The sequence below is a fragment of the Rhyacophila brunnea genome, unplaced genomic scaffold, assembly GCF_057557595.1.
Source record: "Rhyacophila brunnea isolate RB1 unplaced genomic scaffold, BYU_Rbru_1.0 scaffold_6, whole genome shotgun sequence".
Classification (NCBI taxonomy): domain Eukaryota; kingdom Metazoa; phylum Arthropoda; class Insecta; order Trichoptera; family Rhyacophilidae; genus Rhyacophila; species Rhyacophila brunnea.
Window position 1 is genome coordinate 35064931 of NW_028233276.1, and position 1153433 is coordinate 36218363.

At 33.7% G+C, this 1153433-nt stretch overlaps 3 protein-coding genes across 6 annotated transcripts; 2 read left to right on the forward strand and 1 right to left on the reverse strand.

The window, feature by feature from the left end:
- Positions 1 to 192421: 192421 nt before the first annotated feature.
- On the forward strand, positions 192422 to 671324 carry smash (smallish). 4 transcript variants are annotated; one of them, XM_085956529.1, is made up of 17 exons: positions 192422 to 192754; positions 259598 to 259653; positions 549515 to 549562; positions 583749 to 584152; positions 634951 to 635151; positions 639052 to 639194; positions 648294 to 648435; positions 649071 to 650510; positions 655159 to 655548; positions 657731 to 658069; positions 659919 to 660194; positions 664706 to 664759; positions 666089 to 666465; positions 666776 to 666914; positions 667559 to 667672; positions 668897 to 669200; positions 669335 to 671324. In XM_085956529.1, exons 4-17 carry the CDS (start codon positions 584033 to 584035, stop codon positions 669520 to 669522), a joined length of 4227 nt encoding a protein of 1408 aa, XP_085812655.1. In that variant the 5' UTR covers positions 192422 to 192754; positions 259598 to 259653; positions 549515 to 549562; positions 583749 to 584032; the 3' UTR covers positions 669523 to 671324. The 4 variants fall into 4 exon arrangements, with proteins under 4 accessions (XP_085812655.1, XP_085812658.1, XP_085812657.1 ...); XM_085956532.1 differs by lacking the exon at positions 664706 to 664759; XM_085956531.1 differs by lacking the exons at positions 192422 to 192754; positions 259598 to 259653 and adding an exon at positions 535891 to 535991.
- A 149-nt stretch (positions 671325 to 671473) lies between these two features.
- Positions 671474 to 679261, reverse strand: LOC147065616 (uncharacterized). Its single transcript, XM_085956533.1, has 3 exons — positions 679108 to 679261; positions 676283 to 676417; positions 671474 to 674623 (listed from the first exon to the last, which is right to left on the reverse strand). The coding sequence occupies exons 1-3, from the start codon at positions 679145 to 679147 to the stop codon at positions 673914 to 673916; spliced, it is 885 nt and encodes a 294-aa protein (XP_085812659.1). The 5' UTR covers positions 679148 to 679261; the 3' UTR covers positions 671474 to 673913.
- Positions 679262 to 689278: 10017 nt separating this feature from the next.
- On the forward strand, positions 689279 to 865206 carry Ino80 (chromatin-remodeling ATPase INO80). The gene is made up of 27 exons (XM_085956528.1): positions 689279 to 689427; positions 689663 to 689908; positions 690978 to 691195; positions 693220 to 693548; positions 693939 to 694134; positions 695102 to 695239; positions 695935 to 696131; positions 697111 to 697357; positions 699121 to 699300; positions 700669 to 700924; positions 701162 to 701308; positions 701837 to 701977; positions 702425 to 702546; positions 703356 to 703645; positions 705334 to 705611; positions 708995 to 709170; positions 710706 to 710873; positions 711150 to 711294; positions 713158 to 713285; positions 731488 to 731655; positions 809544 to 809702; positions 821469 to 821571; positions 822686 to 822789; positions 844210 to 844393; positions 860922 to 861050; positions 861587 to 861873; positions 862876 to 865206. The coding sequence occupies exons 2-26, from the start codon at positions 689671 to 689673 to the stop codon at positions 861856 to 861858; spliced, it is 4713 nt and encodes a 1570-aa protein (XP_085812654.1). The 5' UTR covers positions 689279 to 689427; positions 689663 to 689670; the 3' UTR covers positions 861859 to 861873; positions 862876 to 865206.
- The last annotated feature ends 288227 nt before the right edge of the window (positions 865207 to 1153433 follow it).

The following is a 1153433-nucleotide window of genomic DNA, read 5'->3' on the forward strand; positions in this document are numbered from 1 at the left end:
AGCGGCAGGTTTACATAGGTCGTAAGTGCATTTGCTAGTCACGCAGCCTTCGCTATCGAGGCTTGATAATTATATATTATATACTTACACAATATTATATATGTGACATATTATAATATTTAGGAATATTATTTTTCATCCATTGTTGTTATTTTTAAGTTAATACGTCAAAAGAATAATATCAACTAAGATTTAATAACAATAAACAAAAATGCAAAATGTACAAAGTGTTTAAAAGTACCTTATACACCTTCTAGAGGAAAGTGGTATAATCAATGGTCCCTATATCTAACGGGTACGAGTGGCAAAAATATTAATCAATAAATTCTAATTGATTTATGTTTTGTACTAGGTATTCTATTAGTCATTATTTACGACCCGGCTTATGCCTTCTGGCTTATGGCCTTCTGGCTTCTTCGTGCACTATGCGCACTCACCGATCGTAAATGCACATTGACATAATAAAAGATTGTTAAAACCTTCTTACCTATTAGTAAAGGATCAAGTAAAAAACAAATTTTGATTATCTGAAGTGTTTGTGAAAAACTCGTAATGAATATATTACATACTATTAATACATTCAATAGGTAAGCCCGTTAAATCGTCATTTCCCGTAAACAATGGAACCAGCTAATGTGAAATATCACAAAATATACCTACTCACTAAATAAAAACAAATAAACAATTTTAAGCTATAATCCATAATCGTTAAAACTGAAGTGATCTCGGATTTTAAGAAAATACGTAGATCAGTTAAAAAACGCGCAGGTTAAGTTTTTTTTGTTTTTTCTACCATATTACTATAACATCAAATTATAGTTTCATGTGTGAACTCCCAGATTGGATAAATCAATGAACTATTAGAACCAAGGTCAACTTGTTAAGGCAAATGGTAGGCACTGCAACTGTGTTATACCTATTTATATCTAATATTTTCTTGATAAAATAATTTATTATCAATGGTATTAGGTACTATATATACACAATGTATCAATGTCGACTAATTATGATTGTATCATTTTGATAACTTCCGAAATAAATAATTATATCGGGTTTATATATTTCATTGAAATAATACTATGATATATAATTTATAGTATTAGGCAGTAGCAATTAACAGAAAACGCATGTACTTACATATTTTGCATGATGAATATAAAGTTTTTGAAAATGGCCTATAAAATGTCAAAAAAAACATTACAACATCAGTACCTATATATTAAAATTGAATATCTCAATATGTCCAACCACTTGCTTGAAACACAAAAGTACGATTTGAAGTATCTTTCGTACGAAACTTTTTCTAAAGGGTTTCATTAACCACATAGGTCCGATATTCCCCATTTTACCCATCCATAAATCCATATAATATAATAATTTGTTTTCATATTATATATTTTCGTAGTATCAACATAATATACGAAATCATTCAGATTTGGTACGATTTTAATAATACACTAGCTGTCAGGTCCTTCTCATTATGGGAGCAAGTGTGATTTGTTATTTGATAGTGAAAATAAAAGTAGTTTAGTAGAAATTTTAAACTTTGATTACAATAATAGGTATGTATATAAAAAGTGGAATATTATTAAATATTATAGATATTACTATTAACAACTAATTTTTCCACTCTATACGTAAGCGCTTCATTAATTTCTCTAAATAGTATAGTATATCTACCTACTAATGGCAGCGTTTCTATATAATTAAGTATCGATAAAGTCTCTTGCACATATTATCAATATCATTTATTTCATATTTCATTGTACCTACTACATCGTACAACTTATTTTTCTGAAAAACATAGGTTCCATAAATTATTAACGCATTTTTTAATTAAAAAATGTTGTAATATTCGAGTCCGTCCCAAAAAAAAAGGACTCCAGATATCCGGTGTCTAGTAATCAGTAAACTATAAACAAATGAATAGTGGTCTGGATAGAATATGCGCTATCTACATTTTTCTTTATATTTTGGCGACTAGTTAATTAGTTCGTCGAATAGCCGAGTAGACGAATTATTTTTTGATGAGAGGCATGTTAAAGAATTAACAAACAATATTGTCCCGGCAGAATGTCCCGATTTTACTTAGCCCGCTTTTCTAATTTTGTAAACGGTAAAACATTATGGCGAAGTTGATGATCTTCTTAATATTACAAAGGCTTTCGACGTAACAAAGGAAATAATGTGTTGAATATTAGTAAACCTACCCACTCTTATTATTACAATGATAATCTCTTCGGACAACTTAATTCCTCTAGTTCATATTTTATTTTCTTCGGTGTATTTTTTAGTTCATAGCATCTTTGTACGGCTTCAGTACATTGGCTTCTTTGTCACTTCTGAAACGTACCTACATAGTACATAGTTGTCAGAATGGAATATTTGTTTCGATCGTTTTATTTTCATCAAAGGAAAACTGTATTTTTTGTTAGAGATACATTAAACTACGCTCAGTGACGTCTTTTGGGAGCACGCAGGCCATGCGTTGGTTAGGGGTGGCATATTGTAATTGGCATCGAATGAAGAAACGAATATGGCAGTGGAGGTTTTCAATGAACCAGACAACGCGATGGGTCCGTTAGAAAGTATCAACATTTTAGTTTAAAATTAATAAAAGCATAAAAAATCTTGGCAACATAACTGTTATAACGCAATTCGATAAGCATTTCATGTAACAACTACTAGTTAAAATGGTCGTAATTGACTAAGATGCCCGTAGTTTAATTGGAAAAACATACTGGCGCGAATCCAGCAGATACAGGTTCAAGTCCCGTCGGGTGTCGTATTTTTTCTACAAAATGATTTTTTTCTAGTGTGTTTCTGCATCAGATGTTTTCCTATTATATATATTCAATATATAGAATGTTACATTCTGAAATCTTGAGTCTTATTCGTTGAATAAAAAAATAGTTTATTAAAAACATAACTCTGGTTTTACTGGAATGGCGGTAATAACACATACAACATTTCCCCAAAGGGTTCCTCCAAACCTGTCAGCACCAGAGACCTCTACATACGTAAAACCACAGCCTTTTCAGAGTAGGTTTCCTAACCTAACAGGTTAACCTAACAGGTAAGACGTAGAAGGTGACCGATCTCGAGTAAGGAATAATCCGGAATAAACTTAAACACGTGTCAAGAATACGTCATACGTTGAATACTGACAACTTTACTGCTCTCGGTTTATGCATTGACGCTCATTTAATATTGGTGTATTACATACACTATTGCACTCAGTAGCGCACCCAGGGAGGGGGCCAGGGGGCCTTGGCCCCCCCCAAAATATGAAAATCATCAGAATGATTTTACACATTGAAATCGAAAGCCAATAAACTATACATTGGGCTTAGACAAACAACATGGCAAAAAATGATTTGTAATTCTCCAGCACCCTTTTTAGTAAAATTTCTTAGATTTTAATTATTTCTAACACAAAAATTTCGAAACACTGATGTCAGGTTTTTTTAGAAACCCGTTCCCTAATGAAATTCTCGGTGTCCACCCGAATTCTGGAGTGGTATAGGTGATAGCTGGGGAGGGTTGACAGGGCTCTAGCCTGGGGGCCCGGGCTGTGGGAGGCCGGCGTGTCGGGTTGACCAGATAAGTGAGATAAACACACATCATCACAACATTTTAAATTATATAATTGTCCAATATATTTTCAGATTATTATGTGTCGATACTCGACAGCTCCATTATTAAAGTAGATGTATTGAAAATCGCCAATAATTCATTGTATAAGTACCCACAATTTGAAGTAAAACACAATTTAAAAAACGTAAATGTAGTGTTTTACACTGTCTTTAATCTAAGCGGTGGATAGGGGGCCCGTCAAATATCCTAGCCCAGTGGTCGGCCAACTCATTAGTCAATAGAGCCAAATATCAACAGTACAACGATTGAGATTTCTTTTGAGAGCCAAATTTCTTAAACTTAAATTATATGCGTAGGTAGTAAGTAGGTACACTGCTAATTTACTTAATAAACTTTAGTTAAAGTTTTAAGTCATAATTAAATTATAGGTAGGTACACTGAATAAAACTGAATATCATACGTAATAATGATCTTATTTATTAATACAAATTAAATTGTAAGTCAGGTATCCATAAAATTGAATCATGACAATGACTGACAAACTCAATGTGAATAATGGCCTTGCATCTCCTTGTAAAGTTTGGGTAAGTCAGGTTCGTATGTTGTTGATTTAATTTTAAGCACGATTCCAGGTTCTCATCAATAAATCGATTTCTCAATTTACTCTTGATTTCCTCTCTTGGAAATCTTTTTACTAATCACAAAACTTGCAATATTAACATTGTTGAAAGATGTTATTCAGTACCTAATTAAATACAGAACTTTATTTTTCTTGACTCTTCTCCTCAGCTGCTTTCTTCCTTGCATAATCGACAGAATATTTAGCGCAAAATTACGAGTTTTTAGTTGTAGTATCTCTCTAAATGTGAATGCGCTAATTTTTCCCGACACATAAATAAAGGTTGGTAAGCCATTTAAGTTTGGAATAAACGCAAAGTCTCGGTCTATTCAACATTACATTTACGGATATCCTCTTCCATTTTCTTTGCTTCTTCTTTGTAGCCATATCAAATATGGCAGAGAGCATCTGCGGCAGAGCCGCGCTCAAGGGGCTAAAGAGCCGCAGTTTGCCGACCACTGCCCTAGCCTGAGGGCCCGTTTCAGGATGTGGGGGCCATGGTGTAGGTACACCGAGTGCAATAGACAAAAGACCGATAAACGAGATATTAGGCTGTGTTGTATTGAGTAGGTTGTGTATAATTTAAAAGCAATAATACTTTTTTGTCCATTTTCAATTAATATGTTAAAACCTCAATATTAAAAAACCAAAAATCTGCGATAAACATTCGGCGAAAAGAACGACTACACCCACTACGGTGGTGGTGTAAATCAAAAGAACATTTTTTCGGTGGAATTCGGCATAAATATTGTAGCTCTCTAGACCAGTGTTCCCCAAACTTTCGACATCTGTGTACCCCTTCTATAATTTTCGTAACACTGAGTACTCCTCGTCAAAGAAAAATGCATGTAAGTACTTTAATAACAATCAAAATATATTCCTTTTGTAGTACATAAACAAAATAATAATAAACGAAAAATAAAATTCATTCATAATAAAATATAAATCAAAGTTATATTATAAAAAAATAACATTCATTATAAACCATGAGAAGGATGAAATTATTTATGTTGAAACGACAGATCATCATAATTTGGTTCCCTGGTTATTAATTTTAATCTGAGATGCGGTTCCACACCCAAAGGCTGTTCCTTTTTTTGACTTAAGGTCTACAAATGCTGAAAAAGCAACTTCACATAGATATGAAGTTTAAAAAGGCAATGTATTTCAGGAATTTCTCTGTTAAAACTGGATACACATGTTGCATTTGCAACCTAAATGATGTTTAAGTACACTCCTTATATTTATTTTGCAAGAATCCGTCTGAAGCTAGTAATTCCAACAATTGCTCTTCTTCCGCATGCGATAAACCTAGCATGGATGTTGTATTAATGCTTGTTGCACCAGGCGTAGCCATAACCCGGTGCAGCACGTACCCCCACCAAACTCTTCCCGTACCCCAGGGGGTATGCGTACCACACTTTGGGAAACACTGCTCTAGACCAAGCGGGTAGCACAGCCGATATTATTTAAGCAATGTTTCAGCATACTAGGTACACATGTCCAGCATGGTCGCTGTTCACTTCCAATCCGCCAGTCGCTGATGACACGCTCAACGGTTACCGCCACTATGCCTCCAATTTAATAAAAACTAGGAGAAACTGTACAAATATATCGCCGTGTATTGTGAAATTATTTAAAAATATTTATATGAAGAAGAAAAGGAGCCTATGGGACTAATTTCCATTCTCCTCCTTCGCCCCCCCCCCCCCCCAATAATAAATCCTGGGTAATCTGTAATCAACTGTAATTCACTGTAATCACTGTAACTATAATTGTATATATATTCAATAACAATAGTAGATTCCATCAAAGATTCCGTTTGACCAAGCACATAGACACAGTGACGTCTTTAGGTAAAGTGCCGCCCTAAAGCAGAATAAAATAATGCAACCCCTTCCATTAATATTCTAAAATTGTACGGCTAATTTAGTTAATACTGCATATCGAAGGGTTGCCAGAGTAAACGTTTTATAACTTTGCACTTTTTTGCACTCTTTACTATACTGATAAGCCTCTTTGCGTAATTACCTCGCATAAAATTAGATCAAATGATATTTACTTGTATTAATATAATATATTATTTACTAATAAATAAATAGACAAACAATACATGTAAAAAAAAGTTTTTAGAATATGTTAAATCATTTTCATCCTAGAGCTGGAGTGCAAAGTTATGAAGCATATACTCTATCAGGGAACTCTGAGTGTGGACATTTGCGACTAAAGTAGAAAGCCGATACATTCACAACGACTGGTCCTACTTTTTCCGCCCCTCTCGTTGTCAGTGGCGCACCCAGGGGGGGCCAAGGGGCCCTGACACCCCCCAAAATTATCAGAATGATTTTAGACACCCAATCCCTAATGGAACTGTGAAAAAATTCTCGTTGTCCATCCGAAATCCGGAGTGGTGTAGGTAATGGCTGACAGGGCTCTAGCCTGGGGGCCCGGCGTGTCGGGTTGACCAGATAAGTGAGATAAACACACATCATGCATTAGCTTTAATAATAAAAAAGTCGCCTGCGGCGCTATTATACTTCATAACCATGAACATGTTCAATTATGTAATTGTGCAATATATTTTTTGATTATTATGTGTCGATACTCGATTGCTCCATTATTAAAGTAAATGTATTAAAAATCGCCAATATTTCACTGTATGAGTACCCTTAATTTGAACTAAAACACAATTTGAAAAACGTTAATGTAGTGTTTCACACTGCCTTTAATGTTCGCGGTAGGTAGGGGGCCCGCCAAATATCCTATCCTGAGGGCCCGTTTCAGGATGTGGGGACCATGGTATAGGTACACCGAGTGCAATAGACAAAAGGGCGATAAACGAGAAATTAGGGTGTGAAGAAGAAAAAGATCCTATGGGACTAATTTACATTATCCTCCTTGGGCCCCCCCCAATATTAAATCCTGGGTGCGCCACTGATTGCACTTGCATAATGCGTGTTTCATTTTCGTATGACACTCACACATTCAAAACCCTGCATCAAAATATAGTGTATTGAATATAGCCTATCTGTTCTGTGGAACCACAGTTAGTATTGGTCAGCTGACGTAGCGATCACTCACTAAATATATTATGTATGTACATAATAGGTATAATTAGTAATAAACATTTCAAGAGCATTCAAATATGTTTAAAATTTAATTTCAAAGTTAATCGATTAAGGTATTCATTAAGACCTCAGATTTTATTTAATAATATGCGTATTATTTATAATAACGGTGCAAAGTCAGCCGGCCATTTAGGGCAATAGTGAATGTCGCCAGTTTTAGCCCACACACTTTCAACTTAACACTAAACTAAAGTAAAACCAAGATGTTATTAGCATTTATTTTATCTTACGTGGGATACACATACACCTGCGATCGGTTGATATTGGATCGAAATGCTTACCCGACTGACCTTTGCAGCAAGTGCATTTATTAGAGATTTATATTGATTACGTTGTCTACGTTAAACCATTTTTTTTTTATTAAAGAATATTTTTTTTTTTTAGAATTATTAATAACCAGGTCTTTGTTTTTTCGTACAAGGTGGTTGTTAGTAATTTTCAACAATCACAAACACCCATGATTTGAGAAAAAATAAGTGTTTTTTTTTTTGTCATGACAGGGAATCGATACCCAGAACTCTCGGGTGGAAGGCCAGCGCCTTACCCACTGCATCACGAGAGCCGCCTTATTAAAGAATATTAAATATCAATTTGAATTGAATGTATTATTAGATACAAAGCTAAAAGTAAAAAGTAGAGCATATTATGAGTCTTCACAGAGTGGAGGTTATCTTATTTTTAGTTGGTTTAATGGTTGTTAGCCATTAGCAGAACATATTAATTCCATTCTCTGAATCCCGACACAGTATTGGAAAAAAAAGGTATGAAAACCTCGAAGTTGTAACCCACGACTCACAAATTCAAATGTGCGCGGAGTAGATGGTAGGTAATGAAATAGGTCTGCTGAAGGTCAAGAAATCCATTGACTCTGCTTCTTCAAATTCAAACTTATTTATTTTTTACATAATTAACATGACACATTATAAATTAAAAGCGTTCACGACATGACATAAAGTAAGTGTTAACAATTTTCAAATAAAAATACAGTGTAATATAAGTAAATAATTCAATAATAAAAATAAAACTAGGTACATGGAAGCACACAGAGTGAACTAGGTTCACACTGCAGTACTGAGGTTTATTATAATAGAGAAACAAGTGGTGTTCAGAATTTCTCGCGTCCTGTTTATCCCACTGTAGGTGGCTTATATGTGATCCCATTTCCATATAATAGTCTTTTTTTATAATATATAAGCATTTCTCTAATATTATACACCCACAGTAAGGTACTGCTAAAGTGCCCAACTTCAAAACTGTGTTGGTTCGGTCATCGAATCCTGCATCTGGCAAAAAGTATTATAATTGTGTTTTCAATCTATATATATGATCCAAAGAAAAAGACTGAATTTTTTGAGCTAATAGTTAACAATAATTATTATTGGCTGTTAAAAATCTTAGAACTGAAATGGTAATCTATTAAATTACATATTTCAATAATTATAGATCAATATGATAAGTCAACTAGGTACAGTACGAGTTCTTTATTATAACTTTACTGATATGTCATCACGCCTATTGAGAAAACAAAAACAAAAACTATTGTTTCACGTACATATTTATACGTACGTTCTACACCCTTTCTCTGTTTAGTTACAACCATTTTTATTCCAAGTATGTGGAGGAAGGACAGAATCGTATAGCATTGTGGGTACAACTAAATGACTTTGGAATGATGTTAGTGTTATTTGAAAGTAACGATACCAACACGTGAACGTGAACGTCTTAAACTTATAATTAGTAATGTCCACAATAATTGTTAAAAATAAATAAATTGAATTGCACACCTAAACGTGTCGCCTACACTGTCAAATGAATCCGACACCATTCTACTATAGAACTATAATGTAACCCTCGTTTCCCACATGCAGATTTTTTGACATTTGTTACAACAAGTATTATGAAACTTATATTTTGTAACAATATTGACTGTGGCTTATTTTTATAACCATTAACCACCCTATCAGAAATCAGAATGTTTAAGTTTTACTATTCATATTTTAATCCTCAAAAAATAGATATCTGGATAGAGAACGGAAATATTTGCATTAAATTTGTAAGTGAAGGGTCTTAACATTCGATAAAATGCAAATGGCAATAAACTATCGGCCGCATATTTCATAGTCAACCGAACAAACCACAAGGCCACGTTCGAATCTCAGTAGTTTTGTTAGTATACTACAAATAAAACCTATCATAAATCAATAATAATTCGATCTATCGTTACACCGATCGTGCGAAACTGCCCAATTTATGTATTCGGAAATATTTTATAAAATTCTCAAATTAGGTAAAATAATTCTGCAGTAGGTAGGTACCCAGTATATGCATGAATTAGGCAATAAACACAAACATAGGGTAGATCACACGCAGGTCCCGGTTTTAGGGCGATTGGACAGACTGGGCCAATCGAGTATCGCGCCCTAAGTGACTTCCGGTGTCGTAATAAAAAAATAATGAAACGTTGTGTTTATGTTGGTATTTAATTACTGTCAAATAATTGAATAAGTATGAAACATTTTAATTGACAGGCCCTTGAGCAATATCTCTATATATATAAAAATCTCGTGTCACGATGTTTGTGGTCGAACTCCTCCGAAATGGCTCAAACGATTTTTATGATTTTTTTTTATATATATTGGTTAGGTATGAGAATAGGTCAACAAGTATATTTCATACCGCTAGGTGATTAGGGTATCTCTATCCAGAAAATTTTTCTTTTATTTTTTTGACAATTTTTTTTTTGTATTTTTTTTATTATTTGGCATAAAAAATACCTATAACCCCAAATTTTAACCCTCTTACCCCCACCCTCCCATTTTTAATCGCGATTTTATTATTTTTGTATGAACAAATTTAACCGTCGTTCGTATTTCAAACAGAACGAAATTATTTATGTTGTTGAATGACAGATGGCGCTACGTCCGAGAAGAATTCAAGAGAAGCGTCGCGTCATTTTGACATTTTATTCGGCATATCACAACGTAGTGCGTGCAAAATTTTGTACGATTTATTTTAATTTATCTATTTTTATGTGCGTGTATTACAATGCACAATGCCAGCAAGACGCAAGTGGGGCCATTTAGGCCGTCGAACGAATAAAGCAACAAACATGCGAAATAGTAGAGCAGAAAGAACAGACAAACAAATCGAACAAGAGAACAAAAACGTGCGTGTAAGCATATTGCAATTGCGTGCATCTCAATCATAAGAGGCACGAGCTGAACGAAATCAACAACGACAATTGGAACGGAGCCAAGCGCGCCGGTTCGTAGTTAACACACGCAGAGCAAATGACCGACAACGCCAACAAGTACATCGAACATTTACATCCGCTTCGTTCCTTCGTCTCGCATTCGAGTACGAGCCAGATATTGAATATTCCGCTCATCCAAAAGTGCTGATTGGTGCTATGGACAACGAATGTCCCCATTGTCTTGCGCTTAAATTCAAACATGAGTCAGCCGGGATGTGTTGCGCATCAGGAAAAGTGCAACTACCAGAAATTGAGATACCACCAGAACCATTGAACGGCTTGCTCATCGGCACGGTTCCAGATTCAAACCTGTTCCTGAAGTCCATTCGCACATTCAATTCATGCTTACAAATGACTTCGTTCGGAGCAACAGAAATAGTTCACTATACTGCGGCAAATGGTCAACAATTCCATTCTACGTTCAAAATCAAAGGCCAAGTATACCACAAAGTAGGCTCATTGCTGCCAATGCCATACGAACCACATAAATTTTTACAAATCTACTTCATGGGCGGTGAGGACATCAATCATGTGGATGCACGTTGCGGCTACAATGGCCTCAATTCGCTTATTTCCAGGCGCATCGTCGGCGAACTGGACGCCCCGTTGAATGAGCACAATGCATTATTGAAATTTTTCAAAGCACACATGCACGAATTGCAAAGTGACAATCACGCTATTGTCATCAATCCTGATAAAACACCAGATGGAGAGCACGTGCGTCGATTCAATGCACCTGTTGTTGACGACATTGCTGGAATCATGGTTGGCGACCGCACATCGACGCGAGAAATCGTGATTCAAAGAAGAAACAATAATCTGGAGTTCATCACTGACACACACCGTTCATACGACGCTCTCCAATATCCGCTAATTTTCTGGAAGGGACAAGACGGGTATTGCATAAACATTAAACAACGAGATCCTGTCACAGGTAATTCATTCATTATGTATTCATATCATTAGTCATTTTGAATTGAGAAAATGAATGGTTGATGTTTTTTTGTTTTTATCGGCGGTCATCGTCTACAGCGCTCTATTCCTCTTTCTGTCATAGATCCCATCCCCACACACATACGATACATTCGTTATTTTTTATTTAACAACCAAAATATTCACTAGAAATAATTTATATGGCAGAACAACGTTTGCCGGGTCGGCTAGTAATAATTATAAAATTCTCGGGAAAAACGATGTTTTTATAATGAAGTAAAAAGATTTAAATTGAAATTGAAAAAAGAGCTTTTTAAAACATATTCAAAATAATTCCGATAGCATCGGTAATAAAACTAATTATCAGCGGATTCATTGTCGCTTACTCCAGATTCATAAAGTTCAATCACCCCCATTTGAAGTTTTAAAAGCTTTTTTAATTCAGTTCCGACTTCCCTGTCGAACCAGAGATTTCCCGAAATGATGAAATTTTCAATTCTCGAGATTCGTGATTTCCAGAAAAGAATTCTAGAGAATTCTCGAGATATCGGGAAATTTAAAAAAAACTGTAGAATTCCTAAAATCAGTGTAAAAACAAACATGTATTCCAAAAAACATGATTTTTTATTAATGTGAGAAGACCAACAAAATAGAAGCAGGAAAACAAAAATAATTAAAAACATTACTTATTAAAATAGAATTTCAAAAACACTGACTGTCAATCGCTGCGTCTGACAATCCCGTACGCTTTTGAGACACAAAATTCCATGATGTCGTAAAAATTGCGCTCATTTTGAGTCGACGTTGGCTTAATTGTGTTAAATGCCCCGATTAGTCTTTGTACGTTTTGTGTTTTATGTCCACTTTTTTCATATAGAAAATCGTTTTTTTTTCAAGATCCGGGATTTCCCGAAATGTTAAAAATTTCAATTCTCGAAATTCGGGATGGGAAATCTCGTCTCGAGAATTCCCGTCGGGAAATTTCCGAAACCCAACTCTATTTTTACCTAATGCCACATTAACTTAAATATAAAACGAAAAGCTTGATTTGATTTAATGCAATCGTAAAATGCACCGTACTAATCTTTTTATAATATGAGTTAAGTCGTTATAATGAGATAGTGTTATTGAAAGTGCGTAATGGGTTTGAATAGTTAAGATGGCGGTTTTGAAAAAATACAAATTGTTTTAACCACAGCACGCAAAATGTAAAACAGAAAATACTTCCGCCATAAATATCTGCTCACCTGTTAAAGAAAATGTTATTTTTATACGTGATCTTTTACACATTTAATATTATATTATTTACTGTTATTATATGCACGCTGGAAGTTATTTGAATATTAAATATACTCATAATACCGCATTACTGTAAAACCATATTATCTGAAATCGTTTGCTAATGTACGAGTGTGTTATCTGTTTCTAAAATTAATAACGTTAGTCAGTTAAAATCCAAGTCAAATCTTAATGTTATAGAATACTGTAATTTAATATAGTTAATATAATTCTGATAACTCGGTCAATTACCAATAAAAATCGCTGCTTTAATGCATAGAATATTATGTATAGATAACTCATTTTAGATGATAACAAGCGTATTTTATTAAATATTTCCAAAACAGAGTGCTAGTGACGTCCCTAGACAAAGTCCCGCCCGTAGGCAGCGCCAAAATGCCGCCCCATTTTTCATACAGTATTTTTTATCATTCTTTCATGACTCCAATATCTAAGAAATATGTTCTAATATATTCTGTAATGATATGTTTAGTTTGAGATCGCAAAGGTTTAGGCATTATCAAATCGATTATCGATGATGGCGTGACGCTTCGATACAGACTAAAATCTTGAACCCGGAGTGGTAGGTGGGACTCTCTGTAAGAGGAGGGCGCATCTTTCATATCGACGACCAACGCAACTTCCGTGCGTACTGGTTAATAACTCAGACTGTAATTATTCGAAAATTTGCACGTGTCATTTCTGGTCACCAAGGACGTCGAAGGGCAACGGAAGTAAACTAGATATTGCGAAACCAACAAAACTAGGGAACTGACTTTTAAAAATAATAAGTATAGCTATTTATATAATATATTCCAAATGATTCTCCTCGATTTGCCGCCCTTCAAGTAACAGCCGCCCCCAAGCGACGCTCAATCTGCCTACCCCCACGGAACGTCACTTCAGAGGCCCGGCGTGTCGCGTTGACCAGATAAGTGAGATAAACACACATCATAAATTAGCTTTAATAGTAAAAAAAGTCGCCTGCGGCGCTATTATACTCCATCACCGTGAACAATTTAAATTATATAATTGTCCAATATATTTTTTGATTATTATGTGTCGATAGACAGCTCCAGTAGATGCCTGTAGTGTTTCACACTACCTTTAATCTAAGCGGTGGATAGGGGGCCCGTCAATTACCTTAGCCTGAGGGCCCGTTTCAGGATGTGGGGACCATGGTGTAGGTACACCGAGTGCAATAGACAAAAGACCGATAAACGAGATATTAGGCTGTGTTGTGTTGAGTAGGTTGTGTATAAGTTAAATGCAATAATACTTTTTTTTGTCCACTTTCAATTAATATTTTGGAACCTCAATATTACAAAACCAAAAATCTGCGATAAACATTCGGAGAAAATAACGACTACACCCACTACAGTCGTTGGTGGTGTAAATCAAAAGAACACGTTGTTGAAACGACAGATCATCGTAATTTGGTTCCCTGGTTATTAATTTTAATCTGAGATGCGGTTCCACACCATGAAGTTGGAAAAGGCAAGATGTATTTCAGGAATTTCTCTGTTAAAACTGGATACACATGTTGCATTTGCAACCTAAATGATGTTTAAGTACACTCCTTATATTTATTTTGCAAGAATCCGTCTGAAGCTAATAAATTCAACAATTGCTCTTCTTCAGCTTGCGATAAACCTTCTAGCATGGATGTTGTATTAATGTTTGTTGCACCAGGCGCAGCCATAGCCCGGTGCAGCGCGTACCCCCACCAAACTCTTCCCGTACCACACTTTGGGAAACACTGCTCTAGACCACGCGGGTAGCACAGCCGATATTATTTGAGTAATGTTTTAGTATACTAAGTGCATATGTCCAGCATGGTCGCTGTTAGTCACTTCCAATCCGCCAGTCGCTGATGACACGCTCAACGGTTACCGCCACTATGCCTCCAATTTAATAAAAACTAGGAGTAACTGTACAAATATATCGGCATGTATTGTGAAAATATGTAAAAATAATTATATGAAGAAGAAAAGAGCCTATGGGACTAATTTACATTCTCCTCCTTGGGCCCCCCCAATATTAAATCCTGGGTGCGCCACTGCCTCAGGGTGATGCTACAAAAACGATCTATGCGCTATGGACATTTTATAGCTGGAGGCGCGCGACATGGTGCTGGACTGAGAAAGGTAGCTCATAGGTGAACCTTGACAGGGTGACGTAAGTCAGTAGATAACAGTTCAATAAAACCAACTGTTATACAATAAAATCGGAATATGTGCATGACAAAAAATATATTACAGCGACATTCAATTTTAAATAAACCTTAGTATACCGTTTAATTTAGTGTTTAATTGCCGACTGAATTAAACACTTCTGGGAATAAAGTGAATAAGTTTATATGCTATTTAATTATATAACCGTTAATTACATGAGTATTATATTGCATTATGTATCCTTATTAAGTACATTTACTCGAGGTAACGTTCATATCAAATTACAAACATATTAGTAATATACTCATATACCAGAAGTAATGTATAACTTATGTAAATGCGTATTTTATTAACAGAAAATCCAATGATATCTCAATAATAAAATAGTGATTAGAAACATTTCCTTTAGTATTCCGGAAACCGCAGTTGTTTTCACATAGTCTACAAGTACATAAAGAGAATGTATTAATAAACGGTTTTCAATTAGAGTTCATAATAATATTATTATAGTGACAGACATCCAATGGATTTATTGTATGTATGTATACATAACCGCACCGCTTTTCCGTGTGGAGGATATTGGATACATAGGGAATCAGTAAAGCTCTTCTCACATATCACGTACCTAACTCCGAAATCAATAGAAAGTGATGAAATATGATATGTCCTTGCAGCATGCCAGGCAGTTAATTATCCCGGGAAATTAACTGTCAGGCTTTACACATAAAGTGTTGCAACTGTCTGGGGCATCCAATGTTTCCTTTAATATCCCGATACAGTATATTTAAGACACAGTGTGGACGACATAAACGGACACTAACTGTTCTAAAAAATTATGACCGCTAAGCCGGCTCTCACATTAAAACTCGTCTCGCCTTTAACGTGTCGAATACGTCGATGTGTAGTTATCGTTATTCACAAAACACACGTTGCCAAATGGAGCTCCGCAGATTTATTGAATGCGACTTTTTAGTTTGAAAAAACCATCTACTGTTGCAATCGACAGGTTGCACGGTTCTCGGGCTGCGAGTCGAAGACGCCAGGACGCATACAAACACCTACGAATTGGTCATTTTATACCCGCTCGCCGATCGCCGCATCCAAATATCTATACGTTTCGAAGGTAACGTGCGACTGTCGCTAGGTAGATGTGCGCGGTCTTCATATGCTACACGACGTTCGTGGAAGGCTTGATTTATGGCTGTGCGGCAGACGAGGCGAGTTTAGATGTGAGAGCCGGCTAAAGCCACGCGCCAACCATATGTGGATGGGGTAACTCACAATTATTACTCGTATGTGGACACCTTGTTAGTACACAGCTTTGAGATTTAAATATAATACATTTGGAATCAGTTAAAACGTGCGTTAACTCTCTGCAATTCCAATTGTGTGTGTCTGGGCCCATATACTGCTAGCGAGATGTGTATCACTAGACTCAAAGTATGGAGTATCTGGGTATGATGAATGTACCTGTAAAGGTGCTATATTCCCCCGTTGAAGCGAGAAGAAGCAATACATAATAGGCAGGGTAAATATTAAAGTAAGTGGCTGGTGGCTTTCTGGAAAATTAATAAAAAATATTGAGGATTTTATTTAAATAGACCCATCCAAACCATTATTCTGTGTGCGCTCCTACATAAAAATTATACTTTCAGGATAATCCTTTTAAATAAAAATACTGCATTTGTTTTTTTAGCGATTCACATTTAAAGTTTTAGAGGCTTCTAAGGATCGTTCAGTGTCAGAACACAATTGCAATCATCAGTAATAATATCAGTTATGTATATGAAAATTTTAAATTGGTTTTCCGAGTTAACAAGATCCACGTACTACACGCACGCCACTAACTAACATGGGAATAATACGTATGTACCTACCCCTGCACGAATAGTGATTTCAATCAAGATGAGTTGCAGTGGCAATTGCACTAGCAATAAAATACATTTTTTCACCCACTGCATCGAAAATTGCAGACAGATGGAAGATTTATTATCGAGGCTATTCGAAAATGAAATTGGAAAAATTCAATCAAACATATAAACACATAAACTATCTAATGTAATTTATACGAAGATATGTTAAATTGAGATGGATATGAGACCGACGTTGGTTGGGTAATACATGGTGACAAAAAACAATGATTCGTGCCTTTCAGATCTAGTGATTACAGTCATATAAGTTAAATATCTTCGGCCATATCCGCCCCTTAGTTGGAGCATATGGACACCAGGCAGCGCCTCCAAGAATCGGTGTCTCTCGCCAGTCTTCTTGCTTCGTTCCTGGTCAAACCAACAACCCGTAGCTCCTCCGTATACACTCTATAGATAGCATATAGAAGAACTGGCAAGCCAGGTTGAGGTTCTCTTTTGGCATCCAAAGCACGTGGCCGAGCCAGGTCCAACGTCGCCTCTTCACTCTCAGCGTGATGAGAGACTGCTTGATGCGTTCTCTTATCTCCTCATTGCTTCTAAAGTCATACCCCACCGCACACTCAGTATCCATCGCAAACATCTGTTTTCGAACCTCAGTATACGGTTTCTCTGAGCCTTCGTAACGTGCTATGATTCGCTACCGTAAAGCAGCACCGTTAGAATGCAAGCGAGACAATAAGTATATTAAAAATAAATTCTGCAGCATTGTAGGTATGATGAGAAGTTCAGTCCCACGCGACATTTCTTTTTCCACGGGAAAACTACAAAAAATGCGGCTTTAAATCGAAGTTCTCATTTCCCGATGAATAAGACAGAACATTACTCAGAATCACCACCGCCTAGTGCTACAGAGACTTTTCCAGGATTTTTTCAAGGTGGTTTCATAAACCCTCGCCGAATTCAAATGAGCGTTACCCGATGCGGGTAGACGAATTTTATTGTTTTAAATAAGGCATCTTTCTCAGCCGACACAAATTCCCTCTTATCATCTAACTTAGAAGTCCTTAAAGAGACCTTGATAGTAAATGCAAGGTATAATCCATAAAGGCATCATGGAAAAATACGATTCTATTAATATGAAATAGTATAAGAAACACTAGGAAACTAGATCCCATGAATAAAATAGGGATTTTTTTCTTTTCACATTATTCTCCTTATTACTAAGAATGGTGTTTATTGACATTACAAGCATTGCTAATAATCCGCTGATCTTGCTGCTTCCAGTATTGTTAATTATTCCGTCACTTTCTTGATTACGTTTTTCCACCCGAAAAGCTCATGTCCTCGCATCCTCCTTCCTTCGACGTCATCTCAGTGATGAACCTCATCCACAGGCTACTCGGAATTAAAGAATGACATTCTTTTGCAGTGGTACATCAAAAGTTTCTTAGCCACGATAATACTTTGCTAATTTAATCGATAATATTTTAATACGAACTAATTTTATTGCACCCTTTATATTTATCGTTATAATGCTGATATCAGTATTATCGGTGTATTATTATGTATTACATTGGTAACAATAGGTACTAGGTATTCTATGTTAATATTTTAAAAACTATTTTAGACTATTTTTTATTTGGTACACTTATAATAAAACCCTGTTAATTTCTCCGGTGTAGATAGTGCATTTATTGCCAACATTAAGCGACTTAAGACAGTCATTAAATAAATTTCATACAGTTAATTCAATAATACTATGTATTTCTTTACCTTGTCTATAAAGATATTTTATTTTTAAAAAATAATCTTACATATTTTGTGTCTCGTTCCATATATTATGTAGGCATATAAAAATAATGAAAAAACGCAGACTCCATTGAGCGTGTTATGTTATGTGTTTATTTTAATTTAATGACATACCATACTGTTATTTTCGTTTCCATGGCTACCGAATACATGCTATAATTTTATTAGTATACAGTTACTTATTTCGGATTTATATCACGGCATTTGGTAACGGGATGATCATTATCGCATCACACTTTGGTTCAAAGTTATTCAAAAGTTTAAAAAAAAAGTTTAAATTGACAGCATACATACTGATATAATCATCCAAGGTAAGCTTCAACGTAATATTATGAAGCCAGATATAATAATTACTTGTGGAATGATAGTGAAATTGAAAATCGATTTATTTCTATAAATAGTGCCTATATACAGATATGGACGAAATGCGTTTCATCAATTAATAGCATGGCCCTCACAAGGGGGGGGGCTGACAGGGCTCTAGCCTGGGGGCCCAGTCTCATGGAGGGCCCGGCGTGGCGAGTCGACCAGATAAGTAAGATAAACACACATCACATTTGCTCTAACAATAAAAAAGTCGCCTGCGGCGCTGCTTTGCTTCAATAATGTTAATATTTCAAAATATGTGGTAATGCGATGAAATTTTTAATTATATGTCGGTACTCGATAACTCCATAATTCAAGTGGATTTAAGGTCTATAAATACACTAAGTATCCATAATTTTACTTTGAACACCATAATTTGGAAAGCGCTAATATAAGGCGTCATACTGCCTTTAACCTTAGCGATAGGTAGGGGGCCCGACAAATATCCTAGCCTGGGGCCCGCTTCATTATGTGGAGGCCATGATTAATAGTATGTTTTTGTATGCAGATATTTCTATTTTAGGTGTGTATTTAATGTATGAGACTTCAGAAACTAAATAAATAGTTCACAAAAAAATGTTCGCATAACTACTAAATAGTTGTATTGTATCAACATGTAATTGAAATAAAAAAGCCTTATATTATGACAAGAATCAAATTACAAATTGTATGCAGAAATGTTAAATGTACTATTTGAAATTGGTATGTATGCAGTTGGCCGTATCACAGTTCATCGTGAGCTCTTGTATCGTAAATAAATGGACGTATAGTATTGAAATTAAATTAAATTCACGTCTAAATAAAACACTTAGGTTAATACAATGGAAACATAATGATAACATATGTATAATATATTTATATAAAATTCGTGTACATGCTCGAAAGTTTCTGATAATAATGACAGCGTTATTATCAGATATTTGATACAAATCAATATCAAATTAACGATCTGATGATGAATCTAATAAAATTGAAACATTATACTATTTATTATAATTATAAATTTAATATAAAACCATAGTTATTGAATAATTTAATAAAACGAATTTTTTTCTGTACTTATTCCACATTTTTATTTAATAAATTTTGACTAGTGACTCCTTTATGATTTTGTTTTGGTAAATATTGTTACTGACAAAGTACTATTGGACGGATAATGCTATGTATTGGTAGATTATTTGTGTCGCCTTTATGATTTTGTTTTGGTAAATACCTGTTTTATTATTCAGTTGAAAATGTCCCTTTGAGGTTGACGAAACCGGTCCAAATCTATTAAATTAAAAAGTGGAATAAATACAAAAAATGCGTTTTATTAAATTAATCAATAATACAATGCAGTTTCACCATGTATTGACAGTTAACACATTAAAAGAAAAAACCATAGTTAATTTCTTAGTTAAAAAAATAATATTAGAGTTAAAAAAACTATGGTTAGTCCGGTTTTTATTATTACATCATATTTTGTAAATATTTTAATCAATAAAATCTAATTTGATAAGTTCTTTAGAAGTGGCATTTTTTTTAATTCATAGTTTTTAGTTTTTAATAATAATTCTACTAGCATAGGTTCGTATAAAATTTATTCACACAAGTGATTGCGCACAGAGTAGAAATTCGTATGCTGTTTACGTTCCAAATACTGTGTTTATAAATAATTGGTCATTACTGCATTAGCTTTCTTATTTTTATTTCTGACAGCGGTGATAAATTTTGTTTGGAGGACGTGCATATATTTTCAACATAATATATTATCCAATTGTTTTCAAATTAGTAGTCTGGACACTATTTATTTCTGAATAGTAGGTATAGTCTACCTAGCTAATAGCATAAAAAATATTGTCAAAGTAAAATGTACATTGCGCGCACCTATATTAGTAAGGTAACTGTATCAATTGAGTAAATATTTAATTATTGTACTTCCAATAGTGAATAATTTATTAGCTATGAAACTCAATAAAAAAACAGATGGTTACTTAAGCCCTGACGGCTAAAATTATTAAACATGGAATATGCTTTGCCTACTGATTCTCTGAATGCTGGTTGTCATAATTAGAAAGAAAATGTATTTGTCAAAGTAACCGAACCAGTGTTGCCAACCGTACTATAATTTTGGTACGCCCAAAATACTATAATTTTGAATATCGGAAAAAATATGTAAAAAGTACTAAAATTTCGATATTTCCGTTCGATAAATTGGTGCAAAGTACTATAATTTCGCAATATAAGAAGATTTGGAGAACTTGGAAAAAAATTGCTCGAAAAACGTAAAAAAATCCCTCGACTTTGGTTTAAAATGAAATTTCTTGAAATTTTCGGTAAGCATTTTTGGTCGGAAGAGGTACCTTAATAAAAAGGGGTCTCGGAGTTTCTCAAATTCTCCGTTATTTTTTTTTCTGAGAAACAAAAAACCTATACATTTTCAACAGATAAAAACGCGTACTATATTTTTTCCCTAAATACTATAATTTTGGAGGCTCTGTAGTATAATTCCACTTTAAAAAGATGGCAACACTGAACCGAACAAAAAGGATTCAAACAATTTTACTTTTCAAAAAATTATGTAATTACAATAATAAAACTAAAGGAGTAATAATAACAGACGAACAATACGTCGCACAGAATTTAAGCTATTGAACGTAAAATGAAAATAATCGGTGCGCGTAAGTGATCGGGGCGGGTCTATTTTTCGTAGCGCTTTTGCGTCGGAGATCATGAGTAAAACATGTTCCATGTTAAAATCGTTTTGTTACCATTTTTCAGCTTAGCAATGGTAAAGTAAAGAGATATTATTTAATTACGAGCCTTCATTAATTTTACACTATGCAATTATTGACACAAATAATGCATATTGATTTATTCGTTCGTATTTCAATTAGGCACAGTGATATAAAACGCCTACATCTATGCAATTTCAATGGAATATGTGAATTATTCGACTATAATCTATCTGTGTTATAAGACTGCTCTCGTGGTGCATAAAGCGCTGGCCTTTGGTAAGGAGCTCCGGGTTCGATTCCCGTTGAAGACACAATAATATATTTATGTGATTTTCTCAAAGTCTGGGTGTGTATGATTTTTTTTTTAGAATTATTAATAAACATGTCCTTGCTTTTTCGTACAAGGTGGTTGTTAGTAATTTTGGACAATCACAAACACACAGGCTTTGAGAAAAACACATAAATATTGTGTCCTCACGGGGAATCGAACCCAGAACTCTCGGGCGGAAGGCCAGCGCCTTACCCACTGCACCACGAGAGCCGCCTGGGTGTGTATGATTGTGTTACTTCTATTACTAAATATACTACTGTTAAAACTACAATTCTGTCATTGAGCCTCAAGTTCTATTGAAACCTGTAGTGTTAAAAAGAATAAGTATCTATCTTTATGATTTTTATAAGTATAATATGTCTGGAGCTGAAATCAGAAGTGAATTTTGAACACTTCGGTAGTCGTTTGGAAAAAGAGATAATGTCGCTAAATAGAGCATGCCTCACTCGTTCAATCTATATAATGGTAGCTTTTTTGTTTTTCTTGGTTTTAGGTTTATATCACATTTTTTTTATCTGTAAGCCCTTAAAATCTCATTAATTTTATGTGTCGTATTTTGTAGCGTGTAGTAATCAATAATTATCAAAATATAATAATAGTATTAATTGTTAACCTAGCATGAACCCCCTGCACCGGATAGATCACTCTTGCAATATCGTTATATTTATGATAAGAGAGGGTTGTCCATGATGATAGAATCCGTGAGGCTGGGCAGCAAGGACTCGGAGTGTTGAACTTTCTAGTACATGTCCCATTGGCACTCATCGCGATTGTCCTTACACACGTTTTACATGTCACTTAAACGTCACGTTTTCTCCAGTCACTTTACACATTAGTTACAAACCAGCCATGGTATAATGTATATCTACTTAATACTAATTAGTAATTACCATTGACATTTGTAAGAAAAAGCGTTGAAGAAGCGTTGCGCCAATGAGAAGATTTTCAATAACAGAAGCCCTACTCGAGTGACTAATATGAAAGGGATCTTATTATTGTTACTCGATAACTTAATTGTAAATGTTGATATGAGTAATTGAATAATAGCTAATAATAGTTTGAATTAAAACAGTTATTACTTATTACCAAAAGATGCATACGTTAACCTTCTGTTTTTACACAATCTATTGTATCGATTGAAAGAAACTATAACATCAATGTAATTGAAATAATTAAAAATAAATAATAAAAAAAACACTAAAATAAGTCTATACATTCGGAGCCATTAAATTCGATCGGGTAAAAACGACTGAAATTGAAAAAATATGCATTTAATTAATAATTTGTGTTGGTCAACATTTGATTATGCTGACCTTGCCGCAGAGCCACTATAGTTCAAAGAAGTTGAAATTACTAAAATATTGATGTGTGTCTTTACGAAGTTTATTTTTCTCGCAATGGGGCATATTGATTTAATCCCAAGTCATTGCCTCCAAAATAACGTTCTTTTTTCAAAAGTCAGCTGTAGAAACATACATATTTCCGCCGGAATTGAAAACCGTGTCACATACCTATGTTGCGTGGTATTATTAAATTTCATACCGGATAGAGCAATTTGTTATTAAAGAAATATACAAAAAATAAACTTAAATGATTAATGCCATTTATGTACGTACTCACCAACCTAAGTAGAGTTTAATCATTTACAAAAATGGTGAGACCCATTGCTTAAAATTATTATAAGTACTGTCACCTCATAGGTGAAGGTTACGTTCGAATGGGTGACAGAAGACCAGTGATTTCAAAGTGGGGATGTGTATTAAAAAATAGAAGCTTTCTTGTGGTCACCACGATTTTTTTTTATTCACAGCTTTTACATTCTTACAGAAACATTGGGTATGGTTTTTCTCGGTTATATTCAGTGACGGCTCGTGGATAAGATATTTGGGGGTGCTGTGGTTGATTAAAAATAAAAATAAACGTTTATTTGGATTATATTTTACTAGTAACATAAAAATTAAATATAAATAATTAATTATATTAATAATTAAAATAAAAAACTTTGCATAAATTGCTTGCAGAAATAAATTCTAACAATGTTAATAAATCATTATAGCTATATTTCTTTTCTCGCTGTGGCGCGCTTGCTCACGCGCGACGCAGAAACGGAGAAATACGGAAATCGGACTGTCTGATCCGCAGTACCGATTAAGCTTCCATTTGCGAGCACCGCTGCCCGCGCCCTCCTTCGCCCACTCGAGAATATTCTATTGAAATTGGTACTGTGCAAAATCAAGTACCTACCGCGATGTATGCTAATATTATTGGACATTGGATGTATAAATGTGCGGGCGAGCTGATAACACTCTTAATAATATTAATATTTTCATATAATATACATAAATTTATATATATTATAATATTGCATTTGTCTCAATTTGCTTGGGGGTGCTGCAGTACCGCAGTGCATAAATGGACGAGCCGCCACTGGTTATATTATAGATAGATACATTTTAGACGATAGATAGATAAATTACGAGATACATTATTTTTTTTATTTTAACAGCTCCGCAATCAATACATTATTTATATTATGTGACTGAAATCCATAGAAATATTTTTTTTAAATTATCTTATTAACTATTTTGAACAAATGTGCAGCCATATTTAATAATATTATGTGAAAATGTATTAGGCACTGCTTCAACAGCCTACCGATTTATATGGACTGCGTCAGGCATCTTGAGATCTGAAGAAATTGATATTATTGATTTTTATTAGTTATATTCTTATTAGTTAACTCCATGAAATTCCCAATACTTTCCCATTGTTTTCCCGATATAAGGTTTTAACGATATATTATACGCTTATTGATTATATTATTAGTGATAGGGATTTTTTACAAACACTTCAACTATTCATATTTTGTTTATTATATGTTTTATTGTGATATTTCACTTAATGCGTAGGTAGGTGATAAAGTTTTTACCTACTATATTATTGTATTAGTTTATTATATAAGTTAGAATTAACTGTATTCGTTGTCAGCGTGTATTTACCTTTTGGTCAGTGCACATTGTGCCTGAAGATGCCGAAATGCAAAACCCGAATCGCAAAAACGACCCAAATGGAATAGTACAAAACTTAAATTCAAATTACATCAAATATCCTCAGTCGATAGTATTAATCTAATATTACAGTATTATTTATTAAAGTGCAACTCGTTTTCAATATCATTCTGAAGTCTAAACCTGGTTCTATAATAAAAAGATTTTTAAGTAGTTCTTTCATGTAAAAAAAATTGTATTGATAATTATTTTATTATGACAGACGAATAAGTGCCCACGATCTTGTTGAGTTATTTTAATACTATTATGACGTGGTGCCTTTTTAGGTTGTATAAAATGATATTATGTTTTAATATGCATTATTGTTCTAACTGGTATGAAAAAAAACACTAATACAAATAAATAGTTTGTCAATTATAATATTAGTAGTGAAAGGCGTTCTTGCTATATTTGGTGTTGATATAGTATTTCAAAGTTAATTAAACTCAATGCCAAATACACATAAACACAATTAAGGCTATTTGGAGAAGATTTTGTTCAGTGATCTGAAATAAAATTAATAAAGCTTTACTAATGAGAAATTGCCTAATAATATCATTTGCCAAGCAAAAAATACTCTACCGAATAATGACAACTTAAATGCAGACATGCAGGTATTGCTAATTTTCTTGAATTGAAAACGCAAAATTTAGTTCAGCTTATAATCACATATAATGATGTAAGAATTAATTATACATTCTTGCCAGATTCAGCATTTGTTTTTGTATGCAGCTAGCTTGCAAAATACGCGTCTGGCGTATGGCGTTAAATCTAGTGATTTTCGGCACTGCGAACCACTAGATTTTCTCGAGAAACATATTGCTGATCTTTTCCACATTGTATAGTTGTTACAATAAAAATACAACATTATTAAACGGTTACCAAATTTCGTACATATGTTAATTTTTAGTCATTAAATGTTTACGAATGAATAAATAATGTTTTAGTCTTTGTTGTTGTAGCCTCGGGCCTCCACGTACCTAAACCCCAACAGAATGAGTACACACTCACACCACCTTACTCGATCCCATCAAGATCATATTATGAGCCCTTTTGGAGCTTTTTTTTGGCGAGAAATCGATGTTAGCCACTTACTCAACAACCTATTCTGCACAGAGGTACTCTGGATTTAAATAACATGTGTGAATTTGTTTGACCTGTGATTCGAACTCGGGACCCATGACATTGTTTTTGGAATTATTTAACCATGTCCTTGCTTTCTAGTACAAGGTGGAAATTAGTAATTTTAAACAATCACAAACACCTTGGCTTTGAGAAAAACACATAAATATCGTGTCCTCATCAGGAATCGAACCCAGAACTCCCGGGTGGAATGTCAGCGCTTTACGCACTGCACTACGAGAGCCGCCAGACCCATAAAATTAAAAGCCATTATATGGGCGTCAGTTAAACTACTTTAAAATTTGTGTGATGCAAAAAATAGATTTCACTTTTACTTACTTAATTATTTAAAGTAAATTAATAAAGAAAGCAAGAACAATTTATTACTTACAATGAACAGAATTAAAATACTGGCGCCTGCCGTTGACGTCCGAAGAAAGACGTCTTCTTTGAGATTTCACTTTTCGCTTTTGCACTTTGTTATTCCCGCCTGAGACACGCGAATAACACAATGGCCTCTCTTTGACATAATGGCTTTCGCTAAATATGTATCCGCTTACAAAATGTTTCAGCAACATGTTTATTGTGATTTATGTGTGCGTGGATATTCATCTCAGTAGCAATTAAAATAGTCAGGTCAGCCTCGGCCACGGAATTGTTATATTATCTTATCACATGTTTCAACAAAAGATACCGCTGATTGACTAAATTGCTACTCCATTTGTTATTGCTATCAATGATTGTAAAACATTCGGGCAAGTGGAAATTTGACAGAAATATGCGTGATGAAATTGCTCACAGCTCAATAGTAATTCGTACACAAATGTTTTACCTTAACTTAATCTGAAAGAAATCAGAAAATGAAATAACTTTGCTTTCCCGGTCTCACAACTAACAGGCGCAATTTATTATATTCATCAAATCGACTTAAGGCTAGCTGAGGCATGGTCTAAAAATATCGTGACTAGGCGATGCGCAGATTGTGCAAATGACGCGAGCCGTACGAAATATAATTTGTCATAAAAAATCAATTTGCGACCTTTTAATGTTATGTTTATATTCGTAATAATAATAGTATATTCATTGACATGTTTTCCTTTTCAAGTACACGCGTAACGTTTTTTAGTCATCTTTACACGATTTAAAAATATATTCCTCCAACGCTATCACAAAACAAATTGACGTGCTCACACCTCTACTATCGGTCTGCGATTGGCGACGAGTGCGAAATTTCGTTTCACCTACTGTTGAAAATTATTTGCCGTTTCACTTATGTATGCTCTTAACTGTTATTAAGCTAATCAGTGATGGCGAACCTATTGTACGCGAATGTTTTATTTGGAAGAGAGAAAATAATAGTTATACCTACTAATAAATGACAGATCGCATTGTGTAAAAAATAGCAGGTAAATACTCTTCAACAATAAGTATTACGTTTAATGTAAATATATAATTGCATCGGTCGGTCCTTACGCTTTATGCGTCATATATAATATTATCGCACTAACCTCATCAGGCGTCGGGGGAAACCGCGCCGTGAACGTCTGATTGTGATCGATTTACAATGCTTGAGACCCACTGTAACGAGAGAATGCCTCATCTGATCGGAGCAATTCTGGTGTCAATTTGTGCGTAAAGAATCAAACTAAGTAAAAAAGTAATGAAATTTTTCATTTATACCCAAAAATGGCTGTATCTACCAAATAAGAAACAAAAATTTGGTGGAGCTGCAATTCTGGTAGACAGTTTCAAAATTGGTGGACCGAATTGTATGGCGTAAGTACTTACCTAATTGAAAAAAGTGATAAAGCTATATGTGTGCTTACTCTTTGAGTGGTACCTAGAACATTATCATTTTTAATATAATTCTTAAAAAAAAAACATTTTTACCCATGAAAAATTGGTCGACACGCCACAGTCGAAAAATAATATTTGGGAAATTTTGGCACGCGTACGTAAAAAGTTTCGCCAACCCTGAGCTAGATGATGTCGCTAAATAAAAATGAAAAGAAAATATTCATGAATTAGTAGGAATTATAAATACCTAATATTAATGTACATTGCTTCTATTAATTGTTGCAATGTTATCTCTCTACCTCTTCGACAAGGTCGATCTCATTACGATCACCTGACGTGTCGACGATAAGCTTTACAGTGGATTAATTATGTTCTACAGCAGGGGTGGGCAAACTGCGGCCCGCTGGGTATTTTTTTGCGGCCCGCCATTATTAATGTACTTCTGATTACGAATAACTTTTTTATAATTTTTATAAAAAATATTGACAATAGATTAAAATTTGAAAAATTTTTGTTTCGTAAATGTATTATCTCAGTACGTCTTCCTTGCGTCTTATCTCACACTATGTAACCACTATTTTCTACGTTGAACATCGATTGGGAATGAATGGAAAGAAATTTTGGATTGTAATCTCGCTCTGGATGTAGATATTGTATGTAGATCAATAGATATTGATTGTGTACCGACAGAGCTACAACTTGAGATTATTGATCTGCAGTGTGACACTGATTTAAGAGAATTGCATCGTCGTGAAGAAATCTCCAAATTTTACAATGCCCTTAATTCAGACAAATTCGATCAACTTAAAGATTATGCAAGAAAAATGTTCGTTATTTTTGGATCAACCTATATATGTGAACAAACATTTTCGATCATGAACCTCAATAAAAATTCTTTACGATCAAATATCTCCGATGCCCATTTTGAGAATATCAACTACAAAATTAACACCTGAATTTAAAAAAATGTACAACAGTTTCATTCTTCTCATTATTTTTTTTGTAATGTTTATTTTTCGTGATAATAAATAGTGTAGGTATATCTAAAAATGGTATTTTACTTGTGGCCCGCCGCTCATTTCGAATTCTTGAATTTGGCCCTCCATCCAAAAAGTTTGCCCCCCCCCTGTTCTACAGCAATACGTGATAATTAAATGTTCCAGTTCTATAGAAATGCCTGGAACTAATGAGGGCATTTATCCAACAATATTGATCTACTACGATCGATAACAAATGATTCAAAGTACTTACTAATCTCAGAATATACCTACATGTATGGTTCGAGGATAATTATCTCCTCTAAAAAAACCCCGTATAAAACTCTTTAAATAAATTATTAATTGAGTTAGCATTTACTTGGTAGAATTCCATTTTACAAGAAATGAAAATATAATTAATATTAAATTCTACAGGTTTTAAAAAGGTTTGTGGATAGTTATTTCGGTTGTAACACCATTATCAAGACTATTCAGATAGGCATTGTGCCTTTACTTAAATAGTATACGTATAGATATAGACAGAATACATTTCCTTATTCGTTCAAACAATATTATGACTTTGTATACTTATTATTAATTGTAATATTATTGATACTTTGAAAACCCTAATTGGGGTTCAATGTACAGTGTTCGAGTGCTTTGGTTATTTATTGACATTATTAATCAATTAAAAAATTATTAGTATAATTGTCTTAATCGTGTGCTTAAATTATATTTAATAGTGGCGACGAATGCATTACCAAATTTTCATTAATTATGTGATTTCCTTTGGATGATTCGCGATTAATTTCCAACTGTTCCAGTAAATTTAATTTTAGACCTTTGTTACATGTATCCAAACATTCTGGCGTTATATTATTACTGATGCAATGCGAATTTGATATCAAATGTTTAGCGAACTAACGCATTCGTTTTCAAAGTATTAATAATATTACAATTAATAATAAGTATACAAAGTCATAATATTGCTTGAATGAATAAGGAAATGTTTTCTGTCTCTATCTATACGTATAAAGCAAAGGCAAACGGCCTATATTAATAGTCTTGATAATGGTGTTACAACCGAAATAGCTATCGACAAACCTTTTTAAAAACCTGTAGAATTTAATATTAATTATATTTTCATTTCTTCTTTAAATAAAATTTTCTTGATGAATTTTCTATATGAAACGATGGATTCAAAAAAATATTTCCGATATATCTATGGGGGTTTTTATTCCAGGGGTATATGGCAAATTACCACATGGACACACATCTCGTTATGATTACATGTAACTTAACTGAAAGCAACAGTGAGATAAAATGAAAAATGTCGATTTTGTATACCTACATTATAATAAATAAAAAATGTAATACCATTAAAAAGTAAAATGCCACTGTTGCATTTATTAAAATTATTGTGTAACTTCAAACCAATAGTGCGATAACTAAAATAAATCACTGTCAATAATGGTATACACAGAATCCTCCCATTATCATTTATTACGCAGAAAAAACAAAATATACATGTATGTAATGATATGTATGACATAAGCATTAAAGATCAGTTATCTCAAAACAAGTATTTTTGACTTATCCCAAGTTGCTTTCAGGTAGCGATTTCAACATAGTGTCACAAAAAAGGAATTTACATAAAAAAATCTCCGGATCCTCAATCAACCCCCTCAGCAACGTATATGTATCTCTTTAATACCTAATTCGGTTCAATATGGAAAGAACAGTCAAACTGCAACCTTGTATTCAATTAAAAATAATTACTTATCATTTAGCGTCAATAGACTTGTAAATATTTATATGCGAATACCATGTTCTATCAATTGGGGAATATAGCTGAACAAATTTGTACAGCAATAAATTTAAAAAAATGAATTCCCCCCTGATTAAGAAATGTTTCGAGATTTTAATCAACATTGATTAAACACACTTCTACGAAGTCGTAATTTCTTATTAATTTTTGCAGCCATAAAAATGTACAGTTTAATCAGCCTATGAATTGGCTGACCATTTTATTTTGTAATCAAACATTTTGATTATTATTGACTATGCTACGCTGTCAGTGTGTAGGTAATAAAATTTTGATATATTTCCCAATTAACATAGAAATATTAAATGGGTAAATAATTTATTATTATAACCTGCAAAAAGGCAACAATAAGTCAGTATTAGTCGGTAAGACCATACCAAATCCGAGCAATAAGCCTCATTGAGATTGAAGGCTGCTTAACATAAAATAACTTTTTAAATTACCTCTTCTTCTTCTTCTACCCTGTCACGTCCCGACATTGGGGCATAAGACAAGCACAAGTTGGCGCCACTTCCCTCGGTCTATCGCCAACTCTTGCGCCTCCCGCCATGTCAGACCTGCAGCACGTAGGTCGCTCTTGTAGCACCGCTGCAGGGTGAGGAAGGGCCGGCCACGGCGACGGAACCCTTAAGGATGTGCCACAAGGGTACGAAGTGCCGCACTCTTTGGCGGCATCCGGAATATGTGTCCCAGCCACGTAAAGCGTCTCTTCATGATAACTTCAATCACCGAAGGCTGTTGTGTCTGCTCACGAACTCGGGTGTTTGTAACGCGATTGTACCAATGTACCCCTAAGATTCGGCGTAGACATCGATTCTCAAAGCTCAAAAGCCGAGACTATTGAAGCTTAGTAAGATGCCATGTCGCACAGCCATACAGGAGCACAGGTAGCACGCACGCGTTTAACATACGACCTTTGGTCCTCACAGAATACAGCCGTGACCTTCATGCGACTCCAAGTTGGCTGAACGCAGAGCCCGCCACACCCAAGCACACTTTTAAATTACCACTCTTTTTTTAATTTTAGGGCTATCCATGAAATATTACATCCCCTCCTTCGTACATCCTTCAATTGTCTTGCTAATAAATATTGGCGCTTTTCATTACATTTTTGTAAGGTTTTTGGCTCAAAATTTGTCGTTTCGCATGATAATTATTAGACGGTTGCCATTTTAGTCGCCATGTTGGATATTTCGTTCTATGAACTTCCAACAACGATTTAGAGCATTTTTTCAATCCAGCATCCTCAAAAACATATAATTTGATAACTAACTTACATAAGATAGTAAAACAATTTTAATATTAGGTAATACTATTGACCGAAGGTACTTGATGGAATTTAAGTTTAAGTTTTGTACTATTTCATTTGAGTCGTTTTTTGCTACCCGGATTTCGTCTTTCGGCGTTTTTGGGCATTGTGTACACTCACCAAAACTTAACTGATGGTTTTTATAAATGCGTTTAAAAATTAATAAATGTAAAAAATCATAACACCACTGCACATTATGTACTGAAATATGACTATATTCTAAAACATTAGAGCGAGAGGTTTAAAAGAATACTATTTTATGTAATAAAAATACTTTATGGAGTCGTCAAATATTTAAAATAAATATAAAGGATAATAAGGCTTAAAAATTATATAAATAGATTATCTACAACGTTTAAGGAATGTCCAGTATCATGCTTTGAAAATAGAAAAAAAGCTCCATTTTGACCCACGCTGAGCACGTCCGCCCTTGTTCATTCTGGGAATAATGGTAACGTATTTGGAATTAATGGAGTTAACTAATGAATGAGATATATATATGATATCAGTCTTTAAAAATTATTTATTAAACAATTAAATAATCAATTAATCTCATTAGTTAACTCAATTAACTTAATCCATTAGAATTTTAATTTTATGGGGGGATTATGAAAAAATGGGCACCATTTTGTCGATGGGATCAGGTAGCTTCCTTTCCTCAACGTTGATAATGGATGTAGACATGGTGTATGCCGGTCTTTCTCAAAAAGTCCGCTTGTGGGCGCTGGAGGCTTTCAAGGGGGCGGTAGAAGGGTCAAATAAAATTAGGGGGCGTTAAGGAAATCTAGAGCGGCGACGGCAGAAAAATTCTATCTATAAAAATCCGAAAAATTTAAGCCTGATATTAACAAACTTGTCTAAATGCATCAGATTCATCCTTCACATTAGATAAGTTTTTAATTCAAAGCCTTGTTTTAATGTTAATAAAAATACTTCTAAATATGATTAAGTATGAGTTTTATTTTCTCTCATTGAAACATTCTTTGATCTCAGAAATAGGATAATATGGGTCTATCGTATCTATATACTAATGCATGTTTAAAAATTATATTTGCAAAAACTGTTTTTAAGATACGCATCATGTGGTAATATAGAAAGGTAAGTTAAAAATATCTGGGCGGTGGTCGAAATAAGTTTGAGAACCTGTGGTGTATACCAAATTTGGTGCTCTCCTCAAAGGTGCAATTTTCCACGTACCTACCTATAAATATTGCTTACACTATGTGTGCATTATTGAGTAGTAATGCTTGACGTGTGGCTGTGCTCGGGCAAGATTAGATGTTAAGTTGTATGATTGCGACTAATTTATTGGTCGTTACGTTTGCAGCTTTGCATAGATCATTGATGTTATAACGCGGATATGCGCAGTAAGCTCAATTGGATAAAATCTATAAATTATGTCACACCATTCGGTCAGAAAAGCTGTCTTCGGTTTTGAATGAAATTGGCCATCTATCTCTCAGAAGATTGGTGTACTTCGATATTAATTTTCAGTCATATTATTTTTGTTCTTATAAATAGTATAATATAGTTGGGCATTTAAATTATTTATTGAAGACTGTAAAGCTTTTGAATAAATTATATTGTTGATATCGACATACGTAGTTAACTAAACTAGTTTAAGCTAAAAAGTTTCAGAATATGCGAAATATCAGAATATATGAACTACTGGAAATAGGCAGTATACTACAATTAATACATCAAAGCCTTTATTGAAAAGCCACATCTTATTATAAGTTCACCATTTATCTAATCTTTTAACCAAACTCATGGTAAAAACTGTGTACCATAAGTTTATTCTTTTGAAGGGAGATGTTATGTGCCCTTCAAATTGCGTAACTATAGTGAGCCAACATTCCAGTAGCTTCAACTGTGGCTGGAAACAAAAAGTTCATTGTTTTACATGTTCAATCATGTTTCATTTTTGGTTTCTTGCATCATCAATATTATTCCTGCCTAGTGGCTATCCAGTAATATAAAAAACACTCTTCAGTTGGACTCAGTGATGCCAACCGTACTATAATATTATAGTACAATACTATAATTTTAATTCCGCGAAAAATGTAAAATACTATAATTTTACATCAAATATACCAAAATACTATAATTTTAAAGGTTTGAAGACGAAAAATGTTCCTGTACTATATATTTTTCAGAAATACTATAGTTTTTATGCCTTTGTACTATAATCAGCCTAGAAAAAGATGGCAAGACTGGTTGGACTTCTAACCATAAACACATATTGTAGTAATATTCAAAATTTATATTAGTGTTGATATATAGCCGTCTAATATAATAACATAACTAAATATTATAAGTAATAATTTAAGAATATTATTAATACGTTTAACTATGGCACTGGCTGTCCGCCAATGCTAAATACTAATTAATACTAATTACAGTTCTATGTTCACTTGGGTGTCCGGCGTGACAACAGTGTGTACTCGAAGGTCTATTGTAACGGTCGCATAACAAAATGTAATCTATTACTCTGTATATTATTATTCATGAAGTTGATAATAATAAAGTTAATCATATATATAAAACTATGTTGATAATTTAACATCCTCTAAACGATCCATTATTCTCAACAATTAGTATACGAGTAAAAGTGTTATATGATTTTATGTTATAAAGTGGAAAATAAAGGACAACTTTAATTTTAATTAATAATATCTTTTAATAACTACAACCCATAACATAAAATTATCTTATCTATCTTGTATTATATTATCTTATCCAGGTTCGAATCCTGGGTCTGGCAGATACACATATTGTTTTTCAATTTCTGGTTGGAGTCAGAGTATGAACCTAATAGGTTGAGCAAGTGGCCAGCATTCATTTCTCGTAAAAACAAAAATAAATGTTAGTACATACCTCCACTTTGAACGCTCATATTATGGTCTTAAAAGGATCGGACATGGTTTTAAAAAAAATTGAGATATGCTCATAAAATTAATAATGGCATAGTTCTGAAAGGCTTCAGGGTGCATTTTAAATTATGTTATATACTAAGCTACTCTGACCATTGATTAAATTAAAAATAATTTAGTAATTTAGTCTAGTTTGGACATTTCAGAGAATGACTTGTGTAATTAGACAATAGAGAAACAAGCCTAATTGATTTTATTAGCTCGTATTCTTGTTTGTCCAGTACACAGTTTTTCTTGTGTGTCCAGTCCTAGGAACTAAATTATTAATATATACGTGTGTTACTATGGAAATCAATATGAAATGTCAAAATGACATTAGAATTGTCAAGTTTATATGATTCAACAGAAAATTGAAAAACGTGGTAAATAAGAAGTTTTCTTGTAATTATTTCAATGTAATTATTACTTTAAGGAATGACATTGTATTTATTTTATTAGAATTATTGTGATAACTGATTTCATATGAAATATAATTGAGTGTGTGTTATTTAAATAGTTTATTTGTTATATAATTAATATATTCCAGATGTACACTATACCTACATCCAGTCACCTCGTTTCTAACTTTTCGTAGATAAGGAAAAGAATTTTTTTAGTTGTCATAAATGTATGTCGTACAAACGTACATGGTCTTTAGTGGATATTACTATATTTTAATCCGTAGACTACCGTCATTATTAGCCGGAATTCTGCTCAGTGATATAATATACCAACATTGCATATATTATAATTAATCTTAAAATATTATAAAATTGTACCGTATGCGTTACGGTAAGGAAAATAGAATTGTGGTATCGACATGTCTATAGTTAGTTGATCGTCATTTTTGAAGAGGAAAGAAAAAAATATATGCATTACACTGGTAATGAGACTATAAAAGATCTTTGACAAATATATGTTATGAAATATATTAAAGCATTTCTTTTAAGAGCATTATTTTATAAAACATGAGAAAGCTTATATGATAATATGATAAAAGCTTAAAATATTTCATAAAAGTTAGCTTTAAAAAATGGTCAACGAATGTATGTTGGCTAGTACGTTTATTTTTCGTTTATATTCTGCATGACAAAATAATATAACATTTCATATTTTACGTGTTCTACAATCAATATTTTCGTTGATTCATTTCTTGCCGTCTTGCAGTTTGAAACGAGCCGTCATAACAGTAACCCACTGAAATTTCAGTAAATCAACTGACGTATTATATTATAATATTATACTAATGCTCACATTTACGTGATATTTTGAAAATACACATTGTGATTATAACATGATTATAAAACACTTTCAAGGCTACTACTTAATCTATTTTTTTATCAAGTAAAATCTTTGATTTTTATAGTATTTTTGTTAATCTACTGAATTTTGAAAAAAAACATTTGCCACCATAACAAAACACTCACATAGGTCATAGAGTACCCACATATAGACAAATCTTCGTTAAAAAGTAATATCGTGCTGTTATGTTTTATAAAAGATTTTTTATAAGAGAAATATTTTATAAAATATTCTTTATAAAAATATATCACACAAAACTTTTAGAGTACAATACCGGTCTTTGATATATATATATATATTAGTTTCATTATAAGACGTATTCTATTATATCTTATGTCTTATATCATAGTTTAAAAGCGTGAGGGTATTGATAGATTGTGATCGAGAGTAAGGTGCAAGTAGGGTGACTAGTCGTTCTATTTCCATAAGGTATGCCGCAAAATTTGGCTGTAGGCCACTTCGTTATGGGTTCTACGACATATCTCAAACATTTAAATACAATTTATAAACAAAAAGTACAATAATAATATATGTTTGGTATTATAAAAATATTGTTGATGAGACTCTCGATGTCCGAGAACTCATCACACAAAACCCAAGGCCGACTATAGTCAGGCCATAGCCCTGAATTACGAGTTACTCTGAAAGTGCTAGTTATTGATTACTTTCGATTTCAATGCCGTAACCTATTCGCAATGAATGAAGATTTTCGATTGCATATTTCGTTAACATTAATTATCGTATTACCATTTATTTTAATGTGAAACAATCAGTGACGTCCCGTGGGGGTAGGCCAGGGAACTCGGAAATAATGGGAACTGAAATACATAACGGGTAAGGCGGTAGCAGGTAACCGACTCGAGTAAGGAAGAATCCGGGTTAAACTTACACACGTGTTAAAAATACGTTTTACGTCGAATACTAAAAACTGCTCTCGGTTTATGCATTTACGCTCATTTAATGTTGGTGTATTACACACACTATTGCACGTGCATAATGCGTGCTTCATTTTCGTAGGACACTCACACATTCAAAAGCCTGCTTCACCATGCGGCGTATTGAATATTGCCTATTGGTATTCTATTTATTATCTGTTCTGTGGGGTAGGCATATTGAGCGTCGCTTGGGGGCGGCAGTTACTCGAGGGGCGGCAAATCGAGGAGAATCATTATTTATATATAGAAATAGCTACATCTACAGCTCACTGGTTGGAAACAAAATGTATTAATTAACTAACATACAAGGTTTAATAGGACTATATTTTTTGTTGGGTTCGCGATCTCTAGTTTACTTCCGTTGTCTTTGGAGGTCACGTCCTTGATGACCAGTAATGACACGTGCAGATTTTTAAATTATATGATGGTACATACTTGCCTAATTTAAACCGTGGAAATATTTCTATTGAAGCAGAGATAGCATTTAAATTAGGTTTAGTAGTATATATTTTGTCGGTAATGTAGCTAAACCACACATTTCTTAGATATTCTTGTCAGAAGGATAATGAAAAATATTGTATAGAAAAAATGGGGCGGCATTTTGGCGCTGCTTAGGGGCAGCTTTTTGTCTAGGGACCTCACTGGAAACAATCATCATTTTGCACAAAAAGTTTATCATATTGCATTCTAGCATGTTGATAGAAATTTACTACACATTATAGTGGGCCTTGCCAAAGCCCCTCAATAACGAAGTTACATAGAAGCGCAAAAACACTATGTATAGAAAACATAAAAGTACCTAACACAAATGGATAGATCAATGAAATGACTTTTGTCCCTTTTTAAAACAGATTCACTTTAAAATGTATTTTATCGTATTAAAACCAGAAAACTACAGTACCTCAGTCACATTATGACAGGACAAAAGTACAGTATTCCCTAACATGGTATCCAATGAAAATCAATGTTAAACGTAGCAGACGACGTCGCCACATTTCATGTTTCATGGCGTAAGAGCCTCCGTGATTAGCTCCATCAAACTGTTTTGGGTAGCATAATATAATGATTGAGAAAATATCTCCTTGGTGACGACTGATCTCCGTTAGGGGGTGGCACAATATGAAGAAGATATAACGTCTCAAGGCTTAATCTAATTAATATTATAATATTAATTAGATTAAACTCCACAAATTAGTTTTTCAGTCACAGAATTATTCTTCGTTTCTGCGTCCTTCACTGAAGATCGTTACACTTTTCAAATGTCTACAGTGGTGTCTTTCCAGCGATCCCTGCTTTTCATCGTCGGCATAGCTGAAATTATTTAGATACCAGTCGATTAGTTAGACTATCGTGTAGGCGACTTCCCTTTTCCGTGTCTACGTAAACATTTCAAAAATATTGTTTTCCTTTCTGGCTATGTAGTAAAATATCTGCAGAGCTCTGTCTGAGATATCTGTTGAATATCCACTCTTTCGAGTTTATTTCTTTCAGGGTTACGCTTTTCATAGTGGACTGTATATTATGACAGAATGATTGTGACGTTGAATGTGGGTACTGGGGGGGGGGCGGTTACACGGGAGTTCGTACAGGTAAATATGAAACTATTTATGTAAATAAATTATTGGGGGGGGTATAATGAATAAGAATTAGTTGATTGAAAATAATTTGCTTCATATAATATAAAGACTCAACCAATTACTGCTTAGTTTTAGCTCCGCGGGAAGTTTGATGTGCGAATTCTTCAATCTATAAATACGATCGAACTCGTGGAAGCTTTTGCCAGCGGATATACTCGGAGCTTTTTGTAACACACGTGTCGACATGTGGCTAAATTGTTGTTATCCCACAATGTTCTGACCTACACTGTTTATGAATCTTATTATTTTGTACCGGAAACAGACGTTTATTGTAAAACCATCGTGATTTATAAATATTTATTCGAAAATGATATTTTTTTGTTTGTGTATAATAACGCTCAAGTGAAATATATTATATTTGAAATATCAAATAATCAAATAAATACGTACATATTTTACTGTCAATTTACTGGAGGCATTTAGCAACAGAATATGAAAGATTCAATGTAGTAACACATTTTACTGATAATTTTCCTTTTATCCTTGCAGTGGAGCAATGGGGTTTTAACCGGAGCAGGAGTGGAGCCAGAGCACCGAAAATTAGTAGTGCTTCACTGCTCCGGATTTTTTTTTATCGATATTAAATTTTCGTCGTGAAATCCAATGAAAATATAATATTTGACACTTTACAACACTGATATTATTAGAAATACTGCAACACTGCCGAATGATAAATAAACTCATCTTTTTGACCCTTTGGAGACACTTTAATATCGAATAATAAACTTTATTTTAAAACTACTTTTTTTTACATTTGTATACATAATAATACCTATTGAAACCTTTTTACCCGGATCGGAGCAGACCCTGGAGCGGAGTAACTCAGAAAAGGGTCCGTTCCAACCCTCTGGTCATAACTGAGATTCGTTTTATTTAAAAATAAAGATTTTAGCTTTATATTCGAGTACTTTCACTGCAATTTTGTCCAATACCATTTTATCGTATATCCATCTATTTTATTTTAATACCGTTTTATCAAAAAACGGATCTGGTTGTGAATTGCGATTACAATATTATGTGGATTACCTAGTATAATATTACTAAATCCTATGTACTTACATATTTTTTAATTTAATATAACGGATTTCTCTTGCATTATTGACCATCGCTATAGAAAAAAATAGCAAGTCAATGTCAAACTGAAGGGTCAGTATTAATCGAGTTGCATGTACCTAGTAGGTAATCGGTTTTCAATATTTTTTTATAAAAAAAATGTTCATATAAGAAAACTTTTTCGCCCTCAGTATCAATTCATATTAGTATGTACCATCATCATCAGCCGGGGTTGATTCACTGCTGGATGATGGCTCCTAGCTCCCTCGCTTCGTTGCCACGTACATCCATATAACTTTATGAGTTCGTTTGTATTCAGCGGGTTTCAGGGCGTCCCTGTGAACGTTTAGTGCCTCTTGCAGTGGCGAAGGGTGACTTTTTGAAAAAGGTAGGCTGTGGGAGTAACCATGCTTGTCAGATATATTTGCGGAAAATAAGAAGATAACCCAATATTACTACTGATGAATAGGTACGCTAAAACGAAGAAATTTCAAAAACTTAATTGGTTTGTTATAATTAGTCCATAAAAATAAGCAATTAGTTTGAATTACTTATGTTTTTTCCTAAACATTTATAAACGTAACATACGCTCAAAATATATTATCTATCATCTATGAAAATATCCGTTGTTGTATATATATTATGTTCCATAGCAATTTATAATTGAACCCGTAAAACTAGACATTTTAAAATACTTCTATATTTAAAACACAGACTTAGGTAGGTACAATATCAGATATCTAAATTGTCTAATGAGTGGACTAATAAATAAATAAAAATCACGAGATAAATTATTTTATATTTTTAACAATAATCAATACATATTTATGTGATTGAATCCCATAGAAATTATTTTTTAAATTATCTTCTTATTAATTATTTTGAATAAATGTGCTCTCGCGACGTAAGCGCTAACGAAACAGCTTATACATTTGTATCCGGGACGCCAGACATTTTGAAATAATGAGAAAAAAACTTCATATTGAAAAACCCGTCGATTCACGCGAAAATAATCCTATACAATATGTGAAGCGGTGTGTTCTATTTTTTTAAAATTTCGAGAGATGCCATAGGTGGTGCTTATTGAAATATGGGAAAATATCGTAAAATTATGACAATTATACGATAGATGTCTTTGGGCATATTGAATATATTATTATTTGTGATTATATAAATACGTCAACATGAAAATAAAAATTATTTTTCTTAAGAAGGTAGACTTTAAATAATCGCCTTGTATGGAGTCTTCGCCACTGGCCTCTTGTGTACCACAGTATGACTGTAACACATTCGTCCAGCGGTTGTCTACTCGCCGAGCGACATTCCAGCCCATTTCCACCGATAAATAAATAAAAAAAAATGTATTGTGAATGACGTATGTAAATAATTTTAATTTGATTACACACAATAATTCTTAGCAAAAATACAAATATTTAACAGACTAAAATTGGCACAGCTTTCAAATTCGCAATGAGAACAATTTGTAAATATTTATTTAAGGTTTCATTAACATAATAATAAAGAGTGTAAAATCGTTTATGTGTGCTATTTAAAATGTTTCAAAGAAAACGTTCCCTTCTGCCTGGCGGTCAAAACATACTTTGTCGGCGACTTTAACAGGCGTCGGAAAAACAGATGTCCGCTTTAAATATATCTGACGGGAAATAATAATGGTAGTTATTAGTAACTCTACCGTATTGAGATGGAAATGCGATTTCAAACTGAACTCAGTAATGGTCAGGGTTACCTTCTATCAATAAACTACCTACTTATTATATTAAATACCTACCAGCGATCGCGCACGACTTGGTCCGCGTGACATACGGAAAGAAAAAGTAAGAAGAAAAAACAAAATTAAGAAATATACTAAAGTCACAAACACATTATTATCGCGTCACATGAGCACACGCAAGTTCACGGTAAGTTCGCGGACGGTGCAAAATGTTTGGATATATCTATCAAAACCACATTGAAGTCATCTCACTCGTATTACATCGCACCACGTGAAAGAACCTTTGTTCTTCAAATTTACACATTTTCGAGTCACATGTAGGGATTCCAATCCCGGAATCCCGAGCTATTTTCGATACCTATTAATCCTGGGATTGATAAACATAATACCGAAACTTTCGGGATTGATTTTTTTATCAATTTTTATTGAAAATAAAATAAAAACGAAAATATAACAGAACAAATACTTTTAATAACAAATAACTACATGAGAAATAAACTGAGTTTGGATGAAATTTGATTTATACCCATGTGTAAGTTGCTGATTCATTTTATTTTTTCACATAAATTAATAAAAATGAGAAATATTGGAAAAAACAATGCTTCGCACTTTTAACAAAGTAATTCCACCATGATCTCATACGTGTTACGGCAGTTTCATTTTTGGCTGCTTATTAGATTTATGAAGCGGAAAGGCCATAAGTACCTACACTATGATTTGCTTTACTATTTTAAATCTCGCTAACATTAGCTTATTCATTAAGTGTTTACTATCAGAAATAGCAATCTCATATTAAACTCACATTATTATTTATGTTACAATATTATTTACTCCATTAAACTTATGTATTTCCAAGATTGAACTTATACAATATTCACAATAAATGTCTTAAATAGTATTAATAATTATACTAGATTTATTTTTGACCTATTTTAACAATGTTATTTGTAAATATAAAAATTTTATATTGACAATGGAAAAAAATTCCAATCCCGGAATTGTCAAATTGTAATCCCGAAATCCCGGGATCAGAATTTTGGCTCGGGATTGGATTCCCTAGTCACATGGTCTCACGTATCTTTGTCGATGTAGTTATTAAGCGAGCTACAAATGACAGGCGATTGGCACCTTTACGTTGTCAGTTTTTATTATTGACAGTTTTGATGATTCTAGCATATGAGATCACGTGATGTTATAATATGTTTCTGGCTTCATTCGTATACTTAGTTATTTGAATATTAATACTATCGTCCGTAGGTACTTGATGGAATTTGAACTTAAATTCTAATGGATTTAAGTTTTATACTATTTCGAGTCGTTTTTTGCGACCCGGGTTTCGCCTTTCGGCGTCTTCAGGCAGTGTGTACACTCACCAAGAGGCAAATAAACACTGACAACGAATATTATTATTCTGTCGAAAGGTGTAACTCGGGTTTCAAAAAACGACTCAAATGGAATAAGTATAAAACTTAAAACCATTAGAATTTAGTTATTTGAGCTAGGCGTATGCTTCTCTACTCACGCGTCACCTAATATTGTTGCAAATTATTGAGCTAGAAATTGTTCAATTACTAGGCGTGCGCTTTATATTGTCGTATGTGCGTTACTTTCAAGAAGGTTCTATTTATCATGAACCAAGTTGGTCACGACAATGTAGGCTGTGGAAGTTTTATCACTATTGGTCCAGTAGTTTTTAGGTATAACGGAACAAATCGATAGACTGGGGACATTTTAATTTTATTATTCGTATAGAGAACGCATACAGAATACGTACATATTATTATTTATTCGATTATTTTTAAAAGTGACCTCCCATTGTGCCGAAAACGAAAAGTGTGTAATCCCGTAGGTAATCACATATGCGTGAGAAACTTTGGCACTCATTTAAGAGAGATCCAGAAACTTAGAGTTTTCCAATGTGGTATGGAAAGATTGCATGCTGTGAAAAACGCGTAAGGACAAAAAAAATGATTAGGTAACAAATAAGGCCATGCAATATAACGGAGTTTGCCTAACACCTGAAATGGAAACGAACAGGATTCATACGTGGCTCGGACAAACAAACAATGCTGGACAAAACTAGTAAATGTTAATGTTAACCTAGTTAAGTTCTGAAGAATTTCAATGGTAACGCGATGTACAGAATCGAGAGGAATGGAAATAACTTGGAAAGGACTTCAGTAGTGAATTAATCCAGGCAGATGATAACGAATAATAACATTTTCATAAGTCATGGACACATAGAATGGTATCCCTATAAGAGTTTTATGAGGAAAGCATGGAACGGAAAGGTCTGTCGGCTATCTGCCAGCTATACCATGGACATGGCCCCCACAAAGGGGGGCTGACAGGGCTCTGGTGGGCCCCGCGTGGCGCGTCTACCTTATAAGTGAGATAAACACACATCACGAATTTGCTCTAATGGTAAAAAAGTCGCCTGCGGCGTATTTTACTTTGAGCATTTTAAAAAAATGTGATAGTGGGATGCAAATTTTGTGTCGCTATTCGAAAACTTCATAACTCAAGTGGATTTATTGAAAAATACAAAAAATATTTTAAAATACACTGAATACCCTTAATTTTACCTGGAACACCACTTGGGAAACGTTTCTGTAGAGCGTGTGTTTTTAACCTTAGCGATAGGTAAGGGGGCCGACAAAAATCCTGGCCTAGGGGCCCGCTTCAGAATGTGGGTGCCATGACCATGGACATGACAGAATATTTTCAATATGAATGCTGTGCTCAGCGACCTTCTAATGACGTTTGTTTTAAGGATGAACTCGTGAATAATTAATTATAATTTGAACGCTGAGCCCACCATGTTCGCGCGAATGTCTATCTCTCTGAAAAAAACTACAAACGTGAATAAATAATTTACTTGTAAAATAAATTAAAATCGAAATTAATGACACAATGAGGAAACAGTATTCCAATCTATTTGATGACCCTAAGGCAGTGAACCTATTTGATAGTCAATAATACTCTCAGGCTAGACACGAGCCATGAAGTTCATAGTTAATTTGTCTACTGCGGTATTATGAAGGTTAACTTTATGTCTGACTCGTGAAAGACTTATTTTGGATTGATGTATGGTTGGCGATTACCATAGAAATAGACAATAACGGCATGCACAAAGTAAACATCTTCAAAGTAACTAACCATCTGTAAAATGTCATTTGCGATAAAATTAGTTATGCCTACTCAGAAATTCTTACAGTATTTATTCAAAGTCAGTGGCGCGTTTTTTTGTATGCAAATGACGCAAACGTTTCGTATAATTTTTTTAAAGAGGGCTGTGTATTAATAGCACATAATAATTTAGTGGTAAAGATTCCTTACTAGGCGATTGTTTAATTAAAGCTTACCCTAATAAAAATATATAATTTACATATTAGTATCAAACTCATCGTGGCATCGATACGTAATATAATGTAATAGTTGTCGCAATATATCCACCAACAGATGATCTGCGTCATATATTTACCACCAATAGTCGTGCGTTCAAAGGTTGTAATAATCCGTACGTAAATGTTTCATGTATCGCGTAGAATATCGTTACCTAAATCTACCGACAACTTATCAGATCGGTAAATTGCACTAAAAAACTACTGCATTCAAAGCGATCAGACGTATTTAATTGTTAATAAGTAATCATAATCCACTAATTAATTTCACTTATACCGTTAGACTCTATTGCCAAGCTGGCTGAAACGTAATTACCGGTCATTAAGTATTTATTTAATTCGTGTGATTACTGATATTTACTGTTATAATTATTGTGTTTGTTTACATTCACGAATTAAATAATTTTATAAAAAATGGCGTGCAAACAAGTGATTTCGTGCAAAAACTCTTTAAACTATATCCTCAAAGTTTTGGCTGAAGTGAAATCTAAAGTCACAAAAGAACTGCAAGGGCGACTGGCTATTGCTTCGAATGATTTGATTGCTGCAGTTGTTGAATTAACGGTTGAAAACGAGACCCTGAGGAGTACAAGCAAGGAGTACAAGGACATACAAGCACAGAGTGTTTCGGTTTCGCCCTTAGACGTTTTGCCTGACGAAGTTATTGTAGCTCCGTCACCACCGGTGTCCATATCTACGGCTGTGAAAGACAAAAACAAACAAGTTGAGCCACTATTTGCTGAACAGATTACCGTCATTCAGTCACAATCTACAAGCATTGGCGAATGGTCAACGGTAAAAAAAAGGAGCCCAATGAGTCATCGTAATTTATCCACTGGAAATGAATCTAAGCGACCTAGCCTGCAAACTTCTACCCTCAAAAAAATATGTGGTTCCAAACCTGGTTCCAAATCGTGTTCTGGCGTTGAAAAACGCAGAAGTCTACATATTTGGTCATTACACCCAGACACTACAGTAAGCGGCCTAACTGATTATGTGAAGGAGAGTGTAGGTGATATAAAATTTGAAGTAATTAAATTAAATACAAAGAATAAATATTCTTCATTCAGGATAACAGTTCCAGAGTCCTCTATTGGCCATTTTCTTGTTCCTGAAATTTGGCCGGTTGACTCGATAGTCAATGAATGGCGTTGAAATAAGTCAGCTTCACCCCATACTACAAGCAAAAGCTCGTGACGGTCACCTAAATACATTGACGTTTATTATCAGAACGTTCGTGGTCTCAGGACGAAGACAATCGAGATGCGTAACACTATCCTGACAAGTGACATTTCTGTCATATGCTTGACTGAAACCTGGCTCAATAACTCGATTTGTGATGGTGAACTTTTCGATAGTAGATATATTGTATTTCGTTGTGATCGTTCATTTGGTCAAAGGGGTGGCGGTGTGTTAATTGCCGTTCGCTCTGATCGGGTAGATAGTGTATCTGTGATTGACCATATATTTACTGGTATCGATGTAATTATTGTCAAATTGCTGTGTAATGGGTCGCCTTTTATTATTAGCTGTGTTTATTTTCCGCCTCGATCATCGTGTAATACTTATAATATGTTTTTCTCATATTTTGAAAATTTGTCTATTGGCAGCTCAATTGCAATCATCGGTGACTTCAATCTTTATTCGGCATCCGCCAATGTTGATTTGGAATTTGCGCACTTTCTGAGCTGTATGCACTTTAAACAGTTTTCTCAAATTAAAAATGTAAAATCACGCATATTGGACTTGGTCTTGGCAGATACAGATTGTAATGCACAGGTGAATGCTTGCGTTGATCCCCTTGTGCAGGAAGACGCTTACCATCCTGCTCTATTAGTTGAGTTGCCAATCAATTATCATAATTTTTCCAATAGTCGTCTTAGCGATAGCAATAATTTCAATTCTGTTAGCTCGGAAACTTTCTTTTTTAATAAATGGAATTTCTTCAAAGGCGACCTATTACAAATGTATTATGAAATGCAGAGTATTGATTGGAATGCTTTAAATAGTACCGATGATATTAATAGTGCAATTGATGTTTTCTATGTAAATATTTATAGTGTATTTTCCAAGTCTTTTCCCATTAAGAAGTCTTCGGGTACTTCGCGCAGCTACCCTAAATGGTTCACTCATAGCATTATTAAATCCATTGACTTGAAAGCCATCTGTCATAAACGATGGAAGCGCTCGAAGTGCTTGAATGATTATGGCGCTTTCTCCGATATGCGCAGAAGAGTTCATCGCGCCATTGACGCTGCTCACAAAGCGTACATTGAGAAAATTTCCTTGAATTTAACCTCAGACCCGAAAACTTTTTGGACGTATGTTAGGAGCTTACGTAACTCTTCTGCACAGCTATCGTCTATGTCTTTTGGGGGTAGTGTATTGAATGGCTATAAATCCATCGCTGACGGTTTTGCTGAATATTTTAGGTCAGTTTATTCCACGATTCCACCAAAACTTCAACCTCAACCTGAATACTTTTCGTCTTCTTGGCCCATACTAAATATTGGTCCTCTGGATGAGTCAGATATGAAATATGCTTTTTCTAGACTATATCCGAAATCCTCAGTAGGTCCAGATGGCATTCCTCCATGGCTATTAAAAGGATGCAAAAAATTTTTAAGCGATCCTTTGTTGTATATTTTCAATCTATGTTTAAGTAAATCTACCTTCCCTGAATGTTGGAGCTTAACTCGTATACGACCGGTGTATAAAAATGGCTCGGTATCTGAAATAACTAACTTCCGACCAGTGGCTGTTCTCTCTGCACCGGTCAAACTATTTGAGTCCATTTTACATAAATATATATATACACACGTGGATGGTCAGCTGACTGACGCTCAACATGGTTTTCGATCTACTCGATCAACAGTTACCAACCTCATGGAGTACACTGAATACATATCTCGTTCACTAGACAATCATTGTCAAGTTGATGCAATTTATACGGATATGTCAAAGGCTTTCGATCGAGTTGATCATGATATTCTTTTAACTAAACTGAGTGCAGTAGGCGGATCTATTAATTTTGTAAATTTTTTCAAATCTTATTTTTCACATCGTTGTCAATATGTCGAGTACGCTGGGTGTGCATCTGAAGTCTTTCAAACTCTTTCAGGTGTTCCCCAAGGATCAAATCTTGGACCAATTATGTTCCTCATATTTGTCAATGATATAGTTAAAGCCATGGATGGAGTAGAATTTTTACTTTTTGCGGATGATTTGAAATTATATGCACCAATTCGCAATGAGTTGGACTGTTGCATGTTACAGAGAAATCTCTGTTCAATTGAAAGTTGGTCAAAAAAGAATAAATTAGAATTTAATACTGACAAATGCTTTTGTATTACTTTTTCTAGGTCAAGAACTCCGATTAAATACAATTATATTATGTCAAAAAATTCTTTAAAACGTCAATCTGAGGCGAAAGATCTTGGGATAATTTTTGATTCTTCATTATCCTTTCACTCGCATATAACTTCCACGGCTCTACGTGCGAGTAAGCTTCTAGGATTCATCATGCGACAATCCAAACCATTCAAGAATCCTAATGTATTACGTACACTCTACGTCTCATTAGTGCGTAGCATTCTTGAATATGGGTCGATTATCTGGTGTCCTTATGAGGTTTCCTATAAGCTTATTTTAGAACGCGTCCAGAAGAAATTTCTTCGATGTCTTTATTTTAAAACATTTAACTATTTTCCTTTCGATAATTCGTCAGATGATTATTTTCCGACTGCCTTTCTACAAGGCATGCTTACTTTTCACTCTCTTGAATCTCGTCGGTCTCTTCTGCTGTTGAAACACTTTTGCCTGTTATCGCGAGGGATGGTTTCCAATCCTGGTGTCCTAATGAATTTGAATTTCCATGCGCCTGTCAATTACCTACGTGGTCGCAGTCATGATTTATTCTGGATTGGAACCGTTTCCTCGTGTCAAGCCTATCAGGCACCATTAGCGAGGGGTGCAAGACTAGTAAATGCGCTCCCTAAAGACATAGACATTTTCAATGATGTACTTTGCATTTTATTTTTGAAACTGTATTTTTCTGTATAAAATTGTATATTTTCCGTTCTCAAAAATTATATTTTTCTGTATTAAATTATATTTTTCTGTATTAAATTATACTTAAGTATGTTTTGATTATTTATTTTTTTTTGTTATTATTATTGTTATTATATATATATTTCTGTTTCTATATTCTCTTCTCTCTTGTGAGGGTAATGTTTGACTTATAATGTAAATCTCATGTTGTGTACGTCTTGAATTTAGATTTGTTATGTCCACAATGTTTTGTATTCCTAAATAAATAAATAAATAAAATAAATAAAATTACTTTCATAATTGTACAATATTATTTTAGGTTGACGCGTAGAGCGTGTAGGTATCTATTCATCTTAAGTCTAGTATGTGCGATTGGCAAGTACCTACTTACGCACTATGCCCATCAACTCCTAAAAATACTTTTCTCTACTGCATAATATAATTATTATAGTACGACTGTTTGTCGAAATCAAAATATTTTATATTAGTCTATTATGGTATAGTCAATACCTACTGTGTATACTACATTGTATAGATAGACTGTAGGCCGACTATATACTCAGGCCGTGGCACTGTATTGCAAATTACGATAGTAGTACTAGTTATTGGTAATCTTCAAATGCAATGCGGTAACCCGTTCGCAATAAATGAAGAGTTTTCATTTCATATTTCATTCAAATTATTACCATTTATTCACATATGCTTTCTACAAACAGTTCACAGCACTACCATGAAATTTTGTCACGATCAGACTATTTATAGTCTATAGTGGGCTTTGGGACTAGTCATTTACGTTATATCACGCACACAAGTCAGATGTTATTCGAGTGTGCGAGGAAATCCAAATCATAGAAATTAAGTTGTTTGAACATGTTGCAAATGCACTTTAAATCATCCATAATATTTTTATTGCTTTTTTATGATACCAATTGGTTTTAGAATATGTAAATTTTTTTTTTATATATCAATTAGATTAGAGTTAGTAATAGTGATACTCTAAGTTGTGGAAAAACTACACGCGGAGTCAGTGATGGTTCAAATTGGTACTAACATAGTATAATGACTTGGCGTGTTTAATTTTTTCACGCCATGATAGTAGAACGAAGAACTTATGTCATAAATATCAGCTATAAATTGTATTTTTTTTAGAATTATTAATAACCATGTCCTTGCTTTTCGTACAAGATGGTTGTAAGTAATTTTGAACAACCAAAAACACCCAGGCTTTGAGAAAAACACATAAATATTGTGTCCTCACCGGGATCGAAACTAAAACTCTCGGGTGGAAGGCCAGCGCCATACGCACTGCACTACGAGATCCGCCTAAATTGTATTATCAAATAGGTAAAGATCGACAACTATAACTTGAGGTGCGGCGGTTTTACGAACGTCTTACGGCAATACTCACATCGTGAGACAAATGTGCCTATGCCATCCCTCAAGTTATAGTTGTCGGCCTATAGTATCAGTACTGCTATAACATTATTTTAATTGTGATGATGATGTTTTCTATTGTATGTGTGTAATAAAAGTTTACATAAGTATTAAATTTTGTTTGTTTTTAAAGTTCCTACATTTCAATTGATTTCAGAATAATACCTAATCTTTTTTTGAATTTTTTTATCTGGTAAATTTACATGCATCCAATTATACCTAATAATTAATTGAAAAAATAGGTACATACCTGCTTTGAAGTCGAACCCCTAGAATGTGAGCAATTAAACTATACTACTATATTTTTATATTTATTTATACATTCACAGTCTTTATTCAAAATTGCCGTGACATTCTCTGACTGAAAGAATTGAGGAATTTGTATAGGTCACGATTGACTCTTTATTTTCAAATTCAAGGTTCGAAGTCCCGCAGCCGATACAATAATCGCTTGAACCTGATAAAAATAGTAAAACAAAAACTATACAATGGGTATTTAAAATACCACATTCATTACCGCGTGCACTATTGCCTTTTGACATTATTAAATCAATACTTGCAATAATATGCATGTCTATTAATTGCATCACATATTATAAAAAGTAATTAATTAAATTAATATTAAAGGTATTGTCTTGTTAATAATAGTGTGGCATTGATCTTTGAATCGATGATTAACCTGATCATGATATTGAAAAAAACATATAATTATTTTTTTTTCATTTCATATACTTATACGTACGAAAGTCAATCACAAAAAACTATTCAGGAATTAATTACGACAATGAAACATTTAATCTTTTGGAAAAATAAGACTTAAAAAAATTAAATATTTTCTGTTACAAGTATGTATTTTAATTTTCTTTTGTGAGTCAAGGTTCATGTTAAACTCATTCCAGCGTAGGAAATTATTATACCGATGGCTTTCCTTTCCTATCCTGTACTGCTCGAAGAGTGTAAAATTATACTCGCCGATCTTCAGTTCAGTCACGATTTTTTAAGGCAAAAGAGTTAGTTCGTCTTTTTTGAGTTTTGAAAAGTCATTTATACAACCCCGAGAAGAGTCTGTTTCCTCATGGCACCTTGAAGCGACGCCTGGTCGAGAGCCAGATTCGATTGGTTTAGGATCCGGTTTCAAATAATCCGACATGCAGGAATCACATCTCGGACATCGTTTGGTTTCACACAGTCCGGGAAATGACTGCACTAGAGGTGAATTGGAAATACTGTCACCAGTTTGTGTACTCAAGTTTCGGATGAAACTACCCATACGTATACCCATATTTGTGGCCCAATAAACTCATTCCAAGAAACTTGTGATGATATCACCACGAGTCGCTGTTCTGTGCACTCGCCAGTTGGTAGACATTCAACACTACTGACATTAAATGCGCACGAACGAAATAGCACTTTAATATAGGTATATTTTAATTTATTAGTCTATTACGTTCGAATGTATGAATAATAATAGGTCATAAATTTTGTGTCGCAGCACAGCGGTGAGATGACGCACAGGCTTAGGCTTGTTATGTACCGCTAAAAACATGTTTAAAATTTTTAAAAGATCACTGTTATTCATTTCTGTTAACAATAATATTGTAACCTAACAGAAAAACAACTTTAAATCTAAACTCGGAGCTCAGCGTATTTTTAGCGATTCTATTGAAGCCGATACACAGTCTGAGTTCCCTGAGCCGATACGTATTTCAAATCCTAATATGGAGTTGGTTTTAGTTTCAGTTGAGTATGAAACTTTTGTCGCATACGCACGCCAAACGATCTATATAGTATTCCAAATACTTGTATTTTGGAACAAGTTTATATACTAAGTATTTTTTATACTGGTAGTAAGTATACTTACTCTTCAAAATCGACCAGTTTTCCCATCTCTAGACTGCACCATACCTAACAATCGCGGGTAATTAATTATTGTCAATCGATAATTTTCTTAAATAATCAACGTAACTTATGAACTTTTTAAATTACATCTCCTACTAGTGATTCCTCGACGTTTTTAGTGTTATTAAATTGGCAAGCAACTATAATAAAAAATATTATTATACGTAAACGCTGGTACGTTGAAAAATGGCGTCTATAAACTTACGTTTATGACCGTCATCTTTTGGACGTTTCGTTTTTATTTTTATTGTTTATCTAAACCAGTGATACACAAACGCGGCCCGAAATGGCATGTGTTGCAGCCCAAAATAACAAGTACTTCATCACCAAATTTTTCATTGAATATGATAAAAATCTGTGTTCGATATGTGAACAAATTATGCAGTAGCATCGGTATATAATCTGAATCGTCACTGATAGAAAACGTAATGCTATTTTTTATTATTTAGTATGATTATATTTTCACGGGTACACATTTGCGACCGAAATTCATCTTTTTACAAAGAGTCACACCGTCTGTGGTGCAGGCGCAGTCTATTTTTAGATTATTGTTTTCAAAACGCGCAATTTAGTGTTCGAAGATCGAAATATTAGGAAGGCGATCTGCAGAATTTTTACAAATATCTTCCTGAAGAGCAGTTTCCCAGCCTACGTAGTAAGGCTGCGCTTTGTGCAAGTCTCTTTGGATGCACCTACATTTGCGAGAAAACGTTTTCCTTATTAAAACTAAACATTCTCAACACAGAAACCGCTTGAACAATGATAACCTCAATGCTGTACTGAGGATAGCAACCACAAACATTGAACCCGACATCAAAATGCTTGATGCCAGTATGCAGTGTCAGAAATCTCACAACTAAGTTCCATCGTGCAAATATGCAAGTAATGCGGAGTGGAGAGTGATTGAAGTTCCTGATAAAATTATGTAACTATTAAATTAAAAATAAAACATAAAATGTATATCTCATCTAGATTCTAGTATAATATATCATTATTTTTCAAGACTTTTACCCTTTGCGGCCCATGGAAAATTAGAAAACGGATAAATTGGCCCTTCTTTCAAAAAGCTTGTGCACCACTGATCTAAACTAAATAATGATACATGGTCGTGGCTACAGTTGGGTTTCGGGAATTTCCCGACGGGAATTCTCGAGAAATTTTCGAGATTTTAAATCCCGAATCTCGAGAATTGAAATTTTTAACATTTCGGGAAATCCCGGATCTCGAGAATCTTTTCTCGGGATTCGGAATTTCTTTATTATCAAATATTAGCTGAAAAAACGATTTTCTATATGAAAAGACTGGTCGGGGTATTTAACACAATTAAGCCAACGTCGACTCAAAATGAGCGCAATTTTTGCAACATCAGGTGTGTCTCAAAAGCGTACGCGATTGTCAGACGCAGCGATTGATAGTCTGTGCTTTTTGAAATCCTATTTTAATAAGTAATGTTTTGAATTATTTTTGTTTTCCTACTTCTATTTTGTTTGTCTTCTTGCATAAATAAAAAAAAAACATATTTTATTGGAATTTGTCTGTTTTTTCATTGATTTTAGGATTTTTACAGTTTTTTTTTGAATTTCCCGATATCTCGAGAATTCTTTTCTGGAATTTCCGAATCTCGAGAATTCAAAATTTCATCATTTCGGGAAATCCCGAATCTCGAAATTGAGATTTTCTCGGGAAATACCCAACACTAGTCGTGGCATCTGTAAAATTAATAATTTATGGAATTATCTAAGTGAATCTAAAATCGTGTTTAAATGTTTGCGGTTTTAACAGTGTGTAGTTTTTGCGATGTTTTGCAGCAAATTTATTCAAAAATCCTCGTAAAATGATTTCAGCTTTAATTTCATACATTTAGGTACCTACGGTACATCTATATAATAAAAGATTTTTCTCAAAGTCTTTTGTGTAGACTGAAGATATATTATTATAATAATAATATATCCTTTCATTTTCCAATACGTTTAATTCATATAATATATTGAAAGAAATGGTAAAAAGTCGTAGCAAGTCCTATATTATGTTCTAAGGTTATTGATCATGTCTTTGACTCTGCTTTGACTGCATTTCCTGGTTGCGTGGTTTATATTGTCTCAAGTGGAAATGAACAAATAACAACCACAACAAAGCAAGAAACTGACCACCGACATTTACGTTTACGTGACCGTCGTTATCTGATCCTTTCTTTTTACTTGAAATAAAAATTTATCGTAAAATGACCTTTCAATTGAATGAAACCAAGTATCTAAATTAAATAGTTACTTGGGTATTGTAACAATAGCAATCATATCTTAAAATAATATAATATACCTACATGGTATAGATAGGTAATTAAATATATTTAAATTAAAGTATTTACGATATGGGAGCCTTTAGGGAGACGTATTATCAACAGTATGGCCCCCACAAGGAGGGGGCTGACAGGGCTCTAGCCTGGGGGCCCGGGTTCATAAGGGGCCCAGGATGGCGAGTCGACCAGATAACTGAGATAAACACATATCACAAGCTTTCCTTAACAATAAAAAAATCGCCCGCGGCGCTATTTTTCTTGAATCATGGTTATATTTTAAAATACGTTTACTTATATGTCGTTACTCGATAATTTTATTTAATAATTCGAGTGGTTGTAGGTATTAAAAATACACAAAAATACATTTATTTTTTACCGTCAACACCATTTTGGAAAACGCTACTGTAGAGCATCACATTGCCTTTAACCTTAGTGATAGGTAGGGGGGCCGTCAAAGATCTTAACCTTGGACCCCGGTTCAAGATGTGGGGGCTATGATCAACAGGCACATCGAGAGATAACACGTAACCGATCCTATATTATTTGACCAAGCGAAGAATGCTCGATATCTTCAGCCATGCGGACAGTGTAATGCAAAGGTCTGAATGAATATAACGATGAAGATTTTGATGGAGTCATGATAGGTACGAGAGAAAAAACAATATTTTCTTCAAATATATATACATAAATGATCTAAAAGAAATCAAGAAAATAACAGAAATGATATCTCAATTATGAATGTATTAAGGTTTTTTTGCATTAAACAATATAGGTACACAATGCCCTTTTAAGTTAGTGTTCGCAGTCGACAATGTTACACTATTTCATAATCGAAACCTTATTCGCGTCTGTTTGCTTTTAAACTAGTTTATTTGCACTCATTTCAGTTAAGTCTAAATATGGATATGAAATTGTTGTACGTGGAAATGGAATAATTGCGTAAATTACTTAATATAGCAAAGTGAGCAGCAGTGGTAGCCGATGATAATAAATAATTTGCAATATTATGTAGGCACCTACGTATATAAAATATTTATCGACTATTCCGTAGTGCGGTGTTTTTTTTTTGGTAGAGCGGCAGTCTTGCCCACGTTTTCGATACAACAACTGTGCAACAATGCATTTTGATGTTTTAGTGTTTTTGACCCAGTGCAAGGACCCAGTGGGTTGTACAATTGGCTAAGAACCATTCATTGCAAATCCTTAGAAAACCGATCCTGATCATTAGTATATAATATTATAATGGATGGATATACCTACTACGGTTTATTTCGGTTAAGCCCATATTCCATTGGCAGATTGCGTCTGGCCCGATCGTCTGCCACGACTGTCAAACTCTATTCTCTATGGTTTTCAAGGATCGTGAGCGATCGGGTCGAAAGTGGAAAATTTTCTATTATCCGTCGTGCGATCCTTTCATTATCAAGCGAAGATTGCCGAAAGCGTACGAAAATAGCCGAATATGCGCCTGAGTCATGCAAACGGTCGTTCATTTCATTCTACTGGTCGATTTCAACTGAACAACTACAAGATGGCGAAAACTTAAACTATATATATGGAGTATCAGCGAGGACACACGCCAAAGATATAGTGTGGAACGTAAAAAAATCCGCCATATTCAATGGCGATCACGCTGTTCTTCAGTTAGCCAACTTTTGACCCAGTGTTTTCGTTTACGGCGAGTCCTGACCGCCTGAGCCAGTTGAAATATAGCCATACTCGCTACAATAAATTAGTCTTTGGATTATTCGATTTCGATATTCGAATTACTCAATTGGTTTGGAGATTCAAGCTCGCCCAGTTATTCATGATGTAAATTAACAATAAGTATACAAACTTTCTATAAATGTCAAACGGCCGCATAAATTTTAACAGATCTGATGCTCGCTAGGTTTGACAGCTGACAGCTCAGTTTTGTTGACGTAAAATTGCGCGGGAATGCGTTCAGTGTAGCCACCAATCTAAGAAATATCTAGTTTTCACTCAACCTATATTTTTAATAATAGCAACACTAGTATTATTTTAACCAATCAAATCAAGGACCAACGAGATTGAATCGTTGCGTGTAATTGCAAATAGCTAGCGACGACGGTTGGCGTCGATCGTTGGATCGGGTTGGGTCTGTGCGTCTGCCAATGGAATATGGCCTTTACTAATATCTGATTAAGACTTTTTAGATTTGTGGGTTACCAAAAACGTATCAAAGGATCAAAAAACCAAAAATACATACCTAACGATATAATATTCATATTCATTGTGAATATACGAAAACTCAAATATTTGGGTGATATCATAGGAAATGACAAATGCGCACTGTTTCAGTTAATCATTCAAGGAATGGAGGAAGCTTAAATAACTCCAGGAAGATGACGCCTGTCTTGGCTGAAAAATCAGCGTCAGTGGTTCCACAGTAGCAATGGATAATATCGAGTTCGTCAATATTGGCTTAAAATATAAAGATGAAAGATAATAATAATAATTATAAAACATTCTATAAAAATTGTATTTTTCCTAGTTGACATAATATTATTTTTACCCTTGTCAATGTACCAACGGACAGATTGCCGTCGTTCAAGGAGGCGAAATCAACAAAACGAGTAACGTTGGTATTGACTTTATCATAGCCATTTTTTTCAGCACAAAGAGTCCATAATGGGTCTAGGACGATTTGGCACCGGACAACTGGACGCCACGGAATTCGAAAGTAAATAGACGTTAGGTACTTATAAGTACTTTTTTAAGTATTTATATTTCAATGATTATATTATGATTTAATAGTTGGTGAGAATGTAAATATGCAGACGTAAAAAATGATTTAATCGTGCATATGTTTAAGTTCCAACGAAAAAAGAGTTTTTATTTTATATAAAGCCTTAGGCATGGCTTAGGCAATCCGAGATAAAGAATACATTATGTTGAGAGTAAAATGAATTCAAACTGCTATGTAGTAGATACAAACTGATTAAAATACCTCGTCTACACGTGTCTACGACAGTGCGGCGTCCAATTATCCGGAGGCCAGTCGTCCCATTCCCTCCATAATATGAAGGATCCAACGCTATCTTCCAGGATCCAACGCCAATGAATCTTGTATCACCACTGTGGGGTGAGGGTACCGCGTCATTGTGGATAACAAAAAGATACGGGACATGACGTGACTTGTTAGCCTATAGTATGTTACGAGGATATTATATTTAAGAGATATTTATTATTATGATGGCATGCGAAAAAATTTGAACCTACGCCACTGTCAGTGAGTGAAGTAATAAAGTAAGTAGGTAGGTGCTCGGCGTGCATGATAATTTCAAAATAAGAACAGAACCATATCAGTATAATATACTCAGTAGCTGCATATTTCTAGCAAAATGGCTTCACTTTAAACATTTTGCATATGACATTAATCAATTCACTTGATAGAGCTAGGTAATTCAGTTATAATGATACATACCTGCGACATAATGATATAATATCCCATGTCTTACAAGGGAACAATAAAAATAAGACAGGATATATAAAAAATAAATAAGTTTAAGTAACTAACTACCCAGCCGATATTTCATATTAGCTTATTATTACATAATAGGACTTATTTATGTATCAACATAATTATATAAAGCCAAAGATGTCCAGGAAAACCTTCTCTATAGGACTACATACGACTTGACTATCTTTTCTTCCAATATCAAAAAATGCAAATAAAGCTAATTTTTTTTATTAAAACTAATATTTAAATAAACTACAAGTTGTCGCCCGTATCAATTATACTATTGGATGAGTGGTAACGTGTCCGCTTATGAAGACGTGTGTCTTCGGCCCTTTTCAGACGGGACACCGATGTCGCGCTCGATATAATATAGGAGGCCTTTGTATTATGTTTATGAACGCCCCAGATCTAATGAGTCAAAGCGTGTGGGTACACTTTTCCGTTGGCCGCTACATTCTCAAGCCGCCGATACACTTGTTTTTATTACCGCAGCCAGTTTTATGTTCTAATTTATAACGCGAAATTATGCATTGACTCATTAGCTCTGGGCGTTCATAAACATAATACAAAGGTCCCTTTATTCGAATACAATGGCCTCCTATATTATATCGAACGCGACACCGGTGTCCCGTCTGAAACGGGCCTTATTGTCGAATCTCGGGTCTCGCAAATTCATACGTTGATTTTAAAAAGAAAAATCTGTTAATACAACCTCCGCTCTGCGGAGGCCCATGTGATCGTCTGACGATCGGTCATGGTAAAAGAAACAAACAATTTAATATATGTATAACTATAATATTGTGAACGCGTGTTTGGACAGACTTCATCGTACATAGATAGCCAAATACACCGAACCCTCCTTATTTAGAATATTCACATGGATCACATAGAATTATAATATTTTAGGACTGTTGGAGTATCCTAACTTCCCCGTTTTGTTTTTGGTTCTAGTTTCTCTGGTTCAGATACGATATATCGTCTTTCAAACTGCATGTTTTCATCTATGAGTAGTTCGCAGCCTCTCGTCTGGTATTATTGAGTAGAGTACATTATTGTCAAGTCTGCTAAGCAAAAAAGGTACCTACCAATAAGTGATAATTTGCAACATTATTAAGACTAATCTGAAATAAGAATATTATTGGTTTCATCAGTTATTTTTTACTAAATACCCTAAAAAGAATAGGTGTAACATCGTCACGGGACGAGTCCTGTTGGCACAGTTTTGAGACGCTAAATATGACATTCTAAACAGTCTAACCCCATAAACAACTCATTTTCGCTGACATGTCACTTACGACCTTTTGACATAGTTTATGATATACTAGTTAGTACCTTGATGCAGAGCGACCCATGACAAAAAAATAGCTCAATTCAATTTTATTACCTTCAATACTACAACTGAATAATATATTTTCAAGTAGCAGCATTCACTTCCTTAAAAAATATAATGCTATGAAAAAAAACCTTTTCTGATATTAAAATAAAATAATAATCATTTCAATTAAAATTCCTGCTTAACGACTATTTTTTGTTCAATTAAAAGGTGTGACTCAATTAGGATTATATAATTAAAGCTCACATATAATATGTAATTAATTATATTTATACCTTAATAATTAATGGTTATTTATTACAGTCATACTAATTGGACAGTCTATTAAAATGTTCAATGACAAGCGAATTGGTAGGTACCAGAAAAGAATTACTCCTAATCTAAAAAAGGTCATATTTAAAAATATTTAGTGTTATGTTAATGTTACATTCGAAGTATTTAAAATACTACTTTCTATTTTATATAATATACAATCTTACATTAATTAACATTTTTACTAGATTTTACACTTACTCACTAAAATATGCTGCCAGAAATAAGATTGTTGGAAATTTTTGGAACATTATTATGTATACCTACTTTGACAAAAATCAAAGGTACAATATGTATTATACTGAGTTTCAGTGACGTCCCGTGGAGGTAGGTAGATTGAGCGTCGCTTGGGGGCGGCAGTTACCCAAAGGGCGACGAATCGAGATAAATCATTAGGAATATATATAAATAGTTACCCAAACTTAATAATAACAGAAACATCTTTCCATTAAATAAAATACCTCACTGGTTCGAAACAAAATGTATTAATTACTATACTATAAAAGTTTTAACACTCTTTATTTTTTTGTCGGGTCTAGTTTACTTCCGTTGACTCCATGAACGTCATGTTCTTGTTGACTGCAAATTTTCGAATTATATTTGAATTATAGGTTGGTACATACATATTTACCTAATTTAAAATTTATCCAAATATGTTTGCCGGTCACTCGCGAGTTTTGGAAGTTGTCAAGTGCATTTTTAAAGTACCTATCTAAAACAGTAGACTAGTAATATTGTCTATTGAAGCAGATATGGGATTTAAATTAGATTTAGTGGTGTATACCTTGTTATTCATATAACCATACAACTCATTTCTTAGATATTGAATTCATGAAAGGATGATAAAAAGTACTGTATAAAAAAATGTGGCGGCATTTTGGCACTGCCTAGGAGCGGCATTTTGTCTAGGGACGTCACTGCTGAGTTTAAATATTATATGCCTAGGTCAGTGGCGGATTATCCAATATTGTAATAGATGCTAATCGCTGAATGTGGTTGCAAGTTGCAACAGAGCTTCAAAGTTTAGAAATAATCAATTCGTGAAATTCATAATTTGGAAAAAATCCTGCTTTCCAAGCTTATTTCGTATTTATTTATTTATTAAAAAAAAAAAAACATTGTGGACGTCACAATTTCTGGACGTTCACAACATGAGATTTAAATTGAAAAAAAAACTGAATCTAATCAATCAAGTTAAACAAAAATACATACTTTTCTAATTATATAGTAAATATTGCCCTCATAAGAGAGAAGTAAAAATAAAATAAAAAATATAAACATAAACAATGTTATACCTACAATAAAATTTTAAAAACAAAATACACAGCACAGCACATCACTGAACATGTTTATGTCTTTGGGGAGCGCATTGACTAGTCCTGCACCTTTCGCTAATGGTGCCTGATGACATGAGGAAATGTATATAATATAACAGCCTCCGTCCAATACAGCGTCTGGCTATCGCCTGTGTCCCAGCCACACTCACAAAACCATTGATATAATATGATATATATAACATAACATCATTGCCCAAAACACATCCCCCGTGGAGATAGGTGGCATAGATAGGAGCAAATGTAACGTCTCGTAGTTATCTCTAAAATTCACAATACCCTAATCAAATGAAATTTCGAAACATATACTCATATTTTTTACGGTGCTGATTTCACGTTTTGAATTCTTCATCTAGTTATGGTATTATGTCTGCTTATTACCCTCAGTCGATACTCGATAGTGTTAATAAAAATGTAGCTATTTTCCATATATTTTCATGAATTGGGGAGTCGGTGCCTACTCATGTATTTTACAAAGTTTTTATTAGCTCGGATTCTTGTTTGTCCGGTGGTTGTTTGTACGTCAGTACAAATCTTGCAATCGATTTTTAACTAACTTCCCGACTAGCTAGACATTTGAAACTTTTAGAATATATCAGAACACGATGCCAATGCATTTTTTAATACTTTTAGCCATCTTTAAGTAGAATTGAATTCGTTTTCACTTAATTCTGTTTTGTATGAAAAGTTATTTCGGAAGAAATTTGTAATCCAATCCACTATTATTGGTTGCTAAGGGGGTGGTCCTAGCAACTAAATTATTAATATATACGTGCGTTACTATGGAAGTCACAATGACATTTCAGTATTCTATATTTATTTTGTTTGTTTGTCGCAAAATAGCAAAAAAAAAATGATTTGTTGACAATTGCCTTATTTGTCCTAAATTATTAATACATAGAATTGTCAAATTTATGTGATTCAACAGACAATTTAAAAATGTGGTATATAATAAGTTCTTTTTATCTTGTAATTATTTAAATAAAACCTACAACTGTCGTGTCATTGATTTAAATAAGTTTTTATGGCCTTATGGTTATACATCAATAATATAGCCTTAGTTCGTCACTGTTCTAGTTAGAGTAGAAATCTGAATGTAAAACAGTACCTATCTTCTTTACATAATACTATAATACCAATATGCTTGTAGTTTTAGCAATAATTGAGATGTTTTTTGATTTCTCCAAGCTATTAAATAAATCATTTGATTTGCCTCAACCAACAAACGGTCAGATTTATTCTCGAAATGTCAGTAGAGCAAGATCATTTTGGTTAAGCATCGCCCAATTATATCAAACAACCATTTCTATCTTTCGTTATAGATGATTTATTAGATGATTTGGTGAATTGTAGAAAGCGGGGTATCAAAAGTGAAACAAGTCGTTGTGTTATTGAAATAGTCTTCGTGTTTAACATTAGTATTTATTTTAAGCTATCGATCTGCAATACTAAACTGATTAAGTTTATATTTATTTAACATAAACAATTTGAAAACACCTCAATCTCGAACCCGCGTTCACTAGATTCGTGACAATGCTATGTGCATCCTATCTAATTACCTTAGAAATTTACTAGTAGTTTTCACATTTAATTAATTAAATTAGAATTCATCTAACATCAAAAATTTCAAAACACCTCAGATATATACATACAAGAAAATAATATGATGCCCATCGGGACTCGTCTCAAATATTGGGAATTGTTATTTGAATAAAAAAAATAGTATATTTAATTATTAACATGACCGACATACATTATAAATAAATTTGGAGAAATCCTAACCTCGGTTAGTAATTAATCCAGGGCTCGAAATGGACCGGAGCGCACCGGAGCGCTGTTTCGGTTCATATAATCCTAAATATTATCACTTTGTCACAAGATTAAATTGACCGTCTGAGCTAGTCTAACACATTTATTTTTATAAAATACACATACACTTAGATTACTATGAATTGTGGAGCGCTCCAGTTTGTAAAATTTTCCATTTCGAGCGCTGAATTAATGTAAAAATTGATACATTAATTAAAAAAAACCGATTGCCAAAAATAGATGAAATTTTTTGACCCCTTCTAAATGTAAAAAATACTATTCAGTATCGTCGGAATTAGATATAACGCAGATAGCACAATTGGTAAAGCATATTGGTATTACACAATGGATGCGGGTTCAAGTTCTGCTGGGCATCGTATTTTTTTCAAAATATTTTTTCTGGTAGGTATTTCGACAAAATAATGTTACATTCTCAAATCTTGTAAATTATTCGATATTTTTTTTTTATGTATTTCTCATAAATCAACTAATATAATAAGATGGAAAATAACAGCATAATATTGTATTCCATAGGGTGACACTTTGTCTAGGGACGTCACTGACAGTCGTCCCTCGCGGCGCGTTAAAATATTATTATTGGTCCTAAATCTGACATAGACAATGACACAATACGTGCACATAACATTGTATTTTGTCATAATGTCAGTGCAAGTATTATGTGTGGATCATTTGACAAGTCACAAAACCGCAGAACGTCAAAACATTCATAGCATTTCAAAAGATGAAGTCACTTCAGTAATCCAATACAAAACACATCTCGCAGAACGATGTAACTTTTCCCTGTGTCACGAATGACGATTGTTAAGTCACGGATTATTTATGAGACATTAGTAAGAACTCTAAACAGATGTTCAAAGAGATAGATAGATGTTCATCAAAAACTTCTCGGAAACATTGCTATTCTCGATTACCGGAAAAGTATTACAGGAAGAATGTTAAGTTTGATATATTTTGTATTAGAGATGGGAAAACTGGTCGATTTTGAAGACTAAGTATACTTACTACCAGTATAAAAAAAATACTTAGTGTAGAAACTTGTTCCAAAATACTTACTAGTATTTAGAATACTATATAGAGCATTTGGCGTGCGTATGCGACAAAAGTTTCATACTCAACTGAAACTAAAACAAACTCCTTATTAGTATTTGAAATACGTATCAGCACAGGGAACTCAGACTGTGTATCAGCTTCAATAGAATCGCAAAAAATACGCTGAGCTCCGCTTGTCGAAAAGTTTTAAGTTTTAAGTTAAAGGAAAAAGAAACACATTTTAAATTTATGAGTTGTCTTTCTTGTTAACAAAAATGAATAACAGTATTTTTTTTTTAAATGTTAAACATGTTTTGAGCGGTCATATAACAAGCCTAAGCATGGGCGCCATCTCTCCACTGTGCTGCGATACAAAATTTATGACCTATTATTCATACATTCGAACGCAATAGACTAATAAATTAAAATATACCTATATTCAAGTGCTATCTCGTTCGCGCGCATTTAATGTCAATAGTGTTGAAAGTCTACCAACTGGCGAGTGCACAGAACAGCGACTCGCGATGATATCATTACAAGTTTTTTGGAATAAGTTTATTGGGCCACACATACTGAGTATGGGTAGTTTCATCCGAAACTTGAGTACATAAACTGGTGGCAGTATTTCCAACTCACCTCTAGTAGGAACCAAGGCCTGAATAAAAATTAACCATAAGTGCGAATGAGGAAACATTTGGCACGTGTATTATATGCATTAGAGTAAGATAGAAGACATAAATAATCGACTTATTGAAGTTACTAGTGAAGCCGGTAAATGTTGGTTTGACTTATGTGCTATGGGCAAAATTCGGAGTAGGTACGTGTTTCTACAACATAGCGTTGTTATGCTAAATATAGAGTTACATAATATTATATAGGTAATAGGTATAATTTGGTAGCCGTAAAAGAAGCAAGATGATAATATGTAAGTTAATAATAAAACAAAGGTTCTACTGTGCATTATACGCAAAGAAAAAAAACTTGGTATAACCGGACAATACCCTCTCTGTTTAGTATTATTGATCTAAGGTTGTAACTGTTTAGAACTTGGTGTAATTACAAATAATTTCATATATTATCGACTTTTTTAGATAAAGTTAATACAGACCAATACCTGCGTATTGTTATGTTACACAAGGGTGGAAAAATTCCATCGATTTCATTTAAAATATTAAAAATGTCGACGGTTTGCCGTCCTTCACAGAGATATCCGCCTAGCAGGGTTATAGATATCTCCCTGGTTATTCGAGATTAAATTGTACTTAATACCTAGGTACATACATGTACATTTCCATTCTCGTGATTGCAAATCTTTCTGTTGTCTTCTGTATGCGAAAAAAACGTTTTACTTCTTTCGATAGCGAATCACGAATGCCTGACGTCGATTAAAGATCCAGTTTAAATATTTAAGTGCATCTGCATCCGCTGCAGTTCAAGGAATGCACTTCTGAATGCATTTGTTCCTATCAATTGCATTCAAAGACGTATTGACTGGCGCCATGTATTTATCAGAATGGGCGTATATTTACATTGTCTTTATTTCTGATTAAGTATTATTTAGAGTAGGATTTTTTCGGGCTGAAAACCATGACGAGATTTTCGTACTACGTCTAGTTAGAACGTACTGACTGATTTGGTCAATGATGTAGTAGGTACTAGATAATGTTTCTAGCAAAAACTGCAATTTCATTCACCTTACCGATAACTTTCATTTCAAATAATCTATACGCATCTTCTTCTTCGGCCATGTCTGCCCCATTAGCTGGAGCATATGGACACCACACGGCGCCTCCAGAAATATCTGTCTCTTCAAATCAACAAACATAATAAATACGTCATGTTAATATTTCACAACATATTGTCGAAGACAAGATCCATAGATAGATGTCATATATTTAAATAAGTATACTGCTATGTAGGTACATACTGCTTTCATTTGTTTGATGATATTGACGCGCGTGTTTGAACATGTACCGTTTAAAAAAAAACTAGGTTAGGTACATGTTCAAACACACGCGTTAACATAATTTTACTCCCTACTTTAATTATAGTTTGTCAATTTATGGCTACGGCCGTATGTTGTAGCTTAACCACTGGGGAATGACAAAAGAAATGGCGTATTTCAAAAAAACACTACCTTATTCTTAGGTCAATAATTATTATAAAGCAATCATTATTCATAAGATGTTTATCAGTTATCACACTTGAATGGTCAAAGACATAGCTTATAATAAGTATCTTTAGAATCATCTTCAAATGTGTTAATCTTGCCGATTTTTTGAATAATAAAATGCCTAATTCTTGTCAAATTTGGGATCACAGAGATATATATATCTATATATTTTTTTATCGTGAATATTTTACTAAAATTATCTCGTAATAAATTATACTAATGGTTTTATAAATGCGTTGAAAAATTAATAAATGTAAAAAATCTTAACACCACTGCACAGTTATGTACCGAAATATGACTATATTCTGAAACATTAGAGCGAGAGGTTTAAAAGAATACTATTTTATGTGATAAAAATACTTTATGCAGTCATCAAATGTTTAAAATATCTATAAAGGATAATAAGGCTTCAAAATTTTATAAATAGATTATCTACAACGTTTAAGGAGTGTCCAGGATCATGGTTTGAAAATACAATAAAAACTCAATTTCGACCTACGACGAGCACGTGGGCCGTTAATAATTCCTGTTCTAAGTTCAAAAATACTTAGCTCACTTTTAGAATAATATGTCAATCATAAAATCCACTGGGTCGACAAGTTCACAAGTCCGGTGGATGTACGTGGTAACAAATTACTATAGACAAAGAAGAGTGGAAGGAGCTAGAGGTGGCCTTCATTCAGTAGTAGATGAACCCCAGCTAGTGATGACAAAGCTAAGTTTTATTTTGTATTCAATGTAGGTACTTACCCGCACATATATTTTGTTAAATATTGATTCAAAGCTTCATGTTAGCACATCCTAACAGATGAAGCCAGCCCAGCATTGATGCATTGATAATTAATATTAAATTATGTCGTATAATTTTGTGTTTTATTAATCAATTTCAAGAAAAATTCTTAGAACCAGTCAAGTAAAAATTGTTAAATTAAGTTAGATATTATTATCTCTGTTGAAATGACTTAGTAGTTTATAACGGTAAAAAAATATTCACAATAAATACACAAAGCAATAGGTACCATTTAGATTTAGAACTAGATTTTTGACATTATTATGACAGTCAATTATCAACTACAGATTGATATATAGGTTAATATATATTTTGCAATATCACGTTAATCTATTTATTTGATAACGTTGACTTAATATTTCTTGATTTATTAATTTCGTTGATATGTATCTTGTATTGGTCCCTGCATAGCTTGACAGTTAAAAAATATTTGACAACTGGTACTGGCAAACTAAGTATATACATATACCACAAAGCGAATAAAACAAAATATACATACAAAGCAACATATTATTATTATTATATTATAATAATATATAAGTCTATATTAATTTATTATGTTATGTTATGGTAAATGTAGATAACAAAAAATGAAATAAACAAATCAATAAAATAATATCGCGTCGTTAGAATGTATTTTTAATAAACCTAAATAGTTGTTTTAATTGGATAATTTTAATGAACGTGCATAAGCATTAAACTACTTCTAGTCATAAAATTGGCATTTTTTTAAATATCGGAATGTTTAAATATTTATACTCTTTTACGTCGAGTTGTGAACATACTTAGGCCGCTCGCACACGGCAATCGCTTGTAGATGCGACAGATTGGAACGATTTGAAGTTATACATGCCATCATTAGTTTTAGACAGTTTTACTGTGTCTGGGCATGTTTAGTGGGAGTGGAAAAAGCGGAAAAACGAAATGATATTAAGCGACCGGCGAGGAGGAAATCGATAGACACACGAGTCACCCGGAACTTGTTGAAAAGAAAAATGTTACAACTAATGACATTAATATGGACGAAGCATCTAGAAAATAAAATGACACTCACTTTGTGTCGGGTCTGCCGGATGGCGAAATTCATATTTTAATATCGGTACCCTACGCTCAAATGAACATTCTGCTTGCAAGCGGTCTGGCGACACCGCTGGGTCTGCCTATACAAAATTTCTGACTGTCAGGTTTCGACTCCACCGTTATTATTGTGTTACAAAATGCCAATGTGCCTAGTTAAAAATTGTAAAAAAATCTACTAAACACTCCAAGAAAGATGGGATATCACTTTGCATGTGTTAGTATTATTTATTATTTATAAAATGCCATTTTAAGATATTGATGAATGTTTATTCAATGCAATTGAATGACAGGAACCATTGGACAGTCAGTCGCCTGTGATTCGCTGGGCTCACTTGCGTCTAATCTCCGAGAAGTCATAAGTAACCGAGAATCTGTTTCTAACGCAATGAGTCATGACACTAATACGCCATTACAATAAAGGTTATATTACTATAAATTCTCGAAGCTTGTATCGCATAATGGTAACGGATGTCGAACGGTCACGTGACCATTGAGTCACGTGACATCTACCTATACATCTGTGAATGACTTTCATGCACAATTTCTCGTGCGCGCCGGGTATGAAGTGAGTCGTCCATTTAATATGTCATTGGTTACAACACATCGATAAACAGATAGCTGTGTGCGATGTGAAGCCTGCAGTGTGTGATTACCAATACCGTGATAACCCCTCATTCCTAATTAGTCTCACGTCTACCGCTTGTTTCGGTGCTGATTAACTTACAGTACCTTGTTGCTTCACCTACTCATTCCCAGACAGTTCACGCATTGCGATTTAAACTGCTCTCAACTTCAAGACGTTGCGACAAGATGTACGCTAGGTATTCATTACAGAGACGGCTTGGACATGGGGATTTTATGTGTGGACATGCCTGAAGGCCCGAACGCAGATAAGCTTATATACGGGGAATGAGCGGTAAAACTGCATGGAATATGAAGTACCCGGTCAGTGATCCGAGTGATACGAGAGTCTGATGCTCAGACCACGAAACTACGGGACGAATCCAGCGTGCTGAATTGAATCTATACATATACAAAACTAAGGACCTGTGAGGCTTTATTGTATACAAAAAGCCTCAAGTCACGTGACAGTACGACACTGGATTTGACATTGTGTGTATGTGTCTAATTGTTTGTATGTGTTGTGTGCCAAATTACTTGAAACCTTTGTATGATTGTGTTGGTTTCTGCTACCTACGTATTATTATTGGACCTAATTATTTATTGAGTATGTGTGGGTAATTTGATTCAAATTCAAATTTATTTATTTTACATATATGAACATAACAAATTAAGTATAAATTTAAATCGTTCACGACATGACATAAAATAAGTTTTAACAATTTTTGAAATGTAAATAGAGAGCAATGTGAGTTCATAATACAATAATTAATAAAATAAGAAAGAAAATGAGAAAAAAATAAAATAACATAAATAAAAGTAGATGGAATCACACAGAATGAACTATATTGATAGACCCTATCTTAAAAACTACGTCCACCTAAATTCACCCTCACGTGAGTGGAATAAATCAATCTCCGAAGCAATTTAGCCGTCTAGCCGGCAGTCAATTTATAATACATTCTTACATAATATACGACAAATTTCATAAAAAAAATATATTATTTTTGTAGAATATAAAATAATCAAGTTAATATTTAAATACGTTAATAGGCAATGAAAAAAATTTTCTTAAGAAGGTAGGCTTTAAATAATCTGTTAGTATGGAGTCTTCGCCACTGCCGAACCGTATCTGCTGACGTACGACTTATTTATTTGTCGCTGTGTGGAGACGGCCTTAATAAAGTATGTATGCACATTATATGCCCATGTTATATTTTATGGCAAGCAAAAAGTAATGCAGTCGTTTTTTTATCAATTAAATTTATTCATGGAAATAAACATATGGTTTTTTGATTATACATAATATATTGTGGACTGGACTCACGACTAAACAATTACACGTATTATATTGTAGAAAGTAATAAATAAAATAATCACATAGCTACATATTATTGACGCTAGTAATTTCACATTTGGTGGAATGTGTGCCCCATTCCCACAACCAAGGAAGCAATTTTCTAGTACATCTCATACTAAGTATTACACAATTTATGAATTCGATATTTTGGTAATCGAGCCTTCGTAATAATAACGGTTATTATTTTAAAAATAAGGTAATACTTGTATCGTCCAATGTTAATATAGATATACGCAATAATTATTTTTCGTATATTTTAATTATAAAAATATTTTTTCAGATTGATTGATAATAGGTACCTACAGTTTTCAACACTTCAACGGAACCTTGAGCTGTAAATATGTCATAATAGAGTAGTATAACTTTACTTAATTATAAGTTAAATTCATAATAATTATTCCAGATTATTTCATAAATTTGAGTCAAGTATAAGGAAATGCTTAGAATACCGATATCTACCAGTTCTAAAACGTAACAAGTGATAATCTGTGATTATTTTAAAATGTCACTCAAGTGGTTATTGTTCTTTAGAATTATAGTTTAATTTTGTGGAAACTTCTGAAAACTCATTATTAATATTAGAAAAAACATAATATTATGTTTATAATAATATTATAAATATAAATATATTTTTTTAGATAATCCTAGAATTTTATTAAAATCTAATAATTACAAGATAAAAAGAACTTTTTATATACAAAGTTTTTAAATTTTCCGTTGAATTATTATACTCAATATGCTCAAACATGTACTTGATATGAAGTAAATAAAAAAACAAACAAACAAACAAATATAGAATACTGAAATGTCATTGTCCTTTCCATAGTAACGCACGTATATATTAATAATTTAGTTGCTAGGACCACGCAAGCACGACTTAGCAATCAATAAAAGTCTTTTACTTTTTACGGATTTTTCTGAAATAACTTTCCATACAAAACAGAATTAACTGAAAATGAATTCAATTGTGCCTTAAGATGACTAAAAGTATTAAAAGAATACATTGGCATCGTGTTCTGATATATTCTAAAAGCTTCAAATGTCTAGCTAGTCGGGAAGTTAGTTAAAAATCGATTGCAAGATTTGTACTGGACAAACAACCACCGGACAAACAATAATACGAGCTAATAAAAACGTTGCAAAAAATAGACATACAGTAGAAGAATAAACTTGCCCAAAATTTTATTCGCTAATTATCTCAGAACTATGCTTTTTGAGTTCTTACACTTTGGAACTGAGGTATCGATTCGATACCTTATATTTTAATTAATAATCATAATATCGTGATAGAGCCAAAATAAAAATACCACAATTTTAAATAAAGAAAATATCTTTAATCTTTTTTACATACATCCTTTTTGGTAATACTTAGGTAGGTACTACATTGTGTTATGTCTTTTTCAAGTTTTCATGTTGCACTCAGAAGGTTCCCAATTTTCCTGGAAATACTCAATTAATGACATCATGGGATTAAAATATTACATTTGATGTAAGTGAAGGTCATGGCCCTCATCAATGTGGAGAAGTGACCGACAATAACACAGTTATATTTCTCAAGGACTTAATTTGGTAAACTGTGAATGCACAGCTGTTTTAATACGGATAATAAATAATTAATAGAGTGGATATTTTTTTGTCGGTAACTGTAATTCTCAGTAATTCCTCGCTCTATTTTTTTGTGAGAACATAGTTGTATGCAATCAATCACAAGAATACATCAACCGTTTTACTAATTATGCAATGCCACAGATAGTTTCCAGTTGCCATGTATTTATTACGCGTTGATTAAAAATCTCAATCTAATATGTGTGTAGTTATTAGGAAATACACCTTATCCATTCCCACGATATTTGGGCACCAAGAAATAATGAAACCGGACAATCGTGAAGTTTGTATTGAGATTAATACATCAGGTCTAGACGAAATACTCCTTCACTTTCGATCTTAAGATAATGGACAAGCCTAGAACAGTAGAACCGTAAGTCGAGATAAATAAAAACAATCCATGATCATATAATATTAGATTTTGTCTTCTTAATACGATTCTTTATTTCTGATAGAACTCTACATAAAAAATATTGTTTGCAGAATTGAATTTTATTCGATGTTATAAAATACGTATTATTTAGTTACAGTGAAGTACGCAGATGAAAAAAGGAGAAAAAAATATTTTAATATATCGTCATCTCAATACTACAACTAGATAACATGATTTTCACTGTTTTTGAGATAGCTATTAAATATGATTCTACATTGCCTTCTCTACAGAATGATAAAACTAGGTTAGTCAGAAGTTAATGGGAACTGTATTAATTTTGTGTTTGAAAATATTATTAATATATATATATAATATATAAGCACAATTTTCCATTTATATTTAAAATAATAATTATAGCCTAGCTTTATGTTATTCAAGTAAAGTTTAAATTTCATTTTCCCAACGATGACCAAATCAGAGTTATCTAATTGTAGTATTGAGGTGACGATATGACTCAAAATATGAAACTTCATAATAATTAATACTTGAATTATATACAGAAGAGGAAATATTCTAAAATAATAATTATTTACAAAAGAAAACAATTGTATTGTATAGCTACAGTAAAAAGACTACGTTGAATCTTATGAATAGATCAAATTAATGAAATTACCATATTTTTCGCTTCGAGGCTTTCTTTTCGTTTACGCTTTCTTGATCCCGATGGTTTGCAAATATATGTGTGTATATGTGGAATTGCTGGATTTTTGTGATATTGATTTTATGCAGCCAACAGAATCCAAACCACTAACCCAATAATCATAAACAACACAAACGTAGCCCCCTCCAAACCAACCTGCCCCACACCACACTCGGTCTTAATCGAGCATATCACGTAGCCCAACTTTTGTAATATGAAGCATCAGCAGTTTTTTTTTTACCACTGGGAATCTCTCAAGAGTAGATACCCAAAACTGAGGTCACCACGCACTCTAGTGCGCTTTTAATGGGTTTACAGACTTCCTAATGAAAAAACACCCATGGGAGAGAGGAGCTAAAACATTACGGTCATACAAAACTATGTGAAGAGATCATCACGTCCGCAATAAGACGCTGCATTTTTTTAAACCCTTTGTGGCCACCGGGTCGGACTGCCTGATGGGGCCAACAGCTGGTTGGACCGACTTGAGAATCTCTTCTTTTGATCATAAACACAAGGCGCTAAGCTCTGGTCTACAGTGAGTTTTGGGTTGAATATTAATGCATAGATCGAAAGTATTATACGATTATCCGCTAACGGCTGGCCAAACTCCCTCAATAAATTATAATAAGAAATGAAAAACTCTTCGTTTAATTTGAAAAGTGAATAAAACCTACGTAGGTACGTTATTGTGTACGTTTATGCCCGTCCACAATTCAGCAAAGCGTTGCATAAATCATAGAAACTTTAAACACTTCACAAATGGCCAATTATAATTATTACTTCTACCTTCAACTACGCCGCTGGTTCACATATGAAAATTGTATTGCTATCGCATATTTTCAGACGTTTTTCTAAGTATTATTCAATGCGTGTAACAAGGATAGACTGCTATCACACCTGTTGAAGGACAAAAATAAGTAAAAACAGCTTTAAATTGTAGCTCCATATTATTATAAGTACATATTCCGATAATGATTAACATTCCTATGAAATAATGAGCTGCAGATAACGAAATTAAAAACTAGCATAAGCTAGTCGTAGCAGAAGTATCAGTTATGTGCATGGGGTGAATAATACTATTCTAACTGCCCGGAACAACTCCCTGTGGGAGCAAATGTGGTGTAGTATAAGATTTTCTATTTGCTAATAAAAAATATATTTGGGTAGGTATAGGTACTGAAAATTTTAAGTTTGGTTTCCATATTACATAAAAGTTAAATGATATCCTTGTAGGTATCTGTTGAAAAATATTTTGTAAGTAAGTTAATAGCGTTTAGCTTGCCCACTTCAGACCCACTTTGTTAGATGGCAATTCTTGGATCTATACTGGCCAAAAAACAGACCATAGGTAAATGTATCGCTGCCTCAGTATAAGCGTGCACTATTATTGACAAAAACATGTTGGGAGAAAATGGCTGTCAAAGTTTTTGAATACTAATAAGGGAGTAATTAGATATTTTTTATAAAGTATTTAAGTATATAAGTACTATTATTATGTAAATATCATTAACATTTTATCTAAAATTATAAAGAACCACCTTAAATTCCCTTCCATATTTAAATTAAATTAATTTATGTAATAAAGTGTAGTATTGCACTAAAAGAATTATACTCCTTTGATATTTATGTTGATATCATTCAAACATATCTGAAATATTATGGTAAAATAAATTTCCACAAAAATACTGCTGCCTTGCCCAGAAACTTCAACTAATTCTCCATATTTTGTAATTCATTAGTCAAAACTGACATTTTGTCAAATATTGTACCCTTGTACTGACAGAGCGGTATCACAAGTCAATGAAGAAAATACATTTAAATTTTTCTAAAGGTACTTCTGTAGAATCAATAATACAATCATATGCCTGCAAGTAGCTCCCAATCACTTCGATATGATTGCATATTTTACTTTTATTTGTTTTTTTTTTTGAAGCAGCTCGTTTACCTTATCCACTCCACATGCAATTTTTTTGACAAGCAATAATTGTTAGATGCTATCTAAGCTCGAAAAAAACATGAATAAAATTTTATTATAAATAAACAAAGAAAATACATTTTAAAAATTCTCAAGACAACCAAATTGTCCAGATAGGTTTTTTCGTAGCAATCAACAAACAAAAATAGGTACGGGAGATCGTAATTCGATCACACTGACAAGCTGTGTGCTCAACGAAAGCAGCAAGTTGCAGACGCTCAACGCATCAAAATTAATGCTGACTGTGCGAACATCGAATACAAAAAGTGTATTAACGAATGCAGGCTGCATCATGGCTGCCACAAATGGTTACGTCTGCGATGGCTCTTATTATTTAATACTATTTAAATTCAATATTTTAATGTGACGAATCAGGTCACAGAGTTCTTTAAAATAACAACTTTGTATTTTTGTACTTCGAAATAGAATTGCATAACTACGCAAGGGACTGTGCTTTTTAAAACTAGTAATACCGGTAAGCTTTCGTAGACAACTTTAAAAGCTCTATGAATCGCAAGGCCGGTAAGTAGCGAAGATGACAAGCTTGTGACACGGAGCGTAACTGATGCGGCGCTACCAATAAATCTGGAACCGCATTCCGTCTTTCAAGTCTTGGGCTTCAAGTTTAATGCATACCAGAAATGAGGTAACTTTTATAAAATAAATTATATTTGCGTGTCCGAAGACTAGTTCTCTATAATCTTCACAGATTTTAACGTGGTCTTTAATCGTAATGACAAATATTACATGTGCTCACTATGTGTGAACAAAATTTTAGGTACACTTTATTTCTGAAAGTTTGGTATGTAATATTTTTAAATACGTCAACCAATAATTGTTTTAAGAAGATTTTTTTGTTAATCAATAGAAGGATTTTAAACTTAGAATTGCAAAAATATAAATAAAAACAAATGCTAGAGGAAAAATTAGTTTTTTTTAATGTATTGTTTTCTTTTTGTTTTAACTCTACAGCAAGCAACGAGGCTTAATTAAAGTAGTGCATTGATAGTGAAACAGTAGTGTAGTAGTCGCAGTAAGATAATCACAGATTTATGAAAGTTTTAGAAAATCACATAGATAAATGTATAGTGACCTCACCGGAAATCTAGTCAGCAGCAACCGGATCGGTCGCCGTATATTGTCATGATTGAGCAGGCCGCTTTGTTTTAATGATCTTACGGTAATGTGATGGCAGACGGTTATAACTACAATTTTTTTCATTTTCTTCCTTAATATTATGTTCCAAATTGTATGTTCTTTGATGTGGCAAAATATTAGAGCTGCAACTTTATTGGTGACAAAGTAACGTTAAAAGATATCTGCATCTGACCAAATGTTAAAAAAGTTGATATTGCAAAAAGATATATATACCTACTTAAAATGCAAGATATTTTTTTAATGAATGATTTGAGGTCTGTGTTGGGATGCTAATCCTGCTTATTTTGATATAAAATACTTCAAAATATCTTATAAACCAAGTCTCGTCAGACTGATTTCAATGCTTTGTTTTTGCTCTCCTGTAAAATTGTGTAAACAGCAGTTATAGCCATTTGCCATCACAGTACCTAGTGTAAAAAAATTAAATCCTCGGTCAAAGCAACTGGTGAATGTTGGTACTGGATCGTCCAGGATGGAAGACGTTTTTAAAGGAGGCCAAGACTCGGCAAGGGTTGTACTGTTATAAATGATATTTATTTTAAACTGTATGCAATCTGTCTTGACTCTTGAGCTTTAAATAAATACCTCTCAATCAAAGTTGTTGTTTATTGGACACCACACCCCAGCCCTAACAATAAGTAAACCACGTTAAAAAATTAATTCATTAATAATTCCGAGTGATTGAAGATTTTACAATGATAAGTAACTCATCAAAATATTAATAAAAGATTTTTTTAACGAAATGAAAGATTGATAACGAAAAATACTAAAGACCTATATAAACATAACTCCAGGAAGCAATTCATTACTCGTATACCCAAGTTTTTGCACTCCTGTCACGAGTGGGCGGTGAGTGCTCAATGTCCGCGAGCATTACCGCATACAGCCTACCTGGTGACATTTCCACCTTTACACTGTCATTAATAGATTTTACAGTTGTCATGACGACGGTCGCAAATGGCAACGAATTATTGTTATTGTCCATGACACTTGAAATCCGACGAAGAGACTCTTAATATCAAATCGTATACGTAATCCATAATATTAATTCAATGGCTTCTTATATTGTTAATTGTTTTATTCCATTTATATTTTGTACATTAGGGGTAGTATTATTATTGCCACTGCCAGGAAAGTTCTCCATCATCCTGTCTCGTTTGCCTTAGATCGCTAGTAAAAAAACGGAGGTCCTTTCTTATTTTGTCCAGCTACTAGAACTCATGTCATGGAGTCATGGACCTCACACATTAAGCCTAAGGGAGGGAAGTAATAAAAATGAAGTTATTCTTAGCGCAACAACACATTAAAACTATTTATATTAAAATAAATTATGATAATTATTTACTCAACATTGCCATGTGTGTACAAGGATTAAACCATAAAATAATATTACACCAAAGTGATAGGTACATAGAATGGTCTGGGTGAGTAAAAGTTTTTTGTAGATTTTTTTTATTTTGTCAATTCTTCCCACATACATAATAAAAATATAAAAAAATACTAGCCAATAACAAATTTTCATTGGTTGGCAGCTTTTATACTGAAAAATGAGGTGAATAATGCGTTGAAGAAAATATGGTGGGGACAAGGTTCTTCTATAAATATTGAGCGGAAATATACGAAACTGAGGTTAAAAAAATAAAACTTAGACTATGATTAAATTAACTGCAAGTTATTTACTTTGCAGTGTACCTATATTCATATTGAGTTGTAGCCAGATTCACACGTACATTGATTGTTCTGAAATTTATTTTCCTGAGACGCCTTAAGATAAAAACGCGCTACCTTAGTTTTACCAGCATAAAATGGGTTTTTCAACGTCAATGGTTTGTTGTTTAGATGGGCAATCACAGAAACATTATATAAGTAATAAACTACAAAAAATCATTAGAATATGCCGCAAATGTCTTTTTTTATTTACAAATATCGTTGCAGACATTATTAATTTCACTGCATTACAGTTACGAATTAAACCACCTAATTAAACGAACTAAGCTCGCCAAATGTTTTTGTTAGACTTCCTCTTGTACATTATTTTGTTATCAATTTACGATAACCCATTGAAGCGGACTAAACCGGTCCTGGTTATTATTAAACTAAGTACTACATATTGTGTTCTATTTTAATTAATACGTCCTGTAGATATAATATAAATATTTTAAACATACATAATTTTAAAACACTTCAGAGAAATATATAATTAATTACTCGAAAAAACTTTAAAAAAAAAATACGACGACCAGCGGGACTCGAACCCGCGTTCATTCGCGCCAATGTGCTCTACCAACTACACTATTCGTCCAATCTAATTAAGATAAAATAAACTAGTAGTTTTTACGTTTTTGAATTTGTAAAGAAATTTAATTGCGTTAATTAATAATGTTACACTCTCAAATCTTGTAAATTATTCGTTGAATAAAAAAAATAGTTTAATAAACGTTTTGATTCAAATTACAAATTCATTTTTTCCATTATATTTAAATTTAGAAGACTTCTTAATTTAAATGTGGTTAAATATATTCTAGATAATTTCAAAAATAGAACAGACTTGCCTACTCCAATTCGTGGAATAAGCTTGTTGATCGAATTGTATATAGGTACAAAATCCCGTTATTTTGACATAATAAATTCGCTAAATAAAACCACCTTTGCGAATACTATCTGCCAACACCCACAGCACGACATTTTACAATATCGCATTGCCACAATATAGGTAATAATATTTAATTCCTGAGCATAAAACGCAAATCTAACTACCGGTGACATAAACATTAGAGACATGGCGGATATAAATGACTTCCGCGCGTGTTTGAGCGAGGTATTTAGTTATCTTATGGATTATATTATTTAGATCAGACGACAACTGAAATTTAATCTTCGTACATAATATAACACAGATTTTAGTAGGTGATATTTTAAATACGATTTTCTACGTAAAAACATGGCCAATGACAAGGACTTTAAGAGGGGAACAGCTACTTCCAATACATACTGATTAAAAAACCCAAAATCGTGTGACGTCATTTAAGGAGGATCGCTAACTTTGCTTTATACCTGCCCTGTTTACACGTGTATGGATTTACTGCTGACAGTACCCATTATCGCGGCCGTAACAAGACAAGTTGCAAGACTACATGCATGAATCAAAAAGTTCGGAAGCTTCTGAATTTTCATGTGACTGTTGGGATTTTTAGATCTGCGCCTGCGCAGTAGAACGATAGTGGCGAACATGCCGGCATAAAACTACACCGCGGAGATACTCATTTTGAGGTTAACCGATTTTTACTACCTGTCAAATTGTACCATAAAATGATAACATCGCATCTCGCTTACTCTTGAAAAATGAGATTGGAGAGACAGTCAGCACTTTTACGTGTGAACAGTTGTTGTCACGATAGTTTAAAATACACACTAATGCTGCTAGTAAATCCATGCACATGTATCTACAGGCACGATTTCTAACAAGACAATTAAAACAATTTCCAAATATATCATTTTATTCAAATGGTAAACAGTGCAGTGGTGACTTTAGGGATTTAGCAGCCGGACTCATCGACTGATTTTACTGCCCCCCCCCCCCCCCCCCATAATAAATAAATAAATTAAAACCAATATTTAAGTCACACCCTTAAACTAAAAATAATTATTAATTAGAGGATTACTGTGATCATGACACATACCTAATAAGATTAGTGTCTTATTTTCTGTGCACCTACAAATACCTATATGTACGTATCTATTTAAGTGGTTATATTATTGATCCCTTTGATGTTATCTGCATGGATGTTCTAATGCTTTGGGTAATATTTTATACTTTGTGAGAGATGCGTATCTTCTTAATATTCTGCTAAATATATTAACTGAGTGACAGATTTCGATTATTTCGAGGTCTCCTTTTAAATCTTCTGGCGAATCGATAGCGTTATTTGCGTCAAATAAAATCGCCACTGTCTTTTTGCTATCTGATTTCAATTAAGTCATAATTAAGCATTCACAATTAATACAGTAATTTATCTACAATCATTGTAACATTAAGACGTCATCTTGTATAATGTAAATAAATACACGATTCATGATGCCAACTTACTGGCAACGGGATTGGTTACATTACGTGTATGTACTTAATAATATTATCGCATTTAAATAATGATATGTGCATAGAATCGGTTAACTTTGATCGGATTAGTTGACTGGTACCTATGTACTTACTGATTGATTAACATCGAATTTGCACATCACGGCTTGTTTAAAGCTATGTGGGCGCGAAATGTAGGCGCTATCCTTTATACAGTAACGAATTAAGAATATTAAATAACATCATTATTTTTAATAACTTTAAAAATATACATACTTACCAATTAGAAAAAATCCTACAATTTGTCAATCAATTTCAATGAATTTTCACTATTCGGGTGGCTATCAATGTTGCTTTTTTTAATTCGCTCGGTAATTCGATGTGGATCTTGGTCCCTTATAAATATATGTTTTATGACAAATGGATGTTAGCCCCACACTCAAAATATTAGGTAGAGGTGAATTTAATATTTAAGACGGTCAATAGCACCAACATAATATTTGTTATCCGATAGAATTTGCTTTATATTGCTACCCATTGGCCGATATAAATAGTCAGTATTATCAGTTATTTTAATTAAATTTTATTGTATATAATCTTTTAGTTTAAACTATTATTTTTGAGAACAAAAAGCTACACAAAACCGTCTTATAAATTTGTACTGAGTCTACATGCTATGTGGTCAGACACACGTTGAAACCAACATGCGATTTGCTAGACCTCGCATTAGAGCCTGAGACCTACGACTTCACAAGCAGATACGTTACCGATCGACAATCGCAGGCGCCAATTGCGAATTGCGAACTAATGCCTCAAAACACTAATAGCACGATGTAGAAACATACTTAGGCGCGTAAGTCCCTAATATACGCGCATATCTTTAAGAGGTCAATATCGGCAACTCAGATTGAGTTAGCCACAGTATCCATACATAACACGTTATATACAGGTAGTAAATCTACGGAAAATAACCAGTGGCTCAGAATGAAACCATTTACAATTCGGTCAAGCATGCTTAAGTAAGTCGAGTTAAATTAGCAACTCTGGATTGTATTTATTGCCCAGTTTATCCAAATCGTTTTTTTTTTAATATTAATAACCATGCCCTTGCTTTTTCGTACAAGGTGGTTGGGTGGGTTAGTTGCATTGGTGTGGGGCTAATTACGTTCCTCCATTTATATCTTTAATTTTCTTTATGGCCAGGATTAAATATTTTGTGTAGTGTTATGTGTTCTTCTATTGCTTAGTACTTCGTGAAGCTTTTGGAGGTCAATTTCATGATTGTGCTATCTACATCGAGTCCTGAGAGTCCATCGCTCCCTTTCTAGTATAGGGCAGTCGTTGATGACATGCCACACAGTTTGAGATGCGTTGCCGTCACATATCCAAATGGTTCTGCATCGCGCTCTAAACCTTTTCATTTTTTGTTATTATTTTCTCTTTATAAGATTCTTCTTTGATGGTATCACAGAACAGATAATAAATAAAATTCCAATAGGCTATATACCAATACAGTACATTTTTCAGGGTTTTAAATGTGTTAATGTCTTACTAAAATGAACCACGCATTATAGATGTGCAATAGTATGTGTAATAAACCAATATTAAATGAGTGTCAATGCATAAACCGAGAGCAGTTGTCAGCATTCCACGTATGACGTATTCTTAACACGTATTTAAATTTATCCCGTATTCTTCTATACTCGAGTTCGGTTGCCTGCTTCTCCACACCCGTTAGGTATTTCAGTTCCCATTATTTCTGAGTTCCCTAGTTATTATGTATCAACAGTCATCACTGTCGTCCTCAAAAATAATCATTTTTGGTTACATGATGTGATTTTAGGAAAGATATATATTGAAATTAATACTCGGTACGTTCATAATTATTGTACGTTATTTTATTTTTTATCGGGGGGGGGTACCTTGTGATTGAGAATCGTGACCTGGGTGTCAGACCAAACACCTCGAGTTTTCCCGTTTGTAATCCTCCCTGCGCACTATGTTCTCAATTATTTGGAGACTATTATATTAAATCATTAGGTGATCAACGAAACTTTCACTATCACCTGTCACCAGCATTACATTTCAAATGGCTCTAGCCGCATACTCACTATATTTCAATAGTTATTTAATTACCTATCAGGTAATTGGCCGTGAAAATTCCTAATCCACTACTAGTATAATATCAACTAATTGGATTGATATAATAAATGCCTCATGTCAAATGCAGTGAAAATTTATTTCTGAGTGATGCAATGCAGAAACACTGTTGCATTAGGTACCTATTTCAAATCATGTATAAGTTTCCGGACATGGCGCCAGGCACGCTGATAAGCAGATTAAAATTAATATTTTAATAAATTTATAAAACATACATAAATTGTGGAATTTATCGAAAAATAATGAAATGCAAGCCTTCGTTTGACACTGTTTTTAGAAACCGTATTTCGAGTGAGTTAGGTTTTACTGATTATGACAAATGACGATTTTAATAATTTAATAAAGGCCCATACCTCACAAAATTCAATAGCCAGTGCCAATACTGTCAATAAAGGCACAAGTCTAAGATAAAATATGTATGGTAGATGGCTACCATATTAGACAAATTATTTTATAATTATATCCTTGTGTAGGTTCTGTTTTCATAAATAAAGGCCTATGTGCATTGTTTGTCGCAAGACTATAATATTTCATAGGATAGCACTGAGTATTACTATGTGTTAGGCCCTTTTTACGTGATTACAATGTAAATTATCAGGCTACACTAACTTTCGAATTGTATTGAAAATAATTACATGACCATAATATTAAAGTGGGTAGTCTTCATTAAGTCGAAATAGTTATGGACTAATAAATCAACATGTAGAATTTAATATAATTTATATCATCATTTTTTAAAATGGAATTCTGCATAAATTATTTTTAAAATAGTAGGTATATTGACGCCGCGATGGCCGAGTGACATACGCATCGGCTGATAATGTCGTGGTTCCCAGGTTCAAATACTGGGTCTGGCAAATACACATATTGTTTTTCAATTTGTGTTTGGGATCAGAGTATGGCCATAATAAGTTGAACAAATGGCTAACATCCATTTCTCGTAAAAACAAAAATCTGTTAATATAAACCTCTGTGGAAACCCATATGATCATATTATTATCAGACATGTTCAAAAGAAGGTATGCATATCCTAATATAGCATAATACTTTTTATTTGAATATCTTCAAAAACATTTAATGTTATTTTTATTAAAAATAATATCATGTTTCAACCCATCAAATATCACATAGTAATGTTTTTTTTATATTACTTAAGACTACATAATTATATAAGTAGGTACATAAATAAAAACAGAATTATAAATTAAATTTTTCAATAACTTTACTATTGTATTGCACATTGACGCGAATTGCAGGTTAGAGTCCCGCACGAATTATGTATGATAAATAACTATGTCCTTATCCATTTTTTTTTAAATATTAAAATTAATCATATACGTCGTAGCAGTTTTAGTAAACTCTTGTAAAACTTACTGCAAAATTAAATCTGGCTGTTGGTCGATTTTTATCTCTTTTTAAATCTGTCTTCGATGTGTAGGTTCTTATTTTTATAAAAGGGTTTCCTCAAACGAATAAATTTGACGGTTGGGTCCTTATTTATATAAAGTCTTCAGGTAAATATTAACAATGCAAAGAATGGAAATATAATAAAATGTAGATATAACGTCATATAGAATATCCATAATACGTCAGCCGAATTAATATAGTTTCATTTTAATATTACGTATACTGAGAACGCGAATTCGTTGTTATTAAACGTTGTCTAAAATAGTCCACTATTATAAATACTACTCATATTATATTAAGTAAGAGAATATCCTACTTCATGAAAAGTGGTACAGAATTCATTAATCATACATTTCACTGAGATTTACTAAAATAACAAATTTAAGAATGGTATATGTACAGTTTTGAACGTCTACAATTTGTCAAGAATAAATACATGGCTCGCTTTTCACTTTGGTAAATAGTGAATATTATTTTATTTGTCAGTTATTTAATTACAAAGTTTAGAAAATAGTTAAATAAACATATATTTAGTAATATGTACTGTATACAAATACATTGTCACTCCAGTTCGAATTAGTTTTGAGTTAATTTGGTTAGACATAGTAGCAATCCGAGTAATAAAGACCCACTGAATAGAGACCAAAAATACACACACATATTATATTTGTGATAGATATCGGCGCATCTATTCTATTCACAGGACTGCTATCGGCAGCTATTGAGAGTAGTTTTGTATCGAAGTATTAGCAATTGTTGTAACAATTACAATAAGTTAGTTGTCATCGTTACAATAAGTGTTATGTTTTAACAGCACTACTCTTGGGTGTGCTAAATTTTAAAGCGAGCTATACAGTTTTGACTCTTTATACGGCTAACTTATTGTAAAAATTATAATACTTCGATACAAACATATGAAAAATATCATCGATAGCTGCCGATAGCAGTCTTGTGTATAGAATAGATGCGCTGATGGCAATTCGTTCGCAAAAGGTTATTTCAAATGGTGACGAAATGTTGGAAAACAAAAATATTGCTTAAAATATGTTGACGAACTAACTTAGATAGTGTGACACTAGGGTTATGGTACTTTGGGTAACTGATAATTGGTACTATATTATTTATGGTCCGAACAAACACATTTATTTTGATACTAAATTATATGGTAATTAATAATTATACACGGTTTTGGAATCGACTTTTATCTTGTTCATGGGGCTCGAGATTACAACATACTCTCTTGGCCTTCGACAAACGGGCTTGGTAAAAATCATGTTCGTGTTAGGAATGGCGAAGGATAACTAACTGATCTATCATCCCTTCTAAGGTATAAGAATTCGAAAAGTCTATGTTATTCACTTTCGCCGTGGTAAATCGTCTTGTTAAAACGGCGAAGATTTTAATTAAAATAAAACTGACTCAGTTTTGGTCAATAATTAATCATAATTACACTAAGAATCGGTTCACAAGTCTTACCGATCTATAATTACGATAGTAACAGTAAATATGACGAAGTCACATTGCTACGTTTTGCCAACAAAATATTTAACATTAATTGTAAAAAAATCGTTGAACATGATCGATTTCAGTATATAATGTTCTGGTGGAATATTTTATTCTTTCCGGAAACAAGTTTATTCTGTCAACACATTGTCAAAAATCAGACACTCCCCCTTCCCCAAATTTGGAGGTCCTAACTTCATGGGTTTCTAATTAAATTTCATAAATCTTTGAAGGTCAATTTTACCGCAAATAAAATCTTAATTTAATATGAGCATTTTCAGTAAATATGAATTGAAGAAAAATAAATGCAAATAAACATTATTATTCATTACCTGTACACAAGATTTGAGCATGACTATCTAAAATGAGCCATGGCAGTTGACAGTAGTGTTGGGTGACATTTGACAAGTGACAGGGGCTGACCTGTCGTGAACTAAGTATTAAGCAAATAGTAATATCAACCGAACGCCATGAACATGCAAATACCGCATTGTTATTAAATTTGTTCGTGAGCTTACTTTATCAAATTTAATTCATTCTGCAGCTCATATAAATGCCAGTGAAATGCATGCTAGTATGTTTAGCGAATCAATAAACGCTATTATAATATATACCTACCTATATTTATTTATATTACATATCGAGTAGCCGTTTTTGATCCATGCAGAATGGGATAATTTAGACTAATTTAGATAATCATAATTTTATTGCATTCGTCAATATAAACCAAATTATTACTAAAAAAAATACTTTTAGTTTGTAAGAAAGATGGCAAAAGAAAGAGAGATAGACAATCACATTATTTGCCTTACTTCAAGAAAATTATTGTTATTGTAAACTCTCTACTTGCAGGGTAGAATTATCAACCTCAGTTGTAGTTACATGTATTTAAAAACTGCATGTAATATTACATACTAAGGGACAGTAGTTATACTAACTAACCGACTAGCGTAAGGTTTTGCGCAAGTCCCCGAGGTTTAGTTTAGAAGGGAAAATCTATAGATAATATATTATTATATGATCGCATAAGTCTCAGAGTCTGACTCAGAGATCGGAAATATTCTTTACTCATTGTACCTATCTGAATAGACTAAATAATTTTATGGCATAAGGTGGTTTTAACTTTACCGCAAATACATAATTATATCCGTCAATATTGTATATATAACTAAAACCAAAATTAATACATAAATTATTAATTATAGAAACCTCCGATCTCATTTTAATAAAATTGTAATAAGTCCAATGTAAGTATTCACCACATCGGAGTTATTACAAACAATCTATGATGACATACCCTCCACCATGTAGTTTTTTAAATCAAGTTATTCAAAGAATTTTTCTATCATAATTTTTATGCTGATAAAGCAGTTTACCGTTTCATCCGCAAAATTTAATTTTTGTAACATCGGAAGTTTGAACAGCTCAACAATGTTATACATACTTATACACTCAACGTGAAGTAAATACAAGCTATTAAACACATTCACTGCTGACCAGATACTTTCTAATTAATTACCACATTTAAATATCATGATAATTATATATAATGTCCAACTAATGGTTACGCGTCTAGCGCGTCTTTAGCACTGAAAGACTTAATAAACAAGAAAATCTATGTCATTTTAATTTCGAGTGAACTTCTTATGCATAGTATGCTAGTAAAAAAGTTAATGTATTACTCGGCCGAGCTACGTGAACTTTTATCGAGAGCTTTTACTGTCGATTTAGTTTTACTTTAAATAGAAATATATAACATTGTTATTGCTTATAATCACGAAAATATAGTTCAAAGGTAATAATTTTATATTGACATAATGATAGATTTATTAATTGGTGCCTTACTAAATGAGCGCATTTAAATTTAAATTCGAACGTGGCAATACTGTTTTATGAATCGATCATAATTTTTTTTTTTTTATTGAATCGATCATAATACACTCGTACTTACGTATAAATAAATATTAAATAAAAAATATTTTTTTTATATATTTAATTTTTGTTGTTTTTTTAATAATATTAAAAGATAAATTATTACAAAGTCGTCGAAAAAATACTTTTAGTTAATTTATTTAGACATACCCTAAATGTGTTAAAACGAAGCTGTTGAAGGGGTTATTAGAGCAAATAACGCATTTAGATTGAGACTGATTTTGAGGCCCATACAATTAAAAAATCAACAACACAAACATAGACCCTCCAAACCGACCCACTCCGCACCACACTCGGTCTTAATCGAACGTATCAGGCCCTACGTTTGGATGTGAAGCATCAACAGTTTTTACACCTGGGAATGTCTCAGGAGGAGATGCCCAAGACTGAGGTCACCACGCTCTCAAGTGAGCTTTGCATGAGTTTACTGAAAGACGTAATCTAATAAAAAGTGCCATGGGAGAGAATGGCACAGTAATAAATGACAAAATTATGTGAAGAGATCTTCGCGTCCGCAATAAGGCGCTGCAAATTTTTAAATACAATATAATTGGCCTTTGTGGCGACCAGTTCGGACGGCTCGATGGGCCCAGCAATTGGTTGAACTAAAAATCAACAATTTCACGTCCACTAAACCTACCATCAAAGATGTACCAACGCATGATCTGCTCATTTTCACGGGATGTCACTGATTTTAACATCGGCGAATGATAGTTAAACATTTATTAAAACCTAATATTATTAATAAAATGGAAACGTCAATTTATGAAAAATACCTACGCATCTTTTACAGATATTTGGAATAATTTCATAATTTTATGACTGTTTTCACCTGTTTGGTGGTCCCCTTTTTAATTTTTCAACGAATCGGGTGAGTCATTTGCGTTAAAGAAAATTGCCGAATATGTACATAATTAATATTCTTTGAAATTTATTTACCAGGGCCGCACTAAGTAAAAAAATACGTGTATCAAAATATATTCGCTTGATATTGAATCTTCTCCATTATTACAACGTTTTCATTAGCTCGTATTCTTGTTTGTCCGGTGGTTGTTTGTCCAGTACAAATCTTGTAATCGATTTTTAACCAACTTTCCGACTAGCTAGACGTTTGAAACTTTTAGAATATATCATAACACGATGCCAATGCATTCTTTTAATACTTTTATCCATCTTTAAGCAGAATTGAATTCATTTTCAGTTAATTCTGTTTTGTATGAAAAGTTATTTCAAAAAGTAAAAGACTATTATTGGTTGCTAAGGGGGTGGTCTTAGAAACTAAATTATTAATATATACGTGCGTTACTATGGAAATCAAAATGAAATGTCAAAATGACATTTTAGTATTCTATATGTGTTTGTTTTTTATTAACTTCGTATCAAGTACAAGTTTAGCATATTGAGCATAATAATTCAACAGAAAATTTAAAAACGTTGTATATAAAAAGTTCTTTTTATCTTGTAATTATTATGTATTTACTTACATATTTGCAATAATTTTAGTCAATATTTACTTTAATTGCACTTCTGTTGACACGATTCAACGGAGTCAAAGTTGTAATCCTTGCCTCATTATGCGGGCCGTCGATTCGACAACTTTCCATCGAAGGTGACAAGTACCTTTTTGACAATTGACAAGATCCGAGGTCAACCATGTTTTTATCATAATATATAGGTACCTACCTAATATATTTCCAAACACGTTATAATTCATTGCAATAGAATAAATATGTCATATATTTTATCTGACATCTTGCTTGTTGCGGGGGCGTATCATTCTAAACATTACACATACCTATTGGTAAACAAATCAACACTATGTATATTTTAGTGTCCATATTATGTACCTATTTCATATTCTGGTTCAACCTTCACTGAAATCATTGACATATTGGATAAAATTAAAGGGAACTCGGTCTCCATAGGCATCTGAATTTGTTCGTGTCCGGAAACTTCGCCGGATCGCACTTCACCGTGAAATGCAGTATCGGAAATATATGACCGTTTATTAAAGACCATCCAACCTTTTTGTGTCGTATAGTACTGAAATAAAATTCATGTCTAAATAAAACACGGTTCTTGTCGGTTTACACTTTACAGGAAGCCTTAGCTTAGGAAGCTTACAAACAAATTTTGAAAATAGCTGATTTACTGGATTATTTGTTAGGTTGGGTCAGGTTTTCATTCTTGAATTCATGAATTTTGCCAAAATCAACTATGAAAATTGAATTAATGTTCATATTGAATCTAATACAATTGGAGACCATATAGTAGATATACGGTCATCTTTTTCCGATAGAAAACTCACGGCAAACTGTGCAATGGTGAAATGTTTTACGTACAATTTACATGTAACCGAATTTGTCAGGGTCCGTTTATATAAAGTTATCTGATTGAAAAGTTAACTCTGTCTATATTACAATGATGGGCATTATTGCCATGATTACATTACCTTTTAGGGGTATGCTCACCGTGGCATAATGAACGAGATTCGCTATATAAAGTTATTCTGAGTGGGTCACAGGAAGACGATGTTCACTCATTCAGGGCCATTATGTATTAGGTATAAATCCATGTCTTCACACCATTTGTTTCCTATTTTGCTGAAATGTATTTTTGTAAAAATGCATTTTTTTGTAGGATGTATTTAAAAATGAACTTTAATTAATGTGTCTATGTGTCAGTATCAATATTGCCACATATATATAAGTATACCTACTATTATTGGATAAATAAAAAAAATACGAGTAGCAGAACGTGGCATTGAAAAGTGCATGTTGGGCATAACACGTAAAGATCACAAAATAAACCATTGGCAAAGGAAGCAGGCAAGAATATGCGATGTGATAGAGGTCACTAAGCAGATTAAATGGCAATGGACTGGACATGTTGATCGGCGAGTGGACAACCGCTGGACAAATGCCGTCATATAATGGTACCCTAGGGGCACCAAACGTCCACAGGGACGCCCTAAAACCTGTTGGATAGACGAACTCATCAAATTCGATATACGTGGCAGCAAATGTCTAGGGACAGAGAAGAGTGGAGGAAATTATGGAGAAGTATTCATACTGAATTGGATCGACCCCGGCTGGTGATGATGATAACATATTGTATGTGTGCAAAAATTAATTCAATCTACATTGCAAATTCGCCGTCATGTCTTTGACTTATTTTGTCAATGTGCTCCAAGAGGGAAGATTTACTCGAGTCGGTCCAACCAGCTGTTGGGCCGTCAGACTTGGTCACCACAAAGGCCAATTATCTTGCATTTTAAAAAAATGCGGCGTCTTACTGCGGGCGTGAAGATCTCTTCACATAATTTTTGCTGTCCGTATGATTAGCTTCGTTTTTTTGTTATATTTATTAAATTCCTTTCTTTTTTTCCTTGTGCCTTTTCTCTCCTCGGCACTTTGCATTAGAGTAAAATCAGTAAAGTCAGTCAAAGCTCACTTGAGAGCGTAGCGACTTCAGTCTCGGGTAAATGCTCCTGGGATATTACCAGGCGTAAACAACTGTACAGATACTTCACATCAAACGTAGTGCCTCGTGATATGCTCGATTAAGACCGAGTGTAGTGCGGGGCGTGTTTGCGTTGTCAATGTGTCCATTTTCATATTAAGAGTTTTTATCTAATGTAGTGCATTAGTAAATCAATTGTTTCCATAACAATTCTCTTTTTGAATATAAAAATATCATATATATATTTCTATTGCCAACAAACTATCGATTCTTTCGACATCCCTGATCATAGGTACTTACATAATAATAATAAACTAGCCATGTTATTCAATGCGCCTATTAAAACATTTATTACTTATGTATATGTGCGTGTACCACATAGATTCTAAATTAATGTAAAATCTTCATCATATACATAACTTTGAAAGGGTGAACGAGTGTATGTATTTCTAACAGGTCGGTAAATTCTTCCGATAATAAGCATTCGTAAATAATTTCTCGTTGGATAGTAATAATTGCATTTGAGTATTTTGCATGGCGAGTGGTGCAACAATCTGTTTGTTTGTACTTGCTTAAAGTGCAATGCGAGTTTATTGGACTGTTATGGCAGAATGATTTAGCTGAAGGCCCAAAGGCCACTTTGTCTGCGAAATATAACGAGCCGAAGTGTCATTTGAAAATACTATGCAACGATATTCACATTCAAGTACGTTTCTGGGTCTAAAATTCCAATAGTCGCAATACTATTAAATTTACTCACAGCCAGTGAGACGGGATAAGGGATTTAAAGGCCCGAAGTACTTCCTCCAGATGTCGAGGCCACAACGATAAAAAATAAAATAAACTCGATAAATTCCACCCACTAACTAACGTGACTAACTTACCTAGTAAAAATAATTACAAGATAAAACGAACTTTTTATATATATAACGTTTTTAAATTTTCTGTTGAACCATATAAACTTGACATGACTAGCTTAAACGATCAAAATAATTTATACTTGACATGTCATATTGATTTCCATAGTAACGCACGTATAATAATATTAATAATTTAGTTGCTAGGACCCCAGACCCCCTAGCAACCAATAATGGTGTCGAAATAACTTTTCATACAGAACAGAATTAACTGAAAATTAATTCAATTCTACTTAAAGATGACTAAAAGTATTAAAAAAATGCATTGGCATCGTGTTCTGATATATTTTAAAAGTTTCAAATGTCTAGCTAGTCGGAAAGTTAGTTAAAAATCGATTGCAAGATTTGTACCGGACAAAGAACCACCGGAAAAATAAGAATACAATCTAAGAAAAACGTTGTAAGTAATAAAAATGTATCTATTTCTTATTCAATTATTACCGAAAGCGACAGTGATGATGAGTGGTAAGATAACACAAGTATATTAGCGATCTTTTACGTACATATATTATATTAGTGTGGTTATGGTTTATGCCGTTTTAATTTTAGTTACGAGTGGAAGGATTTTATTATGCTTTCGGTAATATATTGTTATATTAAATTTGTGAGAATTTTATTTAATATTTTGGTTTGGTATTAAGACTATACTTCAGTTGAGGCATGGTCTAAAAAGATCGTGGCTAGGCGATGCGCGGGTTGTGCAAATGACGCGTGCCGAACGAAATATAATTTGTCATAAGAATTTACCATGCGTCCATTTAATGTTATGTTTATTGTTATATTACTAATAATAATAGTATATTCATTGACAGGTTTTCTTTTTCAAGTAGGTACATGCGTAAAGATTTTTAGTCATCTTTACACGATTTAAGAACATAGTCATGACAAAACAAATCGACGTGCGCACACCACGACTGATTGGCGACGAGTGCGAAATGTCGTCGCACCTACTGTTGAAAATTATTTGCCGTTTCACTGAAGTACGCTCTTAAACAATTGTATGATTGGTTTGAACTGTTTCGAGGCCCCCTTTAAATCTTCTAACGAATCGATTGCATCATCTGGCGTAAAAACACCACTAATCACAGCTACATCCAATTGCCAAAATTATATTCAAGATATTATGATACGTAAAGAAACAACCTTACCTATGACGACAGCGAATTATTAAAATATGGCAATCATAGTTTCGACTGTATCGTTTTTTTCATTGGTAGCCCTTTTATTTTTGACGTTTTTCTGTCTTGGGTTTATATGGGATGGTCTAAGGCAGATAGCCCACAGGAGGTGACGTCACGATATGTAAGATTTGCTAGGGGCTCACTGGACACAAAAAGATGCTAGGTACTGCACTACCCAGTTTAGTAACGAAATAGTGAAATGCTCGCCATTCATTATCTCGAAAAATAGTAATCGACGACAATATATTAGTACAAAGAAACCGAAAACAAAGAATCGATTGTCACAAATGACAGATTGATTGGACCAATAGGTACCAAAAATATAGGGGTGTGTCATCAGGACCGTCCGCAGCTTAACATAAATTGAGAGCCCGCACGCCTCTTTCATACCGTCGCATTCTGTAGTATTAAATTATTATCGATTGTGGTTGAGAGATCGAATGAATGCATGCCCCACCACCTTCTGTGAGCTTTGCGCCCTTGAACTTACTGGAATGAACGCGACGTGATTCACGATTATAAATCACGAAAGATTCTTATGAAAAATTCTATTTAATGACATCTATAATATAGTGCACTGATAAAACATATATGTTTGTATAAAAAAAACGCGTGCCTAAAACGTTAATAAACGCAATAAAGGAACGTCACAAAACAATGCGTAGTGTAAAACGTGCTTAAAACGAATGGCGCACGCACTTAGTAATTCACTTCGTGTGTAAGGACTTTCTTTGTCTTCAGGTTTTCCTAGACATGAGGGGTTTAAAAGAATATGCACGTATTGAGATAACTCAATTTTCATAAAAAATATTGCTGACGTTTTTAATCCGTGGAGAGCTTTTAAGTTTTGAAAAGCTCTTGGTCTCAGTGGATTATGATTATAGCACACATGTTCAAACTGTGCTTTAATGCAAAAGATATTTAATTACTTTTATTTAACTTCCTATTCCTTTTGACATTTTGCAATTAAGAGCTTTAACTTCATCATCATCAGCCTGAATCTATCCACTGCTCCAACATGCCTCTCCAAGCTAAATCCATTTCTCTCGGTCTTTAATCAATACCAGCGGCTTCTAGGGTACCACCGGATGACTAGATTTGTCCAACGATTGTCCTTTCTTCGAACTATGTCTCCAGCCCAACCTCAAATGGAAATGGGCTTTAATTTAATGATCGTAAAAATTCGAGCAAGCAGTCTATGTCTTTTCTGGGAACACTTCTCTGTTATATTATGTACCAATGCTAGGGCGTGACAGGGTGAAAGAAAGAAGAAGACTAAGTAGAATGTTCAGTATTTAATTTTAGTATAAAATCTTTGCATTATTGAATTTTTATTGTGTTAATTAAATCCTTCCGCGTTATTGTTTTCATATTGATTGCCTTTAGATGTGTCTCACTTATACCTATCTATCATGTCGATAGATATTATATCAACCTTCTTTTCTTGATCTTTATCACCTTCTACCTCTACCAGATACCAATAGCTCGGTGAAGCTGTGGTCGTACAAATCTACCAATAACGGAGATTTTTAAGCTATGATATGCGGCATCTCCGCTCCGTCTGCCAGTGCATTTTCCTTTCCTATTGAAAATATGGCATTACTATGCATATATATTAATTACTACCGAATGAATAAGTCTTATATGCATTTCAATTATTTCAAAATAGTATATGCATTAATTTTCAAATAGTTCCGATGAAAGTGATGACAATAATACACGCAATTACATAATGATCTACGGAAATTAACTTATCCGCGGAAATATCTGCTGCAAAATAATACATGCATGATATTTCTGCATTCCTAGCTCGTAAATGTATACGCTCTGTATATTATTAGTTACTGCATAGTTAGGTAGACGTGAATCATGTATCTAATGACGATGGTTCAAATATGTAACTAGGACGATATTATTTATACGCGAATGCCTAAACTTCGAAATGAAATTTAATTAATTATTTTGTATACCTTTTCATAACGCTGATCAAATCACGATTTAATTGACCCTTCATAAACCAATATTAAATCAATAGTATTAATTACTAATTATTATTGTTAATATAGTGCACAAATAATCTAGTGCTATTGATGAAATAAAATATAACTATGAATATATTAGACTTCGTCAAGTTCGGCCGCTTCAAGCAGAATACTCCACTTTTCCCGGACGTCTGATTTTCTTATCCAGTCGATCAATTCTAGCGGTCATCCGCCTGCAACGTGTCGAATATGTCAATTTGACGTCATCGTTATTCACAAAACACACGTTGCCAAATTGGTCGAAGGCGACTTTTTAGTTTAAAAATACATCTACTGTTGCAATCAACAATTTGCATGCTTTTCGGGCTGCGAGTCGAAGACGCCAGGATGGATACAAACACCTACAAATTAGTCATTCCTATACCGACTCTACGATCGCCGCATCCAAATATCTATCTATACGTTTCATACACGTCTTCTTATGGAACACCGGATCGACGTTCTTGGAAGGCTTGATTTATGGCTGTATGGCAGACGAGGAGAATTTAGATGTGAGAGCCCGCTTAGTCTCTCTGTAGACCTTCAATCCACCGAACTACCTTGCCGACCTTCCGCTCACATCGCCATTTTGAAGAAAAACACCGTTTTCTTCGAAATATCTCTTCGCCAAGCTCAAAATAGTTCTTATATTTGTTTATTGAAAGGTATCTTGTATGTCTAAGCCAGTGATGCACAAACCGCAGCCCAAATGGCATTTGTTGAGGCCCAAAATAACAAGTACTTCATCACCAAAATTTTCATTGAATACGGTAAAATTCTAATTTCCTATACCTATACTAAGTTCTATCGTGCAAATACATACGTTCGTACTTACTGCAGCATTAAGAGTGATTGGAGTAGCTGATATGTAACTATTAAATTAAAAATAATAAACTGTATGGTCACGTCTACCATAATATATCATTATTTTTCAACACTTTTACCCACTGCAGCCCGTGAAAAAATTGAAAATGGATAAATTGGCCCTTCATTAAAATAGGTTGTGCACCGCTGATCTAAAGCTACTGCGCTGTAAAGTGGAAGAATATCATTAAAAAAAACATGTTTTAAAATAATTATTACTATATATTTTAACCATAACTACCCAACCCATTGTAGGGTAAACCTACACTGCTAGGGGACTTTTATCACTATCAACTACATGTCTAAGCTTTTTTAGTGAGACTCCGTTTTACTACGCCCGTGCGATAAATCTGTATTTTGCTGGTATTTTAAAATTTAAGCCACACCATTTTTGTTGTTGAGAGCTAGGGGAAAGTTCAACCACACTTATATTTCTCTTATGTGAGTAAGTTCCGTTGTAATATAAACACTGGTTTCCATCAAAAGACCTGTTTGAAACGCGAATGTAGATATACATATTATATTCAAAAGCACATAAAGCTAGATTACGTCTTTAGGGCTAGATTACGGGCATTAGTGTACCTACTTGCAAGGCCCGACGCTAGAAATATAATTAACGAGGAAACCGTGGTCCGCCTCTCAGACCTTACAAAGTTTCAGTTAAAAGAAAACGTGGGGGGGGGGGGGGGGCAAACCGGCAAATGAATTCATTATCATTCAAAATCCCACCCCTTGAAACCACGATTCAGAGCTTTCTGCTGTCCATTAAAAGGTAACCAGAAGACAAAAGGTTTAAAATATTTTATTATTTTTATTGAAGAAAAAAAAATATAATAATAATAAAAATAATTTACAACATTTTTGGGAAGTTCTTCCTGTTGCCCTCCGCGACAACTTTTAGGGTCGTTTCTCGGTGTGAAGATGTGCCGGATAGTAGAGAGACAGACGTGTTAAATAAAATTTATTACCTGTTGAAAAAAATCTAACATAATTTTCTGCTGTCATATAGCGGGTTCTAGCCCCGTTACGGACTGCTCAAATTGGCATTTGGCACACGGCATAAATCGCACGTTCAACATGTGTTTGCATCCCGCGACATGTTCTCACTCGGCGTGGGGAATTCCTGAGAGCGATTCAATTTCACGACTGATGATGACTTAATCCGCCAATCCTCCGTGCATAAATAAATACTCACTTGCAATCACGATGAAGACGTGTTCGATGAACATGGTGCATTTTAGCTCGTCGCGAAAACAGGATTCGTACCGCACCTCTATTGGATATTTTAAATTGGTACTTAGGTATAGAGAAATGTGGAAGGAATTTTAATAATTATTTCAGCAAAAAGCAATTCAAGCTAATAGTCAGCTTTTGGACAACCCACTTTCAAGGACTGAAGTGGAGCTTTAATTTGGAACTAGGTTTAAATTAAAAGGGTTTGTACCTATCTCTTCTTTTTTCGCATAATAAAATATGAAGACCATTTATTTTCAATAACATCGTTCTATAGACTATCTTTCAATCACTCGGTGTCATTTAAAAAAAGTGCATAAAAATGTACTATTCTAAACGCTGACTTAGGATATCCATAATACACATTCGAAACAGTTTTAAAATATAATTTATACAGTCACAGAATCATTCCAAGAGGTTAAAATCATAATTGTCTTGATTTTAATAAAACTGCATATTTATGGAGACTTTTTAAATATTGATTTTATTGAAGCAGTCAAATATTGTTATTAATTCAATCGACAACCCACACATTTTTCACACATTGGGCTTGATACATTCAAAACCATTTAACATTGTCCCCAAATCAATATTTAATTATACAGGTTTTTTGTTATTACTATAAATTTTTGGTTGACATATCTATTAGGTGTACCTACAGTGACTAGCTCGTAGGTAGGGCGAGCCGGGTGACTGACTGGACCGTCGAGATTTAAAGGGCGCCAAATTGAACATAATTAATATTATATTATTTAGAAAAAAATATATATTTAATTTCCAGTGAATTTAAAAAGAATGGATAACACATGTTTTACTAAGTATATTAAACAGATCAAAAATATTTATCGATCAAACAACTGGCAAATTAAAATCTGGACCCGAGAGGTTTAATTACTGTTGATGTATTATTGTATTAGGTTTACCCGGTCTATCAAATTGTGTAATTAAATTAAAAACAATATTAATTAATCACAAGGAGGATAACTCATGTATACTGCCGTTCTTGTTATCGGTTTTATAAATTATTAAACATATTTTTTAAATGTGTGATTCCTATGGTACTTTCATAATAGTAGATGCCTTACTGTTACTGCTGGTAATCTATTCAGGTAACAATTTTTAATTTATGAAAATCTTAATTTTTTTCTGTTATTATGATTTTTCCAATATTTCTGAAAAGAAAATACCATTATATCACCCCCCCCCCCCATCCTTATATTGCAAATAAGCATTGTTATAAAGTATCCCGCGAGAGAGTTAAAATAAATACTTGTCTCTCTTGGGCGCTATAGTCACGAACTGACTCTGTGTAGGTATAAAGCGCAGTAAAATACACTAGTGTGACTAGTTAAGTACCTACTAGTCGTAGTATCTAAGGTACAAATGTAACCATTGGTGTTTTAATACTTCGGATAAGTTTATATCGATAAATTTTGACATTCAATATTGGCAATAATCAACTAGAGAAGATGTATCAATAGGTACTTAGTATTAATTCGTACAAATGCCAAAAAATCGATCAAAAATATCAACATTTCAACAATGTCATTTGATTTGTATATAAGTGTCATACAGTTTAGTTTGTAGTAATCAAGTATAAAAACTTTTCGTTTCGTAACTTAAAATAAGTAATAAGAAGTGATAGAGAAATCTTTGTTAAAATTAGATACATGTGTATTATACCAAATAAATGAAATGCCTAGGTAGATATGAAAACTGATATTAAAAATATAATGGTCTGAATAGAATAATAATTGATTGTTTAATTTTTGCCACTTTGCCAACAGGCCAATATAATTATTGTTAAAAATATTCGATAAAATGAAAGTTGTTTAATATAATAGTCGAATCGCAGTCATCGATCAGGCGGTCACCGTTAACTGCATGCTAGGTCTTACTAAATAAGCTTATTGAATTTTAATGTTGCAAAGGGCTTAGAAAACATTCACTTTAATTTAACAGAGCAATGCAATACCACTTATTTGAGATTTGCTATTTGCAAAAACTGGCCGAAATCTAGATTCTAGAAGTTCTTTATTTTTGAAGTTATACTTCTTTTGGCGCGTTTGGGAAAACAGATCAGAGTGTATTTTTCGCGTGTGACCGGCTGCGATGTAACAAATAATTTTTTATAATTTATATTGCATTCGGGTTGCGTAATACTGTTAACTTTCCTAATTAATAATTACGAAATGAAGCAATAAAATAATTTTAAACCAGCAGTGCTCCAATAAGCGGCGCTTTTTCTGAATGTATAACAAGATAATTAAAATAGTAATATTAAATATTAATAATTATTACGAAATGTAGCAATAACACAATTTTAGACCAGTGGAGCTCCAATAAGCGGCCCTTTTTCTGAGTGTGTAAGTTAACAAGATAATTAAAAGAGTAATAATAAATATTATTAATATTTACGAATGAAGCAATAAAATAGGTTTAAACCAGCGGCACTCCATTTCAACATCCTACCAATAAGAAAAACAAATAATTTGGATTGTTTGATGAACCAAAGAAACACTTTTATTTATTTTGTGAGCCTGGTTCCAAATCACCACACTAGAGCTAGTCGAAGAATCTAGGTTATCATAAGTTTTGTTTTTGTTTTGTTATGCCAAAGAAGTATAACTTCTAACACGCGTAAATAAGTACACACAACGATTTTTTTTTAAATTTTCTAAGTTTTTTTTACATTTAACTACACATCACATATTATTAGAACTAAAGTAGATCACATAAAATAGGAAAAAAATACTTATTAATAGAATAACGTAGGTACTGAGAAAGTAATAATATGCAAAAATTACATTAACAAAATAATTACAACTTACCGATTAGACATACCTGCACAAAAAAAAATATTGTTTAAAACAATATATTATCAACGTTAATAGTACTATCAAATAGACCAACCGCGCGATATACAGCATCATGAAACAACGCGTCCGTTCTGCGAAGGAGTCGCACAAAGACCGCAGAGTTACGAGAGATAAATTGATGTCAACATGAAAATTAATACGTGCTAATATAGAAAGATTGTAATTATTGTAAATGAACCCACAAACAAATAGAAAAAAAAATATTGTAAAAAAACTCGTTCTCCGATATTGCATACTCCGAAGAAAACTTGTGGGGAATTTATTTTGATTTTAATTATTTTTTTGCCGATACAAAAAATTAAGAAATTTAATATTTTAAATAACAATATTTCCTACATGGGCAGATAATAATGATTATATTAACAATATCAGGTACATTATGTATACCTATCCCTTATTAGCAATAAATTTATCTTTATGTGCTCACTTCATTAGAATTGTTAATCCTAAATATCATCTCGGTTTTAAGTTTTAACTACTAACTCTGATGAGGTAATAAAGATGAGTTTCATCAGATATCTGAGTATTGTCTCTCGTAAGGTATTAACTATCGGTTGGGTTAACTTAAATTATGAAATTACAAAGGTTACTTCGCTTAAGTATTCAACAGGTTTTTTTAGTGTGATAGTCGTAGTTCAGATAAAGTCATAAACATCTCGCCACGTGTTATGAAATCTCTGTCGGCATACATATATGTTCTAGAATATCTGCGAACCAGTATTCGCAATGGATATAAGCGCACCGGAACGCAGCTCCGGTTTGTGATGTCGCCGAAATTATCGCTCAGTTTCGTGGAAAAAATAAATATTACGTCCCGGATCGTAAATTATTAAAATATAATTACATCCAGTATATTGGCTATTTTCAAAATTTCTTGGCTGGCTTCCTGTATAGTGTAAGCCGACAAGAATCGTGTTTTTTTTAGACATAAATTTTATGGCAGTACTATACGACCCGAAGAGGTTGGACGGTCTTTAGTATACGACCATAAATTTCCGATACAACATTTCAGAGGCGAACTGCATTTCCTACACGGTCATACATACGTCAGTCCTCAATTGACATTTGTTGTTCAAGGTAGACGAGGTTTGAGTGCCATTGATTAGGATTGCTTTTGGTTCAGCAAAGCAGTTTATTGCCAGGAGACATTTATATACCAACAATGAAATAATTACAAACTGTTTTTGCAGAGTTTCAATAATGTTTATTTACCTTTCTCTATTAACCGCCATAAATATCGAGCTGATTTAATTTTAGCGGTTAATTGATATAACTTGGCGATTTTACGCAATTTTGAAATAATCATAGACCCCACGCTTCGGTATAAATCACAATTAGTGTTGGAAAACGTCTAATGTTAATAATAACTTTAATAAGTAGCAGGAAAGAACAAGTGGTATTAGACTTAGTGGAAATATATTATCTCAATGCGGAACATCGAGAAGTTAAGTAAGTTGTCACCAACCTGTGACTCACGGAACGTACTTTTTTTTATTTTCTAACTATAACATGTAATTTCAATCTATGCATACCGTAAATCGTAAGTTAAATGAGCTAAAAAACAAATATTTCAAATTTTGAGAGTTATTATTGTATTGTCTAAGGACGGTGTAATTGCTACGTGAAGCACTAAAAACTACGCCAAATAAAAATAGGTAAGTACTATATATTAGAAGTGTATCTGCTGTTTTCGTAAGAATGTGTATTTTTTAGTCATTTTGTTATACTTTACCAGCGCCAAAATGGCAATCCTCCAGATGGTGTCACTAAGTTGGTAGCGCCATAGCGTTAAATTTCTCTATACTGCAAATACCTAGTATATTGGTATTAGACGAACTTTAATAGTGACATGCAACTAGAATAAATTTAATTTTTTCTCATGCACAATTAGAGTTGGGTATTTCCCGATAAAATCTCAATCTCGAGATTCGGGATTTCCCAAAATGATGAAATTTTGCATTCTCGAGATTCGGGATTTCCAGAAAAAAATTCTCGAGAAATCGGGAGTTTTCAAAAAAAAAACTGTAATCTGTGTAAAAATAGACAAATTCCCAAAAAATATGATTTTTTTTTTATTTATGTAAGAAGACAAACAAAATAGAAGTAGGAAAACAAAAATAATTTGAAACATTGCTTATTAAAATAGAATTTCAAAAAACACAGACTGTCAATCGCTGCGTCTGACAATCGCGTACGCATTTGAGACACAAAATTCCCTGGTGTTGCAAAAATTATTGCGCTCATTTTGATTCGACGTTGGCTTAATTGTGTTAAATGCCCCGATCAGTCCTTGAATTTTGTGTTTTCTGTCCACTTTTTCCATATAGAAAATCGTTTTTTGAATTAATATTAAATTTGATAATAAAGAAATCCAGAATCCCGAGAAAAGATTCTCGAGATCCGGGATTTCCAAAATGTTAAAAATTTCCATTCTCGAGATTCGGGATGGGAAATCCCGAAAATTTCTCGAGAATTCCCGTCGGGAAATTCCCGAAACCCAACTCTATGCACAATGAATGACTTATCACAACATTGTGTAAAGAAAGTAACGAAGTATATCATTCTGCCAAATGTATTAATTTGGCAGGTAGGTAGGTATCTAGTATAAATTTAAAAGTTAATAACTATTTTTTACTCAATTGGTAATAGTATTCGAATATCGGATATTAAACTGACATCGACTCAGAATTTTGCAGAATCTTTTACATTTAGCGAAAATGTTGTGTATCTCGTGAAGAAATCATAGACGTAAGGTGCAAACTGTTGGGCCTATCTGATCCAAAACCAATTATTAGGAGCGCGAAAATTAATTCGAAATACAAGTAAATCCGTCATAAATAACACGTTCGGAATGTTTTCACTCCGAAGTTAATAACAGATTTAGCGAACCATATTTCACTTCCCTGTCATCTAGATAGATGCACTAGTTAACTGGTACTACAATAATAATCTTACTAAGGTATTTTCGTGGTAGTGGTAGTTAAAATGATTGTACTGTAGTTATGATGCCATTAAAAATATATTGATTACATATATATTAAGTATTAATATAAACAAGAAGTTAATAATCCGTGTCAACGTCAAACGAAGGTGATTGATGATAATTGATTTAAATTAAATATTTTTTCAATTTTCTATACTTACATAGCAACCGTTATTTGCGACCCAATTGATTTTGTTACTGCAGTTCTAACTTACGTAATGTAAGATTAGATTTAATAGTTTTGAACAAATCAGCAGTCATATTTGACTCGAAGATCAATCGCTTGGAGGTAACCGTGAACAGACTCGCATGAACTGTGGACGTCTTCATGTTATGAATGCAGCGAAAACCAAATACATGAGTAGTGCCACATGCATTGACACCAATACTATTATGCGGGTTTCCTGTCTGCCGGTCAATCTGGTGACCAGGTTCAAATACTCAAGTGCCACAGTTGCCAGTGAACTTGGAGTCAAGTGGAGGTCAAGGCTGTATTACATGAAAAGCAAAATATTTGTTCAACGCGTGCGTGCTACCTGTCCTCATGTATATTTGTGAAATTTGATTGATTTAAGCTTTTCAGCTTTGAGAATCTATGTCTACGGCGAATCTTAGTGGTGCATTGGTACGGTCATGTTACAAACACTCGAGCGGACACGGTAGCCCTCGATGATTTAAGTTGTCACAAAGAGACACGTGGCTGAGATATATGTACCGAATACCGCCAGAGAATGCGACACTCCGTACCCTTGTGGCACAACCTTAAAGATTCCGTCACCGTGCCGAACCTCCCTCGCTCTATAGCGGTCCTACAATTCTCGATCTACGTGCTGAAGGTTGCGAGAGACGTGACGATAAACCGAGGAAAGTGACGCGATCTTGTGCTTAACCCAGTGGTTCCCAAAGTTGACTGGGCTCCGACCCACCTAACAAACATTTCTAAACTTGGGACCCACCTCTTAGCTGTCTTAGAGAAAAGAGGGCATAAATATTGGTAATGCTCAGATTCCCTAGTGGTGAGTCGTGGAACTACTTAATGCTGTCTTATTTGTTCTAATTGAAACGCATCCTCATTGAGACGCATCCTCAAAATTCCTTGGACTGACCGGGTGACAAATGTTGAAGTTCTCAATCGAATGGGGAAGGAACGAGAAGTTCTACGTAGTATCAAAACCAGGAAACTACAATACCTTGGCCACATTATGAGAGGACAAAAATACAGCACTCCCCAACTCGTCATTCAAGGAAAGATCAATGGGAAGCGTAGCAGAGGACGGCGTCGCATTTCGTGGCTTAAGAACCTCCGTGATTGGTACGACTGCAGCTCCACCGAACTGTTCCGGGTAGCAGACGACAAAGATAAGATCGCCTTGATGGTGGCCGACCTCCGTTAGGGGATGGCACAATAAGAAGAAATAAAAAAAATATTTTTTATAAGTGTTACCAATATGAATGAAAGACTGTTGAAATAAGAAACACAACTTAAATAAAAAAAATATTACTTTAATACCTACACCTGCAAGGTTTTTTTACAAAGTTATTTCAATGGGAAGGATGTACCTACTTGTTTCTTATTTTTCTTCATTACAGTTTTCATCAACTTCAACTTTGGTTACTTTTAATCGCAGTGAGTTTGATATATCCAATTTATTTCGGTATTTAGTTTTAATGTTAACCATAGCCGAAAATCCGACCTCACATAGATATGAGGTAGTAAAGAGGAGGAGGACTTTCAGAGCTTCGAACAGGCAAGGATAATTATTATCAGCAACTGAGAGCCAGAATTTCGTTAACTGTTTACGATTGAAACTATTTTTCAGTGACGTATCTTCTGATAAATCAATGGGTTCTACGAGATGTGTTTCGTTCACCGCGCTGTCACCGACTGAGCTGTTAGTATGGCTGGCGCAGTGTTGCCATATTTTCAAAGTCGAATCATAGTACAGAGCCTCCAAAATTATAGTATTTGGGAAAAAAATATAGTACGCGTTGTCATGTGTTCAAAATGTATAGGTTTTTTGTTTCTCAAAAAAAAATAAGCTTACCGAAGAATTTAAGAAATTTCATTGTAAACCAAAGTCAAGGGATTTTTTTACGTTTTTCGAGCATTTTTTTCCAAGTTCTCCAAATCTTCTTATATTGAGAAATTATAGTTATCATCATCATCAGCCTGAATCTATCCAGTGCTGGATGAAGGCCTCTTCAAGCTGCTTCCACTTCTCTAGGTCTTGTGCGTTGCGCTGCCACGTACTTCCGCAGAACTTTATCATTTCATCGATCCAGCGGCCTCTAGGTCTACCTTGCGGACGTTTTGTACCTCTTGGATACCATTGGATGACTAAATTTGTCCAACAATTATCCTTTCTTCGAGCTATGTATCCAGCCCATCTCCATTTGAAGCTTTTAATGAACTCTATTACATCGCAAACCCTTGTCTGCTTCCTTATCCACTCATTCCTCTTTTTGTCCTTTCGCGTTATGCCCAGCATGTACCTCTCCATACCGCGTTGTGCTACTCTAAGTTTCTGGATCTCTCTTTTACTTAGGGTCCATGTTCACACGCATATGTGATTACGGGAAGCACACACCGGTGGAACACTTTGCACTTTAGGCACAGTGGAAGGTCACTTTTGAAGACATTATTCAGGCGGTCAAAAGCACTCCAGCCTAGCTTTACTCTGCGAACAATTTCATAAAATATACAACCATCTATAGACACTTGTTGTCCCAGATGGATGTAGTTCTTCACCTGTTCGAGCTGAGTGCCCATTGGTGAGGATCTCTTTTTGGCACGCAAAGCAGTTGGACATGTCCGTCTTTGTTACATTTATTTTCAAACCTACTTTGTTGCTTTTCAGCGAGTTCCTGCATTCTGCTATGGAGGTCTTCCGAGACTTGCGAGAAAATTACTGTCATCGGCAAAGCTCAGAAATTATAATACTTTGCACCAATTTATCGAACGGAAATATCGAAATTTTAGTACTTTTTACATGTTTTTTCCGATATTCAAAATTATAGTATTTTGGGCGTACTATACCTGTTTTATATCGTACATAGTACGCGGACCAAAATTATAGTACAAATACTATACTTATAGTACGGTTGGCAACACTGGGCTGGCGCTAGCTCCAGCGCTAGCTGGCGATATTCCGCGACTGTGCTGCCATCTGTAGTGCATTGGCAATTCAAATTATTATTATTTTATCACAATATTTTCCGTAACTTAAGTTTATTTCAATTTTTGGGAATTATAAATAGCTGAATGAAATATCAAATTTATCACTTGCTATTTTTTTAATTCATGTATACAGTGGCGAGGGCCCACTCAATATTCGCTCGCGACCCACTGGTGGGTCGCGACCCATAGTTTGGGAAACCATGGCTTAACCTATGCCCCAATGCTGAAGCGTGACAGGGTGAAGTAAATAAATCAACATTCGCGGTGTTGAGAAATGAATATACCCATCGCTGTTTATAAAAAAAAAATTACAAATGTATTAAAAATGGTTACACGTCAATTGTACGTAAAACGTCAAATTTAATCTCTAACGGATTCGGCCTGCAGAAAAATTGAGTTTTAGGGAATTATCGATATCTCAAGGATTACATGTAAATTGTACGTAAAACATTTCACCATGGTACAGTTCGCCGAGAGCTTTCTATACTTCAGTGGGTCTATTCTATACTTATCGAACACTAAATTGATAAATAGTATCAAACTTAGGGTAGGTTTGTATCAAAATATTAGCACTTATTGTAACAATTACACGAAGCCGGTTTTTATTGTTGCAATAAGTGCGATATTTTAACAGCAGCAAGATAGGTGCTGTTAAAATATAGCACTTATTGCAACAATAAAAACCGGCTTCGTGTAATTGTTACAATAAGTGCTAATATTTTGATACAAACCTACCCTAAGTTTGATAGTATTTTTCACTTTATCACTTTAGCGGTCGATAAGCATAGAATAGACCCACAGGCCATATATTTCCGATACAAAATTTTACGGTGAAAGTTCGATACGGCGAACTGCATACGTACAAGTTTCCGGACACGATTAAAAGTATATTATTTGCACCTATACATTAAACTCTTAGGAAACATAAGCACGTAATAAATTGTGTGTTTAAAAAGATAGAGATATTTTCTAATGCTAATGTTTATTGTATTCAAAATAGTTTATTTTATTTAACTGTGTGACTTTCACACTTAATTTAAATAACTGCGCCATAAAATGCACCGACAGCATTGCCAAAATAATATTTTAATTCGCTTGAATTTACTTAGAAGTACAATACCAGCATTCACTTTAAACGCAAGTAAATTATTATATTACAATTGCAAAATAGATAAAATCTATATACGTATTTTATATTTTAATGTATTTTATTCAATATAAAAAATTCTTATTGTATTTTTGTAATAATAATTATTGTGAAATATTTAATCATTCTTGACAAAATCTTGTTTTGGTATTGTTTCGTTGTACCAATTAATAACTTGAAAAAGTTAAGATTGTGGAAATCACAGACCAGGTGGGAACGAATTATAAATAACAAATTATAACATCCTTAAATGGACATAACCGATTTACGTGAATGCATGTTTTATGTGAAAACACCATGCATCTTCAAATATTGTTATTCATATAATTTATAGATTATTCATTTACATATTTCAATATGTCATGGATACAACAATAATTATTATTTGTTCAAGCCATTCGCAATTGTGGCATTTTGTATGCTAGAGATAAAAAAGTCTACATGTCCTGTAAGTAAAACGTCCTGTAAGTTTAATATAATTCCAAATCAAATCATCTGTAGGTAGATATAGGGATGGTAGTTGTTAGTCCAGTGGGTCTATTCTATACACAAGGCGGCTATCGGCGGCTTTCAACGGTAGTTTATCATAATATGTATGTATTATAATTGTTACAATAAGTTAGCCGTCTAGATTGTCAAAACTGTCTATCTCGCTCTAAAAGTTAAGACAACCAAGAGAGGGGATGTTAAAACATAGCACTTTTTGACAACGTTTAACTTATTGTAACAATTAACCGCCTCAATACACAACTATGATAAATTTATGTCGACAGCGGCTGATAGCCGCCTAGTGTATAGAATATAGACCCACAGGTAGATAATATAGAAAATGCAGCCAAGGTAGTTGAAAATTCCAAAAAAAAATCTTGGGCCGTGCTGGATTCGAACACACGTTTTACGCCTGGCGGGCTACCTATACTACCGAACTTAAGTACCAAAGCAGATATTCTTATACTCAAATTTAGTTATGGCTATACTTCAGCTGAGGCATGGTCTAAAAATATCGTGACTAGGCGATGCGCGGATTGTGCAAATGACGCGAGCCGAACGAAATATAAGTTGTCATAAAAATTTCAACATGCGTCCTTTTAATGTTATGTTTATTATTATATTCGTAATAATAATAGTATATTCATTGACATGTTTTCTTTTTCAAGTACATGCGGCACGTTTTTTAGTCATCTTTACACGATTTAAGAATATTTTCCTCCGACGCCATCATAAAACAAATTGACGTGCTCACACCTCGACTATCAGTCTCCGATTGGCAACGACTGCGAAATTTCGTTCCACCTACTGTTGAAAATTATTTGCCGTTTCACTTGCTCTTAAATAAACGGATCTAGTGTACACAGAACAGTACAGAACACCACACAATAGTTTTACTTGGAATTTATGCCAATTCCGAATATCGCGGTACTTTTCCAGTCTTCCTTTTAGTGTAAAATATGATATTCAAGTTAACTCGTTGTAGATCTTGGCCTAGTAGCTGTGCTATCTTTCATGTTTTCAAATTGTAATAATTGTAATAAAAATCTAAGTAATAACAATGCTAACTTAATTCATTGGTGGTGCCAGTTCTACTCAAAATTCAATTTTGATGACGTGAACTCAATTTGTAATAATCAAATTACGAATTAAGATTTAAGAAGCATTCTTCGTTGAAGATATGTAATTTGAAAAAAATCCTCCTAAACAGGCTAAAAAAATTGACACAGCGCCTCAAAATCAATTTGTAATTACAGTTGACAAATTAAATTTAATATAAAAATAAATGCGAAGGATTTTGTCAGGCGTAAATGGCAATGTAATAAGTCAATCAACTAATCGATATGAAAGTAATCAATCACATTAAATAGAAATATTCACTTGTCAAAAAACGTACACATTTTGAATCCTTTGTATAAGCCTACACGTTCTACACCAGGGATGGCAAATATAATCATCGTCAGATCAATGTGCCAATGTGATAAAATTTAATACTTTCGTATTTCCAATGTCATTACTCATTACTAGGGATTCCAATCCCGGGATCCCGAGCTATTTTCGATACCTATGAATCCCGGGATTGATAAACATAGTCCCGGGATTTCGGGATTGATTTTTTTATCAATATGGAACATAAAATAAAATCGAAAATATAACAGAAAAAATACTTTTAATAAAAAATAACTACATTAAAAATAAACTGAGTTTGAATGAAGTTTGATTTATACCCATGTGTAAATTGCCGATTCTTTTTATTTTTTCACATAAATTATTAAAAATGAGAAAGATTGGCAAAAAACAATGCTCCACACTTTTAACGAAGTAATTCCACCATGATCTCATACGTTTTACGGCAGTTTCATATTTGGCTGACTAATTAGATTTATGAAGCGGAAAGGCCATAAGTACACCATGATTATTTGCTTTACTATTTTAAATCTCGCTAATCCATTCATTAGTCTCTATTATCAGAAACAGCCATCTCGTATTAAATTCACATTATTATTTATATATATATATTTAATATTATTTACTCCATTAAACTTATGTATTTCCAAGATTGAACGTAGATATACAATATTAACAATAAATGTCTTAAATATTATAAATTATACTAGATTTATTTTTGACCGATTTTATCAATGTTATGTGTAAATATAAAAATTTTATATTAACAATGGAAAAAATGCCAATCCCAGGACTGGTCCCGGGATTATCACATTGTAATCCCGAAATCCCGGGATCAGAATTTTGGCTCGGGATTGGATTCCCTACTCATTACCATTTATGTACATGGTATAGATAAGCACATATTATTATAATACCATTATAAAGAAAAAAATACTGATTTAATTTTTGGTAAGCTGGTGTGTTGTTAGTACATACTGCCTGTCTGTTGATCTGTTCCTTGTATTTATATGTTCAGGATTTAATACAGAAAAGGACTTTTGCAAGAGTAAGTAGAAGAGAAGACCGTTAACAACAATATTGTTGATTTTTTGACAAAAAGGGGTAACAGGCATCGTATCCCATACCTACTTATAATATTGTGTTTCCAATGTGGCTTTCTGATTCTTCAGTCTGTGAGAACTGATGACCAATAACAATTCTTCAATATGCTTCACAAAGTTAATGTGATAATAGATTTTATTTATTTTATTTTTTATTTATTTAAGAAAACAAAATATTGTGGACATAACAAGACGTTCACAACATGAGATTTACATTATAACAAATATTACTCTCACAAGAGAGAAGAAGAAAATAATAATAATGAAAATAATAATAATAAAACATAAACAATTTTATACAATAAAATAAAGTTTCAAAAACAAAATGCAAAAGTACATCATTGAAAAATTCTATGTCTTTAGGGAGCGCACTTACTAGCCTTGCACTCCTAGCTAATGGTGCCTGATAGGCTTGACTCGAGGAAACAGCTCTGACCCAGAATACCAGACCACGACAGGCGCCCATAAATTTAAATTCTTTAGGACGCCAGGATTGTGATAGCAGGCAAAATATTTCAAATGCAGAAGTAACCAATGAGATTCAAGACAGTGACAAGTGATCATGCCTTGTAGAAAGGCAGTCGGAAAGAAATCGTTTGACGAATTGTTAAAAAAAACTTTAAAAGGAGTTAAAGCTGTTAAAAGGAGAATAGTTATAATTATGTCTTCAAATAAAGACATCGAAGATTTTTTTTCTGGACGCGCTTTAAAATAAGCTTGTACGAAACTTCATAAGGACTCCAGATAATAGACTCATATTCAAGAATACTATGTACTAACGAGACGTAGAGTGTACGTATGACATTTTGGTTCTTGAATGGTTTGGCTTGTCGCATGATGAATCGTAGAAGATTTTAGATCGATAATATGCATTTATATATATATATATTAATAGCGTCCAATTAAGGAAATCATCGTATCGAATAAATCCGGATTATTATTAATTTGCGGTTATTTTACAATTCTTTTAAAACTATGTATTTTTCCCCAAACCAAGAAAGAATATTTCAAAATTCATAAGTGAAATTCTGATTATTTTTTATAAAAAGTTTTGGGAAATATTTAAATTTTTCCGATCCCATATCTCTAACTAAAGTATTTAAAATCATGGATAAAAAAGATTCTTTAACCGTCACAAATCCCTCGCGTACCAGGCTTGGCTCGTGTGACACCAATATGCCATCCCTGCTCTACGCCACAGTGATTGTTATTATAGACAGCGATTGAGTAGGTTGTTATATTAATTACATTGTATAATATGTCTTCTCTAAAACATTATTTTATTCTAACCTTACGACCCTGTGTAGATGATATCATCATGCTATATCTGTATTCATAATTCGCCCATCAAGGGCACCTATCATCAAAGTATAGTATTCATTACTGACACTTGCCTACACAGCGTAATGCATCCATATTCAAATTTCAAAGTAATAGCGTGACACTTCTTTTGTTTTTCGATTTCCTGTTTATCAGTAGTTTCTGATCGTGATTTGTGAATTCTGTTAGTAAGTAGGTACTAAACATGTCGACGACTTCAAAGAATGAATAGTTCAATGTTATTCTTTTTGAGTTATTATTATATAATGATAATGTAACGATGTGAATGGCACCTGAGGTGAATAAATCCCATCCGGTCATACGCCCAAAATGGTAGAGCTCTCTGTCGCTCAAATCACTCGCAAAAATACATCGTAGGCCCAAGTAGAGATTGTGTAGTCGAGATTTCTCGTCTGGAAAATTCTCGAGAAGTGATGAGAAAAGATGATTCTCGACATTTTTTTTCAGAAATTTCGAGATTTTCATTTCTCGAAAAATCGACAGTGAGAGGTAAAAAACCTTGCGACTGAAAATTTCGATCTAACATAGATTCAAACGGAATTAGTCGAAAGCTAAAAAAAAGCTCTCTCGACTTTTGATCTCAAACGGATTTCTTCATAAATCTGGCGGTAAAAATATTTTTGGACAAGAAATTTGGACCGGTATTGGAAAAAATCGGAAGAAAATAATGGACCGTAATCAATAAACTACTCTAGAATTCTCGAGGAAAAAAATGAATCTCTATACATGATAAAGGTCGAGAAGAAAGCTCTACGCATATGCTATAAACATACATAATCGATTAGTGTATTGCATGCATATGCGCGGATTAAATCTCTCTCGTTTATATGAGTGTGGAAAAATCTAAACCACTGAATATATTTTAAGACCCGAAACGCACTCGTATTGATTGGGGCCTCGACACGACGTGACACACTACATAGTGATAAATAACTATTTCTTGACTGTGGTTTTGTTATGGTGTCGTCTTCACCTTGTTACCATGGATGTGAATAAACGAATGAAATAATTTTAATATTACCTATTACTTCGCAGAGTTTAGACATAGAGTTCTAAGTAGACAGGTTCTAAGTAGACAGGACGTGGCTAGGAAAATGTAATAATACTATTATTTCCTTAATGTTCTTTGAATGCCCTCCAAAGAAATACAATTGCAGACATAGATACGCAGAATAATTTCACAAAACACATGTCACTTGCAATTTCAATCTATCATCATCAGTCATCAGTCACCTGGTGGCGATTTATTATTGAAATAAATTGAAAGCTTCGCTGTTCAAAAGGGTGCTATTAATTTTCTTTCGTAGAGCTACGCGTATAGTTCTGCTTGGAATAAGTGAGCTTTGGCATTGATTTTACAGCATGCCTACTCGATTTTCAAAGCATAAGTAGGCATCTACTGTAACCATTAGACCAGTGTCTGTCAAACTTTTTTTATCTGGCGGCACAGGGTACCTTGGTACGTGGCATATCTAATAAAAATCACCCAAAAAATCTTATTATAGGTAAGAATAAAATATTATCGTTTTATCAACATACATAATGTAATTCAATTCAATTCAAATTCAAATTTTATTTATTTTTACATAGGTATAGTGAACATTACAAATTATTAATTTAAGACGTTCACAACATGACATTTAGATACAAATAAATATTATTAAAACAGTAGGTATTGTATAAAAAAAAGAAATAGATCAGAATTAAGTTATTAAACAGTAGAAAAGTGTAAATACAAAAAAATATATATTAGATACAAGGAAGTACCTACACCGAATGAGCTAAGCAGACCCTATTTTAAGAATTTATAAAAACGTCCACCTATACTCATCCTCACGTAGGTGGAATATATCAACATCCGAAGCGATTTGGTTGAACAGAGTTATTGCCCCCCCAATTTGCATTATTAGCCATATTTGCAGTGACGCTTTTATTGACGTGTTTTTCGTGCCCGATAAATGTGTAGGTATATAACATTGGCAACACTCACGATGGCCGCGTGGCTTAAGCGTTGGCCTATTGCGTCGTGGGTCTCAGGTTTGAATCTTGTGTCTGACAAGTACACATATTGTTTTTCAATTTGTGTATGAGTCAGAGTATGGACATAATATGTTGAGCAAATGGCTGACATCAATTTCTCGTAAAAACAAAATCTGTTAATACAAACCTCCACTCTGTGGAGGCTCATATGCTCCTATTAGGATCGGACATGGACAAAAGAAGAAAAGGAAGAATATAATATTTGCAATTTCTACCTCAATTTGCTATTTTCTGGCAACGCATGGTCTGACTAGTCTCACAAGATTACTTTACCATTGTTGAATGATAGTTGAGCCTTTGTTCTGTGAAATCTAAATCGATAGCTCGTATATGGACAAAATAAAATATAATTTAATAGAATATACTCGTATATAAAATAAAAACAAAGAAAATCGCTGATGATTATTTATAAAATCAGCCTGAGTAATTTCCACTCTAACGATAGTATCAAGGGAGCTGAAATTAGAAGAGACTTTCTATACGATTATTGTGAGCAACAAAAAAAAAACAATGATGTAGGCACCTATCTAGTATATTTAGACATATCTCAACTTTCTTAAGTAATACTTTAATCATACCTATATATTCTTCATGCACCAGCTTCCTACCTGTAATTGATTACAACTCTATAATTTTAGCACATTAGCAACAATGGCCGACAACTCGCCTCTTATGGATTATATGCCTATGCAGGTTATTTACAGATGCAAGAACACATGTTTTATATTTATTGAATAGGGAAAAAACTTACCGAGTAGGTAATTGATACTTTCCATCTGTAATGATAATGTTGCTTGACAACACCTGAGTATTGTTTTATCTTTAATTTGATTTCACTTTGATGCATAACTTTCGCTGTACGGGTGTTTCCCTTATTCCTATAAAATAAATATGGATATTTTATTTTATGACATTATAGCAGTGGAGAAGGGTGCGTCTTGAAGGTATGTAAGCTGTGGTAACTAAAAGAGAGTTATATACAGCCATATTTACAGGACTCGAATTTTAATTTCGTTAATCTACAGTATTTTACTGTACAAAAAGAAATGTATATTTTATATTTCTATTATAGATATTTCACGTCAAAAGAGCAACAGACACTAAAATAAATTTAATATAAAAAAGTAAATCCTAACTACGATTCGAACTAGTGTTTTGTCTAATGGACGTTATGGGTCAATAATAAAATTGGTAAGGTCTTCACTACAGCAGTGGCGAAGGGTGGAGGTAGGCTGTTAAGATCCGACATAAATAATCCACAATAAACTGTGTCAGTCATGCGTATTTGTTTTCATTGAAATGAAGTCTACGATTTAAAATGGTAATAGTTTTGGTATACTTTGGGTGATACGACAAAATTGTGCACATTTTTTCATTCATACTTATATTTCTATCGTTGGATTAAGAATATAATATATTGATGGTTAATTATTTGAAATTCATTAAGCCCTGCCTAAACCAAACCATAATAGATGACAACAGATTATTCCCATCTATGAAATATTCAAAGTTAGGTATGATTTAATGGCATAATTTTGGATATTTTATAGATAGACGAATATTTTTTGTCTCTTACTTATCTATTATGATTTGGTTTTCGGAGGGTTTTATTTAATTTTAAAAACTAACGAACAACGTCTATAAATTGTAGTCTTAGTCCAATGAAAACAAATACGTATAACTCACAAAGTTTAGTGTGCACTATTTAGGTTGGATCTAAACAGCCTTCCTCCACCCTTCGCCACTGCACTACAGGTACTTTATACTAGCAATCTAGTGACCGGGTGTCTAACTCGTCTATCGGTATATTTTGAAATAATGTCCTGAAAGGGCGGGAATTTTGAATAAATTAATGTATATTTGGTCTGTTTAGTTCCACCAATTATTTAACTAGGCCGTAATATCACAATGGTAACTGCAATCATGCACGTCAATAGTTACTACTGTTAATTAGCAGTTTTCTAATAAAAATCGAATCCGCAAGTAGAGTTGGGTCCCGAGAAAATCTCCATCTCGAGATTCGGGATTTCCAGAAAAGAATTCTCGGGAATTCTCGAGATATCGGGAAATTAAAAAAAAACTGTAATCAGTGTAAAAACAGACAAATTCCAAAAAAATATGATTTTTTTATTAATGTAAGACAACAAAATAGAAGTAGGAAAACAAAAATAATTAAAAACATTACTTATTAAAATTGACTTTCAAAAAACACAGACTGTCAATCGCTGCTTTTGAGACACAAAATTCCCTGGTGTTGCAAAAATTGCGCTCATTTTGAGTCGACTCAGTCTTTGAACGTTTTGTGTTTTCTGTCCACTTTTTTCATGTAGAAAATCGTTTTTTCAATTAACATTTGATAATAAAGAAATCTCGAATCCCGAGGAAAGATTCTCGAGATCCGGGATTTCCCAAAATGTTAAAAATTTCAATTCTCGAGATTCGGGAAGGAAAATCTCGAAAATTTCTCGAGAATTCCCGAAACCCAACTCTATCCGCAAGTACATACCGAACAACAAAACAGATTATTATTGGATGCCGACGCCATAGTGAGATAAATGGCGCAATATATAATAACAACACAACGCGTGCTAAAGTCGTTCCAGGATAATTATTATTAAAATTCATAATGATACCCTACGGCGCTGTCATTAACATTAACACGGTGCACTTTGCAAAGTCAGTTCAACTGCGCCGATCTGAATTTGATTGTGCAATAACCATCCTAGGGCAGCATCATAACAATGCATTAAAAGCGCATACAATCAACGTCAGTGCGAACTGCATTTTGATTTAAGTGCATTGGCATAGTAGGCATACAAGTAAAATACGTCAACTAATTTATACATTAACAGGACACTCCCTCACATAATACATACCTACTTACTTAATTCATCCTGTCTCGCACCAGTATAGGGGCGTAGGGCTCCAATTCCCTCAGTCCATGGCCAAATCTTGCGCCTCTCGCCATGCAAGACCAGCAGCGTATAAGCAGTGACGTCCCGTGGGGTGGGCAGATTGAGCGTCGCTTGGGGCGGCAGTTACCCGAAGGGCGGCAAATTGAGAAGAATCATTATTTATAAATAGAAATAGCTACCTAAACTTAGTAATAACGGAAATATCTTTAAAAAATGCAGCTCACTTGGAAACAAAATGTATTACCAAAATGTATTATCAAAATGTAGCCTACCTCCACCCCTTGCCACTGATATAATATTATGTAGTGAATACGAAGTTATAAACTAATTTTAAAAACAATTGCATCTTTAATTGAATATAAGTATTTATTCGTTACAATCATCGTTACCTATTACGAAACAGTTTCAATTTTTTAGTTATCTGACTTCTTCTGAGTTATAAACTTCATTTCATCTTTTTTCGATAACAAGACAATGAGAAAGAATCTTTCGTGTAATTTCCGCGGATAGTGGATTATGTCATATTTGATAGCGCATTTCAAATACATAATATGCCTCAGTTCCATTATGCATTTCTCCAATTGCAGTACTATTTCGTAATAACTATCATATAAATATTATTTCCTCGTGTTTATTGGGGTAAACGTTTCCTAAGAAATTTCGAAAGTTCCCCACGGCGATCTTATTGTTTTGTTCTTGTCAGTTTTGTATGGATATTGTGATTTTAATATCTCATTGAGATAGTACGTATACCTACTGTCGTATTCAAATTAATTTTATTTATTTACATGAGTGAACATTCATAATCATAAATCAAGACCCTCATAACAATTGTAACACAATGAAAACAATTGGTTAATACTTCTTCATTTGGTGCCGTTTTCTATCGAAGGTTAGAGACCAAATTGCAGTAAGGAAGACGCATGTCCTGTATGGAAACGTCCACGCCCGTGTCTGGAAATAAGTATGTATACGATTGACCGTAACACACTTCTTCGTGAACCGTTGTTATTGAAACATGTGTTCGTATAGCATTTAATCAAATGACGAGTTATTCTAGTATATTGTACGTATGTTATGCGGCTCTAGTTTGCAAACAGTAATGTTCCAATTAGAGTCAATACGAATTTTATGAGAATGTCTTGATTGGTTTAAGTATCCGACGGCCAACTACATACGTACAGCTTTCATGTAACCGTTCACGCCATGTGAGAAAAGTGGATACATCCTCGAATCATGCATGTCATACTATCGTTATCGACTCAACGATCAATTTGTAGAATTATTACAATTCAAAACAATTAGCTACATACAATAAACTATTTTTCATTCAACAAATAATCCACAAGGTTTAAGAATGTAAATTGTTAATTGAACACAGAGGGTTGGAGCGGACGCCTTTTTGAGTTGCTCCGCTCCAGCTCCGCTCCAGGGTCTACTCCGCTCCGGGTTAAAAGTATAAAAGTGTAAGGTAAAAAATAAGTAGTTTTGAAATAAGGTTTATTATTCATCTTTTTCATTATTAACTCTATTAAACAAATTTCCGACAGCAATTGTCTTTCATTATCTCATTCTTTCACCAAAAAAGTGAGGTTATTTATCAATCGGCAGTGTTGCTGTATTTCAAATAATTACAGTGTTGCAAAGTGTCAAATATAATATTTTCATCGGATTTTAGGACGAAACTTTAATAATAAAAAAACCTCCGGAGCAGTGCAGCACAACACATTTTCGATGCTCCGGTTCCGCTCCTGCTCCGGCTAAAACCACATTGCTCCACTGCTGCGTGCTCCTGCTCCGAGCTCCGCTCCAACGCTATGGTACTAACACATGTTTTAAGGATAACGGCTCATGAATAAGAAGTGTCCTACGTCCAACTGCATACGTGCAACGTATATTTAACAATAATTTTAATAAATTTCTCCATCTTCTCCCTACCTAATTACGATGGAATCAACTAATAGTTATGTGACTAGCGTGTCAAATTTCGTAAATATTGACAACTGGGTTTTGTGTCATCATGTTACAAATGAAAATATTATACAAATTATCATTTACCTAATCGGTTCGATCGCTGATGAAAACAAACCAATTTTGTCAGATGACCTAAATTAATTAATATCGAATTCGAAATTAGAACTTTATCCGTGTGTTCCAAAAAAATTATCCGCGTGTCATAGGTTTTCCATTTCTGTCCTAGATAATGTTACCTGTAGAGGCATTAAAATCGACGTAAAACAGATCTTTGTAGCAGGTCCTCATCTGGTTTATTATGTCTCACAATAAATACATTTATTTGGTTGAAGTAAAACGTTGTAAATTAATAATATCTCAAAAACAAGGAAATATAATTTTGAGATCTGTAATAAAGTATAATATAATACAAAGTTCTGCTTACCGCATTGCTTCGATCTATAAAGTATGAAATTACTCAGGCATATAAATATTTATTCCTTTATAATCGAGTGTAAATACAGGCTGCCGCGTAAAAGTAAAATGCGACCAGATCAAATGAAGAAATTTTACATTTCCTGGGTTAAAATTACTACTGTTGTAGCATTAACCTCGGATCATTTTATCTGGTACTCCATCAGCGAAACAATTGAAGATAACACTGCAAAGGCAGTGTATGTCAATGTTCTCTATCCGGTAACGGTAAATACAAAAAAATCAAAACTATTGTAAATATCATCACAAATCATCAGCCGGGGTCAATCCACTGCTGGATGAAGGCCTCCCCAAGCTTCTTCCAACTCTCTCGGTCCTGTGTCATTCGCTGCCACGTATTTCCGCCGAACTTTACAAGTTCGTCAACTCAGCGGCTTTTAAGGCGACTCTGTGGCCGTTTCGTGCCCCTTGGGTACCACTGGATGAGGGCAATTGTCCAGCGGCCGTCCTTTCAGCGAGCAATGTGCCCCGCCCATTTCTATTTCAGCTGTTTGGCAACGTCTATTACATCGCGTACTCCTGTCTGCTTCCTAACCCATTCGTTTCTCTAGCGGTTCTTTCGCGTGATGCCCAACATACACCTCTCCATGCCTCGCTATGCGACTCGTAGCCTTTGGACATCTCTCGTGTTGACGGTCCACGTCTCGCAGCCATACGTAAGCACGGGTAGCACACATTGGTTGAACACCCTACGCTTAAGACATAATTGTAAATATAATTTACATAATATGTCCAAAATAAATGGTGATGCAGCTCTTGAAATGGAAAATTTTACGAACCCAAGCGCTCGATAATTTTACAAAAATATTAACATAGTTATCTAATTTTATGTGTATTTTATAAAAATAATTAGATTTTTTCGTTATATATCTTATCTGGCTCAGACGGTCAAATTAATTTGTTCACGAGACGGAACGATAATTTTGGGGATTTTATGAACCGAAATGGCGCTTCGGTCCATTTCGAGGCCTGGTTATGATAACATATTGTATAGGATTATAAAAAAGTGTACCTATTATGGTTCCCTTTATAATTAACTTGTGATTAACGGTATTGTGACGATTTTATTTACATACTTATTGATAATTACTCGCCTGCACCACAACTACCTATTTGCATTGTCCATTGTGAGAAATTAAATTTAACTTTGCTGTAACACTAGATTTAGGGCTCGAAATGGAATTAGTTCATGAAATGCCCTAAATTATCGCTTCGTCTCGTGGAAAAAATAATTTGACCACCTGAGCTTGACCACATTTATTTTTATAAAATATATTTAAAATTGATAACAATGTTAATATTTTCGTAAAATTGTTTAACGCTCCGGTTCATGAAATTTTCCATTTCGAGCGCAGACTAGATTTGATTAACAATAAAATTATTGTATCATCCCTAATTTTATGTACATAGGTATTCAGCTGATTAAAATTGCAAAATTATTCGCCTAAACTTAGTATTTTTAAGTGTCATGTAATTATAATGGTAATAATATTAAATTCTGATGACCAAATCTCGTTTGTTCAATGCGTGCGTTCTAAATATGTTCCTGTATGGCAGTGAGACTTGGCATCTTTAACAGGTTCTAAAGGTCTCGAGTTTTGAGCTCTGAAAATCGATGTCTCCACCGAATATTAGGGGAACATTGGCACGACCGCTTTATAAACACTCGAGCTCGTGCGCGGACTCGTCAGCACTCGGTGAATAAATTAGTCATGAAGAGACGTTTCATTTGTGTTTCTAAACTCACACAAAGAGTGTGACACTCCATACCACTGTGACATAGTTTCAAGGATTCCATTGTCTTGGCCTGCAAGAGTGCTACACGCTGCATGCCTCAGGTATGACAGGAAGTGCGATACGTGGCGATGGTCCGAAGGCTTCAGTATGGACATGATACTAAACCTAAATTCCCCAAGGACAAGGATTTCAAGTTAGAAACATACTGCATGACCAGTGATGGTCGAGGAAACAAAATAGAGTAGGCGAGGTACCAAGGCGAGAGATAAGGCAATACAACAGATACCATCAACAGCCCGGTATTCTTCCTATGTACGGGAAGAAACTTTACCTGCGCATATTAATTGTTTTATATATTTTTATTTTTATTTTCTAGAAAAATATATTTTTGTAATTAAATTAATAACATATGGATACTGTAAATAAATAAAATCATCTCAGTTATGCAATATTTATATTATACAAATAATCATAAATTACACGTGATAAGATGAAAACCATGAGTTTTTATTATTGCAAGTTTTGTATTTAAATATGTTTATTTTTATAATTAATTAAGTATATTTTAGATATTTATGTATCGATTAAATTAAATACTATGATACTCGTATATTAGTATTTCGCCACTAGATAGATGTTCCTAGAACTCTAACTCGATATAAGCTTTCCGTCATTATTCCCACTACATCAAATTTAATAATATAAGTAAAATGGAAAATGGATTTAACCGTTTGTTGTAAATTGGATCTGAATTGTTTTGAGGTATACATTACATTCTTACCCATGCTTACACATAAATAAGCATCAATATACAACATACATAATGACAAAAAGCATAAACCTCACAATAGGTACTTACAACCGAAAGCCCGGAGGCAGGACAACTGCACTTTATTCAATAGAAATCTATGTACCAAACTCTAATCCGATTGGATATAGTATACATAAGTGTTACTCTGATCCAAATCGCTAGTTAAATAATCACGATCTGATGCTTACTTTTAAAGATCAGTGTGTGATGGAATTCGAGCGAAAGTGGAGTCAGTCTCAATTGCATATTTATTTAAATCTTGCATTAGGAATTCAACCGAGCGGAATGATTTTCTTATTGTGTAACCTGTAACTGTAATGGATCTTCTGAATATAAGAACTGACCTGTCAATTATTTAAATTCTGAGTGGACTATAGTAATTTGTTATATTATATAATAATACATTTAATAATATATACAGACAGAACGAACTAAGATGTCTTATTTATAGGCCCCGTTGTTACATTGTCTTAGATGTTGTTATCTAATATAATGTATGGTTATAAAAGAATGAGAACTGTTACATAATTATCGAAATTAAGATTATTGTAAAACTTAAATTACACCGGCAAATTTCCGCGTGTTCTCGGGAATTTTCGACATAACTGTCACCGATCGTTGATTGAGCTAAAAATGGGAAATATTCAATTTTTGCGTCGACTTTAACGGCCCACATGCTCAGCGTAGGTCAAAATGGAGCTTTTTTGGTATTTTCAGAACATAACCCTGGACATTCCTTAAACTTTGCAGATAATCTATTTATATAATTTTGAATCCCAGTGGCTAAGCTACAACATACGGCCGTAGCCATAAATTGACAAACGATAAATGAAGTAGGGAGTAAGATCATGTTAACACGCGTGTTTGAACATGTACCTAACCGATTTTTTTTATAACGGTACATGTTCAAACACGCGCGTTAACTCATTCGACGCCTATGACACGGCTGCTGTGTCCCCGTTAAGTGGCCGATCGATCCAATTAGCATGTTATTTAAATACGGTAATTAAAAAGTAATTAAAAGGTCCGCAGCGATTGTGTTAACATGATCTAGGACCCACGACGCTATAGGCCGACGCTTAAGCCGCGCGGCCATGTCAGCTGTTGCGGGGTATAAACCCATCTTCGGGACGGATGACTATAACTTACTGTCTATAAATTAATATAAGCTGTCAACTTAAATGACTCAATTAGATTAGAAATAATAAAAATAGCTTCGTTTCAAAACCATTATGATGGATTTCTACCACGTAAACGCTAGTTCAATTAATATTAATTAGTAAATTATATTATTATAGTAAATTATTTGTGTAGTAAAAATTGAGGGTTGAGAGCCTAACGGAAACAACTGCCCTGATACACTCTAGTGTTGGGGCATAGGGCAAGCACAAGTTCGGGCCACTTTTCTCGGTCCATCGCCACATGTCATCTCGCACCTCCCGCCATGTAAGCAGCAGCCTGCAGCGCACAGATTATTTTTGTAGCACCGCTGCAGGGTGGCCACGACGACGGAATCCTTGAGGTTGTGCCACAAGGGTACAGAGTGTTGCACTCTTTGGCGGCATCCGAAACACATATCTCAACCACGTGTCTCTTCGTGATAACTACAATCACCGAGGACTGCCATGTCCGTTTATGAGCTCGAGTGTTTGTAATGCGGTCATACCAATGTATCCCCAAGATTATGGGTAGACATCGATTCTCAAAGCTCAAAATTCGAGACCTTTGAAGCTTGATAATATGTCATGTTTCACAGGCCACAGCCATACAGAAACACAGGTAGCAAACAAGGCACAAGCGACATTATTTTGGTCCTCACATAATACAGTCTTGACCTCATGCGAATCCAAGTTAGCTGAATGGAGACGCCGCCACACCCATACGTATTCCAGTGGCGAAGGGTGGAGGTAGACTGTTAAGATCCACCATAAATAGTGCACATTAAACTTTGTCAGTCACACCCATATGTATTAGTTTTCATTGAAATAAGACTACAATTTACAGATAGTGTTGGATAGTTTTTAAATTTCAATTAAACCCTGCGAAAACCAAGCCATAATACATAATAGTCAAAAAATACTAGTCTAATCTAGAAAATATCGTAAATTATGCAATTAAATCATATATAACTTTGGATATTTTGTAGATAGCATAATATTTGTTATCTATTGTATGGTTTAGTTTAGGCAGAGCTTAATGAATTTAACAAAAATGAATAACCAACAATATGTGTAATATGTATTATTAATTCAACAAAAACAAATAAGTATGAATGAAAAAGTGTGCACTATTTATGGTGGATATTAACAGCCTACCTCCGCCATTCGCTAGTAGTTCACTAGAAAGACTGCCATAGTCGGCAACTGTAGTATCTAAGTATTTGAACCTGGTCATCAACAGACGAGTAGACCGGAAACCCTCAGTGTCGGCGTCAATACATGCAGCACTGCACGCGGATTTGGTCTGCGCCGCATTCAGATGAAAACCTACACGGTTCGAGTTCGCGATTCTGATTTTTATCTTAATTCATGAATATTTTTATCATTAAAATGTAGATTGATAAGTTTTTAGAAGATGACAAAACGTTAATTTAAAAAATATATTTTATAACAAACAAAAATGTATATAGCTCACATTATAATATTTTGATCATTGATCAATATCACATACTACTTGGCTATTGTTGTATAATATTAAATGTTATTTTTTCCGGTAATAATAATAAATATGACACCGTTTTTACTAAAAATAAGTATAATTTTCCGTGAATGCAAATTATAAAATATCTATTTCAACCAGTTTTGATTTCAAATCAACTCTAATCGTGCACACTCAGGCGTGCACACACACAAATGGGGGGTTCCCCTCCTCCCAATTGAATTAATATAAATTATTTAGGTAAATGGAATATTATTGTTCTTCTTCTTCATTTCGCCACTTGAAGACCAGTGTCACTCATAAACTGGTGCAACTATATGGGGCATTCAATGTTCGCTTTAATATTCCTATGTGGCATGGCTTAAAAAACAAGACAGCGCTGATGACACAAATGGACACTAACAGTCCTAATAATTATGAATATGAATTTAACGCATGGCTTGCGCATTTGATAGCAAGTGGATGCAATGACGCGCAGATGAATACCCTTAGTTATGCCTGCAAGCCAGACGTTTATCACTAGACTCAAAGTGTGAGTGTCTGGGTAGTAGGATCTATAAGTAGTAAGAGGGGTAAATGTGGAAGTCAGTGGAAACTGCGAGATTTTTTTAACCCCGCCCCCTTTCTCCGCCTTAAAAATCAATAAAAAAAATAGTATAGATAATTTTTTTAAATGGACCTCCCCAAACCATTTTTCTGTGTGCACGCCTGTGTACACTTGGTAGATATACGTAAATATAATAAATAAAATTGTCGTCTTGTAATTTATTTTAATTTTATTCGTTTTGTATTTATAATGTTTTTTTTGTTTCACAGTATGCTTTCTAACTGAAATCCTTTGATGTTTATAATAATACGTTGTATGTTATTAAAAATATATACAAACAATGTCATTTTAAATAGTATTTAAAAAGATTTTTTTATTACCTGATTTTAATAATAAAAGACATTCTTAATTGATTTTCATTAATATAGCGACACATTACCATAACCTGAATGGGTAGGCATTCAATTAAAAGCTAAGATTGTCGACTTAGCGCTTATCATTTGACGTGTCGGAATATATTATTACGACTGTCGCAAAAACTTCCTGATTTTAATAATCTGTTTGTTTAAGCGAGCCACTTCACAGTCAATTAAATGAAAATATCCCACAAGTCGTTTAAGTCATCAATCGAAAGTTTTCCAGTTACGTAAAAAATCGTTTGTCGAGGAGTTGGAAGACTCCCAGGCCATTTATATGCAGTTGCTGCAGTTCACACATGATTCCGTTACCTGAGTAAATTTATAGGCGTGGTAACGGAATAATTCATACAAGGTGAGTGTTCTAAGAGAGAAAGTTTTTCGGTACCCAGAACTAAAGTTCAATAAAAAATAACACATATTATTGTACAGTCCATTATCATTTTTCATAATCTAATCAAACCGATAAGGTATGTCACAAAACATTGTGTAAAAAGCAAATATACAATAATATGTACCTGCAACTCCTGCCTATCAATGACATTAATATGGACGAATCATCTGGAAAAGAAAATGACACTCACTTTATTGTCGGGTCTGCCGAATGGCGTAATCTGTTCTAACGCCATTACAATAAAGGTGATATTGCTATAAATTCCTGATGCTTTTTGTTGGGTCTGCCGAATGGTTCGGTTCGAACGGGTTCGCTCAAATGAACATTGACATTAGAAACACTGCTCTAACGCCATTACAATAAAGGTCATATTGCTATAAATTCCCGATGCGTGATATCGCATAATGGAAATTGTGTGACGTCTACCTATACATGCGAATGCGCGAATTTACTTGCTAGCTTTGATTGATAGGCGATTTTGATACATATGACGCAACCGATTCATCAGAATATTTAAAGAGGTGCCTCGAAACAGTTAAAACCAGTATTAAATAATAAATTGAGTATAACATATTAGGTAAGTACTCAAAAACATAACCAAATTCCTTCAACTAACATCAAAGGGGCCTATAATACATTCACACAAACAATTACATACTTGTATATAAAAATATAAACGTAGTCTTCAATAGTAATTGGATAAGGAATAGATACCTATCTACATTGCTATTTCTAAAAACCAGTCTGTGCCTGGGGTATCCAAGTCTCTAAACTCTTCACTGGTTGATTCAATAATTTTGATAGTAAGTTATATATATCTAAAGTAGAATACAGCAACAGTAATTGCAGATTTATCCACTGGTCAAAAAGTCCGGAAGGGAAGTTCCAAGTGTTGAAATTCGCTTCATCTACATTTTATGCAGAACCATATTCTCGTTATATCCAGCTATTGTATCAGTGTCCATGTCAAGCCCTCCGCATGAGCCAATTTTAGTGAGTAATGTTTTACCATTCATGCATAGCCAACACGCCAGTGTTGCCATAATCTAATTTATAAAGACATCGCTTGTAAAATTATAACATTGGAATACATATTCGATATCTGGCAACACTACGACACGCACATAATAACACATATTTTCGAATAACCCTGGAAAGGGTCGCGGAAGAAGCGTGAAGGGGGCGAGGCAAGCGCATGAAAAAGTTCGTCATGTTTTGAGGGACAAACACTTGCAATAGCTCTATCTATATTTTTCTATAATCTAAGGTCCATGTCGATATAAAAGGAGTAAAAATAATTGGTAAAACTTAGGATTATGTACTTCACTGTTCAATTCCAAAAATCTTCGTATAAAAAAAATCTCATGTTTAAAATAACTGTCTTGAAATAATACACAATAATTGATACTTTTCTCTACGGCACCTATTGTCATTTTTGTTTTCACAATCAACACAATATGTGACTCATGAGCCGCAATCTACACAAACTCATTGATATATTACATTTTATTTTAATTAATTGTTTTAATTAAATGATCTCTCAATAGCTCACTTACAATATAAATAGCTATGAATGCAGTTTTCACAAACAGTGCCAATATGTAATAATGCAAACATGATAGGAATTTTAAAAATACTGTTTAACTTCCGCATTTATTTAATTTGTGTGATAAACTGTTTTCTCCGCCAAGGAATAAGATTTGAATACCGAATAAACCATGCAATTAGTTTCCCCACATTCAAATACTAAGTAGCATAAAGAATATCATGGACATATTATAACATTGTAATAGGTATTTACCGACGTGCTTTGATGGCTGTTTGTAATGCGTGAAAAGAATACCTCAAATGAAACTGTCATGTTATTAGGCATTTATTATTTCATAATGTCTGATTAGTAAATTGTATGCTTTTAATTTGTATGTTTGGATCCAGGTGGATGACATTTGAAAACTTTCTAAGTGTGTCTTGGAGAGAAAATATTAGGGTTGGAAACCCAGAGAATGAGATTAAGATCAGAATTGAGACAGCAAGAACTAAGTTTGAAAACATGAAACATCTCTTCTGCAATGGAGATAATTAGTATGGGTACTAGATGGAAACCTATAAGATGTAATTGTATACCCTAACTCAGGGCTCGAAATGGACTGGAGCGCACCGGAGCGCCGTTTCGATTCGTGAACTCGGTAAAATTATCGCTCCGTTTCGTGGAAAAAATAATTTGACCGTTTGAGCTAGATAAGGCTGTACAACAAAAAAACCTAACACTTATTTTTATAAAATACACATAAAATTTGACACCTATGTAAATATTTTCAAAAAATTGTTGAGCGCTCCGGTTCGTAAACTTTTCCATTTCGAGCGCTGCCCTGACTGGTCTTCGGAATAAGCCAATAAAACGTACAGCTATTAGGTATGAAGACTGTAAATCTCGGCCCTATTTCGTACAATTCGAAGTCTGATTTACTTTATCTTATAACGCAGGGAAACGTTATAGGCAAAAGAAGCAGATTTTCTTGTGTACATAAACTATATAAGTCGCTCACTGAAACGACTGGTCCAGAATAGGGAAGCATATCGCAAATTGGATAGAAAATGGAACTAAAAGAAGAAAATTATAAAAAACTGGTTCCTCTTACTTATTTTACTACATTACTATCTTTATTATAAAGTACCCCAGAAAAGACTTATAGCCGCAAAACTAACAGCGAAATGTCTGGACTAAACTTTGACATAAGAGAAGACATTGTGAGCGATTTTAATTACTGGTATCTTCAAAATGGTATTCTTATTTAGTTCAGTTATAGTCAATCAATTTTTTTTTCTCAAATTCAGAATGGAATACATTCAAAAGCTTATAAAGAATTGGCTAATGAATGTCCAATGTATCTCTTGAATGTATGATTACAATAATTACATTTAACACCGCGGAAGTGATAGATTAAGATAAAAGTTTAAGTCCAATGGCATAGTGCTCAGTGACCATGTAAAGTAACTGTAGTTACACGTGATGTGGTTGTAAATATTACATTATATGTATACATACAACAAGATACTGAAACCAATTAATCACTACACACTCTGTGGTTACACAAGATTTTTTTTTTAAATAAGAAAGCAAATACATATATTTTGAGTAAGTACTTATACTATCATACCATATTATTTTACAGCTAATTAAATTAAAAGTACTGTCAATTTAATAAATCTACTATACATAATAATATAAAAAGATAAACAGAAATCTATGTTTTTCAGATAAGTATTTTTCTTTCGCGCTCAATTTGAAATTCGGTACACATTCTATTACAATTTGATGGCGATCTGGTGCTCGGAATATGGGGTCTTCTTCCTAACCTTCACTAATAGATTCCCCATGGACAGTTTCTGGATAAAAATATAAAAAAAACCTGTTGCTAGTTTTATCTACCTGGTAGCTTTATATTCCCCATTATACCAGTGGCGAAGAGAAGAATAAAAAATGAATTGCATATTAACGTACTTATTTAAATAATAATTTGATTATTTTATATTCTACAAAAATAATTTAATTTTTCAATAACATCTGTCGTATAAGTAGAAATGTAGTATAAATATAAACATAACCGCCTGTTAAAGGTTTAAAAATATGCCACCGCGCCATCTTTTTTCAACTATTGTATCTATCGAATTATTGTGCGATGATGTCATTTTTTGTATGGACTTTACCTCACAAACCTCAGCCCCATCTACCATAATGTATGCAATACGGTAGGCTTGAAAGGTGAAGTCTAAAACCTTTGCGCATAATATTGTCTATGACTGCAGCTTTGTCCAAAATAATCAATGATAAGATAATTTAAAAAAAATCTATGACACTCAATCACATAAATATAAGTAGGAATCTACTTAAATTGTTTTTAAAAATAAAAATTAATTGTACCTAATGTTTTTAGATGTGTATAAATATTTAGGAAAATACCTACGTAATTTAAACTCATCGCTCAATTTTATATTGTCAGTGAGCAGCGAGTCGTCGATTTAGTGTGTCATTGTCATTAGTGTGTACCTATTCATCAGTCGTAATATCGTACTATCTTCTTATTTTCCGTTGATTTTTACAGCCTACCTCTTTTCAAAAGTCACCCTTCGCCGCAGCCTTATACATAATATTAACAAGGTGCGTTGTCGAATTTGTATGTTCGACCCGCCTAAGTATCGCGTAACCGTCCTAGATCTAGACTCTATAAAGATATAAAACGAAATTACCTAATTAATGTTTATTTATTATTATTCTACTACTTTGTTTGTCCATAATTAATACTTGTATATATATATATAATGCTGTTGCTTCAATTAAACACAATTTAAAAAAATAATAAATTAAATATCTTACGATCAGATTAAATTTGTCAAACGTTTCCTTGTAACATTCACTTAACAAAATAATTAATTAAACTTAGTTATTTAAGGCTCGTTTTTTATTTGTTTCACACAGTAGCCGTTGTCGAAGATGCCTTTTAGATTGGACAATTGATAAACAAAAAGCAGGCGTAACGAATTGAATATATATTCAGATGTATGTATATAATATACACCAGTGGCGCACCCAGGATTTAATATTGGGGGGGGCCAAGGAGGAGAATGTAAATTAGTCCCATAGGCTCTTTTTCTTCTTCACAGCCTAATTTCTCATTTATCGGTCTTTTGTCTATTGCACTCGGTGTACCTATACCATGGTCCCCACATCCTGAAACGGGCCCTCAGGCAAGGATATTTGGCGGCCCTACTACCTACCGCTAAGATTAAAGGCAGTATAAAACACTAAATTAACGTTTTCCAAATTGTGTTTTAGTTCAATTTAAGGGTACTTATACAGTGAATTATTGGCGATTTTTAATACATCTACTTTAATAATGGAGCCGTCGAGTATCGACACATAATAATCAAAAAATATATTGCACAATTATATAAGAAATTGAAAATGTTTATGGCTATGAAGTATAATAGCGCCGCAGGCGACTTTTTTTACTATTAAAGCTAATTTATGATGTGTGTTTATCTCACTTATCTGGTCAACCCGACACGCCGGGCCCCCCATAACCCGGCCCCCCCGGCTAGAGCTCTGTCAGCCCTCCCAAGCTATGACCTACACCACTCCGGAATTTGAGTGGATACGGAGAATTTTTTGACAGTTCCATTAGGGATTGGGTTTCTAAAAAAACCGGACATTTTCAAAATTTTTGTGTTAGAAATTAAAATCTAAGAAATTTTTCTATACAGGTGCTGGTGAATTACATTCTGATAATTTTTATTTTGGGGGGTGCCAGGAAAATTTTATTTGTGTGGGTTAAGTCTTTTTGCTTTTTCACAGTATTTATTATATTAATGAAATAAAATATGGTTATTATCGTAATTTTCCTACAATATTATACATACATTTTTTATAAGAATCAATTCCTACGTATCTGCCGAAAAGCTCGCGTAAATAATTAAATTTTAAAATATTGTTTCTTTCAGAACATCTTTTAAAATTGCTATTATCAAATTGGCACCCCTGCTGTGCAAATAGCCGAGTAATAGGCGTGCGAGATGACATGTTTGGCAAGATTAAAAAAATCACAAACAGCAACTATGGCGGTGTCTTCTCCTATTCTCAGCCTGTTGGCATTTTAAATACGTGGGAAATCGATCAAATTCCAAAGAAGATAAAACCACTGTTAAGTAGTACATTATGCAAGCCGTTGGCCGTTATTAATTGTTCATTAGCGGACCACGGCGAATCCGGTAATGAAAAACCGGCTCTGGACCTGAACACTTTCAGAACCAATAAAAAAAATAAGAATATTATATCAACGATAAGTATAAATAAATAATTACAAGATAAAAAGGTTTTTTATATACAACGTTTTTAAATTTTCTGTTGAATTATTATGCTCAATATGCTCAAACTTGTACTTGATATGAAGTAAAAAAAAACAAACAAATATAGAATACTGAAATGTCATTTTGATTTCCATTGTAATCCACGTATATATTAATAATTTAGTTGCTAGGACCACCCACTTAGCAACCAATAATAGTGGATTGGATTGCGGATTTCTTCGGATTTGGTCTGAGTAGTATTAAAAACTATATTATTACAGGTACTAGAACTAGATGGTTATATCTGAATTATGCACATGCGGAATTATAAATATAATGTTAATAGTTTCATTATAAACAACGACCAAAATCAAATTTAAATAATATCCCTTCGATATATTAATAATTATGTATTTCTTTATTTAAAAAAATTGACGTTAATTTCGAAGTAGATTTATTTCGATTCTATATAAATAATTACAAGATAAAAAGAACTTTTTATATACAACGTTTTTAAATTTTCTGTTGAATCATATAAACTTGACTTGCTTAAACGATCAAAAAAATTTGTACTTGATATAAATAATACTGAAATGTCATTTTAACATGTCATATTGATTTCCATAGTAACGCACGTATATATTAATAATTTAGTTATAAATAAACTTAAATAAATAAATAACTTTTCATACAAAACAGAATTAACTGAAAATGAATTCAATTCTACTTAAAGATGGCTAAAAGTATTAAAAGAATGCATTGGCATCGTGTTCTGATATATTCTAAAAGTTTAAAATACCTAGCTAGTCGGAGAGTTAGTTAAAAATCGATTGCAAGATTTGTACCGGATAAATAAGAGTACGAGCTAATAAAAACGTTGTAAAATAGAAATTAGAGAGTCGCCATATTGTGTATAAAACTTGTGAACCTAAGCCTGTGCATCTATGTCATAAGGGTTATCGACGTAACCCAAGGCAGGCTATATTTAGGCCATAGCATTTAATAGCGAAACACGATTGTAATGCTAGTAAGATTTTCGATTGCTATTTTGTTCAAATTATTATCATTTATTTTAATATTGCATTCGAAGTATGAGCAATAACTAATACTACCAACTTTAATTACATTATCGTGTCACGGCCTGACTACAGTGGGCTAAGACCAAGTAGTCGAGATAAATAAATACCCTTTGTCACTGTCAACAATTCTTGGTGGAAAGACATTAATCAGTAGTCAATGTCCCATTGAAGTGCACAAAATCGGTCCTGATTTATTATTAAACTTTATAGAATAAGTATAGCGTATTAATTTCTTTTTAAATTAATATAATTAAATACATTTCAAAAATGTCCAAAGATGACCTAATCAATATAAATTTTCACTATTTACTCAGTCATCTCTCAAAACTTTTTCAACACGCAATGATATTTTATATCCGTAGAAGTAAGTACCTAATAATGATAATAAATGTGGTAAATAAAAATACACCACTGATGTGTGAAGAGGAGAAGATCGATTAACACAATACACCAATGCATTAGTCATATAATAAATTGGTCCTTCTGAAGATAGAATATCTCTTTATACTTTATATAGATCTTTATAGCTCGAAACAGCTATCAATATAAATAACTCAAATATAATATAATAATTAATAAAAAACTTTGTTTTTAATATAATTATAACGCAGTTCTGTTACGTCTTCTTCTATGGCGCTACAGCTCAAGTCGAGCCCTGGCCTCCTCCACAGCTGTCCTCCAGCCGGAACGGTCCTCCGCACGTCTTTTCCAGTTCCTGATTTTTAGCAGCTGGTTGGCATCTTTTGTAACATTATCACCCCATCGTGTGCGTGGCTTTCCCACTGGCCTTTTCCCCCCTGGGTTTCCTTCGAGGATCTTCTTCGATATCCGTGACTCAGGCATGCGCTGGATATGGCCTGCCCTTTTTAGCCTCTGGAGTTTTATGAAGTTGGAGAGTTTTGAATCTTGGTATAAGCGGTATAGTTCCGTGTTGTGCCTAATTCTCCACTCCCCACCATCATTCATGGGTCCGTATATCCGCCTAAGGATCTTTCTCTCAAAGCAATCCACCATTTCAGCTGCTTTCACATTTAGCGTCCATGACTCACACCCGTATGCAACGACTGTGCGGTGCGTATGACGGTTTTATAGAGCCGCGTCTTAGTTTTTCTGTGGACATTTCTGGATTTGAATATGGGCAGCAATGAGAAGTACGATTTATTTGCAGCGGTTATTCGGGCTTTTATTTCTTCCAGTTCCTCGTTCTCTTTTGTAATATTGGAACCCAGGTATGTGAACCGGTTGACAACCTCAAATCGATGGTTTCCAAAACTGGAACTTTGGCCCAGCCTACTCTGATTTTGTCGGCTTTGTACCATGACTTTAGTTTTGTTTTCATTTACTCTTAAGCCAATCTCTAGTGCAGCCCTTTGGAGGTGGTCAAATTCTTTCTTGACAATCTGTATGGATCTGCCCATCATGTTGAGGTCGTCTGCGTAGCCAACCAGTTGGCTCGGTCTGCTTAATATAGTGCCGCTCCTGTTCACTTGAGACTTTCTGATAGCGGATTCTAGGGCTAAGTTGAACAGCATGGGAGCCAATCCGTCTCCTTGCTTAAGTTAGGTTATCTCTATATATACTCTATGTATACCCTCTGTTACGTAAACGATAATTAAATTAATAATACGTATTCTATCCATATTCGCTCATTGATATGAGCACTTTGATATATATTTTTTTAATTACTAAAATTAAATATGACCTACTTAACGGTAAGTGTAAAATAAACTTTTTTGAAATAATCTAATTTTTAATTATTGTCGATCTGTTACGCTTAATTTTCGGTAGATGTCTCGATGTTCTACACAATAACGTGATACGTTGTCGTACAGATTATTACAGCATTTGAACGCACGAGTATGGTGGAAAATATATAATTCGAGGCAGCGCATCTGTACGCTGATATATTGCAATAATTAGGAATCGATGTCATTATTAATTTATTGCTGATATAATGTCAAATTAGAGTCTTCGTCTCTGGTTTTATGTATATAGCGTGGCGTACTGACCAGTACCTACCTAATGGCTATTTTAATATATTGATGTTTCTTTCTACGTGGTTCGGCTGCGCGTTTGGTATAAAAGAATTAATTAACTCATATTGTTTGTATAATACAATATTTTTAACTGTAACATCTAACCCAGAGCGTTGGAGCGGACCCTTTTTTGAGTTGCTCCGCTCCGGGACCTAATACTTGCTCCAGCTCCGCTCCAGGGTCTGCACCGCTCCGGGTAAAAAGTTTTAAGTATTATATGTAGGTATACAAATGTTAAAAAATAAATAGTTTTATAATTATCGTCATTTTCATTATTAATTCTATTAAACAAAATTTTCGGCAGCAAATCGTCTCTCATTCTTTGCCTCGTCTGTCAAAAAAGTGCGGTTATTTCTAACTCGGCAGTGTTGCCATATTTCAAATAATTCCAGTGTTGCAAAGTGTCAAAATATACAATTTTCATTGAATTTTAGGACGAAAATTTAATAATAAAAAAAACATCCGGAGGAGTGGAGCACTACAAATTTTCGGTGCTTCGGCTCCTCTGCTCCGGGTAAAATCCCATTGCTCCAGGGCTCCGTGCTCCTGCTCCGTGCTCCTGCTCCGTGCTCCTGCCCTGAGCTCCGCTCCAACGCTCTGATCTAACCAACTATAAAATTATATCACCGTAATATTTATCATTAAAATTATCACCTCTACTAAACTATTATTATAATTTAACTGCGTTTTATACTGGTGCTATAAATCTTATTTATGAGCATAAATAAATAAATAATATCCACCAATTAGAAATCTTCATCCGGGTTTCGTAGTGTAGTAATATCTTTGTCCAGCCTCATCTAGAAAACTGTACGGTTTTTATTTCTTTTGTTTAATGCCTATTAATTTTGTCATATATTAACAATTTCTTTACATCTATAAACATATATTTCACCTCACACTAATACGAGTAGGATACCAATTTGCTACCTACATTGTTTTATATAATATGTTATAAAGAATTTTATTTGTCACATTGTTATATTCTGCATATTCACATTAATTATTATTCGCAGTTTCGTAAAACTTTTATAATAATATGCATATTGTGTTTTCCAAAGTTTATTTTATACAATATTGACAAAACAAATATTATATAATAAATTACTTTGAATTTGCATAGTTATTAACAGCTTTAATGATTTTGATGTAATAGAATTATTGAAAGTTTCAAAATATTATATTATGTGAAAATAGAAGGTATAATAAAAATTTTATGAGATTAAATCAATAAGTAATTGCATAATTGTTGTCAAACTTACAACCTACTTATATATATTTTAGTAACTTTCTCACTGGTGGGAAACAGTAATGGGAAAATCTACATAAAATCAATGTTGGGTTTATCGACTTGGCGACTAATTTTGAGCCCCTCACGATAAAAAATAAAATGACGTAGGTACAATTACCAACGTACCGAGTATTTATTCCAATATATTATGTCACATCATGAAACCAAAAATAATTGTTATTGAGGGTAACGGTAATGACGTATGATACATAATAAATGGAACTGAAATATCTAACAAGGGTGGAGAAGCAGACAACCGATATCGAGTGTGGAAGAATGCGGGATAAATTTAAACACGTGTCAAGAATACGTCATACGTCGAATACTGACAACTGCTCTCGGTGTATGTACTGACGCTCATTTAATATTGAATGTTGCAACACACCCTATTGCTCGTCTATAATGCGTGGTTAATTTTCGTAGGACACTCACATATTCAAAACCCTGCGACAAAATATAGTGTATTGGGATATAGCCAATCGGAATTCTATTTATTAATCTATTCTGTGATAAAAACATAGTTGGCTTATTTCTTTGTATACAATTAGGTACGTATTTTAATGATTATTATAATATTGGTATTTGTAATTTATGATTTTTATTTTTTATTGTGGAAGGTCTCAGAGCTGGTGCCTTGGACCTCGAAGTCCCTAGCCGCTAGCGTATCAATAATTATTACATAAAATTGCTACATTACTGTCTCGAACAACGCGTTAGTTTTTGATATAAATGCTTTACGGCCATCTCTTTCCGGTACGACAGTTCAGGACTAAATGTAATACGTACAATTTACAAGTAACTTAAGCCTTAAACCTGCCACCAACCCTACGACTTGCCATCTGAATGACCTTCAAAAAGAATTTGTGGCGATCTAAATCGTAAGTCTTGTTAACGTGGTAAAAAAAGTATCAGAAAAATTGGTTTCTGCAGCCTACAAGATAGGATAAGAACACGAAACTAAAACGAACATCTTAAAAACTAGTCAAAGTAATAGTAGTAAAAACAATACGAGAAAGAAGCATAACATTGACAACAAAAGCCGGTAAGCAAGTGTCCATTAGCGTCCAGTCTTTGGCTCCGCATTTTTCCGTAATGGTAATTCGCCGTGTCACAAGATGAATGGATGAGCATCTAGGCTCATTATAAACCAGTGGCATATACAGATTATAACATGAGGAGGGTTTAAATGAACATATGCGTTTATTCAAACTATTATAACCACATTGATTATTTCCGGATATTAGTAACCAGACCAGAGAAGATTATAAGTAGGTACGTAATAACCAAAATGTGGGATAGAACCGACCTTAAATGGATTTTGCGCATATTCGGTTCAATGGATACATACATCCAAAATATCAGCATCGTACCTTGAATATGAATTATTTATTAAACTAAAAATTCATCTCCATGCAAAATGAGTCGAACGGCCGACATTCTTATTTTTTACAACGTTTTATTAGCTCTTAGTTTTATTAGCTCGTATTCTTGTTTGTCCGGTGGTTGTTTGTCCAATACAAATCTTACAATCGATTTTTAACTAACTTCCCGACTAGCTAGACATTTCAAACTTTTAGAATATATCAGAACACGATGCCAATGCATTCTTTAGCCATCTTTAAGCAGAATTGAATTCATTTTCAGCTAATTCTGTTTTGAATGGAAAGTTATTTCAGAAAAATCCATAAAAAGTAAAAGTCTATTATTGGTTGCTAGGGGGTGATCCTACCAACTAATTTATTAACATATACGTGCGTTACTATGGAAATCAAAAATAAATGTCAAAATAACATTTCAGTATTCTATATTTGTTTGATTATTTGTTTGCTTTTTATTTACTTCATAGGTATCAAGTACAAGTTTGAGCATATTGAGCATAATAATTCAACAGAAAATTTAAAAACGTTGTATATAAAAAGTTTTTTTTATCTTGTAAGTATTCAATATCTTTTTGTGTTATATATTAGTATTTATACTATAAACATTAACTATTCGGTTAAAAAAGAGTAATTTTAAAAATATATAAAATAAAGTTACTTAGGTATTTGATTTCTTCATTACTACTAAAATTGGGAAAAAAACTATTTATTTTGTGAATTAAGTAAGTATTTAATTTGTTTATTATAACGATTGAATTAATTTAATATGATATAATATCAATTGTTATGCCCCGTTTTCATCTGCATGGATTTACTGACGATAGTACGTATTATCGCGGCCATAACAACAAAATGCACGTGTAAACACGTATTATCGTACAAGTTGCAAGATTGCATGCGCGGATCAAAAAAATTCAGAAGTTTCAAAATTTTCCCGTGACACACTATACATTGAATAAATGAAATGGTTTATGGAATTATTTTTAGTTACAGGGCGTAATTCTACGATACATTAATATTTTGACTAGATACGTTGGTAGTTGGAATTTATGGACCTCTAAATCAGTCAATGCACCGGACCTTCAAGTCCCTAAGGTCACTACTGGCTTTACCCATTTACTCGTACAAGTTCCCAGCCTGCTTATGAGCACACCACTGCTGTCCACTCACTAACGGCATATCTAATTATGATTTTGTGCGCACTTTTTGTCCCCCGCATAATCATCACAAAACTGTAATAACTGTAATACGAATTTTATTATACAAATTTCTTTACTCAAGAGTGCGAAGCGGTCCGGCGACCTTCTGTTACGGATATGACTGTGTTGTATCATAATTCATAATATATAAGTATATAATATTATATATAATATTTCTGTGGCACTATAATTAGCTAATACGTGTGAAACTGAAGCATACATAATACGTATAGCAGGGGTATTTTAAATAAATTAAATGCTTTTTGGTCGATCGCCGAGAATATTTAATTTATTTATTCAAAATTTGGAAGTATAATGGGATTTTATTTGCTATACATACTTTTAATAAAAATTTGTACGCCTGTTATGGTTCGACATACTTGTGCGAATCAGCGTTTTTGCAAATGAAAATTATAAAATCGAAGTACAGAACAACTTTAACGGACGAACAATTGGAATCATGTTTGAGAAATAGTTTGATGAATTACACCCCATAATTATACAAAAATTGTAGACACCTTACAATGTACGATAAGTAATTCAAGCTCTGTAGCATCCGGAAGCTCAAAATAAAATGTATGTATTCAAAGTAAAATAACTACAGTTATGTAAATCAAAGTTTTCTATGTACAACGCTTTATTTAATTTTAATTTACTAAGTTTATATTTTGTTTTAAAAATATATCTATTATATACTATCAGCCAGTCCAACCCTTTTATTTTCTCTTTAAATTCTTTCTTTAACCACCACGGTTGATGGGTGTTACATCAGTCCCGTACGACTCCGTATCGGGATAGCAGAGTGAACACATAAAATCTTTTCTTTCAGACACGTTTTAAACGTCATGGAAGGCGGCCCTTCACACCCATGGCTATACATACGAATACATGACGGGTGGAGATGGGAAACCTAAAATTATTTCTAAGTTATGATTAGTTTGTACGGGCTGGTGAGTGGTGACCAAAATAAATATAGACCTCCATAGCATGGTATTATTAAGAAAATTTGGTCGTTATTTCTTCCAATGTTTGGACACATCATTGAATTCGAACACTGTAAAAGTTATTAATGTGAGGGATAGATAGAATGTAAATAAAAGAGATTAGAGAAGTTGAAAGTTAAGAGTAGAGCATGATTAAGAAGTAAAAAGTAAAGAATAAAATATGATGATTAAATAGTTCTGGGCATGGGATCGCGCTGACAATTGGATGTGACTATCAGTGGACTTTTATCTATAGAATATAATAAAAAAAGAATTTAAGTAGTAAGCAAAAGGTGTAAATAAGCAAGACTTTTGAATTAATTAATTAATTAAGAAATTTGATTAATTATTAGGGCGCCAAGTGCTTTCTAAGTGTGTACATAGTGGTTTACTGTAGAATTGAAGAAAACACTGTAATTTTTCAAGAGACTCGTGATCTTTGCTATGCAAACATATATAGTTTTACAAGAACATTATAATACAAAAAATAGGGGTACTCATCTGCTGGTTCATTTGAAGACACTGATTTTACAAATGGTAATGAAAGTTCAAATGAAGTGAAAGCAATACTGAGAATTTATATGACCGGTAAGAAAAGTAAGTTAAGTGCAGAGCTCCTTCCAAATGAAACGCCAGGGTAAAAAGTGAAAGAATAGAGATCCATCCCCCATTTCCGCCAAAGTAAAAAGAGTGGGATCTCGTCCTGCCGCAGGGTGGAAGTTGGTGTGAAAGATACAGCCAATCTTGCATCTTCTTCTCTTGGTCAGCATTTACCTACTTTGAATTTAGGTATAGGTATCCACAACGTGACAACACATAGCTTGCTTAAGCATTTTCTAAAAAATATCCACGTTTGATTGATTTTGTCGAGTCACACCCCTGCTTCCAGAGAAAGTATAATAAAATAATATATTCACTTAACCAGTATACGCTTGTCCGCGAAATTTAAATTAGTCCTCAAGATTGTAATCACTACCATACTAATCGTAGTGTAAGTAATACTCTCAAAAGAATAAGTCGAAGTACATACGAACAAGATGATATAACTATAAGAACTTATTTAAATTGAAACTGATATCTGCCGGTAGATACCATGTTTCGTCAGCAATAATTCATAAGTACCATTTATTAAAAGTGTGTGAAATATTCTCTGAAGTAAATAATTTAAAATACACGCAAGCAAGTAAAAATGCAATCGGAATGCAGAAATAAGTTGCAGAAAAACTGGATAAGCAGGATCTATATTATGCTGTTCATCATGAGGCCTTGTCCTCACCTACATTGCTAAGTTCATGTATTTTTATCATACACCGTTTTAATTATTTTACACGAAGTCTTGGTTTATAACCTATCAACACTTTTAATGAATGATATTCCTACGTGAATGCTATGATATTCATTTTCAATTAAATGCATCGCTTTTTGTGGTCAAATGAAATGTTTATGAGCAAATTTTTATGTATTCATTTAATTATTGCGCCCCCAGTTTATATCTGAATATGATTTTTCTTATTAATGACTGAATATACACAAGTGTTATGTTATCAATGTAGGACACGAAAAATACAAAACTTTTAAAACACCGAAGATAGAAATGTGAAAGCCAGTCGCCATGGACCAAGATTTTGAAACTAGATTCATTATTTTTTATTATTTACAGTCAGGTCATAAAACGCAATAAATGGAGAAACCGCTAAGTGACCTCAAATATTACCAATATCAAATGCACGTTTCGTTTACGTGGTAAAACTATTGCATATTTATAATACGGATGAATCTATTAAAAATATATTATTGTTTAACACGTGTTTAAGTTTATTCTATTTTCTTCACATTCAAGTTTTATACCTTGGTACAGGAGGCAACCAACTTCTCAATATTTTTAGAATATGTTACTCGTACATAACTTATGCGTATTCAGTTGTAATCTAATATTAAAATCTTTATCTTGTTCTTCCTGACGTTACAATACTGTGTGGGTATTGGCGTCTTCTAACATATTTGTTCATCCAGATATATCCAAGCCACTCCCCTCCTGTATTGGACGCCGGAAGTATTTAAATCCAACTTTAAACTATCCCCCATATTGAATGACGTCGACGAGGTCTTTGGGGATGCCAATCATAATTATTATGTTAGTATTCTTTGTATCGTAATATTTTCACATATAGAATATTTTGAAGAAAGGTGACATTATTCAGGACACGTAAACAATTGTCCCTGCAAGGTGTGCGCGTGTGCGCACGCACACCTACTAAAATGTGTCCGCACACATGTTTTCATCCCCCGCACAGTCCTCACACAAAAACATTATAAAAGAAAGTTTCCTTTACCAGATTATAGCTTTGATTGAATGCACGAAACCATCATATGCACAATTCTTCAACTCATTTCTCGAAAGACGCTGGTCAAATGCGACTAACGCGAGTTAGTACAGTCTCATGGTAGTCCTTATTATGAAAACATCACAGTTATTACAATATTTTTAAAGGGTATAATTGATATAGAATATATAAAATCACTGAAATTAATAAATACCTTAAAAATATAAGTTTAATAAAAAAAATGTATGTGTGTGTTTGTGGGGGGAGGGGTGTAAATTTAGCACACCGGGTGACACCAAGTTACACCACTGCTCAGATGTGTTGATGATCCGCACACACAATAGAACAATTAGAGGGAACGTTGCACATAAAGTAAGGAAGAGGTTGCACGGTTTAATATATCTTTTTTAGTTTAATATATTTAATATAATCATATCCCACTTATTTAAATGAATGGTATGCGAGGGAATGCTTATCAGTATTATCACTACTCACCCATGAATGATAACTTAATACAGGTAGATTTGTGTTCATTGTTAAAAATTCCTCTTCAATTTATTTTTTCCTCGCAAAATGTGTGGCCGTGCCCTAATATTACTATCGAACCTTCTTGCTGTATCATTTTGTTTTGACACGTCGCTGGTGATATCTTCGAAGCCATCTCCGGTCAGGACATTGAAGAAGAAATGCGCACGCGCAGAGTGCTCTAAAAAGGAGAAAGTGTAGCAGAATCACGGCTGTACTTACGGTCGCTGTTACGAATTACGAATTACGACAGCAATCACGTCTTTTTGCTCACTCACGGACAGCGGGAATCGTGAGCCACCATTGTTTGGCCAAAAAATACTTAACGTCTTAACCCAAAGGAAATTATATTACCAAATTTTATATAAAATTAATCGTATTGAAACGACAATTTTGTGTCTTATAGGAAAATTTATAGAGAACTAACTACAAAAAACAGAAAAGCATTTTATTGAAAATTCACAACATGGCAGCTGATCCATCGCCAGATAATCTACATTTTGTGCAATGGAATAAATTAAATTAGATATATCAAATTTAAATAAATAAAGAAATGTCCAAAAATAAATCTATATTTAGATTATATTAAACAGGGCGTAATATTCATATAGTAGGTATTTAATAATTATAGTCAAGCATGTAATACTGTATTATGATTCTAGACAATTTTCGTTTTTTTTTATTCCAACTTAGGTACCTACAGAAAATACGTGTGAGCACGAAAAACTGAATTCTGACAAAAAATATATAATAATAGGTAATTATAAAAAAATTTACGTCAATAAAATTTCCGGTATCCCTTATGGTCGACTTGGTACATAAAATAGATCTCGTTTCATTCTGTAAAATTAATTAAATAATATAACCAATGGCAAACCGTTAATGATAATGACGTAACAGAAATAGCTATCAACTCAAATACTAATTCCATGTAATGTGATAATTTATATTATACTATGTTTAAATAGAATTCTACAAGTAAATTGTATATCAATTTATAATACAAAAATTGCAAGAAAATATATATTAAAGTATGAATATTCGGGGATGCCCTTTCTCAAAAATTCTAATGATTACCGTCAAGTACCGTTACAAGATATATTTATTTAATTGTGTATACCTACTAGTATATAATATACTAGTATAATTGTGTATAGTATAAATGTGTATACCTTACTATAATATACTAGTATATGATAGTAAGACTACAAGTATTATTTACATGTTTAGCAATGAGAAGTTCTTTTCTATTTTGATATACTTATGTATAAAGTGCCTTCACCTCTAATTGATGATAGTTTTTGCATGGCAGATCATACAAGTTGGCTAAGTTTCAAATGGAAATAGATGTATTTAAAATTTGCATGCTGTATATAACGTGAAAAGACTTCAAAAGAAACCAATAGATAATAAGGCAGTAAAGAGTAACTACGCGACGTGACAAAGGTCGCCAAGCTGACAAAATAGCAAAATGCATTCAATAGACACTAAATGACTGCAGGGCCGTCTTAAAATACAATATGTTGTTATGAGTTGGTCAACAGTTGACCAACTCATAAGTCGCAATCACACCTGAATATGCTGGAAGAAGAAAATTTTCTAAATACAATAGGCTCATATTATAATTTCTCATTGGGAGTAAAATATCGGGTAATAATCGACAAATATTGGGGATGGTAAATACAAAATAAGTTGATACATACATAATACTTCTGAATTATGTTTGGCGAGCTGTTTGCTCAGTTACTCCAGGGTTAAGCCATTAAAGTCGATCAGTAGAGAAGTACCGATCAAGTTTATTGCTACGAGCTAAAACTGCAATAAAATTGATACCGCGGAACAAAACGCATTTAAATATACGGTAGCTAAAGATCAGCTCAATTGGACCAATCGCAGCTGATTAGAGTTAACGACCGAGTGTTTATTTATTAACTTGATTTAGAGTTTCTTTTCACGATTGTAGTGATTTGCGAACGGATCTATCACGACTGTTTTAGCGGTTGAAATTAACTACTCAAAACATTAATTTAATAATAATATATTGGTACGCATTGAATCTGTTTTATTGCAGAACCGATTGGGCTTCACTACAATCTTTTGTTCAGTATTAAAACCAGAGGTTTAAATTATAACAGTAGGTATTGTTGTTTCAATTCTTCAACTTCAATTTATTTTAACATGTATATGTTTTACCGCTCGCCATGACTATGAAAATAAAATTCTGTGCACAAATTTCAAATGTAACGCAGAATGTTACCAGCCGAGTGGTCGAACGTTCTCTTCCGATCACCAAAGTTAAGCAACATCAGGTGCGGATAGTACTTGGATGGGTACCGCTTTTTTTTCATACGAAAAAATAACGCACTCGAGTGGATTCGAACCACTGATTTTTAAGTTATTTTAACACATTGTAGACATTACAAATTATAAGTTTAAGACGTTCACAACATGAAATGAAACATTATTATAAAGAAAAAAGTAATAAAAACGATAAAAATGAAATTAAAAAAAAACATAATAGAAATACACAAAAGCAGTGAAAATACAATTATACATCTATAGAAGTTCAAAGAAGTACACCAAATTTGCTAAAGAGACACTATTTTAAGAATTTATAACATTGTGTCCACCTAAACTAGCCCTCACATCGACCTCCCAATTGGCATTACCAGTGGCAGGCTGGATCTGCACCTTGGAAGAATAAACAACTGATGCTCTCTATTTCTAAGATAGTTTTCAGGGACACACAGGTCAACACTGCCCAGAATGGCAGAGTTCTCATTTATACCTCGTTTAAGTCGAAAAAAATACGAAGCTATATAAAGTTCTCTTCTCAATAACAGACTGCGGTATTTAAGCATACCTAAGAGAAAGTCAGTTGGATAAAGCCACGGATAGTACCTATCCAAACAATTTCAAGTAAAGGAGTCTCAAGAATTTCTTCTGAACCCTCTCCACCATATGGCCATACTTCAATTAATGTGGTGCCCAAACAATAGACCCACTCTCAAGCCTGCTTCGAACTGAAGAATTAAACAAAAGTTTTAATACCGTAACATCCGAAAAGACCCGGGAAGTACGCATTACGGCATTTAAGGACATGGACAGATTATTACCATGGTACAAGTGGTATAAACATATCATAAGGTATAATTGATTATAATATTTTAGTGTTCATCTTTCTGATTGTGTGTTTATCTACCGATGAACACAGAAATAATAGGAACTGAAATACCTAACGGTTATAGAGTAACAGGCAACCGATCTCGAGTGTGGCAGCATTTGGGGTAAACTTAAACACGTCTCAAGAATACGCTTGTTCTTAACCTAATGTCATTTGCATACAATTACGTGTATATAACAATTCTCTATATCTGACATTTAATTCACCATACCTAAGAATTGATTATCTAACAAGCTCACGTGTGGAGTGGGCAATGCAAATATGTATACGAATTTTATGTATCTAATATTGGAACCAAAATTTAAAATTTTCACTAAAATAATTTAATTAGTCACTACTAAATAGCAAATCTCACACCACACCACATTTTTTTCGTTTCGGACAGCTAGTAATAGTACATGATTATGACAATATGCTACAATTCATATTAATTCACTCATCAACAGATGTTGAGATTTTTGTTTAGGAACACTTTCAAACCAAGGAACACAGAATTAATGAGAACCGAAATACCTAACGGGTGTGGAGTAACAGGTAACCGATCTCGAGTGTGGAAGAATATGGGATGAACTTAAACACGTATCACTCTAAACTTATCCTTCTTTCTGACAACTGCTTTCGGCTTATGCACTAACGCTCATTCAACATTGGTATGTTTGAAGGTTGCAACACACAATATTGCACGTCTATAGTGTGTGGTTCATTTTCGTAGGACAATCACACATTCAAAACCTTGCATCAAAATGTAGTGGATTGAGTATGGCCTATCTATCGGAATTATATTTATTAATTTGTTCTGTGTTATCTACTTTCGTGTATTTTTACGCCCTGCCTCTATTCAAGCGAATGAATTACAAAGTAGATATCGTGTGAACAGTAATAAATTAAAAAGACAGTTTCCACTAAGTATATAAGTGGTGCAGGTACCTATTTCCTGATACATTTCACGTATTTGAAATGTAAATAGCTTACTGTATCAGTAATTATTTCAATGGTAGTATTTCCTGAAATTATAATAGATAGGTACATAATAATTGTCGTAAAAAGATATTTTCAACAAACTTCTATTGTGCCGTAAACATCTAATTTGCATGTGTAAAACTTCATGAAATAGAGCTGTTTCCACGACGTGTGAGCTATGTATCTTAAAAACATCTCATCGTTTAACTATTTCTGAATAATTATAAGCGCTGTCATATAAAAAAAGGGTGGTATGGTAGGTATGGTGGGAATTGTGACAATTGATCAGATTGTAACGTAGGGAAAAGAGGAGTGGATTGGAGTTGGATGAGATAGGATCGCGGCAGAACATGAGACTAGGGAAAGTGCAGGGTCGTGGGTGGTTTGACATTTCCTCTAAAGCTTCAGTTACCTGTCCGGTTACTTTACTCATTCGTGTATGGGCTGTAATAATAAAAGATATAAAAATGCAATTATAAATATCTCGGTTTTGAGCGCCACTCTATGAAATGCATAGAGACAATAATGATAAACTTTGAAACTCTTTTAAACTTTGACCTCAACCAAAGTAACATTTTAACTATGTTGATTTAAACACGTGCATCAATATTATATTGCTTCCATCCTCTTGTAAACATTGAAATGAACCAGAAAATGCACTTAACTGGTAATTACCAATATTATTTACGAGCTTATGTTTAATACTCACACTAGGGGTAAAGCAATCTACATTGATTGCACAAGTGTGCATCTTTTTGGGTTAGATATCCAGATTTTACACACTCTTTAACCTTTTGACCCGAGCTACAAAACTCGTTAACCATTATCAGTGTTATTTATTGTTGATGTAAGTATATGTCATAATGAACACCTGCAGAATGCAAAGTGGAGTCTATCCAAGTCAAAAAACCCATTAAAGTGAATCGTATATAACCTCAGGAAATCCATCCCTGTTTGTCTTTTGTTTCCAACCATTGTACAGTACGTAAACTCTGTCTGTCAAACACTTTGTACTAAAATTATTACTGAAATAAATAGTAATGTTTTACTTTACGTAAAACCCTATTACTTCCCCGTGTTCACAATCACGCCCACCGCTCAAGCACCCTAGAAGCTAAATCTCCTGACAAATTACCTTCAAGACGTACAGTCTATAAATGTACAAGAAAACTGTGAAGAATTACATCAAGGAGTTTCACAGAGTGTCCCAATTCTGGTAAGAACTTAAGGAAGGTTAATACGAGGGTGGGTCAATAAGTCCTTAGAAAAGCCGACAGGTGGCGCGACTAGTACTGTAAGCGGTTTGTTTTCATGCAGCGGCACTACCGATTCAGTATGCTGCGAAGTTTCAATCAGATTGGTCGGGTTGTTGTGTGTTTCTCGTACATTTAAAAAAAAAATTTGCTTGTTTACAAAAAAAAGGAGAAAATTGAGTTTAGAGCTGTTATTAAACATTTTAATATAAAAGGGTTAACAGCAAAGGAAATAAAAAATGAGTTGGATTTAGTTCACGGCATATCTGCTCCTTCACTTGCAACTATTTATAACTGGTTAAATGAATTTAAACGTGGTCGTACATCAACAAAGGATGAACCACGCTCAGGACGTCCTGTAGAGGTGACTACACCAGAAATGATCAATAAAATCCACGATATGGTGTTAAGTGACCGAAGATTAAAGTTGAGTGAGATAATTGAGGTTACAGGGATCTCAAAAGGTAGCGTCATTTCTATTTTACATGACAAATTGGGCATGAAAAATATTTCTGCAAGATGGGTGCCGCGTTTGCTCACAGTCGACAATAAACGTAATAGGGTGGTGGCCTCTAAAGCCCTGTTGTCGTTCATGCAACACAATCCGGATGAATTTTTTCGTCGCTTTGTGACTGTAGATGAAACATGGATACACCACTATACTCCCGAGATGAAAGAACAGTCAAAGCAGTGGATTGCGAAAGGCGAACCATGTCCAAAGAAGGCGAAAACCGTAAAATCAGCTGGTAAGGTTATGGCTACTGTATTTTGGGATGCACGTGGAATTATTTTCGTTGACTATTTGGAAAAAGAAAAAACAATAACAGGGGATTATTATGCATCTTTATTGGACCAGCTAAAAAACAAAATTGAAGAAAAACGGCCTCATTTAAACAGGAAAAAAATCCTCTTTCATCAGGACAATGCCCGTGTTCACACATGTTTACGATCAATGGCTAAAATTGAAGAATTGAAGTTCGAATTGGTCGACCACCCACCGTATTCGCCAGATTTAGCCCCCAGTGACTTTTTCCTTTTCCCAAACTTAAAAAAATGGCTAAGTGGACAACGTTTTTTTTCAAATGAAGAAGTCATCGATCGGACAAATGCTTATTTTGAGGACCTTCCGAAAACTTATTTTTCTGACGGTTTAAAAAAAATTGAGAAACGTCTAACCAAGTGTATTGAGCTCCAAGGAGATTATGTTGAGAAATAAAAAAAAAATACAAAAATAAAAACTGTTTTAATGCTTTTTTCTAAGGAATTATTGACCCACCCGTACCATCAAACCATATAGGTTACCTGCCAGCCAGATCACCTGCTTCCTCAAGGTACTCATCACTAGGATATAACAGTTCGAACGATAAAAACTGAGAGACTGAATCCCGCTACGCCTTCATGTTAAAAAGCCGCTTTGCTTCTTTAGCGCCGGAAATAGTTTACGAACTGTCTTGAAACTATCGTAGTGCGCATGCGTACTCAGGTTGTCCTTTGCCATTTTGTTGCCATATGAATAAAGTGTGTCATGTGTAAATAACATGACAGCGCATAGCTATTGTTTAATGTAAAAACTTGAATGCGATATTAAACATATGAATTAGTGAAATATATTTCCTATACATTAGAGAAAACTTAATAAAGTAAATGTTAATAGTAAATATGACCATAAAATAATATGTACTAATAAGATGGGACCCGTTAAAGAATTCTAATTGTTCAACGTTTATTAAAATTATACGTTTATTATATTGTCAATAAACGTATTTATTAATTAAATCTCTTTAAAATGTTAAAAATTAGTTCAAATTTAGATTGTTGAATTGTAGCTGTGTTACTATTGTAGTAAAATCACTGGTATATTCACACATAATGAAAAAAGTTTCATTCATAACTCAGTTGTCTCGGAATGAGCTGTATTGGCGATGAATTTTCTTCCAGCGTCATTTTAATTGCATAAAGAAAGTGCAAGTTTTCAGAAATGTATTGTACACCGTGTGAATAGTATAGCAGTGATAGTCACATTGTAGCATAGGTGCGAGTGTGATTCCGATTATGGACAACATTATAATATCTACCAATATTAAAGATATTTACTTTTACATACGATTACGTAAAGTTATTAATATTATTTATAACTCCCAATAATAATATGTCCATAGTTATCATGTGTTGTAGTACAAAAAAACTATCTCACTTTACTGTTCGATCCGCAACACCGGATTCCTAGGCTAAAGCCCTGTCACCCCCTACCCCCTTGAGGGGGCCGTGCTTTTAACACAGAAAAGCTCCACGCTTGTTTTCCCGATAAGATCACATGGTCAAAACTCAGGATAAATTATTTATGATGTTGACAAGCCTGGATGTTTCTGCGATGTGTTTCACAACTAGATATAATTCGTGCCCTACAACCGGTCTGTGTAGTGTTAAAAACTATATTATTACAGGTACTAGAACTAGATGGTTATATCTGAATTATGCACATGCGGAATTACAAATATAATGTTAATAGTTTCATTATAAACAACGACCAAAATCAAATTTAAATAATATCCGTTCGATATATTAATAATTATGTATTTCTTTATTTAAAAAAATTGACGTTAATTTCGAAGTAGATTTATTTTGATTCTATATGAATAATTACAAGATAAAAAGAACTTTTTATATACAACGTTTTTAAATTTTCTGTTGAATCATATAAACTTGACTTGACTAGCTTAAACGATCAAAAAAATTTGTACTTGATATAAATAATACTGAAATGTCATTTTGACATGTCATATTGATTTCCATAGTAATGCACGTATATATTAATAATTTAGTTATAAATAAACTTAAATAAATAAATAACTTTTCATACAAAACAGAATTAACTGAAAATGAATTCAATTCTACTTAAAGATGGCTAAAAGTATTTAAAAAAATTCATTGGCATCGTGTTCTGATATATTCTAAAAGTTTCAAATGTTTAGCTTGTCGGGAAGTTAGTTAAAAATCTATTGCAAGATTTGTACCGGACAAAGAACCACCGGACAAATAAGAATACGTGCTAAGAAAAACGTTGTAATAATATCATCTTCTTCTTCCTATACCACCCTCTATCTGCCACCATCAGAGTGATCTTTGCTTTTATTGCCTGCTACTTAACAGTTCAATGGAGCTGGAATCACAGAGGTTATTAATCCACAAAACGCGGTGTCTATCATGTCTATTGGCCTTTCCTTGGAAAATGAACTTGCAAATGCTGTTGGTTCTTCCGATTGTCCTCTCATATCTACATAATGTGGTCGGAACTCTGAAGTTTTCTAGTTGTTATGCTACGCAAAACTTACCGATCTTTAACTATTTATTTTAAGACGTCAAAATGTGTCACCATATCAGTTCATGGAGTTTTGGGGATACGCTATCGTCTATACAGCCACATCTCTAGATCAATCTTATGATAGCATTATTAGTACATATATCTATATACTAGTTTGTCTTAACTGTATGTCGTGTTGTTTTAAATGCAAATGAAAACAATGGTATTATTCGCGAGGCTCGGAACGCATGCTGGGTAAATAATCAAAATAATACAATATGCAAGCCAAATTAGAATAGATACAAAAGTGAAATTGGCGGGAAACTGGCCAAAGTTACGTACACACGTTATTTATTGATTATTTGCTCGCTTTGGATTGTAATCTTAATGGGAACTGATTCTACCGAATATTATGTAGGCATATACAATCATGAACAAAAAATATTGGTAAGCAGTTACAAGGACGTCTACAGTAATATTTTGGGAAATCTAGACGCCATCTATAAATGTATGCTATAAACCACAGGTTCTCAAACTTATTTAGACCACCGCCCACTTTGTGATTTAAAAAAAATCTAATGCCCTCTATATTTTTTAACATAACTTTTTACATTACCATCTGTTGCGTATCTTAAAAACAGTTATTGCAAATATAATTTTTAAACATGCATTGTTATATGGATAGGTTAGATAGGGTGTGACCCATATCCTAATTCTGAGATCAAAGAATGTTTCAATGAGAGGAAATAAAACACATACGTTCTTCATCATATTTAGAAGTATTTTTATTAACATTAAAATAAGACTTTGAATTTAAAACTTATCTAATGTGAATGATGAATCTGATGCATTTCGACAAGTTTGTAAATATCAGGCTCGAATTCACTTAAAAAGAGCCGTCACTGCGTTCAGTAACTTGCAGCCGATTTTTCTTTTTAGTTATCAATTTTATTTAGTCCATGGTTAAGGGACTACGTACATGAAAAAGATGCATCCACATTATTACATGCGTAAGCGACTCTAATTTAACCGTCTATATGGGACTGCAAGCATTCGAGTAGTAAATCGCATCTCAAGTGGTGTCGTGTCTAGATTCCGTCGGATTTTTATAGTTAGATAAAAATCGTAGTTAAAGCGACGCCAAGCGTGAGAAAACGATGCTAAGAAGCTTACAGCCCAATACACAATTCGTACTTACTAATTTTTCTTTAAGGAACTGAAAACCATGTGGTAACTATAGATTAAAGAGTTATGAACACGTCGCCTTCTGTATCCATACAATAACGAACTGTCATTTTGAGAGTATATTTTACGGAAAAAACTAGGTCAAGTAGGCAGTGCACTTAACCAATGACAGATGTCGAATAAAATCGTGTCTATATAACAGTACATACACACAAATTCATTTAAAAATCCTTGTCCGTGGAATATCTATTGTTCGTATTACTAATTGGACTTCAGCCCAAAGAAATATGAAGAATGATATTTTGAAGATCGATAAATGGTTTCGTTCGGAGCTTGACACTAGTGTTACCATGTTAAAAAAAATATCTTACGGGCCTGTGAAATCACGTATACTGGACTGATAACGGATACATAAAAGTATTATAATTAAATATTAATTGTGTATTTATAGTAACTGCATTTATAAAGTGCAGTTGTATATTATTGTCATCGTTTAACAATTACAAAATAATTTACCTAAATTATGGAAAAGATTAATTTTATATATGGTAATATTTTCAATAGAAAAACCGAACGAAGCTATTTAAGATCTGTTGAACCATAGACAACTCGATCATAACTATGACAGGCTTTCTGCATAGTGTTTTGTGCTAAGGACATTTTAGTTATGACAGACGGTTCTGCATTGCGCTCTTATGCCGGCGCTCCATTTGCACGCAAATCAGACGATTTACAGTCTTTTTTTTCGCGTGGAGCACCCGAGATCTGCGGTCTTTTTAATCCGCAGACCAGGCTCGTTGGATTTCAAACACGTTTGATATTTTACTCTCTTCGTCCGTCGATCACTATGCAAATTCGATTTGGTTCATTGGTTTATTTGTTAATTTACACATTAGAAAATAAGAGATTTACCAATTATCTGTATTTATAAAATTAATAAAAGAAAACATAAAACTTGTGTTGTTTTCACTGCTATATTATTTTTTGCAAGTCTACATATAAATAACACAAAATTATAGGATTATCGGAAGACATTACGATGATCGCAGCATTTGACTTTTGACAGCTCGACTTTTTTTATTCGTTCGTTGATCAGTAGCAGAGCATAGACTAATCGGACGATTTATTGCCCTCGGACTTTTGGCTCGCCAATGGAGCGCTGGTTTTAGAATTTTCCATTATGAAGTTAAAACTAATTTTTAGGCAGCTAGTGAAAAATATAAATGACGAAGTTAAAAAAATTCTTCTCACGTAAAGTTGCGTATTGTGACTTACGAACTGAGTTGACAGTCTCGATATCATAATCGTTGTAATAATAGCGTGTCTTTATGGTATCTTTTTTTATTCTTCCTGTTTCAGATTTCTCAAAATATAATAATATATATTGGTATTTCACATCATTCGATATCGATTTCAATTTGGTTAAGTGCCCATATATCAGTGACATAAGGTCAATAAAAAATGTCAATACGAGGAACTGAACTGGCAAAACGTTTTAACGTATTGGCCACCTGAAGACCAATTAAGAAATACTTAACTGACAATATTGCTTTTTTAAATGCCTATTCGATCAGTTTTAATATCTTTATTACACAACAATAATTCGTAAATATTTATTTAGTTTTCATAATTTATTTCACGCATGTAAATTATAGCAATATATAATTATGTGTGGTAATATATTATGACGGACCCGAATGGTAAGGTTATCTAAGTCAAAGAAGAAATTTTTGTTTTTAGATATAAAAACTATCTCATTTAAAACACTGGCATAGAATTGGATTTGAATGCTTGAATAGTATATTGAAAAGTAGTCCCATTGTTAATTGCCAACATATTATATTGTAGGTACGTGAAACAGTGCCTTTAATGGAAAGCCTAAATTTCGTTAACACAATTTTGATACAACTTTCTAAAGGTTTCTATAAAATATTCAATCTTAGCGAACTGATAATATATCTGAGACTGGACTAGAGCTAATATTATGTCACTTTTTTTGTTTCTCGAAATTCGAGAATTTTGATCTTTTCTAAAGAATTTGAAATTGAATTTTTGAGATTTCGATAATTCTCTAAAACCCAATTTTTCTGCAGGACGAATCCGTTTAAGATTAAATTTGACACACTTTAAGCTTTGTTGCCCAAAATTTACGCCGAATTAGGTAGGCTCGGGTTCGAATCCTGCTGCGTGACGTATTTTTTTCAAAAGATTTTTTCTAGTGGTTATTTATATTTCTCAGAAATGTTTTCAAATTAAGTATGATCAATACAAATAAACAAACTTTGATACCCATTCTTCACAGGGTAGACACGTGGAATTACCTTTTGCATTTATTGTGGTTAGGTTAGATTAAAGACCTAAGTACGGTTAAGTGAAATTTAGTGCACAATATTAAAATTGACTATACAAGCAACAATCAGTAAAAATTTACAATGAACATTATTAAATGTTATGTTTTAAAAATCAGGACCTGCTTATTATTGATATTGAGACACAAATCAAAGAACGTTGTTATTTTCTCATGGAAAAATTTAATGAAAGTAGTAATAACCATCTCAATTGCGGATTTTTATGAAGCATGACAGGCACTTTCTTCATACTCTCAGATTCATAAGTCACAAAATCTTAAACATGCATTTAAAAGAATAAACTATCCAAAAGAACAGTCTATATATTTTTTTGACTATAGATTATACTTTTATATTATATAATAAAAACTCAATAGGTTATCTGATTCGCTATGTAGGTATTGGAAACGAATATTCAATAAATTGATGCTACAAATGCTACCCGGTTTTAAATGAACGTACGGTTGTAATGGCGAGTAATAGATCACTTTACGAAATTAGCACCAATTAGTTGGCCACACATTGAAAGATATTATTCATAGGACGTGAGATTTTGTTGCGATCGATATAACTGTTTTATAGCTCTATGATCGCGCCGATAAGAATGTAGAAGTAACTAGGAAAGAAAAGAAGTTTTGGCGGAGTAGAATTGAAGGTGTCTACTTTTTGAAATCACGAACGTATAAAGATTTCATAGAGGTAAGTTAATAATATCTTTCTTATAATATAATATTCTGACCATCATAAATATCAGTTTAACAAAAAAAAGTTCAACGTCAAACTTTTCAAACATTCAATTAATAAATAATAAATAATATATAAAAAAACTGGAAAAGAAGATTTCAGTGTACAATTTAAAAAATATCTCTTCTGGAGATTCAAATCATTTGTTTTACATATAGTTCGTGAACTTTACAAATTATAAATTTAAGACGTTCACAACATGACATTTGAAAACAAAGAAATAATATTAAAACAGTATAAAGAACAGAGAAATATATATGCAGACTAGAAAACAGTAGGTATACACTATACAGAGTAAATAAATAGATACATACAGCAATAATTAATTATCCATGAAAGTATACCGAATGAGCTAAGTGGACCCTATTTTAAGAATTTATAAAACAACGGCCAGCTATACTCATCTCACGTAGATGGAATATATCAACATCCGAAGTGATTTGGTTGAATAGATTCACCTATTGCCCGCCCAATTGGGTATCTATTGACAATATATTATCCTGGATGAACGAATATGAGTCATGTGTAAGTAAGGCAGGGATTTCAAACTTTGTCTGGTTGGAGAAACCCTTAAAATATTGTATATAATCTCGGGGAACCCCTACTTGACCCATTTAATACATTTAGACAGGGGTAAAACAATACAAATATTTTCATTTTATGTTCGATTTATTTTAATATATTGTGTAAATTCTTGTTTTTTTTTGTTTTATAGAATCGCTAAAAATGTATTAATCGCCAGAATATCTAACTGAATTAAACTTATTGAAAGGTCGGGTTTCTCTCTAAAGTTAAACATAACATTTGCAAGAAGTTTGAGTATGAATGAATTTTATACTTTCTTTTTATTGTTGACGGTTCAAATCTCTACGAGATTCGGATGATGTTATCAACATATAACCTGAAACAATAGAAATACAAATGAAAAGAGAAAAAAATCCAAAAATGAAGACTTTGAGAATTTATATTTTCAACATGCCTGATAAAATCGTGAGTGAGTTATCAGACCAAGAATAAGTCAAGTTCAAAGATCGTTTCCTCTTGTAAATCCTTTAAGTTTATAGTATATTAAATTTAATGGATCCCATTTCAGGTTAGAAGAGATTTGACTTACGTTGCGTGTTCCTTCACACACTCGCCATACTAACTAATTCAACTGCCACTGGAGATACGCGATATTACCTGTTAAAAAAACGTTATCAGTCTAAAAAATCTTATATCGCAGCACCGATAAAGTTCATATTTCAAGCATTTTTTTTTTTAAATCAATGATTTGTAGAGATGACATTATTACATATAGGCATGACATTTAAGCAACAACCATGTTTAATGAAATCGCTTCGGATATTGATATATTCCACTTACGTGAGGGTGAATTTAGGTGGACGTTGTTTTATAAGTTTTTAAGATAGGGTCTATCAAAGTTCACTCTGTGTGCTTCCATCTACTTTTATTTTTGTTATTTTATTTTATTTCTTTTCTTATTTTATTTTATTACTTATTGTATTATTAACTCATTCCTCTGTATTTTTATTTTAAATTTTTTTTTGTCATGTCGTGAACGCTTTAAATTTATAATTTGTTATGTTCATTATATGTAAAATAAATAAATTTGAATTTGAATTACTGTCATTGTAATGTATAATATATAATAATATGTATCTACAACTATATTAAGTTAAGAAGTCATTTAATGAACACATGAATTTTAAGACTAACCTGTGGGTCTATTCTATGCTTATCGACCGCTAAAGTGATAAATATTATCAAACTTAGGGTAGGTTTGTATCAAAATATTAGCACTTATTGTAACAATTACACGAAGCTGGTTTTTATTGTTGCAATAAGTGCGATATTTTAACAGCAGCAAGATAGGTGCTGTTAAAATATCGCACTTATTGCAACAATAAAAACCAGCTTCGTGTAATTGTTACAATAAGTGCTAATATTTTGATACAAACCTACCCTAAGTTTGATACTATTTATCAATTTAGTGTTCGATAAGTATAGAATAGACCCACTGGTGGTGTTCTCGGATTATCCACACTGTTATTTGATTGTTAAAATTATGACTTCTTGTATGTATTTGACTGGTCTCAATCATAATATTCTGTTGGTCAAACTTCGACTGATTGTACATCAGTGGCGAAGACTCCATACGAGGCAATTATTTAACTCATTCAGTGCTAACACCGCGACTTGCACGTTTGGAGTAGTTGGCCATTAGATATAATTAACATGTTATTTAAATGTGGTAATTAAAGGGTAATTAAAAGGTTAGTTGTGATAATGTTAAGGCCTACTTTCTACGAAAAATATAGGTATTCAAGTATTTAATTTAAATTAAAATAAATAAAGAAATGTGTAAAAAAAATGTGTCATTATTTAGAATACCGTTTAGTTTATTTAAGTTTAGAATCAAAAAATAAGTGACAAGCGCCATCTGTTCTCAACTAAACTAGCGAATTAATGGAGAAATAATCCTAGGTATATTTTATATGGCCCGTCACTTACGTGACGTCAGACATGTCTGGAAATTTGTGTGGAGTCTATAAGCGATAGGCGAACAACCTAAACTCTTTATGGATATATTTATTGTCAATGACTGCCGCTTTAAGCAAATAATAAATAACAAAGATGATTTAAAAAAAATATTTCTATTGGGTTCAGTCAGATATAATTATAAATTGTTTTTAAAAATAAAAATAATTTTATCTCGTTTTTCTCTCATTTTCTTATGCAGTCAATATTGTCAGTTCAAACACGAGTGTAAGTATACCTGATAAGTGAGCTCTTTTCCTCTGATCTAAACAGCCTACACAGATTTTGAAATTTGAAGTTCGACATTCGACAGTTTGAAAAGCATTCGGAGTCATTCATCATTGGTCGGGTGGTTTTCAGATTTGAGATTTTAAATCGGTTTTTCCAAAACTTATGATGGGCAATCTACGATTCTCGTTTGCAAGAACGTCTAAATTAGCGCAGTAAAAAAATCAAACTCCATTGGATTAACCAGTGTCAGCGATCGTTATTTAAAAAAATCTATTAACATTAAAAATTCATTTTATTTTCATTAAAATATTTTTCATTTAAAATTATTTGGTATATTGGTTTGTACAAGATTTAGGTACAGCACAAATCTGATAATGGATTTAATAAAAAAAATATATTTAGTTATTTATACCTCATGCAATTTCTACATCAATGCTTCTAAACTTCAAGTTAGCAGGTAAAGAAATCCGAGCAAGAGTATCAGACGTGAAACCTTCACATTTGAATACAGGAGCTTCGACAACTATAATTAGAGGGAGGTGATGCTGCTGCAGATGCCTGGGGGCCATTACCAACTTTACTTGTGGCGAAGATATCCAAAATGTTCTGCCAAGAAGCACCGCTGTCAAACTCGTATCAGTTTCATCGGAGTATCTCAAAACTAAACTAGAGTAGGTATAACCTGTTTCTTCTCATGTTTCCTTATAACCAATGACATACGTTTATATCGAAACAATCAGTCATACGTTAGAATCTAAAATAAACCTATACATACTAGAGCTCTGTATTAGTCAAAATTATTTTGCTCTTATTATTTCATTTTATTTTCTTAATTCATCATCTTCAGCCCGAATCTATCCACTGCTGGATGAAGGCCTCTCCAAGCTTATTCAATTGCTCTCGGTCATGTGCATTGCGTTGCCACATATAACTTAACTATTTCATCGATCCAGTGGCTTCTAGGTCTACCTTTCGGACGTTTTGTACATCGTGGGTAGCACTGGATGACTAGATTTGTCCAGCGGTTGCACCTTCTTCAAGCTATGTTTCCAGCTTTTAGCAAACTCTATCACATCGCCATCCCCTTTTCATCATCACCGCCATTTCTTATCCATTCATTCCGCTTTTTGAATGTTCGCGTTATGCCCAGAATGCACCTCTCCATACCGCGCTGTGCTACTCTAAGTTTCTGAATCTATCTTTTACTTAGGGTCCATGTGCATATTATATGTGATTACGGGAAGCACACACATATAGAAAATCGTGTGACGACATCTATGAACTAGGGGCGGCGAGTTATATGAAAGTATGGTGAAGCAGGCAAGTATGGTGAGGCAGGCTGGTAATCAATGTGCGGTAAAATTTCCACGTTAACATTATATTATATGGGTGCGTTATAATGACCGAAGTAAATGCTCCGTGATGCCTTGCATTTTTTTTTATCTCGTGGCTATTTCTCGTAAGTTGTCGGATATTGTTGGCCTGCTTCATTCGGTTGTATGAGAAAGCCGTTTCCTTGCCCCTATTTTTATTTAATACCTCTATGTTTATGAACGACCGCGTATCGGAATCTCCTTCCTATTTAAAACACGCATATTAAACAGATTAGGTACCTAGGTACTTAGCTTACTAAAGAATTAATAATACAAAGTATTTATTGCTGCAATTAAAACGCACTAAGGTAATAACTTCTATCGTAGGTATAATAATTTCATACTGTTTATACTAAACATAAAAAAATGTTTGACATTTTCGATTTTGATGATCACCACCGCCCTGAAATATTTTCATTAAGAATCGTTTAAATTAAAATAAAATTATCGTTAAACTAAATATCACCCGAGTATATGTAACTGCTACCGTGTCACGTGGTAATTTATATTAAGGCATTTTTATTATTTTTCATTACCTACCTACCATAAACGTACATACCGAAGAAAATTTAATTTATGTAATTTGAACTGTTAATTTATTTTACTATGTAGTAGGGATGTATAGAGCAGGGGTTCACAAAGTATGTCCCGCGGGCCAATTATTTCCCGCGTGACTTTTTGTTGTGTCCCGCAAGATTTATGTTAAATCTGTATTATTTTTTATTCTTCACATCGAATATTAAAAATAACATTTTAAATTGAATACACTCTGGCAAGAACGAGGACTTTCACTTGAGGTATATCCAATAATATAGACAAACATAGTCATCAAATGGCTTCTTTATTTGGAAGTACCTACCAATATTTGTGAAAAAATATTTTCTTCAATGAGCATTAATAAAATCAAACTTAAGATGAAAATTAACAGACAACCATATCGCATCTGTTTCGCGTATTCACACTACAATATTTGAGGCTAGATTGCAGGATTTAGTTTCAAACAAACAATTGCATAAGTAAATCACATGGTGAAAAAAATTAAATATTATTTTTTAGTATATTAATAAGAGTAATAACAATGAATAGTATAAGTATTTAGTTAAAAATATAAGTTTAGACAATGAATTTTTTTATTTTTATGCCTTGTGTTTAAAAAAAACAGAAAATATTTACAAAAGATAGGGCGCGTCAAATATTTTTGATTTCAAAATTTTCCCTTTGACGAAAAAAAATGTGAAGCCCTGATATAAAGAATACAGATCAAAATACTTTACTTAATAGACCTTATGTATCAGGCGCGCACACAAGGGGGGGGGGTTTCAGGTCTGGACCCCCCCCCCATAAAGGCGAAAAAAATACAAATTATTTAGACAATAGTACTTCATCAATTGATACAACGTCAAAACGGCGCGGAAGATACAGATGGACACTTGATCATAATAATTATGACCGTTAAACCACGCGCACTCGATAACCACTTGTGGATGCGACACTTTGCAATAACTAGTAGGTAAACATGCTTTATCTCTAAACTTAAAGTGTGCAGTGTCTGGGTATGGAGACTGTATCTGGAAAAGTACGGTAGGTATTCCGTGGTTGAAGCGACGAGAAGCTATAAGTAGTAGGAAGTAAATGTGGAAGTGGGTGGCACCTGCTAGGTATGGGCCCCACATCCTGAAGTGGGGTTTCTGGCTGGGATCTTTGGCGGGACCCCTACCTATCTCTAAGGTTAAAAGCAGTGACGTACTACATTAATGTTTTTCAAATTTTGTTTTAGGTCAAATTAAGGGTAGTATGTACGTATACAGTGTATTATGTTTAATACATCTACTTTATAATTAACTATTTCTTTTATTCAACGAATAATTCACAAAATTTAAGAATGTACCATTCCAATTATTGAACATACATATTTTAAAAAAGCACTTTCTGAGAAAATATATTATAACCAATAGAAAAAAAGAAAGCCACCCCGGCAGGGAATCGAACATCTACATCTACTTCAATTATTGAGTTGTCAGGTAGACACACAATAATCAAAAATTACATCGCACAATCATATAATTTAAAATGTTAATGGCCATTAAGTATAATAGCACCTTCTTCCCTCCTGCCGTCTTAACATAATATAATAATATTATAGATTTTTTTTTTCAAAACGGACCCCCCAAACCATTTTCTGCGCGCGCGTCTTTTACGTATGTATTAAAATAGTTTCAAAAGTTAATACTGTCGACCGAGGGCACTTGGTGGAATTTGAATTTAAATTCTAACAGTTGCAGAGCCTACCACTATATACTTAATGATTGGTTGACCTTCCGTAATAGCCCATTACTTTATTCAATCTAACTTCTGGGGGTTTACATAACTTTATATATAAGTATGGTAACTGGAAGTAGCCCGATAACATAGATACACTCTTGTATCCATGGGATGATATTATCAGAAAATTCAACCTCCTAAAAAGTGTGATTAATTCTAGAAGAGACATTCATAAATTCATATATTATATAAGTCAACGATATATCTAAATATTGGGAGATTTAGTCAGGTATAGAGTTGGGTTTCGGAAATTCTCAAGAAATTTTCAGGATTTTAAATCCCGAATCTCGAGAATTTAACATTTCGGGAAATCTCGAGATCTCGATCTATGATTATCAAATATTAATTGAAAAAACGATTTTCTATATGAAAAAAGTGGACAGAAAACACAAAACGTTCAAAGACTGATCGGGGCATTTAACACAACGTCGACTGAAAATAAGCGCAATTTTTGCAACATCAAGGAATTTTGTATCTCAAAAGCGTACGCGATTGTCCGTGTTTTTTGAAATTCCATTTTAATAAGTAATGTTTTTAATTATTTTTGTTTTCCTACTTCTATTTTGTTTGTCTTCTTACATAAATAAAAAAATCATATTTTTTGGAATTTGTCTGTCTTTACACTGATTTTAAGATTTTTACAGTTTTTTCTAAATTTATATCTCGATGTAAATTATCTCTCTATATAATTATCTCTCTATAAAATCTCGATATAAATAATCTCTCTGATATCTCGAGAATTCTTTTCTGGAAATCCCGAATCTCGAGAAGTCAAAATTTCATCATTTTGGGAAATCCCGAATCTCGATATTGAGATTTTCTCGGGAAATACCCAACTCTAGTCAGGTAGCATTTCAACTGCTGTTGATTTGATATATTATTATAATGTCTGATGTGCTAAATATTTTATGAATAGTTTAAGAAATATGAAGAATTTGTTTTTTTTTCATTTAAGTACCTAACATTTTTGCATTGCTGTTGTAGTTAAATTCGGAAATTATTTGCAAAATGCATATGTACGATTCTTGGGTGTGTGATAGTAACACTGGGTAAACTAGATCCCATCATTTAAACTCTAAATATTTTACATATAATATTTTCGGGTGCAAGGTCCAAAGTCTATTGTAAAATTTAAAAAAAAAATCAGATGAAACTATAATACTTATATTTTCCTAATACTTAAATAATAATGTTTGATAATACTTGTTTTACTTAACTAAAAATATTTATCCCACTATTTTGTTCGTGTTCGATTTTATACCAGTTATCTTGGAGTAGAAGAATAATTTGGCCCAAAGTCACCCCATGCTACGGTATGTATATATTAGGTTCTTGGATGAGGCTATAACTCACCCTAGGTTATTGGACCACTTATGAAGAAGATGATGATGATACCTAACCTAACTGTTTGTAGATTTATAAAAAAAAAAACAAAAAAACCTTGCATCGTTTTTAAACTAGAAGCCTATTCTAATATTGTTATGTATCATTTTTTATTGTTTATTTATGGTATCTACAAATACCTGTCAATAATTTCGTTTTAGAAGTCATAAATTTGAAATGTCAAGCAAAAGTTATTTGAAAAGATGGCTGTGAGGCAGTGCTAAATTCTCGGATAGATAAAAATTAAATCAATGGGGCTACGCAACAAAATATAGATTAGATGGAATGCCGCCTTTATGAATATCAAAGAAATGAAATTTATAATATGTGGATTAGGTAAGTGGTAGTTTAGGTACTCAATACCTATATGAATATATAATGTTTAAAAATGGGGCCAAAATACTTAACATTAATCTTAATTTGATGGTATAATTATTTATGTAGAAACGTTAAAATAAATTATAAAAAAACAATATTAACATTTCAAAATTAAAAGGGTCAGAAATATAAAATAAATTAAAATCTATGATATACCTTTTTATCTATTAATGACTTCTATGGAATGAAAATAGAACTAGGCACTCAATGCAATATATGGATTTACGAACCAAACATAATCTAGGTAGGTACCTCTATGTTTTTATTAAATTTAATATTTTTGTGATATTTCAAAAAATCCAATATTTTCGTAAATAATGTAAATAGTTAGGTAGGTACATATCATATTGAAAATAATCAACGACTAAAAATATATACCAATAGGTAATATTGAATTATGCATAGTTTTACTTTTCATCCAATACAACTCAATAAATAAGAAAAAAAATACCTTTTTCGTTCCTGAGCGAAGCATGAAGTCATCTACAGGGTGACAGTTGTACCAGTTTTTTACGAGGACTAGCTGTTAACCTCGTGTCTAACCCATTGGATCAAACACGCATTCAAAAACAGCATGATTAAATTTCTCCAACCGCGGGATCGACGCGGGTACAGCCACGATTTCATAGACGGCATAGATGCCGTGCCCTCTCTCCCAACTCGGCCACCGTGATTCAATTAATAATATTTGAACATTCACCATAGTCATATTATGGGTCTTCACAAAGTTGAAGTTGTTTTAACAGATTTATTTTGCATAACACTTGCTCAACGTATAAGGTCCATACACTCCATTCTCTGGGTCTGAACACATCTTGAAACAAACATGTGAAATTTCCAGACCCGAGGTTTGAACCCGGAACTGGTGGCATGCGCAATAACGCCATGTGTGGTTACATTTTTATAAATGTATACGTCGCCCAAACACACCGCACTGAATGGCTTCTACATGTCATATAGCGGAAGGGTCGACAGGCGAGTGGTAGGTCGAACGTAGCTTTTGGTGGTTCATGTTTTCGGACAGCCAATAAGCCGACACGTTACCGCTCGGCGATCGCAGGTAATATATTTGATTAAGTTTGATTAAGAAAGGACAGTTTCAGTTCACAATTCCAGCACACTAAAAATGTTGCGGAATCGCATTAAAAATAAGTTTATGATTATGAGACTCAAGACAAAGTCTTTGAATTTAATATCTAATTAAATTAATGCATTGGCCTGCGTGTATGTATGTGTGCGCCATAAACAAAACCTATATTGTACTAGAAATAGGTTTTGTCATACCTATACGAAGAAAGGTCAATATAAAATAATGATATTACTATTTCCTCAACAATGGCTACACCTTTACAATATCACAATGCATAATATTATTTATTGTGTTCACAATGCATTATGATGCAATGCACCTTGGCTCGAAAAGTTCGTCTACGTCCGCTTGTGTTTGATTCGTCCTTGAGACAAGGTCGTTCGCAAGGTCGCAGGGCAGCTGCGCTACAAAAAAAAACAACCCAAATATACGGTAGCACAAAATCTTTTGTATCCAGAAAGGACGTGTTCCATATTAAATATTTCTGTCTTGTTGAATTTTGTAAACGGCCTTTTTTATGTATTTTTTTATGATCTATAATGTAGTTTAATCGTATTTTAATACTATACTAGTACGGTCACGAATAATGATACTGTGTTATGTATCGCGAATAGAATGCTAAACATAGATAACTACATACTTACTTAATATATATAAATAAATTCAATAATGGAATAAATTGTTGGTTGGACGTTGGAATGTTTCAATTAGGTACTTACCTAGAATTTATAAAAATAATTACAAGATAAAAAGAACTTTTTATATACAACGTTTTTAAATTCTGTTGAACCATATAAACTTGACTTGACTAGCTTAAACGATCAAAAAAATTGTACTTGACATGTCATATTGATTTCCATAATAACGCATGGATATATTAATAATTTAGTTGCTAGGACCCCAGACCCCTAACAACCAATAATGATGTCGAAATAACTTTTCATACAAAACAGAATCAACTGAAAATGAATTCAATTCTACTTAAAGATGGCTAAAAGTATTAAAAAATGCATTGGCACCGTGTTCTGATATATCCTAAAAGTTTCAAATGTCTAGTTAGTCGGGAAGTTAGTTAAAAATCGATTGCAAGATTTGTACCGGACACCGGAAAATAAGAATACGAGCTAAGAAAAAGTTGTAAAATGCATTTTAACCTAGGTAATGTTTATAATTAAATCTTGATACACTCAAGGTAGGTACCTACATAATAAAACATAATATAGTGAGTACCTACGTAGTGTTTGTACTTGTTCCACATTTATTTAACAATCGGGATCGGTTTTATCCAAAATAAACAGCGTCAAGTCAACTGATTCAATAATACATTACACTCATACAGTAGCGAAGGGTGGATGTAGGCTGTGGAGATCCGACATAAATAGTGCATAGTAAACTTTGTCAGTCATACCTACTGAACGAAGGATACACAATAGTTATTGCAGGTGGTGCCGGTTAGTTATAAAAATTCAATTAAACCTTGCCTAAAATCGAACCAACATAGTAGACGTACGGTGTTGAGAAAAATAATGTACACTTTGTCAGTTATACTTATTTTGTTTTCATTGAATTAATAGTACAAATTGCAAATAATGATGTTGGTTAGTATTTTAAAATGCATGTTACTACAGCCTAACTAAACTACAATGGATAAAAAAATATTCTTGGAATGAGGCTATAAATAAAACGTGCCTAAGTATGTGGATAAATTTTCACCATAGGGCATTATTAGAAATGGGGAAATGGAGTAAGTATATTCTACCATCACCACGGTTGGTGCCCTGGTTTGTAGAGTCTCCTTTGTCGAGGAATGGCTTAAGTTAATACTGAGGCTAAGAACAGGGCACACAATGGACAAAAGATTTGATGTCCTCATGGGAAGAAGCGAATCGCAGCTCTGCGATGAATGTCATGTTTTAGGGAACATTGTACATAATATAGCACTACAATGCCCTAAATATGAACTTCACAGAGTACAGCTGCGAATTGCGGATATCTATGAGAATGTCGACGAATTGAAAGGTGCCCTGGCGGTGGGTAAGACGGAAGAGCTAGACAAAGTTCTTTAACAAAATAGGAGTGAGGACCTGATCGGCGGATCGCCTTCTAGAAGAGAAGAGGCGATATGACAGCCGCAGTGAAAGCCTCGGTTAAATCACAAAAAAAATATTCTTCTATTAATAAAATCCTATCTTAAGGGGGGACATGCTCGTCGTAGGTCAAAATTGAGTTTTTATTGTATTTTCAAACCATGATCCTACTCCTATTTTACTCCCTACTCTAATTATAGTTTGTTAATTTATGGCTACGGCCGTATATTGTAACTTAATCACTGGGGAATGCCAAAAGAAATGGCGTATTTCAAAAAAACACTACCTTATTCTTAGGTCAATAATTATTATAAAGCAATCATTATTCATAAGATGTTTATCACACTTGAATGGTCAAAGACATAGCTTATAATGAGTATCTATAGAATTATCTTCAAATGTGTTAATCTTGCCGATTTTTGAATAATAAAATGCCTAATTCTTGTCAAATTTGGGATCACAGAGATTATCGATATAATTTTTTATCGTGAATATTTTACAAAAATTATCTCGTAATAAATTATACTAATGGTTTTATAAATGCGTTTAAAAATTAATAAATGTAAAAAATCTTAACACCACTGCACAGTTATGCACCGAAATATGACTATATTCTAAAACATTGGAGCGAGAGGTTTAAAAGAATACTATTTTAACAAAAATACTTTATGCAGTCATCAAATGTTTAAAATAACTATAAAGGATAATAAGGCTTCAAAATTATATAAATAGATTATCTACAACGTTTAAGGAGTGTCCAGGATCATGGTTTGAAAATACAATAAAAACTCAATTTTGACCTACTACGAGCATGTCCCCCCATTTAACCGAGGCTTTGACTGCGACTCGCTGTCATATCGCCTCTTCTCTTCTAGAAGGCAATCCGCCGATCAGGTCCTCACTCCTATTTTGTTAAAGAACTTTGTCTAGCTCTTCCGTCTTACCCACCGCCAGGGCACCTTTCAATTCGTCGAAATTCTCATAGATATCCGCAATTCGCAGCTGTACTCTGTGAAGTTCATATTTAGGGCATTGTAGTGCTATATTATGTACCTACAATGTCCTCTGAAACATGACATTCATCGCAGAGCTGCGATTCGCTTCTTCCCATGAGGACATCAAATCTTTTGCCCATTGTGTGCCCTGTTCTTAGCCTCAGTATTAACTTAAGCTCATTCCTCGTCAAAAGAGACTCTACAACCAGTGGGCCGTTAATTTTTTTCTATCATCTATCATGGCTTGGTTTACGGTACGCAGAGTTTAATTGAATTTTGGAAACTAACAAGCACCATCTGCACATTGTATCATTCGTTCAATGTAAACAAATAATTATGACTGACAAAATTAAGTGTGTAATATTTATGTCGAATCTCAAAAGGTAAAAAGCTTACCTCCACCCTCCGGCACTGCACGCATGTATACCAGTTAATTCCCTGGGCAAAGTGCCATACATGACACTCCGACTTAAAATGCCTCCCCCTCAGCCCAATTTAAAAACCTAAACCGAACTTAATAATTAGTACTTTAATCAAATCTAATCGGCATTTATATACTTTTCCTTAGAATGAATGTATTGTTATATTATTCTATTTTTAACTGTGGAGTACCTACTGTTTGCGTCTGAAAAAAACATGGAATATTGATTTATTTTTAAGGACCATTACATTATTTAAACATTTGTGAATATCTCTCAGTTGACCACAGATGATCATTTATAAACAATTACAAGATAAAAAGAACCTTTTATATTCAAAGTTTTTAAATTCTGTTGAACCATATAAACTTGACTTGACTAGCTTAAACGATCAAAAAAAAAATGTACTTGACATGTCATATTGATTTCCATAGTAACGCACGTATATATTAATAATTTAGTTGCTAGGACCATCCGCTTAGCAACCAATAATGTTGTCGAAATAGCTTTTCATACAAAACAGAATTAACTGAAAATAAATTCAATTCTACTTAAAGATGGCTAAAAGTATTTAAAAAAAAATGCATTGGCATCGTGTTCTGATATTATATAATGCCAGCGCTCCATTGGCGAGCCAAAAGTCCGAGGAAAATAAATCGTCCGATTTGTCTATGCTCTGCTACTGATCAACGAACGAATAAAAAAGTCTAGCTGTCAAAAGTCGAAAATTGCGATTATCGTAATGTCTTCCGATAATCCTATATTTTGTGTTATTTATATTTAGACTAGCCTAAAATAATGTAGCAGTAAAAACAACACAAGTTTTACGTTTTCTTTTATGAATTTCATAAATATAAATAAAAAAATAATTAATAAATCTCTCATTTTCTAATGTGTAAATTAACAAATTAATCAGTGAAAATGTTTAAAACGATTATAGATTTTTTTCTGTCCGAATGATCGCGTATTGTCAAATCGAATTTGCATAGTGATCGACGGACGAAGTCTGGCAACTCGGAGAGTAAAATATCAAACATGTTTGAAATCCAACGAGCCTGGTCTGCGGATTGAAAAGTCCGCAGATCTGGGGTGCTCCACGCGAAAAAAAAGTCCGAATACTGTAAATCGTCTGACTTGCGTGCCAATGGAGCGCCGGCATAAAAATTTCAAATGTCTACCTAGTCGGGAAGTTAGTTAAAAATCGATTGCAAGATTTGTACCGGACAAATAAGAATACGAACTAAGAAAAACGTTGTACGTAATACTAAAAATCGTTAAAAAAATGCTAAATGCACTTAATTTCACCTCGCACACACTAAAAATTGCATCGCATAACTACATGTTTTCAGACCATTTGAATTGGATTGAATTAGCGCCGCAGCAATTTGCGATGTGTGTTTATCTCCCTTATCTGGTTGATCCGCCACGCCGAGCCCCCAGGCTAGAGTCCTGTCACCCCCCCCCCCCCTCCTCATTGTGAGGGACATGGTGTTCATTGTGGAACGACACTATATAAATCAGTTAAAAATATAAAATAGTTATTCCACATACTTACCATATTTAATAATGATTAGGATTCAGGACCGAATTCGTCCGATTCAATATTAGATTCTCAATCGGTAATACCTACATGTTCTCTCCGTTTATAATAATATGTAGAATAAAAAATAAAGCCAGCTTATCTAAAAATAATCTGATACCTATTATTAACATAATAATTGATAAATGAACAGATGTACTTTAATACCTTAATAGTCTATTAAAAAAATATGATATTACTAAATAACTAACATTCAATTAAGTACCTACCTGCATAATGGTAATTATTACATTATAACTATTTCCAGAATTGAATTTACTACATGAACGTTTCCATCCTTTAGATATTGTCAATAACAAATTGGTAATAAAACCGTTGAAAACACAATTTCACATTAATTCTATAATTCTAGAAATTAGAGTATTACGCCTCATAACATAACATAAGGATGAAAATGATGTAAGTAATATATTCTAAAAATATTTTGTACACATATTATTTATTTATTACTACTAATATTATATTTATACAAGTGAATATCATTTGATTTAGTTTTCTGCGAGATACGAGTTAGGCAAATAGGCTTATCGGTGTAGTAAAAAGTGGTTAGTTATAAAACGTATACTCGAATAGTACAATGAAGACGTAATTATATTAAATTTATAATTATTAACCTAGCACAGATCTCACTTAGGTACTTTAGTTGTGCACCCATTATGTACCAGAAATATAATATTATGTACTTATATGATATATATAAATAGACGTTGCCAAACAGATGAAATGGAGATGGGCGGGGCACATTGCTCGCCGAAAGGACGGCCGCTGGACAAATGCCGTCATCCAGTGGAACCCAAGGGGCACGAAACGGCCACAGGGTCGCCCTTAAAGCCGCTGGATTGACGAACTGGTAAAGTTCGGCGGAAATACGTGACAGCGAACGACACAGGACCGAGAGAGTTGGAGAAAGCTTGGGGAGGCCTTCATCCAGCATTGGATTGACGCCGGCTGATGATGATGATATGATATACGGTGGCCGCGTGGCTTAAGCGTTGAACTATCACGCCGTGGGTCTCAGGTTCGAATCCTGGGTCTGGCAAGTACACATATTGTTTTTCAATTTGTGTGTGAGTCAGGGTATGGACCTAATAGGTTGAGCAAGTGGCTGACATCCATTTCTCGTAAAAAACAAAATCTGTTAATACAAACTTCTACCCTGTGGAGGCCCATATGATCATATTAGGATCGGACATGGTCAAAAAAAAAATCAATATAGGTTTTTTTTGTTAAACCAACAGATTCTCCTTAGTTAAAAAAAATATGGGTATCGATCTTATAATGTGCCTTGACAGAAATATTATTATTCTAGACCAACCCTTACTCAATGTGGTAGGTTACCTGCTTAATTAATATAAAACCTTATACTGTTTACTAGCGCCATATATGTATGGATGGTAGTAAAAAAGCTCGGCATCGATTTCAGGATACGTTTGAAGGCAATGGACTATCTGCCGATGTTTTATTTCTATTGTACATACAAGACTTTCTGAGGTTTTATTTTTATTTTTTGTAGTTACCTCTTTGCTAGCGTCAGAACACCTGTCGAATGGACCACTGGTTCTTAAAATATATCGGTACCTATTGTGATAAAAAGTTTTTAATCTGCCTGGGAGACTTCTTTTACGGGAGGGCAAGAACGATATTTTGAAACCAGTTACACAATGTCTTCTTCGTCGGGACCTCATTACTGAAAATTGATTAAGATTAAACTATCTATGGAAGTATGGACGCTAAACCAAGAGATGACACGGAGACTTGAAGCTTTCAAGGTGTGGCTGTATTGACGCATCCTCAAAATTTCTTGGACTGACCGGGTGACAAATTTTGAAGTTCTCAAGTATCAAAACCAGGAAACTACAGTACCTCGGCCACATTATGAGAATAAAAAAATACAGCTTTCCCCAACTTGTCATTCAAGGAAAGATCAATGGGAAGCGTAGCAGAGGACGGCGCCGCATTTCGTGGCTTAAGAACCTCCGTGATTGGTACGAGTGCAGCTCCACTGAACTGTTTCCGGTAGCAGACAACAAAGATAAGATCGACTTGATGGTGGCCGACCTCCGCTAGGGGATGGCACAATAAGAAGAAGAAAACTATCTGGAGCATATATTGTTTGCTTTAATATTCCGATACAGCATGTTTAATAGACAAGACAGCGCGGACGATACAAACGGACACTAATGATCCTAATATTTATTATGACTATTAAGCTACGCGCATTCGTTAACCGCGTGTGGATGTGACAGCATACATGCAGGTCAGGTGTTAATCGCTAGACTCAAAGTGCGGAGTGTCTGGGTATGAGGAATATAACTGAAAATGCAGTATTCTCGATTGAAGCGGCGAGACGCTAATTGTAGTAGGCGGGGTACATGTGGAACTCCACCCCTTCTCGGCGCTTTATAAATCATTAAAAAAAATATTATAGATATTTTTTCAAAATGGACCCTCCTAAATCATTTTTCTGTGTGCCTGTGCGCCTGGGAATCAGTACTTCACATTGTGTTTTATTATACTTAACTACAGCGTCACTTCTTATAGGCCTAGGCTATAGGTATAGGATCTAGGCCTATAACGTCGTGGGTCCCAAGTTCGAGTCCTGGGTCTGGCAGAGACATATTGTTTTTCAATTTGTGTATGAGTCAGAGTACCTAATAGGTTGAGAAAGTGACTAACATACATTTTTCGTAAAAACAAAAATCTGTTAATGCAATGCTCCACTCTGTGGAGGCCCATATGATCTGATTAGGATTGTAAAATAATAAAAAAAGAAGTCTATGTGGGTTGGATCTCCATCCTTTGAATACCACTGCGATTACATAAGTGAGGTCCATTGCACGATCGTACGACAGCAAACCCTTCACGCGTTGCTAGTAAGTTGCTGGCAGTTGTACGTTGTAAGGATCTTGTACTCTTGTAGATAATATATACCTACCTACATACAAGTTGACTACAGCTACAAACTTGAATCTTCGACAAGAGAGTGTATCTAGTGTTTTTTTTTTAATTCTAGATCCTGATACAATCGAACGCATTTTTTATAACATGTAACACTTGAAGCTTGATTCGATAACTCGTACTGGTGATACAAGTAACTTTTTTTTAGAAAGGGTAGTCGATAATAATTATATAAAATAATTACAAGATAAAAAGAACTTTTTATATACAACGTTTTTAAATTTTCTGTTGAATCATATAAGCTTGACTTGACTAGCTTAAACGATAAAAAAAATTGTATTTAATAATAATACTAAAATGTCATTTTGACGCTCATATTGATTTCCATAGTAACGCACGTATATATTAATAATTTAGTTGTTAGGACTAGACTAGGCTAGCAACCAATAATAGTGGATTGGATTACGGATTTCTTCCGAAATAACTTTTCATACAAAATAGAATTAACTGAAAATTAATTTAATTCTACTTAAAAATGGCTAAATTGGCATCGTGTTCTGGTATATTCTAAAAGTTTCAAGTGTCTAGTTAGTTGGTAAGTTAGTTAAAAATCAATTGCAAGATTTATACCGGACAAACAACCACCGGACAAATAAGAATACGACATAATAAAAACGTTGTAATAACATAGTCGCTCATACAGACTACAGCTCCAAACTCTACATATCGGAAATCAGTATTTCGGGAATGGGACGACTGGACTCCGGACAATTGGACGCCGCACCATCGTAGACACGTATACAGAACGTAGACGAGGTATTTTCATCAGTTTCCATCTACTACTTAGTAGTTTTAATTCATTTTACTCTTAACATAAATGTATTCTTTATTGCGGATTGAGAATTATCATGCTTAAGGCTTTATATAAAATAAAAAACTCTTTTTTCGTTGTAACTTAAATATATGCACTATTAAATCATTGTTTACGTCTGCATATTTACATTCTCACCAACTATTAAATCATAATATAATCATTTAAATATAAATAATAATATTTTTTTTAAGTACCTATAAGTACTCGTACCTAACGTCTATTTATTTTCGAATTCCGTGGCGTCCAGTTGTCCCGGTGCCAAATCGTCCTAGACCCAGTATTTCGTAGTAACCTTTGGGGCGAACGCTGCCACGCGCTCATGTCACTCTTATTAAATATGTACTTACTTAGTAATTTTATTCAAAATGTTTAATAATGTAGGTAGGTGTAATTAATAAAGAATTTAAAAAAAATGTTTTTTCTAAGTAAACTATTCGCACTGATACGCACTCTTTTATCCGTTCAACTGTTTTTGGCAGGGGGCGGGAAATGGAAACATACCTAGGGGCCTCACCAGGGAATACAAAATTAATGGGAACTGAAATATCTAACGGGCTAAGGGGTGTGGAGTATCAGGCAACCGATATGTAGTGTGGAAGAATATACGCAAGAATACACTGGTCCTTCGTTCTGACAACTGCTCTCGGTTTATGCACTGACCAGTGTTGCCATCTTTTCAAAGTGGAATTATAGTACAGAGCCTCCAAAATTATAGCATTTTGGGAAAAAATATAGTACGCGTTAACATCTGTTGAAAATGTATAGGTTTCTTGTTTCTCAGAAAAAAAATATCGGAGAATTTGAGAAACTCCCACCAAAAATGCCAACCGAAGAATTCAAGAATTTTCATTTTAAACCAAAATCAAGGGATTTTTTTACGTTTTTCGAGCAATTTTGTTTCCAAGTATTCCAAATCTTCTTGTATTGCGAAATTATAGTACTTTACACCAATTTATCCATCGGAAATATCGAAATATTAGTACGTTTTTACATATTTATTCCGATTTTCAAAATTATAGTATTTTGGGCGTACTATACCTGTTTCACATCGTACATAGTACGCGCACCAAAATTATAGTACAAATACTATAATTATAGTAAGGCTGGCAACACTGGCACTGACGCTCATTCAATATTGGTGTATTTAAAGGTTGCAACACATACTAATTCACTCGTCTATAATGTGTGATTAATTTTCGTACGACACTCACACATTCAAACCCCTGCGTCAAAATGTAGTGTATTGGGGAATAGCCTAACGGAATTATATTTCTTAATATGGTTTGTGGGCCTCACGCACATACTAATATAGGCCTTTATTAAATTTGTATGTGAATTATATGTAGGTACTTATCGAAATTTCACTACTTGTGTATAAACTCCTGAAAAACTATGTGGTAACTATTTTCCCATAGCCTGATTGTGGCGAATACTTAGCCGTTGTCCGATAAAAATACAAAAATTGTATGTGGGAAGGATAATAATATTAACACTGACTTGATTAAGGGTAAAAGTAAGAAAAATCCAAAAATGACGAGTAGAGCAACGTGCAGGGAACTCAGAAATAATGGTAACTGAAATATCTAACGGGTCTGGAGTAACAGGCAACCGATGTCGAGTGTGGAAGAATATGGGATAAACTTAAACACGTGTCAAGAATACGTCATTCTAAGCATGTTATTCGTTCTGAAGACTGCTCTCGATTTATGCACTGACGCTCATTCAATATTGGTGTATTTGAAGATTGCAACACACCCTATTGCACGTCTATAATATGTGGTTCATTTCGTACGATACACATTCAAAACTTTGCGTCAAAATGTAGTGTATTAGGGTATAGCCTATCGGAATTATATTATTTATTAATCCGTTCCGTGGCCTCACGCACCTGTTACGACCAGACCTGAGTAGTAGTTCCTCCATCAAACTGTTTTACTTTTTAATAGGGAAGACTTTATCCGATACAATAAAACCGTTTTGTCATTAGTAAAAACATTTACGTAACTATGTTGTGTCATTGCCGTGACACTCAACTAAAAAAATGTTGCGTTGTGACATTAAATTTGTTTCCTTGAATTACTTTTCGAGCCGCACAATAAATTCAATGCAAAAGTTCACAATGATGGTTAGGCATGGCCAACAAAAACCAGTGGACAGTATTGTATTCTGTTTTGGTCCATTTGCGAATAAATTAAACGAATGAAACGAATCACTCGATTATCCAAACTAAAAACGGCGAACGGATCGGATATTTATTATTGATTCGTTGAAACAGAAAGGGCTTGAGGTGATAAATCAACACAATATCAAACGTCCATAACTATTACTTTGTATATTTTTTTTATTTAATAATATTTTTTCCATTTATTATAGAATATAGACAAGATTAAAAAAACGCATTGTATTTATTTAAAATAAACAACTTGGAACAGATTGAGAGAGAGAGGAGGTTGAATGTTTTCCGTGAGGGGAGTTGCTTCAGAATAAACAATGATTATGGTAAACTGGTTTATTGACACAGTAAAAAAATACAAGTATGAGTACGATATGCACTATTGTATTTGCACAACGCGTGTACTGGGAGAGGAATGCGTCAAAATGTTGTTTTTATCCTTGTATACCGCCTGTTCAGGATATGAGGATGATCAAAAACGCATCTTGATGCACCGGCTGGAAGGATAGTAATATTAACACAATCACTGCTAACCTTTTAATTACCACATTTAAAGAGCACGTTAATTATATCTAATGGCCAACTACTCCAAACGCGCCAGTCGCGGTGTTAGCACTAAATGAGTTAAAACACTTTCAATTGGGAGCAGTGATCTTTGTGCATCTGAGATTCACTGTAAACTAAATGTGTGCGAATCGTTAAGTCATATGACGTATAATTGACACTACCGATATTATAGTACAAATTTCCTCAGACTACTAATATTTTTGAAGTAGATATATATTTTAAATTTCACAATAAACAGTAATAGTAAAATGTGTTCTAAGATATATTTTACAAGATACATTAAGTATCATCTATATTGTATATTTAAGAATATAATCACAGAAAAGTAATTTCAGTCAAATCTAAAAAAAAATCTGGTAACACAACAGAAAGTATTATTATTATTTGAATTACATGTTTAAGTATAATCTTTCAAGTACCTGTATTTGAAAAAATCAGTACTTAGTAAGTATAGTTTCAGTCCTTCGGTACTTACCTACATTTAAATTGTTAAAATAGTTGAAAAAATAAAAAAAAAATAAGTAGATAGGTACTTCAGTGAATGTGTTTAAAAAAAATATAAACTGAAGAGTTTGATTTGAATGAAGTCCAATTTGATGCACCAATAAATTGTTGAAAGATAAAATAATATACTACCCATCCAACAAAGAGACATTTCAAAAAATTCAGTATCTGCTAATTTTATTGAATGTGATAAAATTTAAAACTTAACATAAAAAAATGTGAAAAAACGATTAGCTTAATTATAAGAAATATGCCCTTTCTCAAAGAAGTGATAATTTCCATGAAATTTCATTCGAAACAATGAAATTCCGCATCAATGTCTATCGAAAGTATTAATTATTATCTAACACATAAATTGCTATGTAAGAAACATTTCCTTCATTCGTTGCTTCTAAGTATTACCATGCATTACATAATCAATATTATTTTATTCTGTCCGACCTACCAGTGGCGTCAAGTCAATTTCGATCTGAGGGTCCTCTAATAACTAGTTAATAGTTTACTCAATATAATAATTAATTATTGTAGAAATCACAACTAACTAGACAAACTGCATACAAATATAATATACACTTTCCAATAACCAGTTTAGTGACGTAGAGGCCCGACTGATTTTGAATATAATTTGATATAGATAATTTTAATTTTTCTAATAAATCCATGCATTCAAACAATTCGCATCGTGAGTGTAAAACCAAGGCAACTGCAAAAGACATATTTTGGATATATTAAGGTTTGAAGTCTTCGTTTTGTTGGGAGAAATAGAGTTTCTAAAAAAACATAATATTTGGTTTATATCTACATTATATTGCATGTTCTTTGAGTTACTTCACTTTTATATTATCAAGTTCACGACTTTTGCAGTTGTTTGCATTTAATCTCGATATCGAAAAAATTGCAGATGCCTTGGTTTTACACTCACGGTGCTAATTATTCACTGCTTTAATTTTGTATAAATTAAAAAAAACATGGTTTAATTAAAACAGTCTCATAAATCACAATACATAACACCTAAATTATTTATTTGGAAAATAGCTCCCATGAATTTATATTAAACACGAATAGAACAGAAGTAGATGAACTACGTTAATATAAAGGTACATATAATCAAAAGCTTTAAGAGCGTACTTCAGTGAAACGGCAAATAATTTTCAACAGTAGGTTTCTCACTAGTCGCCAATCGGAGACTGACAGTCGAGGTGTCCGCAAGCCGATTTGTTTTGTCATGGCGTCAGATGAAAACATTCTTAAATCGTGTAAAGATGACTAAAAAAACTTTACGTATGTACTTAAAAAAGAAAACATGTCAATGAATATACTATTATTATTAGTAATATAACAATAAACATAACATCAAATGGACGCATGTTGGATTTTTATGACAAATTATATTTCGTTCAGCACGCGTCATTAGCACAATCCGCGCATCGCCTAGCCACGATCTTTTTAGACCATGCCTCAACTGAAGTATAGCCTTAAGTTCTGGTAACTAAAAGATATAACTACTTATTATTAGTTTTCATTCGAGTCTATGGAAATCCATTTATCATATCTATCCTACCTGTTATATAAAAAATCGTATCTTCAAAATTGCACAATGGAATAATATACGTACTTTCAAGAGGTTCAGCGTTTACTAGGTGATAAGCAGCGTTGCCAACTTAACGTTTTTCTTGCCATATCTACTTAGCATTTTTTGAATAGGCATCAAGCTTGCAAAATTCGTAGCTGGCGTATGGTGTTAAATCTAGAGCTTTTTGGCACCACAAACAGCTTAAAACATCTCATAATAAAGCTAGAATATTATACCAGGGATTTGCTTTAAAATGAATAGAGTAATCGTTTGTACACATCTTAAAATAATACAAAATAATTATATATATATTAATAAGATAAAAAGAACTTTTTATATACCACGTTTTTAAATTCTGTTGAATCATATAAACTTGACAATTCTATGTATTAATAAATACTTTTTTTAAATTTTTTTGATGAATTATCCCATCAACATGAAAGAAAATGATCAAATTCGTAATAAAGAGAGCAATTATAAGACATTTTGAAACATCAATTGAATAATATTATATGAGATTTTGAAAACTTGTAGATACTTGATATGAAGTAAAAAACAAACAAACAAAAAACAAGAAACCGAGTTAATTCTTCTTTTTTAAATCGTCGAACGTCGTTACGCAAAAGTGCAAGCATTGAATTCGATCGAAGCGCCACCTTGCGGATTTTTTCCGAACTAACTTTCCATACAAAACAGAATTAACTGAAAATGAATTCAATTCTGCTTAAAGATGGCTAAAATATTAAAAGAATGGATTGGCATCGTGTTCTGATATATTCTAAAAGTTTCAAATATCTAGCTAGTCGGGAAGTTAGCTAAAAATCGATTGCATGATTTGTACTGGACAAACAAGAAAACGAGCTAATAAAAACGTGGTAAAATGACTAAAACTGCATTAATTTTATTTCTTTTTTTATAAGTTGTAAAACACGAATTTCTAATTCGATCTTTGTTCTTGTAAAAACAATGTTAGTATTTTTTTGAAATGCTGGTTTCTAGATACTTTTTGAATATTGAAAAAATATAGCATTTTTATCTGCCATCTAGCTTATTTTCGTATCCTATTTGGCATATTTTTGTGGATGACAGTAGTTGGCAACGCAGGTGGTGAGTGAAGTGTGCAGGCCGGTGTACATTATTATGAGATTCGGATCGTCCACAAAAAAACTTCAACATTGATATTAATGGCCATGCTCCCACACTTCATGCATTCCAACCGACCCATACAGTCCACTTAAATTACAACCCGTACTACATAAAACTGAAACGTAAATATTGATACTTTGGCTAGTGTGTCGTAAAATAATTTTTGAATGTGGTGAACAGCGAGGGAAAATGATATTCTTTCTTAGTCCCCTTTATCTGATGATATAATACACATAATCTGCTACCACTGCGTTTGTTCTAGTATTAAAAATAAGTTTAATAATAAATTGTAATACTCTGTTGGTTGCGAGTAATCGCGAGTCGATATTTTATTTGAGATTGTGCGCGCACAGGCGTGACCAGATAACTGCATTAATAAAACTAGCAGATATTATAAAAAAAAAACTTTACTCACTTCCACTATGCCTTCCGATTCACGATTGCTACAGTAACTACGTAAATAAACGGTTACTTACTCATTATTGTATTTTCTACTAGGTATACTGTTATACATTATCGTGGTTTTATCGGAAGTATAATCTAATGTATCTACATATGTAGGTATTCACTTTATGAAAAGTATTCCAAATAATCAAGTCACTGGCGATGCTTTAAAAGTTTACAATAATAATTACACAATATTAACAATTTAGTTTAATTAACAGATATTAGTGTGGTCCCTGGACCCTTAAGGAGACTTAGGATGCCGCCCCCTTGCATTTTTATTTTCAAATTTTCGATTTTCTTATAAGATATTCCTTCGGGGCATATGTAAACAACAATTTGTTGGTATTCAACATTGAAGTTAATGGTCACCCACCAAACCACAGACGCCTCGCTCCACACCTAGTCTTATCAGGCATATCACGGGACTCTACATTTGATGTGAAGCATCTTTTTTATGACTGGGAATGTCTCAGTACCAGTTACCTAAAGCCCAAGGCTGGGGTCGCCATGCATTCAAATGTGGTTTGACTGAATTGACCAGGCTCGCTGGATTTCAAACATATTTGATATTTTACTCTCCGAGTTGCCAGACTTCGTCCGTCGATCACTACGTAAATTCAATTTGACATTAATAAGCAATCATTCGGAACGAACAAAACATCTGTAAGTAATTGTTTTAAATATTTTTATTGATTGATTTGTTAATTTACACATTAGAAAATGAGAGATTTATCAATTATTTTTTAATTGTATATATGAAAATCTTAAAAGAAAACGTAAAACTTGTGTTGTTTTCATTGCTCTATTATTTTGTGCAAGTCTACATATAAATAACACAAAATTGTAGGATTATCGGGAGACATTACGATAATCGCAACTTTTGACTTTTGACAGCTCGACTTTTTATTCGTTCGTTGATCAGTAGCAGAGCATAAACAAATCGGACGATTTATTGTCCTCGGACTTTTGGCTCGCCAATGGAGCGCTGGCATTACATGACTTTAAGATAAGATCACCCATGGGAGAGAGGGGCACGATTATAGTAAGTAACAAAACCTAATACAAAACTGCCGAGATATTGTCAGATTAGACGAAAATAGACGAAACTGCCGAGATATTGTCGAAATAATAGAAAAATGACGTCGCAATTTTTCTAAATGCAACAAAATTACCCTTTGTGCCGACCAGGTCATACGGTTCGATGGGCCCAACAGCTGTTTGAACCGACTTCAACCGTATTCAACAATAATTCAACCGTATGTCAATTGTGGGAAACTTTTGAAAAATGCGTCGGAATAGGTACCATTGTGTAATAATATTTTAATAACAAGCTGGCTTGAAGGCTCACGAAAGGTTATAATAATAAATAATTATAGAGTTTTTAGGGTTATACCTATGGTTCGATTCCGGTTTAATTTCTAGCTCTGGTTTAAAGCTCATGTTCGTTTCGCAAAATATCCGTGGTTATTGTAGTTCATAATATGAACCTATTATAATATTGTTCTTTTAGTAACAATCACATTCAATGTTACTCGCCCCTTATAGATGATATACATATTATTATTTAAAATCAGATATGTCCACGTTCAAATAAAGAGTTTTTTCTAGAATGTATTTTAATGTAAAGCCATGGCAAAGTTGTTGAGCATATAGAAAATGTCTGTGTTCTCTGTTATTAAGTAATTTTATTAGATTTGATTAATACAGTACCTATCTACTCTTACAATTATTACACCCAAGTAAACCGACTTAAGTAATAGGTTCCATGGGAGAATTTAATACATTAATATAAATAAGTGATTTATATTAACTGGCAGGTGATAATGTACCTATCTCTTTGAAGAACGATGCAGGATATGGTGGAATTAACCATAAAATAAATAAACCAGCGCTTACTCCCCGTTGCGTCCAGTTTTAGCGAATGAAAGCTCGCACTTACTTTATTTACTTAAAGTGCACTTAAAAGCTTACAGTGGCAAATCAAGGTATTACATTAAATACTTTTTTTTAATTATCGCAAATCCATCAAATATCCAATATTTTATAATATTCATTGAATAAAAAATAGCTTTTAAAAACTTAGATACGTTGGATAAGGTGGGTATACTTAATATTGTAACATGTAAATCAGCATTTTCGCTTCAAGACATTTACACTATACAGAGATATATTCCTTCATTATTGGCTAATTTTGTAAATTATCAACTAGGTAGTGTGACTGCTAGTTGTTTGACTACTGGCTGCGCTTTTCAGTGGAACATAAATTTGACAGAATGATACGGATGCTGGGGGGTGGGGTTATGTCAAGGATGCCAGGCACTGATCCGTGGTCTGGTTGTCACTCTGGTCGTACTACCACTCTCGTGCGTTACTGTTTATTGAGTCACCCTGTGCACGGCACTTGACGGTCGAAAACGTGTTAGGTTATAAGTGTTTACAAGCACACGGTTGATGAATGACTCACTGTTATAATACAATAGTCGACCTGACAAAGATATTGATGTCAGGTGTGTAGGACTTTTTGTTGTTGTATTAGGGTCGCCCTAATTGGCTTAACCAACTACTTTTTTGATCTATGGATACATAATTGATCGATAGACAGAACAGTTTATAATGGTTATTTATTGTATGCACGTGTAGACAGTTTTACATTTTGAGGATGTATAAGTATACCAATTTAGATACTATTAATTTAGTTAATCTAGTATTAAATAGTTTTATGTCATATTAGGACAAACAGAATATGCGTGGAGCGACTATTTAATTGAAAGGTTAATTTTGAACCGCTAGATTTAAAGGTTTGATATCGACTGAAAGATCTAATAACATATTAAGATACGTTTGAGTAGGTACTTAATTATCATCTGAGCTCGTTCGTTATACTTTGTGCTGATAGTGATGTCAGTACAGACTAAATGAGTGTAATAAAATATAAAAAGGTACAATATTATTTAAATATCAGTTCTTAAGTTTTAATAAGTAAAATATTAAAATTAAATAAATAATAATTGTAATCCCGCTTGTTAGCTTGATTCCGATAGTCCGGGATTCAGGTTTGTCTCGCCAAACATTTTGATTATGTTTCGAGTTTACATTTAAGTGAATGAATTTCTACTCTACGATATATTATAATATGTAGGTATACACATCCCTAACAAGTACCTATATCGAAGAAGTGGAACATCCATAATAATTAAAATATATCGCCGCTTGTGGAATTTTTTTACGTACCGTTGAATATATATCAGAAATGATATATTAAAAGTACCTATTTATTTTAGTACCTACGCAATAGGCATTGTGTGCAATTTTATTCCTGGATACGTATGTGTATAGTTTTTAAATTAATTCAAACGCAAAATGCATTAATCCTGCTTTTATATGAACGCTATTTCAGCGAATCGTGACGCGTTAAACTCATGACGTTGCATCCCAGTATGGATGACTCGGATATTTATTCTATCTGACAGTTATTCTTTTTGATAGTGTTGAAATGTGAGAAACCAATAGTTTCCTAGGTCGCAGATGGAGTGCGAAAGTTGTTAATGGTGGAATAATACCTGTTACTAGGCACTACTCCAATGGAGTAGTGCCAGAGCGTCCAGCTGTAAAGCCATGAGGCCCAATGACAATGGTGTAGTGTGTCCCTGATAACTATCTTAGAAATCGGGAGCATCAGTGTTTGTTCTCCCAAGGAGCAGAACTAACCTTTTATAATTGTTGTACCTTTTACTTTACTTTTCATACTGTTTTTATGATACTGCATATATTTATTTCTTCTTTACACTGTTTCTTTGTTTTTAAATGTCATATTGTGAACGTCTTAAATTTATAATTTGTAATGTTCACGGTAGTGACACGAGCAGAAACGCCGACCTTCAGTTAGTGTTTGTGGCAGAGTATGGTTTAACGACATAACTATACAAATCTAGCCTTGTAGTCAATTCTACTTCTCAATAGCCTTGCGACAACCTCACGACACGGTTCAGACAGGATATATAAGTCCCATGGTTCTAAATTATGGAAGAAGCAGAGAAGAAATGGTCGAAAGAGACCTTGAACAGGTAACCAGTAACGTAATCGTTTAGTAATAGGAAGTAAAATGTATGTTGTTAACCTTTTCTTTGTAAATGTAATAAAATTTTACGTAAAAAAATTTCGCCTCCAAAAATCGAGACTGCTAAAGTGTAATTGGAGCGCTGTGACCACAGGCCTCGAAATGACACGTCGCGTAGATTCGGCGCGATCTAATTTGGAAATAATTTCCGGGAAATCTCCATTAAACTTAGAAAATAAGTTATGGAAGAGATTGTTTACGTAAAATTTAGCAAGTACATGCTTCAATAACTTTTATAGCAATAATGGAAATGTATGAGAATTGAAAAAGAAAATTGAATATTTATAAATTTATATACTGTATAATTATAAATAAAGAATTTTAATACTAATTTTATCAATACAAAATAGAAGCTAACTACCGTTATAAAAATACTGTAAACGCGTACCTATACTTATAGACGCGTAATTATAATTATAGATTTTGTTAATGCTATAACTCACTGACTATAATGAATATTGTAAAAGTAACAATTGGAAAAGCTTAAGATTCTGGTATAGATGGGTTTCTACCCATAAACAATAATAAATCTTAATCGCATCCTAAGTAATAAAAGAATCAAAAATCACAACTAAAAATACGAATTATCGCTCAACCTTGAACTTTAAAGAAAATCTATTTCGGTCAAAAGTACCGACCAGCTGGTTCACGTCGCGAGACAAAAATAGATTCAAGGTTGCATTCAAATTACTACATAAAAGCTACCATACAAGATTAAATAAGTTAGTAACTGCTCATGTATAACATCTTGTTAGAATTAAGCATTTATATACTTAAGTGGAAATGTTAAGTATAATATTATAGTATTTTCACGTAATAATGTTCGTCCGAAAGGTAAATATCGAATGAGAAAGTTTCTGCGGCTCCAAACAGTTTTATTAAAACTTAGTCAAATTCTATTGGCCTAAAAAGGCCAAGAGTGGTGGAAAGGACTAGTACATGGGTGTCAACCTTTCGTTTTGACATTTTAAATTTAAAGACTGCCATTCCCTTATTTAGTACCCGAATACTTATTCCGATACCTCGATGGAAAGCTAGAAACTTTCCCCTTCGTTTGAACACGAAAAATCATATAAAATCAACTATTTTGCTTACGTCATCCTAACTGCGCATTTAAGGGACATGTTCTAGAGGGTGCTTGAAACACCCCTATTAAGTCTTAATTTTGCGAAAATAAAGTAGAGTAAATTTAACCCGACTAAATTAGAAGATATCTCTATTAGAAAGTTGCCAGGAACGGGAGATATACGTAAATTCATCCCGTGAGAGAAAGATATAGATCTGCTATCCCTTACGGACTGTTTCCTGTTAAACCTCTATCCGAAGGGTATAAAAGGCGACCACTTTTCCCGTAAAATCATTAGTTTCTACACTCTTCACCAGCGATCTTCAGCAAGCAGCAGTCCTCACTGCAAAGTTGTGAGACATGGTTCTCAGTACATTCGCGATTCATACGTACCAGTAAGTCCCCTTCGGCGGGCAAAACGTAACGCGAATATCTCGTATCTGTCGGTAGTGACGTCGGCCGCTAAAACGTAGCACGAATACCACGTATCTGTCGATAGTGACGCGCTCGCGGAGTAATTTTATTTTTCATTACTCATCATACGAGGTGACGTAATCGAGATAAATTACGCGATCGGATTTGTTTTATAAAAACAAATTAATAAACTCAGTTCGTAATAATAAATTTTACAAATCTTTTCGGAATTATAAAATAAATTTTTGAAACTTTATTAAGTAAACATAATTATAAGAAACAAATTTTAGTAAATAAATTTGTAAACATAAAAACAAATTTTAGTAAATAAGTTTGTAAACATTAAGCAAACCTTTTGTAAACAAGTTTGTAAACACAAATAAATATTTGTAAACATACTGTGAACATAAATAAACTTTATAAACAACAATAAAATAAATTCTATTCTTTTTTAAAAACCCAATACTATGTGACTAAAGAATAATTTATATTTTCTTACGGGAAAATATTTCATGAAATAAAAATATTCAAAGAATATTTGCGTATACATTCTCCGAGTTAGGTGTGACTTTTTGGAAACTTGTGAAAGATTTCACAGAGATCCTATAGTGAACAAATAAATAGTTTACTGATATTTTAATGAGATTTAATTACGGGAACAATGACAGTTAACTTTATTGTGAAACCGTGAACTCTAGAACCTGAATAAATTCGGCACCGCACCAGCCGAGAGTTTTATTTGGGAATTCAAAAGTTGTGATACTACAAAGGAGATCCACCTCTCCTAGTTCATCACTAGTCTCCTCAGTGACGACCCGGTAGCATTATTGAGCTAGCCGTGAGCCGGGTCATGTCAGTAGGTATGTAAAAAAAATTGAATTTGAATTTGAAGAAAACAGTATCTAGTGTAGTTTGAAGTGAAACAATCATAAACACCCCAAATATATTGTGACCTCGCCGGGATCATACTCGGAACCCCCAAATAAGGCCGGCGCCTTTCGAGAGCAGCCACTGTTGTCGAAGCTCAGTATACTGTTGATCCGAGGCTTCGTAAGGTTCCATGTCTCGCTACATATGCCAAAATGCAAGCGTGGAATATGTGGCATTTAGTTTTAACAAATCTGCTGCTGGATAAAGGCCTCTCCTAGCTCCCTCCACTCTTCTCGGTCTCTAATACTTCGCTGCCACGTACATCCACCGAACTTTATAAATTCGTCTATCCAGCTGGTTTTAAGGTGTCTTTGTAGTCGTTTAATATCCCTTGGGCACCATTGTATGGCGGCATCTGTCCAGCGGCTGCCCACTCGCCGAGTGACATCTCCATCATCTGCTTAGCGACCTCTACCATACCGCGTACTTTTGTATGCTTCCTTTTTTTGTGTCTTTTACGCGTAATACCCAACCTACCTTTCCATACCACGTTGCAATAGAACAGATTAATAAATATAATTCCGATAGGCTATATTCCAATATTCCCAATACACTACATTTTGACGAAAGGTTTTGAATGCGTGAGTGTCCTACGAAAATGAACCACACATTATACACGTGAAACTCTGTGGTAAATACCTATAATTAAGCAGTTCTAGAGTTATTCGTATAATATATTTATATCTCAAGAGCAATCTTATTACAATGATAATATCATAAACAAACTTTAAATAAACCTATCTACAGAATCTATTGTTTTGATTTTAAATTTCAGCGATTCATGCCAATTTCATTCATGAAATAAAACTATTTTCAGTTTTGACTGTTTCTCATATTTATAGATTGGATATGATCCAACCAAAAACAATATTTTTCATCTATTTGTACACATGACCGGCACAACATTAAAAATCTATACTTAGATTTCACACACAACACATGGCTTGCTCTTGAAATGGCAAAGTTTCCGGTTGAAATTTTTCGATTTGCCTAATTTTTCAAAAATATTTACATAAGAGCTACTTATTCCGTTCATAAGTATGTACCTACTCTAAAATACTCCACATATAAATTGTATAATATTCTTTTCCTTCGGACATACCCGCTCGTATGGATATAAAGCAATTTCTCCTACAATTTCCAAGTTAAAGGAAGCGATAAGGCATGTAAGAGATCTATAATTTATTGGGTACATATATATCCAGCATCAATCCTCGCAAAGCGAATTATTGTATTAAGATATATATTTTCTACAATGTGGCAGTTTGTATGAATCTTAAAATATTCTTTAGCTTGGGCACCATTGACGTACTTTTGAGAACTGAATACAAACAAGTAGATAAGATAAATGTTGGTAGTCAAGTATAGAGATAGATCGAGTGAAAACGAGATAATTAGTAGTATGCCATTTGTATTAGCTGGCAGAGTTGTAAAACGGATTGTCCGTTAAGACGGTACTTCAGTGAAACGGCAAAATAATTTTCAACTATAGGTGTGACGAAATTTTGGACTCGCTGGCAATCGGAGAGCGAACGTCGAGCTGTGAACACGTCAATTTGTTTCGTGATGGCGACGGGGGTATTAATTCTTAAATCGTGTAAAGATGACTAAAAAACGTTACCCATTTACTTGAAAAAGAAAACATGTCAATGATTACATTATTATTATTACTAATAGAACAATAAAGAGAACATTAAATGGACGCATCTTGGATTTATATGACAAATTATATTTCGTTCGGCACGCGTCATTTGCTCAATCCGCGCATCACTAGCCACGATCTTTTTAGACCATGCCTTAACTGAGGTATATAGCCTTAATAATAAAATACTACCATGACGTGTTCGGTATCTAGGTACTATTCTCGGAATTGGCAAGCTATTTCATAGCATTTATACTTATTTTTTAGTCTAAGTAATATATTATATACAATTGAAAGCTAAAGCATTTCATCACCTGCCCAAATAGAAAAAAATACGGTAAAAACTTTTCTTCACGCTACTTACTTTTACTGAAACACTGATAAAGTATGTTTGCTTGGTGGATCTGAAAAAACGCAATTTTGTTGCAATTCCATTTATTTTTAAAGTTTTATGAATAATATTAAATTGCGGATTTTCTTTCGTACAATCTGTAGGTACCTATGTGAACAAAAATGAATAATGTAAGGAAAATATTTACACATTTTTTTATAAGGAAGTTTAGTCCAGTCGCACATTGAAAATCGTCTCGACAAGGAAATACTCATAAATCAAAACAGCACAATGTTGTATCTTTCTTCTCTGTGCATAGGTGATGCCATGCAGGACACTGATTTCATGCTAATAGTCAAAATTAATAGCGAAGTGCGATATTTTGGTAACCCTGTGCCACTAGTCGGGTGAATTTTTTTGCTTGCGACACTAGTTGTTTTTTTTAAACTAAAATGTCGCTTTCGAGCTGTGTGCGGAGGTAGGTACATTAAATTAGGGGAGCAAGGGGGAATTGGAGCCTACTAAGGAAATTGTTGAAAAAAAGTAACAAAATGTTCTGGTCGTTTATTATTAAGACTTGAAATGAGTCCTTTGGTTACTTAATATTACTGTAATTTCCACTCAAAAATTCTATAACTAAGGTACGAAAAAAACGTTTTCCCAAAAAACACATTTGGCTCCAATTACCCCACATGTAGGGTAATGAGAGCCAAAAATTTACCAAATATGTAATGGGAGCTTCATATTTTAATAAGCTTACAAACACGTATACACATTATAACAGACATAGGTACAATAAAATGTTAAATATTTACTAATGTAATTCAACAAAAATATGCTCTAGTACTAAAAATATCAAAATAATCAACACGTCATGTTATGGAACTAAGCAAAAAACACAAATATAATCTTTCTGGTTTCGGAGGGCATTTTCCAACGAAGTCACCGTCCAACCAGCCTTGAAAGTCGTCAGCTTTCTATTTCTGGGCATCTGAAACAATTATTTTTTTTTCTACTGGTAAAAGAGGTGTGAAATTTATATAGGGGTAATGGGAGCCACCTAGGCTCCAATTACCCGAATGTCAACCACTTTGAAGGTTGATAAATAACGTAACCAAACCATATAAAACCTTGATTCTGAAACTACTAAACAAAAATACATGTATCTGGCTATACAATGGACACAAAAAATGATAAAATAAGTAAAATTTTAAGCACTTACGTTGATGTTTATGTATTGTAAATTGATATAAGCACCTAGCCCAAAACACACTTCCACTCGCCACGCGCGTGCACGTGCCACTAAGCAGCCGACAGCGATCGACGGGCTTAGCCGACGATTGACGAAGATGTTTTGGTTATTTCCGAGTCATTTTAGTGTTAGATGGTACCTGTTTTGAACTCGCTCCCATTACCCGCAAGCTCCCATTACCCCACGCTCCCCTACATGTGCTTTGTGAATACCAACAAAATCACATCGATATATTTGACGTGTTGCAATCGAGACGACATGTGCGACCGGGCTTACATAATATAATAATAATAAATAAGGATGATAGTATTTAATTATTATTAAGTACCTACGCAATGTTTATTGTTTCATCGTCTTGAAATAAAAGATTATACAGTAGCACTGAAGGCTGATATAACATGAGATGTTAAAAAATCGTAAGTAATGATAATGATGAAATACCTACGTACTATGGAATGAAGATTCCAACCAGTAACAGAATGCTGTAAGTTGAGCTGACATGGCTTCATGCTTGTAATAATTGTTAATTATTTATATATACCTATGGTCATTTGATCTCGCTATTTATTCATCATCATGTTTATAGGTATAAACTATTATATACTTGCCCACAAATAAAATGGAAAAGACAATATTATATTGTATTACTTCCCCAATATGAACGGAAGAATAAAATTATGTAGGTACATATACTTAGACCGTGTCCAGTCAAAAATTGATTAAGTACCTAGTGTAATTCAGGGAACACAGAATTAATGGGAAGTGACATAGGTACCTAACGGGTGTGGAGTAACAGGCAACCGATCTTGAGTGTGGAAGAATATGGGATAAACTTAAACACGTGTCAAGAATACGTCATTCTAAGCTTGTCCTCATGACAACTGCTCTCGGTTTATGCACTGATGTTCATTCAATATTGGTGTATTTCAAGGTTGCAACATACACTATTGCACGTCTATAATGTATGTTTCATTTTCGTACGACACTCAAACATTCAAAACTTTTCTTCATATAAATAATGTAGTGTATTGGGGTATACCCTATCTGAATTATATTTATTAATCTGTTTTGTGGTGTAATTGTACAAACATATTGTGAAACTTATAGGTAGTATAGGTATCTAATGTATATTTTTTTAATTATAGAACATTAAAAATGTTTTGACACTTACTACTTTTTTTCCGCCGCGGATGGGTAACTTGTTTAATAATACTGTCAAACAAATAGGCGTGGCCTGATTTTTTTAGTTTTTCGTCATTGATTAAAGCTCGCAATCTTTTTGTACGATGTAGACGTCATCGAACTACATTTAGAAACAGATATTTTTGTAGGTATAGATAGGTAATTTGATTTGACTATAATTTTATTACAGTTTGGTACTTACCCAATATAAATACAAGCACATATACTATAATATACTTAATTGAATGTCACAAAAACATTTTGCAGTCTTCAATACGACAAAATAATCACGTATAGTGGAATCATTCTACAGTGATACCAAAGATACGGCAAAACCGATTCGCAGTTGCATTGGTCGACATGATATTTGATAGCATTGAAATAGGCATTGTATTATACAATACACCCGCGAATTGCCGTATGATTCCAGTATGTCTTCACTAGTTTTATTAATTGGCAACACTGTGTATAATAGTAAATTTTATCATTTAATTTGCCGCTCCCAGAAAGTACCGCTCTTCGGCAATGCTTGCTTAGTTTTATTTAGTTATTAGTTAGTTGCATTGTCAATGGAATGCGTATTTTTTGTGGTAATTTAATAACAATAGTCAACTTCCTACGTTTAAATTATCTTTCTAATTTTTGGAAAATGTGGGGAAAATTAAATTTCAGTATGTACATACTAGCAGCATGCAGGTCCATTGTGTGGTAGTAGTAGAAAACACAAATGCATGTATAAAATATTGTGCGCACACACGCGCAGTAGCATAGGTATTCTAGGCTAGAAGGGAAATACGTTCGTCAGAAATCGAAAACAAATGGAGTGGGGACCAGGTAAAAAAAATATTCCTGGAAGTGTGGCTGTTTTATTTCAATTATATTAAATTGACAAATAATTAGATCTGTAGTGCCTATATGAGGTCGTTTTCTTTATGGTAAACTTAATTATAAGAATGTGGGTTCGCTGATTTATAGAAAAAATGTGAATTTTAATGGCGCAACGATTAAAAAACATTTAAATTGTCAGAAAAAATATATTTATTAATATAATTTATTTACCAAGCTAACATTATTTTCAAAATAAAAACAAATAGGAATGGAAACCAATTTTTAATTTGAAAACTGAGAAATTATTAATTTTTAATAATAATCATTATCATTTATATATTTTGCGTGTGCTTAATGTGACTTCGGCAATGAAATGAATGTGACATACTTTAACATACCTACATAGGTATTAGGTATTATTAATGAGATTAATAATTAGTTAAATTTTTATGTTTGATAGGATATTGATTAATATAAATTTAGTGATTTCGGTTGGTATTTATATGTTATGATGCATCTAAAACATTTTAATAAAGTTTTTTTCTCAAGGCGATTACGATAGCCTTCATGAAATAAAGATGTATACATGTACGATGCACGAGCGATTGGCATCTCGGTTAGATTAATCTGGTCAAGACGACTGAAGAAGGCCTATGGCACACTGCGGGTTGTGCCACGAATGATTTTGAGAGAATATATTTTGGTCTCTCGATACCTTCTACCATGCCAATACCAATAGAGAACCTTAAAATCCTTTCAGTGCTGACGGCATAGCAGTTGTGTCCTCGTTAGTTGGCCATTAGATATAATTACCATGTTATTTAAATGTGGTAATTAATAGTAATTAAATGTAATTAAAAGTAATTAAAAGAAATAAAAGAATACATAATTTATTATAAGTACATAAAATATATCGAAAATTTGTGTAAATACTAAGATGTCTTCTTAAATGTTTAATAAATGAATTTAGATGGCATAGGAACCAACACAACATAAAAATGATACATGTGTAGTTTTTTCATAATTAATAATGAGGAATTAGTTATTCTAGTAGGTACATAATTAAGAAATGCCTCATTATTAGCTCTCGATCACAAATGTTTTAAATCACTGGAAAAATAGTGAGAGAATGAGAAAGAACAAGCACCGAGTCCAGACAGAGCGAGATGGCAGGTCGCGCATTTTACCTTTGAAAACGACGCCATGACAGTCTTCATCTAGCCGGCTCGGAGTAGGGACGTCAGTCTTTATTTTCGCTGCCTTTCACATCGTACGGTGACAAACCGCACATTGCACTAAAAATATCCACGACGATTTAACTAATACAGAAATAAATATACGTCGCGAAAGCGTTGACTATTATTTACTATATAATAAAACTTTCAGAGTGTTTTGGTTCCATCGACATTTTCAAAAATCCGTGAAATTACGGAAACTTTTAGGTTTGTTACTTTGATGTTTTGATCCGTGTCTGTGTTCGCTGTGATTTGTGAAATTGTTTTGAAAACGTTTTGGGACTCGAGGATTTACAAACGACCACGGTAAGCTACGTTTCCCTTCGAATATTATATTATACAAAGTAGTCTCTAATAAATAAAACCTTGCAACTTGTGCAAAGGCCTCATGCTGAAGTTATTTGAAAATACTCATTTAAAAACAAAAGTTTGCATTATTATTATCACTTCCTGGTCGATTTTGTATTATAAAATCGCGGTCTTCACGAATTCGTTTTGGTAACGTTGATCGAAGATAGTTTCGTTTCTAGGAAATTAATTAAATAATGTACCTATTTCAAGAAACACGCTTCAACATTTTTTTACTTACGTCGTGGTTTATGAAAATTAAACTTGCAAGAACCTCGCAATACAAAGTTATTACAATTATTTAGCTATTAGTTCAAGATTATAAATTTAATGTTGTCTTCTCATTGATGTGAATACTGATTGTTGTTGATTGTATTGAAAAGAGCTAAAAGTATGATATGTACATTATAAGTACCTAAGTACAATGTTTAGTTAGCACGTATGATTGTATGGTGGCAAAATTAAGTGATTAATAATAATAAAATTGTCCTTGATTCAATATTCCTACTAGGTAAATTCAAATCTCACACATTTTTTTTACAGCTGATGTTTTGCTAGTTTTATTTAGATTGCAAAAACAAGAACCGAAGCAACAGGCCAACTTAGAATGTAAAAGCTAGATTTTTTTAATGTTTGGTTAATACCGGTATTTCATGCCCATAATAACATTATTTATTATTGTCATGCCAATTATGTGGGATGGTGCTTTAGTTTATTAGATGTTTTATTTTAAGGTCATAGTATTTACACATGTCCGATCCTAATAAGATCATAATATGGGCCTCCACGGAGTGGAGGTTTGTATTAGCAGGATTTTGTTTTTACGAGAAATGGTTGTTAGCCACTTACTCAATCTAATAGGTCCATACTCTGACTCAGATTGAAAAAACAATATGTGTATTTGCCAGATCCAGGATTCGAACATAGGACCCACGACACTATAAGCCGACGCTTAACCCGCTCGGCCATCGTGGGTGTTATATTATGGGATATTATATTATTCATTTTAATTTTAAATACTTATATTTATATATATGGGTAATTAGTTGTGGCAGGCAAAATAAGACACATTTTTCTTAGTTATGTTATTACAAAAGAAGGAAATTTAATGTACCTACTTAATAAGATAAGTATTTTTATAAATAAGTAAATATCAAAAACTCTCTAAGCATGTGTAGGTAGCTTGTGAGAGGTTTCGTGAAAGCCTTTGTTGAAATTTACAACACCGATTTCTGATCATTGCAATTTGAAAAAAAAAAACACTATTCTGTAGTGTGCACCTGGTACATACTTACCAAATACGGTCAGAAAATAAGTTATGTATGCCTACAACAGCATATCTACCTACATCTATCTCTACAGTCTACTATTAATAAAGATACGCTGAGGATATTTTCTTTTATCATTATGGACAACGCTGTTTTTCAACATGTTAATAATAATTCATGCCCTCATAAAATGAATAACTTTAACTCACAATTTTGTCAAAATTGTATTCAGGTTGGCATGCATGGCTATAATATTTTTCAATACTGCTGACAATGACAGTGCTGACCAATAATTTTAATTACTATACACGTTTTTAAACTATTAAATAGTACCTACCTATAAAACAACAAACAAACAAAACGATAAGTTCTTCTAACCAGATGACTCTGGTCCTAATCATAATTACATTGTATGAATTAAATACCAGTGGCAAAAGTTGGAGGTAGGCAGTTAAGATCCGACATAAATAGTGCACATTAAACTTTGTCAGTCATACTTAGGTCCTATTTGTTTTCATTGAACGAAGAATACACATGGCATATGGTGCTGGTTAGTTTTTTTTTAAATTTCGATTAAACCCTGCCTAACCAAACCATCATAGTAGATCTGTGGAGAAATATAGTGTACACTTTGTCAGTCATACTTATTTGTTTTTATTGAATTACGAGTAGGTACAAATTGCAAATGTTGTTGGTTAATATTTTAAAACTCATTACTACAGCCTAACCCAGGGGGGGGAAAACTGCGGCCCGCGGGCCACATGTGGCCCGCCGGGTATTTTTTTGCGGCCCGCCATAATTAATTGTACTTCTGATTACGAATAACTTTTTTATAATTTTTTAAAAAATATTGACAATAGATTAAAATTTGAAGAATTTGTTGTTTCGTAAATGTATTATCTCAGTACGTCTTCCTTGCGTCTCGTCTCACACTATGTAACCACTATTTTCTACGTTGAACATCGTGACACATTTAAATACGTTTAACTCCGCTTGCAAGAAAAAAAAATATATGGCCATGATATGGTAAAAAGTTTGAATGGATTTCAATTAAAACTCAAGTTATTCTTTCGACAAATATCGAATAACAACGTGGACCACTTTCCAACTTTGAAGTTGAATATAACAGAATATAAATTTGAAGAATATGGTAAAATTATTAAAGGTCTGAATGACAATTTTTCACAAAGATTTGGTGACTTCCGAAAAATTTAGACAAGTTTAGCAATAGTACGCGCTCCATTTTCAATAGATATTGATAGTGTACCGACAGAGTTACAACTTGAGATTACTGCTCTGCAGTGTGACACTGATTTAAGAGAATTGCATCGTTGTGAAGAAATCTCCAAATTTTACAATGCCCTTAATTCAGACAAATTCGACCAACTTAAAGATTATGAAAGAAAAATGTTCGTTATTTTTGGATCAACCTATACATGTGAACAAACATTTTTGATCATGAACCTCAATAAAAATTCTTTACGATAAAATATCTCCGATGCCCATTTACAAGCAGTTTTGAGAATATCAACTATAAAATTAACACCTGAATTTAAAAAAAATGTTAAAAAATGTACAACAGTTTCATTCTTCTCATTAATTTTTTTGTCATGTTTATTTTTCGTGATAATAAATAGTGTATATCTAAAAATGGTATTTAACTTGCGGCCCGCTGCTCATTTTGAATTCTTGAATTTGGCCCTTCATCCAAAAAGATAGCCCCCCTCTGGCCTAACCTAACAGTAATAGATAAAAATTATTCTCCTATCTATAATTATGTATTATTTAAAGGCATAATTTTAGATATTTTATAAAAATCGGAATATTTTCTTCTAGAATCTTTTATGGATTGGTTTACGTATGTTTAAAAAAGTTTAGTGTGCACTATTTATGTCGAATCTTAACAGTCTACCTCCACCCTTTGCCACTGTTCAATATCATATAGTATATCGTACCTATTTGCAGAAATGAACGTTTTACATCGAAATATTAAAGGTAGGTAGCCATTTTATCCTAATCACCCAATGTGTAGGTCTTGATACGTATGTGGGGTAGATTAGATACACTTCAGTATAATTAATTAATTCTTGAAATTAGTCAGATTATGTATCTATAGCTAACTAGCCATCGGAGACTATTCAGTTTATTTCATTGATATACTACTAGATGAGGAGTTCCCATATAAGTGTCATTTTAAAAATGTACCACAAAAGAAGATAATATAATATCGTCTTATAATATTTCCTTGTAGGTATAATGCGTTAAGATTTGCCTTGGCTGTAAAACTAAATTTGCGTTATTGGAATAGTGACCCTAAGGGCGATGCAACCCAAAGCTTGCAAGCTACCAAAAATTCATGTCTGAGCGGATAGAGCAAGTCGTCATGCGCTGACTATTAGTTAGAGTAAGATGCAAGCTAGATCGGGCTTACTCATAATTATTGCCAGGTCGTTTTCGAGACAAATATTAAGTGAGCTTATATCGAGTTAAGGGCTTGCGCAGACAGAGAGCGGTCGGAGTTCTGCGTTCAACCGACCGTTGACCGCTAACGTTCAGGGACAGCAGACAGGTGGCGGTCAACAATAAGCGTTCCATTTGTTTACAAACGTTGAACTGACACAAGCGCTGCATAATGCTTGACCGCTATATTCCGACTGCTAGTGGAAGTGAGAAAGCACCGCTGTTGCGTACTCACTCCCCCGTGTGGTTTCGCTCTATGTTGTGTGACTGCTCAGCGAAGGTACGGCGTTCTTTATAATTCTGGGCATAGAACTCCAGAACTCCAGCGTTCCAATTGACCGGCGCGGTCTGACCACCGGCTGTGTACCCATACAGTATGCAGTCCATACAGTACAAAGAACGCCGAACTCCGAACGCGGAACGCAGACCGCCTGACCGCGCTCTGTCTGCGCAAGCCCTAAGTCCGCTGATATTAAAACAGTGAGTTTTAACACTGGCCGAGTCGCTGTAAATCGGGCGTCATTTTAAGAAGCATATGATTCATCCAGTAGTAGGTATATCAATGGTTTATTTAGAAATTTCAGTAGCGCGGTGGTTTTTTTTTTGAAGAGATCACCGCAAAGCCGAAAGGATAATGACCCCTGCTGCAATCTGCGAACTCACTTTCAGTATGCAATCATTGCAATTATTGTCAGGGCAACAGTCGGAAAAGTTGGCATGCGTCGTCAGTCGTGTTTCCGATTGTCGAATTGCGCAACCTTTGGCAGTTGGGATGGGAAATAGGCGACTTAGCGCCCCCCTCGCCGGCGCGTCCGATAACTTCGCAGCCGCGTTACACTTATTGGATTATTAGCGGCCCGCCCGACGAAACTGATGCTCTTCCCTCACCAACGACACCCACAGGACTGTATTGGTGATTGTCAATGAGTATATTCCAAGTAATGCATTGTCAGGGATTTTCATAACTTCGGAATGTTCAAATCACCCCCAAGTTCGCGAGTAACCTGATTAACTAAATTATATTATTGTCTTTTTGTTTTATTATGAAAATAGATAATATAGCTACTTCTTGGCTGATTTCTGATTATATATAAAATAATATAGGTATATTAATTTGACTTCATGTCTTCCAATTTTACAATATGGCAGTAAGTATTTACGATACTTCATAAATGTGCATCTTGTGCCTGCATTCAATGTTAAGGCTATACTTCAGTTGATGCATGGTCTAAAAAATCTTGGCTAGGCGATGTACGGATTGTGCAATTGACGCGTGCCGAACGAAATATAATTTGTCATAAAAATCCAACATGCGTCCATTTAATGTTATGTTTATTGTTCTATTACTAATAATAATAATATATTCATTGACATGTTTTCTTTTTCAAGTAAATGGGTAACGTTTTTTAGTCATCTTTACACGATTTAAGAATTAATTCCCCCGTCGCCATCACAAAACAAATTGACGTGTTCACAACTCGACTTTCGCTCTCCGATTGCCAGCCAGTCCGAAATTTCGTCGCACCTATAGTTGAAAATTATTTGCCGTTTCACTGAAGTACCATCTTAAGACGAAACCAGGGTTGACTTTTGAAAATAAATACGTGGTCCTAATTCCATAATACTTATGTTATTAGGAGAGTTCTCATAAAGTGATGAAAAATAAAATAATTATTGGTATTTATTTACATTTAAAAATAAATAATAATAAAAGTAGTGACTTAATTCATATAATGCAACAATAACTCCGGACCGGTTTTGTCCGCTTTGAAGGACATTGCCAACAAGTTATTCAAATGTTTTTTTTAATAAATCACGAAAACGTAAGTATATTATAATTATTTTGTTGGTATGGTGTAATTATCTACTTCCGAATCGTAACTACATTTTGACAAAAGTGTGAGTTGAGGTTATTCATTTTATGAGGGTTGTGGGTATGTATTACACCATTTGCCACTGTTGATGGTCAGATCGTGGTAAATACTGAAGTATTGTGCATGGAATGTATTGAGGACTTGTTGGTGAAAATGGTTTATTTGTGGGGTTATCTTGTTTAGTTACAATATCAAGGAAAGGGCGTCAAAAAGAGTTATTCCGTTACAATGTTTTTAGCATCCGTCGTAGGTGAAAAATATATGACGAGACCAATTACTTAAATAAAATATTTTAAAATTTCACATTTATAGTGTAAATGTATTAGTTTCAATATTTTTAATTTGTCGTTTTGGCTCTGCGTAATTGCAACACAGAGTTGACAGCGGTCACCGTTCGCACAAAACAAAAATAGGCCCACGAATTGTTCTGTTTGGTGCATTGCCATCGTCGTCTCAGGAAGTTTAATTCATTGTGTCAAAGCATTATTCATCGGTCCACTTCATAAGATTTATATGCATACCTTATAATATAAAATGAAATCCAAAGTGGATATAATTCCCAGTTCCCACAAAAATACTTAGGTATACATTTTTTTTTCGATTCATTAATTATTTTCAAATACTGGTGTCGAATCAATCCTGTGAGAAGGGTAGGTACGACTAGGGATTTTCTAAAGTTTTATTTTTAGATTAGGTACCTACCAACTTGTTGGTGTAAACGACTTATTTCCTTGTAATTCGCTACTACTGATATTTATTTGATCATCTTTTAATGTTTGTTTAAAAATGTATCTAAGTACTTACGAACTTACGAGTATATTAAAGTTTTTAATACAAAGGTACATATTAACAATATTCGGTACTTATATGATATTTATAAAAGTGTAATATAGTTGTGTCGTAGAAATTTCAATTATAATTGAATGTGAATTTTGCTGCAAGAATTATAAAATGGTGGACAACAAACAGCTGATCAGGGACGGCTCTTGTATAGGAGCAAAGGTGCACTGATCTCCCAAATTATTACGTAACTATGTAATAATAAGTACGTATTCAAATACCTACATATTGTATGAATTAATTATTGTAAAATATCTTTAATTTGTCGCCCGTCTGCACGCATAAAATGCGCGTAATTTCTGGCGGCCTGCATGTATGCGTAGGTACGTCCTTCGTAGTATTAATTGTGCAGGAGAGAAATCGAACCGCCTGGCGATGATTTTTTTTTCACGCTGCCGATAATGTGGGCTCAGTTGTGATCTTTTTTTATTTCCGAACGTGCAATAATTACCTCACTTGGGACACTGTGCCTCCCAATCTGAGCTTACGAGCGCAGACGACATTTCACGACAATGCTGTGTTTGACTGGCGCAAATAATAACAACTCACAAACGCTTTTGAAGTCGGTACAAGATTCCCGCGTAATATTTTAAATTATTATATTATTATTTCGTACGTTATGACTGTTATGAGGTAAATGCTACGTTGTTTGCCATATAATATTGAATCGATCAAAATATCGATTAGAGTGATATTGTGTTCATTAAGTTAGGCGTAGCTATCTCAACATACAAATACAAATTTTATAATTATTTTACCTTTAAAAATTAAATAATTTTATTATGCCTAGAGCAAAGTAACCTTGTAAGTAAGTAATTGATAAACTATTAATAACCTTTACATAATATAATATACATACTACAATTTTTTACGTACCTACTTATACTACTCTAAGAGAAGTAGTTATTTAACAAAAGCGTTACATTGTAACAATTTCTACAATATTAGGTATTTCAATAGTGTATGTGGAGTATGAGCGTTATTTTGAACGTAAAAGAGGATAAAATATTTTTTAAGAAGATGAACAAAGCAATTTTCCAATGTCAATTATTGAAGAAAAGAAATATAAATTATTCTATCAAATACAATATTCGTGTTACCGAAGTATTTTTCATTTTGAATACGTCTTTCAAATCAGTCCCATTTGGAGTGCAATTCTGGAGTTGAGGTGTACAAAGTATTAGCATTTTTTTAACAGATAGTAACTATATCCCGTTGAAAAATCACCGATCCATAGTATTTATCAAAATGATACAGCGCGTAGGTATATGCGGAGAATGTGGGATGCAAATAACCGAAAGGGGAGTATAAGATATGCCCGAATTGCGTCAGTATGTGAACTTCAACCGACCATAACCCGCGTACTACCTATCGGAGCTACACAAATGAGGAGTTTACGGCTTTGTACCAATGACATATTGTCTAAAATACTTGCATCAGTTATAATGTATGGAAGTTAGGAGTGTCAAACGTGGAAACTACGTTGGCACATATGAAATGTATTACAATAAAAATCGAAAAGAGTTTGTATGCCTTTTGCATCATACCTATCATATCCAGAAGCTTGGACTTTATAACTTTGACAATAAATAAATGCTGTTGGTGAATGTGAGCGTCGTTTCGTTTCTCAACCCCCCCCCCCCCCAAGATGTATTATATATTTAAGCATAAGCCTACCTCCACTCTGAAGGCTATTGCCGATTTTTTTCAATACCACAAAAAGGAAAATGCATGTCTTTGCATGCACTCCCTAATTTTATGATCACCGGCCGCCACTGGCTGATGTGTCAGTTGTATTTTAAATGTCAATAATTTAAATCATTTTTATCTTCAATTAATCGATTATGGTCTTTAAATTATTGTGGGTAAGTAGATAATATGATATATTAATAATTTAATTATTAGTATTTTATAATTAAGTAATATTATTAATTTTGATAATCAAAAAATCTTTATTCACTTCGCCTACTACTTGATTGGCATTGATTGTCTATTTTTTTATTATAAGCTGGTGTGTTCATACGTCAACTGTCATTGACACAAATATGACAGTTAATAAATAAGTCCTAAGTCATAGGTACAACCGAAACATAGTCAGGTACGAAATTTGGTCTTCATTTAAATGTCGTAAGTTACATTTAATTTATTGTTTAGATAAAATACATAATAATATGTAGGTGCAAGAAGTCAGCATTTTGATTTTCAAGAAAATTTGTGTAAGTTATATTCAAGCCTTTTCTGGTAAATTTTAAACGATTTCTGGTGTTGAAAAAGCGCTTGATTTAACCCTATATACCGGTTGTGTAGTTTGCAAGCTAGACGCCTGTTCAAAAATACTAGATCTGGCAAGAAAAACAGTAAGCTGGCAACTCTAAATTACGTTTTGCTAAATACGTAGGTATCCCACCTCTAACTAAGTACTGTCATTAATACGTCATAAACATCCATGTAATGTAGGTATATTGTATACGTATTGCGGTAGGTAATATTCCTTAGTATTTATTAATTTCTTACATTGATATCAGGTACTTGTGCAATGTGCATTCATCACACACTCATTATGTCTTCACATTAAGTGCCGTTAGGTATCTACTTGCATTCGGAATTGGATACCTACTTATGTGCTTGTTATTAATAATATGTAAGTACCTAATCGTTTTATTATGTTTATTATAGTAGTAAACATAGACGTTATCTTCCCATTGGAATAAAACCTATTAGCACGCTGCTAATTATTTACCGCTTGGGGTTATCAATATATCATGTTTATCGAAGTCATGTTGACATAATATTATAAATGCTTTTTTCTGAGTGCAGTGCACGTTGCATTCATGACCATAGATATCCAATATAGGTGCTGTTACAGCAAAGGTAAATAAAATTAAATTTTAAATTCAAAATCTAAAATAATTTATCGTTTAGTGGCGAAACAGCTTAACACATTTGTTTTACACCCCCTTATACGTTGTAGGCGCTTACAACGTTTTTCGAATGCATACTTATTGTTTTTATTGCCAGATCGAGTATTCTTGAATAGGCATCTAACTTGCTACATACGTACATGTCATATTATTATGGCGTTGAATTTAGCGTTTTTCCAAACTATAATCAGTTTTAAATGTCTCCTAATAGCTAGAATTACTACATAATATATGCTTTAAAATCGTCATAGGCTCTTTTACCTTATACCTATCTTACCAGTAATGTAACAGACGATCTCAGATTAAGTTAAATAAACAGACGTAATGTTTCTATACAAAAATTACGAGAAATCGTTTTCCATTTATTCGTTTTTCATCACCTATAATTTGGCATCGTACGTCTCTGCTAGTCATTGCAAAAGTTGCCTCGATTATCATCATCGACATCTAAATTTATATGTATGCTATTTACTTGATTTAAGTGATGATAAATTTCGTGCCTGATTAATTTCTAGTTCTATGATTTATTTATTACCTACTTATGAAACAATAAATACCTCGCGAAAACAGTACACAGGATTTTGTCTCGTTTTGAAATGATGTTTGGTTTTGTCAAGACTGAAAATAAGTAAAGACCCACACCACTACACTCATTCCTGTCGAATAGCCTCACACAGTCACAAACGCACCTAACAATAAAATTGCCTTTATATCTTTTCATTATTGATCAATGATCATTAATAACTCTCACCAATCGAATAAGACACAGCACATTATTACCTACCTCCAAGGTCATAGTTTACAAAAATAAACGAGGAACCTCAATACTTGTTATTTTTACCATTAAATTATGCCAAATTTGGTAGTCAATACTTTCAGGCGCGGCTAGCTAGTCAATAAAAGAGTAATAACTTATGAATGCGCGAATCAAAATTCAAATTAATTCGTGTTTTCGCGGCATGTTTCGACTACTTGGTATAGGTAGGTACCTACTATTTATAATCGCTTCTTTGGTGAGTGTTCATTGTCAAAAGTCGTGTTCGGAATCGCTCGCGATGACAGCGGCAGCGTCGGGAGAAAGTTCCGCATCCACGACGACGCGAAACACGTGTTATTTGCATATTATCATATTGTTTATAAATAGAGAAACCTGGAAAGCGGGCGCGCGAAAATCACTCTAACGGGAATGCACTAACCGACGACGCATACCAACGTAATTTATGTTATCTAGTGTTTGCCCTGGATGTTAACAATGTTTCCAGAAGGGACCGCAAAACACTTCACAAATATGTCAGTACACAATTGCATTGTAATGCACAATAATTCTTGAATATCTATATTTATGTGGGATAAATTTAAATACATATTTTCAATATTTACGTCTGTTTCATAATGTAGTTACCTATATAAATTATTGTCACGTAAACGACAATAATTGAGGATACTCAGAGGGCTGTGTATTGTTTTGTGATTTATGGCCTAACCCTCATTAGGCATTAAATCAAAACTGGTTTCAAGTCTTCGTCCGGTGACTCGTTTTTGCATTTCTATCGTATTCATCTATTTTGTGGTCTGTGGACTTCCTACAGTACCGTGCTCTCTCGCTCTATTTTGAAGTTATTAATTACTTATTATGAGGCATTTGCACCATCTGCTTCGGATTTCTGTTCAACATTCTGCGCAACTTCGTATTTTTTTCAACAACTCCAGCTGGTTGTTTTCAGAAACGGAAAGGGATGAGATTCTCAAGTCGGTCCAACTGACTGTTGGACTTATCAGGTCGTCCGACCTTGTAACAAAGGCCATTTTTATTGCTTTTAAACAAATCGCGGCGCCTTACTGCGGACTTGAAGATCTTATCACATAAAATGTTCGTCTGTTTTGAATTGGTTTTCCATGTCACACTTTCAAGTAAATTTATACTACTAACTTATACGATACTTTAGTCTTGTGTAACTGGTCCTGAGACAATTCCACGGGTAACAAACTACGCACGCTTCACATCCAATGGTTTGTGCTGGTTGTTTTCGATACCACCAATTCTAAAATCATAATATAGAATTTTGTTCTATATACCTATAATGCCAATTCTCTTATTATTCCAGAGTAAATTGAACATGTTTTCAATTTTGATGTACAGCTCATTTTAACCTAAGGTATGGGTTATACACTCTGGTGTTGAAAAGTGTAATTCAATGCTGAAATTGAAGATGAAAGCGTATAAATGTAGACGCAGCTATTATTCAGGCCCTTTTCAAAAATCTTGAACAGAATCCAAAAGAATCCCACATTACAGCCATTCTCACAGAAATTATATAGTACGTTTCGTTGCTATACACTTCGTATCACTTGTCATTTTAACTACCTACATAATAATATCATAGACAATGTTTATTTCCTGTCCATTAGTAAGTAATAGATCGTAACAAACTATTGAATTATTTATGTTCGTTTAATGATACATTAAATTATATCGCTTCGCTGGCAAATTGGTTACAAAATCGCAAAAATTATGCACCGCAAACTATTAAATTTAATACAGGTGACTAACAAAACAACGTGTGGGTGTCCAGAGACCCGATGGCTCGAATTCCGAATCCATGACCAATATCACGTTACTAAAAAAAATCTAATTTATTTTATAATACATTAGACATACATATTATTAGAATATTTTTATCGTAATTATATTATATTACATCACATGTTATAATAATAATCCGATTGGCATTTCAGAAACAGTATTATTATATAAAATAGGTAGACAACTTTTCGATACAATAATAATTATTGTTGTCTTACACGAGTACTTATTTATCAATAAACATCTAGCTGGCTCTATTAATCCCATTCATATTTTCTGATAGGATTTCTATAGAATCATAAAATATAAACTATTCGTTATTCAAGAAAAAACTGCATTTCCTAAATAATGATATAATATTAGGTGCCTATATGTAGGTATTCATTTAATGTTATAGGAGGGTACTTACTTAATATGGTGCATGGACAGTCCTCCGGGAATCTTTATCCCGAGTTCTTTCTCCAGTTGGCCATATTCTGCCGTCCAGCATCCCCTTTGACGTTATTCGTAGTGTTATAATAATTGAATTATTTTGATGATTTCTATCTGTCGATTTTTGTATATTGTTCACCTTTATAAATCAGTCTAGTTATATGGATGCGTGGCGTATTAATGGTGTGGGTACATAAAATAATTCATGAGTTCTTATTAATTGTGAATGCTAGCGAAATCGTTACCTTTGTGATGATTATCAGTATTATCACAATTTTTTTAATCTTATCAATCAATTTATAAATGTTTAAACAATTAATACATAAAGAAAATTAAATTTCCGGTTAGAATATATTATTATTTGTTAATGCCCTGAAAAAACCTAACTATAAGTGTGAGTGCAAGTGCGTAGATATTATAATCTCCGCAATATGCGTTGTTAGAGTAAGATAGAATAATAGTATTGAAGGAGTTAGGTTTTAGGACGTGAAGCTGGCAAATATTAGTTTAACTGATGCGCTTAAGACAAATTGCGAATAGGTATATGTTGCCGAGATATATGGTAAATATTTTTAGTTTTTTTAGTTGAAAATGGTACTTATATGGTTACTTGTGTTGTGTTTAAATGTGGTAGCCGTACTGAGAAGCAAGATTATGGTATTACGTTTCGAAGGTAAGTTAATGATAGATATTAAAATTGAGGTAAGGTAAAGAAAACGGCCCCACATACATAGTTGGTCAATACCCTATCTCTTTAGTATTATTACTCTAAGGATCGGTCATCGTAAGGAAGACAACATTTATCAAATAGATAAATGATTTCAAAAGCTTAGTAGCAGCTTTCAACTTATGTAGTACACATAATAATTAGCATTGCCATAACATTGTGTGTAAAAACTGATATAAATTAAGTATTAATTTATCAAAATAAACTTACGCTGAGCTAGATTTAGGTATTTGGTATATAATTAAATTATCAGATATAGAAAGCCTAGTAGCAACATTTTACGTATTGGTGATCTGGCGGACAAATTGAATGACCAGAATTCGTCGGATATATTTTTCGAAAGCGCTTCTGGTTGGTTTATAATTCTTTATATTGTGTTGTTTTTATTACACTTTGTTCCGGATTTTCGCAAAAAAGTTACACGCACCGTTTGCGATACATCACAACTAGGATTCACGGTGCATGATTTTGACCCTGGGCAGTGTTTTTTTTTGTATCGCCCGAAATGTATAGAAAGAATTCATTCATCGGATGGAATTTTGACACGAGGTTTCTGCACCGAGATTTGTTTTAGAATTTATCTGTCTCCGCCATTGAAATGGTAGGTATTGAGAAAGTTTAAAAAAAATAGAAAATAACAATTTATTTTAGTAAATTTAATTAACGTTTACGCGGTAAACATTCATTACGTAAGTTAACCTACTTCACCCTATCACGTCCCAGTATTGAGGCATAGGGCAAGCACAAGGTCACGCCATTTCCCTTAGTCTATCGCCAAACCTCGCGCTTCTCATCATGCGAGACCTGCAGCGCGAAGATCGCTTCAATTTAATATTTAAAAGAAGATTAATTTAAAATTATTTATGATTATTTTTTTTAAACATCTGACGGATACTTATTAAATATATAACTATATTAAATAATCACACATAATTTTAAATTAATCTTTTCTCATATTTATTTTAACAGAATGTCACATGTGTGGCTTGGATCTTATAAATGCAGAGATACTTCTAATGCCCGGTCCACACCGAAAACAAGTCGCGCGACAACTCGTTAAATTTTACGATAAGCATGATAATTATCGTAAAATTTCTTAAGCAATTATGATAATTATCATAAAATTTAACGAGTTGTCGCGCGACTTGTTGCCGGTGTGGACCAGGCATAACGTCTAACTGATCGGCGAAATATAATACCTACGTACAATTTACATGTAACCCAAAATCTGTAGGTAGGTACCTATCTCATTTTCATGAGGTGAAAAGTTATATTATTTATATAGTGGTAATATTATAAGCATTATCAATTAATATATATCAGAAAACAATACTGTAGGTGGACTGCATCTGTACCATATAATAAGTCCAACGTTCCCTCTAATTTTTATATTGTGTGTGCGGATCATCAACGCATCTCAGCAGTGGCGAAGTGACCCGGTGCGGTAAATTTACATCCCCCCCCCACAAACACACATACAATTTTTCATTAAAACTTACATTTTTAATGTATTTATTAATTAAATAAAAAAATAGGAAATAAATAAAAAAGTATTCGTTGATAAAATATGTTAAATACTAAACGGTAAAATTGTGGTTAAATTTATATCGCTGCTATTTAATCATAATAATACGTTTTTCACATCTCTCCTCTCGGAGGTGTATAGGACATATTATTAGGTGGTCATTGGTAAACACTAAAATACGTATCTTCTTTTCGTATACTTTGGCATGCGATAGAACGGAACGGATATAGTGATCCCGCTCGACGTAAAATTTCACTTGCGTGCTTGCGTTAGTCGCACTTAACCTTCGCCTTCCGAGAAATGAGTCAAAGAATAAAATTGTGCATGTGATCGTTTCGTGCGTTCGAGTAAAACTAAAATCTGGCAAGGGAAACTTTCTTTTACAATATTTTTGTGTGAGGATTGTGCGAGGGGTGAAAACATGTGTGCGGACATATTTTGGTAGGTGTGCGCGCGCACATGCGCACACCTTACAGGGAACATTGAATATGTCTCGTATTAAAATAAAGAAAATTCACAAATTTTGTACTTTTTGTTACTCTATAGTTGACTGTTTCTGAAACGGATAGGTACACTACCAGTCCAGCAGTCTACCACTGTGCCAATACGGCATTCCTCAAAACGACCGGCATTCTGACATTGAAAAAAATACACGTGCCTTAATTCGAGACCAAATGTCTCAATGCATCAATTAGATACATTTTTTTCAACCAATCAAAGCGATCATTATTAAAAAGAGATACAACAGTTAGGCCCATTGTGTCACTGCCAAATTATTGGTCTGGTCGCCCCACATAGAAGCGAAGTATGTAATAAACTAGTAAATAACATGCAAATTGATTGACTATTATGTGGTATTATAGTAATCGCTTCCCGCCTAAAACCAGTGATTTGTAGCAGACTCACGCATTCTCTGATCGCTCTGGCATTGTCTTATTTTTGATTGGCTACGGTTTCATTTTGTTATTAAAAAATATACCATTTAACATTGCGTCCATATTTTTTTTTAATTTATCGATTTTCGAAAGTTGTGACCATTTTCCGGTAATTGCATTGCCTTTATAAATGGATAGGTAGGCAGCTTTTTTACGTTGAATCAAATCTAAAATCCTGGTAGTTGTAATGTAATTGTGCAGAATGTAGCCAGTCCACAATAATGTCGGGCTGAGATAATGGCACTTTAGCAACAACATGATATTAAAATGTAATTAATAAAATTTTATTTCAAGAATAGTTTTTTGCGGCTTAGCTATTTTCAGCAGAACGTAGAGAAAACCTCGCATTTGATCTCGATCATATCTCATTTACTTTTTAATTTTTTTGTGGACTGGCTACTTTCTGCATAACTATGTCCAATTTGTTTTTGAATCGGAGTATGGACCTAATAGGTTGAGCAAGTAGCTAACATCCATTTCTCTTAAAAACAAAAATCTGTTAATACAAACCTCCACTCTGTGGAGACCCATTATGATCTTATTAGATCGGATATGGTCAAATCTAAAATAAATGGACTCAAATCTATAACCACCACAATGAACTTAAAAATACGTTGAGTAGAGAAATGATATTATGTAGAATCAGTTGAAGTATGGCCTTATGGTGGATAGGGTTCAGAATAAATTCTTGAGACTCCTTTATTTGAGGTTGTACGGATACTATCCGTGGCTTTATCCAACTGACTTTCTCTTAGGCATGCTTACATACTGCAGTCTGCAATTTAGAAGAAATCTTTATTTAGCTACGTATTTTTTTCGACTTATACGAGATATAATTGAGAACTCTGCCATTCTGGGCAGTGTTGACATGTGTGTCCCTGATAACATTGCTGATAACTATCTTAGAAATAGAGAACATCAGTTGTTTATTCTCCCAAGATGCAGAACAAACCAATCCAACCATAGAGGTATTAAATAAAAAGAGGGGCAACCAATCGGCTTTCTCATACAACTGAATGAAGCAGGCCAACAAAAGCCGACAACTTACGAGAAATAGCGACGCGATTAAAAAAATGCTGGGCATCACGGAGGATTTACTTTGGTCATTATAACGTATCCATATAATATAATGTTAACGTGTAAAATTTACCACAAATTGATTACCAGCCTACCTCACCATACTTGCCGGCTTCACCATACTTTCATATAACCTGCCGCCCCTAGAATCCAACCAACCAATTGGGAGGGCGATAACTATGTTCAACGAAATTGCTTCGGGTGTTGATATATTCCACCTACGTGAGGATGAGTATAGGTGGACGTTGTTTTATAGATTCTTAAAATAGGGTCTGCTTAACTCATCCGGTGTACTTCCTTGTACCTATCTAATTAATATTTTTTGTATGTACATATTTCTACTGTTTAATAACATACTATCTATCTCTTTTTTTCATGTAATACTATTTTATATTTCTTTGTTTCTAAATGTCATGTTGTGAACGTCTTAAACTTATAATTTGTAATGCCCACAATATGTTAAAAATAAATAAATTGAAAATTGAAATGATTACACAATTATATGTGCAGGTTACAAGTATTTTTTGATACACTGCTGCTAGGTGTAAATTTCATGCAGTGTCCAAATATAAGTCATGCATGACAATGTGTGTCCTGTTGAATTATTTAGAATAATTAATCACGACCAATCTGTCCATAGATATACTACATATGTAATAAGCTGGATACATTATAACATACCACATCATGGCACCCACATCATGAAGCGGGCCCCAATGCCAGGATCTTTGGCGGCCCCCCTACCTATCACTAAGGTTAAAGGCAGTCTGACGTTCTAAAGTGGCGTTTTCTAAATGGTGTTCGAAGTCAATAAAAATGTATTTTTAGCTATTTTTAACACATCGAATATGGAGTTGTCAAGTATCAACACACAATAACCATAAATTGCAGCGCACAACAATATATTTTAAAATTGTAATAACACCGAAGTAAAATAGGTAGCGCCGCAGGCGAATTTTTTACTATTTGAGTAAATTTAAGATGTGTGTTTATCTCAATTATGTGGTTAACCCGCCACGCCGGGCCCCTAGGCTAGAGCCCTGTCAGCCCCCTCCTTGTGGGGGCCATGTACCACATAATCTATGATGAATGATTATTGATAATTTGGGGACAAATGAGTTTGGTGTTATATAGACAGGTAAATATGTATTGATGAATCAGTTAATTAAGTTAAAATATTGTAGTAAATACCAATACTTAAATACCAATACTTATTTATACTTGGTCAAAGCAGCCAAGAAAGTTCAGCCCACGCGTAGAAAATATAACGCTTCAACTGTCACCTGTGTCTTCACTGATATAAGATTTAAGCTATTTCTCAGTTAGGCATATTATGTTGGTGTTCGACGCGCGCATTATATTTAGCGAACTGTATTATATACTTACATAGTTGAGTTTCGTAACGGGACTCGATAGCCAGTTTTGTAGACCACTTTCTTGTTGCTATAATCAAAAATAGCAAAGTCATGTGAAATTCGCGTGGCATTTGCTATTTTTGATTTTGGCATTTTTCATATTACGATATCCATACAATATAGTGAATATATATACCAACATACTTAATATTCAAATTAATACTTATCTGTCAATCTGTCTATGTTTTGATTAATCTTTAAAATGTAACATACTTTTTATTTACATCTCATGGGATTATGATTTTTTTTGTTGCTTACAATGAATATTGATATTTTTTCATTTATTTTCCACGTTCTTTAACTCAAAAATATTTAACATAGGTACATACTTATTTAGAACACCTCAGAATCATACGTATTAGAAAAAAATATGGCTACCAAACGAGCTCGAAACTGCATTCATCGGATTCTGATCAATATGCCTAAGTATCCACCAAGGAACACATAATTAATGCGAACTGAAATACCTAACGTGTGTGGACTTATGGAGTAACAGGCAACCGATCACGAGTTTGGAAAAATATGGGATAAACTTCAACAGGTGTCAAGAATGCGTCATTCTAAGCTTGTCCTTCGTTCTGACAACACTGCTCTCAGTTTATGCACTGACGTTCATTCAATATTGGTGTATTTTAGGTTGCAACACACTATTGCACGTCTGTAATGTTTGTTTCATTTTCGTAGGACACTCCACATTCAAAACCCTGCTTTAAATATCTACTTATAGCCTATCTGAATTCTATGTATTAATCTGTTCTGTAGTATCCACCACTTTCATATTTACCCAATGGGTCCGGATCCGAACCCCCCCCCCCCTTCCTGTGCACGCCCCTGACTCCATTACAGTTTGGTTCTGTAAGCAATCTCGTCATATATAATAAATAAATATATTATATATAAATAAATTGGTGAGTCACTGAGTGTTAACAAACTTCAGCTGATTAGTACGTATATAAAGCTCCTAGTTTCAAAAGCCCCTAAAACGATTTTAGGTAGTTCTGAGAAAAATGAGAAAAACGATTTTAGGTGGCTTAGAGAAAAATGAGAAAAAATCATATCTATTAAATCTGTGAACTATATGTATTTGTTTTTTAATTCGTTACATTCTAACGAGTATTTTGGCTTTCCATTTTAGGGGTATTTGAAAAGCACACCCAACTATTTTAGCGGGTTTTGAAATTTACCCTAATTTTTGATCATACGTATTGGCAGTTTTTGGCGTTTTTTCAAGTTCAATCTTTGGCCATCATATAGGTAACAAAAATATCCATCTAAATAGGTATCTAACTCAAAAAAAATCTAAAATTGTTTTAGGGGGTTTTGAAACTAGGCGCTTCATATGTTAATATTGCAAACTCCGTCCTGGAAACAGAGGTCAACATTTTTATCTGTCAATTCATCCGTTCGCCATTAATTTTGTGGCGATTAACATGGCCAAATCGCCTGCTATTAAGATGTAACAAGATAATAATTGCGCGTCTGACAGAGTTGCGTTTTTCACTTACGCCACCTTATCTCTCGTGTCCAGTATATTATTGATATGTAGGAACATAATCAATTAATCAAACTGAGAATGAGACCACCCCATTACTTACCTATCGCAGGCTAATCTCTCCGTTGCATGTATATTGTAGCATCTATTATGCCATTTGATGGCAATAAATCATAAAAACTTGTACATGGAAAGTCACGGAATTTGGTTTATTCGCATTGAAGTATTGCTAACTTGAACATTTACCGTATGTCTCACATTCAATCGTGCATGATTTGATCTCATAACCAAGTTAGTATAGAATCTGCGAGTACATTCTAACTAAGTTTTTATCCAATTCATTCTATTAGTTGTAGCAGTGGTTCCTAATACGATTCGGTGGAACCCTGGGGTTTTGCAAAAACTTCGGTAATAAGTAACCATAGGTATATCTAATACGTTACGTTACAAGAGTATTCTCATGTGATCGATGAATGTAGCTTTATTTTTTTTTTATTTAGAGAAGAGTAGGTATTATAGCATTACAGTTATTGGCCGATGCGTCATAATAATTCACAGTAAAAAATGCACACTTATTTGTTTTGTTTTAATTAATAATTATAGATCCACCAGTATAAGTTGTCTGCTGAGTGATGGCGCCACATACTAATATTTGACATAATATCACTCAATACGTTCTATACTGTGATGAGCTTAGTTCTAAATTCGAACACCTGACGATTTATGGCAGTACATATTATATCCATAGTATTAAAAGACAAGACAATTAATCACGAATGGACCTCTAACAAATTATTTAGTTAAACCATGCAAATGTAATTCTAACTGCCGTACATTATCATGTAGTTATAAGAAATCGGCTTTGACGTGTTAAGCGACCGCTTAAGCGTTGGGCTATCACGCCGTCGGTCCCAGGCTCGAATCCTGGGTCTGGCAAGTACTTACACATATTGTTGACAAGTAGCAAGTGGCTGACATCCATTTCTCGTAAAAATCAAAATCTGTCAGTACAAACCTCTACTCTGTGGAGGCCCATATGATCCTATTAGGATCGGACATGGTCGAAAGAAAGAATTCTCCTAATCAAAAATATTTTTGTATAATCCAGATGAGCTTTAAATAATCTGTTAATGTCACCGGCATTGTGCCTATATCGACTTTTAATACCTATATACTTAACCGATCGATTGTAATTTTCATAGTTCTTCTTTTATTATTAATATCAAGGAAAGTTAGTGAGTTCTGCATTTGGATACACATAGGGCTGTCAAAAAACTATCAATAGTTTCTTTCGATACCGATATTATGTATCTATACTTTTTCTTTCGCGTAGCGTCCCCTAGATACAACTAATCATCAGCGGTCGAGTGATTTTCCTATCGCAATGGATCAGTGCTCATTCTCCGCCCACGTGAGTAGCCGCCCAGTCAAGTAAACTCATCGCCGCCCTATATTGCGGCGCCGATCGCAGAGTGACTCAATGGTATCGAACCGGACGCCCCCGCTTTGGCAGATTAGTGTCGACTGCATTCAGCGGAGAAGCTCTTGTGATCGCGAATTAGCTTTCTATTGTCAATGAAACTCTTCTTATTGGAAGGCTGTTGTCAAAGCCGTTGCCGCAGTCGTTGAACTGTACACAAGGGCCTGACTTAATCAAGCTGTTCTTACAGACGTGCTGACTCGAATCCGGTCAACTGACCGTGCGGACTGTACAATTTTGCTCATAGTCCGGCATAGACTACAAAAATATTTAACAAAAATCTTTTATGAAGAATATTTTATAAGATAGCGATGATAAAAACACACACCACCAAACAGTTAGTAGACGTTGTCCACCCGCGACGATATAAAACTAATTAACTTTCTTTCGTTATATCATTATACCTATAACATTACAAACTTGAATCCTTATTCATTAACACGTTAAAGTTTATACACTCTTATGATATATTATTTTATTCGCACTCAACAATAGAGAAACATAGGTTATTCCGTTTTCCTTATTTTTATGTTCCTTGAATTTATTTACCTTTTCACATATTTTTGTAAATTCCCACCGACGTAATGCAGTCGGACGAGTTTTAATGTGCGACCGGGCTAATAATCAACCCCGTGCTTAATTAGCGATTCAAACTGATTGTAAATGATTTTTATTATACCACCATTTTTTGTCGTTTTATGGAGAATAGTGGCTCTGTCCAATGAAATAAAATACCTACCTATATTTTCGACTGTTGATTTAGGGACGTAATATCTACCTGTCAAGTTTTGAAATTCGAACCAAATACGTTTATTATTACGCATGGGTTTTACGGATTAGAATGCGTTACCTCTAAAATATTCGTTTTAAAGCCATGTTTATCCGAATATTTTAACGATGCTAACAGTGTACTTTTCGGTATGGATAAAAATAAATAATTGATTCAGCAAAAATGTTCCCGGCAGCATTAAATGCCATTTAAATTCATTCAGTGCGGTGCCAAACCCGTTGGCGAAAATTCCTGACGTATTCAAACATTCGACCCACTTCTGGGTCAATCGCTTTTTTATTACGTTACAATAAATTTATTATTTCATCACATCTCTAAAGCCTGAATGACTGTCACGTTCTGCAAAAACGCGTAAATAAATTCGTTTTAAATAACTTCGAGAAAAATCGCTTTCGGTTAAATGCAAATTATAGACATTTATTTTATAATCTGTGACAGCAGCATTCGGATACGTCAATCTTTTTGAAAAAGGAATTCCGTTTGTTTTCGTGTGACATTTTTAAAACGCGGGCGACATCTATAACAAGTGTACTATCTTTTCTGTTAGCGATAGCGCTCATAGAACGCGTCGAGCGGGCGAAGTCGGCGAATGCAGTGTTTATTCATAACCATAATCACACGTCTCTTCCCGCGCATTACCCTTCACCTATGTAATAAGCGGCCCAAGCAGCACAAAACAATTATTTTTAAAGCGTCTCTCATAACAAAGCAATAAAAATATTATATTATTTCGGGGCTTGTAATAAATATTTACGACGACATTATTCAACCAGCGATAAACTTGACACGCAATAAAATTAAACAATGATTCTCTGTTATTAAATAATTGCTTTTCGCCCGTCGATCGACGAGGCCTCGAGCGGCGTGATTTTGGTAGCCGTGTTCAATGAATGGACTTCATTGTATTTTCTTTCATTCGTATCGCCGAGAAGCGGTGATTCGCGAAAAAACGATGATTCATGCGGCGGGCGCGTATAATGCGTCGTGAAATCCAGTGGGCGCTGGCGTATTTGATTACGTTGTATTTTCGTTGATTTACGCGCCACTTGTAGAAATTTTGCGCGAGCGCCGCACTCGCTGCGTCAATGGGCTTTATGCCTAACTGTGTACTTAAACGTAAAATACTATTATGTAAGTAGGTAGTTACTTAGAAAAACGTAACCGTGTTTTTCGACCGTATTAATTGAAGCATAATAATATTTTCCGACTAAGTACTTATGTATATTATACAAAATTAAACATAGTATCTTAGATTTAAGATTACACTGACGCTGAAAAAAAAAACATAATTACATTAAATTTAAAGCACGATTAGTGATTGAAACACTGAAAATAGTAAATTGTATTACAATGTCGGTATCTTCTAACATTAACATAACAGATGGGGTATAGCACTCCGTTTTAGAAGTGTCAGTGTAAAATCTTAATCGGAAACAGTTGTTCAAAATAATAAATTGGATATTGGAGTTTCCATTCCAAAACAAACAAGTCTGTTTCACTAGTCAGTATTTTTTTAAAGTTAGTCGATACTCATTTTGTAAGGACGTTTTTTAGTCACATTATTAAAACGTTACCCTTCTTTTATCGTCGAATCGTATGTATTGATTGGACGAATTTAATAAAATTAATCCCCACAGCACACTTCGAGTGGCTGTGCGATGAGAGGCGTAAAAAACAATCCCCTTACTTAATCTCTTACGACGTGCGCGCATCGCACGGCTTCTTCCAGTGTACTGCGCCACTAAGACATTTATGTACATTATATTTGAATATGGAATATAAAAATCGAAAGTGTTATTTTCCACTGAACGATTCCACCGTAATGACTTTTAATTATTTTTTAAGTTAGGTTAGAGTTATCTAACGATAGAAAATAATAACGTGTAAGTAAAAAAAGGGCTTCTCTTCATTTTTAAAATGCACAACAGTCACCCTTTGAAATGTTTAAATTTAAATTATATCAGATAACTTTATTATGGTTAATTTAAAGTTTAAATAATGGACAAAGTAACTCAGTGCACTCGATTACGGTAATATAAATACAACTTATAATGAAGGTTCCTATGACTGTGTCTCAATTTTTATTCGCATATCTCAATTTGTATGCCTTGGTTAGAAGCCCTCTTGCTTTTAACTTTCTCATATTTTGTTCGAATAATTCTTTGCAAGATACAAGTTACCAAGCTCTGTATTAATTAATAGTCAGACTAAAATATGTGTTTACTCTTCTTACATCGTTAAGTATAAAATTATATGATATCTACCTTTATGGTGGGTGACCTATAAAATGGTAGAATATGTATGTTAAACCAATAGGAGTAGTCGGTATACACACCTGGTTGACCATTCCATCCGCCACGAAAGTGTTGTCGAGATGCCTCCACAAATAAGAATAAACCGCTACTGTTCCGATCATTGAACTCTCTCGGACTAACTGGCGCAGTTGTGGCCAACAATGGTAAAACTATCTTTCTATCGCCTTTGACGAGCTCAATGTAAGATTAATCAATTAATTTGTCCGATCGATTAAATGACATTTTTAATTAATATAAAACAATATATTCGTATTATATACTTATTCCATATACTTTAAAAAAGGATCGATAAAATATGTCCGCTTATCAGGACTTGAAGGGTTTGAAGACTTGAAAACTTTCGTTTGTATCAATAAATAAATACTATATTATATTATTATACTACATTGTGTTTTGTTTTATTTAATACAATCAATATCTTTCTACCACTTGACAATAATTAACACAGTAAAAGGGGGTTATTTTTATTGGTTGTATGTATAATTCCTTAATTATATTATGCATTATAAATTGAGTAAAAATACATTGAACTGAAAAGAAAAGAAAAACATTGATATTATAACATTTAGCCGGCATTGTTACGAATTACGACGAGCAAAGAAACAACGTTCATTTATAAACGATGGCGATACTACAATGTTTTTAATCATAAGTCACTAAAGTAAATATCGATTATATTATTTTCCACAAATTGTTCTTTTCGACTGCAGATTACGTCGGTTCATCGATACCTTATAGACAAGGCGCCCCGACCCGCTTGCACTATCCGGGGCACCCGGGCGGCAGACACCCTTGGCGCGTCCCCGCCTTACGAATCTTCAGGTCAACAGCAACTGCCCTCGTAGTCCAGTGCGTAATGCGCTGACCTTATCCAGGGGCTCCGGGCTCGACCCGTTGATGTCTTTAATACATATGTTTATGCAATGTCCTCGAAGTCTGTGTACTTCTGTAATAAAATTGCTTCACTCATGGCCTGCTATGTTAAAAACTGAACTAGTAGTACCTACGTGGATATGAAGTCTGGATTTTAATATAATAATTAATAATTAAATGTTATAATAAGAAATTCCATTGGTAAATGCTATTGCAATTAATATGTCATTAAATGGTATGGGTACGTTATAATTATAATGAAAACTGTTGACTAATAATTCCATGAAGTATTTATTAGTTGTGAAGATAATAAATCCAAGTGATAGCTACTCAAATATGTACAATGTGTTTACGATCGCTGCTAATTCAGTGAAATAAAATAAACACACAGCGGAAACGAAGACTCAACTTACTTATTTATAATAAGAAAATAATATTTACGTATCATGATATCCAAACATTATGACGCCGTGAAAAGGTTTTTTCTCGCGTTATTTTACAGCTTTACGGTTTTCAGATGACGGAAAAATAAAATAAAAATTATCTACACAAACCGAGTCTGTGTACGTGTTTAGTTTTTTGCACTTGTATGCTTACTACAACATCCCACAATAATTCATTTTACGGAATACGTTATATTCATTGAATGGCAAGTATTGAATTATATAGGCAGTATTATCGTCGTGCCCCCCACATCCTTAACCGGCCCCCCTACCTATTGCTAGAGTTAAATTAGTATGTAACCATCTGCAAATAAGTATGACTGACAAAGTTGTGCACTATTTATATCAAATCTTAACAGCCTCCACCTCTCGTCACTGACCTACAGAGTAATTAGTACCTACCTCTCTTCTCATCGATATTGTCTAATATACCTAACTATTTAATCAACTATTTTTTTATTCAACAAATAATTCACAAGATTTAAGAATGTAAAATTCTAATTATTGAACATACATAATTTGAAAACACTTCTGAGAAAATATATTAAATCTTCTTTGAGAAGCTGCATCTCTCGGGTATCGCGCCCACGCACATATACCACTATGCTAAAGGAGTCATACTTAATTGCGACAAATTTTTAATAATGGATTTTAATATTCACTGAAGCGCTTTCGAAATTGAGCTACTATTGGCGATCGGCTTTTGTATTTTAAATCAAAGTAGGTATTACTTTAATTACTAACCGACGTCACGGATCACTTCAAGATTTTTGTTGTAACTTACTTGAACTTGCTAATAATTTTAATCAACTGAGAGAAGCAGGTTCGATTCCTGATTTTCATATTTTTTCTATATATGAGTGTTTTCAAAATTATGCATGTTTAATAATATAAATGTGTTCAAATTATTGTGACTGTAGTAACTAGTAGATAGGTGACGTACTTCTTCAATACAAAAGTATATGTTACTGTCACAACCACAGAACTGATTACCTCTGGCCACAACGCAAAACATCTACATTGTATCCACGGATGTCTAAAGATACAATTATTCTCAGTGAGATATTGTTCTTTCGTGAGACAAAATTCTACTGCAATACATATTGAATTGATAACAAAAAATGTATCATCGCTATAATGCTTGTGTAACTATAATATGAAAATAAATATGTAATATACTTTTTGTGTACATTCAATCATAAGAAATATTTGTATATTAATATGTAACCATTCCAAATTCAAAATGAATTAGTCGAATATTCTTTTAATACAAAATTAAAAAAAGAATGTTGAACCTAATGTCATTTGCATACAATTACGTTTATATGACAATTCTCTATGTGTGATATTCAATTCACCATATCTAAGAATTGCTTATCTAACCAGCTCACGTTAGTGTGCAATGCAAATATACCACTTTTATGTATCTAATTGACATGACCCGGCTCACGGCTAGCTCAATAATGCTACCGGGCCGTCACTGAGGAGACTAGTGATGAATTAGGAGAGGTGGATCTCCTTTGTAGTATCACAACTTTTGAATTCCCGAATAAAACTCTCAGCTGGTGTGGTGCCGAATTTATCCAGGTACCAGAGTTCACAGTCACACAATAAGGTTAACTGTCATTGTTCCCGTAATTAAATCTCATTAAAGTATCAGTAAACTATTTATTTGTTCACTATAGGATCTCTGTGAAATCTTTCACGAATTCCCAAAAAGTCACACCTAATTCAGAGAATGTATACGCAGATATTCATTGGATATTCTTAATTCATGAAATATTTTCCCATAAGAAAGAAAATATAATTTACTCTTTGGTCACACAGTATTAGGTTTATAAAAGAATAGAATTTATTTTATTGTTGTTTATAAAGTTTATTTATGTTCACAGTATGTTTACAAATATTTATTTGTGTTTACAAACTTGTTTACAAAAGGTTTGCTTAATGTTTACAAATTTATTTACTAAAATTTGTTTTTATGTTTACAAATTTATTTACCAAAACTTGTTTTATAATTATGTTTACTTAATAAAGTTTCAAAAATTTATTTTATAATCCCGAAAAGATTTGTAAAATTTATTATTACAGACTGAGTTTATTAATTTGTTTTTATAAAACAAATCCGATCACGTAATTTATCCCGATTACGTCACCTCGTATGATGAGTAATGAAAAATAAAATTACTCCGCGAGCGCGTCACTATCGACAGATACGTAGTATTCGTGCTACGTTTTAGCGGCCGACGTCACTACCGACAGATACGTGTTATTCGCGCTACGTTTTGCCCGTCGAAGGGGACTTACTGGTACGTATGAATCGCGAATGTACTGAGAACCGTGTCTCACAACTTGGCAGTGAGGACTGCTGCTTGTTGAAGATCGCCGGTGAAGAGTGTAGAAACTAATGATTTTACGGGAAAAGTGGTCGCCTTTTATACCCTTCGGATAGAGGTTTAACAGGAAACAGTCCGTAAGGGATAGCAGATGTATATCTTTCTCTCACGGGATAAATTTACGTATATCTCCCGTTCCTGGCAACTTTCTAATAGAGATATCTTCTAATTTAGTCGGGTTAAATTTACTCTACTTTATTTTCGCAAAATTAAGACTTAATAGGGGTGTTTCAAGCACCCTCTAGAACATGTCCCTTAAATGCGCAGTTAGGATGACGTAAGCAAAATAGTTGATTTTATATGATTTTTCGTGTTCAAACGAAGGGGAAAGTTTCTAGCTTTCCATCGAGGTATCGGAATAAGTATTCGGGTACTAAATAAGGGAATGGCAGTCTTTAAATTTAAAATGTCAAAATGAAAGGTTGACACCCACGTACTAGTCCTTTCCACCACTCTTGGCCTTTTTAGGCCAATAGAATTTTACTAAGTTTTAATAAAACTGTTTGGAGCCGCAGAAACTTTCTCATTCGATATTTACTTTTCGGACGAATATTATTACGAGAAAATACTATAATATTATACTTAACATTTCAACTTAAATATATAAATGCTTAATCCCAACAAGATGTTATACACGAGCAGTTACTAACTTATTTAATCTTGCATAGTGACTTTTATATAGTAATATGGATGTAACCTTGAATCTATTTTTACCTCGCGAGCCAGCACAGCTGGGCCGTAAATTCTAGTCGGACAGAATTCAGTTAAAGTTCAAGGTCACACGTCAATTTGTATTTTTAGTTGCAGTATTTAATTCTTTTATTTACCCAAGATGCGATTAAGATTTATTATTATTTATGAGTAGAAACCCATCTATGCCAGAATCTTAAGTTTTTCCAATTGTTACTTTTACAATATTCGTTATAGTCAGTAAGTTATAGCATTAACAAAATCTATAATTATAATTACGCGTCTATAAATATAGGTACGCGTTTACAGTATTTTTATAACGGTAGTTAGCTTCTATCTTGTATTGATAAAATTAGTATTAAAATTCTTTATTCACAATTATACAGTATATAAATTTATAAATATTCAATTTTCTTTTCCAATTTTCATACACTTCCATTATTGCTATAAAAGTTATTGAAGCATGTACTTGCTAAATTTTACGTAAACAATCTCTCCCATAACTTATTTCCTAAGTTTAATGGAGATTTCCCGGAAATTTATATTAAAAAATACATCGCGCTGATATTTCACGACGTGACATTTCGAGGTCTGTGGTCACAGCGTTCCAATTACACTGGAGCACTCTTGATTTTCGGAGGCGAAAATTTTTTACGTAAAATTTTATTACATTTACAAAGAAAAGGTTAACAACATACATTTTACTTCCTAATACTAAACGATTACGCTAGTGGTTACCTGTTCATGGTCTTTTTGACCATTTCATTCTTGATTCTTCCATAGTTTAGAACCATGGGACTTATATATCCTGTCTGAACCGTGTCGTGAGGTTGTCGCAAGGCTATTGAGAAGTAGAATTGACTACAAGGCTAGATTTGTATAGTTATGTCGTTAAACCATACTCTGCCACAAACACTAACTGAAGGTCGGCGTTTTTGTTCGTGTCATAATATTAGAACCAAAATTTAAAATTTACACTAAAACAATTTAATTGGTCACTACTAAATAGCAAATCTCACACTACACCACATTTTTTTCGTTTCGGACAGTTAGTAAGTAGTATAATATTATTATGACAATATGCTACGTTTCATATTAATTCACTCATCAAGTTGAGATTTTTGTTTAGGAACACTTTGAAACCAAGGAACACAGAATTAATGAGAACCGAAATACCTAACGGGTGTGGAGTAACAGGTAACCGATCTCGAGTGTGGAAGAATATGGGATGAACTTAAACACGTGTCACTCTAAACTTATCCTTCTTTCTGACAACTGCTCACGGTTTATGCACTGACGCTCATTCAATATTGGTGTATTTGAAGGTTGAAATACACACTATTACACGTCTATAACGTGTGTTTTATTTTCGTAGGATTTTCACACATTCAAAGCCATGCTTCAAAATAGAGTATATCTAAATGCTATTTATTAATCTGTTCTATGTTTAAAACTTACGCACTAAAATAAAACAAAAGAATAACCATCAAACGGTTTAACATTATTTGAATTTGGAATAAATGACATAAAATAAAATGTTCATTGTAATTTGGACAACATAATAATTATTATCATTCCGTCTATATGACATTCGTACACGACGCTCTACTGTCTCTAAAATTCATTTCAATGATTTTATTTAATATCGTTCCAATTATTTTGAATCAATTCGAATTCCAAACATCAATTACATTTAAGATGCGCGAGCATGCTGTATCACCTGTCATTTCATTAAAGACGTGTATTATTTATGATTGCGGAGAGTGTATACGTAGCTGAGAAGAATGGACGTACCCGCGTGGTACGAGTTACAGCTGTGTTCCACCGTTATTTGTACCAAATAATACGTAATCGTTTACTTTTAAGCCCGCTTCGAGATGTATCAATGACGGCGCAATGAACGGAATATGCCGTATATTTAACGTTTTCAATGTAAAGCTCTGTATTATTTGTCTATACTTACATCTATAATAATATCAATTTGAATACGTATTTCTATCTCCGTACGGTATCCTGACTAAATATTTATCAATAATTCTCAATTCTTTTCATTCATACTATAATCGATTGAATGTGTTCGAAGGAAATATTGTTAATATATTATTCTGTAAGTACCTACATTCAACAGTAAAAATGTTCCATTTTATGTTCGAAATTATCTTTATTTTTGCCATTAGCTAGCGTCAGTAAACTGTGTGTTGTCCCAATGTGCAGAACTAACATGACATTTGTAATGACAATTGGAAGGGCAATGAACGTATTACACGCCAAACCGCTTCGACTATTGATATATTTCACTTTCGTGAGAATATTTCCGTGTACTTTTTTATGATATTTATATTATTGATTTATTTTCTACCCCCCCCCCCCCCTATGTTGAGTCGTGAACTTATAATTTGAAAGTTCACAATATGTAAAATAAATTAAATCTGCGGAAGCTTTACTTTTGGACATTCCCCGAGCGACCGACATTTCCGATTGCCCGCCCACGCACACCGAGATAAAATCGGCTGTGAAAAGGCTCAAGAACGGAAAGGCACCGGGGGGAGACGGGATTCATCCTGAATTCCTCAAGTACAGCTTGAGCGCAATCCTGCACCCTATGTTTCATCTGATGACAAAGGTGTGGGAAGAAGAGCGCTGCCCAAGGGACTGGGTGAACGGTGAAATCATCACACTTCTTAAAAAAGGTGACCCTCTAAGCTGCGACAATTACCGAGGCATTACGCTACTCAGTGTTCCGGGAAAGATTTTGGCAAACATCATTTTGATGAGAATAAGGGACCCAATAATGCACGTCCTCAGGAAAAACCAAGCCGGGTTTCTACCTGGTCGAGCGTGTGCAGACAAAATCCACAACCTTCGATGTCTTCTCCAGCAGAGCCATGAGTTGAACAGTCCGATGGCTTGCTGCTTTGTGGATTATTAGAAGGCTTTCGACAGTCCGCACCGCCCCTCCCTCTGGATGATACTGGGAGCATACGGGATCCCTCCCAAGATCATTGCCATAATCAAAAGCCTGCACGAGAATAGCGAATGCTGTGTCAGAATTGGAGACACTGTCACGGAATGGTTCGGGGTCACGACCGGAGTCAGACAGGGTTGTGTCCTTGCACCGTTTCTCTTTATCATTCTCTTTGACTTCATACTACGGAAGTCAATACCACCTGACCGAGGCATACCTGTTACCCCCACGGTGAAGCTATGCGACCTGGAATACGCCGATGATGCTGTCCTATTCGACAACTCAATCAAGGGCATTCAAGAGACAATCGACAGGTTGCACAACAACTCCTCTCGCGTTGGTTTGAAAATCAACGCGAAGAAAACCAACGTCTTGTGCAATAGCACCTGTCCTGATCCAGATTTCCCTCTGATTAGCGATGGACAAAGCATCGAGAGCGTCGACAGCTTCAAGTATCTGGGGGTACACATCACGGGAGATGGCATTTTGCAGAAAGAGCTCGCTATCCGAATGGGAATGGCTGGAGCAACATTCAACTCGATGCGAAATGTCTGGGACTCACGATTGTACTCGGTCAAAACCAAATGCCGCCTATTCGACGCTTGCATTCTGACGGTGCTGCTTTACGGTAGCGAATCATGGCACCTTACGAATGCTCAGAGCAACCGTATACTGAGCTTCGAAAACAGATGTTTGCGACGAATACTGGGTGTGCGGTGGTATGACTTTAGGAGCAACGAGGAGATAAGAGAACGTACCAAGCAGCCTCTCATCACACTGAAAGTGAAGAGGCGACGTTGGACCTGGCTCGGCCACGTGCTGCGGATGCCAGAAGAGAACTTTAACCTGGCTTGCCTGTTCTTCAAGCCGACCGGATTCCGGCGTCCTGGAAGGCCGCTAAATACAATCTACAGAGTGTATACGGCGGAGCTACTGGATGCTGGTTTGACTTGGAACGAAGCAAGAAGACTGGCGAGCGACAGGGATTCTTGGAGGCGCCGCGTGGTGTCCATATGCTCCAGCTAAGGGGCGGATATGGGCAAAGAGAAAAGAAAGGGGGATTGAAAAAGATTAATGTTATACTCACTATTATTGTTATCTAACATTTGGTATCTTTTTGGTAAAATTTTTAATCATTATTTACAACCCGGTTTCACCTTTCAGCATCTTCAGGCATTCGAATGTCTAATTATGATACCATACTAAACCATTTATAAATATATACTTAGTAAGTAGATAAGTAATTTTTGTTATGGCGCGTTTATGTATGTATGTATGCGTAATTAGAGGTCTGACGCCAGATTACTGTCTTCATTATGACCATCTCCGGATTTACAAATAACTGCCTGCAAAATAGCGTCTCTATTCCTCTTTTACTTGTCACAAAGATACTGTGTAAATATGAACAGCTTAAACACGTCAACTAAATGCAGGTAGCTCGGTCCTGGCGAATATGTATCAAAATAAATTAAAGTGACATTTAAATTTATTTTATTTTCTTATCACGATATTGTGCGTGTTTTTGTCTTAATTATATTATTTCACCACAGACTTCTGGGTGGCTATTTTTATTGTATGTAGAAGTTTATAGCAATGTACTATTAGTTAATGCGTACCTACTTCAAACAAAATTACAGTTTTCGCTATTCGTGACCCAGTTGATATGCGCTCATAGCTGTCATGGCGTATCATCCATTTGTGTGCTATAAAATTATTGATAATGGTACGAATTTATTCAATAATCAAGCGTTACTCTATTGAGATTCCCATCATCGTTAAACTGACATCATTTGTTATTCAAAAGCAATGTTACAATGTAACATTCGTTTATACTCGCGTATGGGCGCATACCCATTACTAATTCAATAATACAATCAACATGTCATATTGAATCAGTAATATATGCAGTAACTCAGTGTCCTATGGAAAATTTGATTCAATTAATACACTTAATGAAGCATCTCTAATTTTAAAGTGTCGTCTTACTTAATTTAAATTGGTATGATATACAAATATAAATAGTAGATAATTAAATATCTGTGGTCTTCGCTGAACATTAAATTGGTATGATATACAAATATAAATAGTAGATAATAAAATATCTGTGGTCTTCGCTGAACATCAAATGGAAAATCACGGCCGTATAGTGTTATTAAGAGCATACATAAGTGAAACGGCAAATAATTTTCAACAGTAGGTGGGGCGAAATTTTTCACTCGTCGCCAATCGGAGACCGACAGTCGAGGTGTAAGCACGTCAATTTGTTTTGTGATGACGTCGGAGGAATGTATTCTTAAATCGTGTAAAGATTACTAAAAAACGTTCCGCATGTACTTGAAGAAGAAAACATGTTAATGAATATACTGTTATTATTACGAATATAATAATAAACGTAACACTAAAAGGACGCATGTTGAATTTTTATGACAAATTATATTTCGTTCGGCTCGCGGCATTTGCACAATCCGCGCATCGCCTAGTCACGATCTTTTTAGACCATGCCTCAGCTGAAGTATAGCCTTAAATATCTGTGGTCTTCGCTCAACATCAAATAATGGAAAATTACGGTCGTAGGTATAGTGTTATTAAGTTTTGTGAGCTCTTTCGTTTGGTCCATTCGAACTAACTATTTAAATAATCTTAATAAAATTTACCATTCCAGTTTTTCTCTCGATTCTGTTCAAATAATTCATTCAAACTTTAATTTTATTAAAAGTAATACCTGATCCTGATACTGACTGATAAATAAAACGTGTACTTAGCTGGCCCCTAAGAAAAATGTAACTTTCAATTTAGAGGTTATCCCATGTTTTTTTTCAAGATGCACAGAATGTTTCCATGTTCTCTGGCGTAGTAGGTTAACAGTATTGCCAACTGTCATTTACAAAAAATATGTCAGGTGGGATAAGCAAAAATGGCAGATTTTCAAAAAAATTTATAAAATCTCAGAACTGCCACTTCATTCATTGTTTCATGAGACAAAGTATTGGGGAAGAATTCATTGTTTGTTAACTAAAAATGTTCCATTTTACTAAATGTTGGTATACAATTTGGACATTACATTAATAATAGTATTGTTAAATTAGGCCAGCATGTTGATTTTCAAGCAAGTATGGTGTAATATTCGTGACTTTTCGTCGCTATAGGATTGGTTTGTCGAATATCCGTTTTTGTCGAAATCGACCTTTTAATGCAGAATGTTTTTTTGTATCTAAATGGACTCGAACCATCATTTTCTTTAAATTACTTTGTAATGGTAATGAATACATCACTCATATGCTGTATAAATAACAATTTAAATATCTCCATGTAATATAGGGTTATGAAATTTGTTTTTCGTCTCCTGAACATTTGGTCTATTCGACAAACAAATCTACAGCGATGTTTTTGCGTTATTTGCGGCGAAGAGAAATGGAAATGCTAGATCTGGTAAGAAAAATGCCAAATTGGTAACGCTGAGAAGTGATTAATTAAATTCGCGATGGTTTTTGCCTCTTCTGTATGGTTTTGCCAAAACCACATAACCGACATTAAAGCTGTAACAGCGATACATTGTATGTATGCTATAATATTATTATGTATATACCATGATTTATACTGATATCAAACTTAGTGAGGATTATTGTTATTATTCTGAATGGTGAAATATATAAATAAGTATGCACGGTATTAATAATATTGTTTTGTGTCCCTCCTTTATTTAATATTTATTTCATTGTTCATTATCTGTACTTTATCATCAGTCGCAGAATTTTGTAAAGTGATACGCAATTTAAAAATAGTCCAGTGTACACTAACAAAACAATGTTTTTTTGTGCATTACAATAATATTGATAATCTCTTTTTATGTTTGCAGATTAGGTGATCAACATAAATTATTATCAACAATATGGTGGAATCGAAATCGAATTGTTTTTTTTTTTTTTTGCATAGGTTTCTATGTATCGTTTCGTGTAATACCTGCTGCTCTGGTTATTTTAAAAACCCACCCTTTATTGTCTATTAGAATATATAATATGACACTTCTCGCGAATTACAATATGCGCCTTCATCGTTAATCTCAGTAAATATAATGAGAAAAGTTACGGCGACTCTCGTGGTGCAGTGGGTAAGGCGCTCGCCTTCCACCCGAGAGTTCCTGGGTTCGATTCCCGGTCATGACAAAAACATTTATGTGTTTTTCTCAAAGCCTGGGTGTTTGTGATTGTTCAAAATTACTAACAACCACCTTGTACGAAAAAGCAAGGACATGGTTATTAATAATTCTAAAAAAAAAAAAAAATGAGAAAAGTTAGTATAGTCTCTCTAGATCGGGTTCTGTGACTCGACGATTGTCTTTAAGAGTTTTATATTGCGTATACTAGGGGTCGCAAAACTGTTGCTGAAGTTAATTCACTAAAGAAAACCAGGTAGAGAGTTTTTATTTCGTGTCAGATTTTTACGTAAGTTTGTGATGTTTTTAAAAATGGCATATTTTTAGAAAAGCAGTCGTATCGTAGAATTTTAACTTGCTATTAGTGAGAGCATAATTTGTGTTCGATAGAAAGCATTAATAATATTGGCAAAATGTATTCTTGAATAAACATAAACTTGATGACCGCATCAATAAAATTGATATTGTATGCAATGCTGTACAGATTTTATAGCATACTTGAATAATTCTAAGTAACATTGTTGTATTCAGGTTGTATTGATCGTCCTGGACACTTTGCAACCTCTACAATGTAACTCTTACATTGTGATTCTCTTTAATTCGCCTAAGTACAATTTCATGTTCAATATATCATACCATTTTTGGATCGCCAGTATTGCTCAACCTTAACCCGTTGAATGCTGCCAATGACGGTGGCAATCCTCTTTACGCTTGTCATCTATATCCCTTATACGCTTACATTTCAACTACAACATTTGTTTCGTTAACATGCTATTATTGTGTCATCGTATTGATGTTTAATACGCAAATTAAACACGTGTTTTATAATTTATACGCTGGTGTGTGTCATAAATAAGAAGTAATAAAAAAAATACAAACATAATTTATTTTATCAAAAATAACAAAATCATAATATATAAGTGCAATTATGAGAGCATAAAGAAAGTTAATTACGATACAATGCATTGAAATTAAACAATAATATCTGATAGGTACTTTTATCATATTATTTTATAAATAATACGACCGGTTTCGTTTGCTTCAATTTGGTAATCTCTGATTGAAGTGGACGAAACCTGTCCCGATGTTTATTATTTATTTGGAATTAGTACGTACTACACGTGCGGTATTTTATTTTAATTAATACAATGTCTTTCCACCAGGAATTGATTGACAGTTGACATCAGTGATGCCAACCGTACTATAATTATAGTACAATACTATAATTTTACTTCCGTGAAAAATGTAAAATACTATAATTTTACGCCAAATGTACCAAAATACTATAATTTTAAAGGATTCAAGACGAAAAATGTTCCTGTACTATACATTTATCAGAAATACTATACTTTTTACGCCATTGTACTATAATTAGCATAGAAAAAGATGGCAACACTGGTTGACATCATTAAAGGAAGAAAAATCCTACTATATAATTTGTAGAATTCTCCCCAAATAAGTATTATTGGGTATATAAGAGGGAGAAAGTGGTGGAATACTATAATTTATCAGTAGAAGACGATTAAAAGATTGACGGGCGAGCCGAAAAACTGCTGCGTGAACGACATCGAAATTAAAAAAAAAAACTGAAACAAACTATTAAAATACGCTATTTACAACACAGACGTCTAGGGACGACTACGCTTGATGACGTGATAAGTCAATGATATAGCAAACAAAAGTGTTCGTTGTTTTTGTATTCCAGTATACAGTCCATATCTATTCCGCACAAAAAACGATCAATTAAGAAAATAAACTAGATATAATTTTGGGAAAACTATGAATAGAGGAACTATCAATGCGATATGGTAATTTTGTAAGAATGTTTTTACGGGATCTGGATCGGATCTCGGATAAAATAACTGATCGGAATCCACTTTATAATAATATACTAAACAAATGAGTTTTGTTTTGGTGGTTAATTAATAATAGCGGCTGGGTGGTTAAAGGTCCAAGATATCTCGCAAGTTTCGTTCGTCTTCGTGCCTCGCGAGTGTCCCCCCATATAAAGACAATAGCACAGAAAATTACTGTTAGATACATTATTTATCACGATTATTACTCTTGTCAAGGAATTTGCGGGCACGCGCTCCAGAACGAGTAATGGAGATTCATAAATCTAATAATACTATGTATAGTGTCTTTTGTACGGCTACACTTTCATTGCGGCCATGATGTATCTATATTTTATTAAAATTTATATCATCGTCGTGTCAACAGTGACGTCCCGTGGGGTTAGGCAGATTGAGCGTCGCTTGGGGGCGAAGGTTACTCGAAGGGCGGCAAATCGAGAAGAATCATTAGGTATATTATTAGAAATAGCTACCTAAACTCAGTAATAACGGAAATATCGTTCATTAAAAAATCAGCTGTGGTCGGAAACAAAATTTATTAACAATAATTAACATACAAGGTTTAACAGGGCTGTATTTTTTGTCGCGTTCGCGATGTCTAGCTTACTTCCGTTGAACTTGGACGTCACATCCTTGATGACCAGCAATTACACGTGCAGATTTGCGAGTTATAGTTAGGTACATAGTACATACCTACCTAATTTAAAATTTATCCAAATATTTTTGCTTGTCACTCGTGAGTTTTGGAAGTTGTCAGGTGTATTTTTAAATGTATTGGAAACCGTGGACTCGCAATATTGTCTATTGAAGCAGAGATGGCATTTAAATTAGATTTAGTGGTATATAATATTTTATTAGTAATGTACAACACTTTTCTTCATGAAAGGATGATAAAAAATACTGTATAAAAAATGAGGCGGCATTCTGGCGCCGCCTAGAGGCGGCATTCTGGCGCCGCCTAGAGGCGGCATTTTGTCTAGGGACGTCACTGCGTGTCAATCATAATATCTGACGTAACCATATAGGTATGTATGTATCGTATTACAAAATATTGCCTCTCAATGATACCCACATTAGTGTTTTTGACAAAATATCCCCGTTTGTTTATTTTCTGTACATAGGTACGTGTCGTTCTTCGCTGATCACGTGCTTCCTGGCAAGTCACTCCGGTGATCTCTGCATACGAACTGTTTTATTAAGTGCAATCGAACCAAGTAAATCCATGCCGCCATAATTCCTGTATAAGAAAATTGGCTCATTAGTCCCGTGACAGCTTATCGTAGACATCTTATTAGGTACGTGTTTTCTGCAGCTACTCGTAGCATATTATGTGCCGGCCAAACACGTGGATAATTTAATGTTGCTAACTGCTCTCAACTTTTAATTTAACTCTCGTTTGGTGACTCTCTCGCCGTTCTAATTGTAGGTAGGTGAGATAGGTACTTATATGATGGCAGGTTAATAATCATACCTAAATTTCTAATACATATCAGCAATGTACCTACACATTTGTTACCGATAGGTACTGTGGTATGGATTTTAGTTAAGATATTGTCATGGTTCAGTGGCAGAGCTTAGCCTGCGTGTCCATTAACGCCGTCTGAAGTTGGGTTTTTATTGATGTATGACCCTTCTATACCCCGGGCAGGAATACCACGCCAACTCGCTTCTACATTTACTATGACGGATGGGTCGACATGTGAGCGGGGGGTCGAACTGCCCACGGGCGTGTATCATGTCCCGCGCCTGTTTTCATGCCATCCCTTCAATGGGTCGATCGGTCTTGTGGCACCTCTGTAGTGTTAGGAAGTGTCGGCCACCACTGTGGCATTAAGTCCCAGCCTGGTGAAGCGTCGTGTTTATTAGGCCATTGATAATAGGTAATTTTATTGTACAAGAAAAATCGATGTTTACCGTGGAAATAATAATGTGGTAATTAATGAAGTGTATTACTTTAACCTATTTTAAGGAACCTTTACACGAGGCAAGTGGCCAAAATTCAAGTCGAGTTATAGGGTCATATCAAATCATGGATGAATCAATTTATTTGGTAAAGGATGCGATAATAGATCAATTATTATATTATTCATTGTATAACATCGTTGTTTATTCTCAGAATGTTAATTTACTTGATAAGATAAAACTTGAGAATTATTTATTTCTTATTTCCTGCACCTACCTATCTACACAGGTAACAGAAGATTGTAACGGTGCCCCCGAGTTATGGTGGCAAAAAAATCAAAGTATGCTCTAATAGTGACCGGTTTGATGATGCTTATTACTATCTTATCTCCATAGTTGATTGGCAATTCATCGGTTTGGCCTATCTATCTACATATATAATATTCTATCTATATATGCTAAAATGCCCGCCAACAATATTTTACATACTCCTAGGTTACTCGCTAAGATTCTCAAAATATTTATTACTCAGTTACTAAGTTAATCATCAATATTTTTAACACAATCTTCGGTATAAAATAATATACTAGCATATTTAAAATCCAATCGGATAAATGAGACAAATTTGCTCTAATAAGTAGTAAAAAAAATAATGAATATTACATTCCAATGTGTGTTTGTGCGATGAAATTTCTGATTAGTGTGTGTTGATACTTGACAACTCATTAATTCAACTGGATTTATTCAAAAACATAAAAATCGCTAATAATACAATGGTCACGTCACACTTCCTTTAAACCTTAGGAATAAGTAGGGGGTCGGTCTGCGGGCCAGCTTTGGGATGTGGGACCATGGTACCTGTTATATATTTTTAAACACTACATACCAATTACTACAATATGCCAGGCCTCTACAGTCATAGTTCTTCACTAAGATTTAAATATTATAAATACCATCAGTTATAAGTAGACGATCTTCTCTTATAAGTAATTATTGACTGGATAATATTATGTATTTAGTAGTGTGGTACTTAACTAAAAAAAGATCATACAGAAAAACGTTTGAGAACTTGTGTCTAGATTACACTTACCTATTTATCGAACATATCCCGAGGGCGAAAAATACTTGTGATCATTCTTTCCCTTCAAATTCTTCGCTAAGATATATCTGAAACCCCATCTTAATTACATCTAATATTGATAGTACATTCCGTGGGACACTCCAAAAATGCCTGCGATGTAATAAAATATCTGTTTATTGGCGGTTTATCAGGAAGTTCCTTGTTAACGATCGTTATAAAATATTTAATAATAATTAATTTCAAGTTATTTGCCACACCACACACCCAGTATCGGCCCAACTAAGTTAATGGTCATTGTATCGATCTGATAAAAGTGGTTAAATGCCTTTTTATAAACGAATTTTGCGATGGAATTTATTGTGTTTTTTTTTAATTTAAAAAATATTATATTATCAATTTAATAATAGCTCTTAAAAATAACGTTCATAAATTCGATACAATACCTAACTAATGATAAACGAGTGGTGGGCGTACAATATGGACTAATCGAATTAATACAATCCAAGTAAAATTAATTTTATAGAGCTTAGTGTGTACCTAATAAATACCATTTCATTCGTATAGTCCTTGAATTTGGATTGTCTTTTGCTTTTATGCTTATTCGACCCACTTGTTAGATTTCTAAATGTTTCACAAAACTTACATAATAACACGATAATTACAATTTTTGCATGTAACCCAATATTTCATACTTTTACATTATTATTTATTCATATTATTACTGATTTACTGATTAGTTAAATGAAATACCTAGTTGTAATTATAATTGTATACGTGAATCAAGATAAAGTCGAAAGTTAAGATTAGCCATATTATACTCTTGAAATCGTAGTTACACGGAATACCTATTTAATATTGCAATATTTTTGTAAATACTCAAATGTGCGAATCCATAACACAATATTATCTTCACATCGTGGTCAAATAAATGTTCATACCTTAGACTATAGATACATCTAGACGCCACCCATTCATAGCATTTCTAAATGAAGCTGCGTGCCGTGCGTTTGGTTTGTGGGCGAGCGAACGCATTCGGATACAAAATTAATGTTTGAGACCATAGACCATTTCGCTAGTGCTCGCCCAAAGTGATCGCACTAGACGCTCAGAATTAAAATATAATTTTCTATTTTTACGTTATATAGTATTTTTAAGCGGTCAAAATGCAACCATTAGGTAAAGATGTCCATAATTTAAGTTATCTTAAAGAAACACTAGGTCACTGATATTAAAATATGTAATAATATACAAATAAATTATCACGAACATGTATCAACTTACCTATGAAACGTAATACCATCTTCTTTCTTATCAGTACGGTTACAGAACCATCTTTTCTACTTAATTAACTAAAAATATTTACCACTGACCTTATGTTTAACACAAAAAATATCTAGTTTAGCAACACGCGCTCGCAGGTGATCGACGCTTAGTTATTAAGCAACAAACTAAGATTTGGCGGCGACACCATAGGAAATCATCTCACACATCTGTAAACCTTTTATCTTACTCTAGCGCGTGTCGCAGAGATTATAAGGGTGCCGAATACTTTCTCGCTCGCATTTATCCATCGTTTTTGTTCAGGCCTTGGTTCATACACTAAAAATATATTGGCTATTGGTTAAGTGACGATAGAATAGCTATCGAGTATTAGAAAGCACATACTTCAATAGTGAAACCCTATCTAATTTTATTGTCTCATCTCTTTGAAAATGGAAGTAGCACGAAAACTCTATGATCTATCAGAGACTGCGATCAATTTAATCAAACAGTTAATAGGTGATTGAGATTAAAAATAAAACATTTGTAACACTTAGGTAGTAGAAACAAAAATGTGTTGCTACGCTTTCACATATAAATTTTCGTGCGTCAGAGAGAGCGAGGGCTTATGCGTTACAGACAGAGTCACAGACAGATATTTATCTGTATATGTGTTTGTGACTTAAGATAAATAATACTTATACAATGTATAACCCCCTGAAATTATGATAAAACACACATCGCTTCACACATGGTATTATTATGATAATACGCAGAAGATACCCACGTTATGTTCATCATTCAGCTTCCTGCTCAATTTATCATTATCGATATTTTTTAATATTCGATAAGGACCTAAGTATATTCTTATTTTTTTTTTAGTTTTGCCTATCTACGTAACAAATCATACACTATTATTCGGTTCTTGAGAAACCAGTAGAATATTATTTAATTTTATATTAATAATGGCCTTAATTACGTAATAGATATTCAAAAATTATAGATATTATACACATAAAATAGTAACAGTATATTTTTGAGATGTCATAAAACGCTCAATACCTGCTGAGTTAATAAATTTAACATTATTGCCCGTTTGTCGTTACTGCTATTTTTTGTGACGTAAACCGGGGCGCAGAAAATCGACCGGGTGTCCATATTAGAACTAGGCAGCCAATACAACACCGCGTAGTAGCTGACAACCATAAATATATCCTCGAGTGAAAGGCCTTATTAAAGAATTATTTACGATGTCAATTCTGCTGCCCTGTTACTTATTTCGTGTTTTATACAACGAATACCGACCGCTGCGGCTCTTACCCCGTGATGGCGTGATATGAATTACTGAGGATTATCATCAAGCTGGTATTCTGCGATCCTGATACCTCATGATATTGCTTGCGTTTCCAAGAATAGCAGCCATTATGATTGTGCAAATATTAATATTATTCATCGTGGAGAGTCCAATAATGTACGAAAAAATATTTAAATTCTTGTTATACTGGCATATAATATAATTTATAAACGTTTTTCATGTAAAGTAACAAAAAGGATTCCCTAAAGTCATAAAGTTGGTACATGCCATGAATATTTTTTTACCATTTATTTATTATAACGGGAAATAAATGTCTTACATATAATATAAAAGTATTTTTCCACAAATTATAATTAACTAGTAAACATGGTACAGGGTAATCGTTTTAATGTAATCTCTATTTTCAACCTACATATAATGTGATTTTTTTTAACCAGCCGCAGGATCTTGTCTCAGCAATCTCATTCTTCGAGCGTAAGCGAGACGCGTTGATGTCATTTGCTATTTCATTTGTTAGGTAAACGTCAAAATGCCCTTCGCGATTTAGTTGGCAGGTTCGCTACTATCGTTCTACTACACATGTTCGCATACGCCATGCAAGTTTCAACTATCGGGTGAAAACTCCGAACCCGCTGATCTTTTTTGATCTTGCAACTTGCACAACACGTGTTTACACGTGCATTTTCTTGTTAAAACCATGCATGTGTAAACGGGGTATAAGCTCACTACGACAATAATTCCAGAGCGTTGGAGCGGAGCAGTGGAGCAATGGGTTTTTACCCGGAGCACCGAAAATTTGTAGTGCTCCACTGAAATAATGAAAATGACGAATCTTGTTTTAAAACTTTTCATTTTTTAACATTTGTATACATATAATACATCATATGTTTACCCAGAGCGGAGCAGACCCTGGAATGGAGCTGGAGCAAGTATTAGGTCCTAGAGCGGAGCTGGACCGGAGCAACTCAAAAAAGGTTCCGCTCCAACCCTCTGAATAATTCAGTGGATCCATTCTTTTCCTATTTTGCTAACGCGTCTGGAGCGATACGTTGGCCCGCATATTATATTATATACAACACATATTATGTTACTACAATAAGAATAACTGTTGCAAATTCATGTCGTTGGTCTATTTCCATTATAACGTGTCTACTACGTTATTTCTGAGATGTATATGAGTGGGTGCCTTGGTATATTATGTCAAAGCAGTGACGTTCCGTAGGGGTAGGCAGATTGAGCGTCGCTTGGGGGCAGCAGTTACTCGAAGGGCTGCAAATCGAGGAGAATCATTTGGTATATATAGAAATTGCTACCTAAACTTAGTACCTAATAACGAAAATATCTTTCCACAAAAAAAATCAGCTCACTGGTTGGAAACAAAATGTATTAATTAAGATAAAAGGTTTAACTGGGCTGTATTTTTTGTCGGGTTCACGATGTCTAGTTTACTTCCGTTGCCCTTCGACGTCCATGGTGACCAGAAACGACACGTGCACGGGTGATAAAAAATACTGTATAAAAAGTGGGGCGTTATTTTGGCATTGCACAGGGGCGGCATTTTGTCTAGGGACGTCACTGTATCAAAGGGAATAAGCAATCAATTGACCAAATATTGTTGGTTTTGACAATCCACTAGACAGAAATTTTTGAATAACACAGTTGATGAAACTGATCACTGCCTTCTAGAGATGTCTTATTTTAAAATCTCCAGAAGGCAATGAACTAATGTAATGGAGCTACTCTTTTAAGTTTTCAATTTTTAAATTATCATTCCGTGAAGCTTAAATATGCACGTGGCCATTGCTTTTACGTATAATCTTATCCGCTAAGCCGATTACGATAAGCCCTGTCACAGAAGGCGTGTGCTGTTACCTCTCGTTAAACACACAAAGCTAGTAAGTATTATGAAATTGTTGCCTACAGCAAAATGCGTGAAGACAGGAACACCAAGTAAATAATTATGTCGTGCGTGATCTTGAGATTTCAACGAGTGGTTTGCTTTATTCCACTCAAAGAAATGTGGGATGATTATGTCAGTTATTTAAGCAAATTTACTGGTGACATTGCGTGTCATGTTACGATGACATAAACGTTTAAAGAGCGACCGTGCCAAATTTGAAATAGATCCAAAGTAAAACAAAAATTTATCTTCATTTGTTTTCATTTACAAACGTTATTTTTTCGAACGGATTTAAATTTGCAAAGTTTATGCAACACAAGCGTATTGATTCCATATTATCTTATAAGTTATTTTATTCTTATTGATGTCTTCTGTCAATACGTAATGTTGAATTCGTCTGTCAGTGACCATTTGTTTTAGAAATTGTCAGTTTGTGGTGAGTGGTCAATTATTTATAATTTTTTTCAAGAATGAATGAATGAATACCCACACCTTTCACTGCTGCAAATAGTCTAATTCTTAAAATTATTAGTATTGTGTTTCGATTTCCAATCTCTTTCGTGATTTACCTACGTAATAAAAATACACAACATTTTAGAAATCGATCATTGCATAGATCGGGATGGCTAAAGTAATGATTGATCATGCATTCTGTATCCATGTATCAAACAATGATGACTTTGTCTAATCTATCCTAAAATGGTAATGGACTTGATTTATAGCACGTGTACTGTTATTATCATTATACTAGATACAAATGACCGTCATAATAGCATCCAGAATCTAGATTAACAAATTGATTGTCATTTGACTAAGAGCCTCGAGGGATATCGGAAACGCAATGTCGAATTGTCACAACGTATTTGGAAATTTTAAATGTTAACGAACATCGTGACTTGAAATATAATATCACACCGGATATTTCTATCACATTTTCAGAAACAAGACAAAATTGTAATTTCATGCTTTATATTGTATTTTTAACTTAATATCTATAAACTTCCAAAATTATATCAGAAAAACATTACTATGTTGAATTAGTAATGTTTTCCTTACGGTATAAATACACGCCCTTTACTATGGGAGATATACGATTTTTATAATATTGTCCTAAAATGTTTTTTTTTAAAACTCTCACATCTTATTTATGAATGGAAATTATCCGATAAGTAGGTAGATAACTCAGAAAAATGGAAAATCTTAAAGTCTCTGAATCTTCCAAAAATCCCTTGTTGCTGCTCAAAACAATGAAAAACTACGGCATAGGCAATTCTATTTATTAAATGTTGCAAATTATTGTTCACCGAATGTATGTAGGTGTATCATTTTTTTTGTTTATAATTAGGAGTAAGTATCATTACAATAAAATACGTGTAACGATTTGCCAAAGTGATTTCTTCTTCTTCGGCCATATCCGCCCCTTAGCTGGAGCAAATGGATACCACGCAGCGCCTTCAAGAATCCCTGTAGCCAGACTTCTTGCGTCGCTCCTTATCTCCTCGTTACTCCTAAAGTCACCCAATATCCGTCGCAAACATCTATTGTCAAAACTGTATTAATTCAGTCTGTATACAATTGAGGCTAGTTCCCTATTATCAAACTCAGTGTTTCATACATTAGTAGCGACATCATGTTTTTGTTTTATTAAGCCGCTGATTAATTAATTGTCATTGTTGTTTATGTTCATACTCCTTTCTTCCTAGGAACTTCCAAGAAACGAACCTTTGTAATGGTCTTTGAACTCCATCGCCGACATCGATCAGTCATTGCATTCGACTTGTTTCCAAGAATAGTTAGGTACCTACCGATTTGCATTGGCCATTTTATAAATAAGTTTACACTAACTTCCAAAGCCAATGATGCAGTTTGCACACTTTCGCTTTGGCGTCACGAAGTTACTGGCTTGCCTAGTTGAAATCGAATAACTTTTTACCGCCATTTTTTTATATCGCACAAAACCGGTGCAATTAATTTGAAATCGGCATCTTTCTCTCTATAATAATGCTATATGCTCACGAGTTCGTGTGTATATATTAATGTTTATAACAACCTATGGCCGTGAAATCAATTCCTACTAGACCATCTTCATGTATTATCAGTTATCTAGAAACATATAAATAATACATACTTTAGACTTTATGCGATTATTATAAGGTACTCTTTCACATACAAAGTCTCAATACCGTCGCTATAGATTGGTTTGTCGAATATCCGTTTTTGTCAACAAAAACAAAACAAAAAACGACAATTTAAATACCTTCATGTAGGATTTAAATATAGGATAATCAAGTTCGTTTTTCGTCTTCTGAACATTTGACATTTGGTCTATTCGACAAACCAATCCTACAGCGACGATACTACAGTGTTGTCATTACAGGGATGAGTCAAATATATCAACGGAAATTTGCAACAATCTTCCCTATTGCAACGTATGTAGAGCTCATTTTTCACATAAAATAAACGAGCAGTCGTATACGTGTTCTTCTATATACGTAACTTTTTCTCGTGGCGATTCTGTTGAAAAAAGTTATATATTACATAACTAGTAAAATTTACCAAACTATTGCACATATTAAATTAATGATCACACCAAACCACATCCGGTTTTAATCAGGCGTATCATGGGTCGTTTGGAAGTGACTAGAAATGTCTTATGAGCACCCAAGACCGAGGTCGCCATGTATTTGCGTGTGTTTTGACGGAATTTACGTGACGATTGCATTCTATTAAGCACCTAATGTAACCATAGTACTATATCGATTATTTCTTTGGATGCTGAGCATCTGCAGCAACTATGGACTGCACGCCACTGAACTGGTGTTAGCATAACACTTCTACTGGAATCTGTTAATATATAAATAATTAATAGTTAACAAGTATCCGCAGATACGGCCCTTATTGCAATAATATATTTATTTTTTTACCAACGTTCATCTATGTTTATCTGTTTCTGAAAGAATACAATTTTAATTTCAATTGATTTGAATATTGTACTATTCCATTTAAATCGTTTTTAGCGTTTAGTCTTTCAGTATCTTCAGGCACTATGTACCTACACTGACAGGTGGCAAATATATAACTAATACAGGATACAGTTAAATTTGTATGAATATAGAGTTGGGTATTTCCCGAGAATATCTCAATCTCGAGATTTGGGATTTCCCGAAATAGTGAAATTTTGAATTCTCGAGATATCGGGAAATTTAAAAAAACCTGTAAAAATCCTAAAATCAGTGTAAAAACAGACAAATTTCAAAAAAATATGATTTTTTTATTTATGTCAGAAGATAGAAGACAACAAAGATAATTAAAAACATTACTTAAAAATAGAATTTCAAAAAACACAGACTGTCAATTGCTGCGTCTGACAATCACTAAATTCCCCGATTTTGCAAAAATTGCGCTCATTTTGAGTCGACGTTGGTTTGATTGTGTCAAATGCCCCGATCAGTCTTTTAACGTTTTGTGTTTTCTGTCCACTTTTTTCATATAGAAAATCGTTTTTTCAATTAAATATTTGATAATAAAGAAATCCCGAATCCCAAGAAAAGATTCTCGAGATCCGGGATTTCCCGAAATGGTAAAAATTTCAATTCTCGGGATTCGGGATGGAAAATCTCGAAAATTTCTCGAGAATTCCCGAAACCCAACTCTAGACCCATATGTCTATTGGCAGGGCTGTTGACGAAGGCACTTACATTTTCACTTTATATTCATTAGTAAGACGATGCTTAGGAGATTTAAAATGCAAATGTTTCAAATTGCGCCCAATGAAAGACGTTGAAGAAAACGCTCTTCTATAGATAGAGACGTAAAATGCATTATATTCATGATGGAGACATATTTATTTTTATTGAATTCTGAGTATAAGAACTGGTTAATGCTACTAGTAGCCAATTCAAGTATACTTACACTGTTTCACACTTCTAAAGCAGGTAGATATTTTGAAATGCTATCTCCAGGAGTATTTTAATTGTCTTCAAGCCTCGGCGACAAGTTATTCAAATAAACCTGGGGCCATTCTGCAGAGGCAATCTCTCGGTTTCCAAAAATACATGCCGTCGTCCCGTCTTGATGACCATGAAAGCTATTCCGGGGCGGCCCATCGTCCCGCTCCAGCCGCGGAATCTGTCATCTAACCTTACAGCACGAGGCATGCCAACAATCTTGGAACTTTTTGCTCCCTCCAAAGAGCGCCAAAGGTAATTGTTGACGTCTGAACTTTTTCATTTTCAAGTCACTGCCGTGCGTGACATACAGTGTTAATGGTTGCATAACGTATTCTTATTTTATTGCGTAAGATTTTATATTTGATTGGTAATGGTAACATTACTATCTTCTGACGATTATGTTCTTGAAAATAAAGAGACACCTTTGTATCCCAAATAACTAACCATTCGAACTTGGTTATTACGATCACGGAAATAGCGAGATCTCGGATGTGATAAGGAAACATTCGTTGACATTTTAGTTTATGCTTTTCTCCATACATTTATTCACTTTTATATCGAGCTACTTCTCGGGTATGCCGAGCAAAACTGTTCATATGTCGATCGTTTAAAAACAACATTTTCGACCCAAAGCAATAAAATCCTACCGGGCAGTTAACTAGACCAATGCCGCCGGGATCGGATTACGTTTATGAAACTAGTTAAGTGTGTAAGTACCTAATTGGTGTTTTCGCCGACAACATTGAAAAAGTATCCATGCATATGGTTGAAATTGCATGTAAAAATCCAAGCTTTGTGAAGTCAGTAGGTACCTACCAGCGCCGGCGGCTCAGCACTTCATTATAATAAACAACTTCTTTTGTAGTTTATAAATGCCATGCTTGTTTCGGGGATTCTTATGTGTTCTATGCTTAAATAGAACGTGGTGCGAAAAATGTTATATAACGATATATCGAGTAGGTAACGCCTATTACGAGCAAATTCCGTCGGTCCCATCATCCTCGTAATAACCAAGTTCGACTATAGAATCGGAAGCAGCAGCTGTTGTTTGTTGGCCCATAACTAATCTCCCCATTGGTAATGCAAATATCGGGAGAGCAATAAGGTTGTCCCAAGCATATACCTACGCTGTTTGTTTTAGCACCTAAATAATATATGACGGACCACTGTACCTATCCTTAAGCTTCAACAGAGCATAGATTTCTATCTCGTATCATGGCGAGGTGCAATCGGTATGTGCCCAAAAAACCGAAAAATATAATTTTCACGAATAATTGAAAATTGTTGTTTAATTTTTCAAATATAATGCTTACCTCTGTTCAAGTTGAAGGATGACAATTGGTCCGCAGAATTTTGTTGGTGGTCCGCGAATTTTTGGCGTCAAATGCTTATATGCTAAATATTCCAATAAAATATTCAAAACCCGTACACCTGCAAATGTGTGTGCATTGTATTTTTGTTCTTAAAATAGATTAATGGTTTTACGTGACGAAATCAACTACGACCAGACGTAATTAAATATATTTTTTAAATTTCCATATTACTTACCATTAACACAGTCCGCAACACGTTTCTCCTATTTTCAGTGGTCCGCAGGTGTAAAAAGGTATAGAAACACTTGTAGATCACTGTATGTTTTGATAATAGATAGTTGTACGTCTATTTAATTCTAAAATATCATAAACGCCAAACCATAAAATGTGCAGGAAAGCGAAATTTAGAAATAACGAACCTATACTTAATTAGATTTTAATTCTGTAATATCGAAATATCATGAAAACATTTTTGTGTTTCAAATTACAATTAATTTTGGGTATTTTTTTCCAATTTCAAATTTATGAAAAATTCAATATATTGGCAAATAATGTCACTTAGGATACTTACTATAATTAATATAAAGTGGCATGAAAATAATTGTTTCTTAAATTCTATATAAGATTCTATGCATTTAGGTTTATACAGAAATGTTGGAAATTTCATAGAGAATCGATTGATGTAAAAAAAACGTATTTCGAAAAATTGGCGTTTAGGATAGTTTAGAATTTATTAGACGTGTAGATCACACTCCATTTGCCTGCATTATCATACTGTATTAATTTATTAATGCAGTTAGGTTCTTTTCTTGCTTATTTTTTTTTTTATCTCATATGGTGACCGTCTTAAACTTATAATTTGTAATGTTTGCTCATGGTTTCAAAAAAAATATTTGAAGCTGAAAAAATCTTTAGTGATAGGTCCCCACATGGCACGTTTATGCTTGGAGAATGTGAGAATAATACGAAACATGCAATGAATTTCGCACAGAATAGTTTGGTATAGGTAACTTGTGATGTTTCAACTGTCGACGGTGCAGTCTATGGATGCGTGTCTATTTTTATCTGAGCTGTCACTTTTGCCGCTGCATTAATTGTGTCTTCACGCACGGCCATTAGATTTCACCGAGCAATCGAGAGTGCAATAATTTTGATATATTACGCTCTTTGCCAGGGGCAGACCGACATAACTAATGAGTTTATTTATAAACTAACGTCAGATACCTATAATGTAGGTGATCTGATCAGAAGCCGAGAACATACCAGAGCCACTAATGTAGATACAGGAATGTCATACCAAGTAACTACAAATTACGGTTGTATAGCGTTTCCATCCAGCCACATACGCAACAAAAAAAATATGAATGAAAACATTATTTATATTTATATTGTAAAAAATTAATTATCTTTCGTGTGTTTCAAATCTAACTAGCTTAACATCATCAAAAATAACACACAACTTCGAGCTGGTTCTCTGTAAAGCAAATGAAGGTTACAGATGAAGAACATGTTACGTTATATTTTAGATTTTTTTTAAACTGACAATGCACTCTCATAGATCGAACTGAGTACTACAAGATGGTATTTTAATTTCGGCATTAAACAGTGATAGTCATAGCGTTAAGAGCATAGAAAATTATCATACAAACTAAAAACATGGATTTTCATTTCAAATAATCGAGTTCGAATACATTTCGTTCAGGGGAAAAACATGTATTGCCTATGGTCACGTCAGACTTGACACTCTTTTGACAGTTAAGTTTTAATGTTCCTTATCAGGGGTTACTCATACTAGTCATACCTATATTAATATTGTAAAAAAACTACATGTTCTTAACTTGATTTCTTTGGAGTTATACTTACTGATTTTCCCCTGTATTGTGTGTATGTTTTATAAATAATTCTGAACTAATTATGTTATTGTATGTTTAAATAATAAAGAAGTAATATATTATGACTTAGATTTTTAAAAATATTTTATTCATTTTCACAGCTCGCTGTTATGATAAGAGACTTACAAGTCTTTTAAACACTGATATATCAGTATTTTACAATATTAATGTAGTTGAAAAAAACCATGAATTTAAGTACTTATGGGAATATAAATAGAGCCTTTATACTAAGAGTTCATTTGGTACAGTATTCACCATGTGTTTTAGATATTTTATATAACCCCATGTTCTTTTGTCCACGGGACAATTCTTGGACACTAAATATTATCTATTTTCATACTAAAGATGTTTTGCTGCTGATTTTTAATGCCTGGATTCCTAATTTACCGCAAATTCTTCATTGTTTACCTTTATACGGCACTCCTACCCTTCAATAGTTAGTTTCTTTTTCCTTTATTTGGAAGCAGTTGAGCTCTTCTCTGAATGGAAGGCTATTCTGCTTTACAATGGTTTACAAAAGTATATCATACACTTTTTTAACTACAGGCATAAATAGTTACATTATTAATAATACAGAATTACATTTTTGTTACACTACACACTAGACATTTACGTTACATTTTTGGAGAAATTCATGTACAATTTTCATAACTAAAATATTTGGTTTTGCTAGGTACGAATTAACCGTGAAAGGACGGTATAACCTGCATTTTCCCAATTTATTCATTAACACCTCTCTCTCCTGGTCATAGGCATCACATTGCCAGACAATGTGGTTAAGATCTTGAGTGGGATGCCCACACTGACGGCTATCTACCACTTTAATTTTTTACAGTGATTCGTTGAGACTGTAATGCCCTGTTCTGCTTCTAGCTATTGTCACTATTACACCTCGCTTTATTTTACAATGTTTACTAAACCAAGTTTTAGGAGATCTACTATAATAATTTTGATAGTAGTGTATTCCCTTTTCTTTCCCAAGATTTTCTAAATATTTACCGTTATTTTCTGCATATAAAAGCGCAACATCATAATACTAAGAATCGTTTATTTACTTAATTCGAATTAATCTCACCCCATAAATTACTAATTTCTGCCATAGTGGCTAATAGCGCTTTGGCTGAACAGTTTCGATATGTTTAATAGATGCGTATTATACACATTGCTGTGTCGCATATATATATATATATATAAAATATATATCCAATAATAGGCTGTTTATTTATACTTAATTGAGATACAACCCTGCTACGTTCTCATCACATTGTATATTTCTGTCCTAGAGTGCTCCATCAGTTTTCGCGCGTTGGAATTTTCACATACCGCTTTTCTTCCTCCCCACTCCTTAACCCGGCGAGACGCATACAGCTGATGATTAGCACCCGTCTCCCTTTCGCTCCACATGCCGGCGAATTTGTGATGCACTTAGCGTGGAAATAAATACACCGCGAGCTATTTGTGGTCGCCCGGCATTTGCGAGCCACAGCTGTGAGCGAACTGTCGATCTGCTCCTTTGCGATCAACTTCCTCCTGTCCACTATCGATTTATTGATATTGGAATAGTGTGGTTCAATTTTCTTTACCTTTTAGTAGTGTCTCATGCAAGTAACATATATTTTTATTAGGTATACGTACGTCTACATTATACTTTACATGGCTACATTTTTGTTCACTTATATTTTGTTCATAATTTTTTCACATACTTTCTGATGTATAAGTATTATAGCTAGCATAACCATAGAATAGATTAATAAGATAGATATGTGAAAACTAGTCGCCATAAATCAATACTTTGTAACCGAATTCGGTGTATTATTTAAAACGCTAGAAACAAAGCTCGCCGTGTCCTCCAATATTTCCAAAGTTGAATGCGCGTTTCGTTTACGTGACAAACTTTTAATGTGTATTATGATGCATACTTAGCTATTGTATTATATAACACAGTCCTAAAGTTTATCCCATATTTCTCCTCATTCGAGATTTACGTGCGATACCGTGAGAAAGATTTTTCGTGAGGGGGTCCTTAGTTGCCACATGTTTCCACCAAACGTTATCACTTATCAGTTCATCGATTCAGCAAGAGTTATGTGCTAAGTCTAATGGGAAGCGGCGTGGCGAGGGTGGAGATCGCGAAGAATTTTACGATGAAATTGCCTTGCAAAACCCCTCACATCTCGCCACGCCGTTTCCTGTGTGCCGTTCCGTTGTTTGCTTGCGTTTATTCAGCTTTAGTGGTGTTTCCGCGATATACTTACCTAACGTCCACTTTGCAATTCTGCCTTGTGGTACTTACTCTTAATGGTTGAATCTCTTAACTTAAGGATCTATCTTTCGCATGCATACGTGATCACTGGTAGCACGGGAGTTCAATGCTTTACGCGTCATGCACAGTTAACAAAAACTTTCTTGAGGTATTTATTAAATTTTCAACTCATATTTTAGTTATACTATTTTGCTACCACTGTAAAGTATATTGCCAAAAAGTATCTATACCTCAACAAACTTATTGATGAAATCTTAGCATAGTTTTCTAATCGTAGACACTCTTCCAAACATCAGTTACACTACTGACTAGTGACTACACACTTGAACACAAAAACTTAAACGCATATCGTATATTAGATAGCTACTAGATACGTTTTGTGAATCTTTCTATTTCCATCCATCCGGCATTTGTGATTCAGCTATGAACTTATTTTACAACCGACATCATGACGTATTCAAACGATTCTAAACTGAAGATGTCTTCTAACTTCTGACACCAAAATACGAATACATAGGTATTACAACATTGCACTATGAATGACAGGCAATATTATCTATTCAACCTACCAACAAAATACGTGCCAAATTAGATATTTTTGTATGGTTAGTTACCGGTTAAGTGAAACAACAAAATGTCAACATTTTTGATCACTTTATCTTCCACTTCACTTCAACTTTTTAATTCTGGTTTTAACACAGCGTAGTTTTGCGCGTATTTTAAGTGGAAAGCGAGTTACGCACTGCGTCAACTGTCTTCACTTGTATGTATAATAGTTTTCATCGTTATATTTTATAATGCTGATTAGGTGTTAAAAAATATAGTATTTTTGACTTATTTAGTGTAAAAGTATAGTATACTAATTAATATAAGCACTATGAAAAAAAAAATCGCGAAATCATTCAGTTGGCAACACTGGTGTGATTTTGAAAAGAAGTCTATCAGTGATAGAGCTATGTGTTTTAGCACTTTAATCACGAAAAACAGCCACTTTGAAACTGGTTTCAGGCAGGCAATGCGCACGCTATACATGCACTGCGATGCGTTCATCTAGCGAACGAGAAAAAACTATGGGTTGTTAAGTTCATTTTTTTAATTGTTTTAAAACTATAAAGTAGGTACAGCTGTGATACCATCTTACAACTCTTTTTAAAATTCAAATACACCCTTAATCGCTAGTCATCAGCGATATTCTTCAAACAATAATACATTTATTTCTTATTTTACAAATATAATTGAGGTCGCAATATCCTCATAAGAGCAGTCCATATTCGACTGAGGTGCCGGTCTCATAAAAAGCTACATCTAAAAGCTTTATCGAATTACGCCCTATGACGGTATTCCTCCGATAACGGCCGAAAGGAAAAACCGACCTTTTTGACGAGCTTTTCAGTCGTGTCGATCGGATCTTGCACGAACACGAACGAAAGACAATAATTACTAGTGAATTTTTGTTGTCATACGGCGGAAATTCAGGTCTCTTATATTTTATTTTAGTTAGACTGAAGAAATAACAGTAGCGAAGCGTGGAGGTAGGCTGTTATGACCCGCCATAAATATTGCACATTATACTTTGTCAGTCATACGTATTTGCTTTTATTGAACTAAGCCTACAATAAATTTAGAGGTGGCGTTGGTTAGTTTTTAAAAATCAATTGAACTCTGATTAAAACCATAATAGTTTTGATATATTTTTGGCGATTTCGCAGGGTTTAATTGAATTTTGAAAACTAACCAGCACCATTTGTAAATTGTATTTTTCAATGTAACCAAAAACGTATAACTGACAAACTTTAGTGTGCTTTATTTATGTCATATCTTAACAGCCTATCTCCACCCTTCGCCACTGAGAAATAATATAAGTAGGTAGCTCTGCTGAATTACTAATAAAGATGTGTTTGGAGGTTTCCACCACATCTTTGAATTGAATGGCGCCACGTTTCCGCCTGATTTTCCCTCTACAGATTTGAAGAGGTTTGATAGGCATGTGCATCGATTGCACTGCAAGCAGAAACGTTTAAACGAGAACCGTCAACCGTAGAAGAAAAATTATATTATATGAATGTAAATCTTGGCCTGTCTTGTAATCTTGACGCATTTAACGTAGGATGTTGCATTGACTGGAAGGTTTAGCATACTTTGATGGATGATGCTTGTAAATTTATAACTGTTCGTGATATGTTATTGATATCTCTCTCGCCTAGAAGTGAATTTCCGACGCCTCGTATAACGGATATGTTTTTAATGAATGAATCGCCAAACTGGTTTTTTGATTTTCTTATTTTTCGAGGAAAGACCACTTAGGTTTGACATTGAGATGTGTGTCACTATGTGTCTTGTGCGTATTATGAACTTTTATTAAACACGATAATATCTACGAAAATTATTAGAAAATAGAGTATGGGCAATTTGCAGGGGTGTTAATTAAACACGATAAACATTACCAATCATGAACTTTTTGCTAATGCATAAGAAAATTTATTTTGAAAGCCCAGATATTTTAATATGACGAATGAAATAATGTATTATAAGTTGTGAATTAAATCGTAGTGTCAAGTATTGCTTATTGGTAAACATAACTGTTGTGAAATGGTTAATAATTCATATTGGGAAACAATGACAAGTTAAATTATGTATTGCGAACTGCTTATAGCATTGCATCCGAAGTTATAAGCGTATTGTTAGCGTATTATAATATAACTAACACTACAATCGGAACTCGCTTGTCCGTACCGCGGCCTCACTATATTATTATACCGCCTTTAGTAGATAGTTCATAATTGATATTGTAAGCAGATAGTCATTCAAGACTCAAAATATAATACATCAATAGTTTTATATATGCCATATACCTATCGGTGGCGAAGGGTGGAGCTAGGCTGTTGAGATCCGCCATAAATACTGCACACTAAGCTTTGTCAGTCATACGTCTTTGTTTTTATTCAAATTAGACTACAGTCTTTATAATTAAACCCTGCCTAATTCAAGCCATAGTAGATAATACTAAAAAAAAATCGTTTATCTATAAAATATCTAAAATTATTAACTGTGGGTAGGTATGTTATAGATAGAACAATATTTTTTATTTATTATGGTTTAGTTTAGGCAGGGTTTAATTGATTTTTAAAAACTAACCAACACCACCTGTACCTCAATTGTGTAGTATTAGTTCAATAAAAACAAATATGTATGACTAACAAAATTTAATGTGCATTATTTATGGCGGATCTTAACAGCCTACCTCCGCCCTTCGCTACTGACAACTACATATATCTTCCATGGCAAAGCAAAAAAAAAAAGTTGCAAGTACCTATGTATGACAAAAACCGTGTTTTGCAAAGAATGCAGTGCATGCTTTGTTTACCTTTAGTACCTTTCCACCCACAGTCCACAGTCCACACCCTAAATCCTCTCTCATAAAAGCACACCCGTTATTTAAACATTTTTCAGCTGCCGAGCCTGGCCTAAATTATTTATTTGCGTGAGCCATAAATGCCACGTGTGTTTTTGATTTGCAGCTGCTTAGCACCATCATCACTCTTCTTATTTTATCTGATGAGTGTGAGTATCAGTAAAAATGACTACTTGTGTGTGTTCGACATGTCGCAGCGACTGGTGGGTTAAGGCTCCACCATTGGTTATAATATGTAGCCGCCGGCCAGGTGTTCATAGTTAGAATGAATAGAATGAATGCCCGGCATGTCTGGTTAGGAGGAATGTACTTTAGAACTCTGCAGTGCGTCTCATCCATCATACTGCAATACAGTCAGGCCACGGTATCGAATGGCAATTTCCGTGGTAGTGTTCACAGTAAATGAAGATTTTCGTTTGCATGTTTCGTTGATATTAATTAACGTGTTACTTTTTTTTAAATTTTCTACGAACAGTTTACCATATTGAATTCGAATAATAAGCGATAACTACGCACCGTGTGTGTAAAACCAAGGTATCTGCAAAATACATATTTAGGATATATTAGGGTTTGAAGTCTTCGTTTTGTTGGGAGAAATAGAGTTTTAAAAAAACCACAATATTTGGTTTATATCTACATTATTGCATGTTCTTTCAGTTACTTCACTTTTACATTATCAAGTTCACGACTTTTGGAGTTGTTTTGCATTTAATCTCGAAATTGAAAAATTTTCAGACGCCTTGCACTGCGTCGTGTCGTGCCGCGGTGTGAATATAATGTGCTTCGATCAATGACATTAATATGGACGAAGCATCTGGAAAATAAAATGACACTCACTTTGTGTCGGGTCTGCCGGATGGCGAAATTCATATTTTAATATCGGTATCCTACGCTCAAATGAACATTCTGCTTGCAAGCGGTCTGGCGACACCGCTGAGTCTGCCCATACAAAATTTATGACTGTCAGGTTTCAACTCCGCCGTTATTGTTGTGTTACAAAATGCCAATGTGCCTAGTTAAAAATTGTAAAAAAAATCTACTAAACACTCCAAGAAAGATGGGATATCACTTTTCATGTGTTAATATTATTTATTATTGATAAAATGCCATTTTAAGATATTTATGAATGTTTATTCAATGCAATTGAATGACAGAAACCATTGGATAGAGTGATAGACGCCTGTGATGCGCTGGGCTCACATGCGTCTAATCTCCGAGAAGTCGTAAGTAACCTAGAATCTGTTTCTAACGAAATGAGTAATGACACTAATACGCCATTACAATAAAGGTTATATTACTATAAATTCTCGAAGCTTGTATCGCATAATGGAAATGGACACGTCATTATGGTCACGTGACGTCTACCTATAAGTACATCTGTGAATGACTTTCATGCACAATTTCTCGTGCGCGCCGATATGAAGTGAGTTGTCCATTTAATATGTCATTGGCTTCGATGCATCCGTTGATCGTACGCACCGGGTGCAGTATGTGGTTACGACCGGTGGCTGTCGTCAGTGATTGTGTTTCGATATTTTTAAATATCCGTGGGAAACAGTAGGACTTATTTCCTTAATAAAGTCAAGTTATTACTCTTTTCAAATCAATTTATTATTGCGTAAATTCGAAAAATCCAACACGTGGGTAGAGTTGCCACTTCATAATTTTATATCTCCGGCTCTAGAATGAAAATGATGTGTTGCCACGTATATTAATACAAGTGAATATCATTATTTGATCTAATTTTATGTGAGGTAGTCAGGTAGAGAGTCGTAATACTATAAGTGTCGTGAAATGTGTAAAAAGGTGCAGTTTTATAAAGCGTATTATATATACTCTACCGTCAGTCGAGTATTCATTTTGTAAAGTATTTAAACAATTTAATAGTTCTGTTATTCAACGTTCTTGCGATAATAAAAAAAAATATGCCTATCCGATTAAATCTAGGACATGTAGGTAGGCAGGTAGTCCATTCTTCTAAACAAGAGAACTAACTATCTATAGGAAATAAAACCGTACGATAAGTTTTATAATGTTATCTTCTGTATGCCATTATATTATTATAGCTGTTGGATAAAAACATAATAAATCTTCTTTGACCACTCAAAACGCTGTAAGAACCGCGAATTGGCCGGTCAAGGTTGAGCCATAATAAAATATAAATCCATCCAAATGTCAGAAGCTTCCAAGCTTCTCAGCCGGCCCAATTCGATAAGCCTTTCCTCTGCCGGACGTGCGGACTTCTGCCGTGTTAGTTTTGTGAATAACGGACCGGCGTCGGTTAAGATCGATTAATTACTGACCAATCAACCATAAATTTTTGCAGTTTTTTTTGTTTCTATTAACGAAAATTAATATTGTCTAATAATTTTATGAATGAAGACATTTTTTATATTTCCGATCGTAAAGTCGATGATCTTCTTCAACATTTTATATCCTGTTATGTACCTACCCATTCGTATTTTTTTTAGATCAGTGTCGACACTTCATCAATGGAAAGATTGATGAAGTATTGACAACGTCAGTAATATAATAAATAACTCTTTTTATGTCAAGAATATAATCATCAATTATTTATACTTAGTAATTTATCAAAATTTTGACACCAACACAAAAACATCAAATTTTTGTCAATTTTGTATGGAATAGCTTTCATTATCCGTTATGATAATTATTATTGATACTAAATCGTAATATAATTAATATATGGGCATTTTTTTCTGTTGCCTTCATTAAAGAAAAACAATGGTAAAAATTCCATACTGCGTTTGTAATAACAAGTTGAAACCGCGCGCCGTAAAAACCTGCCTACCACGCCTTGACCTTTTGTTTCACGCGGCCGTAGTTGGATCACACCGTTACTCAAAATCAATTTTCCACTCATGACAGCCTTTACGCTGGAGCACCATGGAGATTTGCCTCGCACGTGACCTCTGGTTTGGCCCATAGGTCCGCGTTTAAAAGACAGTACCTCCTCTCCACATTGTTCCAACTCGCATTCAATCATTTGTAGTGACACGTTGCGTCACAGTTTAATTTTTGATAAACAGTGTCAGACTGAGACTAGAAAATGCAGCTACATTATATTAGATTTGTGACATTTGAAGTTCCCGGTTCAAGAAATAGATGGGTCTGAAATCTACATCGAAATCACGATATATTAACATCCCGGCAAAGGTGCGAAGGCATCTGGTTGGTTTACCTATTATATGCCTATTACATGGATAAATTTTGTATCGATGCTAATTTTGCGTATATGGTATACCTACGATCGAATGAGTTTAGGTGGGCATTGTTTTATAAATTCTTAAAATATGGTCTACTTCGCTCATTCGGTGTACTTCCTTGTATCTAATTTATTGTATATTTACACTTTCTGCTGTTTATAATACGAACTAAGAGCGGAATGCAGAAACATTTGTCATAACTAAAATTTCCTTAGCAGAAAACACTATGCAGAAACATTGTCCTTAGTTAAGATCATTTCTATTGAAAATAATACCATATTTAAAATTTCTCTTTCCTATAGTTTAGGTAAATTATTTTATAATTGTTAAACGATGACAAAAATATGACGACTGCATTTTATAAATGCAATAACTATAAATACATATTAATATTTAATTATAATACTCGTATGTTTCCGTTATAAGTCATTATAGGTACGTGATTCCACAGGCACCGCAAGATATTTTTTTAACATGGTTATACTAGCGTCAAGTGTCATTCTATCACCTGACATCTTATATTTCTGCGGGCTGGCGTATAAAAGTAAAATAATATTCTGCAAGTACATGCCAAACGAATTAACACTATCAATATTGAGATAGATACATTGTTAAATGAATTTGAGTGTGTGGATTGTTTTATAGACATGCGAATTTATTGTGACAGCAGTTGTCAGTGGTAAATGGTAATACAGAAGGGGGCGTGTTCATAATAAAAGTAGTCTATGGTTAAGGATTCCTTAACTCTATACCCAGGATTGTCTATAGTTAAGTCATGCTTTTCGGCGACTTATCCTTAGGATCTAAATCTTAGATTGTGCATGCCGCTCTAAGTATATTAAAAAAAAAATACACAAATGAGAAGTAGGTACCTACGCACTATAGAGTTTTATTCGGGTGAATGGTAAATCTACTCTTGTAAATAATGCCATTATAAATCAATCAAAGCAAAATAAATACAGTATTAACTGAATATGGACAAGGACAACAGAATAGGCATTTATGGAATTGGATCGTTATTTGGAATATAATATTTATGATATAATATTATAATTGATTAGTTTGCTTCTAGGATATGTCAAAAATTATTATTATCCCACTATGCCAACCGTACTATAATTTTGAATCCGCGAAAAATGTTAAATACTATAATTTTGAAGGATTCGAGACTTAAAATGTTCCTATACTATAGTTTTTTTCAGAAATACTATAATTTTTACCCTTTTGTAATATAATCAACATAGAAAAAGATATCAGCACTGTATCCCACAAACACCACAAATCCAATGTCACTCTTTATTCGTTGCCATTTAACTTATACTCTTATACTAATTTTCTCAATAGTTGATAGATAATTATGTACCTGCCTCGATTAAGTACATAATGGGTATTAACACCCTGTCTAATTGAAACGGTGAAATTCATGAACAAAACAATTATTATGCAAACGTTTGTTTTCACTACTGTATTGAGCACATAACTTTCATTAAAATTCATTGTCCACAATCTATTGAACCTGCAGTTTGGCCCTGTAGTTCCAATACATAGGTTCAATCAAATGCCCACGTCTTCGAAATTCAGTTGTCCGCGTATTATTTTTTCCACAATCCTATGATTAATGTCTTTTCAATTCTTTACTGTTCATACAAAACTCTTTCACGACATTCTATTAAATATTTTTTTTTATTACCAATTCTCTTCGCCCATCCATATTACTAATGTGAAATAATCAAGAATAATGTGCTATTCAGGTTTTCTGTTCTTGTTTAAAAACCGGTTTATTAATTTTTTTCGCTTCGGATTCATTTGGATTTTTATTTGTTTATGTTTTAATAATGTTTCCTGTTGTTGGCTCGGATCTGCGGATTTTAACACAGTTATTAAAATATTGAATTTGTGTCTTGGACCGCATGTACATAATGATCTGAGCACGTTTCACGATTATACTAATTATTACTAACTAGCAAATATTACCAGGTGGGTATACCACCTGTCAACATTCTTCTGTTTGCCAAGCTCTCTCATAAGTTTACGTGTATGTTTCATCTTACTGTCTTTGTTCTGGTGCTTCAGACTCAATTATTTATCTGTGATATCAGCCGGGTTGATTTTGTAGTCTCTTGAGCACGTCATCGCTGAACTCCTTCATTTGCCAAACGGCGACGCTTTGCTCATGATTCGTCCTCCATAATGTTTCTATTTTTGATTACTTGTGTATATTGCCTAAACCTAAACCCTAGGGTCACAGTAGGTTACAGCACCCTATCCCTCTTAATTATAATTACCATTAAATCTCTCGTATTACACGGTTCAGTGTGTTTAAGTGCTTATCTACATGATATGTACATAATAATGGATTAGGACGATTAGGTGAATCTAAAAATGTGTTAAAGTGCATGCGGTTTTGTCACTGATGTGGACAATAATCATAATACGAAGGTTGCTACGAATGAATCTGCAATGCGAAATTAATTTAATTAGAATTCTTACAATTCTTACTTGCAGCTTTACTTTCATATAATGTATGGTATGTTTTCTTAAGAAATTATACCTTCGTTAATATCGATCGATTTTTAAAATTAAGTAAATATAACAGGTACCTACTCTTGTAGTACCACATAGGGGTAAATCACACTGCAAGTGGCTGTGCGATGCGCGCGTTGCACGAAAGGCGTAAAAACACTTTGTTTGCGTACAGCGTAGCGCGAAACAAGTACCATTTGCCGTGCGCGCATCGCACGACATCTTGCAGTGTTCTCTGCCACTTAAATTTTAGTATTTATTTTTTTACAATACATACCTTAATTTTGTTTTTTATTGTATTCTAAAAATCTCAGTGTGTATGCCTTTCAAATGGTATTTTTTTCTAAAGAATTTTATTGTTATTTTTTTTAGATTAGGTATTTGATATAGCAGCGTTAGGATTAGATCATAAAATTGCAAATTGCCAACATTTCAAAAGATGGCATTTATCCAATTTTATGATTATTGTCCACCCACATTTTTAATCGCATACAAAAAATTAAATAAGCAAAACGGGATACTAAATTCTTCTAATGTATTTTTTCTTAATTGTTGCAGCATTACTAAGTATGTAGATAACATCTTTACCGCCATAGTTTTATGAGGGACAAGATAAATATTATATTGCACAGTTGGAATTTATGCTTTTATCAAAGTTGATTACCGAAACACGCAGCCATATTTTAACATTTATATTATAGCACGTGTCCGCGCACTGTAGGCATGTTGGCCATTGCGTATTATCAGGACAAAAAAATGGAGCCATGTTAGTACACCAAGCTTGGTTGTATCGATCTGAACGCTTATAAGAATATCATCAAGGAACACAAAATTAATGGGGAACGGCCTATCCTACTCGCCTACTGGGTGTGGTACAACAGCCAACGGATCTCGAGTGTGGAAAAATATGGGATAATCCACGTGATAATACACGTGTTGTTTCGTAAGAATATGTTATTTTAAAAGTGACGTCTGTATGATAATAATATGCATTAACGTTTGTTAAGTAGTACGTTAATGTAACGTGCATGCAATATTGAGTGCCGTGTTATATTTGGGCCATTTAAGGTTTACGGCTGGAACGCCATAAAATATCCTGCTTCAAAATATTGGTCCACGACGATGGCTTTTACATTTCTATTTATTAATCTGTTCTGTGAATATCATCAGTCGTAGTCAATCCACTGCTGGATAAAGGTCTCCAGTATGTTCTTCCATCCTTGTCGGTTCCTAATTATTTATTTGCTGCCAATTCATGAGTTCGTCTTTCCAGCAGGTTTTAGGGTGTCCTTGAGCACCACTGTATGATGTTATCTGTCAAGCGACCTGTCCAGCATATTGCCATTTCATTTACTTACGCGACCTTTATCATATTTCGTACTTGTCTCTTTCCTTATCAATTATCTGAATACTATCTTCCAAAGTGACTCTTTATTGTGTCTTAAGCGTTGGATGTTCAACCAATGTGTGCTACCAGTGCTCACGTATGCATATGATATACGTACGTATACATATACCCTTAATGTAAGAGAAATCTAAATATTATGAGTAGCCCAACGTGGCATGGAAAGGTGCATGTTGGGAATAACGCTGGAAGACCATAAAAGTAACCAATGGATACAGGAATGTAACACGTCATCCAATTTGAATAAATCTACTGCTTGATGAAGACTTTCCTGAATTCATTTGAGTCTTACCTATCGTGTACTTCGCGTTGACACGCACTCCCGCATGCATAAACTACTGTTTAGTGAGCTTTGTCGGTCCAGCGGCGTCTGAGTTCACCTTTCAGATGTTATTTTACCTCTTGTTTACCACTGGATGAATATATTTGACCGTATGTACTACTTATATAAAAATAAGTAACATATTTTCTGTAATTGTTAAAAAAGTACTATTTGAAACAATAACGTGAAAAACAATCCTGTCTTCAAATTTGCAATTTTTTAACAAAGTATGAAATACAAAGCTTCGTCTCTCTTCCTGTGTATAGGCTGTTGTTTTTCTTTTACACTTAACTAAACAATCGACTATTGTTGCCCAAGTCGCTGTATAAGCTGTGATGTGGTTGAAGGCACAGTTACTTTGTAAGTATCTGTTTTACATACAATTGGTAATGTTCAATATAGTTGTAATTTTAGCGTAAAATAACGGCAAACTCAGAATGAAGCAGAACTTTTATTGAAACAGGTTTAATATTTTTATATCTTTTGTAATAATAATTTAAAAATAAAAGTTAATAATCATTATAGGTACCTACCATCTTAATGACTAATGAGTTTTCAAATCAATTACTTTTGTTTTGCTCTGACCGTCTGACCGTTCAGTTTATCATGAGTCGCGTACTCCTCCGCTTCCTTATCGATTGGTTTCTTTTGTGGTCCTTGGATGCTGCTTTCGATACCGCGGCATGCTACACACTTTTGTTCCATCTCAATTACGTAAACACTCACATACTGAATGCTAAAATTTGTAATTTTTAAATTGAAATAAAACATCTCTCATTAATGAATAATGTCCCTAGTATTAATTATATTGAGAGAGGGCTATGTTCCATTTGGCTTATCAACCTTGAATGAGTCTTCAATAATACTTATATAACATAAATAACATTACATATTATATTGAAACGGGCTTTGATAAAATTGTTGATGCAGTTTATATTAAGATACCTAAACACTCTTTAGAAAAACATGCGATGTTAATTTAATTGTAAATACTGATTTTTGTCATCTCGCCCATTTCTCTGGCGAATCCATTCGTTCAATAAACTATAACACATCCGATGTTCATTTCTCTGTTTGCAATGTGCAATCTCACACACCGTTTCACGTCGATGAGAAATGGTCAGCAAAGATCGTGATCTATTTTCGTCTCCACAATGCTTTCTTTAGCTTCTGCCCACTGGACTCGGTTCAGTCATGATGATGAGTCAGCTGACTCCGCGACCTAGCATCCTAAACTTAATCTGCTGATTCATCAAACGTAATTATAGGCAAATGGACTATCTGTTACACGTTTCATACACTTTAATACATATAAATCCACAGTATTTTAAATAGTTTCATTTGTTTTACTGTGTTAATCAAGGGTATTTTCTAACATACGGGTATAATATTACCTACTTATAAAATCAATTTTTATTACCAATACATTATGTAGTTTTTTCATTTATTCTACTGGTCAGTCAATTTATATGATAATACTAATTAAATGTCAAAATATATTCTTAAATTATGTTTTTTTTTCTTGCAGAATCGTGAGGATTTATGGACTTGATTACTCGGTCTAATTTCTTCGATAAACATTAGGTAAGTCAATATTATTTCAAACTGAATCCTTCAAGTGGTAAACTCATTAGCGTATATATGTGGTGAATATATATTTTATTGGTGCTGTAATTATTATTTCGATAGCCAAATGCGAAAATCACGTAACATGGAACACAATACACTACAAAAAAATAAATATAGTAATAGATTATTGTAGTAAATTCAGTCACACCAAATCTGAACTACCATTTTTTCTAATCGAATAATGATTCTTCAAACTTTCCAACCACTATACAAATATAAATATCGTCTGAAGATGCCGAAAAACCAAACCAGGGTTGCACAATTTCATATCCTCCAAGCCGCGCTTTCAGAATAGGACAACAATGAACAAAGTTATTAAGGAGTGAATGCGAATTTTTAATAATGACCATTATTTCAATGTACTTTAACTTATTTTTTATACCGCATTCACATACTAATATAATGTTTTATCGAAAGAATTAAATTAATGTCTATGAGCAGGTTCGTTTACTAGGGCCCTTTAATTCTTCATGTGCGGTTTTTTTAACCTTGCCCAATCCTTAGAAGATCATAATATGGGTGGAAGTTGTATTAACAGATTTTTGTTTTTTCAGAGAAATAGATGTTATCCACTTGTCTTGCTCGATCTCATTCATTCTCAGTGTCATTAACAAGTAGTTTTATTAAATGCGTATAGGTACCTGGTTTTACCAAGATACATCGGTTCGATGAACAAATGAACATTGTATTCACACAGTTTGAAAGTTATACCAAAATGTTTTCTGAACAGTTAACATGTTCTGATGTATCAGTTTATTTTTGTTTTTTTTTTGCTGAAGGCTGAAGTATGCACATAATATCTCAGCAGGCACTTTTCTCTCGAATTAATTCGATTTTGTTTATTATTTATTTTCCTCATAGTCCCTTTAATTAATTTATCATCTTTATCGTTTGCCCCACCCCACTAATAGATAACTAAAAATATAACCAGCTGTTAGAACCTTTGAAGCCATCTAATACAAAACGATTCTCATTCCAGTTAAATTAGTAGCATCATTCGTCATACTAATTTCATGACAATCTTAATCACTGCAATATAGTTTCTGAAAATAGTCACCACGGATCGCAGTCGCGTGATTCTCTCTATAATATAGAGATCATAAAAAATATATCTTCTGGTAGATTTATTTTTATTATTAATTACTGAACAGCCACTAAACTGGTCAGTGGGCTATAAACTGTTTTCCACCTAGTTATAAATATCAACTGATTTTTAATATAATAAAATGCCAAGCAAAAAAATGATTCCATATTTAAATTAAAAACAAACATAAATATTACAGCGCTAGGTGGTATTACACTATTTAGACTGCCATCTTGAAAAAATGATTCCATAAATTTATTGTTACATTATAATCTTTCCCCACTAAATGTACATTCTAAGGATCTATATTATTTGTCTTACTAGTAGTTTTCACGTGTTGTTTAAAGCGAAACATTGGATAAACTGCTTTACGCATTTATGGATCGATGGATGTATCTTTATTGTCAGTAACAAACAATTGCTAGTTAATATTATAACTACTTGAAAAACGGTATACTGCCAAATAATATAGATTCATGTTCATTTGGGTGTAATGAAAATGATGTGCCATATTATGTTGATTTCAAACATTTTCAAATTTAGTTATTTTTAAGAAATCAAATTCAAATTATTCCCTATTGAAATACATACATAATTTATTTACCAAAGTAGCTTGATTTAGAAGAGCGCTGATGAGTGGGTATTAAAAGTGGCCAATAGTTAAAATTTGTCGCAATTAGTATGTCACTGCGTAGCATAGAGGTAATGCGCGGATGGGACGTAAACCCGGGAGATGCAGGGTTCGATTCCCTGCCGGGAAGGCTTACTTTTTTCAAAAAGATTTTTTCTATTGGTTATAATATATTTTCTCAGAAAGTGTTTTTCAAAATTATGTATACATAATTATTAAACATATGTACATACATAATTTGAAAACGCATCAGAGAAACTACATAACCAATAAAAAAAGAAATACGACGCCCAGGGGGATCGGAACCCGTGCCCATTCGATTCGTGCCAATGTGATCTACCAACTAAGCTACGTGCGTCCTATCTAATTACGATAAAATGAACTAGTAGTTGTTACACCTCTCTACGCATCTATTCTTTACACATGGCGGCTATCGAACGTAGTTCATCATATTTTTTTATTGATGTGATTACTTGTTGCAATACGTTAACCGTCTGAACTGTCAAAAAGTGCTGTTTTAACAGCACCTCTCTTGGCTGTGTTAACTTTTAGAGCGAGATAGACAGTTTTGACAGTTTAGACGGCTAACTTATTGTAACAATTATAATACTCAATACATTAGTTAATATAATATGATAAATTACACTCGATAGCCGCCGATAATAACCTTGTGTATTTAATAGATGCGCTAAAGCACTTCACAGATTGAGTTACATAATTTTGGCAGTCGGCATTTGTATTTTGAATAATTTTTTTCTAGTGTTTACTATGATGTAGTTAAATTATGTATATTCAATAAAAAGTGCTACATTCTCAAATCTTGTGTATTATTCGTTGAATTAAAAAATAGTTTATACAATTATTCCAGTTTAGTGTAAATGCATTTACGCAGTCAAATAATATCATCGCTTGCACATGTATTCCATTCAAATCATCTAATAAAAGTAATATAATTATAGAGAATATATTGGAAGCATTTTTTTAAAATTATATTTACACTTACCAGTAAAAAAATTCAACAAGAAACGTCATTACTTTCTTATGTCGCCTACCGTTTTCTCACAATAATTGCGAATTAAAAATAATAACACTTCATTTTGAAAAAAATGTCTTCTTTTTCACATAATTGAGTCTTCCCCATTGTTTTGAGGCATCTTTCACGAATTATGAGAATTCAACGCGACATAAACCACAGTGTTGACCGAACCAGTCGTTTACCGCCATACATAAATTGGCTAGTGAGTCACTCAGGTGAAACATGGCCATTACCTGGACCCAGATGCATTGAGGAAAAACCTACCTAGGCATCTGACGACTTTACTACGTTTGGTCTTCTTTGACCTTATAGCACAATGACGATTGTCCAATGATTGTTGCGGTTTGATTATCTCACAGGTTAATGTCACATTACTAATGTCGATAATCGACATTACATCGTCGGTGTTTTGTAAAAAGGGCGAATTAACCAGAATGCTACTTTACAGGAGGAGGATTTTTAACTTTTGACATTTATTTGTTTTTTACCTGTAGATGATTATAAATATCTAACAAGTTTATAATAAAGCTTAGAAAGAATACTGTCATTATAATAGGTGTTATTATATAATATTTTAAAAGGCCTAATATGTCACATTTGCTTTTTATTTCGTAATTTTAATTAATTTAATTTTAGTCGATTATCGTTTACGCTTTCGCTGCTGAAGAGATAATGAGATTTTAATTGCCCCCTTTAAAATGCACCTTAATTACATCGATCGGCCGCCTGGTCATTACGCACCGTGTGCGTCTTCCGCGTCCAAAGTATTAAGTGGAGATAAAAATTCGCCGTTTTTACACAACAAAGCTAGTGGGTTACATATTGTATTTTCATTAAAATCTCCATTTCGCCAAAATGGTTGATTCGCCGTTTTTACAAAACACCGACGACAATTATGAATCCATCATAAAGATTTTCAACAAAATTTTGTGTTATATCTACGATTCGTTAAATATATATTATTGACTGCTATTTCGGGTTATAACCCATTCAGAACGACTCTAATTTAACTTCGGATCGTTCTGAAGTTGGATTAATAGCCTGAAACAGCTGACAACATAAACAACTAAAATACCGCAGAATTAACGAAAACGTGTTATTAGTGCTATATCTACCTACTTTTGTGTGCAAAATTAATACATAGGTTTATGTATTGAGCTATAGCCTCGTTGGACTTTAGTGCTTAGTTTAAACCATATAGATCAGAACTTCCATACTCGTTTTTTCTTACTTACCTAATTAAATTTAAGACATTCAATTCAAGTAATTGTGATATGTCACTTGCTCCATAGTCTAGTAGTAAGCTTATGCAAAAATGTGGAGGCGTGGTAGGCCCACGAAGTAGAGAATGTAGCCTTTAACCACCTTATTGACAAACAACCTATGTGATCGATCGAGTGGCGTGTTATCTTTTTATGGGGCGGTTCATGTCCATATTTCGATGTTTAGGAAGTCTTACCCGGCTGGATTACACAATGCAATTCGCCTAATGCTTTAACGGTTATGTATTTAATTCTATAACTATAATCTTATTATTCGACATTATACTTAATTTTCCTTACCCACTGCCCAATTCGTCAAATACCCCATTTTGTCTAATATCCACTTCACTATACTCGACGTTCCGCCACCCCTGTTCTAAATTATTAACGTAACGATTAGTTTTGAGTTATGATTTAATCCAAAATTAATATATTGCGAGGTGGTATTATAATATATGGCATAACAAAAATTCCGATTAGGACAGATTTAAGGCGATACGTCAAACTATTTCAATTCGTACTGAAAAACTACCACAATATTGTGACACATAAATCCAATTTAAAAAGGGTCATTTTCAAATGCAGCAAGTTAAAAATGGAGCGACAATATAATATTATATATTTGGTTTTCATTGGTAGGTACATAATTCTATTTATGATTCATTTGATATTGCACACCTAATAATCCTATAAACCAGGGGTGGGCAAACTTTTTGGATGGAGGGCCAAATTCAAGAATTCAAAATGAGCGGCGGGCCGCAAGTAAAATACCGTTTTTAGACATACACTATTTATTATCACGAAAAATAAACATTACAAAAAAAATTATGAGAAGAATGAAACTGTTGTACATTTTTTAACGTTTTTTTAAATTCAGGTGTTAATTTTGTAGTTGATATTATCAAAACTGCTTGTAAATGGGCATCGGAGATATTTGATCGTAAAGAATTTTTATTGAGGTTCATGATCGAAAACTTTTGTTCACATATATAGGTTGATCCAAAAATAATGAACATTTTTCTTGCATAATCTTTAAGTTGGTCAAATTTGTCTGAATTAAGGGCATTGAAAATTTGGAGATTTCTTCACGACGATGCAATTCTCTTAAATCGGTGTCACACTGCAGATCAATAATATCAAGTTATAACTCTGTCGCGTCGGTACACTATCAATATCTATTGAAAATGGATCGCGTACTATTGCTAAACGTGTCTCAATTTTTCGGAAGTCACCAAATCTTTGTGAAAAATTGTCATTCAGAGCTTTAATAATTTTACCATATTCTTCAAATTTATATTCTGATATATTCAGCATCTTCAAAAAGTGGTCGACGTTGTTATTCGATATTTGTCGAAGGAATAACTAGAGTTTTAATTGAAATCCATTCAAACTTTTTACCATGTCATGGGCATATATTTTTTTCCTTGCAACGCGGAGTTAAAAGTATTTAAATGTGTCACGATGTTCAACGTAGAAAATAGTGGTTACATAGTGTGAGACGAGACGTAAGAAAGACGTACTGAGATAATACATTTACGAAACAACAAATTCTTCAAATTTTAATCTATTGTCAATATTTTTTAAAAAATTATAAAAAAGTTATTCGTAATCAGAAGTACAATTAATGATGGCGGGCCTCAAAAAAATACCCGGCGGGCCACAGTTTGCCCACCCCTGCTATAAACCCTCACAATTTCTTTGCATGAATAATCATATCACAAATACTATGTCACGCTGTGATTTTTCCTGTTTTCTCTTTTACAAAAATTCTCTGAGTCATCTATTATCTTTTAGAATTAGTTACTTTACGTATTATTTTTGTAACGCTTAAAATAAGATTTGCATTCACGATTTTCTTCTGTCATTTTCTAAAGCATTCCTCGCCGTGTGAATCGTCTTCATCCACGTAAGAAAATAAAATTAGCATGAGTATTAATAATTTGTCTCATACACCAACATAATAATATATGATAGGTATTACTTACAGAATATATTTTGTCATTTTCTTGTCAATAGATACATAGTTAAGGATAAAATTATATCAATTATCGTGGTATGAAAGCAAAAATAGTACGTAGTATGTATTGACAATATGCGTCAGAGATGTGAACGAGTGAGCAGTAGACGAATTAGTTTTTTTTTTACATAACATCCATTTAAAAAAAATCATAATTCTGTCAACGGGAGAAATCCAAAATCGTCATTGTTTATGTACATTGTACACGATATCGTTCTTATCTGATCAGTTTTCATCAGAGCATGTCGCTCGCTAGTTTGTTTCAGTTATATTTACTTAGTTATTTCATACAGATAATATTCATATTGTATGCAGAATTACATGTATTATTTGACGGTATTTGAAACAACGCGTCATGCAATTTGTAGCGATGGTTTCTTGTCAGATTTGGTCAGTTTTGCGATAGCAAAACTCTGAGAGAAACATACCAATCGGCGAGAGAGCATCATCATCATCATCAGGGGCGCGACAACCCGGTGTCGGTCCTGGCCTCCTCCAACAGCTCCCTCCACCCGTCTCTATCCAGTGTGGCCACTTTCCAATTTGGTACCCCCAGAATACGGCAGTCACTGGCAGCTCCATCTAACCAGCGAATCTTTGGCCTCCCTCTTCTTCTACGTCCTATTGGATTGCTGGACATCACTCTTTGCCGGTTCATTGTCATTCATACGGTGCACATGACCTAGCCATCGCAGTCTCCCAATCTTGATTGATTGAACTGCGCTGCAATCTTCGTACAGCCCGTAGAGCTCAGGATTATATTATCTTCTCCTCCGAGCGAGAGAGCATACAATATATTAATCTTTGAACAGAAGAATCTGTTTGATTATCTTAGATCAGTAGGCACTGTATAGGTAGGTACTAGCCAATAACACCGATTTATTATATCTCAATTTGACTATCTTATTAGCCAATCATTTCTTTCGTATGGTGTTTGTATAGATAGGCATTTTTCATAATATACACATAATGTTATATTTTTGTCATTTTGGACCAATTTTTTTCCCCAACATAAATTCTTTTTTGTATGGGTTTTATTCGCGAACCAGTTTCAAACTGACACAAGTCGTTGGCTCTCATTTTTCCTTTGTTAAGCGTCTGAATTATTTAGTTATTATTCAACTCATTGTGACAAATAATTGTGAGTGAGTATTTCAAACGTCTCATGTCATCCTCGTTTTCTTTTGTGTAAGTACATTTTTTTCTTCACAAGAATTTTAATATTCGGCACACATCCGATCGAGCGAAAAAACTCGTAAAGGCATCGAGCAAAATAAAACGAAATGACTTGATCTCTTTTTCGTTCTGTACCACAAGCGAGACAGATTATTGTTATCTTCGCAGGATTGTGTAATACGCCGCCTATAGAAATATTCAATATTATGTGGTAAGTAAAACACCAACAATTACCAAGGTAAATACATACCAGATATGTTTAATCATACAGATTGATATAGAGAAAAAGTAGATTAATTTATAAACTTCACAAAATCACTTTACTTAGAATATTGTGACATCAGAGTATTAGACTATACGACAGCACGATTAGTTCCTACCTATGATTCCGATTGAAGGCCTCTACATTTATCTTTTCACCTGCTTAAAGAGATCTGAAGAATGACCAACTACTTACTGATTGATTTTTTATATGAAACATTTGGAACCAAAGTCGACAGTGATTGCTAATACAATCGACTGTAATAGTAAATTGTTGTTGAATTCAATGACAAAAGAATTAAAATTTAACACATGCCGTGATTGTAACTATAGATGCACGAAAATGCATGGAATAAACTCAGTTATGTTACCTACTAATATAATGTTATTTCACCCAAACATTAAATAAACTTTCTGTATTAATAATGTATCATAATAAATCATCAATACGTCGCCATAGTGCCTAATCATACAATTTTGTGGACACTGAGTAGGCACTGAATTCGTTTTTATATGTCCCATAACAGTAGATTGAAATTCTTTCAAAAACTACTTGAAGACAGTTGATCTCTCACATGACAATATAATTATATGATTTATTTCCAAATATCGTTACGTATAAAATTATTCAAGTTTTGTGGTAAACGACGTTTTTCATTTTTCAACCACATACTTATAGTTTGTTGCGTGTCCGGAAACTTGTACGTATGCAGTTCGCCGTATCACACTTCACCGTGATATGTATCGGAAATATATAAAGACAGTCCAACCTCTCTGGGTCTAATAGTACTGACATAAAATTCATGTCTAAATAAAACACGGTTCTTGTCGGTTTACACTTTACAGGAAACCAGCAGCAAACAAATTTTGAAAGTTGCCGATTTACTGGATTAATTGTTAGGTTAGGTTAGGTTTTCATTCTTGAATTCATGAAGTTTTCCAAAATCAGCTATGAAAATTGAATTACTGTTCATATTGAATCTAATAAAATTGTAGACCGGATAGTATACGATCATCTCTTTCCGATAAGAAAGCACACAGCTAACTGTGCCACGGTGAAATGTTTTACGTACAATTTACATGTAACCAGTTGGTTGTAGTTGTAACACTGGTTTCTTTTTTCCCCATCGTAATGTATTTTAAAATTAGAACAATAATTGGTCAATTTTTATAAGCTAAGCCGATCATACCTTAAACGCCACAAACTTACTGTAATCTTAAATCATAAATCTGTAAATCTTTAAACACCTTTTCGTTTGATTTTAGAAGCTTATGATTGTATTATCGTATGTACATATTTTTTGTTTAATTTATGACCATGTGTATATATTATATGCGTCAGTTAAATCGTATTATTTCAGTACATACTACATGATTGAAGAATATTTTACTATTGCAGTCTAGTATAAAGTAGGTAGGTATTCGATTAGGTTTGTACTCATAGCCAAGTTTGCGTGGGCTCGTTGTAGGGCCAAATAAGGAGACTATTTTTGGATTTGAAGTTATGGTTTGCAGCCAGGATGGTGGCCAACTGGTCTGGCACGTGCACAGCGCTCGTTTTACTGCTCAATCTATACGCCAGCCGATTCTATTTTAATTTTTATTCGGTTTCGTTAAGTATACATGTGGATGCTTAATGCCATAATTAGAACTAATGAATTAAATGTATTTTTAATTTGAAACAAATGTTATGGGGCTGTTTTAGAATCCAACGATAAACGAAGGGTGTAGGATTTTTATATTATATTTTAGTATTTTGTATTAGTAATATATTGCTTAAGTTAATAAGTATTGTGCATACTTATCAAATATATGTTTTCTTGAAAACCCTGGGAATTAATTGCATATAAAATTTGATGAACTATTTTTTAACATTCAAATCACATTATACATAGTCATATTGTGTAAACGTTTTAGCCATAAGTAGATAGAGGAAAATAGAAAAAAATCAATATCTACTTAATATACCGTCTGAAATGATGAATTCATCTGTATTTCCATCATTATAAGATTCATCTTCACCATCAGCTGAAGTTGAGCCACCGCTCGATGAAGGCTTCCCCATATTTCACTCTGATCGGTCCCTAGTTCTTTGCTGCCACGTACATCCACCGAACTTTATGAGTTCGGTCTATCCAGCGGGTCGTTTAGTGCCCCTTGGGTATCACATCACCGTATGCCGTCATTTGTCGAGAGACATATTGCCATTTCACCTGCTTAGCGACTTCTATTGCATCGCATACTTTTGCCTGCATCCTTACCATTATTTTATTTCGTGTTTTTTCCACGTTATGCCCAACATGCACATTCCCATGCCTCCATACGCTACTCGTATTTTTTGATTTATCTTGCATTAATATAATAATAATATGTTGAAGTTTTCGAGATACGTCTTTTCAGCTTGAAGCTCGATCTTTGAATCTTCGGTCTTTGTTAGAAAGACTTGTCAATGCAAAGATTCCGTCCATCCCTATATCTGATTGAGTCTTCCAAAGGCATTATTTGATAACGATAACGTACAGAGAGTCATTATTTGTTAATCCATGTTTGGTTCCAGTGAGCCAAACTGTTAACTAGTCGGCCATGTGATAAGACAGAATGAATAATATATAATGGTTCAAACTTGAAGAATCATTTACCTATCTAATATTATAATACGTATTCCGTGCGGGTCATTTGCAGCATCGACAAAATAGTAGATAATTGAGTTATAGGGCAACGGCAAACTAACCTGGGTTAGTTTCAAGTAGAATGTCATGAAAATGCAATGAACATACTTAGTTTCTCCTATTTGGTACAAGTTCACTAATTGTGGTCGTAAACAGTACTTTAGTTAGATACTTAATAGCAAAATAATGGTTCAAGTCATATAAGTATTTCGTGCAGGTCATTTGCAGCATCGACAGAAGAGCGGTTAATTGACTGTTAGGAACAATCGGAACACATGTAAAGTATTGTAAAGTCTCTGTAAAGTGTTCACATTTCGCCGTTTGCCAGAACACGAAATGGTAATAGTAACTAACGGTTTGTATAGTTTTGCAGATGTTATCCCCGGACAATAAAAACAAATTAACAAAGAAACTCTGACCCGCGACTACATGAGGCATTTGACTGAAATATTATTGTTAACATGTTTGCTACGGTTTGACCAGACACGACTTTCTTATAAACGTCCTATGTTATGTTATAAATGTTATAATAGGTCTATGATCTCAAGTTTTTTTATAGTTTATCTTACTAGTTTAGTGTCTTTTAAAAATTGCATCGATTCATTGTCCAGTTACTTCAGCTTTGTATATAAAATTGTCGCTAATAGTACCTAATAAGTATGACATAAAGTTTAGGTTCTCCCGTGTCGTTTTATTAGGTGAAAAACTAGATATAATAGCAACTTAGATTACGGTAAATAGGATGGAAAACCACATTGCTGAGATATTAAGATAACTTCTATCAATTTTATAATTTTAAATTAGTTTCAGTCTGTAGTATTAAATTTATTGAATTTAATAAACAATATATTTTATTGAATGAACAAACACACATCGATAGCCAAAAATTAACGCGATTTGATAAGCATTTCATGTAGAAACTAAATTTTGTCGTAATTAGATAGGACGCCCGTAGCTCAATAATTAATAATTAACAATTATTGTTAAAGTACATTAGCGCGAATTTTTTCATCGGTCATATTTAAAAAACATTTTTTTTTTCTTTCTAGTAGGTACCTATTTGATTATTAGTTATGCCTTTGTTATTTCTGGGTGTGGCTAGAAGAAGGTACGATTCTCGAACGTGGATAAATATGGGGTATACTTAAAACATGTCAAATAATGTATTATTATTAATATTTACGTTTAGATTAAAGTTTGTCAATAAATTGGTAATATTCACAGAACAGATTAAAAATGTAGAAATTCGAAAGCCAGTCGCCATAAACCGAGGCTTTGGAAACAGCAGTACTTTATTAATGAGCGACGGCCGGGCCCTAAAACGTAAGAAATACAGAGCCCGCTAAGTGTCATCAGATATTACCAATATTAAAGGCGCGTTTCGTTTACCTGACAAACTTGAATGCCTATTGATGTTACAGACATAACTATTGAACATATAGTATTTAATACATTTATCTCATACTTCTTCACAATCAATACTTTTTGTACTCTCTTACAATCAATTACACATAAAGTATTTTTGTGTTCCGTGCCTGACTATCATTAAGTCATAAATCAAAACTGCCATCAAAGTCTTTCGCATTTTTATCTTATCTGTTATAATATGGACAATGACAATGTCGTGTGTCAATAATTATTAGGTGTATTAACCCTTTACTGCATAGTGTCGCAAATTTGCGACATTTCAAACTATTTCTATATAGCTAATGCCATCTGTGTAAATTATCAAATAATATCCTTTTTCGATGCCTAAAAAACTGTTTTACCATAAAAATCCTACTTTACCGATTTTGTTTGGACATTTCAAGAAATAAAGCATTTCTGCATTATAGTCTCTGCATTTCTGCTTTGACAGTTGACGAATTCGTATGTATGCGAAAATCCGCATTTGTAAAGAAATAAAAAAAAATATACAGAAGATTGAAATTGGTTGAATAAAAATATCTACACATCAAATAAGGTGTGTACATTAGTTTTTTATAATTGTTTTCATTTGGTTTTGTATTTTGTCATACTGAAATGTAAGATTTCCAAATGTCATAAATCTGTGACACCACGCAGTAACATACACAATTTAATGAAATTTTCGAAAAATATTTTTTCTATTATTTTTCCTTCATTCACAAGGCATTTTGACACCAAGAAAAAATAAAAATTTTCAAAAAAAAAAATCATGCAGTAAAGGGTTAAGTTTCTCCTTTAATTTCCTTTATGCTAACCAAGCAGTCACTCTCCTATGATCAGCAAGAGGCTCCGTGTCCATCCACCACTCTCGTCTGCCGCAAGACCAGAGAGTTGACATTCCTCCACGGAGTTAGCGAACAGTTGCTTCTAATAGTTCGCCTTACAACTTTATGGCCGTTTATGGAATGTAGTCATGATTACCTATACGTCCCGAAGCCGCATCGTCACATATGTGATGCTGTTTCTACAGACTCTTTGTAATAGCGCACGCAGTGAGGGTTTTTCTAAGCATATGAGTCTCGAGAACCAGTTGTTAAATCACGACCCTGATTTGCGAACAGGCAGTTGCATTTGAGACTAAGCACATATAATAGAAAGACGACAGAACATATTATAAATATGTTGAACTAAGAGTATCGTTAATTGAAATAATAGATGCAATTATTTGTCGTCACAGAATATGTTAACAAATTTAAACCATATCGTAAATATATCGTCGTCATAGATGACGGCTTTTCTTCTCGGATGTCACCAGTGTCGACTTAATATTATAATCTTTGGCTGTCGTAATTTTATTCAGGCGTCAGGCGCAACTGTGCATATCAAACATACGCGCTTATATCGCTCCAATGCCATTGTCAAATAGGAGAGACTGTTCAGCTAAATTCTAAAAAGTACTTACCGATACAGCTACTGTACTAGCACAATTCCACGCACGGACACGGATTCACAAGCTTATTAAAATATTGAACAAATATATATTATCGTGTTTCAGCTCACGCAACACATTGTTGTGTTTCTTTTGTAATTTTGAATAAATTCTAATTTACGGCCAATTGAATGACTTGGGTAGGTACCTACTTATTTCACACTGTCATGCCCTAGTGTTGGAGCATATATCAAGTGAGACCTGCAGCGCGTAGATCGCCTTTGTAGCACCGCCACAGGGTGAGGGAGGGTCGGTCACGACTTCCATCAGTGGATTTTATTCTTAACCATGCTTGAATAATGCAGCAGTCAAAGAAGATTTCTTTTCGTCTCCTGTGAATGGTTAATTTTCCGTAAATCCAATAATACTAAGTGTGTACCTGGAAACTTACCAGTGACGGCGTTTCGCAGTTGTTTTAAATTTTATAGCGAACCGGTTGTTATAATATCTGTATGAATCCACTGAGAAAGTACGCGGATCCATCTAGTCAGGCCGCTTGTTATAATATGTAGGTACTTTCGCCTAAGAATGTAGAAATATTAATTTGCTAAGTGACAGTAAAGTTCTACTGCATTGTAGATGTGTGTATTAACGTTAAACACGATTTACAGTAGTTTTAATATTGTTAAAACTGTAACTGTTATGCGACTCGACGATATATTTGACTATCAAGGATCGTGACTGAGGATTGTGACTCCAGACAATTTGACTCCACCCCTCTCCACATTTAGCATGACGCAAGGCCTGTTTCAATGTAAAATCCGTAGCAGTCTTAATTTGCTCCATTTGTCCATCCTTGTCTTCCTCTGTCCGACCTTCGACCTGTCTCACAAGTTTTTCTAGGTTGTCATAACTAAAAAAAATCAGAGAATTTAATTAACACCTCAGATAGTGTATTTTATTTACTGTATAAGTAATATCTGCAAGAATGGTGCAGTGGCGAGGGGTGGAGGTAGGCTGTTAATATTCGACATAAATAGTGCACACTAAGCTTTACCAGTCATATTTATTTGTTTTCATTGAACTAAGAATACAATTTGCAGATGGTGCTGGTTAGTTTTTCAAATTCAATTAAGCCCTGCCTAACCAAACCGTAATAATTTAGGTATGCTTTGGGCGATTCGATAAAACAGCACACACTTTTTCAGTCATGTTTGTTTTCGTTAAATTAAAAATACACATTACAGATGGTGGCCGTTAGTTTTTTTTTTTAATAAAATTCATTAAATCCTGCCTTACCAAACTATGATCGATAAAAATATTCTTCTATCTATAAAATATCTAAAATTATGTATGGTTTAATGGTATATTTATTGACTATTATCTACTAAGGCTTGGATTAGCCAAGGTCTAATTGAATTTAAAAAACTAACATTGTAGTCTTAATTCAAGTGGCAAAGCTTAGTGTGCAGTATTTATGACGGATCTTAACAGCCTGCCTCTACCCTTCGCCACTGAATGGTAGCTTAGTATCCTCACAACATACCTAAGCGAAAGACGTGTATTTGAATTACGCTCGATTCAAGTTTTTTTTTTTTTTTTTTTAATAAACTTGCTATGACTTTTTCAAGTAATGGATAATGCAGATGTTCTATATCATATTAACGTTGATTGAAATTGTCTTACGTAGAGTGCACTGAGTTTATCCTTAGTGATCTTAATAGTGTAAAACTGGACGATAGTGGCTTCTGAGGATTATGTCCGTCCTTATAATCTTCGCTCGCACACTTTCTGTTGCAGCATTCTAGTACTTCATATTTGCGGTGGCAAACTTAATCCAGATTGTATAAACCATAGGTATTTATTATTTATATAGTGTATATAAAGAAATAGCATTTTAAAACATTAACGTAATTTATGTTTGTTAACTTATACTTCCTGTCATACTAGATTGCAAACGAATTTTCGTTGAATTATTATTATCGCTCACAACTAATTATTATTAATTCATTCTCTTTTGCTCGCGAGCCATCGTAAAGTGGACGTGTCGACTAAGCACATACTTATACGATGTAAAACTTCATAATATAAGAACAATGTAAAGCTTTTCATAAAACCTTGCGAACTGGTGACGTAACACCCCAGAAAATCATAATGTACCCCGACTCACCCACTTGTCCGTTCCCTTAGATCTCTATGCCATCCATAGAGTCTATGGTATTGAAACTTTTGAAATTACTAACGACATATTTCGTAAAAAACAATCAACGGTTTGTCAATATGTTGTGTAAAATGTCTATATTTGTCGATTGGAAGCAATTGATCGTTCTACACTTGCGAAAAATGTTGAGCCCTAGTGCTGCCAGTGGTGGAATCAACACTGAAGTATTTTCAGTATTATCAGTCAATGGTAATTGTTGTCTGGTTTGAAATTTGCCTAAGGTTTTATGATATCATACAATATAGCTTATAAATTAAGTGAATAAGCTTTGAAAATTCTTCCTGTAATATTTTTCTTTTTGCACGGTATCAATCATACAAAGATACAGTTCTTCTCAATATCGCACGAAAACCAATTGTTTGATATACGAGGGTGGGTCAATAATTCTTTAGAAAAAAGCATTAAAACAGGTTTTATTTTTGTATTTTTTTTTTATTTCTCAACATAATCTCCTTGGAGCTCAATACACTTGGTTAGACGTTTCTCAATTTTTTTTAAACCGTCAGAAAAATAAGTTTTCGGAAGGTCCTCAAAATAAGCATTTGTCCGATCGATGACTTCTTCATTTGAAAAAAACGTTGTCCACTTAGCCATTTTTTTAAGTTTGAGAAAAGGAAAAAGTCACTGGGGGCTAAATCTGGCGAATACGGTGGGTGGTCGACCAATTCGAACTTCAATTCTTCAATTTTAGCCATTGATCGTAAACATGTGTGAACACGGGCATTGTCCTGATGAAAGAGGATTTTTTTCCTGTTTAAATGAGGCCGTTTTTCTTCAATTTTGTTTTTTAGCTGGTCCAATAAAGATGCATAATAATCCCCTGTTATTGTTTTTCCTTTTTCCAAATAGTCAACGAAAATAATTTCACGTGCATCCCAAAATACAGTAGCCATAACCTTACCAGCTGATTTTACGGTTTTCGCCTTCTTTGGACATGGTTTGCCTTCGCAATCCACTGCTTTGACTGTTCTTTCGTCTCGGGAGTATAGTGGTGTATCCATGTTTCATCTACAGTCACAAAGCGACGAAAAAATTCATCCGGATTGCGTTGCATGAGCGACAACAGGGCTTTAGAGGCCACCACCCTACTGCGTTTATTGTCGACTGTGAGCAAACGCGGCACCCATCTTGCAGAAATATTTTTCATGCCCAATTTGTCATGTAAAATAGAAATGACGCTACCTTTTGAGATCCCTGTAACCTCAATTATCTCACTCAACTTTAATCTTCGGTCACTTAACACCATATCGTGGATTTTATTGATCATTTCTGGTGTAGTCACCTCTACAGGACGTCCTGAGCGTGGTTCATCCTTTGTTGATGTACGACCACGTTTAAATTCATTTAACCAGTTTTAAATAGTTGCAAGTGAAGGAGCAGATATGCCGTGAACTAAATCCAACTCATTTTTTATTTCCTTTGCTGTTAACCCTTTTATATTAAAATGCTTAATAACAACTCTAAACTCAATTTTCTCCATTTTCCATTTTTCCATTTTCCACAAGCAAATTTTTTTTTTAAATGTACGAGAAACACACAACAACCCGACCAATCTGATTGAAACTTCGCAGCATACTGAATCGGTAGTGCCGCTGCATGAAAACAAACCGCTTGCAGTACTAGTCGCGCCACCTGTCGGCTTTTCTAAGGACTTATTGACCCACCCTCGTAACTTCTAAAGCTTACCGCGATCGTGTTGTTTACAAGCAACTAATGACCAATAGAAAAGGATTCGCACGCTGATGTACCAGCAACTAGACAACTCGGACAACTTTATGTAGGTACTTTTTTACGATGATTGTATTAGAATTACTTAAGTGTTGATTAGTATACGAATATAAATAGATCGCACATAGCAATGTCTACCAAAGAAAGCTCAACTATAATACACGTCTGTAATTATTGATGGTACTTCAAAAAAGCATCGTTTCTACATACATACTTATTAATTTATAATATCCATGATTGAATTCACAGGGCTTAATAAAATAAAATATGTAATGACTGCATCTGCGTAAGCTTGAAACAATTCGTTTGTAAAGGAACATTCGCATATATGGACATGGACTCGATCAAAATGGCTTTGTTGTTATTTCGAAATCAAATTAAAATCTGTGACAGCAAAAAATCTCAAGGGCAAAGTCAGGTGTCCAAATATCGCCCGAGGAGGCCTTGTCCGAACCCAAGTGAAAGGCAGTAATGCAGAAAGACAACAAGTTTAGCCGGGTAACTAAAATACTCATCAATACTTTAAATCTAGATCAAGATAGCCAATGAATTGATTATATTATTGAGACTGTGACTTTTAAGATAGTCTGTGATTAGTTGTCAATTCTTTTGATTTTGATTGTTTTTTAATCATGTCATTGTAAACGTGGTGTTATTGCATAGGGTTTTAAATGAATTCTCGTGACCCTATTGATATAAAATTGATTACGTACTTCATCGCAATCTGCAGTATTTATAAAATGTCTTTAAAAATATGAAATACTCGTTTATTATGATCTAACGATAACTTCCTATTTCGTTCGCGTGAAATACAAAGTAGATAATGAAGAAATAAACTGAACGATAAGATGATGTGAAACTGATGAGAAACAACGGTTGAATCTATACGTAACTCTACCCACACCTCACCTTACTACTCCACAACTGCTATCTGATCATTTTACCAACTCGTGACAAATTGTTGCAAGTGCGTTCTTTTCAAGAGACGTTATATTTATCTTCTGAAACTTTTCAGATACCGAGATGAAACTCTATAAAATTGGTACCAACATTCTAGTCAATAAGCTATGGAAGGTTTATCAATATTTTCACATTAGTTTTTGAGTTATAACTTAAAAAACAGAGTAGGTTAAACGTAGGTGTCGTTTAATTAGTAAAAATGCTCATCAATGTCATTTTGCCTAGATGAGAAGACCTCCCTAAAAATCCGGTTTATCAATTCGGCAATGTTTTCTCAAGGGGCCACCCAAACCTGTCAGGTTCTAATGTCTCCACGTGCCCAAAGCCGCCGCTACGTGTAAGGAACATACAAACCTCAGAGAAATAATACTAAGGAAACGGGGTATTATCCGGTTATATGAAGTCGTTTTCTTTAAATTAACTAACTATCTATGGAACTTTATACTATCATCTTGCTTCTCACTACGGCTACCATATTTAAACGTAACACAGCTAACAATCTTAATTAATTTACCAATAACTTAATACTTCGCACAAAAACTATATATTTCTGCAACACGTACCCGCAGTGATTGCTTTAATCGCATACGTCAAACAATATTTACCGGATTCACTTCCTAAAACGTTACTCCTTTATTCATATGTATTGTATCTTACTCTAACGCATATTGTGGAGATTATACGCTTGCCAAATGATTTTCCACTCGCTCTTAACGCACAATAACTAATTGTCAAGGCCGTGATACAAACATTTCTTAGTGTTTACACAAGCGTGAAGCACCATGACGTCGGGCAAATACCTATTACCCATTTTCATTCACTCGATTCAAACACTTAGATTGTTCTCATTGCGTATCGACCCAATCAGTCAATACGCGCGCCCTGTCACGTGACGCGTTGTCGTGTCGGCTGACACTCGATAGCTGTTCGGCAGCAGCGCGGCAGGAGTGTTAAATGTCAGCATGGCATGAGCCTGGCTGGAGGCGGAGCGGACCAGCCGGCAGTCACGGTGGCGCAAATATAAAAATTGTGACCGTATAGGGTGCACCGGTTGGCCTCGTTCTGACAAACAACTAACACTGCCTTTGTGTGATTCTCAATTGTTTCCGCAATCACTGAGATTATTAGAAGTAGCTAAATATATTAAACGTTACTATAGAGTATAGATAAAGGACTCGGTGGCTTTATCCTGTAAAAATACCCTTTGTTTTACTACCCCATTGTTTCCCTATTAATATAAATACACTCATTAATTTTGCAGTTCCGAGATAAGGGGTTATTTTCGTCGTATGAATCTATTATCAGAACATTCAGTCTTAATATGGTTTGTATAGTTTATTTTTCTTACTTATTATTGTTACCATCGTGATATTACGGCCTAATCCTAGCCGTCCGGTTACTAGATTACTAGTTCAAAGTATCTGCAGTAGAGACTTTTGAAAAATGACAGTTGAAGTAAAACCTCGAGTCGTTTTATTACCAACCCATAATATCAATAATTGTCAACGAACACGACGTATTCGAATAATATTTGTAACCGGCCAGTTATATCCTCGTCGCCCATTCAATAGCGACATATTTTGTCACCGTATGTAATAATACCCAAATGTGACTTACTTGCCTTGAACAATAAAAGTGTCTCCACGTACTAAATGCAGTGTTTAAATACACCAAATCTACCCTCTCCAAGAAAGCTTGATAGATCGTATGCTGTAATAAGTTCACCAAATTTCATTAGTTTACATTATGTAGCGTCCCACCTAATTCAGTCCGTAACAGGCCTCGGGGTTGTCAACAACACTGTCACAAGTAATTGTTCCACGTTGCACCGTGAACGTTAATAAATTAACATATAAATAATCAAGTCAATTAAATGAATGTCAAATCTGCCTTCACGTGATTCACTGATCATCCACACATCTTCACAAAGCAAACAACAATAATTTCGTGACAATATAGGTACAGATTACAGTAGCAGCCCTCATTCAATCAGTTCATTACAGGCGTCGGTACACGCATATTACACGGCCAAGCACACAAATCCAAATTAACATTAATAACAAATAATCATAATATCAAATAAATCTAATGTCAAAAATGTTCACACGTGTTTCATTGATATTCGACACAATTCTTAGTCCATGTCCTCATCTTAAATTCAGCATATAGACGCCTCGAAGCCCTTCGAAGAATCCAGTTCGCTCACCAGTATTCTACATTTTACCAGGTCATGTCGGTTTCCCATAACTCAGTCATATACTTATGGATTAAATTTAGCGACTGTCCAGGGCACTGAAATCTAATCGGTTTGACAAGATGACATCGTGATTTGACAGGAGTTTGAATCTGGACCACTTTCTTATCTTCTCCGCAAACATCTGATCTCAATGCTCAGGATACGGTTTTTAGAAATATAAATAATATACTCGTCACAATATTTTTGTTTAATTTAGTAAGAATGATGTATATAATAAATAATAATTAAGCAAGATACATAGTTTTATTATAACGTTCCATATATAAGTTATATAAATAAAACTGAGGTTCTACTGTGACAATACCCTCTCTCTTTAGTAGTATTGCTCTGAGTATGTAACCTAACCTACAGCGTCACATTCCGACTCACAGTTTGAGTGCATTACCGTAACGGATCAATTTTGCGATAGTGGAGGACAAAGTAGCAAACCACGATTGTTGTCAATTGCTATTACGGCCACATCTCGCGTGCCACAATTAAGCTGAATAAAAAAGCTGTAACATGCATGCGGCGAATATGCGAAAGCAATTTTATTTGACCAGGTCATCTTTTGTGCAGAACCTCGCTACTTACTTTATAATAATGGCTACTATGTCGGGCATGACACTTTTCGACCATCTTTATAATAACAATTTTAGATTAAAATTTATATGGGTTCGGTGGAATTACGTGACATCGTATAGCTGCAGACGGAAATGACCCAAACGATCAGTGGTGGCTGACTCTAACTGATGACGATTGAGTAAACTTGCATGCCTTGGTTGATTAGTCAGTAGTTCGATTGTTCACGAAAAATTCACCACCACGGACAATAGTGTTCACTAGAGAATCCAATCCCGAGCCAAAATCTTGATCCCGGGATTTCGGGATTACAATTTGACGATCCCGGGATCCCGGGATTGGCATTTTTTCAATAGTTAATATAAAATTTTTATATATACAAATAACGTTGATAAAATCGGTCAAAAATAAATCTAGTATAATTTATACTATTTATTGTTTGTATTGTGTACGTTCACTCTTGGAAATACATAGGTTTAATGCTTCCGCTTCATAAATCTAATTAGTCAGCCAAATATGAAACTGTCGTAAAACGTAAGAGATCATGGTGGAATCACTTTGTTAAAAGTGCGAAGCATTGTTTTTTCCAATCTTTCTCATTTTTATTAATTTATGTGAAAAAATAAAATGAATTGGCAACACATGGCTAATAAATCAACTTCCTTCCTTCCAAATGAACTTCCGTCAAACTCAGTTTATTTCTAATGTAGTTATATGTTATTAAAAGTATTTTTTCTGTTGTATTTTCGTTTTTATTTGATTTTCCATAAAAATTGATAAAAAAATTCAATCCCGAAAGTTTCGGGATTATGTTTACCAATCCCGGGATTCATAGGTATCGAAAATAGTTCGGGATCCCAGATTGGAAACCCTAGTTCACATTACAAACAAAGTTATTGCATATTTTTTTAAATCGAGGATTTATTTTATTATTTACTTTATAGTTACTGATTTATTTAGGAATGAATGGAAAGAGCAATCCACTTTTGTGACTCAGTCAATTACCTGTGATTAAATTCTAAAGAAGTCACTCCAATTGGTATAATTAAATGTTATTATTTGTACATAGGTCTACATAACTTGAAAACATCTCAGATATATACATATATACTAGAAAAAATCATATTTGAAAAAATACGAAGCTCGAACGGATTAGAACCCGTATAACCACTGGTATCGCGTCAACTGTTGCATTAACCAATTATGGTACGAGCGTCCTGTCTAATTGTGTCAAATTAAACTAGTAGGTCATACATGAAATTCTTATCAAATTGCGTTATTATTGATTATCGGTTTTTGTGTAAAATCAAGGAATATTAATTACTAACCGACGCCCGGCTCTCGCCAATTATTTTAGTTATAACGTCTAATTGAACTTGCTAACAATTTTTAGTAAACTATTTCTTATATTCAACGAATAATTCACAAGATTTTGAGAATGTAACATTCCATATATTGAACATATGTACATAACTTAAAAACATCTCTGATATATACCCACTAGAAAAAAACATATTTGAAAAAAATACCAGCTCGACCCGTATAACCACTGGTATCGATTATTACTACTTTTGAAAGCGGTGGTTGTTTTAAATGAAGCGGACGATGCGGATGATTACCGTGGTCGTAGAAAGTACCGACATATTAGTTGAAAAAAAATCATAGGACCTCCAAACTAATTGTCAGCGCCTAGTCGTACCCTCACGTACCCAAAACCGCCGCTGTTTCAGAGTAGATTTCCTAGAAATGTACTAATCCTCATTATATTAAATAAATGTACTTATGTCATTTCTTTGAAGATTTTCGTTGCATGTGTTTGTTTATGAGTTTGAGGTAGTAAAATAGGTAGTTGTGCCTCAAAAATTTTGCTTACAATTTGGGACTAAAAATGAAAAGGTGTGCAATTTTAAGGGCGGCACTTTTCCTAACGACGTCACTGATACAACATTGACAGAATAATCAAGCAATTAGTTATTTATTTACCACTGTTTCCTGCAGGCGATGTATTCTACTTTACCATAGTTATCTTGATGATAGGCCACTGTTAACTCATACAAAAACATAATATTATAACATTTATTACGATAGATTATAAAAATATCCTACCATATAAACTAGGTTTACACAAAAAAAAACATTTTTTTTATATTTATAATAAGAATGGGATAGCCCCAAGAATTAATATACCTGGATGAAGTTTTATGGACTCACCTTGTATCTTTTACTCCACCCATTATTATTATTGTTGTTAACCCTTTTTTACCCTCATTATTTTAGTGTTAAGTTTTTTTTAAATTTATGTAAGGTGTAGTCACTTTTTACACCGCACATGTCTGAACATTACTAAACGTATTACCATAAATCAAGACGCATTTTGGTGTTAAAATTTTTACATAATTTATCACAGAATATCATTTTTTTTATTGTTTTTGTCACCTCGACCAACTTTTCAACACAATAAGAATGATTTATAAATTAAAATTTATGTTATTTTGAGGTTATTATTATTCACTAAAAACAATACAATGCGTTATGCTATTTTATATTAAACGTCAAAAGTGAATTAAATTTTTATTCTTCATTTAAAAAGTCTTTGAAATTGTGTAGCAGTTGTTTTCGTTATTAAATTAACTCATCATTATTAGTAGTCTTGGTAATTTTATATCTTACTAGTTCAGTGGGTTCATCCGGGGGCTTCGGGCTCAACCCGGTGAGGTCACATTATATTATATGTACACAGGTACATAATATGCGATTTTATCTAAGCCTTGGTAGGTATTTGATGCTATTTACGTAATTAACTGTTTCTTTACACTACTGTCATTGAGCCTTATGGCCAGTTGTAGTGGTAAAAAACGTATTTACCTATATAATGGGTGTATATTTAAAACTACATATAATTAAAAAATACTGTCTTTCATGCAACGGAGGATGTTTACACATTTACTGAACAATTTAACTAAAATTCGTAATAATTTAAATAATACTCTTTAAAAAAATCACTAGGAAAACATAATTTACATAAATTTAATATTCTAAAAAACGTCTTGTAGAGATGAAGCTTGCCGGATGAGGGCTGTGACTGCTAAGCTACAAATTCACGTCATACCCAATGCCAACTGAAATGTTTTCAATTTCCATCGATAATGACTATGTTCGTTTAAATTTTAAGCAAATGTAATAACAGTGGGTAAGTACTAGATTAATTCAGTGATGGCGTCAGAAATTTTCTAGGATATTTTGTATGCTTTTTTTCAATAACGAATGTTGCATTCTGAAAATCCTCTGTATATTCAGTCTGTCAAATAAATACTGTAATTGTTATTAGCAGTGGCGATTTCCTTTGACGCACATAATGTTCGTCAGATTTTTTTTAGTGGGGCGTCGAAACAGTTCAAGCTAATCATAAAAAAAAAATTATACAAAAAAATAATAAAAAATCGTTCAAATTCATGGATTTATTTGGAAAATTAAAAAAATATATGTATTGTATTGGGCCTTAAAATCATTCAGGGACTTGGGCCTCTACGTCACTAAACGCGCCACTGGTTATTAGAATGTAATTTTATAAAAGTTTCATCTTTATTTTATGGTACACCCCTGTCCGACCTGCTTATTATATTGTGTGTGCCTGTTATATATAGTATAGCATCATCCCTTCTTGTTAATAATTAATAATTAATTTCGTGTTGAAAGGAGTGGTCATAAACAGAATTTCAAAACACCATATTAAATGCTTCGCGCGAAAGGGTTCATGGGAAAAAATCTGTTTTGTTTTCACTTATAAGTACCTATAGTATTCTCATTGAAATCGTAAGTTGATATTTTGTTCTGTCCGTTGCAGTGAACATACCTGTAAATGCGGATGTTGAACTTTACATTTTCATGGCGAATGGTATACTCGGTGAGAAGAATCGGAAAGTGATAATAATTCCATTTTAAGTCGGAAACGTGCGTTGAAAGATTGCCATTTTAATACAATTCCTAGAACCCCTCTCACCTGTATAATCCAGGTAGCGAAATCATTATTTTGAAAAGTCTCACGTCATGAGTAAGTAGTAGGTTCTCAATCTTATTAACGACTGGTACTATCCACCCCTCTCGATCTTCTGCTTCTCTCATGGCAGAGTGAAGGCTACACTCTTCCTCTGCTTTGCCTTCCCTGGAGGCTACCCAAAATCACCAGTCTCCAGCCAGGTTATCTGGTCTGTGCAGAATAATATGTCCTAAAAATATGTATCTACTAGTGTGTTCATTATATCCATGGGATAAATGTTATGTCTCACCTAAATTGAAATGAACGACCATTATTTTTTAACGTCTTCATTAATTCATGTGCCTACATTTTCTTATGTTCTTTATTTAAAAAAAAAACAAAATGACAAATTTTATAGGTACTTATTTTTTTTTTACAACGTTTTTCTTATGTCGTATTCTTATTTGTCCGGTGGTTGTTTGTCCGGTACAAATCTTGCAATCGATTTTTAACTAACTTCCCGACTAGCTAGACATTTGAAACTTTTAGAATATATCAGAACACGATGGCAATGCATTTTTTTAAATACTTTTAGCCATCTTTAAGTAGAATTGAATTCATTTTCAGCTAATTCTGTTTTGTATAAAAAGTTATTTTGATACCATTATTGGTTGCTAGGGGGTCCTAGCAACTAAATTATTAAATAATAATATATTCGTGCGTTACTATGGAAATCAATATGAAATGACATTTATTATCATTATTCAGTATTTCTATCAAGTACAATTTTTTTTGATCGTTTAAGCTAGTCAAGTCAAGTTTATATGATTCAACATAAAATTTAAAAACGTTGTATATAAAAAGTTCTTTTAATCTTGTAATTATTTAAACATCTACTTGTAAAGTTCCTTTTTTTAACAATTTTAATTTGCAAAGATGTAAGTAGGTATACTGTATAGCTATCTGAATCAGGGGTGGGTTTACCAGTATTCTTGAGTTGGTGCACTAGGTCACTAGGTGGCTCGAAGTTTAGGTTTTCATGTTAGGTACATTTATTATGAGTAGGGCATTTTTGCTGAGAATACGGCCCCATATGAATGCAATTTGACTTTATCAATAGTAATAATGGAATAATCAAATTAAAATAATATTTTATTTACAAATAAGTGATCACTGATCACTGATCAGTGTTTTAATGATTTTGTTGTGATTTGTTTGACTATGTATATTGAATTGATAATTTAATGTTATCTTCATTCAGTATAGCCGTAACACATACCTATGTGTATTTCAGTAAAGCTCATTGATTATTATTCTGATGTTGTTTTCAGTCGCCAGTCACAACACAAGCAACACGGCGCTGATTTGGTATTCAAATTTTTATTTTGTTAAAGACACATTTGTTGTCCTTCAGTATTCGACGTAGTATTATTAGTCCTTGGGATATCTTTATTAATTATTTAAATTGCATCCACGCTGGACTAACGCGCGTCCCGGATTCGGCTTTACAATGATTTGGGATATTTTAAGTTAAATAGCCACATTAAAAATTTCTCCTGTCATCAACGCGATTCTTTCGTCAACATTGTTTATGGCCCGAATAAGTTATTTTTGTCGTTTTTCTTCTTCGCAACACGACTTATACTCTTGCTACCCCTTTCATTTTTTTGCAATATTAACACTTAAATGACTTACATCACATAGAAATAAGAAACGTCAAATGCTTTTATGGCAAGGAGAACGAATAGGGAAGCCCTAGAGGGGATATTTGTATACTGAGCACATCAATCTAAACTTTTCGCATTATAATTCATAATTCATTCATTTATGTCGTAGAATTAACACAAAACTTGGTTATAAAACTATTACGTACATTTTATGATAGTGGGTAAAAATTATAATACTTAGGTATGGTTTGGCCAATATGTTTGGCAATGTGAGATTGCTAAAAAAATGAGGTAATTGTGCCTTAATAAAAGATTCGTCTTGGCTTTAATTATTTAGTTTCATTAAGCTAGAATTAATTGCAACCGAAACAAAAACGTATGTATCTTCTTCCACAGTCAAAATCACCGACGGACGTGTTAAGTGATATTATTACTTTTTTATTAGCCAATCAGATGCTATTTTGATAGTCAACTCTACAACTCGATCCATTATGGGCAATGAGGTCGCCTCTATTTTGCATAAATACCTCTTCTAGATGAAGCGGCTAATGAGATCGATGAAATGGTGAACCAAATTAGGAATAAACAAAAAAAAATCGAAACACCTTGCAGCGTGGAATCTTGGAGAATGTATACGAAGTAAATATTGGGAAAGACGCGAGTTGTCGGTATTTTGTGGTTTATATTTTTATTATTCAGTATGTATTTTTTATACAGCTATAAAAGTGTTGCAATGAGTGACCCAATGAAATGTTGAAAAAATTTGATTTCTCTGTGGTCGGATTCCGTTAGATTATGGCGCAAAATCATTGATAGATTTTTTAAATCTAGCACCTCATTTAAAAAAGGAATTATTGGTAGGGCACGAATTGAATATAACAGTGAGAGAGAGAAAAAAATGTATCCAAAAATACTCGAAAAGGCGTTCAATCAATCATCTGTACCTATTCAATCAAACCCAACTGAATATTTATGTATACACTCTGGTATTCAATTATGTTTCAATCAAAACAAAATATTAATGTTATCATTTTTTTTAATTTCATTTAATGCGATCGTGGCATTACGATTAAATTTAACAGTTGAGGTTGAAAAAGTAGGTAATTGATATCTAATAAAATAAGATATTGACCTTCACCAATTTTTAGAATAGATTATTTTCGTAACTATTTTATGAGTGAGTGTGCCTGTTGAATCGAGCTTATAGGAAAACACTCAGTACCTTATTTGTTTAAATACCTGTAGTTGTTTATTGATTTAAGGATTTAACTATTTGTAATTATTCAACTTCTAAATTTAAATTTACATAATACATAATTAATTGATAGATAGAACTGTTTATATTGATTATTTATTGTATGCACTTGTACACTTGTAGTATTTATTAGTTTTACATCATATTAGGACAAGGAGTATGCGTAATTGAGAGGTTAATTTTGAACTGTTGGATTAAAAGGTTTGATATCGACTGAATACTATGGTAATGTTCGAGTGACGAGTGCTTAATTATTGTCTGAGATCGTTAGTTATAATTTATGTTGATATATTATGTTAGGTACTATATCTATACCTGAATGACTTGCACTGAAAAAAAATATAATTCTAATAGATATTAAAGTACTATTAATTAAAGCAAAGCATACTTACTTACTTCCTGAACGCTGTTACACTTTAGCATCAGAACACATGGCATGCACACGATCGCGATACTTCCACGGTCCATTACCACTAAATTGTATATCACTAAATCGCTAGACATCGATTCGCAAAGCTCAAAAATTAAGACCTTTGGCTCTGGTAAGGTGCCACATCTCACAGCCATACATGAGCACGGATAGCACGCATGCGTCGAACAAGAGACGATATACAGCGTTGACACCATACACACTACTCTTTGCTGGCTGCAAACCTGACTATGCTCAGGCAGAAAGTATAATATATAATAATTATTCCATTATATTCAATCAAAATCAGGATCGATTTCGTCCGCCTAGTAAGACTTTCTCAACTGACACGTGTCCGGAAACTTGTACGTATGCAGTTCGCCGTATCACACTTCACCGTGAAATGTATCGGAAATATATAAAGACCGTCCAGCCTCTTTGGGTCGTATAGTACTGACATAAAATTCATGTCTAAATAAAACACGGTTCTTGTCAGTTTACACTTGACTGGAAGCCAGCAGCAAACAATTTTTAAGAATAGCCGATATACTGGATTATTTGTTAGGTTAGGTTTTCATTCTTCAATTCAAAAGTTTTGCCAAAATCAGCTATGAAAATTGAATTAATTTTCACATTGCATCTAATAAAATTGGAGACCGTATGGTATACGGTCATCTGTTTCCGATACGAAAGCTCACGGTGAACTGTGTGACGTACAATAATTTACATGTAACCCAACTTGATAGTGATACGAAACATGCATTTTCAACTAATCAAATATGAGGCTGCATTTTTGCTATCGCTTTTTACCAACTTGGTTGTATCTGTAAATTTAATGTGGGTATAACGTAAAGCAACCACCCTCAATCTCTATCATGTTAATATATGTGATAGGGTTGCCAATGATCCCGGATTCTAGCCCCCGGATAGTTCATTCCCGGATATACCTACACTTTTCACCTAAGTTTTTATGCTAGCAAAAAAACATACAATCGACGGTGTGCTGTTACAACTGTATATTTTATTACGCCTCAGACAAACTTGAACTCAAAAAATCTGTAACTTGATTTTACTTCCGCAGGCTATCTGATTTACTAACTAAATTATTTATTCTACATCTTCAATTATGTAAATAGTAAGGTCTACTTAATTCAAATCATTAAACCAAACAAACTTGACATCCTCATAAAGATGTTTATTATAATCAACTGTTTTTGTTTAAAAAAAACAATAGTGACTTCCGTTTCATGTTAAATAGACTAACTAGACAAGTCATCATGTTATTGTTAATAAGTACTAACTAATACTTAATTTTTAATTACTGTGATCATCTTTATCAATTCTTTTATATACCTATACAGTGGAACCTCTCATTATTTTTTTTTTTTAATGAATAGCACTTTTTTGTTATATGGATATTTTTTTATTTGAACCTATAAAGAAACCGGTCTGTTGTAATTAATTAGCTCTGAATTTAGCACGTGTTTTAAATCTGTACATATAACCAACATAATAGATTAATTAAAAGAATAGGCTATACTTACCCCAATACACTACATTTTGAAGCAGGGTTTTGAATGGCTGAGTGTTCTACGAAAATGAAACATTACATTATAGACGCAATGGTGTGTGTTTCAACCTTCAAATACACCAATATTAAATGTGCATCATTGCATAAACTGAAAGCAGTGTTGTTAGAACGAAGGACAGAATGACGTATTCTTACGTGTTTAAGTTTATCCCATAATCTTCCTCACTCGAGATCGGTTGCCTGTTACTCCACACAAATTATTAGCAAGTTCAAGTAAGTTACATCATAAAAAATATTGGAAAAATCCACGATGTCGGTTATTAATTGAAGTAATAGGTATCTACTTTAATTTAATAAAACAAAAACCGATTGCCAAAGTAGCTTGATTTAAAAGAACGCTGATGAGCAGGTATTAAAAATGCCAATAGTTAAAATTTGTCGCAATCAGTATGTCACTGCGTAGCATAGAGGTAAATACGACGGACGTGGCGTAAACCCAGGAGATGCAGGGCTCGATCCCTGCCGGGGTGGCTTACTTTTTTCAAAAATATTTTTTCTATTGGTTATAATGTATTTTCTCAGAAAGTGTTTTTCAAAATTATGTATGTTCAATAATCAGAATGGTACATTCTTAAATCTTGTGAATTATTCGTTGAATAAAAGAAATAGTTAATTATACTTTCTTATTTCGTTTAAATACAGAAAATATTATAAACAATCCGTGAATTTATTGATGAGCCTTTTTATTAAATTTATTTATTTTTATCTGTGTTTATAATGAACAGCTTTATAACTACATTCGATTGTTCTAGATAAGTCAATCTCCTTCAGATAGATGCGTTCTTTTTTGTTGTTTTTTCTTTTATTCTAACTTGAAGCCACAATCAGTAGCCCGATCAGGCGATATCGATCTCACCTTCCGTCAGGTGTCCCACATCGGCTTCGATGGCTTCAGTTTTTTGCCGCCAAGATCTTCGAGCGAGCAGCTACCGCGACGCCACATGCAGACATGCTTGGCGTAAGCTTACCTCTCTGATTTATTCAACCCTGATACTACCGATTGAAAACTAATAGGAAAACTATGATTCTGCAGAATCCTCCCAGATTTCGAACAAAACTGTACAAGCCATTCTGTCAATTGATTATACGTTCATGCAATGAAATGGGGCAAATTCCTATCATTTCATAATGTCAAATGCATATAGGTCGCTCCGTGAGTGTAAAACCATGGCATCTGCAAATTTTTCAATTTCGAGATTAAATGTAAAACAATTGCAAAAGTCGTGAACTTGGTAATGTAAAAGTGAAGTAACTGAAAAAACATGCAATATAATGTAGATAAACAAACTATTTCTCCTATCAAAACGAAGACTTCAAACACTAATGTATCCAAAATATGTCTTTTGCAGATGCCTTGGTTTTACACTCACGGTGCGAGGTATTGATTGAATTCAGATCATGGACCTGATATGTTGAGTAAGGTGATCCGCTCACGCGGAAACTAAAATCTGACGAACTGGTTGGTGATGGAGCTCATAAACTGGCCAGTGACATGATGCCTCGCACACGGCGCTACTGAAACCTAATAATCTCATAACCTCAAACTGTCAAACCCATTGTCTTTCCTACTTCAATCTAGGCTTTTTCCGTAATATCTACGGGACTATTCTGGCAGCCTGTAATTATACAGGCAGGAGTATTTTTCAACATCTGCCACATATTTTAAATTAAAAATCGGTTCGCCCATCTTTAACTTTTGACGTCTTTGCGTCTCCGCCTGGACTGTAGATGGGCTTGTAATTATAGTTATATAAGTATATTTTTTTTGTATTTTCGCCACCCATGAAATACGTACTTTTATGCATACGCTTATACGCATATTTTGTAATATTATTTAATTAAATTGATCTCACAATAAACCTAGTAAGTATGGCAATGTCTTCAGTTGCGTGCGATTTGACCAGGGAATTCAGAAATAATGGGAACTGAAATACACAACGGGTAAGGCGATAGCAGGTAACCGACTCGAGTAAGGAAGACTCCGGGTTAAACTTACACACGTGTTAAGAATACGTTTTACGTCGAATACTAAAAACTGCTCTCGGTTTATGCATTTACGCTCATTTAATGTTGGTGTATTACACACACTATTGCACGTGCATAATGCGTGTTTCATTTTCGTAGGACACTCACACATTCAAAAGCCTGCTTCACCATGCGTCGTATTGAATATTGCCTATCGGTATTCTATTTATTATCTGTTCTGTGGATTTGACACTAAACTTGGCGGTCGCAAGTTATTTCACACTGGAGCACGTAGGTAGCACTTGCATCTCTGATAATTATATTATATTTCGTTCACAAGGTCACATCAGCATGACTTTATTTTAATTATAAATACATTGATGATGACCTAGTCATAATAATATACGAAATACCAGTTTTGGCATTATACATATTTTTAAAATAAATATGATTACATTTAAAATGAAAATCTACCGCAATTTCGACAGTAAATTATTATAGCAAAGAATGCAGTTTGAAATTGCAATAGTTTTATTGCCCATCATAAACCTCCATCAATACGGCTTATGTCACACATGACATAACTACATGACTATATTTTACCATGCGGTCAGATTTTTGTGGCTAATATCTGCGGAACATTTACGATCTGTTTATTAGTATGTTTGTTTGTGAATTAACACAGCTTGCAAATCACGTAAAATCAATTATCGGCAATCATTATATTATAAAACAACTTGCCGTGCAATGGTTTGCCTTGGGTTACCATTTAACTGTTGGATTTCTTGCACCTAGTCAGATTCTGATTCTACATCTGGCCATCGCGTCTACCAACTGTTGAACGCACGTTTTCATTCTGTTAATTGGATATTAATGCTGAGTATATCTAACCAAATAAAACTGTTGATATTTATATAAAAAAAATTAAATGTTTATTGGTTCATTATTGCAGCATATTAAGTAATCGAATTTCGTTTATATCAATATTACGTTGTACCTAATTCTCAAAAACTATGATATCATAAAGATAACTTATATATTATGAAGTTATAAAATTCGACCCACGATGGCTTAAAAGATAAAATAGCTATTGATGATCAATTATTTGTAGATTTATAATTCAAAGTTATCATTTGACGAATGTAAAATAGAATTATTAATAGCTTATGTCAAACTATCGGAATTATTACCCCTATGTATTTGAAATCCACCGTCAATAGTAATTAATTATAGATATAACTAGCAAGCAGGCAGAGTAGAGCAGGCATCCGTGGCGAAGGGTGACTTTTGTAAAGAGATAGGCTGTGGAGATCTGAGTAAAATAGCACACTTGTCAGGTATAGTTACGGGGAAATATGAAGATAATATGATATTACTACTAATGAACACGTACATACCAATGACAACGACACACTAATTCGATGAAATTCTTACTGACGCTATAAAATTGAGCAATGGGTTTAAATTACGTATTTTCCTAAACATTTATACACATCAAAATCGTTAGATAATTTTTTTTTATTTAAAAAAATATATATTTATGTACCTACCTATATGGGAGTAAGTGCCATAGATTTTTTTTTAATTACTAATTATTACTTCGGTATTTTGGGCAAGGTTTAGTCATAATGTTATGCGCAAATTTAGGCTTGGCGATAGGATCCTACCATATTGCATACAATGCGATAGACATACTGAGGTCACGTGACGTAAAGTTCATACAACAAAAAAAAAAACATCACCATTCCTGAGCGAATAATCCGATACGTTTTATCCGAACCCTTGACAGATTGTTCTGTAATCTGTATTATTTACAATATATTCCTACATATACGACTAATGTCGTTAGCAAATTAAATTATTTATATAGAATATAAAATAATCAAGTGATTATATAAATATGTACGTCAATATGCAATTAAAAAATATTTTTCTTAAGGAAGTATGCTGTAATCGCCTAGGATGGAGTCTTCATCACTATTATGTAATATTCGTGTGTTTTCGGAAACACACGAGCATTCGGCAATCCTCGGCTACTGCTGGCGAACGCAATTTTTATATTATACTAGATTCTCAGATGATGGTCTGGAATTATTACATTTTTCAAACAATACGACACTTTGAATATCACTGCCTTTGATCAGTCTCAAGATATATGGAAAGAAGGAAATTGAAGAGTAAGAACCTACCTACACGGCAACAGATTACATACTAAGGGCCGTATGTATGAGATTCCCAAATTCTTTATAAGCTATTTAACCGATTTTCCATCATATAGCGTATACCACTGTTTGTGACGTAAGCAATCTGACGTCACACGCCAAAATGGCTGCTTCATCTGTCACTTTCAAACGCCAAATGTCAACGCGCAATATTTCTCATGGAGAGATAAGATGGATTTACGTAAAATTAGGTACGATAAAATATCTCCGCTAAACGACCGCAAAAATAGGTACCTACTGCTGTATCTGGCATTAAAATATGCAATTGGAAGCATTCTGCATTCTTCCAAATATTATGGTACCTACCTACCCAGTTAATTGTTGTAAGATAACTGTAATAAACAAGGCCACAACTCTCAAATACACTGGATACATCATTAGTGTCATACGGTGATTGGTATAAATGATAATATTATACAGAGATCATTACATATTATTATCTAAATACATTTCTGTCATTTATTCTTATTCTGTTTTGGCATCTCATAATTGAAGTGAAGTTAGTCATAATAATATATATGTATTCAGTATTGCCACCAAATGGAAATATTTACTGGCAATACTTTATCCTTTCGTACAGTAGAATTATAAAATAAATGTGATAAAATAACTGATAAATTATTTAAACTTCATAATAATTATTCATTTATAATTATTAAATTTATATGGTACCGTTCGCACACTTTCAGACACATTTACAATTTCAAAATTTTGAATTATTGATCGGGGAATGAAATTTTATAAGATTGCCATTATACGGATACACTGCCACATGATGACGTCACATTAAACAACGAATTACTTTTGTACGCATGCATACAAACGTGCAGTATATAGCCTATAAGGTTTTTGGGAATCTCATGCATATGACCCTAAATGTAACTACTCAATATTATTAACGACCATACTAGTTATTACAAATATTTATTTGAATGTTAAAATATAAGCATTTACTTAAAATACAAGTAAGTCATATCAAACTGTATTTTTTATTGAATAAAGTTCATTCTATTGGCAACCCTATCTCAATCTGGGAGCGGCGAGATAGTATTCTAAACATGGAAGACCGGAAGCGCTTCTCGGTTCTGGGTATCCGAACGAACCCAAGCAGGAAATGCGCTCAAGATGTCAGCTTGCAATCAACCGTGTAACTGTTTTCATACCTACTGCACTCATTGGTGCACCAGCAGTTAATCTACATTATCAAACTATGTAATCACCTTGTTTTACCTGTGTTTAAACTATTTATAGCAAACAAGAATTCATTGTGTCTATCGCCAATCGACATTCTATTCACTATGACAACCCTAATTCACCCACAGTACTAACACTAGGTTCTGTTCGGTAACTGAGTAAATTCTGTGATGTTTTTAATCCATTAATTTGAATTTAAATGGATATATTAGTTTACATACACATTCTGGTTGTTTGTGTCTCTAATTATGTCGTATTGAAAATTTAGAAAGGGGATTCTTATCTTATAAAAGTATTTAAAAATCTAGATTAGTAGAATTTTAACAAAATTCTTTGTTAAGCAAAAATCTGTAGATCGATATTTTACATCTGAATGAAGACAGAAATAATGGGTATCTACTCAAATACCTAACGGGTAAGGAGAAGCAGGCAATCGCTCTCGAGTAAGGAATAAGGGATAAATTTAAACACTTGTCAAGAATATGTTATACGTCGAATCCCGACAACTGCTCTCGGTTTATGCATTGACGCTCATTTAATATCGGTGTATTACACACACTATTGCACGTCTATAATGCGTGGTTCATTCTTGTAGGACACTCAAACATTACCTATAGGTATACCTATAAATAGCCTATCGGAATTATTTTTGTTATCTGTTCTGTGCTAATATAGCTGTAGTTATTTCTATGTTCCTGACACAATACAATCATTATAATCTCTTCCTGTATTACCAATAACTCCCCTCTCCTGATGTCCCCAGATTTCGCAAAAGAAAAAGAAAAGAACATGCTTTGACGTACTATCTGCCTACAATCATACGTTACCAAGTAGTAGCAATTTATTATATAATAATATTATCATGATCAATATTGAAAATATTGTATCTTTAACATCCAGCATTTCTGGGTTCAATGATAGCCATCATCTTTCTTAATGATTTATTTTCTTGCCTTGACAAAAACAATATTGCAATAATTAATTATGTGACTACTCTACATAATAGATTCAATCTTAGATTAGTATGAATTTGTCGAAACCGTTCAAAGTCAATGTAACACGATTTTTCATATCTATGAAAACATGACACATTTTCTTATTTTAAATTTTCTTTATAATTTCTACAAAAGAATTATCTCAATATTCTTTAGACACCGTTATCTGTATTACTTAATTAAGTATGCTATTTTGTTGATCATTTAGTGCCAATTTCTTCATTTGGTCGTAATAGGTATATTTTAATGACAAACATCCGTTATTCGCCGTGTTTTTTTCGGCCAGGATATCATAATAAACAAACACGTCCAATCGTAGCCATCTTCTCCGTTACGATTGTTTCATCTCCTGTCCAGCGACACGCTCCCACATCCTGCGGCGCTGTGCCACAGTGCAGACGTTTTGCGCAAGGTCCTCTTTCCGACGGCATTAACGAGTGACGTTTCTGAGAATCACAAATCGAGACGTCACGGTTTTTTCTTTTCGAAGAAGAAGCTCGTCTTATACGTTATCTCTTGTAAATCACGAAAAAAAATATTCGCACTTAGGGCGAGCACGATTTTATAATAATACATAATATGCATTCTACAACGACTGTTGCATTACAAAACTTCTCATTTTTTACTTTGGTTGCTATTAAATGCACTAAATTTTCTATCAAAATAACAGTAGTCACTACATCATCTACATTATCTACATGGTTATAATGTAAATTGTACGTATTACGTTCACTGTGAGCTATCGTACAACATATGACCGCATACCACTGAGATAAATAAATGACGCATTGTTAGTGGAGCATCGCAGACGGTAATGTGCCAATTTTATTAGATTAAATAAAAAAAATTGATATTGATTGGTATCAAACATCTAATAACGTTGTCATTATTATTAGATATTTGATAGTTATGGGTTGATACTTAAGAGTAGGTACCTATTTTTGAATAATTCAGAATTTATATAAATATGTATGTACCTACTTACGATATGATTGTATTTCTAATTTCGGTGGTTTTTATTATCTATTTTTTAAATGCGGGGTGCGGGTTGTTTTAGTTGCAGAAGCAACCGTGGTGACGTTGAGAGGACTTGATATGAATGTCGTATTTTATGTTAAGGCTATATATACTTCAGCTGATGCATGGTCTAAAACGATCGTGACTACGCGACGCGCAGATTGTACAAACGACGCGTGACGAACAAAACATAATTTGTCATAAAAATTCAACATCCCACCATTTAATGGCATCTTCATTGTTATTTAAGTAATAATAATAATATATTCATTGACATGTTTTGTTTTTCGAGTAAGTACGTAACGTTTTTTAGTCATCTTTACACGATTTAAGAATTAATTCCTCCGACGCCATCACAAAACAAATTGACGTGTGCTCCCAAGTCCATTATCGCTCTTCGACTGGCAATGCATGCAAAATTACGTCCATTGTTAATACATATTACTATTATTCATATTACGCTCCCGTTTCCTGGAAGTTCTTCACATGACGCATTCATAACAACTTTGAGAGACGTTCCTCGTTCGGTACCCCTTTGTATACACCTGAAATGGTCTAACTATATGGCGTGGTGTCGAAGTAAAAGCATGCAGCCCTACAAGAAAAAAATCTTGACACTATCAAAAATATGTAACACATAAATATTATTAGCTGTCCCAGTGGCAATTATAAAACCAAATAAATCTAACATAAAATTCCCTGAATTCTTCCGCGACGTGTACCGTTAGGGAACCGCGTATCTTTTGGTCGCGATCTGTTTGACAGCGTCGCATGTAAAAACGTCCGCCGGCCTGTTTTGGTCTCTCAATGTTATTCCCAACATCGGATGTGCGCGCACGCGTGACAGGCGGCGCTGTCTCTATTTCGATGCCGTCACACGGACACTTTTTTTACGGCTGCCTGTTAATAACGAAATTCTCCTACCAACTTACTTATTACACCTTGAATTCCCATACGTGAGATATTTAGTATTTCCTTGATTTTTTTCAGCAACTTTAACTAGTCTATGAGTCCAATGACGTGCGATGACTTTTGTTTGTAGGGATGCTGTTAAAAAATACAATACACTGATACTTCTCAACCCCGACACCCCAGAGAGGGCGGAGTGGCGCTACCTCATTGCCAAGGTAGTTTGACAACAATTCGAGAACACGGGTTATTATACAAAGAAAACATGATATTTGGCGGCGTCGTCTTGGCTTATTCAGATTATTGAATCACTCGACGTAATAAGAGATACAAAAATTAGTGTGCTACACAGATTATGATAAATTATTTACTCCCGTTATGAAAGAGATGCCCGCCCGACTGTCTTAAGAATAGAAATTTGGCATTTTCAAGATTAAACAAACAGAGGTAGCTATCTCACTGGAGGGATATAGATGGAGGGAGAAAGCTCAACTTTCGAACCATTTTATACACAACAAGCTATTGCAGGCAAAATACAATAAGTACACATTTTCACTTCATATTTAAACTGGCTACAACTAAAATTGTACTGGTGCGGGGCACCAATATTTCTTAATTTGATGATAATACCTACTATTTGCTACATACTTGTAACTAATTGAATCTTGGTGCAGTCAATGATATAGTATAGCCAAGTATAGCGTGTGTCATTGCAGTGTTAATAACTCTGATATATTCTGAAAATATTTATATTATAACATTAATATAGAAGATTCAGTAAAAGTAAAGTTAAGTCAAATTGACCACCCACTTGTACAATTAATACATACTTGTATTTATTTTCTGGGTAGGCTCCGTTTCTACAGCTTACCTATGGACTGCACGCCGCTGTTGTGAACCATTTATGGCATGAAAAGTAACAACAATATTTGTTTGTATTATTCATTTACATGGTTACCTCTGATTTCCCATATGCGAGGTAATAAAACTACAACCTCTTTCAGTAAAATTTGTGATTTGTATCGATACACCAAATCATTTTAGCAACAATGGTTTCGTCTTGCTCGATATTATTATACAGTTACCGGAGATTAAGATTCTTTACGGTTCATATACTCACTAAATTCACACGAGTATTGTATCACATTATAGGATTACATTATTGATAATGTAAAAAATATGTCCGAGGATTGGAGAGAACGTTGAATTTTACATCATTTATTAACACATAGAAGGAACCTTAAGGCTATACCTCAGTTGAGGCATGGTCTAAAAAGATCGTGGCTAGGTGATGCGCGGATTGCGGGTCGCGGGTGCAAATGACGCATGGCGACCGAAATATAATTTGTCATATAAATCCAACATGCGCCCATTTAGTGTTCTGTTTATTGTTCTATTAGTAACAACATTTTCTTTCTTAACTTTCTTCTTTAAGCAGTACGGTGCATGGTTGCAGCATCAGTTCCGTGCGGCTCCGTCTCGGGACGGAATGAGCACTTAAAATCACTTCTTTCAGAGACGTTTAAAGCGTCATAGAAAGCGACCGTGCTGTGCATATATGACGGGTGGTGGTGGGCACTTTGTTCTATTAGTAACAATAATAATATATTCATTGACATGTTTTCTTTTTAAAGTAAATGGGTAACGTTTTTAGTCATCTTTACACGATTTAAGAATTAATTCCCCCGTCGCCATCACGAAACAAATTAACGTATTCACACCTCGACGTTCGGTCTCCGAATGCCAGCGAGTCCAAAATTTTGTCGCGCCTATAGTTGAAAACTATTTGCCGTTTCACTGAAGTATCGTCTTAATATTATGCATGAATGTGATAACCGGGTCGCAAAAACAGACTTCAACAAAATAGTAACAAACACGAGTAACTTAAAACTAAATTTGAATTTCCATCAAATACTATCGGCCTATAGTATTTTTTTATAAATGTTATGGGGAAGCCTTTTATTGAAAATGTGCTTCTTTTAACGTTAATGTTAGTATGAATTTAATACCTCATCTTTCGTGAATTTTCCTCTTATTTGAATTTACCCTCCGGCCAAAGCGTTTGTACGTGACTCTTCGTCCTTAAAAATACTTCCAATCCAATACTTAACAAAGTGATTTATTTTATTGATGATATAACAGTATTGCACCCCCATTGGATAAAAATACATTTATATTGGAATTAAATAATTTAAACTTTTCAGTGATTGTTATTAACGGTTCCCTATGAAAACGCGTAAGATTCGTCTGTTCTAACAGTCTAGAAAAATCAAATACAAAGGTAAAACTGTTTTTCTAATTATATTATTGTTCTTTTGTTACAGGTAAGACAAATTCAATTGATTTAGTTATCTTCATATCAGACATCGCAATCCATAAATCTGAGTAAGTACCACAGTTCGTCAATTACCTACATAATAATTAACACATGTAACCGTTTTAAAATCTAACAATACCGATCACATCATCTGGGATTGTACATGTACTTGGTCTGGAGAAATAAAAGAAATTCTTAGTCCCTCGGACTGACTGATTGGTAATTGCGACTAGGTATATTTTTCATTCAGACAAACCCTCAGTTTTCAATAAAATGTGAGACAGAAGCATTGTTCTGATCAAGGGTACCTAGTAGCTGTAGAATACCGTGGGTTAGCCACATCAGAAGCAGAGTATGAATAACGCAGATTAACTAAGGATTAAGCATCCATTATCCAATTTGCAAGCTCTTCAGTTAATTGTGACCGAATTTCTCAGTCGAGATCTTCCATTTTTACGGTTAACCCCGAATCAACAAAATAAGTAAATACCTTGTACTTCCCAAATTATGCAATTATTGGATAACAAAGTCACAATATTATCTCTAGATTCAAATAATTAAATATAGGTAGGTGCCTACTATACTAATCTTTTTATTCCGTAACATAACATAGTTAGCATACCATTGATTGTTTATACATACTAAACACAATATAATACTTACTCGTATATGACCCGATCTACATAAGTGAACAGAATACTAAAATATGTTCTCCCCCTTTTCACGGCTCCTGGTTGCATCTGTTGCATTAGTACAGGTCTGTTTTCCATCAGGAAACATCAAATTAGTTCAAAATGCTATTTATAAGACTATATTACCAAATGTGGGGAGCATTAGAAATATTCCATACGCTACCAGCCACGCTGGGCCCAGTGATGTTGAACACTAGAACGACGTTCACAATAATTATTCGTCGTAATTTAAAATAAAAATATTTTCTTAGGTTTGCCAATCAGCCAAAATCATACTCTAAAACTGTCAAACGAAATCATACTCAATAAATGTTATTACCGGCGCCTTATTACATAATATTGTGTATGTTTTTCCAAGCTTTTAAAATTCGACCACAAGATTCGTTTAAATGTATTTTAAATACATCAATATTTCTCTAATAAAATAATCAATGCCCTTGCCCATGCTCTACTTACCATATTCTACTTAGGCAATATTATTACCTTCATTATAATTAAATAATTACACTATTGCGTTCAACATAAGATATTTGTGCAAAAGCTCCTTTTTTTGAGTTGGAAATGGTGTGTTATTTCACCAATCGCAAGCTTTTTAAAAGCTTTCGTATCACTATTCGTGGTTTACCAACAGACGCATTAAAAGTGCAGCTGGTTTGATAGAAACAGCTGATAATAAATTTGATACTACATGCTGCATAACATGCCAGTTTGTTTCACTATTTAAAAATTGGTGGTATGTATTTATTTTCATGTTTTGTTTTAATTTCACAGTTTCATTAATTATCAAGTTAATTAACTATTTCTTTTATTCAACGAATAATTCACAACATTTAAGAATGAACATACATAATTTTGAAAAAACACTTCTGAGAAAATATATTATAACCAAAGCCAAAGGTTTGGTGATTTAGAGTGCTGATGAGCAGGTATTAAAAGGCCAATAGTTAAAATTTGTCGTAATTAGTATGTCGCCTCCTAGCATAGTGGATAATACGCAGACAGGGCAAAATTTGTCAATTGAAATATATTTTTTTAAATTATAGATAAGAATTACTGCGTCTAACAGTGTTTGCGAAAGTTTTACCGACTATGCCAGGGGCGTATACCCAAGAGATGCAGGTTAGATTCCTGCCGGGTGTCTTACTTTTTTCAAAAAGATTTTTTCTATTGGTTATAATATATTTTCTCAGAAGTGTTTTTCAAAATTATGTATATAAAGTTAATATCGAATTCTCTCACTAAACTCATTTCTCTACAGTAGGTTAAGTTATGCGGTGGATTATTGTGACATCTGTGTTCACGCGTTTCAACTACATTTGAAGATTTACTATTAGTGGAATTATTACTATTATTATTATTATTATTATTAACCTTGCACATGCACAGATGCGATTTCTTCTAACATTGCGAAATTGATTATTGTTATGGTTTTTATTCGCGACTTCAATTACCGTTCCATAGCATCGCTTTCTCTCGCTTCTTCTTCTTACTTATTTACTTACTTACTCTCTCGCTTACTTCTGACAAAATGTGGCGATTTTGTTTGTGTTTATAATATTAGAATTAATTGAAAAGTGACATTCCAAAAATCCAAAATACACCTACTTTTAATTTTGAGATAATCATGTATTCATGATTACAAATTGTATGAATTTTTTTTGCACCATGTTTTGAATTATCTCAAAAATGTAAACTTCCACGATATTTAAATAAATTAAAAATTGCTATTTTCTTCAGTATACGATTTACTAATTGATTATATATTTAGACAGCTGGCACTTATGATGGTCAACAATTGTTTTGCGTTATCATTTATTTACTAAACGATAGAATTTGACCACCCGATGTTATGTAGTATTTATGATATGTATGTATATAACAGTGGCGAAGGGTGGAGGTAGGCTGTTGAGATCCGACGTAAATAGTGCACATTAAACTTTGACAGCCATAATTATTAGTATAAGTTTCCATTTCTAAGAGTGCAAGTTGCATATCTTATGAATTAGTTTTTAAAATTAAATTAAACCCTGCCTAAAGCCAACCATAATAGATACTGGATAAACAATATTATTCTATCTTGAAAATATCTAAAATTATGCCATTAAATCATACATAACTTAAAATATTTTAAAGATATTATAAGAATGGCTTTTATCTATGATGGTTTTGATTTAGGCAGAGTTTAGTCGAATTTTATTAACCATCTGCATTTTGTATACTTAGTTCAATAAAAACAATCACGTATTACTAAAAAAGTGTGTATTATTTTGTCAGATCTCCACAGCCAAGCCCTCCGCATGAGCCGATTTTAGTGAGTAATGTTTTACCAAGTGCATAGCCAACACGCCAGTGTTGCCATAATATAATTTATAAAAACATCGCTTGTAAAATTATAACATTGGAATAAATATTCGATATCTGGCAACACTACGACACGCATACTGTCACACATATTTTCGAATAACCCAGGAAAGGGTCGCGGAGGAAGCGTGAAGGGGGCGAGGCAAGTGCGTGAAAAAGTTCGTCATGTTTTGAAGGACAAACACATGCAATAGCTCTATCTATATTTTTCTATAATCTAAGTCCACAGCCTTATATTATGGTCTGGTCCAGGCAGGGCTTAATTTCACTTTAAAAACTATCCCTGCAATTTGTGTTCTTAGTTCAAATTGTAGTGTGTTCTATTTATGTCGTATCTCCACAGCCTACCTCCACCCTTCGTCACTGGTATATAATTATGACCAGGTTGACCAATCTTGACTTTTGCTATATCTATATTTTAAACGTTTTGGGTATTTTTTGATTACAACTAATTTCAAATGACACATCGAAATTTATCTAGTTCCGTTCAAGTCCACTTTGCACTTCCGTTTTGGAATGTAATTATTCAATATTATGTAGTAATTTAATTATATAGCTTTTAAATTTTTTCGGTTCATGTAGTATCCCTTTATTATTGGACAACGTTATACATAACTATAAGTATATAATATATTGTATGTTCCGAACACAACGTCGTATTCTGGTTTTAATAACCTCGGTTTTAAGTGTAGTTAAATGGCGTACCGTATAGAATATAGATTTAATAACCTAAACAATATTACATTTAACTCTCGCTTCAATTAGATCGTAATGACCCGCTCAATATTATTAAATGATTAAATAACTGTACCTAATAATTATTGTTGCCCATGTTCTATGTTGTCTACTGAAATAGTTTGACCAAGTATTTGCTTACATATTTCCAAATCTCGGTCGCATTTTTAGCAGTTAATTCGTTTGCGTTTAGGCACTACTGCCAGAGGCTGATCGAGGTATTATTATCACGATTATTAACTTTACAGCCGTATTAGGTGAAATAATTATCGTTCATGTTTCATTTTCATTTTCTTACATACGATTTTAACATTCTATTTTCTTTTTTGCCTCCAGCATTTAACAGCAACTTTGAATTTATAGTGCAATTATCCATCTACAATTTTCCCTATGCGTATTATTTATGCGAAATATATAAAACGCCATTTTTGTTTTGTAGACCAGCGATTTCCAAACTGGGAGGCGCGGAGTGTTGCCAAGGGAGGCGCGAAAAGTTCAACACAAGTGTAGCCACAGGTTTACAGTTTGCAAATGCATAGTTTATAAAGAGCCTGGGGCCCGGGCATAACAGACATCACAAATTTACTTTAATAGTTTTAAAAAATGGCGCTACTTCATTTCAGAGCTATTTAATATTTTAAATATGTGGTTATGCGTTGTAATTTTGTGTGAAACCTATATGATGATTACTATAAGTACTTAAATGATAACCCCCGTGTATAATTTAGGAAACGCTACTTTAGAGCATCACACTGTCCTTAACCTCAGCGATAGATAGGTGGGCCCGCTAAAGATCCTGGGGCCCGCTTCAGGATGAGGGCCCATGATAGAATCCATTTGACAATGAACGATGATGGATTTGGATTGACTACTATTGAAAAGGAAAAAAATGATAGAAGTATCACGCGATAATTCATTGAAACAAAAACCCTACTTCAATTTTGATTGAATCTAAGTAAAGAATAATATAATACTTTGTAAAAGCAATGCAAGTTGTAAGTAAAGTACGCCTACCATTCGTAACATCATATTAATTATGCGAACCAGGATTTTCTGCATTAGCTGCGATGAAATCCAAATATCGCCCTCGTTTAGTAGAAAAAGTGCACTTTGTGCTAATAAAAAAGCACACCCATCGCATGAAAAACAAAACTTAAAAATCAATATAATACAAGTAGTAAAATCTTGTTTATTTTTATAAATAAGTTTTTTTTTCATTGTTGTATTAAGTAGTACATTTTTGGCTATTTAAAAAGGTGTATGTATTATTAATGATGAAATAAACTAAATAAAGGGTGGGAGGCGCCAAGATTAGATTTGTTTTAAAGGGAGGCCTAGTAACATAAAGTTTGGAAACCACTGTCGCAGACCATGGTATTTTAATACTCCGTTAAATCATCATCATAAGCCTGGATCAATCCACTGCTGAACTATTTATCACAGTCCTTTGCTTCGCGTTGCCACGCAAAACTCTCTTGGTTACCGCTGGATGACAAGATTTTTCTAGTGATTGTTTTTTTTTCTAACTCATTTCCATTTTTTTTAGCTTAATCTATCACATCTCTCATTACGGCTAACTGAACTTCGTTAGTTGCTAATAACGTGATATTATTTATTATCCAAGAGTATCTAATAGTGTCATTATTAATTGTATGTATGATTTCGTTTAACTCTGTTGGGCCGACTGGCTAACTGCATCATTCCATACAAATCCGAACAGAAGTTATACCTAATCAAAAATCGAATGTCGTTTGCCGTATTACAGTTCGCCGTAACCCGTTGTATTGTAAATAGATTAAGAAATTAATGTCTAAATGAAACATTTAATAATTACAAGATAAAAAGAACTTTTTAAATACAACGTTTTTAAATTTTCCGTTGAATCATATAAACTTGACTTGACTAGCTTAAACGATCAAAAAAAATTGTACTTTAGAAATAATACCGAAATGTCATTTTGTCATGTCATATTGATTTCCATAGTAACGCACGTATATATTAACAATTTAGTTGCTAGGACCCCAGACCCTAGCAACCAATAATGGTGTCGAAATAACTTTTCATACAAAACAGAATTAACTGAAAATAAATTCAATTCTACTTAAAGATGGCTAAAAGTATTAGAGGAATGCATTGGCATCGTGTTCTGATATATTCTAAAAGTTTCAAATGTCTAGCTAGTCGGGAAGTTAGTTAAAAATCGTTTGCAAGATTTGTACCGGACAAATAAGAATACGAGTTAAGAAAAACGTTGTAAAAATACAAGGGAAAGACAGAAAAAAATAGATAGGTAAGTAAGATTATATTTCTAATATATTATATTAGAAATATAATCATATTGTATAATGTGTATAAGAATTCTGAATGATACAAAAGTAAGTTAGCATGTAAGACTGTAGGTGGTCATGAAATGCTCCGCTTTATCTCAATGCTATATGGTCATCTGTTTCCGGTACGACAGCTCGTGGCGAACTGCATACGTACAATTTACATGTAACCACCAGTTTTAAGTACCTACATACGTTGTCATACAATATGTATTTATAATAATATGATATCTGGCGTTAACACACAAACACAGTTAGGAGAAAAAACGTATACCTACAATTGCAAACACAACGATATTGGCCCTTATAACAATTCAGGTAGGGTTCATTTTTCTGTCACTTTTATCGGTATTTAAGTAAGTATATCTTTATTATGACGGTTGTGTGAGACGATCCTGGCACACTAAAATATAAGCGGCATGGTCAGCTTGGCGTCATTTTATTTTCACATACTTTCGTCATCCATATAATACATCGATATATTATTTCTTATATATTACGGCTATACTTCAGCTGGGGCACGGTCTAAAACGATCGTGACTACGCGACGCGAAGATTGTGCAAATGACGCGTGCAGAACAAAACATAATTTGTCATAAAAAGTCATCATGCGTCCATTTAATGCTATTTTTATTGTTCTGTTTTTAATAATAATAATATATTCATTGACATGTTTTCTTTTTCAAGTAAATGGGTAACGTTTTTTAGTCATTTTTACACGATTTAAGAATTAATTCCCCCGTCGCCATCACAAAACAAATTGACGTGTTCACAGCTCGACTTTCGCTCTCCGATTGCCAGCCAGTCCGAAATTTCGTTGCACCTATAGTTGAAAATTATTTGCCGTTTCACTGAAGTACCGTCTTAATATACCTACTTAGTATTTACACAAGGACGTTAGATGTGTACCTATACATTTCATCTTGCCCTAAATCATTCTAAGTAGGTATGTACATTTTCCTCTGTATCACACTAATATCACTCAGTAGGCAATGTCAGACTCGCCTTGCGATTAACTTGAGGAATGAATTGTGCAATAAGTGTTTTAAGTACATATTGTGTATTGCTTTAGTTTTTGTAGCATACCCGAAGGACTTGAACGTTTTATACATTTACTATCGATTAACGTTAGCCTTTTGACATTCTAATCAGAATTTTAATCACCGCATACATAACTGATATCGTTTTTCATTCCTGCCATAGATCATTCGTAAGTCATTTTCGATTCGTATTTCGTAACGTAGATAAATTGATTTTTTAAATGCTGCATCACGTGTAATATCAGTAGTTAGTTACTTCTATTTCAATATGGGTTTTGTTGAGATTATTGAGACATTAACCACAAAGGCTATGATACGATAGGTCATCTTTACAATACATTATAATCATCGCTCATTATGTTTATGCAATTTACAGTTAGTTAGATTGCTGACCTAATTTGTTTATAAATAAATTATTGGTTAGGTAATATTTCGATAATTACCTAATTTTCCTATTCCATTCAACGCATACAACCTACGAATACAGTTACATTTTGTATAAGACAGTCATAAGTGAAAACGACTCTGCATGAATTACGTTTAATACGACTGCTCAAATCGTATCCGTCGAACGCAATTGGAAAATTCTGTGTATGAGAGGAAAAAAAGATATAACCAGTGGCGGCTCGTGGATAAAATATCTGGACGTGCTGCGTTTGATTAAAAATAAATGTTCATTTGGATTATATTTTACTATTAATATCAAAATTAAATATAAATTATTATAATATTGAAGTAATTAAAATAAAGAACTTTGCATAAATTGCTTGCAGACATAATTTTTTACAATGTTAATAAATCATTAAAACTCTATTTCTTCCCTAAGCTGTCGCGCGCTTGCTCACGTACGAACTCTGAAACGGCGATATACTGTCGGGTCTGCAGTATCGATCAAGCTCCCAGCTACGTTCCCCGCTCCCCGCACCCTTCCTGCACCAATTCAAGCATATTCGTTTGAAAACACTACTGCAGTACCGCGGTGTATGAAAATTATTGGATATATCGGTGCGCGGGCGAGCTTAATTCACGCTTAAATAATACTGATATTTTTATATAATGTACATAAATTTTGTATATTATAATATTCCATTTTTCTCAATTTGCTTGGGGGTGCTGCAGTTCCGCAGTGCATGGACGACCCGCCACTGGATATAACCCTAAAAACACTACTTTCCAGCGGAGCTCATGCTCTCCGCACATCACAGTGGCTAGACGTTAACACATATAACAGAAAGTCGGTTGAAATCTCTATAAGTATTCAAACAGTCTGCATTGAACATCATACTAGCGTCTTTATCCACTATTTGTGGCTGGTTACTCGTCGTAATGTGGAAATCCTAAAAGCAGATTGAGTTTTGGACAATATCGGATGGAAACGTCTATTTCCCTATGAAATTGATTAATTCAGCGGCGTCGATTCAACTAGTCCCCTTTCTCCTTCACATACGTTTTTATTATGATTAATTTTACGTATTTAAATAATTTATATTATCCATTTTCAGACTTACTTCCCTTTTACTTTCGCATACAGTAATTAATGCCCTTGTACACTTTTAAATTTTCTATTTCGACAAAACGTATTGACAATATTCGTTTCAATGTCGGTAACTCACGTTTTTTAAAAACATAATTTTGATAAAGCTCAAACACGAAAATAAGCTTTCGGCTCTATGCTATCGATCCGTCTATCCTTCCATGCGAATTATTTCCTATAGCTACGTTTTAACTGAGATACTTCAAATTACATCAATCAGGATGCAATATGCTTTGTGTTCAATTACGGCAATGACATTTCTAACATAATGGTAACAGACTTGCGATTTAATAAAAACAATATTAAATCATATGTATTATAGTATTTACTTGTCGTCACAATATGAAAGAATATTATACCATACCGTTCAATCATTGATCAAACATACAACTTGTTCCGAAGTTTTAACAAGCCCATTCCAATGTATAGCTATACGTTTGTCTTTCGGTACTTTATATACAAAAGCCTAGGCGTCCCTTTATTGTTCCTAATATTTACTTTCGAGTGATTGATAATTGAACAAAATCGGTACTTAAACGTCATGTGGAGTCGTTAAACTTGCTTTTCGTTTTAAAAATGTAAATATGTGCTCAAATAAATCACTCATCGCATTGGAAATCGTAAATACTAACGTCCGCTTTTAACTGTTACTTGTAAACGTACGGTTAAGTCGTAGCTATATAGTCTATCTACTATTTCAGTATTAACGGTGATATATTATTATTCTTTGGATGATTTACCTTGGCGATTGGATTTGTTGGAAATTATGATTATACTCGCGTTTTGGTATTCTATTAGCAGTTTATAGCCGTACTGTATTTACAACCCTTATTGTGAATATTTGGTTTGTAATGATCGAATCCGATGTCGTAAATCATATCAAATCAATACTCGCCGGGCCCGGGAACGGAACCGACATAGCCAACACGTTTTTACCTGGTTTGGCGTGTGTATCGTAATCGCATATAGAAGAAAACGATCGCAACAATAGAGAATGATAAAATAGAGTAGAAGTACAACACTACAGCGTCTGTATCATACAATGGAATGCTGAAATGACTTTAAAAACAAAACACTGATGCAGATTGATTTATATAAATCATAATATATATATTTATAATTGATACGTGCATATATCGTATCAATTTATGGACTATCTTTTCGCAGCATAACCCCCATGCCCCGCAATGGATGAGTGGCAGAACGCATCGAATCCCACGTCTGAAAAATTGTTTATTCAACATACAACCTAGCATGCTCTAAATCTAAATTGCTTTCTCGTAAAAAATCTATTAAGAATTTTATTGTACAGCCGATTAATAAAAAATATATAACACAGAGACAATCATAATATATTTTAGGGGCGATGTACGTGACGTTTTTAAATTTACCGTAGAGTTTAGCCTTTACATACATTATTATTTCTCTGGTTAGCTGCCACATTTTCATATTATAACCAAGCCCACTCATTCCATTCAGAATCCAAGAGAGCTTTAAAGCTCATCTGGCCGCTAAAAAAATCAGATATTGCATTCGAAATAAAAGTCGGGAGGTTTGTTTTTTGCTTTTTTGCAGAAACTTTTTTTACTGAGCCGAGTAAGAATTTTTGAATTTCTCAAGAATTATCGATCACATCCTCTACCCATACATAACGAATGTTCACCAAAATAAATTTCTTTTGGCTTAGTACCCTCTATAACAGGGGCGAAGACTCCATACTAGGCATTGACACATTTATATAATTACTTAGGAGTATTGAGCTCTTCCCTGCTGCCCCTCCTCCTGGGAGGGTCCACGCGAGAGGACAAAAGTACAGCATCAATGGTAAGCGTAGCAGAGGACAGCGCCGCATTTCGTGGCTTAAGAACCTCCGTGATTGGTACGAGTGCAGCTCCACTGAACTGTTCCGGGGAGCAGACGACAAATCTAAGATCGCCTTGATGGTGGCCGACCTCCGCTAAGGGATGGCATAATAAGAAGAAGATAAAATTAAGCTATTTTGCGAAGGACAGATGTCGTATATGTAGGAATGTATTATACAGATTATAAAACAATCTGCAAAGGTTTAAAAAATATATATACCACAGCGCGCCATCTGTCTTAACGTAAATAATGTCGGATTATTTGTCAAGGAATTGTGAAATTTTTTCGAATGGACTTTCTGTCACATAACCTCAATCAGTTTATCGAATTGTATGAAATATGGTAGGCTACTATCGCAGAGCCTAGAACCTTCGCGCATAACATTGTCATGACTGCGCTTTGTCCAAAATAATTATTAATTTAATCACATTAGTGAGTACCTATTCGTATATAATATAATATATATATATAATATCATAATATAATATCGTACTATATTCTTATTTCCCGTAAGTATACCTGACAAGTGTGTTCTTTTTCTCTGATATCCACAGCCTACCTCTTTCGTCTCTTGCCTAACCCTTCGCCAGTGCTCTATAATATGAAGCTTATGTGAAATCCGCGCATCATTCCATCAATATATAACTACTAGGATTACATGGACAAAATACTGTGTGTGTACCTACCGGGCATATCAATACAGTCTAGTCTAACGGACCACTTATCGTTTTGATTAGAGACCTCGCTGTACATACAAATGAATTAAACGTTTACAATATGATCTTTAGATTAGAGCAATAATGGGTCAAGTCAATTTATAAGTGTACCTAGAATCTACATTGAGTCGATTCGACGATTCAACATAATCTGTTTAATCGCACATAACCAGTATGTCAATTCGAACGACTAGCATCTCAGTTATTTTTTTCCGTTCACCATCTTGTAGGTTACTCTTGCAAATGCGATATATAAAAAAAAAACGTTCATAATGTAATTGATTACAAATTGAATCATTTTTTGCTTGCATTTTCTAATACCAAGGCTCCTGAATGGAATAGCTAAAAGTATACTAGGTCAGTATATTATTATTATACTTTCGATCATATTATAAACGTTGGTGCTTCTTATTACTTATCAGACACTTGTTACCAATTATGTTTACAACATCTGAAACTTTCCACCAAGCGTCAATACAAACTTGTTAATAAAGTCATTAATCTGGAACGCGTCATCGCGAATTGTTTTTTTTAAGGCCATGCATTAGTTGAGGCACGGTCTAAAAAGATCGTTGCTAGGCGATGTGCGGATTGCGGGTCGCGGGTGAAAATGACGCCTGTCAAACGAAATATTATTTCTCATATAAATCCAACATACGTCCATTTTATGCTCTGTTTATTATTCTATTAGTAACAATAATAATATATTCATTGACATGTTTTCTTTTTAAAGTAAATGGGTAAAGTTTTTAGTCATCTTTACACGATTTTAGAATTAATTGGCCCGTCGCCATCACGCAGCAAAGTGACGTGTGTCTGGCTCCACGTTCTCTCAATGAATGCGAAGCAAGTACAAAATTTTGTCGCTCGTACAGTTGAAAATTATTTGGCGTTTCACTGATGCGTCACCTTAATCTGCTCAAATGTCTAAACAAAAAAAAAATATCGGCACATTCGTGTAGCACTGTAGCATCTTCATTCTTTAACACTTTCACGCATTGATGTATTAATAATATATTTAATCTAATTTCAATCACACCGTTATTTAACTCTTATACTTATACCTACTGGTTATACCAGATAGTGTTGGTTAGTTTTTAAAAATCAGTTAAACCATGCTGAAACCAAACCAAACTAGTTTAGGTATGCTATGGGTGATCCGACAAAAATAGTGCACACTTTCCCAGTCATACTTATTTGTTTTCGTTGAATTAAGAATATAATATTTTTTTCAGATGGTGTTGGTTAGTTTTTTTAAAATTCATTAATCCCTGTCTAATCAAACCATGACATAAAAAATATTCTCTATCTCTAAAATATTTAAAGCTGTGTATGATTTAATTGCATAATTCTAGATATTTTATAGATAGACGATTATTTTTTGACTATTAATAGGGCTTGGTTTCGCAGGGTTTAATTGAATTTTAAAAACTAACGAACACCGTCTAATTCTAATTAATAAAATACTCCGTAAATTGTAGTCTTATTTCAATATGAAAACAAATACGTATGTCTGTCAAAGTTTAGTGTACACCAGGGGGAGGGGGGACAAACTGCGGCCCGCCGGGTATTTTTTTGCGGCCCGCCATCATTAATTAATTGTACTTGATTACGAATAACTTTTTTATATTTAAAAAAAAAAATATTGACAATAGATTAAAATTTGTTTAGCAATAGTACGCGATCCATTTTCAATAAATATTGACAGTGTACCGACAGAGCTACAACTTGAGATTATTGATCTGCAGTGTGACACTGATTTAAGAGAGATGCATCGTCGTGAAGAAATCTCAAAATTTTACAATGCCCTTAATTCAGACAAATTCGACCAACTTAAAGATTGTGCAAGAAAAATGTTCGTTATTTTTGGATCAACCTATATATGTGAACAAACATTTTCGATCATGAACCTCAATAAAAATTCTTTACGATCAAATATCTCCGATGCCCATTTACAAGCAGTTTTGAGAATATCAACTACAAAATTAACACCTGAGCTTAAAAAAATGTTAAAAAATGTACAACAGTTTCATTCTTCTCATTAATTTTTTTGTAATGTTTATTTTTCGTGATAATAAATAGTGTATATCTAAAAATGGTATTTTACTTGCGGCCCGCCGCTCATTTTGAATTCTTGAAATTGGCCCTCCATTCAAAAAGTTTGCCCCCCCCCCCTGGTGTACACTATTTATGTCGGATCTCAACAGCCTACTTCCATCCTCCACCAGTAATGTGAACCTATATTAAATCATTCTTATAGGTTGCTCGTGTTTTCAAAACTTTAATTGCTGGTGTTTGTATCAGACGTTACTCCAAATAATTGCATAGAAAAACTTCTTGTTGCGATAAAGTGTTTAGGTATCGTAGAAAGTCAAGTCAAGTCGGTTCCACGGACAATTAAACTTTTATAATTACCAAAATGGTCCATTCGATTCGACTAAATGATAAAAGTAATTGGATCTATCGAAGACTTTCACTGGTACAAAACTCAACCGGCGTCATTGTTTTTGGGCGTAACAATTTTATTCAATCAAATCACTTATTAAATTTGATACAATGGACCACTGGCGACCGCAGGGCCGTGATACTCCGACTGCATTTTGCAGTCAACTTCAAATTGCCTTGTGAGCATGCGGTAGTTTGATACTGTTCTGTTATTGCGGATATTATCGAACAAGCCGCAAACCGAATGAAAATTCGATAGAAACGTTAAGCACATTTTTTAATGCATAGATACAATAATGTATAACAAATACTGTACATTATATCAGAGGATTGGAGCGGACCTTTTTTTTGAGTTGCTCCGCTCTGTGGCCTAATACTTGCTCCAGCTTCGCTCCAGGGTCTGCTCAGCTCCGGGCTATAAGTTTTACTATACAAAATATCTTTTAAAAAAATCGGTGTGTGTACTTATGCACGCGCGTTAGAAGTTATACTTATTTGGCGTAACAAAACAAAATAAGCCGTTACCTGAGTATTAATAATACAGTGGATTAGGTTGATGAAAACGTACTCGATTCATCTGTGTCTCATATAGCCAATATAGCTCATGATAATTGTAATTTAATTATTGTATTGGTCCAAAACTCATCTTTGCCATACAGCGGTTATAATCGATTCAGAAGGGCCCATGATGAATTATAAGTAGTTTTAAAATACGGTTTATCATTCGTCCGTTTCATTATTAGTTCTATTAAATAAACCGTCAGCAAATCGTCTTTCATTATTTCTTCTGTCAAAAAGTGAGGTTATTTACCGCTCGGCAGTTTTGCCGTATTTCAAATAATTTCAGTGTTGCAAAGTGACAAATATAATATTTTCATTGGATTTTAGGACGAAAATTTAATAATAAAAAAACAAATATCCGGAGCACATATTTATTAATTGTTTTCATTGAACTAAGAATACAATTTTCATATGGTACTGGTTAGTTTTTAAAATTCAATTAAACCCGGCCTAAACAAAACCACAATAATTTAGGTAGCTATGGGCGATCCGACATAAATAATGCACACTTTTTCAGTCATACTTACTTATTTGTTTTCGTTGAATAAAGTTCTATGAAAACAAATATGCTTGACTGACAAAGCATAGTGTGTCCTATTTATTTCGGATCTTAACAGCTACCTCCACCCTTCGCCACTGATCTACAGCATCTATGGACGCATCCCACTGTTTTCTTTATTATCGTTAAATCGTTTATATTATAATAATATGTAAATACCTATCATATTTAAACTATAACACTTTGCAGTAAGGTACCATAGTCAATTAGTCATAAAGGTTACGCTATCTTTATACGAAAATTTAAGCGCCCATCCCTACCATCATGAAATCTTCAATTGCGTCACACGTAATTCGACGTTGACCTGATTTTTCCGAAATCATATTTAAAAAAAATGTCGTACCTACACACTGACCGACTGAAAACGTCAAGTACAGTTGCATTATTATGGCATTTTTACGTTGCAAACAAAACCAGTTATTTGCCAAATGGACCCGACGATCAACCAGTCGGTCAATAATTCCTACTGAATTTTATTTACAGTTCTCAATGGCTGCCGATAAATTTGCAGTAACGTTTTATGGCGTCTATTCTGTTTTACGATACATTGTTGTGAATGCTGTAAATATCATCAATACGGGATTTATTAGTTATTACCAATCTCTTTGGGGATAGAGATTTAGCAATACAATTAAATGAATATTTCCCAAAGGTGCATATTGTAGAAATGAAACCTTAATGTATGAAAACGAAGCTGGGAAAAAATCCTCTGATCTACTAATTAAGTTTGCTACAAATCACAATCAAATCAGCAGGCTGCACTAGGACATAAAAACGACATTGCTTACCATAATAAACAATATAGGTATTACGTGGTAATATCAAAATTAAGAAGAAAAAAAACCTTGTATAGAGATGGAACCTAATGTATGAAATTGAAGCGAAAAAAGGTCAACTTGTCCACTGATTAGGTAAGCTGGACTTCGCATTGTAGAACTTTACACTATTGCTATGACATTTTATTGTCAATGTTCAGAACGTAAAAAAGACAATCTGCCACGATGACTAGATAAGCATATATTATTATTTAGTTGAAAAATCCCTTAAAATTTCTGTAAAACCGTTTATCACTCGAGTAAGTAATCACAGTGAACATATTAAAACATGGCAGTTACTGCGTTAGTCAGAAAATAGGAATGGCAACTGAGTGATACATATTTATATTTTGTGGGGTTTAACAACTTAATCATGCTTCATGCATTTTCTAAATAATTTAAAATGTCATAATATAAATAACGTATAAGGAAAGCTCCTTCTATTTGTATTTAAAATTCTTTGAGTAATATAGTAAAATACTCAATATTTATTTATTTATAAGTGTAGAAAAAAAACAATAAAATAACAAATTATACTTAAACCAAAATTTATTTTTATTATTTTGAGTGTTGATAAATTGGCTTCTAAAAATATGCAGAACGATCCAAATATAACTAAAGTATTTTTTTTATAAGGGGACTAAAGAATATGTTCGCTGTTGGGGTGGATTTACATCTCGAAACAGCTGTTGTCATAAATAAACGAACTACTGTAGATGTAACCAAATCTTTATTTCCAAACGATCGTAAACACATAATTTTAATTAACGTTAAGCGATGAATAATAGCAACGTAACCTATTAATAAGTAGATATTAAAAATGCGTCTATGACCAATATCTACAATGGTTTCGTGGCTGTAGTTCTCTACTATTTTTATCTCCTTCGGACTATCGGTAAATGGACCGCGAAAAATAATAAACATTTTATTCACGGCAAGGACGAATCACAAAACTCGGACCAAGGACATAACCTTGCAAGCACGTTACCATGGCACGTACCTCGCGAGACTGTGATAGCAGTCGTAAATCACAAAAAATACAGCAAGAGGGTTGCTTGCCCAACCGGTCCGGTAGCTGAGAGGCTTCGACGGGCGAAAGGGAGGGGAGGAAGGCTATGCATAACTGTTCAAAGGCCTCGCCGGAGTGCCGGGATAACACACGCGCATTCCTCGGCTAACAACACTGAGTACGCTTTTTTGTACAAAACTTCGGATTCTCTCACAGAACTATCATAGTATTATTCTCATGCGCAATATTCCGCGAATCTCTGGTTTTATGACATGTTTTAACGGCAATCTATTGAGCCATATCTGCTTTAAATAGTTTTGTTTGCAATAATAACCGTGTATTTTTACTTAGAAAACTATAAATCGAATATTTTTTTATTCAATAAATTATACACAAGGCTTCAAAATGTAATAATATTTATTTTGCATGCATCGTTTGGAACAACATAAAAAACGTTATCCTAGAATATTAATAAATACTATCGACCGAAGGTATTTGATGGAATTTGAATTTAAATTCTAATAGATTTAAGTTTGTTATTCTAAAAAATAAATCTTATGTAATGGGGATAATTGAGGTATTGACGATTAAATTAAAATACAAGTGTTACCGGTGACTATGTTGAGTATATCAACCTCAAAGTTAAATGGACAATCGATCTATTTTAAATGTAGGTGTTATTGGAATATTTTTATTCAGTACTTACCCATAGCTACTTGTACTTTACGAGATGTGAGCCTAATGGCCAAAGCACACTGCGAGTGGCTGTGCGATGACACGATATGCGTAAAAAGCACTTGATTTGCGCACAGCGTACTGCAGTAATTTAGTGAAATTTTATTGGCTAGTCACAGATATGTATCATATATAAATTATCGAATATCCTCTTTCATGTTGTGTACCTACGTGACCATTTACCATTTCTGTCTTGCGGCAACATTTCATTTAAATTATTTTTAATTTGAAACCGTTTAGTAAAATTACCTTTAACAGATTTGATACACTGAGTTACTGACTGACTTAAACTCCCAGAATGCAATTTTGTTTATATTTCCATCTGTCAGAGGCTTTCCAAATAATAGCGGACAGGTTGCTTTGATAACGGCCGACATTAGGCAACATCTATATATGGGCTAACTCTTAACAAGTTCAAAAAGTCAATTTCTCACGTCAAAAATTCAAATCTTTATCTCGTCCGGCCAACCTATGACCGATCTAACTCAAATACTACAGATTTTCTATTCTCCGATAATAATTCAGCGTCTCTAGCCGAAGGGCACGGGCGAAAGCGATTCGCGGTGTAATAAAATAATAATAAAGAAAGAGGAAAAAATCAAACGCAACGTGAATGTTGGCCCATAAAAACATGCAATGTTTTGATTACCGTAAATTGATACGTTATATTATTATTACGGCAGGTATGCCTCGTTACTAACAGGATGTGCCGAAATAAGATGCTCGCACTTCGTGTTATTCCGCCTGAAGGGTAATATCTAATTTAGTGTATTTTTTTTTTAACATAGTGAATCAAAAGTAATAATAAAACTCTTGCCAATATACACAATAATCACTACATTTTTATTTACATATGCTACATGGTTATATTACTTAAATGATGCATTGCAATTTTCACCTATATATGCCTTACTAATGTTGTTTATGGAATTACATTTTGAACATACATCATTTGAAAACATCTCATGCCACCAGAAAAAAAATCGTTTTTAGAAGAAAAAAAAATACGACAACCGACGGGTTTGACAAGCATTTCATGTACCTACGAATTACTAGTTAAAATCGTCATAATTAAGTAGGATGCCCGTAGCATTAATTTGAAAAGCACACTGGTGCGAATAAAAATGATTATTTCTAGTGGGTATATGCATGAGATGTTTTTAAATTGTGTATGTATGTTCAATATGTATTATATTGTATTATAACATTCTCAAATCTTGTGAATCTTGTTGAATAAAATAAATAATTTATTGAATTAAATTTTTATTAGAAAAAAGCACCATCATCATCTTGTTTTTCGTGTACTGCAGATCAACAAGTGTACCCTATTTCCTCAACACTTAAATTATTTTCTCTAGTCAGTGGACCTGGCATTTTTGCTGTCTCATTTAGTTTTTTAAGCTCGCGGTAATACGGCTTATGGAGCGTTCCAAAGTTCCCGAAAAGTTATCAAACAGGTAATAATTAACATTAATTATTATAAATTATTGAACTTATCTCGACATAATGATGTCTGACTGTGTAGACGGTCGCGTTTTTATCACATTCCAAGGTTATCCATGATAGATTTAAGAGGCTAAATATTTTTTTACTAAATAAGAAGTTGAATCATAGCTTTCAGATATCTACCAAGATTTAAATAACTGCACTAGAGTCTATCTCCTATAAGCTGGCGTGCCGGTTTCCCCCCTGCTTCAGCATCCATCTCATTCCCTCCCATGAAAACTTGCAACAGTTGAACGCGATAGCACAATGCTTTCCGTGTGACGTGTACGTCAGTTTATAGAATACAGACTCTACGTAAATTTGTCATGTTGCCAACAAAAAGTTTTATTTTACTGCATATTAAATTCCTACTTGACATTATTTCAATATGAAACAAATAACTTTCCTGCTACCGTCTGAATCACTTGTTTTTATTGTATTTTGTCTCATCTTACTTGTAACCTCATGCTAAGGATTGTGACCATCCTTCCGACCTAATCTTCTGACCGACTAAGACTTTCTACCCCTCTCGATCCTTTGCCTCTCTCAGGGCATTGAGAAGGCTGCCCCTAGTGAGCTTCACTAGGTCACTAGGTTCTCGGAGGCTACTCACGCCATGTGTATCTTGTATATTGTATGCAACGTTCCCTCTAATTTTTACATTGTGTGTGCGGATCATCAACGCATCTGAGCAGTGGCGTAAATAGGGTTCGTGTCACCCGGTGCGGTAAATTTACACCCCCCAACCCCCACAAACACACACACATAGAATTTTTTATTAAAACTTATATTTTTAAGGTTGACATAGGTGGTCATTGATAAACACTAAACAACGTATCTTCTTTTCGAATACTTTGGCACGCGATAGAACGGGACGGATATAGTAAAATTTCACTTGCGTGCTCGCGTTAGTCGCCTTCCGAGAAATGAGTCGAAGAATTGCGCATGTGATGGCTTCGCGCATTCGAGCAAAACTAAAATCTGGCAAAGTAAACTTTCTTTTACAATATTTTGTGTGAGGACTGTGCGGGGGATAAAAACATGTGTGCGGGCACAGGAAACATTGATTGTATGCGAACATCACTGTAAGAAATATGTATCGAAAATTGTTTGCGTTGATTAACAGGGTTAGGTGATTTCAACGTAAGTTTTAGCAAGAACACAATGACAGCCCTTAAGCTCAAGCAAAATACAAAACGTGAAAGTTCCGTTCAATATAGAAATGTCCTACTGTTAATAAACCCTTTTTTGGTCCATGTCCAAAAGTGGTAAAAAATTTCCCGGCCAGCGTGTAGTTATTTTCGCTCCGTGTGCAGGTCTCGCCCCACCCATTATTATATCCCTTCGTTCACGATTTGGAATTTTCGTGAGAACGCAATTGGAAAATAAGCGCCCATCTTGGACCGGTGCGCGCCAAATTGACTCGAGACCAGTCTACGCAACCTTGGTCTACCGATATTAACTTCTCGCACGGCCTGATTGTTACGCATTCCTCATTTATTTCAACACCAATAGTTGAATAAACAAATTACGTTACTTATCTTAACTTAGGACTACCTGAATAAAACGTACGAATGGAGGAAAAATGATTTAGAATGGAGAAAATTGTGGTAGATTTATACCGATTTGATTTTTTCAACCGCTATATGTACACAGTCATTATGCAGGCGTATACCGTGGGGTAACAAACGTTAGGCGCCCTTCAATATTCTGTCGAGAGTGTCCCACGAGCAACATCCCAATACCTTGGTTGGCGTGTACTAGAGCGTGCGTGATTCTTAACTCGATATAATATATAATATTCGATTTAAGTTTTGTACTATTCCATTTGAGTCGTTTTTTCTGACTGGGATTCGCTTTACTGAAACTGCACTCACCGAAAGGCAAATACAGTCTGGAATAGTACAAAACATAAATCCATTAGAATTTAACTTCAAATTCCATCAAGTAGCTTCGGTCGATAGTAGTAATATTCTCATATAAGTATTACAGTCAATCCTCGATGAGAAGAGACCTCACTTACCGTAAAACGCCGCAAACTTTTTTGTAAACTTAGATATTTTCACTCTTATATATCAACCGGTCCAATTGAGGGTCAGCCTCTTCCCTTTCACCCTACATATGTGGACACTCCCAGAATATGTGTCTCCTACATCCTACAATTCGTCGTTTATCGCCAATGGCCTCAAACTTGGAGGCAATACCTCCGGACTAGGGATTCCAATCCCGGGATCCCGGGATCCAGAGCTATTTTCGATACCTATGAATCCCGGGATTGATAAACCTAATCCCGGGATTTCGGGATTGATTTTTTTATCAATTTTTATGGAAAATAAAATAAAAGCGAAAATATAACAGAAAAAATACTTTTAATAAAAAATAACTACATTAGAAATAAACTGAGTTTGAATGAAGTTTGATTTATTCCCATGTGTAGGTTGCCGATTCATTTTATTTTTTTCACATAAATTGTTAATAATGAGAAAGATTGGAACAAAACAATGCTTCGCACTTTTAACAAAGTAATTCCACCATGATATCATACGTTTTACGGCAGTTTCATATTTGGCTGACTAATTAGATTTATGAAGCGGAAAGGCCATAAGTACGCCATGATTATTTGCTTTACTATTTTAAATCTCGCTAATCCATTCATTATGTCTTTACTATCAGAAACAGCAATCTCATATTAAATTCACATTATTATTTATATTACAATATTATTTACTCCATTAAACTTATGTAGTCCAAGATTGAACGTATACAATATTAACAATAAATGTCTTAAATGGTATAAATTATACTAGATTTATTTTTGACCGATTTTATCAATGTTATTTGTAAATATAAAAATTTATATTAACAATGGAAAAAATGTCAATCCCGGGACCAGTCCCGGGATCCCGGGATTGTCAAATTGTAATCCCGAAATCCCGGGATCAGAATTTTGGCTCGGGATTGGATGCCTACTCCGGACCAATCAGACCCACTATATTGTTCAGTTAATTATAATATATAATTTAATTTATTAAGTGTCAATATAATTTATTTCAATTTGTGTATTTTTTTTTAATACAGATACCTGTGTATACTAAAAAAATAATTCAGGTCAGATTACACCGTAGAATTAGTAGATATTAATCGTGAATGCATTCTGATAGGAGCAAACATGCTATGTTGGTATTTAGCATATCTGTTTATCGTTATCACGATGGCCACATTCGTTTATAACGAACTGTACGTCAATTAATTTCATGCTCTATGTATTTTTTTAAAACCTAATTCGCAAATTGCAAGCTTTTGTTTCAATGTGATAATCGCTGCGATAGCATATTTGAATAATTTCAATCGTGAAAGTAACACATAATACTATAATCAATCGCAACAAGTGTCTAAGTATGGAGATTCCATTCGCGAATAAAACACGCCAATGATTTGGTGATAGATAAGCAAGATAACACATATAATATCTTTATAATACATAGAGAAAGTGTTTTCACTAGTACCTATAGCACGTTTTGTGAACATAAGTAAGTTGTTAGAATACCATGTGCAAGAACATTAAATTATTACCATATTTGGTTGAAAGAATCGAAAGCGACTTCAGTAGTAGGCTTTGATGGTTTATCCAAATCACTCCTAATCTTTATCCGTTTATCGACATGTGGCGAGAGGTCGAGGTAGGCTGGATCTGACATAAATAGTCTACACTATACTTTGTGAGTAATACATATTTGTTTTCATTGAAGTGTGAATACGGTATTCGAATATGGTTAGTTTTAAAATTTGATTAAACCCAGCCTAAACCCAATCATGATAGAGTCAAAATCTTCTTCTATATATAAAATACCTAAAATTATTTATGATTTAATATCATAATTTTAGATACAATTTTATAGATATACGAATATTTTTTGACTATTATCTATTGTGGCTTGGTTTAATTGAATTTTGAACCTACAGTAATACTATCTGCAATTTGTGGTTTTTGTTCAATGAAAACAATGACCGACAAAGTTTAGCGTACACTATTTATATCGGATCTTAACAGCCTACCTCTACCCTTTGCCACTGCTATCGATTAAGGGTACATGAAGGAATATAAATTATAATTGATGTAACTATTATAAAAACAAACATTTTTTTAAATGTTACTTAAAGTCCCAAAGACTACGATGGGCGGGACATGTGGAGAGAATGCCTGAAGTTAGAGCGCCAAGGATCATGACAAAGTGGTTACCCCAACGGAAGAGACCCAGAGGCCGTCCAAGAAGGAGATGGGCTGACACCGTAGAAGTGGACTGGCTTCATATAGGAAGACCCGGTAACTGGAGAAGTGTGGCGAGAGACCGGAGTGAGTGGAGAGCGGTTGTGGAGGAGGCCAAATCCCACCCCGGGATGTAGCGCCGTGGAAGAGACTTAAAATGTATTCTTGTTCCATAAAATATGAATCTATAGACCCAAGGCTGGTTTCGCCCTGACAGTTAACTATCATTAATTAGTGGGATTTATTAGTAACTTGTAACTAAATATTTTTTAAATTTTCTGCTATTGACAGTAAAAATAGTTATTACTATCATGTTTTGTAGCTTTCCGTTTTATACGACGCGGGTTTCATCTTTCAGCATATTTGGGGCTTGGGCCTATATGTACATTGTAAAAATCTTACATATAATATATTTAGGTAGGTACCTAGTTACTGTTTAAAACTATTCAAAGTTACATATTATTCTATACTACATAGAACACGATAACACAGAAGTCTTATAAATTCATTTAATTAGCCGAAACAAAATATAATATACGATGAACTAGCTAATTAACAATTATAAATAATTTACCATTTGGAGGTTAACAAGTTTTTTTTTTTGTCTAAATATATTTGTAGAAATTCGTAAATAAAACCATATTATACTCGGTATGACTTATATTCCTAACGGTAATAAACAAACATACTCTATTTCTCCATATAATTTTGACATACGCTGTGTAATACGTTGTTTCAATGACATTTTAAATCGGATTTCAATATTATCTTATTAGGCATGTATCTATTGAATTTGGAACGAAGCCAAGAACTCGTATAATAATATTCTCAAAATTACGATGAATTTGTTGATAGGCAGGTAATAAAGAGCTTTCTCTTATTATGTTTTGGCATTTTCTTGTACGTTTCAATAAAACCTACCGTATTCCACAAAGGTTTGAAATCTTGCGCGTTGAAATCACATTATTGCAATATAAAGTCACCCTTGACCTTCTAGTATAACTACACTGAAAACTGCATACATAATAAATATTAAGTATATACCTACAATATATTTGATTATATTTAGAGTTTCTGTATATGTATATTTACTTTTTGCGTGTCTTCATTAAATTGAATGTTATAAAAATCAAGTGTTGTGCCCACATATCTAATAATGTTTTCTCTGCTTTTTTCAGGTAAGTTCACCTTCATACAAAAAGAATCCACATACAATCAAAATAACACGGCGGTTTCAGATCACAGGTAAGCGATTCATATGCAATTTCTACCACACAAAAATGGATTCCTGGACATGGACCCGGACCAGATACCAGCACCGTGACAATATAATGTCACAGTACCTACAACAAAATCATATTTAAAAAAAAAGAAAATAACAGCGCATTATTATAATTAATTAACACATTATAATTAATGTGTGCATTTATATTGCGTTAAAATCATAAGAGACACGCCTCTGAAAGTTCAGTAAATTGAAGACACGGTGCGAATGCGGCATCTTCTAGCGCCGTGTATCTTGGCAGATGTGCGGCCTACATGTGTCTAACCACCATTGGGAATGTTGTGTTATTCAAATATAATAAGTACATAAAACGTATCGGTTCCCTCAAATTGGGTTATCAGTTCTTATCGACTGGATTAACATTGATTTACTGTGGGATAATGTTACCGACACTAACTTTACCAAAATACAGTAATATCTCGAATATGGTTAGGTACGTAATAGATAGTTCCACAGTAGACAACTTATGTCGGAAGATTCATACAATTACTCACAGAAGGCAATACAAATGTAACAATAATTGTGGTTACAAAAATACCAGTCCAGTAAAGTTGTGAAATGCGGCGTTATATTTTTCTCTTGCTAAAATTCTTTCTAACAGACGATCGCCTTCTTTATTTAGCCCAGTCGCACATTGAAAATCGACTCGGCTGAGATATACCTAATCATAAATCGAAACGGGACAGTGACGTTACGTGGCTAGCCAGAATGTATGAAAAGGCAATTCTCCTGCATTTGTGTTGGTGCGACATTTTGGTATTATATTTTATACCTACACGTAAATGGACGTGGAGAAGCCCGACAGGAAGGACCAGCGAAATCGATTACATCCTCACTGACAGAAAATATACATTTTTAAACTGTAAGGTGATCAATCAGTTTAACACCGGCAGTGATCACCGGATGGTGAGATGTAAGATAAGATTGAACGTCAAATCAGAAAGATCCAAACTGCAGAAGAAGTCAAATGCTCGCGTATACCTGCAGAACAATACTGAATTCCAAAATGAACTCAAAAATGCACTATCGGCTTTCTTAGATGAGAACGAAACCGTTTCCCTATCCAACGCGGAGGATATAACGAATATTATTCTACAATGTGCAGAAAAAACAGGCGTAAAAAGCTCAGAAGTTACACCTTCCACCAAGCTTTCGAAGGCAACATTGAATCTTATGGAGCAGAGAAGGAAAACCAAGAGCGATAGACAGGCGCAAAACGATATGGAGTTTTCATCACTTTGCAAAACCCTCCGAAGGAAGATTAGAGAAGACCTTCGTAAATTCAATGTAAACCTCATACAAGCAATTGTGAAAGCAGGCAGAAGTTTAAACAAAAACAAGCAATGCTTGTCGATAGGAAAACGTCAAATCACAGCACTAAAAGCAAAAGATGGTTCTATCGTCAGAAATTGGGAACACTTGTTAAGCCGAGTTGAAGAGTTCTACAGCGATCTCTACAGTGATGACACTGACAATACGACTATAGACTTAGATCTTCAGAGAAATGGAAATTCGGAAGACCATACTCCCGAAATTACATCCTGGGAAGTAACCCATGCTTTAAATTACATGAAAAGTGGGAAAGCCCCCGGGGAAGACGGTTTAACGATAGATATCCTCAAAAAAGCAGGAAAGGATGCAAATGAAGTACTTGCACAATTGTTCACAGCCTGCATATGCAAAGAGGATGTCCCAGAGGTATGGAAAAATGCCAGCATTGTCATTCTTCACAAAAAAGGTGACAGAGAAGACCTAGCAAATTATCGTCCAATAAGTCTACTCCCTATTCTCTACAAGACGTTCACAAAAATTCTCTCAAACCGTCTGCAAAATGTACTAGACGAGAACCAACCGAGAGAACAAGCCGGATTTAGAGGAGGATACAGCACTATGGACCATATCCAAGTCGTCAGAGAAATCATAGAGCGGTACCAGGAATACAAACTGCCACTATGCATGGGTTTTATAGACTATGAGAAGGCGTTTGATTCGATAAAGAAATGTTCAATACTCGACGCACTCAGAAAACAAGGAATCCCTGGACGCTATATAAATATTTTCAATAATATATACAGTAGCGCAACAGCATCTGTAAATCTCCATAAACCATCGCGCAGATTTCCTATCAGCAAAGGAGTCCGACAAGGTGATACAATCTCACCTAAACTATTTACAGCTACCCTTGAAGACTTATTCAGGCAACTTGACTGGAATGACAAAGGGATCCCCATAAATGGAGAATACCTGAGTCATCTGCGCTTTGCCGATGACATAGTAATTTTCTCGCAAGACTCAGAAGACCTCCAAAGCAGAATGCAGGAACTCGCTGAAGTAAGCAACAAAGTAGGTTTGAAAATAAATGTAACAAAGACGAAAGTCATGTTCAACTGCTTTGCAGGCCAAAAAGAGATCCTCATCAATGGCACTCAGCTCGAACAGGTGAAAAGCTACATCTATCTGGGACAACAAGTATCTATAGATGGATGTATATTTGATGAAATTGTTCGCAGAGTAAAGCTAGGCTGGAGTGCTTTTGGCCGCCTGAATAATGTCTTCAAAAGTGACCTTCCACTGTGCCTAAAGCGCAAAGTGTTCAACCAGTGTGTGCTTCCCGTGATGACATATGCGTGTGAAACATGGACCCTAAGTAAAAGAGAGATCCAGAAACTTAGAGTAGCACAACGTGGTATGGAGAGGTGCATGCTGGGCATAACGCGAAAGGACAAAAAGAGGAATGAGTGGATAAGGAAGCAGACAAGGGTTTGCGATGTAATAGAGTTTATTAAAAGCCTTAAATGGAGATGGGCTGGACACATAGCTCGAAGAAGAGACAATCGTTGGACAAATCTAGTCATCCAGTGGTATCCAAGAAGTACAAAACGTCCACAAGGTAGACCTAGAGGCCGCTGGATCGATGAAATGATAAAGTTCTGCGGAAGTACGTGGCAACGCAATGCACAGGACCGAGAGAAGTGGAAGCAACTTGAAGAGGCCTTCATCCAGCAGTGGATAGATTCAGGCTGATGATGATGATGATGATGATGATTTTATACCTGCGATCCATGACAGGTTAAATTTGTTGCTTACGATACCTGCTGTTTTTTTTCAAACTAAAATGTCGTATTCAAGCTGTGTGCGAGATACATTAAATTATCAACAAAATCACATCGACATAATCGACGTGTTGTAGTCGAGACGAGTTTAGATGTGCGACATGGCTTTATGTCTCGTCTGCCTCTTAATAATATACTTTTGGTAATTTAATATTTTAATGTTGTAGTAATAGTGTACAATAGCGAAATGAAACGTAGAGTACCATTCTTAAAGTGCTAGTATTATATATTATATTCCAGTTTCATTTATTATGGCGGTAGTAATGGAAATTTTAGTCGTGCACTTCCAGATTAGGTTTTGGTTTGAGGTTGTTCTTGGTGGAAGCTTTCGAGCAACCAATCTTTAGCGGTCACAAAAAGTTCAACGTTTCCGCCACAAAATTCTTAGAAAGCTTAAATGTCATCAACGCCATTTAACACTGTTACAACTCAAATTAAAATATGAATTTAATCTCAATATGTTTAAATGTAAATTCCATTCAAATTATAAATGTATTACAATACTTACTAAGTACCTTTATTAAATTCATTATTTTATTTTTTAGTCTATAGTTATTTCGGTCGTTCCACCATTATCAAGACTGGCATGGATTAAGGATCTATTTATTGATGTTTATGATGTGTTTTTGACTAGTTTTGTTTCTAAAGATACATAATTATTATAACATACGTATGTTGTTAACATCCTTCTTCCATAGAAGAGAATGAAGTAATGTACAGAGACTGCGCCGATTTATCTTTGCTTCTTTTACAGAAATATACCAGAATTTACTTATTATTAATCTTCATTTTAATGCATTTAGGTTTATTTTATTTTAGTATATTTTTATTACAAAATCTTTCGAACATAGTGTAGGATTGTGTTAGTTAGTAGGTAGATAGGGTTCTTTATGGAAATTCAATTCATACCAATCTTGCACACTTATATGTAGAATGTAGATGGTTTCCCGAAACATTTTTTGGAAAAAAATACAGTTTTAACTGACGTGCTCTGTGACCAAGCCCTCTCAGAAGAATAACATGCTACTAAAATTACTGTGTTAATGTAGGGCGTTATATAATATAGTTAATTACAAAATACTTTGATCTCTGCGGTTTTTAGCGATTCACTAAAACAAATTAAATTCTCAGACTCTGTTTTTCTTTATTTGGTTGTATCTTATTTTTTACTTAGTTATTTTTCTTAATGCTATAATTATCGCTGTATAATTCCAATATCCCATACAGCAGTGATTAAATTATTATAATTAAAAATTTGGCCTAAAATACTAAAACGTTACCCGAGGGCATTATATTCTTCATTACGTGGGTACCGTAACAGTTTTACGTATTAAAACGCATTTTATTATCCATTAAACAGACGAGAGGAGTCTTCGTGAGAAGTCTTCACGACCATTTAATATCAAATTTTATTTGAAAAACACTCGCACTTCACAGCTAATGACCCTTGAGGGCCGGGACGAGAAATCCGTTTAATTACGTTTAGCCTGCCAGGGGTTAGCGACTTACTATTTTTCGTGTCCAGATATCACCGTTTAATTAGCATAAACAAGGACCAAATGCTTAGTCATACTTATGCACTTACTTAAGTGACTTAAGTGAGTTACTTGAGAAAGTCGCAAGTGTAAAAATACATCATACAAATAGCGTTCACAAAATCCAAGCAAATATAAGGTGCATTGGGGTAATTCCGAATATGGGTATATTCCGAAAGTTCAAAAATTCTACCAATCGAAGCGATATTTTCCTATTGGCAACATTTAGTCTAGACGTCATGTTCATTGTGCTCGCCTCGTCAGTCGTCGCTAGTCTCTAGTGTCAAAAATGCGTGCATACCATCAAATTTTTTCGGAGAAGTGTTTTTCGCGCCATTTTTGGTGATTCGTAATTACCCCAACTTACATATCTCGGAATTCTGGTAAGTTATTTGAATAAGTGATTGCTTTTACGATAGATTATCGTTTTTTACGAATTTGTGAGAGGAACACAACGTCCTAGCTGTGTTTTTAATTTTTTTTTCGGAAATACCCCTTTGGGGTTATTCCGATATATATTCATTCCGCAATAGCCCACTTAACTTTTTCATAGTAATTGGGAGTGATTCTCAATCTGTAAAGAAACCAAAATTATATCTAATTTAGATGTACATAATATACTTAATTAAATTAATATTAAAGTAAGTAAATTTAGCGTCGTCCTAATAAGAAGCTATCGCACGTCCTATTATAATCTTGGGTAAGTGCGGTAACGCGAGCCTTCACCTAACAGCATAACTAGTGTATCCGACATCATGAGCGAATATAGCGATTCTGATATTATAGATTATCTTGATTTTGAAGAATTGATGGATGAATACTCTGAAGATAATTTTAAAATATACAAGGAAGAACCAAGGTCACAAAAAAAAAAACAAAAGATGTGAAATATGGTGAAAGTTTAACTGACGAAAAGATACTAACCAACAACGATTCAAATTCTCTCTGTACTAAGAGTAAAGGTGTTGGCAAAAAAAGTAAAGGTAAAGAAAATCAAGCGGATAAAACAGACAAAAAAACGAAGAGAAACGACACATTGAAAGAGATGACAAAGATGAACAACTGCTACTAAAATTGAAAAATAAAGATATACTATACAAAACTCAAGAAAAGGACCCTGCCATGAAGGAAAATTACGAATTAAATGATTCAGTGCTTGTCAGATATTCAATCAGAAAAAATTGAGATACTATATTAGGTTCATAAAAGAAATAATAAAACATGAGGAAACATACTTCTCTATCAACTTCTTAAAAACTATGAGACCGCAGCAGCAGCTAACCTTTATTACGACTAAAAGGAAAGATAGTGACAACATTCCAGAGTCATTAATAGTGAAGAAGATAGATATACAAAAAAAAGTGCTGATGAAAAAGAATATTACTTATATAATGATAAAGATAGAATTTATTTTGACTGATTGCGTACCAAACCAATAGATCATTATTATGTATATGTGAGGCTTTCAGACCATGTCTTAAGCAATTCTGTTATATTTTTTTAACAGTGTAGCTCGCATTTTAGTTTTAGGTTTGCTAGCAGGAATAAATTATAAGTTTATGCCATAAAAGTAGATGAACATGATTAAAAAGACAAGTCCCGACTTTGATTTAACATTGTTAATATTGACTAATAAAGTAATAACTAATACTAATAAAACTAAGAAAGTTTATTTTGCTATGCAAAAAGCAGTAAGTAAACAAAAGATATCTTCATAAAAAATATTGTTCTATAAATAAGAATATAGACTCAAATAAAAATTGATTTTTAAAATTATCACTTTCTTTGATTTTCCTCGTCTTTATTTTATTGATTTAAGGTGGTAGGTACCTGTGTCATATTGGGATATTTTTTCTCATTATTTGTCACCGGTGGGAACAAAACTGGTAGTGACAACCGGGAACAAACTGCTCTGCTCGATCCCGTTCCACAATCCCTATAATGCTAAGTACTTAACTGAAATGTTGAGAACCACTACCTTTTTTTGGGGTAATTCCGAACTAATAGTATCAAAAGTTAGGGATTATGGATACTATTAACAAAATTGATGATATCTTGTGTTAGGAGTAATTACGGTCGAAAAAGAAAGGTAAACCTTCGGTCAAAGTGCAATAAAATCAACTTTTGAATAATTTCGGAATTACCCCAAGATAGTTCGTAATTTCCCCAATGCCAAAAAAAAATGACTCAATATTTCAAATACTCAATTTAAAGAACCCAACTATATATTCCAGAATCTAATATATATTTATCATACATCTTTTCTTTAAGTACATATAGGTAAAACAATAATGGCAGTAAATATAAAACACTTTGAATAATTAACCGAAATATATAACCTCTAGTCATCTCATAGAAATTTCTGTCGGAATTACCCCAATGCACCTTACTCATTTCCTTTTTTCATTGATGTTGTTAACTGTCAATTGTTATGGAAGGATATTATGTATATTAATTAATAAATACTTGATAAAAAAAGAACTTTTTATATACAACGTTTTTAAATATTCTCGTAACACGAATTTTTATAAGTCGCAACTAAAATGCCCCCCATGAAGAAAATTAGAACTCGAGCTACAGCTGAAAAACTGAAAATAATTCAAGGCGTCGAGAAAAACGATTTTTTTTAAATTTTTTTGTACATCCCGCATTTATCGATTTTTTTTCTAGGGTCCCTTGAAAATCGTAGAATCAGGGTTTTACTGTATATGTATTCTTTTTGTATTTTACTTTTTCGTATCAATGTCCAGAGGTACATTAAATTTACGCATGTCCAAAAGTACATGCATAGATTGTTCCTATGTACAAAAACCTCCGTTTCAGAAAAATTGGTGTTAATGAAGAGTAGGGTGATGTGTTAACTTAATTATTTAAAATTTACATAATTAAAAATATGAATTTTTAAGCAATCGATTGATAAACAAAAGTACAAAAACATTTTTCTTCTATCATGTTTCCGTTGTTGAGAAAAAAAATCATGAATGAAGAAAGAAATAAAATTTTCAAATGTACACGATGTACCTACATGCATATTAAATAAATCCAAACTTCAATTAAAATTCAAACGAAATATAACACTACATAATATATTTGCTTGAATTATATTATGTACGATGTTAATGAATACATGAATTGCAATCTTCGGTTCTTGTCTGTTTAAGGCTATACTTCAGCTGAGGCATGTTCTAAAAAGATCGTGACTAGGCGATGCGCAGTTGTGCAAAATACACGTGCTGAACGGAAATATAATTTGTCATAAAAATTCAATATGCGTCCATTTAATGTTATGTTTATTGTTTTATTAGTAATAATTATAGTATATTCATTGACATGTTTTCTTTTTCAAGTACACACTAACGTTTTTTAGTCATCTTTACACGATTTAAGAATATATTCTTACGACGCCATCACAAAACAAATTGACATGCTCACACCTCGTTACTGTTGAAAATTATTTGCCGTTTCACTTACATATGCTCTTAATGGAAGCCAGAGGCAAACAAATTTTGAAAATAGCCGATACACTGTATTATTTGTTGGGTTAGGTTAGGTTCTTGAATTCGTGAATTTTGCAGAAATCGGCTATGAAAATTGCCGCTGTTCCCGCCTTGTAATCAGACTTGTACCCAATCTACTACGATTTTCGCTGATTTACTAAACGTCAAATGACAATGTTTTTTTATAAATAAAAGGTTCACAATGACTGTATATAAATGTTAGGTATATAAAGAATAGTATTCATTTAACAGCCCACGGTTATTGAAGAACACGGACTTCTGAATCGTAAATTAATTAATAACATCGATTACTTCTATGAGAAAACATTTATTTATTATCTGTCTACTAATCTTGCACTACAATAACAGATGACTTAATCAATCTATAATGAAATATCTTAAATAATTATATGAAAACTCAAAACCTTGCACCGTGTTATGAAATATGAAATGTAATTTAGTCATCGATTTTCATGTGAGATAAGTATTTATTTCTGAGATTTGAGTTGAATGATTGTTCCGGTGATGGAATAGTACAAGAAAGTTAATAATAAATTGATTGATTTTTTTACCATTACAAAATAATATACTTTTTCTTTTTCATCAGTTTTCATTTTCAATTCATTAGTCGTATGTATATAATATAAATAAAGTAATATAGATACAGAAAAACTAATTTCGTTGACAACGTAATTACATATTTTAAACATTTCTTTAATAATCTAAAGTCTAAACTATTCTAAACCAAAATGACAGCTGTAATTGTCTACTTATATAATTGTTTTTTCACTGCTTTTGTATGTTTAAAAAAGTAGCAGGCTCTCATGAAAATGATAAGATATACCTACGTAGTAACAAAATGGTTACATAATAATTGTTTTTTCACTGCTTTTGTATATTTATATTATGTTCTCTTTTTATATTTTCATTTTTATCGTTTTTATTACTTTTTTTCTTTATAATAATGTTTCATGTCGTGTTGTGAACATCTTAAACTTATAATTCGTAATCTCCACAATATGTTGAAAAATAAATTGAAATGATATACCTACCTAATATTTGGGCAAACAAATTCCTGCTTTTTTAATCCTGCAATTATTGTCTAAAAATGCATCAGGCTGTCATGAAAATGATAAGATATACCTACGTAGTAACAGAATGGTTACATAGCTAAGACGGAAATGCATACTACCTACGCAATATCGTTCATACATTTTTTTGTATAATGGCAGAGACATAGATTATACAGACTAAAAATAATTACTTACTAGCTATCTAATCAAAACAAAAATGGCAGCTGTAATTATTGTATAGGTACCTAATATTTGAGCAAACAGATCCCTGTTTTTTTAATCCTGCAATTCTTATCTAAAAAAAGTATTAGGCTCTTATGAAAATGAAGATATGAAGACATCCTACGTAGTAACAAATGCCAATATCGTTTAATACAGACTAAAAATAATTATACAAAGTATCAGGAGTGCATTAGTTTCCCTAGGTGTATAAAACGGGTTGGTTAATTTTGTATTAGAGTATGTCAGAGTTCAAAGAACACTTACCGAATAAATGGATGTACATAGCTGGTATCAAGAATGCATGAAATATCTCCGGGTGTATATCATTAGTCTATACATGACCGATTTGGTATCAGGGATACAGAAACACATTAGGAGTAGGCACCTACATGAGTCTTACCTTATGTATTATTCATGGTCCGTTGACCTTATCAGCCAGGTCTCACAGTTCGCTGGCCCACTGACTCGGCGCTCGTGTTCTTTGCGGGAAATGCCGCTCCTTGATTAGATCGTTTCTGCCTACACATTGTATTTTGTACTGGTCAGAATTGTCCCTTGATACTACACAATGGCAATAGAGTTAAAAGCGAACATCGGACAAGTTTAATATATTAGGTATCGTTGACTTCGGATTTTTTTACACTTGCATTATGTAATAGTTTTAGCACATATTATAATGTGTATGCATAATAATATTATATTTGTTTAGTCATGGTGTTATCACTGCTGAGGGACGAGTACAATTCTCTGCAAGTGTTTCACAGGCTTCTTAATTCTGAGGTACATTATTTTAGTTGCTAGGAGAATAAGTAATTTTAAGAGTTACCTATTTATTTACTTTCTTGGACATGTTCGTCTATTCATTGCTGGTTGGTTATGTATATTGTATATACACACACATCACTATGCTCGATCCTAAGATGATCATATGGGCCTCAACGCTGAGGCTTTATTTACAGATTTTTGTTTTTATCATAAATTGATATTAGCCACTTGCCCAAGCTATTTTATATGTACTAAGGGTCCACACCAAGGAACTCGAAATATTGGGAACTGAAATATCTAACGAGTGTGGAGTAACAGGCAACCGATCTCGAGTGTGGAAGAATATGGGATAAACTTAAACACGTGTCATGAATATGCTTGTATTTCGTTGGTCTCGGTTTATGCACTGACGCTCATTAAATATTGGTGTATTTGAAGGTTGCAATTGCACGTATTTAATGTGTGGTTTCTTTTCTTATGATACTCACACATTCAAAACCCTGCATCAAATTGTAGTGAATTGGGATATAGCCTTTCGGAATTTTATTTATTAATCTGTTCTGTGGTCCAAACACATTCAAAAACAACATTGTATGAATTTTCCAGACCCTTAAAGTGCGGCCACACCGAAAGCAAGTCGCGCGACAACTCGTTAAATTTTACGATAAGCATGATAATTATCGTAAAATTTCTTAAGCAATTATGATAATTATCGTAAAATTTAACGAGTTGTCGCGCGACTTGTTGCCGGTGTGGCCCCACTTTTACACTCTGCACTTTACCGCTTGGCAACTCTTATCAATTGCCAACATTTTTGTCCATACAAAATAGAAAAAAAAAATGTATACATTAATTCTTAAAAACAATGCTGAGACGATTTTACCAAGGGCGTGCAATTTTTCATCTATCTGTATTATAAGAAAATCAGAGAAACCGGATTTTTACATCTATAAATAATTTAATAATAAACTAGTATATCTGTAGTTCATTATAATTTTCACATTATTTTTCCAACGTTTGTTTAAATATCCAGTGCATCCACTCCAGACGATTAAACAAAAGGCTTTTCACCTGCTTTTCTTAAAATGATCTCTAGATTAAAGCCACTCTATAGAATCTCGTATCCTCAGTCTTGAAAGATACATGGCAATTTACTTAAATATTATTTGTTTATATTTGGCATTTCCAAATAACATATGATATGAAACAAATACCTATTAAACATATATCCTAATGTATTAATTTAATAATTTTGCTTTTTCAAATTTATTAGTATGCATATTATCTTTACCAGTTGACAAATCCCTTTGAAGTGGGAGAAACCTGTCCTGACTAATATTAAAATAAGTGGAACTAGTATATACCTGCTACATATTTTGTTTTATTTTAATTATTACAATGCGTTTCCATGAAGAATTGACAGTTGACACCGTAAAAGAAATTGATTAATTTAAATTTAGATTGTTATTGACAAAGTATTATTGGACGGATAATGCAATGTATTGGTAGATTATTTGTGTCGCATTTTAAATTTGTTTGGTAAATACCTGTGTTATAAATATTATTCATTTGAAAATGTCCCTCTGAGGTGGACGAAACCGGTCCAAATTCATTTATTAAAAGTGAAATAACTACTAAACAAATTTGCGTTTTATTAAATTAATCAATATTACAATGCAGTTCCACCATGAATTGACAGTTAACACAATAAAAGAAAAAAGGTGAAATAATGTGCCTGTGAAATAATGTGCCTGTGAAATCCGTTTTGATCTCAAATATTGACTAATTGATAATTAAGTGCCTGCCGATTCTATTTTTTTTAATGTAACCTTGTAACTGTGTACAAATATATATATACCTATTTAGTGTTATTTTCTAGTACAAAATCCCGTTTTCGAAATTATTAATTTCATTATGCAAAAGTTGTGCAAATATTTACTCACTGTAACCGCTATTCTGCGATAATGAGTAAGTGGTTTGAACATAATTCTTAATTGAATTATTTCATGAAATTTAGGTACCTACCAATCTATTTTATTATTGTTTTACTTTACCAGATCGTGGCAGGTGCCGAGCGTTTAAACTTTAAAGCTTACTTATACAGTAAGTCAGAATTTACTGAAATGATTACAGATTCGTGATATTTTTACTAAGATAAATTATCTTACTCACTAATTTACTTATATAGTTATTCTTTTCTACGATGTTATTAAAAAAACAACAACTTTATAATATAATATAATATAATTTAGAAGATATAATATATATATATTTGACTACGTATTTTTACGCATTGTACATAAGTACTGAAGCAATAATTATAGATTGTACATGTCGTCGGTGTTTTGTAAAAAGGGCGAATTAACCAAAATGCTACTTTACAGGAGGAGGATTTTTAACTTTTGACATTTATTTGTTTTTTACCTGTAGATGATTATAAATATCTAACAAGTTTATAATAAAGCTTAGAAAGAATACTGTCATTATAATAGGTATTATTATATAATATTTTAAAAGGCCTAATATGTCACATTTGTTTTTTATTTCGTAATTTTAATTAATTTAATTTTAGTCTCTTATCGTTTTTAAGTGGAGATAAAAATTCGCCGTTTTTACACAACAAAGCTAGTGGGGTACATATTGTATTTTCATTAAAATGTCGATTTCGCCAAAATGGTTGATTCGCCCTTTTTACAAAACACCGACGATGTGTGTCTCGGATAAACTATTTTAAAAATCAATTGTTTGTTCTTCCAAGGTGTAGAACTAACCTGCCATGGGTAATGCCAATTGGGAGGTCAATTACTATGTATAACATATGGTTATAAACCAAATGGCTTCGGATATTGATATATATATCATCTACGTGAGGATGAATATGGGTGGAAGTTGTTTTATAAATTCTCGCGTATTTGGCGTATGTACTTCCATGTGCCTACCTACTTTATAACTTTTGTATTTGCTCTTTATACTGTGTAATGCTATTTTCTGTTTTTCCCCATGTTATGTTATGAATATCTTGAGTTTGTAAAGTTCATTGTTTAAATTTGAAAATATGTAGGTATTTAATTTAGACGTATAAATGTACCATATTATAATATAAGTATATTTTTCTTTCTTTTAATTTGACAATTTTTGGTCGATATGCATTGTATTAATTAAAATTGACAATGTCCCTCCAAAGCGGAAGAAAGCGGTCCTGACTAACATTTAAATAAGTGGAAATAGTGCTAGATGTTGTGTTTTATTATAATTAATATACTATTTATTCTATGGTTGTGTCACAACCTTTTTATACCTGCCGACCGGTAAAACAAGGAGAAACATTTCGCAGACTGCAGAAATAAATATCGTTTATATTATCTATAGTCATGTATTAGTTTTAAAATTTTATATTATAACGTCATGTAGACATAATATACATAGATATCTACAACAGCCTGAAACCGAATTAAAAAATATATAACATGAAAATTCTATTGTTAATTAAAATAATTAGAACCTGATAAGTATGTAACTAAATTGTTAATAATAGAACTTATTGAATTTTAAGAAATAAATGTACCTATATTTTAAAAAACATGAACCGAACAGTACCAAACATGTATGTACTTACTGTGAAATCTGCAGGTAGAATAGTTGATAATCGTGGCTTCAGTATTGTTTCGAAGAGACGAAGTGCTGCATTGACATTCATTTAATTTCTCTATCGTTTTTATTACTAACTACGCAACAAAAAAATGACAATTTTCTTTGAATTTTTGGTATAGGCATTTTTAAATGGGCGACAATTATTTGCGGGAGGGACACTAGAAAAATTCTGCGGACCAGCGGTTGGGAAACACTGACTAGGGCATCGAGGCAATTCCTTGATGTCACAAAATATTTGCTACCGCTATTAATTTATATCACCACTAATTACAGGACAAACAGTATCTGTAAAGAGTTGGTCACAATGTTTAATATAGGTATAAAATAGAAATAAAACAATCAGTAAGATCCATTCGACAAGTAATCTCTGTGACGATTCATTAACTTGACACATCGCTATTGATCCTCTTCTAGCTAATTGCTTCAGTTGCAGAGATTTACGGCAGCAATTGAGAGAGTGAAGACATGTGCTTTATTTTATTTCATTTTCTTCACGCGGTGGTTATTTTCGATGTGAGAATACACGCTCACGTTTTGGGAGGCAGTAAATTCCACGGATTTTTATCCTTGCTGAGATTCCAGAGTTTAATGCGGCATTAAAAAAATATTCGTCTTTCTCTGAAGATCGCCTTACTTAACTGTTACTTGATCCGTTTATTCGATCGGTAAAAACGATAATTACTTTCATCATTCCGACTAGGTACCTATATGCCGTATATTTATTTCAAATTTGTATAATAATTATTTGTTTATTACTTTATCCGAGAAGTCTGATGATAAACTCTCCCACATTAAATTAAATATTATATTTAACACTCGAGTTGTCACATTTTGATGAATAAGGTGAAAGACGCCCGACATGACTCTTATCGCAAATGTGAGTGGAATTCATTTTTAACTGTATACTGAAATTTAAAATTATGTATATTTATTTGGCCGGTAACTATCTTTCTGACTCCTCTAATATTATGTAGGTACTATTTGAAATTATATTATTATGCTATGAGTTATATCAGGAAAATGCCAATAAGGGTTATTTGACTCTATAAACATTTTTATATATGTATGAGATTGAAGTAAATTGTTTTGTGGGTGTCAGATATGTACATGGATATTACTCACGTTTGACCGACAAAATATGTGTTTCTATTAGTGTATCAAAGCAGTTAGTGTACCGAAAATATGGTGCTTATTATGGTACGCATGCGATTAAGATGCGGAGTCGAAAAAATACCATATTCTTCTTAAATTTCCCTCAAAGCACACTTGACCGCAACAATTTCAATCAAGCAAACGCGGTTTCTATAGCAAAATAACAACATTAGTATCTCACTATCTATCAGTGGCGTGCTTAGTTTTATCATTCTATTTAATAGTAATTAAAATAAGGTAATAAATTAAAATTCCGTACGTATACCTACATAACATTGAAAAAAATAATGGTATTTTTCTTATTCGACGGGGCTTCGTAATAGCATCGTGATTAATTATCTACATTAGCAGGAGACGCTAGGGACTGTCGGGTTTGGAGACCCCATTTGCGGAAAAAACACAGTCGCTGAGTCTTTCACATACAGTAATGGGTTATGTTGACAGAAGAACGCTCAAGTAAAAAAAAACATGCATTTTTAAGATCTGTATACGTCTTGATTTGGTTCTTCCATGTAGTACCTATATCTTGCCTACGAACCACTTCCTAGTCTTCCCCGACTAAACCCGACCAAATACAACGAATTTTCCAGGTTGTCGTCTTTCCAGGGTATTTATTTCATACAAGCAGAAGTCTTCGACGTGACGTTATAGATATAGACATTTCAAAATATATTGGTGTATATAATATGGGCCTCCACAGGGTGGAGGTTATATTATGTATTAAGAAATTTATATTTTTACGAAACATTGATGTTAGCCACTTGCTCAACCTATTAGGTTCAAACTCTGAGTACAAACACGCATTGAATATCTAGTAATAAGTATGTGAATTTTCTTTATAAGCCAGACGCTTGACCGCTCGGCCATCATGGGCCAAAATACATATTAGGTACTACAAAGCTTTTATCACATACCTACACAACAATTCTTGACACTGTCAGTGCATGTGAAAGCTTTGGGAGGTATATCATAACATTCTCCAGGCACAACTTCAAAGGGCGATTTGCCTTTGTTTTGCCACACTCAGATATTAGGGTAGATTTTCAGGCAATTACGTGGTTTTTCCAAATTCCAAACTTGAGGTAGCTTGATATACCACAATAATAAAATGAAGCAAAGTTTCGTGGCTCAACGAATATTACTGTAATTTCTTGGCACGGCATTGGCACGAAGCAATTAGGTACCTACTTCGAGGAATTTCATATGTTTTTTGGTATGCATTTTTCATCTGCCTTGCGGTGTTATTATTTCGTAGCTGGCGGATAAACACGCGAGAAGAGAAGATCTCCGCTCTGAAGTGGCATGGAGTTGGAGTGTAGCACTTTGGTAAAGTGTTTTACCTACTTACACGTGTGCACGTGCATTGTGCAAACCGCACAGACTAAATGCCATCCTCCACGCCTCTTGACTACTATTCGAATATATAGGTACGTGATTGAAACGGTCCGAATTCTACAAAATGCTTTATGGTCGTACATTGTAAGGGTTTTGCTAATAATTGTAGCTCAAGTAAAGGATATGTTGTGAAAATTATTTCACATTGATACACATAATCATCGTAAGAAGCAGCGTTTAACGTTGTACACAGTGGCGATTTTCTTTGACGCAGATGACACAGTCGATTCGTCAGAAGAATCAAAAGCTGGTCTCAAAATTGTACCAACATCTTTATAAGATGCATATTTTCACAACAAACAATATAACATAATATTACCCTCAACATAACAAAATCCCTGCATCTAACATGAAAAGGGCTAATGTCTCAACGCTAAAAAAATTACGTACTTGTACACAAAACCACTAATATTATTATGTGTCACCACTGTCATCTTCAATAATAATTGGAAACGGAAGAGATACCTAGGTAGATTTTTATTTTTACTATGTACGTTGATATTTGGAATTTATTGCTCATGAAATCAGTCTGCGGCTCAGACCTTCACAGGTTCCTAGTCCCCTCAATGGTTGTATGTAAGCCTCTCTAAATTCTCAGGAGTTTTCTTCCACCACACATGTGGGACAGTATATTTGCATGGTATAATAATAAATGTCAATACGTACCACGCTCCCCACTTTTCACCAATGTCCACTTCACACTGACTATGCAGGAAGTTGTAGTAAAGTGACTTGTAAACGTTGTACGAGGATCAGTTAAAAACAGTCCGGTGAAAACTTTTTAATTGAAAAATAGTTGTACATAAATAACCAGCTATCGGGATACAGATCTGGAACTCGCTGAACACTAGCGCAACGCATCTAGTGGGTGGCCTTACTGGGAGAAGGTGGATGATTTATGCCAGTCCAAATTGAACATCGAAGTGAAAAAATCAACTGTAACAACGATTGGGAGCGATTTTATTCACTTTTGACGACTTTGGCAAGGTCATCTTAAGTAGTCGAAACCGGCCCTGATCGTTATTCAACAATGCATTGCTTTCCACCAATAATAATTTATTGGCAGTTGTATTGCAGTGGAATTTTGATTTTAGTATGTTTCTTCAACGGAAATCGTTTGTAATAATATTTCCACATAATTAAATATATTATGTTTTGCATTTTGCTATTTTCTTTAATTACTTGATATTTTTTGTTGTTTTTGTTTTGGTTTATTCAAGTATGACGCTCAGTTAAAAGATGGTGCTCTTTAACGATTTCTTCATGCACTGATAGCTAATTACTGTCGATTAATAATGAATTAGTTACAAAGTGACCTCAATCATCTGTCGAAACTCATCAAAAATTTTAAAACACTTTACCTCACTGGCCACATTGCTTCAGTCTACTCCATAGTAATTAAGGCTGGTCTGCTAAGGGATCATTAGCAACTATAAAAATAACATTGTATAATCATAGCAATCAAGATTATGTAGTTTATTGGAAAATTTCCGCTGGTTCAGTTCACCGTGCGGGTCTTACGCATCGGAGATGTGATGCTTAGCTCATGAATTCTATCAACCGGTTCGCGATTTTTTTTTTCTCTGCACATGTCCTTTCCTATCGAAAATAACCGGTTCGGCGACAACTTTTGAGTGGCACCTTCTCTCGAATGTGTCTCAACATAACTGACTAACTCTCTTTGGCGATTCTTTTTCGACCATACAACATTACCTAAACAAACTCCCAATTTTGATTCGTGTCCGGAAATTTGTACGAATGCAGTTCGCCGTATTACACTTCGCCGTGAAATGTTGTCTCGGAAATATATGGTCGTATATTAAAGACCGTCCAACCTCTTTGGACAGTACTGAGCAAGAGAAAATTCATAAAATACGGTTCTTGCCGGTTTACAAGAAGCCAGCGGTAAATATTTTTTGAAAATAGCCGATACACTGGATTATTTGTTAGGTTAGGTTAGGATAGATTTTTATTCTTGAAGAAACATTATTGTCTGCAATGGCTCCACAACAACGCATATTTTTTTCATTTCTGTGCTATAGAGATAACCGTATAGTACACCGTCATCTTTTTCCGATAATAAAGCTCACGGCGAACTGTATTACGGTGAAATGTAATACGCACAATTTCATGTAACCATTTTGATTAATGATTGTAATCTTTATGAAGCTCAGTATTGCATATTATACACACATTTTTGATTTCGATGAATATCAGTCAAATCCATAGTAAATCAGCCGCTGGCTTGAGTACACACACCACTTAACTAGATGCCGCCACGGGATTATTGGAACTATTCTGCTTATTTGGAGATACTAAACGTTCCATCGAATTTGGAAAGCTATTCTAATTATTGCCTCCCCCCATTACTACGTCTGGTCGTCGCGTAATACTTTTCTCCTGCTCCTACTTACTACGCAGAGCATAGAGAGGTAAACTCAACGTCTTGTGGTTATGTCAGCGCTCTCCTGGTGTTGTTGTCTTTATAAATTTTAATTCCAAAGTATACTTTCTTACTCAAACTGGCGCTTCAGACCATTCAGGTCCATGGCGGACTACACAACCGTCCTCCATAAATCTCTATCGCAACCTCGCTGTCTCCAGTCGGCCAACCTCAGCATTACACTATTGACGTTATGCTTCCATCCCTCGGTGGGCGGCCCAAGGGCTAAATGCATACAGGGATTTCCTTCGTAAACTTTATGGAGAGATCAACCCTACGAATAAAAAACGAAGGAATTGGCATATGTACAAATCATGGCAATCAGAAAGGCCGCCAAATACGGCCGACATTGCATGATACACAAACATAAAATACACAAAATTACAAACACATACGAAGTTTACGCACATACACAGACCACGTTATATTTGTTCACACAGAATCGTCGCTCCTCAAAATGGCGATTTTGGTTGCCCGTTTTTATACTGCAATGAATCAGTATGTTCCTTCCTTTCTTTTTTTATTCGTTGGATCCATGGTATCTAACAACGTGACCGTCCCATCTGAGTCTTCGCGCCCTCAAGAGATTGACTATATAGGGGTTAAATTGTTCGCAGAGCTCAGCATTCGTACGGATACGTCACCAATACTTTGGTCCTGTCCAAGTATTCTTCAGAAAATTTTGAATTCTCGAATACTAGGATAGCCTTACAAGGTATGTTTTATGTAAATATTTCAGCAGCACAGTTACGTCAAGGGTAATAAGTATTATATCTACCGGTTTGTGCGAACCGCTCGGAGAGTTGAACATCCCTAATGTAAATAATATGGAGCATCATGTTTAGTCGAGTTTTTTTTTGTGCTGTAAACAAACGTTCGCAAACGCCATGCTGTCGGCGTAAATGTTACCTGAGATGACTTCTTGGCGCTGGAACGTTTTAATTATATTTACCGCTTGCCCACTTCACTCCAAATGACTTTTCCAATCCACGTTTCGGTTTCAAATGTACCTACTCCCCATTAATGACAGTGCTTCTTATTTACTTGTGTAAAAATAATGCAAATTTCTAAATAATAACGCTAAGTATATGTAGGAGTATAACGGCAGTCCCAAATATCGTCTCTGTTCTGGCAGAACACACTAACTGGAGCATACTAGTTTTAAGTAATTTGACTTTGAAGTTGTTAAAATGTTTGAAATGGTCTATCATGTGAGTTTATTTAGTAATAGTAAAAAGGATAACTTTAAAATAAAGACTGTTTATTTATTAAGAAGGTTTCCAGACGGTAAATCTTGAAATAAGGAACATTTTGGTATAACTAACTCAATATGTCATTTTTTAGAATTAGTGTCTTCTGCCAGAACAGTGACGATATACACTTTTGAACAGCACAAATACCTATTTATATATTATTATAAAAATATTAAAAAAATATATATATATATTTTGGTACGGAGCGGGACACGAACCCACGTCCATTGGATTCCGACCAGTGTGCTTTGTAAATTAAGCAATCTGTCCCGTACAATCAGAACAAAAATAACTAGCCATGCGACTAAAATGTTATCAAATTTCGTTAATATTGGTAACCGGCTTTTGTGGTTTAAATCAAGGTCTTTAACTTGATATCTAGACGCCGTCAAAATCTCGCGAAGTTTCAATGAACGTACTAACTTGCACTTACCAAATAAACTATTTTTTAATTAAAATTGATTTTTGAACATACATAATTGGCCTTTTTAATACCTACTCATCAGCGTTCTTATAGATATTTAAATCAAGCTACTTAGGCAATCGTTTTTTGTTTTATTAAATCAAAGAAGATACCTATTACTTCAATTACTAACGGACGTCGTGGATTTCAATAATCAGAATGGTACATTCTTAAATCTTGTGATTATTCGTTGAATAAAAGAAATAGTTAAATATAAATTATTAGCAAGTTCAAGTACCTAAGTTACATCATAAAAATTTGTCGCAATTAGTACGTCGCCTTGTAGCATAGAGGTAAATGCAACGGACGGGGCGTAAACCCAGGAGATGCAGGGTTCGATCCCTGCCAGGGTGGCTTACTTTTTCAAAAAGATTTTTTCTATTGGTTATAACTTATTTTATCAGAAAGTGTTTTACAAAATTATGTATGTTCAATAACAGAATGCTACATTCTTAAATCTTTTGAATTATTCGTTGAATAAAAGAAATAAGTAATTAAAATTGATTTGTTGCAAGATTTAAGAATGTAGCATTCGTTATTGACTTCTTAAATATATGTAATACCTATACATGTACTTGTATGTTTTTAACACTACAACTGGCCATGAGGCCCAATAATAGTAGTGTAAATAAAACGATCACATAAACACCCATGCTTTGAGAAGACTACATAAAGATATAATGATTTCACCGGGAATCGAACCCAGAGCCTCCAGGAATCTGGACTACTAGAATATCTGGTGGGATAATAATTGAAAGAGCTAGGCATCAAAGAGCGTCTCTCATGTAGATACAGGCTGGTAGAGATCCTGTCGGGGTGATCACTGGTTGCGTCAAAGGAAGGAGATTGCGACTGAAGCAACCAGATCAGCGCAAGATCACTCAGTAATGAGGCACATATAAATTGAATTGAAATTTAAGGTATCTCATAGATAAGACAGACGCTTAGCAATAACTTTTATGATTTCCTGAAAAATTTACTTGTTGACATTATAAGATATAACTACACTGTTTTTACTTAGCTCACCCCATGGTGGCGTAGGTAGTGATGGAGTATCCGCCTCTAGCAGGGTTTTTCAATAAGTGTTTAATGTTAGTCCAAACGACCCAATGAGTTGGGCTAATTACTATAATATGTACATAAATCTTTTACCTATTCTATTTTCACCAAAGTGAATCACAATGCCATCCCCTACGTACAACAACACAGTGCTTTTTAGTGCGCAATAACGATACGCAAACTCAACGCGTAACAACAAGTCATCGTAAAATTTTCAATATACCTACACATTAGGGCTCTATATTATGTTGTACTAATATTTAGAGCGGGGGAATGAATAAATATATAATGAAAATAAATATGGATTATACGAGTAATACTTACTATTATCATCGATAAAGTTGGTTGCAATGGAAATAATATTGCATGTAATCGTCGTTGTTATTTATCACTTCCATTATGAATGAGAAAATTTTACTACGAGATTTCTACACAATAATGCAACAGGTGAAATATTTTATTCATAAGTTGATTGTTTTGCATTTTATTAAGTGCTCTTTTTGCATAATATATTTATGAAATTCACATGTCACAGCCCTTAATTTATTCTCTCTTCTTGGTCGTGCACTCATGGCTGAGGATCGTGACCACATTTGAATTTCGCCATCCTTTGAGCGACCAAGACTTTCCATCCTTTTCGATCTTCCGCTTCTCTCAGGGCAGAATGGATGGTGCCCCCCAGTCAGCTGTTTCACTTGGTCGCTCCAGCGCGCAGACGCTCTTCCTCTGCTTCGCCTTCCCTGGAGGTCACCCAAAACTACCAATCTCTCCAGGTTGTCCGGTCCGCGCCTGATAATATGTCCAAAAACTGCAGAATTCTTCTCAGACATATTGTTGAGAGCCGTTCCTTTATCTTCAGTCTCTGGATGATTGACTGGTTCGTCCTGTGCTCCGTCCAAGAAATACGAAGCATTCGTCGCCAACACCACATCTCAAAGGCACCAATTACCTTCCGTTCCCTTGCTTTCAGGGCCATTCAATTTAAAGCTAATGTATTCTATATTGTCCAATAAATTCGTTAAAAATAGTTATTCTAAGTTTTCATATCTATTTATACATAGTCAGTCACTTATCAATGAGTTAGTTATTGACATTATTTTCTTCATATAAAATGAGTGTTGACTGTTTTATCGTTAAAAAAATAACTCAAGTGGTTTTGATTTTTATAAAATACATTTTTTACGATTTCCCTAGAAGTAAACATTAAAATTTGTTTTTCTTAAACATTGGAAAAATAACGAAAGTGGGCAATGAAAATAAAGTGCATGTTTCATTACTTACAACATACTTGAAAGTCAGATGAAGAAGTTTGTTGACAATGTGTTGGTTAAATATTTGCTGTGCCTTCTTCAAATATTTAATCTTTTATCTCATCTCGATTTTTTTTTCAAGATAACCGAAGAGAATTACTAATATAGTATAGGTATATATGTAAATAAACCCCACATTCTTAATTTCCAGATTACATAGTACATACTACATACTGATGATTGGAGGAAACACTGGGATGCTAACTCTTCCTGAAAAATACATGCGCAGATCATTATCACTATCGTGCATCAGTAAAATCTTAACATTTCAATTTTAAAAAACATCAAAATATTCCTTGCTGACAAAAAAAAACCTTTCGATGCCAACATGTAGTGCCAACGATCATACTAGCGCTGACACGGCATCTCATTTTGTAAATACGTATGTAATATAGAGTAGAGAGTATTTGGTAGATAATATCATCTATATTCTGGCAGAACACACTAACTGGAGAATACTAGTTTTGAGTAATTTGACTTTGAAGTTGTTAAAATGTTTGAAATAATGGTCTATCATGTGAGTTTAAAGTAATCGTAAAAAGGATGACTTTAAAATAAAGACTTTATTTATTGGTTTCCAGACGGTAAAGTTTAAAATAAGGAACAACTCAATATTTTTTTTTTCGAATTAGTGTCTTCTGCCAGAACAGTGACGATATTATGTACTAATTTAGTACCTGTCAAGTAGGGATTCCAATCCCGGGATCCCGAGCTATTTTCGATACCTACCTATGAATCCCGGGATTGGTAAACATAATCCCGAAGATTTCGGGATTTAATTTTTTATTAATCTGTATGGAAAATAAAATAAAAACGAAAATAAAACAGAAAAAATACTTTTAATAACAAATAACTACATTAGAAATAAACTGAGTTTGAATAAAGTTTGATTTATACCGATGTGTAAGTTGCCGATTCATTTTATTTTTTCACATAAATTAATAAAAATGATAAAGATTGGAGAAAAACAATGCTTCGCACTTTTAACAAAGTAATTCCACCATGATCTCATACGTTTTACGGCAGTTTCATATTTGGCTGACTAATTAGATTTATGAAGCGGAAAGGCCATACACCACGATTTGCTTTACTATTTTAAATCTCGCTAACCCATTCATTAAGTATTTACTATCAGAAATAGCAATCTCATATTACATTCACATTATTATTTATATTACAATATTATTTACTCCATTAAACTTATGTATTTTCAAGATTGAACGTACACAATATTAACAATAAAAATGTCTTAAATAGTATAAAATATACTAGATTTATTTTTGACCGATTTTATCAATGTTATTTGTAAATATAAACAAATTATATTAACTATGGAAATAATGCCAATCCCGGGATTGTCAAATTGTAATCCCGAATCAGAATTTTGGCTGGGGATTAGATTCCCTACTGTCAAGTAAATAGCACTGGCGAAGACTCCATTATTTAAAGCCTACCTTAAGAAAAATGTTTTTTAATTGCACATTGACATATTTATATACTTAATCACTTCATTATTTTATGTTATATAAAAATAATTTATTTTGCCAAGGAGAGATGTCGTATATGTAGGAATGTATTACACAGTTTACAAAACAACTGCAAAGGTATTAAAAAAATATACCACAGCGCACCGTAAATAAACAATAAACGCCGCGACGTCTCGACGTAAATAAATCTCCGATTATGTGTGAAATAATTCTGATTTTTTTCGTATGGACTTTACGTCTCGTAACCTCAGCAAGTCTGCTGATTTGTACGAAATGAGGTAAGCTCCTATCGCAGAGCCTAAAACATTCGCGCATAATAATATTGTCACGACTGCGCACTTTGTCCAAAATCATTAATAATTAGATAATTAAAAAAATAATTTCAACGGCGTTTAATCGAATATTAATAAATAAGTAAATATAGATTGTTTTTATAAATAAAAATAAATTTTATCTAATGATTTTTGATGGGTATACCTACATGTTTTGAAAAATACGTAATTTAAACACATCGCTCATTTTTATGTCGTCAATGAGTATTTGAAGTTTCATTGAATTAGTGTGTTGTTGTCATTTACTAGTGTGTACCTATTCATTAGTAGTAAATATCGTACTATTCTCGTAAGTATACCTGACAAGTTTGCTCTTTTTATCAGATCTCCACAGCCTACCTCTTTCCAACAGTCACCCTTCGCCACTGGTAAATAGTATGCCTAAACTCGAGAGAAAATAGATTATATTATTATGATTATGTAGCCTGCGAACAAAAATGTTAGTTTCAGTGGCCATGTATCCACAACGGCGAAATCCTTGGATAAGGAAAGGGTGCCGTAATTTTATTTTTTCGCTGTATACTTTGGAAATTATATGTATACACTGATGGCCGTTTGATTTCTAATAATGTTAATTTTTTTAAATTTGCCGAATAGTGTTATTATTAAATTAATGAAAAATATTATTTCATAATAGCACAGTAATAATGATTTCACGGTTATAAAATCCGCCATGTAATTAATTCTTCACGCAATATTACGATATTAACTGTTGTTTGTTTTGAAAATGTTAATTAACAAAATTTAATTACCTACTGTTTAATTAAATATTACTCTACAGTTTATTAAAATAGCATATGGCTAGTCAGATTTTATAATTAGATTGATTATGTATCCATTTTCTTGAAATAAAATGATAATAAACTGTAAAAGGTATATATATACGTCATAGGTACTCTGCCTTCATAAAATTGGACATTCAACCATGTCCAACTACATACATAATAATATATATAAATGGGTAGGTAGTTGAATTGTTTAAAAAAAAATATGCTCGTGTTGTAGATACAATCATACAGATTTGATGATGCAAATCGATACGTACTTACGAACGTTTTTGAGACACAAAATTCCCTGCTGTTGCAAAAATTGCGCTCATTTTGAGTCGACGTTGGCTCAATTGTGTTAAATGCCCCGATCAGTCTTTGAACGTTTTGTGTTTTCTGTCCACTTTTTTCACATAGAAAATCGTTTTTCAATTAATATTTGATAATAAAGAAATCCCGAATCCTGAGGAAAGATTCTCGAGAAAATTTAAAAATTTCAATTCTCGAGATTCGGGATGGAAAATCTCGAAAATTTCTCGAGGAAATTCCCGAAACCCAACGCTAATTATAGGTATATCACTAAACATTAAAAAGCATTGAAAGCAAAACAATCAATTGAAAAGGTATTTAGAACAACCTTTATTATGTATAGCAATAGACACATAGACACATTAATCCTATCTGTGTCACAGCAGCTATTCGTAAGACAATGGAGAGCGCATTCGATGTTTGTTTCGATAATTAAATCGACTAATTGAACTGGTTTCTAACATGCACTCGGATAATTAACATTGCAATGCTAACTTTGTTTTAGACCAAGTAAACTGATTTCGCTACTGCAGTTTCTTACTTGTTCATAGTACCGATACCAGTGTGAATAATTATTGTGAATACTTTACTCGGTGACCTTGTTTTTTTTATACGGCTCTAATGTTTATTATATTAATTATTACAAATTACAAGTTAGAATAATTCTTTGCAATATGAAATGACCATAATTGTTGTCAGCTGTCGTAAGGTAGGTTGATATAATACCTAATTATTGATCATTAATTATTATTTCGACCCAATAACATTAATATGGACGAAGCATCTAGAAAATAAAATGACACTCACTTTGTGTCGGGTCTGCCGGATGGCGAAATTCATATTTTAATATCGGTATCCTACGCTCAAATGAACATTCTGCTTGCAAGCGGTCTGGCGACACCGCTGGGTCTGCCCATACAAAATTTCTGACTGTCAGGTTTCGACTCCACCGTTATTATTGTGTTACAAAATGCCAATGTGCCTAGTTAAAAATTGTAAAAAAATCTACTAAACACTCCAAGAAAGATGGGATATCACTTTTCATGTGTTAGTATTATTTATTATTTATAAAATGCCATTTTAAGATATTGATGAATGTTTATTCAATGCAATTGAATGACAGGAACCATTGGACAGTCAGTCGCTTGTGATTCGCTGGGCTCACTTGCGTCTAATCTCCGAGAAGTCGTAAGTAACCGAGAATCTGTTTCTAACGCAATGAGTCATGAGTCATGACACTAATACGCCATTACAATAAAGGTTATATTACTATAAATTCTCGAAGCTTGTATCGCATAATGGAAACAGATACGTCATATGGTCACGTGACATCTACCTATACATCTGTGAATGACTTTCATGCACAATTTCTCGTGCGCGCCCGGTATGAAGTGAGTCGTCCATTTAATATGTCATTGTTTCGACCCAAACTTAGAGAATCCATTATTTATTTTAATTTAATAATCATTCGTATCGTGTATTCCACCTAGCATATTTTTTCCACATGTAAATTAACAAAAATTACGCATGTTATTCACTGATACATATTTATTAAATTGTTAATGTTTCTTAAAACTAATTTAGTCATTTACTTCGGATGTGCCACTACTGAACTAATGCCATACATCAGCGTGTGAAACTTGTACCTACGTATGCAGTTCGCCGCATATTATTAAGGGCCCGCTGAAGAGCCCGCCGTTCAAATATAATTTAGTATAAAAAGGACCTCGGCGTCGTAACTACGTCAATTTAAATCGATCTTTTCGCAAAAATCACTAATCATCGGAGATTTTATTTCAAGAAATATTATTATTATTACTGATAATTTCTGCCGCGCGGAGAATTATTATTATTTTATGAACACCTGCGACATGAAGCCATCAGAAAACAGGGCTGTCAAAATAATATTAAGCATTCATATTTTTTAAATGTTAATTTCATCATGGTTTTTAATCAAACCTGTGCAAGTACGTACTGATAACTTGGGTGGATTTTGTAGCAAACATACTATTGATATATATACGGGTATATTATTATTATAACCCAATTCAAATTGAACATAGGTTGATACTCAAATACTATTATAGTATGTTTATGATTTCGAGAAAATAATACGATGGTATAATTAATCCATATCAATTATTTGAAAACATTACATTCGCACTTTGCACAAAATTACAAACACATTCGAAGTTTGCCGCACACGTACAGACCACGTGATATTTGTTTACGCAAAATCGTCGCTTTTCAAAATGGCGAATTTGATAACCAGATTTTACTGCGATGAATCAGTATGTTCCTTTTTGTCTTTTTTTATTCGTAGGTTTGTTTACTATGTACACCGAGAAATTTCCATTTATAAACTCGGAAACGATTTTTACAGAAGAGTTTTGGAATATAATGCAACCAAAACTGGAAAAAATTCTATCATGGGTGTTGACTTCCTGAATTAGCTAACCCCAGGTCCATGCCACTACGTGAACCACAGTGGATATTAAGCCATTTCCACACTGGCAACAAGTTGCTGGCAACCTCATTAAATTTTACGATACTTACCATAATTGCTTAAGAAATTTTACAATAATTATCGTAAAATCTAACGAGGTTGCCAGCAAATTAACTTGTTGCCAGTGTGGACCCGGCATTAGATGCACAAAACTTAAATAATATATATTATAAATAAAAATTTAAAATTATAAATATATATTATGATTTATGTCTTCGACAGCCCTGATGAAATAAATGTGAAATATGAGTCGGATCAGTCACAGAGCAAATTTATTAACACAAACAACTTTGACACGACCTTTTTATATTAACTAGTAGACCAGATATTATGGACCACATGTTAAAAAATCATATTTTCAATTCTCAAGGCCATTTCTGTAGAACGTCCTCTTAAGAGATATCCTATATTATCCTCCTATAATAATGAATATGGGCCGATAATAATAGAATTCATTATGTCAACATTGGACGAGGGTTGTCCACTGATTTTTTTTTTAATGTTTGATTTCTAACATTTAATTAATATAAAATAATAATGCGTTTGCGGCTAGATAACTAACTCATTGGCACCGGGGAAGTGGAATGCGCATTATGCGCAATTAATTTTTAGATGGCAAATATCACGTTAATTATTACATTATTTAAAATGCCCCGGTGGCAACGAACTATGTTACATTAAATACCATTATCTCCTCAGCGGAGCATATGGAGGCTTATACTATCAGACTTTTTATGAGGAATGGTAGTTAATCTGGATAAAACACACATTGCAAAAACATGTAATTTTGCCAGACGTGGGATTCGAACCCATACCCACTGCGCTATGCCAACTACTCCACTGTAGGATAGTAAAAAATAATATTCTTTTCGACCGTATCCGATCCTAATAGGATCATATGGGCCTCCACAGAGTGGAGGTTTGTATTGACAGATTTTTGTTTTTACGATAAATGTATGTCAGCCACTTGCTCAACCTATTAGATCCATACTTGTGACTCATACACAAATTGAAAAACAATATGTGTACTTGTTAGACCCAGGATTCGAACCTGGGACCCACGACGCAATAAGCCAACGCTTACGCCGCGTGGCTATCATGGGTGTGTTATAAAAATAATTATAAAAATAATAATTATCATAAAATAAATTGCTAACGGAAAGGCATGATTATCTGAAGATACAAAATAATATTGTACCGTTGGGCAATCAATTCAGATGTTTTTCCACTTCGACGGCGACCAGCGCATGGTTTGGCTAATGTACCGCTCATGATTTTCCCATGTATAATACGAAGCCACCTTCAAAGAATGTTTAGTAAATTATCTTTTGAATAAACTTGCACAAAAATCTAATAAACATATTTTTGATTTCAAGAAATTCACGCAAGCTACCTTATAAAATATGTGGCAACCCTGTGACTGGCTTAAGTTTTGTTTGACACTGTTGTTATGTAAATATTACGTCTGTCAAAATAATATTCCGCGATGAACTAAATTCTGGAAGAAAAAAAACTCGTCCTCACTGCGTCCCAGTTGGTCGCCGACTAACTATATTAATATCGAAAGAATGAAAAAACTGTATGGATCAATCAATCAAATTGCCTTTTTTTAATAATTTTGCAAAATAATTATATTTCTAAAACGTCTGAAAACAGGATAAATACATGAAAATGTACGACGTGTTTTAGTAATACAGCGTCACTAATTATACCAAATGTATGGGGTTTTATTTATTTTTTCATTGTTAATTATTATTTATAGTATTACGTGAATGTTATATTATAATAAAAAAATATTTTTATTGTGCAGTATATATTATTTTGTGAGAAAAAATCATTCAAAATTGGCTGATGTGTATACTCAAACTAAAATGGCTTTAAAATCTTTATTTTTCCGAAATTAAAAAAAAGTACGTGAGTTAATCAATGAAATGTATTGTTTTACCCATTTCTTTGATACAATATATACCTGCAAAACTATTATTAAGCTCAACATTCATTGTGGCGTGACAGTCGTTTTGACCAATTTCGAAAACAGGACTGACTAATTGTCATTTATTTTAAAAAGTAAAGCGATTCGAAAAATTTTAATGACACAGAACGTTTTAGTTGAATACTATTTATTAGATTTTAAATAAATAAAGAGTTTATTGTGTATCAATTCGTTTTAAACATGCTTATCATTTCCGCGATTCCGAGAAGACAGGAAAAAACGGGTCCAATGGCCTTAAGAGCGTACATAAGTGAAACGGCAAATAATTTTCAACAGTATGTGGAACGAAATTTCGCAGTCGTCGCCAATCGCAGACTGATAGTTGAGGTGTGAGCACGTCAATTTGTTTTGTGATGGCGTCGGAGGAATATATTATTAAATCGTGTAAAGATGACTAAAAAACGTTCCGCATGTACTTAAAAAAGAAAACATGCCAATGAATATACTATTATTATTACGAATATAATAATAAATAATAAGTGAAACGGCAAATAATTTTCAACAGTATGTGGAACGAAATTTCGCAGTCGTCGCCAATCAGAGACTGACAGTTGAGGTGTGAGCACGTCAATTTGTTTTGTGATGGCGTCGGAGGAATATATTATTAAATCGTGTAAAGATGACTAAAAAACGTTCCGCATGTACTTGAAAAAGAAAACATGCCAATAAATATACTATTATTATAACGAATATAATAATAAACATAACATTAAAAGGACGCATGTTGAATCTTTATGACAAATTATATTTCGTTCGGCTCGCGTCATTTGCACAATCCGCGCATCGCCTAGTCACGATCTTTTTAGATCATGCCTTAGCTGAAGTATAGCCTTAAATACCGTACAACCCCTTTGTGTCGTATAGTACTGACATAAAATTCATGTCTAAATAAAACACCGTTCTTGTCGGTTCACTAAAAGCCAGCAGGAAAAAAAAAATCAAAATAGCCGATATATTGGATTATTTGTTAGGTTAGGTATTCATTCATGAATTCATGAATTTTACCGAAATCAGCCATGAAAATTGAAGTAATGTACATAATGAATCTATTCAAATTGGAGACCGTATAGTAATAGAAAGGTCACGGCGAACTGTGCCACGGTGAAATATTTTACGTACAATTTACATGTAACCATACATCAGGCAAGTCTAACTTCAAGTAGACTGATATTATTAATATCCGTGTCAAAACTGGTAGCGATCAACGTTGTCAACATAGCATTTTTCTTACCAGATCTAGCATTTTTAACTAGGCATCTAGCTTTTAAAAATTTCCATCTGGCGTTATAGCGTTAAATCTATCGTTTTTCAACACAACAAACGAAAATGGTAGAAAATCGATAGAGCGAAGAGTGGAGGTAGGCTGTTAAGATTCGACATAAATAGTGCACATTAAACTATGTCAGTCATACGTTGTTTTTATTGAACTACAATTTACAGACAGTGTTGGTTAGTTTTTAAAAATCAATTAAACTCTCCCTAAACCAAACTTAATAGTTTTGGTATATTTTGGGCGAAATGACAAAATTGTGCACACTTTTTCATTCATAATTATTTGTTTTCGTTGGATTAAGAATACATTTTACACATATTGTTAGTTCATTCATTAAGCTCTGCCTAAACCAAACTATAATAGATTAAAAATATTATTCAATCTATAAAATATCCAAAGTTATGTATAATTTAGTTTCATAATCTTTAATATTTTATAGATAGACGAGTATTTAAGTAACACCCACCATCTGTAAATAATTGTAGTCTTGGTTCAGTGAAAATAAATATGTTTGTCTGACAAAGTTTAGTGTGCACTATTTATGGCGAATCGTAACAGACTACCTCCACCCTTCGCTACTGGCATCACTAATGCATACCCTTCGTATTCCAAGGGTTCAGACACCAAGATCATGTCGTACGTTTACATTGCACACAGCTCGTTGCATGTCGAGTTACCGGTTTATATTTTCTAATTCAGAATAATAACAATCATTATGATTGTGAAACAAATTGTGTCGCTTTGTTTACTCCAAGCCGAGGAATGGATTGTCTTCGTGACCGCCTTCTCTCTCATCGCCATCTCTGTGTCTTGCCTGGCTTTCAAGGTGACTAATGTTGCACATTTTTCCCATGCCGCTGTTTCAACGCGGACGATGTTTCAATAATACTTCATACCCTATCACACGATATGGCGTGGAATGTGCGAAAAAACCAAACAAAGCGTTGTTATTTATCACTATTCTTGCAGACAATTTAATTTCGCCCAGGCATGTTTTTAATATTTTCAATTCGGTATCATAATTATTATTATTGTTTTGAATTTTACTCTATCAAAATTTCAAATTAATATAGCGTAAACAATAGAATATTTACGTCGTAATTGTTAGGAAAAAATAAACAAAGTTTTGACATAACTTTCTTCTCGGATTGAAATTGTAAATTACTTTTTGCTATTTCTCACTGATCTACTTACGAGATATAAAGATACTTTTCTTTTTTATATATAATGAATTTATTTAAATCCGGCCTTCGAAAAACACATATATTATCTATCTCTTTAAAAAAGATTTTTATATATGGAGATCGTTCGAAGGTGACACAAAATAAATTGATTTATACACATTCTAGTACAAATTATTTGAACATACATCATTTTGAAAACACTCGTGAGAAAATATAGCCAATTGAAAAAAATCTATTGGCCTTTTTAATACCTGCTCTTAAGACTCAGCTGAACAGGAACAAGGTCATTCATAGTTTAGTCAGAAATAAACCTCAGCGTTGAAAGGACGTCATTTTAATTCAGTCTAACCTCAAAAACCTCTAACCATCGGGGATTTATTTTAAGAAACGCAATAATTATTAATTACAATTCTCGGTCGAACGAATATCATTATTATTATTCCCTTCATAACATTTATGCGACGTAACCTGAAACCGGCCGAACGAATACAGGGCTGTCAAAATAATATCAATCTAATTTTACGTTTTAAAGAGTTACAAATTTAAAGTTAAAAATAGCTTACTGTACCGATGGAATAATTACATACTTCCAAGCGTCAAACGGCATACAACATTCATCTAAAATAATTATGAAAAGACTAGCTGATTATGTTATGTTATTTTTGTATTGTTCTTATTTTTTTGCTTATCAAAATATTTCACATATTATCTGATGATGTGTATTTTGGATATATCGTCATATGTATCTGGTCTCATTAAAATTGCTATTAAGTTGATATAACATAGGAAAATCTGTAAATCATTAAAATGTTAATTTCGTTATAGTTTTTAATTAAACCGGTGCAATTACATATTAGATTTAAACACTGTTGTACTGTGTGACTTTTATAATATCAGATAAAACTGTAGGATGTCAGCAAAAGAGTAAACAAAACCCAGCTCATGGGATAACCGAATGGTAGGCAACTGTATATATTATATTTTCCCGCCAAATTGCACACAATTAAAAACAATTTATCATAAAAACAAGTAAGACATCTTCGACAGCCCTGGGTGATTGATTCGATAAAGTCGGCAGTTTTTTTTGTCTTGTTCTCTGCGATCGCTAGCTTTGAATAAAAAAAATCTATGGGTGACCATTTTTTATGAGTATAAATTATTTCTTGCATTGGCTTTTATTAATTAATAATTATTGTACCTACCAACTAAAAGTAAAGTTGCGTTACTTGTTTGTAAAAGTGTCAGACTAAATTAATTAAACTAATCGGGTAAGTAATAAAAAGTCATTAATTGAGTTAGCATTTACTTGGTAGAATTCCATTTTAAAAGAAATGAAAATATAATTAATTATGTTTTCATTTCTTTTAATAAAAAGTCACTTTCTTTTATAATAAACAGACATCACTATATTAATTTTTTTTTAAATATGCATTAGAATTAAACAATATGTACCCATTTTTTTTAAATAGTTATGTAATAGGTCTTACATATTCAAAATAAATACTATTCATTAATAATGTTTTTTGGATAGCACATGAAATAAAAATGTAGGTAGATATGTATTTCAACATCCTTCGTATGTTTAGCTCTCGGACAATTTCAGGTTAAAACGTTATTAATATATTATTATTAAGTTTATATCGTGGCTATCCATCATATTGGTTGCAATGTTTTCCACCAAACACCTGATTAACAAATTGAATTTAGTAACATTTACGTATATTAGAAGATATCATTTTTTGGTCACCCCATATTTTATACACTTTGACAGTGTTATGATTTAAATTAAATAAGAGATCATTATTATTACTTTAGACCAAAGCATTGTCGGCGACCTTTGCATATTACCAGTAGAGCAACAATTCCGGACCACATGTAAAAAAATCATATTTTCAATTCTCAAGGGCAATTCTGTAGAGCGTCCCCTTAAGGGCCCGCTGAAGAGCCCGCCGTTCAAATATAATTCAGTATAAAAAGGACCTCGGCGTCGTAACTACGTCAATTTAAATCGATCTTTTCGCAAAAATCACTAATCATCGGAGATTTTATTTCAAGAAATATTATTATTATTACTGATAATTTCTGCCGCGCGGAGAATTATTATTATTTTATGAACACCTGCGAGATGAAGCCGATCAGAAAACAGGGCTGTCAAAATAATATTAAGCATTCATATTTTTTAAATGTTAATTTCATCATGGTTTTTAATCAAACCTGTGCAAGTACGTACTGATAACTTGGGTGGATTTTGTAGCAAACATACTATTGATATATATACGGGTATATTATTATTATAACCCAATTCAAATTGAACATAGGTTGATACTCAAATACTATTATAGTATGTTTATGATTTCGAGAAAATAATACGATGGTATAATTAATCCATATCAATTATTTGAAAACATTACATTCGCACTTTGCACAAAATTACAAACACATTCGAAGTTTGCCGCACACGTACAGACCACGTGATATTTGTTTACGCAAAATCGTCGCTTTTCAAAATGGCGAATTTGATTACCAGATTTTACTGCGATGAATCAGTATGTTCCTTTTTGTCTTTTTTTATTCGTAGGTTTGTTTACTATGTACACCGAGAAATTTCCATTTATAAACTCGGAAACGTTTTTTACAGAAGAGTTTTGGAATATAATGCAACCAAAACTGGAAAAAATTCTATCATGGGTGTTGACTTCCTGAATTAGCTAACCCCAGGTCCATGCCACTACGTGAACCACAGTGGATATTAAGCCATTTCCACACTGGCAACAAGTTGCTGGCAACCTCATTAAATTTTACGATACTTACCATAATTGCTTAAGAAATTTTACAATAATTATCGTAAAATCTAACGAGGTTGCCAGCAAATTAACTTGTTGCCAGTGTGGACCCGGCATTAGATGCACAAAACTTAAATAATATATATTATAAATAAAAATTTAAAATTATAAATATATATTATGATTTAGGTCTTCGACAGCCCTGATGAAATAAATGTGAAATATGAGTCGGATCAGTCACAGAGCAAATTTATTAACACAAACAACTTTGACACGACCTTTTTATATTAACTAGTAGACCAGATATTATGGACCACATGTTAAAAAATCATATTTTCAATTCTCAAGGCCATTTCTGTAGAACGTCCTCTTAAGCGCTCTCCAAATTGAGTTACGGTAGGCGATCGATTGTTGTGTTAATTACTAACCGATGTCACGGATCACTCCAATATTTTCTGTTATAACGTACTTGAGCTTGCTAATATTTTTTTAATTAACTATTTTGTTACCACCTGTCATAATATATTCTATGACAGCTTTTCCTCGAGCTTCACAATAGCCGCATTTATAACTTTCAGTACAAGTAATATTTTTTGCGGATGGCCTATAGAGAAAAGTTTAACGTTTTCCTACAGTACCTACTTTCATTGTCTAATTTTTATTATTGACTACGTCGTTTCTGTAAGATAATTGTGACCACGATAGGTATAGGTAAATCGTTTTACAGTGGTGCCATACGTACGGTAGTTGTATTAGTATTATAGCTTGCTAGCGTTGTTACAGGCATTGTGGTAAATGAAATACACTTACGAGTTGCCCATGGTGCCATTGTATAATGGTTTACCCACACTCTACTGCGACAGAAGTACAAAATTCCGATTTTTCACTCGTTTCCTCATACACATGGGGCATTGATTTGCTATCCTTACATAGATACCCAGAACAATCGAAAATTAAATTATTGTAAAATCATTGCATTATTAACACATAAAGCAGAAAAGCAATGAATTTGTTAACTGTATAAATTTTTGGATAGATAATTTATATTTTCGTACTAGGGAATCCAATCCCGGGCCAAAATTCTGATCCCGGGATTTCGGGATTACAATTTGACAATCCCGGGACTGGCATTTTTTTCCATTGTTAATATAAACAATATAAATATTGTATACGTTCAAACTTGGGAATACATAAGTTTAATGGAGTAAATAATATTTTAATATAAATAATAATGTGAGATTGCTGTTTCTGATAGTAAATACTTAATGAACGGGTTAGCGAGATTTACAATATTAAAGCAAATCATGGTGTACTTATGGCCTTTCCGCTTCATAAATTTAATTAGTCAGCCAAATATAAAACGTATGAGATCATGGTGGAATTACTTTGTTAAAAGTGCGAAGCATTGTTTTTTCCAATCTTTCTCATTTTTATTAATTTATGTGAAAAAATAAAATGAATCGGCAACTTACATATGGGTATAAATCAAACTTCATTCAAACTCAGTTTATTTCTAATTTAGTTATTTGTTATTAAAAGTATTTTTTCTGTTATATTTTCGTTTTTATTTTATTTTCCATATAAATTGATAAATATTCAATCCCGAAAGTTTCGGGATTATGTTTATCAATCACGGGATTTATAGGTACATATCGAAAATAGCTCGGGATCCCGGGATTGGAATCCCTATTTGGTACGATCTACCGTGACATGGAATATTATTATTGGATTCGCTGTTTTATGACATCTCTTCTCAGAGATATTATTCAACTAAATAGATACCTATGTTTAGACTCACTTTTTTCTTCTATCTTTACAATATATTATGGCTGTCTCTAGCGAGGTCGCGGCACGAACTTGCGAGTTCCGATCATAGTGCTCGTACACTATTATACTTCGAATGCAATACGGTGACTAGTCGCAATAATGAAGATTTTCGATTGCATATATCGTTTATACAAAGGTGGTACCATTTTTTCGTGACTATAAAATAATAATATTTTCCTACGAATAGCAGTTTAACCGTATTGCATTGAAAATATGGCAATAACGAAAACTACGATCGAAATTCACAATTTCATGCCGCCACCTAACTATGTTGTATTAAATAAGAGTTCGAATACATCACCTTTCTCCTATCATTCTTGACAAGCTAAGTTTTCCTACGGCATTTTTAAAAAGCGTTTCCTTACTGATTTATTGAATATGAAAACCTACCAAACAACAGTAGGTACGCAATGTTAATAGATTGGTACATATATTGTCTAAGGCAAATAAATCGCATCTAATTGAAAATTGTCCAATTACATATACTATAGGTACCTACCTAATAGTACCTAATAACTATTTATTTATTTTATTTCACACGAATACCGACGTATAGCGAATTGGTAATCATGAGCACGTACTGTTTATCATTATTTTATTATACAAAGGCTGTAAAAATGAAAGTAGGTTTGCATTATTATTTATTATTTATAGATAGCGAACATTCTTAATTTTTTTTTTCACTCTGACTTCAGTTATCACATTTTAAATTCATACCTTTAAATTGGTGTTGCATTATAACATTTATTTATTTATTATAATCTACTAGAAATATTGTCGATGGTCTAGCTAGAACTAAACAGTGTGTCATTTGATGATGCAAAAAAATATGTTGATACCTAAAATATTGTTATATATTATTAATATGAAGTAAAAAATTTCGAATGTCCTTTCCTCCGCGTGTAGCCTGTTTATTTATCACCCACATGTGGGTCTATTCTATACTTATCGAACACTAAATTGATAAATAGTATCAAACTTAGGGTAGGTTTGTATCAAAATATTAGCACTTATTGTAACAATTACACGAAGCCGGTTTTTATTGTTGCAATAAGTGCGATATTTTAACAGCAGCAAGATAGGTGCTGTTAAAATATAGCACTTATTGCAACAATAAAAACCGGCTTCGTGTAATTGTTACAATAAGTGCTAATATTTTGATACAAACCTACCCTAAGTTTGATAATATTTTTCACTTTATCACTTTAGCGGTCGATAAGCATAGAATAGACCCACTGGTCAAGTTTATGGTCTGGAAAATACTTACATAACTGTTCTCTTTACATCACACAATAATATTATTTTGTATGACAGTGGGTCACATTCTCAATGTGCGGTGACCAGAAGCAGTGTGTTATTTTTTGATTCAAAATAATCTGAACTTTTATTGATATAATAAACCTTTCCTTTGTTCAACGAACAATTTACAATTTTTGAGAATTTAACATTCTATATTAATATTGAATTTAAATAGTTTCACATATAATATACCTACTAGAAAAAATCTGAGGTGTTTTCAAATTATGTAGGCACCTGTTTATTAATATTATTATATATATATTTAGAGAAGCCTACCTTCCCATCCCCTTCGGTCAACATTTAGTATCAGTGCCATACACCGGACAATGAGACAATACTGATAATTGTTGTTTTTATTAAATAAAAACAACAATACAATGCAGTTCCACCATGAATTGACAGTTAACAAAATAAAAGAAAATACTGATAATATTGTGAATTATCATCATAATGTAATGATTTTTTTTTTTACCCATTAGTAGTTTTTTTTGTAACAGTTATGTTTTTTGCATATATTTACCAGATTTTTGTTGCTTGAGCTATGCGTTATCAGGTGCTGTAAAAAATAACCCAATTTTTATATTCATATTGTCGCGTTTGTATTATCTAAGAATTTATTAAAAATAATACCAAAATAATGCTGTAAGCTTATACTAAACAGTACCGTTTTCAACAGAAGTAAACGATCACAACAAACGAAAATAATAACAATTTACATTTAGATAGTAATGTACCCTTGTATTATAATATATATGCAACATACCTATCATGGCCTAACTCAAAATTTTCTCTATATCTCTATATTTCCCTTCGTTATGAGCTTAAGTAATCATTCATTGACAGTAGCTATAAGTCTTTTGGGTCGTCTTAAAAACTTCTGATTAGTATGGCATCGGCCGAAAGAGATATTTTCAGTTTATTTAATTTTTTAAATATATATTTTTTTATAGAAACCGATATTTGTTATGTTTCTAATGTGCCGTGCTAATTGGTCATATTTTATAAAGATAGACCCAATAATTAGTCAATAATGTGACTTGTTTATTGCTTTGTAATTTCATTTTTTACAAATTAAATAGTATTCTACTTTGATAAATAGTGTGTGCAAATTAGACACAAAATGAAATTATAAGTGGATAAAACAATATGAAATCAGAAAATTAAAAAAAAAATCGTAGACCAGTAAACTGATGATGGTTTGCAGTCACACTATAAGATTATATTGTATTATGTTAATGCCATACGTGAGGTTTGGCGCAGAATGCAATCATGCAGGAACTTTTTAAAATTATGCGCCTCAAAATGTATAAATTTAATATGCGAAATTATTGCCCGTAACCAATTCGAGGAATGGTGAATTAAAAAACAAACTTACATAGTATTATTACGGACTGACGTAATAAATTCGTATGCAAGAATATTGTGACGATATGTTGCTATTTTGTTCATTGATAATATAGAAATAATTTCGGAGGTACAATTTCGGACTCATGTGAATCTAGTATTTTTTTTTTAATCAAATGAATCTCAAAGTAATGTGGAACACATTCGACACGCAAGTCTGTAGGAGTAATTTTTATGTTGTATACTAACCTACTCACTATTTTCGCATTTTAATTTGACCCACCATTAAATAATGATTACATATTATTATATTAGTATTTTTGTCTTTTAATAATTTATTAATAACTGTTGTATACCAATTTAAGATAAAAACCCTTCTTGCAAAGTCACTACGTCTCCTGGTCTAAAGAAGATCCGGATATATTTCCGATTGCACTCCAGACGTCACCACTCACGCCTTATCCCTCCGAAATGTTTTTTTCTTTGCGTGGGAGACCTACTGGGAGTTCAGCATTAGTACAGATGCGTCACCTTTGGTTTTGTTGGCTACTTCATAGATTACTCTACCTACAGCCTAAGGGTCGTATGCATGAGATTCCCAAAATCCTTATAGGCTATATACTGCACGTTTGTATGCATGAGTACAAGTCATCATGTGTCATTGTGTTCGTATAATGGCAATCTTATAAAATTTCATTCCCCGATCAATAATTCAAAATTTTGAAATTGTAAATGCGTCTGAAAGTGTGCGAACGGTACCATATAAATTTAATAATTATAAATTAATAATTAATATTAACTTTAAATAATTTATCAGTTATTTTATCACATTTATTTTATAATTTTACTGTACGAAAAGATAAAGTATTGCCAGTAAACATTTCCATTTGGTGGCAATACTGAATACATACATATTATTATGACTAACTTTACTTCAATTATGTTAATAGATGTCAAAACAGAATAAGAATAAATGACAGAAATGCAAATGGATTTAGATAATAATATGTAATGATCTCTGTATAATATTATCATTTATACCAATCACCGTATGACACTATTGATGTATCCAGTGTATTTGAGAGTTGTGCCTTGTTTATTACAGTTATCTTACAATAATTAACTAGGTAGGTAGGTACCATAATATTTTGAAGAATGCAGAATGCTTCCAATTGCATATTTTAATGCCAGATACAGCAGTAGGTACCTTTTTTGCGGTCATTTAGTGGAGATATTTTATCGTAATCTTACGTAAATCCATCTTATCTCTCCATGAGAAATATTTCGCTTTGTAAGCGAAATAGGTACGAGGCATTGTATCAGTTACCTATAAAATGACATTTGAAAGTGACAGATGAAGCAGCCATTTTGAATGGCGTGTGACGTCAGATTGCTTAAGTCACAAACAGTGCTATACGCTATATGATGGAAAATCGGTTAAATAGCTTATGAAGAATTTGGGAATATCATACATACGGCCCTAAATCGAGACATAGCCTTCTCAATCATCCGTTGTTATTCTTTCTCCACTCGTCCACCAGTAACAGCCGTCTCTCGCGTTGCATCTACAATTCAACAAAAATAAGGCATATTACTATATTGATAAAGATCGAAAAGTTTAACGTGTGGCTTGTCGACGGCGCTCATATTGTTTTCGATTTCGAAGTATTGTGAGAGTATTGCCAGGATTGGAAGATATTATTTCCCACTTCCTTAAATAAGTATATATTTTCGCAAATTTCAAATACAATGATATACATTTTTTCCCCAAAAACTTAGGATGAATTTTATATGGCGGTCCCATCTTCCTCATAATAACCAAGTTCGACTGTATATAATATATCAACACCTGTCATTTTCTTGATGTTATTATAAACTAATCTCGACATCCTGGTTCTCTATTATTTCTTGTCCCAGATTTCTAGCGGGATCTCGGGATTGCAAACTCTAATCTCAATTAACACATCAATACATTCATTTAAAAAAAAAAAAACAAACATTAGTGATTGATACACGGCCAACATTGCAGCCATTAAGATTTGCAAAATGGTGCCTGTGCGTGACCTGACTGAAAAAAAACGATAGCTAAAACAACATGCGAACGGTAACAGAGGCTTTTTAAAAATGTATTAGAATTCCACCGTTAGGTACAAAGCATTTTATACTGTCTCTTTTTATTAGAAAATTGATAAACTGTATACTATTATAATATCAGTTTTTATTGAAATTTAAAAAAATATGTATTTTCAGGTTAAGGTGATCTCGCGTTTTTTTCTTGTGCGTTAATTCGACGCACGATAGTTAATTAAATATTTTTTATCAGGGAAGCAAAAATAATTTTAAAATTTTATAAGTATTAAAAATATCTGATTGGGTTTGGATTTACTTGTGGATTAGTACGACCTTTCCATTGGGATTTTCTAGCTTACTGAGTAAAATGTGTGATCATTGGAGTGGACACACAATTAATGGGAACTCAAGTGTGGAAGAATATGGGGCACACTTAAACACGTATTAAAGAATATGTTATTTTTAATAGTTACGTATGTATCATAATAATATGCATTTAAATTCGTGACCGACGTACATGTAACGCGCATTCAACATTTGAGGGCAGTCGGCGCGCTTTTATTTTCTTGGGTTTTGTGACCTGACTTTCATAAAGTGCCCTGTTTCAGAAGCTCCATGGCTTTTACACTTCTATCTTATTAATCTGTTCTGTGGTTGTCATCTTAATAAGCGCATTTTGTTCAGACTTTTTCTTTTTTCTCCCTTTTTTCTTATTATTCTTCTCTTTAGTAGCGTTAACGCTGAAGTCTTCAACCATATTCGCTCGTCAGCCAGATCATATGGACACCACACGGCGACTCCTAGAATCTCTGTCTCTAGCCAGCTTATTGCATCATCCCAGTTTATGCCAGCTTCCCGTATTTTTACCGTATACACTCCGGATAGTAGGTATTTAGCAGTCTAGCAGGACGCCAGAATCCAGTCGACTCAAGAGTTAAGGCTATACCTCAGTTGAGGCATGGTCTAAAAAGATCGTGGCTAGGCGATGCGCGGATTGCGGGTCGCGGGTGCAAATGACGCATGCCGACCGAAATATAATTTGTCATATAAATCCAACATGCGTCCATTTAATGTTCTGTTTATTGTTATATTAGTAACAATAATATATTCATTGACATGTTTTATTTTTAAAGTAAATGGCTAACGTTTTTAGTCATCTTTACACGATTTAAGAATTACTACCCCCGTCGCCATCACGAAACAAAATGACGTATTGACACCTCGACGTTCGCTCTCAGACTGCCAGCGAGTCCAAAATTTCGTCGCGCCTATAGTTGAAAATTATTTGCCGTTTCACTGAAGTATCGCCTTAAGTAGAGGCTAATGAAATGCTTGTCTCTAGTTGTATTTGGCGCGAATTCGTATTATTATAATAATGTATTCAATATTGTATTAAAGGTATTTCAATGTATTCACTATGGAAGTACCCACTTAATTGAATTCTCGATCATCGATCTACTTTTCCATCTCGAATAAATTGAATTTACAATCAAGACGTGACTCCGTATTCCTCGAACTCGGTGTCCACGTAATAGCGCGAATCCACTATTGTCTTTGGCCCATTCATTCGGCCATCGCAAAAAGTGGTCACGCGGCCTGTCGCGAGGACATTATAATATGCGCGTGCATAGTCTCCCGCACCCTTCCGCCCTCTCCCTTGGTGCCAGCCTCGCAATCTCGACGAAACCGTTACGTCAGAGGTTCGCAAGCAAATCTCTACGCACTTTTGGGAATCATGGAACTTTTTTTTTGTTTTTATGATTTTATTTAAAATTGTCACACTTATGCTACTAATGTAGACCTCTCATTTTTCGAACATTTTAATGCGTTATTACAGGGTTGGCAAACCTTTTTACGTACGCGTGCCAAAATTTCCCAAATATTAATTTTTGACTGTCTAACGTGCCGAGCAGTTTTTCGAGTAGTTCGAGCAGGAAAAAATTAAAAAAAACGGTTGTAAGAATTATATTAAAAAATATAAGAAATTGAGTTCTTGAGTATTACCTACCATAATTAATACTTCCTTAGTTTGGTTCTTTGCGCACAAATTGTCGTCAAAATCCCTCGGATCAGATGAGGCATCCTCTCCGCGACGCGGCTTGCCCCGCCGCCTGATGAGGTCAGTGCTATAATATTATTATGTTTGACGCATAAAACCTAAGGACCGATCTATACAATCTTGAAGAGTATCTGCCTGTTATATTTTACACAATGCGATCTGTCATCTATGTATAAATTTCGTCGTTTCCGTTTGCGCATCGATTGATAAATATTATTGGTAAAAATATTATTAAAAACCAAAGAAAACACGCATTTTTAATAATATATGATAAATATTTAGATATTTGTAAAAAAAAATTGTAAAAAAATCAGCGTAAAACATTTGCGTGCCATGGAAAATCATCGCGCGTGCCATAGTTTCGCTATCCCTGCGCTATTATATAGCGTTCTTCTTTTCATATGGCGGCAACATGCAGAACACAACACTACAGTAAAACCGAAAAATCACAGACAACACAAAACCATATAACGTCTTTTGATGTGTGCGTTATTATTAAAACTGCTAATTTTAACATGGATTATATTAAAACCAAAGATGTTGAACAAATTCTTCTGTGAGATGAAGCAACACAAAAATGCCACTGACATCAAACTAATTTTTTTCAGTGATTTTTATAGGGAACCAACAGATGACACCGTCTGGAAAAAGATTCAACGTATTTGATTAGAACGGTTTTATGTCAATATTGCTTTGTAAATTATTTACTTGTTTTCTGTCCATTTGTTGTCGGTTATTAGACTAAATAAACAGCATTACGATTTGAGTTGGTTAAAATCAATCACCCAGACCTCAATCACCAACATATTGAAATATATGGATAAAAATAATTAGATACACAGTTTTGAGGTATTATAATATATTATAATATGTTATAATATAATATCACATAGGCCATTGTTTATACTAAAAATAACATCGTTATTTGGGTAAATTTGAATAGTATAAAGTGTGGCTGTTGTTAAAAAATGGAGTGGCATTTTTTCTCTCTTATAAAAAATAGGTAGGTACTGACAGCAAATGTTTTCGTGACGAGAGATCACAGCTACGCATCCCTATAAATTGACTCAATGATGCAACTCACACATATACGTACCTGCCCACTTTCATTTGTGAACCACACTCGATAGAAGACGGAAGCACTGTAGAAAGAAAATGAGGGTTGAAATACTAAGACTGGGAACGTTTGGCCGTGCAGCATCTAATGTGGAGTACGGTCAATTTCCACGATACTATAAACGTATCAGAATGACAAGATTTTAATACCTGTGGGTCTATTCTATATACAAGGCGGTTATCGGTGGCTATCGAGGGTAATTTATCATATTTATGTACTTATTATTATAACTGTTACAATAAGTTAGCCGCCTAAACTGTCAAAACTGTCTTAAATCACTCTAACAGTTAACACAGCAAAAAGAGCGGTTGTTAAAACATAGCACTTTTTGACAGTTCAGTTCAGACGATTAACTCATTGTAACCACTCAATACTTAAATATGATAAACTGGGAATGGGACAACTGGATGCCAGGACAATTGGACGCCGCACTGTCGTAGACACGTAAATAGAACTACTTAGTAGTTTCAATTCATTTTACTCTTAACACAATGTTTCTTTTATTGCGGACTGAGAATTACCATGCCTAAGGCTTTATACCTATAAAAATAAAAAACTCTTTTTTCGTTGGAACTTAAACATATGCACGATTACATCATTATTTACGTGTGAATATTTAAATTCTCACGAACTATTAAATCATAATATAATAATTTAAATATAAATTATAACATTAAATATTTTTTTAAAAGTACGTATAACGTCTATTTATTTTCGAATTGCGTGGCGTCCAGTTGTCCCGGCGCCAAATCGTCCTAGACCCGATAAACTACCCTCGATAGCCGCCGATAGCCGGCTTGTGTATAGAATAGATGCGTTGATCTCTATGTCAGCACGAGAATGGTGGAACCACGATGCATTAGAATTGAATTAGAAGAGTGTAAGACGTTGTCTGGACATGTTACATATGGATAATGCAATGGTGTGTAATCATGCCTGAAAAAAGATAGAATTTACCGATACGTTTTTACGATAACGCAAAAGCAAAAATGTACCGGTATTCATACATATAATAAACACATTACATAATAACATCACGAGATGGTTACAGTTTGTCGAAATTCGCTAACCCACACTCTTACTTACAAGTCAAATACATCCATACAAAAACTCGGTGAACCACACTCGTCGCCGTAAATAATTGTGCCGATGCCTGAAAACTGGTATCCAGCAATTGGGTCGACCGGTACTCGCCGTGTTGACCGGCACTCGCGAATTCGGGAGATCCCGCTATCTCCTCAGTGCTTCTGATTCCCGGGAGAACATCAATACTCAATACCTGCTACTAATTATTGATCTCAGAATATAAGTACCTAGGTACTTACAGATTTTTTTATACTTTTTAATAATTATTGTATTTAGCCTTGGTGCAAGACAGGGGTAGTCAACCTTTTTATACCTACCGCCCACTTTTGTATCTCAGTTAGTAGTAAAATTTTCTAACCACCCACCGGTTCCACAGTAATGGTGATTTATAAAGTAGGGAGTTTCAATAAGTTTGGCAGAATACATCTTTATAAAACAACTTACTGTGGTTAAATATAACTTTTTAATTATACCTAATTTGCATACATAGAAGCATGAAGTCTAATGAAATTACATTTAATTAATTAAATTATTAATGAGATCACTGAGTCTGATGCTGCGAACCTAAATACTGTAGGTATATCTAATTGCCACGGGGAATTTTAAGAAAACATAATGAATTTTTTTTTAATACCCCGCCCACCATGAAAGCTGGAACGCACACTAGTGGGCGGTAGGGACCAGGTTGACTACTCCTGGTGTAAGCGGTAATAATATACCTAATTAATTTCGTTCCTACTGAAAGACAAATCTGGATATTATATAATATCAATACCTCTTACGTAAAAGGCCATAACTGCGTTTATTGCCTTTTATTAAATAATTTTAAAGACAATAAATACAACAATGATAATCAAGAAATAAACAAAAAATTAATCAACTAAAAAAAATAGATTTCAGCATTAAAATAATTAATTTTGTGTTGTCATTAAAATTTATTAAAATCTTACTACTGAAAAGTACCATTTTGCAGTTACGTATTTATACGTAGGAGTTGTCGATATATATAAATATTTATTTATTGTGTCAATATAGATACAAGTCAAATTTCTTTGCTGTTAATAGATAGATGGACCAATAATAGACCGTCTTTTCACATGTTACGCATTAATTTTAATATATTTAAATCATAATCGTTTCATATATTAAAAAAACAAAACCACTGTATGTCGATAAAGATATAACGATAAGAAAAACACGAAAATACGTTTCGAAAAACGGTAATTATTAAGATTTTTTGATAAATACGCTGCGATTGCAGACGTCTTGCGAAACAAAAATAGCTGCCCAGGACGTTAAAAGAATTTACGAAATGGTTTTAATTTTCACATAATATGGATATAGTACCTACTTCTCGCTATGAGGTGTTGCACATTTCCTGTTATGGCCAATTATCCGAATGGCTCCGTTACTTTCGGAGCCAGGTCCAATAAGCCAATCTGATTTATTAAAAGACACGTTGATTAACATGGTTTTAAACTAAATTTATTATCACCTCAAGGCTGTTCGGCTCTTGGAATGATTGCAGTTATAGGTATGTATCTACAGGTGTTTTTTTATTATTTAATTTTCGAATGATATCTGAAAGATACTATAAAAGATGAAATATAGTTTTCTAAAATCAATAAATTTTTCTTTTTCTTTTATTCGTGTCTCACGCGCTGGTTAATGGATTTGTGATTTATCTTTTTCTGCGAACAATTTCACTTAATATTTTTTTTTTAAATATTGTTTTACGACTGAATAAATTTTTCTACAAATAAATTCTTAAGTGTTTTTATATTAAATTAATTGATTGGTACTTAGTTATTTATTATTTACGATCCGTTTTCTCTAATAATAAAATTGATAATGCTTTTAAAAATCTGTCGTCATCATCCTAAGATTAAATAGTAAAATGTCTATTATAAATTAAATTATTATAAAATAACTGTAAATGTACAAGTATAATAAAATGTTAGGTAGGTAGGTACCTAGTGATGTTTTTAATATGTGCCCACTTTACTACTTTTGTATTACCAACGGAAATATGACCATAATTATTAATCATGTCTCATCTCTCACGTTGTATTCTGACAACATATAGGTAGGTACCTTTGTTTCGGTTGTCGGGAACTTGGTTTCGGGAAGTTGTTCATTCATAATTAACGTAATTTCATCTTTCGGCAGTTCACCTTCGAGATATTGTCCAGAAACATTTCATGCATATGATTCTCAAACTCATAAATTACATAGGTACATCTTATTATATATTTTTATTAATAAACTAATAATAATTAATAAAACCGGCTTATAATGTCGTGGGTCCCAGGTACGAATCCTGGGTCTGTAAAGTACACATTTTGTTTTTCAATTTAAATTTGGAGTCAGAGTATGGGCCTAATAGGTCGAGCAAGTGAATTAACATCCATTTCTCGTAAAAAACTATTAACACAACATCTAATCTGTGGAGGCCCATATGATCCTTAGAGGATCAAACATGGTGAAGTAAGTAAATACAATTATTATTAAATATTCACAAAATTTGATGCAACATTCTATATTGAACATTTCAGATATATACCTAATCACCTACTTGAAAAATGCGATGCCGTGCGGGAATTGAATCCGTATTCAATAGATTACCACCAATGTGCTTTAACGCAATTTGTTAAGTGGTTCAGGTGTATAAACTACTAATTAATTTCGTCGTAATTAGATTGTGCACACGTGGCTCTATTGCCGCTCTTAGCCCTCGATATATATACTTGCAAGTACATACCTTCGTAGTTGATAGATAACCTATACATCAATAAATATACAAAATGTACTTTCGGAATCTTTGAATATACTCGTTATGTACCTGCATGTGCTTATTTATCCATCATCAGTCACTTGCCAATTATTTTCAAATACCTCGACATATTGTCTACCTGTCGTGTAAAGTGGAACGTTTTTTCGCCAGGTGAAATTTTGCATAGGCCTACCAAAGCTAATTATTTCGTAGCGGAAAAATTAAATACGATTTCCTTGATGGCAACAGGTGTTGCCAACAATGACAATACCTATTGTGCTATAATTTATAATAGTTTCTAATTTATCTTGTATCATTATGTTCCGTTGTCGACACCTGGCGCTGACTGTGGAGTGATTCTGACTTGTAATACATCTCCATAATAATTACTAAACGTAATGTTATATTTAGTACTGAATATACATACGATTTAATAATGTAGCATTTTTCATTAAAAATACGTAGCGTAAGATGATAAAAATGGATTATCACAATGATCGATTGGATATATGGATATTGGAGTAGGATCCAAGAAACTTTGGAGCCTTTGGAGCAATGGCTCCGTTCAGTTGAGATAGAAAGTTATTTAATTAAGTTAGCATTTACATGGTGGATGGTATTGCCCCCACATCTTGAAGCGGGCCCCCAGGTCAGGTTGTTTGATGCCCCCCTACCTATTACTAAGTTTAAGGGCAGTGTGATGTTCTACATTAGTGTTCCCCAAATGGTAAAATTAGAGGTATTCCGTGTACTTTGAACGATTATGAAGCAGTGGTCGCGATCCTTTTAAAGTAACCAAATAATATACGATCCTTCGCCATATTGGATAAATAAGAGTCATTTTCATTAATCGGGTAACACAAAATAATTATAAAATAAAATATTTAATTAAATCAATCACATCACACCAAATCGCATCGCAAGGCCACATAATTTTTAATGTTATTACCGCATAACACGAACACGCCCTCCAAACCAAACCCGCCTCGCACCACACTCGGTCTTAATCGAGCGTATCACAAGGCTCTACGTTTGATGTGAAGCATCTGTATAGTTGTTTATTACAGCACAAGTATAATAGCGCCGCAGGTGACTTTTTTACTATTAGAGTAAATGTGTGATGTCTATTTATCTCACTTGCCTGATTCATCTACCTCGCCGGGCCTCCAGGCTTGAGCCCTGTCAGCCCGCCCCTTATGGGGGCCATGGTGGGTAGAATTCCATTAAATAAAAAAAATACAACTGACTTCGTCTATTAATCAGTTAAACATATCTTAACCGAAAAATAGGAAAACAACATTAAAATAATAACATTTTTTATCAGAAATACTTGTAGATAAGTATTAGCCATTTGCCCAATCTATTCGACCTACGCTTTGGATCCAAAGATATATTGTGTAAAGTAAAACAACGTGTGAATTTGCCAGACACACTGAACCACTACTTCATAAGCGGACGCGTTGCCACTCGTCCATCGCGGGAGATTCTCACTTTTATCAAGTAATTACTTTTCTAATAGATTTCGATGAAATTGAAATGCCTTTTTTTTGGTCATGGCACATGTTCTTGCACCCAAAGGCAGTGTGTCAATCACCCAACATTATCAGCCATCAGATGGTGCTTTCGATTTTTTTATCACTATTATAATGTTCACCAATCTATGACTATTATTCGCTATTTGATGAGTGGTGATTGGCCACTTTGCGGTTGTGTTTTGACGCATCGCAAATATTCAGTGACAGCTGATTGTATTATCCTATCTATGGTACAAGATTTTTTATTCGTCAATTACCTATATGATTGTGTCACTGATCAATCGAATCATACAAATATAAATTTTGAAATTAAATTTTAATAAGTGCGATGAAGTGAAAATAGAAAAATTATATTTTTGAAAAATTCAGCATTTTTTCTTCATCATTTTGTACCATATCCGCTATCAGATCGTTGATGATTTCAGCCATTTCTCCCTCTAAAGTCGTTACTTTCAATAAGGATGGAGTGCTGACCTCAAACCAGTCTCTTAGTTTCTTAAGCCAAGACTTTCTTTTTCTATCAGGGCCTCGGTCACCGAAGATATTCCCTTGAATGATAGGTACGACGTAGAAGTTATATATCTCCGGATGCCGCATAATGTGGCCAAAATGAAGCGTTCACTATGTGGTAGGTAATTCATAAAATCACTTGGTATTCACTACCTCTATATATTTTGATAAATAGGTAAAATGGAAATCGATCTGATACATATTGATATACCTACATCGTTTGGATTGACGAAATAGGCTGCGAAAGCAAGTGGTTACTCAATTACATACGACCGATAGAAATGATATTACGAGTAGATTTGACACATATAAACAATATTTACCGACACATATTTCTCTCACTAAAATTTAACGTTTAAATGTATATGTTACGCCGAATGTGCGAAATTGACTATTACATGAAATGGGCAAAATTTTGCCTATATCATGAAAAATGCAAGCCCGTTGCGTTATTCATGAACTAGACAAAATATCTGCCAAGTGCGTGAATTCGGCAATAATTTTTCTGCCTAGTTCATGCATTGGACAGATTAGATAGTAGCGCTACGGTGGTGTTTTTTGCAACTAAACTAAATAGTACCATACTCGGACTCATACACAAATTGAAAAACAATGTGTAGTTGCCAGACCCAGACTCGAACTTAGGACCCATGACGCTATAGGCCAACGCTTAAGCCGCGCGGCCATCGTAGGTGAGGATCTAGCTAGATTGAGATTTTTGTCCCAACAGGCCAGTAGTAATCGATATTTCTGTAGTTACTAAAACTATGCTACCTCATTGGCTGAGAAGGATAAGTATATTTTTGCATTACATAACCCGTCGATATGTTCAGTAGTACATTTATATGCACTTATTTATATTAATGGTACAGTATTCAATAACCAATATTAGTAATACTTTTATGTAATACATTGTTAATTGCAAAATGTGTCTCCCAGCCATATAATGACAATACTGCAATCGGGTGATTGATTGGCTGAAGAAAGCTCTGAAAAAAATGATTTATGTTAAAAACTAATTTTCTTTTAGAAACTTACTCAAGCGCTCTTAATAAGAAAAAAATGCCTTTGTCTTATTGCAATGTCAATGCATTCTTAAGAATCTAGGTTAGAGTGACTATCAGCTGACTAAGTATTTATTATATGCGGATAGGTAGTTACTGTTGAAATGGTTCAGGATGGTACCGAACAGTAATCATTGCCTTTTTTTAAGTGTCTTCACAATAAAATAACTTTCGATTTTGTATCTATTCCATGTATTGTTTTAGCCAACTATACGGAGCTGGCACTGTGACATTTTCGAGAAACTTTAGATACGAGGGTGGGTCAATAAGTCCTTAGAAAAGCCGACAGGTGGCGCGACTAGTACTGTAAGCGGTTTGTTTTCATGCAGCGGCACTACCGATTCAGTATGCTGCGAAGTTTCAATCAGATTGGTCGGGTGGTTGTGTGTTTCTCGTACATTTAAAAAAAAATTGCTTGTGGAAAATGGAAAAATGGAAAATGGAGAAAATTGAGTTTAGAGCTGTTATTAAACATTTTAATATAAAAGGGTTAACAGCAAAGGAAATAAAAAATGAGTTGGATTTAGTTCACGGCATATCTGCTCCTTCACTTGCAACTATTTATAACTGGTTAAATGAATTTAAACGTGGTCGTACATCAACAAAGGATGAACCACGCTCAGGACGTCCTGTAGAGGTGACTACACCAGAAATGATCAATAAAATCCACGATATGGTGCTAAGTGACCGAAGATTAAAGTTGAGTGAGATAATTGAGGTTACAGGGATCTCAAAAGGTAGCGTCATTTCTATTTTACATGACAAATTGGGCATGAAAAAAATTTCTGCAAGATGGGTGCCGCGTTTGCTCACAGTCGACAATAAACGCAATAGGGTGGTGGCCTCTAAAGCCCTGTTGTCGCTCATGCAACGCAATCCGGATGAATTTTTTCGTCGCTTTGTGACTGTAGATGAAACATGGATACACCACTATACTCCCGAGACGAAAGAACAGTCAAAGCAGTGGATTGCGAAAGGCGAACCATGTCCAAAGAAGGCGAAAACCGTAAAATCAGCTGGTAAGGTTATGGCTACTGTATTTTGGGATGCACGTGGAATTATTTTCGTTGACTATTTGGAAAAAGGAAAAACAATAACAGGGGATTATTATGCATCTTTATTGGACCAGCTAAAAAACAAAATTGAAGAAAAACGGCCTCATTTAAACAGGAAAAAAATCCTCTTTCATCAGGACAATGCCCGTGTTCACACATGTTTACGATCATTGGCTAAAATTGAAGAATTGAAGTTCGAATTGGTCGACCACCCACCGTATTCGCCAGTTTTAGCCCCCAGTGACTTTTTCCTTTTCCCAAACTTAAAAAAATGGCTAAGTGGACAATGTTTTTTTTCAAATGAAGAAGTCATCGATCGGACAAATGCTTATTTTGAGGACCTTCCGAAAACTTATTTTTCTGACGGTTAAAAAAAAATTGAAAAACGTCTAACCAAGTGTATTGAGCTCCAAGGAGATTATGTTGAGAAATAAAAAAAAATACAAAAATAAAAACTGTTTTAATGCTTTTTTCTAAGGAATTATTGACCCACCCTCGTAGTAAAGATTTTTTATTTGATAAATATGTGGGTACGTACATAATTTTATAAAATCGATGCAAAGGAGCTTTTATATTGTCTCATAGGAGACGTTTTACTATTTAGTATTACGTATATGTCGGTGCTTGGTCCAATTATTTTTTCCGACCATGTCCGATCCTAATAGGATCATATGGGCCTCCACGGAGTAGAGGTTTGTATTAACAGATTTTGTTTTTACGAGAAATGGATGTCAGCCACTTGCTCAACCTATTAGGTCCATACCCTGACTCACACACAACTTGAAAAATAATATGTGTACTTGCCAGACCCGGGATTCGAACCTGGGACCCTCGGCGTGATAGTCCAACGCTTAAGCCGCGCGGCCACCGTGGTCAAATTTATGACTTCTAAAACGAAATTATTGACAGGTATTTGTAGATACCATAAATAAACAATAAAAAATGATGGCTAAGAATTGTTTTCTGATTATTGATGACTATTCAAAGCTTTTTAAAATTATTATGTTTAGCTGCATTTACACTAATTTACTAAAAAAAATCAGATGTACAAGACGCTGATTCGACCAATACTGATGATAGTGCGCTCGATATATCCAAGAGAAATGTGCTACGTAGGATATATGAACATATACTAGCTATAAGAAGAAGAATGACGTATTCGACATGACCTGGAGCTTTACAACCATAGACTATAGATACATCTAGACGCCACCCGTTGCATTGCTAAATGAAGCTGCGTGCCATGCGTTTGGTTTGTGAGCGAGCGAACGCATTCGTCTACAAATGTTCGAGACCATAGACCATTTCGGTAGTGCTCGCCCAAAGTGCTCGCACTAGACGCTCAGAATTAAAATATAATTTTCTATTTTTTTTACGTTATATAGTATTTTTAAGCGGTCAAAATGCAACCATTAGGTAAAGATATCCATAATTTAAGTTATTTTAAAGAAACACTAGGTCACTGATATTAAAACATATAATAATATACAAATAAATTATCACGAACATGTATCAACTTACCTATGAAACGTAATACCATCTTCTTGCTTATCAGTATGGCTACCATATTTTTATACAACACACAGAACCATCTTTCCTACTTAATTAACTAAAAATATTTACCACTGACTTTATGTTTAACACAAAAAATAGCAATTTAGCAACACGAGCTACGACGCTACGTGAAGCGATTCACCGCGATTTGTCAGCGATACTTTTGGAAACTAACTAAAACATAATATGTTATGTACATATTATGTATACCTTTTATCTTACTCTAGCGCGTGTCGCAGAGATTATAAGGGTGCCGAATACTTTCTCACTTGCACTCATGCATCGTTTTTGTTCAGGCCTTGTTTACAACCTTTTCTAAGAAGAATGTTATCTTCCGCATTCGTTAAACTTGGTTGACTCCGATGGGTTATGTAGAAAGAATCGACAGTGCTCAACCGAATCCCGAATACCAGACGAGACAGTCGGAGGTCGACTGGCAGGCCCAGACTCCAATCTCAACAAACATGCTACAGCGGCCAATGCAGACACCTGGAGGACACTGGCACAGGATAGGGGGAGATGATAGAAGTTCTTGGAGGAGGCTATGACCCCCCTGTGTTTGGCCACTTATGATAGTGATGATGGTCCGCATTTACCACCTGTATTTATATTTATATGCTTAGTATTTACCACATAAAATTAATTAAATAATGACACATAATAAGCTTTATCAAGTATAGGTAGCAAATTTCTACGTTGAATTTACATAATATACAAAATGTATCAACTGTCCCTTTTTCATCTTGTACTTATAGCTATTGTCGAACAAGAACTTTTTGTCCACCTATTAAAACTGTGAACTAACAAGCCCCTCCTATTCAGTTAATCGTACTTCCGTTTCAAATGAGGAACGCCCCTAAGTTTATCATTTCATTTTACGCTTCCGTGGTGTACTGATCTATCAATTTACGTAATTTGATGCTGTTTATAATAAATATATTTATAAAACGATCAGAAGTGATATTACAATTATTATTAGTTAACTTTTGGTTTATTGTGAAGAAGAAAAGGAGTCGCATCTAAAAAGAGAGCCGATACATTATTTAAATAGGTACGCGTTGCCGCCATGACAGGTACGTCACTGAGAAGTCTTCCATATGCGAATACAGCGACTTTCGGTTGTCGACGAGATCTTGTTGTCGGACAGTATATAGGTACGCATTGGCAATAATATTATTTTATACTATTATGTATTTAAACTCGCGCGTAAATCTCTGTTAGACTTTTATAAAAAAATATTCGTCACATGAATTTTGTACATAGAAACACCGTGTATTTACTTGAATTAAACGAAAGTTTCCGAGCTTAAAAAATATTTGTTAATTAACTCATTTAATTGATTAGTAGAATATCTTCTAAAATATATACGCCAAACTGTGGTGTAGTGGCGTGATATTATTTTCGTCGATTAGATTGTTTTCATAATAATAATTACACCTTTTCAAAATTACGTTAGTTCCGTACATAATCACTCTTTTCAAAAGTCACCTGTCATCTCAATTTCGTAGCGTTTGTTTTGATTCAATATTCCATCTCACCTTTTTGTTGCTTCGCTGCCGTTGATGAAACTGTTTCAGTGTCTATCGCGGTCTGTTACATTAGCAGACATTTTTTAAATCTTCTTACAAAATGGACGCAAAAAGAAAAAAATCCTTTCACCGTGTATACCAAAACACTTTAGGCAGCATTTCCTGCATTTATATTTGACCAATATTCATTATCTTTCATCGCATTTGCCAACTAAGCGTAAAACATCAATTTCTTCTCACCTAATAATGCTTTCATAATATTTATTATTATTTGTGATATATAAACGATTCCAAACAACATCTTACTATATTGCTATAATTCAGTAAATTAAAATATACTATATTTTTTCTCAATCAGATAGAACAGGACCGGGATGTCCTGGGTAGCATCGGATCTAGAAAACTACAGTACCTACCTCTGCCACATTATTTGAGAGAACAAAAGTACAGCATTCCCCAACTTGTCATTCAAGGAAATATCAACGGCATTGTCCAGATGGCGCGATTTGACTCGCGCGAATTCCATGCACATGTGACCTCATTGAGCCGTCCACATTCAGGTATCGCGGCGAGACACGCATTATCTGGACAAGCTCTAAGAGTCTAAGCGTAGCAGAGTACGACGCCGCATTTCGTGGCTTATGAACCTCCGTTATTGTTCCAGTGCAGCTCCACCGAACTGTGCCGGGGAGCATATAAAAAAGCAAAGATCGCCCTGATGATGACACGATATGATGATATACCTTCTACTTCAAATATGCCAGCTGCGAAACGGGGCTAAAAAGGGCCACAAAACAATACAGCGATTGATTCAGTTTAGGGGTAGCCCTGCTAGTAATTTATAATATTTATAGATTATCGAATGTATTAATATTTAATTTTATCATTCACAATTTGAAACAAATTGGATATTATAGTGGGTAACAGTGCCACCTGTCAAAATTCTTGGATGTGATGATATGCTAGTATTTTACTGCAAGCATCTGTCAAGATATTGAGAAAATGCTATCATTTTACGACATGATTAAAATATTTTTTCAAATTTAGAATTTGCGTATGTATATGTTTTCTCTCATCTTATCATTTATTTTTAATGCGTCTTCTCCCTGTCTCATTATCCCCTACACATTTACATATGTTTTTTCTTATGCGTTACAGATAGATAATATTTAAACCAAGACGAATATATTATTATAGTGTACTTTTTTTATAAAATAGTAAAATGATATCTACCTATGCTAAACAACGATCTAAAACAGGGGGGGAAAACTTTTTGGCTGGAGGGCCAAATTCAAGAATTCAAAATGAGCGGCAGGCCGCAAGTAAAATACCATTTTTAGATATACACTATTTATTATCACGAAAAATAAACATTACAAAAAATTAATGAGAAGATTGAAACTGTTGTACATTTTTTAACATTTTTTAAAATTCAGGTGTTAATTTTGTAGTTGATATTCTCAAAACTGCTTCTAAATGGGCATCGGAGATATTTGATCGTAAAGAATTTTTATTGAGGTTCATGATCGAAAATGTTTGTTCACTTATTATATAGGTTGATCCAAAAATAACGAACATTTTTCTTGCATAATCTTTAATTTGGTCGAATTTGTCTGAATTAAGGGCATTGTAAAAATTGGAGATTTCTTCATGACGATGCAATTCTCTTAAATCAGTGTCATACTGCAGATCAATAATCTCAAGTTGTAGCTCTATCGGTACAATATCTATTGAAAATGGATCGCGTACTATTGCTAAACAAATTTTAATCTATTGTCAATATTTAAAAAAATAAATATAAAAAAGTTATCCGTAATCAGAAGTACCTACAATTAATGATATCGGGCCGCAAAAAAATACCCGGCGGGCCGCAGTTTGCCCCCCCCCCCCCTGATCTAAAATATATTCCAGACCAGAGAACTTTTAGGTCGATATTTATATAATTAACACCCGCCTCTCACTAATGAATTTATTTTCCACGAATGGTAGTGTCTTATTAAGAAAAATTATAACTAAAATTATATTGTTTGAATTGATATTACATAATGTAAGATGAAATAGCCATCCATCTTAGCCTTTCGCCGGTTCATTTTTTATGGCGTTCACGCCTTTTTGCAACCGTTTGTTGTTTTCGTTTTGCGTAGTCACTAATGATCTGATGTGACCTTAATAAACAAAAAGATTACATAGCGTTTGAATAAATTTACAATGATAATTATTGCAATTATCATGAGTCATTTACAGGTATTTTAATTCAGAAAATTATTAGCTCATTGAACGGGTATTATTTTATTATATTTTATATCGAAAAAATAAACACTTAAAATAATGTATATTTTATTATAGTATTTTTTGCTTTAATTACATAACAGATTAATAAGATTGAAAAGTGAAAGCCAATTGCCATGGGCCTGACAGATTTGAAGCCTGATTCGGTTTATTACTTATACAATACATATACAATCAAATCAATACAATATATATATACAATCCGTATATACTGGCAAATATTAATTTTCATGTTCCCACCAATATCACTCGTAGCTCCACGGTCTTCAAGATATCTCGTCGCAGGACAGATGTTATGTTTCATGATGCTGTGTATCGTGCAATTAGCTTATTTGATGGCACCATAAAGGTTGATTTGTTTTTTATTAACTATATAATGTTTGTGGACATATTAAATAGGTTAAATTTATAATTGTATATATTATCATATTTCTTTAATATTTACACATGCTGTCTTTTTATTGTTATTTGTAATTAAGATATTTTTATACATTTGTATTTATTATGTATTATGGCGCATTGGCCAATAGCTGTAATGCCGTAATACTCTTTTTATAAATAAATAAATAAAATAAATATAATCAGGCCGTGGTACTGAATTGAGAACTACGATGGTAGTCCTAATTATTGATTCTCTTCGAATGCAATTTTAGCAATAAAAATGAAGATTTTCAATTGCATATTTCGTTAAAATTATTATCGTATATTTCAATATGAAACAATCATTTTTGTAATGCATTCAAAGTATGAGCAATAACTAGCACTACCATCGAAGTTTACAGTTTCGTGTCACGGCCTGACTATAAAGGGCCTTGCCAAAACTCGTTGCATATAGACGAACTCTTACAGTTTGGTCGATGTACGTGGCAGGAAAGAATCAGGGACTGAGATTAGTGGAAGGAACTTAGAGCAGGCAAAAGATATTACGTATTGTATTAGTATTGCTTGCTTGTACTGAAACAGGTATTGTAGCAAAATGTTACTAATACGTCAAATTATTATCGTCTGCAGACAGGAAAAAAGACGTAATCCACGCAAATCATATTTTACAGGAGGCACAAAAACGTTTTTATTATGGTTTTCACAATACACACATACAAAATATACATAACCGGAAAATGCATGACAATTATTAATAATTTGGTTTTTATATCCCTAATCTGATATTAATTATTAAAGAGAAACCAACAAAAATGACGGTTAAGTCGTTTTTCCCATTTCAACTACTTTTTTTAATTGCTAGCTAAATCAAAATGAGGGTTACGACCTTTTCCTTTCTACAGTTGATATGTGAATCGCCCATGGTATCTACCACTGTGGAATGATTTACCCATACGAGGAGAGTAAAGAATGAAATAGAATTTATTCAAAACCGTGGTTCTATTCTCCCTTTTATTTAACCCACACACCTACACAGTGACGGAATGATTATATCCGTAATCTTAGAACATCTCACTTTCAAACAAACTGTTTGTTCTTTATTTGAATTGTAAACATAAGTAATTCGGACCAGTCAAGCGCAAAATGGCCGACCTGTATTTTATTCCACACAATTGGATTTAACTCTGTCTCCCCGGACGCGCAACCTGCGCCACTAACAATCGTCACGGTCCGCCGACGAGCCCGGCAGACCGCGGACGTAATAATTAATCTCTTTTTTATTATTGTCTCAGCTATCGGCGGACATTGTGTTATTTTGTTTTACTTTCTTTCACTACGGCCGCCGTTTGTGCGGTTTTTATCGAAAATTTCTATCGAAGTATTTGTATCTGTCGTTTTTCTCCGGTCGGCTTCAATTCTGTTATTTTAGTGCACCCATTGAAATTTGACATGTTTCGAGAGGTATAGCATCAGACAAATGCTTGTCTACTTCCTCATTGGTAATCTTGCCGTAATGAAACGAAATTAAATAGCTAAAGCCAATATAATTTCATCTGTCAAAGTAATAAATTGCACGGATTGTTAAATTACATTAAAAACTAAATTGAACGCTGTATTATTGTCATAGAGAACTTGCATAATCCAACAAAAAATGTTCTGATTTAATACAATGAAGAGTTCGTGGTGGTATCGAATAATTCATTATGTCGTAGACGTAATGTAATGCGCACGGTTGCTTAGAAAGAATATTGTTGAAATGTTTATTAAAATCCCTTAAGAAGATGGATGTCGACACCGCAGTTCCATCTTATCTTAAGGTTCGATTTATTGTGTTTTTTTTAATGGCGGAACCCTTGAGACATTTTGTAAAATTTCGGTGAACCCTTAGACTATATATACATCTAGACGTCACGCAACCCATTGCATTGCTAAATGAAGCTGAGTGCCGTGCGTTTGGTTTGTAGGCGAGCGAACGCATTCGTATTCAAATGTTCGAGACTATAGACCATTTCGCTAGTGCTCGCACTAGACGCTCAGAATTAAAATATATTTTTCTATTTTTTACGTTATATAGTATTGTTAAGCGGTCAAAATGCAACACTTATGTAGAAATATCCATAATTTAAGTTATTTTAAAGAAACACGGTCACTTGATATTAAAATATATAATAATATATAAATAAATTATCACGAACATGTATCAACTTACATATGAAACGTAATACCATCTTCTTGCTTATCAGTACGGCTACCACATTTTAATAGAACACACAGAACCATCTTTTCTACATAATTAACTAAAAATATTTACCACTGACTTTATTTTTAACACAAAAATAGCAATTTTAGCAACACTATTATCGACGCTTAGTTAAGCAATAAGGTAAGATTTGGCGGCTACACCGTAGCAAACCATGTCCCACATCTGTAAACCTTTTATCTTACTCTAGTGCGTGTCGCAGAGATTATAAGGGTGCCGAATACTTTCTCACTCGCACTTATGCATCATTTTTCTTCAGGCCTTGGGTGAACCCTACCTAGCTGATTAAACTTATGCTGTACTAAACACTGTAACGTTAATGTGAAAGTATACGTTCATAATAATAAAATGAGCAGTGCGTAGTAGGCGGTGACAGTAATTACCTGAACTTTATACTGAAAACTGAATACCTTACTGCTTTCAACTTTCCCCTTAAAAGTAAACCTATACTGCAATAATATCTATATTTTATGACACGTTATCTAACCTAACTAACTATACATTCAAAATTGGTCACGTTATACCTTTTTTCTCTATAACATATCATAGCTCGCGGGACCCAGGTTATGAATCACTGATCTAGATTAAAGCCTATGAGCGGAATGCAGAAACATTTGTCATAACTAAAATTTCCTTAGCAGAAAACACTATGCAGAAACACTGTCCTTAGTTAAGATCATTTTTATTGAATACCATATTTAAAAATTCTCGTTAGGTAAATTAGGTAAATTATTTTATAATCGTTAAACGATGACAAAAATATGACAACTGCATTTTATAAATGCAATAACTATAAATACATATTAATATTTAATTATAATACTCTTATGTTTCCGTTATAAGTCATTATACGTGATTCCACAGGCACCACAAGATTTTTTTTTAACATGGTAACACTAGCATCAAGTGTCATTCTTCATCTCGTATTTTGTATTTCTGCGGGCTGGCGTATAAAAATAAAATAATATTCTGCAAGTACATGCCAAACGAATTAACACTATCAATATCCATATTGAGATACATTGTCAAATGAATTTGAGTGTATGGACTGTGTTATAGACATGCGAATTTATTTTGACAGCAGCTGTCAGTGGTAAATGGTAATACAGAAGGGGGCGTGTTCATAACAAAAGTAGTCTATGGTTAAGGATTCCTTAACTCTATACTCAGGATTGTCTATAGTTAAGTCATCCTTTTCGGCGACTTATCCTTAGGAACGAAATCTTAGATTGTGCATTCCGCTCTAAGTATGTGATGTTGGCATACGTAGGTATATGATAGAGCAGCTTGCGGGTAGTATAGAAGCCAGTGAGTCAAACCATAGATATATAATAACAGTGCGTACTTTACTACTTATATAAATTAAAAAATAGTTGTCTGCTTACTACAAAGTTAAGGTTTGTTAATCATATGCCAAGAATACACTGCTAATTTTATATACATAACTGCGAATATAGACAAAATGTTTCAGCTCTATGGTTATTGATATTTATTCAATTCATATCTGAAAAAAATCTGTAACTCTCGATAATATAATATTATTATTTTTTGTGGAGTAATTTTGTATTTATTTTCATTTTTAGTCTCACCGCAAAAGTATGGCGTAAATTTTTGTCATTGTTTTTATTGAACCATCTTATTTCAATGAAGAAATTATCGAATCACGAAAATCTGTTTTGCGAAGTATTATAATAATATCACAAATTACCACTGGCAGTCCGATGTTTGCTGGAATGCGTACAGTTTTTTGACCAAATAAGTTTACGTGAATATTTTTGTTTTACATTATTATGATTATATTTATCATAATACCAACGATGATCAGGCGTCAGGGATAATCAATCTTTTGACAGCAAGCTATAGTCGAAGCACCTAGAAGAAGAAGTGTCAACCTCTCGGGTATTTTTTTTTACTATTTATAACTAATCGAAGTCTTTTCACGTTCAATATCTGGAATTCAGTTTGAATTGCGCGCGCATATTGATGGAATATATGATTTCTCAAAGTTATACCGTATGTGTTCATACCTTGAAGAAGGCGGCATCTCCATCTGTACTGTAGTAGATTTCACTGGGTTTTAATTATTTAATACTAGTGAAGTTTGCAACAGCGAGACAGTTGTGAGACAACAAAAGTATCGTAACGGCCAACCGCTAAGATTAATGTCAATTAATATGATAATACATGGTTAATTACAATAGCCTATCTCTGCATTGCACCTTAAAGGTAAGCTCTGTTATAATAATGTTTTAAAAACAGATGCTTCTTCACGTTCCCCAAACTTCAACGTGGGCAGAATTTGATCGAAAAAGAAGTTACTTCTAAATTGTACGTGTTACATTTCGCCGTGCCACAGTTCACCGTGCGCTGTCGTATCGGAAAGAGATGGCCGTATAGCACGTGTTCGTTGAGCAGTGACAGTGATACCTACTCAATTTTAATTAGATTCAATAAGGACATTAGTTTGATATTAAATATGACTTGATACTTATGAACACCTACTGGCTAATCTACTTTTGATTCATTGAGAATATATATGATTAAATTGTATTTCTAATTTATTATCTACCTATTTTCTTCTGTCTTTTCCCTTTATTCCTGTGGTTTTTGTTACCTATTTTTAAGTATGTTATTTAGACTTGTAATTGATCTCAATGTTGCACGGCTTTCCAATACAACAGCTGACGGCGAACAGACTCAACAGTCTTAACTAGGGAATCCAATCCCGGGATCCCAGACAATTTTCGATATCTATGAATTCCGAGATTAGTAAACATAATCCCGAAACCTTCGGGATTGATTTTTTTATCAATCATAATCCATCAGTATGTGTACAAAATTGTGTTAGTGAAGTATATGTACCTGCACATGTCACAGGGGGAATCGTCGGATGCTCACGGATAATAAATAACCATTTTTTTGTTGTCATACGCAACAACAGAAAAATAATAAATTCTTTCATTTAACCAGCTAGACTAGCTAAATCCGTGACGTCGGTTAGTAGTTGAAATAGTAGGTAGGTGCCTACTTTTATTTAATAAACAAAAACCGATCGCCAATAGTAGCTTGATTTGGAAGAACGCTGATGAGCAGGTATTAAAAGGCCAATAGTTAAAGTTTGTCGTCATTAGTATGTCACCTCTTAGCATAATGGATAATGCGCGGATCAGAGCGTAAACCCAGGAGATGTAGTTTCGATTCCTGCCGTGTGTCTTACTTTTTTCAAAAAAAAAATTCTATTGGTTATAATATATTTTCTCAGAAGTGTTTTTTTAAAATGATGTATGTTCATTAACATTAAATAACCTAAATAGTATAAATTATACTAGACATTTTTGACCGATTTTATCAATACTATTTCTTTGTACCTATATAAAAAAAATTAACTATCGAAAAAAACGGCTATCCCGGGATCGTCAAATTGTAATCCCAAAATCCCGGGATCAAAATTTTGGCTTAACGGTTCGAGTTAAGTAATATGTAATATGATTGTATCTTCATTGTCGTCGGGGACAACTCAAGAATAATTATTATGAGTAGAACAGAAACTGATTTGTGAAGCCGTTGATCCTCAGTAATGAAGCGACGACAAAGAAAAGTGTACTAAATTTGTTTTCTATTTCAATTTACGTTTTCCCTAAGACAAAGTGTCTTCCCGACCTCTGATGTACGTGGATGATGCTCCCGGCGACACGCTCTACCGCAGTTATGATATCCCGTTATGATAATAATTGCTAGTTACGTCGTCGGGCCTTTTCACATGGACACTTCATTCTCAGACGTTATTACTTATCATTACGAAAACAAAACTTCCCGCAGCTCAGACAATCGGAGGAACGTGGTCAAAGACCGTATCGCTCGTAATATTCGGTCACAGCATTTAACTTCGTTGAGATTGTTTACTACCAAGGCCAGGATTGAATGTGTTAAAAGATTGAAATGCATTCATTCAATAATACTGTCTTACTTATACGTTGTTGTGACTACTATTCAGTGGCGTGCGGGTCATAGATGCTATAGGTGCAACGCATGCCTAAATTATTCTTAGACATACGTATTTCATACAAAATATGTATAAGACAGGTCAAGTATTTAATGTTTTTATATGTAACTGCTAAATAGCTATTTTCAGGGAATTCGGACATAATGGGAACTGAAATACCTAACGGGTGTGGAGTAACAGGCAACCGATCTCGAGTGTGGAAGAATATGGGATAAACTTAAAAAATTAACGTTGTGGTGTTATTAAAATCGTCCTACTGAAATGTACCATTTTGCAGTTCCAGCCTTATACGTAGGTGTCGATATAGGTCTCCACGAAGTTGAGGTTGTATTTACAGATTCTTTTTTTTAGAAATGGAAGAATATGGGATAAACTTAAACATGTGTCAAGAATACGCTTACTCTTTGTTCTTACAACTGCTCTCGATTTATGCACTGACACTCATTAAATATTGGTGTATTTGAAGGTGTATTTCAAAACCCTGCGTCAAAATGAACTGTGAATGATGAATGTGATAAATGAATTATAGCCTATGGGAATTTTATTTATTAATCTGTTCTGTAGCTGTTTTGATGGATAAAACTAGTTGTGATGAAGAGCTTGCCTCTGCACTACCTACCCTGCTATTATTATTTAATATGTGTTATAAAATTATATAAAATAAAACGGGAAGTGGGTTGCATTCTGAGTGATGCTGTAGCAAGGTTTAGTTTTCGAATGTGGAGAAATATTATTTAATAAACGTTGTTATTTTAACTTGTTATTTTCAATCATTACTTCTGTATCATATTAATATGCATTAAAATTTGTAAGTAAACGAAACGCGCATTCAATATTGCTAATATTTGACGACACGGCGCGCTTTGTATTTATTGGGTTTTATGGCTTGGCCGTCATAAAGTAATAAACCGAATCTGGCTTCGAACCCTTGAGCCATGGCGATTGGTTTTCACAATTATATTATACCAATGTGTTCTGTTGTTGAATTACTTGCATCTCGTGCATCTAGTATTACTCCACTACTTTCAAATTAGTTTTACATTTACTTAATATAAAAACACCACATAAGCTACGCCGAACGAGAAAAATTGATGCAATAGGCTAAATGTAAAAGCAGCAGAAATAGTAACGGTAACAATAATTGAATTCACCCATGCAATTCTTGCACTCTAGAAGAAATCGCATCGTTAAATTGTTCCACTATATATAATATCTAATACATAATGCAGAATAGGGTACATACATTACACTGTAATCGTGTAAAGTGTAAGGCTTATATTACATACGATGTGTATTTTAATTAATAGTAAATATTAAATAAAAGTAAAATTAATTATTAATTATGCTTATACCTAATTGTACCTATCACCTTTCAAATTTTAATAATATGTTTTTCTTTTTCTTTCAGGTGAGTTCTTATATACTACGACGCACGTGAAGGCTATCCGAATTTTTGGGTATTTTATATTTGTTCAAACATCTGTAGCGGTACAATCCGTAAGTAAAGCCATCTTTCCATTTTGTGAACAAGTGATGGTATTGTATTCAGGCCATAAGTGCAGCGCATTTGAGAAGGATGCATTGTGGTGTTTTATTTATGCGATCGCGCAACAACGACGCAAACTCTTTCGCATGCAATTTACGTGCGCCAGAGAGAGAACGTGCATGTATGTGCTGGCTGTGGCTCTTTACGCTGTGTTAAATACAGCTAAATCAAGACATATATAATATAGGTAATGTAATAACTAGTAACTACTCGTTTTTTTCAAAAACTTGCACTTACACCGGCTTGCTATGATTTTATATTGCTACCTTCTTTTATTTTATACTATCCCAAACCCATCTATTCACTTTTCAGTTGTAGTACGTTTTATGTAAGTATTTTCAATCCTATAATTTGCCTTATCTGTTTATATTGGTACGTCAATTTTCTCGTGAGAATTCTAGAAATAGTATTTTTCCTTCATAGACAAACAAATATAATACATTTTTACTGCTTTCCGTACGACTACGATTCATTTTTAATGGGGCTAAAATCATAGGTTAGTGTTGTTTTATGATTTTTATGTGTCCGTGATTATAATAATTGTGACGCATTGTTTGACCAGATATCCAACACAATAAACTGTAAATAACTCCAAGAGTCATTTTAAGAAGATGTATCTTTGTACGGGTTTACATTCTTGCTAGGTCATCCTTGATAGTCTCTGCGCAGTGTGGAAAATTTATTTGACGGTTTAGTTTAGTGTGATCATCGTGCATGACGTTGTTATTATGTATGCACTTGCGGGTATAATAATTCTATTTTCAATGTAGTCGAATTTGCTGAATGTGACCAATTTTATCATTTCATTATTGGTAACGAATTCCTTCATTGTTAGTCGTGTGAATGGTATTTAGACATCTTCCAGGACGTCGGAGAAAATTCTGAAAGGTTGAGAGTTTCTTCAGTCTTTCTTGGCATTTATGGTCGAGCATTACACCTTCCTCAAATATATATGTCAAAATAGTCAACTCTTTTACCTCCTCGTTAGATATTGAAGATTGAATGAACAGTAAATAGCTACGGCATAAAAGAATTCCAGATAGCGCTGACTTTAACCGATCGATAAGTGATAACATATTTCGATGCCGATTGAAGAATGATAAAAACTACACACATTTGTTATGGTAATCTGGTGGCAATTATAAAAACTATTTTTTTCCTTTACAACCATTTAGAAGTAGTGTAACACATTCTACAAATTGCTTCGTCCTAATTAGATGCATATTATTAGGAATATTAGGATATGTAGGTAACAATGACATTAATATGGACGAAGCATCTGGAAAAAAATGACACTCACTTTTTTGTCGGGTCTGCCGAATGGCATAATCTGTTCTAACACCATTACAATAAAGGTAATATTACTATAAATTCCCGATGCTTTTTGTCGGGTCTGCCGAATGGTTCGGTTCGAACGGGTTCTCTCAAAAGAACATTGACATTAGAAACACTGTTCTAACGCCATTACAATAAATGTGATATTGCTATAAATTCCCGATGCGTGATATCGCATAATGGAATTTGTCACGTGACGTCTACCTATACATGTGCGTATATCGTTATGTGCGAATTTACTTGCTAGCTACTGTACTGATTGCGTTGTCGATTAATAATGTCATTGTTAGGTACTGATATGGAAGGGTTTGTTTCATTCTAATTAAAACCCACAGGTTCGCGGAAATTAAATATTAAGTATATTTCGCTTTTCACACGAGAACAAGATGTAGATATTGATTGAAGTAACAATTACTATCAATATTTCACAGTCTTCATAAAGTAAAATAATTGTATGAAGCACACTATCACATTCTAAACTTAGTTGACAAACTCGGCCCATGTCGTTATCTCGATTAAGTTTTATGTATATATATCTATATTTTATTTTACGTGTTATCAAAGAAAATTAGATTGAAATGGATTGATATCGTCATATCCGAACCATCCCAGAAATTTTCAAATATACTGGTACCTACTTCTTGCGACTTATAGTTGCGCCTAGCCGTCGTAATGGGCGGCGGGCCTAAATTTATTCCTTTGGATCGTGTGCTCCGTTTATGGTTGCGTATCCTATGATAGGTGTCAGTGCCAACACCCCCACTAGACACTGCAACATTCATTGTTGTTGCAATCTTTAACGCTTCTACATTGTATAAATAACAACATTCCGCCAATCCCATATTTTTGCAATATCAATGTAATGTCATGACCTAACCTAACCTCTGTTATGCTGTATTGTTCGACTGTGAACTTTTTAATAATTTAAATTCGTTACATGTCAATTCAGTGGAATGGGTGTTGAAAAAATATTTAATACATTGTGTATCATTCAATTTGAACGAATCATTTTATAATATCGTCGATTTAATCTTATAAATCCACTAAACTTTGCGCCTTCAATGAGACATCAATTTCTTGTTTTATTTCATGTGTATATTCTTCTCCATTGTGTAGTATTCAAATTATTATTATTTTCACTATGATTGTAGTTTTAATTTTATTTGCATACTGGATCATCACAATAATATACCTAAATATATCGTCACTGTTCTGGCAGAAGACACTAATTCGAAAAAATGACATATTGAGTTAGTACCAAAATGTTCCTTATTTAAAACTTTACCGTCTGGAAACCTTCTTAATAAATAAACAGTCTTTATTTTAAAGTCATCCTTTTTACGATTACTTAATAAACTCACATGATAGACCATTATTTCAAATATTTTAACAACTTCAAAGTCAAATTACTCAAAACTAGTATTCTCCAGTTAGTGTGTTCTACCAGAACAGAGACGATATTATATGTCTATATAAAGCAACCTAGTTACTCCCCTTTTCTATTTGTGCTTACTTCGGACTGTTTTATTATTTTTTTTTTGCGAAGTTGACTCCTTACTATCTATCTTTCCATCATTTAGGAAATCTGTTGATTTTCCGTGCAACAAGATGTGTAGGATCGTAGTTTCATCCATATTTTCCACGTGTGCATCCGCGAATTCTCTTCAATATCTTCCCCATTTGATCACATTTCAATTTCGCACTCAGGTTTTTTCATTTTACGTGACTCATGAGTTTCCTCAATAATTTTATTCTAGATTTCGTAACGTGCACTAGTTTCGACAATTTTCCAAAATTATAATAACTAGGTATTATCTTCTTTGCTAATGAATTTAATATACGTCCACCTGACATTAAATCATCGTAACGTGCCTGAGTCATATGTTGTAATTAATTTTGTCCATATGTACATGTTAAAAGCAGCTATTGGCACTTATCTGATTTACTATTATCTTTTAAGCAACGTTTGTCGGTTTACCAGGTAAGTTATGTTTAAATGGAATTACTGTTTGTTCAATAAATTCCTTTCGTTTAAAAAATGCGCAAATCAAACAAAACCGATCCACATACCGCAGCGGCTTTGTTTATTTTGCGGACAACTAAAACAGTTATATTTGTAATCTGAATAATCTCTATGTAAATATCGGTAAAGGAATTTATCTACTTACCTGGTCATTGGTGATGTAATACGGTCTTCCAAAAACGACCTCCAAAGTCTTTTGGAGGACAGTTTTTATTCTACAAAAAACTAATAAAGTTCGACAGTGTATTGATAATTAATTACTTATTATTTTTTTGCTAAGCATCACCTCATCACGTGTAGATAGTAAAATTCATTTATTTTCTAATGTACTTAGCTAATTATCTTTTTTCAATATTTAACAAGTAATGTTTCAATAATTGAAATTTCTTTTTCGCGTCATGCTTTCTTTAAGCTTCGGATTTGATAATTAATTTTCCTACTTACCTGTGGTTAGAGTTGGGTTTCGGGAATTCCCCGACGTAAATTCTCGAGAAATTTTCGAGATTTTCCATCCCGAATCTCGAGAATTTAAATTTTCAACATTTCGGGAAATCCCGAATCTCGAAAATCCTTTCCCGGGATTCGGGATTTCTTTATTATCAAACATTAATTGAAAAAAAACGATTTTCTATATGAAAAAAGTGGACAGAAAACACAAAACGTTCAAAGACGATCGGGGCATTTAACCCAATTAAGCCAACACTTAAAATGAGCGCAATTTTTGCAACTTCAGGGAATTTTGTCTCTCAAAAGCGTGCGCGATTGTCAGACGCAGTGATTGACAGTCTGTTTTTTTTGAATTTCTATTTTAATAAGTAATGTTTTGAATTATTTTTGTTTTCCTACTTCTATTTTGTTTGTCTTCTTACATAAAAGAAAAACATATATTTTTGGAATTTGTCTGATTTTACAGATTTTAGGATTTTTACAGTTTTTTTTTTTTAATTTCCCGATATTTCGAGAATTCTCGAGAATTCTTTTCTTAAAATCCCGAATCTAGAGAATTCAAAGTTTCATCATTTCGGGAAATCCCGAATCTCGAGATTGAGATTTTTTCGGGAAATACCCAACTCTACCTGTGGTATCGCGAAATATATTTTGGAAATTTTTTGGCTATACAAATCATGTATGTCTCGAGAGACAGGGAGTCAAAAGAATTTCTACTAAATTTCTACTTATTAAAAACCTATTTTGATCTATTTTGAAGCTTTTGTAAAGTTTGCTGCGTCGTATGGACTATGTAGGGCAGAATAATTCCGATCCCTCCTTAGATTCATCACATTCACCCCCTGATGCCTTTGCTTCGGCAGATATGCATGATGTCACAAAATATAAATGAAGGCAAAGCAAATAAAGATTGTTTTTAATTAACTATTTCGTTCATTCAATGAATAATTCACAAGATTTAAGAATGTACCTTTCTAATTATTGAACAGACATAATTCTGACAACACTCATGATTTAGAGAGCGCTTATAAGCAGGTATTAATAAGGCCAATGGTTAAAGTTTGTCGCAACCCATTCACTGCGTCCAACGCAACTGGTGCGTTGCCCATCAGGTGGCCGTGAGATATAATTAGCATGTTATTTAAATGTGGTAATTAAATATTGGTTGAAGCATGGCAGTCGTAGCGGCATTTTTTGTGATGTCGTCGTAAGAATATATTCTTATATCGTGTAAAGATGACTAAAAAATGTTATGCATGTACTTGAAAAAGAAAACATGTCTATGAATATATTATTATTACTAATATAAATATAAACATAACACTAAATGGACGCATGTTGAATTTTTATTATGACAAATTATGTTCCGTTCGGCACGCGTCATTAGCACAATCCGCGCGTCGCATAGTTACGATCTTTTTAGACCATGCCTCAGCTGAGGTATAGACGCGTAGTTGCTACATCAATCCCGTGCAGTTTCGTCTCATAACAAGGAAGTGTGGCACTAAAATCTTTTTTCATTCAGACACGTTTATAGCGTCATGCAAGGAGACCGTGCACAAATCGCAGCTGCATATACATGACGGGTGGAGATGGGATAGCCAAAATTAGATCTATCTATTACCTACCAATAATTTTAATACCAAGAGTTTTTATCATTTCACTTACTTATCTAGTTGATATCGTGTTTTTTCGTGTCGTATTTTTTAATATGTTTAATAACACTTATCCTCGAAAACAACAATGTTATATCGTGAGTTGGAAATGGTAAATAATAAATATGTTTCATGTTATACCACAATATATTAGGTTCCTAGTTATCAATATTCAATACTAATTAACAACGAATGTTGGACGAAAACAATAATCATGATTTTATTTTTTGTTGTTGCGTTTTTCAATTAACCCATCTTACCTCTGGGGTCAAGACTATAATAACCAGGCCTTTACTAATTTATTGCCTGTAAGTATAACCGTCGGATCATTTTTTTTCATGTAACTATTATAAATTATAATACTAATCTCAAATAATAACTTGTTCTTGTGCCACACAAAAGTCCGGATGTTAACGTTTAGCTATCGAACACTATTAAACGATTTTTTTGCATCACCTGGTATTTAGAGCATCCCCGTCTTATTTTAATGATAATGGTGATGATGATGGTATCGGTTCACAAGACTCTTTATATTTTGATTATGAAAATGGATGAAGAGATTTAAATAAAACCGGTACCTTATATGGTTACCATTTCGTGTTACGTTTTATGGATCAGCTTTCGTGAAATTAATTTCTGTTCGGTATTTAGTTGGCAATTACCGAATTGGGTCATTATTATAATATCGTGTAATAAATTATTGTAAGTATATCGATTGAGCTAATAAATTAGTAATTAGAATATTATGTACCTTCTCGATTATATAAATAATAACATATTGATCGCTCTATCTATGTATTTGTAGGTATCATCAGGGAACTCAGAAATAATGGGAACTGAAATATCTAACGGGTAAGGCGATAGCAGGTAACCGACTCGAGTAAGGAAGAATCCGGGTTAAACTCACACACGTGTCAAGAATGCGTTGTACGTCGAATACTGAAAACTGCTGTCGGTTTATGCATTTACGCTCGTTTAATGTTGGTGTATTAACACACTAAGTATTGCACGTGCATAATGCGTGCTTCATTTTCGTAGGACACTCACACATTCAAAAACCCTGCATCAAGATGCGGCGTATTGAATATAGCCTATCGGTATTCTATTTATTATCTGTTCTGTGGTATCTATCAATCGACTTCATAATGAAAAACTGCAATTTAATACAAACATTACAAATATTTTTTAAATTTATAAATAAAATTTTAAATAACAATAAAAAAAATTATATCAAATATGTGTATGTATATTGGAAGTTATTTCGAATGAACCTAAAATAAGGATTTTTTAATAATTCATGGTCTTACCATTTTTGTTTTGTTTAAAAACATCGATTTTTCTATAAAATAAAAATGTATGAGTATAACATATTTTTTTTATTGGATCATGGATCATTGGATTGTGATCAAATCGATATAAATAAAAATGATTTTAAGTTATACACATTTATATGTTACACGTTCAGTCGTGTCACTATAAAAAATAATTTAAATAATCTATATTTAAAATATAAAAGTACCTACAACACCAATAAAAAACAAGTTTAAAAAAATCAGAATCGGAAAGAAATATTCTTAGTTAATTGGATCAATATTTATACAACATAAATACGTTATCGTATAGAATAGGTTTTTTTTACTCATTGCATCAATTTCAACTAAATTATGGTAGGAAAATATATAAATATAAACCTATTTATATTTAATTCTGAATTTATCAAATTTATATAATTTTTTAAAATTAATAATTATTGTTACTGAGCACAAACCTGCGGTATCATGGAAACAAAATCTCATTAAATTAGTGTAAGCAGTCAATTCATTATGTTTATTATAGGACATAAATTATTATAGATATAACTAATCTATCCAATCTTAAAATGTCTTGACCATTTTGCGTAACGCCATTTATCACTATATCTTCAAATACTTTGTGCATCGAATGTAGCCCTTGGCACAGTGTGGTCACACATTATTCAATCTATTCCATATTATTTAATATTTATTAGATATATAATATATAGAATTATTATGTAAATCCATTATGACTGCTCGTAATGTACGCAAAATTAAAATTAACTTTTCCCCACGCCTCATTTGCTGTCATTATAAACCTATGGTAATGTGTTTTTGTATGGAAAACGTCTCTACATTAAAGATAAAAGGTCGGATGTCACGTTAAAAATGCAAACTAACAGAACCAACAATGACTTTAACCCTTTAATGCTATTATCTGTTAATTTTTGGTGGAAGCAGAAAAATAAACATTTGCAATGTTCTACTTAATGAAAAAAACTATTGTTCGTATATTCGGTTTATTTTGTTTTAAAATTGGCGCCTTTAAAACAATTATTTTGTTCAGTATAGCAGAAACTACCTACAGCAAAGCTTTTATCTTATATTATGATGACAGTCTCTACGGCTATGTAATATATATTACCGGAGCATAAAGTGATGAAGTTATACTAACACACTGTTTTTATGGAGGAGTGGTTGGTAACTTTTCTTCCAATCTATTGGGTCATTGCTTTGGATCAGACACACAATAAAAATGTCATTCAAACTCGTCACCCACGGCTTCTAAAACTGAAGCTCTGCAATTTTCAATAAAATTACAATTTTCCTGCCTGGCCCACACAGTCTTCCCATTGTATGCTGTGGTGTAATTAACAGCCAGTGCGCTTCAATATTTTTTTAGGGATGCGCCGGTACGAGTTTTTTCAATACATTTATTGTGAACTGCATGCATATGGAGTGCGGAGGATTGTTCGTTTGACTACCTAAATTATATAGGTCGAGCCTAAATGAGAAGATACACGCCATCTCGCTGTGTAACACCATTTAGTTACCTAATTTTAAGTAATTCTTTCACTTTTAAACTAGATTCTCCACATGAAACAGACTAAGAATGTAGTGTCTATTGAGTTGTTTTTATATATATAATGGACAACCGACCTTTTACATCTGAGGTACATTTATAATATGGCACATTTGTCTATGTCAGCTGATCGACCTTGGTAATCTTAATTCTCAGAGTAGGTGTTTTCCACGTCTCGTTAATTTCTTATGGACGTTCATTATATCATGAAAAATATTTATTAATTTTCAATTATGTTATAAGATGTCAGATGTGAATATCCCACGTATTTCATACTGTACAAGGTTACATGAAAGCGAAATTCCTCGTTAGTCCGTATGTTTATTTCACGATAAACTAAGAAAAAATAAGCCATGGAAGGTATTTCCTACAATTTTTGAGACGTAAATAATTAAGACTTGTCAGTCAATGTTGTGTTTTATACTTTTATAGATTCCCTATACATATGATTAGTAATACATCCTGCTATAGTATAGTAATCGTTGCGGATTTTGGCGAGCTCAAGTTTTAACATTATGTTTATACTCGAAAAGTATTGAATTAGTTGGAACCTGGTGGATTTTTAAAAAAAAAAAAAAAAAAAAAAAAAAAAAAATATAATTATTTAATATTTACGACTAGTAAAAATAATTTGAAGGTGAGCAATTTATATGCATATTACATAATTCTATCCGTACCTCAGTGATGAAATTACAACGTGAGAATAGAGAAACTAGTGTTACCTTTAAACACTTTAAACAGTATAAAATTATTTGGACTGTAATTTTAACATTTTTAACTAATGTATGAACATAATATAAACAAATTTTGCGCTGCATGCCGGAGAAATAAAAAAACACAATATTTAAAAGAACTGAATGCATTAATTTATAAAAAGAATTCGTTACTTAGTATACACCATAAATGATTTCAGTACACGTTAGCCTAACATAAGGTACTCATACTTGATTAAGCTTACCATATTATGAGCGAAGCACGTGTCGTAAACTTAGACTATAGATACATCGTCGTAAAGCATTTTGTGTATTTGGTGAATACCAAGTAATCGTTGAATGGGTTGAAAACGTTTAAAATTGAGGGCTCGAAAATTCCGCTAAATTCTTAAAATAGGGTCTCCTTAGCAAACTCGGTGTACTTCTTTGAACTTCTATAGATGTATATCTAATTGTTTTTTCACTGCTTTTGTATGTTTATATTATTATTTTTATCCCTTTTTATTACTTTTCTTTTTCTTTCTTCTTTATAATAATGTTTCATGTCATGTTGTGAACGTCTTAAACTTATAATTTGTAATGTCCACAATATATTAAAAAAATAATTGATATGATATTGAATTGAAATAAAAAAAAAATGAGATTTTAAATCGTTCACGTGCCAGCTAAATTTTCGTACGTGCCACCTCTGGCACGCGTGCGATAGGTTCGCGAATCCTGCCCTATACTATAATAATTATAGCATGGTTGGCATCATTGACTTGTATGTTTGGTTGTGTTTTGTAGTGATGGAACCTACTTGACATATGAAAACATGATCGATTATCTTTTGTAACAGATACACAAATGATGGATAATTAACGCAATCTTTCCAATAGATCAACAAGCAATAATAATCCAGTGCTTCGCTTGCGCCACTAAAAGCTGTTTTTCAAATAAATCAATTTCTCAAAGACCTCTCGGCGGATATTGCGGGTCCATATTGTTTCTAAACAATGGCATTTGAATATAGCAAATCATCTGAGCCTAATGTAATAATTACAGCGTGTAATTAATCACAATTTTTCGACAACCACTATGGCAACACAATATTATTATTATTGAACAATGGTCCTGTCATAATTTAGGATTGACGTGACGTTTCCTCATCATCACTATCGATATCACTTTTGATCGATTTAGTGATTTCCGTAGGGTTGCCTAATTTCTTTGGTGGCCGGATGTAGTCAAAATGAAAGTTAATTAAATTGAATTTGCATTATTTTTATTCAGTAGTTACATAATTTAATAATGTGCAAACTTATCTTATAAAATAATATGTAGAATAATAATTACGTCAATAAATGCGCTGCACTCGCAACGCCCATTTTGTGTCCCAATTTACAATGTTTGGCGTGATTTACAGTTCAAAAATGGAACGTAGGTATTTATTATCTAGGCTATAGTAGGATTGGCGAACCTTTTTACGTACGCGTACCAAAATTTCCCAAATATTATTTTTCGACTGTCTGACGTGCCGAGCAGTTTTTTTATGGAGGAAAAATAGTTTTTAAGAATCCCATTAAAAAAATAGGATGTTTTAGATATCACTAACAGAACATAGCATACATATAGCTGTAGGCATTACTTTTTTAAATTAAGAAACTGCTAGAATTACTACTACTGCTTGGTAGGTACAGCTATTTTTGTGAGTAGACATGAAATTGTATGTTGCTGTATTACTTAGTTTTGTTCTTTACGCACAAATTTACACCAAATTGCTCCAATCAGCACATCTATATTTTATACACAAGACTGCTTTCGGCCGCTACGGCAGCTATCTAGGGTAGGTTTGTATCTATTATATGATATGAAAGATATCTTTATCGTTCAGTATTATAAAATATAATAATATGTTGTATGCAACCCCTTTCGCTTGACACACCTAGATTTTCAAATTAAAGGACAAACTTACCATGTCGCTGCTAAAAAACTTAACCAGAATTAACGTATGGTATAGACTTTCAGTTTGGTCTTATCGGAAAATCGCGACGCCCTTTAGCCCTAACATTAGCTTAACTTTCTTAAACCTTCATCTAATACAAAACAAATATTCCGCAATATTATATTACTTTAAATCCATCTCTTAATTTTTTCATTTCATCACAAAATTTTCCTAGGGCATAATCTTATATGTCGTCATAACGACTTTTAATTCCCTTGCCAATGAAAACGTTCAAGCCAATAATTTTATGGAACAAGTTTTGTACTTACCTATGTAAAATTGTTGAAATTCTTGAGCAAGATGGCGCCGCCAAGTTTCCCTCTTTACTCTTTCCTCGCATTAAATTTACTCATCTCCCTCTCATTACTCTGTAACAGTAAATAATAATGTCTAGGCCGCTGACCCTCAAACGTTTCCTTGGCACAATAATAATCTTTTTTCCAGATTCAAACAAAAGAGATTTATATCGTAGGAGATCATAATCTTTCCTAATACACACAAATCCCGACCCCCCTGTGTATGATTTTTATTGTAAAGTGATACTAAACAAACATGCATACTAATCCGTTATACTGTGACAGTACGTACCTACATTATTTTAACTAAACCCTATATTATATCTTACCCCTTCGTCCTATTTTCGCGCTCGCGAACCGCAAGCAACCAATATAATAATATTATGTGTAGTAATCTATAATCCAAATTTTTAACTTGTATTTTTGAGTTTGCAGAACCTGTGGCCAGTTGAAATATTTGTTCTTATTAGCAGGACAGTCTCGTCGGTGTTTTTCAGATTCTTTGCATATTTCGAGTTACGATGTTACATACTCCAGCAAATAAATAACGCGCATTCGAATCAGTTAGTTCTGTGTGTTGACTATTTTCTCTGTTACTACGGCGCCATTATTTCATAAATAAGTACGTCGTACTTAATATTATTTTAATTGCATATTGACATTAACTATTTCTTTTATTCAACGAATAATTCACAAGATCTAAGAACATATCATTCAGATTATTGAACATATATAATTTAGAAAAACACTTTCTGAGACTATATTATATTATAACCAATAGAAAAAATCTTTTTTGAAAAAAAAGTAAGCCAACTCGACGGGGAATCGAACTCCGTATCTCCCAGGTTTACGCCCTGATCTGTTGCATTACCACTATGCTACGAGGTGACACACTAATTGCGACAAATTTTAACTATTGGTCAATTTTAATACCTACTCATCAGTGCTCTTCCAAATCAAGTTACTTAGAGTTCGATTCCCCTCGACTTAGAGTTCGATTCGGAGTTCGATTCCCCGTCGGGTTGGCTTACTTTTTTTCAAAAAAGATTTTTTCTATTGGTTATAATATATACTCTCAGAAAGTGTTTTTCTAAATTATATATGTGCATATTGACATATTTATATAATCACTTCATTATTTATATTCAATAAAAAAAAATCATAAAATGCAATAACAGATGTCGCATATTATGTAGAAATGTATTTATACAGATTACAAAATAATCTGCAATGGATTTAAAAAAATATATATACCACAGCGCGCCATCTGTCTTGATAAAAATAAATGTCGGATTGTCTTTCCATGGAGTCTTGTATATGGAGTTTACGTCACGTTACCTCAGCCAATCTATCGAATTTTATGAAATATGGTAGGCTCCCATCGCGGAGCCTAAAACCTTCGCGCATAATATTGTTGTGATGACTGCACTTTGACCAAAATAATTAATAATTAGATAATTATTTAAAAAGTAAGTTCTATGGCGTTTGGCGTCAGTTCACTTACCTACTTAATATCAATGATGTCGAAGATAAACTATAAATGTAAAGCTAATATCAGGCGCAGAAAAGCTGCACATCTCGACCATATTGTCCGATATGAGAAGTATGATTTAGTTAAATTAATATTGCAGGGAAAGGTAGAAAGCAGCAGAATTATGGGTAGATATTTTATTGGCTATCCAACCCCCGTAAGTGCCTCAAAGTCCAAGGCTTTGAGGGTCTTATACTACTAACCCAGCATAACTGTAAGTCGGTCGCCAAAATTCAATTGATGACGGCACGTAAATATGAAGATAGATCAATTTACCAAATTCAACAATACTTAACGTTTTATAATTGCTTTCAAGTGTTACACAACAATAAGGTCGCATTGGTCGCTGTTGTACTTATTAGTACAGCTTCTTTGTGTATGTTTGGCGATCGTCAGACGTTTAAATGCTAGTGGGTATTCTAATAGGATTTTGCATCTTTGTAAGCCGTACCGTTGTAGCAACTCCACCTATGAATGAATATCTTGCAGTAATCCGATGCGATGTCATTCATCAAATTATATTTGTTAAGACAGTCTGGAATCTGGCGTAAGTGTAATTTAATACTATTTCTAGTTGGTAACATTGAATCATATCATTTCATCTCTTGGCGTATTAAAAGCATATAAAATTAAATCACTCCATCGTTTTCATTTTTTTTTAAATATACCTACTCATTTATTCGTCAAAGACTCCAAGGTTTAAAAGAATTTAAAAATAAGCAATAATAATTACTAGTATTTATTATTATTTCAATATGTATGTATTCAAAATGTACTGACCGCCACACTATTCAGTCTCAGTTGCCCGTATAATTCAAGTAATAATAAGGTAACTCGTACTCCACGAATTATTTCTTTCATAAACGAAATGAAAACCCGATATTAGCCCTCGCTTTTTATAAACTATCAAAACAAATAGGTATGGTTGCTCTTTTAGTGGCATACTATTTATGAGTATGGAAGGGGCTGTCAGTATTATCTTAATAAGAGGCTTGGATGTAGTATTCATTCCAGGACTCCAATTGTGCGGCATTATTTACACATCAAGACGTATTTTCTCTAAAGAGATTTTTTCTTGTAGGTATAGGTATGTCGTTTGTTTTGAAAAAAGGGCAAATTAACCAAAATGCTATTTTACAGGAGGAGGATTTTTAACTTTTGACATTTATTTATTAATTACCTGTGGATGATTATAAATTAACAAGTTTATAATAAAGTTTAGAAAGAATACTGCCTTTATAATAGGCTTTATAATATAATATTTTAAAAGGCCTAATACATTCGCTTTTTATTCGTAACACCAAGTGGATATTCGCCCTTACGATTATCGTTTTTAAGTACCTACCTACATGTGGAGACTGGAGATACAAATTCGCCGTTTTTACACAACAAAGCTAGTGAGGTACATATTGTTTTTTTCATTAAAATCTCAATTTCGCCAAAATGGTTGATTCTCCCTTTTTACAAAACACCGACTATATCTAAGATGTTTTCAAATTATTTAATATATTCAATATATGTGTTATATTTATGTTCTATAATATGTATGTTACATTCTGGTGTAGTGAATTATTCATTGAATAAAAGAAATAGTTTATTTACTACTGTACAATATTCGAATTAATGATAGTAATAATTATTGAATTACTGCACCCTTTTACGGTCCACCGTCATAATTCGATCCTCCCGTTATGGCCCATCCTTCTCATTAGGGTTAATTTTATTGCAATTATGTTAAGTACCATAATTTTCTGTGTCCAATTGAAATGTTACTATGTGTGATTTTAAATAATTTTATATTGTTTAGTATCGGAGCTTCTTATTTACAACATTATCATGTTCCGTGGTTAAAAATGTAGATATATAACAAAAATCACTGCATTTTGTTGTGTTTTCGTTTTTTTAAAGTTTAACTCATTCGCTGCTGACTATATAATGATTTTTTAATTAGCACCTTTAAAATTCACGTTAATTACATCGATCGGCCGCCTGGTCATTACGCGCATGTGCGTCTTCAGCGTCCAAAGTATTAAAGAATGTATATTTCCAGGGGGCGTCGAGAATATTTTTTTCTGAAATCGTGCGGTGGGTGCCAAACAAGTTTGGGAATCTATGGATTCTACAGTCTTCTAATACCGACAACTAGGTATATACTATAGAGATATGTGTGAAAAATTAAAAATGCGTTGAACATTTTTTCGAATGTTAATTCGTTATCTTCGCTTAGCGCTGTCGTCTATAAAAGGTTCGCGACCATATTGCAGTACAACACGTCGTATCTGATCACCAACGATATTCAGCCACTTGCGGAGGTTGCGTAACCGAGAGAATCCTTCCACCTACGGTTAGGCTGCTATCTAATTGGTTTGCATTATGAGCTATTAAATTATAATTCTCATAAAGGAATTATGCTGTTTTTCTGTGCTTGATGAGAGACATAATTCATTTTTAATTCGTTAATGGAGTTAAATAATGCCTAAATAAGAAAAGGAATCATCGGGGCGCTGAATTATTAAATTTAATTTAAATTTCACACAGAAATTCAACCTTCGACTTTTTAGACTGATCTCCCTTTTAGCACGACACGCCTTAATAATATTATATACCCATCTCCAAGCACGTCACTGATTTCAAATATTATGCACTGCATACCAATGATTTGTTTAATCATACCTGTATACACTCAAAACAAACAAGATTGTAGCCGTATTACATACACGTAAAAATCGTTAATTTATTTCATCGGGACGGCTTAATTGATAGTTAGTTAACAAAAATCGTTTTTCATCCAACAATTTAATTTCATTATTATTAATAACAACCGACTACATGCATTTAAAAAGCAATACATTCAACGAATAAACATTTTATCCATATTCTATTATAACGTAATATCAATGAATTTATTTATGTAAGTACCTAACCATTTCTTTGTTTGTTCCTATGTACTTACTAAATAATATTACCCAAAAACCAGACGTTTTATTTAAAAAATGTAATTTTATTTCTTTCCTTATTTGTTAATATTAAATGTTTGTTTTTTAGTAAGTAAAAATTGTTTGATAGTTATATTGTAGATTAGTGAATACAAACCACGTAGGTACCGGCTTACCAAAGTCACACGCTGTTGCAAAATATATCGTAACTCAAAAACTTGTGTGAAAATTTGCCGGCCGAACGAATGAATTAACTAACTTACATGTGTAATATATTTTTTATTATTATTTACAAGTATAATATAACCCATTGCTCAAGATTATTTTTTTACGTAACTCTTGTGGGCTATTGCAGTTATCAGTGCGTGTTATTATGCTAATGTTTAATGTTCTTTACAAGTTATGAACATTGCTCATAAAAGATTTTTACAGCACAATTAAATGCACGTTAAATAATTAATACAGAAGCTTAATAAATTGTGTATAAACACTGTCTATAAGTAAATCATTTTTTTTTTTTGGAAAATCTACCATATCTTCCATAATTCAATGTAGCGAGCATAATAGCTTTATTTGGCCCCAGGCATATTCCTAGCTAATATTTATTTTCAATGGATACCAGAATCTCGAATTACAACAACAAAAAATACCAACTTTTAAATTACAGATTTGAAAATATTAAGACACAAATAATTATGAATGCGATAATTAAATTTTACTAATAGGGGTAGTTAAAATTGACATTAAATTTTCTATGTTTGACCCCAACTAGTGCTGCGAGCAGGAACCAAATCCACCCCTAGACCTCCTTTAGATTGTCAGGTCTCTCAATCTCATGACTGAGGATCTCTACCACTATGGAACACAATCCAGCGCATCTATTCTATACACAAGGCTGCTATCGAGGGCAGTTTATCAAATTTGTGTATTGATGTATTTTTATAATTGTTAGAATAAGTTAGCCGTCTAAACTGTCAAAACTGCCTATTTCGCTCTAAAAGTTAACACAGCCATGAGTGGTGCTATTAAAACATAGCACTTTTTAACAATTCCGACGGTTACATTTTTGTAACAATCGACTGTCTCAATACCTGAATATGATAAACTACCTTCGATAGCCGCCGATAGCAGCCTTGTATATAGAATGGATGCGCAGAACTCAGTTGTTTGTCTTTAATATCGCACAGTTTATTCTTGATTATTGGAAAGCATTTAGTAAAGAATACTATGGGTAGATGTTGCTATTGATCAGTTAGATTTTGTGGTAATAGTAAAATTTCTTAGGCGCGCATGAATGATGCTAAAATAGATACCTCAGTACTGGAAAATATGTAGAACGCAATCTTTGGGGATAATAATTCCTCAAGACGATTGGTCGATGCCCAAGATTCGCTCGCATTCTTTTTTGGGGCCCGGGCAGTATAGATGTATCAATTCTGGCCCGCAGACTAAAAATGGTTAGCCATGCCTGATTAAAAACAAGAAAATAATATATTTACCTATATAACACAGAACTTCATTAACATTTAGATGCGACGAAACCTAATATTGATAACAATAGTTTTATGAGATTTATTCATTTATGACATGTTAGTTTTTTAACAGCATGGAATGTAATAATCAATGTAGCCAATGGTCATTTGTACATAATTTTGAATAACATTTAGTTTTTTAATCAGATTAATACCACATGGAAAATTTAATGACCGAAATATTAAAAAAAACATTTTTCATTATTTTTTTAATAACATGCAAATTACAGTTATAAATTATTTTTGTGATTATTAAAAGGCGGCATGGTGTGTGTTTAGTAAATGTAAAGATTTAAAGAAAATAGTTAATTATTATAAGCTAGCTACTAATGAAGTCATTATTTTGTTACACCATTGCCTTAAAATGATTCAAATACATATATATGGCGCCGAAAAGGTTACGAAAGTTACATCTCTAAATTAATATGCTAAGCGCTTCAACTATTTTATTTTGTTAATAAAATACTTAATTAGACATTCGGTTTGAAGGCGATGTCATAAAAATACTGTGATTTTTTTTTTTGACAAAGTATCTACCACCCACACAGTATTTTAAGAGCGCCTAGGTATTTATATTCCTGATCTAATTATTTTATTCATATAGGATTATCGCCAGAAATAATCGATATGTAGGTACTGTGTAATAGTGCCTATTATATAGTTTTTATTCAATTGTATCGTAAATTAAACAATGTTGACAGTGTTAGTGTTAGTGTAACTACCTTAGAAATAGAGACCATCAGTTGTTTATTCTCCCAAGGTGCAGAACCAACCTGCCACTGGTAATGCCAATTGGGAGGGCGATAACTATGGTCAACGAAATTGCTTCAGGTGTTGATATATTCCACCTACGAGACTGAGTTTAGGTGGATGTTGTCGTATAAATTCTTAAAATAGGGTCTGCTTAACTCATCCGGTGTACTTCCTTGTACCTATCTAATTTATCTACTGATATATCTCTTTTTATGTAATACTGTTATATTTACATATCTTTGTTTCTAAATGTCATGTTGTGAACGTCTTAAACTGTCTTAAATTTGTAATGTCCACAATATGTTAAAAAAAAAATGAATTGAATTGAATTGAATAATTCGTAAATATTTTTAGAATATCGCTGTTGCGGATTTCAAGCTATGTCCAGGCATTTTTATTTTTTTATAAACATAGTTTTGTAGCAACCTACATATAAAAAAAAACATTAAAACGATGAATTAGTCAAAAATATTTTCACTGTACATTGGAGAAAAATTAATATACTAAATAATAATAATAAACATGATCATACAATAATATATAATAATAATAATATGGGATCTTTTAACGAATACAGATTATATAACTTTTTTTTAAATTTAAGTTTCTCTTCATCGTCAAATAAAAATAATTTTCCTTTTACTGTTTTTAAATCCGTATTTGTTATTTAAAATGAAAATTATCAAAAAAATGTCTCAATTTGCAAACTTTGTATTTTCCCACTAGGAGTTTCTGGTAGGTGACGCACTCACCTTAACAGATTAAAATAGTAACCTAACCCGCCCGCCACATATTTATTATATTTTTTTTCTTATAGTGTGTATCCGGTTTACGTACATATTATGTTCAATAGGCACCGTCACCTCGTAACCCAGATGAAATAGTGCCTGTGGGCTGGCTTCACCCCTATCGGTATATTCAGCGAACTTTGTCAGTGTAAACTTGTGGCATTTTTAGTTTAGTATATTCATCTGGAGCTTTTCCTCGTCGTCTCCCACCTGGCAAAAAAATGGCATGAGTTTTCACCGGACGATATCCTACCGACTGGGTCGCGTTTCGCGAATTCTCGAGATACACTGGGGCTTCTACATCGAGACCTACACGTCATCGCGGTCGTTTCTGGAACTAAAATCATTGCAATACCGCTAGCATGCAAAACGACTGTGATCGCATACAGCGCTATAACGTAGATGTCAATATATTTGTATTGCTCAATCCGTAACAATATCTATATTATATACGTCGTACGTTACCCACAAAAAAAAAAAAAATAATCGGAGAGGAAACTTCTACACTTCTTCTAAGGAAAAGTCTACAAGAAAAATCAGTAAACTAATCTCCATTTCACGAGAATCTTAAAAAGTAAAGATATCTTAAGCGCTCATGCTTGTACATATTACTTACTATTAAGTAGGTACTAGGTGCGATAGTAGGTAAAATACCTTACGCGTATATACATAAATCAGAGGAGTGGTTACATTAATATTGGTGATCTTCAAAGTCATTGCATTTGCAAACCATATGCCTTTCGAGATGGTATGTTATATTATAATAATAAAATTGAAATTATTCGAAACAATGAAATAATCGATTTTGCATTCTCATCTCATCTTCCGACTGTATTATTACTCGAAGGTTCTCCGCTAAAAAAAAGTACGATCATAATACAATGCTTTATTGTGCGCGGACTTTCAAGTAGGCCCTCTTCCTTGATCGTTCAATCATTTCAATGCAAGTACTTCACTGGAAAAGCAGACTTAGGTTCACGGAGTAATTCTTGTGCGAGATGAGAAACTCTACTTATATTAGTATATTACCATTAATAAATTAATATTTTATAACTTGCTATAGACAAAAAAATAACACAGTCTGTTTTTTATATCAATTATATTAAAAATCATCCGTCCCCAATTATTTGATATAAATTGAACAAAGATGGGCGAATATTGGTGAGTAATCGGAGTCCTTGCGTGAAATGAATCCACACCTGAGTGGATTCTTTCTTATACCGCGAATTCTTACGAAACTCATTTGTCTTGCGAAGGTATTTCTACCTGGTCGATTTTTTTTTCATCTTTTGGTATGCCAATGACGGGAAGAAAGGAAGGATTTTATCCTGTACGAATTCAATCATTGCGTAATTTGTGTATTATATTATAAATTATGCTGGGCCGAATTTACACTCAATGGGGCAAACTAGTAGGTCCTACATGAAATGGGTTATTATTGACTATCGGTTTTTGTGTTTTAAATTAATATCATCATCATCATCATCATCAGCCGGGGTCAATCCATTGCTGGATGAAGGCCTCCCCAAGCTTTTTACAACTCTCTCGGCCCTGTGTCGTTAGTTGCCACGTATTTCCGCCAAACTTTACCAGTTCGTCAATCCAGCGGCTTTTAAGGCGAACCTGTGGCCGTTTCGTGCCCCTTTGGTACCACTGGATGACAGTATTTGTCCAGCGGCCTTCCTTTCGGCGAGCAATATGCCCCGTCCATCTCCATTCCAGCTGTTTGGCAACGTCTATTACATCGCGTACTCCTGTCTGCTTCCTAACCCATTCGTTTCTCTTACGGTCCTTTCGCGTGATGCCCAACATACACTTTGCCATGCCTCGCTGTGCGACTCTTAGGCTTTGGACATCTCTCGTGTTGAGGGTCCACGTCTCGCAGCCATACGTGAGCACGGGTAGCACACATTGGTTGAACACCCTACGCTTAAGACATAATGGTAGGTCACTCTTGAAGATACTATTCAGACGTCACTCCATCCAAGCTTTGTTCTTCGAGCAATTTCATCGTACATGCTTCCGTCTATGGGCACCTGCTGTCCGAGATAGACGTAGCTGCTGACTTGCTCGAGTTGGGTGTCATTAATACAAATAATCGCAGGGTCCGAAAAACAGTTTCTCGTGACTTTTGTCTTTGAGACGTTTATCTTTAGGCCGACCGTTTGACTGACATCCGCGAGTTCTTGCATTCTACCTTGGATGTCTTCCGGGTCTTGTGAGAGAGTATTAATTAATAACCGACGCATAGTGGACATACGGGCTCAAATCCCGCAGGGCGTCGTATTTTTTTCAAATGTGATTTTTTTCTAGTAGGTATAGGTATATCTGAGAATCTGAGGTGTTTTCGAGTTATGTATGTTTAATACCTATATTGAATGTTACATTCTATTTGTTGATTAAAAGAAATGGTTTATTAAAAATATATACCTGTGCCTACTAAAAACTGTTGTATACCTATTTGATTATTGTTATTACTCTTGTTCAAATTGTAAAAAGGACAACTGGAATGCGATTAATTGATAGCGTTTACGTTTTACGATAGCGTCTCTAAAAATCATTACGACAATTTGTTTATTACGACAGAACCTCGATTTTCTGGACCAATTGGATAATCAAAAACCATTATAAAACCATTTTACATCACTTTTCATTGTATATATTTTTTAAACCGTACCTTTTTCTTATAATCTAACTAGATGGTCGAAAACTCGAGAGGCATTCGTTTTATAGTTAACTTTAAATAACTGCAGTAGGCACGTGTAAAGAAACTTGGCTGTGTGGATTGCATCCCAGTTGATAAAAACACTTTTAAGGGTTTTAGGTGAGGTGCAAGAAGATTGTTTATCGGGGTAGGGCAAGGGGGGCGGGCAAATCGTTTTTTATTGTACAGTTAGTCGCTTTTAAATGATCGAACTAATTTTAAATATATATATTAAACCGATACTATTTTACTGGAATAGGGAAATGGTTAATGCACCTATATATTTGATATATAGTGAGTCAACTCTCTAGCTAAAATACTATAGAAAGCACTACATATAGTTTTAAAATTATCGCTTATGACATTACTCATTACCAGGGAACACAGAATTAATGGGAACTGAAATACCTAACGGGTGTGGAGTAATAAGCGAAAAACATAAACAAGTGTCAAGAGTACGTCATTATAAGCTTGTCCTTCGTTCTGACAACTGCTCTCGGTTTATGCACTGACGCTTATTTAATATTGGTGTATTTGAAGGTTGCAACTAACACTATTGCATGTCTATAATATGTTTTATTTTCGTGGGACGCTCATACATTCAAAAGCCTGCTTCAAAATGTAGTGTAGTGTAGCCTATTTGAATTGTGTTTATTTATATGTGCTCATTACATTACAACCAAGACTCGTAGTCAGGCCGTGACACAAAACTGTAAATTTCGATCGTAGTGCTCGCTCATATTTCGAGTGCAACTGACTTAACCAACTTAAACTGTTTGTAGAAAATGATGATTGTTTCATATTGTAAAAAAGGGAAATTCGTTGATTGATTTTAATGAAATATACAATAGAATATATTAATATACTGCGAACATTGCATTCGGAATAAAATTAGTCAATGACTAGCACTACCATCGTAAATCTCAATTCAGTGTCCTGTCTATTCTAGTTAGCCTTGATTACAACATATCCGCCGTCATCTAACTACCGAGGATTTATACCTTCGAATCTGGCTGCATTTAGTAGCATCATCATCCACAGAGAACAGGGGAAACAAAAGTAAGTATAGAAATTTCACGCATTGTTTGACATTATACACTTCTTGTTTATTCGCACCATACAATACACCAAGGACGAAACGCGTTAAGACAGCCAAACAAATAAAAATTGTATAAACACTGTTAACAATAGCTGAGCGATAACGTGTTGGCATATATTGTCGTCGGTTTGTTGTTGTTTTTGTTAATGTGTGTTAATGGGTTGAGCAGGTTGAGCTAGTGAGTAACATCCATTTATTTAAAAAAAAAAAAAACTGTTTATTCAACCTCCACTCTGTGGAGCCCCATACGATCATCGCAAGAAGAAGGAGCGAAGCGTTGTTTTATGTGACATTGTTTTGATTACAGCGCGCAAATTTGTATGGTGTCTACTGTCCAAACGACGTTTAATTTCTTAGAGTAATGTTTGCAAGACGGTGTTCTGCGTGCGTAGAGTTTCATACATTAATGATTTTCTACGTCCATTTGTGCAGCTTCGACTTCGCTTATAACATTATTAAAATTTAATAAGGTACAAGTCGGTTATGGGGAAGCCAGCGGCAAACACATTTTGAAAATAGCCGATATACTGGATTATTTGTTAGGTTGGGTGAGCTTAGGTTAGGTTAGGTTTTCATTCTTGAATTCATGAATTTTGTCAAAATCAGCTATGACAATTAGCGCGGTCCCTGTTTGGCTTCCCCATTACCGACATGTACCAAATTTAATTGTAATAGTAATAGTAAAGTTTTAGTAAATAAATAATTATTATGAAAAATAAATATGTGCATGTTTCGAGACGACTTACTATGGTCCAGCCGCAAGGACGATGGAATTATACTGCCAAGATGTAAGAACAGATCGGGCGAGTCAGGGCAGCCATCATCGACCTTGACCCTCCTGGATAGCGTCCTTAATTTTTTGTATGGCCAGGTATGCGCCTGGTTTTGGGGAACTAGCCCCCGGCCCACCTTGATTCCCGCCTTTCCCCTTTCCCTAATACCAGGCGTATAGTATTTTGTGTATCCTTGATGCATAGGATATTGTATGCGTTCTAGGGAATTGGCCGAGTGAAAGATTATACTCGCGTGCTTTCAGCGATCGCCATTATCAATTATATATAAAAAAAAAATGTTTTTAGGAACGAGTATAACAATTTATTATTATTATTACTATTATTAAGAAAATTAGAATCACATTAAATATATTATTCTTCTTAGGTATTATAAAACTAATTATTATAGTAAGATCGCAATGGTTCTACTTAGGAATGTAAGTCCCTAAAATACGCGCCTATCTTTAAGAGGCTAATAACGCCAACTTAAACCGCATCGCCTACAACAGTGGCGAGTGGTGCAAGAAGGCCGTTGAGATTCGAATCACTGTAGTGAAATGTCCATATCTTGCTAGCGACTAGCCGAATCTCATGTCTATCGATTCAATTGGGTCTGTCCTATATCCTACAGTGCCCATACATTCCTAAGCCCCAGTCACACACTGAAAACCGCCTCGACTAAGAAAATAGTCATAAATTAAAACCGAACGCAATATTGCAACTTTATTCCGTGTGCATAGTTGAGGTCATGTCGGGACAGTGACGGCATGCGGCTAGCCAAAATGAATGAAAAAGCAACTGATGCACATGTGCTGGTGCGACATTTTGGTATTACACCTGTGCCCCAAGTCGGGTGAAATCAATGCCATTATTAATGAACAACACACTCAATACAGTAGCTAGCAAGTAAATTCGCGCATAGCCACATTCGCACATGTATAGGTAGACGTCACGCAATTTCCATTATGCGATATTCACGCATCGGGAATTCATGACAATATGACCTGTATTGTAATGGCGTTAGAACAGTGTTTCTAGTCTCAATGTTCATTTGAGCGAACCCGTTCGAACCATTCGGCAGACCCGACAAAGAGCATCGGGAATTTATAGCAATATCACCTTTATTGTAATGGCGTTAGAACAGAATATGACATTCGGCAGACCCGACAAAAAAGTGAGTGTCATTTTATTTCCAGATGCTTCGTCCATATTAATGTCATTGGGTGAAATATATTGCTAGTGACACGAGCTGTTTTTTACCCTTCAATCAAAAATGTCGCATTCGAGCTGCCTGCGGAGACGTACATTAAATTAGCTACATATTATGTTTTGTGAATATCAACAAAATGACATCGTCGTATTCGACGTTGTGCTGTCGAAACGAGTTAAGATATACATAGGTGTACATACTACTTCCCGATTTTAACAGTATGCGTGCGTTCATGGAATCTGCATATATATCGTGAGAAAAAGTTGTTGATCCCTTAGGGGTCATCTATATATGATGTCATGCTCTAAAGGGGGGCTGATATAATGTGAATACGTGTATTAATTAAGGCGCTAAGTACCAAAATAATAAAAACTGACATTTTTATAGAAAAATGTTCTACATACCAACGCCAATAACTTCAACTATAGTGTAAGTGCCTCAAGCAAGTCAAAAAAATACAGCAAAATAATTAAACCTGTCGACGTTGTAAGTCCGTTGGCGTGTTTTATTTATAATGGTGTAAGTAGTACTGCAGTGGTCAACGGCATTCAATATAAAATAGCTAACGATGGTGTGTTGTCACTTGCGAGTTCTTAATACCTAAAATTATAGAAGCTGCCGTGATTGCTTCACACTGTAAAATTACATTTTTCAAAAGGTCTGCTTCATGAAATTTTACTGCAATGATTCAGTATTTTGTAACTACAGGCAATACTACTTTTTGGTACTTAGAGCCTTATTTAATACACGTATTCATGTGATGATTTGCGATGAGGGAGATGGGTGGTTGTACAAAATGTGATGTCACAAACCCACCAAAAAATTCTACTGCAATGGATCATTTTCGGCTAATAGGTTCGCGTTCAAAAATGTGACGGTGGTTAAAGATTTTGTGACGAATCGCCAAATGACGTCAGTGATGGACGACCAATAATCTAGAGAACATAAATAGGTACTAAGCTTAATTAATGACCATTTTTCGGAAAATAGATAAGATAACTTTTTATTTTGAGCTTAATAAATAATATAAGTAGTAAGTTTTTTTCACTTTTTCTCAAAACTGAATTAATGTGACAATCATTTTTCTTTCCGCCTGGCTTTCCGCCTGGCCCTCATATATTTATCTTTTGTTCACAAAAATACGCATTATTTTCTATTGAACTAACTAGATGAGGCTGCTTATAGTTATGACGATGATGTATCGTCCGCTGGCAGGTGTAACCTGTAATATGTAATCAAATTGAAGGCACGAGGTATATGTCCTTAGCCGATCCGAGCATTGAGCCAAGTAATGAAATTGGTGAAGGAATGATTGCTTTATAAACCTGTTGGTAAGTTACTAACTCGCTAGGTAGATAGATATATTTTATACGTAACCAACATAACATAGATTATCTTTGAATATTGTAACGAGAGTACGTACTATGTACCTATTATTCTACCCAACTACGTAATATAGATGAGGGGTGGAGGTAGGCGGTTAAGATTCGACATAAATAGTGCTCACTAAACTTTGTCATAATATAGTGTCAATAATAGATATATGTATATTTGATGAAATTGTTCGCAGAGTGAAGCTCGGCTGGAGTACTTTTGACCGCCTGAATAATGTCTTCAAAAGTGACCTCCCACTGTGCATGTGTGTGATTCCCGTAATCACATATGCGTGTAAAACATCCACCCTATGTAAAAGAGAGATCCAGAAACTTAGCGTCATTATTCATAACCTCAAAATATACGGTGTTTGACATTTGTCATACTGAAGAAACATCCCCCATCTTGCAAAATCACTAGGTGACACAATAAAAATAACCAACACGTTTGTTCGCCCGGAAGCGTGCAGTGTAGCCACTGTGGTAGTATAGTGTGCGTCCGTTCGCTAGGATATGTCACCTAGCACCAATGACATTATTAGTGGACGACGCACTCAATACAGTAGCTAGCAAGTAAATTCGCATGTATAGGTAGACGTCACGCAATTTCCATTATGCGATATCACGCATCGGGAATTTATAACAATATGGCCTTTATTGTAATGGCGTTAGAGCCGTGTTTTTAATGTCAATGTTCATTTGAGCGAACCCTTTCGAACCGAACCATTCGGCAGAATTTATAGCAATATCACCTTTAGTGTAATGGCGTTAGAACAGATTATGCCATTCGGCAGACCCGACAATAAAGTGAGTGTCATTTTATTTTCCAGGTGATTCGTCCATATTAATGTCATTGGTCATTGCCTAGCACGTAACCACCAAGCAAGGCACCTGCCTATGTGGCCTTAGCCTAATAGTTTAAGTATGCTATCGCCGATCCGACAAAATAGTGTAAGCACACTTTTTCAGTCATACTTATTTTGTTTTCGTTAAAGATGTCTATAAATGACGCTCCACGATTTTCAATATTTTTCGATCATCTCACGGAATATTTTATACTCAGACAAGATGAGTAGGTATGTAGTTTGATGGTTTTGTGATGTCACATTTCCTATACGCTAGTAGAAAAGAAAAAAATATTATATCAAAACTTCAATATGCATTCCAAGAGCAGTTGAAAACTTGTCCCCGTGACAACCAACGGGTAGGTAAGTATCAACCACATTACAGATATTTACTTTTTGCTGCACGCTGAAAAAAAGGGGTCAACCCCTGGGGGTACGGTCTCCGGGCTAGAAATCCCCGACTTACATTTTACACAAGTAGAAGATATCTACAATGTCAATATAAAACTTACTTCGACAGCTTAATCTGCAAACATTCTAACTCCTAACCTGCTAATTCCATTTGGGCAAATAGTAGGTTTATAAATTTGAAATTTTGTGTGAGCATAGAAAAAATTTCATGAAAATCTCATTTTTTGGTCAAAAGTGCAGTTAGCTGGTTTGGAGATTAAGCAGTCGACTTGGATTTCTTAAAATCATATTTTTTTAATTAAGATAACTTACGAGTGCCTACGCGTATACCTGATATAGTTTTGATTGGTTTAACAAACGACACGCATTATAAGTAGATAGATACCAATTGACGTAATTTAAGTTTACTAAAATGTCTATAAATACCGGGTCCAGAATTTATTATCACGTGACTGGATTTTCTACAACACCGTTAAACATCAAACGAAATATACGACAGCTTTCAGAGGTTATCATACACTCTAATCTGTGACTCATCTCTTCAAACCAGCTAATATAAACACTTAAGAGAATACATTTATCCACCGACAGAAAACTGATATCTGAGGTCATTCAATAAATAGCTTATTAGGTAATTTTGACAAGATTCTATCACCATATAAAAACATCATTTCGACTACTGTATTGGATGAATTCCGTCACTTTATCCAGTTCCGAACGTAAAATTTTATTGGCATTGATTTGAAATTAGAAAAATGTAATTTTTATAGAAATTTAACTAATCTTAACGACTGTGGTAGTAAATACCTTCGGTGGTTTCTGAAGTGGACATTACACATAACATACCTACTTACTTTTATTTTGTAATCGACGTCTATACTTCCGGTAGGTACATTGCACAAAACACTTGTACGAAGGAAAATTAACCGAAATCATCCGGCCGATTCAGAAGGTGCAGGAATTCATTCAAGCACTTTACCGAAGGGGTAATTTGTACGAATTAAAAATATATATTATTCAAGTATTTCAAGTATACGACGTTTATCTAAAAACTAAAGTTTTATTTCGTGACTTCATTCAAAGGTAATATAATTTTCTTTACCTTAAAATTTTTATTTGAAGTAAGTAACTCTTTATTTGAAGTAAGGCCATCCATGGACTGAAACCGTATGCAGTTTCGAACCGTGTGCCATACTAAGCTTATCTTTTATGTTCATGGAAATATATTTTCACAACGTATATTATAAGCATCTGATCGTATCCGTTTATACCATACACTTACAAATTTTGTTAAAATATATTTTCATGAACACAAATCATAAGTTTAGTATGGCACACGGATCTAAACCGCATACGGTTTAAGTCCATGGATGGCCTCTAATTGTGCCTTTCAACTGTAATATTAATGACTAATGTATATCATATATATTATATTGAAATTTCCAATTTTCTACATTAATTTAAAAAGAACATAAGTTTCAAGTATTGTTATATAGCTACCTACTATTTCGCCAAATAGCTGATCGATAAAAAATTTAAGTCTCCATAATGTGCTGTCATCTGTGAACTGACAGTTTCGGTCAAATTTCATTCGGTCAAGTGTTACATAAACTACATGTAATCTGTATAGTGATTTGTGTTGATATTTGAGTTTTTTTAATTAATGGTGTTGGCAAGTTAATCTAATTAATGCAGTCTGTAATGTTTTTGCCTTAATTTCACTGGTAATGTCAAGTTCTAGCGTAGTAGATGATTACATTTGCCACAGTAGGTAATGATAGTTCTTTGAACATCGAGTAAGTAACTTGTACTACCTATTTTGTTTTGTAATGATGCAATTATTTTGTAATGAATGGTATAATCAGCGTAGATTCTAAATGAATGAAATGAATGACTAATGAGTATTTCTTACTGTATATGCTTTTTAATAATCTAGATACCTACGTATTCAAATTTTGACGAAATGCACTTAATTGTTTTAATAAGCAGTGGTTGTAATACTTATAATGGACCAATAAAGTACCCACATATGTATGTTATACGTTAGAGAACAACTTGCATCAACAGGGAATGGAGTATGACTACATGTGAATTAGGCACACGACACATTACTTTATTGTAATAATTTATTATATAAGTTAGAATTAATTGTATTCGTTGCTAGTGTGTATTTACCTTTTGGTGAGTGCATATAGTGCTTGAAGATGCCGAAAGGCGAAACTTGGGTCGCAAAAAAACGACTCAATGTAAAAATGAAATAGTACAAAAATGAAACCCATTAGAATTTAAATTCAAGTTCCATCAAGTACATTCAGTCGAAAGTATTAATATTATAATATAATAATAATTATAACATCATATTATATTTATGTTGGTTTTGAAACAAAGTTTTTTGTTTATTCTACGTTATTTAAGGTATTTATGATGACAGCTCGTTAGCTGAATACAGTCTAACTCACATTTGAAATATTTTAGAAGGGAGTTCTTTGAAATAACCTACTTTAATTATTTATTATTTGTATGGATAAATGTATATTTATCATATTTTAGTAGGACTATTGATAAAAATAATGATGCATAAACGTGGCTATAAAATATGATGTTTCAAATAACACTTCTGTAAAATATTTCAAATGTAAGTTAGAATAGTTCTGCATTCAGCTGACGACCTGTTTCTGGTTCGACTCTAGGTAGTTCTGACTCATCATCAGAACGATCAAATATATATTTGATAATATTGATAATGATCTAAGTTCAATTAATAAATAACAAATTCCTTTGAGGCAAATATCTCCGTTGAGGGCACACAGTTAAAGTTTAAAATCATAATTCACTGCCGACTCGAAAACATTTTTGTAAACTTATTATGTATAATCAAATCATCATTATCTGTATACTTAATGTACGTACCTACTTAAAAATGGGCTAAAGTAATCTTAGCCGCTTGAATAATATCTTGAAACGTAACCTCCCGTCGTGCCTAAAACAGTATCTAACCAGCGTGTAGCTACTTGTCATAATCACAAATGTCTGCGGAACATGGAGCCTCAGCTAAAGAGAGATCCTGAAACATAAGAGTAGCACAGCATGGTGTCAAGAGCTGCTCGCTGGGCATAAAGCAAAAGGTCGATAAACGGAATAATTAATTTAGGGAACAGACAATCCGTAAACGATGTTAAGTAGTTTGCAAAAAATCGCAAACAGGAATGGCCAGGACAATATTATAGTATAGAACCCGTCCGATAAGTAAACTTTGAGACCGCTGGATCTACGAAAGTTTTGCTACTCAATGCAACGTACATGACTATGCAGAAAGGAATCAGCTTGGAATAGCCTCCGCCCAGCAGCGGGTTGATCCAGATTATTTTTTTTATTATTATTTGTTTCTTTATTACACACCACAACAGGGCGTGAAGCCCAATGATAGTGGTAAAACTCCAAGGCTTAAAGAATTTAGATAATTAGATTATGTAAATATATTTGACCTCACCGGAATCGAACCCAGAAATTCGGGATGGTAGGCCAGCGCATTACGCATTGCACCACGAGATCCGCCATTATGACAATGAAAAACGAATTCAATATTATTTCTGCAAAAACTTTAGTTTCCTTTAGGTTCCTGCAGTTCTATGAGCTTATTTGATTATTAAAGTAGTTAATTATAGTATAAATTTTGGTGGTTTATTTACTTACATGGTTTACAATCGTAGCTAATTTTATCGATTTATAGAAAGAGAGAAATAAACCTGTTCAAAGTTTGTTTATAGAATGCCTAAAGAAAATTATCAGTTTTGCACCTGTCATAAATTAACCAAAGACTACAAAAATGTTGTGGACTCGTTTTTTATATTATCTTTGATTTTATATGTATATATACTAAATAAATAGTTTGAGGATGAGAGATTTCTCAATATTTGACGATTACTGTTTCTAAATTATCGATTTCTACTAAATGATAGGTGTTAAAACATGATTGTTTCCTTTAAAACAGATTCCATCACAGCATTTTGTCACGGCGTGTCATATAAAATTTAAATTTAAACATTCATTTATTCGGTTTCTACAAATGGCCTTGTGTGATTGTATAATAATTCGATAAGCATCTATTTTCTATCGTATCAGATCGGAATATTATTGTAATATATTCTAATCCGGTCCTTAGTATTCCACGTCCCACCTGTATGTTTTTACCACTATACTTCTTTCGCAAATACCAATTATTTGATGAAATAAAATTATTCTACGCGACGCGTCCAGCTTTTCTAGGCGCGTACGTTTACCGTTGTGCTATGCGTCGGCATTGATTACAGCTCGACAAACGAAGGAATTTCTGTCTGCTCACGAGAGACAATTATTTGCAGCGTCACACGGCGACAGGGAAGGTTTGTTCTATGACACCAATTTAACTGACAGCTGAGAAACTCAATGTTATTCTTCCTTCAGAATTTTTATACACGGAAGTGGCTATGAATTATTTAAATTTTGACACTTTGCCATACACACAGACGTGGCAGGTGAAAATGAGAAAACTTCAAAGTTCGCTCTAATCTAGGTTCGACCAAAATGACCATAAGGGTAGTCAAATTAAGAATTCTGCACACGATTGTTCACATTCACGTAATTGAGGTGCATCATCTAGAGACGATTTTCTTAGAAGATTAGAATCAATGAATCGACCATGTCCCGTAAAAAAAAGTATTTAGAATAAGGTTGGTACCTACCATCACAATGCTCAAATTACATTGGCAGATTCTCAGCCCAACCTCGTCTGTTACGATCGCTCCCGATCGTGAAAAGATCACTTTTGAGTCATTTCCTGGAGTCGTGACTGAATTGAAATAATTCATATTTTTGGGCACTATCCACCCGACGATAGTTTCGAAAATTACCGAGAACGTACGAAAATTTCCGAATCAATTGATTTTCCGAGAATGGCCGCAATTGGCGTGTCCTGTCGCACTTGACAAAAATTATAAACATAAATTTGACGTTTCCACAATGAAAGCACCTGACTTGATTCATTATTTTAACAGACAATAATAATGCAAAGCAACTTACTATCCTAGTAAATACAATCGGGTACTCGTTACTTATCTAAAATGTCATCTGCAAAGGTTTCCATTAGTAGTTGAAGTAACAACATATGAGGGAAGATTGTTTAGTGTTGCCACCAATCTGACCAATACATATGTTTTGGTTTACTTATAATTTGTCAACACTAGCATATGTACGTATATTATAACCCGATCAAATCAAGTTTCACCATGGCTGAGTTAGTAGCTGAATCGTTTTCTGAATTCTCTCCCAAAACTAAAATACATATATTGACCGCGTGATACATATAGTTTACCCCTTTAAATTGCTCGTTGCATGTCTCTCTGTCTAGGAAAAAGTAACCCTGTCCCTCAAGGTTACACTATCTACCTATATATTATATTTTCCAATATTTCTCATCTATGCCTGGCATTCCATCGTCTGTCCAACTCTTCTGTCCAACAAACGGTATTGCCTCAGATGGATGACTACGACTGTAGTATACGGTATCGTAATATTTTATAATAAGCGAGTATCTACACACCTGGTCATTCGCCCTTGGACTTGGATTGGAAGACCTGCATTGTTGACGATATTTCCTCGTTGTAAATAAAGATGGCATGATGGCATTTCCGTGAGAATGCTTTATTTATCCAAGACTCCTGTTTTCCCCTAATGGTCAACATAATTATGCCATGTTAGTGATTAATTCTATCATCGTCACTTTTCGTGCCATTGACTAAATATGGCATTAAATCTACTGTCAATTATATAAACCTCATTAGTTAGCATAAAGTGATCCGTTTTAATGCCCTTTTAAGTACATGTAACTCCGTATGATTGCAATAGAAATGTCCTTGTTTGATAATATGTATAGATAATATATATTTACTCGTATATTATAATAAGTGATAAATAGTTAATCCGTGAATCTCTTCTTACTAGTATTGCGTATCCGAATATCTTGCTATGTCTTCTTTCTTCTTTGACCACGTCCGCCTCCGTGTACGGAAACTTGTATGTATGCAGTTCGCCGTATCACACACTTCACCGTGAAATGATGTATCGGAAATATATAGCCGTATATTAAAGACCGTCCTACCTCTTTGGGTCGTATAGTACTGACAAATAAACTTCGGTTTACACTTTACAGGAAGTCGGCAGCAAACATATTTTGAAAATAGCCGATATACTAGGGTAAGTTTTCATTCTTGAATTCATGAATTTTGCCAAAATCGGCTATGAAAATTGAACTAATGTTTATATTGAATCTAATAAAATTGGAGACCGTATATGCTGTCATCTCTTTCCGATAAAAAAGCTCACCGCGAACTATGCCATGGTGAAATGTTTTACGTAAACTTACATTATTTAAATGTCCGCGAGCATATTATGGATACTACGCGTAACACGGCGCCTCCAATAATCCTCAGGATATATTTATGTATCTAAAAAGATGTATGGGCTATGTAAAAAATCAAAATTTTAATGGAATAATTGCTCTTCTTTCAACGAGCTAGCATTCATTGGTGATTCCGTTTAAGTCTTGGCACTGAATATCGTATTTTTCCTGTTAAGCGAACGAAACTGGACTTGATTGTTATTAAATTATGTGGAATACGTTGCGTAATTTGTATTTTATTTTAATTAATTTGATAGTACCTTTTTCAAAATGACACTCGTATTTGTTGATCCGGCGATGTTTTAGAATCAGAGGCAAATCTGGCGGCTTGTATGTAAGTAATGCTGAATTCGTCGTATAAAACCGAATTGTTTTTTGAAAGTAAAGTTCTTGTTTCTCTACCAAATTGAAAAATTAAATCTGACTTCAATATAACATGTACAAATAAAATTAATGAGGTAAGTCAGTTACGTCAAATCATAATGAGTTAGTTGGTTATTCCATTGTATATTTTGAATTACTGACAGGTTTCATATTATCAAATAGCATGCTGCGAATATCGTATAATTTGATAATCTAAGATGAAATCTCATCAATTTGGCATTTTAACTAGTTTGTTCGACGAACACACCGTTGAACTTGGCGCGAGATTTGTGTTTGTAGGTAATTTCACCACAGATGAATAAATATTTGAATGATATATAATAACATGAAATAAATATTTACCACAAACACCTCACACAACCAACCACATCACGAAATCGACATAGTATAATAATTCTGTTTACAAACAAGATCCCTGCTATGATAAGATCAGTTACGAACCTAAATACATGCGCTACAAACCCGGTTGTTTTTAGTTTTTCCACTCAGCTACTAAGTTTGCGAATAATTAAACGTGCGTAGGTACACCCTGTCTTAAAACAAACAACATAACTATAAATTGTTGTTTACAATATTATGATTCCTACATTTTTCTTATTTAATTTATTTGGCAAATCCAAGACTCACTATATTCAGGCCTCAGCACGAAACTGTGATATTGAAAAAAAATAAAAAATAAAGGATCAGCTGTTCTGTGATCAAACCGGACTTTTTAAAATTATAAATTAATTGTGGAAAATTTACGATTTTTTAAAAAAATATATATAACTACTTACTATCGATGTGTTTATGAGATATCATGTCATTTCACGAATATTAATGCCTAGTGAAAAAAATAATGTGCATTTTTTCCTGACCATTTCCGATCCTAATAAGATCATATCGGTCGGCCTCCACAGGGTGGGGGTTTGTATTAATAGAATATTGTTTTTGCGAGAAATGGACGAGCCACTTGCTCAACCTAATAGGTCCATACTCTGATTCAAACACAAATTAGAAAACAATATGTGTATTTTCCAAACCCAGCATTCGAACCTTGGACCCACGACACTATAAGCCAACGCTTATGCCGCTCGGCCATATGCAATAGGTAACTTAAAAATATTTTTTTAGTCGGCTTTAGTTGTCTAGTTTTCGATTGTAACGCCCATTATCAACTATAAGCTATTCTGAGAAATGGTATTATAACCTAAATAATTATGCATGGTCTAAAGAAAAGTTTTGTACAATTTAAAATTAATATTACACTGTTGTTGATTATATGTGGTTGAGAATGTGTACAAAGTTAACAAAACAATCAACTTTTGTGTTCTGACAACACGCGGCAAAAATAATAACAATATGTGTAATGTTAAAAATGAGCTCATTTGACGATTCAATAAAAAGATACCAAATTGGACTGCTGATTCTCCGCCGTCCTGTATCTTCTGCCATCGCTGTCGAGGTCTTCGAACCCGCGTGACCTTGCGCCTTTCGGTTCTATCTATGCCTAGGCCGGCCTCCAGTCCCGAAGATTTGTGGTGTCACGTGTAATATGGACTCACAATCGCAGCAGGAGATGCGATCTCAGATCTCGCGCGTAATATGGGCGGACACTTACCAGATTTAAATCATAAACAGTCGTCAGTAGGGATGTAATAAAAGTATCGATGCTTTGTGACCTATACTTCAATACTTTGGTGTCAATACTGATTTCATTATAGCTATTTTTTCTTTCGATATGTCATCCCAGTAAATACATGACAATTTACAAACTAACCAACATGATTATTTGTCACTATACGTATCATAATTCCGTAAGGATGTCGATTTTTACATTAGCTGTTTGAGTCACGAAACTAATGATTTAAATTTACTTATTCGATATAAGTGATTCCTAAAGCTTGGAGCGCTTGATTGAATACATGTGGGTAATATGGGTAGTATTGGAAGACATGGGGCGTTAAAGGAACTATTTTAAGTGGGGATACTTCGTCTCGTATAAGCTCAAACATCGCATTTTAATGGTTTTCCGTTGTGTCATTTTATGTGTTTTATTGTAAATATTTCTTTTATAAACATTATATTTTTGAATGATTTTTTTTTATTAATTTTATTGAGAAAGGAGGTGAAATATTGTGGGTGAGATAAAAAAATAATGGCATGTTTATCTGGCGAGCAGCGGCGAAGGGCGTAGGCTGTTAAGATCCGCAATAAATATTGCACACTAAACTTTGTCAGTCATACGTATTTGTTTTCATTGAAATGACACTACAATTTAGAGAATGATGGTGTTGGTTAGTTTTTAAAAACTAATTAAACCCTGCCTAACCAAACCATAATGGTTACCTCAACGCTTCGCCACTGCTGGCGAAACCACCAAGATAGATGGCCTCTTTTGTTTATTGTCTTTAGTCAAAGGAAAGTCTTCTTAGCTTATAAATTACACATGTGTTTTTTGTTGATCGTAAAGCAAATGTGTTGTTTACAAATTACTTTCGCCGTTATGTAGATAGATAAAGTGCTTCCCTATCCAATTAGCACCTGTTTTAATTTTCACCATTTCGTGCTGTGGATCTACGTTTTTTATTAGTAGCAACAATTTCCAACCAATTTCCCACAAGTCCTGTCGTTCACCGATTGATTAACGACTTTCTTACCTAACTAATTAAAATACAGTTAAAAACTAATCGAATTTGGCAAAACAAACAGACACGCACTTACAGCATCTCGCCTCTGGTCAATCATCATCATCATTATTGATTTTATAATAAACATTTCAAATCGTGTTTGCACAAAAAACGTCAGATTTATGTACGTAACACCTTTTTGTGAAAATTTAATTAATTTATTGAGAGGTTCCTCCTATAATGGATTACTCTCATAAATTGTATCTGAATTATCTTTCACTCTGACGCAGTGATTCCCAAAATGCTGTAATTCAAATACCTACGAATTGAAGAAGAAATCAACTTTCACTATTTGCGGCAATTACAATATTAAAATTATCGTAATTAAATTATTTTTTTATAAAAAAATTGACAACATTAATAATAATAATAGACAATATTTAAAAAAAAAAAAAAAAAAAAAAAAAAAATACTACACCCAGCAGGTCGAACCTGCATCTCTCGGGTTTCGCGCCCATGCACATGCAAATTTTACTGGCTCTTAATACTCTGAAGCGCTTTTTTCAAAATTATGTATGTTCAATAATTAGAATGTTACATTTTTAAATCTTGTGAATTATTCGTAGACGTTAAATAATACCTTCCGAGTATACTTTTTTGATTCGCGTACTTATCCCTTTTCGCGTTAATTTTTTCAAAGCCAACATTTCTGTTTATTATTCAATACCAAGGATTCAAATCTCTTTCTAATAATTCGTCTATTGACATGTTCAATACCTCCGTTCAGGTACTCAAGCACAGAAATAAATGAATTTTTACGGATGTCCACATACTCATCTTCTTTTTGTAATAATTTGATGTGCTGTTTTTATGTTCCCATATTTTTATTTCAAATTTAACGATAAATTGTATTTCTTCGTTGTATAAATTTGACCTGATTGTAATATGTACATATTATTATTTTTCTGCGTGGTCTGTTTTACTGTTGTATTTTATATATTTTCTTTCGTATGTGTATATGCATGCACAATTTCTGCGTAAATATTGTAGTCGAGTACTACGACCATAAAGTCGAAATTTACACTTTTGAATCTGTGTACCTACTATATTTTTGTTCGAAATAAGTACATACGATAAATTTCAAATTTAGAATTAATATAATAAAAAATCTCTTAGATGCAATTCCAAATGTAAACTATTCGAATCGTAAAAATACATAAATGTACTAAGTATACTGTATATCTGCTTGTCGTTTATTTTATTTTTTAAATATGGCAATACTAAGAAGATTCCCGCAGTTCAGTAGGCAGTTATATCAGTGTCTTTGCAATCAATCACACTACAATCTCTGACAGGATCAATCAATAGTTTTATTTTTATTTGCAATTAAAAAAACTGTTATTTCTCACTAATTCAGCATTGAGAAAATATTGTTGATATTCGATTCATTGAAACGTGTTAGGGTACTGTTGTATATTAATTTGTGGAATACCTAGTTGTGTGTTGTGATTTATATCACTATTTTTATCACTATAATTGATCTTTTGTAGGTTAGGTTAGGTGAGCAAAAGCATACGTCTCACGATTTTTTTGTTCACCCATAACCAATTCGTCAGAATCTTAACCACTTACTCAACCTATTAGGTCCATACTCTGACTCCAAACACAAATTGAAAAAAAAACAATATTTGTATTTTCCAGACCCAGGATTCGAACCTGAGACCTACGACATGGTAAGCTGACGCGTTAGCCGCTCGGCCTACTTGGGGATATACCACTTGACTATATCTTTGGGTACATTTGCATCTTTAAACAAAATGCAATAATATTGCACAATTCAAATTACGAACATTTATTACTATTTACGAGTATTATCATTGGCTTTTGAATTTTATTTCCATTCTATTGTGAGTCGTTATATTAGGTTAGGTTAGGTTGGTGACGTAAAATAATGTTTATTAATTATCTAATTAAATGTTTAATATACAAAAAGCTGGTTTCAATCGATGACTAAAAATATACCAATGCACATTTCGTAGTAGGTGCCTGCAGTATTGATAGGGATTGTAGAACGTATTTTGTACTATTACTTGACATTTTACGTGTTTTTTTTAAATATGTTATTAAATAAAAAGAATACCTGGTGGCAGTGACACCTGTTAACATTCTTGACAATGCGCGAGATCAAGATAAATATTATAAATAATGTAATTGATAGCTGTGACACATGTAAGATGCATTCTCTTATTTCAGTGCATCGCTGGCAAGTAAATATCAAAACAAATTCATTTCTAACAACTTTAATTTTTAGCCTTAGTAACATTTTTCAGCTTCCACTGATATATGTGACGCTACATTTCAAAATCAGCCAAGTCCACCTTTAGGTATTTTTGACTTTTTTGTGAATTGCTGAAGAACTACTGCTTTCTAATATTTCTGCATTATCAAAATGTGGAATTTATTAATTTTAAATATTCTATACTCGAAATAATATAAACTTTCACCCTTGTGACTGTGTATTTGATAAAACAAAAAGTTGTTTTTCTCCTATTCATATATTATGGACTTGGCTGATTTTGAAATCTAGTGACACATATTTAAGCTTCATCATAAGTGTTCTTCACCATCTTTGAGATAAGTTGTAACCGTTGCATTAGAATATTAGATCTTATCGCTAGACTATATTGGAGTCTGTTCATACATAGTAAATACAATCATTTAATTAAAATTCTCCAGTTAAACTAATTGACATAGGTACAATATTGTTATTTATTAAAACTCGGAACAGTTGCATGAGTCAAGGTAATGAAAAGTTGTTCCAAGTCGTTATCATAATCGGCCGACTTTGATTAGGTTTTAAATAGTTAAAATACATGTTAAATATAATAAAGCCGTATGTTTATGAAAGTCGCCTGGCCTTGGTGACGTTATGTTAGTAGTATAGTATTTTTTTGTTATCACAAGGATAAATCCGAAATAAGCTAACTCCATATGTCAATATCGATCATTATCCAATTCCATTTTTTTATCTCACATAATATTATGGTCGAGCAATTAAGAGTTAATTCAAATGCATTAGAACACTTTTATAAAATGAAATGCTAATTATTATACTGTTTGGCATTGGTACTTTATATCCTGGATTCTCCTAATAAATCCCACCATCTGTCTACAAGTCACAAGGCCCATAAGTAGATATACCTACATACGTTTGGCAAAGGATAATGATGTTAGCTTAGAATAAAAAAAGATAATATAAATAGCTTCTGCTTAGGTGTCGTCCATAAACAACCTCCTACGATATGTTTTGACCCAACCCTCCCCCTATTGTCATAAATTACGCCACTAATTTAGATTTCAATATTATATTCTTGTGTTTATATCTTTTTCTCACTAAAATGAGTTAATATTTTGTATTTTTGTGATGTTACATTTTCTACAATTCCCATAGGTCTGAGGGCCCAACCCTTTCGTCTTCTTCTTCTTGGTCGTGCACTCATGGCTGAGGATCGTGACCACATTTAAATTTCGCCATCCTTTGAGCGACCAAGACTATCCATCCTTCTCGATCTTCCGCTTCTCTCAGGGCAGAATGGATGGTGCCCCCCCCAGTCAGCTCTTTCACTTGGTCGCTCCATCGCGCGGACGCTCTTCCTCTGCTTCGCCTTCCCTGGAGGCTACCCAAAACTACCAGTCTCTCCAGGTTGTCCGTTTCGTAACAATCCATAATTTATTATATCCGACTCCATACCTCCCTTAGGCCGTGATCTCATATATGGACGAACCCTTGATATATTTGCTTTTCATGCGGGAGCTCCGGGTTCCAGACTCCCCCAGTGACGTCTCAATAATATAATTGTATATGTATGTGATTTTCTCAAAGTCTGGGTGTTTGTGATCGTTTCATTGCTATTACTAACTACACTACTGTCATTTGACATCATACCCTGCTATAATTCGTGCTAAAATATTATAGGTATAATAATATATATTAGTGGCGAGAGGTAGAACTATGCTGTTATGATCGGACATAAATAGTGCACGCAGTGGTTTACGCAGGGCTTAATTTTTTTTAAACTAATCAAGACTATCTGCAATTTTTGTACTTACTATTAGTTTAGACAAGTAAATATGTATGACTAACAAAGTTTAGTGTGTACTATTTATTCCACCCTTCGCCAATAATATATATTGTATATTTAAATGGATTAATATATTTAATTTATTATACTGTTCACCAATTAAGTTGTAATTTAATTTACTAATGTAAATTTTCCGTTTTTTTTTTCAGGTAAGTTGACTGAAGAAAACTCTTCAGTATGCTTCATTGATTGCCGCGCCAATTTATACTCAAGTAAGGAAAAGAAAATTATTTGTTACAAATAGAAATAATAATGTAGATTCATACAGGACTTCTGGATACTTACAGAGTGGGGTTTGCATTAACCGATATGCGGTGATTGCACACAGTCATACCTATTATAGGCAGTGTGGCCAACTGTCATTCACTAAAATATGCCAGATAGGGCAAGAAAACAAGCTAGGCGTCAAAATAAAATGCTAGATTTTTTCAAAATTGCAAAAGTGTCTGAATCATTTCAAAAAAATGTCTCAATAATTCTAAACATCCTTTTTACAAGAAAAAAGATCGAAAAAGAATTTAGTGTTTTACAACATTACATATACCTATTTGTCTTATGCAACGCAGCTCAAGACACACACATACTCACATAATATATTATGTACTTCGTACTCTGTATCTGCTGCGCATTGAACACACTGAACCCATTCAGTGCATCGTTAAAAATGTTGACAGGTGGTTCTGCCACCTGGTATTTTTTTATTGAATAAGATATAAAATACATAAGAGCAGCATGTTGTATTCAAGAAACTCTGGTGTAATATTCCTGCTTTATTATGAGAAGTTTTAAGCTGTTTGCGGTGTCGAAAAACGCCAGATATAACGCCAGACGGAAATTTTGAAGCTAGATGCCTATTCAAAAATGCTAGATCTGGCAAGAAAAAGTTGGCAACGCTGTATATAGTGTCTAGCAGGGATGTCGAACCTATGGCACGCGTGCCACTGGTGGCACGCGAGATGATTTCGCATGGCACGCGAATGATTCGTTTTGAAAAGAAAAGAAATTACTATTTATACATTATACCTATTTAAAAAAAAGTTTTACAAATGAATATATACTTAAGTACTTACTTATATATAATATTAAAAAATAATGAAGACATGGCCATGCGTATTTTCTTCGGTTTTTCATTTCATGTTTACCAATCGATGTGCAAACGTAAACGACGAAATTCATGCATAAATGACAAATTGCATTTTTATAAAAAATAGCAGGCAAATCCTTTTCAAGATAATCATTACTTTTAATATAAATATACAATTGCATAGGTCTGTCCTTATGATCGGGAAATTAAAAATAAAAATATTCAATCAACAAACCTTATGAAATTAAATCATCGGCAGTCATTCAAATATATTAACTGCTTGTTATTTTGACCAAATAATCTCTAAAAATGGAAAACCATTCAGTGATGGAGAATATATTATTATGAAAGAAGAGTGGTTCAAATACTTCCACGATCTCTAGATAAAAAAAAAATAAAGAATAAAAGATATCCCTTCGGCTAGAGAAATACAGTGAAAGATAGAATATCAAGAACTCGATTGTATTTTTTAAACTTTTTTTAAATGGAATTATTCTTAAAAAAACTTTTTTTTTCGCCATCAAAAACTGTTTGGCACGTCAGACAGTCGAAAAATATTATTTGCGAAATTTTGGCACGCGTTCGTAAAAAGCTTCGCGTTACCTGGTGTATAGGTAACCAACAAACTAAACTTCGACAGACAAGTTGATTATCTCAGTAGCGCGATAACGTCACGTCTTGACATATACTTAGATGAATAATCGTAAATGCAATTTACATACTACTTTTTATATTGTTCAGAATTATACAGTCCTTATACCCCGTTTACACGTGTATGGATTTACTCCTGACAGTACGTATTATCGCTGCCATAACAAGAAAATGCACGTGTAAACACGTATTAATGTGCAAATTGCAAGATTGCATGCATGAATCAAAAAAGTTCAGAAGCTTTTGAATTTTCACGCGACGATTGGTCCGTGCAATATTTGCGCCTTCTGAGTAAAACGATAGTAGCGAACCTTCCGGTAAAAAACGAACTACACCGCGCAAACTCATTTTGAGGTTAAACGATTTTTACAACATATCAAATAGTACCATACAATGATAATATCGCGTATCGCTTACTCTCGAAGAATGAGATTTGCGAGAAAGTCAGCATTTTACGTGTAAACAGTAAATCTATGCACATTTTATAGGCGATATTATTCTCTGTTAGTATTGTATTCCATACTTTACTTATATATTACCTTCTTGTTTCTGTATCTCATTTAATTTTCATAGAAAATACTATCTGAAATGTCCAAGAATAAAATACGCGTAAAACAAGTTTTTATCATACATAATAATATAAGGCTTGGGAATTTTTTGTAATGTTTACCGCCTCGAGAACTATTAAAACTGGTATTATTTTCGAATAAAATTTTATCAACACAATAAAAACTTATATTGTCACGAGTGCTTTATTTTAATGAAGGCCTATTGACTTAGCCCATGTGTTATGTTGTTTATCTATTATTGACTTTTTATTAAATTTATTTATAGTTCTAGACCTAACGCATAGATTAAAAATTTGAAGTTGTCACCTATTTATTACCTTCTACACACCTATCCTAATTTACTACCCATATTTACATAGTCATATTGTTTAGGAGATACGACAAACTATTGATACTTAATCAGAGATGTGGCGTCCCATTGCCCACTGAAGAAGGAAGCCGTTACATTACACGAGTGGTCCTACTTTTCGTCCCTCCCGTTGTCTATGGATGACCTGTCATTGTCTATAGAGTGCTCATACTGTCGCGTCTGTCGTGTTCACTTGTCGGAGTATTCTTAGTTTCAGATTTCTTTCAGATTATTTTAACGTATCTTGGAGATCTTGGAGTTCATCTGATTTATAGTGGTTATGTGTTATTAATAATTGGAAGTGACAATCATAATAATTAAACTTCTTATGTGTATAATAATATCATAATACAGTACGACGTTTGTCAATGTGACAGTCGATTCTAAACGACAATAACTAATAACTAATTTATACTCTTCAGTCATTTACCAAACTCTGCTTGCAAGTACGTTATCAGTGAATTATATGGCAGTGGACCGACCACTCGTTGCTTGTGCAAAAAGTTATGCTTAGGCTTTATTACTCTAAAGATGGCGGTGGGCGTCCACAAATACGACCGCGACTCGCAACTCTTATTCGAATATTAACAATTTAAAAATTTGTCGTTATTTGATTTTTTCCATTAAATGTTAATATAAAAGAATGCCAGAAGTCGATTTCTAAACTTTGAATTCCAAAAATACAATTTTTTCAGATATATTTTTGTTATTATGATTCAGATGGGTAAAATCATAGGTTAGGTTAGTTCGTATGTTGCATTGGAGTCCTTCATCCCACGTTTTTTTATGTCTCAACGGATTGCGCGCGTATTAATGTCATTGCAATTCCATATTAATGTCATTGCAATACGGTGTCAATATTCTGTCCTTGTGATACGGTACCAAATACCGATACTTGTTCTCTCGTTGGGACATTCCTAGGCCCTTTTGTTATTAGTTATTAGTTATTAGTAAAGCGGTGACTATCTTTAAATCCGTCGTAATATTGAGTTGTTAATTAAACTCCATGTTTAAAGTTGTTTTATGTTCAGATTATTACGTGCATATTTTTTATTGCTTCCATTGAAGGACGGTCAATGACTTTTCAAACTTTAACAGCGTACCAGGAATCGTTGCAGTATTATTTCAGTACCTCTCAACACGTGTGGTACCTATAGGTATCTACTAACACACCACCCTCGTGGCTCCTGCGGAAAAGAGTGGTATCTTGGGAGAGAAGGGGTGTAAGGAGGTTCTCTTGGAGGTTCGTATAATTATTATTTATCTCATTATACAACGCGTGTACAGGAGAGGAGTACTGATCCCGTGACTGGAAGGCAGATACTGAATGTGAAAAACACTGTTTATGTGGGGGAGGATGCATCTATGGTGCATCGTGAAACCAAGACGTGTGGCGAATCGTTTTTTACGACTGACAGCGGCCCATGGTGTCCACGTGGTTGTCTGTCATAGATATGGAGATTTTTAAATATCGGGATGTATCTATAGTCTAAGGGTGTAACCCACCGACTTACCTACAGATTTCGCTTTATTTAGATTTCGATTAGGCACGCTATCTTTGTGGTAAATAAAAAATCACAGTGGATCATTATATTCTTTTTAGCCGTTGCCTCCATACTTGATAATTGAACAATTTGCTTACTTATCACTGAAACAATGAAGTTTCTTTTTCAATCTTGATTTGGTTGATTCAGCTTGTGGATGTTCTTTCTCTTTTACCTACCGTTACGTTGCCAGTCTTTACCACATTACCATATATGGGACATAGGGTTATCAAGCGGGGGTGTAAGAGGTGCGAAACGCCGAGGCGGCAAAATTCATAATAGGTATCATTAAAAAAATATTTTTTATATTATGTTATTCAATTGCATACATTATATCGATTTAAAATTCTTGACACTATAATTCAGAGTGATATATTATTTAATAGGGAAAACATGCTATAGTTTTTATTATATTATATTTTGATGACAATAAGTACAATAAATATTGTTTCAACTATTTTTGAATTCTGCCATATTTTTTCTTCCATATTCTGTCATATTCCAATTTTTATTATTAATTTGGGAAGGGGTGGCAAATTTTGGGCGGTACCTGGGACCTTATGTTGTAACTTGCGAGCTGAAGTTGCCCGGTCGACATGGCGTCATATGACATCATTGTGACGTACTACCGGAGTGAGTTAATACCATTCGAGAAATTAACGCTACTCTAATACTGGCGTTATCCATTGTCCCCATACACAAATAGGTGTTTCAGCATAATAATATCTATGGTGAGCCGTGTGCTTGGGCGGCTCGCCTCGATGCGAGTATTGAGCTTACGTCACAATTACGTCATGTCGTCGGGTGACTTCATGTCACAAGTTATAACATAGGACACCTGGGCGGTAGCCACGCTTCGCGCGTCCCTGCTGATTCACATTACCAAATCTCAGACGGGTGGTTGAAAGTCAGCCTTTTATCCATGGCTTTTTAAGGATGAAGATGTAGGTGTCATCTGGCGATCCACCGGTTCGGAAATAATACGCCTCCAACGTCACATCTCAAAATTTTCGATCCATTGTTTTTATGATTCAAATGATATTACAAGGTAGCATAAATAAGCAGTCGATTTTCCAAAATTGCAATTCACATTCAAGTTCTGAGCTGAACTGCTTTAAATATACATGCCCACTACATGTCCGAAAAGACTAAACAGCTTTTATAAAAATAAAAAAAGGACGGCGTGTTGTTCATTTAATTACGATGGTATTACACCAAGGATCAATATGATTATAGATTTTCTTTGATTGAACGTTTTAAAAGAGGACAACAAAAGTCATAGCACGTTTTTCATTTTGATATTCACTTTTTCAAATGACTTCTGATTCTTATTGGTAGTCTTATTGATAAATCAATTCCGGACTTGAACCAGTTTTGCTTCGTCATCAATCAGCCATCAAAGATAATCTACAATAAACCTTCAAATATATATGTTTGTTCTCTGGTAAACAAATATTATATCCTTGCAGTGCATCCTGTTGATTGGACTTTGGCGCGTATTTGGGCAGTGTATTTTAGACCAGGTTGATTCCTTTTGTATTCTTTTCTGATATTTAAATGTCACTCCTTTTCGAACGCATTATTTTTATCCTTTCCATCACTGGTGTAATAACGAACATGTTTTGTATCTCTGGAAAAAACCAATGACGTGACACAGTAAAAATTAATTAAAAATATTGCATGAAAAAACTATTTTGCAATTCAATTGTCTAAAAAGTCATAAATTTATTTACGAACCATAATAAATATGCTGTGTCATAAACGTTTTTATATTGCCGTATTCATTGCTGATGTTTGAAGGCGTACATGTTGTATCTTTTACTCCAAGTTATAAAATTATAAATTTTTTTATTTTCATGTCTCGTTCATTCATCTGGCAGGAAACGTTTTTTTTTTTAGAGAAACACTGCATTTTTGAGGAGAGCACCAGACTTGAGATACATCATGTCCATACCTTTGTTGACATTCTTTAGGAAGGAGAACCACGTGAAATTTAGGACGATAGGACGATTCGGCGCCGGAACAACTCGACGCCACGCAATCGCATGAAATTCGAAGAATTTATAGGTCCTACTTTTAAAATATAGATATATTTAATATTATTATTAATTATATTTCAATTATTATATTATTATTTAATACTTGGTAAGAATTTAAATATGCACACGTAAATGATGATTTAATTGTGCATGTTTAAGTTCCAACGAGAAGAGAGTTCTTTTATTTTTATATAAAGCCTCAGGCATGTTAATTCTCAATCCGCAATAAAAAAAACATCACGTTAAGAGCAAAGTGAATTAAAACTATGTACTAAGTAGTAGATAGAAACTGATTAAAATTCCTCGTCTACTTTCTGTATGAAATCGTAACGAACTTCTATTTATTTCAGTGCGGCGCCCGGTTGTTCCATTGGCTCTCAACATGTGGCCATGTTTCTCAAATTACCCCCCATACAATTAAAACTATTATAAATCTAAATTAGTAATCAAATTATTGTGAATACTGAATTCAGAAGAGGATTTAAAGCGTTCTCGGAAGTCCATAGGACGAGATATCCAATATGGCCGTCGTGTAAAAGTTATAATGGTGTTTTTTTTTTAATCCTGGGCTGGTGATGTTATGTGCTCGTTGCACACACCATTCTCAAGAGATAATGTAGGTAATAAAGTGCACTGTTATGTGTATGGATTCGAACGCTGCTCAAAGTGTGTCGAATGCATGGCCCCCACAAAGGGGGGCTGACAGGGCTCTAGCCTGGGGGCCCGGGCTCAGGAAGGGCCTGGCGTGGCAAGTCGACCAAATAAGTGGGATAAACACACATCACAAATTTGCTCTAATAGTTGGTTGGACAATGCAATTTTTAATAGTGTATCAATACCCGACAACTCCATAATTCAAATGGATGTAGTAATAAAATAAACAAAAAAAAACACTAAATATATTAATATAACTGTAGAGCGTCATACTGCCTTTATCCTTAGCGAGAGGTAGGGGGGGGGGGGGGGGCGCCAAAGATCCTAGCCTGGGGGCCCGCTTCAGGATGTGGGGGCCATGGTCGAATGGAGTTCGGTTTAGATAACAACCAACGTTAATCAGAGTAATTGTCGAAGTAATAATGATAAAGAACACACGATGGTAGCCTAAAAACCAATTATAATAATAACAAACCTTGAAAGTTTCAAGCAATATAATATATGGACATACGATATATAGGTAGTAGTTATAGCATAAAAACTGTTCACAACAGAGATATATCTGCAGAGTATTGTTCGTAATCTGAAGGTTTATTCGTGGAAAAAATTCTTCCGAAATTATCTCCGGCCCTCGACCTTCAGAAATTGGTCGGGGAGATGACCTCAGAATCCGAGATGCATTGCACCCACCCGATGAGTCAATTCGAATGACATAGCAACCGTTATAATCAGTGTAACAAAATAATGTTATTTACGTTTTCTAAATCAGCACACCATTTATTTGGTATATCATCATCATCATCATCAGCCGGGGTCAATCCACTGCTGGATGAAGGCCTCCCCAAGCTTCTTCCAACTCTCGGTCCTGTGTCGTTCGCTGCCATGTATTTCCGCCGAACTTTACCAGTTCGTCAATCCAGCGGCTTTTAGGGCGACCCTGGCCGTTTCGTGCCCCTTGGGTACCACTGGATGACGGCATTTGTCCAGCGGCCGAGCTTTCGGCGAGCAATGTGCCCCGCCCATCTCCATTTCGGCTGTTTGGCAACGTCTATTACATCGCGTACTCCTGTCTGCTTCCTAACCCAATCGTTTCTCTTACGGTCCTTTCGCGTGATGCCCAACATACACCTCTCCATGCCTCGCTGTGCGACTCTTAGCCTTTGGACATCTCTCGTGTTGAGGGTCCACGTCTTGCAGCCATACGTGAGCACGGGTAGCACACATTGGTCGAACACCCTACGCTTAAGACACAATGGTAGGTCACTCTTAAAGATACTATGCAGACGCCCGAAAGCACTCCACCAGCTTTGTTCTTCGAACAATTTCATCGTGCATGCTTCCGTCTATGGACACCTGCTGTCCGAGATAGACGTAGCTGCTGACTTACTCGAATTGAGTGCCATAAATACAGATAATCGCAGGGTCCGAAAAACGGTTACTCATCACTTTTTTCTTTGAGACATTTATCTTTAGACCGATCGTTTGACTGACATCCGTGAGTTCTTGCATTCTACCTTGGAGGTATTTCGGGTTTTGTGAGAGTATAACAATAGCATCTGCAAAGCGCAGGTGACTGAGGTGCTCCCCATTAATTGGAACACCTTTTTCCTCCCAATCAAGTTTCCTAAATAAGTCCTCAAGAGTAGCGGTGAATAGTTTAGGTGAAATGCTATCACCTTGCCGGACACCTTTGTTAATGGGGAATTTACCCGACCGTTTGTGGAGTTTCACGCATGCTGTGACATCACTGTATATACTGTTCAATATGTTTATGTTGCGTCTGGAAATTCCTTGGTTGCTAAGGGCGTCTATAATTGAGAATTTTTTGATGGAATCAAACGCCTTTTCATAGTCTATAAAACCAAGATATAATGGCAGTTTGTATTCCTGGTAGCGCTCTATGATATCCCTGACGACCTGTATATGATCCATAGTACTGTATGCATTTTGCATATAAGCGGATGAAACCAATAAAATTATATTGTGCTCTCCTGTGACCAAATCCTCACTAATGACTATTTTAAATTAGCATAATCACTGTCGATATATTCTAAAATTAACATTTCAATAAATTTCCAAATTGTGCTTTTTTTGTTGAGTCGAATCATGTCCAGTAATTTGGCATATTGTATAAATATTTACCTGTCTAGTTCTTGGTTTTTTACCGTTCGCTTGCTCCATAGAAAACGGTGTGTGGGAACATTCAGATTTGTTGAACTAACATTATTTATAATCCGTTCGCCGATTTCCATTCAAGAATATTGTTTTTATAACTCGGCATCATGCTTCTGGGCCATAAAAACGTTTGCGCAGCATAATAATGCGTTTTTATCCACTTGAAATAAATTTCTCATGTTTTCTCGATTTTCGTAACACAGAAAGCTGGCCGGGAAATATACAAGGCGCGTATGTTGTACAATACAGCTAATGTTGTAGGTACGAGTTGTTATTATTTATAGCTACCTACTTATTTTGTTATACGCCATTTTATACATTATACCTACGTACCTACATATTAACTCGTGTTATATTTGTATCTAGGCAAGGTAGGTACATAGCATGTTCGATCGATTTCATTTTAACCATAATTAGAATGGTCAATACACGATTATTGCATTTCCATTGCAAGTACCAAAATTGAGTTTCACAAAACACCCGCCTGCGTCATTCTTTTATACGGTATTGAGATATTCGTTTCCATGGCCCCCACATCCTGAAGCGGGCCCCCAGGCTAGGATCTTTGGCGGGTCCCCCTACCTATCGCTAAAGATAAATGCAGTGTGGTGCTCTACAGTAGCGTTTTCCAAATAGTGTACGCGGTAAAATTAATGTGTTTTAGTGTTTTTTATATATTTTAATACATCCATTTGAATTGTGGAGTTATCGAGTATCCATACGCAATTAAAAATTATATCGTTCAATCACACAATTTTAATTAGTGACGTTATTGAAGACAAGTAGTTTTTTACTATTAGGGATAAATTGTGCGTTTATATCACTTATCTGGTTGACTCGACACGCCGGACCCTTCCTGAGCCCGGGCCCCCAGGCTAGAGCCCTTTCAGCCCCCCCATTGCGGGGGCCATGTTCGTTTCCATGGAAGCTAAATAACTTTGTTAATCCAGCGGCCTCATTACGTAAACCATTGGATAAAACGTCTAGCCAATTCTTATTTATCGGCATCTATCGCGTTATACCTACCTACATTATAAATTTACTTACGCATTAGTTTTTTTTTTTTGATCTTTGGGAACTATGTTCAACATGCACCCTTTCATAACACGTTCTCTTGTTTTTCATTATATTTAATTTCAATACTAAATATCTTTTTAACAGCAGATTACGTAATTCTAAAATTTCATCACATAATCAATTTAGAGGCTCATTGTTATTTTGGTTATTGTATCAGTTATGTATTGATAAGTAGGCAAGTCAAATTAAATCAAACAATATAATCTTTTAATATTTCGTAGATATCTTTCTATTGTTGTTTGGAATTAAATTGGCCATTCAAGTTACATTTATTTTAATGATTCTAATTAACTTGAATCAGATTCTGCTAAATACATAATACCAAGTTTAATCAGAGTTAACGTCACGTTAATGCGTTAATTTCGTTTAGAATATTTAGATTAAGATTTTGTTTCATGTTTTGCATCACGATTCTCCCACAAAGTCAACTCTTTAGCGGTCGTATATATTATTCACTTTCTGTATTAATTAAAACAAGAATTATCTGTGTAACCATATTATTCCGTTATAATTTACGTGCATAATAGATATTTTATTAGTTAAATAAAGACCTAACTACTAGTACGATAATGTCATTCAGATATTAATTATTGATACATTGCAATATGGAATTGTTGATCATGAAAATTACCATAAGATTATTAATTATAATAATATAGTTAGCCATAAGTCATCATTATACGGAAGTATCAATTTACACGATAGGTAATACAGATCAATACCGGCAAGTTTTCCAGTCGATAGTAGTAGTATCTACTAACAAACGATGCAGAAAAGTGGCTTGAATCTTTGCTTACTTATCTGCATCAAAAGTTTTTCGAAAAAGTCAATAGATGGCTGAAAATATTAGATTAATTACGGCCCGGAAAAAAACCGGAAATTTCCGGGTCCGGTATTAAAAGGAATAAACATTAATCACGGAAATTTCCGGGTCCAGTATGATAAGGGTTACAATAATACATAGTAATTAATTTAATAATGGTACCGACTGTCGAAGTATGCTAAATTGTTGTTGATTAGTTAAATCTATCTAGTGTTTATTCCAAACGAACCAGCAGGCTATTTTGAGTGTTTAATTAATGTTCAATCACCTGGGTTTATCCAGTGCTGATAAAGGTCTCCCCTAGGTCGTCGCTGCTACTTATTTCCGCCGAACTCGACGGGTTGTCTATCCAGCGGGTTTTAAGGGCGGCGACCCATTGATTTGAATACCTCTATCACACGGCTATAGTATAATAAGAATATCAGTCACTCAAAGTAGACGAAATCGATTCTGACCAATATATACGTGGATCACGGACTATAATTATTATATAGTTGTAATCAATGAAATGTTTTTCTTTCCATCTAGTATTGATAGTGCACACCAATAGAGAACCTAACATAACCTAACCTTAATACCTAATATATATATATATATATAACTGATGATATGACCATAGAGGGATATATGGGAGGGAGACTTAACTCCACGTTTAGTCATTTTAGAAAATAATATTAAAATAGTTGGTAATATGAAAGCCAGTTGCCATAGACCAAGACTTTCAAGCCAGATTCAGTTCATTACTTTTATGGCGGTCAGGCAATAAAACGCAAGACATACTAAGCGCGCCGTTTAATTCGAATAGGTACGCATTTTGTTGATGTGATAAACTTTAATTTAATGCATGGTATGATGCAGACGTACCTTACTATTATTGATGTTCTTCAAGACGTGTTTAAGGTTATCTTATATCTCTCCACACTCAATAATTAAACCTTCTTACAGCCTCACCCAGAAGGCGATCCACTTCTCTTATTTGTATGTTTACTGGTATACACATACACTCAAAATATAAGTGTGTTATAATACACGTGCATATACTTTTATATAGGTATATATATACCTATAATCAATGGCGTGCGGTGTCTTGAGATCGGGCATGCTCTTCAAAACCGTATGCCTATATTGAAAGTTCAAAGGGTAGTTTAAGATTCCTAGATATATGACATGTTACATTTTTGTCACGCGGGATATTAAAATTTTGAATAAGTAAGTATATTATTTTATTGAATACTTATATATTTGTGATAATGTAGTGGTCCCGTCATTAGTTCCTAATGGCATTATAGGTACGTCGTATTTTAAAATATGGGAAACTGTTTGCAAACCATGAAAAAGATACCATCAAATTAAAATCCCACACAACAAGACAATGAAATTGGAAACTTTGGAAACAGTTCCGGGCAGCTAGTATGCCATTCAATTTATTTATTGTTTAATATGAATAGGTCCATATCTTAGAATAACTAAGGATGCGCCGAATCTACAGCATCTATGGACCGCACACCACTGATAAATGCGTGTGTTATGTACCTAGTTACACTGAAGAATTGTTATGCATTACTTATAATTTATAATAGTCTTATAATGGTAGTATGTACTGTGTGACCATGTAATCATGTCGATGAACACTCACAAATAACTAAATAACGTCTGTACTTACCTGCGATGTGTGAACAATAATTCAAATCAGGTGTTTTTCCTTGCTTTGTTCCTTCGATAAGATGTTTGGCTCGGTGGAAGGTCGCGCTGTGATTAGTTATTGTATTTTGCTCGCTGCAAGCGTCAAGTTTTAAAACTGACTATACTCTCGTAGTGCACTATTCCATCGTCCACCTATTTTAATAGCCCAAAATAAGCAAAACATATTTTACACTAGCAGAAAGTAAATGCAGCTATTTTTTTAAAACCTTTCAGCACATTCTGTTCGAAATTCGTATATGTATTATATACATATAAAAATCATAAGGGGTAGGTATTTCCCGTATTTATATGCAACCACTTCCGTTTCCGCTATTCCAATTTTAAAATTCATTATTCGGAAAATCTGTTTCTCATTTTATGCAAGATTAAAAAAATCGAACGAACATGATATCTAATGCCATTGCATACTATATATAATATGTTTATAATAATATGTGTATTTTAGTGTTAGTTGTTAAAAACCAATATTTCTAAAACGTATTTAAAATAATATACGACCTTTGGATTTTCATTCTTCTCGAGTTCTTCGAGAGAAAACACAAATTTCTTTTTCATGTGTGTACGTTTTTTTTTAAAATATCCAATTCTCATAATGTATATGGATTTACAAGAGCAACCAAGATTGGCCGCCGCTGCTCTCTAACGACAAAAAGAAGCTAAAAATGTCCACTATCAAATAGCAAATCTCACACCATGTCATACTTGATCTCATGGAGAGTAGTACCGGGTTGCTAGTAATATATTATCATAGCTTTGTGATTGTCGATGATGACTAGTTGCAGTGACGTCCCTAGACAAAATGCCGCCCATAGGCAGCGCCAAAATACAGCCCCATTTCTTTTAATACAGTATTTTTTATCATCCTTTCATGACTCCAATATCTAAGAAATGTGTTGTATGGATACATTACTAAAAAATATATACAACTAAAACTAATTGAAATGCCATCTCCACTTCAATAGACAGTATTGTGAGTCCACGGTTTCAGATACTTTTAAAAATACACCTGACAACTTTCAAAAGTCGCGAGTGACCGGCAAAAATATTTGGATAAATTAATTAGGTAAGTATGTACCTACCTATAATTCAAATATAATTCGCAAATCTGCACGTGTCATTGCTGGTCACCAAGGACGTGACGTCCAAGGACAACGGAAGTAAACTAGACATCGCAAACCCGACAAACCTGTTAAACCTTATATGTTAATTAATACATTTTGTTTCCAAGCAGTGAGCTGATTTTTTTAATGGAAAGATATTTCCTTTATTACTAAGTTTGGGTACCTATTTCTACATACCTATACCTAATGACTCTCCTCGATTTGCCGCCCTTCAAGTAACTGCCGCCACCAAGCGACGCTCAATTTGCCTACCCCCACGGGACGTCACTGACTAGTTGCAATTAATACGAATTCAATGTTTCTTTATAGCCGTAGCTGCCACACAGTAAATTTCTTTGTAGCAATTTTTTTATTAAAAAAAAATGGATTGTACGCATGCGTACTAGTTTTAAAAAAATTATGAACGAAGATAGTGACAAAATGGTTCGCATTCGAGATAACCACTTTCGGCTTTTATCTCCCCTTATCTTGCATGCGACTGGCGTCATTCTGAATCACAGTGCGCTTTATAAGAATTCCGCAAACAAAGGGTCATAAAATTTTGCGACCATCAATTTAATTTAATCTCACGCCGAGACGGCAAACACAATAATAAATGCCCGCCAAATTTGCGAACGGGTTAATGTTATTCCTTCTTTAGGACTTGTCCATTTATTTTTCTTGGAAACTTACGAATTTTCTGTGATGGATATGTCTTCCTTTGCATGAGTGTTTCATCTGAGAAAAATACCCTCTACTTTCAAATAAACTGTAGAATTTATTTATACGGTTGACTCGCTTGGTTCATGTATGGTCAAAGAGATTTATGGGACATCTATTATTGCCAAGATTTACTTTATTAGTGTTGTATTACGAAACGTCAAAAGTGAAGACTTAATGTATTCAGGGAACTCACTCATAATAATAAATAACATCTGTTTTAGTTAATAATTACTGCGCTTCTTTTTCAGTTGCTAAAATTACATGCTTTGTGTCTTTTAATTATTTATAATCACATATTCAATTCATGTAAACGCACGCCAAAAGCTATTATCCACCACCACAATAAGAAGTCATGTCCCGACATTGATTAAACCATAGATAGAGGTAAAACGTTATACAGTGACACCATAGGCCAGCGATGGCGAACCTATGGCAAGCGAGATGAATTTGCACGGCACGCGAACGAAAATTTCAAAAAAATAAATATGCTTACCTACATATAAACAATAATGACATTGACAACATAGCCATGCGTTTTTCCATCGGTTTTTAATATCATTTTTAGTTTTAATAGCAGGCAAAAAACGAGCTGACTGAAAAATTGTGCAACCTGCTGCCCGCGGCGAAAATATTTTCCTAAAATAAACGAGCCGACTCTTTGGCACGTCAGACAGTCGAAAAATATTTTTTGGGAAATTTTGGCACGCGTATTTGAAAACGTTCGCTAACCCTGCCATTGGCGATTCGAATGTGCTTTGGATCGCTGCATGCAATGCCCGTTTACAGTACTGCAACTGAAAATCGCTTTTGCTGTACCCACGGTGCTACTGTTGAATAATTTGCCCATATTGCACCTAAGTAATTCGTTTTAACTGACTAAATTATGCAATTGCAAAGGAATGCTTTTATTCTTTAATACCCAGATACATATTCATTGAAATGCATTATAATTTGGCGTTAGAATTTTCTATCAAATAATTTAAATGAACAGGTTGTGTTTTCAGTTTTGTCTGCCTAGGTAGGTAAGTGACTATCGTTATTAATGAAAATTTTGCAAAACGACCAAATTTAATACCTAGATAAGTAGGTATATATTTAAATATAATATGTAGGTACTAGGTATATACTATAATACTAGAAGAATAACTCCGTCTGTCTAAATAAACTAATATATATCTATATATTTCATTTCATATGAAATAATATTAGATTGGCCGGTACATAATACAAAGTAAGTTCTTGTAAGTTTTTTTTGGCCGCAGGAATCCACACAAAGTAAAACGTTCATTCTAGTATGTATATAATTATAGGTACGCATTGATGCAATTGTTAAAAAATCAATTATCATATGTGATTTATGTTTGCCCTATTGGGTTAACAATCTCAATCAATAACAAATCTACGTTCTTAATTAAAATAACAATTTACTTACACAAATTAATTGTAAGGCGAGTCTTTATGAATCTTTGGACATGACAGGGTTATTTATATTCATCATCCTCAGTATCATACATCAATCCACTACTGAATGAATGCCTCTTTCAAGTTGATTCAATTCCTTAATTCAAGTTCCAATCCAATAGCTTCCTCGTCTATATTTCGAACGTTTTCTACCTCTTGATTAATAAATTGATCCAACGATTGTCTCTTCTTCGAGCTATGAATGCTGCCCTTTCCATTTAACGGAAACAAAGGTTGCGACGTAATAGTTTTATAAAATCTTATATGTAGATGAGCAGCACACATAATTCGACGAAAATATAATCGCTAGAATTTAGGTAAGTGTTAGTAGCGGAGCACACTGCAAGAAGCGGTGCGATGCGGCGCACGACGCAGGGGTCCTAAACGGCACTTGCTTTGCACACGTGGGCGGCATATTTGATTTGTGCTCAAATTTATAAAACGTAATACTTACTGTATACTTATAATAAAGATAAACAATATAGGTACATATAAACATTTCGATTATTAATTAATCTGATGGGAATAATAAAATAATTTATCAATAGTTATAATAAATCCACATTCCGCGACATTTTTTATAATATATTATTTACCTAAACTATGTAAATTATATGGAATTTAAATGCATTTAGCCACCCCCTCTCAGTTTATATCTAATTTATCTTTTGTTTATCTCTTTTAAACTATTTGAATTATTGTATATTTTTGAACAAAACGACATTCACCTTTTCTCACCATGCCATTAAATGCAAATTTTAGAAGTTTATACTTGTTTAAATGCATATTTGGTAATTATTACTCAATTAAGATAAATAATGTTCATTGTAATGGATATTTTTACAAATATAATTTGTTATTATCTGTATATTAATTCCTTGAGTTTCAGTAAACACATTTTTTATATCCTCATTCCTTTTAGACGATAAACTAAATTTAAATTTTCTTCAACCGCTATTTAGAGAAACGAATTTTTATTTCTACTTATGTAAGTACATTAATTTGATATCCAATAGGTTTAATTTTTTGTACCATGACATTAATGGTATAGGTATTAGAGGAAAGTTCAAATTAAATTTTCGAGGAAAAATGGTGAAGGACTGGCTTTCCAAAATATATCTACAGTGTGTCATGATGGGTAAATGAGATATTGGTTAGCGGAAACATCCTACAACCATGTAATGAAAACTTACAGGATACATATCTTAAACTAAAGAAATCGCTAGACAAATATTATATAGTCATCCACTAATAATCAAGAGGTGTAAAAGTCCGGATGTTAGACCTACAGGTCGCTGGTGAATACGTGCGTGTATCTGAATAAAATCAGCTTGTCTATGCTTTCTTAGAGTAGAGAATCGATCCAGGCTGATAATAATTATTGTCAGTGAAAGAAATAGGTACTTACATGATTTTCCGACGACGTAAAGTACGCTCAGTTTTGCCAATAATTGCCATTCACAAAAATATTCCTGATCGAGCAAGAAAATAATAGCAAAATTAACAAAAAATGCCTAGAAACTAGCATTTAAAAAAATGATAATACTTATTGAAGAAGAATTTATTGATTCACAAAAAATGATAACTAATAAATAAATCATACTACTAAAAACCAATGCATGTGCATGTATGTACATTTGGTTATCGGTTATATAGTGAATGTCAAATTAATTTTATTGGCATGAAATTAGGTACAAAAGCACAATATTATTTTTTAAGTAAATCTTGTCTAATATTCTAGCTTTTTATGAAAAGCTTTAAGCTGTTTGCTGTGTCGAAATACTCTATATTTAACGTCATACGCCAGATGCGTATTTTGCAAGGTACCTACTCAAAAATGCTAGATCTGGCAAAAAAAGTAAAAACGCTAAGGTGGCAATGAGTACGTTAGGTACATAATATACATTTTCACATACAACCATGCACACGACGGAATGCATAGATTGCTGAATATAATGAGAGAAACCTTTAAATGGAATTACAATCGTTAAAAAATATGAATACAAATTAACCTGCATGCTTTATTTTTTTAGGTTTACATTACAATATTAATAAATAATATTGTAAGTATTCATTTTTGGTTCACATTAACTATTCCGTTTTCATTAAACTGTAGTAGTTGTACAGTTTTGTATTAGCTTCGCTAATTTCGCTGTAAAGTCTACTCCTACTCTGTGTGTCTTGTTCTTTCTCGCAGATGCACACCTAGGGGCATCTTTCCCTTTCCTTACGCGAAATGATGAAGACATAAATATTCTCTCATGTCATAATATTGAACCACCGATGTTGTTCGGTTGTTTTCCTTCTTAGCCACAATTATTTATGATGCTTGTTGCTTGTTCACTACTTGCATACTTGGTCCCATATCATTATTATGCACTTGCGAAAGTGCAAGGATTTTGGAACGCGAGTTTGTATAGATTTATTGTATGAGCTTCTTGGGAAAGTTACGCGCGAAATTAATTATGCATGTTTAGTGAAATATTGTTTTCGCGGCATGTCATACTAATCGTAAATTATATCGTGTGATACCGTTAAGATAAGATTTCCATTCGCAGAACGTATATATATATATATATAGCCAATAGGCATTTCTATTGCAGATAGGTATATCAAACTGGTGGAATAGCCATGGAATTATTAATTTATTATAAATTAATTGTTAAACAATGAAACATTAGTGTTATCCATATTTTAATACGTAGTTGACCTCGGAGACAAGATAACACAGGACAATAATAAAATTGATCTCTTAAATCCGGTATTGGACCCGAATGCTTCAAATCTTAAATCTAGATAGATTACAGAACGAACCAATCTATAAACTGGTAAGAAGGGAACGATTGTGGATATTGAAGTTAAAGTCCTTCCACCAAACCCGCCCCGTACCACCCTCGGTCTTAAGCGAGAGTATCACGGGACCCGTCAATTGGTGATGTGAAGCATCTAAGAATTGGCCTGGGAGTGTCCTGGGAGAAGATGCCCAAGACTTAGATTGCTACGCTCAGAGTGAGCTCTGACTGAGTTTACTCTAATGCAAAGTGCCAGGGAGAGAAAAAGCACATGGAAATTACTAAAAAGAAAATGAAGCTACTTGTTTATTAAATTAAAGAACGAAGCTAAATCATACAGGCAGCAAAATTTATGTGAAGAGATCTTCACGCCCGTAGTAAGACGCCGCAAATTTTTTGAAAGCAAGATAATTGGCCTTAGTAGCAACCAGGTCAGACGGGCCGATGGGTCCAACAGCTGGTTGGACCGACCTGAGCATTTCCTCCCATTCGGAGCACATACTCAGACACTCCCATAGGATGTGGTTGGCATCCTGTATTTCCCCTCCGCATGGACATGTCGGACGGCTTACAAGTCCAAGCTCGAAGAGCAGAATATTATACCGGCTTACTGGCCTCTAGAGCAGTGCTCCGCAACCGGTGTGCCGCGGCACATTGGTATGCCGTGAGACGATGCTAGGTGTGCCGCGGTGCATTGCTCTAAAAAAAAACACAAGGATCTCTACAAATGTACCAGATCACCATTGAAATAAAACAATTAATTTTGGATCCGTTTCAAAAACATTTAACTTTGCTGCAAAAGAAATGTCATCATTACTTTTATACAATCAATACGACTAGATTCGAAACCCTTTTGCAAACAATGATAAAAATTCTATAGAAGCGCTTTCCCTATAAATTCGAGAGGAATTGGTTGAATTGAGAAACGACGGGACGCTAAAACTGAACATTGCCGATGTTCCATTGGCTATTTTCAGGATTTCGGTTAATAGAGAATATCCTCGGATTTCCGAGAAGGCTGTCTCAGTTCAGCTCCCATTTTATACGACATATCTAAGTGAGCAAAGTTTTTCAACTCAAGTTATAATTAAAAATAATAAGTAGTCTTGCTTGAAGGGTCTTGACCTAGAGCTTCGGATTGCTCTTTCAAATATCAAGTCAAAATATATACAACTTTTACATTCATTGAAAAAAGCTCAGTTATCACAGTAATTAGTTATTATATTGATAATACAAATACATGGAAATTTGTACATTAGGTCTTCGTCGTCTGTTTTTTGTTTGTTTTTATATTTAATTATTTATCAAATAAAAAACACAAACTAATGTAATTACGGTGCATGTCCCCTACAAGGGGGTAGCTGACAGGGCTCTAGCCTGGGGGCCCAGGCTCAGGGGAGGCCGGTGTGGCAGGTCAACCAGATAAGTGAGATAAACTCAAATTACAATTTTGCTCTAAAAGTAAAAAAAAGTCGCCTGCGGCGCTACTACGCTGACATTAATATTTAAAACATGCGATTGTAGGATACAATTTATTATTATATCAATACTCGACAAATAATAAAATAGTTCTCAACCGACAACTAACCATAATTCAAGAGTGAATGCATTAATAAATGCAAAAAATCGTAAACATGCAATAAATACCAATATTTTTCCTCGAACACCATTTGAAAAAATGCTATTTTAGGGTATCACACTGTCTTTAACCTTAGCGATAGGTAGGGGGGCCTTCCAAAGATCCCGGCCTGGGGTTCCCCTTCAGGATGTAGGGTCCATGTTTTGGTGTATAAATTGTTTTACGTGTGGTGTGCCGTAGAATTCTCGGAAGACCTCTGGTGTGCCGTGGGTGAGAAAAGGTTGCGGAGCACTGCTCTTGAAGACCATGTCACTTTGTGTAGACAATTTGTCATATATTTTGGAATTTCCTTTGGTACTAACAAACGCCCTTTCGCTCCATACGAATATTGTGGGGGATCGTGGAAGAGACGTGGTGGAATGTTTTTGGTGTGTGCCAGGATGAACACTTATTTAAAAATTGATTTAGTATATATCTAGTACATAGTAAAAATTACAGAGTTTATGTATGATATTATTTTTTACACAACGCGTGTGTGGAGAAAGAGTTTGCGAGTGTTTAGAACGCATCTAACTTATTAAGCAGGCTGCGTGGAACATGCTGATCTAAAACTCTCTGTTAATATGTGGGAATGAACTTCGTGCATCCGGAACCCTTAGTAAACCAAAATGTGTGGCAATTCGTATTTACGAATTACGAATTGAAATGCAATATATGGGTGCCGTCATAAAGCAGGGATGTCAGTACCTACTCAAAGTAAAGTCCTCTCCCGCTAATGTATATTTTTGAGGTCCTGCTCTTTTCGATCTGTTTAAATACCATGAGTCATTTCAAGTTGTTCTTTCCTGCTTGCAATGTAACCAATAAACTGACTCGTGCAAAACGAGGAATGACTATCTCAATATCGATTCTTTTGTCGATTTTGCTGTCCATGAATGAGACTTAGCATTTGCCTCCAGCAGCACACTACAAAAGCGTGTGTTATAATATTATTATATTATATTTCTCTCACCTTTACTATCCGAGATTTAGATGTAGGTATATAGCAATATCCAGAGAGATTTGACTTAACATTTTAGTTACTTAAGTTAGTATCTACTTCATGCTCCCCACATCATGAATCGGGCCCCCTAGACTGGCGGGCCCCCCTACCTATCTCTAAGGATAAAGGCAGTGTGATGCTCTACAGTAGCGTTTTGCAAATGGTGTACGCAGTAAAATTAATGTGTATATTAAGTGCTTTTTTTGTATATTTTAATACTTACATCCAATTATGTTATCCATTTGAATTATTATGGAGTTGTCGAGTATCCATACACAATTAAACATTGTACAGAAAATGTGTAAAAATATTATTGAACGACAATAGCGACGCAGGCGACTTTTTTTTTACTATTGGAGCAAATTTGTGATATATGTTTATCTCATTTATCTGGTTAACTCGCCACGCTGGGTCCCACCTGAGCCCGGGCCCCCAGGCTAGAGCCCTGTCACCCCCCCCCCCCTTGTGGGGGCCATGATCTACTTATTATTTTGCTAGTTTACCAGGGGTTCTGCACCCAATATGAACAAACTCAAGACATATACATAAATTTTAATTGTCAGAATTGGCTGTTGCATCGTGATTATAGAGTAATATTATATCAGTAAAATAACGTTTCTTTTTTTCACACGCTGGAGCTGTCAGAATAAAATAGAAATATGTTTGAAATATGTATTAGCTAGCTGTACAAATTAAATCACATGAGATTTTATTACGATGCGAAGAGTATACTTATGTTAAAAAGTATCTATCTATTCATAGAAGTAGCCTACGGTGATTTTTATTGTGTTATACTTGGTAAAAATAATATTGAACGTTTGCATAATTTTCTAATATGCGAGCGGAAGTGTGTTATTTCACATTTTTATACTTGAGAGGTGGAACAAATTGAAGTGTTATTTTTCTTCTTCTTACATTTTGACCAAAACGGTAAATCTCAATGCTCAATGTGTACATAAGTGTACATACAATGTTATTACATAAATAGCAGGGTTGCCGAAATTCTTGCACTAGTAAACAGTATTAATCGTTGTCGTATTATTAATGACTTCCACTACTCGGAGTGGGTCTTAGCATCCTACAGCAACTCTCCCACTGTATTCATCATGTCTTTATACAAAGTGAACACGACACGACAATCGTCGGTAGTTCTATATACACAGTGAATTATAACACACCCCTTCTTCTGGGCTCTATTAGGTTATTTGAGATTTCTTTCAATTACTGTTTCATTGTCATTCACATCGTACACGTGGGCTAATAGCCAGGGTAGTCTGCCAATATTAAAAGCGTACTTCAGTGAAACGGCAAATAATTTTCAACAGTAGGTGCGACGAAATTTCTCACTAGTCGCCAATCGGAGACAGACAGTCGAAGTGTCCACATGTCGATTTGTTTTGTCATTGCGTCGGATGAAAATATTCTTAAATCGTGTAAAGATGACTAAAAAAACTTTACGTATGTACTTAAAAAAGAAAACAAGTCAATGAATATACTATTAATATTAGTAATATAACAATAAACATAGCATTAAATGGACGCATGTTGGATTTTTATGACAAATTATATTTCGTTCGGCACGCGTCATTTGCACAATCCGCGCATCGCATAGCCACGATCTTTTTAGACCATGCCTCAACTGAAGTATAGCCTTAATAGTTTATTGAATTTCGCTCTATCTTACTGTAACTGTTACAATAAGTGCTAATACATTGATACAAACCTACCCTAAGTTTGATAATATTTATCACTTTAGCGGTCGATACGTATAGAATAGACCCACAGGTGTGGTTTTGTGTAGCCTTTAACTTCAATGATGCCATCCATGATACGACCATAGGATACAGTGGATAATTTCTATTTAATGCGCTGATTTCCGGGACATATATGATCACACTTGTCAGAAGTGTCCTGTTTTGCATGTTTTTATTTTAATATCGCAGTAGGTAAATATATACATATTTCAGTAAGATGCTCATGTTGATATAGCAAAACCGTGTTTGTCCGTAGTTAGCAATTTACGAAATGTTATTATGCTTCTATTTTTTTAATGTGCGTAATATTTTGGTATTTATAACATCATTTAAACATCTTGATTTTATTTAATCGTGGATAAATAAAAAATAAACGATTCTCTCCCATATTCACCATTACGTCAGTTTTGAGTGGTGTCAATATATTAAGTAATAATAAGTAGGTCCATGGTAAGTTTGTACAAGCCAGACATACCTAATATGAATATTAGAAAAATTGTAGAAAAAACCCTTTAATCGAGTGCGATTTGAACACACATCTTTTTTTAAAAGGCGTTCAAATCCCACCTGGTTCAAGACATTTTTAGGACTTTTCTAATTGGTATATTTCTGTTGTATGCATATACCATAAAGTTCGCTACATTATTAATAATTAAATTTAAAAAAAAAACTTAGAATAAAAACCATAACGTAATAAATAATATGTTACCGAAATTGACTGGTATTCTAACTTCCTATTAATCCGGTATTTTTATTTATTTTAATTAAAAACCCAATAACTAATAAAAAAACAGCAATCTGGATAAAGACTGCGTGTATGGACATCGAATCGTGTCCAGATTCCCCGAATTCTCGTGTTGGACTTATTATTGATTTCATTATTTTTGACAACCTTGTTTTTTTAATTGTGATAACAAAACGTTTCTGTGGGTCGATTCAATTAAAATTTGCTAACCCGATGAGAACGGAAAATTTCGACATTAATCACTGCGGCCGGTTCGTGTGTGTTAATATTAATACCAACATAACACGTTTGGGCGTGTCATCATCATCATCACTCGCTACTGGCGTTTTTCATAATCGCTCGCCTGATGTGTTTTTTTAACACTTCACTGCATTCATCTCTCCGACTCCCACTCGACAATCTCGCTAAAACGAAGAGGTATCATTTAAAAAAAAAAGAAAATCATAAAACTGTCTTCTTTAATTGGAGCCTTATAGAAAAGATATTTTCATATAAAATTTAAATGTGTATTTATTTTATTTTACCATAATATGTTTTTTCACTACTTTTTTATGATTTTACCGAGACTTTCACTATGACTAGCTGTCACATCGCCTCTTCTCATCTAGAAGAGGATCCGCCGATCAGACTCACCCAAATTCTGTTAAAGAACTTTACAATTCTGCCAAGCTCTTCCGACCTACCTTTCAATTCGTTGACATTCTCAAAGATATCCGCAATTCGCAGCTGTACTCTGTGTCGTTCATATTTAGTGCATTGTACTGTATGTACAAGAATGTCCCCCAAAACATCACATTCATGGCAGAGCTGCGATTCGCTTCTTCCCATGAGGACATCAAATCTTTTTCACATTGTGTGTCCTGTTCTTAACCTCAGTATCGGCTTAAGTTCATTTCTCTTCAAATGATACTCTACAAACCAGGGGACCGAACGTGGGGATGGTAGAATGAACTTACTCCATTTCCCCTTTTCTAGGGATGCCCTGTGGTGAAAATCTATCCACATGCTTTGGCACATTTTCTTTATGGCCTCATTCCAGTCCAAGTATTCTGGTACCCACTGATATGGCATTCCTGATTGGCCAGCTTCCTTTGCCAGATGATCCGCCCTTTCATTGCCCTCAATACCCATGAGCGATGGGATCCATTGAAGGCATATGTCTCCCCCTCTATTTTTCTTGACATCGATCTGGTCAAGGATGTGGTATGCTATGCTTTTACAGTTATTTGAGCGAGTAGCTGCGGCAATGTGTTGTAAAGCGCATTAAAATTGTGTGTTTAATTACCATGTTTATTTTAGGCACTTATTATATATTTTTTTATTACCCACTTTTTATCATTTTGATAATAATTGTGTTTGTATAGTATAAGGACGATCTTTGCTCTATCATCTGCTACCCGGAACGGTTCTGTTGAGCTGCCTCGTACCAATCATAGAGGTTTTAAGCCACGAAATGTTTCGTCGTCCTGTGCTTCGCTTACCGTTGATCTTTCCTTGGATGACATGTTGGGGAATGCTGGACTTGTCCCCTCATAATGTGGCCGATGCACTTTAGTTTTCTGGTTTTGATACTACGCTGAACTTCTCGGTCTTTTTCCATTCGATTGAGAACATTAAATTTGTCACCCGATCATTCTAATGGATTTTGAGGATGCGTCTATCTATACAGTCACATCTCTAAAGCCTCAACTCTCTGTGACATCTTCAGGTTTAGCGTCTATACTTTCATACCATAGAAAAGAATTGAGAGAACATAACAACGAACCATACGAAGACTCTGACCTTTGCTAAAGAGGCGTCGTATTTTGAGAAACGCACTCATTGCGATCTCTATTCTAGTTTTTATTTCCTGAAACTGGTCCCATTTCTCATTGACCCATGTTCCTAAATATTTATAGTAGGTCACAAGTTCAATAGGTTTGCCGTTAATTAATAATAAAACTTGCGTTGATTTTTGGTGTCGGTATTTTTGATACTGTTTATAAATACTGATACAATATGCCATTTTCCATAATCTATATAAGAATCAAATTATAAATTGACATTGAAGCTAATGGCCCCACCAAACCACACTCGCCCCGGACCACATCCGGTCCGGAGGACGTAGAGGCCAAATTTAAAATTATCAACAAAAGCTAATACAAAACTGCAGAAGTGAAGAGATCTTCACGTTGATAGTATGACGCCGCAACTCTTCTTAATGCAACGAAATTGGTTTTTGCGGCGACCAGGTCGGACGGTTCGATGGGCCTAACAGCTAGTTTAACTCTTCCCTTTCCGTACACATTTGAGGACATTATAATATATTGACAAACGAATGCATATTTAAATACATTCATAGCCAGGTTGAAATTATTAAGTCTTAAATCGTATCTAATTTTCTATGAATGTAACTAGCGTCGCACTTTGGATGAATAAGACAGTTTCTGGCGAAAAGAATACCTATATATAAAATAAACGAAAGTGAACTGTCAAATTTATCGTTCGGTATATTATAACGCTTTGATCACTGTTGTATAATTAATATGTGTGTATTGCTATTCTATGTTATGATCTTTCCTTTCGTCTGGCACGCAGTCTTCGCCACTGGCTTATAACAATACTTTGAAATATATTCTTTGAACGCACACTAAAATTCTGTAGTTAATGTGTAACCGTCAATTTTTAATAACTATTTAAAATAAAACTCACTTCACTAATTTACTCGAGTAGGTAGTACAATATTAAGTAAATTTAGAAAAAATTGCCATATTGTATGTTTTTAAAGAACATTTTCCGTACCTACTCCTGATAAAATTGCAATAATGTTTTTCACTCATAAATTGATATTTGGTGCATATCTTGATAATAAAGTTTTTTACTTTACATTGATTATGTATTTCTGAGTGACATTTTGTAAGAAATACTCTTTTTTTCGAGCTTTATTTGCAGATTTATCTGGATTAGCCTACTGTATTATAAGCTATCGGATTTACCTAATAAATATCAGTAGCGAATGGTGACTTTTGGAAAGAGGTAGGCTGTGGAGATCTGATAAAAATAACACACCTGTCAGGTATACTTACGAGAAATAAGAAGATAATACGATATTACTACAAATGAATAGGTAGGTACACACTAATGAAACTACACACTATTTTAATGAAACTTCAAAAACCCACTGACGACATAAAATTAAGCGATCTCTACGTATTTTTTCAAAACATTTATACACATCAAAAATCATTAGATAAAAGTTCTTTTTATTTTTAAAAACAGTCTATGTTTATTAATATTCGATTAAAGACCATATTTTTTTCGGTTTTAGGCTTTGCGATCGGAGCTTACCTTAGTTCATACAATTCGATAGACTGGGCGGGGCTACGTGTCGTAAAGTCCATATGAAAAAAATTGAGAATTATTTGAAACATAATCCGACCTTTATTTACATCAAGATAAATGGCGCGCTGTGGTATATTTTTTAAAACCTTTTCAGATTGTTTTGTAATTATCTGTGTAATACATTCTTACACATACGGCATCTCTCGTTGGAAAAATAAATTATTTTATAGAATATATAATCAAGTGATTATATAAATAAGTCAATATGCAATTAAAAATATTTTTATATTAAAAAGCTTCAAATAATCGCCTAGTATGGAGTCTTCGCAAATGATAAATATATATCTCTATTTGATACCACATAATTACAAATATATTGAAATAAAACATTTCACGTTTACTCATAATATAAATGTGTTTTGAATGAATTGTACTAATAAAAGATCGTCAATTAGTCGAACGCGTCCTAAATAAAAAAAGCCTTATTTAAACTCATTTTAAAGATATGATTTAAAAACAGCTACGCCCCTAAGGCGTAATATTGTATATTTTATTATTCAACTCGTTGATGGCGTGGGATGGAAATATTACGTGATATTTGCACATGTCATAATAGTCCAACTAAATTATTAACTATATTATAATAATCACCAGCTAGAATTTAGTAGCACTTTGAAAATAACATTTTATGTATACAGCTATAGTTAATAGTTGTGTACTAATAAGTATACTGCATCTTTTATATTTATATTAGACAATGATGTGACATGACTCTTGTCGCTGATTATACATAGAAAAAAGACGATATTATAGTAATCTACCTATTATCGCGGCAATAACAAGAAAATGTACGTGTAAAAACGTACTATCGTGCACGTTGCGAGATTGCATGCATGGATCAAAAAAAAATCAGCAGCTTCTGAATTTTCACGCGACAGTTGAACCTACTTGTGCGATATCTTGCGCCTCCGTAGTAGGACGATAGTGGCGAACCTACCGGTATAGGAATGACCAATTCGTAGGTGTGTGTATGCGTTCTGGCGTCTCCGACTCGCAGCCCAAAATGCATGCGATTTGTTGATAGCAGCACTACATATTTTCTTCAAAATAAAAATCGCCTTCTACCAATCTGCGGAGCTCTATTTGGCAAGGTGTGTTTTGTGAATAACGATGACGTCACATTGACGTATTCGACACGATGCAGGTGAGACTAGTTTCAATGTGCAAATCGGCTTACGCCTGATGAATGAGATTGGTAAGATAGTCAGCATTCACGCGTAAACAGTTATTTTCGCAATAGTTTAATGTACACACCATTAATTGGTGCCAGTAAATCCATGCACGTGTACAGGTCCTAGAATGCCTAGTACACTATTTGTGCATCGTGAGTGTTCTGACAATAATATACAAAATTAATAACTTTATTTGAGTGTTGATTGTATCATTTCTAAATGTGGGTCACGTGGTTTTATCACTAATAAAACTGTATTTTTATTTACTTTCAATACTCTAAATTAAACATTCATTTTGGATTAATTTAAACTACCTACAACAAAATATATCGATCGGACCAAGAGGTATTTGAGGTGTATGTAAATTATTTCATAATATAACCGAATTAGGTTAATAAGATTCTCACTTCAATAAGTAAAATTTTATATATCGATCAAATAGTTCTCTTGTCATCTGTAATTGTATTACCGTCCTATTTTCGTTGAATTCCGTTGTTATCTTTGCATATCCTAGTTCGTTGGCACCATAGATAAGCCACCCATCTTAAAGTAAAGAACATTGTGTTTTTGTCACCTGGTTATCTCTCCAGAGGTGGTAGTTAACCAGTTTTCCCGGGGCAACGTCCTCGGAACTGTCTTAATGGTTTTATAATTGCGATCGCCTACTCTATCGACCATCTCTTCGTACGAGTGATTCAAGTTATAAATAAATACCATACTAGCATCTTACTAAGCTAGCGATGGCATTTTTTTCTTGTCTATTCCGATGCTTTAATTTTTGTGAATTAATTTTGAGATAAACCAGTTTGACTCTCAGCAATAAAGCGTTTTTTGCACATTAAATGCCACTTATAAATAAAATGTCATGTTTGCAGTGTCCGTAGTGCTCAAATATGAGTTATGATTTATGAATGTTCAATCTGCCGTGCATTAAAATCGTATTACTGGGCATTATCAAACCATCTAATCGTATCTTACCTACCCATCTCGTTTTTTTTTTAAATTTACCATCGTAAGCCGAGGTCGATCAGATAGTTAATGAAGCCCTCCTCAGTGGCGGTTTTCCACGAATTAATATTTAGTAATCTAAGTGTAAAAAAGTCACTTTTTAAATGCCATCAATTGTGATATTTTTAACATCCAATAGCGGTTTATAGTAAAACCTTAAACCTCCAAACCTTCTGGTGGCTTCCGCATAACGGCGGTCCTTCCACTCTTCTCGGTCCTAAGCTTTTTTTATTTATGTTCAAGGCGCTACTTGTACGTTACACCGTTGTATACACCAATGTTGCCATTTTTTCTATGCTGATTATAGTAGAAAGGCGTAAAATTTACAGTATTTCTGAAAAATATATAGTACAGGAACATTTTTCGTCTTGAATTCTTTAAAATTATAGTATTTTGGTATATTTTGCGTAAAATTATAGTATTTAACATTTTTCGCGGAATTAAAATTATAGTATTGTACTATAATTATAGTACGGTTGGCATCACTGGTATACACTCAAAGGAGCTTATGACGCTGCGACCTATGCGCCAAAAAGCAAGCGAGAGTTCCGGACCACCCCACCATTGAACAAATATTAACCGCTTTCTGAAAATACTTCAAATAAACAATGCTTTCGTCTGTGTATATTTGGTCGCTAGTGGTTCGACTATCTTATTTACATTGAATTACAAGTAATTTAATTCCAGGGATGACGTATATTAATGTAAAATACGTTGTTTTTGACAAGACCTACATCGAAAACACGTGGCGTTGTGTGACGATTTTTGTTTTGTCTATTGATATCTTATTAACTACTTACCTACAATTAACACCCACGGTCCATTGCACGTCCGTCAGTCGCCCTTGTGACGTTGTCAAGACGATATTTTCAACGAAATTGTTTACGATTACGACTCATCCTTCGTACAACAGCAATGTCGGTTTATCCCATGTATCTATAGTCTAAGGTTTATCCAGTGTTACTTCGCTAAACGGACTGTGCATATTATATCGCCATAATTCTCGCTGGATAAATTGAGAAGCCTGATTCGAAAAATCAACGCTATTTAAAATATAAACAAAATTTGCATGCCCGTCTATTTTTTTTGCTAAAACCAAATAATTATAAATTATTCTACGCATGATCTTTTTTATGTATACTATAAATACCTATTTATTTTTTGTTCTTTAGATTAGGGTTAGATGATTATTTCAAAAACCTGTCCGCTGCCACTGTTTTATATTTAGTGCAATCTCCATCAGTCGAAATTAAAATAAATATTCATATACCTGTATTATGATTTATTCATATTCCAATTACCTATACCTATAGCATATGGCATTACGTCGATTTAAATTAATTATTGGTTTTGTTATGCGTGTATTATCACACCTGGGAAAATATTTGGATCAGAATAAAATTACTCAGCACTGTTGTACTATGTTATAATATAACGCTCTCGGCAATATTGTAGGTACGATAAATGTCAAATCCATATCGGTATATGTCACTTATATTTTATATAATATGACAGATGTCTGAATACAGGTTTGTTCTTACTTGTCCTGTGTTGTGTAAAAAATATTTTTGAAGAAAATTTGACATTGTAATCCATTCTATATTGTCAAAATATTCTTTCTACCTGTCTTTACTTACCATTAACAGGCATTTGACTGCATAATATTATGATATTAAATACCTTTACTTATATATTAATACCCTCAGAAGCACTTTCGATTTTCTTCATCTTAATAAATTTATTGCAACCATAAATTAATAATATATCCGATATTTAATTGGTAAGTGATGAAAAATCGAACCAGTTTCATCGACAGATAGACAAGAGCAAGAAGAATAAGGAAGGATACGGGATAAATTAAAATTCGTGTCAAAAATACGTAATACGTTGAATACTGACAACTGCTCTCGGTTTATGGTTTGACGCTCATTTAATATTGGTGAATTACACACAATATTATAATACGTGGTTCATTTTCGTAGGATACTCACACACTTAAAACCCTGCTTCAAAATGTACTGTATTGGTATAAGTATAGCCTATCGGAATTATATTTATTATCTGTTCTGAGGTTTTGATAAATAAACGAACATTTAGTTTCTATTCACGGAAATATGAGTTAGTATCTTTCAAATTAAGCATAATACATATATTATTTTATTCAAATCGAAATTTCTAACGATTTTCGTATCTTAATCAAGCGTCGGAGCCACTTCTCCCCTCTATACACCGCGCAACACAGAATCCACTATAGAGGGACTACTCGCGGAATCCATGATTCCTGGTTGGGATTCACTCATTCACTACAAAACGTTATTGCTTAATTTTTTATTTCAATTTATTAAATTTATCCATCACTTTGGTTTGGTCAATCGCAGTTTTGTAATGCCGTCATTTATTTATAAATGTTCCTATTTTTAGTTTTTTTTTCTTCTATGTATTTTGATTTATTTTTGACCCACAGATGTAGCGGATGTCCACATACCGAAAAAATGTAATTAGTAATAATAATAATATGCGGCCACATTAAATAATAACTCGTTCGTTATTTCAATTATCTAACATAGCAATGTTACCTCATCATAAGAAATATGTTTCCATAAAAATTTAATTGCAACATTTTGTACACAAACAGATAAAGCAAAATGGCCGGAAGACGTCCAAATTACTCAAGTTCTTTTAAATTTGAATGCTTTGGGCCTCCGAATATATCTAAATTCCCGCTAAATAATGCGATTTTCACCGGAGGCCATTTACGATTTCCGTCAAAACAATGCATGATTTCTGACACATTGCCGCGCCAAAAATCATTGTGAGGCGCGTAAACAATGGAATAAATCAAATAAGCCCTCTGGCACATGATCTACTTTTAGTAGGTGACTACAACCTACACTTTTATAATTTGAAAAGGATAGTTTATTAGAAATTACTACATACATACGTCATAATGGGTAGGTATATAGCAATTAGGTCAATTTTCTAATGAATTTTATTGTATTCAGTAGGTAACCACAGAATAACACAAACATAGATCCCTCCAAATCAATCCGCGTCCTTCCCCACTCGGTCTTTTCGAGCATAGCACGAGTCCCTATATTTGAATGTAAAGCATCAGCAGTTTTTGTCGTATCGGAATGTATCAGTATCAGATACCTAAGACGAAGGTCGCCACGCACTCATGTGTGCTTTGATCGTTTTTACTTGTGACTCGTTCTACCAAAAGTACCCATGGGGCAGAGGCCCACGGTAAACTATTGATTATTCAAACCAAGACCAAGACTTTGAAGTTTGAACCTCCCTGGTTTACGTCTTAATTATTAGGGATTGCAATACCGAATGAATATATCAATACCGGTATTTCGGTATTTTTTATTGAATACCGGTACAAATGCCGGTATTCGTCAAAACATATAGAAAAAAACGTACCTATAAATAAATATAACTATTAAAATCTCTTGTAAACACTATTTTATAGCAACCTAAAATACCTACATACATTTATTATATTGACCTTTATAAATATGTATGTACATAATTCTTTAGAACTGCTAATTTTCCCATTAAGTCCGAGTATAGGAAAATCTCTATCAACTTCAACGTTTGTTGGATGTACATACTATCAACGTTGGGTCCAATAGTAATTGAATAATTGGAAATGTTTGCGATGGATATTTTCGATTTCGAAATATGTTAATTCATCGTGACAATTCTATAAGTATATTTGAGGGATTTTGTTTTAATATCATTTTAAGTTTATTGGTTTAAGGTGATTCATCAGTGACACGGCAAATAATTTTTAACCATAGGCGCGACGAAATTTTGCACTCGCTCCCATTCAGAGAGAGAATGTAGAGCTGGAAAGACGTCATTTTGCTTCGTGATGGCGACGGCCGTAATAATTCTTAAATCGTGTAAAGATGACTTAAAACGTTACCCATTTACTTTAAAAAGAAAACATTTCAATGAATATATTATTATTGCTACTGATAAAATAATAAACGGAACATTAAATGGACACATGTTGGATTTATAAGACAAATTATATTTGGTATGACATGCCTCATTTGCACCCGCGACCCGCAGTCCGCGCATCGCCTAGCGACGATCTTTTTAGACCGTGTCGCAACTAAGGTATGGCCTTAAGTCAATATTGTTACATTTTGGCAGCATAAAGCTTACACATTAAAATATTTAGTATACAATATACTTACTTAGTAGTAAGCATTGATATACTACTAGATGAGCAGTTCCCATACAAGTGTCATTTTAAAAGTGTACCACAAAAGATATTACGAATATCGTCTTATAATATTTCCTTGTAGGTATAATGTGTTAAGACCGTTAACATGGATTCCCGAATTTCACCCGTATTGCCCTGGCTGTAAAACTAAATTTGCGTTCTTGGAATAGTGAACCTAAGGGTGTCTGCAACGCAAAACAGACAGAGCAAGTCGTCGTACGCTGACTATTAGTTAGAGTAAGATGCAAGCTAGACCGGGCTTACTCAGTAAGTTTTAACAAGGGCCGAGTCGCTGAAAATCGGGCGTCATTTTAAGAAGCATATGATTCATCCATTAGTATATCAATGGTAGTAAGTAATGAAAAAATAACCTTAAATCCATTTGCGAAAAACATGGACGTTTATGCTCTCTTCCCAATGTTTACGGGCTCTTTTAATTAATTTTTTAATTAACGTGTTAATTTGCATTTGAAAAGCAATTAGTAAAAACACAATTTTGTGCGGCCCGTAAGCATTGGACCGAAAATACCGTTATTTTGGATTTTTGAAACCGGTATTTCGGTATCGATAAATAATTGAATACCGGTATTGCAATCCCTAGTATTAATGAGAGTTCAGCCATAAAACCATTACATACAAAGCCCGCTAGAATGTTCTCAAATATTACCAAAATCTGCGTTACGGGAAAAGTATTGAAAGTGAAAACGGCTACAGAAGTATAGGTACATGTATATTACCTATTTTCACCGTGCATCAGTGCATTAAATTATGATTGCCTCGAATATACTACGGCACCTATCTTTGAAAACTCCCGCATTAAGCAAAGATACGAAATATGCAAACTTGTATTAATTTGTATCATGACAAAAAACTTCTAAATCACTACATTGATATTTTTAGAAGTCAAAAGCAATTTGAACACAATGTTTTATTAAAACTATTAGATTTCTTTTCTCTGCGGCACCACATCTGATGATACCACTGTTCCTAATGCTGCACATAATGTATAATTATGCTGTTATTGTCATTAATCGGAGAGTGATCAGGATTAAACAAGCTTGGAACTCATCATTGAGGAATGCTGAACAAATGACGCCGCGGTGAAAATCCAAAAATGGCGACAAACAAGTCAAGGCCAACCTCTTTTTGTTGCACACAATAATTATCTATTTTATTTTCCGTGACTAGCGGTCGCTCTTCGGCCGATTCCGGGAAACATACAATAACAGTTAAACACAGCCATGTTGACAGAATAGCGGTAGGCTTACACATGACATCTTAATCTAACCATACAGTAACCATACGTAGGTTTATCGATTATGATGCATTCAGATATAATTTTTTTTTTTTTGTGTGACTAATAATTTGCAGTTTCGTTAACATTATTATTTTTATTGCATGTGATGTGTACGAAAGAAAATTTTCATTTAATCTCTATTGCAGCAGTTTGTAAATTATATATGTATAAAAACATTGAAAACATCCAATTTCTAAGATATAGTTTCCACTAGACGGATATTGGGTGAGTCTCAAACTATGCCAATGCTTTATTATCAACTTGCTGGATGGAAGAAAATCTCCCTGGAAATCTATACATGAAGCATATCTCAACGACATGCTTGTGGCTTGGATTTCTTAGGTCTTAGGTTTTCTAAGTAAATTACCACGTTTGCTCCTAACCGGACCGTATGAACCCCCACAGAGTGGAAAATGGTTGTGAGCCATTCGCCAAACCAATATAAACATGTATTTTGTGCCCAACCACGGTATCGAACCCACGAATTAACAGACGACTGCTCTACCAACTATTCCACCACAGGTACCTACTATTAAATAAATCGACAAATTTAACGCTAATGTCGCAATGTAAGTGGTGCTGGTGTTCTCTTGGTTGTTCTCTTAGTTATTCTAACCGCAGCACCTCCAGTTATAGTTGTCGGTCTCTAATACAGCGGATAGGAATAGTTATGCACATAAAATACATGGTAATAATAATTGTTAACTCAATTGTCATCGATCTTCGATTGAGTTGTAAGCAACAAATATGAATTCTATTTTGGCCACGACTCCATTGCACAACCTAAATTCCAAAGTGACAATTTCACGATCGGGGGGGGGGGGAGACGACAATCGTTCAATGTTAATTAAATAGAATATATTTTACATACGTATAAGTAAGATGTATCAGTTTTCTGTTATAAAGTATTTTGAAGCATTTACTTAAACGCAAATGTGCTTGGTAATATCTTCTTTTTTACTTATCTTATAACATAACAATCCATATTCAATTTATTGATAGTAACTGAATAATTATTTAATAGCAGACAATTAATACTTACATACATTGACCGAGAGAGTATTTATTAGTCGAATGAAATTTGTATAGAATCATAAAGTTGCCGATATAATATACATACATAATGTCAGTCGATTCTATATTTTAGTGATAGTAAAGATTGTGTTTAGCTAATTTATGTAATGTAGGTACATACAGGCCATTTGCACGGCATCTTGCATTTTAGATTAATCGAAGTTTTCATGAGATTGAGATAATTAGCTTTGATAATAAATTTGAAATGTGCACGCAGTTTTTATTTCATATATCGTTCGACACCTTCATTTGTATGTGAAGTATTGTGATCCTTGAAAAAATATTTTGCCACATTATACTGATATCAGAAAAGAAAATCTTTTAATTGGTACAATGCTTACTTAGTGTGCCTTCTTAGGTACGTTCACATAGTTATTATCACATCACACCTGTCAACACCTTTTTGGTGAAAATTAATTATACTATCATTATAAGGCAATCATCGTAAAACAAAAGAATTTTTCGTTTGGAGACAAATTAAAAAAAACAACAATTCAACTGTCGATTTCTTTTTCGTCAATTTATTTCTTATCATTTCCCGTCAGTCAACGATCACTGATCATTAGTTTTCTGAACAAAATACCGAGAGCCTAATAATATTTCATTGACTCAAACATCGTATAATATAATACACTTACTTATATACATTTTAAATTGAAATAATTTCACCAGGTTAAACCAAACCATTATAGTTAGATATGCTATTGCGATCCGAAAAAAATGATGTTCACTTTTTCAATCATACTTTGTTTTCATTGAATTAAGAATACTTATCACATATTGTGTTGGTTAGTTTTTTTTAAATTCATTTAGCTCTGCCTAAACCAAACCATAATCGATAAAACTATTTTTCTATCTATAAAATATTTTTTACTCTTATCTACTATGGGTTGGATTAGGCAGGGTTGATTTTTAAAAACTAAGAAACACTAAATAAAAATAAATACGTTTGACTGACAAAGTTAAGTATTTATGTCGGATCTTAACAGCCTGCCTCCACCGTTCGCCACTGTGTTGTATATATATGTATATTATTATAACTCCGTAGTATTCTTTTTAAATTTTTCGTTGTTTGATGGCTTGGACTTGGACTTGGGTCCCAAAATGAGTGTTACTTTTACTACTACTATATTCTTACAATTACTATTATATTGTCCCAACAAGCCACTAGTAATTATGAACTCCGCAATGCAAAAGCTTCATTATATTGTGCAGTAATACATTTTATTTATATATTATAAAATGGCGGAAGGGATTTTGCTGAAATTGTTTTACATTTTTCGACAATATGAATAAGATCAGAAGAAATAAAATAACAAAAATGAATGTGAATTGATTGGCTATGCTGTCTTCAGTAACTCGTTTTTAACTAATTACAAATAGGCCCAAAAGTAGCCATTTTGGACTCTATTTTATTTTAAAATCATGTATTTAAACAGTGATCATTAAAATTTGGTAATGTCAATCAATCGCAAAGTACCGTGTATGTAGACAGACTTTCACAAACGAAAAAATGGCTGAACATCAAATTGAATAGATAGCCAGTTACTTAAACACAGTTTTTCTCAAAATCAATTAAGTACATGAATAGTTAAAAATTGTTCAAACTCATTTGTCAAAAATTTGGGCGGACATGTTCTAGCCCACAGTAATTATTTTAATTTTTTTTGAGGCCCGCGAAAGAAATTTCACCATGCACAGGTACAACTTTCTGAACGAAATTTCACACATTATCCAATGAAAACTGTACGCATTCTATATTCAAATAGTTTTGACAGCTAAGACAGAGTGGCTGCAAAGTATTGATATAGGTATTAATAATATACTAAACTTAAACCATAACTAAAATACTTTTATGTATACTTTATCGCCTACAGGTGGAGCATACGAGTATAAACATCACGCTACCCAGTACCTAATAATGGCAAGACTTTTTTTAACCATGGTTCTTATTTTTACCTTATTCACTAAATAACTGTTTAGCAGTTAAATACGAGGGTGGGTCAATAAGTCCTTAGAAAAGCCGACAGGTGGCGCGACTAGTACTGTAAGCGGTTTGTTTTCATGCAGCGGCACTACCGGTTCAGTATGCTGCGAAGTTTCAATCAGATTGGTCGGGTTGTTGTGTGTTTCTCGTACATTTAAAAAAAAAATTGCTTGTGGAAAATGGAAAAATGGAAAATGGAGAAAATTGAGTTTAGAGCTGTTATTAAACATTTTAATATAAAAGGGTTAACAGCAAAGGAAATAAAAAATGAGTTGGATTTAGTTCACGGCATATCTGCTCCTTCACTTGCAACTATTTATAACTGGTTAAATGAATTTAAACGTGGTCGTACATCAACAAAGGATGAACCACGCTCAGGACGTCCTGTAGAGGTGACTACACCAGAAATGATCAATAAAATCCACGATATGGTGTTAAGTGACCGAAGATTAAAGTTGAGTGAGATAATTGAGGTTACAGGGATCTCAAAAGGTAGCGTCATTTCTATTTTACATGACAAATTGGGCATGAAAAATATTTCTGCAAGATGGGTGCCGCGTTTGCTCACAGTCGACAATAAACGCAATAGGGTGGTGGCCTCTAAAGCCCTGTTGTCGCTCATGCAACGCAATCCGGATGAATTTTTTCGTCGCTTTGTGACTGTAGATGAAACATGGATTCACCACTATACTCCCGAGACGAAAGAACAGTCAAAGCAGTGGATTGCGAAAGGCGAACCATGTCCAAAGAAGGCGAAAACCGTAAAATCAGCTGGTAAGGTTATGGCTACTGTATTTTGGGATGCACGTGGAATTATTTTCGTTGACTATTTGGAAAAAGGAAAAACAATAACAGGGGATTATTATGCATCTTTATTGGACCAGCTAAAAAACAAAATTGAAGAAAAACGGCCTCATTTAAACAGGAAAAAAATCATCTTTCATCAGGACAATGCCCGTGTTCACACATGTTTACGATCAATGGCTAAAATTGAAGAATTGAAGTTCGAATTGGTCGACCACCCACCGTATTCGCCAGATTTAGCCCCCAGTGACTTTTTCCTTTTCCTTTACTTTTAGTGTGTTTCCTGACTAATAAAAATGACTATTTATCCAACATGGCGAAGGTTCACATGTTACTTAGCTATCACAAAAGGGGGTCGCGATCAGAGCTTCAAAATGTGACGCTGAGTGCCGACAATTCAAGCGGATTTATTTAGAGATACCAAAAACCGCTAAAAATATACATTATACCCTTTATTTTACACGGATCCCCGGAGTTCCGCGGGTATGTCATTTGGGAAACACTGCCCTTAACCTTAGCGATAGGTTTGGGGGCCCGCCAAACATCGTGGCATGGGGGCCCGCTTCAGGATGTGGGGGCCATGACGACCCCTAAACCAGGCGAAAACAAATTCGATAATTATCATATTATTCTGCGTGCTATATAAAGTTGATGATAAGTCTATAATCAATATTTTTCGGTAGGGCCAAAAGAAGATTGAGCTTTGGACAACTTTGTATGGGAACTCCTATATTTATGTGTGTAAATTAGTAATTAAATGGCGTTCCCGTCTTTTTTTTTCTTTTTTACACTTTATATTAAGTACCTATATGCATTATGGTTAATTTTTGATATTTGACTTGGTTAGGTAAATCCTTTTCCTTTCGCACGTACTTATACAAAAATATACAATATAATATAATTTACAATTTGAAGTTTATCTCTCGGTCACCTTGTTCCGAATCCCGATAGAAGTTATTTCGGAGACAAGTTGACATTTTCAACAAAAACAAAGAAGCTTAACTACACGAATGCATTTCCATTTGACACACTCACCGTGTGAAAATATAAATATCGAAAGTGTTCGCGGAGATGGCACCGCGGATAAACCAAAAGTGAATCTCGAATAAATCTTCCGAGCTGTTTGTTTGGGATAATGAATGATGTCAATTTCTCCACGGCATCAGCATCATTAAGCGGACATTTGTAATTTCTCCAGAAACGGTGTGACGAATCATTAATGACGGTAACTGTAATGATATCGAAGATTAACTATCGCCTAAAAGAGAGTAAGCATTATTTACTAAGTGGACAAACACTTGCTATAGATATAACCTGTCAAATGATTCGCAATTAGCCAACGTAGATAAATAGTATCTATCAGCCTAATCCAATTAACTGTTCGACCTGATTCGTATTTAATATGTAGTAAATTTAATTGTTCTGCCATATTATGTACCTACCGACCTACCTACAACATTAGTAGGCAGTTAATTAGATTGAAATTGAAAGTAAAATTTGAGTATTGATTAAACTAAAATTATATTTAATAAACCATTTTTTCTTTTATTCAACGAATAATTCACAAGATTTTGAAAATGTAACATTCCATATACATCCCGTCGAGCATCATATTTTTTTTTTCAAATATGATTTTTTCTAGTGGTGTTTTCAAGTTATGTATGTTTACAATTATATTGATTAATTTATATATTATTAATATTATACTACTATTGTAAAATTGAAGTGACCTAACCTTGTACTTACTATTGTAAAATTGAAGTGGCCGCGTGGCTTAAACGTTGGACTATCACGCCGTGGGTCTCAGGTTCGAATCCTGGGTCTGGCAAGTACACATATTGTTTTTCAATTTGTGTGTGAGTCAGGGTATGGACCTAATAGGTTGAGCAAGTGGCTGACGTCCATTTCTCGTAAAAAACAAAAATCTGTTAATACAAACCTCTACCCTGTGGAGGCCCATATGATCCTATTACGATCGGACATGGTCAAAAAAAAAAAAAACCTTACTTATAGTATAATCGTCCATCATTGTACGAAATAAGTTATTTGTCAAACTGACAACATTTTCCAAGATACTCACCCAATGAACCTCTAGTAGGGACACACCACCAACAATCGCTGAAAACTTCTTTGGTTTTTTATTGTTATGGATGACGCAATAATATAAATTAACTTTCTCAACTCATCTGTGCTTCTTCTTCTTGAACCATGTCTGTCCTATAGTCATGGACACCACACGGTGCCACCAAGAATCGCTATCGCTGACCAGTCTTCTTGCGTCATTCCAAGTCATGCTGGCATCCCGTAGACGGAACGACAAAATCCGGTTCCCTTGGAGAACAGGCAGAAGGGTTGTAATTCTCTTCCGACGTCCGTAGCACGTGGCAGAGTCAGGTTTAATTTATATATTCACTCTCAAGTCTCGGCAGGCTTCACTCTCGGCTGCTTGGTATGGTCTCTTATCCGTTCGTTACTTTTAAAATCATACCGCACACCCAGTATCCGTCGCAAACATCTGTTTTCGAAGCTCTATGTATGGTTTCACTGAGCCTTCGTGCCATGAATTCATGCGTTGAATAGGCTGCATTTGGTTTTAACTGAGTAGGTACATTCGTGAGTCCTAGACAGTAAATCTTGCTCCACCCATTCCCATTCGGATCTCTCTTTGTAGATTGCCATTCTCCCATGTATTTACTTACCCCCAGGTATTTGAAGCTGTCGACACTCGATGTTTTGCCCGTCGCTAATCAGTGGGAAATCTAGAAAAAGAACTGGGACAACTCAATAAAATAAAATAAAATAAATATCCTGTCAAATTGCAAATGAATCCCCCCAGAATCTTATGTTATTTCCTATCCGCAATTTTTAATACCAAGACATTAACTATGAAGTGCAAAATAATATTTTTAATTAATTATTTATACAGAAGTTTCATAGATAGTTTCATAGATAATAACCAAATACCTATGATTATGTTGCCTTCACCTCCAACCATACGTGTATGTTATTCAAGATTGTATTAAAAATGCCTTAAGGCATCCACTTACCTTTATCATCCCAAGTCTTAAGTTAATTTAGCGTATGTAATGTACTTATTCATTTTAATAAAATTTTGTGCGATATGAATCTACGGCATAAATCAGTCAGTTTAATTACACCGGAACAAGTTAACGCAACTGTTTCATGTTATGAGTTTTCATTTAACTATTTATTTCTTCACTTTTTTTGACCCAACAATTAATTATAATAAATATTAATTAACTTTAGAAAACATTGCGTCTCGGATTTGCAGTTGTATGCATAGTAAATCATATAAAATTGAAAGAGGAAGCAGATGTTCTTAACTGCTGAATAAATAGGCTTTCAATGCCATTAAAGTGAAGAATTTAGCAATGTTATGAATTGTGTATTTACAAAATTGAATAGATACTTACGCAATTCGTAATATTATGTTAAAGGAATATGTAATAAATAAATACTTCGTTATGGTGTGATGACTAATAAATTCTTTTATATCTCCTCACACATTTCGTTCTCATTGGCCAAATATTGACAGTTAATTAATTAAATAAAACTTTTACAGCTATTTGTGAAAATTGTATTGCGGAGTTGAGGCTTTTCAAAATTATGTTTTTTATATTTTAAAGAATCTCATATTTTCATATATTAAGTATTATATTTAAACATGGGCCTCAAAAGTAATGCGAATGGCTTACAAATGACTGTCAGAATACACCGTTACGAGACCTGACAGTTAGTATCAGGATATAGTAGTGAATAGTGACTAGTGACAGCCAAAACATAACCCAAATACAGTGAAAATATGTATAATCTATTGTATTTTTGACTGTAGGTTGAATGAAGTAACCTTTCAAGTGTAAGATAGAAGAAAATGTTATTTATCACTATGTTTTTTTATTGAATTTTAGTTTCAAACTTATTACTACGATATTACTTACATTTAGTGATAGAGAGAATTGTTAGTGGTTTATAATTCTTCTTAGATTTAATTTGAAAGTTATACACCTACTAAAGAACACGATATGACACAAGTACAATCTAACAATACCAACCAATATTTGTGAATATATTGCATAAGACAGTAAATGTTGTGATAGTAAAAGGAAGTATACTATTGTATCTTTGATACAGTTAACTATGCGTATTTTAATAAATTTAAACCGTTATCCAGGCTCCAGGCAATTCGCAGCTGCCTGTTCATTATTATTAATACCTTTCCTATCGGGGACGCTTTAAACTAAAAAAAAACTGAATAATCGCCGATTTCATTATCAGATAGTAATTTATATAAAACATAAATATCATTGTACTGCAATTACTAGACATTTTTTTCTGATAGTCATACATTTATTGTGTCATAAATCAGCATTTCACCAGTATCTTATATCCATCGTACTACCGGCACAATATTAGCTGAATATTACGTATTAATAATGGTTTATGTTATTTCGATGTTTATCTATTATAATAATATACCTACCCGTTTATTTCGCTCGAGGTTTTTTTGTGTATTATTAAATACCAATGCACTTTTTATAGCGTAATGTGTATTTGGTAGGAAGGAGCCGCCTTCCATATTTTTTAACTGAAATTGTTTTTTAGATCCTAACAAATATTAACCATTTGAAGAGATTATATTATATAATTTCAGTTATTTGTAAACAGATTGTGTTTGATAAATGAACAACCACTCATTACAATAAGGGGCATATTTATATATCCGCGTTCACTTTTTACAGCATTGTTGTCCTATTTTGCCGATTTGTCTGCATTGTATTGTACCTATAACAATTTATTGTTTAAAATTCAAAAATAGAGTCAGTAGAAAAAACGCAGTGTTGTTATTATTGCTTTATCGATCGGTTCAATCCGTTTCATATACTCGTAAATTGGATTTTTTTAATAATTCAATTAAGAAGAGAAAATGCTCCGATTAAGTTAAATAAACAGATGTAGTGTTCCTATACAAAAGCACCACGTAATAGTTTTTCAGCTAATTCCAAGAATAATAAGATATAAAAGTCAGTCGCCATAGACATAGACCAAGATTTTGTGCCCAAGTAATGTCCTTAAATCATACCCAATATTTAATGTGCGTTTCGATTACGTGACAATCTTTAAGACATATAGACGTTACTAGTACATTGAAAATAACATATTCTTTAACATGTGTTTAAGTTTATCCCATATTTCACCACACTCGAGAATTAAACTTTTCTACTACCACACCCAGAAGGTATCGCATTTCCCATTATTTACGTGTTCTCTGGGTTCTACTGAGCATTGTATTTTTTTCACAACGAAAAATAACGTCATATGACTCTGCCAGCCAGTACAAATTTTCAATCGACCTTATGCTCCGGACTTAAGAATATGATAGTATATGTTTGTGAATGGTAAAATTGTCAAGTGTATACCTACCAATAATTACAGAATGCGTTAATTACTATTGTAGATAAAGCTATGTTACACATGTATGTAGGTATTGTCATAAAGTCATAATATCGACTAGACTTGTGCCCTACATTTAAACAATACATATCTAAAGATTATGCTATTAAAAATAAGATAAACACAGTGTACCTACCTACCTACAAAATAATGCATTGAAAAAAACTACAATTTGACACAGCCGTTAGAACTCGATAGTTAGTTGACAAGCTAGTTGATAGCTATAGATTATATCATAATCTTGTCGGATATCCCTGATTGTTTAATGCAGCAAGGGACACTACACACGTACCATATGTTATTGTATAAATCCCTATATGCAGACTCACGACAGTTACGGCCACAAAACACGGTTCGTTTGGGCATCACTTAAGACGTTCCAATCAAACACACCATAGTCACATGCCTTAATGTCACCAGTTAATGAGAACACCAAAAAAATATATGGCTTTAAAAATGAATGCCAAGTCTAAGTGTTACTGTTAAGTGTCGTAAACTGGAAAAAGTTGAAAAACTGGTTTCTTTTAATGTCGATTTTATATTAGCATCAAAATGCTATCTAAATATCTCGTTTTTATTGGTGACGAATCATAAAGTTTTGTTTGTAAATAAATTTGTTGCGGCTTATCACCTGGATTGGAAATTTCTATTTCTTTAGGCGATTGGTACTCACCTGGCCGTCTGTTTAGGAAAATATGAAAATAATATTGGTTGTGACTTGTGAGTACTAAATATACCATAGTACAAAACTAGCCTATCAATAATAAATAGGTAGGTACGTAGATTAGGCAGGGTTTAATTAAACTTTAAAAACGAACAAGCAACATCTACAATCTACAGTAATTTACACCGTGTCCGGAAATTTGTTGGTATGCAGTTCGCCGTATCACACTGCGCCGTGAAATGTTGTATCGGAAATATATGGTCTCATATTAAAGACCGTCCAACCTCTTTGGGTCGTATAATACTGGCATAAAATTCATGTCTAAATAAAACACGGTTATTGTCGGTTTACAGGAAGCCAGCGGCAAACAAATTTTGAAAATAGCCGATAATATACTGGATTATTTGTTGGTTAGGTTAGGTTTTCATTCTTGAATTCATGAATTTTGCCAAAATCGGCAATGAAAATGGGCGTGGCTCCCGCCTGGCTTCCTGTAAACCGGCTTGTACCTAAAACACTTACAAAATGCGTAATACAAACAATTTAAATACAAGGGAAAGACAGTAGAAAATATGTATGTATTTAAAGAAAAATACAGAACAACGCGTATTACGCGTCTCTAATATCTTTTAATCAGCTTTTTCATACCTCCGATCCAAAAGTCTAGAAAATAACTGCAAAGACAACACATTTTACATGCATGCCCAGTGCAAACCCCAGCAGCTCCAATCAGCTGCTATCATACAATGTTTTGGTATATCAACATCCAAACGACTAGTTAAATATTTTTAACAGAGTAGCGATAGTTTAAATTAACCATGTTTAGAGGCGATTATAATATAAAAACTTATTACAATCTTATGGTAAATTAAAATTTACAATGGGCGAATGTCTCACGCAACCTGGCGGAGATTGACTTATTCTTCTTCTTCTTCTAATGTTCCGGCTCAAGTGTTCCTAATTATATGACTGGCTTAATTATTTCGCGGCGAAATTTAAAATTTAATTACACGTCATGTGGCTGTTTTCAACGATTAGGCAGAACTCTAATTATAATGGGTAATTAGTATAATTATAAATTATAACGAATAAATTTCTGAACACACCTTCGTATTCAATTTTATAATATTGCATGGTTACTGGATACATGTGTCAAAACAGATAGGTATCAGTATCACGAGAGTTGACCGAGCATTTTATGCCCCGCTAGATGGTGGATAATATGAAATCATATTATCAGTAGATTTTGGCACTATCTGTTAAAATGGAGTATGGCTGGTTTAATTACGAACTGTATAGTGCTTGTTGTGAGCTGGATATAGTAAAGATTATCAAGAGACAAATGTTCTGCCGGGCGGGTCTTACTTACTTAGACTTTTAGCTAGAGGCCATCCATGTAAATGGTTACAACCGTCCTCCAGGATCTCGGTCCCGATTTCTCTTTCTCCAGTTGGTCACACTCATCCCTCTTCGTCCTTCTTGGAGGCTAGTGCATACGGGGTTCCTTCTTAAACTTTATGGAAAGCTCTACTAAATCCATCGCATCTAGCAACGTGACCGGGTCATCTGAGTCTTTGACAATCAAGATATTGACTATATTGGGTTTAACTTGTTCGCAGAGCTCAGCATTTGAACGAATGCGCCAATTTCTTGACTGGGCGGGACACGTGGGAGAAAAGAATGGACGATATTAATTGAGTAATCGAAGCGCATCACTTTGACCAACTGAAGTGATGAAAGTCGCCGGGAAATAACAAAGTATAACAAAAGATCTAATATTGTGGAGAACGGTCTAGAAAACAGCAGAGTAATGCCATTCTTATTATTAAAAATAATAATGTTCTATTTGCATAGCTATGTATATAAAACGAAAGCTTTCTATAACCAGGAAAAGCTCAACAAAGATATTTTACATGTAGGTAGGTATATCGGATATTGGAAACCATTATTCTCGACTATAAATAATAAATACTTCCTAGATATTTTACATACAATGACGATAGCTTTAATTAACACAGGAATTTATATTATTTGAAACTATAACGTGGGTGAAAGCTATTAAGGAGTTTAATTAAAATGTCACCAACAACTAAGTCAAAATAATGCTTTCAATATCAAATCAATTCAAATCATTACTGTATTAATCTATTACAAGTAGGGTATTTATTACCTTCTACTTTGATTCCTTTAATATCTTCAGAGTTATAAAATAAAAATGATCGCGTTTCCCATCGAAAAGTGATAACTGCTGATAACGCATTTAATTTCAACCTACAGTTTATTATACGAGTATATATATATACGTAACATATTGAAACTATCATATTATATTATCTACTATGTTTACTTAATGAAAGTAGTCGCTGTTTAACTTCTAAAGCGATTTGAACTTTAAGCTCAGCAGCTAAATGAAGTAGATGGCATATTAAAATTTCATTACGGCTATAACTTACATTTTCTACCGACTTCACACATGTGATTTAAATCCTGTTATATCGTATAGTTCAATTCGATGTGTAGTTTTCCTCTACGTTTATTTATAGACATGAATAAATAATTTTCAGTTGTTATATTTTAAAATGTCATATTTCACACAATGTTTTCCGAAAGTGTACCTACTTTTGGACTTACCTCGAAACACAGCGTATTTTTTGAAATTCTCATTAGAACTTTTAGATTGTTTTTAAACGTATGCAATACTATCGGATATGACGACCCCAATAAATAAGGTATAATTTGATATAAACAAATTATGCTCATTAATTTTTGTACATTGGTGTTTTAATGGTTGCCTGGTTATGTAGGTACCCATTTTATGACTCGAATACTTAACTACTATTATCTATATTGAAAATTCTTTACCTTAACCTCGAAAATCCATCACCGTCGTGATGCATTTATTTATTCAATTAATTGATTTGCATCTTGTATTATGTATTATAATTAAAAATGTACTAATATTTCCGCCTTGAACGTATATAAATTAAAATTCCAAAGTATCTGCATACTTAATTAAAATAATTAGTTGGCTTATCTCATAATGCCTTCTCCGCCAATAGGGACGTACTGATTTTCGTCACCGTTTTAGCAAAACCATCTATGTGCACTTTCTCAAATTGTGCAGGAGAAGGATAAAACTGAATAAAAAAATAATGTTACATTTAAACATTAAAATTATGAAGAATGCTTTATTATAATCAGAAAATGGTCTAAGATTATTATTTTGTTTACAAAAATCTTTTATTTTTAATACAAAAATAATAAAAATACAGTTTGTGATGTCACATAAGTTGTTTTGACCGTTTTGTAAATACACATAGTTTAATTTATTCATCAAAATGTGAGTAATAATAAATTCATGAAAAACTGTTACATAAATAATAGTTGAAATATACATAGTGCGTTAGTGATAAATTGCAATATCATTTTATTAATTATTATGCAATAGTGAGATGATATTATATTTATAAGTTCGTTTACTTTCTATTAGCAGGTTTAAATGTTAGGTTATCGTAGAAATAGTGGTGATCTTTCTCTATTACACTTTTTAATTCCTGAAGGTGTATGTATTTCGACTGCGATATTGGCAATGATTCATTATATATATATTACAAAGGCAGTCAAAAAGTTGCACTGATAAAGTTGAGTTTGTAAAAGATTGTTCCATCTGGTAGATACTGTAACATTTTAATATCATATACAACAGGATCTCCGATTCGTTTTCCTGGTCTGATTGAACTTAATCCAGATTTAATCTTATCCATAATTCTTGAAAATTTTAAATCAATGACATTAATTTTATAAGGTTGTTTTGGTCTTGCTAGCCACATACGTGCTATATAATCAAATGGTGAATATATTGGAGGCTTAAAATACTTTTCTTAGGTGGCATGTGCACTATCGGCCTCTATCATGGTGTGGCCTTTTTCCAGAAAAAGCTGTTGAATCTCGATGTTTTTTCTCTTTAAAGATATAACTAAGAGCAGTAGCGAATAATTTATTTCGGTTTTGATATCCACACCCATCCGATATTAGAATTATTTCATTGTATTGTCCTGCTTTCGATGAGAAGAGACAAATTCATTAGAAGATACATTATGAAGAATGTATATGGTGAAATTGTGTAGTTGCAGCTTTTGTTTATAATACATTTGTGCCTGTGTTTTGGACATAGCAGCACACTTTGGAGATCCATTGTGATTACTAACCGTCCAGTAATACTTCTCGTACTCTCCTTCATTTCATTTTTGGTCTTCTAGCATATTTTTTTTTTTTAATAATGTGGCTATTGTATTTCATTTCTGAAACATTCTTCATTTTATAACTACAGCAGATGGCAGTGATGGCACACTGATCTTTACGTGGTTGGTGGATACTGATTTTTTGGTGGTAAATATACTGGAGTATATTCTGCTGCTTTATGACCATTTTCCAGAGACCATTTTTTATATTCATCATGCATTTGTATTTTGGATCGGAAACACGATTCCACATACACCCTGGAGGTATTTTCTCTGCAATAATGGCTGGGAACTTTGGAATTAGATCCAACCATAATGTAACATTTTTCCACAAATCTCTCCGTTTTGATTTTTGGTTGCACTACCAATTATTTATCTTCATTCAGATTCTTATTACCTGTCATTGTTGCTTTCAATTGGCCACTGTCATCGAGACGTTTGTAGTTGTTTATCCAACTTTTAAATTAATTCTCGCCTATACCCTATTGACCATGTAGGCATCTTCCAGAAATTATTGAATATTTCCTGTCTCTCTTTTTGAGAAAGCATCTTTCAAACCGTCGTGCAAGACCATAATGCATAGCATATAACATAGAAACAAACAATGTGTAGCCAAACTGTAAAAAAACATTACACTCTCGATATCAAAATACCATCTATATGTTACTATAATATACACATAGTTGTTTTTGTGAACCGTGGTTTTTGAACCTTACACATAGCTGTTTTTTATTTTTTGAAATAACTTCGGAGCGAGTTTACCCAACACATAGATCATTTTACTGGCCTATAGAGAAAAAAATAAGGAATGACTTGGTATTTAAAAGTCATTTTTGATAAAAGTGACACATAGATGGTTTTGCTAAAACGGTGACGTTTTGTGAATTTTCAACGGATATAGGAAACGCTGATAAGATTGATTATTACTTATGTTTAAAGACACTTTAAAGCCACGAGTAAATAATTATTGCACGGTCAATATTCGAATCTATATTTTTATTAGTATTTTAGCTTTCACTATATTATTAGATGTAAGACATGACATGTAAGTCAATTTCTGACTGACCGAATTCCCACAGTATTGCGTTACATTGTTAAATATTATAACAAGAGATGTTTTTATATAAATAAATAAGGGATACCTTGAGATTACGTACTAATTTAGACTATATAAAGATTTATTGTGTAATTTAATTACTAGCAATATTCCAACAATAATGTGAAGGGTTAATGATTGTTCATATCATAAAATCGATAGTTTATGATGTGGAAAATCTTCTGTTTAGGGGACCTACTTATTATCCTCTTGACCCTTGTCCGTGGGAAGATCGGAAGTACAATAAATCCCTATCCAGTATCCATCCTATATATTGAGCATGTATCCCAGGCACGGGCAAACCGCGTATTTTTCTGCGGCCCGCGAACAATATTAGGTATATTTTTGAAGAAGATTCACGTTTTTATCTTTTAACCCCTTTCTCAACTACAAAATTAAGACCTGAAAAGACGTAAAACAGTTCCATTCCTCTCATTAGATTGTTTTTTTTGTTAATAAATAGTGTACATGTAAAAATGGTATTTTACTTGCGGCCTGCCGCTCATTTTGAATTCCTGAATATTATCCAAAATTATTTTGGCCCTTCATCAGAAAATTCCCCCCCCCCCGTCCTCCGATGTAGCCAATATAAGGTAGGACTCTTGTTTCGGACACCATATAAGATAAGTTATGTTAAATACCTGATTTAACAATTATCGTCAATAATTAATTGAATCCAATAAATTATTTTAATAGAATAAAATCGTTAATGAAGTACTAATTTTGGATAATTGCAGCAGCCTAGTTAAACCGTGATATAATAGTACCTATGTATATATTAGTGCTTGATAAAATTCATATGATGTTTTTCATTATGTATAATAACCATTGATATACTACTAGATGAGGAGTTCCCATACAAGTGTCATTTTAAAAATGTACCACAAAAGAAGATATTACGAATATCGTCTAATAATATTTCCTTTTAGGTATAATGCGTTAAGACCGTTAACATGGATTCCCGAATTTCACCCGTATTGCCCTGGCTGTAAAACTAAATTTGCGTTCTTGGAATAGTGATCCTAATGGTGTCTGCAACCCAAAGCTTGCAAGCTACCAAAAATTCATGTCTGAGCGGACAGAGAAAGTCGTCATGCGCTGACTATTAGTTAGAGTAAGATGCAAGGTAGATCGGGCTTACTCATAATTATTGCCAGGTCGTTTTCGAGACAAATATTAAGTGAGCTTATATCGGGTTAAGTCAGCTGATATTAAACCAGTAAGTTTTAACACTGGCCGAGTCGCTGAAAATCGGGCGTCATTTTAAGAAGCATATGATTCATCCAGTAGTATATCAATGATAATAACATTAATAACATGTATAATAGATAGAGAGCCATTAAAAATTTGATTAGATTCCAATGGGTGGACAGGTTAGATAATAAGGGACAGACCACTCCACTAGAATATTGTAATACCCACTTGCCAATTTCCGTCTGGCATGTTGGTAATTTGAATGAAAAGTTTTATAAATACGTAGATCTCTTCATATGCCATCTTGGTATGTAGATCACCAACTTTTACGGGACTTTTTAAATAAATGAACAAGCAAGTATGTTGCTGTAATTAATTAATTCAAACATGTTATTAATGTTTATTTAAATTACTAATTTATTAAAATAATAATTTAATGTATGTATTTAATAATATTCTTTTCGTTTTTTTTCAGGTGAGCTTTAACACACTCAACACCTACCTAGGTACAAAGCGTAATGATTCGATCGAGATATTCACAAAGAATTAGTGAGTTAATTTATTGAGATAACAATTACATACGACTGTTTAATTATTGTATTACATAGAAAAGGTTTTTTATTGCATAAAAGCCGAAATAGCAGTCGGATTAGAAAACTAACAAAAACTGTGCTATTTAACGTGATTTTTAAACTAAATGTTTGTTTATAAAATGATTCAATCACCTCTTTTGTATGCATTATCAATGACAAGACTTTGTAATAATATCTATAAAGACATAAGTCCCTATGCATTGTCATGCAATTTAATTTGGATATACGCTATTTTGCCAATTTTCGGACGCATAGCAAATAACGACATTACGCATGGCTTCCGAAAAATTAAAATTAAAGCAACAGTGACTGCTGTCAAATCTATACAATATCAAGTACTGATTATCTATGCAAAAGAGCATTGGATTGAATAATTCGCATGTATTTTTATATGTATGTATTTGTACGATATTTATGAATAATTCAATAATAAACACGAAGCGCGTGTTGCCATTGTGATAATAAAATAATGAAACGAATGTCATGGGCACTGCATACTGTATCAGCTGTGCATGCATTTATTCATATAAATCACTAATATATCACCATAAATTTTTTAACGCTTATATTAACTAGTAATAATTAAGCTACGACATGTCTCATTTATTAATTTGAAGTTGGCCAGATGGCTGTAAGTAAGTGTCGGGTAAATTGTACGTATTCACTGTGGCCGTGGACATTTACACAAGCAACAGTCGGCAGAATAGCATTGAGACCGGGTGACACGTTTTTAATACAATTCACCAAACGGTAATTACTGTACAAATTAAAAAAAAAATGTGACTTTTATTTAAGATGCCACACGTATTTATTAGGACGTTTGACATTGATTCGAATTATATATCTTGATACAATGATAGGTTGGTAGTTAGGTACCCACTTACGAGTGCCTACTTACTTAGCTACTTTTGAATCATTCGGAATTTTTTTCCTGTACCTAAATATATAATACTTATGTCTTTATTGGTTTTTAATTATTTTATATTGAAACTATACAGGTACGATGTTAAATTAGAAATAAAATGGGTATAATTTACCATTCGGTTAACTTACTGCTCGAAGAAGAACGTGTTGTATATTATGTACAACCTTGTCCGACATTCATGTCCGAAAACTTGTACGTATTCAGTTCGCCGTATCACACTTCAGCGTGAAATGTTGTTTCGGAAATATATGGTCGTATATTAAAGAGATGAGAGGACAAAAATACAGCATTCCCCAACTTGTCATTCAAGGAAAGATCAATGGGAAGCGTAGCAGAGGACGGCGCTGCATTTCGTGGCTTAAGAACCTCCATGATTGGTACGAGTGCAGCTCCACCGAACTTTTCCGGGTTGCAGACGACAAAGATAAGATCGCCTTGATGGTGGTCGACCTCCGCTAGGGGATGGCACAATAAGAAGAAGATTAAAGACCGTCCAACCTCTAGTACTGACATAAAAATAATGTCTAAATAAAACACGGTTCTTGTCGGTTTACACTTTACAGGAAGCCAGCAAAACACATTTTGAACATAGCCAATATACTGGATTTTAGGTTAGGTCAGGTTTTCATTCTTGAATTCATGAATTTTGCCAAAATCAGCTAGGAAAATTGAATTAATGTTCATATTGAATCTAATATGATTAGTATACGGTCATCTCTTTCCGATAAGAAAGCTCACGGTGAAATATTTTACGTACAGTTTACATGTAACCCTCAACATTGACTGTGCTACTACGACTAAATTGAGAGCTCTTCATTTTATGAGGGCAGTGTATTAAAAATTTGTAATAATTCACGGTAATTATTTTATTATAGTCTATAACTTTACTACGGAACCTGTCGGGTGTCCAATAGTAGTGGACGAACAACGGTACAATTCCACTCGTTTACAATGCATCGGGTTACCATTGGAGGTCGATGTCCCGCTTGTGTTTTTTCCACATAGGCTCGATCATCGCTCACGTAGTCCGATTGTGTGACGTCGATGCGTGTTAGTGCTCCGCAGCCACGTGACTGCCAATCAATGCTATCATGGCTGCCTCGGTAGGGTAGGGATGTCAAAACACCAGGTATCGATATTTTTGCCAGATACTTCGATACTTTCTTATCGTTACGATAGGTAGCAATACCGTGTAAATTAAAATACAGTCGAACTTGGTTATTAAGAGGAAGATGGTCCCGAATTTGCTCGTTATAAGCGTTACTCGTTATATCAGAGAATATGTATTTTTAAATGAGGGGGGTCACATAACACAAAAAGTTGAAAATAAAAAATCTGAAAACCATCATAAAAATCCCCGAAACAAGCATGGCATTCATAAACTACAAAAGAAGTTGTTTATTGTAATAACGCTGGTAGGTACCTACGGACTTCACAAACCTTGGATTTTTCAACAATATGCGTTGATACTTTTTCATTATTGTCGGCGAAAACCCCAATTAGGTAGGTACTTAGACAACTAGTGTCATAACGTAATCCAACCCTGGCGGCGTCCTGTCCGATCGGATTTTATTGCTTAGGGTCGAAACGTTTTTAAACGATCGACACATTAACAGTATTTTAGCTCGGAATATCACGACATGTTGCTCATTATAACAGTGAATAAATGTATGGAGAAAATTATAAACCAAAATGTCAACGAATGTTTCCTCGTTACATCTGAGATCGTAATAACCGTGTTCGACTGTATTGTCGAAGGCTTAATTCAATATACGAAATATATGCTCATCGGCCATTGCAGATAATATTGCGACATTGACCCGATGAATGATGAGATGAATGACAGAAAAACATTGCATAATTTATTTTAGCGTAGGAGGGTCGCAGAGCTTACATCTTCCTTCGCATCCATCAATTTTATAACGCCGTAAATAGCGTTACGAAACATAAGCCGTTGAAGTAAATTTGTAAACAAAATGCATGTCTTCGTCTTTCCGACATTTTCAAGAGCCCGGTCCTACCATTACAGTGGCGCACGTAGCTTGTTGCACTTAAAATGTACGTGGTCACGATTGTTATTTGTGGTATTAAAAAATCAATATTTAATTGTACACAACGCCTTTATTTTCTCTTTGTAGCAATGTTTACCTTTGAAGAGCATTGGTAGAATAATCGGACTCTTGTTTTTAAGCTAGAGTCGCTAAAATCAGCAGAACCGATGGTACTTTCTATCGATGCTACAGAAACTTGCCTGCAACAACCTACCTATCGAATAATTTTTATTGTAATTCATGTCATCGTAGAAGATCATATTAGGGACCGATCCATTGCTGGAAGAAGGCTTCCCCTAACTTCCCCCACTCTAATAATTGGATCCTAGTTCTTCTCTGCAACGTAGAGGTATCTATCGACCTTATGAGTTTGTCGATTCTGCGGGTTTTATTTTAGAGATTGCAAGTAAATTTTTATCTATTCTAATAAGTAGATATTATTGTACTTTAAGAAAATGATTTATTTCTCTAGATCTGAAAAATTAAAGTGATACCTGACCGTACAGTATACGTATTATAACTTTGCACTTTTAACTACACTAATACGCCTCTTTGCCTGACTACCTCGCATAAAATTAGATCAAAATAAATAATAATTACTTGTATTAGGTACTATAAGAATAATATGTAGTAATAAATAAATAAATATGTAGATAATATGTTAAAAAATATATTTTTATGGTATAGGTATTACATCATTTTCATTTCCGAATTGCAAAGTTATGAAGAATCTACCTACTTATTATTTACAAGTGCGTAATTATTGAAAATATGAACATTGTTTTAGGATCTGCATGAAACTCATTTCTAACATTTTATGAGACTGCATTTTGTCGTTTGTATTGGTATCAAACTGTGCGTGACTGCGGGTTCGACTTCAACCCAATGCCTTCAATCTAATAAATGTGTTCAAATTACATATTAGATGTTCCACATAAATTTCAATATGCTGTCCCTTATTTGGGGATGCCACTGTGCCCAGTTAAGCCAGTCTCCCACGCCCCATTTAGTGTGTGGCTGTTAAAACATCGTTATATCTATATGAAAAACCCATTTGAACTCTATTATAAATCATATCTCTGATAGATTTACATATTGACTATATTTGTTCACTCTCGCGTGAAAGGAACAGTGTTGTTTCCGATGGTTTTCAAGAGGTCTGTTTGATTAAGACCGGTTCGGTTCACATCGAATGTAAATAAACTTCACGGTTACGATGAATCATACATAACTTGTACAGGGAACACTCAGTACGTCCCCGCATACTTTTTACCTATCGTTTTTATAATTAGATAATCACTACATGTTCAATAATCTACTTTCCATAAAAAGCAAAATACTTTGTTTTATACTGTGGAGAAAATTTTTACACATTTGTTATATTTACCTAACTATATAAAATGTGTTTATCTATCTATACATACACCCATTCCAATAACTGCATTCACTGTGGCGAATTGATCGAACGGCTGGGCTAAAAAATGCATATTATGTTTCACTGTATGTTTTATCAAGTGCAAATACCTACCCAACGGGGTGGCCGAGTGGGCAACGACTATTTTTCGCAAAAAAAATACCTATGTCAAAATAACCTCTACGTTATGAAGGCCCATTTACTTTTACTTTTTCCTACAATTGTCAGACGTATCCAGTGACGACGCTGTCAGTTGTTTGTAAAATGTTTTATGTGAAACATAAGGCAGTTTGATTATGCACTAAAAATTAAATATTTTGTAAAATTATCAATTTCACTGTTTACTATTAGTAAAATACTTTGTGGTGTGATAATAAAATATGTACCACTTCATTATAAGGTTTCAGAATAGAACAGATTAATAAGACATAAATGTGAAACCCAGTCGCCATGTACCAAGGATTTGAAGCCAGATTCGGTTTATTACTTTATGACGGTCAGGCCATAAAACGCATAATACTAAGCGCGCGGGTGTCCTCATATGTCACCTATATTGAATCTGCGTTTCGGTTACGTGACTGATTCTATTATCATATCTATTATTATTAGACCATGTCCAATCCTAACTAGATCATATGGGTTTCCACAGAGTAGGTTTTGTATGAACGGATATTTGTTTTTTTGTGGATGTTAGCCACTTGCTCAACCTATTAGGTCTTAACTCTGAATCTAAACACAAATTGAAAAACAATATGTGTATTTGCCAGACCCAGGATTCGAACCTGGAACCCATGACACAAGCAGATGCGTAAGCCGCTTGGCTATCGTGGATTATAATAATACATACGTAAATATTTAAAATAACATATTATTTAATGCGTGTTTAAGTTTATTCAATTTATTTCTTCATCCTTGCTTCACCCAGAAGACAACTCACTCTCAATTATTGTTGTGTTCCCTGGGTTCGTATACCCATAAAAACAGATTTTGAACATATGGTTTATGGTAAAATGATTCTTGTCAAAAATAATAAAAGAAATAAAATGAATCTATTAATATTAAATTTACACTTTAGCGGCTGGATTATATTTATATGCATATACGTTTTTTTTATTAAATTGATCATTGTGAAATCTTCATGTCAGTTGCATTCTATTCTATAAAACGATAATCATATAAAAACAAACACCATCTATCATTATAATATCGACAGTATTAACACTCAGTTAAAACAAATAACCGTTAGATTTCGAATAATAATAAAAATCCGCCCTCCATTGTTAAAAGTCCGAGAATAATTTCACCGGAAAAGAGAATGATTTATTATTAACACATAAATACAATTACATATAATTTATTATGACTATTATCAATACACAAAAAATAATATAAATATTTTCTTATACACCTACCTATGTTAGAATGTTTCTAATGATATAACACAGAAACAAGTTACAGTTAACATGTTATAATTTCGAAAAGACTATAATGACTAATTATATAAAGCAAGGCCACTGAATTGCGAGTTACATTGGTATATATATGTATAACGTTATAAATCGTCCGGTGTTCGAATTTAGAACTAAGCCCATCACAGTACAAAAAGTATTGAATGAAATGTCAAATAATGTAAGCATGTGGCGCCCTCAGTCAGCGGACAACTTATATATAGTGGTGAATCTATAATAGTTTCATACTCTTCATGATCTTATAATAGTTTATAACATTTTCGCATGCAATGCGGTGGTAACCTGTTCGCAGTAAATGAAGATCTTCGATTAATTTATATTATATTTCGTTCAAATCAATTAACGTATTACCATTTATTTCAATACTTATGAATTTACTATTTGGTCGAAATTTGCTTAAAATGCTTTTCATCTAATTACATGTATCGGTCAGTGACAGTTACAGTCAGTTACATGAGATTCTCTTAATTTCACGGAAAATCGATTTGTTTATAAAGCAAATGACATTCCATAATATTGTTATTTATTAGGTACTTATATTTTATCAGATTAAATTACTTGCCAAAATTGTTAAATATTAATATGAAACATGTAAATAGATCTGTTGAATTTCCTAATTCGTGGAAGTGTATCATTTAATTTCAGATACTAAATATTGGTAAATTATTACGGATTACGCAGTTTTACACATTTTTTTTACCTATAACGTATAAGCAGGCATTTGTCTACAAATCATATAAATACACCTGCAATACCATTTTACTTTTCGTCACCAGCAGCCCACTACAGAATGATGCGATCCATTTGTCATATTCACTCTTTCAGGTTCAACGCTGGTTTCGGCCACAGACAACATACCGGACAATTTGCTTCCTTAATTGTGGACATCATTTGGGTCTTTTAGCGGCACTTATCAATTCTAGTACACCAGTCATCTTATATCTGGCATCCTCACGAATATTCTTATGAGGTATCTTATTGAAAATAACTACCCATGCAAATATTATTCTATCATAAGAAATATATCGATGTTTGTAATTAACCGATTAGTTGAACGACATTGATACTAACTACACAAACATATCAGTATGTTTACAATAAGAAAATTATTGTATGAAAATAACAATTTCCCTGCCTAAACCGGTTTTGTTTTTCTGTATGATATTTGACCACGTTCGATCGACCGCGATTTGTATCTTGTGTGCCCTCTTCTGCTGTTCTGCAATTGTTGCCACTTTACACTCACAGATCTTTCTTGACACCAACCAAACTACCCACAGATTCCTTTATATTCTTTTGATGATATCTAGCATTCATGAAAATTATAAGAAAGTGAAAACAAATAAATGGACACAATTAGAATTGATAATGATTGGTCTAAGTAAGTAATCATGATTACAATTTAAATAGTACTCTACTTGTTTTACAATGACTTTATCAGAGCAATGCTATTACAGTAATTATTATTGTCTGCAGTGTATTAGATAGATGGTTTACTTAGATTATTATAAGCAAATAGTTGTATTGGAGAATGCATTTTTGCGGCCGAGAGAAACGCGTATTTAACCGACCGTAAAAGTGTACAATTTTATACAGGTGCGACAGTTTTCTAACAAGCTGATAGCAGCATGCGTATTGAGAGATATATTCATGAGGCCGGCAGACTGACTGACTGACCCATGAAAATAGTCTCATATTTTAAATTATTATTCATCGTTTCTATTTCCGGCGGACCACGTGGACTCCCGCAATGTGAGATGTGATTTAACTGATTTTTAAACCAGCGTTATTTAGAAATCATTCGTTTAGCAAGAACACACGTGGGTATGTATATAATAATGTCTATGTATCCTAATATCACCTCAAAGAGCATCTTTTCTTCTCAGATATTTGTGCTGTTTTCTTTTAAATTTGTTTTTTTACATATAGTGAACATTGTAAATTTAAGACGTTCACAACATGACATTTTAAAATCAAAGAAATAGTATTAAAACCGTGTAAAGAAAAAGTAAATATATGCAGTATCACAAAAAACAGTGTGAAAAGTAAAGTAAAAGGTACAAAAATTATAAAAAAATAATAAGCACACTGACTGAAGTGGATTCTATTTTAAGAATTTATAAAACGACGCCCACTGACATACTCCTGGACTTCCCGTCTTCAATGGGGCCGGAATAAAGTTTTGTAGGCCTAAACGTGCAGCTTGGTCACATAGTCAATTATGAGTTCGACACATACCCTGAGCTAGCCCAGAACTCGGGATATCTCACCACCTATACTCATTCTCACATGGGTGGAATATATCAACATCCGAAGCGATTTGGTTGAACAGAGTTATTGCCCTCCCAGTTGGCATCACCGAGGTTAGTTCTGCGCCTTGGGAGAACAAACAACCGATGAGCTAATTAACTTCGGAATATAATATAGTCTTCAGAGTACATATGCCTCAACCTTCGTGAACTCAGCTATCTTTTTGCTGTTCGATAACTACCATTCATTCTCAATGCGAGATTTCAAACGCATTATGTATCCAGTACTAATTACATAATACGCAATTGTATTTAAAATTACTTAGTTTTTTATAATAATACTCTAGGGTAGATTTGATAGTTAACAATAAATAGTAGGTATATATGAAAATTCATGTTTGACAGACGACACTGGTGAAGAAAAAAAATAGATAATTACATGGAATTATGGACACATAATTATTTTATTGTCTTTGTAAGTAGGTACGGTACTCTCATACATTATAATAATATCAGAGTTCATTGAACAAGTTGTCCTCAGTTCTAAATTTCACTTGTAGGTACAGTGTTGCGTTATTATTATTTTTTGTATTGTCATGTCCATGTTTAAATATATTTTCACACGGAATCCGCACTCTCATTTTGTGGAGTGATTAGAAAAACAATAGACAAAATTATTTTTACAAATATATGACACGTCCAATGTAAAATGACAAATGTATTATTTTTTATAGGACTCTTTAAACTTTAAACATCTCTAACGGTGAGAATCAAACATGTGTACATACTAATATAAGCAGTAGAATTAACTTAATAGTTTTCCTCCCTATAATATATCGAGGGTATACTGACAGAACGCATTATTTCAGTTTTTGCTGTTTTTCAGTTTTAAATGCCAAAATGTATACAATTTTACGCTCTACGTCCTGGTAAAACGCACAAAAAAGGCATAGGATATAATGGTGAGAAAATAGAAACATTATTAAATCATATTGTTATTTTTTTTATTCTGATAGAAAGCATGATAATGACCTAATGCGTTCTGCGTATACAAAATACAGGACTTGTAACATGTCGTATATTGTGTTTATAATCTAGAAAAAATGTTTTTAAATCATAAAAAAATCTGTGGGAGAACGCTTTGAAAAAAAATTAAAGTCCTTTTTGCGATTATCTCAGAACTTGTTTTAATGAGATAATGTTTTCTGTCAGTATACCCTCGATAAAATGGGTCTGTGTCCCTAGTACCTATAACGTCTTTTACCACCCTGTCGAAATTACTACACATTTTAAACCCTTATTCGTTAATAAAAATCGCGCATTATCGATTTCAGTACGTATAATATTCGCACGTAATAGTTATTTTTCGCAGAAAAAATACATTTTGTTGGTTTGTGACGTCATATTTTCTACACACCTCCACTAACACCCACGACACAAATCACTACACTATATCAGTATAGGTAAATCGTTTGACAGTGGCACCATGGGTACGGCAAATGCGGCTTGCAGTTGTAGTGGTATTGTTTGCTAGCATTGAAACAGGCATTGTCGCATGCACTTCAATACACGCGCGAATCGCGTATGGTGCCACTGTAGAATGATTTACCTATACCTCCCTCTTCATTACGGCGTGCTGTCATGGGGTCATTCCTATTATACCTATCCAAATTAATAACATGTACTATCGTCTGCAGAACTATTCTAAATCACATTTGATTTTTTAGATGGGAGTTCTTTGGAACAACCTACTTCAATTATTTATCATTTTTATAAATAAATGGATAAATCATAATTTAGTAGAACTGTGGATGAATAAAATGATGTATAAATTTGTTTATATAAGTAATAAATAACTTAAGTAGTCTGTTTCAAAAACACTTCTGTAACATATTTCAAATGTGAGTTAGAATAGTTCTGCATTCAGCTGCCGTTGTTATTAAGCATAATTTAAAATTGAGTGACCTTAAAATCAATTATCATCGAATACGTTGTATCTGATTATAGGTACTACTTCTATGGTACGGATCTATTAAGGTAGGATAAGCAATAAATAATATTTACCCTAAAAACACTTAGGAAAACACAATTTAATGAATTTGGTTACTATAACAGCCTGCACTGGCAACGAGCATTCAAATCTTGATTCTGTTTCTATTCTCGTTTAGTAGTAAATGCTATCTTGATGGATTATAAATATTTTTATTGTTCATAACATAATATGACGTTCTGGTTACTTATCCATCAGTGATAATTCACATAGTCAGGTGTTCTTTGAATACTCTCGCAGCATCATTGTCTTCAGCCGTGATCTGTCAAAGAGATGTCCAACTACACGCCAGAAGAGGACTGATAAAAATAACACCGGCTTTCCCACTTGGCTTTCTAAACGGTTGTCACAGGTGACGTACGCGCGCCTGGCGGTCCCCGGAGGTAGCCGTCTTTGACCTTTATTGTTGCTGCATCTAGTCATGGCCAAGAATAAGTGTTTCATGGAATTAATTAACCTAAAAAATATTCAAATTACTGTCTATTCCAACTCACCTAATCGCGCGTCATATTGTGATTCTATTCGACTAGAAATCATATGTTTGGCACAATTTTATAGTGCGCGCAGTATATTGAATGTTTTTTAATGTTTTGATGCTTTTGTGGCTACCCCTGTAATGTGTAATATTATTTCGTCTCTGTTCTGGCAGAACACACTAACTGGAGAAAACTAGTTCTGATTAATTTGACTTTGAAGTTGTTAAAATCTTTGAAATGGTCTATCATGTGAGTTTATTAAGTAATCGTAAAAAGGATGACTTTAAAAGAAAGACTGTTTCTTTATTAAGAAGGTTTCCAGACGGTAAAGTTTGAAATAAGGAACATTTTGGTACTACTATCTCAATATGTAATTTTTTCGAATTAGTGTCTTCTGCCATAACAGTGACGATTTATTCTTCATCAGCGACTTCGTACATTTTACAGTGTATCTGGTTACCCAAAAGTAGTACCTACTGTTACACTCCCGAATGGTCCCCATTTGGGGATGTCTCTGTGGATCTCGAGAGGTCCTAATCGATGTCAAGCCTACAAATAGTAAAGATTGATTGCAAAAATAAATAAATAAATAATACAACTGACGATATTGTAATATGTAATTTAACAAAAATGGCAACACACCATTTTTGTTAGAGAAAAAGAAGGATTTTGATAGTAAAATAAAAAAAACACGTTTATTCGAGCTCCGCAAAAGGTTGAAATTATATAAAATGTAGCCACAATATTCACGTAAATAAACCTCGTCGTTTCCACCACAATTCCGGTGTGTTAATTGTCCACCTCCAAATCCCGAATCCAGACGAAAAACCATACAAAAATAAAAGTGACAGCGTGTTTTCGCTTTCTAAAATGGAGGGAAATGACACTACCTAGTACAATAGTACAAAAAAATAACAATTGTCTAGCTCAGCAAAATGGTGAATTTTTATTTTGTAATTAAGTATAATATTAAATGGGCTGGCATGTCACTTGGCGAGTGGACAACCGCTGGATAAATACCGTCGACCAGTAGTACTCAAAGGCACTAAATGCCCTCAGGGATGTCCTATAACACGCTGGATAGGTGAACTCATAAAGTTCGATGGATGTACGTAGCTGTAAAGAACTAGTAACTGAAAAGAGTAGGAAGAGCTAAAGGAGGTCTTCATCCAGCAGATGATCGATCCCGATTGATGATAGTTGATTACTGATAACCCTTCTGTGTAATTGATAATTATAATGTAATTAAAAAACTACTTTTAATATGTCAATTTTTATACATCCAAGCAGAACGTATTGTCAATACTGCCGAAGAACTATCTAAATGTCGTTTGTCTTATGCTGGGTCCACACTGGCAACATGTCGCGCGACAACCTCGTTAAATTTTACAATAATTATCATACTTATCGTAAAATTTAACGAGGTTGTCGCGCGACATGTTGCCAGTGTGGACCCGGCATTATACTTGCAATCAGAATGTGTCACCGCCGCTTAAAAACATACAAAATGACACATTGGAGAAAACCCGTTTAAATGCGATGTTTATTCTTTTAAATGGTTAATTAATACGGAATTTGTGTTCACTGTGCCCACTGATGGACCTTGTGGATTCACTGAGATTATATCACGTAGAATTCTTCTTCGTTTGTATCTCATGACTGAGGATCGTGACCCAAATGATTTGGACATCTTCTCAACGGCTTATCCCACTCGGCATTCAGCGGCACGCAGGACCTTCGTAAATGCGAAATAGTTATTTTATTCGAAGCTATGCCAGAAAATGAATGCACGTTTTCAACTAGATTTCTAAGCATCTTATGAAGTAAGTACTTGTAATTATTTAAAAATGGAATAGTATTATGTCTACTAATCAACCCAGTATTTAGAACAAAGACATCGTGTCACATAGGCATTGACACGAACTACCAATTATTATTACTTAAAAATTCGTTACCGAATGAACTATCATGTAGAAAAATGTGTTTCGTCATTATATTTACAAAGATGCTCTTCTGGACGTGGAAATAATGGTCGTGTCTTCGTTTGCGGATTACCAATGTTGTCCTATTTCTTCCGTATACGGAGGTAAAGATTCGTTCGTTTGGAGTAAGCAGTAGTTAGTAACAAGTAAGTGGTTACTTGATTGAGAAATATTTTCTCAGTATGGTAGCATTTTCCATGCTGATTATTTCAATCAGCTTCGTGAAGTTAGCGTGTGATTGATTTTGATTCAGTGTTTACGAAATTATTTCGAGATAAGGCTAAACGAGATTTCTATCAAATTACAATTAATTTATGCCATGAAACTCACAATTATCCGGGTAGAGATTATCCGTCCATGAAATGATCAAGGTTTCTATAATATTTTTATAAAAATTATCGCGGTCTAAGGATGGGTGTATCCTATGATGTTTGAAGTACATGGTGGAGGTGTCTAGAAACTGGCGACCTTACAATGCGTTAGGTTTCTCATCCGGGGGCTCTGGGTTAGTTTTATAGTAAGCTCACAATTCATTTAGGTACTCATATAATGTAGTCCCATGTTCGAATCGTGGGTCTGGCAAATACACATATTATTTTTCAATTTGTGTTTGGAATTAGAGTATGGACCTAATAAGTTGAGTAAGTGGCTAACTCCCATTTCTCGTAAAAACAAAAATATGTTAATGCAAACCTCCACTCTGTGGAGGCCCGTGTTATGATCCTATTAGGATAGGACATGGCAAAAGAAAAATATAATTTTACCAAAGCCTGAGTGTTTCTGTCATTATTAGCGCTCCTCCAGATAATACTTTTGTTGATTGTTGATTTATTTCCACTCTTAAAAAAAGCGGGTTAAAGCTTATCCCCATATGTAGAAAATTTGTTGCTACTGAATGGATTAATAAGATAGCAATGAAAAAGCCATCATAGCCATATAAGGTTTTGAAGCAGGGTACTTTTATGGCGGTCAGGTCCTAAAACCCAACTTTAAAAAAGCGCACCGACTGTCTTCAAATATTGAAAGCACGTTACATTTACATGACAAACTTTAATGCATATTATTTTGATAAAGACGTATCGAAAATAACATATTCTTTAACACGTGTTTAAATTTATCCCATATTTTTTACACTCCACAAATCCGTAGCCGGTTGTACCCCACCCTCTGTGGTAGGCCAGTTTCCATTATTTCTGTGTTCCCTGGTTGTCGCAGACTCTTGATTGAGATCCCCTGGCTTAACTAACTATGTAAGTACTAATGTCTGGTCCAACCGTAGAGTGACATTAAAATAACTAGACTGACGATGCACCTAATTAATGTTTGCAATAATAAATGTAGCTCTCGGCACGGCGGACATATTTCACAGCTGTTTACTGACCTGTGATCTCGGAATTTCACTTTTAATGACCAATTATTATTATTATGTGTAGCGGAGAATCTGCCGTAGGCGGTTAGCATTTACCTGTGACTGCATTCTACATTCCTGCTAGAATAATAATTTTATCATTTTCCTCACGAGCCGCCCGGCGACCGATGACATATGCAAGTGCGGCAGTATTTTAAGAATATGCCAGACTAGCATATTGCTTATTATTGCGGTGAGATTTACCAGGCCGAACGCAGACAACTTGCAACGATTCTTAGTTCAGATGTGTATGAAATGGTGTAGGAATCAATCCACGGTGTGCTTCCACATGAAGAATTGTGATGGATTCAATGAGGCACGAATTTAATAGACGTACCTAATAATGTCGCGACTTGGGGAATACACTGCAACGCGTCGTTAACACCATGAATGGGTGCGACTTAACTCTAGAACAATTAACGTTAACGAAAACTTTCTCTATATAGACCAGGGGGGGGCAAACTGCGGCTCGCGGGTCGTATGTGGCCCACCGGGTATTTTTTTTGCGGCCCGCCATCATTAATTGTACATCTGATTACGAATAACCTTTTTTATATATTTTTTAAAAAATATTGACAATACATTAAAATTTGAAGAATTTGTTGTTTCGTAAATGTATTATTTCAGCACGCCTTCCTTGCGTCTCGTCTCACACCATGTAACCACTATTTTCTACGTTGAACATCGTGACACATTTAAATACTTTTAACTCCGCGTTGCAAGGAAAAAAAATATATGCCCATGATATGGTAAGAAGTTTGAATGGATTTCAATTAAAACTCAAGTTATTCCTTCGACAAATGTCGAATAACAACGTGGACCACTTTCCAACTTTGAAGTTGCTGAATATACCAGAATATAAATTTGAAGAATATTGTAAAATTATTAAAGCTCTGAATGACGATTTTTCACAAAGATTTGGTGACTTCCGAAAAATTGAGACAAGTTTAGCAATAGTACGCGATCCATTTTCAATAGATATTGATAGTGTACTGACAGAGCTACAACTTGAGATTATTGATCTGCAGTGTGACACTGATTTAAGAGAATTGCATCGTCGTGAAGAAATCTCCAAATTTTACAATGCCCTTAATTCAGACAAATTCGACCAACTTAAAGATTATGCAACAAAAATGTTCGTTATTTTTGGATCAACCTATATAATGTGAACAAACATTTTCGATCATGAACCTCAATAAAAATTCTTTACGATCAAATATCTCCGATGCCCATTTACAAGAAGTTTTGAGAATATCAACTACAAAATTAACACCTGAATTTAAAAAAAATGTTAAAAAATATACAACAGTTTTTCATTCTTCTCATTAATTTTTTTGTAATGTTTATTTTTCGTGATAATACATAGTGTATATCTAAAAATGGTATTTTACTTGCGGCCCGCCGCTCATTTTGAATTCTTGAATTTGGCCCTCCATCCAAAAAGTTTGCCTACCCCTGATATAGACAAATCATAAAGATAATTAAATTAAGCTGAAAAAGGGATTAACAAGGCTATTGATCAAATTATCTGCAAGTTATTTAGCATTGCATGTTACAAACTTACTGCATTGATTTTATTCATTATCGTAGGTACCTACTTAGGAACTTGACTATAGCATTTTTTAGTAAATTTGAAGCGTCCAACGGCTAGGAAAAAGGTCTCATCTCACCTTGGGTCAACCGAATTAAGAATAGTAGCACTAGTCAAACTGGGAATCATGCATGCTTTGATTTATCTGACTTATTTCGTTAAAAACATACAATGTTGAACGTTATAGACAAATAAATTCTATGTAGATTACAATAAGGGTGTACCTAGCTATATTGTAAATTCGCGTTCACATCATTGCATAGGTATACCATACAGACACATAATATTGTATAGTGTATGACATACAAGATTGAAAAATTAACGCCACCCCCAATAAACCTGTACAATGTAGTGTGTACTGCACACACTCGAAGAACAGCTGTGAAGGACGCCTCTCGGTCATTGTGCCACAATATGCAATCGGAATTATGTGGAGACATCGATGGTAGTGTAACTAAACTATGTGCGTATATATTTTTTTCATATTTATACCTTGTTAGGCAAATTTATTTATATAATACTTGCTTGGCGTTAACGTATGTACAAAATTTGATTGGGCCATACAAACAATAAACTACTAAAAAAATATATTGAATTATGGCTATTGAAAAGTCTACTTAGACACAGACATGCTTATAATAAAATAATATGTATTTAGATAGGTGTATTATAATCAATATTTATGCAAGTATATGTAGTACTTTTCAATATAATTTAAATTGTGATTAATATATTATCAAGATTTTTTTGTTACTCATTGTTGAATTACCTGCAGTTTTTTGTCAACAAAAAATTGTGACAGTGCAATAATATATACCTAATAGGTAATACGTACTACTTCCTGTTTGTTTAATCAGTGCTTTGCAACGCATGGTCGCACATACAAAATCTAACGTCTCTAATGAACCCTATAGAAAATTATATATTATATAACTTCTAAGCATGTTCGATAATGCATCAATTAAACCCATATGCAATAATAGAATTGTATAAATATATCTACAAAGGAAGTTATCCGTCATATTTTTTTTATTGTCCGGTCGTGATTTGACAGATTATGTGAAAGTTTATCATATCATTGCCAGAACATCAACACTTTCAATCAATACCATTATTTTTGTATTCGTAAGTGGTATACTTAATTCAATTTCTTTACTAGTGTTTTCGGTACTGTTCGGTTATCAGGAGTACAGCGGAAAACACATTTTGAAAATAGCCGATAAACTGGATTATTTGTTAGGTTAACCTAACCAAACCTAACCTAACCCAACTTAATCTAACCTAAACTAACCCAAACTAACAAATAATCCAGTATATCGGGTATTTTAAAAATGTGGTTTCCGCTGTATTCCTGATAACCGAATAGTACATACCGTATTTTCTTATGCAGGGTCATAATTAATTAAAAAAAAACTTTTTTATTTCGTTGTATGTAGGTAATTGCTTTGAACACTGTAGTTTCAAAGTCCTATTTAACGTTATTTGCGAATTGTCAGTTAAAAAATAAAACATGGAAGACATTGGTAGGTACTAACAAATCGCCTTTTGGCTCCGGATGAATATGAAGGATATCAGCATGAAGACGAAACGTTTTGGAAAACTGTTTTATTAAGGTTATAGACACACGGTAGAAAATATTACATTTTTTTTTAAATAGGTACCTAAGTTCAGCGTTTTAATGCGTATAAATTAATGTGAATTATACCTACGCGTAATCGAGTCATAATGCTTCTACATGATTTGAGTGTTCTATATTTACTTATTTAGACTGGCGTTACAGACCATTCAGGTACATGGCCGACTTCACAACTGTCCTTCGGGTATCTCTATCCTGAGCTCTCACTCTTTCGATTCTGTCACACTCAGCCTCTGTGCGTTTCTCTTGACGTTATCCGCCCATCTCCTCTTCCATCTTCGTAAACTTTGTGTATCTAGCAACGTGATTGGCCCATCTGTCGAATCTCTTCGCGAACTCAATCCATTGGACTATATTGGCCATTGGGCATAAATGAGTTCAGCATTCGTGCGTATGCTGCGGTCTTCGGTTCTATGTTTATTTGGGTGAATAAATTCAGTTGTTTTTTGGTTATGAAACCATATTACCTATGTGACCATTGCACTGAAGATTTTTGGTGCATTTTCACAACAATCCGTGACTAAACGCAAAGATGTTATACCCAAAGGGCAAGCAGTCTGCTTGCCATTAAAATTAGTTGGCAATAGTACATACCTACTTACTAAAGACAAAATCGTATTGTTTGTTGAGTTGTTATTTGTATTTACTTATATGAATACAAAGTTTCTATAAACTTTGAAACTTGTATGTAACTGAAAGAACTATATATTAAGCATTGATTAAAAAATAATATTAACTAGGTACCCACAATGAGATATAAACATTTCATAAACAAACAAATATATACACCGTTATTGAGAACAAATAATACTATTCACCCAAATTGTGAGATTCAAACTTGAAAACACACCGTCCACCTCACTAGCGAAAACTATCCATAATAATAATTTTTGTCATATTTATATAAATTTATTTAGATACCCTTTTATCTGCTAAGCTAAACCGTACCTACATTTAGTCATCATACAATAATGGGTGCAATATTGTACCCACCTCTGACAAATCAATATTTGTATATTATTATGTTCACTCAATAAATTATTCACGTTAGCAAACAGAGTGTGTGACATGATTCCGAGAATACTTATTCATAAATGTTTAAACAAGCTGTTATTAGTTTTAGTTGCATTTATTGAATTTGAAAATGTTATGTGTGTTTTGTACGAAAATGGCAGATATTATAATAATTAGTAACATAATTAACTGCCTATGTAGTTACCTATATGTCGGGGAAATGGTTTGAATAATATAGAGTTTTTTTATGTAGATATAGTTTTGACATAGAATGTCGCGCTGCGGCACTGACAGGAACCATGGACAGTATCCACCAAAAACAGATTAACATATTCCAGGAAGTAATTTTCTTAAGTAAAAAAAAAAGTTTTACTGGCAATGCTATATCACTACCTATTTAAAGAGTGCTTGACAATGTGTGATTTTCAGAACTAGCCAAATTCGACATCAGATAGCTTAAAAAACCTACTAAATATAGGACTAATTTTACAACCTTAATTTTCCATGCCCTATAATGTGCTGCCCGTTAAAGAACGCATGATTTATCTACTTACACTGGACTGGCGGTAGTTCTAAAATGGTATGACCGGGGAACTCATAAATAATTGGAACTGAAATACACAACGGGTAAGGCGATAGCAAGTAACCGACTCGAGTAAGGATGAATCCGGGTTAAACTTACACACGTGTCTAGAATACGTTTAACGTCAAATACTGAAAACTGCTCTCGGTTTATGCATTTATGCTCCTTTAATGTTGGTGTACTACACACACTATTGCACGTGCATAATGCGTGCTTCATTTTCGTAGGACACTCACACATTCAAAAGCCTGCTTCACCATGCGGCGTATTGAATATAGTCTATTGGTATTCTATTTACTATCTGTTCTGTGGGTATGACTGATAAGTTAAATTTTCCCTCGGATACACGCATGTCCCCCACAAAGGGGGGACTGCCAGGGCTCTAGCCTTGAAGCCCGGACATAGGAGAGGCCCGGCTAAGTGAGATAAAACACATCACAAATTTGCTCTAATAGTGTTAAAAAATTCGCCTGCGGCGCTAATTTCTTTTAATACTATTACATTTTTAATATATGTGATTCTGCGATGCAATTTGATGTGGTATGGTGATAATTCACGCTACTGTAGAGCATCACACTGATAAATATAAATAGGAGGGGCCGTCAAAGATTCTGGCTGGGTGCCCGCTTCGGTATGTGGGGACCATGGATACACGAGTTAAGGCTTAGAAAATGAATCAATAAGTAGTTTGCTCTACCTATCTGTTAAGTGAGCGTGCATATTTTAAATGCTTTCACACAAACAAAACGAACAGAAGCGTTGATTACTGACAAATCAGGTTCATTAAATTTTATTCTATTATTCATTGTGCAAAAAAATCCATGGAAGTGAATCCATAAGTAAAAGACGATGAAGGCAACACCAAGTTTGCATATTATACACTATTATAAGAATTAGATATCATTCAAACTGTCTTATATCGTCACATTATTCAAATAGCTAGATTTATCTACACATATTTATGTGCGTGATATATAATTAACAACAAAATATCAATAGGTCAATAAGTAGGTACTATAATAAAATAATACTATTGTGTTGGCCGCTTGTTGACCTATCATCATTACTCATTTCTCTGTTTATTTTATAATGTATCCAAAAAAATACCCAATGAAAGAGAAAAACAGCCATTCTGTTGTTTATACATTTCCGGATGTCATGTTCGTGGAAAGAAGTATTTCATTGTTGAATTAATCGTTTATGTATATTTTTTTGCGTTCATTTTATTTCGTGACTAAAGTTATCGTGTTTTGTTTTGCGTCTGTCACAATTTATTTTCTCTTTGAGTTATGTTTTAATTCGTTTAAATTCATATTAGATTAAGTAGGTAAATATGTATAGGTACTCGCGTAACTTAATATTAACTGTTTTCCTATTAAATTAAATTTCAATTTATTCAACGGAACTGTCGCTGACAACGCTATAGTTTTCCTTTACGTATCATTTTAAATACATGCTTTTAACTCCACATATAATATTATACTTTTTATACCGCAGTTTGGCGGACGGTATGATTGTATCCTTGAAAGTTGAGCTGACTGTGCGTGATTCCTGTTCCCATCCTAAGCCTAGATGAGATAAAAACTTTCTCGCTTGCCGTAAGACGCCACAACCCACAACATACTTTATGAAAGCTGAGAATCGACTGGTCTCTCCGAACGTATCGAAATCCCAAATGCCTTGGAAATTTCGCCACTTACGGTAGTTGCGTACCTATCAAAAGAATCTACGCCTTCTATTGCCTTCACCTTTGCGTACGGTAAATCATATGGATTTATTATTACAGATAATACGTTCAAATGCTTCTCTATGTTTTATTAGTTCAAATCTTTTTCATTTGTGACATAATCAGCACAGTAAGTACAACCTAATCATATCTCAAAATCCTCCAGCCTTCTGATCGGGGCTTGAAATAGACGGGAGCGCCGTTCCGGTTCGTGAAATCGGTAAAATTATCGGTCCATCGCGTGGTTGAATCGTGAAAGAAAACAAATGATATGATACTCTCATAATAGTTTGACAGATACTTACAGTGCAATACTAGCATATCGAGTATATTGAAAGTACGAGTAGTATTAAACGAGATTACAAGTGACGGAATGGCATAAAGTAGTAAATCATAGTAGTTAATCATATATCCCACTAATATATTTTTGTTGTAGAACCAATCCATAAATGTCGACAGGTAGCACTGCCATCCAGTATTTTTTTTAGTATAATATAGTATCTGATCGCCTTCCTTCGGGTTGGCCAGGCTTATGTCTCGATTGCATAAGAAAGGTTTCACCTTTCCAAAAATGATTATTACCGTCTCAATTCTGATCATGATCTCATTGTCTAGTCTCCAGACTACCTATAGATAATGGCAGCCAATAATATTACATATATTATATTCTCCAACATAGTGTTGTCTCAATTAATGCACACTAATAAACGCAATAAATAATTCAGTTTATTTGCTAGCGTGACCGTCTCTCCGTACCAAATCACTTAACATTTACAGCATGTCAAATATAAAATGAATAGGTACCTAAATCATAACTGTGTATATTATTAATACCGATTAATCTCTCATTCTCCTATAATTTCATTGCAGATAACTCATGCGAGGTTAGTAAGCAAACATTTCAATAATCTCGTAAGTTTTAACTAATTTATTACAGCAACATGTTTACTTTATTTTTAATGATTTATATACTGCCATGAGGAAGCTCTGTATTATGTAATGTTGCCAACCGCACTTTAATTATTTATAGTACACTTCACTACATACCTACCATTATTTTGACTCCTGGAAAATGAAAAATATTACGCTATAAGTAGGTACTATAATTTTACGGGCAAATATGACAAAAATCCCACGTGTAATAAATTTTAAAGGATTCTAAATGTAAAGTGTTCTGGTAATATAGTTTTTTTTAGAAATACTTAGGTACCTACTACCTACCTATATTTTTGACACTTGTAGTAGGTAGGTACATACTGTAGTCAGCAAATAAAAAAACACTTATTCACCTCCTCTTATCGATAGGTATACAGGTATAGAGTGGGTACATCGATATATATAATTAGCGTATTTATAATACAAGATAATGAATCCATCTTTTCTTAACAGTCTGAAAAATATGTTAGGTATGTACCTACCAATGTTACCGCTTAGCACTTGACCTCCAGACGTGTCTATCCTTACCTTTATATCTCTAACATGATAATATATTGACCTTGCATCCAAATGCACATCGTTCACCCACCCATTGCGTAGGGCGTAGTCAGTAGTGGGTCCAAGGGTCGAGTGCTCATAGAAGTTCCTCCGTGGACTCAGCGGATTTTTTTTTGCATCGTTACAACGTTAACTATGCGGGGTTGAAAAACTTTAATTCAACACTGCTGTCCCATCCACCACTTTGTCCACGAGTACCTATAATAACTTACTATAACAATAAACTAGTTTTAGGGACGAAACCGAATCATTCGTGGACTCTTCTTGGTGGAGGGAAAGCCATAGCCTAACCGACGCTTTAAAATCTACCATATTTTAGACTCTAAAATGTTGAGTTGAGAGTTTGGGAATAATTCCTCTTCTCTTCGCATATAAAATATAAACATGTTTATACAGTTAATAATATTTCATCATACTATAATTATTGTACATTCCGTACAGGCACCTGTTTTAAATTCCTTTTGACCCGAACAGATTATCTCAGAGATTTACGAGAGTATACTCATAGGTATTTTCTTTTTAGCGTCAATTATAATCGTAATTTTTGTACGCAAATAATGAACCTGGCACTAAAAACTAGTTCAGAAAAAAATCAGTCACGCTTTTCGTATTTTGGTGCAATTAAAATTTTCGTTTTAGATGTTTCTTTTTTATGGGATCGATTTTTCAAGCATGTTACATAAATATTAATCGAGTGATTTGGTATGGGAACTGGTATTTACTTAACTTGGCAATTATTTTCAAAAAAACACGTCCCGACATTCTCTGCGTGTTTTTTTTTTAATTAATTTTATTTGCCATTTTAGTCTCACACCTACATTATTGATATAAAAAATAAATATATAATAAATTTATATTCAAAGAATATTCTTGGACTCTTTCCATTGCATATACCTACCAACTTACATAATAATTATTATTATGTTGTTTTTTTTCCGGATACTGCCATACCTTTAACGTTTAAGCTTAATACAATCTCTTGGTAATTTGTCATCAAAACCAACAGCTTACTATGTCAGCGACAATGTAAGTTCAAATGGTAGCTTGTACTACACAATATTGATAAAGTTTTAGTTTTCTCTATAAGAGAGCTCAACGATTGGTCATTGCTGAAACTTTTTTTTTCAATTGACCAACGATAACTGTATAAACTGTGTGGTGTTCACAATTGCAGAGGCATACATAGGAAGGTATCTTCGAGTTCCGAACCGCCCCCAAAAAGTGTAAAAGTTGTCTGTATTTCTATATACTCTTGAGTATTCCCTCTAGGTCTAGGCCGTAGGTAAATATACAGATAATGAAATGTAACTTACACTACACATCACTATCCGCGCATTGTTCTACATTCTACAACATAAAAAACATTAAAACATATATTTCCCCAAATAAATCCGACACATCGTAAAAAATAAACGAATTATTTCGAAGGATTTTACGCATGACTGACAATCTTGAGCTTGGACTATATAAATTGGTAGGTAGTGGCGATTTTAGTTTTTTGGAATTTTAGAATATGTGACATTTTGGTAAAAAGTAAAATAATAGTTTGCAGCGCGTGAAAAATAATGGTTATGTAGTTCGCTAACTGAAATATTAGGTACTCAGTAGATAAGTATCCATAAAAAATCTTGTAGATTTGCGAAGTTTAGTTATGTGCCAACACCTGTTTTTGTAACCTTTAACGTCTCGCGCGAATGGGGCTCGATGCCGCACGGAAGAATCCAATCTCCGTTATGATAAAATGCTATTCACTCGGTCGGATCGCAAAGGTCGAGATCACTCAGTTACGCTTTTATTGTGGGCCCATTACTGAAATTGGACCCGGCAAAAAATACTCTTAAGTGGATATCGAGATCTTTAGATATCGTACTTAGATGGTGCGTTACATAAACAATGCTTTTACTTTGATAGACTGCCTACTTATTAGTGACTTTTGAAATATTCTGTCTTGTTGTTTTTAATGATTTTATTATTACGCAATGACAGTGAGTGTACCTCAAGAACGTTTTCGTTAAAATAAAATACTTAAGTAGGTACTTATATGAATTCTTGAAATAGTTTGTAAAATCTAGGGATACCAGCTTATTTTTTATTTTATTTTATTTTAGAAGCGTCATTTTCATGGTAGTTTTTATTAATAATATACTTATAATATAATAAATCTTTTATATAACGAATAATTTTATTCACAAGATGTTAGAATCTAACATTTTATATATTGAACATACATAATTTGAAAATATCCCATACATATAGGTATAGGTACCCACTAGAAAAAAATACGACACTCGACAGGACTTGGGTGTGTAAACGCTGGATTTGCGCCAGTGTGCTTTTCCAAATAAACTACTTGCGTCCTACTTAATTACGACGAATTTAACTAGCAGTTCTTACATGAAATCCCTATCAAACTGATCTTCTAAAAAATATTTTTTCTTGTGGGTATATGCATTATATGTTTTTCTTTGCCAGATCGTTGGATCTTGTTTCAGTTTCATTTTTCTATACAAAAAAAGGAATTGTTTAGAATTTTTTCCAAGATTTGTATGAAATGGGGCGGCAAAAATCCCACGAACCAGTCAACCAGATAATGATCTAGGTCACAAAGGTACTATATTTTAAGAAAAAAACAATTTGTCTCCACGGATAGTGATAATTTTGTGCAATTTTCTTCCATGTCATTTGGGCTTTCGTGCTCCACCAATACGTCATGTCGATCGTTTCAAGTCACTTTGCATTATCATTCAGAATGTATTATTTAATAAGAAAACTATGTCAAAATTTTTGTTTTGAATATTTTGATAATAATATTTTTTATTTAATTAGGGGGGGGCACCCGGGTGGCAGACACCCTTGGCGCGTTCCTGTATGTACCTATATGAAGGCTTCATCTATGAAGGAGAAGGTTTTCTTTAATATTTTTGATTCTACCACTATTAGGTATCATAAATAAATAATACATATACCTATTTCTCGGTTAGTAGTCTTACTACGTTTTCATTCAATCATTATTCTTATATAAAAGGACTGAGAATTTTGGTACCTAATATGTAGATAAATATTCATTGCACAATAGCTCGTACCTCATCATGTGTAAGACGCTAACACAGGGCCCCAATTTAATTATTATTGTAGCTCTCAATTCCGCAATAATAAATAATTTAAAAGACGTGCTCTGCATAGACCACGCCTTTTATTATTTAGCACTATTCTATGTAGCCGTTGCGCGTGTTGCTGTTATATAACCGAATTAATGGTCAATTATGCAACATAAACCTTTCCATATTGAACGGACATACTTGCTCCAGCGGGCAATATTCCTTTAACACGAGTAAGCCAACAAGTAGTCGAGCTAGATAGATATAATAGATGAAAATATCTAATGCGACATGACAGTTCTTTGAGTAGTTCTTTAAAAACTTGTCTTTGCAAAAAAAATCTACGTATGGGCAGTCTAAAAATGTTAATCTTTTTTATATCTTACCACAGACTTGGTATCTGTGTAACATCTTATTAAACAGCTCTTAAAACGCTCAATACTGATTTCAAATCTCATCATCATTATCGGTATGTTTTAATTCACTGATGGACGTAGGCCTCCCCAACCTCCCTCCGCCATTCTCAGTTCCTTGTTCTTCGCTGCAACGTAATTCTGTTGAACCTTGATTATTAACCTCATCAAATCTTATTTATCTCGGAGTACCTTTCTACTAAGTATTGAATTATCGTATTCGTCCAGTGACTATCCTGTCTTTGATCTATTTAAGTGTCTTTAAACATACATAATGACGTCGCATAGTCTCCATTCTAAGTTATATGTACAGTGACCCCGTGGGGGTAGGCAGATTTAGCGTCGCTTGGGGGCGGCAGTTACTCTAAGGGCGGCAAAGCGAGGAGAATCATTTGGAATATATATAGAAATAGCTACCTAAACTTAGTAATAACGAAAATATCTTTCCATTAAAAAAATCTCACTGGTTTTATCGGGTTCGCGATATCTCGTTTACTTCCGTTGCCCTTCGATGTCTTTGGTGACCAGAAACGACTCGTGCAGATTTGCGAATAATTACAGTCTGATATTTTGTTAGTAATGTATCCATACAACACATTTCTTAGATATTGGACTCATGAAAGGATGATAAAAATACTGTATAAAAAAATGAGGCGGCATTTTGGTGCTGGCTAGGGGCGGCATTTTATCTAGGGACATCACTGTATATGTAATTCCTGGATTTCACTCATGCAAGCTATCAAGCTGTCTGCCGACAAGTCATTACGTTTTACCACATCCGGTAGGGTAAGCCAGTTCCCATTAATTTTGTGTTCCCTGATCAGATGAAAATTTAAGAAAATATGTGTCTAAATAATCAATCAAATCCTAAAAAAATCATGACCTCATAACCACATCACTATTACTGTATTTGTAACACTTATGGCGAATTGTTGCATAGGCACTTATTTCGGAAACGAGCCTACAACTGCCACTACCGAAGAGAGTGGAATGATATGGGGGAAGCCCTCATCCAGGAGTGAATCGTTTCAGGAATTAATGATGAGTAAATAATAATATAAAAACGCTGTGAACAATCTGCCAAATGAGTCACGGATTGTACCTACATAATATATACCTATTATCTGACTCAATCCTCGAATGTTCGTTTGGTGTTGACTTGAGAGTAGCTACTTAACATCTTACATACATTGGTTATATTTAATTAATTTTACAGCTATCTGCCTGACGTGCAGGTAATTAATCACAAATTAGTATGCCTTCTGCTGAGTCCAAATGATTGTTAAAAGACAATAGTCAAATATGTTCAGTCTACATTAGGTATGTTGCAAGGTTTTGCGTACATTCAAATTCAATATTCATCCAATAGTATTGGGCTCTATACCGATCTGACAATAATACAATACGTCTTGATTATTGGTATTATGTAATAAAAATGTGGGCGTTGCATTTAAGATCGTTTCATAGAAGATAGCAACCGGTGTGGGTTTTATGAATGCCTATAAATAATTCTTTATGAATGAGAATTTTATTTCAACATACTTATTGTATTTGTTCGATTTATATAGATGTTTCGAATAATACATTGTGATATTGATTGTTCTCAATAACTTTAAATTTGGTTGCACAATTCAAATTATCGACCAATTATGAAGTATTATCGCCTGTACTTATTACTTTTTTTCTTAACGAACGAACGAACGAGTATGTTATACCTACCTACCAAAATTTGCAAGTTTATAAGGGTTAATAAACAATAGCCATGTATTATGATGCAGTTTCTACAGAATATTCTAATTTGATAAACACAAGTGTGGGGCATCGGACTATGGACACAAGAATATCACACACAAGACTTCAATAAACTAATTAAAATGATATCACCAAAAATGTGATATGATGTAATACCTACAGAATTACCCTAACTTGATAAACACAAATGTGGGGAATCAGGCGGCCATAGGACTATAGACCTACACTGGATATCGCACACAAGACTTCAATAAACTAATTAAAATGATATTTCCAAAAATGTATAAAACGGACACGCACCTCGCGCCCTTCGTCTATTATTTTTAAATCTTTATAACGCGTATATCTTGTCCGCTGTCTATGTACCTACTCCCATTTCTGTTGAATAAACTTTAATGTTTTAACTTTTGTGAAAGCTTCATTGTTTCCCGATCATCTTCTCGCCATCTAGTCTAAATACATCCTTGAAGGTAAATCACCTGACAAATTATCTTCGAGACGGTCTTTAAACGTAACAGCTGTGAATACTACTCAGAAGTTGCACAGAAGTCCAGTCTTTTAGTAAGGAGACGAAGCAAGGATAAAACCATCAAACCACATCAGGTTCCTGTGAACCCAATATACCTGTTTCTTTTGCCTGTCTCCGTGAGGGACATGAGAGAACGTTTAATTATATCCAACTTTAAGACCAACCTTGCAATCATATTGGTATTAATTGTAAAAATCGATTACTTATTTAAATTGAAAAAACTGTATGAAATATTTTATTTTGACAAAATAACAATAACGCGTTAATTAATACGAAATGAATAATATTGAATCAAAGAATTCTTTAATGCATTCCATTCTAAATATAAAATCGGATCACTACAATCTGAGAAATCTCGCACAGCAACCAAGGGCATGTTGTTTTCCGATCGATAAAGTGGAGACTTACCTATAACCACCACACTAAATACTATTAAATAGCTCCACAAGCTCACCCAACACTTTTATTCTATCCTTTTGTTCTTTGGTTAGAATCCATGAATTAATTCAATATGCAATGATGAGATGTTTATGAACACTATATCATTCCGATTTTATTTACACCGACAATCTGAGAGCAATATAATTATTTAATTAATCCAAAGCAATAACAGATTCATTAGGAATGCAAAATATTGTATCCTAAAGTAATCCAATGAGACAATTAGCATGTTATTTTATTAATCTATTACATTTCCTTACAATCTATCATTGATTCTGAATTAGGCAAGTTCACGAATTTCTTTCACGAAATATATTTACATGTACCTACTTCCCGGTTACTTATATTGCACTACAGATTTTTTCTGCAAAATAATAACATATATTTTGTACTACATATTATAATATTATATGAATCGTTTTTAGCGAGCCGGATTTCTTCTGGTTTCTAAAAACTTTCATGTAGGCATATCAATCAGAATCTAAATTTAAATTTCATCTAGTACTTACCCTCAGCTAATAGTATTAGTTTTGTAAGTATGTATATTTCTTCACATCATATACGAATTATGTATAATATACCTAAATATTATATAATACTGATTTAGCATGCCTGAAGTTTGAAAATTACGGAAAATTAAAAATAAAAATTTCAATGTTGAAACTAAATAACGTCTATATAATAACGGCTGCCGTTCGAAATTCCGAACGCTGAAATCCCGAATGGCCGAAATCCCGAACGCTGAAATCTCGAATGGCCGAAATCCCCGATATCACATCTACTCTACTCGTAAGTATTACATAACAATAACCTAAAATATGCAACGTTTTTCTGTCAGGCTCGATTTTCCCTTACTTCCCGTTTACTAGAAAACTTGAAATTCGGTACACAAGTGCTAGTGCGACGATGTTACATTATATTAAAAGTCGGGCGGTCGGATACTCTAAAAGTGGGAAACTCCATATTACAAAATTTTTCAAAACTCAATTTGTTTGTAATGACGATATTCGTCTGAAACATTCACTGATAAATTCTTCGTGGACGGTTTTTACATAGCAATGTAAACAAATGGTTAGTCGTCTATGTATTTTCCGAGATAATTGTATTTAAATGATGCACGAGTGCTCGTCGTCGTTTTGCTCATGTGGCGAAAGAGAGTGGATATGGGCTCTAGGTGCGGGACGAGCTTCACTAGTTACAGTATAAATTTCAATCGAATATCAATTTGAAATAATTACAAGATAAAAAGAACTTTTTAAATACAACGTTTTTAAATTTTCTGTTGAATCATATAAACTTGACTTGACTAGCTTAAACGATCAAAAAAAATTATACTTTTTAAAACGAAATAACTTTTCACACAAAACAGAATTAACTGAAAATGAAATCAATTCTACTTAAAGATGGCTAAAAGTATTAAAAAATGCATTGGCATCGTGTACAGATATATTCTAAAAGTTTCAAATGTCTAGCTAGTCGGGAAGTTGTTAAAAATCGATTGCAAAATTTGTACCGGACAAATAAGAATACGAGCTAAGAAAAACGTTGTAAAATGTATCCATCGAAGAGTGTATCTACGCGATTTGCGTATTTGTCGTTTTGTTTTCGTGTTCATTATAAAATTGTACGCTACAATATTATTTTTTGGATTTCTTCTTTGCAAAAAGATAAAATCTGCGAATACCATTCTCGAGATGTATCTCCGCGATCCGCTGTCGTGATTTATTGACTTTTTACAACACTTTGTGTGGGACACGCGGCCTTGGTCTATCTGGTTCGATCAAAAAAAAAAAAACATCAACCAGCAATTTATTCATTATAATACGATGTATATAAAATAATATGTAAGTACCCTTTTGTTATTTTTATAAATATCAATACAGTATGGTCCGCCGCCCACCGATAATAAATTTCAAAAGCAATTTGGAACATTTGCATCATACCCCATGACAGCTTATAATATAAAAAAAAAACGTATTTGTTTGCTCGATAAATACATACTATACGCACTTATATAACATGCGGGTCTATTTAAATTATTATTGGATCATTTATCTTACATGAAACTTCGTAGTAATTAGACACAATAAACATAATATGAATACAATGTTTTAAGTAGTAGCCTTACTCTAGTTGATAACATCATAAATCGGCAATCACTCCAAATCAAATCTCGGAAATAGGAATAAAAGTGTGCCCTTTATTATTTTTTCGCTGTGTGTGATTAAAATAATTTATATTAACGAGTAGATATATCTACTTAATTATGACAAAATGGCAACTTGTTCTCTATGCATCTTAAGAATATTTTAGAAATATTGGAACAAGTAGGTACCTATATTATCGAGGGTATACTGACAGAACGCATTATTTCAGTTTTTGCTGTTTTTCCGTTTTAAATGCCAAAATGTATACAATTTTACGCTTTATGTCCTGGTAAAACGCACAAAGGCATATCGAGGGTATACTTGCAGAATGCATTAAGTGAGTTTTTTCTGTTTTTCTGTTTTAAATGCCAAAATTCTTAGAATTTTACGCTCTACGTTCTGGTAAAACGCACTAAGTCATAGGATATACTGGTAAGAAAATAGAAACTGCATTAAATCATATTGTTATGTTTTTATACAGACAGAAAGCATTATATGACCTATAATGCGTTCTGTGTGTACAAAATACAGGACTTGTAACATGGCATATGCATTAAGTGTGACATAATGCATTCTGTCAGTACAAATTTTGTCAATAGATGTCACCATAGGGCATAGGCCATACCTTTGCAATTTTAATTCATCTGTCTTTAGTGATTAGTGAAACAATACATTGAACCATTTGAAGAATTTATTAGAATGGCTTCGTCTCAAAGAGCAAAACATAATATATTAAAGATGTGTTGGATGTGTTCTTATGATCGCAAAAAAGATTACATTCTAAAAAATGTGGAGATTAAAATTCCCGTTGATAGAAAACCAAGGAATGAAAAAAGGAAATCCAGACAAAACTAAAGAGTTACTTATTTCTTTTTCAAGAGTGGACAAAAAGTCAGAGTCTGAAATTTTTTTTTAGAGTACTTTACACATTTCAAATAGATCAGTAATTAACGCATTTAAAGGACAAGAAGACATGGGAGTACAGTTTACGTTACACGATCGTAGAGGTAAACATCCCCTTATTCACAAAACAAGCAATGAGAATTTAATCCATATAAAGTCTCACATAGAATCCTTCCCGTTTATGGAGAGTCACTACACGAGAAAGGACATAGGTATTATATATAAGGTAATATTTAGACAGTAAATTAACAATTTGCAAAATGTATAGCCTGTGTAAAGACTATTGCACAGAAAAAGGCGTATCACCATTGACACAGATAACCTTTCATAGAGTGTTCTGCAAAAATTATAATTTATCGTTTTTCAAACCAAAAAAGGACCAGTGCATATTTTGTTATAAATACAAAGTAAGTTGCCCCGAAGACAACATCATAATTTAAGGGGATTTTCAGAGTCATTTGAAAAGGAAAAATGAATGTCATTCTGAAAAAGAAAAAGATAAGGATATGTCAAATGATGATTCCTTATTCATGACTGTAACATACGATCTTCAGAGTGTGTTACATATACCATCCACAGAGGTTTCACTGCTCTATTATAAAAGAAAATTAAATATGTTTAACTTAACTATTTACGAAGGTCCAAAGCCGAATAAAGGATTTTGTTTGGCTTGGACCGAAATAAATGGAAAGCGAGGGAGTTGCGAAATAGGAAGTTGTCTCATGTGGTATCTCAAGCAGCTTCCATCGAGTGTAACTGAAATATCTTTCTTCTCCGATACATGCGGAGGTCATAATAGAAATTTGCAAGTATCTGCTCTTTTCTTGAATCTATGGAATGCGATTCTATGCATAGTGCCATAGAAAACAGGCAAAAGTTTGCGTCGATTTATTGTGCCAATGACTAAATGATTTTTGAATGTCTCGTTTCATTTAAAAAAAGAAACCATACGAAGCAAACGAGCTAAAATATACTGACTTTTATGACCTCAAATTTTTATCGAATCAGTTAATAAAAACTTGGCGTAAATTTGCTAAAAATGAAATGTCTTAAATATGAAAAGGAAAAACCATTTACCATTCAATATAAATATAATTTTAGTGATGTGTACGAAACAATAAGCATTTTAAAAATAAGAAATGCTTCGCGTATCAACCAAATTTGTTTTGTAGAAATTGAAAACATTCCACAATTATAATATAAAAATCCATTAAAAATAAGTTTTGCCAAAAAAAAAGGATTTGTGTGAAAAAAGTGTAATACTGGACATTTTTCATTGGTGGTTTCAACAATTATCTGCCGAGAATAACAGCCATCCAGACTTACTTCCGGAGCCCGATATAAATGATTCCGATGCCGAAAACGACAAATAATATGGAACATTCTTTTTTTTAATATTAATACTGATACTAATCTAATTGTTTTCATGAATAAGTGCAATGTGCAAGTGCAAGGAAATGCAAAGAATGTCAATCAGAATTAAGGCTAGTCGTAATATGTAGCACACTATCCAATCTGCATACCCTTCAGAGAAATGTTATTGTAGTTTACGGTGAATAATTTAATTTAAAAAAAATCTGTTTAAAAATTATTGTGATTTATTATTATTTTCATTGTATTTTTTCTATATTTCTCTAATTTGAAATAAATAATGTTATTTTCATTAAAAATATTATTTTTATTTGTATTATTATGTACCAATCTAATCATTAACATAAAAAAATATAACAATAATGCATTGTCATTTATCTAATAATATGTCAAAGTTAGCGAATAGTTACTGACAGAATGCATTATGTCAGCGGTCACATTACATTTACATTTTTAAAAAAATATCCATACAACCTATCAACATCAAATCTTATGTTTTGTATGCCAAAAAGGTTATTCTTTATAATGTAGAAAAAAAATATATAAAACATAAAACATTCTACGTGGGAGAAAGCTTTGAAAAAAAAATTATGCTATTAATGCGATTATCTCAGAACTTGTTTTAATGACTTAATGCTTTCTGTCAGTATACCCTCGATATGATATAATGGTGACAAGATAGAAACATTATTAAATCATATTGTTGTTTTTTTATTCTGATAGAAAGCATGATAATGACCTAATGCGTTCTGCGTATACAAAATACAGGACTTGTAACATATCGTATATTGTGTTTGCCATAAAGGTTAGTCTTTATAATGTAGAAAAAATGTTTTTAAATCATAGAAAAATCTACGTGGGAGAACGCTTTGAAAAAAAATCGAGTCCTTTAAAAGAGAGTCCTTTTTGCGATTATCTCAGAACTTGTTTTAATGAGTTAATGATTTCTGTCAGTATACCCTCGTTATTTTGTTTGTTACAAAAAGGCGTTTTCGGAAATGTATCGATTGCAATCAAGAATTATGCTCAAAATACATACTACCACACTATATCAATGGCCGTACTCCTTTATGTTGCTAATAGGTATATTTAAAAACTTAAATTTTCATTTGCTTAAATACAAACTATTTCCAATTTTTTGACGAATATTTAACGAATACAACGAATATTTATGACTTACGTACGCTTTTTTTCTAGTGCAATTTTATTAATATTATAATTACTGACATAAAACGCATCGTAACGAGTTCATTTGCTATCGTTAATCGCTGTGTATGGAGCATTTTGAATGAATTAACTTCCTATTTTGAAATACGTATTGTAGGTAGGTACTTACACATTATGTTTTATGTTCTTTGAATTGGCCAATGTTCGTAGAAGAGTCTAATCTCTATACCAATAGCACACATTTTTTTAAAAAACTACATAAAAATAAAATCAGTCTCCGAGTCTCCCCACCCCTTTCTTAAATAAAGATTTAGACGTAGTTTACCGTGTAATATTTACACGACTTGCTTCCCAATATGTTGCATAAAACTTTTACAAAAAAATATTTTCTTGCAAAAATTACAGTCAAGGATATCGCCATTTAGTAGTAAGTATTGATTTGAATTTTATAAATAATGGTGATAGTAAAAAAACACAAAACATGTAAATATTTCCATATAACGTTATAATTTTATAACAAATTACTATGTATGTTAATGGCTACATTTAACAGGATTATCACTTTAATCAAAAAAAATGTTATTTTAAAACCGGTTGACATTTGGATTAGTCTCTCATAGAAGGTACGTATGAAAGACGGCCATGTTTTGATGTTTTTTTGCTTTATAAGTGTTCCATACATAATCTGAATAGTGTACAGAATTGAGTTCCTGATTAATTGAATACCTCTATAAAAGTCTCGAGTATTTTTATAACTAATCCCTCGAGCTCTATAGTCAGTGCCGAAAGTCAAGGCCGAGTTTTTTTGTGTGGGCGATTTTTTCGTAGTATTTATTAATGATATTCATTTCGGTCGATTTGAGACAATCAAATGTATAGGGAAAAATATTTGAATAGATAAATAATATATTATACTCTCCGAGTAAAAGTGACTGGAACTTCTTTATAAATCCATATAAGTATATATTATGCCTAGTAAAAATATAAATGCCACGGTCGTCGTGAATTCTTTTCTATCATTATTTAATATTCATTTAATTAAGTACTGACTTATCTTACTGTAGATCAGCGTTTCTTAAATTTGACATAACCGTAACCCAGCTTGCTTGTTGTTAAATATAATGCGGGTCGGATATATATATATATATATATGCATATATACCTATAACTGTGTGTATAATATACAAAATTACGTAGGCAATAAGCCAATAGTGTATTGTTTACATTGTCAATCACTGTGCATATCGAATTGTTCTTAATTATATTTGTCTTCATCCATTTATCTGTCTTGAAGGGATATGTGGTTGGCTAATTATCGATAAAGAAGTTGATCTAAATTCTAAACAATGACCATGACACTCATTCAACTGCGACTATACCTACTATTATTTTACTATATTGCGTCACGGGAAGGACTCTTGAACTGATTTTTGTTCCGTTTCAACACACGCAGGTTGTCGTCTCACCTTTATAAAATAACATTCACACATCCAACCAACAACAAATTATTTATTAGTATTTTTATAAGTAGATAATTTCTTACGATCAACCGATGACCTAAAAATATTAACTTAATAATGATAAATAAATAAAAATCTAGTCTCGGAGTATATGGCATGCAAAGGGTAGGAAACAAAGTCGGTTCTGAGCCACCTTTGTCGCCATGTCAACCCTGCTGCGCGTCGTCTTTTTACGTATGCAGTTCGCCGTGAAATGTTGTATCGGAAATAATTATAAGGTCGTATATTAAAGACCGTCCAACCTTTTTGGGTCGTATAGTAGGTACTGAGATAAAATTCATGTCTAAATAAAACACGGTTCTTGTCGGTTTACAGGAAGCCAGGAGCACATAAATTTTGAAAATAGCCGATACACTGGAGTATTTATTAGGTCACGTTAGATTAGATAAGGTTAGGTTTCATTCTTGAAGGAACATTGTCTGCAATCCTCCATGAACAACGCGTAATTTTTTCATCTCGAGATATAGATGACAGTATTGTATAATAAAGCTGGAATTTTATAAGAAAGCTCACGGCGAACTGTGCTACGGTTAAATATAATACATACAATTTACATGTAACCGCTGCGCGTATATCGCCCTTGTGGCACCATTCCATGGTTAGCCATGATTTAAGAATCAGTGGGATGACCTATAAAATCGCAGAGTAGGTTCTCTACGGCCTGAAATATAAACAAAATCCGACATCTTAATAATGCACATTTTTGCAAGTATCTATCAATGCGCAATATTCGTTCGTTTTAATTTAAATATAAGTATATAAATGTCTAAGTAAATACATCGTGTTTATTGAATACGTCATTCTCTAAAAAAATGTATAGTCAAACAATAAAAAAGTGCTCTATCGGACACAATAAAATATTGAATAGCAATTTAAATAAGTATTTAAAAAAACAATCAATTACAATAAAGTAATAATGGTCAGTCCCCATATCTGCTAATCGATTATTAATTACATATGAAGTTTTTTATACAAAATCCTTCAGTCGTATTTAATGTCAGTCATGCCCATAAATGAATTTCATTTTTGATTTTCAAAAAAGTTTAATAATATGCTACGTGTGTTGTACCTACTTAGTGCACCTCAAAATATTACCTAAAGCTGGATAATGTTCCGTTCTTCTTCTTTTTTCCGTTTTTTAAACTGACATTAGTTGTCATTGTTTTAATAATGTAATGTATATAATTATTTTCCTTTTGACAGTTTCTCAAACGAGTACCTATTTTCCAACTAACTTTCCTAGCCTTCGAGCTCATAGGTCACTTCTGCTTTTAAAGCATTTTCCAATGCTCTCAATATTTATTAATCTGTTCTGTGGGTATTTCATTATAACACATTTTTTATGAAAAATATATTTTAATATACTTATACTTATATAAAAGTCAAAATATGTTTGTTTAATTTTCTTTTCTTACTTGGCCACACTGACATACCTACGTATAAAAAATACAAAGTTTTTTTTGATCAAATTACCTTTTCTGCCAAGTTAATTTTAAATTCTGACGACAGATAAAGTTTTCAAATTGTATTGGATTCGATTTTATTGTTTGAGATGTTTTTTTTGAGACGATTTTATTGTTTGAGATGTACATTTTGAGATGTTGTATGCCTAGATACAGATATTAAAGAATGTAATAATTGTAATAATTATTGTTCTGTTAAGTAGGATAAACATAATACATCGATCAATTAAGCGACCTCGCGCTATGCCGGGTATTTCAGCTGGTATTTTATAAAATCATTTACATCGTATTTTATAAAATATGTCTTATAAAATGTAATAGACATTACTTTATCCAAAGATTAATCTATGGTACATTAAAGTGTTTTGCAGTGTTACAAAATAATATTTTTGAAATTCAGTAGAAATGTATAAAAATCAACGTTTTTACTTAATAATAATTGTCAACAGTAGGTGGAACGAAATTTCGCACTCGTCGCCAATCGGAGACCGACAGTCGAGGTGCACGCCAATTTGTTCTGTCATGGCGTTGGAAGAATATATTCTTAAATCGTGTAAAGGTGACTAAAAAACGTTTCGCATGTACTTGTCTTTAATGTACGGCCATATATTTCCGATAAAAAATTTCACGGTGAAGTGTGATAGCGCGAACTGCATACGTACAAGTGACACGTGTTAATACAATATTAAATATCAGTATATCTACTGAAAACTCACTAAACACATATTCGTGTCGAATTTGTCATAAGGCAAAATATATATCATTGATATTCATCTTGAACAGTTGAGGGATCGTATTCCACCTTTACATATTAATAAATTTCACACTTCGATAAATTATTTATTATTAACTTCTATAAACATTAGCTCGACCTTCACCAAATTTACTACAAAAAAACCAGCAGTGGTGTTTACATATTTTGTCGACCACAGCGTCCATAACCTATACAATTACGATAATAGCGTCTTCATGATATCCATTTTAATTTCAATTATTATCTTAAACGTGGCCTAAGTGTGTTGGTTTAAGGTGACGCATCAGTGAAACGCCAAATAATTTTCAACTGTACGCGCGACGAAATTTTGGACTCGCTGCCATTCACTGAGAGAATGTTGACCCGGGAACACGTCACTTTGCGGCGTGATGGCGACGGGTCAATTAATTCTAAAATCGTGTAAAGATGACTAAAAACGTTACCCATTTACTTTAAAAAGAAAACATGTCAATGAATATATTATTATTGTTACTAATAGAACAATAAACAGAACATAAAATGGACGTATGTTGGATTTATATGACAATTAATATTTCGTTTGACAGGCGTCATTTTCACCCGCCACCCGCAATCCGCGCATCGCCTAGCGACGATCTTTTTAGACCGTGCCTCAACTAATGCATGGCCTTAATAGAAACTCCATAGAAATGTGATGTGTCTGTATGTACCTATTGAGTGAACAAATTGAATGTTATGTCTGTTTTTAAAGCCTTCACTTTTGTTGAGGTGTCATATTTGATTTATTGTTTATTATTATAGACTTAATTAAGAACCTACTTTAGTATTTAAAGTGTAGTTAATTTTACCATTAATTTTAGAGTACTATCTCACTATTACAGATTCGCTTCTGTTGCGTAAAGCTATGTGCAATAATAACTGAGAATTTTAATTTAAAACATTTAAGTATACATACAACTTTCAAGTATTCTTATGACCGATTTTCAGGTTATTTTTTGTACTAATTCGAAACCCACATACACGTAATTCGTTCGCAATGTTCACTTGACAGGCGTTGCAAATTCATACACGATTTCTAAATAAACACATATATTTTTTTAATCATATTTTAAATTTAAGAGATCAACAGCACTCCAGTTATGCTCTGAGCCTTTTGTAATCCTCATATTGCAAACAATGCTTCGTTGAAATTGATGATAATATACATATTAATCTCCTTGAGAAGTAATTATTCAACTTTGGAATTCTGCCAACGGGGTTTGGTCTGACATGTTTTGATTTCTGATAAAGTGTTGACACGACTCAACTTAGGATAATAAATAAATATTTAGTTCAATCTGGAGTTACTTCATTATAATATTTAAAAAAAACAGTTGTACAGTACCTATATCATTTGTAGTTCATAATCTAAATTAGATTACATCATTACCTGAAGGTCGTAGTATATCAATGTTTATCTAATTCATTGTTGGTGAAGTCATTATAAAACAATGTGCTTAAACTGTACGTACTACATAATGCGTATATTATATTTTATTACAATTAAAATAATTACACGTCCTCCTTACCATCATCAGCTGGGGTCGATCCACTACTGGATCAAGACTTTTTCTAGCTCTCTCAACTCTTCTCGGTCCCTAGTTATTTGCAGTCACGTGGGGAGTAGTTGTTATTCGTTTAGTCAACTACCACCGTTATTATTTTATATTCAAACGGTAGCTTTTATATGTGATATATTATGATGTTGTATAGGCTGTGTTGAAGGAAAACAAGCATATCGTTTTTATGGCACAAATACGTAAGTAGTAATACACGGAAGATTGCATGAAGGTATATTAAACTATGTTTGTAACCTCTACGTATATTGAAGATCTCTACACAACTATCATTTCCGACTCGTCATTGTCTATGCTACAAACATGAGCATAGACAATAACGTATATAAATGTAATAAACCTCTAGACATCCACCGAATATTATGAGTAAAGTTCGTCTATCCAGCGGGTTTTAAGGCGTCCCTGTCGGCGATTAGTGCCTATTGATTACCACTGTATGATGGCATTTGTCCAACGATTTTCCACTCGCCGAGCGACATGTATCGTACCCAAAATCTTTTTGGTATCAGTTTGTTCATTATGTTACAAATTGACAGAATCCCATTTTACAAAATGATAATATAAATCTGTAAAATTTAGTGTAATTTATATTATCATGTTGTATTCACCGCATATGGAACTGTTATAATTATATAAGTACGATATATTATAATATAATCAAATATTTATTACCGAGTTCCTAAATAATTCTTAAAGCATAGATGGCAAGTGAAAGGGCTGCTAATTCATAATGTATCTACAAAATATGAGAAAGTAATACGTTGGAAATTTGTAAATCGTATGTCTGATAAATCCGTAGAACTGAATGTTGCGTTCCCTGGGTATATCCGTTGAACATGTATTGTCGTTTCTTATAATGTTATCGATTATCTACGTCAAAGCCCATTTTTGTCAATATATTTTCTATTGGCAGAAAAAAACTCATAATTCATTAATATTACCGATTTAATGAGACGTTTTTAATCATTGAAAACTGGTACCTAATGCTGTATAGCAGGCCTGGCTAAACTTTTTGGATGAAGGACCACATTAGGAATATAAAATGAACGGTGGGCCACAAGTAAAAATACTATTTTTATCATACATTATTTATCATGAAAAAGAAATTTCAACATATAAAAATAAATGATTCTCTAATAGCCATCAATTTAATGAGAATAATGAAACTGTTTTTGAAACATTTTTCAACATTTTTTTAAATTTTGTATTTGAGATTCTTAATTCTTCTTGATGGTGGATCTTCATCGGTAATGCTTGATCGTAAAGAGTTTTTATTGATATTCGTAATTGAAAATGTTTGTTCACGTATTTATGTAGGTTGATCCAAAAATAACCAACTTTTTTAAGTTGTTCGAATTTGTCTGAATGGTGTTGTAAAATTTGCAGATTTCTTCGCCATAGATTTCTCGACAGTGCAATTCATATTATAATTCAAATTTTATTTTAATCCTTACAGCGCGAACACCACAGCTGTTGTGTCCTGGTTAGGGGGCCATTACATATAATTAGCATGTCATTTAAATGTGATAATTAAAAAGTAATTAAATGCTCCGCAGTGCATCGGTCATCGATTCCAAAAACGATTCCAAAGGGCTTCGAAATGTAGAAAAAAGTAAACTTTTTCAGAATCATACTTGGCGGGCCGTAATTTGCCCAGGCCTGCTGTAGATGTAGAGAACAGCGCATTGAATATTATTACATATTTAATAACTATTCCTAATTTGACTTATTATTTATAGTTTTAATATTTAAAGTAGCTTCGCAAAAATGTTGTCCAACGATAATAATTCATTTCTATAATTGGTTTTTCAAGTTCCTATCTATCTTATAAAAATGAGTACTTAAGATTTTATATATATATATATAAAAATATTCACACAGTGGCAGATTCGTAGGAGGGCCAGCCATCAGGTCACATGCCTCGTGTATTTTTTTCAATGTAATCTCTTTGTGTACAAAAGAATTGGTAAAATTACCGTAATCAAGTATGCTGGAAATATTTATTATAACGATTTCAGATTTATAAAAGTGGAATCATGTACTCTGTTGGAAAAGTAAGCTCCCAAGGATTGAAGACATCTTATCACCGAAGAGGCTTCTTTCAATATACCGAAAGGGAATAATATAGTCGGGAGGCATACATTTAGGGTGGTTGGACTTGATAACAGACCCCACTTTTAAGAGCATTACGGTTAGGGAATCCAATCCCGAGCCAAAATTCTGATCCCGGGATTTCGGGATTACAAGTTGACAATCCCGGGATCCCGGGATTGGCATTTATTTCCATTGTTAATATAAAATTTTTATATTTATTGGTCAAAATTCAAAATTAAAATCAAATAAAAAATGTCAAATTAAAAATTGGTCAAAAATAAATCTAGTATAATTTATACTATTTAAGACATTTATTTTTAATATTGTATAGGTTCAATCTTGGAAATACACAAGTTTAATGGAGTAAATAATATTGTTATATAAATAATAATGTGAATTTAATATGAGATTGCTGTTTCTGATAGTAAAGACATAATGAATGGATTAGAGAGATTTAAAATAATAAAGCAAATAATCATGGTGTACTTATGGCCTTTCCGCTTCATAAATCTAATTAGTCAGCCAAATATGAAACTGCCGTAAAACGTATGATATCATGGCGGAATTACTTTGTTAAAAGTGCGAAGCATTGTTTTTTTCCAATCTTTCTCATTTTTAATAATTTATGTGAAAAAATAAAATGATTCGGCTACCTACACATGGGTATAAATACTATAAATCAAACTTCATTCAAACTCAGTTTATTTATAATGTAGTTATTCTTTATTAAAAGTATTTTTTTGTTATATTTTCCATAAAAATTGATAAAACAAATCAATCCCGAAATCCCGGGATTATGTTTATCAATCCCGGGATTCATAGGTATCGAAAATAGCTCGGGATTCGGGATCCCTAATTACGGTATATTGGAGAACCTACGTGATATATATTTTAATTTACTCAAATTAACTCCAATAAAGCCAAATACGGCCGTGTATTTCTATGGTATGTTATTTGCATATCATCGAGAATACTGATGAAGCTAGACTCCATTTTTGTTTTGTAAACCTTTGAATAACTTTGATTTATTTAATTAAGAGGTTGTGGATGGGGGGGGGGGGGGTGCACGGTGTCATCGAATGTTTGTAATAGATAATACAGTATTGTTAAAACAAGGCACGTTAAGTACGGAAGATTCCATAATTGATTATATTTAAATTTTTCGTAGTATGTATATTATGGAATATAGGGGTGTAAAAAAATAATTATATATAGCAAACACGACAAATTCAAATACATGGAAGTACACTATGTGAAGTGAATAGCCTTCCTAATTGACATCTGGTTAGTTCTGCATATTAGAAGAGCAAACAAACAATACGGTGTAATATAAAAGAACAGAAACTATGGAAAACCATTTTGACGTAATTATCACATTAGAGGTTTTTACAACCATCAATGATAAATAAATTATTTTAATATAAAACTAACTTGGTTACTTTTCAAGTCAAACCATAGGTCGTTTGGATTTATTCTTTTAGACTTGAACTTATCAAATGTCTACTGAAAATAACAACAGTAGCAATGACAGACAGTAGTTTTTTTTAACATTGTTTATTTATATGTTTAGTATTTTAAATAATACCCCAGTCACGGTGCCCTCCTGTCATATCGAGACAGCGAGGCTCGTCAGAGTAAAATGTTGCATCATTTACATAAAGCCGGGTTGATTGACACACACGCCTCTCCGATCGCTTGAGATACCAGTAAGTAGATAGTAAAGTCGGTTAAGTTACTTGCACACATCTGCAACTATACCGTTTGACCATAATACGATCCTTCTTGCATAATACTGATACACCTATACTTAGGAATCTACAGAGGCACACAATAAAGGCTGCACTGTAGGAATCGATCCATGATCTTGTCAGAAATGGCGCGAATTAGTAGGACAATGACGTCATTTCATACAGGCATGCTAAATAACAGTGGCGAAGGGTGGAAGCATGCAGCTAAGATCCGACATAAATAGTGTACATTAAACATTGTCAGTCATTCGTATTTGTTTTTATTGAACTAATACTACAATTTACAGATGGTGTTGGTTAGTTTTAAAAAAATAATTAAACCTTGCTTAAATCAAACCATAATAGTTTTGGTATGTTATTGTCGATTCAACAAAATAATGCACAGTTTTTCATTCATATCTATTTGTTTTCGTTGAATAATTAAGAATACATATTACACATGTTGTTAATTAGTTTGTTTTAATTCATTAAGCCCTGCCTTAACCCAACCATATTAGATAAAAAATATTATGCTATCTATAAAATATACAAATTAATGTATGGTTTAAATGCATAATTTTAGATATTTTATGGAAAGACAATTATTTTTTGACATTATGGATTGGTGTCACAGTGTCTAATTGAATTTTAAAAAACTAACTAACACCGTCTGTAAATTGTAGGCTTAGTTCAACAAATACGTATGACTGACAAAGTTTAATGTGGACTATTTATGTTGGATCTTAACAGCCTACTTCCACCCTCGTGACTGCTAAATAATATTATTAATTCATTTACTTGTCACACGTTGTAGACTTTATTATATATAAATGATGACTTTTCAAAGGATTTAATTGTCATTTTCTCATAATAGATAGGTATACTAACATGGTCTTTCTAGTTACTACAACATTATGTTCATAATCTTCACAATTGGTATTCAAAGTCAATTTTTGTTCGAATGACATACAAAAAAATCTTCTCACCACCAATTATCCGTTACCTGAGGCACCTACTTACACTATTAAATGTAATCGATATAATTTACATGAATTGCAAAAAATACCTTCCCCGTAAGGGCAGTATAGATATATTAAAAAGGTAGATACATACACTACTGGTGGCATAGTTGCAAATTCAATTTCGGATCTGGCGAATATCTCATGACCCAGATAATTTGACTGTTGTACAGCATCATTCTCCATAGTTAGGTTCATCCCATCCACCGGCGTTCAGCGTCGCGCAGAGCCTCGGTATAAATCTTTAATAATCTTGATTCGGTTATTCTATCTGAAAGTAACAATTCTTCGTCCTCTCTATTTACCGAAAATAGTAATTTATGATTATAATACTTTTAGTTAAGATTGCTTAATACTTATAATACGTCGATTTATGGAATATAATAAATACTCTTAACAGTCTTAACTGTACCTCAAAAAGTAACGTTTGTTCGTGTTCCGATCCTTTTTACATAAGGAATTGATGCCAGATGTAAATTGATATTATACTCAATACTAAATGACCACTATACCACAACTACTGACATGTGTTTTGAGTTAGAACAAGTAAAGTTTGCATCGCTACAATATCATCCATATTTTGAGCATGCATATCGCCTATAGCATGGGTGGCCAACCTTTTCAGCAGCCGGGCCAGATTCTAAAAATGAGATTTCCTACCGGGCCGATTTTTTTATTATAGAAAACAAAAAAGAAATATATAAGTATTATATATTATTGTTTACTTAATAATAAAATAAAACAAAAATGAGACTCAAACATATGTATTACAATAGACTTTTTTAAATAATAAAAAATAAACAAAATAATAAATGTTAGTGAGAAGTTTGATTTTGTGCGGCAGAACTAAGTGCATCAATATCGATATCGAGTGAGTTTGTTCCTACACGCAAACAGTTTTCATCCGACTAAAAAGCTGTTCATACGTGTAAGTGTTTCCAAATAGCGAAGTAGTCACCATTAGAGTATGTTTGTAAAATGCAGGATATTTCTCCTTTTCCAAATGTTTTGTAAAACTCTTCCAAGCAAACAAGATATTATTTTTATTTTCTCACTGCTCCGCGGGCCACAAGTTGACAACCAGCCGGCCGCGGGTTGGCCACCCATGGTCTACAGTCTATATAATGTGCAATTGTATTATTAGCAAAGACAAGTTTTTTGAAACACGTATCATAATAATAATGATCTATATTTTAGTGTATTGCGGAAAACAATTGTTTTTTTATACTTCAATTGCGTTTATATATTTATATGTTTTACACAAGGCTGGTCGTTTTCATTTTTATGTATCATCAAAACCGGCTCTATTGATTGTTGAATAAAGGCTTTCATATAGCACGTTTAATTTGTTTATGTATATGAGGTCTTTAGAGGTTATGTTCAATTTATTGATTCAACTAGTTTTGTAGTAATGTGCCTCCCGATTACAGTGTCTACCCACCAATGGATGCCCGGATTTGTCTAATATTTTTCACTCGTTAAGAGATTTGTCCAGCCTATTGCAATTTCAGTTGCATACTGAATATATCACGCATATCTGTCATTTTTCGCTGTCTAATATCAATCGTAGTCAAAAATATATTGTAGCGAGGACGTACTAACAGAATACAATTTACCACACCTTATACTTCAGGAACAATTAGCTTGCTTACCATATGTTTTATTTATATTACATATTATGATGTTATGACTCTTTTATTGATTTTATTTTTATTAAAAATATCGTTGTAAATGAATATTAGTGCACATTGTAGCAATATTGAAAGGATGGATGCATTTTATGCACATGTGAGTATTGGGAAAGATATAGACATACTAGAATTATGAAATATTACAAAATATTGCGGACCCAAATGTGATATACAACAGGAATGGTCAATAGTTTAATTGCGATCGACTGTAAAAGCAATTTTTGGTCTATCCAATTCGTAATCGTAAGTTAATTACATCGCATTTTTGCATCCTCTGTGATCGATCTACAGTCTATCAATATTTAGAGATGCTATATAAATTGAGTATTTTAAAATATTATATTATTGCTATTAGCAATAAAATAATAAGTAACATAATTAGTTTTTTTAATGTATATGAAAATCATTGTTTAATGTTAATCGCTCTCCAATAAAAAAACCAATTATTATCCAAATAAAACATTAAAATATTAATTTTACCTTTGAAAAATATGATGTATAAATAAACATTCCTTTGTAAAGGTCTGAGTATATAGAGTTCCTAATAAATTGTAAGTATGCCTTTCTTGCCCACAGATTTGACCCATTAATACGGTTACCGAGGCGGAAGACTGGTCATATTCCTATCATTAGGCATATAAGTTTGTTTGTTTACATTCAGACGAATAAAATTTATTTTTAATGTAGGTATACTTCATATACAATGTCTTCGGAAGCATACTTTTATACCTAATCCACCACTTTTAATACTGCTAGATGCATTTTGTTGCATTTAGTGCACGCAATAAAGAAAACCACATTGATGCAATAATGACCATTGACGAGTAGTGAGCTAAGTATTTATTACATTTCTTTCTATGTCTTCTTCGTGGATTCTTTGACAATTCTATACCTAGTAAGCAAATATTAATTTACACTTGTCACTTTGCGGTACTCACATATACCCGACCCGAACGCCTTCTTGTGTCCTGCACTATTTATATACCTATCATGCATGTCAGTAAATATTATTGTGCATAGCTCAACCTCTGTTATTTCCTTCTAAAACGGTGCATGTAGCCATTCCAATAAAACCTCACGCATTCATTCGGAATTTATTGCAAACGGTAGTTTTTCAATAGATCTGTTGTTTATTATATCTGTGCAGGCGCCATCTTTTTTCGCAATACAGATAATATACGAAGGATTATTGTACATCTGGTTGAATTGGAACCAGGTTTCTCTCTGATCAGCGAATGACAGAACATTAAACGTGTGGACAGGTTTGAATCACCAGGGTAGCACATAACGGGTGATGGAACATCCCAAAAAGAACTCTTCAACCTAATGACCTACCCTAAGACTAAAATGTGTAGATAGTGTTTGTTAGTTTTTAAAATTGAATTAAACCCTGCCTAATCCAAGCCATAGTAGATAATAGTAAAAAAATATTCATTTATCTATAAAATATCTAAAATTATGCCATTAAACCATACATAATTTTAGGTAGGTACCTATTTTATAGATAGAAGAATATTTTTAATCGATTGTGGTTTAGTTTATTTAGGGCTTAAAGAATTTAAAAAAAAACTAACCAATACCTACCATCTGTAATATTATGTATACAAAAAACGAATAATTATGACCGAAAAAGTGTGCACTATTTTTGTCGGATCGCCCATACCTAAACTTTTATGCTTTGGTTTAGGCAGGGTTTAATTGAATTTTAAAAACTAACCAAAACTATCTACAAATTGTATTCTTAGTTCAATTAAAACAAATAAGTTATGACTGACAAAGTTTAGTGTGCACTATTTTTGTCGAATCTTAACAGCCTACCTCCACCCCTCGCCACTGATATATGAAAATATTCGGAATCCATATCATACTCTAGGTTCATATGGATGAATAATAAAATACAATGACCCCAATTTATGAAATTTAATATTATAAAATAATACATATAACATGATAAGTATATTATTATGTGTACGCGTAGGAGAGAAGAGCAGATCAACCAATGTCTTGGTAGAAGTTGTAGATACCTAAATACCGTTGTTCCGTATCGATCGTTTCATTTATTATTGATATTACTATGTGATAAATTACAGGCGCGGTTTTTTAAACGACCGATGCCCGAAGGCGAAAACATTACATTTGAAGTAACCCGAGAAGAATTCATTATGAATGAACGGTCCCATCAGTTGGAGGTCAAACAATTTTAACTGACGTGCGAATGTTGCCGGCTCGAATCCGGATGTATAAACACTTCAAAATTCAATTCGTCTAAAATTAGTTTCGGATAGGTGTATATTATTTCGATTTAACTATGTGTATAATTTTAATCAATAATTTGACGCTGAAAAAACCAAATTGCTATTATAATAGTGTACCTAAATAAAACTAAGCATTTTTTCAACAGCGCATAATCATCATAATGTCATTATAGTCTTAGAGCGCGATGCAGGAACATCTTGATTAAGTAAGTCGCACTTGGCTATAACCACCATATAGAGTTAGACGTGTCTTATTTTAAATGGTTTGGTTCTGGGTCACTGCCATTTTTCCCTAGATTTAATACCCGCTATAAGTCTTACATGGTGTATGGATAAAGATGGATGCCTGTCTTAGGGACTTACGCGTCTAAGTAAGGTTCTGCATTGCTATCTGAGTCCACTACCGGTGTCCAGATACAGGTGTCTCGAGAGGCTGCATTTACACATTTATGAATGGGCGCGTTCAGACAGAACACACGTGTGTCGCGTTCATTTATATGCGTATGCAGTGTCCAGAGATACCGCTGTCCAGACACCAGTGTCACGTGTGAACTACTACTTTTTAAGTTCTGTAGCGATATTAAACATGTTAAGAAATCAAGCTATTGTAAATATTGCAGCTACTGAAACCCCACAATTTTTCAAGAACATAAAAACCGTCAACATGTCGAGCTGTGTTTTAGTCTATTACGAAGCTTAGACATCTCCATTACTGTTAGTCCTACACTGCTGTTATATTTTTTTAAATATCAATGGCTTTTGCAGTCTCATGAAAATTACATATTTTCTCGACCTTATTTAAAAACTATCATAGAATCGTTGTTATAATGGCATCTTGGATTAATCTACTGCGAGATATAGTTTTGCACATTCCACTGGTCTTGTACCGATGTCTTTAATATTAAAAACTCGATTACTTTTATAATACTGTATATTATAGTGATAATTGCGCATTTTTCAAGACGAAGAAAGCTCAATAAACTTCGCCTCATGATCCCTCCACTCCTGCAGATTTTACACTAGTACCATCCGTGTTTAAAAAAAAATGTTGATATCTAAAGAAAAATCTAAATTTCTTTTAAAGACAGTCGCCAAAATAAATTTTATGAAATCATCATTGCAGTTTTATTTTCTCTACTCCTAACAGACCTGTGACAATGTCGTCCATGTAGTCCAAACATTCCGGAAAATTGTTGAAATCTTGCTCGCCCACTTGGTAATAATTAATTTTATTGTCCTTGACCTTTTGAGTGTTTCATGCTGCATTTGATAATAATACCACTGAGATTTGTGCTCCTATCAATTTAATCCAACACTGTATCGGTGTTTATTATAAGGTAGGTATCTATATCAATACCTTAGTTCGAAAGGTAAACAACTCAAAATACCTTCTTCTAAGATAATGGCGTTTGAAAATTTTGCACAAATCCTCATTTCAATGCTAAACCCTTGATTTTTGAAGTAAATGCGTTTATTTTGTATCTAGTTAAAATTAACTTAGCAATGCACAATACATTTTTACAACGTTTTTATTAGATAGTATTCTTGTTTGTCCGGTGGTTGTTTATCCAGTACAAATCTTGCAATCGATTTTTAATTAACTTCCCGACTAGTTAGTCATTTGAAACTTTTAGAATATGTCAGAACACGATGCCAATGCATTCATTTAATACTTTTAGCCATTTTTAAGTAGAATTGAATTAATTTTCAGTTAATTCTGTTTTGTATGAAAAGTTATTTTGGAAGAAATTCGTAAAAAGTAAAACACTATTATTGGTTGCTAGGGGTCTGGGGTCCTAGCAACTAAATTATTAATATATACGTGTGTTAACTTGGAAATCAATATGAAATGTCAAAATGACATTTCAGTATTTTATATTTATTCAGTATTTCTACCAAGTGCAAATTTTTTTGATCGTTTAAGCTAGTCAAGTCAAGTTTATATGACTCTACAGAATTTAAAAACGTTGTATATAAAAAGTTCTTTTTATCGTGTAATTATTACGATTTAACAAAATAATAATTAACATGAACATTCCTGTTTATAATTGAATTACAGATTAATCTTAGAAACGGTTATTTGATTTTATGACCCGTTGAAGAAGTTTTTGATTTTTTTTTATTGAATTATAAATAAAATACCTTTTCTACGCCGATATATAAACGGCCACACGATGGCCGAGCGGCTAACGTGTCGGGTCTCAGGTTTGAATTCTGAGTCTGGCAAGTACCTACACATTATTTTTCAATGTGTGTTTGGAGTCAGAGTATGGATCTAATAGATTGTGCAAGTGGCTAACATCCATTTCTCGTAAAACAAATATTTGTTAAGACGGTACTTAACGGTGAAACGGCAAATAATTTTCAACTATAGGTGCGACGAAATGTCGGACTGGCTGGCAATCGGAGAGCGAAAGTCGAGCTGTGAACACGTCAATTTGTTTTGTGTTGGCGACGGGCGAATTAATTATTAAATCGTTAATGACTAAAAAACGGTACCCATTTACTTGAAAAAGAAAACATGTCAATGAATATATTATTATTATTAGTAATAGAACAATAAACATAACATTAAATGGACGCATGTTGACTTTTTATGACAAATTATATTTTGTTCTGCACGCGTCATTTGCACAATCTACGCGTCGCGTAATCACGATCGTTTTAGACCGTGCCACAGCTGAAGTTTAGCTTTAATGCAAACCTCCAGTTTGTGAAGGCCCATTATATAATATTCTTAGGATCGGACAAACCAAATAATATAATGTATAGAAAGTATTTTACAATTTAAGTGTTAATTTTGCCGTATCAAATCTGCAGTCAATGAATCTTGCAATATAATTCAGCTTGAATAATTCAATACAGACTACCCGATATAACAACTCTCGCCAATTTTCACTCACTTCATTTCAACGCTCGTGTTACATGCCGTTATCGTGGGAAATTATACGTGACGTCACGGCTCACATTTTCATTGAATTGAACGTTTGAAAAATTTCCTTTTTCAATACAAACTAGAATTTTGATACTATTTCATATGAAAATTGAGGTTCAATAAATAGTCCATAGTTATACAATAAAACATTTAAAGTACTTATACAAACATATTCGTAATTGAAAGGCTATCATATCAAATGCAATAATTGATATCAAGTTCAAATCATATTTTGTGGGTATAATTTAATTGAAATAAAATATCTGACTGGAATTTATATTGGGTTTTGAATGATCACGAACGTTATGTTTTTGATAATCGATTATACACTAAAATGATTAAGTAGACTTCCGTTTTGTTTTGAAGTTTGATATTTTTTTAACCTGTTATGCCTGGGCGTGCACCTGATCGATATAGTTTTCGTGGCATAACTACATAATCATTCTTCTCGCTTTTTGAATATTTTCTTAATTTGAATTGATAAATTCATTCGTCGTAGGAATGTAGGAATTTCCGTGCGTTCATGACACAAGTAAGTATATGGGGAGTCTCGCGCTCGCAGCCGCTTGAAGCAGACGTGTGTGCACGGTAAAATTAGTCGCGAGATTCTACGTGAATGGTCAGTTTCGCGATTGTATTGTTGCCGTTACTGCGCCGTGTTTATTGTGATTTGAAAGCGGCTACCAATACTGGGATCAATTTTTAATAATTTCTTTATTTCGGCAGTGTGAATAAAAAAAATGTAACATGTTGTTTCAATAATAAACAAACGTGATAATAAATAGTTTAAACGAAAGTGATCGTGTCAGTAATGATGTAATTTCTGTGTGTTTTGCCGTTTATGGCATACCGTTGTCATTACAGATTTGCTTTTATCAGTGACAACCTGCCGCCATGTAAGCAGGTGGGGGAGTTTATCTGTATACGATTGAGTGTGAGTGTATGGGAGAGAGAGAGATAGGCCCGTTTCAGACGGGACACCGGTGTCGCGCTCGTATTAATACAGCAGGCCTTTGTATTTGAATAAAAGGGTCTTTGTATTATGTTTATGAATGCCCCAGAGCTAATGAGTCAACGAGTGCCCGGTACACTTTTCCGTCAGCCGCTACATTCTTAAGCCGCCGATACACCTGTTTTTATTACCGCAGCCAGTTTTATGTTCTAATTTATATCGCGAAATTATGCGTTCACTCATAAGTTCTGGGGCGTTCATAACAGAATATAAAGGCCCCTTTATTCGAATACCAAAGACTTCCTATATTATATGCGAGCGCGACACCGGTGTCCCGTCTGAAACGGGCCATAGTGTTGCGTATATGCGTGTGGAAAATGTTTTCAATCTCACCAACGCCGGTATTAGACTATCAAAGATCTTTGACAAAGATCTTTTATTAAAGTTAAGTTAAGTTGGGTTGTATGTTTTTAGTCTTTTATTTAAATTTTTGTAATTTGGGTAATTTATATAGCTTTTCATATGTTTCGTGTTCTATAAGCAGTGATTGTTGGTTAATAATTTCTTGCCGTCTTCATTTTGAAACGACCTATCTCAACGGTTGCGCTGGTTTTTACATACTTACTGAAATTCCAGTAGATATACACTGAGTATTTAATATGTTATTAAAGGTCACATTTGCGTGAGTTATTTGAATATACTTGTGAGATTATAGCAATAACATGTTTTGAAAACTTAGGCTTCACGTAAGAGTGGAAATAAGAATGGTAACAATAATAAAATTTACCCTATGTACTATGTAGGTACCCAATTCGTGCGCAGAAGAGGAAATCGCAACCTGCGCAATTTCAAGGTTAAGTTGTTCCATTTTAATTACCCACCTACTACATTTTTGGAAGTTTGAAATTATTATAGACAATATTCAATATATGTACATAGTTGTTCCACTATCTTCTTCTTCTTCCACCCTGTGACGACTCAGCATTGGGGCATAGGGCAAGCACATGTTCGCGCCACTTCCCTCGGTCTATCGCAAAATCTCGTACCTCCCGCCATGCCAGACCTGCAGCGCGTAGATCGCGTTTGTAGCACCGCTGCAGGGTGAAGGAGGGCCGGCCACGGTGACGGAACCCTTGAGGTTGTACCACAAGGGTACGAAGTGTCACACTCTTTGGCGGCATCCGGTACACATGTCCCAGCCACGTAAAGCGTCTCTTAGTGATTATCTCAATCACCGAAGGCTGCTGTGCCCGCCCATGAACTCGGAGTGTTTGTAACGCGGTCGTACCAATGTACCCCTAAGATCCCACGGAGACATCGATTCTCAAAGCTCAAAAGCTGAGACCTTTGAAGCTTAGTTAGATGCCATGTCTCAAAGCCAGGGAACTCAGAAATAATGGGAACTGAAATATATAACGGGTAAGGCGATAGCAGGTAACCGACTCGAGTAAAGAAGAATCCGGGTTAAACTTACATACGTGTCAAGAATACGTTTTACGTCGAATACTGAAAACTGCTCTCGGTTTATTCATTTACGCCCATTTAATGTTGGTGTATTACACACACTATTGTACGTGCATAATGCGTGTTTCATTTTCGTAGGACACTCACACATTCAACCCTGCATCAATATGCGGCGTATTGAATATAGCCTATCGGTATTATATGTATTATCTGTTCTGTGCTCAAAGCCATACATGAGCACAGGTAGCACGCACTCGTTGAACTTTCCACTATACTAATCTATTTTTCATCAAGTAGAATCGTTGATATTTATACATTTTTGTCAATCTGAATGAAGTGTGCTCTATAAGGAGATTTTTTTTAAATATTCTTCATAAAAGATATTTATTTTGTCAAAAATGAATACTAAGTATGTCGGTATTATTTATTTAATTTTTTTTATTACACTGCGTCATTTTAATGCTTGCTAATTTCACGACAGCCCACAACACGACATTTTATGTGATAATTATTGACAGTCACCTTTCCAATATCACTGAAAAAAATAACATGCAAATTTTGTGGCGGAAATAAGCAGTATATAATATTATGTAATAAATACATCGTCAGGTTTGCAAATTATATCTCGCGATATTTTAGAATCTTATATCCACCGACATTCTATGAAGATAAGTAGGCGACCTTGCCTAAAATAATTAATTGAACCATGCATAAACGAAATGTGGTAAATCAACTCCGAGCCACTATTGAGGTTTTCTTGTTTCGTTTGTTTTTTCTGATTCTTTTTTTCGATAGTCGAGTCAAGTCAAGTGTTTCCCATAGTTAATAAAAAAAAAGATTGTTTCGTACACAAGGCATGTCAACACACCGTGGAAACAATAGGTAGGTTAGTGGTGTTTATCTGTTATCTACATTTTTATGTCGTGATGCAATATGCCAATGTGAGACCAAGAAATTCCTTAAAGTTACTACTTATTGTCAATTTGACGCCGAGTAACAAATTACACCTGCTATTAACTGTTTTAATGTTGAGCTAAAATCATGAAATTTGACCTTGCGCATTATTTTTTAGTTAAACGTATTTTACAACACTGTACTCAATCTTTTCTATATATTTTAAGTAAGGGATGAGATGGCGTAGTATAGGGATGGCGAACCTATGGCACGCGGGATGATTTTTCATGGCACGCGAATGTTTCATTTTGAAAAGAAAAGAAATTACTATTTTATATATTATACATGTAAAAAATGTGTTTTTACAAATATATATATATATATTTACTCAATTACTTACTTATATATAATATTAAAAAATAATGACGACATGGCCATGTGTATTTTCTTCTGTTTTTCATATTATGTTTAACCATCGATGCGCAAACGGAACGACGAAATTCATGCATAAATGACAAATCGCAATGTATAAAAAATATTAGGCAAATATTTTACGTTTAATCTACATATATACAATAAATTGCATAAGACGGTCGGGAAATTAAAAATAAAAATATTCAAACAACAAACCTTATGAAATTAATTATCGGCAGTCAGTCATTCAAATATAATAACTGATTGTTATTTTGAGTCAAACATAATATCTAAAAATGCAAAACCGTTCAGTGATGGAGAATATAATATGAAAGAAGAATGGTGCAATGCTTCCACGATCTCTTTAAGAATTTTGAAATATTAAGACAAAAATATGTATAGAATAAAAGATATGCCTTCGGCTAGAAATACGGTGAAAGATATAATAATATAATGTCAAGAACTCAATTGTAATTTTTAAACCTTTTTAATGGAATTCTTAAAAACTATTTTTTTAGAAAACTTTTTTTTCGCCATGAAAAACTGTACGGCACGTCACAGTCGAAAAATATTATTTGGAAATTTTGGCACGCTTTGGTAAAAAGGTTCGCCATCCCTGGCGTAGTAATGGGATGGCGGCCATTTTTATTGAAACGATAAAATTAAAAAAATATATATAGGTATTATTTTAATTGAAATAGCATTACTTACCTACTTCACCTGTAATCGCCCCAGTATATGGGGCCATGCATAGGGCAAGCACAACGTGGAAAGATATTGTCAACTAGCGGATTGTGGTCTATATTTTAATATGTTCCCATAATGAACAATTCATTTCGCAAGTTGATTGGTAAACGGATACTACTCACTAGGAGCCACCCCTTACTAAAAATAATATATTCAAAATATTGCATAAATGACACTGAAAAATAATAAAAAGACTACCGCATTATATACGAGGGTGGGTCAATAAGTCCTTAGAAAAGCCGATAGGTGGCGCGACTAGTACTGCAAGCGGTTTGTTTTCATGCAGCGGCACTACCGATTCAGTATGCTGCGAAGTTTCAATCAGATTGGTCGGGTTGTTGTGTGTTTCTCGTACATTTAAAAAAAAAATTGCTTGTTTACAAAAAATGGAGAAAATTGAGTTTATAGCTGTTATTAAACATTTTAATATAAAAGGGTTAACAGCAAAGGAAATAAAAAATGAGTTGGATTTAGTTCACGGCATATCTGCTCCTTCACTTGCAACTATTTATAACTGGTTAAATGAATTTAAACGTGGTCGTACATCAACAAAGGATGAACCACGCTCAGGACGTCCTGTAGAGGTGACTACACCAGAAATGATCAATAAAATCCACGATATGGTGTTAAGTGACCGAAGATTAAAGTTGAGTGAGATAATTGAGGTTACAGGGATCTCAAAAGGTAGCGTCATTTCTATTTTACATGACAAATTGGGCATGAAAAATATTTCTGCAAGATGGGTGCCGCGTTTGCTCACAGTCGACAATAAACGCAGTAGGGTGGTGGCCTCTAAAGCCCTGTTGTCGCTCATGCAACGCAATCCGGATGAATTTTTTATTCGCTTTGTGACTGTAGATGAAACATGGATACACCACTATACTCCCGAGACGAAAGAACAGTCAAAGCAGTGGATTGCGAAGGCAAACCATGTCCAAAGAAGGCGAAAACCGTAAAATCAGCTGGTAAGGTTATGGCTACTGTATTTTGGGATGCACGTGAAATTATTTTCGTTGACTATTTGGAAAAAGGAAAAAACAATAACAGGGGATTATTATGCATCTTTATTGGACCAGCTAAAAAACAAAATTGAAGAAAAACGGCCTCATTTAAACAGGAAAAAAATCCTCTTTCATCAGGACAATGCCCGTGTTCACACATGTTTACGATCAATGGCTAAAATTGAAGAATTGAAGTTCGAATTGGTCGACCACCCACCGTATTCGCCAGATTTAGCCCCCAGTGACTTTTTCCTTTTCCCAAACTTAAAAAAATGGCTAAGTGGACAACGTTTTTTTTCAAATGAAGAAGTCATCGATCGGACAAATGCTTATTTTGAGGACCTTCCGAAAACTTATTTTTCTGATGGTTTAAAAAAAATTGAGAAACGTCTAACCAAGTGTATTGAGCTCCAAGGAAATTATGTTGAGAAATAAAAAAAATATACAAAAATAAAACCTGTTTTAATGCTTTTTTCTAAGGAATTATTGACCCACCCTCGTATTTTGCTCGTCATGTTGGATATCTCATCCTGTGGACTTCCAACAACATTTCTTTCCTTTTTCGAATTCGGCATCCCACAAGCATAATATAATTTAAATTTAATGGAAGCAATTTGTTGGAGGGATAAATTTCTGGTGTCTCCACCTTAAACATCGACAATGGCTGTGGACATCATGTATGTAGGTATATTGTACAGGCCAATTATCGTAACCCTCAAATATCAAATTGTTCAGGAGGTGAAAAAACTGTGGGCATTGGATTTACTTATGATTGTATATAATATTTATTTATTATTTTATATATAATATTTATTTATTATTTTATATATAATATTTATATATTATTTTGTAAGTACTTATATTTTATTATTTTATTACAAATTGAGTGGCTTACTCTGTACCTACCCTGTGGCTTACGTTTAAAGGGGGTTACATCATTTGTTTAGAATATTTTTTTTAAGTTACAAATGGCTTAAAAATAGTTTTGATTTATTTTGATATGAAATATTTTTTTAGGATTTATGATAATTGGCCAGTTCTTTTAAGAGTATACGTCCATTACCATCAAAATGTCACTTTGGTGAAAAGTGAGGGTTAATGCAAATGGCCTGTACAGTGACGATATACAAAGCTACGTCCACGTTTCCCCCCTAACTCTTGCGACTAAGAAAGAAAAATGTCATTTCTGTGTTTATTTTTTTGTGTAATATTTTTGACGATTAATAATTCATGTTTAAATTTTCCACTCTTTTATTTTTATCGCAATAATTCGCACCGGTATTATAATAGGTAAACAGCTTCATTATCATGGCGACTGATGCAACTTGTTATGGAATGCCTGATTTCATTATAATTGGTATTTTTATGGCTTTTGAGAGAATGTGCCGGCTTTACATTTGTACGGTGTAACATTGTAGGTACGTGCGTGCCAGTCACGATTAGCGATTTATATTTTATACATTTTTTACAACATCTCCGTGTATATATCACGGATGATTTAATTGAGGTGACCGGTTAAAATTTTTATCGTAATTCGTGATTTTATTAAGAAATACAAAAAATAATTATATCCACCAATGTTAAAATTACTAATTAATTTAGTTAATATATAAGTAAGAATCAATGATTGATGAAAAATAGAACATCTTCCATACAAAAGTATAATAATTATTTTTGTCTGTTTATCTTATTGCATGTCTGTGTGCATATTTTTTTAATTTGCTAATTTGTGTATATAGCCATGTATGCTTATGTTATTTATTATTATATAAAACACTAGTCTTGTTTAATATTACCTCGTCAATTATAAACTTTTGAATTCGGACCGCCCCTGGAACGAAAAAAATACAATTTACTTATGAATGCAGTATCACTTATTTTTCTTTGTCAAGACCTGAGGATCGTGACCTGGATGATTTGGCTGTCGAACAGCCTTCATATCGGGTTGGCCCCACTTCTCTCGGCATTCTACGCAAAGCCTGTGTCAATGGCACCCATAAATTGGAGGCATCCAATGGTTAATTTAATATTCTGATGCTGTGTCTAAAACACATGACAGTGTGGAAGGCAGTAACGGATACTAATGATCCTAATAATTATGATTGGTAGTCCATGCGGAATAGGATGAGCACCCGCTGCAGGCTAGGTGTTCGTTGCTAGACCTAAAGTGCGTAGTGTCTGAGTATAAGGTATGTACCCGGAAAGAAGACGAAAGTCAGTGCCACCTGCTAGACCGTGTTAACACCAACCCCTTCGGCAGCCTTAAAAAATCAACAATAAATTATTATAGATATTTTTTCAAAATGGAACCCACTTCCCACAACTTTCCTGTGTGCGCGCCTGATGAGATAAAATCTGTTCACATAGTTTTATATGTTCGTATTGTTTAAGCTTTGTTTTTCGTACTATATACTTATTAATTAGAATCTTTTATTTGTATTAGCTTACTGTACTCTTCTTTCCCATGTACACATTTCATCAAAAAGTCTCTCTAAACTCCGTCAAAGTAGACTTGAGTGCATGGCCATCTTGGGTATTTACTCCTGAGACATTCCCTGGCGTAAAAAAACTACTGATGTTTCACATCCAAACGCAGGGACTCGTGATACGCTCAATTAAAACCGAGTGTGGTACGGGGCGGGATGATTTGGAAGGGTCTATCTATATTAATTGTGTTGATGAGATAAATGAGTATACGACAAATCCTATCTGAATTCAACGACTGCGATCAGAAAACTGATTATTTTCATTAAAATTGGTCTAACACTACCATTATCATTAAACGCAGGAAATATAAACCCGCCTTTTAAATGTTGATTAATCAATTACTCCAAGTCTTTCTCGATAACCTTCGGGTAAATTGGTCTGTTTTCCTTTGAAGTGTCCGCTATCTTAGAAATTGCAAAGAATTACAGACATAGCTTTACTAAGAAATGGATCATTTAAATCTAGACAATAATTATTGAACGATCTTGCTAACTAACTACATATAACAATTTTCTTACTTGGAACTTTTTCTACGGATTATTTCCCCATATTATCTTTATATCTCTTAACGTTAACTGTTGAGCAAAGTAATAATAGAATTAGCAATTTGACGCAGAATGCGCTATGTATTTATTATGATTTTTAAATCCTGGGATTAAATATTATATCGATATTTCGGGAGTAATGGTAGGTATTAAAATAAAACTACATACTTATTTTCTTCATGTACATAAGTGTTATTTAAAGAAAACGGGTAGTCCGTCGTTAAAGGGTGAACTTTTGCTTGTTGGACCTATGAGGGTCTGTTTCCCCGCGAAAGATCTGTTTGAAAAACGAAGGTAAACGTAATTTCAACAGCTTAATACTTAGCTAGATTGCACTTGAGAAAGAACATAAATATACTTACCCCACAAGGTGTCGGTAAGAAGAAAACGTAGGGAAAAACGTCTGTAACCAGAAAATGTTAACCTTAACCTAAAACGCTGACCTTAACCTTAGTGATAGATAGGCGTGCTCGCCAAAGATCCTGGCCTGATCCATCCTGAAGCAGGGGCCTGCTTCCTGTCCATGGGGAGAAGACATATGAGAATGTTGTCAGGTGGTACTGCCTCTGTGTTACATTTGCTAGTATATTATATTTTATTAAATGACAAAATATTATAAAGTTAATTATCCCGATATCGTGCGGAGCACATTGCCGTCGAAATGGTCCATCAATTAATAAGTATTTATACTTACTTGTCTTGTCTAATAAGTTCAACATCGGCTACCGATATGAAAGGAAATAAATACACAACTAATACAGACGACGTCATGGAAACACACATAACTCTAAAGAATTCTCTATCTATAGCACTAGACATAATGTATGTAGGTAGGTACTGTATATATATATATATACTTTATTATAATGTCAATGTCACGATTGATTTAAATTCATCTGTTTTAAACTCATAATGTGAATCAGCGAGGTGGAAAAGATTGCACGATAAATGTTGCCACTTATTAAAAAGTCATCTTTGATTATCTTTTAAACATCATAGTCTGTGTGGAACATGATGATGACCATTTCGAACTCAATTTTCAGTTGGTTATTGATATCGTTTCGTAACAGTCAACACTAAATTGCATTTATTTATTATAAATATTGTATAATTTTAATATCTGTTACTGTAATATATTTTTTAATCTTCTCCAAATTACACCATGATTTCCCTTGAGAACTTTAAAAACTGAAGAGATGATAGTATAATATTATTATGGTAAATTCATTGTGTATTTTGACTTTTAGATTGTGATCACTGGGTTTCCCGTTTCGTCTCTTTATTAAAAATAATCTCAATCCAAAAAAAGTACAAAACATCTTGAGCTTTCGCATTCGAGCCGGCTCGCGGGTGGCTATCAATTTTCTCACGAGAAATTCTGTTTTATCATTTTGAATATACAATAAAAACGTTCTTTGTACTTTTTGGCTAAGTCATTCACTCGGATTAAGATTAAGGAAGTCAGATAAACGTTCATTACAATGTGTTCTTACCGCTGCTGATTAGTGATTACACTAATTTCTGTTTAAGTCGCTAACTAGACAAGAAATAACATTTATATGTATAATAAGTGCTAATGAGTGTTATATAAGACATTGAACTTTTGCATAATATAAATAGATCCGTCATTTTGTTGAACAATATTAAACAACTTACAAACATTACCAGGTGGCAGTGGCTGTTAATATGACATAAATAGTGCACACTAAACTTTGTCAGTCGAACGTATTTGTTTTTGAACATATATAATTTAGAAAAACACTTTCTGAGAGAGTATATTATTATAACCAATAGAAAAAATCTTTTTTGAAAAAAGTAAGTATAGTTAATTATAAATTATTAGCAAGTGCGAGTTGTAACATCTAAAAAATATTGGAGAAATTCCACGACGTCGGTTAGTAATCGAAGTAATAGTAAATAGTTACCTACTTTGATTTAAGAAACAAAAATCGATTGCCAAAGTAGCTTGATTTGGAAGAGCGCTGATGAGTAGGTATTAAAAATTGACCAATAGTTAAAATTTGTCGCAATTAGTATGTCACGCCGTAGCATATTGGATAAATGCGACGGATTGGGGCGTAAACCCGTGGAGATGCAGGATTCGATTTCCGGCCGGGGTGGCTTACTTTTTTCAAAAAAGATTTTTTCTATTGGTTATAATATACTCTCTCAGAAAGTGTTTTTCTAAATTATATAATATGTTCAATAATCAGAATGATATATTCTTAAATCTTGTGAATTATTCGTTGAATAAAAGAAATAGTAAGTATTTGTTTTTATTTAACTAAGTCTACAATGTGTAGATGGTGTTTGCTTGTTTATAAAATTCAATTAAACCTTGCCTAATCCAAGCCACAGTAGATAATAGTAAAAAAAATCTTCGTTTCTCTATAAAATATCTAAAATTATGTCATTAAACCATACATAATTTTAGATATTTTATAGATTATGGTTTTTATTAAAACTAACTAACATCATTTGTAATAATATGTATCTTAATTGAACGAAAACAAATAATTACGACTGAAAAGGTGTGTATTATTTTTGTAGGATCGCCCATAGCACACCTAAACTATTATAGTTTGTTTTAGGCAGGGTTTAATTGAATTTTAAAAACTAACCAGCACCACTTGCTTATTGTATTCTTAAAGCAATGAAATCAAATATGTATGACTGACAAAGTTTAGTGTGCACTGTGTATGTCGAATCTTAACAGCCTACCCCCATCCATCACCACTACACCTGTCAACGTTCGCATACGTCTTCTCACCATATTTCTCTCTCTCATATAATTGTATTCATTTTTTCTCTTTCTGTTGTTGTTCTGGTGTTTCATACTCGATATTTGTCTGTGATTCTGCATCAGCCTGGTGGAGTCCTTAGTCTCCTGACTTTGCTGACCACGCCATCGCTGAACTCATTAATTTGTCAAACGGCAACCCTTAGCTGATTGCCCTCCCTCATGCATAATGATTCTATTTTTTTTATTGATTGTGTATGTTGCTGGAGCATAATGTATGTAAAAGCACCCTATCTCTATTAGGTATAACTATCGTCAAATCTCTTGGATAGCATGCTAATCACTCCCTATTACCCCACTGAAAACTTGTCAAACTATTATGAGAGTATCATATGTTTTCTTTCACATTAACTGAGTACCTAGTCAGATCAAATCATATCTGAATAAAACACTTTAAAACATGTAGTAAAACCACCGGAATACTAGGGAAAGACATTAACAAAGGGTTTAGGACGATTCGGCGCCGGAACAACTGGGCGCCACGCAATCAAATGATATTCGAAAATAAATAGACGTTCGTGAATTATATGTACTTTTAAAATATATATTTAATATTGTTTATAATTAAATTATATAATTATTTTAAAATGTACACGTAAATAATGAGTTAATTATGCATATTTTTTAAGTTCCAACGAGAAGAGAGTTTTTTTTATTTTACCACGTTTTAATTAGCTCGTATTCTTGTTTGTCCGGTACAGATTTTTTCTTGTTTGTCCAAGATTTTTAACTAACTACCCGACTAGCTAGACATTTGAAACGTTTAGAATATATCAGAACACGACGACAATGCATTCTTTTAATACTTTTGGCCATCTTTAAGCAGAATTGAATTCATCTTCAGTTAATTCTGTTTTGTATGTTTCGGAAAAACATCGTTAAAAGTAATATGTACTACTCACTATTACTGGTTGCTAAGTGGGTCCTAGCAACTGAATAATTATTATAAAAACTATGGAAATCAATATGAAATGTCAAAATGAGATTTCTGTAATCTATAATATTTATTCAGTATTTCTATCAAGTACAATAAAAAGTTTTTATTAATACATAGAATTGTCAAGTTTATATGATTCAACAGAAAATTTAAAAACGTGGTATATAAAAAGTTCTTTTTATCTTGTAAAATTATTAAAACTATTAAGTGCCTAGTAGGTAGATAGAAACTGTATAAAATTCCTCGTCTACTTTCTGTATAAAACGTCTATTTATTTCATTAGACAGTGCGGCGCCCAATTGTCCCATTCCCGTAAAAAATAGGTGTAGGTTATAAGCAAATTAGAAATACAATCATATTGTATATAATATTTATATAAAATTCTGGTATCTGCTCGTTATTGTCAGATATTATTGATACCGATCAATATCAAATTAATGTTCTTATTGAATTTAATAAAATTGTAACATTACTTGTCTGCAATGCTCCACATGCACAACGCGTAATTTCTTGATCTCAATGCTATACTTCCATCTCTTTCCGGTAAGACAGCTCATAGTGAACTCTGCTACGACGATTTATGTGTATGAAAATCTTACATTCTTAAATCTATCAGTTTAGAATAAAAACATGTTTAAACAGTGATTATTCACAAGTGCAAGTCAAGTGCAAGGACGTTATTATCATTTTTTGTAAATATTGATTTATTTTTTAAGTTTTGTTTACAATGACTATATTATTTTTCTTCTTGATATCCTTCTGATATTTAAGATTAGTCATCAGCCCCTCTACTTAATACCCGTACATAGATGCAGCTGTCTTGAACTATTGTAGATAGAAATGTGTCATTAAGTATATTTGCTTATACCTACAATACTATACATATTGCAAATATAGTGTTTTCAATTTATAGACGATATTATCTAATCCTGCCTTACCAGTTTAAGTCCTGATTCATACTTTCTCGTTTATTTTTTTCGTAATTCATGTATTATTCATGAGCCATAATAAGTCACGAACAATAAAACTAGGTATTATGATTTTAAATAATTTGCATATTTTTCGAATCAAACATATCAAAAGGTAAAAAAAGACGTGTTCAGATTATCTCGTTTGTTTCCACATCAATAAGTTTTCAAGGCCGTAGGTATCCATAACAATACAGGTTTTTTCATATTCGGATAGTAACTATTATTTTACATTCTATAAAAAAAATTGAAGTACCTACTAACCTGACAATATAATATAGGCTCTATCACTATTTACTGGAACTACCTACCTACATATTTTTTTATATGTAGGTAACTAAGTGGAATTATATTGTAGGCTGTTTTGTACAACAGTATGATTAATGGGACACTTTACAACAACAAGAAATCACTACCTTGATCTGTTTATTGTAATATTTTTTTGTTTGTAATAATATGTACTTCTTTTAATATATCTGACTGTCAATTCCCCTCGGAAAGCCATTATATAAAATAAAGTTTAAAACGGATATCAATTCGGTATGCTACTATGCCAATAGGGCGTATTCACGATTTTCTACTTAACAGGATAGCAATTAATATTCGAACTAATGTTTCTAGTATTTTTTACTATAATATATTCTATTTGAGTCATTTTTTGCGATCCTGGTATATCCTTTCAGTATCTTCAGGCACTATGCGAACTCGCCAATTCTAATTAATGGACACTGATACAAAACAACAATACTAAGTAAACTTAAAAAAATACAATAAATGTTTATTGGTTTCGTCATACTTTTCATGTTTCGTTGTAACCTGACGTTGACGTTGAAATTCTATACAATAACACCATAAATATCTCATTTTTCCTTGCTGCTTAGCGCGTTGATATAAATAGTGTTAATCTTATTTAAATAAACATTAATACCGGTTTCGTCCTCTCGCATGGACAATGTCAACTGGTTTATTAAAAGTTTTTGAAAAAATTCAATGAAATTGATTAAATATTTCAAGTTTTTTATGAATTTAGACATATTGTGTATCTCATTCTGTACTCTGATTAATATTGGTATTTTGTCATGTTTTTAAACGATTATATTTATTTTCTGTAATAATGTCGACCACACTTTAAAAATAAATACCGACTGAAACTGATAAAAAAACATCTCACTGATTAACATACTTATTTACCTTTTTTCTTTTTTTTCAGAAATGTACCAAAACAGTCCAGCCAGTCACAGAACCTATGAAACATAAGGTAAAATAAATAATAATGTAGACTTTTAAGTACTGACCTCACTCAAGTTGACAACACGACATCGGCAACACGGATTGAGTGAGTCATTAACCAAGTATCAGAAAAGCAAAATAAATTAAGCTGTTGCCATTTATTTCCACTGAGCTGTATGCAGTTAGCAACAGAAGTGTCACCAACTTAGCTCAATACCTTTTAAAACAAATTTATGATGATATATAATAAACTATAATATGTTTTATTACAGTAGCAACTTTTTTCCCCTGTGCGTTTGTAAACACAAATCTATTTCGCTGTCGTTAACGCAATATTGAAATTTGTACTCCAATAAAGCCACATACTGAAAATGATCGAAAATCATCTTTGCCGTCAATCAAGCAAACTATATTTTCTATGTACTCGTATTCTCGGATTCAGTGTGAATTTAACTGAATTGAAATCATAAAAGATTAATGAATCTTATCATAATTCGCATGCGGATACAAAAATGTGATGGTACAATCATAATTAAATATATTTTTATTAGTACATGTTATGTTATAAATATCTATAACTTACATCGTTTGTCTTGTAAATTGAATATGATTTAGTGGCGAATTTATCTTGTGTTGGTGTCAAGGACATACCACCTTCTGAAAGTGCATTGCTAGATATGCTTACTTACAATAATATAATTATTATTAGAGTCACATTCACGAATAGTGAGCGTTGGCTCCATCAACATCATAAATGTCATTTTAATATAACACATAGGTACCTACCACACATTAATTGCAAATTATTTATTGTCAAACAACACATTTGCTTAAATATTCTGTATTTATAAATACTTTAATTAAATTAACCTAAACTAATTGTAATTGAACGAGGCCGATGTTCAAATTTTATATTTTCCTTAATAACTTTCTTAAATCTCTAAATAATCTTTAACTTTTCATACAAAACAGAATTAACTGAAAATGAATTAAATTCTACTAAACGATGGCTAGAAGTATTAAAAAATGCATTGGCATCGTGTTCTGATATATTCTAAAAGTTTCAAATGTCTAGCTAGTCGGGAAATTAATTAAAAATTGATTACGAGATTTGCACCGGACAAATAAGAATACGAGCTAAGAAAAACGATGTAAAAAACGTTGTAAATACCGTTGTGAAAGTGTGTAAGTGTTTCCACTTACTTGCATTTTAAAGTAAATGCTTATCTTAAGCCTCAATTACATTGAGCTTCTTTACGAGCTGTTTATTGGCGAATTTACAATCTGCCTGTAAAGTCGCCTAGTGTAATCATCGAATAAGCTAATAAGCAGGTTGTAAACACTCTACCGAGAAAAGTTGAAAGCCGGTCAACTTTAAACGCTACACGCCGGCGTGGGGACCTACTGCGTCTGCGCAGTAGAGCGCAGTAGCAACCTCCCGGTAAAACACGAACTACGTTCTGTCAAAATAGTCGCTGGCTTGTGGCTTCTCAGCGAATGGAAAGTTTTGTGTGTAATCATCAAATCACAGTAGCTGAATCGCCCGCTTTTAAATTCGCCAGTAAACAGCTCGTAATTAAGCTCAATGTAATTGAGGCTTTATACTTAACATGGCAAATATAAGTAGGCATTCTACTAATAAAACATCAAAATAATACCAATTAATACTTTTTCTTTCATCGTGAAGCTTTTTTATTCTGTCATGTTATTATAGCTCGTGCCTCTCGGATTTTACAGCTGTCTCGTGCGGTTGTACAATTAATCAAGCAGTGTTGTCTCTTTTTCGTTAACAGAGCTTGAACAATAAATCATCGCCATATTATCTTATTTAAATAATCCCATGCTATTTATTTTATAAGATAAGATTGTCACAGGAACGGCTTTGCAAAAAAACAAAAAGTATTATAATATGTACATAATGGTAAACAATGTATGAAATCTTTAAGTATCTAGCTAGACTCCACTAGAGCATACTTGATTAGGCAATTGTAATTCATAATTATATATATTATATGACAATTGAATTCAATACGTTCCTAACTACCATATCTTAAATGTTGTGTTTTTTAAAACTACATTATTATATAGAGACACAATAGCATTGATTTATAAAATATTAAATTTGTTCATTGTTAGTCTCACTATGGTCACTTTACAAAGACCAAAATACGTTTTTTTAATTATGCTGTATGTTAACGTATCTACCAACCGTGTAAATTGATTTGTAATAAAAATAGCCTAACCTCACCTCTCGCCTAAAGATCTACAAATTATACCAATATTGATTAGTTAGCTATAATCAATCGTATTTAGAATTCGTGATATTGATCAAAATTATAATGAATAATTAAAATATTATACAGTTTAAAAAAACAAAATAGTATCACAAATGTAGATTTTATTTTTCATAATAATATGCTTGACGACACAAATAGCTACCTACATATTTACGATTAAAAATAAAGGTGTTTTTTAAACCACAATATGAACTACTTGTAGGTACTATCTATACGTACATAATAATAAATATTATATGAAACGTTTTATTAAGTTTATTTAAATCAATTTATTAATGAGATATAAAAAGGCGTATGTCTCTAGATATTTGCCACGCTAAGCTAAAAGAGCATAATTGACAATTGGATGAGAATTAGTTACCTAGTTTTGGGGTGAGATTGTTTATAATGTCATCTTCAGATATTCCTTGGCGAAGTTCGTATATTTTTTTTGTAGAGCAGTTATCTATTATTTAAATCAGTGATGCACAACCCGCGACCCGTGACCCGCATGCGGCCCAAAATGACAAATACGAAGTTTTTCATTGAATATGATTGATAGGGTTGTTACTAAGGTCCGTCATACAAATGTGCGTCATAATGCAGAGTGGAGTAACTATTCAATTTTAAATAATATAATGTATGTACAGCTAGTCTAGTATAATATATCATTATTTTTCATTACTTTTACCTGCTGCAACCCGTAAAAAAATTAGAAAATTGATAAATTTTCCATTATATCAAATAGGTTTTGTACCACCGATATAAATTGTCACTTAGGCCATTGTCTCGAATAAAACTACACCTGCATACATATTATTAACATAAGAGCGGTGTTGTCCTTGTAGATTATAGAATCTGTTTTTATGAACAACCTTGAATTATATTTGCAATTCATAAGAAACCACAATAATATGCAAAAACTAAACTCGTGTATCTAGGAATGCTTTTTTTATTATCATGCAATTTAATAAAATAACAATATCGCAATATTTATGATTCCTTTTTGAAAATGGAACGAATTTAATTTTAGTTCTATCTATCGCCTTCTGTTATTCTTGGCGTTTGAGTCTTGCATATGCCATTTTTATAAACGTATAATTTATTATGGCAATTCAAGTACACGTATGTTTGCAAGTGTTCTATTTAATTGGCTTAAATGCTCTCATTTTTTTTGTTTTCACCCGTTCAGTATAAGGCGTCTTGTCTATGTGTCGCTCGGCTATGCTAACTTTGCTAACTCGTTTGTGGAATACGTGGAAATGCTAAACATGTCAATCTAGTCTAATTTGTGAGGAGAAATTCTATCGATAACCACACTTCCCTATGCGATGAAGATATTAGTTATATTTTACTCTTTAGTATAAATTGCAGTCATAATAATTGCTTCACATTTATGTAATAATTTCATGCAATGTTATTTATTTTCGTACAGGTGGAGGAGGGTAGGGTTAGTCTGAGTATGCATAATATAAGGGACGCAGTTTTTCTACTGATTCGTGTATCTGAGATGATAGTGTACAAATGATGTAACACAAATAAAGATATACGAGGTCATACGGGCTTCCTCGCGTTGAATTTGAAAACGGCCACAGGTAAGCTAATAAGGGAAGTTAAATAGGAATGGTTAATGCCCTCCAAAATTTCAATGAAATTATTTATTTATTTATTTAAGAATACAAAACATTGTGGACATAACAAATCTGAATTCAAGACGTACACAACATGAGATTTAGGTTACAAATATTACCCTCACAAGAGAGAAGAAGAGAATATAGAAAATAATAATAATAACAAAAAAATCAAAACATACTTAAGTACAATTTAATACAGAAAAATAAAGTTTCAAAAACAAAATGCAAAGTACATCATTGAAAATGTCTATGTCTTTAGGGAGCGAATTTACTACCCGTCGCTAATGGTGCCCGATAGGCTTGACACGAGGAAACGGTTCCGATCTTTAATAAATCATGGCTGCGACCACGTAGGCAATTGACAGGCGCGTGTAAATTCAAATTCATTAGGACACCAGGATTGGAAACCATCCCTCGCGAAAACAGGCAAAAGTGTTTCAAGAGCAAAAGACACCGACGAGATTCAACAGAATGAAAAGTAAGCACGCCTTGTAGAAAGGCTGTTGAAAAATAATCATTTGACGAATTATCGAAAGGAATATAGTTAAATGTCTTAAAATAAAGACATAGAAGAAATTTATTCTGGACGCGTTTTAAAATAAGCTTATAGGAAACCTCATAAGGACACCAGGTAATCGACCCATATTCAAGAATGCTACGCACTAATCAGACGTACGTAAGACATTTGGATTCATGATTGGTTTGGATTGTCGCATGATGAATCCTAGAAGCTTACTCGCACGTAGAGCCGTAGAAGTTGTATGCGAGTGAAAAGATAATGAAGAATCAAAAAATATCCCAAGATCTTTCGCTTTAGATTGACGCTTTAATGAACTTTTTGACATAATATAATATGTTAGATTACAACTGAATACGCCCTTTAAATTCTCACGACTCAGTTCCGACTTCCGAGGGACATACGATGCGATCGACCAAAATCAATCCCGCGATTGACAAATTTAATTAATCGTCATATTATACTATTGAGGCTGCTTGGATAGGTACAACTATTAACTATACTAATGAAGGTAGATGATATGACACGCGCATCATCAAAATACTTTCTATATTCATTGTGCGGTTGTGTTGCATACCCATATTACCCGTGTAAGTCTCGCAATATCACTATTAACTCACAATATTTTTTTAATTGATATGCATTCTTTTTTTCTATTAGGTTATTACTATTATTAGTTTAAAGAGGCCAAGGTGAACAGTAGTGTTAAAAACCATACATAATGTTATTATTTATGGCGATTTCTACAATCTTGTGTTATTTATTACTAAACAAAAGAAACTCGGAAATTTTGTACACACTTTTATGCAAATATGTGTTAACTTAGTACATAGATACTTTTAATTTCATATTTTGCCTACGTAGCTATCGTAGTTGTTCGATCAGTTTTATACATAACTCATTCATCTTAGTTTTTCTACATACAACCAAAATGTTTATGATTATTCATAAATTCTATAAATAATAGCGGTAACATAAAATTTAAAGAAATCAGATGTATATAATAATATATCGGTTATTTTATTTAATTGCATAAGTACATATTAGTGTAAGAGATAACATAGAATAAGAAACAGAAATGCCATACATTTAATTTGCTATCAGAATTGATTATACAAAATATTGGAAATGGCGCGTTTAAAGGAAGGAAGCAGATGAGTTATTAAATGAACAACGTTGTAGAAAGAAAAGTATCTTTCTATACGATGAGCTACAATGTTTTGACACAAGTTCTTCCGATATAATATCTCTTCTTTCACCCTGCTACACTACACCACTACATCATTGCATACGTTATATGGCAATGACAAAGACATTCCTCTCGGTCCAGCTGAAGATCCCGCGTCTGTTACCTAATTATGCCATCTGAATCATGTAGATTGCTTTTGTAGCATCTTTATTGGGTGAGTCTTCCTGATTATAAAGCGAAATCCAATGTAAAGTACCATAACTGTGTTCCATATTCCCTATAATAGATATAAGTCGTTCGCATGAATACACTTAACAGTACTCTTACCCTAGTACCTATCTCTTGATAATACTCCCTGTAAATAACACGAAACATCAAGAAAAGAATGATAAGGAAGAATATACAGTGACAATCCAAAAAACAACATACTTTAATTATTAAAATACGAATAGTTGCATTTGATCAACCACATTATTTACTAATCAATATAATATCTCACTCATATTGCAACGATGTGGTAATACCTATTGCTACGACCTTTTTGCGTTGTAATTAAGCTATTGTGAATAAACCGTACAATAGTGTTAAAAGCCCCTCAAGTCATTTAGGTGTTTAGTTGCACTATGGAGTTAGTGAGATGGTTGTTCCGGAAGACAAAGTTGCATGTTGCCGGTGCAGTCGGATTGCGATTGCACCACGCTCTGAATACCCCACACTAACTCACTTCCTATTACACTATTTGTTTAACTAACTAAATGTGATATATGCATCTATGGTATTGTTCTGTTAATTAGACAACATGAAGGTGGGGATACTCCGTTGATCCTTCAAACTTCGAATGTGACGACGAGGAAACTACAAAATATCTTAAGGTCTATCGCTATTCGCTCATTCCAACCTGGTCTTAGTACTCAGTAGATAATACAACCTAGAAACTAGTGGTATTTGGTCTGATTAAAGATCTGAGAGGACACGGAATAGTTTCGTTTAGTTTGACAAATAATGTCAAGGGTTTTCTACTGTCATAGGTCCTACATGCTCCTGGCCGATTACTTTGAGCGGTAGAGAATACGATGACCAAATCATACGGGTGACGAACCTTAGTAATGCGGCCTTGGCGTCGTAGTAGAACTCCTTGCAACTTAATCACCTCATATTTCGATACACGAAATTGCGAATGCACACCGAGAAAACTATTGTCGACAATCGATTCATTCATCTTCCAGGCTCCAGCGCTACACTTTCTTTAACTATGTAAAAGTCATGTGTTTTATTACATAACAACCAGTTTTAAATAATTCGACCTCGGAAAGGAAAAAGGGCGTAATCCATTTACAGGAGGCACAAAAACGTTTTGGTTATGCTTTTTGGTCAAAGTTAAAATACAAAACAGACATAATCTTGAAGTTTACGATAATTATTAATTTGATTATTATATCCCTAATCTGATATTAATTGTCGAGTTAATTATAAAAAAAAGAACCAATAAAAATGATGGTTAAGACGTTTTTCCCACGTCATTTCCTTTTTTTAATTGTTAACTATATTTAGATAATAAATCGGCATTTTCAGCTTACATCCTTTGGACACATCGTGTATTTAGTCGTGTACAACGTTATTATGCAATAAAACCTATTTTGAAAAAAAAATGAGAGTTACGCCCTTTTTTCCTTCTAAAATCGAATTATGTAAATACATCTACATAATTTATACTTCGGAAGTCTACTAAAATCAGGCTAATCTTCATTGTTGTATTACTTCACCTGTACCAATGACAGTGCTTCTTAAAACTACGCCTTTTAAGTGTGTAAAAATTCTATATGCATCGCTCATATTTCTTGATTTACTGTAAATAATTTGCATGGCATCTCTCGATAATAAATTATAGCTTGAAATAAGATTTCTCGAGACGCGTAATTGCATCATTTTATCACCAGTTGCTAATCGTTGCATTTTACATTGCGATTTTTCAATATCATTGTAATTATAACGATAAAAATGTATGTGTCGCATCATAAATATTTTATTAAGTACTGACTAACTGTTATAGTATATTATAATTATATGTCACTGCGGAAATCGTTCAGTACTTAAAACGTATTATCTTCTTTACAAAGATTTAATTGAGAAAATTTTATTGATATTATTAGTAATATAATTTGATTAGTCATCAACTCATCACTCATCATCACTATGACTGGCTTGGCTTTATAATTTCGCAGTCCTCCTCCAATCGAAGCAACGTTTCTCTCTACCCAAGAGTTTCATTGGCGCTATCTGCGGGAGGAAACATTAAGTTACACGTGTTTTGTAAATTAGACGTGTTGCAGTACATCTGCAGAGACGATATCGTATATGCGACCGGGCTAATATCTCATACACATCTACGAACTGGGCAGCGCGCGAACACCCAACAAACGACCGACGAGCGCGCCATGAACCATCTAAGAGTTAAGCGCACGGCATGAGAACCTTGACAATAGAAATACCAGGGATCACGTCGCCGACGTTATATCACACCATTTCTAGGTCGCGGCGTGCGAACTTCACAATACAAAATGTTATTTACCCCGCCGTACTGCGGCAGCGAAATCCATTATGTTCTGCGGGCTCGCAAGTGTGTACCGACTCTTATGATACTTGCACTTTCTCATAGTCTGCGTATTTCTGTGATTGGGCCTCAATAGTATGCTGTAGTGACATGTAAAGGGTTTGTTATTTGTTTTTACAAACTACCTAAATTCGTTCTTTATAATATAATAATATTGCGTCGTGGGTCCCAGGTTCGAATCCTGGGTCTGGCAAGTACACATATTGTTTTCCAATTTGTGTATGAGTCAGAGTATGGACCTAATAGGATGAGCAAGTGGCTGACATCCATTTCTCGTAAAACTCCACTCTGTGGATGCCCATATGATCCTATTAGGATCGGACATGGTCGAAAGAAAGAAAAGAAGAAATTTATGAAAATACGCTATTTTTACAACGTCTGGAATCCCGGGGTATTCGACTATTTTCCATCCCGATATTTAGGGGTGAAGAAATCGAGTGCAATTCTGAAATTCCAATCCCTACGATGCGTTTGATGATGCACCAATACGAAAAAAAAATCTTCAAACTGAAGCAATGGTATATGTACAACTGAATATAAGAGGCCATCCATGGACTGAAACCGTATGCGGTTTAGATCCGTGTGGCATACTAAACTTATGATTTTTGTTCATGAAAATATATTTTCACTAAATTTGTAAGTGTAAGTGAATGGTATAAACGGATACGATCAGATGCTTATAATATACTTTGTGAAAATATGTTTCCATGAACAGAAAAGATAAGCTTAGTATGGCACACGGATCGAAACCGCATACGGTTTCAGTCCATGGATGGCCTATAAATAAAGATAACGTTTACGTCTAAAAACGTGGTGTAGGTATTTTTACATTTTTTATCGGCTCAGTGTAAATAATAATATGACCAGATTGATGGAACTGGCGAAGCGTTGAAATTGGGTGAACCAATGGTTACAGTTAGTTAAGCAATTCTCGGTTTTTTTATAACTGAGCAAAAATTAAAATACAGAAATAGTCGTGCGTGGGATGCAATGAGACATATTGGGATAGTGAGATAGGTAAGTTAAGCTCTAGTCCTGTCAGTTAGTGTTATTAATTATTGGAATAGCGAAGCAGTTTTTTTTAAATTGGCACTAATTAGAGACATAAGTAATTGCCCGTTAAAATAACCGTTACTGCTTATTTGTCCAATTGAGATGTTAACAGTTTGAAATTACTGTCATAATATGAAGTTAATTGCTGGCGTTTAAAAAATAAAGACGCCTGTCAATTTTAATTATCAATATTAACAATGTGCTGTGTACATTATTATTATTTTTTTAATAAAATGTGTCTAATGTCGGCGACATGTTGCCAGTGTGGACCCGGCATAAAGTAGTATAACTGAAATTGTATGAAATTGTTTTATTTTTGGTTTCGCGTTAGAAGCGTCGATAGTTATCAATGTTATCCCAAGACAAATGGCTAATGGAAAGAAAAAAACGTATACTCACGATAAACCACCTGATAACGCTATAAATGTCCTGATTCAGTTAGGGTTACTTAGAACGTCACCCTACAACAGAGTGACATTACCCGATAAGCCTATGTATATTATTAATTATTATAGACGTTCCCATACCAACAAAATTGAAGCAATGCCTAACGAAATCGGAACATCTGGAAAGCTTATTAACCACGATATTTTACAAGGCTCAGTCTGTGGCGATAGGATCCGTAAAAGCCTCCTCGATCTTAAAGTCTGATTATTCGATACCATGACGGTAAAAACGAAATTCCATTGATTGTTTTTAAGTGTTTTAAATTCTTATTAGATTTTTAAACAGCCTCAGTCAATAGCTTCGCATCTACAGCATCTATGAACCTAGGCCACTGTTATGTATAAGTATACATAGATAAGTACTTCTCTTTTTTTAACCTACTTTATCCTTTCTAACGTGACACAAGTGCAAAATTCCTTTGACATTGCCATTTTTCATAGGTCAGTGACATGCCATGTGCAACGCAATTGAATCAAGGCGTGTCTTTGCCATGTTACATTTGACACGCTAAAGTCATTCGCGACAGTGAATTTATTATTCAAAGCATTCGATTATATTATACAAATTCTATGAAGCATTGGGCATTTAACCAAATGGTTATTATCACAGGTAAAATAGGTCGGAAATGACGAAGGTCGTTTAGAACTGCAGCATTATGTCATAGATAGCGAATGTTCGATTCACGAACCAACTATAGCTATACCAACGCGAATCGACAAACATAAGCACTTTAAAACTCAATCTCGCTAATTAAAGGTACTTAAATACGAAATTAATATTATAATCATTGTTATTGATGTGAGTGAGATATTCTATAGATACCCAAACAATAGCAGATTTAGGGTGGTGGAGCCCCGACGAATTGATTGATACGATTTTACAAAAAATAATCTTTTCCTTCAAATTACTATCATTTTATATATTATTAGTACAATGATTTGAGTTGCCCCATCTCCACCCGCCATGTATGTAGGTATATGCAGCCGCGGTTTGTGCACGGCCACCTTCCATGACGCTATAAACGTGTCCGAATTAAAAGATTTTAGTGCCACACTTCCTTGTCCCGAAGCGATGCTGCACGGTACTGGTGTAGCAACCATGCACCTTCGTGCTTAAAGAAAGAGTTTTAGAAAATAAAAAAAATATTGACTTGCTCTGCCGTCATTTATCTTTTAAAGTGTCCTCTGTACCCGTGTACTGAAACTCTGCCGAAACAGAGGAGTCAGGAGTTGAAAGTGATAAATCTAAGTAGGGATCGGAATTATTCCGTCCTGCATATGACACAGCAAATTTTTCAAATGCCTCAAAGTTGGCCTTGGTTGATATCAAGTCAGCGTGGCCAATCGGGCCCGTGTGTAGACGGACCCTGGCAAACAGCTCAGCTCGGTCGGATCCCATCAATGGGCAGTCCCAGAAGACGTGTTCAGCGTCATGATGGTCGTGCCCGCATGTGCATTCCGGCCCATGTCGGTCAGGTACTGGCTTACCCAGTTGTCTCATCTGAAGCCTGCAGGACACATCTGGAAAAAAATGATACGTTTGTCGACCTTTGGTTTATGTCGACCACTTCGACTGCCATGTATCGAATGCTGATAAAATGATATTGATTCTATTGTACCTATTACTATACTTAGTAAACGTGCCACCGTGGCATGAGAATCATGAAACGTACCGGTCGTGTACTGTATGTATACCACAAACATGTTACAATTTTCTGTTTTTTTATATAAATGTGTACCATTTTATAAATATTTTAATACGAAACTGCAAACGTGACAAAGTTGTACCGAGAATTACGTAATTATTATTGCCGACGCATTTTCGAACAAACATTTGTCATTCGATCAAGCGTTGCACATTCCGCCAAATACAGAATAGTGTAATAATATTGCTTGCAAGAAAAAGCTCATTAGCTCTCCCGACACGTCTCGGTTTAACCGACAGTGGTATCCTCTCCATATCTGGTGCTAAAGTGTTTCGCAGTGGACATTGTGTACCGTTTGTTATTCATGAAAATATAACAACATTACGTACACGGATTAGGGTTTGCACACTTAGCTGTCCATGATTATTGTAAGTTTATATTATTTCTTTTCTTATCGAAAAAGTTTTAGTTTAAGAAATCATTAATTCAATAAATCCAAATTTTTTACCACTCTCTTCTAAATTGTACGTACAACATTTCAACGTTGCACAGCTCGCCCTGAGCTTTCTTATCGGAAAGAGATGACCATATACTATACGGTCTCCAATTTTATTAGATTCAATATGAACATTAATTAAATTTTCATAGATGATTTTGGAAAAAATTATGAACTCAAGAATGAAAACCTAGCCTAACCTAATAAATAATCCAGTATATCGGCTATTTTCAAAATTTGTTTGCTGCTGGCTTCTTGTGTAGTGTAAACCAACAAAAATCATGTTTTATTTAGACTTGAATTGTATGTCAGTACTATGCGACCCAAAGAGGTTGGATGGTCTTTAATACACGGCCATATATTTCCGATTTAACATTTCTTTTCTTATTTATCATTTAATTGGTAGAAGTTCTCTATGAAAATAAATTAATCCACTAATTTATAATTAATTCTATTAGTCGAAATTTAGTCCCGCTGTTTCATATGTTTTTTTATTATCTTATTTCGGAGTACAGTGCGAAATAGCCACCCCAAATTAATTCGATCCGTTAAAAAATAACCATCGTTGTATTTTATAACCTACTTACGATTTCGACAGATTTATTTAAATGGCATTTAAAATATCTGCTTATTCCTACTAAGTTATTGAGGGTGGTAGCATTTATTATGATTTAAATAAATGTCTTAAAGTGAATATTAATATTTTTATTAAATCCGGCATATATTTACATATAAGTAACACGTGCATGGAAATTGACAATTAGCAGGAAAACCAAATTTTTCTTTATTACGAAGTGAACATAAAATTATCGTTGTATGAAGGTAGAATACGTAAAGACAATTTTCATTTACTTAATTTATTTGTGATATAATAATAATATGTAAGTGTACCCATGAACTACCCAACGCATTCTTAATTAAGCATCGTTGTTATAATATCTACTAAGTACCCAGTGCACACCCTTGTGTGTATTACTAAAATGTAAGTCAATTAACTATAATATGTAGGTAATTGAATTAATTTTCCGAAATTTTCAGAATTCTCATTTGTTGAGAAATCATCAATGAGATTCTCGAGAAATCTAGGAATTGTCACTGGGCGAAGCTGTCGACTGCAAACGGAATTATAAAAATGGAATCTATCGATTTTCATTCAAAACGGAATAACTGAAAAGGGTGTCGATTGTACATCTCAATACCACTCCATTTACTTGTCTCTCTCTACCTACTAGATAAAACGCTAGTTTTTGTGTTCAGTATTTTATTGCAACGAAATTTTGCTCAACCCTGCCGTTTTCCACCTACCAACTCATTTGTAATAGAATATTAGTATTCAACAACATTATGCATAGCTCCCCTATACGGCTAGAGTAAATATATCGCCTTCATATTAATTTTTGTATGAGAAATTTTCACACGATCTCGGATAATGTATATAATATGTATTACACAATACCTCCGATCCCCTCAATTTCACTTTTCAGTTTATATGTCAATAATGGTAATATTTTAAATGACATGTCTTGTATTAGTGGTTATGTGCAGTCGGGTTCCATTCAACATTTATTTATCAATTAAATCATTGACTCGTTGATTTATTCTCATAGCTTTCAGATTCTCATAATTCCCTAAGACATGACAATTATGTAGTCTTTATATTAAGACGATACATCAGTGAAACGGAAAATAATTTTCAACTATAGGCGCGACGAAATTTTGGACTCGCTGGGATTCGGAGAGCGAACGTCGAGGTGTCAATACGTCAATTTGTTTCGCGATGGCGACGGGGGTATTAATTTTTAATTCGTGTAAAGATTACTAAAAACGTTACCTATTTACTTGGAAAAGAAAACATGTCAATGAATATAGTATTATTGTTACTAATAGAACAATAAACAGAACACTAAATGGACGCATGTTGGATTTATATGACCACGATAATGACACATCGACAAGGCTTGCAATATGATGCATTATTGTGACAGATTTAACGAAAATTAAGGAAGGTTCCTCGAATTTTATAAAAGAAAAAATACGCAAAGACCCGAGAGATGATCAGTCCGTCTCGCGCCGTCCGTTGTAATTTATGTCGTTAAATGTTGACAAGCCAATTCATTTTTTTTGTTGTACGGGTGAATGGAAATTAAATTAAATTTGTGTTGTATCGTAAAATTTCTTCCGCAAATAAATAGTTTAATATGATTTACCTCTCATTCGTAAAGAGATCCTAAATCCTAGTATCTGTCGTCCGTTCGAAAGTGACCTTAAATCACAAGGTATCACTATTTACCTATATATTTTATGGAGTCGGTTTATTGAACTCTTACGCGTAGCAGTTTCATTTTCGAAATGTTGTCATGGAAACAAATTAAATATTAGCAATGTTTTAGTCTGGAATGCAATCAGCTCGTTTTTAGATAAGCAAAACACTGCATTAACTAGGTAGGTACATGATATATTATTTATAAATTATAATAATAATAAAAAAATAACAAAACAACTCGTACACGTTCTGATCAATAAAATAGATTGCAAAAATATATTGCTATCGAAGCCATTTGCGCACGCGCCAAATTGCTGGACATATAGTTCGCCATCGCATGTTGTATTATTCAATTTAACATTTTTATTATTGACATGATTGTGTTGGCATTAAAGATCAATTATTTCGAAATAATTCTAATCGATTCAACATTATATTTTTTGCGTTTTGTTTTACTTGTGCCAACTATAAGATTATTGTTGAGTTCTAAAAACAAAAATGTTAACCCTTTTTTGTTTTTATTAAGTTTTTTTTTGACGGCGTCCTATAATACCAATACATAATTAACAGGATATGTGACCCCGTTCACCATACAGTTTTTGAAATCTTGGAATCAAAACAGACACAACTGCGACTGCATGTGGCAGATGGACAGAGGTGAAGTCGTTAACTAATTTCAACCATTTTATTACTTTCTGCGATAAGGGAAGAGCAGTATGCTACCTTACAATATTGTTATCACATGAAAAAAATAGCCATTGAAGTATACGAATCTATTATGATGATCGGTGCACCAGGGCAATCAATTAAGATTGCCTGGTATTGTTAAATTTCCAATTATTCTTCGGCACCCTTGTGCACTTGACGTCCACACTTTTAAAACCTCTGGGGTAGGAAATATTCACTGACACAGTTTTTATGTTTCATTTTGAACTGCATTTAAACATATTTAAACCGACTTAGAAATCAATTCTATTAGATATCAAACTATCTGTATACCAGAGGTAAATTATTGTAACTACAAAAATCTTGAAATGGAGTTATTGTTATATTGTTACTTCATTACTTATCCTGCATACGTGGTAAACAGCTGTAACTCATATTACTCTTATTATAAAAGTTAAAAACTAAAAATGTCATTGTAACTCCATAACTATTAGAGGTAAACAACAGTAAGCCGGCTCGCACATCACAACTCGCCTTGTGTGCCTGACGGCCATAAATCAAAACCTCCGAGACTGCCGGCGAATGTTGCATGATCACAACCTCGCACATCTGCCTAGCGCTGCTAGCTCTAGCTCCGCCAAACGCGGCGACAGTCTGGAGAGAAATGGCCGATTCTGCATATGTGTGCATGCGCGGAGTCGATATTGGCCGGATATCGACATGCAGGCTTTGGCCAATGCAACTCGACGCATGTCGCAGAGTCGCAGTTGCATCGGCCAATCTGCGAAGCTCCATTTGATAACGTTTGTTCTTGGTTTACGATGACGTCACATCGACGAATTCGTCGTAAGTAACCGAGAATCGAATTTTAAAAAGATAAATTTTATCTTTTTAAAATTCGCGAATGCCACAAGTTGAAAGTTCCAAAAATCACAAATTCGTCTCTCCTGTAAAGTTGTCATTTTGGATTTACCGTATTTACCTCTTTACCTCTGATATACAGAACTGGTATTTTGGCGCCCACGGTGGCCAAGCGGCTTACACGTCAGTTTATAATATCGTGGGTCGCAGGTTTGAATTCTGGATCTGACAAATACATTGTTTTTCAATTTGTGTTCAGATTCAGAGTATGGACCCAATAGATTGAGCAAGTGGCTAACATCAATTTCTAGTACAAATAACAAAAATCTGTTGATACAAACCCACCACTCCATGAAGTATAAATATAGAATATTTATTATGATCATATTAGGATCGGACATGGTCTAGTGGTATTTTGTGTCGTGATTTTTTTCTTTTTCTTGAGCTTCGCCAGGGTCCGTTTTATTACAAACACATTCTAAAAGCGTAAGAAAAATACACATGTTTTTCGACAGATTTTCATTCTTGAAAAGGCTTTTCAATTTTTAGTCAATTGATTCGGTATATTTTGTTCAAGTAAAGTTTAAGTACCTATATAATACCTATACTAAGTACTTCTCCACATACCTACATATTATTACCTTCACTTAGTCCGATTACAGCTGTATAAGATTCGCTACATTTTTGAATATTCAATGTCGATTACTTTACTATCTTAATTGTAGGTTTTTCGGATATTCTGTACGTAGGTTTTTCATAATACCCTTCAAATAGTTGAACTGGTTGAGCTGCAACTAAAAAATCACAGCAAATAATAATATAAATTATAAATAAGAATCATTTTACGAAGAAATCGGTTACGTTACAACCGTGGACTATTTTATATTGGGGTTACGCCATTTGGTAGCCAAGAAAACTGGACAGCCGTACTATAAAACTGCTAAGTGGATTGGCTTGTTAGGTCACGATGATAATACTTTTATCTTTTAGTTATTTTTCAGAGGCCTTAATCCCCCGAGGCGTCGTTCGTTACATAATTGTCTCATTCCAACGCTTTACATTGTAGGTATAAGGGATCGGCAAAATATGGCATGGGAGACATTTGTGGGCCTACCCCAAAAGGTATTGTTGTGTCCGTAAGCGGTGAACTTTAGAAATTTTTAAATTAGCAATGTCCTGTTCTCACACTAAATATCTCTTTATATTCTACCCCCTCCCAATTTACTGCATCGACAATATTTAAATTATCTAAATTTGAATTCTCTTAATTATTGATGATTACCATGTGAACGAATTACATGTTGTAGGTATGTGGTGAATACACAATCATAGTTTTTATTATTATATTTATTTTATATATATATATATACATTTCTTTATGCATTATCACGAATTGCAACCAAGTAGGTCACTCTGAATCTATTAAAAAGTACCTATGCTATTTTCAATTGTTAAGTCTGTCTTTATGCATTAAAGTTCGTCACGTAACGCGCAATCAATGTTTGAGGACAGTCGGCGCTTTTTGTGTCCGTTGATTTTAATTTAATTTAATTCAAAGTAAAGAAATGTGCTTCAAAACTGCTACCACACCCGGTATGGTAAGCCTGTTCCCATCTTCATCATGTTGTGTTCCCAGGTTTTACGCATTTTGGCCAATCTCCCACTGGACATAACCATTCCAAATTGCAATACTCTTATGAGTTTTATGATGCTCTCAATTTGCACTTATTATTTTCAAATACAAACAAAAACTGGTTGAATTATTTTTTTATATTAAAGTTATGCACTTTTGGGTGTAAATAGTTATCCAAAAAATCACACTATTAAATTTGTGGATCTCACTGGACATGAAGGTCTTTTTTTCAGGTGGAGCTGCCCATACATAAGATTTTTAAAATATGAATGATGCAACAGCAACAATGACATGTTTTACTTTCAATTTAGTAATAGTGAGTTACCTAAATGCGTTATAATATTCAATAAATGGATTTGAATTTTGTAGATAGTTATAATCTGATTATAATTATTAATAACATTCGCGACGTACGGTGTAATTTTATGTTTTATATAGGTATGTTTAAAGTTGTTATGTTGGACAGTTTAGACATTTCATTGCATGGTTACTGTCGAATAAGAATTTCTTGTCCACGTGCTAAAACTGTGAACTAACAATCCCCTCCAATGCAACTAATCGCACTTCCGTTTTCAAATAAGGAACGCCCTCAAATGTATCATTTCATTTTACGCTCCCACGGTATACGGATCTGTCAATTTACGTAATTTGAAGCTTTTTTTATAATAAAAACATGTCTAAAACGATGAGGACTGATGTTAGAATTATTATTAGTAAACTTTTATTGCGAAGAAGAAAAGGCCTCGCATCTAAAAAAAAAAGAGCATCGATTCATTATTTAAATGCGCTTCTAGCACGCGTTGTCGCCATAACAGGTACGTCACTAGAAATCTTCTACATGCGACTACAGCGACTTCCTGTTATCGGACAATACGTATATTCACTTGGTATGTAGTTATGCTAAAAATGGATACAAGATTGCATGTATCTTTTGAAAATAATAATATATAGGTATAGCTTTTAAATTTTAGTTGTGAAGCCCTGATGTATGGATATATACGACCGCCTATTGTTACTAACATGACATGTCGTGACAAAGTTCCTTTGACCCCTGGCGTATATAATTTTTGACATATTTGTCGAAAACATCCAATACGACACATTGTACAGCCGTCTAATGAACTCCGCCATTTTGGATTATCTTATTAGTGAATATTTAAGAAAAACTCAGTACCAATACGTAAATTTTTAGGTAATTTAGTTTTAGTAAATAAGTCATTTTTGACAGATACAATTTGTTTCTCTTCGGAAAGATTTTCTAATTGAATGATTTATTTACTGTCCTTTCCTTGGGTAACATCAACCTATATGTTTGGCCAATTAAAATTTAGGTGCTCGGAATCTCGCTTGTTTTTTCTGTCTCAAATTATATGTCAATTCAACAACTGCTATGTTTTATTACCTCTTTTCGGCTATCTTATTAAATAGAGAAATATAATGAAATTTCTAATATACGTAAGGGTATAGGTATACGTAATCCACTAGCCTTTCAGCCTGGAAGACGAAAAACATATTATTTATACAAAAACTACCCTCAAGTCATGAGGTTGAATATTCATGTCTTCGTTAACTTGTCGACTATTGGAATGTACCGCCCTTATGCAGTACATGGCCTGCATACCCCAACCGGACGTCATTGAAATAAACATAACATGATGTATCGCTACACATTTTCGTAAAACCGTAGGTACTAATAACTGACTGCAAAGGCCTCATAAAGAAAATATACAATATGCAGTCATTCTTTTTCTATGTGTGTTATTCTATGATCCAATCAATTACACTGCACATCCATGCTATCATTTGCATTACTACATAACAGGTAAACCACGGAAGTTGCTACATTTTCGGTTGTCACCGTGTGCCTCATCCTCTTCTTCTTTCTCAACGTTTAGGTCTCGTTTCAGAGACCAATCTTGACAAGAAATAACGTGTTTAATAGTTATGTCTATGATTGAGCTACAGTTGAGTATCGTAAGATTATTTTTTTTGATCATGCAATACCGTTCGGTTTTAACGTAATATCAATCAAAAGAAAACAATATTTTCCAATACAAACGATGCATTAGCGAGGGGTGCAAAACTAGTAAATGCTCTCCCTAAAGACATAGACATTTTCAATGATGTACTTTGCATTTTATTTTTGAAACTGTATTTTTCTGTATAAAATTGTATATTTTTCGTTCTCAAAAATTATATTTTTCTCTATTAAATTGTACTTAAGTATGTTTTGATTTTTTTTTTTTTGTTATTATTATTGTTATTATATATATATTTCTTTTTCTATATTCTCTTCTCTCTTGTGAGGGTAATGTTTGACTTATAATGTAAATATCATGTTGTGTACGTCTTGAATTTAGATTTGTTATGTCCACAATGTTTTGTATTCTTAAATAAATAAATAAATAAATAATGAGATAGGTAGCGAACTAAAACACATTCAAGTATGTAGGTATCGGAAGGAAACAATTTGGTTAGCTATATATATAATATTATATTGCAATTATAAATGAGTGTGTTTGATAATATGTTATATGAATTAATCATTTGTAATCCGATTAAATAAATGTACCTATATTCACTTATATGAATCACATTGTTTTACGTAATTCTAATCTACGTGTTATTATTTTTATTCCATCCCACATATTTGCGACAAACACTGCAAATCTTTTCTGATTGAATTTTTATGTTTGGCATGAGTAAACCTACTCAAATAATAACGTTATGGCGACCGTTTGATTTTGTTTATTTATCTTAAAAATAATAATTAAAAATGTCCTCTCGCATTAGAAAACACTAATATCCAAGTTCAAACATCGCAAAACGCCTACGCCTTCATTAAATTACAAAATTATAGATCCTGTAAGAAAAATGGCTTCTAAACGTGTATTCTTCCCACGACGAAATATTTATATTATGATCATCATTATCAGCTGTTATACTACTGGAAGAATCCCTTCCCCACGTTATTCCATGAATATCTGCTCTCTGTGTTTGGATGAAGCCACGTATTCTTGAACCTATCTGTTTTTTGGATGGGCCAATTGGTGCGTTTTGGAATGGCCTTCAGCCGATATAAATCCGTTGTATGAAGATCTCTCCATGCTTATTTGACAGTTTTTATTTTTTACGTATTTAAGCCAGAATGAACTACCAATGCAATTATTTATTTCCCCAGAAACTCCAACGTTCAAATCCCGCACCTGAAAAATTCATTTGTTGTTTTAAATTTGTGTTTATATCCAGAGCATATTGTGTCTAACTTCCATTACCTACCAGTTAATGGAGAAAAAGATACAAAAATTATTAAGATCATTGAAGTTGTCATCTACTTGCTACAAGACTATAGTAGAAATTTTAATATTTCTCACTAAATCATTAACATTAATAAATGAATCGTAAAAATGGCTAGGACATTTGTATAACCGTACCTAACTCTTCTTATAAAGGAAGGTTTTGCTACATTATATTGAAGTTAAATTCCTTGATAACTATCTATATGCAACCTACATAAACCCCCTAAATTCAAACAGCATTCTTCTAGTGCTAGACTTTTAAAACAAACATAGTTACATTGTAGATAACCTTTAAAATCTTGTCAGATTTTTAGTGTTTATATGATTTTACAGTAGGCAGTAGGTACGTGATTTGCATCACTACTGCTTTTAATATAGCGATTTCAGGAGCGGCGTAATGTTGTTTTATTTAATTTTTTCGCACCTCTTTAAGTAAATGTTTGTTTTTCGTCGTCATCTTTCGTCGGTTGCCAAGAATGCATACGTGATTGCAATAAATCTGACACTAGAGCTTGGTCCACACTAATGGAATATTATTATATTTGCATGTCATATCAAAATACAAGTGATTTGATAATATCCAATAATTTTCAATTAATTAAACAATCCGTCACCTCATTTATCACTTTGAAGTATAAAATATTTTTTTTTAATTGCTGTCAGTTATCACATACATATTTACGTAATTGTGTTTTATTTAAAAATACTAAATTTTGATGTTTTGGCTTTTAAAGTCTACTTGTAAATAATTCTACTCATATAATTATTATTATATTCATATTATTGTTGGATATGTTTTATCAATTTTGAATCCCGATTAAGTCAAACCTGATAGGTCATACTTTCATGTGATCCATCAGAAAAGTTTTCTATGTTTAGGTACCTATTATTATTATTATTAAAAGAGACAACGCCTTATATTAAAATGTATGTATATTTATGATTCATTTTTTCATTACGATTAAAATAATAACGGAAAAATTATCGCCTTGCACTACTGTAAGTTTTATAAGCAAGGACGACATTCATCGCAAGTAGAGGTCGTGTTCGTGATTTCTCGTACCTAATAGAAAAATTGTCGTTTCATGTATTAGGACTTTTTATCATAAGTTTCGAGATTTTCATTTATCGAGAAAACATGTTTTTTAACCAAGATTTTGCTAGGATATAAAGAAGATGCCAACATTGATTTCGGGCAATTTTTTTTGTCTTTAAAAAGAACACGAAAATTGAAAAATCACAAGCTCTGATCCATGGGTTCCATTGAACCACGCGAATAATCAATTGAATAATTTCAAAACATGAAATTATTTTCTTTAAATTCGTAAATTCTGTCTCTTCGTATTGTATTTCATTTACCTCCAATCATCCTTCTGTCAATTTTCTGTTTGTGCAGATGTCCATCGCGATTGTAATTCCGGGTTTGTAAAAGTAGATAGATACCTTGCACTTTATAATATTAATTATTGACAATAGTCAACTTATTGTTATCAAAATTTGGATACTCCTTCCACTACAGAACCTAGGCCTCTCCCGTTGACCTTTATTATACTCTGTCCCATACTGACATCATCCAGTTTGCTCCAGAAACCTCGCCACTGTCGTCTGTCCACTGCGCGCAAGGCTATAGAAAATAAACACATTGAACTCTTACGAATTGTATGGATAATGAATAAACTACATAAATATGTCGGAGAACTGTCTGTCTATTCAGACATAATTTTATACGACTTGTGATGCATATCCATAATGGCTGGGTATTCTTATTTGTTTGTTTTGTTAAGAGCAGAAACGTTTTTGGTCGTTTTATTTTTCCTTCTCGCCTGTCTACACTCTGCATGATATATTTTTAAAGCATTATATAGGACATACACTAACCAGACATCTTCCATTTAATGACAATGTTTCGAAATTTAAATGTTAAAATTGACATCAATAAACGATATTGGTGTTTAATGTCATATTTTTTGTGGGTCACAGTGGGTAAAAAAGGTTTCTCTTAAGAGGGACAGGCATGCCAGCAGAGAACCTAGCGGAAAAATACGAAGCTTGCAATTTGAGATTTTTTTTTGATAATTTACAATTTCAACTGTATTAATTAACAAATATGTATCTGAAAACATTAAATAGATTTTTTATTTTTTTTAAATTTAAATATAAACTTACAGTTGTAAAAAAATGTAATAAAGTGTGAATTCGTTGCAGGTTCACATCTTATTATTACATTATAATTTATGGTCATATTTATTATTAAAATTTAGTTAATTAAGTTTTCAATTTTTCGTCGTTTAGATTTTTGATTAATTCATCGTTTTAATATTTTTTATATTTATTTTAGAAAACATCGATTTTTATAAAAATATAAATGTGTAAAACTTGAAATCATTTTTAATTATATCAAATCAAGCTTCAATATTGGGAATACAGTTGAAATTGTGAATTATTAAAAAAAAAATCTCAAATTGCAAGCTTCATATTTTTCCGCTAGGTTCTCTGCTGGCGTGCCTCTCCCCCTTAAATTGGCATAGCTGCCGCCATTTCTATTAATTTTGACAACGGCGGATCGTCGCAAGGAGTTCGTCATAATATACCTAACTGTCAAAGGACGTAAATAATACATTTATTTTAAATGTAACTTCTTTATTTGTTTTGAATGTGTAACAATATTATCTATTATATACCACGTGTCACGGAAAATTGAAATCTCACTTCGTGCTAGATTGTCTATAATTTCATAATGCTTAAGTAGGTATAGTGCAAAAGTGAAACATGTTTCATGAACGTGCGAAATCAAAGAGAAGTATTGATTAAAATAAAACACAATCTAATTAATTGTAGGTACCTATTCCACATAATTTTATAAAGGTTAGTACTTGTTTCGTGTGGTTATCAAGATAGTCTTAACAAATAAAGCAAAATTCTTCATAAATGTTATACTATAACTCAATATTCTGCAGCTAACTTCATTAGTGACTAGTGAGTGACTGACCGAGTGATGAATATACAATTGAGATGCATGACGGTGTCTCCAGTATCGATAACAAAATGAAATCTCGATGGTGCTTTATTTATGAGATCTGTAAAGCCAGCTATGAAATACGGTGACACATACCTATCCATTCTCATGGTAACACACGCATCTAGCATTTTGAGTCAATTCTAATTTATAAATTTTACTTTGTACATGTACCTACTTGCCTTATTACTCTATAGTTTTTTTCCCCCTAATAGATGTTTGTTAGCCAATAATAACACACCCAATAATTGTCATTCTAACAATTGTTATGTCTTTTTTAATATCATTCCGTATCTTGTCCCTATCTTCAATATCGAAATACAAGCTTAGTTTTCGCATTAGCACTTCACAAAAAACACCCAAAAATAGCCTTTTCGTGAATTCGTAAAATTTTCACACCTCACTAATTGTATGAATTATATTAGACTTCGTGTTTACGAATCGTCATCATTATTCATTCCCTGCAAATATTTAGCAGTAATTTATTTGAGCATAATGTCTGGTTTCATCTCATTAAATTTATTACTTCCATTGCGATTCTGGCGATTTGTTAAGAAAATATTTATCACAGTGTGTTGGTATTTTGGTCAACGTATTTATAAACACGACAGAAGTTTAAATTCTTTACATTTTTTAAGTTAAAGCTGTGCTCGATTTAGTGGCAGATATTTTGTAAACTTATTCGTTTTGTAGTTATTTGGATTAATTTAATTATACCAATCAAACAGTTTCACCAATATACGAAAGTCTGGACAGAAACAACAAACAAAAATTATCTTCAATGTGCTTAAATTAACATTTGGAGAAATGCTGACGCTGGCTAGGAATCAAGTTAAATTACCTATCATATATTATTGCAAGGCCCACTATACATAGTCAAGCCGTGATACGAAACTGTAAAGTTCAATGGTAGTGCTAGTTATTGCTCGTACTACGATTGTAATGTGGCTATTTGTAGAAAATGATGATTGACGCATATTTAAATAAATGGTATGCAATCGAAAATCTTCATTTATTGCATAGGTACAGGTTACCACATTGCATTCGAATAGGTATAATCAATAACTAAGAGCCGTTTCACATGAGACACCGGTGTCCAGACACCAGTGTCTCATGTGAAACGGCTCTAACACTACCATCGATTCAGAGCAATTCAGTGCCCCGACCAGTATATAGATGACCAAACTATTATTTGATTCTTAAAACTATTTTAATTAATTTAAGAAGAACGCTTACGATGGCCGAGCGGCTTACGCGTGGGCTTATAATATCGTGGGTCCCAGGTTCGAATAATGGGTCTAGAAATTATACAAATCGTTTTTCAATTTATGTTTGGAGTGAGAGTATGGACCTAATGGGTTGAACAAGTGGCTAACATCCATTTCTCTTAAAGAAAAATCTGTTAATACAAACCTCCACTTTGTGCTGGAGACCCATAATATGATCTTATTTGGGGAGGACATGGTTAAAAAAAAGTAAATGAACTATGCGAGTAGGTAGGTACCTAATTGAAGAGTTACCGATGATAGGTATAATGTTATATATTATATTACCTAAACTGAAGTTTTAAAATGATAATAGTCTATCAAGTGGTTTACAATTTACAATAATTCAATATATAATGGCGTAAAAACATACATAAAGACAAAATTATTCGTAGAGTGCCGTAGTGGCGTTTATCTGAAAGACTTCATGATCATGGTGATATATAATTGTGTTGGTCTTCCTGTTTTACTTTCCCTATATTTACTTTATGACTTGAGATATTGACTAAACTCACTAAACCACTAAACAAGTGACTAAACTGACTAAACGTTTGATGATGAGAATTGCCATATAAGTTTATTTCTCACTAAGCTATACGTAATTATTTTATACTTATCCAATAGTTTATGAATTGATTCAGTAAATTATTTATTGGTCCATTAGCGTATCCTGAATTACAGATACACTATTATTAAATGAACATCCGGAGGTCTGGGTAATAAACATTATCTTGACTATGAGCTTCTCTCTTCATTATAACGATTTATGGTATTCGCGATAGGAATAAAGATCAATTTCAAATTAATTAATTAATTTGGCATTGCGCTCTCGGCAATATAATCTGCGTAGATTGGCTAACTCCTTCAGATCTTGAGCTGAAGCTTTTCTTCATATTAAATATAGGTATATATTTTTTAACCATGTCTGATCTTAAGATCATATGGCCTCCACAGAGTGGATGTTTGTATTAACAGATTTTTGTTTTTACGAGAAATGAATGTTGGCCATTTGCTCAACCTATTAGGTTCATCTCTGACTCGAACACAAATTGAAAAGTGTAGAGTTTGTCTTCTATAAGTTAGCGTACGCCCCCCCCCCCCCCCGCTTCAGCATTCAGCACTGCATTCCCTCTTGTTCCCTCCCATTGAAAACTTGCGACAGTCGAACGCGATGGCACAATTCTTTCCGTCCGCAAACGACGTGACGGGAACGCCAGCTTATAGAATACTGACTCTATTTTCCAGACCCAGGATTTGAACTTGAGACCCATGACGTTATAGGTCGATGCTTAAGCCACTCGGCCATCGTGGGTGTTATATATTATTATATGTATGTGAGGATATTATCATTACCATTAATTCATATCATTACATTTGATTTTTCTCTCGATATTGATTTTTTGACAACGTATGTAGGTACACTGAATGCAATCTTTGGGTTGATTCAGCTACTGTTAATGCAAATAATTTGTGCATATTGTGGTAACACACTTTCCTTCTTTTCGTCGTAAACCTACAGCCTGTAGATAACTCTTGTAGTATCACTAATAAGTGACAGAAGGTCAACGACAGCGAAAAATTCACTGGAATTTTATCATCCTGTAAATTAATTTTGCATCATCGGCGGTGGAGGTTGAAGATGTTTAGAGGCATCACAGTAAACATGGCTAATAAAGCAGATTATACCCACAATTAAATTTGCCAACTTTTTAAAAGAAAATTCCGAAATATTTTTCCGAAACAAAATTATTACTAATATACCCATTTGATTCCGCATCATTTTTGATTAAAACATCAGTCATAATTAAAGCTTGCGATTTATTGCCCCTCTTTTTCTCGAAAAAAAAATCGAATTCAAGAGTATTTTCTGTCCAAAATAAGTTTTCACCGGGATATCAAGAGCTTTTTTTAAGCTAGCTCTAGCAATTGGCAGCTTTCGTTTTCCGTTTCAGTTTTCCTTTGTTATTTTTGCTATGTAACAGTTTCGCAAAATTTCATTAATGATTTCTTCATTGAAGAGTTCTCTAAGTTTAGGGATACCATGCGTCCCGGGTAAACTCCAACCAGGATCCCATATAAGGATGTCCACACTTGAGAAATATACATTTTTCCAGTCACATCCACAAGGTAACTCACTTCCTTTACGTGTCCCGCTCTAACATAATATATTTACATGGCTCAAATTAATTTTACCTATATTAAAATTAGGATGCATATTCTGCTATTGTGTCCACTTTAATATTTAGATTTTGTGTGAAAGTCTGAGTCACATAATATAAGCAATGGTTGGGCGTCGCCCAGTTGCGGATTGTAAATATGGGGGCGGCTTAATCGATTAGGGCGGGGCGGGATTCATATCCCGATCTCGATTTTACGACCTGGTCACGTTTCCATCGCTAATTAAACCCATGATTGAATGGCATCGCCGTATAGTGACATCGCTTATGAATGCGTGACATTGGCGTGTGGGCGCGCACTCTGAGTTTACTCCTGGAAAATATTAGTCCTAAATAGGTACTGACAGCCTTCGGATACGATGTTTTTTGTAGTGCATTCATTCACTTGTTTGGCTGCAGATTGTCGATCACAAACATAAATTGAAAAAATAGGTTAAAACACTGATACCAATTCGTTATATTATGATATTTTTATACTATTGTCACATTTATAATGTTGACATTATGTAGGTAGTTACTGTCTGTTTACACTGTCAAAACCGAGAGATTAAAATAATACATTAAGAATGTACCATTATTTTGTGGCAATTGGATTTTGGTTTTCAAGTAGTATTGAATATGGGTGTACTTGCTTTTCCCTCCACCACCCGCCACGTCTCCACACCCGTTATGCAGGCGTATACCGTGGCGTAACGAACGATAGGCGCTGTTCAAATTTGTGCCGAAAGTGTCCCAGGAGCAACTTCCCAAGACCTTGGTTGGCGTGCACTAGAGTGTGCGTGATCCCTAATTCCATATAATGTATTACATTCAATTCTCGATGAGAAAAGACCTTCTCGCTCGCCGTATAATGCCGCAAACTTTTTAAAAGCTGAGAAATTTTCCCTCGTAGATACCAAGTAGCAATGGCCGACCGGTCCAACTGAGGGTCGGGTACGTAATATGGGTGTACTCACACTCACGTAATAATGCGTAAAATACAGGGAATTGTTATGTTATTATAATAACTTATTATGAACTCTGTGCATAGTAGCAAAACAATCACTAACCTAGCAACTCTGTTATCAAATACAGGAGGACCTTGACTTTCGCACATAATTGGTTCCTGAAAAGGTGTGCGAATGTTGAATGTTCGAAAGTAGAGGGAAGTAAAAAAAATTAAATTGTGTGTATTTTAAAATATTTATTTATCAAGTAAATATAAGATGTTTAAGAGACATGTTTAAGTGGGGTTTGCGGGTGTTTCCCTTAAAAAGTTATCAAGAGTTAGCTCTTTGTCACGCTTCTTTTTCTTATTTTAAATAAAATATTTTAAATGGTAAATCATTAACTTTACAATATTGCTTAACTGCTGGCACGAAATGTAAAGTGAACCAATCTTTTAATATTAACGCAGTAAACCCAGGTTTTTTTATTTGATTACTGTAAGCAATTATTTATCCTTCCCTTTCAATGCTCTGGGATTTTCTGGTTGATAAATTAACATTGACATCAATTTTAAATCACCAGCCAAGTTTCCACCAAGAAGCAATGTCAATCGGTTTTTAGAAGGTTTATGCCCTGGGGCAACTGATTTTTCCTTAGATAAGAATGTACGACTAGGCATTTTTTTTCCAAAATAAACCTGTGTCATCTACATTAAATATTTGGCTAGAGGAATATTCTCCATCTTCAATAATTTTGGATAATGAGGAAATAAATTCTTTTGCAGCATCTTTATCCGCATCAGCCGATTTTCCAGTGAATTTAATATAAACCAACTGTTACTTGCTTGAAAAATCGTGTTAGAATCTTCTTTTTCTAGCCTTCCAATCTTTGTACAAACTAAGAGTCTTCGCTTGAATAATTGAAATATTCAGAGGGACATCTTTTTGATGTTGGTCGTCGATCCATGATGACAAATATTTTTTCCATTTCATCCATAACTATGCCGTGTCCTTTAGAAACAACCTTTAAAGATAATATATTTCCACAATTTTGAACGTATTCCTTAATTTTATTTTTATTTTTCAAAATTGAACATATCGTAGTAGACCTGTTTGTATCATACGAACGTCCGATTGAAGCAAAAGATTCACCGCAATCAGAACGTCATGTGAAGTTTATAAGTCCTTGATTTCTTTTTGTTCGTATCAACACTGCAGTTTTTCCGTTTCTCACTCATGTTTATAAATTTTTAGGGTGAAGTATTTCAAATGAAAAAAAATAGCAAAACGCACAACATGACACGCCCGCACGCGCTCCTGCGCAAGACACCTATCCTAGCTAGCTCACAAGCAAAGTGACGGGTGCGAGCAGGATGCAAGTGATGCAAGAAATGCACTTGCTTGTGAGCGAGCGAGAAGGGGATATCTTAACCCCACGGCCAGCGCGACGTTTTAACAAAACGATTTTTTTGAAATGTGCGAAATAGCGAATTGTGCGAAAGTCGAACGTTCGTAAGTCGAGGTCCGCCTGTATGTTAGAATTTTTTCAACGAATATTTTCTTTAGATTCAAATATTGTTTAAGTCTTTCGCCGCTAAAGACGCGCCAGGCGCGTGGCCATTAGGTCTAATACTTTCACTACTGACGAGATAATTACATTTAATTATTACTTAATATTACTGTCAATTCATGGTGGAACTGCATTGTATTGTTGTTTGATTTAATAAAACATCTATACATTTAATTATCATCCTAATTGCTACATATCAGGCGTGTCTTTAGCAGTGACCGTGTTGCGGTAATTAACTAGTCAGCAGTGAATGAGTTAATCGACATTACGATAGTAAACGTGTGAACACTGCCGAATATAACTTGACAGTTAACAGAATCTTAAAATAATGTATGGCTTATCAGTATTTTAATTGAATACATGCACGCCATCTTCTTCTTCTTCCACGGCGCTACATCCCGGGGTGGGATTTGGCCTCCTCCACAACCGCTCTCCACTCACTCCGGTCTCTCGCCACACTTCTCCAGTTACCGGGTCTTCCTATATGAAGCCAGTCCACTTCTACGGCGTCAGCCCATCTCCTTCTTGGACGGCCTCTGGGTCTCTTCCGTTGGGGTAGCCACTTCGTCATGATCCTTGGCGCTCTAACTTCTTATGCACGCCATAGATGTATTAAATATAATGCACGCATAAAGAATACTACTTAGTTACTCAAATTGTAAGTATTGCAATGACGCGTACGTATAAAAAATGTCGAACTGGTTTCAATAGTTCGACTACTACTGCTAGTCTTTCGTGTTGGCTTAGATAATCAGCACTCAATACAACTTTGAATTTAAAGGATTTCGTTTGTAGTCAACAGATAGAGGAGGCACTCGTTTGGTTTATTACACGTCCAAAAATAGACTAATAAGCCATAGTACGAGGGTGGGTCAATAATTCCTTAGAAAAAAGCATTAAAACAGTTTTTATTTTTGTATTTTTTTTTTATTTCTCAACATAATCTCCTTGGAGCTCAATACACTTGGTTAGACGTTTCTCAATTTTTTTTAAACCGTCAGAAAAATAAGTTTTCGGAAGGTCCTCAAAATAAACATTTGTCCGATCGATGACTTCTTCATTTGAAAAAAAACGTTGTCCACTTAGCCATTTTTTTAAGTTTGGGAAAAGGAAAAAGTCACTGGGGGCTAAATCTGGCGAATACGGTGGGTGGTCGACCAATTCGAACTTCAATTCTTCAATTTTAGCCATTGATCGTAAACATGTGTGAACACGGGCATTGTCCTGATGAAAGAGGATTTTTTTCCTGTTTAAATGAGGCCATTTTTCTTCAATTTCGTTTTTTAGCTGGTCCAATAAAGATGCATAATAATCCCCTGTTATTGTTTTTCCTTTTTCCAAATAGTCAACGAAAATAATTTCACGTGCATCCCAAAATACAGTAGCCATAACCTTACCAGCTGATTTTACGGTTTTTGCCTTCTTTGGACATGGTTTGTCTTCGCAATCCACTGCTTTGACTGTTCTTTCGTCTCGGGAGTATAGTGGTGTATCCATGTTTCATCTACAGTCACAAAGCGACGAAAAAATTCATCCGGATTGCGTTGCATGAGCGGCAACAGGGCTTTAGAGGCCACCACCCTATTGCGTTTATTGTCAACTGTGAGCAAACGCGGCACCCATCTTGCAGAAATATTTTTCATGCCCAATTTGTCATGTAAAATAGAAATGACGCTACCTTTTGAGATCCCTGTAACCTCAATTATCTCACTCAACTTTAATCATCGGTCACTTAACACCATATCGTGGATTTTATTGATCATTTCTGGTGTAGTCACCTCTACAGGACGTCCTGAGCGTGGTTCATCCTTTGTTGATGTACGACCACGTTTAAATTCATTTAACCAGTTATAAATAGTTGCAAGTGAAGGAGCAGATATGCCGTGAACTAAATCCAACTCATTTTTTATTTCCTTTGCTGTTAACCCTTTTATATTAAAATGTTTAATAACAGCTCTAAACTCAATTTTCTCCATTTTCCATTTTTCCATTTTCCACAAGCAAATTTTTTTTTTAAATGTACGAACAAAATTTTAAATGTACAACCCGACCAATCTGATTGAAACTTCGCAGCATACTGAATCGGTAGTGCCGCTGCATGAAAACAAACCGCTTACAGTACTAGTCGCGCCACTTGTCGGCTTTTCTAAGGACTTATTGACCCACCCTCGTATTTCAATGCCATTACCGTATGATACCAAAAACAATAAATTATCAATTATATAAGTATGCATTGACTGAGTTAGCATTTAGGTACTTGGTAGCATTCTATTCTAAAGCCGTAACAAATCGTCTTTTAATTCGATACCTAGTTGTCATTGCTAGAGCACCTACTTATTAGTAGTTGAACTAATATTTTTATTATATTATTAAATTATATGACGATATTTTATAATGGTTTCATAGCTGAAATATGTAAAAATTAATATTTTTTTGGTAAATATCTGATTAAATCACAATAATATGTCCTTTCCTTAAGGTGGGTTCATATCTCCGTATTTTCTTTATTTTAAGTAGGTCTAGCTATTATCAGTATTATTAGTTTAGTGCAATTATAAAAAAACCAACATAAAGACAGTTGTATATTATTACTGTAGATAAGCAACGAATTCCTTAATTTATCATAAATAATTAAATGAATAATCACAATTACAAATAACAACTAAATAATTATGAAGTGTTATGATGTTATCTTGCAATTTTTCAGTCCTTGTGCGTCTTTTGCTATTCACTTTTTATCAACCTTATCATTATCAACCATCGAATAATTTTTCAAATACCGAACAAATACTTAGACTTTGGTAGATATGTTTTCAAAAAAAAAATATTCCATTGCAAATAGAAATACTTAACGACAATGTAAAACCTAGTAAAGACCAATTTGCATATTATGCCCGCACACAAATTGTACTTAAGTATTAGAAAATCAAATGTTATATTAATTCTTTACTTTAGTTAGAGTTTAGAATAGTGTATTGTGGCGATCTTTTAGTAAATTTATTTAGCTTATTACCTCACTGTATACTGTGTCAGTTGTACATTTGCCATTGGTGAGTGTGCATTGTGCCCAAAGATATCGAAAGGCTAAACCCGGGTTGCAAAAAAAAAATGATTCAAATGAGAAAATACAAAAATTTAATCAGTTGGAATTTAAATTTAAAATCCATTACGTTCCCTTACAGTCATGGCCCCCACATCCTGAAGCGGGCCCCCTACCTATCGCTAAGGTTAAGGGCAGTGTGATTTTCGACAATAGTGTTCCCCAAGTGGTTTCCACGGAACCCCAGGGTTAAGTGTATTACGTGTATTTTTAGCGTTTTTTTAAATAAATCCAGTTGATTTATTAAGTTGTCGGCACTTGGCATATTATGAAGCACTAATCGCGATCTCCTTTCGTGGTAACCAATTAACATGCAACCCTTCGCTATATTGGATAAAAATCCATTTTATAGTAAGTCAGCAAACACAATTAAATTAATTATAAAATTCTACATAGTCACTAATTTTTAAATGTTAATAATCATTTAGGAAAATTGCACCACAGGCGACTTTTATTACTATTAAAGCAAATGTATGGTTTGTTTTTTTCACTTAACTGGTCGACCCGCCACGCCGGGCCCCCAGCCTAGAGCCTTGTCACCCCCCATGCCATGCTCATAGTATAACACTAAAAGGTGCGCATACAATTTCTTTTCGTGTGCATTTTCTGAGATCGTTATCGTTAATAATGTTTACGTCGCTTTTTTCGAATCGGCTTATCTCGCGCGTCCTCGCTGATTCGCATTACCCACCCGAGCTATCGAACTTTATTTACAATGTGGTTTATTTATAATATTATAGTAATATAATATGCAAATATTTGGGTATATTCAAGGAAATTTACTCCCACGTTTATCAAAAACTTGTAAGCCAATTTTACATACCCGTTAGCGATAATAATATTCAATATTTTAAATCGCCTTATCTTATCAATTCCTCCTCCTAGCGATTGATAATAGATTACAATAATGAACTATACCATCTGCGTCTCGCGTTTTCTTGCAATGTACAGTTGGTCATAGACAGCGCATGACATAGTACCTAACGTTTCTTGCCCTTTTTACATTACTTTCACTGTGTGTGTGATTTTCTTAAACGTATCAAGTGGCTGTGTATAAATAAGAAACAATATCATCATTGCATAGAAAGTATAATAAATTCAAATTGTGAGAATATGACATTATGGTTTGTTTTCTTTTTTATTTAAGCACCATAGACAACGTTATATTGTGATGTAGTTACCAAACTAGCAACACTAAAAATATATAATAATATTATGACGTTCTATAATCGCTTTGTTTTGTTTTATAATACATACCGTAGAATAGATATTTGAATCATTGTTTGTTATATTTCTGTGATAAAATCTTAGGTTAATTAATATTTTTGAAATGTCAAACAAATAATAATTTAAATAAAATAAATGGAATTTATTTAATAAATAGATTTTAATTTTCATTTTACAATATTTAAAAAAATGCAAAGTTATATACTGACAGATGATATATTATTTTAACCTGTTTTACTAATTAATGAAGCTAGGTTAATGATACTTTTTCTTTCATAACGACATTTTGTTTTAATTTTATAAACAAATAGTTTGACTAATTATTGTTTTTGTATTGTTACAGAGTTTCTCAACAATGATCTGACAGCAATTCTACACATTTTAACTCAAGATAATCCGAACGTAAAATAGCAATACATTCCATCAAACAGTTATTTAAACAGTGAACCAAACATTCAACGAATTGAATCAATAATACATTTAAAAATACCAGGATTTAAAAATTGTGTAATAAAGTGCTGCAAAATTAATGGTCGATTATTGTGTTTTCACGTGGAGTTATAGTGCAAGTCGTTAGGTTGGGTTGTCGTGCGATGTTCGCTTTCGAAGCTCGGTGAAGGCCTCAGCATGCCTTCCGGGGTGGTAGGGACGGCGGGGGTGGGCCCGGGCGCGGAGGAGACGCCCGAGCGGAGAGGGAGTACATCGTCAGAGGGCAGCGCCGCAGGGAGCAGTGTACACAGCAGATCTGTGAGTATTTCTTTACTACCTTTTTCTTATCTTTAAATATACATTAAATTGATTTTAATTTTATTCGACGAGTGTTTGTTTTACATTGAAAACTTAATCACGTGCAAATAACAAAGATTTAGTTTTAATCTGTTCTGTATTTATTACCAATGCAATGGGGAGATTAAAAAGCACAGTATGAGAGAAGAAACAGATGTTAATTCGAATAACATTAAAACAATTCTGCGTGTTCATGTATTAGGCACCAAATTTCATTGTTAACATATTGAAATGGACAAAATGGTTATTGTAATAACCTCTAAGTATACTTTACTTATATGTATGTCGTAAATGACATCACACGATGTTCGGTATTTTTAATATGTAATATTTAAAAAATATATATTATATAAGTAGGTAGATATCTACATATTATTTTTAACACTACAGCAGGTCATGGGGCCCAATGACAGTGGTGTAGTTAGTATTATAAGGCAAACACACAGGCTTTGGGAAAATTATATACATAATAGGTATATAACGACCTCACTGGGATCGAACACAAAGGCTCCAGATGAAAGGCCAGCGCCTTACGCAGTAGACTACGAGTGCCGTTTTGTTTAAATTACTCTGATTTAAGACATTTAAGTCATTTCGCTATTTGGATTTATAATTATTTAATATTATGTGTGTTGAAACAATTCTAGTATTTCAATACATTAATATGGTAAGAGGAATCAAATTTTATGGATGTTCCTAAGTGACTTTACATTAAGATATCATGAATAAATTCGATATTCTGATTCTACTGAATTTCACAGCGTATATACTTAATTAAACCAAGGTATTCTGGAACATAAAACTTTCAGCAATCTTTTGAAAGCGTTCGTAATTGGAAAAGCTTTTTATTGTGTATAATATTCGTGTATTACGTTTTGGATTTTGATTGTTTAATTAACATTTTGTGAATTAATACGTTATGCAGGTGCAATATTCAATTAGTGGATTGAATACAAAGTTCAAACGATAATAATAATTATCAAATCAGGTCAGATCTGGTAATATGTAAACCGTGCAGTTTGGAATTGAGATACTTAATAAGGGGGGAAAAATGCAGCATGTAAAGTAAGTTCGCGCCATATGGTGAAGTCGCGTTTGCGTATTATTTAACACCTAAAACGTATGCAGGTATATAATATTGCCTCAGCACGACAGATTGTGTTCTCCGAGATATACGTTTAATATCAATGTGATAATTAGAAGTACCAGTAAAATAAAGATGCATTTTTCTGATGATATACACGTAAGTACCTACTTAATTGGTAAATAGAGAGAACAGTCGACTGAGGGTTGTTGCCTATTTGACAGAAATTTATTTAACATTCCAATTTACCCTATTTAGTTAAAATATAGGTACATAACGTATTATTTTTTAAATTAATTTATTACGACCCTTGTTTTTTTTCTGTTACAAGATTGTTCTGTTATTAGTTGTTCTTATTACCTTATTAGGTATATACAGAAAATTTAATTACATATTTATATTTTTGAGGGGTTGAAAGATAGTTAGGTATACTGTTTGATTAAGTAAAAAATATAAAAATTTATTAGTACTTAGTAGGTATATTTCTATATTAGATACTAAATTCAGTCAAAGTCTTTAGTGACTACCGTGCCATTGTTATGTTCCTTCGTTTATTTCATTATTTTTTTAAATGCCAAACATGTCATATTTTGTGTAGTGTTTCCTTATTATTTTGTTGTTTAATATTTCGTGACGTTTGTGAGGTTAATTTCATAAATATTTTTTCTGTACAGAGCTCCGAGAGCCTATCACTCTTTTTCTAATATTGGGCAGTCGTTAATGACATGTCGCACTGTTTTCAAGGTGTTGCCATTACGTAGACGACAGTATCGTCTCTTGGTTTGAATCTTTTTAGATATGCTCTCAGTGCTCCGTGGCATGTTAATACATGTGTGATTATTTTATGTTGCTGATTAGAGTAGTGGTGGTTATTACGTTTGTCTACATTGTACATACTTATTCTCAAGCGAATATGATGTCAAAAATTTTACTTACAAACATTTTAAACTTATTGAAAGGGCGAATAATTTTGAATCCTGACCATTTTTTGTAGTACTATTTTATTATATCGAGAGCGAGTGGAATTAACTATGGGGGAGGCCTTCATCTGGTATTAATTATATGAGCAAGACTTCACACTTTTGAGGGCGTCATCATTTTTTTGTAATGTTTGTCTTGACTCTTGAAGCTTTTGTAAGACAAAAAAATGATACCAAGTAGGTACATATTATTCAAAATTTAGGTAGATATATTATATATATTATGTCATAGCTTCTAAAAATACGTGTCGGAGAATTATTACGTATGCAGTTGACCGTATTACAGTTCACCGTGATATGTTGTATATGAAATATATAGCCGTTTAATATTAAGATCAACTTCATATCTTATAAATGAAACACCTTAAAATACGTAATTATAACCGATAAAGACGGAAGACATTAGGTAGGTGAGTAAATCAGAAATACGATCATATCGCATAATTTATATAAAATTATGGTAGGTGCTCGTAAGTCTCATGTCGTATCCTATCAAATTAATGTTCTTATTTAATCTAATAAAATTTAAACATTACCAACTGTATGCAATGCTCCACGTACCTACAACGCGACATTTTTTTTATCTCGATGCTATACGGTCATCTATTTCCGGTAATACGGCTCATTGTAAACCGTGCTACGGCGATATTTAATGCGTACGATGTACATGTAACCTTAAATAATTACAAGATAGAAAGAACTTTTTATATACAACGTTTTTAAATTTTCTGTTGAATCATATAAACTTGACTTGACTAGCTTAAACGAGCCAAAAAAATCTACTTGATAGAAATAATACTGAAATGTGATCTTGACATGTCATATTGATTTCCATAGTAACGCACGTATGTATTAATAATTTAGTTGCTAGGACCCCAGGCCCCTAGCAACCAATAATGGTGTCGAAATAACTTTTCATACAAAACAAAATTAACTGAAAATGAATTCAATTCTACTTAAAGATGGCTAAAAGTATTAAAAAAATGCATTGGCATCGTGTTCTGATATATTCTAAAAGTTTCAAATGTCTAGCTAGTCGGGAAGTTAGTTAAAAATCGATTGGAAGATTTGTGCCGGACAACCACCGGACAGATACGAGCTAAGAAAAACGTTGTAAAATAATGTTTTGTGAATGAATATTAGAAGTCATAAAACAGTAGAAGTAGGACTTTCACGTACGCTTTGCCACCTGTTCAATTACATGTAAGTTATATGGCCTATTATATTATGGTTAGTATATCATTCAAAGTTTACGACCGATAAATACAACACAGTAATAATCTACTTTATTATACATCTTAACGCTAAATCTCACTCATAAAGATATCGTAACAGTATCTTACAGACATAACCCAACTCGACCATCAACATCTATTCTATTGTACCTACTTATTTATTTTAAAATATTAGTCTAGGAACACTTATTAATCTATTCTTTGAAGTTCCTAAGTGCACTATTACTGCTTTTGTTGTGAAAGTAAATTTGAAAGAAGTACCTAAGCTAATTCTACGTAATATGCCAGTTTCGTTTGTTTTGTTCATCTGTCATCGACTTTAAAATAATGTTTTAAAATTGGAACTGTGCTAATTCAAAAAACGTCATAATTCGCTGCGGATTGGAATCTATGGTGCATATCTATTACCTACTCAGTGTCGAAGGGTCAGATCTGACTTAAATAGTGCACACTACACTTTTTCAGTCAAACGTATTTGTTTTCATTGAATTAAGACTACAATGTGTGGATAGTGTGTGTTAGTTTTTTAAATTCAATTAAACCCTGCGTAATCCAAGTAATAGTAGATAATAATCAAAAAATATTTGTTTATCTATAAAATTATGTCATTAATGATTAAACCATAAATAATTGCATATATTTTATAGACCTAACCTAACTAACACTATCTGTAGTATGTATTATTAATTCAACGAAAACAAATATAAGTATGACTGATAAAGTTTAGTGTGCACTATTTAAGTAGAATCACAACAGCCTACATCCTTCGCCACTGCTATTACCAACATAATAATACTTAATTAATAATCTAAAGTCTTCTTGGTATATCACCAATGCAAATATTTCAATATGATATAACCTTGCCTAAGTGGTCAGAATAATCATTAAGCGAAATCTTTTTCAATCATCTAACAGTTTAAAAATGACATTTACGGTATGCAATAAAATCTCAATTGAAATTTAGTGGCGTTCACAGCGTTCGTCGCCAAAATAAAATCATTCAGTACGCGTAGTGTTTTGATTCGCGTTATTAATACGACATTTTAATATTGTGTTTGTTAAATCTACGATAATAATATTAACAATAATAACATCTAGTATCTTGTACGCGTCATCTTTTATTTCTACTAGACCAGGATCCCATAGACTTTTCGTATACATAATATGCGGAACGCATTCTGACAATCGGAATAGGTTTTAGGGGTCACAAAAATATATAATGTCGATGTTGACAGGCGATATTAGTGGTTTTTTTTATATTGAGGTTTTATTTAGGTACTCATAGCCAAGTTGTAGGAAATCAATAGGCTCAAATTGTGGTTCAGATGAGCTTTTCCATAAATAAACTTGTGCTGCCCTCCAACAGTGTAAATACTTCCAATGAATGGATTCAAAGAATCAATAATTTTGAACACATTGCACTACTTGCTATTTTTATTTTGTCAAATGGGACGAACAGTTCTACGACCATGCCGATGGCATTGTACAATTATTGCATTTTCAATCGATCCGTGATTCGGTCTTGGTTTTATTGAAGAACTCAGAACAATTTTTGGTGGGTTATAAGAAAAAAAATTAAAACCTCAATAAAAAAAAATGTCCACTAATATCGCCTGGGAACATCGACATTATATATCTTTGTGACCCCTAAAACCTAGGGGAGGCAGGTTATATGAAATATATGTTGGTGTGGTGAGGCGGGCTGGTAATCAATTTGTGGCAAAATTTCCACGTTAACATTATATTATATGGGTACGTTATAATGACCAAAGTAAATCCTCCGTGATGCCCTGATTTTTTTTATCGCGTCCCTATTTCTCGTAAGTTGTCGGCTATTGTTGGCCTGCTTCATTCAGTTGTGTGAGAAAGTCGATTTCTTACCCCTCTTTTTATTTAATACCTCCATGCCTAAAACCTATTCCAATTGTCAGAATGCGTTCCGCATATTATGTATACGAAAAGTCTATGGGATCCTGGACTATACTTCAAATAATTAATACCAAGCATATCTATCTAACTCTAACATGTAATAATCTCTTATTGTTATTCGGCGTTATTGTGCCCGTGAAAGAGTTTGCGAGATTTGATATTCGCAAAGTAATTGCAGTCCGCGTATGAAAAAAGATGTAAATTATTTTCTATCAGGCATCCTCGCTTCTCAGAACACGCCGTGTTAATAACATAATAACACCACATTAATATTGTAGATTGCAGATACAGGACACCAATTCTATATCAATCAATAATTCGGGTCTGAAAATTTCAATTGCCGAGTACGGGTCTTAATTATTTTTTTGTGAAAGTTCATCGACACTTCGGCGAAATTTTCTAGTGTTGTTATTTATTGAATTTGTAATACGTGCATACGTAGTCATTTTTGCTCATATCGAAATCATCACATCACATCGTATTATTATAGTATACAGTAATACCCCGAAGTTACGCGATATATGTGACCGACTAAAATCGCTTAAGTCGGGGTACAACTTTGCATATAAATACATATAAATTTTGTTTAATTCGGACCATTGACTAACAAAAACTCCAGTTTTGAAAAAAATTGCAGTTTTTGGTACATATTAATATGTACAAAATATTTTTAAAAAGTTATTTCGATGTCGATGGCTTTCGTCTGACGACACAATGCATTCTTTTTTCACGCAGAATTTCTTCGTAGCAAGCTAATAATTTGTTTATTCCTTGCTTTGTAGCTATAACGCGTTCTTCGTTGGTATCTATGTTTTTTTAAATTTTCTAAAAGTTTTTTTCAATTGAACTGAGACATTCTGTCAAAATTGCAATATTCATGTGCTTTTCTGGTGGAACTGGGTCTGGGGCAAGAGAAACACTGAAGATAGCGAGCGGCAGTGTTGTCAAACGAAAAAAAAATCAAGAATCGCGGAACTCCGAGTTCGCGTAAGTCGGGGTATTTTATTCAACGAATAATTCACAAGATTTGAGAATGTAACATTCTATGTATATTGAACATAGGTATATAATTTGAAAATATCTCATTCATATATCCATTAGAAAAAAATCCATTTTAGAAAAAAAAAAACGACACTCGACGGGACTTGAATCTGTAACCGCTGGATTCGCGACAGTGTGCTTTTCCAATTATTAAGCTTCGGGCACCGTACTTAATTACGACGATTTTAAGTAGTATTTTGTACATGAAATTGCGTTAATAATGTTGGTTATCGGTTTTTGTATATTAAATTAAGGTACGTATCAATTAAATGCCTTAATTACTAACCGGCGTTACTGATCACTCCAAATATCTAGTATTTATACTTGCACTTGCTAATAATTTAATACTATAATATTGTATAAAAGAATATATTAATATAAAGATCAACAAAATATTACGTGGTAATATGATGGCAATAAATTCATTTTACTGCATCGCAGTTTTACTTGAAAAATATTTACGTTTCTTTCAATTAAAACTGCAGTGTTTATTGATCACCTACATTAAATTATTTATATTAATTTATTAGCGTATCGCAGCAAATGTTTAAAAGATACCGCTTTTGCTGCATCGGTTAAATAAATTGATAACATTGGTGACTCGCAAAATATGCGATGTCACGCAAGTGCATATTTACCTTTTTTGTGTAAACTTTCAACGTCTAACGAGGTGGTTTGAAGATTTTCAAAAACGTCCGCTATTATGTTTACGCTTCGGTAATAGATTTATATTATATTTTAATGACTGTTTAAAATTTTGAATGTAAACTTCGCGTGTTTGCATTGACAGGTTTAATGGCGGCGATAAGAATGGCATCGACGCTTTGAACTACTCGATTGCACATTTAAAATGTCGTCATGTCACTATTCGTTAGATTTGTTTGTCAGCCACTGCTTAAACACTATAAATCAGTTTATGAGATGGCAACATTGTAACGAGAGTGTGATATCAACGTATTTAATATTACTAGTAAATAAATAATTGATTTCTTATTAATTTATTGGCCGAATTACGAAATAACCATTAGGTGGTATAATACTATCCACCTCCCATGTTTGATAGTATGGAGGCGTATTGTTTTTCTTTTGCGTTTCAATTTCATGTCAAGACGTCTTGAATCGTTAGGATTGCAGAATTTTGGTGCATATTTCGTGGGCACGTATGTCCTGAATACATTTAAATGATTGGCATATATTATTCTCGTTACAAACAGCGATTTTTTTCTCTTGAATTTCATAACGTTATTTTTTAAGAACAGCTCTATTCTTTAGCTCTACTCTATATTACCTCTATTAGCTCTATTTAGCTTTACTCTATTAGCTCTACTCTATATTAAATAAAGGATTTTTTTTAATTGTGTAGATTTGGCAGTCCATTTATTTGTAAGTGGCTGCATGTTAGCTAACATCTCATGTAAATCAAAGATATGCCTATTATGGCTTTAATTAATATCAGAATGCATTATGACGGTCCTGCTTTACGGTAATGGCACCTTACGAGAAACCATATATTGAGCTTCGAGAACAGCTTATTTTTGCGGTGTGCCGTGGTATGACTTTAGGAGTAACGAAGAGATAGGACAGCTAACCAAACAGCCTATCATCACATTGAGAGCGAAGAGGCGACATTGGACCTGGCTCGGCCACATCATGCGGACGCCTAAAGACAACTTCAACCTGGCTTGACTGTTATTCAACCCAACCGGATTCCGGCGTCCTGGGAGGCCGCTAAATACTATCTAAAGAGTGTCTATGGTGGATCTACGAACGTCAGGAATTCTCGGAGGAGTCGTTGTGTTGTCCATATTATGCTATAACTAAGGGGCGGACATGGCCGAAGAAGAAGAATTAAAATCTCTGTATGAATAATCGTGCTCACTGATCGTCTCTTCTATCGTAAATGGTGTTCTAGCTCTAGTAATGAGTAGCTTTCTCAAGCCGAGCCTTGGTATTCTTCACAGATTTCCTTCAGTCGCCATCGGCATCTGCGTGTATTTTCCAATCCCCTTGGAGTTTGCTGAAGATTTGCAGATACAAAGTCAACTCAGCCGCAATTCGTCAATTTTATTCATGGGGTTTGACTTTGCATTGATTATCTGTGTGCAAAGTGGAAACCGCCCTATGTTGGGAATTTTTAGTGATTAACACCATAGCTGTCTTCCATCAATCAATAACACATATAGAATTATTACACTTTCTCACTAAATATATTCATATTTAAGTTTGGTTCATTCCTTAATGGATGACATATTAAGTAGAATAACAAATTGTCATAATTATATATGAGACATGATTGCTCGTATCACACAGAAGTCGCAAGAGAAAGAAATAGGTAATACTTTAATAACTGTGTATTGTTGAACTGTGTTGATCGATAACTATAATCCCAAAGATAAACACAAATCAGCAGTACCCGAGGTGATTAGTTTTCTTTTCTTATATTCCCGTAAATATGTATGCGGAGATACATTTGCCTTTCTTCCTCGTCTCTGTTTTGCAAAGTTACATGTACGTGGGCAAATAGATTTTCCAATTAATAGCATTGTGATCGATACATATAAAATATCCATGTATGTGAACAATTATTACTATGAACGGATGCCGCGAAATTGCATCCGTTGTAAAGAGTTAAAGCAATCTACCCACATGATACTGAAAATAGATAAAAACGAAGGTCCACTTTGTTCGTAAAGATTTATCTTATGCGAAAGCCTAAGCTCGCAATCTACTTTTATTGATTCTAATTTATATTATATTAAAACTGATAGAACTATGAACTTTATTATAGTGTAGATAATGAATGTATGATACTGTTTTCTGTTTATCCTACACACGACACGATGGATATCGACTCTTTGTTATCTTCATTATAAATAATTGTGATTGAAAATGTTTCTACAAAAGCGATATTATTCTGTAAATTTGTCTTGGGATAGAAAATATATTCTTGTTTAGAGTTCTTGTGATCCAATTGTCATACAATAGTGAATCTCGAAACAATATAAATAAAAAAAATCAAGACAAACACATTTTTATTTTATTAAATAAAACATACATTAAAACTACAAATTATTCAAAAATCTATTGAATTTAAATAATCTGAATTCAATTTCACTCCCATTCAGTGTCAGTGTGATTCAGCAATAAATAAGCTACATATTAGAAGAAATTAATTAAACTTTTTAAGGATCTCTGTCTGTAAGTACTTTTCGAAAGTGGTCATTGTTTTATGGCACTAAATATTATTTTGTTATTCAATTGGAAGTATATATCTACACATTAATTAATAATTTATTTTTTCTTCTAATCAATCACGCCTATTTTTAATATTGAATGTGTGTCATGTATACCAGTGATCGTCAAACGGTCGCTCGCGAGGTACCGGTAGCTCGCGTAGGATATTATTTCATATTTATAAATTTGCGGTTTAGTGACTTTAAAATAGTATAGCTGCTTGGACAATTTGTTTCAGCTCCTTTTATTAATATCGAATTATTGCGCTCAAAATGAAGGCATTGTTTTGTTCTACCTACTTATATGAATCAACGTTTTCCACTATGCTGGTCAGTGATGCCAACCGTACTATAATTATAGTACACTACTATAATTTTAATTCCACGATTAATGTAAAATACTATAATTTTACGCCAAATATACCAAAATACTATAATTTTAAAGGATTCAAGACGAAAAATGTTCCTGTACTATATATTTTTCAGAAATACTATAATTTTTATGCCTTTGTCCTATAATGAGCATAGAAAAAGATGGCAACACTGATGCTGGTGGTTAAAGTAAATATAGAAACAGACTCCAGATGTACATCTTGATAATTGCATTCGAATAGGAGTGACAAGGTACTTACCGAGAATTGAAAAAATTATGGAGGAAAGTGAATGCCATTCTTTTCACTAATTATTTTTATTTGTACCTACTCACACTTATTTCAAGATAGTTTTTAATTATTATTTTGTTTATAAATATTAAGTATTTATATATAAGTTAATAAAGTATTACTACGTATTTTATTATTGGAAGTCCGGTGTTCTAATTTATTTTAAGTAATATAATAATATTATGTATTTTACGATAAAAGTGATTATAAAAAATAAAAAGGAATATGTATGAGTAGCTCACTAGACAATTTCAATTTCTGGAAGTAGCTCACATCCCTATTGAATTTAGAAACCACTGATGTATACAATCAAAGAACGATAGATATGATTTACTTCTATATAGAATAATATCTCTAATGGTTTCACGTGTCAATAGCATGTATCTACCACATACAATTTTAAGTGTTCGTTGCTTATCGTTGTATAAATTATAATTACATTAAAATGTAGGTAAATCCATTTTTTTCGCCGCATAATATAAAAGCATTAATAATAATTGAAATCATTATGCAACCAAATGCTTTTAACAATTTATTTCATGATCTTAGGTTAAAAGTATCTTAACATAGGTCAAATTATCGCAAGGCTTTTGGTATGTATAACTTTTTTCCGTTACCTACTTAATTCGTTTTAGACGAAATGCTTCCGTCAGTGGCGTCAATGGTATTTGACCTGTGTCTTAATCTAATCGACACATTATTCATTATTATTTGTTAACAGATTATATCTGGTTTTGGCATATGGGCACGGCTGATATTAGCATGCTTGGAATATTTCGTAAATGTATTATTAATTATTATAGATTAGGAATATTAGGATTAGATCATTGATAGATTTCAGATAAGCGCAATGCTGAAATCAGTTTTGTTGAGCATTTTGCAATTCGTTGCATATATACATAGTTACATAGTTTATAATCTTACCTACATGGCGAGACTCACTTAGTAATAATATGTTAAATCCATACGCTGTGTGTGCGATACTGCGATGCTACAAGAGCGATCTAATGTGCGGAATGTGGATCAGTTTATCGACTATTGCGTAATATCGCTGCTGTTCAGTGAAAGATTGGAAATATTTTAATGTGAAAGCACACCATTGGCATGAGTCTTTGCAACAACCATTAACCTTGCTTTATTATAGGATCGTATTTTATATTAGACTAGCTGATTCAATGGGTAATTTACGTGTATTTATTTATTCGTGGATTTGTTCATCTTTCCGGCGCCCACGATCAAATACAATCAAATTAAATACGATATTAATATTTCTACTACATTTTTTTAAAACGGCATGGACAACCTAGACTGGTGGTTTTGGGTGGCCTCTCCTGGGAAGCCGAAGCAGAGGAAGAGCGTCGGCGCGCTTGAGCGACCAAGCGAAGGAGCTGACTGTGGGTACCATTTATTCTGCCCTAAGAGAAGCGGAAAATCGGTAGGGATGGAAAGTCTTGGTCGCTCAAAGGATGACAAAGTTCAGAGGTAGTCACGATCCTCAGCCATAAAACATCGTTATATTTTTTTTATTTTTGTTTTGATTTTTTTTTTCTGATTTTCCTTACTTTTTCTGCGATGGAACACTTCGCAAACCCGGAACTTTTAACGGAACACTTAGCACATTTTTTTTAGATTGGGTAATTCGTACTAGTAAAATTTAAAAAAAATGTTTTTATTCACATTTTTTTATTTAGTATCTATTATTTTTAAATAAAAAACAATAATATAATATAATATAAACATAAAAATATGAATAAATAAAGCACTTAATGACTTTGATGATGTTGAGTCCTTGAATTGCATATCTTCGTGATATCAGGCATAATATTGATAAGTTCCATTCTAATATCTGGTGGGGCAACGAGCCTGTTCCTGCTCATTGACTTCGTTGCAGCATAAAAAGAAAATCCTTCTGCGCATAAATAGGTTGTAGAAAACGAAGTAAAATAATAATAGCTTGTTTTGAAAAATTGGGGTGCCTACTCTTCTAACAAACTCGCCAATTAAATTTTCATGCTTTTTTCACTTGCGCTTAAGCCTATTGAAAATGGATTCCGAACCCAGGAATCGTCCTTACTAGTTTTCGGAAAATATTGCAAAAGATAAAAATAGTATTGATCAGTATTGTAATATTGGTACTAAGATATCGAAGCATCTGACAATAAAGAATCAATACTTTTTTTATCATTCTCTAGGTGAGTATTAGTAATAATGTGTTTGTACACAAAATTGTTTCCTACTAGATACGCATTTAATAATCACAATCGTGAGAGGTCATGATATCAATTAAATTAATACATACCTATCTAAATTTGTAATCCAATATTGTTAAATGAATATTTACTAATATTTTATCTCGTATTGATATCATGCTATCAATATTATGTCGACGTAAAACAAAATACGCAACTCAAAGCGGTAGGCAACTAAAACATGTAGACATTTTATAGGTATCTAGTCAATCATTTTCGTTTATCAATAGAGACAGACACTCACTAGATGACTAAAAGGAACGAATTGAAAATAAAATCAACTGTTCGATGTTTGAATTTTTCTACTTTGTTGTTTTATTGTAACTACCTATTACAATCTCATTATTTGTTTGCAATGTCATATTTAAATGTAGTAGGTTGGTAGTCGTACTAATAAAATTATAAAACAATTTCTTCTCTATCAACGTCCCTAGGCAATATGTCGTACTTAGGTAGGTATACAGACTCCATGCATATTAATTATTTCATATTTTATAATTCATTAGGTAGGTACTAACAAACCATCTTCGCGGCCAGGACGAATACCGTGGGGCATTGCGGGAGAGAGGATGTGAAATATTTTTGATAGGGGGCGGGTGCTTCAAGAAAACACTACAAACGGATTCACAGTATAGATTATTAGATAAGTACATATTATATAATATTTTATTTACACAACGCGCGTGCGGCAAAGAGTAACGTAGTATTTAAAACGCGTCTAACTGTTTGGACATGGAGGTCGGTATGTATTGATCTCAAAAATATGTGTTTATTGGGGAATGGATTTCAAATGCGTCCACAAATCGATTTTACGAGAGAATGCGTAGCTTGATATGCATCCAGAAAGGTTCCGTCATAAAAAGGTGATATCGGTACCCATCTCATAATTTAATATTTTTTCGAGACTATTTTAAACGAAAAATTAAATGAAAATCTTTATTTTTTACATACATGTTATCTACTGACGTTTAGAACATACGAAAACTGTCAGCGCACAAATATAACTCCTTTCCATGAAACCTACTCTAAAAAGAGTAATATTTACATTACTTCCTTCATTTGTCATCCCTACCCTACATAGCCTAGCCCAACAAGACGTCACTGATATCAAATGAATGTATGAATGAATTCATACACTCAATAAGTAAATTGGGCGATAAAGATAATGTGTTTGAACCAGTGTATAAACCTAAAAGGTTGAGCGAGTTCATACAACCTCCACTCTGTGGAGGGTCTAGGACGATTTGGCACCGCGAACTGGCCTCCGCCGATTGGCCTCCGGTAATTGGCCGCCGGTACAATCGGGCGCCGGCCCAATTGGACGCCGACCCAATTGGCCTCCGAGAGGATTGGACGCCGCACAGTTGAATTAAATGCGCAAAGGAATAGACGTACGTTACGATTTGTTGGAGTAAATAAGCAAGTCAGTTTAATATGCTTCTATCTTCTCAGTAGTTGTACCTTATACATTTCGCGCTTGACACATTTTTAATATAGATTGAGAATAATTATTATGCCTTATGATGTTTATTAAAAGAAAATAATTCTTGCCTCGCTAAAACTTAAAGATGTGCATAATCAATTAATTTATTGTCTATACATGGGTACTTATTTATATTTACAACAAATATTAAAAATAATGTTAGATGTTAGAATGAAAATTACATTATATTTCAGCGTTTTATCGACTTAATATTATAATAAAGCTTAAACATGTATATTATTATGCATAAATGCGTATTTTAAGATAGTATGAAATTACAAACAAAATATTAAGTAAGTTATCTGCTAAGTATAAATGTTTCAGTAGTTTGATTGATAAACTACTTAGGTACTGGGTGCCGGACGAAATCCCGAAGGCCGAAATCCCGAATGCTGAAATCCCGAATCGCCGAAATCCCGAAAAATAAAAAAATACAAACATCAATAATTGCGCAATTTTTGCAAGAGAGACAAAAGCCCATTTTTTGTGTAAATATAAAAAAATGTAAAATACAAACATCAATAATTGCGCAATCGTGAGCGCAATTTTTGTAAGAGAGAGAAATCCCATTTTTTCGGAAAATGGGGTTTTCCGATTGCGCAATTTTTTTCAGGAGAGACCATTTTGTAGAACGAATGGATTTTGTGTCTCTTGTAAAAATTGCGCAATTCACGATTGCGCAATTATTGGTGTTTGTATATTAATATTTTTTTACATTTCCACAAAAAATGGGTTTTTGTGTCTCTTGCAAAAATTGCGCAATTATCGATGTTTGTATTTTTTATTTTTCGGGATTTCGTCCGGCACCCAGTACCTAAGTAGTTTATCAATCAAACTACTGAAACATTTATACTTAACAGATAACTTACTTAATATTTTGTTTGTAAATTCATACCATCTTAAAATACGCATTTATTCATAATAATATACATGTTTAAGCTTTATTATAATATTAAGTCAATAAAACGCTGAAATATAATGTAATTTTCATTCTAACATCTAACATTATTTTTAATATTTGTTGTAAATATAAATAAGTACCCATGTATAGACAATAAATTAATTGATTATGCACATCTTTAAGTTTTAGCGAGGCAAGAATTATTTTCTTTTAATAAACATCATAAGGCATAATAATTATTATCAATCTATATTAAAAATGTGTCAAGCGCGAAATGTATAAGGTACAACTACTGAGAAGATAGAAGCATATTAAACTGACTTGCTTATTTACTCCAACAAATCGTAACGTACGTCTATTCCTTTGCGCATTTAATTCAACTGTGCGGCGTCCAATCCTCTCGGAGGCCAATTGGGTCGGCGTCCAATTGGGTCGGCGTCCAATTGGGCCGGCGTCCAATTGTACCGGCGGCCAATTACCGGAGGCCAATCGGCGGAGGCCAGTTCGCGGTGCCAAATCGTCCCATTCCCCTCTGTGGAGGCCCATATTATGATCGGTCACGGAAAAAAAAAGATTTTGTCAAACTCGGATTTATAACACACTGGTACCTAGTACCTACCTACCTACCTACTGAGATACAAATAATAACATGCACTAGATATAGCTCGATTGGTTGAAGGTGGGGTGAGGTCCTGACAAAACCGCCCAGACATTATTGCCAAATCAATTTAGAAATAAGACAATTTTTTTGTTTACATAATATTATATTTTAGATACTTACACAAATAAAATAACATACGAATAAAGATATATAAAAATAATTACAAGATAAAAATAACTTTTTATATACAACGTTTTTAAATTTTCTGTTGAATCATATAAACTTGACTTGACTAGCTTAAACGATCAAAAAAAATTGTACTTGATAGAAATACTGAATAATGAAATGTCATTTCATATTGATTTCCATAGTAACGCACGTATATATTATTTAATAATTTAGTTGCTAGAACCCCCTAGCAACCAATAATGTTATCGAAATAACTTTTTATACAAAACAGAATTAACTAAAAATGAATTCAATTCTACTTAAAGATGGCTAAAAGTATTTAAAAAATGCATTGGCATCGTGTTCTGATATATTCTAAAAGTTTCAAATGTCTAGCTAGTCGGAAAGTTAGTTAAAAATCGATTGCAAGATTTTTACCGGACAAATAAGAATACGACCTAAGAAAAACGTTGTAAAATAAAGATATAAATATAATAAATATAAATAAAATGTAAGTGCATCGGATTAAACACGTATTATCGGCGTGTTAAAAGTGTTAAAAGCTGATGATTTTAAGTTATTACTCTACTAACAACTGCAACGGATTAAATCTCAAATTACACTGATTATCGTAAGTTATCGTAGTTAAATTTCTATCGATACGCAATTTGAAAAACCAAAAAAAGCACTTGTTTTGTGCAAAATTGTGCAGATACCGATTTAGTAAAACTCAAAATTCGGCGTTGTTTTAAGATCTCGATTTAATACGCTTTTGAAAATTTCCCTTTATTAATAATACAATAATTAACGACGCCTTGAATTTGGGGCAATTTCAGTCCGCCGTTTCAATACGGTCGATTGCGACAGGAAAAATCAATTAAACCAAACAAGACAGCGTTTCCACTACGCTGCCCTCCGATAAATGATCTACAAATTAACAGTACGTGCTGAGATTTAATTGAATAATAATTCGACTTTCAACACTTTTTGCTCAAAATCTACACATAATGACGTCGACGTAAAATTTCGGCAATATAACGTGACACTGAATAGGGACATTACATTATAATGCTGCAACTGACTTGATTTGTTTTAAAATAATAAAACGTGTTTTGTAAAAATTAGTTTGTTACGCTTTACGCGTTTACCTGTATAAATTAAACTAGCATATTATTTTGACATATCGTTCAGTATTTTGTATACTGTGTGAAGGGGGGACTTGCTCAGCGTAGGTCAAAATGGAGTTTTTATTGCATTTTCAAAGCATGATCCAGGACATTCCTTAAATCTTGTAGATAATCTATTTATAAAATTTTTAAGCTTTATTATATTTATTTTAAACATTTGATGACTGCATAAAGTATTTTTATTGCATAAAATAGTATTCTTTTAAACATCTCGCTTTAATGTTTTAGAATATAGTCATATTTCAGTACATCCATGTGCAGTGGTGTTAAGATTTTTTATATTTATTAATTTTTCAAAGCATTTATAAAACCATTAGTAAAATTTATCTCGACATTATTATAGTGAAATATTTACGATAAAAAAATACATTGATAATCTTTGTGATCCCAAATTTGACAAGAATTAGGCATTTTATTATTCAAAAAATGGGCAAGATTAACACATTTGATGATAATTCTAAAGATACTAATTATAAGCTATGTCTTTGACCATTCAAGTCTGATAAACATCCTACGAATAATAATTGCTTTTTAATAATAATTATTGACCTAAGAATAAGGTAGTGTTTTTTTGAAATACGCCATTTCTTTTAGCATTCCCCAGTGGTTAAGCTACAACATACGACCGTAGCCATACATTGACAAACTGTAATTATTGAAGTAGGGAGTAAAATTATGTTATCGCGCGTGTTTGAACATGTACCGTTTAAAAAAAAACGGTTAGGTGTATTATATATACCATTACATATTATACTGCAGAATATACTGCATATTATACTGCAGAATATGTAATGGTATACTAAAATTTTCCTAGTTTTTCTTCTTAATCATTCCCTCATAGCTTAGGATCGTGATCACCTTGAAATTCTGACTTACAGACTTTCCACCCCTCTCGATCCTTTGCTTCTCTCGTGGCAGCGTGAATGCTGCACCCAGTCAGCTCATTCAGTTGGTCGCTCCAGCGCGCCAACAGTCTTCTTCTGATTAGCCTTCCCTGGAGGCTACCCAAAACCACCACTCTCTCAAGGTTATCCGGTCCGCGCCGAACAATATATCCAGAAAACTGCAGTGTCCTAGTTTTTATATACTTTCAAATTATTCGTTAGCAGTTAATCGTGTAGGCAACCTTCCACTTTCGTGCCGACTCCCGATCTTTCCGCTGGCGGCGAAGCGTTCACAACTAATCATTTCCGAATTATATAGTATTGTTAAGTCAATTTAATCGGTTAGATACCATTTTTGGAAGATATGGTTCGTTTTCTTATGTATCCGTCACAAGTGAAGTCACAATAATTGCTTTCCGATTATTTATATTTAAAAAATATGTACTTTAATTGTCATCTTTTTATTGTATTACTACCAGTCACAATTAAATATAATAACATCTAAATTGTTGCAAATAATTGTGTTATATCGTGTGACCTTTGTTTCTATCGCGTAGGTAGATATGATCAATGATATGCCCTGTCCTACATATTATATGTCAAAAGAAAACCTGAAATTTATTAACAAATTGTTTACATTCATCTGACACGTTTCTTCTACCAGACAATACATACCTACGTAAAGGTTACGCTATAAATCTAAACAATTATAGTTACGTATGATGGCCGTGTGGTGTCTATGTATGTAGTATTTACCCAGTGAGTACATTGTCAATTGGTGTCGTCGTTTAGATAGGTATATCCGGCATGCATTCCTTGTTAACCAAAGTCAAACCCTAAACATCCTGCCTGCCAGCCGGAAATGAAGAGCTTTTTATCCTCGCAGCTGGTTTTGAAGCTTTAAGCTTTAGTAATGCGATACTTTAATGCACTTCCGTGATTGAACGTCTTCAAGTTAACTGTGCTTCTTTCTTGATATAATATGTACACCTACAACTTGCCACCAAGTGCAATGCAAATTGTATTATCGGATACTGACTGGGGGAAGGTATTAGTGTTATGATATTATCATGTTATTATTCTGGATTAAATTGAGTAACAACGTCCAAATATTTATGTCTTTTTTGCATTATCCTTAGTTTTTTTACGACTATAGTTCTTCCGTGGATATTTTGCCTTCTAGAGGCGGCAGGTTATATGAAAGTATGGTGAAGCAGGCAAGTATGATGAGACAGGCTGGTAATCAATTTGCGGCAAAATTTCCACGTTAACATTATATTATGTGGGTACGTTATAATGACCACAGTAAATTCTCCGTGATGCCCTGTATTTTTTTATCGCGTCGCTATTTCTCGTAAGTTGTCGGCTATTGTTGGCCTGCTTCATTCAGGTGTATAAGTAAGCCGATTGTTTGCCCCTCTTTTTACTTAATACCTCTATGTTTGCCTCATATTAATGTTAATTTTTTTTCAAATCTCAACGTTACGATGGACTTCGATGAGTAAGTACCTAACACAAGCAGAACGAAAACATGTCATTAAGGTCGGACATATGTTTTACTTAAATGTGTTATATGGATATTTTGTGCTCTATAAGAAGACGCCCACGCCCACGCTGGCCGCGCGGCTTAAGCGTTGGACTATAACGCCGTGGGTCCCAGGTTCGAATCCTGGGTCTGGCAAGCACACATATTGTTTTTCAATTGGTGTGTGTCAGGGTATGGACCTAATAGGTTGAGCAAGTGGCTGAGATCCATTTCTCGTAAAAAACAAAATCTGTCAAATACAAACCTCTACTCTGTGGAGGCCCATATGATTCTATTAGGATCGTACATGGTCGAAAGAAGAAAGAGGAAATAAGAAGACATGCTGTATTTATTTTTCTTTCACGTAATCCGCTCCTTCTTGTCATAATCTTCGTGAAATCGTAATTACTTCGAAAAGGTACTGTGGAACTCTGTATCAGCCTTCTCCAACTTTACCTTTCCTCTTCAAACCTTGTGAACGTTATCGGTTTTATTGGTGCTGCCAATTGTGTGCGCGCCTGTCGAGTACATAATATAATTTGAGATATTTAGAACCGGATAAAAAAAACGTGCAGACAAAAGACAAAATATATCAAATGACGTAGCCGGTGTCATGTGTGCAGGCCTGCGCATGCGCTTTTGTCGTGTTTTTCTCGCATGGCCGCGTATTTGTCATTTTTTTGCTGCAATATGGTACCAACTTAAAAAATATATATTGCGTAACACCCAAGCTAATTTTACGAAACCTTGATCGAGTCGCATACCGTGAAACATGATTAATGTATTTAAATTTCTCTATTTATGATCTGGATTTTGTAAGTCATTGTTTTAGATAAGGGCTTTGTATGATTTATTATTCCTATGACAAGTGCAACTGAGGTTAAGTGGAATGAAATGGAACTGGCTTATTTTATCATTACCATCAACTTGAACTAATCGTAACTCAGCTGATTTTATATATAAATAAATATATTTTAATGGATAAAAAACATTTTTAATGTCAATTAATTTGTAACAGTTTTCTGCCCTCTAATTCCTAAGGTATTTTATCAACTGGTGTGCCCCTAATATTCTAGTGTGTTTTTATCCATTTTTTTTATTTATAATAATGAGCATAATCAAATCAAATCAAACTCTTTCCGAATGTTGACGCCAAATCTTACGACTGGTTAAGGACGTCTTCATTGTTTATGTCGGTTACCTGTGTGTCTTTTCTATACTTATCGACCGCTAAAGTGATAAAGTGATAAATATTAGGTACTGTTCGGTTAAAGCGGATACAGCGGAAAACGCATTTTGAAAATAGCCGATAAACTGGATTATTTGTTAGGTTAACCTAACCAAACCTAACCTAACCTAACCTAACCCAACCTAACCTAACCTAAACTAACCCAAACTAACAAATAATCCAGTTTATCGGCTATTTTCAAAATGCGTTTTCCGCTGTATCCGCTTTAACCGAACAGTACCAAATATTATCACACTTAGGGTAGGTTTGTATCAAAATATTAGCACTTATTGCAACAATTTCAATAAGTTGGTTTTTATTTTTGCAATAAGTGCTATATTTTAACAGCACCTATCTTGCTGCTGTTAAAATTATAGCAATTATTTCAAAAATAAAACCAACATATTATAATTGTTACAATAAGTGCTAATACTTTGATACGTACCTACCCTAAGTTTAATAATATTTATCACTTTAGCAGTCGATAAGTATAGAATAGACCCACTGATTGGGTTAATAAGAAAGACTTAATAAATTCAATTATTAATTCATTGAACTAATTTAATACATATAATGCAAGATATTGTTACCCATTGCATACACCTTAAAATACCTAACATGGACACCTATATTAATTCTTTCTGAATACTTGAGTGAATTGAATTCCCTTATTTTTGAACAGAATAACTAACATTGTCTTTCGTTCGTCATTATTAATTGTTTGTAGGTATAAATATTTGCAGGATCATAAGTATATTATTTTGTATCCGTAGAGAATGTCCCATTCAATTTTATTCAGACGAGCGAAATTATTACTAAATTATGTATAATACCTAAGTACTACATACCTGTTGTGTTTTTTAATGCCTGTCGTAATAATATAATAAATAAATTGCCGTAATAAATAAATTGCCCTGCCGAGCGATTTGTGTACAATCCGCGGACATTAACACAGGCAGCAAAGGATCTCTAATATATTATGAAGGTATTCAGCTATAGAAAGAAAAAAGGACGTAATCCACAAATCAAATTTTACAGGAGGCACAAAAACTTTTCGGTCAAAGTTAAAATACAAAATAGACATAACCGCGAAATGCATGATAATTATTAATTTGGTTTTTATATTCCTAATCTGATATTAATTATTGAGTTAATTAAAGAAAAACCATCATAAATGATGGTTAAATCGCTTTTCCCACTTCACCACCTTTTATTTAGAAAATAAATTACACACCCATTCGCTGCGGACCTTTTAATTAATATTTAATCACCACAATTAAATAACATGCTAATTATATCTAATGGCCACCTGATGGGCAACGCACCAGTTGCGTTAGATGATAAATCGGCATTTGCAGCTTATATCATTTGGACACAACGTGTATATTTAGTCGTACACAACGTTATTATCCAATAAAACGTATTTTGAAAAAACTGAGGGTTACGTCCTTTTTCCTTTCTACAGTAGAATTTTAATACATAATATTAAAAAAAAAACATTAAAACATAATATTTTTGTACACACTAATAATTATTATCAATCACAACTTGGTTTGTTAGATTGTTAATTCGTGAAAACTGTTGATGCAATTATCTACAAATTATGTTTCTAATTGCTTCAAATTTATATATCTCAGTTTAAACGTCCACACTCTTTTCCGAAGCTAATATTTTTTAATTTATTAGTTTTTAAACATTTGTAAAAAAAAATGATTATTACAAACAACTTTTGTACAATATTAATTGTCTCATTTAAAAATATGCGTGTTGATAATTTACTAGGCTAAAAAAAGTATTGCTCAATATCCACGTTGTCTCGTGTATTATTTTTTAACATATTTCACAACACTCAAAAACATTTTTTCAATTAGTATATTAATATTACGAGTATGTCTCAGTCCCACCTGGGTCGTTATAGGTACTTAAGAATTGTAGATTTTAATTAGATTAAACATAAATCCCCCATACGAAAACAGCAGTGAGTTCGCCTCAATAATGATTTCATATTAAGTGTTGCTTATTACCGAAGAGATTATAATCGCTTTCGAATCGGTCACGATATTTTCGGATTACGAAATGAATTATTATTGAATTTGTATCAGGCTAACAGCCAGCTCCTACATGATAAATATTAATAAACATTTTTGACAATCGTTTAATACGACCACTTCTCGCTTCACCCTGAATTCTTGCCAATAAACATTTTGACATTTGTGACCTGGATCAAGAATTTTTAAGAAACGTTTCTGCTCGCCGGATCACATTGTTGCTGCTTATTATTACAGCCATCTTTCATGTTGTTTCCTTTCACTTTTAATAGTGTTATTAGACAATATGGCACTATAACTACTGCGTAGGGATTGCAATACCGGTATTCGTTAAAACATAAAAAAACAGTAAATATAGATATTAAAATCTCTTTAAAACATTATTTTATATAAAAAACCTACCTACCTACATATATTATGTTGACATTTAAAAATATGAATTGATCATAATATTGTAAAACTGGTGATTTTCACAAATAATTTCAATATATTGATAATTTTAACTAAAGCCCTCTAAAAGGCTAGTAGATTAAGTGCGGGTGCAGGAAAAGCTCCTTCAACGATTATACAGTCATTGTATTTGTAATAATTGAATAGTTGAAAATTTGTCACGGATGTTTTCTATTTCGAAATAATATTATGTTAATTTATCCGGACAATTTTATAAATAGGTATATGTATTTTGTTTTGTGTTATTTCACCTCTGTTGGATTCAGTCAATATATTTTGATTTCAGCAGAACATAACTTATTCACTCAATTTAATAGGCAATACAGTACAAAGTAATGAAAAATAACATTCATTTTCAAAACGTAAACGAGTGTGGTTTCTTAATACCGAAAATTCCTGTATTTTGGATTTTTAAAACCGGTATTTCGGTATTGATAAACACCGGAATACCGGTATTGCAATCCATACTACTACGTATATAGTGTATTCTTGTGGTGGTCGGGCCGACATTTTTTTCCTGTCAGATGGCCGTCTCCAATTTTTAGCTGAGATGCGAAACAATGACCGAAAGATAAGTGTGTGTAATTGACTCGTGGAAATGAATCATTATTTGACGGATCTGTTTGTGTCCGTTGCGTGGGTCGTAAAATTGAAAGTATAAAATACTGCAAACCTAACACATCTTGTTACTCGTAATACATGTTTTCCTGTCAATTGTTAATTTATTATATTATTTATCATTGCTAGATTTACCGATTTCTTGATGTAGAAATGCTTTAATAAATTACATTTATATTTGATACTCCAAAGAATAAACGTATGTAATTGACTCTGTAGAAAATATGATTCGTTATTATTTGACAGATATTCTCAAATTCATTACATACATTATCTCAAAATTGAAAGTAACTATGACTGCCAGGGATTAAGCGCGTTTTGTTTAAAAGTTTTTCATATTAATGATGATTAAATGTTTTTATAAACTTCATAATTCCACGAGTCCAGGGAGAATAGAGGTGAATAAACTACCCGTGTAATTCACTTGATGCAAATGAATCATTATTTTATTTTGCAGATATTCTCAGATCCAGTACCTACATAATATATGTCGTTAAATTGAACATTTGCCAATAAATCGTTGCCAGACGTGACTGGGATAAAGCCAACCTAACCCCCCCCCCATCCCGAACAAATATATTTTGTTATTGAAAATGTTAAAGAAATATTTATTTCATTGTCATCAAAATTTTTATGTTTAGCACAATTTATAAGAAAACATAATATTTAATGTCATGGTAAGAAAATTGTACCGCAGGCAACTTTTTTTTATTATCCGTGAAACAAACTCGTGAGACAAATTGGTTTTTTGTAAATGTGTAAAGGATTATATTTTTGCAGAAACATTTTATACCTACTTTGAAACCCATCCTATTGAGACTTTGAAAGGATGCTTTTCGTTATGTTTTATACAACCGTAATACATTAGTGATAGTTCGGAGATGTTATGTATAATATAGTATGTATAATTCGCTCTGACACTTCGATTTTCCAGAGGTTATTTATTCAATTCAATTTTTTTTTTTAACATATTGTGGACATTACAAATTAACAACATGACATTTAGAAACAAAGATATATAAATATAACAGTATTACATAAAAAAGAGATAGATCAGTAGATAAATTACATAGGTACAAGGAAGTACATCGGATGAGTTAAGCAGACCCTATTTTAAGAATTTATAAAACAACGTCCACCTAAACTCATTCTCACGTAGGTGGAATATATCAACACCCGAAGCAATTTCGTTGAACATAGTTATCGCCCTCCCAATTGGCATTACCAGTGGCAGGTTGGTTCTGCACCTTGGGAGAATAAACAACTGATGGTCTCTATTTCTAAGATAGTTAGTGGCTCCCTTCGGTAGTAGTCAACGTATAAGGGCTCTTCCTATATTTTATCATAAGATTCAGTTTATGTTGTTTTCTGACTTTGCCGTCCGGGTGTTTCATGATTGGCGCATCGTCCCATATTGCCAAATAAAAATATTTTAAATTTTCATAATTCCATGACATTTAAGAACATTAATTATAGGCATGCACAATTGAATCATTGGAAATAAATCGTTGTTATTATTGATTAACAGATCATCTCGGATACATTACGTAGGTTTAAAAATTGAAAGTATTAATGACTACAAAACTGACACGTCTTGTAAAACAAAAATACACATTTTGCTTGTCTATTTTCAATTCGTATTATTAATCATTCTTGCAAGATTTTATGAAATATCTCCCATAAGAAAGTAGTATACTGTGACTATATTACTACACGAGTCAGTCACGATAACAGTGTTGACTATTTAGCATTATTTTGTTGCATTGTATGATTAATATTGCATTAAACTGACTCGATTGATTATAATATTATTTCAAGAAAATGAATCATGAGTATTCTCACGAATGACTCGTTGCACAATTTACGTCAATCTCTACGCGCACGATAAAATGTATAAAAATGCGTAAACAAAAGTGTATTTTTACAACGTTTTTCTTATCTCGTATTCTTATTTGTCCGGTACAAATCTTGCAATCGATTTTTGACTAACTTCTCGACTAGCTAGACATTTGAAACTTTTAGAACATATCAGAACACGATGCCAATGCATTTTTTTTAAATACTTTTATCCATTTTTAAGCAGAATTGAATTCATTTTCAGTTAATTCTGTTTTGTATGAAAAGTTATTTCGGAAGAAATCCGTAATCCAATCCACTATTATTGGTTGCTAGGGGTCTGAGGTCCTGGCAACTAAATTATTAATATATACGTGCGTTACTATGGAAATTAATATGACATGTCAAAATGACATTTCGGTATTATTTCTATCAAGTACAATTTTTTTTGATCGTTTATGCTAGTCAAGTCAAGTTTATATGATTCAACAGAAAATTTGAAAACGTTGTATATAAAAAGTTCTTTTTATCTTGTAATTATTTTTATTGTATTTAATATAATGTTTGTCCTATCTGGTCATCAATGTCATTAAAAAAACAAATAGCACGCTAAACTGAGTTGATAGGTTTTGAATCTGGTTTATATTTACATAATATATTGTTATTTATCCATGACATTCAAATTTGTCTGGCCCGTTGATCTGATTGATACGATTTCTGCATTCGTTTTTTTACTGTCTGGTATTTTATTAATCTATTTTTTGTATTAAATTGTTATTAGAGACACATCAAGAATGGTTTTATGTTACAAAAATTCCGCAAACTATTCTAAACGTCATTTTATTTTAGTTTCGCAGTGGTGTAACGTGGTCAACGAGGCCCCTTGTCACAAGATATGTGGAAACATTTAATAGATTAATCTTGACTCTATTAAATTAGTCTATATTTGATTAACGACATATCAATGCTTTTTTTTGTCGACTTGGTAACAAACATACTTCAGAATTTAAAGTAGAAAAAACAGTATTTTCAAACTCACATGGCACATATCTACCCCAGATTTAGCAATGTGCATTGGTGAAATGTTTTAACACTTAAATAAAAAAAATCTTCCCAGAGATTTTTCAATCTCTCTGCCATTCTCTTTCCAGAAATAAACGTTGAACGAATGATCTTTTAGTTTTTAAAATTCAATTAAACCTGCTTAAACCAAGTCATTGTAGATAATTAATTGTCAAAATAATCCTCGTTTATCTATAAAATATCTAAAATTATACAATTCAACGAAAAATTTTAATATTTTACGAATATAAGGTCTTGTTTAGACAGGGCATAATGAATTTTAAAAAAATTAACTGATCTGTAACTTTTGTATTCTTAATTCAACGAAATCAAATAAGTATGACTAAAAAAGTGTGCACTATTTTTGTCGGATCGCCCATAGCATACCTAAACTATTATGGTTTAGTTGAGGTAGGGTTAAATTGAATTTTAAAAACTAACCAGCACCATCTGCAATTTGCATTCTTAGTTCAGTGAAAACAAATAAATATGACTGACAAATTTTATTGTGCTATTTATGTCAGATCTTAATAGCCTACCTCCACCCCTCGCCATTGGTATTACCATATCGTCATCACAAACCTTCTTAGTCAAAAAATACGATTTTACAGGGGAAGGTTAAAACTGATTTGTTTGCAGCATAATACGATGAATATGACATAAGAGTTGTAATTAAAAGATCAATAAACTGGGCTATATTTCTGTTTGACGTTTGGTAAAGTTCAACAGATCCGTTAAATTTTTGTTGATTTTTTGATACCATAAAGTCAAAATCATAAAATTTGACATAGAAGGTTTGTGATCTGCACCATCGATATTATACAATTAATACGTCTCAATTGGATAGGACGCCTATAGCATAGTAGTCGATGTACGCGTGCGCCAATCCCGAGAGACGCAGGTTCGACTTCTGCTGGGTTTCGTATTTTTTTCATTTTTTTTTTATATTTGGTTATATATTTTCCCAGAAGTGTTTTCAAATTATGTATGTTCAACAATGAATAAGATAACACCTCTGCAAATTCCTTATGTATATAAATATTGTGAAGTACCTAAATGTCCTAAATCATCTCTAACGCTTTAATTCGACAACACACTAATGTTACGTGTTTACTTCTTGGGTGTGTTGTCGCATAAATGTTGCATTATGTCTTATGTCATCGTAAATTAGATCTTTTGTTGTAATGATGTGGCATTCTTGAAAACAACTTTCTAACTTTGTCGTAAAAATCGCAAGTCATTTGAATATCCTAGTCTTGCATTTTTTCGATTAGTAAACAAATAAACATCAGAAAAATCGATAGTTTCATGCGACCCATTAAATATTTAAATAATAATATTATTATGCTATATCTTTTCGCGCTGTCTTCATGAGTATTATTCACCACGCCTGACTATATTCATTTCATATGTGCTAAATATGAGGTAAGCCTATGACGTATGCAACATTATTTGAGTTGGCATTATCATGAATAACCATCAAGTAAACATTTAATGATAATATTGTTATTAGCTGTAAGACGTAAGATCGGGTGTGATACCTTTTTATGTTGGAAGGCTGCATTAGCCGGGTCGTACATCTAAACTCGTCTCGACTGCAATACGTCGAATGTGTCGATGTGATTTCGTTGTTAGGTATATGCGAATATTTTAGTTTGAGAAAAAAACGCAACATCGTCAGCAAAAATTACATTTCACATGAGACATGCACTCTTCTTCTTGGTCGTGCACTCATGGCTGAGGATCGTGACCACATTTAAATTTCGCCATACTTTGAGCGACCAAGACTTTCCATCCTTCTCGATCTTCCGCTTCTCTCAGGGCAGAATGGATGTTGCCCCCAGTCAGCTCTTTCACTTGGTCGCTCCATCGCGCAGACGCTCTTCCTCTGCTTCGCCTTCCCTGGAGGCTACCCAAAACTACCAGTCTCTCCAGGTTGTCCGGTCCGCGCCTGACAATATGTCCAAAAAACTGCAGGATTCTTCTCAGACATATCGTCGAGAGCCGTCATGCACACGGACAGTTATAACATTGCGCCCGATTTTGACTTTAGTATGTCAATATCCCAGTCGAGACCATTTTTAATGTGCGATTGAGCTTAGGCCTTTTCCAGATGGCACGATTTGACTCGCGCGTAAAATCTCGCATAGTGCACACTAAACTCTGTCAGTAATACGTATATTTTGGGCGATATGACAAAATTGTGCACACCTTTTCATTCATATTTATTTGTTTTCATTGGATTAAGATACATAGTACACAATTTATTGTTAGTCATTTTTTTTAAATTCATTAAGCCATGCCTAAACCAAACTATAACATTGATAAAAAAATATTCTTTCTATAAAATATCCAAATGTATGATTGATTAAAATATCCAAATGTATGATTGATTGAATATGTATGTTTTAATTGCATAATTTTAGATATTTTATAGATGGACGAGTATTTTTATACTATTATCTATTATGGCTTGGTTTCGCAGGGTTTAATTTAATTTTAAAAACTAACCAGTACATCTGTAAATTGTAGTCTTATTTCAATGAAAACAATGACGCATGACTGACAACGTTTAGTGTGCACTATTTATGGCGGTTCTTAACAGCTGACCTCCACCCCTCGCCACTTGTAGGCACCTACTTTAATAATATTATAGCGGTGGAGTCGTTTATGATTCAACTGATGGTAATATTCTCAAATGATAATTGTATCATATTAGGTATTATTCCTTGCAAAAATATTATCTTAATATTGCACCAGATGATGATATAAAACACATAATGACTCTAAATTCCAAGTGTGTTATCTCAGTTGCTTGTCACCTTGCCTTATCATCAGTCTTATCACTATTATTTACATTATTGTACAGTACCTAGTTGTCACTTTGAAAGTTAGTGCTAAGCCAAAAATAAAATCGATCGCGCGTTATAGGTGGGTACAATCATTTATTTTCTTTTGATGCCGTCATTATAGACACTATTGACATATTAATTAATATGTTATCTACATTTTTTTCTACTTTTCTGCAGCGACGAATTCAATGACAAACAGAACACGATGTGTCACTTTTCGCGGTCTCCTATTCATTTGTCAACTTTGTAAAATCACGTGTATTTTCAATTATTGTAATCTCCAGTTTCCTTGTAAATTCGTAAGTACCTATTTAGTATGTGGATCACTTCAAACATTTTACAAATTGTTCTTATTAGATTTGACTGATTTATTTTTTATTGTGAGTGAAATTCTGTTAAATTTGAAGCCAGTATAGTTTTACATTTTCTTTAGACTTGATTTCGTTATTGTCTTCAACGCATGCGTTGAACGCACACGTGAAATGAATCCGTATTCTATATACCAGGGATGGCGAACATATGGCACGCGAGATGATTTTTCATGGCACACGAATGTTTCATTTTGAAGGGAAAACTAATTAATATTTTATAAATATTTTTTTTTATAAAAAAGTTTTAAAAATAAATGTATAAGTATTTATATATAATATTAAAAAATAATGACGACATAGCCATGCGTATTTTCTTCGGTTTTTCATATTGTGTATAGGCACCAATCGATGCGCAAACGGAAACGACGAAATTCATGCATTTAATAATGACAAATCGAATTGTATAAAAAATTGCAGACAAATCATTATCAAGAATAATCATTACGTTTAATGTAAATATACGATTGCATAGGTCGGTCCTTAGGATCGGGTTGTTTAAATGTGTGTGGTTTAAATGCTTCCACGATCTCTTTGAGTAATTTGAAAACAAGGGAAAAAATATTCAAAGAATAAAAGATATTCCTTCGGCTAGAAATACGGTGAAAGATAGAATATCAATAACTCAATTGTAATTTTTCAACTATTTTTTTAGAAAACTTAAAAAATACTTTTTTTTCGCCATAAAAAACTGCTTGGCACGCCAGACAGTCGAAAAATATTATTTGGGAAATTTTGGCACGCGTATGTAAAAAGGTTCGCCATCTTTGCTATATACGATATATCGGGGTTCGTCGAAAGGATTAAAGAAGTATCAATAATTAGGTACATTTTGATAACCGATATTTCAATACTTTAGTATGGGTTGTTTCGTACCGATATAGTAAATAAAATTCGGATACCTTTCAAGCATTCGTTGAACGGAAAGGTTAAAGTGGGGTTTTCGTCTTATAATTATTACGATTCCATTAGCCTATATGAATAGAAAAAATGGTGAAGCCTTTTATTAAGTCGCGAATTAATCAAATTCATATTATATTATTATCGTGTACTTACCTAGTTATATATTGAATAATACATGTTTAAAATATCTTAAATGTTGAAACAATAAAAGGTCATTGCCTCGTGTCTTAATCCTACTTAGTGTTGACATACTTACTAAAAACAAATCCAATTATATCAACCCTGTATTTGGTATTATAAATTATGTACCTGCTACATAATAATTTCGTATTTTAGCCATGTAATGTAGTATAATTTAACTGTGTTTAACAGATAAATCGACATATTCAAAATAATGAGATCTGAATGGCATCTGGTTGTAAGTCCTTGAAATTTAACGGGGAAAATATTGACTCGAATTTCATTATGATTGTACAGATTGAATCTCGTACCTATATATAAATAAAATACCAAACTATGATGTCAAATTTTTAGTCTTATGATTACTATTGTCGCTTGGTTAGGACCGTCAAAAAGATCGATACTTTTCGTTCGAATCCGATACCGATATACAGGTGCAGGTCCACCTGTACGTAGAACACCCTCAATTTACGTTATGAAATCATTTCGACGCCCCACTAAAAACGCCGTCTCGACGCCCTACACGGGGACATTCCGGAGAGGCTTAGCAGCGTCGGGAATGGACGTCAATCGACTTATCGACGAAGCCTTATCGTCCGAGCTTTTGGGCTGTAGTTCGTCACTATTTGCCCCCGTGTGATCGATAACATTCGTAGCTGTACAATTTTCGGTAATTATTATTATCAAGTTATTTCTTGTGACCTGTATGTGGATCAAGGTGGGAAACCTTCTAATTATGACATTTGGATCGTGCCTAATATAACTAAAACATGTAAACGATATCTCAGTGTGTAGTGAAACATATTTCTCTTTATTCTTTTCGGCTAATTTGAGAAGATAGTAATTTTTTGTTGAAAATTGAAGCATTAGAAGGCCTTTTCAGCCAAGTTACTTTCATTTGATAAATAAGTTGCTTGAATTGAAATCCATCGATTGTGATATGATTTTGATGAAAATCGTGCATACTTCCAAAATTGTATATTGGTTTTGTAGGCATAATCAAAACCTGTAACATTTTTTTAAAAATATTTTTGTCATTGAAATTTGTATTACGCGTTGAAATTTATGTTTCGTGTTTTTAGTTACCATTTTGACTTTTTCAAATTGGCTTTTGAATTGAAAAAGCATTACCTATTGTTCATCAGCGCATCTATTATATACACGAGGCTGCTATTGGGGGCTATCGAGGGGAGTTTATCACATTTATGTAATTGTTACAATAAGTTAGGACGCCTAAACTGTCAAAACTGTCTATCTCGCTCTAAAAGTTAACACAGCCAAGAGAGGTGCTGTTAAAACATAGCATTTTTGACAGTTCAGACGGTTAAATTTTTGTAACAATTAACCGCCTTAATAGATAAATATGATAACTACCCTCGATAGCAGCCTTGTGTATAGAATAGATGCGCTGAACTGCGTATTAGATCCCTGTTTCAGTATCGATACTTACTTTCAGTATGTACCGATGTTTTGCGATTTTGTTTTCGGAAAATGACTCGCGGATAAGAATCATTTTGATACCTCCTATCCTATACCCACTTAATGCAAATTTTGATACTTTTGGACCAATACTTTTTTTCGATATATCATTCCTTACTTCCATTGCTTGCGATTTGAATAATGTAAAAGTTAAATGCACGTCGTCTGATAACAGATGATATTATTAATATTCTCTGTATCTGTTGTCTAAATTTGTGATTGGTCTAATTAAAGTAGTTGGGCGCCACCAATGCCGCTCTACCGAGCACACGTAACGCTGTCCATGATTCGTCGGTACGTGTGGCATGATAATATGAAACTCTACACTTTGCTTATGGCATTATTGACCTGCATTCAATCATTGCGCCGGCAACCAGGTGGAAAGAGAAACACCAAAACAATATCTCCGGCCGTGGACCGAGACGAGCGGTGCGGAAAATCATATTCGGCCTCCATATTGTGGCCGCATGGTTGCCAATTTTTCAATATTTATATTCCGGGATTCGGGAGAATTTTGTATATAATACTCTTCTGAATGATCTAATTTAATGTCTAATGCATGCGCGGCTTAAGCGTCGGCCTATAGCGTCGTGGGTTCCAGGTTCGAAACCTGGGTCTGGGGAATACACATATTGTTTTTCAATTTGTGTTGTGAGTCAGGGTGGACCTAATAGGTTGAGCAAGTGGCTGACATCCATTTCTCGTAAAAACAAAATCTGTTAATATAAACCTCCACTCTGTGGAGGCCCATATTATTTTATTAGGGTCGGACATAGTCAGAAGAAGAATTAATATAAATGAACAGTGGCACCTGTGAATGAAAACTATAACTATTTTGTCAGCACACTTTGTCCAGTGACAGAAAACTGCATGTTTTTAAATTAAATTTTATTTACATTATAAATAATAATACAGTCTGTTGCTGAAAGGCAACATCATGCAATTAATACAGAAATACCTGAGAAACGTACTTATTAGAAAAATAAAGTTGGAAAAAAAATATAAGTATGTTGCCAATCAGGACTTTGGATCTGCATCTACCGAACTCCGAGAAATGTGCTTTTACGACATTACGACAAAATTAGCTAAAAGTCATGCAGCTTGTCTATGGCTGAAATGCTTTTGAAATTTCAATTGACGACTGGCTTTTTGTGGTTTGAATCTAGGTACCGATAATAAGTAGGTACTTATCTCTATTCCTATCCAGCGTCAAAATCTTAAATTTGTCAACTAAATACCGGTGAGAGTAGCGGTGTTTGCTTCCTGAGGCGGGCAAGGTTCAATCCAGGCTGTATCTACCATATAATAAAATTATTTATTTCCATTCAAAATCGTAGGTAAATTCCCGACTGTTTATCAAGTTATGAAATCCCGGACGGGCACCGACTTTCCCAGACTTTCGACAACCCTAATTACACCGTCAATGTTTACATATCGTAATAAAATATAACATTCTTTTAACACAATGTCGCTGGTATTCGATTAGTGTTTTTATTTTCTTTTTACGGTGTCTGATTTAATTTCTAACGCCATCATTTTATCGACTATTATTGTTGATCGATCGACTCGCTCAATCGATACTTTCAATCTTTCCACTGCAATACTTCTGTATCAATAAATAAGTTATTGTTCAATGTACCGAGCACTGGGTAAAGGGCCTTATGTCTCCTCCATCATTTATATGTCGAGATTTTCTATCACATTTTTACAATGTCAGTAATGCCCGCAGGACTGCCACGTTAACTTGTAGTACATTTCTTTCGTGCTTTAAAAATTATTCGGTTAGTCAAGTGCATAGGTTTCTGGGCTACACAGACGCTCTATCTTTTTTGATCTGATGGACAATCGGATTGCGTCTGATACATCGCTTGCTATCGGAATAACTTTCATTCATCTACCCAGCCTATATAACCGGACATGTACCCACAAAACATCTCTAATATCTAAAAACAAATAAACAAAAAATAACCTACATATTGACAGTTTGATTTTAAGTGGCGTAATTGAAAAAAAAAACAACGTTTTGCAATCAGTCTGATTATAAACACAAATAAATGCAACCACTTCAGCATATTCGGGACCTTTGAAGTCACCGCCTGCGAAATTGCTGGTAAACCGCCAATGACCGACCACCTTCTATTAATTAATAGCAGATCAACATTCAGAATAATGATTTAAAATTAGGGTCGTCAAATAATTATCGATATGACGGCCTTGGTCAAAATTAATTTATTCGATGGTTTTGCATAACAGATCATGCTTACTGAAAAAATATTTTATACTATCATGCCATCCTCTTAGTGGAAGTTTGCGAATTATAATTTATGATTCAATTAGCATATTATGCAATACTCATCGTGGCAGCCGCCTTTCATAACTTGGTGCACAAACCAAGGGATTTACCTTATCGAGATGTGTAAGGGATAAGCCACACACAAAGGAGCGGGGCGGGACGAAAATTTTGCAAGTGCCGCGGTGGGTTTGGGTCGAAATCCCGAAGGCCAGAATCCCGAAGGCCGAAATCCCGAATGGCCGAAATCCCGAAAGCCGAAATCCCGAACGCTGAAATCCCGAATGGCCGGAATCCCGAAGGCCGAAATCCCGAAAAATAAAAAAATACAAACACAAATAATTGCGCAATTTTTACAAGAGAGACAAAACCCCATTTTTTTGTTGTAAATGGATACAATTTTGTAGAACAAATGGATTTTGTCTCTTACAAAAAATGCGCAATTTTTGGTGTTTGTATTATTTACTTTTTATATTTCCACAAAAAATGGGTTTTGTCTCTCTTGTGAAAAATTGCGCAATTATTGATGTTTGTATTTTTTTATTTTTCGGGATTTCGGCCTTCGGGATTCCGGCCATTCGGGATTTCGGCCGTTCGGGATTTCAGCGTTCGGGATTTTGGTATTCGGGATTTCGGCTTTCGGGATTTCGGCCATTCGGGATTTCAGCATTCTGGATTTCGGCCTTCGTGATTTCGTCCGGCACCCGCCGCGGTGAATCATCGAAAATACAAAGTGATCAAATACTGCAGAGTACACTGGATATGGCGAGGCGCTGCGCCCGTGCGCCCCGCTTCTATTCTTTTAGTGGGCTTTGTCTCTAGCTAGAGCTAGGACTCGAGGTGTAGTGCGTAATGCACTGGTCTTTCATCCGGGCGCTTTGCGTTTGATTCCCGACGAGGACACAATATATTTATGTGATTTTCCCAAAGCCTGGGTAATTGTGATATTTTCACTTATATTACCTGTTTTGGTTTTAACAAAAACAGTTTAGTTATATCAGTTTAGTGCATTGCTTTGTCTTAGGCCAACTGACTTCGCCGGTGATGCAAAAATGAATGAGCTGTTTCATGAATGACATAAAAGCGAGGTATTTATAATTCACTCACGAAAATGATCCTCGTAAAATGACATCTTAGTCTGCTGGTGCACATCATTATTTTGTTAATATTATATTCATACAGAATAGAGATGGGAAAACTGGTCGATTTTGAAGACTAAGTATACTTACTACCAGTATAAAAAAAATACTTGGTATAGAAACTTGTTCCAAAATACTTACTAGTATTTGGAGTACTATATGGACTGTTTGGCGTGCGTATGCGACAAAAGTTTCGTACTCAAGTGAAACTAAAACCAACTCCATATTAGTATTTGAAATACGTATCGGCTCAGGCAACTCAGACTGTGTATGAATTCTTCAATAGAATCGCTAAAAATACGCTGAGCTCCGCTTCTCGAAAAGTCCCATTAATTATAAAATTTTAAACACATTTTAAATTTATGAGTTATTTTTCTGTTAGGTTACAATATTCTTGTTAACAAAAATGAATAACAATGATTTTTTTTATTGTAAACTGCGTCACCTCAGTCACCTCACCACATTTCCGAGGGAATAATATGCTGCTACAGAAAAATTATGACCTATTTGTTCACACATAAGATGATATCATTTGCATGCATAGACTAATAAATTAAAATATAGTTGTATTTGAGTGCTACCTCGCTCGCGCGCATTTAATGTCAATAGTATTGAAAGTTTACCAACTAGCCAGCGACTCGCGATGATATAATCACAAGTTTTTTGGAATAAGTTTATTGGGCCACACATACTGAGTATGGGTAGTTTCATCCGAAACTTGAGTACACAAACTGGTGCCAGTATTTCCAACTCACCTCTAATACAGATGAGTTTGGTTGAAAAATAAACAGTACCTAACTACTCTTCAGTACAGATGATAATTGTAAATCAGCGTTCATGTCTTTACAACACTATTAATTGCCACAGTCTCGTGTCCACATATTGGATGTACGTATGTAGAGTCCGATTTCTATAAGCTGGCGTACACGTCATCAGGGTTCTTTTATGAAATAGTCCTAGTGGAACTAAATTCCTAAATTCTCCCTGCCTCAGCATCTGAACACTGCATTACGTCCGCCCCCGCCAACTCCATCGTCAATGCGACGCGATGACGTGTACGCCAGCTTATAGAAATCGGAGAGTTAAAAATTTGCGTTCACGTATTTGACTTATTATTCTGATGGCAAGTTAATTTTAATATTGCCCCACTGTGTAGTAGTGTCAATGTGTCTGATTTTAACGCCGTCATAGTACATGACGTTTGAATTCCGCATCTGACAATTTCACATGTTGTTTTTTTTTTTTTTAAATAAAATAATTTTTAAGATAACCTACGTCCTACACTATGATTTATGTTTATGTCTATGGGAGTATCCTGGTATAAGTCAATGACCGTGGTCCGTGATAGATCGACAGCTTTGGTAATTTTTTTTTTTAAACATTGCCCGTACACTGAAATTATGTTTTCTTTTGCGGCATGCTATTTTACAATGTCGTGTCCGAATTGGAGCAATCGTTTAGTTGCATTGTCAACATGCTCAATTATCATTCCCACTGCGCCGCGTATTGATAAATTTCCTCCGACGGCAGGCATGCTCGGAACGAGAAAAAAATATATATTAGACGCAGACACGGGTACTATCGCAAATTATGCAATGTCGTTTGACATGATTGGCACGTAAAGAAAAGTGTAATAGCCGTGAAAGCGATAAACGGTGATTACGGCCATTATTCGAGATTGTAAAAATGTATTGAAAAAACCGCGACTCGCCGGTTACTTTTACAAATAGCGGATGCTGTACGGCCACGCGTCGATTACTAAGTGGGCACTTGATATTAGTACATACTTTACTTATTTAAGTCATTAGTATATATCGTCACCTTACTATTAAAACCTCGTAAGTCTGTTTGAGAAGAATGTTGAGGGAAAGGAAACACGTCTTATATACAAAAAATATTTTAAACACCTCTCTAATCGATGAATCTGCGAACACTGATTGTGAAGTACGAGGTTTTAATTCCATGTTTGAAACCACGAGACCTACGAGTTTTTAAAATTTGTCGATAGATGGACAGCATACTAGAATTGATATGATTTAAAATATTTTTTTGTTTAAATTTTGTCGAACAAACTTCATTTTTCCATAATATCGGACTAACGAGGTCTTAATAGTAAGGTGACGATATACCTACATATTAAATATTTTGTAGGTGAATACTGCATTTTGGATAGTGACTCGATAGACTAACTCACTAACATATTATAAACAAGGAGTAAACGAAATTAATAGTGCACCATTAGTCAGTCATATACATACAGTACAGACCTGCAAACTTATCTATATAATGGATGGGGGAGCCACTGTCAAAAACTACCCAATCAAGACTCGCAGCTGGACAGAATCTGACATTCGAATGACTGATGGACAAATGAATTTAAGTAGTTCCATTTTTGACCGTTCTTTAGATAAGTTTGTGGGACTGTAATATGCGACGATTCGTTCAAATGAACGTTGGTCAGATTTTTTTAGTATTAGATACTTATAGAGAATTCTGAAACGGTTTTATTTCGCCACAGGCCTTAGTTCTTTGCATACGCTCTTTCGTAAGGGTTATTGGATTTTCCACTTCTCCACCCATCCCAGTATTCAGTGAAAAACGCATGGCATTCTTAATTTGGTTCTGCCACCTGGAGGGAGTTTTTTCAAGCTGTCATCATCCTCCCTGCGGGGACTATATGACCTAAAAATTGAAGAATCTAAACTGATGAGAGCCAATTCACTGATGATGTAATCATTTTGTACATTTGACCATCCACAAGACTTAGCATCCGCCTCTAGTAACCCATCGTCAAATCCTTAATCGTCGATGTCTCGGCATGAATATCCACAAATTAAGAGGACATTTTATTCATTTCGGAAATTGGTTTTAGTTTAGCATTTTTTGTTATTGCTATTCATGTTTTGATATCAGTCTTGCATCCACCTTTATCAGAGATGGTTTCGTACAATCGACTATTCGCCCATTACAATACTATTACAAAGTTATTTATAGACGTCGTTAGATGGCATTTCACCACGGTCACCACGGTGAAATGTCAATAAGTACACGTAGATGGATGAATAAATAAATCAATTTTCACCGTTGTTATAATTATTATGTTTAATTATATCTCTCGATTGAACTGTTTTATACGTAGTAAGTATTGTGTACTGAGTCTTTGCTACTAACATATTCAACCGCTTGTGTACATTATTATAGTCTTACAGCTTTCTGTATTTAAACTGTGCATTTATAATTATTTTGTATACGTGTTTCATACCCTATAAACCTCTATCATACCCATTCCATATCTTCTGCCAATATCAAGGAGATCTTCACTCTCTTGATTGCTGTCTGATACAGTTTAAAAGTAAAAATTACGCTCTTTCCTGTAACTAAAAAAATATTTAATAATGGGAACACGTCCATTAATCGAAATGCCAAATATGTGGACATGATAGATGCCTACCTAATTGTGGTTATATGTATACAATCATATAGAATCATAATAAAAACACAAGTACTTTGTTTTTATACAATATTGTAGTAATAAGTAAAAGTTGAATATCTGCTTGCTGGGCTCAGTGGTGCGTGAGGTTAGTTGGTGTTAGAGAATCCCCTTCCACCTGTCCTGACGCTGAAACGCTTCCGGTTTCCCCGCAGGAATGCTATTCAGCGAATTATAATTAATTGGGACCATTGTTAGCGTGATTTTTTAATGTTCAGATATTTTAGCCGAGTGACCGCAAATCATAGAAAATCACGAGTGTGTTTGTGTGTGATTTTATTTACGTTATAGGTATTATCACTCATTAGTCATTAGTATGTGACCCGATTGGAATATCTGACAATTGTAACTATTATATTACATTTTTATTCGATCGATTACCAAAAAAAAAATAAGATACATACCTATGCACATGAAATGCATATTGTGCAATAGAGCCAAGAAAATGACGTTCCTACGTATCTACATATTACTTAGGTATTTGATTTTGACGTTCGGCAACCATAAATTAATATTGGTAATCTTTCTTCTGTGTCCTAATAAAATATTTGGATTTTAATCTCAATCTCCAGCGCCATGTCTCAATAGCGTGTTCTAGCGATCGCTCTTGTAGCGTCGGCCACGGATACAGATTCCATGACCAAATCACGGGGCGCCACATTCTCAAACGGCATCCTGAGCAACGTCATATAGCGCCGTTTGATGATAAAATAAAATCCGCCGGCCGAGAATCACGTCTCCACTCGTACTCGTAGTCGAGAGTTCTTAGTGTGATCCCACCCTAACGATTAGGCCGTGAAATTGTCCCGCTACTTTAAAAATTGGCATTCTGTCCTTAAAAATACAGTAGAGACGAATGCAGAGCCTGCCACGTAGATTGTCCGCCCGTTATGATAATATCCTCTAATATCATAATAACCAACCGCTTCAATTTCATGTGTTAACCTTTCTGATTTATATAGAAAAGTGACAGTTAGGGATTGCAATACCGGTATTTCAAAACCGGTATCCCAGTATTTTTCGATCCGAAATACCGGTTTTAAAAATCAGACAATACCGACACATATTCGGTATTGAAAATGGAAACAAAATGTACCTATTAATGAACATAAAATGCTTAACATGACTGTAATATTTTTGTCGGGTTACGCAATGTCTGGTTTTCTTCCGTGGTCCTTTATCGTCCTTGGTAACCAGCAATGACACATGCTATAAAATATTAATATTTTTAAAAGTTTTTTATTGATACCTATGTGTATTATATTTTTTCCAATTATTTTACGAATACTGGTATTTAATAGGAAATACCGGGGTATTGATATTTTCATTCGGTATTGCAATCCCTAGTTGTAGTGCACATACGTTTTAAAGATCATTATTTGCGTTTTCACTTTTTTCACTCATCAATAATAATATAATTTCTCTATGAGTCCACCATACTGTCACTTGACCTTACCGTTGCTCTGCGCAATATCTTCAACAATGCCTTTGATTAAAAGGATTAACTTCCATAATTGCAATGTTGCAATTCAGTATTGTCAATAGAGGATCTTTTTGTGTACGTAGTTAGTGGTTTTTTATATCATTTGCTGCACAATATTAAATTGATTTCGTATGTCTGTTTACAATTCTTTATAATTATTTTTCTATCGCATTAATTCAAATATTGCAATTAGGCCATATTGCGCATTGATTGCATTACTTTCTCGTCTCGGAATTGATTCAGGTTTAGGGTGTTATTGTCCAACAACCGAATTATAGCTAATAAATAATACTAATATAAATTTCGTAACCGTATCATAAAAGAAAATTGTTATGAACCGATCTATGCACACAAAAGCCATTCTTCTGCGCCCAAAGTGAATGAAAACGATAGTCACAATATATTATATAGTATTTATAATATTAAATAATAAAGTTTTAATTAAATAACGGAAAGTGAAAGCTAGATTACAAATAATAAACAATTACATAATCATATTTCGACCCGTTTCGGATCGAATACATAAAATATGTTCTTTTATTTTATACAATGGCTTAGGTATTTCAAAATTTTGAACATGATCGTTCTGTGTCGAATTTGACATTTCCTCCTGTCTCCGACGCGAACTTTTGTAAAAGCACCTTAGCTTTTAATTATGTACTTATTATGATATAACGCTAATTCAGGGTTGTCCAAAATCTACAGATTCTTTTTCTTTTGATCTATAATTCTATACATAATATAATATGTAATTAAAATAAAACACAATAAGTATGTAGTATTATTATACGCTTCAATAGGACTTGGCATTCTCACTCACTATACAGTCTGATGACCTAACATAACCCATTGAAGACAGATTTAGAATGAGAAAAAATTGGACCAACAGCCAGATAACATTTTATAGTAAATTTGACATGAGTGCATTAAAACTTGCACTTCAATTTATACATCTCTTTTTAAATAATATGTAAGTAAATTAATTTGTAAGGTTTAAATAAAGTACATATTATAAAATACATTTACCAAGGACAAGCTCCGCCAAATTAACGTCAATTGTAGACAATGGGTTAATATATTTTGTTGAACCAAGTAAATTTAATTGACGTATTTTTGAACAAAGAAGTTCTTAGAATATTATATTTAATTACCTTTCATATTTTTAACAAATTACTTTTGTTAGTGTAATAATAGCATTAGCTGAGAATATTCTGTTCACTATTGGATCGGACCCAATCGACCCTGATCATTATTAAATAATTATTAAATATTATATTATATAGAGAAATACTACACAGTACTTACTGTGTTTTATTTTAATTACAGGGACAGTCAAATTAATTGGGCAGTATTAATAATCAATTTAACTCCTTTGCGAGACCCTGTAAAAACCCTGTCTTTCCATCAAATCGACTTTTAACTGCTATACCGGAGAATTACAGGATGCGAAGTCTAAGTCGAAGTCTTGGGTAATTGCTCCTGTGACATTAAAACATATTGGTGATTCACACCGAGCGTAGGGTTCCGTGATACGCCCAAGGGCCAGTAACTTAAATGTTAATTAATCATCATCAACCGGGGTCGATCCATTGCTGGATGAAGCCCCCCCCCTCCCCTTAGCTCCTTCCACTCTTTTCCGTCCCTAGTTCTTTGCTGCCACGTACATCTACCAAACTTTATCAGTTCGTCTATCCAGCGGGTTTTAGGGCGTCCCTGTATGCGTTTAGTACCCCTTGGATACCACTGTATAACGGCATTTGTCACGTGACATGTCCAGTCCATTGCCATTTTATTTGCTATCAAATTACGTACTCTTGTCTGCTTCCTTATCCATTTGTTTATTGTGTGATCTTTATGTGTTATGCCCAACATGCATTTTTCCGTGCCACGTTATGCTCATAGTAATTTTTGGATTTCTCTTACATTGAGAGTCAATGTTTCACATGCATACGTGAGCGCTGGTAGCACTCATTGTGTGAACACTTTATGCTTAGGACACAGTGAAAGGTCGCTTTTGTTTTGCTTATTATTTACACGACTCTATATAGACATCATAACCATGACCTCCAAAAACTTTATGAAATACTAAACAACACAAGAACACTACACAAAATATTTTATTCTGGCCATAATGAAAATTATAGATATAAATGGAGGGGGGAAAAATACTGACCAGAACTAACTGACAATAAAGTGATAGGGTAGTAGATATAATAAAATAATCACGTGCTATCCCTGCATCTATATTTTTGCCTGTTTGCATATCATGGCCATTACAATAGTCACTTCATCGCCCAAGAGACAGCAGTACCTTTAGCATTAAATTCACGTGGCCAGGCAGATTGATTTCTCAACTTATCGAAAGTTGATAGTCTGACCCGCCATGGCAACTTTCGATTCATTGCTGAGGCATTTTTATTCTACGCCCGTGATTGATTGTTGACGCGATATTACTATCAATCGTCTACCTATTGCCCGCAATCAGTCATATTAGTGCATAATATTATTCTGTATAAGTATTAATTAAATTGCCAAGGTGTGTGTATGTGAAAGATTCTGAACATAGCTGAATCAGTGTTTTTTTTATTATTATTAATGCTAATGGTAGATATAGTAGATATAAAGTGAAAATAAGACTCTTGTTATGTGGTATACTTATATGTGGGTGGAGATGGCTGTGGAGGTTTGTTTATTTTGCTATTTACAAATAATATTATATGGTGTATCCTCGTTTTTCGGGTCCATGTCCTTTAATATTGCACAGATTGAATAAATCAGTAGAAATAGGTACTGTTTACATATCCCAAGCGCACTACTATTTTCAAAATGTTTTTTTAATGAATCAGCGTAGATTTTTTTTTTAAATTTATCTCCATACGGTGAAATTTATAACTTAAAAATTCAAGACGTTCACAACATCCCATGAAAAAAATAAGAAAATAGTGCAGTAGGTACAGCAGGTATTTTTTTAGTTTATGGTGTTAACGTGTTATTTGTTATTGGTGGAAATACATTGTATTAATTAAAATAAAACAATACATATTATTATTATGTACTTAGTAGGTAAGGTACTAATTCCACTTAGTTCAATATTAATCACGACCGGTTTTGTCCGCTTCAAAGGGGCATTATTAACTGGTAAAGAATATACAATAATACAGACATTAAAATTTGGCATACCTACACTGTGCCATTATAGGTATTAGACCCTTTAACAAATTATAAAATATTAATTCATAAACTTAGCGCTTCGTATCCGGACCGCCCCCTAGATTTGATTAATATAATGTGTAAATTCTACGAAATAGACTTAAAATCCGCCGACCAATCAAAATCTTGTTCATGAAGATGGTATTCAAGAAGTTATATTTCCTAAAATGTATATAACTAATTTATCGACCATAAATTATAATCATGATCATCTAACCCTAACCTCTCGTTACAATGACAATAATAATAATAATTGATAATCTCATTTCACCCGGATTTAAACGCTTAAAATCAGATCATTTTCGTCTATGGTTCTATTCGATTAAACCCAACTGAAATTGGCGCAATTATTTATGCAGTGACAGTGACCGACTTACTCATTAGCCAAATAATCTCTTTTAACTAGTATTAGTATGTCTGTTGCACTTGAAAGTATATTAATTTGTTACTCTTTTGTGCCCAACGGACTGTAAAAATGAGGCCTAATCTTGTGTACCTACTCTCCGTTATCGTTTACAATAGATCTCTGCTTTACCATCTATTTGTTAATAGAGAAGTAGAATTTCTATTCACTGATCTAAGAGGACTACAATACAAGCAATGCGAATATTAATAAAGTATCATTACACGTTAATTGGAATATGCCTAACTCCATTCCCGGCGCAGTTTATTTCATTATTTTATTGTGAAAAAATACAACAGAATTCAGGAGGTTTAACTATTGTCAATCGTATATGTAATATTAATTCAGTACTACTACTACTTCACTCAGGGGCATAGGACAAGCAAAAGTTCGCGCCATATCCATAGGTCCATCAGCAAAATTTCTCCCGCCATGTCAGACCTGCAGCGCGTATGACGCTTTTGTAGCACCGCTGCAGGGTGATGAAAGGCCGGCCACAGCGACGGAACCCTTGGGGCTGTGCCACAAGGGTACGAAGTGTCGCGCACTCTGGCGGTATCACATGTCCTAGCCACGTGAAGCGTCTCTTCGTGATTACCTCAATCACCGGAGGTAGCCGTGTCCGCTCACGAACTCGAGTGTTTGTAACGCGGTCGTACCAATGTACCCGTAAGATTCGGCGGAGCCATCGATTTTAAAAGCTTAAAAACCGAGACCTATGAAGCTTTGTAAGAAGACTAATTCGGTACCTACATAATACTCGTATCTTAAATTCCTCTACATTAGTTTTTTAACCGATCGCTTTTTCGTCTTTCACGACAGATTATAACAAAAAAGGATGTGTCCTTAGTTAATTATAGAATTAGGGGAGATTTTATGCATTCGACTAATTATTTAATAATTATAAGATAAAAAGAACTTTTTATATACAACGTTTTTAAATTTTCTAAATAAAAATTTAAATAAAAAAAAAACAAATAATATATAATATCTACTGATTTCCATAGTAACGCACGTATATTAATAATTTAGTTGCTAGAACCACCCTCTTAGCAACCAATAATAGTCTTTTACTTTTTACGGATTTTTCTGAAATAACTTTCCATACAAAACATAATCAACTGAAAATGAATTTAATTCTGCTTAAAGATGGCTAAGAGTATTAAAAGAATGCATTGGCATCGTGTTCTGGTATATTCTAAAAGTTTCAAATGCCTAGCTAGTCGGGAAGTTAGTTAAAAATCGATCGCAAGATTTGTACTGGACAAACAAGAATACGAGCTAATAAAAACGTTGTAAAAATATTGATATATCTAGGTACTGGATACACCAGTCCATGCAATATCCGAACAAAAGAATTGTTACATTTTTTCGGAAAATGTGATGGAAATCTGTAAAAATCGACGTTATTGCAATCTATCTATGTAGGTTTCAGTTTTTTTTTTTTTTGTTTTGTCTTTATATTATGAACAACTGACGCGGGATACACACGGTTTGGCCAAGAAAAATTTATAATAATATACAATTATTAACGCAGTTTGGAAATTGACCCTTATTATGATGCAGTTAGAGTTAATTGTTACGTCACGTTCATCTGTTCATTACGAAAGATTAAAAAAAATATGTAAGAGATATTTCTGGCGAATTAAACTTTGGTGTCATTTCATTTTTCACACACTTCAATCATTTTAAATAATAATAATAATAATAATAAGCACATACGTCAATATTTCAAAATAAATAATTATTATGAAGAGTTTTATTTAGGTACCTAATGTTAGTTTTATTTTATTATTTCAACAAAAAATGTTATTCATGCCTGAGATAAATTTGAATAAGATTCCATAGTGATCAACTACTGTGTTATCACTTAACACGTGGCTCTCAAACTTTTTTAAATTTTAAATAAACGGATTTTCATATGTTATAGTCATGGCCCCCACAGGGGGAGGGCTGATAGAGCTCTAGCCTGGGGGCCAGGGCTTAAAGGGGGCCCGGCATGGCAAGTCGATCAGTGAAATGGGAAAAAACACCCAACAATTTTTTTCTTATACTAAAAAAAGTCGAATGCGGAACTATTTTCTGATTATTTATTAACATTTAAAAATCTGTAATTTGACACGATGATTGATATAATTAAATGATAATTCACGAGATGAATTTTATTTTATAATTATTTTAAGTGTGTTTCCAGACATAGGCTTACAACATTTTTATCGATTTTGGTGAAGGTTTCCACGCTACTTGGGTACCACAAAAGGAGGTCGCGATCAGTGCTTCATAATATTATGCTGAGTGCCAACAACTTAATAAATCAACTGGGTTTATTTAAAAATCGCTAAAAATACACGGAATACCCTTAATCCTGGTGTTCCGTGGAAACTACTTGGGGAATAATGCTGTAGAAAATCACACTGCCCTTGGCGATATGTAGGGGGGCCCTCCATAGATACTGGCCTGGGGGTCCGTTTTAGGATGTGGGGGGCATGGTTATAGTATTCAATCTCGAGAATTCAATTTCAAAATCCTGAGATTAAAAAATCTGTTCGAGATTGCAACCCATAATTACCACCTATTTAGTCGAGTTGCTAAAGATGTTTTATTTAGAAGAAGGAAGACGCGGATAAAAAAAATGACCACCTGTGTTTTCTTCGATCGTTATCCATATGCGCGATAAGATATTATCTCTTATGGTAAACTACGCGAGATTAAATTTTCCGTAAACAACTTTATTCGCGTAATTAAGCATATCGAACTAACGCGGCATCTGGAATGCACAGATTATCTTGATGGTCTCTGAGTAATTAAATATCTTCTTATGCCATCAGCTGTTTTTGTATACCTACCGGAACTGAATATGGGTGTAATGTTATACGCTACTTTTGTAATTGATACTCTCCAGTGTAGGTATATTATGTATGTTCCGTTACGGTATCAGTTCAGTTATAAGAACCTGTTTTGTACATAGTAATTTAACAAATTTGTCCTTAATTAAAATTGAATATTGGATATTATATTGTTGCATACCACCGACGTTAGCAATTTGAAAAGAGTTGACTTGTTCCTCTTGTGCTTTTAGCCCCTCACTTACTTTTTGTTGCATTATTTTTTTATTATTACAACGTTTTTATTAGGTCGTATTCTTATTTGTCAGGTGGTTGTTTATCCGGTACAAGTCTTGCAATTGATTTTTAACTAACTTCCCGACTAGATAGACATTAGAAACTTTTAGAATATATCAGAACACAATGCCAATGCATTTTTTTAATACTTTTAGCCATTTTTAAGTAGAATTAAATTCATTTTCAGTTAATTCTTTTTTGTTTGAAAAGTTATTTCGGAAGAAATCCGTAATCCAATCCACTATTATTGGTTGCTAGGGTCCTAACAACTAAATTATTAATATATACGTGCGTTGTGTCAAAATGACATTTCAGTACTATTTCTATCAAATATATTTTTTTTGATCGTTTAAGCTAGTCAAGTCAAGTTTATATGATTCAACAGAAAATTTAAAAACGTTGTAGGTATATAAAAGTTCTTTTTATCTTGTAATTATTTTGCTTATTATGGTGTGTGAGCAGTCACACTCACACTATTGGGAATCCCTGATTTAAAAGTACAATATTATAATCGCTAGTGTATATTTTAATTATAATAATGAAATAACATCGTTGAAGTAGAACGTCCAAGGTTTTTGTTTAATGTTCAAATTCAACCGGCCCTTTATTCTATTATTACAAAATATCTCGGGAAGTTTTGTTACTTTGGTAATTTGGTGTATTAATCCAAGGGCAATATTATAATAATAATATTTCAACGCCGCGGTAGACAAGAAATATCATTTTATTTGCCAGCTGCAATTACTGTTTCCTCTCGAAACTTCGGATTCATGGAAATGACACCACCGTATATTGACCATACTGACGACATAATCGTTTAATAAAAATGTCACTGTGAAATCGGGAGTCTGAAATAACAATTTTATTTCTGTATCCGGATCGCAGATACTGTAATAATCATTTACCAGCGAACCCAATATAATGAACCAGCATTGGACACATTACAAAGTATTATTGCATTGCCAAAATAACTGAGCTGAAAATTGAGAAAATATTCTTTATATACCTATGATAGTTATACTTATGCAGTTTTTTTATCAGTGACGGTAAGTAACTCACGTCCCAAATCATATTTACAAAAATGCAATTATTTCCAATAGTTTTGAAATATTTTATTGCACTGTATTGGGCCCACTTTTGCTATACAGCAACGATGTCAAATATATGTTGAAATTTCTTTTTTTTCTAATAATAATATATAAATAATATAATAATTATATTATATCTGTGAGATAATTATTTTTCTGATTTATCAATAAACGCAATTAAGGGCACCCTTACAGTTGCAATTGACGTGTTTTTATCGTTTTTCATTTTGAACTTGTTCAATTAAAATATAACACAATAAATTATATAGTACATACTTACTTGATACGCATATTTTGTTTTAAGGTCACAAGTCAAGTGATTAATGATTTTTTTCTTCCAGTTTTCATTAATAAAATAAGTAATAACTAAAAATGACAATGAAAACCTGTCATCTATTTATAGAGGTGAAGCTTTTGTTATGTTACTGAAACTAATGACTTAATTGGTAGCACATCAACTTAATAGTATACATAATTACAATCCTACCCACAATAAGTACAACGTTTTTAAATTTTCTGTTAAATCATATAAACTTGACTTGACTAGCTCAAACATAGATGTTATAAATATAGCTCAAACGATCAAAAAAATAGTACTTGATAGAAATAATACTGAAATGTCATTTTGAGATTTCATATTGATTTCCATAGGAACGCGCGTATATATTAATAATTTAGTTGCTAGGACCCCAGACCCCTAGCAACCAATAATGGTGTCGAAATAACCTTTCATACAAAACATAATTAACTGAAATGAATTCAATTCTACTTAAAGATGGCTAAAAGTATTTAAAAAATGCATTGGCATCGTGTTCTGATATATTCCAAAAGTTTCAAATGTCTAGCTAGTCGGGATGTTAGTTAAAAATCGATTGCAAGATTTGTACCTTACAAAGAACCACCGGACAAATAAGAATACGAGCTAAGAAAAACGGTGTAAATAAATAAAAATGATTATCAGCATTAATGTTCAGGTATTGTATTTATATTCTACCTTTTTTATACTATGCGAAAATAATAACTAATAAAGTTCATATGGAACTCTGGGGACTGGGTGGTTTGTATTAACAGATTTTTGGTTTTTCGAAAAATGTATGTCAGCCACTTACTCAACTTATTAGATGCAACTCTTACTCAAAACACAAATTGCAAAACAATATGTATATTTTCCAGACCTATGATTCGATCCTTGGACCCATGCCATTATTATACTTTTACACACTTTTTAAATAACGACTTAAACATAACTGTGGAATAGGCATATATTTACATATTACATATTAAATTTATTTCTCTTTCATACAAACTATCATCATTATCTGCCGAGATTAATCAATTGGTGAATGAAGCCCCCCTACCTTATTCTACTCTTAACCCCTATCGCTGCTACTTATTTACATCTGCCAAACTCGATTAACGACATTGGTACAGTTTTTTTCGAAGTATTTAGTTTATTAAGCACGTACCGCGTAATAATATATATAGTATGTACATCTATTCAGTTCATACGATACCGTTTATTGTTGTTTATGTCACTCCCAAATTCCTGTTACATTCCTTGTGATGTTTTAATATTCTGCACATTGATTACGTCGTAAGAGGTGCAGCCGGGTTTCTGATCCTCCTCTCAAATACTCTTGATAAACTGTAAAATTAAATATAAGCCAGCGCTTATTATTCCACGGAAACCATCTAATATTTAAGTATTCTCTAGATATTTTGTCGTAGGTTGCCGTTGCCTGATTTCCTAAGCTATTACGTTTGCTCTAGATTTTGACGAAATTGGCCAAATTGTGATGCTACTTATCTTAGTGTTGTGATGTTATCCAAAATATGTAGGTAGTAGATATTAGAAACAAGCTACATTTTAACAATTTCGGCCTTGATTTTGTTTTGTTTCTGGAAAGTGTTTAAATTTAGAAGAATAATCGACATAAAATAAACACTCAAAAAACCAAGGAGGTTTAAAATGTTGTCACTGATGTTCGACTTTCTATTCTGGAAGGAATTTCTTGAATCTGCGAATGAAAATTGTTTGTCGGATGATTTTGACAAAACGATCCGATTTTTTTATATATTTACTCAAAAATTTGCTCTTTAGTTTAATTTTCTTGAGATTTCAAGAGATCAATTAATAACAAGTTCTAGGACTGCCTCATATCAATGAACTAACCAATTAAAATCCCCGAATTTTACGCAAATCGTCAAAACATATTGTATTAATGCGTCATACAAAAGCGTATTCTGTAAAGAGATGTAATTGGCAATACCTTGAAATCTTGGAGCATTGTGAGAGTGACTACTCTTTCGTTATCTGGTTACTTAATTGGTTTTTCGTCTTCTTTCAGATGTCAGCCGAGAGTACGGAGTACTCGGCGCGCACGCGCATCACAAAGGCGACGCCACCAAAACCGGCGGCCAACCCGCTGCAGTTCATCAAGGTGGGGCCATGCGACCTCTATCGCTCGGCGCAGGAGCAGCTACGAAGATCTGAAGAAGTCAAGAAGACCAAGGAGGTGAAGAAGGAGGAACAGGAGGACTGGCAGTCGGTTAGTAAAAAAAATATACCTACCTAAACTAGCGCTAAAAACTGCAGAACGATTTGATCCTGAATGCATCTTGTGCACATCCGCCCATCTTTTGCCTACTGGACTTCTTTTGTGGATCCTGTGGAAAGCTTTGGACGACATAAAACATAATATTACTTACGTATATAAAACTGAAGACCATGACAGGAATAATACAAATAAGGGAAACGGGTTTCCTTCTAGGTGTCTCTGTAAGAATGTGCGATTCTCCAGTCTGTAAAATATATGAAATAAACTTGATAACGTGTTTAATGTGTGTGTGAAAACCCAATGAGGGATGCGGAATATGTTGATTACGATTACCAATCAATAGGTAATATCTATAGTTTTCGGTTTATTACTTGTTGTCTCTTCTTCTACGATGGTTTAATTTTCCGCCTCTACGACTCTCCATGCTTCACTGATATCATCCAGTCGTCTACTAGCAACAGCTCCTTGGCGTCCCTCCCCACAATGTCTGTATCTTCAACGAAGTCTCGGGATGCCATCGAGCATCTTTGAATTTCGGGAGTCACTGATAATAATATGTTGCCCATCTAAGTCAGAACAATTGTCACAGTTTCCTGCGATCGAAAAACATGAGCTGAATTCACTGTTTATTTTTTACTTAAATTTTAACATCAGTGGCTGATACTAATATACCTATGCTAATCTACCATTAAAATTTCTACCGATTCCACCTTTCCACCGATAAGGCTGACTGTTCATTTTTTTCAATATTATTTAATTCAATTATTATGCTAGCCAAGGAGGTGGAGCGGGAAAATTCAATATTCGTGTGCGGGCACGAAGGTCGAAACAAAGACGAAGGGTTTTTTTAATTAGTGGTGGGGAGAGGTCGCGCGGCGTCGCACGCAGAGGCATCTGCATGCGCGCGCGCGTGATAGCTCTCCGCCCTTTTTTCGAGTCATTCCGAATGCGGCGCACGAGTCTTTTATCATAAATACGGTGACCACATTCATGATTTGATTATTGATAAGTGATGACCTAAACATAATGTTCCATATTATTACACCCAACATTATTTAGCAACATGTCTTCCTCGTTTGCCTTTCCCTTCCCCTCCAAAGCTCCGCAGTCATCTTAGCTGTTTTCTCCCTACAGTTTCATTAAGTATTAGTTTTGTATACTTAGTGAATATGTAATATATTATACATACTAGTCATACATACTTATCAATTCGTTGCAATTACTGAATACGGAAAGTCAGGGTCAGATTTATATTTAAAGGAGCCTGGGCTAATTATTATTTAGGGGGGCCTTTATTCTTACATTGTTTCTTTTTCGCAAATTACTAAAGCTTGTTATATCATTGAAATCCATTATTTTTTTTTAAATTTCAAATGATAAGACTGATGATTTTTATTCTTAACAATGTGGTAAATGACCTTTCGCCTTGATAATATCATTACTATACAGTGAGAAAAATTATGAATCATTGTAAAGGTACTTCGAATTAAATTGCACAATTTTTAGCTTACCCAATAACCCAATATCTGGAACTAGATCCTTAAGATATTGGATTATTGGAGCTTTGCACTTTACCCGTATGTATGTCCAATATGAAAACATCAATATTTTGTAACCGTCACCGTTGCAGAGCCCCTTCCTTTTACTTACACGTACAATTAATTATTGTAAACAACATTTCTACTTGGTTAAATAAATTTATCTTCTTCTATTGGAGCCAATGACATTAATATGGACTAATCATCTGGAAAAAAAATGACACTCACTTTTTTGTCGGGTCTGCCGAATGGCATAATCTGTTCTAACACCATTACAATAAATGTGATATTGCTATAAATTCCCGATGCTTTTTGTCGGGTCTGCCGAATGGATCGGTTCGAACGGGTTCGCTCAAATGAACATTGACACTAGAAACAATGTTCTAATGCCATTACAATAAAGGTGATATTGCTATAAATTAACGATGCGTGATATCGCATAATGGAAATTGCGTGACGTCTACCTATACATGTGCGAATGTCACTATGCACGAATTTACTTGCTAGCTACTGTATTGAGTGCGTTGTCCATTAATAATGTCATTGATTGGAGCCATCTTCTATCGAAGATTAGCGACCAACCTACAGTGCACCTTCTTATCCTGGGCCAGTCGTCACACGCAGGGAAGATTCAATTTTCGGTTGATCTCCATCGCAGACTAATGTCTACTAAACGGCCTATACTTATTTGGGGACCCTGGACAACAGCCCGTTTAGCCTTATTATAATATAAATCCAGCCATACTGAAATCGTAAACTTTTCAATCTATGTGCTATGTCAGTGCTCGCATACAAAACTAAAAGTAACATAACATGGCGTGAAAATGTATGCATCGCATAGAAACTAGCAAAATATACACAATGAATTGTAAATTTTCCATAAATAAGCACGGAATTATGTCATTGAACCTATGAAATTAGAAAACTAAGCCCATTGCTTTGGTGTAATGTTTAATTGGATTGTACGCCATTACCCAATCGACTTATTTAACTTATCAATAATTACACTACAAGTACCCTAATGTGGGAAGTTATTAGAAATTATTATCTTATTGGTTTAGTCATAATAAAACTATTAACTTTCTACCAATTGAATTTGGAAGTACGTAAGTAAGTTAGTCGATGTATATTATATAGTACTATAAAATTGTAAAATAATAAAACAAAAATGTCGTATTATCCCTTTCCATTTCAAAACGTTGGTCACCTCACTTTTGACTATGCGTTTTCAATAATAATGATGATGAATTTCAAACGGGACTACGATCAACTTCTGCGTTGAAGAATTTTAAAATTATAGTCTAAGATAATTTTATGTTGTGTTAAGTCAGTTTTTAGATTATAAAACCATTTAATCTTATGTCAACCCGTACGTAAGTGCTAATAATTTCGTAGTATTAAACCGATTTTCATCGCTCAAACATTTGTCAATTTATTAAGAATGCTATATCTTATTTACCTAATGTAGATATTGACTTGGTTAATTTTTGTTATGTTAACGTTAACCATGAATTAAAATGGTAATATAATATGAGTTTGCAGTATATTATCTATTTCCGAGTATTTTAATTTTTAATTTCAATTACCTACGAATATTTTTTTTATAAAAATTCATTGTATCTTCAATACTTTCAAATGTTCCGTTGCGTTTATTAATTTTTAGGAGTTTTATATTGAAAACTGGAATATACATGTGATTCAAGAACGTGGCAATGTTCTTTCAAAATATCCATTCTTAATATTGTTTTAATAACATTTTATTTATTTATTAGCCGAAAGTACCCGGCTTTTCTCGGGTGTGATTTATGTTATTTATTTTGTCATCTTGGGTTACATTAGATTAAAATGACCTTTGTCAAGCCTTTCTGTGGCCACCGGGGGCCATGTTATTTTTAATATTTTCGTATGTATCATAATATGCACTAAACTTTATGACTTGAACGAAACGCGCATTTAATATTGGTGATATTTGAAAACATTCAGAAGGGCTTTGTATTTTTTTAGTTTTATGGCCGGACCGTCGTTAAGTCGTAAATCTAAACAGGCTTCAAAGCATTTGTCTATGGCGTCTGGGTTTCACATTTATATTTTATTAATTTGTTGTGTGATGCCATATTTAACAATATGCCATGGGCATAGGGGGTGGTGTTATGTACCCAAAAGGAAACAATGAAAAACTTTATCCACGTAATGGTTATATTAAAGATAACGATAACTGCTAGTGAGTGCATCATATGGGTCAAAGAGTCATGCTTCCCAATAATAAACCATTTTTGTATGCACAAAATGTATTCACGAAATAATCGATAGTTTAGTCTTTATAAGTAAATATAAACTTCTCTTCTTTCTGCAGAACCTGGACAATTGGAAGAGTTCCCGGCGGAAGCGCGTGGAGCACATCATCGAGCGATGCGTGGAAGTCAAGAGACTGGAGGAGGAAGACCACGAAAGGAAACGCCGCCGCTCCAAGACCTTCAACGAGATGATGGAGGACAGGTAAAATAATACGCATTGTTATGTACATTACGTAATGATTCAGGCTTGCAGGTTTAAGTTGCCACATTCATTTTAGTTTTAATTTATTCGCATTACGTTAATTCGGTTACAAAAGAAACGTTTTGGTTCACACCATTATTATTTCTTGTAATAATAATTGCGGACGCGTAGGAAACACTGAGTGTCCGCCAATCACAGATTTCGTTACAAAACGAACGATTCGCAGGTTTTTTTTTAATTGGTGTTGCAGATTTCTCCGTGACTGAAAAAATTCAACACGTTTATTATTTTTCTTCTTGGTTTACAGTTTTGCAAAATTTGTAACCAGTAATGAATTAAGCTTTCTCGGATAGAAATTAAACCGAAATCCGAAAGCCTGACAATCTATAATAAATATAATACATATAAAACAGGAAAGAAAAGGAATCTCTTCGAATTGTTTAAATTTTCAGTATAAATCTCGTTGAAACTGACTTCCTATTCTATTTTAGTGTTCGAAATAAGTAAGGTAATTCAATCCATAATCCGTATCGAATGACGTTCATCCGTTTTGGTAACAAACGAGCCACCGACAAAACAATTGTGTCACGTCATGTCTGTCTACCGCTGAACCCGCTGGAAGCCACAATAATGAATTATTGCTATCGAATGAGTGAACCATTTCGACAACTTTAAAAAAAGGTATATTATTTAATTTGTAAGTATTCACCATTTTCTATAATATAAAAAAGAAAATGTGTTAATTTTATTTGTAAATTCTGTGCTACTTTCAGTAAAAAGTAATCACCTGTCAATGAAATGATTGAATCATTCAGAGTGAGTCAAATGAATCGTTCAAACAAAAAATAATAACATGACATCTCCATCGATTTGAATGGTGTTTCTTTTTTTTTACGTCGATGAATTCACTCATTTCCAATCATTGACGTAATATTATTATGATTAGGTACATTCGTGGATTGCTAACTGTGAAAAATAAAATAATACCAAAATTTTAGTGTGCCGAAAACATCCTATACTTATTATATTATTTTTTATTCTTTCATAATAAACAATGATGAAAGTGACAACAAAATTAAGTCTGTCTACTTCGTAATCAGGGCCGAATTTATGCTTGAAGGGGGGGGTTGGGCTAATACATATTAGGGACCCCAGAAAAACAAAAACAAAAACAAAACAAACGCATTTTACAAAATGTAAAATGTTTTTAATATCTGTATTTCTTTTTTCTGTGTGATATTGCACTCTTTCAACAACAAATGTTTATACTGATCTATCCAAAATTGATGATTTTTGCATGTCATAATGACTGAACACAACTACAGTGGCTTCTGATATGTATATTTTTTGTACATAGTAAACAAGCTGCAAATTCATTTGCGCAAGGGCAGTTGCTTCGTTTGCCCCGTGTTTTCTCTACCAAGTTAGGGGTCCTGGGATAGAGCCCCTTTAGCCCAATGCTAAAATTCAGCCTTGATCGTAATAAGGGTGAATTTCGAAACTGCGTTAATTTGTATACATGCATATATGTTTTTTTTTCTCGTCAGTGCATCAGTGTCCTAAAGCTACATGTTCATCTTGTTATTAACTGTTTGTCCTTAAAACTGATCTATATCCGTATTTAAATGAGACTAAGGGTGATCCTTACAGATGTCAATAACCTTTTCTGGAAAAGTGCCAATTTTTCTGTTCGGATATTGTATGGAATAGTGCATCCGTGATGTAGATATACTATTATCAATATTCTCTATCAAGTAAATCATAACAGCAATGCAATTATGTGTAGCAACCGGCAGGCATCGGTTATTTTGCCATAAAGCTAGTGCATGTCTACCGGATGATTGATGACAATAAATAAATAAATAATTTGGAGTAAGCATATAGCTTATTCGTGGGGGCTTTCCCTTTTGAAACTTAGGTATATACTATTACCAAATAGGTAAACATCCATCTGCCAGTTTCTCAATACGGAAACAAAATAATATCTTTTCTGACAGTTAAAAATTACTTAAACCGTTACAGTTTTACGCAAACCATTTCCAATTTACTATTATAATGCGCTTACTATTTACTTTTGTGTTATATTTTGTTTGAATATCCGTACCTATCTAATTATATTTTTTTCAGAACGCCTTTTTCTCTTCTTCTTTAAAGCAGTTTAGAGAAATTTAATCACTAAAACGATGTTTCGTTATATCATTATTGTGAAATCTTATGTTTTCGTTACACTGTTCACTGCTGTCTCTTTTCGTCAATATAATGAAAATATGAAACCGCATGCAGTTTATACCGTGTGCCATACTAAACTTATGATTTCTGTTCATGAATATAATATATGTTCACTAAGTTTGTAAGTTCATGGTATTAAATAATGCGATCAAATGCGTGTAATATACTATAATAATAATAGTAATGATAATAATATACGGTTTCAGTCTATGAATGGCCTCTAAACTTATGATTTATATTCATTACAATATATTTTCACGAAATATGTATATAAGCATTTGATCGTATCCGTTTGTACACTTACAAACCTTAGTGAAAATATTAAAGTTATCATATTTTTTACTTAATTTTATACCATACTTTCCAGTTTCCCTCACCTAGGTTTTTTTCCGATTTATAAACAAATATGTATTTCGATTTTAGTGTTACCACCATATTTTTTAATGGACGTGCGAAATCGTAATATGTATCTTTTCTCGTTTTTGCAACGTGATACTACCCTCTGCGTTGAATGATTCTTTGTTATAAAATAATGTATTTTCTTTTTCCTTAGACACCACAAATGTATCCCGAATCTCAGGTTGAAAGCATGCACTTCATATTGTGTTACGGAAAACAAGTGTGATTCATACAAAAACGTCACTGTACCATAAACACACAGCAAGGCTCATGTTTGCCGCTTGTATTTATTTAAAACAATGAAATTGAATCCTATTTCCATACATGTAACGGTCTAGAATTTCTACATATAGAAAGAGTCCTGTCATGTTCTCGTATACACAATGTACATATACAACAAACACTGATACCTATAATCCATTCCATATTCAATCAAGATCGCGATTAACTCTGTTTACTCTATGATCACGATCCAAATTTAATATAATAATGCCTGCGTTAGTGACATCTCTGTACCTACTCCATAACTTCAATAAGAATCAGATTTTAAGGTTGTGTTCCCTATTTCCACCCGCTATGTATTCTATTATGCACCCTTGGTGGATGCGCGGTTGCCTTCCATGACACTATAAACATGTCAGAATGGAAATGTTTTAGTACCTCACTTCCATGTCCAGCGACGTGACTTCCGTAGAGCATCAACTCTGCACCCAAAAGAAACGTATTGTTTTGCTCAGCCGACAATATTTTTTGACAGTAGGTGTATTCTTTATCATTATGCCTAATACAGACCAATATATTCTGTAAAAAATATCCATTGTATAAAAACTGTTTTAAATGTTTTTATACATCTGCCATTTGTTTTATCAACCCTGTACTCAAAAGAAACATTGTTTTGCTCAACCGTCAGTTTAATTTGTGACTATGTATTCTATACCATAATGCCTAGTACCTACAGACCAATATATCTATCTGTAAAAATATCCATTGTATAAAAACTGTTTTAAATGTTTTTATACATCTGCCATTTGTTTTATCAACCCTGTACTCAAAATAAACATTGTTTTGCTCAACCGTCAGTTTAATTTGTGACTATGTATTCTATACCATAATGCCTAGTAGGTACCTACAGACCAATATATCTATCTGTAAAAAATATCCATTGTATAAAAACAGTTTTAAATGTTTTTATACATCTGCCATTTCTTTTTGTATTAAAATGTACGAGTATCTTACTATACTTTTTGATGAAGCGATTCTATTATCTGCTCGGTTCTCAATGAGACTATACCGATGCAAACTGACCCAACTTGGTGAAATTTAATGTAACATGGCGTAAACGGGGTCCAGTTTATCGATACAGTATTGGAATCTGGTTTTCCTTCAAATTCTCGAATCTCTTTGGTAGGAAATTAATTATTGACTATCAGGAATTGACTAGTCCAAATAAATAAATATGTTATTATTATGCCGCAATGTGTGTAGGCATTTCGATACGGTCAATCAATGACATTATTAAATGGACGACGCATTCAATACAGTAGCTAGCAAGTAAACTCGCGCATTCGCATGTTTACGAAGACGTCACGCAATTCCATTACGCGATATCACGCATCGGGAATTTATAGCAATATGACCTTTATTGTGATGGCGTCAGAGCAGTGTTTCTAATGTCAATGTTCATTTGAGCGAACCCGTTCGAGCCGAAACTTTCGGCAGACCCAACAAAAAGCATCTGGAATTTATAGCAATATCACCTTTATTGTAATGGTGTTAGAACAGATTATGCCATTCGGCAGACCCGACAATAAAGTGAGTGTCATTTTCTTTTCCAGATGATTCGTCCATATATTAATGTCATTGCGGTCAATACAAATTTCGTATTCATCGTGGTTATTTCGATTCGCTATCAATTTCCGCACCCAATTGATCAATCAACGTCCGATTCTTGATAAATCGGTAGTTTCTTTCCTATTACCAATAAAAGTAATAATATTTATAATGCTATACGCCGAGCTATTATGATATTAAAAGAATTTCATAACTGTAATAATGGCGAAACTCTCGCTTCAATAAATTATTGCGGTTGGCAATAATGGCCGACGGTGCGGGGGAAATGGCGGACATCCGCTCGCGTTCCCGCCAATAATTTCACATTTTTTCGCGGATATCTCCGCGACGGACATAGGGATGTGCTAACAGAATCGATTCTTTAGTACTTACAACGATTAACGATTTAATCGATTTTCTTAATAAATAGTTACAGATTCAATTATTTTCCCTAGATGCATTTATGGATACCTCGCACTTACTATCGAGATTTATGTAAGGACTTTGGCACGCAAACTACTCTACTTGATGTTAGTCAAATGAAAATTGTGCCGGCTGAGAAATATGCCTTATTGAAAACTATTATTCTACCCGCATCGGGTATTGCTAATTTGAATTCGGCCAGTAAATAATCGTTTGTTAATTTCCGGTAAAATGAGCAGTTTTGCCACTTTTCTTTGAACAAAGACACAAAATTAATAGGAACTTGCTTACAATTTTACTTTGCATGGTATTGTGGAAAAATATGATATAAATATGTAATATGATAAATAGAAAATATGTTATTTTCAATTGTTACGTCTATCTTATAGTACGCATTGAAGTCACATAATCAAACCGCGCATTCAATATTTGAGGATAGTGTGGCACGCTTTGTGTCCCTTGGTGTTATGGCCTAAAGTAATAAAGCGAACATTGTCTTTAAAACTGCTACCACACCCGCTGGGTTAAGCCATTTCCTATTAATGTTGTGTTTCCTGGCTATGAAGAACTAATGGTATGTAGATATAGATATACTAATTTTGGTTTATTTTAATTATTCAGTATGGTTTTACGCAAATAATATCTGATTTAAAATTTAAGTTATTTTATGATGAAATTATAGGAGATTATTTTATATGGCAAATGATTTATACTTGTAGTTATATGAAAAATCGATTGAAGAATTTTATTGGTATTTTGATGAATCGATTATTTGTTATTTGAATCGATCTTTTTACATGATTCGAACATCCCTAAACTGAAGTATCGAATAATACATTATTTTCGCTCTTAGTTTTTGCACCGATAATAATTATTATTGTGATTTTTAGAAAGTATCGACGTTGTCCGATGATTCGATTAAAATTAAATATATTTTTTTTAATTTCAATACTTCAATCGCGAGATGTCGTAACTGGAATGATATAATTTTATTAATGAATTAACTTCTTGGCAAAAAAAACATTAATCTAATCTCCGTTCAAGAGAGATTATATTATTGTCTAAGGGCAAACAAATTAGGTAGGTATTCCAGTTTCGCGAAAATGTCAATTTGATCACAAATGCTTAGTGCGTTCCAATTTTAAAACTCTACACACATGTGGTGATTTTTCTTAGAACGAAAAGCTTTCCATGCGGAAATTGCAATTATTTACTTCGTCAATGACGTTCGACTTCAATCAGTTTGCGTCTAAGGTACTTAGTATTAAATTTCTATTTTGCATATTATTCATTTCGCAGCGGCATATTAATCACGTTCGATACAAGTATTATTATTTCATTAATATAAATAATAATAATATGCCAAGCAATAATTACGACAGGTAGGTAGGTTTCTCGCTGGACGATACATCTGTCAACGATCAGCACATTCTATCAAGGGCGATTTTTTTCACGCAGATGACGCAATCGTCTCGTCAAAAGATTGAAAGGGGGCATCGAAACAGATCAAACCAGTCATAGAATTTATAAATTATCACAAAAATTTTAACAGATACGTTCACTAATTGAGAACCTATATAATGTTTTAGGTAGATACCCGAAGCATGCCTTGCATTTAACACCAAAAGGGCACATTGCATAACCACTCAAACAGATTCGTACAAACTACTACTATTATTATGTGTCATCATCACTGTTTCATTTATTTTTATTGTGGGGGGCTCAAAATCAGTCAGTGCGTCGGATTTCTACATCCCAAAAACTACCACTGCATTTTACTCCGCTAAACTGATAATGAAGTAGTATTTTTTATGATTATTTAATATTAATCAGTGGTGCCAAGCCAACTGAGATTCACAAAAATGTGCCGAGTGGAGTAAGAAAATAAGCTAAATGGCAGAAAAATTGCCATTTTTTTTGTTAGTATTTTAGTAGTTTAGATTTTACAGAGTTTCCCAAACTTTTCCTGCGATTTAACACTTTGCAAATTCTGAAATTTTAACGGAACACCTTGTTTATTTTGTAGGGTAGGTAAATAACACTTAATCAATAAAAATGAGAAAAAGCAATAATTATTTATTTAGTAAATTTTTAAATATAACATAAAATATGTGTGAATGAAGGTCTTCTTGACGTTCTTAAGAAAGTCAAACATGTTTGAATTTGTTGCAACCGTTGCAGCATGTATAAAACCACTACAGGTTTTCGCGGAACACTCTTGACGCCCCACGGAACATGATTTGGGAAACCCTGACTCTAGAAAATGCATCGGAAGAAACTGCGGCTATGGCTCTGTGCGCTAAGTCCCGTTTGCGGAATTATGACTGGAACCAGTTCGGACATCGTAATTGGCGGTTGGACATAATAATGTCCAATGAAATGTCACTTTCGCGGTTCGATTTTTGCTCACCGTCCGCCACGTTGGCGCTGCTAGCCGGTGATCACTTTCGTTTTTCGAGAAAATCGTTGACATCCTGCTTGACAGATCGGGTGCTGATTTCCCGCCTTTTTGCCTGTTGAATTTAAAAAATGATAATTCTTGACATGTCACGCCCAATAAATTACTTAATTAACAAGACTTGCATAGTAAAACCATGCCATTAAAACTACATAATGTTGACCAATTGAACGGACATGATTGATTTATGAATCACAACCAATTTTACAAAGTTTCTCTTTCGGCGTTTTTGCTTGATAAATTTTATTAAATTTGGCAGTAAGTTTGAAGCTTCGGCAGTAATTATTTTTGTTTTCCAAATCCCAATAAAATAACACAAACATTGACCCACCAAACAGCCATGCTATCTGCCGTGTAGCTATTATGTATATGGATAATGGCTCGCTATGTACCTAGTAACTACTAATGCCAACTGTCATTTGCAAAAATATGACAGATAGGGTAATAAAATAAACAGTAAAAAATGATAGATATTCTCAGAATTCAAAAAAAAAAAATTTAAGAAAGAAGAATTTCGTGTTTTAAAACTAATAAAATAAGTCATGATATGAATGCAGGAAAGAAGTTAAGTCCAGGACTTCGAACCAGAACTAAACCGAAAACCGGAAAAACCGGTTATTTTTGTCGGAAGGAAAACTTGAAACCGAACTGATATATATTTTTTTCTCTTCTTTCGACCATGTCCGATCCTAATAGGATCATATATAGGCCTTCACAGAGTAGAGGTTTGTATTAACAGATTTTGTTTTTTACGAGAAATGGGTATCAGCCACTTGCTCAACCTATTAAGTCCACACACAAATTGAAAAACAATATGTGTACTTGCCAGACCCAGGATTCGAACCTGGGACCCACGGCGTTATAGTCCAACGATCACCGTGGGTGTTTACTTGAACCGAAACTAAAAAAATAACGGTTCGAAGCTCTGATGTAGAGTCATCATTTGTATGTGTAAAAAAGGATAAGGTGCCCATACAATAATGGTAGATAGGTTCCATTACTTAAAATCAACTCAAAATACAAAATTCTTGAACTCAAAAATAAATCGAATTTATTTATTATGTCTACATAAAAATACAGAGTTTTCAATTAGAGATTTAAATTAAATTTAGCGTAAAGAAATATATTCATTCAGTATCGCTACTTAACAATAAACGTGCCCGTTTACTGCTGTTTTTCGCTGGCAAAAAATCACTATCATCGCTGGAAATATTTAATGACACTGAAGCACGCGGCGACTCTCTCGTATCGAACCCGAAGTGACTGACTAGTGGCGCCATGCATGTACGTATGTAAGTCTGGGCGGAATCCGGTGACAACATATTATGTATGCACCAGTGGCGTGCGGTCCATTGCAACGCAATTTTTTGATCAATATGTAGGTACATACATATGTATTTTTATTCTTTTTAGTTTTTTTTAAAGTGTGTTAAAGCAAAAAAATCAGTGTAAATAAAAAATAATCGGTACTTCTTTTAAACCGTGTTATTTCGAAACCATGCAAAAAAAGCCGTGCGAAAAGAGGATTGGGTGTACTTGAAAACTTTCTTTCGATGTGCGATACTGATGGTAATAATTTTATTCAGAAATAAATCCCTCGCGGTCAAGCAGCACATCACTTTTTGACCGATACTTTTTATCGAAAGCTACCTTACCTACTACCTAGTACCTCCCTACATAATATTACGTATGTACTTACAGGTAAAGCTGCTATTGGTAGTATTGTAAATAAAATGATTGTTTTTGTTTGTTGCTTTTAGGGCTGGTCGCCGGAACAGTCGTGCGCCGCTTCCGATTTACTGCGAGGAGGACAACAATGACCTCAGTGACCTTGGCATTGGCACCAGCAGTGCCTCAGGGAAGAGCAGCCTCTCCGAGGATTGCGACAATCACAGTCTTGCGGTCAGTATCAATTCCCCTGATATTCGTCGTAGACGTTAGAAATCCTCAATTATTGACTTAATATGCCTAGGACTCAAATTTTCAATATACAGCCATAATGCAATGTATATCTTCTTCATCGTATAGATATGGTCTTCAATGGCTACATGATTTTACTCTAGAAGTTAGCAATTGAGGTTGACCTAAGATTTTCCATTGCTAGGCATTTCGCTACCTGCAGGTTTCATCACAGATATCATCCATTTCACCATATTGTCTCCAGTGCGCCCTGCTGTTGCTCTCAGTCTGTTGAGGGATTTCAATTTTCGGTACCTATTCGAGACTGAATTCATTTTTAACCACATGGAAAATACAATATATATGACAATATCTCAGTCAACATGTTAACAAAATAGGACAAAAATCTTGTTAAGACATGAAGATGATTTGCAATGTAGGTAGAGTTAATTTTAACGAGCTGACCCAGATGTGTATGAGCAAGGTCGTTTATGAACTCCTTTTTTATTCTTCAGATCTGATGCTGCATCCTCATTTACATTTTCTTCAAATGCTTGTTTGCTATTTGAATAAGTTTTATGTTTTGCTTTACCAATGTGATTTTTGATAATCTTTTAATTGTTGTTATTTTCTTACAGAGTGATGGAATGGACTTGGAAAAGAATCACTCCGACTTGGATAATATGTCCAGCTGTGAAATAGGACTGAGGAAACTGGGCTCGAGTGCAAACGAATATGACACTTGTACAACGGCCACCATAAGCTCACCTGAACCTGAGGAATACACATACGAAGGGGCCATACAGAGCTACAAATCCAGAGTCATATCCAGGACACAGTCCTCCGATGTCCTCGCCTCCAAAACTAACGGCACGAATTACAACATGAAAGAAAAATCTCCGGAGATATTCACAAACGGGTCAGCGAACCTCAGGAGGCCATCTCTTGGGAATAAAATTGAAAATAAACTTTCGTCGTTTGAGCAGAGACGAGCTTCAAATGTTGACTTGACTAGCACAGAATCTGGAAAGAAACCTCTTCCGAAAGTTGACATCCTCAAGAGAAGAGAATTATTTGAGAAAGAAAGCTCTCCCGAGTCTAACGGAGTCGCTCCTAAAACTGTCACTCCGCGGACAGGTAACTTCACCAATTCAAAATCCATCAAGGAGCGGCTTTCCAATTTGGAAAAACTCACTGAAGACGCTATCACTACATCTAAAAATGCTAACAGACTTCCTGCCGAAGTCACCAGTATAAAGAACAGACTGTCTATTCTGGAAAAACATACTTCCGAAGCTGATAAAGTTCAAGTTAAATTGTCTAATGGAAGCCTTAACAAGGCTCCGTCTGTAAAGGATAGACTCTCTTCGTTGAAGAGTCAGAAATCTCAAGAAAAAGTGCCAAACAACAGTTTGCTGTCAGCTGGTATGACGCAGACCATAAAAGAGAGGCTGTCCAATCTGGATTCGGCCTGCAATAAAGAATTTGCTTCTTCACCGGAGAGGGAGTTCGATTTGAAGATCAAAATGAACAGCTTCGATGATTCAGAATTCAGAGAAGATTCTTCATTCGACAGTCATCAGACCAACGACAGCAGTGAAAGGAACAGTAGCCCGGAGAGCGGTCTGTATGACTCGAAACGTTTCCATCGCTCGTTGGACAGCCTTGACACCGATGACAATATGCCCGCTGAAAAATTCGAAAGAGTCCAAAGCTCTGATGATCTCTGCGGAGAAGCGGGAACTGGAGCAGATACGGATCGTGAGGACAGCGGAATTCATACCGGAGATGTTTCTTGCGCCGTGTCTCAAGCTGATGAGCCCACCGAAAATCTATCGCTCACTTTATTGGGAACATCTGCCAATTCTCAGGATACTGTCATTCAAGCCGAAAGTTTCATGAGCGATTCACCGCAGCCAGAGCTGGACGACCTCAGCGGCAAGGAAGAGTACTACCAAGCGGTCTCTCACGCCTCAGCGGTAGCTGAAGACGACCCGCCCACTTTGGATGACAACACAGAAATCTTCTTCGACCGCGAGGAGGAGGACACTGTCAAATCACTCGAGCCGGACACCAGTGTAAGTCTTCACGACAGTTCGGCCACTTCTGAAGTAGATAATGTGGTATTTGAGGGAAAAATGTTGATCCATGTGAATTTTAAAGAGATTTGCTCTAAAATGAACTCGATCGAAGTAGATTCAGCATCTAACAATACTAACTCGGCTTGCAACGGGAATAATGACAAGGCGCCCTGCGAAGGGCCCCTGGTGACGGTATCTGAAATGTCAACTAACAAATCTTCTCTCACTTCTAATACTTCTTTGCATACCAAACCTGATACTATTCATAATGCTGGTCATAAACCAAGCAAAAATTACAATAATGTCCACGTCAGTTGCAATCTCAAAAAGGTAATCATCCCCAAGAACGAAAAGTTCCAACAGAGCCCCCCCATTCTCGAATCCACCGGAAGATGGACAATCCTAACCATAAATAATAAATCCTCTCCAAACACCTCTCTTCCCGTTACTCCCATTTTAGATATGCCGGAAATAATTCCTGTCAATCTGAGAAACGATAATTTCGAATACAACTGTCACGAGGAGAAATTTGTTTTTAAAATTCGTAACAATTTGGTCACGGACGTTAAATGTTCGCACACAATGAGCCCGCCCGCCTCCAATGACGACAAATCGAATCTCGAAAATGTTTGTTAGCATTTTATATTAAAATAACAAACCGAATATGATAATATGTAGTCAATATTATATTATAAAAGAATATAAGAATCAGGTAAACTAATCATTCAAATATTATATGTCAATTTTTACACAGTATGTACTTATGACGTACAGATTAATTTTTAACTCAACTGTAAATATTCCTAATGTATATCAGTCAATTATCGATACCTCATATCCTCTTTTATCCTTATAACATTATGATCTTTATTATTTTATCAATAATTTATAGTACCTATACCCGAATATTGAAATTTATTATAATAATAATTAGATGTATGTAGAAATATTACAATAAAACATGATATCATTTTGAAATAAAATCATTTTGTCTTCGTCCCTTGTTGTCCGCTTGTCCCAATTTTCATAAGCCTCTGCTGCTACATATTACATTATCACCTTAAAATTGTCATTTCTGTAACAAAATTATTGTGTTTCGAGTAGGGTTTGCAGTAACAGGATTACACTCGATATTTTGATCTCGAAATCTCAGGAATGAATTTTTTTTTATAATTAATGCCAAAATAATATGTAGATGTTTTTGTTATTTAAAGAAAACTCTTGGTTAATAAATTTAAAATATTGGAATCTAAGAAAGTTAAAAAAATTGTTTTCGGCAAAATTGGATTTCTTACAATCACTAGTTTTGAGGTGCCTCCATTATGTAAGCTTGTGTTTACGTGATATCATTTTTCATCTGCAAGACCATCATTGTGAATACATAATATAATACTATCAGACGCTTCATTTGTTTGTCTACTGTGATAATGAAAAGATAAGAATCTGGTTATGAAAATCTTCTGAAAACATTTCTGTGCTCAGTATCGGAGAGATCTCCAGCAAAGAATACTTCTAGGTTTTGTATTACTTCATTATAATATTTCACAGTATTGCTAATGGCAATAGTTATAATATTGAATGGAAAATTTCAAGTGTTAATATTATAGAGGGGTGCAAAACTGAAATTTCGATGGTGAATGGAAAGCCATGTTTTCATTATGGTTACTTTTGTGGGTGTTAAAACAGCAAGTGTTTCACGTATGTCTTTTCTCTATTCTATATCTGTCGTTATGTGTTCAGTGCATGTTTGGTGTATTGTCTCATCTGTCGTACTAATCATTTTGTTTCACAAATCATTAAACATTCACCCGACTAAAATCTCACTATAAAACAAGACAAGATTGTGCCATACTTGTATAATGTATTTTGTAAGGGCTTCACGTCCGTACCGAGGGATGCCTTAAATGCCTTAAAATTATAAATTGCACGGGTTAACGAAATGTATAGCAACTACTGGCTATTGATTTTAATAAATCTTTGTTAATTTGTCACATCTGCAATGCAATTTAATTTTGACCAATGGCGCAATTTCACCTTGTATTATTTTGTATTTATTTATGACCTATTCAATTTCCATAGGTTGTAAAACTGTTTTATTCATTCGATCATTTTACAACATTATTGATTTTGTTGATTAGTATCTTAAGCTGTCATAATTGAATACATATTGCATTTTACAATAAACAAAACATTTATTCATAATTTATGTATTCATTCATCTTACAACATATTGATTTCATTTCCTATGCAGTCTTTGTGTCCTGGAATTCTACTTTGCAGTATAGAGACCAATAGTTTCAATTCATTCTGCAAACTTGATTAACGTAACACTAATAAGTCACTCTTACAACAAGTTAGAATTAGTTAATAATAATATGTAGGTATTTACAATTTATCTTTTTTGTAAATACAGCGTAGTTTAAAAAATACAGTTAAAATAAAATTGTCTTATTTTATTTCAAAACCATGGAAGCCCTAAATTCGACAGGAAAATGAAGAAAACCCTCTTCTATAGAGATGAAGCCTAAACCTGAACATATGAAAATGAGACTAAAAAAGAACCTCTAAAACTATTAATTTTGATGCAATTTCCCCAAAATTTTTTTGCATAATTATAAAATGGCGATATTACCTCATAATATGTTTCCATATTATGGAAACTTGTTTTAGTGATGTGATTATTATAAAGGAACATAGACGACTCCATCTCGAACAAAATTCAATATTTTTATAAAAATTGATAATTATTACGCAATAATCAATTAGGACAGGGGAAACCATACTTTTTCAGTTCACGGCACACTAAACTGAAATCAACATGTTTTGTCTTTTTTTAAGTTGTAATCACCACATACTTTGGGAACCCCTAATTATTAGGATATTTTTATGACACATTATTCTATGCCTCTAGAATTAATTAGGAAAAAATAATTAGATGTTTGCAATCTATGGAAAATAGTGTATTATTTCAACACCTTTGTTATCTTTACAAATTGCATGGAAATGTTTTATCACAGTGACAATATTCTATCCTTTATTTTACCTGTTAGCTATGCAAAAAATGTTATCTCTTGATAAAAGGAATTTCTGTTATCACGCTTAATATGTTTCATATCTAAACGTGGGCCTTGTGTTAGTGGAGTTGATAAAAGTCACATTTTATTATACATACTAAAAATATTCTATTTTTACGTTTATTATATCACATGATCTTGTCTCAGCCCCCGGGTGCAAAGTGACAACAACTTGAATGTACAATAAGCTACCTACCTACTCCAAGAAAATTTACAATACGTATTTCAAAAAATAAATGGAAATTCCTATTTCACATTAAAATAACAAACCGTATATTATAATAATATGTAGTCAATATAATATTATAAAAGAATGTCAGAATCAGGTATGTCTCAATTTTTACAAATTATGTACCTACTTATGTCGTACAGATTAATTTATATCTAGTGTAAGCCAGTAACGAGGGGTTGAAGGTAGGCTGTTAAGATTTGATATAAATAGTGCTCACTAAACCTTATCAGTCATACTTATTTGTTTTCATTGAACTATGAATACAATTTGCAGATGGTGCTGGTTAGTTTTTTTAAATCTATTACACTGCCCATACCTTACCGTAATCGATAAAAAATATTTAAAATTATGTACGGTTTAATGGCATAATTTTAGATATTTTATAGATAAACAAATATTTTTTGACTATTATCTACTATGGCTTGGATTAGGCAGGCCTTAATTGAATTTTAAAAACCAACAAACACTATCTACACATTGTAGTCTTAGTTCAATGAAAACAAATACATTTGACGGACAATGTTTAGTTTAGTGTGCGCTATTTATGTTGGATTTTAACAGCTTACCTCCACCCTTTGCCACTGGTATAACTAAGTTACTCCAAAAAAAAAACAGATCAGTTCTTTACGAAAACACTTAATAATATTAAACTTTTTTTTATCTTCTGATTGTTTAATGATATTTTGAAAATTTATGTAATTATTTATATATTGATTATTTTTAATCAAATAACTTTGTAATCTAAGTTATTTATTTTAATAATGATATTCATGTCGGCCGCTTTTGGTAGAAAGGAATTCTCGTTAACCTTTCTGTATACTATTTATCTATAATGAGATAGCGCTTTTGGCATGCTTTAATGATAATTTTATCTTTTCCGTATTGCTCTTAATCTACTTTTAGTCTTTGGCATGTGAATACGTATTTTTGTAGGTAAACATTACCATAATAATTCATTAATAATATTGTGTAAAAATTATTCACAGGGTAAAATACTCTGTGAAGTAAATCCTGTTTGAATTTATTGGATTAATTTTTATTGTATAATAATATATTTTGTGGAGTATTACAATATTGGCAAATTAATTAATTCACATTTTGTTTTGACAGGGACTCAATGTTTACTTTTCGTATTATTAAAATGAAGGTTTGTAATTTATACTGTTCATGAAACAAACATCAAAAGATTATATTCTGTACTTTTAGTTATCACACATTTGTTTATATACTATTGTTGTGAATATATTTGGCTGCCATAAGAAGCTTTTTCATGCATGTTTTTTCGTAAGTTGCTTAATTCAACCGCAAACATTCTGTTTATTATTTTTCGTTTCTACAGGTCCTTGAGGCGCTCGACATTGCATTTGACGCAATCGATTCTGAAGAGCTTCAGGTAACGCAAACCGAAAAGATGGCTGAAATTTGCGACACGCCCACTGTCAATCAAAAGCCCAAGCCGGCGATCGAAGAACCTATCATAGCCGCTTACAACGTAACTCCAGTTGAAACAATTCAGCCGGTGAAAACTGTCAGTATCACTCCAGATGTTAAGCCGGCGCAGATGCCTATTCCTTTGTATGAGAATGTGGAGATCCTGTACTCGAACGGCGGTCTCGGGGGCGTCACAAACGATCTTATGGGATTCTCGTTGGGTCCCTCGGCCAACGCTATGGAACCGCCCAAGGAAAAACCACCTCCGCCACCCGTCGACGACGATGATCTATCTAATGTAAGTGATGATTAATAACTTTACACTCATTAAGATTGAGGACCTGAGTAGACGAAAGGTGTAAGTGTAATTTTGAGAACAATACTTTGATGCTGCTTATATTACAGTCTGTAGATGTGAGAAAAAAGGAATTGAGAATTTTTAAAACATTACAGAAGAATGCCTAAATTTCATTTACGCCTTTCGCTTCCTTGCGCTTCTCACTTTTTATCTCATATAACTAACTTTAGTATTTCATGTCTTCAAATACATTTTTTTTGTTTTTTAATTTGTTTTCAATTTATATTTAGTAGTACCTAGTTTATTTCTGAATGTAAAAGAAATATATTTTTATATCAATACTTCGATGCTATTTTTTATTGATATTTACAGACAAAATGGCTACTTACAGTTGTTTAATTTTCATTATAACAAAGAGGGATTAGATGGTACATTATCAAATTAATTAGATTAAATCAGCAGTCTTTAAATGATAGTATTTTATTATTATCTTATCTACTAAAATTTGCATATTATGTTGCATTAAATTTAATATGTATGTAGCTACTTACTTGGATTTATCTGATAATGATTATTAATCTTCATTTTAAAATCCTGAAGTGAAAAATCTTATAATTTTGATTGTTTGAATAATATTATACATCAATGTGTGAGTGAATCAAACCTATAGTACATATTGATAACTGCTCAAATAATCTCTTATATTGTTATCCTAAAATATCTTGGATAACACACCACACACAATTTTAAAAAACTTGACATAATCATAATATATTATATCACTTTTAAAAATGCCGTTCCTATACATTTCGCCAGCTAGCTCCGCTAGTATTAATTTATTTTTGTACTTAACATTGCCACTCATTAAGAACATGCGTATAATTCACAATCATTTAATTATTTAAATAAAATATATTACAGATCTATTTTTAAACTTTCCTTTTTATTGGTGTATTATTCCTGTGTGTTAGTGCTGACAACGCGACTGGCGCGTTTGCATTACCTGGCCATTAGATATAATTAACATGACATTTAAATGTGGCAATTACATATTAATTAACTAATTAACAGGTCAGCAGTGATTGTATTAACAACACAATTTTGTATTCTAATTTTCTAATTGAGAAGAGTTTTGGGTACTGTTCGGTTATCAGGAATACATCGGAAAACACATCTTTAAAATACCCGATATACTGGATAATTTGTTAGTTTGGGTTAGTTTAGGTTAGGTTAGGTTGGGTTGGGTTAGGTTAGGTTAGGTTAGGTTAACCTAACCTAACAAATAATCCAGTTTATCGGCTATTTTCAAAATGTGTTTTCCGCTGTATTCCTGATAACCGAACAGTACTGAGTTTTGTACTGTTACGGTTATCAGGAATACATCGGAAAACACATCTTTAAAATACCCGATATACTGGATAATTTGTTAGTTTGGGTTAGTTTAGGTTAGGTTGGGTTGGGTTAGGTTAGGTTAGGTTAACCTAACCTAACAAATAATCCAGTTTATCGGCTATTTTCAAAATGTGTTTTCCGCTGTATTCCTGATAACCGAACAGTACCGAGTTTTGTACTGTTACGGTTATCAGGAATACATCGGAAAACACATCTTTAAAATACCCGATATACTGGATAATTTGTTAGTTTGGGTTAGCTTAGGTTAGGTTGGGTTGGGTTAGGTTAGGTTAGGTTAACCTAACCTAACAAATAATCCAGTTTATCGGCTATTTTCAAAATGTGTTTTCCGCTGTATTCCTGATAACCGAACAGTACCGAGTTTTGTACTGTTACACAGAAATCGGTTACAGCAACCTGGGTTATGCCTTTCGACATTTTCTAGCTCTATTTATCTTATGGCCTATAAAAATGCTCTTATAAGATTGTAAATGCAAAAAGTCCAAACTTGAGTCGCTGAGACTAATTCCTTTGGGATAGCACAAAACTCGTCAATTAGAATTTTTAATTTTTGTAAGTGTCTAAATTGATATGTAGCATTTATTAACACAATATGATACACACACTACAATCTTCATTATCATTGTTCAACATCACCTTCAATACTCTGTTATTTTAAAGAAACATACAATTACTATTTTGCATTACAGCAAACTTAAATAAAATCCATTAAAAAAATTAGATATGTAATGGATTTAATTTTTATAATTATATTATTACACCATTTCAGGCTCCTCTGAAACGCTTAAACTCGACAAAGCGAATCAAAAAAGAGATTCGAAATAAGCGCTCCAGTTTCCTGGGTATCGAAGGTATGGACGATGACAGTTATTTGGATCCCGAATTGAAACTCGCCCCAAGGCCTGACATCACTAGCTTCTTGCAAGAAGAGAGTCGAGTCGAGAAAATGCTGTACAGAAAATCACTGTATTATGATTCTGACTCAAATCTTGGTGAGAGTCGCGACTCAGGAGTGGAACTAGACCGCGGACAGTCAGATGACACTTGGTCCAATAAGCAACCATCTCCAGATACATTGTCCGAGCAACACAGCCGACAAGGAAGTGAGGTGAGATAATATGTTTTTATTTATACTTCTGCCATTAGTTCTATTTCATTATCAATAATAATTGGCTGATATGTATTTGTTTATAACCTATTCTGTTATCTTTAATTAATTTCCATTAGTTTATAAATCGTTTAGAAAATATGTTGAACCATTAAGTCATTAACGATAACTGGAAATATTCCGATACTGTATGTACCTACATTATATATGGGTACATATTATTATTCTGATTTAACAAAATTTATTTTGCCAAAATGCATGAGAACATTTGATTTATTATCTGTCCTATTGAGTTGATTTATTATGTATGATCCAGTGGGTCTGTTCTATACACAAGTCGGCTATCAACGGTAGTTTATCATATTTATGTATTTAGTGGTTAATAATTTTTACAATAAGTTAACTGTCAAAAAGTGCTATGTTTTGACAGCCCTTCCCCTCTTGGCTGTGTTAACTTTTAGAGCAGATAGACAGTTTTGACAGCTTAGACGACTAACTTATTCTAACAGTTATAAAACCTCAATACATAAATCGTCACTGTTCTGGCAGAAGACAAGCATGACATATTGAGTTAGTACCAAAATGTTCCTTATTTCAAACTTTACCTTCTGGAAACCTTCTTAATAAATAAACAGTCTTTATTTTAAAGTCATCCTTTTTACGATTACTTAATAAACTCACATGATAGACCATTTCAAACATTTTAACAACTTCAAAGTCAAATTACTCAAAACTAGTATTCTCCAGTTAGTGTGTTCTGCCAGAACAGAGACGAAATATAATAAACTATCGTTGATGGCCGCCTTGTATATAGAATAGACACTGATTCAATTAGAGTAGGGATCGAGGAAGTTAATTGGGTATTACTCTAAACCTATTTGTATTAAATGATATTAGACCACTTCCAGACATCAAAGTAAACGTAAACAAGCTGATTGTTCTTGAAATGAGAAATAATTTTTTAGACTTTAAAGACTTCAAGCTTCACATACATACTGTAATAAAAATTGCACAGTACAAAATTAATAATAAGAATTGAAACATTTCATTCAAAACACGCTTCACATAAATAATGTTTCATTTTTGATAATACATACCGAGATTGATATCAGAGCTTTTTCACTTCATACTATCTTCGGAGTCCATGTGATTTCTCTACTTTGTTTTTAAGGGCAGAAAATTGTTCACAAACGTTGATCATGACAAAAGTTAGCAGAATCTCACTTACACAATTTTTAAATCCTTATGATTATTTTTTCAATTGTTCACAAACGTAAATCATGACAAAAGATAGCAGAATTTCACTTACACAATTTTTAAATCCTTATGATCATTTTTTCAAATTTGTATTTGTTGAAACCTTCATTGCTCCTAAAATTTTCACATTTACTCTAGCTCCGTTCCTCGACCCCTGATTTAGATGATCTGCCAGATATGCTCTCGTTTATGTTTATTTTATTATGACGACTGTAGAAAAGAAAAAGGGCGTAATCCTCGGTTTTTTCGAAATAAGTTTTATGCATAATAACTTTGTACATGGTTAAATACTTGTTGTGTCCAAAGGATGAAACCTGCAAATGCCGATTTATTATCTAAATTTAGCTTTATCATGCACTTGAAGGTCATGTCTATTTTGTATTTTAACTTTGACCGAAAACCATAACACACATGTTTTTGTACCTCCTGTAAAATTTGATTTGTGCGGATTACGCCCTTTTTCCTTTCCACAGTCGATATGTTAAGTTGTATAAATAACTACTTTGAAGTAATTACCTTGTAAGTACTATAAGAGTTATTAAAGTCAATGTTCTATCAATTAAAACATATTTATTTGTTTGTCCAATTTTAGCCGTTCACAAATACAAGTGTCACATCAGAGGAAGAAGATCTCACCAAGAAGGAAAGAATCGGGCTGGACGAAAATGATGGCATTCAGCAGTTTGTCAAGGCCAACACATTCACCGAGCAACACGACACAATGGGCCAACAGCTGACTTCAAAGCTGAGGAAACTGGAACAAGAGAAGATGGTGCTCGAAAATCACAGGTCCAGCGATGATGACAAGAGCAGAGTGGATGAAGAGAATCGAATCAGAAGTCTGGAGGAGCAGATCCGAGAACAGCAGGTGAGAATCTTTCCGTCGTAAAGAATGTTTGTGCTTTTTGCTTTATTCATTATTCATTTAAATTCCATCATTAACAGTATTGACTCTCATCAGTCATCACCAACTCACTGATGCAGTATTATAATATAACATCACCTTGATGATGAACTGAACTACTCCACATACCCATATTTAAAAAATGTTCTTATTTGACTAAACTGTTTTAAAAATACCGAATAGGTAATGATTATTTTATTGATAAAAATGTGTGTTTAGTGTGACAAAAAATTTTACATTTAAATTCACAAATTTGGAATAGGTCAGTTCACCACCAAGGTGTTGATAATTAACCTTACCCTTTCGAATTAATTTTTAAAATCATTTTGCTAATATTATTGTTTGGTCACATAAAGACACCATATCACACAGTGTTCTCATGATATCCTAATACTCTTCCAAATTTTTACTGCTTTATGTGGTTCAGAAACACCCTGGTAACACTCGATGCCCCCTCTCCCCCTGTTTCAGTTTTCACATGGGGTGGTCTATTCTAATTGTTTTTAAGACTTGAATCATATATATACCTTTCTAACAGATTTCTTCATTACCACAATATTATTTCAATTCACATGTGATTGCATTCTACCTTGCTTTGACAAAAAAATATTTTGAACCACCATTTTGTTTTTCATAATATGTACTGACAACCCTATCATTAACTTGTTATTATGATAAAATACCCTGAACTATTCATGTTCACGTGTTCAATTAACAATTGACTATTTGGGCTTACCATTTAATTAACATTGCCAAATTTACAATAACAATAAAATTGGTGTTTTTCTTGGAAAAGTTACGATAATAATATGTGAAACATTTGAGGCGTAGAGTTACAAAACCCGCTCTAGAGACTTTTTTGAGTTTTGAGTAAATGACGAAAAACTGTTTTGGGCATATCATGATGATTTAAGTGTAATTTTAGATAATATATTTCTTCCGTTACATACGGAAAAGTATAATAAAATGTCAAATCCAATGTATAAGCTGTATTTATTCAAATAAATGAATTTTAATTATCCCAAGAGCGGTCTTTGTCAGTCTCTACCTGACAGAGCGGAGTTCGACGCGGAATTTTTTAAAAAGAGCGGAGTTTGTCGCACAATGGTACATTGTCGACAGGAGATGATAGTTTAGTAGCGGTCCGTATTTATTTTAATTATGTAATATATTTTCGAATTTAATTTGTCTAGAAAATATTTTGTAGCCATTCTTACCTAATGGTAGCTGTATATTTTTCGCATTGTACCTACATATTTAGCTGTTATATTGGTATGTAATATTTTTCAAAAATAGTGGTATTTACTTTTCTTGAAAATATTTTTTTTAAATTTAAAAAAATAGTTATTTAGTTGAATATTGCCTACTTTTTACTATGTCAAATTGCCTTTGTGAAACTTTTTAATTTTAATATGTTAATGTCATGTACCTACTTACTTTTATTCTATAATAGACAAAAAAAAACATTATCAAAAAATGTTACTTTTTCTGGAGACAATTAGTTATTACCTACATACCATGCAAATTATTTGTTTAATAGGTAACTAATCTTTTATCATTATATAAGTGCCCTAATAATTCTTAATAATTTTAATATTAATGACCATATTTTGAATCAGAAAGATATTTTTAAACCCTTAAAAGGTAATTATAAGATAATTTGAAATAACAATAACTATTTTTTTAATAATATCAATAGCATAAATAAAAAAACCCAGCGGACTTCTAGCTAATCCCTGTATTACCTGTGTCCCCAAATTCCATGTCTGTGGGAAACCCACCATTAACTACCAACCTATTTATTAAATTTAAAAATAAAATGATAATATTTTTAAGCTCAATGACATTATTAAATGGACAACTCACTTCATACCCGGCGCGCACGAGAAATTGTGCATGAAAGTCATTCACAGATGTATAGGTAGATGTCACGTGACCATATGACGTATCCGTTTCCATTATGCGATACAAGCTTCGAGAATTTATAGTAATATAACCTTTATTGTAATGGCGTATTAGTGTCATGACTCATTGCGTTAGAAACAGATTCTCGGTTACTTACGACTTCTCGGAGATTAGACGCAAGTGAGCCCTGCGCATCACAGGCGACTGTCCAATGGTTTCTGTCATTCAATTGCATTCATTAAAATGGCATTTTATAAATAATAAATAATACTAACAAATGAAAAGTGATATCCCATCTTTCTTGGAGTGTTTAGTAGATTTTTTTACAATTTTTAACTAGGCACATTGGTATTTTGTAACACAATAATAACGGTGGAGCCGAAACCTGACAGTCAGAAATTTTGTATGGGCAGACCCAGCAGTGTCGCCAGACCGCTTGCAAGCAGAATGTTCATTTGACCGTAGGATACCGATATTAAAATATGAATTTCGCCATCCGGCAGACCCGACACAAAGTGAGTGTCATTTTATTTTCTAGATGATTCGTCCATATTAATGTCATTGTTTAAGCTATATTATTCATAATCTACTTAGGTATATTAGATATTTTATATCATTTAATTCAGAAACCAAATCCGATAAACAAAAGTCGCGAAGTATGAGCTTACTTATTTTCCCACATAAATATATATTACCTATATTCTGTTGTTCCTGCTACTTTTTATATACAAATAATAGTAAACGTGGAATTTTTGAAATTTATTGCAAAAACGTATTATAAAAGTAACGGTATTTCTACAAGATAGCACAGCATTGTTAACTATGTGTCGTTATTACAACTAAGCTAATCTACAAATTAATAAACATATTTGAATTAAAATTCATTATCGTTCATATTAACGAATGATACAATTTTATGACGAAAAAACTTGTTCCGTGGAGATAATGATAAGGAATGTCATTTTTTATCAAGGGAGATGAAAAAACTAACCTAACGTAACATAACCTACTAAATCTATCATTTGTATAGTACAAATTATCAAACAAAAAGCATTTCTCCGACAGAAAATAGTTTTCCTTTAATTATATTTTTGACACAAACCAAATAATGATAAAAACGTGTAAGAACCTTATGATATTTTATTATATCACACAGAATATTAAATATAAATGACAACAAACAATATACGTAAAACTAGAAAATAATATGAGCCACCACTGGGTTATTCATGACAATACAGCAAAATATAGTCAATTTTTAAATACGTTTCTTGGCGTAACATGCTACATTTACAAGCAGCTGAATTTTTCAAACGCTTCCTTGATTGTTCTTGTTGAGATTCCGTCACACTAACTATTGAAACATTCATTATTAAAAGTAAAAAATAGTAAAATAATTGAAGCAAAATTATGACGCGCACGAGAAAACGGTTTGACGGTTTGTATGGAGATTAAAGGTTTCGTGAAGAGTCATTATTTAATACGCGGCGTCTGATTGGCCGGTTACGCAGAGAGGGTTTTACCAGAACAAATTTATTTTAAGAGCGGGTTTAGTCAGTCTCCTCGATATTTATTTTGATTTTTTGAAGAAACAGAGAGGAATTTAAAACTCTCACCTAGAACAGAAGATAGGTCTTACGAAAGAGCTCCTGCGTACATTCATAACTATTTTTTTTGAAAAATCGCCCAGAGCGGGTTTTGTAACTCTACGCCTCATTTGATCTTTTCGCCAACACTATTAAAAAGCTCCGGATGATAATAAGTACAAAATCCAACATGGCAGACATTGACAGGGGTAAATAATCACAATAATATGACTAAGAAATGACTGTCTGTAATGATATTTAGACTATTATAACCTTGATTCTTCAATGCAAATAGGTACACTAAATCTATAGTGAGACTTATATAAATTGTAGTTGACGCATCATAGCAGCCATCTGGGAGACTAAAAATCTCTTTCAATTCTTTCACATACATCTCTATACCCTCAACATCGCCTACTATAAATCACCCTTCCTCCATTACACACAAATCGCTATAATTCCCAACTTTCATGTATGGTAAAATTAAGTCTGACAGTTGTTGTCAGTGTTGCTTGCAAATATACCACCATGTTGAATTTTACGTACCTAGGGCCAGATGCATAGACATAATTTTTAACTGCCGCTTAACGATTAATGGCTGAAATAATTTTTTTAATGAATGTCGACACTATTAAAGTATAGTGTTGGAATTACAAGTGACACCTGTCAGAATAGTTAGATATATTATATTGCATATTATGATAAATCAAAATCAATGCTATTTTTGGCTGAAATCTATTCGCGATATGCTTGATTGCTCTGACATATGCCACATGCATTTCTCAAGTCTCTAACTTTTCGGTAATAGTAATAGTGTAACTTACAATATGTAGGTTATTTGACTATGACATCTCTGCATTTGGCTCTTCAAATCCGGTGCTTTCCAAATAGTGTTGCAATCTTTTCTTCTCTCACCCCCACTTGTTTAATATTTTTCTTACTTGTTTTGTAAATAACAACACCTCACGCCTGTTTTTATTTCAGAAGAAAGATTTAATGGGAAGGTGCGATGATTCCTATGACGATGGGCACTCTGAGGTGAATAATAAACATGCAATATAAAAAAAAAGATTAACACTCTCCTTTGAAGCTCGAACAACCACTACCTTCATACTAACATTTCATATTGATAGTCTTGCATGCTAGCTGTCACAATATGATAAACTTAACATTATCTTTATAGATAATAACATAGATCTATCAAAAATGTATTCTCATCTGTTTAAATTTAATGTATTATAGAAATTAAAAGAAGTAATATTTATGTATATGAAACAAATAAATGTTTATGTAACAGGCATGGATTTTTCTTTTATAATTGATTTTTTTCCCACAACTGTTTACCCTATTGGCATCTTATCATGGTTATACTTTACCATATTGTTTAGTTGAACACATCTTCTCTTACATTATAAAAGCTTTACTACACCTATAAATAAATAGGTCTTTCCCAAAATATGAAAAGGAACAATAAATTTGAAACCCTCTATGAATTTTCCCGTAAAACTCATTTATGTGCCTGGAGTATGGTAATGACTGACTAAATCTGTGGGTCGTGGGTTCAAATCCCACATCTGACAAATTGATGTTTATTTTTCAATGTATATTTGATCCATACAGAAGACTCAATAGGTTAACAACCATTTCCTAAAAACCTGTTTAGATAATCTTAACTTTATATTTTGCGTGAAAATAGCATTTCTAAACATAAGTACATTTTCTCCATAAATAATAATAAAAAGAAATGTTTAATCTAATATCCAAATAATTTAATAAGAAAGACATTATCATCCCTTCTTTTGGGGCCATTTGGCTCTGCAAAGTTATGCAGATCAGTTACGTCATTGAGAGATTTGACAATTTTCATATTTGCAAACAGCCACTACATTATTATAATAAACATTTCATGAATACACACTATGTACAATAATGTATTGCAATGAAAAAATATAAAGCAATGATATAACATGAACACATTAGAAGAATTCTTTGAAAATTCCTTAAAATAACATTGATCTACTTTGTGTAGACAAACAAACAGACACTATTATACTTAAATTTTCTTCTTCTTCTTAACATTACAATAAAGGTCTCCTGTAGCATTTACCTCCATCCAGGTATTCAAAAGATGGCTGCCTCCCGCTTATTTTGAACTCCTAGACTTTTGTAAGATGCCAATGGGTTAAACCATGTGACATGTAGTTTGCCTTGTTACTTTCAATGTTTTTTTTTTTATTAAGGATAGTTAAAAAAACAATTAATTTTATGTTATCATTTTTATTCATATAAAGCAGAAAGTTTTACACATTAGAAGGAAAATCTGTCTCTAAAGTGCTGGTACTTAATATCCCAATTATTTAATTGAAGGAGGTTCTTCGTGTGGAAAGAGAGTTACTCCAACTCGAGCAAGAGGAATTGAAACGGCAACGCGACAGTCTGATGTTCAGAGAGAGCCAGGCGCGCCGTCTCAGTGGAAGGTCATTGCAGGATATCAACATGGCGCAGTCCTTCCAGCCTCCGGTCACCAAAGAACCAGTATATTCTTACGCCCCGCCTATTCCTGCCGGCGTCAATTATCGCCAGTCCATGCCCGATCTTGCCATGAAACAGACCGAACTTGTGGCATACGCTTCGTCTAATGCACCCAAGAATGCTCCAGCTATTATTAAAAGACTTCCTCCACCGATTCCTCCGGCGAAACCCAACAGGACTGCCGAGATGCACGAGCGTGATATCAATGTCAGGTATGTACAATACTGTACCTATCGTTTAATAAACTGTAATTTTATATGAACTATTCTATATTGTCTGTAAATAAGCATATTATATTCGTAAATCTAATCGTAGTATTCAATTTTAATTCATTGGTCAGTAGCACTGAAAGGGCGGCACTGATACTGATATGTGTAAATCGATCTTTAATCTGAGTAATTTGCGGGATTCATAAAAAAAAATAGATTATTTGTGGCATATGGTCGAGATAATGTATAGAAATTATTTTATTAAGAAAACAATATGTGCATGACTCTTAACATGGTGTAATATGAATTTTAGGAGTAGCAGGATGCCTTCAGCGGAATACTCAAATATCGAACGTGAGAGTGGTGTGATCCTAAGACAGAAACCTTCTTCCAATGGAGTGACAGCTAGTAATGGCTTGCCTCATCACCAGATGTCACGGCACACATTACAGGTCAGTAAAATAGTAATCGATTGTCTTATTATTTCTCAATTCCCCTTTGTCTACCGCAACCTCCTTCTACTGTCTTAAGGCTCATTTAGACGAGTCGAATTGATTGCAGGTGTTCATTTTTTGTTTACACGTGTCACTGAAAGTGAAATATACAATTCATCCAAAATGGCGTCAAGTGAAATTACGCTGCAGGTTGGAATTTCATCAAGAGTAAGAGGAATAGGAAAAAGGGTCGTTGGTGGATAAAACCATAAAGTAATATACTATATATGGGTAATGCGGCGTAATATCATGGGAAATAAATATGATGACAGTACTCAGGGGCACAGTGCGCATGCGCAGAACTTTTGGAATCATCCGCACTGAACACAAAATGATCAAAAAGTAGAACCAGTTGAGCTTAATTCACTTTTGATTCCGGATGATCACTTTCGATGATTCATTGATGAATGTGCGCTTACACGGGTCACAGAGGATGATTCCTCCGCGATAATCGTCAACAGTGAATCATGTAAACGGGACTTTAGTCCCAAGGATACGGTTTCGATCACCTCAATCGTAGATATGCCCCTTAGGCAGTTTTATTCTACATTTGTGCTGTATCTATTTTATTGTTTATTTATTTTTTAATTTGATTATTTCAGGCTTTGAGTGCTGCACCTCGTTCAAGGTTAATTCCGTCTGCCGATTGGCTGCAACCGAAAAGGCGGTCTGAACCTCCTCAGAATTACAATTACAATCAACATTGGCTTATTCAGGTAACTATTCATTAATCTCTACGTAAATATATCTCTTGATAAAAAATGGCTTAAATAGAAAGCTATTATATAAAAAATAATGTAATTAATCCTATTATCAGTATACTATGTTTGCATTTTGTAATCTTATAGCATAAAAGAAATCTATTAAAGCTTATCGATAATACACACCTACTAATCAAATCTTTTGTGACATAATATTGTTAATATTTTTTAGCAACTGGGCTCACCTAAATATTCCATTATATAAATGCTTATCAGTGAATTTTTATGCTGATAACATTTTTATTTACTTTGAGATAATATGTATTGCACATTTATAAAGGATATTGTAATTGCTAATCAATAAGTCATTATTGATTTAGCTCACCAATACTTCCTGTTCCTTTAAAAAATAATGGAGAAGCATGTATTTATGACACAGATATTATCAATCACTTCGTAAGAAGATAAAGTTTGTAAAAAAATTGAAAGTCTGAATGCACCTATATTGCGCTGTTTTAAAAAAAAATTTAACCTTTCCTATACACATGATAATATTTACATAATTTACATTTTTTTAACTCACAAACAATAAATTTTAATATTAGCTTTTTTTTTCATTGTATATAATATTTAATAATATTACATTGCATCTAAGTGTAGGTAGCAGATGGGTCCCCACCGAGTGGAAGTTATTTTTCACACAGTTTTTTTTAATGTATGATAGTGTTTCCATTCACTCAACCTATTAGGTCATTGCAATTGATTAAACAGAAGTTTGAAATTTTTTGCTCAGCTTATGGAAACGCACTTACTAATGAAAATCATATAAAGTCCACCTGCCTAGACTAGACTGTATGGCCTCACCTGCATCATAACGATATACAACCTCATTGTTTAAAAACCACTCCATACTAATCAGCTGACACCTCATTAGCTACATATCACCTAATACCAATGTGCCGCCTACTGAATGGCCCTGACTGCTTTCCGAACTGTCAAAAATTGTGTGCGCATTAATTTTATCCCTATACGAATTTAGCTAAAAGCCTATCCTATAATAGTAAATCAATGGATTAAGCACACATTGAAAAATATGTTCTGTGTAAATTTCTTTAGACAGGATTAATAATATAGTCGTGAATGAATCAGACAATGTTGTGCATTCAATTTATAAATCAAAAATTTTCTGAATGTAATTACACAGTATCGTTGCTAATTTCATATATTACTTTATTCTAGGAAGCAGAACAGCGCCGTATCGATCAGCTGCGCAGTAACATAAAGAAGCAGTCGCAGGCGGGTGCTCCATCTCTGGGTGCCAGACCTAAGCACTTGCCGGATGCCGTTATTCAAACTCTCACCCAGAGAGTTCAGAACATGGGCGGAGGAAACAGAGTTCCTCCACCCCCGCCAGTGCCACCGCCCGCCCCACCCACCCAGTCTTGCTCACCGCCGTCTGTTGTAAACGCGACAAGCGAGTCTCCCGAGAAAATGCTGAGCGTTAGCGGGAAGAAGAAGTGCTCGCATTGTGGTGAAGAACTAGGTAAAATTTTTATTTACATGACAAAGAAAATAAAGTAAAAAATAAAAAAATATGTACATTTGTTTATATTACAAGTGTAGGTAAAACATACTTTTCGCATCTGTCTTATTTGGATATGTGATCTTTTTTTTAAGGCCGTGGAGCTGCTATGATCATTGAATCTCTGCGACTCTTTTACCATCTCTCTTGTTTCCAATGCTGCGTCTGCGGCGTGAGGCTTGGAGACGGAAAACTGGGAGCCGACGTGCGCGTCAGACATCATCAGCTGCACTGCCACAACTGCTATTCGAGTGACGACGGCGTCAAGTTCAGTTGCGTTTGATCAAGAACCAACCGAAAACCTCGCAAAGAACTGATAATCATTATTTGATATTTGTCGATTTTAATTTGTGACAATTGCTATTATAGAGCAGTCAGTGTTTTTATTATTCAATTTAATACTGTGTTTGTATAAAAAACATTTTAATGATGTTGGAACGCTATTCAGTGATTTTTTTTTTGAAAACGTGTAAGCAGTGAATCGTTATGAACAATTAATTTAACAATTTCACATAAGTCTGAAAGAAAACTCTTGATATTTTAGTATCCATGTGTGTAAAAATGTATATAATATAATTATTATCGATGTATACCTACCTAGGCCACTATCAACCATTAAGATTGTATATATATAAATTACCCATTAAAGGTCTATGCGATTTTCGCTGTATGATTATTTTTTTCTAAATTATATTATACTTTACTGTGGCCTTTGGATTTGAATACTACTTAATGTATAAAAACTGTTGTTAATATATTTTAATGGCTTTGTTTATTGTAGTGCGATTGAGTATCTTGATGAATGATCGAGTACAAATTCAGGAACTTGAAGAATTCTATTCATATCTTAGTTCTGATGCCATTCACATAGTTTTCTCAACTGTATTATAAAAAAAACTGTATAATTATAATATACTTACTTTGATGTTTATACGATGTGTAAGGAACACTCAAAATGATGCCATCTACCATGATTTATCTTATAATAGTCTTTAAAATATTGTCAGTGTTAAATTTATTATAACTGAAATATATTATACTGTAATTTTAAGTGTATACTATATTATAATGCAGTACATTTTACTGAACAAAGTTTCTTTGAAGCAGTCGTGTGCAATTATATCGATTCGAAAATGTTAATACATAACTATTTTCAACAATAAGTTGTTCTGAATCTATTAATATCTTTTTTATTAACAAGATATCACGAACTATACGACGTTTGTATTAAACAAACAAAAGGAGCATCTCGCCTTGAACTACTCGGGTGCAAATTATAAATATATGTTAAAATAATTTATTTTGTTTCTTTACGAAAAGATTAGTATTTTATGAATGAGAATATTGCATAAGCGAGGGGAGATTTGAAGAGAATGGGCGATTTACTGATGAATTGCCGAGGATATGTACATAATTTGAATAATAGTTGTAGATTGTGATATAAAAAATATATTTTATTAGATATCAGCTGTTGTACCTATAATAATACTATAAAATATCAAGTAATTCTACTCCTATTTGTAGAAAAGATGCAAAAATGTTGAGTGTGTACTTTTATAACAATCTATATAAATAAATATTTTCATCATTATCTGCAGTTTTACTTACATTATATACAGAGATAATAATAATTATTCATGTATTAACTAATACACAATTGCCTAAATAATTTTGAATTATCACATTTACAGAAAGAAATATTTTTGGACTTTTGGTGATAAAATAATACAGTAGAACCTCGTTAATAAGAACACGGATAATTCGAAATTTGCCGTAATTCTAAATTTTCGCAAAAAAAAAACTCCCTTGAACATTATTTTCATATAAAACCGTAATTTCGTAATTCGAAATTATTTCAGAGTCCTGGCATATAAAAATATTCAATAAATCGTATCAAAGTACACTATTTCATGAGCCAGTCATTGAAAATTGTGAAAGACTCCTTCGTAAAACATCATAAATTACTTATTTTAAGAAGGTAATAAAAATAATCCTGACATTTTATGACCCATTAAACACACACTGAGCCGGAAATTTGGTACGCATATCAACCTAGGCATAGTACATATTAACGATATTGATGAAAATCATAAAAAAAAAAAATTTAAAATTTTAATATTTCCCCCCCCCCCCATACATTTCATAATTCGTAATTCGAATTTTTTTTCGGTCCCTTGGAATTCGTATTAACGAGGTTTTACTGCACTTGGTGGTTTAAAAACTTTTTTTTTGTTAGTTCTTCAATTTCGAATCGACAGTTGTTTCGAGCTACAACCCCATACTTAAAACGATCCAATTATAAACAAAAGCAAAACATCTAAAAAGCGAATGTTGAGTTGGTCTGAAAATCATGTCAGAATCGAGGGGTGTGTTCTCAGAAACTTGTCTGCCACCACACCCCCTGCGGATAATAGTGACATAGTCAATTATCATTGTGTCACAAGATTCCTAATAGAATAGGTGGTGATAGAGGAGAGGAATAAAATTGGGTTACTTACTATAAACATACCGTTATATCACGACTAGAGCTGTGATATCGAAACAAAAGTATCGGCCAAAACTGTTTCACTATAAAATCGCATCCATGACATGTTCGCCATAGAATAAAAGATTTATCGCTATCTACTTATCTTAACAAAAACTAAAAAAATATTTATGATAATGCATAGTGTGCCAAGAGATTTTCAACTTTTTAACCAGTTGGGGAGTTTGTTTTTTTACCTCTTGACCATTTTTTTTTACCAAGTCTAAATCGTCGTGAGCTTCTTCTTATCAAATATTTTTAGCCTGGATTTTGAGAAATTCTGTTCTCAATAGTTTTTGGTCAAAAATGCTAGATTTAATGCCATAAACCAGATGCATTTTCAACTCAAAAACGCTAGACGTATTCACTATTGAGATATTTTAACTATTGTTATAGTTGGATCGTTCTAATGTTGGGTTTATAGCGAAAAAGAGCTGTTAACATCAATACCTCAAAAATTGTAATACACATTAACAAAAATTTTGTTTCTAAACCGCAGTTGTACCACGTAACAGAGTTATTGACAAAATAGAAGTTTTTTTTACAAACTTGAACAGGGACAGTTGATAAAAAGACTACTATGAAACAATGCATTAATAAGTCATATTACAGTCCAGATATGCATTTAGATACATACCTAAAAAATCCTTTGAACGACACTTTGGCGGTCACAAATTAAAATTAGATTAAAATTTAATTATTAAAAATAGGAATGTTAAAATCAATCAGTATTTTGACCCCCAGATTTTCTATAATCCTCGTAACCAATTATTAATAGAAATTTTTATTGAATCAAATACATTCAAAGTCAGAGATTGATTTACAACGATGAAGTGCCTTATACAAAATATCCTGTATTACAACAAAATTGATAAACTTCTATAAGACACTTGAATGAATACGAGAGTTTAAAATGTTAAATTCTTATTATTGAAAATACATAGAAAACCAGATATCGAAATCTCAATCCTCACAACTTTCACTGTCCAGGGAAGATTAAGATCCGACTTACGATTCATTCAAATTAAATTTAAGAAACATCTCTGATGACACAAATATTAGATTATTAGGCGAGTTTTGAGGTTTTTCAAAATTATGTATTTTGAAAACTAAAAAAGATTTTTCATCAAAGCAACTATTTCAGCAGCGAGAAAACTAAGTTTATCATAATTGTTTATTCTCGGGGGTCCATTCAGAGAAAATAGACTTTTGATCAACAAAACAACAAAGAATAACATAAGAGACAAACGGACAGTGATATCTAATAGACAATAAAATATCAAACATAGATATAAAAATCTATGTTTGAGATAAGACATACAGTCAAACTTGGTTATTACGATCACGGACATAGCGAGATCTGGGATGTAATGACGAATCATTCGATGACAGTTTATGATTTTCTCCATACATTTATTCAGTTTTATAACGAGCTACTTATCGGATATACCGAGCAAAAATATCGTCAAAAACTTTCTTAAAACTATGTGTCGATTGTTTAAAAACATTTTCGACCCTAAGCAATAAAATCCGATCATAGACCAATGCCGCCGGGATCGGATTACGTTTATGACATTAATTAAGTGTCTAAGTACCTAATTGGTATTTTCGCCGACAACATTGAAAAAGTATCCACGCATAATATGATTGAAATCTCATGTAAAAAATCCAAGCTGAAGTCAGTAGGTACCTACCAGCGGTCATTACAAATAAACAACTTCTTTTGTAGTTTATGAATGCCATGTTTGTTTCGGGGATTTTTACGATGGTTTTCAGAATTTTTATGTTCTACTTCTATTTTTGTTTGAATTGCGACTTTTTGTGTTATGTGACCGCTCATTTAAAAATACCTATTCTCTAATATGACGAGCAAATTCAGTCTGTCCCATCTTCCTCGTAATAACCAAGTTCGACTGTATAAATATCGGTTTTGTAAAAAGTATGAATATTTGCAAATATTGTATTGTAAGATTTCATGTCTTTGTTTAGCTCTTTTCTCTCAAGACATTTTTTTTTAACACATACATTGACAAGCACCTCTAAAAGTGGACATCTTGTAGTTCGATCTCACGATTAGTAATTTCATCCGAAGTGAACCCTGAGAAATTCTCTTTCTTTCACTACTTTATCTAAACCATCTTTGATTAGCTTTATCCTGTTTTATTGGTGACTTGGTTTAAAAGTGCTTCCAGTGCTTTACATTTCTGTCTCTCAACCTTCAGAGCCTGTTCATGCATATTTTTTAATTTCTCTAACCGCATATCCTGTCGTCTTTCAAATTGCTCCATGTAGTCGGTGAACCATTTGGGTGGACAATCCTCGTACCTAATTTCTTCCATCGTATCGTCATCAGTATTTAAAAACGTTGCCTTCATTTCTGCACTATTCGAAGGAGAATCATCGACGTTGCCAGGCGGTAAAATAATCCTGGACATTCTTTGTTTGCCTTTGTATTCGTCTCTGCAATCAGGAGCGAAGAGTATTAAAAGGTCGTTATAATATTCCCAGCCCATTTTCTTGTTTTCATTTTTGCTATAGTAATACTTCTTAAAAGTATGTTTGAGGTTTCTCCATTTTCTATCACAGTGTGACCATGAAACGTTGTATCCATCTTGCTTCATAATATCAGCCGCTTTTGACCAAACATCTTTCTGTTTCTTCAGCGGGTCTCTAAATTCTAGAATAAGTTCCCGGTAACAGTTTATTAGACATTTTACCATCGGTTTGGTCCATCCTATTTTAAAGTCATTAAGTTGGACTAAATCGGTTGCGCCTATATCTTCAAGTTGGACCAGGTTACCATCTTGATCAATAAATTGGTATTGAATATTATCATCTTCTTCTATATCACCATTATCATCTGTAAAACAAAGAACATTCAAATTTATTTATTGACATGAAGTGAACTTCACAAATTATAAATTGAACAGGTTAAGAATTCAGGTAAGTATCTATTATTGTTATGAGATACCCGGGGTTCCAGCGGCTAGCTCAGGTGTCCATCGAACCCCGGATTCACAAAAAAAAGATATTTTAAATTGAGGAGAGATTAAATGAAACCACGTCTGTCTCGTGCGTAACTTGGTAATCTTCTTATATTTTACATTTTCTTTACACGTTTACATATTTTGTTTTAACAATAAGTTTCGCAGGTCCGTACATGTTGGAAACGGGACGCTCACTTACTTTTTTTTCTTTTTCAAACTTCGCGTACCCACGCCGTCCAACAAAAAGGACTCTCGTGATTGGCCAAATTTTATTGCGTGATGTTTTTTGATTTGACGAATCACGAGGACCATCCCGGCGCAGGCGCGTGGAAATTTGAACGTTGCCGGCAAGCGCGGCAAAATTTATTATATATGAATAAGTACTTATATTTAATCTTAAAATTATCTCTTTCATCCATCATCATTTATACTTTAAAATCTATCTTAATTACACCTCCGCCCAGTAAGTGATTTTCACGCATCGGACGAAGGCCTTTACTCATGAATAAAAAAAAATAAAATTACGTAGTTGAGCAAGGAATCAGATTAGATGTTTTATGAAGCCGTTTCTAGAGGTCAGGGTTACGTTTCGACTTATGACTACTAAATGATTATTTTACACCAGGAGAAGCCCGCCTGTAACAGGGGTGTATCAGTTACCTTGATTCAAACCACCTAGCCAATATTAATGAAATTTGAGAAGTGCTTTAGTTGCATGACTATTCGTTAATTTCGTTGTAATTAGGGGCGTGCAGGTGGCAAAATTGTTTACAGTCCTACAAACTTATCTAAAGAACTATGGACTACTGTCCAACAAGAAGATTTAGGCAAAAGCCTGAAGTCGCTGTCGTCGACTAAATAGGAGGAGCTTGTTAATTCACAGTTTTGACACGTGGACAACTCGTCGCTATAATCGAAGTGCAGTTAAAAATGGGAGGAGCTTGTTAATTTACAGTTTTAACACGTAGCCAAAAAGATCTTGTCGTACAGTACCATATGGACGCCATATTAAAAATGTCAGATTCTGTCCAGTTGCGAGTCTTGATTGGGTAGTTTTCGACTGTGGCTCCCCATCAATCTTTTAGATAAGTTTGTAGGTCTGTAAGCACATTGGCTGGAATTCAATGGATGCAGTTTTGAGTACCACCATATTTTTTTCAAGATTTTTTCTAATAGGTACTTCTGAGGTGTTTCCAAATTATTAGGTATGTTCAATAAAGAATGTTACATTCTTGTATTATCCACTGAATAAAAAAATAGGTTAATACATTTTTTATTAAATGACAAGCTCCATTGTCAACAATGACCAAAACAATACAAATATTACAAAATTAAGCATTACGTAACAATATAACCTCACTTCCAGAACCATGATATGCGTAAGGGGTTCCGGTTGAGAAATAATTGGGGTACTCCAGGTTTCACAGTTCGGTTCCGGTTCCATTTCCAGCTCTGATACAAAGACGTTGTAAGGGGAAAAGAAATTTAGGCAGATTATTAAAATAATTGTGTTGTGAGTAATATGTGCTTACCAGCTAGCATGAAACTATTGCTTGAGAAACCAGATGGCAGCATAATATCGGTATCACCTTCATCTTCATCCGATACTCCCAACAGAAGGATGTGAGCATTTTTATCATCGGATTCATCATCAGCAGCATTGAATTCTGTAACATAAGATATGCGTATATGAAAGAAGCATTTTACTAGTACATAGTAACCTTTTACTACCCACAGCGATCATGTATATTGTTATAACGTACTCCACAAGTACATTATCACTCAGTGGCGAAGACTCCTTACTAAGCGATTATTTAGCATTTACCTTAAACTAATCTAGCAATTGACGTTTACCTTGACATGTAAGAAATGTCTGATAACTGATTACGCAAATTGAAATTATTTATTTTTCGACATAAACCTGATTAGTGCCACAAGTTAACTCGCTGGTTCTAGTAATTTCTGAATAAACTATTTGTGTATATTTTCTAAACAATATTTATCATTTTAATGTGAAAATATTCACGAGAAACTTATTGATTTGGTAAGTTTTCACAAATATTTATCATTCTCTTCCTATTTCATATTTTTTAAGGGCTTTATTTTATTCCAAAAATAGCTAGCCTACAAGTGTCCACCTTAGGGATTGCAATACCGAATGAAAATATCAATACCGGTATTTCAGGATTTCCCATTGGATACCGGTATTCGTGAAATATATGAAAAAAACAGAAATATCTACCAATAAATATCTTTAAAATACTAATATTTTATACCAAAAATATCTAAATGGGTACATATTATGTAAATCTTTAAAAATGTGTAAAGGTAATAATATGTTGATGTTTACAAATACATAATATTTGAACTATTGGCACTTTCTTCCTTTTAATAAATTTATATTATGAAGTGCTTCTAGTAGATGTGTATGTGACCTGAAAATTAATTGGTAATTTCACCTAATCTTGTATTAGTTTATTGCACTTTTTTTAGAAATAAAAATTTCTTTACTTTTATCACTTAAGAAGTAAAACCAAACACAATGTTACACACTTTTTTGTTCAACAAAATTAAATTTCTCCATTATTGTATAAGCTACTTTTTAGTAGATAAACATGAAATAAAATAAGCACGGGCATGTCCATTATAGTCACTTTTGTTTCCTCTTTCAATACCGAATATATCGGTATTGTCTGATTTTTAAAACCGGTACTTCGGTATCAAAAAATACTGGGATACCGGTTTTCAAATACCGGTATTGAAATCCCTATGTCCACCTAGTAAAAATTGGCTGGCAGTGACATAATATCTGACTCAATTGAATCAATGGAATATTACAGCCTAAAGTTAAAATTGTGGTGATGATATCATAAAGAAATATGTACATTTTCAAAGTAGATGACTAGTGATCAGCCTGACGCATAATGAGAAAGATGAAACTGTATGTTCTTGGCGGTCTTCTGCTAGAAACATTTGGTTTGAAACATTGCTTTCTATTCAAAATAGCGTTTACTTCGTGGTTTGATGAAAATTCCAAAATTACAGGTAGCGCATTGTGGCATGGAAACATACATATTGGGCATAATGCGGAAAATCAATGGATAAGGAAGCAAACAAGAGTACACAATGTGATAGAAGTCATTAAGTATATGAAATGGCAATGGGCCGAACATGTCGCTCGCTAAGTGGACAACTCTTGGACAAATGCTATCATACAGTGGCACCCAAGGGATACTAAACATCCACAGGGACACCCTATACCTAGCTGAGTAAATAAACTCATAAAGTTCAGTGGATATAAGTGGCAACGAAGAACTAAAGACCGAGAAGAGTGGATGGAGCTAGGGGAGGTCTTTATCCAGCAGTGGATCAACCCCAGCTGATGATGATGATGGTAATAAATTTGCTATTGATGATATTATGAGTAGGTAGATACTGTGTATTAATAATAAAGTACCAATATAAAAGTAGGTACATACCTAAGTACTAGAAGAGCATGCTAAAGGTCTTGAACCTGGTATTCTAAGATAAGACCGACACTGTGCATCTTTTTAATACCTATCTATGTCCTATAACAGTGATGGCGAATCTATGGCAAGAGAATGTTTTATTTTAAAAAGGGATATAATATCTACCTATTATAATTTAAAATCTATTTTTTTTACAAAAAGTTTTACAAATAATATATACTTAAGTATATGATATTAAAAAATAATGAAAATAATAATATTCAGTAAACAAACCTAATGAAATTTATCAGTAGTCATTCAAATATAACAGCTGCTTGTTATGTTGCCTCAAAAATAATCGCTAAAAATGGGAAACCGTTCAGTGACAAGGAATATATTATAAAAGAAGCATGGTTAAAATGCTCCCAAGATTTCTTTGAAAATTTTGAAAACGAGGAAAAAATTATTCAAAGAACAAAAGATATGGCTTTGGCTAGAAACACGATGAAAGATATAATCTCAAGAGCACAAATTGTAATTTTTTTAACTTTTTAATAGAATTCTTAAAAACCATTACTTATGTCACTTGTATCATTGTGAAAAACTGCTTGGCACGTCGGCCATTCGAAAATTAATATTTGGGTCGGCACGCATACGTAAAAAGGTTCGCCAACCCTGTCCTATGACCGATGTATTCACATAATAAATGGCGGATTACGAATTATCACTGCTTGTGATTTTTAAATTGGTATAGTCAGAACATACTATATAAAAGATATTTCCACGAAATGCGAGTTAAATTGTCATTACAACTGTTTTTGGGTCATACCAAAACTAATGGAATAAATCACCACGGAATGTAAGCAGTAACATTTTCCAAGTCTCTGTAGTAATTAATATAAACATACCTTTACACATAATTTTCTCATTTTTTGAACCTCCCTCCATAAGATTGAAGCACACTTTGTGTTTTTAAAACGCGTTTGGTGTTTTGAAAGCGCGATGAAAGCGAGCTATCTCAGCTGTCAGCTGTCAATGTCAAAAATCAGGAAAAACTTTATTAATGTTGTTATCAACGAAAATTTAAATTCCCTATTTTTGTTCTATGCTACATACGCTGAAATAAATTTTGTAGAAAATGCATCAGTAGCCTGATGGCGTGTACCTCTACTGCACGGAAGTACATTGAAACATGTATATGTCAGAGAGCATTTGAAGACACATATCCATATTCCAATGTACTTTCATGTAGCGGAGGTACTCAGCATTTACATAAGGTTCATACAATGACATTTGGTTCATATCATTCAACCTGAATTGAATAAATCACATCGCACCGTTTGATTTGGGACCGTTTGGTAGAATGTCCACGGAAACGCTTTTCTGACGTTTGACAGATCGTCATTAATCTATGGATCGTCCGAATTGGTTTGACGTTTCATGTCAAACCATTTTTGATGGTCCGAGAACGGTTTTATTTTCAATGATACACTGAACCAAATGTCAAATCTTAAACCATTTCCGCTGTATTTTCTACTCATACAATTTGTACGTATATTGTATATGGTTTAGTTTGATTTGTTTGATTCAGGTTGAATGATACGAACCTATAATAAATATAATATGACCATAAAATATAATGAAATAATAACGTAACTTGGAAATTAAATATGTAGGTACCTAACAAATTCACATTTTTTTACAATTAATGTAAGTTTTCTTTGAGTTAAAAAAAATCTTTTGTTTGCAGATACATATTTATTAATTATTCGAATTTGACTTTTAAGTCCTTGGGATAGGGTTTGCTCTTCCTTCTTCGCGTGAGGTTATATTCTACTAATTTATTTTCCTTTTTCTTGTCGTTGATCATTCTTCCCTTTTTTATTTACTGGTCATACCCGCGCGTCCCATTTTTATGTAGGTAGTTTGGGACTCCTTTGTCATTCTGGATTTCTGGAATAATCGGAGGTTCCTGTCGTCGGAGAAGTGTGTGGCACTCCGTCACCATCTGCTAACGTAGGTAAAAAAAGGCAGTTGGTCCCTCAGACAGGCACATATCCAATCCCTTCTGGGGCGATTCAATTCCGCATCCTACCTCCAAGAGGAAGGTTGCATTGCCGACGGCTACAATGCTACAGTCATCAATATTGTCGAGGTCTCATCCTCGCCAATTAGCAACAATACCACCACAGGCCCAACAGACATCATGTGGTGGCTCCAGGTGATAGAATCCTCAGAGTTGACATAACGCAGGTACAAAAAGGCAGTTGTTCCCTCAGACAGGCACATGTTCAATCCCTTCAAGTCATCAATATTGTCGAAGTCCCATCCTAGCCAATTGGCGACAATTCCACCCAGCAGGACATCATGTGGTGGCTCCATGTGATAGGATCCTCAGAGTTGCCACACATAATGACATTCAATCACTTCCTGACAACAGACGCAGCCGACACAGGCTGGGCAGCCCAACTGAATAAACACCACCTATCAGGTACATGAAAACAAGACCAGTTGGCATGGCACGGCATTCCAACAGGAAGGAAATGTTTGCAGTTCTCTCTGTAATTTTATCTCGGGTACAAGCAATCAAAGGATCAGATCTGCTTCTGCAGACAGACAACAAAACAGTGGTGGCATACATCAACAACGAGGGCAGTACAAAGTCTGCCACCCTCCTAAACCTTTGCCGACAGATCCTAGTATTTACCAGTCGAGCAAATATCACGCTTACTGCGCAATACCTCCGCAGAAAGTACAACTACGTGGCAGATCATCTCTCCCGCAGACAACTCATTCCCGAACGGTGGACTATAGAAGGCTGCCACACCCGGCTAGACTATTTTCTGAAGTGGTTTCTTATCCTGCAAAGTTGGAAAGCAACGAATGCAATAACATTCATAAGTATTGGAACGATGATTATTTATTAATTAGAAGTGTCTAGGGTGGTTCTATCCAGTAGGTGACCTAGGGGTCAAATTTTTTTTGTAGTTTTTCAGAAACGGATTGTGTATTTTTTCTTCGAAAAACAAAAATTTCTTGAATTATAGCCCTGAACATATAGCAACTGAATGAAGCAGGCCAACAATTATAGCCGTCAACTTATGAGAAATAGTGACGCGATAAAAAAAAATGCAGGGCATCACGGAGGATTTACTTTGGTCATTATAACGTACCCATATAATTAATAATGTTAACGTTAGTTTTGCCGCAAATTGATTATCAGCCTACCTCACCATACTTTTTTTATATAACCTGCCTGCTTCACCATACTTTCATATAACCTGCCGCCCCTAGGGGAGCAAGGTCTTAGCCAAAAAAGGAAACAAGACAGTGTACCAGCAGGTAAATGCAGACGATAAAGAATGCATAACCGTCATAGTAACAGGGAGTGTCGGTGGGGCTGTCACACCAACGACAGTCCTCTACAAGTACAAAAGAATTCCTCAAGAAATTTCCGAAAATGTGGACTTTGTCCATGGAGCCCTCAAGCTGTAACAGTACCAGGAGAATCTGAAAGTGTGCCTTCAATGGTTACATCAGAGGAACGCAAGCGGTATTTAGAGAGAGGACTGCAGTTCCTAAGTAAAAAGATTGATGGGGAAAATCTTGAATCATTTCGCAAAAACAACGAACCTGATCAAGATGACAAGTCACTATTCGCACTGTGGCGAAAAGTAAAAAAATGAGTTGGAAAATATCACTCCACCTGAGCCGGTCAAACTCATCGATGAGGCATTGCAAGAAGAGGAATCCGATGATATGATGTCTTTGGCCGCCTGGAATACTATGAATTATTATGTGGCTGGTCTAACGACTTGTGATGGTAATTCGTCTCCAATCGCCAGTGCACCTCAGGCTGGTATAAGGATTTGTAATTATACTTCGTCTCCAATCGCCAGTGAACCCGCGGCTGGTCCATCAAATGTTCGTAGTCCATTCAAGAGACATTTTTTCTTCCCCGGTGAAGGGGAAGAAAATTTCAAGAAGAAAGCAAAAAGGGAAAAAAAACCCCACCAGTGTTTTTGGTAAACTGTGCCAGGAGTATTTCCTAAACAAAAAGAGGAAGAAAGAAGAAATGGAACGGTTGAAAAAAGAACGAGCTGCAGAGAGGCAAATAAAGAAAGAACTGAATGAGCAAGCAAAGGAAGAAAAAAAATGCGTTTTTCTTCTGAGTCTTCTAACCCATGTGTTGACATTTCAGACTCAGCGGAGAGTGAATGGCATGAGTCTAGTGATGAAAGCTTTAAGCCTAAAACTCGATGGCTGCCCGTTATGAAAGTCATTAATGAATTATTATAATACTTCTCGGGGAAAATCGTCCATATTTATAAAGTAAACGCTACTATTTCATCGATGCAAAAGTGCGGGAGACTATAGAAATGGCCAGAGCGACCTGATGTACTTAGCTATGAATGGAAGACGGCAGTACCTATCCCACATAAATGACCAAGTAAGCAAAACTCGTAATGTCTATTTAGTTCCGGAATTGGACTTTATTTGGAATATCTAAGGATTTTTATATGTTGAGTTTTATTTCGGTAAGTACTGAGCCTATGCATTACTATGTAGTATGTATGTACCCACCTCAGTTCCCAATGAATACGACAAAATATTCATCAGAATCACCTCCGCCTTGCGCTACTAAGAATTTTCCAGGGTTTTTGCAAGACGGTTTCATAGGTCCTCGCCGAATTCAAATTAGCAATACCCGATGCGGGTAGAAGAACAATTTTCAATAAGGCATATTCTCTCAGCCGGCACAATTTTCATTTGACTAGCATGAAGTAGAGTAGTTTGCGTTCCAAAGTCCTTAAGAAACTCGATAGTACATGCGAGGTATCCATAAAGGCATCTAGAAAAAAAAACACATTCCCGAAGAATGGCATCTCATCAACACCGCAACCATCTCCCTGTTTCAAAGATGGTGAGTTCCCGAGGTGGATTTATTCGCAAGAGAAACAGCACATTTTGTTGCAACGTACGTCTCACGAAACGTTACAGACAGTGGCGCTCTGTTTCACGACGCCTTCAGCCGAGTATGGGACTTCCGACTGGCATGGATATTTTCACCACCAAACTTACTTCCACGAGTCCTAGCGCACCTGAACTCAGAAAAAGGGAAGTACTTACTAGTGGCACCGAACTGGAAACAATCCTTTTGGGGAGCGGACTTACGATGATGGGCGATAGTACCTCCTTATACCACTACACTTAGTACCACCTACATACGACACTAGCGGATACGGAGACCAACCGTCCACCTCCAAGGACTCAGGACCTGTCCCTTCAACTATGGATAATTTCGGATGGGGTGAAATAACATCACATTGAACGGAGCAAAAAAAGGCACTCCTCACTTCCAGGCCTTCGACTCTAAATACTTACAAACCAGTTTGGAACAAATGGAAGACATGGTGTAATATGAACCTAATGGATCATAATAACCCTCAACCAATAGAATTGGCCAGATACCTAGGCTACTTGCACAACAAGGAGGGTTTGTCGTACAACACCATCCTGGTGAATAAGTCAGCCATAGCCACATTTTGCAAACCGATTATCATTGGAGATATCAGCAGCAACGTGGTAGTACAACACAATATGTTAAAGTCGATTTCAGTGCATAAATCCAAATCCGTCAAACCACCGGGTTGGGATCCAAGACGAGTGGCAGATCATCTTAGGAAAACAACACCGGTGGAGTACAACCTATACGAAACGTCTCGCAGGACAGCTACTCGGCTGCTTCTCGCATCGGGACGAAGGGTTCATGACCTCACACTTTTCAGTAATAGTAGACAAAGGATTAGTGGATAAAGGTGACCACATAATAATTATATGGTCAATGTTTGGAGCAAAGACAGATACCGCCAAGCATCGTCAATCGGAATAGAAGCAAAGCACTTCAACATGTCAGAACATCGACCCAATATTCTGGTTACGGAAACTCGTCTGCGTGTCAAACCCAAGGGGAGAGGAAGGTGGGAATATTTCGGAATTATTTATATGTTCAAGAGGTCCACCAAAACCAGCCACCAGGGCAGTTATAGGGAATTGAATAAGGTCAGTACTGTTAGAAGCAGGGGTCCAAGAACCACCAGGCAGTGTCCGATCAGCGGAGGCTTCCTTAAACTGTAAAAATATCCGATAGATTATATCTTAGAGAAAGGTAACTGGCGTAGTGAGTCGACATTACATGACTACTACTAGATAACAATGGACACACCACCATCATAAGGAGAAAGGAATCCATTAACTTCTCTATTCAACCCTATACATTGAACGGCACGACGGTATATACCTTGTCAATGAAACATTGTCACATATAGGAATTTAGCATACTGAACACCAGGTGATAACAAACAGATATCTCAATGACTTCAAAATCCAATTCGAATAATGAAAGGAGTTTTACCTTCCAATAAAACTCTTATTATTCATGTTGTCTTTGAAGTCCAGGTAACTTCTACCTGGTTTCTTGAGCCATATCATAATGACAAAGGAGTCCCAAATTATTTACATAAAAAAGGGACGCGCGGGTATGACCAGTAAATAAAAAAGGGAGGAATGACCAACGACAAGAAAAAGGAAAATAAACTAGTAGAATTTAACCTCACGTGAAGAAGAAAGAGCAAACCCTATCTCAAGGACTTCAAAGTCAACATGAATAATCAGAGTTTTATTGGTAGGTAAAACTCCTTTCATTAATACAGTTGAAATTGTAAATTATCAAAAAAAAGTCTCAAATTGCATGCTTCATATTTTCCGTTAGGTGCCTCTGTAGGTATAATAATAATAAATAAAATATAAAAATAATTTAAGAAATACATATTAGTAGGTAATAAAAAATATATAAGTCATATTCATATTACATCAACCAAATTTATTGGATAAATTCAGTGATCAGATGACAAAACCTGATAACTCGACTTTTTGACGAAATTGAGTTATCGCTATATTCAGACTCCTCTCGTTGATATCTATACGATGGCAAAACCCAATATATCGTAGACCCACTAGTATTGAAGTTATGAGCGTTGGCATTTTGTTTTATCCCCAAAATGTTGATTTTAGAAAGTTGCAGAAGCTTATAAAGCAAAATATCTCATTTTGCCATCTTTCGTTTCCAAGGTTTGAGTGAAATGTATAATATGACAAAACATAATATCTGCCAATACTGTGATTTTGCTATCCGATATTCTGTTTGTTAACATCATGTTAGGTATTATAAGATGACAAGATGGTTGGAACTAACGAAGAACGAAGAACCAGCAGGATAAAGTAAACCCTAATAAATCTACTAGAGAAATACTCTCATAGGTAAAGTTAGTTTTTAAAATACCTCTCTCTTTATACCATCAGGTGCAAATAATGATCCGGAAGTCAGTGTAAGAATTAATTGTCCAGAAAAATTCGTCGAATCTGATCCTCAAACGTCAGTTAGTGGTGCTGAATTAACAGATACTACAACAATTCATGCTGACAAATTCATCGCCAGCTGGCTTTCATGGACAAGATTTAAGAGGAAGACATCCACAAAAAAACTAATTGGTTGATGAATGAGTCCAGATCGAGGCATTTACAAGAAAGCGTCCAAAACTCGAGAGTCATTACTCCTGTGTAGATGTTCCTATTTAAATATGCTTACCAAGTCATTTAAATATTAAAATTATGTAATGGTGAATATAAAACAATGGAGTTGGAAAATGGAAGTGTGAAAACTGCATATTATGATGTATTTAACAAAACGGGTTTCAAATTCAATATACCTTATTTAGATACATAAGGCGATGAATATATTACATGTAAACGTTATATATCTATCAAAGAGGCAAGGAAAGAAATCTCCAAACAATACAATGCACATTTCATTGATGGACATAAAGGTTATTACAGTAAATCAGGAGATAAAATTACAGCTAAGAAAAGATCAAACCAACTAGTTATAGTTGTTTACAACAGTGTCTGCTATTATTCACAAATATTGTGTACTATTAAAGATTATTGTTTGTGTACAATTTAACTATTAGAGAATGTTATTCTCAAGAATTCTCCGAAGGTTATAATGTGACACGAGTCAACCGGTGGAGAGGTTCTAATGACATCGCATCATGTGTATTTAAGAAAATCACGAATCTTTCACCTGAAATCAAACACGTTGTCACATGCTCAGATGCTGCAGATGTACAGAACAGAAATATTAATGTGGTATGTATGTTAACTTAAATGCATTATAAAAAATACCTCGCTGAAGAAGCTGGTTGACCAAAAATTTCTTCTATCCATATCATACTAGACTCGAATGTGATAGTGACCATTCAAGAATAGAGATAACAAAAAAAAGGTTGACGACAAGAATTTAAAAAATATGATACTCCGGGATTGATTCCAATTTGTAAGAGTGGCCAGAGATCGGAAGCTTTTTGAAGTGATAAAATGTCCCAAAGTATGTTTTTTGTTTTTTCAAATTCACAAATTCATCGCAAATAAGATAAAGAAGGTAATAAGTTGAAGTTGTTAAAAATTAGATGGCTTTGAGGGCAATTTAGACGTAGAAGATATTGTTAAAGATTAAAATTTAAAAAAAATATTTAATCGTTTCTTTATATTAGTACCTATATCTACCTATTAGAACATACCTAATATTGAATTGTGGGTTGAAGAAGTTTCCGCAGACAACGTGCACCATGTCAATAGCATTTAAGTCATAGTTAAAAAACCTAGAAATATGTACATCATAAAACTAATCTTAAAATGAATTTCAAACCAAAATTCACAGCAATATAATTTTTACGATCAGTAAACTCGATTGTGTGAACCGACGCATTTACATTTCCCGCAGTCCGAAGGAATGTCTACGCGTCAAATTTCATCCGTGTATTGCCAGAGTCAACGAGTAAAAAACGTATTACTGCAACATTGTAGCAGAAATACATTATTTAATTGATAACATTTGTGTCATAGTCAAATTTCACAGACAAATTTAATTTCTAAGAAATAGTCCACATGGTGGGAACTACAGCGGTCAGTCAACCCACGCTGATTCTGATTCCTTTGTCTTCTTTTACTATAAGAACAAAGGTGGCAATACAACAGTAACTAGTACCTTCAAATCATTTAAACTAACTACACGCTTCTCGCTTCGACGTTAAATAATTTTCATTGCAAACACAATTCTTCGTAAATATTATTTGTAAACTTCTCATTTGTACGAACTGTAATTAAGATTGTATTTTCGTTGGTTAAGGGATAATAAAATTGGGCTACTTTATCACGCAATAAATCCTTCTGTTCATTGGTACATACCTACCCATCATCAACATCCCTTCCAATAGAATTCATATTATTTCATGGAACGGAAAATTCGCATTAGGAATTATTTTTGCAACCCTCTGAAAATATTTGATGACAATGTCTGTATCAATATGCACTTATGTAACATTTTTAATTAGTGTCAAGCATTAAACATATAGGTATATATTTTAAGCTATTTTTTAAAGTTTTATTTTCCAATTACCTCACATTTATGATGTTAGTTTATCTTACCAGATAATTACAACGTATTGGAATATAAGATGGCAAAACATGATAACTTGGAAAATCTGGAAAATCTTTTTTTCTACCAAACGTGGAGAATCAAAACTTTGAAATACTTATTCTATATCTAAAACTCATTTCGAATACATCGTTACATTATATTATTTTCAAAAGACATATTCGCCAGAAAGATTCAAACAATCTCTAAATTTAAAATAGCTCTCCTGCACAATTAACAAAAGTGCACATATCAGGTTTTGCCATCTTATTACTGAATTATTGTTGGAAATATCTAACATTCATGCGTTAATAAACCATTAATTAATTTATTCAACGAATAATAACGAATATTTTAATGCGCTATTTTTGTTGGCATCGTTCACCGGGAGCGTAGCTCAAATCGGAAGGCGCTCGCTTAGCATGTGAAAGGTACGATCGAAACCCAGCGCCTCCAAGGTACATTTTTTTTATACTCTAGAATCTAAATCCATGAAACCATCAAATTTTACACACTAAAATTGCGCACCAAACTGAAAATCTACCAAAGAAAGAATAATGTACTTACCTAATTATTATTGCGTCAGAAAAATAAAATGTAACTAAATTTAATTTGTCTGTTAACTTTCTCTTTAAAAGACAATTGGGGTGAAAAACGTTGAAAAATAATAAAATAAAATATTAAATAGGTATTTGTCAAGTGTAGGCTTCGAACGTTAAGCGGGAACCCATCCAACAAGACGTATCCAGGCGCAAAGTTGCTTACTTTCAGTGATCGGACCAGATCATCAGCCACTCGGCTGGCAGTTAAACTTGTGCAAAGAATTTTATTTTCATAGTCACGGCAGGCGGTAAAACATATAAATATTAAAATTATAAAATTGTGTAGATTGCATTGAATCTACACAATTATTGATAAGCAATAAGTACAGCACTTCGGTTGGAAACCAATGGATGCGGGTTTGAGCAATACAAGACGGTTTTGATTCCTGCATAGCAACATCATTCAAATATTTTTTCAAAAATATTTTTCTCGTGTGTTAATTATGATAAATTACATTTTTTAAATTAAGAAATTTAAGGTATCTACGTACCTACCTATCATGTTTGAAATGAATTATATTACCTATAAAAATCTGACCTGGACGGTATATTTGTCTATGGTTCGAAAATATTTTTAAAATTTAATATTGCAATCTCTATGCTATTTTCAAATTTTATTGTAATGATCCATCAAATTCTATGTAACCATTTCATGTAAATCGAATTTGAATGAATTTGAAATGTAATTAATGAAGTGGGATTTTAGAAACACATTATTTTTATTTAATGACATTCTCACAATAAATGTAATCATAAATTTACTCATAACCTAAAAGATTATTTTGAACATTACAAGGCTTGCAGCGATTCAGAGTATAATTTTGTTGATTCCTATTGGTTCAAAAATGTTTCTGGATTTTCCAGCCAATCAGAAAGCTCAATTAGTTGGCAATACTTGTCGCTATTCTATCAATGATGGCGGGTTTGTGTTTTTTCAAGCCCGAAACAGAAATGAGTAGTTATATGAGGCGCTATGAACGTATGCTCAGCCGCAAATTGACGAAATTCTACGCTCGCCATTTTGTTTCAATTGTCATTTATTCTATTAGATAATGGGTGAAACACAGTCTTAACGGAATTTTTAAGTTATCGTGAGTATCCAATCATGAAAGATTACAAATAGAATAATGTTAACTGCAAATTTTTAGGTTTTGTGTATGATAGGTAGGTCAAATTTATATGCGTCGCATTCTAGATAATTGTCTAAATGGGCGGATTGTGTAATTTTTCCACATCATTGCTTTATTCCAGCGCAACAAGTGATACTTCCATACCATAAGTCCTTCGGTGTCACCTCTATAAATTATTATAATCTTATTTTGACAGTTCGTATTATGGCTGAGAGACCGATGATGGGAGCGAGAGCTCCGAGAAAGAATGATATTGCGAAACCGTTACATCTTCAGCGGTTGGAAGCCGCTTTGGACATTGGGCCCCTAATGAATTACATGGACAAAGTTCTCGCCAAGGATCAGTCCAGCAATAGTGACAGCGAGTCTGAAAGTCATTTGACAGAGGAAGAAATGTGTCAAGGAGACAAAATTATCCATGGAGTTGTTACAACCAAAGAAGGTAAGTTAGTTGGCATTGCCATATTTACTATATTGTTTTAAAATTCAAATTAACAGGGGAGTGTTGACTGGTTGGTGGCAAAGCATTTGCTTTAAGGTCTGCAGAATTTAAATCGGGCGCCTCCTGCACTTCTCATCCTCAGTGGGATGAAGGGATGAATAGCTTTTGGTGTCAAAACTATATGTTCATAAAATAGGCAAATATTGACTACAAAAAACATAATAACCCAAGTTAAGGCTTTTTGCCAGCCCCGTGTTTACAAATTTTTATCCGGAAACTGTGGTTAGTGTTTTCTGCCAAAATGTGTTTTGTAAATTTTGATTTAGTGTATTTTCACAAAAGTGTTTTTAACTCATTCACCGCAGAACATTTAATTATTATTTAATTACCACATTTAAATAACATGGTAATTATATCTAATGGCCATATAATGCCGACACAACAGCTGTGCTCTCAGCGCTGTAGGATGAATGATGATGAATTAATTTTTTTTTAAAATAGTCTTGCCAGAGAGATTAAAAAACTGAACATTTTGGTGTCAATAATTCAAAACTTGATTTTATACAGTTATTGTTTTCTACCAGAACAGTGTCATGCTTAAATTAATAGAATTCACAGCTGAAAATTTGCTATTTTGAAAAAAAAACATATATTCACAGATATAATCATGTAGGTATTCAAATCGTGGTTCCGAGCAAAAGTTCCGATTTCACGTTTTGAAGAAAATGGTATTATCAACCACAACATTTCTAAAACCATGATAATATATTTCAAAACTGTCACAAATACTTTTGCTATGGAACCACAGATTTATTGTTAGCAATCAAATGTTGGTATTGATTTGGTTGTATAAATGAAGGTAATATGTCTGGAATATGTCATATATTGCGCTAGGCTGCTTATTTCAAAATGAATGTAATTATATGGATTTTGGCTAATATAACGAAATAAGTAGTCATTTTGAGTGTACGTAATTATGGCTACGACTGACTTAATTACATCTTGTAAAATTATCATAGAATTGACTAGCATACCTGCTGAATTTTTAAAATTATTTGTGACATTTTAGAGCGCAGGAGCGACAAACTGCGGCTGTACAACATGGATGGCACCGGTTCAGGCCTCGACGAAGACCGCGCCTGGCTTCGAAATGTTCTCTTGTCGGATACGGCCAGCGAAGGAAGCGAAGACGAGGGAGATGGTATTTCAGAAGCGCATCTGACGAGGATGCTGAAAGACCATGTCATACGGCAGAAATATGCGGCTAAATATTATAGCGATCCTGATGTAAGATTTTTTAAATATATATTTTGGTCGTCTAATTCTATGAATTTGGGAATTTTTCACAATAATTTCGAACCTTTATCGACCAATGAATTTTTGATTGGAAAAAATTACACAGTAGAATTTATCTTCGTCGTTAATTTATAGTCGTCATCATGGTCCCCATATCCTGAAGCGAGCCCTCAGGCTAGGATCTTTGGCGGGCCCCTATCTATCGCTAAGGTTAAAGGCAGTGTGATACACTACATTAACATTTTTCAAATTGTGTTTCAGCTCAAATGAAGGGCACCTATTCAGTGTATTATTAACGATTTTTTTTTTATATCTACTCTAATCATGGAGTTGTCGAGTATCGACACACAATAATCAAAATTTACATTGTTTAATTATATAAATTATAATGTTAATGGCCGTGAAGTATAATAGCGCAGGCGACTTTTTTTTAATCTATTAAAGCAAATTTGTGATGTGTGTTTATATTACTTATCTGATCAACCTGCCACGCCCGGGCCCAGGCTAGAGTACTGTCAGCCCCCCCCCCCCCTTGTGGGAGCCATAGTCATCATAATAAAATAGATAAACCTTTAATACAAATATCCGCCTGTGGTTAGTATAAATAGTTATTTTTCTCGTACTATCCAGCTATGTCGGTAGTCGAGTAGTAGAGTGCACAAATTCAACTCGAAAATTGTGTTTTCTGTGAATGTATTGAAACCCGGCGACTGTACTGAACAAACATTATATTGTTTGTAAAGTAGATGTTAACATAAGACGTGATATTTTGATTATAATCTGATTGTTGATGATTTTTTAAAAGTAGATCTCCTATTTTAAAAGATTTACTTAATTATTTGCACATGTATAATAGGTCAAACGATGTTTTCAAAATATTACGATAAGTGATCTTTTTAAAAGATTCAGTGTTTACGGTGAGACAATTCATCACAATTTATGAAATTAGTTTTAATTAGAGATATTGAAAAAATCTTCTGTACAATTTTTAAATGTATGAAATTGAAGCAAAAAAAAAGGACCTCTAGTGTACTAATTAGGTTGCGTTAGGTCAGGAAAAAACTATAGAATAAACACAGAACATTTTTCTTTTTGAATCCTCTAAAATTATAGTGTTTTTGATTTTTTTTTCCATAAATTTATAGCATAATCTACTATTATAAATTTTCCACGTAATCATTCGGTTGGCAACACTTACGTGAAGTTGTTCGAATGTTCAACAAAAATCCGCTGCTGGCATAACTACTGCACTAACACTTTTCTTGAGTCACGCTTATGCACACGCTTCATGTGTGCCCTGCGACGCGTTCGTCTAGCGCACAAAAAATGCATAAGTGTAGACATAGCTAACGGCGGTATTCGATGATATAGTTATATAATACAGTCGAACTTTGTTATTACGAGGAAGATGGGACCTTCTGAATTTGCTCGTTATAAGCGTTACTCGTTATATCAGAGAATAGTTATTTTTAAATGAGCGGTCACATAACACAAAAAGTCGCAATTCAAACAAAAATACACAATTAGAATTTTTCCCCGAAACAAGCATGGCATTCATTAACTACAAAAGAAGTTGTTTATTGTAATGAACGCTGGTAGGTAGTTCGATTTTTGACATGCAATTTCAACCACATACGTGTATACTTTATCAATATTGTCGGCGAAAACACCAATTAGGTAGGTACTTGGACATAAACGTAATCTGATTCCGGCGGCATCCTGTCCGGTCGGATTTTATTGCTTAGAGTTGAAATGTTTTTGAACGATCGACATATTAACAGTTTTAAGAAAAAAATTGACGATATTTTAGCTCGGTATAACCGATAAGTAGCTTGTTATAAAAGTGAATAAATGTGTGGAGAACATCATAAACTAAAATTTCAACTAATGTTTCCTCGTTACATCCGAGATCTCGCTATATCCGTGATCGTAATAACCGAGTTCGACTGTATATGCCAATTTTGAATCTGTTGTCATGGTTAAATTTTATAGTTATGCATTTTTTAATATTCCAGAATGCACAGTACATGTACTATGGATCGGGGCTTCTGTCTACATATGACAGATGGCCGTCAATGCGGCGAGGCACAGCACCCCTCTTGCCTCCGACCGCTCCCACTTCTGCAGCGCGGCGTCGCAGGGGCAGAGGGGGAACCGGGGGAAACGGAGGCAGCGGGGCAAGTGGCGGGGGACAAGGCTCCCGAGCCAAAGCAACAAAAGCCGCGCCGGCCACACAGCAGAGTCAGAGTGAGGAGTGGGATGACGGGACTAATGTTTCTATCAAAGAGGAACCTGATGATGACCGAGGGGCGTATGCTGGGATGAATGCTAGAGCGGCGGCTAGGTGATAACCGCCATGAAATTATTTAAAATTTTTCTTACTCGATTTTGTGCTAATTGAAAATGTGCATCACCCTAATTAAACCAATGTTGAATGTGTGTTATTACACAAAAGCAATCAGTAGTTTTAGACTAGGCATGGATATTGGAGGGGTGGTAAAGAACCTTTTAGGGTTGATAGTTCAGGAAAATTTCTGACTTACCATAGATGGATCAAAAGAAGACATCTGCTGGCTGAATTTGGAATCACTGTTTAAAAAAAAATCTGCTACATAAGAAGTTACATAACAGTTTTGTGATCCTAAATTATGACATAGAATAAGTTCAAATAGTAGAAAATCTAACCCATAGGTTATTTTATCTTAAATCAGCAATTTTTTTTTCATCATTGAAGGGCACGCAAGAAGGCGGCCATGGCAAAGAAACCAGAAGTTTTGGCGGCACGTCGAAGGAAACTTTGGCAGCTGATGGGGAAGAAGGAGCTCGGAAAAGTACAGAGGACTCGAACTGCCGCGCACAAGGATACGCTGCAGAACTGTAAAAGGATGGCCACTCTTTGCACTAAACACCATCGGCAGAAGGCTATGCAGGTGAGCATTAATTCACTGATAAGTGACTAAAATACATATTATGTAACTACTTCCTTTCTTGGCTTGTTTATTAGTACCTCATTTCAGGTGTGTTTATTACAACATTTTTTATTCCCTCATATTAAATTAGTGTAATTTGTTATTTTATATTTTTGACATTATTTGTCATCCAATCAATTACTGAATTATTAAATTGTTCATTTTTGAGGTCGAAAGAATCTGTACTTAATGACCGACCATCTAAAATAGTCCTCATTAAAACGATACACAAGTGAAATACAAAAATTTCTAAGTTTCCCAGACACCTGTTTTCATAATGCTATGTGTGAATAAAATGTATTATTTTATTCTGATTCTTTCGAAAGATAAGTATATTTATGTTTTTTGAATATTAGTATGTAGTTATATGTATATATTGTATACAGTGAGTTCTCGACCACCTTAACTTACGACCATATGCACTTATGAAAAAAATATTTTTAAAAATTATAAATTATTGAACATGTCGGGACTATTTACAATTAAAATAATATGTATTACTCAAGGTGTTTGCTCAATTGTGTGTCTGATTTATCAGACATGTGACGCCTCTTATTGGCGTGACATTGATTCCGCAACTTACATGAACAAGCACCGTATAATAATTACTTTAAAAACAAAATTACTAAATTATAAAAGGATAAATCATCCCAATGAATATTTATTGTAATATAAAAATAGTAGAAAATTACAATATGAATCTATTTAGTCAACGAAAAATCAAGATTTAAGAAATCTTATAATATCGTGTATTTTTACACCCGTATGTTTACAATGTTGGATAACTTCGTGACTAATGTACGGCCTTAGGAAAATTTCAAAGAAATCAAAACAACAAATCAGCAGTAAAAAAAATAACAATAAAATTAAGATACAAAACAAAACAATACTGAATTCCTTTTTAACATATTACTTCTCATATTTTCAGTCCCAAAAGAATATGAAGGAAACAGTTTGGCGATGTAAGCGGCTGACAAGAGAGATGCAGTCTTATTGGAAACGATACGACCGAGTTGAAAGAGAGACAAGAAGACGCATGGAGAAAGAAGCAGAAGAACAAAGAAAAGTAAGCCAGATATTTACATTTTGCCTAATTGGATAATATTGCCTGCACATGCTTGAGTTGAGTATTTGACCATTGCATTAACCCATCCCGTGCGTCCAACGCAACTGGTGCGTTGCCATTAGATGGCCATTAGACACTATTAGCATGTTAATTAAATGTGGTAATTAAATAGTAATTAACTGGTCCGCAGTGAATGGGTTAAACTGCACTTCTGGTATTCTGGTAGAAAATATGTATCAGCGACTTGACTATCAAAATTTTACTAAATGCGCCTAAAGAAAAAAATATGCTTAACTTCATTCTTTTTCAGATTAGTTGAAATCATGTAGAAAAGCCACCAATATCATAATTCAAACCACCAACAAAACTGTGATTACAAACTCATAATTCACACTAGTTCCTCAGAGTTAACAAAATAACAGCATGTTAACTTGAAAATAAGTACTCTTTTTTATATAATGCCATAAATACGCCTTCAATTAGTTGTTGTTTGTAATTACATAATTGTTGCGACTTCCACTTGAGAGAGGATGTATTCTTGTTGGACACCTATTCCTACTTGAAACCCTTTTAAAGTCACATTAATTAGTTAAGTTTTGCTGATATAGGTTTTGTATAAATTTTACAGGATGCGCGGGGCAGAAACGTGACGGGTTGTGTTTATTACATAATTAATTTGAATTTGTCTTGAACAGATGGACGTTGAAATGATTGAGGCCAAGCGGCAGCAGAGGAAACTGAATTTCCTCATTACGCAAACGGAGCTGTATGCCCACTTCATGTCTCGGAAGATCGGTCGAGACGCCTCGCCCAATTCTAAACTGCGTATTCTAAGTCAATTGGATGAAGAACGGGGACCGAAGACTATGTTCACGTCTGATACGTACGATGTGTAAGTATTGGGTACATATAATCAAATTCATTGAAGAAAACGACTACATGTAAACTAAATAATATGTTGTATTAAAAAAAGTTAGACCAATTGTATCTTCACAGTTCATGGAGGAATAGAATTCTTCTACTTATTGCTCCACTTTTGGTGGTTGAGCACAGTAAAAATCTTCTTCTACGGAGATAAAGTGATCACTGCCAGATACGAGATATCTCGGTTGTACTAATAATATGGTTAAAAGAAATAGTTTCAAAATAGGACACATACTGACATCTATCAGAATGTTCCTAAAACATTTTACCATATTAATGATTTTAACATCGATTTACTTTGAATTTTGTCAAACTGAGATTTTAGAGATGTAGTTTTTTCATTTTTTTTTCGCAAATTGTATTTGGTGCGTTGGGTACTGCCAAGGCCTTTTTTATCTAGACCTCTAATCTAGTGATTAAGTAAGCTGGAAGTGGCTTTACATTACAGGTTCATTTGAAGAATTGGATAGTGTATCATTAAATTCGATTTCAATTTGACATTTCACGCATCTCATGTAGTGTCATGTCACAACAGACATTTGAATATAATCTGCGGAAAGATTTTCCTTCATCAATTTTATGTAGGCAGCCAAAAGCCATTATTTTTAAGATGAATAATCATCTAAAACACCATGAAATGTGTATGCAGATTAAATAAACGAAGCAACAGAGTTCAAACTAGAATATAATCTACAATTTTGTATTCGAGCTTGCCGATAGAAGAAGAAAAATAATGAACTTGTTACCTACCTAAACCACAAGTAAAATCATTCAGTTCCAAAATCGAACTGCCTTTAAAATTCTTAATACAATGTGTATAAGATTCATTCTATAGTATTCTAGCTCTAATGTATATTGTGTTATAACCGAACCACTCTGTAAAGATGTCTTTTTTTTGAATTCATTTTAAACTCACTTATTTCATGACTGTTTGATTACCATTGCAGTGATGAAATGAAGGAGCGGGCTTCCCGAAATGCAGCTGATGCATTCAAAGCAGACAGGGCGCGGACGAGGCAATTCGACAGGTCGGTGGGGGGTGTGCTGTGTCTGCCTGATATGGATGACAATCTGGAGTCTGGGGTTCCACTTCCCCTGCCGGCCGGTGAACACGCTCAGCCTGATCTCTTCAGAGGAACCCTCAAGGGATATCAACTCAAAGGAATGAATTGGCTGGCCAATCTCTATGACCAGGTTTGACAATTTCATGTCAAAATAATTTATATTTTATTTGCTTGTTTTCCCTGATGGTTTTTAATTATACTGTGCGTAATGTATGAATTTAAAGTGAGAAATAAATCAGACAGTGCAGGTATTACAGATTAGTAATGCCATAAATTAAAGTTGTACATTTTCACTTATTTTATGAATGTTTAATTAAATGTTTGGTTATGCATTTGTATTTTAATTATTAAAGTATGTAACATGAATGTCCATTGGTGTTTATTTTCTACATTAACATGCAGGTTAATCACCATGTCCTCATTGTTTGCCATTTGCTCAAGTGATTTTGTTACATTTATGTTGTTTGATCTGAACACATTGTTATTGATTGAAAAAAAGACATTAACATCCAACATTACCATATTACATAATCAAATACGGAATACTTGCTTATTAGTAAATCACCAAGTTTACTCCTAAGCAGAAAATATGAGTCCAGAAAGGAGAGATTATTTATGGGGAATTGTTGTTGGCCATTTGCGCAACCTATTGGGTCCTTGGACTGGATCAAACACACATTGAAAAAAACAACATTTTTGGCAGCTGCAGGACCAAACTCATGATCCACAGCTTCAGAGTCGGTTGCTCTACTAACGAGACCACTGCTAACTGAGGGTAGTTAATAGAAATAAAATTTTAGAATCTTAATTTTATTGATTGGTACCAGTGCAGTGCGAGGAGTTTTCATTGTGCTGATTTCCGTACATTTCCAATATGTACTACCCTAATGTTCAATTATATTCCATTATCTTCAATTGCTTTGTTTGCTATGAGGATATTACTTTCAAAGTTAGTAATCTCCATTTTTACTTTTTTTGATATTCTTCTTGTTATTGACTGTGAGTTTAGTACTTTTCCCTCGTATGTGTGTATATTCATAAAATATCAAATCCTGCTTCGTTAGTTAAATAGAATTAAACGGGAGGTTGATTGCAAAGTTGTTTATATTTATTACTCAACATTTTTTTATATTCTACGAATAACTTTAAATATAATTTTTTATTAATTTGAATGACGTTAAGGACATTTTATTTCACAATTTGCTTTTCCATTTTATTGCAAAAAGAAAATATTCTATTTGCAGTCCTAAATCATGTGCTTGAAAGTTTTTTGCTATTATCTCAAAATATTATGGAGGATTTCGACTTTGAAATTAACAGCCTCGTAATGTTATTTTTACGATCGCTAATTTAGTTAATTTAATATACAACCGAATGCCGCCTCTTCGTTGCTTGCATTCTGACAGTCCTGCTTTACAGTAGTGAGTCATGTCACCTTACGAAAGCTCAGAGTAACCGTAGAGAATTGATGCTTGTGATGGATACTGGGGATGCAGTGGTTTGAATTTAGGAGTAATAAGAATTCAGACCATGCAGCCTTCCATGACTTTGAAAGTGAAGAAGTAACGTCAAACTTGGCTTGACCACATGTTAAGGAAGACTCAAGAGAATTTCACTCTGGCCTTCCTGTTCTTCATGCCAACCGGAGCTATTGAACGAGGTGCTGCGTTGTGTCCATATGCTCCAACTGTGGAGCGGACATGGACTAAAGAGAAGATGAAGAAATATACAACAGTAACAAACATTTATCTTTTGTCAATTATATAGATATCATTCAGAAAGTCTAAATATAATTAAAGATGAAACACAGGTCACTAAAAGCCATTTATATGGAATAGTACAATACCCTTATCAATTCGAACATATTAGTAACACATTTTTCTTTTTTCTCAGGGCATTAGCGGTATATTGGCTGACGAGATGGGTCTTGGTAAAACTGTTCAGTGTATTGCGTTTCTCTGCCATGTTGCTGAGCGTCTCGGTGTGTGGGGGCCCTTTCTAGTCGTGTCTCCGGCTAGTACACTTCATAATTGGCAGCAGGAAATGCAGCGATTTGTGCCTGACTTCAAAGTGGTAAATTTTAACACAATAATAAATTATTTTAAGAGACTATACCTGTGAATCTGCGTAGTTCAACGCAACAATATTTCCATGGCCCACTATACAATTAGGCAGTGACACGAAACTAAACGTTGATCATTGTGCTAGTTTTTACTCATACTTCGAGTGCAATATGAAATACAAGCAAATAAAAGGTGTAAAATTAAACGTTATACCTACGTACATAAATATAATATAATATAATATAATATAAACCAATAAAATAATAATTATAAAACCATTGATATATTAGGTTTCCCCAAGTATATAAAATACTTTCTCTAGTCCTCTGAATACCTCAAGAGTACCTAAAACAGCGGCTGCATTACCTCTGGATTTTTATGCTTATTCGCTGTCTCAGGTAGGTACTCAGTTGAACGGCATTCACCTGTTTTATAAGTCAAGCGATAACCGATCTCAGCCACTGTCTTCAAAGCAGACAGTCTCCAGGGTCCAAACGTCTCGAAACACAGGGGACAGACAATATAATTAGGTGACAGTTATATTTTTTGTATATATTGATTTTAACGAAATATACAATTGAAAATCTTCACTTGCTGCGGACAGGTTACCGCATTGCATTCGAAAATAATCAATAACTAAACTTGCGATCTTTCACAGCTTTCGATAGATATTCTTCGAAATTTATGTAAATACAATATCTTACTATCTTATTTATAAAGTTTAAAGAAATGCAGAAAAGCATCTACGGTTCTTTTATGAAACCTGGATAATTGACCATTTGGACAATTGCATATTATGCAGATTGAATTTACAAGCTTATTAGAAAACTATTACCTATTCACTGTAATTTTATAGCTCGAAAAAAATAAAATAGGTACCAGTTGCACCTGTCAAGATTCTTGATGATGCGCTCAATAATAATATATACTTAAATCTAACAATAATATAAGAAAGAGAATGGTAGGTATTTATTTCGATAAAACCGGTGTATTTTACGCGATTAAGCATCTGAATGAAATGCATATATGTGATTAACCAGTTGAGTACAGTGTGCATGGGGGGAATGCAAAGTGAGTGTCCTATTTATGCGATTGCGCAACAAAGATGTAAACTTATGGAAATTCACTAAATAAATAATGACAAATGTATAATATAATTAATAATCACCATGACATTACAAAATAATTATAATATAATATAAATAATAATTAATTCAAATTAAAGTGTCTAGAATAATTATTCTTCTCTTTATCCATTTTTGAATCAAGCAGAAATAGTTTAAAGAATCGCATAATTAAAATATGTCATCTGTAATTTTCTGTGAATCTTTCTTTATGGCGGCAGTTGAAAAATAACTTGACTTATAAAATATTTTAGGTGCCGTACTGGGGTAACCCGAATGAACGAAAAATCCTCCGTCAGTTCTGGGAGAGAAAGGACCTGCACACGAGAGAGGCAGCCTTTCATGTTGTGATCACCTCGTATCAGATTGTCGTCGGCGATGTCAAATACATGAACAGGATAAAGTGGCAACACATGATCCTTGACGAGGCTCAGGCCATCAAGTCTTCAGGATCTCAACGGTGGAAACTCTTACTAGGATTTAGTTGTCGGAATAGATTGCTGCTTTCAGGTAGTTTAACATTATGTTTAATATTGTACGACTTAATCTTTGACTTTGTTATTATGTGCGATATTGTATTTGTAATAATTTTGAATTCGCATAAGTATCTTTCAATAGAATCATATATATTCTGTTTTATTTTACAACTCTTGAAACTCAATGATGATTCCTCTTCAGAAATTGCGGTATGATTTATAAAATTAGTAGAAAGTAAGTATGTAATCAGAGTTTCTCCTATATTTTTAGGTACTCCAATCCAAAATAGTATGGCAGAATTATGGGCGTTACTTCATTTCATCATGCCAACGTTATTTGATTCTCATGATGAGTTCAACGAATGGTTTTCCAAGGATATCGAGAGTCATGCGGAAAATAAGACAGCCATTGATGAAAGTAAGTACAGTAAATCCTCGTTAGTAAGAACACTGATAATTCGAAATTAGCCGTAATTCGAAATTTTCCCGAAAAAAAAGTCCCTTGAACATTAGTTTCATATAAAACCATACCTTTAATTCGAAATGATTTCAGAGTCCCTGGCATATAAAAATATTCAATAAATCATAATAAAGTACACTATTTCATGAGCCAGTCATTGAAAATTATGACAGACTTTTCTTAAAATATCAAAAATTACTTATTTTATGATGGTAATAAAAATAATCCTGACATTTTATAACCCAATTCGGTAGGCATAGGTATGATCAGCAATGAAATTAATGAAAATCAAAATTTTTTTTTTCAAAATTTTAATTATTTTCCCCCATACATTTCGTAATTCGAAATTTTTTTTCGATTTTCGGTCCCATGGAATTCGTATTTACGAGGTTTCACTGTAATTTATGCCATACAAGAAATTATGATGTACATACTCCAATTCCAAAGGACAATATTGTTTATAGATTGATATGTTTTGTCTTTCAGAACATTTGTCCCGGTTACACATGATATTGAAACCGTTTATGTTGCGGCGGATAAAGAAGGATGTCGAGAATGAGCTTTCGGATAAAATTGAGATTATGGTTCATTGTCCACTTACCACTCGGCAAAATCTACTTTATTTTGGTAAATATATTTAAGTGTTTGTTATACATACGGTTACACAGAATATTTAAAATTTTCTGATACTAAAACCAACTCTAGGTGATGGTTGATTCTTAGAAATGTCAGAGGAGTGTTCTTAATGTTCATACGGCGCTAGCAAAGCTATTCACACAGCAATCTCCATATTAAAACCCAATGGGCCCAAAACGGGCCACCAAAGATGCTTTCAGTGTGACCAGTTTATAGAATATTAATCTTTCTACAGCAACCTATTTGAATTGCAATTGAACAAAATGAATGAACTTATATCCCACAGATTACTAATGTACCATGCATACCCCTTCTCTGAAATGGGATTTTACACATCAGTGCATTGTTAGAAACATAATATTATTATGTATATAAATGTGTGTTACTTTGTGTGTATGATTATTGTATCATTGTTAATTTTACACATCTTTTTTGCAGCTCTAAAAAAGAAAATCAAAATAGATGATCTGCTGCATTATTCAGTAGGCGGGGAACATGGCCATAGCGTAGATAAAAATTTCACTTCTAATCTTATGAATCTAGTCATGCAATTTAGAAAAGTAAGTACATTATTTCACTTTTTACTTTATAATTCGACGATATCTTTCATTTATAGATTAACTCAATCACTGCGAACCAGTTATTTACTATTTAATTACCACATTTAAATAACATGCTAATTGTATCTAATGACCATCTAATGCTGACACGGCAGCCGTGTCGTCAGCACTGTATGAGTTAAGCTAGAAGTGGGAAACATTTTCTATTTGGAAGACTCCATTAAGTTAACTGTAATTTAATAAGTCCGCCTTCAAGAAACTTTAATTACATGTACTTCTAAATATGTCTAGTGTTTTGTAAAAAAATTAACTACTATTATAATAATACAGTATAACCTCGTTTTTACGTGCCCGAAATTCACGTTTTCCCGGCAATTGCGTGTAATTTTTTCAGTCCCGATGTACGATGTATTTCAGTACATTTAATACCCGCATTTACGTTTTTCTTTCCCGCGATTTACGTCGGAAATATTCAAAATATGCGAGTTAGTACCAGTAGGTACTTATCAACGTTCATTACAATAAACAACTTCTTTTGTAGGTTATGAATGCTTGTTTCGGGGAATAATTCTAATTGTGTATTTTTGTTTGAATTGCGACTTTTTGTGTTATGTGACCGCTCATTTAAAAATACCTATTCTCTGATATAACGAGTAACACTTATAACAAGCAAATTCAGTCGGTCCCATCTTCCTCGTAACAACCATGTTCGACTGTATTTATGACCGAGTGCGGTCAGCCTCTGTGAGATTGGTTACTGAAATTCAACCAATGTTGCGTAAAGTAAACATTATTGTGTTGTATTCTAGGTATGTAATCATCCTGAATTATTTGAAAGACGGGACGTCAAATCTCCATTATTTATGAAAACCGATGACTACATAATCCCAAAAATGATAGCAGAAGATGGATTTTTAAACATATCAATACCTTCCAAATCACACTGGCTATATAACAAACTATCAATTTTCGCTAAGGAATATATCAATATGAGTTTATTTAGTGAAGAGGATAGTGGGGATGTTTTTAGTTTTTCAAGATTTGTCGACCTATCACCCGAAGATATTTATAAGCTCACTCTCGGAGATTGGATATTTGTGTAAGTATTTTTTTTAAATTTTTCGTTGGTCAGTTAATTTATTTACCATACCCTTAAAACTCTTTACTATAAATTGAAATGAAAATATTTAATTAATATAGGCACTTTGCAAGTGCAGAACTATGTACAAGGTTTGATGTGCTTATTTTTAGAGAAACAACAGTAAAAATGAAGCAACTCAGAAAACTATTTCATTGTTAGGTTTGTTTTGTCAAAAGTAAACACATGGAACCTTATAGTATTAGGTTTGCGACTTGTTAAAGTTTACTTCAAATACCCGAGCACTATCACTAAATAATAAATTTTGTGATTTTATTATACCTGTCAATTCCCTCCATTTTCGGGTTGTGAAAACACGCTGTCACTTTTATTTTTGTATGGTTTTTTGTCTGGATTCGGGATTTGGAGGTGGACAATTAACACACCGGAATTGTGGTGGAAACGACGAGGTTTATTTACGTGAATATTTGGGTCAATTGTATTATTTATTTATTTTCGCAATCACTTATTTTATCAATTACTATTTTTGGCTTGATATCGATTAGGGCCTCTCCAGATCCACAGAGACATCCCCAAATGGGGACCATTCGGGAGTGTAACATAGGGAGTGAAAACGTATATAAAAATTTGTCAGTACACTTTACTTCTGCGGTTTGATATATTTACTCCGCAGTGTGATAGCTTCTTACATATTGTAGCTTCATGATTGATTTGGACATATATAATTGATTTGATTTACACCCATGTGTACGGACCACTATGCGATACGTGTCAAATCTAATTATGGCAAAGTTCACTATGTAATGGTTTTTACAATACTCTCTGAACCGCTTTCTAAATGTCGTTACTTATTGGCAATTGGCTTTTGTATTTTAAATCAAAGTATTACATTACTTTAATTACTAACGGATGTCAGAATCACTCCAAATTTTTGTTATAACGTTCTTGCACTTGCTAATAATTTAATAACTTATTTTTGAAGTTATACTTCTTTTGGCGCGTTTGGGAAATCAGATCAGAGTGTATTTTTGGCGTGTGACATGTAACACATAATTTATTTTTTCACACAAAAAAACGCACTCGATTGGATTCGATCCACCGATTGTTCGGTTATCAGCCGAACGCACTACCTTTACGCCACAGTATGATACTGCAATTGTGACGATTATACAGTATACTATTATAGTTTAGAATTATTCCGTTGCCTAGGCAGCGAATTTATTATTGTCGGCCATTTGCAATTCCTTACGTAAACAAACTATTAAACGTCAGAGTGACAGTTGGTACTTTAAAAATAAAAACAACGAAAGACTATTATATAATTTAGTAATATAAGTTAACGTGTACAGAAATAAACCAACGGCGTTCCAATAAGCGGTCCTTTTTCTTGAGTGTGTAATTTAACAATTAAGAGCTAGTCAAAGAATCTAGTTTATCACAAATTTTATTTTTGTTTTGTTACGCCCAAGAAGTATAACTTCTAACGCGCGTACATAAGTACACACATCGATTTTTTTTATTTAACAAATAATTCACAAGATTTAAGAATTCTTTTTATTGATTAATTTGAAAATACTTACAATTAAAAAAAGAATTAAAAAACTGAAAATACTAAAAATACGACAGCCAACAGAATGATTTGGACACGATTTTATCACTAAATTAAATACATTTTATTTATTTTTCAGAGTTTTATATATGCTAGTAAGTCAAGAGGCGCAAGAGAAAATTCGACACAGACAAATTTGGTGGAGAGAAGACCAAATCCCGACTGATTTTATTAAACTAGAAAAAGGCTCCTCTGTTGTGGAAGATTTTCGGCCTGTGTACAGTAATTGTTACTACGATGCAGTATTATCAAAACATAGATTTATTATTTGTCCCAATGGCAACTCTTTTAAATACAGGAAGACCGATAGCACCGTTTGGAATGATCTCTTGTTCGTTGATCCATCTATAACGAATGGTAACAATAATTTTTTCTTTTGACCATGTCCGATCCTATTAGGATCATATGGGCCTCGACGGAGTGGAGGTTTGTATTGACAGATTTTGTTTTTACGAGAAATGAATGTCACCAACTTGCTCAACCTATTAGGTCCATACTCTGACTCATACATAAATTGAAAAACAATATGTGTACTTGCCAGCAGTGGCGGCCGGTGGTTTCCAAAATTGCTTTCATTGGGGGTGCACTCAAAATTTTCTTACCTTATTTAAAAAGCATATCAATTCAGCGTTGTTTCTGTTTAGCGAACACCTCAATCACTTCTCATTAAAGTCTTGAACTGTTTGTAAAAGTTTTTTCTCAATGCTTAACACAGGTAGACATGTTAAGTCAGTCCTGATTCATGGTAAGTATTTCTGAAAGACGATTTAATTCTTTTAATGGTTGAAAAACACTTTTCAATTTCCACAGATGTCATCGGACCATCCTTTTTTTATTCTGACTCTTATTATTATTATTGATAAAGTCTACGTTTACCGACATCATTTTAAAACACATACACTTCACTGATTGAACTATAATTATAAGTATTAAGTATTATAAATCTTTTATTCAAAATTTATCATTTTAAAACACATACACTTCCCTGATTAAACAATAAGTATATATATTGTTATGAATTTATTTTTATGAACAAAACTATCGAAATAACGCGACAAAACACCTAAAAAAGCCGACTATAATGACGACCGCAGAAATCATACTGAATTGTATGTAAGAAATAATATTTGAAGAAAATATTAAAAAAACAAAACTATCGATTGTTTTGAATAGGTAGGTACGTATTTTTCGACTCTCGACAAATCGTCAGTTTCTTCGTCTACAAAAAGCAATAAAACTCCAGCAAAATGCCTGCATTGTTAAAAATATGACATCATGTTATGCATATTCACTCACTATGAGAAAGAACATGGTAACTGAGATTTTAATTTTTTATAAATTATATTCAAATATTTGCAAATATAGAAGGAATAAAGGATCGATCCAAAATATTTGTTGATAATCAATTTTTATTCAATATCAGCCTATTTTCAATGAATTTATATGAGATTTAAATAAAAAAAATCTATTTTTTTATCAATCCTGCTAAATCTCAGTTACTACATTTTTCCGCGTAACTTTTGAGCTGCGTTCCTAATGGTCATAAAATTTTATGTATTCATGAGTTATTTATCGTTTTCACGTGTCGGCTTGAACTGTTATTACCCAATGTAATATGAACGGCAAACTAAGATCCATATTTGTGCGTTCCGACGAGCGCACGAATTCGGTGACTGTTTACTGAGTATATGCTTTTGGTATAAATTTACATGGATTAAATTGCGATAAACGAGTGATGACTTATGAATAGCATTGTTGCACATTGAGTGATGTTTAGGAAAAAGCAGTGCAGCGCACATGCATGGTGTTAGAGGAGCCGCCGCTGCTTGCCAGACCTAGGATTCGAACCTGGGACCCACGACGCAATAGGCCAACGCTTAACCCGTGCGGCCATCATGGCATCGACAATAATCTACTCATTATAAATTATACTTTTAATTCTTGAAAGTATAATCATGTTAGTATCAAATCGCTAACTGTTCAGTAAAGCAAAAGCATAGAAGGAGATATTTTTTTCTATGTGCTGATTTGACTTACCACAAGAGCAAGGGTGTGCAAAAAATTGCAATATCTTACATTGCATACTAGGGAACACGAAATAGCAATTACAATGTAATTGCTATTTCGATTTAGTTTCAGATTTACTTAATAATTTTTTTTTTACCGTGTTTGATCCTGTGGAGATCATATTTTGTTGTCGGCGTAGAATGTCATGGATCTCGGGTTCGAATATCGGATCCGACAAAAAAATCATATGTTGGTTTTTAATGTGCTCTAGGACCCGTGTATGGACGTAATAGGTTGAGCAAGTGTATAACACCCATTTCTCGTAAAAACAAAATTCTGTTGATATAACCTCCACCCTGTAGAGGTCCATAATAAAATATTTACCCATTACATACATACGAGGGTGGGTCAATAAGTCCTTAGAAAAGCCGACAGGTGGCGCGACTAGTACTGTAAGCGGTTTGTTTTCATGCAGCGGCACTACCGATTCAGTATGCTGCGAAGTTTCAATCAGATTGGTCGGGTTGTTGTGTGTTTCTCGTACATTTAAAAAAAAAATTTGCTTGTTTACAAAAATAGAGAAAATTGAGTTTAGAGCTGTTATTAAACATTTTAATATAAAAGGGTTAACAGCAAAGGAAATAAAAAATGAGTTGGATTTAGTTCACGGCATATCTGCTCCTTCACTTGCAACTATTTATAACTGGTTAAATGAATTTAAACGTGGTCGTACATCAACAAAGGATGAACCACGCTCAGGACGTCCTGTAGAGGTGACTACACCAGAAATGATCAATAAAATCCACGATATGGTGTTAAGTGACCGAAGATTAAAGTTGAATGAGATAATTGAGGTTACAGGGATCTCAAAAGGTAGCGTCATTTCTATTTTACATGACAAATTGGGCATGAAAAAAATTTCTGCAAGATGGGTGCCGCGTTTGCTCACAGTCGACAATAAACGCAATAGGGTGGTGGCCTCTAAAGCCCTGTTGTCGCTCATGCAACGCAATCCGGATGAATTTTTTCGTCGCTTTGTGACTGTAGATGAAACATGGATACACCACTATACTCCCGAGACGAAAGAACAGTCAAAGCAGTGGATTGCGAAAGGCGAACCATGTCCAAAGAAGGCGAAAACCGTAAAATCAGCTGGTAAGGTTATGGCTACTGTATTTTGGGATGCACGTGGAATTATTTTCGTTGACTATTTGGAAAAAGGAAAAACAATAACAGGGGATTATTATGCATCTTTATTGGACCAGCTAAAAAACGAAATTGAAGAAAAATGGCCTCATTTAAACAGGAAAAAAATCCTCTTTCATCAGGACAATGCCCGTGTTCACACATGTTTACGATCAATGGCTAAAATTGAAGAATTGAAGTTCGAATTGGTCGACCACCCACCGTATTCGCCAGATTTAGCCCCCAGTGACTTTTTCCTTTTCCCAAACTTAAAAAAATGGCGAAGTGGACAACGTTTTTTTTCAAATGAAGAAGTCATCGATCGGACAAATGCTTATTTTGAGGACCTTCCGAAAACTTATTTTTCTGACGGTTTAAAAAAAATTGAGAAACGTCTAACCAAGTGTATTGAGCTCCAAGGAGATTATGTTGAGAAATAAAAAAAAAATACAAAAATAAAAACTGTTTTAATGCTTTTTTCTAAGGAATTATTGACCCACCCTCGTACTATCCATAATAAAAGTTTTAATAATTTAATGTGTCAACAGGCTGCATGTTCTACACGCACACTGACCATCACTTCCACAGTATGGTGGAGACAATGGAGCACAGAGTAATACGAAGTAGGCAAGCATCCGCAAACATCATTCCATTACCCTTGGAGTCATCGATAGTAGCCGTCTCTGATTTGGATACTTCGCAGATTTTGTTGTCTTCACCTAAGGTAACCATTATTTCTGGTACTACAAGGGATGTGGATGGATGGACTCAAAGAATGTGTACATGTCATGTTTTTTTCCGATTATAAATATGTTGGAGATGGCGTGTTTAAAAGAAGCAGATGAGTTATTAAATGGGTCAACGTTGGAGAAATAACAGCTACCAGAATTATTACAATAGCGTCGAATGAAGTTCTGGGGGAAATTATACTTACCTACTTCGGCTGACATGGTACAATGCTTGGTGTCCCATAAATCTCAATGGACAATGGACACATCGTCAGCTGATTGCAGAACTATTCTAACTTACATTTGAAATTTTTGAGGAGAGTTTTTTGAAACAACTTATTGAAATTATTTATTATCTTTATGGATAAATGGATGCATCATATTTTAGTAGGATTATTGATGAAAAAAATGGTGCATACACTTGTCCAGATAAATAATAAATAACTGAAGTAGGCTGTTTCAAAAAACTCCTCTGCAAAATATTTCAAATGTGAGTTAGACTAGTTCTGCATTCAGCTGATGACATGGACACCCTGCTGGTAACTCCTTTGGTATTCTATGTACTGTTACCAAATATCATAATGCCTAAATCCCCCATCAACAATCCTCCAATCGACAGAGTTGAGAATATAATGATAATATTATTGTAACTGTAAATGAGTCAAGGCTAAACGATGATGCACAGTGAAACAAACAAGAAGAACGTTACGTACCGTCTGTTTCTGGGCAAACGAGGGATCGAGGGTAGGTACAGGCAGTCGGCTACCTACCCTTGGGCCCTTACGTCGCCTCTAAATACGATTCGCTACCTTTTTCGCGCCAAGTCGTGCGTTTACAAAAAGAATGTTGTTAATAATTAATTGTTACTTGCCAAGCGAAATATACTTAATGTCCCTGAATCAGTGTTTTTAATAAGTGAAAAGTATAAATCAACACCCTACGTAAACCCATACCTATCAGTACTTGGTTGATCTCTGAATTTTCATATGCTATGTCATCTTTGCGAACCCATAAAGTGCTATCTGCAGTATGTTGCAACTGCAGATTGCGGTCGTTAGTGGTTGTCGCAGTTGGTTGTGTGGTCTAAAATACATGAAGATATAAGGAACAAAAAAACTCTAATATTGAGTATAATAATGATAAAAATTTAAACAGAAAATATGATTTAACTTGTCAAAAGTTTTTAGTATTTACGTAGCGTTTGGTATCTAATAAATTCTTTATAAGTGGGCTAGGCATGGATTTTTTCATTAGCTTTATAATCTGACGTGTGTATTTTTTTATGAAACAGTTGTTAGCTTAACCTGTTGGGTCCATGCTCTGGATCCAAACATATTGAAACAATGTGAATTTGCTGGACATGACATTCAAACCAGCAACCCATAGATTCAGAAGCAGATGTGCTGTAATTCGATCACGGCTGTTAGTTATTGTCTATTACTGTTTATAAAATATATATCAACACTTTTCCGTGTGAAATTTTGAGCATGTCTGTCTCAATACTTATAATTAATTGAATTTTTCTTTCTAGAAGGTGGGAGTAAAGGTACTGGATCCAAAATCGCCATTGAAAAAAGTGGAGATGATTTCGCCAGGGTTGCAGCTTTTACCAGAGTTCCCGCATTGGCCCCAGCCAGAGCAAGTCCGCCCCTGTCTTCACACTTCACTTCCAAACTTCATTTACTCCTCAACTGTCAAGGTACACATACCATTTTATATACATTTCTTATTACTTATTATTTATCACATATTGAATTTTTTTAGTCCATGGTCTTCTTTTGTTAACCAATGATTAGTTATTGACCAGTAGAGGTGAACTGGATTGAGGGAATTATTGGTACTACTAGAAACGCACGAAACGTCACATCGACCATACATTCTTATGACATCCTGAATCTATGAGTTTGGTGTGTTTTTGCATGGTAATATCACATGTTAGTGTTCATGAGGTTTTAATATGATTTTTGTTTCGTAGGTGCATTGCGGGCAGCGTGTTGCATTTGCCTGTTCTCGTGCTGCGGCTCACAGCTGGAGTAGGAGGGAAAGGGTTGCCAAGATGGCTGCATCTTTTGCCCCTCCCCTCAAACCTCCACTTACTGCTTCATGCCTTTCTGTACCTGGTAAGTAATACTTAAAAATGTCAACAATATTTAAAGACGTACAAGAAACCTTCCCTGCAAGATGGAACTTAAATATATGAAAGTGAAGCTGAAAAAGACATCTAATACTATTGATTAAATTATCTGCAAGTCAAGCTGAAACTTGAATTCGTTATTATAGTGTCTCCACTGTAAGAAGTCATTTAGCTGAATTGGATATGCTGTCTGATCTATGTAACATTGTATCTACGGTTCCTTGACGTATGTAACATCCATAAATCAGTAATCACCCCGTTTAACTATGAATTCATGACATTGCAAAATAACTTTCTTAATTGAATACGTGTATTAAATAAGGCTCTAAGTACCAAAAAGTAGTATTGCCTGTAGTTACAGAATACCGAGTCATTGCAGTAAAATTTCATGAAGCAGACCTTTTGAAAAATGTAGTTTTACAGTGTGAAGCAATCACGGCAGCTTCTATAATTTTAGATATTAAGAACTCGGAAGTGTTAACACACCATCGTCAGCTATTTTATATTGAATGCCGTTGAACACTGCAGTGCTACTTATACCATTATAAATAAAACACGCCAACGGACTTACAACGTCGACAGGTTTAATTATTTTTCTGTATTTTTTTGACTTGCTTGAGGCACTTAGACTATAGTTGAAGTTATTGGCGTTGGTATGTAGAACATTTTTCTATAAAAATGTCAGTTTTTATTATTTTGGTACTTAGCGCCTTAATTAATACACGTATTCAATTGATGACATTGTCAGAACACAGGACAAAAATACCATAAATATAAAATAAAATCAGTTAAAATTAAAATACCACCGGCACTTGTAAAATGTTGCATCCTACTGACCAATATTGATATTAGATATTGCCTGTTACTTATACTTACTAGTTTCACATTGGCTGTCATGAGAGGGAAGTGTCAATAGTGGGATAGCATGTTTATTCCAACTAACTGTCTCCTGAATCGTATTGAGTACCTTACTGGATGATTTGTTAAATGTGTTCGGCTTGTACCAGGACCAAATTATTTACATTGTAGTCAGTGTTGCCAACCCTGCTATAATTATAGTATTTGTAGGTACTATAATTTTCGTCTGCGTACTATGTACGATATAAAACATATAGTACACCCAAAATACTATAATTTTCAAAATTCGGAAAAAAAGTTGGCAATAGATAATAAATAGCTCTAAAGCTGATCCGGAGAACTGAAAATACCTCCTTTTGATATTTTGACTAATAAAATGAGATGTCATCACTTTCCATTAAAATCTAATCTAAAAACGTTAATTACCTTACATCTGAATTTTTGTCTAAAAAAACGAGATGAATCACCTTATATGTGAACTTTTGTCTAAAAAAAAGGTGACATTAATTACTTTACGCGCAATTTTTTGAAAATGCAGAAAAGTATTGTTATTTTAAATTCAAATTTCGGAGGTTCGGTACTATAATTCCACTTTGGAAATATGGCAACACTGATTGTAGTACAAATGTAGCATGTAACTGTCTGTGATCGTGCAGGGATAGATCATGTAAATTATTGTATCTAAATAAATAGGCAGCCAAATAAACGAAGACATTGTTATTTAGAATATTTAGGTGAACAATCATAAAAATCACATATGCTTACATAATAATGAAATGTTAAAAAGAGCTTCCAAAGAGGTTCGATATAAGCAAAAACACTAAAAACCTTGCAGAATCAGGAAGTGTTATGCAACTAAAAGTTTTTTGTTATAGTCCTAACTTTTTGATCAGATATATTAAATTAGTAGCCTACTTATGGATTTTTATTACGGTAAGGGTAAGGTGTTCATAAGCTGTATTTAATTCTCTTCTGTCTTTCCATTGCTTAGATAAACAGACCCTAGTGACAGATGCTGGTAAGCTGAATGTCCTTGATGGCTTGCTGAAAAGACTTAAGGCGCAGGGGCACCGAGTTCTCATCTACTCACAGATGACGAAAATGATTGATCTTCTCGAGGTAGGAAATCTTTAATATTAATATAAATTTTTTCAAAAATTGTTCTACAAATTTTCTTTATTATCTTTTTTTAATATGATAATGTTGCAGTTAGTGTAACTAACAAAGTTTCAATGGCCAAAATCGTTGAATTTACACACACTTTTATCGTCTTTTGTGCTACCCACCAATTTTTATAATATGTATTCACAAATTTAAAACAACTGCATAAAGAAATGAAATCTGTGTGCAAAAAGCTATAAGTCTAAAAGTCACTACTTATTATGAGAGTCAAAAGAAAATGATTTTTGGACTACTCTGTATGAGAACGCCAATGTTTCTGTGTGAAAATTAGTAAATCAGAGGTGTTGATTCGATGCATTCCCTTTCTCATTTTGACTCATTTGGTATATTCAACTCATTTAAAACTTTGAGACTTATTGTACTTTTTGTGGTCCTTTCACATAGATTCTTTTCTGATAATGATATTAAAAAGTAAAATAATCAATGTATATAGTGGTAAGTAATTTTGAAGATTTAGAGATATTATTCAATCAAATTTGCACAACATCTCTTGATTATTTTTTGGACTTAATATGTCAAGTTTAAACAGCTTATCTTGAAAAATAAATAAAATCCACTTGAACAATTGTTTTTTTCTTACTTTTAAATTATTGCTCTTGTAAAGTATGGGATATTGTATAATAGCTTGAAATATTCCGGCAATATTCACATAACGACACTGCTGGTAAATTTTTAGCAGTTATACCTTAATGTTGAAAATTTGCCATCATCATGATCATCCTGGGTAGATCTACTATTAGCTTCTTCCACTTTCTCAGTCCCTAGTTGTTTGCTGCCATGTATCTTCGTTGAACTTAATGGGTTCAATGTCCCAGCAGCTTCTAGGGAGACCCTATAGACATTTAGTGTCCGTGGGGGACTACAGGGCAAAAACTCGGACAATAACCTGTTTAAATCCTCTCCAGTTGTGTGGAAATAAAAAAATTTCTTTTCAAAACAAAGAATATAAAAAAATATTTATGTAAACAAATAATTCTCAATTGATTTTAATATTGATGTTTTTCTACATTTATCCTTAATTAAATGGTTATATAGGTTTTAGTATAATTTCATACAATATTAAACTGTATTTTTCTCCCTCTCTCTATCTCTAAGATGTGCATATTAGGTGTATTATTTTTAATTTGTATCCATATTTTGTTGTGTTAAATAATTATTTGTTAAATTTTTTCAAATTCATTTTAAAACATTTATTAATTTTGCCAAATAAATTTTTGTTTCCTTTGTTAAATTTTCTTTAAAGAGATTATTTTATATGGGGGGGGGGGGTTAATAGTTAATATCAAAGGGGGATGGTTTTCCAGGTGGTAACATTGTCCTAGAACCGTCCTGGGTATCTGGGTGTGTTCTGTGTTGTACCTACAGACTCACCGAGTGACATGGCTTTATATTCTCATTTTATTATGCATTAGTTTCTTTTGAAAATAGAATTCTAATTAATTTTAAACTTTTGTCAAAAAGGCCAGTCAGTTTTTATTATATTAAGTATGTATAGTAAAAATGCTTTATTTTCGCTCAGACAATTTGTATCTCCATTCCCGAATGAAGATCTCCCGTGGTTCTTTTTTACTTATCAGTGCTATGTTTTTTTGTGATGCTATGTAGTTATGTCATGCATTTCGTCATCTGCATGAATTAAGTTTAAAAAACTTATAAAATTAATAAGTACTTCAATGTATTTCTGGTTTCCTTAGGTGTTGGTGATGTTATTATTCTAAATTAATACCTTGTATGACGCCAACACATTAAAATTCACACGATTATCTCACTTGCAGGACTGATTATAATTTATTGTCAATGTTGAAAATTTATTGAATATTGCGCCTCAGTGAGACAAGCTAAACATATTTCATGATTATCTGTCGAATTTCATTACACATCTTCTGCCGAGTCTAGATATTGCCTATAATAATAATACTATTATTGTCTTTCCCTTATTGAAAGCGAAAACGACTCGTTGCGCAACTGAGAATAGAGCCGGTAATGATTCTTGTCTAAAAACAACATCTGTCACGAATCTGCAGATGATTATGGTGCGTCATACCATAGTTGAGCTGTGAACCATGATTATTGTAAAATTGAAAATTTTATATGCACTCGAAAATCTGCAAAATCTTTTTGTTTTGGCCGCTATACCTACTGTTAATAACGGAACTGTCTATTTGTAACACTGTATGACCTCTCTATTAACGTGAAGCGTGGCACTTTCGAGAACTACAATACTGGCATAGATCGCAGCGCCACGACGGCGGCCATGACACTTCAACATATCATTTTCGCACTGTACTTAGTAATTGACTTGTTTTACTAGGATTGGTTGTTAGATATTAGTGGAACCCTTTTGAATAGGGTGGAAAGTGGTGAGGGAAGGGAGATCACCATGCAAAGTTACCTAATATTATTATTTCGACTTGTAATCCATCTTCACACTTACAAATAATAATAATTTTTGAAACAAAAAATCAATAAACTAGAGAAAATAAAAGAGATCTTTAAAAATGTTTATATATTATACAGAAATTTACGAAACAATTGGCCATGAAATTTAAGCTAATTTCAAGCAGCGTTGCCAACTTATCATTTTTCTTACTAGATTTAGCATTTTTTAATATATCTAGCTTGCAAAATACGCACCTGGCGCATAGCGTTAAATCTAGATCTACCATATTTCAACACCATAAACGCTTAAAATGTCTCACAAAAAGCTAGAATATTACACCAATTTCCTTGAAAATCAACATGCTGGCCTCTTGTACCATACGGTATTTAAGCAATGACCAAATTTTCTAACTTATTATTTTTGGGTACTTAGGTTTTATTAAATGCGAAACAGTTTATTAATTCTCCTTCTATATATTTTATTCTCGCATAACTATTTTGCCAACTAGCTTATTTTCATACTATCTGCATATTTTTTAATGGTAGTTACCAACACTGATTCCAAGAGAATGTCGGAGTACGCCATGGTGCTATTTTTCAATGATTTAGCATAATTATTAACAATTTAGTCATAGTATGCCAGTCAGTGCAATTGGCATATCAAAAGTTTCCTCGTTTTCAATCAATCTCTGCTACAGGCTTGTGTGAGAATACACCTGGGGATAGATTACTTCGTAATTAGGCGAAATCTCAAAACATTTGGCCAATACACAATAAATAGTTTTTTTTACACATCAAATAAAAGTAAATTCGAAATTTACAGTTCGTTCAATAGCAAAGATTTTTTTTCATTTTTTATTGAGATTTTGCTCACTTTTCGTCGATTACACACAAATTAACAAAATGGGGCAAGCGTGTCCAATCAGGGCACTTAAGGGGACGCTCTACAGAATTGCCCTTGAGAATTGAAAATATGGTTTTTTTACATGTGGTCCGGAATTGTTGCTCTACTGGTAATATTCAAAGGTCGCCGACAATGCTTTGGTCTAAAGTAAATAATGATCTCTCATAACATAACACTGTCAACGTGAATAAAATATGGGGTGACCAAAAAATGATATCTTCTAATATACGTAAATGTTACTAAATTCAATTTGTTAATCATCTGTTTGGTGGGAAATATTGTAACCAATATGATGGATAGCCACGATATAAACTTAATAATATATTAATAACGTTTTAACCAGAAATTGTCCGAGAGCTAAACATACGAAGGATGTTGAAATACATATCTACCTACATTTTTATTTCATGTGCTATCCAAAAAACATTATTATTGAATAGTATTTATTTTGAATGTGTAAGACCTATTACATAATTATTAAAAAAATAGGTACACATTGTTTAATTCTAATGCATATTTTTAAAAAAAAGTGTAATATAGTGATGTCTGTTTATTATAAAAAGAAAGTGACTGTTTATTAAAAGAAATGAAAATATAATTAATTATATTTTCATTTCTTTTAAAATGGAATTCTACCATTTACTTGGTTACTACTGCTAACTCAATTAATGACTTTTTATTACTTACCCGATTAGTTTAATTAATTTAGTCTGACACTTTTACAAACAAGTAACGCAATTTTACTTTTATAAAAATAGGTAGGTACAATAATTATTGTTGGTAAGTAAAGCCACTGCAAGAAATAATTTATATAAAAAATTATTATTAACGTAGAGACACCCACACATTTTTTTATTCAAAGCTAGCGTCACTGAGAAGATAGCAAAGTTACCGACCAGGGCTGTCGAAGACTAATTACTTATTTTTATGATGTGTTTTTAATTGTGTGCAATTTGGCGGAAAAATATAATATATAGATACAGTTGCTTACCATTCGGGTATCCAATGAGCTGGGTTTTGTTTAATCTTTTGCAGACATCCTACAGTTTTATTTTTTATCTTGCCCATCTCACGTAAGGATATCTGATATTATAAAAGTTACATAGTACAACAGTGTTTAAATCTAATATGTAATTGTACAGGTTTAATTAAAAACTATAACAAAATTAACATTTTAATGATTTACAGATTTTCCTATGCTATATCAACTTAATATCAATTTTAATGAGACAAGATACATATTACGATATATCCAAAATACACATCATCAGATAATATGTGAAATATTTTGATAAGCAAAAAAATAAGAACAATACAAAAATAACATAACATAATCAGCCAGTCTTTTCATAATTATTTTAGATAAATGTTGTATGCCGTTTGACGCTTGGAATTATGTAATTATTCCATCTGTTCAGTAAGCTATTTTTAACTTTAAATTTGTAACTTTTTAAAACGTAAAATTAGATTGATATTATTTTGACAGCCCTGTATTCGTTCGGCCGGCTTTAGGTTAAGTCGCATACATGTTATGTTTGAAGGGAATAATAATAATAATAATGATATTCATTCGCCCGAGAATTGTAATTAATAATTATTGCGTTTCTTAAAATAAATCCCCGATGGTTAGAGGTTTTTGAGGTTAGACTGAATTAAAATGACGTCCTTTCAACTCTGAGATCATTCTCTGAATGAACTATGAATGACCTTGTTCCTGTTCATCGGGCTCTTAATGTGTCGCTGATTGATCTATCGATCGATAAGTAAATTATCATTTCTCTCTTTCCAACTCATCTGGGATTCGCCCGCGCATCTTGCATAATCCATATACATACTTTACGAGCAGTTAAGTATTAACTTAGGCAATTCCATAATAAGATATAATGATATTGTATTGATAGCATTCCATAATTTATAGGTATTTGTTTTGTCATATTATTATCCTTTGTGTTGGACACCATAATATTTTGCTTGACAATCTAATACATAACTCATTATAATATAATTATATTTTTCGGATTGTATTTAAGAAATCTTTTAAGTACATACTAATATATACCTAGACGGATCTTAAGAGCGTACATAAGTGAAACGGCAAATAATTTTCAACATGTGGACCGAAATTTCGGCCGCGTTGAGGCGCGTTGCCATTCGGAGAGAGTTAAGTTAAAAGTCAATTTCTTTTCTGATGGAGTCAGATGAATATATTCTTAAATCATGTAAAGATTACTTAAAAACATTCCGCATGCACTTGAAAAAGAAAACATGTCAATGAATATACTATTATTATTACGAATATAATAATATACATAACATAAAAAGGACGCATGTTGAATTTCTATGACAAATTATATTTCGTTCGGTTCGCGTCATTTGCACCCGCGACCCGCAATCCGCGCATCGCGCCTAGTCACGATCTTTTTAGACCATGCCTCAGCTGAGGTATAGCCTTAAATTTAATATTATGAAAGTTTATCCACAAAAAGTTTACTAAGACTAATGACTTATTCAGTTGTAATTCATTCCTCGTTGTAGATTCATTTGTAGCAAAGTGCACATTGCTATCGCCCGCGTCTATCGACATCCACAATCGTTTCAATACAATTTCAGATCCCTGAATCATTTAATTCCGTAAATTATTTACACCCACGGTGGCCGCGTGGCTTAAGCGTTGGACTATAATGCCGTGGGTCCCAGGTTCGAATCCTGGGTCTGGCAAGTACACATATTGTTTTTCAATTTGTGTGTGTCAGGGTATGGACCTAATAGGTTGAGCAAGTGGCTGACATCCATTTCTCGTAAAAAACAAAATCTGTCAATACAAACCTCTACTCTGTGGAGGCCCATATGATCCTATTAGGATCGGACATGGTCGAAAGAAGAAGAATTCGATTTATGAAGCGGAAGCATTAAACCTATGTATTTCCAAGATTTAACGTACACAATACTAACATAACAATAAATAGTATAAATTATACTAGATTTATCGATTTTATCAACGTTATTTGTATATATAAAAATTTAATATTAACTATTGAAAAAATGCCAATCCCGGGATCGTCAAATTGTAATCCCGAAATCCCGGGACCAAGATTTTGGCTCGGGATTGGATTCTCTAGGCGTGATCGACCAAAACCGTCCCGCTATCGACGCGTTCATCGTGCATGCACTATTCTTAGACAGAAAATTTGGTTTTTTTTTCTAAAACCTAGGATTGTAAATTTTGGAGGGATTTTTCTTATTTTCAATATTCTCGTACCTATCTATTTCTATTTTTCCGTTATCGCCAATTATTGAGATATGGAAAAAAATATATTTATGCCAGTCCGTCTATCATACGCTTGTTAAGAGTATGCTATGCTACTTGGATCAATTAGCAATTTCTAACACTCACGACAAACATAATAATAATATACATTGATGATTCTTAAAAAATTACCACAGCTCAAGAGGTATACCGCCGTAATTTCAGATTTCCAACGAAATAATTCACTGCTTGAGTTTAAAAAAATATAATAAGTAATAAATTATTTGTACCAACAGCGGTAAGTTGCATTGGAAAATAATACTATGAAAGTTATTTATGGATTAGACATGGTAAATGTTAATGTATTTAAAATGTTAAAACAGGTAATTGACTGCAAATCACCGGTGTAGTACCTACTACATAAAATAGTCCTGGGTTGTAGTTTTAAAATATCCTAATCCCCTCTTCCTTCCCAAGCCTACCTTTTTTATGTTAATTTTAATTGGTTTAATATTTTTTTTAATAATTTCGTAGTAGCAATAACAATGATTATCGATAGGTACCTATACCAAAACATTGAAAAGTCTATGGTGGACTCCGTTATGTGTGGATGGACCTGCGAGGACTCAGGGTTTAATATTTGGATTATTCGAGAATAGTCGACTCAAATGATGAAATTTTTGGTTATTTTTTTTTTTTTTGTATTGAAAACACTACGACTATTTTCTTCTTGGACACTTTTGTATTATCGTGCACTTGAAAGTGATCACGAAGAAGATGCGTGCGTAACACGTTTATTTTACGAAATGTGACTAATGCTTTTTAACAATACGTCGATTTCTTTTTAAATGAAACGATAAAACACGATTGTCAATAGGCAAATATCTTCCCGTGTATTTTTACAGAATGTGAAAATATTAAGCGCTCATTTGACCATAAGTATCATACTATCACGATCAGTGTACTCCATCTGAAACCGTGATAAATTTATAAAGAAAATCATTATTTTGATGCATACTATTTCAGTGTTTTACAACCGGTGTGCTAAGAGAGTCTTCCTAGTCTGTCGACAGACCACACCAATGACAACGATCGGTGGCATTATTTAGCCTGTAGCACAGGGGGGGGCAAACTTTTTGGATGGAGGGCCAAATTCAAGAAATAAAAATGAGCGGCGGGCCGCAAGTAAAATACCATTTTTAGATATACACTATTTATTATCACGAAAAATAAACATATTATATATATTCAATAAGAATGAAACTGATGTACCTTTTTAACATTTTTTTAAATTCAGGTGTTAATTTTGTAGTTGATATTCTCAAAGTTGCTTCTAAATGGGCATCGGAGATATTTGATCGTAAAGAATTTTTATTGAGGTTCATGATCGAAAATGTTTGTTCACATATATAGGTTGATCCAAAAATAACGAACATTTTTCTTTCATAATCTTTAAGTTGGTCGAAATTGTCTGAATTAAGGGCATTGTAAAATTTGAAGATTTCTTCACGACGATGCAATTCTCTTAAATCAGTGTCACACTGCAGATCAATAATCTCAAGTTGTAGCTCTGTCGGCACACTATTAATATCTATTGAAATCGATGTTCAACGTAGAAAATAGTGGTTAAATAGTGTGAGACGAGACGCAAGGAAGACGTACTGAGATAATACATTTACGAAACAAGAAATTCTTCAAATTTTAATCTATTGTCAATATTTTTTAAAAAATATATAAAAAAAGTTATTCGTAATCAGAAGTACAATTAATGATGGCGGGCCGCAAAAAAATACCCGGCGGGCCACAGTTTGCCCCCCCTCCTGCGTAGCAAATCATCTACACTAGTTTAGCATGACGATCGATCAGAACTGTCCACTCTCGGCGGCTCTCGTGGTGCAGTGGGTGCTGGTCTCCCACCCGAGAGTTCTGGGTTCGATCCCGGTGAGGACACAATATTTATATGTTTTTCTCAAAGCTTGGGTATTTGTGATTTCAAAATTACTAACGTACGAAAAAGCAAGGACATGGTTATTAATAATTATTCTAAAAAAAACTCTCCACTCTCACGTTTAGAGCATCGTCAATGATCGCTTCTTTCCCGTGCAAGCATGCCATGTCCCGGTCCACCGGTGTAAATCGCATTTTGTTTAGTAAATTGCTTAATATGCATTATCATAATATGTTCCCTGCTGTACTTATTATTTGAAAGGAAAGATTTGTGAAATATGTATAAGCATTTATTTATTTAGGTTTTTGGTGAACCTGACCGTTTGTCACTTAGTGATACTTTTCCCATTACTTTGGAAATATGTATGGATACAACTAGTAAGGTAAATGACCAACAAACTGACCTTATTAGTACTTCGTGGCTATATAGTATATATATATATTCACATAGTTTTGAAAGAGGTTAAGAACTTTGTTGGGATGTAAAGCTATTCCAGAAATAGACTTAAGAAAATAAATAAATTAGTAATATAAAGATGCCAAACTTCATGTTAACATAGCACCTAATCATCCGTGAGTGACGTTTTAATAAATATTAAAAAACATTAAACTTAAACGTATTTTGTTGTAAAAATAGATTATCACGAAACTAAACATTATTTTTAATGGAAAACAAAGTTTTTGGTATATACCTGCCAAAGTAATAGGTAGTATTTTTTATTTAGTAAAAAAATCTGTATTTTGCTTGTGAGATGAGTCATTTAGCCGTAAATAGGCATCTGTTGGATTTCAACAAGGAAATTAAATTTATAAAATTAACATTTACAATTGCTTCACCTGTCAGCCGCCCATCATATTAAATTCCTAATCCAAGGATGTATTAAAGACAGTGATAGAAAACTCGTGTCTATGGAACTCAATGTTTATTTTTGAAATACGAATATGAAGTCATTGTGAAGCTATTTAGTAATATTGTTATGAAAATTATTGTGATCGTCCGTGTATCTCCCTTAACAACACATTCATTGTATAGCTTCCGATTCGCTCATCCCCATGAGCATGCCATTTTTATAGACGTCCTGTAGCCTGATCTTAGATACAATATTAGCTTCAGCTCGTTTCTGTTTCTTAAACAATGACGCTCTTCTTCTGTCAGGACCTCGCTAACTGCAAATAATCTCAATAATGATACGATGCCGACGTTGATATCTCTCAGGATTAGGGATTCCAATCCCGGGATCCCGAGTCCCGGGATCCCGGGATCCCGAGTTATTTTCGATACCCATGAATCCCTGGATTGATAAACATAATCCCGGGATTTCGGGATTGATTTTTTTATCAATTTCTATGGAAAATAAAATAAAAGCGAAAATAAAACGGAAAAAATTCTTTTAATAAAAAATAACTACATTAGAAATAAACTGAGTTTGAATGAAGTTTGATTTATACCCATGTGTAGGTTGCCGATTCATTTTATTTTTTCATATGAATTATTAAAAATGAGAAAGATTGGAAAAAACAATGCTTCGCACTTCTAACAAAGTAATTCTACCATGATATCATACGTTTTACAGCAGTTTCATATCTGGCTGACTAATTAGATTTATGATGCGGAAAGGCCATAAGTACGCCATGATTATTTGCTTTACTATTTTAAATCTCGCTAATCCATTCATTATGTCTTTACTATCAGAAACAGCAATCTCATATTAAATTCACATTATTATTTATATTACAATATTATTTACTCCATTAAACTTGTGTATTTCCAAGATTGAACGTATACAATATTAACAATAAATGTCTTAAATAGTATAAATTATACTAGATTTATTTTTGACCGATTTTATCAATGTTATTTGTAAATATAAAAGTTTTATATTAACAATGGAAAAAAATGCCAATCCCGGGATCCCGGGATTGTCAAATTGTAATCCCGAAATCCCGGGATCAGAATTTTGGCTCGGGATTGGATTCCCTACTCAGGATGTCACATGATGCGGCCAAAGTATAACAACCTTTTAGTTTTTTCTTATATGATTATTTTATAATTATCATCCCTCGCAAACTTTCGTAATCGTCGTTCATCTGATAAATACGAAGCATGCGTTTATACGCCCATATTTCGAAAGCTTAATTTTTCTGAGCGTTGTTTCTGTGAGTGTTCACAAAATCCTCAAGTGGGTTATGAGAAACTGATATAAGTACCCTGCAAAAGTTATGGCTTGGGCAAGGGTGTCATTGGGCCGTACTTTTTTGAAAATGCGATTGGAATTGCGGTGATAGTGGATTACATTTTTTTGCGCGAATTGGACTTGTAAAACATATACTTTCAGCATGTCATAATGCGCGCAAAACCCGGGAGTTACTGCAGACCATGTTTCCTGATCGCGTTATTTCCCGTTTTGGCGACATTAACTGGCCTACGAGATCGTGTGATTGAACACCGTTAGACTTCTTCCATTGGATTTTTTTTCAAAATTAAAATCTACGCTCATTATCCAAAAACGATTCCTGATATCAAAGATAATATCCAGTGCTCCATCGGCGATATAGAGCCGGGTTTATGCACATGCGCCATGGAAAACATGGCCAACATAATAGAATGATCATCTGTTAGAGAAGCCGAGGTGGATATTTGAATAATGCTACATAGGTACATATTGTATATAATTACCATCAGTATTACAATAGATTTAAATAAACACAAACATTCCTGTTACAGACCTACAAACTTATCTGTAGAAAGGCCAACAATTGAACTACGAACTACCATAGGACGGCATTTTGAAAATTTCATTCGAATGTCAGATTTTGTCCAGTTACGAGTCTTGATTGGGTAGTTTTCGACAGTGGCTCCCCCATCCCATTCTTCAGAATAGTTTGTAGGTCTGTACCTACTGTACGAAAACATCTTCTTGGCTACGTTTCCAGGCACTGTTGTTTACTAAATGGGAGGAACTTGTAATGGAATTGCGGTTAAAAATGGGCGGAGCATGTTAGTTCACAGTTTTAACACGTAGCCAAGAAAATGTTTTCGTACAGTACTTTATTTTTTATAAAAAAAAAAACAGTCGGTTCTTATTGAAACACCGTTATGTCAAAGCCCTGGCTTTCTCGACTTGCCATTTCAATTCCATTGTATGGTTCTACTTATCATTCAGATGTGGAAGCCACTGGTGGTTTTGTCTGCGTCAGTTCAGAGGCTTAAAATATTCTAGCTACGCCAAATATGATTCGCGTGCACTTAGTATACAACCACCGTCTATAAAGTCGTATCGCCTGTTACCTAATCAATACTCACATGCTTATAGAATCAATTAAATAATTGTACACGCTGAATGGATACTTAGTGCCTACACACCGTCTTGTATGAGGTTTCGGAAGTTGTCTCAGGCTGGGCGTCCCACGTCGTAAAGCGGCCCACAATATATGATTAAACTCTGTCGCATTTCCCACAAGCTTTTTGACAGAATATCGCTGTGAATTTAATAACACAAGGCGGTAAACGTGAGAAAAATATCTTCACAATGAAAACGCTCTACGTTTCGTTGGATAATGCCTGTTTCGCAATATATTGCACCTACTGCAGTTAGACCCTTGTGAAACTAATAATGCAATTATCTTGTTTCGTGTAATTTTGTACGCAATCTTGTTAAACGTTTTTCTTAAATGCTTTTTTTTTATTATATTGCGTCTATGTAATTATAAATATATGGCTTATTGTCATTGACGTCCATTACCACATAGGCCACGGCGGACACGCAACTGTGTTAGTAACGCATCATTCGGCACAAAATGTTTTTTTAATTACTTTAGCCTTTTTTCTTTGCCTTACGATAAGATATCATATCTTTCATATGACACCAAAAATGCAGCTTTGGCAAATCAAGTAACTTGGATACTGAAGATTCTAAACTAAGGAAAAGAAAGTGCTTCACGTATTCGAGATGACATGTGCCGACAACGGCTGCTGATAGCGTCCTGTTCGGTTACATGTAAATTGTACGTACCTATTACATTTCAAGAATTGACCGTATACAATACGGTCATCTCTATTACACCGAGATGGAGAAATAACGCGTTCTGGGAGCAATGCAGACAATAATGTTCCAATTTTATTAGATCTAACTTAACCTAACCTAACAAATAATCCAGTATATCGGCCATTTTCAAATTTGTTTGCTGCTGTGGCTTCCTGTAACCCGACAAGAACCGTGTTTTATTTAGACATGAATTATATCTCAGTACTATGCGACCTAAAGAGGTTGGACGGTCTTTAATATACGACCATGTATTTCCGATAGAACATTTCACGTTGAAGTGTGATACGCCGAACTGCATACGTGCAAATTTCCGGACTCGATCCTGCACGTGCATTTCATCAGTGAGATTCTGTCCTCTTCGTACCTGCGTCATATTATTCAGTTCTTCAGATATATTGTTGGTTGTGGTGTAGAACGTCTCGAAACGTTTATTGTTTTGGACAGTAAGCCAGTTCCGGGTAGAAGGCGAACGTCGATGAGGTGGAATGACCGAGTGAAAGAATTCACCGGTTAACAGGTAGCATTTACCACTAGCCTGCAGAAGCTAGGGGAAGTTGGGGAAGTCGGAGAAAGCCGATAAAGAATTCCGTGGTACGTATTCCAGAATTATCACGATCGTCAGTCATGAGTAGAGTTGGGTTTCGAGAATTTCTCAATTTCTTGAGAAATTTTCGAGATTTTCCATCCGGAATCTCGAGAATTGAAATTTTTAACATTTATGGAAATCCCGGATCTCGAGAATCTTTTCTTGGGATTCGGGATTTCTTTAATATCAAATATTAATTGAAAAAACGATTTTCTATATGAAAAAAACTGGATAGAAAACACAAAACCTTCAAAGACTAATCGGGGCATTTAACACAAAATGAGCGCAATTTTTGCAACATCAGGGAATTTTGTGTCTCAAAAACGTACGCGATTTTCAGATGCAGCGATTGACAGTCTGTGTTTTTTGAAATTCCATTTTATTAAGTAGGTAATCTTTTGAATTATTTTTGTTTTCCTACTTCTATTTTGTCTGTCTTTATTCTTATTCTTACATAGATAAAAAAAACATACTTTTTGGAATTTGTCTGTTTTTACACTGGTTTTAGGATTTTTACAGTTTTTTTTAAATCTCCCGATATCTCGAGAATTCTCAAGAATTTTTTTCTGGAAATACCGAATCTCGAGAATTCAAAATTTCATCATTTCGGGAAATCCCGAATCTCGAGATTGCGATTTTCTCGGGAAATACCCGACTCTAGTCATGAGGGTGCTGACGAGGAAAAAGCTTGGATAGTTTCAATGAGATTTTTTCTACTATTTATTTGCCTATTCTAAATCAAAGTTAGCAGTTGTGTATAATAATAGCCTAATCACTTAAAATAAATTTTAATATAATTATAAACAATTACAGTCATTGGGGTGCTCATTTTAATATTGTACCAGCTATTTATCTCTTTCTGTCTAATCTTCATAATATATATTCGAAATAATATTTAGATGTTGTAGGTGTCTAATAACGAGCAATAACGAATTGTATGTTAGAATAATTTCCGATATATTTACTATGTTTTTGATGTCATTGCGAAACATTTTAATGCGATACCGCACATAACAAGCTTGTAAAATTACACATTCAATTATGTTTTGTACGGTCGATATATCTCGCAATTTGTAACTATAAGTGATAGTATAATCGAATTATTGTTGAATATTGTCGATGTACAATATAATTTGAATTGCCATATATTAAAACCTTGTGTAGATTAAAATCGTGTTACGACATACATTAACTACCACTGGAAATTAAGAATAAAATTCATTCTCAATATCAGGCACAGGGCACAAGAATTGTGTGCAGGTATCGCTCTCGTATTTTAGGAAGATTATATTGCGTGGAGGAGACAATATGAACATCTCGCCGTAGTTAATATACGCTCCTGTCTTATATTATATAGATTGCAACCCCGAATAGATTTATCAATCCTTGGATTATATCCCAGTCATTAGGTGAATATAACAATAACCGCTAACCCGCAAATAATTTCTCTAATGGGAGAGCTTTACATAAGTGCTAGTGCCCAGTGCCTAGTAAAATCAACAGTCGTACATACTGAACTAAGACTGCCATCTTGGAAAATGGTGGACGATTTTTAGTTTTTCAGCCATATCTCATTCATTAACGGCTGAAAACATCGAAAAATATTTTAAATACACTTTGAAGAACATTAAAACATACACATTTTAATAACAATAATAATAATTATGTATCGTATCCAGGATGGTTACTAAGCATGAGGGTAGGATTTTTTTTAAAAACATTTAAAATGTAAGATTTTTAATTGTGAGTTTATTGAATTGATTATTGTTTCGACACTTTTTAATTTACTGTGCATCGCAAGCACTTTTTTAATGGTTGAGAATTTTAAATCGGCCGCTGCTTTCCAAGGTGGCGTCGGTAGCACGTATGTAACTAGTGCTATCAGCGGCGATGTGTGGAGGTAGGCTGGTAAGATCCGCCATAAACTGTGCGCACTTTTTCAGTCATACTTATTTGTTTTCAATGAATTAAGAATACACATTTCAAATGTTGTAAGTTAGTTTTTTTATAATTCATTAAGGCTCATACCTAACCATAATCGATACAAAATATTATTCTATCTCTAAAATATCTAAAATGGTGTATGATTTAATGGCAATATAGATAGATGAATATTTTTTCCTATTTATTATGGCTTGGTCTACGCTGGGTTTAATCACTTTTAATTGAATTAAAAAAAACTAAGAAACACTATTTGCAATATGTAGTCTTAGTTCAATAATTTATATAATGTAATATGCATTATTTATGTCGGATCTTAACAGCCTACCTCCACTCTTCGCCACTGAGTGCTAAGCATAATCGAAGCCTCCCCTTTAGGGGAATTATTTACTGGTAAAATAATTATTGTATGTAACATTTTATGAAACATTGTTTATACTGAATGAGAACTGAAAAATTAGTGGTTTACGAAGGAATGTTTAGCATCAATAGTACCTATAAATGGTATTAGTATTCACTAATAATATACCATAAATTAGCACTCGTACATACTGTGCTACGACAGCATCTTGAAAGATGGTAAACTTAATTTCAATCTCGTTAAAAATTATATTAATTCGTGTTCAATGAATGCATTCGGCATTATTTTCTCTCCACACCTTTGTCAACTTAAATTTAACCTTTAACAAGAAATAATTTATTAGAATACCATAATGTATTAGAATGTATTCACACATTGTTCATAATGTTTACAATGCCATTTAACAGAAACTCGTGAGTATTTTCGCTGCATACCTACCTAATGCAACACCAAATGATAGTGCAATCGATGATCCGTAGGAGTTGCCATATAACAATTTAACGATAATGAAGTATAATAGCATGGATCCGCGGCGGCCGTGTGATTGATATGGTGTCCCCCCCTGACGTGTGTAATTATTTTCCAATAGCGGCTGTGTTTTGCACGTCCCCCACGCGATTGTTTGCACATCGGAACATGCGCTGTGGGGAACCCGTGGCATTAGAAAACGATTTTCATGAATTATTATTATATCCATTGAACTGACGTTTACGTGGCGGTGAAGAGATGGTTGACTTGTCTCTGGAATCATTCGTTCTTCATTATGACGTAACGTGTACTGCATATTGAGTTGAGTAATCGATTATGGGGTCGATTTATCTTAATTGATTTTCATGTTTGTTTAAGCTACATTTTGTGAATTTTAGTAACTTCTCTATGCACTTCGTGAAATTTCACTTGTTCGATTGGCCATTTTTACTGCTGGTTCCTGGCGGTTCGAATTCGTGCTATAAAAGTGTCTGCGACATCTGCGGTTGAAAATCTATCGTGTGAATGTCACCACAGTAGAATTCCATTTTACAATTTTCAATACAGCGTATTGAATAAATCATATGAAAACTTCCCTTGATCGGAATTCGAACCATGTTTGCCCTTTATTTTGATATGCCAAAATGCTACTCGTTATTCGTTAAAAATGCTCGTTTCAGATAGTAGGTAAGTAGAATCATAAGTTTTGTAATATTTTGTAAGTATTGTTATAAAATAATGACCCGAATCGACACACATTCGATCTAAAATTCTCTTCCTCTATCGTCTACATTGGTACCTGTTCTATTCTACCCCCGAAGATAATAATACATAATAATATCTTTAATACTTATCCTCAATACTTTCTTACCCTTCCATAGCATAGCATCATAATTCGCTGCTTATACAATTCTGGATGAAAGCTCAAATTTTTATAGACTTTTTCGACTTTAAAGCAGACTACACGGTTAGTATTACTGACAGTAAATACCGCGCCAGTAATAGTGAAATAGTAGTGTATTCATGAAAATAACGTCTTTTTACTAAATTTTTACTAATGTTTTAAAGGCTATTCATCCAATTGTCATAATTTTTTTATTTTATTTTACTGATGTTTCGTATTAATAATTAATTTCATCCGGCAGCACAGTCAACCGCAATGAATAATCGTGCAAAGGCATTTTGGCTGTAATTTTAGCAATATCAAATTAAAATAGATTAATTAATCGTTGACAATGAATGAATAACCAGATAAGAAACAATAAAATTATATTTATCTAAATATGATATCAATTTTCTCATATTCTCTATGGTACTGCCAATACTGATGGTTAAATATTCGACCATGTATTCCACCACTTACATGGTCAATATTACTATCAATACATTATGGCTTTTTGGTACTCACAGTAATACTGGTCGGGTAGGGGTTGCTTAAAATACTAACAGACCACTATTGTTGTCAATTCGAGTTTAGTATTTATTGGAGATAATAATGATGCACGGCATGCTGGTATTGGTTTTCTATCACTGACTGCAGGTAACCATTCTATAAAATGTTGAAAAACAGCGACGGAATTCGATTAATGTTATGAATTGTAAATGGTTTAACCACTGAGCGTCTCGTACCTACGTATATTTTGTTAACCCTTTAGGGGTTGTTAGAATATCTAAATTTCATATTTATTTTCATATGTCAAGTGTATCGATATTTGCCAGGTTTTCTTTTTGCAAACTAAACACCTAACATTGTGTGCACTATTAAAGTCCACCGATATCTTCTTTGGGTGTCTCAAAGGTAATGGTAATGATTAAATTAATTACGAGTTAGTTCACAGTGCAAATTATGTATGTATAGCACGCATCGCACGTATGGCCTGAGATTTCTTTCACAGAGCTGTACTGAAATCAACTTTTTTAGTAAGAGTAATCACCAATATTTAGAATATTTAGATGAACAATCGCAAAAATATATAATATGTATAGTATAACAAAATCTCAAAACAGGCCGCCGCCTAGTTTATACAGCTAACGTTTAACATACATTTTATATGGCTACCAACTCAACCATTCTAAAAACGTGCTGGAATCGCTATCAAAATATGAAGTCTCTAGTAGACGCGAATAGCGCGAAAACGAGTTCTTTAATTCTATTGTTTTTTTTGAATTGTCGACTAATCTCGTATTATATTTATTTGTGGACTGTATTCTTCTTTAACAATTACTGTAAAAATATTTTATATTTTCTTTTTATACCCAGGAGTACATGTGGCACCGGAAGCACAAGTACATGCGGCTGGACGGCTCCAGTAAGATATCGGCCCGACGAGACATGGTGGCGGACTTCCAGGCGCGCTCCGACATCTTCGTCTTCCTGCTCAGCACCAGGGCTGGTGGGCTTGGCATCAATCTGACCGCAGCTGATACGGTATTGTGAAATTCTGTTATATATAATATTGTTTTGTATTTCCCCGGTCGAATGATTAAATTACAGGACTGATATCGCCAATACGAAAACACACCCCTACTGTCGTGGACGATCATCGGGCATTATCGTCCATTGCACACAACGATTGTGTTACTGTAAAATGTTGTTGGCAGTTATTGTAAACTGAATACGTTATTGATTGTATATAATACTTAGGTATGTATTTTATGTACAACGAAGGCAAACTTTCATAATATTTACGTCAAAAATACGTCGTACGGATCTCTTCTGTGAAAGTATTGGATACAGTATAAAATACAATACTTTCGCAGAGGGGATCCGTTTAAACGACGTGTTTTGACGTATACTAAATACATACAATCGTCCTGCAAAGCAAGTTCCTGTCCTGGATCCCGGTAGAACCATAACCGGAAATCGGAAACCTGGAATTTTAGAGGGTCCGAACCGTTTTTTTATTTATTAAAATGGCAGCTTGGAACGACGTGTAAAATTTTTGATTCTTACGCAACGCTTAAAAATAAAAAAGGCCAGTGGCCTGAATATACGGAAAATTTTATTTTGGAAGAAAAGTCTCAGAAATATATGAGAGTGGGTACCTAATGCTGTTTAATTGAATTCAAGCTTAGAAGAAGGTAGTTCGAATGAATTTGGTCATTACACAAAACAACGGTAATATCCGTGCGATTCTAAATTGGCTGAATGCACCATACCATGCCCATGCGAATTAAGTCAAAAGTCTATCGAATACTAAAATCATCCGTATTTTTTGCGAAACTGTGGGTATTATAAATTTACACGTATAATATTCTTAATATATTTGGCAGTCAAAATGAGGTTGATTTAATTTCGTTATTTCCGTATTCTAAATACTGAGCATGCGTGCGTTGTTTTTTGATTATTTATATTTTTATCACACAGGTAACCTACATTTCAATTTCTCTCAGTTTTCGTTTACGCTTCCATCTCGATTATTAAAAAATATCGCCTTCGATCGGCATAATTGTGTTTGGCGAAATATACCCACTTTGAATGAAATAAGTGGAGGGAACTACACAAGGGTGCAAGGTTCTGAAATACGAAGAATTTCTCAATAATACCGGACGGTACCTGTTGCCTAATGATTTCACGGTTATCTTCCACTATTCGACAAAGAGCCACAATGTGGGACTTAAATTATAAATTGGGTCCGTTTGATTAAATATAGGTACCAAATATCTCCCTGCACGTGGATTTTGTGACGGTAGCAGGTCGCGTAGGCTACCGCACAAACGCCTGCCTCGACAGTTAGATGGCATTTATTATGAGTTTGATACTTTCATTTTATAAACATAAAAGATATTCAATTCTATATATGATTCTATCATGTAAATATTACATTTTTTTTATTTATATCTAATTTATTTACCTATGTAGGGGAGCAAGGGGGAATTGGAGCCTACTAAGGAAATTGTTGAAAAAAAGTAACAAAATGTTCTAATCGTTTATTATTAAGACTTGAAATGAGTCCTTTGGTTACATAGTAATAATATTAATGCAATTTCCACTCAAAAGTTCTATAACTAAGGTACAAAAAAAACGTTTTCCCAAAAAACACATTTGGCTCCAATTACCCCACATGTAGGGTAATGAGAGCCAAAAATTTACCAAATATGTAATGGGAGCTTCATATTTTAATATGCGTACAAACACTTATACACATTATAACAGACATAGGTACAATAAAATGTTAAATATTTACTAATGTAATTCAACAAAAATATGCTCTAGTACTAAAAATATCAAAAGAATCAATACGTCATGTTATGGAACTAAGCAAAAAACACAAATATAATCTTTCTGGTTTCGGAGGGCATTTTCCAATGAAGTCACCGTCCAACCAGCCTTGAAAGTCGTCAGATTTCTATTTCTGGGCATCTGGAACAATTAAAATCTTGTCTACTAGTAAAAGAGGTGTGAAATTTATATAGGGGTAATGGGAGCCACCTAGGCTCCAATTACCCGAATGTCAACCACTTTGAAGATTGATAAATAACGTAACCAAACCATTTTAATCCTTGATTCTGAAACTACTAAACAAAAATACATGTATCTGGCTATACAATGGACACAAAATATGATGAAATAAGTAAAATTTTAAGTACTTACGTTGATGTTTATGTATTGTAAATTGATATAAGCACCTAGCCCAAAACACACTTCCACTCGCCACGCGCGTGCACGTGCCACTAAGCAGTCGACAGCGATCGACGGGCTTAGCCGACGATTGACGAAGATGTTTTGGTTATTTCCGAGTCATTTTAGTGTTAGATGGTACCTGTTTTGCAGTCGCTCCCATTACCCGCAAGCTCCCATTACCCCTTGCTCCCCTACTTAACTCAGTGAACATTTTTTTAATTCCATTAAAAATTTTCTTGTCAAATGCGATAAATATAAGGTTTATTTATATTTTTACACTATCTATGCCCTATGGGTACACTTTTCGTTTTAAAATAATAATAATATAGTCATAAAGATGCAGTTTTGCTGCTTAGAGCTTGTTATATCTCGACGTTTTTCGATTCTCGAGATTTTTATTATTTAATACACACTAATATTAATTGTTGAATTCATTTTATGTCAAGAGCTTTTTTCACCTAACTATTTCACAAATTCTGTTCGAAATAAAAAGTCGAGATCTATTTAGGTTTCCAGGGGAAAAACTCCCTTCTCGAATTATTTAACAAAACGACAGCATTTTACTATACCTATATACTATTTATCTCTTCCAGTGAAAGTTTTCTCCGGCAAACGCTGGATCCTGGCAAGAAAAGCGTTACGTTGGCAACGCTACTTCCAAATCAATTTTTTAAATACATTACTGGTAAAAAAATCTGGAATTCTCGAGATTATCATTAACAATTACTTACTTGAGATAAATGACAATCTAGAAATTTTTGAACAAATACCTATATCGTGAAATGATAATCAAATTTTCGTATTTTTTCTCGAGATATCTCGATTACAAATGAATTGCTGCTTTTATATCATGAATTATATTGGTGAACTGTTGGGGAAACTGATATGGGTGAACGTCTACTGCCAGCTCGAATTCATAAAATATTATGGCTGGCATACACGTAATATTTTATCGCACATACAAAGCATTATTGCAACTTGATTTCCACGTGCGATACCTACGTCGAATTTAGCCTTTTAGCGGTTTTACCCAATTAACGTTTCATATATGACACACTTCTGTGACCCAAGCTTTTTGACATTGCAAAGCTACTGAAAATTATGAAAGTATTTTATTAAAATTCAATAAATGTACCTAGTCATTAGTGCTGAAAATGTAATTTATCGTGAACCACCTACTTTTCAGAAACAGAAAAAATGTTTACATTGTATAAATGTGTACATAATAAGACGAGGCTTTAGTTTTATTAAATATAAGTGGTAACCGTTTGAAAGTACGTGGGAAACGTAGATGACTCAAACATTCACCTTTTATGTACACCCCTTTATTTTATATTATGTTTCTCTTAGGTATGCTCACATACTGTAGTCTATAAATGTATGACTACACATTTTTTCCGACATATACGCGGTGTAAATGAAAACTCCGCCATTCTTGACTGTATTTCCTTTGTGTCCTTGATAATTATCTTAGAAATCGGAAACATGCACACTAACTTTCCATTAACAAAGTGAATTAGGGCCGCAATAACTATGTTTAATAAAATCGCTTCGGATATTGATAGGTATTATCCAGTTACGTGAGATGAGTTTTGGTATGTTTCAATTTTTTTTACTTACACGTATATTTAAATACTGTGAAATACACTTATTACACCGTTTTTATTAGCTCGTATTCTTGTTTGTCTGGTGGTTGTTTGTCCAGTACAAATCTTGCAATCGATTTTTAACTAACTTCCCGACTAGCTAGACATTTGAAACTTTTACAGATCATTACAGATCAGAACACGATGCCAATGCATTCTTTTAATACTTTTAGCCATCTTTAAGCAGAATTGAATTCATTTTTAGTTAATTCTGTTTTGTATGGAAAGTTATTTCAGAAAAATCCGTAAAAAGTAAAAGACTATTATTGGTTGCTAAGGAGGTGGTCCTAGCAACTAAATTATTAATATATACTTGCGTTACTATGGAAATCAAAATAAAATTTAACATTTCATTTCAGTATTCTATATTTTGTTTGTTTGTTTTTTATTTACTTCATATCAAGTACAAGTTTGAGCATATTGAGCATAATAATTCAACAGAAAATTTAAAAACGTATATAAAAAGTTCTTTTTATCTTGTAATTATTTTTTATGTCATGTCGTGAACGCTATGAATTTGTAATTTGTCATGGTCATCATTATATGTACAATAAATAAAGTTTAGTAATCCCTATCAACTATTTATTGATTTTTAATTTCGGAGTCGCAAATTCACGTCGGATATTAAATATTATACGACATATTAGTATGAGATCTGTTTTACTTAACGTGATTAACACTAGAAGGTCATTTCCAGCACACAAACTCTACTGTAGTCTCAGTCATAATAAATGATAATATGCATAATAGCCAATGCAGAATGTATGCAAAGCTGTCACGCGAACTGTGAACTTGCCGCTAGCGTGTCAAGCAAAGCCTCGATTCGGATCTGTTTACCGTGACTTTGGACTCTGATAGACCATTGCCAGGACAATCACCCCTGATAGTATCGATATCCATTACCTCCGTTACATTAATTCTTTTAGCACATTTACCATTATTCCCCATTAAGTGCTGATTTTAACTGACACTCAATGTTCGCCTTATGTTTTTACATCATCATCAGCTATCAGAAGGTTCCACGTTATCTCGTTCTACTAGGCGGCGCATACAGAAAAAATGTTTGAGATCCACTTTCAAAAAATACCAATAAATTATTTTTATCAATTTTAAGGCCGTGTGAGGGGGCGGGGTAAAAAAATCTATCAGTTGCCACTGACTTAATATGTTTACCCCGCCTACTACTTATAGCTTCGCATCGCTTCAACTGTACTAAAATGCCTGTCCTGAAGATTCACCTACGAGTTACATAAGTGGTTATCAATTTCCCTTGGTGTAACAGTCATAATCACTAGGATTGTTAGTGTCCATTTGTATCGTCCGCGCTGTGTAGTTTTTCAGACACGTCGCATCGGAATATTAAGGCTATACATCAGTTGAGGCATGGTCTAAAAAGATCGTGGCTAGGCGATGCGCGGATTGCGGGTCGCGGGTGCAAATGACGCATGCCGAACGAAATATAATTTGTCATATAAATCCAACATGCGACCATTTAATGTTCTGTTTATTGTTTTATTAGTGACAATAATAATATATTCATTGACATGTTTTCTTTTTAATGTAAATGGGTAACGTTTTTAGTCATCTTTACACGATTTAAGAATTAATACCCCCGTCGCCATCACGAAACAAATTTACGTATTCACACCTCGACGTTCGGTCTCCGAGTGCCAGCGAGACGAAAATTTCGTCGCGCCTATAGTTGAAAATTATTTGCCATTTCACTGAAGTATCGCCTTAAAGCACATATTAGATGCCCTAGATAATTGCACCAATTTATGAGTGTCACGGTTCTTCCAGTGGTCACAGGCCTTGCATGTCGTAGAATACCCAGGTCATCCTCGTCTCAGTCCTGAGTCATGAGGTGCTGACTAAAACGAAGAAGTAATATTCCATTCATCTAAATATTTTGTATTTTTTCCGTTTCTGGGGGCGTTCGGACCCGAAAACCCCAACCCTTGTGTGCGCGCCTGTGTCGATATGGTTTAATACGGACCTGTGGTAGTTTAGTGCTACACGTGTACCACTGTATGACTGCATTTTTTCGAGCGACATGTCCGGCCTATTGTCATTTAACCAAATCAGCAACATACACAATATCTTGTCTGCACCCTTAGCCACTGGTTTCTTGTATAGTCTTTTAGCGCTGAACGCAAGAAGCATCTCTCCTTATCGCGTTGCGCTACGTTCATTTTTTGGATTTCTTGTACATTAAGCATTTCCGCACACGACGACCACTAGATGTTACCACAACTATCAGGAAGTCGCAGGCGTATCTGACCACACAATGGCGTCTACGCATAGTACCGTGACATAAATGGTAGGCTACGCATACATTCCCCGTGCATCCCTTCTCTGCCGGGCAAACGGGGGTACAATACCCGCGCATTACCTGCACGATATCCCCATGTCCAAGCCATCCATGCATAATACACACTAAACCCACGAGTTCCTGCTATTTGTGGTAACGTCTAGTGGTTGTCGTATACACGCGGCCTAAGCGTCGATGTTATTATTATTATTGGATAGCTATTTTTAATGTCGTGTTAGGCTAAGTTGTTAATCTACGGATTATGTTAAATCGTTAGGATATCAAAACCTAATTTAAAGTGGGCGAGTGCTTCCCTCATGTCTGGGTATTTCTGCGGTGGGTATCACTACCTACTGTAATTGGTGCTGATGTACCATATTATAGAATTAAAAACAATTGGATTTATTTGGTAGGAGCAACATTGGCTGATACACCTACCTAACTACTTATATATTATAGTATTTTTATCCAGACCATAAGCTCAAAATTCTCCGAAAATCAATTGTGAATAACGAAAGGTCATTCGGTCAACCATTTGAGTCCATGCCCTGGATCTAACCACATATTAAAGAAACAACAAATCTAATCCTGACTCGGAACTCGAATCCTTATCCACGAATTCGGAGATTATTTCTATATTATTTAATAGAAAATCGATCTGTTAATTCGTGCCAGTCACAAAATAACAAAAATACAAACGATGTGTTTCATTTCTCTTGTAAAGTCGTTTTAATTGTTATGATGTGATGTTGTTTTTAAATTAATTTAGTAACAGCGATCACGATTATACACTTTACACGATTTTAGAAGCGTGCCCTTAATTGCAGGGGTGGAAAAACAATAGATTTTTTAGTGCACACCTGTGCAGGCAAACAATTCTTTTTTTTTATCATACACATTAAATACAATGGTCTTATAAAATATATTCATATTTAAAAATTAACCGAATAATTAATTTATCATATCTACAATATCCTAAAGCAGTGCAGTACCTATAGAGTCTGTTTAGGTACGCTTTCAAAGAATTCAACGTGATAGATAAAATGCAGCCGTAGGTATATTAAAGTATATAGGTTTTTGCGTAATTTAATTTATCTGTTATCGCAAAATATGATCATTATGCAAGTTTTTTTTTTACTGTGTATGGTTATATAAAATATCTAAAGTTATTATTTCTTAGACCTATAGTCAAACGCTTACTTATTACAACGTTTTTATTAGCTCGTATTCTTATTTGTCCGATGGTTGTTTGTCCAGTACAAATCTTGCAATCGATTTTTGACTAACTTCCCGACTAGCTAGACATTTGAAACTTTTAGAATATATCAGAACACGATGCCAATGCATAATTTTTTTTAGCCATCTTTAAGCAGAATTGAATTCATTTTCAGTTAATTCTGTTTTGTATGGAAAGTTATTTCAGAAAAATCCGTAAAAAGCAAAAGACTATTATTGGTTGCTAAGTGGGTGGTCCTAGCAACTAAATTGTTAATATATACGTGCATTACTATGGAAATCAAAATGAAATGTCAAAATGACATTTCAGTATTCTATATTTGTTTGTTTGTTTGTTTTTTTATTTACTTCATATCAAGTACAAGTTTGAGCATAATAATTCAACAGAAAATTTAAAAATGTTGTATATAACAAGTTCTTTTTATCTTGTAATTATTTTTAAATTAATGTTTCTTTTGGTAGACGTATTCATACGTAAGACCTTATCAGTTTAATGATCTAGAAAAATACTTCGTTCCTCGTGATGAAAATGTGCAAAATTTTATATGGATCTAAGTATTTTTATACATATACATTTCAATTATTACAAGAATCCTTCATTCAATGCGCTGTTACTGCAACTTTAATGTTCCACTATTCTGTTTTTTTTACTCAAGTGTTTACTATAATCTGTTTACAAAAAGAACAATATTTTATTTGCAGTCCTAAAAAATGTGCTCGGCCAGTTTTTTGAGATTATCTTAAGGCCATGCATTAGTTGAGGCACGGTCTAAAAAGATCGTTGCTAGGCGATGTGCGGATTGCGGGTCGCGGGTGCAAAAGACGCCTGTCAAACGAAATATTATTTCTCATATAAATCCAACATACGTCCATTTTACGTTCTGTTTATTATTCTATTAGTAACAATAATAATATATTCATTGACATGTTTTCTTTTTAAAGTAAATGGGTAACGTTTTTAGTCATCTTTACACGATTTTAGAATTAATTGGCCCGTCGCCATCACGCAGCAAAGTGACGTATGTCTGACTCAACGTTCTCTCTATGAATGCGAAGCGAGTACAAAATTTCGTCGCGCGTACAGTTGAGAATTATTTGGCGTTTCACTGATGCGTCACCTTAAAATGGCGAAGTATGGTGACAACAACTGACTTTGAAACAAACAGCTTCACACCTTTGACATTAAAGAGGCGCAATGACACAAAAATAATATTAAAATTTCTCAGTTTCTAATCGGCACGATATTCTTGAAATCGAAACCCTCGGGCCGTCTTGAAAATAAAATGTTTTTTTATTTTCCATTTTTACGAAAACACCGATGTTTAATGGATGTGACACGATCAGACGTTTGATATCTATCACGTTTTGTTCACACGTTTTCATTATTATCATTGCATATTGTTATGTATGTATTTTTGTTCAAATCACATTATAATTGCGGTCATTTTATTTTCGATTATATCGTAGGCGATCACGTGAGACAACGCAACACCGGATCTCAACGTTTTACAATTTTGGCACCTCTATCATTGGTAATTTAAAAAGCTAGCCTGCACTAATAATTAGTGTGTATTGTAGTTGAAACTGGGAATATAACTGAGTGTTATTCACGGAAGGCAGCCGTTTGATTAATATTTTACCAGTGATACTTGATTACTCGATAAATTCAGGCCACTCAACGTCTCGTGCAGATATTTAACAACAACCTCACATCTGCGAAGCTATTCTATACACAAGGCAGCTATCGACGGTAGTTTATTATATTTATGTATTGAGGAGGTTAATTGTTACAATAAGCTAACCGCCTAACTAAACCGTCAAAAAGTGCTATGTTGCAGCCGCTCTCTTGGCTGTGTTAATTTGGGTCTAGGAAGATTTGGCACCGGACGACTGGACGCCACGGAATTCGAAAAGAAATAGACGTTATGTACTTATAGGTACTTTTAAAAAAAATATTGAATATTATTATTTATATTTAAATGATTATATTTTGATTTAATAGTTGGTGAGAATGTAAATATGCAGACGTAAACAATGATTTCATCGTGCATCTGTTTAAGTTCCAACGAAAAAAGAGTTTTTTATTTTATATAAATAAAGCCTTAGACATGGTAATTCTCAATCCGCGATAAAGAATACATTATGTTAAGAGTAAAATGAATTCAAACTACTAAGTAGTAGATAGAAACTGATTAAAATACCTCGTCTACGTTCTGTATACGTGTCTACGACAGTGCGGCGTCCAATTATTGTCCGGAGGCCAGTCGACCCATTCCCGTTAATTTTTAGAGCGAGATAGACAGTTAAGACGGTTAACTTCTTGTAATTACTATAATACCTCAATATATAAATATGATAAAAAGTGATGTTATTTATCACTTTAGCGGTCGATAACCGCCTTATGTATAGAATAGATCCACTGATGTGTTTTTAAAGGGTCTAGGACGATTTGGCACCAGACAACTGGATGCCACGGAATTCGAAAATAAATAGACGTTAGGTACTTATAGGTACCTTAAAAAATATTTAATATTATTATTTATATTTAAATTATTATATTATGATTTAATAGTTGGTGAGAATGTAAATATGCAGACGTAAATAATGATTTAATCGTGCATATGTTTAAGTTCCAACGAAAAAAAGAGTTTTTTTATTTTATATAAAGCCTTAGGCCTGGTAATTCTCAATCCGCAATAAAAATACATTATGTTGAATTAAAACTACTAAGTAGTAGATAGAAACTGATTAAAATACGTCGTCTACGTTCTGTATACGTGTCTACGACAGTGCGGCGTCCAATTGTCCGGGATCCAGTTGTCCCATTCCCTTTTTAAATGCCGTTCATAATTGACGTTTTTTTTGCGACAAGATCTCCAATTTTTAGTTTTAACCATGGACTAATAATTTTGTTTAAATTACATTATTTTCTTATTTATATGCTTTGGAGGGTGTTCCAAGTTACGTATTGTATAATCTTGTATTTTTAAATGCTGTGTATTATTGAAGTCTTTAATAAAATATTATTTAATTGAAAATATTTTAGTCTGAACAGTAAGATAGTGTGTACAAAATCTTGGTAAGCATTTTGTAGAGATATACGTGGATTGGAATTCTCGCTACTCGCACAAGCCACCGAAAATAGTGAATGTATTGAAATTTGGTTTTATATCACGTTAAAACCATAAATTTCACTTAGACAAGTAAACTGTACGTAGTTACATACTCGTATTTGAGCCTCCAATCCCTGGTTTATATTAACGCCTATTTGTTAAAGTTAAGCGTTACAAAGTTGACATGTCACATTCAGACGTGTAGCCCATTATAAGAACAATTGGGCAATTATATTAGTGGCCCAAACAAGACTACGGGATAGATTGGAGAGTGTCCTCACAATTTTATTACATTATTGTACATACGCTTAACTGAATTACTGGTGTATATAATAGGGGATTCGGTAGGCGAAGTAAACTTTGTAACCAATCAGGATAAGCTGTATAGGGTAAATGAATATATTATATTATAGTAATTTTGATCAAATTAAACGTAATCAATAACAATAGTTAATTATGTAATAAGAAATATATGTATTTTCTTTCGCAATGACAGTTGGATTTAAACTCACAAAGTAATTAAAAAACACACCTTGCTAGTTGGAAAATTAATTCATACTGAATTGATCAGTAATTAACCTTGTAATTAACGCAATTAATGCATTAACAATGGTGTCAAGTCAGCTCTTTTTTTTCCCCAGTAATACTCACTTTGTCTATTTACTTGATATTTGAGTTATTCATAGAATCATCGACAAGATAAATTACCTTCTGGTTAGTACTTTATAAATTGGCGAAATCAAGAAATTGAAGATGGCCGAGTTGTAATACCTATACTAATATGTTCTGTTGTCATAGAGTTTTTTTGTTGTTGTAATAAAATACTATGCTGTGACTTGTAGGCGTAATCCCACATCCTCATATTATGTTTATTATTTATCACTATGTCCAGAATATTGAAAGAAATACTAATCCGGATTTTTTTGAACACGCCGGCAGTCTTTGTCGACAAAGTTGAGGGTTGCGGGTTCGCACTTGCGGGGAGTGGTCAGTGGGGGCGGTTGTTTTTCAGTATGTATTTGATTCAGTGCAATGACCCAATGGGCGACTGGCTATCAACGATATCTCGTAAAATGTTTGATAATGCAACCTCCATTCTCCCAATATGTTCTCATAAGTTCCGCTTTGGATCGAACATGTTAAGATACTTAATGACTACAATTTCTTGGTGGTTGTAGTAATCAAGTGGTCATTTTTTAACTTATTCTCTTTGTATGTGCATCTAACAGTTAAAAATATAACATCAAAATAATACTTGTATTAGATCGTTGTTTTTTTCGTTGGAATGACATTGCGCGTTGTACCGTATCCCCTCGTTGTAACATCCACTCTTCGACGTGTACCGTCTACCGCTGCGGCCACGTGGGTGTAATTTAGTGCGGTCAATAAAGCCATTGATTTAATTGAAGTGTCAAATCGATGCGCGTCGTTAACGGCCGTGTTAATTGCAATTGATAACACGATTTATAACGCCATCGGACTTTGTCTATAATAAATTGATATCTGTAGCATCGGAAGTGTCGACAAATAGATATTGTTTTGTGCCTCAAATTGTAGCTATTGATTGATTTCTTTTGTGTTATTTTTGTTTTTTATAATTCAATATAATATATGTAGACCATAATCTCATACTATACAAACTGTTTATGGATAAGTTTACGATTGCTTCAGATTTAAGTGTTAATATAAATAATCCATTATCATATACTTACCTACTTATATCTGTTGTAACCCAGTTATTATCTAAATATTGATATTAATATTAATTTTTGTCTGTCATCTTTGTAGTATGATTTGTGATATACGACTCATTCTCCTTGCTTAAAAACAACAGTGCAATCATAATACTTGTGGCCCGTATGGTGAAATATTTAGATAATCATATAAAATATAGTTCATGACTACTTATTTATGATCCCGATTCCCGTCGTTATCATAAACAATTATGTTATTGGTATGTCGTATAACTCAGGAGTTCTTACCCTCATTGCGATCGCGGGCGCATTTGAGATTTAGAATAATCATAGAGGTAATAAATAAAAAGAGGGGCAAAGAATCGGTTCACTCATACAACTGAATGAAGCAGGCCAACAATAGCCGACAACTTACGAGAAATAGCGACGCGATAAAAAAAATGCAGGTCAAAGAATCGGCTCACTCATACAACTGAATGAAGCAGGCCAACAATAGCCGACAATGCAGGTCATCAAGGAGGATTATTTACTTTGGTCATTATAACTTACCCATATAATATAATGTTAACGTGGAAATTTTGCCACAATTGATTACCAGCCTGCCTCACCATACTTTCATATAACCTGCCGCCCCTAAAGATTAATAATATTTTTGAAATTATTAGGGAAGAGATTAAAAAAAACAGCTTTGCCCTTACCTTACTGAACCAACTTGTGAGGATTTGTCCTTTTCTACGAGGGCTTTAAATATTATGTTTAATAAAGGATTTGTTCGAATATTGTTGATTATTTTTCAGAACAACATTCATGACATGTTCAAATGTATTCTGGCACATAATGCTTCTTGATGAATAATATTAAAGTAGTACGCGAAGGATTCATCATTCATCTCTCTTGCAATGTGAAATGCATCCGTTTTTGCAGCCCCATCATTGCTGGAGCACCAACAGTAATTAATGCTGATGTGCATGTGGTATAACTGATTATTAATTTATACTTAGTATGCACATATAAATGTAGCATGTATAAGGATATAATAATACATATTATATTAAATATATTTACAGATCTAGGTTAAAATTAAAATCAATCGTTTACTATTTATTCTGTCGAGTTTTATAGCAACAGCGTTAAAGTATTTATTAAGAGTCTTTATTATAAATAGGTATGTGATTTTGGTGATAAAACTCAAAAGATATATATAATTATTATTACATGCTGGTAGCAATAATAACATCAAAATGGTATTCATCAATCGCTTTGTTCGATGTAGTCTTTCCATAGCGGTCAGTTGACTAATCACGATTTCTATTTTAAAGAAATCTTCAAAAATACCCAAAAATCGTATGCATAATTCATGGCGGCGCTCTGGACATCTCCCCAGACGTCACGGAAACAGTGTAGCAGTGTGTACGAATCAAAACTCCATGAAAGGGTCGTGACGCTAACGGCCATTTGGAGGTTTGTACACCTGATTCGTTGGAATTCTCGGTGACTTTGGGACATTGTCACAATTGTTTTGCTTAAAACTGTCCATTGTCATTGATTTGTCAAATGAATATAAAAAAAATGTCGATACTTCAATACCCTAGTATCGAACCTTTGCCATTGATAACAACACTGGTAGGTACCGTTACTTCGATACATTATCTATATTTTTTTAAAGTAATAACATACAAACAGGCCTTGCGGACAGATTCCTTAATATGTAGATATGACAATGTATTTCCCGTAGTAATAATATTTGTCATCGCAACTGGAGCATATTTTCACGTAAAATATAAAATCAATAAATTATAAGATACAAAAAATATGTTTGCTTAAAATATAATATTTTGAAATACAAAAACCAAACTAATTTATTTCTTTCCGAAAATTTTATTAAATCTAACATACGCATGACCTAATAATTATTCAAGTGACCATTTGCAGGTATCTTTGCCCAAAGTCTGGAAAATAAAGAGCATAATTAAATTTAATTGATAACTAATGCATTATACAAGACAAAAGTCGAATCCGTGGTTCTGCGGGTTTGGACAGTATTTTCTGCATATTATTGTAATTTTTTTTTATTCAATATTTATTTATGCACGCATATATACCTATTATATTATATTCTGGATTAACCATGATTCATGATACGCATCAGTTCGTTTAAGTTTAACTCATGTTTAGAAAATGCCTACACGTATTTAAAAATAAAATTAAAAAAAAAACCCTTCAAATTGCCTTAATCGGATATTTTTTTTATTTAGCAGTAAAGTCAAGCATTTTTTGTTGCATACAGACCAAACTGAAGTGGTTTTAAAAAATATAACGAGTGCAATGAAAATCATTATAACGAAAAGATACCCACTTACTGTTCATTATTGCATTTTGAATTGAAAGCGCATCGAAGCGTTATGGTTTCGCCAAAATTACTTACTGGTCTGGTCGCTTCTTCATTACCCGGTGCAGCTGGACGTGTTGCGGGGCTTCTGCGCCCACCGCGACTCCCAAGGAGCTGGTCTGCTACCATACAGCCAGTGGATGGACATGCCACCAATCCGCTACGCTGTGGGAACTAAAATTATTAGATTATTATTCATTATCACCAGACACGATAACTCCTCAATGACCACACATTTTTTTAAATCAATATTTTGTTATATGTATATATAATTATATTTTTTTTATAAAATATGTCAATGACTTGGTAATTACTATATATACTCGTACAAATTATTTTACAACACGTAGTAAACTTAGTGTTTATTCTTCATTTAATAGTTGATAAACCTATGTAACACCATTGCCTTGTGCTCTGAGATTGCTTTGCCAGGGTGTACATAATGCCGGGTCCACACTGGCAACATGTCGCGCGACAACCTCGTTAAATTTTACGATAATTATCATACTTATCGTAAAGTTTAACGATGTTGTCGCGCAACATGTTGCCAGTGTGGACCCGGCATAAGGTTTACATTAGTGAACATACATAATTTTGAAAACACTTCTGAGAAAACATATTATAACCAATAGAAAAAATGTTTTTGAAAAAAGCGAGACACCCCGGAGGAATCGAACCTGCATCTCTAGTTTCGCGCCCACGCACATAGACCACTAAAGGTACCATACTTAATTACGACAGATTTTAACTAATGGCCCTTATAATACTCTCTGAAACGCTTTCTAAATTGAACTACTATTGGCTATCGTTAGTGTTAAAAGCGAAAAACAAGTTTTCATACTACCTGCGATTTTTATTAATTTACAATGTTTAGATGAATAATCACAAAAATGCAAATAACAGTATATGATAAACGCAATTTTCTCCTAGTTATGCATTACAGAAAATACTCGGTGTATAATTATGGTCTATAATTGTGTCGCTAAATTTCAAAATCAGCCAAGTCCATAATATATGAATAGGAGAAAAACAGCTTTTTGTTTTCTCAAGTACACAGTCACAAGGGTGAAAGTTTATATTATTTCGAAAATTAATAAGTTCAACATTTCGATAATGCAGAAATGTTAGAAAGCAGTAGTTCTTCAGGAATTCACAAAAAATACCTAAAGGTGGACTTGGCTGATTTTGAAATGTAGCCAAATTTTTTTTTTTTAAAGAAATTTTGTTCTACAATCTAGTGTTACAAACTAGTACCTTACCAATTTAACTTTGGCAAGTGAATAAGTGTGAGTTTTAGGTGTTGGGTATTAATTAAAATTTTAAAAAAAATCAGTACATTTGCACACAATTTCTTAATCATTAAAACCGGTTTCATCCGCTTTAAGGGACATTTTCCATTGAGTTGTAATCAGTTAACAATGTCCCATTGAAGCACACTAAAATGGTCCTGATGATTCTTAAAATATTATATTTTACTAACGACATGTTATCACTCGGCTATTAGTGTCCAAAAAAATACGGTTAACACCATTTAAGAAATGGTCTTGTAGCGCTAAGTAAAAATATTAGAGGGAGCACTGGTTGTACGTAGATCATAACCAAACTTTAAAAATGATAGCCCTCATTTTCATAGCGCCACCGTACGAAACATTATTTTTTCTCCGTTTACTGATTCAACCATGTTTTGGAATCGCCTACAAGTGTTTTCAATACACGCAATTCATTAGAATCCCTCCAGTTACGGACCAAGCGTATTGGTTTTAGTGATATATTAAATATTTTTTTTAAATGTTAATTTTACTCACCCGGTCTCAAGGAGTTAACGAGTTTCCAGCCGTGACTTGATAGTATAATCGGGTGCCGTGTGAACAGTCGAGTCGTAACTTATTATTTCGTTTCCATTATTTCCCCGAAAGCCCTTGTTTTATCGCCAATGGTCATGTCGTTCCCATTAATGCACTGCACATTATCTACATAATTAATATTATGGTAAAGAGGTATTCGATATCCAAGAAATTAAATGTTCCCAGCATTTCATTTCACAATATGTGAGACGAAAATCGGTTTAGGTGGAAATTCTCAGTGATATTTTAGTGGAAATTCTCTCAAAGACGACTAAATTGTTTTTCACTAGTGTCTAATCGTCACTGTATGATTGGTTTGTCGAATAGACCAAATGTCAAATGTTCAGGAGACGAAAAACAAATTTGATTATCCTATATTTAAATACATGAAGGTATTTAAATTGTTGTTTTTACAGCATATGAATGCTGTTTCCATTACAAAGCAATTTAAAAAAAAGGATGGTTCTGGTCCATTTAGATACAAAAAATCATTCTGCATTAAAAGGTCGATTTCGACAAAAACGGATATTCGACAAACCAATCCTATAGCGACGTAATCTTGCGGTGTCGCAGAGGTAATTTATAATAATCGCTAATATTAAATCATAAAAATTAAGAGCCGTTGACGTTTAATATCAAAAATTTCGTATGGCGGAGTGGGAACAGGTAGCTGGTGGATAATGGTTCATAATTTTGACACGCAGACAAAAATATATTATACTGGTAAAACAATAATATTACAGTAGATTCTGTGCCATCCACATCAATTCTGCAACATCTAAAATATAGAGTAAATTACTGAGGCTATTGCGATGCCTAATAACATATTCCAGTGGATGAATCTGCTCCTGTGGGTCTATTCTATACTTATCGTCCGCTAAAGTGATACATATTATCAAACTTAGGCTCGGTTTGTATCAAAGTATTAGCACTTATTGTAACAATTAAGTGCTAATAATACTTTGATACAAACCTACCCTAAGTTTGATAATATTAATTATCACTTTCATCATAGACCCACTGGTCTTTATTATATTAGGCATTGAACTTATATACTGAATAAATTGTGTTTTTATTAAATTACTAAATGAGTAATTAATTTACTCGTCCTTTTATTACAGACTATAAAGATTTCAGAAAAACAATCGAATTACTCTTTATATAGATAAATTGTTGATTTTAAATTAAGTTTAACTAGCCTTACACGTGTGCACTTAGCTTTAATACCATAACATCAACCGCAAAGAATATTTAAAAATACAGCGAAATGCCAGTATTCTTATTAAAGCACTTAAATTCCTAATGTCACATCGTCTTTCATTAATAACGTTGCCGTCTTAGATTTAAATAAAATGCAAAGCGCAAAAAAGCTCCCGCCGTACTTTGAGAGCTGTATGAATGTGTGTAAGCTTTCTCGGAGTAATATTATACAACTTGCGAACTTCCCGCTTTTTTAGAAGAGCATATTATTATTATGGTTACTGCTCACCCTTCATTGCGATTTGCGACCCCTAAGTAGACGCTATCTTTCATAAACGTTTCCTTGTCGTATTTTCCGCGCTTTAATTTTGGAGTTGGGGTAGAAAACTGTTGGTTTTTTGTAGACGACGTTTCTAAATGAATAGTATCTATACATTATATCGCTATCTATTTTTGGCGTCTTATTGGTGACGTGAAGATCTCTTCACATAGTTTTGTATGTATGTTCATATTGTTTTAGCTTTGTTTTTTATAGCATATATTTATTAATTAGTATCATTTGTTTTTGTTAGTTCATTATGCTCCTCTCTCCCATGGGCACTTTTATTATAAAGTCTCTGTAAACTCTGTCAAAGCATATGTGCGTGGCGACTTTAGTCTTGGTTATCTGCGTCTGAGACATTTTAAGGCGTAAAGAACTGCTGATGCTTCACATGAAACGTAGGGCCTCGTGATACGCTCGATTAAGACATTCTGGTGCGATGCGAGTTGGTTTTGAGGGGTATATGTTTGTGTTGTCTAGGCCAGGGGTCGGCAAACTCTTGAATCAAAAGAGCCAAACATGAGTGGCACAACGGTTAAAAAAATTTCGAGAGCCATACGTATATTTTTAAAAATATTATGATTTATTTAAATGATTTAATTACTTACATTTTATAATTTATATAATTTTATATAAATTTGTATAATTTTATAATTGTTTATTTATTAAGTGAAGAAAATTTCCCGAATAAAAATAACGTAATTACTTAATATTACATGTTTTTAACTTGTAGTTTTTAATTTCAGGCGCGACTCCAAAAAAATCTCATCGGTTATTTGGCTTCTCTAAGTGCTATTTATATTGTTCATGTTTGAAAATGATTGTTCACATACATATTATTATGTAGACTCGAATATGAGTTCGAAAAGCTATTCTATAATATGTATTGAAAATCGTAGTATCTATTTTATGTAGATCTTTTAGAGCGCCCCACAATTTCACTATTGTGAAATTAAATTGCATTTTTCTCTCTTCAAATCCTCAATATTGGTGGCAAGACCTACAATTTTTGAGCACCATAATTATTTGCTTGTTAAATCCAGCATTTTTGTAAAAATTGGGAATTTGGCAAAGAGCCGTACGCCAATACCCAAAGAGCCACATGCGGCTCGCGAGCCGCGGTTTGCCGATCACTGGTCTAGGCCATGACTCTGAATTGTCGAATCGTGAAATCGAATACGAGAAATAAATCTGTATTTCAAAGGGAATAATATAAAATATGAACAAACGTGCCAACAAATCTTTTGAGATCCCTGCGTTCCGTCGTCTCTTCGTCGGACATCCCATTTCGGTGTCGAGTACTCAATTAATTATATATGCACAGTCAAAATCGAGTAGATATAAAAGAAATCTTAAACCATCTGTCCGTAAATATTATTCATATACTATATCTGTAAAATGTTTCCGATCTCACTGCTAACACTCAATTCACTAAACACTTTTCGCCGACGCTTAGCGTTGTCTGAGGATTTTATTTTTTACTTATCTCGTCGAGTGATTTTTTCATTTATGTTTTTTTCGTCTTCCCTCGACTGCAGACTTGCCGGAAAGAAAATATAATAGCCAGACTGGCGTGATTTAACATTTCTTCAATGGGGATTATTCTTTTCTGTAATTTTATTTTGTGTCTGTTGGCGGAGCTTTCAGAAGCTCTTGTTTGATTAATTTTTGCTGTTATGTGTATTTTCCTTGTAAATTGTAGTAGGATTGCGTTTATGTAACAGACAGTTACTTGATATTCAATTTTATAATTCTTAAATTCATTTTATAACTCGTACAAAACCATTAATAAACTCACGAACATAATATTCAAATCTTGCTTCAAATTGTATTGAAATTTTCGTCGATACATTCCTACACAATACATACCCTACAGTCTACATACATACCTTCGGTTACATTCGCTAGTGAACTAGCGAACTATAATTTTGCATTGCAATCCATACAAAATATCTTGTTGACATACTATGATATACCTACTCTTATTAATATTTGACCAATTTTGACACATTAAAACAATAATTAACATTAACTCCATATTATGTGATTAGGAGACAAATAATAGCTTTACAGTTTTATATAAAAAATGCTCATAGTGTAGGAAATGTTTTTATAATATGATAGGATTATGATATAATAATTAAAATAAAACATGATATTTAATTTCTACTTATAATAAATATAATATATTAATGTTTATGCCCGGTTACGTCTGTGTAAAAGGATATTACACTACTTCTATTTATAATATTAATACTATCGACCAAAGGTACTTGGTGGAATTTGAATTTAAATTCTAATGAATTTAAGTTTTGTACTATTCCATTTAAGTCGTTTTTTGCGACCCGGGTTTCGCCTTTGCGGAAAGTTGCAAAAAAGGACTTAAATTGGAATAGTACAAAACTTAAATCCATTAGACTTACCTTTATATTTTTTTAAACGCTAAAACGTTCCTAATATCAATATTTTTGTTAAGTAGTATTTTAAAACTGTAAAAATCAACTTCACAACTATAAATTTATTTTAATAAAAATGTAAGTTAAGTTCTAATTGATTAAAGTTTTGTATTTTTTCATTTTAGTATTTTTTTGCGGCCCGCGTTTAACCTTTCGGCATCTTCAGGTGCTATGCACATTCTTCTAATCTCACACTGTCACAGAATACAGTTAGTAATCGTTTATATAACAAATTAATACAATAACTGAATATGAAAACCTTATAAAGATAATAAGTATACTTAACAACTTATACTAGAAATTTGAAGTATTTGGAAATTACGTGGTTCATTAGATATCCACTCTTAATGTATCCAGTGTTAGAAACTTAATAAAATTAGGTAAGTACTTACCTAAAAATAAAAGCTACTGTGCGCTATTTTTAATATATTTATTAATATAATATATTATTTGTTTTTATACAAATATAATAGTACAAAACTGAAATCAATTTAAATTTAAATTCCACCAAGTAGGTACACTCCGTCAACGGTATTAATGTAAGTAGTAAGTTAAGAATATTCATTTTATGAGGAGCAGAATTGCCAACGTAACCTTATCTGATTATATTTTAATATGTATATCAATTTCTACTAGTTTTAGGGTTGCTGGTCACCTAATGTAAACGAGCCACATTGGTTCTCACCCTTTCACTATTTAAAAAATCGAAACATCAGTCGTTAATCAATCCGATAAAAACAACACTCGTTTCATAAGATTTATACGTGCACCTCTCTTTTTATCGTCTATCGGCGACATGCCTCCTTCGCATTCCTCACGATTATCTGAACGCAGATCCAGCCAGCGATTTGTTGGCCGACCTCTCCTCAGTCTACCCTCCGCGGAAGCCATTATCACTCGGCGCGTCGCTCTTTGTCACCCGAGACCGTTGAATAATTGTTTTTTCTCCCCCGCTCATCATGACGTCCTCCCGCCTTTTCCCAGTTGCCGCTAACATCATCCCTCTTTCCCCGGTTGCCAGCGTAAAAAAATCACTCACTTCAAGTCATTACGCTTTTTAAAGATGTGCTGAATTTTATTTACATATGCCAGTAATTATTGCAAAGCGATTAAGATCTTTTAAACGGTGTATGTATTGTAAAAGCTCATTCGGTGTACTTCCATACATCTACTTTATAATGTTTGTATTAATTCTTTATACTGTTCTTTTTAATACTGCGTATATTTCTTTCTTTTTTTAAATACTGTTTTTATACTATGTTTTTTTAAACTGTCATGTGGTGAACGTCTTAAATTTGTAATTTGTAAAGTTGTCTTCACACTCCGTTGTGAATTTTGGCCTACTGACTGATAATATTACTACTCCCATAGTTTGGAATATACATTGACATTGTTTTGAAAATGGATGATTTTTTTTTATTGAGTCATTAACCCTCTGGATATATATCTATTTTCTTTTGCGTAAGGGTTGAATTAGTTCCGTCCAATTGCCCGCCTGCCAAATGCCGCTTTCAACCCTTTCGGGAAGTAAGGGCTGGCATTTCTTATTCGATTATTATCTAGCCGTTGGCGGACACTGTCGCTTGTTATATAAGTTGTATAAAGTTATCAGCGATAAAAAATGTCGCGGAGAATGCGTTCGAAGATTTCCAAAATGTGGTAGAAAAAGTAAAGGAAAAAAAATATTAATGTTGTTTTAATTATACCTGTATTAGCTATCGTTTAGTAGGTAGTACCATTGTAAATAAAATTTAATAAATGAGATAGTATAATAATATCTACACAAAATTATCATTTTTCACAGATGATAAATATTCGCTGCACGGTTCTGTAAGAGCAATTATTTTAAAACATAATAATATGCCTTGTTTAATAACTTTTAATTGCGGGATGCTAAAATTTGGCAGCTATTATGCTTATGTATTATCCTTTTTCGCATAAATAAAACATCGCATTTCTACAGAGAGAGCAGCATTTGGAAAGTCAATTTTCAAATATTAATCAATTCGAATTTTTTTAAAATTATTTTCCTGTAAAATTTAAAAAAAAAAAACAGTTGCCCCACTATCAAAACAAAGCAACGGTATGTTTGTATGTCCAGTTTTGTTTGTTTGCCCTATTTGAAGGTATAATATTTTTACAGCAATATGATACAGTCGGACGTTTGTGTATAATAACTAATGCTCTGTAAAAACTGGACACAACTATAACATATGTGCACTAATTAAATCCAGCGATTTGTAGTTCACATATTTTTGATGATTACATGTTTATTTGGGCCGCATATATTGACTGACTCGAGATAGGTACCTAGTATCCTATTTTCCTAGTTGGTACTTATATAAATATGTAACATAACAAAATTTGGAACAATATGAGAAATATACAATAAATCATAGAAAAATAATTGTAGGTACCGAATGAAGCTTTAAATCACGTTCATCACATTCCAGTCGGCGAGTTTTATCGATGAAATTACTAGTCACGTGGAAATTTCCTTACACCTTAAAAACTATATCTAATATTTGAAGCAGACGACACCGGTCTTGACTACCTATTATTAAACATACATAATTTTGAAAAACACTTAGAGAAAATATATTATAACCAATAGAAAAAATCTTTTTGAAAAAAGTAAGCCACCCGGCAGGAATCGAACCTGCATCTCTTGGGTTTACGCGTCCACGCATTATCCTCTATGCTACGAGGTGACCTACTAATTGCGACAAATCTGAACTATTGGCCCTTTAATACCTGCTCATCAGCGCTCTTCTAAATCAAGCCACTTTGGCAATCGGTTTTTGTTTTATTAAATCAAGTAGGTCGTTACTACTTCAATTACTAACCGACGTCACGGATTTCTCCAATATTTTTATGATGTAACTTACTTGAACATGCTAATAATTTTTGATTAACTATTTCTTTTATTCAACGAATAATTCATAAGATTAAAGAATGTACCATTCTAATTATTGAACATACATAATTTTGAAAAACACTTCTGAGAAAATATAATATTATAACCAATAGTTGACAAAAGTAAGCCACCAGGCAGGAATCAAACCTGCATATCTTGTGGAACTAGTACTATTATAGTATTGTGTTTTAATTAAATTAGTATAATGTTAATTGAATTAAAACGACGCCTGAAAATTTCGATTCAACATGGACTTTCAATATTGTGTTAAGTCGATTTCTGTTTTTGTAACATTACCGTTATTACCTACCATACAGAGGTCGATAGATATACGAATCGTTTAGTACCTATGGTAAAACTATCCTTTATTTATAATATATGCGATAGTTATACCATTGATCTCAGACGACTCATATAACGCTATCATTAAAATATACCAACCGTCAATTTGTTCATTCGGTGAATGTTTTAGAACCTTTTTATTTGACGTGCATAGCATGTCGATTAGGCAGTCAGCAGTGTATCAAAAATAATTTACCAGCTTTTGTGTAACGGTCAAGAGCTTGCTTCTTCTTTTTTCTTTTTTAATTTATTTATTATAGACAGCATAATGTTTGGAAGGTATAGGTGTCACCCCTTTAGTATTGTTATCTAATTCGGAAATATTCAACCAAGCGAGCTTTTATAGAGGATATGTCTTACGTATGGGTAGGTGGTTGAATAATTATACCAGTTGATAGATTTAGTAGTTTTCTTCCAACTGTTTTACAGGCCATGTTAATGCGATATAAGTATTATGTACATTGCGAAAAGTCGTCAAAAAGTTAAATCTGTTTTGATGTTTTGTTTTAAAACCAAACTTTTACATCAGCGACGAGACACGAATCTCATTTATTTAGCTTAATTTGTTTTTGTTTGTAAGACGATTTTAAATTAAAATAACACAAAATTGCTGTACTCTCGTCAATGTGAAGTAGTACATAATCTATAAGTAGTTTATAATATTTTTATATACGGAAAAACATGTAAATTGATTCCGTCATTGTTTTCGGATGCTAGGAAATTTATTCCTTAGCCCCCACACCAACTATATATTGTGTTTTCTGTTTATATAACTGAACATATTTAAAAAAATCTTTATTAAATACACCATCGGCTTACCTGTCAATTCTCGTATTAGTTATTTTGTCGTTAATTGAGTCGTATCTGATCACAGATTGCATTCCCCCTCGTGGTTATATGCCAAGAAAGATCGCTGGTGGAGGTTTCACTATGTGTCCCGTCCCGTTTTCAATAAAATATTCTCACACTGCCAAGAAAGGAAAATTAATAAAATAGGGTTTATCAGAGTTCGGAATTTATTGTATTCTTCGATTGCGGTTTTGGCGTGGTCGAGTCGCGTGACGCCGTAGATAACGCGAAATTATTAGGCAATATCATTGCATCGTTCATGTTATGTTATTTATTGTTTATTGTTATTATGATATCCCTGCACACCGTGTGCCAAAAGTAGAAGTCTCTGCTGTTCACTCCACATTGATATATGATTGACATAGTTACTAACAGCCGATGTCGACCCATTGCTGCATGAAGACCTCCTCGAGCTTTATTTGTTCTTTTTTGGTCCGTCGTTGCCGCGTATTTCCGCACAACTTAATTATTTCATCAATTAGGCGGTCTTTTGTATCTCTTGTTTGAAATTTTCCAGCGGTATTCTTGACGTCTAGACATACGCTCGGCCTAATTTTTCTCCGAGTTAAACTTTACTATTCAACTATTTACTAGTCGAAAATTTTCACTCGGCAACAAGATTCGGCAGTTTTTTTTCAAATTCATGCGTAGGGCGTTATTTGTAATTTTATCGAATTCTCGAGATTGTCATTAATAATTATTGCTCAAGGAATGAGTATCTTGAAGTCAAAAAGAAAACTCATTAAGCGAGATTCCAGATTTTTCATTATTTCTTGAGAATTCTCTGCCATAACCTACTTCCAAATTCATTACACAGTTACTATTTGCCAATTGGTTAAAACCTGTTTAAAAATTTGGATTGGTAAATAGTAAAATAATTAGTTTGTTTTGAAATATTTATATGTACAAGTAAGTATGTTTTCAAATGGCAGCTTTTCAATGACAAATTAATAATTACATAATCCATACACAACATCACATCAGTAAAACTTGATGTGGTTTTTTTCGTCGTATTCATTATATTATTATTAGTAGGTATTTGCTATTTTAACGAAATTAAATAATCTTTGGTACCGTTATTTGGCTTGTAAATAATGTAAAACATGGAAACAGCATTATTTTATTACATATACCCTAGGTAAGTAATCTATTTAGTAAAGTACATATTATGTTGCTAGTATTTTCAAGACACCCGGTGCAATGCAATTGTCGTTCGGTTTGCGGATAAAATAAAATTATCTCCGTAACGTTTCATGTCGTTATTGAAGAAGACCCCACAAAACGTGATTGTCCGTTTTCTGATTTATTTATTGTCATTTCCCTCGATGGCCGATACGTTTTTGATAAATGACATTAAGTTATCTTCTCGGTATATCTATTTTCTGGTGCTTTTAGAAGCTTTTGTCACTTGTCAGCCAAATCAGTATACTGGAGTGATTTTGGAGGTAGGTTGGGACCCATTTGCTTTACCAAATAGTGGTTCTGAATCCAAGCACATTCACGAGATTTGAACCCAGGACTTTGTATATGGTCATTCTGCGACCAATTCACTGCAGATTTAATAGGTAACAAGACTTATAAATGATATTAATCGTCACAAAAACCCATTCGCCCTAACAAGTCGTGTTTCATAGAACAATGAAAAAATCTAACGAATAAACAATTTTCCGTAATGAGATATGATTTATTTCATCTCATAGGACACTTACATCGGCGTTTTTTTTTAAACAGGTCGGTTTCTTATTTACAGACATTTAGATGTGACGCATACGTACTTGACAAAAAAAGTGGCGCCACTTTTTGGGGCTCACGCGTATGCCGGCGTTTTTTTGATGGGTTAAAACACAACATGCTGCAGATGTAGAGGCAGTGAGAGATGCTCTTTGTTACGAAATCTTCGTAAGTGGCTCATTGTACTAGGCGTTGATCTAATATGGCTGGTCCAGGATAGGGATATATACAACTGTAATATTGGCGCCAACCAATAAGGTGAGGAGGATAATATTGACTCTAACTCACACTAATATTATGTTATTATGCATGGCTTAAGCATCGGCCTATAGCCTCGTGGGTCCCAGATTCGAATCCTGGTTGTTGTATTGTATTGTTTTTCAATTTGTCTGTGAGTCAGAGTATGGTCCTAATAGGTTGAGCAAGTGGCTGACATCCATTTCTCGTAACTACAAATACAATCTGTTAATACAAACCCCCAACGCTATGGAGGCCCTTATGGTCCTATTATGATCGGACATGGTCGGAGAGAGATATTATTATTATGTTCCAACCTAATTTATTATAAACTAGTTACGCCTTTTTTTGATTCTCGATATTCGAGATAAGATTAAAGAACATATACTTCTAGAGAATTCGAGATTGGTTTGTTGAATTCTCTATCACAACCTCTGTTATTTAATTTAATTTTAAAATATGTAGTACGTCTACCAATCTAACATAGACGGTATATTGGCGTCATAGCTAGGACATAATATATCATACATAATATGCTTCTAAACTGGCTGGTAACGATAGTAATAATTTAATTAACCAGCGTAAAGTTCGATGAATTTTCATTATAATGCCTATGCGGAGCAAAAAGCTTTCCATCCGGATGTTGCAGCTTTCGAACAGCGTCGCGGCGCTTCCAATAATAATTATTCCGTGACCGCTAATGGGCGTCGCTCTGTTACAATTTACGCTGCACACACAGCCTTGTCGCTTCCGCAGTCTAGACATTGCAAATTGAAAACCATAAAGCACGGCTAACTTTTAATTGATACCACGCCCCTATTTACTTTGCATACGGGAAACGCATTGAACTCTATCATAGCGACAAGTAATAATTATATTGTTGGCTGGAAAATGCAATTATTTTCCATCGGTTTGTTTTAAATTTGTGTAATTTAGTATTGTAGTGCTTTTATCAAGGAGCCAATAAACACCTATTCATAATATAAATAATTAATTGGAGAACCTTTCTGGTAAATATATCTTTCCAGTACATCACCCTATCATGTTTCAGCATCCGAGCATATAGCGTAAGGATACGCCACGTTCCCCTCTTTCTCCCAGTCATATGAAACATGCATCGCATGGATCACTTTTGTAGCATCGATGTAGTGTGTGTGTGTCAGGCACCCTCTCTTCTGAGAGAATACCTCGGTCATGACCAGGACCAATGGTCTCAGCTTTTGAGGTTTGAGAATTGTGTCTACGCCAAATCTTAGGTAGTAGGTATATACTCAGTTGTGGGTTTAGGAACGTGGAGGCTCAACGCACTGGGAGATTTTGAGGTGTGTACCACAAAAAACATAGTACAAATATCAATGTATCTCTTTCCTAGGGCGATGAGTTTAAATTGTGGATTATCCTAAACATTTATACAAATATAAAATCGTTAGATTGATCAAAATATTTTTATTAAAAATAAAATCTTATATTTATTTATATGTCATAGAAATTATTATTTTTTTTAAATTATCTTATTATTAATTATTTTAATAATATATTACATAGATTTTCGGTTTACGCATTAGCGCCTATCGTTTTATATAGACTGCTACAGACATCCTGAGGTCACGTGACATAAAGGTTGTACAAAAAAATATCACTATTCACGGCAAATAATTAGACAAATTTGTTAAAGACAGATGTCGCGCTTTTGAATATATTTAAACCTTTCTTTATAATTCTTTCCTACAAGTGATTATATAGGTACGTGAATATGCAATTATTTTTTTTCTTTTCTTAAAAAGGTTGGCTTTAAATAATCACCTAGTATGGAGTCTTCGCCACTGCTTCGGTTGAGTACTAATTAATTATTTTCCAACGTTAACAACTATCGTAGTATTACCACATTGGTTCAATACTTGATTTGATAAACCCAATGATATAACAATAATATATGTATCATACAAAAGTAAGCAGCGAGTTATATCACTTGTACAGTCTTTATGGTGACCACGTATGCTCTTACATGCTTCTCCTTAGAAAACAGACCCTCGTGTGCATTTTCCATTGCATACTGCAGAATGATGCTCCCGTTCGCAATAGTAATTTATCGGCCGATCGTGCCGGCATCCGTGCCTCCATCAACTATGTATGCGGAGCTTTGTGACGGACCTCGTATTGCACGACCCCTTAAGGGTGGTAATACTACTAAAATTCAAATAAAATCAAGGTAAATTTTTGAGTGAAAATTATTTGTGTCATGATGTCAAAGCTTTTCTCGTCATATATTATATGCCAAGTAATCAAGTAACATATTACTCTTGTCCCGTAAACGACTTTTACAAATCTCACCGTCGATTCAATTTTTGAGATTACCATATTTTTCTACATAATTATATCCGTGGTTATTACTGTTATTATAATTATTATGTTGTAAACACACTTGGTTTTATTAATAATCAAGACCGGTTTCGTCCGTTACAGAGGGGCGCCGTCATCTGGTGATAGTGGCTTGACATGTAACACAATAAGAGAAACAAAATATCCACATTTCCTAGGTTATCCATGTTTTATGAATATTATAATCTCAAGCAATTCTTAAGTATATTGTTTACCATTACACTAAGTACTAAAATAATCAGAGACAGTAGATACCATACAATATAATAATTTATAATGACACGTGATTTGGCGGCTCTCGTGGTGCAGTGCGTAAAGCGCTTGCCTTCCACCCGAGAGTTCCTGGGTTCGATTCCCGGTCAGGACACACGATATTTATGTGTTTTTCTCAAAGCCTGGGTGTTTGTGATTGTTCAAAATTACTAACAACCACCTTTACGAAAAGCAAGGACATTGTTATTAATAATTAAAAAAAAAAATGATACGTGATTTGTCATGCCCACTCTTGATATTAGTGTTTCCAACTATGATTTATATGATACTATATGACAAAAAGTATTGCGCACGTTAAGATTTTAACGAAAATCTTCGGGAATAATCAGTATTGTGGTGTTGGTAGACTTAATTTCTCAAAAACAGTATGTATTTTTACAATAATTAACAATATTTGTCTGTATTTATAGTTTGTTTACATGAAAGTATAAAATTTATATTACGTAGGTCTATGATCAGGATTGTTTATTTTTTACATGATAAGCTCTCGTAAATTGACGTCCAGTCGCTTGAGCACGACTCCCCTTAAGCTACTGTATTATTATTTTTTTTCCGACTGGTTATTTTACTTATTGGCTGGATCGACGGTAGTGACCGGGCGGTATTTTATTGCGACCACGTTTTCCTGGATAACATGTCGGTGGTCGATTGATCCTTAGCCGGTGGTCAGCTCAGCTCAGTGTTTTTACTCGGGATAGTGGTCTATTTTCTCTCGTTGTCTATTCGAAGACTTGTACTACAGGCTGGAATTCGGATTGCAAAAATATACCAGTCATGTGCAACTATTTCATTATATGTAGGGATTCCAATACCGGATGAAAATACCATACTATTTCGGTATTTCCTATTGGTATTCGTGAAATATATTATGGAAAAAACAGAGTATCTACTAATAAATGTAGATATGTACTTATAAAAATCTCTTTAAAATATTAAAAATATCGGTACTGTTCAGTTATCAGGAATACAGCGGAAAACACATTTTGAAAACCTACCTAACCCAACCTAACCTAACCTAAACTAACCCAAACTAACAAATAATCCGGTATATCGGGTATTTTCAAAATGTGTTTTCCTCTGTATTCCTGATAACCGAACAGTACCAAAATATCTAAATATGTACATATAATACTTATGTAAGCATTTTAAAAATAGGTAAAGGCAAGATATGGTAGGGATGCTGATGTTTGTCCTGCTAAAACTTACGTTAATTATTGATACATTTTGTTTCTACTTTCAATAAAGAATCTATCAGTATTGCCTGATTTTTAAAATCGTTATTTTGTTATCGAAAAATACTGGGAGACCGGTTTTGAAATACCGGTATTGCGATTCCTAATTATGTGTATAAATATCAGTATTAATGTGAGATATGTACTTAATGTCGTTTTAATTACGATATAATTATCTTTTAGATGCATTAACTCAGCCGTTTAATAAAAACAATGGATACAACAATGAAATAAGTTAGTGAAGTAATGACCTTACCTATATAATTCGTATTTGTAATTTGCCACCTTGGGGTGATAATGTTTCTTCCATCCCTGCTATTCGCTGTATATCGCTTTCGTAGTTTCCACAGAACCTGAACCAGAGTTCCCTAGTAGCTTCTCTGTAGGATGTGTACTGCTCTGTCAAATTTAAAGACACAATAATGGGTACTCGCAGTAGCATATAGTATCAACAATTTTTGAATACAACACAAAATATTTTTAAAGTGAGTTCATTTATTTAAATATTATTATGATTTTATTTTTCTCTGCCGTTATATCGAGACTTTCTTCATATATTTTCTCTTAGTCTACTCTGCATTTATTTTCCAGTGTTATTGTCTTGGCGGGATTGGTTTCTCATATTTTTCAATTCTTGGATATCCGGTAATCACACGAAGACGTTTGAAAATGGAATTTAAAAAAAAATAGCCTCTTTCTATCGGGTGGCTCTCTGCCCCCGGGCTGCTATATAGTAGGCTTAGTATTGAAAGTAGTGTGGGGGTTTTGCTAGAGATGCCGCCGCTAGGGGGGCTTGTATGACAGGGCCGTGCGCGGTACGGGTGCCCACGCGCCTTTTGTACATTTATTTTAGTGGTTTTAAACTTTTAATTTTATTTTTGTCTATCTACAATTTAATTGGAAATGGTTAGATAATAGAAGTAGTATATTAATTTCTAATAAACTATTGCCTGGGAAGATAAAAAGCTCTCACTGGATTCGATTTGATAGGTCACCTTATAAGTCTGAGTAGTTGTGATTGTTTCACTTCTATTACTAATTACACTAATGCAATTTGGCCTCATATAGTGCGAAAAAGATTATATTATGTTGGTAGTTTGTCAATGATTCAAGGAACAGAAATATTCACACCAGTCAAGCTTGATGTGTCAATCTTTATGTCATATTTTCAATTTATTAAATAATAAAAAACATAATATATTACCATTTTTGGTTTACCATTACCATTAACAATAAATGGAAAACTAATTTTCATAATATAATACTGAATGACACTGACAAAATAACAATGATAATTAATAGGAGTTGGAGCTACGAAAATCATTTTCTATTGTCTAATAATCTTCTTTTTTTTGTTTATCCCACAATCTTTCAAGATCACCCAAAGAAAATATTTTTCGGCTTTGCGTGAAATTTTATTTATTATATTTTTTAAAATAGACGATGTGATTATTTTGGTCGAGCTAATTAAACAGGTTTGCCGACTGTATTACGTATGCCACTCCGTCCTTTCCCTTATCTAGAAAAACGTTTTACGCATAAAGCTTTATTCTTTGTATAACATCACCACCAATCGCCTTCAATATTTCTTGGCGAAGTATGTAATCATACGCATATACAGAACTAATGTGTTTTGTATAAAATATAGTGTTTCAATTACATATAAAACATGAAACAATATGTTCCACAACCATAGTCCATGATAATGACTCGGACCATAGATAGTAAAAACATATTATTTTTTGGTCGCATTATTAATAGCATAAGTAAAAGCATATTAATTTTGGATTTTGGAACGAGAAAACCTAATTACCTTTTAGACTTTTAGAGTGTGGTAGCAGAAAAATGTAGTTGTTTTTTCTGGGTGATAAGATGATAGAAAGTTTGAAATAGTACGAGGGTGGGTCAATAAGTCCTTAGAAAAGCCGACAGGTGGCGCGACTAGTACTGTAAGCGGTTTGTTTTCATGCAGCGGCACTACCGATTCAGTATGCTGCGAAGTTTCAATCAGATTGGTCGAGTTGTTGTGTGTTTCTCGTACATTTAAAAAAAAATTTGCTTGTGGAAAATGGAAAAATGGAAAATGGAGAAAATTGAGTTTAGAGCTGTTATTAAACATTTTAATATAAAAGGGTTAACAGCAAAGGAAATAAAAAATGAGTTGGATTTAGTTCACGGCATATCTGCACCTTCACTTGCAACTATTTATAACTGGTTAAATGAATTTAAACGTGGTCGTACATCAACAAAGGATGAACCACGCTCAGGACGTCCTGTAGAGGTGACTACACCAGAAATGATCAATAAAATCAACGATATTGTGTTAAATGACCGAAGATTAAAGTTGAGTGAGATAATTGAGGTTACAGGGATCTCAAAAGGTAGCGTCATTTCTTTTTTACATGACAAATTGGGCATGAAAAATATTTCTGCAAGATGGGTGCCGCGTTTGCTTACAGTCGACAATAAACGCAATATGGTGGTGGCCTCTAAAGCCCTGTTGTCGCTCATGCAACGCAATCCGGATGAATTTTTTCGTCGCTTTGTGACTGTAGATGAAACATGGATACACCACTATACTCCCGAGACGAAAGAACAGTCAAAGCAGTGGATTGCGAAGGCAAACCATGTCCAAAGAAGGCGAAAACCGTAAAATCAGCTAGTAAGGTTATGGCTACTGTATTTTGGGATGCACGTGAAATTATTTTCGTTGACTATTTGGAAAAAGGAAAAAAAATAACAGGGGATTATTATGCATCTTTATTGGACCAGCTAAAAAACAAAATTGAAGAAAAACGGCCTCATTTAAACAGGAAAAAAATCCTCTTTCATCAGGACAATGCCCGTGTTCACACATGTTTACGATCAATGGCTAAAATTGAAGAATTGAAGTTCGAATTGGTCGACCACCCACCGTATTCGCCAGATTTAGCCCCCAGTGACTTTTTCCTTTTCCCAAACTTAAAAAAATGGCTAAGTGGACAACGTTTTTTTTCAAATGAAGAAGTCATCGATCGGACAAATGCTTATTTTGAGGACCTTCCGAAAACTTATTTTTCTGACGGTTTAAAAAATATTGAGAAACGTCTAACCAAGTGTATTGAGCTCCAAGGAGATTATGTTGAGAAATAAAAAAAAAATACAAAAATAAAAACTGTTTTAATGCTTTTTTCTAAGGAATTATTGACCCACCCTCGTAATATCACTTTCAAAGACGAACTGACCGATAGTGGAATATATAAACCCTATAAGACCCTATTTGTATGATTGAATTAATATCAGGCGATTGTACTATAAGAATATATTTAAAATTAATTAACATGGAATGGGATGAGCGTAATTTTTGATATCGAATGGTAACCACTGCCTGGTGGGTACATTCCTGTCCGCGCGCGCGAGCCATACCGAATATCGAACCGAAACAATACTTAGCTTCCGTTTCATAAAAAAAATCATCCACCGAGGCATTCTTCCATTATGTAACATTATTTTTTCACAATTCCTTATAACAATACTTTGAACCCTTTCACGACTCATTACCCGGACGGTCATACGAGTTCATTATTTTGTGATGTCAAAATTTCACGACGCGAAAGAATGACTTTTGACAGCGTCAAATTTGATGCGCGATTAATTTGTTTTTTCAACACGTGTATTAAAACGAGCTTTCAAAGCTTGCGCTCCTGAATAGGTGGCGCGAAAAAAGCTTTCGATTTTTGTTCAAAAGTTTTATTAATTTTTAGAGTTATTTTTGTTTTTAATACACAACTACTTGCTGAGCCACCTAAACATATTATTGAGTTATTATATCAACAAAGTTGCTTATACAACTATGTGTATTACATACTCACCTAATTCATTTCGTCCAATGACGTTTTAAAATATAATTTTATAATGTTCATCACATTAATGCATCGTTAGGGCATGTATTATTGTATTCGGGAAAAATTCGGTATTTGTGTTTTAAATCAAGCTATCAATTAAGTAAGTGCCCTAATTACTAACCCTGATCACTCCAAATTTTAGTTATAACGTACTTGTACTTGCTGATAATTTAATAAACTATTTCTTTTATTCATCGAATAATTAAAAATCTTTGAGAATATTACATTCTTTATATTCGGTTATGTCCAGTAGTTACAGGTTCAAGTCCCGTCGAGCGTCATATTTCTTTCAAAAAAGATGCTTATAATGTCGTGGGTCCTAGGTTCGAATCCTGGTTCTGGCAAATGCATATATTGTTTTTCAATGTATGTTTTTTCGTAAAAACAAAAATCTGTCGATACAAACCTCCACTCTGGAGGTACATAAATTATGATCTTCTTAAGATCGGACATGGTCAATATATATATATCTATATATCTGAGCTGAGATGTTTTCAAATTATGTATGTTACATTTCCAAGTCTTGTGGATTATTCGATGGATAAAATGAATAGTTTTTGTGCCACTCGGCTTTATCAAAAATATTTATTGGAGACATTAAAGTGCCCCAGGCTTTTGAATAATTCTAGTTTGAACCCAAATAAATGAGTTACACTACTATCTACTATAAATTATATAAATGGATGGTGAAAAATCTTGGAAGTATAATTTTATTATATTAAGTTTTTTATTCGTTCAATTTTCCGTTGGGCAGAAAATTTTTTAGCTGTTTAAAATTCTTCGGCCCAGACCACCGAAAATATTTTAACAATCTGCCATCAACCTGAGAATGTTTTAACGTTTTCGTTAAAAGTTGATGGACACATAAACTACTTTTATGTTTTACCCTTTTATAAGCTCTATGTTATGTAATATTATGTTTTCGGCTTACCGACGTTACTTAGTATGAACAAAATATGTTGTGTTCGTTTGTAATAAAGGTATCAAAGTAAAAATGACGGAAGTAATCATCTAATATAATTTTATACGTAGAAATTACAAATAATTTATAAGGTCATTGTAAGAATCAACGGCTGGGTATATCATAATTTGAAATCATGTTTGAAAATTGGCAAAAACCTGATATTCTATGTGTAGTATAATAAATTATATTGTATGAAAATTCTCGCTATCTTTATATTTCTTATTTTAACAGACTTCTTTTTACATAATAATGTTTGTTATTTATTTGCTCAAGCTGTCTGCCCCCGCCCTTGCCGTTATCAAACAGGCACAGAAAACACTTGGTGAATTCGGCAAACGCTGGATTCGAACCCGCTACTCCACGTCCTTAGGGATACACAAAAATGCTATAGTTAACTTCATGACATGCGCAAAGATAATCGGTCATCTATGACGATGACGTGTTTACGATTGGTTTATATCTAAAATATATCGTACATTTCATTCAACATATTATTATGTGATACTAAACGTAGGTACATATTGAGCAATGCATGTAGTACATACCTACCTATCAACCTACTAACCTACCTACTACCTACAGTAACTGTTAGTAGGTACTTCTTTTAAAGATAGTGATTTGAAACTTGTTTTTATTAAATTAAATATGATTTAAAAAATATATATAAATGACGTTGTTATATTATAGACTACGGATGGAAAATATGTGCAAATGTGACCATATTTGGAGGATTTTGTTTGATATTGTTTCTCCGGTAGTAGCGATGCACGGTTTGATGGAATGTTGTATTAATTAAAGCGTGCAAATTTGTTTTACTTGGACTGTTCAAAATACATTTATTTCGATCGCAATGTTTGGCGGTGTAGGCGTGCGTTTAATTGCAAACGAATAATTGTGCACGTGCACACGTGTAGTAGCAAAAGTTTACGACTCATTAAAATATATCTAATTTGTATGCATAAATTATTTATGTTGGTCTGGACTAGGCAACGTAACGTTATTTGAAATAAAAAAAAAATGAAATGGTAATATTATGCATACGTACCTGTAAACGATCATTTGCGAAATACATATTTTTATTACGATAAAAACAACCTGTCCAACAGACAAAAGTTAATAGTCTTTTACCCATGGCTATGCCATTCGTGTAGCATGAAATATGACAAGAAGTAGATGTGACGTAATCTAAAATGCAATGAATTCGCGAATCGATGGCGTATAAGTATCTATTCGCCCATATTACTTACCATGAGTTTGATGTCACGAAGTCACGAATTGATTTAGGCTCCCGGAAAATATTTTAAATCGAATAGAAAACCACGTTCTTAAAACATTTCTCTCACTGTGCTAACAAATTCTGTCACATTGCGTAACCATACTAATTTATTAATATGACATTATTTTAAAATGGAAACGATGGTTAAGTATATTTTTTAAATAATTATCTACTTTTTCTATCGTTAATAATCTTGGGAATATCTAAAATATAAAGTGGGTGAAAAATATATTATAATAACATGACGTGTAACGTAAATTGACAACACAGAAAGGACACGGTTGAGAACGTACACGTATTTTTCATTTTTGATTCGTTTTATGTAATATTTGGGAACATTTGTTTGATTTATGTCTGTGTACAAGAAACGTTACAGTTTTATTGGACTATTAACTCCCACACGGCTTAATAGAAACATTATTGAAAGTATGTGAAATAAAATGTTATACAAAGCTGAATTTGAATTTATTTCTTCATGTCAAGCTTTCTATTAAGTACAATTATGTGCGTATTAAGCTTCAAGCTTTTATATAAAACAATGTCGTGTATCCAAAAGAAAATAAATCTTGTATCCTGCCATTAATATCATCGTCTTAGATTTTCACAGTTATGTTTTTTTGTATGTTTCAAGTCATCATAAAATCAGTCAGATTGATTATAAAATTTATTATTATATAGATATCGTTTTTAACTATGGAATCATAAACCTAAGTATTGATCGGTGTTTAAATTTTCTTTACACAGTTTCTTCTTTCAAATTTGAGGCAGTTTTTTTTACTTGGTTCATAATAGAATTTAGAAAATGCTCAATGTTATTTTAATGTAAGATAATTACCAATCCCAGAATGATATTTTGTAACTCATTAATAAGATATTTGAGTTAGGGTTTTCATATATTGGATGTCGATTGAACAAACTTTCATATCTTATAAATTTTCATAACTCAGTGGTGGTAGTTTTAAATATATAGGTGCTAAATATTATGTTCAATACCACCAACGAAAAAGTTCTGATGCTTGGAATATATTTGTATCGTATCACTAGAATGACACATAAGAATAGGTAGGTACACAAAGAAAAATCTCCAAAAAGTCGCGATTCTTTTTTAAAACCGTCGAAGATAAAAAAGTCCCGATATTTGGTGCCGGTATTGTATTGAAAGAAAACTATCAATACTTTTTTGACATTCCTCCCTACCTACGTAGCTTCCCGTTCGATATTTTATAGAATTTGTTCAAAATGTTCGGTATACACAAAATCGCCGGTAGACTGAATCTCGCTGGTCGTTGACAAAAAACCCTCATGATTTATGGTGTAATGTAATGGATAACATTCTGACTTTACTATTGCTCCGGTCTGTGGTCAAATCTCGATAAGACCTGTTATGTAGGTAAGTAGATATTTTAGATATTTTAAAAACGAAATACAAAATTCAGACAGAGTGCGGGATCAGCCATACCTGTATGAATGATCTAACGATGAATAGACGCAACACACAACAGTACCTATACAATAATACAACATGGCATTAATGCTGTTGGCATAATATTTCAAGTATGAATTGAAAAAAATTGTTTCGAAGAAATTATAATTTTGTATAAAAGCGATGTCGTATGTATAGATTAGAGATAGATATACCTTCCAGCCTAACCCTTTTGTTTTAACCTAAATCAGCATTGAACGGAACTGGAATGAATATTTCCCCTGTAACTTGTACTTGAACGATCTCTCGTGTGATACAGGTTCACTGAGCTAGGTGATACGTTCAGTTGCAATCGCCTATTCACTTGTCACTCAAATCACGTTCAACGCGATTCTATTGTTGTTTAAACATCTTCCAGATGAATACCTTATAACTGTCGACGCATCTTTAACTAGTCACACGTCATGATGACATTCTTTTGCAAACGATCTACAAAGTAGGTGTTTACAGCTTTATCGAAATAAAAAAAAACTATTTAATTAACATTTTGTCGTTAACTTTTTAATTAAAGCTTCCAATTTCTTGACTCATCACCTTATAAAATTGGCGTTAGACATCTTGCTCCACGTTTCTTTATTACGAGAGTGATGGTTTTAGGTTTTATAACTTTGCACTTTTTGGACTTTTTACTACACTTAGACGTAACGTGACCATTTTTTTTTCTCAAAACGGGATTTTTACTAATTTTAAGTAGGTACTTATGTGTATTCAAGAATAAGCATATTTCTTAATAGCTTTTATTTATTAATGAAAATAATAAATAAATTCAGTTAATTACCCCGTATATTTCTCGAACTCATTGTACCACACTAAGCATAAGGCATCATACCGATGCACTTTATATAGCGTATTTATGCATTCAAACGAAATTGCGTGATGCTTTAAATGTCATCGTTGTATTTAACAGTGTTGCGAGCATTATATCAGAATTTATATATAATATTATATATGCATCCATTTTAATGCCAATCAAGAAACTGTGTTTTCACATTATTTATCGAGATATATTTTTTGCAGTTATTGTAATGTAAGTAAACTATTAAAAATATGCTATGTACCGTTTTTATTGAAACCAACATAAATAAATTGTTGTTATTTTGTTTAATACGGCTTTTGTAAAAATAATTTAAAAGAAAAGTCGAATGTTAGAACATACTTGTTCTGTGAAAATATTAGGTAAGTACATATATCAATCTTTCAAATGGTCATAATATGTATTAAACTATTGAATTCCGTGTTTAAAGCAAACATATAATTACTTAGTTTTACTTATATTCTTGAAATGATTAGCAGAAAAATAAGTAACTGAATAGGTGTAGGTACCTGAATAAATAGATATCTTCTCACGCCGAAGTTCCACTATGGAATGCGGAAATTTCGCCAGAAGAGTGCGATATCCGATTGTATCGAATCCGTGACATTGTTTTGTGTCTTTCTTCTATTGCTGCAGACACTTTTTGTTAACTAACTGTTTTGTAAACTTTTAGTTAGCAACCCATACGATAACCTATGCGTCACTGATGTACAACATTTTTTATCTTCAGGACCTATATGTATCTATAGTCTAAGGGCAGGACCGTTATATCCACCGTCTAATTGTTCCAGGGCTGCATAGTCTGGAAGTGTCGCAGCTAATAATGTATCAATGGTTTCCGTTTATTTTTTAAACTCAATTTGACGCACATTCATTGTTATATGGGTTACGCACCAAGATACCAAGATCAATATAACTTTACACTAGGTACATAGTATTTCGATAATGCATGTTAATAGTTAATAATTATAAACTTTAAGTACCTATCTGATTCTATGGTTGTTTTATCAATGCTTTATTTGAATAAAGTCAGGCACCTCGTATATAATAGCATTTGGACATTACTACTTGAAATACAACATAACGTCATTCGGCACATGCGTGCAAAAAATGCCAAACTTAATACAATAGTTTGAATAATATAATAAGACAACTTTACATGTGCTTACCATTGTATGTTAATGATTAAAAACTATTAAATGATTAAAAAATATGGATATTCGAAATTTAAAATATTGCAGCATTTTAGATCGGAAGAGCGACGTTGCCATATTATTTATTATTTTGTCAATTTATGCATTGGGTTCATAATTAGTTGATTTTACATAACGTCGACGTCTTTGCATTAGGCCGTTGCCGCTTTTTTCATTAGCTTTACAATCCGATTTGATGGATCTAGCCGTCTCACAAATAGGTTTATTAACAGATTATTTTGAGAAATGGATGTTAGCCACTTGTCCATACTCAATAAGACAATTTTACATGTGCTTGCCATCGTATGGTAATGATTAAAAACTATTAAAACATATGGATATTCATATATATGATGGGTCTTGGCCGTCTTACGAATATGTTTCTTAACAGACTATTTTGAGAAATGCATGTTAGCCACTTGTCCCATGATCTGGATTCAAACACGCATTTCAAAAGAATATGAATATTTTCCAAATGCGGATAACCACAATACCGCGAACGCCAGTCAATATTTACTTAATATTATTATTGTTGTGATGTAATCTGTCATTTTATTACTATCATTATGTAACCATTTTCGTTCTGCGGCCTTTTCCCCCGTGGAGCGTTTTCGCCATTATTTAAAATTTTTACCGGCATTTAATTTCAGTTTGACATAATATTCTTTTTTTCAAATCGGAAATCTGGTTATTCCTATCTCTCCGGGTGACGTTGCGTGCCTCGTCAAACATCGTAATGTCAAATGAAATATACGTTTTTTAACGTAATTTATTGCTTTCGTGTTCGCTTACCGCCCGGCTTTGAAGGGTTATCGGTTGACTATCTTCCGTACGTAATCTGGTGCATCAAGGGTTGAGTATTAAATCATAATGGACACAACTGAATCCAAAACACTTTCAGGTGCATTTTAACATGTTTACATTGATCGGATGCTACTCTCGAACACACTCATGCCTTTTTTACACACATATCTAATTCAATTAGAATAAAATATATTGTACTAGGTACATACCAGTGGCGAAGACTCCATACTAGGCGATTATTTAAAGCGTACCTTCTTAAGAAAAATATTTTTTAATTTTATATTGATATATTAAATAATATAAACACATAATAATAAATATCCAATATTCCCAACGACATCTATCGTATAATTGTCATAATAATTTTACGATCTTTTCCACTATTTCAATAAGCACCATTTATGGCATGTCTCGAAGGTTTAAAAAAGTAAGCGACATCTCGTTTTGCTTCACATATTGTATGGATTACGTTCGCGTGAATCGAAAACTTTTTTTTATATGAAGTTTGTTTCTCATAATTTCAAGACGTCTGCGGCGGCCCATATAAATTGGTAAGCTATTTAAGGAGCGCTTACATTTTACGTAAGTGCACATTTATTCAAAATAATTTATGAGATAATTTAAAAAAATAATTTCTAGGGATTCAATCACATATAAATATTGATTGTTGTTAAAAATAAAAAAATAATTTATCTCGTGATTTTTATTTGTCAGTTTATTCATAGACTAAGACAATTTATTCAGCCAATTATGTAAGTTGAAATCTGATATTGTATCTAATTCTGTGTTTTAAATATAGAAGTATTTTTAAATGTCTAGTTTACGGGTTAAATTATAAATTGTTATGGAACAGATTCACAACAACGGATATTTTCAATATATTTTGAGCGTATCTTGCGTTCATATTTGAGAAAATACATAATTCAAATTAATTGCTTAATTGTATGCCATTAGTGAGCTTTAGAAATTTCATCGGTTTTTGTGTACCTACCTATTCATCAGTAGTTATGTCAGATTATCTTCTTATTTCCCGTAAATACATCTAACAAGTGTGCTTTCTCCACAGCCTACCTGTTTCCAAAAGTCACCCTTCGCCACTGGTACATACTAAGAGTAGGTATAAGTAAATGATATAAACTTTCCACGAGAGTAGTTTGTGTTTTCTTATATGACATGTTTAATTAATCAGGAAATAATGCTGTCTACTTTAGAGTTTTCCATCTCATTCATTATCTATAAAAATATGGCTGAGTTCTAATATAAAGATTGCTAAGAGTTTTTTTTAATACAATACAATGGCTAAGACGTCCTACTTCTACTGTTTCGTGAGATTGACATTAGGTAAAATATATGTCCCGAATATTCCAAGCCATTCAAAACCATTCAAACTAAAAAAATCTTTTTATGTATACTCTAGGAAATAGTACTATAACTAGATAACCACAGTATCATCATAAAGCGCGGATAGTCCACGGGAAGCGGCGTGGCGAGATGGTTTTCTTGGTCCATACCTCGCCACGACTCTTGATGACAGATGTCATTGTGAACTGAAACCCGACCTGATCATTAATATGTGGACCGAGTACTATAATATTTGTATTAATTGACATAGCTTTTACTTCGTAAATTTTCATTTTACAGCGGTCTAATATTAATTATATTAACTTTTTGAATCGCGTGACAACAGTTATTCGTATGACAACCTATAATATAACTATAGCTATAGACAAGAAACCCCCATATTTATATATGTAAGTAAATACTAGGTATATATTTTTATTTAAAATCTGTAATGTCTTTCTACTAACAATAATGTGTTGTAGGTTAATGCAATTATTTAATTATCTGGTATTGATATCCGTTCATCAAAGTTCTGAATAGTTACCTAGTACTGCGTGGAGATAAATGTACCCCTGAATTAGCTAATAGCTCAAAATTCTGTATATTATTTAAATATCTAATGAAAGTTATTGTTTCAGTAGTCCTTCATAAATTGCAACTATAAACTTTAAAAGAATATGTTGCCAGGAAAAGTGAAAATCTGTGAATGCCGAGGAAAATATTAACAAATAAAATTAATACTGGTTGTATCGCAGCCCTATTCATTGCATCGGTCGTATCATTTCCCGCTTTTCACTTGCCTCACATTCGATATGGAAATATTTGATACAACATTTTTTATGTCATAATATTCCGACCGGTTTGCGCAATTATTGGGAATATTTCGTATTAATGTATTCAATATGATTTCATGAATATTTAAATTGATTACCCACAGCGAATACGGGCAACGTGCATTGGAATGAATTTTCATATTATGCCATCGGTATTGATTTAATAGATATTTTTTATAATATTCAATAATGTTTTCGCAAATTTATCGTGAAAATAATATTTTTTGTGAGTCTAATAGTAGTATGATTGGTATGAGTATTTCTTCTTTTTTACTCTAAATAATTTTATTCCACGTTTTATTTCTTCCAATTTTTATTATGCCAACGGTTGTTTTTTTCTTGTATATGTTAGCCATGAACAAAACAGCCCTAGTAGTCCAGTACATAAGGGCGCTGGCCTTTCATCCGGGTGCTCCGGGCTCGATTCCCCGTGAGGTCACAATATATTTACGTGATTTTCTCAAAGCCTGGATGTTTGTGATACTTTCACTTATATTAATAAATACACTATTCTCATTGGGGGGGGGGGGGGGGGGCTCACGGCCTGTTGTAGTTTCTAAACGAACATGTATGTATTATATAAAAGCTTTTAGGGATCAAATGGGTATTCTAGGATTCTTTGTTGCGATGCTTTTCCGTGATCCAATTTAATACCCCTCGCATGTGGAGGAGGTGTTGCCCTCTCCCAGAGCCAAAAGCGCGTGGTATAGTTATACATGTAAATGCAACGCCATTAAAAATATTGTTAGTTGAATTACACACAATTTTAGTACCTAAGTAACTACAAAATTGTATTCGATCGCCTCATTTCATTACAACTTTGCCTGATTCAGGGGTGAATATTTTTGCCATACTAATAATGTTATAAACTTATGAATATCGTGATAATGCGTGTTCCGTTTACCATAAGCGAATAAAACTATTGATAAATATTCAGTACAAATTGTCCACAATGTTTTCCGTCCTCTTGAACTTTATCAGATTTCTCTTACAGGATAGAATTCCACCCCATCCCTCTATAAAGTTTTACTTACAGTGATGTTTTATGGTCTGTTCGTATCGTTAATGCATGTCACTGTCTTGTTTTAAGCTATTTATGTACTACAATACTATATTTTGCAGTATAAATATTAGTTGAACTTAAACGTTGATCTAAAGAAGTTAAGTGCATATTGTGAACTGGACAATTACAATGTTTGTTTACACTAAATAGTATAACTCATATCTATTCAGAGCATTCACATTATTTTTTAAACCATAATTCAATAACATGGTCAATAATGGTCACTATTAGTGATTGCTTTTTATTTTGTTTCAACATTTGATTTAACAATAATTAATATAGGGCTTCTCTGAAAAGCAATATTTTGTACTTATATTATTATTGGGTGTATTTTTGTGTGTTATAAATTCGATGGAGAGGACGCAATTTTCTCTTATTAACAAATGGCACATGCATTTATATAGTTCCTGTACGTCGATTCTCTATTTGAATTTGAGCTTTCATACTTAAATGTAAGAATACTCTTCGAACTGGTTTTATAAACATACCACATAAGCATGAAGTTCGATAGTTTTGACAGAAAATATGACATAGTAGAGCGACACCGAGTGAGAAAAAACGATGCAATATTAAAACAATAGACTTCATATGTAAGAGTCCAGAAATAATAACGGAAAAAATAATTAAAATTAACCTACTTATAAAATTCGTGCGCAGTAGAAGAAATCGCAATCTGCGCAATTTCAAGGTTAAGTTCCGTTATAATTACCTACCTACTACATTTTTGCAAGTTTGAAATTATAGATAATATTCAATATATAAATTATTGTTTTGTGGTAAATAGTACAGTTTTGTGATAAATTGTATGTTAAATATTAGTAAAAACTATATCTGACCAATCCAACCAAGGATCTGATGGCATGTGACGTCGCGTTCAGCACCTGACTTGGGCGATGGACGCCCTCTTCCAATAACTGAAGAACGAATCAGGTTTTTTTTCGTAAGAAACGAATTAACTTCAGACTATTGTTTTCTTCAGCCATTAATCGGATACATTGGATTGGCATATAAGCAGTCAGCTATGCCTAATATCATCTCCTAGTTGCGTTATATGGCGATTTACATAATGCTAATCATATCCTGTGACTGTATTAAAGACTGTGCGACTTGGAGTATGCAGACGACGCAGTCGTGTTTGACTCGACGATCGAAAGGTTGGAGGTGACCGTCAACAGGCTCGCCACGAACTCGAAACGTGTGGGTCTTCATCTGAATGCGGCTAAGACCAAATCCATGTGCAGTGCTGCATGCATCGACGCCGACACTCCTCTCCAGGTTTCCGGTCTGCCCGTCGAGCTGGTGTCCAGATTCAAATACTTGGGTGCCACGGTTGCCGATGATGGTGGTATTTTTGGTGAGCTTGGAATCCGCATGGGTGTGGCGGGTTCTGCGTTCAACCAGCTTGGAGTCGCATGGAGGTCAAGGCTGTATTCTGTCAGGACCAAATGTCGTTTGTTTAACGCGTGTTTGCTACCTGTACTCCTGTATGGCTGTGAGACATGGCATCTTACTAAGCTTCAAGAGTCTCGGCTTTTGAGCTTTGAGAATCGATGTCTCCGCCGAATCTTAGTGGTACATTGGTACGACCGCGTTACAAACACCCGAGTTCGTGAACAGACACAACAGCCTTCGGTGATTGAAGTTATCACGAAGAGACGATTTACGTGGCTGGGACACGTATTCCGGATGCCGCCAAAGAGTGCGGCACTTCGTACCCTTGTAGCACAGCCTCAAGGGTTCCGTCGCCGTGGCTGGCCCTCCCTCACCCTGCAGCGGTGCTATAAAAGCGACCTACCTGCTGCAGGTCTCACATGGCGGGAGGCGCAGGAGTTGACGTTGGACCGAGGGAAGTGGCGCCAACTTGTGCTTGCCCTATGCCCCAATGCTGGGACGTGACAGGGTGGAAGAAGAAGAAGAAGAATCATATCCTGTGAGTGTTCTCATATCGCCGTTGATCAAAGCGTTTCAATATGTTTCTATTATATGTCACTAATCTTATAAACAACGGCCACGAGCTTGACTTGAATAGACTATAATTATTATCAGGGTAAAATAGAGTCAGACCACCCCGGTGTGATGTCGTTAACCAGCCAATAAGTAAAGTTGATCAGCCTCCCAGGGGAGCGTGTAATTGAATCTCGGCGTATCGCTTTCGCAATGAATCGACGCGTCGACGTCGTCTGAAGGGGTGGCGAGGAGGCAATTCGACGCCCGTTTCGAGTAAGCCGAAAGGCGTCGCGACGGTGGCTTGATGTGAAAGAGCACCCAAAAGGCCAATTACAAATCACTACGCGTTGCCATACAATTATTTAATTAATTTTATTTAGACGAGTTTGCGAAATATTTTGTCTAGCTTGTTATCTCGGTGGTCTGACAAAATCTTTTACTGTATAATGTTCTGTTTTTATTTTAGAAGATTATTTTTAGTGTGTTCTATAAGAAAATGATCGGTTTCCTAGACTATGACTGAATATTGTAATTTGTTGGAAATTTCTAAAATTAACATACAAAACAAGCCCGTTATCTTCAATAAAATTTTGCGAAATAATTACCCACTTTAAAATGCGTTATACCTATTTTACCATGTTCTTGTTGTGTCCGGAAACTTGTACGTATGCAGTTCGCCGTATCACAGTTTACCGTGAAATGTTGATCGGAAATATATGGCCGGATATTAAAGACCTCTTTGGGTCGTATAGTAATGTCATAAAATTCATGTCTAAATAAAACACGGTTCTTGTCGGTTTACACTTTACAAGAAGCCAGCAGCAATTAATTTTTGAAAATAGCCGATTTTCTGGATTATTCGTTATGTTAGGTAAGGTTTTTATTCTTGAATTCATGAATTTTGCCAAAATCAGCTATGAAAATTGAATTAATAATCATATTGAATCTAATAAAATAGGAGACAGTATAGTATACGGTTATCTCTTTCCGATAAGAAAGCTCACGGCGAACTGTGCCATTGTGAAATGTTTTACGTACAATTTACATGTAACCGTTTTTGTATCGGAACATTACGGTATATAAGGGATGTCTAACAAGCACGTGCTACAGAGAAAAACATAGATTATCTGTGCCATAAACAAAACAGCTTAACTCTTATCCGATGATACCCACTCACCCTTTCCGTTTTGCATCACCGGGGAGGTCTTATGCATGACAATATTCTACCTTTTATACAAACTTTGCTCGCTTTTTACCAGTATTTTACGCACGCGCTACGTTTCCCCATGTGCTTAATTGCGGCACGAACTCGGACTTGTCAGTGGATCATGATGGGACAATGCTATCTTTACCACTTTACCAATACTCTTCGTTAAATGATACTTGATCATTTCTCCCCAAGTTTCATTACTGAATGACGATCGAGTGTAAAATTCTTTTATCTATGCATATTTTGTTAATATTATGGACACGTCTGTGCAGTCTACCAACGATTAGATCGTCATTTTCAATTAATATACTATTTTGCGGATCGTATGATACAAAATCACTTTTTGTTCGGCACATAGAAAATGCTTCGTACTACCATAATAGTTTAGTAAAGGGCCAAGTGCGCCGCTTTTCTAATAAAGCCTGAAAAGTGCTGTAAATACAGGTTCATGTTGCCTTTATCCAGTACCATAGCATTAACAAATTCAATCAAAGGTTGCCAGACAAATACTATTACATACTTCGATGCTACCCACTAATAATGAGTGCATTCGATGAAATTATTACCATTAATTAAACGTATTGAATATAATACTTTAAGATATTCTAGTAGTTCATTTTTTCATTGAGTGTATCAATAAATTGTACAAAATTTATACAATCAATGAAAATTCAACCGAGACACGTGACATTATAATTACAAATAACGTTAGTTTCTTTGTCTTGACTGACTTTCAGGACAATGCGAGACAAATAATTGTTATACAGTAAGTCGTCGGTTTGAGAAAATTAAAAAAAATACTTCGCTACGATTTTTTTTACTATCTACAATCTTGGTTACAGTACATATATTATTTTATTTTCCTCTGATTTGTACTGATGAGCGTCAATTCATGACAATTTAAGTACATATTTAATTCTCAAATATCATCGTCAGATACTCACATGTTGTAACATTTATAACAGATGCCATCAATGATCAGAATGTCTTACGATTATTACCTTTATGTATTAGAATTCGTTTAAATCTATTCAATGTCCCAAAAAACAACCATTAACAAATTTGTGGCGGTATCCGATTACTGAGTAGATTCACTGAGTATCAGATAAAATACATCTTCCCATATTGTTTCTCCGTGGCTTGGAAATTGATAATAAATTTAATCGTTTATTTATATTCTCGGTTTCAATGGATACAACTAGACATGAGGTTAAATTACTCGACTTTTTTGATAACCGGATACTTGAGTATTTTAATATTTATTACTCGGTTGGTTAATCGGTAATAAGATTTTGCTATTTCAATCTACACAAAAATAATTAAAAGATAAAAAGAACTTTTTATATATAACGTTTTAAAATTTTCTGTTGAATCATATAAACTTGACTTGACTAGCTGTAACGATCAAAAAATTTGTACTTGATAGAAATAATACTGAAATGTCATTTTGACATGTCAATGAAAAATAATTACAAGATAAAAAGAACTTGTTATATACAACATTTTTAAATTTTCTGTTGAATTATTATGCTCAATATGCTCAAACTTGTACTTGATATGAAGTAAAAACAAACAAATATACAATACTGAAATGTCATTTTGACATTTCATTTTGATTTCCATAGTAACGCACGTATATATTAATAATTTAGTTGCTAGGACCCCCAGACCCCTAGCAACCAATAATGGTGTCGAAATAACTTTTCATATAAAACAGAATTAACTGAAAATGAATTCAAGCCTACTTAAAGATGGCTAAAAGTATTAAAAAATGCATTGGCATCGTGTTCTGATATATTCTAAAAGTTTCAAATGTCTAGCTAGTCGGGAAGTTAGTTAAAAATCGATTGCAAGATTTGTACTGGACAAAGAACCACCGGACAAAAAAGAATACGAGCTAAGAAAAACGTTGTAATAACATAATCACATTTCGAATGCACTCGCATTTCTTAGCGGATAGCATTGAAGTATTATTATTTGTCTGACAATCTTTTGTGTATTGAGTTAATGTTATGGCACTGGATTAAGGCAACATGAACCTGTATTTACCCTATTATATTATACCAGCATTTTTAAATCTTTTTACTAAAGAGGCGCATTTGACCCTCTACCAAACTCTCATGGCACATCAAGCATCGACGACATAATAATAATTAGGCGTGACCAAAACCTTTTGATGAAGGATGCAAATCCGAAACCAGTCATACAAGGTATTTCGTCAGTGTATACCGACTGACTGACTGAGGAAGTATTTCCTGATACATTCACTCCGTGTAAAATCGAAAGTTTTACCTCTTGGTGTATCACATGGATCTTTATAATAAACGAATACATATTGTGTAGATGACCTGTCAAGTAATTCAGTTGCATATCTGCCGATCGAAATTTGATGGTGTATCAAAATTTTAACCGGTTACTCGATACTTGTGTTTAATTCCTTACTATACTTTCCGAGTAGGTATATACCCACTGTACTTGGAAGTTTGACATAACTTTTATTTCTATCGCCATACGGTTTGTTTATGTCTGTAGTTACGAGACAATTTCTCGTATTATACTGATTTTATTCAATATTTTGGTGATTGTAATAATTCTTCCATTGTTTATGTTATTATACCCGATGTTATCCTTCAGTTGTGTGCTGTGTTCTTGTTAATAATTTTTCAGAATATAATATTATAGTAGGTACTTACACTTGACAGAACATTTCATATAGACACGACTGGAGCGAAACTAGTCATATAGGTATTATGTATTTCTCAGAATAATGTCACGTTTAATTTATTAGAAATTATAAAACAAATAAGTGCTTACATTCTATATTTTTAATAAATCTTTGCATTTTTTTCCTATTTTCATAATTCTTAACGCTTTCGCTGCTGAATAGATAATGAGATTTTAATTGCCCCCTTTAAAATGCACGTTAATTACATCGATCGGCCGCCTGGTCATTACGCACCGTGTGCGTCTTCCGCGTCCAAAGTATTAATATTTTAATCTGTGTTATTTTTTAACCTTTTCAATAGGAAGACAATAATAACCGGTTTTGTAATAAAATGCATTTATGATGAAAAAAATGAGTTTTTTTCTTTTATTGTGAAATTATAAATATAGGTAGATACTTTTAAGACTACAACTTAACTACTTGGTAAAAATAGGACAAAAAATGTTTAACCCATACAAAATAGCAAGCTATTTTATAGGTAAAATATAACATTTAAAAACATTAAGTATTATAAATCAAAATTTGTGACACATTTACGTGTGACAAAAATGTATCATAAGTGGTTCTATGTTTTATCATAATAAACAGTATTGGCTACCCAAACCATAGTGGAAAATCAGCAAAAAAATAACAAAACGTGGTTTCACAGTGAAACCACGGGGAAATAATGACTAGGTACTATTTATTTTAGATTCCACAGGTCATAAATAATAATAATGTATGACGAGTCTAAAAAAACTAGTAGTAGTAGGTATTAGAAACCTTTAAATTTTACGTTTTACATCGAAGCTTCGTGAATTTTTGTGCAATATTTGAAAACGCTATTATTTACAATTATTTTTCAATATTTTCGTTGATTTGACTTCAATATCACCTATTTAATTCATCAGTGAGAAAATAAATGTGGTTGCTACTCTACACTCACTATACGATGTATTAAAATCCACAATACCTTCGTATTATTTTTTAACTCAACCTATTATGCATTTAAAAGTATTCAATGTTTTGTTTTAACATTTTGCCTCGCCTATTTCTATCAAATTTGTATTGTGTTTTTGTAGTCCAAACTAAGCAGCAGGAATTTTTCACGTGTTAGTGAGCGCCGTGTCATGTCGCAGTGCATACCTACAGCATCTTCGGAACGGTTTAACGAGGCCAATATCCTACGGTTTATTGCCCATAAAATAATGAAAATCCACTAAAATGGTCGTTGCACACACAGGCTTCTACAAAGTTTTCGGTGGAACCACTCAATTAGTAAGTGTTAATAAAATCGCGACCGTGATATTCTTTTTTGCATACTCTCTTTATATTTAATTACTTCCATAGTAACCAAAATTTTAATCTTTGTACGGTTTCTTACATATTATTTGAGAAACGATTTATATGAATGTTGAAATTGAAAAGAATTTGAAACATATCTAATTACAGCGGATACTTACCAAGTTATGTCATTCAGTATTCTTCTGGGATTCGTTAATATATTTTAACTCCTTGTTAAAAGACCGCTAGTAGCCAGTTTCTGCCTAATCCCCAAAAGGCGTAAATTTCGTGTATTTTCAATGAGATTTTTATTTACAAATCTTTTGAATAGCCAGTCTTGAATAATACATTGTTTAATGACCTGTATTACCTTGTCTTGATTTATCTGTAATGCAAGAGAGAATACATTGTGTAAATGTGTAGGAGAGAGCGAGACAGATAAGAATTAAATGGGTTAAGAAAATATGGTAATACTTAGGTACATGTAAACGCAAATTCTAAATTTGAAAAATAAACTGATTAAGGAATCGTTAATTTTTTTCGAATCGTGAAAGAAAACAATCATAACAAACTATCATAATATATACTTTAAGTGCAGTAGGTACCTACATATAAAGTTTAAAACGATAATAGAATTAGTTTGTGAATGTTTTTGACAGATTGACGGAAAGGTATAAGAGCATGATGTGGACGATTGTCGTAAACTCCAACTTGATATAGATAATATATTAGATTGGGGCAGGCGTAACAAACTGGACTTCAATATTGGTAAATGCAATGTTTTATCGTTTACTAAAGCCTCGCGAGTATTATTTTTCCAGTACTCGATGCATGGCAGAGTTCTCTCGCGAATATCATCTGTAAGAGATCTTGGAATTACGTTTGACGGTAAACTGACGTTTAGTGGTCATATATATACCATTTGTAAAAAGGCGCTAAAGATGTTGGGCTTTGTCTTGCGTACTTCCCGGGTTTTTTCGGATGTTACGGTACTAAAAATTCTCTATAACTCCTTAGTTAGAAGCAGACTTGAGAGTGGGTCTATCGTTTGGGCCCCGCATCAGTTGAAGTACGGCCTTATGGTGGAGAGAGTCCAAAAGAAATTTTTAAGACTCCTTTACTTTCGGCTGTATGGATATTATCCGTGGCTCTATCCGACTGATTTTCTCTTATGGATGCTTACATACTGTAGCTTAAAATTTAGAAGGGATCTTTATTTAGCTACATATTTTTTCAGACTTATACGCGGCGTAAATGTGAACTCTGCCATTCATGGTGGTGTTGGCTTGTGTGTCTCTGATAATTAAATATCCGTTGTTTGTTCTCCCACTGTGCAGAACTAACCTGCCATTATTAATGCCAATTGGGAGGGCAGTAACCATGTTTAATTAAATCGCTTCGGATATTGATATATTCCACTTACGTGAGGGTGAATTTAAGTGGATGTTGTTTTATAAGTTTTTAAGATAGGGTCTATCAAAGTTCACTTTGTGTGCTTCCATCTACTTTTATTTTGTTACTTATTTTATTTATTTTCTTATTTTATTACTTATTCTCTGTATTTTTATTTTTAAAAATTATTAACACTTATTTTATGTCATGTCGTGAACGCTTTGAATTTATAATTTGTTATGTTCATTATATGTAAAATAAATTTGATTTGATTTGATTTGATGTCGGAAAGGTAACACGACCTTGAGAATGATATTTCTCTGAAAATGACAAATGAGTTGGATAGCATTAAAAAATCAATAAAGTGGCGTTTAGGTACGAAATTACAGTGTTATCCAATACACAAAAAGTAAAACTATTATGGATGAAGAAGAACCAACCATCGGCTAAGCGTCGCCTCTTGACAAATGAATAAGTTCGAGCCAAATCCAAGAATGTTGATACGTGGCACTATTTTTTTCTAGATTTTAATATGCGTTCAAATTACCACGTTGTCAAAAGAGCTGAACGATAATAATTTAATCGGTTTGTTTGAACGGTTTTGTGCCTTTCGTGAATCGGCGTGATGATTGCGGCCAGTCTTCCTTCGTGCAAGTGTTTTCGTACAAATCGCCCGAAACGTGTTGTTTATCCACCTGTTTTGAGAAGCAGTGTACCGGCACCAATTTCACAGACGATAGTGGTGTATGTCGTTAAACGCAACGCAGACTCGCGACAATAAAGTGCGCGTACAAAGTCAAGTCAATAATAATGATAATTAACAGCGGCGTGTTTGGACCTGGGTGGCTTTGCCCCAAATCGCCGCTTATATTGCACTTGCAGTCAATTTTTATTTACTATTTATGGTTAAGTAAGTCCTGGGAAAGCGGTTTACTGCTATTTCATTATTACTCGGGACTGTTTGACAAAGATGTCATATTGAAAAAAAAAATAACTTTTAAGATTCTGAAGAACATTCCGACCGAGTGGGATTCAGTATTTTTTTTTTTTTTTTTTTTTTAAATAGTAATAGTTATTAAATCTTAAAAATAAAAACCCGTGAGATTTCGTCACATGGCCATAATAATTGAACTCCACTCGCGTTGTGGAAGAGCGCCTGTCTCTAAAGCCATCGGTTGCTGGTTCGTATCAATTATTTGAGCGAATGACCAACAGCCAATCTTCGTAAAACATTTGTTAATGATAACCTCAGTCCAAGGAACAAAAATTAGTGAGAACAGCTTTAAAGGATGCAATACAATAAAGCCATACAACCAAGACGCAAACATTGAAAATAACATAGGTATTCTACTCGTGTTCAAGTTTATCCAACACTCGAGATCTGTACCCTGTTATGCCACACCCGATAGGGTAAGCTAGTTCTCATTAAGTTTGACGAGACTGAAACTAAAATTCCAGCCAGTATCTAGCTACTATGTACTAATGTATTTCAATCGCGGCTCGCTCACTGTAAGACTGAAATCTCTCAGTTTCAAAACGTTCGCTATTAAACTGAAGAGACGCGACATGCTAGTCTCCCAGTCTCTCAGTTTCCAGTCCCCCATAAGATAGTGGTGCCAATATCATTAGATTCGATGAAAAATCGTATTTTCTTACCAAAATTGGTAGCACTGAACTGAACAAGCAATAACTTCAAAAGTTAAAGATGGGCGAACCGATTTTTAATTTAAAATTTGTGGAAAAAGTTGAGAAATAGAATATACTTATTTAGTACCTATTTAAAGATGCATGACATTCATTGGTATGAAATATAAATGATTAATGTATTAATAATCTCTGGTTTATGTTTATATCACGTTGAAATAGTCCCATCAACAGTTTCGTCTGTCGTTAATGTTGGTGTTGAATTCTTCGGTAGGTACTAAGTATTTCTTGGGCATTGATTCACACCACACTTCGACTAACGCGAAAAACCTTGGAAAGACAAAATTCTATTGCTTTATAATATGGCTATCTATATCAAATCGACTGCCTATTTTATTGATTTACTTTATTCGGTAAAAGAATATAATATTTTAGGTTGGCTTATTGTCAATCGAATCTCTACTCGCTCGTATAATGATATTGTATGTGGCTGTTACACCGTATATACCTGTCAAAGGAGCATCAATCACACCAAGCACATATCAATCACCTGAGTCGATCTCCGTCTTTATCGTCTATCACACTGTCATTTCGATTTATATGCATATCTACTTTAATTGGACAGAACATACCACTTCTTCGTATTCGCGACCGATAGCTTTGTTTGTGTGATAATGATTGAAGAATTACACCTAGTCCAAGATTCATGATTTGAGTTTGTAGACAACGGCTTGAATCCAAGTTGTCCAATGGTCCGTTTTATCCGGGAGATATGTTTCTTGGGAGGTTGTTTATTTGCAATGATTTTTATCGATGTTTTATTTATTATCTTCCGTAAGTTGTATTGAAATACAGAATCGATATAGTTCTTGGTTAACTACTTGGGGGTAACTTTGGAATATATGGTTCGTAAAAAGTGATAGGGTTGCCTCGTTCCGGTGCTACGTTCTGTAATCAGTTGCAACGTGTAGATCTGTCTTGTAGCACTGCATAAGAGAGGTACGACGATTAATCGTGATGTATTGGCGTCTGCTCACGTGTATGATGCATGTCAACCTGGAGATTAATCGTGGTTCGGTTAGGTTGGATATTTCTATCATTGGAAATAAGAATGTATTTTAATGATGATGTAAGACCCAAGTTTCATCTACAAGAATCTACAACATTGGGCCCATTTGCACGGAACCTTACTCAACCCGAGCACAGTGACAATTCTAACACAATTTCAAAATTCATTCCTACTTTAAGCACTTTAATATGACATAATTCAATATGGTGTACAAACATTTTGTTTATTCATTACATTTACTCGGTTATCAAGGTTCTGCTGTAGTCTAAATCAGTGTTTCCCAACCGATGGTCCGCAGAATTTTTCTGCCGGTCCGTTTTAAAATGCCTGTGCCAAAAATTCCATGCAAATCGTCATTCAAATCAACATTTAAAGGCGATAGTTCAAAACTTTAATTAACTACCCTGAAAATCAGATGGATTAATAATCCCTTCATCATGTGCACTTATGCACGATAAAAGGTAACCTAATTGAGTTATCTTTTAATGTCACTCTGGTGACCAAACATAAAATGCAAACATTGTCTTGGTTTTTGATATAGGTAGTCGCATTTTCGATTGCATATTCGTTGTGAAGTTTTTTTCAGCCATGTCAGTATTAAAAACAAAACAGAGAAACCGAATTGATGTTGATGCAGCGCTTCGTTTATCCGAAATCACACTGAAGCCACGATAATCAATTATTATTCTAGTAAAGATACAGCATCAAATTACGCACTGAATTTGAGAAACTAAATGTTGCTTTCTCAAAATTTAAATACTTACTGACTTGTTTTTTATTATTTCTGTCAATGTGATGTAACCAGACCATTATGCATATCTATTATATTAAAAGATTTAATAACTAATACACAATACTATATAAATAATAGTCATTTTCTTCATTAACGGTCCCCAAAATATTGTTCCTATTTTCTCCGGTCCGCAGGTGTAAAAAAGTTGGGAGCCCTGTTCTAAATAATTATGCATTAAAGTATCTTCATAATTTTTCACAATTTTCCATTGTATTATTACTGTAGTACTGAGGATTCCTTTATAAATATATATATTTTTCAGTTCTCACGTGTTTATTTGCTTTTGGATTATTTGCCAAAAGCGCAATATTTCATATCAACCATATCGAATATCAAAGACTATCCGCCTTTGAACAATACCTCTCTGAGCTTTCTATATATAATTATTATCAACACAGTTATTTATCACATATCGAAGAAACAATGAACTTCCTAAAAATGCATTTTTTATAAATAAATATAATATATTTCCGTTCGGGCGGCACATTAAAAAGAAATCTACTATTATATTCTGTAGGTACTTGTTTAAGTATTGTTTTTCAATTGATGGTTTTAAATAATAATACGTAGTAAGTTAATATCTTATTCACATTACGAATGTACTGAGCATTTTTATACCTTTTTCCAAATGGGTAGTAAGTCAGTTATGTACCTATTACTATAAATGTCATACTTATATTGTTAAAACACATGCAGGTACTCGACATCTCATATAACTTACCTTTTTTTTTTAAATCCGTTTAAGTTAAGTGCTTGACAAAATGAAGTCTATTTTCATCGCAGTAAGGGTGCAAATTGTAAATTCGCGTTCGTGTCATCAGACATTTTTTGTAATATTCTGCTGATATATTCGCTTACATATTGACACATATTTTATCACCAACGATTCTCTTTAACGCGGATGACACAATCGTTCCGTCACGGGGTTTCAAAGGGGGCCTCGAAACAGTTTTCAAACCAACCATGAAATTAATATTTATACCAAAATCTTAAAAATTGTATCACAGATTAAGTATGAAATGTTGCCCAAAGTATAGTAAAATAACTGCAATACATATAACAACAATGTTGGTCCCCAATTTAACCACTCACCAAATTTATTTTTAAGGTTTATTCAAGAATGTTATTTACCAGATAAATTGTTGAAATACTATTGCAGTTTAATATTTTTAATTTGTAAAAAGGAGCCTATTGACGAAAAAGAATAATTGTAATAAGACCAATTTTTTTGCAAATAAAACATAGTTGGATTTTATTTGGTCTGTATTTTTTTTTAATGTGGGTGTCACTAAACCGCCAACGACATTAATTAGATTGTTTGTGGTTGAAAATTAATTGGATCTACATCATAAATAAATAATGGTGTCAACGTGTCCACTTTAATATTGTAATTTTGTATGTCTTAACGGCCCACATGCTCAGCATACGTCAAAATGGAGCTTTTATGCTATTTTAAAAGCATGAACCTCTCGCTCTAATGTTTTAGAACGGGGGGGGCAAACTTTTTGGATGGAGGGCCAAATTCAAGAATTCAAAATGAGCTGCGGGCCGCAAGTAAAATACCGTTTTTAGATATACACTATTTATTATCACGAAAAATAAACATTACAAAAAAAAATATGAGAAGAATGAAACATTTTTTTAAATTCAGGTGTTAATTTTGTAGTTGATATTCTCAAAACTGCTTGTAAATAGGCATCGGAGATATTTGATCGTAAAGAATTTTTATTGAGGTTCATGATCGAAAACTTTTGTTCACATATATAGGTTGATCCAAAAATAATGAACATTTTTCTTGCATAATCTTTAAGTTGGTCGAATTTGTGTGAATTAAGGGCATTGAAAAATTTGGAGATTTCTTCACGACGATGCAATTCTCTTAAATCGGTGTCACACTGCAGATCAATAATATCAAGTTATAGCTCTGTCGGTATACTATCAATATCTATTGAAAATGGATCGCGTACTATTGCTAAACTTGTCTCAATTTTTCGGAAGTCAACAAATCTTTGTGAAAAATCGTCATTCAGAGCTTTAATAATTTTACCATATTTTTCAAATTTATATTCTGATATATTCAGCAACTTCAAAGTTGGAAAGTGGTCGACGTTGTTATTCGATAATTATTTTGTCGAAGGAATAACTAGAGTTTTAATTGAAATCCATTCAAACTTTTTACATGGGCATATATTTTTTTTCCTTGCAACGCGGAGTTAAAAGTATTTAAATGTGTCACGATGTTCAACGTAGAAAATAGTGGTTACATAGTGTGAGACGAGACGTAAGGAAGACGCACAGAGATAATACATTTACGAAACAACAAATTCTTCAAATTTTAATCTATTGTCAATATTTTTTAAAAAATTATAAAAAAGTTATTCGTAATCAGAAGTACAATTAATGATGGCGGGCCTCAAAAAAATACCCGGCGGGCCACATGCGGCCCGCGGGCCGCAGTTTGCCCACCCCTGTTTTAGAATATAGTCATATTTCAGTACGTCTATGTGAAGTGGTGCTAAGACTTTTTCTATTTATTAATTTTTAAAAGCAACTATTAGTAAAATTTATGTCGTCATTATTATAGTGAAATATTTACAATAAAAAATTATATTGATAATCTCTGTAATCCCAAATTTGACAAGAATTAGGCTTTTTATTATTCAAAAAATGGGCAAGATTTACACATTTAAAGATATTGATTATAAGCTGTGTCTTTGACCATTAAAATGTGATAAACATTCCACGAATATTGTTTGCTTTATAATAATTATTGACCCAAGAATAAAGTAGTATTTTCTTGAAATACGCCATTTCTATTGGCATTTCCCAGTGGCTAAGCTACAACATACGGCCGTAGCCATAAATTGACAAACGATAAATGAAGTAGGGAGTAAGACCATATCATGCTTTGAAAATAGCATGAAAGCTCCATTTTGACGTACGCTGAGCATGTCCACCCTTAAGCTCGTCTAATTGCAATATACTTGCAAAGTAAACAAATTAATGGAGCCATTCTCTAGACCAGTATGTACCTGCTTCTTAGATGGTGTCACATTTTTATTGTCGACCGTTCTTATCGCAAAAGTGCCACCGCACGCGCGAAAGGGGATGTATCGCCCACCACTCCCTCTGAGGTCTTCGAATCCTCCCACCTTCCAGCTGGTGTGAAACCAATTTATTGGGGATTTGCGAATCGGCCCGGAGGTCGTGTGTCTGCCGTAGATAAAACCTCCGCTTGACATCTAACCGCCTGGGCTGCCGATTGCGGAAATAACATTGTATTGCTTTGTTACATGCTAAAACGGGGCCTATCGATGTCCTCGATTTGATACTGTTATAGTGATGGAAAATTGATTTTTTGTCATATTAGTTATATTATACTAAATAGGTAGGTACTGGCTTTTTGTCAATTAGTATGTTATCATACACTATTTTTTACTCTTAAAGTAAATAAAAAACAAACAAACAAATATAAAATACTGAAATCTCATTTTGACATATTATTTTGATTTCCATAGTAACGCACGTATATATTAATAATTTAGTTTCTAGGACCACCTCCTTAGCAACCAATAATAGTCTTTTACTTTTTACGGATTTTTCTGAAATAGCTTTCAATACAAAACAGAATTAACTTAAAATGAATTCAATTCTGCTTAAAGATGGCTAAAAAAATTATTATTAAAAATTAAGTATCAAAAAAATGCATTGGCATCGTGTTCTGATATATTCTAAAAGTTTCAAATGTCTAGCTAGTCGAGAAGTTAGTTAAGAATCGATTGCAAGATTTGTACTGGACAAACAACCACCGGACAAACAAGAATACGAGCTAATAAAAACGTTGTAAAATAATAGCCATGCATATACTATTTTTCTCTCATTAGTCGATACAGCCATCCAATTACGATTTCTCAATTATAAGGTTGAGAATAAGTTGGTACTTATTTGTTGTATTTTTTAATTTCCAAAGAGCTTTTATTAATTATTTTTTTTACAAATTTTGTACGTCAATTAAAAATAGCTTCCGTAGAATTATTGATACTTAATTTATAATCCAAATTAAGTTAATGAATTATTATATGTATCTAAAAAAATCAATTAAAGCTACAGTACATTTCATCATTGTTGTCTTACATATCCGTTCCCCATTTTGAGCTAGTCTGAAATCTGTAATGCTTATGGATTAGTCTAGCCCCTGAACGAATCGGTGCTATTAATCTGGATTTGGAAACATTTCCTCTATAAGAGGGAATTAAGTCTAGTGAGAGGTTTAAGTGATTTTGCCATAATACTATGCTGCATGAGAAGGGTTCGAAACTGGCATTTACGTGGTAGAAGTTAATTATTATTGTTTTGAAACATTACTAAACTACATTGTTTTTTAATTATATAGTGTTCGACTCATTGACATTGATGATTGATGATTGATTGTTGTATAGATGAGTTTGTACCTCGAAACAGCGGATTACACCAATAACTCGAAAACGTCTGTATAAATAGGTACCTAATGTTATATTTTATTGTATATAACTTGTTTATACTCTTTTCGGAATTAAATTTTTTAAAATGCTAACTCCAGTTTATTAGGCAAATGATAATTATTGCACCCAACGATACGCAGTCTCTTGCATTGGGAAAAATCTTTTAATAACAATCAATAGGCTCAAATGGTATTATAGTTTCGAATAATCACAATTATTGTGATATAGGTAGGTTCAACTAAATACTACACATCTGCAACCGCGTTAGCATAATAGGACATCAATTCTGTGAAGACAATAACGCGGTTTTACAATAATGACCCGTATTTCAATGTTGGTAGAGTTTATTTTTCTTTTCACTTTTTTCTGTTTACGAATGAATGTAATTTATATGAGCAGACTCAATCACGATGACCCTTTATTGTTCACATGTTACGTCCGTTAAAAGCAATGGGTTAAACTAAACTAAACGAAAACCTCTTTGCATGATTTATTTTGGTCAATAGAGCTAATAAAATACTAAACCAGTTAATTGTGATGTGAGTATAATATACATAATATTAGATTATATCACTTAGCATATTGTATAAAGTTGGTACTTCGCCTCACGAGTGTAATAAAATGACAGCTTTGGATTATTGACTCGTGCCAGTTATTCTCTGAAGCTTCTATTGAAATCATTTGCAGTAGGTTCTTCTCTGAATTGTAATAATATTGCGTAATTTATACATCTTGAGTAAATATATCACCTATATTTAAATGAAATAAACATATAGTAATTTTTTTTTTTTTTTAGAATTATTAATAACCATGTCCTTGCTTTTTCGTACATTCCAATTTTAATTTTATCTTTGAATAATATGCTGTCAAAATTAAAAATGTTAAGGAAAACTTTGTCGAATTAAAAAAAACGGAAATATTCGGTATCCACATAATTTTTCCATATTGAAGGGCACAATATACTGGTGAAAACCTTTACAAATGCGATGTATGCTCATTTAAATGTGCACTATACGAATATCTCAAAAACACCAAATCAAACATACTGGTGAAAACACATGCAAATGCAATGTTCGCTTTTTTAAAATAATGTATGCGGTTCGGTGATCTCAATAAAAAATAGGTACTGATGAGAAAATATAATATTAATACGTTATTTGATTATTTCGCATCTCAGTGATTATAGAAGATATGCAATAGCCCACTAGTGAAAAACCATGTCAATGCGTTTTTTGCTTTTTTGTTGCGAATTCGATAGGCAGCTCGGGATTATGTTTTTATGCAAATTAACCACCCCTGTTAACAAAATAAAAAAGTGGAGGTATAATATAACGTATTAATTTGGAGCTTTAGAAGCTTCTAGTATTAATATGTTCTATATTATGTGGTGTTATAACTGTTATAAGAGATTCGCACGTGAATTTTAATGTAAATTGAAAAAATATGAAATAATTACCTTTAGTCGGCCGGTATATTGAGAAAATATTATGAGTAATTGCTAGTTTGTGTCGTTGTGTACAACAATGAAAGTTGTGATACATATTTTAAATTGGCCCACCAGCTGAGCACTATTTTTGGAAATTTTTCCCAAAGTTGAACACTTCAATTTGACGGATTCGGCTTGCAATTTTATGCGTCTGCCAATCTTAAGTGCCGGTAAATTGCATCGGGTGACCAGGCCAATCCAGTTGCAAGACCTATTTCTGTTTCAAACAGAAATACTTATTTATTTTATAACACGTTCATATTTGAATTAATAATTCAATCTCGCGAGAGAAAATGAAAAATATAGGTACTACTCACATTGAACAACCATAGTTGTTATGTATTGGTGATATATTTTATTGGAATCAAATCTGGGAAATAAAAATTCAACATAATATACAAGTGCTTATTTACTCCACCGCACTAGGTCATACAAAATTTCCTAGTGCCAGCGCCGTATCCCACGCCTCTTGCCACGTTTTTGGGTGGCATCGGGAGTATATTATATCAAAGCCACGTAAAGCGCCTCTTCGTAACCTAATCTCTCACGAAAGGAATATAACGTCAGCTCATGAATTCAAGTATTTGTAACGCGGTCACACCAGTGTAGCCGTAAGATTCAATGGAGACTTTCTCCTCGTTCGTTTCCTCTTATCATGAATTGCATCCATATTTTGGAGCAGTATTAATCATGTTGTTTACAGCCATTCTTTTATTTTGATTCTCTGTGACTGATTGGGTCATTTTAGAACACCACATTTCAAGGCATCAACTGGCTGGTGGTCTTTCGCCTTAAGGCGATGTTTTTTACCTACCAGATGCACCTAGCGGAAAAATACGAAGCTTGCAATTTGAGACATTTTTTTGATAAATAAATATGTAGGTATCTGAACACATTAAAAAGAAAAATATTTTTTATTTTAAGTCAAAGAGAAACTTAAGATTGTAATACAATTTGATAAAATGTGAATTTGTTGCAGGACCCCCCATCTTAGTATTACATTATTTTATGGTCATATTTATTATTAAAATTTTGTTTATTAAGTTTTCTAAGCTTCGCCTAAGAGATTTTTGACTAATTCATAGTTTTAATATTTTTTATATTTAATTTAAAAATAAAACATCGGTCGAACGAACGACAAATTCACATTTTATTACATTTTTTACAATTGTAAGTTTAACTTTGACTTAAAATAAAAAATATTTTTATTTTTAATGTTTTCAGATATTTATATGCAATTAACACAGTCGAAATTGTAAATTATTAAAAAAATGTCTCAAATTGCAAGCTTCGTATTTTTCCGCTAGGTGTCTCTGGTAGGTAAAGACATCGCCTTAAAGGCCCACGGCTCGAACGCTATCAAAAAATATGAATTACTATTATACTGTAAATGATTTACCTGATACTTATTGTTTTACTGCATTTTGAAAGCCTTTATAAAGTATATATAGGGTCACCCTATCCCCCATATCGGCCGCTACCCAAATTCGAAGCTGTGCCAGCAATGAAATGATTGGGCCGGCACGCGCGGGCGTGCGTGCCGCCGACTTTGTCGAGAGGTTTATTTAATTCGATGCCTACAACATTATTTTATTACTATTTGTGAGTTGTGTTACTGTTGCTCTCGACGTCGGTCCCCGATCGTAACTTTATTGTATTTCATCGAAGCGTCCAACTCCTCCGATTACATAATACGCACCATAAGCTGTATAATGTCACATACACACTTTTGTAAGTAGTAATTGTTTGAATTTATGGTAAATATATTTGCACGACATCGATTGATACGTAAATGAACATTTAAGACACGTATGGAGCTTTATGGACATTGTCTGTGTTTATATTATTAGCCTGGATCAATCCACTGTATGTTGACCTCCTGAGTTCTTCCACTCTTCTCGGTCCCTAGTTAATCTCTGTTCCATACTCCTGCCAAACTTGATAAATTTCTCTATTGCACACTTGTGGTTGTTTAGTGCTCTTTTGGTACCCCTGTATCATGACATGATACGGTTCCATGACAAAACCGAACTGTGACAAAACACGACAAAACAGAACACGACAAAACAGAACATGACAAAACAGAACATGACAAAACGGAACAGTGACAGAACAGAACAACGATAAATATAACTATGACCTTTCAGGAAAAATATATTGAAATTGTCGTATCTCTATTATGTTGATAGATTTTTAATAGCACAGATCTTCAATTTTTTTTTTTTTTTTTTTTTTTTTTTCGACCATGTCCGATCCTGATAGGATCATATGGGCCTCCACAGAGTGGAGGTTTGTATTGACAGATTTTGTTTTTTACGAGAAATGGATGTCAGCCACTTGCTCAACCTATTAGGTCCATACCCTGACACACACAAATTGAAAAACAATTTTTGTACTTGCCAGACCCAGGATTCGAACCTGGGACCCACGGCTTTGTAGTCCAACGCTTATGCCGCGCGGCCACCGTGGGCTTCAATACGCCATATTAAATCAAATTATATACTTGCCTATTTTCCGCATTACTAATCGCTAGAAAGCCTCAAATAAACTTAACTCGGTGTTGCCGGCAAGCCTAGGATATCCCATCTTAATCAATATAATAATATGTTCAAAATGATTGGGTGAATAGTTACAACGAAATAATCAGTTTAATAAATTGAGGTATTTACGCCGAATGGCCAACATGCAGTGATTACATTATACAATGTTATATACTCTATATATAAAAAAATGCATTATATTCAAAATAAGGGTATTGTAAAAAAAACTATTAGTATTGTATAAAGTATATATTATACCTTGATGATTTCACTTAAAAATTGTTTTTTAAATATTAAGTATTTAGATTTAAATATTAAGTATATGTGTTATGGGTTGGTTTTATTAAAAGATATTATTAATTAGATTTAACGTTTTCTTTTATTCCGATTTATAACACAAAATCACATACAATTATTATTACTGAAGTTTTAATACAAAGTTGAATATTACAAGGTACACAATGCGTCTTTCTTGTGAGACGTCCAGCTGTAGAGTGTTTGTTATTCTGGAATACTTCTAGGAAGGAAACAATAAATATGATGCAAAAAAACTTAAGAAACTAACAAGATGTAACATGTTTGAGTCGGTCGAACCCACTGGCTGACTAACTAACGGTACAAATTTGAATGGCACATAACACCTCCCTTCAAAAGAATAAACTTATGGTACACAATTTTTACCATGAGTTTGGTTAAAAGAAATTATAATCATATTAATACATTGGTTTTCGAAAATAGATTTTGTTGTGAACAATAGATTGTGATGTGTGACAAATAGATTTAGAACAATTGAAGTCATATTACATACAGGTATATATTTTTTTTTTTACATTTAGAAAAACAATAAAATTCTTAATATTAGTACATATTATAATAAAGTAAATAATAACATAATCCTTTGAATGAGATTATTTATTGTGAGGGATCTAAATTAGCTTGCTTAATTCTATTTGTGTGAACCTTAACTAACTTATTCTGAACCTTAATTGTAACATTTAACGGACTGTTAACCTTGACAATTTCGTAAGGTCCTTGGAAATTAGGAGATAATTTTTTTGATTTATTTATTTTAGAGGCGTTATTGGTTAAGTATATTTTATCACCGATTTCAAATGTTCTTAATGTTTTGTCCTTGTTATACCTTATCTGAGTTTTTTCTTTTCCTTTTATCAAATTGTTTCTAGCTATTTCATGTGATTTCGTTAATTTAAGTTTAAGATTATCGATAAATGAATCGTATGTGTACTTGAATTCAGATGTTTTTAGAGCTGTCGGCAAACTTGGTAGATTTCCAAAAACTAATTCGAATGGTGTAAATTTTGTGGCGGTATGCGGAGTAGTGTTATAACTAAACATGGAGAATGGAAGCCATTCATCCCAATCGGTTTGATTCGGAGAGATATAATGTTTTAGATAATCAGCTAAAGTAGCGTGACTTCGTTCTAGAGATCCATTACTGGTAGGCGTATATGCGCTAGTTTGTATCTGTTCGATTTTAAAAAGTTTGGCTACTTCCTTGAGAATATTTGAAGTAAAATCCTTTCCTTGATCGGTAAGTATTTTATCTGGAATTCCATATTGACAAATAAATTTTGAAGTTAGTTCCTTTGCAATGGTTACTGCTTCATGATTCGGGATTGGGTAACATTGAGAGTATTTTGTTAAATCGTCTTGGAGGGTTAATATATATTTGTTTCCACCTTCGGTTAAAGGTAGAGGACCTACTATATCTAAAGCAATACGTTCAAATGGTTTTAGACTGGTGGTAGTAATTTCTATGGGCTGTTTTAAGTTTTTTCGGGATATTTTATTTTTTTGGCATGATTCACATTGTTTAATATACATTTTAATATCCTTTTGCATATTAGTCCATCGATATTTAAGTCGTATACGGTTCAAGGTCCTGTGATATCCTGAATGTCCGCTTAAAGGAGAATCATGGTATTCCTTAAGTATTTGTGGAATTTCATTGTGATTAGGGTTAATTATTGTATTATGACAAATAGTGATATTTATATTTGAGTTATTGAAAACATATTGAATAATCTTTTTAATTTTTTCCCAATTGAGGTTATCCAAACCACAACCGAGTCGTGGAAATGAAATATTTGGTTCTTTGTTATTTTTAAGAATATTTTTTAAATTTGATAATGCCAGAAAAACGGAATTATAGTTTGGTTTTTCCCAAAAATTTTGTTTTGTGATTAAGTGGTAAATATTATTTTTACGAAATTTTAATTCGAGTACATCTCCTATTCTCGAATGTGTACTAACTAATTCATCATGATTGGTAATGATTGTACTTATTTCTAAAGCTATCCCTTTGGACATTGATTTATCATTTGAAATACAGTGCGCAATTGATTGTTTTTGATTTAGAAGGGATTCGTCGATTTCATTTAAGTTGACATTGAAATGTTCATTTTGTTTCTCGAGAAAGTCATTGTATGAATATGAAGGATTATTGGTAGATGGGTTATTTACAAGAACAGTATTTTGATTTTCGATTCGGGACAAAGCGTCAGCATTAGAGTTTAATTTACCTGGTTTATAAATGATTTCGTAATCGTATTCCTCTAATTTTAATCGCCATCAGAACCGGGATCCTTAACATTAAAAAGCCATGTGAGAGGACGATGATCCGTGATTATTTTAAATTTTCGGCCATAGAGATAGGGTCTGAAGTGTTTACAAGACCAAACGATCCCGAGTAACTCCCGTTCAGTCGTAGAGTAATTTGTTTCAGCCCTATTTAGTGTACGAGATGCATATGCTATAGGAAGATCTCTGGATATAGGTCCTTGTGATAATACGGCCCCTATAGCAAAGTTTGAAGCATCCGTTGTAAGGTTAAACGGTTGCGTGAAGTCTGGAAATTGTAAGACTGGTTCAGTAAGTAATTTATTTTTTAATGTTTCGAAAGCATCATCTTGAACCTTAGTCCATTTGAAAATTACATCCTTTTTTAATAAACAAGTAAGATTTTGAGAAATTTTTGAAAACTCTGGAATAAATTTTCTGTAATATCCTACGAGACCAAGAAATGATTTTATATCTTTGGTATTTTTAGGCTTGGGATAGTTTGTAATTGATAAGACTTTTGAGGGGTTTGGTTTAACTCCATCTTCGGAAATGATATGTCCTAAGTACGCAACTTCGTGACGCATAAATTCGCATTTATCCGGTTGCAGTTTAAGATTGTGCTGGTTAAGGCGTTGAAAGATTTCGCGTAGTTTCTGAGAATGGGATTCTATGGAGTCAGCGTATATTACAATATCATCCAAGTAAACAAAGCATTTAATTCCTTGTTAACCAGAGAGAACATTATTCATTAGTCTCTGAAAACACGATACCGCATTTTTAAGCCCAAAAGCCATTTTAGAAAACTGATAATGTCCTTGATCAGTGGAAAAAGCAGTTTTAGCTGAATCTTTAGGAGACATGGGGATTTGGTGGAAACCGGAGGCTAAATCTAGAATTGTGAAATATTTCGAGTGACCCAACTGATCTAATATTTCGGAAATATTAGGAATCGGATAACTATCATTAACAGTTACATCATTAAGCTTTCTATAATCGATAACGATTCTCCATTTCTTTTTACCTGATGCGTCATTTTTTTTAGGTACAATCCAAAGAGGCGAGGACCATGGTGAATTGGAGTGTTCTATTATATTTTGCGAAAGCATTTTCTCGATTTGATTTTTAACTTCTGTCTTATGTACTTCCGGATACCTGTACGATTTAGTATATATTGGTACTTGAGATGTCACAGGTATTTCATGATGCGTAGTGTTTGTATGGGTTAATAAATCACCATCTAAATGAAATATATTATTGAATTCTTGACATAATGTTAAAACTGAATTGGCTTCTTCCGTATTTAAATGGGATAATCGTAATTCATTTTGAATTCGTTGATTACGCGATGGATTATTATCTAAAGATTCTAAAGTATTTGCAAAGTAAAGAAAACTTTCGTGTTCATTAAAAGGTTCGAGGTATATGTGATTAGACAATATTTTAACCGACTTTTCACTATTATTAAGAACGGTCGCATATACCTTGTTTCCAGGACGTACCTTAGTTAGAGCACGTGATAGGAATACATCTGGAAGAATTTGAACATCTGGTATTATACCTTGGTTAATTTCAGGATTTCGAACAACTAATTCTATAAGTGTTTCAGATCTGGGCTTTAAGGTATACATAGGATTATTGATTTTATTGAATATAGGAATAATTTCATCGTGTATATGTAATGTATTAGTTTCATAGTCAATTTTCGCATTATTATTGACGAAAAAGTCATGACCTAGTAATCCGTCTAAAGGAACATTAGTGACATGGTTTGGAATAATGTGAATAGTATGACGAATTTGCATATATTTTAAAGGAAATGTTAAATTAACTGTTCCGATAGTTTTTACTGGATTCGGAGAGTTATCGATACCTTTGAGCGTGACGAGTTCAGTTTCATTAACAAGTTCGTTTCCATCTAGGGAACTTATTTTTACTAATGAGATGTCGGCGCCAGTATCAATCAATAATTTTAGATTTTTTTCTTCTGTATATGGAAATTCAACATACGCTGTACTTGGTTCTAATGAAAATATTCTGCCTGAATGCTTTGCACGTTCCGGGAGGAGGCAGGTCTCCTGGAGTGCTGGAAGTTTAAAGTGTTTGGATAATTTTGCGAATTTTGTGAATTTTGCGGAGATTGATCGAAAGAAACATTTGGATTTGTTTGATTAGTTTGAAGCTGAGAAGGATTCGAATTATTTTTAAAACGATTATTGTGCTGTCGTTTTCTGCACTCTTCGATTAAGTGTCCTGATTTTTTGCAATACCTGCACACTTTATTTACTGAAGTTTTGAACTGATTTATATTTTGATTGTTGTAATTGCAATGATGTGACTGATTATGATTATTATTTTTATAGTTTATGTGCATACCTTTGAAATCATTTAAAATCTTATCCTCGTCTATAGCCACGTTTGCTGCTTCTGTTAATGTTGTTGGCTTAGACAATCGAACTACCATAGACGTTTGAGGATGGATTCCTAGCATGAAGGTATTTAGAGCGCTATCCTCGATTTGTTTAATCCGACCTTTTAACTCGTCGTCATCTTTATGTATAAGTCTGATTGCATTGATGAGGTTATTTCTGCAATTCTCTACACGCTGAATAAATTTGATAATAGGTTCTTTATAATCCTGTTTGCAATTTCTGAGTTCTAATTCTAATTGTGATGTATGTTTATTTTCACCGTAAGTAGTATTTAGAAAAGATTTGAAATTGTCATAAGATTCAAATTTATAATTCGAAATTGTATATTTGGCGTTACCTACTACGCAGTGAATCATGTATTTTAACAGGACGGGTTTTAATTCATTCGGACATATTTCAAAAGCCGTATCACAGTCATTAAGAAATGGGTATAGATTTTTCCTTTCTCCATCGAAGGTTGAAATAAATTTCATCAGGGTATCTAAGCTTAGTGACGACATAGTATTATTGTAGTTATTGATAATTTTCATATAAATGAATGAATAATTAATTTACCGTTCTGTTGTGGAGAATAAATACCTACACTTTACACTGTCACTGTTATATACACTAAGCACTTGACACTCGGAGATTATGTCTTGATGATATTGGAGATTTGAAGACTTGGAGACTTGAGGATCTGATGGACGCTTGAAGAATATGAAGCTGTAGCTTGAAGATTATGAAGCTGTAGCTTGAGAATATGAAGCTTGAGAATATGAAGCTGGAGCTTGAAGATTTGAAGTTGGAGCTTGTAGAATTGGAGTTGGTGCTTGAAGAATTCGAGATTTGAGTTTGACGAATTCGAGATTGGAGTTTGAAGAATTGGAGATTATTCGTCGAATTCAGGAATTTGAAGATATTTGAAGACTCTTGATTTAATGATTTTGAAGATTTAGGAGAATATACAACTTTATATTATTAATTAGATTTTTAATTTCCGTTCGTTTTTCACAACGATGTACTTTAAAAAAAAACAATTAGTTTATACGTAATATTATTATGTGTTTTATTTTTAGGATTCTTGCTATTTTTAAAGAATTTGAATTCATCGTTAATTTATTTCACGTTATTTAGCTTTATCCACACTTCCTGACACCAATTTTATGTTATGGGTTGGTTTTATTAAAAGATATTATTAATTAGATTTAACGTTTTCTTTTATTCCGATTTATAACACAAAATCACATACAATTATTATTACTGAAGATTTAATACAAAGTTGAATATTACAAGGTACACAATGCGTCTTTCTTGTGAGACGTCCAGCTGTAGAGTGTTTGTTATTCTGGAATACTTCTAGGAAGGAAACAATAAATATGATGCAAAAAAACTTAAGAAACTAACAAGATGTAACATGTTTGAGTCGGTCGAACCCACTGGCTGACTAACTAACGGTACAAATTTGAATGGCACATAACATATGATCCGATCGAGTATGATGTAGATATAATGAACATTATCCCCATTATAAAATCTTATTTCGTCTTATTGCAACATGATCACTAAACTTCGCAGTTTATTGCCATCGATGCGTGTATTAATTAATTATTAATTTATATTGCTATATGTTAATAATTAAAATTTTAGCCACAAAAACTCAATACCTAATATTTGAAGCACAATTTGAACTTGTCCTCTTCTCATAGAAAAGAGATGGTTTTTCTGAGTCATGCAAAATAATTTGTTCGAAGCGGAATTAAGTTCTGATTTGTTGACAACTTTTTTTAAATTCCTTTATAGAGGGAATGGGACAACTGGACGCCAGGACAATTGGACCCCGCACTGTCGTAGACACGTATACAGAACGTAGACGAGGAATTTTAATCAGTTTCTATCTACTATTTAGTAATTTTAATTCATTTTACTCGTAACATAATGTTTTTTATTGCGGATTGAGAATTACCAGGCCTAAGGCTTTATATAAAAATAAAAAACTCTTTTTTCGTTGGAACATAAACATATGTACGATTAAATCATTATTTACGTGTGCATATTTAAATTCTCACCAACTATTAAATCATAATATAATAATTTAAATACAAATAATAATATTAAATATAATTTTTTTAAAGTACCTGTAAGTACCTAACGTCTATTTATTTTCTAATTGTGTGGCGGCCAGTTGCCCGGCGCCAAATCGTCCTAGACCATTTATAGCTACTGTTTAACTTTTCTGATCGTATTCTAAAAAATTCTTATTGTTTATTTGTTTGTAGTTTGTTTAACTGTTTATGAAAGAAGTATAATTTTTTTAGATGAAATCATGATGTAATATTATTGCAAATAAACAAAAGCTTTTTTATATTGTACAATACAATCAAAAGCTTTCAACGACCATGCCAATAAAATAAATTTTACAGCTTTTGATGCAGTATACGGAAGTATAATATATTTCGTTGATCGTAAGCGACTGTGATAATTTAATAGTTCCTGTGAATTCATGAATGAGGGGGGGTTGTGCGTGATTTCATCCCCCGCCCTCTTGAAAACGTTTACTACTGGAACGTGCCTCCCATGAAAATGTCTCAACTTACCCCCGTAAATTGTGCGGATCAACATAGTAATCGCCATGCTTTCATACATTTTACTACCGGATGGATATAACATAATACAACCTACAACCATAACTTTCTTATGGGTTTCTGGTATTTTATTGATTATTTAACTATCCATATTATGTAGATTTTAATGTAGACTTCGTGTGCTGTAAAAACAACCATAAATGATTGTTGATAAAGATTCGCAAATATTTCATGGCATGGATATAATCATCGTATATACATTTCAACTATTCGAAAGGTTTGTATCTACCATGGCGTTGCGCTGCTAGTGAATAACCACAGCGGTGGATAATGGCTATAATTTTAATAAACCTTTTGTCACTAGGGTTAATTTATCAATCTTCTAATTATTCGCAAAGCAATGCCACGTCGGACTGTACTTCACCGTCATAGTGGAATGTATGTATAGTTTTATAAACCAGTGATTTGTCATGACTGGTTCTACGATAAGGGCAGATTTGGAAATACAATTCAAAATCACTATTCAAACATTGCATAATGACATGTTAAACATTTTCGTACCTATCTCTTTCTTACCTGAAACTAAAAATAATCAATATCTCAACCACACACTGCAGGGCTCGGTTTATGATCAAATTATTCTTGTCGATCGGTACCAATATTTGTATATTTTTTCCATATAATTTGAATTCTATAATAAAAATGGGACGAACATTTTTTTTGACAATACTAGTTCCTGTCGTATTAAATAATCGTTTAAACTGTGTATAAATAAATAGCTGTAAAAGGTGTCAATTAACAATTTACTTAAATGTGAACGAAATCAGTCCTGATTAATATTATATCATAGATACTTAATTAGTAGGTTTCTGGTAGTAGCGAAGAGTGGAGGTAGGCTGTTCCAGGCTGATCCGCTTTAAATAGTGCATACTAAACTTTGTCAGTCACACGTATTTGTTTTTATTCAACTAACACTACAATTTACAGATGGTGTTGGTTAGTTTTTTTTAAATCAATTAAACTTTGCCTAAACCAAACCATATTACTTTTGGTATATTTTGAACGATACGTCGAAATTGTGCACACTTTTTCATTCATACTTATTTGTTTTCGTTGGATTAAGAATACATATTACACATATTGTTGGTTCTTTTTTTTTAAATCCATTATGCCCTGTCTAACCCAAACTATAATAGTTAAAAAATATTATTCTATCTATAAAATAAAATGATTTAATTTGATAATTTTAGATATTTTATAAATAAACGAGAATTTTCGACTATTATTTATTATGGCTTGATTTTTGCAGGGTTTAATTGAAATTTAAACTAACCAACACCATCTGTAAATTGTAGTGTTATTTCAACGAAAACAATAATACGTATGACTGACAAAGTTTAGTGTGTACTGTTTATGGCGGTCCTTCGCCACTGGTATCTGGTATCTACTGTAATTTTGTTTTATTTTAATTAGATACATTCTAAAATATTAGTGATTGAAAATGCCCAATCGAATCAATTGACAATGGAGCTGAATAGATCTTAGTTAATAATAAAATTTTTGAATTATACATTATTTATGCCACCTTTTACAATACTTAATTCATTTTGTGTTTTCATTTTCACTCTCACTCCGTATAGTCTCAATTTTGAAGTTGTCCTATTCACTAAGTAATGCATAATACGCGAGCATTTTTATTCAATGGTGCACAAAATAAGAGATTTAGTATATTTAACAAACCGATATTCAATGATAGACACATGTAAGCCATTCGCAACGTAATTATTTCATCAATAGCCGTAAATCATATTCACAGTTCTCTCTCGCCATTGATTCGGCCCATTCAGAGTGTCCGTAGACTCATTTATCAGAATTAGTGAAATCACCTGGGCATTAAAAATGTATCCAGCGTGTACAGATTGCCCATTAATTTGTGATTTATTTGCGTCACTGAATACTCCCAGAAAGGTGATAATTATCAATAGCAACTGAACAGCTACCATCATATCAACTGATGGATGATGGCTTCCAAAAGCGTCTTCTCTTTATAGATTTATTCATTTGGCAATGACGTCTGATAGGTGTCCCTATCTAATATTTGATATATAATTAACCATTTCTTTTATTCAACGTATAATTCACAACATTTAAGAATATATCATTCTGATTATTGAACATATATAATTCGGATTGGCTTACTTTTTTTCAAAAAAGATTTTTTCTATTGGTTATAATATATTCTCTCAGAAAGTGTTTTTCAAAATTATATATGTTCAATAATCAGAATGATATAGATTTTCTTAAATCTTGTGAATTATTCGTTGAATAAAAGAAATAGTTAATTATAAATTATTAGCACGTGCAAGTAGTTACATCTAAAAAATATTGGAGAAATTCCATGACGTCGGTTAGTAATCAAAGTAATAGTAAATAGTTACCTACGTTGATTTAAGGTGATACATCAGTGAAACGGCAAATAATTTTAACCATAGGCGCGACGAAATTTTGGACTCGCTTGCATTCTGAGTGAGAACGTCGAGCTGGAAACACGTCACTTTGTTTCGTAATGGCGACGGGCGTGTTAATTCTTAAATCGTGTAAAGATGACTAAAAACGTTACCCATTTACTTTAAAAAGAAAACATGTCAATTAATATATTATTATTGTTACTAATAAAACAATAAACAGAACATAAAATGGACGTATGTTGGATTTATATGACAAATTATATTTCGTTTGGCATGCGTCATTTGCACCCGCGACCCGCAATCCGCGCATCGCGTAGCCACGATCTTTTTAGACCGTGCCTCAACTGAGGTACAACCTTAAGAAACAAAAATCGATTGCCAAAGTAGCTTGATTTGGAAGAGCACTGATGAGTAGGTATTAAAATTGACCAATAGTTAAAATTTGTCGCAATTAGTATGTCACCTCGTAGCATAGTGGTAATGCACGGATCAGGGCGTAAACCTGGGAGATACGGGGTTCGATTCCCCGTCGGGTTGGCTTACTTTTTTTCAAAAAAGATTTTTTCTATTGGTTATAATATATTCTCTCAGAAAGTGTTTTTCAAAATTATATAATATGTTTAATATTTGATAGGTAAACTTATATTATTTTCATCATTCTAGTTGGTATATTTGCCGTTATCAATTGTTTAAAACAGTTTGAAGCAAATCTTGCATTATTTGTCTACGAAGCATTGATGCCAACCGTACTATAATTATAGTACAATACTATAATTTTAATTCCGCGAAAAATGTGAAATACTATAATTTTACGCCAAATATACCAAAATACTATAATTTTAAAGGATTCAAGACGAAAAATATTCCTGTACTATATATTTTTCAGAAATACTATAATTTTTATGCCTTTGTCCTATAATCAGCATAGAAAAAGATGGCAACACTGCTACGAAGGGCCTGCGTTGAACAGTATTCGTGTTTTATCTCAGCATCAGCATATCGGTAAAAACATGAAATGTATCCAACAACAATTGATTTTGCTATCATGAAAATATCAAAAGCATCCTATGAAAACAAATGAGCATTGTCTCTATTATTACGAAGAAATGGAATATTGTCTATTTATATCGAAAACAATGGTGTTTACTAAAATAACCTAGATATAAATAAGACATGGCAAAGTAGATGTAATTTTCTCATAGTTAATCAAAGAATTAATGTACTTATAAGGACAATTTTCGTACATTTTTATACAGGTACTAAAGAATCATTTTCTTTCTGTTCTTTTTCTTTCAAAAATATGTTTTATTTATATTCAAAAACCAATCTAAATTAAGATAATTACAAGGTAAAAAGAACTTTTTATATACCACGTTTTTAAATTTTCTGTTGAATCATATAAACTTGACAATTCTATGTATTAATAATTTAGGACAAATAAGGCAATTGTCATCAAAAAAAAATTTTTTTTTGCTATTTTGTGCAACAAACAAAAATATAGAATACTGAAATGTCATTTTGATTTCCATAGTTAACGCACGTATATATTAATAATTTAGTTGCTAGTACCACCCCCTTAGCAACCAATAATAGTGGATTGGATTACGGATTTCTTCCGAAATTACTTTTCATACAAAACATAATTAACTGAAAATGAATTCAATTCTACTTAAAGATGGCTAAAAGTATTAAAAGAATGCATTGGCATCGTGTTCTGATAAATTCTAAAAGTTTCAAATGTCTAGCTAGTCGGGAAGTTAGTTAAAAATCGATTGCAAGATTTGTACTGGATAAACAACCACCGGACAAACAAGAATACGAGTTAAGAAGAATGTGGTAAAATACACGGGATTGCAAGTATACCAGGTATGCTACGTTTGTTGAACAGCTTATTATTTTTGGGTTCATATATAGTTTTTTCTCCTGCCTGAGTTCCCTGCTCCTGCCCTATTCAATGGGCGGCCGGACTAAATCTGCCAGGACTCTTTCAATACGCCATCTACGTATAAATCATTCAACAAATCTTTTTTTTTGTATAATTAACTGTAAAAAGTATGTGTCGAGTAGTTTTTTACTCACCGAGGGAGCTTTTTGCGTTGCCGTGTGTAATTAACACCTAATGTGAAATGATAGCTATTATTGTGCTTTGCCCCAGGGGCGAATAGACCGACTCTCTGCATTGGATAATAATATACCGCACGCTGTTTATTTTACCTCATTTGAAATTCTGAGTGAGCTCAGTTGAAATGCCTAGGTATAATATTATGTAGATATATCTTATCAAAAATAAATGTGTGGCATTTTTGAAAGTTTACTTTACCATAATATCACAATCCGATTTTTGGGGGGCAAGTGCAAGGTCGCGCCGTTTCCTTCGGTTCAGTGGTACCGTCCTGTGCATCTTGCAATGTCAACTCTACAGCGGGTAGGTATGTACGGGTTGTAGCATCGTGCGAGTGATGGAGAGTTAGCTACGACGGTTACATGTATATTGTACGTAAATCATTTCACCGTGGCACGGTTCGCCGTGAGCTTTCTTATCGGAAAGAGTCTTATCCGGTCTCCAATTTTATTAGATTCAATTTGAAGATGAATTCAATTTTCATAGCTGATTTTGGCAAAATTCGTGAATTCAAGAATGAAAACCTAACCTAACCTAATAAATAATCCAGTATATCGGCTATTTTCAAAAAAAATTGATGCTAGGTTCCTGTGAAGTGTAAACCGACAAGAACCGTGTTTTATTAAGACATGAATTTTATGTCAGTACTAGAAGACCCAAAGAGGTTAGGCGGTGTTTTATATACGGCCATATATTTCCGATCAACATTTCACGGTGTGATAAACTACATACGCACATGTTTCCGGACACGTGCTACGACGAAGTAATCCGTAGGATTGAACCGTAGGAGTGCGGAGTGTCGATAGCTTCAATTTCTTTATTTCATAAGGAAAAGATATACCAAACTATTAGTGCAAAAATTCCATTCAATTATAATTCTGAAAATTGGTTGCTGAGTAGATAGGTATTTTGACTTTCATACCAATACAAAACTCAAATCAAATAGAATTTTTATGTCACTGTCAAGACTATAACAAATATAGTATGTGTAATCACGTTGTCTTCCATCTTTACATCTACCACACCAATAAATTGTTCGAACTTCTTTCAGTCAGAACCGTCGACAATATTGAAATTCTTTCCTAATATTATAGTCATATATATACAAATTTTGTAGCAATATTGACGTTAATTTTATTTATTTTCACAGGTGATATTCTACGACTCCGACTGGAATCCCACGGTCGACCAACAGGCGATGGACCGCGCCCATCGGCTGGGTCAGACGAAGCAGGTGACTGTCTACAGACTTATCTGCAAGGGGACGATAGAAGAGAGGATCATGCAGAGGGCTAGGGAGAAGAGCGAAGTAAGTATAATGCATTTGTTTTTTCCTAATTTAAATACATAGTTTAAAATAAAAGTTTTCTAGAAGAAGTCTTGCCGTATTTCTTCGTCTACTAACAAAAATTCAATCTTTCATTATCAGCTGGAGTGGATCTCCTGGTAGGTGAAAGCCTACTCTAGCTCATTCTCACATGGTTATTAATTTCGCTGTCTCTGTATTTCCCCCAGGCTTTCTAACGGATTATAAAGTGACCATGTTGCTATATAGTGCCTATTGAGTTGATATACACATAATTTTCGTGTATGGAGTGAATATGTTGATAACTGTAAAAAGTCAATTCTCAGAGCAGCTCTTTGTAGGTTTGGCTTTCTGTGGTAAATCAGAATATATTGTTTTGGATGATTTTAAATTGTAGTAAAATTTTTGTAAATTCTCAACAAACCTAAATTTAAAAACATTCATGATTTACCACAGAAAACCAACCTTACAAGCCCTGAGAATTGATGTTTTTAGACTTCTCAACATATTCACGCCATACCTACACGGATTTTATAGTGATACTGTAGGCGTATTTGTGATAGGTTTCATTTCCTTGTCTTCGTTGTTAAGTATGTTTGGTTCATGGAAAAATGATGCGATGAACGACTAACATCCATTGGCTACATTTAAATTTCAGTTAAACAGTAGTGTTTGGCGTGCAGGAATCATTCTCTCTCAAATAGTTTGTTTATCGACATGTTCAATACCTTCACGAATTCTCTGTTCCTGAGTCAAAAAAGTCTGCTTAGAATCTATCGAATAAATTATAATACGAGTATATTATATTGTGTTGATACTTGATATTCTTAGGTTTTGAGTATAAAACATTACATGTAAATTGTATTCCAACGTGCATGCGCCGTTTATAAACAAATACGTAACTGCATGACTTTGTATATTTTAATCGATAGTACTATGATTAAATCATTGATAATAATATGTTAATTATACTAACAGTCGTTTGATTCTTCTAAAAGTCTATGATGATAAAAATGTTTTAGGAATTATCCATCGAGTGTAATTGTAAATTCCACCGTTGACATGGTAATCCAGGTAAAATGATACAATCGAATTAGTATAAAAGGAATGCGCATGATTGTTGAGGTATGTGAAATGGGAGTCGGGAGTCTGGTGTCTTGAGATCCGAATCTCTTGTTAGTGTGGCGCTTTCCGCGTGGGCGAGGCAGGTCGCGCGTCGTCAGCATCACAATTAGCGTGGTCCTCGAATCCAATAACTTCCTGGTGTATTTCCAGAAATTTGGTCCCTTAAGCTTAAGCCACTGTATATTCAACAATAGTACATCCTGAATTAAGTAGAAATTTGCTATACCGTTTACGGAGCAATGTTTATTAATCACACTAATGAAGTTACGTTATTACCGATGTTGCCACATTTAGAAACCAATAAAATTAAAATCCAATAGCACATGGGTTTCTGAAATAAATTTAAAGTTCGTCATTATGGGACTCTGCTCTCCGCTGTCCACGAGTTAGCGTTTTTTACGCTTATTTTTATTATTTTAAATTTATAACTCATGTAAGTTTTTCAAAATAAGCAAAATCTTATTTTATTTAAAACCTAACAAGTATAGTTCCACAAACAAAAAATTTGAAAAATAAAATTTCATGTTATGTAACGAAATTTGGCTTAAAATTTTTATACTCCATTTAAAGGTAGGTATGAATGGATCTCATGTGGAACGAGGAATAATACATTTAACCAATTAAATAAAATTTATTTATCATATCAAAATTAGAATTTAAATTCAAATTCCATCAAGTACCGAAATAATAGTTTATATGCATCAGTTTCATGTCAATTGTAAAATGCACATAATTGCTATTAATTATTTAAAAAAATCTTAAGGGCGGACGTGCTCAGCGTGGGTCAAAATGGAGCTTTTTTCTATTTTCAAAGCATGATCCTGGACATACCTTAAACGTTGTAGATAATCTATTTGTATAATTTTGAAGCCTTATTATCCTTTATATTTATTTTAAACATTTGATGACTGCAAAAAGTATTTTTATTACATAAAATAGTATTCTTTTAAACCTCTCGCTCTAATGTTTTAGAATATAGTCATATTTCAGTACATAACTGTGCAGTGGTGTTAAGATTTTTTACATTTATTAATTTTTAAACGCATTTATAAAACCATTAGTATAATTTATGACGAGATAATTTTAGTAAAATATTTACGATAAAAAATTATATTGATAATCTCTGTGATCCCAAATTTGACAAGAATTAGGCATTTTATTATTCAAAAAATGGGTACAAAAAGTACTCATTAAAGCTACTCATTATAAGCTAAAGATACTCATTATAAGCTATGTCTTTGACCATTCAAGTGTGATAAACATCCTACGAATAATGATTGCTTTATAATAATTATTAAAACTTTCGGTTAGGTACATGTTCAAACACGCGCGTTAACATGATCTTACCTCTACTTTAATTTTAGTTTGTCAATTTATGGCTACGGCCGTATATTGTAGCTTAACCACTGGGGGATGACAAAAGAAATGGCGTATTTAAAAAAAAACTACCTATATTGACGCGCGTGTTTGAACACGTACCGTTTAAAAATAAATAAAAAATAAATCGGTTCGGTACATGTTCAAACACGCGCGTTAACATAATTTTACTCCCTACTTTAATTATAGATTGTCAATTTATGGCTACGGTCGTATGTTGTAGCGTAACCACTAGGGAATGACAAAAGAAATGGCGTATTTCAAAAAAACACTACCTTATTCTTAGGTCAATAATTATTATAAAGCAATCATTATTCATAAGATGTTTATTACACTTAAATGGTCAAAGACATAGCTTATAATAAGTATCTTTAGAATCATCTTCAAATGTGTTAATCTTGCCGATTTTTTGAATAATAAAATGCCTAATTCTTGTCAAATTTGGGATCACAGAGATTATTAATATAATTTTTTATCGTGAATATTTTACAAAAATTATCTCGTAATAAATTATACTAATGGTTTCATAAATGCGTTTAAAAATTAATAAACGTAAAAAATCTTAACACCACTGCACAGTTATGTACCGAAATATGACTATATTCTAAAACATTAGAGCGAGAGGTTTAAAAGAATACTATTATATGTAACAAAAATACTTTATGCAGTCATCAAATGTTTAAAATAACTATAAAGGATAATAAGGCTTCAAAATTATATAAATAGATTATCTACAACGTTTAAGGAGTGTCCAGGATCATGGTTTGAAAATACAATAAAAACTCAATTTTGACCTTCGACGAGCATGTCCCCCCTTAAGCCTGGGAGTATCTTATACGTATTTAACATAATGTGTACGAGAGGGCGAGACAGGGAAGATAGCAAATTCTGAATTTCAAAAATCGAAGGGATCGTTTATTTTATGCCAGTAGTGAAAGAAAACAAACGATACTCTCAAAATAGTTTGAGAGAAGCTTTCGGTGGGGTAATAGCATATCGAGTAATTCCACCAGGCTGATGCAGCAGCTCACAGACAAATAATTTGGTCATAGGTCATTGGACATAGCAAATACAGTATGACAGAACGTACATGTAAAATATTGATAATGGGAACTGATCACGAAGACCATGATCTATATCTGCAACAATGCGGACAAGACTGTGGAGAGATGTTTGGTCAAATGACATTTTGTTATGGTACTTACTTGTATGTCGGAAATCGCTGAATTTTGGATTAAACAAGTCGTGCCAAGATTTCCATTAATGAATGTCACAATAAATTATTAATTATTGTTGTCTATGCACGCTTGTTTCCATCGCGTTGAAGAAGCACCTCTAATGACTGTCACTTGAATCGGTGACCCGCGAATGGCCCGCGGGTAGAGGTCGTACGGAGGTCGTCACGACCCGTCCAACGGCGAGACCTATTTCCTCCTGCAAAGCTTTTGCCTGTGAGCCACAACTCAATGGAATCCATCGCTATTTGCCTACTTGCTCGTTCTTAATTAGCGGCACTAAATCTTACTTAGATGAATCCGTGACTTAGTGCAAATTATTGGCGACCTGTATCCCAGTATCTAGCGGTCGTGTCCGGTACGAAAGTAAAATGGCTGAAGCCAAAAGGCCGATTCAAAAATGACAAAACTATTCAAATTTAATGAAATTGTCATCGTTCAGTTTTTTACCGATCCGTTAATTTATACGAATTTTAAAAATATGCATTTATGTCATATAATGCTAATTAAGGTAATTGGACGTAACAAATACAATAGTTAGAGGTACCTACCGTAGGTAAAATCCGTGACCGGTTACTACTCTTTAGCCATTATGGATGGCTCCGGTACAGGGAACACAGAAATAATGGGAACTAAAATACCTAACGGGTACGGAGAAGCAAGCAACCGATCTGGAGTAAGGAAGAATACGGGATAAATTTAAACACGTGTCAAGAATACGTCATACGTCGAATACTGACAATTGCTCTCGGTTTATGCATTGACTCATTTAATATTGGTGTATTACACATACTATTGCACGCCTATAATGCGTGGTTTATTTTCGTAGGACACTCACATTCAAATCCCTGTGTCAAAATTTACTGTATTGGTATATATAGCCAATCGGAATTCTATTTATTATCTGTTCTGTGCTCCGTCACTTACATTTTTTAATAATTGATACTCATAGTTACTAATTATTATAATAGTAATAAGGTTGCAATAAAGCTGTTTGTTTTAATTTTAACTTGATTCGTAGTTATGTCAAAAATAACCACATATCTTTCACATACAGATGAATGTAAATAATATGTTTTTTTTTACATATAACAATTTTCATAATTATGTATTATATATTATAATAAATACTACAACCGTCCACGAGACTCAATGACAGTAGTGTAGTTTAAACAGTAGTGTATGTCGTAATAGAAGTGAAACAATCACAAACACACAGGCTTTGATAAAATCACATAAATATATTGTGACCTCACCGGATCGAACCCAGAGCCCCCGAATAAAAAACCAGCGGCTTACGCAATGAATTACAAGTGCCGTCTTGTAGTCTACGTATCGATCTACAAAATATATTATATCTCGTTGAATTTTAGTTAACTGCCACGCATTTTTAAATTCGTACAAATGCCCGTGTCGACACAATCAGAATGCTTTTCTGATTATGTGAACCAGCGTGATGGTGTCAGCTAATTTCCATTAGTACAAGTATTTTCTTAAAATTTACATGGAACCGTCTAGCGACTCTAACGGTATATTTTATACTTAATATTCCTGAAACGCAGCATTCTCCCCTGTTCCGATTGTCTGTCATCGCCGACCAAATCTGGTACCAAACAAATCCTTCGCTATGATCACACGAATGGTTCACGACATGGCTCGTGCGCGCAGAGCACTCCTGACACCTTTGATGATCATTGTCCTGCGCAACCGGACACAAAACACGATAATAATAGTTATTGACAAAGGCGCTTTTCAAAATGTCGTGTATGCATAAAGCCCACCAACGCGGCGCTCGGTGCGCTCTCTACGAAGTAGGCCCCCTCCCACCCGCGCATTACCCTTCACCCATGTAATAAGGGGCTCACGGAGCACAAAATAATTATTATTATCAGCGTCTCTCATAACAAAGCAATAAAAATATTATTAAATTTCTCGGGGCTTGTAATTAATTTTCACGATGACATCATTATACCAGCGAAATATCGGATACGCAATAACTAAACAAAGAGTTCACTGTTATTAAATAATGGCTTCTCGCCGGTCTATCGACGACGCTGCCAGGAGCGTGATTTTGCTCGCCGTCTTCAATAAATGGACTACGTTGTATTTTCGTTAATTCGTATCGCTGAGAAGCCAAAAAACGATGACTCATGGGGCAGGCGGGCACAATGCGTCGTCAAATCCAGTGTGCGCTGGCGTATTTGATTACGTTGTATTTTCGATGATTTACGCGCCACTTGTGAAATTTTGCGCGAGAGCCCTACTTGCTGCGTTAAGTGGGTTTTACGCCTATGAGGTGTATGTACGAGGGTGGGTCAATAAGTCCTTAGAAAAGCCGACAGGTGGCGCGACTACTACTGTAAGCGGTTTGTTTTCATGCAGCGGCACTACCGATTCAGTATGCTGCGAAGTTTCAATCAGATTGGTCGGGTTGTTGTGTGTTTCTCGTACATTTAAAAAAAAATTTTGCTTGTGGAAAATGGAAAAATGGAAAATGGAGAAAATGGAGTTTAGAGCTGTTATTAAACATTTTAATATAAAAGGGTTAACAGCAAAGGAAATAAAAAATGAGTTGGATTTAGTTCACGGCATATCTGCTCCTTCACTTGCAACTATGTATAACTGGTTAAATGAATTTAAACGTGGTCGTACATCAACAAAGGATGAACCACGCTCAGGACGTCCTGTAGAGGTGACTACACCAGAAATGATCAATAAAATCCACGATATGGTGTTAAGTGACCGAAGATTAAAGTTGAGTGAGATAATTGAGGTTACAGGGATCTCAAAAGGTAGCGTCATTTCTATTTTACATGACAAATTGGGCATGAAAAAAATTTCTGCAAGATGGGTGCCGCGTTTGCTCACAGTCGACAATAAACGCAATAGGGTGGTGGCCTCTAAAGCCCTGTTGTCGCTCATGCAACGCAATCCGGATAAATTTTTTCGTCGCTTTGTGACTGTAGATGAAACATGGATACACCACTATACTGCCGAGACGAAAGAACAGTCAAAGCAGTGGATTGCGAAGGCAAACCATGTCCAAAGAAGGCGAAAACCGTAAAATCAGCTGGTAAGGTTATGGCTACTGTATTTTGGGATGCACGTGAAATTATTTTCGTTGACTATTTGGAAAAAGGAAAAACAATAACAGGGGATTATTATGCATCTTTATTGGACCAGCTAAAAAACAAAATTGAAGAAAAACGGCCTCATTTAAACAGGAAAAAAATCCTCTTTCATCAGGACAATGCCCGTGTTCACACATGTTTACGATCAATGGCTAAAATTGAAGAATTGAAGTTCGAATTGGTCGACCACCCACCGTATTCGCCAGATTTAGCCCCCAGTGACTTTTTCCTTTTCCCAAACTTAAAAAAATGGCTAAGTGGACAACGTTTTTTTTCAAATGAAGAAGTCATCGATCGGACAAATGCTTATTTTGAGGACCTTCCGAAAACTTATTTTTCTGACGGTTTAAAAAAAATTGAGAAACGTCTAACCAAGTGTATTGAGCTCCAAGGAGATTATGTTGAGAAATAAAAAAAAAATACAAAAATCAAAACTGTTTTAATGCTTTTTTCTAAGGAATTATTGACCCACCCTCGTATCTTGTCATATACTGCCTAAGTAGTTTTTTTATAAAACAATATTGACAGTACATGTTATTGATTATCACCATTATCATCAGCCGGGGTCGAACCACTTTTAGATGAAGGCCTCCCTTAGCTCCCTCCACTCTTCTCGGTCACTAGTTCTTTGATGCCACGTACTTCTCCGGAGGATTTTAGGGGGTCCCTGTGGAAGTATAGTGCCCTCTTTCCCATTATCAGTTGATGCGCCTGATTAAATAAGTCTGCAAGCTTTATCACTTAATTAATGTAGATACTTGGGTTTTTCTTGCTCAATTCTTGGTGGAAATATATTGTAAATTAAAATAAAACACAATAAAATATGTAGGTAATATTTATTTCACTTAGTTTAATAATAATCAGGACTGATTTCGTCTGTTTCGATTGGACATCGTCAACTTATGTATTTATCGTGAACTGAACATGAGTTTAATTAATACTAAACATACTAAGTAAGTATATTAAGTATGCTCTTTTTTCCTACCTTTTCAAAAAAACCTGTATTATGCATGTCATATATTTTTTTATAAAATACAATTCGATGGTGTCAATATTTTTTACTTGGAGATATTAATAAAGTATTAATTTTATTTATTAAATAATTTACAAAAATTGAGAATGTAACATTCTACATACATAATTTGAAAACATCTTGTGAATTATTTTATGAATAAAAGTTTATTAAATTATTAGCAAGTACGTTATAAAAATTAAAATATTGGAGTGATTCGTGACATCGGTTAGTAATTAAGACATTTAATTACCTACCTTGATTTAATATACAAAAACCGATAGCCAACATTGTACCGCAATTTCGTAAGCATTTCATGTAAGAACTACTAGTTAAAATCATCGTAATTAAATAGGGTGTCCATAGCTTAATTGGAAAAGCACACAGGCGTGAATCCAGTGGTTAGGTGCCCTGGGTCCCGTTAGGTGTCGATTTTTTTCTAGTGGGGATATGCATGAGATGTTTTCAAATTGTGTATGTTGGAGATATTAGTTATTCCAAAAAATCAATAACGGACCGATGCAACAGTTTAGAACCATCTTATTTTTGGGTGAGTCAATGTCGCTAGACTTTGTTTGACATCATCATAAGCTAGCCGAATCCTGTGTCACATGTTCAATTCGTCATTTTTATTCGATCTGTCAAAATAAATCATTGGGACGAGCTTTGCGGTAGGTCCTTTGAACATCGTGCAACACGTTCCCATTCTATACGTCTTATATTATGGTAGTTCTATTGTCATACAGTTGACTACAAACATTTACCCGTTGTTGTGACGTTTACAGTTTAAAGAATAACGTTTATTATTAATTTTAATGTATATGAACATGTACGTAAATGCGAATCCCTGACTTTTAACTTTATGAAAGTTAATAAATTATCAGTAATTTTTGAATTAATCACATTATTATTAAGAATAATAAATATTCCATTTTGACCTATAACTGATTTCCACATAAAGACAATGTCCAAAAGCTTATTTTTATACTATATTGTATAGATACAGATCCTAAATAGATGATAGTGATTCGCTGGAAATAAGGAAATTAATTACTTGCATGTAGCTTCGTATTACAGATTTATTTGTAGCACATTTCACACTGATATTTATTTGATTTACACACATAAAACAAACATGTACAATGTACGTACATGATACTTAAAAATATATTTTCTCACATAAACATTTAAAATAAGTGATATAACACACCTACTATAAGTATAATATCGTTTTCAATATAGCGATATTATGTAATTACATAGAAATTCAAAGATAGCTGCTTGTATTGTATAGGGATTGAGCTCAAACGTATGAAAAATATGGCAAAAAAGGACCACTGGGACTTGTGTCAAACTGAAATTACCTTAAGCGATTTTTATTGTGAAACCACGGAATGCTCAGAATCTGGAGGAAGATTCAACATATTTGTAAAAAAAGTATTTATATTACTAAAAAATAATAAATACGACGCATCACTAGTATCGGCCGCATCTGTCTGAAATCGCATGTATTTCAACACAATTTTAGATTCATTCAACCATCCAAATAAATGTGACAAATAAACCCTGAAAGTGAATTTGTTGTGAACGGTATGTCATAGGTACATTATAAATTATAACAATACGTCAAAACAGAACGCCAAATATTGTCCAATGCGCAAATGTACTGATGAATAATATCTCCTAAAGCTACCGATTCAATCATAGTCAGAATATTGTAAAATGACCATTAAAGTTCGTAATACATAATCAAATGTCTATTAGTTATAGTACAAAGCCTTTCCAAAACTATAATATGTATAATATGCAGGTGTTATTAAAAAAATATACTGATTAGTTTCCCCTTTAATACGCTAGATTAAATATTATTGATACCTACCCCCGGCTAAATATACAGCTTAATGTAACAACATAATTCCGGATATACCCCTTCATCCAAAACGCCCTCAGGGAGGTCTCGCATCAGACCGCCGCAGGCCCCGCGACGCGAAGATCTTATCTCATCGCTTTATATTATCATCTCAGATTGATGTCAAAAGAAGCGGTTTCGATTGAGTACCGTCTCGTCGAATCATCCACGTGGTATCATGCTTCTTTTTACGATTGCGGCCAATTGGGACATTTATAATGGCGGGCTGCATCCGGTGGAGGCGATTTGTCCCGTGTGCGTCCCCCTGTCGACTCGTGTCACTCAATCTGCGACTGGAAATGTTTTAATTAGTATGTATAATAGGTACATCTGAATTGTTGGATTTTTTTTTTTTATTAAAAAGTGATTTATTTATGAGATACAAAACAATTAAAAACATCGAATGAACCACAATTTTTACGTAAAAGTTTTAAGCTTTCTATTTTCTAGTGTATTTTGAGTGGTAGGCGAGATATTAAATGTTTTAGATCATGTGTCCTGCTATGTTTTAATTAGTATGTTTAATAGGTGCATCTGAATTGTAGTTGGAAATTTTTAATAAAACATGATTTCTTTATGAGATGCAAAACAATCAAAAACTTCGAAAGAACCACAATTTTTACGTAAAACATCACGTTGACAAGTTAAAGTTTTCTATGTTCTAACGTATATTCAGTGGTAGACAAGATTTATTAAATGTTTTGGACCATGTGTGTCCAAATCTTTGACTTCGTTGGGCCACTTCTTTTGGGTTGCACATAGAAAAAGTCGCACTTTTTAACTTACCGTAATAGAATCTGCGCATGTGGCCCGCGGGCCGCTGGTTTGATACATTGTTTTAGACAGATTGAGTGTGAAAAGCGTAAAAATTTTTGTGCATTGAATTCATTTAGGTGGTTTTGAAGTTTTTTATATGACTTTTTTTATTGTGTAGATTTAAAATATTTAAAACTAGGTACGGGGGGGGGGGCACTGTGAACAAACGTAGGTTACGCTAAAGTCTAGCTAGCACCGCGAGTGGTGACGTTTCTGTGATCTGACCAAACTGTCAGAAAATAGAAAGATGGTGACCGACAAGACGTAACCTTCATTACGTCGGTATTTACGATATTAAACATTGTTTAATAAAGACTCATATATCAGTGACTGGGGTGTAAACACACATGTCATGAAGTAAATGTATGTATAAGTACATAAGTCAAATGTTCTTTGGAAAATGTTATATAACACACAAGCTTAATCTACCTCTGAAAAGAAGGGTGGAAAACCATACAGGATAGACTATTGTAGTGGTATTTAAAAAAAATATATTCATTTGAATGTTGTAATACTGGTTGACAATAATTGGTTTCATTATGTCCACAGAACAGATAATAAATATAATTCCGAGGCTATATTCAATACGCTACGTTTTGATACAGGGTTTTGAATGTGTGAGCATCCTACGAAAATGAAACACGCATTATGCACGTGCAATCATCGTGCAATAGTGTGTGTAATACACCAATATTAAATGAGCGTCAATGCATAGACCGAGAGTAGTGTCAGTATTCCACGTCTGACGTATTCTTGACACGTGTTTAAGTTTATCCCGGCTAATTCCTTAGGTATTTCAGTTCCCATTATTTCTAAGTTCCCTGATTATATTCAATTTGTGATGTTTTGGTGTGTACACTATTTTTTCTGTGTTCACAAAAACGCTTCTACTGAAAAATATATTTTGACATGTGGCTTACACTCCTTCTATATATATTATATTTAAATCAATTATTTATAACATAATATAAAAATTACATTGACATTTCTATTTGATATAAAGTATGTAAGTGTCATTGACTTCATAACCTTTTTGCAGTATGTACCTACATGGATCTTATTAAAAAATCGTTGTTGTGTGCGTTGATCATATTTCTTTGTACTGTTGATTTGTTTTTTGCGCATTGGCAGTTTACTGATCTTTGTTGTTTTCTTCTTCTTTAGATTCAGCGGATGGTGATAAGCGGCGGGAACTTCAAGCCGGACACCCTCAAGCCCAAAGAAGTGGTTTCGCTGCTGCTGGATGATGATGAAATCGAACTCAAATGTAAGTATCAGTTGTCAATATCAAAGTCCTGAATAAATCATTTAATATCAACGATTCTTTATCATTGCATGAAAGATTTGACGTGCGTTTTTGGGTGTAATTATGTGGCGCCTATATTATATCTGTAACAAATAAGTAGATATTATTTAAAATAATCACAATAAATACATCATTTGGGCGGCTCTCGTGGTGCAGTGTGTAAGGCTCTCGCCTACCACCCGAGAGTTCCTGGGTTCGATTCCCAGTCAGACACACAATATTTATGTGTTTTTCTCAAAGCTTGGGTGTTTGTAATTGTTCAAAATTACTAACAACCACCTTGTACGAAAAAGCAAGGACATGGTTATTAATAATTCTAAAAAAAAACATCATTTGGAAACACCTCAGATATATAACTACCAGAGAAAATCTTTAAGCAAAAATATACGATGCCCGACAGGAATCTAGCCCGTATCTACCGGATTTAATTGATTATTAATTTTTAATTATTATCAAGTTCAAGTAGGGTTATAACTAAAATTGGGAGAGGTTAGTGGTAATTGATATCTTAATTTAAAACACAAAAACCGATTGCCAAAAATTAACGCAATTTGTTAGGCGTTTCAAAATGTAAATGCAACTAGTTCATTTCGTCGTAATTAGATAGTATGCACATGGTTCAATTAGTAAAGCACATTTGTGCGAATCCAATGAAGATTTTTTTTCAATTATGTATGTTCAATAAAAAGAACGTTACACTCTCAAATATTGTGAATTATTCGTTGAATAAAAAAAAAATCGTTTTTTATTTATTTAAATTTATTTTTGTTGTATTCCGTAGCGGATAAAAAACGTGTGCAAATGTACTGACAAACAAAACAATCATGGACATATTTGGGGATGTTTTTTTTAAACTGTCTCAAAGAAGTAGCGACGTGTTGTCTTGTGGAATATTGTTTTGATTAAAGCTCGCAAATATAATATACGACATAAAGTTTATGGATTTATGTAGTTAACTCATTTTCATAAAATATTAGGCTTCGTCGGGTTGATCTTTAGTACTTATACACTTTAAGTAGGTACCCTAATTTAATTATGTTTCAAATATACAACAAATCGCATTATTTATTTTTAGATCGACAGCGAGCAGATGAAAAGAAAGTATTTGAAGAAAACAAAGTTGACCTTCTTCGAAACGACAAGGACAGGAAGAGAAAGATCTATGGGTTTTCTCCAAAGGTAAGAACTTAAAAAAAATGATATCTTTCTACTGATCTATTTATATACATTTAATTATATCGTCGTGCAAACTGATTAACTAAGAGCTAAAGCACACCGCGATTGACCGTGCGATGCGCGCAAAGGAAGTACCGTTTTCGCCACCTGTGCCGTGCGCATCGCACGGCTTCTTGCAGTGTGCTCCATCACTAAGGTGCATCTGTTATAGTCATCTTAGCGAATATTTGTAAATCGCATTTACTTCAAATGTGTAATATATAAAATGACACGTCCAACGGAAATTCGTATTATAAACGTTCCATTCCAGTAATTATAATATGTTTTAATTGTAATTAATTAATTCTTTTTCAAGGGATTCAGCGTTGGTTTTAATTAAATTATTATTATAAAATTAGTTCGTCATTTGGTTTTCACAACAACATATAGGTATATAATTACTTTACGACACGTGTTCCGCTCATTCGGTTGGCTTTTTGTAATTATTTTCCACATTGTATTTATTACATATCAAACGTATGAAAAGTATTACAACGTCTCACTGGAACCGTGGGCCACAATAAGTATCATGGTGTGTATATGATCACTGATATAGGTAGTTCAGTGCTTAAAACATCGGGTTCTTATCTGGCTCTGGCTTCGATTTCCGGTGCAATACATTTATGTGAGTCTGGGTGTTTATGATTGTTTCATTTTACCACGTTTTTATTAGCTCGTATTCTTGTTTGTCCAGTGCAAATTTTTTCTTGTTTGTCCAAGATTTGTATTGGGCGATTGAAGATTTTTAACTAACTTCCCGACTAGCTAGACATTTGAAACTTTTAGAATATATCAGAACACGATGACAATGCATTCTTTTAATATTTTTAGCCATCTTTAAGCAGAATTGAATTCATTTTCAGTTAATTCTGTTTTACATGGAAAGTTATTTCGGAAAAAAATTCTTAAAAAGTAAAACACTATTATTGGTTGCTAAGGGGGTCCTAGCAACTAATTTATTAATATATACGTGCGTTACTATGGAAATCAATATGAAATGTCAAAATGACATTTCAGTATTCTGTATTTATTCAGTATTTCTATTAAGTACAAAAAAAAGTATTTATTAATACATAGAATTGTCAAGTTTATACGATTCAACGGAAAATTTAAAAACGTGGTATATAAAAAGTTCTTTTTATCTTGTAATTATTTCACTTCTGTCATTGGCCTCCATGGCCGGTTGTAGTGTTAAAACAAAGGTTTTTCTTTTAACGCCGCTAAAAATATTTTTACAATGTTATTAAAGATAGGACTTTCTTGACACAAGTCTCCAGAGTTCATTGATACGTAGTAGACGTAGTAAGTAAGTACTCTAACGATTTAATTCTATCTTCTTCTAAAATGATCATCATCATCATAGCTTTGATTGAATGACTCGACACTTAATTCTTTTCTGATCCCATTTTGAATACAATAAGATAAATTAAGTGACAACGATCGATCGCGGAGTGCTGCGGTTTCACGACCAGCCGGCCGGCAAAGCTTTTTAGCGATCGCATTAGCTTCATCATTTCGCCCCATTATTATGTGAATGGTTCAATTTGTCGCTAATTATATGACGTGTTTCGTTTCTCGCTGCGGTAAACTGTTTCGGATTTGTTGTTATTGAATAAATTCTATTAGAGATTTTTTGTTGTTGAATATATTAGAGTGATTAGAATCTGTTGGTGGAGTCAGAATAGCGGCAAATCGTCGTAAAGTGGAAAACTTTTTCACCGTGCTATCCGGACACGTTATAGTAACCTGCCGTTATAAAATATATCGCATTTACCCACATTTTTGTTAAAATGGAGCTAAGATGAGGAGATATTTGTTTACTAAATATATATGTATATATTATGACTTTTGGCAATGTGAATAAAACTGTTTCTTATGTTTTATATTAATTTAAAACAATTTTTAATTGCGCATCTATATATTAATACTTCCATATTGCATAAACCCAGTAAAATATTGTATTTGCCATTTTGCAGATGAGGGTTAAAAATATTTCAAATATTCTCTGAAAATACAGTAAAAATTTGATGCTTATTACTTCTTTTTATGGAAAACATAACCTTTTTTGTGCAATTTTTTTCTTTAAATCATAAAAATGGTGATATTTTATTATTTCATATTGACGACAATGTTTTATGATATTTTTTTAGTTATCTTTAGTGTCGTAACTTAGTTACAGTGTAACAGTGTTTCACTAGATTTAGATGAGTTCAAAAAGTAATAATACATTATACGAGATACATTCCGTATAATAAGTCAATTTCATTAACCACTACCATTAACCACCTCGCAACAGTTGAACACTTTCCTTGCACAATGCCCTCTTTGGTCGACTCGATCCATTTGTCGGAACTCGGTCAAATAAGCAGCCGAGATTGATAGCGAAGCGAATTAGAGGCAGCGATTCACTTTTAGCGGCGACCCGACTTTTGACCCTGTGTCCCGTCGCGGGTGGAATTTTCGATCGCTGGATCACGCGATGGGTCAGCGGATCGGCACACCCAGTGATCGGAACTTATGTGTTAGATATTAAGTCATTGTTTTATCAAGAGAGCATGCAATTTTGTACTATTTTATGGACACCGATGTATCGGGTAGGTATTGGTATCTTAGACCACGCGCACATTGTTACCACCGTGGGGACGATTTGTGGTTGAGCTGCAAGTCAGGTCTAGAATCAAAAACACAACACAAAAAGCTGCCAGGATACCTCATTTTTGTGGCAACTTGCGGTAATATTTGGGATCGTTACAATGATAATAATACAATATTACATATTTATTACGGAGAATACTGCCCAGTGTTTCCAACCTTACTATTGTTACATACTACAGTATATAGCGGCCCGGTAATAATTTGCAAATTGTGTTATAAGATTTTTGTTCTTAAATTTATTTTGCTCATTGTGTAAAACCGAAGAAGTTAAGAGTTATAAATAGTATGTCACACTTAAATACTATCCGCAATACCACTCGTTTCATTAAGCATTCTACTACGAGGGGGGTTCTACGGCCTTCATTTAACCTTAACCAGTCCGTTGCACAGTCACACACAGTATGTCAAAGTTAACATTATTTATTATCATATTAATACTATCGACCGAAGGTACTTGATGGAATTTGAATTTACATATATCTATTAGAATTTATTATCACATCAAATAAATTTAATATTCATGTGTTCACACGCATTTCACCCGACGATCAATCCCACAAATCTTACTTGTTTTAATTAATACTTCATCATAATCATCAGCCTGAATCTATCTACTGCTGGATGAAAGCCTCTCCAAGTTGATTCCACTTCTCTCGCTCCTGTGCGTTGCCACGCACTTCCGCAGAACTTAAACATTTCATCGATCCAGTGGCCTCTAGCTCTACCTTACAAACGTTTTGTACCTCTTGGGTACCACTGGATGACTAGATTTGTCCATTATTAATACTAAATGAATATAATATCTTTGTAATATAATAGGCTTAAAAGCAATTCTAATACGGCCGCAAAATGCCTTGCAGTGACAAAAGTGGCCTTGGTAAACCCTCATGCGCGCCTGTATTACAGTTTTCACCGAAAACTTGATCCCGATGTCGACGAATGTCCCCCTTTCATCTTTCCCGCGCTTTTGTCCGTTTTCTTTTTCATCATCGGGAAGCAATAAAATAAAAATTTGTGCGTTCGAAAATCGGGGGTCGGATCTGGCGCGACCTCTCGCTCGCTTTTTATTTTCACGCGCTGCCTCTGAACGGTTAATATTGCTAATCGTTATTAAATATTATTACATATTAAATTTATTACACTGGCTTTATTATTGAACGCCATCAACGATCGGTTTCGTACATTCGCTTTGGGCAAGTTGCCCACGGAAATCCATAGTGACCATACATCTCATGCATTCGAAGAGATCACATATAAGTTACGTGACCATTTATTTTTTTCCTCTAAACGGGACATCTACTAATTTTTAGGTAATAGTGTGTGTGTTGTAATAGAAAACGCATCCTATTTCTTCATAGTTTATATTCATTAATGAAAAGAACAGGAATTAACACGTGAAAATAAATAATTTATGTGGTCTTATATTTTTTAACTAGGTATATTTCGTTTTGATTTCAAATAAGAATGAAATTCTTGACAGAACTTACTTTGGTAATTAAACATTGTTTTAAGAACTGCGACTTGCAACTGTGTTTTTTCGCTCGTCCACTATGTATTCATAAGTGAAAAGACAGTTTCTATCGGTGCCTTTCTATCGATTTTTTTTTCGCGCCTTTTTTTGAAATTGTTACCGTGTATTGCTCTTTCTGAAAACGGGACATTTCGGTGTCCCAAAGCTGTGCTTGGGGACAACGAGATAGGCTACCTAAAAACGGGACGTATGGTCACGTTACATATTTTACACATACACCAATTTTTAATTTCGCGGATTAGTCTGTATCGGTTAAACTCTAAAGCAACATAACACTTAACTCTTCTCTACTCTCCCTGGAAGCGTGATGCATAGAATGTCGAGTTACGTTAAATCGAAGTAATACCAATATGCAATGCACAGATCAACGTAAAATGACACCCGCGAAAGTAGTGAGAAATCAGAATTGTTAGCGTTTTGTTTAAATTTTGAATTGATATACCTACATACAATGATAACAAATGAAAACTGCATAATATAAATTGAATAAGTATAAATGCATAATAAATACAACTTCTGCATAATTTAATGGCTATTATTTTATCAGTGCTTTAATTGTAAATCATGCAATGTGATAAAGTATACCTGCAGTATCTTTTATTCGTATATTTTTAATGACATGGCAAGAAATTAGTAACTATATCGTCTATGGAGTCGATGTATGAAAGTAGATGTCTACAAAGTTTGTAATACAATAAGACATATTTAATACTGCTATTCTTTCGTATTTGCGTATATAATCGATATCCAAAATATTATGCATATCGACGTAAGCAAGCCTTTGGTACTTGTGCATTGAAGTTTTTTTGGTCGTCCTTTAAACGGATATTTTTTTATGACAGAGAGTTGATTGTCTATCGTTATCTACAGATTATCAGAACCATACCAAAAGTTGCTGTTTAAAAACAGTTTACAAGCATCTGTATAATCTGAAAATATGTGCAAATGTACTGAAAAAATGAGCAAGTGTGACTATAGAGGAAGGAAACTTTACTGTTTCATGGAGGGGAGTTATGGGCACGTGGCCTTGTGGAATTTTGTTTATATTAAAGCGCGTAAATTTATACGATGTGAATTGTCTAAACTACTTTTAATTTGACAGTAATGTTTGCAAACGTAGACGTGCGTTGAGTTTCAAAACTTACAAACAAATTATTACTGCACGACGTACATAACCATTGTATAATTTGTATGCGGATATGTGTATCTTTGTTTGGACTAAGAATAATCATTTGTACAGTGTGTATAATTAGTTATATATTTTTTATGGATATTAATGGTGATCCCAGTGTTCACCGGAGTGCAGAGTGCAGCAAAAATGTAATATCGGCCAAGTTAGTGGGTCTCTTCTCTCTCGAGTGTGGGAAATGGGGAACGCCGCGTATAATTCGCGAGCGAGATTTCGCGATAGAATTCTTGCGGTGCAAATAATCGTTCGCGGGAGAAATTTTCGACCAACTTCTTGTTGAACTTTCTGTTGTTTTTTTTACCTTCGTACCATTTTCATGTTTTATATTCATTTGTAGGTACCTACTAGTGTTCTTATTTCCCATCGAGATATCAACGCATTGAATGTACAGTTTACGTGCATTCTTGTGGGCTAATTCTTTAGGAGCAGGTATTATAACTTCGGCCCTTTTATATATTAATTAGAATATATTTTATGTATAGAAGTGAAACGATCACATCCTAAGCTTTGAGAAAAACATAAATATATTGTAACCTCACGGGAATCGAACCCGGAGCCTCCGGACGAGAGCTCAATGCCTTTCGCACTGGAATACGGTAGTCGCCTATACGCGGCGCAAAATATTGGCTTTTCATACCGTTGGTTTCGGGTTCGATTTCGGTCTGTTTGTGCACAATCTGAGTAAAAATAATGTAAATGTAAATATTGTAATTTTTGCTTCGTGGCCCCTTGTCTAAGAAATTACTGCATATACCTACAAACACGGTCATTGAAAGAGGTTGAAAAGCACATTGTTCCGCACCATAGGTCAAGACAGTAGAATCTATAGCAGGGGGGGCAAACTTTTTGGATGGAGGGCCAAATTCAAGAATTCGAAATGAGCGGCGGGCCGCAAGCAAAATACCATTTTTAGATATACACTATTTATTATCACGAAAAATAAACATTACAAAAAAATTATCGAGAAGAATGAAAGTGGTGTACATTTTTTAAATTCAGGTGTTAATTTTGTAGTTGATTTTCTCAAAACTGCTTGTAAATGGGCATCGGGGATATTTCACCGTAAAGAATTTTGATTGAGGTTCATGATCGAAAATGTTTGTTCACATATATAGGTTGATCCAAAAATAACGAACATTTTTCTTGCATAATCTTTAAGTTGGTCGAATTTGTCTGAATTAAGGGCATTGTAAAATTTGGAGATTTCTTCACGACAATGCAATCCTCTTAAATCAGTGCCACACTGCAGATCAATAATCTCAAGTTGTAGCTCTGTCGGTACACTATCAATATCTATTGAAAATGGATCGCGTACTATTGCTAAACTTGTCTCAATTTTTCGGAAGTCACCAAATCTTTGTGAAAAATCGTCATTCAGGGCTTTAATAATTTTACCATATTCTTCAAATTTATATTCTGGTATATTCAGCAACTTCAAAGTTGAAAAGTGGTCCACGTTGTTATTTCATATTTGTCGAAGGAATAACTTCAGTTGTAATTGAAATCCATTCAAACTTTTTACCTTATCTTAGGCATTATATTTTTTTTCCTTGCAACGCAGAGTTAACAGTATTTAAATGTGTCACGATGTTCAACGTAGAAAATAGTGGTTACATAGTGTGAGACGAGACGCAAGAAAGACGTACTGAGATAATACATTTATACGAAACAACAAATTCTTCAAATTGTAATCTATTGTCAATAATTTTTTAAAAAAATATAAAAAGTTATTCGTAATCAGAAGTACAATTAATGATGGCGGGCCGCAAAAAAATACCCGGCGGGCCACATGCGGCCTGCAGTTTGCCCCCCCCCCCCTGATCTATAGTGATGGTTATAAAGTGTAAACGAGAAAAGGTTCTTTTGAGGGCTCCGGGTTCGACCTGGTGAGGTCACAATATATTTATGTGATTTTTTGGATGAAGTCTGGATGTTTGTGATTGTTTCACTTATATTGCCAACCACACTTCTGATTTACTACTCTACTGGTCGTTGGGCGTCTTGACCTGTTGTAGTGTTTTAAAATATATAGGTATTTGCCGAAAATCATTTCATATTGCATATTATTTATTTGTAGCAAGCTTCTCATCTGCTGAGATTTAATTGTCAGGGACATAATGAGATAAGACCAGCGTGCATTAAGATTAAGATCGTAAGCCATTTTTGAGAAGTTTTTTTCTTAAATAAATTACCATCATTATTTAGTTAGATAAATAATCACAAAAACCGCTGACATTATAGGTACATATAGCATACTGACATTATCTACAACCAAACATAAAAACAGACCGCAGTGGCGAAAGGTGGAGGTAGGCTGTTAAGATCCGTCATAAATAGTGCTCACTTAGTTTGTCACTCAAAAGTACTTGTTTTTATTGTACAATCTGTAGATGGTGTTTGTTAGTTTTTAAAATTCAATTAGACGTTGCCTAATCCAAGCCATAGTAGATAATATAGTCAATAAATATGTCATTAAACCATAAGTACATAATTTTAGATAGTTTACAGATGGAAGAATAGGTATATTTTATCGATTATGGTTTGGTTAGCAGGGCAATAAATTTTAAAAAACTAACACCATCTGTAATATATATTCTTAATTCAACGAAAACAAATAAGTGTTACTGAAAAAGTATGTAGGTACTATTTTGTCGGATCGCTCAGAGCATACCTAAATTACTATGGTTTGATTTAGGCGGGGTTTAATTGAATTTTAAAAACTAACCAGCACAATCTGCAAATTGTATTTTTAGTTCAATGAAAACAAAAGAATATGATTGACAAAGTTTAGTGTGCACTATTTAAGTCAAATCTTAACGGCCTACCTCCACCCCTCGCCACTGACAGTTATATATCTGACTACTGACAGTTATATATCTGACTATTTATAGATCTGCCCTTTTTCAATGGGCCAACATATATAATATTAATTTTTCTAAGACTACCGGTTCTAACACAAAAAAATCTCAACTAATACTTAATTCAAAAGCGGTCATGGAATTATATAATGTAAATTGTAAAAATATTAGGTACCTAATAAAAAAATTAAATATAGTTAAATTAGTGTTTTGTTTTCACCAAAAAATAACACTAAAATATACCTACGTAATTGATTGATTTTTTTTACGTGTCGCTTGATCTCTAAATGTATAAAACGATCAAATTATCCCTTATCGGGGTTTATGTTAATTTCTTACTGAATTCTGCCAACACCGAAAAGCTTGTAATGTGTGGTACATTACCACTCATAAATAATGAGTTATTAATAAGTAATAGCCCATAGTGTAAATGGGTTAATGCTCCGACAAGTGAAGTCGGTTAATACTTAAAGCTGTGGGTCTATTCTATGCTTATCGACCGCTAAAGTGATAAAGTGAAAAATATTATTAAACTTAGGGTAGGTTTGTATCAAAATATTAGCACTTATTGTAACAATTACACGAAGCCGGTTTTTATTGTTGCAATAAGTGCTATATTTTAACAGCACCTATCTTGCTGCTGTTAAAATATCGCACTTATTGCAACAATTAAAACCGGCTTCGTGTAATTGTTACAATAAGTGCTAATATTTTGATACAAACCTACCCTAAGTTTGATACTATTTATCAATTTAGTGTTCGATAAGTATAGAATAGACCCACTGATATTGTTATTACCAGTGTGAGAGCTGACTTCGTTTTTTTTCGAGAAATTTTATACACTGGTGAAATTTCACAATATTGTTGCCACGGCGTGAATTACGGTTATCAATAAAAAAAAGTATTGATTCGTTCTTATTGACTTGTACCCATTTGGAAGCTGTTTTTATATTATTGCGAAAGTGTAAGATGTGTTACAGTTCGTAATTGTTAATAAGACGAATTATTTTCGTTAAAAGTGCTGTATCTATTAGGGCTCGGAAACCCGGGTTCCCGATCGATTTATTCATCTGAAAATATCGGGATTTAAAAAAAAATCGAATCCCTAGATATCGCGATTAGGATTTGTATTACTATAAAAAATGTGTATTTCGAAGGAAGTGAATTCGAAAAATTGTACGTGAGCCGCTGAATCGGAAACAGGTGGTTCTGTAGCATTTAATAAATTTTATTTCAAACACTGGTACAGCAACTCATGGTCAACTGTGATACCGCGAACTACATGATTATAACTGATGATAACAGACACGATTGGTGTATGAATTATTAAATATAAAATAAAACAGTGAAATATGCAGGTATATGGAAAGAAACAGCTGTTATTCAAATATCGTAGTTAATAAAAACAGTTACAATGATATTAATAATTGTAGAAACGAATCAAGGCAGGCATACATGAAATTGCACTGAATTACAATATATGGATTATCTTCGAATGGAATGCGATTAAATAATGATGATTTTAGATTGCATCTCTTTCGTTCGAATGATTTCCACTTATTTCAATATACAACAATCGTCATTTTCTACAAACAGTTATATGTTTCACTTGCATTATGTACTAATTTGTAGTTGTTCAACTACTAAGTTTATTTTGTTATATGTGGTGGATACATAATTTATTGATATACAGAACTGTTTTTAATTGTTATTTTATTGTACCTACTTGCGTTACTAAGTTAATTTTTTTATGGATACATAATTGATCGATATACAGAAATGTTTATAATTGTTATTTTATTGTACTAATTGTATTACATTAAAAGGCTGTTTTTAGATAATATGGATTTAGTTATCTATGTGAATTTAGTATTTAATGGTTTTACGTTATATTAGGACAAATAGAATATGCAAGGAACGACTAGTTAATTGAGAGGTTAATTTTGAACTGCTTGATTCAGAGGTTTGATATCGACTGAGTAATATGATGTTCAAGTGACAGTCGGTGCTTAATTATCGTCTGAGCTTGTTAGTTATAATTTAAGTTGATAGATATTACTATAAATTATCGTATTGGAAGGACTGATTATAATAATTATCAGCTAATTTTTATCTACATAATAGATACTAATACATTTTTATATGACTGCTTACAAGATTGAAATCTTAATACATATTATATGAATACATCGTTAATTGTGTACTCTTTTCTGATGTAAAATTAGTAGTAGCTTTGTGCTGAGGATGTGGGAAAAACAGTTATCTTTAAATAAAGGTTGCAATGCTTTTTTCATTCAACCAATTCAATTTAATTTTATACTTCATCGAGAATGGCTCACGATTTTTTTTGATAGGTGCCGCGGTAACGCTTCCCCTTTGCACGCTAGTACTGGAATCTATACTGTATGAGTACTCAATAATTATCTCAACATTAAAAAAATACTTTACAATCCTAATAGCTGTATGTACGCTGTCTGCAACTGGTTGGGAGTTGTTTTATAATTAAGTCATCATCATTCCTGGTAATACATCTCTTGGCGGATTTTGGCCTCCTCCAAAACCTTTTTCTGTCCTAGATACTTCCTAGTTGTGTTCAATCCCCTGTGGCGCAGACCAGCCATGTCAGTTTCGAAGTGTTCTGTTGCCCTCAGGGGGTTTGCACTATCTGACAACTCCCCCAGCATTTTATGCACGTGGCCGATCCAACGCAGTTTCTACATTTTCATTTATGATCTTTTCAGCCCCAAAAAGTGTGTACAACATTCAGTGTAATTAAGACTCCAAACAAACAAAAATCAAATCTTTTAAAGACATTTCCTTCACTTTGAGATAAATGATAATTTTAATACCTAGTTATAATAATTCTACTATTCCATTTAAGTCGTTTTTTGCGACCCGGGTTTCGCCTTTCGGCATCTTCAGGAAGAATTAAAATTCAAATTCTTTCAAGTACCTTCGGTCGATAGTATTGATATTAATAATATATTATATAATAATTATTTAACGATTCTTTTGTTCTAAACTAATTTAATTTGAACATTTTATCAGCTGTTCTTATCTTACAGTTATATAAGTACTTCATTTTCTTCATACCATCATATTATATGTATACACATTGACAATAATTATATTGCATAATATACTCAAACATAAAATTTTAGAACGTATACTTGATGAAGATATGAGCGAAACAATTCTTATATTTTTTTTTAAGTGGTGAATACCATTTTTTTGTGATTTTACCAAGGCTTTGACTGCGACTCGCTGTCATATCGCCTCTTCTCTTCTAGAAGGGGATCCGTCGATCAGGTCCTCACTCCTATTCTGTTAAATAACTTTACAATTTTGCCTTGCTCTTCCGTCTTACCCACCGCCAGGACACTCTTCAATTCGTCGACATTCTCATAGATATCCGCAATTCGCAGCTGTACTCTGTGAAGTTCATATTTAGGGCATTGTAGTGCTATATGTACAATGTTCTCTAAAACATGACATTAATCGCAGAGTTGCGATTCGCTTCTTCCCACGAGGACATCAAATCTTTTGCCCATTGTGTGCCCTGTTCTTAGCCTCGGTATTAATTTAAGCTCATTCCTCGTCAAAGGCGACTCTACAAACCAGGGCACCTCTCGTGGTGATGGTAGAATAGACTTACTCCATTTCCCCTTTTCTAATGATGCCCTATGGTCATGTTTATAGGGACTAAGTACTAATGATTATTACTAACCTAGTGTAAACAAACATTAAAATATGTTTATATTATTTTAGAATGAATTCAATATTTTGTATTATTTCGACAACTATACTTATATTGAGATGTAGGATAATATTTACGTTAGAAACGGTTCGTTAAAAAAAAGGTACTATATGCACACAATGTCCATCATAGCATCAATCATTAGATAACTGTCATATCGTCGAATTATACAAGCTCCCTTTTAATAGCCGCGAAGTCATCATTATTTATTTTTATTTATAATTTAATAATAATTGCACGCGAATCTTCGATCAATTTATCACACATCAAGCAAGAAGTGACAGCTAGGACTTGTTAATAGGCGCCCTCCAAACGCGCCGCCTACAATGGACATTTTGTGCACCAATTATTATTTATTTGCGACTGAAGGTTGTTCCACTCTGTCTGCGGTAATGCTTCCTAAACTGTGTAATTAAATAAAATGCATAATGGGGCGTTTACGTGGTAGAACTCCATTATAGTGGAACAAAGGTTTTTGTAATTCTACGATATTTAATTTATTAATTACTTAATTAATTTTCAAACCCTAAAACTGAACGCCTGCAACTTTCAAGTCATGTCAAAAAGGGAGAAAGGCCGTTGTACATCATATGAAAAATATCGTTTCTGCGGATCTATTCTATACACAAGGTTGCTATCGGCGGCTATCGAGTGTAGTTTATCATATATGTATTGAGAGATTGTTACAATAAGTTAGCCGTCAAAACTGTCTATCTTGCTCTAAAAGAGCGTAGCACTTTTCACAGTTCAGACGGTTAACTTATTGTAACAATTAACCGCCTAAATACATAAATATGATAAACTACCCTCGAAAGCCGCCGATAGTAGCCTTGTCTATATAATAGATGCGCTGGCATCGGTATTGAATGAAAAGTGTCAGTATATCGGTAAAAAATACTTCAGAAAATTCAATAAACCTTGGATATTGGTAGTTATCTTTATGTTTACAAAATAATACTGTAACTAGACTTATCGTATAAGTAAAAACATAAATATTATAAGATATTGTAAATACGTTATTAGATTAATAATTAGATGATATCTGTTTAATATATCTAAGTAGGTACTTTTTTTTTTATAAATAATTGAATATTTCAATTTAATATCTCATTGTAAAACAATAATATACGTATTGTTATAACTAGCGCTTTCGAACGTTCGCGCCAAAGGCTATTGCGATAGTAAAGATTAGACGGCTCTTACTCTCAATATGTTGATGTGACGTCATCGTTATTCACAAAACACGTTGCCTTATGGACCCTTTTTCCTCAAGGAAAGGAGGGAAAGGAAGTCGAGGAAAGAAGGAAGGACACACGGTGGAAACCCAAAAATCTACTACGATAAAACATTTTAGTTTGAAAAAAACATTTGGAGGCACATGCGACTATTTTCACCCGACATGCAGCGCATGTATAGTCCCGAAATATCGCACTTCGTCATTCATTTTGGCCTGCCAAGAGACGTCACTGTCCTCGCTTGCAATACGTACATAAGAAAGTTGGATGTTGCGCTCAGTGTTGATGTATGACTATTATCCCAGTCGAGACGATTTTCAATATGCGGCTGGGCTAAAGAGGTGTAGTCTGTACTCTGTAGGGTAACGTTGAAATGCGGTCGCCAAAAGCTACATCGATGTAGGCGCGAAAATTTCCCCTTCAGTAGGGTTTGGCAACTCGCTACTGGACTGCCCCATTAAATTCCCGCGTCCTTTTTAACCAATAAGGAGGTTGAGGGCTACATTCCTGCCAAATTTCCGCCGTATTTCTCGGAGAACCACAGCGCCCATGCATTTTCGTAAAACTTTACTGAGTTTGAGAAGCACATGGTTTTGTATGTCGGTCAGTGTGTGATGTTTGACGCGATCATGATGACGCGTTCATTATTATGTCCGTTCTTGGAAGGTTGTAGGGCGTATGTTTGACCCTCCCTGAAATTTTCTAACGTGACTCCTTTGTAATTTTCAACTGAGTGCAACTGTTGTTAATTTTATAAATATTTTGACCTCACTATTGTGATTGATAATGATGATGGGTTTAATTAAGTTACTAAGAAGTTGTATTATTACACCCATTTTTTACTAACTTTAAATTAACGTCCGTTTGCCTGGATATGTATTTAAAATTGCAAACAGCTCCATTTGCATATATCCCGTATACCTAGAAACTTTTGATAACTTATAAATAACTATCACCATATTTACATAATGAATGAGTGTTTTGTTAGCCATTGTGATAGTAAGATATAAAGTAGATTTCTTTCCTATAATATAATAATTTGTTTTTTAAACGAATATTTAATTTTGGAAATTTTAATAGGTAAAACCAACTACAATTTCCGAAACGAATGAGGACGAAGAACTGGATTTAGATTCGAATAATTATTACCCAGTTAAAAATTTACTGAAGGCTTATTATAATAATTATTAACTTTATAATGTATCAATGGCGAAGGCTCCATACTAAGCGATTATTTAAAGCTTACCTTCTATTTTCAAGTATTTCATTTAAATAAATAAATATCTATATTGTCTAGGACTAGGTTATAATAAAAATATTGATTGTCATCTGTCGTCGGTATTTAGAAGTAGAGCGTTTAATTTAGTCAAGTTTCGAATCAAAAATAAATGACGGAACGTCACAACGTGAGTGCTATTTTTAGAATTATGTCAATCATAGTCCAAGCCGAATTTTCTACCGCAATTCAGTTGCCAACTTCATACATGTCTGCGTTTTTGTTCCAGACTTGGAAGCGTTACAGGACAAGCTTACGCGCTATGTTGATTTGTTTATTGTCGATGATTATCTTTTTAAGCAAATAATAAATAATAAGGATGATTAAAAAAAAAAACTATTTTGTTCGATCACATATAATTTATAAATTGTTATTAAAAATAAATATTGTATTAATTCGCGATTATTATTTAGGTTACTTCAGTCATAGACAAACATAACATGCTATTCACAGTTCATGTCATATTGACATTTCAAAGCGGTGATAAAGTTTTATTTTATAATACAAAATTCAGTGTATTACTGTGTTTTGAATGTAGATAAATTATCTCATATTGTACCGAAATCATTCGCCAGTGCTTTAAATATATAAGTATTTTTTAAATTGTCTAGTGTCCCGATCGAAGATGTGCGAACGATTGCATTTAAAAAAAATCTTTCACGAGTTTGACGTTTCTTCAAAAATTAAAAATTATCAAAGCTTGACCTTCCAAGGGTTTATATTAGACATTTTCACAACAATTTATATGATAAATATTTGTTTTTAACTGGCAGTTATACATTAAACAAACTTTTTTTGTTGGCGATGCGTATTGTTTGCTAAAGAAAAGTCTGCGTGGAATTCTACTGCCATAAGTGATTTAAATAATTTGACAAATTCAGCGGTGAAACCTATGACCAGTGTGTCGTTGTCATTAGTGTGCACCTATTCATCAGTAGTAATATCGTAAGTATTATCTTCTTATTTCCCGTAAGTTACCTGACAAGTGTGTTCTTTTTCTCTGATCTCCACAGCTTACCTCTTTCCAAAAGTCACCCTTCGCCACTGTAATGTATGTACGTATACTTTTAAGAATATCCACAGGCATAAATAAATAATGATAAGGATTTAACTGTTGGACTTATTTTAAAATAGCACGCTTTCAAAATGATTACCGATTAGGCGTTGTTATCTTATCTTCTCAATTTTGACATGCTGTATTGTTTGTGATAACTTCACAAATCTGAGTGGAGATAATATGATCATTTAGAGATTTTACACCCTTCGCCTCGTACTCAGGGTGATAAAGCCTTGGGGATATCATTTAGTTATAATTTAGAATGAAGATAATTGATTCGACTGGCACAACCCCATATCATTTGAAAGTGATCATTTATTTGTATCATAATTTGAAAAATTATCGAAAGCTCGATGATCTATGTCAAGTATGTATGTAAGTATGAAAACAATACGTAACTAAAATATTTGTAATGTTAATATTTCCATCAACCGCAATGTCTACAAATTGTGGTATGCCATCGATGTGCGCTCCCTGTTATGACGTATGGCTTGGAGATAAGGCTCCAGTACACAAATTAAGAGTAGCACATCTCTAGCTATGTAACAACAATAATTAGTGCTGAAAATTACTCTGAGTGATAATGTCAGGAATAGGTATAGATATTCGTAGGCGAACAGAATTGTAAGTCTTGTCAAGTGTGCCTACCTGCCATAATGGATGACCAGTAGGTAAGAAATGTCCTCGAATGGAGCATCGAAGTATTGGAAGACTACATACTAAATAAACTAAATGAATGGATAACGGCTAGAAGAGCGGTCGGAATGAGTTAGATGCGGAATATATAGGATCGGACGCAATTAAGAGACAAGGGAGAAAGAAACCTATGTCCAGTAGTGGACGTCTGCAGAATAGGTACCATCGGAATATGCATCAGTTCCAGGAAGCTTTTTATGTTATATCAACAATGTCATTGTATACACTCACAAAAGCTCCGTTATATTGAAAATGTTGTCATTTTGTTTATTAAAAATAAAATACATAGATGGCGTCTGTCTAGCCGCCTCTGCCCGGTCAAACTTTTTTTTAATGACGCGTGCCCCCCGCAAACTTTTTTTCAAAAACAACTTGATGATAATATTAATATTATCGCACCGATTATCAAACCTCGTGTGCCCAAGGGGATACTGAATTGGTATCCTTAAAGCTGTAGTGACGATGTATGCTTTGTTAAGTTCACTATTTACACAAAGTCATACATAACAAAGATGTTGAAGATAAACCTTCTTCCGTGCATAACATCGTATAAACTATAAAGTAATGCTGAAAATGGGTGACTAAGGCTAATATTTATGAAGCTGTTATTTCACATGTCAGTTCATCTGTTGCTCACGATTTCGCACATGCAGTGAGATAAAATGCAATAATTGTCGTTATTTAGATGAAAAATTACGTAAAAATAGATATGTCAGAAATAGTAGTAAGTACGCATTTTTTTCTTTTGCAATACTTTAATAAAGAAACCCCCCACCTAGAAAAAAATCTTTTTAAAAAATACAACACCCAGCGGGACTCGAACCCGCATCCACTGGATTCGTACCAATGCGCTTTACTAATTGAGTATGTATAATAAATTAGGTACCTACTAACAAATATAATAAACACAATGATAATATAAATAATATCAAACACTGCAGGATATTTTTTATGTCGATAGCTATTTTGGTTGTAACGCCATCATCAAAACTAGTTTTGTAATCTTCAAAATGGTATTCATAATTAAAAATATCCTGTAGAGTTTAATAGAATTTATATCATCATTTTGTAAAATGGATTTCTACCATGGAAACTGAATCATTTAATAAATATAATACACTTGTACATAGTTACTAATTCTTGTGTCCTGAAACTTGTACGTATGCAGTTCACCGTATCATACTTCACCGTGAAATGTTGTATCGGAAATATATGGACGTATACTAAAGACCGCCCAACCTCTTTGGGTCGTATAGTACTGACATAAAATTCATGTCTAAATAAAACACGGTTCTTGTCGGTTTACAGGAAGCCAGCAGCAAACAAATTTTGAAAATAGCCGATATACTGGATTGTTTGTTAGGTTAGGTTAGGTTTTCATTCTTGAATTCATGAATTTTGCCAAAATCAACTATGAAAATTGAATTAATGTTCATATTGAATCTAATAAAATTGGAGACCGTTTAGTATACTTTTCGATAAGAAAGCTCATGGCGAACTTTGCTATGGTGAAATGTTTTACGTACAATTTACAAATAACCACTAATTCTACCATACTGCATCGCTATGAAGTGTAATGGTATCTAACTCAAAAACACCATAAGGGAGGGAAAATTTTTCGCAAAGGAAGGCGGGGGTCGCGGGTTTTAATTCCGCGGCTGGCAAATTCATGTCTTCTTTTTTAATGTCTGTTTTGAGTCCTCAGTTAGTTGAGCAAATATATAACAACCATTTCACATTAATTAAAACTGCTTAGAAATCTCTTCAGAAGCGGACATGATCCACGTCAATTAGTAATTACTTTAATGCAATCTCGGTGCTAATTACCTACACTTTATTTTTTGGACCCAGTGACAATTACTACCTTGATATGATTGTCATACCGTATATGTGATTAAGTTAGAATAATTAAGAACATTATGATATATTTTCAGGTTATAAATCGAAAGCTATTGTTAATTTTTATCTATTTCTGCCGACGCTTACAAATATTTTCCTGACTAAGAAATAAGGTTTATCCGCGAAGAAGTTCCACTTATGTGGATTATTTTTAAATTGATAATTATTATTAAGATATATATTTGGAATCACCGTTACAGATGATTTTTTAAAAATGTGCAAAATGACGTTATCGTTACATCCAGTCACTAAATCAAACACCAAGCAGCTCGACCAGATGTTAAACACTTGTTTTGACAATTTATTATCATACATATATTTGGCACTCATATTTTTTCTGTTAAATTATAATATTATACACGTTCAGTTAAATTTTATCCAGTCCGTACTACATACTGTTCGGTGTTTAACTTGTATTAACATGAATGGAAAATAACGCTATGTGTTTCAATTCACCATACGCGTAAGTAACTGTGCGTTTAAAAACATATCCTTTATCACATGTTTATGTTATCTCAAACAGCCGCGTTCTAGTATCTGGAATTTTTTTTTGTTGTAAAATGTGTTTTGCAAATTGTCCATTCATAATACACTATTTTTTTAATGATTTTTATATAATGCGAACGATATTTGTGTGGAAGCTAGACGTATTGATTAAACAGTTGACTGATCGAAAACCTCACAGAGGAATGCATCATTGATTTTCACAGCGGTTACTGATTGAAAAGTTCCATAAATTTCCGTACGGCATTCAAATTTTGACAAATTAAATTTTAACTTACCTTATATTGATTTCACTCGAGCTCTATGTGTTAATATTGAAAAAAACCTATTTATCTTTCATCTACTTTTAATTTTTATCTATCTAAATATTCTAGACAATTTTTATCCAACTTCGAAATTATTAAAAACACCAGTCTCACTCTATTATTAATAATTCATCAGTTATTCAGCGAGCAGAGAAACAACCCTTATCTATGTATATCTATGGCGTATATTTACGATGTTATAAGAATTGGTTTACATTTTATTGTTAACGTGAGTTGGTATATTTTAATTGTTTCACTATGCTTAGAATCTTATTTCCTGATTTTTTTATGTTCCTTTATAGTTTATACCGTTAAGTTTATTTATTTATTTTTAATATAAAAACAATTCGCACGATTTGTTCGCTGTCTTGGCGAAAACCGGTATCTTCCACAAACGATTAAAATGAACTTGATACTTTTAAAAGACTCGTATTTATGGCTATTATACTACTAGAAAATAACACCTGTCAACATTCTCGACGATGCGCTCAATAATACTATTTTTATATTATCATAAGCAAACCAATATATGAAAGGTAACAATATGCATAGCTAAACAACGCGTCAATTTGACTACCAATATAGATTGGTAGGTATTTATTTCGATACAGCTGGTATATTTTACGTGAGTAAACGTGCCAGCGAAATGCATGTAGGTACGTGACTAAGCGATTAAGTGCAATGCACGTGAGGGGGATGCAACGTATGTGTTCTGAATATGCGATCGCGCAACAAAGACACAAACTGTTTCGCATGCAAATTTACGTGCGTTGGAAAGAAACACCTTATGTATTACAGATATATAGATAAATTAAGACAAATATATAATGTAACTTAACGTATCTTTTCCCAATACGTACCAAAACGGCAAACAGTCTCAGCTTTTTTCGTATTTGAAATAAAGTGACTGATAAGTATCAGCAGGACTATTCTAAATAGTTAACACGGTATTTATTGCTTCAAAATAACACCGATATCACTAGGGGCAATTCCATAAACATGGCTTTTATCGACAATAATAAAATTGTTTGCACAGTTCACACGTCTTTCTTGATTCCAAATGCATCCCATTTGAATCTTCAATTGGATTTTTTTTATTCATTACATTTGATAGCTCGCGGTTAACGCGGTCATTTGCGGTCGTGTTGGAAAATATCACGCCTGACAGTTAACTTCCCGGGATAATTATTAACTGCCTGAATACGACATATTATCATATGCTCACTTTTTTTTTATCGATTTTGGAGTTAAGCGATACGTTGGAATAGCCCTGCAGGTAGTTTTTGATGCTTGGAGGAAAGAAACCCTTATAATCTGGAAATCACTCCTGTATTACATATTCTAATTTCGCTGTGACAGTACATAAGATAACTTATTCCTATTGTACCTCGAACCACCAATAAGAATTATTAATAATTTAAGAAAAAAATATATATTCTAAGAGTTCAAACCAATATCGTTTTGATTAACTTTAACATCGTGTTAATGAGTGCCTGACGTGACCGTTGCATTATTTTTTTTTTATCTTGATTGTATATTGAAAATCGGATTGGCAATCGATTAGCTGTGAGTGTGAAGGGTTTTCTAAAACCGTGACGATCGCAATCGAGAAACATCCATAAAATGCAATATTTTTTAAATATATAAATACACACGTATCAGGGAATATGACTGCTTGCTACGTATTGTCTTATTCTTGTTGTACCAAATCTTAATGCTAGATTTCTTAAGGTTAAGCTAATTCAATAACAACAAATGTTTTCTAGGCCCGCCCGGCAAAATTTTGTATTTATTTTGAAATCTATGTAAATTTCATGTTAAAACAAAAACACTTGGTAACACTGGGTAAGACACATTTAATAATCGATATCGTTCGCCCCGTAAATAATGACGGGATCAATTTACTGCTACATTACATTAATTTTAACACGTTATCCAAGGTAAAGAAAGATCTTGTTAGGGCGAGAGTCGGTAAAACTGAGGAGTACCCGTTACTCGGGTACCATGTCCGAGATTCTACGACTATTTTTTATCCTTTTCAAAACATAAGCAGTACTAAAATTAAAACGTGCCTATCGCCCACATGAAAGTTATATATATTTTTTACCAACAATAAATACCCCGCGAAAAATATTGAATTTTAAAAAAATGGGCTGTGTCTCAAATTCTCAATTCACATTTCGTGCTGAAGGATTATTAATATATTTTTCATAGCTTGTCTCATTAATTTCCTATTTTAATGCAACATATTCGACAATAATTTAATGTTGGTTATCGAAGAGTTTTGTATTTTCACAAATATTATTACTACGCGTGCAATTGACATCAAATGGATGATTGATATTATCAAAAATAATAATGCCAACATTATTTGTGACATAAAATTAATATTTCTGTTGTATAATCAATACCTTTGTTCCAGGGTCCTGACGGTAAGCGGAACCGAGGAGGAAGCGGTGGCGAAAGCGGACCTTCTAGTCCTGCCGAAGCGTCTCCAGCTCTTGCACTCGGATCCCATCCTCACACTCCGTCACACCTTCACGATGACGAGAGTAACGAAGCCCTCGTTGTTGATATCGACAGTCCCACTGGATCTGTCACAGCAGGTGAGTGTGAGTAAAATTAGCATAGTATTTTCTTGTCTAGGGATCATATTTTCAATGGATTCAACATTCACTTGGTTATAAATTCGTGATAATAACGTGTCGTGGATCTTATCCGAATTATTATTTTAATTACTCATTTTATTTTATTCCTTTGTTTATCCACGGTACACGTCTCAAAGTATACATTTTTCGTGTTACACTGAAGAATATTTACATTTTATAGATAAATGAATATTTTTTTTTACTATTATCTACTATAGCTTGGATTAGGCAGGGTTTAATTGAATTTTAATAAATAACAAACCTTATCTACATATTGTAGTCTTGGTTAAATGGAAACAAATACATTTGATTGACAAAGTTTAGCACGCATTATTTATGTCGGATCTTAACAGCCTAAATGCACCCTTCGCCACTGGTTAATGCCATTCTTATTAAAAACATAAAGTACATTTTATTCTAAGCTACATATTGTTCCGTTTGTAAATAAATACATGATCTTTTTAAAACAATGCTCATTGGAGGAAAATGCTGATTTATGCACCCAACATTCTACAACAAGCAGAGTATAATAATTTATTTGGTGATGGCGTAAACATGTTCTTGCAATTTTTTACATGCCGGTTTAACCGGTAATCATGGCATCAAATCGTTCCACCATACAATGATATCAATGAATGAGTATAGAAAAAAATCTCAACACGAATCCGCGCCGCGAGTCCATCAATTTCTCTCCTGGCGGGGATCTCGTGTCCGTTCCGACATTGTTCCCACGCTTTTGGGCCGCGCCGTTGTGTGATTGCGCAGTGGGTCGGTTGTCATTTCGCGCCTTCTCCTTCGTGCTGGCGCGGGTTCGACTCCCGCCGCGAGACGCCCAGGCACGATCAACACGTGGCAGAGAGATTGATGTGCGCACTCGCTCAGTGGAGGCAAACTGTTTACTTATAAATTGCCCTTCTGTTTTATTTCAATACCACCACCGACCTCAAACCTCGACCTCACCGACATGTAAATCAAACCTTCTTCGTGGCACTGCAAACTTATATGGGGTTTGGCCTCCAAAGCAGTTTTCTTCCAACCTGGACGTTTTTGAAATTCAACACGACTCTATCTCTCAAATTGGTACGAGGTCTGCCAGGTCTTCGTTTGCCTTCTAGGTTTCCGATTAGCACCAAACCTTAGAGATACGACACACGACGCGGATAGTAGGTAGGTTTTTGCATTAATAATGCAATGCACATATGGCACAACCAAACCGACCTAGCATTCACGTCGAAGAAGTCTCTTCAATTTTCTTCGATAATCGTCTACTCTGGTTGAATATCACCGTGACCATTTTGTCTCTCCCTGGCTCTACTGACATTTTTTCTAGTAGTGAAGATTTTTTACACGGAGGTTAAATATTACAGTAAGTGAAGCCAACGAAGGAAATTTCAATTTTTCAATGCAATTATAAAAATTGAATCAATGTTATCAAATCGCAGCGATTTTAATAAAATTGTGCATGCGATCATTGCACTCGATTCTACATTTTGTACATTTTACTTTGCTGAAAAAATGTTATGAGAATGATGCATGCGATCACTGCATAAACAAACACCACTACGATCTTACTTATGCGATCATCTCATAAGTAAAATCACCACTGTGGTGTATCTTTTCTTTCCCTGGTCCTTCAAGTTATATTATTGCGATTAAGTGTAAAGCTCTTCGTTCTAAAGTTCGTTTAAGTTTAAGCGATGCTGGGGGGCAAAAGCTCGCCCGCCGGAACAAGTGTTGGAACTTTATAGCACTTTATTGAACGCGTGTGGGGCATCATTTTTACAACTTTTTTAATTCACATGTCTGTCATAAATACCATAAGAATTTTCGTCTTTGATACGTACGTACGTACTGTTATAGTGTCATTAATGAAAAAGCGTAGGTATAAATACAGGAAGCGGATTTGTTTTTTTTCTTCTATAATAATATCGTCCATATGGTATTTTTCTTGTGAGATGTCGCGATTAGGAAATATCAATAATCTTCGTAATTCGTGTGTCTGTAACATTTACATAAAACGACACACCCTCACATAGACTCTCAATATTAAACGTGTACTTACATATTTTGCAGAATAGTTCAGTCATCTGAAGAAAATTTGTCAAAATCACCTTTATCGTATTTAAGTAGTTAAGGGGGGGGCATGCTCAGCGTAGGTCAAAATGCAGCTTTTGTTCTATTTTCAAAGCATGATCCTGGACATACCTTAAACGCTTTAGATAATCTATTTATATAATTTTGAAGCCTTATTATCCTTTATATTTATTTTAAACATTTGATGACTGCATAAAGTATTTTTATTACATAAAATAGTATTCTTTTAAACCTCTCGCTCTAATGTTTTAGAATATAGTCATATTGCTACGAATATCTAAATAACCCAATTATTTCGTGAGTCTTATCAGGCTCTAGTGCCAACTTTTGGCTTTCAAACCGAATACCTACGTCAGTCAAAATCGAATTAATTTAGACCATAATATAATAATTACACGAGATATCTCTAAAAATGACACTTCGGTTGAATCTCCCGCGTTTTTCGACAACAACATGCGATTATTTTTAAATTCAAATTACCTCCGCATAGATTTTCAAGATCAAATTTTTTGCAGAGGTTATTTGAACGTGTTTTCGGATGGAAATAGAGTGGGGTCCTTTGCTCACATGCTGACCAAGTGAGAGGCATTCTGTTGTTCTAAATATTTAAAGTTTTTTCTAAAGTGCCTTGGGGTAATTTTAGATATCAAATTTAGACTGCCCTACATACATTATTTTATGCCAAATATACCTACTGGTGTATAATTAAAAATTTCGCCTAGCGAGGTGGACAAATCAATAATTATGCCGTCTCTTGGTGGTAATTTAATAATTTTATATGGTATGTACCAGTGGCGAAGGGTGGAGGTAGGCTGTTAAAATCCGACATAAATAGTGCACATTAAACTTTGTCAGTCATTCATATTTGTTTTTATTGAACTAAGACTACAATTTACAGATGGTGTTGGTAAGTTTTAAAAAAAAATAATTAAACCTTGCTTAAACCAAACCATAATAGTTTTGGTATGTTATAGGCGATTTGACAAAATAGTACACACTTTTTCCTAGTTAGTTGCTAGGACCCCAGACCTTTCTAGCAACCTATAATGGTGTCGAAATAACTTTTCATACAAAACAGAATTAACTGAAAATTAATTCAATTCTACTTAAAGATGGCTAAAAGTATTAAAAATGCACTGGCATCGTGTTCTGATTGATATATTCTAAAAGTTTCAAATGTCTAGCTAGTCGGAAAGTTAGTTAAAAATCGATTGCAAGATTTGTACCGGACAAAGAACCACCGGACAAATAAGAATACGAGCTAAAAAAAACGTTGTAATAAAAAGAAAGCCACCCTGCTTACCCAAATCATAATAGATAAAAAATATTATTCTATCTATACAATATCCAAAATTATATATGTTTTAATGACATAATTGTTGATATTTTATGCATGGACGATTATTTCTTGACTATTATGGTTTGGTTAGGCAGGGTTTAATTGAATTTAAAAAAATAACCAGCATCATCTGCAAATTGAATTACTAGTTCAATGAAAACAAATACATATGACTGACAAAGTTTATTGTGGACTATTTATGTCGGATCTTAACAGCCTACTTTCACCCTTCGCCATTGGTATGTATCTACTCTATATTAAACACTAATGACACTAGTTATCAATAGCTTTTATTTAAACAAACGATATTTGTGATGAAACAAAGTATTCAATATGCAATTACTGTTTTGTAATGCCATAGTAACCATTTTTTGTCTTCGATATAGCAGTGAGTAGGTATAGGCTTACGATTGCTTATTGGTTTTATTGGTGTGTTGATAATGCACGTATGTTTCCATTTGATAGACTTAAGACTTAAAGACTTTTTTAATCTGATAGTTGTATAGCAAAATCTACCAAAATGTGATAACTTTCAAAGAGTATTCTCCGTCTTTATTCAATGGTTAATTAATTTATACATCCTCCCGTCTCCTGGAGTCCGAGCCCCCCTCGTCTGTCGTCTTGCCTCGCCCATTGTTCACAGTCTATTAGCGTCAATTTGGTGTTTTATTCACGTGCTTTTCGAGCAAGCTTTGCTTTATTATCTCACTGTAGACTTTGGTTCGCCATCCTCCTTAAACCGACGGGTATTTACCTGTTGGAGACTATAGTCGGTTCATTGACAGATGCAAGATTGTGTTGCTAACTGCAATATTGTCGTTACGCATTAAAACTAACAATAACAGTGGGATAATAATATGTGAATAAAAACTAAAACTGTTTTGTAACCACACTTTGCCCACTGCAGAAAACTGCAAATTTTTAAATAAAATTTCATTCACACAAAATATATATCGAATTATGTAGTTTGTTTCCGATAGGCGAGGAGGTACCATTCAGGGCTAACTAATGTTTTCAAATTTAGATAATCTTTATTTATAAGATAGCATTATAAAGCCACACACAATTTATTTAACTTAATATACTCGTACTATTTGATCCTTGTTTATCGTAGCAAGGATGCTGGGGCATTATATCATGGCTGAGTGGTGACGAATCCTCGTATCTGTTTAGTTATTGTATTCACATCCTGAAAATTCGTATGTTTCGCAGATATATCGCTTCATTCTATATGTACATTTTTCGTTGTTTACAGTATTTTTAATTTGTATTTGTAATACAATGATCACTCAGTTATAAGTCAAGAGACATATCAGTCGCTTCAGAACAATAAAATACGGTAGGTATATACTATAAATGATAAAAATTACATTTATCCATAGTTGTACATTTAATCATCATTAGGGTTATTTTCCGACATATGTTTAAGTATATATTGTTATATGTAACATTTTTTTGGTACGCATAATATTCTATCTTTGAAATACGTTATTTTTACTGAATACTCGCGATGACAGATTTTTAAATGTATTTTCTGTGTCGATTTATGATCAATTTTGATTATTACTAGTTACTAATGGTAGTAGGTATATACTAATAATATTCCAATTGTATGTTCATTAAAACCATATTTTTTAATTTCTATATTAATTATATTTTTCACTACCAAATAGTACCAAACCATAGCGCATTTTCTCATTTAGGGAGCTGTACCGAGTAGCTACTATTATTTAAATACATAGTATTCAGTGTCTTTACATACCTACTCTTCCTTCGCTTTTATTAATTTTCGAATAATTGATGCTGTACTAGGTACTTAACTGTAGTTGTGTTTATATTATACCGAATTGAATCTTTGAAACCTTTGTCGATATAAAATTATGCAATATTCAATAACGTGAATACCTGTTTGTACTTGTAATTTTGAAAGTAATTATATTACGTTCGCCAAAGACATCATCATAAGATATTGATATCAGGTTGTATAGTTCAATTCATCGCGATGTTCTCAGCGCGGCACGACTATAGCGAATTGAACGCGCGGAGCTTTTGAATGGGTTGTAGCGGAAGCTCTTTGGCCGATGCGATCGCCGCCGCACACATTCCGACTTTGTCTCTCCGTCTGTCCTCACAAAACGTTTGAAACAATGCACACTGTGCGGTGTGTGAATATCGAAACGGTATTCATGAGAGACGTACAGCATATGGGATAGGTGACATTTTTCTTTCTTATGAATTCTTGATTAAACAATTTTTAAAGCTTTATCTAATATTGATCTCAGCTATATGCGTGAGAAAAAATATAATACTTGTTTTGCGATGGATCAAAATCCTATAAATATAAAATTTCGTACAGGTACATCAAGATTTTAAGATTTTTCTCTTTTTCAAACCTTTTATAATAAAGTAGTTTTTTTTACAAAAATAAAAATTAAACCTATAATAATAATTATTAAATTCAACAGATTGCTGTATTATTATAGTCGATAGTAGGTAAGAGTAATCTTGTCGGGGTTGTTGTGACAACCGAAATAGCTATCAACTAGTAAGCCAATCTATAAAATTTTATATAATCAGTTTATAAAATGGAATTGTATTAAGTAAATTCTAAGTCAATTATTTTTATTACCACTAAGTTACATAATATATATTTTTTTGTTATCAAAGAACCATCGCGTCAATATTATAGCTGTTTGATATGGCTCTTGCGTAATCGGACCACTCCAGAAACCATGCAGCATCACATCCTAATGATTTAAAACGGAAACTTTAGGTGCATGTGCGTGCCTAACATCTCCTCATTAACTACTATGGCAGTGCAGTGAAAGCACGAAATACAATTTCTTCCAATACAGAAGAATTTGCCATTACTGCCTAATTTGTATTTATATTGTCTATGGTCGCTATTCGTCCCTCTACAGCTCTTTTGTTACCCGCCCGAACTATCAAAGTTTATTTTCAATGTGGTACAGCCAGATAAGGTGGTGTACAAATGGGACACAACAATTTTGGGAGAACAAACGACTGATGCTCTCGATTTTTAAGATAGTTATCTGGGACACACAAGTCAATACCACTAAGAATGGCAGAGTTCTCATTTACACCACGTATAAGTCGTAAAAATACGTGGCCAAATATTTATATATTCTAGCATTATTATAGTTATATTTATTATCGCTTTTGTAATCAACAAAATTCCGATAAAGTAAGTGATCGATTGGTCTCGTAAAATAAAATATGTAAGGGAACCTTTTTTTCAATTTTATTTTGAAAACTCGCCGTGTGAAAGCTGCAAATTACGCCGATTTTTTTTTTTGCAAACAGCTTTGAGTTATTATACTTAATAGTTAGTATTGTATGGGAGTTTTTATTGCTGTGTTAATACTATCTAGATCGTGACGTCTCAATAGTCTGTTGGAATTACTGGTGTTAACAGTACAATTTTTGATATTGCACATTTTCGTAATGGCATACTAAAATTGCACGTAAAATTTCGATTTAGTTGTTCCGGTCTCCGTTTATCTTTTAATGTTATTTATAATAAATAGTCATGCATTAAATGAAATATGTCAAATCATCGTTGATAATGCTTAGGTACAGATGGATTTGGAATCGTAAAATTATATTATGAATACTATTGTTGAGATGAATAACTCTATTAAAAATATGCTTTCGTGCTTTTTGCGTGGGAATACATCTTAATGGCAATATTTTTCAATCAGCTGTCTACCTAGTACCTAGGTCTATTTTTACGTGTTATTAGGTACATACTATGTAGTGAACATACATAAATTTGAAAACACTTTTGAGAAAATATATATTACATATATAATATAATAAAATATATTTTACCAATAGAAAAAATCTTTTTGAAAAAAGTAAGACACCCCGCAGGAATCGAACCTGCATCTCTCGGGTATCGCGCCCACGCACATATACCACAATGCTAAAGAAGTCATACTTAATTGCGACAAATTTTAACTAATAAATGGCTTTTAATATTCGCTGAAGCGCTTTCCAAATTGTAAATTCCAAACTATTATGTAGTGTTAGGCGTAAAACCCACTTAACGCAGCAAGTGTGGCTCTCGCGCAAAATTTCACAAGTGGCGCGTAAATCAACGAAAATACAACGTAATCAAATACGCCAGCGCCCACTGGATTTGACGACGCATTATACGCGCCCGCCGCATGAATCATCGTTTTTTCGCGAATCACCGCTTCTCGGCGATACGAATGAAAGAAAATACAATGGAGTCCATTCATTGAACACAGCGAGCAAAATCACGCTCTGGACGGCGTCGTCGATCGACAGGCGAGAAGCAATTATTTAATAACAGAGATCGCATTGTTTAATTTTATTGCTTGTCCTATATTTCGCTGGTTGAATAATGTCGTCGTAAATATTAATTACAAGCCCCGAAATAATATAATATTTTTATTGCTTTGTTATGAGAGGCGCTGTAATAATAATTATTTTGTGCTGCTTGAGCCGCTTATTACATAGGTGAAGGGTAATGCGCGGGTGGGAGGGGGCCAACTCAGTAGTGAGCGCGTCGAGCGCTTTCTTGGTGGGCTTTATGCCTTAGGGCTGGCAAAGACGGCGAATCCAATAATCAAGAATATGAGCAATGACGATTACAGTGTAATCCATTGATTAGGAATGTATATTTATAAATGCAGTCATGCCAGCCTGCTAAAAGGACAGGAGTCGAATAACGATAACATCAGACTATCTTATCAGGCTTATCTCTTTTACCCGAAACTCTCGTTGACTGGGGTGTCATGTAACCTTCTCAGAATTTTGGTACTCTAACATTCGATTGAGGTAATTATAATAATTGACGATTCTTAAAGTTAACGAAGTTTTGTCTACAAACAAACTAAAGCTCTTCATCTGATTTTTTTTAAACGTTGCCATTCATACTAAACTATGCCATGAACCAAAGCAGAGCCAGTTTGATTTTTGTTTAAAATTCGCGCTTTAGTGAAAAGGATGAGACGAAAGCGGTCAGGCAACCGCCAATATAACCGCTTTTAGCCACTTTTCTACATGATGACTGATCAGTTGTAAACATCCGATTCAAAATGTAATTTCTCTAGGCTTGTGTTTGAGCAAAGGAGCGTGTTGTAATCTCGAGTTCCTTTTAATTAGTTTAAATCAATTCCACAATCGTGTATAACTATCATAGAAATGTTCTTTCTCGAATTTGGTCTAAATAAGTGTGGTTGGTTGGATCCGACCGAAAATGAAGTACTTACATATTATTAATTTTCTACCACTCCACGTCCCCACGTCCTCGAAACGATATCATGACATGTTTTCTGCGGTTCACCATAAAGTAAGATATAAGTACTTGTGTAGTACCTACCCTCAGTTTGAATTTAGTATGCTAATACTGTATTTTATCATTACCAAGCACATCTAGCTTGTCGTAGCATTGGTAGTGTTGTTTCAAAATATAACGTCGAGACAATATATTTTGTACTTTCGTCAAGCTTTCAGTATGCCAAATTTTCAAGTATATAGCTACGTTTCTCATAATATCTTTTTGATTATTTACCTTTAACGTTTGCAGCCTCTGTCACTTCAGTATTAACTGCCGTCCCTTGCGAGTCCGTTACGCCAAATGAGACATCATGTCGTACGGGTGACACGTGGGCGAATTAGCGGGTCGCGGGACTCCCATTGTCGGGTCGATTGGGTTTCCGACCCAGAGTTCCGTATTGTCGCATCTACTGAGATACGGCGGCTACTTGCGCGTCTCGTGATACGCGTGGGTGCTATTCAGTATCCACTAGCGTTGTCGTTTCTCTGTGTGATGTATCAATCTGCTGCCGTGCAGTCACGACTGTATTCTTAATGGATTCTTAGATGCACAATAATTAATTATCCTCTTGTCTATCATCATTCGTATCAGGCGTTGTCCATCCACCTGAATGTATGCCAAACGCTTGTATTTAGGGATATATTGAAAGACAACGAATGTATTGGTTGTCCGCAAGATCTGTTTGATGTGTAGAAATCTTAGCTCGCCACCCCTTCTGACCCCAAATAATATTTTATTCGTACAGAAACATATATGACGGAAAGATGTCACGCGCAACACAACCGGGCATCTACGTTGACGAGGTGACATGAGTATTTCTCCATGTAGACGTGGGCATGTTCGAGTGAAGGCGTCTTTTCACGCTGTCTTTTCACGGCGTCTTTACTTCGTCGTTGTGTTGTACACACGAGGTTATGAACCATCCTAACAAGGATTATATTCATTCTGCATTACTGATAGGATTTTTTTAATATTACGTAAACCGTAAATAGCTTTATATTACCTACATACTTTTATACATACACACGCCTTATGTTAATAATATTATATAACCATGGGAACAATAATTGGACATCCGACACTAACATACAGTATAATAGGCTGGTGTGATTTTGTATATTTCAACCCATGGCTGTCTATAGTCAGTGAATTTTGTGGTTTGTTATTGCTTATTACTAGCACTACCAAGGGAACATGCCACATTAGTGTGGCGACCTGTATTAGGTACATAGTGGGCTTTGACTTCAACCAGTCTTTCTGTCCTATGTATCACAAACTGTCGCCATGTGTATGGATTTAGAATCGAAAAATCATCTTTGAATCGTGTCCTATTTTACTTTTGGTTCGGCCGTTTTTTATTCGATAATTCAAACGGATTATCGTTTCAATTTTCGTTAACTTAATTCTTTCAATTCTTACCAACAAACGTGTTTGATTTGAGTGTGACTGTCAATACGTAATATTACAAATATACACATATTGCGCTTTGACACAATTTCACATAAAATCAAACCATAGCTATGTTTTTTTTAGTGATTTAAACTTAAATTAATGTAAGTGATATGAGGAATACTAAATCGCATTCTTCGTCTCACATTAAAACGAGTCATTCCCTAATCCCTGACGAACTGAATTATTTCTACGTTGAGATTTTTTTATACCTACACATTTTTAACGCGTATCCAAAGATGATGTTCGCGAAACTAATTTTGCTAACCAACAATTTGTATAGGTATACATTTTTTCCACCAATTATTGTAACATGTGCGTAAAGTATGAAGATAGTGAAATAAACTCAAAAGGTTCATTGAATAATTGACAATATACAGCTACTACCGACGACAGTTGTTTAGGCTTTTACGCACTTATCAAGATTCAAGACCAATAAAATATATCTGGGGAAGTATATTATTCTAGTAGTTGATACCCAACAACATTTTCATATGTTCATGCGTGCACACAAGAGGCGGGTGGGGGGGGGGTTTGGGTTGAGGGTGTTTTGACTTCGGACCCCCCCCCTTCAGAAACGAAAAAAAATTATGGCATTTTTTTAATTTCATCTTCTTCGTCAGGAAAATTAAACACCCATGGCACTCATGTATTGCGGCAACCGTCTGAGGGATCCGATGTTTGCTTTAATATTCTGACGCGGCATATCTAAAAGCCCGGACGACACAAACATACACTAATGTCCTAATAATAATTATGATCGTTAGGCCATTAGCATTTGATAACCACTTGTTGATGCGATAGGTCGCAATAACTCGTAGGTGAGCAACTATAGTTATAGCTGCAGGCCGGTGTTTATCAATCAACTCAAAGTTCGGAGCGTTTGGGTATAGGAATGCACCCATAAAAGTATGAGGCTCCGCTGTTGAACAGGTGAGTCACTAGTATATTAAATTATTGTGGATATTTTTTTTGAAATGGACCCCCCCATACATTTTTTTTCTGTAGGCGTATGCGGCAACGTAGATCGCCAACCACTCTGTAATGATGTCCGAAATTTTGAAGAAATGGACATAGCGAAACAAAAAGTATACCACTGTGTAGGTAGAGTAGTCCTCAGACGGTTTAATTAAACTGGTTATAACTTCGAGGTTGGCGAGGGTTGGAGAAAATATAGAAGAAATTCATTCAGAACTGCCCTCGCTGACAAGTGCAGTTCTATTGCTCTGTATCTTTGGTGCACTAATAATCTGGTTTACCATCATTCTGGCATTTTCAGCTAAAACTATTTTGTATAGAATTCTTGTTGTGATTGATTATAGACTCTACTGCTAATACAATTGTTCAATGCAAAATAAAATAACGGTGAATCGGTTATTGGTAGAATTCACATTTTTACCCAAGTTTTTGATCGAATACAACAACTACTGATGATGGTGAAATCATCACAAACGAAATCGCGGTGTAGGTAGTACGAATAGATATACCTTTTTCAAACTAGTAACTGTATATTCGGTATTTATACAAATTCTTACACGCCCGTGGAACACTTAACTTTTTTAATTATTTTCATAATTGAATTTGTAAGATAAATGAAAATCCACCCCCTATCTTGGAGTTTTTGTTGTTGTTTTTTTTAATTTCGAAAGACTCGCTGACATCTAATTATTTTCGTTTTAGCTTAATGGTTTTCGTTATACTTTGATGCGAAAAACGTTCGACGGAGGGGGAAAAGTTCGCTTTTTACCAAGTTGCTCCCGAGAAAGCTGCAAACGAAAGAAATAATAGTCTTCGGTTTTTAATCGATTTTAAATAATTTACACGTGTATTTCCTGGCTTTTAATATTCGACTCATGGCGTAGCTAATCGCTATAATGTGTATTTTATTTACAGAAATTAGGTTTAATTAAAAATACGTAATATAGTTTTAATTAAACCTATTTTACTGTATTACTTAAAACGAGCAGAGGTCGAAAATTCTGCGCTGCTTGTAGAATGTAGATGTTACTTACACATATTATAATAGTATCGTATATTACTTATTTTTTTTTTATTTATTTGTTATGTATTATTATATTAGTTAATTGGTAGCGGTTGAAAACAATATATTCAATATACATAATTTTTCACACTTCTGATATTATAACCAATAGAAAAAATCTTTTTGAAAAAAGTAAGACACCCCACCCCGCAGGAATCGAACTTGGATCTCTCAGGTATCGCGCCCACGCACATAGACCACTATGCTAAAGGAATCATACTTAATTGCGAAAATTTTAACTAATGGCTCTTGTAATACTCTGAAGCTATTTCTAAATTGAGGTAATATTGGCTATCGGCTTATGTATTTTAAATCAAAGTAGGTATTACTTTAATTACTAACCGACGTCACGGATTACTCCAATATATTTTAGTGTTGTAGCTTAGTGAACTTGCTAATAATTTTTAATTAACTACTTTTTTATTCAACGAGTAATGCACAAGATTTTATAATTTAACATTCTAATCATTGAACATACATAATTTTTGAAAACACTTCTGAGAAAATATATTATAAACGAATAGAAAAAATCTTTTTGAAAAAAGTAAGATCGTAGTAATCGAACCTGCATCTCTCGGGTTTCGCGCCCACGCACATACTTATACCACTATGCTAAAGGTACCATACTTAATTACAACAAATTTTAACTTTCAAAAATTATTTGTATTCAATAATTAGAATGTTACATTCTTAAATCTTGTGAATTATTCGTTGAATAAAAAAAGTAATTAATTAAAAATATATTCATTTTTGCGTCTATGTCATACAGGTATTCATAAATAATTGTACCTACTCATGATCAGCCATGAAAAAGTTGTACGTAATGATGTGTAGGTAGGTACTTGTCTTTATATCAACCATCCGCCACCTCCTTCTCTATGCCAGTGTTAGAAGTTTCCCAGTATACAACCTCTCAATACCTTCATTTATCAGCACTAGACTACGTGACTCTTATTTTAATTCAATATATTATTTGTTCCTCTTAGAAATCAAATTGAAACAGTCGGCCGGTCCAACTGAACTTCATTGTGACTTAAGAAATTCTTACCGAAATATAGGGGCAATCTCAGTTAATTTAATCAGTACCTACTCTGCACTTCGCCATACAAACAAGTACTTATGCAAATATAAGATACTACAGATGGTGAATGAGCTTGGAGGCAAAATCACCATGTCATTTAATGAAATGATTAGCCGTGATCGCAATGGCCCAAATAATGTAAGTATATCATATTAGTCCATGACGGCTCCTTGATGAAGCATATGGACACCGCGCTGTACGTCAAAAGAATCCTTGTCGCTCGTCTCTCTTATTGTGTATTCCCAGGTCTCTCGTAATATGTATATCTGGTAACTGGTAACTTCTGTAACTGGACAAAACAGAACAGCCAGGGGAAAAATAAAACATTCATTATTGTGGAATCTATTTATGAATTAAATACTTTTAAAACTTAAGTTTATAAACGAAATATATATAAATTTTTAAGACATTTATAGATTTTCAATAAGTGTCTACTTATATAAAAAAATGCATTATTTTCAAAATAACGGTTTTGTAAAAAAATGTAGAAGTAACATATACCTAATAAACAGTTGATGATTTAAAAATTGAAAAATATTAAAATATTAAATATTTATATATATAGTATTTCGTTTATAAACTTAAGTTTATAAATATTTAATAAAATTAATAAATAGTTTCCACAAAAATGAATATTTTATTTTTCTCCTGGCTGTTCTGTTTTGTCTCTGTTCTGTTTTGTCATGTTCTGTTTAGTTCTGTTTGGTCATGGAACCGTATATCTACTGTCTTACATTTATTTATATCTAGTGTTTTTTTTAGTCCAGTGTAAGAAAGTAGTCTAATCTTATACGAAACTTTCTACAGAAGGGTTGAATGACAAATGTCACGAGGGTGTATTTCTGTCCTAAAAAAAATCTTCTCAAGCGTTTTCATGGGTGTACGAGTTTTCTGTTTTGACAGACTTAATATTATTTGATGGTGTAAAATCTTTTTTTAAATAAATAATTTTTGTTTTTGGTTATTTTCAAAATTCATCTGAACTCATCGAATCAACGCGTGAAGATTGATGCTCGTAAAATCGAAAATTCGCACCCCTGTTTCTATGGCAATAAAAATGTGCATTTGCGAGCACGGCCGGCATTACTAATTCACTATTTTCACGGTTTAAAACTTAATAAAATAATAGCGCTGTTTTCAATGGAATGAGTTCTTTTGTTGCATTTTATAATGTTCGATTAAAATCTCTCCATCACGTTAATTATATTTTCGAACACTATAGTTTTAATTTTAGGTACTTTCTACTTATAATCGTGTGGTCACACTATAATGTAGTATTGTAGTACCTATGTACGAGGGTGGGTCAATAATTCCTTAGAAAAAAGCATTAAAACAGTTTTTTTTTTTGTATTTTTTTTTTATTTCTCAACATAATCTCCTTGGAGCTCAATACACTTGGTTAGACGTTTCTCAATTTTTTTTAAACCGTCAGAAAAATAAGTTTTCGGAAGGTCCTCAAAATAAGCATTTGTCCGATCGATGACTTCTTCATTTGAAAAAAAACGTTGTCCACTTAGCCATTTTTTTAAGTTTGGGAAAAGGAAAAAGTCACTGGGGGTTAAATCTGGCGAATACGGTGGGTGGTCGACCAATTCGAACTTCAATTCTTCAATTTTAGCCATTGATCGTAAACATGTGTGAACACGGGCATTGTCCTGATGAAAGAGGATTTTTTTCCTGTTTAAATGAGGCCGTTTTTCTTCAATTTCGTTTCTTAGCTGGTCCAATAAAAATGCATAATAATCCCCTGTTATTGTTTTTCCTTTTTCCAAATAGTCAACGAAAATAATTCCACGTGCATCCCAAAATACAGTAGCCATAACCTTACCAGCTGATTTTACGGGTTTCGCCTTCTTTGGACATGGTTCGCCTTTCGCAATCCACTGCTTTGACTGTTCTTTCGTCTCGGGAGTATAGTGGTGTATCCATGTTTCATCTACAGTCACAAAGCGACGAAAAAATTCATCCGGATTGCGTTGCATGAGCGACAACAGGGCTTTAGAGGCCACCACCCTACTGCGTTTATTGTCGACTGTGAGCAAACGCGGCACCCATCTTGCAGAAACTTTTTTCATGCCCAATTTGTCATGTAAAATAGAAATGACGCTACCTTTTGAGATCCCTGTAACCTCAATTATCTCACTCAACTTTAATCTTCGGTCACTTAACACCATATCGTGGATTTTATTGATCATTTCTGGTGTAGTCACCTCTACAGGACGTCCTGAGCGTGGTTCATCCTTTGTTGATGTACGACCACGTTTAAATTCATTTAACCAGTTATAAATAGTTGCAAATGAAGGAGCAGATATGCCGTGAACTAAATCCAACTCATTTTTTATTTCCTTTGCTGTTAACCCTTTTATATTAAAATGTTTAATAACAGCTCTAAACTCAATTTTCTCCATTTTTGTAAACAAGCAAATTTTTTTTTAAATGTACGAAAATAAAAAACAACAACCCGACCAATCTGATTGAAACTTCGCAGCATACTGAATCGGTAGTGCCGCTGCATGAAAACAAACCGCTTACAGTACTAGTCGCGCCACCTGTCGGCTTTTCTAAGGACTTATTGACCCACCCTCGTATTTATTTAATAAAGTTGCTTGTATTGCGAATATTGTGAATATTGTGAAGAGACGATTTTAGTTAGTAAAAACGTCCCGAAAATCGTAATTTCTTGAGACTTCATGGAATATCATTGACTAAACCCTGTATCTATCAGAATAATCAGTAGGTATGTTCAATTTCAATGTGTTATATGTAAGGGGTCATACATAATTATACATAAATGACGTCAAACGATTTTCCGTAGTTTTTCCTTTCTCCCCCCGCTCCCATCGTCATACTTCGTCCCAAAATCCTTTACCCCCTTCTCTAAAATATGTCACATATGTCGCGAACACTCCCCAAATTTGTTAACAAAAAGAACAATATGTTATTCGTAGTAAAATGAGTTTTCTACAATATCATCACATTATATCAGACTCGTCCTCTCTTAGGATATGACGTCATACATGGGCGACCCCTATATCGAAGAATATACACAAAATACAGTGAGCAAACGATGGTGTAACGGAAAACAATGAGAAATCTATCGATCGATCCTATTTTACGAGATTATAACATGGTGTTTCTTTTTATGATTTGCAGTTTCCTTCCCGTCGCCGTATGGCTCTTCGGGTATGATCAGGCCACGGAGAGTGGGAGGAAGAGGAGCCCGTCGTGGAAGACCAAGGGGGTCGAGACGAGCTGGACTTGGAAGACAGCTTCCAGCTACAGGTATGCTAAATAATACATTTTTGCTTAGAATGCTTAGATTATAACTTATAAGTCGTTCTGTGGATGATGTGTCGCTAATTTAGAAAATAGCTACATATCTGTCAATGGGTTTGCCTCTTAATTATTTCATGCCAATTTCTAGTCGATATTTCATAAGTGCCCACTCTGGTTTTAGCATAATCGCTGAACGGCAATTACGTGGTAAAAGTAGGTGAAGAAACCCATTCCGATTAATCAAACGTAAATTTTAAATCCATCCATCCAATCTCTTCATTGTGATGCTATCTCACCGCCGGTAATCTAGTTAACATGAATAATAGAAGGCATCTGGAGTGAGGAAGTCTCATCTGGTGATAAGAGCAACAGTAGAAATCCAAGGTACACATTATTGAGACTTGTTTCCTGTATGCCTCCCTTCCGTCTACCAAGCAGACGTAAACACGCTGGCATTGTTCCTGTTTTATTGATAACTATTTCTGACAATACGGTTTTTTTATTTCTCATTTGCATAATTTATATATTTTTGTCTTTCTTAGTTCAACAACAAACGCCCCCACCACGAGCACCATCGGCCGGAGGCTCTTCAACTCCCGCCGCGTCGTCATCGGCATCGTCCTCTTCTACGATGGCTGTCTCATCCACACCGCCAGCAAGTCAAGGGTCATCCGCGTCAGTGCGTCGGGGGCCTGGTCGACCGAGACTGCGTGCTGGGTCTGGAGCGCAATCTTCAGGAAGGGGGCAGCAGAGGGCCCGAAGACACAGAGGTCCATTACTAGTGCCATTGGGGGCCCAGCACTCAGACCTCTAGCGCCACGCCACCGAGGTGAGATGATGTCTTTTACTATGGTAATTATGCGATTAGTGTACGTCCTGAGTGGCAGCGTTCGGCGCAGCGTTGAGCGTTTTGTGCAACTCAAACGTATAACCGTGTGTGAAAATGTTCGTAGACAATGTCTTTTTTTGGTTATACATTTATACGGTTATACGTTTGAGTTGCGCACAACGCTCAACGCTGCGCCGAACGCTGGCACTGAGGCCTCACACTTAGGATAGTCAATTATTGTCATATTTTCTCCGAATGCCTTCATTTTGCAGTTTTCATTTGATTTTGGTCGTAGATTTGGTTTTCCTTGAATATTATCTCTCTTAAGCAGTTCTTATGGGTTGGGTTAGCTAATATAATTCATATCAGATCATTTGATAATTTACACATACCTACATTATTCTTTCGTGTTCCATCTTAACAGTATGAAGGAAAAGAAACAATTTTATTATCATTTTTGCAGAAATGTGTAAGTTTTTATTTTTTCTATTGCCACGAATAAAACATAAAGAATAGAAAAAGTTACCAAAGCTAGTCATTTGTAATAGGTACAACCATAGTATTAATCTATCAATACAAAATATAACAAACGTTATCAGACGATAATTACATTGTATTAGATATAATGATTAGTCGATAGCAAACCTTTCAATCAAGCAGTTCACAAATAGTCCCTTGATTGAATAATCGTTCTTTGCATACTGTGTGTGTCCGTAATATACAGAAAACTACTATCATATAATATTAAAATATATATGAAACAATAAACAGTTCTGTGGTTATTAATCAAATTTGTGTCCATAAAAAAATAATCTTATTATTTGGACGACATACCAAATAACTACAAACGGTGATCCCGACGAAAAGTGATAAGCAACTACATAATTAACCACTATTATTTAGCATATTTAGCCCCATCGAATTTTCTAATAAAAACATCGTTTGAATTGAAGATTACAGAATTTATATCTAACGTTTTATGTTTATATTTTACCATTCCAGTTCTCTGAAGAGTACGTAGCACACGTGAATTCTGCTTCATCACAATTCTACGATATGAATTTTTCCATGGAGTAGATCCTAATACCCTCGTGGATCACAGCCGTTGCGGTTTGTTCAACACCAACAAATGACCTATGTACCTGCGTGCTTTGAATGGATATATTTCTATATACCTAAATAAAATTTTCCTCTTTAGTGAAAGCACATAATGACTTAATTTTCGAACTGTGTAGCGATTTTAATTTATCTTGTCTTTTATTGTAAATAAATGCCGAAGTTTGTTTCAAACTGTTAATTTTCAGTCGTGATATTTTTTAGAATTTCCCAAGTTATTTCTCCGTTTAATGGTCTATTTTCTTTTAAATTGTTTCGTCATCGATAAGAACTTATTTTTAAATAGGCAATGTTTAACTAACTGTTGATGGTCACTTTTTGTGACTACCACAATCACATGCATAATATTTTTTATGAAGTACGAGTATCACAATCCTGCTGTTGTGCAATGGTATCTGTACTCCAATAATAGTTCTAGTCTTTTTGTTCTTCATATGAACTCAAATTCATATGATGAATTTTAACAATTACTTAAAGCAGTGATTCCCAACCTTTTTGGTTGAACGTCCTGTCGATTGGTAAGGCCGATAAAGACACATCAAAATAAATAGTATTGCAATAAATAATAAGTGTGCTGTAACTGTTACGTTATCGTGTAAATGTTTTTTCTTTGACAGAAAATTATAAGTGCCCAGTAGGCGACACTACCTACTTTAAATGTTTAAAATAACTTTTTGTACTGTGTTACCAATTTGGTTTTAACTAGTAGCTGTTGCGAAATCTCACGGAATCCGTTTGGGAATCACTGATTTAAAACAGAAATAGTCTTTGTCAAAAGATGTTTGTTTTCCCGGTTTTTAATGTATATTATTGTATTTTTTCAATTTATTGACGAATCATCGTTTTTGCTAAATTAATTTGTCGAATGCAACCCAATTTGACATCATCTTTATTTACTTTGGTGACATCATTTAGTGTGTATATACAATATAGTATGTAGTATCTACATTGTGTAATTACTTTGAATCCTTTTAATTAATTAAATTAAATTTAGAAAAACATCCTTAATACTAGGTATTTAGATATTTTTAGTCTAGACATTTTACCTTTTAAGTAGAAGAAATCAAATTCTTTCTTTTAACTTATTGCGTTGATATATTATATTAGTGTGAAAGTAACGAGAAAGCTGTTCAAAATCAACCAACGAAAACAAAACTCAAGTATTTTAATAATAATATTAAATGAAAATCAATAGTGTATTATTTTCTCTTGTAAATACTTTTTTTTTTATTTAACATTAGGTTTTCCTACGTTCATTTTAATGTTACGGTATTAATTTTAAATGTAATATAAATTTAGTAGCTGCCGATTTTTTTTAATATTATTAATCCTTAGCCCCCAAAACACAGCCGATTTATAATAAGTGACAGTGATCTACACTTTCGTAGAATAAAACTTGAAAGTTAAATGAATCTATTCCAACGTACTAAAAATCGGTCGTGTGCCGCGGGGCTTAAGCCTAGTACAGACATGCATACATCTGCCCGCAAACAAATAAACAATGTATAAAAACGGTTTATAAACATTTGTATGAAAACATTTTATACACATGCTCATAGATGGAATACATGACTAAATCCATTGGAAAAACAGGTACCTAAGCGTTGTAACAAAAAGTTCCTATTGACATGTAGTAGGTATAATGGAGTGTTGCTTTGATTTGATTGCAGTGTTTACCTGTGTGAACATGCATTCAGTTTCAAGCAAATGTGTATGCACTTGCTAGTGGCAAAAGTTTCTAAATAAAAGTGAACTGTATTTGTGGGAAGGTGTATGTGGCTCTGTGAGTCTTTAGTTAGATGGCTGTTAGCGATTCATGGAACCCTATTTCGGTTGTGAAAATTGTTTAAGAAATAATGATAGAATTATTATATTGTAATATTTCCATCTAACTCTGACATTTGACAGGGCTTACAATAAAATAGAACTTCAGTTTAATTAAAATAATAAATTTGTTCAAACTTAACACCATTATTAATTGCAATATATTTCGTAAATAAACTGAAATTAAGTCATAATTAACACCATTTTATTATGGATAAATAAATTATTTCGAATGATTTGTACACGATATCACAACATAAAAAAACATATGGACTGTATAACAAGGAATCTTAAAATTTTGTAATACCTATGCATTCAACTCGGATAATTATGTAGGTACTGTTAAAACTGTGTCATTTTGTCGGACTGACATCGACAAACTCTTTCCAGAGCAATAAAAACACAAATGAAAAATCTATCTTTTTATTTATTATCTATGATATTCCTAACTTCCACACTAATTCTTGTTCTCTTATTCCACCATCGTCGATCCTTTAAATGTGGAAACCACGTGACGCCTCTAAGAATCCCTGCTATTCCCAAATTACGTCAGTGTTTCTTTACTCCTACAAATATGGGTCTAGGACGATTTTGACTACTCTATCTTGATTTCGCCGTCTGGGCGCTTGGCCATCTGTACGATTGCCATCTTGACACCGGTAAAGATTAATGTAATGCGTAAGTACGTTACCCAGTAGCTAATAAATATAAGTCTAATGTAGAGTGCCTACTATCTTGAAAATATTGAGTAGTTGTCGTTTTTTTATAAATATAGCGCTTGTGGATTTAATTGTATTACTTATAATATGAAATATTATTGAAAATTATTACTCTCTAGACTGCAGCGATTTCCAAACTGGGGAGCGCCAACTAGTTTAAAGGGGGACGCGAAAAGTTTTAACATTTAATCTCTTATTGCTTCGGGTAAAAATATATTTCTCAATTTTTATACATTTGAAATTTTGCCAAGATTATTTTTTTTGCGTAGTAACATAAAGTTTGGAAACCACTGCTCTAGAGTCTAGACAATACAATAATAACCGTTAAATGTAGTTTTACCAAAGATTTTAAAGGATATACCTTATATAGAGATGGGACCTAAAAATATAAAACTTAGCAAAAAAATATTCATAAAAAACCCTTCAGGTTCTTTTGATACTTCTTTTTTTCACACAGAAATGGTACTTGGGTCAAACTGGAATCTGTTTCAGTAATTTTTATGGTAAAACCACATAAGGCTCCATCGATTTTTTTTCTTTGGGACCTAACATTTTAGATTGTTATGTAAGTGCATACTGTAGATAGGTACCCAATACCAATCGCAAGTGAATTAATTGTACCTTATCAGTTAATCTTCGATTCTTGCCGGCAGGAAGCAGTCTAAATTATTTTGTTCATGTCACACTATCGACTCTAGCCAGAATGAAGTGAATAAGAAGCAGATTATCTAAAGCTCACTAGGGATTCCAATCCCGGGATCCCGGACTATTTTCGATACCTATGAATCCCGGGATTGGTAAACATAATCCCGAAACTTTCGGGACTGATTTTTTTTATGGAAAATAAAATAAAAACGAAAATATAACAGAAAAAATACTTTTAATGACATATAACTACATTAGAAATAAACTGAGTTTGAATAAAGTTTGATTTATTACCCGTGTGTTGCCATTTCATTTTATTTTTTCACATAAATTAATAAAAATGGGAAAGATTCATAAATAAATAAAACTGTTTTATTCTCACATTATTATTTATATTACAATATTATTTACTCCGTTAAAACTATGTATTTCCAAGATTGACCGTGCACAATATTAATTATACTAGATGTATTTTTGACCGATTTTATCAATGTTTTTTGGATAGGTATATAAAAATTTAATATTAACTATCGAAAAAATGCCAATCCCGGAATCGTCAAATTGTATTCCCGAAATCCCGGGATCAAAAATTTGGCTCGAGATTGGATTCCCTAAAGCTCACCAAAGCGTCGCTATTGTGGTGTACCTACTCCAAAGTAGCTACTGTTGTATTGTATTCTAACTTATTAGTTCTTACTTATAAAGTTATTATGTTATATAACCTGGTGGACTAAAATATGTGAACTTTATTATTTATTCATTTTTAATAAGTATAAGCAAAATAACAAGGTTATTGGGAGTTCTAACAGCTCTGGTTGATACTGCTTCCCTGTGACCCGAAACACAACAATCGATCTTTCGCATTGTTCGGTCAGTCGCTGATGTAAATTAGTCACTCGGTATGCAAAGAGGTGGCGAGCAGCTGGCACTTGCAGATATTTCTGTCACCGCCAACTTGACAAGAAAAACAAAAACAGAGTCAATAGTGTTGTGTTGGTACTTATGACTCTGCGAAATCAACAAACGATTACGCGAGCCGGCTTTGTGCCGAGTTCCGCGTAAGATACCTACCCACCAGAATGAGATGATGTGAAAGTTGAGTGAGAACGCTTAAAGTCCTAGTTTAAAAATGAGAAAGCATCACAATCACACCAGTTTTGCGTTTAGGGATTGCTTCCTCATAAACATGTTCGACCTATCCAGTTTTATAAAGCCATAGACTTTTATACAGTATAACCCCTATTTTACGTTTTTTAAGGGACTGAAAAAAAAACCTAATTGGAGGGAAAATGTAAAAAAGGGGTATTGAAAAAAAGAACATTTAAATTTTAAGTTTCTAAAAAAATAACGTTTTATTAAAAAACAACATTCAATTTAAATTTTTTATTAAAAAAATCATGTATAATTAGTTTGTTGCATTTTTGTCATGTAATTCTCACCTTACGCCGTTCGAATGTCACGACTCAATCATTGTCAAGCGCGCGTAACTCGCATATTTTGAATATTTCCGACGTAAATCGCGGGAAAGAAAAACGTAAATGCGGGTATTAAATGTACTGAAATACATCGGGACTGAAAAAATTACACGCAATTGTCGGGAAAACGTGAATTCCGGGCACGTAAAAACGAGGTTATACTGTATATACATATCATCACCTTACCTCGTAAGTCCAATATTATGGAAAAATGAAGTTTGTTCGACAAAATTTAAACAAAAAAACATTTTAAATCATATCAAAACATCGGTGCTCTAAACTAGTATGCTGTAACCGTATCCGGAAATTTGTACGTAAACAGTTCAACGTGGAACACTTATTCGTGCGCCGCAGTACGTGAAACATGAGTTCGTGCAACATTTAATCAAATGACGAGTTCTTCGTTGAACATTTCACCGTGGAATACATTTCACCGTGGAATGCGTATTCTACAACATGTGGAGCTAGTTTGCTTAATATAGGTTTCAAATCAACTAGTCCATTGTCCACACGCAAAATTTATATGTATAAGAAACATTTGATCTGGTTTTATATACAAATATAAATATTAATACAATAAGAGAACATTTTTCACATATTTTTTTTATTCAAATGTTTTGGTAAGATTATAGGAATCTGAATAAAACATTTGAAACCATAATATTCTAATAATAAAGATAATCTCCTAATATAATATTTTACCAATTACCACCAATAGCTAGCTGTTGATAATTTATACCATTAAAGTGCAATATTACTTACTAATATACTAATACTAGCTAATACTAATATATTACACAGGGAATTATAAATATAATATAATATTATTTATTTATAATATTTAACAAAATATTGCTATTTCGGTAACTTACAATATTAATGTCTAAATAAAACACTTAAAAATACGTAATAAAACCTGCTGTAACAGCTGTTAACATAACTACAGCTATGGGAATTTCGCAGTCGATTGGCAGTATTTTTATTGTTTTTAGTACATCAAAAAGTCATATAGGTCAGATACGGACAATAATTTTTTTGACCTTGTTTGGGAAAATATATGTCTTGGAACAACTATTTTCGTGGACGAATTCTTTAAATCAACAGTAAAACATCGCCTTGATAATGATGCGACTAAAACATATTGTGGGTGCTTCTTTTACAACCCGTGTCTTTACTTATCACAGCGAACTGTTCATTTACATGAACACAGCGAATAAATAAATTTATATAAGATAAACCGTTAGATACCATGGATCAAGATTCAAGAGCTCTCCACAAAGTTTATGAAGGAACCCATGTGTGCATTCGGGCCCTAGGCCGACCCCGGTGGTGATCGGAGGATAACGCCAAGAAGGACGCAGAGATTCTGTATGACCGACTGGAGAGAAAGATTCCTGGAGGAGGGTTGTGCCATAGACCCGAACGGTCTGGAGCGCCAGGTTAAGTAAGTAAACAAGAAATATTTCCCAAAATTGTAAACATATAATGCCGGGTCCATACTGGCAACATGTCGCGCGACAACCTCGTTAAATTTTACGATAATTATCATACTTATCGTAAAATTTAACGAGGTCGCGCGAATATGTATTTTGGTGTTTCTATTTTATATATCTGACATGTGACTATTTTTTTTAATTTTTTGCCCATAATTTGACACACTTGTAGTAAAACTTCGATACTCCCGATCTATATAAATATTACTACTTGTACATGGTAAAATTTTTAAAAACTTCCAATGGCTATTTTAACATAAAACTTGACAAAATCAATAAAAAAATATAGTGTATCGTATTCGGACAATTAATTAAATCGCGATGTGAACTGTCAAGCATTTTGTATTTTAATACGGCCGTTCATCTGTTTTAGAGCAAGATTAGAGTACGAGAAATACAGATTGAGAATAATTGAGATGCAGCGATTTTGAAAATTAATACTAACATTGTGACATTAGCGCCTCAAGTGTCGTTGAGTAGTATGCAATATATATTTTTAAATACGTCATACTACAATGACAATATATTACTTGATTCCAAATGCATCCGAATGCGACTGTGTTACCAATTATTGTAGATAGCCGCCTTGTATATTGAGTGATATCCGTGTTATTTTAGATCAAGAGAAATAACGGAAAACTTACCGTGTTAAAACTAGTTAGATAGGTACCACTGCAGAAGCGGTGATAACTGATAATAAATATTTGATGAAACTATCTTTAAATCGTCATATTATCATATAACATTTATACTTGTATCAGGTGTCTCCAGTGTTCAGAGTTTATTTTAATATGTATTTGTAATTATAATTTATTACATTTTGGGTTCATTTTGGCATACCATTTCTTCGTAAACATTTATTTGATTTTATGAGAACGCGTGGCGATGACGCCCAACAAAAAATAATAAAGTTATTCTAATTTTGTACTACAAGATGTACTCGTACGTACATATTCTGGCTTTTCGTCTCAAGTATGAACATTAACCCAATACATACGACTGCCTGATACTGAAAAGCAACCACTTCACATTGGTTATAATAAAATTTTACTACAAAATATGTTATCCGCATGTCACTAATTAATTAGGAGAATTTCCTGTTAAGACTCTAAAAAGCTCGCAGTACAGAGTTTTTGTTTGGACAATAGTGCTACTTGCGAAAAAAACATTCAGATGTATATTATATTAATACACTTAATTTGTATACTATTAAATATATAAGAATCTTATCAGATGAATTCGGTATATAATAGACACGAAATAATTACCCCACGTTCACAAGACTACTGTTGAATGGTGTGTTGGTTGGTTTAATTAATTAATGGTTAAATATTTTAGGAAACCGAGAAATGATACGATTTTGTGATAATTATATTACGCTCAGTGGCAATAGCTATACCTAAGTAAGATATATTTAGGTACTTACTATTATGTGACTAGTAAATCAATTTGAAGAATCCTCATTACACTTGGAACAAAGGAATGAAATCAATAGTCGATGTAATCGGTTGAGAGGATAACAACAAATTCGTGTAGACAGTCTGTTAAAATAAGCGTGTGAAGTAGTGATATGAAATAAATTATAATATAATTAAATCTCTATGGTAATTGAACTGGAAAACCATAGTTTTTTTTAAATGTATAATTTGTATAAAGCCCATTTCTTCATTAATTATTGCTTATAGTTAAAGCATAATAGTATACTGGTCAATAAGGCTAGTTCCATACCATTACAAGCAATATCAACTTTTTCACAAGACTTTACAATACTATTAAATTTATTAAGTAGAATAACCTAAGTATTCGCGGTTTTATATTGTTTCTAATTCGTTGGGGATAGAATAATATCTGATATTATCAAACACGTCACTGTTATGATTAATTAAATTCTTTCAAACGTAAAACAATCTTTGCCGTTTGTGCATTGCCTATGTTCGTCAAAAAATCATCTGTTTGTACCTTTTGTCAAAAAGTATACATTAGTGCTTGTCGTAGCACGGGATCAGTCTTTGAACAATCCCGTGTAATAATATTGTTAGGTATTTGATATACCTACAGTTTTAAAAATAAAAACTGTCTTCTGTCTTTTTTTTCTTACATTACGAGAACACAATGTGCAAGTACCTATATCGGAAAACAATTATTTACTTTCCTCATCGCACTGTAAAAAGTTATACAGTAACTAACTGCAAATGGGATCATTAAAGTATTATAGCGCCTGTATACTGCATGGATTTACTGGCAGCAATAGTGCGTTTTTAAAACTATCGAGAGAATAACCGTTTACATGTAAAAGCGCTGACTGTCCCTCCAATCTCATTCTTCAAGAGTAAGCGAAACGCGATGTTGTCATTTTATGGTACTTACTATTTGACAATTAATGAAAATCGGTTAACTTTAAAATGAGTATAGTTCGTTTTTCTGCCGGCAGGTTTGCCACTATCGTTCTAATCCCCACTGTCGCATGAAAATTGAGAAGCTTCAAAACTTTTTTGATTCATGCATGCAAGCTTGCAACTGCAGGATAATACATGTTTACCCATACATTTTCTTGTTATGGCTGCGATAATACTTACTGTCAGCAGTGAATCCATGCACGTGTAAACGGGGTATAAAGCTTGATTATAATTATCTAATTATATCTCATTGAAATACGTGAAGGGAATAAGTTTTAATGATAATATGATAATCTGCTGAGTAAGTTACAGAAACAATTTTGTAACTGTCATAAAATTCGGTCCGATTGCGATTCACGCGCGTGGAAAATTGAACGACCGCAAGTGTTGATAAATTCAGAGGACGTCGATCGAGCTTTGGCGTCGAAATGCCAGTACGTCGCCCGCCCGACGCGCCGGCACCACACTCCGTCGCTGAGATTTCCGCGCCGGGAAATTCTAGGAAAACCGCGGCGCATGTGAGAAGTTTAATTAACACACAGTGAGACGAATACACTCGTCAAAATTAGCGTCGGTGTAATGTTTAAACCGTTAAATTTTCCGTGAAATATCAATATTTGTGTGAAGCTATCGATACAGTTTAGTGGTAAACGCGTAAAGTGTTAAAACATCGTGTTAATGATATATTAAACATTGATATTTTAAACAATCTTGGCGGTAAATAAGAACGTCGATATGGCTTATTATAATATGATATTAAATACGAAAAAAAGTGTTTAATTTGTTGTATTTAACATCTGAGTTATTTTAAACAGTTAAATAAATGTGAAATGAGTGAACTTATATAATAAAAAAATGACTTTTTTTATTTAAATGTGTAAGTTAGAAAATATTATCCACGTGGTCCAATGTGACAGTTCGCATCCGGCCGGCATAAAATTGTAGATGAATCTATGATATAAATAAAAAGTGTAGGATTCATGTATTTTACTAACAGTATTGTTTAATAGCATTACAACTACTCGTTTTCGTTTTCCTTGAATGGAAACGGATAGTTTTATGATAAGTGTAAACTAGTCTATTGATGTGAAGTTTTCAGTTCAGTGGGGTAAAATTTTAAAATAGCAGCTTTGGCAGTCGTCCACAAGAGTTACACGTCTTGAAAAAAGGTAAGTGACCCAGATTATCTTTTGAAATTGTAAGCTTTTCTTTATAGTATTATGGGACAGTATCGTTCATAACAGTTTAGGCCATTGATATTAGGACCATTGGATTCAGTGACGTCCCGTGGGGGTAGGCAGATTGAGCGTCGCTTGGGGGCGGCATATCGAGGAGAATCATTTAAAATGCATTACATAGACATAAAAGGTTTAACAGGACTGTATTTTTGTGTCGGGTTCGCGATATTTAGTTTACTTCCGTTGCCCTTCGACTTCTTTGGTGACCAGAAACGACACGTGCACTGATGATATAAAATACTGTATAAAAAAATGGGGCGGCATTTTGTCTGATTGTATTTAACGTCTGCGATAAATAATAAATGTAGTGCTTCATCTGCACTTTATTACTAGTAGAAACGTATCCAGTGCCTTAGCCAGGATAACTGTGTCCTATTTTATACATTCAAACGACCTCAGTTTACGTCACTCAACACCCCCTATCCCTTAAAAAACGATGTACAGACCTACAAACTTATCTGTAGAATGGGATGGGGGAGCCACTGTCGAAAACTATCCAACCAAGACTCGCAACTGGACAAAATCTGACTTTCGAATGAAATTTTCAAAATGGCGTCATATGGTTTGTAGTTCCATTTTTGGCCATTCTACAGATAATTTTGTAGGTCTGTAATTATGTATGGTCATGTAGCACTAGATTAAATTTTAAGTGATATGGAGGTACGAGGGTGGGTCAATAAGTCCTTAGAAAAGCCGACAGGTGGCGCGACTAGTACTGTAAGCGGTTTGTTTTCATACAGCGGCACTACCGATTCAGTATGCTGCGAAGTTTCAATCAGATTGGTCGGGTTGTTGTGTGTTTCTCGTACATTTAAAAAAAAAAATTGCTTGTGGAAAATGGAAAAATGGAAAATGGAGAAAATTGAGTTTAGAGCTGTTATTAAACATTTTAATATAAAAGGGTTAACAGCAAAGGAAATAAAAAATGAGTTGGATTTAGTTCACGGCATATCTTCTCCTTCACTTGCAACTATTTATAACTGGTTAAATGAATTTAAACGTGGTCGTACATCAACAAAGGATGAACCACGCTCAGGACGTCCTGTAGAGGTGACTACACCAGAAATGATCAATAAAATCCACGATATGGTGTTAAGTGACCGAAGATTAAAGTTGAGTGAGATAATTGAGGTTACAGGGATCTCAAAAGGTAGCGTCATTTCTATTTTACATGACAAATTGGGCATGAAAAATATTTCTGCAAGATGGGTGCCGCGTTTGCTCACAGTCGACAATAAACGCAATAGGGTGGTGGCCTCTAAAGCCCTGTTGTTGCTCATGCAACGCAATCCGGATGAATTTTTTCGTCGCTTTGTGACTGTAGATGAAACATGGATACACCACTATACTCCCGAGACGAAAGAACAGTCAAAGCAGTGGATTGCGAAAGGCGAACCATGTCCAAAGAAGGCGAAAACCGTAAAATCAGCTGGTAAGGTTATGGCTACTGTATTTTGGGATGCACGTGGAATTATTTTCGTTGACTATTTGGAAAAAGGAAAAACAATAACAGGGGATTATTATGCATCTTTATTGGACCAGCTAAAAAACAAAATTGAAGAAAAACGGCCTCATTTAAACAAGAAAAAAATCCTCTTTCATCAGGACAATGCCCGTGTTCACACATGTTTACGATCAATGGCTAAAATTGAAGAATTGAAGTTCGAATTGGTCGACCACCCATCGTATTCGCCAGATTTAGCCCCCAGTGACTTTTTCCTTTTCCCAAACTTAAAAAAATGGCTAAGTGGACAACGTTTTTTTTCAAATGAAGAAGTCATCGATCGGACAAATGCTTATTTTGAGGACCTTCCGAAAACTTATTTTTCTGACGGTTTAAAAAAAATTGAGAAACGTCTAACCAAGTGTATTGAGCTCCAAGGAAATTATGTTGAGAAATAAAAAAAAAATACAAAAATAAAAACTGTTTTAATGCTTTTTTATAAGGAATTATTGACGTGGGTAGTTATATGATTTTCTGAGACACTTGAGTGGAAATCGTAAAGTTTTGTATTGCGATAAAATTTTCTTATTTAAAAAAATATATCTTTTTTCATCAGAACCAATATATTATAATAATGTCTGTCATTATATATGCATTACTTTGATAAAATTTATTATTTTTATCTTGCTTTAGACAAAAAACAAAATGCTGCATTTCATATAAGAATTTAAAGTAAAAATAATATCTTTTACGCAAATTTTGACATGCCTTTTATGTGTAAGATTTATATTGCGTGAACATTTAAAACACTGTTCTAAATTCAAACAAATTCGTTGTTGTTCATTCCAGTTTATTTTTCATTGAAGTGTTGCCGTACGGATAAAACGCCAACTCTTTATTTATGGCTATTAAATTGGATTCTCTTTTCAAAGATTTTCTTTGCAGAGAGAAATTAAATAAATTATTTTACCAAATAAAATAAATGCATTCTACGATAATGAGTGCGCGATTTGATTATTACGGCGGCCTTGTTCTTGAAACACTTTGCTTTCTAATTTATTTATGTTCTCAAATAGATTTTCTTGTTTTCGTCGTGGCTAGAAATAGGGTCTGATGGAAAAGACACTTTCTCTGTTTTTTTTCTGGCACCGATTTGTAGATATTCACAACGTAGAGCCAATAAATATTATTAGGTAGGTAGACAGGTATTTTTTGGTTATACTTATGATATTAAAAATCGTTATGGTTTTTATATATACCACAATTTTTATTTAACCTTGTCTATTTCATTATAACAATCTTGTTCATTTTGAAATGATCTCAATTAAATAATATATACCTACACGCTTGAAATCGAACCGCGCGCTCTCGTTAGTTAGTATTGTAAATATCTTCTGGGTACTGTCGAATGGAGTTATATATCTATAATTCGTGTAGTGGGTATAATGGGCTGGACACATAGCTCGAAGAAGGGACAATCATTGGACAAATTTAGTCATCCAGTGGTATCCAAGAGGTACAAAACGTCCGCAAGGTAGACATAGAGGCCGCTGGATCGATGAAATGATAAAGTTCTGCGGACGTACGTGGCAACGCAACGCACAGGACCGAGAGAAGTGGAATCAGCTTGTAGAGGCCTTCATCCAGCAGTGGATAGATTCAGGCTGATGATGATGAATGCGTGTAGTGGCGAGGGCCACTATAGTCAGGCTGTCGTACGAAACTGTGAATTTCGATCGTAGTGCTAGTTATTGCTTATAGGTACTTTGAATGCAATATGGTAAACTGTTTGTAGAAAATAATGGTAATACGTCAATTAATTTGAATATGAAATCGAAAATCTTTATTAACTGCGAACAGGTCGTCGTATTACATTCGAAGATAACAAAGAAGATAGCATTACCATCGTAACTTGCAATTCAGTGCCGCGACCCGACTATAGACGACCTTCCTGGAGAGCTATGATCGCGTATTAATTAAAGGGGTACGTCGTTAAACTTTTCGTATAGACTACTTCGCAAAGATTGAGATTGGAAATCTTTCGATGGGTAGCTTGAAAGGAATAAAAAATACCTACAAAAATGGTATGATACTAAAATCTATGTCTATATAATGGTATTAGTAAGATGTAAGTTTGGGAAATGCTTGCTTAGAGTATCCAGTTTTATTTTGGTTTTAAATTTGTTCTTGGCAAAAAAATGTGATGGAGAGACTATATTTCAAACTTTTAATGTGATTATAATATGATCTTGTTTACTGGATCATATATACACAATAGCAAATATAAAAACTGAAGTTTACAATAGTAAAAAGCTGTATATAATACTATAAATTAATTGTTTATTAAATAAAATCATATAACTAAACCTATGTCATGCCATGTGTAAAGATCTATGGGACTTAAAGGACACTATGGGATAAGTGGGTATAATATTAACATATTTTATAATAAGCATGTACTTTCTTAAATATAATAACATGAGCGGAAGAAGCTAAATGCCTTAATCCTATAGTAAATTGACGGCACAACTGGTTTTTAGCATGGTAAACGTAATTATTAGACGATATATTATATGGAATATATCACACATGTAAGTAGGCTGTGATCATTAGGGAGCGGATTTATATGCATCAAAAACATGATTATATGGATGCACATATGCGCTTAAAATCATTAAAATATGCACTAAAACTAAAGAAATATGCAGTTAAAAATTTACATTGTTTTATGCAAAAAAAAACAAATTAGTAATCTTAATCGATATATCTATTCAATAACAAAAAAATACAAATAATTAATATAAAGCTATTCAATTGCAGTAATTTTTAAAATAGTTTGTTTACAAGATTAGTAATAAATAATTGAATAAGAAATGCAATTTAAACTATACATAACTTAAAAAAACAAAAACGACACACTTAACTATTCCTAAATACTGTCGGTACCTACTGTATTTTTTGTCCGAAAAAAAAGTTACAATATTTTTTTTCAATATTGTGCTCCGGCATTAATTTTTTCCGCATATCTGTCAGTATTTTGTTTATTTGCGGAAAGCGACCTCTCAACGTCCACACAGGTGATTGCGCAAAATTCAAATAAAGGTGCCCGAGGTGACTTCACTTTTTCTGATAAATCCACAGTTCGGATATGCCATTAGAAAATGCAAGTGCATCTAAACTATCTACCTACCTAATTTAGTTATATTTCGATAAAATAATTAAAAAAATTATAATTATAAATGCAAAAGCCCTAAAATATGCATTTATTTATGAAATATGTACTAATATCTCAAATATGCTCTGACGTCTCAAATATGCATTTATATGCACAATAAAATTTTATTTTTGGGTTTTGCGTCTTTCAAAACGGATTTTTGTCAATACACCCTGACAAAACATGCACATATACATCCGGTCCCTAGTGATCATATTATATCCAGTATCACAACTCGCTTTGATCAACCAAACGTGTTATATTTAGCTGATGACACAGGTGTTACAAATTAAAGAACATTAATTGTTTTTCACCTTCACAAACGAATAATACTCAATCGTCCATTCATCGTGAAAATGATATGTTTTGGTTTATTTTGGGCACTCATTGTACTAATCATCAAACTATATACAAAAAGCTTACTGCGCGACGGTAAGGGGAAACTACGCTTCGGTGCGGGATCTGGGGGATCACATTTTCTCTTTCTCTCACTTCTGCAGCAGTCCGTGAGTGATGCAATACGACGTGGTCATGCCGGGTTTCTCGTGGTTATTTTGAAATCAACTTTACATTTTCATGCGATCGACTAAATTTCATCCCGCGATTAATGCGTTGAACATGCCTGGAATACAGTGGCGAAGGGTGGAGGTACGCTGTTAAGATCCGACATAAATAGTATACACTAAACTTTGTCAGTCATACTTATTTGTTTTCATTGAACTAATAATACAAATTGCAGATGGTACTGGTTTATTTTTAAAATTCAATAGAACCCTGCATAAACCAAACCATCATAGTGGAGGTTAGCTGTGGCAATCAGACACAAATGGTGTATACTTTGTCAGTCATAATTATTTGTTTTCATTGGTTTAAGGGTAAAAATTGCAGGTGGTGTTGGGTAGTTTTTTAAAAATTAATACTAGATCCCCTGCCTAAACTAAACCATAATTGATAAAAATATTCTTCTATCTATAAAATATCTAAAATTATTTATTTCTATTATGGCTGGGTTTTTCAAGAGTAATAGAATTTTAAAAACTAAACTATAATATGCAATTAAGTAGTCTAAGTTAAATGAAAACAAATACGTATGACTGACAAAGTTTAGTGTGCACTATTTATTTCGGATCTTAACAGCCTACCTTCACCCTTCACCACTACAGTGGAATGTATCATTGGCATCTATTTATCGTTCCTTATAAATTTATTTATACTGATGCGCAAAGAAACTGTGATAATTTATGTTTGCTTGAGGAACTTTCATACATAAATCTCTGCAAGTTTGAGATTTATGTATATTCATACCAGATGATTGTTATATGATCATTAAGAGTTGATGGAAAAAGAAACATGTAAGTATTTAAAAATACACACAAAGTCTTATACGATCTAGCTCTGGCTTCGTTACTATGTAAGAATTCTTTTTTGGCATAGCTTAGTCAGACATAGAAGATATTGTGATTGCCACCGTAACCAAGTTCCAAGAAGAATATTATTTATTATCTTATAAAGTCGCATACTAAAGATATATCGGATTAAACTCACAGTGAAGTTTGTTATTTTGAATTCATAGTTAGTTACATTTAATGTGATCACTCCGTATCAGTGGCGAAGGGTGACTTTTGGACAGAGGTAGGCTGTGGAGTAACCACGCTTGTCAGATATAATTACGGGAAATAAGAAGATAACCCAATATTACAACTGATGAATAGGTACACTAAATCGATGAAATTTCAAAAGCTCAATTAGTTTATAAATAAGCAATTAGTTTGAATTATGTATTTTCCTAAACATTTATAAACGTAACATACGCTCAAAATATATTACCTATCATCTTTGAAAATATCTGTTGTTCTGTATAATATGTTCCATAACAACTTATAATGTATCCCGTAAAACTAGACATTTTAAAATACGTCTTCTATATTTAAAACACATACTTAGGTATAAATAACTGATAAATAAAAATCGCGACATAAATTATTTTATATTTTTTTTGTGTTAATATTTATATGTTATTGAATAATAAATAATAATTATATGATATATGAATAATATTTATACGTGATTGAATCCCATATAAATTATTTTTTAAATTATCTTCTTATTATTAATTATTTTGAATAAAAGCTCTTGCGGATGTAGGCGCTAACTAAACAATCTATGATTTCGGAATAAAATGCCAGACAGTGACTGGCGTCACGTGACTGAAACGCATACAAACCACATCTTAAGTTCCCATCGAATATTTCATAATATAGTTGAATCCAGACGGTGCTACTCGTGATAGTTATGGTTATATTTTTTAAATTAAATTATTTACTTGAAGATCTATTTTTCTTAGAAAATAGGCTTTAAATAATCGCCTACTATGGAGTCTTCGCCACTGCTCCGTACAGGCGTCAGTTGAAACGTCTCCGTTGTGATAATAATTAATTTAAAGTATTAACCGTTAGAATGCTATGCAACGATATATCGTTGTTTTTGATAATGGCCAGAAATGCTAACAACGATCGTCGTTTTGCTATTGATGCCTGAAATGTTAAGTTAATTTGGGAACATACTACTGCACCAGTGGTACGAAACATTGTTTTATCTATTTAGTTTTATTGTTGTGTAATATAAACCGATTCATATATGTTTTGTGACTGGGTAGGTTTAGAACTTATAACTATTGTATTTTTTCTCATGGCATCGCCCTTTTTACAATAAAAACAATTCCAAATACAAATTTCAGTTTACCATATAAAAATTTGTTTACAGTCAAATTCTTGGTGGAAGGACAATGTTTTATTTTATTTTATACATTTGAAATAATGGGAAAGACTTTTACTCAACTCAGTGTTTAAAGTAGAGTGGATTTGTGCTATATAAAAACAGTTTTATTTATAAAAAAATAATGAAATAAAATCATTTGCAATACATATTTTAAATGTTCCAATAAACAAACACCATGAAGACCTTTTTCACAAATCACGCATATTGTACGCGATCTTTTAACGAGGCCACCATGCAAAATTTTTCTTTTCAGCCGGGTAGTTTCCTAATTCCACTACTTTGTATTATCCCTCGTGTGGAATAACCGATTGTTTCCAATAATTGATAAAAATCAAAACTCTGTGCACGGATCGTACATTTCGCTCGCTCTCGCGATCGCCCGTATGCTGAGCGACAAAGAGATATGTCAATTACTTGCCTCGTTATCTATTCAAAACGATAAATTAATTACGAAACGTGTTTTCATAATATTCCGATTTCGCAGAATCAATTAGAGTGGTAAGGTGTCTAAAAATAATACAATACTTTAATTTATCGACAATTATTGGTAGCAATCCTCGACCGGATTTTGCACAACATCGTAGCTTAAAACACTCAATGTAGTCATTAAATATTTTAAAATATCGAGCTATTGTTCGACAACTAGAAATCGGCGGTAACAGGAAGTCGCTGTAATCGCATGTAGAAGATTTCTAGTGACGTACCTGTCATGGCGGAAACACGTGCTATATGCGTGTTTAATAATGTATTGGCTCCCCTTTTAGATGCTACTCCATTTCTTCGCAAAAAACGAAAAGTTTACTGATACTAATTCTAGCAACACTCCTGATCGTTTTAGACATATTTTTTATTATACAAAGCTTCAAATTAGGTAAATTGACAGATCCGTATACCACGGGAGCGTAAATTGAAATGATAAATTTTGGCAGCATTCCTCATTTGAAAACGAAAGTGTGCTTAGTTGCAATGGGGGGGGGGGGGTATTGTTAATTCACAGTTTTAACACGTGGACAAGAAGTTCTTGTTCGACAGTAGTATGTATAATTATATACCATGTACCCTGTACATAACAGTGGTGCATTTAGTGACGTAGAGCCCCCCCTACACAAAAAATAACAATATATTTTTAATTTTCCAAATAAGTAATTTTGTTATTCTTTGGGTAATATTTTATTCAGTTTGTGAGAAATACGCAACTTTTTTCAAATTTTGATATAATTTAATAACTTTGTGTGGTTGCCTCATTTGCGTCAGAACAACGCACGGCTGGTACAGACTACAATATGGACTCTCGGTGAAAGAGAGATCCAGAAACATAGAGTAGCACCGCATCGCATAGAGAGGTGCATATTGAGTATAATTTCATGAATGTGGAAAAACGGAATAATTGGATAAAGTATCGGATATATCGTCACTGTTCTGGCAGAAAACACTAATTCGAAAAAATTACATATTGAGTTAGTACCAAAATGTTCCTTATTTCAAACTTTACCGTCTGGAAACTTTCTTAATAAATAAACAGTCTTTATTTTAAAGTCATATTTTTTACGATTACTTAATCAACTCACATGATAGACCATTATTTCAAACATTTTAACAACTTCAAAGTCAAATTATTCAAAACTAGTATTCTCCAGTTAGTGTGTTCTGCCAGAACAGAGACGATATTATACCATATAGATTATAGGTATAGGTACCTATAGTTTGCAAAGACGAAACCCGGTTTATAAAACCGATTGTTATGCAATTCTACATAACTCTCATCAATCATTATTTAGATCTAGATATAGCATTTTATATAACTCAGCTAAACTTATTTTATTAATTTTTATTACCCATTTCTAGTGATCAAGTTTTAGATTGAGATGGTGTAAAGAATTTTTGAAAAAATTAAATATCGAGGAGACTATAGAACCGTCATAAATGGCTCAACGTCTGACGTTGGTGCTCTGAGACGACTGGCACAGGATAGGGATGCAATAAATGAAAACGATGCAAAGATAAAACCAATTAATCTAAAATATATTATAATTATGATAGTATGTACCTATTATTAAATGCATGTATGTAATATTTGAAAATCCACACATTTTCCGAAAGACCCATATTGTGTTCATTGACTTATTACTGTCAAAAGAAGTGTTACAATTATAAAGTAGTTATTTGACACCCCAGACAATTTTTTTTTGTAAAAATAAATAAATACAATTTGGCTGCACTAGTTTCATTGACGTCCATTTAAAAATGCCCCATAAATAAAATTAAATGTCCGATTTAAATATTGTTGGCAAAGTCGGCGAAACATATTTGGAACAGTATCAAAACAATTCTAGATTTATGACATGGCGTTAATGAAAACCTCTTTCTCTCTCCTCTTACTGTATGTCCAATTATTTTGTCACCGAAAAACAAAATCAGCTGATATTATTTGGCAGCCATGGAAATATTCGTGAAGAAATTTTTACTACGAACGTGAAAAATTTAGTAAATAGTTTAGTACTTTATATATTTTCATCATGTCTTCTTTCCGCGTAAAGCGTACAATGACGGCGTCCTATATTACTATATTAGGCAGTGGTGAAGGGTAGATGTAGGCTATTAAGATCCGACATAAATAGTGCACACTAAACTTTGTCAATCAAACGTATTTGTTTTCATTAAACTAATACTGCATTGTGTAGATAATGTTGTTAGTTTTTTTTTAAATTCAATTAAATCCTGCGAAATCAAGTCATAATGGATAATAGTCAAAAAATACATTATGCAACTAAATCATGCATAACTTTGGATATTATATAGATAGAATAATATTTTTTTATTTATTATAGTTTGATTTAGGTAGAGGTTAATGAATTTAAAAAAAATGAACCAACAATATGTATAATAATATTATATTGTATTCTTAATCCAACGAAAACAAATAAATATGAATGAAAAAGTGTGCACAATTTTGTCATATCGCCCAAATATACCTAAATTATTATGGTTTGGTTTAGGCAGGGTTTAATTGATTTTTAAAAACGAACGATCACCATCTGTGAATTGTATAGTCTTAGGTGAATAAAAACAAATACGTGTGACCAAGAAAGTTTAATGTGCACTATTTATGGCGGACCTTAACAGTCTACCTCCACCCTTCGCTACTGATATTAGGTGTTTATATAAATCATTTGTATTAAAAAGGATTATATTATTTTAAAAGGGTATATCTAATATTACACACATCGTAACAATTTTTAGCGAAATTCGTTCTAAAAAGTATACTAACGTCATTTTTCCAGGGTCCGATCCGAGTTCACAAGACGAAAGTAGGTACATGTAATGACGGATCGTGTCCGGAAATTTGTACGTATGCAGTTCGCCGTATCACACTTCACCGTGAAATGTTTTATCGGAAATATATTATGGTCGCATATTAAAGACCGTCCAACCTCTTTGGGTCGTATAGTACTGAGATAAAATTCATGTCTAAATAAAACACGGTTCTTGTCGGCTTACAGGAAGCCAGCGGCAAACAAATGTTGAAAATAGTCGATATACTGGATTATTTCTTAGGTTAGCTTAGGTTTTCATTCTTGAATTCATGAATTTTGCCAAAATCAGAGATGACCGTACGGTCATCTCTTTCCGATAATAAAGCTCACGGCGAACAGTGCTACGGTGAAATGTTATACGTACAATTTACATTTAATCATTACGGACAACGTAAGTTGGTAAGTCGATAATTTGGGGATTTTTGTGTCTATATAAATATGTATGCTACAAAAAAAAAAAATCAAGGTCATCCAATATATAGAACATGACTACATAAATCACAAATAAATTAGCATTATGCTTGATTTTAAAGGGCAAGTCAAACTGCAATTACTCTATAACACGATGTCGAGACATACCAACTTTTGGCAGTAACATCACGAATTAATTAAATAATGTTTATAAGTAACAAAAAGTATATAATAAAATTGAGTTAACATTACCTACGATAATTGCTCCAAAATTGAAAGTAAATCTTATGAAAAAAGTCAAGAATTCTTTCTTATAGGTACACGTTAATTAAATTGATAACATAATACTCATGTGAGTATTTCAAGTCGTTCAGTAAGCCATGCCAGCATGCAGGAGTCCAATGAGAAGCATATTAATGTCCTAAGATTTGTCAGATCGTTCTGTTGAATGTCAGGGGTGAGGAAGCAGCGCTGCAGGCGCCCAAAAAAGACTTGATCGATGACGTCAGGAGCGCGTGCGCCAACGGAGGGCCTGATTGATGATTGTCAAAGCGAAACGTGCTGGGTTGTAGACTTGTTTGTAAAAATACTTTTTTTAACCAACACCATCTGCGATCTGTAGTATTAGTTTAATGAAAACCACTTTTTATGACTGACAAAGCTTAGTGTGCACTATCTATGTCGGATCTCCACAGCCTACCTCCACACTTTGCCACTGTTATCACTACCCATTGAAGATATTCAATGTCAGATATGACGGCGAACCCTTTAGTTACCTACCGGAAAAATATGGTGCTTGCAATTTGAGACATTTTTTTGATAATTTACAATTTAAACTATATATAAGTATATAAATAATAATATGTATCTGAAATCATTAAAAAGAAAAATATTTTTTATTTTAAGTCAAACAATTTTAATATTATAAAATGTGAATTTGTTAAAGCATCCCATCTTATTATTATTTACATATTATTTTATGATCATATTTATTATTAAAATGTAGTTTATTAAGTTTTCTATATTTTAATTGTGAGATTTTTGACCAATTCATAGTTTTAATATTTTTGAAGTTATCTTCTTTTGGCGCGTTTGGGAAAAAAACGCACTTGATTGGATTAGAACCACAGATTGTTCGGTTATCAGCCGAACGCACCACCTTTTACGCCACAGTTTGATACTGCAATCGTGACGTTTATACAGTATAATATAATAGTTTAGAATATTTCCGTTACCTAGGCAGCGAATTTATTATTGTCGGCCATTTGCAATTTCTTACGTAAACAAACGATTAAACGTCAGAGTGACAGTTGGTACTTTAAAAATAAAAACAACGAGAACCCATTATATAATTTAGTAATATAAGTTAAAGTGTATAGAAAAAATCCAACGGCATTCCAATAAGCGGTCCTTTTTCTTGAGTGTGTAATATAACAAGATAATTAAGAGCTAGTCAAAGAATCTAGTTTATCACAAGTTTTGTTTTTGTTTTGTTACGCCAAAAAGTATAACTTCTAACGCGCGTACATAAGTACACACACCGATTTTTTATATTTAATTTTAAAAACATCGATTTTTATAAAACATATAAGTACCTACATTGGTATAACTAGAAATCCTTTTTAATACAGTTTAAATTGTCAATTATTAAAGAAATGTCTCAAATCGCAAGGTTCGTATTTTTCCGAATTGCCTTTTAATAAATAATTATTTGCTTTGTTTTATTGGGATGTGTACCACGAACCATTATACTACGGAGTTATGAGTTTTGTTTGCCTTTAAATTAACTCGGAATATTTAGCTGGCCGTGTGAATTGTTGGATTATGCTAAAAAATCTCTTATTACGAACGGCAAAATGTATCAATGTATTCTCATGGAGAATAATATTATTATGGAGATGGTAGTATTTACTACACAATTTATGTGAGTGCTACTTGTTCACATTTATGAGTTTATTCACTTCAATTCCATCAAAGTAAATTATGAACATAATACTTTTACGATTTCGCTAAGAAATACGTAGATTATAGAATGTAGTTATGTGCTGTATCTTGGTATGCCAAATTGCCCAAATCATTCGACGTTTTTTATAACCGAATAGTCGAGTAGTTACGTGTCTACTCTTTTTTTTAGTATAAAGGGACGTATTGACGGAAATGAGTGATCTAGATCAGGGAACGCAAAAATTATACGAAGTAGAAGTCTTCTAGGTGAGGCTTTTATAAGAAGTTTTGGTACAAGTCTGTTTACTCCTGGAAGTCAGGCGGGAACAGCGGCAATTTTCAAAATAATCATGAATTAAAGAATAATAACCTAACTTTGGTAACCAAAAAAATCATCCAGTATATCGGTTATTTTCAAAATTTGTTTGCCGCTGGCTGATCCCACTAATGATTAAACAGACAATAATCGAAGTTTGAATTCTAGAGTAAAGGACATAATATTATTTTTATAACATTGCGACAACGACGAAATCACTTTGGATCGGTGTTCGTGGCATTTGAAAGTAACGATACCAAGACTATCGACCAATGAGTCGCTTACACTGCCAGAATAATCTGGCACCATTCTACCTATGAGTAGTATGGAATAAACTTGAAACACGTGTTGTTTTCAAAACTTACGTTTGTATCATAATATGTAATATGACCTGACCGTCATACAGTAATAAACCAAATCATGCTTCTAAGTATTGGTCCATGGCGACTGACTTTCATATTTCTATCTTAATCTGTTATCTATTCTAGTTCATTTAGAATGTCATCTCTGGTGCGCTGGCAAGAGTTATTCCGTGAAGTTAAATTACATTTTGATATGAATTGACTCTTATTTACGTTATTCTCGACTCGGAGCACAATGCTGTTGCAATGCCATGTCATACATGCAGCGTGTAGATCGTTCTTGTAGCAACACTCTGCCACGATTCCGGAATACGTTCGGATGTGCTGCAATGATCCTGAATGCGGAGTGTCGCACTCTCGAGCGGTACCCGGAGCACATACTTCCAGCCTCGTGAAGCGTCCCTTCGTGATCACATCCATCACCGAGGACTAACATATGTACCGCCATAAACATAGTTAATATGGTCATGTAAGGATTTCTTACAATAACATATTTTACTAATTTAATTAGCTCGATTTAGTTAATCGGTTAATCAATGATGACCCAATTGACTCGTTAACCGGTTACTCGATACCGGGTGCCATAAATTATAACTGTACCTCCCACTGTGCAAATAACAACATAAACACTTAATTTTTGACTTAATTTTGATTAGTAGAAGAGATTTCACTCATTATGTCTAGACAGTGCTCTTTCAAAGCAAATATTTTATACAAATCTTTCATTGAATGGGAATAAACATGTTTTATAGCAAGAGCTGTTCTATGTTATGTTGATTCACACGGTCATTATTTTGTTTACGAATAAATCATAACTTACATATTGAGACTCAATATAACAGTGTTTTCAAAATATATGTTTATATTAACATGAATACTTTATTATCAACTGTTCTATACTTATCAGAAAACTTAATTAACAGTAATATTGAGTGGAAACAAATATATCTAGAATCTAGACTACAACTAGAGGTTATCTTTTTAAGTTAGTTCACATATTCGTAGGTACTGGGACTACTCCAAAGGACGATTCGATATACGTACAAAGGATTTCAAGCTATACACATTTATATTTTATATAAAAATTTTGAAAAATCATTAAAAATATGAATTATTAAAAAATATTTGTACAAGATTCGATAAGACTACACTAAGTAGGTACTACATTGTAATGATAAAATAATAAGATTATTTTGTTAAACGAACGCAAAAGTATTTTTTTTAAATTTAATTTTAACTTTATTTTAAATAAATAATTAATTTGTCGTAATCTGGGTAGCTCAATAATTTCTGTATATTTTATTTCGTAAAGTGACTCAATAAACGAGACGACGCCTCCAAATATCGTAGTTTCATTCTATAACAAGCTCATGTTCTCAAAATGTGTACTAACCACATTAGCAATTAGGTACCGCCACTCAGCCTTATCCCGATTTTTTTAGGAGTGCTGGGATTGTGAGGTATCAGTACATGCAATTAATATTCTATTCGATTAAGTATACCCCGTTTACACGTGCATAGATTTACTGCTGACAGTACGTTCAATTCGTGACACTCAGTATGCGGGTACACAAAGCGCTTAACGTCAGCGGACAGCAGAGCCAGTCCAAAAGTACGTATTATCGCGGTCATAACAAGAAAATGCAGGTGTAAACATGTATTATCAGTTGCAAGATTGCATGCATGAATCAAAAAAGTTCGAAAGCTTATGAATTTTCACGCGACAGTTGGATTTGTTCGATATCTGCGATTGCGCAGTACAACGATAGTGGCGAACCTGCCGGTAAAAAAACGAACTACACCGCGTAGACTCATTTTGAGGTTAACCAATTTTCATGTCATTTTATCAATTTACCTGTCAAATAGTATCTACTATAAAATGACAACATCGCGAGCTACTTACTCATGAAGACTGAGATTGGCGAGACAGACAGCACTGTAACGTGTTATTATCGCGAAAGTTTAAAGTACACACAAGAGTGCAAGTAAATCCATGCACGTGTTCAGGCGCTATTACTTATAATTTACCACTGTGTAACAGGCAGGTTTTGCCACTGAGGTGTAGGTATGTATTACTAACTAGAATCTACATCAACAAACATTATTATAAGGGTGAAAATTTACATTTTTAAGACAAAAATAACAGTGTTGCAAGTGACAATTTGCTGAGATTAATATCACTCTCAATCAACCTCGTGTACATAGGTCTGGCATTTTGCTGTATATTTAGCACGAGTAAAATTGCTGGTTATAAAAATATCTGCCATTTGTAAACACGTTTTTTGAAGCTAAACGTGATCAATCTTGTTTACACATTTCATTGCATGCGGTAAACTATATCTCGGTACAACTGTAAATACCGACGGCTAATTTTTCTTGAGGAATGTCCTCGCATTAGTTGCTCCTGCTTGCTTGCTAATTACGATAATCAATAACACTGCTGCAGATTTTGTCACTCGAGAAACTGACTGATATTGGATAGTTGTGAAGGGCGTTTGAAAAGTTTTGCGATCATTGTTTTATTAATTTTACTGCCAGCTATTCTGTCGTGGAAGATATTATGACAATTGAATGGAAATACACAGGATAATCGTGTTATTTTAATTAAAATACAATACTATATACGAGACATTTGTTTCCAAAGTATGATAATAATTTTCGCCACTGTTTTTAGTAGAGTGTTCCCATGGTTCAACAATTATTGTTTTAACCCCAAGGGGCGGGAAATATAATTTGCAAATTAAAAAATGATTTAATCAGTAGGTAACCTTTCTTAGAAATTTGTCAAAATTTTCTTATTTATACCCTTCATAATTGGGTAGCTACTAATTAATTAAAAATGGAAAAATAGTTACTAACTATAGTCTTCTGACGTTTTAAGATCAATCGCGCGGTCAATTGATTATTAAAAAACCGCACAACGATATTCATGTATCCAACTTTGCTTGAAAGTAGTCAGTAAAATTTATTTAATATATATCTTGAAACTTCCAAGCTTACCCTCGCATAGTTTCATAGGTATTTAGAATGGCACCCCATAGCAAATAAATAACAGGACGCCCGACATCTATCTCTTCGTGTCGCGATTTCTACCCCATCAATAATCCAGTACACTCCTCGATGACATTTCACTTGATATGACTAATAAGTCATTAACGAAACATAAATAAACGCAAATCATCATCATCATCATCATCTGGCAGGATCCACAGCCGAATGAATGCCTCACCTGACTCCTTCCATTATTTTCGGTCCCTAGTTAGTCGCTGCCACGTACCTACACCCATATGAATTCGTCTATTCATTGGGTTTTGGTCATTAAGTACACCTTGGGTACCGCTATATGATGTAATTTGTCCAGTGGTCGTCCACACGCTGAGTGACATTTCCAGTCCATTGTCATTTTATCTGCTTAGCGAGCTCTATCACATCACGTACTCTTGTCTGCCTCATTATCCATTAGTTTATTTTATGGTTTTTCGCTTTTTGCCTAACATACACCTTTCCATGCCATGCTGTTACTCTTAATTTTTTGATTTCTCTTACTTTAAGGGTCATGCATAGGGATTCCAATCCCGGGATCCGGAATCCCGGGATCCCGAGCTATTTTCGATACCTATGAATCCCGGGATTGATAAACATAATCCCGGGATTTCGGGATTGATTTTTTTTGTCAACTTTTATGGAAAATAAAATAAAAGCGAAAATATAACAGAAAAAATACTTTTAATAAAAAATAACTACACTAGAAATAAACTGAGTTTGAATGAAGTTTCATTTATACCCATGTGTAGGTAGCCGATTCATTTTATTTTTTCACATGAATTATTAAAAATGAGAAAGATTGGAAAAAAACAATTCTTCACACTTTTAACAAAGTAATTCCACCATGATATCATACGTTTTACGGCAGTTTCATATTTGGCTGTATCTATAATTAGATTTATGAAGCGGAAAGGCCATAAGTACGCCATGATTATTTGCTTTACTATTTTAAATCTCGCTAATCCATTCATTATGTCTTTACTATCAGAAACAGCAATCTCACATTAAATTCACATCATTATTTATATTACAATATTATTTCCATTTACTCCATTAAACTTGTGTATTTCCAAGATTGAACGTATACAATATTAACAATAAATGTCTTAAATCGAATAAATTATACTAGATTTATTTTTGACCGATTTTATCAATGTTATTTGTAAATATAAAAATTTTATATTAACAATGGAAAAAATGCCAATCCCGGGACCAGTCCCGGGATCCCGGGATTGTCAAATTGTAATCCCGAAATCCCGGGATCAGAATTTTGGCTCGGGATTGGATTCCCTAGTCATGCACATGTATAAATACGTGAGCACTGGTAATGTCGAACACTTTACGCTTAAAACACAATAGTGGGTCACTTTTAAAGATACTTTTCAGACGCCCAAATCCACACCATTCTGCGCAGAGGCGGGTTTAGAGACGTGGACACCAGACCCACTGACTGATTTGGATACCCCCCGATACAATAAAAAGTAATAAATCACATCCTTTAATCAAAATCAATTATTATTGAGGATTACAGTGATACATCATAATATTATTAGTGGTTTATTTTTTTGTGTACAAATTGGTTAGTAGTTATGTGTTGTTGTGTTATCTATGAACCCGTTTGATGTTTTTTGAAGGAATTTTGCTATGCTTTGGGCAAATACTCAATTTGTGATAAATACGCAACTTTTGTAGATTTTGGTATAATTTAATATGACTGGTTTGAATTTTTTCGAGGCCCCCTTTTATTATTTTTGATGAATCGATTTCGTTATCTGCGTCAAAGAAAATCGCCCCTGGTTCTGCGAGCAATCTCGTCATACATACCACCGTCAATTGACATTCGTCGTCAGATATAGACGTAGTTATTGACCCGCTCGATGTATACTTAATACAATTTTATTTAGGTAAGTATCTGCCTACTCTCTCTGCGGTTTTTACCGTGTAGGCAACCGACTGAATATAGATGATAAATGTTGTTACTATAATATTAATTCTCACGGATATAAACAAATCGGAAGTGCATTTTATATAAACAATTATGAATTTGTCATACATCATTATGTTTTCTCATTTAGTATGTGACACGTCATCGTAGAGTCTGTTCATTTAGACATGCAGGCTGCGTTCGAGATTCACCAGTCGCTTCCCACGTATGAGTGGAGTAAGTAGATGCAATCGCTGGATTTCTTTACAGGAACTCGTGTTTGATATTTTGGTCATATGTTTACCGTTGACAGTGCACTTTTTATAATGTATGCAACTGTACAGTAAACTCAATGTAACATGACAACAATTATATTATAATACCACTAATACAATATATTTATGTGATTTTCTCAAAGCTTGGGTGTTTGTGATTGTTCCAAATGACTAACAACCACCTTGTACGAAAAAGCAAGGACATGGTTATTAACGCTTTCGCTGCTGAATAGATAATGAGATTTTAATTGCCTCCTTTAAAATGCACGTTAATTACATCGATCGGCCGCCTGGTCATTACGCGCCGTGTGCGTCTTCCGCGTCCAAAGTATTAATTAATAATAATAAAAAAATAAATGCCCATACAATATTTAAGAATGTGGCATTAATATTTCAAATTCAAATTTGTTTATTCCACGTGTTATATAATGAACATGATAAGTTACAACTTCAAAGCGTTCACTACATGACATAAAAAATCAAAGAAAGTGAGTAAAAATGTACACTTAAAAACTCATAAAACAACGTCCACCTAAACTCACCTCACTGATCAAATATATACTATATCAATATCCGAAGCGATTTGATTGAATACAGTTATTGGCCTTCCAATTGGCGTCACCAATGGCAGATAAGTTCTGCACCCTGGTAAAATAAACAATGTATTGTAATATTTTGAGCTATGGATTTATTGATAATAACTACGCATATTTCAAGTACTATAAATATACTATTTAATTCGACCTAGTGTCTCGACCAAAAAACAGATTAATAAAATAGAAAAAGCAAGTCGCCATGGACCAAGAGTTTGAAGCCCGATTCAGTTCATAACTTAATAACAGGTGGGCCATAAAATGCAAGAAATACAAACCCCGCCTACATGTTCTCAAATATTACCAATATTGAATGCGCGCTTCGTTTACGTGACAAACTTAAATACATAATCAAGTACGAAATCATTGAAAATGTCATATTCTTTAACATTTGTTTAAGTGTATGTCATAATATGACATACATATTATGTATACACACTCTTATTAACTAAACCTCGTTACAGCCACTTACCATTATTTTTGTGTTCCCGGTCTGGAGCCTCTGGAAAAAAAAATGAAAAAACATCTGCTAACCCCAGTGTATCACAAATATAATGTAATAATGGTCAATCGTCAGTAGCAGGGAACTCAGAAATAATGGGAACTGAAATACCTAACGGGTAAGGAGAAGTAGGCAACCGATCTCGAGTAAGGAAGAATACGGGATAAAGTTAAACACGTGTCAAGAATACGTAATACGTCGAATACTGACAACTGCTCTCGGTTTATGCATTGACGCCAATGACATATTGACGCTCATTTAATATTGGTGTATTACACACACTATTGCACGTCTATAATGCGTCGTTCATTTTTGTAGGACACTCACACATTCAAAACCCTTCGTCAAAATTTACTGTATTGGTATATATATTATAGCCTATCGGAATTCTATTTGTTATCTGTTCTGTAGTCAGTAGGCAGTGCCATATCGTATCGTAATAGATTTTTGGGTTTCCACCGTATGTACCTACTTCTTCCTTCTTTCCTCGACGTTTCGGGCTCGTTGCAGAGGCCATTATCAAGAGAATGAATGAATGCAAACGTCACTCGAATCATATACCTACACTACACTTCATCATAAAACAATCATCTCTTGATAATGGCCTCTGCAACGAGCCCGAAACGTCGAGGAAAGAAGGAAGAAGTAGGTACATACGGTGGAAACCCAAAAATCTATTACGATAAAAAACAACCGTGAAAGTCTCAAACATTATATATCAATCGTTGTATATGTTACCCAGAATTAACTATACCGTTAAATATTATAAGTACCAACATTGCATAAAATATATTTAGATTAAATCACATTAATAAAGCGCACTTAGAAAAAAATATAACTGGATTGCGAAATAATAAATGGTACATATTGCTTTCTATTCAACGGGGTTTGCTTATTCCTTTATCCGATACATTTATTATTTCATGCAATAGCAATCAGGATTCAATAATCATAACGCAATAAATAGACGCCGTCAGAATGTAGGAGATAATTTTATTCAATCGTAGATAATCGGTCGCGCACTGTGGTTGGAATAAATTTGACTTTATTGTAATCGTCCGGGTCGTTAAATTGAGAACTCACCTGTGATTTGTATGGCCAGGTGGGAAAATATTCCAACCGCTGAGACGTTTCTTGTAAACTGGACGTGACCGTTTGGCTTAATTCGAAAAATTAATTATTATGATATTGGTGGTTAATAGATAATTCAAGTTTTTTTTTAAGTTCAATGAGAATCAATGTTTTTGTGTCAATTTCAGATGTATGCATTGCATACTATATTCAGAGTTTTTGAAATAGACAACGATTATGTCACCGGGTTTAAGAACCTGAGATTTGTCTGGGTGATGTCATGGTTTGAAAAGATTAGTAATTCCATCATCAGCGAATTCCAAATCCGAGATATTATACTCTTCTCAGGTTGCTAGCGCCAGACTCGTCATTTTAGGTAGAATGACAACCTAAAGAAATTTGTGGTCAGGACAGTCAAGACTAGGACTAAGTAACTCAAGTCACAGATGACAAGGGAGAGTTCTAGATGGACAGACCGAAACAATCGAGAATGTTATGAGTTATTTTACCAGTCATGAGGTCCTGATAAAGAAGAAGTTTCAAAGATTTTTTTAGGTTGACAGTAGGTACTTACAGAGCCATCCATATATTGAAACCGTTTCGAACCTTGCGCCATACTGAACTAATGATTTCTGTTCATGGAAATATATTTTCATTAGGTATATGAGCATGTATATGGTCAGAAACTTATATTATTTAGTCATAACATCTTTCCATGAACAAAAACCATAAGTTGGCGCATGGTATGAAACCACATACGGTTTTCGTCCATAGATGGCCTCTAAGAAAGTCGCTTGTTATATACCTACGTTAATTTCTTGAAGATAGCTTTGAATACAAACGCATAGTACCTATTGATATTCAAAACAATACGAATTTACAATTAGGTAATGGATACTAAATGAAAAGGCCGTGGTCGAATGGTAAAGCGTTCGCTTCTGAAGTCAAGTATCACGGGTTTGAATCTTGTATGCCTTGACACGTGACATGAGTATGTAAAATGTCATAAAAATATAGCATACGTTCGTTCGTAGTATATAGATGTTTTATGAGAAAACCTTGGCAGATCTATTTATGTGGAAGGTCGTTTACTAGGATCCTGTTGCTTTTACATGATATGACTATCTCTTACGCATCAATGGCTGTTAAGTTTCAGCGGAGACACTAAAACCTTCATGTCTTAGCCAGATGCTTCGTCTGATAACTAACTAAGTATACATAGCATATTCCTCGATCTAATCACATTACCATAAGTATCTTTGAAAAGATCTTTCATTTACAACTGTAACAATTTTTGATAATATGATGTATAATACCTATTATTTATATGCCTACAACGCTGAATCATAAAACAAATATTTTAATGAATGATTTAGTAGTTGGTTTAACTTTTAATATCATTCTGCTCTGATCTCATGGAACAGGTCTCAACTTGTTCACAATTCAGTCTCCAACATAGGATCCTGAGAATGCTGATGACCTGAAAGAGAGGGACAGGCCGATACTCATTCAGTATGTAAGAGAAGATCGGATATAAAAACTTTATGTTTAAGCATGGTCCCAAAGACAATATCCCGTGGGAAAATTTTGGCAAAAAGCGCGACAACTTGGTAGGAGAGAGATGGTGGTATAAACTTTGAGATAGAAATAATATGGTTTTTATTCAAAGAGGTGGTTCGTGAAACGCTGTTGTAATTAAATCACTTAATTCTTAAGTGATATTTTAGTAATATATTAATTTATAATTAATTAATTATGATTACTTACTTCTATTAAATAAATAAAAATATTTTAGTACCTACCTACATAACAACAGTAAAATGTTGACTTTCTTTAAATTAGAAAAAAAATATTATTATATACGTCACTGTTCTGGCAGAAAACACTAATTCGAAAAAATGACATATTGAGTTAGTACCAAAATGTTCCTTATTTCAAACTTTACCGTCTGGAAACCTTCTTAATAAATAAACAGTCTTTATGTTAAAGTCATCCATTTTACGATTACTTAATAAACTCACATGATAGACCATTATTTCAAACATTTTAACAACTTCAAAGTCAAATTACTCAAAACTAGTATTCTCCAGTTAGTGTGTTCTGCCAGAACAGAGACTAAGTAGGTGATGAAATGAGAATAAGTAGGTACAATTTAATATAGATACCTACAATATATTTATATTACATGAATTTATTCTGTCAAGCATTTTTTCATAACCTGAAATATCCTAGAAATAAATTTATTCAGTAGAAAAACAATTTTTAAGTGTTACTCAAAATGTATTGACAATTATATTCATAGTTCAATAATCAATTCGTCACTGACCATTTCCGCTTTAAGCGGAGCCTTGATATAATCCTTACAAAATGTAGAAAGAGATTTCTCCCACAGTGGTCGGAAAATTATACATAGCATACATAAATGTTGGCGGTTATAATTCCAAACCAAAAACGGTGTTACCTGACGGTCAGATTTTATAAAAAAGATATTTGTTTTATAGCTGAATCATTATGATAAATGTTCGTTGTTTTTATGTTTAATAATAAATTGTTGGTTACGTCTGGACATCAGTTGTAACGTCTTCAATCTTGTTCTTTCAGGCTTTTTCTCATGAAAATGATGACTGCATTTTGTAACATTTTTGATACAGTTTCATTATCAGTAATAAGCTAACTCTGAACAAAGTCGATTTTTAATTTGGTGGCCTTAATTCATCTTATAATTTCCATGCATAATAATGTAGATGTACACAAAGCTTTCTACTGTATATGAAGTTAATCGTACAAAAGACAAGTGGTCAATAAATAATGCTCATATGGTCTCAAAAAACGTCAAGTCAAAACACCTCAGTAGAAAAACCAAATGTCGGTTATACAAGAAAGATAATCTTAAGAGTCAATCAGACCCTTTCTGACAAATGGCTCAAAATGTTGGGCACTCACCAAAAATAATGAGAAGACCCTTGAAATATTTTGAGAAGAAGATTTTTAGGAGTCATATAAAAAAAATGGCATCTGACGAAGAAGGTAAATATCACCTGTTTGCAGACACAAGAACATGTCGTAAGGCTGAAGAAAACGCAGTTTTCAAAACATATAATGACAACAACCCCGGAGGGAACAAGATAAGTTACAAGACTAGCTGAAATGGCTTGACTCTGTTAATAGATTGCCACTACACTGGGCCTTCAAAACTGGAGAACTACTGCTCAGGATAGTCAGGCATGAAGAGATATCGTTTAGGATATTATTAATATTTTTTATATCATTTAAATATGGATGGTTGAGATTTGTGGACTGTAATTTTGAAGGATGATTGTGATCTGGGAGGGGGACGATTTAAACGGGATGCCAGGCATTGATTTTTGATGTTGAGAGGACTGGCACGCGCTGGAACCGGTCCTGGAACCCGGGTCATGCACTCATACACTAGTAAGTAAATAGTTTTCGAGTGTCACTGTTACACTTGGGTTAATATGAATGATGATGGCGTTTGTATGAATTATCAGACACCCTGTGCTCGTATCACGGCTTGAATAGATGTCCTGATTTACTGAGCTTGTATGGAGGCTCGTACTGATTTCTTGCTTAAACGACGGCCACACTATAGCAAGTTGACTCTCTCGTTGTCTACTAATAACAGTAATAACTGACTGTCATTAAATCACGGTCTACTGATGACCCGAGATTGTTAAGTGCCTGGATGATAATAATAATAAGGATGGCAGGTGTGACATATTTTTGCGGGTTGAAGGATGGGATTGAGATCATAATCGGCCCAACCACTGGGTAAATATTTGTATAAAATTTGATTATATGTATAAGTATATTTGAGTCACTAGATTTCAAAATCAGCCAAGTCCATAATAGACGAATAGAAGAAAAACAGCTTTTTGTTTTCTTAAATACACAGTCACAAGGGTAAAAGTTTATACTATTTCGAGTATAGAATATTTAAAATTAATAAATTCCACATTTTGATAATGAAGAAATGTTAGAAAGCAGTAGTTCTTCAGCAATTCACAAAACAAGTCAAAAATACTTAAAGGTGGACTTGGCTGATTTTGAAATGTAGCGACACATTTGTAATAAAAATATTTCTCACGAGGCGCAACTGTGAATTGAGTCATGATCACCGTACGTGAAGATTTATGGAGGATGTTTTTAATATTACCACCAAAGTTTTTCACACTGTAAGTAATATTCATTATTTTAATATTTTATTGTTTAATTAAAACGTCTTATTGTGCAATCCGTGCAAGTTGAGTTAACATTATTAAACAGTATTAAATAAAAAAAATATATTAACCAGTGTGTTTTAGCGCCTCATTTTATGGCATCCAGATTGCAATCTTCTTATTTCTACAGCGAAATATTTATTAATTATTTCAATTACTATAAGCAAAGTAATTTTCACATGAAACCGTTAATCACCTCTGAAGATTTAATCTCACGTAAGTAAATCTTAAATATATCTCATGTAATATCATCTCATATTCAGTAGCGTGCACACATATTTCAGATACGCCAGGTAGTGTAGAAAGTTTAAAATATGTATACCATATTGTGGAGGCTGCATACTGTATAGTGAATTTTTATCACGAAGATCATCCCACTCTTCCGGCAGTATGTGCAGTAATAATATTAAACTTTACTTAATTCGCTGCCTAATTTCCAGGTTGTTCTATGTCACGTTCAGTAAAATTCACAGGAGAGCAATTTGAAAGTTTACATTGAAATAATTGCACAACCAATATAAAAACTGTGTTTTGCATATTATTTTGCATATTGTTTTGCTTATTGTCGACATTATCGTCAAATCCGTTCATAATTTTTGTATTCTGACTAATAGGTTGGGAGATTGATGTATCCTTCGTGAGTAAGAGGCCTCGCACATCAGAACTCGCCGCATGCGTCTTACGACGAATTCGTCGATGTGACGTCATCGTAAACCAAGAAACAAACGTTATCAAATGGAGCTTCGCAGATTGGCCGATGCAACTGCGACGCTGCGACGCTCCTGCATGCGACGAATTGCGTTTGCTAGAGCCTGCATGTCGATATCGAAAAATGTCGACTCCGCGCATGCGCACAGCCGCACAATCTGCCATTTCTGTCTATGTCTCTGTCTACACTGTCATTGCTCGCTCATCGCTGGTCACCGCATTATTGCTTCTGTTTAAACAGAGTTCTGAAAATAGAACAAAATGGCATTAAGTCATTGGTAAATCACTTTTCTACCAATCTACTTACTATACGTAATGGACAAACTTTCCAATGAAGATGATCGATATCAAAAAAGCCTATCTGTCTCGCAAGTATGCCTAATTTTTTCTTCCAAGGAACGAAGTGAGTATGTTGTAAAACACACATAATATGTTGAAGCATGCCGTCTGTTCTTCGAATGCGTGTATTCTTCTAAATAGTACAAAACTGCACCGTTTAACGATATACTCGTATATATATTATATATATTCCACTTACGTGAAGTTACTTATCTGTGAGTTCATTGTGATCATTTTTTATAACGTCCATGGTGTGTTATATACATAGTTATCATAAAATACATACATAGTGTAAAAGATAATATTTCAACATTAAACTTTTTCCTCCTTATATTAAATTTACCGTTATTTTGCCGAAGTATACCAAGTGCACGCCACTGCTCACATTTGATTATCTCATAGTAAATTATCGACTCGTGAACTAATCATCTAATTATTATGAATAAAGGTAGTAAATTTGTTTTTATTTGTTCATGTTGTATTATGATAAGATTACAATTATTCATGTAGCTGATGTTAAGTATTCTACTAGACTAGTGAAGCTTGCGTTATAATTTTATATATTATTGTTTAACTTCGTAAACATTTAATTTTACAGCTTCCTATGGTAATTTGGTTATACTATTATAAACGCAGATAAATAATTGGACGGTTTATTGTACTAACACACATTACATTAATATGTATGTAATAATATTAACATTCAGTTGTATTATGTCATCATCATCATCAGCCGAGGTCGATCCACTGCCGGGTGAAGGCATCCCCTAGCACTCTCCACTCTTTTGGGTCCCTAGTTCTTTGCTGCTACGTACATCCGCTTAGCTTTATGAGCTCGTCTACCCAGCGGGTTTCAGGGTGTTCCTATGGGCGTTTAGTGCCCCTTGGGTACCAGCATATTTCATAGTCCATTTGCCGAACGACATATCCGGCCTATTGCCATTTCATCTGCTTAGCGACCTCTATCACATAGCGTACTGTTGTCCGCTTCCTTATGTGTTATGTAGCTATACTAAATTTGATTAGCTGTAAAATGTTAACATATCTTTACCTGAATGTTCTGCCAGTGAGCCATTACTGAGAAGCTTACGCGGCGCTTTGCACTGGGCGGGGACAACGGTTAAGTATTATATCGTCACTTACTGTTATCTGAAAATTATTACAGGTAACACGGCCAAGAACTCGCCCCTCGGTGGGTGGACCGTGATAATAGCTCCAAAGGCTCCAAAAATATGCTACGAGTATTTCAAAACTATTACCAAAAAAACGTTTTCCTGTTTAATTTATCATTATGTAGGTAAGAAAACACCTGAGATGGACGTATGGCCTTATGATATGGGGGATCGCGGATTCGAATCACGCGTTTTTCAAATTCACATGATATTTTTTAATGTCTGATTGGATCCAGTGTATAACATGTTCAAAGAATGGCTAACAACCAAAATCTATTGAGAAAGCTCTTCCAGAGGCGGCCAATATTCACAACGGACTATCGAGACGATGAAAGACTTTTTGGTAGGTAGTTAGAATTAAATTTCTAGCATACTTTTTAATTTGTCGGTTGGTCTGTAAATCTATCGCATATGTATTTCAATTCTCATAGTAGTCATAGCAATTAGAAATACTACAATAAATATCATTTGATACGCGTTTGATATGCATTAGAACAGAGTAAACTAATATTAATATGCTACAAAATAACCAAAGTAAACTTTTTGAGAAGATAAATTAATGAATTTATTCGAACATTATTTTTTAACCCAGTCTAGAAATAGGACTAAATGCAGCTGTTTCCTTTTGGCACAATTTGCAAAGGGTTAATACAATAATTATTTCCGTAATTTTACATTTGGCACAGTTTTTCATTTGGTATAGTTTTTTGGCGCCCCCGGGGTGTTTTAACTTAACCCTTTTAGCAACCGGATATAATCTAAAATTACAGAAACGGGGTAAAAAAACATGCGTTGAAAATTTTGACTCAGATTCGTAGGCAATATGCCATATAATGCATATGCCGTTCTTTTACTGTTTAGTGTAAAAAACATATTTCTTCCTTGTATTAGGTATAATTTAATTCCTCGTTTCTAATTTCTTAGCAATTTTACATAAAAATATGTGTTCACACTTTCCGTTTCGATATATAATTTTCAATCGAAATATTAAAAGAGTTTTACAACAATTTAATAACATTGACCCTTACAACATGTAAAATAATTTAACGTGTATCTATTTATGAGGATTGTTTGCTAACCATTTGCACAATTCCTATGTAAGAGTTGGAAATACGGCGGAAGAAAAGGTGAATATCATAATACTATGTGCCCCAGACCCAGGTATAACGAAAATATCAGTGGATATTATAGAAATTAAGTTTTTGTTAATTCTAATACATTTCTAAATTATCGTAAAAAAATAATTAAATGAATAAAATAATTAAACGAAAAAATGTTTCAAAAATCATTTTAATGGAGTTCTACCACATAAACGCCCAATAACGACCCGTGGGCGTAGGCAGGTTGCTTAGAGGTGGCACATTGTAAAGGGCGGCAAATTAAGGAACAGATAATGAGAGTATTATTACAACTTTTGAGAGTACTGGCGGTTTTGCATAATATGAAGTAGCCGATACGGTCGCTACATTAGAACGTGTCGACATCGTCAGAAAATGACAGTTTATCGCAAATGCAATATTTAAATAAGGGGGTCTACAAACCTGTCAACTCCTCAGTAGGTTTCGTAAAACTGCTCTAATCATAAAATGATGTATATGTACCTATGCAACTTTTGAAAAGATTTGTGTTGCATTTGTCTATTTAAGCCGAAAATATATAAATAGGTAAGTAATACAAATGTAAGTAGGTACCCAACAAATTTGCATACAATTTGAGACTAAAAATGAAAGGGGTACGCGTGCTAACTCTGCTTTAGGGACGTCACTGCAAACGCCAGATCAATAATTAGCTTCATTGTGCTTTGTAAATAAAAAATAAAAGTATATGACATGTAGTAACATTACTTTGACTAAAGTCTATAAAATATATTTAAAAAAACTCTTGCTCTACTTAAATTTTCTTTTAACATTTTTAGTTCTTCCTTTTTAATAGAAATTATGTAGAATATAATATTTTGATTTATAATGAAACAATTTAACCTTAAACATGCATTGTTGTTACGGTTTCTATCCCTGACTCACATCAAGCCTATTGCATTCTTTCTCTCGCACTGACTATGACTTATTTTCTGTCAAAACTACCGTGCTTCACGTTTAGAAACAGCAAATATGTATCAGCTGTTATATTACTCCGATCAGAAAATGTCGAAAGAATAATCGTTACCTAAAGTTAAAGCGATCTGTCAAAACTTAAAGTAATATGAACGAACAGTATATAAGAATTACTATTAGAATCAATGAAAAAAATACACTAAATAAAATAAAATTGTATAACATACATATTCAAAAAATTGTTTACTTGAAGCGGTATTTTGTATAGAATTTACACAACATCCACATGGCGTAACAGTTCTATGATTAACGAGCAACGGATGGAATGACATACGTTTACAAAAAGGGTTCAAATTAGTTTTGAATTAGTCCTTATATTACTAAATTCTATTTCTGTATCGAGGTACCAACATATGATGGCACTCCAGGAAGCTAAGGGTATGATCCAAGTCCGCATATGTTCTCTATTTGGTGTGCATTAAGATACCGAAAGGGTAGTTATTGTAATGTCTATTTCTGTTTAATTGAAACTTGCTGTGTCATTAAATAATATTACCAATGTTAATATTTTCTCGGTCTTTCCTTCGTGGCAGAAGATTCTGAGCACCCTGAAATGCACTATTTGACTGAGCCACTAAGATTCTCCACTTCTAAAGATCCTCTGATTCTCACAAGGCAGATGGAAGGCTGTCCCACTAAGCTCCTTCAATTATTAGTCACTTCAGCTCACCGACGATGTTTCTCTGCTTCGCCTTCCCCGAAGGCTATCCAAAACCAAAAGTCTCTGCAGGTTAGACGATCTGCACCGAATAACATGTCAAAAAAACTGCATTATGCGTCTCAGACATACTGTCGCGAGCCGTTCCTTGTGCCCTTAAATTCACCCGAAAAGAACCGACCGTCTATATGAAAATCGAGTCTGATCTTTTCGAAGAATGGATAAAAACACCAGAGCATTACCCATTCGAACCAGTCTCTAGTACCGAAAGTAGAAAGCCCTCGATGGACTAATATCCACAATATCCACAGTAGGACATACCGAATACAATATGGTGAAATGAGAATTTTCTGATGACCAACAAGTAGGTAAAGATTATTTCTACGGCATACCCAGTGAAAATAAATGCAATTTCAACGAGATCGACTATCTCATGAAAATGATGTTGCCTTGAACAAGACACGAGATTAATATTTATAGCTAAAATTAAAAAAAGCTTTCATACTTGTTTCTGACATTCATTTTTCGATTGATAGCTCAGAAGACCTGAAAACCCCCTTAAACGATTTTTTAGCATCTCAAAGCTATAGGGCAGTGTTTTCCAACCTTATTTGTACCATGCCCCACTTCTACGCTTATCCCTATCCCTATCAAAATTTTATAGTTACCTAACAAGGGAATAATAAATGTATTGTTGACCTTTTTTTCAAAATTCTCCTTCATATTTCTGCCATTTTTCAGTAAAAATAATAAGGAAAAGTACAAATATAACAGTGCTGCCATTTTTTTCTCGGAAAGTCTGGGTTGCAATATCAAAAAGAAATTATTTAAAAAATGCATTTTCGACAAAAAAAAATGTAAAAAGTATTAACGATTTACATATTGCCCCCCAAAACATTCAAATTGCCCCCCGGTGGGGCGTACGCCCCACGTTGGGAAACACTGCTATAGGGGAAATAATGTCGTTATTACAAGAAAGATATTTTTTCCTCAGCCAACGCGTGCGTACTTACTATAATATTATGTTTTGTCAAGATATGTAGATTAATTTTGTTAGCAGAAGATGGCAACATTGCCTATATCCCTTTTACGAAAGGGTTTAAATTTTACCGACATTTATTATTCGTGCGCAAGATTTTTTTATACGCACCATGTATCTAATGATGATTAGGTTTGCGTGAGTATGCGTATGTTTATTTATATCACCTTTTTAACGCAGGCTATTTCGGTAGAGGCCAGACGTTTATTATACAGCGGGTACCTAACATAAGTGGGCGATGCTGTACCAAACGTAAACATCACTCCAACAGATGGATTAAATGATTCTTCAATAATGTAGGTGAGTAAGCCTTCCATCTGCAGCTCTCATCGTGTTCCAGAACTGCTGTATCGAGCATATTGTGTTATACCAGCGCTGTCCAACAGGCGGCCCGCGAGCTGTACAGTAAAATTTTCATCAAACATTGGAGGGGGGAGAATTACCCATCATACATTAAAATATGAAAACATTTCATTATAATACTAATTATCAATTGGAATTATGCGACCTTCAGGCTGACCTATTTATTGCATCTGGTGGAGCAACTGGAATAGAAGTGTTCAAACTTTTGGATATAAAAAAATACCCAAAAAATGAGAGATTTTGGACTCCACGCTTGAAAATATAATTAGGACTTGCCACAACAAATGTTGATTTTGACATAAAACAAATTGTTGCTCAACAACTAAGGCCACAATGCTCCCATTAAATAACTTATAAGTACGTATAAGTATAATCTTTGTTTTGTAAACGTAATTATTAATTTATGATGAATAAAAAATTTTACAAAAAAAAATTAAATAACTTAATAAGTAATATTATTGTTTTTATTATTTCTAGATATGTGCTATTTTTGATTTTTTTGTATTAAAAACTTTTGAATAGACATTTACTGACTTTTCATTTACCTACTCTTTGGCCCCGAAATGTTTGCTAAAGAAAAAAATGGCCCGCGGCCTAAAAGAAGTTGGACATCGCTGTGCTATACCATACTTTATTCTACATTTTTAAGGTCTTACATCCTGGATGTTAGCAGTGGTAGGTTCATTATTTATGTATTTATGTGGTGTATTTTTTAAGAGAAAGATTTAGATTTGTTAGTTAACTTTGGTTCATTGGTAGTTATACACTTTATTTACATGTTTGTGGAAATGTTAATTTTTTATTTGTAATAACAACACAAGAAATCAATTAAGTACTTACCTACATTTCGTTATATGTATAAATAATATTTAGAATTTATTGTTTTATATCATTGTTGTAAATGGAAAAGGAATTTGATAGATGCCTGAATATGGCTTGGATTGATATCAGAAAGAATTTGCAATCTTGTAGTGGGAAGTATTAGTAATGCCTGTGACACAAACATGGATCCACCGAACCAACCATCCCGCACCACACTCACTCTTTGTCGACCACGTGGCCATACGCTAAAAAAGAACGAAGAATTTTTAAAAAATACAAAGGGCTTCTACTATTCTGGATTTGCTACACATTATCTATTAATTGAATATTGACTGGCGGCCGATGAAGTAGTATGGTCTGTGGTATTATTGCTGAGTGGTAACTATACTATATTCTAACAATATTTATCTATCTACATACAACTTTAAAAATGGTTAAGTTAAATAAAATATATCTGCGATACATACCTATATAATAGTATTGTATATTAATTTATTGATTATGTCTGGGGGTGCTCCGCATCTACAGCATCTATGGACCGTACGGCACTGATAGGTATATATTAAAGATTTTTTTCAACCGGAAGTGACATTGTTTTATAACCTGGAGATCAATTCATCTATATATGTAACAGACCAACTTAACATTGATATAGAATTTATGTACCTTCTTATGACTTAATAATAATATACTGATAGAGAAACCAATAATTATTGACAAGTCAAGATTTTTATTGTCGGATTACGACTTTCACTGATTATTTAAAATTCACCCTAAAATCACATATAACTAATTATTGTAGCTACATCTTGTTGTCAAGTGCGTTAAAAACAAATGTTTGACATTGAACGCGTTCAATTTCTCGTTATAGAAACGGAGTGCTTTTTATAGAACATGTAGGAGACTGGTGTAATACAGAAGATGCATTAGTTATTTTCAGACATTTCAAGAGGTGCCACTGATTCACTCCCACCATTCGGCGCCACTGCTTAGCTAACGTATCATTAATAGTAATTATAATTAAAGTTTATGACTCAAATTTACAGATTGGCAGTTGACCGCCACCATCCCTTGGACAGTGGCCAAAACAAAGATGTTGCAAAAACATTCTTCTTTGGAGATAGAGCCTAAATGTTGGACGTTGCTGTAAACGAGGACCTCTATTGATCAGTGTCTTCGCATTTGAAGAATAATTCACACTTCTATTATGATATTTCACTATCATTTCAGAGTTACTCAATTTGTTAATTATGTATATAATTATAAATGTGAAGATGTTAAGTACTAAAATAAGCGTTCAAATTCATAGATAGTGTATATTACTTAACTCGTTCGACTCGGACGACACGGCTGCCGTGTCCCCGTTAAATGGCCATTGGATGCAATTAGCATGTTATTTAAATGTGGTAATTAAAAATTAATCAAACGGTACGCAGTGATTGTGTTAAACTCAACTGAAATTTGATATTTCACACATAATAAAAATTGCCGTATCAAAACAGATATTTATTTTGAATATAAAATTTAACCATAAATATAATATAATATGAAGAGATACAGAATCTATACATTGACCATTATTTTCAGAAATCCCTACGTAGATTATGTAAACAAAGCAACAGATTTTTAACCAAAACGCGAGCCGCCATTTTGTGTTCGGCGCTACCAATGTAAGAAGAAAATAACGAACTTGTTACCAATAGAACCACACATATCATCATTCGATTCGAAAATCGAACTACTTTTAAAATTCATAATACGAATGCGTGCAAGACTCCTACATAGACCCCAAATTCTTTGAGCTAAATCCATTTTTATATTTTACAAATAATATAATTTGAGAAAATGTTTAATAAAATAATACAAAATTAATCACTAGCTAAAATACCTTAACAGTGAGCAATTTTCTGCTAAGCTTTAAGCTCTGATCTGTAGTCCTTTTTGCAGGAATCTAAATATTCGGTGATCCTACGGGCCGTGAGAATATTGGAAAGCGATTTTTGAACATTCCCTGTGGTGACCAACTGCTAGGGTTAAGTCGATATTTAGTGGAGAAGAAGACACACGTCAATTAAAAGTGATATACATCATATTATAATATTATACACCACATAACCACGTTTCAGTCATAATTTGAATCCATTAAAAGCTAATAAACACGATTTATATTTAAAATTTCCAACAAGAATTCGTAAACATTGTTTTATTTTTGTAATCAATCGTAAAATATTGGATGCTTTTCAAATTCTTTCACTTTTCAACGAAATATTTTATTTCATTTAAAACAGATGTTCGGAAAGTTATTTGATATTATAACGAAGTGAAGTCAATACTGAAAGTCAAATCAAAGACTTCTTCTGACTTTGGCTTCGTCTACTTTGTAGAGACATAGGCGTATATTCGGATATATTTCGTGCAAAGAGGTGTTTCTTATTAGAGAGGAGAATTATAATTTGAGTTATTTTATGTGTCTAGGATCCGCCCATATTAAATTTCGCAAGATGAACTCGGGTGCATGAACCCACGCTCGGATTTCATTAAGGAAAATCGTAGTTAATTCATATTAGATTAATTAAGACCAGTTTATATACAATTAAGAATAATAGACGCTTTACTATTCGACATTGGGTATTTTTTTTTATTCATATCTAGTCCAGTGATTCTCAACCTGTTTTGTTTGGCAGAATACTTCAAACATTTTATAAGTTCTCGAGAAACACACACACCTGGCACAAATTATGTTACAAAATATACGTGTGAATCAGTAAGCAGTGACATACCGAGGCCGACTGATGACTCTAAACAGGCTCAAGACACTATATCTAATTATGTTTGGTTAGATGTAAATTGTACGTAACACATTTCACCATGAAACAGTTCGCCGTGAGCATTCCTATCGGAAAGAGATGGTCTTATACTATACGGTCTCCAATTTTATTAGATTCAATATGAACATTAATTCAATTTTCATAGCTGATTATGGTAAAATTTATGAATTCTTAAATGAAAACCTAACCAAACCTAACAAATAATCCAGTATATCGGCTATTCTCAAAATTTGTTTGCTGCTGGCTTCCTGTAAAATGTAAACCGACAAAACCGTGTTTTATTTAGACATGAATTTTATGTCAGTACTATACGACCCAAATAGGTTGAACGGTCTTTAATATACGGCCATATATTTCCGATACAACATTTCACGGTGAAGTGTGATACGACGAACTACATACGTACAAGTTTCCGGACACAACTCTAAAAGGCCCAATACACCAATGCATTATTTTTGACATGAATGTTTCTTTAACATGCCAATTTGTATATACAATTTTACAGTAATAACATAACAATATGCCGCAGCGTACTATCCTTGTCGTGATATTAAACAAATTTTTGATCACATCATTTTAAATTGCCCAATCATGTCAGACTGAAAGAGGCTCACTCAGGGAACTCAGAAATAATGGGAACTGAAATACCTAACAAGTATGGAGTAACAGGCAACCGATCTCGACTGTGGAAGAATATGGGATACACTTAAACACGTGTCAATAATACGCTTTTCCTTCATTCTGACAACTGCTCTCAGTTTATGTACTACTACTGAAGCTCATTCAATATTGGTGTATTATAAGGTTGCAACACAACACACTATTGCACGTCTATAATGTGTGGTTTTCGTTGGCTACTCACACATTCAAAACCCTGCGTTAAAATGTAGTGTATTTAGCATATTGGAATTATATTTATTAATCTGGTTTGTGGGATCACTATTTTCAGAACACTAGTTTGTAGTTCAATTGGGCACGCAAACCATGTTTCTTCTGATACCTGAAACTTCAAAAAGTACTCGTATTAGTTCGCTTTTAGAGAACAATTAGTTTAGGTACCTTCTTAATTGGTGATTTTAAACAATTTTCTACTTCTTAGTCCCATGACCTTGATCCAACGGTTAGGGTATGGGGACACATGTGAATAATTCAATCCTGCTTCAGGTAGGTACCTACCTATATGAATACCTGACCCAATAAACACAAGGATCGTGTGCTCGTGCTGGATAATATTCTTCTCTCAACAGAGTTATCGAGAGCTTTTTCTCAATTGGACCGCGTGGTGCGTTGCACGCGCGTCGACTTTGATTAATATTTAACGAGCGTACTTTTATGGTTCGTCAGCGCGGCCCGCGCCATGACAGCTGTCAAAAACGTGCCCGCGGTAACCATGGCAACGCGATCCGCAAATCTCACCCGCCAAATAAGCATTAAATCCAGTGTTGTGCTGTTTTTATCGCTTCCACGTGTGTGGAATCGTGGCGGCCTTAATGAGACGACATGGAATAAATTCGCGTTGACTTCGACGATAAGTTATCAAATAATTAATATGTCCCTTGTCGAATGAGGGGTGAGAAGGTACCATTTAAGAATTCCTTTTAGTGATTGGCAACTCTACGTGAGTATCAGAGTTTTCATCCTAAAAAATATTATTATTTTTTTATTCAGACGTTACAAAACTCCTATAAAGACAGTACCTACAATATAATTGCTCTAGGCCTAGTAACTATAGACTGCCCCAACATACTCCTATATAAAAATTGTCATATTCATAACGATGGCAATATTTTTGATACCATTTAAGTTTTATCAAAGAGCAAATTCCGAATGTATATAAGTACCTATCTAATTATCTATATAATATAATAAACATTGCAAATTCAAAACATTCACAATATGTCATGAAAAACAAAGAAATAGTATTAAAACAGTATTAACAATTAAAGAAAGAAATCGATACAATATAAAAAGTATAAAGAGTAAATACGAACATTATAAAGTAGATATACGGTGGTATGCCGAATGGGCTAATTTAAGCCTATTTTAAGAATTTATAAAACAACGTTCATCTAAACTCACTCTCACGTAGGTGGAATATATCAATATCCGAACCGATTTGGAGTCATTGCTCTCACAATGGCAAACATGAACAAACCTCCTTCACCTTACGCCCTACTTTGGTGCGAAAACAACGATCTTCGTTAATATATACGATCTGATTTAATATGGCATACTTTTGCATATTTTATAGATACACTAATATAATTGGGTAGGGTTTAATTGAATTTTAAAAACTGACAATCACTATAATATACACATTGTAATATTAGTTCAATGAAAACAAATAGGTTTGACTGACAAACTTTAGTGTGCACTATTTATGTCAGATCTTAACAGCCTACCTCCACACTTCGTCACTGGTTATTATAACGCAGAAACATTGAACGTAGTCTCTAAGTCTAGAAAAAATAATTTATGTCAATCGATTTGACGCAAATATTACGAGAAACATCTTTTTACACAAGTGTCTTATGGATTAAATTTTCTAGCGAAGGACAGAATCCGCAAGTAAAACAAGGGTCGGGTATGCTCGTGCACTTTGCATTTCGTGCAATTATTCGCATTTTGTCTCTGCGGCGCTGCTTTGTTCCGTACTCTAACTAGCAGAAGATAAATCTTTTGACACAACGTCGCGACTTTCAAGTTCCAAGCTGCGAGGCCATTGTCTCTGGACTCGGATGTTTTGCATTCTACGAGTACATGCAGAGATGTTAAACGTACCTAACGTAAATTCGAATAGATAGTTTTGTGTATCAAGTTAAACTGAATTTGGTACAGCGGCGGGATTGCAGTGGTAGGGCCGTAATATCGAAAGAAAAACTAGTTATACTTGATGTCGGTACTGTATCGAATTAAAATATCAATACTGGTATCGCACGGTAATGTGTACGGAAAGGGAAGAGCTTCTCAATTCGGTTAAACCGGCTATTGCACCCATTGGACAGCCCGACCTTGTCGCCAAAAGGCCAAATTTGTTGCTTTTAAAAAAATTGTGGCGTCATACTAACAACGTGAAAATCTCTTCACTTAATTAGATAGTTCTCTAGTTTTGTAATATCTTTGGTAATATCTTTCGAATTTACTATATTTTTTAATTTTGCCTATATGTGTTTCTATCTCCTATAATAGACTGTGACTGCAAACCAGCTAGCTTCACTTTTGAGCAAAAATTATATTTTGATGGCATTTTGTTATAAAGCATGTTTTCTATGCTCACACAAAATTTCAAATTACTAAACCTATAAATAAATGCGTTATTGTTCTTCACATAAAATAGCCAACTGCAAGTGCCACATTTCCAATATCATAAATGGAAGAAGAAGGAATTGTTAAATTCCGCTCGATAGTTAAATTATTTAGTTTTTCTCCTTCCTGAACAATAATTTGCCAAAATTGAGTTAGCCGGTTTGCAGATTAAGTAGTCGATGTACACTTTTAACAAGTCTAATGTAAATTCAGTCAAAGCACACTTAAGGGGGTGTTTTTGACACATCGCCTCAAAACCACTGCCAAGTTTCACCATCTCAATCTGCTGAAAAACACTCGAAAATAATTGCCAAAATATTCATTTTATTCATCGTAATCGTTAATGAGCATTTAAACTTTCCAAGCAGAGAAAACTTATCGAGTTATTCGATATTGACTAAAAAGCAGCGATATGTACTTTCTAGACGTCTCTAGCGGTGTGACACTCGGTTCAAATAATTTCCCTAATGGTTATGTTATGATTGCGAGGTGATCTAAATTATTAAATATAAAAAAATAACAAAAAAATGGCGTAAGTTTGGCGCTCTATTTTTTAATGGGTATATTAACTCGTATATTATTTTTTTATAATTATATTTTGAGAACAGATACAACATCCTTATACCTACAATATATTGTAACGTATTGATCTACATACATGGAAACACAAAAATAGCATTATTCCTTTTTTGTATAAATCTGCACAATAATTGTGGAGAATTTTCATTCGATATTGCATTGTCCTACACTCAAATAAATGTCTTTTTAATAGTTGAATGCATGTTTTTGTTTTATTTCTGAAAATTTGTAAACATTTTGTAGGTACTGCGTGATGTGGGTATTTGGCATTCCAGAGCTTTTGTCACTCAACATGCTGCAAATTTATGTAAATTCTTTTTTTCGATTCGGTGTGCATTTTAGATGTGTCTTCGGTTAGGTTCTTTTACTCGCAATTTACGCCATTTTTTTCTTGTTGGAATAGTTTACGTTTTTTTAGAATTACGCGAATTTATCGAGAGAATACAATTTATGCTGAAAATAAAATAAGTAAGTATAACATTTATTTTAAATGTTGCTTATAATAATAATAGTGTACTATATTAAAGTAACGAAAACTACTTACTAAATAGTAAATAATTATTTAGAGATTAGGTACTTTAAAATGCTTAAAATATCAGACGCGAAGACTTCATAGCAAATGATTAAGTTTCATTTCAAATTTAATCTTTACCCTGACACGTAAAAAAATCATTTTATTATGAGAATTAGTTAGTTATTTGTAGAAATCATTGTATTTATGTATTAAAATTAGGCACTGGCATCTATCTGACTACATATAAATGTCGTGATTAATCAAGCCTACTCAAAGTCATTAAAATCTAAACAAACGCCGATGACGTCACAATTCACAACCAATCAATATTTTTAAAAAAGTATGACGCAACAAAGTGATCTGCATACCAGAAAAATAAAACTGTATGCTCGTCAACATTTTAATTATTATATGAGAATGACCGTCTGAGACAATGTCCAGACAGTGTAAGATATACAAAATAACCAGTGACTCAAAACTACCTAATTTATAAAAAATATAGTTATTATTTTACTATTCGTTCCAAGTAAAATGTATTTTTATAAAGCTAAGTCGATCGATTCAAAAATTATATGTTTTAAAATATGTCTTTATGGTAACATTATTTTATTTAAAGTACTTACTTACATTATTTTTGGCGTAATTATGCTTGTGAGAACTTTTCCGACGTAAATCTAACGTTGAATATCCAACTATTATCTACATTTATTCTTCTTCCTGGCTCTATAACCCTACGTGGATCCAGGCTTCTCCAGCATCAGCTGCTTTTCCATCCAGGTCTGACCAAAGTTTAGACCCCCAAGCTTACTAATAAATATTAGTAAATTAGTAATTATAGTAATTTAAAAACTAAGTATAATTCGCTAAGATAAAAGGGCGTAATGGATAGTATAGTAAACAATAGTTATTTATGGGGTTTGTGTACAATGTCAGTACAAAATTGGGTCAGCAAGAGTTATGCCATGATGAAGATATTGTTATAAACATAACCATTTCATTATTATTTTTGGCAGCGTAGTTTAATTTCAAATATATAATGACAAAACTAACATTTTTTAACAACAAATTACTCTCTTTTTTAGTTGCAAATTATATCTTTTATTTAACTTATAGAAAGTGCACTAATCTAATATTTCACCTAGCAACATTGCACATGCTGTCCTAATATGATTTTCAAAATGAATAACATGATCGCATCTGCACGGCTGTTTTATTAAAATAGATTCTGATAGAAAAATAAACTTTTTTTTGTTTGTTTATATGAAAAATATTCAAGTGTTTCCGCTCGCGGAGCTAATTTTGAAGCATATCTGGTAGCTGATGAACTGCGAATGGTTCTTGTTAGATTCACTCTTTCTGAGAAGTTCATTTAATAATATATTTTATAAATACTTAGTATTACGGAAAGATTATAGAGAAGTCGGTAGATAGACTCAATGCGAAGTGTTGAATGATAATTTACAAGCTTTGTTTTATGAAATATAGATGGCGTGTGGATAGCTTTGAATTTAACATTTTTTTTGCTAACAAAGGTATTTCTTGTCTTCCTCATTCTTTCCACAAACCTGTTAATATATATTTTTATTAAAATAAAACGTAAACAAAAATTCGACACGATAAACAATGCAATAATCCTGTTCTATGACGGTGATACGAAGAATATGAGGGCTGGACAGAGTTTAGGATGGTTATTTGACATCAACATACTTATATATTTATGATAAATGATTGTTAATTGTTTACTTGCGCTAGATCAAATACACACTGAAAAAATAACGTACGACTGTTAAAAGTCAAAAGGACTTACCCCACACAGACACTGACGTCCCGTGCGGGTAGTCACGTCTTGCATTGCGTATGGGTGGTACATTAAAATTACAACTTTTGAAATGGTATTCTGTAAAACAGGTGACAGACAGAAGGTAGCAACATCATTAAAAAAACCATAAGGGGATCCCCAAACCTGGCAGCGTCTCGAAAAATATGACTTTGTTTATACTATTACTTTCTTGTCATTTCATGGTGGAAATGCATTGTATTAATAATTTGAATATATTTTTTTTATAATGTCCCTCTGAGGTGGACGAAACTGGAACAATTATTTAATATAAAAAATGGATTCAGCACAAATGTGTTTTATTAAAATTATGATAATTCTTATATTACTAAAAAATATTACCAGATAACAGTACCACCAGCTGTCAACATTCTCTTACGTTTTCTCCCTGTCTTCCATTCTCTCATACGTGCAACATACACATATGTTGTGTACCGTCTTTATTCTGGTGTTTCAGATTATGTTTTACTTATTATTTGTCTGTGATATGTTGCACAGCCTGGCAGTCTTTGCAGAGTTTCTTGCCTGGCGAGCGTGCCATCGCTGGACTCGCTCATTTGGCTGATGGTTCTTCCTTATCCATAATGATTCTATTTGTTGATTGTTTGTTGCCGTAGATTACAATGCACTATCCTTATTGTAATAAAATTACCATTATGTCTCCTGGATAAAACACAATTTTTTGATACTCTGAACATTATACTATTACCGCACTGAAAGCATCTGTCAAACTGTTATGAGTATCATTTGTTTTATATCAGGACACGTATAAAATAAACGATTCCTTCATTTTTTAAATTTAGAATTTGCGTTTACACTTGTATTTTTTAATACGTCTTCTGTCTCGCTCTCTTTTATAGATTTTCATATGTTTTCTCTCGTGTGTAACATAATCCAAAATTTTTTTTTTTTATGTAGGTATTTTTCGTACTGTTTTGTATATTTATTATTTTAAATGTCCTACGGCCTACGCCATTACATCAGCGGGTAATGGGAGTGAAAAATCAACTAGTGGAAATGACGTCACAGTCATCACGCACGTGCGCGTCTCTGGAAAATAATAACACACATAATTGCACTGGAAAATAACACTTTAGTAGGTACACAATAATACTTGGATGAAACGATTCCACGAAATCGACGTAAAATAAAACATTTAATATTATTTGTTCTTATTTTGAAATAAATCATAGTGATACAGCTATTCGAAAATGTTGTATTAAAACATTGTATTAAAAATGTTATAAATACATTTAAACTATATATTGATTCCCTCGGGGTAAGAAACATGCGCAAATGGGGTTAATAATTTTTCATTTTTCATCGGAAATAGCGACGCGAGAAAAGTTGTTTTGATTAAAACATTGAATTCGATAGCAGTGTTTGCACCTGTTGAGAGTTGACATATGACATATTGAATCACAAATTCTTCCCACTGTCACGCACTGATTTTTCCACCCCTGTGGGGGGCGCTCCCATAAGGAGTAGTGCTCCCCAGCCGCTCGGTCTGACCCTGGTAGTCAATGTGCCACCGGCGTAAGGATGACGACCCCGGCAAGGCCGAACAAAAGCATGCGATATATTTCATGTGTATAAGTCCCGCAGTTTGCTCCGACAGGTCCCACGACTTCTCAGGGTGAACTGCGGATGAATAAGTCGGTCACTGACCATGAGTATAGGTAATAGGTAATAAAGTATAGGATAAAAGTTTTGAATTAAATATGTTTAGATAAGGGGATAATTAAATTAAATAGGATGTAAAATATGATCTGAATTGTAAGTATAAATATGAAATATAAATTGTGATGTAATAGATAAAATAATGTAACAACATGCAAGGACTAATGAGAATAATAAAAGGAGACTTATGGATGGGCGTTATAGTACATAGTAAATAAGGTAATTAAGTTGTATTGTAATAGCTCGATGTCGCCACGCATCGCACGTACGCGGCGCAATGATTGTTAACATATGCTCATAGGTCCTGTTGCGAAAACTTCCATTTGCACATATGTGCAATCACAAAGTATAGCAACACATAGGGCAACCATCGATCCGATTTCAATCACGATCCCGCGTAATCAATTTCCATACAAAAATTCGATTCTCAATAGCTGCGGCTGTTCCGCGCGCGGCGTTTCCGAATCGGTATTCCGGCAGCTTTCCTGCTCCGACGTACGACGGCGTCTCTGTCGTACGTGTTTGAAACCGATTTCGCGATCCGATTTGCCACTCTGCAGAGACAGAGCCCCTCTCGCTCGCGTATATGACGGCGTCACGCTCACGCGCGACGGGAGAATCGGATCGATGATTTTGGTCGATCAAGGAGACCGCGTACTGGAATAAGGCGCGGGAAATCTTTGATCGGCGAAGTATGAGTATGTACTAAACAATTATTACTGCCTATATGTCTGGTTGACAGAATAACATCCATCAACTAGTCGTAAGTATGTGCCGGTGGCGACACCGAGCTACATTAGATGTTAAGGTAAGAAAGATTGCGCGACGGGCACGCAGATATATTCAATTTAAGTAACGTTCCCTCTAGATATCAATTAATATTAAACTTTCATGTTATAAATAAATTAATGACCTACCGATTTCATATTCTGAGACCAACGTCGAGGAGGTATTCAGGCCGTCGGAGTGCCTCAAAGATTGGCCCTCCAACGGTAGTTGGCCGAAGGATTGGTATGCGCTATCGTAGGCTTGGTGCCACGAATATGCCAATTTGACCACTGGCATGTGAAGCCTTACCATCCAGGCTAACTCAGGAGTGCCCTTGTTTCTGAGTGAGAGGCACCGTCACGCCGCTAGAGCCCACGGGGCCGGCCGCCTCTGTGACGGCCCTCCCTCGGCCATGAGGAGTGTCACCACACGGGGGGTGTGCTGTATCGATAGGCGATTTGACAACGAATCCGCCGATACCAGGCCCTCCTTCGTACGGACATTTTTCGCTTGGCTGGGCCGGAAACAAGGCGCTACTGCTTCTGAAGGTACGTACTCTCAGTACTAGGAGGTACCAGAAAAACATAAGTGACGCGAGGGCGGTTCCGCCCATCAGGAGGTGCCGCCTAAGACCTATAATTTGGCGTAACCGGTTTTCACATGGATGTTGCGGATAATCGGCCACGGCACGATTTCCGCCAATCTTCATAGTGAAACCGTTACAGATTTTCGCACCCCCCGAAACGTTGGACAAGGGGATGAAATCGGTCAGATCTGTATAAAAACCCGTGATTTTAGAATCCAGCAACAACACTTCTCGACTGACACTCGATCCGATAACATCTCTGCTCTCCACTCCGATTCAGCTTGCGCATCGAATTTATTTCTGCAAAGAATAATTTGATCCTGAATACGCACTGGACACCAAGATATCCATCGATTCACCGCTATTATCGCCAGCTTGAGGATCTCTAGCAGCCATCCACCTGCCGTCGAACAGTCTTTATCAAGATAATCGCCGACAGCCGATCAACCTAGAATCTTCACCAGGGCTTTCATAGTGGAGAAACGATACGTTTCGAAACAGACTTGAATTGCTCTCTCTCTCACCAACCTACATACGCCCATCATCATCATACCTACTGACCTACCTACCTACCTACCATCCCGTGAATAGTGATACTGTGGACCAGTGCCTTCGTCTGTTCCCCAAGTGCCGTGAATCAGGTGTAACCGAGAGGCACAAGCGCTGACGGTTCTGTTCGGTTCAGTGTGGTGTCGTGCGCGATTCGAGCCTTCAATCTCATTTTATACGTGATATCGACGACCCGGATCGCATAGTTCGACATCGCTCCCGTTCGGTACAGTTCGGTCAGTGAAACGTGCTTCAAGGCGACCGCCGGATCACCGCGCCCAAGGAACCGGGCTACAGATAACAATCTTTTCACTTTTTCTCTTTTTACTTACCTTACTTAATTTTTACTGCCCACTTGACTACATGATACTCACCTACTTAAAATCTTAAATTTAAATATAAATTGCATCTATCATACCTATGCACAGAACCGGGCTACAGATAACATATTTTTTCCATCTTACTTTATCTCTCTTCTACCATTAACTCGCACTCTCTAACTACCTACTTAACTTACATGATAGCCACTTACTAAAAATCTTCACTAATTACTTATAGCTGTGATATTGACAACTATTGATAACCTAAACTACAGTAGACTATATGGAATCTTGCTGCTAGTATTGAGCAACAACCTACCATATATAACAATTCTCTGCAAATAACAATTTCTTTACCTATCATCTGCTATCTTATCATAATTTTTCTCTCCTATATCAAACCTTAACTTGCAGTCTTATAACTAACTACTTTTATATTTTAAATCTAAATTGCATCTATCATACTTGTGCATAAAATCCCATCTTAGCTTACTAATTATATCCTTGCAGCCTCTGATCTCACTATTAAAATATTATATTCTACCTATTATATACCTATTATAAAATCCTTTCTTAATTACCTACTTATTGTGACTTTGACAGCTTCTTCTCACTACTAAAACATTATATCTCAGTAATAATCATACTCCATTATTCTATACGATTCCCTTAAACTTGCATTCTATTAACTACCAACCTGCCTTACATGATAATATCTTAAGCCTCTTATTTTTACCTAAAATATTAAATTTAAATTACATCTATCATACTTAGCCAGCCCTCACTTTTTAAAATATATATTAACTAAACCCCTAAACGCTGGAATATACAAAGACTCACCGTCAGTATCGATCGGTGACCTGCTGTGTATACCTCCATAAATACATGAATTTTTTTTTTTTTCTTTCTCTCACATATTATAATTTGACTCTCCTTACCATCACTATAAAATCAAAATAAATTTAAATACGCCAGTTATAAATTTAAATACGCCAGTTATAGAATAGATAGCTCAAACTTACCCCACATAACATTTGCTGTTCCGCTTAACAATGGCACCCCCCAACGAAATATCTGCCAACTTACTAATCTCAGCATTTCTGCGATTATTAACCAAGGCACCGCCACCCTCTATTCATCAGGACCCTGCGATGAAGGAACTATATGATGAGACCCTGAAGAACGCAACCACTTATCTAACCACCGACACCCCAGCAGTGGCAGTCACATCGACACCAACCACGTCCCGAGTCCAAACTCGGAGCAGCTCAAGGACTAAGCAACAACCACCGCCCAGCCAACAGATCCCAGCCTCACAATGGACCATCGCCCCAGATCCAGACTCCAGCCCAGAAGATGACGAATGTGAACTACTAGATTCCTCCGCATCGAGCCTATCCAGCACAATACGCCAACCGACCAGCAACATCTTAAGCACAATCAACGAAAATGATGTTGAGTCCCCAATCCCGTCGAACCAATCGACCCCAAAATCACAGACATATCCCCCAGTAACCAACAAGAAGGATAGAAAGGCAAAAGCCAGGGCCCACAACGCAAACAGGAGCAACACACCAAACTCCCCGCGGCCCTCGCCCCAAGAACCCAAAAGCCAAGAGACCCCCCCCATGAAGAAAACCAAAACCGACCTACCGACCGTCTCGCCATCTCTTCCATCCAGTACAGCATCAAGCCCTAAATCCCCCGATCCTGCCACGATCTCCAAAACACCAGCAATACCGCCAATTATACTGCACAACAAGGCGGATTTCAAGAGACTAACTGCTGACATGTTCCGCGCGGGACTAAAGATTGTGGAAGGAGTCAATCAACGCGAAGGAATAAAAGTCACGTTCCCCTCCATTACATGCTACAGAAAAGCACAAGACCTACTACAGACTGCGAATATAAAATATAACACATACGACCTTGCGTCAGAAAAAGTACTCAAGGTAGTCATGAGGAATATCCCAGTTGAATATACCGAAGAAGAAATAACAAAAGAACTCTCAGACCAAGGCTTCCCAATTCAAAAAGTACATCGCATGAGAAAAAACTCGAACCGACTCCCCATGCCTCTGGTCTTACTAGACATCGAGAAAACAGACAAAGGCAGAGAAATCTACAACATGGGAAACTTCTTAAACCTGCGAATTAAATTAGAACCATTAAATAGAAAAGCCTCAGCCGGACAGTGCCACCGCTGCCAAAGATTTGGCCACTCCCAAAAGAACTGCCACGGAGATCCCAGGTGCGTCCGCTGCGGCGAAGGACACCTTACAAACACTTGCACTCACACACGACAAATGGGGCCGGCCACCTGTGCAAACTGCAGGGGGCCGCACCCCGCAAACTTCAGAGGATGCGCATACCGACCAGGTAACACAAGGAGCGCCCCCCATCACAACCCAGAGCCACAAACACGCGCCCCACTACTCCCAACGCCCAATGCATGGGCGATGAACCGGAACACCTTCAATCAGGCACCCTCTGGCCCGAAGAAGATGCCGTCACAACCCGCCTCCAAGGTCGCGGAAAAAACACACCCACACTACCCTTCCACCTCCACAACCCATCAGGAACACTCGCAGGCCCAACATTTATTGGAGCTGAGCCATGCGATGAAGGCCCTGATGGACCAGGTCCACTCTGTCCTAGCGACTTACCCAAGAACCCAATATGGCCGCTAAAATCAAACCTACGTCACTACAGACAGCGTTTTGGAACGCACGAGCTTCACTCCTCACAGACAAACACGAAATCCGACACTTCCTTGAAGAGCATGACATTGATATCTTACTTATCAATGAAACGTGGCTCAAACCTTCTCATCGATTTAACATACCTAACTACACTATACACAGGAACGACAGACTAACCAAAGGTGGCGGAACAGCCATCCTCGTAAAATCAACTATCGAGCACTGTTCAATACACTCTCAGCCACCCGCGCGCGCCACTCGTCAGGCTATAGAATCAACCTCGATACTAGTAACAACTAAGAATTACGGCTTAGTTAAATTCACATCTATTTACATCCGACCCCAGCAGGCACCAACCAGGTTAGATTACGATAGTCTTCTGGACACCATCAATGATACTCCCACAATAATAGCGGGCGATTTCAACGCCAAGCATCCTGCTTGGAACAACTACAAATCGACACCCCGTGGTGAGTTATTACTACAGTTCACTCAGGACACTCAATCAGTCATAGCAGCACCTCTCACGCCAACCATGTTCCCTGTACATGGGAGACCTAGCATTATAGACTTCGCCATCCTCCGTAATACAAACTTTTTTCCCATTATTCGCACGGTTGACGAATTAAATTCAGATCACAAACCGGTATTAATGTTCCTCGGGGACCCGTTAGATCCATTAGTTACGCCACCGAACACCTCAAGATATAAAGTATCTTGGGAGGACTTCGGAATTCATCTGGAGGAACACCACACTCTAGCATCAGATCTCACATCCACTACTAAAATAGACTCCGCAGTGAGGGACTTGACGACCTCAATACAAGAGGCAGTCAAAGCCGCCTCAACACCAATCAGCCCGGCTGAATTGCATAGATTAGATATACCTAAAGCCACTAGATTAAAAATCACAGAGAAAAACCGCGCTAGGAAGATCGCCCAAATATTGGGAGATGAACCCTCTGTTGCCAAGTTTAAAAAACTTAGGAGTAGCGTTAGGAAACTTAATAGAGAACACGCCCAGGATAACTGGAACAACAAACTCATAGAATTAACTAAGGGTAGCGACCCCTACTGGAAGGTCTCTAAGGCCCTGAGAAGGCCAAAGTGCCCGATCAACCCCCTGAAAGGTCATACTAAGACAGTATATACCACAGAGGAGAAACTCGAGGTTTTTGCGGACAGCCTCCAAGGTCAATTCACACCTAATGACATAGACTACAATAACAGACACATCACCCGTCACGTAAATTCAGTTATGGACAGGGCCAGCGCAATAATTCACGACAGGATAGATCCTCCACCCACACCGATATTACCAACCACCACTCAAGAGGTTGAATATTTAATTAAGCGACTTAAAAATCGCAAAGCGCCAGGCAATGACGGGGTGAGTAACCTCACCTTAAAAAAATTACCAGAAAAAGGAGTATTAGCCTTAACAGGGATCATCAATGCCTGTTTAGAATCACAATACTTCCCAGACGATTGGAAACTAGCAGATATTATCCTATTTCCAAAACCAGGTAAAAACCACACCTTACCTGAGAACCATAGGCCGATAAGTCTCCTCCCTACGATGAGCAAAATTCTCGAAAGAATCATAAACTCCAGACTTCAAATCACTATCTTTGAGAAAAAACTCATACCGGACGAGCAACATGGATTTAGGGCCGGTCACGCCACTAATCACCAGTTGCTACGTGTCACTGAATACATTACAGACGGTTTTAATCACCACACTTACACTGTTGGCTTGTTCTTAGACATAGCCAAAGCTTTTGATAAAGTTTGGGTCGAAGGACTCGTAGTAAAGCTATCAGAGGCCGAAATAGATCAGCCAACAATCAGGATACTGAATTCTTTCCTCACCGATAGACGCTTCGCAGTCAAACTGTATGGAGCAAAATCCTCTATCAGACCAGCAACGGCCGGAGTCCCTCAAGGCTCCGTGCTTGCCCCGACCCTGTATAACCTATACACTCGGGATATCCCAATACCAGTAGATACATCAGCAGATTCTTGCATATTAGCACAATATGCTGACGACACAGCCATCCTGTCCAAATCCATAAACAGAAACAGAGCAACAGAGTTAGTCCAAAGGTCGGCCGACCAGGTTACCACCTGGTGCGATAAATGGCGTATAAAAATAAATGCAGATAAAAGCAAAGCCGTTTACTTCGCGCGCCGCCATGCAAAGCGAAAGCGCACCATAGATCACCTGGTTATGAACAAGACTAAAATCCCTTGGACCGACTCGGTCAAATACCTAGGTCTTACGCTAGACAGAAGACTCACATTTTTCGAACACATTTGCGATAAAAAAAGCCAAGCCAACACAGTATTAGCCATGCTCACACCGATGATAGGACATAGGAGCAAGCTTGCCTATCGCAGCAAGCTGCTATTATACACAGCCATAGTCAGACCGATCATGACTTACGCATGCCCCGTCTGGGCATACGCAGGTCTCAAGTATCTAAACCAGCTACAAATCACACAGAACAAAACACTACGAGCTATCACCAATGCTCCCTGGTTCGTCAGGAACACAACACTACACAGCGATCTTAACATGGAAACCCTCCAAACCCATATCCTCAAGCTCACGAAGCAATTCTACAGCTCCATCTCGAACCATCCCAACACGACAATTTCACACCTATTACAATACGACATACACGCACAGACAGAATTTGACCGGCCAAGAAAGGTTCTTCTACTGATGCCCCCCTAGCTACCCACATCCTTACTTCCCTGCAGACCTTCCATTCTTTCTTAGCGACCGCAATCGGGACCCCATTGTGACACCTGGAGATCGAACTTCCCTCGAGTATAAAATAAATAAAAAAAGATGGTGGTCAGTCTGTCACTTGACTTAAGTGCAAGTCTCAGAACCCACCCACTCTAGGTATTAAAAAAATAATAATTACCAAACCACACAGACAAAGGGCTAAGCAAAAAAGATAAATTGCTACTCGAGGGAATTGCATCAATCATCCTTTAGCCGAGACCCTGAACTCCTGCGACACAAGACCGCAGAAGAAACCAGCCTACCGAGAGGCGAAGACGACGACAACGAAGAGGACAGACACCCAAACGCGTAGGTGCTGAAAACGGACGACAATCGACGGACGGCAGAAGTGAGAATGCGCCAGCAACTTTTCCTTAAACCAATAGAGACCACTTAATCGAGACCACAAATTGGGCCTCGGTCCGGTCGCGAAGCCACCGAGGCCCAACGAACTCAGAAGCGGTACAAAAATACCCTAAGGCAATCACAACGACAGTAACTAGAGATAACGGGGATGACTCCCATTTGAGTCGGCGCCCCAGTTAAACATTGCCATTACCCCAAGCAAGCAAATCCAGCATCAGTCGTTTTCTGCTCTTACTACCCCGAACCTGCGACGGTCGGCGGTATAATTTTTCTCACATTTCGATATACAAGTCTTCGAGGGACTTGAGGGGAGGTACTCGCTGAGGTCCATAATACCTACCGGTTGATACCTACACCCCTATACCTACTGTCAATCTGACCGTTAGGCGAAGTGTCAGGCAGCGACTTAGCCATTTCATCCGCGTTATAATTTCTGTTTTATTGGACCGGGTTTCCAACCTTTTCGACACAGTGCCCCGTGCTCGCGTAATCTCGCCTACCGATAAAAAAATAAATTAGTTCTTAAATAATTAAATAATAAATGTGTTGGTTTATATAATTAGTTATTATATAATAAATAAGACTTTTTTTAATATTTTGTGGTTTCCGACCTTCATAATTCGAACTTTATAACTTCTGGTGGTCGCGGAACCTAATAAATTGACTTGATACAGTGAATAGTTCTTTTTATTTGGCTATAATATTGTGCCTACCTGTTCTTCCGACATTCGAATGTACCTCCACTCCAGGCCCGGAGCTAGCCGAGGATTCGGAGGCCTACATCGTGGCGCCCAACTTAATGGTGCTGTCCAGGTCGCATAAACCTGGCCGGATCCCAGACCCTGAGATCCTCTACAGCATCACAAATATAGAAATAAATAGTGAGTACGATTTTTAACTGTGTTATACAACATCAAGCTCACTGGAAGAGCAGTGTAGTGCAAAAAGGAACTTTGACATTAATATGAACTATATAATATAAAATAAAAACTTAAAAAAAAAATACTTAGCAAAATTTTAAAAAAAAACTTAAAAACACTTATAAAATTTTTGCGAAAAGCCAATACTTAGTAAAAATTTTGAAGAAGATTAAAAACACTTGTGAAATTTTTAACAAAAATAAAAAGACTTGTGAAAATTTTAACAAAAATAAAAAGACTTGTAAAATTTCGAAGAAAAAAAAACACTTGTGAAATTTTTTAACAAAAATAAAGACTTGTAAAATTTCGAAGAAAAATAAAAACACTTGTGAAAATTTTAACAAAAATAAAAAGACTTGTAAAATTTCGAAGAAAAATAAAAAAAAACACTTGTGAAATTTTTTAACAAAAATAAAGACTTGTAAAATTTCGAAGAAAAATAAAAACACTTGTGAAAATTTTAACAAAAATAAAAAGACTTGTAAAATTTCGAAGAAAAATAAAAATCTTCGTGTAAACACCAAAAACACTTTGAAAAATTTTGTTGAATAAATACTTATAAAAATTTTCGCGTAAAAACAGAAACACTGAAAAATTTTGTTGAATAAACACTTATAAAAATTTTCGTGTAAAAACAAAAACACTTTGAAAAATTTTGTTGAATAAATACTTATAAAAATTTTCGCGTAAAAACAGAAACACTTTGAAAAATTTTGTTGAATAAACACTTATAAAAATTTTCGTGTAAAAACAGAAACACTTTGAAAAATTTTGTTGAATAAATACTTATAAAAAAATTTTCGTGTAAAAACAAAAACACTTTGAAAAATTTTGTTGAATAAACACTTATAAAAATTTTCGTGTAAAAACAGAAACACTTTGAAAAATTTTGTTGAATAAATACTTATAAAAATTTTTCGTGTAAGAACAAAAAAAAAAAAAAAACACTTATAAAATTTTTTGAAAAAAAAGACTTAGAGGATTTTTGATGTAAAACTAAAAATAATCTCTACGCCGTGCATTAAAAATCGCTGCAAATTACGAACGGCTCGACGGCTCGCATGCACACGCGGTCCAAAGCACGCCGAGCGGAATCTACCGACAGCGAGGAAACACTAGTAACCATGCCTCGCCCAGCGGAAGAGCCAGCCGTCAGTGGTCCGTCGGACGTCTTCGGCGTGCCTGATTTTCAGGACGCCCAAATCTTTCCGGAGGACAGCCCGCGGACGGATATCACCGTGGAAAGTGGCCGGCCGCGACGAGAGGCCACAGATGACGACGACCAAAGACCATATGCGCCGAAGCCGGAACTCAAGACCCAGTTCACGGGGGACCCAAGACAGCGGTTCCTCACCTTTGTGGAGGAGTGCGAGGTGTATTTTAAAGCCTCCAAATGCCCGCCCAGCTGCCGGGTGTCCGAGGCTATACGCCGCCTGGAGGGGGAAGCGAAAGCCTGGGGACGAGACTTCGATCCCGCCGATTCGTGGGAAGCCTTCAAGGAGGACGGCGTCCTCCATTTCGAATCCTTTGCTCGCCGGCAGCGACAAAGGATCGACCTCATGGTGAGACGCCAGAGGCCAGAGATGGCCCCATACCCATTCCTGCGGCAGAAGTCAGAACTCGCCGCAATCCTAATGCCGGATATGAAGCCGGAAGTGATGGCACAAACCTTTCACTTCCTGCTGACAGAGGCAGATCAGATCCGAGTGGATCGCATACAGTGGAGGACGATGGCACAGCTGCTAGCCGTAGCCAAAACACTCCACCCGCTGCCTGGCGAGCCCGCGGGAAGACGCCAGGCGTACCAGTCGTCGTCTAAGCAGCCGCCGCCGCCATGCATCCTGTGTGGCCGTGGCGACAGCGAACCTAAGAAGCCGCAGGCCGCCGACAACTGGAGAGATCGGACACGGGCCGATCAGAAGCCCGTGGCGCAGCGAGATGTCCGCGACGAAGAGGAGGCGCCAAGGCGCCAGGAACCCACCAACCGAGGCGGGTACAGCGGGCGAGGAAGAGGCGGCGGCAACCGTGGCAATCGCCGCGCAGCCAGCGGCCAACGCCAAGCTGAGCCCGAGCCGCGTCGTCAGGAGCAGTCCCGCCAGGACTGAGGGCGCACCCCGCCGCCGACGGCCCGTTGTCGGCTCAAAGGAGGACGTCGGCCGAACGGGCCCAGCCGAATTGTGAACCGTGCCAAGTGTAGAGACGTACCCCTCACGCCTACGCGAGGCATAGTTCGTGATTCGAAGGCACAACCGGTATCGAACAATGACCGTGTTAGTGAAAATAATAATGTAGACAATAATTGTAGCATCGTGCCAAATAAGACTGAATCTGGTCCCAGTAGCGTAAATTTATGTACATATTATGTTAACATTGATCAGGTTCCAGTTACCCAGGGGGGAGCACAACCAGTGGTCGTTGATACCGGTACTGATGTGGGCGCATCACTGCCAGATGCCGGCAGCATCAGTACGGGCCCTGAAGCGAACGCGTCGAGTACGCACACTGGTACCATGTGCCATTCCGTTCGGGACGTAAGGAGCCCGAACCCCGAGACCCTCGGGTCAAACCGGTGGGGGACACCACCTCCCGGTTACAATAATGGCCATGTCAGGTCGATGACCTTTTATAATAAGATAGAATTAGGAAAATTAGGTTATGTTAGCAACACGGAGGTGGACGACGGACAGGGTAAGTGTCGAATGTCCGTCTCGAGTGAACGCGACCGGCGGGGCTCCAGCAACACACGAGCCACGCAGAGCTCAACCGGAACGGTAAGTAGCTCGGGTCGCGTCAAAGTTGGCGGCGGCCCCTCTGTGTTAACTAACCCCAGTAGTTTTAGAGCTGATTCTGGCACATCGTATTTAACCCGTAGTTTGAATTGCAAGGCTGAGACTGGCCGCCTAAAACCTAAAGTCAGTAACGATAATTCATATACCGCCACCAGTAATCGTAAGTGTAAAATAAATAGTGATAAGTGTATTTTAATTAACGATGTATGTTATAATGTTGAGTGTGATATAGCTAGTGTAAGTGTTGATAATATAAGTGCTGTAAAAAGTGATGACCCTGTAAATAAAACGTGTAATATAGATAGTGTAAATACAACTACCGGCGACGACGCGAAGCTGTTCGATGGCGAGTCGGCAGTGCGGAACGCCACCGTAGTCGGCGACGAAGCATCAGCGGGGGTATACAGTGTCTGGGGGGGGGCCACTCCCATTTTAAGGGGTGGCCACCTTCTCACACTGCCTTTCCGCATAGAAGGAGACGAGAAAGAGTATGATGCCGTCGTTGACACGGGAGCGACGCACACTTTGCTGCGTAGTGATCTATTCCTCCAGGAAATAGTGCCGCGTGGGAAACCACAATCTTTAGTTACGGCCGGGGGGGGATCACTGCGTACCGAAGGGGTTGTCACCGTAAAGGGCTTCCTACGGGATAGCCCGATAGTGGTGCAGGCACTCCTAGTCAAGGACCTACATGTCCCATTTTTAATCGGACTGGATTGGCTGGAGGCGCAGCAGGCGGTGGTCGACATGAAGCGCCGCTGCATCCACTACGGTGACGACCTGCGACAGACGCTGTACAGCAGGACCCTTCGGAAGCCCTTACCGGGTGGTCCGATTCAGACAGCGGAACTAGCGCCCGGAATCCCCGATTCGGCCCGCGTCGCCTTGACGAAAGTCTTGGAGGACTACGCGGACCGTTTTGCAGAGACCGGCCCCTTGTGTCGAACAACGGAAGTGAGGGTCTTCCTGAAGAACCCCACTCCGTTCCGTCTTGGTCCCTTCCGTCAGTCGGAACAAAAGAAACGCCAGATACAGGAAGACGTCGAGCAGATGATGGCAGACGGAGTGATTGAACCGAGCTCCAGTCCATATCTGAGCCCAGTGGTACTGGTACCGAAGAAGGACGGTTCTACAAGGTTTTGTGTGGATTATCGGCGGCTGAATTCGCAGACGGAGGACGAGGCGACTACGCTACCGTTAATCCTAGAGACCTTGAAGGACCTAGGAACCGCTAAGGTATTCAGTTCACTGGATCTCCGCCATGGTTACTGGCAGCTCAAGTTACATCCAGAAACCAAACCTTTGACGGCCTTTGCGACAGCTGACGGCGGCTGCTACCAGTTCCGCGTCCTCCCATTCGGGTTGAAGCAGGCTGTGGGAGCATTTCAGCGCCTGATGTCGCAAGAGGTCCTGATTGGTTTGGTGAACAAAATCTGCCTCGTCTACCTCGACGATATTATTGTGTACAGCAATAATTGGGAAGAGCACGCGCAGCACTTGAGGCTCGTGTTCGAAAGATTGCAATTCCACGAATTGCGGGTCGCCCCGAAGAAATGCCAGATTGGAAGGCAAGCTGTGGATTACCTGGGTCATCATATCACGGAGACGGGTAATGAGCCCCAGGAACACCACCTTGCTGAAGTGGAATCGGCTGCGGTGCCAAAAACGAGGCGAGATGTGCGCGCTTTTCTGGGCCTGTGTAACTGGCTCAGAGAATACGTGCCGCGTTTTGCTGAGATGGCGGTACCGCTGACGAAGCTGCTTCGCGCAACTGTGCGATTTCGGTGGGACGACGAAGCGGAGGTCGCCTTTCGTCGAATAAAGGACGCTTTAAAGCAGCCTTTGAGATTGGCTAGACCCGATTTTGAGAGGCCCTTCTGCCTCCAGACGGACGCCAGTGGGCATGGCATCGCGGCCGTATTGTTCCAACCACGGGACGATGGCGGGCGCGATGTCATCTCCTACGCGAGCAAGCGCGTCAACGAAACGGAAGCTCGTTATCATATTAACGAACTGGAGGCCATGGCCGCCGTATGGGGTATAACCAAATACCGCGGCTACTTGGAGGACAGAAAGTTTAAATTGATAACGGACAACCAGGCGTTGACGTGGTTGAACACCGCCAAGAACCAGAAGGGTAAGCTCGCTAGGTGGGCGATTCTGCTCTCGGAATACAATTTCGAGATCGAACACTGCCCCGGCAGTGAGAACCATCTAGCCGATCACCTCTCAAGATTTCCGCAAGGACCAGCGGGTGCTACTCTTAGTCCGGAAGAGGAATGCGCCCGTATTGAGGCACCGACGAGACGAACGGAAGCTACGGCGATGTTACTAGTCATGGTAAACATCCGGGAGGAAGTAATTGAGAAGCAGAAGACCGACCCACGCACTATGGCGACAGTCGCGCTTTTCAATTCTCCCGACAATGCGGGAAGACGACCCGCCGGACTAGCCGTAAGGGACGGAATGCTGGTAAGGATTAGCAGTCGGATGGATCCGCAGCTAGTCGTACCAGCCGGCACAAGGGAAGACGTGATGAGAGTATACCACGACCAGAGCGGGCACCCAGGTGCCGCGGAAACCGACCGCTCTATAAAGGAGTGGTATCACTGGAAGAAGAGACGGCGTGACGTCGAAAGATACGTCCGTAGTTGCGAGGTGTGCGCCACTCGGAAGAGGGCTGCCCCGCAACCTCCGGCACCTCAGACGTCGCATATGGAAGCAGTGAGGCCATGGGAGATCCTGGCGTTAGATTTGATGGGACCATACCCAACGACCAGTCGTCGCAACAAATATTTGCTTGTGATGACTGACATGTTCTCCCGATGGGTGGAAGCCTTCGTGATGCGATCCGCGACGGTGTCGGCGATCTTACCATATGTGGAAAATCAGATCCTGAAACGTTATGGTTATCCGCGAGCGATTCTGACGGATAACGGGACTCAATTTGATCATCCCAGGTGGCGTATGGCTTTGGAAAAATGGGGAATAAAGCATTGGACAACGGCGATTTATATGCCGCGCTGTAACCCCACCGAACGCCGAAACCAGGAGATCAAAAAGGGTCTCCGTGTCCGTCTAGCGAGCAATGATCATGACAAATGGGATCTGCACGTTCCGGACATTATGTACGATCTCCGATGCCGGAGGAACGCCGCGACTGGGTTTTCGCCCGCGGAAGTGCTATGGGGGTTCCCGATCTGCCGACCGGGACACTTCAGCAACCCACTGCGGACAGAACTCGATGATGAGGTCCGGTTAGATAGGGAAGAGATGAACGCGGCGGTATCGGCCAACCAAGCGGCGTACTTCAGAAGGCGAGGTACCGAGCCGACCACCGGTCCGCTGACGTTCGAGACAGGTGACCGGGTGTATACGAAGGAGCACCCGAAGAAGAGGCCAGGCGCATGCGCCGGCCTAGATGCAAAATGGAGTGGACCACACACGGTCATAATGAAAGTTGGTCAAACACAATACTTTGTGAATCGACGTGGCAGGCCCTATAAATTCCACGTCGATCAACTCCGACGTTATCTGCCTCCTGTGGCCACGGGAGCCGAGGTAACTGACGAGAGGGCAGACGATTCGGTGACGCCCCCAGCGCCACCGGACGTCACTTCCGCGATCTTGGGTGACGGTACCGAACCGGTCGGACCGTCGCATATCCCAACAGCGGAAGACGAAGTGCGAGGAGTCGACTTCGAAACGGACGATGAGATTGGGGAAACCCAAGGAGGGGATGGCGTGGATGGCATAGTCGACCCCGCGCCATCCGGGGAGTATCGCCCAGAGGAGATGAGGTACGATACGAGGGGACGCTCGTCGCCAAGACCGGCGTCCCCAGAAAACCCAGAAGCTGACGACGGCACCATGGTGCCCGGTGTCGGCAGGAGCCTTGGAAACCGAAAGGACGCGTTGGACGACGTCTTAGACGACGCCCCTTTCAGGTCAAGGCCTCCCAGACGAGAGTTCCGCTTGGCGGGACGCACGGGGAAACGGCGCCAAAAAGGGTCCGTTCTCCCGGCGTCCGCAGACGTACGGTAGGAGTCCCGAGCTATACGCCGTGGTTTACTACCGCTATCCTGATGCGCGCAAGAAGAGTCACGCACGTAAGGCAAATAGCTATGGGACGAAGGAGTGCACGCCTTCGCCCAGTAAAGCTCTCCAACTGAAAGCACTTACGTGACGTGACAGCAAAGACACCGCGCGCAGAAAGGGGACCGAGGCCCGGGGTAGCGGAGTGCTCACACGGGTATACGTTGGGTTCCACCGCGTCGAAATGGAGGAAGCGGAACGGCGACTAATTCTTTTGTTTTCTTTGTCTTGTTACTAAACCCTAACACGCATGTATAATTCTTGTCCTTTCTTTTTTTTTCCGCTTGTGTTGTAAATAAACCCATATATGTACGTCTGACGTCGAGGATACGACCGGGGGAACCTCCCTGGCGTATGATCTGTAGGTCCCAGAACGGGCTGCCTGGCTCACACCGGGAAACCTGTACGCCCAACCCTGACGAAGGACTGGGGGAAGGATGCTTCCTTAAGCTCTTGTCCTGACCAACACTCCTCGTCAGGAGGGTAACAGGCAGACTATTTCGTCACCAGCAGCCCGGGAATGAATTATTCTCTAATCCATAATTGCATTGTATAGAAAATTTCTCTTTGTTTTCCTTCTCCCATATTCTTGCACCCGACTCTGGGCAAATAATAAATATAAAACATAATTACCCCTCACTGTCATGTGCATGCCGTAGCGTTACGAATTATTTTAGGTATTTTCTTTTGTACGTTTTATCATTAATTTTTTTGTTTTGAGCATGTTTTGTTTCGTGAGGCGGAGCCGAGGGGGGGCCGGTGGCTAGTTGAGGTCAGATCCTGGCGGTGGTTTTGCTTTGGTTGGGGGGATTTGTCACGCACTGATTTTTCCACCCCTGTGGGGGGCGCTCCCATAAGGAGTAGTGCTCCCCAGCCGCTCGGTCTGACCCTGGTAGTCAATGTGCCACCGGCGTAAGGATGACGACCCCGGCAAGGCCGAACAAAAGCATGCGATATATTTCATGTGTATAAGTCCCGCAGTTTGCTCCGACAGGTCCCACGACTTCTCAGGGTGAACTGCGGATGAATAAGTCGGTCACTGACCATGAGTATAGGTAATAGGTAATAAAGTATAGGATAAAAGTTTTGAATTAAATATGTTTAGATAAGGGGATAATTAAATTAAATAGGATGTAAAATATGATCTGAATTGTAAGTATAAATATGAAATATAAATTGTGATGTAATAGATAAAATAATGTAACAACATGCAAGGACTAATGAGAATAATAAAAGGAGACTTATGGATGGGCGTTATAGTACATAGTAAATAAGGTAATTAAGTTGTATTGTAATAGCTCGATGTCGCCACGCATCGCACGTACGCGGCGCAATGATTGTTAACATATGCTCATAGGTCCTGTTGCGAAAACTTCCATTTGCACATATGTGCAATCACAAAGTATAGCAACACATAGGGCAACCATCGATCCGATTTCAATCACGATCCCGCGTAATCAATTTCCATACAAAAATTCGATTCTCAATAGCTGCGGCTGTTCCGCGCGCGGCGTTTCCGAATCGGTATTCCGGCAGCTTTCCTGCTCCGACGTACGACGGCGTCTCTGTCGTACGTGTTTGAAACCGATTTCGCGATCCGATTTGCCACTCTGCAGAGACAGAGCCCCTCTCGCTCGCGTATATGACGGCGTCACGCTCACGCGCGACGGGAGAATCGGATCGATGATTTTGGTCGATCAAGGAGACCGCGTACTGGAATAAGGCGCGGGAAATCTTTGATCGGCGAAGTATGAGTATGTACTAAACAATTATTACTGCCTATATGTCTGGTTGACAGAATAACATCCATCAACTAGTCGTAAGTATGTGCCGGTGGCGACACCGAGCTACATTAGATGTTAAGGTAAGAAAGATTGCGCGACGGGCACGCAGATATATTCAATTTAAGTAACGTTCCCTCTAGATATCAATTAATATTAAACTTTCATGTTATAAATAAATTAATGACCTACCGATTTCATATTCTGAGACCAACGTCGAGGAGGTATTCAGGCCGTCGGAGTGCCTCAAAGATTGGCCCTCCAACGGTAGTTGGCCGAAGGATTGGTATGCGCTATCGTAGGCTTGGTGCCACGAATATGCCAATTTGACCACTGGCATGTGAAGCCTTACCATCCAGGCTAACTCAGGAGTGCCCTTGTTTCTGAGTGAGAGGCACCGTCACGCCGCTAGAGCCCACGGGGCCGGCCGCCTCTGTGACGGCCCTCCCTCGGCCATGAGGAGTGTCACCACACGGGGGGTGTGCTGTATCGATAGGCGATTTGACAACGAATCCGCCGATACCAGGCCCTCCTTCGTACGGACATTTTTCGCTTGGCTGGGCCGGAAACAAGGCGCTACTGCTTCTGAAGGTACGTACTCTCAGTACTAGGAGGTACCAGAAAAACATAAGTGACGCGAGGGCGGTTCCGCCCATCAGGAGGTGCCGCCTAAGACCTATAATTTGGCGTAACCGGTTTTCACATGGATGTTGCGGATAATCGGCCACGGCACGATTTCCGCCAATCTTCATAGTGAAACCGTTACAGATTTTCGCACCCCCCGAAACGTTGGACAAGGGGATGAAATCGGTCAGATCTGTATAAAAACCCGTGATTTTAGAATCCAGCATCAGTCGTTTTCTGCTCTTACTACCCCGAACCTGCGACGGTCGGCGGTATAATTTTTCTCACATTTCGATATACAAGTCTTCGAGGGACTTGAGGGGAGGTACTCGCTGAGGTCCATAATACCTACCGGTTGATACCTACACCCCTATACCTACTGTCAATCTGACCGTTAGGCGAAGTGTCAGGCAGCGACTTAGCCATTTCATCCGCGTTATAATTTCTGTTTTATTGGACCGGGTTTCCAACCTTTTCGACACAGTGCCCCGTGCTCGCGTAATCTCGCCTACCGATAAAAAAATAAATTAGTTCTTAAATAATTAAATAATAAATGTGTTGGTTTATATAATTAGTTATTATATAATAAATAAGACTTTTTTTAATATTTTGTGGTTTCCGACCTTCATAATTCGAACTTTATAACTTCTGGTGGTCGCGGAACCTAATAAATTGACTTGATACAGTGAATAGTTCTTTTTATTTGGCTATAATATTGTGCCTACCTGTTCTTCCGACATTCGAATGTACCTCCACTCCAGGCCCGGAGCTAGCCGAGGATTCGGAGGCCTACACCACCAAATTTAAACTTTCATTTGTTTTCATTGTAAATACTTGCTACCAACTAATTCTATATGTATTTTAAATAAGGAACCTGTCATAATTATGAAACATTGGTAAATACGTTTTTTTCCATGGTGAAGTAAAGCGTCAATTACATTGAGCTTCTTTACGAGCTGTTTGTTGGCGAATTTATAATCTGCCTGTAAAGTCGCCCAGTGTAATCATTGAACAAGCTAACAAGCAGGTTGTAAGCACTCTACCGAGAAAAGTTGAAAGCTGGTCAACTTTACACGCTACACGCCGGCGTGTGGGCCTACTGCGTCTGCGCAGTAGAGCGCAGTAGCAACCTCCCGGTAAAAAAACGAACTACGTTCTGTCAAAATAGTCACTGGCTTGTGGCTTCTCAGCGAATGGAAAGTTTTGTGTGTAATCATCAAATCGCAGTAGCTTAAATTCGCCAACAAACAGCTCGTAAAGAAGCTCAATGTAATTGACGCTTTAGTTTTGTAATCCTTCCAATATATTATTTTTTTTTATTCACCTAGTAACCGAAAAAAAATAAAAATTGTGCATTACTAGCCTAACCTAACCTTGTATACATATTACTTAATCTCTATATGTAGATATGTATACATGCTGATAAATACCGAAATACTTATTGAATAAAATCTTTAACCTTGACGTATTTACCTAAGTTAATCATTGGCTTAAATTAAAAATATATAAGTACTAGTTTTTATTTATCTTATTCTGTGATATTGACTATCTAATTATAGTATTTTTTCTCCACAATTTTATTTACTATTATCAACATTTTGAATGGTGGTGATAAATAAACTTTATTTTTTATTTTACAGTTACGAGTTTTAATGAGGATATTGACAACTGATTCGAATTATTAACCCATCATCAGAACATTCAGTCCAAAATAATTATTTATTTATTACAATAATTGGTATAAGAATAGTATTATTGAATGTTTGTATTTTTTGTTTACTTAATAGAAAAAAGTAATATATTCAAGCGAATTGTTTTTTTTATCTAGCGTTGATATGGCAACATTTTCTAGCTCGCCGGATCTCTGATTTCATTACCAAGAGCACGGTCTGCGAACTCTGACGTCACGGTTCAAATCCAGTGATGGATTTTGTTACCATCCATCTCCATACAACTTCAACTTCAGCATAGTAAGGATTTTTTAAATATAGTTTATTTCTACTGGATATATTATTAAATAGTATGTCCAAGTAGTCTGAGAATATGGCAAGTAGATACCTATTTTGTGAATAATGAGCAAAATTAAACAGATGACCAACATGTATTACTAAATATTATTGTGTCATTTTAACAGTAATATATTATTATAATCGTGGTTTTATTTTTTTTATTCTGCATATTTTTGGTGCTTATTGATACTCAAGTGGGTTATTGTTTTTGTTTTTTTTTTTACATGATCAGCATTAATTTATTTTTAAATGGTGACAGGTCAGAATATGTCTTTAAAGATGTCATGGTACTTTATATTCACCATAAAAGTATTAATGACTTTTTACAACGTTTTTCTTAGCTCGTATTCTTATTTGTCCGGTGGTTCTTTGTCCGGTACAAATCTTGCAATCGATTTTTAACTAGCTTCCCGACTAGCTAGACATTTGAAACTTTTAGAATATATCAGAACACGATGCCAATGCATTTTTTAAATACTTTTAGCCATCTTTAAGTATAATTTAATTCATTTTTAGATAATTCTGTTTTGTATAAAAAGTTATTTCGATACAATTATTGGTTGCTAGGGGGTCCTATCAACTAAATTATTAAATAATATATACATGCGTTACTATGGAAATCAATATGAAATGTCATTTCATTATTCAGTATTTCTATCAAGTACAAATTTTTTTGATCGTTTAAGCTAGTAAAGTCAAGTTTATATGATTCAACAGAAAATTAAAAACGTTGTATATAAAAAGTTCTTTTTATTTTGTAATTATTTTAAATTATAACCTACACGTGTTTCGTTTAAACTATTTAAAAAAATATGTTATTACTTATAGACCTTGTTGAAAATTCTCTCTTATCAATTTTATCGGATAATACTCGCATGTTCTATAGTTACTATTTTTTGACAAAATGGCTTAACACAAAAGGAAAATCACAGCAACGAAAATGTATATATACGAGAACGACAATATAAATCTTTGATTCAGGAGCAAAGGGCAAGACTTAATTGACTCATTTATTGTGTATCGAAAGTTTAAATATTTGTTATTTGCTATATTCTACTGAACTTTTTCGGTCATTCCTAATATATATTTTTTGATATTTATAACCAGACGTGTTAGGTATATTTAAGTGTGTATACCAAATTTGGCGCCGACCGCAATATATTGAGCCAGAGTTGGTATTCGGGAATTTCCCGACGGGAATTCTCGAGAAATTTTCGGGATTTTCCATCCCGAAACTCGAGAATTAAAATTTTTAACATTTCGGGAAATCCCGGATCTCGAGAATGTTTTCTCGGGATTTCTTTATTATCAAATATTAATTGAAAAAACGATTTTCTATATGGAAAAGTGGACAGAAAACACAAAATTCAAGGACTGATCGGAGCATTTAATACAATTAAGCCAACGTCGACTCAAAACGAGCGCAATTTTTGCAACATCAGGGAATTTTGTGTCTCAAAAGCGTACGCGATTGTCAGACGCAGCGATTGACAGTCTGTGTTTTTTGAAATTCTATTTTAATAAGTAATGTTTTGAATTAGTTTTGTTTTCTTACTTCTATTTTGTTTGTCTTCTTACATAAATAAATAAAAAATCATATTTTTTGGAATTTGCTTATTTTTACACAGATTTTAGGATTTTTAGATTTTTTTTTGAAATTCCCCGATTTTTCGAGAATTCTTTTCTGGAAATCCCGAATCTCGAGATTGAGATTTTGAAATACCCAACTCTAGCCAGGACGGTAATATTGGCGCCGGTAAGCGTAAAAAGATTAAAACGCTTGAACACGTATGTTACGATTTCAAAGTAGCCAATACTAGAACCTATATAAGAAAGTTTTGATTTTCTTTATGTACCTAATGTTTAATAAAATACATATTTAATAAACTATTGCATTGTTTTTTTTTTTAAATTTTTATCCTATTGATTGTTATTTTTTTTTATCGTAGAGAGCCTCCAAATTAGTTAGCATCTCAGGCTTACGACATGACTATGATGTAGCGTGTTGGGATCTCCAGAGATCTTTTTTCTTGTCATATTTTCATATATTTAGGCTCCATATCTATAGAAAAAGGTTTATATCTTTGGTAAGATAAAATATTGTATTTATTTTTTTCATTTTAGTTTAATAAAATAAATTGCTTGAAGAATATGAATCGTAGTCTTGGTGTTGTATGATGATGATTCATTATTATTCAAAGAAGCGAGAATAATTTTCGTGTCCGCGAGCGCGTGGCAGAACAATTCCGACCCTACGTTTATTTTTATAACGCGGAGGGCCATAAGAAATCTACTGCCCGACAAAATGATATTGCACTAAGGAGTAAGTAGATACATTCTCAGTTGTATGTTATGTGTTCTATAAGACGTAATATATCTATTCGTTTAACAATTATTAATCAATATAAACAACGTTGCGAAAGATCTTTGTATAGATATTCTATAATAATATATAAAAGTGAAACTGAAAAACCTGTTAATAATGCCTAATTAGACCAGCAGACTCGCTGACCTAACCAGATTGAACGATCGTCGTCAGCAATCATACGAAACGATTCAGTTACTAAATCAATCGTGTTGGCGCTTGATTTGATTGGTTCATAATATGCACTCAGTTGCTAGTGCAAAGCAACAAATGAAATTTAGACAAACAACGAGTTACTGATTGTATTTACTAGGGTAGTATTTTTGTTTTATTTTATTATTGGGTGTCTGTTTAAATGATGAATAAAGCCAGGTAGCCTTCATAATGTAAACGTCCAGTGACGTCCCGTGGGGGTAGGCAGATTGAGCGTCGCTTGGGGGCGGCAGTTACTCGAAGGGCAGCAAATCGAGGAGAATCATTTGGAATATATATATAGAAATAGCTACCAAAACTTAGTAGGTACATAATAACGAAAATATCTTTCCATTAAAAAATCAGCTCACTGGTTTTATCGGGTTCGCGATATCTAGTTTACTTCCGTTGCCCTTCGACGTCTTTGGTGACCAGAGACGAGACGTGCAGATTTTCGAATAATTGTAGTCTGATATTTTGTTAGTAATGTATCTATACAACACATTTCTTAGATATTGGACTCATAAAAGGATGATAAAAATACTGTCAAAAAAAAGAAGCGGCGTTTTGGCGCTGCCTAGGGGCGGCATTTTATCTAGGAACGTCACTGTAAACGTCACTGTAAACGTCAAATTTGTGTTGTTATATCAAACGCAAGCAATAACATTAATATGGACGAATCATCTGGATAAATAATGACACCCACTTTTTTGTCGGGTCTGCCGAATGGCACAATCTGTTCTAACGCCATTACAATAAAGGTGATATTGCTATAAATTCCCAATACTTGTTGTCGGGTCTGCCGAATGGTCTGGTTCGAACGGGTTCGCTCAAATGAACATTGACACTGGAAACACTGTTCTAACGCCATTACAATAAATGTGATATTGCTATAAATTCCCGATGCGTGATATTATTATTATCATATTTTTTTTATTTTATTTATTAAGGAAAACAAACAGTTACATATTGATTACAGAAATTTATAATATAATAATAAAAAGTTAATGCAACCAGCAAAGTTTCCATATATACATTATAATATAGTTAAGCCTAACAAGATTGACAGTAAAATAACATAAATATAAAGAAATTACAAGAGAAGATTACATAAGAAAAAATGAGAAAAATGAGGAAGAATAATGAATAATTAAATAATATACAAAAGATAAAAAAGAAAAATAAAAAAGTAACATTAAAAATAAAAGAATTAATATATATAAGTAAATACATTATATATCTATTTATCCAAAATTTTTGAGATAGCATGTTTGGTCAACGGTGGAGAAATACATATTATAATTTAAACAAGAGCGCCGAATAAAGGAGTTTTGTGCATAATTAGAACCGCTACGACTGATATGGTACAAAGTCTGGTTTCGTGTAAATCTTGATGGATAATGGAAACCCACCCTTTCGAGTAGGTTTGGCGAGTCAACAAAACCATTGATAATTTTAAAAAGAAAATATTGATCAGATATAGAACGTCGACTTTCCAAAGATGGCACCATAAAAGTTGCAGCGGTCGAAGTAGAATTAGATAAATCATAACAGTAGGCTTTAAAATTAACGTGCTTGCGAAATCGCTTTTGCACAGCTTCGAGCCGATTTATATAAGTAACGCACTGTGGATTCCACACGACAGAGGCATACTCAACTAAGGATCTAACATAAGAGAAGTAAAGAACCTTCAGAACATCAGGTGATCTGAATGGTTTAGAGATCCGAAGGATAAAACCTAGTAATTTTAATGCTTTATTGATGGTTTCTGATGGATTATCCATTATAACACCCAGGTCACGTATTTTTGAGCTGCGTTTCAAGGGTTCGACTCCTAGTTTGTATGGTGTGATGACGGGGTTCATACTTCTGGAGAATGTTATTGACGAGCATTTGTTGACGTTTAGATAAAGGTGATTCAGTTGACAGTATCTATACAGTCTATCTAAGTCAGATTGTAAATCAATACAATCATCGACTGAAGAGATATTTTTATATATTTTTGTGTCATCTGCATAGATGGAAAATTGTGAGTTAAGAAAACAGGTGCTCATATCATTAATATATAAGATGAACAATAAGGGACCAAGGTGGGACCCCTGCGGTACTCCAGATGGAATGTGTATAAAACTGGAGACGAATCCTTTAATTGCAACAGCTTGCGACCGATTTGAGATGTATGAAGAAATCCAACGGAATAAATCCCCGTGAATCCCCAGGGCCCAGAGTTTTTTAAGTAAGATGCAGTGATTGATTTTGTCGAAAGCTTTAGAAAAGTCCGTATATATAGCGTCCACTTGTGTTTTACTGCCCATTGAATTAAGTATGAAATCAGTGAATTCGAGTAGGTTAGTTTCTACGGAGCGTCTCCTAAAAAAACCATGTTGATTTGGTGTGATGAAGTTACGTAGAGCTGCAAAAATATGGTCGGAATTGATCTTTTCTAACAATTTTCCGAAAAAAGGAAGTTTGGATATCGGCCTGTAGTTAGTAATGACGCTTTTGTCCCCACTTTTAAATATTGGAGTAATTAATGCTTTCTTCCATACATCAGGAAAACATCCGCTTTTAACAGAAAAGTTAAATAAAATTGATAATGGGGAGGCCAATTCTTCTCCACAAGAAGCAATCAAAATGGGAGGAATACGATCAGAACCGGCGCCTTTGTTTATGTCTATGTTTTTGATGTATGAAAGAACTGATGACGTAGTGAATATTATTGAATTAATTATCATAGTGCTAACATCTTGCAAAACAGGTATATCGCATAATGGAAATTGCGTGACGTCTACTTATACACGTGCGAATATCGCTATGCGCGAATTTACTTGCTATCGACTGTATTGAGTTCGTTGTCCATTAATAATGTCATTTAACGCAAGACATTACACGCTCGTGCGGCTACTTATGGAAGGTTAATTCGGATATTATCGTACGTTCTCGGTAATCTTCGATTTGATCGTCCCTAAAAAATAGGAATTGTTCCAATTCGCTCATGACTCCAGGGAACGACTCGAAAGCGACTTTTCACGAGCATGCCATACGGTTGACTTGAGAATCTTCCAATTTATTTTGAGCTTTTTGCATAGCTCATTCAATAGTCATTATTTGATATACTCGAATCCTCTGATTTCGGCATGATTATTTACTACAAGCAATATTTACATAAAACCAAAGAATTTGAACCAGAACACAGAAAAATGTCATGGAGGTCGAGGAAATATCCATAATAATTAATTATTGATTCAATTAACTTGGCGGGAGGGGGTTGGATTAAAAAAATATAGCAGATGCTACAAAGCTTTCACATTTACCCTGTCTACCACTTATAGTTTCTCGTCGCTTTAACCATATTCTGACATACAGATTATGAGATTATAATTAATTACTTTATTAGTGCCAATTATTTTATATATGAAATATAACACCTCGAAGTGATTCATTTGTAAGAACATTTTATGATCGAAATATAATGCATATGCGGTACCGCAGACCAGTGGTTATTTAACTGTTTGAAGCCGTGGAACGCTTTTAATTTAAAAAAAAGTAGAACACCATAATCAGCAAGATCGTAAAACTAATAATATAAAATATATACATAACCATAAAGTTAATTAAACATTATGGAACATAAAATATACATTATACATAACAGGGAAAGGAAAACTTCATAAAAATATTATGTATGTTTGTATATTAAATAACTCATAGGTATATTAAATCAACGTTAATCTGATACCTGAACTCTTGCAGACTTCAGGTCTAATAATATTATGTAATATAAGTTTTCGTTTTGATATTGGTCGATGTCGAGAAAACCACATAAGTATAGAGTTGAAAAAAAAATAATAAACTTATGGAGAGAGCTGGGTTTTCGCTTTGGATAAAAATCCAAAATTCCTCAGGAGTTATTTCAGAGAATTTCCATCAGTTGAAAAGGATATTACCTATTTGTCTTCTTCCTAAAAAAAATAATATTTAATTACATCAAGTGAATTTCGTATCTTATCACTATTTTCTATATTAATTTATTATTTGGAAAGTCGCTTCCAAGATTTTCTTCTAATACTTAGTATTAAATATTACAATATTATAATGGAGTTAAGTGAAAGAAACATTAAATTATTTTGCATAATTTTAAAACACTTAAAATATATAATATAACGGATAACCACTAGAAAACCCAACTGGATTCGAACCTGCGCACTTGTAATTTGTGCCCATGTGCTCTACCAACTAAGCTATATGTGTCCAATATAATTGCGATGAAATTTACTGGTGTTTTTTTTGAACCATTTTATAAATTGCGTTATTTTTATTATCTACTAATTGTATTTTTTAAAAAAAAGGTACGAATATTTTCCGTGGAACGCTTGTTATTACGAGTATTACGAGTAACACCGTTTAAGAACCACTAACATAATCCGTTTAATTAATATAAGAGATAGCTTAATTATATCGCACAGAAATATTAATAATTATTATCTAAATTACTGGAATTATTTATTAGTATATTAAATCCTCGATCGGCCATATATATTGTGTATAATTTTGAATGTGTGGATACAGGAATGAATGTTGCGGTAATACCAAAACGGGTACTAAATTCTATCGTAAAATATTAATGATTTTGACTCCAGCACCATAAATCTAATGGAATATATCAATTTGATATGTGGATGGCTGAAATCATATCGTGGGATTTTGATTTTCTATGACGTTTCCAGTGTGTCAAAATTTTATTGGTTTAACTAGACAGCTTACATGATATACGATTTACCTGACGACAAATTCAACTAAAACTAGTTAAAGAATTTTAAAATCTTATCTTTAATATTAAAATCATGATCTTTGATATAATTTTTTATCATAAAATTATATCAAAGATCTGTATGTCTGTCTTTATAGATGTTATGTATTAATATTAAGAGTCATGGACCGTGAAGGCAAGGGACTGGAAGGCAATTGATGCTTTCGAAATATGGTGTTGGCGCCGAATGCTTCGTATTTCTTGGAGAGAACACAATATGAACCAGTCAATAATCCAGAGACTGAGAGGTATTCTGTAGTTCTTTGAATACATTGTTCGGGAAAGACTGGTTAACCTGGAGAAACTAGTGGTGTTGGGTAGCCTCCAGAGAAGGCGATGCAGAGGAAGAGCGTTGGGATGCTGGAGCGACCAAGTGAATAAGCTTGCGTGAATCAGTATTCATTCTACAATGACAGAAGCAGAGGACCTAGAGTGGTGGAAAGTTTTAGTCATTGAGAAGATGACGAAATATCAAAGCGGTCACAATCCTCAGCCATGAGGGAACGTCTAAGAAGAAGAAAATGTTTTAATATATTCTAATTCAAAAAAATGAGAGAGCGGAGGGTACCTATATATAACTTATGTTTTTTTATGAGGAATAGTTGTCAGCCCAACCCAGAAAAAATAAACATGCATTTTTTGACAAATCGTGAGTTACTATCCGCAACTTATGTATATATTATTCGCAAGTTCAAGAACGTCATTGATAATTTTTTCTAACACCGAACATAATCATGTTGGTAATACCAGTATTAACCACAGACCTGGTTGCATTTGAATTGGATAAGTATAATATGTAAGATACTTGTTAGTATTATAGTTAGTATATAAGAGCACTTAACCAGTGGAAGATGTGAGACCAAACTCCACTAACGTTTGTATGTTTCTAATGATTTTCAAAAATTATGTATGTATTCGTTGTTGTAAGTAAAGTATAGTGTGTATAAGTATATTGAATCTATTATATCATAATTTGCCGATGTACCTATAACTAGATGAATAATTCTAATCTGGATAATTTTCAGTGATGTACATTTACGTTTTTTTAATGATTTATTTTTGGATCTATTCAAAAAAGGTCTAATTGTTTTATAAGTACATTTTTTACTTCTTGGGTACCATTAGGTGACTTTGGTGACTAGCTTTGAGACATAAATAAGAATGGTGTTACCTATTATATTAAACAAATCACTACGAAATTGTCACTAATGTGTCACCATGTTACTGGTTCCGAACTTAATTTCAATTTAGTGACTGTACGACGAAGATACACACTCTTGTGATTTTGCGGATATTAAAAACAATATTAATTTATAATAAAGCTCATGTCGTTTTTTGTACACAAGTGGCGATAGTTTGGTCAGCTGTGTAAGTCTGGTTTTGATAAGAATTTGCGATATACATGTAAAAAATCTTATTGATATTCCATATTGTGATATTACTGATAACTTAACTGATAAGGCATGAATCATTTGAGATTGGTATTAGATACCTATTTGCAATATACATAACAGCACTCTTATTGTAAAATATTCGTTTTAAACATCAGACAATTTTTATTTGCATATATCTAGTATCATTACGTATAATATAAAATTATATTTTTTTTTATCATGCATGTTTGATAGAAATAAAAATAAACCAACTCCGAGAAAACCAACGTTAAAGTTCACGGTAGACTGACTTGGCTGACTGACTCTATTTAAATTACAACCAGTTTTTACAAACAAACCATTCTTATGTAATCGTATTAAGACAAATGAGAATTTCCATAAATGAAGCCCAGTTCTAACGAGTTAAATAATTATAGGCCCTAGTATTTAAAAAAAAAAACGATTTTTAACAAGCGTATCAATATTTTATATAAGATGCCTAGTTAGATTACAAATTTATATATATTTTTTAAAATAATATCGTCACCTCAATACTACAACTAGATAACTCTGATTTTGTCATTGTTGAGAAAATGAAATTTAAACTTTACTTGATTAACATAAATTTATTTATTTAGAAAAAGAGTATTACGGCATTACAGCGATTTGCCAATGCGCTATAATACATAATAAATACAAAATTATAAAAATATCTTAATCACAAATAACAACTAATATAACGAGAAAGTTGAACAGACAGCATGTGTATACCTATATAAATATTAAATAAACATGATAATATACAATTATAAATTTAAACTATTTAACACGTCCACAAACATTATATAGTTAATAAAAAAATAAATCAACATTTAAATAATGTTCAATTGTATGAAAAAATATTGTAGATATATCATTTTATTTATTTAATGCATTTATGGTTTTTCAAACACAAAATTAATACAGTTCTCGTTAACTAAGTTTTATCATGTTGTATAGAAGGAAATGTAGAATCATATTCAATAGCTATATCAAAAACAGTGAAAATCAAGTAGGTAGTAGGTAAAGTTGTAGTATTGAGGTGACGATGTATTGTATTATTATGGACATTACAAATTAATAATGTAAGTTCAATGCAATATTATGACGCTTAAATATAAAAATTATATACGTAAATAAAATGTTGTAAATAACATATTCTTTAACACGTATTTCCCCATACTCAAAAATTATAAGTACTATCTTTCAGTCACACCTACAAGGTAACTGACTTCCATTATTAATTGTTGTGTTCCCTCGTATCGTGAGTTAGTCCACACTTACCGCATCGCACCAAGTTACTCCAAAACGGGATATAAGTATGTAGTGCGGTGCATGTTGACCGATGCTTAAAAAATTATAAAAGGTGTATAACTGTAGTCGTTATAATATATAAGTATATATATTCAGTGGCATGGAAATGTGGATGTTCGGCATAACGCGAATATGCAAAGTGGTAGAGATCGCTAAACAGATATGAAATGGCAATGGGATAGACATTTCCTGGAATGAAATACTTATTATTCAAACAAACGTATTTTAATATATTATATTTCTATATATTTCTTCCATGAGGCCCAATGATAGTAGTGTAGTGGAAACAGCTATGTAAGTAGTAGAAGTGAAACAATCAAACACCAAGGCTTTGAGAAAATCACATACATATATTGAGATGTCACCGGGATCGAATCCGGAGCCCCGGGTGAAAGGTCAGTGTACTGGACGATGAGAGCCCCGAGACTATGTGACGTTGCCATATCAATATTATAGGGTAACCTAATAATACAAATATACTAAGAATTTTGAATGGCAAAATACATCGATAAACATGTCTAAGGGAGCCAATTTATTAGCTTCTATCCTCACTATTAAATAATGACATGAAGATAAGAATTAAATCCTGAAAAGGTCATAACTCATGATATTCATGATATTGTGACGTTAATATAATAATAAAAACGTATTTATGTATAAATAATATTTCACTCAATCTTATAGCTATTTGAATTGGCGTTCAAACTTCTTGTGCACTGATCCATGGAGACGTGACGTGTAAAAATATCGACTTCTGTCTGCACGTAAATAAAGTTATTTTGACCATATGGTGCGTATTAAAATTCGAAATAGTATCAAGTGTAAAGGACTGTTGACATTATTAAAAGGCTATTAATGAAGTGTCAACACCGTAATTGATATCATTGACTTTCACTTTTTGACATGTTATTGTTATATGAACACGTAATATGTCTCGATTTAAAAATATCCGTGATTTGTATATACTTAACCTACGTATTTTTTTAATTTTTTTAAATTATTTCCGGTATTCGAAATTGATGCTTTTATATATTATATTGTGATGGTATGAATGATTTAAACATAGTTATGAGACAATATTTGTCATTTGTTCTAATATCGTAAACACATCATATAGAAAATAGTATGCAGTTAATAAGCAGTGCTGTTGGAAATCCAATACTCGGATGACAGTGTACGCTAACCCCCACTAGTGAAAAGGATGTACATAATTAGGTATGTGATCTTCTTGGGCGAATTTCAAAACCAATTGCTGAATTGGGCTCTGGCATAAATGAATCTAAGATAATATTAATGATTGTCGCTGACGAGCTTGTCCGAGAGATTGAACCACTTGGAAAGAGATTTTATACCTATCATTGAATACCGATAACTGCAAGCAGAGTTGCGCCAAGGGTGTCTGCCGCCCGGGTGCCAGCCCAAAATTGCTACCACTACAAATTTAAAAAATATTTTTTACTGGAAATATGGCAAAAGTCAAAGAAACATTCGGCCCATTAGAGTCAAAGAAGCCTATTTTAATTTTTAACAATTTTGAGTTACGTATAATACTGGACATTAAATAACATGTTATGTTAAGAAGTGACAAAAAATTCAATGGATAAAAGATAAGTCAATACATATCTCCTGCAAACACTTTCTTGTTGAGGTTGTACCTCAGTGGATGCACGGTCTAAAAAGATCGTGGCTAGGCGATGCGCGGATTGCGGGTCGCGGGTGTAAATGACGAATGCCAAACGAAATATAATTTGTCATATAAATCCAACAAACGTCCATTTTATGTTCTGTTTATTGTTCTATTCTTTCAGACACGTTTAAAGCGTCATAGAAAGCGGCCGTGCATATCCACGGCTGAGCATATATGACGGGCGGTGGTGGGCACTTTAACGTATGTTCTATTAGTAACAATAATAATATATTCACTGACACGTTTTCTTTTTAAAGTAAATGGGTAACGTTTTTAGTCATCTTTACACGATTTAAGAATTAATACGCCCGTCGCCATCACGAAACAAAGTAACGTGTTTCCAGCTCGACGTTCTCTCTCAGAATGCAAGCGAGTCCACAATTTCGTCGCGCTTATAGTTGAAAATTATTTGCCGTTTCACTGACCTTAATGTCTGTGGAATGTAAATTTACTTGTGTTTCGGGTCTCCTGAAAAGTAGAGAAACATGAAACACGTTTCTTTGACCCTAAGGGGCCGTATTGCAGAAATATAATATTATTGTCATCAAAATATTCATAACGAAAATTATGTCTTATTTTACTTATTAAATATTAAAAAATTATAATGTAAGATATGTATCGATAGACCACGGAAGTCTAAATTTATAAAATATTCTTTATGATATTGTAGAAAATTGCGTGAAATCCATGAAACAGGCTCATGAGACGAATTGTTTTTTTTTTTTAATATTTTGCTTTTCATTTTCTGGTGACTGGTTCTTAGGACCTTTTCCGCCCCTTTAATCCTACCGCCTGGATATTTCGCACCCCTAGCCCCTGGTTGGAAGAGATAAATTGGAGACTGAACATTTTGATGCCTAACAGCAATAACTCGTCCCACCAAGATATAACAAAACGTAGCATCACAAAAACTATTAAAAATGTCTCGCTAAGACGTCGATATTTTCAAACTTTCTGTACATTGTTATAACCGGTACCAGTGGCGCACCCAGGATTTAATCTGGGGGGGGGACAAGGAGGAGAATGTAAATTAGTCCCATAGGCTCTTTTTCTTCTTCATATAATTATTTTTACATATTTTCACAATAAACGGCGGTATATTTGTACAGTTTCTCATAGTTTTTATTAAATTGGAGGCATAACGGTGGTAACCGTTGAGCGTGTCATCAGCGACTGGCGGATTGCAAGTGACTAACAGCGACCATGCTGGACATGTGCGCCTAGTATGCTAAAACATTACTCAAATATTAACGGCTGTGCTACCCCCTATTAACGTTTTTCAAATTGTGTTTTAGTTCAAATTACGGGTACTTATACAGTGAATTATTGGCGATTTTTCATACATCTACTTAATAATGGAGCTGTCAAGTATCGATACATAATAATCAGAAAATATATTGTACAATTATATAATCTAAAATGTTCATGGCCATGAAGTATAATAGTGCAGGCGACTTTTTTTTTACTATTCAAGCTAATTTATGATGTGTGTTTATCTCACTTATCTGGTCAACCCGACACGCCGGGCCCCCCACAGCCCGGGCCTCCAGGAGAGTCCTGTCAGCCCTCCCCAGCCCTGACCAACACCACTCCGGAAGATTTTTTTGACAGTTAATTAGTGATTGGGTTTCTAAAAAAACCCGACATTAGTGTTTCGAAATTTTATGTTAGAAATTAAAATCATTTTTTTGCCGTGTTTTTATTTGTGTAAGGCCCAAGGCATAGTTTATTGGCTTTCAATTTCAATGTTTAAAATCATTCTGATAATTTTCATGTTTGGGGGGTGCCAGGGCCCCTTGCCCCCCCCTGGGTGCGCCACTGACCGGTACTACTCCAGAAAATCCGATAGGAAGAGAATTTACGTATTTAAAATGCTCTACATACAATGTAAAGCTAGGCGCCCTAATTTGTATATATTGGAAGAGATTTACATCAAAATAAATAACGTCTTTCAGTCAGACGTTTCCTTCTGAAAGAAGGTCTGCACATTTAATACCTCTATGGTCTAAAACGATCGTGACAACGCGACGCGAAGATTGTGCAAATGGCGCGTACAGAACAAAACATAATTTGTCATAAAAAGTCAACATGCGTCCATTTACTGTTATGTTTATTGTTCTATTATTAATAATAATAATAATATATTCATTGACACGTTTTCTTTTTCAAGTAAATGCGTAACGTTTTTCAGGTATCTTTACACGATTTAAGAATTAATTCCCCCGTCGCCATCACAAAACAAATTGACGTCTTCACAGCTCGACTTTCGCTCTCCGATTGCCAGCCAGTCCGAAATTTCATCGCACCTATAGTTGAACATTATTTGTCGTTTCACTGAAGTACCGTCTTAAGCAAAGAGATCAGGGCAAAATCGCTTCAGATAGAATGACATTGTTGGCATTTCCTGTATTTTCAGTGATCACCATTCATATTAATTTGGCAAAGTATACCTATGTGGAGTCCAACTTCCAACTCGCTCATTTATGCATGGTAGCTCGGGAATCTATTGATGATGATAAAACTATGAAAATTATTATTGTAACTTATTTTTTCGTATGCTTATAGCATTGGGTTTAACATGAATATACAACATGAAAATAAATTGTATGTGATGTATATCACACAACTTGAATGCGATCTAATTTTATGGGTTGCTTGGCCACGGTTGATTATGATTATAACGTGTGATAGTTAAATTATTATAAAATTAACCCAGCAAATGTGTGATTTTCCATTACGTATATGAAAATGCATTTAGAAAATTTTCATAATAATAATCTATTAAGAAAAACTGCAATATATTTAACACGTCTTTGTTTGGCGCCCTTGACCGTCTGCTCGTTTCTCCTCCTCGCCCATGCGCGGTTGGATTCATTCATCAAATTCCACAAGAAAAGCATAAGTATTGGAAATAAACCAGGATTCAGGAATGCAATACTTCTCTTCTTCACTCGTGACTGTGAGAATATTTTGGACATGGTTTTATTTTCACATAAGTACGTAATACTATTATTGAATGAAAATAAAAATGCAATATTAGTATAATACGTACATATAATGATATCTGATTTTTAGGCATTAAATTTGTATGGTTTTTACGGCTAATCAAACCAAAAAAATCATCCGTCCAAACTGTATACATTTTGACTTAAGCAGTGTTTTTTCTGAAATTTATTTATGTTACAAGAGCATTCAAAATTAAAGGTTTTTAATTTTAATATTCTTCAGTGGATTATTTTGTTACAATGAAAATACTACCAAACAGTCAAATAAAGATACTATACATCCCTTGAGACACACAATATCATACACTATTTAGGCGATACTCTTCCACACATAACTTTTTACCGTGCTTTAGCAAATATAAAACATTGCGTATATTCTCAATTTTAAATCCCTTTAAAAATTATCTATTCAGATGGTGGTTTGTCATCCCCAGCATAAATCTGTACAGTGTAGAGTGTAAAAACATCATAATGTTTTCACCTTTTCACTAAATAAGCGAATCACAAATTCACTATGGGAATCTTTAATTTATTTCAGAACCATGTGCATAATTTTCTTGGAGGTGGTTGTATAGGTTTATCGTTTTTGTACATATTATGAAATTGACGCAATACAAAATAGAATAACCGTGTATAATATAATATATTGTGTGTGTAATTATAACTCTTAGCACGGAGCCTGTTACAATTTTGTGTCACTGATAGCAATTTTTCAAAGAGTTAAACTATTTCGGTAGGCGTTACGGCTAAAAGCTTCTTGCGGTTAACTTAGAGAGGCCACTAATAAATTTATGGTCACAAAAGCTCCGTAGCGGCAAAGCTTTTTGTTTAGAACAGGGGTTGACATTACATATTATTATATTAATATTATAATAACTGAGAGATTTTTTATTAAAATAAAAGAACCACTGATCAATACTATAACATTTAGGTGTATCAATGAATGAAGTTTGTTTGTCGATACAATACTATGAAAATGACTTCTGAAATATTTCAATAATTACCTATAAGTAAACCTTTGGTTTGGCTCGTTAATTAGGTGTCTACGCGAGGAGGGGAAGGGAGTTCATCCGGTCCGGACCGCCCCCTCCCGATATCGAAAAAAATACAATCAAGGGTAATATAATATTATTACTCGGAGATATCAAAAGAAATGTTTACTGTGCGATATATTATGAGATATCAAATTAACACTAACGGTTCTAATAATGAGGACCGTTAGATGACGTGTATACAATAGCCACTTGTGGGTGGGACAAGGCTCGACGTGAGTAAGTAAATATATTCCTAGTGGTTATAGCTGCAGGCCAGGTATGTGCATGTATTCGGGAAAGTGTGGGGATCCACGGTGGAAGTAATGAGGAGATGGGGTACAAGTAGAAGGCAGTGACAAGAAACTGTTACTAAATTATTATATACCGGATATATTTTTTGAAATGACCCTCACCATGCATTTTTTTTATTATGTGTACCCAAACAAACATTACCGTTAAAAAAACATTATTATTTAGATTTCGAGATTGTTGCATATAACGGACGATTGTCCATTTGTAATTGATATAAATAAATTCAGATAAATTACCATTACCCAAGTATTATTTTATTAAATTAATTATCTGTAATAATTCAACTGACTATAAACCAGGTAGTAGGTACGTAGATTTTGTACATTATTTATTTGTTAGAGATGAGACTGAATTATTTTTTTTTAATGAGGCCAGAGCATTGTATATTATATTGCTAATTTGATTTTATAAATTCGTTTTATTACAATACTTCTTAACATTTTACCCTTTTTGTATCCAATGTATCCAAAATTGAGCAGCTCTGTCATTTCTATAAGCGTCGCAGTTTAAAAGAGAGACACCTTACATCTCCTAAATCAAGTCTAATCCAAAAACATCGCAAGAAATATATCGGTGGTAGAGCTACACATTTATTTTCAATTACAAAACGACAAAACGAATTATATATTCTTTGAATGACATTTCAAAGAATTTTATAATTTATTCACATAGTCCATAGTGACATTATGGTATTTGAGACTGAAGAGTAAAGATGTTGAGAAAGCCAAGGCTTTATTTAAGGCGATGTCTTTACCTACTAGAGGCACCTAGCGGAGAAATAATATTATCAAATTAAGCTTCAATATTGGGACCATACCTAAATAATATTTCATATAACCAAAACGGATTTCAAGTTATACTCATTTATATTTTTATAAAAATCTATGTTTTTTATAATAGATATAAAAAATATTAAAACTATGAATTAGTCAAAAATCTAATAGGTAGTTAAAGTATAGAAAACTTAATAAACTAAATTTTAATAATAAATATGACCATAAAATATGTGTAATAATAAGATGGGGTCCTTGGGACAAATTCACATGTTATAACATTTTTTTACAATTATTGTAAGTTTATCTTTGACTTAAAATAAAAAATATTTTTATTTTTAATGTTTTCAGATACATATTTATTAATTAATATAGTTGAAATTGTAAATTATCAAAAAAATGTCTTAAATTACAAACTTCGTATTTTTCCACTAGGTGCTGCCTCTTGTAGGTAAAGATAACGCATTAAATTGTAACACCTTAGAGAAGTAAAGATTTGTTTGATTAGATTTAAGCTATCTTAAATACAGTACAATACGGTACACAAATCCTCCTTTGTCACTTTCTCATGATTTTCCTTGACCATGTCCGCCCCTTATGCATATTGACACCACAAAGCGTCTCCAAGAATCACATTATTTGCTCGCCAGGTCATGCCAGTTTTCGGATAGTACTTATAAAGCGGCTTTCTAGGACGCGGAATCCGGTTGGCTTGAAGAACAGGCAAGTCAGATCCAACGTCGCCTTTCATTCTCAGCGTGATGAGAGACTGCTTTATTCGATATCCTATCCCCTCATTACTCACAAAGTCAGTCACATCCAGTATTCGTCGCAAACAAATGCTCTCGAAACTCGATTTATGTCGCGCTTTTACGAAATTAAGATTTTAATGCTAATGTGTTCTGTAGAGAATTGTACTCTTTTTTGTGTATCATAGGTTTTGTGTCATATAAGCAGAGTAAATAGATATTTTAATTTGTAGAAATCGCTTAAATTGACAAAATAATTTTTAACTATATGTAAAATTACCTATTTATTCAAAGAAATGAATAAAACACAATATCAAAAACTTAATTATACATAAATAATGTAAAAGAAATTAAAAAAAATATACACTTATAACTTACAAGCAAGAGTATTTTGAAAACCGTGATTTATTTTTAAATCGATTATCTCAGCTGCAACCAAACTGACTTACTTAAGTAAGCACTTTTACATTGAAACCACAAAATTTATATTTAAAAAAATAATCAACACGTGTTTAAAAATAATATAATGATTATTTTTTTTATTTTTTTAAATTAAAATTTAAAAAACTGACTTACTACATCGAAGTTTATGAATATTTTTATCATTAAAATGTAGTTTTATAAGTTAGAAAGTGAAACATTAAAAAAAAACATACATAGTTTGACATATTGGTACAAGTCGGTTATGGGGAAGTCAGGCGGGAACATAGCCGATTTTGGCAAAATTCATGAATTCAAGAAAAAAAACCTAACCTAATGTCACCACCTACCTGTAGGTAGGTTTCTTCGCTTAATAAATTAATTAGTAATAAGCCGACATGTAAACCTGATCTCTAACTATACGGCTTAGTAAAACGCCTAAAACGCTTCCTTGTCTAATCATATATAATTGTTTATCGGTTCACAGGTTTTTACGCTACCCGTCCGATATGTAAACATATCGAACGGGGCATCGATTGCTACGAACAAGGTAATACAGTATAAAAGAATGATGGATGTGAAATTGCCTTGTTCTGCACAATAAAACCTGTGACTATGTTATTATAAAGTGTTAGATATAAATGTATTATGTAACTGTATATTAGTATAAAAGGGGAAGAATGATTGTTAAATATAAAGAGACGAATGCAGTAGCGAGAGATTATTATAAGAGTGTAAAATATAGAATATATTATGTAATAGTATGAAAGAAGAAGAATAACTGCTGATATAAAGAAGAAGAACGCGGTAGCGAGTGATTAGTATTAAAAGTGTATGTAAATTAATTAATATGTCATGTGGAACACACTAATCGAATAGTATTTCGATCCGTAAACTCATTAATAGCAAACTAATAATTATAGAATCAATTATACGCGAGTGGCAACACCTAAATTCATAGCATGGCAACACCGGCCAACGCGTTGGTGTGTGTGCGTCGGTGTGTACGCAAAAATGTCTCGCGCATAGCAACGGAAAGCCAAACATGTCGGGACATGTTCGTATCGTAGATAAACGGGCATAGCGACGCACCAACGGCCGGCCGATGCATTGGTATATGTGTGCATCGGTGTACGTACGCAAAAATGTTTCCGCTAGAAAAGAATTAAGCGCGCGAAAACAAATCATAGCATCATAGAGTTCCTTAAATTCAACTTTTAGGAAATATTATTCGATTTTTGTGTTCATAATAATTATATCTGATTATATGAATATAGGATTAATATGTATTTGTAAAGGGTAAAGGCAACAGACAAGTTTACATCGTAAAATCACAAATGTTTATGTGAAGGTCGGTGGATGTCAATTACAGGGCCTATTATTATGTCAATAGGTACCTAGTAAGTAGTTGTAAATGTATGTAACTTAAACGCTAATAGAATCGTGTGTTTACTCCTGGCATAAGACTAAAACCGCGAGTTTATGCCGGAGATAGCTATTTAAATGCTCTAAATAAATTCATATAAAATCCATAGAATTAGATAGACGATATTTTATAACGTCAATATATCCATCCACGTGCACAGAATATATTATCTCTTGATACTTGGTCCTTCTGACAATCCAGTAAATTCCTATTAAATAAACAAGAGATATTACGCAGTACGAAATTAACGGACACAGTAGAATCTTTGGTCACCCCTTCTCAAACTCTTTGGACCAATTAGAATAAGGGAGGCTGCTATAAAAGAGGGCGCATCCGAGAGATTTTTATCAGTCTACCGGATCCTCCCTCGGGAACAAGTCTCATCTCTACTAGCAGCCTCTCTTCAAACACTCTGGACCAGTCTCACCAGTTTTCGCCGCGCATCTCTTCACTTCTTGAACGCCGAAGTACTCCCCGGGGAGAGTTTCACATCCCGTTTACCTACGGGTGGGAAACATCTCTCGCGTTCGCAGTCATCGGTCGTCACGTATTCCTGTCTGCCGCCTTCACCTACATTTGGCCTGTAAAAAATATTATTTACTAGACGCTACCTACAAGAAAATAAAACCAAGTCATTACCGACTTTTTTCAAAAGGAAACAGCGTTATTATTAATAACCCCTCCACCGACTGAGCTAGGAAAATTCATCAACGAAGTGCGCAGTGGCGTATCGTTGAGGGGGTGTTGTTAATTTGGCGCCACAACGTTTACGGGCTCAGAAAAAGTTTCTTTTTTCTCGGATCCAGACCCCGACTACCAAGAAGAATATATATATATTTCGTATATATATTATATATATGAGAACTAGATCGCAGACAAAGGACCCACACACACCTAGCGAAGATATGGCGGACCCACCACTGATGGAACCGATCCAAAGGACCGAAGACATAGAAGAAAGTATGCAAATACCTGAGCGCAGTATACCAGCGTTCGTGAGGAGCCCGGGCACGGAGTCTTCTTTACCAAGCATTAATCAGGAGACTAGGACCGGGGAATTTCCAAAATACAAAGAATGGATGCATAAACCTGAACTAGAGGTGACGTTCAGCGGAGCGCCTCAGCACAGAGTAACCGAATTTCTTGAGGAATGCGAGAAATATTATGCAGCCGCCAGGAGCCCGTCACTAAACTGGACGCGACTCGCTATACGCCAGCTCCGAGGTGAAGCCAAGACCTGGAGCACGAAAGTAGATCCCGAAGACGACTGGGAGTCTTTCAAAAGCCGGATGACCCGGTTCTTTGAATCTTCCACAAGACGACGAGTACAGGAAAGCGAGCTTAAAACTCGCCGACAGAAACCTGACGAGGACGTATTTCCGTTCTTGCTGAATAAGAAAGCGCTCGCCAAAGTTTTGATGCCGACTACGGGTGGAGAGGAATTGGCGGAGATTTTCTTCGACCTTCTTAACCCTCACGACCAACTTCGAGTTGGCCAGAGTGGCTGGAAATCGCTAGACGGACTGCTGGAGGTGGCCAAACGCGTTCGACCGATGGCACCAGACTACCTGCCTCCAGTACCGATATCACATATTCAGAGGCCAGCAACTAAAAGAGACTGCGGGTGCCACTGTACGTGCCAGCCGCCACCACGCGAAATAAACCATTCCACAATGGAAACGCGCCCAGAAAACGTAGACCGGCATAGACCGTCGATGGAAGAAAACCTCACAGATAGAACACCGGCCGGAGCCTATGTTGGCCGAGGAGGATATTTTGTGAACCGCGGAAACTTCCGTGGTAGAGGCCGTGGCGATTACCGAGGGAACTGGCGCGGTAACTACAACCGACCCGAGTACCAAGAAAGGACGTCAACGGCTGAGAACGTCCAGATGGAGCAATGAAGAGGCCTTGCAGGAGCTAGACGTCACCCACGGCTCGACGGTGATGACTGGGGATCTGCGAGTGCCAGATATTCTGGTGCTAACAGTGGGAACATTCTTCCGATGTCCTTGAAAACTAGTGTTAAGTGCGGAATACAGAACGTTCTTCCAACGGCTGATTATAGTGAATATGGGAGACCTCTTCAAGGTTATAGAAAAGATTATGTTAAAGAAAAATCTTACGTTCCATATAAATGTGTAGCGTCACCTAACAACGCCGAAATAAATAGTAGTACTCATACAAAAATACCTACTATAGGTATTATGACAAAACGTCAAAAAGCATTTGATTCGGCGTTGTTTAGTGAAGTAATTTGTAACCAATATGGAAAACGTAAAAAGGTATTAAAATTAGATGAAAGAAAGGTGAAGAATGATTGGAATCAAGTTTTTTCGACACACAGAGAACGTCTCTACGGCGCAGTCCCTCCAGAGACCTCGCGAAACCAAACCGTAAGTAAACATTTAGCTGAAACTGGCAAAATTATTAATTACCCGGCTCCTAAAGCATTCGTAAATTATCTCAAAGGCCAAAGTAATAAATTAACGTCAAATCTTAACGTCAGGCCAGACGCAAAATTTTGTTATTTAAATTCTTGTTATAAAGGCATTGATCCTATTAATAATAAAATCCAATCCTTTTTGAAAAATATTAACGTACTATATCAATATAACATTAATCAGGACCCCATTATGTTAACGACGAAAGTAAATATGGTATCTGAATTAAATAATAACATGTATATCGAAGCTGATATAAATAATGCGGCGAGTACGAAAACTCGATTAAAAACATTGAGAAGCTGTGAAATACCGTTGAACGCATCTCGAGTTACTAAAAATAGCTCGACAAAAACACGTATTAGTACGATCCAACCGGCCAGCCATACAAATAATATTCAACCGTATAAACAAAAAGGAATTATCGTTTCTTCATCTAATTTAACTAGAAATAATAAACCGAGCGTGATAAATAAATTAATTATCACCAATGATAACGCGGATGATAACAAATTAAGAAGAAAGAAAAATATAAAACCAAAATTGCCATGTAAAAATAAAACTAAATTGTTGCCCGCGCAAGATAGGGTTGATTTTAAAAAGGATTACAACAATGATAGTGATAAAATATATCTATCTAGTAAAAGTGTGAAAAATAATTGTGAAAGTTTGATATTAAATAAAAATAGGTATAATAATAGTGTTAAGTGTAACAATAATATAGATATAGTAGATAAAGTGAATAGTATTGAACTTAATGAGAACAACGGTTCCTTGAAGTGTATTATGTCGGTTGGCGAGACTTCTGCAGGAGCGTACTTGTCTGGGGGGGGGTCGAACTCACATGTTCATGTGAAACCTCTCCTTAGATTACCTCTGCGTATTGACGGAGTAACAGGGAGTTACGAAGCCGTTATCGACACCGGAGCTACGCGGACCTTAGTCAGAAGAGACTTAGTGTGTCCACCATATAAAGTTAATGGAGTGTCACCAGACCTGGTCACTGCCAATGGCGAAACCTTACGCACCGGAGGTGAAGTATTTATTCGCGGATATTTACGCGATAGCCCGGTAGAATTGAACGCTCTCGCGTTTGACGGTTTAAGCGTGGACTTACTACTGGGCTTGGACTTCTTGAGTAAACAAGAAGCGGTCATTGATCTGAAAAGGCGCTGCATGCACTTCGGTGACAAGAAGAGGCAAACCATTCATTGTCAAACCACTAAACCGCATCAACCATGCGGACCTATAACGTTGGCGGAATTAAATCCGGAAATACCTGAAGCGGCACGCATCTCTTTGACCAAAGTTATGAAGGACTTTGAAGACAGATTTGCTGATTCAGGTCCTCCAAGTAGGACCAGCGAGCTGAAAATCTTTCTAAAGGATAAAGTTCCTTTTAGATTGATGCCATATAAACATTCTGAGGCCAAGCGAAAGCAGATACAGGAAGACGTTGAGCAAATGCTCGCTGATGGTGTGATCGAGCCGAGCACCTCCAGTTATAGTTCTCCTGTAGTCTTAGTGGCCAAGAAAGACGGATCATCTCGATTTTGTATCGATTTTAGAAAACTTAACAGCAAAACCATAGAAGAAGCAGCGACTCTGCCATTAATACTAGACACCTTGAAGGATCTAGGCACGGCAACCATCTTCTCTAGCCTGGACCTGGTTTCTGGGTACTGGCAGGTCTTGCTGCATAAGGACACGAAGCCGCTGACTGCCTTTGCCACCGCTGATGGCAGCAGTTACCAGTTCCGTGTGCTTCCATTTGGCTTGAAAAACGGAGTGACGCATTTTCAAAAACTGATGTCCCAAGAGGTTCTTGTGGGTTTAATCAATAAATGTTGCATGGTGTACTTAGATGACATCATCATCTACAGTAAAACGTGGGAGGACCATGCAAATCACTTGAGATTAGTGTTTGAGAGGTTACAATACCACGGCCTACGAGTTGCACCGGCGAAATGCCGAATTGGATGTCGCGAGGTGGATTATCTGGGCCACCGTATTACTGCCACCGGCAACGAACCCCAGCTACATCACCTTCAGGAGGTAGAAGCAGCTGCTCAACCAACCACCCGAAAGGAGGTGCGTAGTTTCCTCGGGTTATGTAATTGGCTTCGCGAATACATACATCGTTTTGCGGAAATGGCCGTTCCATTAACGCGCTTACTGCGTACCACAGTTCGATTTCGGTGGACAGATGAGGCCACAGAAGCCTTCGAATTAATCAAAAAGGCACTGAAACAACCCCTGCGACTTGCGCGACCGGATTTTGAACGACCTTTCTGCCTGCAAACCGACGCTTCGGGCCATGGAATTGCGGCTGTGCTCTTTCAAAAGAAAGATAGCGGAGGCCGAGATGTTATCGCATATGCGAGCAGACGAGTTAACGACGCCGAAAGCCGGTATCACAGCAATGAGCTAGAAACCTTGGCCGCAGTATGGGGAATCACTAAATACCGGGGGTACCTCGAAGATAGAAGATTCACCCTTATTACCGACAACCAAGCGCTAACTTGGCTTAATACAGCGAAGCATCAAAAAGGCAAACTTGCTAGGTGGGGAATGCTCTTGAGTGAGTTCAACTTCGACACAGAGCATTGCCCTGGATCGGAAAATCATCTAGCCGATCATCTTTCGCGGTTTCCCCAAGAACCCGCCGATGATAATAAAAATCCTGATGAAGAACACGAACGAATGGCCGCTCCTATACGCAGATCAAAGCCAGTAACGGCTATGTTGCTAACTACCGTAGCACTAAGGCAAAAGGTTATCGAACGCCAGCGAACTGACCCGATAACCAGAGGACTAATGCATCAAATTCACTCCAACGATGGTTCGAATAGAGGACTTACGGGATTAGCTATTAGAAACGGGTCGTTAGTACGAATAGGTAGCGGGCAGAACTTACAACTCGTAGTGCCCGCCTCGTTAACTAAAGAAGTACTAAAAACTTTTCATGACGAAAATGGGCATCCAGGTGCTTTAGAAACCGACTACGCAATTCGTGAGGGATTCGCGTGGCATAAGAGACGGACTGAAGTGGAAACTTATGTCCGGGCCTGTAGCATTTGCGCCACTCGAAAACGAGGCGCCCTACAGCCCAAAGCCGCCCAAACGACTCACGTAGAGGCCAAAAGGCCGTGGGAAATTCTCGCCCTCGATATTATGGGACCTTACCCTACATCGCGAAAAAGGAATCGCTTCCTATTAGTTATAATAGACTTATTTTCACGATGGACGGAAGCTTTTCCGATGAGATCCGCCGTAGTGGGTAATATTATACCCTTGATCCATGATAATATTATCCTACGCTACGGTAGCCCAAGGGCAATCTTATCCGATAATGGAACCCAGTTTAATCACCCGGCCTGGATTGCGGCACTTGAACGCTGGGATTCCTTGCAATGGAATACGTCCATATGGATGCCGCGAGAAAACCCCACGGAAAGAAGAAATCAAGAAATTAAGAAAGGGTTACGAATTAGGTTGGCCGGTTTGGAACAAAATACATGGGATGAACATGTTACCGAAATTTTAGGCGATCTTAGACGCCGAAAAAACGCAGCTACAGGTTTTTCCCCAGCTGAAGTATTATGGGGGCAGAAAGTGAGTACGCCGGGCTACTGGTCGAACCCTCTGCGGGATATCGGCAGTTATGAGGTAGCGCGAGATAGAACCGAGATGAATACAGCAGTATTGGCCAACCAAGCAAGGTACGTGGAACGGCGTCGGCAAGAACGTGGACCCGAACCACCCACATACGGGGTTGGGGACTCCGTTTTTACGAGGGAATTCCCAAAGAAACGACCTGGTGCGTGTGCCGGTTTCGATCCAAAATGGAGCGGCCCGCATCGGATCATTTGGAAAGTCAGCGACGTAATGTTCTACGTAGATCGACGTGGACGTCCGTACAAATTCCACATCGATCATATTAGAAAGTATTACCCTCCAACGGAAGAGGAAGTTACCGAAAATGTGGAGGACGAGAATGACAATAATGATGAAGGACGGATGGAAGCCATACTCGCCGAACCCAGTGCTTTGGACGACGATTCCGAACGACTTGCGATACCGGAGGAGGTGGAGCGGGGTAGTGCACGACCCCAAACCCCTTCACCGCGACGTGAGGAATCGGAAGACGAGTTGCCCTTAGCACAGGTTAAGGAAAGGACATGGAGAAGAATACGTCCTTTTAAAATACTTCCCAGTATTTGCGAGGAGACTATGCCATCAACTAGTTCGACGCAAGTATCGACACCCAAAACAATTATCACCATAGGAATGGATGTGGCCACACCTATTCCTATGAACGTGAATAAGAATCGAAAGAAAGTTAACAAAAGAATGAGTAAGGCGCGAGCATCTGAAGACGCCCGCCCCCGTAAAATTGGCACTCGAAGAAGTCAACGACTGCAATTACTTAAATTCTCTACCGAGCTGCAGTCAGACCCGTGAATTATAAATTGTAAATTGTAACGATAACTTGTAAATGAAAACGAAATGTCTTAAGGACCTGGATAGAACGGCAAAATAATTGCCGTATATCCGGAAGACAGGAAACAAAAACCATCTATAAATTAAGATAATTAAGTAGTCATAAATATTAGGATTATCATAAATAATAAGGCTTTAGGGTAAACTTTTCTGAAATATGGCTCGATATGTACAAAACGTTCGAGACAACAAATAATACTTCCATATCGGACACTTAAGTAAATATAATAATATCCTAATCCGAGGCTGGAAAAATGAAACTAAAATAAATATGTTATGTGTATAATGGTTGAACAAGGAAGGTATAGGCGGCCGATGAGGTCAGGCTGTACATGTCGGCTTTCATCGGGGGAGGGCGAATTGTCACCACCTACCTGTAGGTAGGTTTCTTCGCTTAATAAATTAATTAGTAATAAGCCGACATGTAAACCTGATCTCTAACTATACGGCTTAGTAAAACGCCTAAAACGCTTCCTTGTCTAATCATATATAATTGTTTATCGGTTCACAGGTTTTTACGCTACCCGTCCGATATGTAAACATATCGAACGGGGCATCGATTGCTACGAACAAGGTAATACAGTATAAAAGAATGATGGATGTGAAATTGCCTTGTTCTGCACAATAAAACCTGTGACTATGTTATTATAAAGTGTTAGATATAAATGTATTATGTAACTGTATATTAGTATAAAAGGGGAAGAATGATTGTTAAATATAAAGAGACGAATGCAGTAGCGAGAGATTATTATAAGAGTGTAAAATATAGAATATATTATGTAATAGTATGAAAGAAGAAGAATAACTGCTGATATAAAGAAGAAGAACGCGGTAGCGAGTGATTAGTATTAAAAGTGTATGTAAATTAATTAATATGTCATGTGGAACACACTAATCGAATAGTATTTCGATCCGTAAACTCATTAATAGCAAACTAATAATTATAGAATCAATTATACGCGAGTGGCAACACCTAAATTCATAGCATGGCAACACCGGCCAACGCGTTGGTGTGTGTGCGTCGGTGTGTACGCAAAAATGTCTCGCGCATAGCAACGGAAAGCCAAACATGTCGGGACATGTTCGTATCGTAGATAAACGGGCATAGCGACGCACCAACGGCCGGCCGATGCATTGGTATATGTGTGCATCGGTGTACGTACGCAAAAATGTTTCCGCTAGAAAAGAATTAAGCGCGCGAAAACAAATCATAGCATCATAGAGTTCCTTAAATTCAACTTTTAGGAAATATTATTCGATTTTTGTGTTCATAATAATTATATCTGATTATATGAATATAGGATTAATATGTATTTGTAAAGGGTAAAGGCAACAGACAAGTTTACATCGTAAAATCACAAATGTTTATGTGAAGGTCGGTGGATGTCAATTACAGGGCCTATTATTATGTCAATAGGTACCTAGTAAGTAGTTGTAAATGTATGTAACTTAAACGCTAATAGAATCGTGTGTTTACTCCTGGCATAAGACTAAAACCGCGAGTTTATGCCGGAGATAGCTATTTAAATGCTCTAAATAAATTCATATAAAATCCATAGAATTAGATAGACGATATTTTATAACGTCAATATATCCATCCACGTGCACAGAATATATTATCTCTTGATACTTGGTCCTTCTGACAATCCAGTAAATTCCTATTAAATAAACAAGAGATATTACGCAGTACGAAATTAACGGACACAGTAGAATCTTTGGTCACCCCTTCTCAAACTCTTTGGACCAATTAGAATAAGGGAGGCTGCTATAAAAGAGGGCGCATCCGAGAGATTTTTATCAGTCTACCGGATCCTCCCTCGGGAACAAGTCTCATCTCTACTAGCAGCCTCTCTTCAAACACTCTGGACCAGTCTCACCAGTTTTCGCCGCGCATCTCTTCACTTCTTGAACGCCGAAGTACTCCCCGGGGAGAGTTTCACATCCCGTTTACCTACGGGTGGGAAACATCTCTCGCGTTCGCAGTCATCGGTCGTCACGTATTCCTGTCTGCCGCCTTCACCTACATTTGGCCTGTAAAAAATATTATTTACTAGACGCTACCTACAAGAAAATAAAACCAAGTCATTACCGACTTTTTTCAAAAGGAAACAGCGTTATTATTAATAACCCCTCCACCGACTGAGCTAGGAAAATTCATCAACGAAGTGCGCAGTGGCGTATCGTTGAGGGGGTGTTGTTACTAACTTAACCTAAACTAACCCAACCTAACAAATAATCCAGTATACCGGCTATTTTCAAAATTTATTTGCCGCTGGCTTCCCCATAACCGACTTGTACCAACGATTTTTTTATAATTCAATATTAAAACCGCTAAGTATTTTTATACGTCGTGTATGAGGAAGGTAGGTACCTAATAGTAATCACGTGTCTTTTGGCTCGCGCATCTCTCCCCTCGAGGTATCCTGTGTGGCCGGATATACGCTGCGTGGACACACTCCGTGTTATATGTCTTATACTTGCGGCTTACATTTACCGTCTTGTTACCAATAACATCACCGGGGTGAGGTTACCGGACTGGTCTTCCTAGCTGCGGTTAAAAAAATGTTATTATGATCGACCGAACCGAATTTGATTTAATAAAAGAGGAAACTTCACTTCAAATCGAAGGGTTTCCAGATACTATTATTCATGATAAATGTCTAATGAATTAAACAAAATAATATAAGTAATTCGTCTGAAAGATATTCAATCATTAGTTTTTTTTTTCAATTTTACTTTTTAAAGTCATGGAAAACGCTATATGAAATGATTTCAATGTAATGTCGAAAAAATATAAGCGAGAATCGTCTGTTTTTATTTACTATATTATCGTAATAATATAAGCGTTTTTGATTCACTTAAGTATTAGATTAACGATTTATTATGAATTGTTGAAATTTTCCAGTACTGCTTAAGTCAAATGTATTGCTCCGCGAGAAGTGTATCAGATTCGTAAGCCGGTTCTCACACCAAACGTCGTCCGCCTGCAACGTGTCGAATACGTCGATGTGACGTAATCGTTATTCACAAAACACACATTGCCAAATGAAGCTCTGCAGATTGGACGAATGTGACTTTTCGAAGCTTACGTGCGACTGTCGCTAGGTAGATGTGCGCGGTCTTCATATGCAACACCGGATCGACGTTCTTGGAAGGTTTTATTTATGGCTGTACGGCAGACGAGGCGAGTTTAGATGCGAGAGCCGTGTAAGACATGCTGTGACTAGCAACGAGGCAAGGCGTCAACCCTTCAACGTTTCTTTACGTATTTAGTTGTTATTATAATATGAAAATGTAAAAAACATAAATTTAAAACTCTATATTTGCAGTCGATAAGGAAAGCACTACAATGAATATTTGTTCCAGAACAAAAATACTAATAAAAACAGCGATTATTTTGAATTTAGTACCTACTCGAAAAATCAAAATTGAAAAAAACTCCGATCCTTCACTAAGGATACTCGTAATAATGCCAACTAAATAAAAGACTTCCAATTACTATTATAAAGACATAATTATTATAAAGACATAATTATTATAAAGACATAATTATTATAAAGACATAATTATTATAAAGACATAATTATTATAAAGACATAATTATTTAATTTATTCCATAATAATAACTTACCCGAATTACATATTTATAATAGGGTTCTTAATTTAAGAAAAATACTAAAGCAGTAATTTTAAGGCATGTCTCTTTATCCAGCTGCATTGTTACACATATTATGTTTCGAATTAGTTATAGCATGGATTATTTAAATAATATCCCATAAGTTAAATATGTAGTTGAAATAATTGATTTGAATCCCCATTATTCCTAGTAGGTACAGGTAGATACATCATTGATGCCTATGAAAAGAAACATTATGAAATGATCAATTTTCAATTTCAATTTCAATTTTTCAATTTTCAATTTTCAATTTCAATTTCAATTTCAATTTTCAATTTATTTATTTTTACATATTGTGGACATTACAAATTATAAGTTTAAGACGTTCACAACATGACATAAAAAAGAGATAGATAATATGTTATTAAACAGTAGAAATATGTACATACAAAAATATTAATTATATAGGTACATGGAAATACACCGGATGAGTTAGGCAGACCCTATTTTAAAAAATTATAAAATAACGTCCACCTATACTCATCCTCACGTAGGTGGAATATATCAACACCCGAAGCAATTTCGTTGAACATAGTTATCGCCCTCCCAATTGGCATTACCAGTGGCAGGTTGGTTCTGCACCTTGGGAGAATAAACAACTGATGTTCTCTATTTCTAAGATAGTTATCAGGGACACACAGGTCAACACTGCCCAGAATGGCAGAGTTCTCATTTATACCTCGTATAAGTCGAAAAAAATACATAGCTAAATAAAGATTTCTTCTAAATTGCAAACTGCAGTATGTAAGCATGCCTAAGAGAAAGTCAGTTGGATAAAGCCACGGATAGTATCCGTACAACCTCAAATAAAGGAGTCTCAAGAATTTCTTCTGAACCCTCTCCACCATAAGGCCATACTTCAACTGATGCGGTGCCCAAACAATAGACCCACTCTCAAGTCTGCTTCGAACTAAAGAATTAAAGAATTAAATAAAAGTTTTTAATGATGGACTACGTATGTATTGAAACAGTGGACATACTTAGAAACTCAAAACAATATGGTACAAATACATACCGGATTAAATACCATTATATATATATATATATTTTTAAATATTTAAAAAGTATATTTTATAGTCTATCGATCACATATGCTGTAGGTACAGGTAGATATATCATTGATGCCTATGAAATGATGGACTACGTATGTATTGAAACAGTGGACATACTTAGAAACTCAAATCAATATGGTACAAATACATACCGGATTAAATACCATTATATATATATATATATTTTTTTTAAATATTCAAAAAGTATATTTTATAGTCTATCGATCACAGCATACGTTAGACGTTACGATAGACATAATACAATATTATTCAAATAGAAAATTCACTCTAATTTTTTTTGGAAGTTACTGTCAAACTGTGGTTCCCTCAATATTATTAATTGTTTTAAAACCTACGTACATTAAAAATGATAGTAAATTATTTAATTCATATCTATGTATTTGCTGCCAGTATAAAACAACTTATTTTGAATAAAATCGGTATTTTTTTCAGTTTATATTTTGATGATATGATATTCTATAGTTTTCGTAGACCACACTATCTAAATGGTTCACCTATTGTAAATAATCACATGGCGTGGAAGATTCAATCATTAACCATATTATGAAGTGTACAGTGAGGTCACTGTTGCTTCATATATAAAAGCGGGACGATTCCATCGAACACGCCATGTCTCAACACTGGAAGACAACTGCCCACTCAAGTCACTCCTTTTCAATAGACTGAAAGAGTATAGGGGAGTCAGCAGACTTAGACTCAAGTGGTTGGAATGTGTAGAAAGAGATACAGCATCGCTGATGCTAAGATTATAGAAGGAACTTACACATACATAGAAGAGTGGAAACGTTTCCTGGAGATTACTGAGAAACACATAGGATTGCAGCATCAATAATGACGTTGATTATAACATCGTACAAATTTTATTAAAAGTTATCAAAGATTTTTAAAAATTTGATCCTTTTCTGCCTGTACTTGAAAGATTGACAAACACTTAATTTTGGTACACGAAAAAAACCAAAAAGTGGATGAATAGATAATATTATTTCCAAGAATTCAACCCTTTAGTACAAGTTCCTACAATAATTTTAGGGGTGATTTTTTATAATTCAAACGCAATTTGGTCAATGATAAATATTATTAAATTTATCGCTCTGCAGTTGGTCAAATTAATGGATTTTGACCGTGACGGAACGCATTTGAAAGGATAAATATTTTTTTATATATAAGTACATAACATTCAAAGTCCTTTTCAATAAACACAATGTTGAATTATGTAAATTCACAATGTACCTACCTATCTATTAATTATTTGAAAAATAATACGCTACCTATTAAAAAATATCTTATGTGTTTCATAATAATATGTTAGTCTCATTATACACGATAAGTATTTATGTACTTGAAATTATCAACATTCTTTTTTTAAACCTAGTTGTATTGTGCGTGTAATAATCACACATATTTCATACAATATTACTGAATGCACATTGTTATAATAAGATAGAATGATTCCTATCGGGTATGAGGAATAAAAAGATATTGATGGATCAGTGTATATCTAATGTTTCTAATCTTTATATGCTACTAGCTGACCCGGCGAACTTCGTACCGCCTCAGAATCAATAATCTTGTGTTAACTTATTAGCTGAATTAAATTCATTTTTTTATTAAGTTAAAATGAATATTCAAAATGAATTAAGTTCAATAAATGTGCAAAAATCAAACCAAAATGAAATGGATTACATAGTTTTGGTTGGTTAAGATTTCGAAGCATGATGACTACCGAGCCAACCTTCAGTTGTAAATTATGCGGTGGCAAGCCAGGAAGATCCAATGAGTTTAAAAATTCAGTTGGCTAGTTGGTTGCTTCGTCTTCGTTTGTTAGTGCAAGAACGTAGTGGTCACGCGGGGGTGGCGCGCCGGCATCTTGTGAAACTCAAACGTATAACCGTGTGTAAAATGTTCTTAGACAGTGTCTTTTTTCGGGCATAATACACATGGCTATACGTTTGAGTTTCGCAAGACGCCGCCGCACCACGCCCGCCAAATTACTACGGCTGAGCACTTACACAGTCGATAGATTTGAAGGAATGCAGTAGACCAACGATTTGATTTTGAATTGTGAAGTTTAAGTGATCCACATCTTTGTTCTTTGCCGCAAGAATTGCTCGTTCACTCAACCAATTGTTGACACAAAATTGCAAAAATTCAGCGGAAACGAAATCAATCCGTTTGATTCGTCGACAGGAACACGGCCGTTACCGATAGTCAGAAATTGCTTAGAGAAATTTTCGGCAGACGGATCGTTTAGCAATATAACTCGCATGTTTGTCGTCAGCTGAAGGTTCTTTACATAGCGACATTTATCAGCGACAGGATTTTTTGTTTGAAGACACGTGCCGATCACTTGATGTTTGTCCGGGGAGTAGCAGTTGAACAATTTCTATTCATTTCGGATTTCATGTAAAGGTGATGAATAGATCTGGACGACCGTAATGACGAACATATTTCATTGCATCTAGCGCATATTCATGCATATGACGTGGGCTGCCAATGTACATCGCCGATAGAATAGTCAATCGACCAACATTAGCTGCATCTCCTACGGTGCTGATTGCATCGCGTAAATGAATATACTCCTCCGATCGCAGTTTGGCTTGGTTCAACCGAATGAAAGTGAGGCGCTCCGTCTCGATTTTAAGCAATCAACAAAATCGCAGCAAATAGTTGTCAGCATTTTGACGAATCATCAAATGATAAACACTGGAAAATTAATCACATAATTCAAAATTACATAATGAAGCAGTTATCGATGCACACACAATCACAAATTTGATAACCTCACAAAGTGACCATCTTCGAAGGCAACTTACCGTTTTAAAATCACGATCGAAATAGCTATTTGCGCACCTAGCTGGTAATCGGCTCGATTATTCACGTAGATCGATTGTCGAATGAAGTTCGAAGGATGGATTTTGAAATTGGTAGGTAAATAATGAGCAATACCAGCAATGAGATCATGTAATTTTATCCTTGGCTTTATTTTTGGACGCTGTCGAAGAAGTAAAAAAGATTCAGGCAGGACAACTTCCTCCAAAATTCACCGGAGTATACGACAAAGTCTTTCGGGATTATCTGAGGCTGAACTTAATCAACTGTCAAAGGATAGATAATGCACACAACGCCTTTCATTTGTTTCTTGTTTATTCTTTCTGTCATGTATCGTTGTATATGGATTAAAATTGTTTGTGATTTTCTTTTATTTTCGAATGCGCGAGGTCATTTTTCAAAATGTCAAAATGTATGAGAAAATGAATTGTCTTCATAATGTATTTTTTCCGTAATTTATCCGATATTTTAATAGTTATTCTGCTATTCCGAGCGGAGACAAATCTAACAAATCAAAGATCATAAAAATCGGTCCAGCCGTTCTCGAGTTATAAATGGTGTAACTAACCCGACTTTGTTTTATATATATATAGATGAGAGCTTGAATATTAAAATATAAAGAAGGAAAAAATATTGACCTCTTAGCAATGTGGTATGGGTAAAGACTGTTAAGGTTCAAATACATTGTCATCACGTTATGTGCTGGCACGGCGACAAATTTAATCTATGGTTTCACCATTCCGCAGATTTTTTTAATGATTACTATCTCTATAAATTCAATGATACATAGTGCTTACTCGATTGTAGTATTTTGAATTATCATTATTCATGCTAATTTAAATTAATTTTAACAGTTTCTATTTGTGCGTACGAAAATAACTTGATATTATACGATATTGCATCCATAGATACTATTTTGAACAGAAGCCAACCAAGCGACCATAGTTAATGGACATACACAGAAATTATAGACACTATTATTATAGAAAATACATAGTGCCAACCATTAAAAACAAAAAACATGTGAGCCGAAAATGTGTAGGCATGTAGAAAATGATAAAAAACGTTCATTAGGTCATGCGGGTGTCGAAGTAGCGCGGTGCGCGTGAGGTGACCTCATTGTTGTTCTGGTGATTTGGGCAGATTTTGCTAACTGACAATATTCGTTATTTAAAGGTACGAAATGTTCTACGGGATGGGATAATCAGTCTGATAACATTTTAAATACCAAGAAAAATGATATTGCAAACTTTTCTCTCGTAGTGGCAGCTTACTGTGACAACACTTGACAGCACATAACGTGATCATAATGTGTTTGAAGCTTTAATAATATGTTGGAAGGGAAGCACAATTATTAATACCTTAATACTGCAGAAACTGAAGATAAGGAACATTGAGTATTCTACCTGCTTTCAACGTTATGCACCTATATACAATAATTCATCGAATATTAAAAAGTTTGGCAATACTAATCTCTTTGAGGCAGTAAACCAGGCTGAAGAAGTAGGGAATGTGTACTAATAATATGGAACGATTAGGTGAAACACATCATTAACACGCCATGAGCGTCTACTTGAATGTTAAAATAAGTCCATAGTGTAATAAATATAGTTATTACATGCCTCAGTCATCAGATCAGATCAGATCCTTCGACCCACGCCGATCGTCTGTTCCGATCGCATCCAATCATGAATGTCATTTTGGACTGTTACCTGTTATTCGACGATGGGTGAACCCGTTGGTTCGACGATTAGCGTACGTTCCCGGTAATTGTTGATACAAATATCACCGATCGTCAACTGAGTTATGCGAAAAAATATGAATTATTTTATTCTGGTCACAACTCCGGGTAACGGTCCAAAATGACATTTCAATATCGGGAAGCGATCGGGCCAGACAATCGGGGTGAGAATCGCCCAGTGGAATTTGAGTTTTATAAAGACAATATTATGCAAAGATTCAAAAAAGAAGTAATACTTTTTCAACGGTTCTCAAACTGTTGTATATCACATGTCTATCATATGATTTTTATTTAGTTATAAATATGCTTATTATTGCCGTATTTTATAGTTGTTTCGTTCTTGTTAATGTGAATATATGCTAGGTTACTTTGAAACTATTTTATTATGTAGTCATACTTCAGCAGGAACAATTGAGTCCACGGTGTGCGACCAGATCACAGCAGGTGAACGATCCGGGCGCTCTTTCCTCGCGACCACAATCGGATTTGAATAGGAGCTATTGCGTTACATACGCGATACCGTTTTCCCAGCAAGATAACGCAACGGTTGAGGTGTCATCGTCATCATCAGTACCGTGACCTTTGGAGAGGTCAATGTGTATTCATTCATTGGTATACCTACTGAATAGTTGAAAATACACAATGGCAATAGATTTAAGCATTTGAACTCGACATTCGCTCAATCTCCACAATATATGCTAGATTAGGGATGGCAAACCTATGACATATGTGTCACTAAGTGACACCAGGACCATTTTTGAATGACACGCGGGCAAAATTCAAATTTTATTACAGTTCGTAGGACCTTAATATAACGGACTAATGCGGGTGAGGGGGGTGGGGTTCCGTTAAAGCCAAAAGTTCGTGTTATAAAAACACAAACAAAATCCTGTTTATTCGACATACCCAGGAGTGGAGGTTAATGTTCGATGTCGACGCGCTTGCTTTCGGTAATCTTGCTTTAAAAAAAGAATCTTCTTTTGTTTGCACTTTCGAAGTAATATAGTTGAATTTCGTTATCTGACTAATAGTCAATTAATGTTATTAGATTATCATGTACAGAACATTGTTTACAAGCGATGACACTTGGATTTAAACATGTATAGCATTAACAAGATGTTTTTAACAATTTTCACATTTGAAGGGATATTTGGTCCATTATATCCGAAGTACGTTATATCGAGGTTCTACTGTAGTTATCTACTTAATATTTAAATTGGATTCCATCTGACATCACTATCTTATTTTATCGGCGTTTGATTAAATTATGCGACAACTTTAATAATATTGTTTATAGATATCCTTAGCAATATGATAAAACCAATATTCTTACAGAATGTAGTTTTAAAAGAGAAAAAAAAATAGAAAAAAATATGGCTACTGCAAAAAAGTATTTTCGTTGATGAATCATTTAAAATCAAAACTACACCGCCGCCTTCAGGTTCGACTGGATAATCACAAAACTAATTTAGTCATATCCCTAATTCACACTTAAGTGTACTTATAACAGAAACCCGAAATTCTCAAAACAATACTAAAGCAATTTGCCCCTCAGGTACGGATATTTACATATATATATATATATTTAATATGTGGGATACGTAGGTATATGATGTCGAATATCTATATATGACATACATGATGAAAAAACATAATTGGACTTACAATATCAAAAATTACATAGTACCTACGAAAACACACTATTAATGCATTGATCTTTCAATCAAGTTTTCAAATCAATCGGCTTTTATCACATTTCTTACTTTATACGGCAATCATGGTACAGTGTGTAAGGCACTGACCTTTTATCCGGAGGTTCCGGGTTCGATTCCTGTTTAGGTCACAATATATTTATGTGATAGTGATTGTTTTACTTTGTTTACTAATTCCATTACTGTTTCACTACATTACTGGCATTGGGCCTCATGACCTGTTATATCTATAAGTATATTATTTTATTAAGTGCACTGATATAAACTAAATTATAAATACATACATAATATTATTGAGATTCATTTTTGTCTGTCGTAGTTATTGAACCGATATAAGTATTATAAATAATTAAAATGAAAATTGGTATTTTTAAAAAAGGTGTGAAAAAATAATAAGAAGCCCAAAATCTTGCGGGGCGAGGGGGGGGGCATCGGCTGCAAGACCGCTGCACTTTGTCGACCAATCACAGCTCTTCCCGCGCACCTGCGCTGACCTGCGCGCCAGGTGAAACGTTAAATTTGTGCCCCGAAAAAGATCGAACCAAGGACCCGCATTATATCAGGCATTTCTACGAACAATCTCAATGCATAATACCTACCAAACGAGGAAATATGTTGACAAAAATATACAAGACACTAATATTTTAATTAAAAAACAGACAGTCAAAAACATAACCTTGCACTGAGTTATCAATGAAGTTAGCGTTTTTTTCCATAAGATTGAATTACTTATATGGCACTTCGCACTTTGTCTATTATACCTAGTTATGAATTTTATGAGATAAGGTGTTTTGAAGTTTCAAAAAAAATGTATTCCAGATTTTTAATTAAAACCGTTCTTTTTAGTAAGTAAACAATAAAAATTTGCTTGAAGTATTATTTTTTTGTATTACTTATAATATATAATAGTGATTTCCAGCTCATATATTATATGGTGCGGTATAATTTTAATCATTGATAACACTTTGGACGAGTTGGAAGAGCTGATTGATCAGCAAGCAATCATAAGGTACTGTAAATCCCAAAGACTACGATGGGCGGGACATGTGGAGAGAATGCCTGAAGTTAGAGCGCCAAGGATCATGACGAAGTGGCTACCCCAACGGAAGAGACCCAGAGGCCGTCCAAGAAGGAGATGGACTGACGCTGTAGAAGTGGACTGGCTTCATATAGGAAGACCCGGTAACTGGAGAAGTGTGGCGAGAGACCGGAGTGAGTGGAGAGCGGTTGTGGAGGAGACCAAATCACACCCCGGGATGTAGCGCCGTGGAAGAAGAAGAAGAATAACACTTTGGACATGACGTGCTTTTATGTAAGTTTTCGGGTGAAATTGTTTTATTGAATTACATATTTTACGGGAAATATATTGTCACTCGTGCTAAAAATATCTAAATACGTTTTTAAAATATTAGAAATGATTATGCTGAACTATACGAAGAGTTTAAATCTTAAAATTAGTTTCGGTTATCGTTACATTATTAAGGGGTAACATGCTCAGCGTAGGTCAAAATGGAGCTTTTGTTCTATTTTAAAAGCATGATCCTGGACATACCTTAAACGTTGTAGCTAATCTATTTATATAATTTTGTAGCCTTATTATCCTTTATATTTATTTTAAACATTTAATGACTGCATAAAGTATTTTTATAACATAACATAGTATTCTTTTAAACCTCTCACTCTAATGTTTTATAATATAATCATATTTCAGTACATAAATGTGCAGTGGTGCAAGATTTTTACATTTATTAATTTTTAAACGCATTTATAAAACCATCAGTATAATTTATATCGAAATTATTATAGTGAAATATTTACGATAAAAAATTATATTGATAATCTCTGTGATCCCAAATTTGACAAGAATTAGGCATTTTATTATTCAAAAAATCGGCAAGATTAACACATTTGAAGATGATTCTAAAGATACTTATTATAAGCTATGTTTTTGACCATTCAAGTGTGATAAAAATCTTATGAATAATGATTGCTTTATAATAATTATTGACCTAAGAATAAGATAGTATTTTTTTGAAATACGCCATTTCTATTGCCGGAATCCAGTGGTAAAGCTACAACATACGGCCGTAGTCATAAATTGACAAACTATAATTGAATTAGGGAGTAAAATGATGTTAATGCGCGTGTTTACAGTTCTATAGGATAATACTGTAGTCTTTGCCAGTTTTGGTATCATGTCTATAGCTACTTGTTTGAGTTTAAATTATTAAGATATTAATATATCAAGATATTATACCTTAATCTTAGTGTCGAAATTTATAAGATCCAAGCACTTAGTATTAAAATTTCCAAACTCTACTTAATATCTATGACAATATTATGTTTATTGTTTTGGTAGTATATAAATTAACAATGTGTCCTAGAATGCTATGTACCATTATACAATATTATACTAATAGTTGGTTAATTAAAAACAAAAAAAAACGATATTAGGTACCTCATCATCAGCCAGGGTCGATCCACTGCTGGATGCAATTTTCTCGATCCCTAGTACTTTGCTGCGACGTATATACGAGTTCGTCTATTCAGCGGGGTATAGGGCGTCTTTGTGCGGGTTTAGTGTTTCTTGCGTGCCGCTGTATGACGACATTAGTCCGGCAATTGTAGAACCCATTGGCAATGATTGCCATTTCATCTGCTTAGCGACCTCTATTACATCGCGTACTCTTGTCTGTTTCCTTATACACTGGTTTATTTTGTGATCTTTAGGCGTTATGCCCAACATGCATCTTTCCATACCACGTTGTGCAACTCGTAATTTTTGGATTTATTTTACATCAAGAGTTTGACATGCATCTGTGAGCGTTGGTAGCAAACATTGGTTGGATACTTTACGCTTAAGACACAATGGGTACACATTAGGTATTAAAATTAATTTTCGTACATTTGTTCTTCTTTAGTTAATTAAATTGATTAACAGGGCCATTTAAAATTATTTTTATAACTCCTTTGCAATAATAACATTTGCGGTATAATAATATATAAGTTATCGTTATTTGACAGATGTCATAACTCATCTCTTAATGTCTCTGTCATATTTCTTCGGAACATTATAATATTACTTACTAAATGAATCGAAGCATCACGGCTGCACTGCCCATATGTGAACCTTTCAATGGTGGCACGTAAAAACAATCATACGATATAATTTTAGTTTCAAATTCAAGTCAATAAAAGATGTAATTATGCTTTCCTGATTTAATGATTTAATTCTACTCACGTTAATAGAAATAAAAAAGGACGACACAGTCAGAGTAATTCGCTTATGTTCATAATATATAACAAATTGCCAAACGAATTGCGATGTGTTCACTAACATTATTCGATGGAAGATGGCACCCAGAACGAGACGATATGAATTACTTGAATGTTTTGTCACAATAACTAAATACCAGTGAAGGCGCTGTCAGACGATAGTGAATTGTACCAAGATAATGGTTTTCTCACCGGAAAAAAAATGAAGTGCGTCAATGGGTACATACGATATTTGAATTAAAATAATCGGTTCCATTTGCCAATAAAGTATTAAAAGATCTTAGGCGACGAAAACGTCATTCTGTTGGACGTGAATAGTAATATGACAAATCGAATACGATATGTAAAAAAATGTGGATTTTAAACGTCACGATTCTGTAAAATCATCGGTTATTTCTCAAATGTTACCAATTGAATTGGTATACAATTCAGGGATGAACAAATCGAAGTGAAAATATTAAAATATAAGCAAAGTGTTCCTTTAAAAAAAAAGGTGTGTTTTCTAAAATGTCTTTCCTCTACGCCGTCACTGATTTTTAATTAATGTTGTCGCGGTGTGTCTTGGTATATTTTTAGATCAGTTTATCTATCTAATATTTTTACGATACATTTTAGGGGCGTACGGTACTTAATTGAATACTTCTGTCATTGAGTAAGATTTTATGAAATAATCACTTATATATGAACTGACAAGACCTTTTTTAATAATGTTTCAGAAACATATTATATTGATATTATAATTTTTGTCCAGTTAAGATTTACTTATACTTACCATACAAATATATGTTTTTGATAGCAACATTTAGTAGTTTTAAATGAAACATTAAGAGAATTCAACAATAATGGGAAGTAAGTTACCGTACGGGCGTGGTTGTAAGAACGTATGATTGTCGATTTTGAAGAAATATGAACTCGTGATAAAGAACATGTTTACGTCTGTACATGCATAACAATAATTGTCAACCTAAACGCAACGCGTATTCAATATTGTTATTACATTTAGGACATTCATGGAGTTTTGTATTTGTTGTGTATTTTTTGGCTTGTCACACTTGTAATCAACCGAAATTGCAGTCAAAGTCTTGGCCTATGGCGACCGGCGTTCACATTTCTAGCTTAATAATACAGTCTGTGCATACAAACTTTCTGAAGTTTATTGAAAAAACTTTTTTTTACGTTAGGCATACAGTGAAAATGATCACTTTAGGATAATCGGCAACTTTCTAAAAACCATAAAAATGATATTTTTGACATTAATTTTTCAGTGTGGATGAAGTTGGCAACAGAAAAAAATGTGTGGTATATTAAATTATGATATATTTCATTATGGTTTACAATAGTTTACATCATTTTTATCTATGCGTAGAAGCCTATATGAACTTTCACAGTTTACTACTAAATTATTACAAACTGCTTCTGAAAATTGGTTATTACTATAGTTCATAATTATATTTGTTCAACCTTCTTGGGCTATGTACACGTATTTATACATCGATTCAAACGAACATTTTGTATATTTTCCTTATCCAACCAACAAATAATCAACCAATAAAGAACGCATTATAATGATCTGCAACGTTCTCAGACGTGCATCTTGATTATTACCGAGAGTGTAATTATTTGTGAATAAATTTTATAATAAAATTAGAAACCATCGTTCAATGTTCGTACATTAGTCTATACTTCTTAATTTTTTTCAAAATCGGAAATGTGCTTCATTTTTTACGCCCTAAGAAAGATGTCATAACTTCCTCTGTCATTTTTTCTATGATATATCATTTTAATGTCCTGCATCCCCCTACTCAACAAAATGTATTTTTAAAACACAGATAAAAAGCTCATATCATCGAATGATGTTTATTTCCTACTAGGGGGCACTTGGATATTATGTAAATATGTATGTTTCAGTACGTAAACATACCAGTAAGACGTAAGATGACGTTATTGAATATATATCAAGAGCTCATATTATTTTATAACTTAAAGCTTTTGGTACAACCTTGATAAATGAATTAGTAGAAATAAATGGTATGGTTTATAACAATCATTTGTAGGGTATATTATAATAGGTACGTGTAATTAATCGTCTATTATTTGCACTAGAGTGCATTACAGGGTAAGCCACAATGCGCTGCAAATTTACGCATAAGTACTTCGATACCTCAACGCATCACAATGCAAGAAATCAAGCTTGACGTTGTTGTACGTTGAGGCGCCACAGTTTCAGTGCCTCCTCCTACAGCATTTAATTCCATTCAGACCTTTCCTCCAGTTTAGAAGCCCAAGGTCTTTAAATCCAACTCGACATTCTGCCTCTGTATTGTACAAAATCTTTGTTTTGCTTACAGGCTTCCCGATTGTCAGTTATTTGCCATGCGTGACTCGTCCATCTCGTGTACTTGGACCAGCCATCTAAGGTGGCCCAATTGTATGCACTGAACGACGTGTAACCCCCATATAATAAACAGGTACCTATGTATTTTTTCGGTCAAAATATTAAATGTATTGAGAAGAAGAGACTTTTTAAACATTGGGTTTAATTAGCTAGATAATCATTTTTCGAAACCACCAATTTGTATTCGTTAACAATGTATCCTTGTAACCAATTATAAAACATCATAATAATATTCTTTCGATTTTACTAATTGAATAATTTATAACTTTAGTAAATAGGGTAGTTTACTTGTTGATTTGTCGTGTTGCCGGTGTTGCACACAAAACTAATAAAAAAAACCCACAAATCGATATAACGTTTGGAAGTATTTACATTTACAGCGTGTGCCATACATATTCCGGTTTGGCGAGATCGTAAAAGCTTCGGTGACATTTTATTGTATTGCTTTCAACTTTCGCGCACGTGTCCTGCGCAATAAGTTCACATTATTTTACGCGTTGTGAACTTTCGCGCTCTACTGCAATAATATCTGTAGCTATAATAAGTAATCATTTTTGTATTTTTTAAGTAAAGCTATACATCTTAGTTCCTTCAAAATAACGTAATAATATGTTTAATAATAGTAAAAAGCTCCATTTGGATAAGTTTATTTAACAGTACAAGACTCTGCAGACGGAGGCTGTCAGGCTCACGGAGCCCATTTTACTATATTTTTATTAGCTCGTATTCTTGTTTGTCCCGTACAGATTTTTTCTTGTTTATCCAAGATTTTTAATTAACTTCTCGAAAAACTAGACATTTGAAACTTTTACAATATATCAGAACACGACGGGAATGCATTTTTTTTTAACTTTTGGCCATCTTTAAGCAGAATTGAATTCATTTTCAGTTAATTCTGTTTTGTATGTTTCGGAAAAAAATCGTTAAAAGTAATATTTACTACACACTATTATTGGTTGCTAAATGGGTCCTAGCAACTAAATTATTAATATATACGTGCGTTACTATGGAAATCAATATGAAATGTCAAAATAACATTTCAGTATTCAATAATTATTAATACATAGAATTATCAAGTTTATATGATTCAACAGAAAATTTAAAAACGTAGTATATAAAAAGATGTTTTTATCTTGTAATTATTTAAATTTAAAATACATATTCAAAATAAAGCAGGATTCGAATTGGAGCGGAGCTTACTGGAACTCAGATCCGGTTCGTAAAATGGACAAGAATATCGATAACAAAAACTAGCAGGACCACTGACTTCCATATTTAACCCGCCTATTATATATTATAGCTTCTTGTCGCTTCAACCGCGGATCCTTGTACTATTTCGTATACATTCCATATACGCAGACACTCCGCACTGTGAGTCTAGCGATGGCAGTGACGTCCCTAGACAAAATGCCGCCTCTAGGTAGCGTCAAAATGCCGCTTCATTTTTATCATCCTTTCATAACTCCTATATTATATAAGAAATATATGATATATTAGGTAGGTACATATTAACAAAATATGTAAGTACCACTAAAACATACTTACAAAATTAAATTTATAACTATGTTTTCCCCAAAAGTATTTTTTACGTTAGTAATACCAGTGGCTTCTTACACATCGCGAACTGGGTAAAAAATACAGTCCTGTTGAAACTTTATGTTAATTAATACATTTTGTTTCCAACCAGTGAGCTATTTTTTTAATGGAAAGACATTTTCGTTGTTACTAAATTTAGGTAGGTAGTCATTTCTATATATTACATGAAATGATTCTCCTCAACATTCCGCCCTTCAAGTAACCGCCGTCCCCAAGCGACCTACCCCCACGGGACGTCACTGAGCGATGGACACTTGATCAGCGGCTATAATTACGTGTGTTCACCCACGAGATATAGCGAATTGTCACTCCCATCCATATGTATATAATATTAGGATCGTCAGTATCCGTTTGTACCGTCCTTGTCTTTTAATCATACCATATCGGAATATTAAAACAATCATTGGATTCCCATATTTTTACACCCATTATTCACGAGTGTCACGGGCCTTCCAGTGGCCACAGGCCTTGCGTATCGTAGAATGCCAAGAGCAGTGGGGTCATCCTGTGGAGAAGGCTGTGAGACAACCAAATCATCCGGGTCATAATCCTCATTCATGAGCTCCTAACAAAGTGGGAAAATACGTAATTTTCCATTCACTTCCGTTCCTGGGGGGAACCTGTACCCCTCTGTATGCGCGCCTAACCTGTAATATTTTATATATTCTGATTATTATTAAACTATGTGGAATAAGTACTATATTTTGCGTTTTATTTTAATTAACATAATTACTTACTTCATTATTTAAACTAAAATTTATTACACTTATACCAACCTACTCATTATTAATTAAGGGTATAGATATAATCGAAAACATTAGCATGCAAACTATAATTTTTGCATTGGAGATTACATAAAATTAAAACGGCACCTGGTATAAATAAAATGCCAAATTTATTGAATTGAACGCGAAAAAAGCAAATAAACAATATTTTTAATATTTTTTGTATACGGCCTGAATTCGCTTAGTATTACAATGTTACATCGCATCACGTAAGACGTTTCTTAAGCAGCTGCTTTTTTCAGGGTTGTATTGAATAATTAAAGTATTAATTTTAATTATCGAGGAAAACTAACTCAAAATCAAAAGATTGTATACATTATACGTACCACAGATAAAAGAATACTAAAATGCATTTATATGAAATAAGCTCATAGCGTCTATATTCTATCTATATTATAATATAGTTAAACGGTCAGTTTTTAGTTAAAGTTAAGTGGATGGTACTAGTGCAGTACGACTACGACGGTTTGATATCACGGAATACAAAAATAATGGAAAGTAGACCTTCTAGGTGAGGTTTATCGAGGTTTAATTCTCGAGTATGGAAAAATATGGGTTAAGTCTAGGTTCAAGTTTTTTTTTACAAAATTTTCAATGCGAATGACTGCAAAACTATTTTCATTTATTTTGTAAATATGCTATGAGTTTATACAGTGTTATCCAACTCGTGGTACGAATTTCACTGTCCTGTCATTTGTAACGTCCTGTCAAATATTTCGCGGACATTTTTTGACATATCAAATGCTTAATCTAAAAACCAGCTAACTGCACTTTTGACCAAAAATGAGATTTTGTTATAAAGCATGTTGTATATGCTCACACAAAATTTCAAATTCTTAAACCTATAATTAAATGCGTTATCGTTATTCGCACAAAACGGCCAACTGCAGGTGTCAAATTTCCAATATGCAACAACCCCGTTGTTTATATATATTTTCTTTATATTATGTAAAAGGGAAGCTAACATAGTAAATAAATTCATAGTGCAGCTTATTTGTAAAAAAAATGCATTTTTGGAATTGTTAAATTCCGCTCGATAGTTAAATTATTAAGTTTTTCTCCTTTCTGTGCATCTTTTCTATACACAAGACTGCTACCGGCCGCTATCGGCAGTTGTCGTGGGTAGTTTTCCATTTTTTGTATCGAAGTACACTTATTATAACAACTATCTTTAATCGTCCAATCTACTGTGGGCGCACTGATAACCAAAATTACCTCAATACAACTCTGCTTACTTTGTTACATAATAAAGTTTATACATCTTTGGATACTTCTGCGGTGGCATTAAGGACTTGATAAAAGTAAATAAATAACTCGATAAGTGCCCCCTGGAGGACAATCTACATTGAAATGAGTTTATCATTTTCATATTATAATATTATTTTGTTGCAAAGTGCATACAATTATATTATTTATTCGTATATATTTCAGTTACATAAGAACATTGTATCGTTCATTGGCGAATTTTTATCGTAAATTTAAATATTATAGTGTTCTAATCCGATTAATTAAAAATATCGCTACACCCACCAGGGAGGACGTACCTACTCATATTTTAACTTTTAATGAATATTGCCATTAGTAATGGCGAAGTGTGGTGGTAGGCTGTGGAGATCGGACATAAATAGTACAAACTAAACTGTGATAGTTATACTTATTTGTTTTCATTGAACTGCAGATGGTAGTTATTGGTTAGTTTTTAAAATTCAATTAAGCCTTGCGACAACGAAACCAATGGATGCAACAGGTTGCCATAACTCAGATGAAGCTGCAACCTAGATGTCAATCGCTAAACTCAAAAGTGCGGATTGTTGGAATATGGGGAATGAAATGTAATATAGAAAAAAGTTTTATGAAAAAACAGAAAATACATAAATTATCTTGCCTAAAATGTGGCGCGAAAGGCATGCTTTGAAATAAAACACAGTATTACCACGTGTAGTACTAAACACGCACAGGTAAAGGGTTGCTATTTCAACATTGGGGTTCAACCCCTTCGAGATGTGTACTGTCTTCAATTCCCCCTTATAAAGGGGTTGAGAATCTTCAAAACTAAGAGACAGCTGCTTTAAAAAAAAAAGTACATTGCAGGTAATCTAAAAAGATTGTGTACAAGGGTACATTATATTGCTATTTTTAGGATTATAATATAGAGTATAGTATAGACCAGGGGTTCACAAACTTTTTCTCAAAGGGACAATTTTGAAATCAAAAATGTTTGTGCGGGCCGCCCTTTCTTTTGTAAATATTTTCTGTTTAAAAAAACATAAGGCGAAAAATATTTCATTGTGTCATCTTATATTTTTAACTAAATATAGGTACATTATTATTTCTCTTATTAATATACTAAAAAATAACATTTTTTTTCACCATGTGATTTATGCAATGGTTTGTTTGAAACTAAATCCTGCAATCAAAGTGTCTGACCGTTCATTCTTGCCAGAGGATATTTAATTTTAAATGTAATTTTTAATATTCGATATGAAGAATAAAAAATGATACAGATTTAACATAAATCTCGCGGGACACATCAAAAAGTCACAAGGGACATAATTGATCCGCGAGACACACTTTGTGAACCCCTGGTATAGACTATAGAGACTATTGTAATATTGCATCCATACGTATATAATAAACAAAATAATGCATTTAATAATATGCATAAAATGAAAGTAGATATTCATGTTTAAAGAACCAATTATAAAAATAGAATATACCTACTCGTAAGTTGCAAGCTGGAAGAAAACTTGTTTTTAATTTTTTTTAAACTATATTTTGAAATATATGAAATATTTTCAATAGGTACTTTTTATTGACAATCACGATTCAATGATATAAGTCATTGTAGAGATTAATTAATACTGTTATTAGAAAAAGAAACGAAGTTATTCAGTGGCGATTTTCTTTAACGCAAATGACGCAACCAAGCGTGTATACAAGGAAGTCGGTTTCGGGTGAGAACCCTCCCCCCCCCCCCCACGAGAAACGGAAAAATACAAATAATTTAGATAAATGGCATATTATTATTATCATCTTCTTCGTCAGGACCATATGACTGAGGATAGTGACTCGGATGATTTGACTGTCAAACAGCCTTCTCAACGAGTTGGCCCCACCTCTCGGTATTCTACGACACGCAAGATCTGTGGCCACTTGAAAACGCGTGGCACCCTCGAATTGGTGGAACTATTTGGTTTGGGATATCCAATGTTTTAATTAAGACAGTGCGGATGACACACACGGACACTAACAAGCGTAATTATTATGACTGTTTGTCATGCGCATTCGAGATAGCCACTTGTGGATGTGACAGCTAGCAAGAACACGTGGGTGAACATCCTTGCAACTTGCAGGTCAAGTGTTTATCGCTAGTCTCATAATGTGGAGTGTCTGGATATGAAGACATTAATGCCTCGTATGACATACTACCTGATTAATGAATGTATGTACTGTATGTATATTTTTTAGGGATTTTGATTAAATATATCTTCATTAATGTAAGTAAGTAATTATTTCATTGACTTCGAAGATTCCGTACGTTGGGCATCTACCACAGTAAACGGACCACTGAACATTTTTCAATATTTCATTACCTGGCATTTTAAATCAAGTTATTTATTCCAATGTAATAGTAGTCAGCTTGGCCTAATAGAATCTCCGACTTGCTTATGTGGCGAATTGCAGGATGTCGTTCACATCCTCTGGGAGTGTCACCATATGTCGGTTGAAAGGGAAGAGCTTCTCAAGTCGGTCCGAACCTCAGTTGGACTGGTCGGCCATTGCGACTTGGTATCTACGAGGGAAAATTTCTCAGCTTTTAAAAAGTTTGCGGCATTATACGGCGAGCGAGAAGGTCTTTTCTCATCGAGAATTGACCGTAATACATTATATGGAAGTAGGGATCACGCACACTCTAGTGCACGCCAACCAAGGTCTTGGGAAGTTGCTCCTGGGACACTTTCGGCACAAATTTGAACAGCGCCTATAGTTCGTTACGCCACGGTATACGCCTGCATAACGGGTGTGGAGACGTGGCGGGTGGTGGAGGGAAAAGCAAGTATATTAAACTGTGTTAATCAGTGGATAAAAATGTATAAAACCGAACCGTATTGACTTTTATTATGTTGATTAGATAAAAATGCAATACAATAATTTAATTAAATACAAACAGTTGGCAGCCAACACTGTTAGTTTAGTACCTACAATCTACTGGCCAAATTTTTGGGTTTCCCTTGCTTAATAGCAATGATTTTATAATACATATTTTCTTACGAAAATAATATTTTGCGTATATAACTTGAAAACGCCAACAAGAATAATATATTTCTTTTAAATATGGGAATTTAAGCTTCAAGAATATATTTTTTATTGCAAATCACTGTTAAAATCATAATTATTGCTATTTTTTAAACGGACGGATATTTACTTCTCCACCCCTCATACGTAGAACTTCCTGCGTTGTTTAGGGTCCCAAATAAATGTGGATCAAGGTGCTTCCTCCGGGACCGAGGGCCTTTGGGTTTTTTAATGTTTTTTTAACCCAGGCGTAAATAAAAAAACTATTTTCGTGCATCCTACTAGAAAATAAATTGGTGATTGTGGGATATTGAAAAGTCTGCTTTTAATTATATTGGTTTGACCATTAATTCATTAAAATCATATCACACTGATATATACTTCTAAAGCTCAAATTAATATTTATTTATTTAGTGTATAATAAATTAATCACAAGTGATTGACGAACTTCTGGATGTTATCATTCTTTTATAAGCCATCACGACTATCAAAATGACGAGTTATTACTATTATCGCATCTATTATATACACAAGGCTACCATCGGCGGCTATCGAGGGTAGTTTATCATATTTAATATATGCATTAAGGCGTTCAATTCTTACAATAAGTTAACCGTCTGTACTGTCAAAAAGTGCTATAACAGCGTCTCTCTTGGCTGTGTTAACTTTTAGAGCGATATAGACAGTTTTGTAACAATTATAATACCTCAATACATAAATATGATAAACTACCCTCGATAGCCGCCGATAGAAGCCTCGTGTATAGTATACATGCAAAATATGGTAAGTGAATAAATCCTACGTTTATTTTCTTAGACGTATGAGACGTATTAAATCTTATTAACTAAATTTATTTATAATGCCATAAACGAAAACTGTCTTATATATTTTGTGAATGTGCTAGAGTTATATATATATATATATATATTATTATTAATTTATATTTATATATATTTTAGCGAATCATTATTGTTTCTAACGGGTTATCACTTTATATTCAATTCATACAAATATATGTTGTTTTTAAACATATTTTCGTGAGAAACACAATATGTCATAGAAACAATATTGAATATTAATAACCAACTTAATACCCATTTCACAAAGTGACCATTACCACCAAGAAAACGCCGAATCTCTTGAATAGGATTTATTTACAATTATTTAAAAATACTATTTTTCGTCATTATAATAAAACGTGGTAAATCCACTGCAGGATGAAGCTCTTCTCTACTTTATTCCACTCATGTAAATTCACTTATGATAATATAACTTTTAAAAAGTAAGTACTTACTTTTTTCTGTAATGCAGACACACATGGAATGGTTATTAACAATTTATATCACTCTAAAAAAGTGATGACAATAATGTGAATTAGATCCAGCCGGGATATTTTTGAATCTGTGTACTACGCGTTTAGAGGTACGTACATAAACGTTCAGTTCATAACATACATACTCCACGGTAGACACTTAAAAATACTTGAATATTAGCTACCAAAATTACATTGGCGTAAATGGCAAACATGTAGGTAACGATGATTTAATTGGTCTTAATTTCTAGCTGTTTTAAATTTACTAATCTATGAACTGTATCGACAGATTTTGTTAAATTTTCTTAAATAAAATAAAATGAATAACTGACTGTTCCTTTTTTATGTGAATATTTTTAATACATCAGCCCGAGGCGCCATTAAATTCCGTGAAATACATAAATAATTTTTCTTAAAAAGAAAAAAATATATTTACAAATCATAAACAATAATTCTCCACGGCAGATTCACTTTTTAAATTGCTAAAATAATAATAAAAAATGACTAACACGCGTTGCAAAATTGCCACATGGCAAAAATATTCTCCGATGATCAAAAAATATACGAAAATAGAACAAAATGCAAAACATCTTGTGACCTACAAATGCATTTGGCCTCTTTTTAAAAAATGCATCACAAAAAAACGCGATGCAGATGCATTTTTTGAGTCAGGATTTTTTTGTAATATCTCGAGCAGATGACAGATTCATAGTTTTATACCGGAGGAATAGCTAATTATTATTTTCTAAGGATACGTTTTTTAAGGCGTCACCTGGTATTTTGTTTGGAGGCGTTTCAAAATTGAAAAAGATGCTTGCGAAAAAAATAGTCGAATTCAATATGCGAGAATAAAAAAAAAACTCACATGCTGTTTTTTATCAATCGGCATCACAAGCAATAGCATTTTTTATGTATCATTTCAATGTTTTGTATACAATAAACAATTCAAATACTTATTTACAAATAAATGTAGATATTTCAAATTCTGCTGAATGATGAATATAACAACAAACTTAATCTCGAGAATCTCGTACGTATTGTGTCGGCTTTCTTAGAATATATATGTATCAATAATAATGGCGATCCATCTCTATATAAATCCTGGACGCTTTCAACAAGGCTCTATATTAAGGTTATACCTCAGTTGAGGCATGGTCTAAAAAGATCGTGGCTAGGCGATGCGCGGATTGCGGGACGCGGGTGCAAATGACGCATGCCGAACGAAATATAATTTGTCATATAAATCCAACGTGCGTCCATTTAATGTTCTATTTATTGTTCTATTAGTAACAATAATAATATATTCATTGACATGTTTTCTTTTTCAAGTAAATCGGTAACGTTTTTAGTCATCTTTACACGATTTAAGAATTAATACCCCCGTCGCCATCGCGAAACAAATTGACGTATTCACACCTCGACGTCCGCTCTCCGAATGCCAGCGAGTCCGAAATTTCGTCGCGCCTATAGTTGAAAATTATTTCCCGTTTCACTGATGTATCGTCTTAAACACTTCGACGCTTATGTTTTTATCACGATAAGTATAAATTGAGGCTTCACGAGCAAAAGCGTCACTATTTACTTTTTGTGAATTTTCAATATCAATAAAAAACGATTCACAGGTTTACTTTGATGGAAAATAAAAATACCTAAGGTTTTATTAGGAATTATATCTCCAATATTGATGTAATCTAAATATATGTGCATGATAAGTAATACATAGAAAGTATTTTTGTCAGTGCCGGGTTTGCAGCGCACTGAACAGTGGCGGTTTTGATCGAAATTAAATACAATCTGACAGTTCATCTTGCCATCAATATTTAAACTACTCAAAACTAATTCATTCCTTTTAAAAATATATATTGCGTACTGAGCGTCAATTGAAACTAGATTATAATAATATAGACTATTTCTTGAGTACCTAGTTTATGGTTTTGCGTGTATATTTCAAAAAACATGTGCAGGCAATTCATAATTAGAATCTTGATGTTTTTGACTTCTTTCCGTTTAGTACTGTAGTAACTAGTAAGTATTGAACTATATATTCATTTAATTTGTAACTTAATCATGCAATGATTTCAAAATAACTTACATGTAATTAATTAAGGGAGAATATAATAAACGTAAGTACAATAATTGTAGTATATAAGAATCCAACGATGAAAACAAGAAAAATTTAAAATACTGTCAACTCATTTATATAGAATTACTTTAAAAAACATATTATATATTGTCATATAAGATCGAAAAACGATAATGATTTTTTTTTCATTAAGGGCCCACATGCCCCACATAGGTCAAAATGGAGTTTTAAAGTATTTTCAAAGCATAATCCTGGACATTCGTTAAACGTTGTAGATAATCTATTTAAGTATATAATTTTGAAGCCTTATTATTCTTTATATTTATTTTAAACATTTTGGTGACTGCATAAAGTATTTTTATTACATAAATTAGTATTCTTTTAAACCTATCCATCTAATGTTTTAGAATATAGTCATATTTCGGTACATCCATGTGAAGTGGTGTTTTTTAGATTTAATAATTTTTGTGTACTATTTAAATATTAGAAATATTTACGATAAAATTTTATATTTATAATCTCTGTGATCCCAAATTTAACGAGAATTAGGCATTCTATTATTCAAAAAATGTGCACGATTACCACATTTGAAGACGATTCTAAAGATATTTATTATAAGCTATGTCTTTGATCATTCAAATGTGATAAAACATCCAACGAATAATGATCGTTTTATAATAATTATTGACCTAAGAATAAGGTAGTATTTTTTTGAAATACGCCATTTCTATTGCCGGAATCCAGTGGTTAAGCTACAACATACGGCCGTAGCCATATATTGACAAACTATAACTAAAGTAGGGAGTAAGATCATGTAAACTCGCGTGTTTGGACTTGTACCGAACCGATTTTTATTATTATTATTATTAATTAACTTAAGATATAGTCAAAAAACATTTGTGATATGTTTACTTCCTGATGCCAAAATAATTTTTATGAAGTAAAATTAAATGCCATGATGCTTAGACTGTTGGGTATATATTATTTTGAGTTACACATTATGGGTATAATATACCTACTTTGGGCGCGGTTTTTTTTTAATTTGATGCAAAATATTTTATGGTAAACAATAATGGCATCTAACCGGAAGTCAGATATTCGATGCCCCAACAACCCCCGATTTCAATCACGCCCTGTGCAAGTAGTGCATTTTGTAAACGAAACAGCCATACACTGCAGATTTTTTAAATGTTATTGTCAATTGAAATTTGCGATATATATCTGATTCTTATATGAAATAAAAATGTATTCAATAAATAATAGATTTAATTGTTCATGGGAAAATTTTTATGAAATGTCTATTTTCAAAAATCGATAAATCCATATTTCAATATTTGTAGTAAAATGACGTTTGAATGTTGAAAGTTTAAGTAGATAGTTTTTACGGTGGTATACTAATTTACTTTTTCTATAAAATTATATTTTGAAATAAGAACGTTATATCAATTTTACAACGTTTTTATTAGGTCGTATTCTTATTTGTCCGGTGGTTGTTTATCCAGTACAAATCTTGCAATCGATTTTTAACTAACTTTCCGACTAGCTAGACATTTTAAACTTTTAGATTATCAGAACAGGATGCCAATGCATTTTTTATATACTTTTAGCCATGTTTAAGTAGAATTGAATTCATTATCACTTAATTCTGTTTTGTATAAAAAGTTATTTCGACACCATTATTGGTTGGGTTCTGGGGTCCTAGCAACTAAATTATTAATATATACGTGCATTACTATGGAAATCAATATGAAATAAAATCACATTTCAGTATTATTTCTATCAAGTACAATTTTTTTTTATCGTTTAATAAGCTAGTCAAGTCAAGTTTATATGATTCAACAGAAAATTAAAAAACGTTGTATATAAAAAGTTCTTTTTATCTTGTAATTATATTGTGTGAAATTACACATAAGACATACATAATATTTATGTTAGAGCTTGACCAACAATGGATTTATCGGGTTGAGTAATTTGTGATTCACACACTATAAATGAATTTGCCTTTCTCGTATTATACACATCTAATTTCTATACAAAAGCTGATTTTTATTTGAAACAAAATATACCAATTTAACTACGATCAGAGTAGCATAAGAAAACATATGATTTTTAAATACCTCATAAAACATATTATATATTAGTAAAAATCATAGAAAGAATCATAAGTGGGGATTTGAATTTCTCATCTTTTCGCTGTCCGGGTAACTAATCTAGCCTCAAAGCAATTAGTCTCCACTTTTTTTCTAATATATATATTGTCTGAGGATTTCTGAGGAATATTATTAGTATCATATAATTCATTATATTTAATGCAATAACTTTAGAGTTATTCATTTTCTGAATTAGAGGATTTAACTTAATGGGGGTCATGAAGCTCATATCCCACGATAGTTATTTTTATCTTATTTAATATGGCAAGTAGAGTATACATTTTATAACTTTCTACTTTTTTTCCCCTTTTTAATATACTGAAACGCCGCTTTGCCTGATTACCTCCCATAATATTAGATCAAATGATATTCACTTGTAATAATTTAATATGTAGTATTCAGAAAATAAATAGATAATAAATATGTAAATACAAATATTTACATCATTTTATTCTAGAGCCGGAGAACAAAGTTATGAAGCATATATTCTAACACAAAAAGTGGTTTGACTTTGACACAATGCGATTGTTTTATGATTCAGCGTGGCTTACCCATAAAAACTCATACATCCTGTTATATCAATCGATTTACTTTTTTTATTTTCCTCTTATATGAACTCAGCCCGATTTTCATATTTTTTTTGTCAGGTGTCCATAACCTTTTCTGGGATAATAAATTAAAATAAAACCATCATTGTATGTCATGACAATCAAAACTACCTTGCGTACTAGCAAGATCGAATCGAAAGTGGAAGTACCCTCATAGTCGAAAGTTGTGTGCACACGTGTTTAACCACTGTGCGCCAAAAGCTCTCTCCTCCCCTTCCCCGTCACCGGCCGCTTCCGGCGAGAGCCTTGTTCCAGATTCAAATAGGGGACGTCACTTCCGGCGGATCCTGCGCGTCTCCCGCCAAGACACCGGGGCGGTGAAATGCGCAATCTTTGGGTTTGATTCATAAAATTATTTAATACGATCGTATGGGCGTGTAACTTACAAGTAATTCAGAGATTGATTCTGAGAGTTCTCAAAAATATCATATTATTAAGGTTGAAAGTTTATTCCACAGAAGCAGTGCTTTATTCGTCTGAAAGTATTTGTTAAATAATCAGCAAATACGCTCAAGTAAAGAAATATTATATTACTTTATATTCTTACAATTTACATTTTTTCCGACCATATCCGATCCTAATATCATCATATCGTCGGTATAGTGGTAGAAGACGATAAGTCAAAAATTGGCTGTTTTGAGTTATGAATGCAGAATGATAAAGTTTAACACGCTCTATCGCCTGAAAAAACAAGCTCCGCCAAAGTCCATATCGTTTTCACGTAATTTAAATAATTCAATACGTCTTAAATCACTTTCTTTCATACTTCGTAGTGGCAAGTCTTGCAATAAGTAGGTAACTAAACGCTTTTTGCTATACAGATTTTGTATCACGGATTTGGATTGTACCACGGAGCGGATGTTTTTACGAGAAATGGATGTCAGCCACTTGCTCAACCTATTAGGTCCACACTCTGACTCATACACAAATTGAAAAACAATATGTGTACTTGCCAGACCCAGAATTCTAGCCTGGTACCCACGACGTTATAATCCAACGCTTAAGCCACGCGACCATCGTGGAGGTAATTAGTTTAAAACAGATTGACGTACATACGTAGGTAGGTATCTGTTTTGTTTAGTATGTGTTCATAATGTTTTTTACTAGGCTATATTCAATACGCTACATTTTGATGCAGGGTTTTGAATATGTGAGTGTCCTACGAAAATGAAACACGCATTATGCACATGCAATGGTGTGTGTAATACAACAATCTTAATAAATGAGCGTCAATGCATAAACCGAGAGCAGTTGTCAGTATTCGACGTATGAGGTATTCTTGACACGTGTTTAAGTTTATCCCGGATTCTTCCTTACTTGAGATAGGTTGCCTGCTATTCCTTACCTGTGAGGTATTTCAGTTCCCATTATTTCTGAGTTCCCTGGCTCCAATCTTCTTGTAGACGGACGTCAAGGGATTTCACTTAGTTCAGCTTTTTCACCAGCTAACGGCTTGTTCTCAACGTACTTTTCTACATTCTGTCAACTAACAACCATATTAAATTTTGTATGAAATTTTAAATAATCTAAAATACATCTGCGATAGTACATGGCAGTGGCGAAGACTCCATACTAGGCGATTATTTAAAGCCTACCTTCATAAGAAAAATATTTTTTAATTGCATATTGACATATTTATATACTTAATCACTTCATTATTTTATGTTATATAAAATAATTTATTTTGCCAATGAGAGATATCGTATATGTAGGAATGTATTACAGTATTACACAGTTTACAAAACAACTGCAAAGGTATTAAAAAATATACAACAGCGCGCCGTAATTAAATAATAAACGCCGCGACGTCTCGACGTAAGTAAATCTCCGATTATGTGTGAAATAATTCTGATTTTTTTTCGTATGGACTTTACGTCTCTTAACCTCAGCAAGTCTGCTGATTTGTACGAAATAAGGTAAGCTCCTATCGCAGAGCCTAAAACATTCGCGCATAATAATGTTGTCACGACTGCGCACTTTGTCCAAAATCATTAATAATTGGATAATTAAAAAAATAATTTCAACGGCGTTTAATCGAATATTAATAAATACCTAAGTAAGTATAGATTGTTTTTATAAATAAAAATAAATTTTATCTCATGATTTTTGATGGGTATGCATGTTTTGAAAAATACGTAATTTAAACACATCGCTCATTTTTATGTCGTCAATGAGTTTTTGAGGTTTCATTGTATTAGTGTGTCGTTGTCATTTACTAGTGTGTACCTATTCATTAGTAGTAAATATCGTACTATTCTCGTAAGTATACCTGACAAGTGTGCTCTTTTTATCAGATCCTCACAGCCTATCTCTTTCCAAAATTCACCCTTCGCCACTGGTACATGGTCTGTATACAATTTATCAATCATTTTTGATAAATCGTATTATTAATAATTCATCAAGCATCCCTTTGAAGTTGCCTACCGAATAGATACGTATGTAGATAATATTTGCTGTACACTCAGGCATAATTATGTAAAACATTCGCGAGTAATTGGAAGCAATGTTTCAGTTGGTTGATTTTGCATTCATATTATCGAGAGATGTACGATGCAATGTCATCATTCATCATTTGTATAAGTAATAATTCAGTAGGAAATTCATGTACATTGTAGTGAATGAAATAACATAAATACCTCCCAATTATACAGTGACTTAAGATTCTTTAAAAATACGTTGTTAAATTAATATGGCTGTCTCTTTCTAATAATTTATGATCCAATAGTAGCTACAGTCAGGGGCGCGCCAAGCAGGCATGTTAGGGTTGCGAAACCATGTCCATAAACTAGTACTTATGCAGTTCGCCGTATCACACCGTGAAATGTTTTATCGGTATATTAAAGACCGTCCAAGCTCTTTGGGACGTATAGTACTGACATAAAATTCATGTCTAAATAAAACACGGTTCTTGTCGGTTTACACTCACAGGAAGCCAGCAGCAAACAAATTTTAAAAATAGCCGATATACTGGACTATTTGTTAGATTAGGTTAGGTTTTCATTCTTGAATTCATGAATTTTTCCAAAATCAGCTATGAAAACTGAACTAATTTTCATATTGAATCTAATACAATTGGAGACCGTATAGTATACGATCATCTCTTTCCGATAAGAAAGCTCACGGCGAACTGTACCACGGTGAAATATTTTAAATACAATTGACATGTAACCTTGCGAAACACCCGGGTGGTAGGATTCAGGGGGCGGCAAACGAAGAAATATATTTATTATAAATATATGGGGATGTTATTCATTTACATATTATGAACTAAATGAAGTACTTTCATATCTCGTCTACTTCTGAAGGGCAGCACTTACTACAGAGTAACAAATCGTAGAGTCAGAGCCAATTATACAAATAATACATAATACATATTACAAATTATATATTCTTATTTAGTATTTGAAAATCTCCGATATATGACTAATGTATCACAATTATTATATAAAAACTGTGGAAGAAAAGCATTAAAAGCCTCAATATGATGGGCCAGTGTTATATTGTCATTAAACGAGGGTGGGTCAATAAGTCCTTAGAAAAGCCGACAGGTGGCGCGACTAGTACTGTAAGCGGTTTGTTTTCATGCAGCGGCACTACCGATTCAGTATGCTGCGAAGTTTCAATCAGATTGGTCGGGTTGTTGTGTGTTTCTCGTACATTTAAAAAAAAAATTTGCTTGTGGAAAATGGAAAAATGGAAAATGGAGAAAATTGAGTTTAGAGCTGTTATTAAACATTTTAATATAAAAGGGTTAACAGCAAAGGAAATAAAAAATGAGTTGGATTTAGTTCACGGCATATCTGCTCCTTCACTTGCAACTATTTATAACTGGTTAAATGAATTTAAACGTGGTCGTACATCAACAAACGATGAACCACGCTCAGGACGTCCTGTAGAGGTGACTACACCAGAAATGATCAATAAAATCCACGATATGGTGTTAAGTGACCGAAGATTAAAGTTGAGTGAGATAATTGAGGTTACAGGGATCTCAAAAGGTAGCGTCATTTCTATTTTACATGACAAATTGGGCATGAAAAATATTTCTGCAAGATGGGTGCCGCGTTTGCTCACAGTCGACAATAAACGCAATAGGGTGGTGGCCTCTAAAGCCCTGTTGTCGCTCATGCAACGCAATCCGGATGAATTTTTTCGTCGCTTTGTGACTGTAGATGAAACATGGATACACCACTATACTCCCGAGACGAAAGAACAGTCAAAGCAGTGGATTGCGAAGGCAAACCATGTCCAAAGAAGGCGAAAACCGTAAAATCAGCTGGTAAGGTTATGGCTACTGTATTTTGGGATGCACGTGAAATTATTTTCGTTGACTATTTGGAAAAAGGAAAAACAATAACAGGGGATTATTATGCATCTTTATTGGACCAGCTAAAAAACAAAATTGAAGAAAAACGGCCTCATTTAAACAGGAAAAAAATCCTCTTTCATCAGGACAATGCCCGTGTTCACACATGTTTACGATCAATGGCTAAAATTGAAGAATTGAAGTTCGAATTGGTCGACCACCCACCGTATTCGCCAGATTTAGCCCCCAGTGACTTTTTCCTTTTCCCAAACTTAAAAAAATGGCTAAGTGGACAACGTTTTTTTTCAAATGAAGAAGTCATCGATCGGACAAATGCTTATTTTGAGGACCTTCCGAAAACTTATTTTTCTGACGGTTTAAAAAAAATTGAGAAACGTCTAACCAAGTGTATTGAGCTCCAAGGAGATTATGTTGAGAAATAAAAAAAAATACAAAAATAAAAACTGTTTTAATGCTTTTTTCTAAGGAATTATTGACCCACCCTCGTATAATAAATAAAATATAATTTTATCTATCTGTGTTCGCTAAATTTAATTCATGGACGATTTCATTAAAGTACTTATTATGGTCGATCTATTAATACTAAAATACAATATAGCTTCAATGAATAATTTATTATTAGAAGAAACTCTGAGAATCAAAAGAGCAAAGTAATGATTTAATTACATGGTTATCTAACTTCTGTTTTTCCTCGTTTCCGAGAATGTTAAAAACGTTTGAATGAATTTTCCTCATATTCTTAGTACCTAATATAATATGCAAAATTAATAATAACCGAAATATTTATGAATGGATGAATAGACCAACCTAACTATAATGTTCCCAAGTTATTACATACTAATAAGTATTAATGTTTATAACTCGGAACTACATACACTGAAGTAAGTCATTAAAAAAATGATTTAGAAATATGAAATTAGTTTTCATATGGCAGCGTTTTGTTGTAGAGTTGTAGACAAACAGAAAATCACTTAAAGTTGTTGTGTAAGTATTTTTTTTATCCTAATGCCATGTTATAGTATGGTGGCCTTCGGATTCACTGGCAAGTTATTAGAAGGTGGGTTCGATTGCTGGTGATGTCACAATTCATCTAAATATGCGATTTTCTCAAAGCCTGAGTGTTTATTTGTTACTGATTCACTGGGTAATACTTCAATACTCTCATGGTTTTATGACTTGTTATAATGGTAAAAAGGAGAAAATAACACACATGATCCTGTGTTATATTTTGAGTTCTCCTGAGATAAATTTTCTTGCTTGATTTATTGAATTTAGACAACACTAGAACAACTGGACGACGAATTTGTAAACGTATCTTTACAACAACCATAAAGCTTCCTTTGTTATAAATAAATAGATATTTTACATTAGAATTGATTGCATAGTTGCTGTTTCAATACTCATTCATTCATCTGCGCACAGGTCAAAATGTCCGTCGTCCACTTGTCCCATCGTCCAGTTATCCTGGCATCCAGACGGCGGTTTCTTATTGATGGAGATAAATCGTCCTTCATCCTGGTTAGGCTGCGCGCACACGGCAAAGCGAAGTTTCAGATTCATCCGCCAAACGTCGTTTGCGGGTCGAATGCGTTTTGTTTGCGTTTCGTTTACGGCGATATATCGACGATGCTGTCCAAACATCTGGACAGAGAAAACACAGTTTTCAAGGAGATTCATAAACGCTTTTTTTTTGAAACTGCACCCTGCTGCGAGAGTATTTATCTCTCATTACAGTGGTGTACAAGGGTAAATAAATCAATATAAAATCAGTACATAATATTGCATTATACCTACATTTATTTTCCCACTATTGCTTCTTTTGGAGCTGGACTGTTTTATATCGAAAGCGTTTTGAAAATTACCTATTATGTATCATCATAAACTTTGTCTGATCAATACTATTGACCGAGGGTACTTGATGGAGTTTGAATTTAAATTCTAATTGATTTAAGTTTTGTACTATTATTATTTATTAAAACAATAAAAAAAAAGATAAAGAAAAATAAAGAAGACACGCATTCTTTAAATATAATATAAGTACACATAAAAATTATATCCACGCAACAAGATAACATTTTTGTTTATATCTTTTGCGATAGTTGTTTCCCAAATGATTGATATAAAGAACTGTCAAAGAGCAAGGTAAAATACTGCGTAAGTTTTCTCTAATTGCAAAAATAATCGGTTCTTTCGCATGGAAACATGGTATTTTTAATATACTTAGTTGTAGGTAAGTGCATTTAGAGTTTCCCAGCGAGTCATATGATAATAGCACCTTAATCAGACGACTGAGAGAATAGTTTCGTAACGCACATTGGTCACCTTAGTACAGTGGTTTTGAAGTAATTCTTAATTTTATTATAAGTTGATATTCTCCCATAAAATGTATACATTCATTTTTTCTCGCCACAGCAGTGAAACGATATAGGTAGTATACCTAGTAAAATATAAAGTGTCACTAATTAAATTTTTACACATTGTATTCAATAAATTTTGCATTACTATAATAATTTAAATATCTGTGAATCATGTTATTATAAATACCCAATGCTTGTCGTTTCTTTAAAAACCAATAATTATATGCTTCCGATAAGGGAGGCCCTAGAAGAAAGCCGCATACGAGACGTTAATTGAATTTTGATGTACCTAATGAAATTGCATTTTAAAATCGTTAATAATTACACTGAAAAAAATCCATGTTTGTTTTCTAGTAGTCTTGTAATTTGTTATTGCGAAAAATTTAAAATATCTAAATCAGAAGATCCAACATCGAACCTGGATCGATTGCGTTGTAGATGCCTCAAGGATGTCTCACCCTGCCTCTAGTCTGAACTAGTTGTTATCCAGCATCCTAGTAGTCCTGAAATGATGTAAGAATATAGGCAAGTAACGCGACGTTCCAATTGATTTATACGTGTAACAAGATTCAAACAAGTTATAACTACACAGTTATAATTACATCCTAAATGTCAATGCGGAAGCGACAATGAATATATAAATAATGTTATTTGACAATGTCCGCTTTATAATGGTTAAGAAGAAGGCTCCTTGAAGATTGAAGAAGTCAAAATTATCAATTACTACTTCTTGAGATGTTTATAGCTCAGCCAAACATCAAAGCATTTTTTGTATACCATTATTTCTGAAGGAATGTAAGCTACAAGTATAAATCATAGTACCATATAATTGAAGCTAACATGTAATATTATTTATCTACATATATACTTAAGTATTTTTTTTGTTGTTTTTATAAATCATTAATATTATCCACTACTATTACTACTTCACCATGTTCTATCCTGAGAGGATCATTATAAGCCTCCACAGAGTGGAGGTTGCATTAAAAGATTTTATTTTTACGAGAAATGGATGTTAGCCACTTGCTCAACGTATAAGGTCTATACTCACCAAACACAAATTGAAAAATAATATGTGTATTCACCAGACCCAGGATTCGAACCTGGGACCCACGACATTACAAACCGACGCTTAAGCCACTTGGCCATCGTGGGTTAATTGTAATACCAGTGTATAAATGTATGTATAAATACAGCTAAATACACATCAGCTAAGACTTCATAGATTATTAATAATTTAAAAAAAAACTGTATTGCAATAAAAGTTATTCTTCTTCTTCTTATTGTGCAATCCCCTAGCGGAGGTCGGCCACTATCAAGGCGATCTTATATTTGTCGTCTGCTACCCGGAACAGTTCGGTGGAGCTGCACTCGTACCAATCACGGAGGTTCTTAAGCCACGAAATGCGGCGCCGTCCTCTGCTACGCTTCCCATTGATCTTTCCTTGAATGACAAGTTGGGGAATGCTGTATTTTTGTCCTCTCATAATGTGGCCGAGGTATTGTAGTTTCCTGGTTTTGATACTACGTAGAACTTCTCGGTCCTCCCCCATTCGATTGAGAACTTCAACATTTGTCACCCGGTCAGTCCAAGGAATTTTGAGGATGCGTCTATACAGCCACATCTCGAAAGCTTCAAGTCTCCGTGACATCTCTTGGTTTAGCGTCCATACTTCCATACCATAGAAAAGAATTGAGAGCACATAACAACGTACCATACGCAGTCTCAGACCTAGGTTAAGATCTCGATTGCTAAGGAGGCGTCTCATTTTGAGAAAAGCGCTCCTTGCGATCTCAATTCTAGTTTTTATTTCCTGAGACTGGTCCCATTTCTCATTGACCCATGTACCTAAATATTTATAATGGGTCACACGTTCGATTGGTTCGCTGTTAATGACAAAATTTGTGTTGGTGTCTGGTGTCGCTGTTTTTGATACTAGTAATAGTTTTGTTTTCTTGAGGTTCATTTTTAAAACATAAGAATTACTGACCTCATTAACCTTTTCTACCAGTTGATGTAAACTCTTTAAACTATCAGCAATCAGCACAGCACAGTATCATCAGCAAGAAAAGTTATAACCATTTTTATTCCTAACATTTAATTACTTACAAAAAAATATTATTTTCTTGTTATCTTACAAACACTGCATACCTTAGGGCTTAGACTATAGATACATCTAGACCCATTGCATTGCTAAATGAAGCTGCGTGCCGTGCGTTTGGTTTGTGGGCGAGCGAACGCATTCGTACACAAATGTTTGAGACCATAGATTTTTTGCTAGTGCTAGCCCAAAGTGCTCGCACTAGACGCTCAGAATTAAAATATAATTTTCTATTTTTTGGTCAAAATGCAACCATTAGGTAAAGATATCCATAATTTAAGTTATTTTAAAGAAAAACTAGGTCACTGATATTAAAATGTATAATAATATACAAATAAATTATCACGAACATGTATCAACTTACCTATGAAACGTAATATCATCTTTTTGCTTATCAATACGGCTACCACATTTTAATACAACACACAGAACCATCTTTTCTACTTAATTGACTAAAAATATTTACAACTGACTTTATGTTTAACACAAAAAACATCAATTTTAGCAACACGCGCTCGCAGGTTATCGACGCTTAGTTAAGCAACAAACTAAGATTTGGCGGCGACACCACAGCAAATTATCTCACACATCTGTAAACCTTTTATCTTACTCTAGCCCGTGTCGCAGAGATTAAAAGGGTGCCGAATACTTTCTCACTCGCACGTATGCATCGTTTTTGTTCAGGCCTTGCTGCATACATAATTTAACATTTAGATAATATCAATATATTTTTCTTGAAAAGGTTTTAATTGATTATTTGAGAATAATAGTTCATTGACATTTTACACTTTAACAGAATTGGAAGCAGTAATTTGTGTAAAATTTACAAACGCATAATTTAAATTTGAATTCGATTTACTCAACTACAAGATTGAATGAATGAATGAAGTATAAATACTGGTAACTAACACCAATATAGTTGTATTTATTCAATCTCATGATTTCCTAGAATTATATTCGGTTGCTAATTATTCTATATTGCTGGTTATTTTTATGAAGGGATCTTCAGAAAATGCTGGAAAATAGTTGAAAATGTATGTCTCAGTGGGATATGCCATTATGAATGTAAATTACTGTAAAATAATGGCACATTTAGCATTATAGTCATTAGCATAACGCTGTACCTGTCTCACTCGTGTTATTTATGCATCCGTTGCGAAACAGACAAATTCTGAAATTATATAACAAAAAACAAAAACTTACATATTATTACTACGTATGTTAGCAAATTAAATGCCCAATCATCACATCTAGACGGTGAGATTAAAAAAAATCACTACCATGTATGAACACTATCCTAAATCGCAATATAATAATATGCCAATAACGAAAGATGGAGGTAAGTTGTTGAGATCCGACATAAATGGTGCACACTAAACAATACGTATTTGTTTTCATTGAACTAATAAGACTACAAATTGCAGATAGTGTTGGTTATTTTAATTAATTAAGAATGCATTTATCACAGATGATGTTGGTTAGTTTTTTTTTAAATCAATTAATCTCTACATAAACCAAGCCATAATAGATAAAAGCCAAAAAAATATTTTTCTACCTATAAAATATCCAAAATTATATATGATTTAATGGCATGATTTGGATTAGGTAAGGTTTAATTGAAATTTAAAAACATACTAACACTAATTGCAATTTATAGTATTATAGGGCCTGTACACATGCATGGAATTACTGTCGGCAATTGTGCTTATTTTAAACTGTCATGACAATAACTGTTTACACGTAAAAGTGTTGACTGTCTCTCCAATCTCATTCTTCAGGAGTAAGCGAGACGCGATGTTGTCATTTTATACTACTATTTTGACAGGACGTATTGCAAATCATTTAACCTCAAATGAGTAGTTCGTTTTTTTACCGGCAGGTTCGTCAATATCGTTCTACTGCGCAGGCGCAGATCTTACTTGCGCGGAAAAAATCATCACAATTTGGAATCTTCACATTTTGTTTGATTTATGCACGCAATCTTGCCAACTGCAGGATAATGCATGTTTCCCCATACATTTACTGTGCACAGTAAGAAAATGTATGGGGAACCATGTATTTTTCTGCAGTTGGCAAGATTGCGTGCATGAATCAAACGAGTTTGGAAGCTCCCGAATTGTGATGATTTATTACGCGCACGTAAAATTATTTTTGATCTGCTCCTGCGCAGTAGAGCGATAGGGGCGAACATGCCGATAAAAAAACGAACTATTCATTTTGAGCGTAGCCGATTTTCAATACGACCTGTCAGGATTTTATAGTAATATAAAATGACAACATTCCGTCTCGCTTACTCTGAAGAATGAGATTGGAGGCACAGTCAGCACTTTTACGTGTAAACAGTTATTTTCATGATAGTTTAAAATACGCACTTTTGCTGACAGTAATTCCATGCACGTGTACAGGCGCTATTAGTTCAATGAAAACAAATTCGTATGATTGACGTAGTTAAGTGTGCATTATTTATGTTGGATCTTAATAGCCTACATTCACCTTTCATCACTATAATATGGTATATAGTCAAATCAAATAGTCGACACCATACAAGAATAATAATATGTAATCGATCAATGCACATAATAAAAATAAATAATAAACATTGGAGCTTCCTACTTTTCAGGAACATTTTTCATCTATTAGGTATACAATTATATTTTCAATAACCGACATTTCAAAATTATTATGATCAAAATCTGAACACAAAAAATAAACAATGTACGAGTATGTAGGTATATTTTACATCAAATACTAAGAAAACAAAACTATATGTAATCCGTTGCTATAGAAACCAGTTAATTAAAATGTATCAATTAATTTCGAGTTCCGCAGGCCAGTAATATTTATTTCAAATATGTAATGCATATTTAGGAGGTATTCCAAATAATGGATAAAATTATAGTAATAAATGTTGATATGTCCAATTTGTTTTATTTTACTACAGAAATAATTGCCAGTATTAAAATATTATTAACATTAATAATAAGTGGTTAAATTATTTTGGTATGGCACTGTATCTTATTAATAGAATGAAGATGGTTAGCAAAATTTTGGTGTATGTAATTTTTTTGTATTTAGTTTCAAGGCTGTGCGCGGATGTCATATCGATTTTTCATTTAAGATTTTCGGCATGATACTGTCAAGGTGTGAGCAACCGTTTAACGTTGAATAACAATTTATTATACGAACTATTTTGAATCTCAGCAGACACGAAAACAATAGACATTATTCGTTTACTTGTATAATGATTTTCTTATCAAAATAATATTAAATTAATTTTTAAATTGAGATAATCGTATTCGTGAGGATAAAATATCATCATCACCACGACCATCATCTTAAGCCTAAATCAATCCACTGCTGTATGAAAACCTCTCCAAGCTGTTTCCATTACTCTCGGTCATGTGCGATTCAGTGCATAGGTATATGAATGTGAAAGCACACCACCACCATGATATTTGCAACAACCATGAACCTCGATTTATGATATGTAAGTATTTTATATTGGACGTGCTTGTCTACTTAATGGTTTAAGCTGTAACGTACGTGTTTTTCTTTGCCCAGATGTCCGGAGTCCAACTGGGATCTAGTCTAGATTGTTTTTTTCCCCGTACGAATCGATATACACAGCGCTCGAAATGGAAAATTTCACAAACCGGAGCGTTCAATAATTTTCTAAAAATATTCAGTTATCTAATTTTATAAAAATAAATGTGTTAGATTTTTTGTTATATGGCCTAGCCTCAAATGGTCAAATTATTTTTTTCACGAGACAGAGTGATAATTTTGGGGGTGTCATGAACCGGAACGGCGCTCCGGCGCGTTCCGGTCCATTTTGAGCCCTGGATATACACCGATATGATAATTTTATTTAATTAAATAATGAACACACTCTTTGTTGTCGGTGACCAAACCACGAAAACCACTTTGATCGATTCTTCATATTTTAAGAATCCTTTTTTATTTATAGGGTAGATAATATGAATAATTGCTAAGTTGGGCGCCTGAATAGTATCTTCAAATCCTAGTAATAATAGTGACATCCATGTGTATTAAGCGTATAGTGTTCAACCAATGTGTACTACCAGCGCTCGAAACATGATCTCTTAATGTAAGGGAAATCACAAGCAGGTTCCCAACTTGGCATGGAAAGGTGCAAAAAAACCAATGGATAATGAGGGAGACAAGGCTATGTGAAATACTCGTAAGAAGAGTGGAAAGTAGTTTGGGGAGGCAGTGGGCTAACCCGGCTGACGATGGTGTTGAATTGATATACTAGATTATTGAGAATATTATTATTATCCTTTATTTAACATACATAATTTTGAATAATTCAAAAACATAGAAATTAGAAAAAATATCCCGATCGGGACCAATATTTTCCATTGGAATGTATGTTCCTGAGATGTTCCGAATTCTTTATGCTGAATGATTGATAATATTATTATTGCAAGTTTCAGCTTTAAATGGTTAGTTTTTTAAGTCACCTATTGTGAATTTTATTTGCACTTATTAATAAGAGTAATTTGACGTAATAATTCAGCTTGATGAATGGTTTAAATTTTTTTTACTGTTTTTCGTTTTATAATAATTATTCATCTTTATTTTTGTATCTTATTTTATCATTTTCATTTTATATAATAAATAGCTAAACAAGAAATATACTTAAACACGATTTGAGTTATGAGTTATTTTGGCGACGGGTTTTGCTTGTAGGGATGATCCTAGTAAAATACATAATATATTTTCTACTATATTCAATATACTATGTAGTATAAATTATTATTATTTACTTAGGCTTGTTAACTAAACTGAATAATAGCGAGTAGTCAATGAAATAATAGTGAAGTGTTTAGAATAGCGTATTGGAAACATTGCACATTCACAACATAGTAACGTATTAATTATTATTAAAATACTACATAATATGTAGTACTTATTCTTGTCAGTTCAATAATAATCAGCACCGGTTTTGTCCGTTACAAAGGGATATCGTATGTTATGTAGATATGTATGCTAACAAAAATACGATGTCCAATTGTAAGAAAGTTTTTTTTAATTAATACGGTTTCCAAGTAATACTTGAATACTCCCAGGAAGAGGAAGAGAGATATTGCCGTCCATTCTGTGAGACAAGTCATTTATTTTAGTCTTGATAATGGTATACAACTAAAATAGTTGCAGACTTAAAAATATACTGTAGAATTTAATATAACTTATAATTTCATTTTATAAAATGGAATTCTAGACTAAGTACTGAAATGCTGACTCAATTAATTAATGGAATACGTACCTAGAATGTTTTTCCACAATATGTTATGGAGTGGCGGGATCAACTTCGTTGATATAACGTTGTTATAAAACACATTTTATATTTAAACTGGCTTTATTAGAAGGTAATATATATATAAGTAATAGATTATGTTTAAGATAATAACTTGTTTAATAGTCTGATTTGATACAGTGGTTGAATGCAGTCAATATGAAAACTAAATTTGAAAAGCTATTTTGATTCCATATAAAACAAACATTAATATTATTACATATTATGGCATTCTCAGACGACATTATCTGTTAAGTAGAAATTTGCAACAATGAGCGGTGAAGATTCGTTGCATTTCAGTCGATTAGATTGATAAAAAGCAAATCTTTATCAAATACATTCCCAGCCATTCATTATGCATGCTTATTAATACTAGATAAGAATTCATAGAAAGGCTCAACGTCACGGAGCTATAACAAATAAATATATAAAATAAATTATTTGAAAATAGTTATTTGAAAAAATTGATAATACACATTATTATAAAGAAAGAGAAAGTTTGTACCCTATAATTTATTTCAATTACTACCCGAATGTCATTTTATACACCCAATTTACCCAAAGTAAAAAGAATTCTTTATTATATTATCATTGAATCGACAAGATCAGTTACGCTAGATTCGATTGTATATCCTTCCGTTCCATTGAAGCTGCTCTATATCCCCTTTATCCTTTCTGACATTTATTTCCTTACACCTTTCATCCTTTTGCCTTATTCGTTCTATTATATGCGATCGCCGCACGTGCTAGCTATCAATTTAATTCAACTCCATTCAATCACTTATCCTACTTTATTTTCTGTTCTCCTATTACTTTTGGATTCGAGGCGGCTAATTTTATCGCGTTGAAATGAGTATCTTAAACAGTTTTATATAAATAAATAAACAATTTTTTGAACTTATAATTAATTTAGAAAACCTCAGAAACAAAAATCTTCAACCGAATGGTATTCGAATCCTGCGCACAATTTTTATTTGAGATGTGACGTATATTAATTATTTGTAGACAGCAATATTGATTCATATCAATAATATCTGACGATAATAATTATGGGTAGATATTTCACTACTTTTGAATCGTTCAGAATTCTTCCTGTACTTATAATATACCTATATAAGATGTATTTATCGGGTTTTAATAATTCTATATTATATTTGAATCTAAGTATAAAATGTATACTATACTATTAATATTTCTAAGTTAGTTACCTATTATTTTCAGTCCTTTTCTTGTATTCCGGTATTTTTATATAATATTGAAACTATAAAATTGTCATTCGGTCTAAAAGCTATTTTGCCACACGTTCTTTGAATAAAATGCTCACGGCCACAATGTATATGTACAAATTACGTGTAAGCGTTTCTGAGAACGTTCCATATAATGCAGATTTATATCATTTTGAAACTATAAACATATTATTCCTTTTATTGATTGCACACAAAAGATATAACATTTTTAAGGGTGGTTGTGACTTGTGAAACTATTTGACAGTACTGGCATTAATGAATGGGGTAGTTGTAAATATATATATATCTTAATAATTATATCAATATCAAACATCTATCCGCAGTGGCAGATTTAAGGACTTGTAAGCCGAAGATACTGAGTGGTTTTGAGGCCCACTACGATGAAAAATAAAATAAAACCATACTTACATATTATATTGCAAGTACCAAAAATAGTAAATCACGATTTTTGCTCTATATTAATGATTTGGCGATTGCATTTAAATTAATCATAATTTTTTTTTTACATTACTCATGTTTAGAACCAGTGATATTGATAGCATACACTATTTTTGTCTCAATTACAACTTACTTGTGAGCATTCGACGTGGATATATTTGGTTTTTGCCCCCTTGTCTTAGTATCGAGAATTTAATTATTTTAGCTAAAACGGATCCTGGTGGATGACATTCTTGCGCTATGTAAGCTCTGCCAGTAATGCAAATGCCAGCCGAAGCATAATTTCACCCGTAATACCTTCATACGACGCAGGAACGTCCTGTGAGAATAGGCAGATCATGCGTTGCTTATAAAGTAGTGGCGGGTTTCTATCAGGGGGGTGAAAATTCCATACAGCGAACGTGACCACCTGATACATCAGAAATACTCAGTTATCAGAATAGATGGCAGCATGGTCACACACGAAGTCGCATGACACAAGGCCATTTCAATGACCAATCAGAGCTCTCCCATGGTCCAGCCAATCAACATTCGAGCTTTCGATCAGTCTTTTCAAATTTCATGTCAATTCTACATGATTAATCCCATAATAAAATTAAAATAAATCTCATGTAAGAATACCTAATATTTTTTTTATAAATTATAAAGAATAAATATTAGGTATATTATAAGTATTTTTATAATTTATAATTATAGAGCCACTGCGTGTATAATTTTCAATATAATTTTAGCAGCTAGGTACAAGAAAAAATAGTATGATCTAAGTTGTACGTCGTGTGTTTGGGAACAATTTATAAATTTTTCTCACAGTTATAAGCCGATGTTAAAAAATAAGATATGCAAAGTTTGCGATAAACTTGTCATGGGAAATAATCATATTATTTGTCTTATAAGATTTATAGATTTTTTTTATCATTATGGTAACTGATTATTGAACTTTAATAATGGGATAATCTTTTTGATGTTGTAGAACATGCAGAAGATTATTGAAAATCCAGACATTTGCAATGTAATGGTATGAATTCGCGAGAGGTTTACCAGGAGATGCCGCACTGTCAACTGACGTGTCGATTGATGAAGATTTCAGATCGATATGATCATTAAAAAAATAGGCGAGTGGCGTGAGTGGCGTGAGTGGAACATCTTGCGTTATAAATTGATTCGTCCGCTCCTTCACACTTAGCTTGCTCGCACATCTAAACTCGACATCGTCTGCGGCACAGCCATAAATCACACCTTCTATGAACGTTGCGCCGATGTTTCATATTGAACCGCGCACATAGGCGCATAGCGACAGGCGCGTGTAACCTCTCTAAACGCCAAAATATACTCTGACCAATGACCGGTGAGACTCTGAATGTTCTTAAATATTGCGTCGATGTGACGATTTTTAATGCATATTATGTGTGATACAAGCGTAAACATTGAAAATATAACAATATTATTTAACAGGTGTTTTCCTTTATCCCAGATTTTTCCACACTCAAAAATTGTACCTTCTTACAACCACACCTAGAAGGTAACGCATTTCTCATTATTTTTGTGTTTCCTGCTTAGTACCAATTTAAACGCAATAATATGATGGCTGCGGTAGTCTTAATGGCGATCAGCGAAACTATGAATACCACTGTTCTTTCACATACATAACATCTTAGACCCGACCCCCGCTTCCTTCTTTTGCACTACATACAGCGTTATGAAAATTCAACCATGACTAAGACTTGTCGGTTATAGAAGTGCCTTTAATCTTTCTTCGGCTATTAATATTGAGTTTTATGAAAAATATTAAGATTATATCTCCTTTTCTTATAATTATGCATTAAACGCATTCTTAAATCGTCAATTTAAATAAATAATTGACTACTTAGGTATTCTTCTGGCAAGGAGCATTATGTAGTATTAAAATATTAGCGACGAGAGCCTTACGTCTTTATCAGACAGCTAATTATATATTCGCGCACACCACTATGTTGTGTAATAATTAATTAATCCTGAAACCATTTTTTTTTTAAAAATTTACACAATGAAGTAAACTGCGTAGAACGAAGAACATTTAAAAAAAATTAATTAACACTTACCGCTAATTAAAATATGATTGACAGACCTGTATCTGTTTTTTATGACCGACTCTGGCTTAATTTCCTTTTGTGTACCTGAACATGAAATTTACGCGTGAATTCGTGAGCATGGGATTTTAGTTTTTTTTAATATTGTTTTTTTATTTATGAGAAATGTTTTGTTTTTGAGTTCATTACATTTTTAGGCACACGTGCGGTTAACAAGGATAATTAGGAACCTGTTAAGTTTAATGTCAGAGTCATGATGTAGTAAATGAAATCTGCATACAATATATTTGAAAAATTATACTGATCACTCTGGTAGTGAATAACGTGTAATCTCGTGTCCGAAAACTTGTACGTATGCAGTTTGCCGTATCACACTTTACCATGAAATGTTGTATCGGAAATATAATATGACCGTATATTAAAGACCGTCCAACCTATTTGGGTCGTATAGTACCTACTGACACAAAATTCATGACTAAATAAATCACAGTTCTTGTCGGAACAGCAAACAAATTTTGAAAATAGTCGATATACTGGATTATTTCTTAGGTTAGGTTAGGTCAGGTTAGGTTTTCATTCTTGAAATCATGAATTTCGCCAAAATCAGCTATAAAAATTGAATTAATGTTCATATAGAATCTAATAAAATTGGAGACCCTGTAATATACGATCATCTCTTTCCGATAGGAAGAACGCGGTGAAATGTTTTGTATACAATTATTTACATATAACCGTAACCGTGTAATTTACCCAGTACATATTGTGAACTCCTCTCTGCCTGGTTGTGTGGTGTTGTTTGTAAGCCCCTTCTTCTCAGGTTATAGAGGAGAAGACATAGTTTAATCATACATTGCATTATTGCACAGGGGGTAAAACTTAGACAATCAAACATGATAGAATGATAAACTCCGATTACTACAGATAAATTTTGGTAACAGTGGTGAACATTTATTATTATGTACGAGATGTATAGCCCCGGGAAACGTTCGTTGTCGCTAGACACACAATGTCATGGGGAGGTTGATTAACCTTAATAGGCCATCCATGGACTGAAACCGTATGAAGTTTCGAACCGTGTGCCATACTAAGCTTATCTTTTCTGTTCATGGAAATATATTTTCACAAAGTATATTATAAGCATCTGATCGTATTTGTTTATACCATACACTTACACTTACAAATTTAGTGAAAATATATTTTCATGAACAAAAATCATAAGTTTAGTATGGTACACGGATCTAAACCGCATACGGTTTCAGTCCATTGATGGAATTTAACAAATCTAAAAATACTCTTGGATTTTTTACAAATAAGCTGAACTATGATTTAATTAATATACTATTTTAGCTTTCTTTTTATATATAAATAAAATTTATATAAAAAGCGGGTTTGTTCCATTTACGATATTGGAAATTTGGCATCGGAAATTGGGTGTTTTGCGTGAAGAACGATAACGCATTTATTTATAGTTTTAGGAGTTTTAAATTGTATGTTAGCATATAAAACATGCTTTATAACAAAATACCATAAACATCTCATTTTTAGTCAAGTGCAATTGGATGGTTTGCAGATTAAACAGTCGATGTATGTATGGAATTTACCTACAGAGGGTAGATTTTGTTTGGTATTACTACTATTATGTTACTTTGGTTTATCCTACATTAGAGAAAACCTTAAGAAGGAGATGGGTTGATGCCGTAGAAGTGGACTGGCTTCATATAGGAGGACCCGTTAACTGGAGAAGTGTGGCGAGAGACCGGAGTGAGTGGAGAGCGGTTGTGGAGGAGGCTTAATCCCACCCCGGGATGTAGCGCCGTGGAAGAAGAAGAGAAAACCTTCCCTCTCACCGTATGATGCCGTAAATAATATAATACGAAGCGCTAATAATCGATCAATCTAATTTAAAGTTGGGGAGTTTGTGTGATGCTCAATTAGGCCAACCTCAAAGCTGACAAATTATTATAAAAAATAGAATATCCTGTTGCATCACTAGAGATTAATCGCTGCATACACTTTGAAATCCACTGGTCTATTGGGTAAGTAGGAGTGAATATAAATTGTTAACAAAATAATTATAATTTATAATTAATTCGATTTATTACAATTAGGTAGGTAGTACAAAAAAATTGCTAAATCGATTTTTGCCAGCTACTATATATAAATTAAATGTAAAAAATCGTATAACAATTGAAGTAATGGAAATTATCATGTTACTAATGACTTCATTATCTTTACAATCTATCATAAAATCTTCGCAACCAAATAACAATCCTGCCTCCCAGCAACACGAAACTTCTCACCTCGAGGTGGCAATTTTCCCTCGCTTTTCACGCGAATAAACAAATAAATAAAATAAAATTGCGGATATAAACTAATTCGCACAAAACAAGAAAAAAATCAAATTAATATTGTGTTTCTTGTTCAACAAATAGTATTTATTGCGTAATGAAGTAAGTACTTATTTTTCTTAGACCCTTTCAATGTCAACAGCCCTGTATTATTCTAGTTACGATATTACTATCAAATTTATATTAAACTATATCGAAATAATTACAAGATAAAAAGAACTTTTTATATACTTACCACGTTTTTAAATTTTCTGTTGAATCATATAAACTTGACAATTATATGTATTAATAATTTAGGACAAATAAGGCAATAATTGTCAACAAACCATTTTTTCGTTATTTTGCAACAAACAAACAAATATAGAATACTGAAACGTCATTTTGATTTTAATAGTATCGCACGTATATATTAATAATTTAGTTGCTAGGATCCCAGTCCCTAGCAACCAATAATAGTTGATTGGATTACGGATTTCTTCCGAAATAACTTTTCATACAAAACAGAATTAACTGAAAATGAATTCAATTATACTTATAGATGGCTAAAAGTATTAAAAGAATGAATGAATATATTCTATCTAAAAGTTTAAAATGTCTAGCCAGTCGGGAAGTTAGTTAAAAATCGATTGCAAGATTTGTACTGGATAAACAACCACCGGACAAACAAGAATACTAGCTAAGAAAAACGTGGTAAAATATATATTAATATACTTTCTAGTTAACTGTTATACGGGATATTGAAAACTATGTAGTTATGTTATTATTATGGATGTGCAAGTTAACATTATTCGGTTAACTATGACGTATATTCTGCTTTATCTTACAAAAAATTCCTGACGGACAAAATATACATATACTTAAAATATTGTTTGATTTCAAGTACATATATTTCTGATCATTATATCGTGATTAAGAGTCCTACAAGGTCCTCTACCTCTTCTCTCTCTAGGAAGATGAATAAGGTTTGACTCCAGTTAAGTTTCTCCGTCTAGTGGTCTAGTATGCTATGTTCACCTGCTACACCTTCCACGAACACCACTCTAAAATTACCAGATTATTTTTGTTTAGACACTAAATAAATTTTTAATCATCTATTTTTTTTATTCAAAGAATAAATCACAAGATTTAAGAATGTAACATTCTAATTATTGAACATGCATAATTTTTAAAACACTTCTGAGAAATTATATTATAAACAATAGAAAAAACGCTTCAGAGAGTATTAAAAGCCATTAGTTAAAATTTGTCGCAATTAAGTATGACTCCTTTAGCATAATAGTCTATGTGCGTGGGTGCGATACCCGAGAGATTTAGTTTCGATTCCTTCGGGGTGTCTTATTTTTTCAAAAAGAATTTTTCTATTGGTTATAATATAATTTCTCAGAAGTGTTTTCAAAACTATGTATGTTCACTAAATAAATTATTTCAACATAGAAAATAGTTATGTTCATGATAATTATTATCACTCTCCAGAATTGAAGCATGTTGGAAGGGCATCGTTGCGCCATTTTACGTCTGGAGTCTTGTGTCATGTGAGACCTGCACCGCGTAAATCGTTCTGGTAGCAACACTGCATGGTAAGGGCGAGGCACAGTGTATTGCAAGCACATATTATATTCTTACGCAGTATTTTTCAGTTAAGTTTCCAATAAGAAAACACAGCATACACATATGTATGCCAGTACTCGACATAAGACTTCCGTCACCTACGTGCTATTTAAAATTGTCATGTACGTGGATTTTTTTATATTTATTTGTCTCAATATTTAGTGGCACCAAGATGGTCGTCGTCCAGTTGTCCTGGGTTCCAGTGGGTCTATTCTATACTTATCGAACACTAAAGTGATAAGTTGGTTTTTATTGTTGCAATAAGTGCGATATTTTAACAGCAGTGAGATAGGTGCTGTTAAAATATAGCACTTATTGCAACAATAAAAACCAACTTCGTGTAATTGTTACAATAAGTGCTAATATTTTGATACAACCCTACCCTAAGTTTGATGATGTTTATCACTTTATTACTTAGGCGGTCGATAAGTATAGAATAGACACACAGGTTCCACATCCGGAGTACATTTCCCAACATAAATAAATAAAAACTATCGCAACAAAAAAAAATGTTAAAAAGAAATAGTTAATCTTCAATGGTACAATTATTGATGAAATGGTAGTTATTGGGTTGAATAATTTAAATCTGCTGAGGCAACTGGTTGCAATACAATGGGCAATATATAATTGCTGCTGGAATTGAAATAATGCAGGAATATCTTCGAATAACTGGTTCGGCACTATCTGTAATGTTGTGAATGCAACCTAATGTAATAGCTGCTTCACATGTCAGAAATCTTTCGTATTAATTAAAATTATCAACACAAGGAAGTCCGCTATTATAGTTTCACAATTAAAATTGCGAATAAAATATTTTATACCAAAAATTATCATTCGTAAAATATCACATCGGAATTTTATATTTTTTTGGTTTTTTTTTATTATTTTTAACACTACAACAGACCATGCGGTCCATAGTAGTATGGTGAAACGGTAGTCTATTAAAATATAAGTTAAATAATCACAAACACTCTGGCTTTGCGAAAATCACATAAACATATTAGGACTTCACCGAGAAACGAATCTGGAGCCACCGAATGAGAAACCAATGCCTTACAAAGCGGAGTTTTTATTAAAAAAAATTTATACACTTGCTCAGCATGTTATTTATATATTAGATTCAAACACACACTGAAAAAACAACGTGTGAATTTTTCAGACCTGGGATTCGAACTCATGACTCACGAAATTATAAGCCGACACGCTACCGCTCGGTCATCTGTCACACACTGGACTGTGAGGGAATATGTCAATGAAAATCAAATGAACGCGATACAGCTTTTATGTTCATCAACATAATTTAACATGTAAGAATATTTAATAAATAGTGATATGTACATATGAAACTAAAAAATCATTTATTTTATGTAAATCTACCAAAATTTTAATTAAATATTACACTGAATTTGGGTACAAATCAATTTAATTAAAATATGAATAATATAGTATGGATAATCCTCAGAAAAAAATCGAATTACAAAAGAAAATCCTAGAAAAACAACTGCTGAGATTCAAACTTCGAACACACATCTTTTATAAACATTGAGCCATCAACCCGAGTTCCTTCACTTGAGGATTTAATCCATTACACAGAAATTTGATAAAAACCTTGTAAGTTCTTATAAATTTCACACAATTTAATTGCTGTAAAAGCAACAAACATATAATAAGTTAAATTAAGTCTAATTAATATAACGTAGCACAAGATAAAACATTGGTTTCCACACTCGACTTCAGGTCACATCTTCACATATTAAGCCGCGCGGCTTAAGCGTTGGCCTATTGTGTCGTGGGTCCTAGGTTCGAATCCTGGGTCTGACAAGTACACTTATTATTTTTCAATTTGTATATGAGTCAGAGTATGGACCTAATACGTTGAGCAAGTGGCTGACATCAATTTCTCGTAAAAACAAGATCTGTCAATACAAACCTCCACTCTGTGGAGGCCCATATGATCCTATTATGTTCGGACATGGTCGAAAGAAAGAAAAAAAAGAATGAATATGCGTGTGTAGGAATTGCAATACCGGTTTTAAAAATCAGATAATATCGATATATTCGGTATTTAAAGTATATTAACGTAAAACGTTTAAATTGACTGTATTTTTTGTCAAGTTACGCGATGTCTGATTTACTTCCGTTGCCCTTCAACGCCCTTGTCCCTCGCCAGCAATGGCACGTGCTATAAAATATTAATATTTTAAAGAGATTTATATATATGTATTTATAGGTAGATACTTCTGTAATTTCCATATATTTCACGAATACCGATATTCCGTGTATAGCCATTTCAATTCTAGTGTAATAAAATTGTTTCTTAGTATGCCACTACAGTTCTTCATTTCCGAGAAAATATGGTGAATTACGTTAGCGTAACGAAGATTAAAGAAAAATTAATTAAAAAGCAATGATAATTACCGAAAGCCATAGATAAAACAAAATAATATTAACAATTGTATTGTTTTGAAAAAGAATGTGAAAAAAGTTAATGGAAACAATCAATTAGTTTAATCGCCCGATCGCAAGAATATAATATGAAACAATAAATAACTATTTATAAAGGAAATGATTTGTCAATGATCGCGTGGTAAAAACCAATTTATATCACGATCTAACACTGTTTTTTCCTCGTTAAGAAAGCAAAAAATAACCTATACTTTTTGCAACAGTGGTATTAACTTATTAAAAGACTTAATTTTACCTCAGTGAACAGTTTGCATTTTATGTCGTTTTTACTTAGTTTTTGTTTTCTTTAAATCCACCATAATTCATTGACTATACCAGTAAAGTCTAACTTTTATAAACAAGAGGAAAGTATTTTTGTTAAATTAGCCTATCTACTGAATAGTTTTCTACTATAATAATAAAAATAAAACTTAAAGCTTTCTGTATAAACCTTACTCATTTTATGATTAATCGTCAGGTTAATTTTTCTTATTCGATCCGAGAATTTCCTACCATTCTCACTGAAGTTTCTTCACAATATTGAGATCCTCATCAATGGCATTCAGCTCGAACAGGTGAAAAACTACATCTATCTGGCACAACAAGTGTCTATAGATGGATGTATATTTGATGAAATTGTTCGCAGAGTAAAGCTAGGCTGGAGTGCTTTTGGCCGCCTGAATAATTTCTTCAAAAATGACCTCCCACTGTGCCTAAAGTGCAAAGTGTTCAACCAGTGTGTACTTCCCGTAATCACATGCGCAGGAAACATTGATCCTAAGTAAAAGAGAGATCCAGAAACTTAGAGCAGCACAACGTGGTAAGGAAACGTGCATGCTGAGCATAACGCAAAAGGACAAAAAGAGGAATGAGTGGATACGGGAACAGACAAGGATTAATGATGTGATAAAGTTTGCTAAGAACCTCAAATGGAAATGGGCTGGACACATAGCTCGAAGAAAGGATAATCGTTGGACAAATTTAGTCATCCAGTGGTATCCAAGACGTACAAAACATCCGCAAGGTAGACCTAGAGACCGCTGGATCGATGAAATGATAAAGTTCTGCGGAAGTACTTGGCAACGCAATGCACATGAACGAGAAAAGTGGTATCAGCTTGGAGATTAGCGAGGCCTTCATCCAGCACTGAATAGATTCAGGCTGGTGATGATGATGATGACATAATAAAATTTAAAAAAAAAATGTTTTGCTTTGTTATATTTATACTTATAAATTTTTTTAACCTTATAAATTGTTTTATTTTGGCTAGGTAAATAAGATACAAATCCACATTAACAAAATATCTTTAGAGGCAGAAGGATGCAAATCCACACTACGTTTTTCATTTAATTTCTTTAGATATAAAATTGTATTATATTTATTCCTTTCTTACATATTCCAGAAGTACTTTAATTGAATTAGAATAAAAAAAATAATTATCATTCTATATATATTTTCTTAGAAGTTATGAGTATTCGTTTAAAATAAAAATTGTTTTTTGGCTCTCCTGAACAATTGGGTATTTGGCACTTGCATCCGTCTGCCTCTGAGGTACAGAATGGTTTGACGTCTCGTTTTTAATGACATTCAATTCGTTTCACAGGTTCCCGTTTCAACATCAGTGAATATGTTTTCCCTTCAATACACGCTACATCTATACGGATGTTCACTGTGACACATCTAACGATAAGTGTCCTTAAAAGTTATGCTTAAGACCAGTGGCGCACCCAGGGTGGAGGGGGCAAGGGGCCCTGGCACCCCCCAAACATGAAAATTATAAGAATGATTTTAAACATTGAAATTGAAAGCCGATAAACTATACCTTTGGGCTGAGACAAATAAAAACAAGGCAGAAAAAATGATTTGTAATTCTCCAGCACCTTTTTAGAAAAATTTCTTAGATTTTAATTTTTAACACAAAAATTTCGAACCACTAATGTCAGGTTTTTTTTAGAAACCCAATTCCTAATGGAACTGTCAAAAAATTCTCGGTGTCCACCCGAATTCCGGAGTGGTGTAGGTCATGGCTGGGGAGGGCTGACAGGGCTCTAGCCTGGGGGCTTGGGCTGTGGGGGGTCCGGCGTGTCGGGTTGACCAGATAAATGAGATAAACACACATCATAAATTAGCTTTAATAGTAAAAAAAGTTGCCTGCGGCGCTATTATACTTCATGACTACGAATATTTTAAATTATATAATTGTGCAATATATTTTCTGATTATTATTTATCGATACTCGACAGCTCCATTATTAAAGTAGATGTATTAAAAATCGCCAATAATTCAATGTATGAGTACCCTTAATTATTTGAACTAAAACACAATTTGAAAAATGTTAATGTAGTGTTTCACACTGCCTTTAATCTTAGCGGTAGGTAGGGGGCCCGCCAAATATCCTGGCCTGAGGGCCCGCTTCAGGATGTGGGGACCATGGTGTAGGTACACCGAGTGCAATAGACAAAAGACCGATAAACGAGAAATTAGGCTGTGAAGAAGAAAAGGAGCCTATGGGACTTATTTACATTCTCCTCCTAGCCCCCCCCCCAATATTAAATCCTTGGTGCGCCACTGCTTAAGGCCCTGCTTATAAATGTGCAGGATTCCTAGTACGACTAATCCTATTTTTAATTCAAAGCTATATTATGAGTTCTTCTGACAAATTGTAATTGCCTCTTTCCAGGTAGCAATAGCCAATCGGCTCAACTGTCCTGACCTGTGACTGCAATTGAACAATTGCTGTTTAATTAATATACACTGGTCATAAATAGTAACAAATCTATACATGAGCAAAATGTAAGACACTCAAATGCACGATATAATATAGTTTCTTAAATTTTAATTTGTCGTGTAGCCTACGTAGCCTTAAAAGTTTTCGTTGTTTAAATACAATTAATAATATTCCTCGCAATGCTTTATTTATAAGTGTAATCATATTATTTAAAGTCATATAATTCTAATTTTGAAAAAAAAAATATGAAAATGAAAATAAAAATAAAAAATTACAAGATAAAAAGAACTTTTTATATACTTACAACGTTTTTAATTTTTTTGTTGAATCATATAAACTTGACTTGACTAGTTTAAACGATCAAAATTGTACTTGATAGAAATACTGAATAATGAAATATCATTTCATATTGATTTCCATAGTAACGCACGTATATATTATTTAATAATTTAGTTGCTACGACCCCCTAGCAACTAATAATGGTATCGAAATAACTTTTTATAGAAAATAGAATTAACTAAAAATGAATTCAATTCTACTTAAAGATGGCTAAAAGTATTAAAAAAATGCATTGACATCGTGTTCTGATATATTGTAGTAGGGAAGTTAGTTAAAAATCGATTGCAAGATTTGTTCCGGACAAATAAGAATACGACTGAAGAAAAACGTTGTAAAATCAATAGTTAAATATTATAACGATATAGTAGATATAAAAACAGATAATTTTCGCATTTATTTCTTCTTATAGCTCTATAACTTATGAAAAAAACCCGCTGAAGATGATGAAATTTAATTTAAAAAATCAAATTTTGTTTTATTCATACGATAAAGTAAATCGCAGAGTTTTGGTACACAATATAACAAATTATGTGTTATTTTTATCATAATAATATGTTATATATCTTGTATTTCACTCAATATGTGTACATTATTGGTTTCTTCTTTTTCGTAAGTGGAGCATATGTACACTACTTGGTGCCTCCTAGAATTATAACCTCAATATCTACTCAATGCTGTCATTCTATCTTGATCTTATCCTAATCATATTGATCACAAAATCTCTTTCCGAATATACTAACCTCATTATTGACCTCATAACATTATTGGTTTCTTCTTTTTCGTAAGTGGAGCATATGTACACTACTTGGTGCCTCCTAGAATTATAACCTCAATATCTACTCAATGCTGTCATTCTATCTTGATCTTATCCTAATCATATTGATCACAAAATCTCTTTCCGAATATACTAACCTCACCCCCACCACATCTCATGTTGTAGCTTTTTAGTGTACAGCTGCCCCTGTCTGAATCTTTATTTCATTGTACGTGGTGCCCTCGTGTACATTGTTCGCATTGTTTAATAAAGGGGGGCAAGTGATGACACCAGAAATTTCTGGGGGAGGGTTCTAGCAGCGTGACGTCACCGATGTTAATACATTGCACGTGCGCAGATCAAATTCGATGTCTGAATTTAATACAAACGACATATTATATTTTATTAGAAATTTTTAAGCAATACTATCAATCTTTCACTTGCTGATACTTTGCAGAATTTACTTAAATTTCTTTAAATCTGATCAAGAGGCCATCCATGGACTGAAACCGTATACGGTTTAGATCCTTGTGCCATACTAAACTTATGATTTTTGTTCGTGAAAATATATTTTCACTAAATGTGTAAGTGTAAGTGTATGGTATAAATGGATATGATCAGATGCATATAACATACTTTGTGAAAATATATTTCCATGAATAGAAAAGATAAGATTCGAAACTGCATACGGTTCCTGTCCATGGATGGCCTACAAATCTGTGTTGATTGTCAAAGTCTGTTAAAATAGCTGTAGGTACTGCAATTGAGAGGAGATATTTCATGACTGTTTTTTCTGTATAATAATTGTCGTGACACCGTGTCTATCAAATCATATATGAATAGATTAACTTTATAATGGTGTAAAAACCAAAGTAGTTAGTTATCAATAAACTACGGATTTGTTAGACTATCGTTATTGATTAAACGAAATAATATTACAAAGTAAATGCTTAGGTGGCGACCAAATTAACTCAATAAAGTAATTTTAATATTTAAAATTATTTCTTTCAACACCGTAGATATAATATTTAGGAATATAGTATTCCTTATTTAAAATAGATAAGATTGTTGAGTGTTAGAAATTATATATTTTCACTGCAAAAATATTTATACTTAGTATTCAAAAAATGATTAGCATTGATAATTACAGGTAACAAAATAATATGACTGGGAATGGGTAAAAACGCCTGGAAGTTCAGTAAAAGACGCATGTAGATCCAAATCCGCTCTGGGATACAGTGCCGAGGCCCGAAAGATAATATAAAAAGAAAACTATTATGTGAAAGTAATATTAAACGTTGAGTATTTCATCAACCTGTTGTCGATTGCATAGGTACAAAACCGGCCAAATAATGCATAACGCAACTTATTTCCATAAAAAAAATAATTTGAATACACGCCAGAGAAATACAAAACCATTAGAAAAAATCTTTTTGAAAAAATACGACACCCAGCAGGTTCAAATCTGCGCTCCATGAGATTTGCGCCCACGTGCTCTTGATCACTAAACCATAAGTGTCCTATATAATGACTTGTGGTTTTTACAATTTTCTATGGAGCGCTTTTTCTACTTTTATTACAACGTTTTTCTTAGCTCGTATTCTTATTTGTCCGGTGGTTCTTTGTCCGGTACAAATCTTGCAATCGATTTTTAACTAACTTCCTGACTAGCTAGATATTTGAAACTTTTAGAATATAACAGAACACGATGCCAATGCATTATTTTGTTACTTTTAGCCATCTTTAAGTAGAATTGAATTCATTGTCAGTTAATTCTGTTCTGTATAAAAAGTTATTTCGACACCATTATTGGTTGGGGTCTGGGGTCCTAGCAACTAAATTATTAATATATACGTGCGTTACTATGGAAATCAATATGACATGTCAACTACAATTTTTTTTTGATCGTTAAAGCTGGTCAAGTCAAGTTTATATGGTTCAACAGAATTTAAAAACGATGTATAGGTATAAAAAGTTCTTTTTATCTTGTAATTTTTTTTTATTATTGGCTCTTTATTTCGTTATTTAAATAAGTATGACTATGTTTAGTCTTAGTCAATGTATCAAGACAAACACACCTTACACATTGTAACAAGTGATATTTTTATTGTGTCATTGGGAAGACTATACTTGCAGATATTTAAGCAAATGTCCAATTAAATAGTAAGCACCAGCTGTATTAAATATAAAATTGATGGCAGTTTGTTTTCTATCTAAAAGCAAACAATACACCATAGTGCCCCCCTCGTATTAATCTTCTGCACCCCTAGTAATAATAGTCACCACTCTTTGTGTGGATTTAAATGGCGCACTCAAAATAACTCGTGAAACAAGTTGTACCAGTGTTGCAAGTATTTTATTGCGCGCCAAAATGAACAGCTGACGACTGGCAAGGTGGTGGCTGGTTTTGGCGGGAAAGTTTTGTTATACAAGAACTGTCAAAACTTTCGCCCGTACTCCTTGTTCGTTTACCTTTACTTTATCAATAATATGGCTCTCTTTCATAAATCTGTTACAAACTGAATGTCGCCTTCTTCCTGTGACTTTCACTCCGTTCTGGACTTTGTTTTCACAGGTTCAGTGTTCACAGTTTGATAATAGAATTAATTTAGACAATGTTTCATCATCGTCATTAATCTTAATTCTTCAAAATGTTTGCTTCTCTTCTTTTTCTTATTGAGCCATCATGCTATACACGCATAGCGGTGGTAGGCCACCATCAGGGTAATGTTTGCATTATAATCTGCTAAACGGAACAGTTCGGTGGATCTGCACTTCTGCCAATCACCGATGATTTTTAGCCACAAAATAACGCGGCGTCGTCTTCCGCTACGCTTACCGTTGATCATTCCTTGGATGACAAGTTGGGGGATGCTGTATTTTTGTCCTCTCATAATGTGGCTGGTGTACTGTAGTTTTCTAGTTTTTATACTAGGCAGAACTTCTCAGTTTTTCGATTCGATTGACAACTACAACATTTATTTTGTTAACCGGTTAGTCCAAGCAATTTTGAGGATGAGTCTATACAGCCACATCTCGAAAGCCTCAACTCTCCATGACAGCTCTTGGTTTAACGTCCATACAAAATAATTGACAGAACATAACAACGAAACATACGCAGTATCAGACCTAAGTTAAGGGTTTGATTGCTAAGGAGGCGTCTCATTTTGAGAAAGGCACTCCTTGCAATCTCAATTCTAGTTTTTATTTCCTGAGATTGGTCCCATTTCTCATTGACCCATATTCCTAAATATTTATAATAGGCCACACATTGAATTGGTTCGATGTTAATAACAAAACTTGTGTTGGTGTTTGATGTCGCTATTTTTAATAGGCAAAAACTAAATACATGCCTGTCTATGTCACACCACGAGAAGTCGCACCAAAGTTAGATATTGGTGCATACAAGTTTGATACGATCGACAGTTTCATATACCTTGGATCTCTTGTAACTCGACATAATGATATTACAGAAGAAATCAACAAGAGAATCATGTCTGCGAATAAAAGCTACTTTGGTCTGTTAAGACATTTTAAGTCCCGCTTACTACGAGGGTGGGTCAATAAGTCCTTAGAAAAGCCGACAAGTGGCGCGACTAGTACTGTAAGCGGTTTGTTTTCATGCAGCGGCACTACCGATTCAGTATGGTGCGAAGTTTCAATCAGATTGGTCGGGTTGTTGTGTGTTTTTCGTACATTTAAAAAAAAAATTTGCTTGTGGAAAATGGAAAAATGGAAAATGGAGAAAATTGAGTTTAGAGCTGTTATTAAACATTTTAATATAAAAGGGTTAACAGCAAAGGAAATAAAAAATGAGTTGGATTTAGTTCACGGCATATCTGCTCCTTCACTTGCAACTATTTATAACTGGTTAAATGAATTTAAACGTGGTCGTACATCAACAAAGGATGAACCACGCTCAGGACGTCCTGTAGAGGTGACTACACCAGAAATGATCAATAAAATCCACGATATGGTGTTAAGTGACCGAAGATTAAAGTTGAGTGAGATAATTGAGGTTACAGGGATCTCAAAAGGTAGCGTCATTTCTATTTTACATGACAAATTGGGCATGAAAAATATTTCTGCAAGATGGGTGCCGCGTTTGCTCACAGTCGACAATAAACGCAATAGGGTGGTGGCCTCTAAAGCCCTGTTGTCGCTCATGCAACGCAATCCGGGTGAATTTTTTCGTCGCTTTGTGACTGTAGATGAAACATGGATACACCACTATACTCCCGAGACGAAAGAACAGTCAAAGCAGTGGATTGCGAAGACAAACCATGTCCAAAGAAGGCGAAAACCGTAAAATCAGCTGGTAAGGTTATGGCTACTGTATTTTGGGATGCACGTGAAATTATTTTCGTTGACTATTTGGAAAAAGGAAAAATAATAACAGGGGATTATTATGCATCTTTATTGGACCAGCTAAAAAACGAAATTGAAGAAAAATGGCCTCATTTAAATAGGAAAAAAATCCTCTTTCATCAGGACAATGCCCGTGTTCACACATGTTTACGATCAATGGCTAAAATTGAAGAATTGAAGTTCGAATTGGTCGACCACCCACCGTATTCTCCAGATTTAGCCCCCAGTGACTTTTTCCTTTTCCCAAACTTAAAAAAATGGCTAAGTGGACAACGTTTTTTTTCAAATGAAGAAGTCATCGATCGGACAAATGCTTATTTTGAGGACCTTCCGAAAACTTATTTTTCTGACGGTTTAAAAAAAATTGAGAAACGTCTAACCAAGTGTATTGAGCTCCAAGGAGATTATGTTGAGAAATAAAAAAAAATACAAAAATAAAAACTGTTTTAATGCTTTTTTCTAAGGAATTATTGACCCACCCTCGTATGTCGCCGAACTAAAAGCACTCTTTACAAGACACTTGTAAAGCCAGTGCTCACCTACGCATCGGAAACCTGGACATTAACTTTGCGAAATGAACGAGCCCTGAACATCTTTGAAAGAAAAATTCTCCGCTGTATATAAATGGACCGATCAGGGATGGCACCAATTGGAGGAGAAGATATAATGCTGAGCTCTACGGGCTGTACGAAGATTGCAGCGCAGTTCAATCAATTAAGTTTGGGAGACTACGATTACTAGGTCATGTGCACCGTATGAATGACAATGAACCGGCAAAGAGAGTGATGTCCAGCAATCCAATAGGACAAAGAAGAAGAGGGAGGCCAAAGATTCGCTGGTTAGATGAAGCTGCCAGTGACTGCCGTATTCTGGGGGTACCAAATTGGAAAGCGGCCACACTGGATAGGGACAGGTGGAGGGAGCTGTTGGAGGAGGCCAGGACCCACACCGGGTTGTCGCACCCCTGATGATGATGATGATTTTTAATAGGTACTATTAATAATGTTGTTTTCTTGAGGTTCATTTTTAAACCATAATAACAATTGCTGACCTCATGAACTTCACTTCAGTAACAAATAATTAGGTAGTAGTAATAATAATATTTAACAGATAATACTATTTACTTTTGAGTGTATTATTTCTCAATCCTGAATAGTTTTATTAAAAACATGTCGTTCGCGATGTTCCCTGACTACATCTTCTACTACACAAGGATTTAGCGTCCTAATTATTTAATATTATTTAACCAAACGTATTTAATTTTTATTTATTTTGTTTTCGTATTGTGATTAACTAGGTCACATAGGTGGCGACGCCCGATTGGGCCCAATCGGTCAAATTGCCCGAATACCGGACCTGGTGCCCAGGTATCTGAAGATGTCGATACTATAGTGTTCTGTTAGTTCCAAATCGATTGGTAATCTAATCTAAATCGGGATAGGTACGTTTAATAATAATTAAGAACTCCTGTTAATGATAACTCAGACTTTTTCAAAATATGATTGTCTATCTTACTATTCTTCAGTTGTATGTAAACTCCTTTTTTAAGAGGGTGTATCTACAAGTTTTTAAGTTGATTAAAAATAGTATACATGTTATGTATTAATAAACAAATAATAATTAATAAAAACTTTAAGTGCATTCCCCAAAAACATGAGATTAAAATAAATTACTAAAATCTAATTAAAATGCACAACTATAGATAGATTGCACGCAGAGATGTGAGCCGTGAATACATATTATTAAATATAAAATAAGAAAAGGTAAAAAAGTAGGTACCTAGATAAATAATAGTAAATACATAATTGATAATGCATATTTAATGGGAACTATATACCTATCAATCAATTGACGGGTAGTATGTATGACGAAATTGCTCGGAGAACCAAATTGGCATGGGGCGCATTTGGGTGCCTGAATAGAATCTTCAAAAGTGACCTTCCACTGTCTCTTAAGCATACAGTCTTGAACCAATGTATGCCAATAGTACTCACAAATGCATGTAAAACATGTACTCTTATGTACTGCAACATAGTGTGGAAAGGTGCATGTTGGGCATAACGCGGAAATATCATAAAATAAACCAATGCGATGTGATGACGTCGCCAAGCAGATACAGTGGCAATGGGCTGGAATGCTGCTTGACGAGAGGATAACCGCTGGACATATTATGCGGTCGTACAGTGGTGCCCAATGACGACGATGATGAAGATATAGCTACATATTTAGTATAAACATGTTATATGACCAATTATTGTGTTTCAACAAGCTGCATATCTAACCATAGAGATTTTATTACAATGGAGATAATAAATCGTATTTAAAATACTATGGACGCTGAAGACGCACTTGGCGCGTAATGGCCAGGCGGCCGATCGATGTAATTAACGTACATTTTAAAGATGGTAATTAAAAAGTCATTATCTAGTCAGCAGAGAATGAGTTAATTGAACACGTTTCCCCTTCAATGCGTATGCTATGTCGTAACGAACGTTAAGTTACATTGAATGCCATACCACAAATGGTACAGGAATAACTCCCGAATATATTATAGAGTAAGTGCACTGTAGTGTAAATATGCGCACAAATTGGCGTTACTAATGTTGAGTAAAGCTTCAAAATGTGCGCTGAGAATTAGTGGACGTGAAATATCCTTGAAAATCTGTGATAAAATTTCCTAAAGTTCCCAAAACTTCCATTCCAAGGATTCCAGTTCAATTAAATGTACATATTTACTAATTTAATGTATATAATAATTACGGACGAAGGTTGTAAATTTTATCAATAAAAATTAAATACAATTTATTAATTTATAGGACTAGGGTAGGTATTTCGCTCAAATATACATTATCAGCTTTGAGTAGGCTTAGTAATACTTTCGTTAATGTATTTTATTTTAATTCGTGTAATAATGTACCCAGTATTTACATATAATTTATAGTTAACAAATGATTAGTTATAAATATATTTTATTTCAACGCTCTACTTTCATGACGTTTTCTTTCCTCCGTTCAACAATAGATCAATTTAACAGCATTATGTATCTATGTATGTATGGCATAATAAAAGTCAGCGGACGTTCCTGTATTATTCTCTTAATTTAATTAACAAATTATCAAGTTTTATTGCCAGCTTTACTTAATACTTCGTGGAGGTCTCGCCTTATGTGAGAAACGTAATTTTGATGAAACTTTCAGTCCTTTTGTAGCCTGCAGCTGTAATTGCATTTTTTATTTGTTGTTTCATTGCAACAGAATTAATTGTAATCAAATAAATATTTTTTAGACATTTCGTCATTTTTTCAAATTGATTGTAAGGGGAAATTACTTTTTTCAATTTTATTGCTACCAGTTGTCACAAACATTTATCACTTTGTTCAGTGGGCATTGTCATAACCAGATTAGCGCTAGATTCATAGAATGCCAAGTTACGCTACGTAAATATTACATGCATAGACTAAAATACAATGGCACGATATTACAAATACACCTATTCTTATTTTAATGCAATTTTGTTTTTTTTTCAGGATACGAATTGTCCAGCAATTTGCGTTTTACAGGTGAGAAAATAATCATTATATGAACATACTAGAAATTCACAGCGCAATTTGTTTTAATATACGAGTAAATGATATATATATATATTACCATGTTCGATCGTAAGAAGATTTTAAATATATTTTTATGTCAACTAACATACAACTATCTTCATTGAAATCGAAACTTTTCGGATTTTATAACAAGGTCTATGTATTCATGTTTTTTAAAATTGTGTATTTTGATTAAATGAATAAAATTCCATAATATTACTAAACTCAACTAACCTTATTGAATAATATTCTATGGTGTTGTTGCATGTGTTTTGTTTATTGCATTCATTTATTTTTCTTACTTACTATAGTGGTTCTAAAAGTTTAATCGATTAATGCAGTCGTTCCAATTTAATTATTTTTAGTTTAAACTTTGTAGACAGTTTTAAATTAAAAATTAATGATATTTCTAGCCTTCTTAAGGGTGGTAGTTTGCCTAGAGACGTCACTGTCAATAAATATTTAGTTCCATTAAAATACGTCCAATGTCATCGTAGACAGCTCATTAATACAAATTAATGTTTTTCGACGTCATCTGGATTAACTTGATAATAAACACCATCCAGAGTTGCTAATTAGCTTGACTTAGCTAAGTCTGTCTCAACCGTATATGCTATGTATACGTACTTATATTTTTTCCGTAGATTTAATACCTGCTATTATGACTATATTACAGTGGCGAAGGGTGGAGGTAGGCTGTTAAGATGCGCCATAAATAGTGCATGTTAAACTTTGTCAGTCATACGTATTTGTTTTCATTGAAATAAGACTACAATTTACAGATGGTGTTGGTTAGTTTTTAAAATTCAATTAAACCCTGCGAAAACCAAGTCATAATAGATAATAGTAAAAAATACTCATATATCCATAACATAGGCATCTAAATGTATGCAATTAAATCATCAATAACTTTGGCTATTTTATAGATAGGATAATATTTTTTATCTATTATAGTTTTATTTAGGCAAGGGCTTAATGAATTAAAAAAAATGAACCAACAATATGTGTAATAGGTGTTCTTAATCCAACGAAAACAAATACGTATGAATGAAAAAGTATGCACAATTTTGTTTATCGCCCAAAGTATACCAAAACTATTATGGTTTGGTTTAAGCAGGTGTCACAAACTGATTTTTCGCCCCTGTGGGGGGCGCTCCCATAAGGAGTAGTGCTCCCCAGCCGCTCGGTCTGACCCTGGTAGCCAATGTGCCACCGATGGAATGATGACGACCCTTGGCAAGGCCGCACAAAATATTTCATATGTATAAGTCCCGCGGTTTGCTCTGACAGGTCCCACGACTTCTCAGAGTGAACTGTGGATGGTTAAGTCGGTCACAGACCATGTAAATATAGGTAACAGGTAATATGGTATAGGGTTAAAAATTTTGATCAAATATAATATGCTTAGGTAAAGGGTAATTAAATTAAACTAGATATAAAATATGATTTGGATGTAAGATAATATGTAATGTAAATTGTAATATAATAGGTAAATTTAAAATGTAATGCAAAGGATAACAAAGTAATAAAGGGGGACTATGGATGGGCGTTAATGGTACATAATAATTAAGGTAGTTAAGGTGTATGTAATGTTAAGGGTATATAGATCGATGTCACTACGCGTCGCGCGTACACGGCACAATAATTGTTAACATATGCTCATAGGCCTGTTGCGAAGACTTCCATTTGTACATATGTGCAATCACAAAGTATAGCAACACGTAGGGCAATCATCGATCCGATTTTAATCACGATCCCACGTAATTAATTTTCATACTAAATTTGATTTCAAATAGCCACGGCTGTTCCGCGCGCGGCGTTTCCGAATCGGTATTCCTGCAGCTTTCCTGCTCTTACGTACGACGGCGTCTCTGTCGTATGTGTGGAAACCGATTTCGCGATACGAATTTGCCCGCTTTGCAGTGACAGAGCCCCTCTCGCTCGCGTGTATGACGGCGTCACGCTCACGCGCGACGGGAGAATCGGATCAATGATTTTGGTCGATCAAGGAGACCACGTACTGGAATAAAGTGCGGGAAATCTTTGATCGGCGAGGTATGAGTATGTACTAAGCAATTATTACTGCCTACATGTTTGGTTGACGGAATAACATCCGTCAACTAGTCGTAAGTATGTGCCTGTGGCGACACCGAGCTATATTAGTTGGTAAGATAGTAAAGATTGCGCGACCAGTACAATTATATATTCAAGTAAAGTAACTTCCCCGCTTGATATTATTTAATATTAAGCATTCATTTTGTAGATAAATTAACAATCTACCGATTTCATGTTCTTAGACTAACGTCAAGTAGGTATTCAGGCCGTCGGGGCGCTTCAAAGTTAGACCCCCCAACGGTAGTTGGCCGAAGGATTGGCATGCGCTGTCGTAGGCCTGGTGCCACAAATATGCCAAGTTAACCACTGGCATATGACGCCTTATTATCCAGGCTAACTTTGTAGTACTCTTGTTTCTGAGTGAGAGTTACCTTCGCGCCGCTAGGACCTGTAAAGCCGGCCGCCGCGGGAACGCCCCTCCCTCAGCCATGGAGAACGCCACCGCGCAGGGGGTGTGCTGTATCGATAGGCAATTTAACCACAAATCCGTCGATGCCGCGCACGCCTTCGTAGGTGCGTTTTTCGTGAGGCTGGCCCAGAAACAAGGTGCTACTGCTACAGCAATTGCGCACTCTCAGTACTAGCAAGTGCTCGAAGTACGTAAGTGACGCGCGACCGACGCCGCACATCGGCGAGCGTCGCCTTACGCCTATAATTTTACTTAGTCGGTCCTTGCGTAGATTTCGCGGGTAATTAGTCGTTGTGCAATTTCCGCCAATCTCGTAAGGAAACCGTTAATTAATTTTGTCACCCTCAAAACGTTGGACTAAGGGATGAAATCGGGCAGATTTGCATATAAACCCCCAATTATTAAATTCTATATCAGTCTTCTTCCGCCTACACGACCCTGAACCTGCGACGGTCAGCGGCGTGATTTTATCTGCAGTTTTCCATACAAGTCGCCCAGACTTGTGAGGAGGTACTCACCAAGGTCCATAATACCTACTGGTCGATACCTATTCCTCTATACCTACTGTCAATCTGACAGTTAGGCGAAGCGTCAGATAGCGACTTAGACGTTTTCATTCGAGTTATAATTTTTTATCGGACCGGGTCCTCAACCTTTCATCACAAGTGCCCCGTGCTCGCGCAATCTCAGTCATTGACGATAATAATTAATTAATTCGTAATTACATAAATAATAAGAGTGTTGATTGTAATAATTAATACTAAATAATAAATTAGTTTCTTTTATAATATTTTCTTGTGGTTTCGTATTTCTAATTGTGACTTTTTATAACTTTTGTGGAAGTGAGATACAATAAACCGACTTTTATATAGTGGATACTAGTTTTCATTGACTATAACACTGTGCCTACCTGTTCTTCCAAAACTGATGTACCTCCACTCCAGGCCCGGAGCTAGCCGAGGATTCGGAGGCCTACACAGGGTTTAATTGATTTTTAAAAACTTACCAACACCATCTGTAAATTGTAGTCTTAGTTCAATAAAAACAAATACGCACGACTAACAAAGTTTAATGTGCACTATTTATGGCGGATCTCAACAGCCTACCTCCACCCTTCTCGACTGCTATATTATGTTTAGATACTGTAGGCCACGCAATCTAAGATGCTAATGATGGTTTCTTAAAAAATATAGACGCGTATATTCGTGTAATATCATATCAATATGGTACTGCATTGCGCTCTTAGTTAATACGAGCCCACGTTTTGGAACCTTTTGATTGAAGTAAGTTTGCACTGTAATTACTCGATATGTTACTCCAATGCAATTGCTAGGGGCATACTAATAGACGCATGTTTTAATTGATACTTTTTTGCAAGACGCGTGCGCCAATGCACATAATTATCTATCGTTCAGAATTGAAAAGGAGACCGATTTCTGGAGGATAAAAAAACTTATCTTCATTTAAGTACACAATATGATGTACCTTATTTTTAAATTACAATTTTCAATTAAACGCTAATGTGTGGTTTTGAGAGTCAGTTTTCTTTCTTATTTTCATTGTAATTTCCCATAATACACCGCTGATAAATTTGTATGTAATGTTTGTTGACCCGCATTTAGTGAAATATTTTCGATGACAACGAAACAAAATATGGTGTAACTTAACAGTTAAAACAATTATTGGTTAAATTATGTTGTCATTAGTAATATAATTTATATCTATAATAACAATAAAATGCCAAAATGCAAAGTATCATCATGAAAAGTCTGTCACCATGAATAGTGTTGACGATAAACTATTTCTACCACGAGCGAACGACTTAACACGTCGTAGAAATGCCGATAATATTATGAAACTATCAGAGAACACAAACCTAATAGGAAGTAGGTTGCCTTCTGGGTCACATACATACGTGATAACCTTAAATACGTGTTAAATAATATGTTGTTTTCAATATTATGCATTAAACTATTAAAGTTTGTCACTTTAACGAAACGCTCATTCGATATTGGTAGTATTTTAAGAAAATTCTGTGCGCCTTGTATTGCTAACTTTTTATGGCCTGATCGTAATACACCATATCTGGCGCCAAAGTCTTGGTACCTACATAGCGAATGGCTTTTACATTTCTATCATATTAATTTGTTCTTTTAAAACTACCATTAACTTCCACATGTTGCTGATACAAATGTACGCTAGTCGTACAAACATACAACCTTTTTTTCAAATATTTTTTTTCTATTAATGATGCTATCAATCTGAAATCTACACAAATAGATTAGATTGATTTTCAGATAAAAATGCAAAAAAACAAAATAGGTTGTCGATTTACTTTTCAAGATAAATAATCAAACTTGAACATTGCAGTATTACTCGTATTTTTGCGTTATCAAAAGACAATATATTCTTCGATCACCCATATTTTAATCCAAGTGTTGTCTATACTCTATCGTATTAATTAACTAATTGTCTCGATTTTAGAATATGATCAAAGGGATCTTTAATATAATTTTCATTAAAATAAAAATAAATTATTCCAAATTAGGTTTGGGTTCATCTATTTAGTGGAAGCCAGCGGCAACCAAATTTTGAAAATAACCGATATACTGGATTATTTTTTAAATGAGGTTAGGTTAGGTTATAATTCTTGAATTCATGAATTTGACAGAAATCGGCTATGACAATTGCCGCTGTTTCCATCTGACTTCCAGTAAGCAGACCTGTACCTTGTACCTAGGTTAGTTTAATAATACAACGATTTCTGGGTCTGGACGAATGATAGTTGCATAATAATAATAATATGTAAACTACTAAAGATAGATAGTTAAAAAAATAAAGTTTAGTATCTACCTATCCAATAATATTTCATATTATATAATTTAGGTAGATATCTAAGTAGTTGTCAAGTAGGTAATAATTATTATTGTTCATTGCTAGATAGATAAAAGTATTTGTCATCACAATATCTTGTTGTAAAAAACGCCATTCTTGTGTTGTTACGCTTTGGGGATCGCCACGCTATTCTTCGCCGATGTTATTTTGAGCGAAACAATGGACGAACGCAATGTCAATTAGAATTGCTAATTCCGGCCATGTAGACAATTTTTCACCATAGACATTCCCCGTACCGACTTACCACGAAAACACTTCCTAGTTATACGTGTAAATTTCACAAGTTGCCAGATCAAGAATTTGTAGGAAAATTTTACAAGTTGCCAATTTTTAACTCACAATAAACCAAGAAATAGAATAACAACTAAAAATTTACATATTTTTTAACACAACAGAGATATATCTATTTTATAATTAACCCTTAACTAGGCCCAAGAACTTATGCAGCAATAATTATAATTTATTTCAATAAAATATAGCCTTTATTTATATGTACCTACTGAGGGGTAAGGGTTTACGTAGGGTGTTGATTTACACTTTTCCACTTATTAAAAACATTGATTCAGGGATATTAAGTGTATTTTGCTTCACAAGCATTGATATACTACTGGATGAATCATATGCCTCTTAAAATGACGCCCGATTTTCAGCGAGTCGGCCTTTGTTAAAACTTACTGAGTAAGCCCGGTCTAGCTTGCATCTTACTCTAACTAATAGTCAGCGCATGACGACTTGCTCTGTCTGTTTTGCGTTGCAGCTACCCTTAGGTTCACTATTCCAAGAACGCAAATTTAGTTTTACAGCCAGGGCAATACGGGTGAAATTCGGGAATCCATGTTAACGGTCTTAACGCATTATACCTACAAGGAAATATTATAAGACGATATTCGTTATATCTTTTGTGGTACATTTTTAAAATGACACTTGTATGGGAACTGCTCATCTAGTAGTATATCAATGTTCACAAGTAACAATTAATTACTAACAACATTTGTAAACGCACACTTTGGCGCGAAAAAAGGTAGCAAATCGTGTTTAGAGGCGACGCACAGTAAGAGAAAAGCCCAAAAACGTGGCCAAAACCCCAGAAATGAATTTTCGAAATGGGGATACTTGAGTAGTCAGTCAGGTAGAGGACTAATTACTGCATTTCATTGTGAAAGGGAAAGCGTTTTGACCGTATACCTTCGTCGCTGCGTCAGTTGGAAGTTAGCCTTCGTGGAGAGTGTACGCGTCGCGTGCTAAACAGACGAAAATAACGGTGACTTTGAAAACCCATAAATGTCAAGTGAAGTGTTCAATTTCAATTCTGCGACATGAATACGACTTCTGGAGGTATGTAGAAAATATTTTTATATTGGTTGAGTCTAAACTAAATGTATAAATTATTGAAATGTAGTATAAACTTTTGCATAAATAAAATTGAATAATTTTGAAAACTTGCATTTTCAACTATTCGAAAAGTTATATATTTTGTCACATTTTGCAAAGCTCATAGTCTAAGCCTTTAGTTTATTGTAAAAGCTTGCGAAATTTACAAAATTTATTTGCGGAATAGGTGCGTTTTGTGCTTGATAGGCCATTTTGTTTACTATAATTTAGCTTTTGAATGCGTAATCAGTGACCTTCAAAACCCGCATATACCAATTTTTGTCATGATATGATGATCTGACACTTTTTTAACATCTATGTCTGCCATTTTGGATCGGCCATTTTGTTTACAATAATTTAGATTTCGGATTCGTAATCAGCGATCTTAAAAACCCGTATATACCAATTTTTGTTAAGATCTGGTACCTTTTTAACATCCATGTTCGCCATATTGGATCGGCCATTTTGTTTATGATCATTTATATTTCGGATTCGTAATCAGCGACCTTGAAAACCCGTATATACCAATATTTGTCAAGATCTGGCACCTTTTTAACATCCATGTCGGCCATATTGGATCGGCCATTTTGTTTACGATAATTTGGCTTTCGGATTCGTAATTGGTGACTTTCAAAGCCTCTGTATGAGAATTTTTATTCAAATCAAAGGTCATTTCAGGTTTTGGCCACGATTTTGGGCTTTTCTCTTACTGTGCGACGTAAGAGGCTCAAGGGTAGATAACGGACTGACCGTATCTACCCTCGACCCTTCGCGCGCCCAGAAACAGATAACGGTAACTTTCTTTTTCTTTGTTTCGGTGTGCATCATGGTCTAGCCTTGACTCATTTACAATTACAATAATATCATTATATTCCCAACTCTGTTGATTGGAGGATTTTTGATGGGGGATTTAGGCATTATGATAATATAATAAATATTATTTGGTATCAGTACTTATGGAAATGTCAGTAAGTATAAAAAACCCATTTAAATTTAAAGTATTTTTACCAAATGGGACTTGGATATGATATACGAATAAAGCTACCGATTCAATTGTTTCCTAACAATATTAAAGGGAGTGATATTTTCATTAATGTCATATAAGGCAATCACATCGCTAGAGTATGCAAAGACGCCTTGGTCTTAATTTTCAGTTCATCCATTTTATAATATTATACTTACCGATAATACGCTTTTGACATTGGTTTATTGGTTTTGGAAAGGGAAAAAATGGGCGGCTAAGACTTATTAATAAGACTATTTTGACAGAAAAAGCTGAAAAAGCTCTTGACTCAAGGCCTGAACAAAAACTATGCATGAGTGCGAGTGAGAAAGTATTCGGCACCCTTGCAATCTCTGCGACACGCGCTAGAGTAAGATAAAAGGTCTACATATCTAGTAGCTAGTTTCCAAAAGTATCGCCATCAAATCGGGGCGAAACGCTTTACATAGCGTCGATAACTTGCGAGCTCGAGTTGCTAAAATTGATATTTTTTGTGTTAAACATAAAGTCAATGGTAAATATTTTAAATTAATTAAGTAGAAAAGATGGGTCTGTGTGTTGTCTTAAAATAAGTTAGCCGTACTGATAAGCAAGAAGATGGTATTACGTTTCATAGGTAAGTTGATACATGTTCGTGATAATTTATTTGTATTTTTTTATATATTTTAATATCAGTGACCTAGTGTTTCTTTAAAATAACTTAAATTATGGATATCTTTACCTAATGGTTGCATTTTGACCGCTTAAAAATACTATATAACGTAAAAAAATAGAAAATTATATTTTAATTCTGAGCGTCTAGTGTGAGCACTTTGGGCGAGCACTAGCGAAATGGTCTATGGTCTCGAACATTTGTAGACGAATGCGATCGCTCATTTCAAGGCACGCGGCTTCATTTAGCAATGCAACGGGTGGCGTCTAGATGTATCTATAGTCTAAGTCTTGACTTGATTTTTTTTTTAGAAACACTGCATGATTTTTACGGGTCTAGGACGATTTGGCACCGGGACAACTGGACGCCACGGAATTCGAAAATAAATAGACGTTAGGTACTTATAGGTACTTTAAAAAAATATTTAATATTATTATTTATATTTAAATGATTATATTATGATTTAATAGTTGGTAAGAATGTAAATATGCAGACGTAAATAATGATTTAATCGTGCATATGTTTAAGTTCCAACGAAAAAAGAGTTTTTTTATTTTATATAAAGCCTTAGGCATGGTAATTCTCAAACCGCAATAAAGAATACATTATGTTAAGAGTAAAATAAATTAAAACTACTGAGTAGTAGATAGAAACTGATTAAAATACCTCGTTTACGTTCTGTATACATGTCTACGATAGTGCGGCATCCAATTGTCCGGGTCCAGTCGTCCCATTCCCGATTTTTACATAGGGTCCCAATTTTCTAACGAAGCTACTGATTTCAATCATTCTTCAAATTTCAAAATTTTGGTACAGTTTGGTTACGAGGAATACAGCGGAAAACACATTTTGAAAATACCCGATATACTGGATTATTTGTTAGTTTGGGTTAGTTTAGGTTGGGTTAGGTTGGGTTAGGTTAGGTTAGGTTAGGTTAGGTTGGGTTAGGTTAATCTAACAAATAATCCAGTATATCGGGTATTTTCAAAATGTGTTTTCCGCTGTATTCCTCATAACCGAACTGTACCAATTTTTTTTTTCAAATTTGCGGTAAAATATATCTATATTTCTGTGAATATACATATTCAATAAAGAATTCAACATTCTTTAATCTTGTGTATAACACATTTGAATAATTAATTATAAAACACAAAATATGTTTAATAATACCGTTATTTTAGTATGTGTAATTCAAAGAAAGAATTTTGAGAATTTATTCAATATAATATTGTACTTATCGAGTCAATAATTTATGTGTGGGATTGTCTCCCATGCTAATGATCCTATATACTTAAATGGAAAATTTAAAAAATACTCATTTCTTAAGTTGGTTTAAAACACAAACAATGGTTTAATTGCAGTATGCAGTACTGGAGCAATTTACTGCATTGTTGTAAATGCACGTTAGTGGCGCCCCGTGAAACCGCAGTCGTACGCAGGGATATTTTGTTTGTTTACATTACAAGTTACTGGCACATGAGTAAGGTGAGAAATACAGTTAATTATGCCTTCCATGTGCGTAAAGTAATTCCCTATAATTTAAATTTGCATTGAAAGAAAATATGTCCATTATTGTCATGAAAATAGCCATGATAACGAAAAATATTATTCACACATGTTCACTATTAATTCCACTCTTCATAGGAAGTTGGATAACTGCGCTTTGCCTATGACTATTTTAAACTAAAGATTTTTTTTTGGGTCTAAAATACAAAACTGAAATCAATATCTTTTTCACATATAAAAAAACAATCCTTATATACTCGTACACCACAAAATATAGAAATATCGCCGACAAAAGATAATATTATACCAGGGGTAGTTAACCTGTTCCCTACCGCCCACTAGTGGGCGTACCAGCTTTCATGGTGGGCGGTAGGGGTCTTAAAAATATTTTCATTATGTTTTCATAAAATTCCTTGTGACAATTTAAATTTCAGAAAATATACAATTTGTATCGCCCTCGCATAAGTTTTAGTTTAAAATGATTTGAAGATATTTTGAAATTGAAGGTGTATGACTGGACGAAAAATCCTTTTAACGCAAATATTGAAGAGGTATTGGCATATAGTATTTGGTAAGTAATTATTATTATATGCTTTAACTTGCTATAACTCTGCTTTATAAATTTTATAAAGTAAAGTTACTTCCCTACTGTATATATCACCATTACTGTAGAACCGGTGGGCGGTTAGAAAATTTTACCACTAACAGAGATACAATAGTAGGCGGTAGGTATAAAAAGGTTGACTACCCTTGATATTATATACGGATGATCGGAGAAATTCAAATTGTAATATTTATTAAGAGATTTAGCATATTTTAAGAAGTACATACAATAACTTAGTTGAAGTTGAACATACAGACTGTACAAAACTGGTTTTTTTTGAAAGTTTATAATATTTTATATGGGTTTTTTGGCTCTCAAGATTTTTTAAAGTATTTTTTGAATTGTTTCTGTAGAAAATTGGCAAGAGCTCATTTTTACGAATATTTTGATACCAATATCGGGAAATGTAAATTTTTTGACTTATTACCGTTCAATACTATGCCATCGATATAAATTTCCTTTGTATAATAATTCAAATATGACAAATATCAAGCGTAATTGAACTTAATCCCGTTAAATCGCACCTTCGAACATACAGTGACTATCTATCGCAACTCGACACGCCTTTTATGTAACAACTTCTAGTTTAAATCGTCGTAATTTAATGAGATAGCTTAATAATTGGAAAGCATACTGTCGCGAATCCAGTATCATCGAGTTCATGTCCCGTCGGGTGTCGTATTTTTTCTACAAAATGGTTTTTTCTAGTGTGTATATGCATGAGATGTTTTCAAATTATGTATATTCAATATATAGAATATTACATTCTCAAATCTTGTGTCTTATTCGTTGAATAAAAAAAATGTTTATTAAACTACGAGTATCTAATAATACAAACGCACATAGTTAAAAAAAAACACGCGACTCAAAAATAGTATTTCTTGGATTCGTCATTAATTAATAATTATTTCTGTTTTAATTTCACATAAGTCAAGCAAATAAACATCCGCTTTCGCATAAATAAAGTGCTCTAAATAATGCATATTAATTATCTCATACCGTAATAAATAAAAATGTTATGAATAAAATTTATTCCACTTCCCTAAAAAACTTGAGGAAAACTGCGCATGCGTGTTTTCACGCATATAAGTTATGCCAAAATATAATGGGTTTACCAGTTCAATTGACTGTACAGTGGCTCACTCTTACATAATATTAATAACACATTCATGTTACCATAACAGTGGTGTGCCTAACTGTGTTAAAAATTGATTGTCGAATGCTGTAATGTTTTATTTACATCCTAGTTACTATTACACATTTTATCCAAAATATCGTATCTTTAGTGTTATAATAATAGGTATGTTGTTAATAATTATTGATAAAAGTTTTGTATAATTATATTCGAAATTTAAATTAATTTTCGGATAACTAGTAATACACCGCTGCGTTGTTAAAATATCCTTTTGGTAATTATAATATCTGGGAATCTTGGCTATATTAATAATTAATATGGAACAATGTTGAACATTCACTTACATATTTATTATAACGTACGGTCTTCTTGTTATTGATTCATATCCACTCCTTGGATGAAGCAAATGGACACTACGAGGCACCACCGTGAATTCCTATCACTCACTACTTTTATTTCGTCTTCCCAGGTCATACCAGCATCCCGTAGTTCCGTGGAATATATACTGTGGTTAGTATTTGGCGGCTTTCTAGGGCGCTGGAATCCAGTTGCATCCTTAGCATGTGACCAAACCAGTCCAACGTTGTTTCTTCACTGACAAAGTAATGAGAAGCTGCTTGATACGAATTCTTATCTCCTTGTTACTTCTAAATTAATATTATCATCGCACATCTAGTAACCACCGCAAGTATTTTCTGTAATAGAAACTCAGTATTCGGTTATGCGGAGCCTTCGTAAAGTGCCATTACTTGCAATGTACTCGTATCTTAATATATGGTGGGTATTCTGTTAAAATTATAGTTGAGATACAAAAAAATCTACTTTATACAACATTGTTTTTATTATGAGAAAATCAGTTGTTCGTACACCCAAAGAGTAGAACTCAAACACTTTCACCCTCATTGATACTGACTTTAAGGGCGATAGTAGTGTGGAATCAATATGTTTTGTATATAGATATTTAAGTGAATGTGAACTCAGGTGGACGTTATTTTATAATTTATTAAAATGTGGTAAATCCTAACATTGTACACTATCCTTGTGTTATCACTGCTCATTGATTTATATGTGTGTTTATATTATATTTCTATTTGTACGTTAATAATTTGTCATTTTTAAATTTAAATGGCATGTTATGTAAATATATTAAATTAATTTAAGCAAGTACCCCGCAACATTTTACTATTCCACGCTACTGCTTTATGTAGCGTTATTGCACCTGTATGTGTTTATGAAAAATGTTTAATATGTATGTGTTATTTTCCTCAAAGTATAATAATTTAGTCCTTGTATTGTGCCAAGGACGGAAACTTTACAAAACATAATACATAATAAAATAACTTGCGAATATTATTATTATCTGTACCAAAGTTCAATGAACTTAGCGTACATGCAGGAGATTACTATCAGTTTTTTTTACAATTTCCTTCATTATTATTTTGGATGTTAAATATTATGAATTACTTCATGTTCTTGTGAATGTGTCTTTTTGCACCGGTGATAATTGCCAAAGATGTTTCGATTACATTTATAATTTCTTGTGAACAAAATATCTAACTATTTCGAGAGGCGCTCAAGTTACATACAAGTCATAAGTTGTACGTATAACAAAATATTAAATAAAATTAAGTAAGCGTATTTTTATTCAATGTGGACCTAGGCCAGCTCCCATGATTTTAAGAATTTTATCTGGAGAACGATCAGAATCCAAACGCATATTGAAAAACATATTGTGATTTTGTCAGTCGCAGGATTTGAAGCGACGACCCACAAATTCATAAGACATTAATTTATCACTCATGGATTGCGGGTGTTTATAGCAGGATAAGATTTTACCCAGCGCTTGAAGTGAACTAGAGTCCACCAGAATACAGCTCCGGGCAATATTATAATTATAAAATAATAAAATTCGGTTAGACCATATATACATAATATTTAAAATTTAATACGAAACTTGTAGGTATATATGGTAAAAAAATATTTTTTTTTCGTATCGTTAATCCCGTTTTTCACCTGAGGCTTTATATAAAAATTCTATACATACTTAAATCATTATTTACGTGTGCATATTTAAATTCTCACCAAGTATTAGATAATAATAAATCATAATTTAAATGTAAGTATATAATTTTTAAGTAACTGTAATTCAGGAACGTCTATTTATTTTCAAAATTTATTCGATTGCTTGTCACCCAGTCGTCCTGGTGCCGAATCGTCCTAGACCCAGCAGTCTGGGGTCCGGACCGCCCCAAAATTTGTGTAACTACCATACAATGAAAATCTAAAAAATCTTCATCTATAGGCATATACTATCTGGGACTATTAATAATTAATTCAATGGTTCAAAATAACAATATGTGAATAGAAAAATAATCACCTATAAATGATACTATTTTTTAAAAGTAAATGATTTTTTTGACCGCCCTAATACGAAATTTCTGCATACGTACGTACCTGTCAAGGTAAACTATTTTGTTTTAATAAATTCCCCATAATCCATCATCGAAATGCATTATCATGTGCACTGCTGTGTTAATAATTTTGACCGTTGGCCTCATAATTTGTTTGCCTTACATCCTGCAATAACTGATGGAAATCGCCGAAATAATAACGAAATGACTGTTATTTTAAACTGTTCTCATGTATTCACGTTACCTGTCAAAAATATTTGCAATACAAAAATATTGCTTACAATAAATTAGTTAAAACTCTTGCATACGACATGCAGTAATAAATTTAATCCACATATTTGATTACCTTCAAGCTTTAAGGGTTAGAGCGAACAATTTTTTGAGTTGCTCCGCTTCAGCTCCGCTCCGGGACCTAATACTTGCTCCAGCTCCGCTCCAGCGTCTGCTTCGCTTCAGGTTTAATAGTTAATATATGTATACAAATCAAAATCAAACGGGTATGGAGAAAGAAACCAGAGATACCAGAGATTAACACTTTGGAGGAGACCTTCACCCGAAGAGGGGTTCTTGGAAACCAAACAAACTAATTACATACCATTGTTCAATTTATAAACATTATCTAATAGTATTATACAAAAATATAAAAAAAAAATAATAATTAATATTATATAAACTAGAAAATAAGTAGATAATACAACCATAGATAGATATACATACATAATAGATATATTCATGGGTAATATATATATATATATTCATTATGCTTCAAATACACTCTATGACGATCGGTCATATATATGTCGAAAAACCAGTTTCTTATGTTGGCGTCCTGTGTCACAGGGTGTCACAGAGTGTAAATACGAAGTCATAGCTGTCATACAATATGTATGTATAAATGTCAGAATGGCATAGATTTGATCATAGACACTAAAATCGCCCGATCGTCATATAGTCTATTTGAACCATTAGATATAGTCATTTAACTGTCATTTACTTTTGTTTGTAAAAAATAAAAAGGCTTTTTATATTATATTTATTATATGTATACAAATAATGTTAAAAAATAAGAAAATAAGTTGTTTTGAAATAATGTTATTCGTCCTTTTCGTTATAAATTCTATTAAACAAAATTCCAACAGAAAATCGTCATTCATTATCTGCCTCTTCTGTCAAAAAGTGAGGTTATGTATCACTCGGCAGTGTTTCATTGGATTTATGACGACAATTTAATAACAAAAAAAACATCCGGAGCAGTGGAGCACTACAAATGTTCGGTGCTCCGGCTCCACTCCTGCTCCGGGTAAAACCCGATTGCTCCACTACTCCGTGCTCCTGCTCTGAGCTCCACTCCAACACTCTGGTTTTAAGCCTTCATGGTATGGTAAAATATGTCGATTTGTTAGGATAATTCGCGCGTAGATCTCATGTTACAACTACGTACGGATTATTACAGTCTTTGAGAACATAAATATAACGTGGCTTTGCTGTGCTTCATTGCATATCGATACATCTGATATTGATAATAAAATGTAATATACAATTTTAGGTTTACATGGCTCTAAATCATTGCATAGTTATGAGTCTTTTTCGCTGTGATAGTTATTTCCGTATATCGATATTCAATGAATTTTAGTCACTGGAAATCAGTACCGAAGGGCGGAGGTAGACTGTTAAGATCCAATATAAATATAAGGTACACACAATGACATATTAAATGGACGACTCACTTCATACCCGCCGCGCACGAGAAATTGTGCATGAAAGTCATTCACAGATATGTAGGTAGATGTCACGTGACCATTGACGTATCCGTTTCCATTATGCGATACAAGCTTCGAGAATTCATAGTAATATAACCTTTATTGTAATGGCGTGTCAGTGTCATGACTCATTGCGTTAGAAACAGATTCTCGGTTACTTACGACTTCTCGGAGATTAGACGCAAGTGAACCCAGCGAATCACAGGCGACTGACTGTCCAATGGTTCCTGTCATTCAATTGCATTGAATAAACATTCATCAATATCTTAAAATGGCATTTTATAAATAATAAATAATACTAACACATGCAAAATGATATCCCATCTTTATTGGAGTGTTTAGTAGATTTTTTTACAATTTTTAACTAGGCATATTGGCATTTTGTAACATAATAATAACGGTGGAGTCGAAACCTGACAGTCAGAAATTTTGTATGGGCAGACCCAGCGGTGTCGCCAGACCGCTTGCAAGCAGAATGTTCATTTGAGCGTAGGATACCGATATTAAAATATGAATTTCGCCATCCGGCAGACCCGACACAAAGTGAGTGTCATTTTATTTTCTAGATGCTTCGTCCATATTAATGTCATTGGGTACACACAATGACATAAACGACAATGTGTAGAATATAGTATTTGTTAGTCTTTAAAATTCAATTAAGCCTTGCTTAATCTAAGGCCTAAACCATAGTAGATAATAGTCGGGATATATTCGTTTATCTATAAAATATCTAAAATTATGCGGTTAAACAATAGATATTTTAAACATATAAAATTATTTTTAATTGAATATGATTTGGTATAAGACAGTCAGTAATGAATTTAAAAAAAATTTCCAACATCATCTATAATAATATGTATTTTACAACGTTTTTATTAGCTCGTATTCTTGTTTGTACGATGGTTGTTTGTCCAGTATAAATCTTGCAATCGATTTTTAACTAACTTCCCGACTAGCTAGACATTTGAATTTTTTAGAATATATCATAACACGATGCCAATGCATTATTTTAATACTTTTAGCCATTTTGAAGCAGAATTTAATTCTTTTTCAGTTAATTCTGTGAAATGTCATATTGAACTAGAAGTCGTACAAATTCACAACTCGCTTAAAATAATATTGCTTTAAATATCTCTAAAATTAGCATTATAATATGTCATAGTATTTAAAAAAAAAACTTGTATCAACATTTTTTGATGGTTTTTAATGATTTTCATATCATTTCGCAGCTATGACGCAAGAATAAGTCATTTTAGTGATTAACTAATTATGACGACTTTTGTAAACTGTTTCCATGAATGTGTCTATTTTACGACGTTTTTCTTAGCTCGTATTCTTGTTTGTCTGGTGGTTGTTTATCCAGTACAAATCTTGCAATCAATTTTTAGACTAGCTAGACATTTGAAACTTTTAGAATATATAAGAACACGATGCCAATGCATTATATTTTAATACTTTTAGCCATCTTTAAGTAGAATTGAATCATTTTCAGTTAATTCTGTTTTATATGAAAAGTTATTTCGGAAGAAATCCGTAATCCAATCCACTATTATTGGTTGCTAAGGAGGTGGTCCTAGCAACTAAATTATTAATATATACGTGCGTTACTATGGAAATCAAAATGACATTTCAGTATTCTATATTTGTTTGTTTGTTGTAAATAGGAAAAAAATGATTTGTTGATAATTGTCTTATTTGTCCTAAATTATTAATACATAGAATTGTTAAGTTTAGTTAAGTTGATTCAACAGAAAATTTCAAAACGTGGTATATAAAAAGTTAATTTTATCTTGTAATTATATTCAATGAAAATAATTAATTAGTATGACTAAAAAAGTGCGCTCTGTGTTTTTGGCGGATCGTCTACAGCATACCTAAACTATTATGGTTTGGTTTAGGCATGGTTTAATTGAATTTTAAAAACTAAATGTGGGTACAGTAGAAGATCTGCTTTCTCAGTATTCTTACTTGGAAAGATATTGTTTTGCAAATGCATAATTATTATAAGAGAAAAACAGTAAAATTTCTAATGATGTAATATACACTATAAAAGCGTTCAAGACTTAATCGTAATTACTAATTACATAAAGTTTAACCATAATCTTAATCTTTTATCGGCGATAGTCAAGGACAGTAAACTCTGTTGGTTATTATGTAAGCTCGGTTACCTAAGCATGTATTCGCCACAGAAATGTTAGTTAATATATTCCGAGTTATCTCGATAATTTTATCAATGTTCATCTCACTTTCATTATTACAATATTATATTGCAAACCTCAATCTAAAATTAAGCTTTATTTTCTCTTGCATCATGTTATTAAATGTTTATCTACTTTAAATGGCGCTTAAAAAAGACAGACTCTGGTATTTACAATGGTACAATAATCTGGTGTTTACGCAGATGACGCAATCGATCCGTCTGTAGATTTAAAAGAGGGCCTCGAAACAGATCAAGCCGATCATGCAATTATTAAATTATACCAAAATTAAAAATAAATGTTACATATCACTGAGCGCTTTTTTTAAGACGCACTCTGGTATTTGCAGTGACGATTTTTTTTGACGCAAATGATGCAATCAATTTGAAAGAAGATTTAAAAGGGGGCCTCGAAACAGGTAAAACTTGTCATGCAATTATTGAATTAGACCAAAAACAAAAAAATGCGTATTTCAAAATATATTACTGAAAGCATAACAAAATCCATGCAACTAACATTAAAAGGACCCATAATATAACCATCCAAATAATAATTATGTGGATACGTAGATCATTTTATTAAATGTTTATCTACATTAGATACACCCAGTGTTTTTAAAAAATAAATACTCATCTTTTCAGTAGCGATTTCTTTCTTGACGCAGGTGACGCAATCAATTCGACAGAAGATTTAAAAGGTGCCTCGAAACAGATCAAACAGGTCATGCAATTATTAAATCAGACCAAAATCTTTAAACAATTCGTAATACAAAATATATTACTGAAAGCATAACAAAATCCAAGAAACCAACATCAAAAGAACCCTTAAGACGATACTTCAGTGAAACGGCAAATAATTTTCAACTATATGCGCGACGAAATTTCGGACTGGCTGGCAATCGGAGAGCGAACGTCGAGGTGTGAATACGTCAATGTGTTTCGTGATGGCGACGAGGATATTAATTGTTAAATCATGTAAAGATGACTAAAAGCGTTACCCATTTACTTGAAAAAGAAAACTTGTCAATGAATATATTATTATTGTTACTAATAGAACAATAAACAGAACATTAAATGGACGCATGTTGGATTTACATGACAAATTATATTTCGGTCGGCATGCGTCATTTGCACCCGCGACCCTCAATTCGCGCATCGCCTAGCCACAATCTTTTTAGACCATGCCTCAACTACTGAGGTATAGCCTTAACATAACCATCCAAACAGATACGTAGTTGTATACAAAAAATAAATCACTAATATTGTTAAGTATCAATACTATCATTTTCAATACTTAATAATTGCATTTAGTTAAAGGATGTGATCCTAGGAAAGGGTTACCTACATTGATTTTTGTATCTTAAATTATTGTACTTGGTGTGTTTTGATGTAATGTTTTATTGTGAGGGATCTCAAAATCATTCAATGCGTCAGGCCCTCGTGTAAAGCCGTCGCTAGGGGTGTCATCAAAATTAATGTTTATGAAGTTGTTATTTTTTTTCAAACTTTCCCTCTAAATTGTGTTAAAAATAACAGATTACCTAATATTGGTCACTATTAATTTAGTTTTAGTAAGTACTTTAAGAGAAAAATAGAAGTATAAATCAGTTCCCTGCATCTATTTCACCGTGAGAGTGTTAAGTTTGTTAAATTTAAAAAAAAATGTAGTACATAATACATAATATTATTATTGTTAGCAGGAGTTTTACCACATAAAACGCCAGTTAATTTGATAAAAGAAATAGTTTGACTTGACCAAACCATGTCATAAAATACCTATACTTCTTTCGGCATAACGGAATAAATGTCGGCACACAATTTGTCTATTCATTATTACTTTTGATTGAATCAAACCAGATGCTAGTCAAATAGACTGCCGGCACGTGTACCGCTTTATCCACGTGTCGAGAGCCAGCGTGCGACACACGTGGGCGGAAGAAGGGATGATTGTAATCGATAGGTAAGCCTGAAATGCGCTTTCACTAAAATAGTGGGGCTGGGTTTGATTTGGATTGTATTCAATTTCATGCGATTTTAGAAGAAATAATTGTTTCACTGACGCAGCATGTTTTGAAAATCAACGTGCATTGATGCACATTTAACTTCGTGTAAATTATATTTAAAACATACATTTTTTAAGATTGAATGTTTATATGCCATCAGAAATGACATTAGTGAAATTAAAATCAATAAAATTATTATTTTTACTGTACTTAACTACTTATAATAAACGTCTGAATTTATCTTAGGAACATACTATACCTATACTGTGGTTTAAGTTAAAAGGGTACAATTAAACCCAAGGCTGACTAAATTAACCCCAACGTCACAATCTAAATGCATATATTAGATTAATAATTCGCAATGTCAATAATGTGTGTAATAAATTGAATTGAATTGAATTGTCAGTGGTTAGAATCTTCCAATCCATTCCCCCATTTTATATCTCTATGCCTGTCTCCTTTAAGTTTCTGTTCCGGTTACCCTGGCATCTTTGGTGACACTCCAACCATCAAAGTTTCGACCTACTAGTATATCTACTGACAACTGGATTGTTGTCTTCTAGACTCTTTTCTAGATTGTGATCATGCCAAAACTCAATTATATATAAATAATATAAAGTTTACAGAAAAACCACGTCAGCGAAAAATGTCATGGGTCCCAGGTTCGAATCCTGGGTCTAGCAAGTACACATATCGATTTTCAATTTGTGTTTGGAGTCAGAGTATGGACCTAATAGATTGAGCAAGTGGCTAACATCCATTTATCGTAAAAACAAAAATCTATTAGTACATACAGACCTCCTCCCTATGAAGGATATAATGTAATCCCATATAATGTAATCTTATTAGGATCGGATATGGTATAAAAACAATATTTTCTTAATTAAGTAAAAAATACATTTAAACTGTGAAATAAATACCTTACTAAACAAAAATAAGAACTATTTAGTAAAATGAAAACTTTCAATGAATACTTATTATATGGGAAGAGGAAATAGGAATGCGAAAGAAATTGCCTTCATAAAATACATATCCATATGTCACAGTAAATTACATACATAAAGCAAAATGTTGCAATTTATCCAAAATTATGAGTCAATTACAAACTTCAATGAAAAATTTACCGAATATAATATTTTATTCTAAATAAAATTGAATGCGTTGACAAAATAATAATTTGAAAAAAAAAACTGTAACCACGGATATCTGATGTACTAAATAATAAATAATGGATTTATTATCAATTTTAACACGTCAGCGTTTACAATAATAATCTTTTATAGTATTTATGTATATAATTGTGGTCATAAAACGTTAATTTCTAAGAAAATAAAATAAACAAGGAGTCATAATGGGATCGACGTCTTAGGTTAAGCTCGCAAAGATATCCCAAAACCTTAATTTTCAACCTTTACATAGCACCTTATGCAATACTTTACAATTTAAATGTAAATTTTCAGTAAATTGAATTGATCCGCATGTGTCAAAATTCCTTCACTAAATTATGAATAGGTACATGTATCTAATAGCACTAAAATCTCCTCTCCGATTGTTAATGGAAAGACATAATATTATTAATAAAAATAATTAATAAAATAAATTATTATAAAAATGACTAAAAACAATGGAAAATACTAATCAAATGCTATATAAATCAATAATAATAATAAATCTGTTCGTAGTTTCATTCCAACTATCAAAAGGCGCGCAATTACTTAGATGATTTCAAATAAAATATGTACCCACATATTACCCCTTTGAGCAATCCGTTTTTCCAATAATACAATCGATTGTTATGAATCATCATATTATGTATTATGATTTATTACCTCAGACTGCTAAAAGTACCTAATGAATGACTTAACCCTTTCGTGAGCGGGGGCGGGTGAGCTTTGAATAAATCATAATAATTATTAATCATTTGTTCACCTGACACGACTTGATTGTATGATTCACATAAAGGGTTATTTTGTTACCAAAACAGGAACGATTACTCGTAGTTTATTAATAATTTTGAGGTGCCTATTCACTATTCAAATTTCTTGGAATAATATATTATTCCAATATTATACAATATTATTAAAAAATATTTTTTACTGATATTTAATAGCATTCGGTTCCTTGCAGGTTCTGCGCAGTTACGGCTAAATAGACATTACGCACAAAATACTCACTTGAATTAATCTAGCTCATATACCAAGCGTAAAGTTTGGCATAAAAAATCGATGGTCCTATTTGATAGAGGCCGATAATAAAATACACCTTATTTTGATTGAAAATAAAATTGGGAAAGCCTTTGGTAAAATTTTGCCGAAAATTAGTTAAAAACAGATTTTGTACTAAAGTTACCGTATTATAATAAATTGTGTCGACCTCAACTCACACGTTGAGCCTATCCATAACATATCAGCGCTCGAAATGAACAATTTTACGAACCGAAGCGCTCGATATTTTTTCGAAAAATACAACATAGTTATTTAATACTTTGGACGCGGAAGACACACACGGCGCGTAATGACCAGGCGGCCGATCGATGTAATTAACGTGCATTTTAAAGGGGGCAATTAAAATCTCATTATCTCTTCAGCAGCGAATGCGTTAATTATACATTATATATTGCAGACGTGGGTAAATGCGTCTCTTCGTTTCGTTAAGTGCGGCTCCCAATATCTTTTGATAAAAATATAGGCATTTTCTTTCCACATTACACTTGTATTTATGCGAGTTTTTCTTTAATTAATTACATAATAATTTTCCTTTAATTTTATTAAATTTTAATTTATGTATTTAATACTACATGAGAACGTGACTATGGTGTGGCTCTTTATATATATGAAAATCCAGAATGTGACTTTCGTTAACTGCATGTATACTATATTGTATAAAAATAAGTGTGGTAGATTTGTTTATACGGTCTATCTAGCTCAAATGGTCAAAATCTTTTTTCCACGAGACGGAGCGATAATTATTATTATTAGATGAACAGGAACGGCGCTCCTGTGCGCTCTGATTCATTTCGAGCCCTGTAACATAAACCAGAAATTCTTGAAACAGAAAAAGTGTTATGTAAGTACATTAACATTGGCATGGAACATCTTGTATTTCGTTTTTTTAGATAAGATAGTCTGGCTCTCAGGTACAGAAATGATTAAGCAAGATTTAATATTATAATAAATCATATGACATAACGCTCAAATTGAGAGTATTATAAAATCTATTGATGCTGATCGATGCTCGAATTTAACATAACAAAAAGTTTAAATTTGCATGGTACGTTTGATATAATATGTAGTTATATTTTAATCATCCAGTAAGCCTGTCAATAATCCCTGTGACAAGACTATTTTCAAATATTATTATGAATATTTCAAGATTGACTATAATGGTTCACAATAAGAACCGACTACATGTTTCTGGTACTTATGTATTTTTTTTAAGTTCGTAGGAAGACTAATAATTTATTTTTAGATGTAGTCGCTCAGCATTCGGAAAAACATTGTACACAGCTATATCAATAATATCTAATAAACTTGAGCATATAATTAATGTGATATTAAAAAATAACCCAATCCTTTTATACTATGTAACGTAGCTATCCGTCTAACGAGCATATTGATTGGTACACAGTGTATAAAGGATATGCAGCTGTTTAATTTAAAAATATTTACGTAAATTCATTATTAATGAAAGCCAATGAATGATTAACTCTTTTTATACACAATTTCATCAACCATTCTTGATTCATGGTACAATTACAAATCCGATGAGAACTATATCTACTTAGTTAGTTTTCAGAAAGCAACCTGCACATACAAATTTAATGATATCTACAAAAAATACATGTGACTAAACTCAATAATACATAATTTGGAAACTTTGTGTTTTAGAAAAAAATGCGAACAAATTTGATATGCCGCGCCGTGGCATGATTGTTGCTTAGGATGTTAAAATTGATGCCATTTCTTTCACTTGTACTATTGGCATGTAGGAAAAGTATAATATGTTTTATATATTGGATATAATACTATTAATAATATCATCTTGAACCTGAATCGATCTACTGTGATGGATAGGGGGCATTTCCAAGCCGATTTTATTCCCTTTAATGCTATAAGTGCTATAGCTATATGATCAAGCAATCTATAGTCTATTTGTCAAGAGTTTTCTACTTTCAAGTGTGTATAGCGATTATGTATTATATAATATTATCTATACTATTGTTAATATAAATCAGTGGCAAAGGGTGGAGATAGGATGTTAAGATCCGACATAAATAGGGCATATTAAACTTTGTCATTCTAACCCTAACGTATATGTTTTCATTAAACTAAGACTACAGTGCGTAGATAGTGTTTGTTAGTTTTTAAAATTCAATTAAACCTTGTCTAATCCAAGCCATAGTAGGTGAATAGTCAAAAAATATTCATGTATCTATAAAAAAAATTAAATTATGCCATTAAACCATACACAACTTTAGATAATTTATAGGTAAAAGATTTTTTTTATCTATTATGATTTGGTTAGGAAAGGCTTAATGATTTTTAAAAACTTACCAGCACCATCTGCAAATTGTACCTACTCTTAGTACAATGAAAACAAATAAGTACGCCTGACAAAGAAAAACCTTCCTTCACCCCTCGCCACTGTTATAAATTTACTCATTACTACTTTCCCTATGTGATGATACCTTGCTTATGACCTTAATAAATACATTTTATAGGTAATACTGATAACTGTATGTGGTATAAAATATTGTGAATGATTTTATTTGAACTCTAAGGCAATATTAATTGCATTGATTATCAGTGATCAATCGGTCTAACAAAATCACATCGACATATTCGACGTGTTGTAGTTTAGTCGAGCCTAGATGTGCGACCTGGCTTATTATCAACTGACAATAATGAGAAATATGATAAATTCATACTAAATATTTATATTCACGTTCATATATCTGCCTGTTAAATATTACAAAGTTTGGCATCGCTAGTACCTACTGACAAAAACTATGCATCAAGTTTATTTATTACAAGTAGGTAATTACGAATTTTCATCATTATTTTATAAGGCAATAGAATTACAGATTGCGTGAAGCCTTATATCGCATTATGAACGAACGAGTTGTACCTACTAAGCTGCAATTTGTAATACTGTGCTGGTTTATATTTTTAGGGTTGAATTAATGGAATATTTTTATGACGTTTCATCGGCGAACCGTTGCATCTTCACACCGGTCCCTGGCCACCAGGCCCGTCTTTATCTTTATTGCTTATCACCCCACATTATTTTAATGTAATTATTTTGTCTGATACCGCAATTGAAAAACACAATAAAATAATATATGTTACATTAAAAAAAATGGTTTATTTTCTCCTATACCACACACCTCTTTTGCTTTTATTATTGCGATGGGAGGCAAGATATAGGGGTATTATTTATATTAGTTTCACGCTATATAACATGGGTCGTATATTTAAATTATCATAGATAATTTTTCATTAACACATAAATTTCAATTTACCTGTCTAACTTTGTGCTTACTTTATATTTTATTTGTCCTTTCAATAATATAATTCCTAAGGACTCAGACACACTAAATTGCATTTAGTCGGATGCATTTGGAATCAAGTAAGTCCTGCGTCGACGCACGCTAACTACAGTGTCGTGTGTCTGAGTCATGAGATCATATTGCTGATTGAATGTTATTTTTAACGTTCGATATAGAATAGAATCTAACGCTCGCATCGCTAAGATTCATTCAGATCCCGATCAAATTAACTTACTTACTTACTGTTGGATAACAAGAAATCGGCGATAACAAGAAGTCGCTGTAGTAGGATATAGAAGACTTCTCAGTGACGTGCCTGTCATGGCGGCAACGCGTGCTAGAGGCGTGTTTAAATAATATATCGGCTCTCCTTTTAGATGTAACTCTTTTTCTTCTTCGCAATATACCAAAAGTCTACTATTAATAATTATAACATCAATCCCAATCATTTGAGACATGTTTTTATTACAAAAAGCTTTAAATTACGTAAATTGATAGATGCAAAATGATAAATGTGGGTCCGTTTCTCATTTGTAAACGGAAGTGCGATTAGCTGTACTGGAAGGGGTTGAGAAGTTCTTGTTCGATAATAGTATTCTTTTACTGTGTATTATAAATAGCTTATAACCATAATGTATTGAGCGGATGGCTAACAACTAAACGCTGCACACAAAATATTATAAACTCAGTCAATTTCCAATTAAAATATTCAAAAATTCATATGAAGTATTTATTACAAATCTAAATCAAAATGATATTATGTTAAAAAAGGCAGAATCAATTTTAACACAAATTTGTATAATATGAGGCAAAAGTATCAATTTTATAACAAATACACCTTTTGTTGACAAAATAAGACAAAATACGATGTTTTCGCTGTTATTCAACTTCGAGTGTTATAATATTGACACATAATATTATTTACCAAGATCAGATCAAATTTCAATATAAACATCACTTCGCAATTTAATATCTAATATATTTAACACACATAGTTTTGAAAATACTTCTGAGAAAATAATATATTATAACCAATAGAGAAAATCTTTTTGAAAAAAGTAAGACACCCCACCCCGCAGGAATCGAGCCTGCATCTCTCGAGTATTGCGCCCATGCACATAGACCACTATGCTAAAGGCGTCATACTTAATTGCGATACATTTTAACTATTGGCTTTTAATACTATATTCTACTTATATATTTGTCACATTAAGAAAACGAGATAAATCTAAAATCGCAACTTTTTGGTAGAACTAAATGAAGACTAGATTTTGGATAACTCTATACGTAAATTTCTGCTTCTGTATGAAATTTACCAATTCAACGGCGAAGAGGCAAACCTAGGGTCTTGAAGATTGGGTTAAGCCAGCAGAGCATCTTCCACCCGGAGTCATTCTCGGGTACCGTACATGGAAAGCCCTAAACAGACTGAGTGGTAGGGCGCACCCGAGACAACATGGTGAAATGGGGGTTCTCCTACGACCAAATCTGCGAGTCCGGCGAAATACAAAGCATGGGACACGTATTTTTCATGCAAGGGTTGTCCGATAAGCTGCAATTTTGACGAGATCCTACAAGCCAAAGAAAATGGTGTTGCATTTGCAAACTTCTGGAGCGACACATTATAGCAATTGAAGATCCGACAAAAATCTACTACGATAAAAACAACCGTGGATATCATAATATACCATTTCACTGGTATTGGTATGACCTTTGGGTGATGTACTTTCGACCTATCAAATACCAAAAATACAGGTTATTGTCTATAACTATTAATAATCATGTGATCACAATAAAATCACAAATAAAACATTCTTCACATATAATAAATAAATTAATTAAATCATCAGGCATCAATTAATAACGTATTTAATATGAATCGTTTTCCTATTCAATTGTATTGCCATGTAAATAATAGAGGAGAATTGAAAAACCATAATGATTAATATGTAAAAACCAATAGCTCAGCAACGATACCTAATTGATAAAATAATAAAACAAATAATTTTTAGAACATTAATTTGTTCATATTCAATGACTTTAGTAACATATAAAATGAAATATTTTTATTATGACAATCTTCTGTCTAAAAGTAAACTGTTACACACCAAATCTACGTGAAGCTATAGGCCACTCTCTAGCTTTGTAAAAATGACCCTGGTTAACTATTTTTTTTACACTTTTAACATTATTACTATGTAAGAATTAATTACTTATATGCAAATAGAGTTAATTGTATGGAAAAGTTGTTTGGTGGGCAACAGGAAAGAGATCGATCAAGGCTGCCATAAAATAGAGCCAGAAAATGCATTTTAATATTATCTCTATCGAATCTCCTTGAACTTTAATACAATTAATATTAGGAAATTTAAGACAATAGTGAATAGATAGTACACTAGTTTTAATGAAGACTGGCTTTACCAAAAAATATTATATTTTAGAAAGAATAAAAATGAAACGTGTAAAAAGGTTCTGTATTTTATTATTTACAATACTAAAAAATAAATACTAAACATCTTTAAAACTCTTTTCAGCTACAAACTATTGTTGTTATTCTTAAGGGCCCAGGTGTTATATGTAAGCCAAATTTTGGATATGTCAGAGAGCCAAGCTTGAAAAATCTGTAAACTTCATGGAAAAGGAAAATATACGGAAAAATAAAATATTTTTTGGGCGTCTTTATTATAATATTGACAATTTAGCCTTATTTCGTTATCCCGTAGCACTCACTATTTCATATCCGTTTCATATTCAATTCATCCGGATTTTTATAAAATTGCACAATTTAACATTACGTAAGTATAGTAAAATATATTCGGTATTTTTTTTTATTGGAGTGTGCGCTCTGTATTTGTCATGATAATATAATATATATATATTTTATGATACCTTGATTTATAATTTTTCAAATGTGCATTTATTTCCGATTATGTAAATGATGAAAACATCTCTTCTATAATTGTGGGTAAAAAATTTTCCAGACTTTAATTCTTAAGGGAGCACAAATTATAAATTTTTAACCCTTAAGCGACATATAGACCCTTAATATTTATGTGCTTTGTATACAATACATAGAAACAACAACATGTATGTGCTTAAAGCGCTTTAGAGAATATTGTAAGAACCATTAGTTAAAATTCGTTGCAATTAGATAAGATTCCTATAGCATAATGGTCAATACACGTAGGCGTAGGTTAGAATCCTGCTGGGTGTCATATCTTTTTCAAAAAAGATTTTTTCTATTGATTATATATTTTTTTCAGAAGTGATTTCAAAATTATGTACGTTCAATAAAAATAATGTTACATTCTTAAGTATTGTGAATTATTCGTTGAATAAAAAAATAAATAACTAAAATTTATGTAGGTTTCTTGTTGATCCAACCGTAATATCAGGACCTGCGAATTTAGATGAAGGCGTTCTCTCTGATACTCCACTACGAGCACGTTTTTGTTTAAACTAGGAGATCACTCGTATAGCGTCGTTTCTGGATGAGGTAGGGTCGAGCAGGATAATAGTTTCTGTTGCTATGGCAATAATATCTTTAATAATTACAAAATCAACTATTTTTTTGGCTAGTGCCAGGTCTCCTCGTTATTGATATAAACGTAAACAAGCTATGGAGTAAGGTAGTACTTCATAATATCTTGTTTGGTATTATACAATTTAAACTTCGCGCTCGGCTGATAATGAAATCCTCTACTGACTCCAATTTCAAATTAGGACACCCATAAAACTCTACTGGCCGCAGTAATGACTGTCCCAAAAAACTAAATTTTAACAACATACTTACCAAAAAATATGATTTTTTTCAATTTTGTTTAATGTGTAAGAATAGTTAGTCAACACGAAAAATTGAATAATGAGTTCAATACGTTGTCAACTTTTCATTTAAAAATACATTATGGACAGTTCCTTCCTATATAATATTATAAACATACAATGCACAACGGAAGTGATTTTCTAAAATATATATTATAAAATAACGTAAGTATATACCTAATATAAAATAGCCCTTAAATGGAATAGGTACTTCATAAGATGATACCCATATTCTTGGTTAAACGTAAATTATACGTATTAAATTCCGCGCTAGCATAGTTCACCGTGAGTTGTCTTACCGGAAAGAAATGGTCGTATAGCATCACGATAAAAAGAACACGTTATTCAAATTCAATAAGAATATTTATTTGACATTTCAAATGGACGTGCCTCCCAAAACTTAATATAAGTATATACGATATGATTGTATTTCTAATTTACTTATATATATATATTCTTCTATATTTCCACGGTATTCCGGTGGTTTTATTACGAATTTAAAAGTGCTGTATTTAGATTTGAATTTGATCTCAACTCTATACGGCCATTTTGTTTCCAATAAATCAGCTCCTCATGATCGTACCGGTCGCATAATATGGGTTGTTTTAATACTGCAAGTTTATAAATACTTTTTTTACTTCGATTCATATTGATAACCAAATCATTTTTAATCTTCAACAATCTAGTTATATCGGCATTAAAAATGGCGATTCGTTTTGTTTTGTTCCCTATACCCTTTGAATAAAGCGACTATTTTCATCAGCATCAAGGCGAAGTCTTCAGGAGTGATGGATACCTCAAGCCCTTGTGATCGGACGGAGTATCGCATGATACTTACAAATCACATAGTAGGAATCAAAAATTATCACTGGCAACAAACTGCACAATAAGATCTTTTTGAGTAACGTGTATATTTTTTTACAATCGATGATGAATGACGATATATAAATAAATTGAATTGATTTAGGAAATGGGATTTTTTATCCTCACCCAATTGTGTGTTTTACAGAAAACAGGAAATGCTTCTGGAATGATTTACATTTCAGTTTCAAATAACACAATGCCTTCATTAAACTAAAGTTTCGTTCAAGTATTTCCTTTACGTTTTACTCTCGTCTAGCCGTATTTGCGAACGCTACACTCTGCTTAAACCGATTGACAATAAGTATACATCTATTATTTGTATACAATTATTTAGTAAATGATTTTTTAACAATCATATTTACTGAATAAAAGGAAGAAAATGAATACATTTACATTAACGGCCCACATGCTCAGCGTGAAAATGAAAATTTTATGCTATTTTCAGAGCACAACCCTGGACATTCCTTAAACGTTGTATATAATTTATTTATACAATTTTGAAGCCTTATTATCTTTTATATATATTTTAAACATTTGACGACTGCATAAAGTATTTTTATTACATAAAATAGTATTCTTTTAAACCTCTCGCTCTAATGTTTTAGAATATCGTCATATTTCAGTACGTCCATGTGAAGTGGTGTTAAGATTTTTTATATTTATTAATTTTAAAAGCATTTATAAAACCATTAGTAAAATTTATGTCGACGTTATTATAGTGAAACGATAAAAAAATATATTGATAATCTATGTGATTGATTGACTGAAATTTGACAAGAATTAGGCATTTTATTATTCAAAAAATGGGCAGTATTTACACATTTGAAAATAATTCTAAAGATACTGATTATAAGATATGTTTTTGACTATTCAAATGTGATAAACATTCTATGAATAATGTTTGCTTTATAATAATTATTTCCCTAAGAAAAAGGTAGTATTTTTTTTAAATACGCCATTTCTATTGGCATTCCTCATAGGACCGTAGCACATAAATTGACAAACGATAAATGAAGTAGGGAGTAAGATCATGTTGACGCGCGTGTTTGAACATGTACCTAACCGATTTTTTTAACGGTAGGTACATGTTCAAATACGCGCATTACCATGATCTTATTCCTTATAGATAAAGGATAATAAGGCTTCAAAATTATATAAATAGAGTATCTACAGCGTTTACGGAATGTCCAGGGTTATGCTCTGAAAATAGCATAACACCTTCATTTTGACGTACGCTGAGCATGTCCCCCCTTCCATGCAACTAAAGTAATACGTTATTGTGATAACACTGATAACATTGTATAGATTTAACATAGAACCTGCATCGCTGAAACAGTTATACGAAACCGAAATGATAACATGTAAGTACATAACAAAATCAATATAGACTTGTATATTTCCATCAGAGCTTTTTTAATAATTTAATTATTGAATCTTTTCCAGAAAATACAAATTCATGCACGAATATATTGAAAACCTTATTTAGAAAACGAATACGTCTTGCTTAGTGTAATTTAAAATAAAATAATATATAGTGTTACACAAAATAGTTAGTAATTGTGTTATGTATAATCAAATATGTAATATCGATTTCATACGTGAATCATAGCTTATCACGCCATAATTTTTTACTGGACAGAAAGCAGTTAAATTCCTTTATTGTTATCTGAAGCAGATTAAACTAGCATCCTTATTGTGATGCATTAACAACAATTTCTATTCAAATATTGTATTCTTACTTTATAAAATAATTATATGGTTATGTGGTATTAAGGCTATACCTCAGCTGAGGCATGGTCTAAGAAGATCGTGCCTAGGCGATGCGAAGATTGCGGGTCGCGGGTGCAAATGACGCATGCCGAAACGAAATATAATCTGTAATACCAACATGCGTCCATTTAATGTTGTGTTTATTGTTCTCTTAGTAACAATAATAATATATTCATTGACATGTTTTCTTTTTCAAGTAAATGGGTAACGTTTTTAATCATCTTTACACGATTTAAGAATTAATACCTCCGTCGCCATCACGAAACAAATTGACGTATTCACACCTCGACGTTCGCTCTCCGAATGCCAGCGAGTCCAAAATTTTGTCACATCTATAGTTGAAAATTATTTGCCTTTTCACTGATGTATTGTCTTAACCAATAAATTACAATATATATATTTTATTGAAAATTGATATTGTTTGAATATCCGTAAACCCATAACAAATGCAACAATCCTAAAGTTACCCATCTGAAATTTATATAATATTACCTAAATTCTCTACATTTCATGAAACGATACTCTTCATACTGACCCTCAGAGTAACAATATAAAGAGAGTGGTTATTTTTCGGCGAAATGAAGCCATTTTTCTCGCATGTAACCTCAAGCTTATCATTATTAATTTAACTATGCAACCTATGTAAACTTATACCATCATGTTGCTTCTCAGTACGACTACCAAATTTAAACACAACATAGTTAAAAATATGTTCTACTAAAGTAACTAAAACTTTACCTTACTTAATATTCAACACAAAACCAATAAATTTCAGCAAAACGTGCTCGCAGTTTTTAAATGAATGTAATCATTCAAATCAATATTTACCGGCGACGTTTCCAAAAGTATTTAATTCAGCCGTAGAAATTCTAACTTACAGTAACGCATGCTGCTGATATAATATAAGCGTGCCGAATGCTTTCTCATTTGCACTTATGGTTCGTTTTTGTTCAAGCCTTGTACTTACCTAAATTTTAATTTATCAATTTATCGATTACTGATATATGGAATGGCTTTATTGAAAAATTATTGAGTACGTATAGGTCAAACAGGTCATCTTCCAATTCTATAACACAAATGAATTAAACGCTTTCTTTAATGTAGATAGCATACTGTTGAAAGCTCTAAAAAGTTTGTCAACAAGAGACGCGGAAAACATAAGTGTGGTTAACATAATCACATAATTAATAGGGGTAGTTAGTACAGGAAATCAAACGAGACTAGAGCTGCATTATAAATTTCATCAAAATATAATTTATGCAATAATATTAATAATATGAATACCAATTTTTAATTTGAGAGTGTTATCATTAATCACCTCTCGCGGGGTGAGCAGTATATCCGAAGACCTCCGAACTTGTCAACAATAAACCTACAACTCTTTTATTTCCTATCAAAGCTGCGGAAAATAATTGCATAACAAATTTTCGACTGCATTCAATTCTATTTTTTTTTACTTCCCATGCATTAGTATTTAGCTGCAATAACAGTTTTATATTATTACCTACTTGACCTATAAAAATTACAATACATAATTATATTTTTGGCCTTGTCGCATTTTTGCACAAATTTTCCAATGCTATGTAATTTTTGTTTTTTAAATTTATTATCCTAATTAGTACATGGCGAAAAATATTAAATATATAACGTAACATGTCATTAGTATCCAACTACGTTTCGAGATGAAAAACATACTACAATTTATTACTTGACCTCTAAAATATAAAAAAGTAATAATTAATCTTTAAGAATAGTCATTATTATAATTCTGATAAATTAATTTATTTAGTTATAGTGTCATATTATAAAAAAAGCCTATTTGCCTATCTTTATTTTAAGAGTGAAGTACTCACCCAGTTTCAACCTCAGAGTTTCTAGCAAGCATACAATCGCAACAATGGCGTTTGTTGGGGAACATAATATTAAACTTATCAGTGCGTAGATCGCTCTTATAACATCGAGGCAAGAACATACATCTAATTTTACTATTATTCCTACACTTTAATTAAAACATCATTGATTATTTTAATACTACATATTATAAATAAAGGTAAATTACTATTTATGACCCTGAAAGAGTTGCATTAGGACTCTATAGAGTAGAGTAGAGGATATCGGAATACACTTTTTATTAGGAATGTTTGTTAACTATTCGCTCAATCCATTAAAATCTTGCTTACGATCAAACACACATGGAACGAAACGAAATCAGAAACGGGGATCGAACCCGTGACTTATGAACGGCCTACTATCACTCCGCCAAGCTGTTAAAAAATTAACACTTATGTAAATTTATACTGTTTCATAGACTGATTTTTTACCACGTTTGTATTAGCTCGTATTCTTGTTTGTCCGGTGGTTGTTTATCCAGTACAAATCTTGCAATCGATTTTTAACTATTTTCCCGACTAGCTAGACATTTGAAACTTTTAGAATATATCAAAACACGATGCCAATGCATTCTTTTAATACTTTTAGCCATCTTTAAGTAGAATTGAATTCATTTTCAGTTAATTCTGTTTTGTATGAAAAGTTATTTAGGAAGAAATCCATAATCCAATCCACTATTAATGGTTGCTAATAGGGTTGTCCTAGCAACTAAATTATTAATATATACGTGCGTTACTATGGAAATCAAAATGACATTTCAGTATTTTATATTTGTTTTTTTGTTGCAAAATAGCAAAAGAATGATTTGTTGTCACTTGCCTTATTTGTCCTAAATTATTAATACATAGAATTGTCAAGTTTATATGATTCAACAGAAAATTTAAAAACATGGTAAATGAAAAGTTATTTTTATCTTGTAGTTATTGATATTTTATTTTCAATGGTGCTGGTATATTATAGCCTAGGGAGTTATATAATATATATGAAATATATTATGACACCTGGATTGGAGGGTAGGTGAGAGTTACAATAAATCAATACAGACCTCGATTTTTTTCAATATCAATTTACTAAATCCAACCGATACTGGTATTATGGGTTTCAAAACAAACAGATACTAATGAAGAATTACTGGAACTTTTAATTCTTAAATAATAGGTACCCGAAAAAAACAATTTAAAATGTGTCAGATTTGGTCAGAAATCAAAAAAACGGTTGTGTTTTAATTATTTATTTACACGGTTGCCTGTTAAAATAACGGAATTTGTAGTGGTATAAAAAAGTTGTGTCAGTTTGATTTATTTTTAATTGTTTTATGAAAATAGGGATACGGAATGGTTTTTACAGTAAGCGTGGGATAAACATTGATTTTTAATAAATATATATTGATATTTTTTATCGTTGATGTTACAACAAAACAATCCAACTAAAGAAATAATTTATAATTAATATAAATAGCCAATCAAATTTTTAGTCTCAAATTATTAAATTAGGACGATTAGGTTATCACATAGAAATGAAACAAAAATCTTGAAAAAAAAGTTAAAAATACATTCATTTACTGAGGACTAGAGGATTTCCTTGAAACTCACTCTCAAACATCAGTGGTTTTAGATACATGAATGCCTGAGACGCTGGCGGGTTTGGAGGCCCCTTAGTTAATTTAAAAAAATAAGATGTTGGGTCGATATTCTAACGATGCGACCGCATTGTACGCTTCATAGAAAACCGCCACTGCTTTGTTGTAATGATCGTGTTTGTTTCTTCATTTGCCGCCCCTAAGTAACGTATGACCTGCCTACTCCCATGGGATGTCACTGCCGAGAAGAATGTGTAAAACTATGGTAATCTTTTATCTAGCAGAATGTCGATTAAGGTTTTATGATTTTTTTTTAATGTGTATTGGGTTAATGTTTATAATATAAATAAAATTATTTGAAAAAAAAAAAACGGTCATGTATCTAAATATCTATAATCTTTATGCACCCCGATCAACAAAAAAAAAATATGCCAAAAATTTGGTTGTTTAACATTGGATGGCAGCTGAATGCAGTCATAATCCGTTGAGGGTAGATCTTGCACTGAAGATAACGTCATGTAATGCCCAGAATGCAATCATCTGGTCTATTGCTAATGAAACACTCGCGGTCAACGAGTTAATCATGAGTTTAACAAAATATATCTTGTTTATTATCCAACCGCCATTTTTATGTAAAAATCTGCAAATCATTCCACCACCGGCCATAAAAATAGTATTATCATGTAATATGCAATAATTCCAAATATTAAATGATATTATTGATGTATGAAAGAAAGATGATCGATAGAATATATTTAAAAATAAATATATCTACTGGGTGAAAATAGACTCATTTGGATTATAATTGATATTATTATTCAATAACCTACTTTCTACAGATTAACTGCCATATTCATACACTTTTGAACCGCATTCAACGCAGTGAGCGGTTAATCGGCCAAATAATAAAACTATAAAGAATGCATACGTCAAGAAGATGCGTACAGAAATGCGCACCAAACTTAAAATGGCGGCTATCTGCACGAGCTGTCAGTGTCACTTTAATTTACGTCTAAAATGAGTTCATCACAACAAGCGTTTAGTAGGAGACTTGAAAGGTGCCGTTGTGCTATAATCGGATTCATGATGATGCTAAATGATGTTAAATGCTTGTAAAAATGTATACAGATCGTGGATCGATGGAGATGTATGTAATATTGTCAATGAGTCCGCGAAGCTGTATTGCCATATTATGGAAATATTTACTGGGTATACTTTATCATTTTGTGCATTAAGAAGTATAAAATAAATATGATTTTATAACAAATAAACTATTTAAAGTTTATGATAATTATTCATTTATAATTATTAAATTTATATGGTACCGTTTGCACATTTTTACACCTATTCACAATTTCAAAATTTAAAATTAATTATTTGGAAATTTAAATTTGAAAGTTTCTAACATTAGCCACATCATGACGCGTATTACGTCAGCGACGTGACGTCACTATTCGGCAGATGCAAATTAGGTTTATGCATGCAAATTTGCAGTAAATAGCTTGAATGCAGTTTGCTGTTATATGCATACGCTACGACTACTTTTTCAAGTGTTTTAATACTTTTGTGGAATCTAGTACGATTCGGTGCCAGGAAAACTTAGCGCCACGCAATTCAAAAATAAATAGACATTTGTGAATTATAGGAAGTTTTAAAATATATATAAAATATTATTATTTATAATAAAATTATTATTTAATACTTGGTAAGAATTTAAATATTCCAACGTAAATAATGATTTAATTGTGCATATGTTTAAGTTTAAGTGAGAGGAGAGTTCTTTTATTTGTATAAAGCTTCAGGCATGATAATTCTCTATCCACAATAAAAAAAACATTATGTAAAGAGCAAAATAAATTAAATCTACTAAGTAGTAGATAGTAAACTGATTAAAATAATGCGTTGTCTACTTTCTGTATAAAATCGTAACGAACGTCCGTTTATTACATTTGAAAGTGCGGTGCATAATTGTCCTGGTACCCAGATGTCCCATTCCCGTTTATATACCTCGGTTCATTGGTAACCTAAAAAAAGAATGTCATAAGTGAGGAAATAAAACTATAGTCTAACTAAAACTATTGCACATGTTTTAATTCGTTTGATCAGAAAAATAATAGTACAATTTACAAACGTATAAAAAGTACTTAAAAACTGTATGCTTGCACTAAAAATGTACATATTTCAACGAATATTTTTTCAAACTTGCAATTAATAATAATAAAATATGATATATGTGTGTCGGTTTATAATGTCGTTTATCCCAGGTTCCAATTCTGGTTCTGGCAAAATACAAAATATGTTGTTTTTCAATGTGTATGGACCTAATAGGTTAAGCAAGTGGCTGCTAACATCCATTTCTCGTAAAAACAAAAATCTGTTATTACAAATCTCCACCCTCTGGAGGCCCTTAAAATCTTATTAGTATCGGACATGGTAAAACCAAAATAAACATTTTGGCAGCCTTAAGCTGTATTTTTATTTATTTAAACTAACATGATTTAATGAAAACGTTTTTACGTAAACTAATTTTAAAATTCTTGGTATTCTACCTTGGCATTATAAAAAAACAATTTTAGCATATCTGTATATTATTCCTTATACATATTATACTAAATATAATATTTACTATGGAACTGAGTATTTATATAAGTACTTAATAATTATTGTAAATCGATCAATATTTTTGCTGTAAATTAAATTATGTACCTACTTATACAAACCATAATATTTTTTTAAAAGTGCACTGGTAACAAGCAAAAATGCCTGGCAAAACCAGTAACGTTGGGGGAGATTTTATCAGGAGACCAGGCGATTGTGCAGTCTCTTTATTATTTCTAGTGCGATATTTTGACAGCCTGTACCCCTGGTACAACATAATAGCAATTCATTTTGACAGGATACCAGGAATTACTACCTTACGTTTTGACTTATAAAAATAATATAATATTTTAAATGTTTGTGTTTCAACTATGTACATCAAGATTTTTTTTATAACTGAGTTAGATTGAACATACATAGCCATTTTTTTAAATTATTAATAACCATGTCCTTTCTTTTTCGTACAAGGTGGTTATTAGTAATTTTGAACAATCACAAATACGCAGGCTTTGAGAAAATAAATACATATTGTGTCGTCATCGGAAATCGAACCCAGAACTCTCGGGTGGAAGGCCAGCGCCTTACGCACTGCACCACGAAACATAGCGACGAATCCGACAATGGTTACAATAACTTGGATGGAGAACAGTTTATATTTTGGAAATCAAGACAGATAGCGTACAGTTTACAATGATTTATCATTAAATAATCAATTTTAATTTTCAAGTTTTCATTAAAATGAATCGACTCACCCCGGTACAGGACGAGGTTCGAATTACCTCATTTGCTATTCTCAACGACAAGCGTGACTTGATTCGTAATAATGTAAAATGTTTGTTACACGCCTCATAGCCAATTACTAATATTATTAATATAATTAATATTAATATCAATTCTGTAAGTAGCCAGTTTTAGGAGGTGGGTTAATTTAGTGGTTGTTACTATCTACAACGAATGTGTCTGCGGCAGACTAGTAACTGATCATCGTTTTGCTTCCAATCTCGCGTCTGGCAAATTAACATGTTCTCCTTTCAATGTGTATCAATAGCAAGGTTACAATGAGTTAGAAAAAGCATTTCTCGTAAAAGAGGTCTGTTAAAATAACCTTCACTCTGTGAAGGTCCATAATTTATTATGCGTTCTGCTTAAAAAATCAGTCCTGATTGTTATTCCATAATGTCCGTTGAATTCGTATATTATGTTTTGTTTATAATAAAATTATAGATAAGCATTTTTTCAAGAGATTAATTAAACTTTCATTTGGCGACAATTTATAATAATTTTATAAATTCACAAAAAATATTTTATACGACACGCGTTTTATGCACACAGCAATCTTATAAATATGTATTATAATTAATACTTGGATAAATTTATATAAATTCTAGATAATAAATAATACAGTATCTTTCTTCAGGTTCATTTAATTTCTAACACATTTTAAAAATAACAATACTGACCTTTATCTTAACTAAAATTTTCCGTAAATGCAGATGTTATGCCCGTAATATCCCCAAATATTTTTCTACGTGGAGTCATCTATTTTATAAACTATTTTCTAAAATAAAACAATACTCCACTCACAACTGAATAACGCTTAAAACCAGCGTTGATAATTAATGATAAAGATAATAATTTATTAAGAGAAATCGCCAAACCAATACTTCATTAAACTAGAGTCAGGAAAGTTATGGACATTTTTGTTTATCCATAAACTTATCATTCATTTGTGTTTTCGTATTCCAAATGATACAAGTTGATAAAGTAGTTACACTGAAACGCAATAAACCATAGCATTTAGAAAAATACTTTTCATTTAATTATCAAATTTTAAGATATCATGTGGAAGAAAATATCAAAATATTGGGTCTAAAAAATAACAAAGCGATGAAAGCTGTAATAGTATATTTTTATACCGGATATGCGATACAAATATTGAACAGTGACGTCCCTGGGCAAATTATCGCCCTTAAGAGCGTACATCAGTGAAACGGCAAATAATTTTCAACAGTATGTGAAACGAAATTTCACAGTTGTCGCCAATCGGAGACTGACAGTCGAGGCATGAGCACGTCAATTTGTTTTGTGATGGCGTCGGAGGAATATATTCTTAAATCGTATAAAGATGACAAAAAAACGTTCCGCATGTAGTTGAAAAGGGAAATATGTCTATGAATATACTATTATTATTATGATTATAATAATAAACATAACATTGAAAGGACGCATGTTGAATTTTTTAGGCAAACATTTCGTTAGGCTCGCGTCATTTGCACAATCCGCGCATCGCCTAGTCACGATTTTTTTAGACCATGCCTCAGCACATCTATTCTATACACAAGGCTGCTATCGGTGGCTATCGAGGGTAATCATATTTATGTATTAAGGCGGTTAATTGTTACATTATTTTAACCGTCTGAACTGTTCAAAAGTGCTGTTTTAACAGCACCTCTCTTGGCTGTGTTAACTTTTAGAGCGAGATAGACAGTTTTGACAGTTTAGACGGCTGATTTATTGCAACAATTATAATACCTCAATCATAAATATGGTAAACTACCCTCGATAGCCGCCGATAGCAGCTTTGTGTATAGAATAGATGCTCAGAATGCTGTCTCCTTTCATTTTTAATTTAAATTTGACTGAAAATTCGTACCTACTTACATATTTTATTATTAATTTTCGGTATCTTAACCAGACAAATGCACCGAAAACCTTTTATATACGCGCCATCTACTGAGAATTAGAGAATTTTCAGGAAACCTGCTCTCAAACAGTGCTGGTTTTAGGTACGTGATGGTCTGTTGCGCTGACAGGTTTGGAAGCACCCTTGTGAAAAATTTATCTATAATGTCAAGATTTTTTGTGCTTCGATTATTTTTTAAACTAAGATGTCTATATGTATTTTATGATAACGTCGACAACGTCGTTTACTTTGTGGAAAACTACCACTACTTTCAAAAGTTGTAATATTTGTATTCGTTCTTTCATTTGCCGCCCTTTATAATGTGCCGCCCTTATGTAATGCATGATCTACCTACACACATACAGTACGTCACTGATATTGAACTATCTATAGAACTCTTTAGTCTGATTCTCTTAGAAATTATCATTATTAATTTACATACCCCAACGATTTCGTACATTTGAATGAGGTTACCGAATCTCTACAGTACAATCTCGTAATTTAATCAATATACATATTTTATAGTATTATCGTAATATGATATTCGTAATAAAAAATAATAATTACAAGATAAAAAGAACTTTTTATATACCACGTTTTTAAATTTTCTGTTGAATCATATAAACTTGACAATTCTATGTATTAATAATTTATGACAAATAAGGCAATTGTCAACAAATCATTTTTTTGCTATTTTGCAACAAACAAACAAATATAGAATACTGACTTGTCATTTTGATTTCCATAGTAACGCACGTATATATTAATAATTTAGTTTCTAGGACCACCCCCTTAGCAACCAATAATAGTAGATTGGATTACAGATTTCTTCCGAAATAACTTTTCATACAAAACAAAATTAACTGAAAATGAATTCAATTCTACTTAAAGATGGCTAAAAGTATTAAAAGAATGCATTGGCATCGTGTTCTGATATACATTCTAAAAGTTTCAAATGTCTAGCTAGTCGGGAAATTAGTTAAAAATCGATTGCAAGATTTTTAATGGATAAACAACCACCGGACAAACAAGAATACGAGCTAAGAAAAACGTGGTAAAATAGACACATTCATGGAAACAGTTTACAAAAGTCGTCATAATTAGTTAATCACTAAAATGACTTATTCTTGCGACATAACTATAATTATTATATATTTTACATTACGTATTATTATGTTGTACTCACAAGCACTTAAAATAAGTTTAATATCGAAATGACATGAATATCATTAAAAATCATCAATAAATGTTGATACAAGTTTTTTTTAAAATACTATGACATATTATAATGCTAATTTTAGAGATATTTATAGCAATATTAGAGATATTTTAAGCGAGTTGTGAATTTGTAGGACTTCTAGTTCAATATGCCATTTCATACGCCGAGCCCTAATCATTCGCCTATCAGTTATCGGCTAACAAAAGCTGAACAACTCGACACCTAATAATCGATTTATAATAATTCTGACCTCCCTCTCATATGTCCAAATAAAATCGATCGACTGTCAAAAACTTCTGGCCCATCTTTTTTAACCTACGATCATTTAATTTTTAATTTGTAAAAAAAAACATTGTAATGTTACAAATATGTTATAATTTTCATTGCATTCATTCCAAAGTAGGCATGTTTATAAATAACTGAAATGGTTTTAACATATTATAAACATTTTAAACAAATCTACGATATAATACAAAAATATACCTTAGCAAAAATTTGCAAATGTTTGTCAGGTTTTAAGTTTTAACGATACGTTCTCAATCTTCGCTTACGTCCCGTATATCCAGATATTTGAAATTTGTTATACATAAAATGCTAACGTGGTAAAAATACATTAAATTAAATTTGAAGGCAGTCCGGGGCTCTAAACCAGTGCCTCTCAAATTTTTCATACCGCGGTCCCCAATATCTGAAAAAAACAATACTGACCCCCTTTTTAACATTCTTACATGTACAATTTCATGTCACGTTGCGTTGCTATAAAACAGCGTATATATTAGAAAAATGGTTTTTGAGGGTCCATTTTGAAAAAAATATCCATAGTAATTTATTATTGATTTTTAATGTGACGAGGTTAATAGAATCTGCCAGGTGCTACTGACTTCCAATTTACCCCGTCTACTACTTATAGCTTATTGTCGCTTCAATCGCGGTCCTACACACTTTTCTTAGTGCATTACCCATACTCAGATACTCTGCACTTTGAGCTTTGCAATGAACTGGCCTGAAGCTACAATTACTGGTGAGTTATTGCTAGAGTACGTATAGTTTTATTACTCTACACTTTTTTGCACTCTTTACCATACTGATACGCCTCTTTGCCTGTTTACCTCGCATAAAATTAGATCGATTGATATTTACCTATATTATTAATATATGTAGTAATACATAAATAGATGGATAATATTTAAAAAAAAAAATTGAATATATTACATCATTTTCATCCTAAAGCCCAGCGCTCGAAATGGACCGGAATGCACCGGAGTGCTGCTCCTGTTAGTGAAATTCCTAAAATTATCACTCCGTCTCGTAAAAAAGTGAAGTATTAAAAAGTTGTAAAATTAATTTACTTCATATATATTTAAAAGTTTATACGAAGCTTGTCTGATTAATTGTAAAAAATATATATTTATGAAGTAAACGTCAATTTCGACAACATTGTGTTCTAATATTGCATTTCACAAGTTTAAAGACAGTCACTTCATTTGACCGGCTGAGCTTGATATGTATATTTATATATAATACATACACAATTATTACATTTACACAATTATTTTCGGAAAATTATCAAGCGCTCCGGTTCGTAAAATTTTCCATTTCGAACGCTGCTAGAGCCGGAGTGCAAAGTTATGAATCATATACTCTACTTGGTGTATTTGCATGTGTTTTTTTTTAATATATGTAGATGGTTATTGAATGTGCGTGGCCTAACGGTTATAATCATTAGTGTCCATTTCTGTCATCCGCGCTGTCTTATCTTCGGGACAATCAAGTTAGAGCGTTAAAGCAAACATTGGATGACACAGACGACATCAATTTATGAGTTAAATAAATAAATAAATAAATAATATTTCATATATCCAAGTTGTTTCTCTTTAAAGTTCTCAAAATAATTTATGGATATAATATAAAATGTACTTAAGTATAAGTATATTATTTTCTTTATTTTCTGAGAAATAATTTTTTTCTAATCTTCATGGTTCTTCACACAGCAGCTAACTCCAATTTTTTACCTGTAAGTATGAATGTGTTTATTATCCAATTTTTAGCAACATAAATTTGTATGCTTCCCACACTGAACTTAATAACATCTTTAAATGGAGACTACCTAATAGATCATGAATGAATTATATGTTTAATTCACAATTTTTCATTGAAGGAAACAATTAAAAACATGAATTTAGAAACCTTTTCCTTATTTGGTTTAATTGTCCTGGCCAAAATATTGCGCCGTTTCTCATGCCACCGTAACGTTTTTATGTTCTAGGAAAAACAAAATTACTTCCATACATAATATCTGTTATAACGTAATACAAGGCAGGATAGATTGAAATAATCTTGATCGCGTCGATTAAATTCTTATTTGTACTAAAACAATGGATTTTGAGGCTCCTTTTATTCACTTCTCACCTTTGTTTTGTTGTTCCGAATTTAACACGAGCAATATAAAAAAAGAGGAAAATTTTTATCTTTGGTTCATTTGTCAGAAACAATGGGTACATTTTGATTGTGTCCAGTTATTTTTTTTTGTTGATAAATAGTAGCAACTTAAAATAAAAAAAAGAAGCAACATTTAATTTAGAAGCCTTTTTTATTCAACGAATAAAATATTCACCAGATTTGAAAAATGTAACATTCTTTATTGAAAAATATTATAACTAACTAAACTTTGAAGAGATCGAGACACCGGCCAGTAATAAATAAAAGATAGGAAGCACATAGTTTAGTTGGTAGAGCACATTGGTGCGTTCTGCTAGGCGTCATATATTATTTCTTTGAGGTGTTTTCATTTATGTAAGTATGTTCAAAAATCAAGATTTTGACGACATTGCTAGCAGTACCAAACAGGCATGGATTGTATTGGACGCCTGAATTGTATGATCAAAAGTGGTCTACCATTGTGTCTTAAGCGCAAAGTATTCAACCGATGTGTGCTACTAGTGCTAAGTATGCATGTAAAACAAAGACCCACGATGCAAGAGAAACCCAAAAATTACGAGTAACGTAACGTGGCATGGAAAGATACATGTTGGGCATAATGCTGAAAGACCACAAAATAAAACAATAAATAAGGAATACGGGTACATGATGTGATAGAGGTCCCCAAGTAGATGAAAAGACAATGTGCTGGACATGTCAGCGAGTGGATAACCGTTGGACAGATTCCATTATACAGTGGTATCCAAGGGGCACTAAACAATCAGACAAACGTCATATTATAACTAGACGGTTCCTTGTAAAAATTTCGCAGGGGTCTCCAAACCTTCCAGCGCCTCGGATATCTATGTACCTACTAAAAGTCACCGCGATAACATAGATGGTATACTGTATGTCGTTAAATGGTCGATCCAGCGTCATGGTTTGGTAAAATGTGTAACATGCATCCCTCGTAAAAAAAACTGTCAACGTAACATAACCTTCACTCTTTATACTAAAATTGTATATAATTTACATATTAATTACTAATTATGTATTTTTTAGTAAGTCTATTACAACAAAAACGGCGTATATCCAAGATCCATGCAAGTTTCTGTAGGTATACATATCTTTTTAATTGATGTTATCTTATCAGATTCTCTTAGTAATAAAAAGTGACAATACTGTCAATCACCTTAGCGAAAGGTCTATGTATAATAAATGTTGTCTGGAATAGATTCTGTTGTCGCCAAACTCTTTCCCATATCCGTGAAAAAAGAGTATGGTAGCGCTGGTTTAAGTACAAACTGTAAAATGTCGAGTTGGATAATTCGTGACGTTTATAAAGATTCAAATACTTCCACTGTCCTGAACACCTACAAAAAATGAACGATGGTGCATTGCCGTGGAAGCACCTAACGATTATTGAAGCCGAAAGGATGGCAATGCGCAGGAATAGAACGAATCCTGTGTTTGGATGAAGTGGAAGAGGACATTCAGACTGATGATGCAAGGCAAAGGAGAGGGAGTGGTGGATAACGTTATTGGAGATGTCCAAGCCTATCCAGGGTTGTCGTGTCAATAATAATAATAAATGAATCTAATAATTTATTTTACACAACATATTTTCGTAGTTAATGTTAAAATTGAAGTTTTGTTGACTTTCTTTGAAATATAAATTGTACCGAGGAAAAATGGACACAAAAAACTAAGCATCTAACAGCTAACTGAATTATTAAACAATGGATTCGAAACTACTAGGTACGTTTCGGTTCATTAACTGTGTTCACCTTATTTGTATTAAGTAAAGCTAATTGCGAGACAATAGGTATCCGACAATGGTAGACTAATTGAAAGATGAACGCCCAGTCACGACAGGTAGCGATGCTTTTTCTAATTAGAACCACTGAATACAGGTTACACACAAATCTGTGATAGATGAGCAATGACCATTCGTGATAATAGTATTATGCATCGTGATAACAAGACGTGTCAACTTATAAAGGCATACCTATTTTTCAAACACTATTATGCAGAAATAAGTAGGGACTGTAGCGAGTAACATGAAGTAGCGACGTTGGATCTGGCCCGGTCACGTGTTGCGTTTACATCAAGAAAAGTTCAATCTAGCTCACCTGTTCTTTAAACCAACCGGATTCCGGCGTCCTGAAAGGCCGCTAAATATCATTCACTGAGTGTATGCGGCTGGGCTAAGGGATGCTGGTATGACCTGGAAATTTTGGAGAGTTTACAGGGATTATTGGAGGTTACATGTAGTGTCCATACGCAATAACTAAGGAGCGGAAGAATGTGAAATGAAAAAAAGTAAGCTATAAACCCTAGACATTCACTAAATGAAGACAATCGAAAATCCGTAGGATAATCTTTATTGGTGGGTGATATAACTAGACTTAATCAAGAATAAGTAGAATTATATCACGGCAGGTTGAAAGGGATGAATATCCTGAGATACAAGATAATCTTTGAAATGTGAGGCTTCTACGCAATGGGAACGTTTCCTAAGACTAAGAAAAGGCTTAATATATCTATCATAATAATTAACAATGCCAGAGTGGATCGAAGTAAATGAAAATTGATGAAGGTAACCGACATGGTGTCATGTACTTCGGCAGAATTTAGATATTCCGTTGATGCAGCGGCCGCCAAATCTATCTTTCTTATATTTTCTACCTTTTGGATATCATAACTAGATTTGAGGCGTCAAAACTAATAAGTCTACAATTTAATATTAACGTAACTCATTAATACTTAGTTTTTTTTTATTTTCAAAATTAAAACAATATGTCTATGTATATCTATTAAAACTGATAAACCCTTTTACACGTGTATTTATATTACTTTAAATAATCATGTTTTAAAAGATTTGTTTCGCGTGATTTTGGGGTGATTTTGAAATTATAAATTATTATAGTATATTGTGTGAAATTGTACACAAATATTGTACTCCTACTTTTAGACTATATTGACGAGTCAAAAAGAGATAATCCAACTCAACGATGCAAAGTCTCTGAACCAGATGAATCAAAAAAAGTATACACTAAACAGATTTTATTTCTCAATAAATATCAGAATTTGTATTTTGTGATGAAATAATTCATATTATATTGAAAAATCACACAGCATAATATGATTTTTTATTAGTATTTTTGAAATGTCAGTCAAGACCCTTTTGAATAATTTTGAGTTACTCCATCATGCACATTAGTATTATAAATTTAACTGGTTTAGATTTCTGATAGTTTATGCATTATTAACTCAAAATATCATTTTTAGTTGTCATAGTTGACAAAATAGAGGTACGGTATGGACGGGTTTTTCCTATATTTTGACCATGTGTGACTTATCGTTTTTTTTATTAGACGTCTCATTTATTCAGCAATTGTCACACTATTTTGAGCTATACATTCGCAAGAGATCAACACATATAAATTGAATTAGACACAGTTTGTGTAATACCTGACGTGAAATTGGTGAGAGGTAAGAAGCGCTAGTTAGTAATAAGCTAATTAAAATTGAATCATATAAGAAGCAGTGACTTGTTTTTGTGTTATGCATTTCGATTGCGGAAAGAACGACCTACTTGGAGACAACGATTGGTCTCACTTCTCGTACCAAACAATACCAAAATACACAAGAATAGTTTAAGTTTATATATATAGGTTGACAAAAATGTTATCATCTGATTTGATAACAATGTAAATATTTAAAATGTGTTTTTTAAATGATTATAATATATTAATCATTAAGTAGGTAGTAAACCCGTTTAAGAAGTTTCCCAAAAATGTCTAAATTCTTGTAACTTTATGCTTGTAACATACTCTTGCGGCCAGATGTAAAAGTATTATTTTTACAATTAAGTAATAATAATTAATAAAGTCATCCGAATGGTCCGAATATCTAAAACTTTGTAATAAATCTTTTTATTCTTTGCAAAATGTTATCCATTATTTCAAGAAACCATGACAATATATTAATTTGAACGTTTCATTTAATTAATAACTATTTTTAAGTACGTAATGCGCATAGCAGAAACACTATTTTCATTTGCCATTTACATCAAAATAATACAAATGCTCATTTCAGCTGTTATATTTTATAAAATGTAAAATTATAATGTAAGATTTTGAAAAATAATATCTGGTAAATAGCCGCTTCTGGCCGCCGTGCAAAGTTGGGTTCTTTTTGTTGCATTTTCCATCACTGTGTTAAGAGCGTACTTCAGTGAAACGGCAAATAATTTTCAACAGTAGGTGCGACGAAATTTCTCACTAGTCGTCAATCGGAGACAGACAGTCGATTTGTTTTGTCATGGCGTCGGATGAAAATATTCTTAAATCGTGTAAAGATTACTAAAAAACTTTACGTATGTACTTAAAAAAGAAAACAAGCCAATGGATATACTATTATTATTAGTAATATAACAATAAACATAACATTAAATGGACGCATGTTGGATTTTTATGACAAATTATATTTTTTTCGGCACGCGTCATTTGCACAATCCGTGCATCGCCTAGCCATAATCTTTATAGACCATGCCTCAACTGAAGTATAGCCTTAAACACTTAGATCCATGGAATCTAGATAAATCTTGAAAACTGGCGTCCTTGTATTATGTGTCAGTGTCAGTGTGCCAGTGTCATTGTATTATTCACATTAATAAACTTTACATTTCAACTACACCCACAGAAAAAATCCGTGAAGTGGTCAGCGCATATCGTCAAAACGTGAAAGGAACAACTCTTTCAACACTTATATTGTTTGTCTCGTGGTGTATAATGTGACATCCTCCAGTTAAAACACATATTTTTCATTTCAAGTTCTTCCATGTATGACACTAATATGTACTTCTATCATCATCTATAGAATTCACGATTAACAAATAACACTATTTTGGTTCTCAAATAAATTTCGGTAATGACCATTTTTGCACAAATAGACGCACCATACAGTGACTTTGGTGGGATGTAAGTGTATTTAAAATTTGTCTTAAATTTTCAGTTCCTTAATAATGTGATTTTACCAATTGACGTATATTTTTAGCATAACGGATGATTTTATTTCAATAAAATTTTGGCAATTTCCGTTTAATCTTGTGAAGTGTACGTACACATGATGACTTCACACTACTCTGCTACACAGTGTCTACGCAATAATAGAACATTGTATTATTTAAAATGGAAAGTATGATATCTTCCAATAATTTTACATAAATGTGCCACTCTGTACAATATTTTTTCTGAAAGATTTACTGAAACGTATTCGATGATTAAAATTCCACCTAAGTTTATTAAATTTAATTAAGATGGTAAAATCAAAGAACAGATTAATAAAGAGAATTCTGATAGGCTATATCCCAATGGTAACATGTAAGTTGTACGTATGCAGTTCATCGTGGGACACTTATTCGTGGACCACAGTACGTGAAACATGAGTTCGTATAATATTTTATCAAATGACGAGTTCTTCGTTGAACATTTCACCGTGGAATACATTTGTACGTATCTTACAAAATGCGGCGATAGTTTGCAAATAGTACTGTTCCAATTAGATTAACCCTAACCTAACCTAACCTAGTAAAGACACCTCCACATGTTGTAGCACACGTACAAATCTCCACGGTGAAATGTTGAACGAAGAACTCATCATTTGATTAAATGTTACACAAACTCATGCTTCACGTACTGCGGCGCATGAGTAAGTGTCCTGCGGTGAACTGTTTACGTACAAATTTCCGGATACGTATCCCAATACACTACATTTTGATGCATGGTTTTGAATGTGTGAGTGTCCTACAAAAATGAACCATATATTATAGACGTGCAATAGTGTGTTGCAACCTTCAAATACAACCATATTGAATGCGCGTCAGTGTATAAAACGAGAGCAGTTGTCAGAACGAAATTCAAGCGTATTCTTGACACATGTTTAAGTTTATCCCATATTATTCCACAGTCAAGATCGGTTGCCTGTTTCTCCTTTCCCGTTAGGTATTTCAGTTCTCACTATTTCTGAGTTCCCTGGGTAAAATACTGTTCATACTTCATTGGTATTATTTTTTATATCGAAATCAAAGATCATAACACGTTTTAACAGTTAAATCAAATGAAACCGTGTAACATATATTTTACCTTATGTTAAAAGTATATAAGTACAATAATGTACCTACATAGGTGTCATAAATAATATAACAATAAATGAAATTCGAATTTCACAATCGGTTTTGGTTAACACTTTCAAAATCAGTTGCACATCAAAGGAATAATATTTCTTTTTGTGCGAGATAAAAATAATATATTATATAAGAATTCTGACCATAACCTTTCTAATGTTATTATGATGTTTACTAATATATTATGTATATTACAAGCGTAAAAGGTACCAACCAAAATTAGCACCACCCGTATAAATCAACGAATATTAATACTTTTAATCAATGAATAATATACAACATTAATTAAGAATGCAGCATACATTATTGAATATACCTACATAATTTGGAACATATCGGAAAGATATGTATTTATTATAAAAAGTATTTTTGAAAAATACTTTTGTTTAATAGATTCTTAAAATAGCTTAGCTCATTCGGTGTACTTTCTTGTGTCTAATTTATATTTTTTTTTGTATTTATGCTTTTCTACTGATTAATGCTGACCTATTTTTTTTCTAAATGTCATGTTGTGAACGTCTTAAATTAATAATTTGTAATGTTCACTAAATGTTAAAAAAAAAAATGAATATATCCAGATGACTATGATGACTCCTTTATTTGAGGTTATATGGATACTATCCGTGGCTTTATCCAACTGACTTTCTCTTAGGTATGCTTACATACTGTAGTTTAAGTTCTAGAAGATATCATTATTTGGCCACGTATTTTTTCGACTTATATGTGGTGTGAATGAGAACTCTGCCATTCTTGGTAGTATTGACTTGTGTGTCCCTGATAACTATCTTAGAAATCAGGAGCATCAGTTATTTGTTCTCCCGAGGAGCAGAACTAACCTGCCATTGGTGATGTCAATTGGGAGGGCAATAACTCTGTTCAACCAAATCGCTTCGGATGTTGATATATTCCATATACGTGAGGATGAGTATAGGTGGACGTTGTTTTATAAATTCTTAAAATAGGGTCTGCTTAACTCATCCGGTCCTTAACTTCTTGTAGCTACATGTATACTTTATATATTTTTTTTTGTATTTACACATTTCTACTGTAGAATAACTTAATACTGATTTATCTCTTTTTTTATGTACGTAATACTGTTTTAATAATATTTCTTTGTTTCTAAATGCCATGTTATGAACGTCTTAAACTTATAATTTGTAATGTCCACAATATGTAAAATAAATAAATTTAAATTTAAATTATTTACAAAATCGATGTAACGTAAAAATATGGTAACATGGATTTGAAGGTGTTCGGTCTCACATTAGCATGGCCGGTGTAGCTCGCATGAGCCATTATTACAAATTCTAATTAACAATAAAGGAAATAAATAAACTAGCGCCGCTAGTCCGTTGCTTACTTCTTCCACGCTTTCTTCACATAGTGGCCCGAATGGTGTTCATACACTGCCGGTGGAAATTATAAAACCACGTCAAGCCGACATAAGTATGGACGGAATACTTATTGAACATACATACATGTGACATTCTTAAATCTTGTGAATTATTCGTTAAAAAATAAACAATTATAAATATCTACTCATTATCAACAAACTAAAGAAACCGATCCAAACCTCATATGAGACTCCGAGAGCATAAGTTATGTAATATATTATAAAAGAATTTTTTTAGAATGTTGATTATTAACATGTCCGGAAATTTATATGTAGGTATGCAGTTCGCCGTATCACACTTCGCCGGAAAATGTTGTATCGGAAATATATGGTCGTATTTTAAAGACCGTCCAAACTCTTTGGGTTGTATAGTACTGAGATAATATTCATGTCTAAATAAAACACGGTTCTTGTCAGTTTACAGGAAGCCAGCGGCAAACAAATTTTGAAAATAGCCGATATACTGGATTATTAGTTATGTTAGATTAGGTTACGTTAGGTTTTTATTCTTGAATTCATGAATTTTGCCAAAATCGGCTATGAAAATTCTCCACGAAGAACGCGTATTTTTTTCATCTCGAGATGACCGTATAGTATACCGTCATCTCTTTCCGAAAAGAAAGCTCACGGCGAACAATGAAATGTAATACGTACAATTTACATGTATTATTAAATATTCACTCAATGCCCGATTAAAAATAAATGTGTATTTGATACAACACTCGGTCTTAATCGAGGGTATCACGAGCCTCTACGTTTTGACGTGAAGCATCAGCAAAACTTTACGCCTGGGATGTAGCAGATGTCCACGGACTGAAGTGTGTTTTGACTAAGTTAACAGAGACTTTCTAATGAAAAGTACCCATGGGAGAGATGAGCACGGTGGGCTAACACCATTGATATACTACTGGATGAATCATATGCTTCTTAAAATGACGCCCGATTTTCAGCGACTCGGCCAGTGTTAAAACTTACTGTTTTAACATCAGCGGACTTAACTCGATATAAGTTCACTTAATATTTGTCTCGAAAACGACCTGGCAATAATTATGAGTAAGCCCGATCTAGCTTGCATCTTACTCTAACTAATAGTCAGCGCATGACGACTTGCTCTGTCCGCTCAGACATGAATTTTTGGTAGCTTGCAAGCTTTGGGTTGCAGACCCTTAGGGTCACTATTCCAAGAACGCAAATTTAGTTTTACAGCCAGGGTAATACGGGTGAAATTCGGAAATCCATGTTAACGGTCTTAACGCATTATACCTACAAGGAAATATTATAAGACGATATTCGTAATATCTTCTTTTGTGGTACATTTATAAAATGACACTTGTATCGGAACTCGTCATCTAGTAGTATATCAATGGCTAACAAAAACAAATATATATATACAGTGTGGCAGGGATGTACCCAACATGTCGATCACGGGATGCATTTTAGTCGATCCCACCTTAGGACTGGGACACACGACAACACAGACGCCGTTGCTCCAAAGCTCAAAGATCTTACTTGATATCAAATGTATTCGGAATCAAGCAAGACCCATCTAATAGCATAAAATAATTCAAATTGAATACATTTGGAATCAAGTAAGACCTGTTTTGACGCAATGATGTCTGCGTTGTCGTATGTCTTAGCCCCTGAGCTCATAGGAATTGAATCGTAAAGATATATCGTATAAAATAATGTAAATAGCGAATTTAAAAGATTTTAAAGTGAATCCTTAACTATTCGTATTTTTAATTCCTTAACCGGCTCAACTCATAGTTAATTAATAGTGTCCAATTAAATATTCATTCCATTTGACTAAATTTGATAATCTGAATGCCATTTTGCTAAAATGTCAAATTTACAAGGTATAAAAGACTTGCAATTTTCATAATTTTGTTCAGATTTGTTGAAAAGGTATCCATTTTCTTTTATTAATTGAGTTATCATTTACTTGGTAGAATTCCATTTTACAATAAATGAAAATATAAATAATAATAAATTCTACAGGTTTTTTAAAAAAGTATTTGTCGATAGCTATTTCGGTTATAACACCATTATCAAGACTATTCAGATAGGCCGTTTGCCTTTGCTTAAATACTATATACGTATACTCTTCTGCAACATCTTCTTGGCTACGTTTCTAGACGTTGTTGTCGACTAAATAGGAGGAGCTTGTTAGTTTATAATGGAAAAATGGGAGGAGCATGTTAGTTCACAGTTTTAACACGTAGCCAAGAAGATGTTGCTGATGATTAGTTAGAGACAGAATATATTTTCTTTAAATCCATAATTTTTTTAAATTCATAAATGTAGGTTATTTCAGCTGAAATTTTTATAAGGGAAACCTAATTCCTGGATTTCGATTAGGTATGCAATATTTTCAAAATTTATCGAGATTCTATGATTTCAAATTTATAAACCAATATGCATTATAAACTACAATACTCGTAAAATAGTATTACGGCACTACCTCGAACATGACACGGGTGTGACTGTGGATATAGGAGGAATACACTTGAGACTATATTTATTACATGCCCGACCTAACTATATTCTCAATAATACCCCGTTTACAAGTGAATGTATTTACTGTTGACAGTGAGTATTATCGCGGCCATAACAAGAAAATGTATGGTTAAATATGTATTATCATGCATTTGCAAGCTTGCATGCATGAATCAAAAAAGATTGGAAGCTTCTGAATTTTCATCCGAGAGTAGAGATTTTTTCTATCTGCGCCTGCGCAGTAGAACGATAGTGGCAAGCCTGCCGGCAAAAATACTAACTATACTCATTTTGAGGTTAACTGATGTTCACTACCGGTCAAATGGTACCATAAAATGACAACATCGTGTCTCACTTACTCTTGAAGAATGAGATTGGAGAGACAGTCAGCACTTTTACGTGTAAACAGAGTTAAAATACTCACTATTGCTGCCAGTAAATCCATGCACATGTACAGGCGCCATAACGTTAGATTGATGAATTTTCATATATAAAATAACTGTTTTTGATAGAAACTTGTGTGTGGAGTGTAACATACGTTTATTGAAGTTTATTTCATCTCGGACATAACCTCTGGTGGTAATAAGTAATAAGGAATGCAATGCGCAACAATCCCGTGCACCTGATTGCGTTTCATATTTTGAACAGAATTGCATTTTCATATGCAGCTCATGACTCGTATGAGTACATAATATGGACATTTAATTGGCGTACACGGTATACCAAACCATTATTTACTATACGCCGGTAAATAGACTGACGCGGAAATATTTTTACTACATAATATATTATTATCAAATCAAACATGACCATAAAACAACGAATAGGTACGACTTACTAGCCATGTTGGCAACGTTTTTTATGTGTTAAGCTTACCTATAATTTCTAAATATATATTTTGTTTATTGATACTAAAATATACTATATTTAAGTGGCTATTGTGGTATTTATTATACATTGAAGTGGATACGTACATTAACATGATACTATAAATGTGAGTTATTTTATTATATACCTAGTTATGATTGGCAAATATTGCGATACTAAAATTTTGTGATCTAATTAACTGAAATAAAAAAATTGATTATTATGCCTGAGCAGTTACTTACTATTTACGAATGTAAACCAATAAATCACTTTAAATTTTTTATATAAATAGGCATAAAAGCAATTTTGCTAAGTTATAAAAAAAATGTATTTAAACATCTACCATACGTTTTATATTGCTAAAATATTTTGTAATACAAAACGCATATATGTAGCAATAGTTGATTGGTAGCAAATGTAGTAATTTACATTTTTATTATTTTCTGTTATCAAATATTTTTTTTATTTATTGTTATTTAAAATTATATTAAAATGCTTGTTTAAATCATTTAATTAGGTACCGACTGACATCTTACAGTTTGGTGTTATAAGTATATTAGACAATAATTTGTAATCTTTCGATCAGCATGTTAATATCGGACAGTGGCGAAGACTCCATACTAGGCGATTATTTAAAGCCTACCTTCTTAAGAAAAATAATTTTTATTTTCATGTCGACGTATTTATATAATCACAAATAATAATATATTCAATATGCCCAAAGACATCTATCGTATAATTGTCATAATTTTACGATCTTTTCCAATATTTCAATAAACACCATCTATGGCATCTCTCGAAAGTTTAAAAAAACATGACACACCGCGTTTCGCTTCACATATTGTATAGGATTATTTTCGCGTGAATCGACGGGTTTTTCGATATAAAGTTTTTTTCTCATTATTTCAAAATGTTTGGCGTCCCGCATACAAATGTACAAGCTGTTTCGTTAGCGCTTACGTCACGAGAGCACATTTATTCAAAATAATTAATAAGAAGATAATTTAAAAAATAATTTCTATGGGATTCAATCACATAAATATGTATTGATTGTTGTTAAAAATATAAAATAATTTATCTCGTGATTTTTATTTATTTATTAGTTCACTCATTAGACAATTTATATATCTGATATTGTACCTACCTAAGTCTGTGTTTTAAATATAGAAGTATTTTAAATGTCTAGTTTTACGGGTTAAATTATAAATTGTTATGGAACATAATATATATATACAACAACGGATATTTTCATAGATGATAGGTAATATATTTTGAGCGTATGTTACGTTTATAAATGTTTAGGAAAATACATAAGTAATTCAAATTAATTGCTTATTTTTATGAACTAATTCTAACAAACAAATTAAGCTTTTGAAATTTCTTCGTTTTAGCGTACCTATTCATCAGTAGTAATGTTGGGTTATCTTCTTATTTCCCGCAAATATATCTGACAAGCATGGTTACTCCCACAGCCTACCTCTTTCATAAAGTCACTCTTCGCCACTGATATCGGCTATGTCACGATATAATAATATTGTGTACAAAATTGAGCCCAGAATGCATACCTTAACGCCCACGTGAAAACAGACGATAGATTATATAATATACCAGGGTACCATAATATATAATTATCTTGATTTTTAAACAATGGTCGCCGTTAAACTTTATCTGGTAAGACATACTATAATAAAATCGGTGCTGGACAAATTAACGATTATAATTATTATTATTATAATTAATATAAATTATGAAAAGGAGAAAAATATAAGAGGTCAGAGGCAATGTTTACCCTAAAAAGAGAGGATAAAGAAAAATACTTATCTACGTACTCTGCCCTCGTAAAATAAAATAAATAAGCTAAACTCCACATTAAGTAATTAGGAAGTAAATGGCGTTAGAATATTAGACATCAAAATTTCTGGAAATACATTCATAAATTGATGGAATATGATACCAATAATATTTTATTAAGTAATTATATAATATACTAGTATAAAATGATTAAAACCACTTTATGTTCGCTTAGAAGGGCACCACTACATGTTTCAGTGATAATAGGTTTTTAAGAAAATCATGAAAACATGTTTCTAATATTAATATTGTAAAACTGTGGAAAAATAACAACTTTCCTAATTTAAAGATGTCCGCTGATATAAACACCGCACGTTGGGCTTGACCCCACCGCACGCCTGTCAAGCCTTATGCTGTAGAAATTGTAGGAGTGTGAAAAAAAACTCACTGTCTAGTGGTTATGTTGGCGGACAGATTAATTGTATTTTACTAAAAATAATAAATATACTGCATATAGAACGTTCAAATTTAAGTTTGTAATATGTGCACTTTTGTATGCAACAATCTACCAAGCTCTTCAAACAGCTTATCTACTCAGTTTATATTAAAATGAGTAGATCAAAAGTCTTCTTTATTGCTTCACATTTATATCCGAAGGCTCTGTAAAGTGTAGTTTTTATTCAATGAAAGCGTATGACTGTTGAGTAAGAGTGTGCACTATTTATGTCGGATCTTAACAGCCTACCTCCACCCTTCGCCACAGATCTCTATAGAAAAAGGTTTTCTTAAAAAGTTTTATGAGGGCAGTAAAAAATAGATGGCACCATTGCCTTGCCTTTAATACAACACGGATCATCGCAAACCGACAATATTGAGTAGATACTAATTGTTATATGTAAAGTAATTTTGTTCGACATTCTTCCCATGTCATTTTTTTCCTTAAATGTTTAAAATATTTCCGCAAATTTTCTATTATAATAATTCTGATATTATAATCACGTATCTCGCCTAGCTGTATGCGAAACTTCAGAAACGTGAGGCTGCTTCTCACAGTTGTTTAAATTTAAATTCAGTTTTGCATTAAATTTAATGCAATATGGAGGAGAAAATGCAAAACACGCCAAAGTGCATCGACCGAATTTTTCTACTCATTAAAATGCATTAAGCTTAATCTCTAATGTATAATCGTAAAACGCTGTTATTTGCAATATAACGAGGTGATTTATTTATGGAACTACCGGGTACTTTTTTGTAGAACTGCATTATAATAGTTTTTTTTTTTGTTAGTTAGATATTGTTTTTCAGTCTCGTAGTCCAGTATTTACGGCGCTGGCCTTTCATTCGAGGCTGCGGGTTCGATCATCGGTGAGGTCAAAATATATTTATATGATTTTCTTAAAGCCTGGGTGTTTGTAATTGATTCTCTACCTACTATTAATATGTACACTGCTATCAGTAGTGTTAAATAGAATAAACATATATGTCAATAAAAAAATACCCATTTAGATCTATCACATCGAGAATCGAATAACACGTTTGTGTTATATGAGTAAAACTTGACTACTACATTAAAAGATAGTAATATTTTCTAAAAATCTTTACAATCTGTCCAACAATGATATTCTTTTAAGGTTTAAAATATAAAAAAATTAATGATGGTAAATATTTCAATATTACTGTCGATTTATCTATCTTTGTAACGCATAAGCTGCCAACTCAATCGAGCCCCCTACGATAAAAAAAATAACAATTTCTTCTCCACGAAATCTACTATAAAAGATGTAGGTAGGCATAATATTAGAAAACTCTGTCTTAATTTTCTTTTCTCTTAGCAACGCATGGTCAGCTTAGCGTTTATAATGTGAAATAAAAATCAATTAGGAGTATTAAAAAAAACATTAATTTGTTAAAAATATGCATTTTTATATATTTTGGTATAATTTAATATTTGGAGGCTCCCTTTTAATTTTTTTGATAAGACGATTGCGTCATTTGCGTCACAGAAAATCGCCGCTGAATATCTATAATATTTAGGAATAATAGTCAGGGAAGATAGTTCTAACATTTTTTCCTTTTCCTCCGTCTTTCTACCTTGATTGTAAAGTATTATTACCAGGATGGCTCAATCAAATCCATCAGGCCAGCAGAGTGTTTGAGGACGTGACCGTTTCGTGAACTTTGCCAAGATGCGGCCTTTCTTGCGGAGATCGCTGATAGGACTGGCGCTGTCATCACAACATACAGCATCCTTCCTTGCCATACATGTTCATAATATAAATACCGCGGAGATGAGATGCATTCCTAATGAGATCTCATGCAATTGCAACAGAATATTAACTACACATTCTGCTGAGCTTTAACTTAAAAACAGCGAAATAACTTTAGTAATTTGTCTTGGTTCAGGCCCGCTCACAAGTTTTTTGTTCTAACCGAACAGGAACTAACTAAATTTTGTAAGTTTTTTTAAAAACTGTATAAAAAATAAAAGCTCCATCTACAAATCGGTTTACTTCAGTATTTTTTTTTGTATATGTAACTATAAAAAGTATGTAGGTAATAATATTTACACCTGCGGTAAACATTTTCAGGTTGATGCAATCAAAAAAAATCATGTTCGACATTTTTTTAAAGCCAGTGATATATTTAGCATATCACTTTTTTGTTGTTTATAAACTCGTTTTAATGGAATGCGCACATGCATACAACGTAAAACGCGACGCGCAGTGCGTTTGCAATAATTTATTACACGCACCGCTATTTGGCGACACCTGGTTAATTTTTGGAAAGCAAATCGGCTCGAGGTGTTATCACACAGCCATGCTAATATTTTTACTGTATTTATTATCCCTTCACTTTTGAAAAAAAATATTTTTTCTTAGTGTCAAAATGCCTTGTGAAAGAAGGAAAAATAATATTTTTTTTTTTTCGAAAATTACATTAAATTTTGTTTATTACTGCGTGGTGTCACAGATTTACGACATTAGGAAATCTTACATTTAAGTATGACAAAATACAAAACCAAATGATAACAATCATAAAAAACTAATGTACACACCTTATTTGATGTGTAGATATTTTTATTTAACCAATTTTAATCTTCTGTACTTTTTTTTATTTATTTACAAATGCGGATTTTTGCGTACATACGAATTCGTCAACTGTCAAAGCAGAAATGCATAGACTATAATGCAGAAATGCTTTATTTTTTGAAATGTCCAAACAAAATCGGTAAAGTAGGATGTTTATGGTAAAACAGTTTACTAGGCATCGAAAAAGGATATTATTTGATAATTTACACAGATGGCATTGGTTATATCGAAATAGTTTGAAATGTCGCAAATTTGCGACACTGCAGTAAAGGGATATTGTTAATGCTGTGTTCGAATATAATAAACTAATCGTTATGTAATTTTGCAATATATTCATATGTATTTAATAATTCAAACATTTATACAATATCTAGACTAGTTTGAAGAAGAGACAGTGGCTGAGCAAAGCTAGTCATCCAGCGGTACCTAAGAAATAGAAAACACCCGAAAGGTTAACTTGAAGGCCGCTCGATCGACGAAATAATTAAGTTTTGCAGAAATACGTGATAACACAATGCACATGAGTCACATGACTAATAAAAATTAAATCAGTTCGAAAAAACCTTCCTCCAGCAGTGGATTGATCCAAGCTGATGATGAAAGAGACTGGTAAGCTTTGACATCAGTCGATGTTTCCTTACATCCATGATCTACGTGGCCACGTTGTACAGTTTTATACGTACCTACGTCAATATCAGCTATGCGAATTAGTTTTCAAAAAAATTAGGTAGGTATACAATCTTCATGTTTTACAGTCCATTTATAAATTAATATAGTATCTATAAAAAGGGACACTTTTATGGTTTTAATTTATTAGAAATAGATTCCTAAATATATCGTAATACCTAATATACCTAATGCGTAAGGCACTGTCCTTTCATCCGGGGGTCCGAGTTCGACTCGGTGAGGTCACAATATTTATGTGATTTTCTCAAAGTTTTTGTGATTATTTCTCTTCAATTACTAAATATTATACAACTGTCATTTGGCCTCATGGCCTGTTGTAGTGTTCAAAATAATATTTTAAAAAATCAATATTTCTTTTGTATAATCTTTTTACATCTTGGTAATTTGAAAGAATAATCTAATACTTATTTAGAAAAATAGTAATTGCTGAAATATTCATATTATAAAATATATAATAATATTATAAATTACCTATATGAAATTCTACACATTAGTTTATTAATTGAATTATTGACTAATATATCAATCTGTAGAATGTTTTATAATTTACTTCTAAAAATACATTATATCTATTTATGATGCAAATATGATTTTTTTTATAACTAACATATTTTTTGTACACACGATTTTTTTCGATAAAGATCACAAATTTCTGCGTTTTTCTCTGATTTTTAGGGGCGAATGCAATGACATTCCAATAAATGTATGTAATCACGAAACCCAAAATATTACTGGCATCTAAGGCATTAAACAAATAGCCAACAGAGCAACGTTTCAATTGTTCTACATGGTTTAAAAAAATAATCTCACTGCATATTTTCATTTATTTAATTACTACATTCATTTTCTTTTACTCACGTGTTGAACCACGCGAGCCAGTGGTAGATTTAGCATGTCACCTGGCCGACCTGCCATGCGCCACCTGCTTTCCCCTTACTCTACGTACCCCTCTTGACCACGGTATTCCTACCCTTAAAAAGTAAGATACGTATATACCTAAATAACAATACAAACAATCTGTACAATAATTGTAGACGGTATTGTAGATACTTACACCATTGAATTTTGCTAGAATTAATGATAATCTTAATCGAATTTTTAATCAAATTGATTTTGTTCGTTTTAATATTAAAACCTTTTTCGCTCCTGCTATTTGTGGGAGATTCGGGCAAATGGGCATTAACAAACGTTTCATAAAACATTAGTTTAATTGTATTTAGGTATCTAAGTTGCATGAAATTAATATTATTATTTTACTAATATAAGCTCTGAGGAGCAAATTTTATGTAATACAATAGCTTTCCACCAACAATTGACAGTTAACACCATTCGACAGTTATAAAAATATAATAATGACAAAATGAATAAATATATTGAAAATTATTATTTGCTCATAGATTGTTAATAAACCATTTATTATATTCAACGAATAATCAAGATTTTGAGAATGTAACATTCCATATATTGAACATACATAACTTGGAAACACCTCAGATATTATATACCTACTAGAAAGAAATCACATTTTGAAAAAATACGACGAGCATAATGATTCCTTAATTTAAAATACAATAACCGATAATTAAAAATAACGAAATTTATAAACATTTCATGTAGGACCTACGAGTTAAAATTATCATAATTAAGGAGAAGGCCCGTGGCTTAATTGGTTAAAGCATATTGGTGCAATACCAGTACGGGTTCAAATCCCGTCGGGCGTCGAATTTTTTTCAAAATTTGATTTTTTTCTAGTGATTTGGTTTCAAGTCATGTATGTTTATAGATTTGGTGAACTTACTTACAACAGTTGCAATATTGCATTATGTTAATTTTAATTGATGCATAAAAAGTATAATATACATTCATTGATAATATATATATATAGGTATATATATATAGGTATATATATATATATATATATATATATATATATTGTATTTCTAAGTTTTTCCTGCATATTATTAAAATCGATGATTAAAATATAATGATTATTTTTAGTTGTGTATCGACGACGAAGTAATAAATTACTCAACAACTAAAAAAATCGTTCCAATGTTTAATACCTACAGCAGGTGTTTTAAAAATCAACCCTTGCGCACAGCCGATAAACTTTTCAACCTTTACCGTTGCATTTTTCATAATATAGAATAGAACCATATTTTATGTGAAAAGTGAATCGATCGGTTAATATTCTGTTTTACATATTTTTTTTAAATTCATTTAAAAAAATCTTGTTATCTGTATATTTAGGTACTGCATAAACGTCAATATATATATCTTTAAAATTACGTTTGAAGTATTTATATTATTCAGTCGAGAGTAGTGTTGCCAACAATTCATTAAAAAATGCCAAATTTTCACAAAAAAATAAAACTATAAACCAGCATTTCAAAATTTAAGATATAATGATTTTATTATGGACATTGTTTTTGCGAGATCAAAAATATTGAAGAATTATTTATTGTTTTGTAACTAACTAAATAAATAATCCATTTAACTAAAAATAATTCAGGTACGAAATTTGACATAACTTAAATATAACGTATAATATTACATTTATTTTGTTGGTAAGTCAGGTCAGCATATTGATTTATAGGGGGAATTGTGCAATAGTCTAGCTTTTTTGTGACAAATAAAACTGTTTTCGATTTAACGTTATATGCCAGATGCGCATTTTTCGAAATACATAGATGCTTACATCTAAAAAGAGTGCTAAAAGGGAGTTGTGGGAAAATCATAATACTTGGTCGTTTTGGAAATAAGTTGGCTGTTTTTAAAATAATATACGTAAATATAGAAAATTATCTTTCAAAATTCACTCCAGTGAGCAGATGTTTCATCTGCGAATGCAAATCATAATCACTAAGCAGAAAAATCTTGTCCAAATGGTATGTAGAGTTGCGCATCTTATTATGAGACAAGCAACAACTGTTTGAATTAATTAAGTTATTTTATCTCTCTAGTGTAAATATTTGATTATAGAAAATAACTTTTATTATGTTTATGTACGGGTAATGGGACGATCTATTGATTATATCAACATTATCAGGTTATACATACATACAACATCAAGATACAAAGTTCTATGAAGGCCTACATAATATATTAGTTTAACTAGAGAATTCGGATCATTGTCCAAGTGCCTACCAACTCTGCAGTCGTGTGGTCGTTGGGAAAATTTTTCGTTTACCATTACGAGTAATCAGTAAGTACATAATATAGTTACTTACGAACTTATTCTATTTATCGCGATATTTACAACTCATGAGAGACATCGTAATTTTATTCACTTGTCGATTTTCTTGGATGGTATATTTCTAAGTTTTTTAAAAAATGTTTTAATAAAATGAATATTTTTCAATCGTGTGTTAATTCACCCTCAATTAGTGAAAAAATAGGAATTATTCTATTTTGGTTACGACTCTAGGGAATGATGCAAAATGACAATTTACGATCGGGGGGCTATCGGGGCAGACGATCGGCTTGAGTCTGCCACTGTTATTTGAGCATTAATAATGACGTCATTGCCATAATTTAAATTATAAAGGCGACATCCATTATAAAACACCTCAATAATTAGATGTGTCATTATAAATTATTTACTAGAATGACAGTTGGATTAGTTCATAAACTTATAATAAAAATAAAAAAAATATAGTATCGATCAATAGTTTTATCGGAAGTGAGATGGAATAAGGAACCGGAGGGTAGGTTGGTTTGACTCCAATAATAAGAAGATTGATGCGTGAATGAAATGAACCCTGGTTTTATTATCACCTTCCAAATAAAAATTAATTTAATTATTACAGATATGTTTACGGATTATAATTTAGCTGAGTGAAATCACGAGTATGCGTTCTGATGAATTGCAAAGTGCGATCGGGCGGAGCGACATGATAACCTTACGGTTAAATCTTTGATAACTGACTGACATATTGATTTCATGTACTGAGTGTTTTTATAGTGATTCGATACAATAGAAAATGCTGCTATCACTACTTGAATATTTTGATAATCATGCTTTATTGTGTAACGCATGATTCGTTTCATAAAGTATAAACAATTGATTTATATTTGAACAATTATGCACTTTTTGATAATTTGGCAAGATTGATTTTCATATAAACAACTCTTGTGCATATCATGATAAACTTACGTAGCATTATTTATTAGTTTGTAATATTATTGATTAATTGAATTATTTTATAATTTTGCTACATTAGCTTTCTGTTGAAATTGATTGATTGATAAATCGCTTGCTTTGCAATTTTAACAATATTATGTTGCAAGATACATTTTAATTATAAATTAATGGTTTCCTGCCAAGTCGTGCGGATGGTAGGGTATTGACCCTACAGTTACATAGATATATTATGTTAGGTTAGTGAAGTAGGTATATGAAAAAAAGATTGGTGATTTTTTTACCGTTAGGCTGTTTATCTACTTACTTGACGTCATGTGACATTGGTGATTCTTAAAAATAACATGTCTGGAAACAACCACTAAAAATGCAGCATAATTTTAAAAATCACAATATTGAAAATACATACTTAAGTACCTAATTTTGAGAAACTCAAAAAAATAATTATAATAAAAGATGATTTAAAATAATAAATTGATCTGGTTTTACTGCGGCACTCACAATCGAGCGTGTTTACCGTATTGCAAAGTAAAAGTTATGCAAAGGTATGATGCATTATGATGCGATGAGATGACACACATTTAACCCTTTGGCAAACATGTGCCGGTTGCATATTGTACATTTCTCCCGGCCGGTGTCCCCTTTCACTCAGGAAGAGTGCATCTGTAAATGTAAATACTATGCATCACCATTAGTAATAATAATAATATACTATACATATGGTGTTTAATTTAAATATTATATTTCAGATTTTTTAAATGCCATGTTGAATTTTTTTTTTGATTAAATAATAATACCTATACTCATGTATTTATAACATATTTGTAACATACAACATTGTTTTTGAAGACATGAATATTAATTCAATGCAATATTCTAACTTATTTACATAACATAGAATAAATTATTATGAATATATAGTACAAAATTATGTGGAATAAGTAATAAGTATATTATTTTGTTTTATTTTTATTAATAAATATGCTTACCTAGATCATTTTTACACTTACGAACTTAATTGATTTATTATCAAATATAAACTGGTACTGACCTAACAAGCGAATAAATTTATCAAGAAGGCAATCCTCATCTACGAATATTACGCATATACAATGGAATAATCATCGCCTTCAAATGTCACGCTAAAGCTCTTAATTTTTTTTATAATATATCTAACTTCTTCGACAACATAAAAAGAACTTTTTATGTACAACGTTTTTAAATTTTCTGTTGAATCATATAAACTTGATTTGACTAGCTTAAACGATCAAAAAAATTGTACTTGATAGAAATAATACTGAAATGTCATTTTGACATGTCATATTTATTTCCATAGTAACGCACGTATATATTAATAATTTAGTTGCTAGGACCCCAGACCCCCTAGCAACTAATAATGGTGTCGAAATAACTTTTCATACAAAACAGAATTAACCGAAAATGAATTCAATTCTACTTAAAGATAGCTAGAATTATTTAAAAAATGCATTGGCACCGTGTTCTGATATATTCTAAAAGTTTCAAATGTCTAGCTAATTGGGAAGTGTTAAAAATCGATTGCAAGACAACCACACTGAAAATGTTTTCGAATCGCTAACGAGAATTAAGTAGGTAATTAAGTATCTTTAGATAAATGTTATATGTCGGTAATTGATAATTGAATCACGCTGTGTTTCGTATAGCTATAGATCAGCTGCATAAGTTTAACCCATTCTTATGTGACCCATTATGTCTCGCTAAACTATCGGATGTAACATTGACAGTCATTGCGGTGTTCGGCGTGTTATGTTCATTATTGTGTTCAATTCCGCAATTTTACAGTTACACCTTCAGGTATGAGCTTTTGTACGGGCGCATATGCTCGCCGTATCAATGTTCTTGCGAAACAATATGCATTGTTCGGTCAAAGCGATAAACTTCACGCGAATGTGTTTACTATGAGAAGTTTACTTCATCATTTAACTGTGCTTTTATCAAGTGTTCGAAATTTAAAATTTTAAAAGATTTAATTTTTTATGATACTCTCCAACAAGAAGATTTAGGCTAAAGCCGGAAGGCGCTGTTGTCGACTAAGTGGGAGGAGCTTGTTAGTTCACAGTTTTAATACGTAGCCAAGAAGACGTTGTTCGAATATACTAAAATTAATTAATTCAGCACAGTAATAAATGGTTATTTTCATAGATACTACTTATTTACGATTTGAATACGGAAATATATAAAATTAATTAACATAATTAGGTAACTACATAATATGTTACTAAATATGCTTAATTTACCCTCATAATTATTCAAATGCTTTAATAATTAATTGAATATTACAATAATAATCAAAAATACGCATGCCGATAGGAGCGCACACTAGAGGGTGGGGGGGTTTCGGGACCGAAACTCAAAACAATGAAGCATTTTGAAAGTTTATCTTGGTAAGAATATCAGCGCTCGAAATGGAAAATTTTACGAACCGGAGCGCTCGATAATTTTATGAAAATATTAACGTTGTTATCTAATTGTATATGTATTATATAAAAATAAGTCTGTTAGATTTTTTATTATATTACCTACATATCTAGCTCAAGTGGTCAAATTAATATTTCCACGAGACGGAGCGATAATTTTGGAGATTTTATGAACCGGAACAGCGCTCCAGTACGTTCCGGTCCATTTCGAGCCCTGGGTAAGATATTATAAAATTCACAACGTATAATATACATATTGTGTCAGTCAGACAAAGGCTCCCTAAAGTTTAACAACATATTTTGAAGGTTCCGTCAACCAAATGGGATCATTGGGGAAATTGGGATTCACTGGTCTAATGACACATAATTAGTACATATTATTGTATAGTTCATTTACATCACGAAGGCGCGTAACCACCGCGTCAACCGCAAGCGTACATAAATTATATAGGTATCTTATAAATTATACGTAAAAGTACGCCTTCGTCAAGTAAAAAAATTGTTTGCCGTCAATATATCTGTAGGTACTAATTATGTACATTTCTATAAATATTACTTACTATATAACGGTAAGTCAATAAATGCTGCAAAAGCATTATCTATAAGTTGTTTTTTTATATATATATTTGTCAGTAAGAAGAATATAATATTATACCGAAGACAACTTCATGAATTTAAAAAATACTCGTTTATGTATAAATGTATGCAGTTAGTTGCACAACGGTTACAAAGAAGCTGCATTATTCGACAATGCAATATGTAATGTAACATGCATCTGTAGCAGATGCACATACAAAAAAGAAAAAACTGTACAATAAATTTGGACAGAATTTTCAAGTCTTTGTTGCGATCTACAACAAATTATGGCTTATGATTACATTATTGCTCTTTTACAAAGTGATTATTAATATTATAATAATGGTATTTATTTTATTTTGCGACGTGACTTGAATTATTTAAGATCAAATACCTATGTTGTTCTTCCTTTTCTTCGTCAGGACCTCATAACTGAGGATCGTGACCAAGATAATTTGGCTGTCGAACAACCTTCTCAACGAGTAGACCTGTGTCGCTTATGAATTAGTACAACCTTCTGGGGCATACAATGTTTGCTTTAATATTCCGATAACATATCGCGTATGCCACAAACGGACACAATCAATCCTAATAGTTATAACCGTTCGGCCACGAACATTTGATAATCAGTTGTGGATGCGACAGCTCATAATATCTCGTATGTGAGCAATCTTAGTTATACCAACCTGCAGGCCAAGTGTTCGACTCTCGACTCCAAGTCGGGAGTGCTTGAAAAAACATGTCCACTTTAACCCGTGTCCGAAAACTTGTACGTATGTAGTTCGCCGTATCATACTTCACCGTGCAATGTTGTATCAGAAATATATGGCCGTATATTAAAGCCCGTCTAACCTCTTTGGGTCGTTTAGTACTGACATAAAATTCATGTCTAAATAAAACACGGTTCTTGTCGGTTTACACTTTACAGGAAGCCAGCTGCAAATAATTTTTGAAAATGGCCGATATACTGGATTATTTGTTAGGTTAGGTTAGGTTAGGTTTTCATTCTTGAATTCATGAATATTTCCAAAATCAGCTATGCAAATTGAATTATTGTTCATTTTGAATCTAATAAAATTGGAGACCGTATAGTATACGGTCATATCTTCCCGATTAAAAAGCTCACGGCGAACTGTACCACGGTGAAATGTTTTACGTACGATTTACATGTAACCAATTTAACCGAAGTAATTAATTTTAAGAAGGTTTACAATTCAGATTTTTGGTAGGTACCTAGTTTAACTTAACTCACCACTATAGTTGTTTTTTAGTTGGACTGGTTAAAGACAGCGTATCCATAATAATTATCTACCTAATTAAAAATTTCAAAATAAATATGCTATTAATCCCCGTCTTAACTGAATAATAGCAACAGCGATACCCCTTAAACTTGAACCCTAAACAGTGAACAAAATAGTAGCGTGACCTTTTATAAATAGCATTTCCGGTCCTTAACACCAAAACGGACTTAGGTCATTCATTATGTAAAGTGAAATGTTTATTTCATAACAATAAATGTCCTAATTTAAAGGATAACGTTAATATCCGGCGAGGAAATGTTTTAACGAAATTATTTATTGTTCCAAGGACTCGAGACAAAGAATAAATTGTTAATAATTATCACTATTAATTCTCCAAACCGTGGCGGGGTTTGTAGAGAGCGGTTGCCTCTAAAGCCGTAGGTGCGGGTTCAAATCCCGCGTTTGAAAAAAATACATGTAGTTTTTGTATTATGCACTAATGGCATACAGTGGTTAAACAATTTTCGTTTTAAGCACAGTGGTAATTCACAGTGGCGGGTTTACGGACGTAGAGGCCTGAGGCACTGACTGATTGAAAATGACAGTGATGACTGTCATAGCTTATTTTTTTAGTACGTAATTACTATCATTATATTTAATAATTATAGAGGCAATGTTGATGGATTTTATTATGCTTTAGTCAATATTTTATACGCACTTTGTGAGAAATACGTATCTGATTATGATTTTTGCATAGTTTAATAATTATGTGACCGATGTGAATTGTTTCGAGACCCCCTTTTAAATCTTCTGAGGAATCAATTGTGTCATTTGCGAGAAAAACGACGGCGGTAGTTCACGTTTGAAAATATTATTACACAAATTATAAAATAACTTTCTAAGACTACACCACGGAAGCGTAGGTGTTCGTCTCTAAATATGTTGTTGCAGGCTGGAGTTCCACGTCTGGCAAAAAAACTTGTTATTTCATCCGCTATGACAATTATATCGGCTAGCCGCTAGAAAATTGAATTCATTTGTAATTTTAAGCTGCTTGGATCAAAAGAAGGGATCAAAGTAAATGGAGTCCTTGTCAATAACTTGCGGTATGCAGATGACACAGTGCTCATCGCAGACAGTCGAGAAGGCTTACAAACTCTCATTAACAAGGTAACGGAGGCCTGTGATAAATACGGTCTCAATCTGAACATTAAAAAGACAAAATACATGAGTGTAAGTAAGTCCCATATATATGACAGAACGTGCACAGTGAATGGAGTCCCATTAGAGAGAACACATTCCATTATATACTTGGGTTGCACTCTGGATGATGACTGGAACCATACCACGGAATTGAGATGCCGAATCGAGAAAGCCAGGGTGGCGTTTACTCGTCTAAAAAAAGTATTATGTAGCCATGATATACACCTGGGAATCAGAACTAGAATGGTGAGATGCTACGTCTTCTCGGTCCTCTTATATGGAGTAGAGGCTTGGACGCTCACAGAAACGATTCTCAAAAAACTTGAAGCTTTTGAAATGTGGGTGTATAGGCGCATGTTTCGTATCAGCTGGAAGGACAAAGTTACAAATGTCGAGGTGATGTAAAGGATGAAAAAGACCAAAGAAATAGTCAAACTAATAAAAACCAGGAAACTGGCATACTTTGGCCACATCATGCGGCATCCCGAGAAGTATCGCCTTCTACATCTCATCATTCAAGGGAAGATCTCCGGTAAGCGAGGCCCTGGTAGAAGAAGAACGTCTTGGCTCAAGAACCTCAGGGACTGGTTTGAGCTCAGCACTCCATCCCTATTCAGAGCAGCGACGGACAGGGGCCAAATGGCCAAATTCATCACCGACGTCTGATAACGGATATGGCACACAAAGAATAAGTAATTTTAAGCTAGGTATTTTATAATAATTTTATTTTATTTGTAGGATGCCTTACTTCTTGCCTGAAACTATCGTAATGTATTCGAAAACAAAATTATGTATACTGTGATGTTTTATGGATATATGATCCCATTGTAGACGGAGAAGAATGGCGAATCTCTACAACAGTCTGCAACCACTTCCAAGAACACTTCTAACCAAACCTAACCTAACCTAACAAATAATGCAGTATATCGGCTATTTTCAAAATTTGTTTACCGCTGGCTTTCTGTAAACCGACAAGAACCGAAGAATGCATTTCCGCATTCGTTAAACTCTGATGGATATAGCAAGAATGGACAATATCCAACCGTCGAGACCAGACGAGGCCGGTTGGCAGGCCCGGACTCCAGCGGTTGGACACTGTCAACGGAGATGCCAAAGTGACCGGTGCAGACACCTGGAGGACACTAGGAGGCTAGGACCTGCCATGGGTTGTTGGGCCACTTTTGATGACAATGTATACTGCAATTCTATAACATTTTCTACAAGGAACAGTTATTAATATTATTTAATTATCTGTCAATATTAATTAATATCTACCTATAAAATATTTAAAAGGTAAAATAAGCTGAAATTATGTTAATAATTGAGCAATTGATTATATTATATTATTTATGATATCTGTCTGTTTCTTCTTAGTCTTTGAATTTTAACAGTTCAATTAAAATATATATCATTAAAAAAACATTCGTCTACAGTTTTAATGGCGGCAGTAAATTCAAAATGATAAATTGCCTTATTTTTTGTACATAAAATATATGAAATACAATAAAACAATAGTTAATTACGCTCGTTAAAATTTGATGGCTTTTATTTAGTTAACGTAATTTTTAAAATTTTAAATAATCGGGCTTATGTTAGTTAGGTTATAGGTAGGTAGACGTACTTCGTACAATACCTACAGCATTGCGATGGTTCCAAATGAAAAGCTCTCTCCAAGGCTTACGCAGGATTTCATAGTTTGTAGAGAAATGACACACACCTAATAATGATATATATGTAGTTGTCTACCTATATCTACCAACGACAATATTTTGGATCTCAATGAAGCGCCCATAACACTAGCCAAAGCGTGGACCGTCGTTTATGCGCATCTCTCTTTTGGACATGACAGAAGAAAACCTATGTACTGAAAGAAAATTCTTAACATAATAATACCAAGGCCGACTATATACACACCGTGTCACTGAATTATGAATTACGACGGTAGTTCTAGTTATTTATTATCTTTAAATGCAATGCGGTATGTAACCTGTTCGCAATAAATAAAGATCTTTAATCTCATATTTCATTCAAAATATTACAATTTATTTCAATATGGAACAATCATAGTTGTATATAAACAGTTTTCCATCTTGTGGTCGAAGTATGAGCAATAACTAACACTAACTACCGTCGATGTTTATAGTTTCGTGTCATTATATAAGATACATCATTATAATATATAAGTCTTTTAAGCCGAATTAATACAATTTAACAATCTACGGACATACTGATCACAAATTAATTGACGAATTAAATTTATAAATATTTCAGAAGGTTTGTGATGATTTAGATTTTTATATTAAATGTTATTTTAGTAATGTTAATAAATCATAAATTTCACTATACTTGGATTACCTGTACATTTGCTATACAATTACCTATATGAAAATATTATTTCTGTGCCAAGCATAAATTATAACTATCAATAAATACATACAAAACAATATAATACCACCTGGAAAAGTTCTTATTAGGAAATGAATGCATTTTAAAGTAGCTTAAACGCAATTATGAATGTAAACAATAAAAAAATAAACTTTCATAAAGCTCGATTCATTAAATTAGTAGATATGTATATGTTAATAAATGTATACAGTGATTTTAAAAACCTGACGTAATTTAGTGAAAATAAATAAGGCCACCTAAAATTAAAAAACGATATTATTTTAATTTTTCACTGTTATGTTGATGGAAAGACATAATGGTAAATACAACTGAAAATATCTATAAGAATGAATATTGCTTGTTTTAAAAATTATAAATAAAATGTGGTAAAAGTACAAAGTATTATTCGACGCTTACATTCAGATGGTGCTGCTTTACGGTAGTGAATCATGGCACCTTACGAAGGCTCAGTATTAAGCACTAAGAGACGACGTTGGATTCCGGCGTCCTAAATACTATCTATATCTTAGACTATAGATACATCTAGACGCCACCCATTGCATTGCTAAATGAAGCTGCGTGCCGTGCGTTTGGTTTGTGGGCAAGCGAACGCATTCGTACACATGTTTGAGACCATTTTGCCCAAAGTGCTCGCACTAGACGCTCAGAATTAAAATATAATTTTCTATTTTTTTTACGTCATATAGTATTTTTAAGCTAAGTTTTTAAGCGGATGCAACCATTAGGTAAAGATATCCATAATTTAAGTTATTGTAAAGAAACACTAGGTCACTGATATTAAAATATATAATAATATACAAATAAATTATCACTAAAATGTATCAACTTACCTACCATCTTCTTGCTTATCAGTACCGTTACCACATTTTAATACAACACACAGAACCATCTTTTCTACTTAATTAACTAAAAATATTTACCACTGACTTTATGTTTAACACAAAAAATATCAATTTTAGCAACACGCGCTCGCAGGTTATCGACGCTTAGCTATGCAACAAAATCATCTCACACATCTGTAAACCTTTTATCTTACTCTAGCGCGTGTCGCAGAGATTATAAGAAAATGTATCAAATATTTAAAATAGCTCGAACTGTCAATATTTATATTTACAGATAAATCTTTTTGTAGAGGTTACATCATTATATAAATGTAATTCATTTTAATTTACAGCATTCCACAATATTGAAGCGTTAAAAACTGACATTTTCTATAACATGCGTTTTTTCTAAGGATATCAATTTTATTTATCCCTTCAACATATCTTGAATTTATTGGTAATATAATTATATTTCGAAGATATCAAGACGTGCGTGCTTTAATTGCTCGAAGCTCAGTAGGGGGAACCACTAAAAATAATAATTAGTGGATGTTATTTTTATTATTTTCATATAAATTGTTTTTTAGTTACGCCTATTTGCACATGATTAGTTGTTTTCATTATTTTTTGTGGAATATAAACGGTGCGTAGAAAAAAATGTAACTTATAGCAGTGTTTCTTAAGGGGGGACATGCTCGTCGAAGGTCAAAATTGAGTTTTTATTGTATTTTCAAACCATGATCCTGGACACTCCTTAAACGTTGTAGATAATCTATTTATATATATTTGGAGCCTTATTATCCCTTATAGTTATTTTATACATTTGATGACTGCATAAAGTATTTTTGTTACATAAAATAGTATTCTTTTAAACCTCTCGCTCTAATGTTTTAGAATATAGTCATATTTCGGTACAGAACTGTGCAGTGGTGTTAAGATTTTTTACATTTATTAATTTTTAAACGCATTTATAAAACCATGAGTATAATTTATTACGAGATAATTTTTGTAAAATATTCACGATAAAAAATTATTTTGATAATCTCTGTGATCCCAAATTTGACAAGAATTAGGCATTTTATTATTCAAAAAATCGGCAAGATTAACACATTTGAAGATGATTCTAAAGATATTTATTATAAGTTATGTCATTGACCATTCAAGTGTGATAAAAATCTTATGAATAATGATTGCTTTATAATAATTATTGACCTAAGAATAAGGTAGTGTTTTTTTGAAATACGCCATTTCTTTTGTCATTCCCTAGTGGTTAAGCTACAACATACGGCCGTAGCCATAAAATGACAAACTATAATTAAAGTAGGGAGTAAAATTATGTTAACGCGCGTGTTTGAACATGTACCTAACCGAATTTTTTTTTATTTTTTTTTAAACGGTACATGTTCAAACACGCGCGTCAATATCATTTTACTCCCTACTTCAATTATAGTTTGTCAATTTATGGCTACGGCCGTATGTTGTAGCTTAACCACTGGGGAATGACAAAAGAAATGGCGTATTTCAAAAAAACACTACCTTATTCTTAGGTCAATAATTATTATAAAGCAATCATTATTCATAAGATGTTTATCACACTTGAATGGTCAAATAAATAGCTTATAATAAAGATCTTTAGAATCATCTTTAAATGTGTTAATCTTGCCGATTTTTTGAATAATAAAATGCCTAATTCTTGTCAAATTTGGGATCACAGAGATTATCAATATAATTTTTTATCGTGAATATTTTACAAAAATTATCTCGTAATAAATTATGCTAATGGTTTTATAAATGCGTTTAAAAATTAATAAATGTAAAAAATCTTAACACCACTGCACAGTTATGTACCGAAATATGACTATATTCTAAAACATTAGAGCGAGAGGTTTAAAAGAATACTATTTTATGTAACAAAAATACTTTATGCAGTCATCAAATGTATAAAATAACTATAAGGGATAATAAGGCTCCAAATATATATAAATAGATTATCTACAACGTTTAAGGAGTGTCCAGGATCATGGTTTGAAAATACAATAAAAAGTCAATTTTGACCTTCGACGAGCATGTCCCCCCTTAAGCCGCGGTACGCGTACCGCTAGCGATACATATTGTGACAACCTGGGAGTAAAAAGGTCTCCCCACCGAACCCCTGGTTTTCGAACGCCTCTTCTTTCGTCTTGTTCGAATTTCGTGGATCCCACAAAAGAGTGGGTAGATACATATCTTGAAAAATATTTCAAACGTCTTTAATACAGTGGCTATTCGATATCATTAGCATGTTATTTAAATGTGGTAACTGTAAAGCAATTATCTAGTCAGCAGTCAATGTGTAAGCGTCCAATCCTATGTGTTTACGGAAGATTGATTTTACAGGTATAGCAAAAGTTACCACCTGTCTCGGTAGGTATATTATTAATAAAGTAATAAAGCACTGAAACACACACAGGGTGTGAAGGTACTAAATTACGGAATAATTGAAAACGTGCTTATTAGAATATAATATATGCTGGAACGACATTTTTTTCATATTCTTCTGAGTGTAGCTGATCATGACGAGTTGAAGACTTTGAGATGTGACCATCAGGCTCGTACACAGATTATTCTCAAAATTTGTTTGCCGCTGGTTTCCTATAAACAGTATAAACCGACAAGAAACGTGTTTTATTTATGAATGAATTTTATCTCAGTACTATACGACCCAAGGAGGATGGACGGTCTTTAATATACCACCATATATTTCCGATACAACATTTCGCGGTGAAGTGTGATACGGCGAACTGCATATGTACAAATTTCCGGACACGCGAATAACTAGGGGCTCAGATGAGTGGAAGGAGGTAGGGTAGGCTTCCATCCAATAGTGGATTGACCCCGGCTGATGATGATAACAAGTATATTGTTAATAATATTATGTAAACATAATGTGTGGTGAATATTTTCTATGAAAATGACTTGCCGTAACAGCTGTTCAAATTTGACCATGGGCCAACAGACATAAAAGAAAGATCTAATTACAGAAATTCAATTGATTGCATGAATATGATTTTTTTTCATTATTATTTTTCCGAGACTCGAGAGGAATTCAGGCCATTCATAAAAGGTTATGAATGAAAAGCAAGGTGTACAACCGGCAAATAATTTTATTTTTATATATAGTGTTGTTTGTTATTGTTTGGTACACTGGACTTATCCAACTGAATACTGAAGTATTATAAACTGGTCTTAAAGAAAAACATATATAATACATAATATCATAATACGTTATAAATATCAATATCCGAAGCGATTTCATTAAACATGGTTATTGCCCTCCCAATTGGCATCACTAATCTCAGGTTAGTTCTGCACCTTGGGACATATACTGGGTCATCATACGGTAGTACCCAAACGACCATAGAGACGACCTAAAACCCGTTGGATAGACGAGCTCGTAGAGTTTGGTGGATGTACATGGCAGCGAATAACTAGGAACCAAGAATAGCGAAGGGAGCTAGGAGAGGCTTTCATCCTGCTGAAAATGATGATATATCATTGACAGAATTTGCAAACACATTAATAATATTACAATATAAAGAATTGAATTAATGACTAACTGTGTTTTTTTATATGGAATATAGTGCTTTTATTTGCCTACCTATCTTACCTACATATTATTATGTACAGCAGTACAGCCAGATGATATGAAAAGTTAAAACCTGGGTACGCAAACGTAACCAATTTTTATGGCATCTGAAAATGTAACTTTAGCTCTGTCACTACTGTACGTAAAATACGGTAGAGCCTGACGATACCTAAAGACCCGGGGTGCATAAAAGAATCAACAATATGAAAGTTTGCAAAATTCATGTAAATTTTAATTACTTATACGAGTATATAATTTGATTAAGTTTAAAATTCAAATTTATTAATGTTACATAGATTGAACATGACAAATTATAAATTCAAAACGCTCACGACATGACATAAAGTGGGTGTTAACAATTTTCAAATAAAAATACAGGGTAGTATGAGTAAATAATACAATAATAAAATAAGAAACCTAAAAGTACATGAAAACACAGAGAGTGAACTAGGCTGATAGACCCTATATTATAAACATATAAAACAACGTCCACCTAAATTTACCCTCGCGTAAGTGGAATATATCAATATCCGAAGCAATGATTCGGATAAGTATGTTTAGGTACAATGTAAACCGGTGGCTATCTTTTTTTTCAATTAATTATATTTATTATTAATACTATCGACAGAGAGTACTTGATGGAATTTGAATTTAAATTCTAATGAATTTTAATTTTGTACCTACTATTCCATAAATGTCTCAAAGACAAAAGTGATGAGGAACTGTTTTTCGGACCCTGCGATTATCTGTATTTCTGGCACCCAACTCGAGCAAGTCAGCAGCTACATCTATCTCGGGCAGCAGGTGTCCATAGACGGAAGCATGCACGATGAAATTGCTCGAAGAACAAAGCTAGGATGGAGTGCTTTCGAACGTCTGAATAGTATCTTCAAGAGTGACCTACCATTATGTCTTAAGCGTAGGGTGTTCAACCAATGTGTGCTACAAGTGCTCACGTATGGCTGCGAGACGTGGACCCTCAACACGAGAGATATCCAAAGGCTAAGAGTCACACAGCGAGGCATGGAGAGGTGCATGTTGGGCATCACGCGAAAGGACCGTAAGAGAAACAAATGGGTAAGGAAGCAGACAAGAGTACGCGATGTAATAGACGTTGCCAAACAGCTGAAATGGAGATGGGCGGGGCACATTGCTCGCCTAAAGGACGGCCGTTGGACAAATGCCGTCATCCAATGGTACCCAAGGGGTACGAAACGGCCACAGGGTCGCCATAAAAGCCGCTGGATTGACGAACTGGTAAAGTTCGGTGGAAATACGTGGCAGCGAACGACACAGGACCGAGAGAGTTGGAGAAAGCTTGGGGAGGCCTTCATCCAGCAGTGGATTGACCCCGGCTGATGATGATGATTCCATTTGGATTCTATCAGTGTGTATTCAACCTGATATGCCTATTCTTCCATGAAACCAGATTCTGATGACCTGGGTAGGTATGACAGAGTTACAGCATGATCGTACGATCTAGGAAGACGCAAGAAGTTGGAGATATACAAGGATTATATCGTGGAGGCACCACCAGATGTTCATACAGTGACGTCCCTAGACAAAATAACGCCCCTAGGCAGCGCCAAAATGCAGCACTATTTTTTTTTATACAGTATTTTTTATCATCCTTTCGTGACTCCAATATTCTAAGAAATGTGTTAGATACATTACTAAGAAAATATACACCACTAAATTTAATTTAAATGCACTCTCTACTTCAACAGACAATATTACGAGTCCACGGTTTCAGATAACTACATTTAAAAATAACACCTGATAACATTCAAAACTCGCGAGTGACTATCAAAAATATGCAAATCTGCACGTGTCATTGCTGGTCATGAAGAGCGTGACGTCCAAGGACAACTTAAGTAAACTAGACATCGCGAACGATACAGTCCTGTTAAACCTTTTATGTTAATTGATACATTTTGTTTCCAACCAGTGAGCTGAATTTTTTAATGGGAATGTATTTCTGGTATTACTAAGTTTATGTACCTACCTATTTCTACATATAGGCACCTAATGATTTTCCTCGAATTGCCGCCTTTCGAGTAACTGCCGCCCCCAAGCGACGCTCAATCTGTCTACCCTCACGTGACGTCACTGTGTCCATAATATAGAAGAAACGGACATCTACTAAGAAAAAGATAGGAAAATATTTTTTGTAGTAATTGTAACCTAAAAATACACCAAATCTGAAGCAATCGTCTTGAAAAATAATAAATATTCTGTTTTTGTTGTGGTTTTTAATCTCTTTATAAGGGATTCGAGGGGTAGTTTTTAAGATGCAATATGTCGCTCTATAAAACACAAAACTCCAGAGCCCAACAGATGCCAACCGATCGGAATAATATCTGGGCTATGATGATTTTTAAGGACATCCTGCGGAAGTGACGAGGTTTTTTCGGAATCCATTCAGTGACACTAAAAAGCACAGACCCGCTGAGGCATATGGCATTATTATTCCTCTTATTATTTTACCTTTTTCAATTTTGCGTGCGGATTTTTTTTAACTTAACCTTTGTGATTTTGAGGCGTTTTGTTGAAAAATCGCTATTCACTATTTTATCTACTTGGCGAGGCCTAAGATTTTTTTTAAATATACTCCAAGAATTATTACGCAAAAATTTTCAAGAATTCATCCAGGGTTTAGAGATTTATTTTACCACTTTCAGTACAGCTAATTCAGTACAGAGTCTAAATGGTCATATTAAGCCTCTTCCTTTGACAAAATATTTTAACTTGTAAATAACTAACTCCCTATTTATTTTTAAAGTAATCTGCCAAATATTTTGCACTTTTTCGTCAATCAGGATATTCTGCGTGCCAATAGTTGAGGTTATACACGGTTCAACAATTCGTTCGCGTGACAAATGTGGTACATCTGCCATAATTTTACCACCAATAACCTAAACAAAAATAAATAGCGTCACATTCCTTCCATCTATCGCTAGCTGCATGTCAACTGCAATGTGTAAATCGCTGTTGTAGCACCTTTGCAGGGTAACACGCGGTTGGCAACGGCGACAGAATTCATGAGTGTGGACTGTAAAGTATCGCAGTCTTGGGTGGCACCTGGAAGACTTGTCCAATGTTCAAGCGGAGTAGTATGCCTATTCGTGTTTAAATTTGTCACCGACTGACGTGTTAACTCTAGTATCTGTGACGCGGTCATATCAGTGTATCCCTATCATTCAGCGAAGACATCGATTTTCAAAGCTCAGAAGGCGAGACCTTTGGGCATTGGTAAGATACAACATATCACAGCACACTTAGTAAACCCCAAATCGATGCAAATACTATACTAGCTGGTACTTATTATCGAATAAGCTAGAAAAAAAATGTATTTCAGATTATTTGTTGAGTAAATTTAATGAAACTTGTGTTGTGAGATTTATTTTTCAAAGTCGCACTGAGAAAATTAATATTACAAACCTTATAGAAGTTTTATTTTTCTACGAGTATCATCATTAATTAAATGTTTCGTCATGCAAAATCACAATAAATATAAATTGTAGGTACGTCTTGCATCCTGTATATTGTGTCTATCAGTTATCCCTATCATTGACATTTAAGCACTTTGACGACATCTATCCCATCACGTACATTCATCTTCTTCCCAATCCCTTGCCTATAGATTTAATTTGCTGTCTTTAATATGCCTTTTTATCCTACTAGAAATTTTTTGATCTCTCTTATGAAACACTGAGGTTAAAAGTTTTTAAAATAAATAATAGCACTCATTAAGCCATAACCATTTAGAAGAAAAATATACATTTTAACTTATGCTTATAATAAAACTATTATTTAAAAATATTTATAATTGAATGCTCACTATTTAATATGGACGTCTTACTTGCGAAGCAACTCCGCCAATGTCTTTCGAGCGGAAGTTTTTTTGATATTTTTTTCTTTAAATAGTTCATTTTGCATTTTAAATGAACAGGAAACCAATAAAACGCTGAATGAAATCTCGCCAAATGATATGCGCTCCCTTATTGTTCGCGTTTTTATTCTATTTTTACCTTGTTTCCTACGTTATTTTTTAATTCATTGATGAAAGTTAATGAATAAAAATCGTTTTTGAAAGACCTATTAATTAATTATACTATGTATTATTTTTTCTATTAAATACCGTTTCCAGAATTTGAAATAAAATCAGAATTCAGAACATTAAAACAAACAATGGTCACAAAATCGTAGTCATAATACCAGGTTATAGTGTAACTGGCAAGGCAATAGCTTCTATGTACCCTGGCTGAAACTACTCCGGAGAAGGCATCTTCTTATTGTGCCATCCCCTAGCGGAGGTCGGCCACCATCAAGGCGATCTTATCTTTGTCGTCTGCTACCCCACAGTTCAGTGGAGCTGCACTCGTACCAATCACGGAGGTTCTTAAGCCACTAAATGCGGCGCCGTCCTCTGCTACGCTTCCCATTGATCTTTCCTTGAATGACAAGTTGGGGAATGCTGTATTTTTATCCTCTCATAATGTGGCCGAGGTACTGTAGTTTCCTGGTTTTCATACTACGTAGAACACCTCGGTCATTACCGATTCGATTGAGAACTTCAACATTTGTCACCCGGTCAGTCCAAGGAATTTTGAGGATGCGTCTATACAGCCACATCTCGAAAGCTTCAAGTCTCCGTGACATCTCTTGGTTTAGCGCCCATACTTCCATACCATAGAAAATAATTGAGAGAACATAACAACGTACCATACGCAGTTTCAGACCTAGGTTAAGATCTCGATTGCTAAGGAGGCGCCTCATTTTGAGAAAGGCGCTCCTTGCGATCTCAATTCTAGTTTTTATTTCCTGAGACTGGTCCCATTTCTCATTGACCCATGTACCTAAATATTTATAATGGGTCATATAATGGGAGAAGGCATGCATGAGTCTTATAGAATCATAAAATATGTAGAACTATCCATTATTCATCGTTTCGAAAAAATGTATAAACACGTTTTGTTGGTTTTTTTTCTACTTTTAGAAATCAGAAATTTAAGTAAGAATGTCAGAATAATGATTGCTGTACGTAATTAAATATACATGTTTTTAAAGTGGAGAGTTCTACATTTTATACTCATGAGTGGATAGTTACACTTAATATCTTTATTACCAAGGCTGTGCAAAGTTCTGTGACATGTTACATGACTCCACGATGACGTAGCGGTCTGAATCTCACCACACTCGCAAAGGAGGGACTCTTTTAAGCCCTACTTATGCATCATAATATTAAAAGCACATCTGTATGGCCACACCGGATTCGGTTGTCATAAAAAGACAATATTGGCTGAACTGATATAAAACCTGAAAATTGTAACAATATCGCCATGCCTTCAGAGTAATAAGAATTTTACAATCAAAATGTCATTGGTACACTTATAATCAGCCCACAAATATTTTAAAGAAATCAACACAGTCAAGATACTGAACATAATATTGCAGTGTCATTCAATTCAATTCATTTTTTTTTTTAAACATATTGTGGACATTACAAATTATAAGTTTAAGACGTTCACAACATGACATTTAGAAACAAAGTTATATAAATATAACAGTATTACTTTAAAAAAGAGATAGATCAGTAGATAAATTAGATAGGTACAAGGAAGTACACCGGATGAGTTAAGACGACCCTATTTTAAGAATTTATAAAACAGCGTCCACCTAAACTCATTCTCACGTTGATGGAATATATCAACACCCGAAGCAATTTCGTTGAACATAGTTATCGCCCTCCCAATTTGCATTACCAGTGGCAGGTTGGTTCTGCACCTTGGGAGAATAAGCAAATGATGGTCTCTATTTCTAAGATAGTTATCAGGGACACACAGGTCAACACTGCCCAGAATGGCAGAGTTCCCATTTATACCACGTATAAGTCTAAAAAAATACGTACCTACATAAAGATTTTTTTCTAAATTGCAGTCTGCAGTATGTAAGCATGCCTAAAAGAAAGACAGTTGGATAAAGCCACGGATATTATCCATACAACCTCAAGTAAAGGAGTCTCAAGAATTTCTTCTGTACCCTTTCCACCATAAATAAGGCCATACTTCAACTGATGTGGTGCCCAAACAATAGACCCACTCTCAAGTCTGCTTCGAACTAAAGAATTAATTTTTTTTTCGACCATGTCCGATCCTGATAGGATCATATGGGCCTCCACAGAGTGGAAGTTTGTATTGACAGATTTTGTTTTTTTATGAGAAATGGATGTCAACCACTTGCTCAACCTATTCACACACAAATTGAAAAACAATATGTGTACTTGCCAGACCCAGGATTCGAACCTGGGACCCACGGCTTTATAGTCCAACGCTTATGCCGCACGGCCACCGTGGGCAACGAAAGAATTAAATAAAAGTTTTCAATATATGTTTTTCACTAAGTTACAGTCTACTACTAGTCTACACCGTGTCCGAAAATTTAAACTTATGCAGTTGGCCGTATCACAGTGTACTGTTAGGCATAAAGTCCACTAAAGCGGGCTTGCGGGGCGCTCGCGCATATTCTATGTGAATCATCGAAAATACAACGTAATCAAATACGCCAGCGCACACTGGATTTGACGACGCATTGTGCCCGCCCGCCCCATGAGTCATCGTTGTGTGGCTTCTCAGCGGCACGATTTAACAAAAATACAACGTAGTCCATTCATTGAACACGGCAAACAAAATCACGCTCCTGGAAGCGTCGTCGATAGACGGGCGAGAAGGCATTATTTAATAACAGTGAACTCTTTGTTTAGTTATTGCGTGTTCGATATTTCGCTGGTAGAATGATGTCATCGTGAATATTAATTACAAGCCCCGAGAAATTTAATAATATTTGCATTGCTTTGTTATGAGAGACGCTGATAATAATAATTATTTTGTGCTCCTTGAGCCCCTTATTACATTGGTGAAGGGTAATGCGCGGGTGGGAGGGGGCCTACTTCGTAGAGAGCGCACCGAGCGCCGCTTTGGTGGGCTTTATGCCTTAGACGTTGATGTCTAAATAAAACGCTTAAAAATAAATAATAAAAAACACCGGAATATAAGGGAAAGTCAGAAGAAAATAATAATATGTAGGTAAGTAAATTAGAAATATATATGTATATATATAACGATATACAGTTCTGAATTATTCAAAAGTTGGTTAGCTACATATCAAATATCTGATGATGATAACAGCGTTATTATCAAATTAATGTTTTATTCGGTATATAATAAAATTGGAACATTACTGTGAAATACTCTCGAATAACGCGTCATTTTTTGATCTCAATCCTATACGGCAGTCTTTTTTCCGGTACGATTCTCACGATGAATTGCGATACGGCCAGACCCAGGATTCGAACCTGAGACCCACGGCGTGATAGTCAAACGCTTAAGCCGCGCGGCCATCATGGGTTAGTTAGTTATAAGATAATATGAAATGGATAATTTGTAATTAAATAAATACGGACGTATGTGATCGTTTCCCCATGCTTACTTATTCTAGTCTGATTTATTTGAAGCGACCGAATCATTGACTGGAACAAATTTGCAGCGATGAGCAAATAATCACAAATGCATATAAAATTGCTTTCACTTGTTTCATAACAGAATAAGCCTACTTTTGAATAAAATCAGCACATATTATATGTCGTATCTGTCGATCTGCAATGATGTCATTATAATTAGATTATATTTTTTACTTGTTACGCTTGTTGCGTACTAACTAAAGCATCTGGGAATAAACACTCAACAAATGAAAGAAAATTTAATTGAATGTTTGTTTAATTTATTGTCCCAAGTTGATTGAAAGATATTGTGCGAATTTCGGATTATTGATTCGTTTTTAATGACTGCGCTATGGCTTAGACTTAGACTTTAGTGTAATATTTGAATATAAAAGTACACCATCGATATGAGTCTTTACAACAATCTTAAGTCTCGCTACATTATATGTAGATACCTCAGACTAATGATGTATACTGTGGAACAAGATCTTCTTGTCAACGTGTTAACACTGTGAACTAATAAGCCCCTCCTGTTTTTAACCGCACTTCGACTGCAACGACTTTCGGTTAACGACGAGTTGCCCACGTGTTAAAACTATGAACTAACAAGCCCCTGCTATTTAGTTAAGCTCACTTAGACTACAGCGACTTCCGGTTATTGACTAGATCTTCTTGTCGGACAGTAGAGAGCGGCTATTGTTCGGCAAAATGAAGCCGTGTTTCTTGCGTATAACTCACGGTAGAACCTCAATTTATTATTATCAACCTAACTATGAAATGTTATACCATCGTGTTGCTTCTCAGTACGGCTACCATATGTCCTACTAAAATTACTAAACATAATTACCACTAACTTTATATTTAACACAAAAACAAAAAAAAATCAGCAACACACGCTCGCAATTTATAAGTGAATGTAATCAGTCAAATTTATTTTTACCGGTGACGTTTCCAAAAAATATTTAATTCAGCCGTATAAATTCTATCTTACGCCAACGCATAGTGCGGAGATATAAGCATTCCGAATGCTTGCTCACTCGCACTTATGGTCCGTTTTTGATAAGGCCTTGTTAGATACTTTATATTAAAGTTGTTTGGTTGAATGCTGGTAGATTATATTCACTGACGTTCCGTGGGGGTAGGCAGATTGAGCGTGGTTTGGGGGTAGTAGTTACTCGAAGGGCGGCAAATCGAGGAGAATCATTTGGAATATATAGAAATAGCTACCTAAACTTTGTAATAACGAAAATATCTTTTCATTAAAAAATTCAGCTCACTAGTTTTGTCAGGTTCGCGATATCTAGTTTATTTCCGTTGCCCTTCGACGTCCATGGTAACCAGAAACGACACGTGCAAATTTGCGAATAATTATAGTGTGATATTTTGTTAGTAATGTATCCATACAGCACATTTCTTAGATATTGGAATCATGGAAGGATGATAAAAATACCTACTGTATAAAAAATGGGGCGGCATTTTGGCGCTGCCTAGGGGCGACATTTTATCTAGGGACGTCACTGATTGTATTTATAATTTACGAGAGGTAAATTAAATCTGAAGGATATGTATTTTCTTGATAATGCCATCGATTTTGAAAATAATAACATTTTAATTAGATGTAATATTGATGATTCTACGAATAACCGAAATATGAAGATGACGAAGTGCATATTAATTAAAATATTTTCAGTTTAATGGGTTGGTTAACAACAATCCCGTTTACAGTAACCGGAGAGTTAAACATCTATAATAATTATAAAAATACTATTGCAAAAGGAAAAATGCTATTTTATTTGATGTGAAGATTTAAAATATATGATAATAACCCATAAAATTACAATTTATTTGAATCGTTGATGGTATTCAATAAGAATAAGTAAACAAGGAAATACTAAATACCAAAGTCTTTTGAAACCGTCTTATTATAGTGTGTTCATAACATTCCATATCGTTTATGTAACATTTTGTTCATCACGATGTAGAAACACACGGTGGTGATCAAGTAACTGCATTAAAATCAAATAGCATGTCATGCAGTGGTACATCACTTTTTAATATTACTAACAATAATTATTACTTCTTTTTACTTTTGACTTATATTTTAAAGTATAAGTATAGTGACATCTCTAGGCAAAATTCCGCCCTAAGGCTATAGTTCAGTTGAGGCATGGTCTAAAAAGATCGTGGCTAGACGACGCGCGGATTGTGCAAATGACGCGTGCCGAACGAAATATAATTTGTCATAAAAATCCAACATGCGTCCATTTAATGTTATGTTTATTGTTATATTACTAATAATAATAGTAAGTATATTCATTGAAATGTTTTCTTTTTTAAGTAGATACGTAAAGTTTTTTAGTTATCTTTACACGATTTAAGAATATTTTCATCCGACGCCATGACAAAATAAATTGACGTGCAGACACCTCGACTGTTGGTCTCCGATTGGCGACTAGTGAGAAATTTCCACGCACCTACTATTGAAAATTATTTGCCGTTACACTCAAGTACGCTCTTAAGCAGAATGCAGTCCCTTTTCGTTTTTAGTTTCAAATCGTTTGCAAATTTGTTAGGCACCTACTTAAATATTTTATTATTTACTTTCGGCTACTAACCTAAACAGACAAATACATTAAAAACATTTAAATTGATAAACACACCATCTAATGAGAATCAGAGCATTTCCAGGTGGATCTTCGTCTTTCCATATTCGACTATAGAAAGGAAAAATAAGTTAACAAGTTTTTTTTCAACATAAGTTTTATTGGATAATAACATTGAATACGACTAAATACACGCTATGTTCAAAGCATATTAGCTGCAAATGCCGAATTAATATCTAAATTTGGCATATATTTTTTTTTTAAGAAGAAAGTGAAGTGGGAAAAAAGACTTAACTATCATGTTTATTTGGATTTTTTTTTTTTTTATTGTTTATGTATATTGTATATTTTAACTTTGACCAATAACTATAACAAAAACTTTTGTGCCTATTGTAAAATTTGATCTGTGTGTGTTAAGTCGTTTTTCTTTTATACAGTCGAATATAACAAATAAACAGAATATGGAGTTTACTAAATAGTTAGTCAAATAATTTAAGCCAATCTCAAGAATTGATAATGACAATGCTGGTCCCATTGTGCTACCTGATATTTTTTGAGTGGCACTGCTTCCAATTGTTGCAAGTCCGCGCTGAGAGTAATTATTTTACTCCAAAAAGTTTAAACTGTTTGATCTAATTGAAGCAACAATGCTCGAGTAAAAGTAAGTACATACTTAATTAGAACGAATCTTCATTAGGAAAGTAACACGACTATAGCGTAGACTCTTCGAAATGGAAGCGGAAACAAAAATGTAGTGTATTTTTATTCAAGGAGTTGCCCAATTAACGAATTAAATTCTCATTAAAATTAATCGCCTCGAATAACTCGTGAAAACTCGGAAGAGAATGTTGTGCGGTCACACTGCGTTTATTAAACAATCATTAAAAAAGTAAAACACTCTTTTCAAATAGGTACCTACTATATTTGACATAATATTATAGTGTGTCGTCTACTTATGAATTAATCCCTACTCAAACGACGCCACTATACCTACCTACCGCAACTGGAAATAAAACTTACTTAATTTTGAAAACACTTACGAGAAAATATATTATTATAACCAATAGGAAAAAGTAAGACATCGCAGGATCGAACCTGCATCTCTCGGGTACTGCGCCCACGCACATTGACCACAACGCTTAAGGAGTCATACTTAATAACAACAAATTTTAACTAATGACTTCAATACTCACTGAAACGATTTCTAAATTGAGTTACATCGGCGATCGGCTTTTGTATTTTCAAAATTATGTATGTTCAATAATTATGATAATTGAATAAAAAAAATAGTTAATTAAAAATTATTAGCAAGTTAAAGTAAGTTACTACAAAAATCTTGGAGTGATCCCTGCCGTTCGTTAGTAATTAAAGTAATATCTACTTTGATCAGTGGCGGCTCGACGACTTTCTAGGTGGTGGGGTTTAGTCATTAATTATCAAATATATGTACAAGTATGTACCTACCTACATTCTCATATTATTATAGGTACATTATGTACGAAGCTACTTATAATAATATGGTTTTATTAATGAGGAAATGAGTAATTTCTCAGATTAAATAATATGATTATCTGAGTCATTACTTAATCTCATCTAAAAATAAACTTAATTAATACCTAATAATAATTACTATAGATTTACCATCATCAGTTTTGAACAACAGCATACAACGAGCGTTTTTACTCACCCATGGGGTCATTCTATTGGGTCCCTAGTATGCGTATAATAACGCTGATGCATTCACATATTTTGTAGAAAGAGATTTGTACCGCAGCAACGGGATGGGACTGAGTGACCCCGATCAGCGAAAAATAGACGCAATAGCTTTCTTAATTTGTACATAATATGTGTCACCGTGAAATAGGGCGTGTTTAATTTAATAAGTTATTTTAATACCGCGTAATCATTATTATGTTATTACATAATTTACACTTTATTTGTATAATAATAATAATAAATATCTCACTAAAATTGCGACGGGTTTAGATAGATGAAATAATTTATTTGATCATTTAATTAAGTAGGTATATTATGACAATGATAAAAATATCGGACGTTTTTTACGCATTCTCCACATGATAACGATGTGGGGATGGTCCCTATGAACCCTTAAGGTAGAGCCGCCCCTGACTTTGATTTAAAATACAAAAGCCGATCGCCAATGTAGCTCAATTTAGATAACTCAATTCAGTGACTATTCAAAACCATTAGTTAAAATGTGTCGTCATTAATTATGACTTTTTTAGCACTGTGATCAATGTGCATGGGCGCTTTACCCGAGAGATGAAGGTTCGATTCCTATGGGGTGGGGGTGTCTTATTTTTTTCAAAAAGATATTTTCTATTGGTTATAATATATTTTCGCAGAAGTGTTTTCATAATTATTATTTCAAAGTTTTTTTACGACATACTGCATTTTCAATTACATTCAGCTGAAAGAATGAATGAAAATGTATGAATTACATGCGGCATCCAATATAATGAAGTCAATATTACGATTGATATTTTGGTAAAACGAATGTTTTACATGCCGACTTTACTCTTTACTCCAGTAAAACACCTGTCGCAGGATGGACACAAGCGTAGAGGGTAGAGGGGAGGTGGTGCAGATTGACACCTGTTAGATGCGTTTGTATTGAATAGGGTTTACAATTTATCTATGTGGCTTACTGGTACACTAGAATACAATGACATTATTAATGGACAACGCACTCAATACAGTAGCTAGCAAGTAAATTCGCGCATAGCAACATTCCTACATGTATATATAGGCGTCATGTGACAAATTCATTATGCCATATCACGCATAGGGAATTTATAGCAATATCACCTTTATTGTAATGGCGTTAGAACAGTGTTTCATGTGTCAATGTTAATTTGTGCGAACGATATTGATATTAAAATATGAATTATGCCATTCGGCAGACCCGACAAAAAGCAACGAGAATTTATAGCAATATCACCTTTATTGTAATGGCGTTAGAACAGATTATGCCATTCGTCAGACCCGACAACAAAGTGAGTGTCATTTTTTTCCAGATGCTTCGTCCATATTAATGCCATTGCTAGAATACGAAATAAATTAGTAATTTACATACATTACAACAAAATAAATTCAATATTTAGTGTTCAATTGTATGTACTTAAACATAAATCTTTGTAGGTAAATTAAATAATTAATTATTACAAAGTCTAACGACTCTAATGTGTGAATTCATAATTATTTAACTTAAAGTTTGTGTATTATTAACTTACTATTGGTGTATCTACGAGAGTCTATGATGATAATTACAAACTAACCCAGACCAGATTTTTCTAGAAATCAAAATACGTATTTATAATCTCCGTATTTTTTTGACATGGTTAACGCTATACTTCAGCAGGGGCACGGTCTAAAACGATCATAACTACGCGACGCGAAGATTGTGCAAATTACGCGTGCAGAACAAAACATAATTTGTCATAAAAAGTCAACATGCGTCCATTTAATGTTATGTTTATTGTTCTATTACTAATAATAATAATATATTCATTGACATGTTTTCTTTTTCAAGTGAATGGGTAACGTTTTTTAGTCATCTTTACACGATTTAAGAATTAATTCCCCGTCGCCATCACAAAACACATTGACGTGTTCACAGCTCGACTTTCGTTCTCCGATTGCCAGCCAGTCCGAAATTTCGTCGCATCTGTAGTTGAAAATTATTTGACGTTTCACTGAAATACCGTCTTAATAAGAAACTTTTACAGTCCTGGAAAACTTCATGTCCAAGCTCAATTAAACAATATAGAAACTGTTTAGGTTTCTAACCGATAAAAAGGTTAAGTTTCTGTCTTCGTCGTTTTCTTTCACACCTTCCATAGACAACGAAAAGAGCCACTAATTATTATCCAGATTTTTGTTTTTTAATGCAATGAATAAAATATCAAATAATAATTATTAAGCCCTTTAGAGGAAAGCATCTAAGATGAAGTGTTTAAAACTAAATAAATATTATAACGACAAGTATTGCTTATACGTCATCATCACCCGGGGTCAATTCACTGCTGTATGAAGTCCTCCCCTAGCTCCATCCATTCTTCTCGTTCCCTAGTTCTTTGCTGCCACGAACATTATGAATTCATCTATTCAGCGGGCTTTCTAGCGTGTAATGCTCTTGGCTACCACTATATAACGGCATTTGTCCAGCGGTTGTCTACTTGCCGAGCGACATTTGCAGCCCATTTCTGCTTAGCGACCACTATCTTGCCTATCCATTGGTTTATTTTGTGATACTTATGCCCAATATGTAACTTTCCATGCCACGTTGCGCTACTTTAATTTTTGGATTTCTCTTACAAAAAGTCCATGTTTCATATGCTTGCGTGAGCGTAGATAACACACATTTGTTGAACATTTTACGCTTAAGACACAATGGGAGGTCAGTTTTGAAGGCACTATTCAGGCGCCCAAATGCACTCAATTTTCCAGTTTGGTTCTGCGATCATTCTCGTCATGCATTGGTTATATATTATGAGATTGAAGACTGTAATGGAAACACTACTAAAAATTATACAATGCTACAAAATAGCTACCCACGATTGCCACGTGGCTTAAGCGTTGGCCTATAGTGTCGTGGGTCCCAGTTTAGAATTTTGGGTCTGATAAGTACACATATCGTTTTTGTGTGTCAGAGTATGGACCTGATAGGTTGAGCAAGTGGCTGACATCCATTTCTCGTAAAAACAAGATCTGTTAATACAAACCTCTACTTTGTGAAGGCCCATATGATCTTATTAGGATCGGACGTGGTCTAAACGACGTATGAACAAAATACCTAACGGAATTTAGTAAGATATCTGCAGGAAATCGAAATACCACGATATAGCGTAAAAATTATTTTGACCGGGTTATTGATTTTAATAACGCATTTGTAGTGTAGTAAACCTTCTCTCTATTCAATTACACGATGTTACACACCTCAATTTATGTAAATATCTAATAAATTTTGATTTACATCAAAGCAATCGCGCGATTGTGTTATTTTTAAATTGATTACGAATATATTGGCGCTATTAAAGAGCGTTTCTAATACTTATTCGTCCATATATTAAAAAGCACAAATTCCATTCATGGATTTTTATTTGACAGACAATAATAAAATACTACTAATTATGCTTAAAAAGATGATTGGCTCTATTCTCATGATAATAAAATATTAAACATGTTTGATTGCCTCTGTCTAATGAGGTCGTGTGTTATTCTAACATAAGTTTGCACTTGAGGTGTTATGAATGTTATAATAGACCAGACAGATCAAGATATTTCATCATCATTATCAGGGGTGCGACAACCCAGTGTGGGTCCTGGCCTCCTCCAACAGCTCCCTCCACCTGTCCCTATCCAGTGTGGCCGCTTTCCTATTTGGTACCCCCAGAATACGGCAGTCACTGGCAGCTCCATCTAACCAGCGAATCTTTGGCCTCCCTCTTCTTCTACGTCCTATTGGATTGCTGGACATCACTCTCTTTGCCGGTTCATTGTCATTCATACAGTGCACATGACCTAGCCATCGCAGTCTCCCAATCTTAATTGATTGAACTGCGCTGCAATCTTCGTACAGCCCGTAGAGCTCAGCATTATATCTTCTCCTCCAATTGGTGCCATCCCTGATCGGTCCATATATACGGCGGAGAATTTTTCTTTCAAAGATGTTCAGGGCTCGTTCATTTCGCAGAGTTAATGTCCAGGTTTCCGATGCGTAGGTGAGCACTGGCTTTACAAGTGTCTTGTAAAGAGTGCTTTTAGTTCGACGAGATAGTAAGCGGGACTTAAAATGTCTTAACATCAAGATATTTAGTATATAATAATAAAATATATAATAAGATTACACATCTACAGAACAATCGCATTATTTATTGTATTTATCTATTAAATATTTGAGATATGAATATTAAATGGTAGCTATATATGTATTAGGCCATGTTTCTAGCCAAAGGCATATCTTTTATTCATTGAATAATTTTGTCCTTGTTTTCAAACAGATCATGGGAGCATTTTAACCACGCTTCTTTCGTATATTCCTCATCACTGAACGGTTTTCCATTTTTAACGATTATGTTTGCGGCAAAATAACAAGCAGCTGTTATATTTGAATGACTGCCGATAAAATTTTATTAGGTTTGTTTATTGAATATATTTTTAATTGCCCGATCAATATTTGCCTGATTCTAATAATTTTTGTTTTTTTTTAAGTTCTACTACCCATGGTAAATAGGATTTATTACATTAAATAAAAGTTATGCACTTGTCTTCGCTGACACTTGCTACGGCGAACATCATCAGTTGGGTGTAATAATTATTATAACCATTAACCTCCAATGATAACAAAATTATTTGTTGCTGATTTAAAAATATATACTTAGAAGTGTACGGAAAGATGAAATATAAATGAAGAAACCGGGCATAAAAAATGGAATTTCTAAATCGTTCACATGTCAGCTAAATCTTCGTACATGCCACATCTGGCACGTGTGCCATATGTTCGCCAACACTGTACTAGGTCATGACTTATGTTATGATATAAATTGAAAAATGCAACACAATTTCATGGTATCTGGCATAGATAAGTTATATTTCAAAACTACAACTACAATATTTTTTGACTGAACTTAACTGAACCTACCTGACGGTAAACTATTTGTAAATAATATATACATAGACGAAGAAACATGACAAATACTTAACAAATAATTTATAAATTAATTCAATGATTCGCGAATAATATAAAGCTACAAGAGTAGCTGAATAATTTAAAATAATAATATAATACATTTTGTAAATTAGCTGGATTCTTACTTATAATATTATTAAGTTTATCAAAAATACATTTTCTTTGTTAAAGCACATCTAATCAACATTCAAAAATCTCATGACTTTGCACTTTCTAGAAATAAACTTCCCATTCTGGAGTAAAGTATAATTCGTGGGTATATATTTGTTAAGGGAAGTTTTCTATAAGAGCGTATCATTTTCAAAACACCTTATATTCTTTTCAGTTAAGTTTCCAAAAATTGATCGATGTTTTCAACGATTTTGATTTTGCCATTATTTAAATACCACTTCTACAAAATACCTAGTATATTGTGGTAATATAAATCGTTTAACTATTGCGTGAAAACGGAATGGAACAAGATTTTTATATCGTAACATATCTATCTATACCTACAGTATTTAGTAAAACATTTTTTATAAATTATTATTTAGATACTTGGAAATAATATTTATATTTTAGAAAATTGTTTCAAATTAAATATATACCTTAAATTGCATTACATAATTAACTTAATTGCGAGATTGGTTCGATTTCTTCTTATTTGAACCCACTATTTATTATTCTTCATCGTAAAGATTATACAGTATTAACAATTACAAAATTGATAATTTTTCCCCGTATTATATTGGATCTAATATTAATTTTTTTACATTGGTTTTACAATCCTATGTTTTCAAGATGGTTTAATCTACTTACCTAACCTACTAGCTAACTCACTATCTTATTAGTTCCATGCTCTGAATCCAAATATACGTTTGAAAAACAACTTGAAAATTTTCTAGATACAAGGCCTCAGAAGTAGACATTCTCACACTTCTCCAAATAGTTTTTGTTTACTCCATATATATATTATACGATTTATTCAGCTTAGAATTACAACATTTTTACTAAATTAAAGTGGTACCTAATGGGCATTGACTCATTCGCAATACTTATGTGTTGTTACTGTAGTAATATAAAATGAAAGTAGCTCATAATTAAAAAAAAAAAAAGGAAATATCCATCAAGTTTCATGATTCCTGCAAGATTTTTAAGGGAAGGTCCAAAAATAAGGTCGTGGGAACGCACCGGGTCCTTTATACACCTGCTCCTTCCTTCTGACTTTTGAAAAGGTACTTCGTTCATCTTTTTTTGTCCAAACCAAGGTGTTTATTCTTATTGAGATGCAAGAAACACCTTTCCTTATAAATATATCTGATACATGAGAAATCCTCAGGAAGTAGCGACTATTGTGTAAAAAAACGTTTTATGTATGTACCTACCTAACAAAATTCCTACACCTATCTAACTTATTTTAAAGGAATATTATCTTAGTAGATTTTTTAAAAGTTTTTAATCTGAGATAAATCTTTACTCATTGAATCAATAGGTATGATTAAAATCTGAAAATTAGTTAAAACAAGATAAGTAAAATAATATTAAATTTCTCATAAATACGCCGTAATCAAAGACGAGGATTTATATTTAATTATACCGTCCGCATCGGTTTAAGATAATAAATAATATATAAGATGGTTGAGTAAATACGATTTAATAACTGTGAAAATTATATTCAATGGTGACTATGTCAAAAATAAAACACATAACACAAAATGTTTACTAGGTACTCAATACTTGTATTCTCTTTGTGCCAATATTTTATCGAAGTTTGAGGACAAACTTACAGAAGATAAGTCCACAATCTTATCCTGTACCAGCCGTAATCGATCACCAACGCTCTGGCTATTGAACCACTTATAAAAGTTAAGAAACAATTAATGACAATATTGTGATAATCACCATGTTTGATTCTAAACGAACCTCCACGGAGTGGAGATTGTATTAACAGATTTTTTTGTACGAGAAATGTATGTTAACCTCTTGCTCAACCTTTTCGTTTTTAGACTCCAAACATACATTGAAAAACAGCATATGAATTTGTCAAACCCGGGACCTACGACAGTATATGCCAGTGGCCAAGTGTGGAGGTAGGCTGATTAGATTTGATATAAATAGTGCACACTAAACTTTGTCAGTCATACGTATTTGTTTTCATTGAACTAAGACTACAATGTACAGGTAGTGTTTGTTAGTTTTTAAAATTCAATTAAGCCCGGCATAATCCAAGCCATAGTAGAAAATAGTAAAAAAAACGATTATTAATTATAAAATATCTAAAATTGTGCGGTAAAACCAAACGTCATTTTAGATATTTTATAGATAGGTAGAAGAATATTTTTTATCGATTCTGGTTTAGTTAGGCAGGGATTAATGAATTTAAATAAACTAACTAACACCATCTATACTATGTGTTCTTAAAACAAATAAGTATAATTAAAAAGGTGTGCACTATTTTTGTCGGATCGTCCATAACATATCTAAACTACTGTGGTTTGGGTTAGGCAGGGTTTAATTGAATTTTAAAAAATAACCGGTACCATCTGTAAAGTATTGTATTATTAGTTCAATTAAAACAAATACGTATGACTGAGGAAGTTTTGTGTTCAAAACAGCCTACTTCCACCCCTCGCCATTGGTATACACCGACGTTTTACAGCTCGGCCTATTGAGTAGTAGGAGTATATTTTTTATTTATTAAATAAAATGGATAATTGACAGTTATCATTACATTTACACATTACGTCTAATTACTAATTTACTTGTCAATCTTTTTTTGGCTTTAATTTTAACCGTGTTCGAATAATTCAATTTCCATTTTTCAAAAAACTTAATAAATTAGAGATGAATCTACAAAAGATGTAGAGGAATGAATATGATATTATAAATTATACTGTACTAGTCGTGAATGAAATTGAAACAATATAAATTGTTTAATTTGATATGAAAATGCTGTCATATTAAATTACATTAATATAAGTTATAGTACCTATTTACATGAATACATACTTATAGAGCATAATACAATTTACTTGATTTTAATGAGGTAAAAATATAAATAATATCCGATACACACCACTGACTGTAGTCGCAGCCCTGCAAATTCACCTGTCTACCTGACCTAATCACTTCTCCAATATCAGACGGCACCTGTTAATCCAGGTTGTCTGTTTGTTGCCTGTACCTGCTATCAGAAAGGATTTGCTTGATTGACGGTTTTAATTATCGATTCGTTTTTTGCACCTGGATCTTTGACAAAATGGTTTTGATCATCTTTATTTTCAAATTAATACTATCGACTGAGGGGTACTTCGAATTTGAATTAAAATTTTAATTGGTTGCATTTTATACTTTTCATTTCGAATTTTTATATTTAAATGTAAAAGTACAAAATTGAACCAATTAGAATCTTTTTATGCAATTTACATATATTGCATACACCTAGTTTAGGCAAGTTTTAGTGTTGATATTTTTTTGTGTTGATTTTACATAATAATATATCCTAATAAATCTATATTATGTAGTACCCGTGTGGTGGCCTGATTGGTAGAGTGAGAGGGTTCATCCTGCGACTGTACACAAAAGTTTTTTATTTGTGTTTGATCCAGTGCAATAAGTTGAATGCATGGCTAAAACCATTCCTCGTAAACAAGTACATATAATAATTAGGGCCCGGATTTATATGCTAGTGCATGTTTTGTTAGGGTGTATGCACAGCTATGAGCACAGAAATACGTTTTGAAAGACGCAAAATCCAAAAATAAAATTTTATTGTGCATATAAATGCATATTTTAGACGTTAGAGCATATTTGAGATATTAGTGCATATTTCATTAATAAATGCATATTTTAGGGCTTTTGCATTTATAATTTTATCGAAACATAACTAAATCAGGTAGATGCACTTGCATTTTTTATGACACCCCGAGAATTTCATTAATTTATCAGAAAATGTGAAGTCAACTCGGGCACCTTTACTTAAATTTTTGCGCTATCACCTCTGTGGACGTTGAGAGATCATTTTCCGCATATAAACAAAATACTGACAGATATGCGGAAAATTTTATGACAGAGAATATTGAAAAAAAACTTATTTTCTCTGACAAAAAAAAGAAAATAGTATTTAGGAATAGTTAAGTGTGTTGTTTTTGTTTTTTTAAGTTGTGTTTAGTTTCCATAGTTTACATTTACATTTTGCATTTCTTATTCAATTATTTGTACCTACTTGTACAAATGTAACAAACAAAATTGTAATTGATTAATTGTATATAGATTATTTGTGTTTTTTTGTTATTGTATTACATTGCTTAAGATTACTTATTTGTTATTCGATTTTTATCGGTAATATTGGGTGAAGTGGGTATATACAATATTTTTCCATAGAAATGTCAATTTTTAACTGCATATTTCAATGATTTTTATTGCATATGTGCATACATATAATCATGTTTTTTGTTGCATATAAATCCGCTCCCTAATAATAATACAACGCCAATACGCTCCTTTTAGGTGCGATCATAATATTTTTTTAAACAATGTTATTGTAAGGATAGTCTTGCATTTATGTATCTACATGCGGCGTCGATGTAGCAGAGTCATGCTTTAATTATAGGTAAGTACCTACTTGCATATTCAACCCAAGAGCTTGACATATAATATTATGGTCACTCATTAAGGGGGGACATGCTCGTCGTAGGTCAAAATTGTTTTTTTTTTTGTATTTTCAAACCATGATCCTGGACATTCCTTAAACGTTGTAGATAATTTATTTATATAATTTTGAAGCCTTATTATCCTTTATATTTATTTTAAATATTTGATGACTGCATAAAGTATTTTTATTACATTAAATAGTATTCTTTTAAACCTCTCGCTCTAATGTTTTAGAATATAGTCATATTTCGGTACATGAATGTGCAGTGGTGTTAAGATTTTTTTACATTTATTAATTATTAAACGCATTTATAAAACCATTAGTATAATTAATGACGAGATAATTTTAGTAAAATATTTACGATAAAAAATTATATTGATAATCTCTGTGATCCCAAATTTTACAAGAATTAGGCATTTTATTATTCAAAAAATTGGCAAGATTAACACATTTGAAGATAATTATAAAGATATTATTTATTATAAGCTATGTCTTTGACCATTCAAGTGTGATAAACATCCTAAGAATATTGATTGCTTTATAATAATTATTGACCTAAGAATAAGGTAGTGTTTTTTTGAAATACGCCATTTCTTTTGGCATTTCCCAGTGATTAAGCTACAACATACGGCCGTAGCCATAAATTGACAAACTATAATTGAAGTAGGGAGTAAAATGATGTTAACGTGCGTGTTTGAACATGTACCTAACCGAATTTTTTTAATTTTTTTTTTAAACGGTACATGTTCAAACACGCGCGTTAATATAATTTTACTCCCTACTTCAATTATAGTTTGTCAATTTATGGCTACAGCCGTATGTTGTAGCTTAACTACTGGGGGATGACAAAAGAAATGGCGTATGTAAAAAAAACACTACCTTATTCTTAGGTCAATAATTATTATAAAGCAATCATTATTAGTAAAATATGTATCACACTTGAATGATTAAAAACATATCTTATAATAAGTATCTTTAGAATTATCTTCAAATGTGTTAATCTTGCCAAATTTTTGAATAATAAAATGCCTAATTCTTGCGAAATTTGGGATCACAGAGATTATCAATATAATTTTTTATCGTAAATATTTTACTAAAATTATCACGTTATTAATTATACTAATGGTTTTATAAATGCGTTTAATAATTAATAAATGTAAAAAAATCTTAACACCACTGCACATTCATGTACCGAAATATGACTATATTCTAAAACATTAGAGCGAGAGGTTTAAAAGAATACTATTTTATGTAATAAAAATACTTTATGCAGTTATCAAATATTTAAAATAAATATAAAGGATAATAAGGCTTCAAAATTATATAAATAGATTATCTACAACGTTTAAGGAATGTCCAGGATCATGGTTTGAAAATACAAAAAAAAACTCAATTTTTACCTACGACGAGCATTTCCCCCCTTAACCGATTAACCGATTAATTTATTTTTTAATTTTGCGCGTAACACTCAATATGCAATTCTCCATACCCGCGTTGTTATTTTCTTATTTGGACATCTTTTGAATTTCACTTCCACGCTTTGAACACATATGTAAGTATTGTCAAATCGACAGATCACTCTTGAATATGATATTCAAACGTCCAAATGCACTCCATCCCAGTCTTGATCTTCAAACTCTTTTATCATAAAATCATCCATCTGTATTTTGTATGCATGTTGCATCATTTTGAACATGTTCGAATTGAAATTGGATTTATAAAGATTGCTCTTTATAATTTAATTTTTGTTTCTAATGACAATCTCTTAAGTTTGGGTGCCTTAATTTTAAAACCTACTTTGAGAAATGCTTGCAAGTATCTACATTCAATAATTGGGTCAGCATTTACTTGATAGAATTTTATTTTACAGAATGATTTTATTTATTAAACATTTATTAAAAAAACACATTTAGAATTTATTATAATTTACATTATCATTTTATATCTACTTTCCAATCTTACATGATTGTCTGGATCTGGATTTTTTTCGAATCCTGGGTCTGGCAAATATAGGCATAATGTTTTTCAATTTATGTTTGGAGCCAGAGAATGGACCTAATAGGTTGAGCAAGTGGCTAACATCCATTTCTCGTGAAACCAAAAATCTGTTGATACAAAACTTCCACCCTGTGGAGACCCATATGAACTTATTAGGATCGGACATAGTCTAATAATAATATAATAATTATTTCTTATAAAAATTGTAATCTTTCATCTAAAAAAGCATTAAGATACAATCATGTAAGTATATTTGAAAGCTTAATCATGTAAGTATAATCAAAATCAACTCAGCTGTTAACGTGAGATCACTTACTCTAATATCCACATAATTTACAGACTAATTTTCACTTTAATAATCGGTAAAACAAAAAATAAGCTTTAATCATCACTTGAAGCTTTCTTGCGAAGACGAAAAATTAAAATGAACTGCAGCATCCTGCTATTAATAACGCAAGGTGCTTTCACGTGATATTTACCTGTGCTTTTTTAAATTATTCTTTCGCAGAATATCGTGTTTCATTCTTGGTTGATTAAAGCGAAATTGACTAGATTTTGCTTTCGAACATCTGTCTTTAATGCACGATCAATGGACTGCAATTAATTCAATACTTACCATACAGCATCTATCAATATTATGCTATCTTTAACACTACAGAATTAAATACAAGAAAAAATACTTGTATAGGTAATATTATAATGTATTAGTTCAATAGCAAAAAAAGTTGGATAGAAAAAACACTCACCTGCGGAAAATTTTCGACTATATTATTAAATATATTAGTAAAAAAAAATACAATATATTTTGTCATAATATAAATATTTTGATGATAATAATATACTTAAGGGGAATGTATTCGCACAGTTAAATTTTTCACAATTAAGTTTTCACAAAGTTCCAACAACATTTTAAAATATGAAATTCACATCGGAAATGGATGGTTTCACAAATGATAGACAATAATTGTGAAATGGTAGATTTTCAATTTGGAAATAAATAGTTCTCACTATTCCCAATCGATTATTGTAACACTCAAAAAATGAATAGATGTATCGACGGAAAATATATGTTGCTATTTTTTGAGGTTAAATTAATATTTTAACATGAGTACATATACTTAATAGTATTGTTAAGACCACAATTTCTACAGTAATAGCATACATATTTTAGATCTGAAATATTTTGACGTCTCGCGCAATGGCGTGACCATAGCCGAACTTTTTATATGTAACTAGTTGTCAAAACTAAGTTCACTTATATTTTTAAAATGTCACTTTTGTTTGGTATTATTTAGTTTATTAGTTCTTTATTAGGAGTAGTTAGTAGGTAAACATACTAAAAGTCGCCGCCTCTGGGAGGCTTTTTTGGTTTTTCGGTAGACGTAGGAAAAAATTTTTTTAATAAAAATGAAAGCTAATTAAATATCCTATAAAATTGTTTCTACACATATTTGTCGAATTCCCAACAGTTTTCGAGATATACATTATTGAAAATTGATAAATTTTTTTTGGACCTTTCAACCCCTCTCCCACTTTTAGCTCACCTCCCAGGGCCGGGGACTTTTAGTGTGATTACCTACTAACCACTCCTAACAAAGTCCTGAAGTTAAAAATTGTGACATATTCCATGCACTCTATAATATATTCATTGATTGAACTATGTGTGCAGACTATTTTTTAAATGTTTGAATATTTTGTGTGCATGTGAATTTTGATAACGCGATGTGATTAATTTCCACCTATAATATAATGATTTCAATCATTTTCATTTCTTATATATTATTTCCATTAAAAAAAAATATTTTTATATTTGGGGGACCAATTTTAGGTTGGCACCCGGGCGGCAACCACCCTTGGCACGGGCCTGATGATCATTTCAATGATTGATGTATGACGTTTTCATGGTGCTATACAATAACATTGAATAACGATATCTGGTTGTGCGGGCCAAAACCGGAATATACCAGCATTGTTTTCGAAACTAGGCATTTCGACCGAAAGACTGCACACCTGAAGTGTTTTCGGAATCAACACGGAATCATAATATTATTCGCCCGCATACAACCGTGGTCATAATAATTGATCATTCTTGGCAATTAGGTTTGCAACCTGCAACCTTCACATTATAGAAACAATATGTCAAAAGTTTATATCTGCTTACACTTTACTTACAATAAATGTTTGCGATTAAAATTACAAAATTACAAAAAATCAACAATACTTATGAATAATATGCAGAATTTACGCTTTGAGGCCTTGGACTTCCCCAAAAAACATATTACGTAAAATAATATGTAATTTAAAAAAATGTTGCTTTATAAATAACACTTCTCTTTTTTATTCAAAAATTACTTATTATTCATTAAAATCAATTGCTTTTTAGACTTGATTTACATTCGCGCAAGTGATTGGAGTTATTAAGGCTATACTTCAGCTAAGACATGGCCTAAAGAGATCGTGACTAGGCGATTCGCGGATTGTGCAAATGACGCGAGCCGAACGAAATATAATTTGTCATAAAAATTCAACATACGTCTTTTTAATGTTATGTTTATTATTATATTCGTAATAATAATAGTATATTCATTGACATGTTTTCTTTTTCAAGTAGATGCGGAACGTTTTTTCGTCATCTTTACACGAAACACAAAACAAATTGACATGCTCACACCTCGACTGTCAGTCTCTGATTGGCGACGACTGTGAAATTTCGTTCCACTTACTGTTGAAAATTATTTGCCGTTTCACTTATGTATGCTCTTAAAATAATGTCCATCGCAACATAGATTCGATTCGTTTATACAAGTTTAAATGTTTTGCGAAGGGGTCCAGTCAAGTCGTGGCAAAGACCCCATACTAGGCAATTATTTAACGCTTACTTTATTAAGAAACATATTTTTAATTGCCTATGAAAGTATTGAAATAATAACTTAACTATTTTATAGTACTTAAAAATTATATAATAAATTGATTGTCTGCTTTCCTAGCCAGACCTACGCGTATATGGCGTTAATGCGTAACCAGCTATGGCACTAATACAATAAAAAAGGTTTCGAGTATTTTTAAACATTTCACGTATACAACATATACATACGATTATACAAAAAACACACACGAAGTCAAAAAAAGTGTCATACTATCACGTTTCTTGAGGCTGTGTGTATTTTAGCCTAACGTGCTCACAGCAATGTATTTTTCTGAATATATACATTAATTTAAGCGTGCTGGATTCGAAGCCAAATGGTCTTGTGTCCAAATGGTTAACTGTCGTGAAAGTATTTTTGTTAATCTAGAGTTCAAATCGTGGTTGAGCTTTTTTTCAGTTACCCACCAGAACCTACCTATCTTCAATAGGCACCCATCGCCACTGGACAAGTCAAATAATATATAAAGAAGTACATACATCTGATAGTGTACGTCACAAATTGATCTGGTATCTGTATGAATCTGGAGAAAGTACCTGTATTATAATGTACATTTTATATGTTTACAGCATATTGAAATAAAAATATTCTGTTATGCGCAGAATCTTGCTTGCAAATTAACGACAAAAATACCCGCATGTCCTTGCGATTTCTTTTTCGCGCGCGCGCGCGACATTTGCGCGCGAAATATTATTATGCGGATTTTTAAGTGACGTTAGTAAACCGATAAATAAGAGAGATGCTCAATCATTGTATCTATTATTAATTATGTGACAAGGGCAGAAACCAAATAAAAACATTTCAATATAGACGGAGCGGAGCCTATATACTTATATGAAAATAAGCATGAAAAGACTATGTAATAATTACGTTACATACATAATTGCAAGTTATTAATTATCGTTGCAGATTCGTTTACAGTAAAATCTATAGTGTTATTTTTCGCTTCTGTCAAAAATCAAAATCATTAACAATCAGTAATTTCCATAAATTAAATATACAGCCAACACGAAACCCCAAAATTGAATATGTTATGATTGGTATTATCTTGTTTTACTCCATACGCTAATACACAAAAAACATTATTCTACTTGTACCGAAACTAAAACATTCACATAATAATAATTCAAATTTAGTCAAAGCTAAGTGTGATAGAACAGAATATCACGTTAATTAATGTAACGTAGGCAGCCAATCATTATACGTATTGAATATTTAGATAAACCATCACCATATATATGTATATATATGTATGCACATAATAACTAAATAAACGTATAAATAGACAAAAAATGGCGCCAATAAACAAAAGTTCATAGCCGTCAGTACCATTCAATGAGTCAACTTACAGACTAAAAATTTTTCCATTCAATTCAACCACGCCAAAATTGTCGAGGAATCGCCATCGTTCATAAGACCCTTTCTAGTTATAATCCAAACTCTTTGGTAGAAAGAAGCCTTTGGCGTACTTGTAATATAGTAGTAAAAATTCATGAACTGCTAAATTGACAACCTAAATTTTATTCTATAATACTTGAACTGTTTAGCGCAATTTATTTGACTAAAACTGTAGGAGTTAACTTAAAACTAATAACGTAGTGTTTTTCCATTAAAAATTTACTTTGACTATGTAGTCAATATGTATAGTATAGGAATAAAATCTACACATAGTATCTGGTATATAATAATAATTACCTGCGTTTAAACCCTGACTTAAAATACCAGGTGTAAATATTTTATGAAGATATTAATCTTGTATAATGAATTGTCAATCTAATTTTATTGGTTAGGTTTTATTTATTTTTACAAAAAGATAAAAACTTTTTCGTGGACGTTTTATAGTACTAGATCAAGAATTTAAATCGGTCTTTACGACCAAAAAAATAATAAATGTTCCTCATTTAATAGTATTTATTTTTCGTTTTTTTTCAGATATTCGTGATGCTCTTGGAAAATGAGTATTCAACTTTAAAATGTGACATCTAGCTACTATTTTTTTATGAATTGTGAGTAAATCATTTCATACTTTACTTCTTCTTTAGAAAATATGGCTTAAATTCGACCCTTGACCTTCTCTCACCACTTTCCCCCGGCCAGGCTGTTTTTCTACCCCACTTTTTGAATCCGTGATATTTAGAAACACTATTAACAGTATTCTCTCAGCGTATAAGTGGATTCTCATTTACCTGATATTGTATTAAGATTACTAACTAATTGTCTTCTATTACCAGGTGCAATTTACATTATTATTATAATTTCTAGTACCTATGAGACGATGATGTTTGATTTCAGTATAAATTAACAATACCTATTAGATATTTAATAGATCGGTATTGAAGTATATTTACACTTTTGAAGAAGTTGGTGAACCACCTATCAGTAGCGAAGACTCCATACTAGGCGATTATTTAAAGCTTACGTTCTTAAGAAAAATATTTTTTAATTGCATATTGACACATTTATATGATCACTTGAATATTTAATATTTTATAAAAATAATTTAATTCTCCAACGGCAATTGTCGTATATGTAGGAATGTACCTATTATACAGATTACGAAAACAATCTGCAAAGGTTTTAAAAAAAAATATACCACACTTTGTACCACACAAATAAATGTCGGATTATTTATCAAGGAATTGTGATATTTTTTTCGTATAAGTACACTTTGCGTTACGTAACCTCAGTCAGTCTATCGTATTGTATGAAATATGGTTGGCTCCTATCGCAGAGCCTAAAACCTTTGCGCATAATATTGTTGTCATGACTGCACTTTGTCCAAAATAATAATTACTAATTAGATAATTTAAAAAATAGTTCTATGGCGTTTAATCGCATATTAATAAATATAGATTGTTGTTAAAAAATAAAAAGAAATTTTATGTTGACATGTGTAAATGTTATGAAAACAACGTAATTTAAGCTTATCGCTCAATTTTATGTCGTCAGTGAGTATTTGAAATTTCATCGTGTTAGTCGTTATCATTAGTGAAAATCTACCTATTCATCAGTAGTAATATCGTATTATCTTCTTATTTCCTGTACTGACAAGTGTGTTTTTTATTCTGATCTCTACAGCCTACCTCTTTCATTAGACTGACCTTTTTCATTGTAAAATTACGGTAACATTAAATTCATCGCCCTTTACAAAATATAATAATTATTGTTGACTTTTTAATTTGGCCGTGAAACATTTAATTTTTGCAACCGTATTTTGAATACATCTGGCAATATTTGACCTAGAATGACGAAGAGGCATTACCTTGGCAGAGTGCGGTGGTGGGACAGGTGTGCTTAACGACGCGTCGCGGTCGTGCGTCTCGGTACCATAAGTCCAAACGCAGACGTAGATCTCGAAAGATATACAATATTATACATTATACACCACAGCGCTTTTAGTGGAATCAGATTGGCTCTGTATTGACTTATTTATATTGTCTCTATTTGAAGATTTCTATTTATCATTAATACATTCTACCAAGCAGTGGCGAAGGGTAGAGGATGCTGTGGGTACTTATCATTTAAAATTTTAAATAATTAATTTGAATATTTACATCAATATAATGTATGGCTGTGATAAGAGTTGGGTATTTCCCGAGAAAATCTCAATCTCGAAATATCGAGATAATTTTAAAAAAAACCTATAAAAAATCCTAAAATCAATATAAAAACAGACAAATTGCAAAAAAATATGATTTTTTTATTATGTAAGAAGACAGACAAAATAGAAGTAGGAAAACAAAAATAATTCAAAACATTACTTATTAAAATGGAATTTCAAAAAACACAGACTGTCAATCGCTGCGTCTGACAATCGCATACGCTTTTGAGACACAAATTTCCCTGATGTTGCAAAAAAATGCGCTCATTTCGAGTCGATGTTGGCTTAATTGCGTTAAATGCCCCGATCAGTCGTTGAACGTTTTGTGTTTTCTGTCCACTTTTTTCATATTTTTTTTTTTTCTTTATACTTTTTTCATATAGAAAATCGTTTTTTAAATTAATAATTGATAATAAGGAAATCCCGAATTCCGAGAAAAGATTCTCGAGATCTCGAGATTTCTCGAAATGTTAAAAATTTCAATTCTCGAGATTCGGGATGGAAAATCTCGAAAATTTCTCGAGAATTCCCGTCGGGAAATTCCCGAAACCCAACTCTAGCTGTGATCACATTTATATCCACCCGCTCACACTTGGCTTTATTTTTAGTGTTATGCAAGATTATGTTTTGGGTTGTTAGAAATATTATATTGTAAAATGCATGTACGTATTACATTTCCCCGTAAGTTTTCTTGGCGGAAAAAATTGGCCGTATAGCATTGAGATCAAAAAGTGACACGTAAAATAAAATTATAACATTGCACACCAGTAATGTTCCAATCTCATTGGATTACAGAATTTTATATAAATATATTATAATACATGATTGTATTTATAATTTGTTTACCTACTTTTCTGTCTTTCCCTTGTATTCCGGTGGTTTTTATTATGTATTTTATTCAGACATGAATTTTATCTCAATACTACAACTCACGGTGAACTGTGATACGACAAACTACATACACAAAATTACTTTTCCATTTACTTGTCAGTGTGACCGAGTAGTGAACCCAGGGGGGGAAAGGGGCCCTGGCAACCCCCAAACATGAAAATTATCAGAAAAAATTTCGAAACACTAATGTCGGGTTTTTTTAGAAACCCAATCCCTAATGGAACTGTCAAAAAATTCTCGGTGTCCACCCGAATTCCGGAGTGGTTTAGATCATGGCTGGGGAGGGCTGACAGAGCTTTAGCCTGAGGGCCCGGGCTGTGGGGGGCCCGGTGTGTCGGGTCGACCAGATAAGTGAGATAAACACACATCATGAATTAGCTTTGATAGTAAAAAAAGATATATTAAAAATCGCCAATAATTCACTGTATAAGTAGATACCCTTAATATGAACTAAAACACAATTTAAAAAACGTTAATGTAGTGTTTCACACTGCCTTTAATCTTAGCGGTAGGTAGGGGGCCCGCCAAATATCCTAGCCTGAGGGCCCGTTTCAGGATGTGGGGGCCATGGTACACCGAGTGCAATAGACAAAAGACCGATAAACGATAAATTAGGCTGTGTTGTGTTGAGTAGGTTTGTGTATAAGTTAAATGCAATAATACTTTTTTTTTGTCCATTTACAGTTAATATTTTGGAACCTCAATAAAAAAACCAAAAATCGGCGATAAACATTCGGCGAAAAGAACGACTACACCCACTACAGTCGGTGGTGGTGTAAATCAAAAGAACATTTTTTTTAGTGGAATTCGGCATAAATATTGTAGCTCTCTAGACCAAGTGGGTAGCACAGCCGATATTATTTGGGTAATATTTTAGCATACTAGGCGCACATGTTCAGCATGGTCACTGTTAGTCTCTTCCATTCCGCCAGTCGCTGATGACACGCTCAATGGTTACCGCCACTATGCCTCCAATAAAAAAAAAACTAGGAGCAACTGTAAAAATATACCGCCGTGCATTGTGAAAATATGTAAAAATAATTATACGAAGAAGAAAAAGAGCCTATGGGACTAATTTATATTTTCCTCTTTGCCCCCCCCCCAATATTAAATCCTGAGTGCGCCACTGGTGTGACCATATAATAACAAACAGATATACTTACTTAATGTCAATTATAACTCAATGTGGTTTTGAAACTATTCAATAGTAGGTAGGTAATGTCGTGATTATGTATTTTTAACGTATACCTATACGTAACTATATCTAATATAAATATATATTTCTACCAAAAGCCCAACAGACAAACAACTATAGGTATATTATATTGTAAGTTGTAATTTATGTACCTATAATATGATTATCGACAATATCCCATCACTTGAACCAGTCGAACCGACAACGATGACATCTATTAATTACTCGTACACTATGTAAAATAAGTACTTCATATTGTGTTTTATATTAATATATACAAAGGTAAATAGGTACGTAATACCTATATAGTATTGGAATAAAATATTTGACCTGTTGAATAACATCATCTGTGTATCGTTTTACTGTGTGGCTTTGCAAGGCCCTTAAAAGAAAATCCGGAAAAGTGCAAAGGTCCAGGGTTGAAGTCACGGGAAGGCGAGAACCTATAATTCGGATTCATGCGATCAGTAAGTAACCTGCTATATTTTGTTACCACGCCACCTTAAAAAATCAATATTAAAGTATTATGAAAATTCTCTTGACATGGATACATTGATATATATCAATGCATGGATACACCCCCGTGCGCGCCTGAAAGAGATACTAACTTCAATTTGTTTTATTAAGTACAGAGTTTAGATACATGTTTATCTTACTTTGTCGCTATGTACTTATTTCATACAAAAAAGTAGATGTCGGCAAACTGTGCGAATTTTCAACAACAGTTGCAATTTAATGTTTGCATCTCAATGTGCCCACTGAACCAGTTTTGTCGCTGACTTCTTGTACCAGTGTAGTACCTCGTACCTACCCCAAATACCAATTACCAATAGCTACACGCTACAGCAATCGACAATCAACTCAACCTGCCCACTAATAAAGTTTACATGCGTCCGATAAACTGTGCAACATTCGTATAATCATGGCATTAATTTGTGAAAAAATTAAAGTTATGACTTTCAAAATACGTAAGCAATTTAATAATCATTCTAACTATACCTAATAAGGCATATGTATTTGATTAGGACATTTGAATAATCATCTTAATATTATAAAAGGTGTGATTGAAATTATTTTATATTAGTTATGTAGATATGTGCGTTTTTTTTACAATAAGTTTGTGTATTTTTTGTGTATACATTTTCTTTCAATTTTCTACACCATTGTACTATAACGTCGAAAAATATCGGTTATTTTTGACAGATACTTCAATACTCGATATGCTAGCAGTATCACTATTATAGTCTAAGCAGTATCATGATTATTGTTTCGATACAATACCTAGACCAAGTCAAATAACATCTCTATAATATACCGCAATCCCTGTGGCTAGGTAGATATATTCATCATTAGCGAATATTAAATAAGTATGCCAGCACCATTACGACCATGCTCTGGATTCAAACACTCGTACATTGAATAACAGCATGTGAATTGGGAACATAGGATTCGAACCCGAGATCCACAGTTTCATGAGCGGCATTCGGCTATTTGAACAGGGCGGTTGAGCATACTTTTATTGTACCTATCCAAAGTCATATAGTTCCTCAAAAGCTAAGGTGAACAAATAAATGGTTTTAAAGCAAAGTTATTTTTGTTAATTCTATTTTAATTGAGTCATTTATGTTGTCAGCTTTTCGAAGATGTGTTTGTAACCCGTAACAGCTGTAAATGACTCAATTAAAGTAGAATTAACAAAAATAACTTTGTTTCAAAACCATTATATTGGTTTTGTAACACGTAAACTCAATCAACTACCTTTTATGTATAAGGCACGAAATAATAAAGAAGAAATATTTAAAAATCTATTATTAAAAATTTGTAACCAATTTGAAAAAGTAGCATACAATAAAATTGTAAAATAAGTAGATACTAAAATATTGTGTTTCTCGCTTATAAACGTCCAGAAATGTAGTAAAGGTATTTGCCCATTGTCGTAGTACCTAATCGTATTTCGACAAGTTTTGTTCGGTCAGGTAGTTGGAAACGGACTATATATTTTATATTCGAAATTTAAACATAATAAAATTGCGCGTACGCAGGAAAGCGCATGCTCGCGAACGCATGCCAAGTGTCAAATTTGCCCGCGAAAAGGGCGCGCGCTCGCCGGCCGCGAATGTCAAATTCGCCCGCGAAACTCGAATGCGCCTGCGCAGGGCGTGACGGACACGAGTGAAAAGGTGCGCGCTCATTTTTGACACTTTGAATGCCAATTAAAGCGGGAACGCACCCTCACTCCCCAATTAAATGTCAAATTAAAAACGTTACTTCGTGTTTATTGATAAATTATTCGACTTGGGCCATCAATAAGAGACGGCGGCCGTTAATTAAATGGGCCATATGTAAAAGAGATAATTATTAATGCGGTAATACTATAAAATTTTATTACATTTTTAAAGACATCCGTAAAAAATGAAAAAGGGAGCATTGAACTCCAAAACAATATACCTAAATGAACACATATTATTGATAATAGGTAATATGTCACTGCCTGGCTTGTCACAATATAAATTTTCAATATTTTCAACTGAATCAAGCACTGTCTCATTTAGTTTTAATAAACTTGAAACCTCTCACAGCTAAACTAGTTATTGTCTCACTATTTATGTGTGAAGGCTAACTCTAATGATTAATATTTAATTTTCCCATAGCAAATAAATAATGATTTCCGTTAACCTTATTATTTATATAGTCACATTTTTTCTGACCATGTCCGATCCTAATAAGATCACATGGGCCTCCACAGAGTGTAGGTTTGTATTAACAGATTTTGTTTCTACGAGAAATGGATGTCAGCCACTTGCTCAACATAATAGGTGCATACCCTGACTCATACACAAATTGAAAAACAATATGTGTACTTGACAGACCCAGAATTCGAACCTGGGACGCTATAGGCCGACGCTTAAGCCGCGCGGCCATCGTGGGTGTATCCTAAGTCACATTATTATGCATCATTATTTTCATCAATAGTCCTACTAAAACACGATGTGTACATTTATCTATACAAATAATAAATAATTGAAGAAGATTGTTGCAAATAACTCCCCAAGGATATATTTCAAATGTGAGTTATAATAATTATTGTTCTGTATTCAGATGATGAGTTATATACAACCACATTAGGTACTGTGAGGATCTATAGTTTTTTGATGAAACAAGACATGGTTGGGGGTGCGCCAAGCGAAAGAAAGCGATGAAATAAGTTCGATTTAAATACAATCGAGATCGACAGTAGCAATCATAACAACAATAACATCACCCTAATTCCTGCACACAAGAAGAAATCGCATCTGCATATGCCAGTGGCGAATGGTGGAGGTAGGCTGTGGAGATCCGATACATATAATAGTGCACACTAAACTTTGTAAATTTAAATTTCGTACCTTGTCTAAACCATTCTTATATCTATAATATATTTATAATTATGCCATTGAATATTTTTTGACTATTAGATTTTGCAGGGTTTAATTAAATTTTAAAAAACTAACCAATAAGTATGACTGACAAAGTAGAGTGTGCACTATTTATGTCGGATCTCAATAGCCTATCCCCACCCTTTGCCACGTGCACATATCCATGGTTAAATAGTTCCACCATAGTAAAAATATTTTTTACTCGACAATGTCATTCATAAATATAAACATAAAACATTACCGTAGTGTTTGTAGAGGTTAACTACTATAAGTAGAGGTACCTACTAGAAGTTTTATAATATAATTTAATCACGAGGCTGGAAGCAAAATTTATTAAAAATTCTACCACCACAAGTCAGAAAGCGGATTTTTATTATTAGCTGTATCGTAATGATGTTAACATAGTAATTAGCTTGTATGATACTACATCGCCCGCATACTATTGAAGGACGCACACAAAATACCATTTGGACAGATGCGAGATGTGGAACAGGACTTATTGCTGAAAAACCGGTTGGATTGTCTTAAAAATAAATAATATTACGATACAAGCTTTATAAAGCTTTATTCGAATACAATTTTATTATAGTAATATTTTAAAGTATTTGATATGAAACATCATAACAGAATTTATGGTTAGTTATTACTGACAGTGTAACAGTACTTTTCCGGTATTTTTGTAGAAGTAAAATTACGTAAGTCATTTTTTGTCAAAAATATGCGTTAAAGCTGATTAACTTTTTATTTCTAACACTATCTATGACACTTTTATATATTTGAGTAAAAGTACGTGTCAACTCAGCAGTGACGTCCCTAGGCAAAGTTCCGCCATGATGCAGACGTATAGATCGTCACTGTTCTGGCAGAAGACACTAATTCGAAAAAATTACATATTGAGTTAGTTATACCAAAATGTTCCTTATTTCAAACTTTGCCGTCTGGAAACCTTCTTAATAAATAAACAGTCTTTATTTTAAAGTCATCCTTTTTACGATTACTTAATAAACTCACATGATAGACCATTTCAAACATTTTAAAAGTTTCAAAGTCAAATTACTCAAAACTAGTATTCTCCAGTTAGTGTGATACTATCATAAATCGTCAGGTGTTTGAACGCCCACAGGAACGCTCCAAAACCCGCTGGATAGACGAACTCATAAAGTTCGTGGATGTACGTGGCAGCGAAGAACTAGGGACAGATAATAATGAAGGGAGCTAGGAGAGACTTTCATCCAGCAGTGGATCGACCCTGGCTGATAATGATGATGATGTTACCATACGTAGATACAACCTCACTCAGTAGCTACTGTCAAATACCTTCACCATTCGTAATAAATCTATTCTTTTGTTCGTTTTGCACCAAATGAAATAAACAGAGAAAATAAAAATGTATAGTGAAAAACAATTAGTTGTTATTAATTAATATAAAGTCATAAATTATAATATAAGATACATATTATTGTTATATTATAACAATAAAACAATCTTCTTTATATTTAGTATCCATCTTCCTTTTACCCACTTTGGTGTTGTAGTAAGTATTTCGATTAACAATACAACACGCGTGCAGTGTTCATATACATACATTATAAATCGGTGATTAACTCAATTCGCCGCAAGACGAGATGCGAATTAAAACATAATAAAAAAAACTGGTAGCTGCAAGTCATCTGGTAACTGGTCCTCGGCTCCAGTTTCTCAAGTCTTGATGCCACCTGCTCGGATGCGGTACATACCATCTACGTACCCATAAGAAAATGTCGCGGCCACGAGCTGTCATATTTTAAGTATATACAATACCGCAGTATATTAAATTTTATTATCGCCTTGTTGGTATATGAAATCAAAAGGCTTCGCAAACGTTATACCTCAGTTGAGGCTTGGTCTAAAAAGATCGTGGCTAGACAATGCGCGGATTGTGCAAATGACGCGTGCCGAACGAAATATAATTTGTCATATAAATCCAACATGCGTCCATTTAATGTTCTGTTTATTGTTCTATTAGTAACAATAATAATATTTATTTATTTATTTAAGAATACAAAACATTGTGGACATAACAAATCTAAATTCAAGACGTACACAACATGAGATTTACATTATAAGTCAAACATTACCCTCACAAGAGAGAAGAGAATATAGAAAAAGAAATATATATATAATAACAATAAATAAATAATCAAAACATACTTAAGTACAATTTGATATAGAAAAATATATTTTTTGAGAACGAAAAACCTAGAATTTATACAGAAAAATACAGTTTCAAAAACAAAATGCAAAGTACATCATTGAAAATGTCTATGTCTTTAGGGAGCGCATTAACTAATCTTGCACCCCTCGCTAATGGTGCCTGATAGGCTTGACACGAGGAAACGGTTCCAATCCAGAATAAATCATGGCTGCGACCACGTAGGTAATTGACAGGCGCATGGAAATTCAAATTCATTAGGACACCAGGATTGGAAACCATTCCTCGCGATAACAGGCAAAAGTGTTTCAACAGCAGAAGAGACCGACGAGATTCAAGAGAGTGAAAAGTAAGCATGCCTTGTAAAAAGGCAGTCGGAAAATAATCATATGACGAATTATCGAAAGGAAAATAGTTAAATGTTTTAAAATAAAGACATCGAAGAAATTTCTTCTGGACGCGTTCTAAAATAAGCTTATAGGAAACCTCATAAGGACACCACATAATCGACCCATATTCAAGAATGCTACGCACTAATGAGACGTAGAGTGTACGTAATACATTAGGATTCTTGAATGGTTTGGATTGTCGCATGATGAATCCTAGAAGCTTACTCGCACGTTGAGCCGTGGAAGTTATATGCGAGTGAAAGAATAGTGAAGAATCAAAAATTATCTTTCGCCTCAGATTGACGTTTTAAAGAATTTTTTGACATAATATACTTATATTTAATCGGGGTTCTTGACCTAGAAAAAGTAATGCAAAAGCATTTGTCAGTATTAAATTCTAATTTATTCTTTTTTGACCAACTTTCAATTGAACAGAGATATATTCATTGGCATGTTTTCTTTTTCAAGTAAATGGGTAACGTTTTTTAGTCATCTTTACACGATTTAAGAATTAATACCCCCGTCGCTATCACGAAACAAATTGACGTGTTCACAGCTCGATGTTCGCTCTCCGATTGCCAGCGAGTCCAAAATTTCATCGCACCTATAGTTGAAAGTTATTTGCCGTTTCACTGAAGTACCGTCTTAACAATTTGAGGTATATTTTAAAGATTTTGCATGTACTTTACATAAATATACCACTGTTTACTGATTTACATTTTTTTTTTTATAACTTACTCATCTATATCTTAATAGTTAGGTAGGTCTCATCTAGGTAAGGGTTCTCCGAGATTGAAATTTTAAAAATTGCTCTAAGGATTCCGCAAGAATGAAAAGGTTGAAAATTTCTGCACTGAATACTGGCTATACAGCAGTAGCGAAGGGTGGAGATAGGCTGTTAAGATCTGCCATAAATAGTACACATTAAACTTGTTAGTCATTCGTATTTGTTTTTATTGAACTAATACTACAATTTACAGATGGTATTGGTTAATTTTCAAACATCAATTAAACTCTGCCTAAACCAGAACATAATAATTTTGGTATATTTTGGGCGATACCACAACACTTTTTCATTCATTCTTAATTGTTTTCGTTGGATTAAGAATACATTTTTACACATATTGTTCAATCATTTTTTTTAAATTCATTAAGTCCTGCCTAACCAAACTATAATAGATAAATAATATTAATCTATCTATAAAATATTTAAAGTTATGTATGATTTAATTGCATAATTTTAGATATATTATAAATAGACGATTATTTTTGACTATTATCCATTATGGCTTGGTTTTCGCAGCATTTAATAGCATTTTAAATACTAACCAATACCATATGTAAACTACTGTAGTCTTATTTCAATGAAAACAATTACGTATGACCGACAAATTTTAGTGTGCACTATTTATGGTGGATCTTATCAACCTACCTCTACCTTTCGCCACTGCTATACGGGATATAGGCTAAATCTTAAACAACCTTAAAAGAGTCCATGTGGAGTTAATAATTATATCGTTAATAAAACTAAGAGTCTCGATAGACGATAGTCTAAAATCAAAATTCGTATCGAATGGATAGTCAATCGATCGATCACCAATGAAAATATATGAGGGTTGACTTTAACAATATTTCTCCCACATGGTTTAATACATATTTTTACATCGTCTTCCCACATTCATTTGAGAGCATTTAATTTGACAAATCACCCTCACAATCTCACCCCATTATCATCTTGATCATTAAAATGTAATTGTTTCTCACATTCATTAAAATGCATTATAAATTTATTACAAACAGAAACTACTTTTATGAACCTAGATTCTTCAAGATTAGTTCAGTTATAAACACCCCCGTACACTCTCCCAGTAACGCAAAAAATACAAATTGTTTGAATAAAACAGCCGCAGGTAGCCAAGCAATATGTTCTATCTATAGTAGAGGTGGTCAACCATTTATGCTTATAAATCTGTAGAGTTCAAGACCGAGATGATTTCTCTGAAGTGATCGTAAATGGTGAGGAGACCGGACAAGCCACGTAAAGAAGTAAGTATTTGCCAATGACAATGGGTGGAGGTAGGCTGTTAAGAGTCGACATAAATAGTGCGCACTCAACTTTGTCAGCCATACTTATTTGTTTTCATTGAACTAAGAACACAATTTGCGGATGGTGCTGGTTAGTTTTTAAAATTTAGTTAAACCCTGCCTAAACCAAACCATAATAATTTAGGTATGCTATGGGCGATCTGACAAAAATAGTGCATACATTTTCAGTCACACTTATTGGTTTTCTTTGAATTAAGAATACATCAAAGGTGGTGATAGATAATCGATAAAAAATATTCATCTATCTAAAATTATGTATGGTTTAATGGTATAATTTTAAATATTTTGTGGATATATGAATATTTTTTGACTATTATCTACTATGACTTGGATAAGGCTGGGTTTACTTGAATTTTAAAAACTAACCAGCACCATCTGCAAATAATTTTAGTATTAGTTCAATGAAAATAAATACGTAAGTTTGACTGACGAAGTTTAGTGTGCACTATGTATGTCGAATCTTAACAGCCTACCTCCACCCTTCGTCACTGGTATTTGCGGTACATAAAGCGTTGATTTACTTTTAAAATTTAGCGTAATTATGTTATTTAATGGATAATCTTTGGCATTCAATAACCACGAAAATAACACCGATTCAATACTTACTAAAATTCTTCCTTGGCGTAAAGACTTTTTGAAAACGTGAATTTTTTGTTCTAAAATTATTTTAACCCTTTTCCTCAACTTTCCACAAAAACGCTCAACAAAAAATTCATTATGTGGCAGCATATGATTGTATGGCATATGGTAATAGGTAATATTTTTTCCTCGTACTACAAATGTTTAGTGCAGAAAAAACTTTTTTTTGTATTTCTATCACAGCCGGCCTACGTGAAAAAAATCTCTCAAACCACATTAATCTATTCCTTTTAAATCTGTCTATTGAAGCAAACTTGAGGGCTCTAAAAAATCTAAGACATGTGGCACGTGCCATTCGCGAATAGGGTGTCTACCTGTTCTCAGATAAGTGGAAAATAAAATCATTTTCTTTTTAATTTTACTAATATGATTCAATGTCATTCTTTTAATCATATACTGTTTAAACGAACAAGGTAAATATACATCATTCCTTAAAAATAGTTTATTTCATAATTTACTTGTAGATACATTATATTATGGTTTTTTATTGAATAATTTACCATAGTTTATGCATAAAGATTTGGAAACTTATCTAGTCATCAAGCAAACAATAACCTGCTATAAGTAAATTAAGTTCCTTAATACTTTGGACGCGGAAGACGCACACGGTGCGTAATGACCTGGCAGCCGATCGATGTAATTAACGTGCATTTTAAAGGGGGCAATTAAAATCTCATTATCTATTCAGCAGCGAAAGCGTTAAGGTCTCCAAAGTACTAAGTATTGGAATTCTTAAATTATTTTTTTTCGAGTATCTGGAGAACCTTTTATTGTTTTAGTGTTAAACTTAAGTCACTCAAGACTCCATATGTGTTATAGGTATTATATTTTAGCAGATATATAATTTTCCCTCTTCGCTTAGATATGATTGTAAATTCATTCATTTCAAGACAATTTGTAATTGTATTGGTTGATTAATGTAAAATAACGGAATACAATTATTGAAAAAAAGCAAGTCATAATGGAATAATGGACAGTATAATAAGTGCAAACTGTTAAAATAAAAAAATAGAGAACTTTTTTATAATAATCTCCCCAAAATACTTTTTATTTACCACAATATGTGAAATAATGGCTTTCCAAGTGAAATGTAATTATAATCGAACCATTCCATCAGTAGTAAGTACAAAGGGAATCGAACGTATTAAATTAAATGTCAGATCAAATAAAAATATCAAAGAAAATGCATTAATTTCATTTTTATTTATTACTTTCTTTTCAATTTCTATAAATTTTCTGATTTGCAAAAAAAATCTTGTTTTGATATAATATTATTTTTAATAATTGTATATTGTAAATATAGTACAGTAATATCTTGGTTAATTATGATTCAACGAGGATTAAAAATAGTGCACATAATGTTTTTTCGTAAATATAAACAATAATGATTTAAAAAAAAATGAGAGTGACATAATTAAATATAAAATGTTGTAATTAATAAAACAATCATATTGAATGGCCCAACTGTTGGATGGTCACCCTGCTATTAAAGGTAGCAGGCTGCCAAGATGAACCATATGCCTTCCTATATAATATTACTATGGCAAACACACTAAGAATCTAGCCAGGTATAAATAAAAATAGGTCATTTTTTTTTCTTCCGAACAAAGTTTCTTCCGATTTTTTTCCAACTTCGGGTGCATCTTGTAATATTTGAGGATTGCTCAGGACTCATGAGTTTCTCCTGCTCTTGCCTCTTTCATATTTGACAGATTTTTACAATATCACTAACATATTCACTTCAGCATCGGAACACAGGCCAAGACTTATGTCACGTAGATCGATTTTGTAGCACGGCTGCAGGGTGAGGAAAACTCGGTCTCGGTTTTACAATAATTCTAAAAAATGACATATTGAGCTAGTTATACCAAAATGTTCCTTATTTCAAACTTTACCGTCTTAACCTTCTTAATAAATAAACAGTCTTTATTTTAAAGTCATCTTTTTCACGATTACTTGATAAACTCACATGATAGACCATTATTTCAAACTTTTTAACAACTTCAAAGTCAAACTACTCAAAACTAGTATTCTCCAGTTAGTGTGTTCTGCCAGAACAGAGACGATATGCCCTATCTATGTAATAAATTATATCTCTTTAATTACATTAAACGCCAGAAAAGTAAACTGTTAAACATTATAGGTGGGATATTTTACTTAAATACACAGTCAAAATTTATATTGTATAAATTTAATAAGGTAGGTACACTTCGAATACTTGTAATCAACAATAATAAAAATCCTTTGAACATATTTCGTATTTTGAATTGCTGCGCGGAGTAAAATATTTCTGCGCGTAGTAGCAACTTTAACCATTTTACTGGGTATTAAGCAATTTCCTTCGACGTTTCTACTGATAAAATGTTTTCCCTTATGACAAGATAAAGATGGGTGGTTTGAGGGAGTATGAAAACATTTTATTTTAACAATTTACCAACGCCATTCATTTTTTCGAAATAACGAAATTTGAGATGCGAGTTTGAGTTAATTTCGTCGTAATTAGGTAAAGTGTATGGTAGCATTGACATAAAAAAATGACGCGTTGATAGCAGACAGTAATGTTCAAATTTTATTATATGGAACAATAACGTTAATTTGATAGGTACGACTTAATACTTTATATAAGTATATTATACGATATGATTATATTTCTAATTAAATTACTTATCTACATATTTTATTCTGTCTATCACTTTCACTTGTATTCCGATGGTTCTTCATATTACATATTTTTAAGTGTTGTTTTTAGAGAAATTTTATCTCACTGCTATACGGTCATAGGTTTACGATAAAACAGTTCACGGTGAATTGTGATAAGGCCAACTGCGTACTTAGGTACAAATTTCCGGACACATGGTGTAGGTGGCTAAATCGCTAAAGCACGTTGGCATTTGGCACAATCATTTTTTCAAGATTTTTTTCTTGCTCTTATATTTTTGAGGTATTTCCAAATTGTGTATGTTCAATGAAAAATGTCACATTCTTAAATTTTATGAATTATTCCTTGAATAAAAATATATTAAGTAATATATTTGTTTAATAAAATGATAGATATTGTATTAGGTAAATAACAAACACTTCAACAGGTACGTATTTATTACTATAGTACTAATTACTAAAAATTCCACAATTTATAGATAATAAAATCCCCCACAGTTTAATGAATAGGTACCCCAAATATGTTTAACCTATCGTACACCTAACTAAATGCATACAAACAAAATTTAGATGGGTAAGTTGAGTAGGAACTGTTGGAAGAAAGATGCACATTTGAATGCATTTTTTCTTGCTCACCGGCCGAACGTTTGGTGCAATATTATCTCGCACCGGTCCCGGGTCAGGTTACTTCCTGCATCAGACCTCGCCATCCTGGTGCATCTTGCCTCTTCCGATCCGCGCGCTTCCTCGGCACGTGCGCTAAGGTCACTTCCGCCCCGGTAGACCCATCTGCCTCTAAACCTTCGGAGGCTATTATCGACGGCATCAATCACTGAATGAAAAATATAAATATTTCTGCGCAGGACCCACCTATCTACTAATTGATTGCCAAGTGTGGCTTAACTTAAAGCTGCAGAATGTAAGATAAGATTTAAAAAATGGCCAATAGGGACCCAAAATCACGGCGATCATAATTATTAGGACTATGTTCATTACCAGTATCTTCAGGTTTATTTTTTTAGATGACTGACTTGGTAGCCGCCATCAAATTTATAAAACACGCCGCCGTATTTGCAATGCTACTTTCACGAAGTTTACCATTACCGAGCGTACGGTATACCTACGATTGTTTTAAAAGGTGGTGAACCAGAGCCTTATCATTGATCATGCATGAAAAAAATCCAAAATAATTTGCTTTCTGGTGAATTGTTTATTTGATTTTAGTTGCAGGGTACTATTATAATCTTTGGCTAGTAGGCATTTACGATGTAAATATAATTATTTTATTATAATATAATATATTAGCGATCGCCCGCTACTTTGTCCGCGTGAAATGTGTAGAATTAAAAACAAGACTGAAATACTAGATGACTAATATGATTTGAATTTTTCAAATCAATAATTATATTAAGTATATAAAACAGTAAGTTATACGCATGCATACCTCTACCTGAACCTCACCACTCTACCGTTGCTACCTGACCACTTAACCTACACGTGATAATTTGTTGCAAGTGCGTTATTTTTGAGATGATTTATAATATCGTAGCTTCGGAACCTTTTGAGATATATTAATGAAACACTAATAAATTGATAGCAAGTACAAGATTACAGTGTATAGACTATGGAAGTCCCATCAATATTGGGATGACAGCTTTGTAGTTATAATTAAATAATTACAAGATAAAAATAACTTTTTACATACAAAGTTTTTAAATTTTCTGTTGAATCATATAAACTTGACTTGACTAGCTTAAACGATCAAAAAAATGTACTTGATAAAAATAATACTGAAATGGCATTTTGACATTTCATATTGATTTGAACGAACGCACGTATATATTAATAATTTAGTTGCTTGGACCCCAGACCCCTAGCAACCAATAATAGTGGATTGGATTACGTATTTCTTCCGAAATAACTTTTCATACAAAACAGAATTAACTGAAAATGAGTTCAATTCTACTTAAAGATGGCTAAAAGTATTAAAAGAATGCATTGGCATCGTGTTTTGATATATTCTAAAAGTTTAAAATGTCTAGCTAGTCGGGACGTTAATTAAAAATCGATTGCAAGATTTGTACCGGACAAACAACCACCGGACAAATAAGAATACGAGCTAATAAAAACGTTGTAATAAAAATACGCATGTTGAATTTTTATGACAAATTATGTTTTGTTCGTCACGCGTCGTTTGCACAATCTGCGTGTCGCGTAGTCATGATCGTTTTAGACCATGCCTCAGCTGAAGTATAGCCTTAAATAAAACGAGCATTTGTGTGTCGAATAATTTATTATTCTGGCAAAAATACGACCTTGAAATCAGAAATAATTTTCAAAAATACGTAGGTAATCAAACTTGTTACATCCGAATCACTTTATTCAAAAAATGTCGGAAAAAACATCTTTTATCCATCCATCATCCATGCCACTACACGACTGCAAAAACATGTTTTGTGTTTGGAGATGAAAAAAACTAACAGCTGCCGAATTAGGTGTGCGCTCAGCTCTGTTTACGCAGGAACCGGCAGAAGATGTTTTTCTCGAAATGAAAAGGAAGTGAGGCTTCGGATTAGGAAACCGGGAGCGGAATGAGGAAAGCTGAGGTATTGTCTTGGCCGGCGGCGGGTGGATCGACTTAAGTGGACATTTCTCGGTTCATTTCTTACAGGAGGGGCAGATGTCTTCGAGGGCCTCAGGGAAAGATCTAAGTCAAAATAATTGACAAGACCTAATAAGAAGAAACGATTTATACAAGAAATTGAACCTTTTGACAGCTGTTTTGGATAAATAATAGTAAAGTTCGTCTTATTTTTATATTATTATTGTAAGTAATGTACAAAATGTACTAAAATGTATAATTACTCATCAAACTATTTATGGATAATTAGGTAGGTAGAATTGGTAAATATAGTCCTGAATCATCGGCTATATCTGTCAATTTTCGATATTTCCGGGTAGGCTTGATTTGAGTCACCCCATCTCTACCCGCCTTGTATATGCAGCCACACGGCCGCCTTCCATGACGTTATAAACGTGTCAGAATGTAAAGATTTCAGTGCCACACTTCCTTATCCCTAAGCGATGCTGCACGGGACTGATGTAGCAACCATGCACCCTAGTGCTTAAAAAAAGAGTTTTAGAAAAAAAAAATTGGCTTGAAAAGTAGGCCTTATCGGGGAAGTGGAGAGCGAAGGGTGCCGCAAGCTAACCCGACCGCATATTGGCAAACGTCGAAGATTACCGAACGCAGAACGAAGTTGACTATTCAGGACTATTTATACAAGCTCTACCTGTGTTGTTAACTGTCTGAAAGCTATTTAGCAAATTCAGCAATCAAAAATATCATATTGGGGGCGGTGCGGTTCCTGAATAGTAGAATAGAGTAATAGGTCATCAGTCAATTCCATGACGAATAAAATATACGATGTATTTTGTACAGGGAAATCAGAAATAATGGGAACTGAAATACCTAACGGGTAAGGAGTAGCAGATAACGGCTTAACCGATCTCGAATACTCGAGTACGTCATCCGTAGAATACTGACAACTGCTCTCGGTTTTATGTATTGAAGCTCATTTAATATTGGTGTATAACACACACTATTTCACGTGCATAATGCGTGCTTCATTTTCGTATGACACTCACACATTCAAAACCCTGCATCAAAATATAGTGTATTGAATATTGCCTATATCTGTTTTTTTTTAGAATTATTAATAACCACGTGTCTGCTTTTTCGTACAAGGTGGTTGTTAGTAATTTTGAACAATCACAAACACCCAGGCTTTGGGAAAAACACATAAATGTTGTGTCCTCACCGGGAATCGGACCCAGAACTCTCGGGTGGAAGGCAAGCGCCTTACGCACTGCACCGCGAAAGCCGCAACCTATATCTGTGATTTGGTGGTTTCTGTGGTTTATTCGGTTCGTGACAGCACGATAAAAAAAACTGCCATACACAGCATTAAACTTTACTAGATCAATAAGACTTGTATTCAAGACAGTCACAGATCCATGAGGACGTAATAAATAGATCATTGAATCTTTCATTTTGAT

Excerpts from the sequence above, each read along its gene's own strand:
- Ino80 (XM_085956528.1), top strand. The coding sequence starts at position 689,671 with ATGGCTGAGAGACCGATGATGGGAGCGAGAGCTCCGAGAAAGAATGAT. Across the intron at positions 693,549-693,938 it reads AATGCTAGAGCGGCGGCTAG|GGCACGCAAGAAGGCGGCCA; the intron begins GTGATAACCGCC and ends TCATCATTGAAG. Across the intron at positions 713,286-731,487 it reads AAATGATTGATCTTCTCGAG|GAGTACATGTGGCACCGGAA; the intron begins GTAGGAAATCTT and ends TTTTATACCCAG.
- LOC147065616 (XM_085956533.1), bottom strand. The coding sequence starts at position 679,147 with ATGGAGGGAGGTTCAAAAAATGAGAAAATTATGTGTAAAG. Across the intron at positions 676,418-679,107 it reads TGAGAAAATTATGTGTAAAG|AATTCAATGCTGCTGATGAT; the intron begins GTATGTTTATAT and ends CTTATGTTACAG. Across the intron at positions 674,624-676,282 it reads CAATAGTTTCATGCTAGCTG|ATGATAATGGTGATATAGAA; the intron begins GTAAGCACATAT and ends TTTGTTTTACAG.
- smash (XM_085956529.1), top strand. The coding sequence starts at position 584,033 with ATGCCTTCCGGGGTGGTAGGGACGGCGGGGGTGGGCCCGGGCGCGGAG. Across the intron at positions 648,436-649,070 it reads GCGACAATCACAGTCTTGCG|AGTGATGGAATGGACTTGGA; the intron begins GTCAGTATCAAT and ends ATTTTCTTACAG. Across the intron at positions 664,760-666,088 it reads ATGACGATGGGCACTCTGAG|GAGGTTCTTCGTGTGGAAAG; the intron begins GTGAATAATAAA and ends ATTTAATTGAAG.